Source organism: Triturus cristatus, chromosome 8 (genome assembly GCF_964204655.1).
Source record: "Triturus cristatus chromosome 8, aTriCri1.1, whole genome shotgun sequence".
In the NCBI taxonomy this organism is placed as follows: domain Eukaryota; kingdom Metazoa; phylum Chordata; class Amphibia; order Caudata; family Salamandridae; genus Triturus; species Triturus cristatus.
The window spans coordinates 745,743,385-746,896,817 of NC_140591.1; the positions used below are offsets into that span (position 1 = coordinate 745,743,385).

General features: G+C 44.3%; 2 protein-coding genes and 1 long non-coding RNA gene across 4 annotated transcripts; 1 reads left to right on the plus strand and 2 right to left on the minus strand.

The window, feature by feature from the left end:
- Nucleotides 1-25,943: 25,943 nt before the first annotated feature.
- On the minus strand, nucleotides 25,944-245,313 carry LOC146805013 (acetylserotonin O-methyltransferase-like). The gene is made up of 8 exons (XM_085622163.1): nucleotides 245,151-245,313; nucleotides 164,911-165,085; nucleotides 140,062-140,191; nucleotides 128,721-128,789; nucleotides 82,948-83,066; nucleotides 79,460-79,600; nucleotides 54,594-54,716; nucleotides 25,944-26,477 (listed from the first exon to the last, which is right to left on the minus strand). Exons 1-8 carry the CDS (start codon nucleotides 245,220-245,222, stop codon nucleotides 26,266-26,268), a joined length of 1,041 nt encoding a protein of 346 aa, XP_085478289.1. The 5' UTR covers nucleotides 245,223-245,313; the 3' UTR covers nucleotides 25,944-26,265.
- Nucleotides 108,031-112,478, minus strand: LOC146805014 (uncharacterized). The gene is made up of 2 exons (XR_014967775.1): nucleotides 112,007-112,478; nucleotides 108,031-109,391 (listed from the first exon to the last, which is right to left on the minus strand). It is a non-coding gene; the product is annotated as an uncharacterized LOC146805014 (long non-coding RNA).
- Nucleotides 245,314-423,591: 178,278 nt separating the features above from the next.
- Nucleotides 423,592-922,461, plus strand: LOC146805015 (acetylserotonin O-methyltransferase-like). 2 transcript variants are annotated; one of them, XM_085622164.1, is made up of 8 exons: nucleotides 423,592-423,737; nucleotides 512,098-512,272; nucleotides 612,640-612,769; nucleotides 687,528-687,596; nucleotides 764,504-764,622; nucleotides 799,303-799,443; nucleotides 828,390-828,512; nucleotides 922,156-922,461. In XM_085622164.1, exons 1-8 carry the CDS (start codon nucleotides 423,636-423,638, stop codon nucleotides 922,365-922,367), a joined length of 1,071 nt encoding a protein of 356 aa, XP_085478290.1. In that variant the 5' UTR covers nucleotides 423,592-423,635; the 3' UTR covers nucleotides 922,368-922,461. The 2 variants fall into 2 exon arrangements, with proteins under 2 accessions (XP_085478290.1, XP_085478291.1); XM_085622165.1 differs by lacking the exons at nucleotides 799,303-799,443; nucleotides 828,390-828,512; nucleotides 922,156-922,461 and adding exons at nucleotides 773,556-773,654; nucleotides 778,807-781,416.
- The last annotated feature ends 230,972 nt before the right edge of the window (nucleotides 922,462-1,153,433 follow it).

Genomic DNA, 1,153,433 nt, shown 5'->3' on the forward strand with positions numbered 1-1,153,433 from the left:
ATCTCTATCCCCGAGCCTCCTTGCCTAGTTGGCTTCAGCCTTTTCTAAATCATCGGGGCGGTGGCGAGTAGGATTTTATAGATTGACCCTATCTTATATCCACATTGCTGAAAGATTTCTAGTAGAGGGATCTGATATAAAATCACCAACTCAACCCAAAGTTGAGACAAAAATTCCTTCACCTGGACATACTTAAAGTAACCCCTGGCAGATATCTGGTAATCCTGCTGTAGATCTAAAAAAGAGCAAATTGTCAATCTCACTGATCCCAGATTGTTCCCAATGTCTGCCAATTACATCATAAAACATATCCGGGAAAAGGATAGATCTCCATAGGGTATATATCTATTATATCTGAGAATCTCCATAAGTCTGCCCACCTTATTCCAAACTTTCCAGGCTGCCATTAGGCATTTATAACGATTAGTTACTAGGCTCCACTTGTCAGAGGAGAATCCCATATGCATCTCTTTCTATAGCCAATTGTTACATGGAGGGGGGAGCAGAGAAACCTTCCTGCCTTTCGATATTAGCACTATCTGCTGTAAATATAACTCCCATCTGTTGAAGAAGAGCCAACAAATAGTAGAGTAACAAGTTAGGAACGGCCCACCCGCCCCTCTCATGAGGAAGAATACAATGTTTTAAAGACCGCCGCACTTTCTGGTACGGTCATATGAAATTAATATACGAAAAAGAGTCTAATTTCTTAAATGTACCAGCTTCTAGTTTCAGGGTACTGGAGCGGAAGAGATAGAGTACCTTTGGAAAAATAATCATTTTAAGTAGATTAGATCTACATATTATTGGGAAGCGTAGTTTGTCCACATATCTTAAATCGGTGCCTCTGCTGTTTGGAAGTGGATCCAAGTTGATTGACCATATGGAATCCACCTCACAGTTTTTCCTGACTCCTAAATATGTAGCTGTATTGGTATTGCGGATATCATAGAAATGAATATTTTTAGAACAAATAATCTGGGTCTTCTCCTTATTTAAAAGATATCCTGATTTCCTCCAAAATTCCCCTGCTACGTTTTCGAGCTCTATAATTGTCTTTTCCAGGTCAAATGTTACAATAGCTATGTCGTGTGCATATGCCAGTATATTTGTTTCATAGCCATTGATAATAACGGGTCTTATAAACTGGTTTCATAGAATCTGAATAATGAGTGGGTTGATCTATAAAGCAATTAAGATTGGAGAGCAGGGACAACCCTGCCTTGTCCCTCTAGCCACCTATATTTGACCAGATTCCATACCCATCATCTGTAGCCTGGCATACATGTTGTAATACATTGCCCTAACGGCTGTATTAAGTGGTGGACCAAAGCCATTCAGTGCTAAAATTCCCCAGAGAAAGAGACAGGACACTCAATCAAAGGCTTTTTCCACGTCAAGAAGGATAACAGCGACCCAGTCTCCAGTTACCTCTGCTATATCAAACAAAGATATCATTTATTGAATGTGATCGGTGGTTCCCCTGCCCAGAATAAACATGTGTTGCCATGGAGAGAACTGGTTAGCTATGACTCTTCCTAACCAAATGGCCAAGATTTTTAATAGAGTTTAGCATCATCATTAATTAAAGAAATTGGGCAATAAAATATTTGTACCCTGCCAAGATTGGGGTGGGATCCCAATATGCTGCACATCCAAATATAATTCCAAGATTAAGGATCTAATTGAGGAAGAAGCATTTTATATAATTCAAGAGGAAGGTTGTCTGAGCCGGCAGACATCCCTGAAGCCATCCGTTGTAGAGCCTCTATAACTTCGTCTAATGTAATATCAGACTCCAGCTCCCGATAGATTGCTGATTCCATTAGTCTGAATTGCTCACCCCTGTTTCAGTGCTCTTCCCCCAAATTAGCATAGGGAGCTCCGTCTTGGTACAATTCTCTATAATATTGCTCAAATATGCTTAGAGTATCTCTGGAATCCATAGCGTATTGGCCGTCATTCCTTTTTATTCTATTAATAATATTCCCTGTAGTTTTCTGTCTAGCATGGAGCACCAACAGCCTACCTACTGATTCCCCATATTCTTGGATCCCATTTTTGTATGCTTGGAACCCCTTCGCCATTCTTGCAGTAAAATAGCAATTAATCTCCTCTTTCGCTGTGGCCACCATTAGTTGCAATGCATTTTGCTCTTGCGCTGGATTATTGCCACCACATGTTCTTTCTCAAGATTTGCTAGCTTTTTGACCAACTCATTAACCTCGATCCTCTGTTGTTTCCACCTCCGTCCTGCAAAACTAATAACTTTCTCCCTAAACCCAGCCTTAAATGGGTCCCAAACGACACCCCGAGAAGCACTATGGCGAATTATATAAAAAAAGTCTATCACCCATCACCAAATATAAAGGGTTGTGGACTGAAAATAATTTAGGGAGCTGTTTAATCCCAATTTTACCCAAAATAGTGGTTGAAGCCAGGAAGTAATCTAGCTCAACATGATTCTTATGAGGGCAAGAAAAATAGTTTTACCAGGGTCAGAGGGTTTTGTTAAGGCCCATACATCACTCAAACTATATTGTCCTTCAAGGAGGTAAATGCCTAGTAGACTGGGGATTTTCTTCCGCTATATCTATTAGTTAAGGCACCCCCATTTCCAAATGTATATTAAAATCTTCACATATGATCGGGGGCTGGCATGGATGCAAGTTCAACCTCTAAGTCCTCAAATACTTTAGGATCATCTTGATTAAATCAATAAATAGTACATACTGTCAATCCATTAGATAAGGGGACCACTGCCTACCCCACTCATCTGCTAATGCACATCTCACTAGAACAATATTATCTTTGACATGTATTGATACCCCCTTATCATTGAAGTCTCTGTTGAACATAGGGCCAGAGAATAACCCTTTATCCCCATAATTATCCTCTTACCCCAAGGTATATCAGTGTTTTTTTGACATATTATGTCCAGGTTTAAGGATCTTAAAATCTCAGAGAGCCTTAGCCGCTTGGTGGTATCATTCAGGCAACCCACATTTACCGAGCATACGGTTACCTTGGCCATCATAGTACTCAAAGACCGAGTTCCAATGACTATCTATTGCTTCTATGTGAACTTCTCTTTTTTTCCTTGCTCCACTGTCCTCCCCCTTCCCCTCCCACTGCCCCAACCCAACCCACCCCACCCCATATACCCCCCACCCATTGAAACTCCATCCAGCCCCTCCCTACCACCGCTCCCACCCCCACATCAAACAAATATCTAGCCCCCAAACTAACAAAAACAGATTTTAACACCTACCCAAAGACAATGTGCATCTACTCCTATAACCCGACCCACCACACATGTCGTTGCGAGCATCGATAATAGAAGATTTGTATCTAAATCATATTAGCTCTGTGGTAGCTAAGCCTTATTACTAAACCCTTACCTCAGCCAGGAATTCTTTAGCTTTGATCTCGAAAGTAAAGAACAGAGTCCGGTCTCCCGAGATTACTTTAAGACTAGACAGGTTAATCACATACACCTGTGCCCCCTTCTCTTGAAACCATTTACTGAAGCCGCCAACGTCTCTCCACAGTTGTGAGAGAAATCCGGCCTCACCAAAAATTAGATGTCTCCCACAGTGCACTTGGTTTCGGGTCAGGCATTCTCAAATACAGATTACCACAAAAGATAGTTTCCAAAGTACACTAGGATTGCTCTGGGTTTCAGATCTGGCGTGACTGGTTGTTTTAATGTGAAGGGTACCCTGTGGGCCCTCTGTATCTCATGGGATGAGATTCAACCTTCTAGGGAGGGAAGACCTTTACTCCAAAGATCTACTAAGAATATACGCATGTCTGATCACTCTAGTTTCCGCTGAATGTCCACCAGTTGAGATTCATGGGCCTCTGCCTGGCCTCTAGTCTGCCTCCAGTTTGGGATTGGTGGCTATCTTGCCGGATCTCTTCCCGATGTGAAACTATACATTGTAGAATAGTGTTTAGGTTGGAGGATACTGTTTCCTGGGATGTATTTGCCAAACTCCCGATCAACTGTTCTATAGGGGAATGATCCCATTCAAGATCTTTTGCCCCAATCCTATTTGAGCGACCTGGAATTGCTCTACACTTTATGCATTGTTGCAGCTGAGATCACCCTGCTAGTATCCAGTAGACCAGTGTTTCCCAAACTGGGGTCCGAGGACCCCCAGGGATCCGTGGCACATTCCCAGGGGGTCCGCAGACAGCAGTTTTAAAAGCACTGCTAAGTTCCATGTAAAATTAGCAGTTTTCGAGCAACTATAAAAGTGTCAAGAAAATGCCAGTGATTAATGTACCTGCTGGAGAGAGATGAGAGTCTTGTCTAGTGGCAGCTTTGACTTATCTAATGTGACACAGAGGTTTAATATGCCTATTGCAAAGAGCGTGTACAATGCATTTAAAAAAACAGTATTTTATGTGCATAGGTCAGTGGGTTACTGATTTTGTCACAGAGATTCTTTTGTCACTGTGCAGTTCATAAGGGACAATCGTAATCTAGCACAGTGTCCTATAAACTGTCATCAAAGACCTACTTGCAAACTGCATGGTAAAAGTTAGCAACATATGTTTATTCCCAGTCTATCATTACCCTGATGCTGCTATGTTCCCACTTCCTGCACATGAACAATTTTGTAATGCCGTTTTGTTACTTCTCTGTGTGCTGCCTAATGCAGCACACATGGAAGTTACAAAACATCATTTTGTATTAAAGATTGTTTATGTGCATAAAGGGTCACCTCCCTGAACATAAACATTCAAAGCAAAAACGAGGAGAAATAAGGCATTCCTCCTCATTTCGCCAAGTTAAGACCAGGGGCCCGATTCACAGAACAAACTTAAGACTAAATCCTAAACTTAGTACCATTCTGGTATTCACAGAATGCACCTAGTACTTCTGCTATTCACAGAATGAACTTACTACTTTTGCTATTCACAGAATGAACTTAGTACTTTTGCTATTCACAGAATGGATTTACGACTACTAAACTTACGTCCGCACTCGGGCCGGAAATTCCGGCCCGGAGGCGGAGCTTCCGGCCCGGAGGCGGGGCTTCCGGGCCGGAGGTGGAGCTTCCGGGCCGGAGGCGGAGCTTCCGGCCCGGAGGTGGGGATTCCAGCCGATTTAGCTATGGCCGAAATCCCCACCTCCGGGCCGGAAGCTCCGCCTCCGGCCCGGAAGCTCCGCCTCCGGCCCGGAAGCTCCGCCTCCGGGCCGGAATTTCCGGCCCGAGTGCGGACGTAAGTTTAGGAGTCGTAAATCCATTCTGTGAATAGCAAAAGTACTAAGTTCATTCTGTGAATAGCAAAAGTAGTAAGTTCATTCTTTGAATAGCAGAAGTACTAGGTGCATTCTGTGAATACCAGAATGGTACTAAGTTTAGGATTTAGTCTTAAGTTTGTTCTGTGAATCGGGCCCCAGGTTTTTCATGGTCTTAATTTTGGTACGGTCTCCTATTTCAGCTGACCTTGTAAATGGAGGGCAGCGTCAAAATCAATGGGTGTTTGAGTGAAACGCCCACTGCTACTCCCACTGCCCACCATTTTCATGCTAAGCATTGTGTGAAAGGGGGCCTTATATATAAGGCAGCGTTAAGCCACAATAAGTGGCTTAACGCCGCCTTGTAAATAAGGCGAAGCCGCTACTGCCACAGGAACAGCGCAAAAAGTGACATTCCCATGGCGATAGGGACTTGAAAATATGCCCCGAAAATCCTTAGTAATTTGAGTATTTGTTTTTTGTGCACACGTGTGTTTATTTTTTTTTAACTACTGTTTTAATGTTTGAAATTTAAATCCTAAAATTGCTTGGGGGTCCCCGGCTTCCAGTGGTGACTCGATGGGGGTCCTCAGGAGTCAAAAGTTTGGGAACCACTGCAGTAGACTATCACTATCACTTGATTCAGCAATTGAACCTGATCCGTCAGCAGACCATGTCTCATCCGATACTGATGAAAACAGTAATTCGCCTCGGGGTCAAGATCATTACCCTGCTACATAGTCCCCAAAGTGCAAGTCAAAGTCTGTCAGTCCCCTCCCCCCTTAGAACTGCCCTGGGGGTTCAAGTGGGGACCCATCACCTCCTTAGCATATTTGTTTTCCACGATTTGTTCTTTATCCATTTGGTCCAGAATACCACTTGCCACAGCAGAAGCACCACCAGAAGCCACATTTTGCAATCCATTTAGGCTGCCAATGGGGCGGGAACATACTGGTGGCCATCCCTACCTGAGGTTCTCCAAGCAGGGAAGAGGGTATTTGTACACTGGCAGTAGGGGGTGCATCACCGCAGCCGTAGGCCTCTCAGTATCCAAATCCTGACAAGGCAGGCCATTCCCTGTTCCCCTTTGCCGCCATCTCGTCAGGAGCATCACGTCCTGGCTTAGCTCCTGTATTCCCACCAGTCTTGGAATGGCAAAGCAGTTCAAAGACGGTTGTGCCGGGCAGACACTACTTGGGCGCAGTCCCTTCCTTTGCATTCCTCTCACCAGAAAGGTCCGTCCAAGTCATCTGGTACCATACAGGGTAGTGCGATTCAGTCTCTGCTCCCGTGGGTACATCGGCAGTGGATTGACACTGCCCGCTCAATGAAGAAGCGGGCCATGGGTCTAGCAGCTGGTGCCTTCATCTGATTACTAGTGGGGGCCAACCACAACCTCTTCCTTGTGGAACGTCAACTTAGCCTTGGGCCATTTGACCTCCATTCTGGAAACCAACACCTTGCATTCCATTAACATTTTCTGCGTACAACTGATTTTGACACCCTTTCAGAGCCAGCTTCATCTGAACCAACATAAACTTCTCTTTAATTCTTTTTTGTTTCATCTCTTGTTCATAGCTACAGTATTTAGCATACCTCAGGATCTCATCTAAAGGTTTTATTTTCTACCAAATCACATTCTGTTGTATTTCCATACTGATCTCAGGGAGAAACCCAAGAATGAAGTCTGACACAAAACCTTCCATATGTCCCTTTTTTTAAATTGTCTTGTCCACTGTGTTCTTTGAACACTTGTAACAAATGTTCATAATGAGCACTCACTGACTCTTTAGCTTCCTAAGTCGTTCCGTTAATTTTCAACCAATCAATGACTATTGCTGACATCTTTTTCTTCCAAAAAGTAATCATCTTATCTTTCTTTGTTATCACTATAGGTGAGGGTGCACAGGTACATGCATTTCATGGGGGTTCTGTACATGCTCATTGTACAGCGATCTTACACTCAGGGTGTAGATTGCTTTCTACCACAGTGTTGAAACAGGTATTCAAATCTGTCCACAGAACCTTTGACATTTTCATTAAACTGACAAACTGTGTATACCATTGGGAAGGATTCTCTCAGTTTATTAATGTTGTTTTTGAATGTCGCAAGACCACCTCAGCTCCATGACACATGAACATACCCTCCACTTGTTATCTCTTTCATGGAGAATGTTAAAGCTTGATCCTCATCTGAAGGTGCTGGGGGTGGTCTACTGCTTACCTCTTTCATATCTGTCTGCTTCTTTTTTATTCCCTGTTTCTTTGCCCATTTGCTCTCTAATATCTCAAAATTGCTCCACTTTCAAATGTATTTAATCAGTTCGGCAACATACAACTTCATTCCTGATGTCTGCATAGTAACAATCACAGCATCATCTAACAGTGCCCTGAACGTTTTCTGGAAGAGAATACTCTTAGAGAGATATGCTTCCTATTTCTATTCTAATTCAGTGTCAGCCTCTCATATGTGAAGTAGCTGCATGCCTTTTAATTTCCTTAGTCAGATATATCAGCTAATTGTCCTGAATTGTGGTTCAAATGTGAAATAGCCCAACATCCCCTGATGCATTCTTCCAATTCTTTCATCAATTTTAGTACACATAAAGGTCTCACCATTCCTGACTCACAGATGGTCTCTCTGTGTCTCCTGTTCCCTTATTCTCAGGAGTTCCCTCAAACCATGCAAATAGGGAACCGCAATTTGCGATTCCTTAAAGCATATGCAAGAAGCCTTTCCTAAACGCAAACTGTGCATTTAGGAAACGCTAATTAGCATCAACTTCAAGTTGATGCTAATATGTGCATACTTTGAAAAATGCACAAAACTGCATTTTTCAAAGTGCCATGTGGCGCACACGTGCCCCAAGGGCGTGTGTGTTACTTACATGTGCACCTGTTTTTTGTTAGGGGCGCCTCAAGGGGGCCTTAGGCCTCCAGGCACCCTTGCCTTGGTATTACCTATTTTGTGATTACCAATTAGGTCATCACAATTTAGTCAATGCGGTGGTTAGCCAAAATATCGAGTTTTAAATTTCGACCTACAATAATATCGTGTTTTTAATATCGTAGGTACAGAATATCGAAGTCAAGAATATCGATGGACAGAATATCGATCCCAAGGTAAGTAATATCGAAGTAAATAATATCGAAGTAATTAATATCGATGTAAGTAATATCGTAAGTAAAAATTTCGATGTCAATAATATCGATATTTATTTAGTGTAATGTCATTTAATATGTATTTTATTTGTATGTGAAAGATTATTGTAATGTATTTTAATACATTTAAAAATAAATGTTTAGAGATTTATAATTATTTTACATTTAATTTAGCGTTTTAGTATCAGAGCGGGTTGTGGGTTTATAGGGGAATAGGGTGGGAAGTAATTTAATTATAATTAATGAATTAATATGTATTGTTTAATTGGTATTTATGATTAATTAATTGGTAATTAATTAATAATTGGTAATTAATTGATTAATTAATTGTTAATTAATTATTAATTGTACAATTATTTTATTAATTGGTTAATTATATACATTATAATTAGTTTATTATTAATATTTATTTATTGTTAATTAATTAATTGTTAATTAGTAATTAATTGGTGATTTAATTTTATTAAGTGATTAATTGATAATTAAATTAATTATGTGAATTTTAATGTGTAGTGGGTTGTGGGTTTATAGGGGAATAGGGTGGGAAGTAATGTAATTATAATTAATGAATTAATATGTATTGTTTCATTGGTATTTATGATTAATTAATTTGTAATCAATTAATAATTGGTAATTAATGTGATTAATAGATTAATTAATTTTTAATTAATTATTAATTGTAAAATTACTTTATTATTTTGTTAATTATATAAATTATAATTAGTTTATTAATAATATTTCTTTATTGTTATAGTTAATTATTAATTGTTAATTAGTAATTAATTGGTGATTTAATTTTATTAAGTGATTAATTCATAATTAAATTAATTATGTGAATTTTTATGTGTAGTGTGTTGTGTGTTAAAGGGGGAATAGTGTGGGATGTAATTAAAATTTATTTATTTAAATATTTATTTTACATAATTGGTATTTAATAATATTTTTTTTTTTTAAACATTGTTAACATGCAATTTTTTTATAAGAAATTATTAAATTGGTTATAATGTTAATAGAATCACTATGCTATCTAGTGCTTTCCCAACTGTTTTACTATCTGGAGTGGGAATAGTAATTTTTACCCCTACGCTATCCAGCGCTTTCCCTACTGTTGCACTCTCTGGAGTTGGAATAGTAATTTTTACCCCTACGCTATCCAGCGCTTTCCCTACTGTTGCACTCTTTGGAGTTGGAATAGTAATTTTTACCCCTACGCTATCCAACCTTTTCTCTACTGTTGCACTGTCTGGAGTGGGAATAGTAATTTTTACCCTTACGCTATCCAACACTTTCCCTACTATTGCACTCTCTGGAGTGGGAATAGTAATTTTTACCCCTACGCTATCCAACGTTTTCCCTACTGTTGCACTCTCTGGAGTTGGAATAGTAATTTTTACCCTTACGCTATCCAACACTTTCCCTACTATTGCATTCTCTGGAGTGGGAATAGTAAATTTGACCCTTACGCTATCCAACACTTTCCCTACTATTGCACTCTCTGGAGTTGGAATAGTAATTTTTACCCCTACGCTATCCAATGTTTTCCCTACTGTTGCACTCTTTGGAGTTGGAATAGTTATTTTTACCCCTACGCTATCCAACGTTTTCTATACTGTTGCACTCTCTGGAGTGGGAATAGTAAATGTTACCCTTACGCTATCCAACACTTTCCCTACTATTGCACTCTCTGGAGTGGGAATAGTAAATTTTACGCTTACGCTATCCAACACTTTCCCTACTATTGCACTCTCTGGAGTTGGAATAGTAATTTTTACCCCTATGCTATCCAACGTTTTCCCTACTGTTGCACTCTTTGGAGTTGGAATAGTTATTTGTACCCCTACGCTATCCAACGTTTTCCCTACTGTTGCACTGTCTGGAGTGGGAATAGTAATTTTTACCCTTACGCTATCCAACACTTTCCCTACTATTGCACTCTCTGGAGTGGGAATAGTAATTTTTACCATTACGCTATCCAACATTTTCCCTACTATTGCACTCTCTGGAGTTGGAATAGTAATTTTTACCCCTACGCTATCCAACACTTTCCCTACTGTTGCACTCTTTGGAGTTGGAATAGTAATTTTTACTCCTACGCTATCCAATGTTTTCCCTACTGTTGCACTCTCGGGAGTTGGAATAGATATTTTTACCCCTACGCTATCCAACATTTTCCTTACTGTTGTTTTTGTTGAAGTTGGACTAGTAGTTTTATTGTGTCTGATATTAAATATGTTTTGTAATATTTTAGCTATTGTAATATATAATTAATAATAAAAATTATTCAAATTAAAATTATTGATTATTATTTGCTATATGTAATTATTTAATATTTATTAATGTTATTGTTTTATGTGTATAGATGTATTGGTAATTTAAATAAATATTTAATAATTTATATGTTATAGAAATTATTATTAAAAGTAATTATTAAGTAAGTGTATATATTATATATTATATATATGTTTAATTAAAGTTTCATTTAATTATATATATTTATTATAAATTTTACATATTATACAATATATTTAATTATGTTTCTTTGATTTATAAGTATTATTTGGTTTATTTTACATATATTTTTAAACTAAAAAAAAACCGATATTTTTGAATTACGATATTTTTGACATCGATATTAAATTATCGATATTTTTGTACTTACCATGTTGTAGATAGGATGTCGATATTCTTGACCACGATATTTTTGTTGCGATATTTTTGTAGGTCGAATTTTTGTCTTTCGAAATTATGTCATACAATCGTCAATGCAAGACCATTCCCACACATGGGCCTGGAGGCCCATAGGAAAGAATGGAGTCCCAATTGCATATAGGGATTCCCTAAATGCAATTCTTAAGGAATCGCAATTAATGAATTGCTATTTGCATCCTTTTTTGATACATTGCATTTTGCGATTACCAATTAGTGATTTCTTAATAATGGCTATTTGGTAATCGCTAAAAAACTAACTTTGATGCATATGCCCCTAACTCTTTATGTTCATCTATGGACTTAAGGGACATGGGCAATACTAAACTTAGCCAACAATTTTAAATTTTAGCTACTTATATCCTGTGACATTAACTGTCAGTCCACTATCGCTTGCGGGAGCTGTGAATATTGTATCTCAGCCTTTGAGTGTAATCATATAAAAATCTCCGCCATTGATCGTACTGACCTTTCTTCATCGACAAGGAGAATTGAGGAGCAATCATTTACATCAAGGGCTATGAACAGGAAGTCTATTTGGGATTTACCAAGAATCAATAGGGAGAGTTGAGTGAGTTAAAGGTTTTTATTAACATTTAATTTGGATTTATTTATTACGTAAATTGATATTTAGTCATCATAATTACAGATTCAAATAATCCATTAGTTGCGATTTCAAAACAAGATAGAATACCACATTAGCAAGGATTACAAATAAAATACAGCATGTATGTTCCATAAAAGAAATCCCAAATCTAAATCAATAGTGGTTTAAGCATTTCAAATTAGTTATTCCAAAGAGGGTTCTAATGATAGAAACAAAAATGCACAGGCATGAAGCCTTAGCAATTCGGCACCATAAATTTGCAAAATCTTGAAGAAAGCTGGCTTTTTAGGTAGTGTACCAATGAGGGGGTACACCATGCAAAAAATACAGAAGCCCCTCATTGGTTTACAGGGCTTAATTTAATAATCCTAAGTGCTTTATTTGTGGTAGTGTGGTTGAGCAGCTTAGTCATATCAGAGGGGAGTGTTAAGAATTTGTTGTACACACTGAGTAAATAAATGAGACACACACCTAAAAAGCAATCTGAGACCAATTTTGAAAAATAGCATATATTTTTATATAATTTTTGACACCAAGATAATTGGAGTCACGTAAGTACTTCCAGGGATAGGATTTTTACAAAAAATAGAAAAATACTTCAAATTAAATTTTGTAGGTATGCGCCTCAAACGCAGAAATATTATGTTATGGGAGAAACATTCACTGCATAGGTTAACTTGCAAACTATTGACAGAGGTAATCTCTTGGACTTGAGGTGCTTAGGGGCCAAGGTCCATAGAACCATCAGCACTTTGGTTTTATTTGTCCTGATGTGTCTGGGTGCAGAGGTGCTGGTTGCAATAGTAAGCCTCGAGCGCTGCGAAACAAAGTCAATGGAGAGTACCTGCAACAAGAAAAGGCTGCAAGTAGGGACTTGGGAACCACTCTGGCAGAATCCAAATATAGCTGGAAAAAATGATAGAATCAGCAATCAAAATACTGATATTAAACCGATGTCCAATCTCAGTATGGCTCTGGGAAGCAAAATGGACTCGGAGGATGGTAGGAACACAGCTGATATGAGACGAGGAGGTCTAGGCAATTTAAAACTTGCTGAAGAGTTAGATGTTTTACGCCACGAGCATCGACAAACGCTTGGTCCAGGATTGCCAAATTACAAGCAAGACACAGGCGAAACCAGAGATAACTTGAAAGTAGAAAACACTAGCAAAAAAACAAACAAACAGCAACAAGGCAACAAATGGTGATGCAAATAGGGAACATTGACAACACAGTGGTCAATTTATCTGATATCACACTCAGTCAGGCAGAGACACAATTGCTATCTTTATGTTTAACTTATTTTCCAAAAAGCAGTTTCAATTATAGTCAAACCCAAATTGACATAATCAAATTCATTGAAAAACTTAAATTAATAGAATTGCATAAACAAAAACATTCAAGTAATGTATCTAATGGACCAACATCAACAAGAGAAATGTATATTGCTAACTTACAAGTATCTGACATTGAAACCTTCTGTGTCTTACCTGATTTACAAGCTGAAGATGATAATTACACTACAACAAAATCAAAACAACAAATTCTGAAAGAACAATAGATTGTTACCTCCAAGTCTATTAGAAGTCTGTTTAAACCGTCTTCCACCTTTATACCTATTATGCCACGAGATGCAATCAATATGTTAAATGATGTGGTTGATGAAGAAATAAAATCATTTAAATCTAAGACTGAATGAACAATGTGAAAATATAAATATCAATGGACACAATACTGTGATCTCATTTGGAAACAACAAAAGAACGACCAGTTGGTTTTCAACACGTCAGATAAAGGAGGAATCATCGTTCTATGGCCTAGATCTGAATATCATTAGGAAACGTACAGACATCTGGATGAACCCACTTGCTATAGAAGATCCAATATGCAAGAAGTGAGGAATGTAATAAATAATTTGAAACTTGACTTGAACAAATGGAGACATGAAGGTTTACTCTCTAAGGAAGAATTTAAATTTTTAAACAATTTCTCTGTTATACCAGTAATATATTTTATCCCAAAAATACATAAGGGGACATCTCCAATACGTGGCCAGGAATGGTTTATTTGAAAGGATTTCACAATATGTTAACTTCTTCCTCCAAGATTTTGTCATCAAATGACCATCGTAGATTAAAGATACCTGTGATTTCTTGAAGAAAATATATGAAATACCATGGTCAGAAGTATATGCCAATTACATTGGATATTACAACACTTTACACCAGTATTCATCATCAGGATGGACCGAAAGCCAGTGAATATTTTCTCAGAGTTAGACCCATACAACTTTATAACCACAATATAATGATTTTAGCTATGATCAATTGGTGTTTGAACAACAAGTTTTTTATGTTTGACAAGGAGGTGTTTCAACAACTTAGAGGGGTGGCTATGGGTGCCTGATTCTCCCCCAGTTACACATGTTTGCAGGTGGGCTGGTGGGAGGAGAAGGTACTTAATGTGGATTATCATGCGGATTGGGAGGAACATATAATATACGGGTTTCAATTCATCGATGATGTCTTTGTTGTTTGGATGTGAATGAAACAAAGTGCAGAACATTTTGTTGTTAAAATTAATGAGAACACCATGAATTTGGAATTCACCGCTAATATCAATGCAACCACTATTGATTTCCTAAAAGTACAAATGTATGCTAACAACAACAAATTAGAATCCAAACTACATCGTAAATCTACTGAAGAAAATTACATGCTCTATGAGTCTAGTTTCCACCCCGAGCATTTAATCAATAGCATCCCCTACCGGGAAATGTTACGATTATGCAGAATATGCAGTCTTGACATAGATTTTGTTCAATGCCAATTAGAGGCTAAACAACGATTCAAAGAGCGAGCTTATAAGGAGACAAACATTGATCGGGTGATTGAAAAAGTGAATGAGAAGTCTAGAGAATCTTTTTGATTTGGGAAAATGGTAGATACTGGGTATGAACATGATCTCCAAACTGTCACTGAGAAAAATGCAGTGAAAGGGAGACTGATTACTACCTATAGCAAACAAAAACAATGTATACAAACTATTATCAAGAAACAATGGCCAATAATTTTAACTGATTCTACCTTAGGTCCCATTTTAACTAAACAACCTAATATTAAGTTTTGTCGAGCTTATTTGAAGAAGGATGCACTTGTTAAAAGTGAAGTGATTACTACCACCACTTGGCTGTCAGCCTGAAAGGGATTTTACAAGAGCATTTCTTGTTGGGTGTCCCGATTTCGGGCTAATACAACTAAATGTAATATGCCATTTGGATCCAGACCAGTGGACATAAAAAGGTTGTACACCTGTAGAACATAGTATGCTGTTTATATGTTGGAATGCACATGTGGGTATAGGTATGTGGGAAGTACCAAGCTAGTGCATTTGAGAATACTCCAAAAATTGAGAGCCAGTGTTAATTTTGATCCTGCTTATCTGGTGGCTCGTCACTTCAGACTAGCACATAACAACAATTTAAACTGTTTGAAGTATTTTGTCAAAGAGGCAGTTCCAATTTTAAGAAGCGGTGGCAATCCAGAAAAGTTATTGTGACTTTTGGAGACTAGGTATATTTTAGAATTTGATTCCAAAACCCAGAATGGTCTCAATACCAGCGAAGATGTGCGCACTTTCTTATAATCACGATGGTCTTTAATGTTAGGTGTATAGATCTTTTACCCCAAAATATTATGAGAATAGCTAATGGATGTTAACCTTATTAAATAATTCATATATTAAAGTGAACAATTATTTACATTATATAAAGTATGTACAGAAATATCTGCTGTTTGATTTTATCTTGCACTTTATATTGAAGCACTATAAACACCAGGCACTTTAATCAATTGTTGACAGCGTGGACATTTAAGGAGCAATAAAATGGTGTGCATCTTTTTATACAAAACATGTTTGTTAGCTTGATTATTATATTCATATACTATCGGTATGAAGAAATTTGATTGTAGCTGCCAACAATTCCTGGTTTGAAGTGTTGGCAGAAATTCAGATCTTAGGCATGAAATCGGGAGGGTTCACGGATCCAGTGCATCCACAGTTGTATATCTGAGAAATCTTTAAATTTCTCAGGAACTACTGAACTGATTTACACAATTTAACAAAAGGACTGCACTCTGGAACAAGAGCTAACTTTCTGCCAAATTTGGTGTAATTCTGTTCAGGAGTTCTGGGTGTAGCAGCTGTGTCAACAGTTTCCTATGGAAATTAACATAGAGAGACAGTGTTTTGGGACAGAAGCTGATGTGACTGCCCGATCAGTTTTGAAAATGTTCTAACCTGCCTTTACAGAGCCCCAAGATTTTACAGACAACTTTAGTTCCCCAAAACCTCTGCCAACCGTAGTGGAGATCTGGCTGTCAAAGGATAGAGTTGAAACCGGAATCTAAGGTTTTTCACGTTTGGTTTGGGGACAGGCGCAGAGCCCAATCCCCAGGCCACCCCGAGGAGGACCTTATTGATGGTTGGTTTCCTACCACCAAGACTTCCATTTTGCATGCATTTATTTTCAGGCAGCTAGAGTCCATCCATTTGGCTAGGTCTACCAAATATTGGCTGCGGCACTGCTATTATCCTGCATCAAGGTGATGAACAGCTGGATTTGTCTTCCTAAGACACAATCCTAATGCCAAGGCACTCAATCACGTCTGCCGGTGGACTAATATACAGGTTAAACAGGGTCTGACTTAGCGCCGAACACTAAGGCACCCTCTGCTGCAAGGAAATGATTTCAGAAGCGCAGGGCTTCTGAATAACCTGAAAGGTGCGATTATGAAGAAAATCAGCAAACCCTTCAATGGCCCAACCCCGAGACCCTGCTTCCACAGCCGTTCTTGTAACAAACCATGAGACGCGGTGTCAAAGGCCACACTGAAGTCCAGCATGACTAGGGCAGCTATCTTGCCTTCATCTGCCTAAAGACGGAGAGACTCTGAGGCTAGTAGGAGAGTACCTTCACCCCTCGATAGAGTGATTGTACTGAGAGGATTTTTCAAATGTCAGAGGGCTCTCATTACTTTTATTTTTTTCTATATGTGCTCTATTATCTTGAGCATGAGAAAAAGTAAAGGCAATTTCTGTTACTGATATTAACGTCTGATTACTATGCTTGCATGCCATTTTTCTACAAAAAGACTAAGGGAATTTCACTTTTTTTGTGAACATTTCATGTTTAGTTTAACTTTCTTGCTTAGGCCTTTTTTCACATAGATCTTTAATCTGATAATGTAGAGCTCAATGAATCTCCCCTCCTTTCTAATCTCTCCTAAACCATATTCTATGTTTTGGAGTCTATGTAAGTTCTTCCTAGAAAAAGTTTATTGGTCACTGCATAGGAAATCATGTCTCCTGGAATGTCGGAATGATAGGAGGACTTTAGCGCCCAATCAGTAAAGGTACAAAATACTGGACCATTTCATTAGGCCAGATAGTTCTTTGGGCGATCCTCTTGAAATGTGTAAAAAAATCTGGATCTTTGCTAGATTATATTTTTGCAGAACTATTGAATGCTTATAATGACCTCTTTATTGTGCAGGGCCATCTGCAAGATTTCCCAGGGCAGAATCTTTACTTTGAGAGACCTGACTAATCTGTTGGTAGTGTGTTTGTAGACACCTTTGAACAGTTTCTCTTTGTTGTGCAATCTCACTGCACTGTTTTATTGCCCACTCCAGATTCTTCTGACCTTTATTAACCTTTTGAATTTGTAGATCCCTGGGTGGATGCCTTTCTAAAAGATCTGACTGTATTATAGTTTAAGGGGTTTATTCAATGTCACTCTATAATAGTACAACTTTAGATTCAAACCGTTGCTTCACTGTCAGTTTCTGTCTCCAATTTCTTCTTCTTTTTTTAGAGTCTGGAGCCCCCTTGCCTGATCCATTACTTTTTCAGTGGTTCTCTTGGAAAGAAAAGTCCATGTCTGTGTTGCGAAACAGAGAATTAAACTAAATTAAATACATTTATAAAAAATGTAATGTGACTTGGTTTTATTTGTCTCACTTTTGCTGTCTCTCCTTTGAATCTTCTTCATATTGCCATAGGTAAATTCCCATCTCTCTCTTCCTTCTTGATACCAGTATCACTTTAAAATCAAACTCATTCCTTCCTTGCTTCAACAAATCACATGCGGAAAGTATTAAAGAGCCATATAGACAAATACTAGTCCGGGCCGTATGATTCCCATTATATTTATTCTTTTTTTCATGATCTAGTCTAGTGCCAGGTTATACAGAATGATGCTTTAATTCTGATTTCCCTTTTCTTCTTCTTTTCTCCTTTATCCCAGTCGCCATTGAGAATCCTTATGCACAGGTTCAATCTCAGCAATTCATTTTAGTCTTTGAAATGTAATTTAGCATTTTTCCCCATTCCCTTCTTTGGTACCCACCTGGGTAAACTGAAACCATGCTTAAATGTGTCAGGTCTGTACGTTTCACTGACGAGGAGCTGAAGTCTACAAGTCTTCAGATTACTTCTCGTCATTTCAGTATCTTCCTATTTTGGCTTGTCTTTGGTCCCTCAAGGTTGGAACACTTAGGCTCTTCCCTTTAGTGTATGTTGTAAAATTGCCCTCTCTGCAGGGTCAGCACCAATTTTTTCACCTTCCTCCTCCACTTTTAGCTGAATTCATTTTTGTTGGATTTAGGTCTCTCTGCACTTTCCCACTACCAAAATTGCCACATGTAATTACTTATATGTCCCTAGTAAAGTGCACTACATGTGCTCAGGGCCTGTAAATTAAATATTACTAGTGGTACTGCAGCACTGCTTGTGCCACCCATTTAAGTACTCCTCCCACCTTATCTTAGGCCTGGCATTCCAGAGCTTGTTTGTGCAGTTTACACTACCATTTTGAGCTGCCCAAACAAACCTTTTTCCAGACCCAAAACTTCCATTTTTTTACACTTAAGTCACCTTACATGTAGGCCCTGGACAACCCAGTGGGCAGAGTACACTGTAATTATAAGGCAGGACATTAACTTTTATGTTTTACATGTCCTGGTTGTGAACAATTCTCAAATTTGTTTTTCACTGCTGCAAGGCCTATCTCTCCCATATGATAATATTGGGATTGCCTATTATGTTTTATAAGTGTAATTCCCAATTATGAAGAGATAGACTTTTCAAGCCTGGTGTCTCTGGAATCACAATTTAAAATCATAACTCATCGTGAAGGAGTATTTAAAATTAAAAGCTGGCATTTTCTTACTTTAGCCATTTGGTGACTGCTGTCTGTCTGTTTTCATTCTGAGATGAGTGATAGTTGGCTTTGTGCAATCCCTCTGGACACCCACACATAAAGAGAGCTTAGGTGTGAATTGATGGGCCTTCCTGGGAGATGGGAGGGAGGAGCTAGGTACAACCTTACACTTACACCTAAACAGGCAGTGTCCTGTCCACACACAAAGTGCTGCTGTCCCCCTGTAGTGGGTCTGGAGCCAGGGCAGGAAGGAAGGACCTCTGTGCACATCAATGGCCCTTCTTAGAAGTCTCCCCACTTCAAAGGAACAACTGGGTATAAGCACTGGACCTCTTAAACATAAACTTGAGTACACTTCTGGAACTGTTCTTACTCTGTCAAGATGAAGGACTGCTGTAGTGCTGGACTGTCACTCTGCAGGGTTGCTGCTTTGCTGTGCTAACCTGCTCCCAGCTGCCCTCTTGTCAGGAGGGGAAGAACTAGACCTGGAACCAATCTTGAACCGAGAACCCCAGAGTAACTCCAAGGGTAAGTTTGCTGGCCTCCTGCTTAGATCAGACTTATCTAAGGGACATAATAGGTTCTTCACAGCTTCTAAACTCCTGGACAACAAGTTCCTGAACCCCAAGAGGTGCCTCTCAGGTCCCAGGCCCTAGGAAGTAGTTTTTGGGCTCCTGAAATCAAGCTTTTGGGATCTTAGAGAGCAGGTCCATTTGCTCCGGAACCACGCTGCTTGTACAGAGGACCAGTGTGAGCCCTCACAAGTTTGTCTCTTCGCACAGCAAGAATTGCCACTCGTGACCGTGAGGCGGCAGCCCATCTATCCATGGTGTCTAGTGACTTTTCGACCCCGTGGACCACTGCCAGCGATGCTCTCCTTGCTCTTTGTGACCTGCTTCCCCATGAACGGGACTCTTGGCATAATTCTTGAGAAGGTAAAACTTCAGCTGGACTTACCTGGAATTGTATCCAATCTGCAGTCCATTGCTGTCAGCTTGAACATTTAGATTTGTGCTACTTTTGGTTTAAAAAAAATCATATCCCTACTTCTACTTATTGGATGTTTGTTGTTTTGGTCTTTTTTTATTTATAAAATTAAGCTCTATTTTTCTAACCTGGAATGGATTTTTTTGTGTTGTGTTTTCACTAATTTACTGTTTGAAGAGTTGCATAAATACTTTACACATTACCTCTAAAGTTAAGCCTGACTGTTCAGTGCCAAGCTACCAGCGAATGAGCACAAAATAATTTAGGGTTTGCCTGCCTCTTACACTGACTTGGATTGTGGTTGCTGCTTGACTAGTGTTTAAGGAATCCCTGTGCTGGGTGGCCTATTCTCAGGAAGTGTCCTTTTGTGGTTGTGGACTCTGTTCAGTTAGGTCCATGCTAGCTTTAGTTGTTGGCTTCCTCCTAAAAATCACCAGCCATTAATATCTGATGTATTTTTGCTTTCTCTTTCTCTTTCTTCTCTGCTCTCTCTCCCCCTTCTAGTCTGTCTTCCTTTTCTCTCACTTTTTGAAATCACCGTCTCTCTTCCTTTTCTAGGGTGTTGCCATACATGGAGGCAAAGTGCTGAAAGACTGACATTTTAGGAAAGTTCTTCCGGCTACACAGCCCTAGTAGCTTGTCTAAATGAAAACACTGATGATGAGACGCCCGGGAGGTGCTTTGAAGTTGTCCCATACCACCCTTTCTGATGTTCCTGTGAAGTGTCTGCCTTTAGTGCCTCTCCATTTGGAGTATCTTCAACTGATTCTGCTCACCTAAAACAAGATTTCTTCTAAATCCTCTACACAACCTAAAACTCGGGGTGTGCATATTGTTTACAATTTTACTTAAGGGTAGAAGTATGATTAATAGTAAGAGTGCCATAAAAGAGACTCAGGAAAAACCCTTATTGCGGTAGAATGATTCATTGAAACTTAACTACAATAAAATGAAATCTGAATTTGAATCTGGCCTACAGGAGAATGACACATTTAAGTTAAAAAAAATGATGAAGAAAGAAATTAAATCATTAAGCCGCTGGTCTGGCAGAGCAAATCTTGAATACCCTGAAATAATATAAAAAATCAAGAATCTGGTATCTCAAGTCTTGAGTATAGAATACATTTTCAACAGATATTCTCTACAGAACCTTATTTATTCAGGAAGTAATATCTGGCTAAATTTTAACATTTAATTTTTAAGGATAATAAGGAATCCTGAGTTAGCATTTTTTTGGCAGAAGTAATACAAGCTGATATCAAAGTCTGAGCTTATTTATATATTTGCGTTATTTGTAAAGCGTGTGGCTACCTATTAAAATAAAGGATTCCCAGTGCTAGCCTCCTCACTAAACCAACCAGCATCTCCAAGATCCAAGGGTAATTGGTAAAGAACTGTTAAAGAAGTGTTGGAAACATCCATGTTTTGAGCAATTTGGTGAAAGCTGTGAGTGATTTGCAGACTCTCAATGTTTGTGGCAACTTTGGTCCAAGATATGCAAATGCCCGACCAACTTGATAGGTTCTCTTGATTCTGGGAATCACTGCCAGCTCCTGATGGCTAGAACGGACGGAGCATTTAGGTGTATACCAAGTCACCAAAGGTCACAGATAGATGGACCCTGTGTGGAAAAGACACTTATGCATATAGCATACAGCTTTGAATCAAATCAGACATTCAATTGGCAGCCAGGGAGGAGTATGTAACACACTGGCTGAAGAGGTGAATCTGGGTGGGTAAAGGAGAAGCTGCGCTGCAGCATTTTGTACAGTCTGAATTCATTTAAGCAGAGATTTCACAGCACCCAAGTATAAGACATTACCGTAGTCCAGTCTGGAAACTACCAGAGCCTGGACTACAGTTCTTTGAGCAGGGACTGGGAGGCATGTCAGGATTTTCCTTCCAAAGCAAGTGACAGGTACTTTGTTGATTTGGTGGCTCATAGACAGCTTCTCATACCCACAGTAATTGGCCACAAATGAGGACCCCAGAGGTGGGGATGATTGCCCACCAGCAGACCTCTGTCTTGTCCCTATTCAGTTTTAATGAGTTCATATTCACCCAAGATGAAACTTGTGCAAGACAGGTGTCTTGGGATTCTGCCATGTGGTTATCCTGAGAAGACAGAGATATCACAATTTGGGTATCATCTCCATATGAAAACAATGTAGGCCCATGGACTTCTACAATCTCAACTAAAGATCTCTCATTGAGATTGAAGAGAAGGGGCTTAAGTTAGAACCCTACGGCACCCCTGAAACTCACTTTTGTGGTTTGGACTTGTTTTTGGGGTGAATGCACCTGAAATGTGTGATCATGTGGAAAATAGCTCAGCCAACCCAAGGCTGTGCCATGTACACCGATTTCTCCTAATCTAGAAAGCAGAATGATCAGTGCCGCAGCACCACTTATGTCTAGCTGACAGTGACAGGTATTCTGTATTAGAGGGTAGGGCTTATTCAGTAATGTAACCAGTACTGTAGCCTGATTGTGAAGGGTACAATAAGCTATTCAGTTCCATGTAGGATGAAGCTGCAGATTAGCATGTGCTCCAGCACCTTGGCCAAGGTAGGCAAAAGTAATATAAGCCTGTGATTCAAACCATTCAAGAGGGTCAATATTTGTTTCTTCAGCTGAGGTGTAACCAAATCAAGCTTCCATGCTGGAGGAGCAATGTCTTCCGTCAAGGAAGCATTCAGTAGTTGTGTGAATTGCTCCATGACTGGCAATGCAAGTCTGCCCAATATTGAGGGTGGACAGGGGTCAAATGGAGAGCCTGATCTAGTAGCTCCAAGCAAAGATCAAAATGATGTTGCATCTAAAAGGATGGAAAGTATTCAAGGTGAGATTGAGCTAGGAGGAACTTCAGAAGGACTAACCAAAGGAGTGCCTGCAAAGGCGGACATATCTGCTACTTTTTTTAGAAAAAAGTCCACAATTTCATTGCCATGAACTTGTGTGAGAGGGGTAGTAGGGATAGCACTGGCCTTTCCTGAAAGGTTATTGGCTACCTTAATCCCAGTTTTACTGCAGTTTTCGGCCTCAGTGATTTTGTCTGAGTAAAATTTGGCTCTAGCAGTGCTACATTTTTTGGGGGTAATCTTTTTAATCTTTTAAAGCCAATTTGTATCTTCATTTGCCCTCATGTCTGTTGGTTCCTCACCATACTCTTTCCAAAGCTTTGAGCAATGTTTTAATTTGGTGCAATATATAATTGTATCATGTGGTAGGGGTAATAATTAAATGGAGTTTTTTACTAGTAATTGGAACTAACACATTGAGTGAGGATCTGATCTAGAAATCTAAAGCATGAATGTCAGAATCTACTGAATAACTCAGTGTGGGACAAGTAAATATTTGAGGCTAGGATCATTAGGCTTAGAAAAGCCCCTACTAAAAGAGGTCTTCGGATTCTTTTTCGTTCTGGCCCCTGGTTGATTAGAAAGGGACTGCAAAATGATCAGACTATGGGGAAAGGTTGGTCAGTCTGTAAGCTACTAAGGTTGGCGACTCCTGGACCCATATGGGCTTCGAGGTGCCATCGGCGGGCCCGCTGCACGCAGCCGCACCATTGGCTGAATTTAATAGTGCCGTCATGGAACAGTTGACTCTCTACTGACGGCGGAACAATGGCCGCTGATGAAGTAAATTCCTTCCACAGTACAAATTGGAATTCAACTTCCCACCAAATTCAGCATTTCACAGTGACATAACAACAGATCAAACCAAGATTTTAAAAAATAAGGCTCAGAAGATTTAATAGTCATAAGAAGAGCATAGCTGACAATGTTTCAGATTTCTTAAGTGTAACATTTTCATATTTTCAGTGTAATTATGAGTGACATTCAACGGCTATGAGTGACACTTTCTTGTGAGCAAAATCAAGCAATGAAGACAAGGGAAACATACATATCAGAAATTACACTAATTGAAGCAAAAAGAGACTCTATGCCCCTTGGTTCGGCCCCACCTCCACGAAGGGGTGGGAGAAATGGCTGGGTCATAGGCCTTAGGGGAGGCCACCCCCAGGGAGCAGAATCAGACTCGACAGGGGTAGTAAGAGGAATATAGGGAGGCAGGGAAGTTACTGAGCAGTGGAGTGGGTCACTGGGTTCAGCCCAATCATAAATTTGACTTGAAGAATTTGGCCTTGGGGGTGGGGTTATTTAACCGCAGGATACTAGCTCTGGGCTCTCTTTCACCTGGCGATCCTACAGAGGAGAGGGGTGCTGCTGTAGCATTGTGTGAAATGAGGGGTGGGCATTGGGGTGGAGGGTTAAGGGAGTGATAAGGCCTCAGGATGGAAAGGATGCTAGGCAGGAATGGATTGCTTCAGCTGAAATGGTTCTAAGGTAAAATGGTCTAAGGTAAATTGGTTTGATGGGTGGGAAAGGGAGTATAGGAGTGCAGTAAGTAGGCGATAAGATGATCTGGAAGGGTCCGCAGGCGAGTGGCAGATGGCAAAATCTCAGTGAGGGTGCAGTCGAATAGGGGAACATTTGGCATAATGTGCATTGGTAGATGCGGGCAGGGAGTGCTCTGGGTAGTGGGCAGCTTTGATAAGAAACACAGTATGGATAAATGTAAAAATTATAGGGCTGGTGTTATTTATAAGCTGATGTTTTCCCTGAAACTTGAGTACCCAATCACTCCTCTTGCATAACTCATGGCCTGTGTTTTCTCTTCTTTGATACCATGGCATATGGAGTCCTGGAACATCTGGGAGCTAGTGGGGCACCTTGCTGAGCTGCCCTACACCAAAGTGAAAGGGCTGGAATGTACCATATTTAAGCAATCTGATGCATTCCTGTACTTTCTGCCTGTGCTCGCTCCGTTTTGGCAGCCTAGCACCAACATAGGCACCCTTGCACTATGGTGCAAAGGTGCCTCCTTTCCAGGCAGGATTATTTTGTGCAGGAAGGCGTGCCTTCCTGCACAAAAACAATCCAGAGAGGTGCCTTCCTCTTCCTATGTGTACTGCAGAATGCAGCACACATGGAAAGAGGAAAAAAGAGGAGAAATTAACATATTTCTCCTCATTACGACTCACCTCAGGAGGCATACGGATTTGATGCTTCCCTTCACTCAGAGTGCCTTTGCGTGGCTTCATAAATCATAATGAGAGCCCTGCATCACACATGTACCCCTTTAGGTGGTGCAAAAGAGACACATGGTTCTCATAAATAATTCCCCAGATTAATAGATCGTCAGTCTACTAGTTTGGCATTTTCTCTGTTACACCATTCTTCTAAATTAGTCCTAGAATATTTTCCATGAAAGTGTACATAACTATGAACCTTCCCATTATAGATGATTTTAAGTGGCAATTTTATTTGATTTCTCCCCGAATGCTTCATCAATTAAACCTTTGAAAACACTTTAGTAGCGGCAGCTACTCTGTTAAGGCGAAGGAGTGTTGACCCACTGCTCTGCGAGGAGGTTAAATGAAAAATAAAATGATAATAATGCAATGTTTTTAGAATTTTACTTTTCTCTTCCTGTTTAAGTGTGTGGCGAGGCTGGGCTGGCCAGAGCAGGGGTCAGTGGGAGAAGTGGTGAGCACACTCTAATTGCGCATGACAGTTTTGCCGGCCGTCTTGGATCGGCCAAACAGTCATGTGCACTTTGCATGCTCTCAACTGGTTGTATTACACAGCCTAAGAGGAGAACATGCACAGTCTCTTAGTCCCTCTCGGAGCGCCGAACCACGGTGCTCAGACCAATCACAACGCTGCTGTAAGGCAGCGTTGTGATTGGCTAGGGGAGTCTAGGAGCCCGTGTGGTTCCTGATTCTGGCTCCAGGAGTCGACAGAGGAGCCGAAGAGGACTGAGATGCAGCAGGCTGCATACAGGTAAGTGTTAAAAAAAAAACATTTACCCACCCCTCCCTGACCCTCACCACCACCATTACGTAGTGCCCACCACTGCACTTTAGACTTAAAATTGCAAAACAATACTAACTCAATACTACCAAACAGAACTATCTCAAATATATGAGACTGTCCATGTGCTTATGAAGTTGTTATTTTCCTATTTATTGATGTAGAAGGACACAAACAAACCATCACATTATAAGTATAAACCAAACAATATATTTTTTCAGTTTTATTCACTGCAAGCTTTTTTGTGAGAGGAATTCAAAGTTAATAACAATCTGAAACAACGTTTCAAAAATTAGAAGTCGGGTAGGCAAAATGGTAGAGTTAAACTATAAGAATTGGCATTAGTAAACCAGTAGAAAAGGTGTCAATATAATTTTACACTTAGGAGGACAGCATGCATGATTTGCCTTTGCAGCTCTGTGATTCTGACTACTATTAAAACAGTTCATTTTCTTGCTAGTATTGCGTCAAAGAACTTTCCAGTTGTCCTGAATTCTATATCCCTAAACCCAGCTCCAGTCAGAAGCTTCCTATATTCAGAAGGAGTCCTTTCTTTGCCCTCTGTGTGCATCAGCATGTTCAAGGAGCTTATTTGGGCTGCCAACGGACCACTTTTGTCTTCATTTAAAAGGGCTTCAACAAGGAGTATGCCACCACCTGGAGATAAACAATAAAGTATCACATTTCCTGTCAATTGGTTGTGTGGCATTGAATTTTAGAACTGAATTATTTATTCTATAGAATTACCTTATCCAAAATTAAGAAAAACATTTAAATAGAGGCAGTTCAAAAGACATAATTTATGAACATGATGACATCTTGTGAATTATTAAACAGCTTTTCATTTTTCGTGGTGTCTCCCTCACAGGATCCATTTTAGGGCATTTTTCACCTCACTCCGCATCAATTACTCTTTAACCCTCATTTCTTACTTTTTATCCCTATGTCTCACCCCTCATTTATCATCATTCCTCAGCCTTCATTCCTCATTTTGTCCTCTTTCTCATTCCTTATACCTCATCTTTCATTGATCATTCATCATTCCTCACTTCCCATCCCTTATCCCTCACTCCTCATCTCTCATTCCTCACTTCTCATCTGTATTTCTCAGCCATTATCCCTCATTCATGATTCCTCATCCATCATTACTCACTCATCATCTCTCACTCCTGGTCCCTACTTCTCATCCCTCATCCAAGATCCATCATGTCCCATCGTCCCTCATCCATCACTTCTCAGCCATCATTCCTTACTTTTCTTCCATACTTCGAATCCATTGCCCAATCACTCTTCATCACTCATTCATGACCGAATGTCCCTGCTTCTTATCAATCACCTCTCATTCTCATGTCTTACTTCTTTGTCCTATTTATCATCCCTTATCAATCAACTCAGTCCTCACTTCTCATTTCAGCTTTTCATCCATCACATATTACGCCTCATCCATCACAACCCATACCTTATTCATCTTCCCTCAACCATCACACTTCAAGCCTTATTCTTTACTTCTCATTTACTACCCTTCATACATCATTCTTAATCCTCATCCATCATTCGTCATCCTTCATGCAGGTGTTTCCACAGGAACCAGCCTGCTTCAAGGTTATTAAAGATAGCCGCTCACAGTTTTTTCAATCAGATTCCGAGGCATTGCAGGCTTTAAACTATTGGCAAGGAACATCTTTGCATTTTTAAGAGGGGTCAATGCCGGCTGTCTTATGCTGCTGGAGTCCTCCAGCAAATTTAATTTGCTCTATAGCAGAATGATCACTAAAATCTAAGCCTTATCTCATCCTTTCCTTTCCTTTTCTTCTCTCATTCCCATTTATATTTGGGTGAAGAGGGGACAAGGAGGGGGCTGCAACACTTACGGTCGTGTCGGCATGTGTCAGGTGGTAGGCGTAGTATGGGGGATGTCTTTCCACAGGGCTGGCGATTCAGTGACAGCAACGGGGTGGATGATTCCTTCTCCTAGAGATGGGGAAGCGTTGGTCTCAGGGGGTCTAGGTGCCTTGCTGAGGTGGGTTTTTCGATCAACTTAGGTTGGTCTTTGGGAGGGGGTTGGTTTGGGTGGGGATACAGGATTCAGAATGTTTGGTATTTGATTCATTAATATGTTGCAACAATTGAGAAAGGGAGGCGGTTCGGAGCCAGGATAAGGGAGGGGCTTGTAAAGTTCAGATTATTACAATGCCGAAGAGTAAATTTATGTGTTGGAATGTTGCTGGACTAAATCGACCAATTAATTTGGGAAGAACTAATGTCTTACAAACTGCATATATTAGGAATAACTGAAACTCATCTCTCATACAAGTGCTGTTGTCTCTTAGACGGCTAGGCTATGGGATCCTCATTTGTATGTCACAGACAACTTCAATACGTGGAGTGGCTATAATGAAATCTAGAAACTTAGAGCCTAATATAGTTAGAACGTATGTGGATTCTAGGGGGCGATGGGCCATAATTCGAGGTAGAAATCCAAGGGTAAAAAGTATACTATCTGTGTGGTTTATAGTCTGAATCTGGATGAGCCGTAAATGTTGTATTTATTGAGTTTGGAGCTGCTTGATGAGTCAGGTGATTTAATTATAATGGGTGATTTCAATTGTGTTATCTATTATGTTATAGACTCCACTAATTGTATGGCACATACAAAGACGTCTAAGAAGTGTGCCTCTATTTTAGTACTCATGTGGTATGCCCAGTTTAGTTGATGTGTGGAGAACACTTTTCCTCTTGATACCAGGGTATACCTACTACTCATCTCCGTAAAAGCAGTATTCACGTATCAACATGATCTTAATTAATGAGCAGATGCTTGTGGGTGCCAGTATTGAGGTATGCCCTAACGTTACATCAGACCATAACTGCAATGCCGACAATACAGGCTTTGCAGGCAAGTAGGGCAAGTTGGCGCCCATTTTCATTTCCCTGTCCTCTCTTTACTAATCTAGAGTATCAAACCTTTCTCAGAGGCTTACTTGGAAAACTCATATCAATTACTAAGGGCTCAGCCTCAGATGCAGTTGTCTGGGACATTATGCAATCTTACATCAGGTAAGTGACGCTCCAGTTTCTTCTAAAAAAAAAAATAGGCTTATGCAGCAGGAAGCTAGAATTGTAGAATGCACAGGTAATACTCATGGGAGACCCATACGAGCAGTTTATACTCCTTAGGCTGATTGAGAGCAGCATAACCTTGATTGTGGGCTAAGAGAGAAGGTGGCAGCTGGTTTCATAAGAATAAAACACTCCAATATATTAATATAGAAAACAAAGTGGACGTGTTCTTGCACTTCAGATCACCAATAAGTGGTCTAGAGGGGCTATTATTCGCATATTGGGTGATGATGGTGTGGTATACACGCGACCTCAGACTATTGCCGAGCAGTTTACATCTTTCTACCAAGGAGTCTATAGCAAGTCGGGTAGTCCTGATTACGCTAATATCTCAGATTATCTACAGGGATGTCACTTACTTCTGATTGACTCATAGCACAAACATGTATTACAGCAGGACATTGACTTAGGGGAAATATAATTGGCTATCTGCTCTGACACGGAAAGCTGCAGGAGAAGTTGCAGTCCATCTTGAATTGTTATAGAAAAGGGTATACCCCAAATCGCTGGGACCTGGGTGTAAGACAGTACAGTATGGAACAAAGTGGTCCCAGTACAATTACATCAATAAAAACAATATAGTTAAACAATAACAACTGAATCAAAAAGATTTAAATATTGTTCAAGTGTTATTTAATCACACTGAACATATGCTGCAGATTTTGGAATTAACAATGTACAAAAGCCATTCAAAACCATCATTGGTGTGCCCAGATGGGTGGAGAGGGGAAGGGGCAGTGAATTGTGTGAGGTTGTGAGGTAAGTGAGAGATATTACTAGCAGTTGTTACAATCAAATTGTTGAGCATGTTATTCAATGCCACACATTTTAAACATAGTTCATATCACAATACACTACAATAGAATATATGCAGCCATGTAAAACAGAAGTCACAGTGCGACATGCACTGTTGGCGTTACTGACATCAATGGTGTGTCGACGTTTCGACCCCTTGATTCGTGTAGGTATTCGTCAGAACCTTGCTAATGGGGTCTTCCTCAGGACGGAAGTGCAAGTGGAAGGGAGAGGGCACCTAAAAATGAAATGAAAAGTTCGAATTGTCAGGTCTGAAAATTAGTTGGGACCAGGACAAAGTAAAAAGGGAAATAATTTATAGCTACCGTGTCTGCTTGAGTGGGCAGTGTTCAAAGGCGCATAATGTCGTCTAAGATGGTGGGGCACAATGCCTCCAAGAAGTAAGAAGGAGAGAGTGGTAAACACCTGTAAGAATAAGGTGTCTGTCAGTAAGGCCTCTAAGAAATTAGGGGTCCAAGACAAACCATGAAGGGTAGTAGAGCCAACTTACTCAGCCAGTGGGGTGAATTCCCTGTAATTGGTAATCAATAGCAGTCCAAATCCTGCTAGAAAAACTGTGGTCAGGAGACCAATGGTCAAAGCATAATAGCTAAGTCAGAATTATTTCAGCTGGTGGAGTGAATCTACAGAAAAAAGAAGAACGAGGGAGAATAAAATCAGTGCTAAGGATCGGGTAATATTTAAAAAATAGCCATGTGCACAGTGGACTAATCAGGTTTATAGGAAATGTAAGTCTAGTCCTACTTGGCAATAGAAGTAAAGGAAAATTGGGTGAAACTCAACGTTCTAAACTACAGAGGCAAAACACACGCGCAGTGTAGCTCAAAATTAGCAAAGGCTGTGCTTGCAGCAGACTGAGCAGTTTAAATATAGAGGGTGCCTGGTTCTGCTTGGGGTGATGGGACCCTCGACGTTCCTTACTGAAAGGAAAAGTATGGCAAAGTGAATGTGCCCAGATGGAAGATCGCCGTGTGCCCAGTGAGGCTCTTGAGAATTCAAATAGCGTGCGCCTAGTCCTATATGCCAATGCAGGGGTAGGAAAAGGGGGAGGAAATCACCATTCCTTACTACGGTGACAATTGAAAAAGCATGCGCCTAGTCCTATATGACAATGCAGGTGTAGGAAAAGGGGGAGGAAATCACCGTTCCTTGCTACGGTGACAATGCATGCGCGCAGCGCGGCTTTCAGTGACAACACGCCCCACTCGTGGTGGTGTTGTCGGTGAACGACCTCTCAGCGTGGTGTGCGGGTTCTAAGGGGTGAAATTGACGAAGGAAGAGAGGCCATTTGGGCAACGGGCCTCATGAGTAAGAATAATGACTAATAAACGGTCGACACAGTTCGGAGCGGCGCTGCAGCGTTCGACTGTTTCAAGATGAAACGTGTCTACAGAAAGTTACGAGAGGAATACTACACTCACCCTCGTAGCTCAGCCTCATGACACTGGTAGGAAAGAACGCGCCGACGGTGCTGACAATGCATTTGAAGCTGAACGCGGGAGTTCACGTGACCCCGGTAGAGTGCAGCCGCTAATTACCGGTATGCACGTAGATAGCAGGGAGGGAAGACAGACTCGGTTATCCCAGAATGTTATATTTTACTGAAGACACATCAAAAGATATAAAAATGTCCCAAGGGGTGTAAATAAAGTCTGGATCATGGGCCAACTGTAGATAAATCAGCAAGTGTATTGGAATATCATGATATAATAAAAGCACACTCTCAACAAAGTTCCATCTTTGCAATGCATAACGAATTAGAAGACATGGTTATCACTGGTTACTGCTGGGTTAAAAACATCAATAGGGTGCACATGGTGGCCCATCGCTTAACCAACAATATTACATATCCTAGAGAGAATACTCAATGAGTTCCAAAATTAAAACCCAGCACAGAAGTCATACAGAGTCATGTTTGAAAAATAGAGTCCATTCACAGCAGGAGAACACATTAAAGAGATCTAATTCATTGATTAGAGTGTTGACGAATAAGCACACAGATTGTTGGATGGCAACATTAGGTACAGGCATGCCAGTTGGGCATTACTGCAATCAAGTTCATTCAGCCCGTTCACAATTGTGTCCAGACGTACCATCCATTTGGATTCTATAATATTTAAGATAGCGGAAATATTTCCGCCTCTCGGTCCCAACTTCTCTTTTTTTTAGTACCAGCCACTGCAATTCATCTGGATTTTGTCTCATCAACACACAGTGTTCCACTAGTGGTGCCCCCACAATGGAGCACCGAATCCTACTGTGATGTTGTAGTATTCTTGCCTTGATCTTCTATTGTGTCTGCCCTACATAGAGTAACCCACATGGGCAGATTATGCCATAGATAACGTTCATGGAATTACAGTTAGTGAAGGAATTGAGAGCAATTGTGTGTTTTTTGTAGACAAAGATCTTGGTAGGAATTGTGGTGTGGCACGCTTTACAATGTCCACATTTATAATCCCCTTTAACCGGTGGTATATTCCAGAATGATTGAATCGTTGGTACCGTAGCGTTTTCCAAAAAGGAATGGCCCACATGATCTTTAACACTCATTGCTTTTTTAAATGAGTGCATTGGTTGGTTGGGTTGAGCGATATCATCTGCCACTAGGCTCCAGTGTTTGTTGATTACTTTTTTTATTGCATTGCTTCTCGTGGAGAAAGTTGTGATGCAGATTATTCTCTGAGACAGTGTGTCATTCTTTTCTCTGGGTGTCAACAAAGCTTCCTGAGGGTTGAACCAGGCCCTTTTCTGTGCTCTCTTTACCAATCTTCTTGGATATCCTCTCGTCATCAAACGTATGCTGAGATCCTCAAACTCAGCCATGTAGTCTGCCCCCTTCGCGCAGTTCCTGCGGATCCTTAAAAACTGCGCCACTGGTAGGTTGTCCCTCAGCCCACGTGGGTGGTGGCTATTATATCTGAGGAGGGAATTCCGTTCAGCCGGTTTCCGATAAAGCGTGGTGTACAGTTTGTTATCTTCACAACAAATTTTGATGTCCAGGAAGGCTATCTCTATAGTATCCGATTGTATAGTGAATTTGATATCCTGGTCGCAGTGATTGAGCCAATCATGGAAAATACCCACATCGGTAGAATCTCCATTCCAAATAATCAGTATATTGTCAATATACAGTTTCCACAGATTCACCCGGTGGTAGAAGGGATTGTTGTTGAATACAAACTATCTCTCAAAGTGGTCCATATAGATGATAGCTAAATCTGGGGCGAAGGCTCCTCCCATGGCTACACCCTTTGACTGTACATTGTAGCATCCTTGAAAAAAGAAGACATTTTTCTTCATTGCTATGGTCAGTAAGGTGATGATGAATTCCGTGGGTACTGCCATCGGTGTAGGTCGTTTGTTCAAGGCGTCTCTCATTACTTCCAGTGCCGGTTCTTGCAGAATGCTTGTATATAGGGATACAATGTTGCACGTTACAAGTAGTTGGTCATTCGGATTGAATGCTTGTTGGTCTATCAGGGCGATAGTTTGCATGGTGTCTCTTAAGTATGCTTCGGTGTTCTTAAAAAATAATCAATGTATTTACATAGGGGTTCAAGTAATGATCCACATCCAGATACAATTGGGCGACCCGGTGGGTTCTGCATGTCCTTGTGGATTTTGGGTAAAGAATAGATGGTTGGTAGCCCTGGATGTTTCTGGTTAAGGTAATCAAACTCGAGTTTACTTAAAAACTCTTGTTCGTGAGCTTCGGACGTGGCCCTCAGGATTTCTTCAGCCAGCTCCTTTGTAGGGTCCGATCTCAGTTGGGAGTAGCTGACACCATCTTGAAGTTGTCTCATGATCTCCATTTTGTAGGTTGTCGTGTCCTGTCCTTGTTGTTCTTCAGGTTCATAAGAGCAGCTTTCTCCAACTTGCTGGTATTCGGAATGGTATGTTTGTGTGTGGAAAGTAATTTCATCACATCCATCAATACCATACTTTCATAAGCCAGGATCCTATTAGTCATTGCATTGGTGGGTGGAACGAAGGTGGATGGAACCCGTAGTCCTGTCACAGAATTGGATGGAGCTGCTGTAGAGTGTTTAAAAAAGTACCTGAGGCGAATCTTTCGGAAAAAACTATGTAGTTCTATCTTAATGTTGAAAGTATTCGGATAGGCCGTAGGTACAAAAGACAAGCCTTTGGAGAGTATTCTCTGTTCTTCTTCCTTCAAAACATAAGATGAGATATTCACCACTCGATTGTCATTAGCTTCTACCATCTGTACACCTTGCGTCGTGTTGATATTTCCCCGTGGCTCTCCGGTTGGAACCGAACCTGCTTGGAGGCAGCGCCCCGGCCCATCTCCCAGTTCGCGATTGTGGGCTGATGGCCTCTCGGAGGGCCCCTCTGCCAATTGCCTCATCCTCTCGGCAGTCTCCATTGGCCCTCGCCTAAAAAAGGAAAATAGCCTTGTGGTGGATACCAGGTGTCACGGTAACTTTGGTCAGAGCTGGGGCCTGGTTGTTTGTTGTTGCTTTCAGAGCTCACCGATGAGTCAGAGAAAGTAGTAAAGTTCCTTCTCCCCCTGTAGCCACCTCTACCTCTGCCTGTAAACCTTCCTTGGGTATCCTGTTTGTAATGGTCTTCGTCTTTTTGATTCATTTGTTATTGTTTAACTATATTGTTTTGATTGATGTAATTGTACTGGGACCACTTTGTTCTATACTGTCCTGCTTGAATTGACATCTTTTTACCAGAATTCCTTGACCTGTTTGTGTACACAGGCAGTGGAGGAGACGTGCCAGCGTCCTGGAGAGCAACTAACATTGTAGTATTTTTTCAAAAAGGATAAGCCACCCAAGGAAAGGGGCTCTTCCCGTCCCATATCACTTATAAATGCAGATGCTAAAGTTTTTTTTCTAAAATTCTGGTAATGCGCTTGGCTCCCCTTATGCATACTCGGATCTCAGGTCAACATCACAGATTCGTGCTAGGCAACCAGGAACCACACCAACACTGCAAAAGTGGTGTTTGATGTAACAGAAAAAATTAATGACAGGATCAGTGTGATCATGTGAGAGGCTGAGAAGGCCCTTGATTGAGTTGTTTGGGATTCACTATGGTCAACTATGGGAGCATTTGGGTTAGGGAGTCGGTTCATATCACTGGTCCAGATTCCATTCAAAAATCCTATTGCAGAGGTAGTATTTGGAGAAAATGTCTCCCCTTTATTCAAAATGTAAAGAGGTACATGCCAGGGGTGACCACTCTCCCCCCCTACTATTTGCTCTTTACTTTGAACCATATCTAAGGCATTTATTACAGAACAAGGGTATTCAGCCAGATACATTAAATGGTACTGAACTCAAAGTAACTACTTATGCAGAAAACATTGTGTTTTTTTCTAATAATCCGTATGCCACTCTCGCTCTTATATCAAAAGAGGCAGATCAATTCGGAGCTTTTTGCTGGATATAAGTAGAGCCTATTTAAACACAGATAATTCTTATTTTTCAATCAGATAGTCCGATGTACAGAGCAGCCACCACGGACACATACTTTGCTGAGCAGCTGAGTGGAGTAAATCATTTCACTAAACAACAAGCCTCTTTTACAGGTGGTAACTGCTAAACTACAATAATGGCACTGGCTCCCTCTTAGCATTGTGGGTCGGTGTAACATCATTACGATGAATGTATTGCCTACATTTCTCTATATGTTACATGCCATACCACTCCGTGTCCCAGCATCTTTTTTCAAGAGAACAGCCACCATCAAAATTAGTACTCTCGGGAGGCGTGGCCAAGTAGGCAGACAAGTAGGACGTGCCTGCTTGTCGCTCTGTCCTACCATCTAGGCCTCACTGACACAGCACTGTGTAGCAGACCTGGAAGGGTGTTGGGACTCCCCTCCCTCAGCGACACCCCAGAGCCAATACCAGTTGGAGTGTGCTGTGAGGGAGACAGGGAAATCCAGTGGTCGACCAGGTGGTGCAGCTGGCCCAGAGCGAAGTTGGGCCTCAGATCAGCAGCGCCTGAAGGTGGGCGACTTTGCAATCAACCGGCCCCCCTTGGCAGTGGTGGCTGCCCTGTTCAGCACCGATTGATCAGGGCATCTGGAGTGGTGCGGAAGACCCAGACACACCATACGGCCCGGAGTGGGGAGATGGACATCGGGCCTGCCCGGAGGCCACCTGAGTTGGAGTAGGTGGACTCGGACCTTCCCCTTCCAACGGGTGCTCCGGAGCTGCCAGCAGAGATGCAGCGGGGCAAAGAAGCATAGAGTCTCAACGGAGAGAGGCGCAGATCGGCCTCTAAGTCAAAGAGCAGGCGCCTTGTAGACCTGAGTGCCCTTCAGCCTGCAAGGAGATCGGGCGACCATATCTGCACTCCAGGGGAGTAGAGTGTCATTCCCTCCCCCTGACCACACACCAGGAAGCACACCTACAACAAGAGGCCCAGACCCTCAATGAGGATCTGCGGCTCCGTGAAGCCAAGTTTGGCTGCTTAGAGTGCGAAACCGGCCGCCGCACGGGTGGAGCATGGGGCTCTCCACTTGGGTACCCCCCTGGTCTAATTGGTCTTAAACAGAGCAAGCGCGAGGACAGCTCCCCCACGTTTCTTGGCTGGCAATCTTGCGGCCTGGCACGGTGTGACTGGTTTGGCCCAAGACAGTGTGAAGCACAGGGTCAGGAGAAGTACTCCAGTTGCTTCTCAGAGCAAGATGGTTGGTGCTGTTGGGGAGGGGAGGGGAGGGGAGGGGGGAGGCATTTGGCCCGATGTGAGAACTGCCTGGCCGCTTACAAAGACTAGAGTCCTGAGCCTAGGGTGTCAAGAATAGGCATAAAGGAATAAGAAGAACACCCCCCCCCTCCTTTACAGACTGAGATTCAAACAGCTGGTAGGGGCTTGGGGGCAGCGCCCCTGGAATCCGAGGTTGGGCCGCGCTCATGACCAACACAGCAAAATGGCCTGTGGAGACTGATCAGGTGGGGGTAGCCATGAGACCAGGGTCTAATCATGAACTGGTTGATCTAGAAGACAAAGCAGCTGCTATACAGACCCCAGCAGTGTTGATGCCTGCCCTGGCAGGGAGGATTGCGGGATTCGGACTGCTTACGGGTAGTTGAGTTTGGATACAGGAGTTCCCGGACTGAGGGATCTGGGGGGCCCAGGGACGGGGAGGGCCGGAGAGAACTACGCCTAAAACTGGTTGACCCTGAGAGAGCACCGCACAAAATACAGCTCCGCTTCAACTTAATAAGTGAAAGTCACTGCTTAAATTGGAAATGGACTCCAATAAAAATAAGAAGGAATGCTCCGTCATGGGTCCAGAAGTGGGGGAAATAGAGGCTCCGAGACTATTGCTAAAGCGAGAAAAGCGGTCATCGCCTCCCTGGAAGAAGACACTCCTAATGCAGATTGACATCTGCCTGATCATTTTGTAGGGGTGGGACCCGGGGTCTTGAGATCCTAAAGTATGAAACCTTCCATTCTTTTAAAGTGTTGGGGCCCGGGTGGGGCGGGGGGAATGGGTCCTGTTGACATCTCATGCCTACTCATTGGATCTTTCACCTAGGACTATTACACTGTTTCTCAGTTATGTCTGTTTCAGTTTATAATGTTATGGGGTTCCTTAGTCCTCCTCCTCCCTCAGATATACCTCCTAAAGCTCAAAGAGACTCCTCAGGAGTTAGGAAGCTGGCGCATAAACGCCTTTCAACTCCAGGAGACACACTTTCTGTCAAGGGACAGTAACAGATTAAGAGCCAGGGCATTACCCCAGCAATTTTTCTCGTCTCAATCCACCAAGACAGCCGGTGGTCATTCTAGTCTCTTCTAAGATTAATGGTAGAGTTGGACCCAAATGAGCCGAGATCAGGGGTAGGATGCTGACACACACATTCACACTGGGCCCACACTCCTTTACTGTTGGCACAGTATACACCCTGAATGAGGATCAAGAGGGATTTCTCCGTGAGGTGGTGCTGGATTCATCTAAATCCCTCGATAGATCGTTGGTTATAGGGGGAGACTTTAACCCAGCTTTTAATAATGATGTGGACAGATCAAGCCAATGACATGGGCAGACAGTGTCTCTCATCAAGGAGGGACGGCAGCTTCTGAATGAGGCAGTGCTGACTGACATATGGAGAGGACATCACCTGATGGACAGGGAGTACACTTTCTACTCACATCCCCACAAGATCTACGCCAGGATTGACTATCTTCTAAATACCAGCACAATCACCCAACAGGCACAACAGGTAGAGATACTCCCTTGCACAATTCGGACCACTTGGCAGTGTGTATGTCGTTGGCCTTCACTGGTCCTCGGCCCGCACGCCGCCTCTGTAGGCTCAAAGAGACAATGCTCCAAATCCCCACGGTAGCACAGCGGATTACAAAGGCTATAGTGGATTATTTATATGTGAATTACACACCTGATACCCCTATTGCAAAACTTTGGGATGCCCTGAAGGCGGTTGTCAGGGAAAAGTTTATCACTTTTGCCGCATTTGACAATAAAATTTGGCCGGAAAAAAGGGAACAGCTCTCCAGTGCAGTAAAAGAGTTAGAACGTATACACCAGAGGACAGGTGCTCCAAGGGTCTGGAGGCAGCTTAAGGCAGCGCAAACCCAATTGGTAGGCCTGGACATCGACAGGGTAGAATACGCCGCGCTACAGCTTAGACATTCCTTCTACATGGGGGATAGAGGTGGGAGACTCTTGGCTAATAGGCTAAGGGCACAGTGGCAGGCCTCTAACATACCTGCAGTTATTGACCACTCTGGGCAAGAGCAGACTTCTGACCTGGACATTGCAGAATCATTCCGGCAATACTATGCGACCCTATATGGGGCACAGCAACTCCCTGACGATGGCCCTGCCCAATACTTACATGGTGTGAAGACCGCCAAATTAACACCTTACCAAGCTGAGGACCTTGACTCACTGATTAAGCTACAGGAGGTAGTTTTGGCTATTTCTAAACAAAAACTGCTTAAGTCCTCAGGCCCGGATGTGTTTTCTTACAGTTTTTATCAAACCTTCTGCACTACATTAGCCCCGATATTGGTGAGGGTATACAACTCAATTAGGCTCTCCTCCCCCGTACCGTGTACGATTCTAAAGGCACTAGTTGCAGTCAAATCCAAACCGGGTAAGAATAAACGGCACTGTAAGTCCTACGGTCCTATCTCCCTCCCCAACGTGGCCCTAAAACTGTTCACGGGGATTCTAGCGCGGCGGCTCTCCCCTTGTCTCCTGGGTTGATACACCCAGACCAGTAGGGCTTTGTGCCAGGTCACCAGTGCTCCAATAATACTAAACGCCTCCTGCACATTATAGACAAAGCTGAGCGTTTTGATACAGTTCGCATGATCCTTTCCATTGACGCCGAGAAGGTGTTCGATAGAGTGCACTGGCCCTACCTCATTGCAACCATGCACCATTTTGGCCTGCCAGAGAGGTTTATAAGCTGGGTCCTAAGTAGTTACACCAACCCTACTGCCTCTGTCCATGTGAACGGCTTTACCTTGGACCCCTTTTCTATTCAACAAGGAAAAAGAGAGGGCTGCTCCTCTCACCACTCTTATTTGCCCTTTACACGGAGCCTATGGCCCAAAGTGTCAGGCTCTCCAAATACGTGTCCTCAGGGCTGTGTCGATGCTCTATGGGGGCCCACCTCTGAATCGACCCAAGTCTGGCGCATGTATAAATACACAGACTTTTGGGGCAAATGAGCAGGGGAAGGAAAGGATGGGGACAGCGGGGAGGGAGACCTGTGTGGAGAAACAAAGAAACAATATTGAAGACCAAACTGCTATGTCTCTTTCCTCCCTCCAACTCCCTTTTCCCCTCTACCTAACCCCTCTATTTCACCTTTCCTACCTGCAAAGAAAAAGAAGGATGGCTCTGAGCATATCCATATAGAAACCAAGGTGGCACTTAAGGAGGCAAGCCAGGCGTAATCCGGACCAGTAGCCAGGGATTACTACAACGCTTCTTCCTCTGGGATGCTTGAGTGTTGGTTCCTGAGTGAAGGCAGAAAATAGGGAAACAAAACTACCGCAAAATAAAGCGTCCCACGGTAGAGCACATATATGATAACCCTCGTTTGAGTATGCTGCCACACCTGGCGCTCTGCACCTGAAGGTGCTCTGAGTTCAAAGCCACAGTTTATAATAGTTGTGTGTTTATAATTCACACACTCATTCCATCCTAGCCGTACAAAGGTGAAGTTGAAGGAACCATAGCCCCCTCTTTCTGATTCAATACATAAATCTGGATGCGTTTTGTTTCCAAAGTTCATGAGTCACAGCACACACCCACGCTCACTGACTAAATGCGTGACTCTGAATGCGTGTTTGTTTTCCAAAGTACGAAAGGCACAGCACACGCCCACGCTCACTGACTAAATGCGTGACTCTAAATTTGTGTCTTTTCCCAAAGTACGAAAGACACAGCACACACACCCGCTCACTGTTTAAGGGCGTAAATCCGGATGTGTGTAAATCGCTGGCACTTTACCCTCCCTGCACAAGCCGGGCCTTTTTTCAACAGGGAGAATGTTACCCAAGCGCCTCTACGGGCGACAACTCTCCTCTGCATGAAACGGCTATGGAAGCGCATCTCAGCCAACAGAGGAGATAGCTTCACCTAGGACTTCCTTCACCGGAACAAAGCAGGAATATGGCGGTTCCAAGAGTCTACACTCCAGAACCCTCTTACCGCCTTCTTGGAGTAGCCGGAGTTCCGATCTGCACAGGAACAGACCACGGGGAGAAATAATCGGCAACACCGCCCGGGGCTCCAGCCGCTTTGTTTCCTGTTCCGGCTCCACCTCTGCGTTATGCACGCCACGCCCTGCTAAGCATGCTGGGGAATGTAGTTCCTGGCCGGAAATGCGCTGCTACAGCTAGCGTTACAACCGGCCAAGGAATCGTGACACAAAGGGTGCGGGATGACCCCTTGATATCTGGGGTAGTGTTTGGGGGTGAGGAACATAAGATCGCTCTCTAGGCGGATGATGTAGTGGCTACCTTAGAAAATCCATGGGGCTCTTTGCCTGCCCTTATGGCCGAGCTGGAATAATTTGCGCAAGTATCGGGATTCAAAGTCAACATTCACAAGTCACAAACTCTCAATCTGTCCCTCAACCCTGACACAATAGAGGTACTCAAACACATGCATCTATTTCAATGGGTGCTTTATCTGGCGTGATCAGCGGCCTAGATTACATAGAGAGCTATGTTATAGACCCCCAACCAAAGGGGAATCCCAAATTTGCAGGACTTTTATTGGGAAGTGCAGTTGAGACTCCTAGTAGAGTGGTCAAGGACAGAATCTGAGAAGCATTCGCTATTCATGGATGGAGCTTTAGCTAGACAGCCCTTATGGGGAGTCCCCTTTCTCACAAAGGTGGCAGGACTGTGCAACTTATACCGATCAAGGGTCACATCCTCCACGCTTTCAGCTTGGGACAGAGTGGCCAAATCTCATGGCCTTATGAAGTTTCCATCCCCAATCACATCTGTCATCCACAATTCTGCATTCACCCCAGGACTCGACACAAACGCATTTGCTCGATGGAGTAAAGAGGGCTGCCGGTCGATAGGGCATTTCTTTGATTCGGAGGGGCCCTTATAATTTACTGACTTCCATACACAACAGAATCTTACAGAGAAGGAATGATTCCACTACAACCAAATCCGGCATTGATTATGCAGACAAAGGTCTGGGAGGGGCACAGAGGACCCATACGCCATTCAAGAAATGGTTAGTGACGAAACACACAGACTCGCTCTTGACAACAGAACTCTATAGACTTCTCAGACGAAACCCTAGGACAGATAAATCCCCCTGACAGCTGAGATGGGAGGGGGAGCTGGGCAGGACGCTTTCGCAGAAAGAGTGGTCGGACATTTATTACAGAGCTCTCCACACAGCACGTAGTGTGGAAAGCATTGAGATCGCAACGAAATTAGCAACCTATTGGTATCTTACCCCACCAAGGCTTTGTAGAGCTGACCCGGACCCAAAACCCCCAATGTTGAAGAGTGGGTGGCTCGCTGAACACCCTAACCCATCTGTTGTGGGAATACCCTCCAATCTCGGGTTACTGGACGCAGGTACTAGATGACATCAATGCCCGCTTTGACACACAGCTAACCTGCTTCCCTGCCTATACTCTATTGGACCTCCCCAATTCTCTTACCTTTCCACTTATCCAAAATATTCTATCTCACTGGGGGATGACCACCTCGCCCACTTACCTACAATGGCTTCACAGGCTCTGGCATATTTTTGGCATGAAGAGGATCTCTTTCTCGCTCTCCAACCCAGGGGCCTCATTCCAGGATCTCTGGAAACCCTTTCTGTCATTGCTAACCTCGGAGTTTAAAGAACCTACCTACCCAAGGTGCCTGAGACTGTTGGGCCTAGCCGAACCACCACACACAACACCACAAGAAGAAGAGACACACCACTGGTCATAGACTATTATGGGTTAGAGGTCACCAGCCTGGGAGTGAGTCTGAGGGTACACAACATAAGGTTTCATTCTTGAGAGGGAGGAGGGGGGGTGTTTTTTTGTTTTATTTCTCTTCTTTTGTACTTAAGCCAGCCTAACTGATGGGGCTCATAGCAATACTCACAGAGTGTATTGTATTGTCATTTGTTTATGGTTATCTCGAAAAGTCAATAAAGAAATGTAAACATAAAATGATTACTCTCTGTAAACTCCTGTACGTAATGCAGAATTTAACTTTCCCGATCCCTGAGATTTTCTTTAATAGACTTGAAAGAGAGGTTGTGGGATGAGGCGGTTCACGATAGCCCTGAAAACCCTCTGTAGATCAGTCTATAATTGAGGGATAAATCCAGGAACCCTGGTTCTCCTGCCACCCGGAGATACTCCACCAAAGAGCTCTGAGCTCTCAACTCCAGATGCCACAACAACTGCTGCCTCTCATTCCCACGATCAACAGTAGAACCTTTTAGCTGCTACAACCGTCTCCCCACCTGCGACACATCTTTGCCATTCTCCATGGAGGCCCTCATTACAGAATCCACCCCATCCTTGGCGGAATCACTTCACTGCCTCCTGCTCAACACCAGATCCCTCTACAAACATGCTACCAAAATCTGGGACACCATCACCACCCTCACTTTGGATGTTGTCTTTCTCACAGAGACCTGGCTCAACCCGGCGGCCACAAACGGTTTTGCCAATGCAACGCTCAGCAGATAAATGATGATACACCAGGACCGCATCAACAAACACAGAGGCAGTATTGTCATCATCCACAGGGAAACCATCTGGTGCACCTCTACCAAAGACAACACCACACCAATCATGGAACACCTCAACTTCCAACTCCAAACAGATGGCAGAACATCCATCAGACGAACGCTTGCCTACAGACCCCCTGGCTCCCGACCCAGTTTCTGCAATGCCATCCCCGATTTCATTGCCCTGCTCGCCATTAACTCCAAACACTACATCTTCCTTGGTGACCTCAAATTCCACCTTGACGATCTCGAAGACACCAACACCACCAACCTCCTAGAGAGCCTGGGTAACTTTGACCTCACCCAATAGGTCACTTAACCCATACACAGCACGGAACACATGCTCAACTCAATCTTCATGGCTAGTGACAAAATCAAGTACAGCCCACCACCAAACTGACCTAGACCGACCATGGCTTGAACAAAGTTACAGAAACTGAATGGACGGATGCCCTCAACACCACCGGGCATGACCCTGTACCCTCTGTTGAGCAGGTGGTCAGAAACTTCTCTGCTAGGATCACCAATTGCACCAATAGAGTCACCCCATCAAACCCTCCAAGACCAGGGAATACACCAACCAATCCAACAGGAAGACACTAGAACTCAGGATCACGATGTGCAACAGCAAACATCTGGAGAGACGATGGTGCACTAGTAAAGACCCCACAGATCGAGCTACCTTCAAATCATCCCTCAACAACTACCATCAGCGCCTGAAAAACATGAGCAAATGTACCCTGGCAGGCTGCATAGAGCAAGGAACTCTTCAACATTGTCAGAGAGTACTCCTGCCTGTCAGCCACCAAGAACATTATCTCCCCAACCCATGAATTCTGCAACACCCTGGGGGACTACTTACACAACAAGATATCCACCATCTATAGAAACTTTGAACCCCAATCCACTGAACTCTACAGCCTCCTCGCACCAACCTATACCACTTGGGAACAGCTAACCAGACATAGCACCATGGCCATCATGAACTCTATCTACTTCAGATCTCCCACGGGCCCCTTCTCCACCACTTCTTCAACCTCTGAAGCACAGAAATCAGCAGCGAATTCACCACCATCATCAGCGCATCCATCACAATCACCACATTTCCCGATCAATGGCAACACACAGAGGTCAGACTCCTTCTCAAGAAACCCTCTGCCAACCTCAGTGATTGAAAGAAGTACAGTCCCATCTTTCTGTTCCCGTGTACTGCCAAGCTCCTTGAAAAAGCCATCAACTGACAGCTTACTGTAAACCTGGAGAGCAACAACCTGCTAGACACCTCCTAAACAGCTTCTGTACAAACTAAAGCATAGAGACAACCCTGATTGCTGCCACTGATAACATCAGAATGCTCCATGATGTGAATACATAGAGGCCTTGATCCACCTCAACCTCTCAGCAGCATTTAACACGATATCCCACCACACACTCATCAAGAGACTCCACCACATCGGGATTCAGGGAAAAGCCCTCAACTAGAGCCCATCCTTGCTTGGCATCCAAACCCACAAGCATCATCTGCGGCGTCACGCAAGATTCATCCCTCAGCCCTACCATGTTCCAACAACTACATGATGCCCCTTGCCGACATGATCAGAACTCATGGCGTCAACATCATTTCCTATGCAGACATCATCCAGCTCATCTGCTCACTCTCAGAAGACCGCCACCGCTAGAACCAATTTACACAACTACATGATGAGCGTTGCTGACTAGATGAAGACCAACTGCTTGAAGCACAAAACCGAGGTGCTGATTTTTGGAAACAACACCTTCCCATGGAACCACACCTTGTGGCTATCTGAACTCGGACCCACACCCACACTTACAGACCATGTCTGCAACCTCGGCATCATGCTAGACTGCAAACTCACCATGAAACACCAGCTCAACGCAGCCTACACCCGTGCATGCTGAGAAAGATTTTCTGATGGCTCCCTATCTACACCAATAAAACTGTCACTCCAGCCATAGTCACCTGCCGGCTTGAGACTCCAGACAATCAAGAACTCAGCCCCCACACTCATCCTCAACCTCCGCAAATGGACCCACATCACCTCCCACCTCAGAGGCCTCCACCAGCTTCCTATCAAGGACTGATGCCAAATCAAGATGCTGACAAACGCCTACAAAGCCCTCCATGACCAAGGACCAGCATCCATCAACCACCGCCTGCACTACCAGCAACCCACCCTGCACTTACACTTTGCATCCCTTGCACACACTCACATCCGCTGAAGCTACAGAGGATGGCTCTCCTTCTCCTAATTTGCTGCCAAAGCCTAGAACAGCCTCCACCTTCGAACAACATCCTCCCTTACGGAATTCAGAGAGGGACTCAAGACCTGGCTCTTTGACTGATAGCAGCAGAATCACAGCACTTGGATACCCTCATGGGTGATTAGCCACCCTCTACCAATCCCGACTGATTGATTGACCTACAGGTATAAAATTGGGCTTCCCAACTTCTGACCTAATTAGACTGGGTCAATGCCTCAAAAGTTGACCCGGCGGTTCGGTTGGACAGTTGGAATATGGTTGGGAACACTTGGGAATCCTTCCCATATAGGCAGGGGTAACAAACCGCCTAACCCAAGCACAGGTGGTCATAATGGCTTAGGACGGAGTGAGGACCCATTTAGGGGTAAGGGCAGGGTCACAATGAAAACAGCACAATGGTAAGGTTCTGTGTTGAAAGCGGTATGCAAGCAACAGGGATTTGCCCTCTTGTATATGAAGGGTATCTTTAGTGTAGGGAACATTGTAGAAGTCCGATGTAAGAGATACATACTGACTCTTTGTTTACTCTCTCAAAATAAGTCAAGGAGTCCTATGTTGTGTTTTTGTTCGTTGATGCACATTTTTTTATTACATACTTGTCACTGCACATTCTTTTCACTTAACTGTGAGCACGGGATCCTATTTGATACTACTTGATCAATATATTTCAAAGATTTTTCAATAGAAAATATGCAATGAATAAATTAATTTAAGTAAACAATACCAGTTGTGTGCCTACCTCAACATTTGCCTTGCTATGCTAACTAATTATCTGGTCAGAAAGTCTTTCAGACCAGACTCCTCATGCATGATTTATTATCTATAGTGAACCATTGTTTCTTGCAATACAATGAGATTTTTAGGGCCTACCATATGGGTGGCTTATAAATATTAAAAATGGAGGTTTAGGAATGAGAAAAGGTTTCTTTTGCCAGGTTGAAATTACATTTTAAAGCTGCACACAAAGGTGGCAGTGGCAGGCTTTAATGAGTGCTGCATGCCCACTAGTAACATTTAATTTACAGGCAGTTGGTACATGTAGTACCATCTACTAGGGGCTTACACGTAATTAAATGTGCCAATTATGTGTAGACCAATTTTAACATGTTTGACGGAGAGAGCACAAGCACTTTACCACGTGTTAGCATGGGAAATGTACATAGAGTTCTAATGCACAAAACAGGGCTGTTAACTCTTTTAAGTGGCTCCATGATATGTATGAGGGTTTGAACACGCAGCTCTATAAGAGCATGCAACGCATACATGCTCTACATGCTTAAGCTATTGCAAGGTGCGTCCTGCCTTACTCAGCACCTCTAGAGAGACACATATTGAGATGCCTGTTGGGGAAAGGGATGGTTTCTTTAATATACAAATTAATAATAATCTATATCCCTTACAATCCAAGAAACCTTAGACAGAGGTGGGAGCATGACGTGGGGGTGAGGGAAGACATGGATTGGGACGCTGCACTGATACACGCTCAAGAAGTAGCTATTAAGACTAGATTCTGTTTGATTCAAATCAAGGTGCTACACAGAGTTTATATGGACAGGGCCAAACTCCATAGAATGGGGGAAAATCTCACACCTGATTGCTTGTGATGCCAGGGTGCCATAGGGTTGTTCTTTTACACGATCTGGCAGTTCTCAGGGATTTAGGAATACAGGGAGATGATCTGTAGGGGGCTGGGGGACATACTGGAGAAAGAAATTCCACATGGTCCCTAGTTTGTTTTGCATGGAGACATCAATCTCCCTAGGTAAAGCTATTATTTTGCTCACTAGGACTGGTAGTTGCTAAGATGGATATTGCTTAGCAGTGGGGATCATCAGCTCTACTAACTAAAATCAATGGATCAACATAATGGAAATAAGTATGGGGGGCAGAAAAGAAGGTGGTATTCTCAGCTACAGGATATCCCAGGACGTTTGAGAGTGTTTGAGGCAGATGGAGGGAGGTCTTTGGCCTGGAAGTTAATCACTCACAATCACCCATGCAGCAAGAAACAAACACTAAATATCTGGACATATAGGGTCTGTTTCCAAGTGGGACCTGGAATGCCAGGCTTGGTGAGTAAAAGTTGCCAACATGCTTCCTGAAAATGATGTGGGGATCTGATTGGGCCCTGGGAGAACATTCTGTGGTTTGACTATTTACCAGCTCTTCACATCATTTAGTTCCCTGTATAATGGCATATAATCTGTATCGTTTTGACTGTGTTATGTTACATGGTCACCTTGTACATTTGTAAGTAAAATGACAATAAAAACAGTTGGTTACAATAAATAGAAGGCCACAGAGAAAGACAGAACACAAGAAGGTGGAAAAAGAAAGAAAAAAATTACAGCAACTGTATTAACCAGGAAAGATAAAAGAAAGCAGAAAACAAAATGTGAAAAAAGTCAAAAAAAAATTGTGAAGGAAGGGACAACAAGAGAGAAAGATAGAAAATAAAAGAAAGAAAGATGGAAAGAAACTGAGAAAGAAGAGAAAAGGGAGGAAGAAGATGAGCATGAAAGAAACAGAAGGAGAGAAAAGGAGGCCAAGTAGAGAAGTAAGGAAGAATAGAAAAGAGGGGAAAAAGAAATAAAGAAAGATTAGAAAAACACAAAGGGGGTAAAAAATACAACAAAATAAGCTGAACAAAGACAATACAGCTGGAAGGAGGACATTATAGAATGAGCAAGAAGAAGAAAGAGAAAAGAAAGTTGATAAAAGAAGAACAAGCATGAAAATGCAGGATAAAATCAAATGGTGAAAGAAGACAATCAAAGGAAGTATAAATAACATGATAAGCAGAAAGACAGAGGGATAGAAAGAAAGAAGAAAGTAGCAAAAGAAAGAACAATAGAGAAATAATTTGCAGAATGTGCTGCACGGTCTTCCACTATTTGCACTGTCAGCTTCCTAAGTCTAACAAAACTGGGCAAACAATGTTTAAAGTGCTGCATTAGCAGTTAGGCAGTTGTATATTCTCAAACCAGCTGACAGGCATTTTATCAGATGTAAGCTACTCAGACGCAGAATAGGAGATACTGGCAGCTCGCAATTGGTCTGTTGGAGACATCAGGCCTGAGCTATATCAGTCTGGTATTGTGTGTGTTTCAAATCAGTACTTTAAGCCTTATTTACCATGGATAACTTTGATATGCTTCTGATTTAAACCCATATTTGACACACATCCCTGTTAAGCTTTACTTTCACAGGCAAAGTATATTTATACTAGAAATGGGGGTCTCTAGTTGGCAAAGGTTTACATATTTGTCCAAGCAGGGACCCTTCTTCCTAGTCAGGATAAGGAGTATACACTCCTAAACAACCCCTGCACACCCACTTGGTAGCTTGGTACGAGCAGTCAGGCTTATTTCAGAGGCAGTGTGTAAAGCATTTGCACATAACCAACAGTAATATGGTGAAAAAACTACAAAAGGACACCACACCTGTTTAGAAAAATCTCCAATATTTTTATATATCCAAAGGAGACGAAAATGAGTTGGTAGCTCCATCCGGGGCTACCGCAATGCGTCGGTACGGGTCAGCTGAAGCATCAACAGACTTGTAGACAGGTCCTTTCTCGTTGTGGCCGACACAGCGGAGAGAGTCGGTCCGTGCAACAGTTGTGGTTTCGTTGCAAGATGGAAACAGTGCAGGGTGCGTGCCCTCACAACGTGGTGCAGGCAGCGGCTCTGTGACGGTCATTCAGACAGCTTCAGTGAGACTAAGGCTTAAGGTGTGGTGTGAGGCAGTGCTCGATACAGTGCTGGCAGGTTGCAGTGCGGGCGACAGAGCAGGTCGACGTTCAGTGACGTCCTGGCAGGGTGAAACAAGGTTTTGTGGAATACGGTGCCCACAGGACGTGGTGCAAGCAGCGGCTGGTGGCGGCAGTCATCGTCGACGGGGAGACCGTGGTTGTTGTGCGAGATGTGGTGGTACCCTCTGCGGTGCTTGCAGGGCATGGAGTCCGTGACAATCAGTTGCTTTTCCCTTCTCTGTGGCAACTGAAACAACGGTTCCAGAAGTGGTAACCACAGGTTGGTGAAGTCTTTGCAGTCCCTGAGACTTCAGAACAGGAGGTAGGCTCTAATTCAAGCCCTTAGAGATACTCAGCACAAGTAAAGAAAGTTCAGTGCAGTCTTTTCACTGTCTAGGGCAGAAGCAGCAACTGCAGGCCAGCCCAACAAAGCAACAACACAGCAAAGGGGCAGTACTCCTCCTGGCAGCGCTTCCAGCTCTTCATCCTAGCAGGGTCCTTGATTCCAGCAAGTTTTAAAGTTCTGGGGTCTAGGACCCAATATTTATACTCAAAATTCCTTTGTTATCTCAGGCAGAGAGTGTCTGTTCTTAGTCCAAACCAGTTTGTCCTCTCTTGCCCAGCTTCCCAGCAGGAGGTGGAGTAAGCATTGTCTACAGCAGACCTAGTCCATTCAGGTGCAACGAAATCTCCTCCCACTACTGTAATTGCAGCCCATGTCTATTCAGCTCAGCCCTGACTCATTCTGGAAAGCAGGACTCACCTTGACCCCGCCCCAGTGGCTGTCTGAAGAGAATACACATCCCCAGCCCCTGTCACTTCAAAGCAAGTCAGTCAATCCACAAGCCCAGCAGAGGCACACAGAATGGCTATGCAAGGAAATACCTACTTTCTAAAAGCAGTATTTTCAAACACAGAACACAAAAATCATCTTTAGTAAAAGATGCATTTTTACATTCCAGGCATACTAAACTCCATCCCCTCATCTTGTCCCAATGGGAAGTTATGCTCATAAGGTGTTATAAGTGAACTCCAATTCTATACTATGGGACAGATAGCCTTTCCATAGTGAAAAACCAAATGCACCGTAATTCACTACCAGGACATGTCCCTCCCACCAGTACATGTCCAACCTTTAACATACACAGCACCCTGCCAACAGGGGTACATTGGGTCTACCTTAGGGGTGACCTATATGTAAGAAAAGAGGAAGATTAGGGCCTGGCAAGTGGGTCGACATTGTAGTTACAAATTATATGCAGACTCTGCAGTGGCAGGTCTGAGATACCTTTACAGGGCAACTTCTGTGAGTGACACAATCAGTGATGCAGGCGCACTATTAGCATTTGATTTTTAGGCCCTAGCACTCTCAATGCACTTTACTAGGGACTTACCAGTAACTCAAATATGCCGATCATGGAAACACCAATCCATAACACAATTTACAACAGGAGCACTTGCACTTTAACACTGAACAACAGTGAGAAAGTGCACAGAGACACTAAACCAGCAAAAACAGAGTCAAAACCAGGAGGTCAGAAAGCAAAAAGACTGGGGACACACCAAAAAGATGCCAAGTCTAACCGCTTCTTATACCTATTTATGTATTGTGTTAAATTCAACCTTGTTTTCACCATCATGGTTCCCACATCAGAACTGATAAGACTGCTGAAGTCTCCTATGGAGAGTCAGCTGTAAGTCTTCTGCCTTTTATGATCCTATTCAAATGCTGTACAGCACAGTATAAGGTAAAAGACCAGCATTAAGTCAATGTGTGATAGGAGAGGTTGTTGGTATGTGGATTGTTAGTTTATTGTGATTTAATGTTCTTTAAAGAGGTGTGTTTTCCACTCTTTCCTAACCTGGGCCATCTGATGAATACAGGGACACTGTTTGAGATCCTGGGTGCATAAATAGCTTATTTTACAATTTTTAGTCTGCAGTCTGATGGTGTCCTGGTTTTGGGTGTGCCAAGAACGTCCAGAGATGGTGAGCGTATCTGTAAGATTCATGAGGTTTCTTATCTTGCTAGCTTTGTAAGTGGTGCAGCTAGTTTTGAAGATGGAACGGGGCAGCAAGGGCAGCCATTGGAGTTCAATCATGAAGTAAGTGATACAATCATATTTCTGCAGGCCCTGAATGTGACTTGTTGCAACGTGTAGGATGCCCTGAAGGGGTGTCATTTTACAATCTGGAAGGCCACGGAGCACAATGTTACTGCCAGCAGATGCAAGAGTACAATGCGCCAGCAGATGCAAGAGTACAAGGGCTTGAACAGTAGCTCCGAAGTCACTTTCCAGAATGGTAAAGCATGAGCTCACATGCAGATGCAAATAGAAATGCTTTAGCAAAACCGGTAGCATGGCCTTCTGATTTTTTTCCAGTCATACTACTCTTTTTTAACTGTATTTTATTTTCCAAGTACTCCCTTGTATTTCATTCTTATAGACCTTTCTTCACTCTCTGCTTCATCTTCTCCTTTAAAAAGCCTCTTAAAGTAAGCACATGGCTTTGGTTGAGCTCTTCGATACACCCCATCTTGCTCTTCTCTCCGTTTTTTGTGGCTTATTTGCACATATGTTGTCATCACAATATTTGTGCTGATTATATTAGGGATCCAACTACTGCTGGTCACTTTGGCGAAAGTATCTCCTCCTGTGATATCTCCAGACTTTTTTATGCCTAAGCCTCTTACTTGCCCTTTTTGAAGAGCCTCTATTTACCAAAATTTCTATTTGAATGGGACTGATTGCTGCTTCCTGACTTGTGCCTGTTTTCAAAAATATCTTGCATGCCCCTGCATGCTTGCCATTCCCTGCGCATTATAATCTACATTTTAATATAGAAGGGTAAGCTTGCAGATCTAAAACCTCTTTCTTTAATACTTCCACTTTATCATCAATTTTGCATCCAGAATTAGGATGCCTTGCCTCTACCGCATGGTCATCAATTACCTACAATATCTCTTTCACCCTTCCCTTCTTAGCTTACCTCCTCACCATTTAAGTATTTTATTCATGTTTTTTATCCAAAAATCGCACTCTCATCATTAAGTATGCTGTTCAGATCATGCTGTTCTTTGACAGTGTCTTTTATTCGGTTTCATATGTTTTCTCCCCTTCAACTATCCCTACTTCCCATATTCCTTTCTCCAGTTTCTGCTGGTCTTCACTTCTTAGTCTCCTTAAAAATCGAGGTTCTGCTCTATTGTCTTTCTTTACTTACATTTCAAACACTTAACTCCCCCATAGGCTGTGACAACAAATGTGGCCATATGTTGCTTTCCCTCATCACAAATCAAAAGTGTAGGGCCCCTCCCAAAACAAGCAGTCATTATGCCTTGCTCCTTAGTAATCACCTGGTACACAAAATGTATTTCACATTCAGGAGATGCGGTCCACGGAACTAGCAGGGATGTCCCCACTGAGCATTGGTGCATGTGAGACCTTTGAGCCCAGCAAACCCACCCATTCCCTCCCATGAGACCTGGATATTTTCCCATGGCACAATTATTGAAGTGGATAGTCTGCAGTTTTCAATCAACTCATCCTGTATAGTAGGGTTGGGTAACAATCTCCTAATCTTGCATGGAAAAAGTGCAAATGCATAACTCCTACTCAGTATATGTTAGGTATGTATTCAAAATAAGGACCGACCCAATATGCCAAACAGGACCTGGGTATTTATATATAATTCTAAAACATTGATCAAGTCAGACTTTTTTTCTGAAGCTGCATGTATGTTAACAGCGTCATATACCTATTCGAAGTCTTTAATAATTGTATTCAATATATTGAATGCAAATAAAAAAAAGTCTGCAAATAGGTACATGATGCCGATAATACCCACACAAATGGCCTTATAAAAAAGAGTCCCACTGAATCAATGTTTTAGAAAAACATTATAGGTTAGGAGCACAAGGGTCTTAGAGGTCCTGATGAAATCTGTGCATCTTGCAAAGCAGATGTAACATGTTGACCTAGAGTAGGCACACTGGCTCAGTAAAGTTCTTTTGTGTCATGTGATGTTTTTAACCATATTACAGGGCCCTCTATTTAAAGAGGGGATTAGAGTTCCTTGGAGATCTGTTGAACTTTTGTGTCTCAAGATCCCACTAACAACACAGAGACTATGTAAGTGTTCCCTCTCACTGCAAAGTTGAGAACACCTGGCGGTAAGTACCTTGCCAGGTGAGGACCCAATGATGAAGCAGGCCACATGATTAGCATGTGGTTCAATATTCAATAGGAACACATGTTATCTGCCGGGACAACACTAAGAAGCAGGGCATAGTGACTGCTTGTTTTGGGAGACACCCTCCACTTTTGGTTTGTGCATATCAGTTTGAGGAAACTGAGGGTCTTTCCCACATAACAGTTCCCCTCCCCCTCTCACTGGGTTTGGCTTTCTCTCTTCATGCATGCTTTCTTCTATCTCATTTCCATTGATTGTATTTTTTACTTTACTCTACAGTTCACTTTTCTTTAGACCAACCATTACTGTCTAAGAGCAGAATAGCTACGCTGTTATCATGTTAGTTCCCTTAAATCACTCATCATCATCAAAACTTTATTATCGATCACTAGGATCATAAAAGTTCATCACAATAATTTCTCATATGGCCAACACTTCACACATTTACCATTTGGTGCTTCATCAGCTTTATTCTCATGCTCACTTTGCCCTCCTTTCATGGTCTGTACTCTTTCAGCTTTTGATTTCAACCCAGTGCTCTGCTACTGCAACAATGTATCTCCTCTTCTTTCAGTCTTATTACTGCTTAGGGAAATAATCTTGGTTTGGTGGTGATCTTACTCAGTCTTGTAAATCTGATCAGTTTCACTAATTTCAACAACTGTGAAAGCGATGTCAACAACAACACAGTTGTGTCCCTGTGTATCCCCCTCAGTTCCGGTCTCATATGCTCTCAGACATGGCACATGATCTCTGCACACGCCAGTAAATTTACTTTTTTAGATCGATCAGAAAGTGCTAATTTTCCAGTCAGTGGTAATAGGCTGGAAAGGGATCAAATTCCTAATCTGACACACATGAGGAAGTAAGGATTTTACGGGAGGATCAGAGACTGAAAATACAGGAATGGGAGCAAACAATAAATTCCATGATAAATTATATTTGGGCAAATGAAATTGAAAAAGATCTTTGCTATTGATCTGTTTTGGTTCTATGATCAACTTTCGACGTTTTGCCTCAGGCGACACATGTGTAGTGTTGCTTCTCTTTCCAAGTCATGCAGCAAGAGCCACCACATCTTCTACACCCAGTAGACTCCTGCCATGTTGGTTCCCTGCCATCAGTTTAATAATATATTTGACTTCATAATGGACTATGGTTATATCACATTGTACTCAGTATTCCTTATCTATGACAATAATAACCTAAACTGGATTTGTTTTTTTAAAACATAATGCTGACTCAATATTCTTGTCTCTTTTAATACTTAGATTTTGCTTCTGTTCCCTTTGTGGCATTGAAAGTAATATTGTCAATAAATGTACTGAATTGCATTGCGGTTCAGGATAAAAAAAATGTACCTGATTTGCAGGAATTGTAAACTTTTGTTAATAGTCGCAGGCATTTGTTGTCTTTCCAACAATGAATGATTTGAGCCAAAATGTAGAAATCAGATTCTGGAATTGGATCTTCAAAGAAGTCTCCTAAAAGGAAAATTAGTCAGTAGCATATATGTTTGAGATGCCTGCTGTAAAAAGTCATTAAAAATTAAATTTCTTCATTCTTATACAGTTGTTTGACCTTCCAGGTGTGTCTTGTTTTCACTTTAAAATTAAAAAACTTAACTTGGAATATTCCAGCACAAAGTTCTTAGTCCCACTAAAATTGCTAATTAATAACAGTTGCCTCCTCCAGAGACAGCGGGTACAACAATACAGAAATCCAATGCTTAATATGTAAAATAGAAAGGCCAATAGGCCAGTTCGACCCTGATCAGGTGGTAATGCAACAGTGTCCGCCCTCCTCTTGAATCTTTTATTTTTTGTATTTTTTTTTTATATGTTTATTAGTTACAACAGGCATAGTGACAGACAATAGATGAGCGTCAAGTACCGAGTGCCAGTAATGAACAAACCCCCTCCTCCCCTCCCCAGGCAGAACGAATTACAAGTCATTGTACATCCTGAAAAATCCTGTGCACTGTTAGACAGACATGCATGGAGGTGCAAAGACGAAGGCAGTGGTTGAGTTATCGTAATAAAGCCGCTGTTACATAAAGATTAAGAGACATACATTTCCATAGGTTACATCAAACCTGGGTGGGACAACAGATATGCAGTGAGCGGGGCCCAGAAATCCTTGGGGCGTGAAGCCTCGGGTAACTCTTCTTCATAGATTCCCAACTGATCCCTACAGTAAAGCAGATCCTGGATCCACTTTTTTACCATTGGAGTGGTCTTAGCCCCCCCAACATTGAACGATAGCCCTTTCAGCAAACAAAGTGGATACTGCAACTATGCGTCTGTTGCAAGCCTTAAGGTGTTTAACATACCCAAGGAGACAAATCTCAGGAGTGCAATGCACTGGTTACAGCACAATATCAGTGAGCATCTTCACCACCTTGGACCAACAGGCAAACACACCCGCACACAACCATACCACATGCAGGAAGTCCTCATCAGCCGGCCAACATCGCAGACAGTTAGCGGACTCAGGCAGACCATACCTACAGAGTTGCAAAGGGGTATAATATAATTGGTGTAAGAATTTGAAGTGAATTATTCGGAGGTTGCAGTTCCCGGTGAGACGACTAGTAAGCTCGCAGTACACCTTCCAAAGGTCTGGAGTGAGGTTGTACCCCAATGCCACCTGCCATCTGAGACAGGAGGGGTGGTCACTCAGTTCTTGCTCTCCAAGGAAGCATTATAAAGTTTAGTAATTGAGCCCTTTCACCCCTTTCCCGCCAGCATCGACTGCAATGCCAATAGAGTCGTGGGTTCCAGTTGGCAGGGTATGCCCAGACGTGGGTCCTTTGCTCACTTTGCCACTGGATTCAAGATAGCCTGGCTGATGAGGGTTATGAACCCGAAACCGGTCCTAGGATGCTTGTTTCCGGTCTAGGGAAGACATGGCTTGGCAGTTCGGGCTGGACTGTTCCCATGAGGCACAAGGTCAGACTGATTTGCATATGGCCATGTCTAAACTGGGGTGGTGAAGTGAGCTAAAGAATGATGATGGATTAAACCCAGATCAGTTGACTGGGGTTCAGTGTTTGATTTGCTCAAACGCTCCGTTCATCATCCCCCCTTTGGTATCACCATACTGTCGAGCCATCTTTAACGGGAAACATGCGCAATAGTGCATACAATGCATGTCTGAAGTACCATAGTATTCCTGAACAGAGGATTCGCAACACAGCTGCAATGTCACCTGCCTTTCCCAAGCACAAACCCCTTACCCCCACCCACTTCAGCATCCCCAACTCGCCAAAGCCATCCCACTTCAAAAACCCCCACCCACAACATACCCAAAGGTGAGACGAGATTGTGATTTGTCAGTTCTCCCAATGTTGACTAAAGTGAGTTGTGCCCCCTTATTCCGTCAGGACCTGCCCGAGTGTGGCAAATTATACACCAAACAGGCCGGGGGTAGAGCAGGAGCCAGAGCAGCAGGGACCTCCAAGGATAACTTTCACCGCACCACGATGCCAAGGAGGGTGCACCAGGCAGGCATCAAATGATAGAGGCCCAGCAGGGTCAATGACACTCGTAGTGCCACCACAGAGTCACTCCCGGACACAAAATAAGCGCAGCACCACCACGGCAGCGCGTGGAATGTGGGGGGATTGGAAAGTCTTGCCACACGAAGGGAGCCATGTGGAATTTCAGGGGTAGCTTCTCAAGGCAACGGCAGGCATCCCGCGCATTGCAGCACCTCAAACACCCAATTAGCTGCCAAATATGAAGGCAGCCATCAGGCACAGTACCAGGAGGGGCCGGTTAGCAGGTCAGCATTCATGGGGCAGCTATTTGTGACACCGGCAGCTCAGGGAAGCACCCAGCACACCAGCGGGAATATAGGCCCAGCGAAAATATCGAGCGATCAGCAGCAGCAGGCAGCACCACAGCCCAGGCCCCCCTTGCACGCAGAGCAGCAGCCTTGATAGGGGTGCACTCCCACCAGCCCCAGAAACAGCAAGCAGATTGCTGCACCAGCCCAGGGCCCCCACCCACCTCCGCAGCCACAGGCCCCGCTGGTGCCACACCCCATTCACCACCGCCGGTACCAGAACCGATGCGGTTTGTTGACAGCCACTCAAGGACCAGCTCAGGTCACAAGGGGACCCAGGTAGGCGGCCGCTCTCTTCCATTCGCTGCTCCGCACTCCGCAGTCACTCAGTCAGCCCCGTGCGCCGACATCCGCCGACACCTCAGGCCCAGAGCACCGCCTTGGAGATGGCCCAAGCAGCTAGGGCACAGCAGGAGAGCCGGTGCACGCAGACAGGCCAACACAGGGGATCCGAGTCTCAGGAGCGCCCGGCTGCAGCCATTTTATGAGAGCTAATCGGCGGGGCAGGCAGGTCGAATTTAGTGCACTGCAGTGGACCAAAGCGCGATTTAACTCTCAAAGCGCTTGCAGGTGAGCTCCACAGCACCTCCCAGTCTAGTCAGGGGCAGGGATGCAGCGATTATTGGCAGATATTGGTCAGATGATGGCTCGGCCGGGCGGAGCAGCACTAAGGTGCAGCCATCTTGCCGTGCGCCCTCTAACGCCCCCTTGAATCTTTATTTTCAAGGAGATTTTTCAGTCTTCAGCCAAATCTATTAGTGTAATTGGTAAACTTGGATAAAATGCTTGCTGCAGATTCTTTTGTTTTTCTGGCCTTGTCAAACTATTGTAGCATAGAAAAAATAAATAAATTCATCTTTGGGCAAAGCTTCGCCCATTCCTTTGTGTAAATTACATTACAAGACTTATTCATGAGAGCCCTGCATCAGTTTTGTACCTGGTAAAGTGGTACATACGTGACACAGTTTGCAATGTGCAATTTTGGCTCATGTCCTGGTATTTAGAGGGAGTGGACTGAAAACAGTAAGAGGCACTTTTTGGGTGTTCTAAAGCTGTGCTAGTTAGCAGCTGTTATAAGTAAGCAAGTTAATTAATAGGTATGATGTCAGTTGTAGAAATTACATTTTATTTATTATCTTAATGTATCTTCTGTGATCCTATGTTGATGAGAGCTGTCATTCTGTGCCATTCCCTGGATGAAAAATGGTAGTCCTTCTTCTATTTTTCCAAAATGTCTCGGTTTTTGGTTCTCAAGATCTGGTCCCCCTAGACACAGGGCTCCTATAAAGATTTATGAAGTCATGTAAAGCCACCCTGCTTCGCTTTGAGTGGCCTTGTAAATCATGAGTAAGGCGATGTAACGCAAATTGCTGCTTCGCCATACTCTGCGCCAGGAGGCGTTCAGTGCTTAATCAGTACTTAATCATCAACACCGGCGCTTTTCATGAGCACCAGTTAAGGACACATTAATTTATAGTAGGTACGAGGAGATTAAGTAATTTGCCCAGACTCGCAGGATGTTGAGCCAACACCCAGACTTGAACATGGTACAGCTTCGAAGTCGGCAGCTGTGGCCATTATGCCACATCCTCTACCCGCTTTTATTGTTAGTAGTTGGTTCTGTTATAGACGGTGCCAACAGGAGAAATGGGCTGGTGCAAGTACCCCAGCACTATTGTTTTGGCAAATTAGCCACAAGATGCATTGCATGGGTGTTGTGGTGGTTTTTCCCACGCAACACCCATGGAATGTGATGCTGCCCCAGATTTATAAAATGATGTAAACCTGGGGATGCATCAAATCTGTACAGCTCCCGGGGTGAGGCATAAAAAAGGGGAAATATGTTAAAATCTCCTTTTTTTACCTCTTTCGATGTGTGCTGCATTCTGCAGTATACAAAGAAAGAGGAAAGCTCCTCGTAGGATTGTATATATTTAGGAAGGTGCCCCTTCCCGCATCAAAACAATTCTGTCTGAAATGGAGGGACACTTGCACCGTGATGCAAGGCTTCTATGCTGGCACTAGGCTGCCAAACCGCACCTGCGAAGGCAGAAAGGACAGAAATGCACCAATTGCCTTGCTGTGCTGCCCTACGCCACAATGCCACAAATGAGGCCCTACATGCCTCAAAATTGTACAAAACTATGCATTCTCACACCAAATGCTGGGAGGTTTTGCCACAGATCATGCCACCTTCCCTAAGAAACACCACCATTGTGGATGTGGAACTGCTGGTTTACCTTAACTCGTGGCATAACATTTATGTAACAAAATTGAAGTATGAAGATGGAATGCCTGTTCCCATAATCACATCTCAAGGCCGAATCCTTCTAATCTACAGCATAGTAAAACTGGCAAGGGTTTGCAGTAAGACATGTTTGTTTGGAACAGTGTTTCAACAAACATATAGAACACATTTTTGCAGGCGTTATAACCTTACAGTAAATTTAATCTTACAGCAATTAGATAAACAGTCTGTTCGCTAGGAAATGTATGACACAATTTGTTTGCAGTTTGGAGGATTTTCTTGGTGAGAATCCATTCGTTTTTTTATTACACACTGCATATTTAGGTGCAGAGGTCCTCTTGTGTTCTATCTATTATCTATCTTTAGCTTTTTGGAGAGATTCCTGTGCTGATTTGTTTACCCTATTCATCTTAACTGAATGTTATTGTACCAGAGAACTGATATAGATGAGAACTGAACTAATGGTAAAATTCTGGAGCAATGTTCCTACAACCATAATAAAACTGACATTCGTGTTCGAACTTTCTATATTGTTTAATGTTGCTTCGGCTAACCAAAATGTTGTTCTCTAGTCCTCTTCCAAATGCAACATTTGACATCTTAAATACTGTTCAACTCATTGATGCAATCTTTCAGTCTCCTTGACTGTCTTGTGCTCATAATACATGGAATGCCATAACTGATTATTGACACAGAGTACACTACACTCCTGATGCGACTCATGAATCCAACTCGTAGTCTGTTGTGTGAACTGAACTGAAGGCAGGTACGTAATCTTCCCATGATGCAATAATCCTGCCTTTTCTTTTCAGTCTCCCTGTTCTTTTATTCAAGGTTCCTTAACTATAGACTCTGGGACAGATTTACAACTTTTGGTGCATCTCTGCAAATCAGCAGGGATGCGCCAGAACAGATGCGTCACGCAATCACCCCCTTGCGCCACCACGGATGTGTCGCATTTACAATGCGGCGCACCATGGTGCAAGGAGGGGCAGATGCGTGACGCATCTTGTGGCGTACGGGCGGCGCATTGCTGGAGTCACAAGCACGACGCAACTCCTGCAATGCACAGGCGCTGCCCATACTTAACGTGGTGTGTCACTCCTTACGCCTTCTTCAAGCAGGCATGAGGATTTGACGCAGCAGCATCGTAAAACTGACTCAGTGAAATCTTGTAGATTTCACTGCGTCAGTTTTACGGGGCTTTCCTGCGAGGAAACGCCCACCCTGCGACAGAACGCCCACATGAAACCCGGCGCAGGTTTCATGTGGCACAGGGCTAGATGCATCACGTTGTAAATAAGTCGCAACGTGGCGCATGGTTTATGCCACCGCTGCGTCACAAAAGTGACGCAACGGTGGCGTTAAAGTGTCGCAAGGGGCTTGTAAATCTGTCCATCTGTTTTTATTGATACTTTTGTCAAAGTGACTTCACTTTTATTAAAATATAGAATGGTTGTTCGAAGTCTTAAATATCAAAATAATGGCAACTCAGTAATCAGTTTATTCTCATTTTCCGGGGAATTCTGCCAGGAAAGTATATGTTTTACTATCATTAAAAACTGATCTGTAAATATTTATAAACTCATAAATAGAGAAGAAGAAAATCCATTTAAGTTGCCTAGGCATAAATGCTCTAGCTTATTTAAAAAATAGTAAATTGTTGTGACTAATACGTATCCCAACTGATTCTTTGGCTACCAGCAAGTAAAGCCTCCACTCCTCAAAAGACCTCCTGATCCTAAAAGCTTTTTGAAATTGCTGGTATAAACCAGTTATAAAGTATATTTGAGACAAATAAGTCACTTGGTGGACCTGCCATGTATCTGAATTTCACAGAGGCAAAACTTCTCCTACAGCATGAAAAAGCATCTGTTTCAATAATAAATTGATACTATGCATTAGATTATTGAAAACTCGTGCCAGCGATATTCTGGTTTCAATATGCATGGTGCACACAGTGTGCTTCTATGTGAAGGAATATGTGGAGTTTCTGAGGTACATACTGAAGCACACTTAATCAACTTTTCAGAATTTAACTTCTAATCCTATAAATTAGATGAGATTTTAAGTAACCCTGGGCGTTATACTACGCTTTGCCCACGTAGCGCTGCCTGCTTCGCACTTTTCGAAGTAGGCGAAGCAGGCAGCGCTACGCACACGTCAGGGCGAAGCATAGCTGCCTGCCACCCGCCACCCGCCTCCCGCCCGCCCTCCTTTTAAAATAATATCATGCATGATAAAATAATTAAATGTAAAGACTTACCTGCAGCGCGGCGTCTCCGGTGCTCCCTCTTCCTCGTTTACAACTTCTTGTGACAAATGCGCGGACGCACGCGCATGCGCATTTGTCACAAGAAGTTGGAAACGAGAAAGAGGGAGCCCCGGAGACGCCGCACTGCAGGTAAGTCTTTACATTTAATTATTTCATCATGCATGATATTATTTTAAAAGGAGGGTGGGCGGGAGGCGGGATGCGCGTAGTGGGGCTACACGGAGCGCGCGTGTGAGCATAGATTTGGGCACACTACGTGCTGCTCCACGTAGCCCCACTAAGCCCACTACGCCCAGGCTTAATTTTAAGTAGAAGGATGTAACGTAGGCTGGCTTGCAGCATTGTGTGTTTTCCAAACTGTTCAAGCTTTGTGCAATGCAAAGCTTATCAAGTTCCTTTTTTCTTCTTTTAAAGAAACAGAAGCTGGCCTCAGCTTACAGCCCTCCCTTCCACACATCTTACCTGAGGTGGTGTATGTACAGCCTCCACACTCACAATCTGTTTGCTGGAGGAAGTTCTACCTGGTACATTCTGTATCAGGAAATCATCCCACCAGTAAGATCTGGAGGGATAAACTTCACCTCAAGTAAAGTTAGTTTGAGAAACTGGATTATTGGTTGACCTGGGTGTGAGCCCTGGTCAAGTAACATCCACAATCCCTTGCAGGGTAAATCAAAAAAAGTCACTAACTTTACTTGTGCCTAACCCTGGGTAGCGTGGCACAAGAAGCAGTCAGCCTTAACTTAGAAACAATGTTTAAAGTGTTTAAGCAGCATACAAAGAGTAGGGAAGAAAAAAGACAACACGCAAAAAATCCAAACCAATTTAGAAAAACAGAATACATTTTAATAAACCATTTGACACCAAACTGGAGTTGTGAATTAAATTTTTTTAAATAAAAGGTAGCACCTAAAAGTTCAAAGCACCAACCGCGTACATCTAGTTGTGCAAGACTGATTCAAAGTCAAGAAATAGGGCCGACCGCTATGGAGCACGGTTCGGATGCAAGAAGTGAATTGTGCCCGGTCAGCGCTTGCCTTTGGATTTGGAAGAAATGCTGAGAAAAAGTGCCTTAGATGATTAAGTTCAGCAGGGCAATGCTGAAGGAGGTGTCTGAGGAGGGTGCATAGTCATTGGATGGCCTTGGGTTGAAGCCACAGTAAAAACTTCTACGTGAGGACTTAGCCGCCAAAAAGTAAGTTGAAACTTTCCAGTGGGATGCGGTTGAGGGCTCTGACCAAAGACAATTCACAAGGTTGGATACCCCTTTGGCAAAGGGACACTGAAAAGGATTTGCTGCTGTGGAAAAGAACATTGCAGGAGAAGCCACAAAGTCAATCCGACCGGTGATGCACCTTCGGTGGATATGCAAGCAGCTTGGTGCCTGTCTCCCCCTGGTTCTCAAAGCACCTTTGGGCCAAAATTTGTCCAATTCCTCAGTTAAGGTTTTTGGCCATTTGGGCACCTTTTTTTTTTTTTTTTTTTAAATATTTTTAATACATTTTTCCATCAGTGCAGTGAAACCAACAACAGAGAAAAATAAAGGACTCAATCCTCAATGTATATATCAGGAGAAATCCGTACTTCCCGCGTTTCCTCCCTAATGCCCCAACCCTCCGCCCTCTCTACCCCCACCCCCCCTGCCAGTGTGCCCGCGTCAACCCCTCCTTCACTGCTGCTGGGAGGGACCCGGGGTCCAGGAAATCCGAGCCCAGGGCAATCAAACGAGCCTGTCCACTGTTCTCAAGAGACCGGAGACCCCCCCCCCGCCCCCCATCCAGATATTTGGGCACCTTTACCACCACAACTCGGGTCCAGGACTGGTTGGACATCTCTTGTAGGTTCAGACTGGGTTCAGGTGCGAGTTCAAGATGGTGGGAGCAAGGGGAAAGCTTATTCTGGTCAATCCTACAGCAGCTGGTGGCCAGAGGAGAACATGGCTGCCAGATAGCTTCAGGTTCCGGGTGTGATCACGGGCAGGTTGTGTGATCAGCTGAAACAGTGAGAAATATTTAGCAATACTTACGAATAGCATGTTGCAGAGGCCCTGAGCTCAACCAGAATTAGGAAAAGAGCAGTCAGGGGATGGAGGCGTGTCTCTCTGGACCCCACCAGCAAACACAGTGTGGGAAGCGGCATCAGCAGAAGCTGACACAGACCAGTGGATGAGAGCAGCCCAGGAAGTGAGGAAGGCACGTAGAATCATGGCAAGGATTGCGCTGCAGGGAAAGAGCAGCAGCACTCGCATGTTGATTGCCCATGTTGGTTTCCTACCTACCGGCGAGGCTGCAATGGAGGAAAGAGCTGGTATAGCCACCAATGCTCAGAAAGGCACAGGGGGGCCTGCGGAGGAGGAGCAGTGCAAAATACCCCACAACAAAGCCACAGAGGAAGATAGGCCAATTGATGGGGTGACAGAGGGCTGGTTCGTAAAAGGGAGTCAGAATAAAAGAGAGGAATATGCCCTGGGAAGCAAGGTGAGAGATTCACATAAAGACCTGCAGAGAGCACCCACAGGGAAATGAAAAAGTAACTCTGACTCCATAAATGTTAAGGTGAATAAAGTGGGAAAAAATTACAAGCAATAACTTTTCTCAACCAGTATTGTCAAAACTTGATAACCAAATCTCCTTACAGATGGGACTTAGGGTGGAGATTAAAAAGGGGATACCTTATAAACAGTGGCACCTGAAAATAACTCCCTCACTTAGGTCTTTTTTTAGGATTCAACCTAAAATATCAATGTCCAGCAACCAAGTGGCTGCACTTGGCATAGCTAATGCAAGGTCGGTTGAAGAGCCAGGGGCAGCAATGGAGAATACGCCATCTGCAGAGGGAGTAGAGGAATGGTCCTCAGTACAGGAAGCTCAGATGCTGGAGACATTGGCAGGTAGAAGTAACGGAAATATAATCACCTTGACTCAAACAGGTATCAGTGCTTGGCTGACCTGGGGAAAGATGGGGTAGAAACACTGACTTAGACCAAGGAGGAGGCTGGTGCTATTGCAATCCCATCATTAAGAGTTACTTCCAGCCGACCAGGCAGGGAGCAGTCAGATAATATACTGGATATTCTGGATACAGGGGGAGCTGCAATCCATTTTTCCTTAAATGCCATCTTATTCACTACTAACGCCTTGGAATGTATACTGCAGTCCCACTCAGAGGAGGCCAGAAATGTTTTCTCTACCTCACAAGAAAATCAAAGGGAGATACAGGGTGTATGTGAAGGTTTGGCAAAAACACTGGACTCTCTGACACTAATTACCCAGGCACTCAAGGAGTCAGTATCTGAGCTAAAATTCATCATGACCACAGATAGGGCAAAAAAATCAATGTTTTGAAAAAAAGAGGGAGAATGCCAAGACAAATTAGAATCATTGTAGAAGAAATTATATAAGAATCCTAAATATGCCAAAGGGGAGCAATGGAAATGACATCAAGGTCTTTATTGTGGCTCTGCTAAAGTCAGTTGGGCTAGTGGCGGAGACTGGGGAAGAGCTGTCCAAGGACACACAAAGAGTCCACCAAGATCCAATAAAAAAACACCCAAGTAAGGGTAAATTCCACAAAAATCTGGTAAACCTCTTCACATATTCAATCAAAGAACGCATTCTGAATAAAGCATTGAAATTGAACTCCCGAAAAGAAGCTGCTTCTCTTTTGAGATTAGGTCAGACATCTCAAACACCACCCTGAATAGGCAGTGGGAACTAGGGAAATAATAGAAAACTTCAGGAAGCTAGAAGCCACAGCCCGGCTGAAATTCCCAGCTACCAGTCAATAACAGAATACATAATTTCAGGGATCACGAGGAGGCAGATGTACTATTAAAGTAGGTGAGGATGGCCAAACCCCCTCGAGATCAAGGCGCCCAGACTCGTACATTCCCTATTCCTTTCTCTCTTCAATACTGATATAGAATTTGTGCTTGTATAATCAGGATGGAAAATATGGAGAGGAAAGGGTTGGGTAGGGCCCTGTTTGTCAGCCTTTAGCTTTCATATTTAGGGACAAACACAGAAGATGTGGGCTAGTGTCTCCTGTTTGTATCTGCAAAGTCTGCAAGTTGGATTCTGCGACTGTTTTTTCCAGGAGGGAATTACATTTTTTGTCTCCATGTTGCCAAAACTAAATTACATAAACTGATGCTTTATTACTATTGAAAAATGTGCTGCCAGATACTCATGGGGGCGTAAGTTGTTATAGAAGTTTATCACAGTCCAACCCCCCTCAGATAGAGGTGCCCAGACTCTAGCATTCCCTACTCCTTTCTCTCTTCAGTCCTGATATAGAATTTATGCTTGTATAATCAGGGTGGAAAAGATGGAGAGAAAGGGTTGAGTAGGGCCCTATTCTCTGCCTTTAGCTTTGATTTTTTGGGACAAATGCAGAAGATGTGGGCTAGTGTCTCCTGGTGGTATCCGCAAAGTCTGCAAGTTGGATTCTGCGACTGGTTTTTCCAGGAGGGAAATCAATCTTTTGTCTCCATGTTGCCGAAACTAAATTACAAAAACTGAATCTTTAATACTATTAAAAAATGTGCTGAAAGATACTCCTGGGGGCGGAAGTTGTTATAGAAGTTTATCACAGTCCAGGCATGTGGCCGTTGCTAGTACATTCTTCAGAAAAGATGAGAATCAAGTTCAGCCAATTAGTGCTCATTTAAATGGAGATGTTCCCATATTTGCTACCCAGGCTTCTTACATCCCTAAATTCTTAATTGCCTGCATTAAATGACTTCCCCAAGAGCCTTTCAAGTTGCTACATTGCCGCTCCTCAATTTACAGCCAGCATAGATTATTTATGGCTCCCCTTTCAGGAGCTCACAATCTAAAGATTAGTATGATAAACACACTTTTGCACTGACATGCTTGGTATCTGAATTCAGTGTTAAAACACTACAAATTGGGGAACAAGTTTTGGGCGATACACACAATCTATAAAAAAAACCTCATCTAGAAATGTTAGAAATGGCAACCTAACCACAGGATTTCAAATAACAAGGGGTGCCCTTTATCCTGGCTGCTATTTAATCTGTACATAGAACCCTTGACATTTTGGATCAGGGAAGAGAGGGAAATTACACACTTCACTTATGGAGCTTGAGAAAAGAAAATCTCCTGAGTATGGAGTGGTTGATGACCGATTTTGGTGAAATTTCAGGCTATGAGGCGCATCCATTAAAGACAGAGAAAATGGTTTGGAATATTAAAGAAGAAAACTGCCTAATAAAAAAGGAGCTGAAATATCTAATATAATGAGTTGGTCGCACTTGCCATAAACAATATTCAGAAGGCTAAATCTTATCAGAATGCCCGCTGTGCCAACATCTATTTTGCTTTTTAATGCCACCCCCTTACTCTTCAAGAAAGACCTGATAGAGAAACTTCATGGGAACATAAATTACTTTATGTGGGTCTCCAAGGGAATGAGAATTTCCTGGAAGAAACTGCACAGGAAACAAGATAACGATGGTATCGCTTTGCTGACTTACAGCACTATGCACAGGCTTTTCAGCTTAAAAATAGCAGGTATTTATTGACAAACTCAGAAAAACCCAGGGTCAGTCCCAGGTTCAATGCAATGCTGAAAGTGGTGAGGGATGGGGATTCCAAGTTTCTGCAGAAATGTGGAAATTCAAAGTTTAAAAAAAAGATGAGCTAAAGGTCTTACAGGTCATAGCCCTTCTCTGGTCACAGATAAGGTGAGCCATAAATCTCTTGTACTTCAGTAGATATGTTCCAGTATGGGACTCTCAGGGTACTCCTGAGTGTCTGGAAGACAAGTGACAGCCACACTCAGGGAGATGGTTATTCTGGAATGGGACCAGCTATTATGAAAGGGGAAACTACTCTTGGGAGGGTCTACAGGAAATGACAGCAGGGCTGACCTCTGAGAGTTAAAGGAAGGCTCCAGGTAGCAAAGCAGTCCTTCCAGGTACATCAGCAGTCCTGCAGAGTGCGCTGCAGGTCACAGCACTAGGCAGACCTCTGAGAGTCCTTCTGCAGGTCCAGTAGTGTAGTGAAGAGTGGGTCTAAAGATCCTATTTGTACATCATGGTGGCCTTCATCTGGAAGGTGTTCGAAGCTTCTAGAAAGGTTCTTATATGTGCCTGGAATTTACTGACACTTCTGCCCTGGCTCCAAGCTAGCTGCAGTGCCAACAAAGGATCATTAGGCCCTTTGTGTAAAGGAAGAGCATAGGCTATTCAGTTGCAAGTTGGGGTGTGCTCTGCTCCGCTTCCCATCGTGCCAGCAGATGGCCCTTTGAGACACACCCAATCCCCCTATTGTGTGACTGTCTGGGAGAAAGTCACAAAGTCTAACTGTCAGCTACACACAGTCAAGTGACCCAAGTCAAGCTGAAGGCAAAAAGGGCTAGAAGTAGGAAAATGCCAACTTTATAAAAGTGGCATTTTTAAAATTGGAATGTATAATCTGATTTTACCGTTGAGATATCTACCTGCTCCCAATTAGGAATTACAGCTTATTAAATGTAATAATGAACACCCAATGTTATCCTATGGGAGTGGTAGGCATCACAGTGGTGAAGTGGTGAAAAACGTATTTGGGAGCTTTTACTACAAGGACATGTAAAACTTAAAAGTACATGTCCAAACTTTTAATTAGACGGCACCCTGGTCGGTGGCCTACCTGGGGCCTACCATAGGGGTGACTTATATGTAATAAAAGGGGAGTTTAAGGCTTGGCAAGGCAGTTTAACAACCAAGTCGACACAGCAGTGTAACTCTGCACTCAGGCTGTAATAGCAGTACTGGGACATCTTTTAGGGTGCTAAATAATTGGGTGGCACAAAAAGTACTACAGGCCCACTGGTAGCATTTAATTTAAAGGCCCTGGGTAAGTGGTATACCACTTTTCAAGGGTCTTATAAGTAAATTACTTGGCTAATTGGGTGTATGCCAATCAAGCCATGTTTAGGGGAGTGAATACAAGCACTTTTGCATTGGATTGCAGTATTAAAGTGCATAGAGTCCTAATGTCAACACAAAAATCCAGACAAATTGGAGGTAAATAGGCAAACAAGTTGAGAGAAGACCACCCTAAGGCTGACTAATATAACACTTGTCCTCCCCAGCTGAAAGTGGGGGGAACTACCAAACCTCCCAGGAATTCTCATCACTATGGCAGAAGAACCTTGAGAGTCCATCAGCATTGGAGTTATCTGACCCAGGTATGTGTTCCACCTTAATGTCCATTCTCTGTTGAGAGATGGACCAACTTAACAACTTTGGAATATCACCCCAGATTTGCATTAGCCCCCTGAGGGGCCTGTGGTATGTCTGAACCTGGAAATGAGTCCCAAACAAGTGTGGTCTCAGTTTCTTGAGTGCCAAGACCACAGCAAAGGCTTCTCTTTCAATAACACTCCATCTCTGTTCCCTGGGAAATAACCTCCTAGAGATGAGAGCTTCAGGTTGCTCTTGGCCCTCATCATTGAGCTGTGATAAGACTGCCTCAATACCATGCTCTGAGGCATCTGTTTGAACTATAAATTATTTGGAAAAGCCAGTGGCCTTGAGCACAGGGGCTGTGTACAAGGTCTGTTTGAGGGATTTAAAGACGTACTGGCAAGCCTCTGTCCAGATCACCTTCCTTGGCTGCTTCTAAGAAGTCAGCTCAGTCAAGTGGGCAACAATGTGCCATACCACTTGACAACCTTCCTGTAATGTCCTGTGAGGCCACGAAAGGCCCTCACCTCAGTTTGAGTTTTTGGAGGCTCCCAGGCTAGAATAGTACTGATAGTGGCATGGAGGGGCTGTGCCTTACCCCCAACTACAAGGTGACCCAAGTACACCATAGACCTCTGCCTTATCTGGCACTTACTGGCCTTAATAGCCAGGCATGTATTTTGCAGGGCCTGAAGCACTTCCTATAGTTGAAAGAGGTGGTCCTTCCAGCTGCTACTGAAAACAGCTATGTCATTCAAGTAAGCAGCACTGAAGGCCTCCATTCCAGCCGGTACTTGGTACACCAGACTCTGGAACTGAAAGTGGCCCTCTGGTGTGGAAAAGGCTGACTTCTCCTTAATCCCTTCAGTTAGGTAAATCTGCCAGTACCCTGAAGTTAAGCCATGGTACTCAGGAACTTGCTAGCCCCTAATCTACTGATAAGCTTGTCAGCTCTGGGCGTGGAATGAGCATCAGTTTTATTAACTGATTTTTGCCCCCTGCAGTCCACACAGAACCAGTTTAGGCAGCACTTGGTGGGTCAGCTTTTGGTTAGGGGTGGGCAGCACGCGCAGAGTTTAAATCTGCGGAATTCCGTGGAGTTCTGACCACCCCAAACAATCTCTCAGCAAACCTGTCACCAGTACTAAGGCCTTTGACAACAGAGCTATCTCAAATGTTAGACGGCCTCACTGACAAAACTATTTAAGTCAATCAGACCCGCTGGTTTTGTCAATGTTTAATTCTGTTTCTAACCTCTCACCCCTTCTTACAGAAAGGAGGTTCTGTGCATTTTGCATTGTGTTTAAAAAGACAGTCCTATGCTGCAGTAAAACTCCCACCTCAGGAGTATCAGCGCCTACAATATATGCTAATGCCACCTCAGGACTGGATTATCATCACCTCCAAAGTATGTTAATCCCCGCTGTTCCACATCCCAGTGCAGTGATGTTCAAGTCTGGAAACAGCAAGTGCAGGAACTCACAGAGTAACTGCAATTGTAGGGAATTTTCAAGGATCTCTTTTAAAAATAGCCCACCCAGACTGTGAAGTGCCAGTGTTGCCCCTTGCGGCAGCGCATCCTTATTGCAGAGTCTTAGCAGTATCTGAGGGTCACCACAGGACCCCTGCTACAAGCATTCTAAGAGTCCAGTCTGAATCATGGTGGTGCTGGTAAGCTGTGTGTGCGCTTCTGTGGCATTTCCAATGGGATAATATAATTTTCCCTTTTACGGTACACGCACAATTCACACATATTACGCATGGTTATTACCTTGTGGGACCCAGTACAGATTGTGGAAGCTACAAAAATACATATGTCTGCACATTTACACTTTGCCTCACTAATCCACTTCTCCAATGGAAACTGCAAAGTATGAGCATTATAAAATGTTTCGCTACTGCACACTTTTCTTTGAGTTACATCGGGTATACTCTTCATTAGTTCAGTTGTAACTCTAATGTAACATCAGGAATAAAGAATTTCATTTACCTGTCTACTGTGCATCTTTTAAACACATCAGTTAACCTTTGTGGCAAGGATTGAATTCAAAACAGCAACAGGTAAGAGGGAAGTATTTACAAGGCACAAATTATAGGGTATGTTTAGATTAGTGCAATCAACACACTTCATTAACAAACCAATCACTCTCGCATAGGCAAGAACTAGGGTGGTTGAAAACTAACTGAAGAGGCCAGCAGAGTTTCACAAGGCACTGGAGGTAACAAGTTATATGGCTGGCTGCGAGTGCCATAGTGGAGGTTTACAGGGATAGCTTGTGCACTGAGAAGGTTACGCACAACCTGCCTATTTCTATACTTGGACTTTTTGCCTTACCTCTGCCATTGCCGCACTGAGGGTCACATTGCGGGTCACCGGGAGAGCCAGCGTGCACAGAAAACAGCACAACAGAAACAGTGTGAGTGACTTTGAAAATGGGAACCAATCCTGAGTAGTCTGTGCTCCTTCGCAGCCAATGGAAAATACCAGAGGCAGACTAAAACATCCTCACATCCAATGGCAGTACCAGAGGGGACTGAGGACATTTTGTCAGAGCTAATGGCAGTGCTGAACAGGAGGTGAAAACCATCTGAGCCAATAGAAGCAGAGATACAAAATTTCACAACCAATGGCTGAGCCAAAAAGAAATGACAACAGAGGTGGAGAATTTGAATGGGACTATAATGAACCATCCTGGGGGGGCGCCAGTAAACTCTGCTATGCTGCGGTTGGGAGAGTTTTTGGCAAACTCTGCACTCCAAGCAGAGTGCTGAGTGGCAAAACTCTGCTAGCAGAGTGGAGTTTACTGCCCACCCCTATATTTAGTACCAGCACCACTGGGCTGGACCAGGGGCTACTGGAGTGCTCTTTCACCCCTAACTCCAACATCTTTGAGACCTCCTCCTTGCTGCTGGCACTCACTTTTTGAGACAGACTGTACATTTGGTTATTGACAGGGGGCTGTCTCCTGTATCAATGTGATGGCGACACAAATGTGTAAGCCCATGTGTGAGGAAAAAAGAGAGGGAAACTGTCCCAATAAACAGTAACAGTCCTCCTGCTGTTCTGGGGTGAGGATAAGAGAGAGGTTGACACCCTTCACTGACCCATCTTTCTCTTTTGATAACCAGAGGTGAGGGAGAGGATCACTCTCCTTATCCTCACCATCTGTCACAGGCAGCAGAGTGACCTTAGACCTCACATAGATGGCTTGAGATGGTTATTATGGGGAATCTTTGAGGGGCGTCTGAGGGTCTTGAGGTCCACCAGGTAGCTGGCATCCCCTTCTTCTCAACTATCTCATCGGTCCAATGGTCCCAGAAGGTTCTGGACTCCACTGGTGGCCTAACCTTCAATTTCTATCCAGGCTGGATTTCCACAGGGATAGCTGTCTGGTCATACCACTGTTTCATAACTTCCTGGCTAGCGTAACCTCCAAGTTCTCAGAAGCCTTCTCCCGGAACTTGACTAGCTGATTTCTGAGGGCTAGCATGTAGCTTACCACTAGCTGCAGGTATTTCTATGGAGATTGCTCCCACCCCTCCTTAAGCAGACTTAGAGGTCTCCTACAGGGTGACCATAAAGAAGTTTAAAAGGGCTGAAGCCAACCCTCTTCTGTGGTATCTCCCTGTAGACAAAGAGCAAGCATAGTAAGAGGGCCTCCCTCATGGGCTTAGGTAGGCCCATAATCATGCCCTGTTAAATCCTTCAATAAGCCCATATGTTTGTGGATAGTAATGGGTGGAAAACGTGTGAGTAACTCCACACTCCTTTCACATTGACTTCATGTACACAAATATGAAGTTGGTCTCCCTGTTAGACACCACTTTTTTGGGGAAGCCCACTCTAGTGAAAGTCCCCATCAGGGCCCTTGTCACTGCATGTGCCGTGTCAGACTTTCTAGGTATGGCCTCTGGATATCTAGTGGCACCAAGAACAGGATATACTTGTTGCCTAAGACTGTCCTGGGATTCAGGAGCCCTACAATGTTGTCCTTTCAAACAAGACGCTCATCAAATGTAATAAGTAATTCTCAATGTTATCGTAAGGGAGGGGTAGACCTCACTATCAGGACATGTAAAACTTAAAAGTACATGTGCAACCTTTTAATTACTCAGCACCTAGCTCTGTGGGCTCTGTAGGGCCTACAATAGGGGAGACTTGTTTGTAATAAAAGGGAAGCTAATGGCTTGGCAAGGGGGTTTAAATGCCAAGTCGACATGACAGTGTAACACTGCATTAAGGCTGCAATTGCAGGCTAAGGGCATGTTTTACGGTGCTACTTAATAGGGTGGCACAATAAGTACTTTATTCCCACTGGTAGCATTTCATTTACAAGCCCTGGGTATATGATATACCACTCTTCAAGGGTCCTGTAAGAAATTTGAATACGCCAATTGAGTGTATGACAATCAAGCCATGTCTAGGGGAGCAAGCACAAGCAATTTAGCACTGTATAGCAATGGTAAAGTGCATAGAGTCCAAAGGCCAACAAAAAGGAAATCCAGCAGAAATTATATGTAAGTAGCAAAATTTGGAGGGAAGACCCCTCTAAGGATGACAAGTCTAATAAAGAGATATCCAAAGATCGATCAACTTCACTTACCCGACTTGAGTGAAGACCTTTGTGGAAGCTAAGGAAGACTTGCACCACTGGAGTGGCTACTAGTGGGTCTTTCAAAGACTACAACACTCCTCCGTTCACTAACTGCGCCAATGCCCAATACTTTATCTGGCTCCTCCCTCCTGGTATACCTTTCCAAGTGGGGGACTTATAGATGTCTGGTATCAGGTCTTCACAATCTGATCACCATTAAGATCTAGCCCCACATCACATAGACTTAAGGACTGGTGGACTAATTTCCTGCATCTTGACTTCCAGGACAATGGCTGGACTGATTTTATGGCCACTGACATAAAGGCCCTGAAGGAAGCGTCCCTTATAATTTGGACACTTCATAACACTTCATAGATGGACTTCTAAACAATTGCACAATTAGAGGCTCTTAACTGGGGTGAAGTGCTGGTGATGCAGCCAACTGAATTATGATACAGCACACATTCTATGGGAATGCTCAGGGTTGAAGTCTTTTTTTGGGCGAAGTCTGGGGGCACATGACATATGTCCTAGGACCTCAAGGACTGCGTACTGGCTGGATTGCCCTTTTACATGAAATGGCTGATATTCCGGACATTGCTCAAAACATGACGAGATAGTTTGCTACCACCTTGGCCACAGCCAAGCTTTGTATACTCTGGCTCAGGATATATCCACATAGGCATATATGCAAGCATGGGTCCAAGAGATGTTCAAAGTAACTTCATACAAGAGAGTCATGTATAGGCTCAAAGATCAGCTAGAGAATTCTGACTGTAGCTGGGGACACTTTCTATAAGCACAGCTACCAAATGGTGGTGCCAATATCAGTGCAGAGGCTTTCTCATCACACACTGGATAGGCACCATCACTATAGGTTTCCTACCGGGGTTCCCTGTCAGGCAAGATGGACATACACAGACAGTGAGCCCGTAGACTGGGGGTCAGCAGTCTTTTTATCCCCCTGTCGTCCTCTCCCTGCAGAGTGCTGGGACAGGGAGATGACCAACCCAATCACACCATACCTCAATCGACCCCATCACTAGAATACCCACCCTTAATGTGGGCACTCATTACGGGGCTGTACAACTGAAGATAGTCTTCTCAAGCTCATTGGCAGAAGGATTAAATATACTATACCATGCAAGATACACCTCAGCAGGTGCCATGGGGTAGATGTGCACTGAGTGATTTGGTTCTGCCAAGCACATGTTGAGCATGCCACTAGAGATGCCCGTTTGGACCTGATAGACTAATGGTGACTTTTTGACATAACATGCACCTTGTGTTGTATTTTGATGTTTTGCAGCTAAAATAATAAAGGAAAGTGAAAAAAAAAAAAATTCGGAGGAAAACCTTCAGATTGAAAAAAATGGAAATCATGTTAAAATTGCATCTCCAGCTTATTACAATTGGAAATGGTGTGCAAATGCAATTGCAGTCGCAAATCACTGGAAGGTTTCCAACTCCTCAAAGGAGGTGGCAACAATTTTATGAAAGTAAGGCTATTCCTATTAGACATCTTAACCTTTGGGAAACATTTGAGTTGACCTTGGAGGGCGCAGGTAGCACTCCAAATGAAGACTGTCTGCCCTCACAGCAAACATGATTCTTTTAAGCATCACCTGTTCCTTTAAATAACATACAAAAACAACAGTTGATGGACAGAATGCAGAACAATGTCATACATTCACCCTAGAACAGAGATCTGGGCCTAAATCCATCTTTTTTTTGCTCACTATGCCATTACAGTTTGAACCCAGCCATATGCAAATCAGTCTTGACCCTGTGCCTCATGGGAACAGTCCAGCCGGAACTGCCAAGCCAGGTCCTCCCTGGAATGGAAACAAGCATCCTAGGACCGGTTTCGGGGTTTCACCCCTCTTCAGCCAGGATAGCTTGATTCCAGTGGCATGGAGAGAACGGGACCCATGTCTGGGCATACCCGTCCCAATCGGGGTGACAAATGCAAAAACAACAGTTGATGAACAGAATGCAGAACAATGTCATACATTCACCCCAGTACAGAGATTTGGGCCTAAATCCATCATTTGTTTGCTCCCCATGCCATTCCAGTTTGAAGGGTATGCCCAGACATGGGTCCCTTGCTCACTTTGCCACTGGATTCAAGCTAGCCTGGCTGATGAGGGCTGTTAGCCCAAAACCTGTCCCAGGATGCTTGTTTCCGGTCCAGGGAAGAGATGGCTTGGCAGTTCGGGCTGGAGTATTCCCATGAGGCACAGGGTCAAGACTGATTTGCATATAACTGTGTCAGAACTGGGGTGGCAAAGTAAGCTAAAGAATGATGATGGATTCAACCCAGATCTGTGACTGGCGGTGAGTGTTTGAAAGGTTTTAGCACTCCGTCCATAATTTCCTTGTGTTTGCTTTGTTCGCCCTAAGTTGGCTGGGTATGCCCAGACATGGGTCCCTTGCTCACTTTGCCACTGGATTGAAGCTAGCCTGGCTGATGAGGGTTGTTAGCCCGAAAACGGTCCCAGGATGCTTGTTTCCGGTCCAGGGAAGAAATGGCTTGGCAGTTTGGGCTGGACTGTTCCCATGAGGCACAGGGTCAAGACTGATTTGCATATAGCTGTGTCTGAACTGGGGTGGCAAAGTGAGCTAAATAATGATGATGGATTCAACCCAGATCTGTGACTGGGGGTGAGTGTTTGAAAAGATTCAGCACTCCGTCCATCATTTCCTTGTGTTTCCTTTAAGGAACATAGGCTGCTTTAAAAAAACTAAGAAGTAGCCAATTTGGGAATTCAAACTCAATGATGGTGGGCAGCTGTTCTTTGCAGGCCACCACCCCTATGTTTGTAGCCAAACAAATAGGGTCTCAAATAATGACCTACCTAGTTAATATTCACTAGGGATCTCATTCTGCGACCTCTTGTGACAGGATATATTGTAATGCAACCCATCAATAAACAGGTCACATCAAAAAATTAGAAATGTTCTCAAAAAGTCAGTTTGCAGTTTGTGATCACTTTTGCAACCATCCATATAGCCCCATTTGCCTGGAGAGGAGCTCATCAGTGTTCTCCAGTGTCAGTATCCGGTGTGACTTTGAGCTGTTCCGTTTGTATGACTAAGGATATGACTAGGTTAGTGACGCTTTTTGCATTTCTTTGCAACAGACTTGCAAACAACAGCCATTATTTTGTAATCAGTACGAAATATCATACAGTAAGAATGACACCATTTCCTTTTGTGTTCACAGAGATTAGTATTATCTCTGGATTTCTTCAAGATTTTGTGCCTGATTGCTTTAAACTCTTGGAACTTGTGCATTTTTGAAAAGCATAGTTGAAGAGCTAGGGTACAAATGCCTTAATAAGTCTGCAACTGTTTCCTGGGCTGGAATGGGCTAAGTAAAAATGTGAGAATAGTGACCAGCTCACAAGCCTATGGGTCGGAACAAACATTCAAGAACATCCTGGCCCTAGAACAGCCACTCCCCAGAAGAAAAATGTCTTTTGTGTACAGCAAAAGAGGATTTACTTGAAATAAAGACTATTTGCATGTGAATGCTGAACTTCCACATAGTAGGGGCCTATTTATGAGAGCCTTGTGTCACGTTTGCACCATGCAAAGTGGTACATGCATGACACAAGGCTCTGAGACAGACTTTATGAAGTCACGCAAAGCCACATTGGAGTGGGCTCCTAAATCCTGAGTAAGGAGTAAGTCAATGCAACGCAAATTGCTGTGTCACCTTACTCTGTGCCAGGGAGGTGTTCCATGGTCCTTGTGGTGGGTGTTCACACACAACTTCCATGGGTTTTGACACATTCCCAGATTTACAAGGACTAGGAATGCATCAAAATCGTACACCTCCCCAGGGGAAGCTTAACAAGGAGAAATATCTTCATTTCTCTTCTTTTTTCCTTCTTTCTATGAGTGGTGCATTCTGCTGCACACATAGAAGGAGGACTGCACCTCTATGGATTGATTTTTGTGCAGAAAGGTTCCCCTTTCTGCTCAAAACCAATCCTGCCGACAATGCAGGTGCCGTGCGTTGGTGCTAGGGTGCCAAAACTGTGCCAGCATAGGGTGAAAGGACAAGAATATACCATACTGGATAAATATGGTGTATTCCTGCCCTTTCACATTGATGTGGGGCAGCGCAGCAAGGTTACTTGCTGCTCTGCCCTAAGCTAAATCCCAAAAAGGAGGTCCAGACCCTAATTTATTGGGATTTGGCATAGGGCAGCACAGCAAGTCACCGTGCTGCGCTGGTCTACGTCAAAGTGAAAAGGCCGAAATGCAGGATTGTTTTTGAGCGGAAAGGGGTACCTTCCTACACAAAAAAAAATGTCTCCTTGTTTTTTTCTCTTTCTATGTGTGCTGCAAGGATGAACACACCATAGAGGTGTGTTCATCCTTCTCTGTGTGCTGTAGAATGCAGCACACATAGAAAAAGAAAAAAAACAGGAGAAATTAGGATATTTCTCCTTGTTATGCCAGTCCTGGGAGGCTTAAGATTTTGATGCATTCCCAAGTTCACAAGTCCTTGTAAATCTGAAAATGCGTAAAAAAACATGGGAATTGCATGGAAACACCCATCTCAATGTCCATAGAGGGCCTCCCTTATGCAGAATAAAGTGATACAGCGATTTGCGCTGCGTTGTCTTCCTCAAGATTTATGAGGCCACTCCAAACCTCGTAATGTGGCTGCACGTGGCTTCATAAATCTGACTCAGAGCCTTGCGTCATGGATACACCACTTTGAGTGGTTCAAGCATGACTCAATGCTATCACAAATATGCCCCTAATTGTTTTGTAAATCCAGCATGCATGAGGATGACATCTTCAGGATTTTGGGTTATTTAGCCTTTACTTGATTAGGTCAGGCTCATTATATTTTGTTATAACTTTTGTCTGAACTCTTTTTTATTACACAAAATGTCTATATGATAAAATTACTCTTGCACAATGTAAGTTCTCCTTGTGGTTTTGCAGGTATTTATTTTCTGGCCATTATGTGGTTTCTCTCTGGCTTTCCACCATGGACTTCTACTGGATCTGGTTGCGTTTTGTTGTTATACTTTGTCAGTATTGCTAACATTCAGTCTCACTCAGTTTTTGAAAATTGCTTTGCCAAAGTGGTAGAAATGTTACAATAACTACAAAAAAATATTTATATCTTTAGAAGTATCAGTGTAGAGTCAATGCTTTCAGAACAGTTCTTGATCTGGTTCATTCTACCATATTAAGGGCCCGATTCCGATTAGGTTAGCAAGGCCTCCTAACGGCATTTCCTCCGTCCGAATCGGAGCGGGTACGTGACATTCCAACCACATTGGTAAGGTTTCTGACTGACTGAGTACGATGCAAGTTAGGTGTTAGGAATATCCCAATCTGAACCTAACGGCATTTAGAATGAATGAGCCATACGGAGCAAAATTGTATGTCTCACCAGGCCGTGTTTCCGAACGACCGATTATGATGCTGGACTCAGACAGTCTTTCCGAATCTTGCAGTTGGACTCGAATTGGCAATCGGAATCAGACTTTGAGGGCCCGTAGCAGGCCCCCCTGCACCCAGAGTTTTCCCAATTGGACCTGTGGGGGTACCCATGGGTCCCCCTTACCAGCCATGCACAGTGTGGCAGGCACCTGGGGGTACCTGCCACAGGGTGCCTGATTTTCTCCAGCCACCCCTTTCTGCAAGTGGAGACTATGCATTCGGTCAGAACATAGGCTCCCATTGAAGTCAATGAGAGTCCAACCAAATCGTATCTGGAAGGACCCGGATGCATTGGACTTGATCGGTCAAACTTTCCCGATCTGATTCGGTCGGAAACCATTCCCAAACGAATTCGGTTGGAAGGTTTTCCAAACCGCATTGGAATCGGGTTCTAAACCATCACCAATAACTTCAAGTGGGTTAGTTATAACTTTGAGATATTAAATCTTAGTTAGCTGAGAACAAAGTAATTTGTTGTAGTCTTTCAATTTCAGTGCGTTTGATTCAATGGTGAAATTGGATTCTGTTGTGAAAAATAAAACTAAGTTTCTTATGTTACCTACATTAGCATGCACAAGAAACCAACCTACCTTCCTGGAACTGGATCCGATGTTCTTTTGGGGATATGAAGTGCTTCTTTGCTCTTTGCACTATTTTAGGCAAGTCAAAAATTGTGACTGTAGAATTTGGATGAACCCCAATTAATTGCTTGGCTAGTGCTCCTGTGCAGCCTTATAAAGGAAAACATAACAAGGAAAAAAGTCAGCATATAACTTATATAGCCTATTAAGACTTTCCTAGTGACTAATGGAAAAAACCTGAAAAACATGCTTCATTTACCAAAACATGAGCAAAATACAGGTTTCCAGGGCCAAGGCAATAACTCCTAGAAATGGACACTCTTGCTATATGAGTACCAGCTGATTTACGGATTCTAATGTTTATCAGCCTCACTTTCTATACTTAAAGCTAGGAAGAAATTGCAAGTGAGAAATATAGCAACAACAGATGATGAATAGTTATGATCTCTTGTTGGCATAATATATTTCTACAGCACAAAGGGGATGTGTGATGGAACAATGCATGCCTCAACAATGCATGTCTGCACCATGTGGTCTTAGCCACGACTGCGTCTTTACTACGCATGCCTTTACCGCGCATGTCTTTACCATGCAGTTTTGTGGTAAATACATAATTGGTAAAGGGACATGTGTGGTAATGATCACACTCCTGGTCCTCTGTCCTGATCCCTAAAATTCAGCCCTGCTGCAGTCTATTGTACTCGGACCAGCCCTATAAACAACCTAGACCCCCTACCCTGATCCTTAAAACCCAACCCCCTAGCCCCAAAGAATAACTCTGACCCCAGCCCCCATACCTGAACCCTAAAACCAGTCCCTAACACCTACCCTCACCTGCCCCCTACCCCAGCCTAACTGCCTCTTTACTGTATCCTGCTCTGAGCCCTAAAACACAGCCCCCTAAAAACTACCATGACCCCAGCTCCTCTGCCTGAGCCCTAAAATCAGCCCTTCCCCCTAAAACCTGACCCAGCCCAACAGCCCTCTCAGCCTGAAAAACAGCCCTTTTCCTGTCCCTTCCCTGAGCCCTAAATTTCACCCCCCTAAAAACTATTCTGACCCCAGACCCCTACCTGAGACATAAAACCAGCCCCCAACCCCTTAAACCTACCCCACCTCCCCTTACCCCAGCCCAACTGCCCCCTTGGGCTGAAAACTGTACCTTTCCTGTCCCCTGCCCTGAGCCCTAAAATTCCTGATCCCCCAGCCCTGAAAATTACCCAATCGCCCAGCACTAAATATACTCCCAGCCCATACGAACTACCCTCTCCCTCCCAAAACCCCACATACCTCACCCTGTCCTCTCTTGAACCTTCCTTTCCCTGTTTCCGCCAGGCAGCCAGCAACTAGACCGTGCATTAGCCTTAACCATGCATTTGCGTGGTTAAAGAATATGTGTGGTTAAGGCAAGCATGGTAATGCTTGCAATGTCGGAACACGCATGGCTGAGGTCACAGTGTTCCGACTATTTCATGCAAAGGCTATGTCGCAGTGTACTAGAATTGCTTTGCACATTCTAATTCGCCATAAGGAGGGTGTTTGAAAGGGCTGCCACACCCTATTTGCGAATTAGAAGGTATAATCAAAAGAGGAAAATCCGGGAGTTGGTGTTCACCATTAGGTACATCGTAGATCTAGACTCGTATTTGACCACCCCCCTTGTCAAGACTTTGGTTCCCTTTTCAAACATAGAGATTTCTGTTGTCAAGAGCAGTCCTAGGTGTTGCTTTTATGAAGTCAGAAGGCCCAGACTGAAAGTGCAGAGGGCAGATGACAATAGATTGTGTTCACACATGTCAAGTCTCTCATCTGGGAGGGGTCACCCTATTTTCAATGATTTTCACCTGCCACAAAAGCTACATTTCCCCAAAGACGTCCATACTTTCACCTCTTTTCGAATCTGCCCCACCCCCTACATTTTTTGCCCATTCACTGTTTTGTGATCACCATCTTAAACATCTGGCATCACTATCGTCCAAGAGACAACACATTGACAGGTATGTGTGTTGGCACATTCGCTGGCAATCCTGAGTGAACAAGATGGCTGCCTCCTTAAGGCGGTCTTGCCAGATTATCAATAAATCGTTCTGCTCACAAAGATTTGAAGTTTATGAAATGAAGGCACAGAAGTTTGCTTATATGTACCTGAGTCAATTATTGATAATGCATTTTCTTGTAAACATGCCTTTTGCATTATGCTGCACAGGCACTTTATTGCCTGGTGCAGAAACAATGCTCCCAGTATATTTGCGTGAGCAATGAAGACACTTGCAATCTGGGCTAAAGTGTCTGGCAAAACATAAAGACAAGGGGCCCAATTCACAAAAGTAATCTGAGACAAAATCCTAACTTTATGACTTTCAGTATTCACAAAGGGCATTTAGAAGAAGTAAAGTTAGGATTTAGTCTCAGTGAAACTTAAGTTGTGGTCTTAAGTTAAACTTAAAACCAAAACTTAAACTTAAGATCAAAACTTTGTCTCAGTTAAACCTAAGTTTTGATCTTAAATTAAACTTAAGACCAAAACCTTTGTGAATACCGAAATTCGTAAAGTTAGGATTTTGTCTCAGATTACTTTTGTGAATCAGGCCCAAGGAGTGTGGAGAAATAAATAGGGGAACTGTGGTCAGAGAAGCTGGTAGTTAAGGTAAAGCAGAGGAGGAGGGCTTTCAATGCACAATGCTAGAGCTACTGAGGACAGAGGAGAACAGAATGAAGGGCTCTTGGGGGAGATGAGCTTAAGATGACATTAGCATAGGGGTGTTCAGACTGTTAGTCCAATTTCAAGAGGAAAATAAGCCCCAGCATGGGAGGGAAGTGAAGATGGGAAGGGGGAAAGGAAGAGTGTAAGGAGGAAAATGTAGGGTATCTTGGAATGGGAATTGAAAAACATCTGTCAGTTGAAAAGCAGAGGCAAAGACAAAACTGGAGAGTATAGTGAAGCATAGGTGAATGAGGGGATGTATGCTACAGGCACACTTAAAGCAGCAGGGCACACCTTGGTTGTAATTGAAAGGATCTAAAGCAAACCAAGCAGTGAATGCTGGTGGCTGCTCAAATACCTCTGGCTTATCAGGCACACATAGAAAAGGCAAGATAATTAGGAGAAATAAAAGTATTTCTCCCCATTACGCCATTCTAACGCCTGCAATTGCATGCCGTTAATTTTTGGCACTGCCAAAGATTTACACCTCCTCATAAATCTCGGGCAGCATCAAAACGCAATTGATGTTGAGTGGAACACCCACAACAAAACCCATTGAAGGCCCCTTTCACGCAGAAAGCTGCGTGAAAGGATATCATATTTACAAAACATGGCTTAACGACACTTTGTAAATATCGAGCAGGGCATTGCACAACCAGAACATCAAAAAAGGGACATTCTGGTGGCGCAATTCCCTTGTAGATATGCCCCCACATTTTTTATTTGCTTAATTGGATAGCATTTTGAGATGCAAACACATTAGCAGGTTCATCCTCTTGTGAATATTACTTACCGCCTAAGTCGCACACTTTGGAGAAAGGCGAAAGATCGAAGGCTGTTATTACTTCTCTGTCACTTGTTCTGCACATGGAATCCATGTACTGCATAAACTTTAATATGTCGTCCTCTCCCCTGATATGACAAAAATATGCAAATATGCATTTATAAGTGTACCTAAGGTCAAAGGTGTAATATATATTCATTAGTCGCAAGGATCACAATGTTTTTTTTAAAATCCAACCATGGTTTGCTTATGTAGCCCCCATCTAATAAAGGTGGGCAATGGTTCAAAGTGACATGGTTATTCGTCAAGCTTGTGCACAGTTCATGAGGTTCAGTCTCTCTCCAATCTTCTATGGTTTTACGAGATGGGGCTTTCACTTACATGATTTCACAAAATCGACTACCACTATCTTATAACTAGGCGTGGTCCTAGAATGACTAGCTTCAGCTCAAGCATCCTTGCACCATGTTGCAAGGGTGCCTGCGCTGCAGGGTGATTGTTTATGTGCAGAAAGGTACACCTTCCTGCACATAATCTTGAAATGTGATTTGCTCTTTCTATGGGTGCTGCAGAATGCAGCACACATGGAAAGTGGAAAAAGAACAATTGATGGACATAATGCTGAACAATGTCATACATTAACCCCAGTACAGAGATCTAGGCCTAAATCCATCATTTGTTTGCTCCCCATGCTATTCCAGTTTGAGCACAGCCATTTGCAAATCAGTCTTGACCTTGCGCCCAATGGGAACAGTCCATCCCGAACTGTCCGGCCAGTTCCTCCCTGGACTGGAAACAAGCATCCTAGGAGCGGTTAGGGAGTTTCACACATCATCAGCCAGGATAGCTTGACTCCAGTGGTATGGAGAGCACCTGGCTTGGCAGTTCAATCTGGATTGTTCCCATGAGGCACAGGGTCAAGACTGATTTCCATATGGCTGGGTCTAAACTGGGGTGGCATGGTGAGCAAAAGAACAAAGGATTTAACCCAGATCTATTGACTGGAGGAGAATGTTTGATTTGCTCTGCATTCCGTCCATCATCTGTGTGTATTTTGCACACATGGAAATAGCAAAAAACAGGGAGAAATTTCTCCTCGTATCGACAGTCTAAGACCAGGTTTTTCCTGGTCTTAGCTTTTGGTGCTGCTCAAGCCTTGTAAATATGGGGCAGCATCAAAAAGCAATGGGTGTTGCGACGGAATGCCCACCGCAACACCCATTGCACACCGCTTTCATGCTAAGTGCAGTGTGAAAAGGGCCCTTATTTACAAGGTGGCATTAACCTATGTTAAATGGCTTAACACCACTTTGTAAATAAGGAGAAGTACATCTCGCCACCAGGACATTGCTAAAAGTGATGTTCTGGTGGCAATATCCCCTAGCAAATATGCCCCATAAACATTTTGGAAAGTTCTGTTAATAGATCTTCCAGTTCTTAATAATATATGCTGTCATATTTAAAAAGCATTCAGAAATTTGATGTGAACTTTAACTAAAGCCAAGCTGTTCTCCCCAACAACACTCCAAAATTACCTGCAACAGGAGACAGCTAGTGTTTCCTTGATTCGTGAGCAGCAGTTGGTGTCTGGGATCTGTACAAGCTACAAAAAACCCAGGGAAGCTGCACATTTAGACTGGTTGGCATCTGCTTTCTCTCACCATTCAATAAATGATACAAAATTGAACTCAGCTAAAATGGTATTACACATGATGTTCTGTAAACAGCCATTACAAAGCGTCCCTTACCACACATTGCTGTTTCAATGCAGTTGTTGCCACGCATTTACCATTACCATGCATAGTCTTAACCCCGAAGGATTTTACAACGCATATGCCTTTACCATGCATGTCTTTACATCAAATTTCATTGTAAAGGCATGAATGGGAAAGGGATTTGCATTTTAAATATAAGTATTAGGTATGTAAAAAAATAATATATATATCTATATATTCACTGAAAAAACCATTGGTTTCAGGGGTGTCATAGTTAGCTGGACATTTCACTCGTACAAAACCATAGAAATTCCTCCGCTATAGTTAGTTCTACTAACTATAACTCATGCGCCCACAATCCACTGTTGATGATGTCACATATTACATCATTCATGACATGGTCAGTGACATCACTGATGGCATCACTGATGATGTCTCAAACGACATCACTGATGACATCACTGATGACATCATCCAGTGAATGTGGTTTATTTTGAAATTTAAATATGTATTATATATATAGCAATCTGCATTGAAGAATGAGTGGATATATAAATATAAATATCTGGATGGACGATTTAGTAGCAGTGTGATTGAGTGTTTACTTGACAAATTTACAGTGTCTCACTAAATATATTGGATAGTGACTAAACTGCGTGAATATCTGTATCACTTTGTCTGTTGGTCTGTTGTTGTGTAAACTGCTGCACTTGTTGGTTACTAGCTACATGAAAGTATATATTAGTTATTGATTAGTTAATTGAATATTTGTATGGGAGAGTGAATGTGTGTGTGGTTTGGTGGGGGGTGTGTGACTGCCCAAAGATGTGTGAATATTTGATTCAGTAGGTATATGAGGTTAAGACTACATGTTAGAACAGTTGTTTGGGTGAGTGAATATTTTTATGGGTGTGGTGATGAGCAAATATATACATAAGACTCAGTGATTGTATGAGTGACTATATGGATATTTGTATACTTGTAATAGTGATTTTATGACACACTAAGGTTGAGTTACTGAATAAAGTAGGTGGTGTTTGTATAAGTGTGTAGCTGAGTAAATGTAAATATGATCCATTGTTTGCATACGTGAGTAGGATGACTGCATACGTGAATAGGATGTGTGCTGGTGTGTAATGTCGCTATAGGTGTATAAGTATATTTGATAGTGTTCTATTGATCATTGACAGCATGTATGACTAAATCTATAGGTAAATGATTAGATGTGTGTGTAGATCTAGGACTCACTGAGTTGGTTTTTAGAAAATTGTACATGTGTGCAAATGGATTCAAATATGGCAATCTGTATTTTACGGTGAGCGATGAAAGGTTATATATTAGTGTATGATGAGGTGTATGTGATTGTCACGTGAATGATGTCATCAGTGATGTCATCAGTGATGTCTTTTTGGATGTCATCAGTGATGTCATCAGTGATGTCACTGACCATGTCATGAATGATGTAATATGTGACATCATCAGAAATGGATTGCGGGCGCGCGAGTTATAGTTAGTAGAACTAACAATAACGGAGGAGTTTCTATGGTTTTGTACGAGTGAAATGTCCAGCTAACTATAACTAGGGGTGGGCGGAATTTGCGTAATCGCGTTACGCAAATCTCCGCGAAACGGTAAAAAATCTCCGCGAACACGCAGAAATTCCGCGAACACGCGGAATTGTTTGTTCGCGATGCTTTTTTCCTGTTCACAATCGCTGTTTGTGTGCTCGGGGAGAAATATCTCGCGAACACGTGTTTTGAGAACGCGAACAAGCAAAAATTTCGCGAAGACGCGGAAAGCAGAATTTTGGGCAATTTCGCGTTCTCCGCGGTACGCGAAATTACCCAAATTCCGCAAATTCCGCGAGCGGAACGGAATTTACCGCCCAGGCCTAACTATAACACCCCTGAAACCTATGGTTTTTTCAGTGAATTTCTAAGGTTTTTTAAATGCTAATTCCTAACTATAACATACCTGAAACCTATGGTTTTTTCAGCGAATTTCAAAGGTTTTTTAAATGCTAATTCCTAACTATAATGCCTCTGAAACCTATGTTTTTTTCAGTGAATTTCAAAGGTTTTGTAAATGACAATTTTTAAATGTATTAATTGTTATATTTATTTTTTTGATGCTCATTTACTAAATTTTTTAAAAATATTTATTTTTAGATATTTTATTTTTTGAATTACATTATAATTACATTATTATACATTACATTACAAAACATACTTTCTCAGAATGAATTACTTTAGTTTAAATACTTTGCAAATAGGCAATAGACTTTTAAGTACAGTAGTTACAGTTGTTGCCATGGGCAACACAATTTCACATTGAGCTCAATGTGAATTTCTAGTTAAATGCAATTAGTTACTTTATGGATTACTTTTCTAACCACAGGACTGGATCCTAGATTCAATCCTGGGACGTCTCCTATAAACAGTTGATTAAAAGCGTTTTGGTTACAGTAGTGATTTTTAAGGAATATTATTGTATTTTAAAAGTTGACACTTCAAAACATTTTCACATAGAATCACCAATGTTATCCTATGGGAGGGAATTCACTTAGCAGGTAAGTAGGATTATCGTTACTTTTTCTTACTCAGTGGTAGATCCTGGATCCAGCACTTGTGTATCTCCTGTAAACAGTTGAAAGAATGTGTTTAAGTCATACAAGCGATTTTTCAGGAATATTTGTAGTTTGGGAAAATAGACACTTAGAAACTTTTCTGGTGAAAACCAGACAATGGATTCCTATGGAAGGAAATACAGCTTACTGGTAAGTACGGTTAGAATTACTTTTCAGGGTCAGTGCTGGGCTAAAAGATGCAGCCCTGGGTTCTCTCCTGATAACAGGTGAGTAAATCGGAATTAGTTGCTCAGATGATTTTAAGTGAATATTTTAAAGTTCCAAAACTCCACACTTAGAAGTATTTCCAACTGAAGCCAGGTAATGTTAGCCTATAGAAGGAAATTCAAGTTACTGGTAAGTACAGTTAGAATTACTTTTCAGGATCAGTACTTGGCTCAAAGATTCAGCACTAAGGTCTCTCCTGATAACAGGTGAGTAAATCGGAATTCGTAGTTCGGCTGATTTTACTTCGTTCCAGTATATATAGAGCCACTTTCCTACACCATCCCCTCCCTTCACCACTATGTAAACACACCCTGTGGTGCGTTTTAATTGGGGAAATAATTCCCCTTCAATCCTGAGGGTCCCTATAGTCCAACTAGCCCAATAGGTACATCCAGTAAACGCCACAGAGATGCGTAGCAGAGAGATGTAAAAAGGAGAACGGCCTGCACCACCTCTCTGCAATGCAGCGCATTGGCACTTCCTGGAAGCACATGGTGGGCTACTTGGCCCCCAAGGTCCCTCAGGATTGAAGGGGAATTTTTTCCCCAACTGAAAACGCGCCACAGGGCATGTTTGCACACATCACCTCAGGCCCAGTCCCCTCCCTTCACCACTGTGTAAACGCGCCCTGTGGCCATTCTAAGTTCAGAGATTAACTCCCCTTCAATCCTAAGGGTCCCTAGGGTCAAACTAGCCCACTAGGTACCTCCAATAAGCGCCACAGAGCTGCGTTGCTGAGAAGTGTAAAAAGGGGCGTGGCCTCTGAACACCTGTCTACAACACAGCTCCCTGGCGCATACTGGAGATACCTGTTGGGCTATTTGGCCCTCAGGGACCCTCAGTATTGAAAGAGAATTAATTCCCCAACTTAAAACGTGCCACGGGGCATGTTTGCACAGTGGTGAAGGAAGGGGGCGTGGCCTGAGCTAACATGTCTGCAAACATGTCCTGTGGCACGTTTTAAGTTAGAGAATTAATTCCTCCTCAATCCTGTGGGTGTCTGGGGGCCAACTAGCCCACCAGGTACCTCCAGTATGCGCCAGGGGGCTGTGTTACAAAAAAGTGTTCAGAGGCCATGCCCCTTTTTCCAACACTCTGCAACGCAGCTCCGTGGCGCTTACTGGAGGTACCTGGTGGGCTAGTTGGCCCCCAGGGACTCTCAGGATTGACAAGGAATTAATTCCCCAACTTAAACCACGCCACAGGGTGTGTTTGCACACATGTGAACTCAGGCCCCACCCCCTCCCTTCACCACTGTGCAAACGCGCCCCGTGGTGCAATTTAAGTTGGGGGATAAACTCCCCTTGAATACTGAGGGTCCCTGGGGTGCAACTAGCCCACCAGTTACCTCCAGTAACCGCCACAGAGCTGCGTTGTAGAGAAGTGTAAAAAGGGGCGTGGCCTCAGAACACCTCTCTGCAACGCAGCCCCCTGGCACTTCCTGGAGGTTCCTGGTGGGCTAGTTGGCCCCCAGGGACCCCCAGTATTCAAGGGGAATTCGTTACCCCTCTGCAAACACGCCTTTCTATTTATTTTTATTTTTGTAATGTTTTACTTTTGGGGATGGGGGCGCGTGGCCCCCCTCCCGGGCCACTTGTAGGCCCAGGGATCCATCCCCCGGGGCTGGCCCTCTCCTTTGGGTACCGTGGGGGGTCCCCAAACCCCCCACAGTCCCAGCCAGCTCCCCGCGTCCTGCGGGAGCCGGTATTGCTTTTCCACATGGGGAGCAGCTAACATGCCGCTCCCCATGTGGAAAAGCAATCTGCTTTGCTTCATTGAAGCGAGAGCAGGTTTCCCTGCTCTCACTTAAATGAAGCAAAGCAGTTTACAATGACAGGGTGGGAACCGTGAGGCTCAAGCCCTGTCATTGTAAACTACAGTGTCCCGGTGGTGGGCACCCCGGGACACTGCAGGAGCCGGCCCTGGGGGGTGGCGGGCCCCAGGACCATCAATGGCTCCAGGAGGGGGGCCACGCGGCCCCCCTCCCATATTTTACAAAGCCCCGGGTGTGGTGGTCCCCGGGGCTCGGTGGGGCCTTAGAGGCCCCCATCATGAAACTTTGAAGCCTTGGGGGTGGCGGTCCCCGGGGCTGCGGGGGGCCATCTGCCCCCCTGCACTGATTCATACTTTGCCCCGGGATTGGTGGTCCCTGGGCCAGTGTGAGGGGATTGGGCCCCCCACACTTTATTATTAACATGCCCCCGGGATTTGGCCCCCCGGGGGCTAATTAGCATTGAAGCGCTGGAGCCCGCGCTTCGTTTTTTTTTGATCGGCAGGATTTTAAAAAAAATAAAACATTTTTTGGGCCTTGGGGGACCTTGTGGGATCCCCTGAGCAGGCCTAAGGGGTCAGGGTGTTTCTACCCTGCCCCCTTTTCACGTTTTGCGCTTTTTTTATTAGGTTTCTTGTGCCTCGGTTCTACCAAGGCACAACATGGCTGCCAACACTTCCTGATTTGGAGTGTTGACAGCCAATTAGCATGCAGCTCGTGATCGGGAGGGTGTGTGCTGGGTGCGCATAGGGTGCGCGGATCCTCCGAGACCATAGATATATCTATGATTTAGATTTTCTCAGGAACTACTGAATGGATTTACACCATTTAAGCAAAAGGCACGACTCTGAACCAAGGTCTACCTTTCTGCCAAATTTGGTGTAATTCCGTTGAGCAGTTCGGGCTGCAGCTCCGATGAACGGTTAATATGGGAAATTGCATGGGGAAAACGTGTTTTGAGACCCCCTTTTTTCTTGGCCCCTGCTTGACGAATTACCAAGACTTTCAGGATAGGAGCGGACCGGAGTGCCCCACCAGTTTTGAAAATTTCGCGAACATTCGTCTACCAGCGCCAAAGTTATTCCAAATAGAATGTTGCGGATTTCCTATGGATAATAGGTCCTAACTATAACTACCTACTGGCGACTGCCAGTAGGTTATATATATATATATATTCACTGAAAAAACCATAGGTTTCAGGCACGTTATAGTTATGAATTAGCATTCAAAAAACCTTAGATATTCACTGAAAAAACATAGGTTTCAGGGGCGTTATAGTTAGTTGGACTTTTCACTCGTACAAAACCATTGAAATTCCCCCGTTATAGTTAGTTCAGCTAACTATAACTCGCGCGCCCGCAATGCACTGCTGATGACGTCACATATTACATCACTCATGACATGGTCAGTGACTTCACTGATGACATCTCAAATGACATCACTGATGACATCACTGATGACATCATCCAGTGAATGTGTGTTTTTCGGAAAATTACATATGTTTTATATATGTATATCTCAAGGTCGATGGAAGAATAAATGGGTATATAAGTGTCTAAATGGTTGATTTGTTTTTGAAAAATTGATTGTATAACTGACTGATTAAGTGTATCTTAGTGAATACATGGCTTAGTGAGTAATGTTTAAATATGTAAATATCTGTATCAGTCTCTCACTCTGTGTATAAGTGGCTGCATGGGTTGGTGAGTAGCTACATGAGTGTCTATATAGGTTATTAGTTGTTTTTTTGAGTATCAGTATGAGTGTCTGAGTGTCTGTATGTTTCGGTGGGGGTATTACGTAGTGCATAGGTGCATGAATGAGTGACTCACTGTTTGTATGTGTTGAAGACAGCATGTGTGCAGGACTGTATGGGTGGATGAGTGTGTGCATGGGTGTGTTAGTGAGTGAATGACTGTCTCAATAGTGTCTTTATGAGTAACCACATACGTTTTAAACTAGTATATGTGACTATTGGTGTACATAAGTGAGTATATGTGAGAGTGAGAGATTGGAAGAGTCCCTGTATGAATAAGTATGTGTTTCTATAAGTGATTGTTTAAAAGACTAAGTATGTGTAAGTTTCTTTAGAAGTAAGTGTGGTGGTGTGTGTATAACTGTATATGCAAGTAAATGGATGTTTGATTCTTTATTAGCATGAGTGACTATGTGTGTGAGTAACTCTATGGATGAGTGGCGCTGTGTAACAGGATGTATAGGTGTATGAGTACATATGATGAGTGAGTACATGTATGAGTGACTGTATAGGACTGTTGGTGAATGAGTGGATGTGTATGTGGATCTTAGAATTATTGAATAGGTTGTTGTAACTGGTATTGGTATGTCCATTGTTTTGAACATTTTAGTTTCTATTTTTGAATGTGTGTATCAAAGGTTATATTAGGTGGAGAGGAGGTCTGCCACTCTATCACAAGGATGATGTCATCAGTGATGTCATCAGTGATGTTATTTGAGATGTCATCAGTGATGTCATGAGTGATGTCACTGACCATGTCATGAGTGATGTAATATGTGACGTCATCAGCAGTGCATTGCGGGCACGCGAGTTATAGTTAGCTGAACTAACTATAACGGGGGAATTTCAATGGTTTTGTACGAGTGAAAAGTCCTGCTAACTATAACGCCCCTGAAACCTATGATTTTTTCAGTGAATTTCTATGGTTTTTTGAATGCTAATTCCGAACTATAACGTGCCTGAAACCTATGGTTTTTTCAGTGAATTTCAAAGGTTTTTTAAATGCTAATTTTTAACTATGCCTACAGAGCTAGGACATGTGAAGAAAGAAGAAAAAACGCACAGAAAGAAAAAAAAGAAATGCAGAAAGAAGCAACAGAAGTCCTCAAAGACAAAGAAAAGTGCAGGAAGAAGGATAACGTGCATAAAGAAAAAACAGAAGAGCAGAAATAAGCCTTGTTGCTAAATCATCCTGTGCCCTCAACTTTTTCAGACAGATACTGGTGGTAACTGAGTCTGACTAACCAGTCCTAGAGCCAGTGCTATGTTAAAAGACACTCAGAATACAGTGAAAACACCTACATACACTAGGGAACACTATGCGTTGGAGTCCCCCTGTGATTAGCATGACCTCCTCTGTAAGCCCCTAATATATAATAGGGCAGGGGATTAAAACTACCTCTTAAAACGCGCCACAGGGCGTGTTTGCACAAGTCACCTCAGGCCCCGTCCCCTCCCTTCCCCACTGTGTAAACACACCCTGTGGCTGTTTTAAGTTGGGAGATTAAGTCCCCTTGAATCCTGAGGGTTCCTAGGGTCCAACTAGACCACTAGGTACCTCCAGTAAGCGCCACAGAGCTGTGTTGCAGAGAGATGTAAAAAGGGGCACGGCCTAGACCACCTCTCTGCAACGCAGTGCAGTGGCGCTTACTGGAAGCACTTGGTGGGCTAGTTGGCCCCCAGGGTTCCTCAGGATTGAAAGGGAATTATTTCCCCAACTTAAAATGCGCCACAGGGCGTGTTTGCACACGTCACCTCATGCCCCGTCCCCTCCCTTCACCACTGTGTAAACGCACCCTGTGGCCGTTCTAAGTTGAGAGATTAAGTCCCCTTGAATCCTAAGGGTCCCTAGGGTCAAACTAGCCCACTAGGTACCCCCAGTAAGCACCACAGAGCTGCGTTGCATAGAGGTGTAAAAAGGAGCGTGGCCTCAGAACACCTGTCTGCAACGCAGCTCCCTGGCGCATACTGGAGATACCTGTTGGGCTAGTTGGCCCTCAGGGACCCTCAGTATTGAAGGGGAATTAATTCCCCAACTTATATCTGGCCAGGGGGTGTGTTTGCAGAGTGCTGCAAGGAGGGGGCGTGGCCTCCAACGCGATGCCTGTCTTTTATTTATTTTATTAAGAAGGAGGGCTGTGTGGCCCCCCTTCTTTTTCTAATTTATTGGCCCTGGGGACCCCATCCCCCAGGGCCTTCACCCTGATTTTTTTTGTTGAAAAAAATAAATTTGGAAGGGGGCTGCGTGGCCCCCCTCCCAAGGCCTTAATCGGCCCCGGGGACCCCAACCCCCGGGTCATGGTCTTTTCTTTTTTAATTCTTTAGTAGGGGGGCTGCGTTGCCCACCTCATCAGGCCACTTATGGCCCCGGGGACCCCATCCCCAGGGGCCGGCCTTTGTGTTTTATTATTTTAAAAAAATATATATTTATAGAAACACCTAGGACATGCTGGACAAACCGTATGTACCTATAACCATGACGATTTGCGTGATATTCGTTAAAAGGCGACTATGCATACAATGAATCCACGTGGAATGTATTTACACCGCTAGTGAAGCTCTGACGTGTCTGACGCCCTACCGTGCCTAATCCCGGCGCCCCCGCCGGTGGGTACTCTCCAAGTAGACACCCTTGTTGTTTATTTATACAAACATGGGCAGCTATTGACGGGCACATTTAATTCACACGCACACCAAGCCATTCAAAGGGGATTCGACAAAAATTCGACCAAACTATGCAAGAAACCCCCCCTCACGGTTAATAAAACACACATCCACCGCCGGATGTGTAATACTTTTTATTTTACTCTCTGGAAAGGAGACGAACCTCACTTGAGAGTCATAGCGTGCTCCTGGCTGAGCCCAATGCTGTGTTACACCCACCAGTGCCCGCCGAGTGCCACACACCTCTGTGTTGTATTCCACCAGCTAGTGCGTATGCTATGACACTCTCTAGCCCATGTGCACTGTAACACCACCCCGTGAATATGTCATGCCACACTTGCCTTCGCACGGGTTATATTGCCCCATCTAACGTGCCTTCCTCGATGCCTATGTTATAATGCACAGCGCTATGCCATACATATTACAATCTGGGATCCATATCTTTGTCACAGTGCATATGCAACGTTACACTCCCCAGCACATATTTTATATTACAACTTTAGAGACTAGTTAGGTTATGCAACACTGCCTGTCCCTGCCACCTCCACCCTGCCTGTCCACATGCCATGCCCCTATCTCCTTCCTCCTGTCCTCCATGGTCCATTTTACTGCCACACCCTTCTGCCCTCCCTGGTCTGTTGTGCTGCAACTGCTCCTCCTACCTGCCCCACGCGGTCTGTTGTGAGGCCCCTTCCCCTGAACTCTCTTGTCTGTGCCCAGGTCCTGACCCTCCCTTCTATCTTCCATGGTCCTTTGTGCATGCCCCTGCACCCTCCTTCTTGCCCATCATAGCCATTGTGCTGCCACTAACCCTCCCGCTTGCCATGCATGGTCTTCTGTGCTGCCATGGCCCCTCCCACCTTCCCTGTGTGGTCAGCTAGCTGCCAATGACCCCCTCCCACCTTCCCTCCACGGTCTCTGTGTATACCATCATAGTCTCACTGTTGCTCTCCATGGTGTGTCTTGTTTCTAGTGCCCATCCTGCCTGATCTCCATGGTCATCTTGCTGCTCCTGCCCTGCCCCCTTGCCCCCAGCCCTCAGTTTCCATGTGCAGACCCCTATTCCCTCCCTCCTGGCTTGTCTGTTCCATTGTAATGCCCCTGATCCGTCCCTCCCACCCTTTATGGTCTGTTAGCTGCAGTTTTCTCTCCTGTCTGTCCATTATGGTCAGCGAGCTACCATTGCCTCTTTCCCCTCTGTTCTCTGTTGTCCATGTGTATGGTCCTGTTCCCTCCCTATTGCTTTCTAGGGATTGTTGTGCTGCACTCCCGTCCCGCATGCCCTGTGTGGTGTATTGTGCTGCTGCAAACCCTGATGCCTGCCCTGTAGGGTCAGTTTGGTGCACCTCTCCATGTCCCTCCTGTCCTCTGTTATCCGAGTCCATGTCCCTACCCCAATTCCTCCTGCCTACCATGATCCAATGTACCATACTTGCGAACATTATGAACTTGGTAAGAGGGAGATTTTGAAAAAAAACTGGGGTATTGATTTTCCCCTTTGAGTTTCATTGAAAAAGAGGAGATTGTAGACAGGAGACAGATCAAATAAAGCACATTTGAGCTTAAAAACATTGGACGTTTCCTGGCTGAAAAGGGTCTGTTGGCATGTATGGTTGTACTACCACTGCCTCTTCCTTCTGCCCACAATGGTCTATTATATTGCCACAGCCTCTCTTGCCAGTCCTGTATTGTTGGTTTGTTGCCCCTGCCTCCTTTCCACTGCCCTCCATAGTCTGTTGTGCTGCCACTGTCCTTCCTGCCTGCCCAGTGTGGTCAAATTGTTGCCTCTGCACTCTCCTACCTGCCTACCATTTTCAGAGTCCATGCCCCTGGCCTCTGCCTCTCAACAGTATCCCAATGAACAACTAGATTGCTAACATTCTATATTTATTACAAAAGTGTGGAACGCCTGACGTCATCTTGATGTAATCAAAACTGTAATACCTAGATCATTTCCTTTAGAAATTACATATATGAGAGGGTCTTATTTGCATCAAAATTATGGTTAGTGCTCTAAAAAACTAAAATGAGGACATATTTTCTGAGTTTTCAAATAGCGACAAAGAACTTTTAAATTATTTGTAATCTTTATGTTTTTTTATCCAGTTGACCACTTGATTAAATGTTGCACTTAGGGGAGAGGATGTGGTGTTACTTCCAGAGCTGCAGACTTTGCAACTGGGGAACCAGGTTGGAGTTTCTGCTTCAGCTCAACATTCTGTGATTCTGGTCAAATCACTTAATCTCCCCATGTCTACAACTAAAATGAATTTGATCTTGTGTGATGTAACCAATGCTCATGTAAAGCACTCCAATACCTGAAAAGTCTGCACTATATAAAACTGCAAATACACAAAAAATAGGTGTTTTGCACACTTCTGTGATTGGGCTACATGTGGGCTGCATCTGGGTGATATTTGGGCTACATTTGGTCTCTTTTGTCTCTCTTGGCCATCTTGGGAGATTTATTTGTTATGAAGTTTCCTAATTTCTTCATTTACTGCAGTCTCCTCAGTAGGAAATACTTTCAGTTTTTTACTTTGGTTCCATCAAGAAGGCATTCAGATGTGTCACACATTTGCCATAAATTCTGAATGTTAGCACTCTAGTTGCTCATTAGATCCCTGTAGCAAAGCTACTGCTCACCAGGGAAGTCTGCTGCTGGTATTCAAAGTGCATGTTTCAGTCTGCATGTCAAAATATTTTTATGAAATAGAAGAGGATTTGAGAAGTCAAAATGTGCCCTAATTTTTCTTTCTGCAGCACTAATCATAATTTCTACGGCAAAATGAACCCCCTCATTTTGTTCCTTTGTAAATTAAATGTTTTAAGTGTTACCACTTTATTCAAATCAAGATGGCTTCAGGTGTGCCATACTTTTGTCATAAGTAAGACTATTAGCGCTCTAGTTGTTTGTTAGAAAACTCTGGGACATTCTGTCATTGGGCTATACTTGGGCTACATCTGGGTGATATTTGGGCTACATTTGGGCTCTTTTGTCTCTGGTGGCCATCTTGGGAGATTTATTTGTTATGAAGTTTCCTAATTTCCTCATTTACTGCAGTCTCCTCAGTAGGAAATACTTTCAGTTTTTTACTTTGGTTCCATCAAGAAGGCATTCAGATGTGTCACACATTTGCCATACATTCTGAATGTTAGCACTCTAGTTGCTCATTAGATCACTGTAGTAAAGCTACTGCTCACCAGGGAAGTCTGCTACTGGTATTCAAAGTGCATGTTTCAGTCTGCATGTCAGAATATTTTTATGAAATAGAAGTGGATTTGAGAAGTCAAAATGTGCCCTAATTTTTCTTTCTGCAGCACTAATCATACTTTCTATGGCAAAATGAACCCCCTCATTTTATTCCTTTGTAAATTAAATGTTTTAAGTGTTACCACTTTATTTCAATCAAGATGGCTTCAGGTGTGCAATACGTTTGTCAGAAGTAGGACTGTTAGCGCTCTAGTTGTTCTTTAGAACACTCTGGGAAGCTGCAGTAGAACACAAAGGAATCAACTGACAGTCTCTGCCCTTGTTGGATTTACATGTTTTACTGAGAATGTCAGACTTCATGCTCACATGACTGAGAAAGTTAATGTGAATTTACAGAAAATATGCTCTCAGTTTAGCTTATAGATCACCTTCCAAACCTCTGTGGGAAAAGCATGAGAAAATAGTTTTCTCTCAAACATGATTCATGATATCACAGCAGAAGGCTTTTTCACATGGCAAAATCACCTTAGAACACACCACAATTCCTAAAACGAGGATGGTAGCATCAACAAATGATTTATAATGTAACTAAAGTCTTAAAACCTTCTATTAACTGCAATGCTTTTTAATGAGGTGCTATTATGTATATTGGTCCCAAGATGGCTGCCAACACTTCTTGGATGAAGTACTGACAGCCAATCAGATCTCAGGTTGAGATGTGTGGTTAGGCTCCGCCCAGATATATCTATCTTTTTAACTCTAATTTCCTCAGGAGCTACAGAACGGATTTACATCATTTAAGCAAAAGGCATGAGTCTGAACTGAGGACTACCTCTTTGGCAAATTTGGTGTAATTCCGTTCAGCAGTTCGGGCTGTAGCTGCATCAACATGTCCTAGGGGAAAATGCATGAGGAAAATACGTTTTGGGACCCCCCTTTTTTCTCGGCCCCCGCTTGACGAATCACCGTGAAAGTTTTAGGATAGGAGCGGACAGGAGCTGGCCAAATTTTTCAAAAAATTTCGCGAAGATTCGTCATTCGGCGCCAACGTTATTCCAAATAGAATGTCGCGGATTTCCTATGGAAAATAGGTCCTAACTATAACTACCCACTGGCGGCTGCCAGTAGGTAATATATATATATATGCATATATATATATATTTATTGAAAAAACCATAGGTTTCACACACGTTATAGTTAGCTGGACATTTCACTCGTAGAAAACCATTGAAATTCCCCCGTTATAGTCAGTTCAGCTAACTATAACTCGCGCGCCCGCAATCCACTGCTGATGACGTCACATATTACATCACTCATGACATGGTCAGTGACATCACTGATGACATCACTGATGACATCTCAAATGACATCACTGATGACATCACTGATGACTATGTGTTTCTGAACAGTTTTAATATGTTTAATATATATAGGGAAAGGCCTGTTGAAGAATGAGTGGATGTACAAGTGTGTGAATGGATGATTTTCTAGGTGCGTAACTGAGTCTATATGTGAGTCATTAAATGTATCTTACTGCATACTAGTGACTAAACTCTGTGTATCTCTGTATGTGTCTGTGTGTTGGTGTATAAGTGGCTGCATGGTTTTGTGATTAGCTATATGAGTATCTATATGGGTTATTTATTGGTTGTCTAAGTATCTGTATGGGTGCCTGAGTGTATTAGTGGGTGAGGTGTGTGTGACCCTGTGCATAGATGTATGAGTGGGTGATTCTATGGGTGCATGCTTTTAAGAGTGGAACTGTGATGGACTGTATGGTTGAGTGAGTGTATGTAAGGGTGTGTTAGTGATTAAATGTATATCTCAGTTGTACATGTGACAGTAACTACATATATGGAACACAGTGAATATGTGTGTAAGAGTATATAACTATCTATATTTGAGAGTGTGTGATTGCGGGACTGGCTGTATGGATGAGTGTGTGCTTGTACTACAAATTGAGTAAGAGTGTCAAAATGTTTTATTATTTTTATGAGTAAGTGAACTTGAGTGTGTTTAACAGTATAGGTGAGTTAATTGGACTGTGTTTATTGATTTGCACAACTGACTAGGTGTGTCAGTACCTCAATGGATGATTGGTAGTGTGTGAGTGTCTATATATGTGTATAAATGCATATGATAGTCTTGTATGGAGTGACTGTAAGTATATGTGACTGTACAGGTGAGTGAGTGGAGGTGCATGTAGATCTAAGAGTCAATGAGTGGGTATGTAGTTATTAGTATTGGAGTTTCTATGGTTTTCAAATTGGCCGTCTGAAATTTTGAGTTGGTGTTTCTAAATTTATATTAGGGTGGGAGAAGATGTACTAATTTAACACATATATGATGTCATCAGTGATGTCATCAGTGATGTCATTTGAGATGTCATCAGTGATGTCATCAGTGATGTCACTGACCATGTCATGAGTGATGTAATATGTGACGTCATCAGCAGTGGATTGCGGGCGCGCGAGTTATAGCTAGCTGAACTAACTATAAAGGGGGAATTTCAATGGTTTTCTACGAGTGAAATGTCCAGCTAACTATAACGTGTGTGAAACCTATGCTTTTTTCAGTGAATTTGCAAGGTTTTTTTAATGCTAATTCCTAACTATAACGTGTGTGAAACCTATGGTTTTTTCAGCGAATTTCAAAGGTTTTTTAAATGCTAATTTATGAATGTATTATTATATTTTTTATATATTTATTTTACAATAAGTTACCTATGTATATAGTTATAGATTGGCTGTATCCTGTAATTTAGAATGGCTCAGCTTTTTTTTTTTTGAATTAGGATAAAGTTGAACAGCATAGTTAATATCTTCTATAAACTGATAAACACTTTAGTTTTGTCTTTTTTTTTTTTAAGGTTTTTCATCGTGCGCGCTCCGTGCGCGCACGGTGCTTGCACGCCAGCGTGCTCGCTCGGTGCGCGCACGGTGTACGCATGCGTACGTGCTCCGTGTGCGCATGCATATGTGCGCCGCGTACGCATGCGTACGTGCTCCACATGCGCATGCGTACGTCGTGCGTGCTACGTGCGCGAGTGCTCTGCGCGCTACATTCGCGCATGCGCGCATGGTCCGTACGCGCGTGGTTCGTACGCGCATTTGCGTGTGCTCTGTGCGTGCTTCGTGCGCGCTCCGGCAACGAAGTTCGTCCTCTGAACGCCATGATTTAAACAGCTGTAAAAGTGCCAAGTAGTAAAATTCCTTTTTGTCAGTAGTGTCGCAACTCAGCTTCTGATGATTAATCAAACTTCCTTTTGTTTGCTTCACCAAACATCCTTCCTCACCAGTGACTTTATATTTTCCATTGTTGATGTCTTCTGTGGCATTCCGATTAAAAATGTAGTTCTGCAGCACTTCATAGAGACACATGTTCTCAAGATGATGACTTCTTTGTGGGTAATATGTGTCCAACATGTTTGTTCTTAAAATGTCTGTACTTTCTGGTTCGTACTCAGCTAAATATTTAATTTCTCGAATAGATTTCAGTACCCGATTTCACATTCCTGCAAGGCCTAAATTTACCCAAATTATTCTTCTGGATTTGGAGTACAGACTTGCAGATGATAATCTATCTGAACATTCGTATGATCCAATTTCTCGATGCGATAACATCTTTAAACTGAAACTGTATAGCTTTTTACTGACAGTCTTCTCGTGAGAAATCTCTTCCCACATTTCTTTCAAATCAGTTTTCTCAGATTTTGTGATGTAAGATGTGACATACCGAGCAAAAGTGGCGCAAGGGGCTTGTGAATCTGCCCCATTGTGTGCTGAAGTTCTGACCTCTCTGGTCACACCAGTATTCCATGATCTGTTGCTGTGCTAGCAGGTAGAAGTCATGTTAGAAGTAGGAATCATTTGGAAAGGGTTGAAATTTGCAAGCAATAGAAATGTGTTTCCATTTAAAACAAAGGTGGAGAACATGGAAAGGGGGCAGGGTAGAGACTTCCTGATCCCCTAGTCTCTGTCAGGGAGTCCCTGAAGGATCACAAAGGGTGAAAAAAATGATTACGCGCACGGTAAAAAGAAAAAGTAAAATAGATTTAAAAAACAAGTTTTTGGTTTAGATTTTAGGTGGCTCTAAAAAAAGCCCTTTTGTTAATGTAGGGACAGAGGAACATAAAAACGAAAAAATGAAAAAAACTATGGTCGGGTGCATGAGTGCTGCTCTATCTTCCTCTCAATTAGATCAATACTGGTTTCACCAAGAGAAATAAGAGCATGACAGTCAGTGCACCGTGTATACACCCTCAGAAAAGCAGGGCGTATATCCAGAGGTACAGAAGTAGGTGAAGGCGCCACCGCAGATGAAGTGCTCGGCTGAGCTGCAAATGATGTGCTCGGCTGAGCTGCTGCGGATGTGCTCGGCTGAGCTGCTGGAGGGTTTTCTCTAGCAGCTCGAGTATAAGCCACAGGATGTACTCCTTCAACGTGCCTTAACATCGTGTGAATACTAAAAGAGTATTTCTTATTAGCATTTCCACGTGATAAGGTCCGCCCACAAAGAGTGCAGGTGACTTTGGGAGCATTCACCTTCTTCTGCCCCTCAGGAAAAGTGAAAAACTGCCATATGAAAGAGTCTTTCTGCTTCCTCTGCCTCTGTGGCACAAGAGTCTCCTGCTCACTCCTAGAAGATGGCTGCTGCTCTGCCATTGTGTCACAAAAACAGATCAGCTCCTTCTCCCAGGGAATCACAAGTAATAATGAGGGGAGTAGGTGTGGTGTTGGAAGAATCTGGAACTGAAACTACTTTGAACCAATGAAAAGTGTTGTTTCTTGATCACATGACTTGCCCTTTGTTCATAAAATCCTTTGCTGACACATTATATAGATGTACTCCAGTTTTTAAAACGTGATTTACTGCATAAGATAGTGCAGACAAGTCACTTTCAAATAAAAGATGGAACAAATAAGGAATACTTTGACGAAATCTTGGATCTTCTGCATATAATCTTGTAGTCCGATACTCAGAAGCAGGAATCTGTACTGGACGTTCATCATATCGTCCACCTTCTCCTGTAGGAAACAGCTGGGGAAAACAACGAGCTTCCAAGCTATCCTCCAATACACTCACAGGGGTTCCTTTTGCTTTTTTCAACTGAAACAGATCAATAGTGTTTCCCATAACTTCTTTAGAATGAAGAGGATGTATGCTGAAATGTTCATAAATTTCTTCTTCTTTTGACTTATCCACTTTTTCAATTTGCACAGTTGGTATTCCTGTGTCTTCTAGTAAAACTTCTTCATCTACATCCATATAAATTGATTCATACCATTTATTATTTCTTTTCAAATATAAATTTGCTCTTTGTACTTTTCGTACATCTACCAGCTCCTGCCAAATTTTCTTATTCTTTGTAGGTACACCATTAACCAGAATAACTAATGGTTCAGTTTCCAAACTATCTACATCTATTGTTTCAATATTTTTTTCAAATCCAATGGCAAATAGACAACTCTTCCTTTTAAACCTCTTTGTAAATCTGAAGGAGGTAATTTACCTGTTTTGGGCTCCATACGCACTATGGTCTGAAACGGATGGACACATTGAATGAGTATAGACTCATACGTATTTAAATCAGAAAGTTCTGCAGGAAAATCAACCAATTCTAAATTATTATGTACAGCTCTAGATGGCATTCTATTTTCTTCTAACTTGTTATCACAGTATTTACAAATACGCTGATCTTCACCCAAATCAAAACAATTTTCCAGAAATATATATGTTGCAAAATCCTTCCACTTATAATTATCTTCATTTTCACTTTTTTTATAGAGATCAACATTCCTTGTTTGAATTTTATGATTGGCTTCTCCGGCAACAAATACAAGTAATATTTGGTCTTTCATTAGAGATGATAGTAAATTTTGGCATTTCATCTTCAAAATTTTTACTAACAGTGAGTTCTACATTCTCTTCCACATTTTCCTCAATAACTGTGTCATTTTCTGCACTTTCTTGTTCTGGACCAAAGTAACAAAACTGAATATCATCAGTAACCTTCACTACATCTGATACAGATCCACGGAACAGAGCATTATTCAATTCATTTAACTTTAGTGCTGGACTTTTAGCAAAATACAATGTTCTCACAAACTTTCTCATTTCAGTATGATGTACTGCCAGCATCCTAAAATGGTGAAAAACACTTTGACAAACTTTCCTAGATAGACAAGCCAGAGAATTTTCTTGCAAACCAGTATTATTTCTAACTCTGCATGGATCTAGTCTTTGAAGCATCTTAATCTTCTGTTTAACACTTTTTTTACTATATTCTCTTAGAAACTCACGTAATTTATCAATAGATTCCTGTCGCACAGTACAAATACTACTACAATTCCAAGTGTACACTGGGGCTTTAGGACGTCTCCCCATAACCTCATCAGCTAACACTTCTTCCTTATTTATTGGAACCATTTTCTCCTTTTCCATTACACAACCATCTTTAACTTCATAAGCTCGACCATTGGTGTCAACTGCATGCAACAAACTATTACTTTGAAGAAAACTCTCTTCATTAAAAAATGGTTCAGTACTTGAACTATGCTTCCATTCTCCTAAGAACACTTTATAAAAGTTATTTTTTTTCACTACACTTTTCCTTTTGCTTTGTGACTTCATTGCTTTGACTAATTTATCTAATCTACGCATCCTGTTCAAAATTAAAATGAATAGTTTTCTTTTTATTTCCAAAGCCTTTGCAACAATTGTTTCAATATATTTCTTTTTCTTATAAAATTTGGTTTTCTTATATTTTTTCACATCCTTTAGCAAATTTAACATCACTCTTCTCTGAAACATTTTTCGACGAATGTTTTTAAAATCTATTTTTCGTCTTAAGTCACTCTTTCTTACTTCTGATTCTACATTAGCTTTTAGTATTTTCTGTCGACTCTGTTGTTGTTTTGTACTTGAAACACTATTTGCAGTGGATATATTTAAAAAAAATGTTCTTTGTTTGAAGATATTTTTTAAAAAATCCTTAGTCTGCTTACCAGAAGACTTTTTCTTTTTTCCAACATGAGGTTCTTCAACTAATTTTTTTTGTCCAGTTGTCTTCAAATATAGATGTTGTTGCTGTTCTTTTCTCTTTCTTGACTTTATAGGCATCTTTAATTTATTTCACTGTTGTTCAGCAATAACTGAAAGAAACTTAAAAAAAATATCTTTCTGTAATTTTAATACATTACGATTTTTTTTTTGAGCTTTTCAAATCCTATCATATGAGCTGTCCCTTTCCTACAACTGCAAGTCTTACAGAACAATACCAACACATATTAAATCTCTAACATCAATTCCTGTGTGCACACAGACTCATGGTGTGATTCTAGGCAGATAACGATATATGATTGGCAATTTCAAAGCACATTTACTACTGTGGTAGTGTAAGTGATAATTACTGTGACAGCCTGACACATTTTCCTTATAGTTTAGAGAGGCAGAAAAGAGCACATGTGCTAACAGCTACTTGAGACCATGAGCATGTGGAACCTGGGTGAGTGATTAGACTAGAGCAAAGGAAATGAGCCTTGGTGATGTTGAATGTGTTAGCGTTACACACTGCTATCTGAAATACCACACAGTGCTGAATAGTAAGCATGGGAGTGCAGGAGAAGCAGCTGCCTGTGTGCTAAGAGTGTGTTTCTGGAGACTGTGTATTGTCAGGTGCAAGAGAGATCTGCATGGACGCTTGCACAACTGCATGAAGACTGCAGAGATGTATGTAAGAGCACATGTGGTAAGGGTTAATTGGAGTTTTGAACATGTAAGAACTACCTCACCCATTGCAGGAGTGGAAGGAAAATCTAACCTGTTGTTTTCAAATGTGTTAGCATTTGCCTCACATTTGTGAGATAGTGATTTGTGCTGAATGATAACCATCACAGTTCAAGAAAACAAGCTGCCCCTTTCCTACGAGTGCAAGTCTTACAGAACAAGAGCAACACGAATTAAATCTCTGACAACAATTCCTGTGTGCAGACAGACTCATGGTGTGATTCTAGGCAGAAAACGATATTTGATTGGCAATTTCAAAGCACATTTACTACTGTGGTAGAGCAGGGATAATTACTGTAACAGCCTGACACATTTTCCTTATAGTTTAGAGAGGCAGAAAAGAGCACATGTGCTAACTGCTACTTGAGACCATGAGCATGTGGAACCTGGGTGAGTGATTAGACTAGAGCAAAGGAAATGAGCCTTGGTGACGTTGAATGTGTTAGCGTTACACACTGCTATCTGAAATACCACACAGTGCTGAATAGTAAGCATGGGAGTGCAGGAGAAGCAGCTGCCTGTGTGCTAAGAGTGTGTTTCTGGAGACTGTGTATTATCAGGTGCAAGAGAGATCTGCATGGACGCTTGCACAACTGCATGAAGACTGCAGAGATGTATGTAAGAGCACATGTGGTAAGGGTTAATTGGAGTTTTGAACATGTAGGAACTACCTCCCCCATTGCAGGAGTGGAAGGAAAATCTACCCTGTTGTTTTCAAATGTGTTAGCATTTGCCTCTCATTTGTGAGATAGTGATTTGTGCTGTATGCTAACCATCACAGTTCAAGAAAACAAGCTGCCCCTTTCCTGTGAGTGCAAGTCTTACAGAACAAGAGCAACACAAGTTAAATCTCTGACAACAATTCCTGTGTGCAGACAGACTCATGGTTTGATTCTAGGCAGAAAACAATATTTGATTGGCAATTTCAAAGCACATTTACTACTGTGGTACAGCAAGTGATAATTACTATAACAGCCTGACACATTTTCCTTATAGTTTAGAGAGGCAGAAAAGAGCACATGTCCTAACAGCTACTTGAGGCCATGAGCTTGTGGAACCTGGGTGAGTGATTAAACTAGAGCAAAGGAAATGAGCCTTGGTGACGTTAAATGTGTTAGTGTTACACACTGCTATCTGAAATACCACACAGTGCTGAATATTAAGCATGGGAGTGCTGGAGAAGCAGCTGCCTGTGTGCTAAGAGTGTGTTTCTGGAGACTGTGTATTGTCAGGTGCAAGAGAGATCTGCATGGACGCTTGCACAACTGCATGAAGACTGCAGAGATGTATGTAAGAGCACATGTGGTAAGGGTTAATTGGAGTTTTGAACATGTAGGAACTACCTCACCCATTGCAGGAGTGGAAGGAAAATCTACCCTGTTGTTTTCAAATGTGTTAGCATTTGCCTCTCATTTGTGAGATAGTGATTTGTGCTGAATGATAACCATCACAGTTCAAGAAAACAAACTGCCCCTTTCCTGCGAGTGCAAGTCTTACAGAACAAGAGCAACACAAATTAAATCTCTGACAACAATTCCTGTGTGCACACAGACTCATGGTGTGATTCTAGGCACAAACCAGTATTCCTGGGTGATACCAGTACACCTTAACTTATGGTGAAGACATACTCCATAATATCTTACAAGTTCAAGGCAGTTAAATATCTTCCAAAACATAAAATGTAAAACACAACTTTAAAAGAAGAAACAAATTTCTATTATTTATATCAAAATGCACCACATACATCCCCTCTCAAATTCATAACTCACCTTTAAAAGTAGTTAGTTGAGAAACAAATGTGCCACTCACACAGCAGATTATCAGAGCCAGAATCTCTGATCTGTACTCCTCTCACCAGAACCAGTAAATGGCAAACTTTCCCTCTCTCTTTCCACACATATACATGTTAACTTCAAATCACATTGCTTCCCAAAAAGTTTTAAATGGAAACACACATTTCTATTGGTTGCAAATTTCAACCCTTTACAAATGATTCCTACCCCCAACATGACTCCTCCCTGCTAGCATAGCAACAGATCATGGAACACTGGTGTGAGCAGAGAGGTCAGAAGTTCAGCACACAATGTTTCTAATCCAAAGAGAAATAGTGCTTGACTTTTCAAACCTAACAGCATATCCAAAGTAATGTTCTGTGGGAACACATTTTTCTGAACCAATACAAAACATGCTTTTAAAAATGTAAACATACAGCCTAGTTTTTAGTGTTGAATGGTCTGAAACAGCCAATGAGTTTTTTTTATAAAAAAAAAGTATGTAAGCCTCCATTTTACAACGATCTTTCTTTTCATATTGCCATTCTACTGAAAGACACCTTCTGAGTGCATCCAGGTCTCCTCCTCACTCCCTGAATTAGACTGCTGTTCTGCCATTTTCAAGTAAAATTGATAGCTGTGCAGCTCCTTGTCCCAGGAAATAAGAAGAAATAGTGAGAGGACTGGGTGTGGCGATTTTTTGAAAAAAAATAAAATGTTTTTTTCACCCTTCGGGATCCTTCAGGGACCCCCTGACAAAGGCTAGGGGGTCAGGAACTCTCTACCCTGCCCCCTTTTCACGTTCTCCACCTTTCTTTTTCACTGTCACACACAAAATGGCGTCCCACACTTCCTGATTTCGACCGATTCGAATGTTGACTGACATCTAACCACCAATCAGAATTACACTCGCGGACATTTAGTGCGCGCACCGTGCGCGCACGGTGCGCGCATATAGATATTTATGTACTTTTAACTGCAATTTTCTCAGGAACTACGGAACAGATCGACACCATATATGCAAAAGGCACATGCCTGACCTGAGGACTACCTCTTTGCCAAATTTCAAGTAATTCTGTTCAGCCGTTCGGGCTGTACCTTCGACTAAAGGTCCTATGGGAAAATGCATGGCGAAAACGCGTTTTGGGACCCCCCTTTTTTCTCAGCCCCCGCTTGATGAATCACCCCGAGACTTTCAGGATAGGAGCTGAGCGGTGCGCCCCATTAGTTTTGAAAATTTCACAAAGATAAGTCAACCGGCGCCAAAGTTCTTCAAAATAGAATTTTCAGATTTCCTGTGGGAACTCGGTCCTAACTATAACTATCTACTGGCGACCGCCAGTAGATAACATATATATATATATATATATATATATATATATATATATATATATATATATATATATATATATTTATTATCAAAAAGGCCGCTCCTTCCAACTGCTGGGGCCCCGTGGGAGGTGGCGCATACGGCGGCGTAGCACGCCGGTAATTAATCCTTAAGCAAAGTTTTCCAATAACATGCGTTCTCAGTAACACAAAATCCACCAGGTTTGCAAAGTCCAAGGGTGTTTATTCACTTACAACATGTTTTGGCTTGCAACGGAAGCCTTGATCACGTAAATGAATGTGTTAGAGAACAAAGTTAATAAAGCATCAGGCAAATGCTAAACACAAACAAGGGACTAGCATGAAATCATTATTCGTCAGAATGGCTGGCAGACATATTGTTATATATGCAAAATATACAATGCAAATAGTTCGTATGTGCATGTAAATCATATTGATTGCCACACTGATGTCACAAAGAAACATAAGACATAGTGTTTATGCAAGTCTTGTACACAAAATTGATGTGTTAAAAACAAAGCTACACTATTAACGCTGTAGGCAAATGCTAGGCATAGACGAAGGACTGAGGTCGAGTGCCTTACGTCAAACTATGTGGCAGACATATTGTAATGTGCGGTAAACGTATAAAAGCAAAATAGCTCATGTATGCATATATGGCGGACATATTGTAATGTGCGATAAACGCATAAAAGCAAAATAGCTCATGTATACATGCAGATTTTAAGTAATGAATCCCAGAATAGACCTGATGTCATGCTCACATCAAAAGTTCAATTCATTCTGTAATATTCCCTCATTGGAAATAGTGTCAACACAATAATATGGAAATAAACTAATATGCTCTTATAAAAACATGACGTCTGTGCTAGTGCCAAATGTCAAAATAATGACTCATGTCCCACCACACAAACGACCCATGCCAAAATAAATTGACTTACAGCCTAAATAGGCAGCGGCTATACACGTGTCAATTGGCACGTACAAAAATCCAATAATATTAATAATTAAATTATTGCATACTCTTGGAATAATGTTAAACCAAGAACAAACTGCGAGGACAAGGACATAAAGAGTTCAAGGTATTACATAAAGTACGTACAAGTGCATATATTCCCAATCACATGGAACTAATCCGATATCAACCATAATTGTTCGAAAGTTCACCAAGTCCATGCTAGACAAGATTACTGTAAAGAATTACTAAACAGAATTACTAGAAATAATTGCTAGAATTGCTAGAAAAATTATTATGCAATTGTTGTTATTCTATACAAATAATGTAAATTTGTGTATATATGAGAAAATATGCACAATCTGACTGCCAAATAGGGCCAAGTCACATGTGAGTGAACTGCTAAATTATTGTGCACATGACCAAACTCTTGGGGCATAGGTGTAAAAGTCATAATGGCAATTCACATAATAGAATGTTTGTAGAGAGTTGATGACGTCAGATAGTACTTGCCAGAGATGCCAATCAATGAAGAAGTGCTCAGTGATAGAATGGTGAAAAGGGTAGGTTGCCCATGAAAAGTGAGTGTTGTGGTTGGGCCCCTTCCTTTCCTCCTGTTAGAAAAAACATAGTAAAACAACATCAGTTGCTGTAGAATTAAAAAAAATACAACAGAATAAACTTCTTCTTGTGCTCTAAACTAAAAGGGAGAGGAGAGAGAAAAGAAGATATGGAGGAGACATGATCAATAAAAACACATTAGTATCAAGCAAAGGAAACCCACAAAAAAATGGCAAATGTCACTATTACTCCCTAAGATGTACTGCTAGTTCCTCATCTTGATTAAGACCCCCTGGGTCTTTGGACTGAAAATCGACAATGTACTTAGGCTCTCTCTGCCTAAGTTTTACCACCCTGTTTACCCCTCTGGGGTTCCTGATGTTTTGCTCTAAAATAATAAAAGTAGTGATGTATTGGAGAAATGTTAGTCCCTGAAGTGTCGGGCCACCGGGTATTTTACATCATTATGCGTGATGGCTCGACAATGCTCAAGAACACGTTTCTTGGCTAATAGGGTGGTGCTCCCTATGTACCAAAGTTTGCACGGGCATTCAATCACATAGATCACGTAGGTGGAGCTGCATGTGAGGAATTGTTTGATGTTTTTCTTAATGCCATTACAGTTGACCATATTGGCAAAAGTGCTGTTGTTGCATGCCTTGCAATGGCCGCAAGGAAAAAATCCTTTGAGCCCATGCTCATGACGGATAGATAGTAACATCATTTTGTACCAGCATGTCCCTGATACTTCTGCTTTTCCGATAGGTCGCTCGGTCTGTTTGAAATACATTCCCCAATTATGTTGTCACACTTGAGGATGTCCCAATTTTTGGATAATATCCTTAAGATGTTTTTAGATTCTGCATTATTCGTCATAATCAGGCAAGTGTTACAATCAGTATCATCTTCATCTTCAAAGTCAGAGATCTGGGGACATCATCGGCTCTGTCTTTGGCTTTACGGAGCATCCAATTTGGATAGCCCCTGATTTTAAATTGTGCTAACATTTCTTTACATTCTTGCTGGTATGCCGATTGCAATTTCTTTTGGCCCTCAGCAGTTCCCCATACGAAATACTCCATTTAAGGGTATCCGGATAGCTGCTGATGGCATGCAGGATGCTGTTGCCTGCAGTGGTTTCCTGAAAAGCGTAGTATGTAGTTGATTATCCTTGATGTCAAGTCTGACAACTAGATATTCAGCAAAGGTCTTGCTAATATGGCTTGTCAGCACAATATTGTTTTGGTTAGTATTCAGTTCAGCAATAAACTGAATCGTCTCCAATTTGCTTCCATTCCAGATGACGAATAAATCGTCAATGTAACACCACCATGTAGTGATATGTGTGAGATGCCCTGCATAGGCAGGGCTGGCAAAGATCTCTTGCTCCCAGCGTCCCAGGAAGAGGTTCGCAAAGCTGGGAGCAAAGCACGAACCCATCGCGGTACCAACCAACTGTCTATACAGGACACAATCAAATAAAAAGATGCTGTTTGCAAGACAGAATTCCATCATGCTCAGCAGCATCCTGTTGTGTTCCCTAAAACGTAATGGCCGAAATTTAAGGCAATGATCACAAGCTTCCAGGCCTTGACGATGGTCAATGATTGTGTATAAAGACTGGACATCCAGTGTTATGAGGAGACAATTCTCATCCCACTGTACCTCCTGAATTTTGGTAAGAAAATCCTTAGTGTCTTTAATATGACTGGGCAAACTACTAACACATTCACGGAGGTAATGGTCTACATATTTAGAAACATGTTCGGACACACTACCCCTAGAGGACACTATGGGCCGTCCAGGTGGATTGTTCTGATCTTTATGTAATTTGGGCAACAGGTAGAGGACAGGTAAGACAGGATGGTCATTTTTGAGGTACCTAAATTCCTCCCACTCTAAAATCCCCTTGTCCTTCCATGTGGTTAATTTCTCCCACATATCAGTAATGCTATCATTATAGGTGTCTGTAGTGATGGGCGTATAAAACTTCCGGTCATTAAGTTGCCTGTGTGCTTCTGCAACATATTTTTCCCTATACATGACAACAACATTGCCACCCTTGTCCGCTGGACGGATGGCAATGCTGTTGTCCTCCATCAGAGATTTAAGTGCCTGTCTCTGAAGGGACGAGAGATTGTTGTCAGTAGACCTGTAGTTCTTCTTCTTAAGCCTATATTTTCCAAACTCTTTACTGACACTGTCATGAAATGTGGCAATAGAGTCATGGGGGAGTGTGGGAAGAAAAATAGACTTTGGTTTAAAACCCGAGGCTGCACTGCTGTCAATACAAGATCTACATTGTGCAGCATCTGAGTACTGTTGGTAGAACCAATTTCTCCCACTTCTGCCTGGTAGTTGTCGATGGTATAAGAATTACCTGCACCCTCCTGTTCTAGTTGTAACATATTAATGAGGGTTTCTACATCACCAATGATAATATTATCCAAATTGTTAGATGTGAGTGATTTAATTTTCTTGGGTCCCCCAACCTTTTAAGTTCATGCCACTTTTTTAACTTCAATTTACGACTAAATTTAAATAAATCTATTCTAGACGCTGTATAGTCAAATGGCATTGAAGGACAAAAGGAGAGCCCCAAACATAATGTCATTTTTTCAGTCTCACTCATATCTCTCCTGGATAAATTAATGACAGTCTTATTTACCATATCAGAGTCCATTAATATCCTCTTCTGGGGCGCATCCTTCTGTTTCCCACACCGCCCCTTGCTCTGCCTCTTCTGCCATCTCTGTTGTAATCTTTTTCTTCAGTTTCTTCGTTTCCCCGTCCTCTGCCGCGTCCTCGGCCTCTCTGTCCCCGTGTCCCAGGTGCCGGAGTTTCTTTCATCATCCGTTGGCTCCGGCGCAGATGACTATATTCCTCTAAAAATTCCACTGGACGTGATGTATTTTCCCCAATGGCTGCCCCTTCTGTGGAGATGTCCAAGCCAGAGGTGCTCCACATATTCACATACTATTATGGGTAAAAGATACCCCAAAGTTTGGAACAGACACTTATGAGTCTGTGTTGTCTTTTATAGAGCAAAATGTAACTTGCATCATCCCAAATGAGAGTGTTGACAAAATGTTATAACAACAAGTTCCAGGATTTCAAAATCAGAGGTGTGGAAGATTTTGCTGTAGAAAATATAGATCAAAAGGAACATTTTTACAGAAGATGTTGTTTTGTATTTCTATGGCATGTGATCTCAGAAGGAAGAGTTAACAGCTTTTTGTTTGAAGTCGGAACCACTCTCACACGAAAATCATCAAAGAACACATTCAACCTGAGAAGAACAAAAGCTTCAAAATACAATAATGACTACAGTCCTGTCATTTTAAAGATGTGAAATACAAACATGGTTCTACAGTTCAATTGCTGTTGCTTGGTACATCACTTCTTATATAACAAAGTCAGAGATGAAGGAGATCTGGGAGGAGATTTCAGGAGAAAAGAATCTTACTATGAAATTGTATATTATTTCTCACAAAGATAGTTAGAGTAGTTGTATGTGTGAGTTTAGGGCTTGCTAAAACACGTATCAAAGTACTGAAGTATTTTCCTGAAATCCAAATTCTTGCGGAATTTAAGCCATACAATACAGATATTCTGAAGACTAATATGCTGGTTATGTACTACCCAAGAACGTGTACTCATCTAGAAAAAATGTGTCTGAATATAATACTGCAATATTATACATACATAAATAATGTCAGTGAAAACAAATAAGATGAAACGTTGCTGTTGATGGATGTGAAGGGTGTTTGATCAGACATAACAAAGGAAATGTAATCAACCATTAAAAACTAAGTTGCCAAACTCCAGACAAAATAGTGTTTTTCTTTTTAGCCCTGTTGCATTTGGTTAAGCCTTGGTAAACTGAAACTGGGCTATTTGGAGAATTTGACAGTTATGAAGACTCATTAAATGCTGTGAAAGTTTCTATTGAGTGCTTTGTGTTTTCAGTGTATCTTCAAATGTTGAGAGATGAGATTGAGCAAGAAGTAACAATTGCTGCTGAGATGGCAAGAGATAGTTCTCAGAGCTGTAAAAGTTCAGTGCCTGAAATTTACAACCAATCATTCAAAATGAATCTGCAATATTTAATTTTATTATCTGTCACCTATAGATATATTCTGGCAGTGAAGGACAGTAAATAACAACAATGAGCCCCACCCCATTGGCGAAAACTCCCATGGTGTGGGGGTCAGTACTTTTTTTCTCATGTTAGGGATGTCTTTGGGCCAGTGATCATCTATTCATTTGGTGGGTGAGGTAAATGGAGGGTAGTGGACATTAGGCCCTTGGCCATATTTGTCGCCTTGACTCTGTCCACCAAATCTTAAATCAGGTCCATAGTGTGTTAGAGGTGGTTCCTTCGGTTTCATATTTCCAACATCTGATATTGTTTTTTAGTGGGAAACCCCATTGCTCTTCTTAATGTATGAGTATTCATTGGCTGTCAATTTAAAGTCACATTTACTATTCCGACTCTCCTTGAAGTGTTCTAATGAGCTTATTTGTAAGTATACCTAAGCAAACGCTACTAAGGTGCTCAATAATTTGTGCCTAACTTTCTTTCAACTGACCTAAGTAAACAAGGTCAAGTGACCATATCGACAACAGACTCAATACTATAATAATTACTTGAGTTATGTTTTAATGGATTCTTCATTCCTAAATATACTTCAATAGTATGTGAAGTAAAACTGCATGCTGTACAAGTTCCACATTGATGATGCCCCATTACCCTTGCTAATGACCATAAGATTAGCTGGGCACTAATTTTTTTAAATGGAAAACACCCCCCCCCCCATTCCCCCTTAACTTAGAGCAAGGTATGGTGCAGATTTATGCAAAGGGTCTAAAGTTAAAAGGAAAATAAAAAGTCTCAAAATAAACGTATAACCATTTTCTTCATATGTTAATTGTGTTCAGATACAAGTTGACAAGATCATTGCCAGCAATTCTCAACTGATGGAATGTGGGAGTAGACAATTGAAAGTATGGTATATTTTTGAATTAGAGTTTTTTCAGGCTATGTTTTCGAAGTTTACTTTGATAAACACTTGCATTGTTCCCTAAATCAAGCAATCAGATGCTCCCTTAAATCTAATAAGATGCAGACGATGAATCAATCAATAATTTATTTATTTTATATAGCTTGGCAACTCACCTGTGAGGGTCTCGGGGCAATGGAGCTATCAGTTTCTGCTTGGAGGTTTGGTCATGCAAACATCCAGGTCTTTATATCTCTTCTGAATTGCTGGTGCGATGTGGCAGCAAACATCCAGGTCTTTATATCTCTTCTGAATTGCTGGTGCGATGTGGCAGTCCTGTGGTGCAGGGGAGGTGGTTCCAAACCTTGGCTGCCAGGTGCAATAGGGAGCGTTCTCCACTGTTGGCTCAGTGGATCCGTGGGGTGTCTGCAAGGGAGAGGGAGGCTGATCAAAGATGTCTTGTAGGTTAGTGGAAGTCGTGGCAATCGTTGATGTATGCTGGTTCTTCTTGAGATAAGTTGTGATGTGGGTCCTTCTGGAGAGGTCAAGTATAAGTCTTGCCACTGAGTTCTGTATTGTCTGGAGTCTTTTCAAGAGGCATGCAGTGATTGCTATGTAGAGTGTGCCTCCATAGTCTAGTCTGCTGGTGGCGAGGGCTTGCATGATGGTCCGTCTGGTGTTAGTTGGGAGCCACCTGAAGATCTTGCAGAACATCTGGAGGGTGTAGAAGCAGGCAGATGAGACTGCATTGACTTGTTTCTTCATGGTAGCTTGCTACTCAGGATGATGCTGAGGTTACGGGCGTGGTCTGTTGGGGTGGGGGTCCCAGCTCCTCATTCTTCTGATTGCAATACAGAACTAGTAATCTAAGCTATTAAATGCCCGTGCAGACGCACTTACATGTGACACACTTCTCGTAAAATTAAAATAAGAGTAACCGAACATAAAAGTATGATCAGAACAAAAACAATGAACCTCATGTCTAGCAGCTTATTGGTTAGATGCCCAACACTCCATCCCACAGCTATGTTTCACCATTTTAGAAAAAATAATCCCATTGGTTGGGAAGGACACACACACACAGCTAGCACGCGGGGAAGCCTTTTGGATTAAGTACTTAGACACTTTGATTCCCAAAGGTCTTAACGATAAATGTGAAATGATATGCTTTTTATAGGATCCTGGATCGATATGAGTATGTTATATATATGTTACACTGCACATGTGACTTTTATGAATTTTTACACGCAAATATTGTTGCAACTCATGTGAGTCACTTACGGGGTTGAGCACTTGGGACAGTTAGAATGAGAATAGAACAGTGATGAGTAAGCCGTAAGATGGTGTACGTACATTGTGTATACTGTTTCTTGGGACCGTTGAGAAGATAACAGTGCTGTTTTATGCATTTATTTAGATCAGGTAACCACAGAATTATTATCGAAGGGCCGCAGAGATATTGGTAGGTTGTGTGGTTTAGACAGCAGCTGGTGACACAGACGTATCGCACTGTTTATTGACAGTGGTTTTTTGTAAATGCAGATGCGAGCCTAGTGCTTACTTCACCTTCCAACAGAGATGAATTTCTGCTGGGTTTTGATATTGTGGGTGCTCAAGTAAGTGATACATTACAAGGCAGCAAGTGTGGTGACGTGAGCATTTATATAGGAGTACATAGCGGTTGTAGTTAAACCACGAATACACGCAGTGAGCCTGTTTTGATTCACTTTTTGCATCATGCTTTCGATCACGGCGGTATCATGGGACATCAGAGCACAGATAGCTTTCTCTCAGTTTCAATATGTTTCCCCTACACGTTCTCACTCCGACTTTGTCACTCATTTTTTAAATACACGAGTTGGTTCTGCATCTCATAGTATTCCTTGGGTTGACACGAACGTTTGCATGCAAAAATAATGTCTTTCTTCTTTTTTTGTAACTCAGAGTTTCCTTTTGCAACGTTGAGACTCTGTAATATAAATTCTGTAAATATATTTCTATGTTCCGGCCGGTGGCTCTTCATTACTTTATTCCATTAACAAAACTCATTCCCCTGAAGAAGGGTTCAAGGAACCTGAAATGCATTGGAGTTGCTAAAGGACACAGACATGTGGATACCGTTTAATGTGTACATAGAATTGATCTGTGACTGGGGGTGAGTGTCTGAAAAGTTTCAGCACTCTGTCCATCATCTCCTTGTGTTTGCTTTGCTCGCCCTAAGTTGGCAGGGTATGCCCAGACGTGGGTCCCTTGCTCACTTTGCCACTGGATTCAAGCTAGCCTGGCTGATGAGGGCTGTTAGCCCGAAACTGGTCCCAGGATGCTTGCTTCTGGTCCAGGGAAGACATGGCTTGGCAGTTCAGGCTGGACTGTTCCCATGAGGCATGGGGTCAAGACTGATTTGCATATAGCTGTGTCTGAACTGGGGTGGCGAAGTGAGCTAAAGAACGATGATGGATTCAACCCAGATCTGTGACTGGGGTGAGTGTCTGAAAAGTTTCAGCACTCTGTCCATCATCTCCTTGTGTTTTCATCATATTCAGATGATCACGGGATGCTGAGACTCTTGCTAGGCAGAATTACTACTGCACTTTGGTCGACACTGTGATACCTGTCACAGCAGAAGTCAAATGCATGTTTTAGGTGACACCTTGCGGCTCAACCATGAGAAGATAGGACCAGGCAACAATGATGCAAGAAAAAGAACGCTGAGGCAACATGCAGCTGTTATAATAGGTCTGGATCATACTATAATACCCCTTTTGATGTAAAGCAGCCATTTTGAGGTGTTATTGTCAGTGCACATTCTGCTAGACCTTCACTCCACTCTTTCAGATCAAGCAGAGATTTCTTTGAAGTTGTCTTTCCTCTTACTAACTCAGTCTGTGGTGAATAATGAGACTTCAAAGCAGGAAAACATGCATATCTTACATGGTGTTTGCATTTCAAAGAATTATACAGTGGAGTTACTTTGGTACCTCCTGGCCAACAGGACACAAAAACCTTTTTTTTACATCTTTCACAAATTAATATAGACTTGGTTAACCTGCACAAGATTTGGTGATTGAACTAATATTGCGACGTCGAACTTCAGGATGTTCAGTTCCTGCTTATAGTTTTAAGACCTTGTGGTTTTATTTTGCATCCCAAAATCATTTACTTACATACATGTGTTTTAATAGATTACACTTTTACGGAATAAACATACAGACCCTTTCATACAAAAAAATTAGAAGAACAATACGGAAGAGGAAACTCTGAACTACAGAAAACAATTTAAGTAGCAATGAAATTTTAAATATTTGAAGCTTAAAAAAGTATTGTTATTCTATTGTCTAGATTTACTGAGACGGAAGGAGAATAGTTCTGACCAGCTCCCTTATAAGTAGTCAAGCAAGGGCTGCTTCCTGTAAAGATCCCTTCTAGGAAGAGGCGTTTAGCTTTCTAAAGGAATGGACGATCTGCAGCTTCGTCTAAAGCAGGAAGGAGAATGACTGTTCTAGTGGGAATGCACAAGGAAATTATGGTGTGGTTAAATATGAAAAAAAGTAAATAAAGGTTAACTGGCCAATGTCTTTATAGTGGTTATTGCTACAAGTACACATCATAAGAGAATCAAATTGGACAGCTTCTCCGACCATTGAAAAACGGTGTAAAAGTTTAGAATGATGCCTGCTTTTCTCAGGACAGGCAGATTTTATGGCATTAAATAGTCAAATAGTGAGAATGAGCAGTGCAAAAAAGTACAATGTGTGATAAATAATTTAGTGCCTACTTTTAAGTTCAATGAGGTTAATAATTCAGATGGAGTTTCTGAATGCATGTTAAAAATCAGTGGGTACAAGTGAAAGATATGGCAGATTCTGGATTGCCAGGGGCTATTATTTAAGACAAGATGGGGGATGTTCTCAAGAACGTGTGATAACTACCGCAAAAGTAGCTTACACAACTCTTCACATCGCAGTCTATCGTGGGAAAATAACACCGTGTCAACGTGGTATTCTCAACACAGCGGCACCATGCGATAGACCCACCACAATGCATCAAATGAACGTGCTAAAATCAATGCGACACCGCAAAAATGCGAAACAGGAACGCGGAAAAAGCGTCGATGACGCAAATAGCGATACAAATATCAGCAAAAACCAGCCACAGGCCTGCGATCCCCACGCGACATGCGGGAAAAAGCACTACAAGAGTAGAAAAAAACACATACCAAAGCCAAACAACAGCGAAGCACATTAGAGTCAGCCGGAACAAGTGGAGAGGACAACCAAAACCCCACAAGCTCCCCGGAGGACCAGTCTGGGACCTCGGGGTCAGGGAAGGGCTAGAACAAGAAGAGTAGGAAGAAGCCTACAGGAAAACAGGATCCTGATAACGGAGGTGATAGAACACCATCAACTACTGTTCAGTCACCTCCACTTTGTCACTGGAAACCAAAAATGGAATATGGCAGACCATCGTGGACAAGATGAATGCAGTCGGAGTGCTGAAGAGGACAATGGAAGAGGTCAAGAGGTGCTGAAATGATGTCAAGCGCAAAACCACGCAGAAACTTGCAAACAACCGGAAGGCAGCAATGCAGACTGGAGGTGGGAGTCCTGCGCCACAGGAGGATCTGGTCAAGATGGAGGAAATGGTGTCTACAGTCATCAGTGGGGAGACAGTGGCAGGAGTCGGGGGCCCGGACACTGCTCAACATGACTGGACACAACCACAACAGGGTGAGTAACGACCAGGGACTAGGGGGACGGGGGGAGATGGGCACAATGGCACACATGCACAAGTAAGCATAGCACATCTGCTGACAAACCATGCCTCAGACCCCCAACTCCCACCAAGAGACCAATGCACCCAAGTATGCAACATCCCAGCACTGTATAAGCACAGCAGTCAGAGGCACACCACATGTAAGGGATAAGGGGCAGCCAAATCAGAGCTGCAGGGGCGACTCTCCCAAAATGCGGCACACACACATCACATGCAGAGCACATCAACATTGACAGCGATGTGGCACAATCCGCAACACATCCACAACAGAACAGAGGACACAACTGGTGCCGCTTGTGTGCAGAAACTGGTAAATCACATATGGCATCACAGGGAAATATGAGTTGACAATGTACAAGTACAAACACACATCTGTGATGTTGTCGAAATGTCCACTGTCCCGCATCATATAGGCAGCTCCCCACAAGCATTCACAATGTACACTGTCATTCAGTCCGAATGCAAACAAGTACAATGCATAGACATACATGTGAATACAATGTTAAACTGCATCACATTGCAGCGGGAAATTCCACACCTCCTGCAGAGCAGTCCCAACCTCTCTTCTCTGATGACAAAGAGGACCACCACACCTTCGACTCCGACACCCTCCAACAGCTCGTGGACAGCCTCCGCAGCCCACTTCCAATAGCAGGGCATCCCAGCTGCTACGAGGAGAACCCACCCCTGCACAGAACACACATCAGGCAGCACCCACCACCACGGCTGCCTCCGAGGACCCCCACAACGAACACATGGCCTTCCAACGCCATGTGTTGGAGTGCCAGGAGAAGCTGGCTGAACAGGTGCAGGTGGGGTTCAACCGCATGGCAGACAAACTGGATGCCATACGTGGGTGTCTAAGTCCCATCAGGGACCACTCACAGTCCCTAACAGATACCGACAGTCCACTCCATGCCCTCCAATGAACCATGGCTGACAAGAAAGACTGACTATTCAGAGTGGCTCCAGCGAGCTCGCCTGGGAGGTGGGACTCATCTGGAGGCTCATGGAGGACACGGAGCGGATGCATGCGGAAAGAGCGGCTGATACGGCTGCCCACCAGCGAGAGGTAGCTGGGTCCCTCAATGGCATAAATACCCTCCTCATGGCATTGCTGCCATAAGGCCAGGCACTGATACATGCTGCTGCTACCACTCCATCCACATCTCCGGACCCTGATGTGTCAGTGCCACACAGTGCGGCAGACATGCCACCTCCGGCCCCTGAGGTGTCACTGTCACACAGTGCTGGAGACAGAACACCATCACCCATATGTGAGGCACCTGAAACAGCAGAGGACGAAGATGCGGATGAATCTGCCATGGTGGTGAAAAGAAAGCGGTAGCATTCATCTCTGCCATATGGCCTGTTTCTGCTTGTTTCTGCCCTCAGCATCATCACCTTCACTGTCCCCCAATGCACTCTGCAACACTCACCTTGGACTTTGACATGGACTGCCATATTCTGTTTGGTCACCAATGACACAGCTATCAGACTGCGGACTGAACTCCTCCTCTTCTGATGTACTTGACCTTCCGTGAAGGACTCTGGCCGGCCCTCCATGGACTATTAATGTAGAGTGGGTTTGCACTGCTCCAGCTACAACACTCTATTGAATGTGCATTAAACATTCTTTGTCACACTGATGTGTCATGTCTATGATCTTGCAAGTGTGGAGGTATGGATGAATGTAGAATCAATGATTCCCCCTTACGTCCATGTTGCTCATGTTGTGGGACTTGGGTCACAGGGTGACACATTGCCGATTGTGTTCTGGGTGGCGCTGACACTAGAACGGAGACACACGCATTAGTCACTTCCTTGTCCAGCCCAGAATGGAAGCACGCCCAGAGCCCTGGGGTCATTGTTCACACCCTTACACTGGACTGGCATACGCCAGGCAAGCCCACTCCGCTTACGCTCACGGGGGGGACAACAATACATGTTCCAGGTCTTCCCTGTGGGGATCTGCTGCTCACAGGTCTAGTTGTCAGCATGCCACAGCCAGTCCCTCATGGGTGGTTCACACCCACACCACACCCATTCAGCACCGGCATCACAGGACATGTGACCCTGCCAATAAAAAGGGCCTGGCGCACGTGCTGGACGTCATTTCCACTCTCTAACTGGGTGTCCCCGTGTGGTTATCATTTATGCAGGAGAGCCTAAGGTGACATGATGGCATCCGCACCACGGGACTCAATCATAAAGGGTCCATGGCTTGCGGTGCACAGACTTGGTGGCACCGGATACACTTCGGTAGGCACAGGCACACCACCACGGGATGGTGTCTTTCGGTGCGCTGAGGTAGGGCACCTAAAGTGCTGAGCGGGTGTGCAGCCTGCGATGATGCGCCATCCAGGCGGTCCGGAATGGTGGCATTAGTGCGGACCCAGTTGGACTGCAGTGTAGGCCTGAGCCAGTGGGCAGTGCGGGCCTACCGTCACATGGCATCGCCTCGCAGTTCACAGAATTAGTGGCCCCTCTAGTGCTGAGTGGGTGTGCAGCCTGTGATGAGGCCGGGTGCACTGATATGTTCTCTGCCATAGCAAGACCCAGAATCAAGTGTGTGACCTGGTGGCCCACGGTGCGGGGCTGCATAATGTGGAGGGTGCCATGGTAACGGGCCATGGCTTGGGGCTCCCAGCAGCACGTGGTGGGCCCTCTTGGAGACACACCGGTGGTGGATGGTGAGCAGTGAGGCCTGGTTGCGCAGGGGCAGGCAATCACCGCTGGGCGGCGGAAGGGGCTGGGGTGCAGCAGCCAGTGCGCGCAGGGGCGGGCAAGCACGGATGGTGTTTGCTACTGTATGGACTCTGCCGTTCATGTCTCTGGCAACTGTTTCAGATGAGGGACCTGGGGGACTGCAGTGTGTACCAATACGTGGTTGGAGACTAACAGGTGGCTGCAGGTGAGCAGTGAGGCCCGGGTCTGCAGTGTCGGCACTCTCTCTCCCTCTCTCTCCCTTTCTTTCTCTCTCCCTCTCTTTCTCTCACCCTCTCTCTCCCTCTCTTTCTCTCTCCCTCCCTTTACTCTCCCGCTCTCTCCCTCTCTTTCTCTCTCTTTCTCTCTCTCTCTCTCCCCCTCTCTCTTTCTAACTCCCTTTCTCTCCCTCTCTTTCTCTCTCCCTCTCACTCTCCCTCTCTTTCCCTCCTCTCTTTCTCCCTCTCTCTCTCTCTCTCTCCCTCTCTCTTTCTCTCTCGCTCTCTCTCTTTCGCTCTCTCTCTCTGTACTTTGCTGGGCTCATGACGCACCTCCTTATCTGTATTTCTGTCTTGCAGGCTGTGTCTTACAGAATGCCCAGAGAAGACCCTCCGTGCCTCTTCAAGATTGTTGTTTTTTGGTTAATCTTTAATAAAGATTTTATTTGGATTATATGATATGTATGTATGGTTTCCCTTTTTCTGGCCGCACCTGTATGTTTGGTGTTGTGATTGTGCGACTTCAGGGTATTTGTTTGGATCATGGATTTTTGGTGTTGATGTGCATTCTCATTGTCCAAAGGGAGGGGGTGGGTGGTGGGGTCCTGGGGATGGTTGCTGTGGGTGTTTTTGCCCTATTGGTGCTCCGGGCTGAATGATGAGTAGCTCCATGGCATTTGTTGTTCTTCATGTTTGGCTCTGGGCTATGCTCCCTTGTCTGGTGCCGGTTGTTGTCTGACTTTACACCAGGTCGGAACAGGTGTTAGTTTCCTGCTGCTAACGTGCCTTTTTGCCTGTTTTGGGATCTTACTGACGATCTGGCTGGTCGTTGAGAATGTTGTGGATGGGTGTTGTCGCAGCTTTTTGCTCGGGAACACCTACTCTGCATCTCATTAACGATAGTTGCCGGGGTCATCCGTGGCGTTGCTTTTTGAGGTTGCCATTCCGGGAAAACTGGTGATATTGGCTGTTAGCACCAGCTTGGGAATGGGGCGATAACTTTATCGCGACAGTGGCTGCGCTAAAGTGCCAATAACTCGCCAATAACTCCTTGAGAATATGCCCGATGTGTTTTTGAAAAACTGGATAGTACTTTGTTGATGCCGTCTGATACTAATCCCGTGTAATCGATGTCTTGGAGTATTTTGAAGATTGTAAAATATTAATTTGAGAAGTGGCTAAGATGTCACAGTATAATGTGATGAAAAGCCGTGGTGAACTCACCCATTTTGATTGCTAATAATATTTGTAACTCTGAAAAACATTTTGGAAACTTACAAATATATGTTTGCACATATGTTGAGCTGAGTAAAAGAATAGTAGTATAAGGGAAAGTAACATAAACGTGAACTAAAAGATTGTCACCCTATTTTTTCATTGGTTAGAAATGTATAATTGAGTATTAAAATATGTCTACATTGCAGAAACAGTACTAAAATTACTAAATTCACCCGAGGGGTGTGTTTTCTCCATGGCGCTCCCTAAAAAACATCTGGGGCTTGTGTTTGTGGAGTTTTTGATCGGGAAATGTTGATCTTTATGAAAGTGAAAGATGATCATAATAAATATCCTAGTCTGATTCTCAGTTTTCTGCTCGGGAGAGGAATGAATGCAAAAGCGTAGATGTTTTAGAACCTCGCAGAACAAAATATATTATACATTAATTTTGAGCTTGTATCTGTTAAGTAGTTTTTCATAATTGATTAACTGGCACTAGTGTAAAGGTCTTCCTTTCAGAAGTGTATGATATATTAATGTTCAACCAGAAAGTCGGAATGTGACTCACACAGCGTTTTCTGATGCTGTATGGCGCATCCCAAGGTATGTATTAATACGTGCGTGTCAACTGTCAGTGCTTACCAGTGTCATAAGGAAAAAGCCCACTCAGATGGAGCAGGGCTGGACAGACCTCTTATTCCATACGGCATTTCCCTGGTGGGGCCGGAACCATTATAGGCCGTTTTTTGAAGAGCTACGATGGACCACATTTGGTGCCTCAGTCACTTCGAGGTTAAATGCAGGATCCACAACTAGGGCTTGAATGAGAAAGAGAGAGAGGGAAACAAAGAAAGAGAGAGACGGAAAAAGATAAAGATTAATTGAGGGGAAAAGACAGGAGAAAAGGGAAGAGACAGAGGGGCATATGTACAAGGACTGGTGAAAACTACCGCTAATGCTAGTTAGCGGCAGTTTTCTTACCGCTGTGTACCACTGAAAACGATCACCTTGTTAGCGACATATGTACAAGATGTCACTACATGGCGATAGCTTCAGGGATCAGCGGTGAAAACGGCCGCTAACATTAGCGTGATGGCCATAGGAATTCCGGCGTTACCAGGCAAAAACCAACAAAAGGGTCATTAGCGGCAAAAAAACGCATGTTAGTCAGCCTAACATGAGTGTTTTTGCCTATCAGTCGAACTCCAATAGAAAATAGGCACAAAAAAAAATGAAATGCAGACTAGAACAGCCAGGGCCAAGTGCAGCACAAATCAACAACCCTCTAAAGCCACCCAACATCCAGGATGACCAGGATGAGAGCCCGGATGCCTCGCTGGACCTGCGCTTGGAGCCTGGATGCGTCGCTGGACCTGCATCTGGAGCCTGGATGCCTCGCTGGACCTGCATCTGGAGCCTGGATGCCTCGCTGGACCTGCGTCTGGAGCCTGAATGCCTCACTGGGCCTGCATCTGGAGCCTGGATGCATCGCTGTACCTGTGCCTGGAGCCTGGATGCATCACTGGACCTGCCTCTGGAGCCTGGATTGGGATGCGGAGGAGCTGTGGAGTCGATGAGCAATTGCGGTAGACATCGAGGCGCGGCAATCGCCCTTACCTTGTGGTGAAGTCTGGTCGGTCACATGGAGACACTTTGCTGATCTGTTCACTGATCTTGAAGCCGTGAATGGTAGAGGTGCTCCTGTGCACCAACGTAGGGAGGTCTGCATCGCATACTGTGATCTACCACTACACTGGGGTGCACACAGAGGAATACCAATGGTGGGCGGCACCTCTCTGCATCACAGGCCAGATGAGGTTGCGCTGGCCGGACACTGTAGAGGGTGAGGCCCCTGAGCTGCATCAAACTTGTGTTGTGGTGCGCTTCAAGTTCACACCTAAGGGGGCCCTGCTGCATCAACTGCATCGGGAGGTTCACCAGCAGACTTGGTGGCAACTGCTGTACCCATGTTTGTGAAATCCCACCTGGCTGAGGCTCCTGCTGGGTGAGCCACATATTTGCAGAGAGATTAGCAGATTCCACCATGGTGTCAATGTCCAGGTAAGGAGAAGGTGGGACATGTAGCAGAGGAGGCCCGGGGGTCAAGTCGCCCAGGCCTAGCACCAGTAGATGACTCACCCCCAGTGTCGGCTCATCCACTATGGTGGAAGAGCGTCACTCCACTGCTTCCAAGCAGTGCAAGAAGAGGAACAATCATCTCATGATGATAACTTCCTGATGTTATCATGCCATTTTTCCTTTGCGGGTAGGAGGGTGGGTAGGGCTGCTCCACTCACGGAGCAGGGCAGTGGCATAGTGGTGTGCCCACTCAAGAGCGCAGTGACTGTTTGGTCGGCCCGCTGAGGCCGCACAAAGCAGTCATGTGCACTGTCCTGTTCCCAATGCAGGCTGCATTACAGCCTGCATGGAGAATCTGCCCACATCTCCAGCCCCTGGCTGAACGCCTCGTCCCGGCGCCAATGACCAATCCCAATGCCGCATTGCAGCGGTGTGATTGCCTTAGGGTAGGGAGCCTGGCTGCCTCCTTCCTGTTCCTGCAAGCAGACTCAGTAGAGCAGGAGCAACAAAGACACGGGATCCGGCCTTGTGGTAAGATTTCTCTCATTTAAATATTTACAGCACTCGCTAACACACACACCCCGGCGTCCACGCCCCATTCTGTGTTCTTTTCGGCGTTTCCCACCTCCCAGCTGTGCAGTGCCCCCGCAGCACTTCTCAATGGCGGCCATTGTGCGGCCATGCGCAGCAGGCGTACAACTGGTGTGCCAAAGATATATATGGAGTTACGATGCATACCATTATATCGCATTCTATTACAATGCATACTAATACTAGGCATATTGCAACAGTAGGAAAGGTGTTGGATTGCGGAGATGTAAACATTACTATTCCCATTTCAGTGAGTGCAACCCTAAAAATAATCCTTACACCCCAAAGCAAACCCTGAACCCTAAAATGTATCTTTGAGTCCCCAAACACACCCTAAAAATCATATTTGACCCAAATGCACACCCCAATTTTCATGATTGACCCAAATGCACACCCCATTTTCATGATTGATCCAAAAACACACCCCAAATTTCAAATGTTACCCCATAATGCACCCCACATTTCATCTCAGATACCCAAAACCAATACCCACCTTAAAAATAAAAAATACCCCATTACTGACCTCACAATGCGTTGTAATGGAATGCAATGTTAAGGCACCTGCGTTGTTGGATTTGCATTCTAAAGGCATTACAATGTAATGCCTGTGTTGTAATGGACGTCTCCCATGCCAAAAGCAAGCCATAGGCAAGCCCTTCTGCGTCCGTCTGCCCCTGGACCGTGCTCAGCACCAAGGAACCTTCCTGTCAGACACTCCACCCCTATGGCGCCAGCACCCACCTTGCCATCAACCCTGAAGGCCACATCGCCTGCCAAGACCAACATCTGCCCCGGACAGGACATCGTCTTCGCCATCACTGAAGGCTACTAAATCACCCGCAAGGACCACCCCAACCATCCAGGAGGAGGCATTGCCATCACCTACAGAAACACAGTCTGACTTAAAAACGCAATCTAATGATCCAACGGTGTCCATGGAACACCTCAGTTTCCAGATCCGGACCAACCTTAACCCTATTCTCTGCAACACCCTCATCTGCAGGCCCCCGAGCCATGGACACCCATTCTCTGATACAATTGTAGACCTCATTGCACACCAGGCTCTCTCATCCACTGATGACATCCTACTTGGTGAACTCAAGTTCCATCTGGACAACTCCAGTGACCAGAACACTACCCCCTCCTGGGGTAGCTCCCCAACATCAGACTCAAGCAGCTAGTCACCGCAGCGAGCCACATAGCAGGAAACACAGTTGAGCACGTCTCCTCCTCCATCGGACCTTCAACTACAGCCACACCACCGGACTCTCCGGGACCGACCATCATTGTATACATCATGTCTTCACCATGCCCACCATACACAACCCCCATCATCGCCCCACTTGCAGCTGGATCAAGGGCACCGAAGTACGTCTCGTCAACTCCCTCAGCACCAGCACTCCACCAACGTTTGCAGACAATGATACTGCAGCGCGCAACCACCACTGATTGATATCCAACTGTGCCGACACCTGGGCACCCCTCAAGAACGGCACTGCATCAGTACCTTACGCCTGCATGATGGCAGGTGTAAGGGTGACACAGTGCCACAGGGATAGGCTGGCCCCATGCATTGCTGGAGTTGAGTCATGGTTGTGACGCAACTGCAGCAATGGGTGACTTTAGCGCAGACAGATACGTCCGGATTCCAGACGTATCTGTCATTACTTGCGTCATGGAGCGCTGTCCAGTAAAGACAGCGCATCCATGGTGTGGCAAGAAGGAGGTAGTGAAAAGTGTTGCAGCGCTGTCTTCTCACAGTGCTGCAACACTTCTCATGAGTGAGGCCCAGGAATGCGCACTATCTTATTGATGGTGCACAGTCCTGCCCTGTAGTTTTGTCGCAGGGCAGCGCAGCAACATTGCTTGCAGCGCGGTCCAGCAACAAACACTGCCGAAATGAGGCCCCAAGGGTTATCTCCATTTTTAAGACCAGCTTTATTCTGTTCTTAAAAAACTGCCTCTGACTGCAGTAAGAGGCAGTTTTTTTTGGTCCTCCAAACTTAAGGAATCCCCTTGTAAATATAGCTAAAAAAAATGAAAATATAAATATAGTTAGCGGCTGTTTTTGCACAGGAACGCCTCCCTTGCATGCATTATCGCTAACAGAAGTGGCGATCTTTATAATGGACGTTTTCATCAGAAAACTGCCGCTAACAGAGGTTAGCAGCAGCTTGTACATAAGGCAATAAAAATCTAGCAGCAAAACCGTCGGAAAAGTGACGCTAATGCCGCGTTAACTCCTTGTACATATGCCCTAGAGATTAGATGATGCCTGGAGAGATGGAAAGAGAGAAAGGGGAGGAAGGAAGCAAGGCTGGGTTGAACGCCTTTGCCAGGGCTACTTTTCATTCACAGTTCTGGCCCTAAGAAGGAGTTTCCTAAACTACTGCTGTTTCCTTGGAGCATGGTCTAATCGCATTAAAGAGTATTCTCCAGTGCATTGGCAGTGGAAAAATTGGCCATTTATTTTGTTTGGTGCATTCACCTTTGGCTTGGGAGGCACTATTTGGGAGATAAGACATTACCTCTTGATGAATGTCAATCTCCATCACAAAAGCCTAATAGCACAGCCAAGGCACAAAAATTGTGCAGAAGAGGTAGAGAACAGTCATCAGTGTTGAAGCACACAAAACTATGGATAATTGAAAAAACACATACACCATATATAATTTACATCAAGAGGAAGTACATCTCTGCCTACATCATGTACCACTTGGTTTAGAATTGCAAATAAGCAAGAACACTGTGAGTGCAATACATTACATGCAAATACAAATCCAATTCACATTACCAATAAATCACTTCATATGGGTTTTTTGATGATATTCCACATGCTTTTTCATGCTGACTTGTTCCATCCCTGTGAAAAATAATGAGAGATTTACACAAGTGTTTGATACAGAATCTAGTTTCCTCACACACTCATTTCCACTTATAGGTAAGTAGACAAATATGTATTTCATGGATTCATAAAAATATTATTGATCAAATAATATTCAAGTTAAGCCTTGATACACCTATTTGGGTGATAAAGTTTTTAATGACATTCGCGCACCTTTGTGTGTGCTGCCACAAATGATTTATTAAAGAACACTCCATTATGAAGGACTAACACAGATGAGTGAGTAGGATCTTCAAATAAGAGTGTTATGAAAAGGAGTTAGAAGTTTGCATTAGAAGAAGCGATCTTCAAAGTCATACACAAGAAAATATTATATAGTAGATATTTTTTACAAAGGCCCGGTATTTTTGTGCATCTGTATGAAAGCCTATATGCATGTGTGTCTTTATTTTAGGATGCAAAAAAAGCTGTAAACCCGAAAAATATTATAATGAAATCAAACAAACACATGATTGGGCAATTGTTATTATTAAACACCATTATGTAATAATGCTGGGTTAAGAAATCCAAATACCATGCTATTCTGAATCAAGAATCCATAAAGCTGCAATTATAATGCCGTTGTGTCATTAAGGTTAATAGATCAAGGAACATTCACTGGCTGTAGTCTATCAAAACGACTTCTACGTGTCTCATCAGTAAAATCTAAAGGAAATACGAAAGGGACAAAGTAAGCATCCACAAAATTCTATGGCCTTGATGAACAGTCCGTCCACCCAATTGTAACTCAGGAATAATACATGAAAGGCAATGGGTGAAGAGGACCAAACAGAATTCCACTCCTTTGCTGTGTTCCTTTCTGTAATTTCTTTGAAATAATTGATGACGTGAGTCATTGTAAAGATAAAGCTCTCTGTTGGCAGGTCTAACCATTTATGTACAACGTAAAATATAACATGTAAACTCATTTATCAAGAATTTCATTATAATGCTGTTTCTTCAGCCCACGAAAGAAAAATGCCACAATTCGAATTTGCTTGTGACCCAGACACAGGGCCTCATTTATGAAAAGTGACGCATCGCTGCATAAAAGCAGCGATGCGTCACTTTTCATTGCGCCCTCCTTGCGACATGCTCGATGCGTCATATTTACCATATGACGCATCATGTCGCAAGGAGTTACAGATACGTCAGTAGGCGCAAAAATGACGCATTGCTGGAGTGTATCACAAAAGTTACGCAACTTCAGCAATGGGTCATTTCACATGGGCAAGTCCCATTTCAAATGTGCCTGCGTCAGTCTTATGCCTGCTGTGCGGCAGGCATAAGATATTGACGTATTTGCGTCCTAGAAGTGGGGCAGTGAAATCTCATAGATTTCACTGCAACACTTCTATGAGGCTTACTTGAGCCGGAATGCCCACCCCGGCATACATTATACCTGGCGCAGGTATAATGTGGCGCATGGGTTTAGAAAGTGACACATCTACCTCGATGCGTCACTTTGTAAATATGACGCAAAATTGCACATTTTTTTACGCCGCTGGTGCGTCACAAAAAGTGACACACCAGCAGCGCAAAAGTGACGCAAGGGCTCATAAATAAGCCCCACAGTCTGCAAATATAAATACACAGATACTGTCCAGCATCTTCTTATCCAAATGTCTTATTAGCGGAATTCAGAGCTGATCAAAACACGACCCGCTCTGCCAAAAATCTCCACCAACAGCTTGGTCCTGTAGGCAGTAATATTAAATACATTCTGATTGAATGTTTCCCACTTCCGGCTGATGACATAGTATCTTTTTTTAATGGCTTATTGTACAAGAGTGAATTAGCAATCAATATATTTTATTTCTCTTGTATATATGCACAAAAGTTTTGACAGTTGTCGGAGAGCTAACACAAAATACAATTATGCGTAAATCAAGTAGGCACAAATGTATTTAGCTTGTTAGTCTAAGTGTAATGCTAGTATGCTAGTATGACATCAGGTGCCCTGTATACCGGGGAGTATCTGATGCTAGGGGTGGACAGAATGTTTCATTCCACCCAGTGAATCGGTGGAATTTAGCGACTCCGCATTACTCAAGTGACATTGAGTTCTGGCCGCATTTCTGTTCATTTGCTCCAATACATTTATTGCAGTTCTACCATTTTTATACTAGAACTGTTATTACGAGGAGAAATCATTTTTAGAACCCCATAATTGTTTTTGATGTTGTTTATCTGAATATTGTTTGGTAATTTTATTGTGTTTGATTTTTGTCTTGATTGTTCTGCAATTGGTCATGTGTCTTCCTGTATCTCATTTGTATTTAGATTGAATATATGTAATGTCCGTTTATACATGCGGTGCTCACTAATTATGTATATACATAGATGTTAATTTAATATCAGAATAATATATGTTATGGAACTTTATTTTTTTTTAAAAGGAATAGAAAATATTTTTGTACTTAAAATGAATAAATTATATATCCAACTGGTCTGACTTATGATATTTGTAGACCATCAACGTATTGTTTTGTTATATGCATATTTCGAGAAGTATTCATGTTTGTTTACTATGTACTAATTCCGACAATCGCTAAGGAGTAGAATTTGATCTACGAGGCTCCAGGAATGCGAGTGAGATTTCACACCACTTGCGATTTAGTAACGAGGGCAGACAGAGGAGGTTGCAAGCAGTCGTGGTTAGAGGGCTGCTTCTCAAAGCATTTGCTACTGCTCGAGTGGATTTTCAACTCAAGTAGAAGCAAAATCATCTTGAAAGGCCGCTCGCTCTTGCGTTTGTGCATGGTATCGTTCACACTCATTTTCCAGCGCTGCACACTCTAGCGGCACTAAGTTGCAGCGTGAGCAGCGCAATGTGCATTTATTTCGCTCGTTTGTGAAACTCCGTGAAAACTTTGGGGCAGATTTGCAAGCACCTTGCGCCACTTTTGCTTCATTTTTAACATGGGAAAAGTGACATACGGGTGGCGCAAGGGGCTTGTAAATAAGCCCCTTTATATGTAACTCAGCAGAATTCCATGGAGTGAATCTCCACGGGTTCTGCCCACCGCTAATACTAACCTCACCACAATTTGCTTAGGGGCATATTAACAAGGAACAGGCAAAATTAACGCTAAGGGCGCTTAGTGTTAATTTTTTTAACTCCTGCTATCGCCTAGTCGATAAAAAATCCAGTGATAGCGGCATTTTGGGAGGTTATCGCTGGTAATACAGCGATAAAACTACAAGGATAGGGCTATCCTTGTTGATAGCTCATGGTGGATTTAGCCATGTAATCCACCTCCCATTGGATTACATGAGTAAGTCTGAAAATTAGCAGACGTAAAAAAGCTGCGTTAACCGTGGTTAGCACTGCTTTTTTGTCTCTAACAGGGTTAGCGTGAAGCTTGATAATAGAAGAAATGTCGCTTAGCGACATTTCTCGTATTATTTTGGTCTGGAATGCCCACTGTGCATCTTATTAGAGATGCAAAGGGAAGCGTAGTGAAAAAGGGTGTTAACATGCGATTTTGCATGTTAGCACCCTGTTGTTGATAGGGCGATATTTTTATCTCCGCTTCTTTGGCTTTTAAAGCCAAAAAAGCGGAGATAAAGCCCTTGTTAATATGCCCCAAAATGTTCCTCATACATTGCTTCAAGTGAGAATATGCATTGCAGAAACCAAACCCTTAGATAAGTAGTAGTTGCACAGTTTCTTATGACAACATAGGATTGAACCTTGAGACAGATACAAGAAATATAAACTATTCAGCATGTGGTTAGTCATTTGTGAATCCTTTTTGGAGCTGTTAAACATGAGAATTAGGCTGAATACACCAGAGAACTCCAAGCAGGCTATGCATAACAAGGGCACAATACGAAAACAGGATGGAGGTTAGCAAATACTAATTTTTCATGCAGTTTTCACAGTGTTCACTTACATATTTTGTTGTTAATATTTGAAGAACCAATGCAACTCCTCTAATAAACGCTGACATTTACGCAATGAAGTGGCCTGAGGACTTGTAGTATTATTTGTCTGGGGTTGCTGCTATTCAAATCTATTGGTTTATTCTAATGTTCTTATTAGAAGTGTCCAATAAATACTATATAACCAGAGTTAATGGAACCAGGAGAATCAGAAACTTCCAGGATGAAATGACTGTGTGGGACACTGAGGCACCCCTTACAAGTAAATAATTACCAGGAGTATCAGTCATTATGATTCCCACTGGTTGTTCATCAGTTAACACCCAGTATTAACACAGATACTCCACGTACTGTTAACAGTTGGAGTCTTGAGGTGATATGCACCCAACCCATGGTGTTCCCTTCAAGCTTGTAAATACGATGGCGCTGGTAAGCTTCGTCACCGGACCTATTGACATAAAAATGCACCCAAAATGAAACCCTTAGTGCTGTTGTAGGGCTAAACCATTAGGAAATTTGTCAAAGTGTTTCAATTTCTAGAAGTCAGCAAAATAGCCCTAAGGCAGTCAGATTGGGTAGAAAAGGATGTTTACAATAATCCAATACTTTGATCTTTATATCTATCTCAATTTGTTTAGCTGCAACATAGACTACCCTAGCTCTTTCATATTAGGTCAAAGAGTGTTGGCCTGATTAAAATAGAAGCTTATCAACAATATAAACTGTAATCATTAATACTATTATACTTCTTTCAGACACAATGACAGAAAGAACAAAATCCATAACATCCCAGAAGGAAAAGCAATTACTAAGGGCCTGATTACGAGTTTGGAGGTGCGGAAGTGGGGTTGCACGCCACAGCCCCGCTCCACCAACCTCACCACTGCACGGCCACTAGCTATTCGGGTGGAGCCACCTCTGTTCTACAGAGTCTTGCCCTGATGAACATGAATAATTCATAAACGTTTTAAAAAGCATTTTAATTTAATTTATTTTGAACATAGTTGATGTGTGAGTCTATTACAGACATTTTGCAGAGAAATGTTGTGCTTATGGTTCATGCAAAATTAATAATATATAGTTTCTTTTGGATCACAATAGGACCTCACATATGAGAAATGGGAGGGTGTCACGGAGATTATTTGCCATAATATTAGGGGGCTGCTACTAGGTCACAATATTGAAAACACACTTCACTATCCTTGAATATTAGATGCAAGACCTTTAGAATTTGGATGAGTGCACCTGTCCACTGTCAGTGACCTGGCCAAAGAGGGCATGAAAGAACTGAAATGTAATCATAAATTCAAAGCTGTTCCAAACAGGGGCCCCAAAAACACGCTTGGCCCAGGGCCCCCGAAATCCTTAAGATGTTCCTGACCCCACTCCAATCTAAACCAATTTGGGGAAGGTGTTGAGTACTAAATAGGTGACATATACTATTTCTACTACAATCTAAAAAAGATTATGCAAGATGTTGTACACTAAAAATGTGTATTCACAATAAACACTCCATATTGACATCTCCTTTTTGGTGTATAAATTAAAAGAAAATTACTTTAAAAAACACAAACCCTAACTAACCCTAACTAAAAACCTGTATATATTTATAAGTAAGTAAGTAGCATTTTTATAAAGTGTGCAATTGCATAAGCATCTTAGTGCTAAGAGTTCCTGACAAAAGACTGTAATCAATCTACTAATAATAAACAGAGAAAAGCCATGTATTTAACAATTTTCCAGAATAAGATATATTGGACTGCGATCTGAAAACAAATGGTACGGAGTTCCACAACCGACAAGCCAAGAAAGAAAACCTTCTCCCTCCCCATTTTGCTTTCTTGATTTTGGGAACACGGACTACTTAAAATGCGATTTGGCACAAACCAGGAAAAAGACTGCCGAAATTATGCAGGACCTCTTTATACAAGGCTTTAGGACCAATGCAGAGGGATTTAAATTTGATACGCTTGGTCACCTGGTAACCAATTAAGGTCACGAATGCCCTTAGAGATTGAAGAAAACTTAGGAATCCTAAGGATTGGGGGAACAGCCATATCGGAGGTGCCTGAAGTTTCAGCTGCAATTTTCTTTGCATGCCCAAATAAAGGGCATTGCAATTGTCTATTCTTGATAGAACTAATGCAACAATGGCCATCATCTGCAAATCTACTGGAATAAAAGAGAACATCTTCTTCAGAACCCTGACAAGGTGAAAACATGAAGATGTGATCTTCTTTATTTGATCTGAAAAGCAGAGCTATCCATGAACCTCACTCCAAGATTTCTAGCTTTCAGAACCAGAATAGGGAGGGTACACAATTAGGAGGCCACCAAGATGTGTTCCAGAAGGAAAGATAAGAACCAAAGAGGATTGCCTCCATCTTATCAGGTCAGTTTTGACTAGTTGTCTTTCATCCAAATGATAGTGTTAAGTACGCACTTCTTAAATTTGATAGCTCCCACATCAGCATCAGAAGAGATGGCCACTACAATGTGTCATCTGCATGTGACACAACAGCCAAGCAGTAAGGTCTAATAAGTTTTGCCAATGAAGCAACATAAATATTGAGGACTGTGGGTGATAGTGATGATCCCTGGGGCACCCCACAGGGCAGGGTTTATGAATCAGAAACAAAATCACCAAAAGTGACACTATGGGCCTGATTCACAAAAGTAATCTGAGACAAAATGCTAACTTTACTACTTTCGGTATTCACAAAAGGCATTTAGTAGTAGTAAAGTTAGGATTTACTCCTCCCCCAGTTAATAATTCAGATACACACCTATGTGATATCATCTACATGAGCTAAACTCTGTTGTGAATCTAAAGTGCACTTTCTATATTTCTGGATCGACCCATTTCCTATTCTCTACCCCAACTCCGGAGCCTTCCTATGTTAAAGTACAGTAAAAAGTAAAGACTTTTATTTAACTAAAAACAAATAAATGACAATATTTTAATTTTGAACATTATTGTAAATTAAATTCATATACTTTATTTAATTGTAGAACAAAATAAAAATGGCACACCACTAATTGACTGAATTTTCAATTAAATATTTAATTAAGTTTGATATATTCAATTAAATAAAAAAATGCTTTTGCTGAATTTTAAATTAAAAAATAAATTCACAACTTAATAAAAAAAAGTTCTTTTGCTATGCAATAATAAATATTAAAAGTGATGTGTAGTATTAATTAAAATTACTTTAATTATATTTCAATAAATAATAATCTTATATTAATGTTTTAATTTAATAAAAGGTGCTAATTTTTATTGCATAATTAAATACTAAATTTGTTTCATATTTATATATTTTTCATAATAAATTATAACTAATTAGTGTTCAAGAAATAAAGGGGTGTCCCAAACCATGTTTTTTCCATGCAGTTTCCCAGAGTAATTTGGACAGCAATACACAACAAAACAGCTGAACAGAATTCAACCAAATTTAGCAGAAAGCTAGATCTTTCCTCTGAAAGTGTGCTTATTGTGATTTGGTGAAAATTTGTTGAGTCATTTGTTGAGAAATTATGCTTCAAAATATTGTGATATCTGATGGGTTATTTCTGTGGGAGTAATGCACTCCTGCAAGTGTCACAAATTCAAAGAATTAAGCTTTTTGATTGGCCGGGAAGACTTTTTTTTGCATCAACCCCTTCAGTATTGTAGGACCAATATCAGTTCCATGGAACCCAGCAACCTAATTAACTGACTGCAACAACGATACAAATGTTGTGGATGCAATTTTAAGACTCAGAGACTTGGTTCCGTGTCCTGAGTTTTAAAGAAAATAAGATACAAAGGTGCATTGTAGAAATTATTTGACCCCCTGTCCTTGCGGGGGAGGTGCCGGGAGGGATCCCCAGCAGGGCTAAAATGACAGAAATTGTGTTGTGGTCTGATGGTGGGGTCTCGGGTGAGGACCCTTCTGGTCCCGCAGGAGTACCACAGGGCATTGCAGGACTGTGCAAGTGCTAGACAGTGAAGCTTGCACTGTCCTGTGATACTTTGGAGTTGCCACATGTGCGACAGTACCAGCCCATGAAAAAACAGGAACATTTCAAATGAATATTCAGTGGGGAGGGTGCGGGACCATGAGGTGTTTTTACACCAAATCACAAAGGTACCATTTGAAGGTAAAGTTTCTGCTTAATATGGTGTAATTCTGTTCAGCCATTTGTTCTGCATCAATGATCTGTGGAAAATACAAACAGAAACATTATTTTGGATCCTCCCCTTTATACTCAGTCAACTTCTGACGGAACCCCCTGACACTTTCAAACTTTTTGAATATTTGTCACACGGCGCTAACGTTACCATCAAACAAAAAAACACTCTTCCTATGAAAACTCTGAAGTACTTATAAAGAAACAGTGGTGACTGCTTCTGTACTATAGATACATATACATAAATGTACATATATTGCCTATGTGTAGTTACTTTGTGTTTGAGACGAAGGAGCATATTCATAAACTACATTTTCTAGTTCATGTAATAGTACTACAATAGTGGTTTACTTATAGTAGTACAGACCTACTATAAATGGTATTCACTAACCTACATGTAGAGGTTTCCCCCTCTCATCACTACTATCACCTCTTTGCAGAGGTCTCCACCCTGACTGCAGAGATCTCTGCACACATATGCCTACATTTCATTAGTAAATAAAGTAAATGTAGGAGGGACAGAAGAGTGGCTGAAAAATTTAGAAGGTCTACTACAAAGTGGAGGGGTATTAGAGGAATGAGGAGATTATGGAAAGGTTTAGGGAGGGACATGCACCCACTAAAAGTAAGCCCATTGCTATTCACAAACTGCACTTCTATTGTGACTACAGCCAAATAGACCCAAAATATTTTCATATGTGCTCCACCTCAGACCTGGAGTAAGTCCAGCACCATGCACAGGCAACCACTGATACTGCCACCGTATTCTATTGAAAATAATGGAGGGAGGTACTTAAAATAGAGCCCTAAGGAAATAATGTTAACATTATTTATTTTGATGTTTTAATAATAGAAATACATTTTATTTAATGATAAACCAAAATATATATAAATTTAAAAACAACATAATGCAATTCATTAAAAATAATGGTATATTTAGCTTTTGGTAAATTTTAATTCCTAACAAAAAAAATAGACATTTTACTGTAGATGGGTATTTTTAGATGAATCTTAAACAAATATTGTAATTGAATTTTATATAATGAAATTAAATTAATATGCCATTCAAAATTTTAATAATGTTCTAGCATTTTGGTTCTACATTTAAAATAAAAAATGCACAATAATATGTGACATAATAATATTTTTGTATTTTTTTTAAGTTTAATAAACTTGTCACCTTCAACCACTCTCAGCCTATGTATTAAAAGTTACTAGTAACAACTTTACATTTGTAAATTAGTCTCCACCACTTGAACTCAGGGGCGGAGACACACAAATCTACCCTTTATATCAAATATACCCTAAGAAATGGTGAATAGTCTAAAGTATCAAATATGCTACAAAAGTTAAGAGTAAATCGCCTACTGTTTATTTACTTACAAGTAAGTTTACATTTGTGAGTAGGCCTGAGTTTCAATTGAAAAGGTATTTTTTGATGTGCCTATAATTTTGACTTTATTGACATGTTTGTACAAAACTCTGTAAACTACTTAACCAGTCAGCTAGGTTTCTGCATGCCAGGCTTTATGAAGTTTTGTGTGTGGGAAAATGTTGGGGTGAAAAGATGTATAATTTCCCATTTAGCTGCCATAGGAAACTTGATGACAGGTTGAGCAAAAACTGCTGAATTGATTTTCACCAAACATGGCTGAAGCAGAACTTTAATTAGAAAGTGTGCTCTTTTGATTTGTTGTAAAATCCGCTCATTAGTTCTTGTGATATGTGCATTTAAAAAAGTGCCGGATGGGTTTTGCAAGCGTTAATACTTTTGCATGAACCTGCCCTTTAAACTTGTGAGTCGTGACTTGCACATCACGTCAATCATATCTACTTTTCACATAATTTGATTGTGTTGACTATGGCTTTTAACAAGGTGGGTTGGGCACCAAGCCTGGTCTCAGGTAGAGTATTGAGTGAATACTTTAAAAAACATGAAATTCACTGAAAAAAAATCACAATTATATATTAGGTTATTTTTGTGGCTATAACATGGAGTTCTGGCAAAACTCTGCCAAATGGCAGAATTTTTTCTCGTGCGTAGCTCGCCAACTTTAAGTTGGCAAGCACAAGTGAGAATTTTCATCCTCTAGTATGATATTCGGGTGTTTGAACGCTTCCTACTAAGATTTCTCTATGTGGGCGGTTGTGGCAGGTCCCAACCGTTCACATTGTGAAAGCTGTCACTCAAGTAGAAAATCTATTCGAGCGGCAGAAAGAAGCAGCACCATCTGCACGCTGCATGGTGCTGTTCACACTGATTTTATAGTGTGGAACAAGCCCCCAGAGCTAAAAGACAGCACGAGATGTGCAAAATGGCAAATTCCACCCATTCGCAGAACTCCATGGAATCTTGCATAGTTTTTATGTAACGCCACAGAATTCTGTAAAGTTAAACTACCCAAGTTCTGCCCACTCCTGATTTATGGTTTGTACAGTGATCCCTATCCCTCATCATATACAAGTAAACCAAATGGGCACTCTAAAGTTGGCCACAATGATCTATGTGTAATCAATTTCAATGGTGCTTGCGTGACATATAAAACAAATATTTCAAGTGCATCACTGTTTTATTGACTGTTTTGTAAGGTGACTGCCATATCTGTAAGTGTGTTTCTCTTCTTGAATGTTTTTTATTTTAAAGTATTTTTGCTTTCTGTCTAATGTTCACTTTTTGAAGTCATTAAATTCTGCACACCAACTGATTTCTGCTGTTGTTCCTAGTGTTTGTAGAGGAAACTTTGTCTGTTTCATTTGATAGCTGGGACCTCTATTTTTAGTTTGACCCTTTTACTCAAATAGATATAACAAGTGCTGGAAAGGCATCAGATCCAAGTTTACTTGTGGCAGAGTCCCTTGAGCTTGAACTTTCATTGTTGGATTCATCACACCATTCGCACAATGCAAAAGAGTTGTGAATTAGTTTTAGACTATTTATTTTCAGTCTAGTCTTTGTTCGAGGGGATTAGCCCATTTATAGAAATTAAAAAGCATTACATTGAAATCTTATGATTTGCTGTAAACGGCTCATCTTCAATTTAACTGATTTTGAATTAAAAGGAGAAATCCACAATGATCCTTTTCTAAGATGGGGGCATTTTGCACAGAATCTGATTACAACAAGGACAGAAGTAGTAAGCTATGAAAGAGGGTAACAATGGATACCAAAAAGCAAAATATTTTTCTTTACCTCACTGCATCTGCCAAAAAGTTCCAATAATTGTACTTCTTATCAGAGAAGTACGTCATCATGGGAATCAAAGACTTTGGGCTGGACTTTGTCAGGCAGGTATCAGAAAGTGCTGTGTTCTTGTAACATGCTAAAGAGATAAAAATTGAACAAATCAGTAAATGAATTTGACATGCATGGACCGCTACAATATAACAATACCAATATAACAGTATGACAAATACCAATAGGAAAAATAATATCAAAGTATGCTATCTAGTTGCAGTGGTAATTACAGAATAGAAGATTAATAGGTGCTACTGATATGAATGATCCTCACTGATAAGTGGACTAGTAGTTTTTGCAGGATTGAGCAAAATGTTGGCAGTGGCAAGAATGATTTGCATGTGATTAGTGACTTTTTGTAATGACCAAGAAAATCTAAAATAACTGAATGGAATACAGGAAGGAATACAGGAAGGATCAGTACATTAACACTTATTTTGAAAAAAAAAAAGCCATTGCTATAAACATAAATGTAGTTGGTTAGATTCAAACGTTACAATCATTGTCAGTTCACGATAGGATATTTCATATCTTAAATTTTTTTCATTCGATATACTTTGTTCACCCAGGATGATTAACAGTTTAATCAAATTTTTCCAAGGAAGTGTTTTCCCTTCTAAACTTCACGATTGAGGTCTCCAGAAATGCTTTTAGAAAAACACAGAACGGGCTACATATCATAGTGGTGGTGATACTGCAGGCACACACTTGCACTACATGGTTAGATCCTTTTTTAATTTGCATAATGATGTTGTATAAAAGAAATGTTTCATAGTAAAGCATGAAATATTTACAATAATTTTCAGTTCCCTGTGAAGTATGGATTTCTTTAACATAATGATATCCCACCCAACCACTCTGCAGAGCTTTACAAGTGTCAGAGCTACTAGGATTATGTGGCATGGAAGCCCAAATTATGTGTCAGGGTTGTTTAAATTATGCAGCGAAAATCATGGTGTTTGGACAAAACATCAAAGAGAAAATATTGTGTGGAAAAAATATTGTGTGAAGAATCTCCTGAACAAAATATTGTGACTGTAAGTTTATCTAGGAAAGCAAATTTCTACAATGATTAACTCCACATATATGTACTGTGACAATGTATATATACTCAAGGTACGTATATATGTGAAGTTAAGAATAGTAAATCTATACTTACCTATTTCCACTCATCTTCTCAATATTTTGGTCTCCAATATTTGTGACATGATATTTTGTCCGCACGTTATATTTCACTTTGATATTATATCAGACTATCAAATGCATGGGCCCTGCAGTGCATGCTCTTTCTTATTGGAATCTGCAACCCCAAAATGATCATGTAGCATAACACATTAATTTTTTAACGTTAAGATCGATAGATAGATAGATCATTAGATAGATAGATAGATAGATAGATAGATAGATAGATAGATAGATAGATAGATAGATAGATAGATAGATAGATAGATAGATAGATAGATAGATAGATAGATAGATAGATAGATAGATAGATAGATAGATAGATAGATAGATAGATAGATAGATAGATAGATAGATAGATAGATAGATAGATAGATAGATAGTATAAACATAGAACTTTACTCTAGGAAGCCCCTTGTTTGGTTTGGTGTAATCTGGTAAGTAGTTTGGAAGAAATTGACATTACAAAAATGTGATGTGTGGGCATCATGTGCTTAAACATTTTGAGATATCTGTACCTCTAGCTTGCAAACTATCATCAAACTCAATTTCGAACAGTTAACTGGTCCACGTTTTTAAAAAAAATCCTTATTGCATGGGTGATCTTTTTTATGATCCATGGACTCAAAACTGAGAGCACAGACCATATTGATTTGATTGGTTGGCTGCAAAAGACAGTTTTCTCTATCAGCCACCATTATATCAATTTAAAAAGCCACATACTGGGGCATGGTAAGCACATCATGATAATGAGGCCACTGTATGCGGACCCTCAAGGTACCCACGACCCCATGTCTGTAATTTAAAAATCTGGTTTTGATGTGAATTTAGTAAACCCTTACTAGAACAGGCCGTGCAATCAACCCGCAGGATCAGAAACACAGATTGTGGGCACGCTTAAGCCATGTGCAGCAGGAGTTGGCCGCAGAGCTTGGCTTTTAATTTTTGTTTTCAAACCATAACTACATTTTAGCTGTTTTAGTGAGTTATAAGGTTTTTAACTTCTAAGTGGACAAACCTCTATTTTGCATGGCCTTCAATTGAATTTCTGTGTCATGCAATGGCAGGCCTTCATTTTTTTCCAACTTGCAAAATGGATGACAGGAGAATAGTTTTTTAACTTTGGGTCAGCGGCAGTCCAAGGAACTAGATAAGTGCTTATTTCTCCAAAACAACAACATAACAAAGGCATTTCATTTTCTATATTCGTGTCATTTTTGTCCAATTCCATTTGGCTAAGCTTTTCGTATTACAGAGCAAAAATTACAAAAGGAGTTTTTTATCTCCTTTTTTTTTGCCCCCACATGATTGATCTTCATGAAACTTGCCATGCTGAGCCCAAAGTGAATTAATACACACTGCTATCTACCTCACCTATTACTTCACTCATGACATGATCTACAACATCACTGCAACACATGTAGTCCATTTTTTCCTACAATGGATATCATCCTTGAGAAATTCCTAGAATTCCACCAGCTGGCTCTAATGATCCAGCTGTGGTAATTTTTCAACAGGTGCTGGGAGAAATTTAAAGGCTATTAAGATTCAATCTCGAAAGGGCTCACCCAGCACTAAGCAGGCAGTTCAATGGACACTGCAGACTGCCTCCCAGTTTTAAAGTTTGAAATAGAGTATTGTGGCCTTCTACAACTCTTCCATATTCCATTTACTTTCCTAAAATAAGATAACAAAAATATGCTTTTGAGAGCATATACAGTGAAGGTTGCCCCTCTAACTCTTCATTGTAATGAGATATTAGAACTTTCTTGTTTTTTATCTTGCAGTCACTTAGAAGGTAAATGCCTCATATTCAAATCTAGAACTTCCATGAAGCTGCATGGTTGAGGAAATCAGGATAAAATAGTACCTTTACTGCATGGGATCATTAGCATCACCATGACAGTTGATGCTTTGGCTAATCTAGATAGTCCTAATATTTCCACATTCTCAACTTTGTGTTGGGAGACCTTTACTGTAGTCAGGCAACCAGAGTAATTCCTTTAAAATGGGCTTTAGATTAGGTGTTTTCATGTTACCTAACTCTGAGTTATTTTATTAAAGGGAGTGTGCCTTTCACCTTTTAACACTGGAGAATTAAAACTCTTAAGGTATGAGGTCAAATGTGTTATACTTCTAGAAGATGTCTTCGGTCAAGTGGTGCTAGGGCCTATTTTGAGCTTGGTGTATGTTTGTGGTGTAGTACCCGGTCCTCCAAACTCCCTGTTTGCATTCTCTATTCAGAGATGGTTAAACGGTCATGTTTCTGCTGGCGAAGCCACTACAGACTCTGCCAGTGGTAATATTTGACTGATGGCCCGACTAACGTTAGGCAATGGGTCAGAGTACCTCAGACCATTTGCTGTATTTAGGTTAGATGTTCAGACATACTTTCTAAGGAAAGCCTGGCTTTCCTGAACAAGAAAACTAGTAAATGACCACCACATACTCAGACAAAAGTCCTAGTATGCCTTGGACAATTATTGATTATTTTTCAAACAAACATCTGCTTTTGAGTTTATTTTTTAAAATCCTTTAATTAAATCAAAATTAAATTCTGCTCCCTGCCCCCAAAGTCACTTTCCGTCTGCCTGTTCATGGCGGGTGAACCGCCATGAAAGGGCAGACAGAAAGGGACATTGTAATCCCTATGGCACCGTCCTTATTGTAGGGATTACTGACCCTTCGATGCACCGACGGGCTCCTTGAGTTCGTCGAAAGCTATGCGGATGGTCCCTCCACCCGATGCCTCCACTAGGAGCATCGTAATACAGCGGGTGGACCACAGGGGCAGATGTCAGAGGGTCAGATGAGCTGTCTATGTCTGACCCACCAACATCGTAATGAACCCCTTTGTATTAAGGAAGGGAAAATTCCCTGGCAATATTTTCTCATCAAATACAGCAAAATCATAAACTGACCGGAGTGTTGATTTCCTGAACCTTCCATTATATATCGGGTATGGTACTGTAAAAAAAATGATTATTCAGCTGTGTATAAAGGGTTTTAAATACTTTATGGTGAGCTGTAGCTGAGCCCCCACACAGTATCTGCAGCTTTATTTACAAAGAATTAACTTTTGGCTGCACCGCTCTAATTCTGAAGCACAGGGATGCATCATATCTACAACAATATGACAGATCCCTTTGCGCTCCCCTGTGCTGCCGCACAATCAGCTGCCATGTGCCAACGCAGGCAACCTTGCACCATGGTGCAACTAGGCCTGCATCATAGGGTTGATTGTTTATGTGCAGGAAGGTGTCCTTTCCTGCACATGAACTATCTAAAATGGTGTTTAGAAACTTGTATGTGTGCTGCATTAGCACACATAGAAGTTGCAAATTTTTTATTTTTTTTAATGATTGTTTACGTGCAGGAAGGGACACCTTACTGCATATAAACAATCACAAGAAGTGTTTTCCCTGTACTATGTTCTAAAGAAAGAGGAAAAAACGTAGAGGAATTAATTTATTTCCCCTCGTTGTGCCTCCCTACTTCTACCCTGGGGAGGGATAGCATACAGACGCATTTCCAGGTTTGGGATTTCTCATAAATCTGACAATGTGTCAGGTTCCATGGGTGGTGCGTGGGAACACCCGCAGTAACACCCATGGAAGGTCTTTCTCACACAAAGGGGCCGATTCCAATCCGGGTCGGAAAGCACTCCGACCGAGCCGGAGTGTTTTCTGACCGAGCCGGAGTCCTGCAGTCCGACCGAGCGAGTACGATGTGGCCATATGCTGCCGGACTCGGTTCGGTCGGACTCCCATAGAAGTCAATGGGAACCGGTCGTACGACGCGTACATGGGCTCCCATTGACTGAATGGGTGAGTCGCGGACAAGGGCGCCCCCTACAGTGGGTACGCATTGGTGCCGCAATCCGCACCGTACATGCCTGTGTTGGGGAGACCAATGGGTCTCCCCGTGTGTCCGAGTCATAGGGCTGCGGGTGACAGGGGGTCCGACGCGGACCCCCAAAGGCAACCACCGGGACAATTTGCGAGCCGGACAATCCGGCTCGCACAGGCTGTCATCATACTGGCTCAGTCGTGAATCGTATTCATTGCACGCCACGGTTAGCTTACGACTGAGACGTACGGAGCGGTTCAGACCCGGAAACGAGTCGGTCGGTGAATTTCATGTAGCTCGCATCGTACTTGCTCGCTCGTACAGCTGTACGAGTCAGCCGGAAAACACGCGCACGGCTCATAGTTTTTCCGGCCGGATCGCGTTCGGTGCCCACCCGACCTGGATCGGAATCGGCCCAAAAGTTTTGTGTGTAAAAGGTCCGTATTTACAAGGCCAGGAAAAGCCATGCAGGGTGGCTTTTCGTGTCCTTGTAAATATGGGGCAGAAAATGTGCCACCAGTGCGTCACAAAAAGTGAAGCACCAGCGGCACAAGGGGCTTGTAAATAAGCTCTCAGGTTCCTAAAAAATAAGCATGTGATTGTGAGGAAACCCTAATTTAATCTAGATACCCTTGCACAAGCAGCAAGGCCTCTCTCAAACTAAGTGCATAGGAATCATGAACAGCATCTCCAGAACCTTATTAATGGTAACAAAATTGAATAGTCTAAAATGTCTCAAATAATTTGCTCAAAATTATTAATGTGTATTGGTTATAATTACACTAAAGCAACTAAAATAAGATGTAAAGGTCATTAGTTATGAAACTGCTGCCAACTGTTGCACAGAAAACATGATCCAAAAATACAATGAAAGTCAATAGGGTGTGGTTGACTAGGACATAGGCACCCTAAAAGGCTAATAACCAGTGGAGTAAGGTGAGAGACAGGCTGTCAGTTTGCCCCTATCAAGTTGTATGTAAGAGCAGGACTTGGACACCATTAAAGCCATGTGGAGGCATGGGCTTTTCATAGGTTTTTCTCTGCTTACTATAAAGCTCTCATTCCTTTTCACCCAAATGAGAGGAAAAACATACCCAGTCTTTTATATGCTCATGACATGGTTATTATGGATACAATGCAAATAGGTTTACAAAGGAAACTGAATGATTTCGGTGAATATGGTTGAAAAAAGAAATTAACAATAAATATGGATAAAACCAAAACTATGGATTTTGGTTGAATGAAGTAAAAGCACCAATGGTTCTTAAACCAAACAAAAGTAGAGGAAGCGTCCAACCATAAATATCTTGGAATGCTTTTTACTTCTAAATTGGAACTGGAAGATGTATGTAGATGCCATAAAATCTAGGGCTCTGCCAAGTATAGCAGGGTTACAGATTTTTAGCAGTTATTATGGAGGTCATTCCCTGATACTGGTGCTAGATGCATGCAAAGTAATTGTGCAAACAAAATATTTATTCGGCACGAAATTATTATTTATGAGTGGGTTTCAGAACTGGAACACATTGGAGGATATGTGATGCAATTTTACATCTTTCTAAATCTTCCATGATTTAAGTGATAATGATGGAAACAAGATTAGTCTCCTCTGTATTTTTATCAGTGAAGATGATGCTGGAATAGATTACTAATATCAGATGAGGAAAAAATTACTTTTTGCTATAAAAAATTACTTTTGTATGTTTAGAGGGCTCAGATAAAAATCATGGTTGTTCTGCTTTCTTTAGGCTCCGCCAGCTCAATTGTGCCTGTCACAATCTCTAGATCGGATCTAAAAATGAAAATAGAAATTATGTGATGGGATCAGGATCCACAATACCTACAATTAAAAAAAAGTATATTCCCCTATGATAGACACTTGTAGTAATGATACAACATTTTTGTACAGTCCTATGCTTCTGGACCAAGCTGTGCAACACAGAATTATAAAATATAGCAATGAGGTTAAACCCATCTTTGCCTGGCCTGTGCTATCTAATAGGATACAGAAACTAAGGGGATACTGTGAATGTGCGTTAAATATGAAATGCTATAAAGTACATGTTTACTGGATCGTCAATTTCATATAGCAAAAGAAGTGGTAATTTTGAACTGATTTAGAATAAATATGTTATAACCTCTCGACAGGAAGCAATGGCTTTGTATTTGCATTCCTTTCAAGTATTAAGTTCTGTTGGAAAATGTGTATAGATTGTAAAAGGGAAATCAATTCTTCCTAATTAGATTTTACAGAATGTAAAGCTGGAATAATGATTGATTGTGTATATTGCTTAGTTTTAGGATTGTATAGGCAGTATGTGTTCTGGATGAATTGTCACATGAGCAAGTGTTGGATTTATTGTATATTAAACCAATAATTGTAACACTCTTTTTGCTATGTCTACTATAGTTTAATGGACTATTGCCTCAATAAACTTAATTATTTGGCAAACATTGATTTTTTCCTAGAGAGTGATTACATCAGTTCTTATAGGATGCACTTCGCCAAAACTTGCACTTTCTCTAAGACAACCCAGCTAGAGTTCCTGCAAATGCTTCGCCTATCTTCTACAACAATGGATCCATTTCCTCTTGCCCAAAACTGACACACTCATAAAGCAAAATTGTAAATAATGCTTTGTTCTCCAATATTCCAATAGAGCAGAATTATGCCTGACCGTGAATTCCCCTTTTTTCCTTTTACAACCTCCAAAGCAACTACCTCCTCTTCACCCCTTTGGTACTCATTTCCTTTTACAGCTGACGTCTCTCGACAAATCCAGGTCTACATTGTCATTTCTCTCCTCAAAGCAAAAGGTTAATAAAGGAAATGTTGTCAGGCAGTTGAGACCTGACAGCAATGGGAATAATTGTGTCTATGGAACAATTCAATCAGTTTAAGTAGGTCACTGAAAAGCTGCAATTAACTATGAGCCACAGAGGAGTTCATTAAAGGGGATGGAACTAAGGCCATCAGCACAGGCCATTTTATTTAAAGACAATTGCATTTCAAATGTTACTGATTCAAGTTTGTAATCTGTACTTTTGCATTTTCTAGGGTTCAGCTACAGCCCTCCCAGCGAAAATAGCTTTTAGGGCCTAGTCACTGAAAGAACATGCTAATTTTAAATTCACACGTTCTACTTTTAAGTATTAGCCACCCTACCTTGTGGGCAACAAGGTGCACATGGGGTGACTTAATTGTATTTAAAAGCAAGATTTCCCACCTGTCGAAAAGTATTATTTATACATGTGTGACAGCATGTTTTTAGACTGCCTCAGTCAGGCAATACATGGTAGTCCTGAAGCCATGTTTTACAAGCCAACCCTCTGAATGGAACCATAGAATTTATACAGGTTGCTTTCAACTTCCAGGCCCTGGGTGTTTTTCCCACACCACACACTAGGGACCTATAAGCATGTTAAAAATGTCAGTCAGGGGTGCGCCAATCTAATCATGTTTGACAGGGAAGCATAGGCTCTTTACCCCTATTTAGTAGGAAAAAAGTACACAGATTTAAAAAACAAGCAAAAATAGGGTCCAGAAAAAGGATGAGAAAAATCTAGGGTGACCATGCAGAAAAGGCTGATTTCCTACAGTGACCAAGTAGTTATATTTTACATTAGTAATAAAATACAACAAGAATAGTCTTGCTACTGACTTTCTAAACAAAGTCATTAAATGTAGGTTCTAGCAAAACAAAACATTGTTGGAAGCTTGCAGCCTGGCTGCAAACACCCTGACAACATAGCAATTACAATCCAGTTACTTGTGCCAATGTAAGTGTGATTTGCACAGTGTTAAACTTGTCTTTTTAATTTAGAAACAGGATCAGCTTTACTTTTAACATCCAGGTGTTTCTGCATGACTTATTAGCACATCTAAAGGACTTGCCCCAGATGTGAACAAGAAAACTTCATCTTCTTGCTCACATTTGGAATTTGATATTTACAAGACTACCATGCCAGTGCACTTTAAAGGTGACTTACAAAAATGTCCTGTATACTAGTTAAATGGTAAAAAAGTTTCCATCTTTCAGTATCTGGCATAAGCATATAGTGCATGAGACCAGTGGCGGTTGCTGCCACTACAATAGGGCGAGGCAGCGCGGGAAGGGGACTGCTCCCCGTGCCACCTCGGTGCTCCTCTACTCCCCCCCACCCAATCCAGATGCTGCTCAAATGCAATTACCCAGCATGAGAGAAGCACCGGGTTTGGTCTGAGTGGCTGAAATGACACTCAGTTCGGGGCAGGGAGTTCCTGCCTCTTCTCCCACCCTGCTGTTCAAGACAGCTAGGGGCATATTATCAAGGTACGGCGTTAAAAGTATCAGGCTTGATATTATTCCCTTGTGAAGTCCCATAGAAGCCCATGTTCTGGTCTCAACATGGGCTTCTATTGGAATTCTCTGCGGTATATTATCAAGCCCATTATCGCCGCTTTAGCGGCAGTTTTCTGCCGATAAAGTGGCGATAATTTTAACGCCGAACCTTGATAATATGCCCCCTAGTTTTACAGAAATGTAAGTGTGCATGTCAGTTTGGTCATCCTAAGAAGGCCAGCCAAACCTACATGCACACTTACATTGCACCTACTACTCCTCCTCCCTGGGCCTGGCTGCTGCTGCTGCAGAGCATGGACCCCCCCCCCCCCCCCTCCCTCAACATGGCAAACTCGGCCGAGTGAGTGAAAAATAAAATGATGAAATTGTTTTATTATAGTTTTATTTTTCACTTGCTGCCTTTCAGCCATAACGGAGGAGCTGCCCCTGAATGAGACCATCCTTTCTAGTGTTCATAATCGACCAAAGTTTCCACAATCTGGAATTGTAGATAAGGCTGACTTAAACCCATCATGATAGATATGGTACCTTATACAACATATGAAAATAAGCAGTTTATTTTTCTTCCAAGCAGAGACAAATTCTCTGGCAATCTACTTCCTATTGGAAGAAGATTGCTGTTGAATTTGTCTCTGCTTGGAAAGACTAAGGGCCCAATTACGATGCGGGCAGGAAGGGCTCTGACCGTCAGTCGGAACCCTCCTGCCCGCATCGTAATCACAAATGCGGATTCCCTTCTGACCAAGCCATCTCGATGGGCTCGGTCAGAAGGTAATCCAAATTAGTCTTCCTAATGGCTTACGACGGGCTTGGAGAGCCCGCTTGCCATTCGGAAGGCCCGCTCTTTTCGGGCGAGGGATTAGGATGGCAGTTTTCCACTGCCTTTTTGTGCCGGCCTTTCCAGCGCAAAAAGGCAGTGGGAACCAGCTTGGGGGGCCCCCAGCTGGGCCCCTATGGGTGCAATCCTGCCAAATGGCGGCCTAAGGGGTACCTATGGTAGCCCCCCGTTGATCCCTGCACCCTGTGGCAGGCACCTTGAGGTGCCTGCCACGGAGGGCAGGGATGAACTGCACCCCTGCTCTTTGCTATGAGAGCATGCATTCCATTCGGATTGCATGCTCTCGTAGCAAAGTATAGAATTGCGACCTAACAGGGTTCAGTCGCATCCTAATTTCTGGGCTGAAACAGATGACTGGAGATCGATCGGTTCTAGTTTCAGAATGATGCCGGATGGACTCGGGTCCATCTGGGATCGTAATTGGCCCCTCTAACTGGTTGCATGTACTATATGCTGATGCTAGAGACTGACACATTGATATTGTATCCACTACAACTATTCTTTGATAGACTAAATTAAACAAGCTTATTGAATATTAATTATAAAGGACTGTTTTTGGGACTGGTCGAGTGGATTCTTATGCTGACTATTTTCACCACTGTATTGTAAATTGATGCATAGTGTCTTATGGGTCAGCTGAGATGTGTTTCTCATAAATATGTCCCTTTTTTATATTGTGTTGTGTAAAATGGGTGGATTTGTTTAAATACCTAACATTGGTTGCATTCTGAGTGTGCCTTGTCAATAATTAAATAGCCGAATATTCCATCAGTGGTCTAATGCAGTGCTGTGATAGGATACTCGCAACACTACTCATGGTAACTACCAAAACTTACTGATAAACTTTTCCTTCAGGGGTTACGTTGTGTTTACAATTGCATTTATGCCCAGGCACCTAGGGGAAGATTGAATTGCCCTATTGTTGTTTGAACCAGCATAATGATGGCAGAGTGCACGTGGTGCTCGTGAGGCATTTATGTGACACAGTATCTCTTTGAGGTGGTTGGGACTAGTGGTTGGGCAGCCTCAGAGGACTGTGTCAGGTTGAGGATTGCGAAGCAGGGAATTCATTGGTTGTGATAATGACCGGGACATTTCAGCATATATAAATAATGGGTTTTTACAGTCCTGCAAATTAACATTCACTGGAGTGATTAGGGATATTTTGCAGCGTGAACCTGATCCGTCTGAGGTAACTGAAGATCGCTTTAGATTTTTCTTTATTAATGTTGTTTGGGCAATTCACAGGACAAACACTTTAGATAGGTAGTTACAATAGTGGAGGGTTTCGTTGGATTTGAGGAAGAAATGGCGCTCAGGCGTGTGCGACGTGGGTGTTACTATAACTGGGTGAGTACGGTACTAACAGGTCAGGGGAAACAAACCCAAGGAAATAACCCCTGCAACTGAGTGGGTCGAGACCCACACCAACAACTAGAAAGGAACGTGTAAGGAATCGGCGTGTTCTCCAGTGTTCCCTCACACTGGAGAACACGCCGATTCCTTACATGGGATCTGTCTCACACAGACCCGTTTGAAGCCCAAACGTACCCGTCCGGCTTCGGCTCACCGCCCCTTTGTTTATTTTGGGAGGTTCTCACCCCCCTCCCGCCCCGTTTTCAGCTTTACCGGTGCCGTAACCTGGCTCTACACCCACTCGTTTCACAACGCTTTACAAACAGCCCTGAAGAGTCACAACTTTAACACGTTGTGACGAAACACGTGTCGGCTGAGTTGTTTTCATTCTGTATTGGTCTGAATTTACGTAGATAAAGAAATCTTTGCTTGTGATACACCTGATGTCGACCTCCATAATTTCGAAAACATGAAATACTTGATATCTGTTTGATCTTTATCGGGCACATCCAGCTTATTATCATAACACGTGTGCACAGGACCTCACTTTAGATAGGTGTAGTAAGAGGAAAACACTCCGGGATTATTGACTCGTCATTAATTGCATGAAAGGAAAATGCAAGTGTCGCACTTCAGGGAAGGAGTTTAACCTGTACAGATTCTTATTCTGCACTTGCAGCTTTCATTGACGCACCTAATAGGAAGAAATCCCATTGGACAAGAAATGCATTGAAGCAGCTAAAATGAGACGCAGGCCAACGGTGTTTGACCTCCAATATTACTGCACTCTGGGGCATATTATCAAGAAACGGCGTTAAAATTATTGCCGCTGTAGCGGTAGAAAACTGCCGCTAAAGCGGCGATAATGGGCTTGATAATATGCCGTAGAGAATTCCCCTAGAAGCCCATGTTCTGGTGTCAACATGGGCTTCTATGGGAATTCTCTGCGGCATATTATCAAGCCCCTTATCGCCGCTTTAGCGGCAGTTTTCTGCCGCTAAAGCGGCGATAAATTTAACGCCGTGTTTGATAATATGCCCCCAAGTCACTTAGCAAGTCTTCCCTTTTAGCTTTGTGCACATCTTACTTGCCCAATCAATGCCTATTTAAAAGGTATTCTTCAAGTATCTGCTGCAATGTAAATCTAGCCTTGCAAATGGAAGAAAAATGAAACATTTGAATTGTAGTTGTATTGCATGTAGAAAGCAACTGTGGGACATATCAGCAACAACCGGCAATAATTATCGCTCAGCGCTCTTAGCGTGAGGATAATTATCGTCGGGTAACATGGATTTTTATCGCTGAGATAGCGTGCTATTAGCAACGCTTATCTCCTCAGCGATAAAAATCCTCATGCTAATTGCCTAACGTGCGATAATCTCACGTAGTGTGGCGTTAGCTTGCTGATAGCGACTCACAAACTTAGCCATGATATCCACCTTCCATAGGATATCATGGCTAAGTCAGTCCTGAAGCAGGCTTAAGGAAAGTAGCGATAACAGGGGTTATCCTTACATTTCCTGACGCTATGCTTCATAGCATGGGGCTTGATGATGGGAGAAATGTCGCTTAGCGACATTTCTCCTGTCATGTTAGGTCAGGACGCCCACTTTGCATCTCATTAGAGATGCAAAGCTGGGCGTTAGGAATCCCCACGCTGAAGCAAGGTTTCACGCGTTGGCGTGGCCTTGCTAATTAGGCGATATAATTATCACCGCTTTTCAGCCGAAAACGGCCACAAAAGCGGCGATAATTTTTTAGCGCCAGCTTGTAAATATGCCCCAAAGTGCTGCTAAGCGAACATAAAAATAAGATTCAGAAAGGTAAACTAAGATTAAAGTCTAACTTTACGACTTTCGGTATTCACAAAGGGCAAAGGACTTTTGTCTCAGTTAAACTCACGTTTTGGTCTTAAATCTACCTGAGAGAAAATTCTAACTGTACTATGCGTAAATCCTCTGGGGCAGATTTACAAGCCCCCTGCGCCACCACTTTTGCGTCACTTTTCCCATGGTAAAAATTACGCAAAAGTGGCGCAATGGGCTTGTAAATCTGCCCCTCTGTGAATACTTAAAGTTGTAAAGCTAGACTTTCATCTCAGTTTATTTACATTTGTGAATCAGATCCATTTACATAAAATTATACAATTACATTTAAAATGACTAATGAACACAAATTGTAATATGCATCTAGTGTTGCAAGATCTGTCAACAGACACCAAGGGCTTTTTTTTGTTTGATGTTAGTATGACTACTGACTAGGACAGTGTAGGCTCTACCACCCCTGTAGAAAAACGTTTTCTGATTTGATAGATCTGTGCAGGCTTATGAGAGTTGTTTGATTGCTGAAAAGTGTCAGTGCCAGCAACTTCACTGAATTGTAAATCTGGCTGGCTACAATCTTATGGCAGCCAGCCATCCTTTTTTCTTTGTTATGCAGGAGCAAACCCCAAACACAAAACAAAAAAGCCCTGACACAAATGGAGTTTTCTCTATGTCTTTGGAGGTGTCCTTGTCTACCATGACTCACATGACAAACCTACGCAGATAAAATCTGTGTCAAAAAGCTTGCCATAAGTAGGGTAGTCCTTCTGATTGTACAATCCCAGTGTCACTGTGTTGGATGCCCCAGCAGTTATGAGATTTTTAAGCACCTGCCAAGCCAGGCTTCCGTGTTTACTTTTCCACTCAAGGGGAGATGTTGAAAGGGGTCGACTTGGGGGCCTACCCACCTGCAAAGCAAGAGAGGCATAGACACAGGCTTGTGCTGCTGCTTTCAAGATATGAACTCTACTGTTGCTTTGTGATTGGATAAGACATCCTTTTACGAAGCAGATAAGTTCATAAGGTCACGTGTTTTCGGTGCATGAGTGTCTCCGATCATAAAATCCCACCTGCATCACGTGCACACTGCCCAGCCGAAGCCAACGATTGTAGGCGTGTGCAGTACCTCAGGGCTGCTGTGTAGAAAGTAAACTTTGAGGTGAGTTTAGGATCCGTCGCACCCCCAGATTTGATGCTGAAGTGCTGCGGAAATGTTTATGTGTGCTCTGTTCTGTGTTTCTATGTGTGGATAGATAAGAAGTGACTGATTTGCCCACAGCAAAAAGGCAAATGTATTATATGTGTTAGAAATGGGATTTCTGGTTGTCAGTTGGTATGCACCCTGAACACACAGGAACCCTCACTCTAGTCAGAATGAGTAAAGTAGAATAGAATAGAAGGGTTTTTTGTATAGCTCATGGCTACCCAGAAGCATCCCAGAGCTGTGCGGTCACCAGAGTGGGCCTAACCCTCTATGGAAAGAGCCAGGTTTTAAGTTGTTTACGAAAAGCTAAGTGATTAGGTTGTCTGCGCAGTTGCAACGGCAGGTTGTTTCACAGCTTGGGTGCATTATACGTGAAGCAGCGGCCTCCACTTCTGGCCTTCCTGATCCTTGGAACCACTGCCAGGTGCATCTCATCTGAGTGAAGGCTTCTGTTAGCCTTGTAGGGGTGGATCAAAGACTTGAAAATGGGAGGTCCATTTCCACCTAGTGACTTGTGAACAATGCACTGGGCCTTAAAATTGATCCTTTCCTGCACCGGTTGCCAATGGAGCATGCGTAGTGCCGGTTTAGCAGAGCATCGTTTCTGGGTTCCCGTGAGCAGTCTTACTGCAGAGGTCTGCAATTTTGAGATGACATGGTTGGGAGCGCCCAGATAAAGGACATTACCATAATCTATTCTTGCTAAGATGAGCGCTTGGACCAAGGTTTTTTTTGCCTGGTCAGGTAGTAGCGCCAGGACATTGCGAGTAATTTTTATCAGGCCAAAGCAGAGCGCGGTGGTTTTCCTGGCTTGAACTTTAAATGAGAGATTTTGGTCCAGCCAAATACCCAGACTTTTTTATCTCTGTTTTAGGGATGGCTGCTGATCCCACACAAGCTGGCCACATAGTGTTGGCTTTGAAGTTTAGCTGGTTGCCAAGTATCATAAGCTCGGTTTTGCCACCATTGAGTTTTAAGTGGGATAGACTCATCCACTTGGTGACTTCCTCGAGGCAGTGATGGAGATCTGGGGGTGTATTGTTGGTCTGGGTCAAGGCCACCACTGCTGGGTGTCATCGGCGTACGTAACTATGTGGATCCCAAAGGGGGCAACAGTCTCTGCCAGTGGATGCATATAGACATTAAAAAGGGTTGGGCTTAGCGATGAGCCCTGTGGAGCACCACACTTGAGTTTACCTGTGCTCACCCTAGGTAAAGAGCAGAGAGCCTAAACTACAGAGGAAATGTTTAAAGAATTTGTGCAAACATATAGTAAGACAGTCAAAACACCACAAAAGGAGTCCATACCAGTTTAGAAAAAATAGCCAATATTTATCAGATTAAAACAAGACCAAAAGACTAAAATTCCACATACTCAAGCGAAGATATGAATTTTAACCCCTTCGCTGCCAGGCCTTTTCCCCCTCCTGTGCCTAGCCTTTTTTTGGCTATTTGGAGTAGTGCGAGATGAGGCCCCTGTAACTTTTTGACCACATAAGGTATCCACGCCAAATTTGCGTCCTTTTCTTCCAACATCATGGGAATTCTAAAGGTACTCAGGGTTTGTGGATTCCCCTGGAGGGGTCACAGAAATGAGCCAAAATACAGCAAAATTTTGTTTTTTTCGGAAAAATGGGAAAAACGGGCTGCAAATGAAAGCATCTGTGTTTTTCCTTGCAAATGTTATCAACAAAGGGTTTGTGGGGTTGGAATCACCATTTTCCCAGCTTTTAGGGGATACCAGACTTTTGTCAGAAACCCAACATTTTTTACACAGTTTTGGCATTTTTCTGGTACATAGCCTATTTTTGCTATTTTTTGTGCTTTCGACCTCCTTCCAGTTAATGGTAGAAATGGGTACAAAAGCAATAATGTATCCTGGACAGCTATACATTTTAGAGAAGTAGACAAAATTCTGAATTTACCAAGGGGTCATTTGTGTAGATCCATCAAGGTTTCTTTATATAAAATAACAGTTAAATATAGGATAAATTGAAAATCAGTTGAAATAAACAGCCTTTTGTGTCAACGTTTTCACCTTCTTCTAATTATGACAGCTCTTTAAAAGCAATATACCTTTCCATCCGCTGGACATTACTGGTTGTGGGGATATATAGGACTTGTAGGTTCACCAAGAACACGACGAACCCAGAGCCAAAAACTGAGCAGCAACTTGGAATGGTTTTTTATTATGTATCGGGTATATTGTAATTATTCTGTAAAAGTGTGTACATGGAAAAATCGGTATGAAAGACACCTATGTATTTCTGAAATGGGAACAAAATATAGAGTTTAGAAACAGTAGATATTTGCACATTTCTGAAATTGGGAATACTCATACTAGCATGGGAATTATCAGTCATTTTTTAGAATGACTTCTTTTTTACACAATGTCTTTCATTTGGAAGGCAGAATTGCATCTAAAGTCAATAGGTAATAACAGTTCCTTTACAAATCTGAATTACCCTAAGTCTCCCGATAAAAATGGTACCTCACTTGTGTGGGTAGGCATAGAGCCCACGACAGGAAATGTCTCAAAACCCAACGTGAACACACCACATTTTCACAATGAAAATGTACCCTTTTTTTGCGAAGTGTCTAGCTGTAGTTTTTGAACACTAGCTCTGCCGGCACCTAGTGAAATGTTGCAAACCTATACATTTTTGAAAACTAGACACCCAGGGGAATCCAGGATGGGGTGACTTGACTGCCTCCCACCAGGTTTTGTTACCCAAAATCCCTTGCAAACCTAAAAATTTGTCAAAAAAACACATTTTCCCCACATTTCTGTGGTGGAAAGTTCTGGAACCTGTGTGGATCTACAAATTTCCACCCACCCCACGTTCCCCAAAGTCTTACGAAAAAAATGGTACCTCACTTGTGGGGTTTGGCCTAGTGCCCGTGACAGGAAACGGTGCAAAACACAACGTGGCCACACCTCAATTTCAAAGTGAAAAATGACCCTTTTTTGGAAAAGTGCCTAGCTCTAGTTTTTGAACCCTAGCTCTGTGGGCACCTTGGGAAACCTAGCAAACATATACATTTTTGAAGACTAGACACCCAAGGGAATCCAGGATGGGGTGACTTGACTGCCTCCCACCAGGGTCTGTTACCCAGAATCCCTTGCAAACCTAAAAAATTGTCAAACAAACCTTATTTTCTTCACATTTCTGTGGTGGAAAGTTCCGGACTCTGCGAGGAGCCACAAATTTCCATCCACCCCGCGTTCCCCAAAGTCTTACGAGAAAAATGGTACCTCACTTGTGTGGGTCGGCCTAGTGCTTGTGACAGGAAATGGCACAAAACACAACGTGGTAACACCTCAATTTCGCAGCGAAAAATGGCCCTTTTTTGGCAAAGTGCCGAGCTGTAGTTTTTTAACCCTAGCTCTGGGGGCACCTTGGGAAACCTAGCAAACCTATACATTTTTTAAAACTAGACACCCAGGGGAATCCAGGATGGGGTGACTTGACTGCCTCCCACCAGGGTCTGTTACCCAGAATTCCTTGAAAACCAAAATAACTGTAAAAAAAAACATATTTTCTCCACATTTCTGTGGTGGAAAGTTCCGGAATCTGCGTGGAGCCACAAATTTCCATCCACCCCGCGTTCCCCAAAGTCTTACGAGAAAAATGGTACCTCATTTGTGTGGGTCGGGCCAGTGCCCACGACAGGAAACGGCGCAAAACACAACGTGGTCACACCTCAATATCGCAGTGAAAAATGACCCTTTTTTGGCAAAGTGCCTAGCTCTAGTTTTTGAACCCTAGCTCTGCGGGCAACTTGGGAAACCTAGCAAACCTATACATTTTTTAAACCTAGACACCCAGGGGAATCCAGGATGGGGTGACTTGACTGCCTCCCACCAGGGTCTGTTACCCAGAATCCCTTGCAAACCTAGCAAATTGTCAAAAAAAAAAAAAATTCCACATTTCTGTGGTGGAAAGTAACGGAATCTGCATGGATCCACACATTTCCACACACCCCGCGTCCTCGAAAGTCTTACGAGAAAAACGGTACCTCACTAGTGCGGGTCGGCCTAGTGCCCGCGACAGGAAACGGCGCAAAACGCAGCGTGGTCACACCTCAATAACGCAGTGAAAAATTACCCTTTTTTGGCAAAGTGCCTAGCTCTAGTTTTTGGACCCTAGCTCTGCGGGCACCTTGGGAAACCTAGCAAGCCTATAAATTTTTTTAAACTAGACACCCAGGGAAATCCAGGATGGGGTGACTTGACTGCCTCCCACCAGGGTCTGTTACCCAGAATCCCTAGCAAACCTAAAAAATTGTCCAAAAAACACATTTTCCCCACATTTCTGTGCTGGAAAGTTCCGGAATCTGCGTGGATCCACAAATTTCCACCCACCCCGTGTTCCCCAAAGTCTTACGAGAAAAACGGTGCCTCACTTGTGTGGGTCGGCCTAGTGCCCGCGGCAGGAAACGGCGCAAAACGCAACGTGGTCACACCTCAATTTCGCAATGAAAAATGACCCTTTTTTGGCAAAATGTCTAGCTGTAGATTTTGAACCCTAGCTCTGCGGGCACCTTGGTAAACCTAGCAAACCTATACATTTTTGGAAACTAGACACCCAGGGGAATCCAAGATGGGGTGACTTGACTGCCTCCCACCAGGGTCTGTTACCCAGAATCCCTGGCAAACCTAAAAAATTGTCCAAAAAAACACATTTTCCCCACATTTCTGTGGTGGAAAGTTCCGGAATCTGCGTGGATCCACAAATTTCCACCCACCCCGCGTTCCCCAAAGTCTTACGAGAAAAACTGTACCTCACTTGTGTGGGTCGGCCTAGTGCCCACGACAGGAAATGGTGAAAAACGCAACGTGGTCACACCTCAATTTCGCAGTGAAAAATGACCCTTTTTTGGCAAAGTGTTAGCTCTAGTTTTTTAACCCTAGCTCTGCGGGCACCTTGGGAAACCTAGCAAACCTATACATTTCTGAAAACTAGACACCCGTGTGCTTCCAGGGAGGTATGGCTTGCGTGGATCCCCCAACGTTTCCTTACCCAGAATCCCCTGCAAACCTCAATTGTAGCTGAAAAAAATCAAATTTTTCACACATTTTTGTGTGGGAAAGTTGTGGCATCACCGGGATCACTCAAATTTCCCACCACCCAGCGTTTCCCCGGGTCTCCCGGTAAAAATGGTGCCTCACTTGTGTGGGAGGTGGGAAATTTGAGTGAGCCCGGTGATGCCACAACTTTCCCACACAAAAATGTGTGAAAAAAGTGATTTTTTTCAGCTTAAATTGAGGTTTGCAGGGGATTCTGGGTAAGGAAACGTTGGGGTATCCATGCAAGCCATACCTCCCTGGAAGCCCCTGTGTGTCTAGTTTTCAGAAATGTATGGGTTTGGTAGGTTTCCCTTGATAGCCGCCGAGCGCAGGGCCAAAAACCCAGGTGACCCCCCTTGCAAAACCAGGTGGTTTTGAGATAGGCAATTTTTATGTCGCCTCACTACGTTTTGGGCCCTTGCCTGTCGCGGATACTTGGGCCTCCCACACAAGTGAGGCACCATTTTTACCAGGAGACCCGGGGAACACTGGGTGGTGGGAAATTTGAGTGAGCCCGGTGATGCCACAACTGTCCCACACAAAAATGTGTGAAAAAAGTGATTGTTTCAGCTAAAATTGCCCACAAACAACCCCAAACTTAAAAAAAGAAAACAAAACCCTGGCGCTAGTGGCCATTCCTTCTGCACGATCGAACGATCATGCCGCAGGAATGCATAACAGAGACATCGGGGGCAGAGGCGTAGCTAGAGCTTGTGGCGCCCGGGGCTATCTCTCAGATTGCCGCCCCTGGGGAGGGGGGTTGCTGGGGAAAAAGGATGGCGACCACTTGAAAGCGGTCCGAGAGACACTTAGTATTGCCGCTAATAGTTACCTCGATCATGCAAGTTACATGCACATACATGACACGGTCCAAGGCTACACAGTTAAATACACCGGTGACTGGCAGTACAAAAGAGAACACACAGACTGCATGATCTATCTGGGGACTCAGAAAAACTGCATGTGACATCCATCAGAGAACTGCGTGAATAATTACCTGGTAATCCCCTCCGCACAATGCAAACATGCACATACATGACACTGTTCAGGGATCCATCATCTACAGCTGACATTAAATGACCATTCATCATGGTCCCCCCATTAAAGCAGAGCTGGACTCGTCATGGGCACATCACGACTGCGCTCCACGACGAGTCCAGCTCGTCATGGGCACAGAACGGGTTAAACAAATAAAGCAAAATACATTTACTTGAAGTTGATAGCACCAATTGGGACTATCGCGGCATTTTGACTAACAAAATCCACAGTTCAGCCTGACCTCAATAGAGTCGAGGGCCGACTACAGTGTTGGGAAGGCCCTGCAAAACAAGACTTTAGAAGTTAAAGAGGCCTCGAGAACCTTGCAGTGAAGTGCGGTGGTGAGGCATCGCTGGGGTCGCGAGGCGTCGGTGTTGCACGCCGGTGCAGAAGACGGTGAGGCTTTGAAGTCACACGCGTTGCCGGTCGAACTCCTTGCAATCGATGTCAAGATGCTGGCATCGGCAGGGTTGGGGCTGCGGTCTCGTCGCGGTGGTGCATCATGCTTGTCAATATGTGGTGTCCATGGCTTCAGTGCAGGCAGTGGTGTGGCATTGATGCTAGAGAGCTGGCATCGGAGTCGATGGCACTATCATTGGCAGTGCAAGGCCACGGTGTTATCAAGGGTGGAGGGGCAAGGTGGTGACCACAGCTGCGGTGCTAGCAGTAAATTCAGTGACGCTGCTTAGGCATCGTTGTTGGTGAGGCTAATGTTGCGGTGAGGCCAAAGTCGTTGCAACAAGGCGGTGCCAATGGCCACTGTGTAGGCAGCTGCATCGAAGTCAGCGAGACACGTCGTCATCATTGAAACCAGGGCTGCGTTGTTGTTGGGGTCGGTGCTACGCTTTCCCAGCGAGCGGTTACCGTGGAATTGGGGCAGACAAGGGTGTTGGTTATGGCGTTAGGAATCCTTTTCTTGAAGTTACAGCCCAGCAAACACCTGCAACTGCCCTGAACTGAAATTGGCACCACTTGGCAGGTCAGAACTCCCAGCAGTGAAGTTCAGGTGCTGTATGTTAATGTGAAATCTTTGTGTCCCTGAGACTATTTAACAGGAGGCAAGCACTCACAAGCCCTTGGAGAAACTTGGAAAGCAGGAGCAAAACAGCAAAGTCCAGTTCTTTCAGTGCTCACAGACAGAAGAGGCAACTGCAGGCTAACCCAGCAAAGGGGTAGTACTCATTTTGAAAGCTCTTCTTCTTGGCAGAGTCCTCAGTCCAGAAGTGTTCTAAAAATGTGGGGTAACAGATCCAATACTTATACCCTTTTCAGCCTTTTGAAGTAGGCATACTTCAAAGGATACTCTTTGTAATGCACAAGTCCTGCCCTACCCTGTCCTGGCTCCAGACACATTACAGGGGAGTGGAGACTCAATTGTGGGAGGACAGGCACAGCCCTATTCAGGTGTCAGTGACAACTCCTCCAACCACTCTAGCTCAGGAAGTCCCATGAGCCTGGTGATGGGCTATCAGCATATGAAGGGCACACTTCAGCTCCCTTTGTGTGAAAAACTAAATTAGCCGAATTTCACTATCAGGACCCATAAGACACACCAGTACATGTCTTGCCTTTCATATACACTGCAACCTGCCCATTGGACTTCCTAGCGCCTACCTTAGGGCTTGCCTTACATACAATAAAAGGGAAAATTTGGGCCAGGCAAGTGGATGCACTTGCCAGATTGACATGGCAGTTCAAAACTGCCCCCCTTGACACTACACTGGCAGACCTGACACATGATTGTGAGGCTACTTATGTGGGCGGCACAATCAGTGCTGGAGGCCCACTACTAGGATTTGATGTACCGGCCCTGGCCACACACAGAGCACTTTATTATGGAGTAAGCAGTAAAAGCAAATATGTCAAGCATATGCACTTTAGCAGTGATTAGTAGTGGAAAAGTGCCCCAGAGTCCTAAATTCAACAAAAAGAGGGTTAGGAAAACAAGAGGCAACAGGCAAAAAGTCTGGGGATAAACCTTGAAAAAGGGCCAGGTTCAACAATATCTGTAATTTTAGTAAAATCAAGAGATCTTCAATAACACCAAACCTAATAAACACAGACAGTATACTCCATAATCTGCAAACAGTTTGGCAGTGTACATATGCATATTGGTGCACAGGATTAAAACAGGCTATTTACAGACTGAATACATACACAAATGGTTCTAATCAGTGTCATGCATGTTGATGAGGGTATCCAAATTATATGCATGGGGCTGATTCTGGAAAGGACATAAGTGCATGGGTGATTCTTCTAATGCTCTCAGTTCTGTACCTAAGCTAATTTTGACAGTACCTAAGCTAATTGTGAATGGGTGTCCAGCCTTGTTCCAGGGGTCAGTGCCATGCAAGGTTTTCGTGATTTCCACTTGATAGATAAAAGTGCATACAATGCAGCTAAATTGTAATCATCGTCATATTCGGTGGTTGTTTTTAAAACCTAGCATGGCTCTGGAGCTTGTGGAGCAGTAGTTAACATCCTGATGTGTTCCTTTGCTGGTCTGGTGGGCAAGTTACATGATTAGTGCTTCCTGCATGATGCCTGTGGCTCGGGAGAATTATTTCAAGCATAAACATTTAAAATAAAACATTGATGACTGCATCTCACCAAGGAGGCTGAGCTCCACTCCTGAGTTTTAGTTTAAAAAAATATTTCAGCCGTGTTTCACTTGTATTGATGCAATTGATCCATAACACAAATGATACATTGATTTGTAAAAGAAAAGCCGAGGACTTAGCCTTATGTCCTCGTTTATGTGGAGTGGACAAGTTACTCTATGTTTACATATAGCATGTTAGATGTTGTTTTTTTTCTTATATGTGTACTTTCATTAATGTATGAACAATGCCTTTTCTGCCACACTTGCTACTGCCTGACCTTCAATAAATGCAAATATCCCAAATACAATGGGTGTGCATAGACGTGGTTATGGGTGGCAGGGTGATAGGTGCATGTTGTGAGATGTCAAAGTGTGACTGGGAGGGCAGCCCTTTTTCATTGCTTGCACTGGAGCCAAAGGCTAATGGTTTCGCATAGTGAAGCTAAATGCAACTCTGCCAGTAGAAGCCCAGCAGTTACCTCACCTAGTAAAACTGCAGGGAAAAGGGAGGTTGGTGGACTGGGACATTGGCTATTCTATTGTGGTTGTCCTACATCTGCCAACCTTTACATGGACACATAAGTACTATGGGTCTGATTCACAATGGTAAACCGAGACAAAAGTCTAACTTTAACCACTTTCAGTATTCACAAAGGGCATTTATGAGTAGTAAAGTTAGACTTTTGTCTCAGTTTAACTTAAGTTTTCGTATTAAGTTTAACTGAGACTAGAATTTTGGTCTCAGTTAAACCTAAGATCAAACTTTAAGTTAAACTGAGACAAAAGTCTAACTTTACTACTCGTAAATGCACTTTGTGATATCGAAAGTCGTAAAGTTAGAATTTTGCCTCAGCTAACCTTTGTGAATTAGGCCCATTATTTATTGCCCAGGTTTATCATTTAAAAGACCAGTGCATTTTGGAAGAAAAAGTCTTTTTGCTTCATTAAACATAAAAGGACCAAAACAATTGATAATTACAATTTGTTGTTCTGATTACATGGGGCAATCTGCCCATCAAAAATGTGACATATATTAATCCTAAAGCGAGATCTGAAATCAATGAATGGCAGTGCTGCTCATCTATGGATATACCAAAGAGACCAATAACTGAATACATATGTAGCTCTATATTGTTACATTAAGGTTGTCACTGAAAAGAAGGCAACAAATGGATGGGGGAGCAAAAGAGAAATATATTTACTATAGACAGAATTGCCAATGAGAGGCGCATATATCAGAGTGACATAATGGAAACCAGGTGTGAAAACAACACACATTCTGTCACTTTTTTCCACCTTTATTTTTAGGTCTTTAGTACAGACATTGAAGACCAACATCATCTTGTAGATTATATATTTCCAAGCATACAGGAAAGAATTGAATAAATTATAACATCCTGTAAAATTATATATTTTCTGTATGTGATACTTCAATATTTCTAATTCAATTGGATCACAGTGCATGGTTTGCATAATGCGTGGCTCTTTACAAGATTACCTTCCATATTCCTCATCTCAGTTTCTAGTAGCTTTAATCCCACACATGCGCAGAGTAACCTTTCCATTCCATCGGTACTGGCATGCAGACGTTCAGCAATGGTGGCAGAGGACAGGGGGCTACCAGATTCCTGTAGCAGGTCAAAGATGCCCAGTTCACAGGCAGTGAACAGTACCTGAGGAAAAATAACAAATACATCTTCAAGTGACAGTCTCTCTAAAAGCTGTTGAATGGATTGCCTAGTAAGTAAAGACTTGTCAAGTCCTAAATGATTCTATTGCTTAATGACTGATGTAGAAAGTGAATTATTAGGTGATATGGATGGTAGTCTATTTAAGTGATAATGACACTCTTCCTTCCTAGGTCCAGTTAGGTCGCAATAATTTAAACCTGAGCTCAACCCTTAGTAGCTGTAGCACAGAACAGACAGGCATACCTTAGGCAAGACGTGTAAAGCTTTTATCTGTACAAAATTTAAAAGGTAAAAAACACAATAAAATTCCCACTCCAATTTATAAAAATGTAGAACATTTTAATTAACAAATGGAAGTAAAATGACAAAAATCTAATGTAGAAAATCAGTGATATAAATTTGAAAGGTTTTAGATGTTTCGAGGAACAAAAGCACACAGGCCCTGCCACCTGTGTCTGTTTGTGATAGACCGGCTGAAAATTATAAGTTAACCCTTAAACTGCTGAGGTTTTTTCACCCAAGTGCAGAGCCCGTTTTTAGTTATTTGGGGAAAGTTGCGCTTAGTCCTCCATAACTTTTTTCCACATAAGTTGTTGGATCTCCACCATATTTACGTCATGTTTATACATTTGTGGTTTCAATTCATTAACATGTGTGACACATTTAAATAAATGAATAAGTATGTAAAAAGTGTAATCACTAAGAGTGGATATACAAGTGTATTAAGATGATCAGTAGGATGATGTCATTGTGTTCACTGCATATTTACGTTCATTATTGATTGCTTGCTTCCATTGACTTATAATGCTGTACCATGCATCCATTTGTTTCTCGATTTATTGTAGCCTGACATTAGGACTTAGCTGAAATTGCTTGCCTTCACATTGCCAGCATGCTGATTTCTCTTCTTTGCATGTGCAAAATCATGCGTCTCATTAGTTAGTGAAAGGCTAATTGTATGTATTAGATGGCTGATAGTGAGGCCAGAGACGAGAAAGTTGGCAACAATTGGAAGGAACTGATGATGAGAGAAGGCCTTCTGTTGACGGTGTACCAGAAGGTATCAGCTTTCAACCTACTTATTTGGAGATGGGAATCTTAGGAAGTATATTAACTCCCCTCAAGCGAAATTAGCTGATTGCTTCTCAGTGGTTGAAATGAGTTATTGATGTTTCAGAAGCAGTTGACTGTATTTTTAATTAGTGTTTCATAGTTAGTTAGACAGACTCAAGCCTGACTTTGAGAGGGAACAGATTTCTCTTTCTGATGGGCTTCTCTGAGTGAATGCTTCATGCTAAAGACTCTATTTCCTAGAACAACTACTGAAGTTCGAACTTATGCTAACACCTTCTATGCTCCCCTTTAGAAATAGCCTTTAGATGATTTTTTATTAGGCTATGTTTGTATTAGAAGGTGAAAGTTTCTTTATAGAACACCTGATCACATCAATGTGTCTCCTCTGCATTGTAGCTGTTACTATTTTGTTGCTCATCTTATTATGCCTTAACGTACTAGCACACTTTGATCTCCAGACCGTATTGTTCTATTTTCTGAATTTATTTTTGCTTTTGATATATACTGGCTGAATTAATGTTCTAAAATAAATATTTATGGTTGAATTTATTGATTCTTGGTCTTCATTGTGAGGTCGTATTGGCTTCACAGGTTTTGAAATGTATTTCTGATATTAGCTCTCTTATAATATTTCAAGTCGATTATTAAAGATCAATACCACCAAAGGGCAAAATGTATTCGATGATTTCACTAAGAAATTGAGGTTCCGATACCCCCGCTCTGTCAGTATCCATGCCAAATAAACAGTCTTCTTTTCCAACATCCTCAGGATTCAAAAGGTACACAGGGTTTGTGGATTCCTCTGGAGGGGACCAAAAAAATAGTTAAAAGATAGCTAATTTTTTTTTTAAATAAGTAAAAGTTCTCCACAAATAGGTGACTTATTGTTGTCTCATAAGAGTTGAATCAATGAATGGTTTGATGTGCTAAAATTACCATCTTCTAGGTTTCAGGAACACACAGAGCTGTAACAAAAAACCTCACATTTTTTTACGATTTGCATTTTTCTAAGAGGTAGCCCATATTTCCCTATTTTTGTGTTTTCAACCTACTTCCAGTTTGGACTGGAAGATTTTGTGAAATATATGGGTTATCCCAGGCATCTACAGATTTCTGAAAATTAGGCAAAATTTTAAATTCATCAAGGGGTCATTTCTGTAGATCACTCAAGCGTTTTCCCCAAAAACTTAGGACCTGATTATGAGTCTGGTGTTACAAGAACTGCCAGACTGATGTTGGTGTGGCGGTCCAACCAACGCCAAACCGGTGGTCCGACTGCCCATTATAAGTTGTCCTGTTGGACCACCATTACAATGCTGCAGCCACCAGGGAACTGTTGTTCTCTGGCAGTGGCACGGCAATCAGGACCTGACGAATATGCTGGTTGTGCTGCTGTGGCTCCAGCAAGCATATTACGAGTTTAAGTACCTCCATTGGTGTCTTGGAGCTGTGGTGTCTTGAAACAAAGGTGGCCATACAGAGACTCATATTTCCCTTATCTATGTGGATGCATGCAAGGGGGCATGTACCCAAGTTCCTGCACAGCATGAACTTTTTAGTCCATGCCAAGCAGGAACTGTTTTTGGAGTTCTCATTGCGGTGCCCATTCTTAGATGCACCGCTGTGGGATCACCAAGTACAGCCCACCAGACACAAGGAAACTCTGTCTGGTGGGGAGCCCAACCACAAGTTTGGCAGTGCGGGAGCGGGCCGCCGCATGGTGGTCTGCTCCAGCACATTCAAACTCACAGGGCTATATTATCAAGGAACGGCGATAACATTATCGCCGCTTTAGCAGCAGGAAACTGCCGCTAAAGCGGTGATAATGAGCTTGATAATATGCCCTTGTGCATTCCCATAGAAGCCCAGGTCTGGTGTGAACCTGGGCTTCTATGGGAATTCTCAAGGGCATATTATCAACCCATTATCGTCGCTTTAGCAGCAGTTTCTTGCCGCAAAAGTGGCGATAATGTTATCACCGTTTCTTGATAATATGGCCCATATTCGGGCCCTAACAGGTTTCAGAGTATAAAAAATATTGAAAACAAGTATGAAGAAAGAACACTTTGTGACATTTTCATCTGAAACTTTTTGTCTCTATGGTTCATTTACAAATTCAATATACCAATAAGGAAAAATAAAAATAAATATGAAAAAATAGAGACAATGACTTGGAAAAGCAAGGTGACGTCCAGTTTGGAGTTCTTATTTAAGCCAGCCTGACTTTTCCTGCTTCTTTTGAATACAACCAGTAACAGTTTGATCAGTATGTGATTTGAATTTGTTGTTTGGTGTGGTTTTTAAAAATCATTAGGTATAGTTGCATAAGTCTATTCCTTGTCCATCTCATTGTCTCTATTTATTCATATTTTTTCTTATTTTTTCTTATTGGTATTGTTCTGTTCTTTGCCTTTTACTACTATTTAGTTATTCTCTCTCTCTTCATTTCCAAATGGGTCACTATTGTAGTCTATTATCATTGATGTATGTGAAAAGATGGATGATTAATGTAGTTTGCTATTATATGATTTTGGAAAAGCTAATGACAGAGGACTGCTCAGGTTCTATATTGCCTCAATTACGTACTTAGAATTTATTATATATTCTACTTAGAAATTACATTATATAAGTAATTCAACATTGAAATATGGAAAATATAAAATGTCCACTTCGTTTACCCACACAGGTTTCCTCGCGCACTCCCAGAAGGACAAACAGCTTCACCAATGATCGTTTTTTATAATTCCTTTACTTTCAGCATGCCAGATACAAAAAGACAAACTCTACGCGTTTCAGTCTCAGCAGAGACCTTGCTCACGAGTCTAGCGGTTGCTCAAAGGTAGTCAGGATTTTTAAACATACAAACAAATCAATAAGTGACATCACTTCCTGAGACAGTGCTGCTTGGCATTCTGGTCATTGTAGTGCCCAATACATTTTCTGACAAAACCCGACATTTTCCAATCCAAATAAAGTTCGTTTTCAACAAAAATAGGAATAAAAAACCCGTTCCGTAGGCCTATGCACCTTTCTGTACATTTCAGGTCATTAAAACCATGCAATGTTATGATAACTATGATAGACATTTATAATGATTATGGTGCATAGCTTAGTCTACGGTAATGTTGACAAGGTCTGGTCACCATTTGATTATTCACTTTCTACTAAACATAGTAGTAAACCACAGATTTCTATTAAAGTGAGTCATAATGTTACACCCTGGTGATCTTATATTAAGGATTGGAACTGTTGATTTTGAAACATAAATCAAGCCCTCTAGTGGGCAGTATTCTACAACTTGTGATATGAAGGCACTGTCTCTCATCGTGAAAACGGAACAAAAAAATGTGAGACATACATTAATGTAATAAACCTAAAAGTGTAAAAATGTAGGGGGCCAATGTCAGTGTCCTTGGTCAATTCTGACCCTTTCCTTGATAATTTTGGATGGCATAATTAAAGATGGTAATGAAGTTCCTCATCCTGATTTAAACCAAAAGGAGTCAGAGTCCTGAAATTCAAAATGTGTTTGGATTCTTTTTGCCGAAGGGTTTTCTCTCGGTCTCCTCCCCGTGGATGTATTCCTACGGATTCCACTGCATAGAATTTCAAGTCCTTCCATCTTCCTCCATGCTCCACGTTTATTAGCCATCACCATCTGGTTTGGCACATCTTACACATGGATCCAACAATGTCATCAATTGTAGGTGATCATCCCAACATTACCTACAGACGAACCAGAAACCTTAGGGATCAATTGATCCACAGCCACTTCAAACAACAGAACAAAAAAGAAACCTGGTTAAAACCTAAAGGATTCTATAAATGTACGAGCTGTAAGGTATGCCCCATTGCTCAGAATACCAAGGAGTTGGTGATGGCTAATAAACGCAAATGGAGAATTCAACAACTAATCAATTGCAAAAGCCAATTTGTCATATACATCATCGAATGTCCCTGCCCACTAAAGTACGTTGGAAGCACCAAGTGCGAACTGAAAAAACGTATCTTGGAACATGTTCGTGCCACCGTCAACACTGACAGGAGCAATGCTGTCGCAAAGCACATGGAGAAGGAGCATGGAGGAAGATGGAAGGACTTGAAATTCTATGCAGTGGAATCCGTAGGAATACATCCACGGGGAGGAGACCGAGAGAAAACCCTTCGGCAAAAAGAATCCAAACACATTTTGAATTTCAGGACTCTGACTCCTTTTGGTTTAAATCAGGATGAGGAACTTCATTACCATCTTTAATTATGCCATCCAAAATTATCAAGGAAAGGGTCAGAATTGACCAAGGACACTGACATTGGCCCCCTACATTTTTACACTTTTAGGTTTATTACATTAATGTATGTCTCACATTTTTTTGTTCCGTTTTCACGATGAGAGACAGTGCCTTCATATCACAAGTTGTAGAATACTGCCCACTAGAGGGCTTGATTTATGTTTCAAAATCAACAGTTCCAATCCTTAATATAAGATCACCAGGGTGTAACATTATGACTCACTTTAATAGAAATCTGTGGTTTACTACTATGTTTAGTAGAAAGTGAATAATCAAATGGTGACCAGACCTTGTCAACATTACCGTAGACTAAGCTATGCACCATAATCATTATAAATGTCTATCATAGTTATCATAACATTGCATGGTTTTAATGACCTGAAATGTACAGAAAGGTGCATAGGCCTACGGAACGGGTTTTTTATTCCTATTTTTGTTGAAAACGAACTTTATTTGGATTGGAAAATGTCGGGTTTTGTCAGAAAATGTATTGGGCACTACAATGACCAGAATGCCAAGCAGCACTGTCTCAGGAAGTGATGTCACTTATTGATTTGTTTGTATGTTTAAAAATCCTGACTACCTTTGAGCAACCGCTAGACTCGTGAGCAAGGTCTCTGCTGAGACTGAAACGCGTAGAGTTTGTCTTTTTGTATCTGGCATGCTGAAAGTAAAGGAATTATAAAAAACGATCATTGGTGAAGCTGTTTGTCCTTCTGGGAGTGCGCGAGGAAACCTGTGTGGGTAAACGAAGTGGATATTACAACGGCTTAACCCTGCCGTACCTCGTACGCACCACCGCAGAGCGCCCATGATTCCTGAAGTGGGTTGTGTTGGAAAAGATTGAATTTGGAATCGGGTGAACGCCGGCATCGAGCAACAACCATCAGAAGCGAAGCCAGGCTGAGCGGAGATAGAACGGGAGACGCGAACTCGGAGGGGAACGTGTATTCCTGTCTTCTTCAATCGGTAAGCGAGCTGCGCGCACATTGAATTGTGTGATACATTGTATCCAACTTGAATGAGAAGCCGGTTGGTCTCACATTTGCATATTGCCCATTGATAATATACGAGTAAAATACTCGGGGAACTGTTTTTCTCATCATTGCTAATTGGGTTAATATATGCAAAGAGACAGAGGGGACATAAAATGGAATTGGTCAAGATCGTACTAACATAAATCATCAGCATAAAGGAAAGTGCCAGTACAATATGGATAAAAGGGAGGCCAATAGAAATGCCCTGATAGATACATTTTTCGATCAAGAAAAGACAACGAATGTTGAAACTGGAGCAACAGGCAGCTCAAATAAAATTGACATCAAAAACAAACTACGTACATGGGAGAAGTTGTCAAAAAAGGAAATCAATAAATGGTGGGAAGTGGCGTCCCTAAAGAAATATCTGGAGGTGAAAAGAGTACCACGGGGACTGCGCATTGGATTAATGCCCAATCATGTAGACACAAGTAATGAACTACTCAAGGAATGGGGCGAATACATCCTTAACTCATCCCTGGGATTAATGGAAATTCTCGTGAGGCATATCCAAATTGCGCTGGATAAAACTACCAACCAGCTAAGGGAATTGGAAAAAGAATTAACAACAGTGGAACTGAATGCAGACTTGGCAAAATTTAAGGAAGAACTGAGTCACTACATCGAAAAACATGAAATAACTGTGAGAGCAAGAAAACAATCTAAGTTTCAAAGAGACAAAGAGGATTATTTAGAAGGACGCATCTTTACTTATGCTAGAAAGTATGATCGGTTCAAAGAACAAGATAGATGGGATACGGCCACAAACGCCAGCAGCCTTTCCTCATTAACCTCAACGGATGTGAGTGATGTAGAAGGGGAGCCAAGCACTACAAAACCTAAGTGTTCTTTTTTAGGAGAAATGAGGCTGGCTTTACAGCAAAAGAACTGGGAAAAGAACGTGGGAACACCATCAATCAACACCCGGGGAAGGGGCAGAGGACGTGGAGGTGCCCGCAGAAACGCACAAGAAGAGGAAAGCGGAAACACAAATTCAAGCACTACTCGAGTGGGAACAATGACGAGGAGCATGCGACAGAAATGGAACTAACAGACTCACAAGAAGTCGTCGCAAGTGAGAATCAAGAACTACAAGTAATCAACCTCTCCAAAAAGACATTGACCGAAATGGAAATAAAACTTCTCCAACGCGGTTTGAATTTCTGTCCCACCACCGGCATTGATATAGCTGAAACAAGAATTGATCTATATAAATACGTTCGCAAAATTAAACTAGCAAAATTGTTTGTTGAAAACCCTGGTCTGGATAAACATCGAAAGATCACCCAAATACCAGAAATGGAACTGCTGGCACAAGATGCAGAAAACTTTGTGACTCTGATGGAACTAGACAAAAATCCTGAACATGAGAAAGGTGACGTACGAACCTACTGTAACCAATTGGGAGCTGGCTGCAGCAGCAAAAAACCGAAGTCTAAATTCTATCCACAACTACCACAAGGCAACAAAATTGATTTATTTCATGAGTGTGTTATCAAAGACCTTTACAAAATTAACCACTCCAAGAAACTAGACAATCTCTCACATGAGGAACGCAATGCCTTAACTGATCTAAAAAATGATGATACAATTGAAATAAAGATGGCAGATAAAGGAGGTAACGTCATCATCCTACAGAAAGAAGCATATGTTAAAGAAGCATTTTCACAATTGGAAAACAAAGAATATTATGAGAAATTGAAAACCAACCCCACCAAAAGATGGAAGGAGGAATTAGATTTGAAATTGGATCTGTGGAGCAAACAAAATCTATTGAATGAGGAAGAAGTAAAATATCTGAAAATGGAACACCCCAAAATGGCTACAATATACTTTCTTCCAAAAATCCACAAACATCCGACGAAACCACCGGGAAGGCCTATAATTTCAGCAAAAGGAGCTCTACTCGAACCAATGGCCAATTTCCTGGATGTTTTCCTACTACCATATGTGAAGGGGTTATCTTCTTACCTACAAGACACAGGAGATTTGTTAAGACACCTACAAAACACCCCATGGCAAACGTCCTACAAATTAGTAACAATGGATGTAATATCATTGTACTCAAACATTCAGAATGATATTGGATTAAAGGCATGTAAACAATTCCTGGCTGAAAGAAACATACAATTCTCTGACCACAACGAGATGTTATTACAAATGATACAGCTATGCCTTGAACAAAATACATTCATGTTCGGCGAGGAGATCTACCGCCAAGTAAAAGGGACAGCTATGGGTTTTTCATTTAGCCCATCGTATGCCTGTTTGACCATGGGCGTATGGGAAAAAGCATGGGCATGGAGCCAAGAGAACGACACCTATGTGAATAAAACCATAGCTTGGTTTAGGTATATAGACGACCTATTGATCATCTGGGATGGAACAAATAGCGAGTTTGCAGAATATTTCGAAATCTTGAACAACTCCAACTTCAAATTGAAATTCACATACAATATCAGTGACGAAAAAGTGGTGTTTCTGGACACTGTAATTTACATTGTAGATAACACTGTACACACAACTCTACATCGCAAAGACACCGCAACAAATGCAGTACTGCATGCAGAATCCTTCCATCAAAAAAGTCTGATACAAAACATCCCTTATGGGGAATTTCTCAGGATCAAAAGGATATGCTCCAGGGAAGAAGAGTGGTTCAAACACCGTAATCAGGCAATAACACGCTTCAAAAGAAGAAATTACAGCTCCAAAACCATCCAGATGTCTTTACAACGAACGGCAACTATCAACAGAACAGATTTGCTAAAGGACAAAGAAGCTAAAACAAATGAAGAAAATCAAATACGATTCATAACTACCCACTCAACAGGAAACCAACAGGTGATGAAAATACTACGCAAAAATTGGCACATCTTACACATGGATCCAACAATGTCATCAATTGTAGGTGATCATCCCAACATTACCTACAGACGAACCAGAAACCTTAGGGATCAATTGATCCACAGCCACTTCAAACAACAGAACAAAAAAGAAACCTGGTTAAAACCTAAAGGATTCTATAAATGTACGAGCTGTAAGGTATGCCCCATTGCTCAGAATACCAAGGAGTTGGTGATGGCTAATAAACGCAAATGGAGAATTCAACAACTAATCAATTGCAAAAGCCAATTTGTCATATACATCATCGAATGTCCCTGCCCACTAAAGTACGTTGGAAGCACCAAGTGCGAACTGAAAAAACGTATCTTGGAACATGTTCGTGCCACCGTCAACACTGACAGGAGCAATGCTGTCGCAAAGCACATGGAGAAGGAGCATGGAGGAAGATGGAAGGACTTGAAATTCTATGCAGTGGAATCCGTAGGAATACATCCACGGGGAGGAGACCGAGAGAAAACCCTTCGGCAAAAAGAATCCAAACACATTTTGAATTTCAGGACTCTGACTCCTTTTGGTTTAAATCAGGATGAGGAACTTCATTACCATCTTTAATTATGCCATCCAAAATTATCAAGGAAAGGGTCAGAATTGACCAAGGACACTGACATTGGCCCCCTACATTTTTACACTTTTAGGTTTATTACATTAATGTATGTCTCACATTTTTTTGTTCCGTTTTCACGATGAGAGACAGTGCCTTCATATCACAAGTTGTAGAATACTGCCCACTAGAGGGCTTGATTTATGTTTCAAAATCAACAGTTCCAATCCTTAATATAAGATCACCAGGGTGTAACATTATGACTCACTTTAATAGAAATCTGTGGTTTACTACTATGTTTAGTAGAAAGTGAATAATCAAATGGTGACCAGACCTTGTCAACATTACCGTAGACTAAGCTATGCACCATAATCATTATAAATGTCTATCATAGTTATCATAACATTGCATGGTTTTAATGACCTGAAATGTACAGAAAGGTGCATAGGCCTACGGAACGGGTTTTTTATTCCTATTTTTGTTGAAAACGAACTTTATTTGGATTGGAAAATGTCGGGTTTTGTCAGAAAATGTATTGGGCACTACAATGACCAGAATGCCAAGCAGCACTGTCTCAGGAAGTGATGTCACTTATTGATTTGTTTGTATGTTTAAAAATCCTGACTACCTTTGAGCAACCGCTAGACTCGTGAGCAAGGTCTCTGCTGAGACTGAAACGCGTAGAGTTTGTCTTTTTGTATCTGGCATGCTGAAAGTAAAGGAATTATAAAAAACGATCATTGGTGAAGCTGTTTGTCCTTCTGGGAGTGCGCGAGGAAACCTGTGTGGGTAAACGAAGTGGATATTACAACGGCTTAACCCTGCCGTACCTCGTACGCACCACCGCAGAGCGCCCATGATTCCTGAAGTGGGTTGTGTTGGAAAAAAAAAAAAAAAAAAAAAAAAAAATATAAAATGTATACAAGTTTTGCTGTAATACACTGTTGCGCTCGATGATTTGAAAATACTTTTTCTTTGTCTCTATGTGGTTCGATCACAAAGTTGTATGTAATATTATGTTGTGTTTTAATGTAGTTGTGTCTCTCCACTTACTTATTATTTTCTTCTGTTTTAGGATATTGTACTAAATGTATTATATGTATGTTTTTATAACCACTAGATAGTATTATACACTTATTTTTAATATTTTTACAGCCCTGACGAAGTTTTTGCCTAAAAGAACGAAACGCGTTGGCTGCTTGGTGCTTTGTTTCGATTCAAATAAAAGGAAGAATAAAGAAATCTCAAATATTTCCAACTTTAGATGGACATTTAATCATTATTTTTGGGATATTTGGTTTGGTGGTGCAGCCCACATTTGAAGAAAATACCAATATATCTGCTACACTTTTATGGTTTCAAGGATGAATGGGGTTGTAGGTTTTCATAGAACCTGAGATTTCCAGAGCCAACAACTTATCTGCACCTTACAGTGTTTTTTCTTTGTGTAGAGTATACAGCAATTCATATGGTAAAACATAAACAGTAAAAAATGAGTAGGAAGGAAACCTATGTATTTCTGAAATGTACACCAATACTGAGTTTACGAGCAGAGGTTATTTGTAAAAATCCAAATTTGTGTGTAGCCATACTAGCGTGTGATTCAGAGGGGATTATTCAAAATATCTTCTTTCCTACAAATTGGCTTGCATATGGAAGGCCCAGATTCTGAGAAGTTCAATTGATAATAACAAGTGTTCCTAAATGTCTCCTGATAACAATGGTACCTCACTTGTGTGGGTAGGCCTATTGCCCATGAGCAGAAAAGGCCCAAATTGCAACATGGAGAGATCAAATTTTTCCACAGAAAACCCAGCCTTTTTTCAATGTGGACAGCTGTGGATTATGGGCCCTAGTTCAGCCATCAACTAGGGAAACCTAGCACATGTGTAAATTTTTTTAAACTAGACACCCGGAGGAATACAGAGTGGGTGACTTGTATGTCTCTCATCAGGTTTTCTTAACCAGAAACCCTTGCAAACCTCAAACTTTGACATAAAGCACAACTTTTCCTCACATTTCGGGGAGGAAATCTTCTGGATTCTGCAGAGAGTCCCAAATGTCCTACCACTCAGCAACCCCAAAGTCTCCCAATAAAATTGGTACCTCACTTGTGTGGGTAGGCCTAGTACCCGTCTCAAGAAAGGGCACAAAATACAACAAGGACACATCACATTTCCCCACTGAAAACTGACCAGATTTTTCAATGTGGATAGCCCTGGCTCAGCTAGAACTTATGGAAACCCAGAGAATTCCAGGGTTGTATGCCTTGAATAGATTCCACAAGGTATTCTTACCTACAATACCTTGCAAACATCAATCTTTGCCTAAAACCACACATTTTCCTTATATTTCTGTGATGGAAACTTCTGGAATCTGCATAAATCCCAAATTCCTACCACCCAAAAATACCACACTTTTACTCATAAAAATGCTACCCACCTGAGTTGTTTGGAATATTGCCTGCCTCAGAAATGGATCAAACCAAGGTCAATAGGAGTCCCCTGTGAGGACTGCTATTTATCCCGCTTTGATCTATTCTTAGTGTGGGCAAAGTCAGAGCCCACGAAGGCAATGCTGGGATGCTGCTCTGTATCAGTCCCTGTGAACTCATCTTTTCTTAGACTTAGAAACTTGTCTGGAAGTCAGGATCCTTTCAGTGGGGCAAACCAGCAAGTTTGACATCAGTGGCTGCAGCTCATCGGTGGTATGGTGTCCTGAAGAGGGTAATGGGGATGCCACATTTATGCCCAGTGCCAGCCTGTGGTTGGGGGAAATTCCTTGCCACTCCCTCACCAAGGGGGTAAACATACCCAGGGGTGCCCCTAACCACTTGTGCAGCACTTCCATTGTAAACTATCCTACAGTGCCCCTCTCCACCCAAAACCAATATGGCAGAACCTTTCTTCCCCTGTGCAGAGCTCTCTGGTCTTCCACAAAAGTATGGCTAGAATAATGGGCAAACTATCCCATGTGGTCACTCAAAAATGGTTCTGGGAGCAGCCACTCACCCACTGAGATAAGTGCCCTGTCAGCTATCAGGACAATAAAGGAACAGTCCTAGACATAAGAACTGATCAAGTCTAGTATATCAGAACTGGCTTAGAACCACCAAGGGATACTAGTAGCAAGTGGGTTTTCATAAATAATCATTGGAACTACAACCTCTTTTTTTTTCATTATCAGACTGGTCATATGAGTATGTGTCAATATTTGTCACTATGGCATAAGTAATGCCAGAGTTTTGTACTGTGTTGTATTATGTAGAAATGAGTCTCTATGATTATCTGAATGGGGTTTAAAGGATATGTTTAAGTGTAAAAGATTGCATGGAAGATCACAAAATAAATTGTGGATAAATACACGGGTCAAGAAAATTAATTTACTTCACTGATAATATGAAGTGGTCTTTGAATAATGGAAACAGGTTCTGCGCACACGTTATAGGATAAACACAGTGTAGTAAAACCATAGGGTATGGTTGAAAGGTACAATAGCAGTCAACATCAGAATAGTCTTTGTAGGATTTAATAGTGCGTTTCTTCAAGTGAATTGAAGGGACAAGAAAAACAACCAGCCGACACGTGTTTCGTCAACGGGAAACAACCCGTGACTCTTCAGGGCTGTATTATGAATGACCGTGGCAAACGAGGGATACGGGACGACGGAACAGTCCGCGTGTGACGAGTAGGGACGTCACAGCCACAATCGTGGTAAAAGGGTAAATACCGAAGCGGAGAGTAAAGCCAATCGTAGGATCAGAAAATGAGGAATCGTCTCAGTTCAAGGGTATTGGCGACGGCAAATGCGGGTGAAATCGTGAGTCTGGGCGGTAGACGGTAAGTTGGAAGTGCAGCTTGTAATGCTACCATGTATGATTCATGCAGCAGGTTCTGCAGCTGTCTTTCAAGCCCCGGAACAGGAAGGTTCTTCCTGTTCCGGGGCTTGAAAGACAGCTGCAGAACCTGCTGCATGAATCATACATGGTAGCATTACAAGCCACACTTCCAGCTTTTTGGAACTGAGACGCCCCGCATAGATCACAGATCCCACCGCGGTTAGACTTACCGTCTACCACCCAGACTCACGATTTCACCCGCATTTGCCGTCGCCAATACCCTTGAACTGAGACGATTCCTCATTTTCTGATCCTACGATTGGCTTTACTCTCCGCTTCGGTATTTACCCTTTTACCACGATTGTGGCTGTGACGTCCCTACTCGTCACACACGGACTGTTCCGTCGTCCCGTATCCCTCGTTTGCCACGGTCATTGGTATTACAGCCCTGAAGAGTCACGGGTTGTTTCCCGTTGACGAAACACGTGTCGGCTTGTTGTTTTTCTTGTCCCTTCAATTCACTTGAAGAAACGCACTATTAAATCCTACAAAGACTATTCTGATGTTGACTGCTATTGTACCTTTCAACCATACCCTATGGTTTCACTACACTGTGTTTATCCTATAACGTGTGCGCAGAACCTGTTTCCATTTTGTAGTGGGTGTATCCTACACTCCAACTCGCAGGGGTTCTTTTTCTTGCCAGGGTTTGTTTTCCCCTGATCACGCAGCACCGTACCTACTTTTCAATACTGGACCCTTAGTGTGTTTTGCTTGAGCGCCATTCTTCGTTCTCCAACTAAACCCCTCACAGAACCAAATGGTCTTTGAATAATGACAGCTAGGGTAATCTGTGTTCTATATGTTTAAAGGAGGCCCAACCCAGCAGTAATAAAAGGGCCCATCCCCCAAATACGTAACTTTCTAAATGTGGCATTTCCAAAATAGTAATTTAAAATGTGATTTGATCATTAGATTAGATTTAAAATTACTATTCATTTGAGTCCTTGAATCATGGTTCTAATTATTCGCAAACTGATGTTATGCATTATAAGGTGTAACCCAGTGCCTTTCTATTGAACAGTCAATCTAGCCACAGTGAGACATTGCTCTGGAGATCATTCACTATCAGGACATGCAGAACTTAAATACACAAGTCCTAATTTTCTAAATTTGTAGTATTAACAATGCAAATTCAGGATGCTGGGACAGGCCAGAAAGCATTCTTTGCATTATCATATTAGTCTTGTCACAAAACAAAAGGCGCTGCAGTCCTCTAGTGCCATTTTAGCTTAAAGGTCCTGGTCACATTGGGTGCAATATAATATGGATGCATCAATAATTTGAATGTGTTAAATAGGATTCATAACCGATCCAACAGGTTTTTAGGGGTCAGAGCACATGCATTGGGGCCTGGTTAGCAGGGTCCCAGTTTCCAGATTACAAAAACCAACAGCATCAATTAAAAAAAAAAATCAAGGTGGTCATGCAAAAAGAAGAATTTCTTACATGGAAGCAAATGAACGATTCCCTTGGTACTTCTTATTATTTAAAAAGAACAATCTAGATGGGTCATCTACAGAGATATAGTCAGTCTCAAGTCTGTATGCCTCGGTAAAGTCCATTGCCTGTAGGGAGATAGACCACCAGAACAGTTTTAGAGTTTTCCCCTCTCATCTGCATCAGTCATCTGAGAGGCCTGTGGTCATTCTGAACTTTGAATTGAGCCCCACACAAGTAAAGACTCAGATTCTTCTGTGACCACACCACAGCAAAGGGTTCCCTCTAAATGGCACTTCAATGCTGCTCCCTGGGGAGAAGTCACCTACTAATAAAGGCAATTGTGTGATCTAGGACCACATCATCCAGCTGTGACAATGCTGCCCCAATCCTGTGTTCTGAATCATCTGTTTGCACCACACACTTTCTGCTAAAGTAAGGTGCTTTGTGTACAGGGTGGTAATGGTCTTTTCACACTTTTCAGTCCAAATGAACTTCTTGAGCAGTTTTGTTTTGGTGAGTTCAATATTGGTGTCATACCCCTTCACAAATATCTTGTTTTACCTAGTCAGGCCAAGAAAGGCTCTGACCTAGATTTGTGTTTTCAGATGCTCCCCTTTATGATGATCTGCAACTTGGGTTGGAGAGCCTGCATGTGTCGTACACGACAAATGTGGCCTAGGTACACCACGGATCCCTGCTTTATCTGGCACTTAGGCACTTACTGGTCTTGACAGTCAGGCCTGCCTGCTGTAGGACCTGAAACACTTCTCAGAGGTGTATCAGGTTTGCCTGTAAGGTAGAGCTAAAGAGAGTTGTGTCATCAAGATATGCTTCACTAAAGGTTTCCAATCCAGACGGTAACATGTTAACCAGCTTCTAGAAGATGACAGGGGCATTTGTCAGACCAAATGCCATCAATTTAAACTGAAAGTAGCCCTCATGGGTGAAGAGGTTTAGCATGTCCTTGGCTTCCTCTTTAAGGGCAACCCACTGCTACCCAAAAGGGAGATCCAAAGTATTGAGGTAATTGCAGCACTAAGTTTGTCAATTATCTCTTCAGCTCTGGAAATGGGAGTGAGCCTTTTTTGGTGACAGCACAGAGTACCCAGTAGTTCACATAGAACCTGAGGTTGAGGCCACCACTTTCAAGTTGGCCTTAGGCACCAGCACCACAGGACTTGTCCAAGGACTACCAGAGAGTTCAATAACCCCCCAGGATCAACATGTTGGCAACCTCTTCCTTGCTGCTTGCTTTGACCTTATTTGACAGCCTGTAGGTCTTTTTTTGACAGGTCAACTAAGTCCATTGCCTATGTCATGGACACTCCACTGAGTCTGGCTGGTATCCTAGAAAACAGTGCGGCAAACTGTTCCAGGAACTGGCAACAATCATTTGTTCAGTCATCAGGAGAGAGGACTACTCCCTCCACTGACCCATCCTATGCATTTTTGGATAAGAAGTCTGATAGAGGTTCACTCGCCTGTCCTATAATCTCCATGAGCATTGTCATGTCAGTCCTGTCAGTGTGGTTTCAATGGGTTAACAAGGATTACCCTGTCGGGGTATTTGAGAGTCCCCAAGTCCAGACAGGTAGGTGACCTCTACCATCCTTTACAGCATTTTGCAGGGCCAGGTCCATTAGTCCCGGAGGACCATGGATGCCAAAGACTCCACCATCCACAATTTCTGACCTGGCTGGTACTCCTCCAAGAATGCTTTTTGGTCATACAAAGTCCATTAGTTCCTCTTCAGGTTCTTTGAGTATTTTGTTCCACCCTTCTCGGACTAGGCTTAAAGTACCTCTAGCAGGGTGCCTATACAAATACTCAAAGAGGCTGTGGTTTACTCTCTTTTGTGATACCTCCCTGCAGGGAAATAAAAGGCATGGAAGTAGAGCATTCTACTTCCTGCAGGGTTTGACAGTCAGCTTCATAAGCTTGCCTTTTAATGGTCTTTGTGAATCTCTCTACAGGAACGTTTGCTTGGGGATCATAAAGGGTGGTGAACTTGTAAGCCACCCCACAGTCATCCCATATAGCCTTCAAGTATGCACACCTCAGGTTTGTGTCCCTGTCAGATATTATCTCTCTGGAGAACCCCACCCTGAATAAGACACCAAGTGGTACCCTGGCCACTGAGGGTGCAATCATCGTCTTCAGGGATATTGTTTCAGGATACCTTGTGGCATGGTCCAACACAAACTATTTCCTAAAATAGTTGGAGGATCCAGTGGACCAACTATGGAACTCTGTCAAAAGGCATTCCAACCACAGGCAGTGGAATGTATGGGGCCTTGGGTTGTCCTCCTGGCTTCACAGGTGATGCAGAAGCGGCAGACCTCCTTCACCTTCTCAGGTCTCTGGAGCCAGTAAAAGTGGTTGACCAGCTTGCTCCAAATGTCTAGCCAATGGAATATTTTAGGCTAAGTTTAGAAGGAAGTCCCTATACTGTTAAGGGATGAGCAAGGTGTTGAGTCCCTAGCCTCACGGCCTCACCATACGGCGTGTGTCTCTGTAGCCACTTACACTCACTCAGGGAGACCTAGCATTTTATATGGTTCTTCCTCAGAACAAAAACTCTGGACCCTATTACAGATCCAATACCGGCAGCACAGCTGTGCTGCCGGTATTGGATCTGTAATAGGGTCCAGAGTTTTTGTTCTTTTGCGGCGCATTTGGACGGAGCGCTTACCAGGCAAGCACGCCTACATTGCAAAAATAATTGTCAAGTTTCAGAATAATGTTTAAGGAAAGGTGTGCTGCTCGCTTCTCATGTTTGTCTTCCTCAGAACAACCACAGGCTTTCTAAGTAATTTCCCAAGAGACACTCAACTGAGATGGCAGAGCTCAAAGCTATATTCTTCAGGCAGTAACCCCTACACTGAACGCTGGCTATTGCCATTGGATGGAACCTCACTTCACTGTCAGTATTGAACACTTCATGGAAGACAACTGGGATCATTTGCTCTGAGGATACAAGCTTATCCACCACAGTGGACTTTGGCTCCATTGATATTAGTCCATTGCCTGTACTTCCAGATGCTGAGAGGTAAGGTGGTCAGGACTTTAACATCCACCCAACCCACAGAAAATAAAGTGTCTTCAGTGTCATCCCTAATTTCCTCTGGGCAAACTTCCAGCCCAGTTCTTATACGTATAATTCCTTGGGAATGCCCTGGATGGAGGGGGGGGGGGGTCTTTTTTGAACATACAGCCTCTGCTTTTGTGTCCTGGCTGATGACAGTCCAGGCACCACCCTGCCTACCAAGGGTCTAAAGGTTCTCTTCCCTTTGTACACTCCTTAGTGCTTGGACAGGTTTTTGGGGCCCTTGAGATAACTCCGTCTTTTTATCCTTGTTGATCCCCTCTTTCTCCTGTTTTGAGGTCTGACCCCCTTTCTTAGGATCACACACCAGGAACATTTTGGATACACAAGTGCGCACCCACTCATCAGCTGTCTTACCCAGCTCTATGGGGTTAAACAACTTGGAATCCACAAGATGAGGATGTGACAACTCTGGAGAACAGTTACTCAATGTTGAGCTTGGCCCTTTCTGCAGGGTCATCTCCAAACTTTGCGCCTTCACCCTCCTGTTTTCTGAACCCGTTTTTGTTGGCTGGATGACTGTAACTTTACCACTAGTAAAGAGTGCTAAAGTGTTTTATGTTCTCTCCCCTAAATATGGTACAATTGGCTTATACTTAATTCTCATGTTTAATTCACTTGTGACCCCCTAGGAAAGTGGTATCACATGTACCCAGGGCCTGTAAATGAAATGCTACTAGTGGGCCTGTAGCACATTTTGTGGCACTCACTTAAGTACCCTTTTAAAACACGTCTCAGGCCTGCCATTGCAGCCTGTATGCAGTTTTAAACTTCCATTTATTTGTTATTACATATAAGTCAACCCAAAGCTAGTCCCTGAGCAGCATAGAGGAGAAGGTGCAGTAGATTAAAAAAGTTAGACAGGTACTTTTAGGTTTAACATGTCCTAATAATGAAAAATTCATGTATTACTATTGCAAGGCCTACCTCTCCCAAAGGATAATACTTGGTTTCCCTATTACAGTTAATAAGTGATACCTTTAAACTAGGAGCAGGTCTACAAGTGACAGGTTGAATTTGGTGTCTAAAGATTGCAATTAAAATCCCTTTTTAATGGTAAAGTCAGATTTTAAGTTGCAATTCTGAAAATGCCACTTTTAGCAACCATTTGGTGTCTGCAGCCTGTATCCTGGGTCACATAACTAAGTGTCGCTGGCAGTTGATCTTTGTGTATGGCTTCCAGAGAGTGAAACAAAGGGAAGCTCGGTGTTGGCAGATGGGCCACTCTGACTTAACAAGGGGGAAGAGCTATCGCATCTCACACTAGCAGATCACAAAGACTCAGCATGAGTAATCTCACAAAGGATTCATCACAAGTCTATTGTGACCCCAGACAATCTGGGGCCAGGCCAGGTAGGCAGGAAATCCGAAGCACCTTTGGAGGGTGGAAACCTCTAGAAATCTCTCCTACTTCAAAGTGGCAACCAGAGATAAATATTAGACCTCAGAAGCCAACTCTTCAGTGCACATCTGGACCGGTGGAAGACTCAGGTGGACTCATGTGCTGCTTGCCGCAAGAAGGACTGCCATGGTGCCCTGCTGTGCCTCCCAGCTACCCTGCTGAACTCCACCTCAGGAACAAGGACTGGACTTGCACCTTGAACCAAGGACCACCAGAGTGACTCCAAGGCTTACCTCGTGATCAGAAACCTCAGGGACACAACAGGCTACCTCTATATTGAGCCCAGCACCTGAACTCTGCCAGCTGTATCTAGACCTCTCAAGTGGTGCCTCCCTAGCCCTGGCCCCTTGGAAGAGAGCGTAAAGGTACTCTGCAGCCCAACTTAGGTCCCCAAAAAACTGACACATCAGAGCCATTACATGACGCATCGCCTCTCCAAACTCTGCATCAAGACCACTGTGTGAACCGTCCTGAAAGCAGGACTCGCCATCGCTGCCTGCAGCCTTCCAAGAACTGTTACTGCACGACACATCCTCAACGTAGTTCTTCTCATAGCATGCTCCTCTGCATAAGAATGATCAACAATGACTCAGGACCTCACTTCTCAAGCCCTGCAGCGTCTTTGGAAACAGCCAGTGCATGACACATGTCGACGCAGGACTTCGCTTTGCAACTCCCTCATTGGCAACGCAGGATTTCCCACCGAGCTTCTCATCTCCTAGGAATCGCTGCTGCACAACGCACCCTCAACATGGGACTACGCATCACTCTGCAACCAGGTTTTATGGTTCTGTTGTTCAGCATGCCCATCTAGGTCCCTTTACCTGGCTTGCACTCCCTCACAGTAGGCCTGAACTTGAAACTTTGTCCCAGTACAGTACAACCAGATATCCACAGTTGGTGCTTTGTCTTTTTTGTCACTATTTTCACTTACATCTTTAAAAATGCAGATCTCTGGTTCTACTAACTAGATTTTTGTCATTTTCATTTTAGATTATTCCTTTTTCTCTGTGTTGCAGGGATTCTGCTTATGCACAGAACTATGCACAGGAAACCAGGACCTCAGTGAATTGTGGTGTACCAAAAACTCACCTCAGAACCCAGAACCCCTTATGCGACCAGCATCAGTGTCCCATTCGTTATCCGAGTTTTATCTCGGCGGTCCCAATGTATAGACAACCCAGAACAAGCGACTTAGTGTATTCTCAGGAATGGTGGCAATCAGAAATACCTGTTCGGAATTACTCTCATATCAGTCCACAACAAGAGTAAACAGAGACACAGTAAAGTTTAAAGAGTTTATTTTATAAACCTCGTGTCCTAAGATGCAGTACTTTGGCTAACATAAGCAGACAAATAATTACGATCAAAACCATCAGCATAGTTACAATACCATAAAAAAATGAAAGGAGAAATCATAATAAAATGACAGTGGATGACAGCCACCTTCCTTTCGCTAGTAAACTAATATTAATATTATTATACTAATAGAGGGTCTCTAGGCTTCACTGGGGAACCCCATACCGTAAAGATCAGCTTAGTGGAATCACATCACAGGATCAGGTAGACTCTGCTCCTGGGAAAGCTCTTCTTCCGAATGTGTCTAAAGCATTGTAGCTGCGTGCGTGTTATGGCTAAATAGTGGGCCGATCAACCTGAACCCAACAACATGCACCGTCTAGCGACCCAGACTGTTTCTTTACACAATGTTCAGACCAAGGTCGCAAATCACTGTTAGGGATGTGAACAACAGACAGTTCTCATGTGAAGCAGAGGCGAGCACGCATTTCTTAATTAACAACATGTAACTACAGTGTCGTGTGCAAAAGCAGCAAAAGTGGCAAGATGGCTCTCTAACATCTAACGCGGTTGTGCTAACTTAGCATTGTACGTATATAAATAGCAGTCTTCACTGCACCCCCCCTTGATCGGACCACTAACCAGTAGGGGCGCAATTTCAAGAACGCAGAGTTCAAGTTCGATAGAACGGAACCAAGGGCACAAATTGTGAATCCATGGAAGGTAAGTGAAAAGTTCGAAGAAAAAAAGAGAGAGAAAAAAATCCATGTAAAGGGGAAAAAAATATCATCGATGGAGTGTCAACGAGAAGGGGAAAAGAAAACAAAAAGGCATCAGGAATTTCAGATGACTTCCAAGTTAATCCATCAAGGTATAAGCACAATAAGTTGCAACGGCTTCCAAGAGGAAATCATTGGAACGTTCTGCAAAATTATCTGCCATCCAATTCAGCAAGGGGAATGAACTCACATGTTCCTCGACAACCGGAGCCTCTAGTACCATCAGAGGACAACAGGCGTGTTCTTCAAGATAACTTCTTGACAAGAATTCAGCTGCAGCCGTTCCGATGTCCCAATTCCTTAGGACTCCATGTGCTGCTCCACAGACCATAATCCTGACACCAGAACAGTCCAACTCATGAGCCACTAAGGGGCTCCTTAGCCGATCATAATCCGGGGCGGGAGACACCGAGTTCGACAAGCACAAATCCAGAGCCCATTGGAACAGACACTCTAGGCAATGAAAGACAGGCTGTACGCAAGTAAAGTAGGGAAACCGGAAGGACAACCCATAGGCTATGCTCAAGGTTGCCAGTGGTAATGTTCCATAGTATTCAAGCATCCGGCTACGAAGATGGAGCAGCCGGGACACACTGTCGTGTGACGCAATTTGTGCATCCATAGCGTAGTACGCAGATCAACAAAAGTACCCCAGCTACGAGGGCGAGAATCAAAGGGAGACCTCCGAAGACGCTGGAAAAAATAGAATGAAAAAATGCCAGGATCACACCAAAAATAGTTTGAAAGGAGGTCACGAGGCCGGAGCCCAAAAAAATGTGCCAGGCCACTTGTTGATGAAGCGTTAAAGATAGTCCGAATTAGGGCCCCAAAATTAAGTGGGAGATCAGTATTCAAAAGCGCTTGCACCTCTGTGCGCGTGTTTGCTACGTGAAGGACAAATGTTTCCCGGGATGAAGTCAACGCGACTTAAGCTCGCGCTTATGTTCTTAATTGTGACATTTGCCAGCAGATAAAACCTTCAACTGCGGCGCGCCCACCACAGACTCAGTTGTATATATCTAATAAACCACTGGGGTGTGTTTATTTGGATCATTGCGGTCCGTTTACCTCTGATACTGCGTACAAGTACTTCTTGGTTGCAGTGGATTCGTGCACACGTTTTCTGTGGGTATGGCCACAAAGGAGTGCTGATGCCCTTACTGTCATCAGGGATTTGCGTGTCTTTGTTGGAAGTTTTGCATGTGGTACCTTTCATTCGGATCAGGGCCCTGCGTCCGCCTCTAAGGCGTACAAAGAAGCCATGAGAAATTTGGGGGTCCAACTCAAATTTTCGTCTCCCTACCGACCTGAGGGTAATAGTGTGGTGGAGTGGATGAACCGTGACTTAAAGCAATATTTGACAGCTAGGGTTTTAGGTACTGGCCGGAACTGGCTAGCCCACTTGTATGATGTACAACATGCACTTAATAATCTCCCTAGAAGGTCTCTGGGTGGGCGGACCCCATACATGATGCTCTTTGGCATACAAATGTTTGTCCCGGACCTTGATGGTCTAGACATGGCGGCGTCGGCCGCACCCTTTGACGTAGATGATCACTGTGCTGTATTGCAGAATCTACAAGAAGCCAGAGACAGTCTAGCGAAGGAACACGTGCCCTCCACATCTGATGCTGCGCTTCAGATTCCAGTAGTCGGCTGGCTACCTCGAGTTGGTGATCTGGTCCGTGAGAAGGTGGAGAACAAGAAGGAGTTCGGCCCCTCTTATCGTGCACCAGTTCCGGTGCTTGGAGTACAGGGTACACGTACAGTCATTTTGCCTCCACTTCCTGGTCGCAAGAATAAAAGGTACATCTCTATTGACAATGTCAAGCTACAGCGAGTGGCCGATTCTTCTTAGTATGACTCCAGCGGTTTCTTGCCCTGCGATGCTGAGAAATTCTGCTGTGGCCCCAGCTTCTACCACCTTGCCTGATGTTGCCGTCGAGATGCATACAGTTACTGGTCCTTTATTGCCACTGACAGCTGGTGGTCTACCTGAAGATATTGAGTATGCTTATCCTGCGGATGTCCCGTTGCCTGTTTTACACTCCACAGTCTGACGGGGTTGCTCACGACCTTGGGCACCCCGTCCTTTCCCATGGTCTCACCACCGGATTGTGAAGCCGATGTTTGCTGTGAAGAATGAGGAGAACGTTGTTCAGAAACCTGAAACCTATCAGGTGACTTAATACTAGATCGATCGCGTAGATCATATGTGCGTTCACTAGACCACTGCACGGGTGAGGCTGGATGAGACCCCTGTTTCTGTTGCTGCTTCCCCTGTTTCTTTGCCCGCCAATTTTGTTTAGGAAAATGTGGGCGTTCGTCTTTACTAGACAAGCTCACCTTAGTTTGCTGTACTATATCAGGAATTATCACAGTTGGTTTAACACCTAAGGCACTGCGGCCTGTGGTGCTATAGGCTTCTGCAATTATTCTAGCAAACTCCTTAGGCCTGTCGAGTTCGTCCACGCGGTCCAGCTTATTAGCCACTTGGAACTGCATGGCATCGCCTTTGACGTTGCCCATTACCATGGAAGCAACCACATCGAACACCCCGACAAGCCTCATTCCCAATTCAACAGCAGCCTCCGCTCCGTGATTCTCTTGAACACGTTTAATGACGGAGGGCAGTACAGACATAGACGGAATGCCGAAGCACTTTGAGTAGCTCGTGGCAAAGACCTTGCCCAGTTTGCACAATCGGCCATATCTGGAACCAAGTCTTTCAGCAAACTAATGGTGAGAATCCTGTGTTTCTCCACAGGAGTGGTATGCGGAAAAACCGCCTCCAGTTGGTCAAATTTCTCAGCAAAGCCAATAAGGTAAATCATCCTTATTTTGGGGGTGCTTGCCTATCACCGAATTAACCATAACAGGACTAATAACCACCGCGTGGTGGTCCGTTGGTTGTCCCGCAACAGCAGGTTCCCCCACCTGCACGTTGCGTGACACGTACTGCACTAAAGCCCTATGCACTGTAATCAGGGCTGTGTGTAGTACCCGCAACTCAGCCACCGCCACCGTGAGATAACGGGGATGAGGCGTAAAGCCGGCCAGCACCGGCCATGTGGCCCCTGCAATCGACAACGGGCCCATTCTAGCCGGTGCAACCGCATGGGGAAGGGCGCCATTAAACCAAATGGTATGCTGCCAGGCATAAATAGGAATTTCTTGTGTCCTATACGGCGTATAGACTGCAGGTAGCTGCGTGGGAGTAAAGGAATGAAACGTATCATCGTCTGCATCCACCGCCGGAAAAGTCACCCAAGAGTAAAACACCTCATACGGGTAAGACGCATCAGCGCTCACCACAAAAATAACAGCCATCCCATCATCCGGCACCCCATACGTCGTCAAATGACGGCGCAAAGGTGCACGACTATGTGCGGCAATGTCAACCGCCATAAGGACACACCAAAGAGTATCAACGATATCAACAGTAGCACTGGGGTTCAGAAAAAAACCTTTTTAATAATCAAGCTTGAAAGAACCTATTAGTCGAGACACAGGTAGGTTAAACCCGTCACTCCCGTTATCCGGAACCAAGAGTGAGGGTGTTGTGGACTAATATAAGCACTACTAAGGTGTTTCAAATCATTCGACCAAACGTAAGGTGCGGCATGTTGTAGGGATTCTGCTTATGCACAGAACTATGCACAGGAAACCAGGACCTCAGTGAAATGTGGTGTACCAAAAACTCACCTCAGAACCCAGAACCCCTTATCCGACCAGCATCAGTGTCCCATTCGTTATCCGAGTTTTATCTCGGCGGTCTCAATGTATAGACAACCCAGAACAAGCGACTTAGTGTATTCTCAGGAATGGTGGCAATCAGAAATACCTGTTCGGAATTACTCTCATATCAGTCCACAACAAGAGTAAACAGAGACACAGTAAAGTTTAAAGAGTTTATTTTATAAACCTTGTGTCCTAAGATGCAGTACTTTGGCTAACATAAGCAGACAAATGATTAAGAACCAAAACCATCAGCATAGTTACAATACGATAGAAAATGAAAGAAGAAATCATAATAAAATGACAGTGGATGACAGCCACCTTCCTTTCGCTAGTAAACTAATATTATTATTATTATACTAATAGAGGGTCTCTAGGCTTAACTGGGGAACCCCCTACCGTAAAGATCAGCTTAGTGGAATCACATCACAGGATCAGGTAGACTCTGCTCCTGGGAAAGCTCTTCTTCCGAATGTGTCTAAAGCATGCAGCCTGCAATATTAAAAGCACTCAACTTTCAGGTATTTGCAGCTGCATGCGTGTTATGGCTAAATAGTGGGCCGATCAACCTGAACCCAACAACATGCACCGTCTAGCGACCCAGATTGTTTCTTTACACAATGTTCACACCAAGGTCGCAGCTCACTGTTAGGGATGTGAACAACAGACAGTTCTCATGTGAAGCAGAGGCGAGCAAGCATTTCTTAATTAATCACATGTAACTACAGTGTTGTGTGCAAAAGCAGCAAAAGTGGCAAGATGGCTCTCTAACATCTAACGCGGTTGTGCTAACTTAGCATTGTGCGTATATAAATAGCAGTCTTCACTACATCTGTTTTCTAACCCTGTGTAGAAATTTTAAATTTCACTTGTATGTGTTTCACTTTATTACTGTTTGAAGTGCTGCATAAATTATTTACACCTTACCTCTAAGTTACGCCTGATTGTTTTTGTGCCAAGCTACTAGAGAGTTAAGCACAAGTTAATTTGGGGTTTGCCTGCCACTTCACCTGACAAGGATTGTAGCTGTTGCATGAGTAATGTTTCACCCCTTCAACAAGCAACCTACGTTCTTACATTGGTGTTCAGAGGTTAGGAATAGGGTTTGTGTTTCTGCAGTGCTATACAGTAATTTTCTGTTACACTAAAAATCCCAGGTAAGTAATCTGAGACCAATTTAAACCTTTCAAAATTCTCTCTAGGTATGGATTGGCTGTTGATTGTTTTTCTAAACTTAAGTTCCCTACTTATTCTCATACCATGGAACTAGAGAGGATCAGTGTGGATAACCTCCACAGGGCTGAACTGCAGAAACTCTGCAAGGAGAGTGGAATGCATGCAGATAAGAAGGCCACAAAGCTGGGCCTTCAGATATCCCTCCACACCTATGAGGAAGTCACTAGGATGTAACCCCAGCCTGAGGACTCTGAGGATGAGGATCCCAATGTAGAGGATCTTCATGAGGAGGACCTTGATGAATGGAAGAGTCTGTTTGGATCTAAACGGGTTCTGCTGTTGAATGGGGCCGGCGCCACATGTCATCAGAAAACACAGCTAATGGAAAGCATTGTCCCCGAAGTGTGGAGCAGTGCTATGAGAGGTCAACGAGTGTGCGTCCCACCTTAGTATGACCGTACCGCGTGACCTATGTGCCGCCTCCAGTGTACGGAAGCGGCATCCATCGCAGGTCCTCTTGAAGACCATTTTAGCACTAATTCCACATTTTGGAACTAAGGCATTTTAACCGTGTTGTTCCTGCCAGATGCATAGAGAAGATCCTGTGTTATTCAGTGCCCTTGTTACCTTTTCTGTGGGTAGTGGTGCTTGTCACTTCGCTGCCCTGCCGGTGCACACGACTGGGCTCCCCACTTCGTGTGCCAGCTGCAGGGCCTCTGTCCTTGAATCACTGGTTTCGGTTTCTGGAGTGGCAACATAAATATTTGCTCCCAAAGGACTAGCCTGAACACTTAGGTGAATATCCCCTGCGCCAGCATTCCGCGGAAATTCTTTCCTAGTTCTGCCACGTCGATGACGATGTCATAATAGCACGGCTCCGTTCGCGACACTGTATGATGTCATAGGAGCCATAAGAGGACCTTGTCTGTGTGCTGATGTCAGTTCCACCCATTTTTTCTGTGCCACTGAGGTAAACAGGTGGACCGACTCATTTTGACATGTATACATAGTATACTATATATATATATATATATATATATATATATTCAATGAAAAAACCAAAGGTTTCACACACGTTATAGTTAGCTGGACATTTTACTCGTAAAAAACCATTGAAATTCCCCCGTTATAGTTAGTTAAGCTAACTATAACTCGCGCACCCGCAATGCACTGCTGATGACGTCACATATTACATCACTCATGACATGGTCAGTGACATCACTCATGACATCACTGATGACATCTCAAATGACATCACTGATGACATCACTGATGACATCATCCCGTGAATGTGTGTTTTTCTGAAAATTAAATATGTTTTATATATGTATATCTCAAGGTTGATGGAAAAATAAATGGGTATATAAGTGTCTAAATGGATGATATGTTTTTGAAAAATTGATTGTGTAACTGAATGATTAGGTGTATCATAGTGAATACATGGCTTAGTGAGTAATGTTTAAATATGTATATATCTGTATCAGTCTCTCAGTTTGTGTATAAGTGGCTGCATGGGTTGGTGAGCAGCTACATGGGTGTCTATATAGGTTATTAGTTGTTTTTTTGAGTATGAGTCTGAGTATCTGTATGGTTCGGTGGGGGGTATTACGTAGTGCATAGGTGCATGAATGAGTGACTCACTGTTTGTATGTGTTGAAGATAGTATGTATGCAGGACTGCATGGGTGGATGAGTGTGTGTATGGGTGTGTTAGTGAGTGAATGACTGTCTCTACAGTGTCTTTATGAGTAACTACATATGTTTTAAACTAGTATATGTGACTATTGGTGTATATAAGTGAGTATATGTGAGAGTGAGAGATTGAAAGAGTTCCTGTGTGAATAAGTATGTGTTTCTATAAGTGATTGTTTAAAAGACTAAGTATGTGCAAGTTTCCGTAGAAGTAAGTGTGGTGGTGTGTGTATAACTGTATATGCAAGTAAATGGATGTTTGATTCTTTATTAGCATGAGTGACTATGTGTGTGAGTAACTCTATGGATGAGTAGCATTGTGTAACAGGATGTATAGGTGTATGAGTACATATGATGAGTGAGTACATGTATGAGTGACTGTATAGGACTGTTGGTGAATGAGTGGATGTGTATGTGGATCATAGAATTACTGAAGAGGTTGTTGTAACTGGTATTGGTATGTCCTTTGTTTTGAAAATTGTAGTCTCTATTTATAAATGTGTGTATCAAAGGTTATATTAGGGTGAGAGGAGGTCTGCCACTCTATCACAAGGATGATGTCATCAGTGATGTCATCAGTGATGTCATTTGAGATGTCATCAGTGATGTCATGAGTGATGTCACTGACCATGTCATGAGTGATGTAATATGTGACGTCATCAGCAGTGCATTGCGGGCGCGCGAGTTATAGTTAGCTTAACTAACTATAACGGGGGAATTTCAATGGTTTTTTACGAGTAAAATGTCCAGCTAACTATAACGTGTGTGAAACCTTTGGTTTTTTCATTGAATTTCTAAGGTTTTTTAAATGCTAATTCCTAACTAAAACGTGTGTGAAACCTATGGTTTTTTCATTGAATTAGCAAGGTTTTTTAAATGCTAATTTTTTTTTTTCTTCTATTTTTTTAAACATATTTTTAATTTAATGTTCTTACCTTTTATAAAGACTATGGTTAAATTATTAAAATTCTTTAATATGTTTTTTTAAATATATTTCATAAAATAAACATGTTATAATTTTTTGCAGTTCATTTTTTCTTTTTTTTTTAGTACGCGTACCGTAAGCTTACGGTAAGCGTACGGTTTACGCAACGCCCGTAATTTATCTACGCTGTTTTCGTATAGTTACGCAATTTGCGTAGCCGCGCGTACTCCGCGTGGGACGCGTACGCGCGTACGCTACACGCGCACGTTACGCGGAAGTGTCGGGTAGTGACTGTTATGCGCATGCGCGCAAGCGCGTGTCTTTTTTACGCGCATGCGCACTTTTGCCGTAAGCGTACCGTAAGCGTACCGTAAGCGTACGGTAGGTCATGTGATCATGAAACACAACTTTTGATTGGTTGAAACTACTTTCAGTTCTAGAACTCTCCTACACCACACCCATTCCTCTCATTTCTGCTTGTGATCCCTTAGGAGAAGGAGCTGGGTTGTCTTTGTGATACGATGGCAGACCAGCAGAGCTCTTCTGAGAGTGAGGCTAGCACTAGCAGCACTACCTTGAGGCAGAGAGCGAGGAAACAAAAGACTTCTTATGTATGGGATTATTTTACTTTTCCTGAAGGCCAGCAAAAGGTAAATGCACCCTTAGTAACTTGTAGGCTGTGTAAGCGTGTACTTTCAAGAGGTAATCCTGACAGGAAGTATTCCTTTGGGAATCATACCATGAAGAGACACCTCAAGGATGTACACAGAAGGACACATGCTCGACTTTTTGGAGGTAACTCTTCAGAAAGTCAACCAAGCACATCCACAGCAGCTCAGCCTGGACCATCATCTGCAGGGCTGACTCCTTCTTCTGCAGGTCAGGTGAGCCCTTCATCTGTGGGGGGAGCATCTCCTTTTGCTGGCCCTCTGGAAATTAACCCTCGGTTTGCGAGGGTTGAAGTACGGTGCGCCCATTGTCACGATCTAATTACTTATAGGGAGACCAGTGTTTCCCTAGTGAACAGTAAAATAGATCAGCACACTTGTCGTACCGTCTAATATTCCCAATCTTTCTTTCCTCTGTCCCTGCATGAACACAACGGCTCTTTTAAGAGCCAACCTTACCTTTCATCTATTTTTTATATATGTTTTTAAAAACTTTTTTTTTTTTTTTTACCGTACGCGTACGGTACGCGTAATTTTTTTTTTTTTTTTTTTAAAACAGTAAAAATCAATTATCACATTACAAGGTCCTTGAGAGACTACAATTATTATTATTGACTTACCATACCCACTCAAAAAATATATATTCATTTGTTTTAAAAAAAAATTGCTTTAAAAATGGTTCTAGTTTTCGAAAATTTTCTATATCAATCTGAAAAAAAAGAAAAAAGTATTAATATTTTTAAAACATTTTATAATACAGTACACATATTTACATATTTTTCAAAAAATATTTTTGCCTTATTTTTGCTGTTTTCAGAATATATTGCATTTCACTATAAATTGTGAAAGCAATTGCATTCATCATTTTACAGCGGGCAAAAAAAAATAACAATCTCAAAGATTGTATTAAAAAAGCCCAGAATCTCTTTTTACTTAAACTTAACATTATAGAAATGCATAATATTCTAAAAAAATATCATCTAATACCAATACTTATTTCTTTAAAATACCGTCTGATATGTTTGTTTCAGAAGTATAATCACAATATTATATCTCAAATAACTCCACAATACATCTGATTCCATTTCCTTTAGGCCAAATAGTAATTTTAAATTTTTTTTTGGATTAAATTTCCAACGGTAATCCAATAAAATTCTAAAGTTTAATTTGTCCAGATCTCACCGATTCTCTGTAACATTTTGGTTCACGAAAATTTTTTGAATAATTTATTAAGTCCACAATAGAATTGGTTACTTTTCCGCATGGCCAAATAGTAATTTTTAAAATCATTTTTGAAAAAATTTCCAATGGCACTCCAATAACATTCCAAAATTTAAATTGTGCAGATGTTACCGATTATCTCTAAATTATTGGTTTTTGAAAGTTTCATTAAAAATTTAAAAAGTCCACATTACAATTGGTTATCTTTCCATTAGGCCAAATGATAATTTAAAAAATCTTTTTTTTAGAAAATTCCAATGGTAATCCAGTAAAATGGTAAAATTATTTTGTCCAGATCTTGCCAAGTCTCTCTAAAATTTAGGTTTCAGGAAGATTAGATAGGAATTTGCTAAATCAAAAGGCAAACGTTGTTTGAAAATCAATTGGGAATCATTACACAGTGTCCAGCCTTTTTCACATTTAAGATAAACTGTGTAATGTCCAGAAGTAACAGTAGGTCCATCATGGAAAATTATTGCAACAGTTACAAAAGTTTTTCCTGAAATTGATAATTGCTGTCCTGTAAACTTCTTTATTAAAGTATCCAATTTTGAACCATCAGCTCTACATCGTTGCATCATTAAAATTACATACTGTCCGTATTCCTTTACAATTAATGTTGAAAACATGTCAGATTTACACTCACTGCATTTCATGCTATGATTAGCATCTTTAACTAATTTTGCAAAAGTGACTGTTTTACTCTCTGGCAATGTCAAATAAATAAACCTTTCATTATCAACATTAGAGCCACATATATTATAACAGTTTTCACAACTATGTTCCCATTTATAAGAGAGACCAAATAAAATATCAATTGCAACTTCTTCTACTTCCAGTACTTGAAGAAAATACATCAAAAATTCGTGTGCATCTTGCTGTTCATTTTGAGAAAACTGTTCGTCCTGAACATATATCTAAAAGTTTTCTAATTTCAGTAGCACTTTCTATTTGAGTTTTATCTTTACTCAGCTTTTGAAAAAGGAGACTCAGCTCAGAACAGAATCTTTTTCCCTGATTTACTATTATCTGCTCTTGCAAACTTTCCAGATAAAATGCAACATTCAGCACTACATTTGCGTAGCAGTTGACACCAGAGCTATTTTCAAAATGACATCCTACAACCTGTTCTTCATTTTCCTTTTTCTTTTTGCTTGCAATTACATCACTCCTCTTTTTTTTCCTCTTCTCTACATCTTCATTACAGATATTCTCATTTTTTCTTTTACGAGAAATTACACGTTTCTCCAACACAGGATACTGACCTAAATGAGGAGCATAGCTTCTTCTTAATCTATTATACTCCTTTACACAGTTTGTATCAGCACTAACTTTTGAATCATCAAAGTCTATCATGAATAAACCTGATAATGTTTTCACTCGTGACAAAGCAACATATGCCATACCTTCTTTGAACACAGTTGAACCAATGTTCACAAATGCACAATCTACAGTCAATCCTTGAGACTTGTGAATAGTTACAGCATATGCTAGAGAAAACGGAAACTGCTTCCTACGTACATATAAGTCTTTCACAAGCATGAAACGAACTGTACAACGACAAATATCTTTAACTTCTTCTATCTGATCAAATTTTATTTTTAAACATTCAATTCCATCTTTTTTCTGATAATTAATAAAACCCACAACTCTTCCCATAGCTCCATTAACTAAACCTTTTTCAACATCCAAATTTCTTCTTAAAAATACTCTACAGTTCATGCAAACATATAGATTTTTTTCTAATCCAGCTGTTTTGGAGATGTTCTTCTCTAGTGAGTCCAATTTATTTTTCAGTTTGCCTGTTACTGTGACAGTAATTCTTCCATCCTCAATTTTGTCCACTGCTTCCAATTTCCTTATCTCTTCCTTTTCCAATTTCAAAAACTCCTCATTAAATATTGAGCATTCACGTAGAGTTGGCATTAAGCAGATGACACTTTTGTTTTCTGCAATGTTCTTGTATATTTTCTCTGCAACTATTTCTTCCTTTGGAAATAAATTATGTAGCAGCCGACTCTGTAATGCTTTTTTGCCAACTTCTGTGAGTAGTCCAATTCTGATATCTTTCAGAATACTTCCATATTCTTCATCGCTTGCTTGCCTCATATTAGTAGTAAGTTCCTTGTACTCAAAGAAGGACCAAATATTTGTATTTCCGATGCTTCCCAATGACTTCTTCGTGTCTTCATGTGTGACAGTATTAAACACTGGTTGTCCTTTAACTGGAGTAAGTTGCAAAAGATCTCCAAAAACTATGACGTGTTTTCCACCAAATAACATGTCATAGTCTGTCTTCAAAATTTGCTGCATTCTTAAATGCACAAAGGCAAGCATTAAGTTTGATACCATGCTCACCTCATCAATAATGAGAACTTGCATCTTCTTCAATATTCTTGAAACTTCCAAGGATGCTTCTCCAGTTAGCTTGTTGTATTGTATTTTGTTCTCATGCTCCACTGGTAACATTAGCAAACGATGTAAAGTGATTCCTTTTATGTTATATGCTGCTAACCCAGTTGGAGCAGTAACCACACAAGACAAAGTAGAATCTGTTTTTTGCTGTAGGTAGCTTCTGATGACTTTTATAAGGAAACTTTTTCCAGTTCCAGCTTGTCCGCTTACATACATCCTGATTGGATGAAATGATGTGCATGAGCACTCTTTTTTTTCATGTAGAAATCCGTGATCAATTTTGTTTCTGATCTCTTCATAAATTTGTTGCTGCTCTTGATTCAGTTGTCTTTCCAAATTTTCTAAGTCTATAAATTCTTCTTGAGCTTGATTCATAGCCGTTTCCACTTCATTCATGGCTATTGATGCTTCATTTTCAACGATTGGTTGTCCTAGGGGATCTTGACTGAGTGTTCCTGAACTTTGGCTGTCCTGAGAACTGTCTCTAGCTATTTCTGCTGCAATTGTAGTTTCCTGTTCAATTTCTTCATTTAACATTTGCAGATAACTTGAGAATGTACTGCATTGTATGCTGTCTGTGCAAGCATTAAAAGAATCTTCATAGCTTTGAAATTCTCCCAGTAGTTCATCCTCTGTACGCCATGGTTTAAACAACTGTAAAAGAGCCAAGTAGTAAAATTCCTTCTTGTCAGTAGTGTCGCAACTCAGCTTCCTGTGATTTATCAAACTTCCTTTTGTTTGCTTCACCAAACATCCTTCCTCACCAACGACTTTATATTTTCCATTGTTGATGTCTTCTGCGGCTTTCCGTGAATAAATGTAGTTCTGCAGCACTTCATAGAGACACATGTTCTCCAGATGTTGACTTCTCTTGGGATAATATGTGTCCAACATGTTTGATTTCAAAATATCTGTACTTTCTGGGTCATTCTCGGCCAAATATTCAATTTCTCCTACAGATTTCAGTACCCGATTTCTCATTGCTGCAAGGCCTAAACTTGCCCAAATTATTCTTCTTGACTTCGAGTAGAGACTTGCAGAAGATAACCTATCTGAACATTCGTAGGATCCAATTTCTCGATGCGATAACATCTTCAAACTGAAACTGTACAGCTTCTTACTGACAGTCTTCTCGTGAGAAATCTCTTCCCACATTTCCTTCAATTCTGTTTTTTCTGATTTCGTAATGTAAGACGTTACATATCGAGCAACAGCAATGGAATTGTCAGCTACATACTGTATATCCATGTTAGCGTTCCACATGGATAAAATGACTGGGTTGTAGTCATTTATATTTTTTGATTCTTCTTTTCTTTTTAGGTTGTAGGTATTCTTAGGTGATTTTCTTGTGATAGTATGTCTCACAGCTGACATAAAACTGTTGACTCTTCCATTTGAAAGAACAGGTCTAGGAAATCCAAATCGACATTTAGTGTAGTATTTATCTTTGCTCTTGTATTTCCGTCGACAGTATTTTCCACACCGATGACTTTGGAAATGTAAAACTTGCTCCTTTAACTTTTTCTCTTCTGTGCTTTTTGGTATAGCACATGTTGCATATTCTTCAATGAAAAATAACACTGCTTCATCAGTATCTGTTCCAAACTTTGGGGCATCCTTGATCCACAACAGCATATGAATATGAGGAGCACCTCTTGCCTGGTACTCTTTTCTCCAAAAGAAATCTACTACTTCTCCAAGAGGTGGATTTTTTTTATTGCAGATGAAGGACATCATAGCCTCAAATCTATGATTGAAATATCTGCAAACATTAACCGGATCCAATGAGCACAGTTCTCCTGCTGTCTTGTATTCGATGTTTTTAATGTTTGAATTTGCCTCTAGTAGAAAATCCAGTAAATCATCCCAAGCGTACTCCGCACAGCTTAGGGTAACGAACCATGTTGGTGTTCCTAAATTGCGTAACATGCATTTTAGTTCACCATGGCGTCGGTACCAATATTCATTTGTCCCACGCTGACAAGCCATCAGATTGATCAGTTGTGTTTCCAAATGATCATCTCGGTGCTGCACTTTCTCCATAAAATCCTTAGCAGACACATTTTGTAAATGTACTCCACTTTTTAAAATGTGATTTACTGCATAAGACAGTGCAGACAAGTCGCTTTCAAATAAAAGATGGAACAAATAAGGAATACTTTGTCGAAATCTGGGATCTTCAGCATATAGTCTTGTAGTCCGATACTCAGAAGCTGGAATCTGTTCTGGACGTTCATCGTATCGTCCTCCTTTTCCTTTAGGAAACAGCTGGGTAAAACATCGAGCTTCCAAGCTCTCCTCCCATACACTCACGGGAGTTCCTTTTGCTTTCTTCATCTGAAAGAGATCAATATTATCTCCCATAACTTCTTTTGAATGAAGAGGATGTATGCTAAAATGTTCATACATTTCTTCTTCCTTTGACTTGTCCACTTTTTCAATTTGTCCAGTTGGTGTTTCTGTGTCTTCTTGTAAATCTTCTTCTTCTTCTTCTTCTATATAAATTGATTCATACCATTTGTTATTCCTTTTCAAATACAAATTTGCTCTTTGTACTTTCCGCACATCTACCAGCTCCTGCCAAATCTTCTTATTCTTTGTAGGTACACCATTAACCAGAATAACTAATGGTTCAGTTTCCAAAGTATCCGCATCAATAGTTTCCATATTTTTTTTCAAATCCAAGGGCAAATACACCACTCTTCCTTTTAAACCTCTCAGTAAATCTGAAGGAGGTAATTTACCAGTTTTGGGCTCCATACGTACTATGGTCTGGAACAGATGAACACATTGAATGAGTATAGACTCATATGTATTTAATTCAGAAAGTTCAGCAGGAATAGCATCCAATTCTAAATTATTATGTACAGCTCTGGTCGGCATTCTATTTTCCTCTAACTTGTTGTAACAGTATTTACAAATACGCTGATCTTCACCCAAATCAAAACAATTTTCTAGAAATATATATGTGGCAAAATCCTTCCACTTATAATTATCTTCATTTTCACTCTTTCTGTAGAGATCAACATTCCTAGTTTGTTTTCTATAATGAGTTCTGCGGCAACAAATACAAGTAAAATTTGGTCTTTCATTAGAGACTATTGCAAATTTTGTTATGTGATCATTAAATGTGTTACTTACAGAGGGTTCTACATTCTCTTCCACTTCTTCCTCATTTACTGTGTCCTTCTCTGCACTGTTTTGTTCAGGACCAAAGTAACAAAACTGAATTTCATCAACAACCTTCTCTACATCTGATACCATTCCTCGGAACAGAGCCCTATTCAATTCATTTAACTTTATTGCTGGACTTTTGGCAAAATACAACCGTCTCACAAACTTTCTCATTTCAGTATGATGAACAGCCAGCATCCTAAAATGATGGAAAACACTATTGCACACTTTTCTAGATAGACAAGCCAGAGAATGACCCTGCAAACCAGTATTCTCTCTCACTCTGCATGGATCCAGACTTTGAAGCACCTTAATCTTCTGTTTTATACTTTTTTTACTATATTCTCTTAGAAACTCTCGAAATTTGTCAATAGATTCCTGACGCACAGTGCAAATACTACTACAATTCCAAGTGTACACTGGGGCTTTAGGACGTCTCCCCATAGCCTCATCTGCCATCACTTGTACCTCATCTCTTGGAACCATTATCTCCTTCTCCATTATGCAACCATTTTTTACTTCGTAAGAACGACCTCTGGTGTCAACTGCATGCAGCAAACTATTACTTTGAAAATAGCTCTCTTCATTAAAAAAAGGTTCACTACTTGAACTATGCATCCACTTTCCTAAAAACACTTTACAAAAGTTTGTTCTGTTCACTACTCTTTTCCTTTTGCTATGTGATTTCAGTACATTAACCATTTTGTCTAATGTACGCATCCTATTCAAAATTAAAATGAATAGTTTCCTTTTTAATTCTAATGCCTTTGCTGCAATGGCTTCTATTTCTTTTTTTCTTTTATAAAACTTTGTCTTTTTCTTATATTTCTTCACATCCTTCATCAAATTGGACATAACTCTTCTCTGAAACATTTTTCTACGTATCTCTTTAAACGCAGTTTTTCTATTTATATAAATCTTTTCAGTTGCTGAAGGTATATTTGCATTAACTAAATTTGTCAATTTTTTCCTCTCCTTTTTTGTTCAAAACATCCTTTCGAGTACAGACATTTTGTACATTTTTCATTCTTTTGAATATATTTTTTAGAAATTGTTTTGTCTGCTTACCAGAAGATTTTTTCTTTTTCCTAACATGAGCATCTTCTACTAACTTTGGTCCTCTAGTTGTCTTCAAATAAAGGTTTTTTTTTGTGCGTTTTTTGAACTCTGGATTTTGTAGGCATCTTAAATTTTGTCCACTGCTCTTCAGCAATACCTGAAAAAAACTAAAAAAAAATTCCTTTTTTTTATTTAAATATATTACTACATTTCTTTTCACAATAGTCACAAAACGGAATTTCTTTGCCAATTTGAATGCACACTTACTGCTCTTTTTTTTTGGCAAGTTAAAATCACTTTTACAGACTGACACATTATGAAACCACTTTTCAGTTTTTTTTAAAAAGCTCATGACCAGACTGCTTTTTCAGACCACCACCATGTGTATCCTGGGTGACTGCCTACACTCCAGCAAGGGCAACCAGCCTTAGTGATGCTGCATGTATTTGCATTACAGACTGAAACCTGAAAACCCCACTCGCTTGTAAATACTGTGTATGATTCCACATGGCAAGCAGCTGGGTGTGTGCTAAGAGTCTGCTTCTTCCCCCAAAAAATCGCTCCCCCTTTTTCCTACTAATGCAACTGTGAAATCACCAGAGCAAAACGCAATAAATCTCTGCCTGTAATTCCTATTTGCACACAGAGTCATGTTTTCACATTAGTCCCAAAACGAAATTTCTTTGCCAATTTGATTGCACACTTACTGCTCTTTTTTTTTAGCAAGTGAAAATCACTTTTACAGACTGACACATTATGAAACCACTTTTCAGTTTTTTTAAAAAGCCCATGTCCAGACTGCTTTTTCAGACCACCACCATGTGTATCCTCGGTGACTACCTACACTCCAGCAAGGGCAACCAGCCTTAGTGATGCTGAATGTATTTGCATTACAGACTGAAACCTGAAAACCCCACTCGCTTCTAAATACTGTGCATGATTATACATGGAAAGGAGCCGGGTGTGTGCTAAGATTCTGCTTCTTCCCCCAAAAAATCGCTCCCCCTTTTTCCTACTAATGCAACTGTGAAATCACTAGAGCAAAACGCAATAAATCTCTGCCTGTAATTCCTATTTCCACACAGAGTCATGTTTTCACATTAGTCCCAAAACGAAATTTATTTGCCAATTTGAATGCACACTTACTGCTCTTTTTTTTTGGGCAAGTTAAAATCACTTTTACAGACTGACACATTATGAAACCACTTTTCAGTTTTTTTAAAAAGCCCATGACCAGACTGCTTTTTCAGACCACCACCATGTGTATCCTGGGTGACTGCCTACACTCCAGCAAGGGCAACCAGCCTTAGTGATGCTGAATGTATTCGCATTACAGACTGAAACCTGAAAACCCCACTCGCTTGTAAATACTGTGCATGATTATACATGGAAAGCAGCTGGGTGTGTGCTAAGAGTCTGCTTCTGCACCAAAAAATCGCTCCCCCTTTTTCCTACTAATGCAACTGTGAAATCACCAGAGCAAAACGCAATAAATCTCTGCCTGTAATTCCTATTTGCACACAGAGTCATGTTTTCACATTAGTCCCAAATCGAAATTTCTTTGCCAATTTGATTGCACACTTACTGCTCTTTTTTTTTGGCAAGTGAAAATCACTTTTACAGACTAACACATTATGAAACCACTTTTCAGTTTTTTTAAAAAGCCCATGACCAGACTGCTTTTTCAGACCACCACCATGTGTATCCTCAGTGACTGCCTACACTCCAGCAAGGGCAACCAGCTTTAGTGATGCTGAATGTATTTGCATTACAGACTGAAACCTGAAAACCCCACTCGCTTGTAAATACTGTGCATGATTCCACATGGCAAGCAGCTGGGTGTGTGCTAAGAGTCTGGTTCTTCCCCCAAAAAATCGCTCCCCCTTTTTCCTACTAATGCAACTGTGAAATCACCAGAGCAAAACGCAATAAATCTCTGCCTGTAATTCCTATTTGCACACAGAGTCATGTTTTCACATTAGTCCCAAAACGAAATTTCTTTGCCAATTTAAATGCACACTTACTGCTCTTTTTTTTTGGCAAGTGAAAATCACTTTTACAGACTGACACATTATGAAACCACTTTTCAGTTTTTTTAAAAAGCCCATGTCCAGACTGCTTTTTCAGACCACCACCATGTGTATCCTCAGTGACTGCCTACACTCCAGCAAGGGCAACCAGCCTTAGTGATGCTGAATGTATTTGCATTACAGACTGAAACCTGAAAACCCCACTCGCTTGTAAATACTGTGCATGATTATACATGGCAAGCAGCTGGGTGTGTGCTAAGAGTCTGCTTCTTCCCCAAAAAAATCGCTCCCCCTTTTTCCTACTAATGCAACTGTGAAATCACCAGAGCAAAACGCAATAAATCTCTGCCTGTAATTCCTATTTGCACACAGAGTCATGTTTTCACATTAGTCCCAAAACGAAATTTCTTTGCCAATTTAAATGCACACTTACTGCTCTTTTTTTTTGGCAAGTGAAAATCACTTTTACAGACTGACACATTATGAAACCACTTTTCAGTTTTTTTAAAAAGCTCATGACCAGACTGCTTTTTCAGACCACCACCATGTGTATCCTCAGTGACTGCCTACACTCCAGCAAGGGCAACCAGCCTTAGTGATGCTGAATGTATTTGCATTACAGACTGAAACCTGAAAACCCCACTCGCTTGTAAATACTGTGCATGATTCCACATGGCAAGCAGCTGGGTGTGTGCTAAGAGTCTGCTTCTTCCCCCAAAAAATCGCTCCCCCTTTTTCCTACTAATGCAACTGTGAAATCACCAGAGCAAAACGCAATAAATCTCTGCCTGTAATTCCTATTTGCACACAGAGTCATGTTTTCACATTAGTCCCACAACGAAATTTCTTTGCCAATTTAAATGCACACTTACTGCTCTTTTTTTTTGGCAAGTGAAAATCACTTTTACAGACTAACACATTATGAAACCACTTTTCAGTTTTTTTAAAAAGCCCATGACCAGACTGCTTTTTCAGACCACCACCATGTGTATCCTCAGTGACTGCCTACACTCCAGCAAGGGCAACCAGCCTTAGTGATGCTGAATGTATTTGCATTACAGACTGAAACCTGAAAACCCCACTCGCTTGTAAATACTGTGCATGATTATACATGGCAAGCAGCTGGGTGTGTGCTAAGAGTCTGCTTCTTCCCCCAAAAAATCGCTCCCCCTTTTTCCTACTAATGCAACTGTGAAATCACCAGAGCAAAACGCAATAAATCTCTGCCTGTAATTCCTATTTGCACACAGAGTCATGTTTTCACATTAGTCCCAAAACGAAATTTCTTTGCCAATTTAAATGCACACTTACTGCTCTTTTTTTTTGGCAAGTGAAAATCACTTTTACAGACTGACACATTATGAAACCACTTTTCAGTTTTTTTAAAAAGCTCATGACCAGACTGCTTTTTCAGACCACCACCATGTGTATCCTCAGTGACTGCCTACACTCCAGCAAGGGCAACCAGCCTTAGTGATGCTGAATGTATTTGCATTACAGACTGAAACCTGAAAACCCCACTCGCTTGTAAATACTGTGCATGATTCCACATGGCAAGCAGCTGGGTGTGTGCTAAGAGTCTGCTTCTTCCCCCAAAAAATCGCTCCCCCTTTTTCCTACTAATGCAACTGTGAAATCACCAGAGCAAAACGCAATAAATCTCTGCCTGTAATTCCTATTTGCACACAGAGTCATGTTTTCACATTAGTCCCAAAACGAAATTTCTTTGCCAATTTAAATGCACACTTACTGCTCTCTTTTTTTGGCAAGTGAAAATCACTTTTACAGACTAACACATTATGAAACCACTTTTCAGTTTTTTTAAAAAGCACATGACCAGACTGCTTTTTCAGACCACCACCATGTGTATCCTCAGTGACTGCCTACACTCCAGCAAGGGCAACCAGCCTTAGTGATGCTGAATGTATTTGCATTACAGACTGAAACCTGAAAACCCCACTCGCTTGTAAATACTGTGCATGATTCCACATGGCAAGCAGCTGGGTGTGTGCTAAGAGTCTGCTTCTTCCCCCAAAAAATCGCTCCCCCTTTTTCCTACTAATGCAACTGTGAAATCACCAGAGCAAAACGCAATAAATCTCTGCCTGTAATTCCTATTTCCACACAGAGTCATGTTTTCACATTAGTCCCAAAACGAAATTTCTTTGCCAATTTGAATGCACACTTACTGCTCTTTTTTTTTCGCAAGTTAAAATCACTTTTACAGACTAACACATTATGAAACCACTTTTCAGTTTTTTTAAAAAGCCCATGACCAGACTGCTTTTTCAGACCACCACCATGTGTATCCTCGGTGACTACCTACACTCCAGCAAGGGCAACCAGCCTTAGTGATGCTGAATGTATTTGCATTACTGACTGCAACCTCAAACCCTTAAAGTATTCCTTATTTTTACCAGTACACCTTAATTTATCATGAAAAAATAGTCCATATTATTTTACATGTTCCTCACATTTATATTTCTCCCAAAACAGAAAATAATAAACACAACTTCTACAAAAGGAATTCCAATTCTATTATTCATTTCTTAATTTACCATATACATCCCCTCTCAAACTCATAACTCACCTTTAAAATTAGTTAGTTGTGAAAGAAATGTGGCACTCAAACAGCAGATTATCAGAGCCAGGATCTCTGTTCTCTACACCTCTCTCCTCTCAGCAGAACCAGATAATGGCAAACTTTCCCTCTATTTTTCCAAACATATACATGTAAGTTTCAAATCTCAGTGCTTCCCCCTTTTTTTCAAATGTAATCACACATTTCTATTGGTTGAAAACCAACCCTTTTCCAAAAGTACCCTGCCCCCAACTTGACTTCTGCCTAGTACCCTTCCCCCAACTTGACTTCTGCCTGCTACCATAGCAACAGCTCATGGAACACTGCTGTGTGGAGTTAGGTCAGAAGTTCGCCACACAATGTTTCAATTCCACAGAGCAAGAGTGCTTGACTTTTCAAACCTAACAGCAAATCCATAGTACTGTTCTTTGGTAACACATTTTTTTGTACCAATACAAAACATGCTTCTATTAATTTACACATACAGCCTAGTTTTTATTCTAGAATGGTATGAAACAGCCAATCAGTTCTTTTTGTTTTGAAAAAAATATGTATGCCTCCATTTCCAAACTGTCTTTCTTTTCATATTGCCATTCTACTGAAAGACACCTCCTGAGTGCATCCAGTTCTCCTTTGAAGATGTTCACAGGGTGGATTGTAGGGCACAGCTATGTCTTCTGGAGTGAAAAGTTTGCAGAGAAAACAGGTATGGTGAGAGACCTTGCTTTGCCAAATGTAGACATTAAATGGATTGGTCAGAGAGGGTTAAAGTGGCACCAATTGATGCCATTGGTGAAATCCTTCATGCAAATCCAACACCCTGACCTCATAATAGTGCACTGTGGTGGCAATGACCTAGGCACTTTGACTGGGGTAGGTCTGGAAATGCTTATGAAGGACACCTTTGCACAACTGTTTTCACTTTTCCCTAAAACTGCCTTTGTGTTTTCCAACATATGCCAAAGGCAAAAATGGAACTGGTCCAATCATTTCTGTCCGCAAATTGACAAAGCAAGAAAGCACGTCAACAAATCTGTTTCTGCTTTCCTCCGTGACTATGGTATGGGTGCCATTTACCACAACAACTTGCGTTATGACATGCAAGACATTTATAGAGGAGATGGTGTGCACTTCAATGATGAAGGGAACAGAGTCTTCCTCTTGAACCTTAGACTCTGCATCGGTACTTACTTGTAGGTACCACTTAAAAAATGACTTCATAAACACAACGGCTCTTTTTAGAGCTCCCTAATATCTAAACTCTTAAATCTGCATTTCATTTCTTTTTTTATTTATTTTTTCTTCCGTACGCTTACCGTAAGCTTACCGTACGCGTACCCCGTGATTTTTTTTAAAATCAATAAATGTTTTCTTTGTACTTTACAGTCCTTCTTTGACCCCCTCACAAATGTAAGGGGGTCTGTAACTCTCCTCCTTGCCCCCTTTTCAAGATATCACTCTTTTTTTTCTGAGTGAAACACACGAAATGGCGGCCGCCGCTTCCTGGTTTCGGCCGATTCGAATGTTTACTAAGATCTAACAGCCAATCAGAATCGCGCTCGCGCACGCCACCGTACGCGTACTGTAAGCTTACGGTACGCGTACCGTAAGCTGGCTCAGATATATATATTGATTTAAAGGCTATTTTCTCAGAATCTACTGAACAGATTTACACCAAACCTACAAAAGGCACTTCCTTGACCTAGGGACTACCTCTCTGCCAAATTTCTAGTAATTCTGTTCAGCCGTTCGGGCTGTAGCCCTGTCTAAAGGTCCTATGGAAAAATGCATGGGAAAAACGCGTTTTAGGACCCCCCTTTTATCTCAGCCCCCGCTTGACGAATCCCCCCGAGACTTTCAGGGTAGGAGCGGAGTGTAGCGCCCCACCTATTTTGAAAAATTCGCGAGGATTCGTCAACCGGCGCCAAAGTTATTCAAAATAGAATGTTGCGGATTTCCTATGGAAAAGGGGTCCTAACTATAACTACCTACTGGCGACCGCCAGTAGGTAATATATATATATATATATATATATATATATATATATATATATATATATATATATATATATATATATATATATTCACTGAAAAAACCATAGGTTTCACACACGTTATAGTTAAGAATTATCATTTACAAAACCTTGCAAATTCACTTAAAAAACCATAGGTTTCACACATGTTATAGTTAACTGTACATTTCACTCGTAAAAAACCAATGAAATTCCACGTTATAGTTAGATCAGGTAACTATAACTTGCGCGCCCACAATAAACTGCTGATGACGTCACATAGTACATCACTCATGACATGGTCAGTGACATCACTCATGACATCAATGATGACATCTGAAATTACACATTGTGGATTGCGGTCGCGCAAGTTATAGTTACCTGATCTAACTATAACGTGGAATTTCATTGGTTTTTTACGAGTGAAATGTACAGCTAACTATAACATGTGTGAAACCTATGGTTTTTTAAGTGAATTTGCAAGGTTTTGTAAATGATAATTCGTAACTATAAAGTGTGTGAAACCTGTGGTTTTTTCAGTGAATTTGTACGGTTTTTTAAATGCTAAGTTATGTATTTATTTTTTATTTTTTTTCTGGTTTTTCACTATGCGCACACCCTGCGCGCACGGTGCGCTTCGCGCACCGTGCGCGCGCTGTGGGCGCTCGGTGCGCTTCGCACACCAAGCGCCCACGTTGCGCAGTCCATGCCGTGCGCACCTCGCCTTTTTTTACGCAGTAACATTTGTTTTTTTCTCCCTTGTGGGTCCTTTAATTTATTTAATAAATGTGATTGTTACTTCTTTATTTTTTTTAAAAAAAAATTTTTCCGTGCGCGTACGGTAAGCTTACCGTACGCGTACCCCGCGATTTTTTTTTTAAATTATTAAATTTATTTTTCGTACTTTTGGGTCCTTCTTGGACCCCCTGACAAACACTAGGGGGTCTGCAACTCTCTTCGTTGCCCCGTTTCACGTTCCCCACCTTTGTTTCTCAGTGCGAGAGACAGAAAATGGCGGCCGACACTTCCTGATTTCGACCGATTCGAACGTTTACAGTCATGTAACCACCAATCAGAATTGAGCTCGCGCACGGCACCGTACGCGTACGGTAAGCTTACGGTAAGCGCACGGAGCGCGCTTACAGATATATATATTGATTTAAATGCTATTTTCTCAGGACCTGCTGAACAGATTTACACCAGACCTACAAAAGGCACATCCTTGACCTGAGGACTACCTCTCTGCCAAATTTCAAGTAATTCTGTTCAGCCGTTCGGGCTGTAGCTGTGTCTAAAGGTCCTATTGAAAAATGCATGGGGAAAACGCGTTTTGGGACCCCCCTTTTTTCTCAGCCCCCGCTTGACGAATCCCCTCGAGACTTTTAGGGTAGGAGCGGAGCGTAGCGCCCCATTAGTTTTGAACATTTCGCGAGGATTCGTCAACCGGCGCCAAAGTTATTCCAAATAGAATGTTGCGGATTTCCTATGGAAACACGGTCCTAACTATAACTATCTACTGGCGACCGCCAGTAGATAATATATATATATATATATATATATATATATATATATATATATATATATATATATATATATTACAGTCGCCAGTAGGTAGTTATAGTTAGGACCTATTTTCCATAGGAAATCTGCAACATTCTATTTGGAATAACGTTGGCGTCGATTGATGAATCTTCGCAAAAGTTTCCAAACTTTTGGCCAGCTCCAGTCCGCTCCTATCCTGAAAATTTCACGGTGATTCGTCAAGCGGGGGCTGAGAAAAAAGGGGGGTCCCAAAACACGTTTTCCCCATGCATTTTCCCATAGGACCTGTTGACGCTGCTGAACGGAATTACGCCAAATTTGGCAAAGAGGTAGTCCTCAGTTCAGACTCGTGCCTTTTGCTTAAATGGTGGAAATCCGTTCAGTAGTTCCTGAGAAAATCAAAAGTAAAATCACATATATATCTGGGCGGAGCCTAACCGCACATCTCAGCGTGAGATCTGATTGGCTGTCAATACTTCATCCAAGCAGTGTTGGCAGCCATCTTGGGACCAATATACATGATAGCACCTCATTAAAAAGCATTGCAGTTAATAGAAGGTTTTAAGACTTTAGTTATATTATAAATCATTTGTTGATGGTACCATACTCATTTTAGGAATTGTGGTGTGTTCTAAGGTGATTTTACCATGTGAAAAAGCCTTCTGCTGTGATATCATGAATCATGTTTGAGAGAAAACTATTTTCTCATGCTTTTCTCACAGAGGTTTGGAAGGTGATCTATAAGCTAAACTGAGAGCATATTTTCTGTAAATTCACATTATCTTTCTCAGTCATGTGAGAAAGAAGTCTGACATTCTCAGTAAAACATGTACATCCAACAAAGGCAGAGACTGTCAGTTCATTCCTTTGTGTTCTACTGCAGCTTCCCAGAGTGTTCTAAAGAACAACTAGAGCGCTAACAGTCCTACTTATGACAAACGTATTGCACACCTGAAGCCATCTTGGTTGGAATAAAGTGGTAACTCTTAAAACATTTATTTTAAAAAGGAACAAAATGAGGGGGTTCTTTTTGCCATAGAAAGTATGATTAGTGCTGCAGAAAGAAAAATTAGGGCACATTTTGAGTGACTTCTCAAATCATCTTCTATTTCAATAATTAATTCTGATATGCAGACTGAAACATGCACTTTTAATATCAGCAGCAGATTTCCGTGGTGAGCAGTAGCTTTACTACAGTGATCTAATGAGCAACTAGAGTGCTAACCTTCAGAATGTATGGCAAATGTGTGACATATCTGAATACCTTCTTGATGGAATCAAAGTAAAAAACTGAAATAATTTCCTACTGAGGAGACTGCAGTAAATGAGGAAATTAGGAAACTTCATAACAAATAAATCTCCCAAGATGGCCACCAGAGACAAAAGAGCCCAAATGCAGCACAAATATCACCCAGATGTAGCCCACATGTAGCCCAATAACAGAAGTGTGCAAAAGACTTATTTTTTGTGTATTTGCAGATTTATACAGTGCAGACTTGTCAGGTATTGGAATGCTTTACATGAGCATTGGTTACATCACACAAGATCAAATTCATTTTGGTTGGAGATATGGGGAGATTAAGTGATTTGGCCAGAATCACAGAATGTTGAGCTGAAGCAGAAACTCCAACCTGGTTCCCCAGTTACAAAGTCTGCAGTTCTGGAAGTAACACCACCTCTCCCCTAGGTGCAACATTTAATCAAGTGGTCAACTGGATAAACAAACATAAAGATTACAAATAATTTAAAAGTTCTTTGTCGCTATCTGAAAACTCAGAAAATATGTCCTCATTTAATTTTTTTAGAGCACTAACCATAATTTTGATGCAAATAAGACCCTCTCATATATGTAATTTCTAAAGGAACTGCTCTAGGCATTGCAGTTTTGATTACATCAAGATGACGTCAGGCGTTCCACACTTTTGTAATAAATATAGAATGTTAGCAATCTAGTTGTTCATTGGGATACTGTTGATAGGCAGAGGCCAGGGGCACGGACTCTGAAAATTGAAGGCAGGTAGGAGAGTGCAGAGGCAACAATTTGACCACACTGGGCAGGCAGGAAGGGCAGTGGCAGCACAACAGACTATGGAGGGCAGTGGAAAGGGGGACAGGGGCAACACACCAACAATACAGGACTGGCAAGAGAGGCTGTGGCAATATAATAGACCATTGTGGGCAGAAGGAAGAGGCAGTGGTAGTACAACCATACATGCCAACAGACCCGTTTCAGCCAGGAAACGTCCAATGTTTTTAAGCTCAAATGGGCTTTATTTGATCTGTCTCCTGTCTACAATCTCCTCTTTTTCAATGTAACTCAAAGGGGAAATTCAATACCCAAGTTTATTTTCAAAATCTCCCTCTTACCAAGTTCAAAATGTCCGCAAGTATGGTACATTGGATCATAGTAGGCAGGAGTTATTGGGGTAGAGACATGGACTCGGATAACAGAGGACAGGAGGGACATGGAGAGGTGCACCAAACTGACCCTACAGGGCAGGCATCAGGGTTTGCAGCAGCACAATACACCACACAGGGCATGCGGGACGGGAGTGCAGCACAACAATCCATAGAAAGCAATAGGGAGGGGACAGGACCATGCACATGGACAACAGAGAACAGAGGGGAAAGAGGCAATGGTAGCTAGCTGACCATAATGGACAGACAGGAGAGAAAGCTGCAGCATAACAGACCATAAAGGGCAGGAGGGACGGATCAGGGACATTACAATAGAACAGACAAGCCAGGAGGGAGGGAATAGGGGTCTGCACATGGAAACAGAGGGCTGGGGGCAAGGGGGCAGGGTAGGAGCAGCAAGATGACCATGGAGGTCAGGCAGGATGGGCACTAGAAATAAGACACACCATGGAGAGCAACAATGAGACTATGATGGCATACAAACAGATCATGGAGGGAAGGTGGGAGGGGGTCAAGGGCAGCTAGCTGACCACACAGGGAAGGTGGGAGGGGCCATGGCAGCACAGAAGACCATGCATGGCAGGCGGGAGGGTTAGTGGCAGCACAATGGCTATGATGGGCTAGAAGGAGGGTGCAGGGGCATGCACAAAGAACCATGGTGGATAAAAGGGAGGGTCAGGACCTGGGCACAGACAAGAGAGTTCAGGGGAAGGGGCCTCACAACAGACCGTGCAAAGCAGGCAGGAGGAGCAGTTGCAGCACAACAGACCAGGGAGGGCAGAAGGGTGTGGCAGTAAAATGGACTATGGAGGACAGGAGGAAGGGGATAGGGGCTTGGCATGTGGACAGGCAGGGTGGAGGTGGCAGGGACAGGTTACAGTCATCTGACACTGCTAGGCAGGTGGGAGGGGTGTGGCAGCTCAACAAAATACTCAGAGTATATAGGAGTGGCAGGCCCATGGAACATGGTGGGCAAAAAGGATGGATCAGGGGCATGCACAAAGACATCGGAGGGCAGGGGGAAGGAGAATAGGGGCAGCAAGCTAAGCACAGAGGATAAGCAGGAGGTCAATGATGGGCCATAGAATTGGGCAATTGAGGGCAGGAGGAGTGGACTGGTACATCATGCTAAATGGAGGGCAGTGGCACCACATCAGACCATGCATGGCAGGAGGGAGGCGGCTAGTCCTTGGATTCAGACAACAGAGGATAGGGAGGAGGTGGATGGGGCAGCAAGCTAACTGTTCAGAGAAGGTGGGTATTAGGAACTTTTAAAATGTGTGTCTGTGCGAACTACTTAAAGTATGCAGCATAATCTCACTTTTATTCAGAAAGAAGAGGACGTTTGTGACTGTGACTCCGGGCTCACTTGGCAGAAACACCCCCTGATCCTCCACCCCCATCGCAAAAAGTAATGCCCGTGAAAAGGGTAGGTGCACGCAGTGTTATATAGAACATAGTCCTGAGAGCACGATTGAAAATGAAAACTAGATATAGTATATGGTATAAACTATGCACCAAACAGTGTGATATAAGATGAACCGGGCGTGAAATGTAATATGCAATACATTGTGTGCAATGACAGATTCATTGGAGGGCGCGAGATAACACAGGCGCTAGCGCATGCTATGCGATATGCGCCTTGGAGTGTAATATGCACAGGGCAGTGTTGTGTAACCTAACTAGCCTCTAAAGATGTAATATAAAATATGTGCTGGGGAGTGTAACGTTGCATATGCATTGAGACAAAGATATGGATCCCAGATTGTAATATGTATGGCACAGCGCTGAGCGTTATAACATAGGCATCGAGGAAGGCACGTTAGATGGGGCAATATAACCCGTGCGAAGGCAAGTGTGGCATGACATATTCATGGGGTGGTGTCACAGTGCACATGGGCTAGAGAGTGTCATAGCATATGCACTAGCTGGTGGAATACAACAAAGAGGTGTGTGGCACTCAGCGGGCACTGGTGGGTGTAAATCAGCATTGGGATCAGCCAGGAGCACGCTGTGACTCTCAAGTGAGGTTTGTCTCCTTTCCAGAGAGTAAAATAAAAAGTATTACACATCCGGCGGTGGATGTGTGTTTTATTAACCGTGAGGGGGGTTTCTTGCATAGTTTGGTCGAATTTTTGTCGAATCCCTTTGAATGGCTTGGTGTGCGTGTGTATTAAATGTGCTCGTCAATAGCTACCCATGTTTGTATAAATAAACGACAAGGGTGTCTACTTGGAGAGTACCCACCGGCGATGGTGCCGGGATTAGGCACGGTAGGGCGTCAGACACGTCAGAGCTTCACTAGCAGTGTAAATATATTCCACATGGATTCCTTGTATGCATAGTCGCCTTTTAATGAATATCACGCAAACCGTCATGGTGATAGGTACATACGGTTTGTCCAGCATGTCCTAGGTGTTTCTATGAATATATTTTTAAAAAAATATTAAAAAACAAAGGCCGGACCCGGGGGATGGGGTCCCCGGGGCCATAAGTGGCCTGAGGAGGGGGGCAACGCAGCCCCCTCCTTTAAATTATAATTTTTTTTTAAAAAGCCCATGACCCGGGGGTTGGGGTCCCCGGGGCCGATTAAGGCCTTGGGAGGGCCAATATTTAGAAAAAGAAGGGGGGGCCACACAGCCCTCCTTCTTAAAAAAATAAAATAAATAAAAGACCGGCATCGCGCCGGAGGCCATGCCCCCTCCTTGCAGCACTCTGCAAACTCGCCCCCTGGCCAGTTGTATGTTGGGGAATTAATTCTGCTTCAATACTGAGGGTCCCTGAGGGCCAACTAGCCCAACAGGTGTCCCCAGTATGCGCCAGGGAGCTGCGTTGCAGACAGGTGTTCTGATGCCACGCCCCTTTTAACACCTCTATGCAACGCAGCTCTGTGGCGCTTACTAGAGATACCTAGTGGGCTAGTTTGACCCTAGGGACCCTTAGGATCCAAGGGGACTTAATCTCTCAACTTAGAACAGCCAAAGGGCGCGTTTACACAGTGGTGAAGGGAGGGGACGGGGCCTGAGGTGAGGTGTGCAAACACGCCCTGTGGCGCGTTTTAAGTTGGGGAAATATTTCCCTTTCAATCCTGAGGGACCCTGGGGGCCAACTAGCCCACCAGGTGCTTCCAGTAAGCGCCACTGTGCTTCGTTGTTGAGAGATTGTCTAGGTCATGCCCCTTTTTACATCTCGCTGCAACGCAGCTCTGTGGCACTTACTGGAGGTACATAGTGGTCTAGTTGGACAATACGGACCCTCAGGTTTTAAGGGGACTTAATCTCCCAACTTAAAATGGCCACAGGGTGTGTTTACACAGTGGGGAAGGGAGGGGATGCGGCCTGAGTTGATTTGTGCAAACACGCCCTGTGGCGCGTTTTAAGAGGAACGCATAGTGTTACCTAGTGTATGAAGGTGTTTTCACTGTATTCTGGGTGTCTTAACATAGCACTGGCTCAAGGACTGGTTAGTCAGACTCAGTTACCACCGGTATCCGTCTGAAAAAGTTGAGGGTACAGGATGACTTTGCAACAAGGCTTCTTTCTGCTCTTCTGCTTCTTCTTTCTGCACGTTATCCTTCTTCCTGCACTTTTCTTCGTCTTTGAGGACTTCTGTTGCTTCTTTCTGCATTTCATTTTTTCTTTCTGTGCGTTTTTTCTTCTTTCTTCACATGTCCTATCTCTGTAGGTATAGTTAGAAATTAGCATTTAAAAAACCTTTGAAATTCTCTGAAAAAACATAGGTTTCAGGCATGTTATAGTTAGGAATTAGCATTTAAAAGACCTTAGAAATTCACTGAAAAAACCATAGGTTTCAGGGGCGTTATAGTTAGCTGGACTTTTCACTCGTACAAAACCATTGAAATTCCCCCGTTATAGTTAGTTCAGCTAACTATAAATCGCGCGCCCGCAATGCACTGCTGATGACGTCACATATTACATCACTCATGACATGGTCAGTGACATCACTCATGACATCACTGATGACATCTCAAATGACATCACTGATGACATCACTGATGACATCATCCTTGTGATAGAGTGGCAGACCTCCTCTCACCCTAATATAACCTTTGATACACACATTCAAAAATAGAAAATAAAATTTTAAAAACAATGGACATACCAATACCAGATACAACAACCTATTCAGTAATTCTAAGATCCACATACACATCCACTCATTGACCAACAGTCCTATATAGTCACTCATACATGTACTCACTCATCGTATGTACTCATACACCTATACATCCTGTTACACAATGCCACTCATCCATAGAGTTATTCACACACATAGTCAATCATGCTAATAAAGAATCAAACATCCATTTACTTGTATATACAGTTATACAAACACCACCACACTTACTTCTACATAAACTTACACATACTTAGTCTTTTAAACAATCACTTATAGAAACACATACTTATTCATACAGGAACTCTTCCAATCTCTTACTCTCACATATACTCACTTATATACACCAATAGTCACATATACTAGTTTAAAACATATGTAGTTGCTCATAAAGATATTATTGAGACAGTTATTCATTCACTAACACACCCATGCACACACTCATCCACCCATACAGTCCTGCACACATGCTGTCTTCAACACATACAAACAGTGAGTCACTCATTCATGCACTTATACACTACGTAATACCACCCACGACCCATACAGACACTCAGACACTCATACTGATACTCAAAAAAAACTAATAACCTATATAGACACTCATGTAGCTACTCACCAACCCATGCAGCCACTTATACACAAAGTGAGAGACTGATACAGATATTTACATATTTAAACATTATCACTAAGCCATGTATTCACTAAGATACACTTAATCAGTCAGTTATACAATCAATTTTTCAAAAACAAATCATCCATTTAGACACTTATATACCCATTTATTCTTCCATCAACCTTGAGATATACATATATAACACATATTTAATTTTCAGAAAAACACACATTCACTGGATGATGTCATCAGTGATGTCATTTGAGATGTCATCAGTGATGGCATCAGTGATGTCACTGACCATGTCATGAGTGATGTAATATGTGACGTCATCAGCAGTGCATTGTGGCGCGCGAGTTATAGTTAGCTGAACTAACTATAACAGGGGAATTGCAATAGTTTTGTACGAGTGAAAAGTCCAGCTAACTATAACACCCCTGAAACCTATGGTTTTTTCAGTGAAAATATATATATATATATATATATATATATATATATATATATATATATATATATATTATCTACTGGCGGTCGCTAGTAGATAGTTATAGTTAGGACCTATTTTCCATAGGAAATCAGCAACATTCTATTGGGAATATCTTTGGCGCCGATTGACGAATCTTCGCGAAATTCTCCAAACTTTTGGCCAGCTCCGCTCCGCTCCGCTCGGACCCTGAAAGTTTCATGGTGATTCATCAAGCGGGGGCCGAGAAAAAAGGGGGGTCCCAAAACGCGTTTTCTCCATGCAATTTCCCATAGGATCTGTTGTCGCAGCTACACTTATATACCCATTTATTCTTCCATCGACCTTGAGATATACATATATAAAACATATTTAATTTTCAGAAAAACACACATTCAAAGGATGATGTCATCAGTGATGTCATTTGAGATGTCATCAGTGATGTCATCAGTGATGTCACTGACCATGTCATGAGTCATGTAATATGTGACGTCATCAGCAGTGCATTGCGGGTGCGCGAGTTATAGTTAGCTGAACTAACTATAACGGGGGAATTTCAAAGGTTTTGTACGAGTGAAAAGTCCAGCTAACTATAACGCCCCTAAAACCTATGTTTTTTTCAGTGAATATATATATATAAATATGGTTTGTTTAAGGAAAATCGAAGGTGTAGAGCTGTTTGGAAATCGGAGTAAAAAGTTCTTGATACTTACATCCTGGTGTGCAAGCATTTCTTCTTTTGGTGAATATATATATATATATATATTATCCATTCGCCATTCACAACATTCCATTTTCAATACCTTTGGCGCCGGTTGATGAATCTTCGCGAAATTGTCAAAACTTTGAGGGGCGCTCCGGTCCGTTCCTATCTTGAAAGTTTCGGGGTGATTCGGCATGCAGGGGCTGATAAAAAAGGGGGGTCCCAAAATGTGTTTTCCCATGCAATTTTCTATAGGAAACTTTAGACACGGCTACAACCAGAACTGCTGAACGGAATAACATCAAATTTGGCAAAGAGGTAGTTCTTGGTTCAGAAAGAACCCTTTTTGTTAAATGGTGTAAATCCATTCAGTAATTGCTGAGAAAATCAAAAGTAAAAACACATATATATCTATGGTCGCGGAGGATCCGCGTACCCTCCTGATCACGAGCTGTATGCTAATTGGCTGTCAACACTCCAAACCAGGAAGTGTTGGCAGCCATCTTGTGCCTTGGTAGAACCAAGACACAAGAAATCAGTCATACAAGTGCAAAAAACGCAAAAATTGGGCAGGGTAGAATCACCCTGACCCTCTAGGCCTGCTTAGGGTCCCACAAGGACCCCAGGGCCAAAAGAAAATACTATTTAGCCCCCGGGGGGCCAAGTCCAGGGGCAATATTTTTATGTAATGGGGGGCCCAGAGGGGCCCCCCAGCCCCGGGGACCGCCACCCCCTGGGGCTCTACTTCATTTTGATTGGAGGGGGTGACCCCGGGGACCGCCTCCCCCGGGGCTCCTTAGTTTAATGTTGGGGAGTGCTCAAGCCCCCCACACGCCCCGGGGATTGCCACCTCCCCGGGGCATTGTAAATTGTGGGAGGGGGATGCGGGGCCCCCCTCCTGGAGCCTTGTCATGGCCCTGGGGCCCGCCACCCCCCAGGGCCGGCTCCTGCAGTGTTCCGGGGTGCCCACCCCAGGACACTGTAGTTTGCTGTGGCAGGGCGGGAGACTCGCGGCTCCAGCCCTGCCATAGCAAATTTGGTTTGGATTTTGAAAGAGAGAGCAGGGAAACCGGCTCTCTCTTTCAAAATGCAAACCAAATTGCATCTTAGCAGCTCCCCATGTGGAAAAGCAATGTCGGCCCCTGCAGGACGTGGGAGCCGGCGGGACCGTGGGGGGATTGGGGACCCCCACGGACCCCAACGTAGAGGGCCAGCCACGGGGGATGGGGTCCCTGGGGCTATTAGTGGCCCGGGAGGGGGACCACGTTGCCCCCCTCTTCAAATTTTAAAAATATAAAAATTAAAAAATAATAATAATAAAGGACGGCCCCAGGGGATGGGGTCCCCGGGGCCATAAATGGCCTAAGGAGGGGGGTAAGGCAGCCCCCCTTCTAAAACATAAACAAAAAAAGGGCCATGCCCCGGGGTATGGGGTCCCCGGGGCTTATTATGGCCTCGGGAGGGGGCCACGCGGCCCCCTTCCCGAATTTATTGTTTTTAAAAAAAATTAGGGGGCAGGCCCTGGGGGATGGGGTCCCAAAGGCCAATAAATTAGAAAAACAAGGGGGGCTACACAGCCCCCTTCTTAAAAAATAAATAAAATAAAAGACAGGCATCGCGCCGGAGGACACGCTCCCTCCTTGCATCACTCTGCAAGCACGCCCCCTGGTGCGCTTGCAGATGGGGAACGAATTCCCCTTGAATACTGAAAACCTCCAGTATGCTCCAGGGGGCTGAGTTGCAGAGAGTTGTTCTGAGGCCACCCCCTTTTTCCCACCTCTCTGTAACACAGCTCTGTGGCGCTTAATGGAGGTAGCTGGTGGGCTAGTTGCACCCCAGGGACCCTCAGTATTCAAGGGAAGTTAATCCCCAAACTTAAAACGCACCATGGGGTGTGTTTGCACAGTGGTATAGGGAGGGGGTGGGGCCTGAGGTGACATGTGTGCAAACACGCCCCGTGGCACGTTTTAACTACCAGTGTGGGGGGCTCGAACCCCCACATGCCCCGGGGATCGCCACCTCCCCGGGGCTCTAATTATTAAAATTGGGGGGTCTGTGACGGACTCCCAAGCCCCTGGGACAACCACCCCCGGGGCTTTGCAAATGATGGGAGGGAGGCTTCACGGCCCCCTCCTGGAGCCCTCGATGGCCTTGGGGACTGCCACCCCTAGGGCCGGCTCCTGCAGTGTCCCTGGGTGCCCACCCCCGGGACACTGCTGTTTGCTATGGCAGGGCGGGAGCCTTGCGGCTCCCACCCTGCCATAGCAAACTCTGCTTTGGTTTTTGGAAGAGAGAGCAGGAAACCTGCTCTCTCGTCCAAAAAACAAAGCCGATTGCTTTTCCACACGGGGAGCTGCATCTTAGCAGCTCCCCATGTGGAAAAGCAATGGCAGCTCCCGCAGGAGGCGGGGAGCCAGTGGGATGGTGGGGGGATTAGGGACCCCTCCACGGTCCCCAACGGAGATGGCCAGCCCCGGTGGATGGGGTCCCCGGGGCTAGAATTGGCCCAGGAGGGGGGCCTCGTGGCCCCCCTCCTCAAAATTGTGGAAAAAAATAACAAAAAAATATATAAAACAAAGGCAGGCCCCGGGGGATGGGGTCCCCGGGACCATAAATGGCCTAAGGAGGGGGGCAATGCAGCTCAACTCCTATTAATTTGAAAAAAAAATGGCCATACCCCGTGGGATGGGGTCCCTGGGGCCGATTATGGCCTTGGGAGGGGGGCCACGTGGCCCCCTTCCAATTTAAAATATATATATATATATATATATATATATATATATATATATATATATATAATAGTAGTCAGGCCCAGGAGGATGGGGTCCCCAGGGTCAATAAAATAGCAAAAGAAGGGGGGCTACACAGCCCCCATTCTTAAAAAAATTCATTTAAAAAAAAGACCGGCATCGTGCCAGAGGCCCCGCCCCCTCCCTGCAGCACTCTGCAAACGTGCCCCCTGGCGTGTTTGCAGATGGGGAACTAATTCCCCTTACTGGAGGTACCTGGTGGGCTAGTTGGCCCCCAGGGGACCTCAGGATTGAAGAGGAATTAATTCCCCAACTTAAAATGCGCCACAGGGCGTGTTTGCACACATGTCATCTCAGGCCCCGCCCCCTCCCTTCACCACTGTGCAAACGCACCCCGTGGCGCATTTTAAGTTGGGGGATTAACTTCCATTGAATCCTGAGGGTCCCTGGGGTGCAACTGGCCCACCAGGTACCTCCATTAAGTGCCACAGAGCTGCGTTGCAGAGAGGTGTAAAAAAGGGCGTGGCCTCTGAACACCTCTCTGCAACGCAGCTCCCTGGCACATACGGGCGGTACCTGGTGGGCTAGTTGGCCCCAGGGACCCTCACGATTGAAGAGAAATTAATTCCCCAACTTAAAACGCATCACATGGCGTGTTTGCACACATGTCACCTCAGGCCCCACCCCCTTCCTTCACCATTGTGCAAACACACCCCGTGGAGAGTTGTAAGTTGGGGAATTAATTCCCCTTCAATAATGAGGGTCCCAGAGGGCCAACTAGCCCACTAGGTACCTCCAGTATGCACCAGGGAGCTGTGTTGCAGAGAAGTGTTCAGAGGCCACGCCCCATTTGACACCTCTCTGCAACACAGCTCTGTGGCGCTTACTGGAGGTACCTAGTGGGCTAGTTGGACCCTAGGGACCCTCAGGATTCAAGGGGAGGTAATCTCCCAACTTAAAACAGCCACAGGGTGTGTTTACACAGTGGGGAAGGGAGGCGACGGGCTGAGGTGACGTGTGCAAACACGCCCTGTGGTGTGTTTTAAGGTGGGGAAATAATTCCCCTTCAGTCCTGAGGACCCCTGGGGGCATACATGTCATCTTAGGCGGCCCCCTCCCTTCACCAGTGTGCAAACGCAGCCCGTGGCGCATTTTAAGAGGTAGTTTTAATCCCCCTGCCATATTATGTACTAGGGTCTTATAGAGGCGGTAATGCTAATCACAGAGGTCCCCAACGCATAGTGTTCCCTAGTGTATGTAGGAGCTTTCACTGTATTCTAAGTATCTTTTAGCATAGCACTGGCTCTAGGCCTGGTTAGTCAGAGTCATTTACCACCAGTACCCGTCTGAAAAAGTTGTGGGCACAGGATGGTTTTGTAACAAGGCCTCTTTCTGCTCCTCTGTTGGTTCTTTCTGCACATGTCTTGCTTCTTCCTGCAATATTCTTCCTTTTTGTGGAATTCTGTTTCATCTTTCTGCATTTCTTTTGCTTCTTTCTGTGCGTTTTTTCTTCACATGTCCTACCTCTGTAGGCATAGTTAGAAACTAGCATTTGTAAAACCTTTGAAATTCACTGAAAAAACCAAAGGTTTCAGGCACGTTATAGTTAGAAATTAGCATTTAAAAAACCTTAGAAATTCACTGAAAAAACCAGGGTCGTTATAGATAGTTGGACATTTCACTCATACAAAACCATTGAAATTCCCCCGTTATAGTTAGTTCAGCTAACTATAACTCGCGCCCCCGCAATGCACTGCTGATGACATCACATATTGCATCACTCATGACATGGTCAGTGACATCACTCATGACATCACTGATGACATCTCAAATGACATCACTGATGACATCATCCTTGTGATAGAGTGGCTGACCTCCTCTCACCCTAATATAACCTTTGATACACACATTCAAAAATAGAAACTAACATGTTCAAAACAATGGACATACCAATACCAGTTATAACAACCAATTCTGTAATTCTAAGATCCACATACACATCCACTCATTCACCAACAGTCCTATATAGTCACTCATACATGTATTCACTCATCGTATGTACTCATACACCTATACATCCTGTTACAGAATGCCACTCATCCATAGAGTTACTCACACACATAGTCACTCATGCTAATAAAGAATCAAATATCCATTTACTTGCATATACAGTTATACAAACACCACCACACTTACTTCTACATAAACTTACACATACTTAGTCTTTTAAACAATCACTTATAGAAGCATATACTTATTCATACAGGAACTCTTCCAATCTCTCACTCTCACATATACTCACTTATATACACCAATAGTCACATATACTAGTTTAAAACATATATAGTTACACATAAAAATACTATTGAGACAGTCATTCATTCACTAACACACCCTTGCAGACACTCATCCATGCACCTATGCACTACGTAATACCCCCCACTGAACCATACAGACACTCAGACACTCATACTGATACTCAAAACACCAACTAATAACCTATATAGACACTCATGTAGCTACCCACCAATCCATACAGCCACTTATACACAAATTGAGAGACTGATACAGATATTTACATACTTAAACATTATTCACTAAGCCATGTATTCACTAAGATACACTTAATCAGTCAGTTATACAATCAATTTTTCAAAAACAAATCATCCATTTAGACACTTATATACCCATTTATTCTTCCATCAACCTTGAGATATACATATATAACACATATTTAATTTTCAGAAAAACACACATTCACTGGATGATGTCATCAGTGATGTCATTTGAGATGTCATCAGTGATGGCATCAGTGATGTCACTGACCATGTCATGAGTGATGTAATATGTGACGTCATCAGCAGTGCATTGTGGCGCGCGAGTTATAGTTAGCTGAACTAACTATAACAGGGGAATTGCAATAGTTTTGTACGAGTGAAAAGTCCAGCTAACTATAACACCCCTGAAACCTATGGTTTTTTCAGTGAAAATATATATATATATATATATATATATATATATATATATATATATATATATATATATTATCTACTGGCGGTCGCTAGTAGATAGTTATAGTTAGGACCTATTTTCCATAGGAAATCAGCAACATTCTATTGGGAATATCTTTGGCGCCGATTGACGAATCTTCGCGAAATTCTCCAAACTTTTGGCCAGCTCCGCTCCGCTCCGCTCGGACCCTGAAAGTTTCATGGTGATTCATCAAGCGGGGGCCGAGAAAAAAGGGGGGTCCCAAAACGCGTTTTCTCCATGCAATTTCCCATAGGATCTGTTGTCGCAGCTACAGCCCGAACCGCTGAACTGAATGACACCAAATTTGGCAAAGAGGTAGTCCTCAGTTCGGACTCATGCCTTTTGCATATTATGTGTGAATCTGTTCAGTAGTTCTTGAGAAAATTAGGGTAAAAAAGTTAGTGATATCTATGGCCGCGGAGGATCATACCTTCAATTTCCTAGTTAGTATTCATACTCTTCTAGCAAACACTCTGTCACTCACCCAGTGTGTTTCCTTATAGTACTGTAATCATTTAGTCAGTTAGCATGTAGAGTTTTAGTGAGGTAGGCTTTAGGGCATGAACTGCTTCAAAGTAGCATGCACTATGCATGTAGTGTTTTAACCATTGTCACACTTGTGGTTCAGGGACTTGGGGGCATATCAACAACAACCGGCGATAATTATCGCTAAGCGCACTTAGCGCTAGGATAATTATCGCCGGCTAGCGTTGATTTTTATCGCTGTGATAGCGTGCTATTAGCGACGCTTATCTCAATAGCGATAAAAAAACTCACGCTAAGTGGCTAATGTGAGATTATCGCTGTAAACCCAGCGATAATCTCACGTTAGCTTGTTGATAGGGACAGACAAACCTAGCCATGATATCCTCCTTCCATAGGATATCATGGTAAAGTCAGAAAAATACCAGACGTAAAAAAGCAGCGTTAACCGCGGTTAGCGCTGCTTTTTTTGTCTCTAACAGGGTTAGCGACATTTCTCCTATTATTTTACTCTGGAACGCCTCCTTTGCAAGGGGAAGCGAAGAGTAAAAGGGTGCTAACATGCAAATTTGCATGTTAGCACCCTGTTGTTGATAGGGTGCTATTTTTATCTCTGCTTTTTTGGCTTTTAAAGCCAAAAAAGCAGAGATAAAGCCCTTGTTGATATGCCCCATAGTTTCTTAGTCAGTATTTATATAAAATGTGTTTGTACAGTAATGGAATAGTATAATTTTGAAAGTTATTAATATACATTTATTTGCGATTCTTTTTTATAGATACAGAATAGGAGTGTTTCTCATCTGATTGCACTCTTCTCATGCAAGATTGTTCGGATGAAAGGTCCTTGGGTGTTTCATCATACTTGCCGTACGAGAATATTTTGTTATGATCCCCTCTTGAGAGAACTCTTTTGCAAATCTTGCACGTGATCAAGGTGGCATTGGTCTTTGTTTGCCACTGGGGAAAAAAACGTTGTGGGCGTGGAGCCTTCTGCAAAAAAATTTCCTTACATTCGGTAAATATTTTAAAGCGGCAACATTTACAGTTTTTGTAAGTTAAACGTATAAAATGTTGTTAGCTGTATGCATTTTATATATCTGTGATTTCTTTCTTGTGGTATTTTGTTGAGAATAGCATGTTGTTTTTTTTAACAATCTTTCTAATTTTCCAGGTCTGTCGTCGACATCCATGGTCCCCACAGGAGTGTTGTTGTTTTGTATTATTGTTGTCACATTTTGTTTATTAGTTTATCGTTTATATATTTGTTATTATAAAAAATAAAGTTCGAAAAAACAATTAATAACGTTTTTGGTTGTTCTCTTAACTGCTGTGTGACTCTTTCTTGTTCTTATTGCTGTTATTTGATGGAGTCCACCATGGTGTTAAATTTTGGGGCACTTATCACTGGAATACTGGTGATTTCTGCAGTTTGCACCAACTTCTGAATAGTGTGTTAGATTTATCTCAACTTTACTTCCGTTAAAGTGCTGATAATGAAATGGAGAGTAGCCGTTCTCGTGCAAAAAGACATGAGGTGCACCTTTCCGATTTATTCTAAATACTAAAATTCTGTATTGAATTGCACTGAGGTATTTGCTGCACTTACAGTGTACACACAAAATCTATTAAGAAATCTCATTGTATTTATATTGATTGGGAATAGTGCATCAGGTGCTGGATCTTGACGAGATACTCTGCTCAGTTCGTATATTGTTCTGCACAGGAAAATAATCACATCACAACTTTCACACTAATTGCAATGTGAAACAAATTCCATAAATAAGACACGTTAGCACCAGGGATTTTACATCTGCTTTCTGCTGGTGTTAAGCAGGACAACTACGTGCACCATGAAAGGGAACACAGCCAAGAGCCACACCAGAACACCGACAGGTGCTATAGAGTCAATGAGCATGATAGAGGGATACCCATGAGGGCCAGAAGACTCATATCAACAACTCCAGTACCGCCAATCTCCCCAAACCTACATCTTAGCAAGTGTGTCCCTGTGGTCATTGTCTAAGCATGATAGGCACAAGCCCTGCAACATCACAGTGTGCTGTCATCTCAGCGTTGGCAGTGAGCCTGGATGTGTAGCTACGCACGCATCCTCCTGCATGCACAACTGGCGTGTGCTGGTCTGGGGTTCACAGGTCAGTGCAGGGGTGTGGCTATCTGGCAAGGGGAACGGTGTGTCTCGGACAAGTCCGTGTACAGGAAGTGCGGTAAGTGTGTCTCTGTGTTCTGGTGTGGCCTGCTTCAAGAGCCGCAGCAGTCGATGTTGTAAAGTGGCATGCACCACCTCCAAACGTCACTATGATGGTGTAGTTGGAATGTAGCAGGACATACGCAAATAGGCATTACAAAGATGTGCCGTACGAGTGCACGAGATGCAACAGCGCACCGTACAAAAGTGTGGGGGCTCGTGGGAGGGAGGAGCAGCCGTTTGGCAACATACCTACTGTGAACTCGACCATGTGCCACATGCTGGGCATCTTATCCATGATGATCACGGTCGCAGACATCTCACAACACCAATGACTGGCCTTTGTACACATCCTGTATGAATGCAGCGTGGTTTTCACTTCTATGCTCGTTCAGTGGTATGATGTTGGCGGGTTGTGTGACTTGTGCTCCTTGCTGGTGTGTTTCTTTTTGGCGATTGTTAGTCTATATGTGTGTTGTACTTATTGTGCATGTGTGCCATTCTGCCCATCTCCCCCTCTCCCCCCACTCCCTGCTTCTTACTCTTCCTAGTGCTGTTGTGTCTATAATTTTGTTGCTCCACACATAAATACATGTAAAGAATAAATTGGAATAGTTCCTTGATTCTTTTAGGTTTTAAAACTTCTCTATTGGTTTCTTTTTAATTTTCCATATGAACCGTTTTTTTAATATTCAACAACACATAGAAGTCAGAAGTGCAACGTATTCTATCAACACACATTGTAGAACATTCTACAACACGTGCAGGTTAAAAGTTCATCAATTTTTTAAAACTTAACGATATATTTTTGCAACATTTTCTTGAACATTTAATGACACTTGCAGGTTAAAAGTTCACGATTGTTTTAAGTTCGAACAGTGCCTTCCAAATGCAAGTAGCAGGTGTGGTTGAGCTGAGCAAATTTTATCCCATGATATGTACTCCACGTTGAAACTGTTTTTATTAACCAATCACAAAGATGCTTTTCCACAAAACTAATGTGCACCCTACTTTTAAAAAAGAATGCTTTTCATGATATCTTTAGAGATAAGTTAGAGATAGGAATTAGCATTTTAAAAACCTTTGACATTCACTGGAAAAACCATAGGTTTCAGGCATGTTATAGTTAGGAATTGGCATTTAAAAAACCTTTGAAATTCACTGAAAAAACCAAACGTTTCAGGGGCATTATAGTTAGGAATTGGCATTTAAAAAACCTTAGAAATTCACTGAAAAAACCATAGGTTTCAGGGGCGTTATAGTTAGTTCAGCTAACTATAACTCGCGCCCCCGCAATGCACTGCTGATAACGTCACATATTACATCACTCATGACATGGTCAGTGACATCACTGATGACATCACTGATGACATCTCAAATGACATCACTGATGACATCACTGATGAAATCATCCATTGAGTATGTGTTTCTGAACAGTTTTAATATGTTTAATATATATAGGGAAAGGCCTGTTAAAGAATAAGTGGGTGTACAAGTGTGTGAATGAATGATTTTCTAGGTGCGTAACTGACTCTATAAGTGAGTCATTAAATGTATCTTACTGCAGACTAGTGACTAAACTGTGTGAATGTCTGTATGTGTCTGTATGTTGGTGTATAAGTGGCTGCATGGTTTTGTGAATAGCTATATGAGTGTCTATATGGGTTATTGATTGGTTGTCTGAGTCTCTGTATGGGTGCCTAAGTGTATGTGTGGGTGGGGTGTGTGTGACTCTGTGCATAGATGTGTGAGTGGGTGATTCTATGGGTGTATGGTTTTAAGAGTGCAACTGTGATGAACTGTATGGTTGGGTGAGTGTTTGTAAGGGTTTGTTAGTGATTGAATGTATATCTCAGTTGTACATGTGACAGGAACTACATATGTGAAACACAGTGTATATGTGTATAAGAGTATATAACTATCTATATGTGAGAGTGTGTGATTATGGGACTGGCTGTATGGATGAGTTTGTGCTTGTACTAGAAATTGAATAAGAGTGTCAACATTTTTTAGTATTTTTATGAGTAAGTGAACTTGAGTGTGTTTAACTGTATAGGTGAGTCAATTGGACTGTGTTTAATTATTTGCACAACTGACTAGGTGTGTCAGTACCTCAATGGATGATTGGTAGTGTGTGAGTGTCTATATATGTGTATAAATGCATATGATAGTCTTGTACGGAGTGACTGTAAGTATGAGTGACTGTACAGGTGAGTGAGTGGAGTTCCATGTAGATCTAAGAGTCAATGAGTGGGTATGTAGTTATTGGTATTGGAGTAGCTATGGTCTTCAAAATGGCCGTCTGAAATTTTGAGTTGGTGTATCAAAAGTTATATTAGGGTGTGAGAAGGTGTACTAATTTATCACATAGATGACATCATAAGTGATGTCATCAGTGATGTCATCAGTGATGTCATTTGAGATATCATCAGTGATGTCATCAGTGATGTCACTGACCATGTCATGAGTGATGTAATATGTGACGTCATCAGCAGTGCATTGCAGGGGCGCGAGTTATAGTTAGCTGAACTAACTATAACAGGGGAATTTCTAGGGTTTTGGACGAGGGAAATGTCCAGCTAACTATAACACCCCTGAAACCTATTATTTTTTAGTGAATTTCTAAGGTTTTTCCTAACTATAACGCCCCTGAAGCCTATGGTTTTTTCAGTGAATATATATATATTTATATATATATATATATGACTGCTCCAGTTAGCACCGAAACTGCAGTACCCCCTATGCAGTCTACTGTCTCGTTTTCCCGTGTGGCCTATTGTACATAGGCAGCACGATTCACTCCTTGAAAATCAGAATATTAGAACACAGGAGGGCGATATTGAAAGGAGATGCTTCATACCCGGTAGCGAGACATTATGAAGAAAAGCATCCTAATTGTAAGAATGTTTTACAGTTTTTTGGTCTAGACTTTGTCCCAGAAAATATTAGAGGCGGCGACCGCCTGAAGAAACTGCGGAGGTTAGAATCACGTTACATCATCGACCTTCAGTCTAAGTTTCCGTCAGGTCTTAACAGTAATGAAGAGTTGTCAGTACATTTGGGTAATTAATATTCTTGTCTGGATATTCAATGGAGGCTTTATGAACTCTGTCTTCTGATTGTAGCAACCTGCTGTTGTGAGCTTCTTCGATTATCCCATTGCTGTTTGTGTTGAGACTAGATGCATTGTATTGTATATGAAATTAATCAGTTTTGACAGCCAATGCCAGCCGATACACGGCATTATTAAGAGCAACGCCGATACACGGCTTGATCATGGAGAGAGGTGGTGTGGCTGACATCTTTTAGTGACATACTAATTAGGTGCAGTAATTACTCCCAGTGAATATTGTAGTGATAGGATCAATTCCTTGAATCTGGGACCGCCCTCGCATTTAAATGTGTATATATTGTATATATTGTATAATTTAGACTGTATGTATGTACATAGTTACATTACAAGATGGCGCCAGTAATCCCACTGACACTGCACGCTGTCCTCTGTCTATGTCTATTATGTTGTGACACGTGGAGATAGCTATGTATAAAATATGGCGTTTCCCGGTGTGCCGTTAACACCGAGGAAGGCAGACCGCCGAAACGCGTCTGTTCCGGAAATAAAGACCTGTTGCCACGCCACCCATGAGTGCTTGCATTCTTTATATTTGAAAGGATTTGGAGCGAAAATATATATATATAAATATATATATATATATATATATATAACTCTGGCGCCAGTTGATGAATCTTTGCAAAATTGTCAAAACTCGTGGGGCGCTCCCGTCCACTCCTATCTTGAAAGTTTCGGGGTGATTCGGCAAGCGGGGGCTGAGAAAAAAGGGGGGTCCCAAAACGTGTTTTCCCCGTGCAATTTTCCATAGGAAACTTTAGACACGGCTACAACCCGTACTGCTGAACGGAATAACACCAAATTTGACAAAGAGGTAGTTCTTTGTTCAGAAAGGACCCTTTTTATTAAATGGTGTAAATCCACTCAGTAATTGCTGAGAAAATCAAAAGTAAAAACACATATATATCTATGGCCGCGGAGGATCCGCGCACCCTCCTGATCACGAGTTGTATGCTAATTGGCTGTCAACACTCCAAACCAGGAAGTGTTTGCAGCCATCTTGTGCCTTGGTAGAATCAAGGCACAAGAAATCAGTCATACAAGTGCAAAAAATGCAAAAAGGGGGCAGGGTAGAAACACCCTGACCCCTTAGGCCTGCTTAGGGGGTCCCACAAGGACCCCCAGGGCGAAAAAAAAATACTATTTAGCCCCGGGGGGGCCAAGTCCCGGGAGCAATATTTTTATGTAATGGGGGCCCAGAGGGGCCCCTCAGCCCCGGGGACCGCCAACCCCTGGGGCTTTACCTCATTGTGATTGTGGGGACGGCAGCCCCGGGGACCGCCACCCCCCGGGGCTCCTTAGTTTAATGTTGGGGTGCTCAAGTCCCCCACACGCCCCGGGGATTGCTACCACCCGGGGCTTTGTAAATTGTGGGAAGGGGGATGCGGGCCCACCTCCAGGAGCCTTGTCATGGCCCTGGGGGCCGCCACCCCCCAGGGCCGGCTCCTGCAGTGTTCCGGGGTGCCCACCCTCGGTACACTGTAGTTTGCTATGGCAGGTCGGGAGCCTCGCCGCTCCCGCCCTGCAATAGCAAACTTGGTTTGGATTTTGAAAGAGAGAGCAGGGAAACCTGCTCTCTCTTTCAAAATGCAAACCAAATTTCTTTTCCACACGGGGAGTTGCATCTTAGCAGCTCCCCATGTGGATAAGCAATGCCGGCTCTCGCAGGAGGCGGGGAGCCAGCGGGACGGTGGGGGGATTCGGGACTCCTCCACGGTCCCCAACGGGGGATGGGGTCCCCGGGGCGAGAAGTGGCCCAGGAGGGGGGCCACGTGGCCCCTTCATCAAAAAGGTGGAAATAAATAATAAAAAAAAATAAAACAAAGGACGGCCCCAGGGGATGGGGTCCTCAGAGCCATAAATGGCCTAAGGAGGGGGGCAATGCAGCTCCCCTCCTATTAATTTGAAGAAAACAAATGGCCATTTCCCGTGGGATGGGGTCCCCGGGGCCGATTATGGCCTTCAGAGTAAGGGTGGGCGTAGTGGGCGTAGTGGGGCTACGTGAAGCAGCACGTAGTGTGCCCAAATCTACGCACACTACGCGCTTCGCGTAGCCCCACTACGTGCCACCCACCTCCCACCCGCCATTCTTTTAAATATTATAAGCAATGAAAAATAAAGTAAAAGTAAGTCGACTTACCCGTAAGCGCGGCGTCTCCGGGGCTCCCTCTTTCAGTTTCTAATTACTTCTGGCAAATGCGCATGCGCGGACGCCCGCGCATGCGCATTTCTCGCGAGAAATGCGCATGCGCGGGTGTCCGCGCATGCGCATTTGCCAGAAGAAATTAGAAACTGAAAGAGGGAGCCCCGGAGACGCCGCGCTTACGGGTAAGTCGACTTACTTTACTTTATTTTTCATTGCTCATATATTTAAAAGAAGGGCGGGCGGGAGGTGGGTGGCGGGTGGCAAGCAGCTACGCTTCGCCCTCGGCGTGTGCGTAGCGCTGCCCTGCTTCGCCTACTTCGGAAAGTGCGAAGCAGGCAGCGCTACGTACACTACGTGGGCGAAGCGTAGTGCTACGCCCGGGGTTACTTCAGAGGGGGGCCACATGGCCCCCTTCCAATTTAAAAAAAAAATATATATATATAATAGTAGTCATGCCCTACAGGATGGGGTCCCCAGGGACAATAAAATAGGAAAAGAAGGGGGGTTACACAGCCCCCTTCTTAAAAAATAAATAAAATAAAAGACCGGCATCACGCCGGAGGCCACACTCCCTCCTTGCAGCACTCTGCAAACGCGCCCCCTTGGCTCCTGGAGCGCTTGCAGATGGGGAACGAATTCCCCTTGAAAACTGGGGGTCCCTGGGGGCCAACTAGCCCACCAGGAACCTCCAGTATGCACCAGGGGGCTGAGTTGCAGAGAGGTGTTCTGAGGCCATGCCCCTTTTTACACCTCTCTGCAACGCAGCTCTGTGGCACTTAATGGAGGTACCTAGTGGGCTAGTTGGACCCAAGGGGCCCTCAGTATTCAAGGGAAGTTAATCCCCCAACTTAGAATGTGCCACGGGGCACATTTGCACAGTGGTGAAGGTAGGGGGGGCCTGAGGTGACGTGTGCAAACACACCCTGTGGTGTGTTTTAAGTTGGAGAAATAATTCCTCTTCAATCCTGAGGGCCCCTGGGGGCATACATGTCACCTCAGGCGGCCCCCTCCCTTCACCAGTGTGCAAACGCGCCCTGTGGCACGTTTTAAGAGGTAGTTTTAATCCCCCTGCCCTATTATGTATAGGGTAGGGGTGGGCGGAATTCGCGTAATCGCGTTACGCAAATCTCCGCGAAACGGTAAAAAATCTCCGCGAACACGCAGAAATTCCGCGAACACGCGGAATTGCTTGTTCGCGATACTTTTTTCCTGTTCGCGATCGCTGTTTGCGTGCTCGGGGTGAAATATCTCGCGAACACGCATATTGAGAATGCGAACAAGCAAAAAATTTCGCGAAGTCGCGGAACGCAGATTTTTGGGCAATTTTGCGTTCTCCGCGGAACGCGAAATTACCCTAATTCCGCAAATTCCGCGAACGGAACGGAATTTACCGCCCAGGCCTAGTATAGGGTCTTACAGAGGCGGTAATGCTAATCACAGGGGTACCCTATGCATAGTGTTACCTAGTGTATGCAGGAGTTTTCACTGTATTCTAAGTGTCTTGGTTAGTCAGTCACTTACCATCAGTACCCGTCTGAAAAAGTTGTGGGCACAGGATGATTTTGTAACAAGGCCTCTTTCTGCTCCTCTGTTGGTTCTTTCTGCACATGTCTTGCTTCTTCCTGCAATATCCTTTTAGTGGAATTCTGTTGCCTCTTTCTGCATTTCTTTTGCTTCTTTCCGTGCGTTTTTTCGTCACATGTTCTACCTCTGTAGGCATAGTTAGAAATTAGCATTTGTAAAACCTTTGAAATTCCCTGAAAAAACCAAAGGTTTCAGGCACGTTATAGTTAGAAATTAGCATTTAAAAAACCTTAAAAGTTCACTGAAAAAACCATATGAGTCAGGGTCGTTATAGATAGTTGGACATTTCACTCATACAAAACCATTGAAATTCCCCCGTTATAGTTAGTTCAGCTAACTATAACTCACGCCCCCGCAATGCACTGCTGATGACGTCACATATTACATCACTCATGACATGGTCAGTGACATCACTCATGACGTCACTGATGACATCTATATAACCTTTCCACTAGGCCTGGGCTAAAATTCCGTTCCGGTCACGGAAATTGCGATCATTTGACATTTTCGCGTTCCGCGGAAAGTGCGAAAATGTAAAAATTTCCGCATTCCGCTGCTTAGCGATAATTTGTTTCTTGCTCGCGCTGTAAAATAAAACATTCTCGCGTGCGCGGGATTGCCTTACCTGAATCCCCGCGTTCGCCGACAAATGTTCCCGATCCGGTCGCGTTCTCCATGAGATGTTGGATTGTTGGTAGCCATTTGCGCTGTCTCGCGGCAGTTCACGCCCGCAGTGACATCATTTGTCGCGCGATCACGTCTTTCTTCTCGCGATCATGCACTGCAAGACAACTGAAAACAAGATGGCCGCGCCCTCGAGCAACCACATGGGTAAGTTGGCGAGCTGTGCCCATGCAGAAAATACTGCGAACGGCGGGGAAAAAACATCCGCATCTTCGCGATATTTCAGCGTGTTTGCAGAGATTTTTAACATTTTCGCAATAATTTGCGAAAGTGAATTTCGCAAATTCCGCCCACCCCTACTTTCCACCTCCTCAGAAAATGTCGGGACACTTGGCGGCGGTGTGATTCAGGGTCCGAGGTTGTCCCTGTCTGTAAATCAAGTTCTACTGTACACAAAGTACTTCTGCACTCCTTCCGAAAAATAACAGCACAATCACGGAGCTTTGGAAGAGTTTATTCCATGAAATCCAAACCGCGAAATAACCAACGCGTTTTGGAGAAAACCGCCTTGGTCACGATTCAATCCACCCACCACTCACTCCAGATGTTCAGGCATAGACAATGAATAATATTTTTTCCTGCCATGACTACTGCTTTCAGAGACACCTTCATTTCTTTATTTTCACACTTTCATCCATTTTCATTTAACCTTACCATCTGCAATCCACTGCTGCAGCACAGGCTCCCTGTGTCCGCTGTGGGCAATCTCGATGCTGCTCGCATGCTTCAAAGCAGCATCGGGATTGGCCTGAGTGCTGGCAATTTGTGCTCGCAGGTAGACTGGGAGCCTGAGCTTCGTTGTCTCCAACCCAGCAATCAATTTGGATTACAGACAGCTCAGTGTGCATGTCGGTTTGGCCGCACCTCAGATGGCCGGCCAAACCGACATGCGCACCTAGTGCATTGGCCACCACTCCTCTCCTAAGTCCAGGCCAACTGCTATGGAGCACAGATCGCTACATGGGCCCAGTTAGGCCCACTGAACAAGAGTACCTTGGAACCTGGTTTGCGGAGCATTACAAGGTTCCCTGGCCAGAATGCATTGTGCTGCAGAAGAGATGTTTCAGTTCTGAGATGATGCAGAGCTGTGATGCAAGGTCCTGCGTCCTTGCTGAGAAATCTGTTGACAAAGGCTTGCAATGTAAAGTTCGGTGTTGAGGATGCTTATGCAGTTGAGGCAGTGCGTCCGTTCTGAGGAGCTGTGACTCTGCGGTGCAGGCACCTGCATCATCGCCAAGGCTGCCATCAACAAAACATGATCATCAGGAAAGCTTTGCACAGGCAGTGGATGCGGTGCAGCTGCTGGGTCAATGAGGAGTCCTTTGCATCCGAAGGACCCCCGTAGCAGAGGCAATGTATTGGTTCTGAAGGTGATGCATCAAACAATAGAGGTGATGCACCATTTCTTTGACGATCCACCATGCCATGTAGTAGAGACATTGGTTCATCTGGATCCACAAATGGGCTGGCAGAGCACCTTCCAGCCGACTTCCAAGGGTCCGCGACTGAGGTGGCACCACTTGTCAGGGTAGGACTCACCGATGGAAGATCTAGGTGCTTGGTTCAAAGTTTTTGGAGCCTTCTATTGCTGAGGATAGTAACTTTGGGGTCCTAGTTTCAACAGATGCAGGTCCAGTCCTTCTCACCCAGGCAAGAGGCAGCAGGTCAGAACTGCAGGACAGCAGTTCCTACAGAGCAGAAGTTAAGCAGAGTGGCATTTCTTTCAGCTGCACAGCAGTCCTTTTTCCTGGCAGAGTACCCACAGGTGCTAAGTTGTACTGAAGAGGTAGTGTCTCAGGTCCAATATCTATACCTGGGGGCCTCCCCCTGGAAGGTGGCAAAAGGTTTAATAGGTTTCCAGTTGAAATCCGCAGGCATCCTGCCTTCCCTCTCCTGGCTCCAATCTAACTACAGGAGGTGTGCAGACATTTGCACAGAACAGGCGAAAGCCTATTCAAGTGGAAGTAGGGCTTTGCCCAGCTCCATCCTCCCATCTTGCCAGTGATGGCCTATCCAGTCACTCCTAACCTCTCTACTGTGTGTGGCTGTCTAGGAGGAATACACGAAGCACAGCTGTCAGCTGTACCCAGTCATGTGACCCAGAGACAGGATACAAGCACTAATTGTCTAAGGCAGGAAAATTGAATTTTAAAATTCAACTTCAACATAAGAGGCCCTCGTCAGTTTTCATTTTTTCTGAAAAAATTGCAGCTTCCTTATGGAGATCAGGAATCTACTGAGAATGACCCCAATAACTTAGGGGACCTTGACAACTTTATTTTAAAGAAATTCAACATGCTGTTGATAACGACTATCCTCAGTGTAAATTCTCTCCAGTTACTCTATGTTTCCAAGCCTGGGTCACGCTTGATGTGACCACTAAATGTTAAGATGATGGCACTCCTACACAAACGGTGTAAGCATAAAGCCCCAGAAAACCTTTACATCTAAACACTTGCCATAAAAATCTCTTTGTATCTCATCAGAGCAAGATAACCAAATCACATCAACACTGTTGCCTTCTCCCCAATGTCTCTTATATACTATTAGTAATTCAATCCACCCACCACTCACTCCAGATGTTCAGACATAGAAAATGAATAATATTTTTTCCTGCCATGACTACTGCTTTCAGAGGCACCTTCATTTCTTTACTTTTGCAGTTTCATCAATCTTCTTTTAACCTTACCATCTGCAATCCACTGCTTCCTCATACTTACATTGTAATTCGCTTTTAGGTCTCATCAGCATTTTCAAATCAGTTAATCCATAATGTTGACCGTCGGCCAACTTTTATAACTCAAACTATAAAACGTTTATCTTTTCCATCAAAAGTTGTTCTCTGCTTAACTTTGATTTTAAATCAGTCCCTATCAACAAACATCTACCCACAATGCTTGCAATAATCAATGGCATTAACTCCACTTAAATTATTCCCACTGATGACCCATTCTCTCCGTCATCTAATATCCAGTAGCGGCTGGTCTGCTGTCAGAGGAAGTGCCGGATGGGAGTTGACGAAAGGGAGGGGGGACAGACAATGGACAGAATTTGTTTTTAAAAATAGGAGCAAATGAACTTACCTTCCACCTAATGCTCCTCAGCTCTGTGTCCTCACTGCAGCACAGGCTCCCAGTGTCCACTGTGAGCATTCTCATTCTCTTATGTTTAAAAGCAGCATTGGGATTGGCCTAAGTGCCGGCAATTTGTACTCCCAGGGAGACTGGGAGCCTGTGCTTCGTTGTCTCCAACCCAGCGATCCATTTGGATTAGAGACAGCTCAGTGCGCATGTTGGTTTGGCCGCACCTCAGATGGCCGGCCAAACCGACATGCGCACCTAGTGCATTGGCCACCACTCCTCTCATAAGTCCAGGCTAACTGCTATGAAGCACAGATCGCTACATGGACCCAGTTAGGCCCACTGAACAAGAGTACCTTGGAATCTGGTTTGCAGAGCATTGCAAGGGTCCATTTCCAGAATGCATTGTGCAGCAGAAGAGATGTTTCAGTTCTGAGGTGATGCAGAGCTGTGACGCAAGGTCCTGCATCCTTGCTGAGTAATCTGTTGACAAGGGCTTGCAATGTAAAGTTCGGTGTTGAGGATGCATGTGCAGTTGAGGCAATGTGCCAGTTCTGAGGAGCTGTGTCTTTGCGGTGCAGGAACCTGCATCGTCGCCAAGGCTGCCATCAACAAAACATGTGCATATCTGCATCAGGAAAGCTTCGCACAAGCAGTGGATGCGGTGCAGCTGCTGGGTAAATGAGGAGTCCTTTGCATCCGAAGGACCCTCATGGCAGAGGTGATGCATTGGTTCTGAAGGTAATGCATCAAACAATAAAGGTGATGCACCATTTCTTTGATGATCCACCATGCCATGTAGGAGAGACATTGGTTCATCTGGATCCACAAATTGGCTGGCAGAGCACCTTCAGGCCTACTTCCAAGGGTCCACGACTGAGGAGGGTCCAATTGTCAGGGTAGGACTCACCGATGGAAGATCCAGGTGCTGGGTTCAACGTTTTTGCAGCCTTCTATTCCTGAGGATAGTAACTTTGGGGTTCAACAGATGCAGGTTCAGTCCTTCTCACCCAGGCAAGAGGCAGCAGGACAGCAGTTCCTGCAGAGCAGAAGTTAAGCAGACTGTCATTTCTTTCAGCAGCACAGCAGTCGTTCTTCCTGGCAGAGTATCCACAGGTGCTAAGGTGTACTGAAGAGGTAGTGTCTCAGGTCCAATATCTATACCTGGTGGCCTCCCTCTGGAAGGTGGCAAAAGGTTTAATAGGTTCCCCGTTGAAATCCGCAGGCATCCTGCCTTCCCTGTCCTGGCTCCAATCTAACTACAGGGTGTATGCAGACCTTTGCACAGAGGCAGGAGAAAGCCTATTCCAGTGGAAGTAGGGCTTTGCCCAGCTCCATCCTCTCATCTTGCCAGTGATGGCCTATCCAGTCACTCCTAAGTTTTAATTGGCTAAGGCAGGAAAATTGAATTTTGAAATTCGACTTCAACATAAGAGGGGCTTTTTAATTATAATTCCAAAAGACATCAAACATAAACTGGTTACTTGCTCCCATCTGGAAATGACAGCCTAGTAAATGTAATTAGGTAATTCAAATATTATCTTACGGTAGAGGTATGCCTTGCAGTACTAAAAAAGGAATGTAAGATTTTTTTACTACAAGGGCATGTAAAACTTAAAAATTATATGTCTTCATTTTTAAATACACTGCACCCTGCCCTCAGGGCTGTCCGGGCCTACCTTAGGGGTGAGTTATATGTATTAAAAAGAAAGATTTGAGACTGCCAAAAGGTTTTATTTGCCAGGTGGAAATGGCAGTTTAAACTGCACACACAAGCTGAAATGACCGGCCTGAGATATGTTTAAAGGGCTACTTAAGTGGGGGAACCAACCAGTGCTTCAGGACAAATAGTAGCAATTCATTTACAAGCCCTGGGTACATGTTGTACCACTTATATAGGGACGTATAATTAAATTAAATATACCAACTGGGGATAAGCCAATGTTACCATGTTTTGGAAATGAGCACATGCAGTTCAGCAATGGTCAGCAGTGTAAAGGTGCATAGGGTCTTAATGCCAGAAAAAGTGAGATGCACAAAATAGATTGAGGAGGAAGGCAAAAGGTTTGGGGGAAGGTCACCCTAAGGGTGACAGGTCTAATATACCTATACACACTTTGCTCCTGAACTTCTGACCTTCCCTTTCTCCGCAATAAATCTAACTTCCAAAATGTTAAGTGACTTAAAAAGTTAATGAATAAATGTTAATTCCAGAAAAGGAGGGGGGAGTCATCTGATCTCGTACACCTCTACATAACCTACTTCAATCTTGAATGTTATTATGCCTTTACGAAGGCTGCTAGAGTACAGTTATGCCGTCAAATGAGCTGCCAGACTACTAGTATGTATTCACATCTTCTAGTGTATAACTGTGCCTTCAGAAGACTTCATTAGTGATGTGCCATTACTTGGGCTGCTAGATTACTATTGTGGCTCCACATGAGCTGCTGGAGCATAGTTTGGCCCTCAAATTGGCAACTTAAGTACATTGTACTTTTGCAGGGGCTGTGCATTGATGTGGGCTGTTGACATTGTGCTTAAGTTCATGTGGATCTGTCTTAGTACTACTGTGTCTTCGTGTAGAGGGCTAGAATTGCCTAGAGTACTGCTGCATCCTCACACAAGTTATTAGAGCATCATTTGATGGCAAATAATTTGTGTATTTTCATGCTATTTGCTGTTGATATATCATTGTACTAGGGAGAAACAGTTCCTACTTTGAAGTCACTGCCACAAGTTTACATTCTTTAACAGCATTCATTACTAAATTCCTGGTATTATCACTCCTGGCTTTCAATAGGTAAAATGTTCAAGGACACAGTCCAAAGATTGCTTCTTTTGGATGGGACTCAAGAGTTCAGATGTGTTTTCTTTATCTGTGTTAACCTCCTATAGCAGAGCTAGGCTAGGAGTGATGGAGCCATGATCATGCTGGTTTAAAATTGTATTGAAATGCATTTGCATTCATGTAGTCCTTCATAGCTCTGAAAGATCTCAGTAGCACTTTTTCAGGCAGTTATCATAATACTTTGTGGTGTTGTTCGATTAAACAGTTTGAGGTCCTGGTGTGACTTATCTGGGTGGAAGTGTTTTATTTTCATGTGTGAAGACTAAAGTAGTTCTTCTATTGCATTGGAGTATCTGCTCATGACTTGTAGTGAAGCAAAAGGAGTGACAACATTTTTATAAAGTGCTAGTCCTTGGATGCGAGAGGTGAGTGAATTCTATGTGACCTAAGAGGGAAATGGTTGCTTGTTTCATGTTGCTATGATTGTGTAGTCAACACATATTCTTGAGTGAAGTGAAAGGGAGAGATATCTACTCATGTAATTGAGGGGAAACAACGTTTACAACACTGTTTCCACGATGCATGGCTTCACAATGCAGTTGTTACAATGACTGCATTGTTACCACGCTTGCCATTACATCGCAAGTCATATCAACGACTTGCTGTAGGGGGCGTGTCTTCACCAGGGAATGTGTTGGATTTTAAATCCAACACCATCCCTGCTGTTGTAAAAACTGGATTAGGAATAGTAATTAATACTATTCCTAAACCCAGCATGCCCCCTACAACAAGTCGTTGATATGACTTGTGATGTAATGGCACACGTGGTAACAATGCGGTCATTGTAACTACTTCGTTGTAAAGGCATGCATTGTGAATGCATCCTTTGCAACATCATACATTCTTGATTGAGCCCACCACTATTGGGGAAGATTTCAGTGGATCCTACGACTGGTCAACCCATCACACCAAGAGCTACGGAACCAAACAAAAATTAAACATGCTCAATAACGGCAAAGCTGCTTGGAATCAATGAAATAATAATGCAAATAATAAGTGATGATTGGAAGCAGAGCCTCCGAAAGCCCAAACAGTCACACTAACTACCATCAACATGAGAAATAAAAGCCCACTGAAACATGTAAAAGCATTCAACACCCATTTAAATATGCCCAAAGCCAATCTGGACATTCCCAATAGAGGCACGTCTGTCTAGAATTAGTGAGTCAGCTATCACCAAGTGACTGGAAAATGGTAGATAAGTAATGGATACTTGTTTGAAGATGCAAATTTGGATTGCTGGACCTATTGCAGTGTTAAAAAGGAAAGTAGTAGTCCTTTGACTTGACAGGCATTTAATTTTGTTACTTTTAGGATGGAGATGTGCAGCCCAGCTGAGGAAAAAGCAGTCAGCCAGCTTCTATTTCTACTCTGTGCAGACAAGAAAGACTGTAGCACCTGGCTGAGTTAACATTCATACATGTGAGATGTATATGTGGGAAAGAACTGGAGAATGACTTCTCAGCTGCTCCAGCTTATGACCCTGTGTTCCTGGTGCATTGTTATCCACACTCTGCATTTCCTGCTTGACTGAAAAAGACTGTACCCTTTGGTTTGCATTCAGTAAATCATAGAAAATGTATTGATTTGGAGCTTCACAAAAATACTATACACATACTGCATCAGTAGAACAGGATTGGACAAGTACAAAACATGCTTTTTTCATCTACGAATCCCATTTCAGAATCGAAAAAAAATTCTTCCTCATTTTCCCACTTCTGCAGGTCCTCCTGGTCCTTGTTATGTGTGTTCTTTTGTTGTTTATGGTGCTCTTGGTACTCCTGGACTTCCTAGTCCTACTTTTGATGGTCCTCATGGTGATGCTGTCCTCCTGGAGGTATAGGGCTTGGCAATCATGGTCCATTCTTTTTTTCTCCTGGTCTTCCTGGTATCCCTTCTGTGCCTGGTCCTTCTCTCTGTGGTTATTTTCCTCCTCTCCATGGTTCTACATCTCAGCACTTCGCCTTTATTCTCCTTCTCACATTCCTACCTTCCAGCTGTATTCCTGCACCATAGTGCAAGGTTGCCTGAGTTGCAGGGGATGATTGTTTAAGTGCAGAAAGGCGTCCCTTCCTGCACATAAACAATCCATAATGGTGATTTGTTACTTCTATGTGTGCTGCAGAATGGAGCACACACAGAAGTAGCAAATTTACATTATTTAATGACTGTTTATGTGCAGTAAGGGACAACTTCCTGCACTTAAACAATCATTAATGGCTTTTTGCTCTTTCTATGTGTGCTGTTGAATGCAGCATATATAGATAAAGCAAAAACGAGGGGAAATAAAAGCAGTTCTCCTCGTGGGCCATTCTATCGCCTGCTCTTGCATGAAGTCAGATTTTGGAGCTGCCACAGATTTGCACCTCCTTGAACATCTAGGGCAGCATCAAAAAGCAATGGGTGGAGCTCCCACAGCAACACCCATTGCATGCCCCTTTCATGCTAAGTGTTGCGTGTAAAGGCGCTTTATTTAAAAGGCGGCATTAAGTCCCAAAAAGTGGCTTAACGCCACTTTGTAAATATGGGGAAGGGCATATTGCCACAAGAGCGTCGCTTAAAGTGACGTTCTCGTGGCGATATGCCCTTGTAAATATACCCCTGGAATCCAGCAGTAGTATTAAATATAAAGCGGTAACATGGACTTGCAACTGTGTACTTTTAGAGTATTGGTCTATAGAAACGATATGTTTGCCCTTACTATAATACCTTAAGCCCAGTGGTGTTCATCAAAAGGGTGGAGTTTGTGCTCACTTTTAAAAACGTATACAGGCACAAACAGTTCAGTTCACTTCACTTATATATTCTGGGGCATATTTACACGGGGATATCATCAATTTTAGTGATGTTCTGATGGCGATATGACCTTCTCCATATTTACAGATCGGCGTTAAGCCACTTTTTGTTGCTTAACGCTTAAGGCCATCAATGATTGTTTATGTGCAGTAAGGTGTCCCTTTCTGCTCATAAACAATTATTAAATAATGATGATTTGCTACTTCTGTGTGCTGCGATCTGCAGCACACATAGAATAACAAATCACCATTATGGATTGTTTATGTGCAGGAAGGAACACCTTCCTGCACATAAACAATCAATTCCTGCAACGCAAGACAGTGCAAGTGTGCCTGCATTGGCGCCAGGCAGCTGATTTTAGCTCCAGTGCTAGATTAAAAAACACAGGGGTGAGCGGTATTGTAGTAAATATGGCGTATCCCTGCGTTTTGGAAATGTCGGGTGCTTCCAAATTTGGCGCATCACTGTGCTTCTACATTTCTTTGTACACATACCTCAAGGTTTCTACTGTTTCCCTGCAAACATTAGCAAATTTGACCTTTCGACCCTGAGCCTGAAATCACTCTGTGGAAAACCTTCAATGTTGCAGTCTCTATTAGTTTGTTATAAAACAAGATTCTCATGACAAACATAGAAGATCAAAACCGAAACACAACCAAACATGTGACAGACTCAGGAGAAATCAAACAATCTCTTGGAAAAATAGGGAGCCTGAGAGAGGTGGGTTGGCCTATCGGAAAGGGGGCATATCCAGGGTGAGGAAATGGTGTTATCCAGAAATGGGAAGGGTGAATAAGCTTCCCTTGTTACTTTTACTTTATAATCTACAAATGTCTATCCTAAAAAGAATTTCCACTTTCGCTGTTTTGTCAATATTTCTCCTTTCTGCCAATATTGATTATAGATCATTTCTGAAGTAAATATCTATGTTAGATTTACTTCTGCGAAGTCTAGAGTTTCGTACCTTAGAGACAAGGAATCCATCTCTGTACTCAAGCAGCAGCCGGGGATACTGCAGGTCTTCGGAGGAGCTCATGGTGTTCCGCTGCACACTGGCGCGTGGCTGACCGTTTTATGCAGTGAGTGAACTTTGTATCACTCACGGGCGAGGACTTCGGGCGAAAGCTCATGTTACACCTTTAATGGCCGGTGACTGTGTCGCGACCTTTAGCTTTATTTGCATTAACAGAGTGAATGTGTTAAATGAATAATTGACATTCCTAAATTACCTAGAACTCCAACTATAATTGACTGCCTGATGCTCATTGAACTGTTCATGAAGATGTAAACTCTAATCCCAGGCATGCTCGGAATTTGTAACACGCGCATCACTCAACTCAGCCTACTGAGCTGTTCTGACAAGACGGTGCAGCTCGCACACTGCTCATTGTGTAATTTGCCCTTCAGCACAGAGTGCGATTAATAAGAACGTGAGCCACTGTGCGCTTTTATCATGGAATGGCCTCTACATGAGTAAGCAGGGGTGCGTGTGTCTAGATAGTTCATTTCAGGAGAAGAATCTAGCTCATAACAAACTGCATAACGTAAATATTGCAATTAGATGAGATAAAGTACAGCCATAACAAAAAGGTGAACGTTTTTCTTACATTTTGTGTTTCCAGGTGGTATCCATGGAAACATGCTGATTACTAAAACCTAAATTGAATAATATCCTAGTGCCACTTGAGTCATTAATTCATTTTCTTTTGTCCTTGATTCAGTGACCATTTAAATTTAATGATGTGGATTTGATAATTAGCGAGTCGTCCCGCCAGAATACCTCTGATTAAAGGAGTTATGACTATACAAGGAAGCAGGTGGAGGGGAAGAGCTTGCGGGCCTCCCCACCCTACAGCTCACATCTCAGGCCCTTCCCTGTTCCTTCCAAAATACCTCAGTGAGAGGGTCTTTTAAAATGAGACGACATACCCAGGGCCCTGCCCGCTGTGCTCTTATGAAGACAGGGTCGGTGTCCTGAGACTAAAAAAGGGAGCCTAACCCCCCTCCCCCTCAGGTAGGGAGGGTACATCAGCTCCCAGCAAATTCTTTCGTGTCCATAGACCGGAATCTCACAGTGTGGTCTCAATGGTGAACAGGGCACTGACCCAATCTAAAGGGCAACAACACAAAACAGAGAGGGCCTTTCTTAATGCACCAGCGCTTCACACGGGGTGAAAAAGGGGGTGGCCTTTGAGGTGTGTTCTTAACAGCAGAACTAAGAGCTGCTTATAGGAGACACGGCCTTTTATAAATGGGGGTGTTTCCTATACGTGCACTTGTGTCCTGATGTTTTACTGCCCTAGTGGTTCTCCTGGTCCAGGACTCTCTTTTACCCCTTGTTCCTTTCTGCCTGTCTTGGGCTGGTTCTCCTGGTCCATGGGGCCTTCCCCGTTTGTGTCTCCAGGTCATCAACCTCTTTTCTTGACCCTGCTTTGGGTCTGCGTGGTGGTCCTTTTTCTGGTGACTGTACTCTTCCTGTGAACCTGCTGTTCCTACTCCTTTTGGTATTATTTATTTTTCCTCCAAGCCTTCCTTGTCCTCCCTTAAGCCGTCCTGCACCTGTGGTTCCCTAACTCTTAGTGCTCCTCTTCGTCCTCATTGTCCTCATCCTTCCTGACCCTCGAGTCCTCCTGGTGGTCCTGGTATTAGTCTTCTTGGTGGTTCTAGTGTTTCTTTTTCTACTGATGTTCCTGGTCCCTTCCTATGCTGTGTTGAAGTCCCTCATCTCTTCTTTTTCTTTTTGTTTTTTCATTCTCCTATTTTCCTCCCCTAGGTTTTCTCCTACACATCATTCTTGTCATCCACCTAGCTCTAAGTTTCATCATCACATTGACAGGCTCGAAACCACCCTTCAAAGTTTACCATGGTAAGAGCCGTTATGAATGCACAGCAATGAAGGACCAGTTTAAGCCACATGGTTATCATTCAGCAAAAAAGGCAAATTATGCGGCACATTGTCTAGCAGTAATATTTTCATCGATTTGAATTAGAAACAACCTTGCTTGTGAAATTTTCAAATTGTGTAGCAGTTAAATAATCATAGCTAATTGTTAAAGTTGCTGGCATAGAATCACATCGATCCTTGAGCACTCATCATTATCTATTGATGTATCTATCAATTTAATAATGATATGGAATAAAAACCTAAGCACTCTAATTACAATCAGTGCCATTGTTAGCTGCACTTTGAAGAAAACGACTTTATTAATAGGGTCTCTTACAGCTGAATCACATACCACCTCTGAGTGGCTTCCACATGATAATTGCCTGTTAGCTGGTTTGAGAATATTCAACTGTCCACTTTCTAAGGCAGTACTTCGAAAGCACTGCATCCAGCTCTGTGAGGCCTGAGACATTGATAGTGCAGGACCATTCAGCCATACTCTTCTAAAAATGCTTCTTTGTCTCTCTTTCTGTCTTTCTTTGCTGCTTGTTTCTCTTTCCTTTTCCCAATTGTTTCATTATTCCTTTCGTTCTCCATTTCTTTTTTATTTTATCCATTCTTGCTGTTTTGGGGGAAGGTCACCCTAAGGGTGACAGGTCTAATATACCAATACACACTTTGCTCCTGAACTTCTGACCTTCCCTTTCTCCGCCATAAATCTAACTTCCAAAATGTTAAGTGACTTAAAAGGTGAATGAATAAATGTTAATTCCAGAAAAGGAGGGGGGAGTCATCTGATCTCGTACACCTCTACATAACCTACTTCAATCTTGAATGTTATTATGCCTTTACGAAGGCTGCTAGAGTACAGTTGTGCCGTCACATGAGCTGCCAGACTACTAGTATGTATTCACATCTTCTAGTGTATAACTGTGCCTTCAGAAGACTTCATTAGTGATGTGCCATTACTTGGGCTGCTAGATTACTATTGTGGCTCCACATGAGCTGCCGGAGCATTGTTTGGCCCTCAAATTGGCAACTTAAGTACATTGTACTTTTGCAGGGGCTGTGCATTGATGTGGGCTGTTGACATTGTGCTTAAGCTCACGTGGATCTGTCTTAGTACTACTGTGTCTTCGTGTAGAGGGCTAGAATTGCCAAGAGTACTGCTGCATCCTCACACAAGTTATTAGAGCATCATTGGATGGCAAATAATTTGTGTATTTTCATGATATTTGCTGTTGATATATCATTGTACTAGGACGAAACAGTTCCTACTTTGAAGTCACTGCCACAAGTTTACATTCTTTAACAGCATACATTGTTATATTCCTGGTATTAACACTTCTGGCTTTCAATAAGTAAAATGTTTCAGGACACAGTCCAAAGATTGCTTCTTTTGAATGGGACTCAAGAGTTCAGATGTGTTTTCTTTATCTGTGTTAACCTCCTATAGCAGAGCTAGGCTAGGGGTGAGGGAGCCATGATCATGCTGTTTTAAAATTGTATTGAAATGCATTTGCATTCATGTAGTTCTTCATAGCTCTGAAAGATCTCAGTAGCACTTTTTCAGGCAGTTATCATAATACTTTGTGGTGTTGTTTCGATGAAACAGTTTGAGATCCTGGTGTGACTTATTTGGGTGGAAGTGTTTTATTTTCATGTGTGAAGACTAAATTAGTTCTTCTATTGCATTGGGGTATCTGCTCATGATTTGTAGTGAAGCAAAAGGAGTGACAGAATTTTTATAAAGTGCTAGTCCTTGGATGCGAGAGGTGAGTGAATTCTATGTGACCTAAGAGGAAAGTGGTTGCTTGTATCATGTTGCTATGATTGTGTAGTCACACATATTCTTGAGTCAAGTGAAAGGGAGGGATATCTACTCATGTAATTGAGGGGAAACAACGTTTACAACACTGCTTCCACGATGCATGGCTTCACAATGCAGTCGTTACAATGACTGCGTTGTTACCACGCTTGCCATTACGTCGCAAGTCATATCAACGACTTGCTGTAGGGGGTGTGTCTTCACCAGGGAATGTGTTGGATTTTAAATCCAACACCGTCCCTGCTGTTGCAGAAACTGGAGAAGGAATAGTAATTAATACTATTCCTAAGTCCAGCACGCCCCCTACAGCAAGTCGTTGATATGACTTGCGATGTAATGGCACGCGTGGTAACAATGCGGTCATTGTAACAACTTAGTTGTAAAGGCATGCATTGTGAATGCATGCGTTGCAACATCATACATTCTTGATTGAGCCCACCACTATTGAGGATGATTTCAGTGGATCCTACGAAGGGTCAACCAAGCACACCAAGTGCTACGGAACCAAACAAAAATTAAGCATGCTCAATAACGGCAAAGCTGCTTGGAATCAATGAAACAATAATGCAAATAATAAGTGATGATTGGAGGCAGAGCCCCCTTAAGCCCAAACAGTCACACTAACTACCATGAACATGAGACATAAAAGCCCACTGAAACATGTCAATATAAACGTGACCAGTAAAGCGCCTACCTATAATACAAAGAAACACACCAAAGGACTGTAATATTGGAAGTGCAGGACCATTCAGCCATACTGTTCTGAAAATGCTTCTTTGTCTCTCTTTCTGTCTTTCGATCCTGCTTTTTTCTCTTTCCTTTTCCCAATTGTTCCATTATTCCCTTCGTTCTCCAGTTCTTTTTTATTTTATCCATTTTTGCTATTTTCCCTCTTTTTATTTTTCTCAATCTCTATTTCTTTCATACTTTTATTTTTCTTCTACATCAAACCTTCTTTCTCTACTTTCTTTACATCGTTTATTCATTCTGTTTCTTCCTATTTTTCTTCATCTGTCTCTGAGTCTGTTCTCTGTACTTTTTCGCTACTCTTTCCAGCCTCTAATTCTCTCCTTCTCATTATGATTTTGCTGTCCTTTTGCTTTCTTTTTACTATTTTCATTCTTACTCTCTCTCTCCTTTCCTCTTTTTCTTACATTTTTCTGTATCGATCTTCTTTCTTTAAGTTCTATGTTTTCTTAACTTTTTCAATTTTTCTTTTTCCACTTTCATTTTCTCTTTCTTCCTTTCTCCTCCTTTCTTTCATTCCTCTTTCTTTTTTAATAATTTCCCTTTCTCCTTTCTATTGCAACTTTTTCTTTCTTCGTTCGTTTGCAACCTTTTTATCCCCTTCCACCCTTACTTCCATTTATTACTTTTTATCTTTATTTTCTAGTTCTATCTGTCTATTTTCTTTCTTTAAATCTATCTCATCTATTTCTCTGCTTTTTACTTATTCTCTCTTTGTGTTTTTTTTCTCATCGTTTTATCAATGACCCTTTTTTTCACCTTTTCTTTTCTTTCTTGAACCCCTTTCTTCTTTTACTTACTCCACTTCCTTTGTCTTTTTTCTTCTTTTGATTTTTTCATCTTTTGTTCCTTCCTTTATGTGTTTCTTACTTACTTCCTTTAATTTATTTATGAATACATAGCTTCTTTATGCAATCATCTGGATGTCATGATTGCCTAAAAGTTATGTCAATTGGTAAAACTATAGAGATATGTTTATTTGTATACATCAATGAAGTATTAATGTGCCTCGCCAAATATAATCATACTAATAGGCCCAGTTAAGGGTGCAATATATGTGTTAAAAAGAGATTTTTTGATTTGTTTGTTTGTGATATCAACTAATGGACTGCAGGCAAATTAGCCCCATTGTGAAAGTCTTTTTGGTCCCAACTCAAAATGAGTGCTGCGTCATCCCGTATACTGCATAACAATGATGCCACCTGCTCTAGTGAGACATTCACAACTTGCCCTTCAGTGGTGATCTAAATAGAGCAAAGGGTCAGAGCAGCTCTTGCAGCATTAATTCTGTGTGCTGCCTAGAACAATACTGGAATACTCCAAGAGAGGTGTTTGAGTAACTTGCCATTGTACCTCTGTCTATCCCGAGATATGACAATAGTTCTGGATGGCTTTTAGTGATGAAAGGAGTTTTCTCACAATTGGAAAGGTTGGACGCGTCTGACATACCCCTATATTTCACTAAAAAACAGCTATGGTTGAAAAAACAAAAACAAAACTTCACTGAAATTAGCTAGTTTGGGTTCAGTAAAGTAACGATACCTGCTCCCTGTCATGCCATGCATATGACTCCACATATTACATAATTCATGACATAATAAATGACATTACTGATGTCATGACTGATGGCATCTTAAGTGCATCATTGATAACATCACTTTCAGCTATTAGCAGCATGGGTGAATGTAGTACCTGGCCTCCAGCCAGTTTCTTTGCCTCCGCCTCTGTGGCCATCTTACACATGCTGCAAATTGCCAAAGGCCATGCATAGCTTTGATGGGGTGCAGGGCCTGGCCATGAACCCCATCCAAAATCAGCACCTGACCTTCTTCCCAATTTGCATAGCAAATAGGAGTTGGTTGCAGGTACCTTACAGCTGACTAGGTCCTCTGCCCTACCCTCCATGAGCATCTGACCCCTGCTTTTCACAGCCTTGACCAACAGGGTGAAATAAGCCTTTGGCACGCTTCAAGGATCTTTGCTGGATCTAGGGTCTCTGATTCAGGTCGGCAGACCCCTAACAGGCTACCAATGTTCTTGAAGCTTGTCATAGTGCTGCAATATGGGGCATGGGCAGTTTGCAGGTATTGTGGAACCGACACTGGTATCGTAGTACTTGGGGAATGGTCTCACTGAGATTTGTGGAAGATCCGCAAAGCCCCCAAAAAAGCTTTCTTTTTAAGACTTAGCTACATGAGGGATCACTTTGGGATCCCTCACATATGAACCTGGCAGACAGTCTGTGTGCAACCTGCCTCCTTGTGTGCTCTTTTTTTTTTAGTTTAAGGATATGGAGACTGAGAGCCCACATTCTTTAACAGCTACTATAACATTTTTCCCTGATAGTTGCGGCCAGTCAGTTAGATCATTCTGGTACCACAAATTCTCCTTTGGTAACAAAATGGTGGACAAGGAAAAGCTCCTCTCACCTATGTCATTTGAGTATATTTGGAATTTTTGACCTTCAGCCGTCATCGCAGTTGGATCTTTGGAATCTTTGGCCCTGATTACAAGTTTTGTGGTCCGACCGCCGGAGGGCTACAACTGCGAGAAGACTGCAGCAGTGGTGGTCTTCCAACCACCGTAATACTAGTCAACCGTGGGGTCTGTGGAGTGGCTGAGGTGGTGGTGAATGTTTTTCCATATCTATCAAAGCATGTGTGTACATTTTGACTGCATATTTGTTGAATTGGCATATATGCAGTATACATATGGAAAAATATCACCTACTCATGGCTAGAGTCTGACGCCTTTTTTGGCAGTCCCAGAAATGGGTATATGGTATGATGAGCACTTACCTGTGTATCGTCACAAAGGGGGCCGTAATCCTCGGGGTGAAGATGCTCCAGTATAGGGGGGACCTGGAAAAAGGCATTAATGTCAAAATCTGATAGGAATAACCGGAAAGGGGTGAGTATGCACCCCAAATCCTTTGTTTCCGCTGACCTTAAGGCAGCGGTCCAACCGCTGCTGTTGGCTTGTCAGAAAGCCAGCTCATCGCACAGGCAACACTGTTGTGTAGTTCCTATATGACCTATACAGGATCTGCGCAATTGGATAACATAAACTTTGGGATTGGTGGCAGACTGATTCTGTGCACCCCCACTGGATAAGTTAGCCTGTTTTGTATCTGCCAGCTTTCAGTACCACTAGAATCTCCTCTTATCGGGGAGAGAATAGTTCTTGGCAACCTCAGAACATTGCAACCCTGGTCCCTCAGAATCGTGGAAACAATAGATTACCTTTTGCTCAGTCACTCGTGCTCACTTAGTTTGTCTCAGGGAGATGCACAGAATAAACAGGCTGATGTTTTCAATAAGAATTTATTGAACAGTTGTTATTATAGTGTAGAATAGATGAGCTGCATCAACCATTAGACAGTAGCAGAGATATATGATTAGAAGTACTACGAAAGTAAAGGGATGGTAAAGTTCTGCCATTTTGTAATACTCATGACAATTTGACAATTTTAATAATAAACTGCATGATTACTTAAAATCTTTACAGTATAAGATAAAATAAAAAGAAAAAAGAAGCTTTATGAACGTCCCGACTCACCCCCTCACAAGTCCCATCCACACATAAAAGTGAAAGTCACTTTGGGTTAAATATTAACATATTAGTCCTGATTGGCTGTCCAAAGCAGAGTTCTTTTAAAAGAAGTGATGTATAGGTTGTACCAGTATTTCCCAACTGATAAGGGGAGGCACATGAAAGTTCAGTAGAGTCAATTCATGTACCAAGGGCTGTTGACGAAAGATGGATTCTTCGTGGGTCTTTAAACCAGCCCAGGTTAGATAACTGGGGCGGAAGGCTTCCAGTTACTTTACAGACAATGCCGTTAAGTGGGAGTCGAGTGCCATTTTTACCTGGTGTATAAATTTCGCAACTCTGGCTATCAAACAGGTCGTGGAGACTGAGAGGCACCAGTCCGAAGCCTCTCTGCAAGTTCTATAGTCCGTATTCCGTAAAATCGGAAGCAGCAAGCGATGGCGATCATTGGCCAGCTTTGTGCAGCAGCACAGCAAGTGTAGCCAGGATTCTCTGCGGTAATTGCATAGACGACAGGCCAGGGTGCCATCCGTACGGGCCCATTTGGGGTTGAAGTCCATGATCCTGAGGGCCAAAAGTCGAAAATACAAAATTTTCTTTCTCGCGCAAGTGGATACTGGATCTTGCAGGTAAGGTTGGGGTTTACCTGGAATATATGATTTGTCCAGGGCCTGAGTTAGTGGATTTTGCCGAAGAGATGCAAGGTCAAGTCCAAAGGAGATGATCCGGACTTGGCGCTTAACTACTTGGGCCCAGGCTGAGAAAGGAATTTCGTGCAGGGGCAAACTCCTTCTTTCGATTTTCAATGCTGCAATAGCTTGTCCTACCTTTGAGTACCAGGGGGAGCCCACCTCATCAAAGATTGATTTTAGGGAGTGCTTTAGCGAATGTTCTGGTGCTTTCAATACTCTAATATAGAGTTTTAAAAGGTCCCCCAGTAATACCAGCTCCGGTCGATTAAGGCCTATTTCTAGCCTTAATCTAGTGTTCCTTGCGTATCTAGGGGCCTGTAGCACCATCTTATAGGCTTTCGCTTGGGCCGCGTTTACCACTTTGTCAAATGCACCAGGGTAGGCTATATGCCCATATGCAATGGCAGGGATCAGTTTTGCCCGGAGCACTGTCAACATTGGTTCTGCTGAGGGACTGTCCAAGCGGTGGCATAAGCGTCTTAACGACAGAATGGTTTTGTTAATTTTAGGTTTAAGCTCCTTCAGATGTTTGACTGCAGAGGCACTCTCAGAGACCCAGGTGCCCAGATAGTTGTAGGATGGGGCAGTGACGATACGGTGCTCCCCCAGAGACCATGAAGCTTCTTTTTTGAGGGGGTATTTGCCAAAAATGACGATTTTGGTCTTGCTCACGTTGATCCGTAAGTCATTTGACTCATTGTATAGGGCCAAACTGCTTAAGGCTCTTTGGAGCCCCACCCTAGTGTGGTCCATGATCACCGTGTCGTCTGCATACTGGAGTGTTCCCAAGACGAGCCTCCCCAGTTTTGGAGGTGCTAAGTTGGCATCTTTCAGAGCTGTCCCCATGTCCGCAGTATACAAGTTGAAAAGCATGGGGGCCAAGACGCACCCCTGCTTGAGGCCCGAGTTGGTTTCAATTCTTTCAGTTGTTATTGTGGGGCTTAGCTTCACCTTGACCCAGGTGCCCTCATAGAGCGCTTTTATAGCTTTTAGCAGAGCCTGTGGTAGCCCCCACGAGTCAAGTTTTGCCCAGAGCCGGCCCCTGTTCACTCGGTCAAAGGCTGTGGAGTAGTCTATGAAACAGCAGAACAGGGGCGGTTTGTTCCTCGTATTGGCCTTCTTCGCGAGGTAGGAAAGGGCTAAGATGTTGTCAAGAGTGGAGCTATGGGCCCTAAAGCCGGTCTGTGTGGGCGGAAGAATGCCGTTCTTGTCCACCCAATCCTCCAGATCCCTGAGAAGAAGGCGGGCGTATATCTTTGCTTCTATGTCGAGGAGAGCTATAAGCCTAAAATTGGCCGGGTTCGTGTGGTCCCCCTTTTTATGGATGGGGAATAGAATAGAACCTTTCCAAGAGGATGGCAACGTTGCCGTGGCAAAAGAATGGTTAAATAAAGGGGTGAGTCTGGATGCAAAAAAGGCTGAGGCGGTTTTCAGAACCTGGGCCGGAATCCCATTTGGGCCTGGAGCGCCATCAGTTCTTATGGCCTTGATGCACTTTAGTACCTCCATTTCTGTAAATGATCCGGTGCAGGTCGAGTTTACGCCTTCTGACGTAGCTCTTTCGGGTTCGATAATTTCCGCCGCCACCTTGGACCACGCACGGCTTCCTGCAGTGGCCTGATTTGACTCACAGGTATACAGCCCCTTGGCATACTGTTCCCACACTTTCCCTGCAACACTATTTTCCTTTTGCTCTCCTCTGGGGGTCAGACTGTTAATGAAACGCCAAAGCTTGCTATTGTCATTACCTTTGATTAAGGAGAACACAGTCAACCAATTCTGTTCAGTCTGCAGTTTTTTGTGGGCCCAGACTTTCTTTTTATAGTCTGTTCGCAGAGCAGCAATGGAGTATCTCCCTGACAAATGAGTGCCTTTCTTTTGTGCCCTGATTGCCTTATTTAGAGCACGCTTACACTGTGACAGGCCCCACGATGTTGCACGGCGAGGATCAGAGTGGAATTGGCGACTTCTTGGATGATGGTTATTGCCCAGACGTTCCAATAAGTCAGAGGTCAGAGTTTCCCAGAGGTGGATGATGTTCTTAGTTTGAACTGGGTTAGGTTCTTCCTCCCTTCTAGCTACATAGTCTAGCAGGCTATGACTGAGATTGGTTGACCATTTTATTCTTTTAAGCACATTGTGATGTTCCTCCCCCGTGGTAGTTCCAATAACTGCTTGTAATTCTGCTTGTACCCGCGCCAGATTGAATGTGGCGCGGAGGGGCCTATGATCGCTTTCCACTCTGTCGTCCACTGTGAAGTTGCAAAGATTGTGGGCAAGCCCTTCATTGATAAAGATGTAGTCTATAGTAGAGACATTTCTAAAGGTCGGAATGGTGGTCCATTCAGGTTGGGTCTTTTTTTGTATTCTATGGGTGGAGTGCAGCTTAAAATTTGCGAGAAATTCAGTCAGTGGGACTGACTTCTTGCTTGATGGAGTCTCCGAAATTAAACCCAAGCCTCTGTGATTGAAGTCGCCCGCGATTATTACGTCTTGGTCCTTCCAATTTATTAAAAGATCTTCCAAAATTGAAATAAGTGATTCCATGGCCTGGGAGGATTGATACTTAATTGGGTTGAAATAACAATTAATTAGTAGAAAGGGGCGAGATTTTCGACCCGATGACAACCCACTGATTAGTATGGCTTGAAGATCAGGAGTCCCCAACTTTAATTCAGTTGTGTTAATTTTGCACGCATGACTTACGTAGATAGAGAGGCCCCCTGACGGGCGTCCAAAGATTGTCCTTTTGGTCGCTGGTTTAAAATGTTCGTAAAAGCCACCGATGGCGGTCGTTGCCCTTGCCCAGGTTTCCTGAATACACAGTATGTCCCCCTGTGCGAGGTATTCAGGTGTCGTTATGTCCTTAAAGATGTTGCCCATCCCCGCAATATTCCATGAGATAATGGATAACTCGCGGACTAGGCCCCTAAGTGGATTTGAAAAATACTCATGAATACATACAAGTATATAGAACACATGATAAGAAGTGCATACTCCTACCATGCCTCCCTAAATAGAAGTTCCTAAATATACCTATCATCAATGTCGGGGTTATGCCAAGAGTCCATCTAGGATCTAGTCAACGCCATTACCTGAGAATGAGAGAATATGGGACCCCGTCCTGGTCTCTAGTTGGACACCCTGTGAGGGATGTTAGACCACTGCGAGCTGGAGCGTCTGCAAGCAGGAACCTCAGCGTCTCTGGTCAGTGTGTCAGCCGGGAAGTCTCGGTCTCCTCTGGCTTTCTAAGCAAGAAATGATGTATGATGCCGGGGGAAGGGCAGCTTTAATTCTGCTGGACCTCTCAGCGGCATTTGATACGGTCCCACATGCTCTTCTTTTGGCATGTCTTGCAGAGGTTGGTGTGTCAGGGGCCGCCTGGGGCTGGCTTAGGTCTTTTCTGGAGGAGCGGGCTGAGCAGATTTGGCTTCCTCCCTTCTCCTCTTCTCCTCATTTGGTCACCACTGGAGTCCCGCAGGGATCCTCCCTTAGCCCTCTCCTCTTCAACATTTATGTTACGCCACTGATATATCTGGCAGAGGATCTTGGGGCTAAGGTGATGGCCTATGCGGATGATACCCAGTTGCTGTTTACCTTGGATAAAACATCGGATTCTGTCCTAGCGGCGCAACATTGCTTAGTTTCCATCTTTAATTGGTTGGCGGATGCACAGCTTAAGTGCAATGAACAAACATCTGAGATCTTGCTCTTTGGCAAAATTCCCGCTGATTTTTTAGAGCAGTTGTGGCTGCAGGACTCCCCACTGCCCCTTTCCTCGGGCCAGCCTGCTAAGAACTTGGGAGTATGGTTCGATGAGAGTCTTTCTTTTTCAACACACATTAAGAAAACAGCTGGCTGTTGTTTTGGCCTTCTTAAGACGCTCAGGAACTTTTTTCCACTCCTTCCGCAGGCAGCAAGAGAAACTGTTACTTGTGCGTTGATTCCATCTCGATTGGACTACGCCAATGCTCTCTATGCCGGTGTCCCTGGCTACCTGCTTAAAAAACTACAGGTGGTCCAGAATATGGCAGCTAGACTGCTTTTGGGCATTCCGACAAGGAAGAGTGTTGCTCCCCAATTGCGCTCTCTCCATTGGCTGCCTGTGGTGGATAGGGTCAATCATGCCCTCTATTGTTATGGTCCCCTCTATCTTCAGAGGCGCTTTTCCTTTTACGTCCCCTCGCGGGCCCTTCGCTGTTCGTCCCTTCGTTTTGCCCAGGTCCCGCGTTTTAAGTTCCAGTGGTTGGGGGGCTGTTCCCTTGCTGTTAAGTCAAGCGTGGCTTGGAATGCCCTCCCATTTGATCTTCGTTCCACTCAAGACCCAGTGGTGTTTAAAAATAAGCTTAAAATGCATCTATTTTTTTGATGGTCTCTCCCTACACCCCTCGGGTATCGCGCCGGGACACTCACGAGTATCCGAGCGTGCTACAAATGGATATAACATAACATAACATATATACCCATAGGTCTCCCCAGGGGTTCTACCTTGCCGTGTTACTGTGTCGGCCTAAAGGATGACATCGGGCCTGAACTTTATACAGAGATATTATACAGGAGATGTTCGTCCTGCTGTGCTTCAAAGAAGCCTCATGCATAATGTATGAGGTTCAAACTAGGGAAAAACCTGTGTTCTGAATGCAGTGTCGTATCTAGGTAAAAGGTCAGTCCCTGTAGGGAAAAATATAGGTGAAAGATTGCAATGTTATCTGTGCTTATATAGGATATCCACATGGAATATAACAACACTCCCAACTCGTAATATGGACCACAGAGCTCGTGGCGGTCAGACCCTGGCTTCGGGTCTGGCGGTCCACAGAATGCCAAATTTATAATAAGACCCTTCATGAATTAATGGGCCACATATTTTTCAAATGTAAACTCTTTGTGCCAAACCTGTGCAGCTGTAGCAATGCTAATTTCTGTAAAACTATAGAATGGATTTACACCAAGGCAAAAAAGCCCAATCCTTGAATAAAATTCCACTTTTTGCCAAATTTGATGCAATTCCGTTCAGCCATGTAATAAAGGCAAAGAGTCTTAATGGAATTAAAATGGGATATGGTACTTTTGGAACCCTTTTCTTTTCTTGACCCTTGCTTGATGGATGTACACAGAATTTGCCACTACGAACTCAAAGGGCCAGTTTTACAAAGAGTTCATGCAAAGCAGAGCAGCAAGTAAAGGTGCTGCGTTGTGTGAACAAGAGGGAGCAGTACTGTGTGTCTACTAAGAAGTGAGACAGTTCCGCTCTCTTACTGTGCATGCACACGTTTGGCAGCCATGAGCTAATGCAGGTACCATGGAGCCACAGTGCAATTGTGTCTGTATGTTGGTCATCGTACTTTTTATGCTGTAAGGGATGCTTTTAGGTATTTTCATCTTTGTAGGTGGGATGCAGCTCACATTTAAAGAGATAAAATACCTGTCTGCAATTCTTTGAAGATAGGGATTTGCATCAAAAGCCATAAGTAGTTACATGGGAGCACCAATGCACAACCCATGAAATGTTTTCTTGGTGCAAAGTAATGCAAGGCATCAAACATGCACACGGTGATGGGAGGAATGATTGCAATACGTCCAACAGCTGGCAATGGCTCAGGGTAACATTCTAACCAGTTGCTCTTTTTCCCACCATGCCACCTCAGTTTGGAACCAGCCATGTGCAAACCAGTCCTGTCCCTACTCCAATAGGAACAGTCCAGCCCAAACCAAAAGGCCAGGTCCTCCCTGATTCGGAGCCCAAGCGATGCATTATTTTATTTAGGGTTTCAATCCAATGAACAGTACCAGTCAGCAAAATGTTTGGGGCACAGGATGACTTTGCAACAAGGCCTCTTTCTGCACCGCTGTTGCTTCTTTTTGCACTTTTCTTCATCTTTCTGGACTTCTGTTGCCTCTTTCTGCATTTCTCTTGCTTCTTTCTGCTCCTATCTTCCTCTTTCTGTACATGTCCTCCCTTTGTAGGCATAGTTAGAAATTAGCATTTAAATAACCTTTGAAATTCACTGAAAAAACCATAGGTTTCAGGGACTTTATAGTTAAAAATTAGCATTTCAAAAACCTTTGAAATTCACTGAAAAGAACATAGGTTTCAGGGAGGTTATAGTTAGAAATTAGCATTTACAAACCCTTAGAAATTCACTGAAATACACACAGGTTTCAGGGACGTTATAGTTAGAAATTATCATTTTAAAAACCTTTGAAATTCACTGAAAAAAACATAGGTTTCAGGGACATTATAGTTAGAAATCAGCATTTAAAAAAAACATACAAATCCACTGAAAAAAAACACAGGTTTCAGGGAAGTTATAGTTAGTCGTACAAAACTAAGCCTGGGCAAAACACTACGCTACGCTCGCATAGTTTGCGAAGTTCGCGCTACTTCGCACTACGCGAATTGCACGTAGCACAGTGAGAACACACGAAGCGTAGTGTTGCGTAGTGCTGCGGTCATTTTTTGCTTGCTAGCGGTCCTCAACGTCAAGTTGGCGACCGCGAGCAAGGAAAATGACATCCCGGCGAGACTTTTTCCTTGTTCGCGATCAGCAACATCAAGTTGGCGATCGCGAGCATGGAAAATAAACCTCCCGGCGAGATTCCCAACGCGAGGAGGTCAGGTTTCTCATTGCGAGTGGTCGCGTATGCTCGCGACCGCTCGCGATGAGAAACTACCAGTTCGCGCTGAGAAAGCTGCCGCTCGATTAAAAATCTACTCGAGCAGCAGAAAACTACAGCTCGCACTGTGCAAGATGCCATTTTCAATGATTGCACAGTGCCGGTTGCTTGTCCGCACTGTGCAATCATTGAAAACGACATTTTGCACAGTGCGAACAAGGTACTACGCAGTTCCCGAAGTGCTACGCGTAGCTCGCGTAGTGCGAACTGCACTTTGCGTAGCTTCGCGAAGTGCTACTTCGCGAACTACGCCCAGGGTAATACAAAACCAGAAAAATTCGGCCTTTATAGTTAGTTGAGCTAAGTATAACTCGCGCCCCTGCAATGCACTGCTGATGACATCACATATTACATCATTCATTACATGGTCAGTGACATCACTGCTGACATCACTGATGACATCTCAAATGACATTCAGTGAATTTTAAAGTTTTTTTGATTCCATTTCCTAACTATAATTTCCCTGTAACCTGTGTTTTTTCAGAGAATATATGTATGTGTGTGTGTGTGTGTGTGTAAGTGTGTGTGTGTGTGTGTTTTCCTGGCCCGGCCCCTCCCTTGGGGTGTGTCCTGGCCTCTGCCTTGTCCTGGGTGCACGGTTCCGTAGTGTTGCCTATTGCTGGCGGCGCATGCCCATGCAGGGCTTCTTGTTCTACTCCACCGTTGTGATCTTGGTGTTCCCTTGCGGCCTTCTACGCTGGGGGTTCTTTTGCCTGTCCTTGGCCTCCTGCTCCTTTCAGAGGCTCTGGCCTTCCTTGACTGTGTAGTCTGGGGGTGGATTGCTGTTGCTCCTCTGTTCCGGGCTTGTGGACCTTTGCTGTGTGGTCTGTGGTTGCAGACTCTCTCTCTCTCTCTCTCTTACAGCACTTTTCACTGCTTGTGCCTCCAGCCTGGCTATCGCCTTGGCTTGCGCGGTGGTTCCACAGAGGGGTGCCTTACGCTTTCCCTGCTGTGGCTTTACTGATGTGGCCTTCTGGTACTTTGGTGCTCACTGGTGCTATCGCCTGGCTTGCACAGTTGTTCCTCAGAGGTCGTCAGCTCTTTTCCTGCTTGGCTTTCCTGTTGTAGCCTCCTGGCGCCTCGGTGCCACCTGGTGCTGTTCCTCACCTTTTGTCTCTCTCCTTTTGTTTCTTTGGTTTTTTGGCACACTGTTCCCATGCTCTCCTCAGTTTTGTTGTGATGACTCCGCGTTGTGGCGCGGAAAACTTCCCTGAAGCAAACTGAAGTCAGCGCGCCGGGATGGGGCTTATGTGACCTCGCTGACGTCACGCCCAGGGAGGACGTCGGGGCGGAGTCGTGAGGTACCGCCCCCTGGCGCACAGAGATGCTGGGCAAGAAAGTTTTCCGGGTCCAGTCTCGCGCCTGGGGATAATTCTACGTTAAGGAATCTGTGGCTAGAATCGTCTCTACCAGATACATCCTTACCGAAGGTAAGTAACTTGTACTCCTACTCCAGTATTGGAACTTTCAAAGATTCTCATGCTTGAATCAGAGTAAATCGTTACAACAAACAAATGATGGACGGAATGCTGACAATGCAGACATTCTCCCCCAGTCAAGAGATCTGGGTTAAATCCATCGTTCTTTTGCCCACTACACCACCCCAGTTTAGACATGGCCATATGCAAATCAGTCTTGACCCTGTGCCTCATGGGAACAGTCCAGCCCGAACTGCCAAGCCATGTCTTCCCTGGACCGGAATCAAGCATCCTAGGACCGGTTTCTGGCTATCAGCCGTCATCAGCCAGGATAGCTTGACTCCAGTGGCGTAGTGAGCACGGGTCCCACGTCTGGGAATACCCATCCCACTTAGGGCGAAAAGCGTTACAACAAACAAATGATGGACGGAATGCTGACAATGCAGACATTCTCCCCCAGTCAAGAGATCTGGGTTAAATCCATAGTTCTTTTGCCCACTACACCACCCCAGTTTAGACATGGCCATATGCAAATCAGTCTTGACCCTGTGCCTCATGGGAACAGTCCAGCCCGAACTGCCAAGCCATGTCTTCCCTGGACCGGAATCAAGCATCCTAGGACCGGTTTCTGGCTATCAGCCGTCATCAGCCAGGATAGCTTGACTCCAGTGGCGTAGTGAGCACGGGTCCCACGTCTGGGAATACCCATCCCACTTAGGGCGAAAAGCGTTACAACAAACAAATGATGGACGGAATGCTGACAATGCAGACATTCTCCCCCAGTCAAGAGATCTGGGTTAAATCCATCGTTCTTTTGCCCACTACACCACCCCAGTTTAGACATGGCCATATGCAAATCAGTCTTGACCCTGTGCCTCATGAGAACAGTCCAGCCCGAACTGCCAAGCCATGTCTTCCCTGGACCGGAATCAAGCATCCTAGGACCGGTTTCTGGCTATCAGCCGTCATCAGCCAGGATAGCTTGACTCCAGTGGCGTAGTGAGCACGGGTCCCACGTCTGGGAATACCCATCCCACTTAGGGCGAAAAGCATTACAACAAACAAATGATGGACGGAATGCTGACAATGCAGACATTCTCCCCCAGTCAAGAGATCTGGGTTAAATCCATCGTTCTTTTGCCCACTACACCACCCCAGTTTAGACATGGCCATATGCAAATCAGTCTTGACCCTGTGCCTCATGGGAACAGTCCAGCCCGAACTGCCAAGCCATGTCTTCCCTGGACCGGAATCAAGCATCCTAGGACCGGTTTCTGGCTATCAGCCGTCATCAGCCAGGATAGCTTGACTCCAGTGGCGTAGTGAGCACGGGTCCCACGTCTGGGAATACCCATCCCACTTAGGGCGAAAAGCGTTACAACAAACAAATGATGGACGGAATGCTGACAATGCAGACATTCTCCCCCAGTCAAGAGATCTGGGTTAAATCCATCGTTCTTTTGCCCACTACACCACCCCAGTTTAGACATGGCCATATGCAAATCAGTCTTGACCCTGTGCCTCATGGGAACAGTCCAGCCCGAACTGCCAAGCCATGTCTTCCCTGGACCGGAATCAAGCATCCTAGGACCGGTTTCTGGCTATCAGCCGTCATCAGCCAGGATAGCTTGACTCCAGTGGCTTGGCAGTTTGGGCTGGACTGTTCCCATGAGGCACAGGGTCAAGACTGATTTGCACATGGCCATGTCTAAACTGGGGTGGTGTAGTGGGCAAAAGAACGATGGATTTAACCCAGATCTCTTGACTGGGCGAGAATGTCTGCATTGTCAGCATTCCGTCCATCATTTGTTTGTTGTAACGCTTTTCGCCCTAAGTGGTATGGGTATTCCCAGACGTGGGACCCGTGCTAACTACGCCACTGGAGTCAAGCTATCCTGGCTGATGACGGCTGATAGCCAGAAACCGGTCCTAGGATGCTTGATTCTGGTCCAGGGAAGACATGGCTTGGCAGTTCGGGCTGGACTGTTCCCATGAGGCACAGGGTCAAAACTGATTTGCACATGGCCATGTCTAAACTGGGGTGGTGTAGTGGGCAAAAGAACGATGGATTTAACCCAGATCTCTTGACTGGGGGAGAATGTCTGCATTGTCAGCATTCCGTCCATCATTTGTTTGTTGTAACGCTTTTCGCCCTAAGTGGGATGGGTATTCCCAGACGTGGGACCCGTGCTCACTACGCCACTGGAGTCAAGCTATCCTGGCTGATGATGGCTGATAGCCAGAAACCGGTCCTAGGATGCTTGATTCTGGTCCAGGGAAGACATGGCTTGGCAGTTCGGGCTGGACTGTTCCCATGAGGCACAGGGTCAAGACTGATTTGCACATGACCATGTCTAAACTGGGGTGGTGTAGTGGGCAAAAGAACGATGGATTTAACCCAGATCTCTTGACTGGGGGAGAATGTCTGCATTGTCAGCATTCCGTCCATCATTTTTTTGTTGTAACGCTTTTCGCCCTAAGTGGGATGGGTATTCCCAGACGTGGGACCCGTGCTCACTACGCCACTGGAGTCAAGCTATCCTGGCTGATGACGGCTGATAGCCAGAAACCGGTCCTAGGATGCTTGATTCTGGTCCAGGGAAGACATGGCTTGGCAGTTCGGGCTGGACTGTTCCCATGAGGCACAGGGTCAAGACTGATTTGCACATGGCCATGTCTAAACTGGGGTGGTGTAGTGGGCAAAAGAACGATGGATTTAACCCAGATCTCTTGACTGGGGGAGAATGTCTGCATTGTCAGCATTCCGTCCATCATTTGTTTGTTGTAACGCTTTTCGCCCTAAGTGGGATGGGTATTCCCAGACGTGGGACCCGTGCTCACTACGCCACTGGAGTCAAGCTATCCTGGCTGATGACGGCTGATAGCCAGAAACCGGTCCTAGGATGCTTGATTCTGGTCCAGGGAAGACATGGCTTGGCAGTTCGGGCTGGACTGTTCCCATGAGGCACAGGGTCAAGACTGATTTGCACATGGCCATGTCTAAACTGGGGTGGTGTAGTGGGCAAAAGAACGATGGATTTAACCCAGATCTCTTGACTGGGGGAGAATGTCTGCATTGTCAGCATTCCGTCCATCATTTGTTTGTTGTAACGCTTTTCGCCCTAAGTGGGATGGGTATTCCCAGACGTGGGACCCGTGCTCACTACACCACTGGAGTCAAGCTATCCTGGCTGATGACGGCTGATAGCCAGAAACCGGTCCTAGGATGCTTGATTCTGGTCCAGGAAAGACATGGCTTGGCAGTTCGGGCTGGACTGTTCCCATGAGGCACAGGGTCAAGACTGATTTGTACATGGCCATGTCTAAACTGGGGTGGTGTAGTGGGCAAAAGAACGATGGATTTAACCCAGATCTCTTGACTGGGGGAGAATGTCTGCATTGTCAGCATTCCGTCCATCATTTGTTTGTTGTAACGCTTTTCGCCCTAAGTGGGATGGGTATTCCCAGACGTGGGACCCGTGCTCACTACGCCACTGGAGTCAAGCTATCCTGGCTGATGACGGCTGATAGCCAGAAACCGGTCCTAGGAAGCTTGATTCTGGTCCAGGGAAGACATGGCTTGGCAGTTCGGGCTGGACTGTTCCCATGAGGCACAGGGTCAAGACTGATTTGCACATGGCCATGTCTAAACTGGGGTGGTGTAGTGGGCAAAAGAACGATGGATTTAACCCAGATCTCTTGACTGGGGGAGAATGTCTGCATTGTCAGCATTCCGTCCATCATTTGTTTGTTGTAACGCTTTTCGCCCTAAGTGGGATGGGTATTCCCAGACGTGGGACCCGTGCTCACTACGCCACTGGAGTCAAGCTATCCTGGCTGATGACGGCTGATAGCCAGAAACCGGTCCTAGGATGCTTGATTCTGGTCCAGGGAAGACATGGCCATGGAAGTACCATCAATAATGTCAAGTTACGCATTCTTGAACATCAACAAGCCATAGCAAACAAGGATGCTAATTATCCTGTGGCCAGGCATTTTGCAATCAAACATCAAAGCAACAGGGAGCTGTTGCAATATTTTGGGGTTGACCATGTCCCTATAAACGCAAGAGGTGGAGACAGGGTTCTAAAGCTGCGTAGATTAGAATCCCGTTATATCATTGACTTACAAACTAAGGCACCCAAAGGACTCAACAGCGGGGAGGAACTCACAGTACATTTAGGAAGCTGATCTAACCGAATGTTTTTCTAGTTCTTTTGTTCCATATATTGATGAAAGTTGGTATTGCCATGGCAGATTCAACATTTCAGGGGATAGCCATGTACTTAAACCCTCTCAATCATGAGTGTTATCGTTTTCACAGATTTTCAGCGGGGAAGCTTTCAATCATAACAGCAGCAAATGTACTATTTAGTCTTGTAAGATTGTCATATTTGATTTTACCGATACACGGTGTTATAATGTTTATGACCGATCCACTGATACCGATCCACTGATGCTGATGGTGAGCCTGGCAATGAACAGCCATGATAGGAGACAATGCACCATTTAGTATTAACTGATGTACATATTCTGATTACACCGATACACGGCGTTATGTTGTCTGAAACCAACTCACCCTGGGGGATATCGAATTTGAAAAGCTTAGAATTACGATAGCAGATTATTCACTATTGAGTATTTATATATCGTTATTTTCCTTTGAACATAATTTATGTTGGGACTGAGAGAGGGGCGTTCTACATGAGTTTCCATGTATCATTGTATATACGATGTACCATGCAAATATGGCCGCCACTTTCACAGATGAATTCCAGTAGTCCCTGACTACAGATGTCACTTCCGCAATCACATGCACGTTAATTTAAAAATGCTGCCACACCGCGATTTTTGTAAACACTGACGAAGGAATTTCCGAAACGCATCTGTTTTCTTGTGTGGCTTAATAAACATCTGTGAAGCGACCCCCCGAGTGCTGGACTTTTACTGCAAGTTGTGTGAGTCTTGGAGCATTGACATATATATATATATATATGTAAACGTAACGTGTGTGTATACGTGTGTGTATATACGTGTGTGTATATATATATATATATATTCACTTAAAAAACCATAGGTTTCACACATGTTATAGTTAGGTGGATATTTCACTCGTAAAAAAACAATGAAATTCCCCCGTTATAGTTAGTTGAGATAACTATAACTCGCGAGCCCGCAATCCTCTGCTCATGACGTTACATGTTACATCACTCATGACATGGTCAATGGCATCACTCATAACATCACTGATGACATCATCCTTGTGATAGAGTGGCGGTCGCGCGAGTTATAGTTATCTCAACTAACTATAACGGGGGAATTTCATTGTTTTTTTACGAGTGAAATATCCACCTAACTATAACATGTGTGAAACCTATGGTTTTTTAAGTGAATTTGCAAGGTTTTTTAAATGCTAATTCCTAACTATAATGTGTGTGAAACCTATGGTTTTTTCAGTGCATTTGTGTGGCTTTTTAAATGCTAAGTTATGTCTGTATTATTATTTTTTTTTATATATTTTTTTTGCAATAAACTACGTATTAAATTAAAAAAAAAAATGTATGTTTTTTTACCGTGCGCGCACCCCCGCGATTTAAAAAAAAAAATGTAAATGTTTTTTTCTGCCTTCGGGGTCCTTCAGGGACCCCCTGACCAAGGCTAGGGGGTCAGGAACTCTCTACCCTGCCCCCTTTTCACGTTCGCCACCTTCCTTTTCCACTCTCGCACTGAAAACAAACAAAATGGCGGCCGACACTTCCTGATTTCGACCGATTCGAACGTTGACTGACATGTAACAACCAATCAGAATTACGCTTGCGCACGTTAGGGTGCGCACACGGTGCGCGCACGGTGTGCGGCTATAGATATGTATCTGCATTTTACTGCAATTTTCTCTGGAACTACCGAACAGATCGACTCCATATATGCAAAAGGCACTTCCCTGACCTGAGGACTACCTCTTTGCCAAATTTCAAGTAATTCTGTTCAGCCGTTCGGACTGTACCTTCGACTAAAGGTCCTATGGGAAAATGCATGGGGAAAACGCGTTTTGGGGCCCCCCATTTTTCTCGGCCCCCGCTTGACGAATCCCCCCGAGACTTTCAGAGTAGGAGCTGAGCGGAGCGCCCCATTAGTTTTGAAAATTTTGCGAAGATTTGTCAACCGGTGCCAAAGTTATTCAAAATAGAATTTTGAGAATTCTTATGGAAACACGGTCCTAACTATAACTATCTACTGGCGACCGCCAGTAGATAATATATATATATGTGTGTGTGTATATATATATATAATGTACATACATACACACCAGCCTGGTATCCGCAGGGTAGATGATGCCGTCGTCCCACAACCGTGCACTTGAGTAGTATGGATTTCCCTCTTCTTCAAATCTTTTTGGGTCTTTAACTGTTGCTTCTTCAGCTTCAGAAAACTGTTTTCATTCTCGAAGTTTTTGGTCCTTGGTAATTGTGGCTAAAACAGTTGCAGCTTGTTAACCCCCATCACTGAGATACGTGTATTTGGCCACATGTCATTTGAGATGTCATCAGTGATGTCATGAGTGATGTCACTGACCATGTCATGAGTGATGTAATATGTGACGTCATCAGCAGTGCATTGCGGGCGCGCGAGTTATAGTTAGCTGAACTAACTATAACGGGGGAATTTCAATGGTTTTGTACAAGTGAAAAGTCCAGCTAACTATAACACCCCTGAAACCTATGGTTTTTTCAGTGAATTTCTGAGGTTTTTTAAATGCTAATTCCTAGCTATAACGTGCCTGAAACCTATGGTTTTTTCTGTGAATTTCAAAGGTTTTTTAAATGCTAATTTCTAACTATGCCTACAGAGATAGGACATGTGAAGAAAGAAGAAAAAATGCACAGAAAGAAACAAAAGAAGTGCAGAAAGAAGCAACAGAAGTCCTCAAATACGAAGATAAGTGCAGGAAGAAGGATAACGTGCAGAAAGAACAAAAAGAAGAGCAGAAAGAAGCCTTGTTGCAAAATCATCCTGCACCCTCAACTTTTTCAGACGGATACTGGTGGTAACTGAGTCTGACTAACCAGTCCTAGAGCCAGTGCTATGTTAAAAGACACTTAGAATACAGTGAAAACACCTACATACACTAGGGAACATTATGCGTTGGGGTCCCCCTATGATTAGCATGACCTCCTCTGTAAGCCCCTAGTGTATAATAGGGCATGGGGATTAAAACTACCTCTTAAAACAGGCCACAGGGCGTTTTTGCACACGTTAACTCAGGCCCCGTCCCCTCCCTTCACCACTGTGTAAACACGCCCTGTGTCCATTTTTAGTTGGGAGATTAAGTTCATTTGAATCCTGAGGGTCCCTAGGGTCCAACTAGCCCACTAGGTACCTCCAGTAAGTGCCACAGAGCTGCGTTGCAGAGAGGTGTAAAAAGTGGCACGGCCTGGACCACCTCTCTGCAATGCAGCTCAGTGGCGCTTACTGGAAGCACTTGGTGGGCTAGTTAGCCCCCAGGGGCCCTCAGTATTGAAGGGAAATTATATCCCCAATTTAAAACGTGCCATAGTGCGTGTTTGCACACGTCACCTCAGGCCCCGTCCCCTCCCTTCACCACTGTGTAAACGCGCCCTGTGGCTGTTCTAAGTTGAGAGATTAAGTCCCCCTGAATCCTAAGGGTCCCTAGGGTCAAACTAGACCACTAGGTACCTCCAGTAAGCGCCACAGAGCTGCGTTGCAGAGAGGTGTAAAAAGGGGCTTGGCCTCAGAACACCTGGCTGCAGCGCAGCTCCCTGGCGCATACTGGAGATGCCTGTTGGGGGCGCGTTTGCAGAGTGCTGCACGGAGGGGGCATGGCCTCCGGCACGATGCCAGTCTTTTATTTATTTTAGTTTTTTAAGAAGGGGGGCTGTTTGGTTCCCCTTCTTATTCTAATTTATTGGCCCTGATGACCCCATCCCCCAGGGCCAGTCTCCTAATTATATTTTTTTGACCCCAATCCCCAGGGCCGGCCGCTGTTTTTTATTATTTTTAAAAAATATATATTTATAGACACACCTAGGACATGCTGGACAAACCGTACGTACCTATCACCATGACGATTTGCGTGATATTCATTAAAAGGCGACTATGCATGCAATGAATCCATGTGGAATGTATTTACACCACTAGTGAAGCTCTGACATGTCTGATGCCCTACCGTGCCTAATCCTGGTAGACACCCTTGTCGTTTATTTATACAAACATTGGTAGCTATTGACGGGCACATTTAATACACATGCACACCAAGCCATTCAAAGGGGATTCGACAAAAATTCGACCAAAACTATGCAAGAAACCCCCCTCACGGTTAATAAAACACACATCCACTGCCGGATGTGTAATACTTTTTATTTTACTCTCTGGAAAGGGGACGAACATCACTTGAGAGTCACAGCGTGCTCCTGACAGAGCCCAATGCTGTGTTACACCCACCATTGCCTGCCGAGTGCCAAACACCTCTGTGTTCTATTCCACTAGCTAGTGCATATGCTATGACACTCTCTAGCCCATGTGCACTGTAACACCACCCCGTGAATATGTCATGCCACACTTGTCTTCGCACGGGTTATATTGCCCCATCTAACGTGCCTTTCTCGATGCCTATGTTATAACGCACAGTGCTATGCCATACATATTACAATCTGGGATCCATATCTTTGTCACAGTGCATATGCAACGTTACACTCCCCAGCACATATTTTATATTACAACTTTAGAGACTAGTTAGGTTACACAACACTGCCCTGTGCATATTACACTCCAAGGCGCATATCGCATAGCACGCGCTAGTGCCTGTGCTATCTCGCGCTCTCCAATGAATCTGTCATTGCGCACAATGTATTGCATATTATATTTCACGCCCGGTTCATCTTATATCACACTTTTTGGTGCATAGTTTATACCATACACTATATCTAGTTTTCATTTTCAATCGTGCTCTCAGGACTATGTTCTATATAACACTGTGTTCACCTACCCTTTTCACGGGCATTACATTTTGCGATAGGGGGTGGAGGGTCAGGGGGTGTTTCTGCCAAGTGAGCCCGGAGTCACAGTCACAAACGTCCTCTTCTTCCTGAATAAAAGTGAGATTATGCTGCATACTTGTTCATATTTTAAGTAGTTCGCACAGACACAATGTTTTAAAAACAATAAAGTTCCTAATACCCGCCTTCTCTGAACAGTTAGCTTGCTGCCCCATCCCCTTCCTCCCTATCCTCTGTTGTGTGAAGCCATGGACTAGCCTCCTCCCTCCTGCCATGCATGGTCTGATGTGCTGCCACTGCCCTCAATTTAGTATGATGTACCAGTCCACTCCTCCTGCCCTCCATTGCCCAATTCTATGCCCCATCATTGACCTCCTGCTTAAACTCTGTGCTTAGCTTGCTGCCCCTATTCTCCTTCCCCCTGCCCTCCGATGTCTTTGTGCATGCCCCTGCTCCATCCTTTTTGCCCACCATGTCCCATGGACCTGCCACTCCTATCTACTCTGAGTGTTCTGTTGAGCTGCCACTCCCCTCCCACCTGCCTAGCATTGTCAGATGACTGTAACCTGTCCCTGCCACCTCCACCCTGCCTGTCCACATGCCATGCCCCTATCCTCTTCCTCCTGTCCTACATGGTCCAGTGTACTGCCACACCCTTCTGCCCTCCCTGGTCTGTTGTGCTGCAACTGCTCCTCCTGCCTGCCCCGTGTGGTCTGTTGTGAGGTCCCTTCCCCTGAACTTTCTTGTCTGTGCACAGGTCCTGACCCTCCCTTCTATCCTCCATCGTCCTTTGTGCATGCCCCTCCACCCTCCTTCTTGCCCATCATAGCCATTGTGCTGCCACTAACCCTCCCACTTGCCATGCATGGTCTTCTGTGCTGCCATGGCCCCTCCCACCCTCCCTGTGTGGTCAGTTAGCTGCCCCTGACCCCTTCCCACCTTCCCTCCATGGTCTGTGTGTATGCCATCACAGTCTCACTGTTGCTCTTCATGGTGTGTCTTGCTTCTAGTGCCCATCCTGCCTGACCTCCATGGCTATCTTGCTGCTCCTGCCCTGCCCCCTTGCCCCCAGCCCTACTCCCTCCCTCCTGGCTTGTCTGTTCCATTGTAATGCCCCTGATCCGTCCCTCCTGCCCTTTATGGTCTGTTATGCTGCAGCTTTCTCTCCTGTCTGTCCATTATGGTCAGCTAGCTACCATTGCCTCTTGCCCCTCTGTTCTCTGTTGTCCATGTGCATGGTCCTGTCCCCTCCCTCTTGCTTTCTATGGATTGTTGTGCTGCACTCCCGTCCTGCATGCCCTGTGTGGTGTATTGTGCTGCTGCAAACCCTGATGCCTGCCCTGCAGGGTCAGTTTGGTGCACCTCTCCATGTCCCTCCTGTCCTCTGTTATCCAAGTCCATGTCCCTATCCCATTTCCTTCCATGATCCAATGTACCATACTTGCGAACATTTTGAACTTGGTAAGAGGGAGATTTTGAAAAAAAACTGGGGTATTGATTTTCCCCTTTGAGTTACATTGAAAAAGAGGATATTGTAGACAGGAGACAGATCAAATAAAGCCCATTTGAGCTTAAAAACATTGGACGTTTCCTGGCTGAATCGGGTCTGTTGGCATGTATGCTTGTACTACCATTGCCTCTTCCTTCTGCCCACAATGGTCTATTACATTGCCACAGCCTTGAAGGAGGGTAGATTTTGTATCACAGGGGGCCCCTGGCCCGTTCTGTCCACACCTGAAGTATGAGACCCTTGTCCTTGCCCTGCCAGCTGCATTTGTAGGCCGTATTAAATTGACCAGCGGGTCCTGTGTTGCTATATAATTATTCTGAGACATCCTTACCACTCAGCCAGCATAAAACCCCTGTGTAGGCCCTTCTGTTCAATATGTAGGCCTCTTTGTTAAATTGACCATAGCTCTGCAATTTTAGTGTATAGCAGTCTGAAGGCAGGTCTGCGAGGCCTTCTGATCCAAACTAGTAGCCCCCACCCTACCCGAGTGCTCCGTGCTCGGTATCAAAGTTCAACATCCCCCTGAAGCTGTCGACATACAGTAGGCTGCATCCTGGACTGGTACTTGCTTCCTGGGCAGGTTTCCCGCTTTTAAGGAAGTGGCAACCGCAGAGCGTCAAGTTAGGAGAACTGAGGAGATTTTATACATGAATATATTGAATTCCCGTACAATACCCATTATTTTCTGCTTGCTCTATGGAACCTACGATAAGCGATTGGCCTGAGAGACTGACCTTTTCACCCAGTCCATTGTCAGCATTAAGTGGGTAAATGACGAAATGTCTGGTAAAATCTGCAGACGAAGCTTTTGGGTAGCATACGTAGGTAGATGTAGCGTGCAAAGGAGCCCACAAAATGATATAAAAAGGGAGCACCCACAGATATCGACGGACTACCTCGCCGTCTGTATGTAGGTAAACAGGCAGTGCAGGTTTTCCCCAAGAGCTGGGAGCTCTTGTCTTCCTTTGCTTAAAATGTCTTGCTCTGCTTTGCTTGAAGTATCTTATTCTATTTTACCTATATGAAATGTCATGTTATGTTTAACCATTGTTCTCTTTACTTTTGCATTTAAAAGATTTTGTATTGTAATTGCAGGAATGCTTGCTCTAAGAGTAAACGTGAGTGTTCCTAGGTAACATTTTCCTTGGTGTAACTTGTTTCTCATGATGCATTTACAGATGTGTTTTCTCTCTCTCTCTGTCAGTACATTAATTGAGATACAGAGAATATTATGACAGCTGTATGATTATCTGGATTCTGTATTTTGTACTTTATGTCTCTATTCTGCGGTTTCTTTGAAGTTGCATCTTCTCATTAAACTGCCATTGTATTCTGCCTCCAATTCCATGTCTCATATGTCTGTTTTCTTCATTTTTGGAGCAAGCGTTCCTAGGCACCCCGGCTCAAATTAAGGTGCCCCTTTTGTCCCTGACTCACTCTCCTGCTCAGTTCTGTGGTGGCTCCCGGGGATCTGGGGACCGCCCCTAGCTTCCTTGACCCGTAATAGATCTTCCCTCCAACAGCCTCTCTTGCAAGTCCTGTATTGTTGGTTTGTTGCCCCTGCCCCCCTTTCCACTGCCCTCCATAGTCTGTTGTGCTTCCAAGGCCCTTCCTGCCTGCTCAGTGTGGTTAAATTGTTGCCTTTGCACCCTCCTACCTGCCTTCAATTTTCAGAGTCCGTGCCCCTGGCCTCTGCCTCTCAACAGTATCCTAATGAACAACTAGATTGCTAACATTCTATATTTATTACAAAAGTGTGGAACGCCTGACATCATCTTGATGTAATCAAAACTGTAATACCTAGAGCATTTCCTTTAGAAATTACATATGTGAGAGGGTCTTATTGGCATCAAAATCATGGTTAGTGCTCTAAAAGACTAAAATAAGGACATATTTTCTGAGTTTTCAAATAGCGACAAAGCACTTTTAAATTATTTGTTATCTTTATGTTTTTTTATCCAGTTGACCACTTGATTAAATGTTGCACTTAGGGGAGAGGATGTGGTGTTACTTCCAGAACTGCAGACTTTGCAACTGGGGAACCAGGTTGAAGTTTCTGCTTCAGCTCGACATTCTGTGATTCTGGTCAAATCACTTAGTCTCCCCATGTCTACAACCAAAATGAATTTGTTCTTGTGTGATGTAACCAATGCTCATGTAAAGCACTCCAATACCTGACAAGTCTGCACTATATAACACTGCAAAAACACAAAATAATAAGTGTTTTGCACACTTCTGTCATTGGGCTATATTTGGGCTACATCTGGGTGATTTTGGGCTACATTTGGGCTCTTTTGTCTCCGGTGGCCATCTTGGGAGATTTATTTGTTATGAAGTTTCCTAATTTCCTCATGTACTGCAGTCTCCTCAGTAGGAAATGCTTTCAGTTTTTTACTTTGATTCCATCATGAAGGTATTCAGATATGTCACACATTTGCCATAAATTCTGAATGTTAGCACTCTAGTTGCTCATTAGATCACTGTAGTAAAACTACTGCACCATGGAAGTCTGCTCCTGGTATTAAAAGTGCATGTTTCAGTCTGCATGTCAGAATTTTTTAATGAAATAGAAGAGGATTTGAGAAGTCACTCAAAATGTGCCCTCATTTTCTTTCTTCAGCATTAATCATAATTTCTATGGCAAAATGAACCTCCTCATTGTGTTCCTTTTTAAATTAAATGTTTTAAGTTTTACCAGTTTATTCCAATCAAGATGGCTTCAGGTGTGCCATACTTTTGTCATAATGAAGACAGTAAGCGCTCTAGTTGTTTTTAAGAACATTCTGGGACATTCTGTCATTGGGCTATACTTGGGCTACATCTGGGTGATATTTGGGCTACATTTGGGCTCTTTTGTCTCTGGTGGCCATCTTGGGAGACTTATTTGTTATGAAGTTTCCTAATTTCCTCATTTACTGCAGTCTCCTCAGTAGGAAATACTTTCAGTTTTTTACTTTGATTCCATCAAGAAGGCATTCAGATGTGTCACACATTTGCCATAAATTCAGAATGTTAGCACTCTTTTTGCTCATTAGATCACTGTAGTAAAGCTACTGCTCACCAGGGAAAACTGCTGCTGGTATTGAAAGTGCATGTTTCAGTCTGCATGTCAGAATTTTTTCATGAAATAGAAGAGGATTTGAGAAGTCACTCAAAATGTGCCCTAATTTTTCTTTCTGCAGCACTAATCATACTTTTTATGGAAAAATGAACCCCCTCATTTTGTTCCTTTTTAAATTAAATGTTTTAAGAGTTACCACTTTAATCCAAGCAAGATGGCTTCAGGTGTGCCATACGTTTATCATAAGTAGGACTGTTAGCGCTCTAGTAGTTCTTTGGAACACTCTGGGAAGCTGCAGTAGAACACAAAGGAATCAACTGACAGTCTCTGCCCTTGTTGGATGTACATGTTTTACTGAGAATGTCAGACTTCATTCTCACATGACTGAGAAAGATAATGTGAATTTACAGAAAATAAGCTCTCAGTTTAGCCTATAGATCACCTTCCAAACCTCTGTGGTAAAAGCATGAGAAAATATTTTTCTCTCAATCATGATATCCCAGCAGAAGGCTTTTTCACATGGTGAAATCACCTTAGAACATACCACAGTTCCTAAAATGAGTATGGTACCATCAACAAATGATTTATAATGTAACTAAAGTCTTAAAACCTTCTATTAACTGCAATGCTTTTTAATGAGGTGCTATCATGTATATTGGTCCCAAGATGGCTGCCAACACTTCTTGGATGAAGTGCTGACAGCCAATCAGATCTCAGGATGAGATGTGTGGTTAGGCTCCGCCCACATATATATATATGCTTTTAAATGCTATTTTCTCAGGAAATACTGAACAGATTTACACCAGACCTGCAAAAGGCACTTCCTTGACCTTATGGCTACCTCTCTGCCAAATTTCAAGTAATTCTGTTCAGCCGTTCGGGCTGTAGCTGTGTCTAAAGGTCCTATGGAAAAATGCATGGGAAAAACGCGTTTTGGGACCCCCCTTTTATCTCAGCCCCCGCTTGACGAATCCCCCCGAGACTTTCAGCGGGAAGTATGGGAAGGCTCACCTTCATTGAAACAGATGTCTTCGCACCGCTTGTCCCACTGCAGCATCTTTCATGACCTCAGAGTCCAAGCAGTAATGTGTGACGTTTTCTTGGTTTCTGCCCTACTTATGTCTGATAGGGACACCCCTGCAAACAGAGCCATAGATGTAGACACGCCACTAGTAGAATGACGGCAGCGGCTGGCCTGCCTGATGGCAGAGTAGGATTGCCCTAGAGATCCATCTAGAGATGCTGGTTTTCATCAGAGAGAAACCTTTCCTAGGTGCACTATAAGCTACGAACAATTGATTGGATTTGCAGAACGATTTGGTTCTATCCAGATAGAACTTTAGGCAGAGTTTTAAAGAATGCAAGGCACGCTCAGCTGTAGTCTGAGGATTTGGGAAAAAAGACATTAGCGCAATTGGTTCATTAAGATGAAAGTCTGGTGGAACTTCAAGAATAAACTGTTGTGTAGTTCTTATAAACCTATATAGGATCTGCTTGTATGGACAACCTACACAATTGAATTGGTGTTGGACTGATTCTAGACACCCCTACTGGGTATGCTAGCCTGTATACCAGCTAGCTCACAGTGCCACTAGAAACCCCTCTTACCAAGGAGAGAATAGTTCTTGGCAATTATCGAACATGACAACCCTGACCCCACAAGATCGTGTAAACAGTGTACTACTTTTCGCTCAGTCACTTGTGCTCACTTCGTCTCAAAGAGATACACAGAATAAACGGCGGGGACGTATTTCAATAAGCATTTATTGAGCCAGCGTCAGTCTAGTGTAAAATAGGTGTGCTGAAACAACCATTAGACCGTAACAGATATAAATGATAAGTACGAACAGAGTAAAAGGATGGTAGATTTTTACCATCGTGCTAAAACAATGAATACAGGCAAGTATATAAAATACATGAAAGTAAAAATGCGTACTCCTACGATGAGACCCTAACTAGATGTACCTAAGTGTATCTAGCATGTATGTAGGTGTAAAGCCAAGAATCCCTCTAGGATAAAGTCAACCCCATTACCTTAAGTGAGAGACTGTGGGACCCCGTCTTGGTGTCGAGATGGACACCCCGCAAGGGATAGCAGAACACTGCGAATTGGAGTGTCTGCGTGCAGGAACCTCAGCGTATCGCGTCAGTGTATTGGCATGGAAGTATTTTTCTCCTCTGACTACCTCAGCAAGATATGGTGTATATATATCCACAGTGGTACCCCCTGGGGATATACCTTGCTGTGTCATGTCGGACTAGGATGACGGAAGGAATGACCCTTATACCTAGTTATTATGCAGGAAATGGTAGGCCTGCTGTGTATCCAAGAATCCTCATGCATAATGAATGAGGTTTAAGCTTTTCGGAGAAAACCATATGTCATCTTTGGACATTACCGCAACTAAGTAAAAGGTCAGTACTAAGAACTGTTTTGCAGTGTAATGGTAGGGGAGAATATAGGTGAAAGATCTGAAAGAGACACGTTAGTGATAGATTCCTTACCTTAGAATATCCCCAGGCATCAGACTGGATCCGGAAAGTTTTCGTCAGCAGTACGCCTGCGCGTCGGTAGGCGTCGTCGTAGGGCTCCGCGTACGTCGCTGACATCATAGCCCCCGAGATGATGTCGTCAGAGCTACTTAGACGCGCCCACGCACGCCGACGTCAGTTCTTTCTTTTTCCGCGCAGCAGCGCAGATCCGAGAGAGAGCGGTACCCCTAGTTAAAAGTTTTAACTTGGTTTATGACAACTTCTTTTGCCGTGTGCTTGACTCCTGGTGCAATAGAGATGCCTGGGTTTAAGTCCTGTAGGGCATGCCGCCGAAACATGTTGGTGTCGGACCCTCGCGACGTGTGTCTCTTCTGCTTGGTGCACACCCATGACCCCAAGGCGTGCCCCGATTGCCGGGCCATGGGGCCAAAAGCTTTGTGGGAGCGTTCCCGAAGGTTGTTGGAGTTCCGGCAATTGGTTCCGCGCCGGTCAAGGTCCCGATCCCGTGGGAGGTCAAGGGACCGGTCGCGGAGCTATCAGCATCGCTCGTCGGAATCGGGGACAGGTAAGTCTCGGCGCCATAAAAAGTTGAAGAAGCATCGTCGCTCTTCTTCTACCCCTCACCGGTCGCGGGATGCGGTGGACGGAGCGGGCGGTAACTCCCCCGTGGCTACGCTGGTGCACCCGTCGTTGCCTGCGACCTACCCTCCCTTTCCGGGGCCGCATGCAACTTTGGATGAGGTGCAGGCCTTTATGTAGGCCTTGCGCCATTTGTTTGCCCTGCCGGGCCCCACGGATCAGTCGGAAGGGTTTGCCCCTGTGCCGCCGGCACCATACCCGGTGGCACCGCCGGCTCTGGATCCGGCTCCGGCGCCGGGCACGGCGCCAACCCGAGACCGGTATCTTACCGTCCCATTCCATTCCTTGGAGGGGAGATTATCCCGTTTCCCAGGGCACTTCCTCTTTACCATCCCCTTCAGCAACCGGTGGACGAAGGGGAATACTGGGAGGGGTCTGAGGACCCTCTTGCAGCTCAATGCGAGGATGAGCCTGAGTGGGAAGGCGATGTGGAGGGTCCAGTGGATCTGGATTTCTCTCCACACCCTGGCACTCTGTCTCCTTCTTTCGTGGCAATGGAGGAGGTTGGGACTTTTTCAGTGGTTTTACGTCGGGCTCCCTTCTGTACCTATCAGGACCAATCTCCTGACTGAGGTCCTGCAGCCGCAGTCGTCCTCTGCGGAGCCGTTACTGCCCTTCAATGAAGCGCTTACTGATATCCTGTTGGGCACCTGGATTAAACCTAACACAGGAGTCCCTGTAGACAAGGGTGTGGCGTGCCGCCATCGCCCGGCGCTGGGCGATCCCAGCTTTCTCACACAACACCCGACGCCTGAGAGTCTGGTTGTCCAGGCTTCTGCCTCACCGAGTGCGTTCCCTTCTGCTCCTCCGGACAAGGGATCTAGGAAACTGGAGCAATTTAGGAATACGATTTTCACATCTGCCAGCTCTGGGATGAGGGCGGTGAATACTGCGTGCCTGTTATGCCGCTATTCCTATTCTGTGTGGGACACTGTGGCACAGTTGCTGCCTCAATGCCCTGTGGAAGCATGGGCGGTTCTCTCCCAAGCCATTACCGAAGGGAGAGATTCTGTAAAATGTACTTTTCGTTGTGGGCTTGACACGGCCGATTCTCTCGGTAGGGCACTTTCCACAACTGTGGCGCTCCGTTGTTATGCCTTGCCCCGCACTACTGGCTTCTCTGGGGATGTCCAAAACACCCTGTTGGACATGCCCTTTGACGGTACGCGCCTCTTTGGTGATAAGGCGGAGAGTGTCCTGGAATGCTCGGGCAACTGCCCAGTCTCGCCAACACGCGTATTCCCTCGGGGTCCGTTTTTCGGTCCTGTCAAGGTCGGGGCGCCCAGGCGCATTCTTTTCAGACCCCCAAGTCTGTGCAGCCACAGTCTCAGCGCAGACGTGGGACCCGCCGTGGTGGATCCCGGGGACAGCGGACGGGTTAGTCCACCACCTCCCCTGCCGCCGCCTCTAAACCTTCCTAAATTGATGTTTCAGGCCCACCTGACACCAGTGGGTGGCAGGATTGGCCATCACCTTCCCCACTGGTTCTCCATAACCTCAGACAGGTGGGTTCTACAAATAGTCCGCAGGGGCTACTCCCTCCCCTTCGAATCTACCCCTCCAGCCATGCCACCTAAGTACCACCACATGTCGGGGGAACACTTGGCACTTCTCCATCAGGAAGTTACAGCCCTCTTGGCCAAGTTCGTGGTTGTTACTCCCACTACTTCTTGGTTCCAAAGAAGGACAAAGGTCTGCGCCCTATCTTAGACCTCCGGAACGTCAATCGCTTCTTCCAGAAGGAGAATTTCAAGATGCTCACGCTAGCTCAGGTCTTGTCTGCTCTAGACCCGCAAGACTGGCTGGTAGCGTTGGACTTGCAGGATGCTTACTTTCATGTTCCCATCCTCCCAGCCCACCGGCGTTACCTACGGTTCACGGTGGGCCACGAGCACTTTCAGTTCACCGTGCTCCCTTTCGACCTTACCAGCGCCCCTCGGGTGTTCACGAAAGTGATGGCGGTGGTCGCAGCTCATCTGCGCAGATCAGGGGTTTCAGTCTTCCCCCTATCTCAACGACTGGCTGTTGAAAGCGGGCTCGCCCCAGGCAGTCGTCTCCCACCTCCAGACTACGGCCGATCTACTGCATTTGCTGGGGTTTTCCATCAACGTGCCGAAGTCGCACCTGAATCCCTTTCAGAAGCTCCTCTTCATCGGTGCAGTTCTGGATACAGCGCAGTTTCGGGCTATGATTCCGATCTTTCTGCCCTGGTCTTGAGTTTCGGTCAGGAAGACACTGTGGCTGTTGGGCCTCCTGCATCCTGCATCCTGCTGATCGATCATGCCAGATGGCATATGCAGGCTCTGCAGTGGGACCTGAAGTTCCAGTGGACGCAGCATCTGGGGAACCTGTCCGACTACGTCCAGATCTCAGAGGGCACTGCACAGGACTTGCAGTGGTGGCTCACGAACCAGCGTTGGGTCAGCGGCAGATCCCTCAACCTTTTGGAGCTCAGGGTGATCCTACTTGCACTCAAAGCATTCCACCCCTCTGTCGAGGGGAGAGTAGCGCAAGTGTTTACAGACAACACCACCGCCATGTGGTACTGCAACAAACAGGGTGGGGTGGGGTCGTAGAACCCTATGTCAGGAGGCTCTACGTCTCTGGATGTGGCTGGAACTTCAAGGCATTTCCTTGGTGGTTCAACAACTGGCAGGTTCACTGAACGCCAAGGCGGACGAACTCAGCCGACGGTGCATGTTGGATCACAAATAGCATCTTCACTCTGAGGTGGTGCAAGGTCTCTTTCAGCAGTGGGGAGAATGTTGGTTAGATCTATTAGCCACCGAAGAGAACGCGCAATGTCAGCAGTTTTGCGCTTTGGAGTTTCCAAGGCGGCACTCGCTAGGCGACGCTTTTCGTCGCAAGTGGAGTTGCAGTCTGTTGTACGCCTTTCCGCCTATACCACTTCTGCCCAGAGTGCTGAAGATCAGGCGCAACCGGGTTCAAGTCATTCTTGTGGCACCCGACTGGGCTCGAAGAGTTTGGTATCCCGAGCTACTCAGTATGAGCATGGATCCCCCGATCCGACTGCCTCTTCGGGAGGATCACCTGTCGCAGCAACAGGGGACGGTCCTCCACCTGAACCTGTCCAGCCTCCACCTCCTCATGTGTAGATTGAGCGGCGACAGCTGATTCCATTTGACTTACCTCCCAAAGTCTGCAATGTGATTCTGGCAGCCAGGCGTCCCTCCACTAAAACGGTATACGCCTGTCGGTGGAAGAAATATGTGGCATGGTGCACAGCAAAATCTGTTGATCCTCTTGCTGCCCCTCTTTCTGAGGTCCTATTGTTCCTCCTTTCTTTGGCCCAGCAGGGCTCTGCTTTGGGCACTATCAAGGGCTACCTTTCTGCTCTTTCAGCCTTTCTTAGATTGCCTGATCAGCCCTCTCTTAAGTCCCCGGTTGTCAATAGATTTCTCAAAGGCATTACTCACCTTTTCCCTCCTATTCCTTTTGTGATGCCTCAATGGGATTTGAAACTGGTTCTCACATATCTGATGTGCGCTCAATTGGAGCCTCTTCATAACTGTCCTTTGCAGTTATTGACTTTGAAAACTGTCTTCCTGGTGACGATCACCTCTGCTCGGAGGGTGAGTGAGCTTCAGGCTCTTTCCTGCAAACCTCCTTTCCTGGCGATTCATCCGGACAAGGTTGTGCTTTAGTCTCTGCCTTTCATCTCAGGCAAACTGTAACTGCCCACTTTCTTTCCGCCTCCACACCCTTCAAGAGAAGAGGAGAGTCTCCACCGTCTGGATCCAAAATGTGCGCTCTTGTTCTATCTCAACCGCACACAACAGTTCCGGGTGGATGACCAGCTCTTTGTTGGCTACGTGGGCGCCAAGAAAGGCCGAGCTGTGGATAAACGGACTATCTCCATTGGGTTGTCCTCTGCATTAAAGCCTGTTACTCTCTGGCTACAAAGGAACCTCCGGTTGGGCTGCGCGCCCATTCTACCAGGGCCACGGCAGCTACCACAGCATTGGGATGTGGTGTCCCCCTGCAAGACATCTGTCAGGCGGCCACTTGGGCCTCGTTGCATACTTTCACTAAACACTATTGCCTTGACAGTCCGGAGAGACTGCTTCTTTGGCCGTTCAGTTCTCTGTGACTTTCTGTTGTAATCTGACTTAGCAGCCACCACCGGGGTTGGTATTGCTTGGGTATGTATTCTAAGGTAAGGAATCTATCACTAACGTGTCTCTTTCAGATGCACAAGTTACTTACTGGTGTAACGATATATCTGTAAGAGACATTAGTTAGTGATAGGTTCCTTACCGCCCGCCCATCCTCCCCATTCTGCGAACTGTTCTCTAAGGTTCAGGTTATCCCTTTCAGGGCCCTAATTCTATTGCACCAGTAGTCGGTCTCTGGCATGGCTCTGCACTTCTGGCGCGGAAAAGTTATGTACAGAACTGACGTCTGCTTAAGTAGCTCTGACGACGTCATCTCGGTGGCTACGACGCCAGCAACGTACGCGGAGCAATACGACGACGCCTACTGACGTGCAGGGGTACTGCTGACGAAAACTTTCCGGATCCAGTCTGACACCTAGGGATATTCTAAGGTAAGGAATCTATCACTAACTAATGTCTCTTACAGATGTATCGTTACACCAGTAAGTAACTTGTGCGTTAGGCGACTACCTGAGCCTATATTGAGGTACCTATATGGAACATAACAAAACTTATGGTAATTTTATGGACCAATCCTATCATGTTTAAACGGTAAGAATGGTTCTTGGATAGTGAAAGCTCAAGGAGTTCACCAATTATCCTTGCAGAAGTAAGGGACAGGAGGAGAGCGATCTTCCAGGAGAGGAACTTTGCATCAGCTCTATGGATAGGTTCAAAAGGTTGCTTTATTAGCTGTGCAAGCACCGTGTTGAGCTGCCATGTTGGAGGTGGAAGTCCCACAGGTGGAAAGGTCCTGAAGAGTCCTTTAATAAATTGCTTTACCAGTCTGCTAGACCATAAAGATGGGCTCTCAGATGATCTCTAGAACCGGGAGATAGCCGCTAAGTGCACTTTTATCGAAGCATTAGCTAAACCGGTCTGTGCCAGGTGGAGGAGATATGGCAAAATCTCCTCTGGAGATGACCAGAGAGGGTGCACCCTAGCTGATCTACACCAAATACAGAATTTTTTCCAATTTAATGGGTATGTTTTGTTGGTACCGTCCGCTGCATTCCTGTGGGATGTTCAGGTGTTGAAACTCCTGGGACTCAGGAGCCAAGTGGATAATCATAGAGAACCTGGGTCTGGATGTCGAACTTGTCCCTGGTTCATGTTTAAGAGAGACTGAATCGGCTTGAGGGGTATTGGAGGTTGCAGAGACAGAAGATGGAGTTCAGTGTACCAATGTTGGCGAGGCCACGCTGGCGCTATTAAGATGAATTTGCAGGGTTCCGCTTTTATCTTCTTTAGCACCCTTGGTAGGAGAGGAATGGGAGGAAAAGCGTAGGCAAATACGCCTGACCATGCTATTGAAAAGGAATTCCCCCAAGATCCCTGTTAGGGATGCCAGCTTGCGAAGCACTGGCATTTGGTGTTGTCACGAGTGGCAAACAGGTCTATAAATGGTTTTCCCCAGTGGGAGAAAATTCGATTGAGGGTGTTTTGATTCAACTCCCACTTGTGGAATGTCGTTTGCAATCTGCTTAGCGAGTCCGCTATGGTGTTCTGCTTCCCTGGTATGTACTCTGCTGTCAGAGAGACGTTGTGCCTAATTGCCCAGTTCCAAATCAATTGAGCCTCTTGAGACAGAGGAAGAGATTGTGTTCCTCCTAGATTGTTTAAGTAATCCATTTTTGTAGTATTGTCTGTCCTGACAAGCACTGAGGAATTCTTTATTCTGGGCAGGAAGGCTTGTAGGGCAAGGAACACCACTCTTAGTTCTAGAAGATTTATATGTAGGTTCCTTTGAGATGGCGGCCTTTTGCCGCGAGTACGAAATTTCTGTAGGAAGGTTCCCCAACCCTCCAGAGAAGCATCCATTGTTACCACCAGGGGAGAGATTTGCAGCAGGAATGGAAATCCTTGTGAAAGATGACTAGGCTGTGTCCACCAATTTAGTGAGATGTCCATTGGAGGAGTAACTTGAATGAAGTTGACGAATGTTCCGTTGACCTATGGCCATTGGATGTTCAGAGCATCCTGAAGAGGACGCTTGTGTAGACTGCATTGGGGGATGAGAAGAATACAGGAAGACATCATTACCAGGAGAGATTTGTAAAGGCATACAGAAAGAGACTTTCTTCTTTGTATGCGGCCCTCTAAAGTTAGAAGCTGTGTTGTCTTTCCAATGTGGGATAAGCCTTGTTTAAAGTAGTATGCAGGATGGCTCCCAGAAATGTTATCCGCCGGGTAGGCTGAAGGACTGATTTCTCTGCATTTAAAGGGAGACCCAGTTGACTGAAGAGGCGTAGACAGGCCTTGATAGACGCTTTTGCGGCGTTGTAGGTAGGAGCCTTGACTACCCAGTCGTCGAGGTAAGGAAACATTTGGTGATGATTTTGCCTGAGATACACCGCTACTGGCACTAGACATTTTGTAAAAATGCGAGGGTGCGACTTGAGCCCAAAAGGCAACACTTGGGACTTGTAATGCCTGCCGGCCACTGTGAATCTGAGAAACTTTTTGTGTTTCTTTTGAATGGGAATAATGAAATATGCATCCTGCAGGTTTAAGGACGCCATGTAGTAGTTTTCTTTGAGAAGCTGCAACACATCCTGGATGATGATCATACAGAACAACTGTATCTTGAGGAATTAGTTTCGATTTCTCAAATCTAGAATTGGTCTCCACTTCTTTGTCTTCTTGTGAACCAAGAAGAACTGGGAATAAAATCCTTTTCACCTTTGGTGAAACCTAACGCTCTCTATTGCTCCTTTTTGAATCATTGAGACTATCTCTAACTTCAGGAGGTGCAAATGTCTGTGAACAAGAGGCGGGGGTGAGGTGGCGGCTGAATGAAATCCAGAGACTGATCAAATTGTACCAGATCTAAGACCCAGCGATCTGTCGTAATCAGTTTCCAATTTTGTAGATAGTGGGAAATCTTGCCTCCTACTTTAGAGGGGGGGTGGAAGGGTAGCAGCCGGAAGTAGTGTGAGGTCATTGACAACGGTTAGTATCCCTCTTTAATCCTGTTTTCCCTCGAAAGGAAGACTTGTAGGCAGTTCCAGAAGGTTGGTCTGTTTTGTTGGCTGGAAGAGGTATAAACTAGATATCGGTACTGTTTGTAGCCTCCTCTGTAAGAAGACTGGCTCTTGCTCAGAGCACCACGACAGGGAATCTTTCTATATTGGAGAGTGCCAAGAGCTTTAGCAGTATCTGTATCTTTCTTTATGCCTTGCAAAACTTCATCGTTATGCTTCCCAAAAATCTCCTCTCTGCCATAGGGCATATCTAAAATCTTGTTTTGAACCTGTGGTCCTAATGTTGTGGCCTTCAGCCATCCTTGGCGTCTTAAGACATCCTTGGCGTCTTAAGACTGTAGCACCGGCCAGTTGGCAGAAGCCGGTTGAAGCAGTATTTTCTTCTTTGGCATCCAATGGAAAATTGTTGGTATAAGAAGCAATATCCGACCACATTTGTCTATTGTAACGACCTAATAAAGCCAGCGAATTAGAAGCTCTGACCGTTAATGCAGACATAGTTGAAAAACGTTTCCCAATGTTGTCCAGTCGTCTACCTTCCTTGTCTGGGGGTGCCAATAATGGTGCTGAAGGGTTCTTTGATCTGCGTTGCGCCCCTTGAGATATCACTGAATCAGGTCTTGGATGACATGTGAGACAAGCAGGGGCCTCGTCAGGAGCTTTATATTTTTTATCATGTCTCAGTAAGACTGGCGGAACTGTTGCTGGATTCCGCATTAATTTTACTCCTTGATCCCAGATATAGTCAACAATGGGCATTGATCTGACTGATTTCCTGAAAGGCTCCTTGAAGTCATAAAGGAAACAATCCTGTTGATTCACAGGCATTGGAAGCGCAAAACTCCTGGCGGCTCTCTCTAAGAGGTTATGGAAACCTCCTATGTCTTCTGGTGGTGAATCAGTTTGTGGTGGAGATGGAGACGCTGGTGATGTAATAATATAATCATCCCATTCGTCATGTTGTTGCTGTTGATCCTGTGTTTCACCTTCCTCCTGTTCTTCCTCTTCTTCATCAGAGATGATACTTGTTGTACAGGCACTTGTGATTAGGAAGAAGGTGGGGGTTGACGTTTTACCATGGGAAGTGGTGGAGGTGCTGGTGCAGGAGACGGCGTCGTTGGCGGAAATCTTTCTATAATCCGTTAGCATGGATTGTAGATCTGTAACAAGGGTGAAAGGAAGGCATACCATGTCTTGTTGTGGTTGCTGCTGACTGCGTTGGTCAGAATAGTAAAATTGTTGACCATAGTATTCCTGCTCATCAGAATCCTCTTGGTACTTTACATTGAGCTCTGACAGACTTTGTGCTGCTTCAAAGAGGCTGTCCTCGACAGAATTATCCTCATCGTCTAAGAGATGTGTTGGTAACAAGGGCTGGACTTTCCTTGGTGATGTCAAGGAGGTGTTGGCTTCTCCTGTTGAAATTTTGGTTGAAAAATAAATTTTTCTGTTTTTGATGGTGGGGTAGTCCACGAGATCATTGACGCATCGTCGCAAGAATATTTGCCTTCGATGATGAGCCGTCGACGGAGGTAAGCAGCGTCGACAATGACAGCGACATCTCCGCCAATACAGGCATGGATGAAAATCTCCATCAACCATACATCCCTCACCGACGAGGCAGTTGACGAAATGATGGGGGGAGATCGTTGACGAGAGGATGTTCCCCACTGACTTGCATTGTCCCATTGTGATTTAGTCCTGTGACTAACATGATCCCAAAATATGCAAACATATTATGCTGTAATTGTTGCTGTCATTGCGGTCTCCGTTTTTTTCCACGAGTCTTCCTAGTATGTGGGGGGAAGTATTAGGAAGTGACACCAGTGCACAGGTTGGTGCCTAATATACTGTAGTCGCACCATTACAAAGCGGAGACACCAGTAGAACCTCATGATGCCCACCAGACGGGGCTAGAGAGGTTACAGAGAGAACTCTTTCAGTCCAGTCCGAAACATTGAAGGATAATTCTTAAGCTGAGAATCTATGGAAAGAGTACGTGTCCATAAGAAATATTGCTACTAAGCACACCTTTTCTTCTGGTGAATTTCTCTGTCAGAAACTTTACTTCATTTGGGACTCTCATTTCGATTAATAAAACTTCAAGATGCCCCTTAATACTCCAAAACAAGCCTCAATAGGGGGTTAATCATCCAGTACAAACAAAGTGGTTAATATTGATGTAGGGACTGCTGCAGAGAGATAGAAAAAAAACGCATTCGACCAAAGTACTGTATCTGATATTTATGACTACATATACTTTTCTTTCTGATGTTCCTCCATTTATCCATATTACTTTTATGGTAGTCTTATTTCAACAAAACACTGCTTGCACATCATGTTTATTGTGGCTGATACTTGTGCTGGAAGAACTAAACATTCTAATACACACCACCCTTCAAGAATAAACCTTTACTGTTTACCTAGGTTTTGTGTTTCCACCATCCCTGAACTTGTCACAAGGATTTCCTAACTGCCTTTGTCACACCGTCCCTAGGGAAGTGGCCTGAGAACGAATCCTTTTTCCCCCTGCCCAAGAGTGCTAGCCAGGATGGAAATTAAGGTATAACCCTCAAAACTTGACACGAGCATCAAAAGCTGGATTTGGTCTTTCCATTTGCAACTTAAAATCCACTGCATCACCCTGTTCTGAATCACTATACTAATGGGTCAGTGCCTCAAAGCTTTCAAGAAGAGTCAATTCACTCCAATCAAAACTTTCTAAGCATAAAGTGCCCTGCCTTTATTTGGCTAGCATAATCAACCAGTGATCAGAAATTATCACCTTCCTCTACATGATAGGATGGATGCTTCAATACCAATCAGGTACTTTACATCCGTTTTGGATGCAAGTCTTTTCTCTTGCTTTGAGACCTGTGTGGCCACGCAATGGGTGTCTTTTCCTGGGTAGCCTATTTTTTCCTTGATTGATTCTGAACAATCTGTGATTCCTGCAGAGGTGTTTGACATTTTACTGTGGTTATTGTAAGCAGAACTTAGGTCTAATACCTGGGTCACACAAAGATAACTTACTACTGGAGTCTGGGTTAGCTACGTGTCCCTTTATCCCCGGCTGTGAGGATGTGGGGTTGGTAAATTAATAGACCAGGAGTCACACAAGTGTACATCTAACAGAAAGCTGGCTCATCCTGATAATTTTCAATCAGTCCCAATAACTGATTCCTTGACCTCTTCATTCATATGTGGTAGCTGTGTGTGGGCACTTTGTATGTAATTGTTATTAAAAAATGTTCAGTAAATGTTTTCTCATGGAAACTGCTAGCCGCAAATTCTTCACCTTTTGAATATTCGCCAGGTGTTAGACTGGATCTGGAAACTTTTCAGCGGTATATTTGTGTACCTGTGCGTGGTGCCATGCAGTTCCACACTAACGCAATTCCGTATCCCAAAATGACATGAAGAACTTATATAGGCATCACTCCGGTGCACTGTCGGTTCCTATCTTTCCGCGCCACCGGTAAAAACAGATTGTTTTTTTGTCAAGGCTTCTCCAGAAACCTGGCAGACTTTCTGGCCCAAAAAAGCCCCGCTTCTAGGCCCTCAGGGAGGCATAGTTTAGAACTTAGGGGTCAAATCTAATGTTTGCCTGTCTTTTAGGTCTGTGGTGGGCACTTGCTTTGGTGTACTGCGGTCCGTGAAAAGGTCCCTTCACTATTTGTCCTTTGCAGCAAAAAAGGAGGTAGTTTCGATATTAAATGATGCCATCAGTTCTATGATGGGGGCCATGTAGATGTTGAACAGCACTGGGTTTAATATAGTCAAGGTCAACGGGCTGCCCAGTCCACTACCAACCTCCTACCCCTATGATCCCCCTCACCCTTGCAGCTCTACCTGTAGTCACACATCAAGCAGCGGTGCCCGTCCGTATACCTACAGTGGTCTCCCCAGCCTGCCAATCAGCCCTCTTTAAGTCTCCAGTTATGTGGTTTTTATAAGGTTTAAATTTGTTTCCTCCCTCTCTTAGTAAGGCAACAATAGGACTTTAACTTTGTCCTTACATTTCTGATGTGCACTCCAATTGAGCCTCTTAACAGCTGTTACATGCAGCACCTCACCCTCAAGACAGTTTTCCTCGTCACCGTTTATCGGTGCGGCGTGTGAGTGAGTTTCAAGCTCTATTTTGACCCGCTGTAACCCACCTACTTCCAAGACAAGCTAGTTTTACAGACATGGGCATCCCTTTTGCATATAGTTATGACGCCATTCCATATCAGTCAAAGCATCACCTTACCAGTGTTCTACGCTCCACCTCACTCATCTAAGATGGAGGAGAAACTCCATCGCAGGGACCCTGAAAGAGCAGTGAGTTTTTACTTAATCATACCTAAGGTCAACGAGTGAACTATCAGCTCTTTGTGGGTTTCTCTAAAGCAATGAAAGGTAAGGGCGTGCAGAAGGAAGCCATGTCCTGCTGGTTCGGGCTCTGCATTAAGATCTGCTATGCACTGGCTAAAAAGCAGCCTCTGGATGGACTGTGCGCTCATTCTACCAAGGCTAAAGCAGCCGCCACTGCGTTTGCACCTGTAGACTTGTAGCCGTCCTAAACATTAGTGAATCACTATTGTCTGGATAGGTTTGCTGAGTTAGGCACTGCCTGCTTCTGCAGGACTTTATGGTTTAAGTCCATCCCCAGTCCACCTCCAAAGAGGTACTGCTTTTGTATCTATTCAAAAAGTGAGGAATTTGTGGCTATGGCCTCTACCAGAAAGAGCATTACCAAAGGTAAGTAACGTATTCTTCTGATAAGAGACTTCAAATAACTTACCTTTGGGAATGCTTTTTCTGATATAGTCTATAGCCGCCTATTCCTTTCCGATCCTCCTCATAGGATGGTTGACATCCATCTATTATTAATATTCCATGTCTAGGAATCTACACACTGGTTACACCAATTTGCTTTTGGGGCTCTGCGTCTGGAGGCTCAGACAGACCTGAAAGCAACTGACAGCGTGTAGGAGTGTTGCCTATATAGTCTCTGCACATCATTTCCTAAGTAGAACAGTCATTGTGGAGCATCACGGTGCCACCTACTGGCACGCAAAGGTACTGCTGAAAAGATTCCGAATCCAGTCTGATGCCTGGAGAATATTCAAAAGGTGAGTCCTCTACAGCTAGATAATCACTACTAGAAAGGGTGTTAAAAAAGGTAAGTAACTTGCCAGGGTGAAGCACTTTTGCATGCTGCACAAGATGGTCTGTTCTTAAGAAAGAATGTCTTTGTCTGACATTGATTTTCAGCAAGTACTTACTGCTTGCCAAGTTTCCCTCCCTGAATCCTGTTGTGCCTGGTGGGTACAAATAGGTTATGAGTCCATTGCTTTGTTGCAAGTCAGTTTCTCACTGCCTAAGGTTAAACTCCCATGTAGTTGTTGCTGTATTGCTAGCTTCCCATGCAGTGGCAACAGATAAAGAGCTCTGTGTGACCTGCATTCCACAAATCCACCACCACCAATCAAATTGCCCAGTCCCATGAATCTGAGCTTCAGAGACTTGGAAAATCTGACACTTGAAAGACAAAAAATCTGTGTTGGCTGTGGCTTTGTGCCTTGACTTCCAGAGGTTGATAAATACTTGCTCCCCTTGAGCTAATATTTTGTTGATCATTTGGTCACTAAGAATTTCTGAGGCAGCCCCGGAAAAGACATTGCACAAAAACTAGAACCTCAAGTTGGTTGCTCTCTGTAGACTAGGAATACATTTGGGAAGCCTCTGTAGCACCACATGTTTGTGATTAAAGGTGGCTGATGGATTACTTTCCTGGCAAAGAAGCTTTACAGCTCTTATGTGGAGGAGACAACCTGATCTCAAGACCTGCTTAAGGCACATCTTACTAGAGTCTTCATTGAAATGTTGCAAATAGCCAAGGTAGGCTAGGAAGGCAGGAGTAGAATGAACTAAAAAAGGAGCCATGAAGGTGCAACCTTGCTGTGTTATTAAAGTTGGACAGTCTCCACCATCCCTCACCCATTTTCCAGTCTCAGAAGGACTTAAAGGCAATCCAACTTGACATGCCTGTTGTAGAATCTGTTTCTGTTGGTCTGGAGAACAGCCTGTATTTCTCCTCAGGCAATCTTTAAATGAGCTTTGTTGAACCTAGTCTTGTTTTCTTTGGGAAACAGTTCAGGCACTGACTTCAGTTGGAGGCTCTGTCACTGGATAGTCATGGTCAGTAGATTCAAAGTTTGTATAGTTTTTAGGTACACTTGGTTAATCCATAGTGGGCACGTTACTGCTACTCCTGTCCCAGTGAAGAAAAACAAACCACTTTAGGGTTCTAAACTGATTGTTCAACTCCACTGACTTGGACTGAGTCCTGACTGGACACTAGTGACCATACCCAGTGAGGTCCTTGTTCCTTTGGATGATTGTCTTGTTCTAGCCAGCGGACTGAAAGTCGCCACTGTAGTATTTATGATCTTTGAGTACAAGGGGCTTGAGGTGCCTAATGAGTGTTCTCTGGTATATTGGGTTTGCAATGTGAATCTTTTCTGGATACATAAGCTGTGCATAATTCCTCCTTCTATTTATTAGGTCTGGAAAGTATGGCCTTTATAGGTCGAGTCTGCGCATGCGTTGCTCTGTGAGGCATGCTGTATTCAGGTATGAACTTGAAGCTCCGTCTATTTTTTGCCCATCTTTTCAATTGGCTCCCAGTACTGTCCTTTCTAAATGGTTGCTTTTGATTCCTAAATAGGCTTATTAGTGTGAGAAAGTGGCTCTGTATATACTGTTCCTTAATAGGTACAGTGTTTACAGAGTCCACAGTCCCCAAGGGTTTGACAAAGTCTAAAGTTAGATACAACCTTACTCTCTAAAGTGGTAGCTTGGTCGAGCAGTAAGGCAGTATCAGAGGACAGTGTAAAGCATTTGTTGTACACACTCAGTCAGCAAATGGTCTCACACACTCAATAACTGAACTCTAGGCCAATGGTTTATATATAAAAAATATATGCTTGTTTTATTTTAGAACCAACAATTGGAATTAAAATATACTTTCTCAGAATGAGATGCTTTATATAAATACTTTTGCAATATGCAATTGACTTTTGTAAACAGTTACAAGTGGTTGCAATAGGCAACACTATTTTTAACACAATAATGCATTGAGTTCAATGGAAGGTTCATGTTATTTGCCACAGATTACTTTTAGGATTACTTTTGGAATTCCAGGACTGGATCCTAGATTCAGTCCTGGGTCAGTACTTAGAATCAAGTGAAGAAAGTCGACTTAATTACTGTCATGATTTTTAAACAATATTTAGCTATTTTAAAAGTTGACACTTAGAAAATATTTCATAGAAAACAGTCAATGATTCCCTATGGCAGAAAATGCAAGTTACAGGTATAGTATGTTCTCGTTACTTTTGTAATCCAGTACTGGGTACCTAGACTCAGTACTGGGGGACCTTTATCCAAAACAGGTAAGTAATTACGTTTTCAGATATTATACGATTTTTAACCCCCTGTATGCCCATGACGAGCTGGACTCGTCATGGAGCACAGTCGCGCTGTGCCCATGACGAGTCCAGCTCTTCATGAGGCATTCCCTGGGGAATCCTTCTGGTGAGGGCACCAGAGGGATTCCCTTTTAGTGAAAATAGCCTCGGGAGCTGGGGAAGAGCTTTCCCAGCTCCTGAGGCCCCCCCCCCCCCTTTCACTGTAATGACGATCGGCGCGCACGTCGCGCCGACGTCATTACAGTGAATGTGAAATTGAAATGAGCCAAGAGGCTCATTTCAATTTCACTTTCTACGTGCTCAGGAGGCTATCTCAGCCCCCTGAGCACGTAGAAAGACGGGAGAGGTATCGTTGGAAAGGGGAGAATCTCCCCTTTCCAATGGATCCCAGGAGGGCGATCCCCAAGCAGGGATCCACCCACTAGACACCAGGGAGGGGGGAGCGGCCCCTTGGGCAAGGGCCTTTGCTCCCCCAACTGAATTTTGGCACCATTTAGTCTTTTTGCCCCCTGCTGGGGGGCATATGGGGGCATTAGCCCCCAATCTGCCCCCCCGGGGGGTAAAAAGCCCATTAGACTCCAGGGAATTGTTTATAAAACAAAAATAGGGGTGGGGGCTGCCCAAAATGGGCAGGCCCATGCCCCCACCCCCCCAATTACTACAGTCTTTCTGCCCACCCCAGGGCAGATGGGGCATTGGCCCCTAATCTGCCCCTTCGGGGGGGCAGATAGCCCACTAAACACCAGTGATTCGTTTTTAGGTTTTTTTTAGGGTGGGGGCTGCCCACAATGGACACGCCAATGCCCCCACCCACCCGCCACCATTACAGCCTTTATGCCCCCCCTGGGGGGCAGATGGGGCATCGGCCCCCAAACTGCCCCCCCGGGGGGCAAAAAGCCCACTAGACACAAGGGAATTGTGAAAATAAAATAAAATAGGGGTGGGGGCTGCCCAAAACGGGCAGGCCCATGCCCCCACCCCACCCCCCAATTATCACAGTCTTTCTGCCCCCCCCCAGGGGGCAGATGGGGCATTGGCCCCTAATCTGCCCCTTCGGGGGGGCAGAAAGCCCACTATACACCAGGGATTTGTTTTCAGTTTGTTTTAGGGTGGGGGCTGCCCGAAACGGGCACGCCAATGCCCCCACCCACCCACCACCATTACAGCCTTTCTGCCCCCCCGGGGGGCAGATGGGGCATTGGCCACTAGACACCAGGGAATTTTACAAAAAATAAAAATAGGGGTGGGGGTGCGAAACGGGCAGGCCCATAACCCCACCCCACCCCACCCCCCAATTATTAGTCTTTCTCTCCCCGGGGGGCAGATGGGGCATTGGCCCCTAATCTGCGCCTTCGGGGGGGGCAGAAAGCCCACTAAACACCAGGGATTTTTTTTGCGCAATTGTTTTTAGGGTGTGGGCTGCCCGAAATGGGCACGCCAATGCCCCCACCCTCCCCCCCACAAAAATAAGTCTTTCTGCCCCCCAGGAGGCACATGGGAGCTGTAGCCCCCAATCTGGCACCCCCTGGGGGCGCAGAATGCCCACTAGAATCCATGGATTTTTTTGTTTTATTAGTGTAGGGGTAGGGGCTCCCCAAAATGAGCATGACAATACCCCACCCCACCCCCAGAGAAATTCCAGTCTTTCTGCCCCCCCCCGGGAGGGCAGATGGTGGCAGTGGCCCCTGATCTGCCCCCTGGGGGGGCAGAAAGCCCACTAGGCGCCAGCGAGTATGCAGGCTTTTTTTATGCGTCGGGGCTGCCCAAAATGGTCATACCAATGCCCACACCCCCACAAAAAAATAGCCACAGTCTTTCTGCCGCTTTAGGGGCATATCAGGATCAGGATGAAACCCCCTTCCCCGATTCCCCCCCCCAGGGCGGCAGAAAGCCCACCGGGCTCCGAATTTTTTTAAGCAATGTGCATACCTGTGGATTTTGGGCCCTAGCTCAGTTGGCGCGTAGGCAAACCTAGCAAACCTGTACATTTTTTTAAACTAGACACCGAGGGGAATCCTGGATGGGGTGACTTCACTGGCTCTCAACAGGTTCTGTTACCCAGAATCCATTGCAAACCTAAAAATGTGTCCAAAATAACACATTCTCCTCACATTTCTGTGGTGGAAAATTCTGGAATCTGCGTGGGTCCACAAAATTCCACCCACCTTGCGTTCCCCAAAGTCTTCAGAGAAAAATGGTGCCTCACTCGTGTGGGAGGCCCAAGTGCCTGCGACAGGCAAGGGCCCAAAACGTATTGAGGCGACATGAAAATTACCTACCTCAAAACGACCTGGTTTTGCAAGGGGGTCACCTGGGTTTTTGGCCCGGTGCTCGGCGGCCACCTAGGGGAATCTACCAAACCCACACATTTCTGAAAACTAGACATGCGGGGGATTCCAGGGAGGTATGGCTTGCGTGGATCCCCCAACGTTTCCTTACCCAGAATGCCCTGCAAACCTCAAATGTAGCTGAAAAAAATCACCTTTTTCACACATTTTTGTGTGGGAAAGTTGTGGCATCACCGGGCTGACACAAATTTCCTACCACCCAGCGTTAACCCGGGTCTCCCGATAAAAACGGTGCCTCACTCGTGTGGGAGGCCCAAGTACCCGCGACAGGCAAGGGCCCAAAACGTAGTGAGGCGACATGAAAATTGCCTTCCTCAAAACGACCTGGTTTTGCAAAGGGGGTCACCTGGGTTTTTGGCCCGGTGCTCGGCGGCCACCTAGGGGAACCTACCAAGCCCACACACTTCTGAAAACTAGACACCCAGGGGATTCCAGGGAGGTATGGCTTGCGTGGATCCCCCAACGTTTCCTTACCCAGAATGCCCTGCAAACCTCAAATTTAGCTGAAAAAATCACCTTTTTCACACATTTTTGTGTGGGAAAGTTGTGGCATCACCGGGCTGACACAAATTTCCTACCACCCAGCGTTCCCCCGGGTCTCCCGATAAAAACAGTGCCTCACTCATGTGGGAGGCCCAAGTACCCGCCACGGGCAAGGGCCCAAAACGTAGTGAGGCGCACTACGTTTAGGACCCTTGCCTGTTCAGGTGCACTACGTTTTGGACCCTTGCCTGTCGCGGGTACTTGGGCCTCCCACACGAGTGAGGCACTGTTTTTATCGGGAGACCCGGGGGAATGCTGGGTGGTAGGAAATTTGTGTCAGCCCAGTGATGCCACAACTTTCCCACACAAAAATGTGTGAAAAATGTGATTTTTTCAGCTAAATTTGAGGTTTGCAGGGCATTCTGGGTAAGGAAACGTTGGGGGATCCATGCAAGCCATACCTCCCTGGAATCCCCCGGGTGTCTAGTTTTCAGAAATGTGTGGGTTAGGTAGGTTCCCCTAGGTGGCCGCCGAGCACCGAGCCAAAAACCCAGGTGACCCCCCTTGCAAAACCAGGTCGTTTTGAGGTAGGCAATTTTCATGTCGCCTCAATAAGTTTTGGGCCCTTGCCTGTCGCGGGTACTTGGGCCTCCCACACGAATGAGGCACTGTTTTTATCGGGAGACCCGGGGGAACGCTGTGTGGTAAGAAATTTGTGTCAGCCCGGTGATGCCACAACTTTCCCACACAAAAATGTGTGAAAAAGGTGATTTTTTTCAGCTAAATTTGAGGTTTGCAGGGCATTCTGGGTAATGAAACGTTGGGGGATCCACGCAAGCCATACCTCCCTGGAATCCCCCGGGTGTCTAGTTTTCAGAAATGTGTGGGTTTGGTAGGTTCCCCTAGGTGGCTGCCGAGCACCGGGCCAAAAACCCAGGTGACCCCCCTTGCAAAACCAGGTCGTTGTGTGGGTTTGGTAGGTTTCCCTAGGTGCCGGCAGAGCTAGGGTTAAAAAACTACAGCTAGGCACTTTGCCAAAAAAGGTTCATTTTTGACAGCGAAATTGAGATGTCCACGATGTGTTTTGCGCCGTTTCCTGTCACAGGCACTAGGCCGACCCACACAAGTGAGGTACCATTTTTATCGGAAGACTTTGGGGAATACGGGGTGGGTGGAAATTTGTGGATCCAAGCAGATTCCAGAACTCTCCACCACAGAAATGTGGGGAAAATGTGTTTTTTTCGGCAATTTTTTAGGTTTGCAAGGGATTCTGGGTAACAGAACCTGGTGGGAGGCAGTCAAGTTACCCCATCCTGGATTCCCCTGGGTGTCTAGTTTTAAAAAATGTATAGGTTTGCTAGGTTTCCCTAGGTGCCGGCAGAGCTATGGTTCAAAAACTACAGCTAGGCACTTTGCCAAAAAAGGGTCATTTTTCACAGCGAAATTGAGGTGTGTCCACGTTGCGTGTTGCGCCGTTTCCGGTCGCGGGCACTAGGCGACCCACACAAGTGAGGTTTCATTTTTCTTGGAAGACTTTGGGGAACGCGGGGTGGGTGGAAATTTGTGGATCCACGCAGATTCCAGAACTTTCCACGAGAGAAATGTGGGGAAAATGTGTTTATTTTGGCGACTGTTTAGGTTTGCAAGGGATTCTGGGTAACAGAACCTGGAGGGAGGCAGTCAAGTCACCCCATCCTGGATTCCCCTGGGTGTCTAGTTTTCAAAAATGTATAGGTTTGCTAGGTTTCCCTAGGTGCCGGCAGAGCTATGGTTCAAAAACTACAGCTAGGCACTTTGCCTAAAAAGAGTAATTTTTCGCAACAAAATTGAGGTGTGTTCACGTTACGTTTTGCGCCGTTTCCTGTCGCGGGCACTAAGCTGACCCATACAAGTGAGGTACCATTTTTCTCGGAAGACTTTGGGGAATGCGGGGTGGGTGGAAATTTGTGGATCCACGCAGATTCCAGAACTTTCCACCAGAGAAATGTGGGGGAAATGCATTTTTTGGGCAATTTTTTAGGTTTGCAAGGGATTCTGGGTAACAGAACCTGGTGGGAGCCAGTCAAGTCACCCCATCCTGGATTCCCCTGGGTGTCTAGTTTTCAAAAATGTATAGGTTTGCTAGGTTTCCCTAGGTGCCGTTTCAAAAACTACAGCTAGGCACTTTGCCAAAAAAGGGTCATTTTTCGCTACGAAATTGAGGTGTGTCCACCTTACGTTTTGCGCCGTTTCCTGTCGCGGGCACTAGGCTGACCCACACAAGTGAGGTACCATTTTTCTTGGAAGACTTTGGGGAACGTGGGGTGGGTGGAAATTTGTGGATCCACGCAGATTCCAGAACTTTCCACCAGATAAATGTGGGCAAAAAGTGTTTTTTGGGCAATTTTTTAGGTTTGCAAGGGATTCTGGGTAACAGAACCTGGTGGGAGGCAGTCAAGTCACCCCATCTTAGATTCCCCTGAGTGTCTAGTTTTCAAAAATGTATAGATTTGCTAGGTTTCCCTAGGTGCCGGCAGAGCTAGGGTTAAAAAACTACAGCTAGGCACTTTGCTAAAAAAGGCTAATTTTGCATTGTGAAAATGTGGTGTGTTCACGTTGGGTTTTGAGCCATTTCCTGTCGTGGGCACTATGCCTACTACAAGTGAGGTACCATTTTTATCGGGAGACTTAGGGTAATTCAGATTTGTAAAGGAACTGTTATTACCTATTGACTTTCGATGCATTTCTGCCTTCCAAATGAAAGACATTGTGTAAAAAAGAAGTCATTCTAAAAAATGACTGATAATTCTCATGCTAGTATGAGTATTCCCAATTTCGGAAATGTGCAAATATCTACTGTTTCTAAACTCTATGGGGCCGATTCACAGAACTAACTTAAGACAAAATCCTAATCTTACTACTTTTGGTATTCACAGAAGTTAGGATTTTGTCTTAAGTTTGTCTTAAGACAAACTTAAGACTGACTTAAGACGGACTTAAGACAAACTTAAGTCAAACTTAAGACAGACTTAAGACACACTTAAGACAAACTTAAGACAGACTTAAGACAGACTTAAGACAAACTTAAGACAAAATCCTAACTTAAGTTTGTCTTAAGTCTGTCTTAAGTCTGTCTTAAGTCTGTCTTAAGTTTGTCTTAAGTTTGTCTTAAGTCTGTCTTAAGTCTGTCTTAAGTTTGTCTTAAGACAAACTTAAGACAAAATCCTAACTTCTGTGAATACCAAAAGTAGTAAGTTTAGGATTTTGTCTTAAGTTAGTTCTGTGAATCGGGCCCAAAATTTTGTTCCCATTTCAGAAATACATGGGTGTCTTTCATACCTATTTTTCCATGTACACATTTTTACAGAATAATTACTATATACCCGGTACATAATAAAAAACCATTGCAAGTTGCTGCTCATTTTTTGGACCTGGGTTCGTCGGGTTCTTGGTGAACCTACAAGTCCTATATATCCCCACAACCAGTATTGTCCAGCGGATGTAACGGTATATTGCTTTCAAAGAGCTGTCTAATCAGAAGAAGTTGACACAAAAGTCTTTTTTATTCAACACATTTTCAATTTATCCTATATTTAACTGTTAGTTTCTATAAAAAAACCTTGATGGATCTACACAAATGACCCCTTGCTGAATTCAGAATTTTGTCTACTTCTCTAAAATGTATAGCTTTCCAGGATCCATTATTGCTTTTGTACCCATTTCTACCATTAACTTGAAGGAGGTCGAAAGCACAAAAAATAGCAAAAATAGGCTATGTCCCAGAAAAATGCCAAAACTGTGTAAACAATTTTGGGTTTCTGACAAAAGTCTGGTATCCCCTAAAAGCTGGGAAAATGGTGATTTCAGCCCCACAAACCCTTTTTTGATAACACTTGCAGGGAAAAACTCAGAAGCTTTCATTTGCAGCCCGTTTTTCCCATTTTCCCCCCAAAAAACTACATTTTGCTGTATTTTGGCTCATTTCTGTGACCCCTCCAGGGGAATCCACAAACCCTGAGTACCTTCAGAATCCCCATGATGGTGGAAGAAAAGGACGCAAATTTGGCGTGGATACCTTATGTGGTCAAAAAGTTACAGGGGCCTCAGCGCGCACTACCCCAAATAGCCAAAAAAGGGTGTGGCACAGGAGGGGAAAAGGCCTGGCAGCGAAGGGGTTAAAGAATATTTAAAGATTGCAGAAATTGACACTTAAAAGAAATTTCACTGAAAAACAGTCAATGATTTCCTATGGAAGAAAATTGGGTTACTGGTAAGTGCAGTTGTAAGTATTTTTCAGAGATAGTGCTGGGCACCAAGATCCAGCACTGGGAGCTCACCTAAGAGCAGGTGAGTGTTTTCGTTACTCGGCTGATTTTTGGTGAATTGTTTAAGATTTGAAAAGTCCACACTTAGAAGAAATTCCAGGAAAAAGCCAGTCAATGTTACCCTATGAAGAAAATAGAGTTATCGGTTTAAAGGTAAGTACTCAACTGGCAGAGTTGAGGTTCTGGGCATAGACTCAGGGGTCCCCCAGGGTCAGGTAGGTACAGTTGGTTCACCCTCAGCGACTCTAGGGCGGCCGGATGCTGAGGGAGTTAGGCCCAATGTTATCCTATGAGGGATAGGGGGGCCTTGGTTGGTGGCTGCTGACTGGCAAGCCACGCGGCTGTGGGAGCTGGGCTCCTGGTCACTTACTCAGGGCAAGTGGGGAAGTAGGTAGGTGTAGAGGTTTCACTGCCAGGGCCACTCGGGCGGCTGGGTGCAGGGTGCTTTTGAGCCTTCGGGCGCTCAATTGATTTCAATGGGAAATCTCCGGTTTGGAAAAAGACTGGAAGCTCGGGGACGAGGATTCTTCAGGTGCCACCACCACTTCGAGAGGTAAGTTGGGTAGTTGGAGGATAGGTAGGTACCCCGGGATTGGGCACAGGGGGCCGTGGGGCGCCGCGTGCAGGAGTGCCTTTTGGTGTCGGGAAATCTTACCCTCTGTTGATCGCGGTTGGGGGGCACCTTGTTCTGAGGCTGCAGGCTCCTTCAGGAGTGTCGAGGGAGGTCCTTGGGTGCCGGACTCGGGGTCACAGTCACCGTGGGGTCGTCCTCGTGGTCTTTGTCCACTCCGGCACTGGCCAGGCCTGGCTGGTGCAGAGTGTGCTGAGTTCGCGGTTCCGGGGCTGCTGCCAGGGATTAGAAGTAGGTTTTGAGTAGAGACTCTACTCATGGGAGTCCCAGGGGCTTAGAGCCAAAAGGTAGCCAGGTCCTCTGGGGTTTGTGAGGTTGCTGGCCACAAGAGATGCTGGGTTGGAGCAGGAGCAGGTTCCAGGGTCGACAGGCCGGTAGGGCTGGGGCCAAAGCAGTTGGTGTCTTCCTCTTTTTAGCAGCTGCAGGGCAGGTCTTCTTTCTTCTTGCTCTTCTTTGTAGTTTTGAATGTGGGATCTGGGGAAGGAAGGTTCAGGGTGCCCCTAAATACTAGATTCAGGGGCGGTACAGGTAGGTGAAGGGCTGGGGCCAATGGGTCCCTGTCCTGGGGTGGGTAAACCCCCTATCCTGCCTCTCTCCTGTGAGAGGGGGCAGGAGCCTAGTCCTGATTGGGCAGGGCTTCCCATCTTCAAGATGGCGAGAGCCCGGAGATGTGCTTCACCTCGCCTCCCCCACCTGAGGGGTTGGGTTGGCAGGCTGGCACATCCCCTGTCCTTATTTGGGGTTTCCGGCCAAGCTTCCCGCCAGAGTGGGGGGTTGCAGTGGCCTGGGGAAGCTCACAGAGGCGGCATGCCTTTGCAGCTTCCCCCTGCCCATCCTGGGGGAGGAGATTTAGCACCTCACCCAGGATGTGCATTGTTGCAGACCCAGGAGAGCAGGGGCTCTCCTACCCAGGGGTCCAGCAACATGTCTGCTGTGTGGCAGCCTAGGCAGCCTCATAACAGACGTGGATTGTAGGTTTAGGTTTCAGGGGGCCTCTCTAAGATGCCCTCTGTGGTGCTTTGTACATTAAATCACACACTGGCATCAGTGTGGATTTAATGTGCTGAGCAGTTTGATACCAAACTTCTCAGTCTTCAGTGCTGCCATTATGGTTCTGTGGAGTTTGTGTTTGACAAGCTCCCAGCACCATATACTCTTAGCTGGCAGCACTGCACTTACAGGACCCAGGAATGGACCTGGGTACTGTAGGGGCACAGGGCTCCTGCCTCTGTGCCCACACCACTGGCATAGGGCACCCAGCTAGAGGGGTGGCTGATGTATGCCAGGGCAGTGTAGGTTGTGGGCATGGCACACAGGGATGTGTGCCATGTCGACACTCTGTTTTGTCTTGTATCCAGACACTCAGCCTGCAAGAGCAGTGTGTGTGTGTTAGGGTACAGGACCTCTAAGGGTGGCACAATGAGTGCTGCAGCCCTTAGAGGCCTTCCCTGGTCACAAGGCCCTGGGTACCTAGGGTACCATTTACCAGGGACTGACATGTGGCCAGGGTTTGCCAATTTGGGTTTTCGCTGTTAGGCAGTTTTTAGGGAAGGAACACAGGCCCTGGGCACCTGATTGGCAGGAGCCCAGGGCACAACAAGGAAAAGTGCATCAGCTATTAGGCAAAAAGGGGGGGGTTACTGCAACAGAAACCCACTTTCTTACAATTAGTCCCTCCAATAAGGACTTTTACTTGTTACTCTGTGTGTTTTATTTAGGTCCGTGAGCACAATTGTTTTTTAAATGACTTTCTCCTATTGTAGCAGGCCATGCTTTCTTGCAGAGGACACCTTTTCAACTCTCTGCTCCTCATGGCCAGGGCGCAATACAAACAATGGCGGCCGCAGCTTTATTTTCACAGCAAAAAAAACAGTTGATGGACAGAATGCAGAACAATGTCATACATTCACCCCAGTACAGAGATCTGGGCCTAAATCCATCGTTTTTTTGCTCACCATGCCATTCCAGTTTGAATCCAGCCATATGCAAATCAGTCTTGACCCTGTGCCTCATGGGAAAAGTCCAGCCCGAACTGCCAAGCCAGGTCCTCCCTGATAGAAAGTGGCTCTGTATATACTGTTCCCTAATAGGTACAGGGTGTACAGAGTCCACAGTCCCCAAGGGTTTGGCAGAGGCTAAAGTTAGATATAACCTTACTCTCTAAAGTGGTAGCTTGGTCGAAGAGTAAGGCAGTATCAGAGGACAGTGTAAAGCATTAGTTGTACACACTCAGTCAGCAAATGGTCTCACACACTCAATAACTGAACTCTAGGCCAATGGTTTATATATAAAAAAATATATACTTGTTTTATTTTCTTTCTCAGAATGAGATGCTTTGTATAAATACTTCTGCAATATGCAATTGACTTTTGTAAACAGTTACAAGTGGTTGCAATAGGCAACACTATTTTAAACACAATAATGCATTGAGCTCAATGGAAGTTTCAAGTTATTTGCAACAGATTACTTTTAGGATTATTTTTGGAATTCCAGGACTGGATCCTAGATTCAGTTCTATGTCAGTACTTAGAATCAAGTGATGAAAGTCGACTTAATTACTGTGATGGTTTTTAAACAATATTTAGCTATTTTAAAAGTTGACACTTTGAAAATATTTCATAGAAAACAGTCAATGATTCCCTATGGAAGAAAATTCAAGTTACAGGTATAGTACGTTCGCGTTACTTTTGTAATCCAGTACTGGGTACCTAGACTCAGTACTGGGGCCTTTATCCAAAACAGGTAAGCAATTACGTTTTCAGAAGTTATACGATTTTTAAAGAATATTTAAAGTTTGCAGAAATTGACACTTAGAAGAAATTTCACAGAAAAACAGTCAATGATTTCCTATCGGAGAAAATTGGGTTACTGGTAAGTACAGTTGTAAGTATTTTTCAGAGTCAGTGCTGGGCACCAAGATCCAGCACTGGGAGCTCACCTAAGAGCAGGTGAGTATTTTCGTTTTCGTTATTCGGCTGATTTTTGGTGAATATTTTAAGATTTGAAAAGTCCACACTTAGAAGAAATTTCAGGAAAAAGCCAGTCAATGTTACCCTATGAAGAAAATAGAGTTATCGGTTTGAAGGTAAGTACTCAACTGGCAGAGTTGAGGTACTGGGCATAGACTCAGGGGTCCCCCAGGGTCAGGTAGGTACAGATGGTTCACCCTCAGCGACACTAGGGCGGCCGGGTGCAGAGAGAGTTAGGTCCAATGTTATCCTATGAGGGATAGGGGGGCCTTGGTTGGTGGCTGCTGACTAGCAAGCCACACGGCTGTGGGAGCTGGGCTCCTGGTCACTTACTCAGGGCAAGTGGGGAAGTAGGTAGGTGTAGAGGTTGCTCTGCCAGGGCCACTCGGGCGGCTGGGTGCAGGGTGCTTTTGAGCCTTCGGGCGCTCAATTGATTTCAATGGGAAATCTCCGGTTTAGAAAAAGACTGCAAGCTCGGGGACGAGGATTCTTCAGGTGCCACCACCACTTCGAGAGGTAAGTTGGGTAGTTGGAGGGTAGGTAGGTACCCCGGGATTGGTCACGGGGCCGCGGGGCGCTACGTGCAGGGGTGCCTTTTGGTGTCGGGAAATCTTACCCTCTGTTAATCGCGGTAGGGGGGGCACCTTGTTCTGAGGCTGCAGGCTTCTTCAGGAGTGTCGAGGGAGGTCCTTGGGTACCTGACTCGGGGTCACAGTCGCCGTGGGGTCGTCCTCGTGGTCTTTGTTGACTCCGGCACCGGCCAGGCTTGGCTGGTGCAGAGTGTGCTGGGTTCGCGGTTCCGGGCTACTGCCAGCGATTAGAAGTAGGTTTTGAGTAGAGCCTCTACTCATGGGAGTCCCAGGGGCTTAGAGCCAAAAGGTAGCCAGGTCCTCCGGGGTTTGTGAGGTTGCTGGCCACAAGAGATGCCGGGTTGGAGCAGGAGCAGGTTCCAGGGTCGACAGGCCGGTAGGGCCGGGGCCAAAGCAGTTGGTTTCTTCCTCTTTTTAGCAGCTGCAGGGCAGGTCTTCTTTCTTCTTGCTCTTCTTTGTATTTTGGAATCTGGAATCTGGGGAAGGAAGGTTCAGGGTGCCCCTAAATACTAGATTTAGGGGCGTTACAGGAAGGTGAAGGGCAGGGACCAATGGGTCCCTGTCCTGGGGTGGGTACACCCCCTATCCTGCCTCTCTCCTGTGGGAGGGGGGCAGTAGCCTAGTCCTGATTGGGTAGGGCTTCCCATCTTCAAGATGGCGAGAGCCCGGGGATGTGCTTCACCTCGCCTCCCCCACCTGAGGGGTGTGGTTGGCAGGCTGGCACATCCCCTGTCCTTATTTGGGGTTTCTGGCCAAGCTTCCCGCCAGAGTGGGGGGTTTGCAGTGGCCTGGGGAAGCTCACAGAGGCGGCATGCCTTTGAAGCTTCCCCTTGCCCATCCTGGGGGAGGAGATTTAGCACCTTACCCAGGATGTGCATTGTTGCAGGCCCAGGGGAGCAGGGACTCTCCTACCCAGGGGTCCAGCAACATGTCTGCTGTGTGGCAGCCTCGGCAGCCTCAGAGCAGACGTGGATTGTAGGTTAGTTTTTAGGGGGCATCTCTAAGATGCCCTCTGGGGCGCTTGGTACATTAAACCCCACACTGGCATCAGTGTGGGTTTAATGTGCTGAGAAGTTTGATATCAAACTTCTCAGTCTTCAGTGCTGTCTTTATGGTGCTGTGGGGTTTGTGTTTGACGAGCTCTCAGCACCATGTGCTCTTAAATGGCAGGAATGGACCTGGGTACTGTAGGGGCACAGGGCTCCTGCTCCTGTGCCCACACCATTGGCATAGGGCACCCAGCTAGAGGGGTGGCTGATGTATGCCATGGCAGTGTAGGTGATGGGCATGGCACACAGGGATGTGTGCCATGTTGACTCTTTGTTTTGTCTTGCACCCAGACACCCAGCCTGCAAGGGTAGTCGGTGTGTGTAAGGGTACAGGGCCTCTAAGGGTGGCACAATGAGTGCTGCAGCCCTTAGAGGCCTTCTCTGGTCACAAGACCTGGGTACCTAGGGTACCATTTACAAGGGGCTGACATGTGGCCAGGGTTTGCCAATTTGGGTTTTGTGTTTTTAGGGAAGGAACATAGGCCCTGGGCACCTGAATGGCAGAAGTCCAGGGTACACTTAAAGTACATTCAGCAATTCAGCAAAAAGTGGGGGCATACCATGCAAGAAAGATGGCACTTTCTCACACTCCCTGGACTGGAACCATGCATCCTAGGACCGGTTTCGGGGTTTCACCCCTCTTCAGCCAGGATAGCTTGATTCCAGTGGCATGGAGAGCACGGGACTCACGTCTGAGCATACCCGTCCCACTCGGGGTGACAAATGCAAAAACAACAGTTGATGGACGGAATGCAGAACAGTGTCATACATTCACCCCAGTACAGAGATCTGGGCCTAAATCCATCCAGATCTGTGACTGGGAGTGAATGTTTTGCCAATATGCAGCATTCCGTCCATCATCTTGTATGTTTTGCTGTTCGCCCTATGTGGGAAGGGTATGCCCAGACATTGGTCCCGTGCTCACTATGCCACTGGAGTCGAGCTATCCTGGCTGAAGAGGGGTGAAACCCCGAAACCGGTCCTAGAATGCTTGATTCCGGTCCAGGGAAGACATGGCTTGGCAATTCGGGCTGGACTGTTCCCATGAGGCACAGGATCAAGACTGATTTGCATATGGCCATGTCTGAACTGCGGTGGCGTGGTGAGCAAAATAACGATGGATTAAACCCAGATCTGTGACTGGGGGTGAATGTTTTGCCAATGTGCAGCATTCCGTCCATCATCTTGTGTGTTTTGTTATTTTCACATCAGGCGCCCGCTCGCCCAACTTGTTTTTTTTCTTGACATTTTTTTTCTTTACATTAAATCATCGCAGCCGCGCGTCGTCTTGTGCGCAGCTCGCCCAGTTCGTTTTTTTAACATTCAATCATGGCGGCTGCTTGTCTTGTTGCACACGGATCACCCAACTCGTTTTTTTTTTTTGTTACATCTGAGCCGGATTTCTTGATTGGTTGTCACATGAGCTGCCAAGCATGCAAGGGGCTGTTCGTCCGTCAGAGCAGCTGTTTGCCCGGGGCTGCACATCGAGAAAATACAGATGCCATCGAGACAAGTAAGCAGTCATTGTGAAAAATGCACGCATGTCTAAATGCTCGGGAAAGGCTGTGGGAATGACATCGAGTGAAAGAACTCTTGTCGTTTTCAAGCAACACAAGTAAATGGGGAGTGGATGGTGGGGGGTGGGTTACAAGGCAGAAACGGCGCCACCTAAAGAGGTTCTGCTGTCCGTTGCCAGCATTGCTGTCACTTTTTGTAACTTAAGGCAGCCTGTTGTATAAGCAACGTGTTCAAAAAGTGTCTCCTGTACTCGGGCAGTGTAGAGCCTTCACCCCCTCGCAGCCGCCGTTGTCTGTCTCCTGAAAGACTACAAGGCGGAAAGCGGCACCGCCTAAAGAGGTTCTGCCATCTGTTGCCAGCATTGCAGTCGCTTTTTGTAACTTAAGGCAGCCTGTTGTATAAGCAACGTGTTCAAAAAGTGTCTCCTGTACTTGGGCAGCGCAGAGCCTTCACCCCCCTCGCAGCTGCCGTTGTCTGTCTCCAGAAAGACACACTAGCCTTGTGTTTTCATCCATAAGCTAACGTTCACTTTGTCATTAAACACCTGTCCTTGGAACAAGTGGGATAAGTGCTGCATTTTTGTAATTTCTTTATAGTGGGTAGCTTTACCTCTTACCCTCTCCACTTTATCCTCCATCAACAGGTCCCAGTGTATACTCTTAAATACTTCTTCTCCCTGTGTCTCCCCATCATTTTTTGGTCGAGCCTAGCGCAGTGCACGTGCGCTGCCCTAGAAAATGACCTCTTGGAATCACTCCAGCTTTTCAGCAAACTCGTGCTTGTGGGGTTTTTTTTTTTTGCACACATTGTATTGGCCATTGCATGTGGCTTTAAAAAATGAAAGCATGCAATTTTCCAAAGGCGGGTGCATGTCCCACCTTTCCCAGTAAATGTTTCCTCCCTTGGACTCCACCTTGCGGGAGCGAGCAGCGGCACGCAGGGTGCCATCTGTTGTGGGTCATATTACAAAGGTGGCTTTTACTTTCACGGCCGCGCTTGTCTTCCTCACAGCACGTGTGCACAACTCGCGGGACGCTGCAGCTGCATTCCTCGCATCCCATGGCGAGGTTGTGTGTTTTCTTGTCCTGTGTGCGAGTGGTGCAGCTTGAGATCTGCCTCGTTGAGCGTATGGCACAGAGTTTTCCCAATGAGGTGCGGTGGACACCCCGCCCCACTCCCACACACACACTCCCCGGGCGATGCCTGTGTGCTGGGCAGCAGCAAGGTCCGGACTGACTACTGCTCTCGGGAACAGGCTATATGCCAGGCTCCGTCACGCATTCGGCAGCCCCCTTTCAGTAACCTTCAATTTGGGCAGTGTCCGGAGAGGAGGTGTGTTATCCCAGACAGCCGCAGCTCCCTCTCCACACTCTAGCCTCGTGCCAGGCCCAACTCTACCACCAGCTCTTCCTTTGACTATGCTTCCCCCTACCATTCCACTAAGGCTCCATTGCACCTGGGAGTCCCTCCAACCAGTTCCAAGGTCTGGCCAGTGGCCACCCTCCCAGCTCCAGGTCTGCCCCTCTGCATCATCACATTGCGTCCGGTGCCCCAACCTGTCCCAGCTCTGCCCTCTTGGGCACTTCTCTTAGCTAGTTCCGCCCATTCCCCTAGTCTTCCGGTTTTCCCGCACCCCAGCCAATCCAGCCCCTCCACACCCGGTGTCTGAAGGCAGATAGTGTCGGAGTGGGCGAGCTGCTGCCGAAATCTCATCTGTGATTAACTGCAGTATGGCCGGTGGTGACAGGGCCATTTAAGCTCCTCCAGGAGGCTGCAGCGGGTGGCAGGGCAAGCAAAGGCATCCTTGAAGATTGAAAACCCCAGACAAAGGCCCTGTTTTGCATTTCTAACCTGTGTGAATGAAAGGGGCAAGTGTGCGCTGCTTACTGTTATACAAGCAAGCCCTCCATCTCTTCTCCCCCCCCCCCCCCAGCTGTGCAGGGCTCACCCCCCACACTTCGATGTAGCTGCCCTTTCACACTGCCACAATCAAGAGGTTATTGATTGGTGGCGCCTGGTGAGCTCGCACACATCGGTGTGCCCAATGCAGGCCTTCAAGCGCAGGGCCAGTTAATCTCTGCTGCATCCACCCTTTGAACCTCCCCACCATCTGCGCCTTTTTAGCATGCCAGTTTGCATGGAAGAGAAGTACTGTGTGTTAATGCTGCTGCTGCGTAGAACCTTCTGTAACCTGCAGGCTGCAGGTCACGCATTACTTGTAGCCTGCTTTCCGTAACAATGCAGATGGCCAGTCGTGCATTGGTCCTCGTGGCATGCAGAAGGCGGCTTGCTTTCCCACGCTGGGATCTGCTGGGAAACCATTCGAGTCTTGGCATCCTCCTGCCAAGGCTTATTGTTTCTTATGTGGAAAGTATATGACATGGTGTTGATGTCATAGGCTTTTGCTTTTGGGTGTAGGTTTTATTTATATCTTTGTTTTTTTTTTAAGAGGTAGGTTGGTTGATGTCCATACTGTTTTTTCTAAGTTTTTCGTCTGCTTTATTCATCTTTAAGGCCCTGTAGGCACTGCTCCTCTTCTTCTACATGTTTCTGATCCTCTTTGCCTCCGTGGATCCACTTTTCCTTGACTTCTCCCAAGAGGCCACCTCAAGTGGTGAACGATGGATCGTCCAATGCAGCCAGTCCCGGTGCCCATTAAAGTCTCCGCATTTCCCAAGTTTTGCACTATCCTCCAGGATACCTGTTTTCTTTCTGCTGCAACGCTGTGCGATATTGACCTAGGTGCTACCTCTGCCTTATTCTTTCTCTTCTAGGAAATGTCATTCATTTCTTTAGTCTTTAGCAGGGCTGTGCAAAATTAAAACGTACCCACAAAGTTGGAAAACGTTCTTTTCTGAAACGTTGGCGAAGTAACGTTGGCAAAGTTTTCCACCCTGGCCTGATGAAGTTTAGTATATCCGGTCACCTATTTTATTTATATCATAATTCGCTGGAGCATAACATCCCTAAATAAATCCAAATCTCAGTTCCTTATTCCAGTCGAGGAATAATCTGCACTGACAAAATTGACACATATGCTTATTTCTGATAAGTTATTAGAGTTGAGTTATCACATCACAGTGCCTACTCCCCAAGCCAGAATCCACGGTGAAAGTCAGGTCAGTGAGCAGCAGTTTGAAAACAAACAACATTAGGTTCTATGACATCAAAGAAATGCACTGGTCTCACCAGAACCTGACCCGAGTTATGGAAATGTCGAAGTGCTTCACACAGGTGATCCATGTCAGTTTCTTTGGTCTTGCAAAGGGTGCTTGTTTTGTTAAAAGGAGCACTTCAACAGACAATATTGCATTTTGCTGTTGCACCACCAATTTTTATACTAATGTACACCAGTGTACTGTAACATAAGCAGAAGCACAATGTCAGGGTCTCCATTTACGAAGTGGATCAGAGGAACCAACACGTTTTTATTTATTACAATTTTTCAATATGCTAGACAGCAGCCACACTTTTCTACATCTTAACTTTAACACATTGGCATAGCCAATAGCTCTAGCTAAACACTTAAAAGGACCCAAAGGCCTATTGGCTATGCTTGTTGCCTTGTTGCCTGTTCCTTCTGGAATAATATGCTGTTCTCTGCCTGTTGCTTTGAAACCATAACACCACCTGTTATTTCACTTTCTATTGTTAGATCTCCTCTGTGTGTCTGTTTTTCAGTAGCAGTTCGGATCTCGGTGCCTGGAGATCGTGTTAATTAATTAGCATTCCCTCGGTTATTTAGCATATTAAGAGCAGTGCAACAAGTTGTTCAACATAGAAGAAAAGCAGTATTATGAATGTTGCTTATATATGTATGTATACACACACACACACAAATAAATGTGTATTGGCAATCGCTTGGGTACCGTCTGTGGAAGTACATGGCATAGTTCATTACTTTTAGGTCAGGTCAACATAATGTGTTAGGTTTTGGTTGCCTTATGTAAGCAAATGTTATAAATAAAAAATGTATATGTACATAGGAGGTGCTTTAGGTCCGCCCTCTTTATTTATTGGTGTGGTCAGCAGCCAGTCACACTTTTGCATCCGACCACCACAGCATTCAACATGGGGCGATGGGACTGCTCAATGTAGCCATTGGATCTCTCTTATCACACATGCACATCTAACAAGCATTTGCAGTGCAGTAGGTCTCACATTTGCGAGAGTGTGAGCTAGTGGCACTGTAAATAACAATGTGTTCGAGGCATATGAGCTGCAGATTACACACTTTTGCATAGATCGCCATCTGGTGTTGGGCCCGGATGTTTGCAGTTTGTTTTTCCTCTTGGAAAGTCTTTGGAAGTCACGAGGTCGGTGACTCCTCCTTTGGATCGTATTGCGCATGGGCTTCGGCTCCATCCTCAGATTGTTTTTTTCCGCCTTCGGGCTCGGATGTGATCTTCGCGCTCCGGTTCCGAACAGCTTCCAGTTCGATAATCGACGCGCAATCCTCACCCCAATAGCTGTATTGTTTCGATCACGATCTCTTCAATCAAAGCGCCTTCTCATCGACACAAACCTTCGGTTCCAGTCGTCGACGGTGGCCTTCGGGCCTACCCAGGCTCCGGTCCCAGCTCATGGAAAGAACTCCATTTAAAAAGTGCCCTCAATGTGGGTCCAAATTTCCCCACACCTATCTTCATGAGGTATGCAACCTTTGCCTCTTTCCGGAACACGAGGCTCGAGACTGTCCGGCCTGTAAGTCTTTCCGATCCAAAAAGACTATTCGGGACCGAAGAGCCAGAAGGAACATGGCACACTCCTCGACGTCCATTCCAGTCGACATCTTCGGAGAGGACATCGACGATCCGGAACATCATCGTACCGAAGAGGACCTCGTCAGCGTTTCAGAGGCCGACGAGTCAGATGTGGAGGACATCACCCCGGTGCAGAGGGTCGTGAGTACCAATCTACCCCCTCCCACACCCACGCCGACACCCAAAAAGGCTTCGGTCACGCCTTCACCTCCGGGCCTAGGCAAGACCAGAGACACTGCTTCACACACCCCACCTTCGGGCCCAGTGAAGAAGCCAAGTAAGCCTTCCGGCGGCTCGGGCTCAAGCCAGCCTGCCAGCGGTGCCGAGAAACACACTTCGGCACTGACAAAGAAGATGGCCTCCACCTCGACACCGAGCTCCGCACCAAAACCCTCGGGGTCGAAACCCAGCCCTTCGGCATCTTTGGTGCCGACCAAACCACACAAGGCCACCGGCACCGACGCTTCCAAGCCGAAGCACATCTCGGCGCCGACCAAGAGACTGGAGGGTCCCAAGCCGGGTTCTAAACATCAAACCGGCACGGAAAAACCTAAAAAATCATCGGCACGACGCCTTCGGCGCTGACGGACCAAATTACCTCACCAGAGTTATTTACACCGGATCCCTTGTAAAAAACTCTTACCAATGATCCAAAAACTGGACATTTGACGCTCTCTACTAAGAAGAGACATTTGGAGAAGCCTGCTCCGCCTCCACCTCCAAAGAGGAAGGACTCTGCTACCTCTCCATTCAGAATACCTTCCCCACCTCCTCCACCTCCTCCTCTTTCCCCACCTCCACCCCCTCCACCCCATCTCATCATTCTCCTACTCCGTCTCCAGACGATGATGATCATGGGGACCCATATTATGATACAGGGGATGTGCCACAAGACCCCACCCCTACAGGATCGATTACCATATACCAGATATCCCCAACGTCCCACAAGACGATATTTACCCTTCTAGACCATCTCCACCTGAAGATTCACTAGGGTTTAACCATCTTCTGCAACGAGTAGCACATTATCATGGGGTGGACATGCATAATGACCCTGTGGAGGAAGATTTCCTCCTAGACACATTCGATACTACACATAGGTCCACCTCCATACTGCCCAATGCTCAAAGGGGTGGTAAAGCATGCGCCAGAAGTTTTTAAAGACCCAGTTAGAGCTAGGGTCCTTAACCCACGTATCGAGAAGAAGTACAAATCTGCTCCCTCAGATCCCTCTTACATTAGAGGACTAGCGCCACTAGATTCCTTAGTGGTCTCTACGGCACGTAAAAGGGCAAACTCTCAAGCGTCAGGCGATGCACCACCACCTGATAAGGAATCAAAACTGCTAGATGCTTCAGGAAAACGCACAGCATCCCAGGCCGCCAGCATATGGCGTATAGCAAACACTCAGGCACTGCTGGCCAGATATGACAGGGCTCATTATGACGAATTAGAGAGCATAATGCAACATCTCCCTGAAAAATATAAAAGTAATGCCAACGAGTTGATTCAAGAGGGTAAAACAATCACAAACACCTCTATACGTTGTGCCCTAGACGCAGCAGACACAGCCTCCAGGGCCATTAACACCAGCGTCCTTCTCCGTCGTCATGCTTAGTTAAGGGTATCTGGGTTTAAACCAGAAGTACAAGCCTCCATCCTTAACCATCTCTTTGACCAGGAACATCTATTCAGGCCAAAGGTGGATGAGGCCTTAGAAAAGATGAAAAAGGACATGTATACCGCAAAATCCATGGGGGCCTTACAGTCTCACCCGCCCAGACGCTCCTTTCACCGCTCATCCTTTCAGAGTGCATCCAGAGGCTACTCCACAGTCCACATCGTACAAGTCCCCTACTCAGACCACCTTTACAAAAGGTTATCAAAGAGGCGGCTACAGGGGTAACAACAACAAGGGCAGAGGCAAAACAAACAACGCCCGTTCTGCCACACCTACTACCCAATGACTTCCCCCGCTCCCCCCAGACCATTCCACTCCAGTCAGGGGCAGACTCACAAATTTCCTTCATGTCTGGGAGACCATCACCTCAGACAAATGGGTGACCCAAATAATTTGGTCAGGATACTGCCTGGAATTAACATCTACACCCCCAAACATTCCACCCAGGCAACGCCCAATGTCACAAGAACATTCCACATTGCTAAAGCAGGAGTTAATCTCCCTCCTACAAAAACAGGTAATAGAACTCGTTCCTGCCAATCAACAAAATTTGGGGGTTTACTCTCTATATTTTCTAATACCAAAAAGGGACGAGACTCTACGACCTATTCTAGATCTCCTGCCCCTAAACACATACATACACTCAGACCATTTTCACATGGTAACGCTTCAGCAGGTACTTCCGCTCCTCTCCCAGAACGACTTTCTCACCACACTGGAGTTGAAAGACGCATACTTCCACATTCCAGTACACCATGCTCACAGACAGTACCTCAGATTTGTGGTGGACGGACAACACTACCAATTCAAAGTGCTCCCGTTCGGAGTCACAACAGCACCACAGGTATTCACCAAGTGCCTAGCAGTGGTGGCGGCACACCTCAGAAGACAGCACATTCACGTCTTCCCATACTTGGACAATTGGCTGATAAAAGCCGCTTCATACAACCAATGTGTACACCACACCGCTACCACAATCCAACAACTTCACCAACTAGGCTTCACGGTGAACCACCAAAAGTCCCAGCTAACACCATCCCACATAAAACAATACCTCGGTGCCACCATAGACACCTCAAAAGCAATAGCCTACCCCAATCAGGCCAGGATTGCAAGCATTTAGGCTTTGCGACAAAAATTCGTACTTCAACACTCCCTTCCAGCACGAGTGTTTATGCAACTGATAGGGATGATGGCTTCTTGCATTTTCATAGTGCCTCACGCTAGACTCCAGATGCGTCCACTCCAAGAGTGCTTAGCACACGCACCAATGGAACCAGGCCCAGGGGCAACTGACAGATCTGGTGTTGGTAGACGGTCGCACCCATCGCTCTCTGCAGTGGTGGAACACCACAAACCTTTCCAAAGGTCGACCATTCCTGGACCCGGTTCCCCAAATAATACTAACAACGGACGCATCACTCTCCGGCTGGGGAGCTCATCTATTACACCTCACAGTGCAGGGCACATGGACGCCGCAACAAAATTTACACCATATCAACCATCTGGAGTTACTAGCAATCTTTCTAGCCCTGAAGTCCTTTCAACCACGGATTTAAGTTAAAGCAGTCCTCATTCGCACAGACAACATGACGGACATGTATTATATTCAAAAACAAGGCGGCACACACTCTCCACAGCTCTCTCAATTAGCACAGAGCATATGGAGATGGGCAATTCCCCACAAAATCTTTCTCCCAGCTCAACATGTCCCAGGAGACCAAAACACCGTGGCAGATCTGCTCAGCAGACAGACACAACCTATCCACGAGTGGGAACTTCACCCACAGGTTCTTCATCCGTTCTTTCAAATGTGGGGGCATCCACAGATAGACCTCTTCGCCACCCACGAAAACACAAATTGCCCAAGCTTCGCCGCCAGATACCCACACCCATTGTCCAAAGGAAATGCGATGTGGATGAACTGGTCAGGCAAATTTGCGTACGCTTTTCCGCCTCTCCCACTCATTCCATTAGTGGTGCGAAAGCTACAACAGCACTCCCTCACACTGATCCTAGTAGCTCAAACATGGGCCAGACAACCGTGGTACACCACGCTGCTGGAACTCTCGGTAGTACCACACCAAAAGCTACACCTCTCACCATGCCTCCTAACCCAGAACCATGGAGAGATCAGGCACCCGGACCCAGCTCAGCTCAACCTTGCGATCTGGCTCCTGAAATCCTAGAATTCGGGTACCTAAACCTTCCCCCTGACTGTATGAACGTCATCAGAGAAGCTAGACACCCTACCACTAGAGCCTGCTACGCTGCCAAGTGGAAAAGATTTGTTGTTTATTGCCATAACAACACAATGAATCCTCTAGACGTGTCTATACAACACATCATATGCTACTTACTCCACATACAAAGGTGTAATCTAGCTTATACCTCCATTCGGCTACACCTCGCAGCAATTGCAGCATACTTACAAAACAGGCAGCACCTATCACTTTTCAGAGTACCTTCCATTAAAGCCTTCATGGAAGGCCTCAAAAGAATAATTCCCCCCAGAGTACCACCCTCACCTGTGTGGAACTTAAATATCGTTCTCACAAGGCTGATGTGGCCTCCCTTCGAACCTTTGCATAAATGCGAACTGCAATTCCTCACATGGAAAACAGCTTTCCTTGTAGCCATCACTTCCCTTAGAAGGGTCAGTGAGATACAAGCACTTACCATACAAGAATCTTTTCTTCAAATGCACCAGAACAAGGTTGTTCTCCGTACCAACCCAAAATTCCTACCTAAAGTTATTTCCCCTTTTCACCTAAACCAATCTGTAGAATTACCAGTATTTTTCTCGCAACCTCAGACCGTTGCAGAAAGGACTCTGCACACGCTAGATGTCAAACAAGCCTTACTTTACTATATCCAAAGAACACAACCTTTCAGAAAGACCAAACAACTGTTTGTCTCTTTCTCTCCGCCACACAAGGGCAACCCCATCTCAAAATCAGGGATAGCTAGTTGGATTGTAAAATGCATCCAGATTTGCTACCACAAAGCAAAACGAACGCTATCCGTTCCCCCTAAAGCCCATTCTACACGGAAGATAGGGGCTTCCATGGCTTTTCTAGGGAACATACCATTAGATGATATCTGCAAAGCAGCTACATGGTCAACACCGCACACTTTCACTAAACACTATTGTGTAGATGTGCAAACCAAGCAACAAGCTAGTGTGGGCCAGGCTGTACTAAAAACACTATTTCAAACCACTGCAACAGATACCGGTGGTCGCCGCTAAGGTTGGGAACTGCTATATAGTCTGTGCAAAAGTGTGTAATCTGCAGCTCATATGCCTCGAATGGAATATGCTACTTACCAGTATGCATCTGTTCTTGGCATGTAGAGCTGCAGATCTACACACGCCCACCCGCCTCCCCGGCTACCTGTACCTGTTCCAGTCTATCTTATTTAGATACAACACACATGGGTTTCTTCACTGTTGTTACTACGCTCCATCTTTCCCTGCTGGCGAAAAACAATCTGAGGATGGAGCCGAAGCCCATGCGCAATACGATCCAAAGGAGGAGTCACCGACCTCGTGACTTCCAAAGACTTTCCAAGAGGAAAAACAAACTGCAAACATCCGGGCCCAACACCAGATGGCGATCTATGCAAAAGTGTGTACATCTGCAGCTCTACATGCCAAGAACAGATGCCTACTGGTAAGTAGCATATTCCTTTTTATTTATGTTTTTTAAAAATATGTAAGCGGTGTGTAAACACTTACTTTTTACTTATAGTCCTTGCTTGCTAGCAAAGGACGTGTTTACGCACAGCTTGCAGGTTTTCAAAAAATAAAAGGCACTTTAAATAAAAGGCTTTGTCATTTACAATGCCAAAAGCTTAAACTCTCGCAAATGAGACACCAGTTGCATTGCAAATGCTTGTTTGACGTAGACCCCTAGGTTGATATGCCCCTCCCTATTAATGTTCAACTTTAATCCACTCCTCCCCCCACCTCACCTCCATGGTTTGAGAACATACAACCGGGGAGCTGGTAAAAATTGATAATTCGCCACTTGGTCCCCGAAGGGATGGAAAAAACCTTTAATGTTCTGTCCCATGTGCCATAAGTTAGGCACAAACTGTGCTATTTGCCATTCTGTGGTAGCAGAGGACCATCATACAGAAGGATGTAAAGCGTGTGGCAAATTCCTCCAGAGAACCATTATGGTAAGGGGAAGCAGAGGTTTGTGCATTACATCATGCACAGTCCCATACATACCTAGGACTCAACAGCAATGAAAAAACAGTCGAAGATAGGAGACCCAAGGAGATGAATGGTCGGACGTCAAGGAATTTAAGTACTAGGAGCCATGGGAGGAAGTGTTGCTGAAAAAAACTGCACACCCTTGAAACCACAAGACCACAGTTCGGCCAAATTCAAAGTTTCAGATTTGAATACCCGAAGCCCTCCTCAATGCCGAGTGCAACTCAGTTGAAGGAAAAAGGAGAACTAAGAAACCTCACCGATCTAGCACGGAAGAAAAAATACTGAGGGCAAATCTTCAAATGCTGACTACTCTGAAATGAGATTGGTATCAGAGGGGGTGAGGGGGGCGGAGCCTAGTTGTTAACTCTGAAAAAGAGGCTGAATCAGACCACGGATGCCAAACAGAAGGAACTTGATGTGGAAAGAAAGAAATGCAGAATTGAAGCTGAAATAGCTTAATTGCTGCAGAAAAAGAAAAGCTTGGACTAATGCCTCAAATCAATCTATTTGAATTTATAAAGCGCGGATAATCATCCGATAGGATATCCAGGCACTTGCAGGCCCCAGAGGTTTATTTGAACAGCCTGGTCTTGAGGGCTATTTGCAATTCCAGAAGTGAGGTGATGGTCTGTAGGTGCATGAGGAGGATGTTCCAGGTCTTTGATGCTATCTGGGAAAAGGAGCGTCCTCCACTTCTGCTTCGGTAGATGCACGGAGTATGGGCAAGTGAAAGAGAGGCGGAATGTAGTCATCTTGAAGGTTGGTGAAAATTCATGTGGTAGTTAATGTAGGTGCGTCCTTGGTTATGTAGAGCCTTGTGTGTGTGGGTCAGCAGCTTGAATTGGCATATCTTCTGTACGGGGAGCCATTGGAGTTTCCTGAGGTGTGATGTGGTGTGGGTTCGTCGGGGCAGGCAGAGGATGAGTCTGGCTGAAGTCTCTGTAGAAGATGTGCGGTGATTTCTACATAAAGGGCATTGCTGTAGTCCAGTTGGCTTGTGATGAGGTCTTGTGTCAAAGGTTTTATAATCCCAGTGAAGCGCACTAGGGAAACAACTGAGCCAGCAGGTCAGCCAGAGTTAGAGCCACCTCTAATTCCAGAGCCAATGGAATAAGAGCAGGGAGAGTTTTATGAGGAAGATGAACAATATGAACACACTTTATCAGAGAGACTCCACAGACAGGACATATCCCAGTATTTAGACACAGACTAGCCAAAGGAAAGTTTCAGATGTTACCAATCTAGGCCTTCTCCTCCAGGGAAACTATCACTCTATAATGCTGTTATCAAGAGGGCAGCTGATACTTATGAGGTACAGCTAGAAGAGCAGCAGGAAGAGACATGCTGCCTATTAGAGACTACTCCCTGCATAAAGTCACATTTCTTGCTCATGCTTCCCAGCATCAAAGTCCAGGGAAAGGAGGCCTTCAAGCAACCCACACTCTCCAAGTCACACCTAGGCTAGAGAATGATATAATCCCAAAAAACAAGACCCTTTGTACGTAAACACACCAGACAATTCCTTAACTATATCAATGGATCGAAAAAGGGCTATTGTTCCCTCCTCCACTCAACCGCTAGCTAATTGGGAGCGCAAGCAAACAGACTTGGTGGCCAGGAAGAAGAGGTCAGCTGCCACACAGTAGAAGCTAATAAACTCCTGTTTCCTACTAAATATGTACTTTGATTAGGAAAGGGGAGGAATAGAGGACTTGATACAACACCTCCCTGACAAATTTAAAAAAGAAAGTAAACAGAAAAAAACTTTGCCAACACATACCTAAAATATGCCCTGGATGTAGCAGACACATGAGCAGACAAATGCATAGGAACCACGCTCTTGTGATACTTAGCCAATGGTCTTGTGGTTTAAACAGGAGCTCCTGACCCCTTCCCTGGTTAGCGCTTGTTTGATTTAACTGTAAATGAGTCCTTAAAGCAGCGTAGGACCTACAGTTCAGGGGAAACTTTGAGTGGCATGACACCTGCCAGAAGACCTATGGGCAGGGGGATGTTACATAACACTCCACCGCAAACTCTAGCTTAGCAACTGGCAATACCAGGAGTGGCAGAGGCAGCACTTTTGAGTAAAAGCTTTCGGGTAAAATCCAGACCACCAGTGTCAGCAGTAGCCACTAAGTGACTATGGGCCAAAGCATCTCTAAAACAAACACCGTGGGGGCAAATTGAGGGGAGTTCTCCACACACACAAAAAGATCACTATAGAGAACTGGGCTTTTGTTGAAAGATCACTATAGAGAACTGGGCTTTTGTTGGTTACCCACCCCCCTTTCCCAATTTTTGCCCCCTTTTTAGTTACTAGATGTGGAATGTTGACGCTTGACAGTGTATTGAGGCCCACTAACCAGCCCTCCATGCCAGTACTCCCTCCCTAAAGCCAGATGTTGTCTAATAGTGCTACAACTGGCAAAGGACTTTATCTCCCCTGTTAGTCCCTAGTAAATGGTACTCGAGGTACCTAGAGCAGGGGTACTAAAGAGGGTCTCTAAGAGCTGCAGCATATCTTATACCACCCTAAGGGACCCACATACAAATGAGACACAGACTGCCATTGCAGGCTGCGTAACATGTTGCAAACCATGAGTGAAAGCATGACATGGGAGACTTTTGTGTGTCATGCCAAAGTCACTGCATCTAATATATGTAAGTCACCCCTACAGTAGGCCTTCGAGCTCAAAGGCAGGGTGCATTATAGTTTGTGAGGGCATAGCTGCATGAGCAGACAAGCCCCTGTGATGTCTATTTCTCCTTCTAGATATTACAAGTGGACAGGGAAGCTATTTTGAGTACATGTGTTGGACACTGGTGAAAATGAGTTTGCCAGTTACATGATGGCTTTACTGAATGTAGGGATGTTTGGTATCAAGCATTTCATATTAATAAACCCACATTGATGCCTGTGTTGGATTTATAAATGCATGCACACATAACACACCTTAGAGGTGCCCATCTGAAAACCTGCCAGCCACTGCTGTGCTGACTAATCGATTCACACCAACCTGCCACCAGATACAAGTTTCTGACCCCCCCCAAAGGTGAGGGCCTCCACTCTCAGGAGTTCAGAATCAGTCTGCTTCGGTGGAGGTTTTCACACCCCCTACCACAGGACGGCCTGCTGATTAGCAGTACAAGGCAAGGGAGCTTCAAAGACCCCTCATCCTTTGATATGCAAGTCTGGCTTCTCTCACTGGAGAGGAAGCTGACCCTCTTTGTCCAGAGCCCTTTGTCACCTGGACAGGTGAGAAAATTAGCTAGTCGGGTAGGCGTGCCCACCCCCAGGCTAGTATGATCCCTAAAGTGGGCTACCTTACGTGGGCATGACTTTTCAGAGTTGGCCATCATGATGATGGCAAATTTAGGGATTCTGGGACACTGTTATGCCCGCTTCCCACAGGATGCGGTTGTATAGGGGGGCATAGTGACCCCCAGGAGTCATTAGCCCATTGTCTACTACCCCTCACTCCCCGTAAAATCCCTAAATTGAGTATTTAGGGGACCCCCTGATACCAAATCTTCAGATTCCAACGGATCAAGAGAAGGAGTGGACAGAGAAGAGTCCTGTCACAAGAACAGAGGAGCGACGACTGACTTGGTGCCAAACCTGCCAGCCTGACTGCTGTCCCCAACAATCATGGAAGAAGCAGACTAGTCCTGTCGCTGTGCAGCCTCCAAGAAACCTAGAGGGCTGTCAGTGCTTCACCAATTGCCTGAAGAAAACCCCTTAGAATAAGGGAGTATTCCAGTGCAGCTGCAGGCAACAGACTCGCAAGGTGCAATCCACAGATTTGCTGCTCCGCGGCCAACCGACACAGCTGCTCACCAGGAAGAGGACCCTGTGCACCTGAAGTTCACATCTGTCTCCCCACCGAGTGGGAGGAAACCAAGACCGATATCAGAGTACCAGACCCCCTGCAGCAATCAAGGCTTTTTGTGCTCACTCTGGACACCAACGCTGAGAGTCTGACCTGCACATCGAGGGGCTTCAGTAACAGCGAGTCCCACTGAGTGGCCCAGCTGTCTTGTTTGCCCCTCTTCTGCAAAAGGACCAAGACGTGAAACTGTGACCGCCACCACCTGACGCCTCAAAGCTCCTATGTACCTGCGCTCCAGAGCACGAGTCCAACGGAGGTGACTGTGCTAACGTGTCCCCAGACCTACAAGAGCTAAGCCCATGCTTGAGTTTGCCCATACTGGGCTTCCAGTCACTGCCTGAAGCCTCTTTCTGCAGGCCCCCTCCTGCAGGCCCCCTCCAACCGCGAGAGACTCCTGCACTGGAATCCGACCCCAAAAGAAACACTGCACCTGAGCACCACAGTCTGAGAAGTGGACCAACGTTGTCCCTGTGTGTTGCCGAGTGTAGGAAGCTGGCTCTGTGTATGGTATACCACTAGTTGCAGGGGCCAAGCTTCGGGGGTTCTAGTAAGCACAGGGGGTAGCAAGGCAGCACCAAGCATAAGCCACCAACAGATGAGAGGCAGCCGGATGCAGGGCGCAAAGACGGCATCGGGCTTCCAATGCTTTTCAATGGAGACACTTGGATGGACAAATAGCCTGCAGGCGTTGAACCAGAGGCTGCTCGGAGGTCACCAGCGACAGCAGAGGTAAGTGGAGATGCTGCTTGTCGTAGGGACACGATTGGTTGAGTTCACCAAGGCCCAGGAGCGTCTGGTGCAGGGGTGTCCTTTGACTTAGGGTTTTTCTTACCGGGGCTGGTCACGGTAGGAATGAGCTTCTCAATTTAGACGGCAAGGATTGTGGTGTTCAGGAGGGGTCAGCCAACGCTGGACTTGTGGTCAGTATCACTGGGGAACTTGTTCTGGATCGGTGGGCCACATGGACACGGACCGGAGGCATCGTTGCTGAGTGTTCAGGACTCGTGGTTCTGAAGGGCACCAGAGTCGTTTGTGTAGATTTCTTGGGGACAGGTCAGCTGTCCTCTGGAGTTTTGGTCTTTATCAAAGATCAGGCAGTCTTCCTCGGGTTCTGGAGTTAGCTGGCTGCAGGACAGGCGTTGTCTTTTGCAAGGTCTTTGAGCTGGGAGCAGGCTGGTAGGACTGGGGCCAAGTCAGTAGGCATCTTCAGGCTCCTCTGCAAGGCGTCGTCTTTGTCCTTCTTAGAAAGGCAGGAACTAGTTTCTGGGTCTTGGGGAACCACCAAAATACTAAATTTGGGGCGGTTTTAACGGAGTGGCAGGCAGGGCCAATGGGCACCATACCTGGGGTGTCTACACCCTCAATTATGCCTCTCTCCTGTGGGAGGGGGCATAGTTCTAGCCCTGATTGGAGGAGTCCCCACATCTTCAAGATGGCGTGGACTGAAAGATGTGCTTCACCTCCCCTCCTACACCTTAGTAGTGGAGTTGGCAGAGGAGGGCACACCTCCTATTCTTCCTAGCCTTTCCTGACGGTTTTCTCCGCTCAAAGTGGGGGTCTAAACGGTGCATGATTACGGTGGAATCCAAGGATGGATTCTTGAAGAGATGAACCTGCAAGCAGAGGGGACAAAGACTATGCCACTATGAGGTCACCAGGAGGCATGAAATAGCTGTGCCCACCGATGTTGGATGATGGAGCATTAATGACGGCGACCTTGTCGCTGCAGCTGTGAGGACCAGGCGACACTAGGAAAGACCAGGAGCCGTGCACGAACTGTCCCACGTTGGAACTCAAGAACCAGGGGGTCAGTGTCCATCCTGAGCACCCACAAGCATTGCCAGCTGCAACAGGCATAGAAATCGAAGGAACAACATTGGAACCAGCAAGGTCCTAGGGACTCACCACATGCAGGAGTCCGAGCAGGCCCCAAGCAAGCAGATGAGCCCACTGAAGCAGGAGAAGATGACCTAGAGCAGCTCACCAAAGATGAATGCCCACGGTGCAGAGGACGCAGTGAGGACGCTGATCTTGGCAGGAAGAGATGCTGGAGGTTGGAGCTTCTTGTAGCCCGAACATCTCTGGAGTGTAGAGCCAATAAGCCTTGGCAACGGCAAGTTGATGTGGTGCACAGGAGTTCCGTCCCAGCGGTTCCGACAAAGGATACTGGCCTCAAAATTGCAGAGAGGACAGGTCAGGCCTCTGGAGTTGCACAACCACCACCTGTATTGCTGAGCCTTTAAAATTCCTTGGGATGTCAGGAGCAGCAGACAGGTCATCTTTGTTGCAGTGGCTGCAGATTCAGGGGAGGGGCTCCTTCACTCCAAGGGAGATTACTTTAGGTTTCCTTGATCCCCACAGGTCTGCTGAAGATCCTGTAAGAAGCACAGACACAGATGAAGACGACTTGCAGAACAGCGAGACTAAGTGTCCAGATGATCAAAGAGTGACATGGTTTCAGCTTGAGTCTTGTCCCACGACGAATCTGAGGACCCACCCCCAGGTAAGCCCTTTTATACCCTAAGAACGGGGTTAGGACGACTCAAGGGTCTCTCCCAGAAAAGGGGCTGGCCAGAGGGGAGGATTCTCTCATGTCCCTTGTCCAGTTTTGAGCAGGAGCCTAGGGCTCCCAGATCTGGTTCCAACTACAGTATGCACATTTGGTGCCCTTCAAATCAGTCTGGTGGTGCTGGCAAGGGCCCCCACCCCAGCCCAATACATTAATTCGTGTCTGGGAGGTGGTCACACCTCCCTGTGACAGGAAACCTATTGTTCTACCTTCCCCTGCTCAAGCTCAGCAGCAGGAGGGCAGAATCGTGCCTGGACTCAGCAGCAGCACTAGCTTGCTGCAGACCCTGGAAGGCTGTTGCCTGGAGTATAGTGCATGGACTTGTACCTCCAACACCGGCAACGGTGTTGGGGAATGATTCCAACATGTTTGATACCAAACATGCCCAGGATCGGCACGACCATTATACAGTTAGCAATTGCGTAGTGATGGATGGCTACTATGTGTATCAAAATGACTGACTGCACTTCCAAAGCCTGGAGGATCAACACCAGGGTTTGTATGCAGGGGCACCCTCAGACTTGTAACCCAGCACCCTGACTTCAGTATTGAAAGGCCTGCCATAGGGGTTACTTATAGGTTTTAAGTGCAGTGACCCCAAATATAAGAAAAACGTATCTGTTGTAAGTGGTGCTAGCACCGTCTTACAAAGGCTGTAATGGTAGGCCTCTAGTCAGTTTGAGTGGCCTCATGGGTTGCATAATGCATTTTGCAGACCACGGGAGACCCCTGGTGCACCTATGCCCTGGGTACCTCAGTTCCATTAACTAGGGACTTGTAGGGGTACACCAGTAGTCAATTGTGGAGGTACAAAAATACTTACCATGTCAAATTTAGAGAGGAAGCACCGAGACTGCGGTCCTGATTAGCAGAATCCGAGCCAGACTAGTCAAAAAAACATGATGACACCAGCACAAAGTGGGGATCACCATTAAAGCAGATCCTACTTTTCTACAGGATCTGACACAGTTCTGTCTAGAATGTGCTTTGTTTCTGGTCCCAGAGAGCAGAGGCTCTCGGCTCATGGGTCCAGAAACATGTCTGGTGGTGGCAGGCCTAAAGCCAGTCGGCTACACCAGGGTCGGTAGGTTTTCAAGGGACACCTCTGAGGTGCCCTTTGAGTACATGTTTAAATACATCCCACACTGGCATCAGTGTGGGTTTATTGAGAGGAGTATTCTGGTACCAAACATTCCTGGGTTCATAGAAACCTTCATGGTGCTGTGGAACTCAAGTTGTTGAGTTTTCAGCCCATGTACGAGCTATGGCTTCTCTGGCACTTAAAATATTCTAAGAATAGACTTAAATATTGCTGGGGCATATTTGTTCATACAGATATGCCTACACCTGTTATATAATGCACCCTGCCTTAGGGCTGTAAGGCCTGCTAGAGGGGTGACTACCTATACCTTAAACAGTGTTAGTTGGCATGGCACACAGGTGGTGTACTATGTCAACTTAGTTGTTTTGACTGCACCAGGGTATGCATGCTGTGGTGGCATTGTGCATGGCCTAGGTGAGGGGTCCCTAGGGGAGTCTCTTCAGTCCCCATGCCCTAGGTACCCAAGTACCTATCACTTAGTAGGGGCTTACAAGGGGCCTGAAGGGCCAATTGTGGCACAGTTTTTAGTGAAAAAACACTGGTACCTGGATCCTAGACTGAAGGGTCCCGGTAAGTTTCAGTTGTAAGAAAGTGGCTCTGTATATACTGCACCAAAATAAGATTCAGTGTGCACAGAGTCCACAGTGGTTTGGCAGAGGTTAAAGTTAGATATAACCTTACTCACTGAAGTGGTAGCTTGGTCGAGCAGTAAGGCAGTATCAGAGGACAGTGTAAAGCATTTGTTGGACACACTCAGTCAGCAAATGGTCTCACACACTCAAGAACTGAACTCAAGGCCTATTGTTTTGTATATAAAAATATAAAGTTGTCTTATTTTAGAACCACAAGTAGGTATCAAAATACTTTCTCAGAATGAGATGCTTTAGTTAAATACTTTCAATAAGCAATAGACTTAAATGCAATAGTTACAGTTGTTGCAATAGGCAACACAAGTTAAACACAATTATAACATTGAGCTCAATGGGAATTTTAAAGTAAACACAATATCAATTACTTTGCATAGGTTTTTCTTACTCAGGGTTGGATCCTGGATTCTCCTGTAAACAGTTGAAAGAAATCGTTTTTGTTACACAGGCGATTTTTAAGGAATATTTGTATGTTTCAAAACTCGACACTTAGAAGAAATTTCAAGTGAAAACCAGTCAATGTTACCCTATGGAGAAAATGCAAGTTATCGGCTTTCAGGTAAGTACTCGACTGGCAGAGTTAAGGTTCTGGGCATAGACTCAGGGGTCTCCCAGGGTCAGGTAGGTACAGTTGTTACACCCTCAGCGGCACAGGGGCAGCCAGGTGCAGAGAGAGTAGGCCCAATGTTAGCCTATGGCGGGCAGGGGGCCTTTGGTAGGTGGCTGCTAGCAGGCAGGACACACGGCTGTGGGAGCTGAGCTCCTGGTCACTTACAGAGGCAAGTGAGGAAGTAGAATGGGACAGATGCTGCACTTCCAGGGGCACTCGGTGGCTGGGTGCAGGGTGCTTTTGTGCCATCGGGCGATAAATGTATTTCAATGGGAAAGCTGCAAGACTAACAAAGGCTGCAAGCTCGGGACGGAGATTATTCAGGTGCAACCACCACTTCGAGAGGTAAGTTGGGAAGCTGTAGGTTAGGTAGGCACCCAGGAGCTGGGCACAGGGGGCCGCAGGGCGCCGGGTGCAGGGGTGTCTTTTGGCGTCGGGAAATCTTACCCTCTGCTGGTCGCGGTTGGGGGGGGGTCCCCAGAGTTGAGGCTGCAGGCATCGTCAGGAGCGTCAAGGAGGGTCCTTGGGTGCTGGATTCTTGGTCACAGTTGCCGGGGGGACGTCCTCGTGGTCTTTGTTCACTCAAGCAGAGGCCGGGCTCGGCGGGTGTAGAGTGTGCTGGATTTGCGGCTCCTGGCTTGGCACCAGGGGTTGTTGCTTGTTTGAGCAGAACCACTGCTTGTGGGAGTCCCAGTCTTTTAGAGGAGCCAGGCAGTCCGGTCCTCCGGGGTTTTTGAGGTTGCTGACCACTGGAGACGCCGGGGTTTAGCAGGAGCAGGTTCGAGGATCGACAGGCCTGTAGGGCTGGGGCCAAGTCAGTTGGTGTTGTTCTCTTGTTTGCAGCTGCACGGCAGATCTTCTTTCTTTTTGTTTCAGAATCGGGATCTTCTGAAGGAAGGTTCAGGGTGCCCCTAAATACTCAATTTAGGGGCATTACAGGTAGGTAAAGGTCAGGGACCAATGGATCCCTCCCCTGGGGTGGGTACACCCCCTATCCTGCCACTCTCCAGTGGGAGGGGGGCAGGAGCCTAGTCCTGTTTGGGTAGGGCTCCCCATCTTCAAGATGGCGACGGCCCAGAGTTGTGCTTCACCTCGCCTCCCCCACCTGAGGGGTGGGGTTGGCAGAGGCTGGCACACCCCCTTACCTCACTTGGGTTTTCCCGCCAATCTTCCCACCTGAGTTGGGGTCTGAACCGGTGGGGGCCAGTTGCTGAGTACAGCAAGTGGCCTGGAGAAGCTCACAATGGCGGCATGCCTTTGACGCTTCCCCTGCCCATCCTGGGGGAGGAGACCTAGCACCTCGCTCAGGATGTGCATTGTTGCAGACACACGAGAGCAGATGGCTCTCTACCCAGGGGTCCAGCAACATGTCTGCTGTGTGGTAGCCTCTCAGTCAGGACACGGGTTGTTGGTTAGTTTCAGGGGGCAACTCTAAGTTGCCCTCTGTTGTGCATTTTACATTAAATCCCACACTGGCATCAGTGTGGGTTTAATGTGCTTAGAAGTTTGGTACCAAACTTCTCAGTCTTCAGTGCAGCCATCATAGTACTGTGGAGTTTGTATTGTCGACCTCCCAGCACCATATACTCTTAATGGCAACACTGCACTTACAGGGCCCAGGAATGGACCTGGGCACTGTAGGGGTACAGGGCTTATGCACCTGTACCCTCACCACTGGCATAGGGCACCCAGCTAGAGGGGTGACTGAAGTATGCCAGGGCAGTGGTTTGTGTGGGCATAGCACACAGGGATGTGTGCCATGCCGACTCTGTTTTGTTCTGCACCAAGACACTCAGCCTGCAAGGACAGTGTGTGTGTGTCAGGACACAGGGCCACTAAGGGTGGCACAATAAGTGCTGCATCCCTTATGGACCTTCTCTGGTCACAGGGCCCTGGGTACCTAGGGTACCATTTACCAGGGGCTGATATGTGGCCATAGATGCCAATTGAGTTTAGGCTTCAATGCAGTTTTAGGGAAGGAACACAGGCCCAGGGCAAAGTTGAAGAGGTACTGTAACAGAACCCCATTTTCTCACACCGAGGATGTCAAGGGTTGAGCGCCACTGTGGATTCCCCTGGACTGGTGCCCCGGTCTCTGCTTGCAGCCTCTGACTGAACTGTCTGTCTATTAAAGTGAATGGGACACCCGACGCCGCAACACCTCTGCACCCAGATGCCCCAGAGCCTCCCGAAGTGACCTGTGGGTGTGGCCTTGGACTTTGCCCCATGCTCACCTTAACTTTTGAAGAACTGTCCTGTAAGTCGCCAACAAGTGCCTGAATGCAGTACATGTTTTTCCTTCATAGGATAACATTACTGTTTCAGAATTTGCTTTGTGTTCATTTTACAAAACTGTAAATATTCATAAATAGAAAATTACTTGCATGATTACAATGATCTTATCTAAATTCATAAAAAGTACATGTCATTTTTATAAATTGGTGTTGAATTTCTATATTGAGTGCCTTATTTACTGTGTGTAATAAATGATTAGCACTACCCTCTGATATGCTTAACTGCACACCCACACTAGCACAAAGGAGTATTTGGGGTGTCATTTGTTCCTCTGTGATTCCTTTGGGGATTGCCTAGACTCTTAGCACAGTATACCTGTTTCTGGTAAACCATATAAAGAGTAGGGGTGGGCGGAATTTGCGGAATTGCGTTACGCAAATCTCCGCGAAACGGTAAAAAATCTCCGCGAACACGCAGAAATTCCGCGAAGACGCGGAATTGCTTGTTCGCGATACTTTTTTCCTGTTCGCGATCGCTGTTTGCGTGCTCGGGGTGAAATATCTCGCGAACACGCATATTGAGAACGCGAACAAGCAAAAAATTTCGCGAAATCGCGGAACGCAGATTTTGGGCAATTTCGCATTCTCCGCGGAACGCGAAATTACCCAAATTCCGCAAATTCCGCGAACGGAACGGAATTTACCGCCCAGGCCTAATAAAGAGCCAGCTTCCTACAATCACGTCCAACAGTTGCGTCTAGATCATATTAAAAAGCATGCATATTGTATAGAACTATAAACTATACCTCCAATCCAAAAACAAAGGACAGGCTATGGAAGGGACAGGAATTAAAACAATTGCAATCCGAGAATAAAATAACTGTTGCAGAAACAAGCCATAGAGGAAAGTCAACAAGAGCACTCAACCAAGGAGTGTACTCCATGTACTTCCTAGTCCTGATACAGTACTTGATACTGAGGCCATATTAGACCTCAGCTCTTTTAACAGGTTTATCAAAACGCAGAATTTCAAGATGACATTACAAGAGAGCATATCAGTGTTGAAGGAGGAGGACTACAGGGCGACCATAGACCTCGGGGCACCTACTTATATCCTGATGAACAGCAAACATTGGAAATATCCTCTATCAGAGTGCTTTTTTTGGGGGGGATAAAGTCGGCACTGAGGGTCTTCACAGTGTGCCTCACACTGGTGGCAAGTCCCTGGAGAAGGCAGGTGATATTAGTGTCCTCCTACCTGGATGACCAAATGGTAAAGGCGAGATTAATGGTGAATTGCATAGGCAGTGCATAGACAGTAATACAAATATTACTGAGTTTCGCATTAAACATAGAGATATTGTCCCTACTACCTGAGAAAGAAAGCCTTCCAGGAGCAAACCTGAACTCAAACCAGGGAGGGCCTTCCCTTTGTGGAATGGAGTCTTAGCATTGGCAGAGCAAGCTTGCCTCTACCAGAAGTAAGTGTCTCTGACAGTGAGAATTGTGATGAAACTGAGTGTGAATGCATCATGAACTCCACTAATTTCTTTTTCCAGACTCCACATGAGACAAATCTAAGAATGGCTGAAAAACCAGTGGTCACACAGCGGGAGATTGTTAGGATTTTGTAGTTGTTGCAGGCAAAGTACAAGGAGAAATGCAACAGTGCAATGGATATACTGACACAGTAGGCAGGCTTTTCAAGCAAGTGTCCCTTTCCTTGACCAATACAACTGATACATCCTGCACAGGCTGAGGCGCAGACATGGGAAATTAAATGTCAGGGGTAAATAGAACTCACAAGAAGCTGTCAAACACATTACCTGATATAACTCAAAACTCTGTTCGGCCAGCCTTGCATTGCAGTTGGTGAACACCAAATGCCTATTGGGCCATTACTCCCACTCCCTGTGGGAAATGGTTGTGCAAGTGCTACCACAGGTCCCGGAGGAGACCTGAGCCATCCTCTCCAAAGCAGAAACAGATGAGAGAAATGCAGCAAAGTTCACCATTCATTGTGGGCTTGACCCAACGGACTTGCTGGGCAGAATGATGTAATCGGTGGCTGATCGATGCCACGCCTGGCTGATAACGTATGGCTTTTCTGAGGATGTTAAGGCTTCCTTCATGGACATGTTCTTTGATGGTACCCATCTCTTCGGAGACAAAGCAGACATGGCCCTGGAGCGCTTAAGGGCTCACGGGTCTCTGTTGCCACACGTCACCTGTCTGCTTTTTGCCCCTTTTGTGGCCACGGGAGGGGCTTCTCAGCCCTGTCTGCCATTCCCCAACAACAAGGCAGCCCAAGTTCTGCAACCTCTCTGCGCCTGTGGGTGTTGTTCGTTCCAACCGCATGTGTTGGTCCCCCCAACCTCACCCTCCAAACCAGTCCCGTCCTCCAAGATCATGGGCAGCCAGTGTAGGAAAGTGGGTTTCTGTTGCAGTAACCCCCCCCCCACACACACACACTTTTTACCAGACTACTGATGCACTTTCACTTGATGTACCCTGGGTCCCTACCAATCAGGTTCCAAAGGGCCTGTGTTCTTTCATCAACACTAACCCAGTTGGCATCTCTGGCCACAGATTAGCCCCTGGTAAATGGTACCACAGGTACCCAGGGCACTGTGACCAGGAAAGACCTCTAAGGGCTGCAGCACTCATTGTGCCACCCTAAGAGGCCCTCTTCATATATGTATGTGTGTATATATATATATATATATATATATATATTCACTGAAAAAACCATAGGTTTCAGGGGCGTTATAGTTAGCTGGACTTTTCACTCGTACAAAACCATTGAAATTCCCCCGTTATAGTTAGTTCATCTAACTATAACTCGCGCGCCCGCAATGCACTGCTGATGACGTCACATCTTACATCACTCATGACATGGTCAGTGACATCACTCATGACATCACTGATGACATCTCAAATGACATCACTGATGACATCATCTTTGTGATAGAGTGGCAGACCTCCTCTCCCCCTAATATAACCTTTGATACACACATTCAAAAATAGAAACTAACATTTTCAAAACAATGGACATACCAATATCAGTTACAACAACCTATTCAGTAATTCTAAAATTCACATACACATCCAATCATTCACCAACAGTCCTATACAGTCACTCATACATGTACTCACTCATCATATGTACTCATACACCTATACATCCTGTTACACAACGCCACTCATCCATAGAGTTACTCACACACATAGTCACTCATGCAAATAAAGAATCAAACATCCATTTACTTGCATATACAGTTATACACACACCACCAAATTACTTCTACAGAAACTTACACATACTTAGTCTTTTAAACAATCACTTATAGAAACACATACTTATTCATACCGGAACTCTTTCAATCTCTCACTCTCACATATACTCCCTAATATACACCAATAGTCACATATACTAGTTTAAAACATATGTAGTTACTCATAAAGACACTATTGAGGCAGTCATTCACTCACTAACACACCCATGCACACACTCATCCACCCATACAGTCCTGCACACATGCTGTCTTCAACACATACAAACAGTGAGTCACTCATTCATGCACTTATGCACTACGTAATACCCCCCACCGAACCATACAGACACTCAGACACTCATACTGATACTCAAAAAAACAACTAATAACCTATATAGACTACTCACCAACCCATGCAGCCACTTATACACAAAGTGAGAGACTGATACAGATATTTACATATTTAAACATTACTCACTAAGCCATGTATTGACTAAGATACACTTAATCAGTCAGTTATACAATCTATTTTTCAAAAACAAATCATCCATTTAGACACTTATATACCCATTTATTCTTCCATCGACCTTGAGATATACATATATAAAACATATATAATTTTCAGAAAAACACACATTCACTGGTTGATGTCATCAGTGATGTCATCAGTGATGTCATTTGAGATGTCATCAGTGATGTCATGAGTGATGTCACTGACCATGTCATGAGTGATGTAATATGTGACGTCATCAGCAGTGCATTGCGGGCGCGCAAGTTATAGTTAGATGAACTAACTATAAAGGGGGAATTTCAATGGTTTTGTACGAGTGAAAAGTCCAGCTAACTATAACGCCCCTGAAACCTATGGTTTTTTCAGTGAATTTCTAAGGTTTTTTAAATGCTAATTCCTAACTATAACGTGCCTGAAACCTATGGTATTTTCAGTGAATTTCAAAGGTTTTTTTAAATGCTAATTTCTAACTATGGCTACAGAGATAGGACATGTGAAGAAAGAAGAAAAAACGCACAGAAAGAAAAAAAAGAAATGCAGAAAGAAGCAACAGAAGTCCTCAAAGACGAAGAAAAGTGCAGGAAGAAGGATAACGTGCAGAAAGAACAAACAGAAGAACAGAAAGAAGCCTTGTCGCAAAATCATCCTGTACCCTCAATTTTTCAGACGGATACTGGTGTTAACTGAGTCTGACTAACCAGTCCTAGAGCCAGTGCTATGTTAAAAGACACTCAGAATACAGTGAAAACACCTACATACCCTAGGGAACACTATGCGTTGGGGTCCCCCTGTGATCAGCATGACCTCCTCTGTAAGCCCCTAGTATATAATAGGGCAGGTGATTAAACTACCTCTTAAAACGCGCCACAGGGTGTGTTTGCACACGTCACCTCAGGCCCCGTCCCCTCACTTCCCCACTGTGTAAACACGCCCTGTGGCCGTTTTAAGTTGGGAGATTAAGTCCCCTTGAATCCTGAGGGTCCCTAGGGTCCAACTAGACCACTAGGTACCTCCAGTAAGCGCCACAGAGCTGCGTTGCAGAGAGATGTAAAAAGGGGCACGGCCTAGACCACCTCTCTGTAACGCAGCGCAGTGGCGCTTACTGGAAGCACCTGGTGGGCTAGTTGGCCCCCAGGGTCCCTCAGGATTGAAGGGGAATTATTTCCCCAACTTAAAACGCGCCACAGGGCTTGTTTGCACACGTTAACTCAGGCCCCGTCCCTTCCCTTCACCACTGTGTAAACACGCCCTGTGGCCGTTTTTAGTTGGGAGATTAAGTTCATTTGAATCCTGAGTGTCACTAGGGTCCAACTAGCCCACTAGGTACCTCCAGTAAGCGCCACAGAGCTGCATTGCAGAGAGGCGTAAAAAGACGCACGGCCTGGACCACCTCTCTGCAACGCAGAGCAGTGGCGCTTACTGGAAGCATCTGGTGGGCTAGTTGGCCCCCAGGGTCCCTCAGGATTGAAAGGGAATTATTTCCCCAACTTAAAACGTGCCACAGGGCGTGTTTGCACATGTCACTTCAGGCCCCGTCCCCTCCCTTCACCACTGTGTAAACACGCCCTGTGGCCGTTCTAAGTTGAGAGATTAAGTCCCCTTGAATCCTAAGGGTCCCTAGGGTTAAACTAGCCCACTAGGTACCTCCAGTAAGCTCCACAGAGCTGCGTTGCATAGAGGTGTAAAAAGGGGCGTGGCCTCAGAACACCTGTATGCATCGCAGCTCCCTGGCGCATACTGGAGATACCTGTTGGGCTTGTTGGCCCTCAGGGACTCTCAGTATTGAAGGAGAATTAATTCCCCAACTTACAACTGGCCAGGGGGTGCGTTTGCAGAGTGCTGCTGGGAGGGGGCGTGGCCTCCGGCACGACGCCGGTCTTTTATTTATTTTATTTTTTTAAGAAGGAGGGCTGTGTGGCCCCCCTTCTTTTTCTAATTTACTGGCCCTGGGGACCCCATCCCCCAGGGCCTGCACCCTACTTTTTTTGATTAAAAAAAAAAATGTGGCCCTCCCAAGGCCTTAATCGGCCCCGGGGACCCCAACCCTCGGGTCATGGCCTTTTTTTATTTTTTATTCTTTTATTCTTTAGGAGGGGGCTGCGTTGCCCCCCTCCTGAGGCCACTTATGGCCCCGGGGACCCCATCCCCCCGGGCCGGCCTTTGTTTTTTATTATTTTAAAAAATATATATTTATAGAAACACTTAGGACATGCTGGACAAACCGTATGTACCTATCATCATGACGATTTGCGTGATAATCATTAAAAGGCAACTATCAATCAATCAATCAATCAAGGCATTTATATCGCGCGCTACTCACCCGGAAGGGTCTCAAGGCGCTTGGGGAGGGGGGGGTCTGCTACTGCTCGAACAGCCAGGTCTTGAGCTGTTTCCTGAAGGCGAGGTGGTCCTGGGTCAGCCGCAGGTGGACGGGCAGGGAGTTCCAGGTCTTGGCTGCCAGGTAGCAGAAGGATCTTCCTCCGGCGGTGGCTCTCTGGATGCGAGGCACGGCGGCGAGGGCGAGGTTCGCGGATCGTAGCTGGCGGGTGGGCGTGTAGAAGGTCAGGCGGTCGTTGAGGTACCTGGGGCCCAGGTCGTGGAGGGATTTGTGTGCGTGGGTGAGGAGTCTGAACGTGATCCTCTTGTTGACAGGGAGCCAGTGCAGGTCTGTGAGGTGGCTCGAGATGTGGCTGCGACGGGGGACGTCCAGGATGAGTCGGGCGGAGGCGTTCTGGATGCGCTGGAGTCTCTTCTGAAGCTTGGCTGTTGTTCCGGCGTAGAGGGTGTTTCCATAGTCCAATCTACTGGTGACGAGGGCCTGGGTGACCGTCTTCCTGGTCTCGGTCGGAATCCATTGGAAGATCTTGTGGAGCATGCGGAGTGTGTGGAAGCAGGATGAGGAGACGGCGTTTACTTGTCTGGTCATCGAGAGGGAGGAGTCCAGGATGACGCCCAGGTTGCGTGCATGGTCTGTTGGCTTGGGTGCGGTGCCTAGGGCTGGGGGCCACCAGGAGTTGTCCCACGCGGAGGGCGATGCTCCCAGGACGAGGACTTCTGTCTTGTCCGTGTTCAGCTTTAGGCGGCTGTCGTTCATCCATTCGGCGACGTCTTTCATCCCTTCGTGGAGGTTCGCTTTGGCGGTGTCGGGGTCTTTGGTGAGGGAGAGGATCAGCTGGGTGTCGTCGGCGTAGGAAATGATGTTCAGGTTGTGATTGCGAGCGATGGCAGCTAGCGGTTTCATGTAGATGTTGAAGAGAGTGGGGCTGAGCGATGATCCTTGCGGGACGCCGCAGATGACTTCGGTGGCTTCCGAGCGGAACGGCGGGAGTCGTACTCTCTGAGTTCTTCCGGAGAGGTATGAGGTGATCCAGTCCAGGGCCTTCCCTTGGATGCCGGTGTCCTTGAGGCGTTGGACTAGGGTGCGGTGGCAGACAGTGTCGAATGCAGCAGAGAGGTCTAGGAGGATGAGTGCCACAGTTTCACCGTTGTCGAGCAGGGCTCGGATGTCGTCAGTGGCTGCGATGAGGGCGGTCTCGGTGCTGTGGTTGGTTCTGAATCCGGACTGTGATGGGTCGAGGGATCCGTTCGTCTCTAGGAAGGTGGTCAGTTGCTTGTTGACGATCTTTTCGATGACTTTGGCCGGGAAGGGAAGGAGCAAGATCGGGCGGAAGTTCTTGAGGTCGGTCGGGTCCGCTGTAGGTTTCTTCAGTAGTGCGCTGAGCTCGGCGTGCTTCCAGCTTTCCGGGAAGGTGGCTGTGTTGAATGAGGTGTTGATGATGTCTCGGAGGTGGGGTGCGATGGTGGGGGCTGCTTTGTTGAAGACGTGGTGGGGGCATGGGTCGGTCGGAGATCCGGAGTGGATGGTGTTCATTGTGCTGGTCGTGTCCCCGTGGGTGACCTCGGTCCATGTATGGAGGATGGCGACTGGGTACGTAGGTTCGGTTGATGGGTTCGGTGGTTGGGCGCTGAAGCTGTTGTGGATGTCGGCGATCTTGCGGTGGAAGTACGAGGCGAGGGAGTCGCAGAGGTCCTGTGAGGGGGTGATGTCGTTGTTGCCGGTGCTGGGGTTGGAGAATTCCCTGACGATGTTGAAGAGCTCCTTGCTGTCATGGGTGTTCCTGTCTAGACGCTCCTTCAGGGATTTCTTCTTGGTGGTGCGGATGAGCTGGTGGTGTCTGCGGGTTGCAAGTTTGAGGGCGGTCATGTTGTCGGTGGTCTTGTCGAGGAGCCAGGCCTTCTCGAGGGTGCGGCAGGCCTTCTTGGAGTCCTTGAGTTCGTCGGTGAACCAGGGGGCCTTCTTGCTTCTGGGCCTGGTGAGAGGGTCCTTCAGTGGGGCGAGGGTGTCAGCACTTGTGGTCAGCCACTGTGTGAGGTTGCGGGCTGCTGTGTTAGGGTCCGTTGTCCTGACCGGTGGGTTCTGGCCGAGGGAGGTGGCGAGCTGTTCGGCGGTGATCTTGCTCCAGTTCCTGTGGGGGGCCTGCTTCGGGTGGTGGTGGACCGTTTTCTTTCTGAAGCTGAAGTGGACGCAGCTGTGGTCGGTCCAGTAGAGTCCGGTTGAGTGGCTGAAGGAGACGTGCTTGCTGGAGGTGAAGATAGGATCGAGCGTGTGGCCGGCGTAGTGGGTGGGGGTGTTGACCAGCTGCTTGAGTCCGAGGTTGGCGAGGTTGTCCAGCAGGGCGGTGGTGTTGCGGTCGTTGTTGTTCTCCAGGTGGAAGTTAAGGTCTCCGAGGAGGATGTAGTCGGTGGAGGGGAGGGCGTGTGGGCTGATGAAGTCCGTGATGTCGTCGCAGAACTATGCATAGAATGAATCCACATGGAATGTATTTACACCGCTAGTGAAGCTCTGACGTGTCTGACGCCCTACCGTGCCTAATCCCGGCACCCCCGCCGGTGGGTACTCTCCAAGTAGACACCCTTGTTGTTTATTTATACAAACATGGGTAGCTATTGACGGGCACATTTAATATACACGCACACCAAGCCATTCAAAGGGGATTTAACAAAAATTCGACCAAACTATGCAAGAAACCCCCCTCACGGTTAATAAATCACACATCCACCGCCGGATGTGTAATACTTTTTATTTTACTCTCTGGAAAGGAGACAAACCTCACTTGAGAGTCACAGCGTGCTCCTGGCTGAGCCCAATGCTGTGTTACACCCACCAGTGCCCGCCGAGTGCCTCACACCTCTGTGTTGTATTCCACCAGCTAGTGCGTATGCTATGACACTCTCTAGCCCATGTGCACTGTAACACCACCCCGTAAATATGTTGTGCCACACTTTCCTTCGCACGGGTTATATTGCCCCATCTAACGTGCCTTCCTCGATGCCTATGTTATAACGCACATCGCTATGCCATACATATTACAATCTGGGATCCATATCTTTGTCACAGTGCATATGCAACGTTACACTCCCCAGCACATATTTTATATTACAACTTTAGAGACTAGTTAGGTTACACAACACTGCCCTGTGCATATTACACTCCAAGGCGCATATCGCATAGCCCGAGCTAGTGCCTGTGCTATCTCGCGCTCTCCAATGAATCTGTCATTGCGCACAATGTATTGCATATTATATTTCACGCCCCGGTTCATCTTATATCACTCTTTTTGGTGCATAGTTTATACCATATACTATATCTAGTTTTCATTTTCAATCGTGCTCTCAGGACTATGTTCTATATAACACTGCGTCCACCTAGCCTTTTCACGGACATTACATTTTGCGATGGGGGATGGAGGGTCAGGGTGTGTTTCTGCCAAGTGAGCCCGGAGTCACAGTCACAAACGTCCACTTCTTCCTGAATAAAAGTGAGATGATGCTGCATACTTGTTCATATTTTAAGTAGTTCGCACAGACACACATTTTAAAAACAATAAAGTTCCTAATACCCACCTTCTCTGAACAGTTAGCTTGCTGAGCCATCCACCTCCTCCCTATCCTCTGTTGTCTGAATCCATGGACTATCCTCCTCCCTCCTGCCATGCATGGTCTGATGTGCTGCCACTGCCCTCCATTTAGCATGATGTACCAGTCCACTCCTCCTGCCCTCCATTGCCCAATTCTATGGCCCATTATTGACCTCCTGCTTAGCCTCTGTGCTTAGCTTGCTGCCCCTATTCTCCTTCCCCCTGCCCTCCGATGTCTTTGTGCATGCCCCTGCTCCATCCTTTTTGCCCACCATGTTCCATGGACCTGCCACTCCTATCTACTCTGAGTGTTCTGTTGAGCTGCCACTTCCCTCCCACCTGCCTAGCATTGTCAGATGACTGTAACCAGTCCCTGCCACCTCCACCCTGCCTGTCCACATGCCATGCCCCTATCCCCTTCCTCGTGTCCTCCATGGTCCATTTTACTGCCACACCCTTCTGCCCTCCCTGGTCTGTTGTGCTGCAACTGCTCCTCCTGCCTGCCCCGTGCGGTCTGTTGTGAGGCCCCTTTCCCTGAACTCTCTTGCCCAGGTCCTGACCTTCCCTTCTATCCTCCATGGTCCTTTGTGCATGCCCCTGCACCCTCCTTCTTGCCCATCATAGCCATTGTGCTGCCACTAACCCTCCTGCTTGCCACGCATGGTCTTCTGTGCTGCCATGGCCCCTCCCACCTTCCCTGTGTGGTCAGCTAGCTGCCCCTGACCCCCTCCCACCTTCCCTCCATGGTCTGTGTGTATGACATCATAGTCTCATTGTTGCTCTCCATGGTGTGTCTTGTTTCTAGTGCCCATCCTGCCTGACCTCCATGGTCATCTTGCTGCTCCTGCCCTGCCCCCTTGCCCCCAGCCCTCTGTTTCCATGTGCAGACCCCTTTTCCCTCCCTCCTGGCTTGCCTGTTCCATTGTAATGCCCCTGATCCGTCCCTCCTGCCCTTTATGGTCTGTTATGCTGCAGCTTTCTCTCCTGTCTGTCCATTATGGTCAGCTAGCTGCCATTGCCTCTTTCCCCTCTGTTCTCTGTTGTCCATGTGCATGGTCTTGTCCCCTCCCTATTGCTTTCCATGGATTGTTGTGCTGCACTCCCTGATGCCTGCCCTGTAGGGTCAGTTTGGTCCACCTCTCCATGTCCCTCCTGTCCTCGGTTATCCGAGTCCATGTCCCTACCCCAATTCCTCCTGCCTACCATGATCCAATGTACCATACTTGCAAACATTTTGAACTTGGTAAGAGGGAGATTTTGAAAAAAAACCTGGGGTATTGATTTTCCCCTTTGAGTTACATTAAAAAAGAGGAGATTGTAGACAGGAGACAGATCAAGTAAAGCCCATTTGAGCTTAAAAACATTGGACGTTTCCTGGCTGAAACGGGTCTGTTGGCAAGTATGGTTGTACTACCACTGCCTCTTCCTTCTGCCCACAATGGTCTATTATATTGCCACAGCCTCTCTTGCCAGTCCTGTATTGTTGGTTTGTTGCCCCTGCCCCCTTTCCACTGCCCTCCATAGTCTGTTGTACTGCCACTGCCCTTCCTGCCTGCCCAGTGTGGTCAAATTGTTGCCTCTGCACTCTCCTACCTGCCTTCAATTTTCAGAGTCCGTGCCCCTGGCCTCTCCCTCTCAACAGTATCCCAATGAACAACTAGATTGCTAACATTCTATATTTATTACAAAAGTGTGGAACGCCTGACGTCATCTTGATGTAATCAAAACTGTAATACCTAGAGTATTTACTTTAGAAATTAGATATATGAGAGGGTCTCATTTGCATAAAAATTATGGTTAGTGCTCTAAAAAACTAAAATGAGGACATATTTTCTGAGTTTTCAAATAGCGACAAAGAACTTTTAAATTATTTGTAATCTTTATGTTTTTTTATCCAGTTGATCACTTGATTAAATGTTGCACCTAGGGGAGAGGATGTGGTGTTACTTCCAGAGCTGCAGACTTTGCAACTGGGGAACCAGGTTGGAGTTTCTGCTTCAGCTCAACATTCTGTGATTCTGGTCAAATCACTTAATCTCCCCATGTCTACAACCAAAATGAATTTGATCTTGTGTGATGTAACCAATGCTCATGTAAAGCACTACAATACCTGACAAGTCTGCACTATATAAAACTGCAAATACACAAAAAATAAGTGTTTTGAACAATTTTGTCATTGGGCTACATGTGGGCTACATCTGGGTGATATTTGTGCTGCATTTGGGCTCTTTTGTCTCTGGTGGCCATCTTGGGAGATTTATTTGTTATGAAGTTTCCTAATTTCCTCATTTACTGCAGTCTCCTCAGTAGGAAATGCTTTCAGTTTTTTACTTTGATTCCATCAAGAAGGTATTCAGATATGTCACACATTTGCCATAAATTCTGAATGTTAGCACTCCAGTTGCTCATTAGATCACTGTAGTAAAGCTACTGCTCACCACGGAAGTCTGCTGCTAGTATTAAAAGTGTATGTTTCAGTCTGCATGTCAGAATATTTTTATGAAATAAAAGAGAATATGAGAAGTCAAAATGTGCCCTAATTTTTCTTTCTGCAGAACTATTCATAATTTCTATGGGAAAATGAACACCCTCATTTTGTTCCATTGTAAATTAAATGTTTTAAGTGTTACCACTTTATTCCAATCAAGATGGCTTCAGGTGTGCCATACGTTTGTCATAAGTAAGACTGTTAGCGCTCTAGTTGTTTGTTAGAACACTCTGGGACATTCTGTCATTGGGCTATACGTGGGCTACATCTGGGTGATATTTGGGCTACATTTGGGCTCTTTTGTCTCTGGTGGCCATCATGGGAGATTTATTTGTTATCAAGTTTACTAATTTTCCTCATTTACTGCAGTCTCCTCAGTAGTAAATACTTTCAGTTTTTTAGTTTGGTTCCATCAAGAAGACATTCAGATGTGTCACACATTTGCCATAAATTCTGAATGTTAGCACTCTAGTTGCTCATTAGATCACTGTAGTAAAGCTACTGCTCACCAGGGAAGTCTGCTGCTGGTATTCAAAGTGCATGTTTCAGTCTGCATGTCAGAATTTTTTTATGAAACAGAAGAGGATTTGAGAAGTCAAAATGTGCCCTAATTTTTCTTTCTGCAGCACTAATCATAATTGCTATGGCAAAATGAACCCCCTCAGTTTGTTCCTTTGTAAATTAAATGTTTTAAGTGTTACCACTTTATTCCAATCAAGATGGCTTCAGGTGTGCCATACTTTTGTCATAAGTAAGACTGTTAGCGCTCTAGTTGTTCGTTAGAACACTCTGGGACATTCTGTCATTGGGCTGTACTTGGGCTACATCTCGGTGATATTTGGGCTACATTTGGGCTCTTTTGTCTCTGGTGGCCATTTTGGAAGACTTATTTGTTATGATGTTTCCTAATTTCCTCATTTACTACAGTCTCCTCAGTAGGAAAACTTTCAGTTTTTTACTTGGATTCCATCAAGAAGGCATTCAGATGTGTCACACATTTGTCATAAATTCAGAATGTTAGCACTCTAGTTGCTTATTAGATCACTGTAGTAAAGCTACTGCTCACCAGGGAAGTCTGCTGCTGGTATTGAAAGTGCATGTTTCAGTCTGCATGTCAGAATTTTTTAATGAAATAGAAGAGAATTTGAGAAGTCACTCAAAATGTGCCATCATTTTTCTTTCTGCAGCACTAATCATACTTTCTATGGCAAAATGAACCCCCTCATTTTGTTCCTTTTTAAATTAAATGTTTTAAGAGTTACCACTTTATTCCAACCAAGATGGCTTCAGGTGTGCCATACTTTTGTCATAAGTAGGACTGTTAGCTCTCTAGTTGTTCTTTAGAACACTCTGGGAAGCTGCAGTAGAACACAAAGGAAACAACTGACAGTCTCTGCCCTTGTTGGATGTACATGTTTTACTGAGAATGTCAGACTTCATTCTCTCATGACTGAGAAAGATAATGTGAATTTACAGAAAATATGCTCTCAGTTTAGCTTATAGATCACCTTCCAAACCTCTGTGGGAAAAGCATGAGAAAATAGTTTTCTCTCAAACATGATTCAGGACATCACAGTAGAAGGATTTTTCACATGGTAAAATCACCTTAGAACACACCACAATTCCTAAAATGAGTATGGTACCATCAACAAATGATTTATAATGTAACTAAAGTCTTAAAACCTTCTATTAACTGCAAGGCTTTTTAATGAGGTGCTATCATGTATATTGGTCCCAAGATGGCTGCCAACACTTCTTGGATGAAGTGCTGACAGCCAATCAGATCTCACGATGACATGTGTGGTTAGGCTCCGCCCAGATATGTATATGATTTTACTTTTGATTTTCTCAGGAACTACTGAACGGATTTACACCATATATGCAAAAGGCACTTCCTTGACCTGAGGACTACCTCTCTGCCAAATTTCAAGTAATTCTGTTCAGCCGTTCGGGCTGTACCTTCGACTAAAGGTCCCTATGGAAAAATGCATGGGGAAAACGTGTTTTGAGACCCCCCTTTGTTCTCGGCCCCCGCTTGACGAATCACCCCGAGTCTTTCAGGGTAGGAGCTGAGCGGAGCGCCCCATTAGTTTTGAAAATTTCGCGAGGATTCGTCAACCGGCGCCAAAGTTATTCAAAATAGAATTTTGAGATTTCCTATGGAAACACTTTCCTAACTATAACTATCTACTGGCGACCGCCAGTAGATTATATATATATATATATCTATATTCACTGAAAAAACCATAGGTTTCACACATGTTATAGTTAGCGGAAATTTTACTGATAAAAAACCAATGAAATTCCCCCGTTATAGTTAGTGCAGGAAACTATAACTCACGCGACCGCAATCCTCTGCTGATGCTAATACTGTATTTAGACACTTATTTGCCCATGTCTTCTTCCATAAATTTTTAGCTATACATATATTACAAATATTTTTTTTTCATAAAGACACATATGTCATCAGCAGAAGATTGCGGTCGCGTGAGTTATAGTTTCCTGCACTAACTATAACGGGGGAATTTCATTGGTTTTTTATCAGTAAAATTTCCGCTAACTATAACATGTGTGAAACCTATGGTTTTTTCAGTGAATTTGCAAGGTTTTTTAAATGCTAATTCCTAACTATAACGTGTGTGAAACCTATGGTTTTTTCAGTGAATTTGTACGGTTTTTTAAATGCTAAGTTACTTTACGCCATTCGTGGCGTGCGCGCCCACTTAACGCAGTTCGTTCCGTGCGCGCATGGAGCGCTTCGCGCACCGTGCGCGCACAGTGAGCACGCGGTGCGCTTCGCGCACCGCGCGCCCACTTTACGCAGTTAGTGCCGTGCACGCACGGTGGGCACGCGGTGCGCTACGCGCACCGCGTGCCCACGTTACGCTAGATGGGCCATGTACGCACGATGCGCTTCGCGCACCGTGCGCACATGGAGGACATATTATGCGCTTCCTTGTGATAGGTAATCTGTTGAATTTTTTTTTTGATATGCTGTATCACTTATATGCCATGCACAAATGGTGGCCTTCGGCCACCATTTGCACACGGGGTGGAGAAAGTGTGGATTTCATTTTTAAAAAATGTTTTTTACCGTACGCATACGGTAAGCGTACGGTAAGCGTAATCGGCGAAATTTTCGAAAAATAAAAAATTTCCGTTTTTTGCCTTAAGGATCTTTCAAGACTCAACTAACATGCTTATGTGCATGGGCGCTGTCTAAACAGCCCCTTTATATGTTTTTGCCATTTGTTTATCTACTCCCCCCTCAGAGTGCGAGAGAGAAAATGGCGGCTGCCGCTTTCTGGTTTCGACCGATTCGAATGTTTACTAAGGTCTAAGAGCCAATCAGAATCGCGCTCGCGCACGCCACCGTACGCGTACGGTAAGCGTACCGTAAGCGCACCGTAAGCTGGCTCAGATATATATATTGATTTAAAGGCTATTTTCTCAGAATCTACTGAACAGATTTACACCAAACCTACAAAAGGCACTTCCTTGACCTGAGGACTACCTCTCTGCCAAATTTCTAGTAATTCTGTTTAGCCGTTCGGGCTGTGGCCCTGTCTAAAGGTCCTATGGAAAAATGCATGGGAAAAACGCGTTTTGGGACCCCCCTTTTATCTCAGCCCCCGCTTGACGAATCCCCCCGAGACTTTCAGGGAAGGAGCGGAGCGTAGCGCCCCACCTATTTTGAAGAATTCGCGAGGATTCGTCGACCAGCGCCAAAGTTATTCAAAATTGAATGTTGCGGATTTCCTATGGAAACGTGGTTCTAACTATAACTACCTACTGGCGACCGCCAGTAGGTAATATATATATATATATATATATATATATATATATATATATATATATATATATATATATACTTTTTTTTTGCAGGCTGCGTGTTTTGGTGCAGAACAAAGTGAAGAGTCGACATGGCACACACCTCTGTGTGCCATGCCTACAACCCACTGCCCTGCCATGGATCAGTCAGACCTCTAGCTGGGTGCACTATACCAGTGGTGAGGGTACAGGTGCATGAGCCCTGTACCCCTACAGTGTCTAAGTCCGTTCTTAGACATTGTAAGTGCAGTGCTGCCTTTAAGAGTATATGGTGCTGAGAGTTTGTCATTCCTAACTCCACAGCACCATAATGGCTACACTGAAAACTGAGAAGATTGGTATCAAACTTCTCAGCACATTAAACCCACACTGATGCCAGTGTGGGATTTAATAAAAAATGCACACAGATGGCATCTTAGAGATGCCCCCTGAAAACTAACCCACCACTAGTGTCTAGGCTGAGTGGCTGCTTTCAGCTGCCACCGCCAGACATGTTTCTGGACCCCTGGATTGAGAACCTGCTGCTCTCGGGTTGCCTGAAACAATGCACATCCTACGACGAGGTGCCAAGCCTCCTCTCCCAGGATGGGCAGGGTTCACGAAGAGGAAGCTTCAAAGGCTTACTGCCTTTGTGAGCTTCCCCAGGCCACTTGCTGCTTTCAGCAACTGGCCTCCACTGGTTCTGACCCCCACTTTGGGTGGGAGAAACAGCGAGAAAAACAAGCGAGGAAGAGATGTGTGCCCACCTCTGCCAACTCCACCCATCAGGTGGGGAGGCGAGGTGAAGCACAACTCACAGTCCCTGCCATCTTGCAGCTGGGGGACTCAACCAACCAGGGACAGGCACATGCCACCTCCCACTGGAGGTTGGCATAATAGGCGGTGTACCCACCACAGAGAAATGACCCATTGGTCCCAACCTTTTACCAACCTGTAACCTTGCACCCCTGAACCTTGCTTCCTCAAACAAGAAGAAACTACAAGAAGAAGGACCAAACAGCTGTGCAGCAGCTAACAAGAGGAAGGCGCCCACTGACTTGGCCCCAGCCCTACCGGCATGTCTCCACCTCAAACCTGCTCCTGCGAAATGCCAGTGTCCTGCAGCCAGCAACCTCGAAAACCCCGGAAGAGCTGCCTGCCTTCAAGCACAAAGACTTTGTCTCCCGTGAACACCGGATTTGTTCATCTGCAAACTCTGGCTCCGGCCAGACACCGCGAATCCGCCCCACTCTGCACCCGCTGTCCACGGCCTGAGCTTGAGTGGGCAAACACCACGAGGAGGTCCCTCCGGCGATCCTGACCCAAGATCCGGCAACCCCTTACCTGCCTCAAGCCTCCAGCTGATGCCTGCAGCCTAAATTCAGTAGGTCCCCCCCCCCAACTGCGGCCAGGAACTAGTAAGAAGATCCAACCCCAAAAGGCACCCCTGCACCCGATGCCCCACAGCCTTGGGTGCCCAAGCCGACTGTGTCTCACCAACCCCTAACTTCCCAACTTACATCTCGAAGTGGTGGTCGCACCCAGAAGACCTTCGTCCCCAATGCCTGCAGTGACTTTGCAAACCGGAGGTTTCCCATTGAAAACAACAGAGCGCCCGACGACAAAACAGCACCCTGCACCCGGCCGCCCTAGTGCCGCTGAGGGTGGACCTTTGGTGCTGCTTTGTTTTCCCATTTGCCCTGAGCTAAAGTCCAGGAGCTTTGCTCCCACAACCAAGTGGCCTGCTTGCCAGCAGCCACCAACCAGAGGCCCCCTGTCCCCCATTGGATAGCATTGGGCCCAAGTACTCTGCACCCAGCCGCCCTAGTGCTGCTGGGGGTGTAACTAGCAAACACCACTACAAGACGGGTTTCTGGACCTCTGGAGTGGGAGCCTTTGCTCCATGGGTTCAGAAATAAAGCCTTTCCTGGGTGGAGGTGTTCACACCTCCCTCAGGTCAGGAAGAGCCATCTGTGGCAGGGGAGCTTCAAAGGCCTTGCCACCTTTGTAACACGATTCCAAGCCTATCCTGCTGTCAGAAGCAGGTCCCCTTCCTGTTTCACCTCCTTTTCGGCAGGAGGACAGGCGGGAAAAATTAGAGCAGCCCAGAAGGCTTGCCCACCTCTGCAAGCCCCACTCCTCTGGTGGGGGAGGCAAGGTGAAGCCCACTCATCTGATAGACATCTAGCCGCAGATTCCTTAACTGTTGTATTCTTCTCAGGTTCAATTCTGAATCCGTGAATTTTTCAGTAGTACCTATGTACGCCGGAGCACGGCGTCGTATGGCTCCACGATGACGTAGACTCCGGTCATGATGTCAGTGGAGCCATACAAGTCCCCTCCGGCACATGGACATCACTTTCTTTTTTTCCGCGCTGTAACGAGGATCTGGAGAAGCGGTTCCTCTGGTCCATTTTTTTACATGCTTCGACACTGTGTCGGTGGAACAGTGCAACTTTGTCTAATGTCTACATGTTTCAAATCATGTGGGTCTTGTAGCCGGCAAATGTCGGTGATGAACCCGCATACAATTTGTATGTGGTGTTTAGGCGAGTACCTTGACACTTAGGATTGTGTCTCCTGCTAGAAATTAAAACCGAAGTCGTTAAAGGAGTTTGAAGTTGATGACAGCGCATGTGTCACGATCCTCGGAGGCTTCCCAACCTCCGTCTTCATTGTATCTGGAAAAGGATTTGTGGGGTCGATCGAGGAGCCGAAGCCGTTCTGGAGGACGTCGTTCTCCGGGGATGTGAAAAGTTAAGCGAGTGAAGTTGTGGCATTCTCGGACTTCATTGCATAGATACTTAGTCTCCCATGACCCCTCCTGTTCGACGGTTGAGGAGGTCGTAGGTGACTCCGCACTCGTCTCCCCATATTTCCGGGAGCCGGGTCGTCGTTTACTCAGATGAGGGAATATTATAATTCCTTGCACCTCATCTTTGGTACCCCATCTCCCTCTGGAGCTCCTTTTGGCCCCAAGGAGGTGAGTGAGGTGCTGTTGAAGGGTCTGCCCTCGGTGACGGGCCTTTGGAGTCAAAGGGTCTGCGTTGGTCGACGTTGGCTGGCGCCTCTTTGGCGCAGGTCCACAGTCCTTCTATATCTTGACCTACGATGCTGGACTTCGATCAGCCAACTCTGACACTGACAGCGGTATCGGTTGAAGTTGCTTCTCCTCCTCCATGTAGGCGTTGTACGACGTCTAATGCGGAGTCGACTATTCAGACTGAGGGGAATATGCATGTTTTGATTCCTTCTCAAGAAGAGGTCGTGGAAAGACAGGGATTGAGGCAAGGCCCTTTCAGCCCATTTCTGTCATTAATGTGCCTCAGATGGAGGAGAGCTGGTTGTCTGCTCTGGGAGAGGATAGTGGTCTGGATTGTTCACTAGCTTCAGGGTTGCTTTCTCCCCCTGGCCTTGCTACGTAGGCAAGTTCCTTCTTTGCAGACATAAGGAAAGTGGCTACAGTTTTAAACTTGTAACTTCCTATGATGCAAAGGTCCACAGATCCTTTGATTGAGTTCCTTTTTCTGATGGATACATCTGCCAGTGGATTCCTCACCTTGTGAATATCCCTTGCACCAGCATTCCACAGAATTTTTCCTAGCTCTCCACGCCGACGTGGACATCATAATACCACGGCTCCGCTCGCGACTCCGTATGACGTCACCGGAGCCATAAGAGAGCCACGTCGGCATGATGACGTCAGTTCCCTTTTTTCCGCACCGTTGACGCGTAACTGTTTTCTAGCACTCTCCTTGGTTGAAGAGTTACTTTGTAGTTATCTTGTGAGTTACTGTTTCTTAAGTACTCATGTCTTCATTGAGGAAGTCAGGAGTTAAGCCGTGTAGGGAATGTAGAGGTCACATGTCCATCACTGACCTCCATGAAGATTGCTTATGGTGTCTGTCGTCGGATCACGACGTGGAAGACTGTTCCTGTTGCAGGAAAATGAACCCAAAGGCACTTAAGTAACGGGAAGCAAAGCTGTTTATGGCCAAGGTGAAGAAGGAAGGTAGAGGTCGCAAGCGAGACAAGTCGAAGCCGGAGTCGTCGACTTCGCACTCGTCGAAGTCGAGAAGACATAAGAAAAAGAGGAAGCATGTGTCTCGGTGCCGATCGACGAAGAGTAGGGCTTCGAGGTCGCCTTCACCTCGACATCGCAGTAGGGACTTTGTTTCACCTTCTCCTCGTATCACTCCGGAGAAGTGTCCTTCGCCAAAGGTAACTCCGGCACAGTCTCCGGCACCGAGGGATTCACCAGCTTCTGACGCCGAGCCGGATCAGGATGCTGAACTCTCTCCTGTGCCTGAAAGTGAACCAGTGGATCCGGTAGAGGATCTGTCTGCTCCGACGCCGGTTATTCCCCGGCTGGATACAGGTTTGAATCCATACCCACAGTTCCCGACTCCAGGGGCAGATCCGTCGCATTTTTTAAATGCAATGTATGGAGTTTTTCAAAGAGCAGCCTTCCCAGCCGGTGCACCTTCAGGTCCCGTGGGTCCGCTGGCGTTCAGTTTGGGCATGCCACAACACTATGCTCAGGCACCATTTGTGCCCTTCTTGCCGATGGCGTCGTCATGGCAGTTCCCGGCACCGTCTGGAGAGCCTTCCTCCTGGCCTCGTCTGGATCGTGTGCCTTCGTCGGAGCCTCCCTCAACACTGACTCCAGCTGCGCCGCGTGTGACGCCGCCGACTCCAATAGCACAGCCAACTCCATGAACGGCGCCACCGACGCCGTGTCCACGGATTAATTCTCGAAGAGAGGCTCAGCGACTTATAGAAGAGGAGCAGTATCGTGCAGAGGAAGGGGAGGAAGGTGAATTAGACGACTCAATGGATGGGTTTGAAGGTATTCAGGAGGCAAGCGGATTAGACACCACTCCTGAGTGGGAACTTTCTTCTTCGAGGTCTTCTCCGCCTCAAAAACTGGCTCCTTACCTTTTAGACTTACAGTTGCCTTCTGCTGAATATAAACCTAACTTATTGACCAAGGTTCTTCATTCGCCTTCCTCAATTGTTGAGCCTCTGTTGCCTTTTAATGAGGTCATCCTGAATCCGATTATGGATGTTTGGCGCAAGCCACTCTCTTCGCCTGCTGTTTCGAGGGCTGTGGCTAGAAGATATAGAGTAGCTCCAGGAGATCCGAGCTTTCTTTCTTCTCATCCATCTCCAGAGAGTTTGGTAGTGCAAGCATCCTGATCCAAACAATCTTCGGGGGCTTTTCCACAAGCTCCAGCTGAGAGAGACTCAAAGAAAATTGAACAGTCAGCTAAAAAGGTTTTCTCATCAGCTAGTATGGCACTGAAATCAACTAATGCCACTTGTTTGTTGGGCCGCTACATTCACGCTTTAATGGACTCTGTAAAGCAATTGGCCCCCAAATTGCCTGATGAGGAGAAGGGTTGTTTCATGGATGTTCTTTCAGACGCTCAGGCTGCAGCTAGGCAGGTAATCCAGTCAGGCCTGGATACGGCTGACTTTGTTGCCAGAGTTATGGGTTCTTCCATAGCCACAAGAAGACAGGCTTGGCTCCGCTCTTCTGGATTTTCACCTGATGTTCAGGCAACACTTGTTGACTTACCCTTTGATGGGACAAAGTTTTTGGGAGAGAAAGCAGATTCTGCCGTACAGAGGTTCAAGGATAGCAAAGCTACTGCGAAATCATTAGGATTGCAGACACAGTCCAAGGGTTTTGGCTTCAGAAAGTATAGGGGTTTTGGGAGGTCTTCCTTACGCACCTTCCGTCAACCTCAACAGCAGCAAAATCCTCTCTATAAGTCCTATAGAGGAAGACAAAGGGGTCGACGTGGTTCTGGCCGCAATCTCTCCTCCTCCTCAGCCTCCTCTGCTCCCAATGATGCTACAGGGAAGCAGCCCTAGATCCCCCATCCTGGATCATGTGGGGCCTGTTGGGGGTCGGGTGTTCCACTTTCTGCAAGGTTGGAAATTGGTCACGACGGACCTTTTGGGTTTCAAACCTTGTGGAGAATGGGTACGCCCTTCCCTGTCGGGAATTTTCTCCCCCTTACCCTCCTTGTCAAGGTTTTTGCTCAGAGGACCATCTGCTTCTTCTGCAGAAGGAGGTTCTAGCATTGCTACAAAAAGGTGCGATAGAGGTGGTTCCAGAGCAGGAAAGGGGTCAGGGATGCTACTCCCGGTATTTCCTGATTCCCAAAAAGGACGGCAGATTGCGTCCGATTCTGGACCTCAGAGTCTTGAACTTTTACATGAAGCAGGAGAAATTCAAGATGCTAACCCTTGCTCAGGTTCTTCAGGCGTTACAGCAAGAAGTCTGGATGGTGTTGATCGACTTGCAGGATGCGTATTTCCACATCCCAATCCTGGAGTCGCACAGGAAGTATCTCCGTTTTACGGTTGGGTCGCAACACTACCAGTTTGCGGTCCTCCCATTTGGTCTTACTACTGCACCTCGCTGCTCATCTCAGGAGGTCGGGGATTCCGGTTTTCCCCTACCTGCACAACTGGCTTCTGAAAGCAGAGTCACCAGAGATGGTGCAACATCATCTGCAGGTAACATCTCATCTGTTATTCAACTTGGGTTTTTCATTCAATGTGCCTAAATCTCACCTGGTGCCCTCTCAGCGCAACCTGTTCATAGGGGCGGTACCAGACACTACTGTGTGTCGAGCATTTCCTCCTCCACAAAGAATTCTCGACATTCAGGAGATGATCCCTTTATTCCACAATGGAGCGGTTGCTCCAGTTCTAAAGGTCCTTTGCCTGCTCGGTCTGTCCGCATCTTGCATTCTGTTGGTCAACCATGCACGCTGGCACATGAGTGTGCTCCAGTGGTGTCTCCGCAAGCAGTGGTATCAGCACAACGGGGATCTCAGGGAGTCTGTCAGGATCTCCAGAGAAGCTGCAGCGGATCTGTCTTGGTGTGGCCTGGAGGGCAATCTGTCACAAGGAAAGCCCTTTCATCTTCCTCCAACGGTGGCCACAGTGATAACGGATGCCTCCATCCTAGGGTGGGGTGCTCATCTGGGGGATCTGGAGATCAAGGGTCTTTGGTCTCTGGAGGAAAGATTGTTTCATATCAATCTTCTACAATTGCGGGCGATACGTTTGGCGCTCAAGGCTTTTCTCCCTTCTCTTCGCAGTCAGTTGGTTCAAGTCCTGATGGACAAAACTACCGCGATGTGGTATGTCAACAAGCAGGGAGGAGTAGGGTCATACCGTCTCTGCAAAGAGGCTTTGCAGCTCTGGTCCTGGGCTCAGGACCATCAGATTTGCTTGATGGTGAATCCTCTGGCCGGGATGCTGAATGTACGTGCGGACAGTCTCAGTCGACAGTTTTCCGCCGACCACGAGTGGAGGCTTCATCCAGAGGTAGTTCAGCACATCTTACGTGCGTGGGGGACTCCTCGGGTGGACCTGTTTGCCACTCAAGAGAACGCGCATTGCCAGTCATTCTGCACTCTCCAGTTTCCGATGCAGGGGGCGTTGGGGGACGTGTTTCAGTTGAGTTGGGGCTCACCACTCCTTTATGCGTTTCCTCCCATACCCTTGATTCCTCGGGTTCTGAGGAAGATTCGCCAAGACTGGGCCCAAGTTATATTGATCGCCCCGGATTGGCCAAGAAGGGTGTGGTACACAGATCTACTTCACCTTTCGCCGCACCCTCCGCTCCGTCTCCCTCTCAGGGTAGACTTCCTCTCACAGTCGGAGGGGCAGGTTCTTCACCCCCACCTCCAGACCCTGCACCTTCATGCCTGGAGATTGAACGGGGCAACCTGAGTTCTTTATCTCTCCCACCGGACGTTGTGGTTGTTATATTATCATCCAGGCGACACTCCACTAAGTCAATTTATTCCTATAGATGGTCTAAGTTTGTAAAATGGTGTGGAGAGAGAGATCCATTGACCCTTTAAAGGCCCACTTGTCTAATGTGCTTCAGTTTGCTCTTTCCTTGGCTCATCAAGGTTGTGCTGTGGCCACGGTTAAGGGCTATTTATCAGCCTTATCGGCTTTTCTGTGTCTTCCAGATCAGCCGTCATTATTTAAATCTCCTATTGTATTGAGATTTATCAAAGGTCTTACTAATAGGTTTCCATCTACTCCCTTTGTAATGCCACAGTGGGACTTTAATCTTGTTTTAACTTTTTTGATGGGGTCCCCTTTTGAGCCCCTTCATAGCTGTCCTTTGAGCCTATTTTCTTTTAAAACAGTCTTTCTTGTAGCCATAACCTCAGCAAGGAGGGTGAGTGAGCTTCAAGCTCTTAGTTCAAAACCCCAGTTTTTAACCTTACATGCTGAAAGGATGGTTCTCGGGACCAGGGCTGCTTTCCTTCCTAAGGTAGTTACTCCTTTTGATCTGGGGCAGTCCATTACTCTCCCTGTGTTTTATCCTCCCCCTCATCCTTCCAAGGAGGAGGAGAGACTTCACCGCTTGGTCCCTAAAAGAGCAGTGAGCTTTTATTTGGACAGTACAAAAGATAAACGTTTGGAAGATCAGCTCTTCGTGGGCTATGTTGGACGGTCAAAAGGCAAAGCTGTGCACAAGCGCACTCTGTCCAGATGGATCATCCTAACCAAGATCTGCTACGCCCTGGCTGGTAAGGTTCCACCTGAGGGTATTAGAGCTTATTCTACTAGAGCTTAATCTTCTACCTACTTTGGCCAGGAGTGTTCCAGTTGCAAACATTTGTAAGGCCGCAACTTGTGCCTCCCTCCATACTTTCGCAAAGCATTATTGCTTAGACTCTGAGATGAGGAGGGAGGGCCATTTTGCGTGCTCTGTCTTGCAGGACTTTTTGGTAGAGGAATCCACTGGCAGATGTATCCATCAGAAGAACAAGTTACTTACCTTCGGTAACGCTTTTCCGGTGGATACAGTATCTGCCTGTGGATTCCTCACTGACCCACCCGCCTCCCCGTTGTCCACCTTTGTATACCTAAAAAGATTCCTTTTTTGACTGGTTGTTTATTCATTGTTATTTCTATCTAGTACATTTATAGGAAATGGTGATGTTTTTAACTTTCCTTTTTTGGCTTGTATTGTATATATTGGTTCAAATGTTGTGTACTATGTATACTTGAGTTTGTGTCAGTCCACCTGTTCGCCTCGGAGGCACGGAAAAAATGGGTGGAACTGAGGTCATCACGCCGACGTGGCTCTCTTATGGCTCCGGTGAAGTCATATGGAGTCGCGAGCGAAGCCGTGGTATTATGACGTCCACGTCGGCGTGGAGAGCTAGGAAAAATTCCGTGGAATGCTGGCACAGGGGATTTTCAGAATGTGAGGAATCCACAGGCAGATACTGTATCCACCAGAAAAAGCGTTACCGAAGGTAAGTAACTTGTTCTTCAGGGACAGGCAAGGGAAGACCCTGTTCTTCCGTTTGGGGAGGCCCTTTTCGATATTTTAGTAGGTACTTGGGCCTAGCCTTAGTCGGGGGACCTCAGTGGACAGAGATATTGCACGTAGACACCTTTCCACCAGTAGTTTGGTGACTCAGGTTGCGACTTCTTCACATGATGTATATTCTGTTCCTAAGACTCCAGTTGGTAAGGAGTCTAGGAGTCGTGATGCATGTGGGAAACACATCTTTGCTTCAACAAGCTCAGCCTTGAGATCCACAAATACGTCTTGTGAGCTGGGGCAATATTCCAGTGCTTTATAGGATTCACTACAGAATGTGTTACCATCTCTTCCGATTAATCTCAGCTCGGATGTCGGTGATTTGATTACATATTGTCAGCAGGCTGCTAGGCTTAGCAGAAGGTGAGGTATAGACACTACTGACTCTGTAGGTTGTTTTATGGTATCGTCAGTGGCATTAAGGCGTCAGGCTTGGATGGTAACTTGGGGTTTCTCGGAGGCTGTCCAATCTATATGCCATTTGATGGTGCCAATCTTTTTGGGAGTAAAGCTGATGGAGCGTTAAGTGGCTTCTGTGAAATACCGGTCTTCAGAGTCCTAGCTTTTCATTGTTTGTTACTGGTGTAACTTGTCTTTTTTCTTGAGATGCAGGCTATTTCTTTCTAAGCGAGTAAGGTTTGTTAGGGCATTTTACATGTCCATTTTTGGTTTGACCACTTGTCCTGTGAGAGCAGATGATTTATTCTCAGTACCATTTTTTCCCCTTTTTAGGTCTCGCCTAGCGACAAGCGCATGCGCTGTTCGCCTTGGCGAGATCTATTGTTGTCGGTTTGGTGGGCGAAGGGGGACAGGACATGTGCACGCGCACGGCTGGCAGCGTTAGCACAAGAGACAGCAGATGTGCACAGGCTCGGCTCCCTCAACGTGCACATGGCGTGCTTTCGCTTTCCCCCGGACACAGACATGGCCTCCGAGACTGAGCGGCCGTTTTGAGCCTACTCATCTGCTGTGTGTGTGTGTGTGTGTGTGCGTGCGTGGGTGCGTGTGTGTGTGTGTGTGTGTGTGTGTGTGTGGTGGGTGTATCAATGAAGTTATCTTTAAATAAATCCTTCAAGTAAATATTATTGAACTATATACCATTTGACATTTGCCATAATTTTGGCTCAAACATTAATAGACCCCAAAACGACTGTAAAGCCATATTTAAATTATATCCTATTATGATTGCTCCAATATGTTTTATTTGAAGATGGTCCGTTTTGACTAGCATGTTTTAAATTTGATAATTCACTTGCAGAAATATACAAAAAAACTGCCTGTTTTCAAATATCACCTAAATTAAAGACATCTTTCAAACAGATTCTGTGGATAGAAACCATTACATTCCACCCAGAACCAACTATAATCCTTATGTGGGGCCATACACCCCAAAACATGTACTTCTGGCTATGGGACTCCCAGTGGAGGTGATGCGTCGATTCCTTACTGCCAGAGAAGGTGATGAGCCTATCCCATACTGTAGCACAGTGGAGTTGATGCATTGATTCCTTTCTGCCAGGGGAGGTGATCCATTGATTCCTTACTGTGAAGGAGGAGATGTGTCAATCTTCGGACACGTGGCCTCAGTTCCTTACTGCAGGGCCATGTTAATGAAGAACTTGGCTCAAAGGGACAATGCGCTGAAAATCCGAATGCACTGGATCAATGAGGCAGTGGTGGAACAGGCGATGCGTTGATTTCCCAGCTGCGAAGCAGGTAATGCGTCGTTTTCTTCAGCCGCACAGCAGGGCCCACGTCGGAGTTGGAGCGTGCACCACGGATTTTTGTAAAATGGTGCTTGGGACATGGGACTGTGTCGATTCTGTGGCCACACACAGGAATGCATTGGTCGGGAAAAACAGGCGTTGGGAGTCGATGCATGGAATTTCTTGGTTCTATGCAGCAAAACCACCTCCAAAGGCACTGAACTGGAGTTGTCTTCACTTGGCAGGTTCAGAACTCCCAGCAGAGGAGGTCAGGGGTTGCATATGTAGTCTTCGATGGCCCTGAGACTTCTTAACAGGAGTCAAGCCACACAAGTTCTTGGAAAACCTTGACAAGCAGGATGTAGAAAGCAAAGTACAGTCCTTTCATTGCCCAAGATGGAAGCAGCAAGCATCAGGCCAAAACACAAAATCTACAACGCAAAGTGGTAGTCCGTCCTGAAAGGTTCACCAGCTCTTTTTCTAGGCATAATGTCCTCTTAGTCCAGAAGTGTTTTGAAGCTATTATGTCACAGCTCCAGTACCTATACATTTCTCCCTTTGAAGAAGGCAAGCTTCAAATTAAAGCCTTTGTAGTGCAGAAGGCCCTGCCCTTCCTTGACCTGGCTCCAGGCACACTACAAGTGATGGGGGCTAGGGGGTGGAGACAGCTTTGTATGAGGCCCTGTTCAAGTTTTCAGTGACAACTCTTCCCACCACTCTAGCTTGGGAAGACCGATGAGTCTGGCGATGGGCCATCAAGATATGCAGGGCACGCCTCAGCTCCTTTAGTGTGGCTGTCAGAAGTGAATGTACGAACAGCCCAACTGTCATACTCACTCGGACGTGGATGCCACAGGCAGGCAGAGGCACAGATTGGTAAAGCAAAAAAAATGTCCACTTTCTAAAAGTGGCATTTTCAAACAAGAAATTTAAATAACAACTTCTCTAAAAGATGTACTTATAAATTGTGAGCTCAGAGACCTCAAACTTCAAGCCTCTATCTCTTCCCAATAGGAAGTTAGAGGTTATACTGCAGCTCCAATGATAACTTATGGGTAAGATAGTCCTTGCAATAGTGAAAAATGAATGTAGCAGTCTTTCACTATTAGGACATGTAAAACACACCAGTACATGTCCTACCTTTTAAATACACTGCGCCCTGCCCATGGGGCCTCCTTGGGCCTATCTTAGGGGTGCCAGTAGTAAAATTGAAGGTTTGGGCCTCGCAAGTGGGTGCACTTGCTAGGTAAACATGGTAGTTTAAAACTACCCATACAGACACTGTAGTGGCAGGTCTGAGGCATGGTTGCTGGGCTACTGATGTGGGTGGCGCAATCAGAGTTGCAGCCCACTAGTAGCATTTTATTTACAGACGCTGGGCACCCACCAGGCACTTTACTAGGGACTTACCAGTAAAACAAATATGCCAATCATGAATAAACCAGTCACCAATACAATTTAGACAGAGAGCATATGCCCTTTAGCACTCATTAACAGTGGTAAAGTGCCCCGAGTCCTAAAACAAAAAAAAACACATCAGAAAAAATAGGAGGAAGAAGGCAAAAAGTTTGGGGATAATCCTGCGAAAAGGGCCCGGTCCAACAGGGATGATTAATAGATGGTAACAAAGTCAAGTCCTTCGAAGCTCTACAAGCATAATTTCACCTTGGAAAGTGTCAATTTTAGAGGTTCCTCCAATTAAGGGGCATATCATCAAGAGGGGGCGATAATTATCGCTAAGCGCACTTAGCACTGGGATGATTATCACCTGCTATCGCTGTATTTTATTGTTGAGATAGCGCGCTATCAGCGACGCTTATCTCAAAAGCGATAAAAATACCAGCGATAGCTACATAATGTGCGATCATCGCAGGAAAACCAGCGATAGTCGCACAAAAAACAGACGATACCTTGCTGATAGGGCAGGGTGGACTTAGCCATTATATCCACCTTCCATTGGATATAATGGCTAAGTCAACCTGAAAGCAGGCGTAAGGAAAGTAGCGATAACCAAGGTTAGCACTACTTTTCTTATCGCACTGCATGTTAGCGTGCAGCTTGATAATAGGAGAAATGTCGGTTAGCGACATTTCTCCAGTTATTTTGGGGAGGAACGCCCACTTTGCATCTCATTAGAGATGCAAAGCTGGGCGTTAAGGGAAAGGGCGTTGAGGCATGGAAACACGAGTTAGCGTGTCCATGCTGATAGGGAGATACAATTATCGCCGCTTTCTGTCCAAAAACGGCCGATAAAGTGGCGATAATTGTCTTGATGATATGCCCCTAAATCACTGCTTGAGTTCAAATCTCTGTTCTCTTATACAACCATTCTTAGATTCTTCCATCGCTACCTCTATGCCTGGAGTGAATTTAAGGGGGTCATCTCCAGACTTTACTCAACACATTGGGAAGAGATTCATTCGAAGCCAATGAGGTATACTCCTAAGACAAGGTTGCAAACTGTTTTGGGGTCAGAATATTCCAATGATGCATGGTCATCCCTCTTGCACTCCCATGGCCGAGGGATAAGAGAAACCACACTAAAATTTAGCTACAACAAGATTCTACATGAATGGCACTGGTCTCCCCAAAGGATTCACCATGCAAATGTATTGAAATCTGATAATTGCTGGAGGTGCGTACACTGAGGAGGACATATGGCACATTTATTATGGTCTTGCCATGCTGTTCATATTTTTTGGGATAAGGTAGCTGCGATCATGAATCAACAGACTCTATCCAATTACGCTTCTCTATGTAGAGTATCCTTTTACATTATGGTGACCATTTATCAGAAATGACCCGTCATCTGAAGCATTAGACTTTTTTGGCAGTGGCCAAAATGTAAGGTGATGGAAAAAATCAGCCAATCCGACACATGACGATTGGATCCAAGGTCTGTTTTCAGTTGCATCTTATGGGTGCATTATCTGTTGTCTGCAGGACCAGCAATCTATTTTTTTAACCTGTATGGTCATCCCGGCTTTTCCTGTCTTTCCACAATTTTCCTTTATTTGACCATATGAAAAGGCCTTGGTTAAAAGTCACAACCAGAACTTTAGACTTTAAATAATGAATATGCTCCAGGTGCTGAGGAGGTAAAGAAGATTTATATTAGATGCATATTAGAGACTTCTGATACTGTTGAGCAATTATGTCTCTCTTAAGTAGGTGGAGGTAGGTGAAATATGTTTAATGGTACAATTTTTCTTTGTTGCTTTTGTACTTTGTGTTTATACATTTCTGATAACCATGCTTTAAAAACCCAATACAAAATTGAAATACTAGGAGCACTTTCTGGACCTGAGGAAGATCCAGATTATGTTTTTAACCTAAGAGGAGCCCTGAAGGACTGCACCCACTCCATCTTGTACCCGGACAAAGAAGTGGACTCCATGGGTCAGTTGGTTGACCTCCTGTTTGGCTCCAGACAGATAACAAGCTGCAAGAGGCCTTTTCCTGGAAGTTCCCAGCTGATCAGTGGCAACTGGATCTGTACTGGACCCTGCTATTCACCTTTAAACGTGTCTCAGGTCTGCCATTGTAGAGCCATTGTGTGCAGTTGTAAAGTGCCATGTCGACCTGGCAAGTTAACCCTCTTGCCAGGCACAAACTTTCCTTTTTAATACATATGAGACACCAATAAGGTAGGCCCAGGACAGCCCTAAGGGCAGGGTGCAATTTATTTAAAAAATAGGACATGTCCTGGTAGTGAAAAACTCTTAAATGTGTTTTTCACTAAAGCAAGGTCTATCTTTCCTTTAGGTTATTATTGTGACTACCTAGTTGCACTTTAAAAGTGTAATTCCAATTGGGAAAAGATATACTTTTTGAGTTTGGTGTCTCTGGACTCACATTATAAAATCACAATTTAAGGTAAAATTGGATTTTAAGTTGCAAGTCTGAAATGCCACTTATAAAAAGTTGGCATTGTCTTAATTTAATCATTCTATATCTCCTGAATGAATGAATGAATGAATGACATTTTTTATTGTATCAATTAACAAAAATTGTTACAAAAAGTTTCCTATAAAATATCCACAAAACTTGCCTGCTACAGTAGCCATCATTAACGGCTACAAATTTGATGTACTACATCCGCTAAAACGAATCCTGGTAATGCAGATCATAGATAATAAAAGCACTAAAACCCATACATCAATTGTGAAAAGAAAAGAGATGAAAAGGTAAAATGTGGGTACGTACAACAATTTTTTTTGTTTTAAGCAAGGGAATTTCCCCTGTGTAGAAACTTTACGAATCAAGCAAAATCATATGCAATTTCCTGATAAAGAGGCATTCAAGGACCTATTTTGGAACAGAAATTTCAGTAAAATGCAGAATACATAAATCATTTCATAACATGCAAATCAGAGTCTAGGCATACTGTTGGACTTGGCCCTTCTGGCCGGTTCACCCCTGAACTTTTTGCTTTTTATTGGTGACTTGGTGTGGTGATTTGTTTGGTTCCTGCGCACTTTCCCTGTGTCCCAGGGTAAAGTGCGTGCGTGCTCTGAGTGCATGTGGTGAGATAGGCCTGCCCTCCCATAGGAATGCATGGGGAATGTATGTGTCCCTAGTAGTTCCTGATGCGTGGGGTGTGCAGGCCCGAGTTTGGTATGTGCGGACTCGTGGGAGTGAATGCTGCGCGATGATGTGTGCGGCGTGCATGTACCTAGTGTGGAAGTGCCACTTCTAGAAGTGGGCACTTCTGTGTGCAGTGCGTCTGGCGTGTGATTGGCTGGAGATGGCTGGTGAGCCTGGCTCCAGGAGTCTGGTTGGGTCTGCCCCAGTGGTGAGTGTGAGATTAGCATGCTGATGGCTGGGGAGGAGTGCACCTTGGACCTGAATAGGGCAGGGTTTTCCCCACACACTGCTGGCTCCGCCCCCTGTGGTGCGACTGACGACCCTAGCCCTGCCAATGAATAGAGTGAGGGGCTGAGCACATCAAGGGTGCTCCCCAACCAGCTGCGACTGGTTTTCCCCCTCACCTTGAACCCCGACAAAGGGATTTGGTGTATAAAAAGGGGCTGTGTCCCCTTACAAAATGTTCTTTCTCTGTCTTGAATCTACCAGGGGCGTGCTGCTGGTGGGGCCCAGGAGGGACCGCCATGGGGGCTACCTCCCTGCTGGAGGGCCCTGTGTGCTGGCCCCTGGGCCATACCTTGCCCCTTGGATGCCTTCAGGACCTTCTGGACCCTTGTGACTTTCCTTTTACCTTGCCAAGGCTTGATGCTGGCCTAGCGCCCTGGGAGCGCTTTATTTTTCTTGCAGCAAGGTGCTTTTCTGGTCCTGAACATAGCGCCTGGAGAGCGCTTTATTCCCCCAGAGAGAGGAGCTGGAGCTGTGCAGCGTTGCGCTGCTACGAGCGAGAGAGGGAATCCCCAGCGTAGGGATTCCCCCATGATGCGTGCCTTGCGGGTGCCCACCCCGCTTATCTGGTTGCCTGGGGTGCGCAGGTGCCCACCCTGCGTCTTCGTTTGATATTCAGGAGTGATGCGGGTGCCTACCCCGCTTATTTAGTTATTTAAAATTGCGGGTGCCCACCCCGCATTTTGCCCGCGAAAGAAATCACCGCCGCGGCCCGAGCCGCCTTCAAAATTGCCGCTGAGCCCGCGGCCCGCCTGGTTGTGGGCGGGGCCACGGGACGGAAGCGGAAGTGCCGCCATTCCCGGGAGAGGAGGCCCGGGTGAAGTTTGAGCGCAGCGCGAGGCTCCCATCTGCAAGGGAAGCCCCGCGCTGCATGAGGAGTGCTGCCGCTGAGAAGCAAAGTCCCGGTCCCAGAAGAGGGACCGGGCAGAGCCAGAGATCGCCGCACGCCGAGAGCCGGTAAGAGGCGGGCTCCAGTGTGTGCCCGTTTAAGTTGCTTTCCGAGCGGTCCCGCCGTTGCGGGCCGCTCCAATGAGAAGGGGGGCTCCCTGTGTGCCTGTTCGAGGCACCAGCGCCCGTGCGCTCCAGTGGGGGAGGTGAGATCCGTGCCTATCTTCAGAGCGGCCCCGTCTGGCAGCGGACCGCTCCAACGCTGGGGCATGATGATTGCAGGAGCCAGTGTGCTCCAGGGGGACATGTGTATCTTTTGAGCCGCCGAGGCTCCAACGTACGGGGGCATTATTTTCTCTGAGCCCACGAGGCTCCAACGTTATTCAGGGGCATTTCCTTGGTGTTCTCGTGCCCCGTGAGGCTCCAACGTTCTGGATATTGTTTTGAGGGGCTAATGAGAGCCCCCTGCCGCTATTTGCCTTCCCCAGCTGCGCAGCACTTAGTGCCAGCTGCAGCGTTTAGGCCCTGCTTTGTCCCCAGCTGCCCAGCAAGTAGTGGGCAGCTGCTACGTTTAGGTTCTGGCGCAACCTGGACTCTGATGTGATTTGGGTGCTAGGAAATGTACGGTGTAGTATGTTTTGCGCACCCTGTGTTCATGCTTTTGGTGCTAGGAAATGTACGGTGTAGTATGTTTTGCGCACCTTGTGTTCATGCTTATGGGGTTGGGAAATGTACTGTGTATAGTATATTTTGCGCTCCCTGTATTTCATACCTCTAGATAGGATTTCTGCCTAGGAGGTTGTTTTACCTTGTTTAGGTTGATGGTAGGGAGAATGTACTTCCCTGTGTTATGTACGCCCCTAGTGTAGGTATACTTAGGTGGCTAGGTCTAAGGCGTTAGACTTGCGAGAATTGCATAATGTGATTTATGCCCCTGTGATAGATGCAGGATAGGTTTTATACCTGATGCTAGTGTGATGACGCTGAGGTCATTATTGCGCCAGTGGATACTGGTTATGTTCTACATGTACACTTGGTAATTTGTGTTATGTTCTAAGAGTGCTAATTCCTGACAGTGGTCCATGTGGCCCTGTCCTCTGTACATATAATCCCTTGTAAATTCTGCCCGTGCCTGTTGGCACATTGTAGAGTGTGTGTTTTTATCTAATGTGTTGTGTATAATACAAAGGTTATTTTTATAGAATACCTTGTGTGGAGTTTCCTTTGTGGTGGGCCTTGGGTGTTGTTGCTGGGTGCGCGCGCAAACGCTTTACACATCGCCTCAGGGATAAGCCTGTCTGCTCGTGCCAAGCTACCAAGGGGGTGAGCAGGGGTTATCTTTGGCGTGTAACTTCCTTGCCCTGACTAGAGTGGTGGTTTCTGCCTGACTTTGGCGCAAGCCTTAGCCAACCAGAAATCCCATTTCTAACATTGGTGGCAGCGGTGGGATTTGGACTTGCGTTTGCGCTGTACCGCAGCAGCAACTGGCCGCACTACAAAACTCTGCATTTAGATAAATCACATGGTATAGGGATTATTGTTCTTAAGTGTCATTTCTGTGGAAATGTGTTTCTTGTGCACTGTGAGTTAGGTGTCCCTAGCTCGGGAGGGTAGATCATCCCCCTTAAGTGCATTGTGTTTTCTGGATTCACCAGAGGGTGGGATCCAGTGGTGGCAGCAGATGTGTGTCCAGTGCATGTATTCCCATTCCCAGTTCCCGGGGTAGTGGTACCTGTGTCACGTGGTGGTCAGGTTGAGAAATCAGGGGCGGTAGAAACTGTCTTACCAGTCTTGGGAGGGGTTTGGGGATGAATGTGTAATGCGCTGGATGAATGTGAATGTCCCATTCCCAGTTCCCAGAGTAATAGTACCTGTGTCACGTGGTGGTCAGGTTGAGAAATCAGGGGCGGTAGAAACTGTCTTACTAATCTGGGGGGTGTGTGTGTGGATGAATGGTGTGAGTTCTCTGAAATAAGGAGCTTGCTGGTTGATTGGGTGTGAGTTCTCTGGGATAGGGAGCTTGCATTGGGGAGTGATTCCAAAAGTAGTGGCTGAGGTGTCTTCCAGCCCAGCGTGGTGGAAGAGGTTCAGAGTAGCCCAGCTAGGTCTCGGTGTAGGGGCTCACGGCCTGTCTCTGCGGAGAAGGAGTGGGTGGGACTGCGTGTCTCCAGGTGCCCGAAACCCAGTGTCAGGGCCTGGATGGTTTCTTTAGGGAACATCAGGTCGGGGGCCTAGGCTGTACCAATAGGTCACTTGAGGAGGATCTCCCAGTGTCTAGAGGACGTGGAGCGTCTGTAATCAGAGCTCCAGTAGTCCTGGTGTCTGGCGGTACCGCTCCAGTTGGGAGGGTGCGGAAGTCCAGAGGGAGGGGTGAGAGGGGGAGGGATTCCCCAGTGGGAACCAGTAGGTCAGGGACCAGCCGGGAGGGCTGTGTCGCCACTGAGTGACCGTGGTGTCGCCACTTCTGTCCTGGGGGGTCTGCACGCACTGTCAGATGGACAGGAGGTCGTGAGATCAGCGCCAGGCAGACTGTCACACGACCCATTAGTTATGGGTCACCCTCGTTAAGTCCTGGTTCGCCAGGCATCTGACCAAAGGGTACGTCCCTCGGTTGGGGAGCCAGTAGTCGGTGTTTCCGGATCTGGACGTAAGGGCAGCTGTAGTCCTGAGGGCAGGTGGGGCTCATCTTAAGTGAAGAGACCCTGCTCTACAGTGGAAGGGGGTGCAGAGGGAGGGAGTCCTCGCCTCTGACCCCTTGGATCCCAGGTGGTAGACCAGTTGGTGGAGAGAGGTCCTAAACTGGTGGGAGAGTTGTGTTCTGGTGGGTGCTTCCCTGGGAGGGTGCGGAACCCCAGAAGTAGAGGTAGGGTGGGGCATTCTTGCCCGTGACCTCTGGTCAGCCTGAGGGTGCGGACCCTAGGTTGAAGGATCAGTGGTAGTTGGGAACTACACTGAGAGGGAGAGTGGAGAATGGCTTGTATGCCAGGGGTTACTACCCCCCACTCTGGGTTTGGCAAGGACCAGTGGTATCTGGGTGGCCTAGGGCCTGGTCCTGGCCGTGGACAACTAGGTAGTACCAGTGGGGTAGCCTAGTTGGGCCTGAGTTCTTTGCGGTTGTTTTTTTTTCAGATGGAACCATGTTGATTGAGAATGGCGTAGAACCGGAGAGTGTCCCTGCAGTGCGGGCCTGCGTCCGTGTTCTATCGCCCCAAGCAGGGAAGACCATCACGGTGGTGATTGGTCTGCCCTGCGTTTTGGCTGGAAGGGGGTTGTGTTGGACTTGGCCCTTCTGGCAGGTTCACCCCTGAACTTTTTGCTTTTTATTGGTGACTTGGTGTGGTGATTTGTTTGGTTCCTGCGCACTTTCCCTGTGTCCCAGGGTAAAGTGCGTGCGTGCTCTGAGTGCATGTGGTGAGATAGGCCTGCCCTCCCATAGGAATGCATGGGGAATGTATGTGTCCCTAGTAGTTCCTGATGCGTGGGGTGTGCAGGCCCGAGTTTGGTATGTGCGGACTCGTGGGAGTGAATGCTGCGCGATGATGTGTGCGGCGTGCATGTACCTAGTGTGGAAGTGCCACTTCTAGAAGTGGGCACTTCTGTGTGCAGTGCGTCTGGCGTGTGATTGGCTGGAGCTGGCTGGTGAGCCTGGCTCCAGGAGTCTGGTTGGGTCTGCCCCAGTGGTGAGTGTGAGATTAGCATGCTGATGGCTGGGGAGGAGTGCACCTTGGACCTGAATAGGGCAGGGTTTTCCCCACACACTGCTGGCTCCGCCCCCTGTGGTGCGACTGACGACCCTAGCCCTGCCAATGAATAGAGTGAGGGGCTGAGCACATCAAGGGTGCTCCCCAACCAGCTGCGACTGGTTTTCCCCCTCACCCTGAACCCCGACAAAGGGATTTGGTGTATAAAAAGGGGCTGTGTCCCCTTACAAAATGTTCTTGCTCTGTCTTGAATCTACCAGGGGCGTGCTGCTGGTGGGGCCCAGGAGGGACCGCCATGGGGGCTACCTCCCTGCTGGAGGGCCCTGTGTGCTGGCCCCTGGGCCCTACCTTGCCCCTTGGATGCCTTCAGGACCTTCTGGACCCTTGTGACTTTCCTTTTACCTTGCCAAGGCTTGATGCTGGCCTAGCGCCCTGGGAGCGCTTTATTTTTCTTGCAGCAAGGTGCTTTTCTGGTCCTGAACATAGCGCCTGGAGAGCGCTTTATTCCCCCAGAGAGAGGAGCTGGAGCTGTGCAGCGTTGCGCTGCTACGAGCGAGAGAGGGAATCCCCAGCGTAGGGATTCCCCCATGATGCGTGCCTTGCGGGTGCCCACCCCGCTTATCTGGTTGCCTGGGGTGCGCAGGTGCCCACCCTGCGTCTTCGTTTGATATTCAGGAGTGATGCGGGTGCCTACCCCGCTTATTTAGTTATTTAAAATTGCGGGTGCCCACCCCGCATTTTGCCCGCGAAAGAAATCACCGCCGCGGCCCGAGCCGCCTTCAAAATTGCCGCTGAGCCCGCGGCCCGCCTGGTTGTGGGCGGGGCCACGGGACGGAAGCGGAAGTGCCGCCATTACCGGGAGAGGAGGCCCGGGTGAAGTTTGAGCGCAGCGCGAGGCTCCCATCTGCAAGGGAAGCCCCGCGCTGCATGAGGAGTGCTGCCGCTGAGAAGCAAAGTCCCGGTCCCAGAAGAGGGACCGGGCAGAGCCAGAGATCGCCGCACGCCGAGAGCCGGTAAGAGGCGGGCTCCAGTGTGTGCCCGTTTAAGTTGCTTTCCGAGCGGTCCCGCCGTTGCGGGCCACTCCAATGAGAAGGGGGGCTCCCTGTGTGCCTGTTCGAGGCACCAGCGCCCGTGCGCTCCAGTGGGGGAGGTGAGATCCGTGCCTATCTTCAGAGCGGCCCCGTCTGGCAGCGGGCCGCTCCAACGCTGGGGCATGATGATTGCAGGAGCCAGTGTGCTCCAGGGGGACATGTGTATCTTTTGAGCCGCCGAGGCTCCAACGTACGGGGGCATTATTTTCTCTGAGCCCACGAGGCTCCAACGTTATTCAGGGGCATTTCCTTGGTGTTCTCGTGCCCCGTGAGGCTCCAACGTTCTGGATATTGTTTTGAGGGGCTAATGAGAGCCCCCTGCCGCTATTTGCCTTCCCCAGCTGCGCAGCACTTAATCAATCAATCAATCAATCAATCAATCAATCATGGAACTTATATCGCGCACTACTCACCCGTAAGGGTCTCAAGGCGCTTGGGGAAGGGGGTCTGCTACTGCTCGAACAGCCAGGTCTTGAGCTGTTTCCTGAAGGCCAGGTGGTCCTGGGTCATCCGCAGGTGGACGGGTAGGGAGTTCCAAGTCTTAGCTGCCAGGTAGGAGAATGACCTTCCTCCAGCGGTGGCTCTCTGGATGCGAGGGACGACGGCGAGGGCGAGGTTAGCGGAACGTAGCCGGCGGGTGGGCGTGTAGAAGGTGAGGCGGCTGTTGAGGTACCCTGGGCCTAGGTCGTGGAGGGACTTGTGTGCGTGGGTGAGGAGTCTGAACGTGATCCTCTTGTTGACCGGGAGCCAGTGCAGGTCTCTCAGGTGGCACGAGATGTGGCTGCGTCGGGGGACGTCCAGGATGAGTCGGGCGGAGGCGTTCTGAATTCGCTGAAGTCTTTTCTGAAGCTTGGCCGTAGTACCGGCGTAGAGGGTGTTTCCGTAGTCTAGTCTGCTGGTGACGAGAGCGTGGGTGACCGCTTAGTGCCAGCTGCAGCGTTTAGGCCCTGCTTTGTCCCCAGCTGCCCAGCAAGTAGTGGGCAGCTGCTACGTTTAGGTTCTGGCGCAACCTGGACTCTGATGTGATTTGGGTGCTAGGAAATGTACGGTGTAGTATGTTTTGCGCACCCTGTGTTCATGCTTTTGGTGCTAGGAAATGTACGGTGTAGTATGTTTTGCGCACCTTGTGTTCATGCTTATGGGGTTGGGAAATGTACTGTGTATAGTATATTTTTCGCTCCCTGTATTTCATACCTCTAGATAGGATTTCTGCCTAGGAGGTTGTTTTACCTTGTTTAGGTTGATGGTAGGGAGAATGTACTTCCCTGTGTTATGTACGCCCCTAGTGTAGGTATACTTAGGTGGCTAGGTCTAAGGCGTTAGACTTGCGAGAATTGCATAATGTGATTTATGCCCCTGTGATAGATGCAGGATAGGTTTTATACCTGATGCTAGTGTGATGACGCTGAGGTCATTATTGCGCCAGTGGATACTGGTTATGTTCTACATGTACACTTGGTAATTTGTGTTATGTTCTAAGAGTGCTAATTCCTGACAGTGGTCCATGTGGCCCTGTCCCCTGTACATATAATCCCTTGTAAATTCTGCCCGTGCCTGTTGGCACATTGTAGAGTGTGTGTTTTTATCTAATGTGTTGTGTATAATACAAAGGTTATTTTTATAGAATACCTTGTGTGGAGTTTCCTTTGTGGTGGGCCTTGGTTGTTGTTGCTGGGTGCGCGCGCAAACGCTTTACACATCGCCTCAGGGATAAGCCTGTCTGCTCGTGCCAAGCTACCAAGGGGGTGAGCAGGGGTTATCTTTGGCGTGTAACTTCCTTGCCCTGACTAGAGTGGTGGTTTCTGCCTGACTTTGGCGCAAGCCTTAGCCAACCAGAAATCCCATTTCTAACATTGGTGGCAGCGGTGGGATTTGGACTTGCGTTTGCGCTGTACCGCAGCAGCAACTGGCCGCACTACAAAACTCTGCATTTAGATAAATCACATGGTATAGGGATTATTGTTCTTAAGTGTCATTTCTGTGGAAATGTGTTTCTTGTGCACTGTGAGTTAGGTGTCCCTAGCTCGGGAGGGTAGATCATCCCCCTTAAGTGCATTGTGTTTTCTGGATTCACCAGAGGGTGGGATCCAGTGGTGGCAGCAGATGTGTGTCCAGTGCATGTATTCCCATTCCCAGTTCCCGGGGTAGTGGTACCTGTGTCACGTGGTGGTCAGGTTGAGAAATCAGGGGCGGTAGAAACTGTCTTACCAGTCTTGGGAGGGGTTTGGGGATGAATGTGTAATGCGCTGGATGAATGTGAATGTCCCATTCCCAGTTCCCAGAGTAATACTACCTGTGTCACGTGGTGGTCAGGTTGAGAAATCAGGGGCGGTAGAAACTGTCTTACTAGTCTGGGGGGTGTGTGTGTGGATGAATGGTGTGAGTTCTCTGAAATAAGGAGCTTGCTGGTTGATTGGGTGTGAGTTCTCTGGGATAGGGAGCTTGCATTGGGGAGTGATTCCAAAAGTAGTGGCTGAGGTGTCTTCCAGCCCAGCGTGGTGGAAGAGGTTCAGAGTAGCCCAGCTAGGTCTCGGTGTAGGGGCTCACGGCCTGTCTCTGCGGAGAAGGAGTGGGTGGGACTGCGTGTCTCCAGGTGCCCGAAACCCAGTGTCAGGGCCTGGATGGTTTCTTTAGGGAACATCAGGTCGGGGGCCTAGGCTGTACCAATAGGTCACTTGAGGAGGATCTCCCAGTGTCTAGAGGACGTGGAGCGTCTGTAATCAGAGCTCCAGTAGTCCTGGTGTCTGGCGGTACCGCTCCAGTTGGGAGGGTGCGGAAGTCCAGAGGGAGGGGTGAGAGGGGGAGGGATTCCCCAGTGGGAACCAGTAGGTCAGGGACCAGCCGGGAGGGCTGTGTCGCCACTGAGTGACCGTGGTGTCGCCACTTCTGTCCTGGGGGGTCTGCACGCACTGTCAGATGGACAGGAGGTCGTGAGATCAGCGCCAGGCAGACTGTCACACGACCCATTAGTTATGGGTCACCCTCGTTAAGTCCTGGTTCGCCAGGCATCTGACCAAAGGGTACGTCCCTCGGTTGGGGAGCCAGTAGTCGGTGTTTCCGGATCTGGACGTAAGGGCAGCTGTAGTCCTGAGGGCAGGTGGGGCTCATCTTAAGTGAAGAGACCCTGCTCTACAGTGGAAGGGGGTGCAGAGGGAGGGAGTCCTCGCCTCTGACCCCTTGGATCCCAGGTGGTAGACCAGTTGGTGGAGAGAGGTCCTAAACTGGTGGGAGAGTTGTGTTCTGGTGGGTGCTTCCCTGGGAGGGTGCGGAACCCCAGAAGTAGAGGTAGGGTGGGGCATTCTTGCCCGTGACCTCTGGTCAGCCTGAGGGTGCGGACCCTAGGTTGAAGGATCAGTGGTAGTTGGGAACTACACTGAGAGGGAGAGTGGAGAATGGCTTGTATGCCAGGGGTTACTACCCCCCACTCTGGGTTTGGCAAGGACCAGTGGTATCTGGGTGGCCTAGGGCCTGGTCCTGGCCGTGGACAACTAGGTAGTACCAGTGGGGTAGCCTAGTTGGGCCTGAGTTCTTTGCGGTTGTTTTTTTTTCAGATGGAACCATGTTGATTGAGAATGGCGTAGAACCGGAGAGTGTCCCTGCAGTGCGGGCCTGCGTCCGTGTTCTATCGCCCCAAGCAGGGAAGACCATCACGGTGGTGATTGGTCTGCCCTGCGTTTTGGCTGGAAGGGGGTTGTGTTGGACTTGGCCCTTCTGGCAGGTTCACCCCTGAACTTTTTGCTTTTTATTGGTGACTTGGTGTGGTGATTTGTTTGGTTCCTGCGCACTTTCCCTGTGTCCCAGGGTAAAGTGCGTGCGTGCTCTGAGTGCATGTGGTGAGATAGGCCTGCCCTCCCATAGGAATGCATGGGGAATGTATGTGTCCCTAGTAGTTCCTGATGCGTGGGGTGTGCAGGCCCGAGTTTGGTATGTGCGGACTCGTGGGAGTGAATGCTGCGCGATGATGTGTGCGGCGTGCATGTACCTAGTGTGGAAGTGCCACTTCTAGAAGTGGGCACTTCTGTGTGCAGTGCGTCTGGCGTGTGATTGGCTGGAGCTGGCTGGTGAGCCTGGCTCCAGGAGTCTGGTTGGGTCTGCCCCAGTGGTGAGTGTGAGATTAGCATGCTGATGGCTGGGGAGGAGTGCACCTTGGACCTGAATAGGGCAGGGTTTTCCCCACACACTGCTGGCTCCGCCCCCTGTGGTGCGACTGACGACCCTAGCCCTGCCAATGAATAGAGTGAGGGGCTGAGCACATCAAGGGTGCTCCCCAACCAGCTGCGACTGGTTTTCCCCCTCACCCTGAACCCCGACAAAGGGATTTGGTGTATAAAAAGGGGCTGTGTCCCCTTACAAAATGTTCTTGCTCTGTCTTGAATCTACCAGGGGCGTGCTGCTGGTGGGGCCCAGGAGGGACCGCCATGGGGGCTACCTCCCTGCTGGAGGGCCCTGTGTGCTGGCCCCTGGGCCCTACCTTGCCCCTTGGATGCCTTCAGGACCTTCTGGACCCTTGTGACTTTCCTTTTACCTTGCCAAGGCTTGATGCTGGCCTAGCGCCCTGGGAGCGCTTTATTTTTCTTGCAGCAAGGTGCTTTTCTGGTCCTGAACATAGCGCCTGGAGAGCGCTTTATTCCCCCAGAGAGAGGAGCTGGAGCTGTGCAGCGTTGCGCTGCTACGAGCGAGAGAGGGAATCCCCAGCGTAGGGATTCCCCCATGATGCGTGCCTTGCGGGTGCCCACCCCGCTTATCTGGTTGCCTGGGGTGCGCAGGTGCCCACCCTGCGTCTTCGTTTGATATTCAGGAGTGATGCGGGTGCCTACCCCGCTTATTTAGTTATTTAAAATTGCGGGTGCCCACCCCGCATTTTGCCCGCGAAAGAAATCACCGCCGCGGCCCGAGCCGCCTTCAAAATTGCCGCTGAGCCCGCGGCCCGCCTGGTTGTGGGCGGGGCCACGGGACGGAAGCGGAAGTGCCGCCATTACCGGGAGAGGAGGCCCGGGTGAAGTTTGAGCGCAGCGCGAGGCTCCCATCTGCAAGGGAAGCCCCGCGCTGCATGAGGAGTGCTGCCGCTGAGAAGCAAAGTCCCGGTCCCAGAAGAGGGACCGGGCAGAGCCAGAGATCGCCGCACGCCGAGAGCCGGTAAGAGGCGGGCTCCAGTGTGTGCCCGTTTAAGTTGCTTTCCGAGCGGTCCCGCCGTTGCGGGCCGCTCCAATGAGAAGGGGGGCTCCCTGTGTGCCTGTTCGAGGCACCAGCGCCCGTGCGCTCCAGTGGGGGAGGTGAGATCCGTGCCTATCTTCAGAGCGGCCCCGTCTGGCAGCGGGCCGCTCCAACGCTGGGGCATGATGATTGCAGGAGCCAGTGTGCTCCAGGGGGACATGTGTATCTTTTGAGCCGCCGAGGCTCCAACGTACGGGGGCATTATTTTCTCTGAGCCCACGAGGCTCCAACGTTATTCAGGGGCATTTCCTTGGTGTTCTCGTGCCCCGTGAGGCTCCAACGTTCTGGATATTGTTTTGAGGGGCTAATGAGAGCCCCCTGCCGCTATTTGCCTTCCCCAGCTGCGCAGCACTTAGTGCCAGCTGCAGCATTTAGGCCCTGCTTTGTCCCCAGCTGCCCAGCAAGTAGTGGGCAGCTGCTACGTTTAGGTTCTGGCGCAACCTGGACTCTGATGTGATTTGGGTGCTAGGAAATGTACGGTGTAGTATGTTTTGCGCACCCTGTGTTCATGCTTTTGGTGCTAGGAAATGTACGGTGTAGTATGTTTTGCGCACCTTGTGTTCATGCTTATGGGGTTGGGAAATGTACTGTGTATAGTATATTTTGCGCTCCCTGTATTTCATACCTCTAGATAGGATTTCTGCCTAGGAGGTTGTTTTACCTTGTTTAGGTTGATGGTAGGGAGAATGTACTTCCCTGTGTTATGTACGCCCCTAGTGTAGGTATACTTAGGTGGCTAGGTCTAAGGCGTTAGACTTGCGAGAATTGCATAATGTGATTTATGCCCCTGTGATAGATGCAGGATAGGTTTTATACCTGATGCTAGTGTGATGACGCTGAGGTCATTATTGCGCCAGTGGATACTGGTTATGTTCTACATGTACACTTGGTAATTTGTGTTATGTTCTAAGAGTGCTAATTCCTGACAGTGGTCCATGTGGCCCTGTCCCCTGTACATATAATCCCTTGTAAATTCTGCCCGTGCCTGTTGGCACATTGTAGAGTGTGTGTTTTTATCTAATGTGTTGTGTATAATACAAAGGTTATTTTTATAGAATACCTTGTGTGGAGTTTCCTTTGTGGTGGGCCTTGGGTGTTGTTGCTGGGTGCGCGCGCAAACGCTTTACACATCGCCTCAGGGATAAGCCTGTCTGCTCGTGCCAAGCTACCAAGGGGGTGAGCAGGGGTTATCTTTGGCGTGTAACTTCCTTGCCCTGACTAGAGTGGTGGTTTCTGCTTGACTTTGGCGCAAGCCTTAGCCAACCAGAAATCCCATTTCTAACACATACCCAAAGAGCAGGCTTGAAGTTTTAAAGTGCAATGTGTGTTACTTAAACGTTCTTTAACTTTGTGTGCAAATTTGGCGAACCTAACCAGTTCCATCTGTGTCTCCAGGCTGAACAAGAGTTTCATAGCATCATTGCAATTGTGCGTCCCATATTTTAAAAACAATGGCCTCAGTAAAGTGCGACGTGCATGTATCAAGCAATGGCATATGTAGACCAAATGAACCATAGATTCCTCATACTGATGACATAGTCTGCAGGTGGTGATCGCCTCTAGGGATTTCCAGCGCCTGTTAATATCTTTTGTCGGCAATGCCGTAAGCCTCACTGTTAACATTTGCTTTAAAATGATCTTGTTTAACGCAGCGTTCGAGATATGGTTGCCTTAACCAATCTTCATAGGAGCTTGCAAGTATCCCAATGTTACTTTTGGAACGATTCAATACTTTCATGTCTTCTTCGCTAGATAATGATCTAAGTTGTTTTTTTAATATAGATTTTAATGTGCCAGGCTGATAGATCAGATCCTGCAATTTGATCATGTCTAGCTGTAATGCAGTGCAGGCGATTTGCAGGCTTTTGCTCCATGAATTGTTGGCTTTCATAAAAATTATTTTCAGGGTTGACTTCATTGTGTTTGGTGGGGCCGCACAAACCCCTCAGTAGTACCGCACGAACGTTGCCCAGTGCTTGTAGCTTTGTTTATTCAACCCAAATTCCAATCGCACCAGGATATTTTGTGTAAGCGCAGGAATTTTGAATATTCGCTTAAAGGCTCGGCAGTTGATATGTTCAAAGCTGTTAACAAAAGCCACAGGAAATGCTAGCTGGCCGTATGTAATTGAGGGGAGCAGCTTGGCCCTTATAACCTTTCTAATTGATTTTGTTGTCGGGCTATTTAGTTTAGAATTAAGCTTGTACAAGGCGAACGTCACTGCCTTGGCCTTTGTTTCGACTGAAGCGAGGTGAGCTGTTGACTTCCCATTACTCATCAGCCACGCCCCCAGGTAGTTGTATTTGGTCACTGTAGTTATCTTCAAGTTGCCCAACCTCCAATATTGTCTGGGTTTGTTGGCATACTTTCCGAATATAATTACTTTTGTTTTTCCTGCATTTGCTTTTAGGTCATTCTTGATGTTGTAAAGGTTTTGTGCGTCCAATAATCTTTGCATGCCTACTTTTGTGTGGTCTAATAGCACCATATCATCTGCATACTGCATTAAAAATAATCTATTTGAGCCAATTTTCGGGGGTAAAAGATCTGCGTTAAAAATAGTTTTAGCGAGGTCTGCCATACATAAATTAAAAAGCAAAGGTGCCAATACACAGCCTTGTTTTAAACCACGGTCTGTTGGGATCTTTTTAGTAGCTGAATTCATCGAAGTTTTCACCCGTACCCAGGTTCCATTGTAAAGGCTAATTATTGCCTTCAAAAGAATCTCTGGTATCCCCTAACCTTGTAGTTTCCGCCACAGCAGACTCCGATTTACTCCGTCAAAGGCCGTGGAATAGTCCACAAAACATGCAAAGAGTGGCAGCATCTTTCTCTGTGTAGTCTGTTCTATCATATAAGCAAGGGCTAAAATATTATCCATAGTAGATGCTCCTGGCCTGAAGCCATTTTGGCAACTTGGTAGAATTTCATTTTCATCAGTCCAGGTCTGCAGGTCTTGTAGACGGAGACTAGCATATGCTTTCGCTTCAATGTCTAAAAGGGCTCTCAGCCTACAGTTTGAGGGGTCCCCGGTATTGCCCTTTTTATAGATAGGTTGTAATAAAAATCCTTTCCAAGTCTCTGGAATTGTTGAATTTGCCAGACAATGCTGGTAGAGCGACGTGAGTATGCTTCCCCAGAAATCGCGATCTTCTTTAAATAGTTGTCCTGGTAATCCGTTAGGGCCTGGTGCCCCGTCCTTTCTAATATTTTTTAAGATTGTTGTCACGCGATTCCCTGCGACCGAGGCTTCTTGAGGTACTTCCATATTTAATGGGTTCTTTACCACCACTGATCCAGGTTTGTCTTCTGTGGATACTAGTGAGGTTTCTGACAGAACAGTAGTGGTAAAGAGCTGTTGGTTGTGTGCTGATGTCAGATTTTGTGCGCAACAATATAATGTTGTTACGTAGGTTATCCATATTTCACTGGCAACCACATTACACCTGTCTTGGCCATGCCCAGAAAGCTTGTTAATATACGACCAAAATTCAGCCTGTTTATTTGGGCTTAGCAAGGAAAAAACAGGTAGCCACTCCAAATCTTGTTGTTTTCTTTTATAGTCCCACACGTTCTTCCTATGGACTTTCTTTGCTAGGAGTTGGTTTCGATATGTTTCGTATTTTACGTCTTGCTTATGGATACGTGTGGCTATTTTGAGCGACCTCTTACTTTGCTCCACTTTTTCGCATCGTGGTTGTAATTGGCGACAAGACCTTTCTACAGAGACTGGAGGGTGTTCTTTACTTTTTAGAAGTTGGTATATCATGGTCGTTAATTTAATCCAGTTCTCATTAATATTACCTGCGGTAAATTCTTCGGCAGTTCTGGGCCAATTGCTTTTCCACCTTCTTAGGGCTGCTGTATCTATTTTGGTCCACTTTAGTCTCCTTGGCAAAGCATACATTTTTTCCCCGTTGTTATTGCTCACGGACTTGATAATCGGAAGACGGGCCATGTGTAAGGTGATAGTTATGGCCAGTGGGAGATGATCACTGGTCGGGATAGAAAACCTTTGGAATTCCGTCACTTGCCCATACAGGTGACTACACGTGGAGATATAATCAATTATTGATTTAGATAGCCCCTGTGTATCTTTGTTGAAGGCTAATTTAAGACCGTAGCGCTATTGTCAAATTGAATCCTGGTAGGTTCTAACCTAAGAAACACAGGGGATACCAAATATTATAGGCAGTATAGCTAATTATATTTGGTATCCCCTAAGGGAACCAGATGAGAAATCTTGTGGAATAATGTTAATGTTAATGTTAATGGTAATGTCATTTATAGAGCGCAACAAATACCCGGAGGTGTCCTGGCGCTTCTTGATTCTCTAGGAATGGCAAGGTAAAAGATAACACGGAGGCGGCCTACTCTTTGGAGAAGAGCCAGGTCTTTAATTGTAAAAAATGTGAAAGGACGCTGTAGTCTGCTATCAAATAAAAGACAACTTCAAGTGGTCAATGGATAAAGGGTAACCCATGAAACGTAGGGGATACAAGATATCACAGCAATGCGTGAGCTATAATTTTTGGTATCCCCATAATAAACGATGTTGGAAAGCAAAAGGAAGGGTGCTGGTTGGAATAGAAATTGTGTGCTCACCCATTGAACATAAGACTATGTCAAATTGAATCCTGGTAAGTTCTAACCTTAGAAACACAGGGGATACCAAATATTATAGGTGGTAAAGGCCATTATATTTGGTATCCCCTAAGGAAACTGTTTGTAAAATCTTGTAGAATGATGTAAAAAATATGTGAAAAGCTACTGTAGTCTGCTAACAAATAAAAGACAACTTCAACTGGTGAATGTCTAAAGAGTAACCCATGAAACGTAGGTGATACAAGATATTACAGCAATGTGTGAGCCATAATATTTGGTATTCTCATAATAAACAATGTTGAAAAGCAAAAGGAAGGGTACTATTTCCCATAGAAATACTGTGCTTACCCATTCAACATAAGAACATGTCAAATTGAATCCCGGTGATTTCTAACCCAAGAAACACAAAGTATACCATATATTATAGGTGGTATAGGCCATTATATTTGGTATCCTCTAAGGGAACCAGTTGTAAAATCTTGTGAAATGATGTATACAATGTTTAAAGCTTCTGTATTCTGCTAACAAATAAAAGGCAACTTCAACTGGTGAATGTCTAAAGGGTAGGCCATGAAACGTAAGGGATACAAGATATTACAGCAATATGTGAGCCATATTATTTGGTATCCCCATAGTAAACGATGTTGGAAAGCAAAAGGATGGGTGCTATTTGGCATAGAAATATTGTGCTCACCCGTACAACATAAGACCATGTCAATTTGAATCATGGTAAGTTCTAACCCGAGAAAAACAGGGGATACCAAACATTATAGGCGGTAAAGGCCATTATATCTGGTATCCCCTAAGGAAACCGGTTGTAAAATCTAATGGAATGATATAAAAAAAATGTGAACAGCTACTGTGGTCTACTAACAAATAAAATGCAACTTCAACTGGTGAATGTCTAAATGGTAGCCCATGAAACGTAGGTGATACTAGATATTACAGCAATGCTTGAGCCATAATATTTGGTATCCTCATATTAAGCAATGTTGTGAAGCAAAAGGTAGGGTGCTAGTTGGCATATAAATACTGTGCTCACCCATTGAACATAAGGCGATTTCAAATTGAATCCTGGTAAGCTCTAACCCGAGAAACACAGGGGATACCAAATATTATAGGCAGTAAAGGCCATTATATTTGGTATCCCCTAAGGAAACCAGTTATAAAATCTTGTGGAATGATAGAAAAAATGTGAAAAGCTACTGTAGTCTGCTAACAAATAAAATGCAACTTCAAATTGTGAATGTCTAAATGGTTGCCCATGAAACGTAGGTGATACGAGATATTACTACCCCCTACCACCCACAAATATCACCATATTAAGCAATGTTGTAAAGCAATAGAAAGGGTTCTAGTTGGCATAGAAATACTGTGCTCACCCGTCGAACATAAGGCGATGTGAAATTGATTCCTGGTAAGTTCTCACCCAAGAAACACAGGGGATACCAAATATTATAGGCGGTATAGGCCATATTTTTGGTATCCCCTAAGGGAACCAGATGTCAAATATTGTGCACTGATGTAAAAAATGTGAAAGGACCCTGTAGTCTGCTAAAAGACAACTTCAAGTGGCTAAAGAGTAACCCATGAAACATAGGGGATATGAGATATTACGGCAATGCGTGATTTTTAATATTTGGTGCCCCCAAAATAAACGATATTGGAAAGCAAAAGGAAGGGTGCAACTTGGCATACAAATACTGTGGTCACCCATCGAACATAAAAACATGTCAAATTTAATCTTGGTAAGTTCTAACCCAAGAAATACATGGGGTACCAATATTAAAGGCGGTATAGGCCATTATATTTGGTATCCCCTAAGGGAATTGGATGAGAAATCTTGTGTAATGATGTATAAAAATGTGAAAAGCTACTGTAGTCTGCTAACAAATGAACGGCAACTCCAACTGGTGTATGTCTAAAGGGTAGCCCATGAAACATAGGGGCTACAAGATATTACAACAATATGTGAGCCATAATATTTTGTATTCCCATTGTAAACGATGTTGAAAAGCAAAAGGAAGGGTGCTATTTGCCATAGAAATACTGTGCTCACCCATCCAAAATAAGACCATGTTAAATTGAATCCTGGTAAGTTCTAACCCAAAAAACAAAGGGGATACCAAATTTTATAAGCGGTATAGCCCATTATGTGTGGTATCCCCTAAGGGGACCGGATGAGGAATCTTGTGGAATGATGTATAAAATGTGAGAAGATCCTGTAGTCTGCTATCAAATAAAATGCAACTTCAACTGTTAAATGTCTAAAAGGTAGCCCATAAAACGTGGAGGATACGATATCTTGCAGCAATCTGTGAGACATAATATTTGGTATTCCCATAATAAACGATGTTGGAAAGCAAAAATAAGGGTGCTATTTGGCATAGAAATACTGTGCTCACCCATCCAACATAAGAACATGTCAAATTGAATCCTGGTACATTGTAACCTAAGAAACACAGGGGTTACCAAATATTATAGGCGGTATAGGCAATTATATATGGTATGCCCGAAGGGAACCAGATGAGAAATCTTGTGGAATGATGTATGAAAATGTGAAAAGTTTCTGTAGTCTGTTAACAAATGAAAGGCAACTTCAACTGGTTAATGTCTAAAGAGTTGCCCATGAAACGTAGGGAAGTACGAGATATTAAAGCAATACGTGAGCCATAATATTTGGTATCCCCATAGTAAACAATTTTGGAAAGCAAAAAAAGGGTGCTATTTGGCATAGAAATACTGTGCTCACCCAACCAACATATGACCATATCAAATTGAATCCAGGTACATTCTAAACTGAGAAAGACAGGGGATACCAAATACTATAGTCGGTATAGGCCATTATATTTTGTATCCCCTAAGGGAACCGGATGTAAATTCTTGTGGAATGATTTAAAAAAGCGAAAAGATACTGTAGTCTTCTATCATCATCATATCTTTATTCGTCATTTGTAAAAACCATCAAAGTGTACAAAATATAAAACATAAATATATCTACAATAAAAATAGTATTAAACCATTGCAATTGTGAATACAAATGACATATCAAATCAATTTAAGAACATGAATACATGTACCATCAGTCTAATCATGCTTATGGAGAGGAGCAATGCAACCAACAAACATAAGAAAGATAAACCATATAAATCGGCTAGGGAAGAAAAAAAAAACAAGATTAAAACAGTTTCATAACTACACAAGAGATTTTTAGAATAATATCATAACTAACAAAGGAATTTTTTACGGTTGAACCAAAAGGATAACAGAAAACGACTAAGGGAAAAACACAATTGGTCCAGAAGTGTCCGCTTTAAAAATTCTAAACGCGATCTGATACTTCCATATTAAGGCAAATAGGTCTAATCCATCTCCTGCGTAGCTGCCTGTACTTGGAGCAGACGAACAATATGTGTTCTTCAGTTTCGTCAGCTTCGCAGCATGCAGGGCAGGTGTCAATTAATAAACCCCTCTCCCCTTTCCCTGGAAATTTCAGTGATAGGTTACCATACCTAAACCCGACATATAGGCTTTTAGCAAGTGAAGGCGAGATCAAGTCAAGGAATGGTTCAAAAGAGGAGCAGGATTCTATAATTAAATAATTTGCTGTTAGCCGTCCACTAGCTATATTATTAGTGTAGTGCTCCCCCACCACCTTCCAGTAAATAGCTTTAAGGAACAGAATGCCACGTCCGGTAGCCCGTTCTGAATTCTCCCATAGACCCATTAGGTTCAGTGACTTGCACCATTTAGCGATATGCTTGAACCCTTAAGTGGCAGGACCTCCCGTAAAGAGTTACGATATTCAGTTAATTGGGGAGTAGTCCATATGCGCAGCCAATAAACTAAGGGTTTCAGGGCAGCCAAGTCACCGATTCTTTTTAGCCCAAGGTCACAAAAAAGTGGGGTAAGTGGTGTTGTGATGGGTAGTGCAATCAGAGCCCTTGCAAAGTTGTTCTCGCAGGTTGTTAGCTGGGTTACATGGGTGAATCCCCAGATCTCTGCTCCATACAGAGCTCCGTTCTGGGCTTTTGCACGATATAATTCAAGGGCTGGGGAGAGGGGTTGGGTGTAAGATTGTTTAAAGAATCTTAATACTGATTTAGATCTTTGGCATAAGGTCAAGTAGCTCTTCCCCAATTGATAATCCCAGCTGAGATAGTCTGCTATCAAATAAACGGCAACTTCAACTGGTCAATAGCTAAAGAGTAAACCATAACACGTAGGGGATACGAGATATCACAGCAATGTATGAGTCATAATATTTGGTATCCCCTAATAAACGATCCTGGAAAGACCATGCCAAATTGAATCCTAGTAGATTCTAACATGAGAAACACAGAGGATACCAAATAATATAGGTGGTAGAGACCATTATATTTCGTATCCCCTAAGGAAACCGGATGTAAAATCTTGTGTAATAATTTTAAAAATGTGAAAAGATACTGTAGTCTGCTATCAAATATATGGCTACTTCAACTGGTCAATGGCTGAAGGGTAGCCCATGTAATGTAGGGGCTACTCAATATTACAGCAATGTGTGAGCCATAAAATGGATGTATGACGTAACAACGCGAGTCATTACAACGCGTGCAGTTACATCGCATTCTTTACAACGACCGCGATGTTACTACGCTATGCCATTACAACGCAAGTCTTTACATCGACTTGCGCTAGATGGCGTGCTAACATTAGAAAAGCGTAATTTACTATTCCAACTCCAGTCCACTTAACAGTAGGGAAGGTGTCGGGATAGTAAACTACACTATTTGTAATGTTAGCACGCCATCTAGCGCAAGTCGATGTAAAGACTTGCGTTGTAATGGCATCGCATGGTTACATCGCGTTCGTTGTAACGACCGCGATGTAACAGCATTGCGTTGTACTGAATGCGATGTAAACGATGTTTCCCCCATAATATTTGGTATCCCCGTAGTAAACGATATTGGAAAGCAAAAGAAAGGGTGCTATTTGGCCAAGAAATACTGGGCTCACCCATCCAACATCAGCCAATGTCTAATTAAAACATGGTAAGTTCTAACCCAAGAAACACAGGTGATACTAAATATTGTAGCCGGTATAGGCCAATACATTTGGTATCCCCTTAGGGATCCTGGTATAAAATATTGTGGAATGATGTATAAAATGTGAAAAGCTACTGTAGACTGCTATCAAATAAATTACAACCTCAACTGGGCAATGGCTGAATGGTAGCCCATGAAATGTAGGGGATACGAGATATTACAGCAATGTGTGAGACATAATATTTGGTATCCCCATAGTAAACAATGTTGAAAAGCAAAAGGTAGGGTACTATTTGGCACAGAAATACTGTGCTCAGCCATTCAACATAAGACCATATGAAATTGAATCCTGGTCAGTTTTAACTCGAGAAACACAGGGTAAACCAAATATTATTGGTGAAAGAAGCATTATATTTGGTATCCCCTAAAGGAACAGGACGTACAATCTTGTGGAATGATATTAAACATGTGAAATGATACCGTAGTCTGCTATCAAACAAAAGGCAACTTCAACCGGTCAATGGCTAAAAGATGACCCATGAAACATTGGGTATACGAGATAGTACAACAATGCATGGGCCATAATATTTTGTATTCCTATAGTAAAAGATGTTAGGAACCTCAAGGAAGGGTGCCAGCTGGCAAAAAAATACTGTGGTCACTGAGCCAACAGAAGACCATGTCCAATTGAATCCTGGTATGCTTTAATCTTAAAATCCTAGGTGATACTAAATATTATAGTCTGAATGGGCCATTATATTTGGTATCCCTAAAATTAACTTGATGTGAAAGCTTGTGAAATACATTAAAAAGTACTAAAAGATACTGTAATTTGGTGTCAGATAAAAAACAATTTAAACGTGTCAATTGTTAAAAGGTAAACCTTGAAAAGTAGGAGTTACCACATATTATAGCAAAGCATGAGCCCTAATATTTGGTATCCACATAAAAAGAGACTCTGGAATACACAAAGAAATACTGCGATGTGGCAGAAAAACACTCTGTTCACCAAGGATATGTCAAATTGTGTCCTGGTAAGCTTTAACTCTAATAACATATGGAATAGCAAATATATTTACCCGTATTGGCCATTATGTGTGGTATCCCCCAAAGGAACCAGATGTTAGAGCTTGTGAAATGCAATTAAAAGATCGTAAAGATGCTGTAATATGCTGTCAATTGTTTTTTAACTTGTCAATGTTCAAAAGGTAAACCTTGAAAAGAAGGGGATAGCAGATATCACGTAACTGCATGTTCCATAATATTTAGCATCCCCATTGAAAGAGAGAGTGGAAAACATAAGCAAGGGTGCAATGTGTCAGAAAAGCCCTGTGTTTTCCACACCAGTATAAGACCGTGTCAGATTGTACCCTGGTAAGTTTTAACCAAAGAAACATTGGATACCAAATATTTTAGCCCTTATGGGTCATATATATATTTGGTATCCCCTAATGGAACCAGAAGTGAAAGCTTGTGGAATGGCATTAAACGTTCTGAGAGATATTGTAATCTCCTATTGAATAAAATGCCATTTCAGCTGGTACATAGCTAAAAGGTAAGCCTTGAAATGTATGTGATACAAGATATAGCAATAAATGAGCCATAATATTTGGCGTCCTAGTAGAAGAAGATGTTGGAAAACACAAAGAAGGGTGTGACTTGGGGGAAAAATACTGTAGTAACCAGGCCAACATAAAACTGTTTCAAATGCTATCAAGGTAAGCGTTAACTCTTTAAACGTAGGTGATACAAAATATTAAAGCAGCATATAGGTATATGGTATCCTCCACAAGAACACTGGGGCAGATTTATCAGCGCCTTGCGCCTCTTTTACGCTGCCGTTGCGTCACTTTTGTGACGCAGCGGCGGCGCAAAACCAGCGCCAGCCTGCGGGGTATTTACAACGTGACGCATCTGGGAGATGCGTCACGTTGTAAAGCCCTGCGCCAGAAGTAGGCGTTACTGCGCAGGGGGGCGTTCTCGTAGGAACGCCTCCTAAAAGTGGCTGAGTGAAATCTACAAGATTTCACTCAGTCACTTTTGAGCCCATGCTGCGTCAAAACCCTGCGCCTGCTTGAAGCAGGCGTAAGGATTGACGCAGCATTGTAACGATAGGGCACCCCAGAGCCTTGCTGGAGCTGCGTCGCGCTTGCGACGCAACTCCAGCAATGCGCCGCCTTTACGGCACAGATGCGTCACGCATCTTCCCGTTTTTGCCCCATGGTGCGCCACAATGTAAATGCGGCGCATCCATGGTGGCGGAGCCGTGACGCACAATAACTGGCACATCCAGTGCCGTCACCTGAGCAACCCCCCTAGAAGGTGTGGGCATCCAACGCCATTAGTCTCATGGAGTAATTCAGACTCCATCGCGAGGTCAGCTTCAAAGGGGGCATAACTTACTCCTTCACTCACTCACTACTTATAAAGGAGATAGATACCAAATATTTTTTTTTTTGCCCCCCTCCTAATAGCGATCGGGATAATTTTACCCTCCGCTATATTTCTGTCTGTGCACCATTTTCACTTCACCTTCACCCCTGGTCCTGAAGAAACGCCAAGGATCACTTTGACCACCCAAGGCATGAAACATGTCGACCTCTTTTTAAAGTTATCTAGACACATTCCGACTCTATTGATAACGACCTGCCTACGGGCTTTTTAATCATACCAAGGGTACCTCTTTATTAAATCACCATATGTCCGGTACTCCTTAGGTATTTTTTAAACACACTTCACTCACACTAGCTTGCACCGACCATTCTGGGACTTCCCTCCCACACACCCGCATGCACCCATCGGCTGTTCTCTAAAAGATCTCCGCCAAAGAGACCCTTCGGGGGACCCGTAGGGCATTGCACCGCCGGCCCGACGAGGAGCACACGCCCGATGATGAAGCATGACATCCTTCGGGGTGTGTGAGGGCAACAAGAGACAATATTGTGTCTCCCCCGCCACCCAGAACACTTCATCCCTGACCTAATTTCCTTTACCCTTCCTTTTACTGACGTGAATCCTGGTCACCTCTTGACCTGATTCGCCCGGGAACAGTGCCTCTTTTTGTAAGTGCCTGGACAGGCTACCCACATCAACAAATACATGGTGGCCATGGGTCGTGATGATGGTGCGATAGGAGGGGGTTCACAGGAGGTACCACAGGATCAGACTAACCCCTCCTTGAAAGACATCATTAAGGTGATCAGGGACCTGAAGGGGACCCTGGAGCCGAAGCTAGACTCCGTCACTGAGGAAGTAAACCTCCTGCAAGTAGACCTTTGGAAAATCTCTGAAAAGGTGTCCACGCAGAGGCAGGAATTGGGGGACTTCAGTCCAAAACTAAACATCTCGAAGACCAGGTAGCCACGCTAACAAAGAACCAATCCGACATCTACGCCCGGCTTGATGACCAGGAAGGGAGGGCCCGGCGCAATAACATTTGCGTTGTGAGTGTGCCGGAGGGAATGGAGAGGACGTCCATGTACTTGTTCCTAGACGACCTGATTTTAAACCACCTGAAGCCCAAACGCCTATCCAACTTTTTTTTCGTAGAGCGTTTGCACAGGGCTCTTGGGGACAGGCCTCCTCCTGGAGCGCCCCCATGCATGATTATAGCCGCATTCTGAATTTCAGAGACAGGGATGCCAGCCTACAAGCGGCATGTCTGAATGGTGGCCTCCGGCATGAGAATACCACCATCCGCTTTTTCCCGGGCTTCATGCTCCATGTCCAGCACCAGAGGCGAACGTTTGATACCGTCAAAAGAGATCTCCATGAACAAAATGTGAAATATATGATGCTCTTCCCGGCTAAACTTAAAATCCTTGACGAGGAAAATGCATACTTTTTTGACTCACAGGCCGAGGCAAGTGACTGACTGGAGGGATGGCGTACTGTCAGTCACAAAGCAGGCGAAAATCGACCGATGGCTGAGAATGTCCATGACGCGGAGGAGCGGGAGGCTGAGCGGACATCCAGTGGTCAAGTGCCGCGGCATCGGACAGATAAGTGAACCGCGGAGCACCCCCCCTAGTCATTGGAACTGAACATTACACCAATATAGACCTTGAGGGGGGTATAATGGGACCTGGGAGTGGGGTTAGGGGGAAGGGGGCCCACTCAAAGATAGAAATGCGATGCTTAATAGACTCCCTTAATGGAGCCCCCCTTGTTTCCTGAATGCATAGGTAGGCTAATTATGTGTTTAAAAGAATTTGGTGGTTTCTGGATTAGGCTGTATGGGCTCGACAGCATTCATTAGCAGACATATTGTACTTCATGTTGGAAGCAGGCTCACGGCTCCTCACCAATGTTTCTTACTACACTGTTTGGGCGACAGGCACTATGCACGTTTGGGAGGTTAGGGGCTCACCCAGCAGGGTTGCAGGTAGGGGGGCATTGGGTACACTGTTTGACTTGTTTGGGGGGATAGGGTGCATGCTCAAGACCAGGATATCCAGCACTTGCAGGAGGTTAGCACACGGGAACCCGAGTGGTGATGGGACACTTCCTTAATATTAACCCCGCCCGATGCCATTGGAGACTTAGCTAGTATACGGGTGTGGACCTGGAACGTGAACGGTCTGGGGAACAAGAATAAATGTACCTTGGTTCTGCAGTATATTAAGAGGCGTTCCCCGGATGTTATATTGATCCAGGAATCGCACCTGCGAGGGAGTAAATGCAAGGCATTAGATCAGTTGAGTACAAAATGGTAGCCCACACCTGGTATTCGTCCGTGGCTCAGGGGGTGAGAATCCTGACTTGTAACACGCTACCCCTAGTTATCACAGGCACATGGACAAATGACACAGGTTGTTTTGTCATGGCAGTGGGGAAATGGGAGGGTCTCCTGATCGTGCTGTGTTCATGCTATATACCCCCGGGTCTCCACGCGAGGGTCTTCCCGAAGTTACGCTTGTTCCTGACAGACTTACCCCTGGGCACCCTCCTGATTGGTGGGGATACGAATGCAGTCATGAACCCGGGACCGGTCTGTCTCCTATGTGGGCTGACAAGGAGAGCGTGGCCTGGCGGACTTTGTTCTGTCCATTGGCATCATAGACCTGTGGCTGGCATACAACCTACTGCTGTGGCAGTATACCTACCATTCTGCACGACACAACTCCTTTTCTAGAATAGACCACTTTTTTACACGTAATGATAGGGTGGGAGACTTCTTCAACCCTAAACATATGGCGAGGGGCATCTCCGACCATTCCCTGGTATGTGTCACTATTAAAGGCTCGCTCCTAGACAGAGCTGCATTCCCGAGAATTGACCCTTGGTGCCTGCAAGACCCGACACTCAGGGACAAAATCAGAGAGGGCTTGGAGCTTTATTTTTAAGAAAACATGGGGTCAGTAGATTCGCACATTGGCATATGGGAGGCCTATAAGACAGTATTGAGGGGATAGGCAGAAGCATTGATTGGAGCCCAAAAAAAGAAGAATCCCTGCCAATTAGGATGCTTGAGCAGGAAATTAACTAGATGGAAGAGGATATTGCATTGCAACAAGTGCTGACCTGCGTCATAGGCTATCGCTGAGACAGCGGGACCTGCGGGCCCTGGCGGATAACGAGGCTAGGGCATATGCTCTGGCGACTCAACACCGATTGTACGATGTAGGAGATAAGGCAGTGAAACTCCTAGCGTGGCTAGAAAGACGAGACAGGCAGCGATCGTGGGTTACAGGGGTGCATGATACAACTGGGTCCAAGAAAACTACAAGTCACGACGCGCACTTCGATCGAGTTTATGCACCAGTATGCACTAGGTCAGAAAATGACTGTAAATAATTGCTGAGAAATGTTGCCCTGCCCACGTTGTCCGGGGAAGCGCGCAAAGCGCTTCAAGCCGAACTCACAGAGGAGGAGCTGGGTGGCACTCTGGGTTCCCTGAAATCGGGAAAAGCATCGGGCCGAAATGGGCTATCAGTCGAGATCAATAAAGGGCAGGCCTTGATAATAGTACCACCACTACGAAACATGTTGAAGGAGGCACAAGAAAAAGGGCAACTCCCTCTAGACCAACAGGCGGCCACGATAGTGGTGATATACAAAGCCGGGAAGCCACCAGACCAATGTAGCTCATACCATCCTATCTCCCTTAATAATGTGGAGGCCAAAGTTCTGGCCAAGGCCCTAGTGGACAGGCTGGTGTCAGTTATTGCGGAATTGGTCCATGTGGATCAATCGGGATTTATGCCCTGCAGAAGCACCCGGCACAATCTTCGGGGACTATATGGTATACTATACATGACGAGCGATCCTGCAGCAAAACAGACGGCATTGATGGCGCTGGACACCTCAATGGCGTTCGATAGTATCAAGTGGCCCTACTTGTTCATGGTGCTCCATTGGTTAGGTTTTGGTCCCAACTTTTATAGTTGGGTAAGGCTCTTGTACGAGACACCTACAGCTCGAGTGTGAGTTAATTGGGTGCGGTCAAGATCCTTTCAACTGTGGAGAGGCACTAGACAGGGTTGCCCCCTGTCCCCGCTAATGTTCGCCCGTGTACTGGAGCCGCTGACACACTGGATTAGGAAGGATCCGATGATCTGGAGTATAGTGGTGCTAGGCAGGTGGGAGGAGCGTATTTTGCTCTATGCCGACAATCTAGTCTTATACCTTGCAAGACCTTATCACTCAATGGCGCGAGTGCTCCACATCTTTGAGCTATTTGGCAACCACTCGGGCTAGAATATTAATTGGTCCAAGTCAGTGATTTTACCATTGTCTGGTCCCCCCCAGGGTTCCACTGAGGTGTCTGGCTCCAGTCGTGTTGGAGAGTTTCATATACTTAGGTATTCATGTTATGCGGGACCAGGAAGTGTTTTTGGAGAAGAACCTCGGGCCCCAGATGGGTCGACTTAGTTCTGATGTCAGTCATTAGCGTACCCATCCACTTTCACTCATGGGAAGGGCGGCCCTATTTACAATTATGTCATTGCTGCATCTTCTCTATGTTTTGCAAAACACCCCGTACCCTGTCCCTCTGATAGTCTTTAAACGGATAGCGCAGGAGGTCAGAACGTTGTTGTGGCAGAGTGGTTCTCCCAGAATTCCCTTTCACAAGCTACAGAAAGGAGTGTACGATGGTGGCCTGGCGGTCCATGACATCAGGCTATACTACTGTGCCTTGCAGCTCCAGGTCATAAATGGCTGGGTATACGCGGGCATTGAGGAGCCGGCCTATAGAGCAGATAGAGCAGTCATGCCAGGAGGGAACTGTGAGCCCCTTCTATACTCCCGAAAATCACAACCAGATTGGCCGGTACACACTAAAGTGGAGGTACAGTGCTGGAGAGATGCTAATAAACTCCTTGGCTGGAGGGGGAAACTGACCTGTTGAACTCTGCTGTGGATGGGTGATCCACTCCATGAAGTGGCTGCCCTAACGGGCTTCAGAGGGTGGAAATTGATAGGCATCGAATACTTAGGGGATGTGTGGAAGAGGGATTCTCCCATCACTTTTGAGGAACTTCAGCGGGAATATAACTTAAACCAGACCCATAGATACCATCACCTGAGACTAATGCATGCACTACCCACCCACATCCCAAGTGATGCTTCTGTTCCGGACTATTCCCCATTAGAGGATAGGCTGCTACTTGACCCCATTCCCGAGAAGGCGACCTCCACGATTTACCAAAAATTGATAAACAATGTACCAGACCCTCTGACAGCCCTCCGAGAGGCATGGGTTAAAGACCTGGGAAGTAAAGATGAGGAGGAGTGGCAGGAGGCAATTCAAAGCGCAAGAGAGATTTCGGTTCCCTCCAGATTTAGGCTGGTACAACTTAAGATATTACACCTTACCTATGATCCCCATACGCACCTATACACCTGGGGCAGGACCCCTACAGCATTGTGCGTTAGGGAATGTCAGCGGGAGGGAACCTTTCTACATATTTTTGGGGAGTGCCCGGAGATTGTCGGGTACTGTCAGAAGGTTACAGACATTATGTCCAGGTTGGTAGGAGTGACGGTTCCAATGGATGCAAAATGGTATCTATTAATGATTAAAGGAGACTTTGATTGGTCCAGATATGCGGAAATATGGTTGGCCCTTGCAACTGGGATCGCTAAGCAAAACATTGCCAGGAGTTGGGGGGTGTCTCTGACACTGGAAGAGTGGGGGCGAGACCTTGACTGGTGCCAGCGGACTGAAGAAACAGTGTATAAGAGTAGGTGGTGTGTTAAAAAATGGGAAAGAATATGGGCCCCCTGGCGAAGATACAGAGGGTTGTGAGTGGGAGATTGATATAAAACAGCCGAAAGGGGGCGGAGAGGCGGTTGGTAGAGAGGACCTGGGTCACAACATTTGCTACACAAATTTAACATGGTATGTAGGTCTGCCCGGGGAAACCTTTTCATGTTTTCTAGGTTTTGTTCACTCGTGAATGCTTCTACTAATGTACTGTACCAAACTCACTGTATACCACTGTATGTGATTCCTGTAAAGTATGGTCTTTTGAGCAAAAAGAGATACAAAAAAACACACTTGGTACGTAGGGCTATCATATATTGACAGTATGGGACATTATTTTTGGGTACACTGTTCCCTTAGCTAATATAGCCAAGTCGTGTTATCTGCCAATTTTAGAATTGTCAAATACACAATGCTATAGTGCAAGGCAAGTGTGTGCTATAACCAGTGGCAAATCAGACTTGCTCAAATTAACACAGCACCATAAACAATCCAAATAGACAATGCATCCAACACCAAAATCCAACAAAAAATCTAGACTAAGGATTTTTTCTAATTGATCTTTTTTTTATTTGAAAATGTTTCCCTCACATTCATATGCACTTCTCTTGGCTCTTTAAGAAGTCATCTAGTACACCAGTGCATGTAACAATCCAGAGGTGTACTTAGGTACCTGACTAGCTATTCTGTGTTTGACTGAGGTTTGTGCTGCAGGTGGCGGGAAGTACTGATTCTCTTGAATTGGTTGACTATTGCACTGTTGCTGCCCACACACCATATTTAGTGTCCTTTTCATTTAGCCATATCAGCACTTTGCATGCTACCATTTTTCAGCTGTACTATCAATCTTAAAAGAGAAACTTTTCCAGTCCCAGAATACAACATGGTGTAAATTAAGAAGGGAAAACTGCTATCTCACATGACATAAAGCTATTTGATAATCGTCTTACACTAGAAAAACAATATTGTTTGCTTATGTTTGCTATTTTGAAACAGGCAAGAACTGGTAGGTAAAAACACATTTGTGTAAAATGCTCAGTACTCACTGGTAACAATAATGCCTCTGTTTCCTTTAATAAGTATTGCATAAAATGAGGCACTTTTTAATGATTTATTCACATACTTGCTGTTTTAGGTTTATATGCAAAAAGACAATGTGGAGAATTGTATGCATTTACTTTGTTGGTCTTGCCTAGGCAGTAATGAACTGTGAATTTGAGATTTTTGTTTTCTAAGAGTGGGCTTAGAGCCCGCTCTTTACTTACCATTTTTTTGGCTTCATTGTCGCTTTCATTTGTTTGCTTTTTACTGGTAAGATGCCGTAAACTTACTTATTTTTTTACTGTTTGTCCCTCCAGTTGAGCATGGAATATTACTTGTATCCTTCCACTGCTAATGTTTTTTAAGCATTACTTTCTTTGCCTTTCAGCACTGTACCAGAGATGTTTATTGTTCAGCTGGCTCCCTCATGTACTTCTTCCCCTCAGGGTACCTCCTTCATCCATTTTGCATACCCACACACCCTCCTTCCATTATTGTCCATGATGTTGCTTGCCCTACCTATCCAACTTCCTTTTGTTCTAGCCTGTGTTTCTGCTTGCAACACCCACCGTCCTTCCTTCCGTTGTTGTCCATGTTGTTGCTTCCTCCACCCATCCTCCTTCCTTCTTTCAATTGTTGCCAGTGTTGTTGCTTGCTTGCCCCCACACTCCCTCCTTCCTTTGCTGTCCACCATGCTTTCATTGTTGCACTTGTTGCTTGCTTCCACCCACCCTCCCTACTTCCGTTGTTGCACCACTTATTGCTGCTTTCCCCCACCAACTTGTTGTAAATTAAGGCAGAATGTGATTAAGCATTTACTGAAAACACTAGTGTTTCCCTTTTATCGTGTTTTCCTCATTATGTTGGCCTAAGTCCGGACTCCATTTTGTATTGACATGCTGCCACGTGTTCACCACGAGGAGAGTCCGACCTCTGTGTTAGTTGCTCTTGTAATCTGCCTAGCAACAGTTATAAATAGCTCCCTCTTGTCCGTCTGGCGCATGCCCAGACTTGACCACATCTGTTATAATTAGCTTTGCTTGACCATGTGTTGTCGCGGGCCCAAGGAGTGTGTTAGCTCCGCCCATGTATTGATTTGGTATCGAGAATGACCCTAAATGGTAATGTTCTTCAACTCTGTGGTATCCACCCACTTATGAGCCCCTCTGTTGTGTATAAAAGGGGACAATGTACGCAAGTTCTTTGTGCTACTCCTTGCAATACTGAAGAGTGTTGTGTGGATTGTAGGACCACCCTTAAGGGTTAATAAACGTTGTTTTTGTACTTTGCAGTTTCCGTGCCAACTTCCTTATAGATTTCGTTACAGAAGAGCGAACCCTTGTCTCTTGCGGGCCTAGCTGGGGCTTGTATTCATCAATTGGCGCCCGTCACGTGGGGCTCATCGGCGACTCGGATGCCCGAAGGACTGGTCGCGACGAAGGTGAGGAGTTTGGCCGGGGACGTGATCACTGCCAGCGGCGTCTTAGCCTTGGCATCCCGAGGTTTTTCTTCCTTCCCTTCCGAGCTGACCATCTGGGTGGCGCCGGTCATCGACTGAGACCTCTTCTGTCGGTCCTGCCGTGAGAGCCGTTTGGGCGATTGTGGAGCTTGGCAGTTGGAACCTGGACTCTTGATTGGTAAGAACCGTTGTACGGTACTTGCTCCGAGTTTTGAAGCCTGGTCTGGCTATTTGAGTTTGATTGATGGTGACTAGTCATATTTTGAATTTGTCTTTGTGAAAATATATGCGTTGCAACACATATAGGCAGGTAATGTGGAGAAATTTCTCCGGAGCTGTGTAAACTTTGAACGGCGCAACGATTAAGTGCCATTTTTCTTGATAATACTGCATATTTTGCATTATTCCTAGCATGCCTGTTTTTAGCGCACTTCGTAAGTGGTGCTGCTGTCTTGGGAACCGGTTGAACCTCGAGGAATCTGCTCCAGCTCCCCCAGAGGGGACTCCTAATAGGGATATGTACGTGAAGCATGGTCTTTCTTCCATAATGTACAGCACGTTATGGAGGAAATATACTAAGAAGGATCCTGAGTTGCGATGGCCTTTGTATGGATCGTTTGATATACGTAAGATTGAGTATGTGGAACAGTGTATGTGTAAGCGACGTGCTCGTCAGGATATGTTTGAGTGTGTGCGATTATGGGTGAAGGAAGTGCGTGAGCGAGAGAAACGTGAGAAAGCGCTGTTTGATAAGGAGCAACGAAAGAATGATCATATGCGAGCGCAGGAAGCGAAGCGTCGGGAGGACAAAGAGCAAACGGACAGACAAGAGAAAGAGCGTAGGCTACAAGTTTCGGGTCAATATGTTGTTCGTCAGCCGCTTTATCCTGTCCTTAATAATCCTGATGACGATTTTTATTTACTAGATCGCTCTCCGCCCCCTTATGTTGGCGCATCTGCTCCACGGCCGCAAGATTCTGGCCCGGCTCCGGGTAAGGTCGACACACGGTCCATGTTATCGGCCGAGCATATGGCTGAGCTTCGGAAACTTTCCCTCCGTGCACTTAAGGGCAAGATGTCTATGGATGAGTTGTTCCATGCTTGGGGGTCGTGGCAAGATAGAGAGAGGGTGTATTTTCTGTCTCATTTTTCAGAAGAAGTAATTGCTGCTTTCCGAAAATATTCTAGTATCCTTGAGCCTGACGACGTGTCTTCGGATGCCGGAGCATTACGTAATGGTGTCTTTTCTCCCCCTAAGGCTTCTGAGGCGGCTCGGCGGCTGTTCGCTTTGCGGGACGAGGTGCTGGCCCTTAGAGAGAAAGTACGCCAACAAACGGAGGAGGAGAAGCAGTCGGATTCGTCTGCAGCAGGGGGCCACCCATCCGCCTCCCAGTCAGATAAGGATGACATAGTGCATGTTAAACCAATGCGAGAGGCGGCGCCTCTGTATGTTCCTCCTAAGGGAGCAGGGACTAGCTCGGATATTAACTCCGCCGATGCAAGGGGATATTTTGTATATAATTGGGTTTATACTCCATGGCATAGGGCCGATGTTATGGCATTAAAGAATGCGCTGCCTGACCCCCGCAAGAATCCAGCGGCCTTCTATGAAGAAGTCGAGGGGGCCTTGAATTCTTGCATTATGACCTTAGCGGATATAGACCTATTCTTTGGCCTTATCCTACCGCCGGATACGTGGCGCTCTGTTCGGAAGGTAGATGATGCGGTTGCCTTCAAGGCCCGGTGGTCTGACCTTGAGGATGAGGATAGGGAACGGAAGCCCGCACAGAAACCACCCCAGAATATTTTAGATCTCCCTGCGGCTATTGTGGCTAAGTTGAAGACGATTATCCCCCCTAAAAAGATTGACTGGAATATGTTAGCTGCATGTAAACAGAAAGTTGACGAGTCAGTCGCGGACTTCTTTACGCGTTTTGAGGAAACGTTCCATGATTTTAGTGGCCAGTCGCTTACTGACGACACGGGCCGCCACCTTTTTGCGGACAAATATGTGGCTAATCTGCTGCCGGCAGTTGCGGCCCGGTTAAAAGCGAGTGAGAGTTCTTGGTCCTCCGCGACTCCGACGGCCCTTCTGACCATTGCCCAGTATTATGAGCGTCAGGAGCACGAGGCGAAGGGCCAGGAGGAGAAGAAATCGAAAGATCTTAAAACTAAAGTGATGTTAGCACAAGTATATGGCCCGCCCCGCCGGGGTAATAATAATAGGGGCAGGGGCGGATCTTATGGTCCCCCTTCGGGCCGATCGGATTTGAATAGGAACCAGTGTGCGTATTGCAAGCAGTTGGGCCATTGGGCCAGGGATTGCCCAGCGTTGCGTGCTTCGCGTCAGGGGCACACTCCGGGTGGCCCGAGAGGTAGAGGGGGTTTCTCGAACTTTAGAGGGAATTCCAACGATAATGTCCGTTTCGATACCGCTGGACAGCACCGAGATAGCTCAAATGTTTTCGATCGTCAGCACCAGTATCATGTATCGGACATCGATCGGTCGGGATATCATGATTCTCAGCATGCATAGGAATGCGTAGGATGGGGGTCCGAATCAGTTGAGGTGCCGGTCGATCAGACGGGTCCTTATGTATCGGCTGAGGTTTTAGGTTCTACTGATCAGTTCCTAGTGGATACAGGAGCGACACGTAGTGCATTGTCTAGGTACTTGGTTCCGGGGGCTCCCCCATCCGGCTCAATAGTTACATCGGTAGGGTTTGACGGTACACTCTCCCGAAGCCCTCTTTCACAGCCCCTTGCATTTAAAGTTGATTGTTTTTCTGCGCCTTGTCCGTTTCTGCTTGCTCCGTACACACCGGATAACATTATGGGCCTTGATATGTTAAAGTACTTTAGGGCTACAATTCGTTGTTCCCCTGAGGGTGTGAGGGTGATTTTAAATGACAACTACCCCCGATCTGGGCGGATGTGTACAATCTCAGAGGATGCGTTGTTGGCTACCCTCCCCCAAGCTTTATGGGCGACTTCGGACACAGATGTCGGACAAATGGTGATTCCTCCGGTCCACATTAGTGTCCAGGAGGGGGCGGTACTACCACGCCTCCCACAGTATCGTATTTCCCAGGAGGGCGAGGAGGCTCTCATACAGATTGTGCAAGACCTGATCGCAGTGGGGGTAGTGGAAGAAGTTCCCTATAATATCTGTAACAGTCCGATTCTCCCAATTTTGAAAAAGGACACGGATGCAAAGGTCTATCGGTTTATAATTGATTTGAGGGAGGTAAACAAGATCGTGATACCTCAGTACCCGGTGGTTTCCGATATCACGACGTTGCTTACCTTGGTCCCGCCTACGGCGACCATGTTCTCAGTGATTGATTTGAAAAATGCCTTCTTTTCTATTCCCATTCACCCCGATAGCCGATTTCTTTTTGGGTTCACATTAAACAATAGATCTTATCGTTTTTGTAGAATTCCTCAAGGCTATACAGAAAGCCCTAGTATCTATAGTCAGGCTTTGAAGCGACAGTTGGATTCCTTTGTTTTACTCGAGGGGGTCGCCCTCATTCAATATGTCGATGACATCCTGTTGGCGGCTGACACCCTGGAGTTGTGCGAGAAAAGCACGATAGCCTTACTTTCCTTTTTAGCATCCCACAATCACAAGGTCTCTAGGAAGAAATTGCAATTCTGTAGACCAAAGGTGACTTATTTGGGTCACCTTTTGTCTAAGGAGGGGCGTGCACTCACACCAGATCGTATCCAAGTAATTTTGGACACACCAAGGCCATCCACGCAGAAGGATGTGCGTGCATTTTTGGGTCTTGTTTCTTTTTGTAGACAGTGGATATTGGGGTTTTCACACATAGCTAAGCCATTACTAGCTCTCTTGACAAAAGACACGCCCATCCCGATCCCCTGGTCAGATGAGTGTGACGCTGCTTTTCAGCAATTACGACAGGCCCTTTGTTCAGCACCAGTGTTAGGGACCCCTGATTATGCAAAACCCTTTTCGTTGTATGTGCATGAGAAAGATGGATGTGCATTATCAGTCTTAGTGCAGATGCACGGCGATAAGCAGCGCCCTTGTGCATACTTTTCGGCTGTACTTGATCCTGTCGCCCGAGCATTGCCGGGGTGTTTTCGCTCGGTTGCGGCGACAGCTGTGTCAATACGGCAGAGTGAAGGAATTGTATTGTCCCATAAACTGTTGGTGTTAGTTCCCCACGCTGTTGATGCCCTGCTTAATCAAACAAAGACGCAGCATTTGACCAGTGCCCGTTTAACGGGATATGAGTTGACGCTTTTAGCTCCTCACATTACGTTAAAAAGGTGCGTGACATTAAACCCGGCCACATTGTTGCCATACCCCGAGACCCAGCCTGAGGCACAGAAAGCGCATGATTGTATTCTTGTGACTGAGGAACAAACAAAGGGTCGTATTGATCTCCAGGATACGCCCTTTTCAGATGTAGATGGAGAGTTGTGGGTAGATGGATCATGCCTGAAGCTACCAGATGGTACGACTTCAGCAGCGTATGCAATTACCACATTACACACGATAGTGGAGACAGCACGCATACCACAGAAATCGGCTCAAGCAGCGGAACTGATAGCGTTAACACGAGCGTGTGAGCTCAGTACAGGATTGTGCGTGAATGTTTACACAGACAGCCGCTATGCCTTCGGAGTAGCGCACGATTTCGGCCTACTCTGGAAGGAGAGAGGGTTTCTAACGTCACATGGGGTACAGATAATGCATGGGGAGTTAGTCCACAATCTTTTAACTGCATTGACATACCCAAAGAAAATTGCCATTGTTAAGTGTAGTGCCCATAGGAAAGTAGTTGATAAGGTTGGAGAAGGGAATGCGTTAGCGGATCGAGTAGCACGGGAGACTGCGATGCAGCCCGGCACTACTGCCATGTATGTAGTGAAGTCACAGGTGGAGAGATGGCATGATGCGAAGGAGGAAGTGCGAGAAATACAAAAGACCGGTTCTGACAAAGAGCGGGAACAATGGGCTAGCGAAGGAGAACTGGATGACGAGGGTTGCTGGAGAAATAAGCAGATGGATAGATGGAAATTACCCACGGCTTTTGTACAACCTATGGTCCAGATGGCACATGGGCTAGCACATGTTGGAGCTTCCGCAATTGTGAAATTGCTTACCCAAGTCTGGGAGCATCCAGAGATTGCTAGCACGGCAAAGAGGGTGGTGCAGACCTGTATGATCTGTCTGAAGTATAACCCAGGGAAAGGCACGCGAACTCCAGCAGGAGGATTTGCGACACCCACTGCACCCTTTGAGGTTCTGCAGATGGATTACATTCAGCTTGAGCGCTGTAACAATTTGAAGTATGTTCTAGTAGTGGTTTGCGCCTTCAGTAAATGGGTTGAGGCGTACCCTGCGAAAGACAATACTGCAATGACTACAGCGAAGCTATTGCTGAAAGAGTTTTTCCCCCGATACGGCGTCTGTAGACTTCTGTGGAGTGATAATGGCCCTCACTTTGTAGCAGATGTTATAAAGTATGTCTTGAAGGGCCTAGGCATCACCCAGAAGTTCCACGCCGTGTTCCACCCTCAGTCTGCAGGACTAGTCGAGAAGTATAATGGTACACTGAAGCTTAAGATCGCCAAAATTCAAGCTTCAACGTCTTTGACTTGGCCAGACGCTTTGCCACTGGCGTTATTGTCAATTAGGTCGGTGCCACACTCTCGAACCGGTCTTACACCCTATGAGATTGTATTTGGACGCCCAATGAATATTTGGGGTCCACCAAGGCCTAAGGCTGTGTATGATGTACCTTGTGTGATGATGAGTGATTATCTGGCACAGTTAACGGATAACTTGTTTTCTATTCATCAACAGGTCCGAGAGGCGCTCCCTGATCGGTCTACCGGCGAAGGACATGGTCTCCGGCCTGGGGATCATGTCATGGTGAAGATCTTTGACAGAACGAACAGTTTGGAGCCGAGATGGGTCGGACCTGAGCAAGTCCTTCTTGCAACAAGGACGGCAGTGCGAGTCTCGAACAGGAAGAATTGGATTCATTCCCTGCACTGTCGAAAGGTACCGCCCGGATTGGTGGAGTCTGCCGTGCTGACCGATCAACGAGACATCCTAGCAGCAGAGACAGGCCGTGCTGCAGAGCCAAACGACACGGAGGAGCTCTTTCCGGACCATACGACTTCTGGAGGAAGGCGATATCATCTGCGACCAAGGAAGTGAGGTTTCCAGTACCGGGACATATTGTCAGAACGGCCCTTGGGTTAGTGAAACGGAGAGCCAATGAGGCAAGGGGGGGGGATCAGCCCTGCATTAGTGTAGCGACACCCGTCTTGGCCCGCTGGTGAAGAAATCAACCGCTGCCCAAGGGGAAGAGTTCTGACAGACTTTTTTTTTAGTTTCAGGAAGATATCAGGGTATTGTTTCCTTTGACATGGAGAAGAAGAAAATTTTTTGTGCGTTGGGGTTCATGCTAACAGTAGCTATCGTTGGTATAACCACATGGTTTGTGGAGGAGGCAACTCCTGCCCGAGAGACACTTGTGTTGACGACTCCAGTGCCTGCGGAGCACTACTTTTATACATTGCCATATCAAGAGTTGAAGCATCGACAATCCTATTTGAATAACACTTTCATTCAGATGCTGCATCACACCCACGTTGCTACAAATGCTACGAACTGTTGGATATGTGGGATGATGCCAGCCCATCAGAAGAAAGGAGGCACGCCATTCATACCACTTCCTTTCTCTCACAATGGCTCTTGTAGAGCATGGTACACTCTGTTGTTTGCCACTCGAAAACCGACAGTGGGACGATTGCTTTTCAGACTTAATAAAGAATGCCATCAGGACAAGAATGGATATCCACAAGCGAATGGGACAATTTGGGAATGGGAAGAGTACCGACCGGACAATGAATCCATCCCCTATATCTTCACGAACACCAGAGACACTGCGGGGAAGGATAAATTTGTAATCCAAGTAGCACAAGCCCAAGCGGACCTGTGTGTCCAGAGTGTGGGTGTTATCCCTGTCGGTGTCAGTGATTGTATAACTGTGTTAAACATTGATGGGTTAAATAACAGCACCTTCCTAGCATCCCATAATACCTATTTTGTATGTGGAAATAAAGGTTATTACCGTTTGCCGGCTGGGTGGTCTGGGGTATGCTACGTATCATTCCTATTACCTCCTGTATTCTTAGCACCTGCGTCATATCATAAGGATTTGAAATTGCTGAATAATGTGACTGTAAATAGATATAAACGTACTCTATCAATTGATGAGGTGGATCAAACAGATACCAGCTTGCAACAGTATATTGATTTTAATTTAGGACTGTTTTTCTTTGTTGGAGCCGCTCTGAATAGTAGGAAGATCCGAAGATTAACAAGAGTGGTAGAAGCTGTGACTAATCAGACTGCTGCTGCTCTTGGGAATCTCACGGAAGAATTACAGATTACCAGGATTGTTGCATTACAGAATCGTATGGTATTGGATGTAATGCTAGCTGATCGAGGAGGAGCCTGTAAAATTATTGGAAGTAGCTGCTGTGTGTTCATCCCTGATCATACGCCATCCGTTTATAATGCCATTAATAAACTGCACAAAATAGCAGCTGAAGTCCACACAGAAAACGGCACTTGGTCCTTTTCTGGATGGTTTTGGGCGTTGGTTACTGCCTGGGGTTGGAAGGTTCTAACTGGTCTCTGTATTATTGTAGCAATTCTGTTCCTTTTCTGTATGTGTATTCAATGTGGACCATTGTGCTGTTCCGTATGCATTTCATTCTGCATTCCAGATAAGAAAGCTATTGCCGATGTTGCCCGCCAGAAGGGTCTAGCTAAAGAGGTTAAGGGAATGATGATAATTGACATATACGATGATTATTCTTGGAAGCCAGATGTCTTCAGTAAATGCTGAAAGGGTCGTCTGTTGTAAATTAAGGCAGAATGTGATTAAGCATTTACTGAAAACACTAGTGTTTCCCTTTTATCGTGTTTTCCTCATTATGTTGGCCTAAGTCCGGACTCCATTTTGTATTGACATGCTGCCACGTGTTCACCACGAGGAGAGTCCGACCTCTGTGTTAGTTGCTCTTGTAATCTGCCTAGCAACAGTTATAAATAGCTCCCTCTTGTCCGTCTGGCGCATGCCCAGACTTGACCACATCTGTTATAATTAGCTTTGCTTGACCATGTGTTGTCGCGGGCCCAAGGAGTGTGTTAGCTCCGCCCATGTATTGATTTGGTATCGAGAATGACCCTAAATGGTAATGTTCTTCAACTCTGTGGTATCCACCCACTTATGAGCCCCTCTGTTGTGTATAAAAGGGGACAATGTACGCAAGTTCTTTGTGCTACTCCTTGCAATACTGAAGAGTGTTGTGTGGATTGTAGGACCACCCTTAAGGGTTAATAAACGTTGTTTTTGTACTTTGCAGTTTCCGTGCCAACTTCCTTATAGATTTCGTTACAGAAGAGCGAACCCTTGTCTCTTGCGGGCCTAGCTGGGGCTTGTATTCATCAAACTCTCCTTTCTTCCATTTTTTCCTGTGTAGTTGCTTTTAATGCTTACCCTCATTCAGTTGCTGTCTGTTTTGTTGCCTACCTCCACCTTTACTAACTTTATATGTTGCTTGTGTTGCTGCTTGCAACCCCACCCACCCGTACTACTCCCATTTTTCTTGTGTTGTTGCTTTCTCCACTCACCCTCCTCAGTTGTTGCCAGTATTGTTCCATACCTTATCCACCTGATCTCCTGTTGTTGTCCGTGTTGTTGCCAGTGTTTGCATGCACCCACCATGCTTTATCCATGTGCTTGCTGTGAGCAACTCCCTTCCAACATCCATTGTACATGTTGCCCCCTAACTCACCCACCCACCCATGTTGCCTCCATAGCAGCTTATTTGCTGCTTATATGTGACATCTCCACATCTCAAGAGTACTTATTGGTGACATTAAACAACCCCATATGAGATTTTGAACAATGAAGAGCGCTAAAACAATCTTGAAACAGCTGCTAAGTACCTCAAATGGACGTTTACTATCACAACCACCCTCCACTATAAAAAAGTGAGAAACTCCTGGACCAGCCACTCCTTACCAAGGCTGACCTGACCCTTGCAGGATTATGGAAAAATTATGGCATTACTGTCTCCGAAAAGTGTAGAATTGCCTGGTCATGATGTAACTTGGCTACATAAACACAAACACATCTTGTATCACAACTTAGCAACTGCATTTAAAACTCCTTTTCCCATTATTTCAGAGAACCACAATATGACATACAAGCATGATCAACCCAAACAGCACAGTGACAGACAGATCACTTTGTCTTTCTCTTAATAGTTGCCCTGCCTGCAACTTACCCACTTTCTCTGTTGGTCCTCAGCGGACTGACACTCATGCTATAGCTGTGTGTGGACTCATACTGGCTGCCTTTTGACATTCATTCAACTAGTGCAGAGATGCTACTCCCTAGTCTTTCGTCATGCTCTGCTGCTCAGTGCTGCTGGCGATGATTTGGAGGAAGAGTAGATAGAGACCTTGTGCTCTCTTTCATGAGCGTAAATGGGGACAAACTCCCTGCTTATTAAAAGTCTGCCACACTTGCAGTGCCAGTGACGTATTGAAAACAGATTTGTAAATTGTTCATTGTATAAATACGAAATATTTTATTTCTCCGTTTTCCTCTCCTGCCTTTTCTTATTGACTTTTTCTATCCGTCTCACTTTAATATTTTGTCCGTATTGATGTGATTTACCCTTTTAGCTTTTTTAATCTCTGCCATTGTTTTTTTCTCTGTCAATATCTCTCCTCGTGTTTTAGTTTACAATCTGATTCCATCTCTTGCAATTGTAATTGTAATTGCATCTATATTACATTTACTACCCCTGATGGGGAGTCAAAGCACTTTTTGGTGAGTAGCACGCTACTCCGGAACCCAAAAGGATTAGTGGTGATTTAGTATAGGGAAATATGAGCATTGTATTAGTATTAGTACCCGAAGGTATGAGTTAATTGAGCGAAGGGCATGTGAGTCTGTTAGTTGGCTTGAATAGAGTAAAGGAGGGATAGAGAAGGGAAGAAATTCATAAGTGTTAATTCGGAGATCATAGTAGTAAGTTGAGGTCTGGGATGAGTAAATGAGAGATGGAGGAGGGAAGAGCATGAACCAAGAGTAAAAAAATTAGGGTTGGAATGAGTCAAAGGAGAGATAACATCGGGGAGAACTTAGTAGGGTTGTTTGGGAGATCCTAGTAGTAAACTGATGTTTGGGGTGAGCCTGGAGGTGTAGAGGAGGAAGGAGTTGCAGGTCCTCCTGGCTGCCCGCAACCAAGCATAATGTCATCAGGGACAGGAATGTCATGGCCCCGGAGATGAATGAGACTTATAGGGCTATGTAGCTGCATATTTCTTCTTGCACTCAATGCATGTGTATCCAAAACAACCAACCATGTGTGGCGTAAGAGAAAGCTGTTTGTTGTGCATTGGACTCATTTCACACACTTACTACTGGTTTACAATACTACCAATATCCTACTCCTTGGATGAAAGGTGGACTAGCAAGAAAGGACTGCTTACAACATACTTTAATAACACCCAAAACGCTTAATAAGTCGAGGTGTCAACTTCTGAATATAAAACAAATGAACTGTAATCATGTTTCTTGATGTCTCAGCACAGGGTGGGAGTCCACTACAGAGACTATCATCTTACACCATGCTTTAAACATGTATGCCTATGTACTTTGTTAACATCACCTTCAAAATAACCTTTATAGTACAGGTTAACATCTATGCGTGTTACTATTAAAAAACGCTAGAAATTTAGGCTTAGTACTGACAACTAATATATTTTTTAAGTGGCCGAATACATGTTTTTGTAGTTTTTAACCATATGGGATAAGCCGAGTAGCCTGTTTCATAATACAAAATAAAAACAACATAACTGTGAAACTGTAAAATGAAGTGGGAGGTTGCGGATAAACAGTGTGTGATTTTTCCATAAATTATTAGATTTGGTTGGGTAGTTCCTTTGAGCACCATACAACTGGAAAATATTTGAGTCCAACACTACTGTTTAAATGCATTTAATGCATTTCTTCTTCAAACTGGAAAATGCAGGTGTTTGCGGTATCGCATACACTTACCAATTGCACTAGTCTGTTAATTAACTTAAATCAAATCACAAAAGAGGAACAGTAAATATGACCAATGAACAGAATATACAAAACATAAAACAATGCATTAGATGTTTCCTGAGTTGCATTCCAATCCTTATAAACACACAAAAAGGCACAAGGTCCCGCGACAGGATCATATTTATTTTTTTAAGAGTAAGAAGCTGATCTGTTTGAAAGTCTCAAGAGTAATATGCTGTTGTACTTTAGTTCTGCCAGCAATCAGGTCATGGCTAGACACAGCCTCTCATCCACCAGGGCATATTCACTATTGACCAAGAATCTGGCTGGTTGCAAATTTCATAATGGCACAGTTTCATAGATAGCATTCTGATAATCCAATTGTACCGATAGAAAGGATTCATGGAGGGGAATCAAAAGGGTTTGCTGGTCATTTTATCCAAACAGCAGTTAAGACAAGAAATCCAACCCTGATTAAGGTGATTGATTATTTGAAAAGGGTGTTAATCTTGCACCACAAAACACTACCTATTCAGTTTAGTACTTTAAAAGCACTACACAGGCGCACAGCTGAGCGGCCGGGTATTCCGTGCCTTTTTAGGTCGAGCCTGGGCAGCGCATGCACTGCTCTGCGAGCCATGCTGTATTGGAGTTTGTACTTGAAGCCCCGCCCACTCTCTGCCGATATTTGTCATTGGCTTGTGTCATTGTCCTTCATAAATGCTAGCTTCTGATTTGCTATGAGGCTTGTTAGTCCCTCCTTAGTACTGCCTTGTCTTCATTTGTAACCTCCCATGAGAACTGGCCCATTTACTTCGGCTGTTACACGGTGTGTCTTCTTTAGTCTGCAAGAACTATTTTCTTTAATGAGTTTCTCTTACTGCAAGAGGGTCTCTCATGCGCAGTTGTGACCACTGGCTTGTTTATTGAACTCTTAGCAAATGGGGAGCTCTTAAGGGGCATGGCAGACAGAAGCGGGCAACTCAAAAATTTGGAATGCATTAGGTCTCGCATTTGCGAGAGTTGAAGCTATTGGCATTGTAAATGACAATGCCCTTTATTTATGTTTAAAAACCAAAACATAAATAAAAAGCATTGTCATTTACAATGCCAATAGCTCAAACTCGCGTAAATGTGAGACCTATTGCATTGCAGATGCTTGTTAAAACAGGGACAAAGAGGCACTTTAATCATGATAAAAAACTTGTATTGTCATCTGTTGGCCTGCTGCAGAACCTTTTCATGAAGTACGTGCAGATGCATGCTGTTCTTACTAACCGGATGTGCATACAACCAAATGTGCCTGCTTCGGTATTAGCTAGGAATGCAGAGGGCAAAAATGCTTACTTCTACCCATCACAGGAACTTTGACTATATACACAACCAATAACTAAAAAGTATTAATGGCTTCTGCCAACTGATACAAGACTCAAACATGGAATATCCAGTCTATAAAGCCTCCTCCGGACTCCTATGCAAGACAGGATTCACGTCACTGTGCCATATACATTCCAGCAACCCTCACCACTTTCTACACAGGGGATGGGATGCATTATGGCAACAAGGTTGCAGAGGTACTAAATCGTGTCAGCAGTCAATTTACTGCCGTGCACAGTGCCCTTGCAAGCACAATGCTCTAGTGTCTCCATCCATAGCAAAATCAGACCTGTAGATCACTTCCCCAGCCTAATCATGATGGCTCCACCACACGTTATAATCATACTCTCCAAGCTCAAAAACATCTTACTATCTATAAATTCTAATCTTACAGGACTGCAAGATAATTTTAAAGTGGGCATGCTTCACATCAGTGCTGAATGGAAGTCAATGAATGCAAACTGGCCTACATTGCCAACCATCCATGTAAAAGACTAGAATGATGTGCAAAATACCAGCTCTGCCAAGTACCACTTATCAGGCATCAGACTAATGCATTTCAGTGTGATGATCCGCATCACCCCACTGAAATGCAAAGTCACACATTATAACACCTCCTCAGCTATGAAGGCGGAGCGCTACTATATGATAATGTACCGTTATACAAGCTTAAGTGGCAGCGCGCAGTGCACGCTGTTCCTGGCAGGCTTCTGGGCTCTGGCGCAGCTGTAAGAGCTGCACAGTGTTACAATATAACACTTAGGACACGCGTGCAGCATTAGGGTTCACTGACGTCAGGACGCCAAAGTCAGTGCCTGCTCACCCTACTACCAAGACGTTGTGTTGTTTAGCAGGAGCGGGCGGCATTTTGCAAAGCTTTTATGGGTTACTGCCTGCACTAATGGCTGCTGGGGCAATGGCGGCGTAGCTGGCCCCTCGCACCACGTGGCGGGTTCCCAGCGACGGACCCGACCCAACTGGCGGCTCATGTACCTGCAGGCACACTGACACACTGCTGCAGCTGGCACTATGGGAAAGAGCTCACAGCTGCAGAGTACGCACGCAGAATCACGAAACCGGAACCGACCCCAACGGCTGCACCTGAGACATGTGTGCATGTGTGCTCAGGTCCTGGCTGAGCCAGAATCAAGCAGCATAAGGAAGCGTTGCCACCCTTGAAAGAAGTAAGTGTGCCTGAGTTCAGTATAGTAGTTACTAATGGCGTAAAGGCCAGGCTCCATCCAGTGGGGCATCTAGAAAGTCATTTGCCCTCAGCAGCACTTCACCCATGGCTTAAGAACTGACAGTTCCTCCTCGAGCTGCAGAGCAATGCGAAACATAGTAAGCCCCTGGTGGACCTCTGCTCATGGATGAGCTGTGCGTGGGGCCTGCTGTTGTTGTCAACAACTTCCACCCTTCCTGGTTAAAGGTGCTCTGCAGAGGCAGAAACATGCCATAGAATGATTTGCATAGACTTCCAAGCAGACATTCCACTTTGCATCATGTTCAAAAAGAAGGATTTTATTTTAACAAGATCTGTTGCCCTTCAGGAGCACAGTTCCTATGTGAATATTTTCACCCTGTGTGCCAGGATCCATACTTTGCACAAATCTCGTTTTACACACAGTAAAAATAGCTCATGCTTCTAAGAAATAAGTAAAAAGAGGGACAACATCCACAAATGAAGAAATTTAACTCATAACTTGAAGTTCAATTGACATACAATGACACAGATTTGTGGTATCAGTAATATTAAAATGCGTTTTTGGGCAGTGCTCGAGGTGTCAACATCACTGCAGTTTGGCTGCATTATAACTAACAGCACACCACCCCACACAATCAACATCAGATAAAAATGAAGAACGGAGACCATATCCATTCATAGGCCTTGCAGATTTCACACTGATCCTTGCAGCAGGGACTTAAAACTACTTAGCCATATTACCTGGTGACTATTTCAGTTCAGTGCCCCTTTCCCCAAACACTGGAGGTCAAGTTAAAGGCAGCATTTTATTTTCCAAAAACCAGTAGTAGTAATAAACAACAATTTAAGAAAGCAACATAATTTTACAAAATGTAGGAATGATAAAGGTAAAAAACAATTAATTGCTTAATGTCAAACTAGCGGCTCCAACTGCTCGCACAAGTATATAATATAAGTGAAGTTCACCCAGTATGGTTTGTTTACGGGTGAGTGACAATTATATTTGCAACTATAATGATAAATGAGTCGGGTGAATGAATATTCTATAGAATAAATGAATCAGAAAGGAATGGAATTTGAGAAGAAGAACCAGGTCCACGTAGATGGGATTAGGCTCTGCCTTTAAATGATAAGCACTAACTCAGTACCTACAAGTGATCTAACAGCAATAAAGTGCACAGCATGTTGATTTGCAATAAAGATGAAATATCGATACAGACAAACAGTGTCACAAGACTGAAATACTGATCTGTCTTCCTAGTCAACGATTTTTGCCAAGTATCATTCATCAGGCATAACGCATTTCCATGTGATGGTCCCTCCTGTGTATTGCTTGATTCTCCTGGCGAGAAAGTGTCACTCATAGTCGTTCAAATGTCATTCATAATTACACTGAAATTATGAAAATGTCACTCATAGAAATCTGAAACCTTGGCAGCTATGAAATACTTGTTAAAAATTAGAATGTAAAGTCCATATAATAAGAGTTTATTTATGTAATTTTGCCATTAACTGCGCTTCCATACAGTGTTGCATCTCTTCGTTTTCTCCTCGAAAATGTATTCTATTCTTTCACTTCTTGCATGCTATAATGGTGCAAGGGCCCTAGGCCCTCATGTACGATACCATGATTGGACACAGACACAGTACTTGGTGGGTAGAACTGGGCCAGGGCACGTGTGCCTGGCCCCTTTTATTGGCAGGGTCACATGTCTAGTGATGCATGTGCTGGATGGGTGGGCGGTGGGGTGTAAGCCAGCCCTCGGGGAGTGGCTGGTGCATTAAAACAACTAGACCAGTGATCAGCAGATCACTACATCCCTCCCAAACTTTATTCAAACTGGAAATAGTAGAGTTCAACCTGTAGGAGAGAATATAACAAAATAAAACACGATAACAGAAACTTCCAATGAGTCTCTTTAGCTGCTTGCAAAATAAAGACGATGTCACAAGAGCAGCTGGGACCACCAGCTCTCTTTGGCACAGTTCATGGGTGCTCTGCGGGTCCGGTCTCCATTCGACTCTGTGCATGAAAGTTGTTCTCACAGTCTTTCTTGGCATCGCTCTTGGGGTGACGAAACAGGTAGAGTGATGGTGGATCAGATGGATGTTACTTTCCACCAGTCAGTCATGGTTGTTGTGGTTTCTCCACACAGGCAACATTGCTTCTCTCTACAAATGGTGGAGTAGTTGCAAGACATCCCTCTCACTAGGATGCCTCTCTCACAGGTGTTCCCCTCTCACGGGATATCCCGGAGACCCTCCTCAAAAGGCTTCCACTGGACTGGTGCCTTTCGCCGTGTCGCTCCAATGCACCCTCGGTTTGTGTGGAGGAATCGCTATGAGTCCCACCTTCCTGTCCTAAGCTCCACCTGAAGGGTAGTTGCCATTTTGCATGATATCTGTGTCCTCCCAGGACCTGCAGCAGAGCAGCTGTGGATCCATCTCTCATGGCGGGACCCGCTCTTACCGGCATCCCTGATGCCTTTGCCCCTGGGTCGCCATGGTCTGGTGTGGAGTGGTCGGATCTTTTTCTTCAGGATATCCGAGCAGTCTCACCAGCCAGTCTCCCGTGCGACCCCAAAGGTGGATTTCACCAATGGTCCAGCCAGCTCGCCTCTGTCGTCACCAGGTGTTCTGAATAAACTCGCAGATAGATGTTTTCTCCCAGTGCCACCAATGCTCACCAGGCCCTGTGCTCCATGTGCTCTGATGTACTTGCACTTGTCACTTTTGCCTTCTGGTGTGCGAGTTGGCAGATCACACACTCCTCTTGTCTTCTTTCTTCTTGTTGAGGTACTTTGGCCTTTCTTCGCGGTGGCTTCATGCCACTCCAAATTCCTCCTTCTTGTTCATTTCTTCACGACTCAGTCTAGTTCCATCTTCTTGCTCGTTCTCACTAACCTGGCCTCTCCGTGTGGCATGCACTCCACACATGTTTCCCTGATCTTGTCCTACCCCTAGGACAATGCATTTGTTTCCTCCGATGACCAGACATGACGTTGCAACCTTCTTCTAGTCAATACTCATGCTCATTCTTTTATTTCAAGTTTTCTTCTCTGACCTCTTCGTTGGTCACCGTCACTTTGACCTCTTCTTTGGTCATTATCACTCCTACTTCTTCTCAGGTCACTTCTCCACCGCCCTATTCTCAGGTTGCCGCTTTCTGACCTCTTCTCAGGTCTCCGGTTTTCTGACCTCTTCTCAGGTCTCCACTTTTCTGACCTCTTCTCCAGTCACTGGTCACAATTCTTCCCAGATGGTTCACTCGCTTTGGGCAGCTTGTGCTCATGGTCACTCCTCTTGCGGTGTCGTCTTTACCTCTCTGGATGCACGGTCACTCCTCTTGCTTAGTTTGCACTTTTCCTTCCAGGCAAAACACAGTTCATTCTGTGCTTCCCCACTGCACATGGTAGTTCAGCGTCATAGTGTCCCAGGGCTCTCCTCACTGCTGCAGTGTCCACCTGTGGCCACTAGGTGTCACTGCGTTTTCCTCCCCAGCCATAGCTGCTTTTTCTCTTGTGGTTCCTTTCCCCTGTCACTAGCTGAAGGGGTTTCCTTCCTTCCTTCTCCCAACGCATGACAAAGTCTTGGGGTGGGTCTCTGACACCTCAGTCAAATTCCTATTCACTTTTTTTCGCTTTGGTCTTTTTTTGTATGCACTTTCTCTCCTCAACTTTGTGTAGCTGCAACTGTCCTTCTCCTGCAGCAGTTGCCTTTGCTCTTTTCCCTATGGGGGCTTCATCTAAAACGGGGAACATGGCAGGTAGGGCTGCTCCTTCATCTCCTCCTGTTGCTCTGTTACCTTCACATTATCTTCCCTTGGCCTTCAGACTGGTGCAGCAGGCGCGCAAGCAGTCCTTCTGCGCACTTTAGTATTGTTTCTTTGCCCGGGCAGTCTTTACTGTCACCCTTTCCACCATTTGGAAGGTGTCGTACTGCTCATCGGCCACACGATGGCAGTGTTGCTTTGTTTCATCAAGTGGGCCCAGGCTTCTCCCCTTCTCTTCTTTAGATTTGCCGGGGCCAGGATTTCTCGGGACCTCGGCTGCCCCTGGTCCCCTTGCACACGCGGCGCCGGCACTCCAAACAAGGTAGACACTTTACTTATTTTTTTTTCCTTTTCTATGTGCATTGTTTGACATTTTATTTTTCTATACTTTTTCTTTTGGGTTCTGTGCACATTAGACCTGGGCGCCTCTCTGCTACAGACATTACGTGCCCGGCCACCCTCATACTCTGACCCTTGTCATTGAAGGCCGTCTGGGCTGAGAATGCCCCCGCTGTGCTCCGATAAGCCTCAACAGCTCTACACACGCTGCGGGCCTCGCTTCATGGCCGCTTCACTCTCGTGGACACTCCAGATGCTCTCCAGCAATTTCTCCTTTCCCCCGGCCGCGCAGGGATCTCACAGCATGTAGCCTGGTCTTTTCCTTCACACCTGCCGGCCTTGCGCTCGTACTGCCTGCGGGCTGGGCACTGATACCAAAGGCTGCCCCCAACACACACACACAGCAGGTGGCCCTCTCATCAGCCAGTCGCACCTCCTCCCCCTCCCCCGGTAAGTTTATTTCTTCAGTTCAGACGGTGAGGGAGGTGTAGCGTCGCGCTACGAAAGAAACCACGGACACAGCGAGGTACAATCACGGAGCTTTATTATCTTATCACCTACACTACCACTGTCCCTATCCTGACTGCCCCTTCTCCCCGAGGCTCCTCCTCTTCCTCTGACCCCTTTGCTCCGCCCTCCTTAACCACTAGACTGGTGGCTTTCCTACATCTCCCCTTTTCTTCATAAAATAACAGAGCAACAGTGCTCTAGTCCATCTCTTCGATGAGTCTCCGGGGTGGCCGAATCTCCCGACGTGGCCGCAATGACGGGGTCCCGGCGGACGCACTCGCCACTGGCTCACTTTGCTGACCGTTGTCCCCAGCAGTGAGAAGGTCATGTTCTTCACCTGCCGGTGGGAGAGTCATGTCTCTCCCTGATCCGTTTGTGTCCTGCGAACACTTCTTGAAATGGGAAACATTTCTTGTTATCCTGCGGTGCTCAGATTCTGCTGTTAACATGGTGCCCTTCTGGCGGGTAACCACAAGTGGCTCATCACGGAACCGGGAGTCAGTTTTCTTCCGCTGTTCTTGTTTGACGAGAACAAAATCCCCTTCATGCAAAGACGGAGACCTCGCTCTTCGTTTTGCATCAGCATACGATTTCATTTTGTCTTTATGGTGCTTGTCCGTCGCTACTATTTCCTGATGGAGGAGGCCCGGTGATACAGCTTGCAGAGCGCCTTCCCATGTTGGGATGCGGTTCCTCATTGGGCGCCCTAGCATGAGGGTGGCAGGGCATTGTCCCGTAGTCGAGTGTGGGGTTGTCCTGTATGCTCTGAGAACTTCCGTCAGAGCGACCTGTAGTTCCTTCTTCTCGGCGGATGCCTGCTGAAATGTCCTTTTAATCGTGGCCATGAACCTCTCAACAGTGCCATTTGCTTGGGGCCAGAGCGGCGTGACCTTCCGATGTTTGAAGTCCATGTGCTTTGCAAAAGCGCTGAATTCCTGTCCATTGAACGGGGGCCCATTGTCTGTTTTGACCTCTCTGGGGACACCCCATGTTGCAAATACATCGTCTAGTACTTTTAGAGTACAGGAGGCGCTGGTAGATGAAATCATTTGAGCTATGGGAAAGCGCGAGTATTCATCAATTATGACGATCACATATTGGCCGGACTGCAGTGGCCCATAGAAGTCCATGGCGATCTCTTGCCATACTCCGCTGGGTAAAGTGGTCATTTGCAGCGGTGCCGGTGGATTGCATTGGCTGGTTAGCTGACAGAGATGACAGTCTTTTAGCGTGGATTCTACCATCTGATCCAGGAAAGGGAACCAGACACGTTCCCTTAAGGCTCTCTTCGTGGACACCACCCCTCTATGTCCTTCATGAGCCAAGTCAATGACTCCCTGTCGCAGCTGCCTGGGGATGACAAGTCGGTGACTTCTTAGAATTATTCCTTCCGTGGTGACTGAGAGTTCCTCACATACATGCCGAAACGCCTGTACCTCCTTCCGGATGGTCGCATCAGCGTCTTCCTCTGGTGTCATGTGTCTCCATTTATTCATGCGGATCCGGTGTACCACTGATTGCAGAATGTCGTCCTGAGCAGTGGCCTCCCGAATGGCTTCCATGGGGATGGCCGGTGGCAGTGCTCGATCAGTCACGAAGTGAATGTATTCCTCGGCAATCGATGGACTCGATTCCACAGATAGTTGAGGGTGACGAGACATATAGTCAGCGGGGTTCTCCGCTTTCCCTGGTTTATGAATTATTGTGAACGTGTACTCCTGAAGCCGGAGACCCCATCTCTCAATTCTCGGCGGCATCTTGGACTTGGGGTTGCCGTATATGGTGAGAAGCGCCTGATGATCCGTAATCAGGGTGAAGTGCTTGCCATAAATGAATACGTGGAAATGTTCGCACGCCCACACTACCGCAAGACTCTCCTTCTCCGGCTGTGAGTACTTCTTCTCAGGATCCGACAGGCTGCGGCTGGCATATGCAACGATCCTTCTCTGATCAGCGTCATCATCATATTGGGCCAGAATGGCACCCAAGCCAACAGGGCTGGCATCAACAGTTATTTCTGTTTTCCGTCGTGGATTGAAACAGGACAGGCTGTCTGCCGACTCGACCGCCCGTTTTATCTCCTTGAACGCCCTCTCACACTCAGGTGTCCAGTCAAATGGCTGACCGAGCTTGGTCAGGACTCGAAGTGGGTGGCTGATGGTCGCGTAGTCCCGGATGTAGCGGGCACAGTAGCTGGCCATTCCTAGAAAGGAACGTAAATCATTGACATCCTGCGGGCTGTTGGTGTTATTCAATGTCGCAATCTTGTCCGGGTCAGGCTTCATGCCCTCATCAGAGAAGATATGACCGAAGAACTTCAGGGTGGCCTTGTGAAATTCACACTTCTCTTTGTTCAGCGTCAAATTTGCGCCCAGCAGGGCATGGCAAACGCGATCAAGAGCGATGTCATGCTCGGTCACGTCCGTTCCATAGACCAGGATGTCATCGCTGTAGTTCAGCGTGTTCGGAATGTGGTGGATGACTTGGCGGATAGCTTCCTGAAAAATCTCCGCAGCGGACGAGACACCAAAGCTCAGCCGTTTGTACCGGAACAGCCCTAGATGCGTGGCGAATGTGGTGATGTAGCGAGACTTGACATTCAGTTCCAACTGGTGATAACCTTTATTCAGGTCCAGCTTTGAAAACACCCTTGCGCCATTGAGAGCAGCGATCATATCGCTCAGGTGAGGTCCGGGGTGTCGTTCACGTTCAATTGCGGTATTTGGCAATCGCATGTCGACGCACAGCCTCACTTTGTTGGGGGTCCCTTTTTTCGGCACGATGACCACTGGGGATACCCATGGCGTCGGTCCCTCAGTGCGCTCGATGATGTCTGCTGCGAGCAGGTCCTGAAGTTCCTCTTCAACTGCCTGTTGTAGATGATAGGGAACCCGTCGCGGGTGCTGCGCAACAGGCTGGACTTGTTCATTGATGTGCAGCCGAACCTGACAACCTTTCAGCTTGCCCAGACCCTGAAAGAGTTCAGGAAACTTGGTGACATAGTCCTGTGTGTTGTTGACGTTGAAGAGAATCTCCACCAAACGAAGTCGTTCGGCCGTGGGGAGGCTGAGGAGGCAGTCGGCCTCAGGCCCTTCGATGACGTGTATGACCGCCGGTATGGTAATGGTGCCATGCGTGAGTGTCGTGTGAAATTTGCCCAGGCAAGGAAGTGGTTTGTCAGACATCCACGTGAACACGCGGACCGGTGCAAACGTCAGTGGAGGCTTCGGGACCATTTTGTCGTGCTCTGTAACTGGAATGTAGTTCAGTGACGCACCGCTATCCATGACAAATTTGGTGTTGTGATTCCCCACCTTGATGTCTAGTCGCGGATATTTCTTCAGCTGATCGGGATCTGCGATCATGTTCAGATACTCCACTGTGTATGCAGAGTCTCGGGAGGATGATGAGGAGCTCGAATCCCGGGACGGAGATCGTCGATCCCAACATGACCGGCGTGATTCCCGGCTGGAGTGAGATGAGCCGGGGGACCGCACAGCTTCTCCTTGAACGGCCCGTATGTGATGTTTTCGGGTGCCTGATCGGGACGACCTCGTCTGCTCGCTTCGCTTGTTTCGGTGATAGTCCCCACACATGGCCTCAAAGTGATTTGACCGCCCACATTTCCTGCACCGCTGACCCATGGCCGGGCAGGTGCCCACATGAGGATAGTCACGTCCACACCGGTAGCACCGCTTAATCCTTTCAGTCTTCTTGTCTCTTCGCCGGGCGTCCCGCCTTCCATACTCCGGACGCCGTTGGTGAGATGATCTGCTGGACCTCCAGTTGTTCTCGGGGGAGTATTTCCTTCTGTCACTCGGGCGTGCCTGAACACGATGCGCTTGCTCATGGCTGACAACGTGACCCGTTTCAATGGTGGCAGCATGTTCCTCCGCCTGATCGTAGATGCGAGTCATCTCTTCAATCTCTTCTAGATCATGAGGCTTCCGCAATAGCCGCCGCCGAAGTGTCTCTGAGTGGCACCCTGTGATAATTTGCGATTTGATGGCCGCCTCCGGCGAGAACCGTTCAAACTCGCAGTACTTCGACAGCCGTCGCAGTCTCATGATGAACGCACACATCGCCTCCTCCTTTCCTTGGCGTGCTTGATGGAATGCATGGCGCTCGTAATCGACATTTCTTTTGTGAAGGAATTTTTTGTTCAGTGCGTTCCGCACATCGTCATATGTCTCTGTCTCAGCTGCCGGGAGGTCCTTTATTATTCTGCTTATTTCTCGGCCTGCGAGATTGCGAAGGGCAATGAGCTTCTCTTCGTCTTCCGTCACCTTGGATCCCTCAATGTAATCCTCGAAATCCTCTAACCACTCCTGCCACTTGGGGCCCATGCTCCCTCCTGTGGTCACAGTCAGGTATTCCTGGGCTCGCAGGTGCGATCCTCCCACATTCCGTCGTGGTGACGTTGCCATTTCCTCGACGTCTTGCTCCTATCTCTTTTATTAATCTCCGTTCGTGCTGTGCTCTCGCCAATGCTTGCTTGTTTATTTCGTTATGTCTTTTCTCTTTTTTTTTTTGTTTTCGTCAGTGTTCGTTCATTTGCATTTGCCAGTGCTTACTTGATCCTGCCAATGCTTGTTTGCATTTACCAGTGCTTACTTGCTCTTGTCAATGCTTGTTCGCATGTACCAGGACTCGCTTGATCTTGTCAATGCTTGTTTGCATTTACCAATGCTTCTTGCTTGATCCTGCCAATGCTTGTCTGCATTTACCAGTGCTTACTTGCTCTTGTCAATGCTTGTTCGCATGTACCAGGGCTTGCTTGATCTTGTCAATGCTTGTTTGCATTTACCAATGCTTCTTACTTGGTCCTGCCAATGCTTGTTTGCCTTTCCTTCGCCAATGCTTGTTTATTTGGTCTTGCCAGTGCTCGCTTCTACTATGGCGTGCCTGACTTTAAAATGGCCGCTCCCACACGTCTTAGGGGTCTGTCTCGAGAGCCTGCCTGACTCCAAGATGGCCGCCGTCTCTGCACGCACGAGGTTGCCTCTCACTGCCCACACTCAGTCCTCTTCATTCAGGACTCACCAGCGGTCATCCTCGGCTGATGGCACACCTCCAGTCCTGCTCAGCATTCACTGCTGCCACTTAGGTGAGATCGGGGTGGGCTCCCGCCTCTTCTTGTCGTTTCCCGCGATCTTCGTTACACTGGCATGCCAAAGCTCACGCATCAAGCGTGAGATTTGCCGGTATCGAGCTCTCTCAGCTCACACGGTGACGCGCTCGACAGCGCTCGCAGATACTCTCCCAGGGACAGCGTCTCAGATGCTGGGGCACTCTTCCCACAGCTTGGGTGTACAACGGGTTTGGGGTAGGCTCCCAACTCTTGCGCTCACAGCGCTTGCCTGATTACACGCGTCCCGCGTGCAGCGCGCTCCAGCTCGATCGGCTCCACTCGCCTTCCCGCAGTCCTGTGGTCAGTGGGGTTGGGGATCCCATCCTCGTCGCCAGCTGTAGCGTCGCGCTACGAAAGAAACCACGGACACAGCGAGGTACAATCACGGAGCTTTATTATCTTATCACCTACACTACCACTGTCCCTATCCTGACTGCCCCTTCTCCCTGAGGCTCCTCCTCTTCCTCTGACCCCTTTGCTCCGCCCTCCTTAACCACTAGACTGGTGGCTTTCCTACAGGAGGGAGAGAGAACATGCGGCTACAACAGTCTCATTGTCTTTGCGGCCATGCACATTGGGCTCCCCTGGCCTCGCTTCATTACTCTTGCTGTACAGTGGCCCTCGTGCTCACGTCTGCTTTACAGCCACACGTGCTGCACTCCACCCCCCATGGTTGCTCACTCCGATGGGGCTCTTTCCACCTTCAGCTGCCATGCGTGTTTTAGGCAGTTACCTCGTCCCGCTCTTCTGGGCACTTTACTTTCGCTGCTCCAGTCGGCCACTGGCCAGATGCTGTCTCCTCTCTCCTCCACCCTACCACCGCAGCCTCACATTTCACATGCTGCGCAGGGGTGGGGAGGAGTTAGCACTACTCCTGGAGATAGCTTACTTCATTCTGGGCATTGAGGAGAGTTCATTATTCCTCGCGGGGATGGGGGAGAGGGCAGCTACTCCACTCTCTGTCCTCCTGCATTAGGCTCTCTGCGCTGCCCCAATGGTCCGCCTTCAGGGCTCACCTTAGGCCTGATCTCGGCTCCAGCCTCTCTCACCTCGTGGCAGTCTGCGGGTGTGGCTGGCATTTTGGCAGTCCGGCCTCGCTCGCTTTGTGGCTCTCCCCCCAGGGGCTCACTTCCATGCCAGATATCTTCAGCGGAAGGCACTTTGATGCGGGGTGGGCTCCTGCCACCTCACCTTCACCCCGGGGCTCTTCACACATCCCCCCCGGCCTTCCGATGCTTTTATCACCTGCTGCAGGGGTGGCCTTTGACACGGGCAACACACATTCCCCCTTCAACCACCTAACGAGGTGGTTGCACACGCGGGATTAGCTAGCTCGTCGCCAATGTAGCGGTGCAAAGGCCCTAGGCCCTTATGCACGCTAGAATGACTGGACACAGACACAGTACTTGGTGAGTAAAACTGGGGCAGGGCACATGCTCCTGGCCCCTTTTATTGGCAGGGTCACATGTCCAGTGACGCCTGTGATGGACGGGTGTGGGGTGGGGTGTAGGCCAGCCCTCGGGGAGTGGCTGATGCATTATAACAACTAGACCAGTGTTCAGCAGAACACTACACGTGCCTCGTAACATTCTTTCACTCCATGCATGCCTCGCAGAGGTATCCCATTCTTTCACTCCGTGCATGCCTCTTTCCATTCTTTCACTTCATGCATGCCTTGAAAATGTATTCCATTCTTTCACTCCATGCATGCCTCGAAAATGTATTCCATTCTTTCACTTTGTGCATGAGTATAATTTTTTATTTATTTCACGTTTCTTTCTTTGTTCTACTCGCAATTTGCTTCCTGCCTTTTTCTTGTGCAGTGTTGTGTCCTGGGCCCTAGGCCCACATGCCGGGATAATAACCACACAGACATGATAGTAGGTTACTGGAGCTTACCACGAGCACGTGCACCCAGGCCCTTTAATTAACAGGCTCACATCACTTGTGACACCTGTGATGGATGGGTGTCAGGAACATGTGTGTCCAGCCCTCGAGGGAGTGGCTGGAAAGACCAGTGCCTACTGAGACACTAGTTGTCCAGCAGGACACAACATTCCTTCCAAATTTTAATGAAGACAAAACAAACAATAGTCCAACCTGAGTGGTTCAGGACACGAACCCTGGCTTGGAGACGTCAGCTGCACTCTCGTACCATGCCAGTGGAAACATGTCATTTGGTCTAAAGTGGCTCCCCGTCACTGACGTTGAGGATTGTAAGTGGTGGGTACATTAAACAGGGTGCGTCAAGAGCATGGTTAGAGTCCAATGTGAAGATTCACAAAGGTGTTACTCGATCATCTGAAGTCTCTGCTAAACTACTTTGCTGTATCCTGTAACCCGTCGGTGGGGCAATATCAAGACCAACTCTCCCACCTGGGGAGGACCTTTGTTGGAATTGCCACAGGACTGCTTGTGAGCTGCGCAGGGACTGCATGTGAGCTGACTGAGAACAACTGCAAGGAGCCAGCACCGTCACTCGCACAACCCTCAGGGGTGGATGAGCCTTGGTCAAGACATGCTCTTGATACCGCAGTTGAGGTTTAAGCCACATTAGCAGGTAGTCTCTGGTTCTGCTTGTCAGCTAGTTTAGCAACGGTGTAGGACTCCAGTCCATTGGTACTCGAGATAGTAGTGTTTGACCATTTGACGAGGAGTGGCGGGATGGCATTGCCGGCCGTGTGGTGAATCTGGACAACAGTTGGTGATGACTTGCCGAGATGGTTGCAGGCTTACATTCTTGAGTCGATCACTGAGAGTGGGGGTGACCATGTGCATCCATTTCTTTTGGGGAGACATCTGCATCCTTCCACTTGGGCTTCTTGAGCTAGGAGAACATCAGTGACAGTGGCGTGGTGGACACGCTGAGGAGACGTGAGGCATGAGACTCTGTTTGTGCAGGCTTGCGGCTTACCATCGGTCTTCCGCTGGGCGGTCGCCAGGTCATTTTCTGGTTGTCACCCGTTTCACGTGCTGTTGGTGTGTCGGGATGCGCTCCTTTAGCAGCTCGGGTTCTCTTCAACATCTGGCCTGGCCACTCACGATTTCCCCTTCTGAACTGGTCGGTTGTCCGATTCTTAATGTAGACCCTCGGGTCACACTTCCACGTTTCTTGCTGGGTGCAGTGTCATGCACATGGCAATGATGATGTTGTTGCCATTGGACCTGGACGATAGGTGGTGATGATCTTCCAGGAGAGGAGGTTTCTGGGGGGACTTCGCAGCTACATGTCTCTGCCTTGCTGAGGCTGTTCCTTCACCTCTAGCATCTGCAGTCAAGAGCGGGGATGCCGTCCGACTTAGACTGCCGACACTTCGAGAAGGATGGTCGCACTGGAAAGCATTGGGGGGAGACGCAGTTAGCGCTTGCTGCGGCTAACGTTTGATTCTCCCATGGGGCTGGCTCCAGGGATGTTGGTCCGCCTTGGTGGCTGTCTGGTGTCTCTGGGTATGCTCTTGGCATGTGGTGCTACGAGTCCTCATGCTTCTCCTCTTGTTTTCCTTTGCGCACCTGTGTTTGTCCAGTTCTTCATGGTGACAGGATAGTCACTCTTCTTTTCGATTCTTCTTACAAGTGCAGTTGCATGCTCCTTCTTCCAATCAGGCCAACTGGGCCTATCAACTTTGACGGTCTCCGGACCATGCGGGTGAGACTTCCAGCTGCTCTCCTCTCTTCTTCTCCCTGGCTGCTGGGTGGCGTACAGCCACGTGACTTCTGTGTTCCTTCTTCAGGGATTTTTGTAGTGCAGGGTTGGCAGTTACCTTCTTCGATTGAGGGCATTGTGCTTGCTCCTCGAACCTGTGCCATCATGGCGTCTGCCTCTGCCTCCTTTCAGGTATGCTTGATTGGGTCAGTCACATGCTCCTTGCTTGCTGTGTGATGTGGCGTCCGGCCACGTGTCGCCTGTCGTTGGAGCACATGTTGTGGTGGCAGCTTGCCACTTGGAGTGTGTGGCTCTTGCCTGTATAGGGCCACTGGTGACTCCGTCTTGAGGCAGTGTGAGGGAGGAACTCTTACCTGTCTTCTCTTCTCTGTGGAGATGTCTCTATCTCCCAGGCGCTTGCCCTTGCTGTTAGGATTGGCGCTGCGGTCTCCTGCGCACCTTTGACCTTGTGCGCTCAGTCCTCTTCTTGGGCGCCTTCTTCTGGCACTTGGTGTGCCTGTGTTGTAGCTTGCGGTGGTGTCCGTTCACCACTAGGGGCGTGCATCGCAGTTCATTGGTTCTTGCTAGGTGGCACTGCATCCACCATTCTTCTTATGCCATGGCAACTGGCAGGGATGTTAGGCTTTGCGGGGCCGAAGGCACGGATGCCCGGGGCAGTGCTTTCTTTAGTGCTGCCTTGGGTTTCGCCGTCTGGCAAGAGCAGCTAGTCTATTTCCTGGGGTGCTTTGAACTTCTTGGGGTCTATGTAGGTGCACGGAAAAATTGGATCCGCAGCAAACTACTTCTCATATGCCTCCTCAGCTCCTGTAAATGCTGCAGGTGATTTCATCAAACCACTGCAGGTTTCCTCATGCTGCGGGCATGGTGCAAGCTGTGTTGTGGTGTGGTGTCGCGCACCACCATTAGGGACGCCATGGCAACTGTTCAGGTTCTGGGCTGGCTTACTAACTCTGGGGAATAATCCTGGTCTGAAGATGCAGGTGTGCGGCCATGTGCAGTGCTAGTGGGCACCAGTCTTCACAAGATGCTGTTTGGCTTTTTGCTTGATAGGTGCTGCTGCCTCTTTGACATTGAAGGCCATGGCAGTCTGCTTCAAACTATGAGGCCATTCCTCGCCTTTACTGGCCCATGAGGTATGTTCCAATTTGCAGTGGCGTCGACATCCCGCTGGGGAACGCAGCGTTCTGCTTATTCATTTCATTTCATTTCATTTATTAGTCTTTATTTCGACCAAATTGATCATAAAAGACACAAATATTTACAACATCACAAGATAAAATCCGTTATTCCTTAGGGACTTTTACAAAAATGTAATAACACATATATTAAAAACATATTAAAATCAGTCAGGATCCACTCCGAAGTAAACCCCGAGAAAAGTGCCAAAGGGAGCTTTTCTTCAAGTAGAAAAATACTAAGATGCCCCTGTGCAAATATACAAATATAAACCATTTATGAATATATATAATCACAGTTTTAACAATGCCAGGTGGAGGAAACTAAGCAGAAGACAGAACGCTAGGGTTTACTGTCGCAGTCTGCTTGTTTTTTTCCAGCTGTTGTCTTATTCTCCATGCCCATCCCAGGAATTTCGCTATGGCTATTACGATTACCTCTTGAGTACTAGACTTTAGTATTCTTAGGGCAGTCGTACTAGACCTGGTACCAAGCTTCTGACAGACTGGTTTTAGCCATGTCCTTCTAGGAGAGCAATATGCTGGGCACACAAAAAATATGTGGGGAAAAGTTTCATCCGGGTTTTTACAAAATAAACATTTACTGTCTAGGGTCGAGTACCATGATTTTGTAAAACCTTTGGTGGGTAATGATCCTACCCTAAATTGGAAATAGCATTTCCTATCCAGTGGCTTAGCTAGAATATCCCAGAATTCTTCATAATGTGGATCCAGCTTATGTTCCAGGAAGGCACTGGTCAATGATATAGCCCCAGAATGTCTCAGTATACCTGTTCTAATCATAGACCAGTACGCATCCTTATATTCATTTTTTGACGGAAATAAATTGCGGGCCGGATCATCCCATAGCTGTCTCATACCCATGTCCACCAGGGATCTTTTAACCTGCTGTAACCAGCTAATCTTATGGGAATTATCATTACCTTTTATGTCCAAAAGGGCTGTAGCATAATGGGCTAATTCCGGACTAGACCATAGCCTTCTCCAGTAAGCCAATGGTTTAAATCTTGCAACCTCTGTAAGCTAGTGGCACCCCAAATCAGAGTATAAGGGAATTGGAGGGGTACTCTGAGGGAGGCCTGTCAGACCCCTCAAAAAATTATTTTGGGCCTGGGCTAATACAGACAAGTTTTCAAACCCTCACAATTCTGCCCCATATAAGATAGATGCCATGGCTTTGGCCTGATAGATCTGAAGTGCGGGCCTATTGGCTTTGTTTGGGAAAGCCTATGTTCTTTCAAAATCACCCCTGCTATTTGTGAGGGGTTGAGTGCCATTGGTTTTATTTGGGGCTTCCAATCCATTTTTCGATTAATGGTTACTTCTAAGTACATGAATATGTCAGTTTGTTCGAGGGGCTCATTATTCATTAGAACTCTTGACTTTATAACTTTATGGTTATGGAGCACCATAAATTTGGTCTTGTCCACGTTCACCATTAGTTCATGTTTGGAACAAAACTCCTCAAAACGTACCAGGGCTTTTTGCAACCCGGCTTGGGTCTTAGATGAGATGAGGGTATCGTCCGCGAACATGAGAATTGGAACTTTGATACCTGCTACAGAGGGAGCATCAGTAGGGTGATCAAGGAAATACCTAACCACCCCAGATTCACTTGTCCTTGAGCCCTGGGGAGTCGCTCCCTGCACTGTTGCTGCTGTGTTTTAGGGATGATGAGGCCTCTTCTACTGTCTCTTAGTGCTGCTGCTCAGGGCGAGGTCACAGCACATTGCTGGGTCTCCTGCCAGTGCCGGTGTGCAGTGCAACAGAGGGACCACTAGATGGTACTGTTTCCTGAGGCTGTAGCGATCTTCCTCAAAGCCATGGGCCACGCAGAGCTGCAGTTGCAGGTGTGGGGGAAGAAGAGAGCAGCTTCCGATTCAGTGGGCATTCAGGTGAGTGGCTTCAGCTGGGGTAGGCAAAACTCCTTTTTCATTTTCTCCAGAGCCTCATCTGGCAGTCTCCTTCCCTCCATTGTAGGGGGACAGACAGCCACCTAGTGGCAAAGTAGTCACTTTTCACTGGTCGCGCCAGCCTCTTTGAGGTTGTGGGCTATGTGAGGGCTGGAAATACCAGCACAGGGTTTTGCCAGGGCAGGAGCGGCCTCTCCTCCTCCTGCAGACAAACTCGTGCTTCCAGGTAGCAGTGTAGATGGGGAATGCCTCTTCTCTTCCCCGTGGCAGCAGGCAGTTAGCTGCCCGGGGTGCGTGGTGCTCTCAGTGCCCATCAGGGAGGGAGATGGAGAACAGCAACACCCCACTAGGCCTGGGTGAGGCAGGCATGACACCAACTCTGGCGTGCAGGAGTTGCAACGGTGCGCTTCACTCAGTGTGGGCCCTTTATGGCGGTGACGGCACTTCAACCTCCCTTTTAGGCACTCACTTCATCCATGCTTGTTGGAGTGTTGGTGCATGATAGGCAGTGGCTGCAGGGGCCTTCCCGATGAACGCGCTGGGCGTACTTATCCTCGCCCTGTCCTGGATACTGTCACGCTGGCAGCAGGTGCTGGGGTGCCTCAGACTCTGGGCATAACTCTTCCCACGACAAAGCACGAAATGGCCGGCAGCACATGCATAGTGCTCGACCCACTTGTCGCCATTGTTGTGTCCTGGGCCCTAGGCCCACATGCCGGGATAATGACCACGCAGACACGATAGTAGGTTACTGGAGCTGGCCATGAGCACGTGCACCCCGGCCCTTTTATTAACAGGCTCACGTCACTCGTAATGCCTGTGATGGATGGCTGTCAGGTGAATGTGTGTCCAGCCCTCGAGGGAGTGGCTGGAAAGACCAGTGTCTGATGAGACACTAGAACGTGTCCAGCAGGACACAACAGTGCAGCATTGCCTCCAATATTAAAGAGACGTCGAGTAATTAATAGCCTGAGCTCCGTATGGTATCCAGTGAAATCGTGTATCCCTGCCCGAGCAGAGATCCACTGCTTCTGTCTGATCCTGCCCCGGCTGATTTTATTCTCTGAAGAGAGCCGGAGAGCAGTGGATACACGATCCCAGGGGGATACCAGATATTACACAACAGCTGTACCTGCCACTAAGCCACGAGAGGCGTAACATGAGCTTTTCGCTCGGAGTCCTCGCTCATGACTCATAAAAAAGTGTACTCACACATGAATCCGTCAGAGACGTAAAAGGTCAGACACGGGCAACATGAGCTCACATCGGTCAGACAGGGACAGCATGAGCTCTTCCGAAGATCTGCAGTATCCCAGGCTGCTCCTCCAATACAGAGATGGGTTTCTTGCTTCTAAGGTAGGCAACCCTAGACTTCGCAGAAGTAAATATAACTGCCATATTTACTTTAGAAATGATTTCTCCTAATCAATACTGTCAGAAAGTAGAAATACTGAGAAAAATAGCAAAAAAAGGGTAATAACATCTTTTGGGATCAGCAGCTGACTTTTATAAAGCAAATGACTAAAATGAACTGTTTAGTCATCCTAAAGTCTGGCGAATAACACAAGTTTCTACTATTTACCGGCTTTGTATGCGTCACGTGACCAGCAATTACAGCCTGTGCAAGTGTCTCCGCCTTGCATCTTCAGTGCTTCCTAGGCTTAGAAACAGTGCAGGGGAGGATGGGAAAACTCGAGAAGAGAAGGGACAGACTGCTATAAAGTGGACAGGCTGAAAAGAAGTAGAAATAGTAAAAGCGGGCTGAGGCGAAAGTGGACGTATTCTAGCCTGACTCACTCTCGAGGAAGCTTGGAGACTCGGAGGAAGAATGGGAAAACAGGGGGGGGGGGGAAAGCTTAGAACTGTGGGAAAGAGAAGACCCCTAGAGAAAAGTGAACAAGCTTGTGCTGGGCAGAGGATGTGGTCCGTGGCTAGACTGCCGACTTTGGTGCTGGAAACCAGGGTTCGAGCCTCGGGGTCGCGTCCACATCCTGTGGTTCTTGGCAAATCTCCCCGTGCCTGAATGTGTAATGTAAATATGGTGCTCATGTAAAGCGCTCCAATTCCCTCGGGTGGAGTTCGCGCTATATAAATATGCACAAAAAAAAACCTGGAGGACAAAGGCGTGCTTAAGTGAAAACGGGCAGGTTTGTGGTGGAGAGTGGCAAGACTGTGAAAACAGGCAGATCATTGGGGAAAGCAAGCAACGTGAGCCTAAAATCGGCAAGCGGGAAGAAGCAGGCAGTCTAATAGGAAACTGGGCAGAAACAGTCGTGCATGGGCAGAATGGACTAACACAGGCAGACTTGTGAGGCACATGAGAAGACTAAGCTGAGATGAAAGTAGGCAGACCTAAGGGGAAAACAGGCAGACTAGGGAAAGCAGACTAGGGAAAGCTGCCTGGCTCAAGGGAAAGTGGGCAGAATCAGTGGAGAATGGGCAAACTTGAGGAAAAGAGGCAAACTGGGATGGATTTAGGACAGACTAAGAAGAAAACCGACGAATTCGGGGGGAAACGGATAGACTGAAATTGCAGTTAGATCTAGCGAAAAGTGGACAGACTCGATGAAGACTGGGCAGTCTGTAGGAAAGTGAGCAAGCTCAGGGGAAGTAGACAGACAGCTGGAGAATGAGCACAGTGGATGGAAGAGTGCAGGCTGAAAACAAGAAGAGCAGACTCAGAGAGAAGAGTGGGATTACTGAGGGAAGCAGCCAGTCTGAGGAGGGTAAGTGGGCAAGTTCGGCCTTTGAGGCAAGCGAGCAGGTTGAGGGCAAACAGAGAACAATGAGGGTGGTGACCGGACATACTGACTGAAGTAGAAAACTGAGGGGAATGCCGACCAACACAGAGGAGAAAGGATAAAAACCTGAGGGGAAAACGGAGGCTTGGAGAAAGTAGGCAGGATAAGGGGATAGAGAGTGGAATTGGTGGAAGAATGGAGAGAAGGGGCAAATCAGTTAGATAGGCCACACTGTGGGAAAATGTGCAGGCTAATGGGGGAATGAATAGATTTTGAGGAGAATGAGCAAAGTGGTTTTAAAGCAGGCAGAGTGGTGGAAAGAGGGCAGGCTGAGGGAAAAGTAGGCAGGTTCTATGAGAATCAGTATCTTGTAAGCAAGCGTGGAGGTTGTTGGCACATTGAGCAGACTCAGTGTGGAGATTGAGCGCACTGAGCGAAGTGGGCAGGTGTGAGGGTGAGCAGACAGACCCAGAGAAGAGTGGACAATCCATGGGAACAAAGGGAGACTAAGGGAAAGCAGGCAGGCGAAGGGGAAAAAGGGCAGAATTGGTGTAATAATAGGCATGTGGAGAAAAGAACTGTTAACTGGCACACTGAGGAAAAGTGTACAGGAGGATGGGAAATGGGCAGCCTGTGAGAATTTAGCAAAGTTTTATTAAAGTAGGCAGACTAGGCAAAAGAGGGTAAGCTTAGGGGAAAGTAGCAGAACAAGTGGGAAAATGGCCAGACTTCGGGTAAGCGGGAACACTCAGGGGGTAAGTCAGACTGAGAAAGCAAGCAGTGTGAGAGGAAGCAGGCACACATTTGTAGAGAACAGGCAGACTGCTGGATAAGCTACAGGCTAAGTGGAAAGCAGCCAGACTCTTGTGGAGGATGGGTACATTGGGGAGTAAGCAGGCAGCGTTCCGGGGAGAATCGGCAGGCATGGGGTAAGAAGAAAGCCAGGAAGAAGAACTGGTGGACTTGGTGTTAGAGCCTTTATCACTGCACCTAGAAGGAATGACACAATTTGTGTGGCATATATTCCTGGGAAGCACTGTGGTGTAGGGTTTTTGATATAACTCCTAGAGTATCGGGCGGAAACATGGTGTGTTGGATGTCTCACAAATAGTATGCATAATATTAGCACAGCCCTGCCAAGCAGTGGCGGCTCCTCCGGTAAGGCGGAGTAGCGTCCCCACCCTGCTTTAAAGCAATGAAAGAAATGAAAAATAAAATGATAATACCTTGATGTTATTATCATTTTATTTTGTCCTGCTGCAGCAGCTTGGCCAGTGGCGCGGGGCTGCTTTTCCCACAGAACACGGCAGGCGGAGGAGTGATGGGCACACTGAAGTAGCATGACACTTTGGAAGGCCCGAGAGGGCCGGCTAAACAATCAGGCACACTTAACATGTTCTCCACCCAGGCTGCTGGGTAGAGAAAATGCCCAGGCCCCCAGACCCCATCTGAGCGCTGAACTACGGAGCACTGACCAATCACAATGCTGCATTACAGTGTTCTGATTGGCTTAGAAGAGCCAATCACAAAGCTGCATTGCAACATTGTGATTGGTCGGGGGAGCCTGGATGTGCTTTTTTTTCTGCGACTTTGGCCCAACATGAAGGAGAGACGATGTTGGAGAGACGTGGCAGGAGGTAAGTGTATTTATCTTTTTTTATCCATTTTAGACCCCCCTTATCCCCCACTCTCCCAGTAACCCCAGATCCGTGCAGGCTGCCAATGCTGCCAAGTACCACGCGTCAGGGATTAGACTAATACATTTTAATACTAGTGCCCGCATGACCATAATAAATTGCATTAGTCACACATATTATAGTGCCCAGGGACCATGCCAGGGCACACTATCCTATGAGGAGCTGCAGTGGAGCGAGCGCCCTAGCAGTGAGTGCACTGTGCTGGTGTGGTTTGATTATTTTTATTTATTTTTATTTAACACATCAGTTAGTGATCAGTGTTAGGTGTGTGCCATGCCATGGAGAAGGAATTTCAGTAATCATCCACAATGAATCAAGCTGAGCTAGTGCTCGGGGCTCTGTTAGCTCCCCACGTGGTCTTCTGAGTGTCAGCGCTGCATGTGTGCAGCCCAGCCAAGTACCACGCATCAGGGGTTAGACTAATGCATTTTAGCGTGGAGGCCCACATCACCACACTCAAATAAATTCATCACGCAATATCAGCACCTCCTGACACCACTAGACAATCAAGAGGAGCTGCATTGACACTTTATTTGGACGGTTTCCTCAATTACGCAACACAGGCCTTTTCTACCTAGACCATGCTAGATATTTCACAAAGATTTACAATGCTGACTGAATCTTCATACAGCGCCGTTCCTGCACAATTTAAACATCTTTGTAGCCACTGTCACTCTTCTGAGTATTTGTTTGTTTTAAGTTAGTTTTTTGCAGGGGGTGGGACTTCCTTTCTTGTCTGGCTCAGCAGCTGCACAATGTGCCTGCTCGAGCGGCTTGCCTGGGTCACCTGGGAACTAGTAGGAAGGAGCACGGATACCTGGGAACATCAATGTGCTTGAGTGGAGACTGCGCTGGGGACCTGTCTACTAACTGCTTTCGGGGGACTGAGAAACTGCTGGAGATGTAGAACCTCAGCACACAGACACCAAGAATAGTAACACAGTTAGCCAGAGACCTATTTTCACACTTGTAGTGAGTGGAGGGAGTAAGGTGCTGGGGGCCATCGTGGAAATCAAGGGGCATATCAACAAGGGCTGTATCTCTGCTTTTTTGGCTTTAAAAGCCGAAAAAGGAGAGATAAAACTAGCGCCCTATCAACAACAGGGTGCTAACATGCAAATTTGCATGTTAGCACCCTTTTACTCTACGCTTCCCCTTGCATCTCTAATGAGATGCAAAGGGGGCGTTCCAGAGTAAAATAATAGGAGAAATGTCGCTAAGCGACATTTCTCCTATTATCAAGAATGACGCTAACCCAGTTAGAGACAAAAAAAGCAGCGCTAACCGCGGTTAACACTGCTTTTTTACGTCTGTTTTTTTTCTGACTTAGCCATGATATCCTATGGAAGGAGGATATCATGGCTAAGTTTGTGAGTCCCTATCAACAAGCTAACGTGAGATTATCGCTGGGTTTCCAGCGATAATCTCACGTTAGCCTGTTAGCGTGAGAATTTTTATCGCTATTGAGATAAGCGTTGCTAATAGCATGCTATCTCAGCGATAAAAATTCACGCTAGCCGGCGATAATTATCCTAGCGCTAAGTGCGCTTAGAGATAATTATCGCCGGTTGTTGTTGATATGCCCCCAAGTGAGCTATTGCCCCGAGTCACATGGTGCCGAGCTGAGCTGCAGCCGGAGCCGGGGATCGAACCGGGAACCCTGTGCTCCGAAGTCAGCTGCCCTGTATGGAGTGTTTTCAAAGTTTACATTATGAAATCTTATTGGATAACGCACTCACTGCATTTGTGTGTGTAAAACAGTGCGAGAAACGGAACTGTATCCTGGTTGGCACTGGGGGATTTATCTGACTTGTGTATTTATAGTACTCTGAGCTCCCATCCTGTGACTGAAAGCACAGTGAATGTGGAAGTTATTATTTTAAAATTGCCTTACACACAGTATATGACAGGCTGGAGCAAAATGTGCAAACATATTTACTCTCTTATGTTGACATTACATTTGTGGAGTTTTTCCATAGTATCAATATTTTGTATAGCTTTTTATTGCTCAGAAGTGTATACTTTCCATGGTTGTCCTTTAATTTTTTGCAGAGTTTTATATAGCGCGAACTTGACCCGAATCCAATCAGGTATCGGAGCGCTTTACATAGCACCAGTTACGTTACATGAGGACACACAGTCATTTTCCTTTTTTTGTTAGGCACGGGTAGATTAAGTGATTTGCCCAGAATCACAGGATGTTTTAGCGTCGTTACCGAGACTCAAACCCAGTTCCCCCAGGTCCGAGGTCGAGCACCCTAACCGTTAGGCCAACTCCTCTCCTTGCTTTGTTTTACTCACGAAAAAGTGTCACTCAAAGTGTCACACATTTGGCAGTTAAATGTCACTAATAAATACACTGAAACCATAGAAATGTCACACATAAGCAGTCTGAAAACTTGGCAGCTATTTGTATAAGCAATTTAATTTGACATGCCAGTGTCTCCTCATGTGGATCTTGGGTGGTCACACCTTGCCTCTTCCCCCACTGTGACCACTCACATGATTAGACCAAGAGCACAGCTCAGGTGGCGGGCAGCATTTTTGTCTTTCATTGCCATGCTGGCCCACCAATGTTACATTAGTGGTGCCTTTTTTAACAGTCCATGCATGAATGTGGAGTATGTCGCTCACTGACAGGCAGAGTGCTCTTTCAAGTCCAGACTTGCACAGCCCCAGTGCCTCAGCCGTCCAACAAACCTGACAGACATCAGTGCTGCTGCCCATCCAGGCTAGATGAAAACAACATGACCTGACCTCTTACCTGTCTCCTCATGTGTTTGGCAGGCAGGCGCAGAGGTCACGGGTGGGGCACTAACACCACCAACTTGTGTCCTGTCTTTAAAAGGTGGCCATGCTGACCTCTGACTAGACAGACAGGAACCACATGGTGTACATAAGAATGGAGAGTCACAGACCCTCAACTCTGCTTAGGTCAATTGACTTAGAGCAGTATACCTCACCTGCTGTCGTCCACTTGTGTTGAAGGTTGGGGGGCACAGACAGACCCGCGGCTTTTGAAGACGCAGCTTAGCTGACCAACCAATGACTGTCAGCAGCAATGGATTGAAGTGAGCTCAGAGACTGTAGTCTGGTGATTAATCTGCAGCAGCACTAAAAACCCCTGAGAGGGTCAGAGCTATCAGCATGATGCAGTCATCCAGCCAGTACAGAGGCAATTAACAGACAACAGCCGTACTGTGGATGCATGTGGAGACTTCAAGTACGTTTTTTTTCTTAACTGTGAGCCTAGGCCCTCTGTCACTTATGTGTGTGTCTGTTTTGCAGTTAGCATTTGGATCAGACCTTGAGTGAGAGGGCACCAATTGAAAGCAATGTGGGAGTCAGTTTTTATTCCAATGAACATTTGTGTTTCAGGTGAGCAAGTTCTCTAACATTCAAGTCCATCTCGGCTTAACGAACTGCCTCACTTAAAGTGCCATCAACATTTCTTTTTTTCCAGTGTCATCCTGCGTGGGGGCAGCCTAACTGCAGCTTAACACCGTGATACCAAGGCCATTAAAGAAATTCAGCTTGGCACTTCCAAAGTGCTTAAATTATGATTTGAAGGCAGGATTTGGGTTTCCAAAATCAGTTTTTAATAGATATACATGCATATTAAGATGGTCAGATATATCTGTCTAAATGAGCAATTCACAAATAACTATTTATGCTGTACTAACTAGGAAAAATGGAGATAGAATAGTATGGTTCCAAACTTACACACTGCAATCTGCATGCAACACCTGGTCATCCCACGCAAACAAAGCAGCCAGAGAAATCCATACTTGGATCACCAACTGGGCAGACGAGCTCGCCTTGCTGAGCAATCCCAGCATGGATGTATGACGTTACAACGCATACTTTTACAACGCATGCACTTACAACGCAATTTTTACATCGCAACATCCACTACAACGCATTCCCTTACATCGCATGACACTACAACGCATTTTAAAAAACTACCTTTACAACGCATTCCATTACATCGCATACTACCTTTACGACGCATACCATTACAACGCATACTGTTACATTGCATTTAAGGTAAGTATTGGATAGTATAGGGGTAAAAATTACTATTCTAACTCCAGGGGGTGCAACAGTAGGGTAAGTGTTGGATAGTGTAGGGGTTAAAAATTACTATTCTAACTCCAATGGTATGCATTGTAATGGTATGCGTTGTAATGCCTGCGTTGTAGTGACATGCGATGTAGTGTCATGCGTTGTAATGGTATGCGTTGTAATGGTATGCGTTGTAGTGTCATGCGTTGTAAAGGATGTTCCGTTGTAATGCCTGCGTTGTAAGTGTAGTGCGATGTAATAGTTGCGTTGTAAAGGTTGTTTCCCCCCCAGCATACATCGCACCGGGAAAGCGCCTTGTTCACCACCGCTCTCCAAGAAACCAGGCGCACCTGCAGATGCCCGGAGAAGAACTGGAGAAACACAAAGAAAGCCAAAAACCACACCACCTACAAGGAAGTCATGACGGACTAAGACAACCAAATCAGAGCCACCAAGAGGAACTTCATCCACAAAAAAAATTCTCAGAAACTCCAGAAACTCCAAGGAGCTTTCTAGCGTCATTCAAGAATTCATTATTCCATCCCAAGACCTCTGCGACAAGCTTGGAACGTTCCTCCGTCTCAAAATCAAGAACCTCTACTACAACTTTGTCGACCACCTTCTAGGCCTCACAGACGGCCCCCCCATCCACCAGAGACACCAGCCGGCCCACCATCTCCAACTGGACACTGATCACGACTGAAGACATCGCCTCGACCATGAAAGGCATCCACTCTTGGGCCCCCACCGACCCCAGCCCCCCTCACATCTACCACAGAGCTGCGGCCGCCATCACTCCCGAACTACAGTGCACCATCAACACCACCTTCAAAAGAGGAATCTTCCCAGATGACTGGTAGCATGGAGAATTCAGACCCCTGCTCAAGAAGCTCACAGCCGACCCCACCAACCTCAAGAACTATCGCCCATCTCGCTCCTCCCCTTCGCAGCCAAAGTCGCAGAGAAAACAGTCAACAGGGATCTGACATGCTTCATTGAAGAAAACGCTGTCCTTGACTATCCCAATCAGGATTCCGAAGCAACAGCAGCACAGAGACCGCCCTACTCGCCGCCACAGATGACATCCACACCCTCCTGGAGCAAGGCCACTCCACAGCCATCATCCTACTCAACCTATCAGCGGCCTTCGACACCGTCTCCCACTGCACACTAGTCAGCAGACTACACGATGTAGGCATTCAAGGAACAGCCCTGGACTAGATCAGATCATTCCTCACTGGAAGAAGACTACCACCCTTCCTCTCCGACCACACGAAAATTACCTGCGGAGTCCCACAGGGGTCATCACTGAGCACGACACTCCTCAACATCCACATGGCCTCCCTCGCAACAATCGTCCAACAACACGGCCTCAACATCGTATCCTACACTGACAAAACCCAACTCATCCTCTCCCTCACCAAAGACCCCACCACCGCCAAACTCAGCTTCCAGGAAGGAAAGCAAGACGTCGCAGTCTGGATGACCAACAGCTGCTTGAAGCTCAATGCCAAGAAAACAGAATTCCTCATCCTCTGCACCACCCCTTCAGCAGGGGACAGCACATGGTGGCCGACCGCCCTCAGTAGCCCACCTACTCCCTCAGACCACGCCAAGAACCTCGGCATCTTACTGGACTCATCACTCACCATGAACCGCCAGGTCAATGCCGTCACCTCCAGCTGCTTCAACACCCTCCGCATCCTCAAGACCTTCAAGTGGATCTCCCCAGAGTCAAGGAAGACAGTCACCCATGCACTCATCACCGGCAGACTGGACTACGGAAACGCACTCTATGCCGGCATCAACAAGTCCCTACTCCACAAACTCCAGACAATACAGAACACCGCCGCTAGGCTTGTCCTTAGCCTCACCCGGCACAAACACAACACCCAGCACCTACAAAGACTCCCAGTGGTGAAAAAAATCACCTTCAAAATCCTCACCCACGCCTACAAGTGCCTACATAACAACGGACCCAAATACCTCATCGACAGAATCATTTTTCACGTACCCAAAAGAAACCTACGATCCTTCAACCTTGCACTGGCCGAAACCCTGCGCATCCACAGAGCCAGAGCAGGCAGAATATCCTTCTCCCACAATTCAGCCAAGACCTGGAAAGAGCTACCAGCAAATATCAGATGAGCCCTCTCCCTTAACACCTTCAGGAAGAGCCTCAAAACCTGGCTCTTCGACTAGACAGACCTATGGACCCCCCCAGCGCCTTGAGCTCCTTACAGGTAAGTAGCGCACTTACAATTCCCTGATTGATTGATTGATTGGTTGATGTTAGTTCGTAATTCACTGAGCTGTAATTCAATTACCCTAACTTGAGACCTGCGGCTAATAAAAGGATATTTAAAGTATAATCAGTAACTGACTAAGCTGTCTACATGGAATACAAATCTGTGACCTGTGTGTTACAAGTTGTGCTTTAAAGCAGGTATATTAATCCTCCATGTTATTTTATGATTAGACTGCACAGAGATTTCTCCAGCAAGTGCCTTGACCATCAGACCGTCAAGTTATTTAGTGTCAAATAGTCTTCCATCTCAAGTGGTTTGCAGCAGTTTCAAGGCCATTTTAGAACTTCCCATTGCCCAAAAGGAGGAACTTCTGATATTTATCTAATGACATGGACTTTTTAAATTTCTTTACATAAAGAGAGGTTTGGGGAAATATTTATTTAGTTATTTATTGGATTTATAAGGCGCGACAGCTACCCAAAAAGGGTTTCCCGGCGCCTGGACAGTACTGGATGAAACAGGAATACAGAAAATGATTGGTTAAATAACCAAGTTTTTAGTGAACGACGAAACTGGGTATACAAAGTTTCCTTGCGTATAGCAAGAGGAATGGAATTCCAAAGAGTGGGACCTAGAACCGAAAAAGATCTGCCACCCATTCTGGCAAGTTTGAACCTCGGCACAGAAAATTTTTCAAGCGAGGCAGAGCGGAGATGACGAGTAGGAACATAGGGGCAGACGAGGGTGTGCAAATAGTCAGGTGCTAAACCCCACTTGATTTTAAACATATAACTCAGTGCTTTAAATGCGATCCGCTTTTCAATTCTGAGCCAATGTAGATCTCGAAGGTGGCCTGAGATAGGAGAAAATCTGGGGATCCTGCAGAGGAGTCTTGTAGCAGAATTTTGCACCAGTTGCAATCTACGGGTCACAGCCTTGTTTGCACCCAGAAAAAGAACATTCCCGTAGTCCAGCTGTGATGTAATGAGGGCATGGACCACAGTTTTCTGGGTGACATTGGGCATCATCCAAAGGATCTTGCCCAACCATTTTAAAATGGTAAAGCAAGTAGCAGCAACCTTGACTGCTTGATGGTGCATCGACAAAGAGTCGTCAATAAGAAAACCCAGGTTGCGGACATGATCAACTGGCCACGGAAGAGCACCCATCTCGTCAGGCCAGTGAGACGGGCCCCAGAGGTCTTTCTTTTTACCAAGGATAAGGACCTCGGTTTTGTTACCGTTGAGCTTCAGATAATTTTGGCTCATCCAAATTGCGATTTGTCGAAGACCCAACTGGAGGCCGGAGGAGGAGCATGGGTCAGAGTTGGAAAGTGAGAAGATGATTTGAGAATCATCGGCGTATGTAAAAAGAGTCAGCCCAGCTTTGTCAGCAATGTCTGCTAGTGGCCTGACATAAAGATTAAAAAGCAGAGGACTTAAAATGGAGCATAGAGGGACTCCAAAAGGCAATGAAAAGACATTTGAGCTGTCAGAGGCAGAGAAAACCTGAAAGGTGCGGTCGGCTAAGAAAGAGACCAACCAATCCAGGGCTGAGCCGCAGATGCCAAAGGATCTCAAAGTGTTTATTAGTATGGGATGGGAGATAGTATCAAACGCTGCGCTCAGATCCAACAGTATGAGCGCGACTTTGTCTCCAGCATCCAGGTGAAGACGTTGTCTTTCCGTGACCCCTAATAGAGTGGTCTCGGTCGAGAAACCTGCTCTGAAACCGGATTGTGAGGGATGAAGTATTTTATTTGTTTCAATAAACATGGAGAGGTAGAAATGGATATGTCTTTCCAAAATCTTAGAAAAAATGGACAGGAGGGACATAGGTCGATAATTAGCAAGAACTTTAGGGTCTGCCGTGGGCTTTTTTAGCAACGGGACGACGATTGCGTGTTTCCAGGCAGACGGAACTTTGGACTCTTGCAGTGAGGAGTTCAGAGCTTTCAAGATAACCTGCATATGAGAAGGATCAAGTTGTTTTATAATGGAGATGGGTAGAGGATCATTAGGAGAGCCAGATTTTATTTTGTCAAGAATAGGACCAAGGGAGGCCAAATTTAAAAGGGGCCAGGAGGCTAACAAGGAAAGATTATTAAGATGTTCCATAGAGATACTAGCTAAATTAAGAGACCGCAACATACAGGCCCTGGTGGTCGATTGTTGTTGAGGAGAACAAAACAAGGAGGAATTGATTATTTCCAAATGGATTTTTTCTATTTTACATGAGAAAAAGAGAGCAAGATCCTCGCACTGGTTCTTATTTAATGGCAATGACTTAGCTATGGTTTCAGAACCAGCAAGATTTTTTACTTAGCCAAAAAGTGTCTTAGGGCAGTTAGTGGCAGCAGTGATAGTATTGAGAATACACGCGGCTCTCGCAGTTTTACATAGATTGTGATAGATTTTTTGGGATTTTTTGTAAACTACTTTCAAATCAGGAGCGTAATTTCTTCGCCATTTCCTTTCCAGTGCTTTGCATTTGGATTTCTCAACTTTAAGGGTATCGCTGTACCATGGAGCTGTGGAGCGATGGTGAATCAATTTTTTCTTGCCCAAAGGAAGGCACACATCAACAGCGTCGGAAAGCCAATTATGAATGTTTTTGGAAAATAAATCGACCTGAGAATCGAAAATGGGAACATTTACATTGAGAAGATTGTCCAAGGCAGTTACATCAATTTTTTTCCAGTCCCTTTTAGAAGACATGGACAAAGGAAGTACAGATGTAAGACTTGAAGGGACGGAAATTATAAACTTTAGTAAAAAATGATCCGACCAGATAATAGGTGTTGCTGGTTTGCATTTAATAGAGTAAAGACTAGAAAGATGGGATCTACAAGATGTCCAGCATTATGTGTGGGGCCAGAATTGCACAGATTAATATTCATAGCCGCAAGATCAACAATAAAATTGGTGCATGTAAGATTAGAACAGTCCTCCAAGTGTAAATTCAAATCACCAATTAATGAAAAATGAGTGGAACTCAAGCATAGAGGAGATAAAAGACCAGGCAAAGTAGTTGACCAGGAGGTGGAAGGGCCAGGAGGGCGGTTAACCAATAAGCCCAAAAAAGTACATTTGGGATTAAGGGTGATTTTAAAAAGCGCAGCTTCGCAGTTAGGAAGGTCTACTGGGTCCAGTTTACATTGAAAATGTTGTTTAAAAATAATAGCAATCCCCCGCCTTTACCGGTGGCTCTATCCATTCGGACAATGGCATAATTGGTTGGAAGGGCAATTGCAATATCAGGCCCAGAGCTTTCATTAAGCCAGGTCTCGGTGAGAAAGAAAGCGTCCAGTAGTTCATCGAGGAGAAGATCAAATATATCTCTTTTGTGCTGAGGAAGTGAGCGACAATTTAGACTGAGAAACCGAAACTTAGGAGGGGTGGAGTTATTTGAAATCGTAATAGAGCTACATACATTATCCAAAGTCAAACAAGACTGGGGCAGAACGAAAGGACAATTTACGCCCAAGCAGGAATAATTAGCTATATTGTTGTTAGACCTGGCACCTTGGCGTGAGTTTCCCTTCCACTTTTTGATGGTGTGCCTCGACTGTTTTGCTGGTGTTGTCCGCTCAGGGCACTGCGCCACGGCTAATCCGTGCCGCAGTGCAAGTGCTCCCTAAGTAAAGTGTACCTGTAATTGATGTTCCCGATTGGTTTATTGGATTCACTGTCAGTCCCCAGTAAAGTGCACCAGGGGTGCCAGGGCTTGTGAATGCCAATGCTGCTGATGGGCTTGCAGCGCTGGTTGCGCCACCCACGGAAGCGGCCTTGTAAAGTGTGTCTAGGGTCTGCCACCGCAGACCCTGTGCGCGGTCCGGGACCGTCGCGCTGACTGCGCAAGTGCCCCCACTTGCCAGTCCCTAAACCTTCCCTTACCTACATATTAGCCACCCCTCTGGTAGGCCCAAGGGCAGGGTGCATTGTAGGCATAAGGTAGGACATGCCCTGATGTGTGTGGCATGTCTTAGTAGTGAATTACAGCCATTTTCGTTCTTCACTATTGAAGGCTACCTGCTCTCCATAGGCCAGGATGGGCTGCCGGGATCACGCCGACGCTGTGACCCCAGTGGACTCAGAGAGCATGGTAGAAGTGTCAAGTTTAGTATGCCTGAACTCAGAATAATAAAATACTTCTTGTAGTCAAGTTTATTTTAATATCCTGGGTTTGTAAATACTACTTTTAGAAAGTTAGTATTTACTGACCTGACCATCTCAGTCCGCCTCTGCTGTGTGTATGTGTTCTGCCTGGCAACAGTGAGGAGCAGGGTTGGGGAATCCCCAGAGACAGGTTGGCTGCCAGGTGGTGGGTAGAGAGATTACACCTGGATGGGTGGGAGGAGTACACCTTGACTCTTGAATAGACCTGTGCTCTGCCACCACAAAGCCGGCGCCACCCCCTGTGGGGCGGCTGATGTCTCTGCCCTGCTGCTGAAAGGAAAGAGCAGAGTCACCATAACAGAGTGCTCCAGAACTGGACTGAGCCAGGCCTAGGCCCCCTGGCGCTAAAGAACAAAAGAATTGGTGTATAAAAGTAGGAGCCTGGCTCCTAAGAAATCAGAATCCTGTTTACCACAAAGGACCTCTGCCCGACTAGAAGGAGAAGAAGACGCCGGAGGAGCTGGCCTGCTGCTTGCCTTGCTGAGAGAGGAGAGGAAGAGACTTACTGAAAAGACTTTGCTACTTTGTGCTTGAACATTCTCCAAGGGCTTGATCTGAGCTTGCCCCCTGAACTGAACCCCAGGAACAGTGGGTTCTCTGTGCTTCTTGCTCGTCCTCCAATTCGAGCCGTGTGTGCATCCCGCTGGAAAAGAGACTGCGCCCCTCATCGCCCTCCTAGGGCCGTGACACTCAGAAGCTCGCCTGCCTCCAACCCGTGAGAGCCCCGCTCCGTCCCGAGCCGCTCTCTGTCCCCGGGCCAGGCCGCCTGCATCCCTGTCACCGCCTGCTACTGGAGCGCGCTGACCGCGCTATCACCCCTCCTGCCGGAAGCCGTCCGACGACTGTGATCTACGCCGGGTCACCCAGCTGCACTGACTGTGCCCTGTGGCCCCGCTTCGCTATCCTCGGACATCTCAGGCCGCGCCGCCCCCGCTGTGGAGACCCTCCTGCACCGCCGTGCTAAAGGGTCGCGGGCCGCGCCTGCCTACTTGCCCACACCTGCTGATTGAGGACCCAAGAACACTTCCCAAGCTGAGAGTCGCACCGACCTGTGCCGACTCTCCACATCACGAAAGAAGTTCCAGTATCGGGCTCGGGGCCCGCAACGCCTTATTTCCCCGTTCCCAGGAGTCGATCCCTGTGAGTACTGGAACTGCAAGTAAAGAGACTACAAAGTATCCATTTGAAACAACGAACCAAGAACATTTGCCTGCTGTATAACCTGGTGGCCTAGCGAAAACGTTATTGGTCTTGTGATAAGTCTGTTGAGATATATATACCGTATTTTTACATAAAGAAGCGTATTTTTATATATATCCAAGCCTGGTGTCCGTTTCTGGGGGGATTGATGTATTTACTGTGTGTATGATTGTAAGTGCTTAACCAACAACGCCTGAGGAATCGCCTTGGCTGCTCACGCCACGCACCTAGAGGGTGAGCAAGGGTCATTCGCGAGGGGTTATCCTGCGCCCTGACGTGGAGGAGAGGGTTCCTGCTTGACACAAGGGCAACCTTGCGCCAACCAGAGATCCCCGACTCTAACATTGTTGGCAGCGGTTGGGATTTCGGATTTGCACTTGTAATTTGCATACAGTGAATTATTAATCACCAGATAGTGAGAGCAGACCAAATAACGCAGCCACAGGTTTGGAGTTGTTGAACTTTGTTGAGACATCTGCCATTACTGCAACCATGCCTGGCTCGCACTCCGCTGGAAGAGCACTCTCTGTGATTTCTGGAATAGATGAGGTGGATTGGGAGAGACTGGAAGGCTACTCGATGGAGCAATTGAAAGGCTACAGTGTAAAATTCCGAGTCCCCCATGCTGGATTCAAGAGGAGAACCCAGTACGCCAAGGCGCTGAGAGCCTGGAAGGAGTCACGAGACCCACGGAATGCGGGGGACATCGTTCCACCCGACAACCTTGAGGAGCCCAGCAGAGTCCGGTCGCCAGAGGAGCTGGCAGACAGGGCAGCCGACAGGGCGCATGCAATGGAGATGGCAAAGTTGGCCGGACAAATGGAAATGGAAAAGCAGAAGTTGGCCCTGGAGGCACAACAACGCCAAATGGATCATGATATCAGATTGAAGGAGTTGGAGCTGAAGGCGAAAAGTTTGGATACCGCTCCTTCTGGTGGCAGCACTCCACCAGCGCAGGTAGAGTCCAAGGTGTACATCCCCAAAGATGTAGTAAAGGAGTATTTTAGAAAGGATGACATAGGGCAGTGGTTTAGAGCCTACGAGGTGGCCATGTCCTCACACCGGGTCCCTGAGAAAGACTGGGGAGCGGGGTTGTGGGGAAGGTTCCTTGCGGAAGGGCGGGACACACTGTTAGATTTGCCCTTGGAAGTCCAGACCTCATACCCCCATATGAAGGAAGCTTTAATGACCAGGTATGGGTTAACTCCTGAGCTATATAGACAGAGGTTCAGGGAGACCAAGAAGATCCCTGAGAGTACGTATGTGGAATATGTGACCTTTTTCTGCAGAGCGCTGGATGGTTGGGTGAAGGGTAGCAAAGTGGATGATTATCAAGGGCTGCTTGATTTAATTGCATGGGAGCACTTGTCCAGTCAATGTTTTCCTGAGCTACGCCAGCACCTGATAGATAGCAAGCTGTCCAACCCGAGGAAGCTTGCTGAGGAGGCGGACCGCTGGCTCAGCACCAGGGTCCACAAGGGTCAAGTGGGAGACTCCGCCAAAGGTGGGCAGGGTCCCCAGCAGAAGAGTGGGGGGGACAAGGGTAAACAGAAGGGGTTCCAAAAAGGCCCCCAAAGTAATTCCCACGGGAACCAGCAGAAGGGTTCTCAGCCTCCCCCACCCCCGCAGCAGAACGGGGCCCCGACAGGTAGACCTGTTCCAAAGGGGCCCTTCAATTGTTATAAGTGTGGCGATCCGGGTCACATTGCCTCTGATCCTAAGTGTCGCCTGTTTGGTAAGACCGCACCCACTGGTGCTCCACCCCGGCAAGTAGCTAGTGTTAACTTTGGGGAGGAAGTAGCAGTCCAGGAGGGTGGGGGTCCCGGGCAGATGACCCTAGTCTCGCTAGGAGACAGTGAGATGGTCCCTGTAACCTACCTGCCCTCTAACACTAAGAAATATGGGCAGGTGGTGACCATCAATGGAAAGAAGGTGGAGGCTCTTAGAGATACAGGAGCCAGCGTGACCTCGGTGAGGCAACACCTGGTGTCTCAAGAGCAGATTGTACCCAATGCCTACTGTAGGGTTGTCAATGCTGACAACGTAGAGAGTCGTTGTCCAATGGCTCAAGTTCCCTTTGAGTGGGGGGAGGTCTCTGGTACTCTACAAGTCGCTGTGAGAACTGACATGCCTGTAGATTGTCTGCTAGGGAACGACCTGGAGAGTTCCCCTTGGGAAAAGGTGGAGAAGACCACGCATCTGAGGATGGTGGGTCTACCCGACTGGGCGTGCGCGACCACCCGGTCCATGGCAGCCAGTAGGGGTGTTGAGAGGGCCCTGGAGCCTGAGGGAGAGGTCCAGGAACCGGCCTTAGGGAGAAGGCGCAGGAGGCGCGGGAAACCGGCCCCCGAAGTTCCCACGGCCCAGGAGGAAGTAGACCCTGAGGGGGATGCTCTGGAGCCTACCGGGGAACAGATTGCCGAACTGGGAGATCTGCCTGAGCTGACCCATTGGCAGCAAGAAGGAGGTCCCTCCAGGGAGGAATTCTGCAGGGAGCAGAAAGAATGCCCTTCTCTCATGGGTATGCGGCAACAGGCTGCAGACCAGGCCAATGGTGTTCAGGCCAAAACACACTACGTGTACTGGGAGAGTGACCTCCTGTATTCCGAGCCTAAGGCTGCTGAACCTGGGTCAGCCCGTGTGCTGGTGGTACCCCAGAAGTTCAGAACCTTCCTACTGGGGCTGGCTCATGATGTGCCGTTAGCAGGACATTTGGGGATGGACAAGACCTATGACAGGCTTGTCACCCACTTTTACTGGCCCCAAATGCATAAGAATTCAGATTCCTACTGCAGAACCTGTCAGACTTGCCAGGCAAGTGGTAAGAGCGGAGGGAAGCATAAGGCTCCTCTGCAACCTTTCCCTGTGGTCGGTACGCCATTCCAACGAGTGGGTATTGATATTGTGGGGCCTCTGGATCCCAAGACAGCCCTGGGCAACAGGTTCATCCTGGTCTTGGTGGACCATGCCACCCGGTACCCTGAAGCCATCCCTCTGAGGACAGTGACGGCCCCCGTGGTGGGACGGGCACTGATGGGAATTTTCTCCCGAGTGGGATTCCCTCTAGAGGTGGTGAGCGACAGGGGGACCAATTTCATATCCACATATATGAAATCCCTGTGGAAGGAGTGTGGGGTAACGTACAAGTTCACCACTCCTTACCATCCCCAAGGAAATGGGTTGGTTGAGAGATTCAACCGAACCCTCAAAGGCATGATCATGGGCCTGGACGGTCCAATGAGGCGTAAGTGGGACGTCCTCTTGCCATGCCTGCTCTTCGCTTACCGAGAGGTGCCACAGAAGTCTCTAGGATTCAGCCCCTTTGAGCTTCTGTATGGTCACCCGGTAAGAGGACCTCTGAGTTTGGTAAAGGAAGGCTGGGAGCAATCTCCCAGGAAACCTCCCCAGAATGTATATAGTTACATGCTGGCCTTCCGAAACCAGACTCGGCGTTTCAGGCAACTTGCTGAGGCAAATCTGGAAGCCAGCCAGGAGGAGATGAAGCGGTGGTACGACCGGAATGCCACTCTGGTAGAGCTTCAACCTGGACAAAAGGTGTGGGTCTTGGCCCCAGTGGAGCCGTGTGCACTTCAGGATAAGTGGACAGGTCCATTTGAGGTTGTGGAGCGCAAAAGTCCTATCACCTACTTGGTGGACATGCAGACTCCCAGGAACCCTTTGAGGGTCCTACATGTTAACCGCCTTAAGCCCCACTTAGAGAGGACCGAAGTGGGCATGCTGCTGGCCACTGATGATGGAATGGAAGAGGAGACCGAGCCTCTTCCTGACCTCTTAGTGGCCTCTGAGAAAGATGGGTCAGTGGATGGGGTTAACCTCTCACCCACCCTGACGCCCGAACAACAGGAAGACTGCCGCCACTTGCTGGGACAGTTTTCCGACCGATTCTCCCTGGTTCCTGGTGTCACAGATTGGTGCGTCCATGATGTGGACACAGGAGACAGCTTACCTGTGAAGCACAAGGCTTACAGGGTAACTGACAGGGTCAGAGCTTGCATTAAGGAGGAGGTCTCCAAAATGCTTGCGCTAGGGGTGGTTGAGTCCTCCAGCAGTCCTTGGTCCAGCCCCGTGGTCTTGGTCCCAAAGGCTGCTGCGCCGGGAGCCACACCTGAACTCCGGTTCTGTGTGGACTACAGAGGACTCAATTCAGTCACGAAGACTGACGCGCACCCCATCCCCAGAGCTGATGAGCTCATAGATCGGCTGGGGGCTGCCCGGTTCCTCAGTACGTTTGATTTAACGTCTGGGTACTGGCAGATCGCCTTGACCGATGGGGCCAAAGAGAGGTCAGCATTCTCTACACCAGATGGGCACTTCCAGTTCCGAGTCATGCCATTTGGGATGAAGAATGCCCCTGCCACCTTTCAGAGGTTGGTCAACCAGGTACTGGTTGGGCTGGATGCGTTCAGTGCCGCCTACCTGGATGACATCGCGGTGTTCAGCGCCACCTGGCCCGAACACCTGCGCCACCTCTGGGAAGTGTTGATGGCTCTGCGCCGAGCAGGCCTCACGATCAAGGCAAGCAAGTGCCAGATCGGGCAGGGTTCCGTGGTGTACTTGGGACACCAGGTGGGGAGTGGCAAGGTGGCACCCTTGCAACCCAAAATTGAGACCATCCTGGCTTGGGAACCCCCCAAGACGCAGACCGCAGTGAGGGCCTTCCTGGGGCTCACTGGGTACTACAGGAGGTTTGTCAAGGGCTATGGAACGATCGTTGCCCCCTTGACAGAGCTGACTTCGAAGAAGCAGCCCAGGAACGTGATTTGGACTGACACCTGTCAGAAAGCTTTCGACACCCTGAAGACTGCCATGTGCACGGCGCCCGTGCTCTTGGCCCCTGACTTCTCCAGGGAATTCCTAGTCCAGACAGACGCTTCAGAGCATGGTGTAGGGGCTGTTCTCTCACAGATGACTGAGGAGGGCTGGGACCAACCCGTAGCCTTCATCAGTAGGAGGTTACTTCCACGGGAAAGTAGGTGGAGTGCAATTGAGCGAGAAGCATTTGCTGTGGTCTGGGCGCTGAAGAAGCTAAGACCCTACTTGTTTGGGTCTCACTTCCGGGTTCAGACGGACCACAGGCCCCTCAGATGGTTGATGCAAATGAGGGGTGAAAACCCGAAGCTGTTGAGGTGGTCCATCTCCCTACAGGGTATGGACTTTACGGTGGAACACCGTCCTGGTACAGATCACGCCAACGCTGACGGTCTGTCCAGGTATTTCCGCCTTAGTGACGAGGAACCCCCTGGGCAAGGGTAGTTCTCCCCACATTTCAGCTGGAGGGGACACGTGTTAGACCTGGCACCTTGGCGTGAGTTTCCCTTCCACTTTTTGATGGTGTGCCTCGACTGTTTTGCTGGTGTTGTCCGCTCAGGGCACTGCGCCACGGCTAATCCGTGCCGCAGTGCAAGTGCTCCCTAAGTAAAGTGTACCTGTAATTGATGTTCCCGATTGGTTTATTGGATTCACTGTCAGTCCCCAGTAAAGTGCACCAGGGGTGCCAGGGCTTGTGAATGCCAATGCTGCTGATGGGCTTGCAGCGCTGGTTGCGCCACCCACGGAAGCGGCCTTGTAAAGTGTGTCTAGGGTCTGCCACCGCAGACCCTGTGCGCGGTCCGGGACCGTCGCGCTGACTGCGCAAGTGCCCCCACTTGCCAGTCCCTAAACCTTCCCTTACCTACATATTAGCCACCCCTCTGGTAGGCCCAAGGGCAGGGTGCATTGTAGGCATAAGGTAGGACATGCCCTGATGTGTGTGGCATGTCTTAGTAGTGAATTACAGCCATTTTCGTTCTTCACTATTGAAGGCTACCTGCTCTCCATAGGCCAGGATGGGCTGCCGGGATCACGCCGACGCTGTGACCCCAGTGGACTCAGAGAGCATGGTAGAAGTGTCAAGTTTAGTATGCCTGAACTCAGAATAATAAAATACTTCTTGTAGTCAAGTTTATTTTAATATCCTGGGTTTGTAAATACTACTTTTAGAAAGTTAGTATTTACTGACCTGACCATCTCAGTCCGCCTCTGCTGTGTGTATGTGTTCTGCCTGGCAACAGTGAGGAGCAGGGTTGGGGAATCCCCAGAGACAGGTTGGCTGCCAGGTGGTGGGTAGAGAGATTACACCTGGATGGGTGGGAGGAGTACACCTTGACTCTTGAATAGACCTGTGCTCTGCCACCACAAAGCCGGCGCCACCCCCTGTGGGGCGGCTGATGTCTCTGCCCTGCTGCTGAAAGGAAAGAGCAGAGTCACCATAACAGAGTGCTCCAGAACTGGACTGAGCCAGGCCTAGGCCCCCTGGCGCTAAAGAACAAAAGAATTGGTGTATAAAAGTAGGAGCCTGGCTCCTAAGAAATCAGAATCCTGTTTACCACAAAGGACCTCTGCCCGACTAGAAGGAGAAGAAGACGCCGGAGGAGCTGGCCTGCTTCTTGCCTTGCTGAGAGAGGAGAGGAAGAGACTTACTGAAAAGACTTTGCTACTTTGTGCTTGAACATTCTCCAAGGGCTTGATCTGAGCTTGCCCCCTGAACTGAACCCCAGGAACAGTGGGTTCTCTGTGCTTCTTGCTCGTCCTCCAATTCGAGCCGTGTGTGCATCCCGCTGGAAAAGAGACTGCGCCCCTCATCGCCCTCCTAGGGCCGTGACACTCAGAAGCTCGCCTGCCTCCAACCCGTGAGAGCCCCGCTCCGTCCCGAGCCGCTCTCTGTCCCCGGGCCAGGCCGCCTGCATCCCTGTCACCGCCTGCTACTGGAGCGCGCTGACCGCGCTATCACCCCTCCTGCCGGAAGCCGTCCGACGACTGTGATCTACGCCGGGTCACCCAGCTGCACTGACTGTGCCCTGTGGCCCCGCTTCGCTATCCTCGGACATCTCAGGCCGCGCCGCCCCCGCTGTGGAGACCCTCCTGCACCGCCGTGCTAAAGGGTCGCGGGCCGCGCCTGCCTACTTGCCCACACCTGCTGATTGAGGACCCAAGAACACTTCCCAAGCTGAGAGTCGCACCGACCTGTGCCGACTCTCCACATCACGAAAGAAGTTCCAGTATCGGGCTCGGGGCCCGCAACGCCTTATTTCCCCGTTCCCAGGAGTCGATCCCTGTGAGTACTGGAACTGCAAGTAAAGAGACTACAAAGTATCCATTTGAAACAACGAACCAAGAACATTTGCCTGCTGTATAACCTGGTGGCCTAGCGAAAACGTTATTGGTCTTGTGATAAGTCTGTTGAGATATATATACCGTATTTTTACATAAAGAAGCGTATTTTTATATATATCCAAGCCTGGTGTCCGTTTCTGGGGGGATTGATGTATTTACTGTGTGTATGATTGTAAGTGCTTAACCAACAACGCCTGAGGAATCGCCTTGGCTGCTCACGCCACGCACCTAGAGGGTGAGCAAGGGTCATTCGCGAGGGGTTATCCTGCGCCCTGACGTGGAGGAGAGGGTTCCTGCTTGACACAAGGGCAACCTTGCGCCAACCAGAGATCCCCGACTCTAACAATTGTCAACTGCCAATTGCGTGGAATCAGCTCTGCTGATCGGGCGTAAGGCCAGGAGTTGTGTTGTAGAGTATACTAGCCTTGATAAAGACAGCGGGTCAGGGGTCATGGCCCCTGGCCCCAGTCAGCTGTGGATGGGCGCAGACGGGCTTGCCTTTGGCGCGCCGCCGGCGCGCCCTCTGCGTGCCTCCGCTGCACGAAGCGTGATGCATGGAAGTTTAATCCCTCCGCTAGGTCAGGTGACCGAGCGCACGCAATTCCCCGCCTCCCCACCTCTAGCCCAAACAAAGTGTACCGCGATCTCCCTCTACAACAAACGGGAAAGCCGGTGGTGGAACGGGGAGTAAGCGGTGAGACAGAGGCGTCCAAGATCAAAGGTGAGTGTGAGGTATGCGTAATTAAGGCAACAGTGCAATGTTAAAACAAAAGCATCCAAATCAAAGTTTAAAAGCAGAAATAAAACAAGAGGACTAACTTCCAGCGTGCGTCCCAGCACCTATTTCATGCATGGATGATTGGGTAGACAATAATTTATTCGTAATGCAAGAGTCAAAAAAGGGACAAACCTCTTTCCTTTTAACATCGGAGAAAACTTCTAAAACTATATATACCCTGTTGATGCAGCATAACCTTACACATTCATTCACAGTAGTCAGACAAGATATTCCATATTTAAATATCAACAGTGGCGTCGCATTAATCCACAGACTTCTTCCTTTTCATTAATTGCTTTATTGACAGTTTTTTAAAAACATTGTGCTGCCTTTAGTCAATGCTTTTGGTCCTTTCGGACTTCTTCAGGGCTACAAAACACACATAAAACACATTCAATTTAAAACTTCATAGAAAAGTGGTCAAAGCCCATCAAAAATTCACCATGTGAAAAAAAGAAGAACAAACCCCTTTAAAATCCTACCATCCACTCAATTTTACATATTATGTTGTGGCTTCAAAGGACCACTCAGAACACCTGCATAGTAGAGGAGGGTGGAGCTCGCAGAGTTGCACTACATGGAATTCTGCGGAGTTCCATAAAAACGTAGTGGAATTGTGCAGGATTCTGCAATTGCCCACCCCTATTAAACACCCTAGTAAGTAATCTGCTGAGACATGGTGTAGAAACAGCAACAGCGAGTGACTTCAACAGAACAACACAAATACATTTTTGAGTCAGAAGAATCAAGCAACTTCAGAAACACGATCCTGCACACAAGGCCCTGCCTCTGCTAAATCTTGCATAGAAGCGCTCTATTGGCTTGTTCGTCTCGTTCCATTGCATCACACTGACTAGCTAAGTAAGAAAAAAAAAGTCCACGCTCACTACGGCAGTCTGGATGGGTCCCGTTGTCTTCCTCCCCCTGTCACAGCCTCTGAGTGCTAGATTGGCTCTGGGGGTGTGTAAATCATGGAATGAGGGTGAATTAGTAATTGCTTGACCCGGGCCTGAGACGCAGAGGTGACACTGCTAGAGGCACTCACTGTACCTCAATTGAGTAGCCACACAGCTGTACTACAATTCTCATGAGGTAGTGCCCCCACTGACACTTAGCCAAATCGAGACAGTGCTGCAAATTCATTCAAGGCTTTGAGTAAAAATGGGTCTTCTTATTGGCTGCCTGTCCGCATGCCAAATAAGTTGACGTGACCCTTTTCTTGGAACTGTAGAAGAAGTACCTTGTCCTTTTCTTGAAACATCCTGAGGATTCTAAAGGTACTCAGGGTTTGTGGATTCCCCTGGAGGGGACTGAGAAATTAGCCAAAATTAGCTACATTTGGGGTTGTTTGGGATAAAAGTGTGCAGAAGATAGCATCTGTTTTCCCCCCTGCAAAATGGTATCAATGAGGTGCTAAAATTCCCATCTTCCCACCTTTCATGAACAGGCAGACAACCAAAATTGTCCACACGGTTTTGCCATTTTACTAGGATATAACCTATTTTTCCTATTTTTTGTGCTTTCAACCTCCTTCAGGTTAGTGGTAGAAATGGGTATGAAACCAATAATGGATTTCAGAAAGCTAAACATTTCTGAAAAGAAGACAACATTCTAAATTCTGCAAAGGGTCATTTGTGGAGATCCTTCAAGGCTTCCTATACAACATCCTCGACTCCTCCCAATCCGGCTTCAGAAAAAACCACAGTACGGAAACTGCCCTCCTTGCTGCAACCAGACGACATGCGCACCCTACTGGACAAAGGAGAAACAGTAGCCCTCATCCTCCTCAACCTCTCAGCGGCGTTCAACACAGTCTCTCACCGCAATCTAATAGGTAGACTCCACGACGCAGGAATCCAGGACAAGGCCCTCAACTGGATCCGCTCCTTCTGCTCAGGCAGAACGCAGCAGGACAGACTCCCCCCTTTACTCTCGGAGCCTACACCTACCACCTGCAGAGTTCCCCAGGGCTCCTCCCTCAGCCGATGCTCTTTAACGTCTACATGGCTCCACTCACACCCATCGTCAGAACCTACGGACTCAACATTGTGTCATATGCAGAGGACACCCAACTTATCTTCTCCCTATCCAATGAACCCAACACCGCCAGACACAACTTTCGAGAAGTCATGGAAGCCGTCGCCAAATGGATGAACAACAGCTGCCTACAACTAAACACCAACAAAACAGAAGTACTCATCGTGGGCCCAAACTCCGCTGTCTGGAGCGACACCTGGTGGCACCCCGCCATCGGAAACCCGCCAACCCCCACGGACCATGCTTTCAACCTGGGAATCATCCTGGACTCCGAGCTCAAAATGGACCACCAGATCAACTCCATCTCGTCTTTCTGCTTCCACACCCTCCGCCTCCTTCATAAGACCTTCAAATTGATCCCCCTCGAACACAGAAAGACCGTCACTCACGCCCTGGTCACCAGCAGACTCGACTACGGCAACGCACTCTACGCCGGAATCAATGAAAACCTCACCCGCAAGCTACAGAACATCCAGAATGCCGCCTCAAGACTGGTCCTCAACCTGCCAAAACACTGCCACATCTCCCAGCACCTGCGCACACTCCACTGGCTCTCCATCGAGGCTAGAATCACCATCAAGATACTCACCCACACACACAAGGCCCTCCACGACACCAGACCAGCATACCTGAACGGCTGACTCAAATTCCACGCACCCCAATGGACCCTATGATCCGCCCAGATCTCCTTCGCCGTGGTCCCTCGAACCAGAAAGACCAGATCAGGAGGCCACTCTTCTCCTTTCTCGTGGCCAAAGACTGGAACGCCCTTCCGCTCCACATTAGACACACAACTTCGCTCCCCATCTTCGCAAGAAACCTCAAAACCTAGCTCTTCGAAAGACCCCCTCCTTGATGGACTGGAAACCCCCCTACCCCTAGCACCTTGAGAGCCTTATGGGTGAGTAGTCGCGCTTAACAAACACCTGATTGATTGATTTATTGATTAGAAAGTAACAGTAAAGCAACATGAAATTGAGTTGAAAAAAATATAACCATTTGTGATTACATTTTCACCTGTAACTTCTTCTAACTATGCTAGATTTTTGATAGCAATATACTGTTACATCCACGGGACCGTTATGGTTGCTTGGATATATTGGGCTTTTAGGTTCGCAAAGAACCCAAGGTACCCAGAGTCAATAACTGAGCTGCACCTTGCAATGGTTTTTCATGGTGTACAGGGTAAACAGCAATTCATTTGGTAAAAATAGGTATCAAGAAAACCTATGTATTTCTGAAATGGGAACAAGATATGGAGTTTAGAAGCAGTGGTTATTTGCACATCTCTGTGTATGTGGGTAGCTGTACTAGCACGTGAATTAGGGGCCATGTTTCAAAATGTCTGCTTATTTACACACTGTCTTACATTTGGAAGGGTACAAATGCATATAAAGACAAATGGTAATAACACTTATTTCACTAACCCTTGTTCCCCTAAATCTCCCAATAAAAACGGTACCTCACTTGTGTGGATAGGCCTAGTGCCCACGGCAGAAAACGGGTCAAAACGCAGCATGGACACATCACATTTTCCACTGAAAAGTTACCCTTTTTTTGCAATGTGCCTAGCTGTGGATTTTGAAAACTGAATACCCAGGGCAATCCAGGATGGGGTGACTTGTGTGGCTCTCATCAGGTTCTATTACCCAGAATCCCTTGCAAACCACAAAATATGTCAAACAAAACACGTTTTCCTCACATTTCTGTGATGGAAAGTTCTGCAATCTGTGGGGAGGCACAAACTTCCACCTACCCAGCAATCCCCCAAGTCTCCTGATAAAAATGGTACTTTACTTGTATGGGTAGGTCTAGTGCTCGCGACAGGAACAGGTCAAAATGCAACATGGACACATCGCATTTTTTCACAACAAACAGACCCTTTTTTTGCAAAGTAGCTAGCTGGTGATTTAGGGCCCTAGCTCAGCCAATACCTAGAGAAACCTAGCAAACCTGTACATTTTTGAAGACTAGACATGTAGGGGAATCCTGGATGGGGTGAATTGTGTGGCTCTCACCAGGTTCTGTTACCGAGAATCCCTTGCAAACCTCAAAATTTATAAATCAAAACACATTTTCCTCACATTTCTGTGATGGAAAGTTCTGAAATCTGGGGAGAGACACAAAGTTCCACCTGCCCAATAACCCCCCCAAGTCTCGGGATAAAAATAGTGCCTCACTTGTGTGGGTAGGCCTAGTGCCCGCGACAGGAAACGGGTCAAATTACAGAAAACTGATCCTTTTTTGCAATGTCCTTAGCTGTGGATTTAGGGCCCTAGCTCAGCCAGCATCTAGGGAAACCTAGAAAACATGTCACTTTTTCCAAACTAAGGGGCTCATTAGGATGGTGTAATGATCGCCACTGCCGAACCAGCGGTGGCGATCATTATGCTATTCCAATGTGAAATACTCCACCATATTATGATGGCGGTGAGTATCACGGCGGACGCAAAGTCCGTCCGCCACTTTTCCACAGGTCGGCAATCGTTGTGATTGCCGGCCGGGCAGAGCTGGGCCACTAATATGGTGGCGGTGCCCCATATTAGGATGTGCCTTTGTAGAGGCCTTTCCATGGTGGCGATGCAGCCATGGAAAGGCTGGCAGGGATTAACTTTGGGGGCCTGATGTGGGCCCCTGGGGAGAGTGGGGTGGGGGGTGCACTGGGGGTACTGGTATCCCCTGCAGTTCCCTGCACCACGTGGCAGGCACCGCGTGGTGCCTGCCACGTGGTGCAGGGAAATGCGGTGCATGCCCTTTTACAATTGCAGACGGTGCTGCAGTCAGCAGCACCGTCCGCAATGGTAAAAGGACAGGATGCACCCGCCAGTATCCTAATTGGGCCGGTGGGACCGCTGCACGTCTGGCGGTCAGTCCCATCGCCGTTATGATGGTGGGCTGGCTGATGTTCGCCCGCCATCATAATGAGCCCCTAGATACCCAGGGGAATCCAGGATGGGGTGACCTGTGTGGCTTTCACCAGGTTCTGTTACCTAAAATCCCTTGCAAACTTCAATATTTGTAAAACAAAACACATTTTCCTCACATTTCTGTGATAGGAAGCTCTGAAATCTCCTGGGGGAAGCCACAAACTTCACCTACCTACCTAGCAGTTCCCCAAGTCTCCAGATAAAATGGTACCTCACTTGTGTGGGTAGGCCTAGTGCCCGCGACAGGAAACGGGTCAAAACGCAACATAGACACCTCAAATTTTTTCACAGAAAACGGACTCTTTTTTTGCAATGTGCCTAGCTGTGGATTTAGGGTCCTAGCTCAGCCAGCATCTAGGAAAACCTAGAAAACCTGTACATTATTGAAGACTAAACATCCAGAGGAATCCATGATGGGTTGACTTATGTGGCTCTCACCAGGTTTTGTTACCCACTGTCCCGTGCAAACCTCAAACTTTGCCCAAAAAAATGCATTTTCCTCACATTTGTGTAATGGAAAGTTCTGGTATCTGTGGGGATTCACAAACTTCCACCCATCCACCATTTCCTCAAGTATCCCGATAAAAGTTGTACCTCACTTGTGTGGATAGGCTTAATGCATGCAACAGGAAACAGCCCAAAACTCAACGTGAACACATCAGATTTTTCCACAGAAAACAGACCCTTTTATTGCAATGTGTCTAGCTGTGGATTTTGGGCACCTAGGGAAACCTAGCAAACCTTTTGAAAACTACACACCCAGGGACATCCAGGATGGGATGACTAGTGTGGCTCTCATCAGGTTCTGTTACCCAGAAGCTCTTGCAAACCTCTAACTTTGTAAAAAGAAAAAAACTATTTTCCTCACATTTCCATGATGGAAAGTTCTGGAATCTGTGGGAGCCTCAAACTTCCACCCACCCAGAATTCCCCAAAGTCTCCTTATAAGAATGGTACCTCACTTGTGTGGGTAGGCATATTGCCCACGAAAAGATACGGCCCAAAACGCAATGTGGACACATTACATATTTCCACAGAAAGCTGAACCTTTTTTTTGCAATGTGCCTAGCTGTGGATTTTAGACCCTAACTCAGCCGGCACTTGGAAAAAACTAGCACCCCTGTACATTTTTCAAAAACTAGATACCCAGGGAAATCCAGGAAGGAGTGACTTGTGTAACTCTCACCAGGTTCTGTTACCCAGAATCCCTTGCAAACATTAAACTTTTGCCAAAATGGGGGAAGTGGAACACATTCCGGGGTAACATATGCACCCCTTCACCTGAAGACTCAGATCTCGATTTAAGTGACTGATACACGGACGGAATACTCGCCTTGGGTAGTACCTCTAAGAAAGGTGATGGAAGACCCTACGATGGTGTGGTGGGCACAAACATACTTATACTCTTATTTTTTTGCTATTGTGGTGTTGCTTTATCTGATATGTCAACAAATGCTTGTAATAGTAAATGATGGTGTCTAGCTGTGCTCGATGTCTACAACAATAATAAAAATGTTTAAAAAAAAAAAACTTTTGCCAAATGAACACATTTTCCTCACATTTCCGAGTTGGAAAGTTCTGGAATCTGTGGGGAGCCACAAACTTCCAGCTACTTAGGATTCCCCCAGTCTCTCTATGAAAATGATACCTCACTTGTGTGGGTAGGCCTAGTGGAAGCAGCAGGAAATGGCACAAAACCTACTGTGGAGACTTGAAAATTATCGATCACAAAAAAGACCTGGTCTTGCGAGGTAGTCACTTGTGTTTTTGATCCAAGGCTTGGCGGCCTTGTAGAGAAACCTACCAAACCCAGACATTTTTGAAAACTAGACACCCGGGAAGTCCAAGGATGTGTGTCTTGCGTGGATCCCCTAACATTTTCTTACCCAGAAACCACTGTAAACCTCAAATTTAGCTAAAATAAAATCACATTTTCTTCACATTTATGTGTGGTAAAGTTGTGGAATACCAGGCAGCACAAATTTACTACCACCCAGCATTTCCCTAAGTCTCCCGATAAAAATGATACCTCACTTGTGTGGGTAGGCCTAGTACCCACAGCAGGAAATGGCCCAAAACGTACTGTGGAGACTTGAAAATTATCGATCACAAAAAGACCTGGTCTGGCGAGGGAGTCACCTGTGTTTTTGATCCTAGGCTTGGCGGCCATGTAGGGAAACCTACCAAACCCAGACATTTCTGAAATCTAGGCACCTGGGGAGTCCAAGGATGAGTAGGTTGCATAGATAACAAGAAAGAACAGAGTGAACGCACTCCAAAATAATCACAGTAGTGCGTGAGTTAATCAGGCCGTAGGTGCAATTGGGTAAATCCCCCTGAGTAGGGATCTGAAAATGGATGAATGCACGTTCCTGTTTCAGGAGTGTGTCTCCCTTTTGCGCTCAAAAGTAAATGTTCAATTCTTTTCTCGCGTGTCTAAATAAACAAGTTAAACGTTGAATTTTCACAAGTATCTTCTTTTATTTAACTTCGCAAAGATATTCCAGTCATATATTTGCTTTTATAGATTCTGTATTTTGTTCGTAAAAAGTTGAATCCATAATAACCAATGCTCCTCCTTTGTCCGCTTGCCGTATGGTAATTTCTGACTTTGCTGCTATTTATCGAAGTGTTTGTTGTTCTTTTTGAGTTATGTTGTTGGTTTTTCTTCTGGTGTGGTAAGATATTGTTCTCATACCGCAGTAAGTTCTTCCTGACTTGCTCGTTTGGCTTTAACATTTTTAAAACCACTCGCGTTTCCATGTAATTATGCTTCTCAGGTTTCTAGTTAACTTTCACAGATATCAGCCATCAGGTTGCTATCAGTACGTGAGTACTTTGCTTTTACATACTCACTAACACACCGGGTAGTTCTTCAAATTTTTTCAACACTTTGTTGGTTACTTAAATTCACAATTCTAATCAATAAGCAGATGGCTCTACCAGTGAACCATTTTAAAATGTGCACATCACCATATTGGTTTCTTTTTCACGCACGGTGTTAACGTGGTAAACCTTCACTCTCACAATTAGATTTCTATTTATTTCTCACATTGCAAACGCCACCCGTGACCGCATTGGAGCACAGTCATTACAGTTCGTTTCAGCACGGTAGTCATGTCACCGTCACCATCTGTGCATTTTCCACACACCCCGCATTAAGTACGAGGCTGATTCCTTGTCTCCTTTTTTACAGTTTCCCCTGATGAAGGGCTCCACAGCCCAAAATGCATTGGGCTTCCGGGCAACTTGAATAAATTTGTAATTCAAGCATACATATGGAATCTATAAAAGCAAATATATGACTGGAATATCTTTGCGAAGTTAAATTAAAGAAGATACTTGTGAAAATTCAACGTTTAACTTGTTTATTTGGACACGCGATAAAAGAATTGAACATTTACTTTTGATTGCAAAAGGGAGACACACTCCTGAAACAGGAACGTGCATTCATCCATAGGTTGCATAGATCCCCAACATTTTCTTACCCAGAATCAATCGCAAACCTAAAATTTAGCTAAAGAAATCACATTTTCCTCACATTTTAGCTCACAGCCAACTATTCCTCAAGTACACACACATACTGGTTGGATTTGGCTCAAGGGTGAGTGAAGGTTTAGAGCATCACATTTTATTAACAAGATTTCAGAAAAAGGAAATGCACAGTTATTAATTAAAAAGTTAATAATCTGAACATATTATTCACAGCTCATGAGCTCTAAAGCCATGAAAGGGCACCAACCTCTCTACAGGCTATTCACACACCTTTCAGTTGTGACAAATACAAGACCATTCATGCTGCCAGCTGTGGGCCAAGCACATTAAAACACTCACATCAACAGGTAGCACCATTCAAGGGCCTATCACTTTCATATACCCACACGCCTGATACAGCAACCACACTGGCTGATGGAGTGTGTAGACTGGTGTTTGGCAACCAGTTTGTGTAGTGACCAGCAGCAAGTCTCTCCTCACACACCACCAGCCAAGCACCAGTCCACACACACCACCCACCAAGTGCCAGTCCATGCACACCACCAGCCAATTACCAGTCAATGCACAACGCCAACCAAGTGTCTGTCCATTCACACCATCAGCCAAGCGCCGGTCCACATACTCCACCAGCCGAGAGTCAGTCCATGCACACAGCTATTACATTTTTTATGCAAAAAAGAAAACACAACCAATTAGCAATAGATACAAATCTGTAAGTAAATTACAACAGTTCTAACTAAATACATCACACTAATTCTAACCATGAAATCTGTAAAGTAAATATAAAACGATACAGACCAGTCAGTTTACTTTTACGCTCATAGTTGCATGTGGCACTCAGCCCAGGATTAGAAAGACAATAGGGGCCGTACACAAGGCTCTCCATCTGCACACCTCTTTGGGCACAGACCCTACCTTCCTTAGCGGGAAAGTCTTTTTTGGCCGTGGGAGGAAGGTGATCAGGCGATTTTCAATCTAGCCACATCCTCCACCACTGCTTCTCTATGAACTCCTGCCTGTTCCACTAAAACAAGGCTGCCTATCAGAGACTGCAGAAACTGAACAAATGTCATCTTTGACTCTGAAGAGCAATCCTCAAATACAACAAAGACATGGTAGCTTGCTAAATGAAATAAATGAATAGCCACATTTTTATACCAAACGTACTCCTTACGAACAGCAGTGTAAGGTTCCAATCTCTGATCTACTCGATCTACACCACCCATGTGCTTATTGTGGTCTAAAATGTACACCGGTTTGCGCACTTCAACAACCTGACCCCAAACAGTCACCGGTGTAGTACTTTCATCATGGATGGTAGTCAGCATATAGACATCTCTTCTGTCTGAAAATCTCAGACCTAGAAGTTCTTCACTATGTAAGGCACTGCACTGTCCCTTCACAAGTTTGTTATAAACCAGCTCTTTTGGGTAATGTTTACGGTTAGAGCGGATCGTGCCACGAGCAACAGTGTCCAATTTGAACTATTCCCTGAATAATGGCACACCAGTGTAAAAGGTATCTACATATTAAATGGCGACCTTTGTTAAAAAGTCCTCCATCAAGTTCCCACACAATTTTCTCTGTAACTCTGAAGGTGGGTGGACAACGAGGGGGGTCAATACTGGAATCTCTACCAGTGTAGACCGTGAAATTATAGACATATCCAGTACTACTCTCAGGCAGCATGTACATCTTAATTCCTTAACATGCCCTTGTGCTAGGAATGCACTGCCTAAAAATCAATCGGACCAAAGACTCATCCACAGCTATTTCTTTTCCTGGCACATAGATCTCTGAAAATAGATCTACAAAGTGATCAAGGACAGGCCGAACCTTAAAAAGACAGTCACAACCAGGGTGATCTCATGGCAACGCTAAAGCATTATCAACAAAATGCAACATACGAAGAAGAAGCAAATACCGATTATGACTCTGGGTGCAGGAAATATAGCTGTTGCCATCAAGGGCTCAGTAAATCAATATGAAGACAGCGACAGCTTCCTAATCAGGCCCATCAAACAAGTTAAACCCAAGAACTTCTTTAGCTCATCCAGATTTATGGGAGTCCACTGGGTAGCTCTAGAGTGGGGCTTAAGTCTGGCCCTGTTGTCCCTCAAATACTGATCAGCATACAAATTGGTCTGCTCAACAATCTCAGCCAAAAATATATCATCCATAAATAACTGAAAGAAATTTATAGGCAAAAAAAGTTTCACAATTCACTCTACACCCTGCAACACCACTAAAAGCAAGCAACACTGGCTGCACCATGTTTGGGTCAACCCAGAGTCCAGCACTTCCAATGGGAAGCCATGCAGCCTGGGGCTGCACTCTATATGCCTCTTGCTGCACTATCGGCATATCAGTGTCCTTCTCTAAAACAGGCACTTCATCCGCACTGAGAGTAGCTTCACCCGCATTGAAAATAGCTTAATTATCACATGATTTCTCTTGGACAGAAAAGTTACTGCCAGAATCCTGGCCTTCCTCCTTTGCCTCAGATGTCTCATAATCATGGTCAGAAGAAGACTCGAAAAACATCCCAACAACCAGCTGCTGAGTGGTCATCCTGCAGCTACCCATAAGCCTTAGCTATACAAGTAACTTGACAAATAAGTCAATAGTAGTACCCAACACTGTGTAAAAAAGTAATTAACATATTGTGGATTTATTAAACAAAAAGAAAAACTACTGGCATATAGCAGCTGCAAGGTAAAGTCAGTCAATACAAAGCACACAAAGATCTATATACTGTAAAATAATACCACTCACTTGCCTGAGGCCACTAGACTCACCAGCACTTACTCAGCACAGACACAGCAATCACTGAAATCCCACTAGAAAAGAAAACAAAAGAAAACTGCACACAAGGCAACACAATACACATTGTGTACAAATACAAGTAAAATATCACACACATTCAAATAAAAGCTAAATAGGCTGCTAGTATTAGAACATTTTTAAAAAACACATTCCTGCAGGTCATTGCTACTCATTTGTAGTAAACAATGTAAAAAACATATCCTTACCAAACACTTACAACTACACAAACTGCAGCTCTACCAGTGCCGCAACTGCAAGCATAAGTTACACTAAAGTAAAACAAAAGGTTTGCACTAAAATGAAAAGTAGAAAACAAAGTTAGGATCACAAATATTGGCAAAACATGCAAACCATCAGCCAAACTACATTTAGCACACAAACTTTCCCTGGTGGCCTAGTGGCTTCTGCCCCCTTGGGGGTACATGAGCTTAAAAATACAAGGTCTATCTGCCCCCAAAAGGGAAGCAATCATTGCCCAAGGGGCCACTCCCCAAAAAGTTTGCATCATAAACAATAAAATCCCTGGTGTTCTAGCGGCTTCTGCCCCCCCTTGGGGACATATGGGCCTAGAAATATAAGAATGAGGTGCCCCCAAGGGGGGCAGAAATGGCCAAAATATTCACCACAAAAAGGGGAGTGACCCTTCCCCAAGGGGCCACATCACAAAACATTTTTAACTACATACCAAAACATCCCTGGGGGTCTAGTGGCTTCTACCCTCTTGGATCCAGATGGTCTACAAATATAAGGCTGATCTGCCCCCAAAGGGGCAGAAATGGCCACAACACACATCCCCAAAAGGGGAGTGACCCTTGCCCAATTAGCCACTCCCCAAAACATTTATAATTGCAGAGAGAAAAATCCCTTGTGGTCTAGTATCTTCTACCTCCCTTCGGATCAGACCGGCCTAAAAAATGTAAGGCCAATCTGCCCCCAAGGGGGTAGAAATGGCCAAAACATTCATCCCCAAAAGGGAGTGACCTTTGCCCGAGGGGCCACTCCCCACTACATTTATAATTGCATACAGAAAAATCCCTGGTGGTTTAGTGGCGTTTGCCCCCTTGGGAGCAGATAGGCCTAAAAATATAAGGCCGATCTACCCTCAAAGGGGCCAGAAATAGCCAAAATATTCACCCCCAAAAGGGGAGCAATCTTTGCCCAAGGGATCACCCCCCATAATTATTTAAAAAAAAATCTCTGGTTTCTAGTGGGATTTGACCCCCAACCCCGGGGTCTAGGTTGGCTGAAAAAACAACTGATCTAGACCCGGGGGGGGCTGAAACATGGAAAAAATGAAATTACCCCAATAGGAAGGAGCCTTGCCCAAAGGGTTGCTCCCAAAATGTATAAAAATTAATTCCCTTGCGCCTAGTGGGTTTCGTCCCGTGGAAAAATGATCGACCTAAAACAACGGCCAAATCCGCCCCCAGAGAGGGCTGAAGCACAGATGCATATGCCCACAGGAGAGCGACCCTTGCCTAAGGGATCGCTCCCTCAACAACACAAAAAACATCCCTGATTGTCCAGTGGATGGAATCCTGTTCCACAATCTTGGGCATCCCCATGATCGTGGAGCAGGAATCCATTCAAAACAGGCACAGGGGGAAAGAGAAATCTCTTTCCTTTCCCCCAGTGTCTGTTTATCCAACCCCGCCCGAGAGAAGGATGCAAAATTTCACGTCTTTTCTCTGGAAGCACTGGAAGCTCATGGCTTCCAGAGCATCCGCTGCAGCTTATGATGAGCTGTGAGCGTGCCAACATAATCCAATTGCCGAGGAAGGGGTTGGGTGTGGCAGCAGAAGAGCTTACGCTGCCATCACCAGTGGGGGCATGTAGTGGGGAGCACCAACACTTCTCCCGAAGGGATGGTGCTAGAACGTAAAGGTTACGTCCTCGGCACAGCAGCACAACTGCAGAGGACGTAACCATTACGTCCTTGGCACACAAGGGGTTAAATAATAATAAAAAAAATTAAAACACTTACCTTGAGCTCATCGATGTGGCAAGCACAAGGTAAGTGGCTTTATTATTTTTAATTTAATTTTACCTATCCCATCATCTGTCGACTTCTATCCCCCCACCACGCCTCCGCCCTGCTGCTCTTGTGCCACCCATGTTTGATTATATTACACAGGGTCACATTTATTTTTTATAGGCATTGGGCATATTAAGTGGTTTGCACAGAATCACAGGATGTTTAGCTGACACCAAGACTCGAACCAGGTTCCCCAGTCCCAAGGTCATCAGCTGTGGCAGTAAGAAGGCATCCTGGGTAGAGGGAGGGTGTCAGGCAGGAGCCACATGAAAGCTCAGCTGGTTATTGGCTCCAAGATCTAACAGGACCTCAAGCTGGGCCAGAGTCAGGCTTCAGACTCAAGTCTAGCTCGAGTTTTTCTGTGGCTCACCCACCTTTGCCATTGAGCCCAAAACTAGTACCCAGAGCACACCACCCAAGTTAAGTGACCTATGAACGCCACTTCTTTTCTGCTTTACATCCATACCAACACTTCGGAAAACTCCTTTAATTTCTCCCTGCATTCACCCTGCTTCTACCATTGTTACATCAAATATTAATGATTCACTTGCTTTCAAAGTAAGTTCTCAAACATAAATCTCACAATTGTCCATGGGCCCAGCAGCCACAAGAACACAAAAGTGTGCCACAGAATTTCCAATTTGGTGCTGCTAAATTTTCTTATCAAAGCTGCAATAACCTGGGGGACTGACTGACTGGGTCCGGGACTAGTCAGTTTGATATGCTCATACATGGAGTCACGCACAACGCATTGGCCGGCATTGTCCACAGGTAGAGGGGCTCTGGCCTGAGTGCTCCTGACTGGAGTGGGCAAGCCCTTCATGTATTTTGCAGGGGCACACCACTAAGAGAATGTAGGGGTACACCAAATGGGTTTATGGCCTCGTTGAACTGTCGTCGCTTACAGCCGCTAGCTTAATCCCACTAGAAAATGTAGATGTCCAAAAACAGACTAAGTCCGAACATAGAAATCTTCACCATGACTTTGCCAGCGGCTCCCTAACAACTATGCCTCCTCCTTCAACATTGTCTGAAGCGTTGCCCCACTAAACATCTACTTTCTCATAGACTTTTAAGCAAAATTTCTTCTAAATCCGAAGGTAAGTGCCGACCGGGCCTAATCCAATTTTCATATCCTACTTGCGCTCAGCCAAATTTTTCGACTTTGAGTCGGTCTCACATGACTAGATGTCCACAGTTGCCACTTTGATCTTCTAAATGCTAGTGTTTACGTTAAACCTAAAAAATGTGTAACTTCAGGGGTACTGATTAGAATTTTGTTATGTCAAATAATTGATTAAAATTTACTCTATTTTTCTAAACTGGTGTGGGCTTTTTCTTGTGGTTTGCTATCACCGTATTGCTGTTTGTGTGCTTCATAAACACTTTACTCATTGACTCTAAGTTAAGCCTGACTGCTTTTTTGCCAAGCTACCAGACGGTTAAGCATAGGTTAATTTTGTGACTTTTGTGGATCACCCTGATAGGGATTGTGGTGGGCGCTTGAACAAGGTTAAGCCCCCAGTCAACCAACAACCCAAATGCTCACAAGCCTCATCTCCTTCCTGAGACGTGTCCAGGCCCCTTCCTTTTGATTTGTCACTGAATCAAAGAGTACCCATTGAAGTGTACAGGAGGAGTCCATTTCACCCTTTCTCCAATGTGTCCCACCTTGCTCACAAGATTCAGCAATACACAAATGTGTCTTGGGTGAATCCTCTACCACCTCATGTCTTCTCCAAGCAGGCCTGGGCTTTCTATGTAATGTATGATTACCGGCACAATTGCACTCAGTGTATGTACACAGCACACACACTACCCAGCACTGTTACTTCCCTGACTGTGCAACCGAAGGCACACATATACTCAGCACACACATTCACTCTGTTCACGCTCCTCAGTACTGTAGTTTTTCTGTATTGTGCCACTTGAGGGCACACTTGCACCCTGCGCATACATTCACCATGCACACTCTATTCAACATACACCCTTCATGTACTGTAATCTCACAATTACACATACGTCCATGTTGGAAAATGCCCTCTCTGAAGGGTCACTGGGCCTACCCACATAAGTGAAGTGTCATTTTTATCTGGAGACTTGGGAGAATGCTGGGTGGTTGGAAGTGTGTGGTTCCCCGCAGATTCCAGAACTTTCCATCACAAAATTGTGAGGAAAAAGTGTTTTATTTGACAAATATTGAGGTCTGCAAGGGATTCTGTGTAACAGCACATGGTGAGAGCCACACAAGTCACCCCATCCTGGATTCCCCCTGGCATGTGTTTTTCAAAAACATACAGGTTTGCTCGGTTGTCAGCTGAGCTACAGCCTAAAATCCCCAGATAGGCACATTGCAAAAAAAGGTCAGTTTTCAGTAGAAAAATATGATGTGTCCACATTATGTTTTGGCCCATTTGCTGTTGTGGACACTAGACCTACTCACACAACTGAGGTACCATTTCTATTAGGATACTTCGGGCAACACATACTAGTAGAACAAGTGTTACCACCAATTGTCTTTCTATGCATTTCGGCCTTTGAAATGTAATACTGTGTGCAAAAAATAAGTCATTTAAAAAAAATGTCCTCTAATTCACATTCTAGTATAGGTACCCACTAAGTCAGAGATGTGCAAATAACCACTGTTTCTGAGTTCCATGTCTTGTTCACATTTTAGAGATGCATAGGTTTCTTTGGTACCCATTTTTCACTTTTTATATTTTACCAAATGAATTGCTGTATACCCTGTACACAATGAAAACCCATTGCAAGGTGCAGCTCAGTTATTTGGTCTGGGTACCTCAGTTTCTTAGTGAACCTACAAGTCCTATATATCCTGCATACAGAAGGGTCCAGGAAATGTAACGGTATATTGCTTTAAAAAATCTATCATAGTTAAAAGAAGTTACAGGGGCAAATGGAGACACAAATGGCAGTTTTTTCAACTCAATTTCAATATTTGTTTGTTTCAACTATTACTTTCTATAGGAAAGCCTTGAAGGATCTACACAAATGACTCATTGCTGAATTTAGAATTTTGTCTTCCTTTCAGAAATGTACAGCATTCTGGGATCCATTATTGGTTTCACACCTATTTCTACCACTAATTGGAAGAAGATTGAAAGCACATTGTCCCATTAAAATGCGTAGAACATTTTAGTTTTATGACAAATGTCTGCCTGGTCCTGAAGGCTGGTAATATGGTGGGTTAGCACCGTAAGGCCTTTGTTAGTACAATTTGCAGAAGAAAAAAAACTTTTTCCTACTTCACTTTTGTCCAGTTTTCCCCAAAACAACAAATTGTAGCTGTATTTTGGCTAATTTCTTGGTCCCCTCCAAGGGAATCCACAAACCCTGGGTACCTTTAGAATCCTCAGAGTGTTGGAAAAAAAGGATGCAAATTTGCCGTGGATACGTTATGTAAACCAAAAGGTATGGGGGGCCTAAGCAAAAACTACCCCAAGTAGCCAAAAAAAAGGCCTATCAGCAAAGGGGTTAAATGACTCAACTTGACTGTTGATCTGGAAGGCCTGCGTTACTGTATTGTGCTCTGCTGCCTGCTGCTCTCTGACTCTGCTAAAGAAGAGTATGACTCTGCCTTCACTGCAAGTGATTTTTTGAAGGGCTTATTGACTTGCCTCCTGTTGCTTAAGACTCAGGGATATCAAAGTCTCTTCCCCTGCGCTGGTGTCCGGCTCACTGGAAGTGGCCCACATACTTACAACACGGATTTTGATGCATCTCCTGTCTTCGTGTTCAAAACCAGTGCATCGACCCCGTTACAGGAGTAAAATTAGAGCTTTGCTATGGAACCAGCACTTTGCCTCCAGAGATTGACACATCGGACACCGTATTATCACAGCTTCGTGGGATCGACGTATCCCCTCGACTACGTAGCAGAATTCAAAGCATCACCCAATGCCTCTCGACTCCAGCACCCGTCTTCGGAATTGATGCATCGTCTTCACTGTGTGGAAAACAGCGACGCAACCATTGCACCTCGACATCGATGCATTTTACTGTTTGCGACCTGAAAAGGTACTTTGTTCATCGGGGCCTTCCTGGATCCTGTAGTCACCCGGAGCTTCATCACAGTCAGCGTGAACTTTGACTTTGCCCCGGTCCAGTGCGACCTAATGTTACCTTTTTAGCACTACTTGCCTCTAAGTGATTTACTGCATTTATTCTTTTAAAATTCTGCATCTCAACTTCTACACATTAGATTTGTGTTGTTTCGGTCTTGCTTTGTTTATAATATAATAATCTAGTTTTCTAAACCTGTGTGGAGTCTTTTTGTGGAATATGCATTGTATTACAGTGTGTGTGTTACTTTACACATTGCCTCTTTAGATAAGCCTGAATGCTCGGTGCCAAGCAGCCAGAGGGTGAGGACAGATTATCTTTTACTGTTTACTTAGCTTACCTTGACTAGAGTTTTGGGTCCTGCCTGGCCTCGGTGCATACCTTAGCCAACCACGAATCCCATTTATAACAACCCAGTACATGCACGCACTGCATAGCACTACATCCTCTATGTACTGTACTTCTCGCAGGTACACATACACCCAGTTCATGCACTAACCATGCACGCACTGTACAGCACAGCTCTACCCCTGTATTTTGCCCTTCCCAGGCACACATATTACCAATGCAGTCACCACTCCTGCACTACACAGCACCTCACATCTAACTGATATAGGCCAAGAGTGAGTTAAGCACCCAGCAGAGTAACGTTAAAAAGTGAGTGAGTCTGTAGGCCACACTCCACTGACACAGGTCAAAAAGGACCTTTTAACTCCACTGATCACTACACAGTATGCTGCCAACACCACACTCGTGCTGCTTAACTCCTTCTAAAGGCAATAACTTACCACTATGAGGGTAGCCCTTTGGGTGCACTTCCTGGTCCAACAAGTCCGAAATCCTTGAGACAGGCTGTCAGAATCATGATCCATGTTTACCTATGACAACAAAATTCAGCATTAGGGATCCAGACTACAGTAACATTGGGCCCCCCGGGAAGGGGTACATGTCCATTACCATCCTGAGGATTTTCTGGCTCAACATACCTTAATGGTCGATTGTTGTAATTTGAGGTTATCATGTAATATTCCATGCTACTACTACGCCCCATAAGTCCATGACAGAGCAGTTCCAAGTATTCGGTCAACAAATCAAGGTCATTCAGAGGCTAGAAGATTGACAACTTGGAGGTGTCAGATCTGTGGACATTTGCGAAATCCCACACATTCTAATACAACCCTAGTGTTATTAGTGTGTGCTGCTCTTCATAGGCACTGGATACACATCTGCTGTTTAAATATTTTTTTTTATTTTACTTTTGTTGGAAATTGGATTACTGGTTGAGCGGGTGAGACCCTATTCAGACAGCAGCCAAAATCTATGTCAGGGTGCAACACAAGCAAACCCCAAATTAACCTGAGCTTAATTCTTTGGTAGCTTGGCACAAAACAGTAAGAATTAACTCAGGTGCCATGTGTAAAGTATTAATGCAGCACTTCAAACAGCAATAAAGTGGAAATCAATTTAAAAATATAGAGTAATATGTAATACATTATTTTAAACTAAAACAATATTAATCCAATCAGTAGAACCGGAGATATGCAATTTAAAATGTTTAAGTAAAATCAGAATCTAAAAGCATAAAATTCCAGCTGTGGATATCTGGTCATGCCAGATCGGGTCAAAGTCAGAGATTCAGGCTGACCTAAATGGAGTGAGGACTGGATACAAGGACCAAGTTAGGCCAGCTAAATAAAGAACCTTAAACTTTGGTTTGCAGAGCGTTGCAAGATCCTGTGTCAAGGCTGTATCACACAGTAGTGGTTCTGTGGAGCTGCAGGGCTGCCATACTGAGTCCTGTGTCATTGTCAAGGTTGCCGTTAATGAGTGGCAGTTCTGAGGAGTCTGCGAGCTAGTATATGCATTCCAGCATCAGGGATACATCGCGCTGAGGTGGTTCTGATGCGTCTATGAGGAGATGCTTCACGCTGCATGAGTTCTGGTTCCCAGGAACACAGTTGGGCTGGTAGAGCACCTTCAGGCCCACTTCCAAGGGGACAGAACTGTGGGGGCACCACTTGGGGCAGTGCTTCTAAGTCTTCCACAGGTCCAGAGGTATAATGAAGAGTTAGGTCTAAGGGTCCTATATTACTTCACTTTGAATAGGGCAAAGGTTCTGGAGTTTTCCACTCCCAGAGGTATCTAGAATTTCCTGCCTCCCTGCCCTGGGCATAGCTTTTCTGGGGTCACAAAAACTAGTGTCAAATCCTTTGTTAGTGTGCTCAGGTACAGCCTTTGTGATGTGCAAGTGTGGTAGGTGACAGCCCCTCCATCAAGTCAGAGATGGCCCATCCTACCAACACCTATTGCCCGTTGTCTCACTGTCTGGGAGAAATACACAAAGGCCAACAGCCAGTTACACATAGTCATGTGACCCAGGATACAGGCTGAAGGTACCAAATTGTTAGGACAAACAAATTCATACTTTCTAAAAGTAGTCTTTTCAGAATTGTGACTTAAAATCCAACTTTACCATTGAAGAGGGTTTTTAATTATAATTGCTTGGACACCATACTAAATATTCCTACCGCTGGCAATAGAACGTTATCACATATTAAATGTAATAGTTAATGCACCATTATCCTATGGGAGAGGCAGGCCTTGTAATAGTAAAACACAAATTTAAGAGTTTTTTTCACTACCAGGATATCTAAAAGTACATGGTCGTTATTTAAATGCACTGCACTCTGCCCTATGGGCTGTTAAGGGCTTACCTTAGAGGTGACATATAAGTATTAAAAAGGAAGGTTTAGGCCTCGTGAAATGTTCATTTTGCCGGATTAAAATGAAAGTCTTAAACTACCTACACAGACTGTAATGGCAGGCCTGAGTCATGTTTAAAGGGCTACTTAAGTTGGTGGCATAATAAGTACTGCAGGATCAATAATCCACCTCACCGGGGATCCTGCAATAATGACTGCCTGTGAGAGATGAAAAGATCACCACGGGAATAACCACAAACCCTTCCTAGTGAGATAGTAGTCAGGGGTACCATGACAATACTGTGTTTTGAACTGTACAGAACCTGAGCCGAAAGCCATTTTAAATATTGTTTTTGTCTTGTGTATCACATGTATCATGTCATGTGATTTGTACGTTTGTCCCATTGTTTTTTTTTTATTTTATTTTTTTTAACAGAAACCTTTATTTGACTTCAAAGAGTTACAGACATGGGCCTACAACCCCTTGGGCCGGCCGCTAATTAGTATGAGACGTGTCATTTCACCATCATATGGATTTGTCAATCAAAGGATCTCGTCAGCCCATCAGCACTCCCAGTGAAGGCAGAAGCAGTAGTTGAATAACAATAGTAAATACGGTTTCAAGTTTCAATTTAAAACTGATAAACATTACACACAAACAAGGCAATAGGCATTGTGAATATCAGGACGCGCTCCCCGGGGTAGGAAATCAATGACCTGCGGCAGAGAAGGGAGGGGGGGCCCTGGGAACAGAGGAAAAATCAAACTGTGACCTACTCATAACCTAACAGATGAGGAATGTCCAGCTAGGGGGACAAAGGAACATCCAATACAATAGCCAGAGGAGGGGCACAGATGTCTCCGCGATAAGAATTCCACGGACCCCACACCCCAGTCCATTTCCTAGGCTTGCCTCTCGCTACATACACCGTCTTTTCTCTAAACATGCACCAATCCATATTCTCCTTCCACACCGAGACCGTGGGCGGCCTCTGGGAGCCCCATAACTGTGCGATGTTGCGTTTAGCCACCATATTTCCCAAAGTCGCCCACTGCGTCTGCGCCACATTATAATCGTTTGGCTCCCACACATTCAGCAGACATCTTCTAGCTTCTGGAAACAGAGCAACATGAGTGACCTCTTCCATTACAGCATGCACCCGACGCCAAATGCGAGCCACCTCAGGGCATTCCCATATGACATGAAGGAAAGTACCCAGCGAACCACAGCCACGCTTACACATCCCATCCACGGAGAAACCCATGCGCATCAGGCGGGGACCAGTGACATACACTCTATGGAGTATCTTTAGTTGTACGAACCGAAGGCGGGCCAGAATTGCCACCTCCCTCGGGGAGGCTATTGCCGAGACCCAGTCCTCATCATCTAATTCCAAACCGTCAGCCACCCAGAGCTCCCTCAAGTGGGTCAACAGGTCCGCCCGATCTTTGATAAGCTTTTTATAGATCAAGGAGATTGTGCTGTCAGGCACGTAGCCATCGAGCACCCTGTCCTCCAGTGGGGAATTTTCCGGGATAGCAGTAGCATCAGGGAAAACCGAGCACAACGCATGACGGACCTGAGCATACCGGAAGTACTCCCTATCGTTCAGCTTATATTCCGCTTTCAGCGTATCAAACGTTTTAAACTTCCCTTTCACCCAAAGATTGCTCACCTTACATATGCCAATCATATCCCATTTCTCAAATCCTTGAGTTTTCCACAAACAGCCCAGCCTTTCTGAAGCATACAATGGAGTCGCTCGAGTCAGGCGGTCCTTCCAACCCATCGCAGCATTAGCAGCATGCCACACACGTACCACTATCTTCGTTGGGCCTGTCAACTGCACACCAGGGGACTTCGAATAGAGTGCTCTATTATAGTCCCCCCCAGGCAATAGCATTTTATCCATCTCGAACGCCGGGTTCAGGGCCGGTCCGTACATCCCGTGGTTCACCGCCGGTAATTGGGACGCCCAGTAGTATCGCTTGATATCGGGGAGTGCAATACCCCCATCATACCAAGGGAGTGTCAATTTTGTGAGAACGATTCGCGATCGCCCGTCCCAAAACAACTGCCTCTGCAAGCTCTCCACCTCACGGAAATAGCGGGCCGGTATGACGTCGAGTGTATTTTGCAGTGCATACAGGAATCATGGTAGCGACATCATTTTAAACAACGCCGCACGTCCGAGCGGCGAAAGCGGAAGCCGTCGCCACCCCGAGACGTCGGCCCTCAGTCGTTGGAGTGGGGGGAGTAAGTTCCGCTCATAACGGGCCACAGGGTCTAATGTTATGAATACTCCCAGGTATTTAAACCCTGACTGCGAAATCTGGATAGGGCAGCCACGCGGAAGGAGAGGAGCATCCCCTGAGAGAACATAGATGCATGACTTGGTCCAGTTAATGACCAAGCCGGAGTTGCGACCAAATGAGTTCAGAACATCAACTAGTACCATTAAAGACTGCCGGGGAGATGTGAGGTACAGGAGAATGTCGTCCGCATAAAGAGAGATGCGGTCCTCAAATTCAGGCGTCCACCTAATGCCGCGCAATGAGGGCTCCCATCGTAACCAGGCAGCCAGAGGTTCCAAGGCAAGTGCGAAGAGGAGGGGCGACAACGGACAACCCTGCCGCGTGCCCCTTCCCAACGCGAAGGGTGTCGACACTCTGCCATTCACCACTACCTGAGCCAGCGGTGCCTCGTACAACAACTTTACCCAACCGATAAACCAGGGGCCAGAAACAAATTTCGCGAGCGCCGCCCAAAGATACGGCCATTCTAGAGTATCAAACGCCATTGTGGCATCCAAGGACGCCAAAACGGCCGGTTCACGTATGTACGCCGCTCTGGCAAGCACTCCATGAAGACGCCTCAGGTTCAGAGCCATATTACGGTGAGGTATGAAACCTGACTGGTCCAGATGGATCAAGTCGCCAACAACCCTAACCAGATGATTAGCTAAAACCTTAGCCAGAATTTTGGGCTCAGCATTTAACAGTGAGATGGGCCTGTAAGAAATACACCGATCCCGCGGCTTCCCCTCCTTGTGAATCACGACTATTGTAGCAAGACGCTGATCATAGGGGAGGGAGCCCACGTCACGTGCTTCAAGAAACATTTCACAGAGATGAGGCGCCATCTGGTCCGGACGCAATTTATACAGTTCGATGGGAAGGCCATTGGGACCCATGGCCTTGCCAGAAGCGACCGAGCGAATAGCCAAAGCAATCTCATCAGGCGACAACGTCGCATCCATCAGTACCCTATCCGCCTCTGACAAAGACGGCAACGCAATATCTCTCAGCAACAGATGAGAGTCATCCTCAAGGCAATCCGAGACTGGAGAATATACGTCGCGGAAGTAAGTCGCGAAACATTCAACAATTTCCACAGGGTCAGTCACACGCACGCCATCCGTTCTCTCAATAACCGGCACCACTCAACTCGCTCTCTCCTTCTTGTCCAACCATGCAATCAATTTTCCAGCCTTATCCCCCACATCGTATATGCGCCCTTGTTGCTCTCTACTCATCACTTTGGCAGCATCAGTAACCAACGCTCTATAGTCAAGCTGCTTGAGACTGAGAACATGCAACTTATCAATCGTGACATCCAGCTCCAGGTCCCCCTCCAACTTGGCTATTTCGTTTTCAAGGCGAACCACCTCTTCAGTCTTGCTTTTCTTGGAGTGGGAAATTAGAGAAAGAGCTTGCCCATGGATCACTGTTTTAAAAGCTTCCCATAACGAGACAGCAGAGGATACTGACCCCACATTTTCATTGAAATAGCGCTCAAGAGACTGGACCAGGTCCGCCCGGATTTTAGGATTACGCAGGTACCAAGGGTTAATCGGTGCTACCCTCCCCTCAGCCCCGGGGGTGACCTCAATGCGCAACAGTAATGGGGAGTGATCGGAAATACCCCGGGCCAGATGTCTTACTTCCCCAACCATCACTGCTTGGGCCGCTGGCATAAGGACATAATCAAGTCTCGATAAACTTCCATGAGCCCCTGAGTGGAAAGTGTATTGCGCCGCCCCGGGTGCATTAATCTCCAGCAGTCTATCAGTCCGAGGGTATCTATAAACCCACTCAGCCAGGCCTGTGCCCCAGGGAGATCCCTGGGAGGGTGACGATCCGCTCTACCGGATACGACAGAATTAAAATCGCCCCCCATCACCAGAACCCCCCCCCCCGGGAGTCCCAAGACCATTCGCCCCAAATCAGCGAAAGTTACGGTCTGCAATCCTGGTGGGACATAAACAGAAACGAGCAAGACGGTGTTGCCCTCCCATCAGCCTACAAGTGCAGCATACCGCCCTCTGTCATCGTGAATCAGATCGTCTACCTCCAACGGGAGAGAGGCTATAATCAAGATGCCCACCCCCGCGAGCCAGAAGTGAAACCAGAATGAACAACGAGACGATATCCCCGCCTATTCATAGCATGGAAAGAATTCCCAATTAGATGCGTTTCCTGCAGAAAGACAATATCTGGCGACAGCCGTTTCAAAAACTGCAGCACTACTCCACGTTTAATCCTATCCCCCAAGCCATTCACATTCCATGAGAGTACTCTCAGTCCCCTACCCCCCATCCCAACCCCGCGCACAACTCCCTCCCCCCAGAGAACACGACCCTGACCACCAGTCATATAGCGTTACATTGCCTTGTAGAACATTCAAACATTCCCCAACTCCCCCCCTCCCCACCAACATTTCCGTTACAACTACCCCTCCCTGCACCCCTGCGTGAGCCCATGTAGCCCCCCCAACTTGCAGTGTGCCTGTCGCCCTAGCATTAACTAATCTACAAAAAAGATACCCCAGAGGAGGAAAGAGCCTCACTGAGCACCCCACAACCCCCGGGCATTAAAGGATAAGGCACTGAATAGAAACATCGAACCAAAACATGGAGGTGTCATTGCAATGTTCAGTCACCGGGAACCAAAAGTCTATTCCTGTCCAGCCAAGCCCACTCCGTTCTCCTCGGTCGGTCCCTCTCGACTTCGTCGCTGGGGCAGGGTATCAAGCCAATCTCCAACCTCCTCCGGCCGATCGAAGAAATGTGTCCGATCCTCAAACTCAACATGCAACCTGGCCGGAAAGAGCATCGCATATTTCAGGTCCATGTCTCTCAGTCGCCGTTTAACACCCATGAACCACTGTCGCTGCTTTTGGACCGATTGTGTGAAGTCCGGGTAGAAACTTATATTAGTGTTCTCAAACTTCGTCGGCCCACTCACCCTCGAGGCCTGCAGGATAGCGTCCCTGTCCCTGAAATGAAAAATTCTGGCAATGATGGGCCGCGGGGGAGCGCCCGGTTTCGGCTTGCCACCCGGAACTCTATGGGCCCGCTCGACCGCAAAGAATTTACTCAATCCCTTGGGTGCGAGATGGTTGATCACTAGGCCTGGGCGAAAATTTCGTTCCATTCGCGGAAATTGCGATAATTTGACATTTTCGCGTTCCGCGGAGAGCGCGAAAATGTCAAAAATTCCGGTTTCCGCAGCTTGGCGATAATTTGTTTCTTGCTCGCGCTGTAAAATAATACATTCTCGCGCGCGTGCGATCGCCTTACCTGAATCCCTGCGTTCGCCGACAAGTTTTCTTGATCCGGTCGCGTTCTCCGTGAGATGTTGTATTGTTTTTAGCCATTTGCGCTGTCTCGCGACAGTTTGCGCCCGCAGTGACGTCATGCGTCGCGCGATCACGTCTTTCTTCTCGCGATCATGCACCGCGAGACAACTCAAATCAAGATGGCCGCGCCCGCAAGCAACCACATGGGTAAGTTGGCGACCCGCAACCATGCAGAAAATCTCGCGAACATGCCGGAAAAAAACTTCCGCATTTTCGCGATAATTTGCGAAAGTTAATTTCGCAAATTCCGCCCACCCCTATTGATCACGAGGTCTTCCACGAAGAGGTCAGCCGCAGGGATCTCCGATTTCTCCGGTACCCCTATTATGCGCACATTATTCCGCCGAGCCCTACTTTCAAAATCCTCCAGCCGACGGACAGACAAATCATTGGACGTCCGCAGATTACGGACCTCGGTTTGCAGATCAGACACGTCCGTTACCAGACTCGACGTTATCAGACCCAAGGATTTGACCTTTTCATTCGTTTGTGAAAGGTCCGCTCTGACTAGTTTAACGTCGATCAAAACCGTGTCCAATTTATGGGCCAAGGTGTCGAATTGCTGGCCGACCGCTGCTTTCATCTCATCGATGGCACCCATGACGTCCTGCAATGTTAACTCCGTAGACGATCCCGGGCCATCCTTGGATCTCTCCGGTGACTTATGCAGGCCACTAGGGGATCCTTGTGACTGGGTATAGCGGTCCATGTTATTAGCTTGGGTATGAGCTCCCCGCCTAGTCGTCTTGGATTTTTGTTTATCTCCATCCAATCTAGCCGCCATTGTCTGATGGTCGCCGAGGTTGTCGTCCACCAACACGATTAGCAATCCCCGGAGAGCCGATCTAGGGAGTCTCGGCGATCACGATAGGTAGTCCAGACTAGTGTCCAGGATCCAGGCAGGATACCCGATCTTCCCACTATGAATGCGTGCTGACAATCCAGGGCCCCTCAGTCAGTTTCAGCGAGGAGACCCGAAACAGAAAGTGAAAGTATGGGGTGCGCACCGGCCCGTGTCCTGCATGCCGTTGTTGTTCACTTTCTGCCCGGGCACCATGCCAACTCGAATCCGGGGCAAGGTCAGGAGTAGGCCGCCAACTTGAAGTCGATGCTATCCCGGTTCCTGAAGTCCGATTTGAATTTGGACAACAGGTATCACCTCCGCATAGGTTCGCCTGTAGAAGCCCGTCGATAGAATCAGGATATATTCAGGATAGACGTGGGAAGTTGTGGAGGCCCGCGGGAGCCCTGTGCCTACGCGGCCATCTTGGTTGCGCGCTAGGCTCCTCCCCATTTGTCCCATTGTTGTTCTTTTGAAAATGTTGTGATTCCTGTGTATATCAAATAATATGAAATTCATAAATGTATTGCATTTTCAAAAACATTCAAAAATTTTTTTCAAAGAACTAAAACCTCAAAATAAAAAATTCATATTTTTGACAATAGCAATTGGATTGTGTGATCTTGTTGTGAATGGGTGACTGAATGGTGATCAGTGTTAGTAATTTTCCTTGCATTTAATTTACAGGCCACTGTTACATGAAGTACCTCTCTACTAGCGACTTACAAGTAAATTAAGTGTGCATATTGGGTGCAAGCCAATTCTACCATGTTTAAAATAGAGAACATAAGCACGTTAACACTGGCTAGCAGTGATAAAGCCAGCAGAAACAAAATCAGCAAAAACAGGAGGCTGGAAAACAAAAAGTTGGGGGAAAACCATGCAAAAGATGTCAAGTCCAACAACTTTGTTATTTGTTCCCAACTTAACTCTCCTGGGGCTACTCAGCTTGTCACTGTTGCTTAATCTGCAGCAGTTAATTGACAATGTGGAAGCATAGGATACACACTCCCCTGTGCCAGTGCAGATGGAAGAACTGCTTAATAGCTTTTTTGTCTGACATTTTCAAGCAAAAAGGACAGGTTGGTGGAAAAGTGGGTAGGCTGATGGCATAGTGATGGGACTTGTAGGAGAAAGGACATCCTTGGAAAAAGTAAGCAGAGCGGGGATAAAGCCAGCAGCCTGAGAAGGAAATGGGGCAACTTAGAGCAGAACTTTGATGACTAAGAGAAAATAGGGTGAGAGTGGAGGATGGATAAACTGGTGGCATAGCTGTCTGACTTAGTAAGAATGGCAGCTAGAGGAAAGTGGATAGGGTGAGGGGCAAGCAATCAGACTTCAGGGAGAATAGGCAAACAAGTTAAGTGTGCAGACTGAGGGACATGTGAGCGAACGGGAATGCTGTCATAAAATCCACTGCTGAGAGGGATCTGGGAGTAACTAAACTATGGAGGTAGAAAGGTGGATTGAGAATTTCAGACAGCCAGTAGTGAGACTTGAGGGGTAGATGGCTATTCTTGAAGGGATTGTGTGAGGACTGACAGAAGGCTGAATCTGAGTCTACCTTCTTAGCTCTCAATGGGGTTCTGTGAGATCAGATGGCTCTATCCAGGTGCTGGTTGAAAAAGGACACTTTTATTTTATCTTCCTGGATGGTGTTTATATCATGTGATGGCCCATCAATTGGTGTACTTGGTACCCATGATGTTTAAAAAATTGGAGCAGAGGAGATGCTGCTCTGCTTTGCACCATGTGATAGTCTTCATATTTTTAGTTTCAAAAGAGCATGTGACAGGACCGACTTCGATAGGTGATATAGTACACAGTAGGTCAGCGCTGGGCCTGAGAAAATGTGGGTTTGTTGTCAAACTGGTGGCATGAGAAGGCCAGCAAGAGGTCCAGGGGTGATTATAGTGCTCAAAGGTCAGTGATGCATGTACCTGTTGACTCAGTGAGATTCTGATATTTTGTCAGACTGACAGGGAAGGAGGAGCCCAGCGAAAGGCTCCAGTCATGGCTAATAATTAATGTTGGCAAGAAGAATGGGGCTCATGGTTTTAATGCTGGACCAGGATCTAAGGTACTCTTGATGGATTGAATGACTGTAATGGAGGGTTAGCTGTTCTCATGGGGCCCTAAGATGACAAAGGTCATAGTCAGTGGAGAGCTGTCAGGATGCTCTGTCTCACTGCCATAAATGGAGTGTGACAGAGCCCTGACAATGTTAAAAATAGGAGTTCAGACTGGCCACTAGCCTTTATGTGAGGGTTTCTCTCAAAATAATAATCAGTGTAACAAAGTAATGACTTACTTGAATGCAGAAATGTCTAACCAATACAAACAATGTGAGAAATGCTGCCTTAGGGCCATCCCTGTACCTAAAGCTTCTACATGGATAGCTACTGTTTGGGGATAGGATGTGATAAAGGGGACAAAGAGGAAGAAGTGCTGGAGTATAGAAATATGAATAGGAGGAGTAAGGCCAGTAGGAGGAAGACCAGTCAGAGAAGGTATATAAGGAAGGTTGGGAGGAGGTTCAGGCTAGGAAGACTGAAGACTGTACCCAACACTAATTGGGGACTTCTGTGAAGTCTGATGCACTGTTTAGGGTTTGGTCAGCTGGCTATTGCCAGACTGCTCTGGGGAAGGGGAGTTCAGCCTTGTTGGGGGTTCTTCTTTAATTGTTTTGTTCTGTTCTACTGCAGGGGATGTGCTAGTCTGTTTTTGGGGGTTGGGAGGATGGGGGTAGCTAGGGCTGAGGTTTAACTCCTGCAAATGGTATCCACGCATTACACACTGAACTTTTTGATATGGAAAATTAGGGGGATGGGGTCAGAAGCTAAATGGCGTAATATACACAGATATTTATGGAGAAGGGGGTACAGATTGCCCTACTGTAAGAGACACATCTTATACAAAATGAAGTAGAGAAATTGCGTTAGACGCTGGAGAGGACACATCTTTGTGACCACCTATTCTGCATATGCCTGAGGAGTGTTAATCTGGATAAGAGCTGGAGTACCCTTTGAGCCCCTACACACCGTGGTAAACGGAGAGGGTAGATACATATTTAAGAAAGAGAGGTGCACAGACACGAGATCGCACCGGGCACCGTATACGCACCTAATCAAGAACAGGGGCCCTTCCTCCACGACCTCTTGGCACATATAGCCTGAGTAGCGGTGGTGGACATGATCCTGGGAGGTGATTTTAACTGCGTAGCTGACACCATTAGAATGCTCACACACCCCCCACTGCCAGGAGCCCAGGCTTACCGCACAGTAGCGGCTCTCAGGGACTGGATGGGGCACTGGGGTATGGAAGACGTTTGGAGGACACAACACCAGTCTGATAGAGACTACTCATATTACTCCTCCCTGCATCAGTTACATACAAGTATGGATGCCTTCCTATGCTCCTCTAGTCTAGGACACTTCATTACATGTATGGACTATCTGGGACGCACATTTTCTGGTCAAAGTCCATTACTGTTGTCCTTCCAACCTTTGGGAAAGCGCCCAATGATTCCACTGTGGTGACTCAACCCACTGATGCTAGAAGATTCTTGCTTCCTGTAAACCTGGGTACAGCCATTGACACATACTTTTCTTCCAACGCATATACAGCATCCACAGTGCTGGTGGACTGGGAGGCATGTAAGGTGGTTCCAAGGGGGTTCTATCTGGGACAGTCAATAGGGGCACAGCAAGAATTACACCAGGAATTGCGAGACCTGGAGGAAAAACGACACGGACTGGACAATGCACAAGGCTCAAACATTACAAACCAGAGACGATTGAAGTACACACAATCATTGTACCATCAGACCCTTGAGAGACTGAGGTGCCAGGATTACGGGGGATACCTCACTAGAGTGCAGGAGGAAGAAGGTAGACCTGGGCGCCTATTGACCTGGTTGATTAGACCAGAGACACATGGTTCACCAATTACCCATGTTCCTTTGGAAACAAACCACTCTGTCCACGATTCAGAGGTGATTAATGCCCTGTTTTGAGATTACTATGACTCCTTGTACTGTCACTATTGCCTCTTAAAATGCTGGACCGACAGGTGAAAGATACACGATGCGGACCGGTAAAAAATTCAGGAAATCCAGGCAGCCATTAAAGGCATGGCCACAGGCAAGACCCCAGGCCCAGATGGTCTCCCCGTGGAATATTACTCACTATATGTGCCGAAATTGGCTCCTTCTCTAGTGACCTTATGCAGAATCCTTACGTCTTGGGCTGCTTCTTGAGTCTACTAGGTAAGCACAGGTGATCCCATTCCTAAAGATGACCTCTGAGGGGCCCGCGTTAAAGATTTCCAGCCCCTCTTCATGCTCAATATGGATTTCAAAATACTTTGCAAAGTACTGGCACTCCGTTTACTACCACACATGTCTACACTAATCCACCCAGACCAGAATGGATTTATCCCTACCCGAATACTTCTTTTAACTTACTCCCATGACTGGCCCTCTTGCCCATAGACCTGGAGAAGGCATTCAACACCGTACGTTGGGATTTCCTGTTCGAAACCATACAACACATGGGTTCGAGAGATGACTATGGGAAAAGGGTGGAAGTATTATATGAACACCCTATGACCAGAGTCAAGACAGGCAAAACGGTTTCCTCGCCATATCATACACTTCATGGGACTCAACAGGGATGCCCTCTGTCACCCCTTTTGTTTTGTTTGGCAATCGAACCACTGGCAGCTCTGTTAAATCAGGGAAGCGAGAGGGTGGGCCTGACAGTTGGAGGACATGTTCATACCATCTCACTTCATGCAGATAATCTTCTGATTCATCTTAGCAATGCTGTGCAATGCTCTGCAGTGGAACTTGACCTCCTGAGTAGATTCAAGCATGTGTCTGGCTTAAAGGTTAACAAAATCAAGACTTACCTTCTTCCCTGTAGCCCCAAACCTCCCTTGCCCCATAGACCTTCCATGGGATCTTAATTGAGCCCTTTCCTCCTTCATATACTTAGGGATACACAACTTCCATTCACTGGCGGATTTGAGAGATGGGAATTTGGGAAAAGCACTAAGAGCCCTTAGATCATGTGTACCATTCTGGTGCTTCTGGAGTCTTCAATTATGGCACGAGTCTCCCTTGCAAAGATGGTCTTGTTGCCACATCTTCTGTATTTCTTTATTAATTTAGCGATTGTAGTGCCCAACGAGTGGTTCAAGCACATAGATGTCTTGCTGAGAGATCATATATGGGAAAGGGGACGTCAGAGGTTGTCCTTGGCAATGCCCTATGATAGATGGTGGTGTGGGAGTGCCGAACTTTGAACTTTACTTCCTGGCTTCTCAACTACAGTGTTTGGCGCAATGGTTGTAAGGCACAGACCCTGAGGGGACAGACCTGACAGACTCCTGTGACCGCACAACACTATTACTAGCCAGAATGCTTCACCCAGCAGTGGTAATTCCTCATCAATTTCTGCTCCATACCACTGCCCTGCCGTGTTGGAAACACTGCGTGGCCAAAAATGCGGGTACTCCCCTGTACTCCCTGGCCCTGCCCCTGATAGGATTACCGTATGGTAATCGCAAGACAATATTCACCTCGGACCAACTATCAGCTTGGACGGAGGTGGGATTGGAGACAGTGGGGCACTGCTACCAGCAATCCATCCTCACTAGGGGTGGGCGGAATTTGCGAAAGCGACTTTCGCAAATTATCGCGAAAATGTTAAAAATCTCCGCAAACAAGCGGAAATATCGCAAAGATGCGGAAGTTTTTTTCCCGCCCGTTCGCGATATTTTCTGCATGGTTGCGGGTCGCTAACTTACCCCTGCGGTTGCTCGCGGGTGCGGCCATCTTGTTTTCAGTTGCATGATCGCGAGAAGAAAGACGTGATCGCGCGACGCATGACGTCACTGCGGACGTGAACTGTCGCGAGACAGCGCAAATGGCTAAAACAATACAACATCTCATGGAGAACGCGACCGGATCGGGAAAACTTGTCGGCGAACGCGGGATTCAGGTAAGGCGATCGCGCACGCGTGTGAATGTATTATTTTACAGCGCGAGCAAGAACCAAATTATCGCAAAGCTGCGGAATGTGGAAATTTTGACATTTCCGCGCTCTCCGCGGAACGCGGAAATGCCAAATTATCGCAAATTCCGCGAACGGAACGGACATTTTGCCCAGGCCTAATCCTCACCTCACTGGAGGATCTGGTTGAGGGGTTTGAACTTCAGTAGGATAGTTCCTACAGTACAAGGCCTTGACCCAAATGTTTAAGGGGTTAAGGAATAACGGATGAGAGGAACCCACGACCCATCCGATGCTATGGGCCATGCTCCCCCTAGGCAGATCTAGAGACCAGGTGAAATGGTTGTACCTACATTTGCCGAAATGTTCTGTACCCCGTTACAAAAATTGCAAGACAAATGGGAGACAGTATTACATAAGGGGCTTTCGGATCTGGAGTGGGGCAGAATCTAGGCATACCGTAAACAGGTTTCCCACAACACAAGGATGAAATATATTCAATTCAACTACACTCAGGTGACATAGAGGACTCCTCACAGGCTCGGTGTCACCTACGGTGGTGAAATACGTAACTGCCAGAGGTGTAACCATAGCGACGCTGATTTCATTCACATGACCTGGGAATATGCCACAGTAAATAAGTTCTGGGTGGATGCCTTGAAGTTGGTAGGTGCAGCAATAGAGCATGCTCTCAAACCCACGATCAGAACTTGCCTGCTTGGACTGTTCCCCCAACCACCCAAGTGTAAAATAAGCACAACATTCCTGGATCTAGCACTAGGCCTGGCTATGAGGAGAATAGCATTGACGTGGAAGTCCACCTGTGGCCCCATAACTGGAGACTAGAAAAAAGACGTAACCCACTGGGCAGGAGCAGAGGGGGGGGTCTTAACCAGAGAGGGTGCACGGGTACTGAGGGGTCACCCAATGGCAGAACCCTGGAGAGAGGTCATTGCAAATTGGGAAAACCCTGAGAGGTATCATGAAGTGGTTGATGATGATAGAGATAGCTCTTGTTTGGATGGAGAACAAGACCAGTTAACCTGAATAAAAATGTATGTGGGTAACAACAGTAATACAATAGGTAATCAGGTGCACATTGACTCTATGAAAAGTACAAAGGCTGCCTTTTGTCTACACCACCCCCCTTGACCCACCTGAGCATTGGATAGACTGACCCAATAACAAACTGTGGTTTAGGTGAACATTGGATCTGGCCTGTGGCCCCCCCCAGGCCCCTTTCTTTCCTCCTGACAGACTCCTGTGTTGATACGCCACCCTTCACAGAATAATTTTTAATAAGTAGTTGTACTCTGAGTTATATAATCTGGGTCACTTCCCCTTGGTGCTCCTTTTCTCATACCGAATGGCATAGGAATATAAACTACAAGTTGCATACATAATAAACAAAGCCCCAGGCCACCACAGTCATATAAAATTGGTCATAGACTTTGTCATTTGTTACTGCAGTTCTATTGTGGGCCAACCGATGTAGTTGTAATGCGGCAGTCGGACCACTGGTGTAGCAGTCCCCGACTACCACCGCACCATCGAGAGGTTGGCAGTCCTATGGCCCGCCAAACTAGCAATTAGACCCTCAGTGGCTAACCATCCATAAGTACAGGTAGATCTTTAAAGACAAGTATAAGAGAAAACACAGGAGGAAATATAAGGGAGCAAAACAAGCAGAGAGTACTTGTAAAAGGAACAGAGTCCTTGGAAGAAGGATGAAGGTGGGCACAGCACACTCGCCCAGTCTGTGCAACAGAGAGGGTGAAACCTTATGACCTGGTTATGTGGTGGGCTATATGATGGTGACAAAAGCAAGGCCCCAGTCCGGGGCTCCCACACAGCAATAAACTGCAGCGACCTAATATGTCCAATCCACTTCAGGAGGGACTCGGCTTACAGACACCCAGTGTGGGTACCAGCTAAGAACAAGTCCCCAACACCTACCGGGGGGTAGAAGAAGGCCATCTTGGAACATAACATTGTGGTGTTATAAGCTTGAGAGAATGGGGTGAGGGAGAGCTGCTCATTTCCAGTAAGTGAGATAGGACCTTGAATGCCTATGCTGTTGCATAAACTAAGGTGCAGATTTAAAGCTTGAGAGACTGGGGGTGAGGGAGAGCTGCCCATTTCCGGTAAGTGAGATAGGACCTTGAATGCCTATGCTGTTGCATAAACTAAGGTGCATATTTATGAGGATGAGGAGCAGCACAGCAAGCCATCTTACTGCGCTATGCTGTGGCAAAGGGAAAGGGCAGGAATGTGCTGTATTTAAAAGAATACTGTGCATTCCTCTCCTTGTCTCTGTGCTGGTGCTTGGCTACCTAGCGCCAACACAGGCACCCTGGTACAAGGGTGCCTGTGTTGCATGCAGGATTTTTTTTATGCAGGAAGGGGCACCTTTCTGTAGAAAAACAATCCTGAGAGGTAAATTCTTCTATCTATTTGTGCTGCAGAACACAACACACATAGAAAGAGGAAGTAACCAGGAGAATTAAAGATATTTCTCCTCCTTATGCCTCCCCTCAGAAGGCATATCTTTTTTTGAGCATTCTCAGGTCCACCACTTTTGGTAAATCTGGGAATGCGTCAAAAACCATGGGAGTTTCATGTGAAAAACACTCATGCAACGCCCATGGGATGCATTCCAAGGGCAGAGTAATGCAACATAGCAATTTGTGCTGTGTTGAGCTACCCCAGATTTATAAGGTATGCAAAGTGACCTTGCATGGTTCATAAATCTAATTTTTGAGTTGTATTGCACTTGCACTATGCCGCGTGGTGCAAGTGCGATGCAACCTGGCTCATAAATATGGCCTTAAGACTCTGGCTTAGCTCTACAAGGTTTGCTTTCACATATTAGCACTTGTTACAGGTGAACTTAGTTCAATGCACCAGTGATTGAATGTGAAATAACAGGTTGTTGTAGCCCACCACAAATCCACCCAATGCATAGTTGATGTGGTGTCTGCGCTTCCTAGGTTACTAGCAATCTCTAAACAGTGATTCAGGGATACAGTGGTAATTTGAAAGCCCAATTTTGTTCATTTGAATAACACTCACTAGTACTGCACTAAGAAAATATACGTTATGGTTAAAAGTGTTTATTTCAACGGACTCATCCTGTTGCTTAGCACATTCAAAATACCCACACAGAAAATTATTAAAACAGCTCTAATGCATGCAGCGAACAACAAACACAATTTTATCAATTCTACCATAGTGAAATTGTCATCTAGCGACCTAACTCCCTAAAATCTACTTCTGAGTGCTATACTATGAGAGCATGGAGTAGTAACACTTGCATCTAGAGTTTCATAGGGAGAATCAATGCACTACATTGTTGTTTAAATCAAGAGGCTGTAATTCTCAGTAGCCAGGAAAGAGTGTTCCCTCAAAGGGAAAACATTCTAATCAGCAAAGATTCCTCATCTCTCGGAATTGGCTCAATATCAGCTTTCATGCAAAATGTAATGCTGTAGCTGTGTGGAGGCCTGGCAATCTCTGTCAGTATCTTCTGACATAATCTTGCTATATAATCTTGGGTGAAGGACTTCTTCTCCCAAATGGTCACTTGACGGGCCGTTTTATTGTGGCTTATCTGATATAGAGAATTTCAGAGATACCCTTAAGAGTGTCTGACATAACTTGCGTACATCAATATTCTAGTCTTAGATTATTTCTTAGAAACAAAAATGGTATGTTCAGACTAAATTGTTTATCTTACTATTATTATCAGACCTTTAATTAAAGGTAAAGATGTTGTATCAGGTGTCTTAACAATGTCACTATCTGAATGACTGGACAGTTTCACAGGTTCTTGGAAAGATAATGACAGACAGCATCTGTGTCAAAGGCAGACATGCCGATGATCAGGCATAGAGAAAATTGAGTCTCATCCAGCTCAAGATGAAGTCTGGCCCTAGGGACTTTACGTCAGTCCCACAATATAGAGTAAGGGTAGGAGGTGGGGGAGATGGTATGAAAGACACAGTCACAGATCCATATTCTTAGGGAGAGGTAAGGGTGGCAAGAGAGGAGGGATTCCTCAGTCGCCAAAGTCGGGCAAAATAGATGAAAGTACACAGACATACATACAAAGAGGGGTGAAGCCTAGGCCTGGCGCGTGACAAGGAAAAGTGGTCAGGAAAGGGACTACATCCCTTCAAGCAGGGCAAAAGACATAAGGGAGCTCCCAATGTACTGAGTTTCGGGGTTAGTATTTTCCTGAGGGTGCCAAGGAATGGGGTTCAAAAGTTTAGAAAGATCTCTGATGCCTTTGGGCCCTACTGATCAGTTTGATACAAAGCTGTTTTATACATTATCATGGACATGCACCCTAGGTGACTGCCAGGGCCTCAGGATACAAATTTTGGCTAGAGGCAGCACTGAGGCAAGTTCATGTGTCGCCATTGTGGTAGCATCTGCCACGTTGTGTAGCAATACTAATCATTTAACAATGGACACTGTCACACCTATCAATACAGCCTACCTGGGACTGGTACTGTAGAGGATCAGGGAAGTTGAAGAGAATGTTGGGTGTGTCACGGGCCGAGTTCTGATACCTCCAACAATTCAAGTGCTGCAATGTCCTAATCTTCAAGAGCTTGTGTGAGGTCCAATACCAGTCCTGTGGGGATTTAAAAAGGCTGAATTTCATCCTGGATTCTCTTACCTCCACCCTTCATCCATATGTTCCAGAATTTCTTCGCATTCATCAGGCTCATTCGTGCCCCCCCAATAAACACTGACATTCTATTTGTAAATGTAGGATGAGAGGTTTTGAGTCTAGGTGGTGTACCAAGAGGTTATAAAAAATCCAACATCAACCCTTTATGCAGGCCACAGTGCTTAAGATATTGTAGAATGGGCGAGTCTGGGACATGCCAAGGCTGGGTCCTAGGGAGCTGGTAAGACAATGGACTAGTTGTAGATATCACCACTGTTGAGGGAGAGATATGGTATTCCTCCTGCAGAGGCTTAAATGATTTCATCTTGCCTTACAATAGCAGCTGGCTCAAAGAATAAATTCCAGCATGTTCCCAAGTCTTCCAATGAAGGGGTCAACCCCTTATACAAATATTGTCATTATGCCACAACGGGGTCTTAGCATGAAGTTCAGCATGTACCTGTAGTAGTTTATGCATGTGAAGGCAGATGCGTATCATGGTTTGGAGGACATGACTAGGCAATAGAAATGTAGACGTCTTATGGCTAAATAGTATTTGAAGGCCACTCTTAGGGGTCGATTACGATGTTGTTTGGAAACTGTACAAACTAATCGGTCTTGGAATCGTTTCCGAACAAACCGGGTTGTGCGACTCTGACTGACCGATCACAACGCTTCCCAGCATCATTCGGTCGGACTCCCATTGACTTCAGTAGGAGCCTGTGTTCCGAAGGAGAATACAGGTTCCCATTTAAAAAAAGGGTGGTTGGGGAAAAACTTGCACCTTGTGGCGGGCACCCCATGGTGCCTGCCACATTGTGCATAGTTGGGACGAGGGGCCCTTGGGTATCCCCATGGGCCCCAATCGGACACCTCTAGGTGAAGGGGGGCTCACTATGAACTCGGGCTGTCCGAATGCCTTTCGGAACTGATTCGGACTGCCCAAAACAGAGTCCGGGCATCGTAATCGGTTGCTGGGAATTGTGTACGATTCGTTCAGAAACAAGGGTTGCAAATTGGATTCTGCAATATCGAATCCCATCCTAAGCCTTTCCAAACGACATCGTAACTGGCCCCTTAGTTTGCATGGGTTAGTGTTCTATGGCGACCCAGATTAGAGCGTCCTTTGCTCTAGGCAACATTTAGGCCAGTTGTGACAAATGGAGTGCAGTATAATAGTGCTCTATACAGGGACGACTGACCATCAACTTGGAAATGTATGCCTACGTGCGCCTTGATGTGACAGCAAGACAAGTAGTGGTAGCATTTACAAGATATATGTGCATCTGGGAGCGACCACCATCTTTGATGTCTTGAAGCCCCACTACACAGACATAAATTCAACAAGAACCCCTTCTAGAAGTCATAATAGAACTTATCAATAAGGGTTCCAAGTTGTAAAGGACCATTTTTTCCTATCCGTCTGTAATCGGTATACCCATGTATGCTAATTTGTCATTCCACCATTGGAAGCGAAAACCTTCAATAGCCACCTTCATCATTTCCCAGGACATAGGCATTGCCTCGCTCTTGTCCCAGTAAACTTCGTACCCTGATAATGCTGACAATTCCTCTATAATAAATAAAAGAGCCTGGAGTCTGGCATCTACGTCAGAAAGCGTGAGGAGTGTGTCATCTGCATACAAAGGTAGTCTGGAGATGCATGCCGGCATAAGGATGCCAGCAATGTCTGGGGACTATCAGATCGTGGCTGCCAAGGGTTCTAAAGCCAGGAAAAATAACAGCAGCAATAGCTTGCACATCTGCCTCATCTCTATTCATAGAGAACTGTTATTTTATGTATTTGCACTTGGTTTTTTTATTGTAAGCACAGTGCACAATGAAATGAGTTATGAATATCGATATGAAATGGAGATGAAATACATAAAACATTTATGGAGGCAATGCACCATGTTAGTATTTAGGAGTGATTTACAGGATTTTTTTTATATAAGATGTAATAAACCAACATAACATATGATTCAAATTTGAAAGACCATGCAGAACAATTATGGAAAACTGAGTATTTCTTATATGCTTATGAACTGGTTGGTGAGTTTGTTGTGAATCTGCTATTTAAATTCATAATATGTTTGTAAAGTTTTTGAACACTGGTAAAATTGCATTTAAAAATATAAAATCAAATTACTCAGAATGTATCCTTCAGCTGTAAGGCAGCATGTTTTCTAACTCTACTGTTTTCGGGTTGCGATCACAAAACTGTATATTTATATCTGACACTATTGGAAATGGCTTCTTAAACGGAACAAGTCCTGCAGGGGCTGAAACAAGTAGGTCAGCTTTTGCCTGATTAAAGAGATGCTTTGTGAACTGGACTTTGTGTATCTTTCTCTTTGAAATGGACAATGTGTTTCCCTAAAGGTGCTTCACATGTAAGATAGAAGATTGTGGTGGGCCTTCACCATCCATGAACAGGAGCCAGTGGCGTAACAGAAGTTGAGGGCCCCCTGCAAAGTACATGGAGCTCCCCCTGCCCCAGTCAGGAGCTCTCAGGCTATGGACCTGCCATACGTGGACAGTGCTGGCCAGTGTGCCGTGTATGACTGCATGCACGAGTGTATCAAACTAGCTGGTCCCAGACCCAGTCATTCAGACAGACCCAGTCACTCAGACCCCCCCAGTATATTGCTGTTTCGAATATATAATATAGCGGCAGCAAAATGGAACTTTTGATGCAAACATTTGTGTTTTTGTAGCTGCCTTGTGATGGACCGGGTAGTACAAAATTTTGTATACCCCCCATTTCTGCATGTTCATACTAATCAGAATAATCTATTAATTGTAATAATATTAATCTGTTTGAAGTAATACCTAATCAATCTTACTAATGAATGAATTACACGTGGGATTTGCATCTTGCATGGCTAAAATACTTTGTAAACTAATATACACACGCATATTAATGCTAGAAAAATAGAATATTGCATGATATATGTTGCTTTTGTGACGTAATTGTAAGTTGCACCAGATGACATCATTGGGGGAATATTAACGCTTTAAATGTTGCTACTATGCTAGATAATTACATACACTTAGGGGAATTAGTGAGGGTTAAACATCTTATTCGTTATTTCCATGTTTTAATTACTTTTTGTGTTTGTTTTGCTTAAGTTGACCGATTGGGCCTTTCGACAATATGGCTGACTGACTTACTCGGCGAGACAGCTACCATTCCACGAGGTTTCAGACCAAGTGCGCATGTCCAGGCTCCTGACCAAGTGGCCTCAAGATGACCTACAGAGCCCGTACCCAAGCAAGGTCGCGACTGGACTTTTGCCAAGAACTTTAACAATGGACAATTTTGACAAACCGGATGGATCATGTCTGACAGTGTGACATCATGGACTTTGAGAAACCGAAACGGACGATCTTAACCAACCAATCAAAAATGCCTAAAACTGACTTTTGTTACATTTTGACATTAATTTCATTATAAATGATGATAGAATAGTGAGTTGTAGAGTAGCTTGCGGATCTTTTCTTTTCCTGACGTTATGCTGATGAAGAGGACGGTGACACTGCTGGACAGCTGTTTTTCCTGAATCTTTGACAGACTGAATTGCTGCCCGATTTCTTGATGAACTAAAGACTTTCGAACTGATGGGCATTAACTGATACGTACACGCTTATGGTCCAGACCCAATCTTTGGGACTGTGGCGTGCTGAATGACGACTTGATTGACTTAGAGGACAACTAATAGCCAGATTAGGTAAATATGATGTTCTGTGGTATGATTAACGATTTATTAAAATTTGCAATTAATTAGATAAACAAAATTATTGATTAACAAACAAATGTGTTGGGCTATTTATTGAAAGAGAACAGATTAAGATTGAACGTAAATTAAAAGGATTGAGTCACCTTTATCCAATTCAACTAAATTGATCTATCGACTAAATGGAAGGAATATCTCGAAGTTCAGGGTTTCCTAAGGGTATTCAATGTATGTTTATGTAAATATGTTATTTTAGGTCAAAAGGTATTCCTTTCATGTCAGCGTTTGGAGCACTCATCTCTCCCGTAAGAGCAGATCAGAAATGTGTGAGTGTTGGTGTTATGGGCCCCACCAATGAAGGTATTGAGTGAATGTGTTAGTATGATATTTGGTCTGTGACAAAGGGAGGATTTGAAATTCCACGCTGCATCAGTTTTTCTGGTAGCAGAGTTATGGTTTTTATTGTTTTGGTTTGGTGATTAGTGACTGTAAATAGCTTATTGATTATCGGAAAGTATCGGTTTATGTATTAACACTCTATGTTGAGTCGTGTTAAGTTCTGTGTTGTTGGCACAGCTTCTGGGATGTAGGAAGTTGGAAGTTTGTAACGGTTCCGTAGCAGAGCAGAGGTAAGCGCTGCTCTCGGAAAAGACGGAATTGTTGTTGCCCTGTAGGTACACAGGGGAAACGTGTAACGAGTGAAGTTGCACGACGCATTGTTTGGGTTCGGTTCGGTAGCATCGTCGTGTGTTGCCACTAGAGACATATTCTGTATGAGAGAAGTGCGTATGATAGCGAAGGTTACCTGTGAAATTGTGGTCTTAGGTACCAGGAGGCCAGAAGGTACTCTGATAACGCTTATCACTGGAAAGGTAGCAGCTGTTCTCTAAGCTTGTTAGAAGGACAGAGTAGAGGGAAGTGCTACTTTGTTAACGAGTGTTATAATTCTGTAGTAGAGCAGACTGTTCGCTGCTCTCGGGAAAGACAGAATTCTGTGAGAATGTACTACATTTTTCCGTGTGAAAGTGCGGGAATGAAAAGGCATTCAGGTTAATTGTGAAACTCTGGTTTTATTTCTCACTAGCATTGGGTCTCCAACTAGGTGTCTTAATCCTGGAGAAACGGTTAGCTGATGCTTGTTAGAAGGGTAAGGTAGAGGGATGTGCTTCTTTATCAACGGAAGTAACGATTCCGTAGTAGGGCAGAGGTAAGCGCTGCTCTCGGAAAAGATGGAATTCTTGTGAGAAAGGTCTTTTGCTATTCCTTGGTTCAATGGTGGTGTTTTTGTGTTGTTACTAACAGATTTGTAAATTCGAAACAAAACTTACCGAGAGAATTTTGTAAAGGAGGGGTCAATTGAAGCAGGAGCTGCGGCAGCGGCTACCGACGTCAGAAAGACCGCGCTGGGATTGGCCAGTCAGTTAGAAACATAAACGCTCCTGATTGGTGCATTAGTGTGAGTCGCGCTACGATTGGTCAGAATAGCGGTACAGTTGTAAAGAGAGACTAGTCATACACGAAAAAACAGAAAAGATGTATTACGATCCACCAGAAAAGGAGAAAAAGTCCTGGTTTGGGAAAATTAAGAAGTGGTTTGAAAAGGACAAACCGATTGTGACTAGGGAAGGACAATTACTTCCTCCACCGAAACCCCCCGCATCCTTTATGGTTGCGAAATACGGTTGGTTAGACAATTGGGTAAAGTACACTAAAGACGACGGAGTCTTGGCTTTTCCAGAGCATGGTTCATTTAATTTAACAGTTTTGAGAAATTTGAGAGAGAAAATGATGAATCTAGAACCGAGACCTAGACCGACACAATTTGAAGCATTGACAGAATGGGAAGATGAGATGCATGACTGAGAGAGACAGAGGAGTGGCGGAAGATATAGGTACATGTTTGGTAGGTCATATGGACATGAGAATCATGATGACCGAATAAGAAGGTGGCGAAATGCGAGTATGACTGAAGGTCTGTTTACCGTTAAAACTGCAGAAGAAATTGGAGGCAGAAAATGCACAGAATAAAGGCATAATGTGGAATCGAGAGGGTATGGAGTGAATAAATCAGAGGATGATGTTCTTGATGACATATTTTATAAAAATCCACCTCCGTATCAACCAAAACCAGAAATATTAACACCAAGTGCCCCAATGAAAGAAACCTTACGAATCATTAAGTCAGAACCAGTGTCCCAAGTTTAGAGAAAAATAACTTCATTAGAGAAGTAGAGAGGAAGTCTGATAGTAAGGTCAATGGCGAAAATTCAGCAGAATTTGCGAAAACAACCTTAGAATTAACTGAGAAGATAAGAGAATTGACTAAAAATCTGGAAGCTGTAACAGTTCCAGTGACGATAGGCCCAGTGATGCCTAATTTTGATAAACAGAAAGATAGCGAACATTGTTTAACGGTTCCTTATAATAGCAATAAACAGGCTGAGCAGCCAAAACAGAGCCAAAATGAAAATCCATGGAGACAGACAATGAGTATGATCGAACCAAATGTTTCGAGTAACCCATTTATAGGCCAAAATTTAGCAGAAAGACATACAATGACAGTGGAGTCAATATTAGAAACACAAAAGGATTCAGAACGAGGTAATGTAGAGAAGCCAGTAGGTCCAGCTATAGAAGAATTAAGTGAATGGTTGAGAAGCTTCCAGAGAAAATACAAAGAATCCCAATCAATAGATGTGGCCAAATTACGAATGGTACTGGAAGAGTTAATAGTAGGAACTATCCCCACAGAGAAATAAAAAACTTATCAAGATGAGGAATTACTATTTTTGTTCAAAAGTGTAACATGGAGAGCGAAAAATCTGCATGAAAGACTCGAAGAAGTAGCAAATGAAATGGGTATAGAAATTGAAAAAGTAAAGCTTTGCAAAAACCATATCGAATAGATTTCACTGAAAAAGATATTGAAAACTAGAACACCACAGGACGGATAAGTCAGATTAAGGAAATAATTATCTTGTTGAGAAAATGGGGAGATGTGGATGAATAGAGAAGCAGGTGGTACCGAAAATGAGATGATGCCTCAGATAAAACGTTTGCAGCATTCCCTGTAACAGAAAAAGAAAAAGTAGTAACAGAATGCCCTATGAGAGAAATCCCAGGAGGAGGATATGTGCATGTCCCATGGACAAGACAGGATATTTTGTCCTTTACCAATGATTTCCCTCGACTACGCGAAAAGCCTGATGATTGGTATAGACAAGTGGACAGATTTGTGAAGTTGTCTAAAGTCATATGGATTGATCTGAATAGTCTATTTGATATAATAGTACCAGCAGATTTATGGACAGAATGTAAGGTCATGATAAATTGGCCAACTCAGGAATACCCTAGAGATCCAAAAACTGGAGCTCCTGATCCCGAGGTAATGAAGAAATATGAACAGGTTATTGCCTTTCTGAAAAACAAAGTACCTCCTAAAGAGACAGATTGGGTGAAAATTGACAGAACACATCAGGAAAGCAAAGAGTCAGTACATGCATATTATGAAAAGGCTGATCTTAGCCTTTAAACAGTTTATGAAAATCTGAGTGAAAAGGATTTAAGTCATTTTGTATACAGATTTGTATATGGTCTACGTCCAGAGATTAGTGAAATGATAAAACAACATACTGTAGATTGGCAAAATAAGAAAATAGATGAAGTATTGAGACATGCAAAATATTTCAGTGATGAGATTAAAGCAAAACAGCAAAAATTAAAAGAGAAGGCTATGTGGGCACAAATAAAGGTAGCCGAGAGACAGGAAGCTCAATTAGCGGAACAAGCGAATAATACAGGCCCGAGACAATATAGAAGAAGCTAAAAAGAAATTCCCATGTCATAATTGCGGTAGACTAGGGCATTGGAAATCCAAGTGTAAATTTCCCCCAAGTACTAACAATGAAAATGCATCATTGAATCCACAGGTGCAGAATGAGGTGAGTGGTCAACCGCAGCGACAGCAGCAGGATGCAGTCCAACAGAATCAGGTGCCAAAACCACCCTTACCACAGAGCAAAAACTCCCAGAAATATAGTCATGAAACGGGATTCTACAGCGAAGAACAGGTAAACAAGCTGCTACGCGCTAGCGCTGTTTCGCAGTATTGGCTACAACGCAATGAGAGTGATTCAGACGAGGGTTATTGACGGTGCCGAAGGGAGGAAGAAGAGTGCGTACTTGGCGCAACTCTAGAAGTAGACCAGACAGGCCCATTTGTAGATGGGAAGATAAATAATGAAAGTATTGCTTTCCTAGTCGATACTGATGTTACTCGATCAACTGTCAGATCAGCTGATGTTAAGAACCTTCCTCTCTCGGATGAAACGATCCAAGTAGTTGGTGTATCCAGTAGGCAGATTAAAACTTAACTTACAGAGCCAGTGAAAGTTAGCATAGGGAAATTTTCTGAAATGCACCGCTTTGTTGTGTGCGATACCAGTCCTGTGACTTTATTAAGTAGGGATTTACTGTGTAAGATGAACTACACTATATTTTGTACCCCGGATGGGATAGCATTTGAGACCCCGGATGAAGATGTGTTGTATAAAATGACAATGGCAAACAGGGAAAAAGAGGTTACTGAAGCCTATGCTGTATTCAACCCTGATGAATTACCTAAAGAATTGAAACAGTCTGTAAAAGCAGAAGTTTGGGATTTCACAGGAGAAGATGTGGGATTAATGAGAAATTTAGATCCAGTCAAAATAACAGTGAAAGAAGGAGTACGCTATCCAAATGTCCTTCAATATAAATTGACACCTGAAATAATTGAAGAAGTTACTCCTGTGATTGAGAAAATGATAAAACAAGGCATTCTGAGAGAAATAATGAGTAGTCCATGTAATTCACCAATAATGGGACTGAAAAAGCCTAATGGGAAGTTAAGGATTGTACAAGAGCTGAGAAAGATGAACAAAATTGTTGTGTCATGCTGTCCTATTGTACCAAACCCATCTGTGATTTTATATCAGATTCCCCATGACCCAGAATGGTATACAGTGATTGATCTATGCCATGCTTTCTTTTCCATCCCATTGCACCATGACAGCCAGCAAATATTTGCGTTTCGTTTTGGCTTGGTGCCGAATTCCACTGGGGTATACAGAAAACCCCTCAATATTTAATCAGCTATTGAAGAAGTCTTTGGAAAGCCTAGAAATGCACGACAATTCAGTGTTAATTCAGTACATCGATGACCTTCTTGTGGCATCGAAAACCTGTGAAGCTTGTGAGCTAGACACTATAGCCTTGCTGAATCATCTGGCAGATGGAGGACTTAAAGTGTCACCATCAAAATTACATTTTTGCAAGAAAGAAGTACAATATTTAAGCCACAACAGTGAAAAAGGACTTAGAAAGATAACGATAGACAGAATCAGGATCATAAAAGGAATGAGAGCACCCATGACCCAAAGAGAGGTGAGAATGTTTCTTGGAATGGTTGGATATTGTCTTCAATGGATCAGCAACTTTTCGTTGATTGCAAAACCTTTGGTACGACTGACAAGAAGTGATGTGAGAGATCCCATTGATCTGAACAAGGAAGCATTGGCAGCTTTTAAACAATTGAGAGATGGGTTGTGTGAAGCACCTGCATTAGGGATGCCTGATTATCAGTAAGAATTTGAGTTGTACTGCAGTGAGAAGAATGGATGTGCACTCTCTGTTCTAATACAGAAGCATGGAAAACTGACGAGACCAATTGCATATTTCTCATCAATGCTAGACCCAGTAGCTGTAGCCCTACCCGGGTGTTTGAAAGCAGTAGCTGCTACATGCCAGAGTTTGGAACAGAGTGAAGGAATTGTAATGGGATATCTTGTGAAAGTGTTTGTACCTCATGATGTGGCAATCCTTTTAACAAGGAGTCACACTCAGTATATGACACATAGTCGGCTGACTAAGTACGAGAAAGTCATATTAGGTGCAAGTCTTGTGAGATGTTTGAATGTGAATCCTTCAACATTGTTGCCTGATACTGAGAATGTAGAAGACAGAGATGACTTCGGAGTCATACACGACTTCGGTCAGATATGGCTGCACAGAGGATTTTTGACATCGAGTGGAACTCCCATTAAGAATGCTGAAGTGGTTGGAAAATTGCTTGAGGTGATACAGCTGCCTAGGCAATTGGCTGTTGTGAAGTGTGCGGCCCATAGTCAAAGTGGTGATTACATCGCCACTGGCAATAAATATGCTCATGACATGGCTCAATACTGTGCACGTAATCAGAATTCCATTAACCGGGCCAAGGAAAAAGAGGTGATTTCTTGCTCTTTGATGTTTACTAACATTGTGGGTACATGGGAAGAAGTAAGACTATTGCAGGAAGAAGCAGGAGATGAGTAAATGAAGCAGTGGGTAAAAGCAGGATGTGCACCCAGAGAGAAGGATCATGTGTGGGTCTATCGGGATGGAAGACCAGTTATGCCTGATGTCTGCCATGGCACGGATGTATCATGGTCAGGGACACATAGGGAGGGATGCCATGATCAGGTCATTTAAACAGGTAGATTGGTACAATGCAAAATTCAGACTTGTAGCAGAAAGTCTTTGTCAGAGATGCCTAATATGTCAGCAATACAATCCTGGAAGAAAGACAGTAGTGAGTCTAGGAACAATAGGTCGAGAAGGAGGGCCTTTTACCAGAATGCAAGTGGATTTCATTGAGATGCCTCCCTGTAACAGCTTGAGGTATGTTCTAGTTATGGTCTGTCTGTTTTCTAGATGGGTAGAGGCATTCCCAACAAGAAAAAATGATGGGATGACAGTGGCAAAATTACTTTTGAGGGAATTTATCCCTAGATTCGGGTTCCCTGTGACAATTGAATCAGACCGAGGAGGCCATTTCCATAATGAGATCATAAAATTGATTTGTGAAGCATTGAAGGTACGGCAAAAACTACATTGTGCCTACTGACCAGAAGCTTCTGGTGTGGTGGAACTGATGAATGGTACTATCAAAAACAGGATAGGGAAAATGTGTTTAGCCACAGGTATGAAATGGCCTGATGTCTTGCCTCTGGTACTGATGACTATTAGATCAATTCCAGACAGAACTACAGGGCTGAGCCCCCATGAAATGATCATGAGAGGGCGATGCGACATGTGTTCATACCAGTCAACAAGCTGATGACTATAACTGATGACATGGTGCTGGAATACTGTAAAAGCCTGGCTGACGCAGTTCATTCTGTGTTTCATCAGGTTGGAGCTGATGTCACCACCCTTGAAAGGAAGCAAGCCCATGATCTGAGCCCAGGGGACTGGGTGAGAATAAAAGTACACAGAAGAAGAAACTGTTTGGTTCCAAGGTGGGGAAAACCACGACAAGTCATCCTGACCACAACAACAGCTGTAAAGTGTGCTGCACTGAAAAACTGGATTCATGCAAGTCATACATTGAGAATTCCAAATCCAGTGGATAGCACAGAAAAGGAGTATTTTGATGAATCAGAATCCAGTACTGAATCGGATGACGGAGAGACAAAAACAAAAGAAAACCCTGAAAGGGGGGAAGCAGAACCAAGTCTAACATTTGTCCCCAGAAGTATTTCCTTGAGAAGAAGGTTACAGATTTCTGATACCAGCTCAGATTCAGAGACTGAACTAGGAGCTCAGTGTTCTAGGAAAAGACAAGGAAAGAACAAAGAAAAAGACAGTGAAGAGACAATAAAAGAAATTAATGAAAGAGAAGTTCCAGATCAAAGTTAGAGAGAAATTCCACCTGAAACAACACATTTAAATGGACAGGTGCCAGATACAGAGAGAGAGAGAAAGATTACTGCGGAACACCCCCAAGGAGGTGTAGGGAACTCCAACATCTAGTTAGAAGCAGGGACAAGTAGTCAGCAGGAAGATTGCGTGTCGGAGATTCGAGGAGGGAGAGATGTAGGGAAAACAAAAGAAGTTGTGGGAAAAAAAACTGTTGAGAGTAAAAAGCAAGTTGAAACAGAGTCAGCGGAAAGCGAAGATGAAGTACGTGAAGGTCGAGTTCTAAGAAAGAGATCTTGGAGAACTGAAAAGAATGATAAAGGAAGTAAATTGAAAAGAGCAGCAAAGGACGACGTTTGGCCAAATAAAATAAAAAGATTGAGATATCGACTGACACGAGTAAACTCACCAAGGGCTGAAGAGGTGAATGAAGTGACGAGTCAGGAGAAATCAAAAGACGAAGAAACCATTGTAATTAAAGAAAGCAAATGAGTACCTAACCAGAAGTATAAGTCACCAGAATGGACGTATGTGGCCCTGCCTGAAGTAAAAGAAGAGGCGGATAGCCAAGGAAATCCAGAGGTGGTTGTACAAGAAGTGGTTGAGGAGGACGAAGAATCGGAAATCCTGAGAGTTATCTTGTCCGATTTTGGAGAAGAAGCGGATGTTCAGGACATTCTGTATTCAGATCACGAAGGAAAAGTGAAAGATGATGAAATGCCAAACTGAGTGAGACAAGAAAGCTACTAATGGAAAGACAATAAAATACGGAAAAAGACAAAAACTGGTAGAACCAAGCAGGTGCTTAGAGCCTTGGGTTAGAAAACTAGTTGTGAAGTAGAAGAGGCTAAGTCAAAAGACACTGTCCATTTTAGCAAAAATGGCAAACACAGATAGTAGAAAAGGTAGATGTATATTCTTGAGAAGATGGTGTAAAATGTGTTGTTGTTGTACAAGATTACTAATGCTTCTGTGGAGCATACTTGCTCTCCTGATCTCATTTAAGGTTACTTTAGATACAATAGAAGGACATAGTGAAAACAAAACTAATATAGAAAAGATTTAAAAGGTAGTTCCGACTAGAATAGATAAAAAGTATTTACATAAAGACAGGTCTATAACAGATTTTTCTAATAATGTGTTTTCAAAATAGTTGTATGAATATGTAAAGACAATGGACGTAAGGGACTGCTACGTTTGTATGCAGTTACCTGCTTCTGTATCAGAGGGAGTGACTTTCCAGTAACTTATGGAATAACATGTAGTGTAATAGCTAGTTTATTTTATCAAACAGGGAAATTAGAGTATTATTTTTCAGATGTAGATAACATATTTTCACAAGTACCATCAATTAACAAGCTAAACAAGGTAAAACCTGCAAAGGTATTAGGTGGATTTTTCTTAGCGACTAAAGAATTAACATTAGAATATAGATTTAAAAACAATTTGACTTGCAGTTTAAAGAAAGAGGAAAATACATTTTTAGATATGGTTGAAGAAATGAGACTGAAAATGCAAAGAAAGGCATCTGAAGGAAATGTGGAAAAGACAGTCTGGGATGTAGAAATGGAAAAACACTTGAAAGGTGAAGCTAGTCCAACTATGACTTTAGATTGGCCTCAGAAAGTAAAATTGTGTATTAGAAGGAATCAAACTGCACATGATAATTATTTTGTAGGTAATAGTGAGTGCCATGAAACATACCGATTCATGGGAGGATGGGGATTTAAATGTGGAAAAGATCCAGTTTTTCCTGGGTTATACTTCATTTGCGGGAACAGGGCGTATTATCGTTTGCCAGGCCATTGGTATGTGGGCCTGGTTTTCCCGAAGATTTTTCATATGGATAAAGGAGAAGATGGTGTACATAGTTTAGGTAGTTAGCATGTAGTAAGAGAGAATCCTGGTCAGAAATTGTAGGTGACATCTTTGGAGCATTGATACCAGCAGTGGGAATATCTCTGAATGCAAACAAAATTAGAAGGCTTTCAACAGTAGTGGATCGCTTGTCAACAAGCACCGCTGGAGGATTTTTATTGGTAAACACTGAAATGGTTGCCATGCGTGTCATGGTAATGCAAAATCGACTTGCCCTTGATATATTATTGGCAAAGAGGGTGGAGTCTGTGGAATGCTGAAAGTTCAACATTGTGGTACTTACATTCCTGACGAAAGTAAAGATTTGAACATTTATATTAAAAATATTACAGAACTGCATGACAAAATTGCACCACTGGAGGTTGAAGGTGTTAAGGAAAGGATTGGAAAGAAAATATCAGCTATTAGAGATTTCTTAGTAAACTTAGGTAGTACCTTTTTAGGTAAAATATTATTTCCATTAACATGTGTGATTTTCATAGTATTGATAATAAGATTAGGGTGTATCTGTCGTAAAAAGATTAAAAATCAGAAAAAGTTAAAAAGAGAAAATTTAAGGAGAAAAGATAAGAAACAAAATAGAGAATTTGAAGAGATAGAATTAGAGGAAGTTAAGGAGAATATGTATAAGTCAGCAAAAAGAGAAGAGACAGGGGAAACTGAATTAAGAATAAAAGCAAGAAATCACTTTGAAACTCCATAAAAGAGATACAAAATTTTGATGGTGTGGTGATATAAATAATCACCAAAGGGGGGATTGATGGAGCGGGTAGTACAACATTTTGTATACCCCCCATTTCTGCATGTTCATACTAATCAGAATAATCTATTAATTGCAATAATATTAATCTGTTTGAAGTAATACCTAATCAATCTTACTAATGTATGAATTACACGTGGGATTTGCATCTTGCATGGTTAAAATACTTTGTAAACTAATATACTCACGCATATTAATACTAGAAAAATAGAATATTGCATGATATATGTTGCTTTTGTGACGTAATTGTAAGTTGCACCAGATGACATAATTAGGTGAATATAAACGCTTTAAATGTTGCTACTATGCTAGATAATTACATACACATAGGGGAATTAGTGAGGGTTAAACATTTTATTCGTTATTTCCATGTTTTAATTACTTTTTGTGTTTGTTTTGCTTAAGTTGACAGACTGGGCCTTTCGACAATATGGCTGACTGACTTACTCGACGAGACAGCTACCATTCCACGAGGTTTCAGACCAAGTGCGCATGTCCAGGCTCATGAACAAGTGGCCTCAAGATGACCTACACAGCCCGTACCCAAGCAAGGTCGCGACTGGACTTTTGCCAAGAACTTTAACAATGGAAATTTTTGACAAACCGGATGGATCATGTCTGACAGTGTGCCATCATGGACTTTGGGAAACCGAAACGGACGATCCTAACCAACCAATCAAAAATGCCTAAAACTGACTTTTGTTACATTTTGACATTAATTTCATTATAAAAGATGATAGAATAGTGAGTTGTAGAGTAGCTTGTGGTTGCAGATTTTTTCTTTTCCTGACGTTATGCTGACAAAGAAGACAGTGACACTGCTGGACAGCTGTTTTTCCTGAATCTTTGACAGACTGAATTGCTGCCCGATTTCTTGATGAACTAAAGACTTTCGAACTGATGGGCATTAACTGATATGTACACGCTTATGGTCCAGACCCAATCTTTGGGACTGTGGCGTGCTGCATGACGACTTGATTGACTCAGAGGACAACTAATAGGCAGATTAGGTAAATATGATGTTCTGTGGTTTGATTAATGATTTATTAAAATTTGCAATTAATTAGATAAACTAAATTATTGATTAACAAACAAATGTGTTGGGCTATTTTTTGAAAGAGAATAGATTAAGATTGAATGTAAATTAAAAGGATTGAGTCACCTTTATCCAATTCAACTAAATTGATCTATCAACTAAATGGAAGGAATATCTCGAAGTTCAGGGTTTACTAAGGGTATTCAATGTATGTTTATGTAAATATGTTCTTTTAGGTCAAAAGGTATTCCTTTCATGTCAGCATTTGGAACACTCATCTCTCCCATAAGAGCAGATCAGAAATGTGTGAGTGTTGGTGTTATGGGCCCCACCAATGAATGTATTGAGTGAATGTGTTAGTATGATATTCGGTCTGTGACAAAGGGAGGATTTGAAATTCCACGCTGCATCACTTGCACATGGAAAATTGTGCGCTTTATGTTGAAGAACTTTTATTGAAATCAAGTGAGCCATAAACATTTAATGTAACAATGGGATGAGTAGGGTGAATGTGGGAAGAAATTTAAGGAGTGCTCTGAGAATGTTGGTATGAATGTAATGGCAGAAAAGTAGTGGAGTTCAGAGGTCACTTCACTGGGGTGTTGTTCTCTGGGTACGGATTTTGGGTAAAGGTGGGTGGGCCACACAAAAGCTCAAGCTATGCTTGAGCTTGAAGCCTAACTCTGGCTCAACTTGAGGTCCTGTTGGAACCTTGAGCCCATAATGAGCTGAGTTTTCATATGGCTTCAGCCGGATGCTCTCCCTCTACCCAGGATGTGGCCTTTCGGCCACAGGGGAGCCAACTTCAAGTCTTGCGACCTCATTATAATGCCGGTCGAATGACCATCCCACTTGCATCGTGTCAAAAATGAGACCACCCTACAAGGAGTCAGCGGTCCCGCTTTCCAAATTAGGATGCGAATTGTGGTCATTTCCTATTGCGGCTTGTGCTGCAGGCTGCAGCACAAGCCACAATAGGAAAAATGTACTTTTTAAACATCCATGCACCGTGTGGTAGGCACTGCATGTTGTTTGGCCTCATAACAGAGGCCGTGGTGGGACAGGGGCCCTACCAGGGGCCCCCAAAGTCCTTTTACGACAGCCTTTCTATGACGGTCGGACCACCATAGAATGGCTGTCTCAAAGGGACATCGTAATCCCTACAGCGGTAACTGGGCAGGCACCGCCCCATTGTAGGGAATTACTTTCTGACCTACAGTCGGACTGGCTCCTTGAGTCTGTCAGAATCATTGGTTGGTCCCTCCGCACGCTGTGTCTGACCACCACGCAACATAATGCGGCAGTCGGACCATAGCGCTAGATGTCGGTTGGACCGCAATAGACAGGCCATCAGTTGCGGTTTGACCGACATCATAATGAGGGCCCTGGTGTTGCCTCAATATCCTGTGATTTTGGGCACATCACTTAAAATTCTCAATGCCTAAAAAAAATAAACATGGCCTTGTGTAATATAGCTGGTGCCCATGTAAAGAGCTCAAATATAGTTGGTCTGAGTTCGTGCTATATAAAAACTGCACAGAAATTCACAAAGAGGTAAAAACAAACACTTAACTTAACTAGAGACAAATTGGTACCATTTAGTGGCTGATTTTTAGGAAGTGAATCCAGAAATTCTGGATAACTTATGTCTTCCTCACTTAAATTGTGTGACCTTAGGCATATATCTTATTCCACCAAAAATTATTTTTCTTCATTATAGCGTATAAAATTACTTTCAAACATGTGAGTTCAGAATGCCAATTGTACAAAAACGCATTGTGTTTGATTTGATAGACTATTGTTGCTTAATAATAATTTGGGCCATGTACAAGCTTTTTAAATGACAACTGTGTTACCTCTTAGTTTATATATGGTTCAGGTTAAAAAACTAACACTTTTAATAACTACTTCTCAGTGTAGTACCATAATGTGAAGTATTAATATCTAAGCTTCCAAACATGAAAGAAATACACTTTTTTGAGTTTGAATGCAACTTTGTAATATTTTAATTGATGTCTGTTTTATAATCTACATAGCAAACATTTTCAAAGCTGGCTTTGGTGCAGCTGTGTCAGCGGAGAGCCGGCGCAACCGCACCAAAGTCATAATTAGGCCAATAAAGTGTTTCAGTCAGGAAGAAACAGCGTTGCCCCCTGCTCTGCCATACTCTGCAGACCTTTCCACATCAATAGTGACAAATTCCTCCTCGACCGGCATGGGAAAGTCTGCTGAACACCTGCTGCTGTCAGACCCAGACCCTCAAGTTTTGTCTTTGTTGCACCTGTGCAGTCCTATCTCAAGAAACTGGCTTCATGCCAAATGCTTTCCAGAGAAGCTAAGGGCTTGCTAGCACTTTGTCCACTGCGTGAGGAGTCGCACTGAGGACACATACGGGATTCTCCAGGAGCAACCTCCATGATCGCGGTGATGTTATTTTGATTTCCCACATACACTGCTTAGAGAGAAAAAGTAAACATTCTCCCCGTTCCTTTTTTTCCTTTACTGGTGTCTGATTTCTTTTTCTTGAAAATGTACAGAGCCAAAACACAAGCAGCCTTTTCAGGTAAAGGAAGCGAACATCAAAGGAGTCTGTCTCTTTTATTGCGGCAGACATATAATGGAAATAGTGTGAATCGTGGGTCTTTGGCAAAGAAGCTAAAGGCTGGAGGGTCTGACTATCAGTGTACTGTGCTGAAGGGGCCCCCTTAAGCTTGGGGCCTCCCGCAACACAGGGGACTGAATAGGTTAATGTCAATTGCTGTTTGGAGATATAATTAAATGTGTTATTGTGTTTGGTTGTTTAATAGATAATTTTTAAGAATATAGGGGCCGATTCACAGAACTAATCTGAGACAAAATCCTAAACGTACTACTTTTGGTATTCACAGAAGACATTTAGTAGTAGTAAAGTTAGTATTTTGTCTTAGGTTAGGATTTTTTCTTAAGTTAGGATTTTGTCTTAATTTAGGATTTTGTCTTAAGTTAGGATTTTGTCTTAATTTAGGATTTTGTCTTAAAACCAAAATTTAAGACAAAATCCTAATTTAAGACAAAATCCTAATTTAAGACAAAATCCTAATTTAAGACAAAATCCTAATTCAAGACAAAACACTAACTTAAGACAAAATACTAACTTTACTACTACTAAATGCGTTCTGTGAATACCAAAAGATGTAAATTTAGGATTTTGTCACAGATTAGTCCTGTGAATCAGCCCCATAGTATTTTTTTTTACTTTGAAATTGGTTAACTTGATTATTGTGCTAATTCTGTAATTGTTTTAATAATTTGGATATTCATTTATTAAATGATATTTACTTGTTTGTGTAATAATATATAGTTTTGTTATGTTTTAAAATAATGTGTATAGTCTGTCTCTGTTATGAATTTATTTTATGTTTTTATTTATTGGATTTTTTGTATATGATGTTCGGAACTAAATCTGAGCTTTCTAAAATTTAATATTTTCCCTGCTGTTGCATACCGCTGAATGGAAATAGCAGTTCTCATCCCTCCAAACTCAAATACTCTCCCAACTGTCGCTTACTTCAGGGTGGAAATAGCAAGTTTAATCCCTCCAAAGGCTGACCAGGGAGGTGTGACGAATGTGAGTAGGCAAACTGAGTGCGGAGGCACCGGACGCAAGCTGTGCCTCAGCCTATGCAGAGAGGGGAACTTAGCTGCGCCAAGCCGAGCCGGAGTCTGAGGCAGCGACAGGAGTGCCGGCAGCCAGGCAGCTTAACGAGAGCAGCAGGAGCTCAACGAGCTCAACGAGCCCAATGAGAGCAGTGGAGCGGGTGGAGAGACGGCGTGACACAGAGCGGCGGTAAGAGCTGCAGAGGCTGTTTGCCACTTGCCCGCCTGCACCACAGAACTTGGCTGCATAGCTAAACAGCTGCCGGGAGGTGTGTGCGGGCCATGGCGTGGCACAAGGCACAAAGCAAGGCAAGGCAGGGAGTAAGGTGAAAGGATTTGTGGAGCCTGCTTGCTTGCCATGCCATGTCAAACTTTAAAACATCGGGCAATTGGGCACCCTGTTATTCCTATATCCCCCCGATATACCACAAAGTTTGCTGGCAATATTTTGTGATGGTACAAACATGATTGAGACAGACTCACTTCCTGGTTCAGTGGACCGATCGAGCGAGTCTGGGAACCTGTCTCTCCAGAGTCTGTTGCACGAGTGGAGCGGAGTGGGGCAGCTGACGGAGTGCCCGCGAGGGTTGAACGCCAGGAGCGGGAGATGAAGATAAAGTGAAGCAGAGAGTGAGGCAGAGAGGAGCATCGTGGCGCAGCTGAGCGGCGGACGTGGGTGTGGCCATTACATGGGTGGAATGCCGGGAGCCTGAGTGAGTGGCCCATGGCTGAACAGCTGCATGGCTCAAGCATTGACCTACTGACCTACCGCCACACACTCCTGCCGGCTTGTCCCAAGCCGCTAAGTGCTGTGTTGGAGAGGCTAGGGGGCTGGTGGCTGAGCTGGTGGCCAAGCGATAGAGGGCGGTGGCTCGTGAAACGGCCAAGTTGCATTTTCAAAGTTGCCACAGCTGCTGCATTGTGCACTGAGTCCCTGCCCCTGTTTTGTTTGCTTTGGCAGGTGCTTGGGGGAACTTGTTGGCACAGCACATACAGCTCCTACAGCCTGCACAGTACTTCATACAGTACTCTAGACCAGCTAGTGGCCCCCCTCGAGGAGTTAGGGGGTCCGGAAGACTCAAAAGGCCAGACAAGTGGAACCAGTTCTGAACAGAGTGGAGCCTGGACTCACCCACGAATGCCAGCCCAGCTCAGAACCAGGAACCAGGAACTGGGAGCTGCTACAAAAGCTAGTCAAGCCTACGGTAAGACATGCCAGTGACTGTTATTTCTGGGGGGGTTCAAGTTGGGGGTTCACTGCAAGGACTTTCTGGCTTCTGGAAAATATCCCTGGAGGAAAGGGGAGCAAAGAAGCAGAGTGACGCACAGAGGGCAAAGGGCGGGTGGCACCATTTTGACAAGCAGTGAGGCATTAGTTGGTGGAGCCTGCCTGCCTGCTGACTCCTGCTGCTTTTGCTGTTGACTGCTATTCACGGCCTGCAGTCTTGAGCTTTGGCTGTTAGACACTGGGGACTTGTGTCACCAATTGGACTATCATCGCCTTATCCAGCCAAAAATAGATATGAAATTTTGCTACCTCAAAAACGCAGGAGACACTCTTCTCTCAGGCCCTACACTAACAATGGGCCTTTTGACACCCCTCCAGCCCCTGCACCAAATGGAGAGTGGAGAGAGAGAAGGAAACAAAGATCAAAGTAGTAGGGCAGTGGTTTCTGGTCCAGCCAGTCCAGCCAGTCTTGTTAGTTTAACAACAATCCTACAGTGTCAATCTATCTCCGCCTCCCGGACGCCTCAGACCTTGGGGAAAAAAACCCAATGAAGATGATACGGAGAGAAACCAGGAGTCGAACTCAAAAAATGGGACTAGGGAAAAACGGGCAGTCACTACAGAAGGAATAGGCATTTACAATCTTGATGTAATAGACATCTCAAATGCTCCATCACCTGGGCGAATACCACAAAACAAAGTCAAAGGAGGAAATTGTGTTATAACAGAGGCATTAACTATTTGTGAGCTAAACAGCCCCAAAGAAAACCCGCAGACAAGGAAAAGAACATACTTGACTGCAGAGGAAATAGAAAAAACAAAAACAACAGCGGGTGTACCCGAAATCCTAAATCTGGGCTCAGATCACAAAATATTGCTTGCAACACCATCAACACAATATAAATCTGTGATATCCCAACTCAGCGAAATGGAAGATAGTGAAGACCTGGACAATTTCTCATACCTCGATAAGGTGGAATGGGAGGGTCTCCTCGAAACCTACTCACAGAATAACAGCAGGAATAACATCCCAGGAGATATAAAAACAGAGGAGCAAATGGGACACACGGCCCAAAATGCAGGGGAATGGATGCAAGTAAAAGGAAACCTGTCGGGATGCATAAAGAGCGCATCCGGAGATCAACACGAATACACGCCCCAATCAGAAAATGGGAAAGCCTGGGCAAGCTTGCTAAAACAGTGCAACTTCTGGTAGAGGCCCTGCAATATCAATCTGACAAAATGGATACACAACTAATCCTAATTAATACTTTGGCAGTCTTTGTGGTTGCAATTGACAGCAAGCTAGGCACGTTGAGCACCTCTCTGCAAAGCATCCAGGACTATGTCCTAGCTAATAGTCGAACGTGTGGATGCAGTCCGATTGTCGATACATTAGCGACTCTCCAGAGTTGAGTGATTTATGTTCACAAATCAAAAAGTCTTCAAATAACGGCTGTACTGAGTTATCAGCAGAACAATCCTTAAATGGAAATTATAAAGTCATGACAACTCATCCAAATGAAATCACTAAGGAAGAGAACTTATCGACCATGTTTAAACTAACACAAAACAATGGAAAAAACATGAACAGCAAAAAAACATACACATAGAGCAAAGCGCGGGATATCCCAGGAGAGGATAAAGGGGAAAACAAAAGGAATGCAAAAAAAGACGCGCACAAAAACGGAAAAGTTCGGAATCAAAAACAAATTCATGATAAGAATGGATTTTTGCGCCTCTTCGGGGCAACATCAAACCAAAAAGAAATAAATCATCACAGTTCATCCACACCAGAAATAACAAATATAAAAAGTACAAAAATAAAGGTGGGATTAAGTCAAAAGTCCCCAATCAGGATCCAAGAAGTTAGAAAGATAGAGCAATCTGGGTAAGCAGTGAATATATAATCTACACAGCCAACTTCGGAAAGAAACAGCACTATAAATCGACTCAAAAATATTGAAGTAGAAATTCCGATGGGAATTTAATTGCAAGACTCAAACCAGGATGACGTGCCATCTGGAATTCCTCAAAATTTAATTACAAATGGTCAAGTCACTGAGGGAAGTAAGGCAAACATGGTGAGCTTGGAGAACCAGGAAATTAAATGTATGGAACCAGAGAACACAAGAATGAGCCATTCATCCAATAGAGTCATGGTTTATAGGGAAATGGAGAATTCTAGGACCAGTTATTTTCCCCATAAGGATATGATCGATACACAAACATCTTCCTTCACAAATATAGAACAATCACGGACAGCATCATGAGGCACTCCCAGAGCCTAACTGAATTAGTTGGGAATTAAATCAGAGAGAATCTGCTGGACGAGTGACGGAAGCTGAACAAAAGGCACGACTGAAAAGAGCAGAAGGGAACTGGCAGGAAATTGGAGCATGTCAGAATAATGCTGCCCTTCCACATACAAAGCAAAAAACTGACCCTAAAGGGATAAGCGGGAAGGAAACAAGTGCCCTATGGTTTATACCAGAATATACCTCTAAAGGTAGGTATGATATCATGAATCAAGGCAACATGCTACGTCTGCTATCCCACATTCCATCCTTAACTGAGATCAAGACAACTGACCTTGACTCGATAGAATTCATCAAATGCAAGGACGCCATGGCAGGAGATAAAACGAGAGCAACATGGAGTTCATCTACAATTGCACAAAAAATATTTATAGAAAGCGACATTTTCAAGAACTGGGGGATAACCATTACCTCATACATCAAGCCAGGATATCCCGACCTGTTAATGCCAAAGCACACAAGGGAAAACAAGATGACCTCAAACAGGCCTACTACATCGGTGCTGAAAGTAGTCATGGGGCAGCGTAAAATGAACGCGGAGCTCCTTCCAGCAGAACCTGAAACCTATTATGACTCCATTACACTGCAGAATTGGTATTCTGATATAAGATGGATCTCTAGAACAATAAATAACAATAAAAAAGATTGCCAACTCCTGGGTCTACTGCAAAGGTCCGGCACGAAAGGGTCCATACGGTTATGCTTTTGGAATGTGAATGGATTGGCAAATAAATTTACAGATCTGGACTTTGTCACCCATATCAGGGTGTTTGATATTGTGGTGCTACAAGAGACCTAGCTGGTCAATCTTCCTCATATGCAAGGATTCCTACGTTTCTACACAAGTGCACTAACTGGCAAAATACGGACACCTCCAGGGAGGTCTGGTCATATATGTTGCAAGTACAATCAATCTTATCGTCCGTGAATTTGGTCCGACTTCACCAGCAATTTTAGCGGTAAACTTATTCTCCCCAACATCAACACATGCAATGGACACCAACATCATAATAATAAATGTTTACATTCAACCAAAACGAAAAAGCAAACTAGTAAAAGAAATTTGTAAATTTGTAGAAACATGTATTAGAGAAGGGCCTACAACTTTATTCTTACAGGGGACCTAAACTTAAATGTAATGGGTTCCTTCTTAGACGAAGTGTCCTTACAAAATACATTTTGGAACACCGCAATGCAAGGGAAACTTCATCCATGCAAACAAACTAAGGCTGGACAGTTGACCCTGGAGGAACTAGAACATCTAAATCTAAGAGCACTAAATGGCAGATCAAGAGGAGACAATCCACATGTAACAACACACAGCTCAACAAGAACGAACACGATACTGGACTATACTTTTGTCTCCCTAGAATTGTTCCACCAAATTATGTCATTTCAGTTGAGCGACAAAGGAAATAGCGATCATCGGCCACAAGAAATGGAGCTCAGAACAATTGTTTCTATGTTTGAGCTGTGCGGGGCTCCTCAAGGATCAGATTTCACCATTGACCTTAAAAGAATCAAACTCGGGACTGCCACAGATTGCAGAATGCTGGAAACTGCAAAATAACACTTTGATTTGAGGGTAGGACAAGTCGAAGTCAGGAAATAGGAAATTTCACTAAAACTATGGCAGTTTATGCCACTTAGATCAAACGCCAAACCCAGCAGAGATTCGGCGGAGTGAAGACCATATCACAAACAACTAAGAAAGAAATCAAGCTTACTAAGAACTCCATCTATCGCTATTAAGACACTTCGGTGTAAGCCACATGATACAATACAATTAAATTTGCTACGAAAGAACAAGGCACTATTGAAAAAACAAAAAAGGGATGCAAACAGAGAAGCAGAGAACAACCTCTGGGCAAAACTACATGCCGACATCAAACAAAATAACAGAGCGAGTTTTTGGAGAACCATAAACCAATTTATTCATCTTAACCACAATGGGATCTCTTCGAATATTTCAGAGGAAGTATGGGTAAAATATCTTAGGTCTCATTTCCATCAAGACATAGAGTTTAGTGTAAAGGGGAAAGAAGGTCATACCATCAACATGGCGTGTACAAAAACAAACCAGATCACACTTGGGAAATCGGAAGAAGACTTCTTAACTGAGGATTCGCCAATGAGCCGAATTAAGATCATTAAAAGGCAAATAGGCAAGGGCAGGAGAGAAGGGGCACCCGGCCCAAATGGAATTCCAACGGTGCTCTACAAGCAAGAGTCAATTTTTTGGGCTGAAGCGCTAGAACCACTGTTCAGGGAAATAAGAATGACAAACACCTTGCCAGACTCTTGGAGAGGATCTATTATTTCACCAATTCACAAGTCAGGGGAAAGGTCAACTCCACAGAACTATCGGCTAGTGGCTCTAGTGGACGAGGCAATTGTTGTTGCTGGAACGCTACTAGAGGAGCTTCAGGCATGGGCGAAAGAGCAATCTGCAATCCCATTAAACCAGACTGGATTTGCGAAAGCAGTGGGGACAACTACAAACATAATAACAATGGCAATGCTTTTTGATAAGGCTGAAACTGCAAGGAGGCCCCTGCATCTATGTCTTATCTATTATAAACTGCATAGCTGGGGGCTCCCAAAGTCCCTTTTAAACTTGCTGATAAATCTGCATACCAACACTTGGGTTCAGATTAAGTTGGGCGATGGACCATTCCTGTTGAGACGCATATTAACAGACAAAGGGTTTTAAAAAGGATGTGTTTTAGCACCTACACTCTTTAACTTGTTTATAGCTGATCTTGTACCGATGTTAAATGCCTGTAACTCACACGCTCCAAAATTGGGAGACATCTTATTGCCATGTCTCCTATATGCAGATGATATAGTCCTGATTAGCCAAACAAAAGTATGCCTTCAACATCTTATAAACGCTACACAGGACTATTCCAAAGGAAATAGCCTAACAATAAATCTGGACAAAACAAGAACCATAAACTAAATGGCCCATCGATTCTGCCTATAGTGCAGGTGGTTCATGCACAGCTACTGCCAACAATTACTTATGGCAGTGAGGCGCAGAACGGAAGAGATGCCAAAATACTTGACTCCACAGTATCAACTACGTATAGGGTCATATTTGGGCTGCCTAAATATACTTCACCCCGCAAATCAGACTTGAGTTTGGCATACAGAAGCAATCTATCGCAAGACAGGGGGCATACATCATTACCTAGGATAAAGTACGGAAAGCCCCTCCTAGAACTTTAAATGAACAGCTATGGAAGGATGTAGAACGCCATACCACTTCACCTGCAGCTAGTTATCTTAAAAATGGCTTACTAAAATTGGGATTGAACCAACTCTGGGAAACACCTACAAATACCAGCATACTCAAGAAACTGGTTTGGAAAACAGTCAAATATATTTCATGGCTGGAGGATAAAGCCTCACTCTCAGAAAGGGCTCATGGATTGATGACTCTGAATAACTACCGTGAGCCAGTTGCTCAAAAGTACTTCAATTTGGGCTATGCCAAGTATATAAAAAAATTAGCTTCATGAAGTATAGACTTGGTCTGTTACACTGCATACAGCATCTCCCACCCTGGCTAAAGGAGAAGGCAGGCCCTATGTGCCACTTATGCGGTTCAGCACCGGAAGATCTGCTGCATCTACTATGTTCCTGCAAATAACTTTTACAAGACCAGAAACAACTACTGAAAGGCAAATTTAATCAGCGAGGGGTCCAAACCAGGAGGCAGGCAGTTCTGGCATTTTCTACACCTAGCGACCACAACTGAACTGTTCCTTCGTAAAGTTCTTGAGGATATGCGAAAAGAAAATGCCAGAAACATAGTTATTGAAAAAATTAAACCGCATACTCAACTCAGCCACATGGAAAAATGCAGAATCAGGAGGGGCTCGTTGTTAAGTACTAATGAACCCTATTTTGAGCTGTAAGCACCTCATTCACACGTCTTATTTTTTTTTTTATATATATATAAAGGAAAGTACGGACTTAAATCAGATACCTTGGATAATAAATGAGATGTGCAGTCGGACATAATATGGCAAAGAAATTGACACTGGATTTGTAAATTTATATAATTATAGCATAGTTTTTTTGTAAAGATTTTTAAATATAATGCTTTTAGAAGTATGGAGTTTTATACGTATACACAGTTTTGAAATGAAATATGTTTGTATTGCAATGGTTTCAACAAACTATGCAAATAAATAAACGTGAAACCCTCAAAAGGCCAGCACTTTCCATACTGTTTCTCAGGTTGGAGGGGCATAGTAAATCTGACCCTTCCAAAGTCCAACATTTTCTCTAGTATTGTTTGTGTTTGAGTGGGAATAGTAAATTTGATCCCTCCAAAGTCCAATACTTAGCTACTGTTGCTCAGCTTGGAGTGTGCATAGTAAATATGACCCCCTCCCACAGCCAACCCTTTGCCTACTTTTGCTTATGGTGCAGTAGGATTAGTACATCTAACCCATGCAAAGTCAAGCACTTTCCCTACTGTTACTCACATTGGAGTAGGAATAGTAAATTAACCCCTTCAAAGTCCCACTCTTTCCCTGCTGTTGCTTATGCAGGCGTGGAAATAGTAAATCTAACCCGTTCAAAGTCCTAATCTTGCCCTACTATTACTGACATTGGAGTAGAAATAGTAAATGGTATCCCTCCAAAGTAAAACACGCTCCCTGCTGTTGCTTACAATGGAGTTGGAATATTAAATCTACCCTCTCCCCCAAAGTACAACACTTTCCCTACTGTTAGTCAGGCTGGAGTGGAAGTAGTAGTGAATTTAACTCCTCCAAGGCTAATTTGTTTATCTGACTTTTTAAACTGTTTTTTCAAAACATATTTTGTTTTACCTTTAAAAGGTATTTGCATGTAAATTATTTATTATGATGTATTGTTAGTTTTTTGATCTCATCTCAATAATGTAAAATCAAGTGAGCAAAATTTGAATACGCTATTTTAAATATTTTTTAGGGTTTATCTATGAAAAAATGTATTTTGATAGCACAATGTAGAGCATTGATAGATTGAGTCTTTCTTAATCCTGAATCAAAGTGCTGGAGTGATTTTGATATTATTTTATTTACAGAGTAAATATTCGAGCTACTTGATGCTTTATTCAGGAAACGCTTTTCATCGACATTTCATCATAAATTAAGATATAAACAACCTCTTGTGAAAATAACCGTTTTTCCACATGCTCACCTATTACATGTTTCTGACGGAGAAGGAGGATGAGAAGCAAGATAAATAATTTATTACACTTTGTACTACATATTGTTATTACATCTATATTTCACAGTTTTCTTGGTGCAGGAGACTGTTGCGAAAGAGGCTTTGTGAGACAGAGGGGTGTGAAATAGTAGGAACATCACTGAGACATTAGGGAAATGGATTGAGTTTACCTACGGGGAACTTGCATGCTAAGAATAATGTAGTGGCAAGGTGTGGATGCACTCGGCATGCTCGGTTAGCATTCACCCACGGTTTCTCATGATAATTTCGTATTTTAGCGGTAATGCATTTTGTACATCAGATGAAACCCAGCGGGTTCATATTTTCAGTAGACTTTTGTAATTATTTGAGAGTGCTTCAAGGTAGGAAAATGAACTAATACCTTGTTTGTTAACTAATCAGAAATTACTTTAAAAGAAAATGTGATACTGGGCCTCTGTATTTACAACAGCCCAGTACAAATGATATGTAAGTCAAGCAACTCTATGAAGGGGAAGAAAAATAGGAACAGGTGGGCTGAAGTAATCTTACTGCAGTTGGATAGAGTCACAACAAATGACAAATGTCGATGTCCTGATCCATAGGAGAGTTGATATTTCACTCCAATAACAATTATTGTAGCAGACCAACAGAGTACTAAATCACGAAGGGAAGGCGTCATTATCCCTATCTATTTCAATGTGTTCCGTTGAATTATTATGCAACATGTCTTTTAGTAACAGGTGAATTTTTCATTGAATGTAAATGCACTAAACTGATTTAGAAAGCTTTCTCTAATTTAAAGATTGCATTTTATTGTTATTCTTCCTCAGGCAATGTTTGCTGCATGCGAACTTGGAGTATTTGACCTGCTGCAGGAGTCTGGTGCCCCCCTGCCTTCTGCCACCATTGCTGAGCGTCTGCATGCCAGTGCGGATGGGATGGAAAGATTATTGTGCGCATGCGTGGGGTTAAAGCTCCTGGAAATCGAGATGAATAATACCGAAGGTAATGCCATAATGTTACAGCCATTAGCAAAGCCAGACCGTGTAAACATATTCCATTAATCATATATAAATTGTAAAATCAGAAAATACATCTTTTTTATTTTTAGTCCAGTTAATCATGAAAAATATTTTAAATTCTCGCTGTGATATTTGCTAAGCATTTGGCTGTTAATGTCAATAAATAATGCAATTGAGAAAGAGATGAGCCCAAAGTGTATGGTTAAGTTGGACGTTTTGCTAAATCCTCTTTCTCTTTTGGAAACAGGGCAAAACGCCATAGTGATATTACAAACCTAGAGCAAACCTTAGTATGTTTTTTATAATATAGACTAATAATCAATAATCAATTAGTGCATCTGGAAGACAAGAGAGCACATTTGTGAAGGAAGACTTGACAAAGTCAAAAGGTTTGGCTTTTGTTTGATGTATTCTAAAAGAGGCATACAATGTTTGTGCACACATTATCATAGACCACAAATATATACACATATGCCGGCAGAGCAACCCAACTAGGAACACACTAATGTGGGAGCCGAACCCCAATAATTAACTGAACCCCAGTATTTTTTATGTAACGCAATTTCTACCTAAGGAATTTTGGCTCGGGATCTCTCATTGATCTAGCTGTAAGGGACTACAGTCTCCATCTCAGGCCCGGGACCAATATTTTTGCAGAATTAAAGTCAAAATAAAACTGAAATCTCTAAATGACCCAGTTGTATATCAGTATACGGAAAAGTGGATTTATTACAGAATTATTAATAAGAACGATACAAAGAATACATAAGTCTGCCAGGAAGGCTCAGTTAGAGAAAAATAGTGTCACAAAACTTTAAAAAATTCTTATTTAGGTAAACAAAACTGAAGTGAATATAATTGTCAAACTCATGAAGAGTAATGACAGCATTCTCTAAGAGGGAGAAAATCTCAAAATAATCGGACAGAGTCTCAGGAGGAAAATGGAGAGTCACCCAAGAACTCCCAAAGCCAGGGTTTTTGTAAGCACATTTTGCGCATAATAATTAAAAATACTGTAGATTCAACATGGCATTATAATCATTAGGTCACACTGGCAAATCAAAAAAACCCGCTCCGCAGTAATCTGGCGTCGAAGCACACCTGAGGTACACTCGGAACCTCGGGTGGGGCCCAATGATGAAGCATGCCACCAACTAGGTTGGTGGGTGAGGGCCTTCATAAAAACCTAATGGTTTTCCCCCACCCGCAGACATACAAACAATTTAAACAAGAGCTAGTTCTCATTGATTATTAACATATAAACTGGGGAAACGGACTAGCCTCTTTATTTCTCCTCTCTCTTCTGATTATAACAAATCAAAAACAACTACACAAATAATACATTTCTTAACAGTAACCTATTCCTTAACGTAATAGTAGTTTTCCATTTGCTTCATCAGCAACTGCACTCCGGACATGGACAACCTAAACTCGAACATTTCTCAAACACTAGCACATAGAACTGAGCTCTTCCTAGCCATGGAGTCAGAAAGGCTAGATTTTATGAAAGACATGTAGGCGAGTATTATTCTGATTTTTGGCTGTTTTTCTGCAGCTCCTCTCGGAGTTCTCTTCTGACACGGAGCCTCTCTGCAGTGTTCCCGCCTGGTGGCATGACTTCGCTCTTCTCTGCCCCTCTGTCAGCTCTTCCTGGGTAACTCCCCTTTCTGTGGTATTTTAACAGCAGCCAAGCAAGAACTACATTTCCCAGAAAAAAAAACAGAACTACTAACTGACATCATAAAAAGAACAGTGTAGTATTCTGCTCATGTTATTGTCCTGCCATTTTCACCTCCTGCTCAGCCAGTGTGAATGTGCTGTGTGCTGCATGGAATGTTGGAGTGATGATGCATATTGGAATTTTGGGTACCTGAGAGGTGAAGTGTGACAGTTGAGAATGGGCTGGACAGATGGAAGGCTGCTCCTGGTGGAGCTGCTTCTCATGAACTTATCTACATGTAACTATCTTCAATAACACTTCATGAACTACATCCTACCTGTGTAGACCTTCATTACTACATTATTTTGGCGACGAGAATGGGATACAAACCCACGCGTGCACATGTACAGTGAGAATGTGCTGTGTGCTGCATGGAATCTTGGAGTGATGATGCGTTTCTGAATGTTGGGTGCCTGAGAGGTGAAGTGTGACAGTTGAGAATGGACTGAGCAGCATGCAAGCTGCTCCTGTTGGGGCTGCTTCACAGGAACATATCTACATGTAAATGTCTTCAATAAAACTTCATGAATTACATCTTACCTGCGTGGACCTTCATTACTACATTATTTTGGTGACGAGTTGGTGGCTACCTACGTGCTACAACCGGATTTCAGGGACCTGGCAAACAAAAGAGAACCTAAAGATGGAGCAAACTACAGAGCCCACTGATGCTGTCAACAAAAAGTACAGGAGGAGGTATTTCCCAGGAAAGGAAAAATCCAAAGAAGATACAAGGAAGTTCTTCACCGAACAACAAAGATGTCTACCAGAATGAAATAAGTTCCTCACAGAAAACCAAAGAAGTCAACATGAAACCTAAGAAGATGAAGCACTACCCCTCTCAGCCCCACCAGTGTCATCACCATCTGACAGCCCTAGCCAAGGCTTGCTGTGCTCATCTGATTTACTTACTTCGGACTTTGAAATTTACAAGCATTGATTCTGTACCACAAGGAAATCCCATTGAGGCTACAGCCAGAAGAAAATGGGATGATGGTTCTCACATTTTGTGTAACAGTGAGTCCAAAGAAGTTTTTTGGAGACTACATGCTGGAGGTAAAATTGGAAAGCTTGGTATCACGTCATCCTTTACACACGTGTCTACTCCTCAGTCAACCTCGGCTTGTGCTTTTGTCTGGAAACATCACCTCGTAGTGCCATCAGCATAGTGTTTAAAGTATCGCTGATGTTTTGGTCTATTCAAATTATCCCTGTGTGGCATGTTCGTTGATGCTGCCTATGTTGTGTGATCTTGAGCACAGTCAACATTCATACCTAAGGAACTGTAATTTTGTAACTGCGGTGTTTAGTGAAGGCATATGGCTGCGGAGGAATCAATCTACACTTTTCAGGAATTCATGTCTCTCCATATCCATCGCATTTACTGAGGTACAGGTGGATGGAGGGGACTATCTTTCTGTGTTTTTCACACAATCTGGGGTGAGTTATTTAAGATTTTTGTGTTCTCATCTATTACTTTGTTCAGCCTGAACAGTGGCCGTTAACCGTTTATTTGGCTGTTTAAAAGTGCGTGTGCATTTTACCTCATGCTTGAAGCCGCGTGGGTCCCCTAGAGGATCTTCTGTGACGACACGCCCTACGCCACGGAATGGCTGAGTGACTATTATTGGCACTCAAACGTGCCGGAATCCACCCAGCACCATGCCTTGTACTTCCTGACATGTTTTTCTTCAACGAATCTTCTGCTCCAAAGCCACGGAGCTTAAACAATTTGTGCCGACTAATGGTACAATCAGCTCATGCTGGAATGCCTCAGTCAAAATGTAGATGTTTTCTGTCAGCCCAGAACGCTATCGGGCAAGCCAGAAGAATCTCGCGGGTGCCTAACAGGCTAGGACTCCCTCTTTATGAGACCTCGATGCTTTACGTAGAATGTCACCCAACCACCATGCGTGCTTCTCGTTATGGCTCGCGTGATGACGAAGCTTCTCTGTGGTATCTTTCTCTACTTGCTCTGGCCGTGTACAGATCTCTGTGGGTCTAGCCTTATGCGCGCCTTCCAAATGTCAACACTTTCATCAAGCAGTGGAAAAGACTCACGAGGAAATAGAAACGATAAGGGGATCTTGAGAAATTCACCGCCAACCTCAGTGAAAGTCTCTGTTTATGTGTCATACTCTGCTTATTATATCAAAAATGTTATGCAGAGCTCCAGAGCTGTCCTCTTATCCTCCATGGGTACACACCTTCTTCATGGGAATGGGTTTATTGTTCATTTCCCATATACATATATTACACTTTACTCTTCCCTTAAATTCGGGGAGGGAATGGGTTCTAGCCCCATTCTCTTAAAGCACATTTGTCTAAACAGGCTAATGACGGTTTCAACCCTCACACAGGGCATTGTTGTATGGGTCACAGTCCCATTTACACTAATTTTCCCACCCTCATTCTTAGGGTAGGATGTGGGTGTTAGTCCCATTTACTGTACCTCCTTACCCTTTTCTCCAGGGGTAGGTCATGGGTTTTAGTCCCATCTTCAAGTTCCAGTCGTGTATCATTTCCCGTACACAGGGCGTGTCTTATTGGGTTCAGTCCCATTCACATTAGCTTACATCCTTTTATTCGGGGTAGGTCATGGGTTTCAGTCCCATCTACATTAGGTCACCACCCTCTTGTCATAGGTAGGCCATGGGTTTTAGTCCCATCTTCTCGTACTCTGTTACCCTCACACTGGGTGTGTCGTATTGGGTTCTGTCCCATTTACATTAGCTTTCACCCTTATGCTGGGGGTAGGCTATGGGTTTCAGTCCCATTTTCACATACCATTCTTACTCTGTTACTCTCACACAGGGTGTGCCTTATTGCGTCATTCGCACTGCTACATTATATATCCCCGTTTGGGGTACAGTTTATGTTTAGTCTACACTAAGACATTGCTGTTAGTTATAACTTAAATTATGCTGATATTTTTATATTGTCAATGTGAAAATGGGGGTGGATGAGATATTTTCTTCTCATCTTCTTTGTTTTCTCCACTGTGATGTTTCATATTCTTTTCATCCTTGGTATCTGGACTATATTTGTTGTTAGGCTTCCTTGTCCCTTGCCTTTCCCTATTTTATTCTATTTCTTCCTTGTTTAGGAGGTGATCCATATCTCACTTCTCTGTGTGTCTGGGTGTAAAGCTGGTGTTCAGTTTGTGTCATGCTTTGTCTTTCTTCCTTGCATGCCTGTCTGGCCAGTGGGTGTGTTTGGAGTGTAGTCATCTATGTGTTTATGCCTTTCTGCTACCTGTTGTTTCCTCCATCTTATCACTGTTTTCTTCTCTTTTGTATTCATTGTTGGAGAGGATGGGTTATTTCTATTTGTGTATATTTACCCATTGCTTCCTCTTCATTTTCTTCCACCTATCTTGTCTCTGTTTCCTATTTGTTGATTTCTACTACATTTATTTTGTTGCATTAGTGTTCCTCTCATTAATTCCTTACTTGGGTTTGTATTGTTATATCCTATTTATGGTATAGGACTTATGCTTCTGATGTATAAGAAAGGGGGATATGTAGTATCCGGCTCATGTTATTGATCTGCCATTTTCACCTCCTGCTCAGCCAGTGTGAATGTGCTCTGTGCTGCATGGAATGTTTGAGTGATGCATATTGGAATGTTGGGTGCCTGAGAGGTGAAGCGTGACAGTTGAGAATGGTCTGAGCAGCTGTCAGGCTGGTCCTGGTAGGGCTGCTTCACCAGAACATATCTACATGTAACTATCTTCAATAAAATCTTAATGAACTACATCCTACCTGCGTGGACCTTCGATACTACAAACAGCCAATAGGATGTCAAGTAAACCAATAATTATCTTGACTGAGAGCAACAAATCCTCTTTTCTTGTAGTGAGTTAATCAAGAGGTGGCGACATAATCAAGATAACTAAATAAAAGTAAAGCAACATGGTGATCAAGTCTGTGAAGCAAAGCAAAATGAAGTGAGGTGCATCAGAGCGACCCAGGTAGAAAGAGCCATTGAAAGCTCTTGTATCCTGTATTCGAGAAAGTAGTCCAGTCGGATTAGGAAGAAGCAACTTTGGAGAAAGATGCTGGTACCGCAGACAAAAGAAACCAGGGATGGTTAGTAAAAAGGTGCCTCCGTGTCTTTAATAAAATCTAGCCTTTCTGACACCAAGGCTTGGAAAATCTCAATTTTATTACAAGACCAGAGGCTCATAATATGCATGTTCACAGCATTGCAGTTACAAAATTAAAAACGTGAAATTTGGTTTAGAGTAAAAAGTTCTAAAGGTATTTACATTGGAACAAACTGCAGATTTGAGAATTTCATGTAAACTAGCACCTGCCCAGTTAACCCAAGAAGCCATGGTTCCACTGGCTAAATGGGCCCCCCAAAAAATCAATGTTAATTCCAGCTAAGGACATGATCCATTTAACCCAATGAGCTAACGTGGGAGAATTACAGTGTTTTTTTAAAGAAATTAGGAATTTTTTTAGAAGAGGGAGATCTCAAATCTACAGTGCGAGTAACATAAGCCTTTAATCAGCTTCCAACAAACAACTTGGGTTGGGAAGGGAACAAAAGGATAATGAATCATATATACATTGGTTTTGGTACAGCTGTGAACCTGAAAAGAAATACCAAGAGGATAATAATGGAAAGAAGACACATCTAGCACTCTAACATCTGAAACACGTTTTAATGAAGTTAAACATCAAAGCATTGTTAACTGCACAAAGTTGCTTTAGAGAGAGATACATTGTCATGCCATTAAATTAACAATTTAAACACTAAATTGACATCCCACATTGTATTATATTTAGGATATTGGAGGTTTAACATATCTTACCCCCTTTAAAAGTCGACAAATCAAAGGATGTTCTCCAATGAGTCTACCATCCACTCTGCTGTGTTCCGCTGAAATGGCCAATCTATTATTGTCGGTGGTACAATCGGTTTTGCCTTGAGAAGCTAACGAGACTTGGAAATTTACTGCCAGTGTTACGTCTGCTGAAAAGGGATCTGAATCCCTGTCCCTACAGCAGCTACACCAGGCGAGCCAAGCTGACCTTTAAATTTATGAAGTGCCAGGGACCCAAGATTGTTGAATGTGTCTGATAGCATCTTCTAAAATTGCTGGGATCTTCAGGATGACTGAAATCCTCCAGATGACCAGAAAAAGGGAACCTTCTAGAATCATGTTGTGCTGATGACCCTGAGGGTTGAACAATACATTTGAAAAATCAGGAATCCAAATGGGGAAGTCTATAGTCATCTCCAACAGAGTTGGATACCATGGTTGTGCTTACCAAAATGGAGTTATTAGTACCAGAGAAGAGTGATGTATACGTGTCTGAGGTAGAGCCTTTGCAATCAAAAGAAAGGGGGGAAAGGCACAGAAAAGAGTCTACTGGCCAAGATTGACGAAAAGCATCTGCAGCCAACCCTTGAGGGTTTGGTCTCCAACTGAAAAAAGAGGGAAGTTAGGAGTTGAGACGAGAGGCAGAAAGAATCTGTTGAAATGTTACCAAAGATGGAAGTGAGGCGTTTGAAACTGAAAAGCGTAGCTGACAATCGTTTGAATCTTGAAGGTGTCTGGAATACCAATCTGCTACAACATTTAAATCTACTGGAAGATAGTCTGTTCTGACTGAGAGATTCCTCTGTAAACAATACCTCAAAGGTTTTTGGCAAGATCTGCCATGCCAGCATCTTGGGGGCCGATTCACAGAACAAACTTAAGACAAAATCCTAAACTTACTACTATTATTATTCACAGAAGTTAGGATTTTGTCTTAAGTTTGTTTAAGACAAACTTAAGACAGACTTAAGACAGACTTAAGACAGACTTAAGACAGACTTAAGACAAACTTAAGACAAACTTAAGACAGACTTAAGACAGACTTAAGACAGACTTAAGACAAACTTAAGACAAAATCCTAACTTAAGTCTGTCTTAAATTTGTCTTAAGTCTGTCTTAAGTCTGTCTTAAGTCTGTCTTAAGTCTGTCTTAAGTCTGTCTTAAGTTTGTCTTAAGTCTGTCTTAAGTCTGTCTTAAGTTTGTCTTAAGACAAACTTAAGACAAAATCCTAACTTCTATGAATACCAAAAGTAGTAAGTTTAGGATTTTGTCTTAAGTTCGTACTGTGAATCGGGCCCTTGGACTTGGTGCCCCCGAGATGGTTATATATATCTGACACCTGTCAAATTGTCCATTCTCAGCAGAATGGTGCAACCTACATTTTCCTTTGTAAAAAACTAGATGGCAAAGGAACCTGCAAGCATCTTGAAACTGTTCATATGCAAAATGTACTCCTTCTGCGGCCATGTACCTCCAGTCAAGAATTGACCACATCTTGTGCCCCAACATGTCCGACTTGCATTGGATTCTAAGACAAGATCTGGGGCGGCAGAGAAAATTGTTCTCCAGTTCCAGTCTAAAGGAGTGAGCCACCAAAGGAGTTCTTCTCTTTTCTCTGGATCTAACAAAGTTGGATCTGAATAGGCAAGTCCTTTTTGAAGATATACACACCAGGAAAATGTAGTGGTGGATAAAAGGGTTGCACCTCAAAATTACTAATGTACGGGCTCCAAAATAAATTTAGGTAGTAAGCACACAAGAAAGATTAGGAACAGTGCCACTCGGGGTAAAACACCCCACTACCTAAGATGTAGAAAACACAAGTAACACCTGTGACTTATGAAAAACTTACAAACAAGGAAACCCTGGCACTCACAGTATTTCAGTTTATATTAATGACAATATTTTGTCAGCCTAACTCAAAGAAAGCACAAAGAAAGATTCGCTTGACAAAGGAAACACGAAAAGTGTATTTAACTAAACATTCGTTAGTTTATTTCATAGATATCAAGGTACCAAATTTAGTACACAAACTAGCAAGGACTCAGACACTTCAGTATGGATAATACAAACAGAAAATCTCTACAATTATGGAAATTGTACTCCAGTCCTTGTTGCAAAGAACATGAAACAACAGCCAACGTGCATTTCATCACCACCGTGACTTTTTCAAGGCTGTGGAAACAATAGTAAAAACACGTATAAACATTTGTTTTATCTTAACCGTATATAATACATCCTATCCACATGGAACAGTGTATAAGCAGAATATAGCAAGAGAAGGTCTAAAACCATGAAAGAAGGGGCAAACAGAAATTATGTCTACTCCAACACACGGAATAGATTGTGACACAAAGTAAAGAAAGACCCAATTCCAACAATCACGTGGAGAAGAAAAGAACAAACATCTTTTGATGCATTCCAATCCATAAGGTGCATAAAACAAGCAGTATAAAATAAACGTGAAGAAAGATTTGACCATGAAACCACCAATGTGAGACAGTGCTTTCTTGTTTCCAAAAAGAAGGAGAGGTAAGATGAGACTAATGACCTTAAGGTTGTAACAATATTTTGAAGAAGTTGGACGGCTCAACAGACATGATAGAAAAAAGTCTGTAATAATAGCACACAAAGCTGAAAAATAAGAATTAACCATAGATCAGAAACACGGATCTGGATATTTAAAATAAATTAGTAATGTCAGGCTCTGCTAAATGCTCACTCTATTAATGGTATCTAGGCCATTTTCGGACTCCGTTGCAGTAGATAACACATATACTCGTATCTTGGGAAAATCGTATTCATGGACTGGCTGTTCTACTCTGAGTTAAAATTCTGAATTCTCAGGTGCATCAACCATAGACCCATAATTATAGACAAGAAAAAATAAATAACTGACAAATTTAAAATTTACATACAGGATTGATGTACGTCGTGACTTAGAAGTCCCAAAAGAATCTTTGTAGAAAGTATAGACGATGAATGGGCACTATGATAAATCCCTGTAAGCAAACCAGTGATTATTCAATAGTAATAGTCAGTATAATAAAGAAGTTGGACAAAAAATGTCCTAGATCTATAATGCTAAAGTATATATCAGACAAAGTAGCAGACTACTGGTTAAATTTCTCTGGTGGCCTTTCCACTATTGAGCATCAATTTGCTTAACATAGTTAGTTAGATGTTGATAGGCATGCAACATATACCAAGATATTCAAGCTGCTATGCTTTTGATAATGCTATTCCCTAAATTTAGATAAGCTGCCCATTGGACCAAAGTGTTGCAGCACATGTTAACCGCCTAGTATAAGCAGGCAGCACGACGTGTTACGTGTATTGCAAAGTATCCTTGTTTACTAGTTGGCACAAATCTACTTCTTACATTGAAAGATATCTGTTATGGAAAAACTAATATAAGAAACGTAATACACTCGGCGAGGCGGAAATAACCGCACTCTGGGTGCAGATAGTTGCCCATACAAATAACTGGAATTATATCTGGCAAGAGGGGCATGGTAATACATAGGGGGTAAGGGGCGAGAGACAAGAGCATCTGCTCTCTTGATACATGTTTGGCGCATGTGTTCAGGTCAACTATGCGTTGGACATTAGCGACAAAGTGCAGAAGCTTGTCTATTTTTCAACATCGTATATTTAAAATATGCCGCACCACGCATAACGTTGTTATGGTGTCTCTTTCGAGCATGATAGTACAAAGATGTTGATGGAAATAAATCCTGAATAAAAGCTATAGGCGTGGCACGTTTAATGACACAGAGCAGCCGCGCTGTTGACAAGTTAGTGGACCATAAAAAGTGAACAATATCCATGACTAAAGGGGCATATATAAATCTAAATGCTCCTAAACACTAACCTTGTTTCTTTGCCGGTCTCAGTTAGAGGCAGTCTCCTCCCGTCTGTGCCATAGTAGTAACCGATGTGCTGCGGTGCTGCATTTTAAACATAGCCTGAACCGGAAAAGACGCAAGACATCATGAAAAAGGGTAGACCAATGAAAAATGGACTTAACATTTGGCTCCATTCGGTGGCCATCTTGGAAAGGCGTCCAAAGAAAGAGGTAACCCCCAAACAGTCCCATGCATACTGATTGTGTGAACAAACGCTCAATAGCATTGCTAAACGTAAATGTAATTCAAATAAAAAAAATTGCAAAGTGTTGATATTTAAAGGAACAGAGAAAGAAACCTTCTTTTCTTTTAGCTTAATCATGTTACCCACTAAAAGGATACCACCTGAGTATTTTAGTGGCCATCTTAGAGGGGCACCCATAGTGAGGAGAAAAAGCAAACAGATTTACTCATACAGTGTAATAGAGTGAACAGGCAAGAAATAATATTACTAAACATCCATACAATTTAGATAGGGACGATTACAAAAACCCTAATATATCATTTATAACCCTAATAATAATGTGTTACATTTCATGGGCACCATATATGACTGGACAGTCATTACGACACGTAATCATCAAGGACAAATCAATAGAATGAAGGACATATAGAACATATAAATACAAATAATTTCACGCATATTCCAATTCCTTACACATATTCTAGTTGGAATTGGAATGTATGCTTTATAAAGACTCAATAATAGTCATTATTTGTGACAAAAACACTAATATGTACACTCATTTACAACCCTAGTAATAATGCATTACAATTCATTGACACCATATATGGCTGGACATTCATTATGACACAAATCTATCAAGTACAGATTGATAGGATGAAGGACACATGGAACATGTAAATACAAATAATGTCACACATATTCCAATTCCTTGCACATTTCTAATTGGGATTGGAATGCATACATTACACAGACACAATAATAGGCACAGTTTGTGACAATAATGTATGCTGAAACAATGATATCCCTCAGGAAGCGCTTGTCCAAACAGGATTGAGAGATGAACAAAGTAATGTGGGTGTGGAGCCCTCTTCCTTTGCACCACACTCAAGTTATTGGGGGTGATCTGTCATACATTGAGCTTATGTTTCTAGCAGATAAAAAGCTCTAAAAAGTCTGATTCTAGAAATGTATTCAGACAGAAGCAGGTGTAATTCTTTATCGGTATTAAACCCATCTCCCCAGCTCTCAATTTCAGAATCCACTATGTCTCTGTTCGTCATAGAGTCAATAATCTGTCTCCCCCTCTAGGCTGACACTGTACTTGTGCAATTCCAAGGAATCTTATTCCAGTCATGTTTACCATAGGGTGTCTGCTGTTAAAGTTTACAGCAAAAGTGTAATCGGGATTATTATTAGGAATCGTCCTTATGTGTTCTTAGATTCTTTCTCTTAGAGGGCGTAGTGTACTTTCTATTTAGATTAGTCCACAATGACACAGGATACAGCTAACTATAAACCTGGTGTTGCAGTTAATGAAATGCCGTATGCAATGTTTGGTCGGAGTGTTATACTGAAACTCTGTTCGTTTGTTGACGTACGGACAGACGTTACACTGAGCACATTTGTAGAAACCACATGGCCTGGTGGGTAACCAGGTAGTATTGTGTCTAATTGGGGACAGATAACCTGGGCACAAAATCTCCTGTAATGTGGTTCCCCTTCTGCGTGTCACCAGGGGTTTCTTGGGATGTGTTTCTCCAATGATTTATCTAATTGGAGTAAATACCAGTGTTTGTGTGGAATTTTATAGACCGAATGACTGTGAGTATTATACCCAGTGAAAAAAGCTAGTCTGTTTTCCCTACCTTCCCTGAAAGTCTTTTTCTTATTGCACAGTAAAGACTGTCTTGATGTATTAAGAATTTTCTTTTTAGTGATGTCAAGGATTTTTTGTGAGTAGCCCCTATAGATTAAACGTTCCTCCAATTTGTTCAGTTCTGTAAGAAAGACTGTATCTTCACTACAATTCCTTCTAATTCGTGTCATCTCTCCCAGTGGCATGGCATTCATTTGTGAGCTGGGGCGCGCTCTGGAGACATGTAGAACTGAATTGCAAGCTGTCAGTTTTCTGAAAAGTCTAGACATGATTCTGTTTTCTCTGACATATATTACTATGTCTAAGAAGTCAATCTCTACTTTATTCATTTTGTGAGTGAAACATAGATTGTAGGAATTATTATTGAGATGTTCTAACAACTTTGACAGACATCCCTAATTCCCTGACCAGATAAGGAAAATATCATCGATATACCGTCCCCAATAGATGATATGCTCGATGACTTTTGGAGGGGCAGCATTCCACAGATGTTTCTGTTCGAAATTGCCCATATAGAGGTTCGCGTAGGAGGGTTAAAACTTCAAACCCATTGCAATTCCCACTGCCTGTCTGTACCAATTCCCCTGATAGAGTAATTTAACCAGTAGTCTGTTACTTTGACTGGTATATATGTTAGCATGATAGATCTAGGACATTCTTTGTCCAAATTGTTCATTATACTGACTATTACTATTGAATAATCACTGGTTTGCCCATTCATCGTCTATACTTTCTGAGATGTTCGTTTTCTTCTCCACATGATGTTTAGAATTGGGTCTATCTTTACTTTGTGTAACAATCTATTCCGTGAGTTGGAGTAGACATAATTTCTGTTTTCACCTTCCTTCATGGTTTCAGACCTTCTCTTGCTATATTCTGCTTATGCACTGTAGCATGTGGATAGGATGTATTATATACGGTTAAGATATAACAAATGTTTATACGTGTTTTTACTATTGTTTCCACAGCCTTAAGAAAGTCACAGTGGTGACGAAAAGTGCTTTGGCTGTTGTTTCATGTTCTTTGCAACAAGGACTGGGCTACAATTTCCATCATTGTAGATATGTTCTGATTGTATTACCCATACTGAAGTGTCTAAGTACTTTCTACTTTGTGTACTAAATTTGGTACTTTGATATCTATGAAATAAATCAATTAATGTTTAGTTAAATACACTTTTCGTGTTTCCTGTGTCAAGAGAATCTTTCTTTGTGCTTTCTTTGAGTTAGGCTGACAGAATATTGTCATTAATATAAACTGAAACACTGTGAGTGCCAGGGTTTCCTTGTTTTTCCTTTTTTTTTAAGATGTCCGATTTGTAATCTTTGAAGGGCCCGATAATGAAGATGGCCTAGAAAGATCACTTGTACTGAATTTTGAGAAGGCAGGTATGGAAGATCTAGGATGAATGACAACAGAGGGCCAAACCCCCTTCAAGAACACCACCAAAATGGAAAAAGAAGCCATACAGCAATTATCGAACAACAAAGAGATCACGATTAAACCAGCCGACAAGGGTGGCGCAGTAGTAATCCAGACGTCAACGGCTTACGACAATTAATGCAGGAGACTTCTGGGAGACTGGAGGAACTATGCAATTTTACAGGAAGATCCCACAGAATCCTTACGGATCCAGATCACAGGGATGGTGGAAGAAGCTCTAGCGCACAACTGGGTGTCGAAAAAGGAGGCTGAGTTTCTGATCCAAAATTCACCCAGGACCCCATACTTCTACACCTTCCCCAAGATACACAAGGACCTGGCACAACCACCAGGCCGTCCGATAGTCTCCGGCATAGGCTCAATCCGTGAGCCTCTGTCAAAATTTGCGGATGCATTCTTACGCACAATGATCCAACAAACTAACACCCACTTGAAAGACACAAAAGCAGTACTACAGCTACTACAAGAACTAACCTTTGACCCAGAGAGGCAACTACTCCTGGGTCTTGACGTAGAGAGTTTGTACACCAGTCTGTCCCACGATGATACACTTAACATCATTGAGGAGATTCTGTTCTCTAACCCGTGGGAGTACCAAACACCTAGGAACCTAGTAGTGGAATGCATTGCTCTGGCCCTAACCAAAATCTTTTTCCTGTATGAAGACACTCTCTACTTACAGAAACACGGGACCAGCATGGGGTGCACATTTGCTCCCAGTTTGGCTGGTGTATATGTACATCATCTGGACAGTAGCAGGATTCTTCATCAGGACAACCCTTTCAGGCACAAAGTTAAGACCTGGAAACGATACATTGATGACGTGTTGATTGTCTGGGAAGGGGACATCCCTTCAACCGAGCAATTCATGATATGGCTCAACCAACAGAATTCTTTCCTCAAATTCACCAGCACCGTATCTCGCGACCAACTGGTATTTCTGGACCTGAACATATATCCGGAGGGTGGAGCATTGAAATCCACCCCACACTTCAAAGCTAGGACAAGAAACTGTCTGTTGTTGTACGACAGCTTTCACCCACGACATCTACGCAATAATCTCCGCTATGGGCTGTTTCTTCGCCTTCTGAGAAACTGTACCAACCTAACAGACTACAAGAACCAAACCTCAGACCTAAAAACCAAACTCTTTCAACTGAACTATCCCACCCCCATCGTAGACAAAGCAATGAAGAGGGCGCGCAATAATAACAGGGACGCTCTTTTGGAAGACAAGGATCCAAAAGACCCAGACGCTAGAACAATCTGCGTGACTACCTACAACACCCATTCCAACAGGATATCAAAAATTGTGAACAAACATTGGAGAATCCTTAACTGCGGTGCCCTCAATTTAGAGAAACCACTGTTCGCACACAGAAGAGGCAGAAACCTTAAGGACATGCTTGTCCACACACGACAACGAGCTGGCCAAGTCAAGACCACGAGCAATCCTACTCTACAACCTGTCCAAGGCCACCACCCATGTGGCAACTGCAGCACGTGCCACCTGATCAAAAAAAGCAGATGGATCAAGTTTAGAAATGGCAGTGAATGGGAGCAGAGGAAGTTTACCAACTGTAACAGTCGAAACGTCGTCTACATGATCACGTACCCCTGCTGTTTAGAATACATTGTCATGATGTCACGACCAGCAAAAATCCGCATCGGCGAACATAAGAGCAATATCAGATTTAAAAAAAGTACCACGAAAATGGCGACACATTACCTGTCAGAGACCCACACGGTAAATGACCTACAATGGACAATCATAGAGCAACAACCAACAGAAACAGGCCTCCTAGAAAAAGAACAACGTTGGGTGTTCCGCCTGGGCATTAATGTCGCTGAACTTAACGATAATATTCCTTGGAGCCAGTTTACTTGATTAAGATAATCTCTGGGCACCACCTTGACAGCTCACGGAGGGAATGATAACCCTTTCCGGTCTGCCATCCTTCTTTTCAAATGTACTTCCCGTACCCACGAGGAGGGACTAGTTTAACGCAGGCAAAGCTAACCTGCGTGTTGCATAAATAAATAAATTTGAGCATCCCCCTTCACATCCAACTTGTTCCAACAGGAGCTCTAGATTGGTGTATTTCTCTTAAAATCCATGTTTTTCTTAAAATCCCCGTTTTTTCTTAAATGGTTCTTTATTTAATTCTTTGGACTGTGTACAGAATTCCCTTGTGTGTTTTTCACGTTTACTTGCCTTTTTAATCTTTGGTGCCCGTATTGGCTGGCACACCTTTTTCCGCGTACCATTCGTTGTGCGTTTTACTATGGCAAACATAACGCACATGGCGTAACCTACCTGCCGTCTTTTGCCATGATTAGATCAGCGGAACCGCAGTCAATCAGTCAGTTAGCGGTCTGGTCTTACCGCTACGTACCATCTTCCTCTTCCGCTTTGATTTCACTGGAACCGCTTTAGGTCTCCTCTATTCAGGGCTGCATTTGGCAGACGTCCCGTCGCACACGTATACATTACGAGTGGTGGGAAATCTTTTGGCAATTAAGAAGAGCATAAATATCAAGCACTCCCGGCTTCTCACTAAACCACGGAGCCGCGGAGGGGACGGCCGCGTGAGGTAACATCCCCACATATGTAAGTACTGCACAGCCGCTTTTGCAAGACCACCACTGCTCATACCAAGTAAGTGCCTAGCACATCGCTAATGCAACCATTCTCCTTACAGAGTGCAATTAGCACTGGTTCCCCTGCGTTCTGAAGGCTCATGAGGCCTCGGACTTCTGGATAGCAAGTATGCAATCTGTCTCATGTGTTTGCAAACTTTCTACACCTTGTAGAATTACTGCAACAACCAATATGAATAGTCCTATATAGAGTCTGTGCTTTATGTTACATGTTGTGAATGTCTAGTCTTTGTCCCATTTTTTACAGGACACTGCACCAGCACTAATTTTCTCAGGGTTTTTATAGACACTGTATATATCCTCTTTACAGGTCACTATCTTCACGTCTGGAGTGATCAAACCCAGCTAATGTTCTTCTTATACTTTAGTGTTTCTTTTCATATTGACATTAAGGTATTACCTTGTCGCAATATAAATTGGCCATGATAGGCATATTTAGCAACACTGATACATTTATTCAACACATAGTATTCCCTATGTATTGATGGTATTATACCGTCTTATGTGAGTAGGGTAGGGATCTGTGTACCCGTCCTGAAGAAGAAGCAGCAGGCTTCAAAACATGTTGACACAAACACACGTAGGAGGTTTTGTACATTAATACATCAAACCTCCACCTCACCATTTTTAATAATACCAGCAGGGAGGTTTATTAAAAATCCATTTAGTCCTCACTTGCCAGGTATTTTTTAACACTCACTTACCATCCACTTCTGAACCTACCACTCACACCCTCACACACTACACATAGTGGTTACATCAAGTGCTCCCGTGTACCTGCTGGTTAGTAGCATGCCGCGCTCCGTAGAGGGGCGCGAAGACCCCTATGATGAAGCATGACACCAAGGGCCATTTTGGTGTGTGAGGGGTATTTAACCCCTTGCACGCTCATGACGGAGCCGCTCCGTCATGAGCCACGGTTGCCGTGTGCTCATTACGGAACGGTTCCGTCATGTCACGGCCGTTGGCGGCCGCTCCGCCTACGCGGTGCTGTTTCCCCGCCTGTGCGGGGGGACAACGCAAATGGGCGGAGTCATGACGGAACCGTTCCGTCATGAGCACAGCTCAACCGTGGCTCATGACGGAGCGGCTCCGTCATGAGCACAGCGCCACCGCGCTGCCCCCCCGCACCCCCCAGCGCTGCGGCGGAATTCCCGCCGCAGCGAAAGGGTTAAAGAACACAATGTGCTTCCCACCAATGTAGGAAACACATCCAACCCAAGACCATTTATCTTGTTTCACCTATTTCTTGTGGGTGGATTTCATTTGTTTATTAGTTATAGTTATGGGAGATCGAATCCACTCCCTGTGTCTGCCCGGACATACTCTCTCTCCACTCCCTCCTTTGGTATTTATGGCACATGTACAAGTGAACTGTGCTGCTGGTGCATCACTGTTCAATATGCTTTGGTGGAGCAGGTCTCCAACTCATATCAATGAGGCAATGTAAAGTCAGCCTACAAGGCCTCATAGATATGAATTATGGCAAGGCACAGCAAAGTGCAGCATCGATTCACCCAACGTTAAGGATATGTTCCATGGGCCTTGCTGTGGCTCTTCCCATGCAACATCAATGAAGATCTCACACATTTCCACATATCCAAAGATGTTTCCAAATAGTGTGCCTCCCAAGGAGAGATGAAATGTGGATACATAATTATATGTCTGTTTGTCATGTGCAAGTACTATGTGTCCTACATTCTGCAGGACACATAGAATGAGGAAATTGCATGGATTGTTTGCTTTTGGTGCAGCATTGTGGCCCTTAAAGCATTAAGTGATTTGAGCACACAACTATGATGCGCATGCACCATGGTGCAAGAGGGGTGGGTGTTGGAGCTAGTCACTACTATGTGATGGTGCGAATGGATTATGGATGTGCTGTATGTTAGGAATATTGCACATTGCCACTCTTCACTATGTATGCAGGTCAGATCAGTGTCCTGTGGCAAAAAACTGCTAAATGAGGCCCTGTGTGTGCATTCAATTGTTTGAAAGAGCCTCACTAATGCAACACTATGTCAAAAGCTGTGTTTAAACACCATGTGAAGTAAGGGATTCCCTTTCTTTAGTCCATGTGTCCACAGGTAAATCCCATGTTCATGAGGCATGTGATGTATACCAGACCTGTGAAGCTGAGAAATGAAGTCATATTTTTACCTTACAAGATCATATCTACCATGCTACAATCCATCACTCATCATATTCACACATCCTATCCTATGTACACACTGTTTTGCAGCCTACAAACAACCACTCTATCAGTCCTCCAAGGCCTCAGACTGTGCAGCAAGGTACAGCTTCATGCGCAAACTACATCTACCATCACAGACAAAAACACAGTCATCTTGGGAATAATGTGCCTGTCTTGGAGCAATGCTGCACATTGCCTGCCAGTGCAGGCACCAAACCCTGGACACAGAAGCGTGAGGAAATTATGTCTTACACTGTACCCAAGCAGTGTGGCAGTGTGGCAGTGTATTGTGGTTAGTCTACCAGTTGCACTGTACAGCGCAAGACTCTCACATAACTCAAGCCCCTCATGAAGTGTCAACATAGTGGACACAGTGCCATGTCATGTGTATGCTATCATGTCCAACATTGATAGCCACTCACTACCCTCTCCATGGCAGTCACATTAAACAACATTCACTCCAATACTCACTGCCAAACATGTGTGACTGAAGTACGCAACATCACCTGCTCAAGCTACAGGTTGTAAAATCAGACATGTATCAGTTCAGAAAAGGCAATAGAGGTCAATAACAGACACAATAGATGAGTGTGAGAGAGTTGCCTACACAATGGCTAATTGACTGTCCTTACTAGTGAAAAATCATCATCTTAATGTCATTGGCACTCACAAGTATGACAAATAGTAAGTGAATCACATAGGACAGCACACCTGTATCTGTAGTACAATGTCATACATTTCCAATTCCTACTTGCGTGTATGCCACACAATGTTATAGCACACCTTTTACTGTAGGCAAGGTGTATGAGTCATTCAGGACACATAACAGAATGTGCATGAAAGTGGGGCCATCCCCTGTCATGACTTTTAACTAATTGTGCACCTCCTGTCTTTGCAGCTGGCACTCCAGCGAAGGTAAAATCATGCCCAAGCAGGATCTAGTTCATAGTAGAGCGGACATTCCGCATACTGAAATCCCGCTTCAGGAGTCTGGATATGTCTGGGAGCGATTGCTCTACTCGCCACCAATGGTATGCAAAATTATACTTGTTTGCTGCATATTGCACAATATTTGTGTGTGGACAAATGTAACATGGGTTGATGCCAATGAGGAGCAGGAACTGCTGGATAATGAGGATGAGTAAGATCAGGAGCCACATCCAACTGTTCCATCAGTAGCAGCAACACCATATCATTCAAAAAAGTTCACTGAGTCATGAGGGACTTACATGATGTCCCAAACAGATGACTACATGAAACTGTGTAAATATATATGCAAATAAATACATGAGCACTACCAATGTGTATGCATTTAGATTTTATAGTCACAGTAAACATCAAAATATTAACATCACACCTGCTACTATTTTCCACACAGAAAATGTATGCAGCTATGCGTAACAAACAGCATTGAACAACATATGGTACAAACAAAATAGTGTGCTTGACAACTACTTGTAGTAAATAGTTCCCCATTGCCAACCACAATTAACATCCCGTGGTAAATTAGATAATGTGCTATGACTGTGTGTGTGTGTCTCCTACATCTAGCCATTTGTACGGCCTCATACTTGTGGATGGTAGCAGAGTCCATTTATAATATAATGACTGTGAAGTGATCCACGTAGTATATGTATGGAAACACAGTCCCAAAGCTAAAGGCTACATTTGTTACATTTAAAAACTGTATCCACATATCAAATCCATTAAGCGATCTCATATCACACATACAAATGCTACATACTATAATATGCCAGTGCAACAGTGTCTACCTATTGAGAATGTAGCTCCACTTGCTCCACTAGGCTAGAATGCCAATGGGAAAAGCAGTGATGTAGTCTCCCATGTTGGTGTGTTGCACTCAGATACAAATAGTGGCTTCACTCCTCTCACTGCAGTCTTAGTGCAAATGTGAAAAATAACACCCAGATTCAGAATATTTAACAATTAAGCAGCAGAAATAACATAAAGCAAGATCAATACAGTCAAGGTTCCATGCACTGATTCATCCCAAGATATTTTGTTCCAATGTGGCTAGGAAATTGCAGAGGAACTTCATGTCTGAATGCATAGCCATTGCCAAACTTCTAGTTGCCACACAACCTAGAAACATATTGTGATGGATCCCAATGGCAAACATATTTATGATCTTACTACACCTGACTAGTTGTGGCTAGACAAGCTGGCCTCGTGATCCACAAATCATAGGCTACGCTTGGTGGTAAAGACAATGTGCAATTGCAATGTGTATAGCCCACATATATGCTTCTAGATACAAGGCCATACAGCTGATGTATATGAACGACAAATAATATGGTGGGTTCTCTCAAAACTTCCCTGCACATAATCCATTCATGGAATAGTTCTACATGGCCAATGTGAGCAACAGCATGCAGGACAAATTTAAACAGATGAGCCACGGTAAAATCAATTGATACATCGGCGTTCTGGCTCTACTGGGGATGTCTGTCAAGTTTTGGACTGTGCCAGACCCATGTGAGTCTCATCACCTGTCTCAGTGTCAAGTGACGTGAATGTTGCATGTGAAAACTCACCTCTATGCACAAGCAACCCTGCCTTGACGCAGAGCACAGTTATGGTGTAATTTACACAGCCTTACTGTCAGCAATATGTAGGAGGTTACATCAAGGCATTCATGGTAATATAGCATAGCACCATCAGCATGAGTGACAATCATGTTGCTCACAAAGGATGACACTGTTACTTTCCTGCGGGTATGACCCTTGAGTATGAATGGCCTAAACTCAACCAATCATATGATGCCATCCTTACATCCCCTTCCAGGTTGCAGCCAATTACAGCACTCGCCGGCAAGGGAAAATGTAACACTCCCAAGTTTCCCCACAGCCTACTGCCTGCACTGTGGTACACGGTGCAGATTGGCAGTAGTCTGCGCTTTCGCAGATGTGAATACATTGACCCCATGGAAGCGCTAGGTTGTGGAATGCCTTGGGGAAGCTAAAGCCAATGTATTTGGGTGCCAATACTAATTTAGCACAGGGGGGACCTCTTGTAAGGTGTGGCCTTGTGCTACTAGTGGGATTGAGCCCTTTGCATAGTATGATCTCTGAAAAGCATGGACTCACTGTCAACACACAAGGTAAACACATGCAAAGACAGTAAGCAGCTCAACTCTACTATTCACACTCTACACAGCAATCGCTGTAAATGATTACATGCATTGCAGATCACAATACACCCAAAAGCACACATTTGCCCTATTGCGTAAAAAAACCCGCATGAGTCTAAAACATGAATTTTCCAACCACCGCGTCACCCAGAAATGACACTTCCTGGCTGATGTGTCAGAATGATCACATAGTGCCTTGTGAGGCCTTGTGTGAAATCGACGCATTGACTGGTAGCATAAAAAAAACCTATGCATCTGCTGAAAAAGTGACACATCCGCCCAGGAAGTGATGTCATGGATCATGCATGCTGCAATCCAGGAACTGTGAAGTTACTTTTTTTTTCACTTTAAGTCACAGTTTACCTATCTGTGCTTCTGAGTAGTTGTGTCTTGGCTGTGATGGAGAATGTTTTGGTGTGTCTAGAGCTGTTTCATTGTGTCTGCTGTCCCTGTTATGTCCCTCAAGTCCCTTTTGTGTTTTCTTGTTGTATATTGTCCTGTGTTCAGTCGGGTGTTTGGCTTTTGTTCGAATTAATATAATAGGGCTAGTTTGGGGTTTTTGGGGGGAGTTCTGTTTTGTTTGGGTGTTTGTTGTGTTTGGGTGGGATCATGCCTGGGAAGGGTAGTGCACGCCCCAAGAATGACCAGGAGTTTGGGAGCTTCCTGTGGCTGGTAAAATTCTACCTGCCAAACATGGTAGGTAGTGGGCGATGTGTACTCCTGGGCTATCCCAAGGTGGTGAGGAGGCAATGGTGTGAGAAGGTGTGGCCACAGATGGAATGGATCTTTGGCATCGACCGGACAGTCCATCAGTTGAAACATCGCTGGGCGGATGTGGAGGGCCATGATTCAGACCTCCTCAACTACAATGATATCCAAGTTGGAGGGTAAGTTAGTTAGTACACATGACTGGTGTGCTTTACCATGTGTCTTATTTTCCCATTGATAAATAGTCCTAACATTAAGTATGGCTCATATAACTTTTTGCTCAAAATAGCCATGCCCCCATGCAAATGAGGCAAATGTTGTGGCAGTAGCGCCGTCATGATCTGGGCACCAGTGCTATCTGTGACACTGAGCAGGCCACATGAGTGTTAGTGTCCCTTTAGGTGATACAATTGAGTCCCAGAGAAGCATAGAGCTGGTGCACATGCCCGTAATCCATCCAGACAACTCGTAAGATGACAAATCAGGTAGTGCAGATCAGCTCCAGAGATGCTTATTTCACCACAAGCATTTGTCAGGTACAGTTGTGATGGGCCATTACAGAACAGACATTACACATACAGTTGTCTGCAAAATTCTGTGAGAGTGCAATTCACAAGTAATGGTGCTACGCATATGAACTAGGATTTGCCCTGTGCTGGCCAGCAAGACTAAGAAAAAGCAGATTTGGGAAGAAGTCATTGATGAAGGGGCAGGTTGTTGAGTTATAGCAGGCCACCTTACCAACTAAGGTGCTTATTTCAAATCCCCTAGCGGTGCCAGTGCATCACTTTTCATGTGTAAAAAAGTTAGTCCACGGCCGCACAAGTGGCTTGCAAATTAACCCCTTGGAGTTCTTAGCATACACACACCCTTGTCCTGTGGTGCACATGTGTGTGCATTGTTGACATGATTGGTATTGTACTGGAAGGACAGCTCTTCGCACAAAGAAATGCAAAGGCAGATTTTAAACGTTTTGTATATGTGCATTGGAATGCAGCACGCATGCAATACTTTAATGACACATTGTGATGTGCTGATTATCCTCCTTGGCATACCACCCCTAGGTAGTCACACATTAACGAGACCTGTCTTGGCTTACACAGCTTGGCTAACCTGTGAATGTGTCAAAACACTTTACACTGGTCTTAAACAGCAATTCCAACATAAAAGGTATGGCTCCTTGATGTCCACTATGGCTAGGCTGTGCTCTGCACCGGCTTGCCTGACCCCCATACCTTTGAATGCATAGCAAGTCCCGCCTGCTGGCTTTGCATGGCCTCCTGGAGGCAATTTTGAGGCCAGAGCCACTGGAGCGGTCCTTACATATGAGAATCCCGTTGTACATGCCACCTGTGAAAGAGCAGCACAACATAAAAAGGACCGTTACCTCCACATACAGCGAGTGGTAAAGGCGCACAAGGCAATAGGGAAGCGTCATGTGGAGGAGAAGGCAGCAGGCAAATAGCATTTCTTCCCTCCGGGACCACCAAGCTTGGACAGGCCAAGCAAGCATCAACCCACACAATTGGCAGTCCCCACACCTCGACCCACAGAAAGGGCTAGCTCATTTGATATGGACATCAGGTAGGACCTTTCGAATCTAAAGTTTAGAGTGGTGGTCCTGGAGCACAAGATGGACTGTGCAATAATACTGCTCTAGGAAGTTAAGCAGGCAGTGACAAGATCGTAGCCCCAAATCAGCCACAGGGAGCCTTTCTGCCCTTCCCCATACCCTATTTTATGTTGTCCTTAATTGTTTTATAGCTTAGTTCAGGTTAGATAATGTAGGTCCAGTGTGGGAGTAGTAGGTTTAGGGGTTTGGAAGGGGTGGGTAAAATGTTTGTGGGTAGGGGTACTTTGTGTTTTTGGTGTAGGAGTCTGTGGTGTTATATATGTGTTATTAAAAAGAATACAAAATAAAATAACTACACATATGTTTTATTGTTTAGGATTCTATGTGTAGTTAGGTGATGTTTAGGTGTAGTTTCTGTTGTCCTAGTGTGAAGACATATATTAAGGGGGGTGGGGGGTTGACATTTATCATGTCGTGCTATATGTGTAGAGTAAGCTAGGTTGGGGAACAGCCATTACAACGCGGTTTTTACCATGCGTAGCCATTACATCGCATGCGTTACAACGCATGCGATGTTACAACGCTATGCCATTACAACGCAAGTCTTTACATCGACTTGTTCTAGATGGCGTGCTAACATTACAAATAGTGTAGTTTACTATCCCAACACCTTCCCTACTGTTAAGTGGACTGGAGTTGGAATAGTAAATTACACTTTTCTAATGTTAGCACGCCATCTAGCGTAAGTCGATGTAAAGACTTGCGTTGTAATGGCATAGCGTGGTAACATCGCAGGCGATGTAACTGCACGCGTGGTAATTATAGGATCCACTCCTTCATAGACACTGTGGTTTACTGGTGGTGGCTTTAAAATTGATTTTTTATTAGTCATTAACAATTGATTTCTGTCTGAGATAATTTCTTTTTAACAACCTTTGGACACAAGCCCCCTTGTCCTGATTTGTGCTATTAGAAATAACGATACAGTGTTAATGTCTTGACACCAGCAATTTTTGATGATTTGTATGTACATTAAATTTCATTGTCTGCTACATACAGGTTCATATCATGACTGGGAGTTAGCCTGTCTTCTCAGGTAATGTTATGTACATTCATTTGTCTTTCCTAGCAGTGTTCTGCAACATGTGTGACTGGGTGATTTACCTATGGACAGGGAGCTGTCAGGTTGTCCATGGGTTTACATATTCTATCTACAGCGATTGTGGAGCAGTGTATGTGGCAACCATTAAGGAAATAGATACACAGTGCGACAGATGTATTCACCTGCAATTTCTCTGTGTGGGTACGTCATGCATTGGAGATCTGTTGTGGTCAAAACATTCACCCAGAATTGAAGGTTTTTGGCTCACTACTGATGACTCCCCCGCACACACTCACATTTGAAACGTTAACTTGTCAGCAATGTTCCCAGTAAAGTAAACGCACCTCTGTCCCCCGAGCATGCAGTGCTGTGTGTGTGTCATGCATACACAGCACAACCCCAAGAGCATTTGCGTCACCACTTTTAAAAGGCGAGTGTCGTAAAAAACTGGCATTTCCTGGTTGCGGAGACCACCATGAGGAGAACATGAGGGAGCGGTAGGTAAGTTTATCTCTTACAGCAGCCTTTGGGATCAAGGAGGGCACCTGCACTTGCTTCATCTCTATTGTTTCTAGAGTGCGGCTGTGGGGCACATTGTGTGCTTTTGTTTGGGTATTCATGTTAATTGCAGCACCCGTCACAAGCGGCAATCAACATGAAAACAATCCCAACGCAGCCCACCTATATTAAGAAAAGAAATGCAGCAAGTCTACAAACACTGCGTGTACTTTCATAATCACCTGAAAGCACACACTGTGTTTGAAGACTTGCTTCATTTATCTTCTAACTAGCAGTGGTGGCTGGTGATGTTTGTGAGTGGTGGGGGTGGGTGGTCAGGGGAAAGATCTCAGACAGACAGAAAGACCGGCAAAATAACACAAATTTAAGCTGAAACTGCTGCCTCTCTTTTAGCACATGTGACTTAAAGGGCAAAGCTGCAAGACTTTGAAACGTGGGTCTCAACTTAACTCAACATCCGGTGATTGTGGGCAAATCACAAAATCTCCAAGTGCCTGAAACAAATCTGACATGAAATGTAAACTGGAGCTCATGTAAAGTGCTCTTATGGCCTTGGTCCAAGTTTGCGCTATATAAAATTACACAAAATAAAGAAAGAAAATAGAAACAGAATCTGACTGTCGCCGGGGTTGGGAAAAACTATTGATTGCTGAGGGAGCTGCTGTCCAGACTAAGGTGCATGCTTGTGCAATGTGCAGTTCTGTGACATTTGTGTTAACAACCAATGACAGATGGTCTGGGGTGTCATAATGAGAATAATGAGTCATCCTGAGTCTGGATGCTACATCATGCACCAATGTCTCCGAAACTGTGCCATGTGCACTCCCTCCATAAAACTTATAGTGTGGTACAGGTGAGGGAACAAGGGCTTCAGGTTTGTCTGGGAGCTTTCGGTAGGAACAGGGAGTGGGAGTCAATAGCCTTTGCTTCTCCCTGAAAGTGAAATCTATTTTGAAAATACATTACCTGTTGTATGCACTTCTCGTTGTCTTCTTTTCTCTCTCCTATTTGTTCTTCTACCTGTATTCAGAACACTTTACTAGTTTTACAGCTCACATGCTGAAAACTGTACGTATAGCCAAGAAATGTGACTGCAGGCAAAGTACAGTTTAAAAACTAGCAATTACAAACACTAAAATCTTCAAAGGCTGGTTTCTGGCTCATCTAGCCAGAGTAGTTTTATTCCCCTATCTGAATTTAGTCCCTAGGTACCGTGAGCATGAGGGTGTGGTGAGAGAGCTAAGGGGTGAGTTAGAGAGAGAGAGAGAGTGAGAGAGAGAGAGAGAGAGAGAGAGAGAGAGAGAGAGAGAGAGAGAGAGAGAGAGAGAGAGAGAGAGAGTGAGAAAGAGAAACTAAGATAGTAAGAAAGAGACCAGGGGAGTGGCAGACAAAGAGGGGGCAATATGGAGAGTACAAGAAGAAGAGCAGGAAAAAATGCCACTTAGCTCTTCTGCCCGCCGCGTCTCTCCTCCTGCTTCTCTGGCCTGTCCGGGAACCAGGAAGCACCCATGCTGCCCATAGCCAATTACAACACAGTGGGTGATTGGTCTTAGCAAATCGTCAAAATATGAGGGAGGTACCCTAGTGCTTAGAAAAGAGACGGGTATGTGTAACACAAAGCAAGAATTCCTTTTTTAATTAGTCAGAAAAGAAACCTAGCCTGACAATACAATAGTAGAGGCAAACCAAATATGCAGATTATGTGAAATAAATCACCTCCCCCAAATAAATTCAATCATAAGGAAAAAAGCCAAAAATGTTAACTTACAGGTTGCTGCATTATGAACCAATGACAATCAATACACACAAATTCAAATATAAAGTATCTAATCAAATATATCATGATATTACTCAAATTTTGTACAAAATACAAATGCATAGATTAGCAAAATCATAACAACATGATTTCATCAATACAAGATTTTTTTTATCCTTTTTGTACATATCATTAAAAACAGAATACTCGCAAAATGATTGAAAATTTCAAAAGAACAACTGTCGACACGGCGTTTCGGTAAAAATCAGATATTTCGTCACCTTCTTCAGGACTATAATTGCATATTTATCAAAATGACAATATTAAAAAAATAAGTGTATTGAATTAAAGAATATTTTACATTGCAGAACGCATCCATATTACAGCAACCTGATATAACCCTACAAAAACATTTGTAGTAGACTTTTTCAATCGCTAAAATTACACCACATAATCCATACCAGACTGGATTTTGCCAATTCAAGAATTCAGATAACTTATAGTTAAAAAACTGAAGACATAAGTTAGAGAACAATATAAACCTCACTCAATGTTTATATATGTACATAAAAGAAACATACCTATTGGTATATGAATGGAGACTCTGCAGATCGCAGTTTCGCACATACGATAACATAGCACTTGGACGAAAATATTTATGTATTGTTCTTCAAAGCTTTATAGACATAGAGCAAGATTCTAGAAAGAGAATATTTGTCCAATTAGCTACAATCTACTAAAATCAATGATTAAATAAAGATGAATTAATAATTAAATAAAGATTCGCTCTTACGCTGACCCTCAATGTCAGCATGCTTTTCCCTTTTTAGGTCGAGCTACAGCGTGCATTTGCTGTCTGCAAGACCTGCTGTAATCAATAATACAACTTTTTACCCACCTGCTACATACTATTGTCTCACTCCAGTGTTGCTCTTCTTTGCTGCCTCCTAACTCATTCAGTTTGCCGATACGTCACTTCCATTCAAGACTGAGGTGCACCGGTAAAGTACATTTCCCGTAAGCTTTCTTTCTTCTGCTGTTGTGTGAGAGAACTCTTTTTTATGTTTACTTTTTGCCACTGCTCGTCACTGCTTTCTTTTCTTCTGCGACCCAGCCTTGCCTGCCTCTAGCTGCTTGCAAGAGTCTTGCAGATTCTAGTTAACTTTTGGTTTATTGATAATTGCAGCCCCACCTAACGCTTTGCTGCTTGCTGCCCCCCTCCCTGTTGCTCATCCCTCCTGCCATGTTTATTTTGCACTAACTCAGACCTTTTCACATGACGTGTGCCATAAAGGCTTCAGTAATAACTACTTTGTTGAGATTGTTCCCGTCTGCTGCTCTTCTTTGATCATTGCTGCAGCTCTTGCTCCATTTATTTGTTGCCCCGTTCTGGCAGCCACGCTTAATCTTTCATAATTGCGGCTGCACCTCCCATTCTGTTGCTTCTTTGCAATTGATATCTAGCACAAACTACAAACTAGTCTTTCATTACTGCTGCATTGTTTTGTTTACTTTGTTTCCTTATTGTGTTCCAAGCTTCCTTTTGTAATTCATATTTTATCAGTTTGCTGTCCGTTTTCTTTCCTGAACATTGCATATCTTTTCTCTTTATTTATGTTTTTTGTCGAAAATTATGTTTTAGTTGGCATACTGTTTATAAAATGTTTGCCTACGTACACAATGTTTGCAAATAGAAAATATAAATACGAATGAAAATACATTCCGTTAAAGAACATAACCAACAAACACAAATATTTTCTTGAAATACCGGCCTTATTTTTGCATAAATTCTTGTGTTTCGAGCTCCGCTCCGTATTCGATATTCTAACTGCTTACTGTTTGTTTTCATTTATTACTGGCAAGATTTTTATTGTTTGTTTCCAACTCCTGTACCAAAATGTGCTTGCTAATTTATACTTCATCAGCCTTGAGTCCGTTTTCTTCCCTCACTGTTGCTTGTCGTTTCTTTCTAATTTATGTATTTTAGTGGAAAACGTTGCACGTATAGGCATACTGTTAAAAATAAGTGTTTGCCAAATGCGATGCAGCGCGTGCAACAAAATTTGTTTTATTTATTTATATGTTTACTTACCTCTAATCGGCTGTAATCCGTAGTTTACTACCCACCACCCTGCCCCTCCCCCACCCCACATCAGCGCCCACCTGCCCTCCCACCACGGGCCGCTACTGCTAGAATCTACAGATTATGCAGCAGAAAATGAATTACGTGGCAATTAAGGCAAAGCCATAATTCTGCAGATCAGGCCTCAAAATCAATTAAATTTACTGGTCCTGACTAAACTCCTATTATGCCTATTTCTTGTTCCTTCCTTGTTTGTAAGAGGGGCCAGCGAACACTTGTTGTGCCAGTACTGCTGTCAACCTTGGAGCAATATCCCAGGAGAGGAAAATTTAGGCAGATGAGACATCTTAATGTTGGTGTCAGAGAGATGGCAATGAGTGAGAGGGGGTAAAATGAGAGCCCATGTTTTTAAGAAAGGAACAGTCCTCTTCACAAGGCACTAACTATCATTAGTAAAGCAGGTGCAGTGGCACTGGGGTTCAGGGGTATCAGGGACCCACTCGATCACAATTAAAATTAGATTTCTCTAAAAAAGGGTATGTGGTTCATTTTCTTTGGTAACATTAGGTCCGTGGGCAATTTTGCTGCAAAAGTTGAGGGGAGCACCAGCATCAATTCAACATTCTGAAATTCAGGGAAAATCACTTAATCTCCCGGTGCCTAAATAAAACAAAAAAAGAATCTGACCTTGTGTAATGTAACTGGTGCTCATGTAAAGTGGTCCAATGCCCTTGGACTGAGTGTGCCCTGTATAAAACTAAGAAAGCAAGATGGCGGCTGCGTGAGTCGGCCGTAGGTAGTTCCCAGTGGTGGCGGCTTCAAAAGTGAATTACTGGTGATGCGGGGATAAGAATGCAAAGCCCTCGACAAGTTTTTGGCCCCCCCCGAACCAACCAGGATCTTACCTTGGATCACGGTACTGGTGGAGCAGGTGGAACGAATGATTGTCGGTTGCAGGTTTCTGGAGCACGCACTGACTGCTTTGCCTGAATGCTGCAATGCGGACAGTTTGTGGATCGAAATGGGGTAAAAAATGGGCATGAGAGGGAGAGGTGCCAACCAGCAAGTGGGTGCCCAGGTCTCCCCTCACACAAACATGATGGAGGATGAAGCGGCTCCAGCGACGGGGCAAGCCGGGCAAAAACCAAAGGTCCAGACGGAGAATCTCCTGGATGGGAAAGGGAGGGGTGTAGTTCCCCTGCCACAGCGGACCGGCGCTTCAGTCTAGGATATGCTCAGAGGTGCAGGGAATAGCGCTTCTGTATCATAAACGGAACTGCGAATCCAAACCCGGGACAAGGTAGCGGCCAGGGCTCTCCTCAGACCGGTAGGTATTTGCTGGTCTTAGAGGTACCGGGGGGCCCTGTGGAACTGGAGCTACATGCTAGGATAGTGACGAGAGGGTCAACAGAAGGGGAGCAAGGGTCTCAAGAGGCTTCCGTTTTGGGGCATTCTCAGCCCTCACAACAAACTGCAGGAAGAGGGCGGACACTCAGGGCAAATGTAGTGCTGCAGATTGAAGTGCACACTGAGACTGGGGCGGACGGAGGTTCTACCGGGGAGGAACAATCAGGCAGGCAGGAGTCAGCTCAAAGTTGCCAAGTCTAAGTCCCAGACCAATCTGATCTTATCATGAAGGAGAAGAATCCAGGAACTAAGAAAAAGGGCTCTAGTAAGGCGCAACCTGGCTCTGTAGTGGGACGTGTGAAGAATCCCTCTAAAATTAGTGCTCACACCCCGGGAGGTAACTCAAGATCCCTCAAGACCCTACATGCAAGGAGTAAACAGGAATTGGACTCAGAGACCAAAGAAGCTGATTTCTTTTCATTGCCAGATGTTACTTGGTCAGACGAGGGGTCTGGGATAGGGTCTAACTCCGAGCAGAGCGAGACGGATAGTGTACCCGACACCTTAGGCACAGAGTCAATCGCTACAGCCAGGAAGAATTCAAGAGCGGGAAGGATAGATAAACAAAAGCAGAGGGAATTGAAGTGGGACTACTCTATGGGAGGACAACTGCTTGGGAGCACCACTAAGATCATTGGTGATGACCAACCTTCATCACCCCCGTCACTTGAAACCATTTAGCAATGTGTAGTGGCGCATCGAGAGGAGGCCCTACAGTAAAGTAGGTGGTCACAGGCAGCCGCACGTAAACTGCAGGGAGCGCTTAGGAAAATAGCTAAAACCTGTGATACCATTAATGACCGGATATCGGATTTGGAGACCAGAACAGCCTCCTTGGAAATTGATATTGTAGGATCCAGGGGGCAGGTGGAAAGCCATGAAAATCAACTAGTAGACATCCAATGGAAACTTGAGGAGAGCGAAAATCGCCAGAGGTGAAATAATTTGCGTTTTCTCGGAATCCCCGAAGGGAAAGAGGGGTCCGACCCACTGATATTCATGGTACAACTTCTGCAAAAATCATTCCCTGAATTAGAGGGTTGGGACTGGTCTCACGAAATTCAAAGGGCACATCGAGTCCCGTTTACAATCCGCCAGCCAGTTAGCTCTAATGCCAAGCCCCAGGCGTTGTTGGTATACTTTGGTAACTTTTTACTGAGAGAAATGGTGTTTGGTAAAACCAGACCAGAAGCCCAACGTGGAGCAGAGGGATTTTCATTTTTTACAAGACCGGATTTCCGTCACTATACAGTCAAGCGTCGCTGGCGCTTGCACCAAATGATCAAACCTTTTCAGGAGAAAGGGGCTCAAGCCTTCCTCCTATATCCAGCACGGTTGAAAGTTATTTGGCCAAAGAGTGTCTAAACGCAGGAGGGGTCTGATCCTGAGACTTTCACTTTGACTCAATGAAGACTTGGTGCTGTAAAGTTTTTTGTTTTTTTTCTTTAACTAAATCTAGACTCGAATTAATAGACTGTCTGTACCCTTTTACCTTTTTGGAGGTCTATTAGGCTTCCAGGAATGAATTGGATGGCTCTTTTCTTCTCTCTCTGTTCTCTTTCTCTGTGTTTTGTTTGTCACTCCTAGCCACCTCCTTTTTTGTACCTTCTTACATTCTCATTTATTCTCTTATATTATCACTCTCTCTATATTTTGTTTTTTTCTTTCTTGTTTTTTTTTGGAAGCATCTATGTATGGGGTGAGAGGGGTGCACAGGGGTGCATGAAGGTCCGGATTTAATGGAGGGAAGAGGGGGAGGTGGAAAGCTGTCTCCTCATATGTATTCTGTTTTCCCTGCTTACTTCCAAGGGAAAGGAAGGAAGAGGGGTAGGAGGGGATGGGGAGAAGGAGAGGAGATAGGGGGAAGGGGAAGAGGGGAAAAGAGGAGAAAAATGCATAAAAGAAGGGGGAGGGTTGAACGGTTGCACACACAGGAAAGTGTGGAAATACAGTCACCAATAAGGAAAGTATATGCCACTGCAGGGAGAATCACCATTCATCCAACACAGACCGAGTCAGGTCTGTTGCTTCACAGCGTGGGGTGGAGGGATGGGAAACGTTGGGGGTGGGCTTGTTCAAGTGGGAGTGTAATTTAAGAAGCAAGACAGGACGGATTAGGAGGAAATGCTACAACAATCAAGTCGGGAATTCCAAGAACCTTCAGGATGGGTAGACTGTCTATTTGCTCTATAAATATTGGGGGCCTGAATGACAGGGGAAAGAGAGATAGGTCAAATCAGTTATTACAAACTACGGGGCGGATATAATTTGTCAACAGGAAATGCACATCCAATGGCAAAAGAGAGGGCTCAATGTGATTCAAGGGTACACGCAGGTGATCTGTTCGTCTCAGAACACCACGACTAGAAGGGTCTCAATTCACGTTTCTAATCGAATGTCACAAGTTGAGCGTACACTCTCAGATAAATGGGGTCGGTGGGCTATCGCGTCAATAGCAAGGGGACTAACAATCTGTACGATCTATGGGTCCAATCTTGATGACCCGGACGTACTGAAAGAACTTGAGCTAGAACTAGCGTCTTGGCCATCCCCCCTTGTCATCTGCGGAGATTTTAATATCCATCTAGATTCAGAGAAGCCATTCTTGAAAAATTACCATGGAAGGAAGCCACAAGTCTTCAAGGCACTAAAGGCTTTGGTGACAAGTCATGGGCTAGTCGATATGTGGTCTCTTCGAAAGCCGGGGAGGCAGGTTTCACATATTATTCCTGCCCCCATAAAAAATACGTAAAATTGGATTATTTTTTTAATCTCAGCTAGCTTTATAGAGGGTTCTAACATCAGGAAATTACCAAAAGTATTGTCGGACCATAATCCTTTTATGTTGGAAATACCAATACAGGGAGTTGATCGGTCAACCACCAAATGGACATTTGATAGAAAACTGCTGGTTACCGAAGGGTTTGCAGAACATATCAGGGGGTGGACCCGTCAGTACTTTGATATGAACAGGTATAGAACGTCCAGAGGAATGGTATGGGATGCTTTTAAGGCAGGGTTAGGGGAAGAGATTGTTAGTTTTGTAGGCTTCCATAGGAGGCAGCAGAGGGTAGAAATCCAGCAATTATTGGAAGAATTGTCTAAATGTGCGGAAGAGCATACAGCAGCAATTGCGCAAAAACAAGAGGAGCGAAGAAGACAATGAGGACTTGTAGCCTTAAAGATTAAAGCTAAAATTAATGGTTTCTTCAGCAATTCCGTGTCCAAAATATATCAAACTCATGCTCGAGATAACTATGAGTATGGCGAGGCCACAGGAAAACATCTGGCACTACGTCTTAGACAAAGGGCAGCAGCAAATAGTATCGTGAGACTCAAAGGGAAGAACGGGAGCATGGCTACGGAACCTCAAGAAGTTCTTGAAATCTTTGCAGATTTCTACAGGGAACTTTATCAATCAAGGCATAATATATCGTCCGTGACACAGCTGGAAACTGAGGTAAACTCCCCCCTGTCATGCAGGAATTAGAGGAAGATATGACAATAGGGGAAGTTAATGTTGTTCTTCAAGGGATGGCCTCAGGAAAGGAAGCAGTTCCGGACGGTATCCATGTGGAAATCTATAAGGTTTTACAGTCGGATCTTGCCCCCATCCTTTTGGATTTATTTATCGTGGTTCAGCTGAGGGGTATCGCGCCTCAGTCTTGGCAAGAGACTAACATCGTCCTCTTTTCAAAGAAAGGAAAAATGGCAGATGATCCATCTTCATATTGACCAATTACCCTGATAAATGCCGACAAAAAACTACATTCCAAAATTATTGCATGTAGACTGGCTAGAATTATTACACCTTTGGTAAGTCCGTGGCAGCACGGCTTTATACCAGGAAAAGGGACCACAGATCATATTTGCCGGGCAATATCATTATTTGATATAGCAGAGGCTTCAGGGGAGCAGATGTCCCTTATATTGCTCGATGCACTAAAAGCCTTTGATCAGGTTGAATGGTCATACCTTTGGAACAATCTTCGAAAAAAGGGATTTGGTCCACGCATATTAACAGGTATAAAATTTATGTACATTCAGTCTTCTGCAGGGATTCAATTGATGGGTAGGGAAACAGAAAAGATCCTGATAGCCCAGGGAACAAGACAGGGCTGTCCCTGTTCCCCTATCTCCTTCGCACTATATATTGACCCACTTATAAATACAATCATACAAGATCAAGTTATCAGACCAGACTTAGTCAGGGGGTTTAAAACCAATGCTGACGATATAGCTGTCATCACCCCTGACCCAACTGGTGCATTAGTAAGGATTGAGGAGCTGGCCTAGAATTTGGTAGGGATTCTGGGTATGGCTTAAATACAGATAAGATCAAGATAGTGTGTACTAAAAACCCGCTCTGTCAGGATCCATGCAAAACTGAGACCGCTACTTACCTTGGGATAACTATCTCTGCTGAGGTTGACTCAATCTGGGATATTATTGCAGCACCTCTAATAGAGAAGACAGATAATGACCTAAGGAGAATAGATAATTAACACCTTTCTATTATAGGAAGTAGTAATGTAATAAAAATGACGATGTTCCCCAAGGTTCTTTACTTACTCCGCTGTATCCCACTGGAACCAGCAAATACTTTTTTAAAGAATATTAATGGGATGTTTTTACAATTTATATGGAATTATAGAAAGATCAGGAGATTCATGACATACATGACATTACCACAAGATGGGGGGGGGGGGGGGGGGGAGTTGGCAGTCCCTAATCTCTTATACTATTATTGGGCCATAATGTTGCAGCAAATGGGCATATTGTTTAAGTACAAGATAGAGCCAACCCTGCAACGGCGGAGGAAACCCCACTATCAATTTTCGAACTGGCCATTGGTGGTGCAGCACCCGGGATCCTTCTGAGACAGCTGGAGGGGAGTTATTATAAAAACGGTTTAAGCCTCTTAGAGCAGCCTGGAACATTTGGCACAAAGTGTGAAAACATTTAGAAATCCAAAAGAGACACAGATATCTATCCCTGTGGCGCTCATCAAGCTTTCCTGTGCCATTATATGATGTAATGGGAAAAAGATGGGAACAAGCAGGAATTAATAGTATAGGTGACATGCTCGATAGGAATGAGGTTATCTCATTTACAGAACTCCAGGAGAGATACGGGGTGGAATCTAGTTCTCTCTTTCAATATATCCAAATAAGGGAGACAATCCGACCTTTAGTACCACAGGCTTTAAATAAGGGTAGAACACTGCTGTTAGAGCGCCTGGTTTTTAAGCAGTCATCCATTAAGGACTTATATTCCATCATGCTCATGGCCAATGTAGATGACATTCCGAGAACCGAAACCGTATGGGCAGACAAATTGGGGAACCCAGATGTAGACCTAAGCAGATCACTGTGATTGTCTAAAACTGTGTTTTTATCAGCTAACCTAAAAGCGCAACATTTTAAAACAGTTTTCAATGTTTATTTAACACCCGCAAAATTGTTTGCCTGGGAAAAGGGGGAAATGACCACTGCCCAAGGTGCACAAAAGACCCCGCAGACATTGTGCGTATGTTCTCTGAATGCACGAAACTCAATGAATTAAAACAGGTGGTCGAATCATTTTTCCTCAAAACTATTTCACCGCCAGTCCCATTATCTCCAACATTGATGCTACTAGGCTGCGATGAAACTTTACAGTTGGAATCAACTCATGTTTGTTTTTGTTTTATGGTAAATGCAATTCTGTGAATATTGATTGCAACAAAATGGAAGGATGAGGATCCCCCTTCTTATCAAGCTTGGTATGCCAAACTGTTTTATGTATTTAATTTTGAGATGGGTCTGTATAAATGTAAAGGCCAAAGGGCGAAGAAAAGGGGAATACAAGTGTGGCGTCCGCTCATTGAATAATAGATTAGCCGGATCTTTCTGTTTCCTGTTTTATATGTATGACTTGCTGCTATAACTATTACTTGTTGTAAGCCGACTGTATTTTATGCTTTCCTGAGATAAAAATTAAAAAAAAATAATGGTCCACAGAGTCTGGTTCAAGGTTGAAGGGATGATCAGACATAGTGGGCAATGGGAGAAATAGATAGAGGAGATAGACTGCTAATCAGTGCCACAGCTATCATTTTTATATAAGAAAACAATGGTTCCTGTGGATAAATAGAACTAATATTTGAAATACTTGTGCACATTCCCAATAAAAGGACCATCTACAGCTTCAGTACACAATGATACGGGCTGGGTAATGGTCTGTTCTTTTTTACTTGACCATTACCCAGCCCGTATCATTGTGTACTGAAGCTGTAAAAAATACTGATGGAAACCGTATACATAATAATTCACTTTGTATATTCACTTATTGGTTCCATTTCTTCACTTGGGGACACAATGCACAAACAGTACTACTTTTGACTGAAAGAAGTGTACCTATTGTTTGTTTATTTATTTATTCATAAAATATGTTATACCGAGCAAACTGTGTAGAAAGTTTTTCTTGCCCTCTGACATTAGATGGTCCTTTTATTGCGAATGTGCACAAGTATTTCAAATATTAGTTCAAATTATCCACAGGAACCATTGTTTTCTTATATATAAATATTACCCTGGTTCCGTCGTGAGTAGGGTTCCCCTGTTACTTCCTTAGACAGCTATCATTAGGGCAATAGGTGCACTGCAGAGGGGCTCAGGTGTGTGATGAGCTCACAACACCCAAATTAAGGTCAACACAGGTTTTTGTCAATTTTTGCTTGATGAATTTGCCCTATTGCATGTCTTTCATTTATTCTGGATTATGAACTACATGAAAACGTATCCCTTTAATGATCTCATAAACTCTGCCCCTGCGCCTACTCCTGCCTCTCCTTCTCCCCCAATCCTTAATAAAAAGTTTTTCGGTGGGGTCCTGACTTCAACACTTTTTGCTTTGGGAAAGCTCAGAGCAAAAACATTTGAAGACCTTGTAGCTCGGATATGAGTTTACCCTAAAGAAATGAAAAGACTACTCATTTGGCAAAATAGGAACAAGTTGATGTAATTTAACGCAGCAGCCGGGAGAGTCTCCACAGAATGCGTCTGAAGAAAGTCTCTCACTGTACAAGGTTTTGGATGGCAATTTTATATATCTTGTGAGGTACAATAAAACAGTTCTGCTTTCTTGAGAAACCATTTTAGACATAAATAACAATTTTGGTCATATAATAAGGGAACACAGAAGGTTCTCGACCTCGGGGAGAGCTAGTGTGGGCCAGTGTATATGTATCCAGATGTCCAGTGTGGGGAGCGTGTGATCACTACATGTGGTGTGCATGTCATGTCTTAAGTGGCTGAACGTTTCTATCTACATGTGGCATCTAGCTTTGTGGTGTTTTTGGGGAATGCTCGCCTCTGGCCACCCGCGTTTTATCGCGCCAATTTCTGCTGACCTGTTTGTGGTGCAACTGCCTGTCTGTGGGAACGCTCAGGGTTTTTTCTTGGTGAGTGTTTGTTTTTGGGCTAAGCAAGACCCCACCTATGACCTGTCACTCAATAACCGTGGGCTGGGGTTGCAGGGCCTGCCTGACCAAGTATCTCTGACGCAGGGTTGATGGGGAGGTCACTTTGGCCGATCATGCCATATACATTGACATTGTTTCAACTGGTATCACGTGCACGGAATATGACACACATTGACATTGCACTTATGGGTTTTGGCCTTGTTATGCAGACACAGGTTATGGCACACATTCACATGGGAGCTGATTCACAGAACTAATCTGAGAGAAAATCCAAAACTTACTACTTTTGGTATTCATGGAAGGCATTTAGTAGTGATAAAGGTAGGACTCCGAACTTTACTACTACTAAACTGAGACAAAATCCTAACTTTACGATTTTCGGTATTCACAAAAGGCATTTAGTAGTAGGAAATTTAGGATCCTAACTTCACTACTACTAAATGCCTTCTGTGAATACCAAAAGTAGTAAGTTTAGGAGTAGTAAAGTTAGGAGTCCTAACTTTACTACTACAAAATTCCTTCTGTGAATACCAAAAGTAGTAAGTTTTTATTGGTATTGCAGATGTCAAGCCTGCACACAGCATGGTATACAATATCATTGCTTTTATTGGTATTGCCGTTGACTGGACTGCATACATCATGTTATACATTGACATCATATTCACCCATAAGAACCTCTATTCTAGATGGCAGTGTAAGGTCAGACCTTAGATATACCATTTCCTAGATGAATGCAATAGCTCATTCTGAGGCTTGTGATTAAGCTTTTTATAAAGAGAAATGGTGATTACATTTGGAAAAGATTTACACCAATAAAGATATTACTAAAAGAGAAGCAACATGGGATTGTCTTCTAAACATCTGCTGTTTGAAGCTTGCATAAGACATGCACTTGGTGGTATTATTTTAGAATCAGACAATATAATTTACTTGCAATAGTGTGTGGACATTGACAGTGGTATGTTTGTCAGATTAGGCTCACTAGCATTGACAGCAATCGATATATGGTAGGTATTAGCATGGTGTAGAAATAATAATTTATATTAAGAAAAAGACATCTTAATTATGTTTATCTTCCTGAAACAGTTAAAGATGTTTTGCCACCGATCACTTTGTATAGACTGAATTTCTTTTCCTCCTCTCAAGTCCCCTCCTGTTTTCAAGAGAAATCTCTCTCTTGACCTGACCCTAGACCTTTATTGCATTGTTTAAATTATACTTCCATACATAAAATATCACAATAGAATTCATTAATAAACCTATTAGAAAAATATAAAACCATAGATCATTATTGGATGTTTGATAAAGACGAATTGGATTATTTTACCCATAAATTGCTTTAACCTTGAAATAAAGCATCATTATGAACCTGACATTAAAAATGTAAAACGGTGGTTCTTGTTTTGATCGTAGATAGACGGATACTGTTCATTATCCTTAAAGTGCTTTGTCTTTTCAAAAGTGCTTCTGCTTTATATGGACTGTCACATTGTTCCGACTTATTGTAAATTCCTGAAATACAAAAAATCTGTTTAGGAGTCCAAAGAGATTTGTCCTAATTCGTTTGAGTTCAGGTTTAAAAATGTTACCCCCCTGCAGACTAGGTGGATTGAGGAAATGCCTAACCAAGTGGTTACAGCTTCTCTGCAGGTTCGAATGTTCATTTTTATATACATTTTCTGCTAGGTGAGTTAATGCAGTAAAAAATGTTAACATGCCCACGCTGACCCTAAACCCTGTTTGGGTCCGACAGATGAGTTTACTGTCTTCTGACTATTTGTTAGGATGCTCAAGTAGACAGGCTACATAAAGCTTAGCGTCTCCATCTTTTAATGCAATGAGTCTATAATTTGTGTGCAGTAAAGGATTCCCACTTTTAAAAATTGGGTGAAAATATTAACCTTCCTGGACCCCGGGATCCTATTTGTGAGGAACAGCTCATTGAAGAATGGCCCAAAATAATGGGCCCAGTATGTTACTTCTCCCTTAAAGAGAGCATTTGGAATACCATTCGGTCCTGCTGCGCTCTCTGATTTTAATTTCTTAATGATTTTCGTTAATTGATCTATATCAATTGCCTCAGAAATGTTTTTGTGCAGATGGGCAGTATGCATATTGTTCTCTTCATGGACCACATGGGATGTCTGATTTACTGGTGTGGAGCCCACCCTCCTTTCAATTATTCCATCTTGACTGTCTGGTCTTTCTTTGGGATCTGGTTCTGTGTACATTACTCGGACATGGGCCTCCCACATGGCTAAATGAATCCCTGCATTTTGTTGTCTGGACTTCCCAAGGGTCAGAGCATTTTTCACCTGCCAGAATTATTTGCTGTTCTGTTGTTTACTTGTCAAGCGAAGTTTGTTCCAGATGATAGTGCTTGTATGCCCAGACATGTATAACGTGTATGCTCAGACGTGGGTCATGTGCTCTCCATGCCACTGGAGTCAAGCTAGCATGGCTGATGAGGGGAGAAACCCCCAAACCAGCCCCAGGATGCTTGTTTCCAGTCCAGGGAGGACCTGACTTGGCAGTTCAGGCTTGACTGTTACCATGAGGAACATGGTCAAGAATGATTTGCATATGGCTGGGTCTAAACTGGGGAGGCATGGTGAGGAAAAGAATGATGGATTTAACCAGATCTCTTGACTGGGGGTGAATGCTTTGATTTCTTTTGCATTCCGTCAATCGCTTGTGTGTCTTTTGCTTTCTCTCCCTAAATGCGCCAGGTATGCTCAGACGTGGGTCCTGGGCTCACTGTGCCACTGGGATTCAAGCTAGCCTGGCTGATGAGGGGTGAAACTCAGAAATAGATCCTATGATGCTTGTTTCCAGTCCAGGGAGTTCCTGGCTTGGCAGATCAGACTTGAATGTTCCCATGAGGAAAATGGTCAAGATTAATTTGCATATGGTTGGGTCCAAACTGGGATGGCATGGAGAGCAAAAGAAAAATGGATTTAACCTAGATCTCTGGACTGGGGTTGAATGTTTCGATTTGCTCTGCATTCCATCCATCCATCACTTGTGTGTCTTTTGCCGTCTTGCCCTAAGTGCACTGGGTATGCCCAGACATGGGTCCTGGGCTCACTGTGCCACTGGATTCAAGGTAACCTGGCTAAGGAGGGGTGAACCCTCGAAACCAGTCCTAGGATGCTTGTTTCCAGTCTATGAGGAACATGGTCAAGAATAAGTAGGATATGGCTGTTTCTAAACTGGGGTGGCATGGTGAGCAAAAGAATGATGGATTTAACCGGATCTCTTGACTGGGGCTCAATGCTTTGATTTCTTCTGCATTCCATTAATCACTTGTGTGTCTTTTGCTGTCTCTCCCTAAGTGCGCCAGATATGCTCAGACGTGGGTACCAGGCTCACTGTGTCACTGGATTCAAGCTAGCCTTGCTGATGCGGGGTAAAACCCCTAAACCGGTCCCAGGATGCTTGTTTCTGGTCCAGGGAGGACCTGGCTTGGCAGTTCAGGCTTGACTGTTCCCATGAGGAACATGGTCAAGACTGATTTGCATATGGCTGGTTCTAAACTGGGGAGGCATGGTGAGCAAAAGAATGATGGATTTAACCCACATCTCTGGGGTGAATATTTTGATTTGATCTGCATTCCATCCATCACTTGTGTGTCTTATGGTGGACAAGAGGGCATGTGCTACCAATGAATGAGAACATCTTGACACCTGGGTTTTGGGCTGTACAAAGCATTTCTGTATTCCAGCTTGACCTTTCTATGGCTTGTTTGATATGTGTTTGCCTTACATCTGCTTGCTATATTGCCCTCTTTAAGTTATACATACATCTGGCAAGGATGTAATCTGCAGTAGTAGGGGTTCTCCTCTGATACCTGAAACTAGTGATATTCACCGAAAAGGTCTTGCCTAAACTGTCAAATCCTGGAAACCATACTAGCTCTCTGAGGGATTTCTTGATGGCTAAAATGACTTGATGGCTTTATTGCACCAGGTCCACAATTTGTCAACTGAATTCTGTTGTAATAACTTTGTGACTTCCACGAAGTAGTGTGTTGTATACCAAAGGGGACAATTCACAATTTGTCGAAGACATTTTTAAATGCTGTAGGCACTTTTCGATTCACAGCTGTGATGGGAAAGCTGGTGTCCTTGGAGTGATAATGTTTGAGGTTGTTGACACCACACGTTACATTATGACTAGTGATATCTTGTTATGACTTTTCTAAATGTTTTACCTTGACCTCCGTGGATAAGTCACCTGCTCCATTACAAAGTTTAGATATTCCTCCACTATTGACATGCAGGAGAGAAGTGCAGTGCATTTTTGTGGTTTCCAGCTCTGGATCACTGTTCAGAAGCTTGTATCATCTCGCCCAGCTGGGGACTATCTGTCCCAGGATCCCTCCTGGCCCCACAACTGTACTGGATTAACTCTGTTAAAAGCCCGCAGCAGCTTGGCTGTGATGAGAGATGTGCACTGCATTTTTGTGGTTTCCAACTTCTGGGGCACTGTTTGGAAGCTTTCTTCACCTCGCCCGGATCTTGGACGCAGAGGGGGAGCCTTAATCGTTCCTATGCCAGGTACAGGGGTGAGCTGTCTCATAACTCTGCCAGCTGGGGACTATCTGTCCGAGAATTCCTCCTAGCCCCACACCAGTACTGTATTAATGCCATCAAAAGCTTGTAGCACCCCCGCTGTGACAAGAGATGTGCACTGCATTTTTATGGTTTCCAGCATCTGGGGCACTGTTTGGAAGCTTTCATCACCTTGCCCGGCTCTTGGGACACAGAGGGGGAGTCTTAATTGTGCATCTGCCAGGTACAGGGGAGAGATCTCGCTGACCTTCGCCCACTGTGAAATACCTGTCCCAGAATCCTTCCTGGCCCCTCAAGTACTGAATTAATGCCATTAAAGCCCACAGTATCCCTGCTGTGACAAGGTTGTGCACTGCATTTGTGTGGTTTTCAGCTTCTGGGGCACTGTTTGGAAGCTTTCATCTTCTCGCCCGGACACAGAGGGTGAGCCTTAATTGTGCATCAGCCAGGTACAGGGGAGAGCCGTTGCTAAACTGTGCAGCTGGGGACTACCTGTCCCTGAATCTCTCCTGACCCCACACCTGGACTGGACTGGACCGGAAGAGGTTGGGCCATCCCTTTTGTTTTTGCTGCTTCCATCGTTGTTGTTTGGATTTGGACTTGGGTACGCGCACAGTGACTTAGAGGTGAGGCTTACCCCACTAAAGCTTTTTTTTTAATTTAAGGGGGATGCTGGCTGGGGCAAGTGAGGTCAATCGGTAAGTGAAAATTGCTAGTTTCAACTCAAGGCACTCCACAGGGTCCGCCTTGTGCTACTATTGACAGCTTTTCAGTTCAAGCAGTCAATGTTATTACTAAGGAAATACAACTTGCCGAAAGAAGACCTTCTTTCAACGCTGATGACATGCTTCCTGCAATTATACATCTAAATGCCTCACCACCAACAGCATCCCTGCTGTTACATGGAGCAGTCATTCAAACTACACAACCTAGCCTTCCTCCTGCAGGTTCTAGGGGACACAGGGTTGGGGAGATTGTGGCATGTGAGGTAAGAAAGTCAAGCCAGGTGTAGCGATGACATACCTTCCCCTAATTTTGGCCCTGTGGCCAAACGCAGAAAGAGGGCCATTCAAAATAAGGCGAGATCATCTAAACCCCAACAACTACCACAACTGCAATCAAAGGACTGTTGTCTGATTACTTGATGGCAAACTCTGACCCATATATGATTGCCTTAAGACCATTGAGAGTGCTTTGAGCAACATTAGCAAATATGGGGAGGCAAGCCTTCTGACATTTCCAATGGAGGATTAGATAGAGAGAAAAGCTTTATTACGCCCGCCCCCCCCCATCTAGGCCAGTAATAACAAGGGTGAATTCCACTTGGCAAGTGTCTGTGGGGAGTGTTCTTGCTGCATCTGTTGCCTTTCGTGCAGCAGATTCTAGCGCCCACTCCAATACCAAGCAGATAGGGGTAAGTTGTGTGCCTGTGAGAAAGGCTGAGAATCAAATATGAGAAAAACCCCTTCCTGTTATCTATTTACCCCCTGCCGCCTGACCGTATGTGGCCGTTCTAGCCAATGTTCCCTGTTTAGTCCCTAGTAAAACAGAGTCCTTTTTTGAACTAAAGAATACATTAATCCACTGGATATATAGTAATCTGGGGAGTGGACGTAACCTGCATGAAGAAATTATCTTCGTGCGGAGAGTAGGCAGATTTGGATCGCTACTCAGACAAGTCCAAGGGAACTGTATTATTATTGCTATCAGTAGGCCAGTCATAGCGGGTGAGATCCTATACCAGGCAAATAATGATTTAAAAAAAAAAAAAAAATTCAAAGCACTACAGCTTGTCATTGGAAATGATTACATACACATAAACATGATGTTTGACTAACATAGGCAGTATAACTGATGTATTGAGAAATGTATTGTGAGTGTACATCTTATTGACGCTGGGCTGTATCACATAGGGGCTGGGGCCACTCTGAGTGTGAGTCTATCTCTATGTGGTAATACTACCTGCAAGAGTATATAATAGAAGAGGATCATTAGGAGGGAGTGACTCCTATTGGGAGAGAACAATCAACTGTGAGCTGTGGAACATACTGGTGGGGTCATGGAGTATAGGTAGTGTGGGTAGGTGCATTTCTCACATGCTTATGTTTATGGGGATGTAAGTATAAGTGAGGCTTGATCTGGATGGGTCTCAAGGTGGCTGTTTGTGGCGTCCGCTCATATAAGCTGAATGGAGTGCTCTGATGGGGTTCTGTTTTCATCTGTGGGAGTGAATGTACCATTCAGTATCTCAAGCGATTGCGGTGATATAGAGGGGGACTGGGTGTTTTCGGTGGTATGGCGGAAGCACTGGTGAAGTGCAGCCCATTCTGTGGAGTTGCGTAGTTTGGGCATTCCTATGACCTCTTCGTTTTGGAAGCGCATCCTGCTCGGATGCTCCCCATTTATTGACTGCTCCTATCCACGCTGCCAATGGAAGCTCTGTGGGTGCTCGATTGTGCATGGCGCTTCCATGTTTTGCCAACAGGCGGGTCAGAGATGAAAATTGTGTTTGAATTTTACAGTGTTTTCGACGTCAAAATATACCAAGCACGCAGGCCTCCCATGTAGTTATGTCAGTGAGCCCCGTCACCTCTCGCACTGTGTTATGGATTGCATCTCAGCAGAGTCGCAGCACAGTGTATTTCCAGAACATGTGGAGAAATACTGCACTAGTGGCTTGGCAGCAGGGACAGGAGAATTGTGAGTTTGGTTAGTTTGGATAGTAGCGCTGAAGTCATGGAGGAGTTAAGTACGCGCGATGCAGGAAGAAGAGTTTATGTTTTTAAGGTACACCTTCTTTGGGAACTTTGTTGTGCAGTGGTCTCTCAAGCTCCCCCTCCTACTTGTGGCATAGTGGGATGAGTGATATGGACATTAGTTCCTGTATGGCTGTGAATATCCATGTGATTATGTGCCGCCTGGTGCCCATTTGTAGTATGGTGTGGAGAACTGGGTGTGCTGCTGGCTCACTCTCGGACATGTTCCATATCCGGTGGCAATCCGATACTAGCTGCCGATGGAGAGGGGACTGGCCTTGGGGGAGTTCATTCTCCTCTATTAGACTGTCAAATGTAAGAAGCTGACCGTCTGCAAAGGGGGACTCCACTTCAAAGAATCAAGTGGTCTGTCCAAGTCTGTAGGGTTCGTGCTGTGTAATACTTGCTACCCACCCACAGGCTTGCAAGGGGCAGCAGGGGGTGTATAGCAGGGTTTCTTGAGATAGACGGTGGATCCGTAACATACAGGACCATGCTCCTGTCACCTGTATTGGGTAGGTCGAGATAGGTCAGGCTACCGCTAGGAGCAGACCTCAGATCACTGATAGCTGTAAGGGTCCCGTGTCTGTGCTGGTCTCTCCCAGATGGTGCCATCTAGCCTGATAGCCACTGGTGCTGAGCCGCCAAATAATATGCTTTGAATGATGGGGCTCCCAGTCCACCTTGGTCTATTGGAAATTGTAATTTAGTTAAGGCAACCCGTCAGCGCCCACTACCCCATATGAGGTTGAAGAGTAATGTGTCTAGCTCCTGAAAGAATGAGCGGGAGAATGACCCAAAGTTTTGCAAAATGGTAGAGAAGGACCATGTTTGCTAGGGCAATTTTTCCCAGGGGGCTAATGGGAGTGTCTTCCAGAAGCTTACTGAGGCGCAAATGCCCGCCAGCGCTTTGCGATAATTGCCATCATACAGATCTTGTGGGGTGTGGTAAAGCTGTATGCCCAGGTCACGGGAAGCTTGAGCTCTCCAGGGAAGGTCGACGCCCCCGATACACACCTCTCGTGGGGGGAGGTCAGGACTAAGTGGACATATAGAGGATTTTGTCCAGTTAACTCTCAGGCCGGCCACCATAGCGAAGTCTGTTAAAGTGGTCAATATGGGTTCGAGATCCATTGTAATGTCGCGCACGTAGAGTAGTATGTCGTCCACATATTGTTATACACTGTGGGTGACACCCACTATTGAGATACCCCATTCCTTACCCTACTCCTGGAGATGAACTGCCAGAGTTTCCATCCCCAGGGCGAAGAGCAAGAGGGAGAGCTGACAAACCTCTAGACATCGGGAAGGGGGGCGAGATATGGCGGCCCAGTCAGACTCTGCACTTAGAGTTTGTGTAGATTAGTCTTGTGTAGTGTTGGGCCCACCCCATGCGCTGAAGTACTGCAAAGAGATATGGCCAGGACAAGGTATCAAAGGCCGTCTCCAAATCCAGGATCAGGCAAGCAGCCTGGGGATAGCGACCCTGAACCTGATCCCGGAATGGAATAATCAGCAAATATTCTGGGAGGTGCATCTGCCTGGGACAAACCCACATTGGCCCTGATTTAACAGTGTTGGGAGGAGTAGAGCATAATGATCTGCCAGTACTTTACCGAAGATCTTATAATCCGCTGTTAAAAGTGAGATCGATCTGTAGGACTCCAGTTGTGCGGGTCATGGTCTGGTTTTAAAAATGACACAATCAGTGATTCGTAAAGTGATCCAGGAATTTCCTCACCCTCCAGTGCCACCCCATACATGCCCACTAGTCGCGGTACCAGGAGGGTGGCGAGGGTGCGATAGTATTCTAGTGGTAGGCCATCCAGACCTGGAGCCTCATTTCTGTCCAAGGCCTGAATCGCCTGTGTCACATCTGTGGATGTGATCACCGCATCGAGAGAGGTCCTATCAGGTAGGGCGATGGGGGGCAGAGAGAGAGAGGCAAGGAATTGGTCCACTATTGCTAGATCGGTCTGTCTTGGGGCTTTGTACGCTTTAGTATATTAGTCAAAAAAGGCCCAGTTGATGTCTGCTTTGGAGTGGACTGTCATCCCAGCAGGGGAGATTATTTCAGTTATGGGGCATGAATCAGTGTCTCGCCAGACGAGCCAGGCCAGCAGTGCTCCCACTCTGTTTCCCTCATGATGTACTCTAGCAGCGTGTGCCCTGCAATTATATCATTTCAGGTCTGCTAATACTTTTACTATCTGGGTCGGTGATGCGCCTTCAGCATAAGCTGCTTGAGTCAAGGCTGCTAATTTGCATTCCAACTCTAGTATTCATCGCTCTAGTGTAGTGCGGATCCCTGATATCTGCCGAATACATGCCCCTCTTATGAAAACTTTAAAGGCGTCCCATTCTAGCATTCTTGTGGATGCCATTTTTGGCAAAGAAGCTCTGAATGTTTTCACCAAGTGGGGACAGGGGGTGGAGGAGGCCACCATTTAAGGATAATAAGGAGTGCATCATGGTCGAAGAGCACCCGTCCCAAATAATCTGTATGCTGGATCAGGGGAATCATTAGAGGCAAGCACAAAAAGCGATCTAGTCGCACCCGGAGATTGTGTGGGATGGAATGAGTAGAGTTTGACTGTGGGATATCTGCTTCGCCAGGCGTCTACTAGTGACCAGTGGTGTACTCATGTATCATTTTGTTTGCATGGTGTCCAGAGCATTCGGGTGGGGTAGGTGGGAGCTATCCAAGGAGAGATTCAACACACAGTTGTAATCTCCCCACAATATCCATGGCGATGGAGTGAATTGGGCGAGAATACCCGATAGAGTGTCCCAGAATTTACCTTGCCAGGAGTTTGGTGCATAGATGCTGCCTATGAGGATTGACTGGCCATCCAGGAGTCCCTCCAGGAAGGCATACCGCTCTTCTGTGTCCACAACCCTTGCATGTTTCCCTGAATGTGACCCTGGTCGGAGCCAAATTAGTGCCCCACGTGCGTATGTTGAATATGTAGTTTCATAGAAAGTACAGCGCCACTGCTTGCACAATTTGTCTAGTTCCTCAGCTGTTGAGTGTGTTTCCTGTAATACGGCTATATGCACTTGCTGCCGTTTATTGTATGAGGCAACAGTGTAACGCTTACGAGCTGTGTCCATGCCACTTACATTTAGAGTGAGGAAGCTGGTATCAGTAGTGTGTGTCATGATGAGGCTTTGGTCGTGCGGAAGGGGGGTGGCTTAGGGAAAGACGCAGAAGAAGCCTCACGCGCTTCCCTACATTGGTGGATTTCTGAAAGTCTATGGTACCTGCCCATCATTGTGGCTGTGATCAGTGCGCGGGAACGGAGTCAAATAAGAGTGTTTAAACTGGGGTGGGAAATGCTCCCAATGCTGGGGACCTACTAAACATGGTGCTAACACACTAGTGTAATGTGGGGTGGACCGTTCTTGCACCCTAACTAGCAATGGGTGTGGCCTATGTGAGATCTGTGTGTTTGGTAGGGCGAAGATTCGGGCGAAATTCTACTACTAGTGAAGTGAGTTTATCTTGACTTTGACACAACGAAGGCAGTATAAGTGATGGGAATGGTGCCTCTTAAAGTCAAATTTCAAATGAGTGTGTCCATGGTTTGTGGAGTCACCAAAGGTGGAGTCACTAATTCAGCTTGAGAGGTGTTGAGCTACCGTCTTCTTCAAAAGTGAAAATGTGTGGGCCTCTCTCATCATCTGTGGCCACTGAGATTGGTCGGAGGTCCGCTGCCACCTGCATGGTCTTTCTGTGTTCCGTGATGATCTGCACTAGGTTGGGGGGATCTTGCTACAGAGCAGCGGGACAGAGATCTGGAGCGTGGCTTGATTTTCTTTCCACAACGATGCTGGTTCCTAGGTTCTTGCATTTGTTCACTAGATCTCAGGTCCGGGCATGGGAGCCCCTGGAGGTGTTGCTCTGTCCAGTCATATGCCTCAGGGGGTTCTGTAAAGAAGGAGGTTGTTCCATCATGTATTATCTTGAGGCATGCAGGGAATTGCAGTGAATATTGTATCCCACTTTGGTGGAGGCAGCGTTTTACCTCTAAGAAAGAGGATCATTGGCGTTGTAATACCACATAAGAGTAGACAGGGAAAAGTATGCTATGCTTGTCTTTGACTCGTATCGGCCCATATTGCCTGGCTGTTTCAAGCACTGCACCACTGTCACGGAAGAGAAGGAACTTCACCAGTAGCGGATGAGGGGGGACCCCGGGGGCAGGCGCGGGCCGGCACCAGGTGCACACATTCCACTGAGAAAAAGGCAGTTAGTTCTGAGTTTGGTTTGAAAGATCTAAGCCATGTCTCTACGTAGCTGATAGGATCTGTTCCCTCAATTTCTTCAGGTAGGCCGAGGACTTGAGTATTGCTCCTTTGTGAGCATCCTTCGAGGTCCTCCGTCCATTCCTCTAGCGTCACAACTCGATTTTGTAATTTTCGCAATGTTTCTTGTTGCGACTTCATCAGGGGTTGTAAGGTGGAGAGAGTTTTCTCCCCATCCACGACCTTGTCAGCTAATTTGCAGTGGTCATCGCGTAAGAGATTGAGCTCTGTGGCTCGGGCCCCAAATCTGTCTTCCATGGTGACCCTAGAATGTTCGATGGCCGCTAGTACCTTGTCCAGTTTTTCTAACATGGAGTAGGTGGGTGGCGCTTCCAATTCGTCTTGCTGGCTTTTAGTGATTAGAGGGTTGCAGTGTTTCGAGGTGGACCCTTGCGGTCCAGTGTTTGAGCACAAACTCCCCATGTTCCACTGGAACAAACGTGACACTCCGCCATAAAGTGCTGTACTTGCATGCTGGAACTCGCACTCCAAAGGGTAGTAGCTTGCTCACTTTGCCCTGGTGTCTGGTAGGACCAAGTCTGTTGGCTGGTGTCTATTCTGGGGTATGATTTCCTCCCAATATAACCCACAGCTGGTATTACTGGTATTTGCTTTCTCTATAATTCAGGGGAGATGTCCGTAGTTGATGTTGTCTATAATTTGTACATTTATCTGCAAGTCGTGCAGTGTCCGGTCTCCCCTTCTGCCTCGGGTGTGGTGCCAATACTGGACTGAGGGGGGGTGTACTTGCATGCCCTCGTCTGATGTCAGCGCTGCTGTGTGAGGGGATTTAAGTATGGGCCCTATGGTCATCCGGGGCTTAACCTCTTGCCACCACTGCACGGAGCTTCGCCGTTAAGCACTGCACCTCAGTTATGGTGCCAAGTGGTGGACTTGCCTACAAGATGTTTGTTGCTGTGTGTTTTACTGGGCCACAATGAATTGAGAGGGCCCAGCCAGTGCACCCGGGGGGTTCAGTGAGGGGCCCCGGTCAGGGGTTCAGGGGTGCACACTTGAATTCAGCTGGGAAAGAGAAAGATCCGCACTCCTGCTTCCCTTTGGTACAAGTTTCTGCTTCCCTGTTGAGGGAATGGTGCTGTCATGTCAGGAATGAGGGCAGTAGCCGCTAATGGGCGGACATGTAACCATCTCCCCCTCTGATGTTCTTTCTTTGTCGACATCGGTACATTAGAGGAGGCCTTCGCGGTTGTGTGTCACTCCCAACATCCGTGCTTCTGCCTTTCTGTCAGACGAGGTGTCCTAAGGCAAGTGGTGATGATCCAGCCCCATACACTGGCTCCCTGTGTGTGACCCTGTCCCAGGCACTCAATTTGGTGCTCCTCACCTGCCCTCCTTGAATGTGGTCGCCTGGGTTGGAGTTCTGCTGCGCCAGCCACTACTTCTCACTCTGCCACTGGGTTAATTCCTGGATATTGGGTGCTTCTGGTGTCTTGGAGTATTGGAGCTCCGCAGCTCCACCTCAGTCTCAGGCTGTGTTGCCTCTCCTGCCTTTTGTTGGGCAGTGTTGGAGGAGCCTCAGCAGTTTGCTTCTGCATGCCGGTTCTGTCACCATGAGCCAGCTTTTTATGCCAGCTTAATCTCTGTTCCCAGGTACCAGCGGGTGCTTTCTGCAGTGAGATAGGTGTGTGGCAGGCGGACCATTGTCTTCCGCCGCCTCTTCTTTACTGAGCATCTAACTTGCTGCCAGGTTGCGCCATGATGAGTGGGATAACCCACTGGGGTTGTCTCGTGGCTCATAGTAACAGTACCTCCAGAGCTCGGCACAGGCGGATCTTAGTTCCACTGAGGTTTTGTGCCACAATGGCTCAATTTGATGGCCCCACCAGTGCGGATGGAGGAGGATGGTCAGGCCAGTTCGCAGAACTGAAGGTGAACACGTCTGCTATCTTGGCAGGCTTGGGCATGCCTCACGAGGCAAATAATTATACTGTCCAGGCAAGGTGCATAACTGTTGTGCCACTGGGATAATTTTATAAACATTTAGCCCCTAAACCCAGGTCTTGCAATTATGCTTACTCTTTGAATTCCCACAGAACATGAAACAGGTATTGGAAGGGAATAGGTATCAGGGTTTGTTTGGACTAGAAGACAATGACTGACAACCAGCAGGGAAGTATACTATTGATATTGCACAAACTTAGGGCTAAGATGATGCAGGCAACTTGGTTTGACTTTAATGATAGGTACGATGTATACCTCTTCCCGGAAACCTGGTCCACTGAACCATTTATTCAGAGTGGGATGCATAGCGTATCAAAGTAAATTTGGAAGACCTATGGGAGCTTCATAATATGGGTGAAGATGTCACTAAAATGCCAGTTACGCTTATTACAAGTGTGATTACATTAAAAAACCTAAATATGTCTGCTAGTGCTAGGAAGGAGAATAAAAGAAAGAGTGGGACGACAGTAGATGGAAGGAGATATCAGAGGCTTGTTTGGCCAGAGACCGAACTCGTTGCTGTAAGCTGATTGCCAGTGGGGGAACCAGCACAGGGTTAGATCCGGCAAATCACGTCCCAGCTGCTGAATGGTTTTCACAGTTTTCAGCTTTGTATTTTGAGGAGGGTACTGATAACAAAGATGACGCTTTGTTACATAGTAGCCTCCAGAGTTTTAACATCTCACTGTTTACTAAGGAAAACGTTATTGATTCTCTAGCCTCTTTTGCGAGATGGAAGGCTCCTGGGCCATCTGGACTTCCTGTAGACATGCTAGTACATGAAAATGACAAGTTGGCCCCTATTCCAGAATCAGGGCGGGGAGCTGAAGTGATTCCGGTATATGAAAAAGGAAATAGGTCTCTACTGGCTAACTATAGGCCTATCAGACTTATAGATTGTATACAGAAGGTGTTCTGCCATATGATTTTGGTCAAAATCCAAGATGGATATCCAAAAGGGATATTATTAGCCCACTCCTAGTGGGTTTCAGGGTCAAAACATCTACTGTAGACCAGGTCTTCCGCTTTGTTTTCATCTACTGGGAGACTGTCTCAATTGGCAGCGGGCAACTTATTTGTTGCTTTTGTGTATCTTAAATCCGCATTTGACCTGGTGCCAAGGCGTAGGCTGTGACAGGTTCTGCAGGAGATGGGTATGCCCCATGACATTTTAGCTTTGTTGATTAGACTTCATGAGAACAACTTTGCCAGGGTCAGTTGGGGGTCACAAGGTCAAACATGATCCCAGTAACAAAAGGAGTAAGGCAAGGGTGCATTTCAGCCTCCCTCTTTTTTCCTTATACTTGAATGGGGTGATTGATCATCTCTTAGAGTGACCAGCAGATGTCCCAACCATAGCCAATATCAATGCCCCATATGGCTGTTCACAGATGACACTATTTTAATATCACAAACCCCAAGTGGGCTCCAAATGCTTTTGAACCAATTTGACCTTTTTATAAGGATTGTGAATTGGAAATTAATGGTGCTAAAACTAAATGTATGGTGTTTAGCACTGCAAAAAAGGTTAAGGGTAATTTGAGGCTGAGGGATACGTTTCTAGAGAGGGTCGACTCGTTTGATTATTTAGGAATAAAACTTTCATCTAATATGTCTTGGTCCAAGCATATTGAAAAGGCGTGTTTAAAGCATAGACAGTTCACTGGAGCTATTTTAAAAGAACACCCTATATCCTTAATTAAACCAGTGAAACCAGCCTTCCAGGTATAAGGCCAAGGCTATTTGTGTTGCGCTATACAGCACTGAATTGTGGGGGTTTGGAGAGGTCTCGGCACTGGAAGCGGACAGAAAATGGTTTCCTAAGGGCATTGGTTTCCCTTCCATCTAGTGTGCTTCTGTACCCCCTACCACTGGACATGGGTGTCAAAAAGGTTGCCCTTAAGATCCCCTTACGTTCCTTACTGTTTTGGCGAAGATTATGGCTAACCCCAGAATTGAGCCATTAACTTGCTGCCCTACTAGATGCAATCAACGCTGACAGATTCAATAAAATATCTTGGTTGTGTTCGATTAAGAAGCTGATGATCTCGTTTATCGAGGCAGTCTTTGGTACCACCCAGCCACGTGTTCTTTTTCATCTAAGGGGGTACTGAAACAACAGTATTGGGCAATGGTAACACACAGAGAAGAACAAAATGTGGTAGGCACCTCACTGATGGGTCAATTTCTGAATTTATAAAGTAGTACATGAGCTAGAGATGTACTGGGAACTAATTACGGTGCAATTCGATAGGAAACTAAATCATGAATTTAGATTTGGGACACTCCCTTTGAAGTTGTTTATGGTCAAGGGGTCAGATTCTGACACAGGTAACTGTCCCTATTGCCCTGACCCAGAGGAGACTGTGCCACATGTGTTGTTTGCATGTCCCGCTTCACCCAGATTTTCACACTGTGATTGGCACCTGTGTGTAGGCTTATGGGGACATTATGTCACCGCAATGCCTGGAGAATTCTAAGAACGGACTCTTCTGCACTGTATGTTAGAGCAATTACTAATTTTTTGGGACGGATGTGGGCTAAAAGAAGGCACGCTATTATGGGGCTGATTCCGATCCAGGTCGGAAGGGCACCGAACGCGATCCGGCTGGAAAACTACGAGCCATACGCGTGTTTTTCGGCTGACTCGTACAGCTGTACGAGCGAGCCAGTACGATGTGAGCTACATGAAATTCACCGACTGAGTCGTTTCCGGGTCCGATCCGCTCCATACGTCTTGGTCGGAAGCTAACCGTGGCGTGCAATGGATGTGATTCATGACCCAGCCAGTACCATGCAGTCGTCGGACAGCCTGTGCGAGCCAGAGTGTCCTGCTCGCAAAAGCTCCTGGAGTCGACACCCGCAGCGTATGACTCACACACAGGGGGAGACACATGGGTCTCCCCCACACAGGCATGTATGGCACAGATGGCACCGACGCGTACCCATTGTAGGGGGCGCACTTGTTCGAGACGTACCCATTCAGTCAATGGGAGCGCATGTACGCATCGTACAACTGGCTCCCATTGACTTCTATGGGAGTCCGACCGAACCGAGTCCGACAGCATCCGTGCGCATCATACTCACTCGGACGGACTGTAGGGGTCCAGCTCGGTCAGCAAACACTCCGGATCCGACTCGGTCGGAGTCCTTTCTGACCCGGATCGAAATCGGCCCCTAAATGATGATGTTTATTTGAGTGCAAATTTTGATTGTGAAGTGGGGTTTTATCCATTTAAAAAAAAATATGTTTGTTTTATACCAGTTTTTAGCATGTATTATATTGTGTATAAATATATAATGTAATGGTTTTAGATTGTAATGTACGATAAGTTATATCAGCACTGACTGGATCTGGAATGTTATTAATTATTATATTGATAGAAATCTTTCATGGCTTTGCCAAAATAAATTATGTTTGACTTGACATGCAGGTTGACGAGCTGAGAGTGTACAGCAGGATATATATTCAGCTTGGTTGTGAACAGTGATGTAGCCGTTTTATTGTTATTGGATGTCCTATCTCCCAATAAAAAGAGGCATCATGGTTTGGAGTTCCTAAAAATGACAAGCAAACAGTTGGTGATCTGTTATTATGCATTTAATTTATTTTATTTTGCGTGACTTTCACGTGGTCCTGTGGGCAGAACCTAAGGTCAGTGCTTGCCTTACCTGCGTCCGTGCTTCTTGAAATGTCAACTGATTCATGGCTTTGTTAGAAATGCCAGACCGCCCGGACCATTTGTTGTTGATCTGCGCCCCTTGTCAGCCGGACCATTTGTTGTTGATCTGCGCCCCTTGTCAGCCCTCACTTTTGATTTCCTGCCGAGGGGTGCCTGGCCCTCATGGGCCCCGTTTCCTCTTAATTCTCTTTTTCTATCTTTATTATTGTAATTTAATTTTAGAGCTTGACTGGTCTTGTTTTATTTTTATTTTGATGCTGTTTTCATTATTTGTATTAAGGTGCCGTCTTATCTGCCTCTTTGCTTCTTAAAATGGCAACTTCAGCATGCCAAGGACAAGCCAGTCTGTGACTGTCCTCATCCTCTGTGCCCCCTGCCCCCCGCTCGCCACTCTGCTTTGTGCCCCTGTGTTTTGCATTCTGAATCCTGATCGCCGCTCTGCTTTGTGCCCCTGTGCTTTGTATTCTGTATTCTGATCGCTGCCTGCTCTGTGCCCCTTTGCTTTTGTACACTTTTCACTCCTCCGTGCCCCGCGCCGGTCTCCCGTCCTCCGTCCCTACCGCTGCCTCCCCTGTGGCCCTGCCCCCTCCGTGCCCATTCGCCACACCCGTCCTTCGCCTCCCGCCTCCCAGCTGCTCCTCCCTCCCCACCTCCCCATATATGGCGGCCACTGTGCGGCTGCGCCGCTGGCGCGCCGAAGGCGTGGCTACGGCAAGCCCTTCTGCGCCCATCTGTGCCCGTCCGCACCCGTACGGCGCCCAGCGCCAGAACCCCTGGCCCCCGCACCTGCCAGGACGACCACCTCCGATACGATGCCAAGACCCTCATCGCTCTCAACCCAGGAAGAAATCACACCTGCTGCAAGGCCGCCCCGAGGCGCACCCACGGCCCCTTCACCTGCCGGAACTGCAGCTTCTCCTGCCTTGTAAGCGCCAATACACCCTCCACAACGGAAGCCAACCAGCTTAGATGCATCCTGATCAACACCCGCTCCGCACACAAACACGTCGTCGAACTCTGGGACCTACTCTCACCACATCACCGGATGTCGCCTTCCTGACCGAGACCTGGATGAACGAAACCTCCTCGCCAGACATCGCCATAGCCATCCCAGACGTGTACAAGATCACCCGCAGAGACCGCACCAACAGGGCCGGGGGAGGAATCGCCATTGTCCACAAAAACACCATCAAGATCTCAACTAACACCAACGACACCCTCAGCACCGCCGAACACATGCACTTCCAGATCCACACGAATCCAAAGACCACCTTAAGAGGCACCCTCGTCTACAAACTCCCAGGACCCCAGCCTTAATTCTGCCACTCCATTGCCCACCTCATCAGCATGCACGCACTGACCTCCACCGACTACATCCTCCTCGGAGACCTGAACTTTCACCTGGAGAACAACAACGACAGCAACTCCTCCACCCTGATTGCCAACCTCACCAACCTCGGACTGAAACAGCTCGTCACGACGCTGACCCACAACGCCGGCCACATGCTAGATGTCATCTTTTCCTCAAGCTCCCACGTCACCTTCAGCCACGCCTCCGAACTCACCTGGACAGACCACCACTGCATCCACTTCTCCTTCCGTAAACCGCCCACACACCACCGCACCCTACAGAACCCCCACCGCCGCTGGGGCAAAATCACTGAAGAACAACTACAAACAAACCTCGCACTCAACCCCCCGACAACCCCAACCAACCCAGATGAAGGGGCACTCGCCCTCGAACGCTGGATGAACGACTGCGCCAACACCGTCGCTCCACTGAAAAACCCCACCAACACAGACACCAGCAGAAGAGTCAGCTGCTCACCCCGGAACTCCTCAACTCCAAACGCACCTGCCTGAAACTGGAATACATATGGCACAACGACAAGACGCCAGACAGCCGCACTTCCCACAAAGACGCCATCCGCAACCACCACCACCTCATCAGGACCGCCAAAAGAACCTCCTTCACAGACCGCCTTGACAACAACGCACACAACAGCAAGGAGCTCTTCACCATCGTGAAGTAACTCTCCAACCCCAGCTCCAACGCCAACGACATCCCACCATCGTAAGCCCTGTGCGACTCCCTCGCCACCTTCTTTCACCGGAAAATCACCGACATCCATGACAGCTTCAGACCCCGGATGACCCCTGCCGACCACACCACACCGAACCCACCGCAACCCACCGCCCACGACACCCTGACGACCTGGGCCAACGTATGCATCAAGGACACAATCAAGACCATGGGAACAATCCACTCCGGATCCCCATCCGACCCTCTCCCGCACCACATCTTCAACAAAGCCAGCAAGTCCACCGCTCCCCATCTGCACAAAATCATCAACCTGTCCTTCGAGACCGCCACCTTCCCTGAGATCTGGAAGCATGCAGAGAATAACGCCCTACTGAAAAAACCCAAGGCGGACCCTAGCGACCTCAAGAACTTCAGGCCCATCTCCTTGCTTCCGTTCCCAGCTAAAGTCATCCAGAAGATAGTAAACACCCAGCTCATCCGGCACCTCGAAGACAACAACATCCTAGACCCATCCCAATCAGGATTACGCAGCAACCACAGCACCGAGACATCCCTCATCGCCGCCACAGACGACATCAGGATCCTGCTGGATAACGGCGAGACAGTCGCCCTCATCCTCCTGAACCTCTCCGCCGCTTTCGACACCGTCTGCCACCTCACACTACGCACACACCTTCACGGCGCAGGGATCCGTAACAAGGCCCTGGACAGGACCACCTCCTTCCTCTCCGGCAGAACGCAGAGAGTCCGCCTCCCCCCGTTCTGATCTGAGGCCTCCAAGATCATCTGTGGCGTCCCTCAACGATCCTGCCTCAGCCCGACACTGTTCAACGTCTACATGGCACCACTAGCACGCATCGCCCGACAGCACGACCTCAACATAATCTCATACACCAACGACACTCAGCTGATCCTCTCCCTCACCGCCAAATCCAACCATCATCAGGGAATGAAGGCTGTCGCCGACTGGATGGAGGACAGCCGCCTAAAACTGAACACAGACAAGACGGAAATCCTCATCCTTGGATCCAACCCCTCCATATGGAACGACTCCTGGTGGCCCACTTCACTGGGGTCCCCCCCGGGCCCCACCGACCACGCACACAACCTGGGAGTCATCCTCGACTTGAAACTCTCCATGACCAAACAAGTCAACGCAGTTTCCTCCACCTGTTTCAGCACCCTCCGCATGCTCCGCAAGATCTACAGATAGATCCTGACCAACACGAGGAAAACAGTCACCCAGGCCCTAGTCAGCAGCAGACTCGACTACGGAAACGCCCTCTACGCTGGAGCCCCGTCCAAGCTCATCAGCAGACTACAGAGAATCCAGAATGCCTCCGCAAGCCTGATCCTCGACGTCCCGCGACCACATCACCCCCCACCTGAGGAACCTGCACTGGCTCCCCGTCGACAAAAGAATCTCCTTCAAACTCCTAATCCACGCACACAAAGCACTCCACAAAACCATCCCAGCCTATCTCAACAGTCACCTCTCCTTCTACGTACCCAACAGGAACCCGGAGAACCACTTCCGGAGGCAGGTCCTTCTCCCATCCCGCCTCCAAGACCTGGAACACCCTCCCCCTCGGCCTGCGACAAACCAAAGACTTGCTATCTTTCAGGAGACAACTCAAGACCTGGCTCTTCGACCAGTAACAGCACATCCCCTCCTCCGAACCAGTACCATGAAACCCTACCGGGTACGTAGTGCGCTTTACAAATTATGTGATTGATTGATTGATTGCCTTACACTTGTCTGCCCCACACTCACTATTGACCTCAAGCATTCAAGTAATGATCTATACCTCCATATTCTGGGCAGATATTTTGCTATCACTACCATGTTACACTTCAATTTTATACCTCACTTAAATATACCAAACATAAGTCTCTTACGTCCCCACTAGCTCCCTTTGCTTCTATCTAATCAGTATAAGTCCCTTACCTAAGCAACGCCTCAGCCTTTAAGACTTCATTTATTGTGAGGGTTATTCTATTGTGCACCGCTAAAGTTTCAAGATACCGGGCAATGGCTTGCCATTGTTTTCCACACACAGTTGAAATGTACCATTGAACCCTCTTTCGCTCTGACCTGTGCAAAGAGTATGCTCCTCTCTTTACAAATTGCTAACACCTTCTCTCTCAGGTGCCCTGATTTACCATCCCCCTAGGCCCAAATGTCAATGTCAGTAGTATTTTACCAGTCTCATTGATACTCCACATTCAAAGGTATGCACATTTTTCCACATTAGGAGACCTACATTTCCAACTTGAAGACCTCACATCTAAAAGATCTGCTATTCTCAATAAGGCCCTAGCAGCCCTAGATCGCACCAATTTTACAGCCATGGAACTGGCTCACCCTATACCCCTACTGTGGCAGATCATCATACTGTACCCTTTTCTATTATACCATCCACCTTCCATGTCTCCTCGTCTCCCCATCACCACCAAAAACACTTGGCCTAAAGCCATAGGCCTTCCATAAGCATGAGACAGTGCCCCTTGGGTCACCATTGATGATCCTTCAGTCTCTGTAGAACTCTTCAATAGCTGCATTACCACCTCCTTAGAAGCTACTAGATTGCATAACCCTCCCCATTTGAGAGGACATAGACCTTCCATACCATAGTATAATGATAACATCTGTTCCCTGAGCAGCAATGTGAAACTCTAGAGGGAAAATGAAGAGCCACATAGAGGACTGTCAAGTTGACATACAAAGATGCAATCCTATCACTACGCCACCTGTTCTGCTTGGACATCTTACATCAGAGCAGTCAACTTTCCCAAAGAGATTTATTCAGTGGTTAATTTCTTTCTGGGCCCTAAGACGGTCACTCACTCAATTTCTAAATGTTTTAAACTCTGCAATGATCTTGCCACTTTCTTCCTCAAAAAGATTTCTACCATATACAAAAACTTTGTCATATCTTTGTTAGCCACTATCCCTCTGGACAATAATTCTATATCCTACTCTCATTCAGGCTTCTCTCTTTTTGAATGTATGCCCATTAATATAGAGGATGCCCACACTTTGGTTGCTTCTATTAAATCTGATTTGCCCCTTAATCCTAACCCTCCCTCCATCTACTTAGTTTTCCCTACATCTGTGCTGATCTGACAGAATGTCTCAATATTTCCATATAAACCTTAATTGTACCATCCAGCTGAAAGAAGGCCTCCATTGTCCAACTTTCTAAAAAAATCACCCCTTGGCCCTCAACAGATCTGCCAACTATACACTCATATAGTTGCTTTCTTTACCAGCCAAAGTTAAGGGAAAATCTGTTAACATTCAAATATCAAATTACTTGGAAACCAGCGCCCTACCTGACCTTTCCCAGTCAAGGAGGAGTCGACAGACAGCGAGGAGGTAAAATTACATTTTTTAAAGAAAACCACTTACCTTGCTCCCGTCCCATCGCCGATGCAGGGAGTGCAAGGCAAGCGTTGTTTTATTTTTTATTTTACCTCATCGTCGTCTGTTGACTCCCCTCCACCCCTCCCCCACTCCACAGCTCTTACCTGCACTGGCCGCTCCTGACTCTAGGTTGAGAGGAATAGTCGCCTGCTCGAGGCACAATCCTAATGACTGAGGCCACCAATCGGAGGATGAACAAGAAGCATTACTATACAATAATATTTCTGTTTTATCCAAATTCAGAGAGAATTGTCATTCATCTAGTTAGCCACTTGTAAACAACCCTTTTAAATTGGTTTTGTAGGTTGTTCAGGTTTCCTTTCTTTCTAATTATTATTTGGGTATTGTCCACTTACGCACAGAACTGAAAACAATCAGATTAGCTAAAGGAGCAGCATAGATATTACAAATATCGGGGCTAAGTCCAGATCCTTGTGGAACGCCGCAAATAAGATTTTTTGAAGTTGGAACTCTAGGAAGCCAGCAACACTGCCCTGTGTTCGATTCTGCAGAAAGGACTCAAAATACTTTAAAATGTTAGACTGAATGTCAATGGTACTGAACTTTATCAACAGGTTATCATGTGTGACTGTGTTAAACACAGCTGACCAATCAGGAAGGATGGGAGCTGCTGAATCCCCCTCCTGCAGAATCATGCAAATATCATTTGGGATCACTGTAAGCACAGCCTCAGTGCTAAGTGTGGGTCTAAAATCAGATTGATAATGATTAAGTATATTGTTACCTCGATAGAACATGATGAGACCGTATTTACAAACATTTCCAGAATCATGGTAAAATGGTAGGAGTGAGATAAGACAATAATTAACAGGAGTGTCAGGATCAAGAGCATCTTTCCTAAAGAGTGGGGTGACAAGTGCAGTTTTACAAAAAGTAGGAACCTCCTTGTAAGCTAATAATGTATTGCAAATCATGGTTGCCAGTGCTTTAAAATCCTTAGGAGGACAAATGTCAAGTGATGATCCAGACTTAATTGTTTAGCAAGAACAACTTCCTCTGTTAAAGGTATGGAATTGGACCAGGACTTAAGTAAGAGAGCTTCATTTTCATCAGTGTCTTCCATAGAAGTCACCGGTGTGCTGGATGATGAAAGTACTGATATGTCATAATAGAAACAGTCAGAAAGCTCTAAGAAAAACTTTTTGGGTAGGAATGGTTTTAGCTATATGAGATTTATCATTAATCAAGGAATTATAGACTTTAAAGAGTTGTTTGAAGAATATCAGGGCAGAGCAATTTTAGTTTGTTAACAATTGCATCTGGTTTCATATATACAAAATGTATATGTTTTAATATCAAGCTTATATTCTTTTTGCTTGGCTTCAACATAGGTACGCCTTCAAGATCTTTCTAATTTTCTTACATTTCCTTTTGGCCAGAATCACATTATGGGAATACCAAGGAGCTGAAGATAGTTTCCGATAGGTAGCACCTACTTTAGATGGCAAAACCTCATCTAATAAATTAGATAGCCAAGTGTTCAAATGTTTATGAACTTTCCCATTATCACAGTTTTCCAATTGGATAGCAAATATTGTGTTTTCCAATTGAGATTTCAATTGCTCATTGTTTAGTTTCAACTTGGCACAATATTGTGTTTTTCCTATCAGTACATTAGCAGCCCAGACCTTTCCGGCAAGCGTCTGAAACAATGTAACCTTGTGATCAGACCAAGGGATTTCCATAACTGGATGTATATCTATCTGATTAGGCTTGGCATAAAAATGGTCTAATATATTCCCGGTCAATGATGGGTAGGACACTTTACATGCCGATGAAGTTCAAAGGCTAAGCAGATGCTTGATAGGTCTAGAATATTATTATCAGTAATGATATCAAACTGTATGTTAGGTCCACCTATTTTAATATTTACATGTCTTGCCTTGTTGATCTCATTTATCTCTTCAGACTAGAAGTTATTTCATATGCAGATGATAAACAACTCATGGTATCCATCCTCAGCAATGAAAGAGATGTGCAAAGATCATTTAACAAATGCATAAAGGCAGCCACAACCTGGAAGTCTCCCAACTGCCTAAAAATCAAATGGAGGAAATACTGACCTTCTGCTTTTCAGTATCCTGCCTGATGGCTGGATGACCGTGGAGATGTTTCCTTTCCCACCTCTACAGCCAGAAATCTTAGTTTCTGGTTTGACAGTAACCTTTCATATGCCACTCGAGTCTCCAGAGTGTATGCCATATGCTTTGTTCTGCTTAGATCTCTCAGAACAATCTTGCCTTTACAGCCAGCCTTGTTCACAGAGGGTGGCTGTCCACGCCCTTATAACATCTTGCCTGGGCTAAGGCAGTGCCTTGTACTCATGGTTATAGTATAAGGATAAAACCTCAGAGGTAGCAGAAGACACCTTAAGAAAAAATGTCCCTTGACATTGTGGCTTTTTGGCCCATGAAAACATTCTATGCCAGTGTGGCCTGAACAAAGAATACTTTCTCTACTTATTGTGTTTAACTCATATATGCAGGATATTATGTGCAATAGTACCAGTGGCTCCACTTGCTGGCCATGCATTCTTACTTTTGGTTTCTTGCTCATGGGTTTACTGATATTATTGGTCAGATCATATGTGATGTCATTGAAGGGTTAATTTGTAATGTCATGTATGTAGACTAATGTTAAGCCTTATAGAGTGCATATATGGGGGTTGCGGTTGTGCAGCTTACCCTTATTGACAATTTCAGTGGCTTTCAAGCTTTGAATCTTAACAACAAATATCCTCTAAACAGATTGTGTTTCCGATTTATTCTGTTAACTATAACATTCTTTTACATATATTTTTCTGAGATTTCATTATGAGTTGCTGCGATATAATTTCTGGAGACGTGCACCTTTGCCCCAGTGCATGCTGGTTATAGCATTTCACACTGTACACTTACATGGCTTAGTTCAGGGCCTGCACCAAATATCCTGTCCCCAGAATTTTCTGGGTACTGTCATTGGTCTAGCCAGCAGGTACATGGTGAAGGTGTGTCCTTCAGAAATAACTCTATCCAGTAATCCAGCATCCCTTCTCCACACTGCCTTTGGGTGTGCCCAGCAGGCACTCATCACATATGTAGTTTAAACTGGAAACCTGTGTGCAACTAATCATGGTTCTCAGGAAGTGATTTTCCATTCTTGCTTATCTGTGATTCTGTGGGAATTCCAGTAGGAAATACTTCACCTCGGATCCCCACTATAACTTTCTTCCCCTTGGCCAACTGAACTCCACTTTTCAAGGAATAAAACAAGTAGGCTTTATTGGTTTTAGAAAGTTTCATGCAGATTTGTCTGCATGCTCTAGGTGCAGGGTGTGGCTTTCAGTCATGCCATGTTGTAGTCCAAATATTCCAGAGACCAGTTATTGTGACATTGTTCCATGTGCAGCCCTATTAGTAGGCAGGATATGTCCTTTGACCCATGCTGCCAGCGCCCACAGGGCATGATCTGTTTGTTTGCCCAGTAAGTTATGGTTGCAGGGAGTAGCCTTTGGCTATATGCAGGACTGTCTTTGTCTGCCCCGAGCATGAAAGTTATGGCCATTGGCTGTAATCAGTCAGCACTGCATGTAAGGAGTATATCCGCAGCTCCTCCATTAGGGTGGAGAAGCATCACCCCACTGCTAAGAGCACAGCAAAAAAAATGCTAGTAAAATTAATTTATTACTATTTTATTTTTCACTGCTCCCAGCCCGAGTGTCAGGGAGAGGTGGGACCATTGCTGCTGATTGGCATCAGTGGAAAAGTTTTGCCCACTCCAATTTAAAGTGTCCATGTCACTTTGGGTTGCTGCCTTATGCCAGCCCGACATGAGCACTTTAAACCTCGAGAAACCAAGCTATGCTACATATCTGTTTGGAGAGCAGGCACAGGCCCCCTGTGTCGAGCCAGACTGGTGCAACCAATCCTGGTGCTTCTCTCATGCTTATTAACATTATTAACGGCATGAGAGCAGCATGTTGGATTGGTTAGGGGAGTTGGCCCAGATACCACATGTTTGGACAGACTGGAAGAACCCAGAGGACTGAGGCCAGTGAATAAGTGCACATTATATTTTTTATTTTATGACCCACTGACAGGCACTGTAAGAAACTCGCGCTGCCTTCAGCCCCAACTCCAGAGCTCTCAGTCATGGTCTGTTATAAACTCTGGGCCTGATTCACAAAGGTAAACTTAGACCCAAATTCTATGTTTACGATGTTTAGGTATTCACAAAGGTAAGTTACGAGTAGCACCTTTACGTTTGCAGTCAGGGTGGAATCTCTGCCCGAGACTGTGCTCTTCGCGTGCGGAGATTACACTCTGGGTGCGGAGTGGATTCTCTGTACTCGGGCCGAGATCCCACCCCGACTGCAGACGTAAAGATACCACTCATAACTTCCCTTTGTGAATACCAAAAGTCATAAACTTAGACTTTTGGTCTAAGTTTACCTTTGTGAATGCCAAAAGTTGCAAACTTATACTTTTGGTCTAGGAGAGGAGGAGGAGCCACTGGAGTTGCGGGAGCCGGCAGCGGAGCTTGGTGCTTGGTGTTCCGATCCCCTAAGACTGCTCCGGCCATTTTTTGACCATTCTGGCCCCCAAATTAAAACTCCTTGCCACGACAGCCTGCTGCACACTCTGGTGCACAACTTCCAGCAGCCTGGGTCCAATTTGCAGCACTCTGCCGCGATAACCAGCTACGCACCCGGCTACAATTTCCTGCAGGGACGTCCTCCCGACGAGCGCGGGCTCCAGAGAATGCTGGAGAGCCGAGGCAGTGGACCAACTTCGTGCACGCCTGGACAGGAGCTTTGAGGGCCTTAAGCTTAAGGCGGGATATCACAGGCATACCCCATGCGGGTGAGTGGGGGTGAGTGCAGCCCTGTCAGACTGTGACTGCAGAGAGTGTGCCTCAGCCAAAGGTGAAGGCAGCCCGGGTAGCGCTGGGTGCGGCCTGCATCTTCATGTAGAGCCCCGCTCAACGGTTTTCCAACATCTCGAACATTTTAATAAATCGTATGATGTTTCACGCAGCCTCAAGGCTGTGAGCTGCGAGGAGTGAGGCGTGTTTCGGTGCCTCTCGCTCCATCATCAAATCGCATGTTCAGCACTGCCCCCTCAGTCCTAGGCTAAGTGTTGTAGTGCCGTAGTGTGCCATTGGACAAATCTAGATACTCCCACTTCAGCACTTACTGACATTTACTGTGACTATTACTGTGTCCATTGGTGGTTGACTGGAAAACAGCACTGGTAAACAGGCCATGCCTGGCTACAGCAACTTAGTCAGTCGGCTTAACCAGTTCAGAAGCTCTGAGGTCTTAAAACTCTGAAAGGCTTGGTGAGGTTGGATAGATGAATCACTGATTTACTCCATTGTGAGCAAGTGGAGTGGAGGTGGGAGCTACCCAGTCAGACAAGTACACCTGAGTGAGATGACTTCTAAAAAATTGCACTTGGGCGTGTGCTTTCCTCGTCACCAAGTTGATCCCATAAACTAAGGACCTGCCAACGTTGCAACGGTAACGGCTTCGCTCCTTTCTAGCTGCCAGCGCCGTGAGGAGCACGGTATCCTTCTCCCTCTCTGCACGATCTATACCGCACCGTGAGGGCTACGGCTGCAGCAGGGAAATACGTCTTCCAGCCTCCCCAGCGTCGCTATCGACGCCCACGGAGGTGCCATAAGCGAAAGGAATGCCTCCTGCCTCAAGGGGCGTGTGCGGGTGGCGTCGGGAGAAAAGCCGGGACAGGTGCAGGACCGTTTTAGGCCTGGCTAGACCTCCCCTCTAAGAAGTGAGGTGAGGTGAGTGTATAATTTAACCATGGGGAAACGTTCCGCCATCACATCTGCCCAGCGTTCCAGAAGTTCTTCCATCATTTCGTCTTCCTTTGAAAGCATGCTTGAAAATGCTTTCATGTTGGTCACATCCAAAATTGAAAATACTGAACGGAGATTATCCTTGGGCCAAACAGCATCGTCTCTACATATGCCTGGTGGTCCCAAGAATGATGACCTTACAACCCCTGTGCCGTTAACACCAAGTATAACAATTGTCAATCCCACCCATCATGAGAATCTATCTGTGGCCTCGGGGATTGATAAGAACATTAATGATTCTGTTGATTTTGCAGACTCCCAGCAGGTAACAGAAGTTGACCCTAGCACCACTAACCCGGCACAAAACCTAAAGACCGCCGGGGGGAAAAGGAAGAGAAGCCATATCAAAATGCCTATTAGTAAGAGGAAACAACCCCCTTGCAATAATAAAACCCAACCAACCCCTCAGAGCATGTGGTTACGAGGAAAAACCACAGCAAGTGGGGGGTTAGTCAGCACGAGTATACAACCAGATGATCTAACAAATAGTACTGTTGATTTGACCACAACTATAGCAGAATCTAACTCTATGTGTACACAAACTGAGCCAACATCTGTAAATGGCACGCTAGGAAGGTCAAATGAGAACCTAATTGACACTATAGTGGATTCCACTTTTAAGCAATTGAAAAGTCTAATGGATAAACAGTTTAATCATATTTTTAAACGTCTGGACAGATTGGAAAGCCTGGTGAAGAAAGAAGATACCAAAAGGAAAGGGACTATCATTATTGATCAAATTAGGGGTGAACGGCTATTGAAAGATATGGAGGCAATCAACAAAGGCATTGTAGGGGGAAGTGGCAAATGTATTATACCTGGTGTAGATATTATATGTGAAAAGTGCGATGGTAACAAGAAGAGCTTGCCTTGCAATTCCATGCTTAGCACTTCGGTTAGTACATTGCCCTTGTCAAAAGTACCTGTGGTAAATAAATCTCCTTGTCACACCTCACTTCCAATAGTAGCCCTTCCTACCCCACCTGCGACAGCACCCACAAAATCAACGCCATACCCAAATAATGAGCCTATTCTTGTTACTCGGTCTAAAAAACATTCCGATGCTGTACTCAATCTGCCGCCAGAAGCATGTCCTTATGTTTTAGTTTTAGCTGGAGTACCCCCCCTGTATGAAGACCAAAGTGAGTCTTGGGATCAACTCAAGAATAAGTGTATTGATTGGCTATCTAAGTATAAGGGGATGAGTATGGAGATTGCCAACGAAATGCTGATGGTGTGATGGGTGGGATGGGTAGGACCCTTGACTAAAAATATTATGGGCGAAAGTATAGTTGTGAATTTTAGGTACCCTTCTTTGGTGAAAGGTATATTAAAATGTAACATCAACCACTTTAGTACTCCAACGGCTATAATTTCACTTCCACTTGGCTTTTTCTACAGACCACCTCAAAGAACCCACCATTCAGCCATTTCGATATATCCTGTACATAACCGGTTCGCTGCCCTGTCTGACTTAGGGGGACAGGACTGACTACAGAGCGATCTTCGAATATTGTAGTACAGTCCCGGGATGCACTAATGGTTAACCAGGCCACGATTAAATCCAGCCCTATTGGGAATTTTCAAATGGCCCGCCCGGTAGAACTGTTGCCTTTTTGCCCTGTCACCAGTGAACCCATGTCTTCTGATCAACATCTAAAAATACTAAGCTGGAATATCGCTGGTCTAAAATCAAAAATGAATATAGTAGAGTGGACCAACATGGTTAGCAGTTTTGATGTTTTGATGTTTCAGGAGACATGGAGTACTAGTAGTTTGCTTCTTGAGGGTTTTGTTTGCTACAACAGTACTGCCCTTAGCCCTGAAGTTGGCCGACCTAGCGGGGGATTATCCACATGGATAAAGATCACTGCAGGAAGCAATACCAAACCCTTGGAAACAAATGATAGTCACTTTCAGGCCACACTCTATTCGAATGGGATCACGTTATGTTTTATACATTTTTATAATAATGATTTTAGATCACTGCCAAATAGGAATTTTATCACCTTATTCGATTTTATTGATAATATGTTAGAAGGAAAAAGGTTTGGCAAATTGGACGGAATTTGTTTGGGGGGTGATTTTAATGTGCATTCGCACAAAAGAATGGATACTATTACAGTTACACCTGTCCCGGTAATTCCGTGTAAAAGAGGGGAAGAATTGTATAATCATCTATCTTCTAGGGATTTAACCAACATTATGGAGAAAGTTGGTTGTATGTCTGATAAAGGCCCATTGCCTACCTTTAGAGGTCGTGGCTGTTCATCGACCATTGATTATGTTTTTATATCATCATCCCTTGAGAACTTTTTAGTTAAGGCTGAAGTTTTATGCACTAGCTATAGTGACCACAACCCAATTTTGACAACTATCAGATTTGTTAATAAATGTATTAAACGGAAAGAAATAAGGGCAAAGAATCTGGTTGCATCCACTGACAAACTTAAAGAAATCTGGAAGGGCATAGATAATAAGGCCCTATTCGCACGAATTATAAAATCCTACCCCTTACTTGTGGAAACGTGCTTGTCTAGCGGATGCCCTGATACAGAGATCATTCAGGCCTTTACTGGGTTATGTGTTGGCATCAAACAGGAAATTTCTAAACCTGTTAGGAAACAAAGTAAGAACCCTAGATGGTTTAACGGGATTTGTTCACGGGTAAACCGTTACCTTCGCAAGGCATTAGACAAAAAACCCAGGGACACGACTTTGGTTAAAGCCTTGAGAGGACGTTATAAGAAAGTAATCAAATTGCGTACTGAGGTGATATTGAAGGAGAGGTGGGACTCCCTTGTACGCACTGCTGCACTTAAAGATGTAACTGGGTTTTGGGGTGAGGTGAAAGCTATGAGGTCCATGGGATCCAATGTAACCCCTATTAATTGTAACATACCTAGTAAGACATGGAAGGAGCATTTTGTAAGAATATACACAGCCCCAGCAACAACTACTGACTTTCTTCGTCCAGCTAATAAGGTTGTTATATCTATAACCAAAGTTGAAGATGCCATAAATCAAAGTGTAGGGAATAAAGCCCCAGGCCCAGATGGGTTATCAATCGACCTTATTAAATCTGAACCCGATTTCTGGTCCCCTTTACTCTGCAATGTTTTTAATAATCTGTCCAACACTACAATTCCGAAAACCTGGTCAGCCAGTATCATCGTGCCCATCTTTAAGAAGGACGATAGATTTAATCCTAGTTGCTTCCGTCCTATATCTTTAATAGATAATACACTGAAGATTTTGGGCAGAGTGATTTTTAATAAAATCAGGAATTGGGCAGAGGATAACCACATTTTAAATTCTTGTCAGCTGGGATTTAGAAGCAATGCGGGAACCGTAGAACAGTGTCTGAATTTAAATCTTATATTAGGCAAATACACCATCGCCAAAAAAGTCCCTTTGTATTTGGGTTTTATGGACTTATCGTCAGCCTTTGATTTTGTCAATCGATCAAGATTATGGGAGATTCTTTTAAATTACGGCCTGGATAAGACACTTGTTTATTTTTTGGCACATTTGCATAGAGACCTAAAAGCTCGGGTAAGGATAAATAATGAAGGAGAGGTCTCTGGGGGTATTTTAATTGGTAGGGGGGTCAGACAAGGTTGTGTCTTGGCCCCCCTACTTTTTATCCTTTATATAAATGAATTAAATAAATCCCTGTCTAAATCTACATGCGATGTACCGAAAATTAACGCCAAACCATTCCCTGTACTTTTATATGCGGATGATGCGGTCCTGATGGGCCGCACACCTAAAGCATTCCGCATTTTAATCATGGGTTTTGTTTCTTTTATGGAAGATTTGGATTTGTGTACCAATTTTGAAAAATCATATATTATGTCTTGCGGGCCCAAAAAACATCGTATCGATCATATAGTATCAGGAGACAATCTTCTAAAAAGCACTGGCACTTTTCCATACCTGGGTTTAATTTTTTCAGATTCTGGATCATGGTCAGCACATGTAGCTCATGGTAGAAACAAACTAAGTAAGGCAGTTAATTCAATCCTTAGCCTACGACAGCCAAAGCGGGCTGAGGTTGTGATACCTTTACTACAGATCTATAAATCACAATGTCTACCAACCGCAACCTATGGTGCCGAGGTGTGGGGGTACACAAATTGCAGTGGTATTCAAACAGAAGAAAATAGATTCTGCAGAAAGGTTCTAGGGGCCCAAATCTCATCACCCACTTACATATGCCATGAAGAATTAAACTTGTATTATGTCGAGGATTTTATCAAATCTCGGCCAGCATTGTTCTGGCTAAAGATATGGCGAAACCCGGCAGCAATTCTAACTCAGGAAATAATCAATGATTGCCTTCAATGCGACAGGGGTAGCTCTATACCTTGGCTTAGTGCTGTTAAGAAAAGTCTAGTCAGTGTGAAACTGGAATATATCTTCTCCCATCCCCTAAATATAGACGGCATGAACACAAAAACTGTGAGAGAGGCACTGTATGATTCATTCCGAAGGGAAAGAGGACACACTGAGCTCTATAAACCATCAATAATTAGATATATTTCCATTTTGACACGCTCAGGCAATAAAAATGATATGCTACAGGAATACCTCAAAAAAATATCGGAAGATGGAACAAGAGCTTGCTCATTCGCCTCAGGGATGGGAGCATAAAATACTCACTCTGTTTCCCACTTGGCTTTAACAAAAATCTAGAGAACTTGCTCTGCCCATGCGGAAATGGTCAAAAACAAACAATTTTACACTTCCTGTTCTTCTGTAACTTTTATATCAGATACACTAAACAGTATTTGATTTCTTATTTCAAGTCACATGCTATTATTGATTATAAATTGGCATTTGATGAAACATTGCGGCTAGGAAGTGATGATTTGATTTTCAGAGTAAGTTTATTCTTGCAATCTGCGGTACGTTCGCGAAACACTATGGACACTCTATAGATATCATTTTATCTGAGGCCCTTTTATTTAATTTAATATTTACGGACCGCTAATTTGTACATTGATACAGCTAGGTTCGTCGTCTGTATAGTGTACATATTGAACTTGTTAGCACTTTACTGCTATTTTGCACAATTGTTTTGTGTTATTTAACGATGCTGATTTGATAAATCCTACTCGTTTTCCAATTTGGTGGTGATGATTTGCATCTAAAGACATTTTACATCTAATGCTTTTGGATTGCCAATTTGCACAAATGTAACAGTTGGTTTGACGTTCACATGTCGTACACATTGAACTTATCTGCACTTTATTGCCATCTTTGCACATTTGTTCATGCTATTAATAATGTTGTCATGATAACAAATTTATTTTTATCATGTGTTTTATGTTATTGTATATTTATATCTTATTGGTGGTGATGACTTGCACTTTTATGGATATTTTATATCCGAATAAGGACCATTTGACTTGACTTGACTTTTGGTCTAAACTTACCTTTGCAAACCAGGTCCACTGTTTATACCGATCCATGATTGAGAGTTTTTACATTGACAGGAAAGGCATTCTCACAGTGCCAGCCAGTGGTCCAAAATAATTGGTTTGACTCACCATTTATGCATATCACCAGCTGTCACTGAAAGTGTGGCCTCTGGTCATCAACAACAAAGTCTCTGAAAATCAAAGGAGTCTAAATGGCACAGCCTTTGCTCAGTACCAGCAAGCTGTTGATGGAGATGCTTCCTTCAGAAACACCCTACCCCTGGCTACCTTGTTACCACAGCCTGCAAGGCTTTGAAACAAGCTTGTATTTCGACTATTCGCAAACAGATATGAAAAAGAGTAATTTTTTCACCTTGGGATTACTCTTTGTGTTGAGTTGTCTCAAGAGAGCATTAGAAATTTAAAAATGTCTTTTGATGTTTTTGATCACTATGAGAATTTCAAAAAACAATATATCACAACTGTGGCTCCCAAACCCACAATTGTAGAAGTCTCCTAATTTGGAAGTTTTGACTGTGCTCCACTTTGTATTTTAATGTCTCACAGTCACTGCCATGACTGAGACTCAACGAAAAGGAAAGATGTGTATTTTTCTATTTAAAAATAAATAAATCAAATACTCTGGAGAGCAGGAAACCCCACAGAGAAATGTTGTTTTTGGTTTCAGTCTACATGTGATGATATACTCTGATTTTGATTAGTACAATTTTTACCACTCAGGAGATGTGAAGTCCTGCAGTGTTGACTTTGTGTTCTGCTATCCATGATATGTCATTTTTGGTCCAGTGTATGCCAGGTGGAAGTTTACAAATGTGTGGAATTGGTGGGATTGACACACACCTTCCAAGCCCAATGCAATGCCTTTGGAGAATTTCTTAACGACCAGTGAGCCATTTCACAAAACATATTTGACTGACTCTATTTCATGTCCTCGGTGGTAAACACCTACAATAGCGCCCCGGGTGGAATCAAATTAGTGGCGTTCCTGTTTTCCCTCCCCACTGCTCTCCTCTGTTTCCCTTTTTTATACTAACCTCTTTTAAATGATGTATGCAAGAGGAGTTACTATTACGCATGTTAATAGTGCTTCTTCCTGCAACACCTTATCTCTGTGAATGAAAGAAGTTTGGTCTGCTCCCGACACTGTTGTACCCACTATGTATACATGAGAAAAATAAATATGCACACAAGGAAGATCCTTCTGTCACCTTGCTGTCTAACAGTGAATGGGAGGGATGTTTAAGGGGAAATGTAGTTGGTGGGTGAGAGTTATGAAATGTCAGCCACTGACCTAATCCGGCACCTCCCTTCTGCTTGTGATGTTAGTGGGGTGTGCGTCTTTTGCATTCACTGGTCTGGTCCCCTCATCCCCTCACCTGAATCACCTATTTAGATGCTAAGTTAGAGGTGAGGCATCAAGAGGGTGGGGAGGGAAGGGTGTGTGTGGGTGAAGTAATAAAAGGCAGGATAAGCAAACAGAGAGCGATTAAGAGGACAGAACAATTGTGCAGGGCCTGCAAAGAAAGAACAGGTTCCAGAGGCCTGTAACAATAGATAAATTAAAGCAATTTTCATGGCAAACCCAGCGCTCCTCCCCGAAACCAGTCATCCTGGGCCCAGCGTACCCCCACCTAAAACCGGCCCTGGTGGTAAGATACAGGAGTGGCTGGTGCAAACACCTTTCACCATTGTATTATAAAGCAGGTTGTTGGAGGTGGGTATGTGTAACAAGAATATTTGTGCATATATGTAGTTTGAAATTGTGTTGCACTGGTGGTATGTTCTGTTGTTGTTTGTGCTGCTGAGGTTTTGTCATGCATTCTTCCAATATGACGTTGTTCTGTTGTACTCTATTTGCTGTTCTGCTTTCTGCTTATACTATTTTGTTGTGCTGTGCTCTGTTATGTTTTAATAGTGCTGCGTTTGGGTTTTGTTCTGTTGTTTACTTTAGACATTTCAAATTATACTGCTACACTTCCATCCAAAAGTACCAAATGCATTTAAAGTTTCTATGATAATCAATGATTTACCACTGTTTAAGATGATAAAATGGTGCTGCTCCAGCACATCCACAATGTAAAAAGATAGTCAGCCCAAACCTGTGGGGAGTGTAAAGGCCAGATCACAAAACATTTTTCACTGCCACTATTGCATGTCTTTGGTGGTAAGGTAAGCTATAGCTTGCTCTAAATAGCTTTCACCACTATAGTATGAAGCAAACACAGAGAGATGATGGACGGAGCGCTAGCATTTTTCACTCACCCCCAATCACTGATCTGGGTTGAATCCATGATCGTTCTTTAGCTCACTTCGCCACACCAGTTCAGACCCAGCCATATGCAAATCAGTCTTGACGCTATTCTTCATGGGAATGGTCCAGCCCAAAATGCCAAGCCAGGTCTTCCCTAGACCGGAAAAAAGACTCCTGGGACTGGTTTCGGGGCAACATGCCTCATCAGCCAGGCTAGCTTGAATCCAGTGGTAAAGTGAGCAAGGGACACACATCTGGGCATACCCTGCCAACTTAGGGCAAACAAAGCAAACACAAAAAGCCGATCGACGGAGCGCTGACATTTTTCAGATACTCACTCACAATCACAGATCTGGGTTGAATCCATAATTGATCTTCAGCTCAGTTCGCCACCCCAGTTCACGCCCAGCCATATGCAAATCAGTCTTGACCCTATTCCTCATGGGAATAGTCAAGCTCAAACTACCAAGCCAGGTCTTCCCTGGACCGGAAAATGGTCCCAGGACGCTTGTTTCCAGTCCAGCGAGGACATGGCATGGGAGTACTGGCTGGACTGTTTCCATGAGGGCCAGGGTCAACACTGAGTTTCATATGGCTGGGACCAAACTGGGGTGGCATGGTGAACAAAAGAACGATGGATTAAACCCAGATCCTTGTGACTAGGGTTGAATGTTTGCATTGTTCAGCAATCCGTCCATCATTTGTTCCTTTTGTCTTTGTCTCTGTAAGTGGGAAGGGTATGCCCAGACGTGGGTCCTTTGCTCACTGCACCACTGGATTCAAGCTAGCCTGGCTGTTGAGGGGGGATGCCCCACAACTGGTCCCAGGATGCTTGTTTCCAGTCCAGGGAGGACCTGGATTGGCAGTTCAGGCTGGACTGTACCCATGAGGGACAGGGTCAAGACTGAGTTGCATCTGCGCTTTTGTCACTTCTCTGCCTGAACTTTGACAAGCCGTGAGGGAAATGGCCAACTCGGGTGTTCTTCAGCTAATCTCCATGCAATTACCAGTTTACACTTCGCCGTGAGGGGAACGGCTGGAAAAAACTTCATTTCCCAGCAGCCCCGTGGTGTTTGCCTCTGACATCAACAGGCAGCGCCAGGGGCCCATAAAGCTGCTCACTGCTAACCGCAGCACGGGACTCGCTTTTGTCACTTCTCTGCATGAACTTTGACAAGCCGTGAGGGAAACGGCCAACTCGGGTTTTCTTCAGCTAATCTCCGTGCAATTACCAGCTTACACTTCGCCCTGAGGGGAACGGCCGGAAAAAAAATTCATTTCCCAGCAGCCCCATGGCGTTTGCCTCTGACATCAACAGGCAGCACCAGGGGCCCATAAAGCTGCTCACTGCTAACCGCAGCGCGGGACGCGCGCGGGCTGCGCCCGGGCGAAGCCCGGACCAAGGGCGGGCCCGTCCTTGCCCGTCAAAGGCCGGAGAAGGCTGGGCGTAAGTAAGTACGGACGTGTTAAGAGGCAGTGGTAAATCTTTGCTTGAGTCTGGCCGTCTGTGGCCCCTTGTTTGGAGCGGGCTGGTATATATTGTAACATCAATAATTCATGTCCCTTGAGACCATATGCTTTTTGTACACGTAGATTTTAGTAGAGTGTCTTGAGAGGGCCAAAAGGTGCGGGGGTCGGTTCACTGAGGGGGGCTGCTGATTTTAAGTTTTAACCTTAAAGCAATACTATTGCATACGATGAATACTAGGCTTAGTACGAACAGTAAATCACTGGCGGGAGGATCTGTCAGGGGCACCCTAGATCAATTTATTACAAGGGCGGCCTCACTGTTGGAACGTGAAATTGTGCACACTGAATGACGTTTATCAACTGAATTACAGAGGAAACGTTCTTCTTTGGGGGCTATTCAGTTAGCTACCACTCCATCTCACAATATTAAACGTACCACACACACAGAACAAATAAGTGACATAGATATCACCCCACTGCTTCAAGAACAGGTAGACTCCCAATCAGGTATGAAAGATTCTGTTACTATAGATAACAGTATAGGGTCAGAAATTGAACATCTCATTGAGGATCAGTCCTCAGTAAAAAAGCCCCCCATAAAGACAAATAGCATAAGTAAAATAAAAGATTCAATACCCAGCTTCCCAAAGCAAAAAAGGATTTGTGGCACTCGTAAGCAAAAAAAAGGTGGGGTTAAAAATTGCCAAGAGCTTTACGAGTACAACAGATCCTTGAGTACTTAAAATTGGCTCAGATAGCTTGGTGGCACACCCCTACCAAGATTTAATGAGGGACATAGAAAAATTAGTTAAATCATTGCTGCTACCTTTGGCGGAAAGGGTAAAAAGAACGTCAGAACAGCTAGAGTCTATACAAGAAATTGGTGCGGCTAATGCCAAAACATTGAGAGAAATATCTGTGAGAATGTGCACTTTGAACTCTCCTGGCCCGGTATCTGAGCCAGTGACGAATTTAGTTAATCCCGTAAATAGTGCAAAGACAACCCCCCCTCTCAAGGAGATTAGCTTGACCACACAGTATACGAATTTGGACTCAAGGAAACCGAGAGAGAGTGGGGCCCTAAACAAGCAGAGCCATGAGCGTAGCAAAATGGTTGGGAGAGCACACTCAGATAGAAATTTTAAGGGACCATCTCAGCATATAGATCTCCCACCAGAGGCTGAACCCTACGTCATCGTACTCACAAAGGTACCAGAGCTAGCATTGGAGAATCATGAAGGCCACCAGACTCTTAAGAATAAGGTGATGCACTGGCTCAGAGTGAATAGGCCATTACCCGCCAACTTAGACGGGGAGTTTCTCCATGTTAGAAGGCTAGGATGGGTGGGACGAAGACCAAAAAATGTAAAGGGGGATGTAATCATTGTTAACTTCAGGGATCACAGAGTGGTAAATCACATTAGAGACTGGTACTCAGGGGGCCACGAGGGAGGTATATCCACCCATGACCTAAGGTATTTCTACCCCAAGATTTTGGTAGGCAATGATGAGAGCTTAACACGTTTAAACACCCAGATAATGACAAGTCCTATGTTTAACATCCCAACCTCCAACCACTTCGGAACACTTTCTGGACTGGAGGGGGTTGATTTACTAATTACTCCCTCGATTAGTAATCTAACTGCCAAGGAGAAATTATCAATTGACGATATAGGATTAGTTTCTTGGAACGTAGCTGGCCTATCCTCAAAATTTGACAATCTTGAGTGGAGGGAATATATAGCAAGGTTTCACGTTATTTGTGTCCAGGAAACATGGGTGGTTGATCACAACCCCTTCCAGTTAGAAGGGTACGGGTGTTTTGTTGTTCCGGCACAAAAATCAATTTCGGGCAGAGCCAGAGGAGGATTAGTTACCTATGTGGACCTGAAATTGGAAGGTGTGTGGACCAATTTGAATTGGAATTCCTACTACTTCCAAGGCCTGAGACTCAAAATAAACAAAATGTGCATTATTCTAGTTAATTTTTATAATGCCATAGTCTCGAGCAAGGAAGGCTCCATACTATTTGACTTAAATAGTCATTTGACTGGTGTAATGGAGCAGTGTAATTCCACAGTGGCCCCTCGGATAATTTTGGTGGGTGATTTAAATTGTCACTTATGTCCAAATGTAAAATTTTGTAGGGGCGACTGGTCTGGGTGTACCATATCAAAAGGTTTGCACTTTGAACACACTAAGGAGGGGAGGGAGTTAGAAAAAGTCATGAAAGCTCACTCATTAAAACACACACTCGATTTGGTATCTGTAGAAGAAGGAACTGGTGCCCCAATAACCTTTAAAGGGAGGGGATGTAGCTCAATTATAGATTTCATATTAGTCTCAAATATACTCTGGCAGTGGATAAAAGAGATTACCATTGACTGGAGTATATTCAGTGATCATAATCCACTCACGCTTTGGATCAAAAACCAGTCCGCCTCTAAAGAAAGAAGAGGTTCACAGAAAGGTAGCTCTGTGAAAGTAACTGATCAGGGAAGGCGTTTAAGGTGGTCCCGTATTGATGGAGATGCTTTCTATGAAACCCTAATTATGGATGGGAGAAAAGAATTTGAAATCTGTAGTGATCCCCTAGTAGAGGGCTTGGCCGTGACTAACGCATTCGAGTCAATGGCCAACCACATAGATAGACTACTAAAATCCACCCGACCATGGAAACACAATAATGTGCCTAGATGGTTCAATAAAGACTGTTCACGAGCACAGAAGGATTTTAAAAAAAGCCTGAAATTGAGACCAAGAGACAAATCACGAATAGCCCAGTGCAGGATTGCTTATAAAAAAGCTATAAAATGTAGGAGATTTGCCTTACAATCACAAACGTGGGAAACTTTAAGGGAAGCTGCGGAAAAGAGGGATCTAGGTATCTTCTGGAAAACTATAAATAACCCATGTTTCCAGGATATCGCAGCGCCGGTAATTGGCACATCCATCCTCCCCGAGCAATGGTTCAATCATTTCAAAAGCTTATACAATTTTTCAGCCGTAAATTCCTCGGCTGAAGAGGAATTGTGCCCATGGAGGGCAGTGATTGAATTCACTATTGGGGAAGTTAAAGCAGGAATTTTGGGGCTTACACAAAATAAGGCACCTGGTCCAGATGGTATACCACCTGATCTTTTTTTATATAAGGTAGAATTCTGGGCCCCAATCCTGACACGTGTAATTAATGTGGCTATCGCAGTGGGCATGCCACGCTCCTGGTCTACAGCAATCATAGTGCCTATTTTTAAAAAAGGTAAAAAAGATGACCCGCAGTGCTATCATCCCATATCACTGATCGATGTGACAGCAAAAGTTTTAGGTAGAATGATTTTAAATCGTCTATTGGACTGGGCCGAGGAACACCACATAATCTCAGATTTTCAATATGGCTTCAGGACTGGCAGATCAACCACGGACCAATGCCTGAATCTTTATTTACTGGTGGCAAAATATACTATAGCCAGTGAACAATCAATATATCTGGGGTTTATGGATCTCTCGGCCGCATTCGATCGTGTAAACAGAGAAAAGTTATGGGCTCTTATGACTAGATTGGGAGTAGACCCAGAACTTATAAATATTTTGAGAGCACTCCATTGGAAAACTTTTGCCAAGGTACGGTTTAATCTGGCTGGGGACACAACAGGATCCTTTCGTTGTACAAGTGGAGTGAGACAGGGCTGTATATTGGCTCCATTCTTATTTTCCCTGTACATCAACGAACTGGAACAGACATTGTGTACATTGAATGCAGACACTCCAATGGTGGGTCATCGTCCCGTCCCAGTACTGTTGTACGCAGACGATGCGGTTCTTTTGGCACGAACGCCGAAAAGCCTGCAATGTCTAATAGACGGTTTTGTTGATTTTATGGATACTTTAGATTTGTCAGCTAATCTAACAAAGTCCTACGTCTTGCTAGCAGGAGCTAAACCGTGTAAAAAATGTACCTATCGAATAGGTTCACACATTTTAGAACAAGTGAAAACTTTTTCTTACCTGGGGCTTTTATTTGATGGGCTTTTAAATTTTTAACTTTTAACTGAAGAACGGAGTATAAAACTGATTCCGTCTTCAGGAGCAATTATGAGTTATGGAAGTAGGCTGGGTCGGTGGTCACCGGAGCAGGTTATGCATCTTTATGGCTCCATCTGCTGTGCCAAAGTAATGTATGGAGCAGAAGTATGAGGCTTTGCTGGGACACGACAAATACAGGTTGAGGAAAACACATTTTTTCGTAGATACTTAAAATTCCTCAGAGCTCGTCGGCATACATCACCCACGCCGAACTAGGGAGACCATACATTGAGGACCTGATCCAGACTAGACCTGTTATGGCCTGGATTAGGACCTGGTCCAATATTGATGCAAAACTAGGATGGCAAATTATTACAGGGACAGAGCAATGTGTATCCCGTGGCTCAGATATGTAAAAACATCTTTGGAAGGAATAGAATGCATAGACCTCTTCACAAATCCGACTACAGTAATACCCCAAGATAAGAACAGAATTAAGGATTTGCTCCTGAAAAAAGCTGAAGAGCATAGAGTCAACACTGAAGGTAGAAAGCCTTTAGCCTGTGCCTACAGTATGACCAAGACAGTAGTTAGTATGGAACCTTATCTTAGCTTAATATATAATTTCCTGTTCACTCGTTTTAGGCTCAACCTTATTCATTATCTTTTAGCGGACCCTTTGGGATAAACCACCATAGTTGAGCAGAAAGGTACTTGCGGCTGCGATAATAAATCTCCGCAGGATACCCTTCATTTTGTATTGTTATGCCCTTTTTATTCTTTTCCCAGGCGTCGTTACCTAGTAAGATTATTAAAAAATGGTAAATTCAGACAAGCGAAGGTTGCTCTGTTATATCTACAAAGGGCTGAAGATTCATTGACCTTGGCATGTATAACAAGTTTTTTAAAAGTTGCATTCAAAATAAGAAACACCAGGGGACAGCCAGGGTCAAATTAGGGCTGAAGCTACTGAATTGTACTGTTTTACCCTGCAAATGATTTTAATTGCATTTAGACAATATTGTCTTATATGTTGTTAAATGGCATTTATCTACCTGTATTTAGATATGGCACTAGCACTTTAGGAATTGTTGTTTATCTTTATGTATTAATACTTGAACACGTAGGATGGAATGTAGTAGTTTTTGCCTAACTGATAATGTCTTGTGGCTTTTTGCATTTTATGAATTGAGTTTCTTATGTCGGTGAAGACATTATAAATGTATTTTAAACTGTTAGTTTTCTTTTTATTAGGATGAACTAATAATGAAATGTAGTTGTATGCATATTTTTTGAAATTTGTGTTGCTTTTATGGTGACTTGAACTGCACCGAATAAAGCTGATTTGATTTGATTTGATTTGAGTTGCATCTGCCTGGTTACAAATTGGAGTGGCGTTGTGAGCAAAAGAACAATGGATTAAACCCAGATCCTTGTGACTGGGGGTAAATGTTTGCATTGTTCAGCATTCCGTCCATCATTTGGTCTTTTTTCACTGTAGTATGAAACAGGACTGTGGAGGCGGTAATGTGTGGCAAAACCTCTTTTGCATATGTTCCGTTGGTATTTTGTTTTATGGTGGTGATATGTTCTTTTGATTTCCTTATGCAGCTGTGCTTTTCTGTTGCATTATTCCAATGTGTTTTTTTCTTCTTTTGGACTGCAATTATTGTGTTGCCTTCTGTTTTAACCACTTTGTTGTGATGTATGTGCCCTGTTATATTATGAATGTGTTATGTTGACTTGAGTATGTTATTACATTATGTTCTATTGTTTACTTTAGACATACAAAAAATCCTGCCAAAAGCAGTACATGGTTGGAAAATTTCTGTAACAAGCAACCATTTACCATTGTCTAAAGTGATGAAATAGTGCTGCTCCAGCTCTTCAACTACGTAAGACACATGTAAGCCCAAAACTGCTGTCTACACTAAGAGCTCCTAGTACTCGCTTTATGTGATATGACACTGTATCTTAAGTTTGCACTTGCAATGCTCACTTTATGTGATAAGGTTGAGATTGGTTTATAAATTCCCTTGCTCCTGATAAGGTCATTAGTGGAGCCGATGAATAAAATGCTTGCTTAATTACATTTCTTTTTTGTGCCATGAATGGCTGAGGAGAATATATACTTAAATATGTGGACTTAAAGCCCACATGTTTATGCATTATGCAAAAGCTAGTCTCCTTCCATGATGATTTTTGCTTTTTTTCATTTATTTGAATTTATTTTTTTACAAATTTGATCTTTTACCCCTCAATAAAACCTTGTAAACCCAATCCATAGAACCACAGCTATCATTTTTAAAGATTTTAGTGAAAAAATGGCTAAAAGATCAAAGCGTCAAACACGGGTACCTGGTCGCGCCAGACCGGGGTGAAGTGCAAATTTAGACTGGGGCAAAGTAAAAAATTAAGGTGATGGAGCATGAGTCAAATACAAGGGGTGAATTGCGCCCAGTCTGTTTACCTTTGGCTTTTGGAGCAATTTCGAAGAAGAGATCTTGAGAAGGTAGAGTACAAGGGGAACATGGCAGAAGCCTGTGTCCAAAGAGTCTCTGGATTAAGTCTCGGTGAAGCCGTTAACGATGGCCTGAAAAAGTTGAGGACAGAAAAAGTTGGATTTGGAGGTAAAGGAGGTCATCATCATCGATGAGGGGGCTGGTAGCTGTCGAGCACAGTGAAGATTTTTACTTTCAGACTTAGACAGCTTTTTGGGATAAAGCTACAGGGTGTAGTAGAAGAGGGCTCCACGAGGCTGTAATTCATTCCAAAGAGGACATGCTGAACAGCATTACCTACTGCAGAGAAGAATGTTGTAGGAGCTACAGCAAAGTCAAGTCGACTGGCGATACACCTTGAGTGGATCAGCTGGCTAGTAAGTCCCAGTCTTCTGTTAGAAAAATGTACACCACAAAGTGCCTAAAGAACTAAGTCCTAGGTTTTTGGAGAAGTACCACCAATACTACCAGCAGAGGCCAGGTATTGAGTTTAAAGCTCCAGGAGCATGTTATGTCCCTGTAGCTCACACTGGAGGCCAGCCAAATAGTCCACGGGGTCACTTCTGATGGTTGTGTGTTCAAGGAGATAGACCAGTTTTCCTTCAAACAACACCGCAGGCCTACAACCAACATGCCTGTCCCGTGGTAGCAGCAGGGCAGTCCTCTGTGGCCCCAGCCAGTCTTTCTGAAGGTATGTACTGGTTCAGAAGTGTACTGAAGAGGTCTTCTATGGGTCCAAAATTGATACCTGGTGCCAGACTTTGAAGTGGGTAGCTTCTATATACTACCCCCATATGTGATTTTTGAAAGTTCTTCCCGTCCCTGTGAAGAAGCCTGGGGTGTCAAAAGACTAGATTAGTGTCAGGTCCTTATGTGTAGAGACAAGCCCTTTGAAGTGTAAGTGGGGCAGTGGACAGCTCTGCCCCCAGCCGTCCTGGCAGGATAACCCATCCTGCATGCACTCAGTCCCCATTGTCCCATTGTCTGGCAGGAATACATAACCCCCAACAGCAGAGCCATCCGCAGTCATGTGACCTAATACCCTGGTGCAGGCATCAAATGGTTATGGCAAGAAAATGCCAACTTTCTAAATGGGGCATCGTCAGAATTGTAACTTAAAATCTGACTTTACCATTAAAGAAGATTTTAAATTACAATTTATTTGAGACTTAACATAATATTTCTACCTGCTCCCAATCAAAAGTTAATACTTATTAAATATAATAAGGCAACCCAATATAAGTCTATGTGAGAGGTAGGTCTTACAGTAGTGAAAAATAAATGCAGATGTTTCTCACTACCAGGACATGTAGGGCCCGATTCACAGAACAAACTTAAGACAAAATCCTAAACTTAGTACCATTTTGGTATTCACAGAATGCACTTACTACTTCTGGTATTCACAGAATGAACTTACTACTTTTGCGATTCACAGAATAAACTTACTACTTTTGCTATTCACAGAATGGATTTACGACTCCTAACTTTACGTCCGCACTCGGGCCGGAAATTCCGGCCTGGAGGCGGAACTTCCGGCCTGGAGGCGGAGCGTCCGGCCCGGAGGCGGGGCTTCCGGGCCGGAGGCGGAGCTTCCGGCCCGGAGGTGGGGATTCCGGCCAGTGGTGGAGATCCGCCACATTAGCTAAAGGGACTTTATGATCATGATTCAATACTGAATTAAAATGAAGTTCACCAGTTACGGGGAGTAATTCAACCATAACTTCCCCAATCCTAATTCGGAATCTCATCCTCCTACGAATCATACTACTATCTCTAATTATAACTTTATTTACCTGTAACCTTATTCCCATGTCTAAATGTTGCTATGGTATTCTTTATTGGCACAGCGTTCATACACATTGGTGTTTCTTGACAGTAAAGAAATGCAACTGCTAATATAGCCTCTGGCAAAATAAAAAAAAATCTGAAACATTCATGCAGAGTTCAAAGAATATCATAAGTTAAAGGAATAAACTAATTTATTCACACCTTCTAAGAGCCTTAGAACAACCATTAGCTTACTTAACCTGGTTAGTGAAAAGAAACTATGTTTTCTGTAAATTCCTAAAATAACCAAAGAGACTTCAGTGCAGTGGAAGAGGGGCAGAGAATTGCAGACCTTAACTAAATCCACAAAGAATATCCAGTACTTAAAACTGATTGTTTGTTCTCAGATTTATGAAAAAGTACCAGTTACCAGGGGGAGTGTTCACATTTTTTTTATGTGGCAACAAAAGTTTAAGGTAAGGAAGCTAGGATTCTACGTGGATAGTGGTATAGTTGATCACCTTGGCTTTAAATATTATGCAGCTTTGCAGCACAAGCTAGTGTGGGGGTTCTTAAATGGGGGAGATGTGTTCAAACTTTGACTGTGCTAATGTTTCTAACATTTCTTTTGGCCTGTGGGCAACCCACCTCTCTGCATGGTCTAAAGCTGTGCTCAGTGGGAAGTTGGATGAATATGATGTTATATTCCATATAGGTACCCATATATAGGCTCGGGTAACATCCAACATTTAACCTATATTCATCCTTACATTACATACATAACGGGCTGCTAGGATTGATGCTTTGCCTAGTTACAGTACTGCGCACAAAACGTGGGTTTTTCCCTGAACACAAGCCTCATACATTATGCATGAGGATCCTTGGAAACTCAGCAGGGCTACCGTCTCCTACATTTTAACTATGTACACGGTTCATTCCCGATGTCATCCTAAGTGTGACAGTGGCACAGCAAGGTAGAACCCCTGGGGATACCTTTGGGTATATAAACATCACGTCTTGCTGAGATAGGGAGAGAAGATCAGGACTTCCATGCCGACACACTGACGCAAGACGCTGAAGCACCCTGCAAGCAGATATTCTAGCTTGTAGTGGTCTAACATCCCTTGAGGGGTATCCAACCTGAAACCAGGATGGTGTCCCACAATTTCTCACTTCAGGTAGTGAGGGTTGACGCTATCCTAGAGGGATTCTTAGCTTAACACCTACATACATGCGAGGTACACTTATGTACATCTAATTAGGGAAGCATTGTAGCAGTAAGCATTTTCCTACTGTAACGAAGGATTGACCTATCTAGCCCATGCTACTATGGTTTACCTCCTTCCTAATAACAGAATCCAAAGAATCAAGATGAAGCAATCACTTCCTCAACCCTCCATGGTCACCTTAGGGGTTCCACAGGGCTCAGCACTATCACCCATTCTTTTTAATCTACTCATGGAACCACTGGCAAATGCGCTGAACTCTACGAACATTCTATATCACCTGTATGCGGATGACACACAACTGTATATGAAAATCTCCTCCGCAGAAGACTTCATCTTCCTCAACACTATTCTACATAATACTCAAAATTGGGTCACTGACAACCACCTCATGCTTAACACCAAAAAAACTGAATTTCTCCTCATCTCCCCCAGTCACACACACAAGATATACCTGTGGCTAAAGCATCTAACTTCCTTTGACTGTGCTCCCCACATCATTGACTCTGCGAAATCCTTGGAAATCACCCTAGACAAAAACTTAAATATGCAGGCGTATATCAGTAATGCCACTAAGGGAGCTAATCATCGGATGAGCATCCTTAGGAAACTTGAACCCTTCCCCCCCACAGACCGACAAAGAAATGGCGGTACAAGCCCTAGTGCTGCCAAGATAGGACTATGAAAGCTCCACTCTATGCGGACTTCCCAAATATAAGCTGGCCTCACTGAGGGCATCTCTTAACGCTGCTGCCAGACTGGTCTCTGGTACAAAAAGAAATAACCACATTTCTCTGATCTTGAAAGATCTGAACTGGCTACCCTACGAGGCAAGAATACAACTAAAAATCGCCTGCATGACCCATAAAACCCTGCATAGCAATACCCCTAGTTATTTAGCACAAAAGCTAGAGAGGTCGGGAGGATACAGACAATCGCAAAGTGCAAGTTCACTACTACTGAAACCACAATCCTTTCACAAAAAGAGAACCGGTTGCAGAGCCTTCTCAGCTATCGCACCGAGGATTAGGAACTCCTTACCTCCAGATGTACGCAGAATCTCTTCCTTTTCCTCTTTCAGAAAATAAGTAAAAATACTTCTAATGAACAAATTCACATCCGAATACTTTAACTCATACATGACTATTACCCACATATGATGTCCTATAAACCACTGTCTATCTCTTTTGTATTGACTGTCGAATATTGAATGTATGTATATTACCCCAATCTTCTAATGTTTCAAAACAATGTAATGTAAAGCGCTCTGATACCCTCTTGGGTCATGTTCGCGCTATATAAAACTTTATAAATAAATAAAAAAATAAAATATATTTTTATTATCATGTATTTTATGTACTTATCTGTATTCATGGTAATAGCAAAATGGTAGAACTCTACCACCCTTTTACTTTCCTAGTGCTTCTAATCATCTATATCTGTTACTGTCTAATGATTGTTTCAGCACAACTATTTTACACTAGAATAACGACTGATCAATAAATACTTATTGAAAACGGCCCTACTATTTATTCTGTGTATCTCTCTGAGACTAAGTGAGCATGAGTGACTGAGGGTTAAGTAGTACACTGTTTCCACAGTCCTGAAGGATCAGAGTTGTCATGTTCGATAGTTGCAAAGAACTATTCTCTCCTTGGTAAGAGGAGTTTCTAGTGGCACTGTGAGCTAGCTGGTATACAGGCTAATATACCCGGTGGGGGGCTCAGAATAAGTAAGGCACCAATCCTACAGTGAATGCTGTCTAGAGGCGCAGATCCTGTATACGTTTTATAGGAACTACACGACAATGATAAAAGGAACGTAGAAAATCCCTGAAAAAACAGAGGTTAAAGAGATGTTATAGTTAAAAAATCCCTAGAAATTTCATTGACAAAACAAAGTTTAGAGTGACATTATAGTTAGGTGCTGAAATAATTCAAAAACTAGTGTTTAAAAAATGTAAAAAACTGTACTTCACCAGTTATAGTTCAATCAACTAACTATAGCTTGCACCCCTGCAATGCACTTCTTACGAACTCACGTTTTAAACCACTCATGACCTGTTAAATTACATTACTGTTGAACCGAAAAAGAAACATTTTTTCCTGCTCTGTCCATGATACCAAGATCCTAAATAAAATTATCTGTGCAGCTGAGAGGGAAACATCTTCCCATGAAAAAGTGACAAAACTGGTTATTGTTCTAAAATAACATAGTTGGATGACAAAAAAAGCTGGCAGATATGTGATATCCTATCATCAATCTAGACAAAGAATGTAATGTAAATGTAGTCTGACCAACTGTATTTTGTTTGTATCTGTGTAGTGTCAATATACTATTTCTGATGTTTGGCAGAAAACAAAGTTGTGTTTTGTTTAAAAGATGTTTTTATTATTTTGTAGAACTGAACAGTCACCAGTAACACCATATCAGTGCCATAAAAAAGCATTTTGCATAGAATACTATGATAGTCATCATATAGTATTAATACATTCACATACATTCATCCGAACATGCCCATTTCTCTGTTGTTCTTGCATCTCCATCTCGACAGTAGGTTAGACGCATATCTCCGCCTGATAAATGTTCCATTTACTCCATTTTTTATCCCATTTCTTAGGGCATACTCTACATTTAAACACCTCTTTTTCAGCAATCATGCATTTGTGTAGCTCCTTAGCCCATCCCCTTGCACATCAGCAATCCCCCGATGCATAGCAATTGCCCGTTTGACCAGTGTGTAGTCCAAGGTGACCCATTGTTCTACTCCAGTAAGTTCTGTGGCCTCCCAGATATTCAATAGCCCCAGTCTCGGTGTCAGCTGGCTATCCTTTCCAATGGCCATGTGCATATGACGTGTAGCTTCCTCCCAAAGAACCCTGCTGTGGGAGTATTCCCATAGGGTGTGGTATAGGGTAGCCACCTCTGAGCACTGTCTAAGGCAAATTGCATCCTCCCTGCGCCCTAGTTTCAAAAGTGTGGCTCTGGTCAAATACGATCTGTGCAGTACCTTCAGTTGTATGAGTCGAAACTTGAGTGGGATAGCTGATTCTCTCGAAGACATAAGTGCTGCTTGCCAATCCTCGTCCTCTAAAATAGCTAGGTCAGCTTGCCATTGTTTGCGTAGGCTCCTAAGTGGTTCCGGCAAATTGTTGCATAACTTACGATACGTTAATGAGATCGCCTTTTTCATCAGTGGTTCCGAGAGTAACCTATCTTCCTGGGGGGAGGATTTTTGTTTCTCCCCAGTCGCAGAGACGGCAGCAGTGAGATCATGTCAGATTTGCAAATAACGGAAGAGCTCCCCCTCGGCCAAAGCATAGGCTTTTACTAGTTTCATAAATGACACAGTTTTCCCTTTTTTCCAAAGGTGACCGATGGAGGAAATACTGAGAGTATCCCATCTGTCAAAGCCAGGTTGGTGGCATAGTATCCCAAGTTTTTGGGTCATCCACAGTGGGGTGACTTGAGTCAGAGTATTCAGCCAGCCAAGTTTCTTGTTGGCTTGCTTCCAAATAGCTATGGTTTGAGCCGTAGGGTCAAAGAAACGGCCTCTCTGGGCCTTAGAATAGAGAGCACCTAGGTAGCCCCATCTTAAAGTTATCCAGGATGTAAGCCAGGTGTAACGCGGTACGGTATATCCAGTGGGTCACCACCACTTGCTGTGAAGCCCAGTAATATAGGCGTGTATCCAGCAGAGCAATGCCTCCGTTGTACCAACTCCTAGTCAGCTTATGCAGTGCTATGTGGGGGGCCCTCCCATCCCACAACAGGGTCCTCACCTCACTCTCAAAGCTTCTAAAATAGGACTCTGGTGTTTTAATCAGGCAATTCTGTCAAATATATAGGAAGTGGGGAAGCGCCAACATTTTTAAAAGGGCCGTGCGGCCCACTAAAGAGAGAGGCAAAGTTCTCCAGTGTTTCACATCATTCCTAGGTCGAACTAGTGGGGGCTACAAGATTGTTCATGTAAAAAACAGTAGGATCCGAAGTGATATAGATTCCCAGATAGCGGAGTCCATTCTCTGCCACCTCCACTGTATACCAGAGAGGTAGTCTGAGAACCGGCCCGTGCAATGGGAAAAGCATTGCTTTAGACCAATTAATTGAGTATCCCGAATATCTCCCAAAGTTTGTGAAGATATTTAATATTGTGTGAAGTGATTTCACAGGGGCTGCTAAGTAAAGCAGGATATCATCCGAATAGAGGGATATCCTGTCTTCTTGTCCCTCGGCCCATTTCAACCCCCTTAACACTACACTCCCTCTAACCCAGGATGCAAGGAGCCCCAGTATCAGAGAAAAATCAATGGAGATAGGGGGAATCCCTGCCTAGTGCCCCTCCTCAGCCAAATCACCCGTGATGTGCGGTTATTGGCTTTAATTTGTCCTGTTAGATCTGTATATAGCAACCTGATCCATCCCAAGAAATTTGGTCCAAATCCCAAGCGTTGTATCACCTCGAAGAGGTACAGCCACTCTATTGAGTCAAACGCCATTTTAGCATCCAAAGATAAGATTATGGCATCTTCTTCAATGACGTTTTGGCGACTGATCACATTGTGGAACCTGCGGAGATTAAGGGCTGTACTGCGGCCCGGCATAAAGCCAGATTGATCCGCATGCACAAGTGAGGTAAGGAGCGGCGCCAGCCGGGTAGCCAGTAATTTCGTTTGAATCTTAACCTCAGCATTAATTAAGGCGATCGGCCGGTAGAAACCGCATTCGTTCCCAGGTTATCACGGTTTGCGAATGACTACTATAGAAGCAAGCCTCTGATCCTCCGGCAAGAACTCTTTTCATAGCTCTCGTTGTACATGTCTTTTAAATTGTGTTCGATGAGAGAGCTAGTAGATTTGAGGAGTTCAATAGGGATCCCGTTAGGATCCATCGATTTCCCGTATAGTATATTTCCTATCGCCTTTTGGACCTCTTCGTCAGTAAAATCGTCCTCTAGTGACTCACTTTCACTGGGGGATAGGACCGGTAGAAGCACCTCTGCCAAGAACTGTCGGGACTCTTCAGCAGTGGTAACAGCCGAGAGAGTGCAGATCTGTTCAAAATAATCTGCCAATGCCTCCGCTATCTCTTGCAGATCGATTATAGTCAGGGTACCATCAACGTTTAAATGGGGGACCCATCGCTCAGCCAGCCCCGTCCTCTCCAACCAGGCAAGCAGATTCCCCGCTCTATCCCCAAGTTCATAGGTCTATTTTGGATTGCCTGTAACTTGGCCCCAGCCCGTTCACCCGCCATTGTTCTATATTCCAACTGTTTGACTTGTAATTTATGACGAGCATCTTCAGTAGCGGATTGTGTGTATTCCACCTCGAGAGTCTGGAGATCAGCTTCCACTTGTTCCATCTGTGCCTGTTGTTTCTTAATGTACCCCATTTTAAGAGCTAGTACCTGTCCTTTCACCACCACTTTATATGCCTCCCATATCACCTGAGCAGACTCCGCAGAACCCACGTTTTCTTTGAAGTAATTTTTCGAATTTTCTTGTAAGCGTTCTTTAATATCTGGCACTTTTAGTAGCCATGGATTTATGGTTATGGTGGCTCTCTGGCGCTGCTTGTTAAATGAGAGTTCCGCCCATACCAGGGAATGATCCGAGATACCGCATGGAAGACAGCGTGGATCCCGGAAGCTCCCTACATTTGCTGAGTGGGTTAAAAGGTAGTCTTTGTGGGAAAGGCTACGATGTTAGTTAGAGTAGTGTGAAATCAGGATGATAGTGGCGCCATATATCCGTGAGGCCCATGGCGACCAGAAACTCCAACATATGCCCTCCGAGCCTTAATGTCCTTTTGAAATCTCCCCCCAGGATCAGCGTGCCAAGTGGTAGGTCAAGCATGATCTTGCCCAGGTCCACCAATGTTTCCTTACCTACAGCCGGGGAGATGGCATAAATTGAGACAATGTTATCTCCCCTCCCTTCTCGGCTAGCCTCCAAATTCGCGAACCTGCCATGTGGGTCTGTCTGTGTGTGGTGTGGGGTTAACGCAAGGGATTTCTCGATTAAAAAACCTGTACCTCTGGATTCTGATATGTATCCCACTTGGATCATGAGCTTGTACCCCCATCTGGTCAGAGCCTTACAGTGATTGCCCACCAAATGCGTTTTTTGTAAGATGACTAAATCGGGAGCCTGGTGTTTGAGATATTACATGACGATTCCCCTTTTTATTTTATTGCCCCAACACATCGATGTTCCAGACTTGGATCGTCAATGACCTATCCGCTACCTGTGTAACCATCTCATTTTTCAAAGGGATATGGCCAAGCGTCGACCCTCGATCGCCAAAGTTCCCACAAACAGCGTGAGCCTGCCCCCTTCCAGTACATCAAGAGGACGCCTTCACCCTGATTTTTGCTGGGTCGTAAAAGCCTCAGGTGGAGATGCGCGAGCTGTCTGGTAGGAGAAACAAACAGAACACCCCCTTCCCATAACTGATCCTGCCTCCCTGCCCCCCTGCCAGTGGATTTTGAACTACCCACACCCCAACGTGGCAGAGTGCCTGTCGCCCCCACCCCGATTAAGTCGGTGCATGGGAAGTACCCTCTGGCCCCCCTGCTTGTCCCTTGTTTGATCTACTTGTCTAGGGTTACAGACTCCGTAAACGCGAACCACCACCCTAACCCATCTGGGCCTCTTTGGCATCTAATTGGTAGTGCACCCTTCTGCTCCAAGTAATATGGCATTTTCTCAGTCTGGGTCCCATGGGGTGACCCCCTACATATCAGTAGTTACCCTCCAGCAAACCATAAGCCCCCATTCTCCTCACTTATCTCTACTTCAAGTCCAACACAGGCAATTAGTTCATGCTGTCAGTTCAGCTGCCGTCGGCCATGTCCATCCCTCTCCCAGGTGAATCATTGCTCGTCCTCAGGAGTTGTCGGGTCTGGTTCCTCTCGGTCCAGTTTGTCTGTCCTTGCTACATTTTCCCACTTGCCGCCAGCTGTCCAGCCAGTCCCACGTCTCCTCCGGGGAGGAAAAGAACCAGTTTTTCCCATCAGCTTCGATGCACAATTTGGCCGTAAAAAGCATGCGTACTTTATGTTCTTTTCTCTAATCGCCTCTTCACCGCGAGAAAACTCTGCCGTTGGTTCTGGACTTTCTTTATGAAATCCAGAAAGAAGGATATCTGACTGTTCTCCAGCGATAGTGGTGGGGTGGTCTGTGCTGTATGTAGTATCGCATCCCAGTCTCGAAAATTGAAGACATTAGCTCTTAATGGGTGGGGCGGAGCCCCTGGTCTGGGGCGTCCCCCAGGAACCCGGTGGGCCCTCTAAATTGAAAAGAAATTAGAAAGGCATTTTGGACTTAAATGTTTCACTATGAGTTCCTCAACAAAGAGGCCAGCGTCCAGCCCTTCCACTCACTCTGGCACCCCCTGGATGCGCATGTTGCATCGTGCTCTACCTTCGTATTCATCAAGTTGTGCCTCCATTTTGTCCTGTTTTTTGGTCAATTGCTGTACCTAATGCTTGAGTTGGGAGGTGTCCGTAGTAATTTGTTTGGTGGCTTCCTCCCCCTCCTAACTCTCGTCCCCATCTTCCGATGGTCGGCTCGCATGAGGGAAACCTCAGTGTTCACGGAGTCCAACTGCGACTCTAGGGAGGACAGTACCCCGTTGATGGCAGCCATGATGTCCTGCAGTGTTGGATAAGTCTGCGCAGGGTTTGGTTGTGTTTTCTCTGGGTCATTAACTTTGGAGGTCTCGGACTCCTCGCCAATTTTATTCTAGGCATATTTGTCCAGCTTAGTCTGTAATGAAGACTTGGGTCCTTTTCCCCCAGCGATCCTGCAGTGTCTTCGGTTCCAGCAAAGAAGGGATTAGAAGCGCAGGACCAAACTCGGCACTCCCCACCGCCTGCCTAGGGGCCACGCGCCACCAGCGCCCTGTCGGTTTTCCCAGGATAGATTTGCTGTCCCTTTTACGTTGGCTTGAGTCAAGGGAATTGCACAACAGTCTCACTTGACTTGACACTCCTGGAGCCAGGATTAACCTGCTGCCTGCAGTGTCTGGAAGTCCCTTTTCCCTTCCTTACCAGCCCCTGGGGGATCTAATTATTCCAGGTTAGAAGCACTGTGTCTGGGGCCCACCCCTATCACGATCTCATGCAGATCTCTTCCGTAGATTTCCAGTGGGTGGGAAGAGCTGCCACCACTCACAATGTCTAGGGCCCGCAGTATCCCTTGAGAAGTTCTTTTACACGACCATTGAGAAATCTGTCCCCTCTCTCCTTCTACATTAGAGTTCTATGAGGCCTCGCTGTTGGGCTCAATCTGCCAGGGCACAAGCCCAGCCTACGTGTAGCATGCCTTCTTGGTAGTGTCCCAATGCTCCAGACAGCCCACAGGTCTATCTTGGGCAGGACTCACCTTCACCAGTTCCCCCGCGCCCCTGGCAGGGCATGCACCAATTCCGCGGCCCGCTGATGGCTATCTCATGGGTTTGAGCTCTCCTACTCACCAGGTGCAGTCTTCGAACCTCCCGCAGCTCCCCTGCAGCTCCGCCTCTCGGCCCGATCGAAGAAGTCACACGGGACCATCATCCTGATCTCGCAGGCAGGAGTCTGACCGTGTGGGTGGAGGCCCGCCCCCGGTCCTGCGAGGCAGATTTGCATGCTAGTCAGTACTTCAATGCTTGCTGGCCTCCAAGTGTCTCTGATGTCGTCTGCGGGCCGATGAATCACTTCATGTTGTCTGGGCAGGCCAATCTCCAGCGCCGCCAGTCTATGGAATTACAAATGTCTCGTCGCCACCATCTTTTTTCCCCTCCCCGCTGCTGCGTCATAATCGCACATACCTCTTGCCGGCTGCTGCGGACGGGATTACCAGGTATGTGGGTGCCCCAGAGTTTAATGGCTGTGGTCCTACTATTTGCGGGATAAAAACTAATAATGTACCCAGGATATATGCCGGATTAGCTGGTGAGGGCTCCGGAGCCGTGCTAGTGAGCGGTCATTCCTTTCGGCTGCTAGCCATGCCCCCACTGGCACAAAACAAAGTTATTGAAATGCTTTAATCAATATCAATGAAAATTGATGTCTATGAACACCATTCCATTACATCACACTATGCCACTTTATAAGTATCAACCAAATAAACATCAGTCTTGGCACCCTAGATGTATTTCAGTCTTCTGGGACTGCCTCAGTAAGGTGAATGTTGAATTCTATTGGCACAGCAGCTCAGGTAGCACCTCAGCACACAACCCTCTTTTTATGCGTTCTCACTTAGAAACCAAAAAGGTGTTGGATGCAAATGTGTGAATCAGTCCTAACATATCACAATCCTTCTGTGTAGCATTCTATTCCACTATTTTTAGTTCATATTTGCCATTACAAAAGGTGCAAATGTTTTGTAAATCAGTGTTGTCCCTGCCATAATAGGAATATTCTACCCAAAACTACCAGGGGATTTATCACTAAGTTTATTTCGTATTAGTAGCACGTACTAATCTTCACTGTAATTACCAAAGCAGTGAACAGCCTACTGTGACATTCTGGGGCATATTCTCAAGGAGCCATCGCTGAGTTAACAGCACTTTATCGCAGCCAAACTCGCGATAAATTTACCGCCCCATTACAAGACGGTGCTAACAGCCCATATCACCAGTTATCTGGCGATAGCATCCTCAAAAAACCTCGCCACAGATGACCCCGGCAACTATCGCTAATGAGATGCAGAGTAGGCGTTCCTGGGCAGAAAGCCGGGACAACACCACTTCACAACATTCACAACGACCAGCCAGATCGGCGATGAGATCCCAAAACATGCAATAAGGCGCGTTAGCACCAGGAAATAATACCTGCTCTGACTTGGTGCAAAGTCGGACAACAACCGGCACCAGACAAGGGTGCACAGCCCATAGCCAAACATGAAGAACAAAAGATGCCCCCGGGCAACTGAACATTCAGCCCGGAGCCCCAATAGGGCAACAACACCCACCGCCACCACCCCAGGACCCCCTGCCCCGCCCGGACCAACACTGAGGCAGCACAGACAAAGACATCGACCTGCTGAAAATGCACCAACCTCACAGACCCAACACCAGGGAATGTCATTGCCCACCACAGGCTCAAAAGGACAACCATCCTACGCATCCTGACCACCATTGCCCACAGGCTGAAGGTAACAACACAGCGGACAACCAACATCCCTCCGCAGACAAAGTTGCTGCCTGTGCTGCACCTGTTGGCCTCTGGGACCTGCCAACCAACAACTGCCAGAGTCGGAGGAGTCTCACAACCAGCCCAATCCAAGCCCCCCACAACTGTCTTGGATGCCATCATCAGCTTGGTACCACACTACCCATCCTTCCCCCATACTGCGCAGGAACAGCTGGAGACCAAGCAAGGAGTCTACTCCATAGCTGACTTTCCTCACCTGTCAGGGGGCTATTGAATGCACACATGTCCTACCTGTGCCCCCTGGTGACACTGCACACAATATCCGCTACCGAAAGCACACGCATACCATCACTGTGCAGGCAATAGTGGACCACCTGGGAATCTCCACCAACGTCGACGCCAACCACCCATTATGAGTGCATGATTTCTACATCTTACGACAGTCCATCATCACCCGGTGCTTCCTCTATGGCACCTACTGAAATATGCTGCTCATTGGCGGGTACCAAATGAACACACCACACACCTCAACTCCACAATCATGCAACTCACAACACTGGGAATGCACGCGTCACAAACTCACATACAATAAGCCCAACAAAATGCCCACCCACCAGACACAACAGCACAACTTACTCTGGCAACCTGGGACCGCCATGCACATAAGTCATCAACTGCATGGCACCTCAGCCACACAATAGCAGATTGTGTAAAGAGGTGGGGACCAGGCATGTGCGAAGGAGGCAAGTGATCGATGAATGAGAATGCACACAATGCCAAGTGTGGCGTGGAAGCGATGTCCAGACTGCAGTATGCAGACCACACTCATATCCATGTCGACATACACCGCTGGTGTATGGAGTGCTGTGGACAGTGGACGCATCCATGTCACCCCAGCCAGTGGGGAAGATACCGGAAATGTAGCTTGTTACGTCCCCCCCTGTAAGCGTGAGCAGAGTGGGCTGGCCTGGCGTATGCCACGCCAGCGTAGGGTTGTGAATTAAAAGCACGTAGCTCTGGGCATGCTCCTCTTCCGAAATGCCCAACGTCTCTGCCAGAGCGGCGCCACTCACCCCGCCATGAGGCCGACGTCATTGCTGTGAGCGGTGTTGCCTGCATTCCTCTGCACCTGCTGCACCCCGGCCTGCTGGAGCCCATACCAGTCCTGCCAGGCCCTGCGCACCCAGGCCTCAATGCACACCTGCCGACACCGGCGTGTGTCGATGAGGGCCCACCACGTGCCAGTGCAAGCTCCAAGCCCGAGTGCTGCGACCCTGGCAGCCTTCTCAGACCATCACAGCCTCCCCGACAAAGGCCCGTAATACTCCCTTCTCGTCGACGTACTCCACCGGCATACACAGCGGACCAGTAGGTCACACATTTGGAACTGAGTCTTGATTACACCATGGCAGAGAACATTAATTATGGCTGCTTTTATCTCACTATACTCACTTCGATGTGGTGACACCAAGCCTGTGTATAGCATTCCAACCACACGTGTCTGGATGCCCACGCGGACTACTGCCCTCGGGCCACACGGCACTGGAGTAGGTCACACATTTCGAATTCAGTCTTTATTTATTTATGGCTGACTTAATATCATCATACAGGCCTCATCGCAGACTGCATCCCCTTTCTGCTCCAGTGCCACTAAGTCTGTGCCCCGAGATCCATGGACACTTTCTGGTTGAACTTTGGTGGCGACTGAGTCCATGGACTGGGGGTTGTCGTCACCATCATGTCGGTGATACTGACTGTGTGGCAAAAATGAGGCAGTAGAATTCCACTCCTCCATTTGCTTCTTCCGGACGGCTTCTACCCTCTGCATCATGCCCTGGGGGACACCTTCCACTGTCCCCCACAACACTCCGTCACATACACCACGGACATCGATGAAGACCCGCTCAGCTCGCGTGGCCCATCTGACTGCACCGAAAGTCAACGTCCATTGGCTGGGTGCCTGTGCCGGCCACGGTGCATCCGGGGCCACTAACTCTGTGCAGCACAAGTCAGGGACACTGGCTCCTGAGATATTGGATGGCCTCTGAGACGATGGCCTTGGGGTCATCGACGCCATGTGTATTTGGCCCTGCACTGTCCGCTGCCTCCAGACTCAACTGCGTTACACCATGGCTCACACATCACATCGAGTCCGGACCGGACGACGCATCACTGCAGGAGGCACACTCCACCACGGCCAGGTCCACCTCCAACCACCCACTGCAGGAGTCAAAACAGTCGTACTGGAAGACTGACGGAGTTGCTCACACCTGTGGTGGATACCATCATCTGGCTGATACCCTGCTCCCCAACCTCAGTGCACTGCAACTCACGGACATCACTGTTTGCATATTGGGTGACCTCTGTACTTGCTCTGGCTACCTCCATGATGCTCCGAAGTTGTCTCTGATATGATGGTGTTTTCTGTTTTCATTTTACTGGTGTTCACTGTTCAAACTGTTGCCAGCACCAACCACTCCTTGCGGGCTGGCTTACACTCACCCCACACCCATCCAGCACAGGTGTCACTGTACAGGTGGTCCTGTTAATAAAGGGGTCGGGCGCACGTGCCTGTGGCCAGTTCCACAAACTATCTGCATGTGTCTGTGTGGTCATGATGTATGCATGAGGGCTCCGGGCCCGACAACATTACATTGTGTGGTGTACAGTGGACGCCAACATGTCACCGCAGGCAGCGTGTTAGACCTTGGACATGTAGCTTTATCGTCACCCACTCAATATGTAAGGGGAGTGTACTGGGCCATCGTACGCAGGTCCAGCATGGGTGTGTGGATGATAATTGCAAGCCTCTGGGCATGGTTCATGACTGGAAATGTGCAAATGCATGTGTCTCTGTCGCAGTGTTGGTCTCCTTTGTGTGGTGTAGGTGGTCCCTGAGGAGAATTAGACACCCACGCATGTGATCTAGTTCATATTCCATGGGTTGAGAACCCACCTGTTCAGCCACCTCTGTTTGGCATCCTTTCCCGTGGCATTGGAATGCCATGTGTAGCTCGGTGAGGGGTTGGGAGCCAGCTGTGGTGGCAGGGGCTTCCTGCTGTGTGGTCTGTGCAGGGGCTGGGTTCTCCTCTATGTAGCTTGGCTGCCGTGGTCCTAGTGGTGGCTTGCCTGGGATGTCCATGAGCTGTTGTGGTGCGGCGGGGTCGAAGGTTTGGTGTTTCCTCCAGCATCACTGAAGAGTTGTCTGGTCTGCTCTGCTGGAGGTGTTGTTTGTCCATCTGCAATGTGAAGGGGAGATGTGTGTTGACATTGTGTTGACATGTATGTTGGAACATTGTTCTAGTTCACATGCAGACTGTATGACTGTGTCCATTGTGACTGTTTGTGAGGTGCTGGATATTTGTTGCTAGACAGTGGACATTTGGTCTACATGACGGATGTGTGGTTGCACACGTGCATTTCCATCTCACCTTTTCCTGCTATGTTAGATGTGATTGGCCTGTTTCTGCACATGAGCGGACCCAGTTGTGTCCTCTGTTCTGCAGTGTCGGTGTTGCATTTTGTTCCACATTGTCATGGGATGTGCTGTTATTGCTATGTGTGTGTTGCAGTGTGCCACCGGGTTCAGGGACATGATCCAAGGTCATTGTGGGTGTGCAGTGTGCTCTACTTTCTTCCCCCGTCACCCCAGTCCCTGGTCGTTACTCACCCTGTTGATGTTGTGTTTGGTCCTCTCGGGCTGTGTCCTGTCTCCCACCTCCTTGCAGCATCTCCACACTGATGACCGTGGCCTCCGTTTCCTCCAGCTCACCCTGTGGCGCAGGACTCCCACCTCCTGTTGCTGTTGCCGCCTTCCTGTTGGCAGCGGGTTTGTGCTTGGTTTGGCTTTTCAGTTCATGCCAGCACCTCTTGTCCTCCTCCATTGACCTCCTCGACACTCCGACTGCATTCACAGTGGTCTAATTGTGTGTCAGTTGATGGTAGTGTTCTGTCACCTCCGTGACGCTGATCTATTTTTCCTGCGGACTGCACCCCGTCTTCCTCTCACTCTTCTCCTTGTCCTTCCCCCGACCCGGTTGTTCCTTGCTGGTGGCTTGTGGGGTTCGCGTTGGCCTCTGCACTCGGTCTGGGTGCATCCATGGTGATACGCAGTTGCTTTTTATCTCCCTTTTATTTGCAAGGCTTTTATGGTGCATTTTCCCGCATGACGCGTGGGAATTGCAGGCCTGTGGCTGGTTTTTGTGTCGTGATTGGCCTCATCGCAACTTTTTGGGCGTTTGTGTTTTGCATTTTTGAGGCGTCGTGTTGACTTTATCGCAGACATTTGACACGTTATCGTGGGCTTATTGCATGGTGCCGCAGTGTTGAGAATACCATGTTGACAGGATGTTATTTTCCCGCGATAGACTGCGATGTGAGTAGTTGCGTTAAGCTACTTTTGCGGCAGTTATCACATGTTCTTGAGAATATCCCCCTCTATTTTGTATTGCTATTTGCCATTATGTATAAGTACGTGAGATGACATTTTCTTTCTCTGATTTGATTCCAATTTTTCTCAACAGCATTTTACAAGAACACACTCCTATCAGCTATCTACCTTACAAAGTCCAGTTCAAAGTCCTTGCATTCCATGATGATGTACTTTTCTCATACTGTATACAAGTATACTGAATATTTGGCAGATGCTGTGAGGTAAGCAAAGAGTGGCAGGCCATATTTTTTCCATTGTCTTCTGCTCTTGTTGCATCCGATTCCTCACAGTGTTAACAAATGCTTGTGATTTCACAAGAATGTTCCTTGCTTTCTGATTTCATTTAACTTTCTATAAAAAACAAGTATTTGCAATGCAATAGGTACCACATTTACGCAAGTTTAACCTACTCGCATTGTAAATGACAAAGCTTTTTATTTATGTTTAAAAAACCAAAACATAAATAAAAAGCATTGTAATTTTCAATGCTTATAGCTCAAACTCACGTACATGCGAGACCTATTGCTTTGCAAATTCCAATTAAACCTAACTCAGCTTTAGAGTAATTCACTTAGTTTCCGGAAACTCTACATATGTAGGGGAGTGTAAGTGGTAGCTGGACACTGAGAACCGTCTGGAGTCTGTGCATGACTATGTGAAGGCATTCTGTGCTGTGTGGGTTCCTAATGGCTGCACATCCGGGCATGGCTTGCTCTACCATATGAAGGCATGCTGTGCTGTGTGGGTCCTCTGGGGCAAGGATATCTTGCACGAGTGTGTGAAAATGGATGTTTGTTGGAATTGTTTCTGAGGTTCGGGTGAATCAAAGCTGAGTGTGCTAAACGTATTATTTTATAGGGCGGGAGAGGCAAGTGTTCACTTTACCGGTTATTTCTTGGGGCGGCACAATTGGAGTTTGTGTGAAAGTTTAAGGCAGGATGCTTTTTAAATCTTTTGGATAGACGAGAGAAAGCAGGTTGGAGGGGTGTGATAGCATAAAATCAGTTGAGTAATTTTTTTGCATGGCCTTTTATGTGCCATTGGATTTCTGAGGGGCTGTTGCATGAGGTGTGAGTCTGTGGGGGAGATGAATGCGAGTAAGTGGCCCTTGGGGCTGTTGAGGACATTCACTGGGGCCGTGAGGCTTGGATGGCTGTTTGCCTGTGTCTGGAGATGGCGGTAGAGTAGGTGAAGTTTGGTCTGGAGCCTTGTACATGGTATGCGAAGCCTAGGTCTCTTTGGACTGCATGCAGGCATAGATGGGTGGGGAGCACAAGGGGGTGATTGGGTGTGAAGGATAGGAGCACGTGTTCAAGCGGCACTCAGTGTGACAAGTGTCTGACATTCATTCGGATCCGCTTGTTGACTTGAGTTAAGAATGAGCACCAGCGGTTGGTGATTCATGATTACTTGCTCCACTCATAGCCATTTCCATGTGCCCTCGAGCTGCCTCGATATATGTTGCCATTAAGATGCACTTTAGGTCCCTCACATATCTGCACACCGCGTCTCCTTGTACCATGAAGGCCTGACTGATAGTGTGATGCGAAGGCGTCTCTGCGCATTCCTAAGTGACGAGGAGAGACTCCCATGCTGTGAATGGGCCACCGCATGTCTGCTGTTTGTCATCCCTGCTGACAAGTGTACCAAGCTGTAACTGTGAATATAGGCAGCGATCGTGGAAGGTGCCGAGCCATGGTCGCGCATCACTGCTGAGAACTCCTGCTTCCTCTGTGCCTGCCTAGCTTAATCGTGTTAAATGGCGTGAAGAGGGTGAAACTTGTACCCACTTTTTCAAGACACTTCCAGAGATATTTATGTGTTAAAATGAAAGCAGAACACATGTCCAGTAGTAAAATCTGGATATCAAGCATACTCCAGGTCACATCTGCCAGAGTACTATTCAAAGTGCACCACTTCACACACATGCATTTCCCTTTCAGACTATGAAGCCACTAGTCCACCAAATAAATGGTATTGGAAATAAATGACACAGGTTCAGTCAAGTACCAATAGTAATTGACTACTTGTACCCCCCCCCCCCCGACTCCCAATTGAGCAGTTTGGATGAAATCATTTCTGGGTGAAAATGTCTATTTTCTTGAACATTAGGTTTGCAGATTAACAGAGATTGAATATGGCTTTAATTTTTTTGTTCCTAAATTCTAAAAGTGGTAGAGGGTTAGTGTTGTTTAAGGTTCTGGGTTGTCTACAATAATCTGTCTTATCCTGGAAACCCAAGCAAACATTTGTTGCGCTGCTATCGTAATTTGTGACAGAAGAGCACAGAGAGCAGCAGCCCAGTGCCTAGAACCGGTAAACTCGCAGTGCGAATAAAATCCACTGTCCTTGGTGTTTACCTTTATTGGCGCCAGCATTTTGACTTTTGTCTGCTCGGTATTTTTCGTTTCCTCACTCAAGTCAGCACATTGGTATTAATGCACCATAACAAAGGCGGGAGGACATGGAACCCAAAAAACAGTTTAGAGGAGCGTGATTGCTTCCAACCGCAATCGAGACGCACCGAGGGCAACCGAGGGAATGCCAGCCTAAAAACTCCCATTTGCAATGCAATAGGACTCACATTTACGCAAGACCTATTGCATTGCATCATGGACAATGGGGGGAGCACAGACAACGAGAGTGCGGGCGGGGGAGAAGGGGGCGAGAGGGCACGTACAAAGTAGTGCTCACAGTCTAAATACTGTGTAACACTCAAAGTAAAGGGGCCAGTAGCCATGAGAGGGTACAAATGACAACATGACCAAAATAAGGAGGGACTAACAAGCCTCATAATCAATCAGATGGCAGCATTTACGAAAGACAATGACATGAGCCAATTAAAAACATGGATGGAGAGTGGGTGGAGCTTCGACGGCGCTTCCACTCTTTACTGGATTACTGCATGCCTCGCAAAACGTGCATCGTATACGCGCTGCTGTTTTAGGCTCAACCTAAAAAAAGACTAGAATGAATTGAAATAAGTTGAATTCACATCATTATGATGTTGTGGGAATGCTGATTTATGTATATGGCCAAGTCTGGGAATTTTTTAAATCACCCTACTGCCCTCAAACCTCAGATTTCAGCTATATCTTGGCACCAAGACAAGGACATCCCATGTATGCAACTGCACAGCATCAAGGAATAAGAGTTTAACTATCTCTATAAAGCATCAGACCTAAAACTCTCACCTTCTGTGACCCTGAGCCTTTTACCATAGCTTGACAAATTGTGTTTCTCTAACTTAAAAGCTAAAGCTAAGGTCAAGAGATCAACAATTGGTATAATGGTATAGTGGCATCGTAGGCTTCAGTCCGATCGCTGTATTAGGATGACAGTGGTCGGAGTGAAACTTGTGGGGGATTCCGACGTGGTACCGACAGGTTCAAGGAGCCTGTCAGAGCGTCAAAAGCCACCATAATCCCCTAATGACTGCAGAGCCCCTCTGCTTTTTATTCTTTATATTAATGAATTGAACATCTCTTTGATCGAACTATCTAGTGATGTACCTAAAATCAACGGCCAATTGTACCCTGCACTTTTATACGCAGACGACGCGGTCCTTATGGGCCGCACACCTAAAGTTTTACGTATTTTAATCTCTGGTTTTGTATCTTTTATGGGAGATCTGGGATTATGTACCAATTTTAATAAATCATTTATAATGTCCTGCGGACCCAAAAAACACTGTACAAAGAATATAAGGATCGGAACAGATCTCTTAAAAAGCACGAGCACTTTTCCCTACCTTGGGTTAGTCTTTTCTGACACAGGCTCATGGAAATCGCATGTAGCCAGAGGTAGAAATAAATTAGGTTTGGCAATTAACTCTATAATGAGCCTGGGACAACCAAAAAAGGCAGATGTAGTGACCCCACTACTGCAGATCTACAGAACCAACCAAAAAAGCCAGATGTAGTGACCCCACTACTGCAGATCTACAGAACCCAATGCCTGCCTACTGCGACCTATGGCTCTGAAGTATGGGGGTTCGCGGACTGCAGTGGGATACAATTAGAAGAAAATAGATTCTGTAGAAGGTTACTTGGGGCACAAATCTCATCACCTACCTTTTTGTGTCATAAAGAATTGAATCTACACTATGTAGAAGATTTTATCAAATCTCGCCCTGCCTTATTCTGGCTGAAGATATGGCGCAATCCTGCAGCCATTTTAACACAACGAATTATAATGGATTGCTTGAGTTGCGATAGGGGCAAATATATACCCTGGCTTAACGCCGTTCATAAAAGCTTGTCTAGTATACATCTAGAACATAGCTTTTCCTTCCCCCTTGCCGCCGAAAATATAATCCTAAAATCAGCAAGGGACGCACTATACGCTCTATATCGCACTGACAGAGCAAAGGCTGAGTTTAGTAAGCCTTCTATTATTAGATATATGTTCATCCCGAGAACAGTCGATACCAATTATTCAAAACCACAGGAATATTTAAGGAAAAATATTGGGAGATGGAATAGGTGTCTGCTTTTTCGCCTTAGGGACAACAGTGTAAAATATCTCCTATGTTTCCCTATCGGCTTTAATAAAAATCTGGAGGATACTGTCTGCCCATGTGGCAATGGCTGCAAACAAACCTTACTACATTTTTTGTTCTCCTGCAGATTCTACGTAAGGTACACTAAACATTACCTTATCCCCCACTTTAAAGCACATGAGACGACTAATTATATCTCTGCATATGAAGAAATACTACAATTGGGCAGTGAGGATATGATTTTTCGTGTTAGCTCCTTTTTATCAGCAGGCGTTAAATCTCGAGCTTCTATGTTTACCTGCTGATAAATGTTATTAACTATTAAAAGGTGCTGATTATGGCTAACCAAGATATGCTTATTCTGTTTAAAACAGGTTATTGTAAATTGTCCATCTGTACTATAACTATGTTTCCGTGCTTGCTATTTTGCACAGTAATGTTGAGATTATCTTTACAATTTATCTTAGATACATTATCGCCCATTTACTATTCAACAAGATCATCGTATACAGGGTTCTCAAATGTCCGCAATGACAAAATTCTTATTTATACAGTTGGATGTTTACAATTTGCCTATTTGCACAGCGCTCTAAAGTTCATATTTTGCGTCTTTGCACAGCTAGATTGATGGTCATTGTATGAATTACTGGTTAAACCCATTCCCCTTTTTAAAATTGTCTTTTTTCTTCTAGTTATGTATTTGCTCTATGATATTTATCTTATTATTCTCTATATGTTTTATTTTTTCCCGAGTGAAGATTGTACGCTATATGTTTATAATGATGTTGTACTTTTATGGATCTTCACTGAATCCGAATAAAGTGAACTGAACTGAACTGACTGCAGAGCCAGGCTTGGCTCCACCGTCAGGATTAAGATCGCACTTTCCAACAGTCTTTTCATGTCGGCCTTTCCGACATGGAAAGGCTGTCGGAAAGTGTCTTTGGGGGCCCTTAGCAGGGCCCTCTGGCCCTCCGCTATGAACATCCCTGCACCGTGTGGCAGGCACCGCGAGGTGCCTGCCACACAGTGCATGGATGTTTAAAAACATCAATTTCCCCACGGCAGCTTGTGCTGCGGGTCTTTTCCGCATGCTGCACAAGCTGCCATTGGAAAATAAATGTTTCCAACCTCCTATAGGGCGATCGTATTGAATTCCAGTGGTCAGAACCGCTGACCTATGGTTGGTCGGTTCCAGTCTGCTACAGTGTCGGTCTGACTTAAAGTGATTTGTTACAGATTTCCCCATTAGTAGATCAACACCTAATGAAGAGCCTACTGTGGTGTGGGATGCATTCAGTAACGTTTTTTTTTAAAGTGTAAAATAAGATCCTCAATTATTGATTAAGATTTTCTGCTAGAAAACAAGTGTAATATAAATGCTGCATGACAATCACACAGAATGTGTGACTGTGCAATATATCAGTGTGTGTTTGAATATGGGTAGTTCACCAGATTCTATCTACATATAGGACTGTGAATGCTGTGCGTCAGAGCATAATACTGAGGCGTTCACAATATTATAAAGTTAGGAACAGGGTAAAAAATAATAGAATTCAAAAACCTAACATAGGTGCACACTTACTGTGAAGTAGAATCAGAATTAGAACTCTTTCATTTCCAATAAATACATTCTTACAAAAATGTGACACACTTTTACCTTCCACAAATACATTTTTATTTCTAAAAGTCATTGTAAATAATTGTATTTCATACCAACCACCACACAATTATAACCAGCCCATCAAGATATTGCGTGATATCACAATCAGGTCCATGAAATTACAGAGCTTGGTGCCATCATTATATTGTGGAAAGTTCAAAAACAGGACCAGTCTAGCCTAGAAAACATGGGCTATCTAAATTGCAGCCACATAAAAATGTATTCTTAAATACCTCCATAGCCACATCATCCCAGCCTATATCAAATGTTGTACCCCTGATTAGCCCTGTCAAGGTATAGTCCACAGAAAATCTTAGTTATGGCCATTAGAATATATGAAACAAAGTGTGTTGTGCGAAGATAGTCTCACTGGAACTTCATTAAGCTGCAATTTGAAGGTCCTTATTGACCTATTTGATTCGTACTCTGGAGGTCCTCCTAATAAAATCTGCAGCATATCATCAATACACGCTGATAAAGTCAATAGTACAAAGTGCAAGGTGCAAAAACAGTGTTTTGAGAATGAATCGTCATTTCACCAGTTGTTTTTGAAAGCCCCCAGTTGCCCACTTTATTTTGTAAACCAAGCATTCCTCCCAATCAAATCAACAACAATCTGATAAAGCAGAAAACAAATCATGCCGCCTGATTGGGACAAATACTAGTCAGGAGCATCATTCGCCGGAACAATCCTGGCAGAAGATGATACAATTTTGCACAGGAATTGACCTACAGAAATGGCCACATCCTGATGACAAAACCCACACAAAAAATGTAACCCCATTACTCTCAACCTTAACCCATATTTTAAGAAAACTGGTTTCAGAAATATCTTTCCTCTAGGAAGAATACACAGTCCACCAATAAATGACTAAAGTATCCTTTACCTTCAGACCCAAGATTTCACTGTGCAAACTCCTATCTTGAATTCTATATGAGCATGGTAAAAAGTCTGGGCTCTCCTGGGGAACGAGAAAAGGCGCAACTGATCTTATTCTCCAAATACTGGGAATCCTCCTTCCATGTACTTTTCTCTGCACAGCAGCAAAGGGTGCTCTTAAGTTGACTATTTGTTCTCTCTTTACTGCTAACTTCATACATATCCGCCACACCTAATCACCCTATGTTTACCTTAACTGGATTACTCTTCTCAGGAGAAGTTAACAGAACCTTCGGAAAAATGAAAGCTGAATTTCTTTCACCGGGGATCTATTCTTGGTTGTAAAATAAAATCGTAGGGCACTCGCATCTGCTACAGCAAGACCACCAAATCATCTGCATACATAAGGTAGCTGACATGCCTTCCCCCAATTTTAGGTGAAAAACTATGAGTAGACCCCAAAACTTGGGGAAGTTCGGCTATGAACAGACTGATCATCAAAGGCGGTAATATGCATCCCCTGCATACGCCATTTTCCTCAACAAATTACCTACCCCATCAAGATTGACTGGGGCCCATTTAATATTGTGGAGTTTCACCAGGAGATCCAACAGGGCCTCATACATTTGCCACTGTCAGAGTTTGCCCCATAGTGTCCCTCTGTCCATCCTGTTGAATGCCACTCGAAAGTCAAGGAAGAGGCAACATTGACCTCTTACCAACACAATTGACCTCTGTGTGACACACCACAGGGTGAAACAGTGGTCCATTGTTGAATATATTGGCCTAAATCATCCTAGTTTCATACGAATCAACCCAGTATCAAAAACCCAAGCAGCTAGATGTTTTAATAAGGTTTTGGCGAATAATTTGGAGGTAATATCCAAATGTGAAATCAAGCGATAATAAGCAGGTTGGTCCATTTTACCTTTTTTATGAATAGGTTTTACTATGGTTCCCTTGTGTGATTCTGGAAGCATACCTGCCTGTGTAACCTAGTTGAAAACCCACTCATAATAAAGCCCAATTTCTTCGGATCCTTCATAAAAATAACAGAAGGAATGCCATCCAGGCCGCCGGACCTAAAAGATTTCATATTGCAGATAATTTCAGACAGCACCTCTGCAGTCTCACTATTAACAATGACCTCAACATCAGATTGTCAGTTAGCCATCAGGACCAAAGAATTTTCACAGTGTCAACAACTGTATAAAGAACAGATAACAGAAAACCAAACCTCCTCACTTATTTGCACCTCGAGGAAGGATGGAGAAGACAGAGTAACTGAGTTAACCAATCGCCCAAAATGTTTACTTCTAATACAGAATTTAATAATAAATTCCTATTAGCTTCATGAATTTACCTTTTTTTAAGATCACATATATTGCGATATGCTATTTTCACAGCCTTCAAATGCCTCTCAAACACTTTGATTAGTAGGATGAAGTTTAGAATGACAACACTTATTCAACATTTTTCTTTCAGCCCTATACTCATTGTTAAACCAATCATTCTACCCTTCTCTACAACCACCGACCAGTTGTGGGCTAATCCATGGGCATTTAAACTGCCTCATTGATCTACTATACCAACCAATCTCATTTCCATATTAATAGTGAAGAGTCTTTCATGATCATAGCCTGAATTCTTTGATGCTATAATACCTCTGGTCCCATAGTTTAAATTTGCACAGTACACAGAGGGGAGTTTAAGCTCCAAACTAAGGGGTCTATTAGGATGGCGGTCGGATGGCTGCCGCCAGGCTGGCGGTGGCAAGCGCCGGGCCGGCGGTGGTCATCCGCCTGCGATTGCAACCCAGAAAAAAGCCGGTCCCATTAGCATTGTGGTGACGACCACGGCGGTGAAATTTTCCACCCGCCACTTTTCTGCCGGTAGCAGTCCGCACGCTTGCCTGGCATGCGGAGCTGGACCGCTAAAATGGGGCCAGTGCAGGGCCAGGCTCCACCGGTATGATTATGATGCTGGCGGTAGCCAGTCTTTCCGCGGCGGTGGAACCGCCATGGAAAGGCATGCGGAGAATGTCTCCGAGGGCCCATTGCCAGCCCCCAAAGTGTTTGGGGGGGTGGGTGCACTGGGGGGTATCATAGCCCCCTACATGTCCCTGTGCCAGGTGGCAGGCACTGTGCAGTGCATGCCACACAGTGCAGGGATATGCTGGACATGCCATTATGGACATCGTGGCGGTGCTGCTGGCAGCAGCCACCGCCGCAATGTTAAAAGCCGCGATCGTACCGCCGCGGTCAAATTTTGATTGCAGAGCATACTAATTGGACCCGCGGTTATGCTGCGGTCCTAGCGGGCGGTGTTTTCCCGCTACCATGGCAGTCGGAGTGCTTTTCCGACCGCTATCCTAATAGACCCCCTCAATGCAAAATGATCACTAGGACCAAGATCATGTACTCTGAAATTTTGGACCCAATGAATTGGTAAATTGACACAAACAGATAATCAATTGGCATACAACTACTACCATGTTTAAAATTTCTAGCTGCGGGAATGTCAGCATTACATCATCCATTTACATTCATCAAATTCTGGTGCACTAAACAAAGTAGGACCTTCACATCCCCTTCGAGATTTGACATAAAGGTACAGTTAGGGATATTTAGGGGCAACCACAGCTCCTTCAAGGAATCATCACCTATTTTAAAAGCAGATTTGTCATTAAAACCACCCCCTGCAATAAAAGGAGCATCTGGGTAATCCAGTCACAGTTTTGCATGTCATTAGCTAGATTCTACAATTCCTGCTCAGACAGAGAGCTGCTTGGCAGGACATAAATATTTACACAAACCATTTACTTGAAAGACTGAACATCACTGAAAGGATCAATTAAACATGCACAAACCCAAACACAGAGAGTTAGCAACTTAGACAATTTCTTCACACAGCTAACAGAAACCAAAACCTATAATCGCCCTGCTGCTCTCTCTCTGTCCGCGGCTTTGGCATCCCGTGATACAGGGACAAACTCCTCCACCACTGGGCACTCTAACAAACTGGTTTCCTAAAGAAACAATATGGGCTAATTACTCAGAACCTCTCTATAGTTTTCTGCTTTACTAAAGGATTTAAACCTATGTATGGTCCATATCAGGATCCTACCCACAGTAAATTCCCTGAGTCCTACCAATCAATCTCATCTGCTCCCTGCTCGCACCGAGCCAAAGTCTGACAAGCTTGCATAGCTTTAAATAAGGGAGGTGCTGCACCCCCAGAACTATACCGCAGGGTCTCATTCTCTCTATGGATTACAGGTACTACAGGGATATCTACTCACTTCAGGATAATTGGACACATCACGAATACCCAGTGCATAGGCTCCGTTATTTTGAAACATTATGGTCACTATTCTCTGTTGTGCCCATCTCATTCCTACCAACTCCTATCCTCTCCTGTTCGTGGCCCTACACCCAAAGATCTGGGTAGGATTATCTGATAGCCTTTTAATCCACTATTTTCGGACGGAAATGGACCTTTCCTGAGATGATCGCCCTCCTCCAACTGGCTAGCAACCACACGGTCCTCCTCCACGCCGTCGCACATGCAAATCACATTTGTTACTAGAGCAGGAACAGATGCTCTGACTAAGCCCTTCATTTCCTCAAAAATTAACAATACACTAGTCATTTCTACACCTGCCACAGTCCTAAAGTCAACTTTACCCAGATCTCTTGAGGAAATATTATTCAAACTTTTTATGTTTGAGCAAATGTTTAATAGCATAGATTGATTCAAGGGACGATAGGCAGAGGACTGCATCTCTTCTTAAACTGGGGTTTAAAAAATAGCCACAGTTGTAGTCTAACACTGAGATCGTCCCTTAGCTTCACTATAGGGGGCTGTCAAGGAACCACTTTGGCTTCACTCTTGCCAGGTATACTTTTAGTGATCAAGGGTTTAGATAGAGATCTTTTAACATGGGTTGTTCCCTGAATTACCTCCTTTCATTCTGTTCCTTGGTTCTCCCTACCTCTAATAGCTATCCCCAGTCTTCCTGAGCCAGACTTACCATGCTCCCCCTGATAGCTGAATGCTTGCCTTTCTCTGAGTTTTCTGCCTTAGCCAAGCACCCAAGTGGTGGCCTTGAGGGGATAGTTCTACAGACCTTCAGTCGGTTGATGCCTTTAAAACCTCCCCTCCTGCTGTTTGCCCTGCTGTTTGCCCTCTTTTCTCTCCTCATCCTACATGACCAATTGATACCGAATTTTGACAGGATCCTTCTTTCTCCAAAGGTGCTTCTTCATTTCAGGACATGATAGGGATACATTGGGACAATAGATCTTCCCCTAGCTGCTTGAACAGTGGTTAGAAAGTTCTCCTGGGGGCTCAGATGGTCCCCAATCACGCCTGTCCACCTTCTATGGGTGACTCCACTGTCCTATTGTTTAATGTTCTACATATGCATTCCAGGAGCTGCATCTGCTTAACATTTTGGGTATTATTGAGAGATAAGGCCTTTAACATTCCCCGGAAGTTTACTTGCATGAGGGATAGTTGGTTCAACATTGTGAAATCTAGGGCAAACTCTGATACATTTCCTTGGAATTGGGCTTGTCTATGGGCTCACAGTTATCTCTGAGGCACTCCCTATTCGAACTAACGCCCCAGTACGCGTACTCTGGGAATGACAACCCCTCAATTTGGGAGTGGCAGGATGAATCACCTAAGAGTGGGCTAAGGCCTCCTGCTCTCACCATTATAGGAAAGGAAAATGATCTTGGGTGTCTTACCCCCAATGAGCCATCTTGCCACATTGGAAACCCCTTCTCTAGATTGTATATAATCATTTGCCAGGACTCTCCCTCAGCTGACTTGGAACTATCAAAGGACATATTAAAAGACTCGGTTACAGTTGTCCTAACATCAGTTAAATTATTTTGGACAAGTTTTGGTGCCCTTAAAATTGGGTCATTAACATTCCTACTGGAGTTTGCTTTATTAGTCTCAGGAGGAGCACATCCCCACTCTGCAAAACAACGCCATACCGTTTTACCACAACCTTAGCTGAAACATCCTCACTACCTGTCTCTCCTTTGCTAGGGCTAACATTCTGCTTGGGTGGCGGGAAATGGCAACACCCATTGCTGTTTCCATAGACACTCCCCACCCTGCCTCTTGATCTCAGAAAACGATCTGTCATGATCAAAGTTAAATGGTTGGATGCTTATCCTAGCCCTAAACTTTTGTTAGGATAAGATATCTAAGATTTCAAAAATGGATTTGCCTGCACATTCCTGGGTTATCCAGAATATACAGCCTTAGTATGTGACAAGCAATGAAAGTACAGTTACTTTGCATGATCAGGGTTGAGAGGAATAATTCAAGAATATCTAAAAGTCCAAATGGCCAAATGTCAAGGTGACCAAATATCCAAATGTGCAAATACCACCGAAAAGTTGTAAATACCCAAGACGAGCAGAGCTGGCCAACGGTTTTTCACGAATTTTCATGGGAATTGATGGGGCAAATTGAGGACAGCTGACACCAAGCAAGTTAGAAAGGAGAGCAGAGGAGTCCCACCTGGGCACAAGCTGCACCGCGCCCTAGACCGGCTGCTTCTGTGCACAGGGAAACCACGCTCTGCACACATCTAGTATGCTCCCCTTATCCACTCATTAGTACCTCAACACCATCATCATGCCTTACTCACGGGGAACAACCTTTACAACGCAACTTTTACAACGCACTACCTTTACAACGCATTTTTTACAACGAATAATCCATCACAACGCATGACATTACAACGCATGACACTACAACGCATTTTTAAAAACTACCTTTACAACGCATTCCATTACAACGCATACTACCATTACAACGCATACCATTACAACGCATAATATTACACTACACTATCCAACACTTACCCTACTATTGCACCCCCTGGAGTTAGAATAGTAATTTTTACCCCTATACTATCCAACACTTACCCTACTGATGCACCCCCTGGAGTTAGAATAGTAATTTTTACCCCTATACTATCCAACACTTACCCTACTGTTGCACCCCCTGGAGTTAGAATAGTAATTTTTACCCCTATACTATCCAACACTTACCCTACTGTTGCACCCCCTGGAGTTAGAATAGTAATTTTTACCCCTATACTATCCAACACTTACCCTACTGTTGCACCCCCTGGAGTTAGAATAGTAATTTTTACCCCTATACTATCCAACACTTACCCTACTGTTGCACCCCCTGGAGTTAGAATAGTAATTTTTACCCCTATACTATCCAACACTTAACCTACTGTTGCACCCCCTGGAGTTAGAATAGTAATTTTTACCCCTATACTATCCAACACTTACCCCACTGTTGCACCCCCTGGAGTTAGAATAGTAATTTTTACCCCTATACTATCCAACACTTACCCTACTGTTGCACCCCCTGGAGTTAGAAAAGTAACTTTTACCCCTATACTATCTAATACTTACCTTAAATGTAATTTAATATTATGCGTTGTAATGGTATGCGTTGTAAAGGTAGTATGCGTTGTAATGGAAATGCGTTGTAAAGGTATTTTTTAAAAATGCGTTGTAGTGTCATGCGTTGTAATGTCATGCGTTGTAATGGATTATGCGTTGTAAAAAATGAGTTGTAAGTGCATGCGTTGTAAAAGTGTGCGTTGTAACGTCATACATCCCTTACTCACAGGTGACTCCTCAGCTTAAATAACAGTTGACCTGAGGCCACTCCACTTTGCTCATGCCCTTATGCTGTTCTGTTAAATTCTGCCCCATTACTGGCCTCCACTACTTCAGCACAACTTCAGCCAAATTCAACATGAGAGTCACACGAGCAAAAAATCAGGATTGCTGCTGGCGAATGAATGCCAGGAGAATGAAAGGTGACAGAGCGGCAAAAATTGAAGTTGGGGGCTACTATCTATTTGCGGCTGTTTAGCTATTTAACTGCTATTTGACAGGGCATTGTGGAGGCCTTGGGGGAGGTTTCTAGAGCATAGCTGCCAAGTTTTCAGCTTGCTTATGAGTGACATTTCCAGAATTTTAGTGTAGCACTTTTAGAAGTGCTTTGTAATGAGGTTAATGTCGTAAATGAGCCCTTTCAGTCCAGTGTAAATAAAAAGGACTGCTGCAATGCTCCTGAAATGTTATGCTCTTACCTGAATACAAAATGTTCCCGCTAAAAACCCAGGACTGGCAGAAGGAGTCGGCAACCCTAGAAACTGGCCTGGCAGCCATGATACGGACTTACCACTTCTCCCTGCCAAGCACCTCAGATAGTTGTAGTTTCACATTTTAAGTCATTGTCAGAACAGCTAGGACGTACTGAAGTTATCACGTGAACTGCATCATATAAATCTTGCCAGAACATAAGGGCAAGCAGCAGAAGTGGGAAACTGCTGCAGTCAGCAGTAGAGTTTAAAAAAATTATAATGTATGGTAACGGTTGTTGAATGAGCAATCAAAATGCTTTGTAGAATATGCTGCCATGCTTCTGAAGCTGGTAAAAGCAGGGAGGAAGGCAGTACTAAGTCTAAGCAAACTGGTAACTTGATGCAAGTCCTGGTAGGACGTCGAATATGCTGGGCATTTGTGTATCTGACCTCGAGATTCAGGCACTCCTCTTTTTCAATCGGTCACTCTCAGCCGGCTGCCCCACCCACAAGGATACTGTCACAGGACTTAATAACATTTTGATTAGGAAAAAGAGCTGTGACTGGACTGTAGGAAAAATAGCTGTGACTGTTTGTCCACTGGGTTATTTTCTCCAAATAATGCTTACTATAGCTGCACAGTTCTACCTAAGAAACACTCAAATGTCACATCCACTGGTTGACGCTCAGTGACCCGGTTCATGTTGTGAAAAACATCACAGAGCTGTGAGAAGAGCTAAAACGTTTAGAAGTGGGAAGAGTCTTACCTCCCTGTAAAAGTAGACTGACACTCTCTTCTCACTGTATGAATCCCAACTATCACCTTTCCCGATCAGGACCCTGCTTTCCCGATCGGAGACCTGAACTTCCACCTCAGCAACCCCAGCGACCCCAACTCCACCACCCTTTGTGACAACCTTGCCAGCATCGGACTTAAACAACTCGTCAACAGACTGACACAGAGAGCAGGACACACCCTCGATCCCATCCTTGCACCAGGAAACAACGTCCATTTCAGCCACACAATGCAACTGCCATGGACCGACCACCACTGGGTAGACTTCGCCATCGACAAACCCAAGGCACCCAAACCAGCCGCACGCCCACCACGAAGGAACTGGAGCAAGGTTACAGACAAGCAACTTAACTCCACCCTCAACAAAGACAACCATATCTGTTCATTTGACGCAAACAACGCAGCCAGAGAAATCCACACCTGGATCACCAACTGTGCAGACGAGCTCGCCCTACTACGCAACCCCGACAGACAACACACCAGGAAAACCACCTGGTTCACCACCACCCTCCAAGAAAATAGGCGCATCTGCAGACGGCTGGAGAAGAACTGGGGAAACACCAAGACATCCGAAAACCACAGCACCCAGACGGACGCCATGACAGACTACCACAACCAAATCTGAGACACCAAGAGGAACTTCATCCACAACAAAATCCTCGCCAACTCCACCAACTCCAAAGAACTTTTCAGCGTCATTCAAGAATTCACCAACCCACGCAGCAAAGCCACAGACATCACCCCATCCAAAGACCTCTCTGACAAGCTTGGAACCTACTTCCACCTCAAGATCAAAAACCTCTACAACAACTTCGTCAACAATCCACCAGGTGACACAGATGGCCCTCCACCCCCCAGGGACACCAGCGAGCCCACCATCTCCAACTGGACACCAATCATGGTCGATGACACTGCCTCAACCATGAAAGTCATCCACTCTGGGGCCCCCACGACCCCTGCCTCCTCAATCTACCACAGAGCCACGGCCGCCATTGCACCCGAACTGCAATGCACCGTCAACACCACCTTCGAAACAGGCACCTTCCCAGACAACTGGAAGCGGTCAGAAGTCAGGCCCCTGCTCAAGAAGCCCATGGCTGATCCCACAGACCTCAAGAACTATCAGCCCATCTCGCTCCTCCCCTTTGCTGCCAAAGTAGCTGAGAAAACAGTGAACAGGGAACTAACACAATTCATCAAAGAGATCGCCGTCCTCGACCCGTCCCAATCAGGATTCAGAAGCAACCACAGCACAGAGACCACCCTACCCACCGCCACAGAGGACATCCGCACCCTCCTGGACCAAGGCCACTCCGCAGCCCCCATCCTACATGACCTATCAGTGGCCTTCGATACCGTCTCCCACTGCACACTTGCCACCAGACTACATGACGCAGGCATACAAGGAACAGCCCTGGACTGGATCCGATCATTCCTCACCGGAAAAAGCCAAAGGATCACACTGCCACCCTTCCTCTCCAACCCCACGATAATCACCTGCGGAGTCCCACGAAGGTCATCACTGAGCCCTACCCTCTTCATCATCTACATTGACAACAGGGCCTCAACGTCATATCCTACGCTGACGACACCCAACTCATCCTCTCTCTCACCAAAGGTCCCACCCCTGCCAAGCTCAACTTCCAGAAAGAAATGCAAGACGTCGCAGTCTGGATGACCAACAGCTGCCTAAAGCTCAACACCGAGAAGACAGAGGTCCTCGTCCGCGGTACCACCCCATCAGCATTTGACAGCACATGGTGGCTGACCACCCTCAGAAGCCCACCTACCCCATCAGACCACACCAAGAACCTCGGCATTGTACTCGACTCATCACTCACCATGAACTCCGGATCAACGCCGTCACCTCCAGCTGCTTCAACAACCTCCTCATCCTCCGCAAGACCTTCAAGTGGATCACGTCTGAGTCAAGGAAGACAGTCACTCACGAACTCATCACCAGCAGACTGAACTACGGAAACGCACTCTGCGCTGGAATCAACAAATTTCTACTCTGCAAACTCCAGACAATAAAGAACACCGCCGCCAGATTTGCCTTTGGAATCCCCCGGCACGAACACATCACCCAGTACCTACGAAGACTCCACTGGCTCCCCGTGGAGAAAAGAGTCACCTTCAAGATCCTCACTCATGCCTACAAATGCCTGCACAACAACACACCCAAGTACCTCAACTTCAGAATCAACTCCACGTACCCAAAAGAAACCTCTGATCCTCCAACCTCGCACTGGCCGAAAACCCAAGCATCCACAGAGCCAGAGCAGGCAGAAGATCCTTCTCCTACATTGCAGCCAAGACCTGGAACGAGCTACCAGCAGACATCAGATGAGCCCCCTCCCTGAACACCTTCAGGAAGACCCTCAAGTCCTGGCTCTTCAGCTCGACTGATCTACGGACCCCCACTCAGCGCCTTGCGACCTTCACTGGTGAGTACCGCACTTACAATTCCCTGATTGATTGATAGCATCTCCATAAGGCTCATGCAAACCACTCTGGAAGAATGCAGCCTTCTCCAGATCGCTGTGCGAAACACATGTGCCTTGCTTTTCCGCTGTTTACGACCTATCACTGTATATGGAAAAGGAGGGCTGATCTTCAAGTGTGGCGGTAAAGTCTCCATTAACAACCCCAAACAGTAGCTAACTGCACAACCTGCCAAGTACAACTGATATTAACACAGGATGTGCTTGTTTCTAATTGACTTCTCAATGCATCAGGCACAACATTCTGGCGCACAGTACTCATCCAGAAGAGAGCGTTTCTCCGTGACAATTCACTTCAGTGCAAACGCAGGAAAATTAGTACATTTGTGTTAGAATAACCCGTGATAAGTTGCACTTGACAGGGCTGCAAGCCCAAGCGCGACCAGGTGATTTTTAAAATTATTTCTACAGTCCCTCGTTGCACATTCAGTAGGTCGAGGAGCTATAATACGTGACTAATGCATTTTAGTGCATGATGCGGCCAACTGCACTAAAATGCGTTAGTCAATTCATTTTTATTCGATTTATATCAAAGTGTATTATAAAAGTATACATAAAAACAACGGTAGCTTAAAATTTCAAGATATGACAAAACACAAAGATGTTAAAATACAGTCACAATTTAACAAACACTGGGTAATAATTTTCTTCTAGTCAATACAGACCTAAGAAATCTTGCAAGTAACAAAAATGTATAGCGATTAGGGAGTAATTGCAGATATAAAAACACAGGCCTACATTGGTTACAATTTAGAGATTGTATTAACGGTACAATAAAAGATCTTCTCTGACCTATAATCTATGTTGAGCATTGAAAACATTAAAAATATTTGGTTGCATAGTATAAGTGGTCAAAACCATTTGATTGTGGTGGACAGTTGGTTTGATCACCGACAATCTCAGTTCCTCCAGGAGGCCTAGGCAAGCTGTTTTTAGTGTTTACCTCGTGGAGCTGTTTAAGGTCTCGGGTTGATTATAATATCGCGGATGACCAATATTTAACATGAAGTTCTAACTAAACTTTAGCCATGGAATTTTTAATGCAGACTCTGAATCGCAGCAGTCCCTTACTAAGGCTTGGTTAAATTCCGTGTGCTCTGAAGTCCAGATATTGTGCCAAAGAAGGATCTTTATCAGGTCTGTTAGGTAGGTGGCACCCAGTTCCGAATGATATACGAAGTTCGAGCAACTACTAGGGAGAGCCAAAAGGTTTTTAAGGAAGGCATTTTCAACCACCTGTAGTGATTCCATGTTTGCATACGCCCACAGCTCAGAGCCATGCATAGCATGGTTCTACATTTTGTGTTATAGATAGTCAGCATTTCTTTTGGGTGTTTACAACCCAGCTTCCTTGCAAAATTACACAGGACCTTAGATGATCTAGCAAATTGTAACCTTCTAGAGTTAATCACGCTTTTCCAATTCCCCTCACAGTTAAATAAAACACCCAAATATGAAAAGGAGGAAGTAAGTGGGAGGGTATCTTTTCCTATAAAGATATTCCGCATTTTAGTTTTATTACACCCTGTTTTCATTACAAATGTTTTGCTTATATTAATTCACAAGCCCAGGTTCTCCATGAAGTGCACAAAACTATCAAGTAGATTCTGACGAGCCAATGGAGTATGAGCTATGAGCACAGCCCCGTCCGCATAGAGCAAGATAGGAATTGCACAGTGTTTGATTTGTGGCAGGTCCTTAACCGAGCTAGCAAGAGTGTCACCCAGGTTTTTGGTGTACAAATTAAACAAAAAGGGGCGAGCACGCACCCTTTACGGACCCCTTTTTTGATACTAAATGAGCGTGTGCATTTGTCTCTTATACCGAAACAAACTCTGGCACTGCTATTTGAATAAAGGCATTTTAAAAAGTTACCAATGGTGTAATCTATACCCAATAGGGTCATGACAAACCAGAGCTTTTCATGAATTACACAATCATAAGCAGTCGACAGATCAACAAACACCATGAACAAATTACCCCTTTTAATATGAACGTATTTTTCTTGTAACAGATTCAAATTTATTGCTTGCTCCGTAGTCCCAATTCCCTTTCGGAATCCGTATTGTAGGTCCGAAATGATGTTGTTAGAGTCCGCCCAACTTTGCAGTCTGCCTAGAATTATTCGACCCTCAACATTAACCGGAGAATCCAGCAAGGAAATGGCAATTTAGAAGGTTGAATATTAAAATCCCCCCACATCAAAATTTTGGCTCCATTTCCCTTCATAATTAAAGATTCTAAATCAGTATCAAGTTCGCCGAAGATGACCAGTATCTCTGGGTCACAAGCATTATTATAGAAATTTACTAAAATCAACTGGGAAGAGCCTTAGTTATCAATAGAAATAATTTGATAAAAAAGTATTAGGGAACTTTACATTTACAATAGAGGAACTTAATTTGTTTATCACATAAATACAGATGCCATCGTTCCGTCTACCTTGCCTCGATGGGATAGCTGGAGAGTTAAATGTTTTTTACTGATTCAGATGGATTGGTTCCAAGACCCATGATGCAGCCACATGCACTAAAATGCGTTAGTCTAACCCCTGATGTGTGATACTTGGCAGTGCTGGTAGAGGGCTTATAGAGTGCTTTGCGGGGGGCTTGTGGAGGGCTTCATGCTTCAGGATTTCAGTCTCACCCAACAATCTTAGAGGCTGACTGTAATAAAACCCAATACAGACTGTTACTGCCCCCTCATAGAACCACCTTTCAGCAACACCAACTCACAACAGCTAGTTGACTTGCCTATGTTCCTCTGTACTGTTACATACCTCCTCACGACGACGGCAATGGGACCCAATGGTACCTAGAATTAGACCAATCTTCTGGCTGTCTGCCTGGCCTGGCCCTGACACTGTACTTTGCCACCGCTCACTGTCTCACTGACTACTAGCGGCACCACAGCCATGGCTGCTCTCCTGTCAGTGACTGCACTTTCCATGTGGGCAGAGGGGGGCTACAGAGGGTATTTTGGCTTATACTGGATGGAGGGTGACTCCCGGCTCACCAGCACTCTCCAGCACCTTATCAGCCCTGCGCTTCACCAAACCACACCTTCCCCCATATGGATCCCAGCCCCGGCATTTTCAGCCGTGCCCTCACTTGCTGGCTTAGCTTCAGTTTCCCGGTTTCAACTTTCTCCCCGCGTCATCTCCGCCTTTCGGATTCAGTGCCCTCACAGCGTCTCTCTGTGTCTCCTCTGTGCCATGTACTGGGAAGTAAATATTGAACCATGGAAGTAGTGCCACTCGATATCCTGACAAATTGCAAACAGCACTTAGCTACCAGTCACAGTGTCATCTTGGACTATTCAATGTAAGTCCTTTTATATTTATTCTTTATCCTCATGGCTTTTTACAAAACCGGCCTCATAGCTTTGATGAAAGCAAAAGCAAATTTAACTGGTGTAAATAGTCTTTAATTTCCCTTCAACCAAAACCTGAGGGCTGAACAATAAATGCAATCATTTTAAATTACAATCTGAATGCATGTCATCCATCAGAACCTTTTTCAGGTAGAACAATAAAGTTGACACTGTTTCCAATGGCAACATAGAGAAAACTATGAATTTCCATATTAGAACACAGGGAAGGGCTGGCAGAAATAGCTGCAAAACATGTTAGACATGTTACATTCTGTCTATAGGCTACACATGAATGCCGTGTTAGGAATGTTTTAGCTAATTTTACTTACGTTTAAGTGTAAACCTTTGTGTTAATACTGAGGTGCTCACTCAGACTCTGGAGGTCATCTTTGGCCTCCGGTCTCATAGTGCAGAGTTCTGAGCCAAATTAGGAGATTCCCCAACTGTTGAGTAGGGTTCCTACTGCCTTCATATTAACTGCTGGTACAACAATTGTTCTGAATCAAGAGCACGTTGCTGAGCTGGGGCCATGTTTGAGTGGCCCTGCTCATCAAAGTTCTTTTTCACAAACAACCTCGAAAGAAACAGTTTGTTTTTGAAAAACAAAAGATACAAAAATATAACAATAATTGCTCTGATGCACATAAGGTTTTCTCCCTGAGTGTCGGAGTCTTTATTTGATTTACTGCCCACAGATACAATTCATTACTCTACAATGGCATTCAGAGGATAATTATCAAAAACACACATTTATTGAAGGACATTTTATTTGACATGTAGAAAGTATTCAATGCCTGAATACTTAGCCCTAATCTCCATTACTCCGACTCCACATTCCTCAGCACATCATTTACTAATGCAGTAGTGATGCCCTATCACACAGCAATCAATCAATCAATCAATCAATCAATCAATCAATCAATCAATCAATCAGGGACTTGTAGAATGCACTACTCACCTGTGAGGGTCTCAAGGCACTGGGGGAAGAGGGATTTCCGGCAGCTCTGGTCATCCGAAGAGCCAGGTTTTAAGGATCTTCCTGAATGCTTGAAATTTAGGGCTTTGTCTGATGCTGAGGGGGAGTTTGCTCCAGATCTAGGCCGCAATGTAGGAAAAGGATCTGCCTCCCATTCTGGCTCTGTGGATGCCGGCGATTTCGGCCAAGGCTAGGTCACCCTTTCCCATGCAACCTTCTTCCCTTTCTATTGTAAAGCACTGCCCCATTCCAGCTTAAATCCAAGAAATCCACTGGTCCCAAGCACCCAAAAAACTTTCACCTACTAGACGGTAGAATGGTAGGCACCTAAGTAATGGGACGTGGAGTGTGGAATCAGAGTAATGAAGAATTCCAGTAAGTAATTCAGACATTACCTTTCTCATCTACATTCCTCGTCCCATTCCTTATTATTGCTGGAATACCAAAGCAATGCATTTCCAAAAACAATAACTTACATGACAAATATCATCCTACAAAAAAGCTGAATTGAAATCACATGAATATGTCATTAACATTTCCACCTATAGAACATCCTTAGAATAAAGACCCTTTGTACCAAAATGTAACTTAAATCCAAATTCTATCTGTAATGATTACCAAAGTTAGATTGTGTTGCCCAGTTAGCTGCTGCACGCATATCATTGATAAAAAGCATCTCCCCACTCTGGTCATGAGGCACCCATCTCTCGTGTCAGATATGCTTGAATAGGCACTTGAAGCTCCTGTGAGAATTTAAATAGAAAATTTAAATTACTTCTTTTATACAGTATTTTAAGGAAGAGAGGGTGTATTTTTTCCAAGATTATACATGGCCAAAATTCACAGAGAATCACACTTCCTGAAATCATCTGGCATAGCCAACTATAATGTAACAACTCTGACCACACAAAGCAGACAATCTTGATCTGAAACTAAGACAGGAGAAATTATTTCCTGTAATCTGAGGGATGAGTAATTAACCTTTTAAATAATCTGAGGACCCAACCTTTAAATAAAACTTTCCTAAAAAATCTTGACCTAAGGTGGGGGAATTGCATACCAATGCAGTTAATTCCCCTACTTGTCTGGCTGTGACAATAGCCACTAAAACACTGTCTTCGGAACTAAAACTTTAAGCAGAACCTCCTCCATAAGCTCAAAGTGAGCATTCTGGAAAGCCTCTAAAATCAAAGGGAGATTCCAGACTGGTAACAAATTTGTTACTTCAGGTCTTAGAACCTCAACACCTCTAAAAACGCCTAAGTTCCCAACCCTCAATCTCAGCAAGTGAACCACAATAGGAACGAAAAAATCTCTGATGGCTGTCCACTTTAGTATCAATATAGAAATCAACCAATCTTTGTTGAAGCCATCCTGTAGCAACTGTAAAATGACCTACTTAAGTCATAAATTAGAGATAGATTTAGATTTTCACACCATTTTGAAAATGATGTCCCATGATGACAATATGACTTGTGAGTAGGTCTCCTCCTAGAGGCTTATATAGAGTTAGTAACTGAAAGGAAAATACCCAACTTCCTAAGCTCTTCCATTTCAACTTCCAAGCCATCAACCTCACTGTTGAAAAGATGACAAAGATAACAAGGGTGGGAGAGTCATTGGTTATGGTTGCAGCGGAAGAAATCATACCTGATCCAACATCTTTTTCCCTAGGATTGGAAATCATTGTGTTCTGGGACAATGTGGGCACACTAGAATTTCCTTCCTTCATCCCTCTGAATATTTGCCGGTAGGCAAGAACTAGAGGAATGGAAGAAACTCATACAAGATGGACTTTGGCCATGGACATGTTAGTGCATCGGTACCATAGCTATATGATCCTAAAATCTCAAAACTAATTTAGGACGTAAAGTACTGTTATGATCTGCAAATTCCTCAATTTCTGAGACACGAAACTTTAAACAATCTTCTGAAACACCTGAACTGATATTCTTGAATCATGAGAGGAGAGAAATATCTTGCTCACAGTGTCTGCTGCCATATTGCTCTTCCCTTGTATATGCATTGCGCTAAGGTACGAAACATTCTGTTCTGCCCAATTCACAATGTTTTGAACCAACTGGTTGAGAAATGATGAGCATGTGTCTAACTGCTTGTTCGGGTAAGACATGGCTACTGAAATGTATGTCTTTATCTGAAACCTGACTTTACCTCCCAAAGACCTGAGTAGCCCTCCAGACTGAATCATAACAAGCAGATTTATGTAGAACAGCAACAAATGCTCCCTTAGGATGTGCCTGCCAGCCACCACAGTAACACAGTATCAACATTTCATATACAAAAACGAATTGCAAGGGGCAAAATGAAAATGTATTACTAATACATTTGTTGTCCAAGTATAAACTGTCAACATGTGTTCCAGAACAAAAATCGCTTAATTGGGACCTATTTAACAGTTTCAGTTGTCCAGTAGATCACTAGAAAACAAAATAAAGAAAAGTATCACCAATCAAAACATATACAATATTCAATACATTGATGGATAGTCGTAAAAGGTAGAAGAGACAAAGGCAGTTCTCACTTACACAAGAAAATATAAATATCATTCCTAAGTACCCATCTAAAAGTTAAACAGTGCAATATATACAGTCATACCACAGGAAAGCTGATCAATTAATCTAGACTGCTAAAAAGACCAAGCACAAAGTTGAAAAGCAAAATGAATTCTCTCCTATCTGGGATACATATAAAAATATACCTAACAACAAATCCAGACATCTTAATTTTTCTTCTAGAATGTTCTTTCCATTAATTCAAATATTACAGTATGAGTCACAGTTAAATATACATTAACAAACAGCACATTAGTATAAACGTAATACTCAAATATACTTCCTCTAAAGACTCGTATAGGTATAAACTTATCATGGTTAAGAACCGTAGAACATCCAATAGAACATTGGTAGTCTATCAAATATAACTCAAACACATCACTACGTGTGATAGAATGATTAGCTCAGTTTGTATTTTCAATGACTTTCTTATTTGTAGGGAAATACTCAAGTTTCAAGTTAAAGGTAGTTTAGTAACAACAAAAAACAGAACACCATGAAAACAGTAACCAAAATGTGTCTAAGTGATGAATGAAAGAAATTTGCCTAACTACTAATGCTACACCATTTCCCCATGAGACCGCTCCTCACCTAGCATAACGAGAAGAGTATCAGCATAGTGCTTTGCCTCGATCAGTGTATCAGCAAAGGAATACCTTACAAAATTGCCACTTTATATAGTCTAACACTGCTAAACTGGAGGTCAGCACATGCATATCACCATGCTACCAATCTTTGGTAGAGAAGTGGGACTCTATGTACCCACACAGCTTCAAATCATGCAAAAAAGAAGGTATATAGCTGTATAAATGTAAGAAATGTAAGAATGACATCATTTAAGCACAAACACCTTAAATCAGTGGACCTTCATGACACATAATAAATAAGGAGTTCAAATATAGCATCAGTTAATAATTCTTATTAAACAAAAAGTTACATTAAAACAAAGCAAGGGTCAGTCTTGAATCTACATCATCATTCATCACATTAGACTTATTTAACCATTACTCAAGTCTTTGAGTTACTGCGTAAGTATAATTCTTTGAGGTGAGTAAGAAGGTTCCCAAAGATCAATGTAGGTACATCCATGCAATCAAATCAGCTTCAGAAAACGTATTGGTGGACCAGTAAAAACAGGTAAAAGAAACCATACTAATTAATCACATCCCACCAAAGATATATAGGTAGATAATAAACCAATCAAAATATAACAGTATAGATCTCAAGAAATTCTATTCACAGGAAGAATAACTACAGATAGTATTGATCCTTTAGCTCTGCAACTATAATGAACAGAATACATTATTGCTGTTTGCTACATTGGCTAAATATGCAACAAGCTAATATAACATGTGCCTATCAATCATAGAAATTCAATTTTTCAAATTTCTAAATCATTTGTATTGAGATTTTAATAAGACAAGAATTACAGATATGGTACAGACGGAAAGTTGCTTTGTGGAGTTTAAAAATGAGTACAATACATCAGCATTTACTTTGACGTAGTAGCATCATGAGATCGAAGTGCCATAATACAGCACATAATACAATGGTATTCATACAAGGTACCTTATGGCTTATGTATTGGAGGAGAGAGAGAAGTGCTATGAGGGTATGGTACATTAAAGACTAGTTGGAAGACCCCATTGCATTATCGATGTGTTGAGAGGAAGAGAGATGGAGAAGTGAGAGGACATCTAGGAGGAAGGCAGCAAGGAAGCAAGGAGGAGATAACTGAAGTAATGGGGGTTATGGGATGGCTGAAGGGATGGATGAGGGGTATGAGAGGGGGTATGTGAGGTAGAAGGTAAGGGAGGGAATGGCATCTAAGTTGGAGACATGTTGGTGAAGAATGCATCCAATTTAGACCATATTTTTGTTTTTCCTTTGATGGGGGTTTCAGGTAAGTGTTTAGAGAGTTATCTGCTCCCCTATTTCATTAAACCCATTTCCACCAGGTGTAGGGCAAAAGATTGAAGATGTCTTTCCATTCAGATAGAATGGCTTTAAGGCCAGTAGAAGCACAAATATCCCCAAAAATGTGATCTTCTTTGCCCAGCCTAGAGTTTGTTATCAGAGGTGAGGATGCCAAGAGCAATGGAGGTCACATTAGGGGTTCAGTTAGTTTGTAGAATTTGCTAGATGTGTATACTGAGTTCCGACCAGAATTTCTTAAAGAAGGCACACCTGTGTATAATGTGTTATAGGTCACCTGACTTTCTCGCAGGTCTAGCATGTGTCAGAGTCATAAGCCTAGTTTGCAAGGTTTAGCGGTGTTCCAGTGGGACATATAAGCAGGGCAGGATCTACATTGTGTGAGGGAGGGTATAATCTTGTTGGAAGTGAATTTAGCCCATGTGGAAGGCCAATTTAGTGTTTTATTATGTGTATTGTTTGTATTGTATATAAGTTACTACTATTTGTTTTTTATTCTTTAGTTAGAGAGGAAGTTGTGGGAGTGAGGATAGAGCACATTTTGGAAGCTATGTGCCCCACTTTAGCTAAGGTCCTCATTGTGTTGGGGAGACAGGAGGTCCAGGTGGTTTATGTCTGGAAACTATGGCTTTAGTTTTTAGAAAGTGGTAAAAGTCTATGCCTTCAAGTTCAAGTTTGCATTTGAGGTGAGAAAAGGGCATTGGTTTGGAGGGAGATCCCAGGTCTCCTACAAGCAGGATGCCTTTTTGTGCATATTTCTCTGCCTTCTGATTTTAATGTAATCATTATGCCACAGTGAAGCAAGGAGGAAGAAGCGCTTTTTATTGGGGAGTCTGTTATCAATTTTACAAAGGACTTGTGCTGCATTGGAGAGAATGATTGAAGAATGTTACGTTCTTATTTTCTTAGTAGAAATGAGTGAAATATGGGAGAGTGGTCTAGCAAGACAATTTTCAATGTCAAGCCAGGATGGAGGATTGGGATTAGGTGGGGAAACTCAGAAAAACCCTTGTTTTGCCAAGAATGCATTTTGGTATCTTCTTTTGCCTGGGAGATTTAAACCTCCAAGTTTCTTTTGGAGCCTTGGTTTCTTTAGAGCAATTCTTGTTTTTTTGGATTTCCATAGAGACTCTGCAAGTATTATACCTACTCTGGCAAATAAATTGCTTGGATTTAAATTGTAGACATGCTAATCAAAAGTTAATAAGGGGGGGGGTGAGCTTCATTTTGTTTGTTTCTTTGCATCCCCACCAAGTGATGAATCTGGAGGACGATTTATCTAAAGTGTCTTTAATTTTGTTTAAGGTAGTTGTTTCATTATAATCAATGGATTCTGTGTGGTTTTGGCTCAACCAGATTCCCAGATATTTTATTTTGCCCGAGGCCCATTCAGACCATAATCTCCAATGATTGAACTATTGCACTAAACGTTTAGAGGTAGGACCTCAGTTTTATCTCTGTTGAGGGAGTAGCCTCACACTTGGGCATATTCATTGATGATTGACATGATTTTAGGTAAAGCTGAGTTAGCTTGGATTGTCTGCATAAGCTGTCATTTTTAGTGGCCTGCAGAAAATGGGATACCAGGAATAGTAGGGGTCTCTCTAATGTTTATATGAAGAGGTCCCATGGTTAATAGAAATGGTAGAGGGGAAAGGGGACAGCTTGTCTGGTGCCTTGATGTAGGTTGATGGTGATTGATAATGTTCCGTTAATGTTTATTCTAGATTTAAGTTCTTTGTAAAGGGAAAGAATCATATTAGGGAAGTTTGGGCCCAGATTGAATGTGATGAGAGTGGGGAGTAGGAAAGACCACAAGACCTTGTCAAAGGCCTTTTCGGCATCTAATGAGATTGCGCAGGTGGGTGAGGTGGTGATCTTTCTCGATACCATGACTGAAGAGTCTAAAATTGTCTGCTCTGAATCTGCATTTGATAAATCTGGATTGCTATGGATGGATAATTATTTTGAGGATGAGTTCCAACCTGAGTGCGAGTATTTTCATGTAGATTGTGCAATCAATGTTTATTAAAGAGATTAAGCAGTTAATTTTGGGGTTTGAAGGGACTTTACCTTCTTTAGGTATAACAATTATGATGGCTTCTGCCGCGGTGCCAGTGACCGTACCAGTGCAGGAGAAATAGGAAACAAGATCCTCTAAGAGGGTGATAAAGGAAGGTCCCCATGTTTGGTACAAGGAAGCAGGGAAGCCATCTGGGCCTGGTACATTCCTAGCTTTGATTTGTTTAATCAGGTCTGCAATTTCACATCGTGCGATGGGTTTATTGAGTAAGGATTTGGTTTTGTTGTCAATTTTGATGATTGGGATCTTGTTGAGGTATTCTAGGCAAGACTTGTAGGGAGTACAATTACTTTTAGGGTAAATGTTATGATAGAAGCTTTCAAAAGTGGTGAGAATATCCTTCTATTTAGTGGAGGGTGTGCCGTGTTTATTGGTAATGCAGGTTATCTTGGGTCTATGGTAAGTTTGTTTTAGGTAAGAGGCTAGTAAACTTCCAGCTTTAATCTGACCACAAAGATTGATAACTTTCATGTCTTTGGACAATTGTGTATGCTTTGTTGCTTAGTATTTTATTGTATTCATATTTTAATTTTGTTAAGTGATTAGATGTGTTTTTTCTGTTTTGCCAGGGGCTCTGCTGACCAGGCCCAGGGCCAGTGCTCTGTTTGAAAGTTATATGGTGATTAGGTGTAATTACAATTGGTACTGGCTACCTACCTGTAAGTCTTAAGTATATGGTAGGTCTGTAGGTTTAGAGGCCCAGTAGATTTAATGAACTTAAGTGGGCACTCCTGTGGTACCTGCTGTAATTTTAAAGGCAGGCTCCTTTTAAAATAAAACAATGTCCAAATTTGACTTTGAAATTAACAGTACTTCCAGAGTATGGAACTCCTGATAGGCATTACTTTAAATACCTACAAGTAAAGGTTTTTTTGGGCAAACGGAGGCAGGCAATTTCAAGTGCCAAAATATTATTGTTCGAAACTATGGGGAGGCCCAATTGTAAAATTAAACACTTATATGGTATGATGATGGAGGAAGTTTCGGATGATATTGAAAAAACAGAAACAAAATGGGTCAGTAGATTAGAGAATGAGGATTTGGACATTGAAATGTCACTGCTGCCGGCAAAGAAAACGCTCTTATCAGCCAACCTAAAGGCGCAACACTATAAAACGATTTATAACTTATATTTCACCGCTTTCAAATTATTTAATTGGGGGAAAAGGAAGGATGACAAATGCCCTAGGTTTGGGATAAGACCAGCAGAGGAGATACATATGTTCTATGGTTGTCCAAAGCTTGATTAACTAAAAATAGAACTGGTAATGTTTTGGGAGAAGATCTTGGGCAAAACTGTGGCCCTAACCCCCTCGCTTATGATGGTGGGATATGATAACAGTGTAGGGTTGGATCAAGCCCAGACTAGTATTATATTTATCTCAGTCACTATAATCAGGCTACTTATTGCAACTAGATGGCAGGATCCAGTGCCCCCAAGTTTCCACAAATATCTGGCCCGTTTAAAGCTACATATAAACTTGAACAGGCTTTATATGATTGCAAGGGGCATTATGCCAAAAGGTGGGGTATGAAATTATGGGCTCCAATAACAAACTGGTTATCTAGGGTAGGGTAATGTATATGGATTAACTTTGTATCAATGTTTTGATTTATTATTTTTCCCTTTTTTTGTTTCTTCTTTTTTTTTCAATGAACTGTATATATATTCTTGAAACTGTCATTTTTCCTTGAACTTATATTTGTAACAAGTATTTACTCATATGATGTGATAATAACTGATATTGTATGTGAATAAATAAGTCATGGATGTGATTATATGTATAATACCTCTCTGAACTAATTAAAAAAAAAAAAGAAATTAACAGTACTTCCAAAGTCTTGAACGACCTTATATTTACATATAAGTGATCCATATGGTCTGTCCTAGGTTCCCTAATTGTAGGGTGCATTGTGATAATAAGCAGGGACACTATAAAAGATGTTTTATATGCTCCGGTGGTGGATATACTGCCAATTTAATTTCCCCCCTTTGTAGTACCTTAGCTTCATAGGCTAACATGAGAAGGATTTCTTAAGCTTCAATAAAGTCTAACATTTGACAGAAGTGAGCTAAAATAATATTTCAAAGTTTTAAAATAATAGTTACAATAAATCCAACACTTGCCAATGTTAGATATTATTACAACAATTGCAGAAAAACTTTTATAGAGCTTGGCATGACTGAGTGAAGGGAAGGGCAGTAGGGGAAGGAACTACAAGGAAGGAGATCTGTAAAGAAAAGATAAAGACAATTAAGGTTTCCACTCTCACTGCTATTACTTATATATATATATATATTTTTTGCTATGGAAAATACCTATCACATGGGGTGCTGCCATATGGAACCAATTACTTTCCTTCTGCACCACATTTAGTTTCATGTAGCCTTCCTTGCTGATATGTATAAACATGCTGCAATACAAACTAATCACAAGTAAATTAAAAAAAACCTCATTCAAAACCTTTGTGGTACTAGTGTATGGCGGACTATGTGTTATATATAAATTCATACCTACCGTGCATACAATGTAAATCCCATTGATGTTTGTCAATGATGAATATTCTCATCAACGAACCAAATTATGTCACTAAACATTAGATGCAGAAAATCCTTTCTTTTCTGACCAAAATCAGCAAAAAGCACAAATAATTTAATTAAATGATAGTTACTCACAACAGAAAATGTTCATCCCAAAGTGTTAATTTTAAATGTCACAACTTAAAAAACCCTTACAAAAATAGTGGAACCAGTCTTGGATTTTGGGAGTTTTGGAAAAACGCAGGGAGTAAAAAATAATACTCTGTGATTCAGCGGCACAACAATCTTAAAGTAAAAAAACAAATATTAACGTATCTGTATAAAGTCAGTAGCCCAGCACACATTGCCAAAACAGGATATGAATTACAGCTAAACAGCTGTTCCTAGCACCAGGCTTGTAGAGTGCAAAAGGCCATGAGACTTCCACAAGAAGAAATTAATTTAAATAAATCAAGTGCTCCTTGCACTTCAGAAAATGAAAACACACCAGCTGGTGTGTATCAAAGAACAGCCAGAGATATCCTTCCCTGGTACTTTAACAGGAAACTTGAGAAGGACACAAACGGCAGATCTCCTTTAGCCAACAAAATCCACAGTTCCTTTTATTGGAAAAATCGAAATGCTGCCAAGTTCGGCAGCCATAAATCCTCACTTCCTCAGCTCACTTGAGAACAAAACTGACTTTACAGGTGAATGGAATTTCACACGCCAGCATCAGCCTATGTGCAACTACCCTATTTATAGTCACTCCTCCTCATGACTGATTGAGCTGTTCGCAATGGATGCATGGGAGTTGCAGTGAAATATGCCTATGGAGTAAATAACATTGTATTACCTTTGTCTTTTATTGTGAGATTCTTGAGCCTGAATATGAAACTTGAAGGCGCCTATGCCTACCTTTTCCTGACACTGAAGGACTATACCTGCTGCACAGTCTGTGCTACAAAAAATAGGACTTTGCCTTACTTTTAGAGATTAAGAAGTGGACTCCCTGAAAGCAACATGTACAAAAAACTTCAAGAAGTCACCTGCACCAACTCCACGAGAAACAACTCACCTGGGCTTTAAAGGATGTGGCCAGGTGTATTGTGGGAATTGTAGTCCGAACTCTCCAAGAAATAACTCACAGCTACTGGAACCTTGACTGGTGTTGTGGACACTTCAAGACCCCTTCAAGGCATTCTGGAAGAAGATCCAGAAGTTTGGAAAATATTTGAAGAATTTTTAGTAAAAAGCTCCATAAGGTTACTGACCTGTCATTGAGAATCCGTTGAGAGTCACACCGGCAACGTTGAACCATGACTCGGCCTGAGATTCTGGTTTGTCCCGCTGAAAGCTCCAGAGCTCTTCCCGTCGACGACAAGAACCAAGACCTCCAGGATTTCACTGTGACTTCGCGCCCAAGCAAGCTGCTGTCGTCTGCCAAGTTGACTCGCTCGACATCGAGAGGGAAAAAACCAAAAAAGTGACTAAGTGCAAGGGGAACATTTTTACCAACCCCAACAACCCAATGTATCCGACCCAGGCTCTATAACGATCGACTTGTAACTTGGAGTTGGTCTTGGTCAATCACAACCAGATGTCCCCGGTTTGCGCTTTATGCTTTTAAGCACTAGAAAACCCATTTTACATTTAATCTCTTAAAATTCATTTCTCCTACTCCCTACATTGGATTTTTGTTGTTTTGGTGTCATATTATTCATAAAAATATGTCCTACTTTATAAGTTGGTGTTTGCATTCTTATTATGTGTTGTGTCTTACTTATTTACTGTTATTTGTGTTTTTAAATGTTTTGCACACCTACCATCTATGTTAGGCCTACCTGCTCATTAGCCAAGCTACCAAGGGTTGAGCAAGGATTCATTTATTGAGACTTGACTGGACCTCAATTGTGATTGAAGTGTTATTACTCGCTATAGGTACCTACCTGCACCTACTAATATACTATCTTCCACTAATTAGTTTGATCATGTGACCACATCATTTGAGGGTTAGGACCTGAGTTTCTTTTGAGTACTATGAAGTGAATGATTCTCTTTTTAATTTTGTCTGTAAATGAGGGGTCCTCTGAGAGGAGGTCATTCATTCTCCATGATTTAGGTTTAAGTATGGTGTGTGAAGTATTGTCTCAGAAGGCCATGTAAGCATGATGTGACACTAGAATTGGTTAGATAGTGGTATTGGAAGTGACTGGAATATGAGTTTCATTAACTAGTATACAGTCTATGCAAGAAAAGGAGTTGTGAGGGTGAAAGAATAGCAAGAAGCCTTTCTCTGCAGGGTTGAATAGTCTCCAAACATCCTGAAATTTGTGATCATTAGATAAATGTAAAATTTGTTTGAGAGACTTGTTTGGTCTGAATAACATCATGGTAATCATGGCATTTCTTGTCTTAAAAACACATGTAACTCTTCGGGGGCGCTAGAGGGCGCACAGCGTAATGGCCGCACTGTAGTGCAGCTCCGCTGGCCACTGACATTATCCTTCACGTATCCTGCTCCCTGGGAGACATCCACGCTAATTGTCACACTGAGGCACTTGCTTGATACCTGCTTGATAGCCTGGGGAGATTTGTTTGAAGCTGAGATCCCTGTTTGGTGCGTGGGACGCTGAGCCGAGGAGCGGGCCTCGCGGCATCATGGCTGCCGCCTGAGACCCGGTGGTGGAGGCTGGGATATCGGGTGCGCCGGAGGCTGCTAGTATGCCCGCACCTACCGCCACACTGCCCCAGCAGCTGGGATCACCAACAACGATGGGGCTCTGCTGGTTCCCCCCTCCCGAGGGTCTTTTCTGCTGGGTACTACCGATCGACAGCCCCAGGGCGGAAGGGGCACCGAAGCGTCCAAGTTGTAATTGCGCCTGCCAGCAACCCATGAAAGCAGCGTAGCCTACTCACCTACCTGCCCCAATCAGCGCTGCAGCCTGCGTGGGTCCACGAGAGTGGGCCACCGACCTTCGCTGTGATGATCAGCCAACTGGGAGCCGGGATTGAGGCGTGGCCCACAGAGGTGCTGTGGATCCGTGGCCTATGTCTGCCGGCTGGGTCCTGGAGCTGGTGCTGCAACTGTGACTGCGGGCTGTCCCTCTGCCTGCAGAGATCATATTGTACGGGCGGCTGGGTCAGAAGGGTGCAGGCGCGGTGTGCGCAAGCAGTCAGAGCCGGGCTCGACCGCGGTGAGTACCCGGGGAGTATTTTCTTGGGGAAAGCTGTGGCAGGCCCCCACCTTACCTGTCGCTGAAGAGCCTGGCGGATTGCTTCTGCCACACGCCGGGGATTGCGCCCCATCCTGGCGGCCTGTGGTGTGCTCCCTCCCTGAGATGCTACTAAAGTTTGGCCTCTCTGATCGCTCCTTTGACTGCACAGCGCTTTTACGCATCAAAGCGGCCAGGTGATATGATAGTGAAATGTTGTTCCCTAATACTTGCCTGTATTGTTGCGGGACTCCACTAAAGTCACATCTAGATTGGGGCTACCTTTGTTTTCTTGCTCACTGGCGGATTGTACACAGCCTTCCCAGGTCCAGCTCCTCACTGCCATATCCTCATGTGGAATAGTTCATCACAAATCTCTGAGCCTTTTGGCCTGGCCCAGTCAATCGCGCAAGGTTGTTGGTAGTGGAGGTGCTCGTGTAACACGACTGAAACACTTAAAAATTGACAGTGTTACTTACCTGACATAATGGGCAAGCCGGACAAAAAACAATCGTCCCTCAATTTTGAGCTGTTCAAGTCAGGGAAATCGTCGCACTCTGCAGTTTCTGACTCAGAACTGGATTCCACGGCCGAGTCGCCCACTGCTCTGGAAAAAACCCTGTCTGCCATTCATGCTGCGCCTACTCATTCTCGACCTGTCGGCAGCCTTCGACACAGTAGATCACCATCTTCTCATCAAGGCCCTACAAGAAAGGGTAGGTGCCGATGAGATGGTCCTCCGCTGGTTCACCTCCTTCCTCCATAACCGGTTGCAAAGGATAAAAATCAAAAACTTTACCTCTGACCTTCACCCCATCAGCAGGGGTGTGCCCCAAGGTTCAGTGCTCTCACCACAACTGTTCAGCATATACATGGAACCGCTCACCGCCATACTTAAAAATGCTAATATCCCCTTCCACCTATATACCGATGACACCCAGATCCATCTGGAAACTTCCTCCCCAGACGACATCCTCAAACTAAACAACACCCTAAAAGAAATTCAACACTGGCTGTCCCTAAATCACCTTAAACTTAGCCAAGACAAAACGGAGATCCTCCTCATCTCCAACAAAGAAGAGAACCCACAAATTGCAGAATGGCTTAAAGCTTCAGATGCCCTTAACGGCAATCTCACCCAGGCTAACTCCGTAAAATCACTAGGAATCAACCTGGACCCCAAACTGGACATGTCCAAACACATCAAAAACTCTGCAAAGGCCGCCTTCCTCAACCTGAAGCTTCTCTACAAAATTAAACCATTCATCCCTACGAAAGACCTCAAACAAGCCACCCAAGCACTGGTGCTATCCAGACTTGACTATTCTAATGCTACCTTAACCGGCACCCACTTAGCTCCCCTCAAAACAACGCTCCATGCAGCAGCCAGAATGGTCACAGGAATCAGGAAATACGACCACATTGCGCCTGCTGTAAGAGAACTAAAATGGCTCCCAGTTGATCAGAATGCGTACTTCAGAATGGCTTGCCTCACGCACAAAGCTCTACACACAGGGAAACTGGACTATCTGGTCAGACAAGGAACCTCAGGCGCTCCAACTCCCTCCTTCTCATCCCCATGAAAGCACACAAACAAAAAAACGCTGCTATGTCATTCGCGGGAAATGCGCCCATAATCTGGAACTCCACCCCAGCAGACATCAGAACTATCCCATCCATCACAAAATTCAAAATGCACCTCCTCAACTGCTCCAACCCGAATGGATAACCGCCACCCTCACGCCTAACCCTATCTCCATTGCTCTTTAATTCTGCACCAACTGATCCACCTCAGCCAAAATCGAGGTTACCTCAGGACTCTTGAACTACCTCAATAAAGCATTCAACAAGGCTACCTCAGGTCTCCATTACTACCTCAATAATCCTCAGCACCGTTGCACTGCCAAACTTTATGTTTATTACTGCTCTACTAAGTAACTTTTATGAAACACTGTTGTAAAGTGCTCCGAAACCCCCGGGTCAGGTCAGCGCTATATAAAACTCCTAAAATAAAATAATAAAAAAATAAGCTAGTCTACAGTCCATAGATAGTAAGATCCTGCGCACCTGGCCGGATGCAGCCATTCTGTGTGGGGGATTTAAAAACACATTTAGATCCTGCAAAAGATATATCAAACCCACAGGGGGGCGCACACGGTGAAAGTAGCCCAGTGCATAAGGGAGATAATGTTTTTGATTTGGGGTTGGTAGATGCATGGCGCATACGCAATGAGGACGCTAGAACTGGCCCGCACGCTACACCAGCACATAATAGTTGGTTCCGTTTGGACTATTGGCTCTTAGGTGAAGAAGCCAACAGCTGGGTCGCGGACGTTGGCCCACTATCCCGCACATTATCAGACCACAACCGCATAAAACTGGTTCACAAAATGCCCACCAACACTCACTGTCCATTCACCTGGTGCTTTCGTGCTGAGGCTCTGCTGGATCCTCTTTATAATGATGCAATAAGGAAGGCAATAGTGCACTATTTTGAACTGAATGTGGGCACGGTCGATAGCACTCCCACTTTATGGGAGGCTTTTAAGGTTACTGTAAGGGGGTGTGCATTAGCACGACAGCCGCATCTTGCGGGACATCAGGGGGCAACTCTCAAAAATAGAAACCACACTGACTGCCTTAAAATGGGAATATGCGGACAATCTGAGCACTGCCAAGCTAGCACACATACACGAACAAATCATGGAATACAACACGATGGCGGAATCCGAAACCCACTACCTGTCATGTCGACATGTGGCCATGGCATATGGCGAGGGAGGCAGACCATGTCGGCAATTGGCCAATAGACTCAAATTTCGAAATGAACATCATCACATCACTAAAATAGTAGATGCACAAGGCAGGGAGCACTTCACACCTCAAGAGATTGTAAACCAATTCCGCACTAACAACTCGGAGATGTACAGGTCGCGGGGGAGTATGACTGATGATGCACTTGAAGATTATCTGGCTGATGTAGCGTGTGCTAGGTTGGCTGATGGTCATCGTGAGTATCTCAGCCAGCCCATTGATGAGTCAGATATCAAAGCAGCGATAAGATCCCTACCGAACAAAAAAGCACCAGGTCCAGATGGCCTCACGGCTGAATTTTACAAAGAATATGCAGACCTCTTGGTGCCCTACCCCCTAGAGGTGTATGTGGAGGCAAATGAGTCTGGCGAGTTGCCACCATCCCTGCGGCAGGCTCTGATCATTACGTTACTTAAAAAAGACAAAGACCCATCGTAATGTGAGTCCTACCGCCCTCTGTCACTAATAAATCTGGACGCTAAAATCTTAGCAAAAATACTAGCTTCTAAACTTCAACCATTATTGCCCTCTCTAGTGCTGCACGACCAATCCGGCTTCATACCGGAATGCTCTACCTCTTACAATCTGAGAACCCATCTTTGCCGTGTTGCACATATTGAATCCAAATCTCCCTGCTGCGGCAGTAATGCTAGATGCGGCTAAAGCAGTGGTTCCCAAACTGGGGTCCGCGGACCCCCAGGGGTCCGTGACACGTTCCTAGGGGGTCCCCAGGCATCAGTTTTAAAAGCACTGCAAAATTCCTTGAATAATCAGCAGTTTTTAGGTAACAATAAAAGTGTCAAGATAACTCCGGTGATTAATGTACCTGCTGTAGCGAGATGGAGGTTTTGTCCAGTGGCAGCTTTGACTCATCTTAGGAAGCGCTGGTGGTTAATATGCCTGCTAAAAGAATGTCTACCATGCATTTTTTAAAAATATTATATTTTATTTTGTGCATAGCTCAGTGGGTTCCTGCTTTTACCACAGAGATTCTTTTGTTATTATGCAGTTCACAAGTTTCAATCGTAGTCTAGCACAGTGAGCTATGAACTGTCATCAAAGAGCTGCATGCAAACTGCACAGGACAAGTTAGTAAGTTATGCTTTTTCCCAGTCTTTCATTATCCCGATGCTGCTAAAAAGGTTTGTTTTGGGTAGAAATAAATCCTTATTATTGAAGGCAATGCTAATCCCTGTGTTATATTCTGAATCCTGGGTTTCTGCTTCTCCAGACCAAGCACTCTTAAAAAATACCTACCAGTATGGATGACATGTGAATCCTACACCTTGTAGTCCCCTTTGCCTTATGTAACATTTTCTATTCACTGATGTACACACATATGATTCATTGTCTCTCTTTGTGTGTGATGTAAAGAGCTATTACACCCTACAGTGGTATGAGAGGTGCTATAAAATAAATTAAATACATGTGACAGTGGGGCTATGGCGAGATGAGAGGCACTGTTGGAGGGTAGTAGTGAAGGAATCATTGAAGACTGTAAATCATTGAAGATTGACAAAAGATTGTTGTATCCTGGTGCATAGTAAGGTCATTGTTTACTATGCTTTAAAAGCTAATGCAATTTAATATATAATGACAAATGTGTTGTAAAATGCACCATTTTCCCCCAATATTTCTTAGGGAGAGCTCCAAAGCCCTCTTTGTAGTGGTTAGGCTCACTCGCTGCACTTGTGCACTGTACGGGGACTGGTCTGACAACATTTGCCAGAGCAGCTTTAGGTTTCCAGTCCAGCCTTGGCAGTAGCAGGAGCCTCAGGCGGTGAAATAAAACCAAGCAATGAAAAGTTAGTCGCAAGATACAGCACCAACCTTCCCATTAGGATTTTTCAATTTTTGCAAATATTTTTAATATAAAAATACTAAAATCTTTAGTAATTCAAGTCAGCCTTTGTTTAATGTGCACACGTGTATGTTTTTTTTTCTTCGAATTACAGTTTTAATGTTTGAGATTTAAATCATACAAATTGGTTGGGGGTCCTCGGATTCCAGTAGTGACTCAATGGGGGTCCTCAGGAGTGAAAAGTTTGGGAACCCATTTGATTCTATTGAATGGCAATATATGTTCTATATTCTGAGGCGGCTGGGATTCCCTAGTATGTTTTTGGGATGGGTGCAGCTTCTGTACTCTGACCCTTCAGCATGGGTACGTGTGGGGGGTTTCACATCAGAACTGTTCTCCATCAAGAGAGGAACTCGACAGGGCTGTCCTCTGTTGCCGCTTTTATTCGCCCTCACACTGGAACCTCTGGCCTGTGTAATTAGGCAGCTGCACAGAGAAACAGCACTAAATTTTCATCTTCGCCCTGTTAGAATCTCCCTGTATGCTGATGATATGGTGCTCTTTATGCGCGAACCACACAAATATTTATCTCCCATTCTGTGGGAATACATCCGTTTTGGGCAGTTCTCTGGTCTCATGATTAATTGGGAAAAGTCGGTGGTGGTCCCTCTGACAGCGGTTACCACTCCCCCGCAGATGGAGTACCCGCTGATATGGACAACAGACCCGGTGAAATATCTAAGGGTGTGGTTGCATTGGGATCCGGAAATCTTCATACAGGACAACTATGGTGTGGCCTGTGTGGCCCTTGAACTCCAGGTGGACAGATGGCTGTTGCTACCGTTGTCCCTTGCTGACTGCATAGCCATTATTATAATAATTATTTTACTGACATTTTTATACCTGTTTTGCAACATCCCGATATGACTCCCCCAAAGTTGTTTTCACACAGTACGAACTCACCTACTTAGACTCACATGGGGCGGCAAACAAGCTAGAGTGGGCTGGAACACACTCTGGATATGTCCAAAGAAGAATCTGCGCACCAGACATCTACTTGTACTATCTCTATGCGCAGGCGCAATATGCTTATCACTGGTTCCATCCGCATGCTTTTACGCCTCATGTTGCGGTGGAGGAGGGGGACGCGCACCCTGTTCCGCTAACTGGCATGCTCACTCATACATGCAGACTCACTCCCAAGACAGAAATAAACCCTGTAGCTGCTACCATCGCTGCTTGGCAGGCGATAGGTAAACTAGCGGACATACTCCCAATATATGCCCGGCACTGCCAATTGCTTACCACACATCTCTCTCTGTTACGCAGGAGCAGGGTCCGTTGCATTCCCTAAAAGCAGCAGGGATTGATCATATGCAAGATCTCTTCCCGGATGGGCGATTTATTACATATGAGGAACTCCAATACATTACTAATCAAACACCCCTGTTCCAATTCACTATATATTGGCTGAGACTGGCGCTTAAAACACATTACACATCGTTCCCAGCAGAACCACCATCTCTGCAATCCTTTCAAGTCCTCCTGGTAGCCCCTAGAAGGCAAACACTGATCACTAGACTATACAGGGCTGTACGGGATGAGATGGTGCGAGGTGAAGATCTTAGTTTAGCTCGGTGGAACACTCGACTAGATCCCCCCTTGACACCAAAAGATTGGGAGTATATCTGCGACTTAACTGGCAGACTGACCTCAAATGGGAATCTCAGAATCATTTCAAATGTATTCACCAAATCTACCATACACCTCTTAAGTTACATAAAATTGGTCTCCGGTACAACAATAACTGTAAACAATGTAGTCGGCCGGATACAGATTTTTGGCACCTAACGTGGCAATGTGATCTTCTCATAAAATACTGGGAAGAGGTGATGATGTATCTAAGAATCATGTCTCATCTAAACTTGCAATGTACACCTGCAATCTGCTTGCTAGGCTTTGTGCCGCAGGTAAAGGGTACGGTGGGGAAGTTTTTTAAGAATTGTTCTGTTATTAGCAAAACGGCGAATTGCATTAACCTGGGAAAGTGTTTTAGCCCCACGAACTGAGCATTGGATAAAAGATATGATATTTTGCAAAGAAAATCTTGAACTTTATGCAAAGGAACTCCCATCCTCGTCCAAGCCTAAAGACATCTGGGAACCATTGAGGCACTATCTGGTAACGAAAGCCCGAAGCGGACCCACATCTGATGGTTAAACGGTATCGTTAAGTGACACACACTCCTTGTTCTGTAATCTTGGTGTAGTATGTGGTGATCAATTTATCCACCTAAGAACTGTGAACTGTACAGTCAACTTTGGTTTGTTGTTCTTTGATTGTTTTATGCTCAATACTCTGACCAGCATGGGGGAAATATGTTTTGTTGCTTCTCGAAACTCAATAAACAGATTTAAAAAAAAAAAATACACATGTAACTCTTCATGCGTATTTCTCCATTTCATTACCATCTGTAGCATATTGATGCAAGAGATCTCTACTTTGTGGCGCTTCAGGATACTATCTCCCTCCCTTCTATGAGGTCATACTTGTGCCATCCCTATAAATATTAAATCTGATAAGTTTTCTAAGGCATGCTCTTTCCAAAAATGTGCTGTGATGGAATATTTAGCATTGTTATTTTGTATAGCCCCTAAGTGCTCATGCCACCTCAGTTTCAATTTCCTGGTTGTAGATCCAATGTACAATTGCTTCTTAACACAAACAATAACGTAATTACCAAAAGAAATGTCGCAATTTAAAACATTGTGTATATCACACACTTTTTTGTTAACATCATTCTCAAATGTTAGAGCTTTACTAGATGAAAATTCACAGCAGATGCAGTGACCACCATTATGAAAACCTTTATCTTGGACTAAACTTTGTCCACATGTTTGAAACTCAATGTGTCCCTCGCACTTAACAGCTTTTTTAATGTCTGCCCTCTTTTGTAAACAATACACAGTTTATCATTTACATATTTGCTTAAAAGGAACTCCAGACTACATGTAATTCCCTCCAGTTAGAGGAGTGCCTTTTGGTTGCTAGGTGTACTTATACACTGTCTACCAGTTTGTACTGCGGAGGGAGAGTGATCTAATCCAGTGGTGTTGATTTCACATAGGTCCAGGAGCTTCAGATGGAAGTTAGACTTTAAGCATAAGGAGTAGCTATGTAAGGGAGTTTCATACAAATTCTTTGTTTGGACTTGGATCTTAAGTGAACATCCTGAAATTATACCCTAGGCTTCCTTCTCTTAGAGATGTGCTGATCTACTCAATGGCACAAGAGTGCATAGAGATCGGCTGCAGGCGAGTCTGACTATTGTTGCTCCCTGAATGGCTGATAAATATTAGCACCCCAGGCCTATCAACATTTTTACCCAGATTTACTAAGCACTTGTATTGCCCTTGCATCGCCCTTGCATCATGCAATGTGGCAATTCAAGGGCTTCAATGAGATTTAGTAAATCATCCAAAGTCACCTTGCGTGGTTCTGGGTGGCTTAGTAAATTCAAAGTAACACAAGACAGCACAAGTCATTCCCTTGCATTGCTCTACATTGAGAATATGCCCCATGAGTGGGGCATTGGTGTTCCCACACATCCACTCATGGATTTTGGGCCATTCCCAGATTTACAAATACTTGTAAACCTGGTAATTCTTCAGAATGGTATGCCTTCCCAACAGAGGCGTAACAAGAAGAAATATCTTTATTTCTCCTCATGATTTCCTCTTTCTAAGTGTGCTGCAGAGGAATATGTCTCTAAGGGTTATTTGTGTACAGGAAGGTGTCTCTTCCTGAACAAAAACGATCCTGCCTGTAATGCAGGTACCATTGCACCATGGCGCAAGGGTGCCTACGTTCCCGCTAGCCTGCACTTAGTGCACCAGTGCAGGGAGGGAACAGAAATATGCCATATATCTGCCTGTCACGCTTTGCAGCACAGCAAATTGTCTTGCTGCATGTCAGCCCACTTTTGAGAAAGATTTGCAACAGCTCAGGCTGGTATTTTGTTAGAGCCCTAAATTGATACAGATGCTAGCTTTCAGTTTTTCGCTTTTCTCAGTATGAGATAACTTGTGCTTTATTACACTTTAGCCTAGCTCCGGCAAACTCATCACAAGAGGTGGGTGGGAGACTCTTCTGCCAAACCAAACAATGTTTTCAACCTGCATATGAAGTACCTCAGCCTTTGTCTAAGACTGCCATGATGTTATCCAGAGGTGCATGTCCTGTCTTTATTTCTAGGCAAGACTAATGGTTGATAAGATGTTTAAAATTTTTATTTTGGATTCCAATCTGCATGTTTAAAATGTTTATATAGCACCCACCAGTGGGGGATGTCAGAGTTCTCTACCTTAAATAGCTTCAATATTAGCAGAATATGTGCACAAGTTTCAGCAGATGGTTTTATAAGTTTGGATATGTACCAATGGAAGAACATATGGCAAAGCTATGTGCATCAACCCTGTGCATAATTAGCATGGTTTGTTTTCACAGAATTTGACAAGAATCACTGAAAGGCAATGCAAAATTATGAGTACGTTTGCAAAGTTTATTGCTGGTACTTTGAGTCAAATGGAGGCAAGGACATACCAAAGTTATAAAAGTTATTATGAAAAAATCATTGGGCTTCTTGACGGACATGAGAGCACCATTTTGAGGGAGTAGCACTAATGTTGTGACTCCTAGCTGCTGCTGCCCTTACCCTTTAGTGACTCTGTTGTTTTTACTGTATCCCATTTTTTCCTAATTTCTTCTATCCTTTCAGTTCTTCTCCCGGTCCTCTTTCATCTTTATTTACAACATTTTTAGTGGTTTATTTTCATTTTTATTTTTACATTGGTGTTGGTGACATTGCAGGGGGCCGGCCGGTGTGTGTTGTCCAGCCTTGGAAGCATTACTCAGAGGAGAATGTGGGTGTACTAATTTTCCACATGTAGGAACACATACTCCTCTTGAGGTGACAGTATTGGCAGGAATGGCAAGGGCTAGTCCTTACAGGAAGGCAAAGTCCGCAGGAAGGATGTGCGGGGCTGCAGGGTTAATTAATATCTTGCCGTGAACAAGCGTTGCTGGAGAAACCTCTGAAGTGAGGTGAGAATGCTGACAGGTAACATTAATAGCACTTTTTTCATTTTTATCAGTAGATAATGTATTTTCAAAATTGTAGCTGCAGTTATGCACTGCTATTCTGTCCCAACAAAAAAAAAAGTTATTCTTAATGGATGTGACATAAGTAAGGCAAGCAATAGCTTTTCTTGACTTCAAAGACCCAAATAGAAGGCTAGAATACTTCATTACTGATGATAGGCCAGTCTTCTGGGTCTCCGTTACAAAAGGCTTGAGGTAGTAGGGTTAATAAAGTTGGTACTGTTGAGACACCAAATGCCATTTCTGAAGTCACCTGTGGGTCTGCATGTCCCATAGCTGGCAAGAGAGAATGTTAATTCCCTTTAGTGTGACTCCATCAGGGAGCTGGTTCTCTGCTGTCTATTTGAGAGCAGACAGCAAACAGCAGGATGATAGGACTAGAGAGTAGATGCCAGGTCATGCTGGCTATTGAGATTTAGAAATATTATTCAGCACAGAAACAATTACTGAACCAGCAGATTTTTGTGATGTTTTTCACCATGTGCTTGCTGTGGTCAAATACTAAATTTCTAATTGTTTTGATTCATCCTTTTGTAAGGTGGTCACAATCCATTGCTTATGGTGGAGACCACCTCAGTTGCTGCTGATCTTGACCCTTCAGAGGGAAACAGCAGTAGTAAATCAGGCTTAGTCATTTTTCCTTTTAAAATTACTTTAGAATCAGATTTGTTTTTGCAGCATGGCTTTCCAATTGAAGTTGTCAATGAATGCTTTAGCTAAACACAGCTGCAATCTGCCTGTGGGAGAATGAATGCCCATGCTGCCAAAATGCTTTCCCATTCATCTTCTACTTGGGGATATTTCAGGAACAGGGACTGCAATCACCAAGCATTATGTCAGTCATCATATGCTAAGTTTGCCAAATATGATCCCCCAGTGCTCGCCTCATGAGGGACCAAATGGCAGCCCAAGTGAAATCTGTAAAGTGAATTACCTACGGCTAGATATTTGAATGTGGGACTTTCTGCTGCAAGGCGTGCAACCCTACTACATCGGATCCATATTATTGGGAGTCCCTATTTTGCATGCACGTATATATATGGAAACGTTTGAAGAAATCATAAGTACAAGCAAATTTAGGGACAAAGTAAGGTTTAGGTTAATGATTTTAGAAAAAAGCCTAAGATAGAAGCAAGGCTATGCATTAGCATATATGCACATTTACACTCATATATATTTGTACACTGAGCTAACTTGTGCCCTCCCACTTTCTGCTTGTGACCTCACAGATCACATCACTTATGACATGTTCAGTGGCACCTGCATACATAATGTTGTCACCTCACTCGCCACACTACATTAACTATGACTCGCCACTGTACCATGCACTGTGTTCTGGCAAATGAGTGTTGTCACAAATGTTATGATTTCTTATGGTATAAGTGATGTAATATGCAAAGGAATAACTAGTGCATGGAGAAGGGGCTAAATATAGTGAATACCATCAATACCATTTATGCTCTCAAATGTCCCTGCGGCAAGATTTACGTAGGACAGACAGAAAGAAAAATCAAAATACGCATAAATGAACACAAAAGCAACATCAGAACAAACAACTTGAAATCTACAGTGGCTCACCACTTTCATGAAGCTGGACACAACATCAGTCAACTCAAGTTCAACATTCTGGAAGTAGTTATTAAATCCGAAGGTAGAGACAATCACAAAACACTGCTGCAACGAGAAAACTACTGGATACGCACATTAAATTCAATGAAACCAGATGGGATGAATGATCGGATGGAATTTACGTGCTATCTCTAAATTGATTGCCTACGTTATAATTATTTTTTCAAACCTCATTGTACTTTTGTCATTATTGTTACCACTTACTCGTCATACCATGATATAGTCTTTTTTCACTTTCTATGGTTACAGAAACCAGTCCTATTTTGATTTTCACACACACCGGGACATTTAATTACACACGCCCACCCACACGCCGTTACACTCTACGGAGCAACAAGCACGCTGCCAGACCGCACGCGCCCAGAAATTCTTAAACGCCTTCCACGTTAACCTACAAGTAAGTGTTGATACAATAAGGGACTGCGGTTCATTAATTTAAATAAGCTCACGTTGGTCATATACCAAAATAACACTCGAGCACAGTAACGGTAGCAAACCAGTTCCTTCACTGCATGCGTCACTCACTAGCCCTGGAAGCGTAAACATCTATTGCTCACGATATCGCACTAGTTTCCTTTCACCCATTAAGACACGCAGGGCACAATTTCTTTCACCCCCGTTACCACATCCAATAAGCACGAAATAGAGGACGTATGTAAGCGGCATAACACCCGATTTCCTCACTATTTGGATACACCATTCACCCACATGTCCTATATACCGATACAGCTATATACTAAAACGGCACACATATCTCGTTTTTTTCAGACAAAACCCCTGATGAAGGCTGAAACATAGCCGAAATGCATTGGGATTTGTAATATCGTGGCACTTGTTTAAAACTGCATCCTCGATTTCCTAAAAAAGAAATAAATGAATACAAACGTCGTGATGAAATAAACGAACGTTTATCCAATTGAAAGTCTAAGCAACTTTATTAAAACTTCAAAGATACACTCTACACCAGTGCCCTGGGGACTCACCCTACTCAGGGTCAGCTACCTTAGATTCATTTCGCATGCACTTCTACTCAGAGAAGCGACACCCAGGAGCACGGAACAATTTGCGCACAATTTAACAACCCCAACACACACCCAGCTGTGCACGCACTTTATATATTGGAGTCACCTCACTCGCCACACTACATTAACTATGACTCGCCACTGTACCATGCACTGTGTTCTGGCAAATGAGTGTTGTCACAAATGTTATGATTTCTTATGGTATAAGTGATGTAATATGCAAAGGAATAACTAGTGCATGGAGAAGGGGCTAAATATAGTGAATTTCAATTGTTTTTATTTTGTACTAAAAATGTATTCATAAGTGTAGGTTTGAGTGTTATTAAGTGGAAAGTTGTTAAGTGGAGTGTTGTACAGTACAGTGGAGGAGAGTGTTGTAAAGTCTAGTGTCGTAGGGTGAATTATTGGAGAGTGGAATTGAGTGGAGTGAAGTTACAATGGAGTGCTGCAGCATACAGTCAAGTAACGTGTTATACAGTGGAGTGGCATGAGGTGTCATATAGTGGAGTGGAGTATCGTAGAGTGGAGCATGCCAGTGTACTGTGAAATGGTGTGTCATACAGTTAACCTGAGCGTTGTACAGTGGAGTCTCGTCGAGTGGATTGTCGTTGAGTAGAGTGTTTTAGAGTGGCAAAGAGTGGAGTAGAGTATTGTAGAGTGTAGTGGCCTAGAGTGGAATTCAGTGTACTCGAGTGTTGTACAGGTGAGTGTTGTTGAATGGAATGTTGTGCAGCAGAGTGGCGGAGAGTCTTGTAAAGTGTAGTGTCACACATTGTAGTGTCGTAGAGAGGCGTGTTGTGCAGTTGATTTTCATACAGTGTCATATATTGGAGTGGAGTAGAGTGTAGTAGAGTGGTATAGAGTGGAGGGGCATATAGTGAAATAGAGTCTTCTAGAGCCACATGGCTTATAGTAAAGGTGAGTGTTGTACAGTACAGTATCATACAGTGGAGCGGAGTACACGAGAATAGAGTGGTGTAGAGTAGAGAGGGATACAGTGGAGTACAGTCTGCTAGAGTAGAGTGGATTAAAGTGAAGTGCCATGTTATAAAGAACAGTGGAGTGTCATAGAGTGCAGTGAACTCTCATAGAGTAGAGTGTCGTACAGTGTAGTAAGTAAAGTTCCTTCTTTGTGCTTGTTAATACAGTTGCCAAATGCTTTTCAGGACTTTCTCTAGGTCACTTCTCCTTTCTCTCCTCCCTGGTTAGTAAAGGGTCATCTAGCACATGGGTGGTGATCTTCTTTTGTTCTTTAATACTAAAGATCATTTTATAACCAGTACTCACTAGAGGATTGCCTGCCTCTGACTCAGTGCTTAGTTGCTCTCAGTCCCCCGCATTCATTAACGTCCATAATTTCTTTCTGTTTTATTTTGGAGTTCAACAATTCAAAAAGAGCACCTATCTCGATCAAATATACTTGGTTGGACACTGCTTTTTCAGATTTCTTTCTTCTCAGACCATGCTTTTGGTTGTCACCAACTGATGACTACACTGAAAAAGAAAGGGCTTTAAACAGTGATAGGCACTCCAGACGTTGCAATTGAGTTGTTGGCAACCACCCACCATTATTAGGAATAAAACTGAAGATTTCACAATGTTGTTACAACAATATTAATGCTCTGTATATATCCTAAAATTGTGGATGTTTGGAATGGCATATAAATAAGTCAAATATTCATATTTTGCATTACATGGGTGTCAATGTTCTATAAAATTCTGATTGGATAGACCAGTTAAGCTGTTTGAAACAGGCGATCATCTAAAATCACTTTAATCAAGGCTGGCATTGAGCCTAATGTGTCGAAATTGAGTCAGAACCCTGGTGACCCTAAAACTGCTACATATTTTCTCTTTCCTTTGCCCAGGGGCTTCTTGTCTTCCATCGTTACTCTTCCTATTCTGGAAAAAGACACCAAGTCACCCATATATGCATTGATGGTATCTTATGGGCATGGGTCTGCGTTACTTCTCTGTACGAAGGAGAAAAACAGAGTGGGAGAAACACTTGATAATTAAATCACAACAATTAAGAATTTATCAGCATAGAAAATATAATAGCATTCATTAGTCAATTAGGTCTTCAGACTAGACAACTCCTCTTTGATAAAAACTTGTCCTCTTTATTTTCATTTTCATCTTGACAGGTTCAAATAAAACATGGACACAGCCAACGCATTTCGTCCCAAAGATACTAGCACTTCTTCAGGGCACATATTTTGAGTACAGAAAAATGCAGCATGTGTTTCTTTTTGGAAACGCAACCATATCGGGATGCTACTATTTGAAAATATGATAGGTTGCTTTACTACAATGTACTTTTGGATGATCATATTACTCATTCAGCATTTTCAAGGGTACAAATATGTACTCTCCAGACTTCTCTCTTCTGTTCTTTAAAGTTCACTTTACTCTGCTGGCTGGTGCTTCCAAGAACTGAAAATATGTCCTTAAAACCAATTAAACTAAACAGCACTGTGTGTCCCCTAGATCTTTGATGTAGGCTGAGGGGCACGGCATGGCAGCCAACAGCAAATGCAAAACACTGCTGTGCTGCACCTACTCCTTTCTATTCTTCCTACTTCTACTCTTCATGTTCACTTGACCTGACTGGCAGGAACTCCCTAGAGGTCAGAGAGGATGCACACAATTGTCTAAAAATATTGTAATGTAATAATAAATCTGTGTTGATCATTACTTGTTAAAGAGTGGCATTTATGATATTCTTTATTTCCAGATTGACCATAGAAAAATGTTTATTTGGTGTGTTGGCTGGACATAGCTCAACTAGGAAGTGGCGTTCTGCACTGTGTGTGCCTATAAAAAATAATGGCTGCTGCATCATATTTTCAAGTGCACACATTTGTGAATGCAGTATACTGCAGCTGATGTAGATAGTGACATACATCTCCTAATTTCCTCCTGAGGAAATCTTTGTTACTATTCTATTGGGCCTTTCATAAATCAGCATGATTTTAGACAACTTGTAGTGGCATATTTTACATTAGTGAAAGTGAAGTGGATTATGGAATTCTTAGAGGGATATCACTTAAATGTTTGTTGGTTTTCCATCTATAGTCCTAAAAAAAAACGAAATCTGTTATTGATCAATAATGCTAATTGAAAGATATGTTATAAAGTAAAATCTTTTTTCTTTAGTAGTTAGCACATTGTCCTTTACCTCTTTCTTGAGTTAATACTGACTTATAAATAACTTATTCTCTGTTACATGCCTGTCTACATGATACTTGTGCTATTCAGAGCTCAGGTCCAGAAGGCCACAGAGATTGGCAGGGTTACTGTCACTTCACAACACGTCAAGTTTTTTGCCTGCCACAAACTCTCTGATCCACTAAATCTAAGGATTTGGAATCAATAGAAACTTGTTTTTAATGTACTAATCTCAATTAGCAACTCAGAAAATATTTTTAAATAGCTGATAAATGGGTTTGGAAAAGGTTTTTGAATCACTATTTGAACACTGATTTCTCAATGGTTTGCAAATATATTTCAGGTCACAAAACATGGACCAATCACTTATTTTAAAGTTGGGGTGGAAACTTATTTGGAAAGGAGGAAGATGTCCCCATTGAAACCGTTTCCATTTAAGTATCATGTTGGCAGCTTTAGGGAGAGTAAGAAGTGGTCCAGCAGACCACTGCCTTCTCCCACTAGAGCATTTCAGAACAGAAAACATGTTTTTTGAGTAGTTCCAGTTCAACTGTTTTAGAAACAAAGGTGGTTTTTGTTTTAGAAAACAATCATAAGGATGGTGGTCAGCAGTCTTTCTTAGACCACCATCCTGGCATTGTAGACAATCACAAGAGGCATAAATTGGATCTTACCTATTGCACATTAATTAGCAAGTCATTTTTTGTGGCCCTGTGATTTGTTACTTTTTGTTTACTGACCTTTTAATACATAGGTTGGTTCACAAAATCAGACTCCATTCAGACAAAATTGATGCCCAATTTGCGGCTACCTTTTGTGAAAGTAATATTTGTACTGAAGGCCAACAATCAGACACTGCTGCTCTAGGTCAACCAAGGCACATCTTAAAAGTCATTCATTAGAAGATTTACATTTGTTTTTCAAATGACAAAAAGTACAGTGTGTTAGTGACTTGTCTAAGCACTGAGCCACATATCCAAATTTCCCTGCGATGGACCTTTTTAGATGCCTGAGAAATAAAGAGGAGTTAGCATCATCTAAAAGTTCAATTGACATTGTTGTCTACTTGGGCACACAGTGAGGATCTAAAAGTAGATACATTGGATTAAATGTAGACCTATTACAATTTCAAAGCCAAACTGATGTATACATGTCTCAGGAATATATATCGTAAAAATACAGAATCACTACTGGCAAATTCAAGCTGTCTTACAAAGTTTAGTCTCATAAGTATAAGACATAAACATACAAGGAATTCAGTAATAGCAATGCAGAAAATAAGGAACAAAGTCTGATTATACATAAATTATCTAAACTAAACCTGAACTAAGCAGTATTAATTGGGAAACCCTAATTAGATCCAGTAAAGCAGGAAAGTGTCAGCATTGTAGAGGCTTCTATAGAAGTCTCCAAAATCAGAGTATTGAATAGCATAAAGCCTCACAACTGATATATAGCAAAGAGGTCTGTACCAAAGTGAGTCTAAAAGGAATCTGACTTATGTAAAAGTGTGACTACCAATTAAACTTGCACAGAACATGTGAGAATCCCTCATCATGTATCCCAGTACTTGTCCAGCTTCCCTCAATAAAACTATGCAACCTTATTTAATACTCCCACATCATAGTCGGAACATCAGGACGTCCTTGGATTCCTTCAGTCTCGAGATATAACATGAATAGGGGTCCTCCCTTTACACATTAGTGCCTCTCATCTTTGCCAAGAATTCTCCTCCCAAGCCTCACTATCTCTCAAACAGAATGTGCATTTCACTAACTATGAGATAATATGAACGCACCTGCAAAGAAGAAGAAAAAGAAAAAATTGCAACCCAAGCCAACTTTCACGTTGAATGATAAACATTAGAGTCCAATGCTTAAGGCCTTTGGTCAAGCTAACAAAACACTTAAAATCACATTGAAATGCATGATTATAGATACATGTACAGTTATAAAACAAATGCACGATACTATTCAAAAGAATACACTCAGCCTTTCATCCATCTGAGGTCGGTAAAATGAGTACCATTGAGTTGGGTAACACTAAACATCTGTTATTAAGCGCCAGGACACCTACGGGTAATCGTGCGCTTTACAAATACACCTGTTATGTTATGTTATATGAGAGCTAATAAAATTACTCAAACTACATAAATGCAAATATATCTGAAAACTGCAATTGGTACCACTATAAGAAAAACATTAGTATGCACACTCATATAAACTTCTGGATTATACAGCAAGTGCACCTTCAGTATCTTTGTCAAGTGCACCACTTTACATTAATTATATTAAAGCACACTACTTCAGCACTTACACCTTATTTGTGTCTGGAATTCGTTTTCCATACAGGAACATTGAGATGTTCCACATGATACATCTTTGGAAAAACTACACCTCAGGTAGCAAGTACCATACCAGCCGCTGGGCAATGTGAAATAAGCACGCCCTCCACAAATATAGAAGACTTCATAAATAACAGGATCATCACCCATCAAAAATAAATTCCAATTTCCTCTAACTTCAAATATTTGGCTGCACTCACTCTTTCCCACAAAATGATTGGCAAACAAAAATCTCCCCACAAATATACATAATTTCCCTTTATGTTTCCAATGTAGTGTCAAATCTGCTTGATTTTCTGCCACTAGATGTTATATTTCTTCCTTAGTCCACTTATGCTCATTCTTAATGTTCCTGTCTGTTTTTGACCTAGACTCCATTCCTCTCCACCTGTCTTGAACTAAATGTAGAAATTTCTTCTCAACCTCTGTTAGAGGGGAAGTCAAATTGTGTCTATGAGCATTGGTAGTGTCTACTGTCATGATGGGTTTAAAGAACCTTTTATTAATTCCAGGAAACTAAGTATTGGGGTCAATGCGATGACTTACGTGCTCAAGTATGGGGACTTCTGAAAAAACGAAATCTTGATTGGAAAAATAATATTTAAAACATTCCCTTCCATGCATAAGCTTCATTCAAATAGTACATGTAACACCGTAAGTCAAAGGGATATGAAGGAAGTGATACAGTCTGTAGCTAATGCAGGCAATTGCATACACATGTAACAATCCCTAACACCCATAGTGTCAATATACTCAGAACGTAGATTAAAAGAAGCATATGCAGAATATTCGCTCTGGATGTATCTACATGAGATTCTGTCTCATCTAATGAATACAAGCCATTACTTCTAGGGTCTGAGGATTTGGTGGTAGACTTAGCCCCTTCATCCCTATCTGATTTAGGTGTAGATGGATATGGATATAATCCTACAAGCAAAATGATCAGTACTACAACTATGAGGGTTCCTACTATTATGTACCTAGATCTACTAGTATTAGGATTGGCTTCAATTACTAACCTAAAACCTGGACTGTTGGGTGGAATTTAGCAGCAGCAGAGTCTTCTCTGTCAATTTCCACCTGTGCAAATGACAATATCAAAGTTAAAAAATATGCAATAAGAATATTTGCAAAGTCTTCGCAAGTCTTCCTTAGCCCTACTCCATGTTCTTCTAGAGGGAAACCTTAGGCTCCTTCAGCTGACTTGGGCCTCAGTGTTCTTGTTTCTTCTCCTACCAATCTATATACATTTCTCTAATAAATGCATAGTTCAAAGTCACTGATAGTCTAATCTGGAATAAAAGGTTTCAGTCTCTTTGATGGAAGAGCAAGTTCAAATCGCATTTCAAACAAAATGTTCAGTTCAAGGAGGTTCTTTTGGACTGCTACTATCATACTAAAATTCCCAGGCCTCTCTCTCTGTTATTTGTGGCAAAGTAAGTCCATTAAGAGGATGACTATCTCCAACGGGGTACTCTAGCTCGTTTTGATCTTATGAGAGCAATCCCTTCACCTCCTCTCTCACTCAAAACAGAATCCTCAGTGTTCTCCAGAATAGTCTAGAACGCACTTTATCCTTTGGGATTCAGTCTCTCTTTCTCCTGCCTTCTCATCCAAAGTTCTCCTGCTGCCACTTGTGCTTCTATAGCACTAGGTCCTTTGTCAGGGTCTGACTCAGTCATCTCCACAGGACGAGACTCTCCTGCATCTGCTCCAGCTTTCGACTCCTCATGACCCCCCTGAGTCCAAACAAATGCTGCTTCATGCTCTTGCTGATCCCCCACAGCTTGACTAATCTGCTCCCATGAGATCTCACAACCTCCACTGGCACTTCTAGGAGAGGTGCAGTTACATCATCAAGGGGACACATCATTTGGCAAGTGTGTGCACCATATACCCAATTGTGGAGATCTCCATGCTCCACAGCAGTTGTTGTGACCAAAATCAACTGGAAAGGACCACACCATTGGGGCTTCAGACAACTCTGTTATGCATGTTTCTTCACTGAATCTCAGTCACCAAGAGTAAGGTGATACAGGGCTGTGGCAGTTTCAACTTGAAACACTGACACTGAATGCACCACGTCAGCCAGTCCTTTGCAGTAATCAAGTATCATGTCATCAGTAATGTCCACAAGCTCATTTGCAGGTATAGCTGGCAGTCTCATAGCTCTGCCCATGATGATCTCATGGTAGGACAATCCTGTCCTCCGATCAGGTATGATGCAAAGTCTCATCTTCAGGCCACTTCAACGACATAGAAGCACACACTTTTGAATGCCTGGAGTTCATTGGCACATTGATCTGTTCCACTAGAAGCCTCGGGTCTATAGCTACAATGCAGTCTCTGTTCAACTTGTAAAGCTGCACACAACATTCTCAAGATTTCATTTTGGAAATGTGCCACCCGTCTGATTCCAGAGAAGTCAGAAAGCCAAACCTATGTATTAATTCCCACAAAAGCATCTTTGCTACTGTGAGACTGTCATTCCTTCTGGTCGGGTATGCCTCAACTCAGTGTGAAAAGATACACAAAACAACCAAGACTTATCCCAAACCATTGCAAATGGGCATTGCAATGAAATCTAACTGCATCCATTTGAAGGAACCACCAGATCTTCCTATGTGGCTCAGTGTTACTGCCGTTGTTTTCTCTTCATTGTTCTGTTGATACTAAAAATATCTGTGACACAATGCTTCAGCCAGCAATCTAAACCTAGGATTAAACCAGGTCTGTCTAAACAACTTGACCATGGCATCTCTACCTACATGAGTAAGACTGTGATAATGCCTGGCCAATGGTGGCAATAGACTGTTAGGTAACACAGGTATTCATTCAATCTCCTGAAACCCAAATATCAACCTCATCACTCTTGACACAATCTGCCTTAATCCAACTTTGCTGTTCTACCTCTGATACTTCCTCCTGAAGCCTCTTGACTTTATCCCATGTATGAGCAGTTGTTAACAAAAAGTTATAGATGATCTCAGCTGTTCCTTCATTAGTGTACTCCCCATTAAAGGTGCAAGCATTATGAGCACAATACTGTTTAACCTTGTCAGCATATCTGTTGCCAACGGTCAATTAATCATACCCATTGCAATGAGCAGCACATTTTATGACCGCAACTTGAGGAGGCAGTTGCAAGCCTCAAAAAGCTTTGTCACTTGTTTCTCCGTTCTGGCTGGGAGATCCCAAAGAGGTCATAACCTCCCACTGGGACCATAACTGTCTGCAACTGTGAACAACACCAAAGCCGTACTGATTAGCAGAGAAAATGGGCACCCGCTGCTTGTCTAAGACACAGCATGCTCTTATTAGAAAGACAATTCAGCCAGTTGTGCAGAAAATACTCCTTGGAGCATGAAGCTTCAATTACTCCTGAAACTGGAAAGACAGCATAGGTAACTCATAAATTTTCTCCACGGTCTTGCAAACACTTGTCATCCACGAAGAATGCAAAATCAGATTCAAGCAACAGCTGATCTTCTATTTCTGGTCTTGCTTGGTGCACTGTTGAGTAACATCGAGACAGTCATGCTCCACTTCACCAATGTCACTCTCAGGAAGAGGCAACAAGGAAGTTTAAAAATTGCCCTGTTTTAACGTGGCATTCTCAGCAGCAAGTATGATTTTCTTTTACCGGGTAAAGCAGCTGTTTGTTAAGTGTTGAGTGCCAGTATGCATCAACAATATCTCAATGGAATGGCACACATAAACAGTAAGAGGATGACCCATAACAATGCCTTCACACCTCTCAGTGCTGACACCAGCAGCAGCCTTGGAATTGAGACACCTGGGCTACACTACAGCTATTGGATCAAGACTAGCAGAGAAAAAGGCGACACATCTAAGGGCATCTCCATACCTTTGTTAAGCACTGAGAAAGCACAGCCCTCCTTTTCACTGCAGAATAGCAAAAACGCTTTGTTGTAATCAGGCATTCCCAGTGCCAGGGAGCAGCAGAAATGTTCTTTCAACACTAGGAAGGCAACCAAACAATCGCTATCCCAGGGTACTGGATCTAACACATCCTAGCATGTAAGCCTCTATAAAGGATTGGCCACTCGGAAAATGCTGGGTATGCACTGGCGACAGTAGCCCCCCATTCCCGAGAACAGCCTGATTTCTTTATGCATTATTGGAGGCTTCATTTGCAGAATCCCCAAGCTACTTTCCTGTGACACCTTCCTGACTCCTTTGTCAATGTGATGTCCAAGATTCAAGACTTCGCTCAAACAGTATTGCAACTTATTGGGGACACCTTATATCCATTCTCAGCCAAGTGGTTCAAAAGAGCAACAGTATTAGTCTTGAAAACTTCTTTAGTGTTTGACACAACCAACAGGTTGTCAATATACTGCACCAGGACAGAGTTACAGGGTTTTAATATTCTGGTTGAAAATGGATGGACCCTCAATATACGCTTGTATGAATTGGCACCGTGCCAAAAGACGACCAAATGCAAGGAGGAACTGATTGCCCTCATGCAACAGTATGAAGAAAAAGTCCTGACAAAGATCAATGACAGTAACCACTCAGCCTCACATGGAATTGGAATAATAATCACAGCAGGATTCAGTACCACGGGACAACAAGAAACCTCAATATTGTTTATCTCTCTGAGGTCCTAACTATGCAATACTTACCGTTGGTCTTCTGGAAGCCCATAATGGCTTAATTACATGGCCACCACTTAATATCCTTCAAAATACCTTGTTTAATAATTGCCTCGATTACCTGAGTAATTCCAGCAATTTTTTAAGGGGTCAGAATATATAGCAAGGTTCTTGGGTACACAACATTAGGCTTTACCTGTATAGGGAAAGACTCAACTCCTTTGATGAGTCCAATGCCCTTCCCTGAAAAATCCCACATTTCTAACCTCCCTGCATCTCTGAGGTCCAGGGATAACTCTTCACTTGTCATCATAGGGAACAGCTCAACTGCTGGGGTTTGATTAGCCAATTGGAAAGCAACATCTTCATCAAGAGTTTGAAACTAAACATCCTTTAGGGTGATATAAATGGTGGAATTTGCCTTGCACAACTGATCTTGTCCCAGTAGACTCACAGGACTTGAATCACTTAGCACAAATTGATAATTCTCCTCAAAATTCCCTATTTTTACAGGTACATCCTCGGTTATGGGGTTTGTCATTTGTTTATTTGCAGCTCCTACAACTTGGCTTCTGTTTCCCGGGAGAAGTAGGTTAGAAATCTACACAGTTATAACAGTAGAGCTGGTAGCACAAGTGTCAACCAGAAATGACCTTACCATCTATAATGTACCACTCTAGTCTACTTCTAAGACTGCGCCAAACACACAATCTTCCTCCCCCCTCAGGCACCGTCAGGCGGAATGATCGGAGCCATAATTGTCAGCCATGTCAAATAGGGGATACTGCTGTAAAGAATTGTTATTCTGGAAAGCATTCTGATTAATATTTGGTTTGAAGTGGATCTAGGACCATTAGCAACTTGTTGTGGCATCAGGGATTGTGGAACTTGCATTGCTGGGGCTTGAGACCTTGGTCTTTGCACATTTTATGACTGCACAGGGTTATTATTCTGAAGCTGAGTAAACCCTGAAGTTTTACCCCAATTAGCAGGATTAAGATGACATTCTTGTTCCCAAATCCCCAATTTCTTGCAATAGTGACAGGGGTTGGACTTCTTCAAACTAGTTACATCTATTCCAGTACTCTGGTCAGTTGGGCTACCACGACCGCTAACTAGTGTCTGGAATCCACCTCCACCTTCTTTCATAGGAGCTTCCTGCTGATACACTCCTTGCATAGGAGGAACAATTCCTACGAAAGGCTGAATCTGACCACCTCTGTGAGCAGCCTTCATTTGTGCCACTATCAATTTCTCTTCAATTTCTTCTGCCTCATTTCCATTTTGTCATTACAGTACTTTGCATTTCTTCAAATCTCATCAATCAACGTATTCCGTCACAAACCTGGACACAAAGTGTCCCATGTTCTTGGGCTCGAATTTCTGCAGTCCACTGTTCTGCTAAAATGCCAGCAGCAATCTCTCATAATATGCATGAATCGACTCTTTGAGTTCTTGGGTCATGTTGTCAATCTTGACTCAGTCAATATTTTGAGGCTGTGAGAAGTTCGCCTGGTATATGCTGTCCACTAGTTATAGTGGACACCCTGACCCAGTCCAAACAACCCCTTATTGGTTATAGGTTAAAGACTTGAAGGAATGTAAAGCAGTTTGTTTTACCAGTCTATAATCTCTTGAGTGTCTCAATGAAAGACAAACACACCAGATACATATATAAAATATATGTATTTATTTCTAAACACACCCTCCTAGTCTCTTTATGAGACTAGAGGTCAAAACACATAAGTTACACTTCAAATATCACAGTAATAAGCACAAATACACGTCAGGCCCAAGGGGCGAACCAAACCATATACTAAAATAGTGGTATAAGAACCACGACTTCACTAGACACAAGGCCTAGAGCCTGTAGAATCGCTGGGACCCCAAGGAACCACCCAAGGTAGCGACACAGGGGCGCCCCGGGGGCCGTGTGCAGTGTGTGAACACAACCGCGAGCTCCTGTTAGCTTCTACGGGGAAAGTCGCGGTTAGATTTAGATTTTTAAAGATTAGGGACACTTAGAAACGAGTCAGGACCAAACCCTTTGGGACTTAGGAAGTTCTAGGGCCAACACCCACGGGAGCACCGGATTACTCGAGTTACCTCACCCAGGGAAGCCGGGTGCATAGGTGTCAAATGGTGTCGGGTCGCGTCGTCGATTTCAATGGGAGCTGGCAAAGAAGTGCTCCTGCCGGGACGATGCGAAGTGTCCGAAGAAATCCAAGCCTCGATCAAAGTCAAGAAGAACCTGAAAGCAGAGGAAACAGAGTCTGGGTCACTTGCCTGTGACCAGGAAGGCGATAGGTGGATACCCACCGATGTGGGGGGATTTCAGGTGAAGAAGGTGAAGCTTGACTTTTCAGCCACGAGGACCAGGAGGTGTCGAGGATGACCAGGAGCTGGATTCAAGCTGTCCCATGAAAGTTGTAAAGTGCTGCAGCATTGGTGCCCAGATTGGACACAACAAGCCTTGGCAACACCAGTACCAGGGGGGTACGCCAGGGCTGTGTGCTGGCTCCCACCCTGTATTCTCTATACATTAACGGGGTGGTGGACTTCCTTAGAGAGGTCCCTGCTGATGCGCCAGTCCTGGCTGGCGAAAAGATCCACACCCTCCTGTTCGCCGACGACACTCTCCTGATTTCAAAATCCCCGGCTGGCCTACAAAGAAACCTAGATAGATTTGCCTCCTTCTGCAAATCCTATGGGCTCATTATTAATACCGAAAAAACTAAACTAATGGTTATAAACCCTCCGAGACGTTTTAGCTATACTTTTACTCTGGATGGCACTCCCCTGGATATTGTAGATTCCTTTGATTATCTAGGGATACGCATTGCAAAAGGGATGAAGTGGAGTTCACATCTGACTAAGATGCTTCTGTGCCACAAGAGGGTTTCCGGTGCCATTATAAGAGAACAATATCTCTCTACTAGTCGACCTGTGGCACCGGCTCTTGTGGTATATGAGGCCCAGGCACTGTCTAGCTCTATGTATGGGGCTGAAATCTGGGGCCATGAAAACATTCAGGAATTGGTGGTCTCGGAGAACAAATTTATGAGGAACCTCATCTCTGTCCCAACATCATCCCCCCTAAAACCTTTGCTGTATGACCTCGGGAGACACTCTATTCAGGACATTGCACGTCTACGACCCTTATTATTCTGGGCAAGACTGCGGCGGACCCCTGAACTTGCTAAATATGCAGCAGGTTTAAATGATCTCATATCAGCAGACACTGGGCGGAGGTTAAAATGGATCACTCACATAAAGCAAACACTGAAATCCATTGGCTATGAAGACTCCTGGGTATCCCAGGTACCCCCTCCGAAACAGGATCTTAAGGAAGCCTATTGGAGTTGGGTAAATACAAGAGATCTGAACAATCCCAAATCGGGGAAGCTGAGTGAGGCTTTCTTCGAACATAAGCCCTTTTGTAAATTGGAGGCATACCTTGACTTCATCCAGTCTCCACTGGACAGATCCCTGTACGTACGTTTCAGATTAGGGTCCCTCCCCCTTAATTGTGTGACTGCTGGCTGGAAGGGATCCTTACCTTCATCTGCTGGTTGTCCGAGCTGCACAGCACCTAATGAGTCCATTCCTCACTTTTTATTTGCTTGCTACCATTATCGAAGGCCAAGAGCCAAATGGTTGCGTCCGATTTGTAGAATGTTCGGATGCCGTGACTATCGTACTGTGCTACGCATTTTGCAGACTGATACTTCGTCCCTTACTATTGTCTGCGGCATTGCCAAGTATTTGGGCTGTGCTTGGCTATTGCGTAAGAAAAAAATTTAATCGCAACCGCATTGATCCACTTTTGTGATCGATCATTATCTGCACTTTAACGAACCCTAAGTCACTAAGCACTTTGTCTTTGCTTCTCATATGCTGTTCTTAACCTTTTGTATAACTTTTTTAGATGTATTCACGATCATTGTTGTTGCTTTTATTGTCTATCTTGATCCTTTTTATCATTGTATGTTGTGCTTTTATGATATTTCATATCGAATAAAGCTTTACCTACCTACCTTGGCAACACCAACCCACGCAGAAAGGAGAAAGATGCTTCAGTGCAGACCAGCAAGGTCTGAGGGACTCACCACTTGGTAGGGAGTCAGGGCACGTCTGGAGCAACCAAAGAAGCCCAAAGAAAATCAAAGTTACCCCATCAGGGACCCACCCGTCGATGGACCAGTGATGGCAAAGGGACCTCAAGACGAAACACAAAATGGTGGCCCACGGGTCACTCGGAGTGACTAGGCCAACAATCTTCAGTGGATTCTGTGCTCGAGGTGGGGGCTACAAGTGAGCCCAAGCAGGAGATGTCGAGAAGTCAATGCACTTGCAAAAGTGCACGTGATCAGGAGTTCCCGTTCCACGCTACTCACGAGGGCTGTGGGTCCCAGCTTTGCTGGGGACTCAGGTTGGCGTCTGAGATGTCTAGAAATCCTCTTCCTGGGCTGCAAATACTTCGGAGTCCAACGGGAGCTTCGGAGATGCAGACTGGCAAAATGCTTCATTGGTGCCTGCCAAGCAGGGGAGTCACTCCTTGACCCAAGGGAAATTTATTCAGTCCTCTAGTCGTTAGTAGAGCATCGAAGTTCCAGGATTCAGCTTCAGAGTTTCGTCCAGGGATATCTAAAGTTCTGGTTACAGAGGTTCCTTACTTATACCTAAAGGAAGGGGTTGGTCTAGCTCTAGGGACCCACCTATGGGAGGGTTTGGAAAGAGGGGTGGCTACACCCACTTTCTTTGTCCAGTTTCATGCCAGAGCAGGGACTGGAAGCCCCTGAACCGGTTTGAGCCGGACTATGCAGAGGGACACCAAATGTGCCCCCAGTGCAGGACTTCAAAGCACTCAGAGAGTCCTCCCACCCAGCCCCAATACACATAAGCCTGTCTGTGAGGTGATTACACATCCCTGTGACAGTAAACCTATTGTCCAGGCCTCCCCTGCCAGAGTTTTGGTCAGCAGCAGGAGGCCAGACCCATGTCTGTGGCTGCAGCATCCATTTTGTGATGCCAGGGCTCTATTAGATGTCTACCGGGTATACCAGTTCTGCCATGTCTCTCCCTCTAGAAGAGTGGGATCATATCCTCACATCAAGAACTGATGTGGGGGTATGATTCCAAGGTGTTTGACACCAAACACAACATGTTTCCGTGCAGTCAGTCCAAAGATAGCATTAAACGTTTAAGATGTAATGCACTTAAAAGTATATGGTCAGGCTGCACCACTGACAACCCCGGAGAAGAGGTTCCGAAGGCTGCAGAGGGGCTCAGCTCGTGCCTGGGCACCCTCTCACATATAACCAAGCACCCTGCCTTCAGGATTGATAAGGCCTGCCATAGGGGTGACTTATAGGCTATTATGTGCAGTGATAGCTGAGGTGTAGTGAACCTATACCTCAGTAAGGGGTGCATGCACCACCTTACCCAGGCTGCAGTAGCAGACCTGTGGTGTCATTTTGCATGGCTTTCCAGGGGTGGCACAATACGTGCTTCAGCCCCTGGTAAGCCTCTGGGGTACCTATGCCCTGGGTACATAGTATACCATATACTAGGGACTCACAAGGGTACCCCAGAATCCAATCTGGAGTGTACCTAAAGTACATGCAATCAATTTAGAGAGGAATCAGCTAGACTGGGGCCCTGAATAGTATGGTCCCATCCAGACTAAAGTCGAAAAACCGTGAAACACCAGCAAAAAGTGGGGGTAAACATGTGAAGCAGATCCTACTCTCCTACACAACCCCTCCAAACGCAGGGACATTAAACAAACCTTGACCAGTTGAGTTTTCATGCTCTAAGTGGAAATATCTGGAGAGTCCACCTGCATTGGCATGGTTACTCCCAGGTCTATGCTCCACTGTATATTCCATCTCCTGTAGGGAAATGGACCACCTGAGAAGTTTGGGGTTTTCACCGTTCATCTGTTTTAGCCTTAAGAGGGGCTTATGGTCTGTCTGAACAATGAAGTGAGTACCAAACAAGTAGGCCCTCAACTTCTTCAGAGCCCAAACCACAGCAAAGGCCTCCCTCTCAATGGCTGACCAACGTTTATCTCTGGGGGTCATACTTCTGCTTGTGAAAGCTACTGGTTGATCCTGACCTTCATCATTCAACTGTGATAGTACAGCCCCTACCCCCAACTCAGATGCATCCGTCTGGACAATGAACCTTTTGGAGTAGTCAGGACTTTGCAGAATGAGAGCAGTGCACATGGCCTGCTTCAGGTCATCAAATGCCTTTTGATAGCTAACTCACTACTTAACCTTTTGGGGCATTTTCTTAGAGGTTAAGTCACTCAGGGGAGTCACTATTGATCCATACCCCTTGACAAATCTCCTATAGTACCCAGTCAGGCCTAAGAAGGCTCTCCCCTGAGTCTGGGTGGTTGGAGCAACCCAGTCCATTATGGTCTGGATTTTGCTCTGCAATGGTTGAACCTGCCCTCCACCTACAAGGTGGCCCAGGTACACAACCTGACTCTGCCCTATCTGGCACTTAGTAGCCTTGATAGTTAGGCCTGCTTTTTGCAGGGCCTCGAAAACATTCCTCAGGTGGATCAGGTGATCCTCCCAGGTGTAGCTAAAGACAGCAATAACATCTAGATATGCAGCACTACAGTCTACCAGGCCTGTAAGGACTTGATTCACCAACCTTTGGAAAGTGGCAGGTGCATTCTTCAAACCAAAAGGGCATTACCTCAAATTTATAGTGCCCACTAGGGGTAGAAAATGCTGCCTTTGGCTTTGCATCATCAGCTAGTCTGATCTTCCAGTAGCCATCTTACAGGTCAAATGTGCTTAGAAACTTGGCTGAGGCCAAAGTCTCTATCAGCTCATCTGCCCTGGGGATGGGATGGGCATCAGTCCTAGTGACTGCATTGAGACCCCTGTAATCCACACAAAACCTCATCTCTCTCTTGACATCTTTGGTGTGACGTTTAGGTACCAGGATTACTGGACTAGCCCAAGGTCTATCTGAGGGTTCAATAACGCCCAAATCCAACATCTTTTGGACTTATGTCCTTACACAGTCCCTGCCATGGTCAGGTTGCCTGTAGATCTTAATCTTCACAGGCAGACTGTCCCTAGTGTCCACTTCATGAGTGCACCAGGTACTCTGACTTGGAGTCAGAGAAAACATATGTCTGTACTGACTGAGAAGCTTTCTGCAGTCAATTTGCTGCTGAACGGTGAGACTGCCTGCCAAGGTACACCATCAACTGACCCATCATCAGGGTTCTGAGAAAGCAGGTCAGGGAGTGGGTCACTCTCTTCCTCCTGTCCTTCATCAGTAGCCATGAGCAAGCCCATGTCTGCCCTGTCAACATATGGTTTAAGTCTGTTGACATGAAGTACCCTGTAGGGACTCCTAGGGGTTCCAAGGTCTACCAAGTAGGTGACCTCCCCTTTTTGTTCAACAATTGTATGGGGGCCACTCCATTTGTCCTGGAGGGCTGCTGGGAACCACAGGCTCCAAAACACACACTTTCTGTCCTGGCTGGTAAACGGTCAGTACAGCCTTTTGGTCATGCCAGGCTTTTTGTAATTCCTGGCTAGCCCCAAGGTTTTTAGTAGCCTTTTTCATTTACTCAGCCATCCTGGAGTGGAGACCAATTACATTGTCCACTATGTCCTGTTTAAGGAGTTTGAGAGGTAACTCCCATCCCTCCTTCACCAGACACAAAGAACCCCTAACAGGATGGCCAAGCAAAAGTTCAAAAGGGCTGTAACCAATCCCCTTTTGTGGCACCTCCCTGCAGGCAAACAAAAGGCAGGGCAAAAGGATGTCCCATCTGCCCCTAAGCTTTTCTGGGAGACCCTTGATCATGCTCTTTAAGGTTTTTCTGAATCTTTCAACTAAACCATTGCATTGTGGGTGATAGGGTGTGGTGAATTTTTAATTCACCCCACACTCCTTCCACATAGCAGTTAAGTAACTTGTCATAAAGTTTGCATCTCTGTCAGATACCACCTCCTTAGGGAAGCCTACTCTTGAGAATACACCCAAGAGGGCTCTTGCCACCACAGGTGCTGTGGTGGTCCTAAGTGGGATTGCCTCTGCGTACCTAGTGGCATGGTCCACCACCACCAGGATACATCTGTGCCCAGATGCAGTTTGAGGATCCATGGGACAAACAATGTCAATCCCAACCCTTTCAAAGGGAACCCCCACCACAGGTAGTGTTATCAGGGGGGCCTTTTTTTGGTTCCGCCTGCCTTTGCCACTAGCTTGGCAGGTCATACAGAGGCGACAAAACTCCTTAGTGTCTTCAGGCATGTGGGGCCAGTGAAAGTGAGGGACAATTCTGCCCCAAGTCTTGTTCTGGCCCAGGTGTCCTGCTAGGGGAATATCATGGGCTAGTGTCAATAGGAAGCCCCTAAACTTCAGAGATATGACCAACCTCCAGGATGCACCAGGCTTGGGATCTTTAATCTCTGAGTAAAGGAGTCCATCATCCCAATATACGTTATGGGTGCCACTAGCATTCCCAGCAGCCTCATCATCAGCTTGCTTTCTGAGGGGTTCAAGAGAGGGGCAGGTTTTCTGCGACTGGCTCAGATCTGACCTGGAAGGGCCCCCTGTCCCCAATAACTCAACCTGGCCAGGTTCAAGCTCCTCTGGGACAGTTCCTTCCTCAGGCTCAAGATCATCTCCCTGAGGAGACTGATCTGCATTCTGAGTTAGGTGGGAAGGCACTGCCTTAACCCTACTGCTCCTCCTCTTGGGAGGCACCTGGTCCATTCTTCCAGAATCCAGGACCTGTTCAGTTTTAGACATGTTGGCCTGTGACCTAGTCACAGCAAAGACATGACCAGGGATCCCTTACATTTCTGCATGTGTCCTGAGCTCCACTTCATCCCAAACTGAAGTTTCTAGATCATTGCCAAGAAAGCACTGCACTGGTAGGTCTGCACTTACCACAACATTCTTAAGGCCAGTTACCCCTCCCCAGGAGAAGTTAACAACTGCCAGAGAATGGTCTGTTCTGACATTGCTATCATTGGTCACTTGGTACATTTCACCATGTATAATCTGCCCTGGATCCACAAGATCTTTTGTCACCATTGTGACACTTGCTCCTGTGTCCCTGAATTCTAAAGTCTCTTTTCAATTTATTAAAGGCTGTTGACTGTATTTGACCAAGTTACTGGGACTCACAAAGGAGGACATATTAATGCCTCCATCACAGACTAGAACAGCCTGAGTTGGAACTCTGACTAGGCCAGAATCTATCTCAGAACCCAGGGTCAACCCTACTACACCCTTATTCTGAACATTACCACCACCAATATTAGCTGTACTAGGGGGAACAGTTGCCTTAGAGGCAATGGTGGCTGGAGTAGATTCTTTGGACTTGGTGCAGTCACTGGTCCAGTGAGTTTTCTGCTTACAGATTTTGCACCATGGTTTCTTTTGGCCTTTTCCCTTGTTAGACTGTGAATCCCCACCTGAAGAAGCTTTTTGGGGGGCTTGTGAAGACTTCTGGTCTTTACCCTTCTACCACTCTTGTCAGAGTTTTTAGGATCTTGCTTCTTGGGTTCACCACCTTGGTCCTGTACCTTCTTCCTCACCCTGGTTCTGACCCACGAGTCTGCCTTCTTTCCCAATTCTTGGGGAGAGGTCAGATCTGCATCCACCAGGTACTGGTGCAACAACTGATTTTGACAGTTATTAGGGATCTGCTCCCTCATAATCAAATTGTACAATCCTTGGAAGTCATGTACTTTGCTGCCAAGTAACCAACCCTCCAGAGCCTTAGTAGCACAATCTATAAAGTCTACCCAGTCTTGATTATGTGCCTTTTGGGTATCCCTGAACTTTAACCTGTATTGCTCAGTGGTTAGGCCAAACCCTTCAATCAAGGCCCACTTCAGACTTCTATAATCATCTGCCTCCTCCCCTCTAACAGTGAGGAGCTTATCTTTACCTTTGTCTGCAAAGGAGAGCCATAATATCGCTGCCAACTGCTCCTGGGGGACCCTTTGAACTTTACAGGCCCTTTCCAGTCCAGTTATCCATTTGTGGATGTCATCCCCACTCTGGTAGGGAGGGACTTTCATATTCAGGTTTCTATGGTCTTGAGACCTCTCCCTATCTCTAGGGATGTTGCTGCCACCATGGGACTCTAGTCCCAACTTTTGTCTAGCTCTGTAGAGCTCTAGGGCCTCCTTATCTAGGGCTACCTGCTTTCTTCTGATCTCAAGCTGAGCTTCCTCATACTTAAGCAGTCTCCCCCTCCTCTCCTGAGAGGTTTCCCTCCTATGAGAGGAAATAGATGTCCCTATAGATGAACCAGAATGGTTAGACTCCACTGAGGGAGATCTAGACCTTCTAGGCCCACTACCAACTCTTCCTGGAGGGGCAAAGAGGGGGCCATTGTGGCCCTCCCCCTCATCTTCCAGGGGAGCTGGATTTTCCAGGTCAAGATCATTGTCAACTTCCTGGTCAGCATTAGAGGTCAGGTCAGAGGGAATTTCACCCCTAGGCCCTTCCTCATGTGCTGTCCCACCCACTCTGCCTGCCCCTTCAAACCCTGTAGGTCTTCTGAGATCATCCAGCCTGAGTATCTCTATGAGATGCTGGGTGGTTGGACTTTTTACTGTCCTCAGTTTCCTAGCTGTGCATAATGCTCTCAGTTCCATGAATGGGAGGTTATCATACATGGTAACTAGAAGCCCATTGGCTCCTGGCAGGGATCCACTGGTTCCTGGCCTTGAAGACATAACTAGTGAGGTGTGGTATATTCAACTACCTACTCTAGTGTGGCCTACTAAACTCTCTTGAGTTGTAGAAAGGGAGTGCTAAGCCCTTAACACACAACTCTATGTTCAGTAGAACTTACTGTATTCTAAAGTTTGTATTATATGTACCTAGGGTACCTTTAGTGGTTTTCAGTTAGTCACTCAATTGAGATTATCTGGTAAAACAATAGCAAGCTGGAATCCCACACGCTGCATACCAATGTGAGAAGTTGGCCTAGTATATGCTGTTCACTAGTTATAGTGGGCACCCTGTACCAGTCCAAACAACCCCTTATTGGTTATAGGTTAAAGACTAGAGGTGGGCGGAATTTGCGTAGGCGCGCTACCCAAAGCTCCCGAAATGGTAAAAAATCTCAGTGAGCACACAGAAATTCCACGAACACGTGGAATTGCTTGTTCGCTATGCTTTTTTCCTGTTCGCGAATGCTGTTTGCATGCTCGGGGGGAAATATATCGGGAGCACGCATTATGAGAACGTGAACAAGCAAAAAATTCTGCGAAGCCGCGGAACGCAGAATAATGGGCAATTCCGCGTTCTCCGCAGAATGCAAAATTACCCGAATTCCGCAAATTTCGCAAGCGGAACGGAGTTCACCGCCCAGGCCTATTAAAGACAACCTTTATTGAAAGCTATCCTAGTGGTAGCTATGGAGAGCAGACTTCAGTCTAAGTCTTGAAGGAATGTAAAGAAGCTTGTTTTACCAGTCTATAATCTCTTGAGTGCCTAAATGAAAGACAACCACACCAGGTATATATATAAAATATATGTATTTATTTCTAAACACACCGTCCTAGTCTCTTTATGAGACTAGAGGTCAAAACACATAAGTTCCACTTCAAATATCACAGTAATAAGCTCAAATACAAGTCAGACCCTAGGGGCGAGCCAAACCATATACTAAAATAGTGGTATAAGAACCACGACTTAACTAGACACAAGGCCTAGAGACTGTAGAATCTCTGGGACCCCAAGGAACCACCCAAGGTAGTGACACAGGGGACCCCCGGGGGCCGTGTGCAGTGTGTGAACACAGCCGCGAGCTCCCGTTAGCTTCTATGGTGAAAGTCGCAGTTAGATTTTTAAAGATTAACGACACTTAGAAACGAATCAGGACCAAACCCTTTGGGACTTAGGAAGTTCTAGTGCCAACACCCATGGGAGCACCGGAGTACTCGAGTTACCTCACCTAGGGAAGCCGGGTGCATAGGTGTCAAATGGTGTCGGGTCGCGTCGTCGATTTTAATGGGAGCTGGCAAAGAAGTGCTGCTGCCGGGAAGATGTGAAGTGTCCGAAGAGATCCAAGCCTGGATCAAAGCCGAGAAGAACCTGAAAGCAGAGGGGACAGAGTCTGGGTCACTTGCCAGTGACCAGGAAGGCGATAGGCGGATGCCCACCGATGTCGGGTGATTTCAAGTGAGGAAGGTGATGCTTGACTCTTCAGCCACGAGGACCAGGAGGTGTCGAAGACAACCAGGAAATGGATTTGAGCTGTCCCACGAAGAATGTCGAGTACTGCAGCGTCAGTGCTCGGATTGGACACAACAAGCCTTGGCAACAGCAACCCACGCAGAAAGAAGAAAGATGCTATGGTGCAGACCAGCAAGGTCTGAGGGACTCACCACTCAGTAGAGAGACGGGGCACATCTGGAGCAACCAGAGAAGCCCAATGACAATCACAGTTACCCCCTCAGGGACCCACCAGTCAACGGACCAGGGATCGCGAAGGGACCTCGAGACAAAACACAAAATATTGGCCCACGGGTCACTCGGAGTGACTAGGCTGACAATCTTCAGTGGATTCTGTGCTCGAGGTGGTGGCTGCAAGTGAGCCCAAGCACGACTTCAGAAAATGTCGTGAAGTCAATGCACTTGCAAAAGTGCACGTGACCAGGAGTTCCGGTTCCACGCTACTCACGAGGGCTACGGGTCTCAGCTTTTCTGGTGACTCGGGTTGGCCTCTGAGATGTCTGGAAATCCTCTTCCTGGGCTGCAAATACTTTGGAGTCCGGTGGGAGCTTCGGAGATGTAGAACGGCAAAATACTTTGTTGGTGCCTACCAAGCAGGTGAGTCACTCTTTGACCCCAAGGGAGATTTCTTCAGTCCTCTAGTCGTTAGTAGAATGTCGAAGTTCCAGGATGCAGCTTCAGAGTTTCGTCCAGGGATAGCTAAAGTTCTGGTTACAGAGGTTCCTTACTTATACCTAAGGAAAGGGTTGAACTAGCTCTAGGGACCGACCTATGGCAGGGTTTGGAAAGAAGGGTGGCTACACCCACTTCCTTTATCCAGTTTCACGCCAGAACAGGGGCTGGAAGCCCAAGAACCGGTTTGAGCTGGACCATGCACAGGGACACCAAATGTGCCCCCAGTGCAGGACTTCAAAGCACTCGAAGAGTGCTCCCACCCAGCCCCAATACACATAGGCCTGTCTGAGAGGTGGTTACACCTCCCTGTGGCAGAAAATCCTATAGTCCAGGCCTCCCCTGCCAGAGTTTCGGTCAGCAGCAGGAGGCCAGACCCGTGTCTTTGGCTGCAGCATCCATTTTGTGATGCCAGGGGTCTATTAGATTTCTACCGGGTATACCAGTACTGCTATGTCTCTCCCTCTAGAAGGGTGGGATCATATCCTCACATCAAGAACTGATGTGGGGGTATGATTCCAAGGTGTTTGACACCAAACACAACATATTTCCGTGCAGTCAGTCCAAAGTTAGCATTAACCGTTTAAGATATAATGCACTTAAGAGTATATGGTCAGACTGCACCACTGACAACCCCGTAGAAGAGATTCTGAAGGCTGCAGAGGCGCTCAGCTCATGCCTGGGCACCCTTTCACATATAACCAAGCACCCTGCCTTCAGGATTGATAAGGCCTGTCATAGGGGTGACTGATAGATTACTATGTGCAGTGATAGCTGAGGTATAGTGAACCTATACCTCACTAAGGGGTGCATGCATCACCTTACCCAGGCTGCAGTAGCAGACCTCTGGTTTCATTTTGCATGGCTTTCCAGGGGTGGCACAATACATGCTTCAGCCCCTGGTAGGCCTCTGGGGTACCTATGCCCTGGGTACATAGTATACCATATGCTAGGGACTCACAAGGGTACCCCAGAATCCAATCTGGAGTGTACCTAAAGTACATGCAATCACTTTAGAGAGGAAGCAGCTAGGCTGCGGCCCTGAATAGCAGGGTCCCAGCCAGACTAAAGTCGAAAAACAGTAAAACACCAGCAAAAAATGGGGGTAAACATGTTAAGCAGATCCTACTCCCCTACAGGGGCCATACCTTAGATTTCAACCATATCGTCACCTGGTTATACTTTCTCATTCATGTTGGTGACAGACCATTAGTCAATGGATCTCTTGCCAGTTCTCTCTCCTTGATATTCTCAAGCTATTTTGGATGTTGTCCACAAATCACTCTGAACTACACTATTGAAAAATGTATTCAGATCAGTCCAAAAAACCTTCAGAATTTATAAAAATACACTCAATATGTTTGTGCCGTTTTACAGGCTTCTCTCTCAATCATGAGAAATCATTTTTAAAGGACGCAAGATCACTCATACTCCAAGGCATATGGACATAACTTTTGCTGGGTACTTCCCATTAGGGGAAACTGAAAGTACCTAGTGCCTTTACTATGGAAGAAGGCGGTCCTCCCATAGATTCCTTTGGGCCTTTTCTTTTTGACCATTTACCTTCCCACTTATCTAGCACACTCCAAATTTGAATGTTGTGAATCAATTCCCAAATTTGCAGTTTCATCCCTGCTATTCTCATACACTCTAGGTCCTTATCACTAAAACAGAGTCAGTCATATTTCTGAGCTGATTCAGATGGTTTATCACAGGCTTGACTCGTTCATCGGGTAACATCCTTACTCATCAACAAAAGTTACTTTTCTTGGTAAGTATCTTGTTGGGCCAATTCAAACTTCCATTTATTATTTCATCTAATCCTTGTTTCAATTTGGCTACATCCACCAAGCTTAACCTCAATGATAACTGAATAATTCCTTAACTCAATTCTGTGCTTTCACTTTCATTCAATGTGGTGTTGAAAACCTTCAACCATTTGTTTATTTCCTGAACGCAGAGACTAGGCTGCACCCCAGGAACTCAAGGTACTGCCTTCTGTTTGGGAGTGCTACTATGTGCATTCAGGGGAGGGTCCCAGGTTAGGGTACCCATATCTGGCAATCCCAGGAATTACCTTAGAGGTTCAAATCCTGTCTATTTGATTGTTGGATCTGCACTCACACCACAAGGGGAATTCACATTAATTGGAATTACGGAAACAAATGTTCCCGTGTTCGAACTCGTTGGATCATTCTCTGGGGCCTTTCACAGCCAAATAGTGTGTTACGTTTCCTGCAAAACTAGATTTGTATATAGGAACCAAAGGGCCAATGGTAACCGAGACAGAGAGAGTATCTGGGGCATTAACTGCTGTTGAGGTACCAGCGGCACAAATCCCTGGATTCCCTTCCTTTGGTATTTGATTCATATTCACAGTGGAGGCACCCATTTCATTAGGGCTCACATTTACCGGCGCAGTATCCACTCCCGAATTTCCTTTCGCATTAGCGCCTCCACCTACCACTAATTGGGTCTCATTAGATGGAGGTGGGTGTTCTGACAACAACGCATTTAAAAGACTATTGATATAGTCACTGTCACTTTTCTATTTCCTGTTTTCCTTCCTTTTGTCAAATTCTTCACCTGTTGATGAGGGGTCTAATTTTACTCCCCCTATCATCTCAGTTCTCCACTTTTTCTGGTCTGCATCCCAGCTTGCATCAGCGCAAAATGCACTGCCTTTCTAGCTCTTCCCTGATACCTTTCCTTCTTTCTGGCATGATCTAAATGCTCCTAAGCATTGAGCGCTTCAATCTGTGTAGGTTTAGGCTGTGGTTTCATCACATATAATATCCTCCTCAAATTTTCTAGGATTCTCACATTGAACATACCATAGCATGGCCATGCCAGTGCACCTTCTTTCTCTGTGATCTTGTGCCATTGTTTAAGTCAAATACTTGAGTGAAACCCTACATTTATTGATATATAATTACATGGAGTATCTTTGGGTGGTGCCTTTTCTCCCTCTCTAACAGGTATTATCACATCTCCCCTCAACAAATCTCGTAAAACTTTACAACATTTAGTTTTCCAACAAACGTCATTAATCACAAATAGAATTTTGTTTCAGAGCAGAAAATAATGGTTTAATCACACTTCTCATTCAGAGTCAATACCCAATACCAGTTCAACACTCTATGATGTAGACAACCAATAACATTTTGGCTTTATACCAACCAGCCAGTCTCAGTGCAGGAAACAGTGACATCAATCTCGCTCCTTAATGCAGTGCACCCTATTTCTCATTAATGCACTCTCTTCAGCACCATGCATACAAAACAAATACAAAGCAATTGCAACAAATAACTTTGTCTGCTCACTAAAGAAATCAACATTATTCAATCATACAAGAAATGGTTCGTAATAACACTTTCCAAACTACTCTGACACACTGGAATGAGACCTTGACCAAATGGTAAAGCGTCCCTTGCCACAAAGAGCTCACCACACCAACCACACCTCTCTTTCACGCACAAAAATAAATGACCTTAACTCAATTGTACTGTTAACGACGTCTCACTACAAGCATCAAAAACAATTGGGAGACATTTACCATACAGTGCCTTCTACACTTTTTAATATCGTCCCGGGATCTTAGGCCACCTCGGTTCTCCACATAAAGTGCCACATTTACATGACATTCAAAACATCTCCACAAAACATCATGCAATTTCCACAAAAGCTGCAACTAATCATAAGCCATTAAAATGTGCAACACTATTAATACTCACACCTCCGCTGTTACAGGTCTTTCTCAAACTGCTGGAACTCTGCCTTTCCTTAAGACAGAAACATGGGCTCTAGGGCTGGGATTGGATCTGAACTATTCTAACTAAATGTATTCTATCCTCGTTGTGCTACCATTTTCCAAAGCACTGAGCTGAATATCCAAATTTCCTTTTTAGATGCTGAAAAATAAAGAGAAGTTCACATCATCTTAAATTTCGATTTACAGTGTAGCCCATTTGACCACATAGTGAGGACCCAAAAGTTGATAAATGGGATTGAAAGTAGGGTTGTTACAAATTCAAAGCCAAACTGATGTATACAAGTCTCCAGAATATAGTGTAAAAATACAGAACCACCACTGGCATTCCAAATCGTCTAACAAAGTTTAGTCTCAAAAGTATAAAATATACAAGGAATTCGGTAAAAGCAATGCAGAAAATAAGAAACAAGATCTGGTGATCAGTATATGATTTTCGGTCCTCTTGCCTATACATGAATACATTTGATTTACCAAAACTAAACCAGAACAAAGTAGTATTTAAATTAGGAATCCCTAATTAGATCCAGTAAAGCAGGAAGGTGTCAGTATTTTAGGGACTTCTGTAGAAGTTTCCCAAACCTGGAGTATTGCATAGCATAATGCCACACAACAGGAATGTAGCAAAGAGGTTTGTACCCCTCCGAGTCCAAATGGAATCTGACTAAAGCGAAAGTGGGACCACCAATAAAACTTCCACAGAACATTTGAGAATCCCACATCATGTGTCCCAGTACTTTTCTACATTCTCATAGTAACACTTGGCAACCATATTCAACACTCCCATCTCATGGTCTGAAAATAGGGATGTCTTTGGATTCCCCCTGTCTCTAGATATGAAATGAATAGAGGTATTCCCTTTGTTCGTTAGCGCATCTCGTCTTTGCCAATAGCTCTCCTCCCAAGCCTCACTATCTCTCATACACAATGTGCCTTTCACTAACTATAAGATCATATGAACACACCGACAAAGAAGAAGAAAACATTGCAACCCAAGCAAGCTTTCACACTGAAGATTCAACATTTGAGGTCAAGTTAACGTGACAAAACACTTCAATACATGTTCACATGCATCATTATGGATACATATACAGTATTAAAATGAATGCAGGATACTATTCAAATGAATACATGAGTATGTGAGAGCTAGCAAAATTACTCAATTGCAGATATATATGAAACTGCAATTTGGTACCACTATAAAGAAAACATTAGTATACATGCTTAGCTAAATATCTGGATTGTACTGCAAATGCACCTTCATTAGTTTGGTCAAGTACACCACTTACATTAAAGACATTAAAGCACATAAATATATGGTACTATATGAACGTATATATGGCATAGTCAAAACATGGAAGGATGGTGCCATAATTACGCTGTTCCAAACTAGTCAAGTGCTTGGTGAATTAATCCAAGGAAAATCAAATACAATGACCAGTAACTATGCAACATTTTTCATCCTAATTTTTTGCCTAATTTAATAAGACTACATATGAACATGTGAGGAAATTGAGGTCTGGATGAAAATAACTGTGTAAACCTTTGGTTATATTTGTCTCACAGGGAGGGGACAACTCAGGATGAAAGAGCATTTGGGATATCAAGAGAAAACCCATTTGAAGCGATTTACAGGTAATGCTAATTGCATTTTACTTGTAATGGAATGAAAAGGAATAGCACTAAAAGTGTTCTCAAAGATTTGCAATGTAACTTGTGCATAATTGTGTTTCTCTTGATCTCCTTTATAACATGTGCGTGTGTGTTCTATTTTAATTTTCATATTACTGTGTGGTTTAACTCAGTGCTTGTCTGTTACAATATCATCGTATTGGCTTTGCAATGATCGTTGTATTCACACAGCTATTAGAAAATCTAAATTGAACTTGGTGTTCAAATGCTTGTTTTCCAATTGTAAATTTGCACTGTGTAGTCACACAAAGAGCATTTGCACTTGTACTGGTGTGTACTGACATATATTTTTCGAGAGACGTATAGTGTAAATTTATATAGAGCAAACTTACTTTCGGTCATGGAATGAGGGTTCCAGTGCGGTTATGCCTTCAAAAGTTAGTGAATACCTGCAAACTCAGGGTCCGATTCAAAAAGGTAAAGTTAGACCAAAAGTCTAACTTTAGACCTGCAGTCTAAGTTTAGACCTGAAGCTTTAATTTAAACCTAAATTTGAACGGCCTGATTACAAGTTTGGAGGACCATAGGATCACCAAACTCATGGTGGAGGTGCGACGGTGGACGGGGACTGCTGCACCAGCGGTCCGACCACTGTGTTATGAGTACAGCGGTTTGATCTCCAGAGAACTGCAGTAACTGCCAGGGATCTGCGATTGTTGGTGGTGATGTGGTGGTCTGAGGCCCCAATATGCTGCTGCTGCACCACCAAGCATAAAATGAGCTTCCTCACAGCCCTCTTTTTGATGGCGGTGAGGACACTGAGGGGCCCTAATGGGCACCCTGGTGCCTGGGTGCCTGTCTTTCTGCAGCCCAGTTCTTGCACAGCATGAACTTTACAGTCAATGTAGTGCTGGAACACACTGTGGCTGCCCCACGGCGCTGCCTTTCCAAGGCTCTACTATGAGCCTTTGAAAGGCAGTGCCGAGGGCCAGCCGCCGCAGGACCGCCTGCTTGAATTACAACTTGTAATCTGGCGGGCTGGCGTCCGCAGAGTTTGGCGGTGAGAGAGTTGGGCAGTGGTCAAACTCATAAACAGGCCCTAAGTTTAGACTAAAAGTCAACTTAGACCAATAGTCAAAGTTTACTACTTTTCAGTATTCACAATGGTAAGTTACTACTAGTAACTTCACTACTAGTCATTTTATTAGTAGTAAGTTTACTACTAGTCATTTCACTTGTAGTAAACTTACTAATAGTAACTTACCTTTGCGAATACAAAAAAGTACTGAAGTTAGACTTTTGATCTAAGTTAAACTTTAAGTCTAAAGTTAGACTTCGGGTGTAAAGTTCGACTTCAGGTAAAAAGTTAAACTTTAGATCTAAACTTAGACTTCTGGTCTAAAGTTAGACTTTCGGTCTTACTTTACCTTTGTGAACTGGGCCCTCAGTTTCATAGTATTCACATTTGCAAGGCAAAGTCAGACCCTAGAAAGTATTGGTGATTTAATCCTAGGACAGTAGGAGTAAATATCTATGCCAGATTAGAATGGGAAGAAGCAACAGATTTGATAAGGTGGCACAGGAAGGAGTTTTTCCACAGGTTGAAAAAAAAGTAGAAACGTAACCAAGCACAAATGCTAAAATGTAAACGTACACCATGTATATTTAAATGAGTGACAATCTGCAATAGTCACATCATTCCAGGAGTATGAATGGAATTTTTCAGCAACTTAAAACAGAATGCTAAATACATTTTAAATGTGGGACTAAAACTACCGAAGTAAATTTACAAATCAGGCTCAAAGCTTTGTTAGAAGATGCAGAAAAAACATTGATTAAGTTATAGCATGAAAGGCTATTTATAACTCATCCTAACTAAGAGGCATATTATCAAGACAGGCAATACGATTATCGCCGCTTTAGCGGCAGAAAACTGCCGTTAAAACAGCTTTAATGGGCTTGATAACATGCTCTATGGAATTCCAATTGAAGCCCATGTTAGATGTGAAGGACATCTAACATGAGCTTCAATTGGAATTCCATAGAGCATATTATCGAGCCCACTAAAGCGGCGATAATTGTATCACCTGTCTTGATAATATGCCCCTAAGTAACTTTCTACCACCCACAATCGTGTGTCGCCAGCCAAAGAGATAGGAATTTAACAGGATGAAGTGCAACTATCATAATGATAATGACTTCTAGAATGCTATTAGAACATGCTGGTTGTAGCAAGCAGTTGTTTAGGAAACGTCTCCTGAAGGTTTAGCTTAGACCCTTCTTTGCCAGGGGTTCTCCTCTCCACCGCCTTCTCCCCACCTCCCAGGGGCTGACCCCTTTTTTGATGTTTGGGCATTGCTCACTGAAACCTTCGTAACTTTTTACAAAATATTTGCCTTTTTTCCTTGGAGTTTTAAAGGTACACAGAGTTTGTGGATTGAACTGTTGGAGGGAACTGAAAAAATAATTAAAACATGGCAAAACTTTGTTTGTGAGAAATGTCAAAAAGGACTGTGCAGGAAAGTATGTTTTTGGGGTAAAATTGACATAAAAAAAAGGTTTCCTGTGCTAATATCACCATCCTCTCTGCTTTTAGGAGCCGCAAAACTTGTAAATGAAATGCGTTTATCACCACAGTTTTTTTTCCAAATTTTTCTAAGTAGTAGTCCCTTGTTTCTCTTTTTTGTGGTTTCAACCTACTTGCAGTTTGTGGTGGAAACAGGTGTGAAAACCAATTAATGAACCTGGAAGGCAGTACATTTATGAATACTGAGTTCAGGGAGGGGTCATTTGCGTAGAATACATACTGTTGTCTCTAAGAAAGCACACATTGAAATTAACAAAAAATTAAAAAGTTGGAAAAAATATTAATAATTGTTAACAGCATTTTCTTTCTCTTCTTGTATTTTTTGTCACCATCAGAAGCAAGTTAGTTCTATTGAGTACTGTACTTGACACTCTCTATCTCAAGTTGCTGAAAATCTGACTAAAAGCCAATTAGTATTGGTCAAAATCAGAGCAGTATGGTGTAATAATTGGAAATACTCGAATTTCTTGTGCTGTTAAGCCATCTGATATACCATAGCCACAAATTGTCCACATGAATTTTGTTACTGATGAAACAGTTGATGTTTGTTTTTTGGGTATAGGCTATCTCCACTAGCCATTTGTTGACTGATAGTGGGTGTGATTGGAGCCAGTTTAGACATATTTCCCTTTTGGTCAAATAAATCATGCAGAAAAGAAGACTTCTGTGTGACAGTTAAATACGAAGGTTCAACTGAATGTCTGTTCTAAAAACAATTAAATTGGGGCTTATTTTTCTTATTTCATATTCCACTGTCAGGTTTTTGGATACAATATTACTCATGTGCATTCAAAACTAGGGGTGGGCGTAATTTGCGTAAACGCGTTACGCAAATCTCCGCGAAACGGTAAAAAATCTCCGCGAACATGCAGAAATTCTGCGAACACGCGTAATTGCTTGTTCGCGATGCTTTTTTATTGTTCACAGTTGCTGTTTGCGTGCTCGGGGAGAAATATCTTGCGAACACGCATTTTGAGAACGCGAACAAGAAAAAATTTTGCGAAGTCGTGGAAAGCAGAATTTTGGGCAATTTCGAGTTCTCCGCGGAACGCGAAATTACCGAAATTCCGCAAATTCCGCGAGCGGAACGGAATTTACGGCCCAGGCCTACTCAAAACCACTTAAGCGATTGGCAGGTTGCAAATGTGTTCTTCATCAGTATCGACCCTTCAACATTTTCTGTGGTGGGGTTTTCGATTTTTCACAAATTTTGCTACTTTCTGTGGGGTCCATTTGAACCGGTAAAGGGTATAGAAGTGTTTTCCTTTATGGTAGAAGGTTTAACTGTGAATTGAAAAAGCCTCATAGATACTTGCCATGTATTTTGTAGCTCTGGCGCAGGTAAGTATCCTTCCCAGATCTGCTAGGTCATCTTCATCTTCTTATCCTCTGCCTTCAGTAGCTCCCAACACCAAGCTGAGACTTCTTTCTGTAAAGACTGAGGGGCATATATACGAGATCAGTGGCACAGGGAAGGCCTCCAAGTCTCCTTGCTGTGCTGCCCTGATTCACTGGGAACGGGCAGGAATGCATGAAATCTATCCAATAGAGTGCATTCCTGTCCTTTTGCCCTCCCGCTGGCACCGTTTTGGGAGCCTAGTGCCAACACAGGAACTCTTGCACCATGGTGCAAGGGTGTCTCCAGAGCATGCAGGATTATTTTCACACCAAAACAATCATGAGAGGCTTTTTCCTCTTTCTATGTGGCTACAGAATGCAGCACATGCAGAAAGATAAAAACATTTGTAGAATTGAAGTTATTTCTCCTCATTACGCCTCACCTGGGGGAGACATATGATTTTGGCACATTCCCATTTACAAGTCCATGCAAATTTGGAACTGTGTCCAAAAGCATGAGAGTTGCGTGGGAACACCCACCACAACGCCCATTGATAGCCTCCCTTAAGCAGAGTAAGGCAACGCAGTGATTGACACCGCGTTGCCTTAATCCACATTGATAAAGCCATTCAAAGCTAAGCAAAGTGGCTTTGCATAGCTTAATAAATCTGATTTAGAGTCTTCTGTCACCCATGTGCCACTTTGCACGGTGCAAACGTGTCCAAAGCCCCTCATAAATACGTCCCTGGATGTCTGAACCTGCTCCTCATAATCCCAACTTTTTTCAAAATTCTAATTTCTCGATGTGCATCATGATGTTAGTGACAGCCAAGTAAACCTGGATACAATTCCAATTTATCTTCTATTAGATTGTCATACAGTATCAAGTCCTGCCCTTTAAGGAGTCGTCAGCAATATCTTATGCCTGCATCTTTGAGAGGGAGGCATCGAGTATCTAACATGAAGCCCGATGTACCTGGGGAGTTCCCTATTTGCAAGGGTCAAGTTATTCAAAAGAGAAGAGTTAAATATCTTCATTTTCTGAAACAGGGTATAGAGGCAATTTACGATTGAAATGTACTACTGCCAAAAAAGAGCAGTAGCAAGTCCAGCACCTCACATGGCCTACTTTTGGTACTATACCACCCTCCAATTGAAAATAGTGCAGTCAAAGGCTTAAAGTAGAAACCCATTGGAAATAAAGTTACATACAATGTATTTATTGCTTAAGACAGTTAATTAAACCATACATAAATGAATACTTATTGGTTCAAATTCAATTAACACATTTTCCTGAAAATGCAAATTAAAATACCACATGAGATGAATCTACTAGATGAAAACTGTCTATAAAGAGAAAAGTATTTAAAATACGAGATAAGGTGTCCCAAAGTTTTAAAAAGTGTTATCAGAAGGACATGTCTCTCTTGTAATAGGGTTGGGCACAGACAAACTATATAAATAACTGATTCCTTGTAGGTGTTACAGAGTCTGCATGATTCTGACATGGTGGTCTGTAGGCTTTTTCGAATGCATTCAAGTATTGGCTTTCCACCCATCCGAAAGTACAAAACAAACCTACAAAATGTACAACTCAGAACTGAGTGGGGGTGAACTTCGTATATTCATTTAGGATCATCCAGGAATGTGTACATCTTGACAACAACTGTTTATCCTTCACCCATGACTTTAGCCTGATGTTTTTGATTATGAATCTTTTAAACATATAGAAGGACAATTGGATAGACCACAAATTCTTTTAAGACCATACAGCAGACATTTTCCATAGAATCGAAATTTTCAACCATAATAGTTTTTTTGTTTTTTTTATCCTCATTTGCCACCAACCTCACTTCAGTTCACACTCAAGATGTCTATACCCACACTCAGCGAGCTGAGAGGCGTAGGTGATTGGAAGTGGGGACCCCGCCTACGGGTAACAGGACTTGCTTAGGTGCTAATGAAGAACCAGCTGAGATAACTCTTCCGCCAAGCTCCATGAGCGAGATGACACTCGTCGTAAAGCTACCAGTGAAAAACTGGGAGTAACCGACTTAGTCCGAAGAGTGTAAAGGTAGCATAATCATAGGACTCAGGAAAAAAAAAACTCAATCAATCAACTCTGAGCCCCATCTGAGTCTCAGCAGGTTCCAAAATGCTTTCTTCTTCTTACTGCCTGATCTAATAAGATCTAGCTTAGAGACCGCCAAGACTGAAATTTGCCAATCTAGAAAGGAGGGGGAGTGGATTCTGTCCATCTTTTACAGATTTGCCTCCTAGCTAGAAGGATAGCATAAAAAAGCAGTGATCTGGCAAAGCCCATAACACTATCTGTCAAGCCAAAAATGATCAAGGGTAAGTCAATGTTGATGTGACGCCCCTGGGTACTTGCCATAAAACTTCCAATGCTATCCCAAAAGGAAGCAGGAGCAGGACATGTGGATATCGGAAGCTGAAGCCAGCCCACATTTCTTGCAGCAGACCGGTGGGCCTTTAGTGATTTTAGAAAGTTTTTGAGGAGAGAAATAGGCCCTATGGACGGTAAACAGGTGGTTCCTTTTTAGCCATGCTGGTTTCACTACCTCAAATAAGAACTTGCATGAGTTCTGAAATAATATATTGCAGTCTTGTGCCGTAGGGAGCCTCCCCACAATTCCTCAGCGAGTTTGAATTCTCCGCCCACCACTTCAGATATGGTTTGATACCAAAAAAACAACTTCCTTCCTCCCAGGGGACTTAGTCACAAGCTGAAGTTCCAGGAAGTTGCCACATGTTATACAACTCTTACGATTAGTTTGTAAGTGTGAATGGGCCCAGCTTTAGAGCTGAAGATATTTAAATCTGGAGAGGCCTGCTCCAACTTTGTCTCTAAGTTGTTCCCATGAAACGAGGATGCCGTCAGGGATCGGGTCCCCCCAGACCGCTAATCCAACTTCCCTCAAGGGTATTGCCAGCATATCCCTCAAACACTCTGGAGCACCGGGAGATTCCCAGAGAGGAGCCAGGCTAGAGAAATAACCAAGCTCAGCCGAACCCCTCAATTTTGCCCATGTTTTGGTTAAGCCCTGAAGAACCTTCAACCTGATCTTTTTTAAAACTTTGAATCGCCAAATTTGAACAAGAATCTCTCCTCCGGTAGATTAGTGCCTCTAAGCATAGCTAGAAACACCCCCCCCGCACCAGTATTGACAGGCATTTTCAAGAGCATACGCGAGTGTGAAAGTTGGAAGGCCCAAGCATAAAGCTGGAGATCTGGTAAAGCAAGGCCTCCCTTCTCTCTCCTCCGCCTCAGCTTTTTCCATGCAATCCTAGGTCATTTATATGCCCAGACAAATGAGTTAATATCACTCTGCAGCTTGTCGATGGTGGATTTTTCAAAGTGAAGGGGGTTACAGTTGAAGAGAAAAGTAATTTTAGGGAGTATTGACATCTTAACCAAATTAACTCTGCCTATAATGGATAAAGGGAGTAGGGCCCAATATTTCATTAGTCTCTGGCACTCCTTAGCCACCATAGCGAGGTTAATCTCGGCGATCTTAGTGATGTCTTGGAAGACATTGATCCCCAAGTATCTCATTTTGGGACTGGTCTGGTGCTGATGCTGGGTACCTCCTAAATTCTATGCCATGATTTCTGTTTTCGAGGCATTGATTTCATAGCCTGAAACCAGACCAAACTCCTGAGCTAGGCTGAGGACAGCAGGAAATGCTGTGTGCAAGTTAGTTGAGAGAACTAAAATATTGTCAGCACACAAGGCTACCTTCCTCGCCCACTCCCCGTGCTTAAAAGGCTGGATGTTAGGATCGTCCCTAAGCCGTTGAGCAAATGGCTCAATGTATAGGTCAAAAAGGAGAGGGGAGAGTGGGCAGCCCTGTCTGGTCCCCCTAGATATCTGAAAGGGATCAGTAGTATTTCCGTTAATAAGAAGTGTGGCCGTTGGGTTCTGGTAGATCAGCTGAACTGTATGACAGAATTTTACCCCCAGATTAAATGTCCTCAAGACCTCCGACAGGTAAATTCAATTTACCCTGTCGAAGGCCTTGGTAGCATCTAGAGTCATGGCTACTAATGGGAGAGAATATGCAGAAGCCAAATCGATCGCACCGATGAAGTCATACGTAAGGTCTGAAAGCTGTTGACCTCTGATGAAGCCCTTCTGATCCAGGTGAAGAATATCTCCCGCCACAAGTCCCAATCTTGCTGCTAGTATTGAAGTAAAGATTTTATAATCGGCATTCAGGAGTGACATGGTCCTATCTGACTCACAACTTGATGGAGCTTTACCTGGTTTCAAGATCAGGACTATAGTGGCGTAATTCCATGAAGCAGGAAGCTTTAAGCCGCCCAGTAACATCTGATTGAAAAGCAACGTCAGGGTGGGGACTATCTTATCACTCATTAGTCTGTAAATCTCGGCTGGGAGCCCATCCGGGCCCGCAGCTTTACCGTTCTTACAGTGAGTAATGGCTTCACTAACCACGGCGTAAGAAAAAGCCTGATCTAAGTGTTGTTGCTGATCAGGCTTCAGGGAGTGAAGAGGAATGCCTCTGAGCCAGCTCTGTAGACTAGAGCTGTCTACCCTTTTGTCTTCACAATGGATGTCTTGGAAGAAAGTCTGGAAAGCATCACAAATTTCCTCATCTGAAGAATGAATATCATTCCCATTAATGATTTCCTTGATGTAGTTCCTCTCCCGGTCTGATTTGGTCTTCCAAGCGTTGAGCTTACCTGCCCTTTCCCCATACTCAAAGTGGGCAATTTTACTTGCCTCCCATCTTCGAGTAAGCCTGATGTTCAAGACATTCTCTAACTGACCCTTCAAGTGGTTGAATTTAGCCTGACATTCTTGCTGGGTTTCAGGGGGAGCTTGGCAGATTAGATCGGCATCCGCGTCCTTCAGCTTAGCTGCGATATCTGAGATCTCTTCTTTGTATCTTTTATTTCTATAGCTGGACCTACTGGTAATTAGGCTTCACAAGAAAGCTTTTAAATAATCCCATTCGATTGTTATTAAAGCTGATCCTGAGTTTACCTTCAAAAACCATTTGATTTCTTGTGATAAGAAGGAGATCTCCTCTTTCTCCAAAAGTAAGGCACAGTCAAAAGACCATGTCCTAGTGAGGCTAGGTGCTGGGCACTCCAAACCCAGAAAAACCCCTGAATGGTCTGAAAGATGGGATGCCAATTACGAGATTATTTTGACTTTACTTCTTAATTAATAATTTATCAGCATATAATCTATTCTAGACTGGTGCCGGTATCTATAGTTTCGATACGAGACACCTGGCTGCTGGCCCGATCTTTCCCTCCAGATATCCGAAAAGGCGAATTGCTTCATTGCTCCAATTAAAAAATCCAGAGATTTAGAAGGAACCAGAGCTCTGTTGTTTGGAGTCTTATCCAGTAAAGGATTCAAAATGATGTTAAAGTCTCCAGCCAGGACTATTGGTTCCGGAAAGTCAAGCAAATGGGAGAAGATAGTCTCGAGACTGGAGGGATCATCTTGGTTGAGGCCGTAGTAGGCAACCAAGGTAAACAAAGTTCCCATTATTATAACTTTAACGATGACCCATCTGCCACCTGGGTCGACTAGCTGTAACAGGATCTGAGCCCTAGTAACAGGCAAGACCCATCCTGTTACAGACCGATTTCATTGATTGATTCATCGGTGAAAATATTGGTCAGGGTCATTTTATCAAAACTGAATGATTGGTTAATTGAGAAAGGGGTACTATCAAACGTTCAGTACGGTTTTAGACCTAAAAGGAGTACAATTGATCAAGGCCTTAATTTGCATTTACTGGTTGAAAAATATACGAGGGCCAAGGAGGGGTCCATGTACCTGGGGTTCATGGACCTCTCGTCAGCCTTTGACCTTGTAAATCACTCAAAGCTTTGGAAAATCCTGCTTGACATAGGATTGGACAGGGCCCTTGTTTGTCTTTTAGCTGACCTCCATTCCGATCTAATAGCTGCGGTTAGAGTTACTTCGGAGGGGCGTTGCACAAGTCACTTTAAGTCAGAAAGGGGGGTTAGGCAGGGGTGCATTTTGGCACCCCTCCTTTTTACTGTTTACATAAATGCACTGGAGCCTTCCCTAAAAGCAGCAACCCTCGACGTTCCACGTATAGGAGAACTTGGAATCCCAGTTCTCCTATACGCAGACGACGCTGTTTTGCTTTCACGTACTGGTGTCGGTCTTCAACGCCTATTGGATGCTTTTGAGGACTTTATGGGTTCCTTGGACCTAAAGATTAATGTCAAAAAGTCTCAAATCATGATAATGGTTAAGGGCAAAAATAATAAGTCCTTAAAAACATTCACGTGTGGGAAACAAGAGCTTTGCAGAGTAGCCACCTTTCCTTATTTAGGGATAACTTTTGACGAGAGAGGAACTTGGGGTCCCCAGATAAAACATAGAAATATTGCTCTCGCTAGATCCTCTTCTGCCTTCCAGAGTTTTATAAAAAAACTGGGAGCGAGGCCAATAGTTACTCTGCTTAAAATTTATAAAGCTAAATGTTTGGCCGTTGCTACATATGGTAGTGCTATTTGGGGCAATTGTTCCACAGAAAGTATACAGATTACTGAGAATACATTTTTAAGATCTGTTCTTTCCGTACCCCAGTCGACTTCTACATATATTGTTCATTCTGAACTTGGCATAGGATATATCTCAGACTTAATTAAAGTGGCCCCTGTCCTGGCCTGGCTCAGGATCTGGCTGAATCAAGAAATTCCCCTTAACCACACTATTTTAAAAGACTGTTTGCAGCTAGACAGGGTAAGCAAAATACCGTGGCTAGCTTATATTAAAAACTGTCTTTTTAAGTTAGGGAGACCAGATCTTTTTCTATCCCCGGCCTCAATAACTGCGAAAGACATTGTTCTGATTAAAGGCATGATGGGAGTATTGCTAAGCCTAGACAGGGAACAAGTAGAACTTGAGAAACCAACGGTGAGGACTGGCATTATTTTGTGTACTCATGTCGGCCCTGAACCATACTTAACTATTGTAAACCTGCCTTATCATCGTTTCCTTTTAATTTGTTTTCGGTTGAATTTGATCCATTTATCTCTTGGTCAATTTCCGACTTGGTGTACCCCCGAAAACGCATCGCCGTTTAAGTGTGACAACTTTTCGATCCAGAACACACTGCACTTTTTTTATGTTCTGTGATCACTTCACGGCTTTAAGAAGGAAATATTTGATTCTGATCCTTAAAGAGGCTGGGTTTATACAGGTCAAGCCAGCACTCTTGTTTCTCCAGCTACTACAGACCCCCAGGATTATATTCCATGTCGCTAATTTTCTTGTGGGGGCTGTTAGGGTCAAGAAAAGGATGTTGTCCAATAATCTTACGAATTTGGTCCTATAAATGGATGAATTTTATATTGCCCATCGGTAATGGTTACTCCATGAATTTAATCTATACTGATTTTTTATGCAAGTGATGTGAATAGTTTGTTTTATTTTAACTGACCTCTTTTTAACATATTTTAACGATTGAGCTTTATAGAAAGTATATATTTTTGTATTATTTATGTGTAAATAGTAAAAGTATGTAAATATATCATGATTTTATTTTGTATTAATTGCATTTGATGATTGTGTGTAAATATATTGTTCCTCTGTCATTTTATGATATTGATCTATCGAAATAAAGTATTATGACTGACTGACTATTCTAGACTGGTGCCGGTATCTATAGTTTTGATACGAGACACCTGGCCGCTGGCCCGATCTTTCCCTCCAGATATCCGAAAAGGCGAATTGCTTCATTGCTCCAATTAAAAAATCCAGAGATTTAGAAGGAACCAGAGCTCTGTTGTTTGGAGTCTTATCCAGTAAGGGATTCAAAATGATGTTAAAGTCTCCAGCCAGGACTATTGGTTCCGGAAAGTCAAGCAAATGGGAGAAGATAGTCTCGAGACTGGAGGGATCATCTTGGTTGAGGCCGTAGTAGCCAACCAAGGTAAACAAAGTTCCCATTATTATAACTTTAACGATGACCCATCTGCCACCTGGGTCGACCAGCTGTAACAGGATCTGAGCCCTAGCTGATTTCTTAAATAGAATTAGGACCCCTCTAATGTTTGCTGACTGACTAGTACAAACATAAGAACCAACAAATCTTTTATTTTTAAGGAGAGAGGAGGTCTCTTCTTCAAGTAGATGTGTTTTCTGAAGGACAATGACCTGCACGGGGAAATTCCGGAGATATTGTATGATCTTATCTCTTCTCGATCTAGTGCGCAGGCCATTGATGTTCCAGGAACTCATGGTGGATCAAACTTACGCCCTGTCATTAAAAACTGGAATTGAAGACACCAGCACCAGCACCCAGACCAACACAATTCCAAAACCCTAACTCTTAAAGATGAGATTGGTAAGATCAGGAAAGGGAGAATGAAGACATTTTGGATTTTTTAACCCACTGACCCCAAGCCCTGTGCCCCTCCCATCCCACCCCCACCCTTGGAGAACCCTTAACCCAATTATCTGGACGAATGGAGTCCAGACAGTTGCAACCCGAAGGTGCCCGCCCGCCCTGCCTCCTCCCATAGAGTGAGAAAAGTGCAAAAAGAACAAAGAAATAAAACTGAGGAAAAACCTATCCGACCCTGAAAAATAATCGAGGACCAATTGGAAACAGGAAGGAAGGAGACGTACTATCCTGCACTTGTTTACCCCCTTTTTTTTTTTTTTTTTTTTTGTTAATTTTTAACTTATTATTCATTTTTATCTTTCCTTAAGATCCCTAATTTATGTTGTCATGCACTACATGTTAGCCGCTTCTGGCGTATGATCACCTAACATTCTAACTTTATCCGCCACTAAACATGAGTATAGAGCTCCAACCAGTCCATAATCCAGACCCCAATCCAGGTCGAGAACCCTCTCTTATGGAGGCCCTTTACTGATGCTACTAAGCAACTCATCCATATCCTGAGCTGGTGAACGATGAGCAACAAGAAGAAACTACCAAAGGCAAAGAGGAGATCCCTGTCTAGACCTCCCCCTTCCCCATAATAGTAAGCAGCTCGTCCGCCTCCTGTATCGACCCCACATTATGCATTTTATTTTTATACATAACCTCGAGGGTAGCTAGAAATTTGAGTTGAGCCACAGCTCAGAGCCTCTTAAAGTCTTTCAATTTCCTACCCAACTCCCATTGCCTGTCGAGAGTTGCTCGGGTCAAGTCTGATCAAATTTGGAATGAAAAATCTTTTGCTTTCAGTACCTTATACTTGAGAGACAGATTAAGTATTTTATCCTTCAGGGAGTAAGTATGGAAATGTACAAGAATCTTCCTTGGCTTGGATCTGTTCGGGTTCCTCCTAAAGGGGTCTCTATGAATCCTCTGAATGTCACCCCTCAACTCATCCTCAGATTGTTCCAGTTCAAGAGATTCCTTTAGGAGTGTGATCACGAAGGACTTGAGGTCATCCCCCTCACTCCCCTCAGGAACATTCAAGATACGTAGGTTACTCCTTCGCAAATTGTTCTCCAGTATTTCTAGCCTGTCCTGAAGGGCCGCCTCCTCCCTTTGAAGGGTGACTAATGTTATATCCTACTTAATTGATTAATATTGTAGTCCAGCACTGCTGCCACTAGCTGCTCAGCCAGAGCGTGAGATGGTCATAGAATGTTGGTGTGCCTGTGGTTCCTCTCTGCATTGGAGCAGAGATCCACTTGGATCGGGACTTGCATAGGAGTTTACAGGCGCAGCATGGGCAGCGTGTTGTAGTTGCCGCATAATTGTGTGAGAGCATGGAGTGTGTACACTGCTCTGCCGGTGACGCACAACGCTTCGTTACTTTTGGCATCGTCGGTGCCAAGTGGGTACACAGTTCTTTTATCGATTTGCGGCAAGATACAGAGGGACTTATCATTTGTGCACTTTTATGCGCTTTCTGTGGTGAGACTTTATCTTCTGTTTCTGGCAGCGCTTTACAGTTAGTTTAACTGCTTACTTGAAATTCAAACTGGGCGCGAGTCACGGACAGCGCGCGCAAACTTACCTGATGTTTCCTCGTGGGATTCTGCATGACGCGCTCATCTTCGTGGGATCCTCTGTGACGGTCAAGCTGCACACTGGACGCTTTTAGAGCATCTATGTGCCGGGAGCCTCCCGGCGCAACGTAAAAAACGTGCCGCCATCTTAGGGTTGGTGGTGGCACATAGTCATTTAACGTTCTGTGCTGCTCTCGGGTTTTCTAGCCAACCACAGTGTTCCTGCTGAATTCGATAAAGTTTTTGTTTGTTTGTGAATGTCAACGTGAGGGCCGGGGACAACGCGGTGTCATATGACTGTGTTTTCATTTGGTTTTGTCGTTAATTGAGAATCTCCGTTCAGTGGACGTCGGAGGTATGGTACATGGGTAATTTTTCCCCACAGTAGTGTGCAAGCCTGCTACATGTCGCAACCGCGATCCCTGTTATGAGTTGTTTTTTTGTATTCCGGCTACAAGTAATTTTTCTTCCTTCTGTGTACATCATGCCGGATAGTTTCAGTTTTTGGGTGGGACTGAGTTACATGTCTGCATTCTCCCACTGTTGACATCTAACACTTATTGGATATGGTGTTGTTCCCAGCAAGATTGTGTTATGTTTTGCTCTCATTATTTTTCGAGGTGAAGTATTGTAGGATAGACCACAGGGTAGCGGGATCAGATCTGAGATGGCCCACCGGTGTGGGGCACATTCACCAGTGTTCTACAGTTAATGCAATTGCATTAGTTTATGCGTTTTAAAGTTTTAAATGTTGTGATGCCACAGGTTTTAGTTTTGCTTGGGATGGTTCTTCCTTGATGTCCTGTGGAGTGTCATCACATTGTGTCTATACACGAGGGAAGATTGTGGGTAATAGCCCTGTGTCCATATGGGGTACGTAACCTCCACAAGGGGGTCAAGAGCTCTTTACGGATTTATGTTTGGTTACTCCTACATGGGGGTACGTAACCTCTACAAGGGGGTTGGGTCATGGGTTAGTTCCCATACACACACAGTACCTAGGTTAACCCTCACACTGGGTTGGGTTATGGTTTTGTCCATAAATACTTGCGCGCAGTACTATTGTACATTTTTTTATGGTTAACCCTCACACTGGGTTGAGTTATTGTTGCACACAGGGTTGAGTTAGTGTTGCACACAGGGTTGAGTTTTAGTTGCGCGCAGTACTTATGTATGTCCTTTCATGGGAGTTTCTATGGGTGACGACCCATATACATGTTTGGTTCTCTTTCTTTTGGGATTGTTGTAGTAGAGTATGCTATCTTTAGTGCTACTCTAGGTTATTACTTTGGGCATTGGTTGAGTGGGGTCTTTTACCCTTTGTGTTGTAGTGCATTATGTCACAGTGTTTAATGCAAAATGCTTCAAATGTATAATGTTATTTTTGCTTCATAATGTTTTTATTTCTTTAAGGAAGGGATGGGTGATATTGCTGTTTATATGTATGTATCTTATCCGTCCTTTCTTGCTTTAATGGTTCTTGCTCCTGTGATGTTTGATTTAAGTTTGCATCCGTGGGACTTGTACTATTATTCATTTTTCTTCTTGATGCTCCTGCGATGTTTGATTTATGTTTGCATCCGTGGGACTTGTACTATTATTTATTTTTCTTGTTGATAGTTCTTCCTACATGTTTTATCATTTGCAAGTTTCGTTTTCGTTGAAGAAAAAGGGATAATGTTATATCCTACTTAATTGATTAATATTGTAGTCCAGCACTGCTGCCACTAGCTGCTCAGCCAGAGCGTGAGATGGTCATAGAATGTTGGTGTGCCTGTGATGCATGGAATGCCTGGGTGTCTGAGTGGATGAGTGTTGGCAGTTGAAGATGGGCTGAGCAGCTAGGGAGGCTGCTCCTGGTGGGGCTGGTACCACACTAGGCTGGCTGGAGTAGAGACAGATGTAACCTGAACTGGAGACTGAATAAAGATGGCTTAAGAATACCTCCTGGCTCCAGGTGTCTTTCTACAGAGATCACAACAACTATGTCCGCTTTCACTGCTCCAAGATGGTCTGTTAGCTCTCCCACAGTGCACTCTAAAGTGTCAGTTCTAACACTTAAGAGATCGACATTCCTCTCCAAGGACTCACAGAAGCTCCTAATCTCTCCTTGATTAGCAGCCTCCAGGGAAGCCACCGAGGGTCCCACTACCACGTGGGCCATCGCACCTACATCAGAAACTGCCCCTAAGCCTCCTACCGCCTCCTGGGATACTCCCTGGGATACAACTTGGAGCCCCTGCCCTTCCACGTCCTTTCCTTTATCCATCTGTGTTATAGCAGGGCTCTCAATACTTAAGGTTGGAGTATCTCCTGATGAAGGGGGGACCACCCAATACTTCCATATCTCCAGAATCCAATCTAGGGTCGACCGGCCCAACTGACCTTCTTCTAACAGCCTCACCCTGCTTCACAAGATTCAACACTTCTGCTAGGACTTTAAAATAGGATCTTAATGAGGGTGTGATCCTGAGCTTAATGTCTGAAGGGGTGCTCTTGACCTTACCAATTTTTGCACTCCTCCCCTTCACTTCACCACAAAGAAAAGTAGAACCGTTATTTCCTGGGGCAAAACTAGAGGTACTTGTAGCACTTGTAGCCCTCCTAGTTCCCTGACTCTTCTCAGTGACTCCCTGACTTGATCCCAAATTGTCCTCCAAGAGTTGTTTAGGGCTTTCCCCAACCAATTTCGCTTTTGCTAGAACCTGGGACCCCCCTCCACTTTTTTTACCTTTCCTGGGAGCCTTAGTAATGGTTGGAGCAATGGCTGAAGCAGCAGCGCTTCTTACCTGGGACTGGGAGTCAGCCCGGACCCCCTGGCCCCCTTGTACCTGGTCCTGCCACTCCAATGCCCCCGGGGGCCACGCACTGTCGAGGGTTTCCTCTTTTTCGATCTCACGACTTCCAGTGGCACCCACGAGCATGGAGGGAACGTGACCAGTGCTGCTTCTGCCGCGAGTTACCCGGAGGAGACCGCGAGCCGCTGCTCTGTGGACCCTCCTGAGCTCCAGTGCTGCCGCCTCCCACCGCGACAGGCGGGGAGAAACTGGGCCGCTGCGACTCCAAAACATATTCGCAGCAGAAAGAAAGAAATTCCAGAAGAAGCAGAAAAAGGGCTCAGGTACGGGCAAAATGACAAACCGCATCTAGCAGGTGAGGAAAACGTTCTCAATGACGGCGGGAAGGTATAGGGGCGAGGCGGGTGCTCCGGGTGCAAGCGGCAGCTCAGCTAGCTGCCGCCATATTCTCCCATAAAAGCCTTCAACCATAATTGTTGTTCTAAAGTATTCTCCTTGTCCGCTCCTGGTTTAAAACAGGTTTCCACAAATCATCCTTGACTTTCCATAAAAGATCAAATTCCATCCGTATCTGGGCTGAGGAACTGTACTTTGGAAGCTGGAACACTCATCTATAAATGTTGGTAACCAGTTGATCCAAGAGTATGGTTTCTCTTCTCAACATTATTTCTGACCCATATGAGATGGTTGGTAATAATTTGGCACATATTATTTTTATCATTGGGTCTAGTGTGGGCCTCCAGAGGTTTTTGAGCATTTAAAGTGCATAAGACAGGGTGTTGGCCTTTGTTTTTATCAGTGGTTTTAGTGGCAAAAACATTCAACGACTGCCAAAGACAACCCCAAATATATATATTGTGTTACTCTGTCTACTAATGTGCCATTTGTATTCCAAGTTTCAGGTTTTTTCCTTCCTGATAACATGATTTTAGTGTTATCTATGTTTATTATTAGGTTAATGGATTCCGTATAGTCTTGGAGTTTGTTTAAAAGTCTTCACCATCTGATCCTGTTACATGAGATCAATAGAGCATCATCAGTGTAAAATAAACATTGGATCGATTTTCCTCTTTGCTTTGGAGCATGTCCCTTTATATTCGCCAGATCAGTGTACAAATCAGCAAGGTAGACATTAAACAGTGTTGGCAGTAGGACACAACCCTGCTTCAGACCCACTGAAGTGTGGAGTTTTCCATTTTTATCTGCAGCCAAGTGTTTTTATGAGCAGTATAATATTGTTCAATTGCTTACAGAATTCTCCATTTTGCTCATTTTTGTCATGCACCACCTCTAGGGACAGAATTGGAGATGGCTTTCAATTCCAAAAATCAGAGTTGGAGCATAGATTTTGTTGAAATTGATGTATCGATAAGAATGGATAATGTCACGAGGTTAGCTACAGTTACGGTCCCTTCCCTGAAACTGGATTGGTGCGGGGGATGATCTGCTGTCAATTTACCTAGTTTTCAAATCCTTCAAGAGGAACCCTGGAAATTACTTATCCTCATTATATAAAAGTGAGATAAGTTGATAATTTGCTGGACTTTTGGCCTTGCCCCTTTGTAGACAAGATCAATGATTACTCTCTGCCAGGAGTCTGTTGATTTACTACACAGCGGTTGAATAGAGGGGTTAATGCATCTTCCCAGAATTCTGGATTAGATTTGAACAAGTGATGCAGAAACACATTTGGTCCTTGGGCACCATTGTTGTGTGTCTTCCTAATGCCCTCAAGTGTTCCATTAAAAAAGAGATCTTCTTGAGTAAACGCTCTCAGAAGGACAAGGTTCTTTTCTTGTGATCTGACTTCACTTTTTGAGCTTTATCATTCCCATGTGTTTATTAATGAGGTAAGTCACCCATCCTGCTTCGAGATGTTCACATTGTTTGATGCATGATTTCCTTTTTCATGATTATTCACAATGCCCCAGAATGTTTTTTGGGTTCCTGACATTACTGACATAGAGCAGTCTAACCCAGAAGTTTTCATTTTCTTTGTGGCTGGCTTCCCAAGCCTGCTTTTTATATTCATTTCTTAAGATTTTAATTGTGGCGCACAGGGTGTCATCCCATGGGATACGCTTCCAGAGTCAAAGGCACCTATTAAGTTCCTTTTTTATTTATTCTAATTCTTATGTAAACCAACTGGGTTAATGTTTCTTAACAGTCAGGGTATGTACCCACTTTGATTTAAAGTTAGAGTCATTTTCAAAACTTTTTATTGCTGTCTTCCATATGTTTATCGGGCAGTCCAAACTTTTAGGCACCATATCCGGACGTATTTTGCTGGTTTCCAAAATGCCATCAGCTATCTGACCATTCTAATTCAGTCTTTTTAGATTGTGGCTATATGTTATTTCTTCGGAAAGCCTACCTTTGAATGGGAGCTTCATGTACTGTCTAGCTTTAAGAGCTGTAGAAATGGTCGCTGGTCAATCTTTAACACCTTTAACCATTGTTAGAAATGGGGGGTCTCTAGTTGGCAGTGGTATATACCCTGTCTAAGTAGGGACTCTTTTCTTCTAGACGGTAGGTACACATCTAGGTAACCACTGCTTTCCCCCTTGTTAGCTTGGTACGAGCAGCAAAGGTTAACTCAGAGGCAATGTGTAAAGTATTTGTAATAGAACACACACAGTAACACAGTGAAAACCTACAAATGGACACCACACCAGTTTAGAAACATAAAGCATCTTTATCTAAACCAAACAAGAACCAAACATCAAAAATCCAAATTACATAACTCAATATTTTGCTTGTTTAAGGTTTCAAGCAGTTCTGTCCATATAACTCTATGGATGCAGGGATTTTATACAAAGTACTTAGGATGCATCAAAATCTACAAGGCAAACCAGCCACAGAGGAGGAAAACATCCAAAAACATAGCAATGCGTTGGTTCCTTAGTCCGCGGGGAGGCGATGCGTCAATTCTGCTGCACACAGGTGAATTGTTGTGTCGAATCCAGACTGTAGGGAGAAGCGATACGTCAAAATCCAAGATGATACTAGTCTGCGGGTGATGCATCGGAAAGATTTGGCGCACAGGTGTGATGCATGGAAGTTAGGATGCACTGGAGGTCGATGCGGCAGCGACAAACAGTCGCTGCATGGATTCGGTCAGCCGTGGTCCCATGATGCATCAATTCTTTCAGTCGCAAAGAAGGGCCTGTGTCGGAGTCAGAGCGGGGTCTCAGACTTTGGAGACACGGTGCACTGAACTCGGCCTGTTGACAGGTGCTGCATTGATTTCTACAGCTGCTCGGTAGCAGTGTGTGGAAATTACTACCACACGGTGGTGCTGCATCAGAAAAACAGGCAATGCATTGATTTTGATGGTTTCATGCAGGTCTTTGCAGCAGGAACAAAGACCCAGAACTGGATTTGACAGCACAAGGCAGGTCAGAACTCCCAGCAGAGGAGTTCAGGGATGCTGCAGATTAAGTCTTTGATAGCCCTGAGACTTCCAACAGGAGCTAGGCACAAACAAACCCTTGGAGAAGCTTCACAAGCAGGAGACATAGTCCTTTTCCTCTCCAAAGCAGAGCAGCAACTGCAGGCCAACCCAGCAAAGCAATAAACAGCAAAGGGGCAGTACTCCTCCTCACATCTTCCTCACAAGTGTCATTTTCAAACACACAATTCAAAAAACACATTTACTAAACAATGTGTTATTAAGTTCTAAGATGAGAGAGCCCAAACTCCAAATCTTTAGCTGTTCCAAAATGAAAGTCTGTGCTATAGTGAAAAAAGAAATTGGCAGAGTTTCACTAGCAGGATGTGTAAAACATACCAGTGCATATCCTACCTTTCACATACACTGCACCCTGCCCATGGGGGTACCTTGGGCCTACCTCAGGGGTGCCTTACAATTAGTAGAAGGGAAGATTTGGGCCTGGCAAATAGGTGCACTTTCCAATATCGACATGGCTGTGAAAAACTGCACTTACAGACACTCCAAAGGCAGGCCTGAGACAAGTTTACAGGGCTACTCGTGTGGGTGGCACAACAAGTGCTGCAGGACCACTAGTAGCATTTGAGTTACAGGCCCTTTGCACACATAGTGAACTTTACTGGGGACTTTCCAGTAAATCAAATATGTCAATCATGAAAAACCAATCAGAATTACAATATACACAGGGAGCACTTGCACTTTAGCACTTATCAGCAGTGGTAAAGTGTCCAGAGTACCTAAACTAGCAAAAAAGAATTTCAGCATGAAAGTAAAAAAACCAGGAGGTAGAGTCAAAAACACAAGGGAAACAATGCCAAGGATGCCAGGTTTAACATGCGTCTAAATGATAGAAAACTAAGTAATGTATAATCTATAGTTGACACCGAAGTTGCATACAAGCTGGTGGCTGATCTTCTTTGATCTTTCTGTTTAAAGCACATAGTTTCACTTGGTTTCATATGCATAAGGTTTTTTGCCTTGGAGATCTCTTTTTTTAAGATGTTTGTGTTGTTCAGGGATATTCCACTCATCATCCTGTAACATTATCAGCTCATCTTTTTAGGGGGCTTTAAATACGTTCATATTGAAAAGGAGCAACATTAAGGCTCGGGAATTACTTTGGACTAAAGTAAGAAAAAAATCCATTCAACTTGACTGATGAGACATCTTGCAAAGATCTCATCTCAGGTACTCAAGGCAGCCCAATCAGGAATTTTGGTGGCTTCTGGTCAATTGCTCCTATTTGGACAAAAAATTAAGTTAATGAAAGAAAAATCTGTAGACCCGTGTCCAACAACTTTATTCTGAAACAACAATTACAAAGGAACCAACGTATTTTGGAACTCGAAATGATCACTTGGTTTAATCCCTAAAGTTTGAGTTTACTGAAGTCTGTGCCCTCAAGGCACATGGAAATGGTTTGGCTGTTTGTCCCCCTGAAAACAGTCTCAAGTAAGGATAAAGGATTTGATGTGGTATTAGAACACCCAAAGGTAAAGAATATGTAGATAGAAAATATAAACAATAACAAAAATGAAAGTAAAAAGGATAAATGTAGGTGGACGTTACTGGCCTTCTCAATGCAATGGCAAACTAATTAAAATATCATTCAGGTAAACTAAAGGTCCAAGTAGACCTTTTAAACACCTTAGCAGCGTTTGTTTCAGTTGGTCCTGGCACCCACAATGATCCATGAACCTAAAACAGCAGGTCATCAGGGCATGCCACCAAGGTTTTGCCAGTGCAAACCTAGATGCTGCCTATTGTTGGATACCTGGGCAGGCCTAGGGGATGAGCTTAAAGCAATGACTAGTGCAGAATCTGATACTGAAGTGACACTGCAGACTGTTATCCACCACTAACCCAATCCCTACAAGAAATTTACATCATTTACTGCTAGCCTCTGATTAGGCATATCAATGACTGTATTCTTGGCTGCTAATTAGTAATATAAATGCCTCATAGTGCCCAAGTTTTTGGATTGTCTATGTGAAATATTCATGTTTTCAGTGCACTTACATCTGACATTATATCCATACATGCATATTCATGAAACTTTATCACATGTAGAACAAAGAGGCTATGTCCATGTAATAAGATAAAGATCATATAAATATCAGATATGGACCCTTTTCTACAGTCTAATGGTAGCAAATCGCTTACAACATCTATCATGGTGCTGATGGATTTAGGAAATGTTGCTAACTAACTTCACTGTTCAAATGTAAATTTACTGGAAATATTTGTGGTGCTTGAATGCAAAAAATGCAAAGGTTCTGACCCAGGGTTTGGCAGACTCTAAACTTTCCAAAGGCAGAGCCCCAATTGGCTCTGTCGACAGACAGCTTACTCTGAAGTCATGAGATTCGTTGAATCCTGACAAGGATAATGATCTGATAGAGACTTATAGTTGCAGATTCCTTACCTTTGAATTTCCCAGGCGTCAAGCTGGATCTGGCAAATTTTACTGTGCAATATGCCTTGCTCACCCCATCGGATGGCTCCTTTTGGCTCTGGTTGATGTTGTCGGTGTCAGTAGCATCGGTTATAACATCGCAGTCACCTATATAGGTGCCAACCAGGCACGCGGACGTCAGTTTTTTTCTTTCTACGCCAGTTAAGCACCAATCCTGGAAGAGCTACCCCTCTGTCATTTTTTGAAAGGCCTTTTTTTCAACTTTTAGCATCTTTGAAAACACATCCAATGTGTGTGCGAGGATATCTTCGAGGAAGACAGGGTTTAAGCCGGGTGATGCTTGTCACCGCTTGATGTTGGTTACCTACCTCCACCTTGTCTGTCTCTGCTGTCTCGAGTGCGACCACGTTATGAAGTCGAGCTCAGACTATCCGACTACAGCTACGAAGGCCTGTGGGAGCAGGCTTTGAAGCTCCTTGCGGCCTGGCAGTCGACACCATCCAGCGAGACTCCGCAGAAGTCCCACCTGGATCGAAGAAAAGGAGTTTGCGAGACTGCTCCCAGAGCCCAAAGTCCTTTTTGTCCCACTTGAGTTCTTTGGAACACTCGGTGAGAGTCACAAGAAGTCCAAGCAGAGTTCATATTTGCCCAGACTGTCGATCAATGAGGTAAGGAGCACCAAAGATCTAGGCACGGTTCTACGGAGTCGGAGCCAGGGTCAACTTCGCACCTCCCTCCTTTTCCAGAAGCCGGAGTGACCACTGCTCAATTTAAAGAATTTTATGAGGTCATGTGCCACGTCATTGATCGGGCCGACCCTTCTGGTGAGCCCTCAGGCCCAAGTGGTAGAAAGGGGCCCCATATGGTTCGACGCCGTTGGCTCTGGCCACGTTGCCAGTGGGGCCTCAGGGTTCTGATCTCAAATTGAGGCCAATGACGGTTGTACCATCGTGACCTCCTCTGGCGTCGGACCCAAAGTCTATGCCTTCGGTGCCACTGGCGGTGCCAGCCCCATCCTTATCATCTATGACATGGAGTCGTAGCGGCGTATATGAAGTATCAACATAGCCAAGGTGAAAAGCCTTGTGAATCATTTGCATGCCTGTGTTGTCTGGTAAACATGAAAATGGTGTTACAGTGGTACAAGCAGCCAGATATTGATAACGTTTTTTATCTTTTCTTTTACACAGAGCCTTAAACCAACAAGCTAGAATAGAATTTCTGGATTAACCTAATTAGCTGAGAATTTGAGAAGCAATGAATGTGTTTTCAAAATTCAACCACTGATATTGTTAGAGAAATCTCATCGCACTCAGTAGTCTAGAAAGGGCGCCATGCAAGTAAGTAATTTTGATCCTCCCCACCCTGATTTAGTAGTAAAAACAGCCACTATTAGGGCAGAAGGAGACCTTCAGACCCATGAGACCGATGTCATTACTTCAGCTTCAGTATTGTTAGAGCGCACTCCTTCGCTGGGGCTTTCAACTAGCTGATAGCCACATATATTAACAGTCAACTTTGGTGGTTTATTCAAAGATACATTACACCCAATGTTAATAAAACTGTCTTCTCTGAGATGGTCAGGCTGATTGATGTTGGTTCTAATCATTTCCTTCTTTGTCGGACAAATTATGTGTATACTTTACATACCTTAAATAGGTCAGAAAGGCTACATGTGCATAACCCATATTCACATGTTGATATGAGGTTTACCAGGGAAAACTGAATGCATTGTTTCTTAACATCAGAATACCCAGCTTGCTCATGTCTCATCATTCCGGTCCCAAACGTATAAAATTATATTGCATTTAGAAGCACAGTGATCCTGCATTCCAATATGGCTATTACAAATGCCATCCCTTGAGGAGAGTGAAAGTGATTAGGAAAATATTTAGCAACACTGAGAATTTATTAACCACAAAAGTAGAAACCTTGCAAGTAACTTTTCAAGGTTTTTGCATATCTTTGGCATGGGGCATAGGTCTCAAAGGGGATATTTATTAAATAGCGGAGGATATCATGGAATTGTGTATAAAAGAGAACTATTTATGAAAGGTGTATTGAGAAATGAGTTGGCAGAAAGAGAGCTCTGATTGGAGCATGGAATTTACTAGGTCAGTGGTTCTTAACCTGTGGTCCACGAACCCCTGAGGGTCTGTGACACCTACTCACGGGGACTGTAATTGCTTAGAAAATTAAATAATATTAACAGAGTGTATATGTGTGTATATAAATATAAAACGAATAATCAGAAATTAATTTTTTTTTAAACATTCTATAAATGTGAAGGGATTTTAAATTGGAGTTTACAAATTTAGTTGGTGCCCTCAGATTGATTTGTGGGAGCAGGGCAAATGCTTCAAACAGAATATAGTATGGATGATGAGTGGGCTCAGTTGAATTTAGAAAAGCCCCAGCTTTCCCAATAAAATGAAAATGTTGATTTTTAATTAAAAAAGAAAACATAATTTCTGTATTTGTTTGTTGATTGCTTCTTTCTGTATTTCACTGTATTGGTGTGTGGTTAAAATTGTCAACATTTAGTAAGTCAAGGTCCCTGGCTTCGAGTACTGACCTAATGGGGATCCCCGGATTCCAATAATGAATCAGTGGGGGTGCTGAATTCTGTTAGTGGTTAACTGGGGGTGTCCCTGGATTCCAATAATTCTTCAGTTGGATCCACAGAAGAAAAAAGGGTAAGAACTACAGGACTAGGTAATCAGGGTGTATGTGAAGTGTCAACAAATCCGAGGTGAAAAGCCTTGTAAATCGTTGGCATTGCTGTGTTTACTGGATAAACAGGAAATTGGTGTTACAGTGGTACAAGCAGTCTGACATTGATAACGTTTTTAAAACATTTTTTTAAACAGAACCTTATGCCAACAACTAGAGAAGAATTTTTGGATGAACCTAATTAGCCGAAAATTTGAGAAGCTGAGATCAATCGAGTTTTCAGAATTCAACAGCGAACGAAAAGGTAGAAGGCCTCATTTAGAGGTGGGTTGCGCAGGAACCTCCTAGAGCATCAGGGACATTGCATTTTTTTTATTCAAAAGAAAAGATGGTTTTGGAGGGTTGTTTCTAAAGAGAAAAAAATGTTACCCAGGCAGCCATAACATGCACAGTTTCCCTCGGAGTGCTTCTTCCACCTCAGGGGTGCTTAAAAATTAGGTCAGTGGAGAGCTCCTTGGTCTTGGCGATAGCACGTGCCTGTGGGCTGGAAATGTACCCTTTTCTCAGCGTACAAAGCGATTTGAGTTGATTTGTGTCAGGGCTTTACTGGGGCCTTACATGATTGGCCAGTGCAAAAACCCATAGGTTTAGATGCAACACCCAGTCTAACATGATTGCCAGACTGGCCTGTGCATCAAAAAGTAATGCCTCTTAGAGACAGGTGTTAAGAATGGGAAATGTTTTCATTTCTCATAAATTCTGGCATCGCACGTCTGCTGGAAAGCACAGCACGCAATCTATGAAATATTTTTGAGTTTGTCTAGGCATTAGAGTTTTATACAATATTGCCTTCCATCACACAGTCTACCAGTGAGGAACCTGTAGGAAAGTAGGATCTGCTTTTATGGTTACCTCCAAGTTTTTGCCTGGTGCTAAGCTGTTATTGACTAGTCTGACTGGGATCCAGCTAATCAGGACCCCAGTATCTCTGCTTTCGCCCCTAAATTGTTATGTTCAGTACTCAGGTACATCCCATATTAGATACTGAGGTACCCTTATCACTCCCTAGTATATGGTACTAAGGTACGCAGGGCATAGGTACCCCAGAGGGCCCCCATGGACTGAAGCATGTATTATGCCACCCCTGGGAGACCATTCAAACTGTAACTACAGGCCTACTATTGCATCCTGTGTAAGCTGGTGCCAGCTGCACTTACGAAAGATATAGGTGTCCTATATCTAGGGCCACTGCACTTAAAACCTATAAGTCACCCCTATAGCAGGCCTCTACAATCCTGAGGGCAGGGTGCTTGGTTCTAAGTGTGAGGATGCCCCTTCATGAGCAGGACACCCCTTCAGCCTACGGAGTCCATTCTCCTGGGTTGTAAGTGAGGCAACCATATACCATATAGAGGGGCAACGTGTAATTATGCGACGACCATCTTGAAATCGGCTGCAACTAATCCTATCATGTTTGGTATCAAACATGTTGGAATCATACCTCCCACACCATAAACGGTGTGGGAGGTATGATTCCAAGCACTGGAAGAGCCCTCCGTTAGGCTCTCAGTGCTCCTGGTACCAGTCTTCTAGACCCAGACAACACAACATGGCGCTGACGACCAGAGACACAATCCTGGCCTCCTGCTGCTGAGCCAAGCTCGAGCAGAGAAAGGCAGAACAGTAGGTATCCTGTCATAGGGAGGGGGATTTAGTGTATTGGGGCTGGGTGGGTGCATTTGCCAGCGCCACTCAGTCTGCATGAGGGGCACGTTTGGTGCCTCCTTGCATAGTCCAGTTCAAACAACCTCTGGAATCTGTTGGCTCTCGCCCTGGTGCAAAACTGGACAAAGGACATGCGAGTATCCTCCCTCCTGTCCAAACCCTCCCATGGGAGGGTCCCCGGAATCGTCCCAACTCTTTCTTTAGGGTACTTAAGGGGTGTAGGTCCCTAGATTCGTATTGGGACATGATTCAATTCAGACACCACTTCAGCTTCTACCATCGGGGCACTCTGGACTTCGCTAGACTTTGTTTGGGCTCGACGTCTTCTCCCTTCCAGTCTGCTGCATCACCTGTGCCTGTGCACCATACAGGAACCTTCCAATGCCTGTCGGTATCCAAGACACCTGAAGTAATCTCCCTTGGAGTGAAGGCATCACTTCCCTGCATCTGCAGGCACCGCAGCTAAGCTTACCAGTCTGCTGATCCTGTGCTCCCATGGACTCCAAAATGCTCAGCAACACAGGTGGTAGTTTTCTACACCTCTTGAGGCTTGCCCTGCCCTCTCACCAAGTTTGAGGCCAGTATCCCTCGTAGGAGTCATAGGAACCAAACCCCTGTGCAATGGGTTGACTTGCTGTTGCAAATGCTTGTTGGCTACCTTCCACCAAGATCTTTGGGCTCCAAGTACCCCCAACCTCAAGCATCTCCAGTGAGCAGAATCTTTGTCCACACCACATCGTCTGCACTGTGGTCTGCATCTTTTGGTGAGCTGCTCGAGGTCCTCTGGCAACTCAAGTGGCTCCGGCCTGTGGGTCCTCTTGAGGGTCACCTTTGTTTCTTTTGGGCTTCCCTGATTGCTTGGGGCCTGCCCTGACTCCCCTGCTTGTGGTGAGTGCCCTGGACCTTGCTGGTCCCGACATTGCATCTTCTTCGACATCCACATTGTTTGCAGATGTCAAGGCTTGTTGGTGTTTAAGACGGACACCGGCCCCTCAGCTCTTGACATCTGGTGACGGCCAGCTCGTGCATGGCTCCTAGTCTTCCACAGTGTCACCTGGTCCTCACATCTGCAGAGTCAAGGTCACTGTCAACTCTCTGGCAACAAGAACAACACTAAAGGGTCTAAGGGGATTTATTAGATCCCCCAAATCAAGAATTGCCAAAACCTTAATGATAATCTATGGTCTATACAAGCAACTGTTAATCTTTACAAGTTTTAAGCACAAAAAAGTTCAGGTACCAAAATTGCAATCTCTAAAGAAAAAAGAAAAAGGAAAAAAAGAGATAAAGATAGGAACCTAAATAGGATTCTTGGTTTCCCATCATTTCACCAATGTGACCACTGTCATCATTTGGGTATAACCAAACACCTCATACAATCTCCTCCTTTTGTAATCATTGGTGGAGTATTTAAATGAGTTATATCCTCTCATTAGATTCTTTGCAGAGAGAAAGAAGAAAAGACCTTAAGACTTGGTCAAAGAAATCATAATAATAAGCCTTTGAAAATGACTTTCAAACGTAAATAATGCAGTGCATGCCATAATGTGAGTAAAATAGGATCAGCAAAAGAAATGAAAGTCTGAATCTATTTTCTCAATTGCTATCCTATATAAAAATCTATATGATATGAAAAAGCAGTTCAACCAGTCACTGATAGTGTAGGGTCGACATGTTTCGGCCTACGGGATACTTCTCCCAGGCTTTCTTCAGGACCTTGTTGTGATACATTCTTCGCTACTGCAATGATACAGTTGAGTGTATATACAAAATATATTCAATACATACAGATGGGATAAAGTTGTCTTTCTCTGATCCCCAGAATTTACAAGATGTAGTGAACATCTAAAAGAAAATGAGAATGCAAAATATAATAGAAGTCACATCCATGTCTCAAAATGCAATGCTTGCTATTACTTTTTTAATTTTGGAGCGGCTTGTTTGAAAAAAAATATATTATGCTCACCCGTAAAAACGAGGAATAGACCTCACCTCACCCGGCTCCAGCTCTTGTCAATGAGGCCCGCTCTGTAATGCGTCCATAAAGGTACACATAAAAAACATGAAATTCAATGTAAAATGTTCTATCTTGGTGCTCAAAATCTTCTTTTTACTTGAAAGTAAGAAATATCTTATCAAGTATATCCATATTGGATAATATGTTACAACATTCACCTCTCAGAAAGCTAAGGACAGGTGGCTTGATGCTCGCTAATGACCTCCTGTCCACTTTACTAGTTTTAGATAGCATGAAAAATAATCATAATAGAACTCGTAGCTAGAAGTCATCCGTTACGAGTGCATCAACATTACCAAATGTGAGGAAGTATAGAAATACGAGGAAGTATAGAAATATGTGTTTACGTTATCTCCCTGTATAGAACTACGTGTTCACGTTAACTCCCTGTTTAAAAAGAATACAAAATCACCCATGTCGCAAAAAGGATAGTAATTAGTTATAACTACCAACTAATCTTATCTCAGTGTTACATGCCTTAACCAAAAAGTAATAGTGTTTCTTAAGCCTTAAACTAATACTCATATGAAATTTGATAAGGACTACACTCGTGAAAAAAGCTTTTTAAGAAAAGAGCTCGATTTTCATCTTACTTGTCCGTCGTTGCCTCCTGTTGTGACATCGCTGGGATGGAGGTAACGAGGACGGTGAATGGGCAGTTTTTATCAGTTGAAAAAGCCCTCAGGTGAAACGTGTTTACGCTAAATAGTCGCAGGAGAAAGACGTCATGAAGAACTACAAGCTGACGTCACTCTTGTTGGGAAATGTAGTTCTATTCTTCGTATTTGTATTCACTCACTATATTATGCTGTTTTCAATTGTCGATAAAGACTGCATCTTATATTCCATTCCAATCTCTGTTTTGTTTACACAAGAGGTGATATCTCTGTTAAGTGATCTCGCGCAAGGGTGTTACAAAAGTATGAGTAAGTTCAAAACCGCATGATATAGCAGTCTCAAAACTTCAACAATAATAATGATTGTGATGGTAATCAATCTTTGTGTTCTTCTTGTTTATAAAAATCTATACCTCTCTTACAAATTGCGTTGTTGCCCAGACTTTTGAGTAATACTTCCTAGAGGACTAATCCTATTTAGAAAGTAGTGTATACCTACAATGGAGAGTCAGGGTATAGTCATCGTAAAGATAAAATAGCATGAAAGGACTGCATTAGTGATGTAGTTTATCACTGATGTTCTCAAGTGAAACCAGGATCGCTCTGTGTGCATATTCTGTTATGTGATCTCGCACATGGGTACTAAAAAAGTAAGTACAAAACCGCATGGTATGGCAGTCTCAGAACTTCAGCAATACTAATAAGGGTAATCAATCTTCGTGTTTTTATTGTTTGTAACAATCTATACCTCTCATATAGTTTACGTTTTTACCAAGACTCCTGTCTCATGCTTCATAGAAAAAGAGTGGTAGGAAAAACAAAGCATTGTATTGGCAATTCTTGTTTGGAGAAATTGTGTAGTATTTACATACATTTGAGAGCCAGGATATAGTTCATATGGACAGTCATTGTTAAATGAAATGCAGCGACTGCACTAATTATTTTGTTTATCACTGCTGCTCTCGAGTTGAACAAGGATAGTTCAGTGAACATTCCTTATCACATTGTTATAGTAAAACATCATCGTCTATAAAGAGAGACCCATGGTATTGCGTCGTTCAATCCTTGGCTATCGCTGGATAGTTTATATATCCACGTCTGTTCCCGTATGAACAAAAAATGAGATATGTCACTGATGTGGGCCGTATTGAAAGGTTTCTCCAATACAGTCCATAGAAAATCATCTGCACTGTGAGCTTGATCTACAAAGTGTCTTGTCAACTTTGTCATAGTTTTTTTGCACCTGAAAGTGCTTTTGTGCTTCAACATCCGTAGTTTTACTTTTCTGGTCGTCATCCCAACGTAACGTAAGTTACAGGGACATGTGAAAAGTTATATTAGATTGTCACTGTTACAATTGGTAAAGTTCTTCTGAATCCAAGGTCGATTTGTACCAATATTCACAGATTTGGACTTTTGGGTCTGTGTACATATGGCACAAGAGCCACATGGATGGTGGCCTTGTACTGCCGGTAAGTCCCACACTGTACCTACTGCTCTAGGTTTATTACCAGGAGGTCGTGTGTGGACGAGTTTGTCTCGCAGATTGCTGCCTCTTTTTAGTGAAAACAGAGGCAGTGGTATTTTGTCTGCACAGCAATTCAGAATTCGCCAATGTTTCCTGACTGTTTTTTGTATGCTGTTGGTAAGGGAACTGAAAGTGCTTGCAAAAGTCAGGCGTTCTAACGGTGGTTTCACTACAGAGAGTTCTAACAGAGCCTCTCGATTGTTATTGAGAGCTCTTTTATGAGCCCGTCTAACCAATGTTTTGGGATACTGTTTGTCTTTAAATTGCTCAGCAAGCTTTGCTGAGTGTTCCTCGAATCTGTCTAAAGTGGAAGAGTTTCTCCGAAGCCGGAGAAATTGACCATATGGCAAATTATCTCGAAGAGATTTCGGATGGTGACTATCAAAACGTAGAAGTGAATTGCGGGCCATAGGTTTACGATATAGTTCACTTTGTAGACCTGTTGGTGTACTGAAAATGGACAAGTCTAAAAAAACTATTCTTTCTTTGTCTGCTTCTACCGTGAATTTCAGGAAATTGTTCCGTGTATTGAGCCAGTTTTTGAACGATGTAATAGATTCTAAATCACCTCGCCAGATGACTAAAACGTCATTGATGTATCGTTTCCATAGACGGATAGATTCATAGAATGGATTGTCTATAGTAAGGACATGTTGTTGCTCGAAAACATGGACGTATAGATTCGCCAAACTTGGCGCAAAAATACTGCCCATACTGGTACCGGACACTTGTAAATAGATGGTATCTTCATATTTAAAAAAGTTGTCTTTCATAGCTAATTGAGCTAATGACATAATAAAGTGAACCGGAGTGATGGAGTCCAAACTGGTATCAGTCAGAATGGAGGCTATGGTGTCCAACGTCTCATCCTGTGGGATTGACGTGTAAAGTGATTCAACGTCTAATGATACCAGAAAGTCTCGTTCTGGATCAAATTCTATATCTGGTATTAGACGTAATACGTCTTTCGTGTCTTGCAAAAAGGTTGGCATCGTTTTTACAATAGGGCGTAAAAAGAAATCCACGAATGTGGATAAAGGCTCAAGGATAGAGCCAATCCCTGATATTATTGGTCTGCCTACAGGTGGACGTTGCGGTTTGTGTACTTTTGGCAGACAGTAAAAATAAGGCATTACTGGATGGTTGGTTTGTAAAAAGGAAGCTTCCTGTGAAGTAATCCATCCTTCATTTAAGCCTTCTTCTACTAGTTCAAGTATTGTCTTTTTGATCCGTTCAGTTGGATCATCTTTTAGAGGACGATAGAACTTCCGATCTGACAATTGTCTCAGGCATTCTGTTCTGTATGTCTCAACATCTTGGATTACAATTGAGCCGCCTTTATCGGCAGGTTTAATTATGATGGTGGAATCTTCCATCAATGAGCGTAACGTCATCTGTTCTTTTTTAGGTAAATTATGAAAAGAACCTCTTGTTCATTTATATAGAGTGGACATTTCTTCTTGAACAGTTTTTTCAAATGCTAACACTTTAGGAGGAAGCATGTTAGTAGGAGGGGTAAAAGTGGAGGGTCTCTTCAGGCCTGTATTCGTTAATACTCCCTCTAATGATATGGTAGTGAGTTCTTTTTCACGGAAAAAATAGTAAAGGCGTATTTTTTGAAAAAATTGTGCCAATTCGCAATTCACCTTGAAGGAATCTCCTGGGTTAGTTTCTACGAAACCTAATCCTCTATTCAAAACCAAGATTTTGTTGTCTTTCAATTCTTTTTTGCTGAAATTAACTACTAGACTAGGTCTGTGCTGGTCTCCGGCTGTGCGTTCTTTTTGGTCTGACTGCGGGTGCCTATCTGTGAAGTTAATGGTTGGCTCCAATGTACTTTAGGTTGGGTGTTTCTGCGTCTTCCTCTTGGTCTTCTTGGACCGAATCCTAAAAAAGACTGATTTGGAAAGTTTTGATGCATTTGAGGCATCGGAGGTTGAAAATGGGTGGGAGGGAAACCCCAAGGGATTGGTGGCCACCACTGTTGAAATTGTGGAGGGGGTGGACCACCTCGCCAAATAGACCTATTGTATCTACCAGGCCCTCTGTAGTCTTGTCTAGTTTGGATAGAGGAGTCATCATCACAGGAGTTGTCATCTGAGCTGGAACCTGAATATGAGGAGCCGTATCGTCGACCTTTCATATTAAATACAGGGGGAGAATAATCATCGCTAGTGTATGGATAGACAGTCTCATGTTTGAAACGCGCTAGATCTTTTTTGAATTTTTCAACTTTTCTAATCAGAATGTTATCTTTGAGTTCCTTATTCGATTTATTGGTTTGTTCTTGGTTCTTTTTAAATGAACTAGCTGTTATAGTGGTTTTAATCTGTGATTCTAATACTTGAATTTCAATCAAAATTGCGTCTGCCACCCGCTTTGCTGTGTTTATAATTAGAATTAACCAATCACGCATGCAGCGCCATGCTATTAGAGACCAGGATATATGAACTATATCCTGGCTCTCAAATGTATGTAAATACTACACAATTTCTCCAAACAAGAATTGCCATTTACGATGACTGTCTGCATCAACTATACCCTGGCTCTCCATTGTAGGTATACACTACTTTCTAAATAGGATTAGTCCTCTAGGAAGTATTACTCAAAAGTCTGGGCAACAACGCAATTTGTAAGAGAGGTATAGATTTTTATAAACAAGAAGAACACAAAGATTGATTACCATCACAATCATTATTATTGTTGAAGTTTCGAGACTGCTATATCATGCGGTTTTGAACTCACTCATACTTTTGTAACACCCTTGCGCGAGATCACTTAACAGAGATATCGCCTCTTGTGTAAACAAAACAGAGATTGGAATGGAATATAAGATGCAGTCTTTATCGACAATTGAAAACAGCACAATATAGTGAGTGAATACAAATACGAAGAATAGAACTACATTTCCCTACAAGAGTGACGTCAGCTTGTAGTTCTTCATGACGTCTTTCTCCTGCGACTATTTAGCATAAACACGTTTCACCTGAGGGCTTTTTCAACTGATAAAAACTGCCCATTCACCGTCCTCATTACCTCCATCCCAGCGATGTCACAACAGGAGGCAACGACGGACAGGTAAGATGAAAATCGAGCTCTTTTCTTAAAAAGCTTTTTTCACGAGTGTAGTCCTTATCAAATTTCATATGATTATTAGTTTAAGGCTTAAGAAACACTATTACTTTTTGGTTAAGGCATGTAACACTGAGATAAGATTAGTTGGTAGTTATAACTAACTACTATCCTTTTTGCGACATGGGTAATTTTGTATTCTTTTTAAACAGGGAGATAACGTGAACACGTAGTTCTATACAGGGAGATAACGTAAACACATATTTCTATACTTCCTCGTATTTCTATACTTCCTCACATTTGGTAACGTTGATGCACTCGTAACGGATGATTTCTAGCTACGAGTTCTATTATGATTATTTTTCATGCTATCTAAAACTAGTAAAGTGAACAGGAGGTCATTAGCGAGCATCAAGCCATCTGTCCTTAGCTTTCTGAGAGGTGACTGGTGTAACATATTATCCGATATGGATATACTTGATAAGATATTTCTTACTTTCAAGTAAAAAGGTGATTTTGAACACCAAGATAGAACATTTTACATTGAATTTCATGTTTTTTATGTGTACCTTTATGGACGCATTACAGAGCGGGGCCTCATTGACAAGAGCTGGATCCGGGTGAGGTCTATTCCTCGTTTTTACGGATGAGCATAATATATTTTTTTCAAACAAACCGCTCCAAAATTAAAAAACTAATAGCAAGCATTGCATTTTGAGACACGGATATGACTTCTATTATATTTTGCATTCTCATTTTCTTTTAGATATTCACCACATCTTGTAAATTCTGGGGATCAGAGAAAGACAACTTTATCCCATCTGTATGTATTGAATATATTTTGTATATACACTCACCTGTATTATTGCAGTAGCGAAGAATGGATCACAACATGGTCCTGAAGAAAGCCTGGGAGAAGTATCCCGTAGGCTGAAACATGTCGACCCTACACTATCAGTGACTGGTTGAATTGCTTTTTCATATCAAATAGATTTTTATATAGGATAGCAATTGAGAAAATAGATACATACTTTCATTTCTTTTGCTGATCCTATTTTACTCACATTATGGCATGCACTGCATTATTTGCGTTTGAAAGTCATTTTCAAAGGCTTATTATTATGATTTCTTTGACCAAGTCTTAAGGTCTTTTCTTTTTTCTCTCTGCAAAGAATCTAATGAGAGGATATATTTGATTACAAAAGGAGGAGATTTGATGAGGTGTTTGGTAAAACCCAAATGATGACAGTGGTCACGTTGGTGAAATGATGGGAAACCAAGAATCCTATTTAGGTTCCTATCTTTATCTCTTTTTTTCCTTTTTCTTTTTTCTTTAGAGATTGCAATTTTGGTACCTCTACTTTTTTGTGCTTAAAACTTGTAAAGATTAACAGTTGCTTGTATAGACCACGGATTATCATTAAGGTTTTGGCAACTCTCTGGCAACTCCTGACATCGGTGGGCATTCTTCTTCCAGGTCTCCGGGTCACACCTGAGTGACATAGACTCTGTCCCCTCTGCTTGCAACTACTCTTCAACTTGACTCCACCTTCGGATTCCACCGGACACTTTCTCCTTCTCCAGCAGCTGCACTTTCTTGAAGTCCTCCATTGGGTTTGACTGCGGTTTCCGACACCACTTCACACATATGCACCTGCCTTTCCTGGTGTAGGAAACGTGGGTACTAGGGTATCCACTGGTGGGGTAGCTCTCCATCCTTCTGTCTTCCATGGAGTTTCTTCATTGTCCACTGGAAAGGGTCCTTAATCTCTAAAATTGCAACCGCGACTTAAACATTGATTTGTACGGAGAACGCGGTCGTTTTCCCATACTGCACACACTCTCCGTATGGTTCCTAGTACTCACTTTGGATGGTTCCTTGGGTCCTCCACACTTCTACGTCCTCTGGGCATTCTCCTAAACATGAGTTGTGGTTCTTATACCACTTTCTTAGTATATGGTTTAGTCTCCCCCTTCGGTCCTCTGTGTATTCTGTGCTATTTACTTGATTTCCATGCAAAGTATTGTGTGCGTTGTGCATATCTCCAGGCAGGAGATATCTGTATTTGCTAGTGAGTATTATATAATAAATACTTATTTTTATAAATACATTGTGTGGTTCTTTTTTTCATTTAATCTATACTTATAAGATTGCATTCTGGTAAAACAAGCTGCTTTACATTCCTTCTGGACTAAGCCTGAAGGCTGCTCTCCACAGCTACCATTTAGAGAGCTTTTTAAGGTTGTCTAAGACATCCTAAATCACCACAGGGGTTGTCTGGACTGGTGCAGGGTGTTCACTTGCATATGTGTACATCATATACCAGGCCAGCCTCTCATAGGACCCATATCTTCTTCATTAATCTTTATTTCGACTTCATAAGTCATAAAAGATGAACAATACAGATAAGACAAGAAAAACTGCACAATGAAATACATCATTAAGAGAAAGATAAGGTGGAATTACAGTGTCTGCAAAATATTGACCAGGAATCAGAACATCAATTAGTGCAAAAGAATTAATGTTATCAAAAAAGTTCTTCTGATATTCCATACAGCAGCTAAGTACTTGCTGACAGCAAATACAGTTAAAGGGGATAAGTCCGATTTCAACAATCGGAAGGCCTCCAGATGATGCCTGAAGCCCCAGTTTCTGCAGATGGGAATAATCCACTTTTTCCTGGATTTCGTATAAGGACAAAAAAACTACATATGAGTTTCAGTCTCCAACACATCATTGCAAGCAGGACAATTTTTAGGAGATGAAGGGTGCCATCTGCTAGTAAGAGCTCTTATTGGCAAAGCATTGTGTCTCCATTGAAGGAATAGTTTCCTAAGACCAATAGGGTTAATATCGTCCAGGACTATCTCCAACTTGTAGTAGTCCTTCATAGTTAAAAAAGTAGTAGACATCAACCCAAGTGTATCATTAGTTATAGAAGCATTCAGATTGTGTTCGTAATATCTTGTAACCAGAGCTTTACGGGATATCCTACTACAAGCTTCTTGGAGGTTTATCCACAGGGCCGATAGACCCAGGCGAGATAATTCATTCTTTATATACACTAGCCATGCAATTTTTCGGACAGATGGATGTTGATAAAGATCTATAAATATAGCCCGGTAGCATGTAAGTTCGGGGGTTACCCAAAGTCGCCTCCAGAAAGTCAGAGGCTTCACACCTGATTCCTCCTTTAGTGATCTTAGTCCCATATCAAGCCTAAGGGGGAGAAGTGGTGAGCTCAGTGGTAATGCGGCTAGGTTCCGGAGGAACTTGTTTTCCGTAATAGTAATTTCAGGGGCACAATTATTGCCCCATAATGCTGCACCATACATTACTGCACCACGGGCCTGAGTTTTGTAGATTTCACGTGGGGAGCCAATAGGGTGTATCATGGATTTATTCCACAGGTTTACTAAGCCCCCAACTTTTTGAGTTAATTTTAGATTAGATTTTATCTGGTGGTGAGACCATGTCAAGTTTTCATTCAGAGTCAGTCCCAAATATTCAAAGGTGTGTACTCTCTCCAGACTAATACCATGGATAACTGGATTGGGGCGAGTTAACCGAGGGGGGTTAAAGATCATAAATTTTGTTTTAGCTGTGTTGATCTCCAGCCCCCGATCGGCACAAAAAGAAACAAAGCCATCCAGGACTCGTTGGATACCCATGGGAGTCTTGGAGAGTAGCAGGGTATCATCTGCAAACATAATTGCTGAGATTCCTATACCTGCAAGTTTGGGAGCGTCTCTGTTAGAGACATGGTTCAGGTGTGAAATGAGTCCATTTACATAGAGGCAAAACAGGGTCTGTGCCAAAACGCACCCCTGCCTTACCCCCCTTCCAACGGAAAAGCTAGATGATAAACCACCATCACTCCCACATCTAACCTTATGTCGTACTTTAATATTCGGGACCGCGTAGGGGACAGGGCCCTACCCCTGTCTATGTTGGTATTAGCGAACCGCAAATGGTAAATGCGGCATGTACGAGTGCTTTATATATCGTTCTAGCTATGGATGCACTGTGTACACGTTATTCTGCTCAACTACGCGGGTTCCATTTTGGAAGCAGTGGCCATCTTGTCATTGCCCTCACATAGGCTATAATGGAGTAAATACGGGCCTCACAGTACATGGGCTTTCCCTCTGACTTCTCTGTGACCTGGGCAGCTGGCTCTGCTGCCCCGGGTCAAACCGGTCTCACGAGCTCCCCTTCCTCCGTCCACCTGTGATTAGCATCAGGGTTTGACCCGTCATAAAACCCTTTCATTCTACACGAACCTCCGGCTAATCTCTTCCACACCTGCTTGTTCTTGCTTTATGACTTGTTTCCCAAAACAGGAGATGCTCATGTTTATTGGGGGGTCTATTTACTTCAAACATGGGATCTGAACCTTACTGTGTAAATCATTGTGGGCTGGCCGAACTGGAATGTGGGATGGTCATCATGACTCTGCTTTTTCGTTTGTAATGTATGCCTTTATATGACCATATCGTAAACCAAGGAATGTGTGCCTGAAGCATGATATTTTGTACTTAAGGAGAAGTCCGTTGCTATGATTTTCAGCAGTCTCCTGAGAACATACACGCTGTTGTACTTCTAGGATACCTGTCGTTGGTCTGCAGCCAATAAACGATTCTTTGACTTCACCCAGAAGACTCTGTGTTTCTGTAGGTCCGGAACAGGGTGAAACCCAGAAGTCATAGGGTGTGTGCCCCTGCACCGCTGGGTCTAAAATACCCAGTACTTCAGTTTGGCGCCCAACTCGGGCCGATTTCAGCGGTACCAGTCCAAGCCAGAGGTTCGTGAGGAGCTTCGTGTGGAAATTCCGGAGGAAGGCCGCCACTTCATCGACCCCTGCATGTCGACGTGGTCCGAAAGTCTTTTCTGCGAGGTTCTCCGCGTCCCGACGGCTACGAAGGACTGCTGCCCTGATTAATCGACCTGTTTTGGACCCTTGACGAGTTTGAGAGAGCGAAACAATCGAGAGAGTCTTCTGGTGACGCCATCGATCAGCAATATTCAGTTAAGTATAAGTGGAGCGTCTCCCATTAGTTTTGGTATCCTTCGGGATCATTTTGAATTAGTCATTTGGAGTTTGCAAACGCCAAAACCAGAGGACTCGTGTATTCACGAGAATATCGTAATCGATAATCCTTTGACGTTTGGATCTAGACTAGTGAGCGAAGATGCCTGGTTCTGGACTATTTGGTAGATTATTCTGTTTGGGTTGTGGAAAAGATTTCCAGCTAGAGGAATCATGTCCGGTTCCTCCGGTTGGAACTCCAACTTATGAGCTCTATGTAAAACATGGCGTAGGCCCCATTGCATATAACGAAGTGTGGATCCACTACACCAGGAAAGATGGTGTTTTAAAATGGCCCCAAAATGGTAGTTTTGATACCGATATTTTAGATAATCTGGAAATTAAATTGTTTAAGAAGAAAGCCCGGCCGGCGATGTTTGACTCTTTCCGCTTATGGCGAAAGGAAGCCAAACAGAAGGAAATTAAGTTAGCGAAAAAGAATAAAAGAGAGAGAGGTATGTCAGTAATGCAAGCAGCTGTACAATTTAAAGACAATGAAGAGGAGCAAATGAATGAGCAATTGCACAGGCAGCGTAAGTTAGGGATTGACAAATGTTACCCAGCTTTGCCACATTCTAAGCAGGATGAGTCAGAAGAAAAGGAGAAAGATCCTTTGATGTCACATTTGTTGAGTTCGCCACCCCCGTATGCTCAAACTGCCACGGCGCCTCCCCAGCTTGTAAATATGCCACCTCCAGTGCATATACTGCAAGCCTTGCCGCAACCGCCAGTTGCTTTGCAGCCAGTTCCTATTCCTGTAGCGCAGCCCTCTCAAGCGCCGCCAGTTGTGCTTCCAACTGCCCCCGCACTTCCTGCGACTTTGCCTAATCCAGTAACTGCCTCCCCTAACACTCTTCCTTCCATCACCCCAGTACCTGTCTCTACATCCTCTTTTCTTCCCTCTGTTTTTCCCCCTGTTCTCGCCTCAGCTTCTCCTTCAGCGCGACAGCGCTTAGCTAATGTGGTTACTACATTAATGTCTCCTCTCTTTGGGTCATCTGGTGCAACTCCTGGTTTACAGCGTAAGCAGCTGCGCAGCCAATTGCCTAACCCCGATGAGAAAAAGGTAATAGATCACATGGCGCGTAGATGGATCATTTTTCCTTCACTTTATGATGTGGAATCAGTTGTCAACACTTTCCATCAATGGGATGCCCCTAAACAGAGATATGTGTTCGAGAAAATGTGCGAAATTCTCTGTGAAGAATTGGAGGATAGTGGTAAAAATCCGAGTCCGCAGGAATTGTGTAGAGTGAGGTTCGATTTTGGAACTGGTATAATTGTGGACCGCGAAGTAGATAAAGCAGTTGCGGTTGTATTGTCACTTAGGAATGACGATTGCCAACAGTCATTGTTTGAACAAGAGGTCCTTGTGGGGAAAAAGGCAAAAGCGCGACAATACCCCATGAGAGAAGTTCCCCCGGTATGGAAGGAAGCGGTTGCAGCTGTCGGTGGTAACCCCGCTGTGGCAGCGCATTTCCAGCGTGTTTGGGTGCATGTTCCATGGAAGCGCTCTGAAGTGTTAGCGCTTAAGCAGTCCTTACCTGATCCCCGTAAGAACCCAGCAGGTTATTATAAAGAGTTGTCACAGACGGCAGGGTCATGTATTATGAATCTGGCCGATATAGACATGTTGTTTGGCAATGTTGTTCCACAGCCTCTATGGGGATCAATTCGTAATGTAGATCACAGTGCAGAACTAGGGGATACATGGGCCAACATTGTTGCTGCTGATGCTAGACAAACGGGTGGTGCGAAACCAGAACCTTTAGTAGCTGAACTCCCTGGTAGAATCATCACGTATATGAAGACAATAATGCCTGCGATGCGCGTAAATTGGGACAAGTTATCTGCATGCAAGCAGAAGAAAGATGAGACAGTGTCAGACTTCTTTACTAGGTTTGAAGAAACGTTTATTGACCACAGTGGGCAAGATATGAGTACTGAGGGTGGCCAACGGCTGTTTGTGGATAAGTTTGTGCAGAATTTACTTCCTGACCTGTGTAAAAAGTTAAAAGATTCAGAAAGTTCTTGGGCTGTTTCTTCTTCAGCGCAAATACTGGCTACTGCACAGTATTATGAAAATAGAGATAAAGACGAGAAAGATAGAACGGAGAAGAAAACGAAGGAACTGAAGACAAAGGTCCTTTTACAGCAGGCCTATCCGCCACGTGGAGGTCAGAATAATTATAGGCAACCCCAAGGTGTCTATCACCAACCCCAACAGTTTCAGAACAATCAGCAAATGAATGGGTATTACCAACCACGTGTCCCTGTAGGTCCCAACCAATGTTCATACTGCAAAGAGGAAGGTCATTTTAAATATAGTTGCCCTAAATTAATGCAGCGGAACGGTAATATGTATGGCGCAAGAGGTAGAGGTGGTCAGCAAGCTCCTAGAGGTAGAGGGCGTGGAAGTGTTCCCCAGAACGCGCGTCCTCTGCCGCCTCAAAGTACCATCAATAGCTTTGATCAGCAAGCTAACGCGATTAGCAATACGGCCCAGTATTATAATAATGATTATTATGCAGAGGACGGTGATGCAGAGAATAATGATTACTAGGACAGCCATAGACAGAGAGAGGGAGTTGTTTCTGTGCCAGTGGATCAGAGTGGACCGTATGTTGAGGTGACTACAGCCAATGTAACGGAGCCTTTTCTGCTAGACACTGGTGCTGCAAAGAGTTCAATCATGCATTCAAAACTCCCTGGCGCACCTTTGTCTGGCGATATAAATGTTTCAGTAGGTTTTTCTGGCGCCCCAGTTAGGAACCCGATTTCTAGTCCCATGTCACTTTCTGTTGGACCTTGTGAGCTGAAAGCACCCCTGATCCTGACGACAGGTTGTGGTGAGAATTTACTGGGATTAGATTTGTTGAAAAGATTGCACGCTACACTGTATTGTTCTCCTTCAGGAGTACAACTTACATTAGGTAGGAAAGTGATTTCCCCAATGTACCTGTCTAAAAACACGATGCCACCTGAATTGTCATCCCTTCCGGATGCCCTTTGGGCTACTGGTCCCAATGATGTGGGCCTCTTGGAGATACCGCCATATGTGGTGACTTTAAAGGCTAATGTCAGACTGCCACGTATTCCCCAGTACAAGATCTCTAATGAAGGGCAGAAAGCATTGTTAGACATTGTCAGCGACTTGATTCATAAGGGTGTGATAGAAGAGACAAGAGGCAACGTTTGCAATAGTCCGATCTTACCTGTCTTAAAACGAACGGATCCTTCACAGCCACCTGTTTACAGGTTTGTGATTGATCTTAGAGAGGTTAATAAGATTGTTGTGCCACAGTTTCCGGTTGTCCCTGATATAACTGCCTTGTTAACGATGATTCCAGCCTCTGCTGCATGGTTTTCAGTGATCGATTTAAAGAATGCATTCTTTAGTATCCCAATTGCAGAAGAGAGCAGACATATTTTTGGTTTTAGTTTGGGAGGCCGAAGCTTCCGCTTCAAACGCGCTCCCCAGGGCTACTGTGAGAGTCCATCCATATACAGTCAGGCTCTGAAAGCGCAGCTTGATGCACTTGTTTTACCTAGTGGCGCTATCCTGATTCAGTACGTGGACGATTTACTGATCGCCGCGGATACTGAGAAGATCTGTAAAGAAGCCACATTGTCACTGTTGCGCCATTTATCCGCATTCCATCACAAAGTGTCTCTCTCTAAGCTGCAATATTGTCGACAAGAGGTGACCTACCTAGGTCATCTCTTATCGAAGGAGGGAAGGAAATTGACCCCAGAAAGAATTCAAGCCATTGCACAGTTGAGTGTGCCAAAAACACAGAGAGAAGTGCGTGCTTTCTTGGGCATCACTTCATACTGTAGGCATTGGATCCCTAGTTTTTCTTTATTGGCAAAACCTTTGTTAGCCTTAACATGCAAAGACACGCCGAATCCTATCCCATGGTCTGAAGAGTGCCAGAAGAGTTTTGTGGAATTGCGTAATGCATTATGTTCAGCACCTGTGTTGGGTACTCCCGACTACAGTAAGCCTTTTACATTGTATGTTCACGAGAAAGATGGATGTGCGTTGTCAGTGTTAACACAGCCTTTTGGCGACAGACCGCGCCCATGCGCGTATTTTTCATCCACCTTGGACCCTGTAGCGAGGGCATTGCCAAGCTGTCTGAGAGCGACAGCTGCTGCAGCGATGTCTATCCGACAATCGGCTGGTTTGGTAATGGACAACACATTGATTGTCATGGTTCCACACGCTGTAGACACATTATTAAATAGAACTAAGACACAACACTTGACTAGTGCACGATTATCGGGCTACAAACTTACACTGTTAGCTAATCACATACACATAAAGAGATGCAATACGCTGAATCCAGCCACATTGTTGCCTATTCCAGCAGACTCAGATGAGATTGAGCAACATGACTGTCTGTTCAGAACAGAAGAAGAGACGAAAGGGAGAGTAGATCTCAAAGATACTCCCCTGACTGAGTGTGATGGCACTTTATGGGTAGATGGGTCATGTTTCAAACTCCCTAATGGTGACACGACTGCTGCATATGCTATCACGACTCTACACACGGTTGTGGAAACTGCACGAGTGCCACATAATTCGGCCCAAGCAGCAGAATTAATCGCCCTCACGAGAGCATGTGTGTTGTCTGAAGGAATGAGAGTGAACATATACACAGATAGCCAGTACGCCTTTGGCGTGGCTCATAATTTTGGGCGTTTGTGGAAAGAGCGTGGGTTCCTGACGTCGCATGGAGCTAAAATTCAGAATGGCAAGTTGGTGAATGATCTCCTTGAGTCACTGACCCTACCGTTGCAAGTTGCGATCATGAAATGCAGTGCGCACAGGAAAGTCACAGATGATGTTGGACGTGGGAATGCGTTTGCTGATGAGACCGCGAGAGAAACGGCACAGAATGTGAAGACTAGAATGTATGTTGCAGGTCCCGCAAGATGGGTTAATGATGTTGGAATGTGTGAGAACACAATAGAGAGTGTGAAGTCGCTTCAAGCTGAAGCCACAGAGGAAGAGTTAAGCAAGTGGAGAGAAAGTATGGGTAAGTTGGATGAGAATGGTTGTTGGATTGATCTGACAGAACATAGGCGATGGTTGTTGCCTGATGCATATGTGCTTCCAGTGGTTACTATGGCACATGGAATGGCACATATCAGTACGAAAGGTATATGCAAGTTGTTGGCTCCAGTATGGCAGAATGCTGGGATTCCCAAGTGTGCAGAGAATGTGGTCAAGAATTGCATAGTATGCTTGAAGTACAACCCTGGTAGGGGAACCCCAACTCCGGCTGGTCACTTTGCGCCCCCATCATGTCCATTTGAAGTTTTGCAGCTGGACTTTATTCACATGGAAAGATGCAACAACCTGAAATATGTACTGGTGGTTGTTTGTGCTTTCTCAAAATGGATTGAGGCTTATCCTCTGAAAGATAACACTGCCCTATCCACAGCCAAAGCCCTTGTGAAAGAGTTTTTCCCTAGGTTTGGGATGCCAAGAATGGTGTGGTGTGATAACGGAAGTGAGTTTGTGGGTAAAGTGATGAAGAATGTATGTGAAGGGCTAGGGATAAAGCAGAAGTTCCACGCTGCAAATCACCCCCAATCAGCTGGATTAGTAGAACGCTACAATGGAGCCTTAAAGCTCAAGCTGGCTAAAATCCAGGCGAGCACCGGCCTTAAATGGCCTGACGCTCTACCTCTAGCACTCCTGTCCACCAGAATGACCATACACTCACGAGTGGGACTTAGTCCCTATGAGGTCGTCTTTGGCCGCCCGGCTAATGTATGGGGCGTGCCAAGACCGGCGAAATTTAGTGAAATAGAGCATCCAGTACTGCTCGATTACCTGTATGATTTGACGGTTAAACTGCGTGTTTTGCACCAACAGATACATGATACTCTTCCCCAAGCCTCTGAACCTCCTGGACACCCTATCAACCCTGGTACGTGGGTGCTAGTGCGGAATTTCCAGCGCAAGAGCAACGACGAGCCTCGCTGGATCGGCCCTCATCTTGTTCTTCTTTCAACAAGATCAGCAGTGCGAGTGAAAGGGAAGAAGCACTGGATTCATGGTACCCACTGCAAAGTAGTCCCCTTGCCTCTGCCATATGACCAGTGGGTCAAGGAGGGTATCGCCGACTCAGAGACAAACATTGTACCTCGCTTTGTACCATTCAGTGACGCACGCTTAAGAGACACAGTTTCAGACCAAGAGAGTGACAATATTCTGCAGGAAGCTGTGCCACCATCGAGTCGATTGGACACCACTGAGCCTGAACTTTTGTTTCAAGACCAAACAGCACCTGGCCGTCTCCGCTATAATTTGAGACCTAGGCCCATGGACAAATAAAGATTTCCTCATTATTTCCCTTTTGACATTTTTGCTCTCCCATCTGAAGGACTTTCTTGATTTTTGTTTTTTGAACCACCATCCGGGTTCTGCCGCAGGGTCGCGGTGCCAAGACTTTGGGGTACAGGCCGAAGACGCTAGGTCGACGGTTCTGGTTAGTCTAGGGCGTTTCCCTGGACTGACAGGCGTACTCCTTAGCAGAAGAAACTCATCCGCCGCGAGCGGCCCGAGTAGAGGATGGAGTTTTTTAAGATGGAGAGACCGATTGAGGAAATGACCTTTAACGCAAGGATGTGTAGAATTGTAAAAAGTAAATGTTTTGTCTTTTTGTGCTTTTTTACACTGTGTAGTATCATAATGTTTATTGTAGGATTTGTGTTTTTCTCTGCTCAAAAGCCCATTGCACCCACTCAACAGCCTATATCTCCTTCTACTGCCTCCTCTCACTCTTTTCACCCTTTGCCTGAGCACGAACAGACCAGACGATCAGAGTTCGTAAATAACTCGTTTATCCAACTCTTGCACCAGCACCAACTGGTAATGAATACGACCAATTGCTGGGTGTGTGGGTTAATGCCCCATACCATTAACAAGGGTATTCCCTACCTGGTGCTACCGTACAGTTACAATGGATCGTCATGGGCATTCCAAACCATGTTTCTCTATGCTCTAGATACATACTCCCCTCGCCAACCGCGTTCCATCAGACCCATCACCAATAATAAGGCTTTGATGAAAGGAATTGCCGATATGAGTAGGGATATTAATGCATACTCCTCTATTCCCAAAGAAGAGTTGAGACCTTATGCAGGATGGAACGCGACGGGGTATAGTATTAGTCTGGGTGAAAGACAGCGAAAAATCTCATCTCCAATCTGGGTCGTACCCCACATGGGTCGGTTCTGCTTACAGGGTAATGGTCAGAATCCTAGAGCTCAACTGGGAAGAAGTGACTGTACCGAAACGTACACCTTCCCGTCACAGTTTTCCCCTGCGTTTTTGGCTGCCAAGGGCACATATTTCATCTGTCATGACCGAGCATATACATGGCTGCCCCCTGATTTCTCGGGCACATGTTATATTGCGAACTTGCTACCGCCGACATTTACTGCTGCCTCTGACTATCACAAGACCAGAGTTGTGAGAGGTGTGATTAGTAAGGAGGACACTGCCGGTCAGGAAGCAGGAGACTTCTTCTTGGGTTTCCTGCCGTTTTGGGGACCTATGGTCAATAGTAGGAACCTGAGACAGCTGACTCGTGTGGTTGAATCCACTGTCAATGTAACGGCTGGTGCCCTTAGTAATCTGACAGCTGAGCTCCAAGCGGATCGCCTTATGACTCAGCAGAACCGCATGGTTCTAGACGTTATTCTTGCAGACCGCGGTGGGGTATGCAAGGTCATCCAATCCAGTTGCTGCATTTTCATACCAGATAATGCTCCAACAGTGTATCAAGCCATCTCCAAACTCCATAAAATATCTGAAGCCATACACGTGGATAAGGGAGATTGGTCACTGATGGGATGGTTCTGGGAATTGATATCTGCCTGGGGTTGGAAAGTTCTGATGGTCATTGGAATGATCTTAGCCATTCTTTTTCTGTTCTCTCTGTGCATACAGTGTGCTCCTGCGATATGTGGTCTCTGTGCTACCTTATGTGTAAGGAAACCTGTATCGAGGGACGAGCTAAGTAACAGGATGATGCTACAGCAACATCTCCATGACTTCGTGAACATTGACCTAGACTCGGATTAAGATGAGTATAGTGATTGCCTATGTAAGGGCAAAAGGAGGGTCTGTCGTACTTTATTATTCGGGACCGCGTAGGGGACAGGGCCCTACCCCTGTCTATGTTGGTATTAGCGAACCGCAAATGGTAAATGCGGCATGTACGAGTGCTTTATATATCGTTCTAGCTATGGATGCACTGTGTACACGTTATTCTGCTCAACTACGCGGGTTCCATTTTGGAAGCAGTGGCCATCTTGTCATTGCCCTCACATAGGCTATAATGGAGTAAATACGGGCCTCACAGTACATGGGCTTTCCCTCTGACTTCTCTGTGACCTGGGCAGCTGGCTCTGCTGCCCCGGGTCAAACCGGTCTCACGAGCTCCCCTTCCTCCGTCCACCTGTGATTAGCATCAGGGTTTGACCCGTCATAAAACCCTTTCATTCTACACGAACCTCCGGCTAATCTCTTCCACACCTGCTTGTTCTTGCTTTATGACTTGTTTCCCAAAACAGGAGATGCTCATGTTTATTGGGGGGTCTATTTACTTCAAACATGGGATCTGAACCTTACTGTGTAAATCATTGTGGGCTGGCCGAACTGGAATGTGGGATGGTCATCATGACTCTGCTTTTTCGTTTGTAATGTATGCCTTTATATGACCATATCGTAAACCAAGGAATGTGTGCCTGAAGCATGATATTTTGTACTTAAGGAGAAGTCCGTTGCTATGATTTTCAGCAGTCTCCTGAGAACATACACGCTGTTGTACTTCTAGGATACCTGTCGTTGGTCTGCAGCCAATAAACGATTCTTTGACTTCACCCAGAAGACTCTGTGTTTCTGTAGGTCCGGAACAGGGTGAAACCCAGAAGTCATAGGGTGTGTGCCCCTGCACCGCTGGGTCTAAAATACCCAGTACTTCACTTAGCAAAGTTGTTGGTATGAAGGCGCACTATAATCTGCAAGAGGGGTTCTGGGATACCTAATTCTCGCAAGACATACCACAGTTTGGTGCGGGGGACTAAATTGAATGCCGCACGCAGATCAACAAAGACTGTGTAAAGAGAACCACCCTCGAGCTTGGCTGTCTTCCAGAAGAGCATACTCAATCTAAAAATCTGGTCAATTGTTGAGACGCCCTTTCTAAAGCCCGCCTGATAGTGACTCAGAATCTCAGACTCCATCATCCAGTCCAGGAGATGGTCAAGTATTAACCTAGAGAAGAGTTTCTGTGCAACATCTATCAGACTAATGGGCCTGTAATTTACGGGGAGCAAAGGCGACCCCTTCTTGAAAATAGGGACAACTTCCGCGCCCAGCCATGAGTCAGGCACAGGCATGCCCCCGACAATTGCATTGAATATCATTGTGAGATAGGGTGCCCAGACTCCGGATTCATGTTTGTACAAGTCGCCGGGAACCCCATCTAACCCGGGTGCTTTGCCTGCGGGGAGGGCGGATATAGCGCAATGAACCTCGCTTAAGGCAAAATGGATCTGCTCAAAACCTGTGGAAATACCCAACACTGGGTTAAGTGTGGGAGGGTCAGAGCAAAGATATTCCTCTCGATAGAGAGTACTAAAGTGTTCTTCCCAAATTTCGGGGGCAATATTTGGTTTTACTGCTGCTTCAGGTTCAACTCCTCCAGTAGACACAATTAGCCAAAATCTACGAGAGTCTCTAACCTGGAGGGCAGATGTTAACCTGACCCAGTTTTCAGTAGCCCACTCAAGCTTTGCATGATGTATTACGTTGCGATAGGTTCGTCTCTTGTGTTGAATGTCATCCCTGCTAGCTTTCTTTTTTAGTGCGTTCAACAAATCACGCTTAGCCAGAATGCATGCTCTATTATACCATTGATGGCGTCTGGTAATCCTATTCCTACAGGAGACGTTAGGGTTAAATATGTCGGCTAGGCTGGTAAATAATTCTTTGTTAACTACAGCCAATTTTACATGGCAATCAGGGGAGGGATACTTGTCCATAAAAGTATGGACATCTTCCAATGCTGTGCCTACCCTAGCGTAAACTCGGGATAACTCCCCTTGGTTAGCGGCCATTTTAGCCCATTTAACCCTGCGTTTATAGTTGGCCAAGAAAGCCCTGTTTGGTACCACAGATTTATGTGATGATAAAGAGTCACCCGGACATAGGCCTAATAAAGAAACGTCCAATATCAAGGGATTGTGATCACTTTCCCCCCTTGGTAGCACCACAAAATCACATACTCTATTCCACTCCTTGCACTGAACAAAAATATAATCAAGTCTAGCCTCTCTGCCAGGCTTATTGTACGTAGGCCTTGAGGGGATGTCGGAGATTGTTCGGCCATTGCAGGCCCTGATCGAATGGGCCAGCGTTAATGAGGTAATTTGGACTGCCAAAGGAGACCAGGACTTGACCGTTGGACCAACTACCTGAGGAATATGCCATATTTCATCCTCATCCTGATTTACTTGGTCGAACAATCCATTGAGGGGTTCAAAGTGAGAGTTGAAATCCCCAGCTATGACAAACATTGAGCCCTCAGGAATCTTAGTTAAAACATTTGATAAAACATCAACAACCCCGGATTCCATACATGGATTCACCGGTCTAGAGTACACATTGATTACCGCGAGCTTTGTACCTGTCCGCCAATCCAATAGCAAACAGAGAACATCCTCGGACCCAGTTTTTAAAATCGTGGGGATGCAACCCAGATGGGTAGCTACCCAGATGGTTAGACCTCCCGAAGGATGGCCTCTGCCTCCCCACGTGGCCGGAATAGAAAAAGAAGCAAACCCCATACGGTGATATTCTTGCCTTGCCCAAGTTTCTTGAAAACAGCATATGTGATGGAGATCTATAAAAGATCCCCAAATAGGGCAAGTCAGCTTATTGGCAAGTCCTGCAATATTCCACGAGAGAATTTTTCGAAGGAATGCCGGGTCGGCCGTAGGATCAGATTTTTTGTGCATAAGGGGTTCGGTTGGATTCATCAGTTCAGTTGGAAATATGTCAGGTAGGGGTAGACAGGGAAACTGGTCCTTGGGAAAATGATCAGACTCAGTGACTGTAAATGCGGAATCTGGCAAGGGGTCAGAGTTTATGTGCATGAGAGATTAGCTTGGGATCATCGAATCGGTTGAAAATAAATCAAATGGAGCTAGACACGGAAACTGATCTTTGGGCAAGTGGTCAGCCTCAGTATGTGGATTAAAAATACCGTCATCTTGTCTCAGTCAATCGAACTCATCAAGACAGGCATACCTATTATTACAGAAATGGTCACCTCTAGGTGGCACATCAGAACGGGTGTGCCAGTGCCTTCCTCTAGATGAACTAGTTCCAACCCTGATCCAGTTTTCAGCGTTCTCGGGTTGGGTAAAATTATTTGTTGGAGGATAGAATAAGGACAGGGGTAAGGGTTTAATAGAGGTGGCTCGGTTATCACCTAGCCAGTTGCAAATATATGATGCAGTCTGAGGGTTGTTAAAGTTGACCAAAACACAATCACCCCTTATTTCCTTAATGGTATTTCCTACCCACTGAACCCTCCTAACCATTATAAACCTCATAGCTAATGTTTGGGGGAAGGGGCCTGTGTGTGTTTAACCAACTAGTCACTTTGTTCTCGAGAGAAGCATAACTTTCTGAGACCGGATTGGCAAGCTCAGGAACACCAGTTAAGATTGTTAGATAGGGCGATGCTTCAGGGGGAAGGTTTATTACAACTTTCCATTTAGTACTAACCATTTCCCTAGATATGCAATCGCCTGAGTCCCTAAGAGATCCCCTGACTTCTTTATGGGTTGATTTGGGTACTCAAATGGGACAGTTTGATGAAGTGGCTGGTTGGGTAGGCAAGAGGGTAGGAATAGTAGAAGGCGAAGAGTTATGTAAAGTTGGTAGTGCTCTAGATGGAATAGATTCTGTTCTAACAGAAAGGTTAGACATGGCTATAGGTTTAGAAGAAGGGGGGAGCATTGAGTTTATTAATTGACCACTACTCCCCGAAGAATTAGCTATTGTAAGTATAGACCTTTCTATTTCTTTTAGCCTTGCATCAATAGTGTCAAGCCTATCCAATAAAGGAGTGAGAAACTCCTTAAAAGCATTATTTAAAGTACTTATGTACTGGACATTCCCCCCTTCAAACCCGTCTCCCAGATTTGGCATGGGCAGCAAGGACGGAGTTTGTGGGGAATTTATCAATGGGGGTGTATTTGAAATCACCCTAGTAACTGGAGCAGGACTGCTAGCCATTGTGGTTAGGGTGTTTAGAGCATTAGTATGGGAATTATCCAATCTTGCTTTCTTCCCACATTTAGAGTTCCCCTCTCGTTTCCTTTTAGGAAATGCACCCTGAAGGATCAGTTGGGCGCGGGTCGACTCAGCCTTACTCTTAATCTTTGGGATAGGTAGTGTCTGGTGCGTAGTAGGGGGTAAACACTCCGGAATGGGTTGGAGGGTATCACTGCGTAAGATAGAACTAGACCTAAGGTTTAGAAGGACCGTATCAATCGTTTGGTCAATGCTCTCCAAGAGGGCTGTATGAGAGTCATCCAAATTTGAGGGAGACCTAACAGATGCCAGCAATCCCAACGAAGACCTTCTAGTGCTCGTTATGCCATCAGACAAACGCCTTTCTAGCATATTCAATTCATTTTCAACAACAGAATTTGCCCTAATGATAAAACTGTCCAAAGTACCAGCTACCATAGGATTGGATCTTGTGGATTTACCTCGGGTGTCCATGTTAAGGGTCGACTGTCGTCAGGTCGAAAAGGAAATAGGAGGACCAAGAAAAGAGGCACGGTCCGGTCTTGACCGTGCTTGAACGGGCTTAAACGGGCCCGCCCTTTGCCCGGACTCAGCCCCGCACGTGTCCCGCTGACGCGAGGATGAGTATGACTTAAAATAGGGAGGAGGAGGAGTCGGGAAGAGGAACCAGGTGCAGAAGCTAAACTGTTCGCAAGGCGCCCTGGTCCTCGCAGTCACGGTAGTTAAAAGCAAAGTCTAAAAGTCAGCGTTGTCCTCCTGTAGCGTGGTTCGTTTCCTCCGTTGCAGCCCAGATGGATTTTGCACAACCTCGAAGCCTACGAGTGGCTCCCGCGAAGCGGGGGCCGCGAGGCTCTAAATGCTTGGCGGAGGAGGAGTCGGGAAGAGGAACCAGGTGCAGCAGCTAAACTGTTCGCAAGGTGCCCTGGTCCTCGCAGTCCCGGGAGTTAAAAGCAAAGTCTAAAAGTCAGCGTTGTCCTCCTGTAGCGTGGTTCGTTTCCTCCGTTGCAGCCCAGATGGATTTTGCACAACCTCGAAGTCTACGAGCGCCACCCGCGAAGCGGGGGCCGCGAGGCTCTAAATGCTTGGCGGAGGAGGAGTCGGGAAGAGGAACCAGGTGCGGCAGCTAAACTGTTCGCAAGGCGCCCTGGTCCTCGCAGTCCCGGGAGTTAAAAGCAAAGTCTAAAAGTCAGCGTTGTCCTCCTGTAGCGTGGTTCGTTTTCCTCCGTTGCAGCCCAGATGGATTTTGCACATATTTACGAGACTTCCACGAAGTAGTTTGCAGAGTGTTTCTATTTTCTCAAGGTCTGCCAAGAGTAGTCTTAATACATCAAAAGAAATTCCCCAGGACGTCGGAGTACTGAGTTCTCAAAGGGAAGGTAGAAGTCCAATATATAAAAAAAAAAAAAAAAAAAAAAAAATATCCACGTTGTACTCACACATCAAAGTTCGACATTGACCCATATCACACTGTGGCAGGGAAAATAAGTTTAACAACTGCTGTAAATAGTGGTTTTATAGCTCGTTTTCTGAGGCTTTGAACTGCTGACGTCCATTAAGGGGTGTGAAAACACCCCAGGATATCGGCACCAGCCACAGCAAACTTTTTTGGGGTGGAGTAGGGGGCTTGGTGACGGGGTGGGATCAAAAAGGTCTTTGAAGGTACTTTTTGGAAAGAGGCACCGCCCCCTTCAATGGCCCGCCCCCTCCTCACACGTAAGATCATTCTTTAAGTGGCAGATATGGAATTTTTTCTGGGTAGGTATGTATCCAGTATAAAACCTGCGCTAGACACTCGCGCATATATATGTCTGTAATAAGGGCACCTGCACAAGGTGTGATTTCGGCAGCAGGCCAGTCTTAGTAGATTAGTCTCTGAGTTGTTTTTCCTCCTACAGGCTGTGACTGAAGCTGCACTTCCACATTTAATCAGAGATGCAAATATAATACTGTTCCTTCAACCCAACAAGGATAATAGTGAATATGGACCACTTTCAGTGATAAATGCTCCTAAAAAGATTTCAAACACGACTCGTGTAAATCATTTGACTCCTGCAAGGTCAGGGCTGAAGGGAGATGACCAGGAAGGTTTGCAGATTTCAAAGGACACATCTCTAAATTTACAAAGTTGCTTTTATAGTTTTGGACTTTCTGAAAACATATTATGAGCAATATGTGGTTCTAAGTCATGATGACAAAGATGATTCGGTTCTATTTACTGGGAATCTTGTTTGCGGGGATGAAAATTAATAATTCGTACCCAAGCTATTGACCAGAGCAGAGGGGCACATAACATGTCGGTCCCATATTGCATTTACTTTGTGAATAAGTGCGTATAGTATTAAACATGCCTCTGAATCATCGGGTAATATTACATTTAGATATTCAAATGTCATTATAGTACATATATATATAATTTATAAAGCAAATTATATGATATGCCTTTTCCATGTGTGTTTTTCTTTTATTGTTATATCGCTCATGTTAGAGCGATCTCCTTGCTTGCGGGCATCATTCTTATTTAGAGTGTTATATTTTAACTTGCAGTTCTGTGCTGCCTCCGGTATTCATTGTTTCAGATCTCTGGCTGGCACAGGAGGAAACGCTGGGCCATATCAGCAACGGGCAGCGATAATTATCGCTGGCCGTGCTTAGTGATAATTTTCTTACCGCTGGCTATCTCTGCTTTTTATCGCCCTGGTAGCTCGTTATCATCAACGCGCTGCTCCAGGGCGATAAAAATTCCAGCGATAGCGATGTTATCGCCGTTTTGCAGGGAACATCGCTGGTTTTCCAGGGCGATAACCTTGCTCATACGACCCTGTGGTCTTATCAGCATAATCCACCCCCAATGTTAGGGGTGGCTTAGTCAGGATTTTAGCAGACGTTAGTTTTTGGCGAAAACAGCAGTGTTCTCCAGAAAATAACGTCTGCTAAAATGCAAGGGCATCCTTGCTGATAGCGCAAAGACGCGTTATTGCTCTCCTGACATGTAGTGTATGTCAGGAACGCCCACTTTCCATCTCATTAGAGATACAAAGGTAGGCGTAGTGTAAAAGGGTGCTAACATGCGAATACACATGTTAGCACCCTCTTTCTGATAGGGCGTTGGTTTTATCTCCGCTTTTCTGGCTTTTAAAGCCAGAAAAGCGGAGATAAAGCCCTTGATGATATGCCCCGCTGTTCGCTTCTTATCTGTGATACTTAATTACAGGAAGTAAGCTTGTTTCACATACCTCTTCGTTTGTGAGGCGTTCTTCACAGGATTTGGCGACGTTTTCAATTTCAGGACCCCACACCAGGTTTGTGGAGCGATGCCTGCTTTGAGGCTCTTATACTGCTACTTATGGCGTCATTGCTGGAGGTGGTTTGAACTTGCCTGTTTGAACTTGGCGATGAGTGTCTATGCGCACCTTCTCAATTCAATTCAATATCTTTATTCGATCCTGTCAAAAATAGCCAATAAAAGTACATTAAAAAATATGATACATCTATAACCTCTCAGAAACGTGAAAACATTTTACATTTAAAAACAACGGTTAAAATATGCATACGTTAATAGCTTTTGGACTCCACATTTCATCAAATGACCAAGGGGCATATCAGCAACAACCGGCGATAATTATCGCTAAGCGCACTTAGCGCAAGGATAATTATCGACGGCTAGTGTGGATTTTTATCGCTGAGATAGCGTGCTATTTGCAACGCTTATCTCAAAAGCGATAAAAATCCTAGCGCTAACTGCCTAACATGAGATTATCACTGGAAACCCAGCGATAATCTCACGAAATGTGGCGTTAGCTTGTTGATAGGGACTCACAAACTTAGCCATGATATTCAACTTCCATAGGATATCATGGCTAAGTCAGTCCTGAAGCAGTCGTAAGGAAAGTTGCGATAACTGGGGTTATCGCTACTTTTCCTGCTGCTATGCTTCATAGCGTGGGGCTTGACGTTAGGAGAAATGTCGTTTAGCGACATTTCTCCTATCATGTTAGGTCAGGAACACCCACTTTGCATCTCATTAGAGATGCAAAGTTGGGCGTTAAGATTTTGTGCGCTAAAGCAAGGTTTCACGCGTTAGCGTGACCTTGCTAATTAGGCGATAAAATTATCGCCGCTTTTCGGCCAAAAACGGCTGCAAAAGCAGCGATAATTTTCTATCGCCGCCTTGTAAATATGCCCCCAAATTTATAAAAGAACAAAAAAAGTGCAATTTTCAAACATATTCTAAAACCTCAGAGCACTCCTATCGTAGTTGGCTGAGGTTAAAGGGGAGTATGGGTAAAAGAAGGAGAACAAGAACCTGAAATAGGGTCTGCTATGTACTACTTCTAGCACAGAAGTTAAACGAGGAAACCTCAGCCTAGCTCCACCTATCAAAGGAGGACGTCATATGAGTCATGGCTCACTTAGGCATCAGCGAGTAAGCATGGAGAGAAAAAAGCTAACCCAGAAAGTCGATTTCCTCCCAAGGTGAAGAGAAATATATTGGCATCTGCCTAATGACCCATGACCTGAATGTAGTTCAAAAAATTAGTCTATCAAGGTTTTTCTAGCCTGGATGGCTGCTTTCAGAAAAGCAAAGACACAGTAGGAAATTTCAGGGGAAACTTAAAAATTGTAAGTGAAGCAAAGCTACTCTACACTATCGAAATCCTAACTTGCGTAGCAAAGGTGTCAATTTACAAAAAAAAACATTAAATGCAAAAGTGATTGTGCAGATTGATTATCACAGGGCCAAGTAGCTACTATGTTTCCCTCAAGATCTGAAAATTATTAAAAAGACAAGGACCAGTAAAATGACCCTTGCCTAAAATGAAAAGGAGTGATCAATCCCATCTTGTAAGATCTAGGGATAGGTGGAATGGGGGTTCACCTGTGAATAGAAATCTACAGTAAGTTGATACTGAGAGTTTTGCTAGCTCGTTTTTCATTCTCGTGTCTGTGCAGAGCTCCTTGAAGGATGTTTTCACCTCTGTCTTGAGGGAATTGGGAATGCTGCTAGGTTCACTGAACCAAGAGCATAAACTCAGGATTCCTAGTGTGTCCCATATATAACTTATCCATGGAATATATGCCTTACCCATCGTTAGACAATCAAGTATAATGTCTGCATAACTTTGCTGCAGGGTTCATCTAGACGCTAACCCATAATAAGAGTGATGCCACATATACCTTGTCCATTACAAAACCCTGCTTTACCTCAAAATGAGCAATAAGATTAGAGGTCATTGCTGCGCTGTTTCTTTGACCCGACGCAATAATTACTGCACCCTCCTCAAACATACGGCTTCATACACATGCGGTGGATCACAACTTGTAGGTTGCAACGTGCCTCTGTATGCGCACTCGTGTACGCTCATTTGTCACAGAGACAGTCCTTAGTTACGACTCTTCTGGAAAGCACGTCATCAAGCTATAGGCCTTCATTTTTATCTGGCCATTTTAGATAAAGAACCAATTCTGGGCTGATTTAATTCGCTACTGAAATTTGTGTCATTTATTACAATTTTAATTCAATATAAAATGATCAGATGTACTGTTGAATTCTTTCAAGTTCCTTTTCAACAAAAATCTCACAATGTGTGCATATGGTTTGGCACTTAATGATTCTACAGCACTTTATGATTTTATTTTTTCTTTGTACATTGAAACACTTACCTACTGTATAGAGTACTAAAACGTATTACAGTGCGCAGAGAGTCCAGTGGATCCCTTATTGGTACAGAGAGGTTAAAGTAGATAATACTGATGCTCTTTTGTGGTAGTTTGGGTGAGCAGTTAGGCTTCTTAGAGGGCAGTGCTAACCATTTGTTGTACTCGCAGAGGCAATAAATGAGATATACACCCAAGAGTAAATCAGAGATCAACTTATACAAATAGTTTTGATTTTTATGTATTTTTTAAGACTAAGAACTTCGATCTACAGTAAGTGCTTTAGGAGTTATGATTTTTAAGAGTTCGGAAAATATATCCCTTTTGTGCACAACTATGCATCATTGAAGTCAAAGGAGAAAAGCTGAGAAATACATATAAAATCAGTCAATGCTTTCGCACGGTTCACCTTTTCATTTTAGGTCATCAGCAGGACCAGGTCTGAAGTTCCAGCACCAGAAGACCAGGACCAACCCAGAGTCCACCTGGAGCAGGGTGCTAAAGGTGTTGGTAGCTTGTGCGCTACAATGAAGGGGCCCACCTGGAAATAAACTACACAAGAGGATTTAGAGGTGGGTTCCACTGGAGGGAGGAGGTCACAAGGGTTGCAAGACCATAGGAGCACAGCTGGTTCTTCATTACCGGAGGTGGTGGGGCTGGGTGCAGTGCAGACATGTTTGCCGGGCGTCGTGCCTTGAGAACTCCCCACAGCCATGAGCCAACAACTTGGAGAGTTGATTTCGGGACACAGCTGGGCAACTCAAGATGTGGGTCTCAGGAGTCTTGATGTCTCATAATAGGTGCTTGCTTCTGAAATTGTTGAAGTCTGTCACTGAGTCTTCGTCTTGCTGTTTGCTGTAGGTGGTTCAGCCCAGCCTTTTCGTAGCTCACTGTTCAGTTAATCATCTTGGGCTTTTTCTTGAAGGTCAATTCTCTGAGGGGCGCCACAATGGATCCATATCCCTGCACACATCTCCTGTGGTACCCCGTCAAGTCAAGGAAAGCCCTGACTTAGGTCTGGGGAATTGCAGTTTACCAATCCAGAATGGTCAGGATTTTGGGTTGTTGAGGTTGAACTTGGTCTCCATTCACCTGATGGCCAAAGTAAATAATCCTGTCATGCCCTATCTGGCACTTGCTTGTCTTGATAGTGAGGTCTGCACTCTGCAGAGCCTTCAGGGTTTTTTGGAGGTGGATCAGCTGATCCTTTCAGGTGGAGATAAAGACAGCAATATCATCCAGATAAGCTGCACTAAAGGATTCCAATCCAGCAAGGACTTTATTAACCAACTTCTAAAGGTGGCAAGGGCATTCTTTAATCCAAAGTGCATCACAGTGAACTAGAAGTGCCCATCTGGGTTAAAAATGCTGATTTCTCGTTTGGTCTAGGGGTCAGACCTATCTGCTAGTATCCTGATGTGAAATCAAAAGTACTCCGATATTTGGCTGCACTCAACCTGTCAATCAGTTTGGCAACTCCTATAGGCCCCTATAGTCCACCCAAAAACTAATTTCTCACTTTCTACCCTGGGAATGAGGCATGGGGACTAAGACAACTGGCCTGGCCCAATGGCTCTCTGAAGGGTTAAATGACACCCAATTCCAGCATCTTGCTTCCTTCTGCCTAGATCCTTTCTTTGACATGATCAGACTGCCTGTATATTCTGGTTTTGACAGGTAGGCTGCCACTAGTATCCACATCATATGTACACCAGTTAGTCTGACCAGGGGCCAAAGAATAGAGCTCAGCAAACTGATTTGGGATTTGCCTGCAATCAGTCTGCTGTTGGTCAGTGATGGTGTCTAAGAAGACCACTTCTTCAATTGAGTCATCTTTAGCATCGTGAAAGATGAGGTCAGAGAGAGGTTTACTCTCTGCTTCCTGATCCTCATAAGTGAACATGAGCATGGTCATGTCCACCCTGTCATTATAAGGTTTCAGGCGATTTACATGTATGACCCTCTTGGGTTCCTACACGTGCTAAGGGCCACCTGATAGGTGGCCACCCCTTTCTTTCTAGGATGGGTAGGTCCCAGTCCATTTGCCTTGGAGGACACTAGGTGCCACATATTCCAAAACCCATGCATTTTGCTGTGATTGGAACTCTACCATGGCAGCCTTTTGGTCATACCATAGCTTCTGGAGCTCTTGGCTGACCTCAAGATTTGTGTTGGCTTTTTTCATGTACTCAGCCATCCTGGAATGAAGGCCAAACACATATCCACAATATCCTGCTTAGGTTCTCCGAGAGGTCTCTCCCTTCCTTCCTTTCCAAGACAAAGTGGTCCCCTTACAGTGTGTCCAAACAAAAATTCAAAGGGGGAAACCCCTAATCCTTTTGTGGTACCTTTCTGTAAGCAAAAAGCAGCCATGGTAGTAAGACATTCCATCTCCTTCCAAGTTTTTCAGGGAGTCCACCAGTTATACCTTTTGGGTCATTGTTAAACCTTTCAATACGCCCATTTGTCTGCCGATGGTATGGTGTAGTGAACTTATAGGTCACCCCACACTCAGTCCACATATGTTTCAAGTATGCAGACATACATTTTATACCTCTGTGTGATACTTCCTTCTTAGGATACCAAACCATAGTAAAAATACCAAGGAGGACTTTGGCCACTGCAGGGGAATTGCCTCAGGATACCTAGTGGTGTGATCCTCTACCACTAGTATAAATTGGTTTCCTAGTGCTGTTTGAGGGTCAAAGAGACCAACGATGTCAAGTCCAACCCTCTTAAAGGGTACCGCGACCAAGTGGAAATGGAATTAAGGGGGACTTTATGTGGCTGCCTGTCTGCCACTGGCTTGACAGGTGGCACAGTAGTTGCAAAACTCCATCCCCTTCTGGGACATTCCTGGCCAGTAGAAGTGGTTGACTAACCTTTCCCAAGCTTTGGCCTGGCCAGGATACCAAGCTAGGAGAATGTCAGGGGCCAATGTTAGGAGAAACACTCTAAACTGCTGAGGTACTACCACTCTCCTAATGGCTCCAGGTTTGGGGTCTCTGGCCTCAGTGTATAGGAGTCCCTCCTTCCCAATAGGTCCTGTAAGAACAACTTACACTTCCATTTTCCTGATCAGCAGCTTGCTGGCTCAGGCTTTCAGAAGTGGAACATATTCTCTGCCTCTGGCCCAGATATCCCCAAGAGGGTCTCCCTGGGTCCCAAAGCTCTGCAGTGTAAGGCCAAGGCACCTGGGACTCAGTTCCCTCTGGGGCTGACAAGTCTTCTCTCTAAGAAGCAGGGACTTGGTCTGGTTTCTGTGTAGAAGCTGGCTTGTCAGACTTCTTACCCTTTCTCTTGGAAGGTTGATCCATATTTTGTCAGGCTCCAACACTTCTTTTTCACCCTGGGTTCTACACTGTGCTCTGGTTTTCACACACACCCATTTAGGTATTTCCCAGCATTGCTGCATGTGTTTTCTTTTCTACCTCAGCCTATGCTGAGTGTTCCAAGTCATTGCCAAGCATACACTGTACAGTGATAGCAGATAACACCACTTCCCTTTTGAAGCCACTAACCCCTTCCCAATCTAAGGTCACCAAGGCCATTGGATGCACCTTAACCTGATTGTCAACGTTTAGTACTGTATAGACCTCTTCAAGCAGATATTGATCTGAGGACACCAGTTGCTCAGTAACCATGGTGATACTAGCACTAATGTCTCTCAGGGCTTCTACTCTAATCCCATTGTTATTTTGCTCTTGTCTGTATCTCTCCAGGTTACTGGGCCAGACAGCCAGGGTAGCTACATCCACCCCTCCCTCTGAGACTAGAGTTGCCTCAGGGAGCACTTTGACATGGTCAGGTCTCACCTATGATCCCAGCTGGAGACTCACTACTGCACTTACTGCAGGTGTGCTAGAGATATTCTTTTTGTTTTTATAATTTGGGTATTCAGTTCGGGCCCAGTTGTCTTGCAATCAAAGCACTAAGCTTTCTTGGAATCTCAGTTCTCACCCTGGTACCTACCTTGGACTGGTTTTTGGGGGCCTGAAGAAGACTTATTTTTGTTCTCATCTTTTTGGTCACTGTCTTTCCTTTGGGGGGTCTTTTTGGCCTCTTTCATTTGGTCATCCTCATCAATGGTAGTCTTAGTTACCCTTGTTTTGATCCAGTGATCTGCCTTCCTTGCCAACTCTGAAGGAGAAAGTGGACCTAGGTCTACCAGATGCTGATGTAACGTATCATTGTAACATTTATTTAAAAGAAGCTCTTTCACATATAAATAGTAGAACCTTTCATAGTTGTGCACATTGTTACCTGTTAGCCAACCACCTAATATTTTCACTGAAAAGTCAACAAATTCCACCCAGGACTGACTTTGGGTTTTTCGAGTCTCCCTGAATTGTATGATGTATTTTTAAATGGTGAGTACAAAACCCTCACTCAGGGTAGCCTTCATGAGGTAATAGACTCAGCATCTTTCTCATTCATTGTCATGAGTCTATCCCTGCATTTACCGGAGAATAGTTCCCACAAGGGTGGAGCCCAATATCTTCCGGCGACTCTTCTAGCTAGGAAAGTTCTATCAAAAGCAGTGAACCATTTGGTGATGTCATCACTCTCTGAGTATTTGGAGGCAATCCCTTTAAGGAGTTTTGAGTCAAAGGAGCCTTCTCTCTCCCTACTTATAAAATTGCTGCCACCAAAGATAGGTCATAGGCTCATCTCTTGTCTTTGTCTTTCTTTGTCAAGGTGTTGAGCTTCTAAGTTCAATCTCCTGGTCAAACATCCCACCATGATATCCCCTCTTGAGGGGTCCTCATCTTGCTCTGAGTGGATGCACTCAGCCATGTCCTCAGTGTGATTTTCATTAGTCTCATTTTCTTCAGATAGAGCTACTAGCTATGGGTTATCTCTTTCAAAGCAAAAACCAAAGGAAATGATGGACGGAGTGTTGAACATTGCAAGCACTCACTCCCAGTCAACTGATCTGGGTTTAATCCATCACCGTTCTTTAGCCCACTCTGCCACCCCAGTTCAGACATGGCCATATGCAAATCAGTCTGACCCTGTGCCTCATGGGAACAGTCCAGCCCGAACTGCCAAGCCATGTCTTCACTGGACCGGAAACAAGCTTCCTAGGACCGGTTTCTGGCATTTCAGCCGTCTTCAGCCAGGCTTGCTTGAATCCAGTGGCAAAGTGAGCAAGGGACTCACGTCTGAGCATACCCTGCCAACTTATGGCGAACAAAGCAAAAACCAAAGGAAATGATGGACGGAGTGTTGAACATTGCAAGCACTCACTCCCAGTCAACTGATCTGGGTTTAATCCATCACCGTTCTTTAGCCCACTCTGCCACCCCAGTTCAGACATGGCCATATGCAAATCAGTCTGACCCTGTGCCTCATGGGAACAGTCCAGCCCAAACTGCCAAGCCATGTCTTCCCTGGACCGGAAACAAGCTTCCTAGGACCGGTTTCTGGCATTTCAGCCGTCTTCAGCCAGGCTTGCTTGAATCCAGTGGCAAAGTGAGCAAGGGACTCACGTCTGAGCATACCCTGCCAACTTATGGCGAACAAAGCAAAAACCAAAGGAAATGATGGACGGAGTGTTGAACATTGCAAGCACTCACTCCCAGTCAACTGATCTGGGTTTAATCCATCACCGTTCTTTAGCCCACTCTGCCACCCCAGTTCAGACATGGCCATATGCAAATCAGTCTGACCCTGTGCCTCATGGGAACAGTCCAGCCCGAACTGCCAAGCCATGTCTTCCCTGGACCGGAAACAAGCTTCCTAGGACCGGTTTCTGGCATTTCAGCCGTCTTCAGCCAGGCTTGCTTGAATCCAGTGGCAAAGTGAGCAAGGGACTCACGTCTGAGCATACCCTGCCAACTTATGGCGAACAAAGCAAAAACCAAAGGAAATGATGGACGGAGTGTTGAACATTGCAAGCACTCACTCCCAGTCAACTGATCTGGGTTTAATCCATCACCGTTCTTTAGCCCACTCTGCCACCCCAGTTCAGACATGGCCATATGCAAATCAGTCTGACCCTGTGCCTCATGGGAACAGTCCAGCCCGAACTGCCAAGCCATGTCTTCCCTGGACCGGAAACAAGCTTCCTAGGACCGGTTTCTGGCATTTCAGCCGTCTTCAGCCAGGCTTGCTTGAATCCAGTGGCAAAGTGAGCAAGGGACTCACGTCTGAGCATACCCTGCCAACTTATGGCGAACAAAGCAAAAACCAAAGGAAATGATGGACGGAGTGTTGAACATTGCAAGCACTCACTCCCAGTCAACTGATCTGGGTTTAATCCATCACCGTTCTTTAGCCCACTCTGCCACCCCAGTTCAGACATGGCCATATGCAAATCAGTCTGACCCTGTGCCTCATGGGAACAGTCCAGCCCGAACTGCCAAGCCATGTCTTCCCTGGACCGGAAACAAGCTTCCTAGGACCGGTTTCTGGCATTTCAGCCGTCTTCAGCCAGGCTTGCTTGAATCCAGTGGCAAAGTGAGCAAGGGACTCACGTCTGAGCATACCCTGCCAACTTATGGCGAACAAAGCAAAAACCAAAGGAAATGATGGCCATCATTTCCTTTGGTTTTTGCTTTGTTCGCCATAAGTTGGCAGGGTATGCTCAGACGTGAGTCCCTTGCTCACTTTGCCACTGGATTCAAGCAAGCCTGGCTGAAGACGGCTGAAATGCCAGAAACCGGTCCTAGGAAGCTTGTTTCCGGTCCAGGGAAGACATGGCTTGGCAGTTCGGGCTGGACTGTTCCCATGAGGCACAGGGTCAGACTGATTTGCATATGGCCATGTCTGAACTGGGGTGGCAGAGTGGGCTAAAGAACGGTGATGGATTAAACCCAGATCAGTTGACTGGGAGTGAGTGCTTGCAATGTTCAACACTCCGTCCATCATTTCCTTTGGTTTTTGCTTTGTTCGCCATAAGTTGGCAGGGTATGCTCAGACGTGAGTCCCTTGCTCACTTTGCCACTGGATTCAAGCAAGCCTGGCTGAAGACGGCTGAAATGCCAGAAACCGGTCCTAGGAAGCTTGTTTCCGGTCCAGGGAAGACATGGCTTGGCAGTTCGGGCTGGACTGTTCCCATGAGGCACAGGGTCAGACTGATTTGCATATGGCCATGTCTGAACTGGGGTGGCAGAGTGGGCTAAAGAACGGTGATGGATTAAACCCAGATCAGTTGACTGGGAGTGAGTGCTTGCAATGTTCAACACTCCGTCCATCATTTCCTTTGGTTTTTGCTTTGTTCGCCATAAGTTGGCAGGGTATGCTCAGACGTGAGTCCCTTGCTCACTTTGCCACTGGATTCAAGCAAGCCTGGCTGAAGACGGCTGAAATGCCAGAAACCGGTCCTAGGAAGCTTGTTTCCGGTCCAGGGAAGACATGGCTTGGCAGTTCGGGCTGGACTGTTCCCATGAGGCACAGGGTCAGACTGATTTGCATATGGCCATGTCTGAACTGGGGTGGCAGAGTGGGCTAAAGAACGGTGATGGATTAAACCCAGATCAGTTGACTGGGAGTGAGTGCTTGCAATGTTCAACACTCCGTCCATCATTTCCTTTGGTTTTTGCTTTGTTCGCCATAAGTTGGCAGGGTATGCTCAGACGTGAGTCCCTTGCTCACTTTGCCACTGGATTCAAGCAAGCCTGGCTGAAGACGGCTGAAATGCCAGAAACCGGTCCTAGGAAGCTTGTTTCCGGTCCAGGGAAGACATAGCTTGGCAGTTCGGGCTGGACTGTTCCCATGAGGCACAGGGTCAGACTGATTTGCATATGGCCATGTCTGAACTGGGGTGGCAGAGTGGGCTAAAGAACGGTGATGGATTAAACCCAGATCAGTTGACTGGGAGTGAGTGCTTGCAATGTTCAACACTCCGTCCATCATTTCCTTTGGTTTTTGCTTTGTTCGCCATAAGTTGGCAGGGTATGCTCAGACGTGAGTCCCTTGCTCACTTTGCCACTGGATTCAAGCAAGCCTGGCTGAAGACGGCTGAAATGCCAGAAACCGGTCCTAGGAAGCTTGTTTCCGGTCCAGGGAAGACATGGCTTGGCAGTTCGGGCTGGACTGTTCCCATGAGGCACAGGGTCAGACTGATTTGCATATGGCCATGTCTGAACTGGGGTGGCAGAGTGGGCTAAAGAACGGTGATGGATTAAACCCAGATCAGTTGACTGGGGGTGAGTGCTTGCAATGTTCAACACTCCGTCCATCATTTCCTTTGGTTTTTGCCTTATCTCTTTCAAACTCATATCAGCTTTCTAAGCTTTCAGCATGTTTGCCAGTGTTGGTACCAAAACCCTTACAGAGGGCCCTCAGCTTGGCATAGGACAGGTCCGTACAAGGGATCAGGTTGTGCTCCTGAGCCTGGTTATCGGTATCACTTATTATTTTACTAAAGGTGGGAACTTTTTATGTAGTTAAAAAAAACTTAACACCGGGTGCTTTGTCCTAACTATAGTAACAGGCATTTGTGTTCCTAACCACTTAGTTTCAGGGACTTAGCCAATGCCCTAGCAGTTAATTTTAGAAATGTGAAACGTGTCTAAAGACTATTTCTAGATCTATTCATGTGGTCACTTATTGACAAAGGGGTTCCAGCAAATGCAAAGTCTTCTATCCCACCACTGCAGCACCACTGTAGGAAGCTTTATCTCTATATAGTGTACTAAAATGAAGTAAATTGTCCAGAAAGTCCAGTGGGTCCCTTACTGGTACACAGAGATTAAAGTAGATAATCAGAATGCTTTTTTGTGGTAGTTTTGGCAAGCATTTAGGCTTATGAGAGCGTAGTGCTAAGCATTTGTCATACTAACATAGACAATAAAGAAACACACTCAAGAATAAATACAAGACTAATTTATAACAATAAGATCTCTTTTTATGTATTTTGTAAGACTGTGAACTTTGATCTACAGTAAGTACTTTAAGAATTAAAATGTTAATAGTTCAGAAAATATATCACTCTTGTTCACAATTGTTAGAAATGGGATTTCTGGTTGGCTAAGGCTTGCGCCAAAGTCAGGCAGAAACCACCACTCTAGTCAGGGCAAGGAAGTTACACGCCAAAGATAACCCCTGCTCACCCCCTTGGTAGCTTGGCACGAGCAGTCAGGCTTATCTCTGAGGCGATGTGTAAAGCGTTTGCGCGCGCACCCAGCAACAACACCCAAGGCCCACCACAAAGGAAACTCCACACAAGGTATTCTATAAAAATAGCCTTTGTATTATACACAACACATTAGATAAAAACACACACTCTACAATGTGCCAACAGGCACGGGCAGAATTTACAAGGGATTATATATACAGGGGACAGGGCCACCTGGACCGCTGTCCGGAATTAGCACTCTTAGAACATAGGAATAATACTGTAGTATAAAATAACATATGTAGCACACAACCAGTAACTACTGGTATCAGGTAAGTACCACCTACGCAACCCTAACCACCTTAGGAAAATATTGCGCAGGGAATCAGGACCTCACTAGCACCAACTGTACTAGGGAGAACACAACCACCTAAGTATCACAATACCTGTAGGGGTCTAAGCACATAAACACATGATGCATAACATTCAGAGGTGTAAAGCAAAGCACATGACGCATAAACACATTCAGAGGTGCAGAAAAGGTACAATGGCGCCAAAACTCACATTAGCCACTATCTGTGGCAGTCCCTGGGCCAACTGGCCTTGTCGGGGCAAGGACGCCCTATGTCCCAGCAAAGTCAGGGGCAAGCGGCGCAGGCTGCGCCAGCCAGGAGCACAAAGCACAACCTACACGTGGCAGTTGCCCACTAAGTGCTGGGCAACTGGAGTAGTGCTGGGACACCACTGTGCCTTCTCAGAACATATCGCCAGCGTGGAGCCCCTCTGGGCTCTTACAGAAAGGAGGGGGGCAGACGATGGAGCCTCGTGGCTCTAGTAGAAAGAATTGTGCCCCCAGATAACGTAGGAGCGGCCCGCTGCCTTCCGGGGCCGCTCTGAGCATAAACGAAATGCCCCCGTCGTTGGAGCTTCGTGGGCTCTCAAAGAATGCCCTCGCAACGTTGGAGCCCTCACGGCTCTTTGACAAATGTAGGGGCCACGTGGGAGCCTCGCAGGCTCTATGAGCAATGTGTGACCGTTGGAGCGCACCAGCGCTCAAAGAAAATAATGCCGGCCTCCTTGGAGCGCAGGCGCTCGATCCCCATGCAGCCCCAACTCACCGGGACTCTGGAGGACTCCTTCAAACCTCCTCCGGTCGTCTCGTCGTCTCCACGGAGCTGGGAAGCGGAGCCTACGGGCTCCGTGCATGCAGGCCGCACGTCCCAGTGCGGGGTGGGCTCCCGCCTGGGTGGAGGACGCCGTGCTTCTCCGGAGGGCCCCGGGGCGCAGGGTAGGCTCCTGCCTGCTCCGGGGCTTAGAATTCAGCCGAGAGTCTCCGGTGGGAGGCGGGGTAGGCTCCCGCCCTCCTACTTCCGGCTCTGGTTGTCCCGACAGCCCGCCCCCGGCCTGCCTGACTTCCTGGCCGTCCCAGCCCGGGCTGCAGCGGTGATTTATCCTTGGCTTTCTCCGAAGCGCGGGGTGGGCTCCCGCCTTCGGATTTACGCATAGATCGGCGGAAATAAGCGGGGTGGCACCCGCGAGTTCAACACAATGCGGGGTGGGCACCCGCCAATTAAATAATTAAATCAGCGGGGTGGGCACCCGCAAGCGCGGCAAAATAGCAGGGAATCCCTACGTCGGGGTTCCCTCTCTAATAATTACAGCTCCGCGCTGCTGGCCACCAATAAAGCGCTCCTAGCACTATAAATGAAAGAAAAGCGCTTCCAGGCGCTTAGGGGTGAAATAACCACCAAATCCAGCAAAAGTCCTTAGTAAGGTGGGCAGGGGGCAAGGCTGGGCCAGGGGCCAGCTCACTGGGCCCTCCAGGCAGGAAGGCAGTCCAAAGTGGCGGTTCCTCCTGGCCTCCAGCAGCAGCAGCAGCCCCCCTCAGGATCCTGGAAGAGAACAGTTTCTGTGGGGACACAGCCCCATTTTCATACAGTCAAACCCTTTGTTCTGGGTTCAGGGTGAGGGGGAAAACCAGTCGCAGCTGGTTGGGGAGCACCCTTGATTTGCTCAGCCCCTCACTCTATTCACTGGCAGGGCTAGGGTCGTCAGTCGCACCACAGGGGGCGGGGCCAGCATTGTGTGTGGAAAACCCTGTCCTATTCAGGACCCAGGTGTACTCCTCCCACCCATCTAGCTGCTGATCTCCCCATCCACCACTGGGTGACTCATCCTGACTCTGGGGAATCCCTAGCCCGTCACATGACATGACCAGCCAATCACGCGACGGACACACTGCACACAGAAGTGCCCACCTCTAGAAGTGGCACTTCCACACTAGGTACATGCACGCCGCACACATCATCGCGCAGCATTCACTCCCACGAGTCCGCACATACCAAACTCGGGCCTGCACACCCCACGCATCAGGAACTACTAGGGACACATACATTCCCCATGCATTCCTATTGGAGGGCAGGCCTATCTCACCACATGCACTCAGAGTACGCACACACTTTACCCTGGGACACAGGGAAAGTGCGCAGAGACCAAACAATTACCACACCAAGTCATCAGTAAAAAGCAAAAAAGTTCAGGGGTGAACCTGCCAGAAGGGCCAATGCACTATTGAAGTCAATGGAGAAAAGCAGAAAAATGCATATAATATCAGGCAATGCTTTCATGAAGCTTACCTTCTCGTTTTAGGTCGACAGCAGGACCACGTCCAAAGTTCTACTAGCAGAAGATTGGGAGTGTCCTGAATGCTTTCATGAAGCTTACCTTCTCGTTTTAGGTCGACAGCAGGACCACGTCCAAAGTTCTACTAGCAGAAGATTGGGAGTGTCCTGTATTCAGCCGATAGCAGGGTGCTGAAGGGCTAGTGCATTACGATGAAAGGGGACACCTGGAAAGACACTGTACAGGAGGACCTAGTGGTAAGTTGAGTGGGTCCCACTGGAGAGAGGAGGTCACCAGGGTTGCAAGACCATGGGTGCACAGCTGATTCATCGTTACCGGGGCCCGGTGGGGCTAGGTACAGAGCATCATGTGCCAAGAAGTTCCTACGGTCACGAGCAGGCAACTTGGAGAGGTGATTTAGGGACAGCCGGGCCATTCAGGATGTGGTTCTATGGAGTCTCAATGTCCCTTGATGGGAGCTTGCTTCTGGAATTGTTAGAGTTTGATACAGATTCTTCATCTCGCTGTTTGCTGTAGGGGGTCTGGTACCCCGGGTATTGGTACGGTGCATCTCAAGTAGATCCTGATGTCTCCAAACTTGGTGGGGAGACAGATCAGATCCTTCAGTGCTGGTGTACCTCTATTGGTGTGGGTGCTGCTTCAAAGTCATCAGAGAGCAGCACGTTGACAAACCAGAATCAGTGGGATTGGTGCCTGTGGTGTATAAGGGAGTGAAACCTTCCCTCCAAGAAAAATTCTTGGTGACTTTTTAAAGGCTAGAGGAGCTCTGGAGTTCTTGGAGTCTTCACAGGTTCAGGACAACACAGCACACACCAATTATTGAGTCCTAGAGACAGCAGGAAGGGTTTGACACTAATTTCTTCTGTAGCAGGGCTTCAATACTCGAGCAGTGAGTCTTCTTTGTCCACTTTATTCTTCTTGTCCATTGAATCTAGGTTCAAGGTCTAGCAATGCCACCTACATACTGAATTTAGGGGTGTTACAGTGGGAGACAGGCAGTAGCCAATAGACTACCTATCTTTAGGATGCCTAGCACCTCTAAGTGACAACTTCCTGTGCGAAAGGTCACTACCCTAGCCCTGATAGGTTGTTTCTCCACCATCTCAAGATGGTGGATTTTCAGTAAAGGGCTTCACATAGCCTATCACACCTGAGGGGTGGTGCTGAGTGAATGTAGGCACTCCTCCTCATCTAACTCATTTTTCAGCCTGTGGTCCCCTCAAATGTGAAGCAGGACAGGTGGGCTGGCATCCCCCACTAGGTAGGGAAGCCTGGGCTTAACTTCTAAGGTAGAAATGCCTTTGAAGCTTCCAGTTCTGGAAGGCTATTCCAGCCTTGAGGAGTAGTGGAGCGCCTCTGTCAAGAGCAGGCTTTGCTTCTGGCCTCTGAGAGTGCAGGCTCTCACCTCATGAGGTCAAAAACATGTCTGGTTGTAGAAGACTGTGTATGACTTGTCAGAGACCATACCAGTGCTTGGTAGGTTTTCAGGGCACCCTCTAAAGGGTCTCCTGTGTGTATGTATTAATCAATCTGACTCGGGCATCAGTGAGAATGTATTAAAACATCTTAGGGTACAATGAAGCCATCATGGAACTAGGAAACTCGTAATGCCAGGTATACAGCCCATGTACTCTTTATGGCTTCCCTTCGCACTTCCAATATCCAAAAATGGGTCAAATATTGCAGAGATATATCTGCTCATGCAGTTATGTCCACAAATGAGATTTAGTGCATCCTGCCTTAGGGCTGGAAGGCCTACAGTAGGGTTGACTTACCTACATCTCATGCAGTGTGTGAGGGCATGGCACACAGGGCTGTGTGCCTTGTTGAGTCTTCGGTTTTCTCTGCAACAAGATGTGCAGCTTGCAATGGCAGTTTGCATGTTCGTGGTGAGGGGTCTCTAGGTTGGCATAATACATGAAACATCCCTTGAGGACTCTCTTCAGTACCCATGCCCTAGGTACCATGGATTCTATTTACTAGGGTCTTACAAGAGAGGCTGAAGTTGTGGCAATCATGGTACAGTTTTGGGAAAGAGATCTGGCACTGAGAACCTGGTTAGCAGCGACCCAGTACACTTACAGTTCAAAATCACATCAGGCATCAAGCAACGAGTGGGGGCTAACAACGTCAAAAGAGGCACATTCCTACATCACCATTCCTTCAATATCCATGAAAATCAGCTATCAAATGGAATGCTTGTTTGAGATATTTTGAAAATATTTGATTGATGTTGGAGCTGATGAATTTGAACCAAAGCGCAAAGTTGTGATTTTATTTAGTCATCTAGGCCATGAAGGCCCACAAATGTTTGACAACTTGCCTAAAGCAGTTGCCCCAGCCGGTCAATCCAGGTACTGGAATGAATACTCAGAAGCTATTAATAGGCTAAAGCTGAAATTCGCAGAGGAACCTAGCGTGCTATTAGAAATATTTAATATCTTTAAAAAAAGCAATCATCTAATGACAGTGTTGAAGAGTTTATTTCTGCTTTGCGAGCTTTGGCAGCAACCTGAAACTTCTGAGCACATTTTGACACATATATAAGGGATCAATTTGTGTACATTTGTTTCTCTAAGACAATACAGATAAGACTCCTCAGCTGCTGAGATCCTTAGGCGAAGGGTATTGATTTTGCAAAAAGTATTGATTGGTTAATTATTTCAAGTTGCATGATGTCTCAGGAGAACAATCACTCTGCACCAACATTTGTAAATTCAGAAGGGGGTTCGGAACCTGTTCCTGCCATTCATGTAAAGGATTAAATCTCTATCATCTGTGTCACGCAATACTAACCCTTTCTGTTTTAGTCGTGGATCCAAGTCACATCTCAGTGGCTATGAACAGTGCCCGGTTGCTGGAAAATGCTGCACGAAGTGCAGAAAACTGGGTCATTTTCACAGTGTATGCAGGATGGGTAAGAATCCAGTTAACGTTCACTGTATTGAGGTGACTGATGTCAACAGTACACTATCTTTGTCTAATTGTTTTTTAATCTCGAGGTTGACACTGTGGAGCATGATAAAGTCTCTGTGTGTCAGGTAACGTTGGGTTTAATTGTCACACTGGACATGATGTGTGACTCAGGAACACCCATAACCATTATATCTGATACTTTGTTCAATTTGCATTGGGGTTCAAAGTTGGTGTTAAAGTCACCAGTTGTACATCTCAAAGCAAATGTTGACCAATATATTGACATGGTGGGATTCTTTGTAGACCATGTTGCTTGCCTTGGGAGGAAAACCTTAACTAAAATGTATGTGTTGATCAAGGATAGGCACATTGTTAGTTGGCAGGACCTTGCCAGATTAGGGCTCATGTTGGTTCCAGGTGCTGACTTACTTGTTAGAATAGCTAATATACCCATTTCTCTGGTCAATGTTGCAGGGCAGAACCCTGCTAAATATATCCTCACAAGTTTTCCATAGGTCGCCAATGACATAATTGGGATTATCAAAGATTACTTTCCCACTATCAAATTAAAGAAACATGCCATACTGATCACTGACCTTCGTAGTCACAATATGACTATTGTGGTTAATTGTCACCCACTTCCCAAAGTACAGGACCAATTAGCTAACATAGATAACTTAAACTTTTTCTCATTATTAGACCTCAAGTCAGTGTACCATCAGATTCCTGTAAATGAGAACTCCCAAGTTCTACCACATTTTTTTCACCCAGCTTGGTGCGTAAAAATTTTGCAGGCTCCTTTTTGATCTAATGTCTACTGCTAGCATTTTCAGTATCTGATGGACACCATCCTGGAAGAGGTATAGGAGTGCAGGCATCCCAGATGATATTTTATTTTTTGCCAATTCCTTGACTGTCCACAACCAAATTCTTGGAACTGTTTTTAAGAAATGTAAATCACTCTTTGCACCGACAAATGTAAGCTCCTGGCCCAAAATACTGATTACTTAGGACATTCCAAGAGTCCCAGAGGGATATCTCCAAATGTTCCCCTATCAAAGCCATTGAGGATGTCCAACCACCTCAGGACAAGAATACACTTCACTCTTTCCTTGGGCTAAGTGAATACTACTCATGTTTTGTGTAGGGCAATGCTTTCATTGTTCAACCATTGAGAAACCTGCTGAAAAGGGAAGTGAAATACATATGGTGAGATTCAGTGCATGAGGTGTTGAAAAGGTTAAGAAACCCATCATCTCTGCACCAGCTTTGTCTCCATTTGTTGATGGCAGAAAGTGTGTCAATGCAGTTAATACCAGTCAAACTGGTCTGGGAGCTGTGTTTTCGCAAATTGCACAGGACAAAGAACGTACCTTCACTTTTGCCACTCTCTCACTCAGTACTGCTGAAATACATTGTAGTAGTATTGAGCGGGAGTCAGCCTGCTTTTGGACGGTTGAAAGATTTAAGACATATATTTGTACACTGATCATTAACCGCTGCTACATTTACTTAATGGGTATGGTTCTGGAAAGGCATCAGCATGTTTGGTCAGGTTGCTTTCCAAATTGTAGGCATATCATTTTTGTGTAAAGTACATACCTGATGGAAAAAACATGAAATTTGACTGCCTATTCAAATTGCCTGTTGCGGATCAGTGTATAGACAATGATCAAGAGAATCAGTTTGTGTTTGCCCTTGTTGACAACATTTTTTGGAGGTACAGGCACAAAACCGCGCGAGGAGTAGTTAGAGGCTTCCAAACAAGATCTCATTTTGCAATCCATTGTTAAGTACATGAAAGATGGATGGCCTAAAGAGAGACATGTAGAGGCTTTGTTAAAACCCTACATTCAAGTTCTGAGGACCTTACCATTGTGGAAGGTGAGTTTATATGGGTTGATGTTTGTGTGACAACATTGTCTCTCAGAAACGTTCTGATTAAGGAAGCTCATAAAGATCATTTAGGTGTCAGTAGCAGCAGCAAAACTCTCAAACAATATTACTGGTGGCCTGCTATGGAATCTCAGGTTGACAAATTCATAAATGACCGTACCACTTGCTTGGTGTCCAACACTAATTGGAAATTGCATGAATCCCCTATGCATATATTACAGTTACTAGAGGAAGCTTGGCAAAACGTTGCTCTTGATCTTGCCAGACCGTTTGATCTATAACCAAATACTAAAAGCTGTATAATGGTGTTGGTGAATTATTATTCTAAATGGGTATATTTTGACTTTACTTCAGTTCCTAACTCTTATTCCATCATCAAATTTTTAAGGAACATTTTAGGAATAGAAGGAGCACCCAAGGATATTTGTCACAGACAATGATACTCATTTTACTTTGGCTCCCATGAAGGATATCATTAATGACTTTCACATTACACATCTCAAAGTGTCCCTCTACTTGCCTTCCTCAAATGGCCTAGTTCAGTGCATAAATACATTTCTAAAGGAGGGCGTACAAACAGCTTTAACCATGGGTTATGAAGTGCAATCATGCCTGAAGGAAAATGTCTGGCCCTACTTGGTCCCTTCACATAATACCACAGAGTTTTGCCCATTTTTGCTGTTGTGCAAAGGATCTCCTAGATCCTCAGTCTGTCCTGATTCGGTAGGAAAGGTATTGTAGAAGCAAACAGTAATGTGGAGGAATAAATAGACAAATTGATCACTCTCCCTGCGTAATAATTCTGCACACTTATTTCATTTGACTCTGATACCGACTCCAAAACTAGTGGTCAAAAAATATATTTATCTTTTAAATAACAAAACACACAAATCATGTACACAGGTGAATACATACATATACAATTCCTTCCTACCCATTCTTGTGTTGTACGGATGGAACAAAATAAACAGACAGTACAATTCAAATAACAATCTGAAGGGGGACCCCTTTGCGGATATCGATGTAACGAACAGCTATCATTCTGTGTCTTCGATAGAGAAACTTATAGAGATATTCTTTGGAGACTTCTCCTTTTTGCTCGATGCCATAATATTCAAGTAGCAATACACTGGAGGCATAATCTATACTTATTAAGAACTCGTACACACTGGAGCTTTTGAATAACAAGACTAGACTCTTGAGTTACCATTGATTAGTTACCCTTATTTGGGTTTTTTCGAATATTCCTGATACCTGTAGTAAGCCCTGACGAAGTTCCCAAGGCACAAGGGAACGAAATGCGTTGGCTGTGTGCCTATCTTTTAATCAAGACTACAAATAAAAGAAGAAAACTATTTCTACCACAAGTGTTGGCCTTGTATGACTCGTGATGGAGTGCACCTTCCTTTCTTTTTTTGTGGACGATCTGCCAGAAACCGTCAACTTTTGGTCCTGATTTATTTGCCGTAAGTTTGTTGACAATGAAACATGTCAATAGTTTTTTGTAGCTATGGTTATAAATTTCCACTTTTCTTACATGTGCAGTGAATGACTACTGAATGTGAACTTGTAGATACATCGCGTGACACATTTTTATTACATTCTATTCAGCTTTCTAAGTGGACACATCTTCCCTGGGTCTCATATAACCTTAATCAATAGTCCTTTTCTAACATTCATTTATTAGAGAAAATAGGGCTAGTCAATGGCAGACCCTTTGCACTTTTTATGCAACTCTCTGCTTTGTACAACATGTAAGAGGCCTCTTGACCCGGCAATACCACTTGTAGCTTTTGACCTCCTACTGTGACTGAGCACCTATGACGTGTTGCTCTGAGTATCTGGAATCCGCTGTGCCCCTCCTGTGATGTGTTTCCTCTCTACACTAATAGGGTCTTCTGATCCTTTTCTAAAACAAGCTTCGTTGCTTGGAACCAATGTTGCAGTGTGACAAAAAGATGGTGTGCCACCTCACAACAAAGGAGGTTTTCCCTTTCTTGGTAGCTAGCCAGCAGTTAATTGGGTCTCTTTTGCTGTTTTACGCATTTGGGTGGAGAGTTGGCCCTCTCTTGATTTCCCTCTGATCTACGCTTTGGGGCACTCAATTTGCAGCTTCCCATTGTCTTCTTGTAGTCTACAGATATCCCATCGATTAAAGGCTGCTCTAGTTTCATAAATGTTTTAAAAATTTGTAAGGAAAAACAGTATGGCTTTGGTTCAAGTCCACTGCAACTTTAAAACCCAACCATCTACCTCTTGTTCTGCATTTCTTTCATTATGACATCATACAATACCCGGAGCTGAAAGATCCAATAGAGTACACTGAATAGGCTCACTGAACATGGGAAAGATATAAAACAGTGTTTCTTAACCTTTTCACTTCTGTGGATCCACACTTAATCCTTACTGGAGCCTGGGGACTTCAATTCAGTTATTACTGAAAGCTGGGAATTTTCAATTATTTGAACTGCAAAAAAAAAATACACAAAAATAAAGATACAAACATTATCACATAATTGCACACAGATGGAATGTTTGATTTAATTCACAAACAAGTATAAAAAAAACTAAACGTTTCATGGAAAAGATGGAGCTTTTCTAAATCCAACTGAGGACACTAATTACTTATACTAAATTATGTTTGATGCACTTGCACTGCTCCGATGAGTCAATCTGAGGATACTGAATTAATATTTTGCCACCAATCTCAAATTCCTTCATGTGAAAAGAATGTTCTAAAATTTGCAATGTTAGATTCTGCTTATATTTATATACACATTTTCTGTTAATATTATTATATTTTCTAAGCAATCACTGACCCTCTGAGTAGGCTTTGCGGATCCCAAGGGGGCCCTGGACCATAGGTTAAGAACCACTGATCTAAAACTTGCTTTTCTGAATCATTGTACCGCTTGCTGATATGCAAGTTAGAGACAATAATGATTGTGCTTTTCAGATTATTACAAACCTGTCATATTTTCATTGTGATTTGTGAGCATGTAATATTTTTTACATTAAATAATTGTTTGAAATCCATATTTTTGTCATTTTCAGGTCGGATGATGAATTGCTAAAGTTTATGCATTGCATGAATTCCTTTTGGGTTCTATGTGGGAGAGAGGTGATAACAGCATTCGATCTTTCGTCTTTCTCCAAAGTCTGTTATTTAGGCGGTAAGTAACATGTGATGAGTAAACTAGGAATATATTTATGTAGATTTGCTGCAGATCATCTACAGATAGGTAGATGTTTTGCAGGTAGCTCGGATTTCCAGTTAAATAATTCTTAAAATCTGATGCATAGATCAAACAAAATTTGTAATTGCAAATGCAGAACACTACCAACATGCTGGCCCCATGAAATACATGCTGATGCTCCTTCCATCTTTGAGCAGCCCTTGTTTTATTTGATGTGCAGGTCATAATGTAAACAGGCTTTTGATGTGTTATTATTTTATTATAAAAATTGGATTTATATAGCATTTACTGTTAAGTGCATGAGCGTGACATGCTGCCCATGTTATGCTTGTGTTCCTTCTTCCATTTCATACTACGCTCTTGTAATGGAATAGACACGAGCGTAACACGCCTCTGTAATACTCATGCCTAATTCAGATAATGTCCTTCTTATTGTGAACGGGCTGTTCTTAACTCACATAAGGCCAGTATACACTTGAGGGGAGCAGAGGACTTATATACGGTGTGCAAGTGGTTAGCATAATCAGTTGGTTATTCTGACTTACCATCTGCATGTCATCTGATAAATAAAGTTTATGTACATGATGGAACGTCTTCTTCGTTTTTTGGAGTTTTCCTTTCCCAAAGTGTCTTCCAACTTTTCCTACACTGGCGACGAGTGGGCACGAATTTACGCTAAGAAATGATTGCTGGCTGTAATGCTATTGAAACCTTAACAGCAGCTGTGATTGGTTCTGGTGATTCGTGGTGTCTATTGGGCACTAGATTTGTTTGAAATGGATATTGGGTTCCATATTTCACAACCATTGGAGAAAAATCTAAGAACTGGACTCTATCTTAAATAGAGCCTTCTCCTTTCATTCTCTCAGCACTGCATGAACCACCGATGGACTGGGAGCCGCGTTTTTAGCATATGTTGCGGTTCTTAAGGGGGAGTGTGAACCAAACAGGAAATTAGCACTTTCAAAGCATTGTCTAGAAGGGATTGGTTTGAAAGAGTTTAAGAATTTGCCGGCATTGGTCAATCCTAGTAACATTAATGTTCACTAATATGCACCTAAACAGTTATGTTTACGGTCCAGTAGAAAAACTAACCTGGTGATGGAGAGATTCATTTTTTATTCTAGGAAACAACATTCTGAGGAGTCCATAGAGAATTATGTGTCTGTACTGAGATCTCTAGAGGTTACTTGCAATTTTGAACATATTGCATATGAACAAGTACTAAGGGATCAAATTTTGATGAGAACTAACTAATAAGAACATTCAGGAAAGACTATGGACTACTATTGACATTGTGCTAAATGCTGCTATTGAGATTGCTAAGGCTATTGAGAATTCTGAAAAGTTTGTGCAGGAAATAAGGGGCAATGACGTAAATGATGTGCATATAGTGTCAATAGATGGGGATAGGTTAAAGAAAGTCCAGAAACAAGGAAGTGAGACAATGTAAAAGAGTGAGATGAAGACTAAGTGGCAAAGACCTGAAGGGAGAAGAGGCTTAGCCTTGTGATACAGGGGGCATTTCGGGAACTCTAAGTTACATCCTGCAGTAGACACAATTTGCTCCAGGTACAAGAAGAAGGGCCATTTTAGTAGAGTGTGTAGGTCAGCTCCCAGGAGAGTGAATTTGGTATAGCACTATGATGATAATGAGAGTACATATGACAGTTGTGAACAGGAAGTCAACACTGTATGAAACATTACTGGAGGAAAAAGCATAACTAAATTTCCTTCATGTGAAATCACAATTGATGGGGTTACGTTACATGTACTAGTGGATTCATAGTGCTTGGTATACCATTATTCACATGCCATGGTTAAGGAGAAATGGCCAAACAAAATTTTGTTACACCCAGATGTGGCACTTGGTGGGTATACTGGTCATAAAATTGACTTAATTGGTTACTTTTGGGCTAATTTAGAGTTTTATGGATGTTACACTTATAGGAAGGATTATTTGGCTAGGAGGTAACAATCTTTGTTGGGTTGGCCATACAACGAGGAAATGATTACTAGATTAGATCCAAGGGCTGATCCTCCTGTGTAAACTGTTAGGAATACTTTGTCCCTCAGTATTAATAGTGGAGGAGTAACTGAAGGATTTGTTCATGAGTTAAAAGCACAATTTGCTGAAGTATTCAGTGGCAAGTTAGGTGAATACCATGGATTTTAGCACTGTATTAGATTATGCGACAATACTATTTCCATAGGACTTAGAGTGAGAAATGTACCATTGTCTTACAGGAGTAAACCTAAGGACATGTTGCATGATATGTGTGAGAAGAACATTATTGAGCCTTTGGAGTACTCACCATGGGTGTCTCCAATTGTGATTTCAGTGAAATCCTCAGGCAAACTGAGGCTCTGTGTGGATTTGCTCAGCCTTAACAGTGCAACTTGGATGGATGCCCATCCTCTTCCTAATTTGCATGAGATGGTTACCACCCTAGCAGGGGCATGTGTTTTCATGTCTTGATCTAGGTGGTGCATACCACCAAGTTTGCCTTGATGATGAATTAAAACACTTTACAACTTTTATCACTCATAATGGGTTGCTCAGATTTAGGCAAATGCCCTTTGTGTTGGCAAGTGCGGCATATGTTTTTCAGAGGCTAAGGAAGGAGACTCTTGAAGGCTTGGAGGGTGCCATCGCCTTTCAGGATGGCATACTGGTGTTTGGAAATAATGCAGAAGAGCATGATGATAACTTAATATTTGGGTTAACAACTCTTTCTTCTAAGTGTCGTTAATTTCAGACAAGTGTAAATTCAAAAAATGTGAAGTGGAGTCTCTGGGGCATAGTCCTAGGGGTACAGGCATCAGACCCAAATGCAATCATGTTGAAAACATCACTAATGTTCCTGTTCCTACTCTCAAAGAGCAGTTAGTAGCATTCCTTGATTTAACTGAAGTTTATGTGAAGCTGTTTCCTAAGTATGCATCAAAGGTGGATCCTTTTAGGTGTTTGTTAAAAAAAAATGCAAGCTTTGAAAGGAGTGGCTTATACGTAAAGAGCTTTGTGTGATGCTGGGAAGAATTATTCTGTAATAGGGAGGTAGTTTTTGACTTGCATGTAGGAGGCAGATCACTTCAGGACCTTTTGTGGGAGAAAAAATGTGTTATTAAACCAGATCACAAGCCACTGGTGCACATGATGGCACCTGGTAGTGGGCATACTATGTGAGCAATTTGGCTAGATTGGCCTCTAGATTGCAAAGATTTCCATATCAATTAGGGTGTATGCCTGGAAAGATTAATGTGCATGCTCCTTGGATGTCTAGGTTACTGGGACCTGGAGACGATCGCAGTGAGACAGATATTGAAGAAAGCGAGGCAGCCTTTACATTGCAAGAGAATAATTTAGTAGGTTTAGAACACCCTATTGTTCAAGAAACTAGATGGAAAAGAGGAGATGAAGACTGATGGTGATCTGAACAAGGTAATACAGTTTATTTTGCAATTGGAACAAATTGAACATCATAGATAACCTCGTCTTCAATTGAGACAATCATCAGGCAAGGATCTTGGGACAGAGCACCTGGGCAAACACATGCCTCAGGCAATTTACAAAATCAATATTGTATATTGGGCAGAGGAACGGACTATGGTCTCCCACAGACTTAGACCATCCCTGATTCCTGGAGAGGTTTGATGGTCAATCCAATCCTAAAGGGTCGGCAACTGGTCCAAACCTAGCAACTAACATCTAATAGCCCTACTTGACAACAGGCAAAGTACTTTGCCTCACTGCTTCTTAAGGAACTCCACACTTGGCCCTTGGATCAAAGTATAACACCATTAAACCAAACTGGGTACTCTTAAGAAACTGGACCTCATCAACATCATGGTGTTGTCCCTAATCATTGACCAAATGCAATCCAAATGACAGCTGCTATATTTATGTTTAATTAGCTGTGTACCAAAAAATCTTCTCAGGTCAAAATGATCAAACTGGAGAATACCACAACATTTACTGTGAGCAATGAAACCGCTATACACAGACACCTGGTTAAGAATTAAGATTGTCCACAACACCCAGCTCTTTTTCTGGCCAACCTGACCACTAAGTAAAATCAAAATTGACCTCCAATGCTTACTTGACAAATTAAATCAAATACTCCACCATTAATGGGATGTTTATAAATCAGTCAAAATCCAAAGTCATGTTAATCAGAAACCAAGTCAAGGGTCACCTCAGACATACCCTGAACACTGTGGCATAATACAAATACTTAGGTTTTTTCAAGGAAATAGGTTTCTTTCAGTTTGAAAAATTACAAAGCATGATTTGTTCCCTGTATAGCATCTTGAAAGGACCAACCCTTGTCTCCCATTTAAAGAATATTGCTGCCAAGCTTTCACCAACCTTGACCTATGGCAGTGAGGCACTGCGTAACTGCGATGTCTCACTGCTGGATACTACAATCTCAAAAGTGTACAGGAGCACCTTTAATCTGCCTAGAAATGCCTCACCAGCACAAATACGTTTGAACAATCATTTGCCAGGCAGGGTGCCTATATCAAAAGCTGCTACAGGCTGAAAACTAGATCTACCTACTCCATTAGCACAATAATGCGGTCTGTTTTAGCTAACTATTCCTCAAAGGCCGCCAGGTTATATCTGGACTCAGCCTTGCAAACCTTTGGACTGGATTCCCTTTGGGATTTAAACATATCATACACCACCCTAAATTGTTTTATCAATTCTTCAATGAAGAAGCCCTCCATATCTGCAGGCAACTTAACACTTTCCAAAAGATCTCACACTTGGATGTTGTTTCAGAACTACAAGATCCTAAAATCTAAGCCTGATTTTGAGTCAGAGTACTCTGCATTCTTAAATCTGAAGATCATGCTCTTTCACCCTGGCGACTTCAAATCGCTCCTGCATAGACTCCCATGACAAAGGATGGGCAAATGAATCATGCGGGGCTTATAAAGAGGACATAATCCTCCTGGTCTGCATATGCCCAGCTTTCATACAGGACAGAATGGAACTCCTAAGGATGGTATTTAACCAACAAGGAATTTGCTCATGCCGTCAAGCAATACTTGCATACTTCAATCTAACTGACCCCATTTGAAACTGTTGTTTTAATTTTTATTAAGGGTTGAACACAAAATAACTTATTTCAACTGTACTCTTTTAAAAGTTTGCTTTTCTCTTGAATTATTTTCTTACTTGTACCTAATGGTTTTAATCAGTTGTGCATAATAGATTAAACTGAAATTAAAACAGAAACCATCAGCAAACATCACTCACCATCGACAGCAAACTTCTTCCAACATCTCTCCTGAGGATTGGTGGTAGCTTAGTAGGCATGTTACATGTCCTTCCAAACAGTCCTCAACCTTCAGGTAGTTCAATCAACATACCCTATGTACTCTTCCCATGCATTAGAATCTCTGTTCCTCTCTCAGGCATCTGAGGGTTGGGACTCTCCTTATAAGGAGGAGCTCTTCCCTTCATCAATCTGATGGCAACCATCTTAATGGTGGAAAAACTGCTAGCCATGTCGGACAGCCACCAGCAGGGGTTTGTCTACCTCAATTCTGCTTTTCACTAAGGAGACCAATTTACAATTGTATATCTGTGACATGGGGAAACTCTGTGTGAAATTATGATTCATCTTAAAGGACTACCTCAGTTGGTTACAAGCAGAACTGTCCTTCAGATAATGTGAATTGTTACCAAGACATGGCAAAGATGCACCGTGAGTAAGTGAATGTAAGGCAACAAGACGTAACAATGAAGATGACAGGGGCATTAACAAATTAGTGTCCTTCTGAATCTTCAGAACTAAGGCATGCACAGGATTTAACTGAGGTACCACAACCTGCTTGTGAATCCCTCTGCAATACCCACAAACATGTCACCTTCCCCTCATCATCACAACCACAACACTACTTTAGGTACCACCTTCAGCACCACCTCAAGTATTACTTCAGATATCATCGCCATCCCAAATAACAGCACAAGCAATCCCACAAGCACCAATGCAACTTGAACCACTACACGTATTGCATAGCTGAAGACAACATCACCAACCCAGGTCTTTAAAGCCATTCACTGATTCGCTTCCCTACTCTCTTAACATCTCACTCACTCAAACACATATTTAAAATTATTTTGCATTCACCATTTGCAAATCTACATTTGTAAAGCACTAAGAGCAACTTTAAAAACAAAACATTATGAAACTCAACAAGTCATCCTCTTTTTCATATGTTTGTGACTACAATAGATTTTTATAATGTTATGCATGAAGTATGATTTCATTCCTATACAATTCACAATCATGTCTGAAGATAGAATATGATTTATTCAGAAGTCACTTTTTCCATGAAGATCAACAATATATCAAATATAATTCTTCTCTATTTATAAAACAATGAACACAAATATGTTGTATAATAGATCATATAAATAATGTCTTTGGGATGGGGTAAAATAAAAAAATAGTGTCTTCATTCAGAGGGGAAGATTAAGTTGTAGGGGTGTGGGCAAATTATAAAAGGAGTCGGCAACATCAGGGGCCAAGTATTTTTACAAAATAGCATAGTAATGGAAACAATATAGAAAGCATTGTTCAATCAAAGAAGCCCAAAAATATGGGGTAAAATTCCTAATGTAAATGTTCAAATTAAAATGTTTGAATCACATTTCTCGGGGAGCATTGAATCCTGCCACATACAACATATCATAAATGTGTCAGAGGAGGATTTTAATGTTGAGGTGGTAAAAGTGAACTGGACGATGGTCAAGAACTTTTGCCCCCAAAGCAGGAGCTGTGATCTGATACCCCTTCTGGGTTGTGGGACTGTCTTTATAATTTGGATTATTAAATTGTATTTGACTATTCAAAGACCAGAACGCACACCCTGCAACTTGAAAAATGTCGAAAGGCCTCCCAGTGTTTGAGGCACTCCTTATAGTTGCACATGAGGATTACCCTGCACTGCACTGTGAGCCGGTGTCTCTCCAAATCTTGCACTTGCTGCAATGCTCAACTGTGTGTCAGGACCTCCATAGAGCTGAAAGTAATTCTGTATCACCCCCGAAAAATAATGTTCAAATCTTAAGCAGTAAAGATAGCGTCCCTCTCATCTTGTCCCTCTACCTTTTTTGGGGTTTTGAATTACTAAGGTGCATCATGATGAAGGGGGATAATGGTATGGCGAGAAGATTGCTGGCAATGGAAAGAAGACATTTGACTTATCCTGTGTGTAATTTAATTTCCTGTTTGTGGTTGTAGACAGAGATCTCTGTGCAGAGAACTCTTTCAGTGTCATATGAAGACATGTGTCTTCAACCTGCATGCAGAGGACTCCAACAACCTAGGGGGAGAAGGTTTAATGTTAAAGGGAGGTGTTTAACAAGATTTGAAACCACGATTAACCTTTTTGTGTAAAGTAAGAGTATGATTTCAGTTTTGTTTAAATATAAAACTGTGATAGAATCAGTATAAAATTAGTGTAAAAGTAATGTGCAAATATATTAATAAATACAGCATACCATGTTTGATTGTGATATTATGGTAGTGCAACAGTATCTTCTCTGGATAGTAGATGTGAATGATGTGATGATTTTGGGTGGCTGTAGTTTGGTAAGTCCTTCTAAAAAACCTCTGCCTCACTATGCGGAGTTCCGCTTTCAGGCAGAGTTTGCCAGCACACCCGTTCGCGTTGAGTCAAGAACGCGGAGTGTGTCTACGTGCTCCAAAATCGTGCATGAAAGGCACTACACAGTTCTGAAGTGTGTTCTCGTATTCTAAATTGCGCGCTCTGTTATGGTGCTGGGCCTAAATTTTAATCTGTCCTTAATCTTTTTAATCCTCCTCCTTTATTACTTTTCTACCCCTAATTTTAATTTTTTATAATAGTGTGTGTCTTCATTTTTGTTTATTTTATGTTTTTATTAACATTCTTTCGTGTTTTTGTGACTTTTGACTTTTTTCCCCTTCTTTCCTTCTTTCTCTCTTCATTACTTTTCCTTCCTTTTCCTTCTTATTGTTTCCCCACCCAGTGCCATGGCAGAGGGGTGACTTCCTTGCGGGCGGCACTGCCGCCCGCAAGGTGTGCAGGTGTGCCCAGGTGTGCAGCCCGAGTGATCTTTGGAGAGGAGAAGGTGGCAGCACTAGTTGTTTTTGTGCAGTGCCTCCTCCCCTCTAGGCTGGCAGCAGGCGGTAGGCCAGATAGTGGCTACACCCTACAGGAGCATTGGCGGTGCTAGGGAACGGTGCACCACCCAGCAGCTGAAGCACCGTTGGGTAGACATTCTGGACCGTGAACAGGACCTGCTCGACCTGCTAGGTGTCGAGATTCCGGGGCTTGGAGAGTTTTAACTAAATCCGAACAGCATGCTACTAACACTCAGAGGTAAGTTATTTTAGTTCACTCAGGTATATTATTGTGTGATCCAGTTTCTAGTTTCTACTAGGCAGCCGCTACCTAATCACACTCATCAGGCGCTCACTTTGGCTGATTAATTATGAAGCCATTGCAAACTGTTCTCCTGTCACTATAGTGAATCACTGAGTAGAGCATTCTCTCTGTGACTTTGTTTATATAGCTCGTACAGTTTCATGTTATTTAATTGAATCCACAGTGATGACATGAAGCATGCATTTATGCATTGCAAAAAAGGGAGACTGAGTTGGCTCATCAAGAAGGTTGAGAAATGGGAATATATAGAATCAAAGTTCATTCACTGCAATACATTAGTTCCAAATGTAGTTTTTTTAAGGAGATTTGGAATATGGATTGAACGACAGTCTCAAGTCGAAACTAGTGGCAGTATAGGTGATCTGTTCTAGCGACTGCATTTGTTTTTCATAAAACATTTTGTGGAGATTATAAACAGAATCACTAATCTATTTTATTTTTTTCTTAATTTCTTTCATCAGCACTCAAGGGCAAGAAGAGGAACGATTTTGAGGAACCGGGACAAGCTAGTCAGTCGGTGCCAACCATCAGCACCGCTGACGAGCGCTCTGCTGACCCCAGTAAGTCCTTTTATGATTGTTGTGGACTTCTGAGGGTAGAATCTTGTGGTATTGGAATCTTGGTGTTGTCTATCATGAAGATGCAGATAGCAGGTCCAAGTAAGCTGGTATTTTAAATAAAAATCACCATGTATTTTTGTTGAGAAGGCTTTCCTTTATCTACTTATGCGTAGCTTTAACACAGTCAGTTCCCAGGAGAGTGGCCATGCTCATCATGATGGCCCCCCCAAATGTTGAGTGCTGCAGACTTGTTCATTTATAGTTACAGTATACCAACAGTTTCCCATAACAGTGCAGCAAGGCTGGCAAACAATTATGAGGTTCCAATCCCATTACATTTTGCCAACCAACACCATATGTCTTTCATTGACCATTATTCCACACCTGGCTTGTCTAACTTTGTGAACCATGCAATCAAATGGCCAGAGTGATATTTGGAAGATATTGATGTGCTAACTGAGCCTCATAACATAACATGTGCATTTGTAAAGCACACGTTCACCCCTGACGGGGTATCTTGGCACTGAATAACAAATGTTTATTGTTACCCAACTCAATGGTACTCATTTTATCGACCTCAGATGGATGAAAGGCTGAGTGGATCCACTGGGATTTGAACCTGTGACCATGAGGTCAAACACAAGCCCCTGCAGTCAATGCATTAGTCCACTGAGCCACCAGACCCAGACTGCATAGCAGCTGTATTTCGGGTTGCTTATCAGGGATCTAAATTATTCTTAATGTTTAATTCTAGTCACACAGAACATCGTGATTCTGGCTCTAGTGCAGCTGCAGGAGGAGACAGGTCAGTTGGAGGGGAAGAAGTTGTAGCAGGGACGGAAAATGATAAGTTATATAATTTCTTGCAATTGCTATGCTCACTAGCTTTTGCCGTGGCATCGCTTATCGTCATAAAAAATGACAGTGAAGTGTACCCCTTCCCAGCTTTACCAGCCAAAGCTGTGGTTGAGTTATTGTTATGGGCTCTTCTATCTGGAATGCAGAAAAATTTCACATAATGGCTTGAGGGAGACATGAAAGAATGGAAGATAATTTAAAAGAAAGGAAACAGTATATAAGTGTAAGGGTGGGTAGATAAAAAGGTACACGGTGGATGGGAAAAAGGAAGGTTTGAAGTAAGGGTTGCTATTGATTGGGTGGATAATGTATTGAAAGGTTTGGTGAAAGACTGGATGGGAGAAAGTAAAGCTATCATGGTGGTTATGGGTGAATCCGAATAAAAGGATGAATTGATATTTGGATTGCATGAATAAACAAGGCAGCTCTTCTTCTCATGAGGAGCATGCTTCTGCTCACCCACTCTGCTTTTTTGGTTTATGTAGGGTTATCATTATCATTCAAAGCTATGGTTCTAAGTGGGGGTTATTTATTTTTATTCTTTTGTTCTACTTCCTTGACTCGCTGTATTTGTTAAGTGAGACAGATCTATCATACCTATCCTTCATCATCCTCCCTCCCCACCATGGCATTTTTACTAACTATTACCGAAATGTAGTATGGGTCAATCAATTTGTGACATCAGTGTTGGCTGTGTAATGTGTATCTGCTTCAGTTAATGTGGCATTTACTATCTTTTCAATGCATTGCAAATCGAACACACAAAGCGTCTTGTCCCTTTGCCCACTCAGTCCCCTCTGAGTATTTCATTCCTTTATTTTTCCATAAGTTCTTCCATCCCAGCCTACCAAATTGGAAAATCCATTCTTGGCATGTGCCACATTTAATGCAATGCCCATGTGAAGTGATTCCAGAAAATATTTCATGGTTTGCCATAACAGATATAATTTACACTTGTTCAGATCTTTCCCTTTCGAATTGACTGTGACTGAAAAAGCCAAAGATGATGATCGATGATCAGTGTAGGGGCCCCTCTTTTGTATATAAAAGAAGCTCTACCCTACCTGTCTAATCCATCTACCCAACCCCGTGCAGTAGAGAAAATCAAGTTTCCTGTCAATGGTTACTACGCAGAAAAATAATTTGTTGGAAATACGTGGTGGCGGGGAGGCCACAGAGTAAAGAGGGAGTATGATTCAATGTCAAGTTTGGCATCTGAGATACACAGTGACGAATGTGGCAAATACAATGTATATAGTCCATTCTTTTACCTGTACTGCAGTCTATTAGATTAATTTTCCTCAACATCTACTTACGGCATACAGTTTACTATATTAATATCTGCATTTCCTATATTTGGGCTGCGTTAGCGAAATTCGGGTTTGGCCCTGAATTCATTGGGTGGGTAAAATTACTATACGCTGACCCATTGGCGCAGGTTGTGGTGAATGGTAGGGTGTCGGCTCCCTTCGCACTGGGGAGAGGTACGCGACAGGGCTGTCCGTTGTCGCCCCTCCTCTTCGCACTTTCTTTAGAGCCTCTCGCTGCCTGGTTGCATTGGGAGCCGTCGTTGCGGGGCATTAGATGGACGCCGGAATTTGAGGACCGTGTCTCCCTTTATGCGGATGACATCCTTCTGTATCTCACCTCTCCTCGACAGTCGCTAATTGTATTGGTGGACGTATTGAATTCCTTCGGTCGTAATTCTGGCCTGGTTATCAACTGGGCCAAGTCATGTGTTTACGTCCTCTCGGGTGAGGCCCCCCTCCTGCCGCGGGGGTGCCCTATTCCGATTGCTACATTGGGGTTCAAATATTTGGGAATCTTCATATCACTGGACCCCGCGGTCCGCTATGAGCGAAACCTTCTCCCTCCACTCCAGCGATTGAAGGCCGACGTCGCGAGGTGGCGACGGCTTCCGCTCTCGCCGCTCGGACGGGCGGCATTGTTTAAAATGATGTCGCTGCCTCGCTTCTTGTACGCTTTACAAAATACGCTAGATGTCGTGCCGGCCCGTTATTTCCGTGAGGTGGAGGGTCTTCAGCGCCAACTGTTTTGGGACCGGCGACCGAGGATCGCTCTCGCCAAGTTGACACTCCCTTGGTATGATGGGGGTGTTGCCCTCCCCGATATTAAAAGATACTATTGGGCGTCTCAATTGGCGGCGGTGAACCACGGGATATACGGTCCTGCTTTGAATCCGGCCTTCGAGATGGATAAGTTATTACTTCCGGGCGGGGATTACAATAGGGCACTGTATTCGGCGACTCCAGATGCACGGTTGACAGGACCAACGCAAGTTGCGGTACGCGTGTGGCATGCGGCGAATGCTGCGATGGGGTGGAGGGATCGCTTGACTCGAACGACGCCATTGTATGCCTCCCAGCGCTTGGGTTGTCTGTGGAAAACGAAAGGCTTTGAGAAATGGGATATGATTGGTATAAGTAAGGTGGGTGACCTCTGGGCGAAAGGGTCCTTTAAAACGTTTGAAATGCTCAAAACTGAATACAAATTAAATGATAGGGAGTACTTCCGATATGCACAGGTCTACCATGCGCTGTGTTCGGTTTTTCCGGATGTTGCTGCTATCCCAGAATATTCCCCGTTGGAAGATAGAGTGTTAGATGGCTATGTGCCCGACAGCACTATTTCTCTGATCTATAAAAAACGTATTAATGATCGTACGGACTTGCTGACCCATCTGCGGGAGGCGTGGACGGCCGACGGATTGGAACTGGACGATGAGGATTGGGTATCGGCGGTGGCCTCCCCAAAAGAGGTGGCGATCCCGGCCCGCCTTAGATTTGTGCAGCTGAAGATACTCCATAGAGTGTATGTCACAGGGCCTGGTTTGATATGTATGGGTTATTCGAGGGATGGAATGTGTAAGCGTGGCTGTGGCTTGTTGGGTACCTTTCTTCATATCCTATGGGAATGTTCGGAGGTCGTGCGATTTTGGAACGGGGTACATACTGTAATGGAGGAGGTCACGCATGTCGCTTTGTTACCAGAGGCCAGGAGGTGTTTGCTGAATGTCTGGGAACCAAATGACTATAATGCGGCGCAGATGCAGTGGGTGACTTTGGGGTACATGGTGGATAAGCGCAATATTGCATAGTTGTGGGGTTCCCCGAGGCCGCCTACGATTTCGGTATGGAAGGAGAATATGGATTGGTGTATGTTCAGGGAGAAGTGTATGTGGCGAGAGGCAAGCCTGGGAGATGGACTAAGGTGTGGGGTCCATGGAATTCCTATAATGGGAATATCTGCGCTCTGCCTCTGCCGCGAGAGGTCGACGTCGCTTTGTCCCCCTAGCCGCACATTCTACGTAATTGTGTATGCTTTGTCCTCTTCTCCGCCGCCCCCCACTACCACCTCCTGTCAAGAGTTATTCCAGATAATGTGGATCTTCCCTCGTCCTGGGGAGTGCACGCTGCTATTTCGGACTCTCATTGCCTTGTTTGTGTGTTATTGTTGTTTTTTTTTTTTTTTTTTCTAATAGAAAATATGAAACCGTCCTTTTTGATCGCCCTTGGACTATGGCCGCGGCCTGTTATATGTGCTTACGAACTTTCGGGAGCTTTTGCTTCTGGCTCATTTGAATGTATGGCGTTGCCTTGCTGGCTCCCGAGCTTTTTAGCGGCCGGCCCTTGTGGTTTTAGGCCCTTGTTTGTATCTTTTTAATGTGTAATAAAGGTTTCTTATAAAAAAAAACAAATATCTGCATTTCCTAGATGAAGTGTGTGTATTAGGTGTGTGCCTGACGTAGTATCTTATTTATTATTCAACTGCCTCTTTGGAGACAGGGTAGAAAGAGAAATGCATTTGGCGAAGAGCAGGGCCATTGGAACTAAAAATAGATCATTGTCAACTACATCTGCAGTCATTATTTTACCACCACACACAACTTGTACTCTATTTAGTGCATAATGCCGTACTAATCAATGAGAAGTCATTTAATTTTCCACTCAAAGTGTCTGACTCTGTTTATAGTTACTGGAAAAGCCTTTAGAAGAAAAAAAAAATCACATCACCGTTTTTTAAAAACCTTTGATGTTATTCTCTACCTATTAATTCTTTGCTGCCACACAGTCAGTGTTTTTCTATGTTTGGCCACATGTGTGGGTAAAACATAAAGTTGGCCTTGTGACTAGCTTACCATAACCACATCAAATACATTGCAATGGCCGTAGGGGACCAGCAATGTACTGATACTGTGCCACCCAGTAATTTAAAACAATTGTTTGCACAGAGCATTAATTAGAATTTGTCTTTTTTGTTTTTCCCGATATAGCTGCTCCTGCTGCTCCAGCCAGACCACCCAACAGGCAGGAGAGAGTGGCCCAATTGAGTCAGCAGAGGCCAAAGCATTTCAAGCTGCAATACCGGTTGCTGGTGGTCCTGGAAGAGGAAGAGGAGGAGAAAAGGAATGCACAACAGCCGGGCCCCAGTGCAGCCGGTCCCCCTCAGCCTCCAGCCTCCCAGCTATCCCATTGCCAGCACCACCACCTGCCAACTACACCACCCCAAACACAATGGCAACTGGCCATTGCTGGGCCTCATCCTTCAGCGTCTGGACACCATAGAGACCGGCTCAACACTATGGAGCAGAGGCTGGACTAGCTCAGGACCGACGTCCATAATGCCCTCTTCTAGCACTTTTTAATTTTTTTGTTTTGGTGGGAGGGATTTGTTGTTTGTTCTGGCTGGGTGTAGAGTCAGGAAGGGAGTAGGGACTGGAGAGCTTTTTTCCCGTGCATTTTGAGTTTTGGTGCTTGGGTCAGTTTTGTTTGGGAGAGGGGTGGGTGTTTTGTTTGGGTGGAGAGGGTTGGTTGCTCTGTAAACAAATAAAGAGGGAAACATTTTTTTTATCTAAATTGAAGCCTGAAGTAGTTCATTTTACTTTTACTTTGCACTGCTGCCTTCAAGTAGTTTTACTCAGCCTGTTTATGTGCTTGTAACTTGAGTGAGAGCGTAGCCCTTAGTTACAGAGTTTAGGCTTATACTTTTCTAACTATCTTGACCATTATGTTGAATGCTGCTGTGATGACCTATATTGTGTAGAACTATCTAGAAAAAAACAGTAGCAATTCATGTATTTCATATTCATTTAAATTACATCCATACTAGTTATCTTACCTGAATATACATGCAACAATAACAGGGGAGGCATCACAACTTCACAAGCATGGTCCCACTTGCAGTTCCATCCAGGTAAGCTCCAACTGTGGGATTTATCTGAATGTTTGATTGATTATCCATCATAGGCAACTAGATGGAAGTAGACTGACTGAGTAAGTGGGTTACATATTTATCAAAGATTTACCAACAAATTGACTCTACCTGAGTACTATATGATAACAGAATGAGAATGCAGGATTGTGCTGAAATAAAAAAAATAGCAATACTAGTCAGTTTCAATGTTAAATCCTCAAGTCATAAAAAATAGACTCAAAGTCTGGAGTGGACATGCTAAGGTTAGGCAGCACAAGGCCTGAATGATGATGCTGACATGTTCTTCATTCTATATCTTAAAAAATATGGATAATATTTAATGTGTGGGTTGGTAATGGGCTGATGTGGGCTACTGCTTAGAAGATTCTAAAGTAAGTTGGTGTTGATTTCACTACATCCGTCCCACCAAGTGTGTGATCCATTAATGGTGAAATTTAAACTACACATCAATAAATCCCACAGCTCAGGGCAAGAGAGTTAGGGGTTCGATAAATGGATAGGTAATAGGATTTGGAGAAATGTTTGACAAAGACAAACACTACAACACAATGCCAACATTTACCTGGGCAATAAGCAGCCGCACATAATTCGCCATCAATCTGTTTTTAGATGGAAATAAAGGAATGAGTGCAGATACATGCAGAGAGCAGATACAATCATTGCAAACAGTCCTTCTGTCCTGAGACCTAATTTATTATATATCTAAATGTTCTGTCTTCTAAGTTAAAGAGTGAACCCACTCACCCAATTCTCCTAGTTAATATGATTATTTAAAGAAAAATAATAGTGTTGCAAAATTGCGTGGTGCATCTGCATGCTCCACGGGAATGTCTACTCTTTGGGGCCTCTCTGCACTGATCTGGTAGGTAAGCAGGAGTGTTGTTGAGCTCAGCTAGCTTTCGTCTTTCGTTCATATAGGAGACTAGAAGAACGCCTGTGGATTGTAAAAGAGAAACTGTATTTTAGAGTCAAGGAGAAGGACAAATGGAAGGTATGCCTCTTGAGGAGTGTATCAAGAAGACTTAGAGGCGGTGCAAAAAAAAAAAGCGCTCATTGTATCACTTTTGTCACAAGTCCAACAGACACACACATACTGTTAGAATTGAAATGTATAGCTGCCATATTACTCGTATTTCGTCTGGTATTACGGTAGCATTTATTTAGCTATCTTATATTACATCCTTGCTTGATGCATATTAAATTAACAACGGCAGATGTTATATAAGTTAGGTTTACATCTGTGCTACCATTTTCTCGATGTAGACGCCATTTTGTAATATAATCGAAACTGTCACTGTATCATTTATGAGAAATGGTCCTTGGGGAGTTTTGTTTCTTAAGATGTTGAATCTTGCTCATTAACGTATGCCTTTCTCTCTGCGTAGAGGCCTTCTCCCACCTGCCTAGTAGGGAGCATAAGCCAGACGACCTTGGGCAGTAGATAGCTTGTGCCAGGCTGCGGAATTGAAACTTATGTTCTGTACCTCCATTGTATCACAACATCTACCAGTGTTTTTCCATGACAGGCCTGTCTTTGTGGGTTCCGCAACATACATAATGTAACTATATGCTTGTAAGAGTCAGTCCCTCGTCAGCCATCATAGGAGGCTAGTCACACTGGACTCCACTGCAGTATACTTTGTGAATAAACCAGTTAGATTTCATTCTCTACTGTGTCATCGACTCTTCATTTCTTGGAAGGCTAGAGGAGGTCAAGAGTGACCCAAGTGACCCTAGTTGGGTCACTCTCTTCAATACTCACAGAGCAGCATTTCACAAACATACCTCTCTCTATTCCACACAGCTCAGTATAAGCCTCAGACTCTTGGTCTACCATTGAAATTAATTCGATACTCAACACCTTCTTGCTTCTAGCTATTGATAAGGTAGTCCCGCAGTGCCCGCCCTGAGTTCTTCCATGATACTCCTCCAGTCCTGACACCGAGTAACGCCGTCCCAGACCAGTCATCATCATCATGAATCACGATGACCCGAGCAAGATGGATGCTAAATGCATTGCTGTTGAAGAACAAGTAGAGAAACAGAATTGCAGTATTTTGCTTAAGTTTTTGTTTTTTAACCAAAGTGACTGTTCTGGTCTCTGAAGAACCAGAAAAAAAGGAGAACACCCTTCAATTGATTCTGGTGAAGTGTGAAAGGGATGATCCTCATCTACAGGGAAAGAATGAGTGCCCATCACTCAAGCCCCAAACAATACAAATCAATAATCATCTCAAGAAATTTCCGATATTACACTTAAACACACTTCCTCCCTCAGTGTCTGCCACCACATGAATCATCAGTCAACTTAAATCATCACTCACGCAATCAGTCACTCACTGTTGCAATAGTTACCTCATCCAATCCATGCATGCGTAGTTCAGATAGGTATTCAGTCAGGCAACACATTAGAATTTGGTATTGGAAGGCAGTCTTGTAGGTAATAAATTTTTTTATGGGACAGACCTTCTAGTGCTAAGTAATGCAAAAAGTATTAGGCAATAGGCATGCGAGGGGGGCAGGCATTGTCCCCAATGTGATGAAGAAATTGTGGAGGCTTCTTCAATGCACAATGGTCCAATTGCAATCCGACAATATATATGTGACTAATCAAAATGCGGGGCAGCATAAACCTGACACCAAAATAACAATGTCCCTCTAGCTAATTGTTTTGTGTTTTTCACAAAGAAAGAACTAAGTTCAATGAGAAAAAAATAGAAAGTTCTGTAGGGGCACTGGAATACTTAGGGCCTCATTACGATGTTGGCCGGATTTTCCTAACCTGTGTGGGAACCCATGTTTCCGACAATCAGGAAACATTTCCAACCGACCAATAATGATGGAAAGAGAACCGTTCGGTCTTTCTGACTCAGTTCCGACCAGCATTTGGAGACTCCGAGTCATTCGGAGCCAGATCATACAGGTCTATCGGCCGAGTTTCTGAACTACTTATTATGATGTCAGATTCGGACAGCCTTTCCGAATCAGTCTGTCTGACATAAAAAGGCTGTCAGAAACTGACTTTGGGGGCCTGTAGCAGGACTGCCTTTACCTGGAGGCCTCCAGTTGGGGCCCATGGTGGTACCCATGGGGCCCCTCTCTACAACCATGCACAGTGTGGCAGGCACCATGGGGTGCCCGTCACAGGGTGCAAGGTTTTCCTCAACTACCCCATTTTTCAATAGGAGCCTGTGTAGTTGGTCGGAACACAGGCTCCCATTGAAGTCAATGATTTCCGACCGATATCGTTATGAGGCCCTTAGTCCGGTAAGTAGAGTTCATCCTCAAACTCAGGTGGTTCAGCCAGAAGCTGGCCAGATAACACACTTGATTCAATTTCAGACCAATCATCCTCCTTCTCCTGTGCTGCTGATTCAGCAACTGTGTAATTGTGTGGTACAAAATGTTGGTTCATTTTGATCATAGTCAATCTCTCCATATTTTGAGGTGAGAGACTGGCCCTTCTCACTGTGATGACCATACCAACTGCTCTGAACACACGTTCAGCAGACACATTGGTGACAGGACGAGCCAGTCACTTTATTGCCAGCCTGCTGAGCTCTGGCCATTGACGCATCTTCTCATACCAACACATCAATGGATTTTGATCCACATAGATCTCTTTTGGATCATCCAGATACTCCTGGAACATCCTGTGGATGGTCATTGGTACTGCCACTTGCTCAAACTGTTTTGCCATCACCTCTGCACTAGACTTGAGCCCTGCCAATTGAAACCAATACAATGAAGAGGTTGGGTCTGGTCCTTCTATTGCTGTTGTTGCCGGTGTTCTGGTTGATGGTGTTATTGGCTGCTGTTAGACACGATTGCCCTCTCTGTAATTTGAAAGGCGGCACCTCAGAATTGCTGGTTGGGACTTGAAGTTCCAGCTGTTCTTCTTCCAAGTCTCCACCTTGCTCTCCAATCCACCTCTTGTATTTTTAAACATCTCCTTCAGAAGAAAGGAATGAAAGTGGGCAGAATTTTTTGTACCTTGGAGCAAGTAGCCTGGCACATATATACTCTTTGGGCTTGATGATATCATGTTGCAGCCTCATATTTGAAGCCAACCGCAGGACTTAGGTCTCAACCAAGGCATGCGCTTCTGTGTTTTAATTCACACCTGTCAGCGCAAACCTTTCAGACGCCTTCTTTCCCTGGGCTTTGTTGGAGAGGATAGCTTGGCCCATCGTACTGTCCTCCTTGCTAACTTTCCATGTTAAAACCTAAAAAGAGAGTAGCATCTGCGTCAGGCATTTGATTAGGACCCAATCGTCCGCATCCATGGTCATATCTTTCTCAACTGCATCCCCTCCTCTTTGAATGACATAGTCATTGATCTGTTTGTAGTACTCAAACAGACGTTGCAGCTTGTAAAAGGTGGAGTTCCAACGTGTTGGCACCTCCTGTATCAGGGCTTTAACTGGTGCTCTATCATTACGCTGAATAATCTACAGCTGCTTCCGGGCTTCTAAAGAATGGCTCAAATAAGTGCAGATTCTTGTGCAGGTGGTCAGTATGTTGCTCGTTGTGTATTTCCTCTTCAGTAAGTCTTGCATCATCAGGTTGATGCAATGGGCCAAATACAGGACCCTGAAATAGCCTCTGTTTGACATGGCCTTGACTATGTTACTGCCATTGTCCGTGACAACTAATCCAATTCAAAGTCCTCTGGGTCGCAGCCATTCATACACCTTGCTGTTAAATTCCTCCAAGATATTTAAAGCTGTATGTGATTTCTCCATCATGAACATGGCCACTGCTTCATGCCACAGAATGCTCTTAAAACTTTCTTCAGGGCCAAGACCTGAAAATAAATTGTGCTTTATCCCTGCAAAAGGGATCCAGTGTGAAGTGATGCATATGTAATCCGTCGCCTGACAACTGGTCCACATGTCTGCTGTTCGGTGGATGGTGTAAACAACACTTTGCTGCAAAGCTTGTCCAACCAACTTCAGCACATTGTGATGCAGCGCTGGATCAGCCACTACGGCAAAATAGGTCCTCCTTGGTACCTTCCATTTTAGGCAGATGGCTGCCACAAATTCTAAGAATCCCACTCCTTCCACATTAAAAAACAGAGAGGAGGTCCAGTGCTAACATTTTTGCCACCTTACCATTGTATAAACATGCAGTTGGGTGGGCTTTGCTCGTAGACCCTCCTGCTTAAACATGCCCGTAATAATAGCCTAGATTTTCTTCTTTTCTTGGGGCACTAACACAGGCACCTTTTGAGAAGTAGATGCTAGTGGTAGACTCAATTGGCGTGGTGGTGGTAGGGCAGTCACTTTATGGTGTGGTGTCTCCATCATCTCACTATGAGTCTTCTTGTGCCATTGTGAAGTTTAGGAGGTAAGTGAATCTGCTGGCAAACTGCTGGGAAAAGAGCTTCTTTGCATGAGGATGTCACCCTCTTCTTCCTCATCATCACCTTCTATCATGATTGGACTTGTAGCTGATGTTTCCACCACCATGACCACTTGATTGTATGGCGTTTTTAATATGGGTTGTCTGGCCTACAGTACCATAATATGTACCAGGCTTATCTCAACAAACATTTGTGTTGCAAATGGTGCACACTTCAATATGCTCCCCCTCTTTGCTAACTATAAATAAGTCCCAAATTGGGGAAGGGGACTTATTTTACCATGCCACTGCCAATGCCTGAAGATAGTTGGAGGTAGGTGGGCATGTCGTTGATTGCCTCTCTCAAGGCAGGCGTTGGTGCAGGTTTCACCATGGGCTTTGCAAATATGGGAGCTGGTGGCTGTGCTACCTGTGCCACATCCCTTAAAGCTGGTTAAACAGCAATGTCAGATTCCTATGTGTCACCTTCAACCATGACTACCTCTTCATCATCATCATCCTCTTTATCCCCTTCCATGAGTCTAAGTCTTTCTGGAACTTTTCTTTTCTCTCTCCAGTTGTCTCCTGGACTCTGCCGGGGTCAACTCCATGTTCCTAACATCATCATCAGAAGTGGTGCTTGGAGAATATGGTAGAGTGGTACCTTTCCTTTACCTTGCTGGAGATCTGGGAGACAATGATTCTAAAAGAGGAGGTTCTTCCTCAGAAGGAAGATCAATCTCCTGTTCTGCTCCAACATCAGGAAAATGAACTATTGCTGGCTGTGGCTACTGTCCACCTTACTCTGTTTACTGAAAAGATTTTGTACTACTTTGCGAAAGGGGCAAATCCAATTCAACATCACTACTCGTTGGCATGGACATGATTGAACTGGTTGCCACACTGACAGACATGGTCCTGAGCTTAGATTGGGGGGGTGGTGCTGCTGATGCAGGAGTGCTGCTCTCAGCTTGCTCATCAGAGGCCAGTTTAGCAGGCACAACTTTCCTGAAAAACGTTGCGGCCAGCACACCAGTGGTGGAAATCTTCTTCTTTTGCTCCCCACAAGCACCTTTCTTGGCAACACTCTTCTTTGGGGCCATCTTGAAGCTGTCAGTTGGCACTGGCACTTAGCTTCACAACAAGCTGTAGAGATGACCGTGTTGTGTAGTCAGTCACGTGTCACGTCGTGCACAGGCCTTCCTTCTGGCAGTACTGTGGGCGATGTCTCTTCTCTTGTGCACCTAAAAGCAAACAAGCATGAAAAACATCAGTGAAATGTGGCATTGTTGCAGTTCAAGTAGTAGTACAAACAAACAATATAATTTAGTGTGGTGAATTAGCAATAATACAGTCTAACTATCCATTTGTAAAACCACACCAACACACTTTCATTGTGTGTAGTACACTCAGGAAGGATCAGCAAAAGCAAAAACAACATACAGATGTAACTTTTTGCTTTATGTTAATCACATTGGTATATGGCACTCTGGGAGGTGCAGGTGACAATGGAATAATCCTAAGACAATGAATGCTGCTGCGCAGTGAACCTATTTCAGACATGGGGTTGATGGCAGATGTTAGGAAAATGGAAAAAAATGTTTAGATCTAAATAAAAAAAAAAAAAAATTGAAATTGAAAAAATTAAAAGAAAAACTTTTAATGATTTTTTTCCCAAAAGTAAAAAAAAAAATCAAATTAAAAACATTTAAATAAAAAAAACAAAAGTAGTAAATTTAAAAATCCAAATAAATCAATTAAAAAAAAAAATTCAATTACAAAAATAAAACTGCAATTTTTTAAAATTGAAACAACTCAAATTCAATACATCAAAATGAAAAAGTTAAAGATAAGTGAACATTTCTGCAAGCATATGAATTTAATAAATTGCTACCGTTGTCAACCATCCATGGAAACCTATGGAAAAGCGCCACACTGGCTGCACACACAAAATTGCTGCCAGCCAGTGCAACATGGTCATCAACAACAACGAACACTGAGCAAGGAGGAATGGTCACAATTTCAAAGAAGACATGCAGCCCTATGGCAAAAGCACACTGGCTGGTTACACAAAATGGCCGCCAGCCAAATGGTCAGACCAACAACAGCCAGCAAGAAGGCATAGCCACAAACAAAGAAGACATGCAGGCTTATGGGGAGAGCACACTGGCTGGTAACACAAAAACGCCACCAGCCAAATGGTCAGATCAACAACAACCAGCAAGAAGGCAAAGCCACAAACAAAGACATGCAGGCCTATGACAAAAGCACACTGGGTGGCTACACAAAATGGCCACCAGACACATGGTCACAACTATGACCAGAAAAAAGGCAGGGCCACAAACAAAGAAGACATGCAGGCCTATGGGTAAAGCACAATGGCCTGCTACACAAAATGGCGGCCAGTCACATGGTCAGAACAACAACAACAGCAAGGAGGCATGGCCGCAAACAAAGAAGACATTCAGGCCCATGGAGAATGCACACTGGCTGACAACACAAAATGACCGCCAGCTACATGGTCACAACAACAGTAACCAGCAACGAGGCATGGTCACAAACAAAGAAGACATGCAGGCCTATGGGGAAATCGCACTGGCTGGCTACACAAAATGGCCACCAGCCATATCGTCACAACAACAAGCAGGAGGCTTGTAAAACAACGAACACATGCAGGCCTAGGGTGGACACAGACCATACAAAATGGGCCCCGGCCTCATGGCATAATAAACAACAAAGGCAAATGGTGGCCTATGGCAAACACACATACAAACACATACTTGCCAGACAAAAGAGGCAGGTTAACACAGACAACACAGCATTAATTCAGCAATGCCAAAAATGAAAATTAACCAGGCTAAAAATGTTTACAACAACACATTACCTCCAAAACCCTTACCCCGCCCATACACTGTTGCAGGGGGAAAAAAGTGAAATATCACAAAAAATGTTTGTGTTTTAGTCCAATTCCATCCATACCCTGAATGATGTTTCAATTCAACAGACACCACAGAAACAGTTGCTTTATGAACCCATGAATAGTAGGGGGCCTACTAGCTGGAAGGCCTATTGGCAGACTAGGCTACAAAGTTAATTAAATCAACATTGCAAATGTATTAAAAACAGGGAGAAAATGTAGTAAAGTGTGCAATATGTTTCTTTCACAAAAGAAGAAAAATTAAATGCAAAAAAACTACTAGACACTAGAAAATTACAGGCCACCCACCACAATAAATTTAAAAAATCGAATAAAAGAGCAAATAAATCCAGGTGCATGCCCTCAATCAACCAAACTACATCCTTATACATCAGTTTTTCAACTTACTTGAGATATGTTAAAAAAAGTCCCTAAATCCAATGATGTCTGCAAAAGACAAGGAGAGTGATCCTTCCAGCTCAAAATCCCAATGAAAATTGAGCAGGAGAGGGACAAAGCATTGAGAGGAGTCTGCTGGACAGGAACATGGAGTTGGAGTCTCTAGGGCACTTCCTTCTGGTTTGATTTTTTTTTTAAATGGCTCCAACGGCCAGTTTAAGAAGAAAATTCACTCCAAATGCTTCTCAGCTGCAATCTCAAGCAGAAAAGCTGCTTGACCTCTCCATTTGCGATCAGCACTAAGGATGCTAGATTGGAGCCATCGTGGCTGGAAGCAATGCGAGTGAGCGGGAAGTCCAGCGGGAGCTCGCTAGGGGTGTGAGAAGTCTCACATGCCCTCACAAGCGGCACAAGAGTCTTGGCTCTCATGGTTGAGAACCAAAAGAAAACTTGAACATGCGAACAGGTAAAAACGTCCACCTCACGCCTGAATGGTGGAATTCATGAATCTGTGTTCTTCTGTGGAGCTTGGAGTGCCTGAATTCCACCTACTGCGTGAGTGGAGGGGAGTTTACCACCCAGGCTTTGTAATAATCCACCATCTTTGAAAAGACATTTTGCAACCACAATAAATCAGCAAGTAAACTAGGAAATAAAGTGCACACCTTGATCTTTGTGCTGTGCAAAACCCTGGAAATCTGGATGGGTATGTAGTTCAGTGGTGATGTAAGCTCTGTCAAAGGCAAAGTTATGCAAAATGCAACTGGTTACTACTATCATGCACTAAACCTCTGGACAGTGCAGAAAGACCCTCCCCAAATTCTCAAGATATCTGAAGCATGACTCAAAGATACTAAAAGTGTGCTCAACAATAGCTTGTGTATGAGTCTGTGCCCTACTATACTTCTTTTGAGACTATATGGTTAGATGTCGGAAGGGTATGAAGGCATGGGGAGAGACTACATACCGAGAATCACCTACAATAATGATGTGATACATTTAAAAATTTTGTGTACATGTACTACATCATCTACACATGCATACTTCATTCTTGCTGCAACCAGGGCCAGGACCACAGCCCCCAAGCACCAAAGTGGCATCAGCCGCCAACGCGAAGCGCCAGGAGGCGTTTTTAGACCTTGCAGGGAACCCGCAGCACAGGAGCTCGAACTACATTTTTGCGGCAACCGGGGCCAGGACCAAAGCCCCCTAGCACCGCTGTGGCATCAACCGCCAACATGATGTGCCATGAGGCATTTTTAGGGTCTTGCAGGGCTCCCACGGTGCAGGATGCGCGCGGGCACGTTTGGGCCGCACCCGGGCATATCCCAGGCCAAGGCCAGCCTCATGTGCGCCTCTCTGAGACTGGATGAGGCCGGGCTAGGTCAGGTCTCTTAGTCATGCAAGCTCGACACCAAGGCAAAGGTACTGTCATACTTCTTGTCTCCTGTTGCGATTTATTTTCTTCACTGTTTAGTGTAAGCTTTCGATATCCAAGTGAAGTGTGCCCCCTCTGTGACCTCTGTTTGGGTTTGGAAGGGCTTTGTACTGCATCATTGGTCACAGGCCTGGTTTGCCCGCCCGTTTCCTTGCTTAGTGTGGATAAACCCTAATTAATCTAATTAAACATGGGCAAAAGAAAAACAACAGCTGGAGGGACTGGGGGCAACAACGCCTTGAGTATTGATTTGTTTCTCACCAGGGCCGCCAGCGTAATGTCAAAGGAGATAGCCCCGACTGAAAGGAGGCTGTATCTGGAGATAGGAAAATCTGCATCTGCTAAACTGATAACGGATAGCCCGGGAGGGAAAGAGACTAGCCCCGGGCTGGTGTCATCCCCCCAGGCAAATTTATCAGCAGGAAGAACCTTTGCTGGGACGGTCTTGACACTGGTAGAGGATGGCCTACCTAGCCCCCCTACCAAGGAGAAGAAAACAGGTGGCAAAAGAGCCCACGATCTCTCAGACCAAAAAGCCTTCAACGCTAGTCACTTTTGAACCAGAACATTTTATTGACTTACTTTTACCAAGACTGGAGGCCATATTTGTTAGACTTCTAGCACCGATACTGAAAAAACTGGAGGGTCTAGATGCAAGGCTGGATGCTACTCTCTCGGCAATAGCCTTTCACCCTATTGCTAATGAGCCTAAAGCCTCAAGCTGGCAGCCAGTCAGCACCTTTGGCGATAGTACTGGTGGGGGGTCCCACCAATCACACAAGGGAGTAAGGAGACCACAATAGGCTTGATACATAAGGTCACTCACTGGTGTAACTCCATTATTGTGAATGGCCATCGATTATCCTCGGGCATCATCATGGCCAGAAGAGTGGGCTGGGTGGGATTTAGGCTGGGGAAAAACATCGAGGTGGACTGTGTGATAGTTAACTTGAGACATCCTGCCAAACTCAATGCGTTGTTAGACTGTGACCTCAGGGGTAGCCCGGAAACATTGATGAGGATCGCTCCCCCTTCAGTGTTTTTACCCCCTGCCAATCCTTCTACCTTGAATAGTTCCTGGCTTCAGGTAACTAGGACACACAAGTCAACGCACATTAACAACTCCAGATCAGTTTTACCTTTAACCAATAGATTTGAACTCATGCGAGGCCTACAGGGGCTTGATGGTATAGATTGATAACCATTATTTGAGGTAGAGCCGCAGGATAAAATACGCCTGGACCTGGCTGTTATTTTTATTCCTTCATTCGGGAAACTTGATTCTGCTCCTCCATCTACTCCAGTCACTTATTCAACACTTACTAGTGCCTCTTCATCTAGACCTGACACCTCTGGAGTTCATAATGCTCCTACAATGTCAGAGTCTGCTCCCCCTCTAAGCACAGCACCCTCTGGGGTGGGCCCCGACTGCCTGAGGATACTCTTGTGGAATATCACAGGTCTAGGGACAAAAAGAGAAGATGTCCATTGGTGGGGGACTCTTGTGGGAGGTCATCTGATTGCCCTACAACAAACTTGGAATACCGGCGAGAGTTTTTACTTGAGTGGGTTTACTTCTATGTCAAACATGTAAATCCCATGACATCAGGATGTGCCGCGGGGATCTTTTATTGTTTTCCCTTGATCTAGGATGCAAGACCAGACGATTAGAGTGTCAGTCTCCCCACATGTTGGTGGTAGAGTTGTCTTTTAGGAATCACTACTCATTATTACAGTTAACTTCTACAATTTTTTTACCAGTTCATCCGCAATAGAACATCTAGCGGCTATGGAGGGTTTCCTCGATACCTATAGAATGAGTAAACACTCTTATTTTGAGATCATAATCTTAGGCTGATTTTAACACCCACATATGCAATTCCAACTGTATCTCTAATAAGGCTCACTGGGAACTCCTCCAATCAACTACAAATTTTGAACATACAGAATCAGGCACATTATTAGAAGGGTTTCTTTCAGTAAACAATCTGTATTGTCCAGAGCAAACTGGGGAGAATACTCATTCAACACTTTCACCGGGAGGGGATGCAATAGTATTATTGATTTTATAATGATCTCTGCTTCCTTAGCTACCGCAGTCTACAAATTAAGCTTCCTTTGGAGCATTTACAGTGACCATAATCTCCTTTTGCTCGAACTACTGTACTTAGGTGCCTTTATTGAAGTAGGGAGTAGGGGTATTTCAAATTCAGATATTAGCACCAAGGACCAATCATGTAGACTGAAGTGGGGGAAGGTAGTTCCGGAAAGGTTTTTAGATAATCTGTATGTGATGTTTGCAGCAGAGGTATCAGCATGCAAAGACACCAATGCACAGGATAGGGCAGTTTTAGAGGCCTTTGAAATAATAACTTATAGCATTGCCATTATCCTAACTGTCCCATCTAAGGGGGAGGGACCTAAGGCGAAGAGGTGGTTTGCCGGCATCTGCACTTCTGCGCATAAGAAGATAATGTTTGCTCTTAAACAAACCCCGAGGGACGAGAGTGATATCAGGGCCTGTAGGAGGGTCTAAAAGCAGGCAGTCCAGGAGAAGAAGAAATCCATCAGGGACAAGCCTGCATACTCTCAGACAGCAGTAAGGTTTGGGCGGTGGTTAATAGCCCGTTTATTTCTGACACTGTAAACGCTAGCACAGATTGTATCATAGCCCCTGGACGGTGGATTGATTTTTTGGGAGTATGTATAGGGGCGATGAACTAAAAGGATCGGAGTCTCAAAGGGAGCATAGCTTAGGTCTAGTACCACTCTGTTTTAACGTAGCTGAGGTATATAGAGCCAGCCTTGCTACATCTATGGGAAAGGCGCCGGGCCCGGATGGAGTGCCAGCTGACTTGTAATAGCCAGACCCTCAAGTCTGGGCAACAATACTGGCACTGGTTTTTATTGCTGTTAGAATTTGTGGCTTTCCTCCTTCGTGGGCGAAGGCCATTATTATTCCTTTTTTTTAAAAGGGCTCAGGGGTGATCCTTCCTGTTACAGACCCATCTTGCTCTTGGACTCAGCAGCCAAAATCATGGGGAAGGTGATTTTAAATCGTTTGTCATCGTGGCTAGAAGATTTTAATGTCATCATTGACTTAGAGTATGGTTTTAGGCAAGGCAGCGGGGCACTCGACCAATGTATTAATTTGAATTTGGTGGTCGGGAAGTATACCATTGCAAAGAGAGGTACCCTGCACATGGGATTTATGGACTTAACATCAGCTTTTGACCATGTTAATCGATCCAAACTGTGGCAGATTTTGGGGGAGATGAGTATGGACCTGTGTCTTCTGTCTTTTTTACATTCCGTCCACAATAATACAACAGCGGCGGTAAGGTATAAGGAAGATGGTAGCATTACAGACTCCTGGGAGGTGAAGCGAGGGGTCCGCCAGGGGTGCATCTTGGCCCCTCTGTCGTTTACACTTCATATGAATAAATTAGGGGATCTCTTCTCAGGCAGTACTAAAGACATCCCAAGAGCTGGGGCAAAATTGATCCCTGCACTTTTGTATGCAGATGATTCAGTACTGTTTGCAAAATCTTTTAAATGTTTTATTGAGTTCATGGTGCCCTAGCCACCAATTTTTCAAAGTCTCATACCACCCCCACCCACCTCGCCGGACACACACTCGACGCCATCTTCTCGTCCAGCAAAGACATCTCCTTCAGCCACGCCACTGGACTCCACTGGACGGACCACAGCTGCATCCACTTCACCTTCAAAAGAACCACGGTCCACCACCACCAGCAACAGGCCGCACGAAGAAGCTGGAACAAGATCACAACCGAACAACTCACCACATCCCTGAGCCAGCTCCCTCCCGCCAGCTCACCGAACCCCAGCCAAGCCGCCGACAACCTCACGAAATGGATCTCCACCTGCGCGGACGAGCTCGCCCCTCTGAGGACCCCACCCAGCAGACCCGGAAGCAAGAAGGCCCCTTGGTTCACCGACGAACTCAAGAGCTCCAAGAAGAACTGCCGAGCCCTCGAGAAAGCATGGAGAAGAGACCCAACGCCGGACAACATGACTACCCTCAAGCTCGCCACCCGAAGGCACCATCAACTGATCCACGCCACCAAGAAAACAGCATTCAAGGACCGGTTGGACAACAACGCACACAACAGCAAGGAACTCTTCAACATCGTCAGAGAGCTCTCCAACCCCAACGCCGGAACCAACGACATCACCCCATCGCAAGACCTCTGCAACTCCCTCGCCTCCTACTTCCACAACAAGATCGCTGACATACACAACAGCTTCAGAACACAACCAACGCTCCCCACGACCAAACCAACGCCCCCCACCACCGCCCTCAACGCCTGGACACCGATCAACCTCGAAGACACCATCAGCACGATGAACTCCATCCACTCCGGTTCCCCAACCGACCCCTGCCCTCACCACATCTTCAACAAGGCCGACGCTGTCATCGCACCCCACCTGCGGGACATCATCAACACCTCCCTCAACACCGCCACCTTCCCTGAGAGCTGGAAGCACGCCGAACTCAGCGCTCTACTAAAGAAACCAACGGCGGACCCCACCGAACTCAAGAACTACCGCCCCATCTCGCTCCTCCCGTTTCCAGCCAAAGTCATCGAGAAGACCATCAACAAGCAACTGGCAGCCTTCCTCGAGACGACTGGTTCCCTCGACCCTTCCCAGTCAGGCTTCCGGGCCAACCACAGCACCGAGACCGCCCTCATCGCTGCCACAGACGACATCCGAACCCTGTTGGACAACGGAGAAACAGCGGCCCTCATCCTCCTGGACCTCTCCGCGGCATTCGACACTGTCTGCCACCGCACCCTAGTGCAGCGCCTCAGCAACGTCGGGATCAAGGAGAAGGCACTGGAATGGATCATCTCCTTCCTCACCGGAAGGACACAGAGAGTCCGCCTGCCCCCGTTCAGATCAGAAGCCACGGAAGTCACCTGCGGCGTCCCTCAGGGCTCCTCGCTCAGCCCCACCCTCTTCAATGTCTACATGAGCCCCCTTGCGGCCATCGCACGCCAACACAACCTGAACATCATCTCCTACGCCGATGACACCCAGCTGATCCTCTCCCTGACCAACGACCCCGCCACCGCCAGAGCCAACCTACACGAAGGGATGAAAAACGTGGCCGAGTGGATGACGACCAGCCGCCTGAAACTGAACACAGACAAGACGGAAGTCCTCATCCTGGGCTCCTCACCCTCCGCCTGGGACGACTCCTGGTGGCCCCCTGCCCTGGGCAACGCACCCAAACCGACAGAACACGCACGCAACCTGGGCTTCATCCTGGACTCCTCCCTCTCCATGACCAGACAAGTCAACGCCGTCTCCTCGTCCTGTTTCAACATCCTGCGCATGCTACGTAAGATCTTCCGGTGGATCCCCACCGAGACCAGGAAAACAGTCACCCAGGCCCTCGTCACCAGTCGACTGGACTACGGCAACGCCCTCTACGCCGGTACCACCGCCAAGCTCCAGAAGAGACTCCAGCGGATCCAGAACGCCTCGGCGAGACTCATCCTCGACGTCCCCAGACGAACTCACATCTCCAGACACCTGAGAGACCTGCACTGGCTCCCGATCAACAAAAGAATCACCTTCCGGCTCCTCACCCACGCACACAAAGCCCTACACAACCAAGGCCCGACCTACCTCAACAGCCGCCTCAACTTCTACGCTCCCAAACGCCACCTCCGCTCGACCAGTCTCGCCCTCGCAGCCGTCCCCCGCATCCACAGAGCGACAACAGGAGGTAGATCCTTCTCCCACCTGGCCGCCAAGACTTGGAACGCCCTCCCCACCGAACTACGCCTGACCCAAGACCACCTCTCCTTCAGGAAGAAGCTCAAGACCTGGCTGTTCGAGCAGTAGCGGACCCCCCCCCCCCCAGCGCCTTGAGACCCTCCGGGTGAGTAGTGCGCTTTATAAATGCCTTTGATTGATTGATTGATTGATTAAAATGGCTGTTAAGTGCAAGTTATATTGTAAGGGGGCAGAGCTGTCGAACGTGTCCACTGCCCTTATTTGGGGGTATTGTTTGCCGACCATGGGACCTGGGCCATGCAAAGGAAGCAAAAAAACATAAACATGCTGGCCAGTTGGGGCTTGGTGGGATTTTTCTAACAGGTTGGGGTCGAAACCAATACCTGCTCTACTTAAGGTGTACAAAGAAAAATGTATCCCATGGCCACATTTGGGTGTGATGTATGGGGTTATAAGGATGTGAGGAACATCCAGGGGGTTGAAAATAAATGTATGCGTGACCTTCTTGCTGTCCCCTCAAGTACCCCTCCCTTTACCCTGCACAAAGAGCTTGGCGTTGGGTACATCTCTGACCACATTGCCGTCACGCCATTGACACGTTGGTTGAGGATCTGGTTAAGCACAACCAGTACATTGAACCAGTTGGTTATAAAGGACTGTATTGCTCATGAGGGGACTTTACGTATTCCGTGGCTAAAATATATTAGGGAAGAAATGAAGTGGTTGGGCTGTCCTGATATGTATACTAAACCAAGATTTATAGGACCAGCAGCCATCAGGGATTTCAACCTGAAGTTTCAGGCCAGGCACCAGGCGATTAGGGAGGGCACAGAAGTAGCCAAGTTGTCAATGAGAAGGCACGTTATTATAAGTCTGTCCCCATAGCTACAGCCCTACCTGTCACTGGTCTCTAAAGTGCAACATCGCTTCGTTTTAACTAGATTTCGGCTGAACCAGGTACCCTGGATATTTGCCTTCCCTAAGGAATATTCATTGGCAGGTGCCCTAAAGCTGCGTCCCTGGGACAAATTTTCAGAGCAGGATACCTTGCATTTGATCTATTTTGTGAATTTTATGCCCCCCCGTGCAAGAAATGTATACTCCGGTTACCTAGAGAGACCAACGTTGTGCAAGTAAGACCTGCATTACTATTTTTACAGATGCTATCCTCTCCCATGGTGTGCTTTGGGGTTGCAAGCAATCTGCTAGGGACCACAAGAATTGGGAAGAAGATGCCCCTGCAGTAGTCACGCTAGATTTATGTAAACATGGTCACCGTATCATATGCACTTCTGAGCAGTTTCTTTTTTCAAATGTTTAATAATGCGGCCGATTTTTAAGAAATTATATTTATGGCATTTAATTTGTTGTATTTTTAGGAGCATTTTGGTACTCGTTGTTTGATCCTCTGTAATGAGTTTTAATTCTAACTGTTAAGTGATTTACCTTAGGAGACACAACACTTGTCTGATGGGCTATGTGCAATTTCGTCATCTTAAATGTATTGATTGCTTATAAGTTTTTTCAAATTGGTTTTAACTGTCTGCTTTTATGGCTTTTATTAGCCAAATAAAGTATTTTTGACTGACTGACTGTTACAATAATGTGCTTTGAGTTTAGTAATGAGTCAATATGTTTGAGATGTCATCCCAGAGATGCTCATGCAACCCCAGTGTGAGATCGTATAACTTAGCTATGAGGCATGTGTCACTGACATCATTAGCTAAACACTGATGTGAAAGAGATGACTGAAGAAATATATTACTATAGTATGTGCTTTCATGAAATGTAGCATACACATCAGTGAACCTTCCTCTGGAATCACAGGTAGCTTTCATGTTGAAGGAGGACCAGCTGTGTCGATGGCATAATAGGTTCTTTCTGTGGGGAGATAGGTGCATAAGTGCCGAGTAGGTATAATCAATGCATCTAGCAAGCAAAAGGAAGTGAGTAAAAGTATAGAAATCCCCTGCCACCCTTTGCTTTATCTCTAGTGACTGTGGGATGGCATTACACTGATACAATCTGCTAGTGATGCAACTCAGCTTGTCTGTGAGGTATCTATATTTTCAAACATAACCCTCTGGAAAGGTCCATTGACCATGAAATGGAATCCAGTTAGTATTTTAAAATGGGTAGGGATAGCATGGAAGGTTCCTGATCCCAGAATACAATCACATCATGCACCACTTCAGAGCAGAAGTAAAATCTGTCAATGACTGCTTCCCTGGGAGATGTTGCTCCTTTGCCTGTAAATCCTATTGCACACCTTAAAACAATTGTGTTACAAAAGAATGGGCAAAGCTGCAAAGACATTCACTGACAAAGTGAACACAAAAGTAGTTGGGTGCTTTAGTTAATTTCTTCATTTTCTTAATTTCTGCATGTGATTGGTTGGTGTTATGATAAATATCAACTTTAGCTGGGTGGTAGAGTCCCGAGTCATCACTAGCAGGTGCATTCTACATATTGGGAGCCTTTTTGTAATACATTTTTAAAGGAATTTTTAATTTAACAATATGGGTACATTTTGATAAATTACATTATACATTCAGAAAAAGTTAGTAAAGTCACAAGAAATCCTTGAATCTTACAAATTTCCTGTTAGTGTTATTTGGTTCCTCTTTGATTTCTGTGTTGCAGAGCCATTGGATAGCATGTGAGGTGCTTGACTTACATGTAGGCTTGAATAAAGTATATTTGAGTCTGTTTTGTCTCTATTAGACCTATAGTGGAATTAGATGTGTATTTTGTGAATTGCAATTGTCTTACTCTTTTGTGATCGGGTTATTGTAATAATTTCAATAAAGTACACCTATTTTGTAGCAATTTGTCTCCATTTACAGCCACTCCTGTTGTCCTATCCTTACTACAAACATGTATGTCTATGTGGGTGGAGATCAACACCTATGTGGTGGAGATATCCATATCAAAACAATAAGAGAGGCTGAGGCACAGATTTGCGGCCAGAGTGAAATGCATTTTAATAGTGAGCAAATTGTACTACTGGAGCAATACTGCAGACACTCCAAAATGCAGTTTGTGTATCGGGCCCATAGCCCTAATGTTCCTTAGGGAGTAATAGGACAATTACTCTCAATACCAAACTTCAAAAATATAATTACTAGAACTAAAAGAAACATAAGTTAAGCCAGGAGGTGCCCAAGAGTATTTTAGGACATAGATATTCCTGATCACCTAAAGATAACTCACACAAAGGAGAACTTCATTCTTTATGGTAATGAGAATAATGAAAACCAAATTATTCATTTCTGCACAACTACTAACCCTAACACTAGCTGATTGATGAACATCACTTTTAAAGCATGTCTGCCACCCTACCCAGATATGCACAATTCCCAGGGAGTGCTAAACATCTAACATGTGACTAATGACTACACAGAATAAGACTAAGAACTACTATGCACACATAATAATCATGTGCTTTGAAGAGGCAATGGTTGAAACACTCCTTAAAATATATCCTTACACATCAAAGCAAAACTGTTGTTACCATTTCAATCAAACATCAGGGATGACAGCTTTCCTTGTCACTGAGTATCGTCCTGCACATCATAATTCACTTAATTTAGGTTTCTTTCCATCAATCAATAGAGAATTCTTTATAGACTTAAGAAAGTCAAACGCTAACTTTTGTCTTGGATTTTGTTTTCCTCTATAAGGTGGGCCCGGAGCACTAGCCAAGCAATGTCTTTTGGAAAATCCAAATTCTACAGCAATCATCTATGATTTACCTAAAGTTGTACAAACTGCAAAGAAGCATTTCATATCTCCAGATGAACATCGAGTTCAGTTCCTTGCAGGTAAGTTTATTTTTCATCTGTGGGGAAGTAGATACAATTTAATTGTAGCATTTTCTCAAAATCAAAAGCGCCTAGATAGCAACAAGCAAATGAACAGTACAAGACTCCAGCCAATAGATAGAATTATGTTCTGAGTGCACATGTAATCAACATTATGTGATTTACCTATGATTCAATAGCTCAATGTTCGAAGAAGCCCTTCTTGATATTATGATGAGATATAAACTTGGTAATTTGGCCAGGGTCTGAACTATTCCAACAAGAGAAAGACAAAACATTCCACAGCTCCGATCAAGCCAAAGGAGATTAATGGTTTAGTGCACAGTACTCCATCCATCAGGGTGGAGGAGTATGTTACCTCTGTCACCCTGACTGACAACTACCATCTGCCAAATTTAGAGATGACTGCCCTCCCAGTGGTCATTTCTGCTGACACAGCAGTTCCTTTTAAAGTACAAAAAGATTGGTAGGTGCTCATTGTCAGTGCTGACCGCTTCTCACCAAACATTTCCTACATTTTTGTTTTTCAGAAACAAACTCCAGAATCAGTAGTAAGTTTCTGGAAAGAAACAAATAATACCCATACTCTGGGGTCCTGATTCACAAAGGCCCTCCGCACTCATGGCGGAGGCCTCGCAGTTGTGGGGGTGTCGCCGCAACTGGGGCAGAAATCTCATCAATGAGAATTTTCATTGCAGAGATTCCGCCTCGAGTGCGGAGATTTCCCCACAACTGCGGTGCCTCTTCCACGAGTGCGAAGGACTTTTGTGAATAAGGTCCTTGCAGTTTTCTTCCAGGGAATGGGGGTGATTATTGTTATTTTTCTGACTCTCGCTGCCAAGTGTTTTCTGGTAGTGACAGACAGAAAAAAAGACATTGCACTGATCACCCAAAATAGAGCAGGTGATGTAGTAACTTTCCTAAGACGGCCCCTACTCGGTTGTGGAATTGGAGGATTCTTCAGTTGATACAGCCAATGGGGGCTCTATTGATGGAAAACTTATAGGCCAACATGTCTCTAAATGTGGCAGGCAGACCTAAGGTTTGAGGGTAAGAGCTGTCTGTTGTATTTGCAAAAGACACCCCATATGCTAAACTTTAACCCCTTCGCTGCTAGGCCTTTTCTCGTCTGTGCTAAGCTTTTTTTTTTAGCTATTTGTGGTAGTTTGCGCTTAGGCCCCTGTAACTTTTTGTTCACACAAGGTATCCAAGCCAAATTTGCGTCCTTTTCTTCCAACATCATAAGGATTGTAAAGGTACCACAGGTTTGTGGATTTCCCTGGAGAGGACTCAGAAATTCACCAAAATACAGCTGCATTTTCTTTTTTGTGGGAAAATGGGAATAAAGTGCCGCAGAAGAAAGCGTCTGTTTTTCCCCTGAACTAGAATCCTTTGCAAACCTAAAACTTTGTCAACAAAAAAAAAATCTTTTCCCTCACATTTCTATGATAAAATGAACTGGAATCTGTGGGGACCTACAAACTTCCACCCACCCAGCATTGCACCACTTCTCCCAATACAAATGATGCCTCTCTTGTGTGAGTAGGCCTTAAATAAAAAACGGAGGGAAACTAAAGCGTGTCCATAACGTGAGGTTTTTATTGTACGTATTTACAGTGACTCTGCTTTGGGCAGCCACACAAATGAGTATTATTTTTATCAGGATATAGACGGGAATGCTGGGGGGTAGGACATTTTTGCTGGCGTGTTGATTCAACTTTCCCACAAAGACATTTGAGGAAAAGTGACTTTTTAGCTAAATCTGAGGTTTGCTGAGGATTCTGGGTAGAGAAAAAAACACTGGAGGATCCATGCAAGCCACACCACATGCCATGTGACAGTCCACACACACCGCCAGCCAAGTGCCAGTCCATGCACACTGCCAGCCAAGTGCCATCCAAATATACCACCAGCCAAACACCATCCAAAGCACACAGCTAGGCAAGAGCTAGTCTACTCACATCACCACCAAGTGCTAGTCCACATACACCGCCAGCCAAGTGCAAGACCACACACACCACCAGCAAAATGCCAGTAAACACACAGCCAGCCAAACATACAGACTGTCAGCCAAACTCCAGTTCTCACACACACACACGGAAACTTTCCCTGGTATCTAGTGATTTTCAGCCTCCTTGGAGGCAACTCAGTACTTTAGAGTGATTAGTCTTTACACATATTTTCTCTCCTAGGTGTAAAGAAATAACATATATGAAAAAACAGGCATTTTATTTACTTCTGGCCTAAAGTCAATATTAGAGAAAATAATGGAGAGAAAACAATGGGACTTTAACCAAGAACTATTTCAAAAATACGTAGCAATGTTATATAATATGTAAAAAATCTCAATAACTGTATTTAGAAAATAAGAAATATTTTAAGAAAAGTATAATATGAATAGTGCTATAAGAAAAATAGATCATATAATATAGTACTATTTATAACATACTTAAAAAAAGCATATAAAACCTGTTATAAACAAATGTATAAGAATTGCATATGGTTACATTTTTTTTTGCATATTTGCATACATTTTGAAAAATACCAATATGTGAAACACTGTTAAATAAATATATAACATGTTTTACCTTTCGTGAAAAATATGAACAATAAAAAAATACAATACTTATTAATGTTATGTTGTATAAGATATATGTGTTTCAAAAAACCTACACAATAAACAAAATATAATAAAATAAAAAACTATGTAAAAATAATAAAATGCAAGCTTTACTGTCCTTTTAAGAAATGTCAATTCTAACGATGTGTGTGAAAAATGCAATACTTTTGCATTTAATAGGCACACTTTAATATATCATATTAGAATGAACACGTTATACGCTTAAGTGGTCACATATACCACCCCCATTTTTATTGACCCCATTTTGGGGATTATGTTGCACAATAAAGGGATCACAATTACTCTTCCACTTTAATCTAAGTGATTTAGGGGAAGATGTTGGAAACTAAAGGGGTCCAATCCACTATCCCCACTCCAGCTTAAGCCATTTAAAGAAAGGTGTTGAGCACTAAAGTGTTAACATTTACTATTCCCACTCCAATCTAAGCCATTTAAGGGAAAACTTTGAACACTAACGGGTGTATATTTCCTATTCCCACACCAATCTAAACTATTAAGGGGAAGGTTTTAGATGCTGAAGTGGTCTCATTACTATTTCCACCCCAATCTAAGCTAATTTTTTGGAGGTGTTTAACAATATTTCACAATATATATTTAACACTAAATAAAAAGAAAAAATATTATCTTAGTAATATTATTTCTAAAAAAATAATCTTAAATCTACAGAATATGACACACATTAATATTGAAGTATGTAACACTACAAAGATGATAATAATGTTTTCAATGTAACTAATATATAATCATTCTCCACCACACATATTAACAAATAAATAGGAGATTATAAATACAATAAATAACTAAATATTATACAAAAATATAACCAAGATAACTGTAAAAATAAAATTAAACAAAACAGTCACGTAAACAAAAATCATATATAATTTAAAAGAAATACCCTAACCATAGAACTATACATTAAAATATATATATATCAATTGATTTTGTTTTTCTTCAACACTCTGGAGGCCAGATTTACAAACCTTTTTGCTGGGTTTGTGTCACAAAATTGATGCCAACATGTGCAAAACATTTTTAGTTTGATTTACTTGCATGAAAGTTTCCTAAAAGTAATACTAAGTGCTGCTTTGCCTTACTGTGCATCAGAGGGGATTTACATTGATGTTACATGGGTATTCCTGTGCTACCAGCCATGCTTTTTGACACAAAGCCCTATTTACCAACAATAATAAACAGGGAATTACACCTAAAAATAATGTCACTTTGAAGCAGGTGTTAGAAGTATACCTAGGGGTTGGGTCCTGTATGCTTGGCTACCTTCAGGAGATTTTATGTAATTTAAATGTTTCATCTGTTGGTTAAGGTATTTGTTTATATCTCATTATTATTGCTATTATGGTGGTTTGACATATGACATTTCTACTAATGCAAAACTCCATATATGCAATTGATAAGTGAAATTAAATGGGGTTATTATATTGATTATTGTACTGTATCCTTTGATACTTTTTCTATAAAAAACAAAAAACAAAGGTCTTTTGTCTTTGTCTACTTTTATTTCTCATTTATTTTCTGGCTATACATGTGTGCTACACTGTGCAGCACACATATAAAGTAGTAAATGATTTACAATTTGTCTATGCATAGTATCTTGTACGTCCAGTACAAAACCTGTGCTAGACACACACAGACACCCTTGCACTATGGTGCAAAGGTGTGTGCATGGTGCCTAATTGTATGCCAGTGCTAGGGCGAGGGGAGGAGAGTGTCATATCTTTGTAGATATGGCACTCTCCTCCTCTCTCCATGTCATGCTGCACAGCACAGTAACTTTGGGTACTGTGCTACGCTGTGTGATAGGTTTGTAAATATGGCCCTTAGCAGCAAAATCAATCAAGTAAAGATATAAATTATCATTAATGATCATTATTTATGATCAAATATAACAACTTTGTAATTAAAATGCAATACATAATGAGAAAGCTATAATTGATTAATTAATATAATATACACAGTGTAGTTTTCTATACCTAATATATACATTTCTAAATAATACTTTATTTAATAATTAAAAATGTTAACAAAATAAAAAGCAAATATTAAATAAAAAATACTAATAATAATATAAATGCCTGCATGATGGAATAATTAAATAAAATATAACAATAAACCATAAATACAAATATAAACCAAAATATATTACAATTTTCACATGATAAATCAATTTTTTGAAAATAAAATATTCAATACATTTGAACATTAAAAATACTGTCAACATAAATTTAAAAAAATACTTTAACATATTTTTCATAAATTCTTCATCAAATTAATCAAACATATTAAGACCATATTAAAAAATATATATGTAGTAGTAGTAGTATAAGCTTTATTCGATATAAAAAATATCATAAAAGCATACATTTCCAAATATACACATTATTTACATAAATAAAAACAATTTAAAAAGTCATTAAATCATCGTCTGGCACAGCTTATATAGTACATTATCCACAACAAGTTAAAATTCATATTTCGATTGTTGTTTTTAAAAGAGCCTTAAAAAAGAAACTAAGTCTAGAATGTATAAACTAGAACCCTGTAAAAGGAAGGGACCCCAGCATCAGGCCTTAGCTAAGGGGGTGTTGGTCGCCATCGGTGTCTGCACTAGTTAGGCAAATGGGCTTCCTAGCCAGTAACTTGCTTCTAATTAGCCAGGCTGCTCCCAAAAATGTGGCCACCCCACATATCAGGGTAAGGGAAGAGGTATCAGTGCAAAGGATGCGGAGAGCGTTGCGGTGGCACATTGGGCCCAATAGTTTGCAGACCGGTTTAAGCCACCTCTTTCTAGGGAGCCTATACGCCGGGCAAGCAAACAAGAGGTGTGCCGTTGACTCATTGTGATAGGCACAACCCGGGCAGGGTAAAGGTGTCATAGTTGGCCCTTTCCAACGTGTAACAAAGCTGTTAGTCGGCAGCATCCCGAATCTCAGCTTCATATATAATACCCTATGACTAGGGATCTGGATGAAATCCAAATAGGGTTCCAATGTGCAACTGTGTTTATGTTGAAAGAAACCCTCCGCCAGTTTCCCCAGTCTAGGGTTGTGAATGGCCTGTGACTGAACCCATTCCCAATACAATTTTTTTATAACCTGTTTTGTAGGTGGGGTCTGGGAGCGCCAGGCCTCGTTTAGACCGATGGCGGTTAGGAGTTTTTGGAGGTCTGTTAGCCATTTTATCTTGCTCCCCGAGTCCGCTGCAACTAGTTCATCAAAAGCTGCAGCATAATGGGAGAGTTCGGCAGTCCTTTTTATACGGGCCCAAAACAAAAGGGGACGCAGCCGTACTATGTCTTGGAATGAGTGTCTCCCTAAGTCAAAAAATAGGGGCTTCAGGGGCGTTGAGGAAGGTAAGGAAAGCATGTCTCTAATGAACTTGTTTTCCGCCACAACAAGATCGCTCACGTTCTGAAAGCCCCAGAGCTCAGACCCATACATGGCTGAAGAGAGCGCCTTGCCGGCGTAGACCGCAAGAACTGGGTCCACAGGCCTGCACCCAGCAAGGCGCTGCTCTCTCAAGATAGCGCCGGATGACCTCTTGTGATTTAAGAGCATCTTGGCGAGGTGGGGGCCCCAATTCATGTCTTTAGCAAGAGAAGTTCCCAAATAGTCAAAACCCTCCACATTGTCCAACGGGACAGCATCTAAGGTGAAATGATTTCTGAAGCGTTTGGACAGATTAATGCACATGGTCTTAGTTTTGGAAGTATTAACTGTCAGGCCATGTGAATCACAAAAAGTGGCAAAGTTGTTCAGGAGTTTTTGTACCCCCCCCCCCCCACGGGGATTTTGAGATCAGGAGAGTATCGTCTGCGAACAGGAGAGTCGGGATCTTCTCCCCGGCCAGTGTTGGAGCATCGGCCGGGTCCTGGCGTAAAAAAACACCCACCCCGTTGATGTAGAGAGAGAACAGGGTGGGTGCCAGAACGCATCCCTGTCGGACTCCCCTCTTCACAGCGATTCTCTCAGTCAGTTGCCCCTGGGATCCCCATCTGACCTTGGCATAGTTGCCTTGGTGTAGGCGCTGGATCATGTCTACGACCAAAGGGGGAGCGCCAAGTCGTTGTAAGGTAAGCCAAAGTTTCTTCCGGGGCACTAGATCAAAAGCGGTCTTCAGATCTATGAAAGCGAGATACAAACTGCCCCTGCCCAGAAGTACTATCTTCCAATAGATCATAAGGAATCTGAAAACCTGGTCGATTTTTCCCATTTTAGACCTAAAGCCTGCTTGGAAGTGGGAGAGAATGTTGTTGTCTTCCATCCAAATGCCCAACCTAGCTAGTAAGACCCTGCCAACCACTTTCTGGATCACATCGATTAAACTAATCGGTCGGTAGTTGGCAGGGTCTTCCCTATTCCCCTTTTTAAAGATGGGGACCACCTCGGCACCCTTTCAGGAGTCAGGCACTGGTGATCCTCTAGCTATCAAATTCATGGTCAGAAGGATAAGGACTGCCCAAGGCTCAGCAAAATGTAAAAGCAAATCGCCAGGGAGACCATCTGGACCTGCTGCCTTGCCAGGGGCTATACTTTTAATTGCTTGCGTCACCTCATGTAAGGCAAAGGGATCCCGGTGGTGACCGGGAGCTCTAGTGGGGGATGAATAAGCCAATTCGGGAGTAAAGGGCGAATTAACATCCTCTGTGTATAGTTTGGAAAAATGGAGCGACCATTGGGTGGCAGTTATATGATTGGACAATGGGGAATTGGTGCTATTGGCCCTCTTGTTAATTAAATCCCAAAAGCCTTTCGAGTCTTTCTCGGTTGATGCATGTTTTAGTTTCGCCCAATGGGCCTCATCCCAGCTTTTCTTAGCCTCCCTCTGGGCCTTAGTATACTCCTTCCTTGCTCTAATAACTGCGGAGGAGTCTTTTTTTCTTAACTTCAAGGATAAGTGCCGCCCTTTTTTCCTTACATTTAGTAGTGTACCAGGGATTCCCAGCCTTTACCTGTGGGCCTCCAGTGCTAACCTCGCCTCTAGTTGTAAAAAAGGCACTCAAGTTACAAATAAAATCGTGATAGATTTTGTAAAAATTAGATAGAGGCAAAGCGGAATTGGCATAGTTTGTGAAATTACTAATCTCATCTTCTAAGGTACCCTTAATACTTGCCAATTTATGTTCCTTGATGGCAACTTTCTGCCATTTGAGGTGTCTACGACAATTGGTAGGGGCGACTTCTCTTGTGGACAGGATCGGTCGGGTAATTGCATCAACACCAGATGCTTGCCAAAGATTATTTAAACTTAAGCATAAGGGATTGTGGTCACTATCTGTTGAGGGTTTAACTTCCATATCTAATAGGTCGCACCATAGCCTGACATCTAAAAGGATATAATCAATCCTAGATGGAGAACAGATCCTATTAAAAGTAGGTGCCCCATGGAGATCTGAAATAGATCTTCCATTTACAGCTCTGAGGTTGAACTCTTGTACGAGGGCATTTATTTGAATAGCCCTCTGCGACCACTTTCTAATGGGAGGTAGGTTGAGGGTGGGGATGTTCCATTTGGCATCTACTTCAGCTGTACCCAAAAAGTCCTCCTCACCGAGCGGTTCAAAAGTACAATTAAAATCACCCCCTATAAAGATATACGAAGATGGGGAGATACCAGAGAGCATATTTTCCAATGTTGATATGGTTACAGATCCCAGGGCACCCTTGGATCCTCTAGCGTAGATGTTAAACAGATCCAATATGGGTTTGTTATGTGCTCCACCTATTGTTAAATGCAAGATGTCGTAAGAAATGCAGTTGTGAGAAGAGATAGACCAATTCAGTGAAGTGCTGACCCATATGTGGAGGCCTCCAGAGGGACGTCCCTTTCTTGATCTAACAGCCGGGCAGAAATAGGTGGTGTAGCCTGACTTGTGTAGGGGTTTCAGGCTCCAAGTTTCCTGGAATAGGCAGATTTCGTATTTTTCAACCTGGGCATTCCATTCAGGGATGGCTAGCTTCTTCTCCAGGCCCGCTATATTCCAAGAAATAATGTGCAGTATGGAAGTATTTGGAGCAGCCAAAATTCCAGGGACGTTTGTAGAAGCGTGAGGTGTCAGGTTGGGAGGAATATCCCCAATCTCGTGGTGGTCTTGGGAAAAGGGAGTGTTTAAGGTACTAAGGCCAATACTAGATGGTGTTAGCAGTCAGTCCACCCTATTCAGGCCAGATCCCCCCCCGGTTTCCCCCGATGTCATAAGGGGTTTAACTCCTAGTGGGGGCCATAGCGGAGTTCGCCTAATTTGGATGGATGAAAAGTCAGGAGATGAGGAACGAAATTCAAGGGCTACTAGGTTCTCAGCCAGATTTGCATCCACGAGTTCCAGCTCTAAACAATCAAACGGGGAGTTGGGGGTCGATAATCTCTTTGCCCTTCTGATATCCTCCCTAATGATAGATCTGCAGCCCCGGACCTGGCGCAACCAATGTATAGCCTTATTACAAAGTGATACGCTCCCTTCAAATCCCTGATTGGGGGAAAGTTTGGGGACTTTGACCAAGAATACTGTATTCCTATGGTTTGGGGCCAAGTGATGTGCACCGGATATCTTGATGGCATTTACCGGGGCATCCTGCTTAGCGGGGAGATAGGTTTGAGGAACCCTTGGAATGCCCCCCTGCAGATTTCAATAGGACGAGTAGATCTAGTTGCACTTGTTTTTTCCACATAGCTAGTCTTGGGGGTAGGACAAGGGGGCAAGGGGGAAGGAGTGCTTAAGAGGTGGAGCGGGCCGCAAGGTCCTCTAGAAGGAGCCAATTGCGAGGCAACGGTCCGCAAACTAGCAGTATGTGCAGCTACGGAAGCAATAGTTAGAGAGGGTCGAGAGATATCAAGAGGCAAGGGAGAGCTTAACTTAGCATTAAGCGTCTCAATGGTCTTGCTAAGTACGATCTCTATGCCCTGAAGTGAATCAACTTTCTCCATGAGGCTCTCGAGGAGTGCTTTACAAGTACAAGGAGACGACAGAGGGGCCACTTGGTCGGCATGATCACATCTGCTAAGAAGAGGGCAAACTACAGTCTCAACTATCTCTGGTGCAAGTTCTAACACTGAGAAGCGTTTGGAGCAGGGGATAGATTGTAGAGAATCATTCAAAACTTTCATGGGTTCATGGTCCCCTTTGGCTGTAGGCTTAGGTCGAGGAGCGGGGGAATCCAAAGCTGAAGTAAATCTAGTATCCTCTATTAGTGAACTGTGGGAAATTGGGTTGGGGTGTGTGGCAGTTTTATTAGATTTTTTTTTCTTTTTTAAAAACATAGAAGGTATGCCCTTTTGGGGAATTTTATCCAACCCCTCCACATTGCCCACGACAGGCCCAACAAGATTCCCACCCAGGATGTCCTCACAATCCGTAACTATGTTCTCAATTCTGTCCATAACACAGTTGCTAGCAGCATGCTTTATAAACTTCGATTTTTTTCCCCCTTTTATTTCCTGTGGGGCCCCCGCCCTCCATTGCCTTTCTCTTGCCCATTCTCTAGCAGTAGCAATTATAACTATAATCTCTGCGGACACTGATACAGCGCCGTGACCATTAAGCTATACCAAGAGAGAGCGGAGCGTCCAAGCGGAATAACAGTTACATGACACAACCCTCAGAGTAATCCAGTCTCGTGAATTGTCAGGGGTGCAAACACACAGTACCTTGTGGCTCGTGGCCTCAGATGTTAAAGGGGGAGCCCTGCCCTGTCTCCAACGGGCAAGGACTGGCCCGCCCTTGGCCCGGGCTTTGCCCGGGCGCTGCCCGTGTGCGTCCCGCGCTGCGGGAAGCGCCCCGGCCAGAGAAGGGCTCAGCTGCTCCACGTGATGCGCGACGGCGTCATGCGCGCTATGGCTTCTGGGGATTGTAGTTTTGGACCTCACTCAGCCGTTCCCCTCACGGCGTTGCTGAGAAAAGTGACAGGTAAGAAAGGAATCAGAGAGAGTTCAGCAAGTCGGCCGTTTCCCTCACGGCGATTGTAAGATTCTTGGCGCGCGTCCCGCGCTGCGGGAGGCGCCCCGGCCAGATAAGGGCTCAGCTGCTCCACGTGATGCGCGATGGTGTCAGGCGCGCTATAGCTTCTGGGGATTGTAGTTTTGGACCTCACTCAGCCGTTCCCCTCACGGCGTTGCTGAGGAAAGTGACAGGTAAGAAAAGAATCAGAGAGAGTTCAGCAAGTCGGCCGTTTCCCTCACGGCGATTCTAAGATTCTTGGCGTGCGTCCCGCGCTGCGGGAGGCGCCCCGGCCAGATAAGGGCTCAGCTGCTCCACGTGATGCGCGACGGCGTCAGGCGCGCTATGGCTTCTGGGGATTGTAGTTTTGGACCTCACTCAGCCGTTCCCCTCAGCCGTTGCTGAGGAAAGTGACAGGTAAGAAAGGAATCAGAGAGAGTTCAGCAAGTCGGCCGTTTCCCTCACGGCGATTCTAAGATTCTTGGCGCGCGTCCCCAATTACAAAACAAAAAATGTTCTTTTCATAAAAGTATTTAAACAATGATTTCTTCCTTAAATATAAAATTAAAGTGTGTAAGCCATTATGTGGACAATCAATATCCTTACCAGGCAACTCTTGTATGAAATCCATTGCTAACCTCAGTTACCAACCAGAATGCCTATGACTCTCTCAGTGAATGAGCTTCAATCTCATGGAAAATTGCAGGACTAGATAAACACCTAAACCTAACCTGAGAAAAACTGAATGTAGTGTACATGCAAGAAACATAGAAGTTCTTTAAACTCCTATGGCCCTATTACAATGCAGTCGCAAAAGGCTCCGACTGTCAGAGTCTTTTGCGACCGCACCGTAATATGTCGCTCGGATTCCTTTATGACCGCCTCCAAACGGTCATTCCAACTGGCTTCTGACAGGCTCAGAGTGCCTGTCTGCCAGTCGGAATGTGGCCAGTAATCCCAAGGGTGGCTCTTCCCTCCCTAGGTATTTAGGCATAACGATGTTGGGTTTGGGCAGCCTTTCCATGTCAGCCTTTCTGACACAGAAAGGCTGTTGTAACTATTGTAACTCGACTTTGGTAGCCTGCAGCAGGGCCCCCTTGGGTACACAGCCTCCGGTTGGAGGCCGATAGGTGCCCCCTGTTGATCCCTGCACCCCGTAGCAGGCACCTTGAGGTACCCGCCACGGGGTGCAGGGGTGAACTGCACCTCCAATTTTACAAGGGAGCATGCATTCCAGCTGGTTAATAGTCAGAATACATGCTCCCATTGTAAAGTATGGGAATGCGACTGAACAGTGTGCGGTCGCATCCTAATTAGTCAGTCGGGACCTCAACTGGGTGTCAGTCGATCCCATGACTGAGACGATGTAATAGGGTGCTTGGTGTCTAACTTTTCACCCATAAATTGTTGCCAAGAAAGGCTGGTATTGGGTATGTAGTTTAAAACACCCAAATTCATTTTTCACTACTGTGAGGACTGCCCTTCCCATAGGAAAACATTGGGGATTCCATACTACATTTAATAAACTGTAATTCCTATTTGAGATGAAGTATATATGTCATGTTTGGTACCAATGAAATTGTAACGGTAAACCCTCTTTAATGGAAAAGTCGGATTTTTCATTACAATTTTGAAAATGCCACCTTTAGAAAGCAGTCTACCTTGTGTCACATGACCGGATGTAACTGACAGTTATACATTATGGATTCCTCCCAGACAGTCACACAATAGAGGGATTAGGTGGGCCTGAATGGGCCATCTTATGACAAGATAGGGGCCGTAGCTGAGGACAGCTCCACTTACACCTGGATTGCTGATGCTCTGCCTCTACATAAAGGGCCTAACAACCATGCATTGTTACTGCAGCCTGGTTGGAGCCAGGGCAGGGGAGTCAGGGAATTCCAAGCCCTCAAAGCCACCTTTCAAGATGCTTTCCCACTTTCCACAAGAAGGTTTCCTTGTTATACAAACAGGACCTTCAGACACACTGTTCAGTTCACTACTAGACCTATGGAAGGGCTCTCAGAGGACTGCCTGCTGCTGTGACCTGCTGTGCACTCTGCCAGACTGCTGCTGTATCTGGAAGGACTGTCCTGCTGCAAGGATCCTGCCTTGAACCCTAAGAGGTAAGTCCTGCTGTTGAGCCCTGCACCTACACCTGCACTCATGACTACCAGAAATGACTCCAAGGGCTGGTTTGTTGGCCTCCTGTTCAGAGTCACAGGGATATAACAGACTCCCACCATCTTGAACCCTCACTTGGACCCAGCCTGATTGAGTCCTGCACGCCCAAGCTGTGTTCCGCCAGTCCTGTATCCTTAGTCGTGGTGCTAACGGTGCCCAAATGGGCCATTTCTGAAACTGAGGACTTAGAAAAGATTGGCCCAAAAAGTGCTCTGAGAACTAGCAAGAGACCGGAACAATCTGATTGCCTATCCGCCCAAGGTGCATCGCAGGTTGGATTAACTTTGCAGGTTCTCCTGCTATATTCTTCTCTGCAGCAGCACATGTGTTCTAGTTGTTCTTCGTCCAAGGGCTGTCCAACATTGTGGAACTGTCTTCAACTACAGCCTTCTGCCTTTTGTCAACTGGACTTTTTAAATTTCCATTTTGGCGACTAAATGGGAACATAGAAATATTCACCCCGCCTTCGACCCAAAGGCATCCGACAACAATGCTCCCTCCTCACACATTTCCTGCAGCCTTGCTGTACTGAACTTTACCTTGTCAGACATTTTTCTTCAGAAATGTTTCCGAGTCCAAAGGTAAGTGCTGACTGGCCCCAATCCACTTCCTGTATCTGAACCGTGCCCCATCCCGCTTAGTCTCAACTTTCAACTTTGACCCGGTCTAGTGTGACTAGATGCCCGTGACAGGATGTCTGCAGCTGGCCCTTTGATCCTTTAGGCTCTAATTTAAAAAACGTTTAATATTTATAACTCTGGTTTAATGATTAGAGTTTTGTCATTTTTGTGTCAAATAATTTATGAAAATTCACTCTATTTTCTAAAATAGTTTTGGGATTTTTCTTGTGTTGTGTTTTCACTAAATTATTGTTTCTGTGCTGCATAAATATTTTACACATTGTCTCTAAGTTAAGCCTGGCTGCTTCCTGTCCCATGGTTAAGCACAAGTTAATTTAGTGACTTATTTGTGGTTCATCCTTCAAGGGATTATGGATGTTTTTTTAGAGAGGGCTCAAACCTTAGCCAACCAGACCTGATTTCTCACAAATATTTACTTTCCCCCAGATTTGTTAAAGGTCAAACACAAATATGTTGCATTACTTATGAAGCTTGACTTACTATTATGGAAATATGGCCAATTACTGATCATTATAACTAGGGAATTCAATCAAAATCTCTTACCATCCGCCATAGAAGTTCCGAAGACCCCAACTTAATCTAAAACATCCCATGTCCACTTGTAAATTGATTGACTTAATTGAACAGAAAAGCGTTTAATCTTTTATCTGATCTAGCATTTTGTGGGCTCAGCTGGGCAGACTACTATCGATTATACCTTCCTTTGCTATACTCATTTTCATATGTGTAAAGGTTTTGAAATAAACAAGAGGGTTGAAGGTGATCATGATCCTCAGAAAATGATATATGATCTAAAATTTGACCAGTTTAAATTGCAGACATGAACATGAAAAAGCTCATGTGGATGAGAAACTAATGTGAGTTCCCCTCTCTGTCACAGAGTTTCAAGAGTAAGCTCTTCGGGAGTGATTACCTCATGGAAAGGAGCAGTTGTGCATCCTATTCATATTTTCTCCTCTAAATTACTTGTAACGGTCGCTCCTGCATTGGTTGGCACTATTACTGACTTATGTAATAAATCTTTATCCGAAGTCGTCTTCCCTTCTAACTGGAAAACCGCCTGCATGAAGCCTATTCTAAAGAAACCCACGGCCGATCCCAGCCTCCTCTCCAACTACTGCCCGATTTCTTTACTCCCTTATCTTGGGAAGGTATTAGAATCCCTTGCTAATCAGCAACTTGTCGGTTATTTGGAGAGTCATGAGTTATTAGACCCCTCACAATCAGGGTTTAGAGTGGCTCATAGCACGGAGACGGCATTGGTCGAGGTTACCGACAATATCAGGTGGGCTCTGGATAGACAACAACCTGTAGTCCTTGTACTTCTTGATCTGTCAGCCGCTTTTGACACCATCTCCCATAGCATTTTAATTCGTCGGCTTGGGGAGATTGGTGTCAGCGGCTCGGCTTTGAACTGGTTTAGAAGCTACCTCTCAGACCGTAGCACTACCGTTCAGTTGGGACTTAGTACTTCTTCCACTAGACCTGTCACTTTGGGTGTTCCGCAGGGTTCCATTTTGAGCCCCACTCTTTTCCACCTTTATGTGGCTTCTTTAGCTCCAGTGATTAGAGCATACGGATTCGAGGTCTTATCGTATGCCGATGACACCCAGATCATAGTCACGCTGGGCCCGGATCCAAAGGAAACCATGACGCGCTTCCAAAACTGCATGTCCCATGTCAACAGGTGGATGAAGGATAACCATCTCCAACTGAACGGTGCAAAATCCGAGATTATGCTTTTTGGGAAAGCTTCAGAATACTGGTCCTCAGAATGGTGGCCCCATGACCTTGGTGCCTGTCCTGCTCCTAAGGAGGTAGTTCGCAACCTGGGTTTCTACATGGACAATCAATTGTCCATGCGGGCCCAGGTTAATCATGTGGTCAGTTCCTGTTTCAGAATCATGCGTACACTGCGGAGAGCTTTTAAATGGCTCCTCCTGGAGGCAAGAAAACCGCTGCTTCAGGGTTTGATTACCAACCAAATGGATTATGGAAATGCACTTTTGCTATCCATAAATGAATCCTTTTTAAACAAGCTCCAGGTGTTACAAAATATTGCGGCCAAGATGATTCTGAATCTCCCTCAACGAACCTCCTCTGCTCCGTGTCTTAGAGCCTTGCACTGGCTCCCAGTAAAAAAGTGCATCCTTTGTAAGGTATTATGCCTTACCCATAAATATCTTTATGTAAACAAACCACAGTACTGGGCTAAAAAACTCTGCTGGTACAAGCCTCAGAGGGCACTGCGGTCAAGTGCTAAGTCCTTGCTCACCCCTTTTAGAGTTTATACCACCAGGCAGGGTGGTAGATCTTTTTCACACTTAGCCCCGTTTTTCTGGAACAAGTTGCCGCACGATTTGTGGTCCATCCCCGTCCTTAGGTGTTTTCGTAGCAAACTCAAAACCTGGTTGTTTCATCAGTAATCCCACCCTACCTTTGTCTCTTTGCTTCCAGCCGCTGCAAGTGCCATGAGACTCTTCGGAGTAATATGTTTGCGCTATAGAAGTGTTGTTGACTTGACTTGACTTGAGGAAGGGCTCAAAACAAGATCCATGAAATTATCAACTATTTGCCCAACTAGATTTTGAGGGGAAGGCTTTCACAAACTTTTTACTAAACACTCTTGCAAAGTTGGCTACAGATCAGGGCTTAATACCTTCAACTCAAATAGGTTTTCAGTGCAAACAAAAGAGCTAGAAAATTACACGCCCTTTATCCTTGCTTCGTTGACTATTCCACAGCCTTTGACAAGGTTGATCGCCATCGACTGTGGAATAAGCTTAGAAAATGGGAAATTGATCTGACACTTATGTACTTCCTAATTGAGTTCCACTCTGGTACATGGCTATAAGCAAGAATTACAAATAATACTTTCTATGCAAATTGTAGACCAAGAGTTGTTTTAAAAAAGGCTGCATCCTTGCTCCACTTTTATTTTCTATGTATATAGCTGACATGCCTAAATTACTTAATCAAGAACAAGCAGTTCCTCCAACATTGGGAATGCATGGAATCAGAAATCTGACATATGCTGACAATTTGGTATTACTTTTGCAAACATCAACAGACTTGCAGCATCTTTTGTGTCAACTTAATGAATTCAATCTTGCCAATGGAATAACAGCAAATTATACAAAAACAAAAATCATGGTGTTCGAAAAGCAATCAAAAAAATATCTTGGGAGCTTGGCAGCGCTAAAATTGTCAACCAACATGATTGTCTTGCCGTCTCAATTGATACAAGGTTATCCTGGTCTAATCTCCATTCAGTTCAAAAGCTCAAACCTACCATTACCACCAAATCAGCAATGAGATAGGCCAAACCATTTGACGGTAGAAGCATAGACTCGTCTCTAAAAGCTTTAAGAATAAAGCTTATTCGGTTTCTAATTGATGCTTTGCCAGTCCCAAATTATAAGAATATCATTGATCTTAATAAAATCTACATGCAGACCATCCAGCAACTTTTACATCTTCGATCAGCTACCCCTCACTTTGTCATCACATTGGAGTTGAATTTAAAATATTAATTAACACTCCATACAAGCTACTGTGAATTACCTATGTGATCATGCAGGCACAGATTCCACCACCTTGAAATCTATAATTTACCTGGAACACACAAAATGTTCAATTTATGATTTGGAGGAGGTGGTACCTCTAACCTGCTAGCGGGAAACTAGGCTGAACCACAATTAACGGAAGTGACCGGGACGCGGAGCTGGAGCTGCTAAAGGCTTGCAAGGGAGCTGAGCCCCCCCCCACGGTGGCGGGTGTGATCGATGCTGGAGTGCCGGGGGCGCTCGGAAAAGAATACCCAGCTTATCCTAAACACGAGCGGTGAGTGCAGGAGCCCCGTTGGCTCGTGTGAGCTGCTTGGAGCTGTGAGCCACGACAGTGCCGGGGGTGCCGGACTCAGACTGGGGATTTGATCTCGCATGACGGCATAGGCGAAGGTGAGCTTCGGGCCCCCCACCCCATAAGCGCCGAGATTTGAAGCCTGTGTGCATGCAAAGTGTCTGCAGCAAGCACTGTGAGGGCTGTGGCTGAGGCAGAAAGAGCGTGCAAAGAGCCCTGCTGCTTGGGGGCCTCACCCGGGGGGTGGAGCGGGGAGCGGGGAGCTGAGACCGCAATAAAGTTGCTGGGCAGGCGTGTGGCCTGCCGAGACCCATGAGACTGGGTCTTTGGCCTGGTTGGCAGTGGCGATACTCCACTGCGGCATAAATTGGATCTATGAGTGGAGGAACTACTGTCTGACCTGAGTGCTACGAAATTATTCCTGATGGATTCGGACTTCCTAGCTGAGTTAGAATGGACTGTGAACTGGTGCTGTGCGGGCTGAGGGACTGTCCATGGGGGCCACGTAGGTGCGGTGATGAAAGCGGTGAACGCTGTGAAGGCGGTGGAAACGTAGGACACAAGTAGCCCAGGCCCCAATAAAGCGGGGTTGGCTGCAAGAGGAGTGGGGTGCGCCAGAGGGGTCAGAGAGGTGCACTTCCGCAATCTGGTGGCTGTTGGAGAGTGACACATGGAGTTGGTACTGTTTGGACTTAAGAGTTCAGCTTAACTTACCAGAATTTGCCCTGCTTTTTGCCACCACCGCCGCCAGAGTCACTTGGGGGTCACTGTTGGTTTGCTGGTCTCGTGAGAGGAGGCCGGCCCAGCCTACAGACTATATTCCCCAGCAGCCTTAGCGGCGCACACGCCGCACACGCTACAAACAGCGCCAGGCGGCGCTCAAAAGGGACACAGAGCTCCCGGGCCAAGGGCGGGCCTGTCCATGCCCGTCAGAGGCTGAAGGAGGCTGGGCTTGGCCACATTATTAAAAAAAATTCATTTTTATATCGACGTGGTTTAGATCAGTGTCGATGTTTGAAGGTACTGTTACATTATCATTGTTGGTACTGACTCCGTATCAGGTTGAAATCCGGAAATGGGCAAGTGGTCAAGGGTACATTGGACGCCTTTTTACTGAGGACCGAATTGGCACTCATTCATGAAATTTAACTTTCTGAGCACAGATTGTCGTTGGAGCCACAAAACCCTCATAATCAAACTGCTCTTATCGTCCCTGCTTCACAAACGGGTTTGGAAGTTACCTCATCACAAATTAGTGTCTTACATTCCCCAGGCCTTGAAATAATTAACGCCTCGGATATAACTGAAAAATCCGATACGTCAGCAAGGCCAAATGTTGTCACATGGGGGTCAAAACGCTAAGATTAACCATGGGAGTAATTTCACTCCACCGTCAAAGAAAAGGAAGGGGCAGGCACCAAATAAACAAAATAAACAAAGTTATCTTCTGCCTAAACCTTTGGGCAGTAGGAGTAAACCTGCTGACAAAGAGCATAATCAGGGGACTACACAAGAACTAGCTCCAGATGACGGGGTATCATTGGTAGCATTACCTAGTCAGGAGAGGGAAGCTTTTATGAAAAAACTGGAACTTGTGATTTCAGCTCATCTGCACCCAATATTGCAAAAGCTAACTGAAATTGAGGCTAGGTTAGTGCATTTAGAAAAACCAGCACCTAGTGCTTCCTTAACCCCTGCAGATTATGGGCAAAACAGGGCTGAGGGTGCTGCTGCGAAAGGGATTGAGCAGTGCCCTGAACCCTTTGTAAGACCAGCAATTGGGGATGGATTGCTTGTCCCAAGGGTAGCATGCCCTCCTTCAAATGGCACTGAGACTCCACTCCAGACAGAAAGTTTGCCTCACAGGAACACCCAGACTGCATATGCCCCAAGAAGTGCCCAAGCTAGTAATGCAAGTAATACCTATGGTGAGAGACCCCGAAACACAGGCATTATAGAAGGCCAGCCCTTTGATCAAAGACCCCCTAGTGGTCTACACTCTAACCTGCACTTGCCTCCAGAAGCAGCCCCATATATTTTAGTGTTGGTTAATGTCCCTTCATTGCTGCCCGGTGATATGGAGCACTGGTCAACACTGCAGAACAAATCTTTGCACTTTTTGATTGCAAGGATAGGTATTAATAATAAATAGTTGTTTTCTGAATTTAAGATGGTATGCAGGACTGGGTGGGTGGGGAAATCTAACAAGACATTCTCCAGAGATCGTACTGCATTAACATTTAGATCCATAGGCTTGGTTCGAACAATATTAGAGAGGATAGACGACTACTTTGCAAATTCGATGGGAATTTTGATTCTACCCTTGTTTTTTTTTTCCAGCCAAATAGACCCCAATGGCACACAGTGGAAGATAACAGATGTGCATGAGCGAACCCGCACCCCCAGCCTCCCCCCTGGTTCCACCCAAATCGTTTTGAGGCTCTAAGCAGTCTTGCAGACATAGATTGACTAACATCAAATTTGAGAAAATTGGGGAATAATGTTCGTTTGAACAATGCCCCAGAGATTGCCCCTAACGAAGTAGTGAGTACAGCTGCGTCCGCTTTTATATTAGATCATGAGAACAGCCAATACCCACTTCTGCACCTGTATAATGATAGCACAGGAACTGTAGGGTTGGACTCAGATATTTTGCCCGCAGAGCAAGTAATTAGTAACACTGCTGGGGACGTTTTAATGGTTAGGAATCGTAATACCTGCCCACTCAGGCTAATCTCATGGAATATTGTGGGCATTTCCTCAAAACTATCAGATGAGGCTTGGGTACAATATGTGATGACGTTCGTTATTATTATCTGTGCCCAGGAAACCTGGAGCAGGGATGATGTCACTATGGACGGATATTGTTCATTTAATGTCCAGGCAACCCCATCACCTGAAGGGTGGGCAAAGGGAGGCTTAGTGACTTTCATTTCCGTCCAATATGAGTCACTAAAGATAGAGAATATACCAGACTCTCCTTGGTACCAGCTTATCCAGATCTCTAACCTGATTGATGCCACACTATTATTGATTAATTGGTACTACAATATTTTTGACCCACAAACCTGTGGGGTTATTAACACCCTTAAAGAGGAAATTGATAAAGTTGCAGTGAGATTTTTCCCATTGTGGATAGTCTGGGTGGGTGATTTTAACTGTACAATATATTAGCAAAGTATGCACAAAATATGTGGCATTGTAGACACCACAGATCAACCTATGTCTCACTTTAAGCATACCCCACAGGGCGAAGCACTAAATACTGTAATTGTAGTAAATGATTTATGCATGATTGATACTTTGGTTAGTATTCCTTCAGCCCAGCTTCCAACCTATCAGGGCAGTGGTAGAGTCAGTACAATTGATTTTATTTTGTTATCAAATAAGCATGCATGTTTAGTAGATAGTTTTGCGGTTGACCCAAACCCTGCTAGCAACCATAATCCCCTTACTGCTTCCATGTATGCCATAGTGCAGAAGGGTAGTGGTGATGAAATTACAAAATAATCGTAACCAGGGGGTTAAGCTAAAGTGGAGCACAATAAACCCTCAAAATTTTAGGAGGCCATTGTTAAAGCAAATCTAAGTAAAATCATGACATGCTTAGCTTTTGACTCCCATCCAGATGATATAATACAATGTTTTGAATCAATTTGTGAAGATGTGGCAAAAACTTGACTAAATCAGTGAGGAGTCGGAATTCATCGGAAATAAGTTGGTTTAATGCGGAATGTTCCAAGGTGCAAAAAGACCTGAAGAAAGCTTTGCATGCAGTCCCCTGTGACAGGGTTTTGATCAGGGCTGTTAGACAGACCTATAAAAGCCTGATTAGGCGTAGGAAGGACGATCTGGGAAGACTTGGCTAGGAATATTTCGAAAGGGCTAGTGCTCTCAAGGATTCCAAGAGTTTTTGGGGAGTCATAAATCGTCCCCTTTTTTTAATGATACAAGGAGTATGGACTCGACTACAACGGGGGAAGCTTGGGAGTCTCATTTTCTGAGTATATTTAACCCAAAGGGCGTCTCTTATCACAAGAGCAAAGAGATGAGATAATCATCAACTTACAAACGGCATACCAACTTAGGGGCATATTAACAAGCGCTTGCGATAATATTATCGCCGCTTTAGCGTCCGTTTTCGGACGAAAAGCGGCAATAATATTATCGCTCTATCTACAAGGACACGCTAGCACGTATTTCCTTGCATAAGAGCCCGGTTTCATGCTGCCTCGCCTCACATCCCTAATGAGATGCAAGGTGGGTGTGCCTTGTGAAACTTCATTGTGGAATATCGCTAACGGTGCTTCGCAATATTTACAATAAAGCCCCGATTATGCTGGTGGATTATGCTGATACGACCACATGGTCGTATCAGCAAGATTTTCGCTGTTCCATGAGTTCAACTTGTGTTTTCAGGCGATGTTGTTGCCATTCCCCCCTATCGCTGGAAATGTATCGCCCGGGAGAAATGCGTTGTAAATAACGCTCTAACCGGGTGATAAATTTCAGCGATAGACGGCAATAAATACAAAAGCACTAAGCGCGCTTTGCGGTATTTATCGCCGTCTATTGTTGATATGCCCCCAAGTTCATCCCTGTCCCTAAGTGAGGTTGAGGACGCCCTAGTAAAGGGCATTTCCTCGTAAGCCCCCGGACCAGATGGGGTGTCCCTGGATTTATTTAAAAGCAATCCTCAACTTTGGGGCCCCCTGATGCTTAATGTTTTTGAAGCAGTAATAGTGGATTGTATTCCATTATCATGGAGAAATGCAGTGGTAGTCCCGATTTTTAAAAAAGGTGACAGGAATGACCCCACATGCTATAGGCCGATCTCTCTAATTGATGCCACGAGCAAGGTTATGGGGAGGGTAATCCTTGCACGTCTGGAGTCATGGGGCAATGCCAAAGGACTCATATTGAGTATCCATTATGGCTTCAGGAGGGGGATGGGAGCAAATGAACAGTGCCTCAACTTGTCCATGATTATGGGCAAGTACATGAGGGTCGATACACCTGGCGTTCATGGACTTGTCCAGTGTTTTCAATACAGTGAGCCGGGAGAAGTTGTGGACACTGATGAAAAATATGGGTTTTGAAGAACCCCTCATTACTCTGTTGCACAGGCTACATGCATCTACCACTGTGGCTTTTTGTTTTGGTCCTGGAGGAGAGAAGACTAGGCCCTTTGCTTCCACTGAGGGGGTACGCCAGGGCTGCATTCTGGCCCCGTTTTTATTCCTAACATATATAAATGGTTTGGAATCATTCCTGTTAGATCAGCAATTGGACTTTCAAAGTATAGAAGGCAAACGAGTTCCATTGCTGTCCTATGCAGACAATACAGTTCTGATGACCCTAACGGCCAATAGCCTTAAAAAATGTCTTAATGCGTTTACTGAATTTATGATGGCATTGGACCTAAAGGTAAATTTTAGCAAATCATTCATTGTGGTATGCGGTCCCAATCAAATAAAAACAAGAACATGTATAGTAAAGGAAAAAACTATTCATAAAGTGCCAAATTTTTCCTACCTGGGAAATATTTTTAATAATAACTTAAATTAGAACCATCCAATTGTGGCTAGAATTCAAGATACCAGCTGAATAAAAGAGGGGCTGTTTTGATTTGCTTGCAAGCTTGGACATAAGCCGGTAGCAGAAATGATAACTTTACATAAATCAAAATGTCTGTCAGTAGCTACTTTTGGGGCAGGAGTATGGGACTTCCATAAAAGTTCCCAGATACAGATTTTAGAGAACACATTTTTAAAAAGATTACTGATGATTCCTAGCAGTTCTTCAACACTTTTTTGTCACTCTGAAGCTGGTCTGGATTATGTAAAAGATAGGATAACTATTGCCCCATTGATTTAATGGGAGAAAATCTGGACTTCAGAGGACTTATTATTCTCAAGGAGTATCCTTAGAGATGTACGAATCTTGATAACACAATGTCACTCCCCTGGCTTAGTTATATCAAAGATACTTTTTATAAAATAGGCTTGGAAAATTATTATGACAGTCCCGATGGTATCCAATCAAACATCAAACAGGTTATAAAAAATGCATATTGCACTGAATAATGTATGTCTAACCAGGATTATGGAATAACAGATAGTGTTTTTCTCTAAGTCAACAGCAATTTTATTTGTCTTTTACCTTGCATTTTCAATCACTTTTCCTTATGACTAGATTTCGCCTTTGCACATTGCACTTTCTTGTGGCTTTCCCTAAACAGGCAGGTTGGTATGAGAGACTAACCCCCTGTAATAATTTAGCCCATCAAAGCACAATGCACTTTATGCTGTTTTGCACACTTTATAAAGACCCAAGGGCATGTTTCATCAAGCCCATTTTAAAGGAAATCCGTCCCTGTTCATGCCAGGAAGGTTTTGATCACTTGTGGTCACTGTCCACTGCTGCCATCTGCAGCGTTGTGCTTAACTTTATTAGAATTGCATTTCTAATCAGGAAACGCGATGAATCTTAAAATGAATTCAAGTTTTTAATGATTTTAGGGGTTTTAATATTTAGTATAACTGTGTTGTACAACTGTAGGAGGTTTTTAATTTCTTAGAATCTGCGCTGTGGTTATCTGACTTACGAAAAGACAATATGTGTACTGTTGATTTTTAATCTCCGCACAAAAACCTTTTTTAAGTATATTCTTTTTGTCTTATTATTTAATGTATGTATGCAAACTTTTATGACTCAATTGAATCAAATAAAGTTATTTGAACTGAACTGATTTGGAATTAAACATCTCATCATTAAACAAGGTAATTAAAGCATATAATTTATCAGACTTTAAGACTCTGGCAATATTAAGTTGAGCAGCATAGAAGAACATTTTAAGGAAAACACAATGAGTATTTTACGGAAGATCCTATCCAGTGGTCAAAGGGAGAAAGACCTAGCCTCACTAACAAATATAAATATGTGGATTTAGCATATGACATGTATTTATTGTCTGCATGGTGCAATAAAAAGGAAATACTTAAGACTCTGATTGTTATATATACCTGTCCATCAATTTGAGGGGTCTTGGAGTCCACTTCTACAAGGGAAGAGTAATGCTGACTCTGTGGCTACCCTGAGTCATTTATTATGCATCTGTCTGAAACTCTTACCTCGAAGGAGATATTATTATCGGAGCCTTTTTAATGACGTCAGCATACGATCAATACTGTTTTACTATTACAAATCATGATTGTATTATTAAATTAACTAAATTGTTGTACTTAACTTAGAAACAATGTTAAGAAACTGTACTTATTATATGTCAATTAAAGTTTCCCTTTTTATAATTCTGTTTTTAGAAGTTTATTCTGATGACTGCAAAATGCCTATTTTTATTGTAATCCATGTGATTCATACAAAATGTATGTACTACTACTACAGCAAATGTGACAAGAATGTAATGCTAACATATTTAAAAAATCTCCCTACTACTTTCCCCTACAAACCCAGCATCTCACACTTATAACATGATGGAAGTTATAAAAATAAAAAACAGCTCTCATTAATAATTAATACAAATATTTATGATATTCATATAGTACATTAAATAAATTTGAAATGAAAAAATTACACAAACATTTAAATACAACAAATATTACAATGTTACTAACAGCAATATTTAAAGGACTATTCTGTCCACGATATATTGAACATCACAATATTCTTGACACAATATTTTTGACTCACAATATTTCTATTCAATGTTTTGTCCAAACACCCTTTGTAATCTGCTCCCAAGGCACTCAGAAATCCAATTTAGGTGATTACATGCTAATAAAATGGGCGCAATCAGTTTTTCAATGATAGTGAGTAAGCATTTGGACACATTCACTGAATATAACCCACGGAAGCTCATAACTTCTGAGTATACGGAAATCTCCTGGGTCTGCTACTAGGCCTTACCTATATAAAAATATGTACTACTTCTGTAAACAAAATCCCATTAAAAGGCTAGTTAAGGAATGGAAAACCTTGTATATTCTTTTTGTGTTTTAAGTTTTTGTCTTGCAATTATTTAGTGTACAAGCAGCCACTTGGACTAGACTGTAGTTGATTCCTTTTTACAAATGTCCCTTACAATCTACGGCATGGAGTGAGACCTGACAAGTTGACAGTTCAACATGGAAAATCAATTGAAGGACTCTCAAGGTGTTTGATCTTATGAAATGGGGACAATTGAACAACTTTAGTCTTCCCTAACATTTTTTATAAACATTTGATCCACCAATGTATTGTTAGGCATTAAAAAATACTAATGTATGAAAGGAGATTGTGACTCATGTTCAAACTCTGGGAAATGGCTGATAGACATGTGTTATTCCACAGGTTGTTTCACACTGCTAGAAGTAGTACTTCATGATGTTAGAGGCAACATTTTGTGGATAAGGGTTTTATCTCCAATGTGACAAATAAAGCACATATGTGTACAGATAGCTAAGCAAACATTTACAATGGTTGGTGAATTCTATAGACATTCATCAGGTTGCCAAATTTTGGTCAATTAAGAGCCAGGCGATGTGTGTAGATAAATGCTTCGCAGTGCATTGTCCTGAACCACTACAGGATGCAGAACTACAAGCAAAGTGCCATCCCCCCATACTGAACATAAACCTGCTGCCACCTAAAGAGTTTCTGTTTCACTGTAGTAAGAAGGGGAGACACCAGATGAATAATTATGAAGGAGTTTGATACAAAGTGATGTGTAATGGTAATTCTGCTGTTTGCATGCCACATGAAATATGCAAAAAATCATGAGTATCATTTTATTTTTCACATTTTGCAGGGTTTTTTTCAGCAGGTACAGTATTAATATGCTTTTAAAAAAGCTAGACCAACTGTGTGAGCAAAATCTTTTTATGTCAATGAGCTAAAGATTGGAAAAATATTTGCAATGTTCTAGGAAACCTTTTAATATTTAAAAAAAAACTTACCTAGTTGATTTTTTCATTCACTTTCTCTGTTGCTTCTAAATCATTTATAGGGCCTGATTCACAAAAGTAAACTTTTGTGAAAGTTTATGTTATTTTTTTGCATTCACAAACTATAGGTTTATAGTAAGTTTGCAACTGTGGAGACTCTGCAGTTGGGGTGGGCGATTCTGTGCATTAAAAGATAGGCCTGTCCTATCATTTTGTGGTGAGTTCTCCACCCTGACTGCAGAGTCTCTATAGTTGAAAACTTTCTATTAACTAGCAGTTTATGAATACAAAAAATACATGTGAACTTACACAAAAGTGTATTCACCTTTGTGATTCTGGCCCGTAGAGCCCAGCTTCACATCAATTATCCTTCTATCTCTACTCCAAACTCTACTAAATATTAGGCCTGGGCTAAAATTCCATTCCACTCGCGGAAATTGCGATAATTTGACATTTTCGCGTTCCGCGGAGAGCGCGCAAATGCCCAAATTTCCGCAATCCGCATTTTACCGGAAATTTTTTGCTTGCTCGCATTGTAAAATAATACATTCTCGCGTGCACGCGATCGCCTTACCTGAATCCCCGCGTTCGCCGACAAGTTTTCCCGGTCCGGTCGCGTTCTCCACGAGATGTTGGATTTTTGGTAGCCATTTGCGCTGTCTCGCGACCGCAGTAACGTCATTCGTGGTGCGATCACGTCTTTCTTTTCGCGATCATGCACCGCGAGCCAAGTGAAAACAAGATGGCCGTGCCCGCGAGCAACCGCATAGGTAAGTTGGCGAGCTGCCAACACGCAGAAAATACCGCGAACGGGCGGGAAAAAAACTTCCGTATCTTCGCGATATTTCCGCGTGTTTGCAGAGATTTTTAACATTTTCGCGATAATTTGAAAAGTGAATTTCGCAAATTCCGCCCACCCCTACTAAATATGCCTGAAATCAAGATCACATACCTAACTCAACTAATGCACAAGATAATTTAAAAAAAGTTTACTAACTACTAATCCTGGGTTCCGGAGTAGCGTACTACTTGCTGAAAAAGCACTTCAATGCCACAATTACAATGAACATATGTACTACGCATTTTTGATTTTTGTAGGTAGCTCTTGGTCTTAGTCTGACTGCAGATTTGCATTTGTCTTTCCAGTGGCATAGCTAGGCACTTTGCCGCCCTTCGGCGGTCCGTGCCTTTTCCGCCTGTGATGCCGTGCTGAAGAGCAGGGGGGTAGGCCTCCACCCCCAAGACTCATGCTGCCCAAGGGGGACCGCACCCCCACTGCCCCTGCTACGCCACTACTTATTTCTCAAGACTGGAAACACTTCCAACATACTCATATAGGCTGCAGTAGTGTAGGATACTCCGCCTTCATGGGTAGAATGTTCTATTAACTTCATAGCCTGCCATGGAGAGCTATACTGCCCATTAAAGCCCTGCTCAACTATGGCCAATTACAACAGAGAAATACTTTAATGTACGTATAGCTTGTTAAATTTATATGAGTATTCTGCCCATAAAACCGAAAATCCCCCCCAAAAAAGCAGGCTCCTGGGAGAAACAGGGGTTTAAAACTCCCCAGTGGCTCAGAAACTTCTGGGCCTTGCATATCTCTTGCTGTGTATGTCTGACAGTTACAGCCACATGCAAACCCACGCAATCAATGGACATATAGCAATAGAAGGAGCTGAGAAAGGGTTGAAGTAAGGCCCAAGTTCTCCCTCAACTCTGACAAACTGCTTTTCTTCAATTGGCAGAGCTGAGGCAGAGACAGGAGCTGAGGAAATCCCCTGGGTCCTTCCACAGCTTCATCGCTACTGCGACGCACCAGAAAATGGAGAAGGGATGTCTTGATGTATTCCTTCATCTACAGCCTCTGCCCTGCTCTCTTCTGCTGCAATGTACATGTCTTGGCATGGCAGGAGAGAGTGTGATTCTGATTTTAATTTAGGGTATTGTAATGATGATAACAAACATTCATATGCCACTGCTGCTCCACTGTCTTTAATGCACCTGTCAACATGCCATTTAAAAAAACATAAAAAGGTTAGAAGTTAAATTCAGATTAGATCATTTCCCAGAATTATGACTGATATATGAGTTTGACTAATGGAAATGCAGACGTTGGCAAGCACATGATTCAGTAAGGCAAAAATGACTATGTATTAAAAATAAATATGCACAAAAGGCGCTATTCAGCAAGATGGCAAGAAATGAAGTAAAGCCACACAGTAAGTATGCTATTTCTTAAATATACTTTGTGGGAGCAGAGGCCAGGAGTAGAAGAGGTGATTTTATCAATTTTAAGGATGGATTGAGGGAGGTGGTGAGATGACAGCCTTCAAGCTCAATTGAATGATCTTCAAGACTCATTTTAAATCCATGATGCTGATTACAGCTCTGAGCTGTTTTAGAAAAGTATTCCTAAGGTCAAGCAACCAATGTGAAGTGCAGTGGGGCACAAGGTAGGGTGTGAGTTCTCTTGACAAGGTAAATATTGCAGCATTTACTATGGAAGATTGATTTCTCTCCTATGAGCACACACTAGAACATTTGTGTTGTATTTAAGTGATACCCATAGTCCTAGTTGATTTTTGGAGTTTTTACAGCGATAACAAGGCTTAATAGAAATATCAACCCTATTTACATTAATTGGGAACATAGAATTTGTAATGTTAATTCCAGCAGGTATATTTACAGAAATGTGAACTGATACCTTATCTTCCTTCTAGGTGACTTTTTTAAAGATCCAGTTCCAGAAGCTGACTTGTACATTATAGCCCAGATCTTTCATTGTTTTAACAGTGAGAAAGGCCGGCAACTGTTATCAAAAGTTTACAATTCCTGCAAGCCAGGTACCATGAATTTCTCTTCAATTCAAACCAATTCAAATGTAATGTATATCAATGAAAAAATAACAAAATGAATGAAAGCAAAACCTAAGTGATATCACCATAACTTTTAGGAGATTGCATTATTGAGTCAGTATGATATTTTTAAAACAAATTCAGTATTTATTGTCACAGATAACTAATACGGTACTGACTACAATGTGGTTTAAGTCTAATGAAGTGTTGAAAAACCATAGCTATTGTATAATTGAATCTTATTCAGTACCATGGGGCTAGCAATTTTCAAAGGTTTTACCTGACACTTTCATTTATTGTATGACATTTGTAATCCCTTAAACTGTCCACATCACTTCAAGTTGGCTATTTTGCTTCCAACCCTTCCTATAACTCCACTTTGAAATTAAAGGAGTTAAACAAAATATTGTGTAATATTTAAAGTTACTTAATTAAATGAGATACTCTTTTTGTTCTTAAGCCACTCCCCTAACGGAAGCATTTTTGGGATGTTTTTGTGTCTATTTAGTGAAAACTCAATAACTCTTTTGATGAAAAATCAATGAGATGTAGGAAATATAAAGTTATGCAATAGGTTGGAAATTATTTCATGTAATGTGAATGGGCTAAATAATAGATTAAAGACCCAGGGAATGCTAGCCTGGTTCAGATCATTACACTCAGATATAATAATGTTACAGGAGGTGGATTTTCATTAAAATGCAAATTAAAAGGGATATTTATAATTTGATAAGCTACTATGGTGCTATTGAAGATTCTCCGGCAGCCCTACTGGAAATACATTCACTTTTGCAAAATGCAACAGGTTATATTATAATGGGTGGCGATTTTATTTTAATTCAAAATTTAGCAATGGATACATCACGCATGCATAAGTTACAAAACAAACCGAAATCTATAAGGGCTTCGCAGATTTTAATCCAAGATTTCAACCTTAATGATCTCTGGCGGACACTGAAGGAAGCCTCACAAGAATACACGTGCAATTTGAAACACTATTGTACCACATACCGCATAGATTATAGATTATTTTCTGACATCATATATTTTAGGCTGCAAGGGGGCAAGCATTGTTAATAACGTATTTTCAAATCATTTGTTGATTAGTTTATCTATTCCATTAGTCCCATCTGGGTCTCTAAGCCCCAGATGGAGCTTCAATAAGGCACTATTATTAGAAGATTGTTGGGTTAAATGGATGAAACAGAATCTCGAGGAATGTTTAAAGCTCAATATAGATTCAGCAACAGACTTTGCGGTTTGGGAAGCACTGAAAGCATTTTTTAGGGTACTAGCAATTGCATTTTCTGACGCTACTAGAAAAAAGGAGAGATCGCAACAGGATAGTTTGAGCAAAGCGGTAGATAAGGCCATTGTGGCATATATTACCTTTTGATCCGAAAGACCGATGACATTATTCAAAGATGCCAAGCAGAACCTGCAGGAGTTCTTTGTTTGGAAGGAAACATTAAATCGTGCTTCATATGTACAGCAAAGACACGAAGAAAGTGAATTTGTGGGTAGTTTTCTGGATTGGTCTGCGAAAGCTATAAATCATTTTTATTTTATTAAAAGAATAAAGGATCCTATGCAGAAAATTAAAACTCTCTCCTCAGAAGTAGCCCAGATCTTTTATCAGCACTATCTTTAAAATCTGTACTGGAGGGATAGGGAGTCCACCGGAGATAATAGAACGATGGCTGGCATCCATAGAAGTCCCAACTCTTTCAGAAGCCCAGGGGGATTCAATCGATGCGGCTATTACGTTATTAGAGGTGCAACAAACTATTAAATCTCTTCCCAATAGCATGGCTTGCGGAAAAGATGGTTTTTTTTCAACAATTAGCACCTTTTTTGTTTTGTTTATTTATTCAGATTTTGCAAGGATGTAGTATCCCCAGTTCATTTTCAGAATCCATTGTTGTCAGTTTAAAAAGAATGGAAACCAGGAACATGATCCAAACTTGTATCGCCCCATCAGTCTCCTCAACACTGATTATAAACTATTTGCTAAATTATGGCCAAAAGGGTCACAGCTGTAGCACAAACTATTGTCATCATGATCAAAATGTCTTCCTCCCGGGGAGATTGCTAACTTCAAACACTATTTTTTTAATACATGCTATAGAATATTTTTTAATTGAGAAAATTAAAGCCCCTGCAATTATGTTAGATGCTGAGAAAGCATTTGATTTGATGGAGTGGGGGATTCTTTTTGAAATACTTTGTAAATTTACTTTCCCAGTTAGTTTTTTGTCAATGTTATGAATATTATATTTTGGTACTAAGGCATCTATGATGATGAATAATATTCCAGCCGGAGACATTAGCATCAGTTTCAATACTCACCAGGGATGTCCGATGTCACCCATATTGTCACCCATATTGTTTGCACTATTTATCAAACAATTGGCGTGTGCTATCCTTTCAGATCTATTCATTGAAACACCTATGAGGGAGGCGCCTAAACTTAAGCTATATGAGGATGATATGGTTTTATATTTAAAGGCAGATAAGGATAATGTTTGACGTGCCTTTAATAAGATTTCCGACGTTACAGCCATAGGGGACTATAAAACTAAATCAAGTAAAATCTGAAGCTCCAAGTTTTAATAGTTTCCCAAAGCTATTACCACTTGCAAAAAATATATCACTTATAAAAATGAATTTAATACTGATTCTGTTTGCTTTCTCAAATGTCCCAATTAAGCTAACGAAGGCTTTTTTTGTAACCCTAAAAGGCTAGTTTCAGTCTTTTATCTGGAAGTCAAAGCAACCTAGGACCAAGTTGTTATACTTTTATTAGCTCAGGAGGAGGGAGGACTAGCCCATCCCTATTTAGGAACTTACTATCAGGCCATACTTATATGTCGGCTGACCTTAGCTTAAAAAAATGTAGCTGCTATAGATCAGTACTATCTACATATTATGTTAAAATGAGCAAAAATAGACCTGGCTTCTTTTTTTATAATCCCAAGACTACCCAAACGTACACGCTATAAGACGCCTCAAATAGTTGTAGATCGTACCAATTATATTTGGTAAACATATGAGATCCCATATTACCATCCCGGGATGAAGCTTGAGGCATGTGCTGGCTTAGGTTTGAGCTTGGGGCGCTCCATATTAATACGTTGGGCAAATATTAGATTTCACAAATTTTTCTCCATAATAATGGCCTTGTTACCTGGCAAAACTCGCGAGCACAGATCATTGAGTCCAACACTTTTTTTAGTGATGCTCAAATCGAACATATTTCTTCATGTAATTTGGTTGAGCCGAACGCTACGACATAGAAAATAGGGCAAGCTTTTTTCATAACATGGAATACTGGAATTTGTACTTGGTACAGACTTCTACATCAACGTTCAAAACTCAAAGTAATATTGAAGCACATTAATAGCGTAAGCAGTATTGCAGGTTGTAGCATTACACATCCATATTGGGATTGTTATAATTGTTTTAGTAAAAAATCTATTCGAGCTGCCAATTTGAAGCGTATGAGCTTTTATTGTAAGTGGATGCTCTACTACACCTTGCAAAAATTAATATTTATCTGCCCTAAATTGAATGAGTTTTGGACAGGGATTTTTGCTAAAATAGGAAATTGGGTAGGAAGAGCGATTTTACCAGTCCCAATGGGAGCTCTTTTCGGCATCTCGTCAACTGATTATAATTTATCCATGGAATTGAAGCAGCTTTGTTTTATAGCGTCTTTGATAGGTAAATCATTAGTTTTGGAAAATCGGAAGTCGATTACAATACCCACCATCAATCATTGGCGCAATAAGATGGACAAAGTGTATCATCATGAGCTGCTCTATGTAAAGAGAGTAGGGGCTATCAGGCATTTTAACAAAATCTGGTCAATTTGGCAGAGGGCAAAAGCCTTAGAGTAAGAATTCAAGTCTTGCCTTATATAGTATTTTAACAATCTAAAAGCTTATCTTATATTGCAGGGCCAATTGGGTATATTGGGACATCTTATGAATGCTATTTTATGATTATTAGGCAGTCGGTAATATTTTAGTATTAAGTATAGTAGTATCTTATTAATTATTTAGAAGTAACCTTAACATGAATTATTAGCGGCGTGATGTTCGAGAGAAGTTTATTAAATACGATGTTTTAAGATTAAATTATATGAATTGGAAATATAAATCATGTATTTTTTAGAGGAATTTGATGATGCTGTTATTTTTTTTCCAATAAATAAAGAATCTTTTTTGATGAAAAATGGCTAAAGCAAATTGCATACCCCAAATGAGACCTTGAAATTCTTGTTGAAGAGGTGCAAACATTTACCCTTTTTTTCATTTCACCTGTTTATGAATGTTGCCAAAGTATAAAACAAAAACCTATTTTTTGTAAAAATTATTAAAGAGGCCTTTTAACTTTGAACTGCATCAGCAAGCATTTACTATTTGAATACAGAAGGAGGGAATATGATTTTTTTCACAAACCATATGGAAATATGAGGTTATTTCCAAAATATTTGCAGTCCATGGGCCTGTACTGTGTTGGCAGTAGAGTGGATCAAAAAGGGCTTTAAACAACTATGACATCCACGAAGATTGATATGTAGTGGTGGCAATATTTGAGAGAGGACAGCCAACATATTTCTTAAAATTTTATTGAGTTCCATAATATTCTTGTTATCATAGAATAGATTTTGTTTGAAAAATATTATTTGAGAGCAATTATGAGGTGAAGGTGCAGCCCCAATTAATGTCTTCTGCGCCTACCCATTTGTGGGATTTGTTCCTTTCTTGACAAGATTAAAATCCTGAGGATACCACTAATGCGGGAGAGGTGTGGCACAGCAGCCAGGGCTACTGATTCCAGAGCACAGTGTCCAAAATTCGAATCCCGGCACCAGTGGCACCCTGTGACTCTGGGCAATAGCTCGCTTAATCCCCCCAATGACCCCCAATGGCTTGAGCCCCTTAGGGGTGATTAGTTCGCGCTTTACAAAAAATACTGGGTTATAATGCCTCCTAATGGGCTTCCTCAGTCGATCAGTAGAACAGGGTGTGCCACGAGGGGACTGAATAGAAATTAATTCCCCCTTGTTCTAGGTTGTCAACACCCTCTAGTACGATATGAAACCCCACCCTCCCACAGGCAGGACAGTAGACATGTGTCTTTATATGAGCAATTGTCCGCCTTGTGTTTTCCGTGCAAATGCAGGACTGGTTTAATTTCAGTCTGGCATACATAATTTATCGATGTTTGTCTTGTGATCATTGGTTTGTTGTATATATTTTTGTCACAAATAATGTCTGGTATTATGTATGTGTTGAATATATTGTCTCACAAAAGAAATGGTTCTAAATCACGCATACTAAGGTGTTGCAATTGTGTGATTTACTAATGTGGTGTTTCCTTTTAAAAGACATGTCCAATTGATTTATGAATGTCTTTTTGACTTATCAAAACTAAGCAGAATAAATGCTCAAAAACCTCAGAATTAGTGGTCTCAGGTTTATTGCGAATATTTAAAATAAGCCTCCCTTGACACCTTTCTGTGATTTCAATATTTGGGTGGTCCAGTCTGGGGAGTACAGGACCCAAGCCTTCCTTTTTTTCACTAGAGACACAATTGATACACAGAAGGTGCAGCAAGGTAACCTTTACTCGTGAATGAGGAGAGCAATGACGGGGATGTCCTCTTCTCCCCCCATATGTGCTGGTCAGGCAGACCAACCCCTAGAGAGATAATAACCACAGAATAGGATGAGGTCTTCGCACAGTCTTTTTGACATCTACCCACCTGCTGGACCGAAAGGAATGGCCACCAGTATGATCGTCCCTGACCAGGGTAGGGATACTTTGAACCCAAGGACATGGCCATTGTAGATTACTGCATTCAGCATGGAGGGTGGATCCGAAATGGAACCACCCCTAAATGCAGGAATGCCTGAAACAATTGGAGCTCAATGTCGGGGAGAAACCGAAAGAGCCGCCCGAGTCAGAATTTGTCCGCTACTGCAGAAGGGTGCAGTAGGTACCATCTACCTGCCATGGGCGCACATGGAAAAAGAAGGGCTCAGGAACAAACTGCCTACATTAATGGAGAGGGAAGGAAAATTGATGTCATGCTTCGAAACAAAAACGACAAGTCTAAACTTATCTATAAGTAACATCAAAAGTCTGCTCAGCAGCCTCATCAGGGAGAGGACCAACACAGTGTTCTCCAGAGTCCACATCCCCAGTGTCACAGTTATCAACACTGAGCATGACTGGGTTGCTTTTAACTAATTCAGACACCAGCTCTGGAGGGCCCTGAGGGAGATTTTCCCAGACCGCCCAGATGTAGGAGGAGTAATGGCAGAGAGCATGAAGCCTGGGGATACCACGACTGAATTCCTAGACAGAATGAGAGAACGATCAGGAAGGACACAGGACAGCTCTGGACTGACACAGGTCACCAGGTTGCATTCTTCTACAACATCCTCAAGAAGGAACTGCTCACTGAGATGAGATCCAGATAAGGTTAGATAGTGTAGTAGGGGTAGACACCAAACCTTGGTGGGAGCTACAGGCCCACATACTACACTCTTACCAGAAGAGACAGGAGAAGGACATGGAAAAGCAGGAGCAGGCTCAGAGAGACAACCCCAAACTGGTCCGACATAAGTTGAAAAAGACCACCCTTGAAAGGGGGCACGTTAGCCGCTAAAGTCCAGATGGCACCCATCTCAAGAGGACCTCCACCTATGGACCGCAGAGGGTAACCGTAAAGTCCTAGTGGGCGAGGTCAGGGAGGCTGTGTCCAAACTAACCTCATAGAGTGTCACTACTTTTACGGATTGACCCACGTGGCTCACCAATGTTGTCTACAAAAGTACCATGATCAAAAAGGTATAAGCCCATAACAGCCCTCACAGAATACCCATCCACAAAATCAAGACCCGAGCAACATCGTTGCAGCTTCCAATCAGCTCCAGGGATATCAGTCAACCATTGCCCCACCACAGTAAGAACCAGGCAGCTAGCCTTGTGCATTGCAACAATCACCGCAGCAGGCAGGGAGTCTAGCCCAACAAAACCGGGGGCACAGCCACGGCAGGAGGAGTACCTGTCTGGGGAGACACTGCCTTTGCACAGTTGCAAACGATGAAAACACAGTAATAAGATTGCAGCCAACAGGATGTATCCCCCTCACACCACTGTGCAGACACATTTTCTTATCTACAATCCACAACATTGGTCTAGGCCACAAAATGCTGTGTCGAGGGTAGGGTTGGCTGATCATGCCCCCAGGGGGAGGACAGAATGACAAGGGAGCAGGGCAGGCCCCCAGCTGGTGCATAAAAGCAAGCACCTGGGACCACTCACCCAGTCCAACTTTGGGCAGGCTATGTACATCTCAACCACCTCATGGTTTACTACCAAGGGACGGCCCTACTTTAGTTCCAAAACAAAGCAAACACTCCGGCGTCAGGATCTGGGTTCCTCAACAGGCATAGGGCAATGATGTCCTCAAAATTAACCCATATCACATGACCTTAGTCCAGAGGAAAATCCATTGAGGTAATTAGTGTTACCCACATAGGAGTGAGCACAAACAAATCCACCATGAGACCCTCTTATCTTGTAGAAAAGATCAGCAGACAAACACAATTCCAGCCATTTCCCTCCAGGGTATTACGGGGGTCGACACACAACTTTCTGACCACGTCCCATATCCTTTGTTAAAATTATCAACGCCCCGAAACACAGGTAAACATGCATTGGAACCCACACAAAACAGCCCAAAAATCAGCCCAAGATTCTCAACCCTTCCAGAAGATGGGCGTAACAACTCAACCTAATTAGAGAAAAACATCTTTCCACACCACATGTAGAGACCCAAGGAAAGTGCACATGTCAACAGAAACATTGGCTTAAATTTCAAACATCCACTTCCCCTCACAAGTGCATTCAGCACATGCAGGTCAAAAGGACACCCATGCACCAATCAAAAGTCACACCTTTTTACAGAGCAGCCTACAGGGAAAGAGTACTGTTTCCAGAGTAGGAAGGAGAGGGGGAATACAAAATACAAAGAGCTTTAAAACCATTTGAAATTCATCATTCCACTAAAAATACAAACACTTTCTTACCAGCACCGCACTAGGAAAATTTACACAGTCAAACCATTGAGTACATTGGTAAAATGTAAAACAGGAATTTTCCAAAAAACAGCCTGACAATGCCTTTTTTCCAAGTTAACCTACAATGCGCAGCTCTTATCCTACAGGTCTGCGACCGAGCTGAAAGTGCACCATCATTGGCACTATCAGCCATCTCTTCAATTAAAGTTTTCAAAAGGACTTTTCACAAGTACAATCACTGAAGTAACATCGACTGCAAGTTAACTTTTGCAAAACTTTTTAAGAGACGTTTTTTGTACCACACCAAGGCAAGACACCGGTGGGCACTTAGACGATTGACATCTCCCCCGAAGACGATCATACAGTCTACAAATGTTTTCTAAGTTATGTATTTTTGGATTTGTTGTGCACCCTTTATTAACCAAGGTGTTCTCAAGCCCCTCCAGAGCTAGACGTATGCCTAATTTCATAAACTCTACTTCTACATTCTTGAAACGCTTGTGCAGGGACATCTCTCTCACATACACCTATACTGATCTGAACACTAGCACTACACAGTGCACTATAGGGGAGGACATTGTTTGGCCCTGGGACTACGTGGAAAAGAGCTTTCTGAAAACCACCGCACCAGTGCACAAATGCATCTGCTCCCTCCTCTTTCTGCGGTCCCAGTGTGGCCCTTAACATCTTTTTGGCCATCTTCTCTTATGACAAGTAAACCACAGATATGGAATTCCACTGCAGGGACTCTCACCTCAATCACACTGGGGGAAATGAGTCCCATGGGAGGGGGTCCAATGCTAGCATAGCACTTCTCAAATATCTTTCTCTAACTCCCCATGAAGGCTATGATGAAAGTCATAATAGTGTTCCTTGCACTTTTTGGGACATGGCCCAAAAAGTGCAAGACAGGACCACACTCATGTCCTCACCCTTAATGTGACAGATAAATTGCAAAAATTGTAAAAACACTTATATAGTGAAAATCTGATTTCATATTAGACTTACCACTTAAAATGGATGAATATGAATGTAGTATAATTTATTGAACTAAGTGTGTGCTATAATTTAACTACATTTTCCTTTTAGGTATTGTTCTTTACAGGTATTCAGTTTTACTCTGAAACCATAACTGCATTTTAACTCTGTTTTTTTGGTGAATTTCTGGTTTGTTTTGAGCATTCCAAAGGCAACCATAACTTCTCTTTAGTTTTAAATGAATCTTTGTTTTTTATGATCATATACTACATTCAAAAGATCTGTTTACCCAACATTCCATAGATGTTGGCTGCAGAGCCTGGCCGGAGGCTAGGTACTGTACTCAGCCCTCCTCAGGTGACCAAACCCTGGTACACATGGCCAGGTTCAGCAGGAGTTTGTTGGATTCAGGGTCTATCTGAACACCACGGTCTGCACGCAACCCACTGCAGGCAGTCTATACATGCTGCGCACAGTCGAAGATCATGCGCAGCGGGCATTACCTGCAGGTCCCATGCCCCTTTGTTATGGGCGGTCAGCCTCCTCAGAAAACATGCTTCTCTCTTTTTCTAAATGTACTTTTTTCGATGAGTGACTATCATTTAGGATCTGTAGTACCAAGACTAAATTAAGATTGAAACACCACAAGTGGTCCTGGGGTTAGAATAGACTTACCTGGCCAAGCCCTTCACCCAGCCCCCATGGATTGTCAACCACATAACCACATGTCGTGCATGTCTGGAAATTGGTTGAAGATCATGGGCTCAAGCCAGGCCCTGTACTAAACCCCTAGGGTGACCTGCACTCAACCTCATTGTGGAGAGTCGATCCTTCACTTGCACATGGCATTTGGACATGTGCATCAGGGGGTTTGCTGGCAGGCCTGGCCTCCGGTCATGCTCTGTATCCAACCCCATGGGCAGCCAGCCCTCACTGCACAGACGTTGGCCGTGCACCACAGAGCTATGGCTACGGGGCCTGGCCCCTGCCAGTATCTATGCTTAACCCCATCGGCAACCCCCAATGGACAGCCAACTCCCCACTATGTACTTCCTTTGAACATGCATTCTAGGGGTTGGGCACAGAGCCAGGCTGTAGGTGGCCTGCTGGTAACCTGCACTCATCACACTATGAGCGGTCAACCCTCGCCCCTATTGCAGATAGCCTTCGGGTTGGGCCCGTGGTACGACAGAGGAGATCCTATCCAGGTACTGCAAATCCAGCAAGTGGAACCACGTCCCTGTGACAAAAAATATATATTTTTTACTTTTACCTCAAGGAGGGCCCCTTTATGCCCACCCAGCTATCTTATATGATTGTTTGCCCTCAGAAAGGGAAAACATTTCTCTAATGTTGCAGACAGCCAGTCTGGTTGCTTCAGTACCGTAGATCCTTCTCTGTATCCGCGGTACTGGCCAATCAGAAATTAGTATTTTGATTTTTGGAACTGCAGAGGTGTCATGGAACTAGATATCTCTAATGTGTTACCCCTCAATACCCACTTGTGGAGATTTTTGAAATGCTCAACAATTAAATGAAAACTACTGAACAGATTCATAACGTAGCAAAGTTCGACTGTTTGCCAAATTTGGTTTAATTCAATTCAACTTTTTTTTTCTATATTAGAAAGCAAACTTTCCTATCGAATGGACCCCACATTTTGACAAATCAGCACAAAATATTCCATGAAGGAGGCAAAGTAGATGAACTTTGTTTTTGTCATTTTTGGGAAATTTCTATAAACAGTGCCAAAGTTATTAGGAAAATAAAAATTGACTTTCCTATGAAAAGTCTGGCTCACATTTAACTACCTTGGTACTATCACTGCCAGTGCTATAAATTCACCAGTTATAGTTAACTCAAGTAACTATAACTTGTGCTCTAAAGTAACCAAAACTCTTGCCCTCGCCATGCACAGTTTTATCATCAATGATGTAATTTCAGATGTTGCAGTAATGTTACCAATAATGTCATAGTTGATGTAAATTTTGAGGTAATTAAAAGTACATGGTGAGGGTGTGAGTTTTAGTTCTTTTTTTGGCATGAATTTTGTTTGTTTAAAATGGTATGTTTTAAGTGGCATTTTCACTTTACTGTAACATCCCTTAAACCGTTGTTTTTTCAATGTAAAGTAAGAAATTATTACAATTCTTAAATATAACATCACTTTACCCTTGTTGTTTGTCAGTAAAGTTTTATTTTTTTTAAACGTAAAGTAATATTTTATTACCATAGGTAACTATAGCAACATCCTGCCTGTGCCTAATCCCCATGAGCAACCAACACCCTATCGCTTATGCCTTTGGGCCATGTGCAAGATGGATTTGGGCAGGCCCTGGGCCCAACTACATGGAGACAACCATTCCCCTACCTTGCATGCCTTTGACCGTACAGAATGTGGGTTAAATGGAAAGCAAACCACCCATAAGTGGCCAAAGCATAAAAGATGCTCCCCCTTTTCTTATTTTGTAATAGTTTTTCAATCCAGCAGGACTCTCATGGGGGGTCATACTGCAGGAGTCTTGCAGATTTGGACCATGGCTAAAGAATGTTTTTCAAATTTGGTTCAGAGATAGGGTGGTCCCCCACTAAGGCTCAGGTGGTCTACCCTGTCCCTTTATACTTTTTTTTAATGTTCAGGACAAGGATACCAAATCCCCACATCCTTTATTAACAACCAAGTGAGGGAGACAGCCAACTGGAAAAAACCCTCAGCCAATCAGATTGTTCTATTATTTGAAGTTGCATGTCCACAGAACTCTCAAGAGAGTCCAGAAAACCCAGCCATCTAGTTATACATCCATTTTGAACCTTCATTTCTCAAAAACTACTGAACAGATTTACACCAAATCCCCCAAATCACACTTTCTGGGTAAAGATCTAGCTTTCTGCCAATTTTGGTGTTATTTCGTTAAGCTGTTTTGGCTGTAGCGCTGTTAAATAAAACCCTAAAGAAATTGCCTGGAGAAATTGCTTTGTGGGCCCACCCTTTTTTTTCGGCTCCCACTTGACGGATCACCCCAAAACTCCCACGAAAGGAGCTGAGGTGGATGAGCTTATTTGGAACGTCTTGTGAATACTTGTCAAATGGTGCCAAACTTATCAGCAACCCAAAAATGCTCTTCTAATGGTAACAAGGTTGTAACTATAACTGCACAGTGGTTAATCACCACTGTGTATTATGTATGTAGATATATATATCACGCACTCAGATATTTGTATGTGGCCAAAAAATTCAGATATCACACACACAGATATTTGTATGTGGCTAAATAATTCGGTAGTGTCTTACACAGGTACCACTGGTCTAAAGTGAATTTTCTTGGTGCTGAGACAAAATGTCAGATAAAAAAAGCTCTATGAGTGCTGTGTTCATGTAGGACCCAGTAGCAAATAATTCTCTCTATTACTCCCCCATTACTCTTGCAACAAATGCCTGCAGTGTAAACTATTTCTGGCATTGCTAAGGAACTACTTGAAGGAATTGAAAGTCACAGATTACGCTGCAGTGAGTTCAACACTGCTTCATTTTCTAGTGAAGAGGTGCAACCAAATTCTATGACACTGCTGAATACCCATTTGAAGGATGATATCACTGTGATGGTCAAGACAACACTCTTTTCAACACTCAGATAAACACTGATCATGAAAATGTCTTCTTTAGGCAGAAATATAAAGAAATCACTAACCCTTAAGGTCACTTGTTGTTGACCTGCTGTGCCTTGTGAGCAGATCAAAGGAAGTGGTGAGGCCTCAAATTATACAAGCCAGTCACTTCTCCATACTCAGACAGCTCATATTCATGGAGGAACACATGCCTCTCTAAGGTGATGTTGAGCTCAGTGGCTTTCTGGAGACCTTAAACAATTCATTTAGAAGATGCCTTTGGAGTGAAAAAGTAAAGGCAGTACCCCTGAAGGGTGTGAACGTTTTGGGTGTGACCAGTTGTGCAGACCAACATGATTGGAAAAAGTAACATACTAAAGATTAGATTCAACTTGGCTATTGCATCAGGGAGGAACCCCAAGAGGAAGATACGTTTGCAAGAAGGGTAGGCGCTACAGAAGTGAAAAACTAAATCAGATTTGAAAGCTATGCTGCTTAGTGGACCTGTGCACACGCAAAGCAACTAGTACGGATATGAGAACCACAGGGCTTGATGCATGTCTATTCAAAGACACTGACGGAAGAAATCCAAAATGAGCAAGCTAGAATCATGATGCTGATGTACAACAACACCTTAATGAGAAAAGCACACATAAAGTGCTAAGTCAAGATACAGCAGATCCATGCTCAACATTGTGGCCATTGATATGTTCACACGGTTCAGTGACTTAATAGCGAGAGACAAAATATCGACTACACAAAATATCGACGCCAAAATATAGAAGGACAGAATATCGACTCCCTATCTACAAACAGGTAAGTACTAAAATATCGATTCCAAAATATAGAATGTTACAATATAGTTAGCTAAAATATCGAATTTTTTAAATGTGTTAAAAATAATATAAAAGTAATTAAATATTAAAAGCAATTAAATAAAACATACATAATATATTATAAATAAGCTTAAAATGTAAACATAATAAAAGAAATGTAAAAAAAGTAGAGATTTTGGGGCCGATTCCGATCCTGGAAAAACGCTTTACAAATCGTGGTATGGAGAGTTTTCCCCATACAACTCGTACTTGTAAGGATTCCCCTACAACCTAGGAAGTACGATCCATACAAATAGACGCTCTCCATACAAATTGTAAAAAGGCTGTCCAAACCGTCAAGTACGATTCGTACCGGGTTGTCAGCATACGATTTGTATGGAAAATGGCCTGTATACGGGGACCGACTCGTACCGGGCAACGAAGCGAACCCCTTTATGCCTCGTACCCTGGTATGACTCGTTCTGGGGGTACGACTCGTACCGGGGTACGGGTCGTATAGGGGTATGAGGCATACAGGGGTCCCCCCACATGCGAGGCGTGTGTATGGTGCATACCCCAACATCGCGCATGTACGCACCGTACATACGCAAGTTTGGGGTACGGTGTGTACACAAGCGATGGTGGGGTACGGTGCTTGTACGGTGCGTACATGTAGGGTCCGTCTCGTACTGTTTTCGGGGCATACAATGTTTTTCTGGCACTTTTTGGCTCCTGTAAAAAAAGAGCCGTACGGAATGCTGTTTGTACGAATCGTACTTGACGGGTTGTAAACTGCTGCCGGGAATACATGTGAATGTCGCGTACAGGGCAATCCGAATCGGAATCGCTTGTAAAAACAAGTTGTATGGTCTTTTTTACAATTTGTATGGAGAGCGTCTATTTGTACGGATCGTACTTCCTAGGTTGTAGGGGAATCCTTACAAGTACGAGTTATATGGGGAAAACGCTCCATATCACTATTTGTAAAGCGTTTTTCCAGGATCGGAATCGGCCCCTGTATGCCCTGTATACGGGGAGTCGTTCCCCGTATACAGGCCATTTTCCATACAAATCGTATGCTGACAACCCGGTACGAATCGTACTTGACGGTTTGGACAGCCTTTTTACACTTTGTATGGTCTTTTTTACAAGTCCGTGTCGTACAGCTTTTCCCGATCCAATTTGTAAGGATCGGGCCGATTTGTATGTATTTTTCCCGTACAAACCGTACTACACGGGTTGTAAGGGACTTGTACGATTTGTATGGAAAAAAATACGGATCCGATTGGTATGGAAAATAAAAATCCAGGATCAGAATCGGCCCCTTTGTTGGATAGCGAGAGCGTAAAAATTACTATTCCCACTCCAGTGAGTGCAACAGTAGGGAAAGCGTTGGCTAGCGTAGAGATAAAAATTACTATTCCCACTCCAGTGAGTGCAACAGTAGGGAAAACGTTGGATAGCGTAGGGGTAAAAATTACTATTCCCACTCCAAAGAGTGCAACAGTAGGGAAAGCGTTGGATAGCGGGAGGATAAAATGTACTATTCCTACTCCAGAGAGTGCAACAGTAGGGAAAGCGTTGGATAGCAAGAAGGGAAAAATTACTATTCCCACTCCAGTGAGTGCAACAGTAGGGAAAAAGTTGGATAGCGGGAGGCTAAAAAATACTATTCCCACTCCTGAGAGTGCAAAAGTAGGGAAAGTAATGATTTATTTTTAAAATAAGATTACATTAATTATCAATATCAATACAAAGTTAATTAAACATAATTACCAATTAATAACAATTAATTACCATTGAAAAAAATAAATTAGCAATTAATAATGATTAATTACCAATTAATACAAATTAATTACCAATTAATAATTAATTATCAATTATCAATACACATAAATAAAAATATAAATTTTTACTTTATTACAATTAATTTACTTCCCACCCAATTCCCCTATAAACCCACAACCCACTCCCAATAATAAAATATACAATTAATAATAATCAATGAATCAATTAATAAAAATAATTTTGCAATTAATAAACATTAGTTAGCAATTCATACAAATTATTTACCCATTAATACAAATTAATTACCAATTAATAATTAATTACCAATTAATTATCAATACACATAAATATATATATAATTATTTACTTTATTACAATTAAATTACTTCCCACCCAATTCCCCTACAAACCCACAACCCGCTCCTAATAATAAAAAATACAATTAATAATAATCAATTAATCAATTAATATAAATTAATTACCAATTAATAAAAATTATTTCCCAATTAATAATTAATTATCAATCAATTAATTATCAGAACAAAACATACAAATATAATTAATATTTAATTAACCATAATTAAATTACTTCCCATACTATTCCCCTATAAACCCACAACCCGCTACGGAATTAAATTACGCAAACATTAAATTACATAACATTCATTAGTTTAAATAAATTAAACATACATTACAAAACTAATACATAATTTTTACACATATACTACCATACATAACACTAAAAAAAACTCGATATTATAGATATCTATATTTTTTAATTCAATATTATAGTAATCTATATTTTAACATTCGATATTATGGAATTCTATATTTTTAAATTCTATATTATGGAAATCGATATTTCGTACCCCAATATCGATATTCTGACCTATCTATATTTTGATATTTCGATATTCTGTCCACTCTATATTTTAACTTCGATATTCTGGAATCGATATTTAGTGTATTCACCATGTTCACACACCTTGGCCAGGACTAAACCTTCTATTAAAAGAAGCTGATATAAATGAGGTGTCTGTCTGCTTCTCATGGCGTATTCCTATGTGATTCATGTGCAGTGAGGTAGAGGTGCATATCACCAAGTCTGGCACTGGGAATCTCCTATACAATTCTATGATGGAGTCACTATGGGTTTGCCTGAAGAACAATAAAGTAAAAATACACTTGGATGCCTGCTTCTTATCACCTAACAAAACTGATGTATTCTGTTTCATGTCTAAGAGCAGGAAGAGAGCTAAACTTTGAAAAGGACCAGAACACTGAGGTGGCGATTCCGATCCTGGAAAAATGTTCCCCGTACGACTCGTATCCGGTCTTTTTACCGTACGAATCGTACAAGTAGCGTACAAACTGCCAAGTACGATTCGTATGGGAAAAAGTCCATACGAATCGCATTGGGAAAATTTCCCCACACGTCCTCGGGTCAGAAAAAGTGTCCGACACATCCCCGGACGATTTTACGTACAAATGTGAAAAGTGAAGTCCGACCGCGCAAGTACGATCCGTCCCGAGCGTCCGATGTTACAACCGTATGGAAAATGCACCGTACGGACCGAACTCCCATAGCAACCATGGAGACATGTGCCTGCATACGCGCTGAACCCCCCCCAGCCCCCGTGAGTACGCGCCAAACCCCCCCAGCCCCCGTGAGTACGCGCCGAACCCCCCAACCCCCGTGAGTACGTGCTGAACCCCCACCCGTGTATGTACACCAGTGTACGTGCGGACCGTACCCCCACCCGTGTATGTACACCAGTGTACGTACGCACCGTACCCCCACCCATGTATGTACGGCGCGAACCTACGCGCTGGGGGTTCGCACCGTACATACACGGGTGGGGGTACGGTCCGTACGTACACTGGTGTACATACACGGGTGGGGGTACGGTGCGTACGTACACTGGTGTACATATACGGGTGGGGGTACGGTGCGTACGTACTCTGGTGTACATACACGGGTGGGGGTTCGGCGCGTACTCACGGGGGCTGGGGGGGTTTGGCGCGTACTCACGGGGGCTGGGGGGGTTCGGCGCGTACTCACGGGGGCTGGGGGGGATTCAGCACGCACTCACGGGGGCTGGGGGGGGTTCGGCACGTACTCACGGGGGCTGGGGGGGTACGGCACGTACCGGCCCCCCTAATCTGGTCGTTTCGCAGCGTACTTCGCTTTCCTGGCACTTTTTGGGTGCTGTAAAAATATTGCCGTCCGGACTGCTGTGGGTGCGAATCGTACTTCCTGGTTCGTCACGTCGGCGCTTTCTCGGATCACATTTGTATGGATATTTTCGTCGGTCGGTGTTTTTTACGGTTCGTACAGAAATGGTGTTTCCGTGCGAATCGTATTTGCATGTTTGTAATGTTTTTTTCCCGGGTACGAGTCGGACGGAGAAAACACTCCGACCGACGGTTCGTACCCGGTTTTTCCAGGATCGGAATCGGCACCTGAATGTCCTTAGTCAACATCTCTTTTGACCGCAGTGACCTAGTCCACTTCTGTGATGCATTTGCAACTGTGCCACATTTATTTGATTATTTCTTTCTTTATTGTTTGAAATCCTTTTATTGTACATTTTTCAGTTACGTTTTACATCTCATAACTCTGACTGCAAGTCATGAATATGCCAAGCAAGTTTTCGTGTGACAGTAAGGTGAGTCAATAAAAGTATCAGATCAAGCTTGCACATGGACATGTGTGTCTGTGAGTAACTGTGATTTCGATTCTAATGTGCCTAAGCAATGGTGATGAATATTATTGACGCTATATATTAATATACAAAGCGAGGAAACTTTTTGTTACAACAGTTGTTAGAAGTAGGCTACAACTGCTTTGTAAACCAGAATTAACAACACAACACCAAAGCGGTATAGCAGTAGTTGGGAGGCCGAGGGTGTGAAATATAGTACCCGTTTTGTGGTTTGCCTACCAGTTGTTGCTGAGAGGTAGCGTATCAAGCCCAGCAGACATACCTCTCAGGTGTGTAACGCAGAGTGATTAGTGCAGCACGCTTGTGATTCTCAATTCCTAGCCAGTACTGGGAGAGTGATGGGCATGCCCAGAACATATGAAGGAAGTAAGCCAGAGGTGTATCACAGCAGGGGCAGACAACATCTCTGCATTTGAAAGTATTGGTTGATTTTGTGGTGGCAAGATAATCTCTGTGTAGTATCCAATATTGCATGAGCCTGAAGCGAACATTGCGGGACACCAGAGCAGGGTGTGCTAGGATATTCTGCCATTCTTTATCCATGAAGGAGCAGCCCAATTCAGTGTCCAAGTGCTGTCACAGTGTGGTAAGTGGTGCTGCAGCATGCAAGGAACTGGCTAACACCCACGTCAGGTATCGACCCTTCACCATTATATACAGGTTTTGGACTGTTAGGAGCATGTCTAGTTCCTGCTGTATGTCAGCTCATTGTGTTCCGGCAACTAAGTCTTCACTCTGCTCATGGAGTTTGTGTAGTTTTCCTCACTCCGCTTTATGCAGAGCTCTTGGAGTGCTAATAAACCCTGCATAGTGCAGCGTAGCAGAGTTTTTTTCCCTGCTTGTGCGCGTCAGTTGTGTTGGCGAGTGAGAAAAATCCATCTCCTGGCAAGATTTTTCCTGATTCACGCTCGTCAACGTCAAGTTGGAGAGCGCGAGCGAGGGGAATCATTCTCCTGGAGAGATTTCTCAACGTGGGCAGTCAGATATCTCAATGCGGGTGGCTGCATACGGGTTGAAAAAACATCCGTTTGCGTTGAGAAAGCTGCCACTCAAGTAGAAAATCCACTCGAGCAGCAGAAAGGAAGCAGCACCCGCTTTCGCTGTGCATGGTGCCATTCGCAATAATTTCACAGCGCAGATAGACACCCGCCGCTGAAAATTACAGTGGACGTCATTTTTCTAACGCACTCCGCCACTTGGGGAGCTTTGCGTCACGCAGCGGAGATTTTTTTGCACTCCGCCCAGGTTTACCAACAACCAAATGAGGGTGGGGTACAGTAAAAACTGCCTTGGGGGAGGCCAGCTTCAAGAATTAGTTCCTCTGTGGAGAAGAATGCACTATCACGGTACAGGTCTCCCAAGCTATAAAGCCCTGCATCATGCCAGTGACCCAATTCCATTGGAGAAGTCACTACATCGCAGTGCAGTATGCCAAGCAGTGGAAGCATCAGGGCATAAAGCAATACGGATGTGTGAAAAAAAGACTTCTTCTGAAGCATTGATATGTGACCCACACTAGGAGGGATTGAGGCGGTGATGCTCTAGAGTGGGGGTGAAACAAGTGCAGTGTGCGGGGCAGGTCAAAGGAGGGAGAGTAAGTCACTGTGTCCACTAGTTGGCAACCCACCATCCATCGGGCAACCCATTGTAGTTGGGAGGCCAAGTAGTAGTGCTTGTAGTTTGGCACACCTAAACCACAGTAATCAGTTGGGAGATAGAGTTTAGCAAGGGCCACCATGCGCCCTGTAGCATGACATATAAAGTCACCTGTTAGTCACTCAAGGGAGTGGAAGAAGAGTTTGGCAACATATAGGGGTTGGTTGCTGAAGTAGTACAGAAGGTGTAGCAGCATTACCATCTTTGTGAGAGCTATTTGACCCACCACTGAAAGAGACAGGGTCTGCCAAAATGACCTCTGTGCTTGTAAGGAGGACACCCCTCTGACGAGATTTCTGTCCAAGAGATCAGTTGCAGCATGATAAATTCATATATCCAGGTAAAAGAATGCTGTGGGCTTCCATGCCATAAGGGTACCATCGATGTGAAGGGCAGTCCGGCATCATAGCAGTGAACGGGAATAGGCAGGATTTAGCAGAGTTAACCCTGAGGCCGGATACTTCTGCGAACCTATTAAGTGCTTGTGCTAATGTTGCCGGTACATCATGGATATCTTTGAGATATAGAAGCATGTCATCTGCCTTGGGCGATATGGAGTGAAGGCCATCACTGAGTGGTATACCCCAGAACTGGGCCTGCTCCTGGAGGATCTGGGCCAACGACCCCATCGCTAGAGAGAAGAGCTGTGGGGACAACGGGCATCCCTGGAGGGTGCCTCTGTAGATCTGTATTGGGTCAGATGCAGCCAAATTTTACCTTGGCAGAGGGAATAGTGTAAAGGAGATTGATGAAACAGATAAAGCGTGTCCCCAGGCCATTATAAGACAGCACCTCGAATAGGTAGGACCACTCCAGGGAGTCAAACACCTTTTCTAGAACTAGCAGCAGGCAGCCCATGTGGTGAACATATTCCAGTACTTGGAAGAACCGGCACAAGTTCAGAGAGGTGTTTTTAGCCGCCACAAACCCATTTTGGTCCTTATGAACCAGTTGCAAAACTACGGGGATCAGCATGCCAGCAAATATTTTTGCAAGTATTTTATAGTCTGCGTTTAGGAGCACCAGTGGTCTGTAGAATTCCTGTGCCTCTGGGTCCCTTCCTGGCTTGAGTGGTGATATGAGCAGTGCTTCACCTAATTTGTGTGGTAGGCAGGCAGTGGCCATGGCTTTGTCGTATAATGTTTTCAGCCGAGGGGGTAAGTAGTGTGGCATACGTCTAGAGAATTTGAGCACTAGTCCATCTGGGCATGGGGTCTTGCCAGTGGCAAGTGCCTAAATGGTTTCCTGAAACTCATAAAGAGTGTAGTGGAGAGCTATTGACGCCTCTGCTTCCAGGAGCTTCTGGGCGAGCAGGTTGTTGACTTACCTTTCTGGAGACTAGATGCCCTTCCTTCCGCTCAGAGGCGGAGTTTTTCTTAACCCCTTTGGCTGTTAGCAGGATAAGCGCCAAAGCTGAAATAATGTAATACTGTATTAAAGAGAGACCTGAAAAGACTTTGAACAGAGACAGAGCTATTGAGGAAGACTGAAAGTGAGGTCCAGTCCACGTTTTGTCGTTTGCTGCAACCGCGGCTGGGAGGTGCAGAGCAGAGTAAGGAGCCGTGCGGAGAGGTGAGCGGAGCCGGAGGCGGAGGTGAGTGGGTTGTGCAAACCAGCTGACGGGCTCGCACGCCTCACCTGAGGACCTCTCTCGCTGGCTCCGGCCTCAGTGCCCAGCAGGGAAAGACGAAGTGCGAACGCAGCTGGAGCCGCGGGGGTGCCACGAAAAGCTGTACGGTGGCAGGCAGGAGCCGCGGGAGGCGGCGGGGAGCGCTGTACTGTGGAGAACTTGCCTAGAAAAGCCTGCCCATCGCTGCAGGAGCTGCCTGTCTTTTCTTCGTGGCTGGCACCCAGTGCCCCGGCGCCCCAGCACTTCCAGGTGCATCACTAGGGAGCCGTTCTTCATGCTTCACATGCTGCGGTGAGTGGTGGAGCTGCAGGATTGCAGGACTGCTGCTGTGGCATCCTCCTGCGTGCGGCCTCCTTTGCTTCAGGGTGTTTCAGGGTGATTGTTGTTGACTCCTTCCAAATTTTGGTGACCCTCGCTGACCCTTGTGGCTCCTTCCCTCATAAAAGGGGGCCCAGGGCCGTCTTAAGACAAAGAAAGCTGTTGGTTTTTTTTTCTGACTGCTAGTCCAAGGGAGCCTCACCACTATTGCCCATACCTGTGTCTGCCTGTGTTTGCCAGCAGAGACCTTACCTTACCTTACCTTTCGAGGTACCCTTGGACGTTTGAGCCGTTAGAGATCGTAGGAGACTGGGCTGGGCCATCCTAATGACATTTTATTGACATCTCATATAGTGTAACCTGTTTAAACTCTCCCTGGGTTGCCTTGCCTGAGTATCTGATTGTTTTTTTGTTGTTTTCTTTTGTCATTGTCATATTATAGCCCGGGGAAATGAGTAAAGGCAAGCGTAAGGGTGGAGGAGGGCTCGGGCAGAGGGTACATTGGACGCCTTTCTGACACGGGCCGAGTCAGTATTAATTCATGAGATTCAGCTGACAGAAAGGAGACTTTCCTTAGAGCTTCAGAGACTCACCATCGGTACTGCACCTACTGTATCATCCCCTATACCTGAACAAAATGTAGTATTTGATTGCTCCCCCCAACAGAGCCATACCTCCCCTGTGCATCAGCAAAATAGGTCTTCGCAGGTCGTTAGTCTAGACAGTTCTTCACCCACACTCTCGGTATCCACTACCAAAGTCTTAACTCGTCAGCAAAGGGGCGTATTGGCTTCTGGTAAAGCACCTGTTTAAAAAAAAAGGAAAGCGCGTGGCCCGCCAAAAACAACGCATCAGTCATCCAAAATGGTGAAACGGAAGCCTGTAACTCTTGGTTGTGAGGGAGGCTCAAAGGAAGCACTGATTTCTAATACCGTGGGTACTGGAAATATTAGCAATGCATGTAGTAACCACGAGGTGGACCTCGTAAGTAGACATGGGGAGAAGCTTACTGCCCTTTTGGATCCGTTACTGCTGAAATTGTCAGAAATAGACAAGCGATTGTCTGTAATTGAGCAGTACATACTTAGTACTTCACAAACTTCTAGTGGGCCAGGGCAAGTAGGTATGGTTGAAGTCAGACAGGAGAGTAATACTGACATTATACTACCTACTAGTGTAGCTACGTTAACTTCCCATGTTGAGGAAAGGGCTCTCATGGGAAACTCTATGGCAATTCCCCCACCAAATTTTAATGTTAATTTAATCAATAAAGAAGGCCTAGTAGGTCCCTGGGCCCATCAACAATCTCAGGGGGGGGTTGTGAGTCCTAGTATGTCCCTGCACCTTCCACCCAAAGCAACTCCATACACAATTGTATTAGCAAATGTACCAATGCTTTCCTCATGTGCCTATGAACATTGGTCGTCGCTAAAGAATAAGGCCCTACATCTGTTGAACAAAAGAACAGGGATCGGGAATGCTTTATTTAGTGAATTTAAAATGGTACGAAGAATTCCTTGGGTTGGGAAATCCGCGAAGGCCCTTATGGGAGACGGTGTGGTCTTAAGTTTTAGGTCCCCGCGCCTGGTCCATACATTTCTTGACAGGGCAGGGACAGTGTACTTAATCAAGGACAACATTAATATGCTTCCCCTGGGTTTTTTTTACCAGTCCTGTGACGATCTTGTAAGAGGTAGGGGAGTATTGAGGGATTTAGATTCTGAACCGGGCCCATATAACTACGCGGTTCCCATATGTAATAGGTTTGAAGTCTTTTCCTCTTTGGAGGAAATAGATTGACTTGGACATACACCAAGTATCATTAGTCCAGACACATACCTATTTAAGGAGCGGTGTGTGGTTGATCGTATAACGAATATTTATAATAATGGAGCACCCATATTAACAGCATCATCGGGCAACAGGAGTGATAGAATTATGATTGACAATATGGTGGGCGAAGAAGGGGACTGTAGATCTACACAAATAAGTATCCCGTTAGGTGAAGGGGTTCCAGGAAATGTCTCTGTAGATTACACCCGCCCCCCTTGTACAAAGTAAATAAGCCCTGCTCCACGCCAGACCTAAAATTAGTCTCCTGGAATGTAGCAGGGTTATGCTCTAAGATATCCTCAGCGGACTGGTCTATTTTTATTGAAGGCCATGATATAATGACCTTCCAGGAAACCTGGGCTATGGACCATGTTTATCGTCAGGGATTCTTACATTTTTCAAAACTAGCACAAGGGGGGCAGAGGGGAAGACCCATGGGGGGCCTCACAACATGGGTGAGGCAATCTGACCTCTATAGGGTGGAGGAATTGTATATTGACAGTAGGGACATTTTAATAATTAAACTACAGATGGCAGAAGTCCCTGATTTATTGCTTATTAATGTTTATGCTAGGGGTATGTCAGGTGGGAAAGCCTCTCCCACTGTAGCTCTCCTAGATATGTTTTTACATGATTACAGAGGTGTAAGCAACATGATAATTGCAGGAGATTTTAATTGTTCTTTCGAGCCCCTTGATGACAATGATGTCAACCTCAGTTTTGAGGAGGATGTCCAGTGGGGTATACCCCATTTGGATCTTCCTCCCATTAAAAAATGGACAGGGGCAGCATTGCAGTGGAAAGTGTTCTGTTTGGAACAGGGGGTTAGAGCTGTTAATGGGAGGTCCGTCTCTGATAGGCAGGGCTCGCAAACCTTTAACCATGGGTTGCGAAGTAGTCGCATTGATTTTATTTTCCTTAACAAGGAACTTTGGCCCTTCCTAGTAGATATGGTAGTTTGGGAGCGGACCGAGAGCGACCATAACCCCCTAGTTCTTTCCATGCAGCTCAAAGGCATTACTATTCCTGTTAGGCAGGTGCCTGGAACTGCATATGTAGAAGCATATTTAACTAATGATACAATGAGAGTTAAATGGACTAATGTTATTAAAAAAGAAGAGCATTTACAGCAGATGAGTGAGTTAGTAGTGAGTGCAACAGCTACTCTTCAAAATTGTGCAACTCAAGAGGAGGTGAACTTAAAGGTTTCTCAGGTCCACAGTGATTTGTTTAATAAGCTTAAAGCCTTTTTTACTACTACGGCCCAAAAACTCATTCGGGCCCGAAGGCTGCCGCTTGGTATGGTCAATCATGTAGAAAAGCCTATAGTATTCTAGCTAGGGCAATAAGATCTAAGAACCGGGGGGATATAAGAAAGGCAAGGGTGGGGTACAAGTTGACCCAACAGAAAGCTAAAAAGGAATGGGACGAGCAATACTGGGCAGAGCTGCTCAAGGCTTGTACAGGGAGAAGCATGGTCACTTTTTGGCATCTCGTGAAATGGGGTAGGGGTGAATCGAGCCGTGTGCCAGTGAACCATGTAGCTCCTGAGCAGTGGGTTTCTCATTATAAGGCCCAGTTTGCAACTACGAACCCCACACAGGAAAACTTTGAATTGCCATGTGTTAAACCTATTCTGTATTTTACAAAGAAAGAGCTGGAAACATCATTAAAATCAGTCTCTAGAGGCAGGGCACCTGGGTTGAATTGCATCCCGGCGGATCTGTTCCTCCATGATATAATTAATTGCACATCCTACATTCAGCTCCTTGTGAATGCTATTGCCAGTGGAGCATCTATGCCCGATACATGGTCAGGAGCAGTAATTCTCCCAATTTTTAAGAAAGGAGACCGCTCCAATCCAGGTAATTATAGGCCTATAAGTCTCATTGACTGAATACAGAAAGTTTCAGCTAGGATGGTACTAAGCCGAATCCAGGCCTGGATGGACAAATTTGATATTTTGCCACCACTTCAGGCAGGCTTCCGTTCCTGTACTAGTACTATTGACCAGGTTTTTAGGTTTATCTTAGTTTATTGGCATGTGGTAATTTTAGGCGGGGGCACTATTTATGCTGCTTTTGTCGACCTTAAGTCGGCCTTTGACCTCGTCCCTCGCGCCAATATGTGGAGAACCTTTTTGGAACTAGGTATGCCACTTGAAATATTGGCTTTTTTGGTTACCCTACATGATGCTAATTATGCGCAGGTACGTTGGGATATGCAGGGGAGTGTCACAAAAAGGTTTCCTACAGAAAAGGGGGTTCGCCAGGGGTGCGTTCTGGCACCAACTCTCTTTTCATTGTATATCAACAAGGTAGTCCAGTATTTCCAGAACTATCCCACTGATGCTCCAACCTTAGCAGGTTTGAAGATCCCGTTGCTTATGTTCGCAGACGATACCTTGATACTCTCCAAGACACAGTATGGTTTACAGTCTGCCCTGGAGAGATTTGAGGAGTTCTGTCAGGATCACGATCTTGTAGTGAATGTAGAGAAAACGAAATTTATGGTCCTACATAAACACAAGGTTATTAATGGTAGAGTTGAAATGAAGGAAGGTATCCTGGAACAGACTCAGAACTTTACTTACTTGGGGGTAACTATTGGTAGTAAACTTAGTTGGAAGCCTCAGATTAGATTATTGACTCTTAGGCATGCTCAACTGTCAGGTGCCCTGCTGGAGGAGCAGCGTCTCTCTTACACTAAACCTGTTGCGCCAGTCTTTAAAATATATAATACTAAAATTAGTGCTTCGGTCTTGTATGGGGCTGAATTGTGGGGCTTCGACAATCTAGCCCCCTTAGTATCAGACCAAAATATGTTTTTTAGGGCATTGACTGGCCTTCCCCAGTCAACTCGCTTATTGCCCCTATTTTTAGATCTTGGCTGTTATTCTATTGAAGATATGGCACAATTTAGACCGTTGGCGTACTGGAGAAGGCTCTGGGTTACCCCAGAGCTATCTAGGTATGCACAAGCACTCTTGGAAGTTAGGGAGGCTGGCAGCACGCATAAAATGTTATGGCTGAGACGGGTAAAAATAACTCTCTGTGAGATGGGGATGATAGATTGTGGGTAGATCCCGTCGAAAACCCCTTTCCAGCAAAAAATGAATATAAGGCAGCATATTGGAATATGATTAAAACGAAGCGTTTTTCAGCCTTAGCAAGACCATCATTATCCAGGGATTACTTTGAACATAAGCATGAGGTGGAGTATGAAATTTATTGGGACCTAATCACTTCTACTAGAGACAGGAAACTTTACCACCAATTTAGGGTGGGATCACTTCCCACTAATTTATTTGTTAGTAAATGGCACATCCTGAACCACAGCAAATGTTCATTTTGTCCAACGCAGAATGAATCGTTAGCACACATTTAATTTGCCTGTCCAGCTTATAAAACTCCTAGGCACAGATGGTTAAAACCTATCTGTTTAAACCTGGGAACTAGCATAAGCAGCGAAGCACTAAGGATCCTAAAAACTGCTACTAATGAATCCATTGTGATTGCCGTTGCCAAGTTCTTAAGCTGGATGTGGGTTATACGTGCAAAGGAGAGGAGGCAATGATAATTGTCTCCTTGTATGCTGTTGGGGGCGAATAATATTATGTATAGTGCACCTTTGATTATAATGTAATTATGATGATTATATATACCATGGTGGGAGCCTTTTTTTATTATTTAGAGATTTTTAGTAATTTTAATTATTTATTATATATTTATCTATCTTTTCATTGTGGATCTGCTATCCTCTTGTATATCATCTTTTTTAATGTATAAACTTGCTCCGATTGATGTTTATAAAATTTACCATTATGTTTTTATGTCAAATAACTTGCTTACATTGATAGTTTTGGATTTTTTATGGATTTGTCTTTCATGATTTTCAATCGAAATAAAGACTTAATGACTGACTGACTCATAAAGAGTAATATCTCAGTTAACCTAATTCTTTTGTTAAGGAAATGCCCAAGGCAGGGTCACATTTTTGAATAACGACTCAATCTCTTCCTCCATCACAACTGATGCCAACGTGTATGACAAGTATAGTGCTGTGTGAATATAGTGTGTATATCCCTTTGGTTGTCTATGCGGACGCCATGGCCTACACAGATGGATGGGATGGGCAGCTGCGACTGCTCCTGGTGGATCAATCATGCAAGCAGCACTCCTGCTTTGTCAGCCTCGGAGTATGTCTTCGCTATGGGAGCTGCATAATTGAGGCATCACAGTCGGTCTAGTAATGCGGGATGCTCACTCCACACCTGCCGTAGGTGCTCCCTGTCCTCAGCAGAGTACTGTGCTTGTCTCTGCAATCAGAGAAAAGTCTATTCTACATGCAAGATCCCACAGTCAAGCCAGCAGTGAATGTTCAGGGCATTACGCAGGCAGTGTCCTCTGATCGCCAACTTGAAGGCATCCCACTCAATCAGCCAGGAGGTGGCGGTGTCTGCGTTAACTTTGAAATATTCTAATTTGCAGCCAGTAAGGAAAGGCCTAAATGGTAGATCTTCCAGCACTGCCACTGGCAGGTGCCATTTTGAGACGGAAGGAAGGGCACAATACCTGTATAAACTAAGGTGTTTATGCAGGTTTATGATCTGAATGCGCCCTGCCAAGGTAGTCAGTGTTGGGAAAGTGGGGGAATAGATCTGGCATGTTAATTTGGTGGTCTATTTGGACATGTAGGTCATGGACATGGAAGTAATATAAATAAACTCTGTGGAGTGTATTGCACAGGTGCCAAATGTTGATCAGGTTCCAGTGCTGTAGCCAGCTTGTTAATGCCTGAGCATTTGAGGTGGCAGTGATATAGGGTAGGAGTGGCAAGTAGTGGCCCAAGTCCACGCTGAGAACACTGTTAAAGTTGCCACCCAGTAGCGAGGGGAGTCTGCTCCAATGCAACAGCACCCAAGTCAGGGCATCCAAGAACGCTGTCTGCCCTGAAGTTGGGAGTGTATATTGCTCCTAGAAGCATTTAATGGCCCTCAAGCCTGCCCTCCACAAATTAATAACAACCCTGTGGGTCTATAACAGTATTATATGTCATGAAGGGAACCCCAGCCTTAATCCTCACCAAAACCCCACGGGCACAAGTAGGAGTAGTTGATAGAATATACTTGACACATCCACTGCTTCCTCCACCACATGTCCTCTAACTGTGTGAAGTGGGATTCCTGTAGGAGTGCTATATGCGTCATATGGTGGTGCAAAAATTAGTACACGTACATCTGCAGGAGGGGGAGTGCTTCCCGTAGACATTCCACGTTAATAGGTTTGTGTCAGTCTTCTTGGCGGCCATTGAGCAGGTGGACTCCAGCTCATGCCAGCTCCACCTAGAAATGGGTAGTTCAGGCAGGTGCCGACAGCAACATAAAACCAGTGAAAGACAGAAAAAAGGCATATAATAACACTGGGAGCAATGATACAACGGGATCCTGACCAAACATGAACATTGTTCTCCAGTGTAGGGTAGCCAGCCAAACGGTGGGTGACAGGTTGGCTGGTGTGTGATTGCATTGATCCGTTGATACCTAGTGGTTAAATGGGCCCCAGTACCCCTGGCAATCCCTGTGTTAGTGCCTAGGATATGACATATTAGTTGCGTAAGGTAATGTGAGGTTAAGAATGGCCCTGGCAGCATGGCTAAGGGGAAGGAGCATGTAGTGGAGTCCCATCCAGAAATGGAAGCAGCGGCAGGGGAGCTCCCGGCACGTAGCGGCACCTGGACGGCCGGCCTCAACAGCAGCATCCCACTGCCTACGTGTTCATATCAGCAATGGAAGCATGGCAAAGTCTCCCTGTGTTTGTATTGGAAAGTGGCTGCACGCCTGCTGTACTGCAGTGTTCCCCACCCCATGCCATAGGTACTGTGTAGTGTGTGTGCTCTCTTGTGCGTGCATGAAAAGTACAGTGTGTCATAAGAGCAGCTACTACCACCAAGTGGAGCAGCCCTGAAACCACCACAAAGAAAAGATAAATGATTAACTTCAGCAGCAAGGTCTGGCAAAAGGTCCACTCATGTAGAAAACATTGTTAGTGTTATTCAAAGGGTATCATTTGCAGATTACGTGTTACACTTGGCGGTGTGTTAGAGCCTGGAGGGAGAAGAATGGATGAAAGAAAGCCCTCATCGCTGGTGGACTTGGAGCCTTTGCCATGGGTGTCTGAGGGCCTGGTGGTGTCTCGAAATATCACAGCCGGTTGCAGCGCCCGTCTCCTCTACTGTATAACCTGCTCTTGATCAGGGGAACAGGGCATCTGGGAGGCATTCCACAATAGTTGGTCCCTGCATCTTCCTAAGCCCTAGCGAGAGGGTTACGAGGATATGAATTGTGCCTATGGCAAGAAGGTCATTGTGCCCCTGATGGAGCAAGGACTCATTGAAAAGAGACTTGCTTGGATGCAATACGCTCGTTTCACTTATTAACAAGTTATTAATGTTGTTTCGTGACAACTAATGCGCACCACATGAATACGCGGGTTAGTGAAGCTTGCTTATGTGTTTAATAATGTGGATAATATGAATGACGGACTAATACCGCTTTAAACGGGGGAAATCTTTACTGCGCCTGCGTAACAACATCTACGTAGGATGACGTCTTATTGCTTGGAGGGAATTTCTTGCGCATGAGCAGATGCATTAAAAATGGAGGCTTTAAGACTCACATGCATGGCACCTGCTTAGTTGAAACAAAAACGAGCTATTTTACTAATGCTAATGTGGGGAAAATCTTAATAAATAGAATGGGATAGAGTAGAGGTGGGTGGTATACAGTGCGACCACTTTACTTGAGAAACTAATATTTGTCTTTTGACTTTTATCACTAGTGCGCATTTGGGCATCTTATGTATAACTGAATAGGCTAAGTGATGCAGACTCTGCGCATTTCTATTGAATGAAGTCGTGAAGGTCGATTACAGAACACTTGTACGACAGCCAAATTCGAGTGTCATACCCTGGGAACGGATGGTGAAAGTTCAACGAAGAAGAAGTCTTGCTTAAATGTTAAAATAATGTTTCAAGTAAAAAGTAAAGGCTTGTGAGAGCTAAAAATTATGAATAAAAATTAAGGGGATGGGTTTGTGAACAATAGCTGAATAGATATTGATGACATGTAAGCATGGTGTGATGGAGCTTTCCCCCTTGCCTGACCAATCATATTTTGTATTTTCCTGATATTGAAATTTTAATGGGTGGGACATAGAAAACGAAAGGTATAATTAAGACAGTTTTAGTTAGTTAGTTAGTAAGAAGGAAGGAGCATTATTGCAGAGCAGAAGCTGATCGAGATGCTGTGTGTGGTACAGACGATGCTGTGAGCGGAATGCTGGGGAAGATGCTGTTGGGGATGTGAGATGCTGATGAAGAATTGAAGAAGTGTAGGGAGCTGATTGCGGTATCTGAAGCAGAACTTTCTATCCTAATTTAATTTGGTTAGTCTGTATCCTGAAACTATCTCAGGGGACCCTCACCAGCCCTTTGGCCATGGGTTGGTCTTTCACACCATCCTTGGTAAATATTATTTCTCGTTATTTGTGAATGATCTTTTCACTCTGTCCTCTACCTTTCTAGCATTGATCATTGTATGAGTCCGAATTATATGCTTGGTATTTATTAATTGAGTTTTTGTCTCCCATGATTGATAGTGACTGCATTGTGTATTTGAGATGGTTCACATGCTCTGAAATTTAGATAAAGCTTTGAAATCCTAAAGGAGTCTGTGGTTATTTCATTATAATTAAAGTATAAGTAAGTTAGTTTTAAATATTCTCAACATCAACTAGTTCAAATATTGGTCCATTGACCAGAGGAAAGAACTTTTTGATCCATGAAGGGGTAGTTAAAAAGTGAATTGAGGTATTTAGACTAATCCTAAACATTTTGATAAACTTATAAACTTGACACGAGCGGTTTACTCAATTGTGTGTTTATGGGCCCAGGTGAGTATATGGTTGTAGAGCATCTGTTGTTGTTGAACCGCTGGATCAGTTTTCTGGTAGCAGAGCTATGGGTATTATTGACTAGTTTGGTGAAGAATATTGATTAATGATTTATGTTTAACAAAAAGACTTAGCGTCTTGTTTTATGTTGTCCAGAATTCCTGGGAAAAAGAATAGCGGGTGGTGACAGAAGCTATACTGCAGTGAGGTTACTCGTCTGTTGGAATAACACTGAGAAGCTAGGTAGGGCTGGCAGTGTTAAACTAGGGACTTTATCATGTAAAAGTAGAGTGCGAGTGATAGCAGAGGGTTTGCTGGTGAAATTTTGGTCTGATTTCTCAGTAGGGGTAACACTGAAGGAGTAGCAGGTTCTCCCGAGCTTGAGTGAAGAGTAACAGGGGTTTAATCGCAGTGAAAAGGAGTAATTCTGAAACTCAAGAATACGTTGAAATCTATCCTTTGTTTAGTGGAACAGACAGAGTAGCAAATGTTTTTATGTTGTTATTAATTAAGAATTTAATGAAAAGTATTAAGAAATATGTTTTTCATATTACCTTGTGAAGGGAGGTTCAGTCGCTGAAGTTATACTGACGACACAGAGAGCCGCGCTGAAATTGGTTGAAACAGCGGGCATGAGACAGAAGCAGATTGTAAAGGAGGGGTCAGTAGTACAGAGTAGATACTGACGTATCAAAAGGCCGTGCTGACATTGGTTGGAGCACGAGCATGAGCCTGAGTCTGATTGGTTAATAGATAGAAGCCGCACTAGGATTGGTCGAAAGGGAATTGTATGCTGAGTCGTAATTTGGACTGCGGGTGTGAATCGTGCTGACATAAGACACGACATAGGTAGTTGAGCTAGAAGATATACAGAAGACTCATTCTTATATCACTTATCTGAAAGGTTTGGAAGACAAAAGAAAATGACATTAATGAAGAGAATTAAAAATTTCTTTAAGAAAGACTAGCCTGTGTTGACTAGAGAGGGAATTCCTATTGTGCCACCTAAAATGCCTGCTTCATTTATGATGATGGAGAAAGGATATCACACATGTGTATGGTTGGAGAATTAGGTAGAGTATACGAAAGGTGATGGTGTTTTGGCTTTTCCGGATCATGGTACTTTTAACCTAAAGATACTTCAGAATTTAAGAGATAGAATGAACATGTAGGAACCAAGTCCTAGAATGACCCAGTATGAAGCTTTGGAAGAATGAGAGATTGAGGAATTTGATTGTGAAAAGTACAGAAGTGGTTGGAGATTTAGAGGATTTTTGCCTAGACATCCATATGAGTCAAGTATAGACCAAATGAAGCGTTGGAGAAGAGCTGTAGTAACAGAAGGTATATATCCAGTGTTGATGGCTGAAGAACAGTCAGGGAGCAAGTGTAAGGAGAAAAGAAAACACATGAATGTTACAGGATGTGGTGAATCAGATGGTGAATTGTTAGAGGAAATATTAACTAAAAATCCTCCACCGTACCAAGAAGGACCCAGTAGAGTCACCCCTAGTGCACCGGTAATGGGAACACTCTTAGTTCCTCAAATCTTACATGACATATCAGTTAATAGGGTGCTTCATGATAAAGAAAGAGAAGCATTGAATACAAATAGGGAAGAAATAATACAGAAAATAAATCAGTTGAATTCAAATGCTGAAGCTTTGACAGTACCAGTGACTATAGGTTCTGTTATTCCATTATATGGAGATAAAATGAGTTGCCCAAAACCTCAAGCTGTAACCATTCCTTTGAGTTACCCCAGAAAAGAGGTAAAGATATCTGATGATCAAGATAGTGAGTGTGATTCAGTCATTTAATTAATGGACCTTCCTATAAGGGAGCCTGTAATTTAAACTCCGAAAAGAGTCACACCTGGAAATTTGCAAGAAAAAAGGTCCATGGTACATTTAGGAACTAGAAGCTCGAGAGCGGTCACTCCAGAAGATTTGGAAAGATGGGCACAGGGAATAGAAAAACTAAGCTCAATATGAAAGATTTTAGATATTTACAGATTGAAAGTAGAGATGGAAGAGATGATAGCTGGAATGTGGGAATAGAAATATTGAACCTTTACAATGAGAAGGAGTTGTTATTTATATGTAGGAGTATAACCAAAAATGTAAAGTTGCTTCATGAGAAATTGACAGAGATTGCTTCAGAGATTGGAGTGGATATTGGAAGATTAAAATTATTGCAGAAACCATGCAAATTGGATTTTACTGATAAGGATTTAGAGAATATGAATGTGTCTGGTAGAAAACTACAGATAAAAGAGTTGACAACCATTTTACAGAAATGGGGAGACATTGATAAGTGGAGGACTAGATGGACAAGAAAAAAGGAGGAAACACAAGCAAAGGAAACATCATCTGCATTCTTACTAAAAGAATCAGAAAAAGCAGAGAGATTGTGTCCCGTGAGAGAGGTTCCTGGTGGTGGATATGTTCATGTTCCATGGAGCAGACAGGATATTTTGTCATTTACAAATGATTTCCCTAGGTTAAGAGAGAAGCCCGTTGAGTGATATAAACAGGTGGAATGATTTGTGAAAGTTTCCAAGGTTCTGTTGAAGGATCTAGATGGTCTGTTTGATATTGTGGTACCTTCTAACTTATGGACAGAATGTAAGATCACAGTTGATTGGCCTAGTGAGGAATATGCTAGAGACTCGAAGACAGGTTTACCATCAGAGGAGGTGATGAAGAATATCACCAAGTAATTACTTTTCTGAAAGGTAAAATCCCTCCTAAGGAAACCGATTTGGTAAAGATAGACAGAACAACTCAGGAGCCAAATAAGTCTCGACATCAATACTATGAGTGGTTACTACACATGTTTAAGCAGTATATTGGCTTTGAGAACATTGGAGATAAGGATATGGGACATTTTGTGTATCAGTTTGTATATGGTCTGAAACCAGAGATTAGTCAGATGATTCAGCAGCACATGTTGTGCTAGCAGAGCAAGTTGATTAATGAGATTTTGAAATATGCAAAGTATTGCGGGGATGAAATTGAGGCAAGGCGTAGAAAACTAAAAGAGAAAATGATGTGGGTACAAGTGAAATTAACAGAACAGCAGGAAAATAAATTAAATACCCAGACTGATAGTCAGGTGAAAGAGCAGAATCCGAATGATCAAGTGGCGAATGGTGGTAAATTAAGAGGAAGAATGAATAGAGGAAGCGAAGAAGACGTTTCCTTGCCATGCGTGCGGAAAGCTAGGACATTGGAAGAATGAGTGTAACAATATTCAGAATAATAATGGGCCAAACCAAAATTTAAATCTACAGACGCAGAATGAAGTGATTATGAATCAGCCCCCGCAGGTAGTTATTCCACAGTATCATGTGCCAGTAGCTCCTATGCCAAACTTTGTGAACACTCAAAAATGCAGTGCAAACACCTGATTTCACAGAGAAAGTGGGAAGAAAAATTCTGTGGTAACACAATATTTTTTACAGAATGATAATGATGAAACTGACTAGCCACAATGACGGTGCCTGAGGGGGGAGGAAGAGGAGTGCATGCTTGGCGCACCCTTTCCGGTAGATCTGTCAGGTCCATTTATTGAAGTGAAAGTGGAAGGTAGTGAAATCTCTTTTCTATTGGATACTGGTGCTACCCGGTCTACTGTGAGAACAGCAGACATCCCAAACCTATCCGTCTCGGGAGAATCAATCCAAGTTGAAGGAGTGTCAGATCAGCAGATTAGAACTCCAATCACAAAACCAACGGAGGTACATATTGGAAATTTTAAAGACTTGCATCGATTTGTAGTTTGCGATTCCAGTCCAGTAAATTTGTTAGGAAGGGACCTATTGTGCAAGATGAATTGCACAATTTATTGTACACTGGATGGTGTTGCTTTCCAAACTCCTGATGAAGACGTTGTATACAAGATGATGTTAGCTAAGCAAGGTACTGAGGTAGATGAGATGTTTTCATTGATAACCGAAAGTGAATTGCCAGAAGAGTTGAAAACAACAGTGAACCCAGAAGTGTGGGATTTTAAAGGAAAGGATATTAGGCTGATGTCAAATGTAGATCCAGTGAAAGTAACAGTGAAAGAAGGTGCAGTTTATCCAAACACAAGACAGTACAAAATGAGTCCAGTATGTGAAAGCAGGAATTGCTCCAGAAATTGATCGAATGATTACACAAGGCATTTTAAAAGAAATAATGAGTAGTCCTTGTAATTCGCCAATAATGAGACTTAAAAAGCCTAGCAGAAAATACTGAATAGTTTAAGATTTGAGGAATATTAATAAAATTGTAGTGCCTTGTTGTCCGGTAGTGCCAAATCCAGCTGTGATTCTTTATCAGACACCTTGGAATGCAGAATGGTTTACAGTAGTTGATTTATACCAAGCATTCTTTTCTATTCCTTTGCACCCAGACATCCAATATTTATTTGCATTTAAGTTCTCGGGGCCCGATTCACAGAACTAACTTAAGACAAAATCCTAAACTTACTACCATTTTGGTATTCACAGAAGGCACTTACTCATTTTGGTATTCACAGAAGGCACTTACTCATTTCGGTATTCACAGAAGTTAGGAGTCCTAACTTTAGGACTCCTAAATCCCTTCTGTGTATACCGAAAGTCTTAAAATTAGGATTTTTCTCAGTTTAGTAGTAGTATAGTTAGGACTCCTAACTTTAGGACTCCTAAATGCCTTCTGTGAATACCGAAAGTCTTAAAATTAGGATTTTTCTCAATTTAGTAGTCCTAAATCTAAACTTAGGACTACTAAATTGAGAAAAATCCTAATATTAAGATTTCGGTATTCACAGAAGGCATTTAGGAGTCCTAAAGTTAGGAGTCCTAACTATACTACTACTAAACTGAGAAAAATCCTAATTTTAAGGCTTTCGGTATTCACAGAAGGCATTTAGGAGTCCTAAAGTTAGGAGTCCTAAACTTAGGACTACTAAATTGAGAAAAATCCTAATTTTAAGACTTTCGGTATTCACAGAAGGCATTTAGGAGTCCTAAAGTTAGGACTCCTAACTTCTGTGAATACCGAAATGAGTAAGTGCCTTCTGTGAATACAAAAATGAGTAAGTGCCTTCTGTGAATACCAAAATGGTAGTAAGTTTAGGATTTTGTCTTAAGTTAGTTCTGTGAATCGGGCCCTTAGATCGTGTCTTGGTATGGTGCCGCGTTCCTCAAGGGTATACGGAAAGTCCCTCAATTTTCAATCAAATCCTGAAAAAGGGTCTAGAAACATTGGTCATTCCCAGAAACTCAGTTTTGGTTCAGTACATTGATGACCCATTTGTGGCATCAAAGACACGCGAAGATTGTGTCACTGACACAATTGCATTACTGAACCATTTGGCTGAAGGAAGACACAAAGTGTCTCCAGAAAAATTACAGTTTGTCAACAAGAAGTGAAGTATCTAGGGCATAAAATAGAAAGAGGAGTTAGAAAAGTGACCCCAGAAAGAATAAAGATAATCAAGCAAATGCAATTACCCCAGACACAAAAGGTGATGACAATGCTTCTCGGAGTAGTTGGGTACTGTAGGCAGTGGATCAACGGTTTCTCCCTGCTAGCAAAGCCATTGATTCAGTTGACTTGGAAAAGAGCGAATGATCCGATTGTTTGGAATGATGAGTGCGTGGAAGCCTTTCTAAAATTGCGACATTGTTTGTTTGAGACCCCTGCCTTAGGCATGCCTGATTATTGAAAGGAATTTGCATTGTTCTGTTGTGAGAGAGAAAGTTGTGCACTTTCAGTTTTTATCCAAAGACATGGATTAAGCCGACATCCAGTGTTATATATCTCTGCTACTCTGGATCCTGTAGCTTCAGCTTTACCCAGCTGCTGAAAAGCAGTAGCTGCTACTTGTATGAGTCGGGAGCAAAGTGAGTCGATTGTGATGGGACACCCAGTTAAAGTTTATGTTCCACATTCAGTTGAGAATCTTTTAACAAGAACTTGATCACAGCACCTTACCCCTAGTCGGATGACTAAGTATGAAAGAGTGATTCTGAGAGCAGAAAATGTGACAGTAATAAGATGTACAATAATGATTCCTGCCACATCATTGTCAGATCCATGTTGTGAAGAGGTGAAAGATGAAGTGGATTATGATTGCTTGGATGTGACTGAACTGTGTACTAAGCCTCGACATAAAGGAAACACCCTTAATGGAATCTGATCATGTACTGTTTGTGGATGGGTCATGCATGAGAACAGAAGGAGGAGGACTTAGTGCAGCCTATGCTGTATGTAAGATATCAGGAGTCATTTAAGCATCCTGTTTACCGGGAATCAAGTCTGCACAAGTAGATGAATTGGTGGCCTTAACAAAGGCATGCAAAATTGGGAAAAATTGGAGAGTAACCATATTCACGGATAGTCAACATGGTTTTGGGGTGGTGCACGACTTTGGCCAACTCTGGATGCAGAGGGGATTTCTGACTTCTTCAGGATCTCCTATGAGAAATGGCAAAAATTTAAAAGAGTTATTGGAAGCAATACAATTGCCAAAAGAATTAGCAGTAGTTAAGTGTGCTGCTCACCAGTCAGGAAATGACAATGTGACGGCCGGTAACAGATATGCAGACCAAATTGCTCAATATTGTGCAAGAAATAATATGGCACTTAACAGAACGATTGAAACAAATGAAATCAGCTGCCAACTTATGTTTTTCTCATCTCTAGAAACATTGGATGAGGTTAGACAGTTGCAAGATGAAGTTGAGACAAAGGAAAAGTAAATCTGGATAAAGTCAGGTTGTGAAAGAAGGACAGAGGATAATGTATGGGTATACACCGATGGCAGGCCAGTCATGCCAGACTGTCTACTCTCTCAAATGGCAAGAGTATACCATGGAACAATACATATTGGCAGGGATTCCATGATTAGATTATTCAGACAGAGTTGGTACAATCCGAAGTCTAGGGTAGTCATAGAAAGTCTTTGCCAAGATGCTTAATTTGTCAACAGTTAAATTCAGGCAGAAAAACAGTGGTCAGTTGGGGAAAACTTGGAAATGCAGAAGGACCATTCACAAGATTTCAATTAGACTTCATTGAGTTTCCTCCGTGCAATGGATTGAAATATGTACTTGTCATAGTGTGCCTGTTCTCGAGATGGGTAGAGGCATACCCCACAAGAAGAAATGACAGTCTCGCAGTTGCTAAATTGCTGTTGAGGGAGTTGATACCTCATTTCGGTTTTCCAGTCACTTTGGAATCAGACAGAGGACCTCATTTTAATGATGAAATAATTTGATTAATCTGTGAAGCTTTCAAAATTGAACAAAAACTGCACTGTGCAAACCGCCCAGAGGTGTCTGGAGTGGGTGAGCAACTCAATGGCACAATCAAGTCAAGGTTAGGAAAAATGTCTGCATCCACATCACTGAAATAGCCAGATGCATTGCCTCTTGTGTTAATGGGACTCCGAAGCATTCCTGATAGAAAAACAGGATTGAGTCCACATGAGATACTCATGGGAAGGGCAATGAATCAAGCATTTATTCCTGGACATAAATTGATGAATTTAACTGATGATCTGGCTTTGGACTATTGCAAAGGATTGGCAGACTTAGTGCGTTCTGTCTCTCACCAGGTTGGAGAAGACGCAGTTGCCAGGCAGCCAACGCAAGTGCATGATTTGAAACCTGGAGACTGGGTGGTAGTGAAGAAACACGCCAGAAAATCATGCCTAGCACCCAGGTGGGATAAACCACTTCAAGTTATACTGGTCACAGCAGTGAAGTGTGCAGGTTTACCCAATTGGATGCATGCTAGCCATACCAAAAGAGTTCCAAACCCCACTGAAGAACAGCAGCAGCTGATTGAACCAGTTGTAATGGCTGGAGGTTGTGAAGTCCGAGAATCTAGATTGTTAGATTCTGAAGTAATAGACAAGGAACAACCGAGCACAAGTCAGGGGAATGGATACCAGTGATTGACATACCTAAAGTTGTTATTCAAGCAAGAAGAAGAACAAGATTAGAGAGACAGGAAAGTAGTGAGGATCAGATAGACCTAGAAGAACACGCTCAGGCAGAAGTGAATAAAGTTACTCGAAACCCTGAGCAGGATCAGATAGGGAAAGAAGAACACACTCAGGTAGAAGTAAACAAAGACATTCAGAAACCTGAGCAGGGACAGACAGAAGAATTAGAACAAGTTCAGGAACCAGAAGAACAAGTTATAGTAAGACCTGAACAGGACCAGTTAGGAGAAGAAGAACAAGTTCAGACAGAAGAAGAAGATCATTTTGAAATAAGACCTGAACAGGACCAGATCGAGGAAGAAGAACAGGTTCAGGCGGATGAAATAACAATAATAAGACCTGAACAGGAACAGGAAGACAGTGATTCAGAACAAGAAATAATTGTGCCTAAACCCACTGAAAATAAACGAACTTTAGAAAAAGACGGAGAGGGTGAAAGTGCAGTTCAAGTTAAAAGGGTCAGAAAAGGTGACAACTGGCCTAATTGTGCCTAAACCCACTGAAAATAAATTAACTTTATAAAAAGACGGAGAGGGTGAAAGTGCAGTTCAAGTTAAAAGGGTCAGAAAAGGAGACAACTGGCCAGGTGGAGTGAAAAGATTGAGATAGAAAGACCAGAGCAAGTGAATGAGATTACTAGTAAAACTCCGTCTAAACAGACAATTGTGAGAAACACATGAAGAACACCAAGACTGAGAATTTTGAACAACAAATAAAAGGCCCCTGAGTGGACCAATGTAATATTAGAAGATTTTGAGAATTTAGATTTGAGTTGAGAATCAGAAGAAGTAGATGCTGCACAGATTGATTGAGGGAAAGAGAGGCCTCCTTGAAAACAAGTGTTTGCATTTTACAAGTGAAGTAAGAAAAAGAAGAAATATCTTCTTAGATCAAAATGGCAGAAAATGAAGTCACTGAGCAACAAAACGAAGTTTAAAGCAAAGATGTTGTAGAGCTTGCATATGTAGTATTCAATTAGTAATTTCAGTATGGTTACTTCTAACAGTAGTGGTACCTTTACTAATGGTGACAGGTCACAAGAATGAAACAGTTACTAATCAAAAATCGGATACAGCAAAAGGAGATAGAGTAGAATTAGAAGCAGCAGATGAGACAGATTTTCATCACACTGTCCTTAAATGCATTAACAATTTTTTTTTTCCAGTATGTAGATACAATGGAGATTAGTGATTGTTATGTTTGTATGAAATTACCAGCGTCAGTGTCAGGGGGAGTTACATATCATCATTTACCTTTAACATATGGTATATCATGGAGTGTTCTAGCAAGTTTGTTTTGTAAAACAGGAAAAGTTCAGTATTATTATTCAAACTTAGTTGTAGTATTTCCAGAACTTCCTTTTCGAAAGAATATGAATCCAGTATCTAGTAGCAAAGATGCACAGTTCATGTGTGAATTCTTCTTAACAATGAAATCAATAGATATAGTAAAAGCACACAAGAATAATTTAACAGGTATATTACGTAGAAAAGAGAAAGTGTTTTTTTTTTGTAAACTTTTTACTATTTATCAACAAATTGAGATTGGTACAAAGCAATGGTGAAGCAATAGCCGGGTCCATATTATTTGGCGCTATATTCATTAAAATAAAATGACAGTGAGCACAAGTTTTGTCAACTCGCTGAGTCAGGGTGTTGTCCCACCATCCAAGCGACGAATCATTAAGCATGGGATCTATATACATCAGTAAGATACAAAACAAATGAGGTCACGTGAATATACCAACGTTAGGGATGCAGGGGTGGGGGCTCAGCCTCGTCAGTCAGAAGAGATAATATAAAGTATCTTTCATGCTGCAGTTCTATGGAAGGAGAGATGCAGATATCCCCTCTATTTTTGTTCCATGTCCCCATTTGTGGTCCCATTTCCTGGGGCACCCTCTACTTTTGAACACCACCTTCTTGGCAATCATTGCCCTATCCATGTCTTTGGCCCAGTCGTGCAGGTTTGGGACCGCACCCCCTCCCCATTTTTGTGCGATATTTCGTTTCGCAATGGCCCAACCCATCGATGCCCACTTTTGCTCCGCCTGAGAGAGGTCAGTAGCATCCCATATATTGAGAAGACAGAGCTGGGGAGAAGGCTTTAAGGATTTGCCGCATGTCCTTTCCATTTGTTTCGTGACTTTATCCCAGTAATGCTTCATTTTTGGGCAGGCCCATAGGATATGAAACAAGGTCCCCATCTGATTTCAATGTCGTAAGCAAAGGGGGTCAGAACGTCTACCCAGTCTAAAGAGAAGTTTAGAGTCAAAGTAGACCCGGTGGAGGATTTTCAGTTGGAAGAGGTGTAGTCTCATGGGGATGCCCACCTCCTTAGGGGATGTCAGTGTGTCACGGCAGTCTTCATCGTCGAAGCTCCCCAGGTCTGACTCCCAGCTCTCACGCAGTCGTTGCATAGGGTCAGGAAGATTATTTACCAACTTCTTATAAGTGAGGGATATTGCTTTTTAGGGCATCGGGTCAAGAATCAACCTGTCCTCCAGGGGGGAGGACGCAGGTATGGGGAGCTCCTTGGGCATGGCTCCAGAGATGGCATGGCTTATCTGTAGGTATCTGAAGGTTTCAGTGTGTGGCAATTGGTATTTAGCCTGGAGTTCGGTGAATGTGACTAGTTTCCCCTTCATCTACGAGTCCCCAACTGTGGATATGCCTATTGGGTCCCATCTATTAAAGCCAGGACATTTACTGAGCTGACCCAACATGTCGGGCTCCCACAGTGGCGTAGCTTTGGTCAATCAGTTTTGCCAGCCCCATTTCTTTGTGACTCCATGCCAGACCTCCACAGCGAGGGCAGTAGGGCCTGTCAATTTAAGCTTACGGGGATTGGTGTAGAGTGCCCTATTGTAGCCTCCCCGCCCCAGGAGCCAGCGATCTGTACTGAAATTTGGATCATCATGCTCCCCAAACACCCATCTATTTATTGCGGTCAGGTGTGAAGCCTGGTAGTAAAGTCACAAGTCTGGTAGTGCAATGCCACCGTCATACCATCCCATAGTGAGTTTATTCATGGCTATAGGCGGCGTACGATTTTCCCATAGTAGTCCCCAACAGCGCTGTCAATTCTGGAGAAATAGGAATCAGAGATAGCATTAGAGGTGTTCTGCAGTGCATACAGGAAGCGCGGGAGTGCGAGCATCTTAAAGAGTGACGCGTGCCCCAGGAGGGTAAGTGGGAGAGACTGACAGTGTAGGACATCCAATTGCAAACGTGTAAGGGGCCCCAGTAGGTTATGTTCATAGAATAAGTTAGTATCCGGGGTCACGAAGATCCCCAGGTATCTAAATCCCTGAGATGCCACCGGTATGTTATAGACCCAAGGGCTGGCGGGGGGGTCACCCCATAGCACATACATCTGGGATTTAGACCAGTTTATCGTGTATCCGGAGTAGGCAGCAAATATGTCAAATATGTGAAGTACGCACCGTAGGGATCGTGAAGGCGAAGCCAGATAGAGAAGAATGTCATCCGCGTAAAGCGAAATGCGGTCTTCGTAATATTCTGTCCATTTTAGTCCCCGTATTTCGGGATCTCACCTGATCCAGACTGCCAGTGGTTCCAATACAAGGGCGAAAAGCAGCGGAGACAACGGGCATCCCTGTCTACTGCCCCGCCAAGAGGGGAAAGGTAGCAGAAAGGTGGTTATTGACAGTGACATGCGCAGTGGATTGCGTGTAAAGCAACCTGATACATTTTATGAATTTAGTGCCGAAGCCCATGCGAGCCAGCCCAGTACCACAAATAGGAACTCCCATTCAATAGTGTCAAACGCCATGGTGGCGTCTAACGACAGCAGAATCGCCTCTTCCCTAATAGTCCCGAGCCTACCAAGGGCCCCATTCAACCATCGCAGGTTCCAGGCGGTATTCCTCCCTGGCATGAATCAGTTCGGTGATGTGGGGTAAGAGCCTGTTGGCCAATAGTTTGGCCAAGATCTTCGCCTCCAAAGAGAGGAGGGAAATAGGACGATAGGATTTACAATCGTCCGCTGGCTTATTTGGTTTGTGTATGACCACAATGGAGGCAGTTCTGATTTTGGCCGGGAGGAGACCAGATTGCTTTGCCTGAGCGGACATAAAATATTGCCTTCTGAACCTCTGTCTCAGTGATTTCCACTTCCAGGGAGTCGCTGCCCTGTGGGGAGAGGCTCACCACATTGATAGTAGCCAGTAGTTCAGCCGACAGCAGGGCCTGAGAGGTCTCTGATGTACTTTACATCACTTCGAAGTAGACTACAAACATATCAGCTATTTGCTGGGGGTCAGTGAGGAGTGTGCCTTCAGGGCTAGATATTGCGTGGACCCATCTCAAGGCCTGCTCCCTCTTTTCCAGCCATGCCAAAGGTTTACCCGTGTATTCACCTTGCTCGTACATCCTGTGCCGAGTAGCTAGAGTTTGCCTCGTGGCGGCTTCTGAATGAAGCTGTCAGTAGTCTTGACGTATTATGTTCAAGGTATATTGTGCTTCAGGATCAGGGGCACACGCAATGGCCTCCTCCCTGACTAGAATATCCCTTTCCAGCTAAACCACTCTCCCGGAACGCTCAGTCCTGTGTCCCACCATTAATGATAATGCACGGCCCTTGATAACAGCGCCAAATGCCCCCCAAAGTATCTCCGCAGAGGTGACAGACCCCACATTTTCTGCAAAGTAATAATCGGTGTCCTTAAGTAGCGCCTCACTAATGTGAGGTATCTTTAATGCCCATGGGTTAACCGACAGGATCTTGCGGTGTTCGGCCTGATTCAAGCCGAAAGTCGTGAGAATAGGCGAGTGATCAGAAATTCCGCGTGCCAAGCATCGGGATTTAGTAAAAGCATGAACGTCTTGTGCATGTGTGAACATGTAGTCTATGCGAGACTGACTGTTGTGAGCCCCCGATTGTAACGTGAAGTGGGTGTCGACCGGGTTAAGCCATCTCCAGACGTCCACAATGCCTAAGGCATTAGCAAACTCATTAAGCTGGGAGCCCCGTGGCGGATCACCGCATGGTGGGAGGCTATCCCTAGAGCCCTCCATAGTTAAATTAAAGTCACCACCCAGTATCAGTACTCCTTAGGGTAAGTCAAATAGGAGAGCTCCTATATCCCACAGTGTAGAGTGCTGTAACCCAGGGGGGGCATAAACGGAGACAATGTTGCAGACCTGCCCTTCACAAGTGCCCGTGACAGCTGAGTATCTACCCTGCACATCAGTCCAGGTGTTGTGAATCATCTAAGGGCAGCCTCTGCGAAGGAGGATCCGCACCCCCCTCGAGCCTGAGGGAAATCCAGAGTGAGCGACCATTCGGTACCCCCACCTATTCAGGACCCCACAGGAATTCCCAACCAAGTGTGTCTCCTGAAGCAGCACTACATCTAAAAACAGGCGTTTCAGATATTGCAGCACTATACTCCTCTTGATTTTGTCACCCAGACCGTTAACTTTCCGGTCAGGAGATTGAGACCTGTACGTGAAGCCTTCTTGATATTCTATTGAGATAGGAAATCGTCATGGGGGAACAACAACTAACAGACCTCCAGAGCACCCCTCCACCCCACAGCTAGATCCTAACGGTGAATAAAAACATCTCGATTGGAGTTTGTATTCATGTGGGACAGTGGGGACCAATTGCTTCGCAAGAGAACCAAGAGTGACAATGCACCGATGCAAAAACAAAAGTGACAAAAACAGCAAAACCCTGACCACCCCCAATGCAAACCCCACGACCACCTCCCTGCCTCCCTGCACGACGGGCATAAAACTACCCACCTCCCCAACTTGCAAAGTGCCTGTCGCCCTCCCACATCAACTTCGGGTACGTTAACAACCCCACTCCCTAGGGCAACGATCCATAACCTAAGTGAAAGTCCCGGCCAATAAACCCCAAGGTTTGAACATATTTATATCAAATGGCGGGTTTCACAGTGAGGAGCTTATCTAATATATCTCACTAAACAAGGGCGATACAGGAGTATAAAGAAAGAGTCCAGTTCCTTAGGACCATGAGTTTAAATGCAGAACCCAGTGTACAGCACCTTCTCCCAACCCACAACGTGGAAGTCAGGGTCCAATCAGTTGGTCCCTCTTACTTGCCCATGGTTCGGCCTCACCCTGTCGGGCTCTGCGTCCCTGAGCCGGTGCGAGGAGGGGACCGCCGTCACTGTCACCATTCACCAGACGTGCTGGCCTCAGCAATGGATTTTTGAGAGCGCTTGTCCACTGTACACCAACCATCGAGTCAGTCTGAGGCGCCCTCAGGTCTCGTGAAGAACCAGAGCTTGCCATCCGATTCTACCCAGAGTTTTGCTGGGAACAACATGGCGTACTTCATTTCCTGGTCTCGGAGAGTACGCTTCACTTCCAGGAAGCTACAACATTGTTTATGGACTCTCAAGGTGAAATCCGGAAAAAAGGACACTTTACTATTGCCAATTGTCAGCGGGGGGCTGCCCGTGCAGTTTGGAGTATAACATCTCGGTCCCAGAAGTTAAATACTCCAGCAAGAAGTGGTCGGGGGGGGACCCGGCTTCAGCCTACCCCCAGGCACACGATGAGGTCGTTCAATTGAGAAACACTTGGACAGACCCCGTGGCTGAAGTTGTTTTAGTACCAGCTCTTCAACGAAAAGGTCGGCTGCCTACCCCTCCACTCGTTCTGGAACCCCAAGAATCCGTACATTATTACACCTCATTCGGCCTTCATAGTCATCCAGCTGCAGGGCAAGTGTCTCCTGGGAGGTTTGAAGTTCGGTCACCTGTTTCTTGAGGAATTCCGAGTCACTCACCAGTGGCGTTTTCGACAGCACTGACTCGGTCCGCCATTTTCCGCTTATCTGCTCTGATCAAGGCGACCTCTTTAGCGACTGTATCTATCCGGGTCTCGAGGAAAGTCCACACAGTGGTTATCAACGCTAAAATGTCTTTGTGGGTTCTGGTCTCTCACCGTGGGTCATGGCGGTGCTATGGCCTTCCTCTTGGCTCATCTGCCACCCGTACTTATCAAGCTTCGCCTGTATGGTGTTGTGCCCACCGCGGCCCGTCGCCATGATGTCGTCGGCAGAGGGAGGTCAATGGGGGGCTGGGACGTGCCAGCTACTCACCGCCATCTGCAGTGGGGTTCCCCACATGGCCTGTTGGCTTTGGTTGGCGGCACCCAAACCCTCGATCTGACAGACAATTAGGCGGCACCTCTCAGCAGCGCAGTAGTCCCAGGCTGTGCTCAACAGCTTCGAGAACAAAGGCCCGGTTAGTCATCAGCAAGTATGCCCCAGTTCCAACCATCCACTGCCGGATGTCAACACTGCCCCACTTTAAATCCAGTCCCAGAACAGACAATCAGCCAGCAGCCCCGGACCCGCACCGCCTCCAGGGCGCTAGAGCGGCAGGCTCGTGAGGGGATCGTCCGTCTCCCCTCTCCGCTCGGGAATATGGCATCCGTGTGTCAGGTTACTGGACCTCCGCACCCTTAGGCAGAGGAGGCAAGCCGGTGATTGTGCCGGGTATTTTAACCCCACAGGTCGTCCAGCACACAGTAGGGGCAGAGATGCAGGACGCTACATGCACCCTTTGCTCCTAGGAGGGAGCTCCGTATGCCGCCCCCCCCGCACCAGGCTCTCCGACCAATAATCTCAGGCCGCAGTAGTGGCCTAACACTCTGGCTCCAGACGGGGCAGGATGGATGTCATAGGGGCAACTGACGCCGATGGGTCTGCAGTGGTGACCCCCTCTGCCCAGAGGGATCAGTACGGGTAAGGCCAACGGCGGCTCCGTGGAGAACAGGGTCCAGCGGTGCAGGAATCGCCCCCACACTCACTTGGGCGCAAGGCTCCAACGGGGGCAGCGGCGACCGCCCCTCCGGTCGATCAAGCTCCTTTAGGGCGATTCCCTCGAATATATCCTGTGCAGCCTGCGTCGCCGAGGGAACAAGCACCAAGCGGCCGCCTCTGTAGCAACAAACCACCGCACAGGCCTCAGCCGCGGCACCGATTAGGGCTCCTCCCCGGGATCTGTAACTCCTCGCCAGCCCAGCCACGGAGTAAAGGATGAACGGGGGGCCGTAGTTCCTCGTGGGCACCTCTGATCCGGCGCTAACTTCATTCAAGCACCGAGCAGCAGTCACAGACTTTGATGGGCACCCTTTAGAGAAAATCCATTCGGGGCAGACTATTTAATGTGGATTTATCGGGAATGGCGCAGCGGAGCTCGGCTATCATGCGGCCATTCCCTGCAGCAGTTGGCCACGCTTCGAGAAAGTATTTTTGAATTTAGTTGTAGAAAGAAGACGGGATTTTACAAAGAAAGCTGCTGAACAGAAATCCCATGTACCTCCATGGGATAGGAAGGAAGGGAATTATACAAATGACAAGGCTCATGCTGCGATGTACCTGGACTTTGTGAAGAAAGGGAAAACCTGCCTCCATAGATTAAAGACAGATTATAATACTGTATTTATTGGTTCCAGTGAATGTGAACATAACTTCCTAATTTTGGGAGGTTGGGGACTAAATGGGGGAATTGAGCCAGTATTTCCTGGGGTTTACTACATGTGTGGGTATAATGCTTACTATAAGTTGCCTGCACGCTGGTACGGAAGTTGCTACTTTGGGATAGTATTTCCAAAAATGTATCATGTAAAAAGAATCACAGGAAACAATGAAAACACTAATGGACTAACACGGAGAAAGAGAGCTAGTTTCTCAGAAATAGTAGGAGATATATTTGGTGCACTAATACCTTCAGTGGGAGTCATTCTGAATTCACATAGAATCTGTAAATTGTCGACAGTAGTTTATCGTCTTTCGACTAACCCTGGGCGTAGTTCGCGAAGTAGCACTTCGCGAAGCTACGCAAAGTGCACTTCGCACTACGTGAGCTACGCGTAGCACTTCGCGAACTGCGTAGTACCCTGTTCGCACTGTGCAAGATGTCGTTTTCAATTATTGCACAGTGCAGACAAGCAACCGGCACTGTGCAATCATTGAAAACGGCATCTTGCACAGTGCGAGCTGTAGTTTTCTGCTGCTCGAGTAGATTTTTACTCGAGCAGCAGCTTTCTCAACGCGGACTGGTAGTTTCTCATCGCGAGCGGTCACGAGCATACGCGACCACTCGCAATGAGAAACATGACCTCCTCGCATTGAGAATCTCGCCAGGAAGTTTATTTTCCACGCTCGCGATCGCCAACTTGATGTTGCTAATCGCGAACGAGGAAAAAGTCTCGCCGGGATGTCATTTTGCTTGCTCGCGGTCGCCAACTTGACGTTGAGGACCGCGAGCAAGCAAAAAATTATCGCTGCAGTACGCAACATTACGCTACGCGTGTTTGCACTGTGCTACGTGCAATTCGCGTAGTGTGAAATAGCACAAACTTCGCAAACTACGAGAGCGTAGCGTAGTGCTTTGCCCAGACTTACTTTCGACTGATAACACTGGGGGTTTCTTGATGATAAATACAGAAATGGTTGCAATTAGGCCCATAGTTTTACAAAATCTACTTGCGCTTGATATTTTATTAGGAAAAGAGGGTTGAGTCTGTAGAATGCTGAAAGTTCAACATTGGTGCACTTACATTCCTGATTAAAGTAAGGAAATCTGAGGTTATATTAAGAATATTACAAGATTACATGAATATTTGATACCACTGGAGGTTGACAGTGTATGGGAGAGACTAACAAAAAGTATTTCTTCAATAGGGACTTGTTTTTCTGATCTAGGGAAAATTATTTTAGGTCAAATAATATTCACAGTAGTTATGATAATGACACTAGTCTTGATAGTAATTATCACATGTAAATGTTGCGGAAACAAAGGTAAAGGAAGAATGCATGCAAAATTAAAAGGGAAAGGAAAGAAACGTAAGAGGGAATATGAGGAAAAATAGATGGAGGAAATGAAAGAGAGAATATACAAAAAGATGAAAGATTTAGGATCAAAGATGAAAATAAGAAAGAAAAAGAGCAAAATGAGAATGAGAAATGCTAAAGTTGGCATCTGGTTAGGGATCGGTAATTTTGTGATGGCTTAAAATGCCATCAGAGAGGGGATTGATGGAGCAAAGACTCATTGAAAAGAGACTTGCTCGGATGCAATCCGCTTGTTTAACTTATTAACAAGTTATTAATGCCGTTTTGTCGAAACTAATGCACACCACATGAATACGTGGGTTAGTGAAGCTTGCTTTTGTATTTACTAACGTGGATAATATGAATGACTGACTAATACCGCTTTAAACTGGGAAATCCTTACTGCGCATGCGTCAACTACATCTATGTATGATAACATCTTAATGCTTGGAGGGAACTTCTTGCACATGAGCAGAAGCAATAAAAATGGAGGCTTGAAGACTCACATGCATGGCACCTGCTTAGCTGAAACAAAAACAAGCTATTTTACTAATGCTAATGCGGGGAAAAGTGTTAATAAATAGAATGGGATAGAGTAGAGGTGGGTGGTATACAGTGCGACCAATTATTTGAGAAACTAATATTTGTCTTTTGACTTTTATCACTAGTGCGCATTTCGGCCTCTCATGTATAACTGAATGGGCTGAGTGATGAAGACTCTGCGCCTGTCTATTGAATGAAGTCGTGAAGGTTGATTAAAGAACACTTGTACGGAAGCCAAATTTGAGTGTCATACCCTGGGAACGGATGGTGAAAAGTTCAACGAAGAAGTCTTGCGTAAATGTTAAAATAATGTTTCAAGTAGAAAGTAAAGGCGTGTGAGAACTAAAAATTATGAATTCAAATTAAGGGGATGGGTTTGCGAACAATAGTTGAATAGATATTGATGACACGTAAGCATGGTGTGATGGAGCTTCCTCCCTTGCCTGACCAATCATATTTTGTATTTTCCCGATATTGAAACTTTAATGGGAGGGACATGGAAAACGAAAGGTATAATTAAGACAGTTTTAGTTAGTTAGGGGCATATCATCAACGAGGCGATAAAAAATTATCGCCGCTTTTGCGTCCGTCTCGGACGAAAAGCGGCGATAATTTTATCGCCTAATCAGCAAGGTCACACTATTGCGTGAAACCTTGCAGTAGCGCCTGTATTCTGAATGCCCAGCTTTGCATCTCTAATGAGATGCAAAGTGGGCGTTCCTGCCCTGGCATAACTGGAGAAATGTCGCTTAGCGACATTTCTCCAATTATCAATGGGCACGCTAACCTGCAGAGTGACAAGCAAAGTAGCGATAACCTCTGTTATCGCTACTTTCCTTACGCCTGCTTGAAGACTGACTTAGCCATGATATCCTATGTAAGGTGGATATCATGGCTAAGTATGCCTTGCCCTATCATCAAGCTATTGCCAAACTTCGTGAGATTATCGCTGGATTTCCAGCGGTAATCTCACACTTGGCAGTTAGCGCTTGGAATTTTATTGCTTTTGAGATAAGCGATGCTAATAGCACGCTATCTCAGTGATAAAATTCCACGTTACCCGGCTATAATTATCCTAGCGCTAAGTGCGCTTAGCTATAATTATCGGCGGTCTTTGATGATATCCCCTTAGTTAGTAAGAAGGAAGGAGCATTATTGCAGAGCAGAAGCAGATCGAGATGCTGTGTGTGGTACAGACGATGCTGTGAGCTGAATGCTGGGAAAGATGCTGAGATGCTGATGAAGAATCGAAGAAGTTTAGGGAGCTGATTGCAGAATCCGAAGCAGAACTTTCTATCCTAATTTAATTTGGTTAGATGAAGACTTGCGGGAGAATCTTGAGGAGGAAGAGAGTGTCAGAGAGGGGTGTGCTGCAATCGTTGGTATTCTACAGAGGTAACTATCCTGTCCTGATTCCTGTCTTGAAGTCTTTGTTTCCTGAAACTATCTCAGGGGACCCTCACCAGCCCTTTGGCCAGGGGTTGGTCTTTCACACCATCCTTGGTAAATATTATTTCTCGTTATTTGTGAATGATCTTTTTTCTCTGTCCTCTCCCTTTCTAGCATTGATCGTTGTATGAGCCCGAAGTATATGCTTGGTGTTAATTAATTTAGTTTTTCTCTCCCATGATTGATAGTGACTGCATTGTATATTTGAGATGGTTCACATGCTCTGAAATTTAGATAAAGCTTTGAAATCCTAAAGGAGTCTGTGGTTATTTCATTATAATTAAAGAATAAGTAAGTTAGTTTTAAATATTCTCACCATCAACTAGTTCAACTAATGGTCTATTAACCAGAGGAAAGAACATTTTGATCCGTAAAGAGTTAGTAAAAAAGTGAATTGAGTTATTTAGACTAATCCTAAGCATTTTGAAAAATGTATAAACTTGACACCAGCGGTTTACTCAATTGTGTGTTTATGTGCCAAGGTGAGTATATGGTAGTAGAGTATCTGTTGTTTTTGAACCACTGGATCCCCCCCACACCCCTTGATCCAGTCCCACATCTCTTTAGGGCCTGTAAAGAAGTGTGAAATACCATATGCCTGGACCTTGAGGAATGTCAGAAACAGGAGTGAGTACTTGATGTTGGAGACCTGTAGTCTGTATTGAACTGCACATACAGTGTGCTGTAGGCATTGAACTGTCAGGGTAGATCATCACTCTCACATTGACTGCTACTATGCTGTCCAGCTTCCAGGTTTCACACAGGATAAGGTTACAGTCTTTATAATGCATAAGATGGGCCCCAAGTGGTCTGAGAAGTGTACCAGAGGGGGCCACAGGGCCGACACCCAGTGGGCCCGCTCAATCAAGAAACAGAACGTGAGGGCAGAACCAGGGAAAAAGCTGCAGAACCATGACTCAAAATAGGCATTTGTGTCCTGACCCTCTGTTCTCTTGGGGAGGCCCATCACGTGAACATTAGTTCTGGGTGAGCAGCCTTCGGCATCCTCTGGCTTCTCCTCTATTTTGGGGACCTGGTCTTGCAGTATGATTAGTTGGGACTATGTCTCCTGGTTCTGCGACTGGAGTATTACCAATAATTGCTCCGAAATGTGAAACTTGTCTGTGAGCTTGCAGCGGTCAGCCCCCAGCAGAGTGAGGTCTGTTGCGTCTATTGTATCCTGAAGGGAAACATGGGACCTCTCAAAAACTGCTAAAACTATGTCCAGCTTTCCCTCCATGGAGGTGGGCTCTGTAAGACGCTCTGCAAGGTCCCAGGCCTGCGGAACAGGTGCCGGCAATGCCAAGGGGTGTGACGCCCAGATCAAAGATGCCACATGATCGTTGCATGGCCTCTAACGCCCTCAAGTAGGAAAGGAAGGCCATCCCCAGGAATGGGCCAGCTTGCAAGCGCTAGTTGGCACAAATGTATCTCACAGCATGAGCAGCCCAGCAGATTTAGGAGTCTGTAGGGTGGCAGCCCAACACTGTAGATGGTGCACCAGCGGTCATGGGGCAGTTCACTTCCTCCAGGAATGTAGATTCAGCTGGCCTGTTCACGGCACCTGATTGTGGCTTCATGGTTGGGCCCAGGCAAATGCAGTTCTCTCTCCAAAATATGGCTCTGCTTGTGGCCAGTCAGACACATGTCCTCCTTTGTGGGGCAAATTGTTTGGTGTTCCAGGTCGTGTGTGAGGCTGGGGGTCACCTCGCATTCCCTGCACCCAGAGTACCACCAGGCTAGCGAGACCCCCTTTTATCAGGTTCAAGTGCGTACCCCCCACTTTTGCGTATGGCTTGTGGAACGTGCAGCAATATGCCTCAAGCCCCAGCTCCCCACACTTTGAGTCAGTACATTCAGATTAGTTATCCAGTCCAGCCAGGACCTAGGGGCGCAACCACATCTCCAGCCTCCTGCCACCTATTTGAGGTTTGTGGGGGCCCTCCGTCACTCTATGATGCCCTGAGCCTAGCATCCAGTCCGCTCACCCTTGGCCCCTGCAATGTTCAGATGTGTCTTCGAGCCTGCCTGGAACCCCACAGCCCTAAAAACAAGCTGCACTATTGCCCTGTGGCTGTCTTCCACAGCAGGGGAAAAGTTGTACATGTGGTGTCCGGGGTCCCGGGCCCATGCAGCTAGGCTCCCCACTGCTACCTGAGACATCACACTGCCAGTCCTTTGAGGTGCCTCCACCGGAACTCACTGGACCTTCGTTCAGTGTAGGGGGGTCGTCGTGCCCATCAAAAAAAAGGCCAGCGTTACCCCAGGTCCAGGCGATTGCATGCCATGAGGCAGACTGAGTCGAGGTGTAGGTTAGGCCCCCAATCGTGGCTATACAGCTTCCTGCCTTCCTCAACCAGCCCTGCAGGTCCCAGCATCACCTTCAGACAGGTAGAGGGGCCGATGGTAGCTGGGAGCGAGGGATGATGGGATTGTTGCGCGGACCTCCACTAGAGAAAGTCTTGGCTGTCATAGCAACTCCCCCCTTTATTTGATTATTTATTATCATATTCTTCAATCACACATTGCTTGTATGCAATTTATTAATTAATTTAATTGGTTACACTTTTGTAATACATGATACCTCTATATTTTCCATTCATTCTTCCGTTCTCCATAAGTAAATGTAAATCATCAAGTAACTATATATTTGCTCCTACGTGTATTTCATCCCTTCCAAGCACTTATTCAGGAGCTTTTTATATTTGTGTGGAAAAAACTGTAATATAACATTAAACCTATCTCCTATGCCCCTCAACATATGTGTCTTCATGTCTCCTCTTTTTACCTCTCCACCACTCTTCTAATGCCACCATAACCATGCCTAGCAACCTTACATATAATTTCTCTATGTGAGAGTGGATGAGGGTTGGAGGAGGGGGCATGTGTAGAGAAGTGGACAAGCCCTAGGCCCATCACAGCTATGGATGGGATGGGGCCAAGAAGAGAAGCAGGTTTTTTTGACAGGGAAGAACCTTAGAACCCTCTGTCAGCAGCCACTAAAGCACAAGCAAATGATTATGAAGTGGTCCTATATGTCTGTCTGCTATGGGTGGCTGCTGCAGAAGCCATAATGGATTGTGTATGTTCACTGCAGAACCTTCACACATTAGCTGAATACCCACTCTGGACAGGGGTTTCCAGCATACCCCATGCTAACTGTTTTATATTGGTCCTGTACAGGGTGATTGTGTGAAGGGCCCTGATATTGTATACACTTTATATTCTTTTCTCACACTTCTAAAATTCTTTCTAATTCTAGTCTACACTGATCACTGCTACTCACAGGTAACCTCTTCTTGTTCATCACTCCCCCATTTTTCACAGCCTCTGGGCCTTTCCACTCAACATATTCCCTCCTCTCATTGTGTTCCAAACTTTAGTCTTTCTATTATGTCTAAGCTAAAGTTCATTCTATGAGCCTTTCTAAGAGGCCGCTGGTAAAATAACCACAATCTTGTCATTATTTTTCCTAGAAAATGAGGATAAGAGTGATTCGTGCAGTACAATTTAAATATATAATTTTTTTAGTGGAAGATGGCTAGCTAGCTGCCTTAACGAAACATATCTTAGAAATGGCACCTACATTAAGAACAGGGATTTTCAAGATTGCCGCTGCCCTGCTCAGATTTAACTGCACAAACAGATAAGGCAGAAAATGGGCTCTTGAATGAAGGCCGTAGCATTATGGTATGTTATGTTACAACTAATTGTAGAGAGCACATATCACCCGGGAGGTATACAGGTGCGAGATAAGGAGCTGACTGTGCTGGCTAAGTCTGTGGTTACATGAAGAACCAAGACTTCAGTTTTTTGTGAAGCTCAAGGATCTAGGAGGTGGCCCTGATATACAGGGATGTAATTACAGGCTTTGGGTGAGAAGTGCAAGAAACTTGACCTATGGCACTCCAGATGCAGGTGATGAGCACAAGCAGGGGGCAGGTCAGGTGGAGGTTCTGGTCGACTGTGAAAAGAGCTTGAAGGATGCGGGTAGGGAGCCAATGGAGATCTTTGTGTTTCAAGGGGTTGTGTGTATGGCCTGGGAGGCTGAGTGTGAGCCAGGCTTCTCTGTTTTCTATGACCTGAAGTCTTGAGGTCAGTTGGGCAGTGGTGATTAGAGGGTACATTGGAGTAGTCTAGTTTGCTGGTGAAAATGGCCTAGGTGACTGTTCTGCATGTTGGTTGGGAGCCATTTGAAGATTTTTTTAAGGGTCTTCATGTTGTAGAAACAGGAAGAGGCAACTGCATTAACTTGGTTCATCATTGAGGTGTTGGCTGCCCACTATTAGGTTTAGATTTTTGGCTTGGTTGACCGGGTTGAGTGCAATTTCAAGGTCTTCTGGTGACCAGGTCTGGGTCTATAGATATGTGTTCTTGCAGAAGAGTACCACTTCTGCTTTGCCTGTGTTAAGTTTTGGACAGTTGGTCTTCATCCAGCTGGCTGTGTCTGGCATACAGTGGGTGAAGTTGGTCAGGATGTTGAATGTTCAGTCAGAAAGAAAAAGGATGAGCAGGGTGTCATTGGCCTGAGAGATGATATTGATTTCAAAGGATCGGTTAATGTTCGCAAGTGGCGCAATATTAGTGTTGAACTGCATGGGAGTGCAAAATCATCCTTGAAGTAATCAATAGATGAGGTTGGTGGCAGCCGAAATGTAGGGAACCAATCTTTTTTTTATTTTATTTTTTTAATTTTTGTCCTCATTTCTCGAAAGATGCTCTAGATTCAAGAAGGTAGAGCCGGTCAGACCAGTGAGAAGGCCAAAAGTACACCCAGTCTCTTCACACTGAAGGGTGGGTAAATTTTACCCCGGGGGTTGTTATCGGAAAGGCCTATCTAGGTTGACCATGGCTCCTGTTCTTTTACAGGCCTATATATCAAGCCTTAGCTTGCTTCCCATCGTATCGGCCTGGAGAGCAGGTTCGTAATCATTGGACTGATAGGTGCATAAATTATATTTCTTATAGTCCATAAATCCTAAAAAAAAAAAAGTAGTAAAATAATAAAAACCAAAAAGAAAGAAAGAAATAAAACAGAAATAAGACTGTGTATTATATTAGTCACAAAAGTAATATAAGTACATTTGTGCACATTAATTCAGTGCAAAAAACTAGAAACATATATTGAAAACCAAATGTCCCATGAATCCCAAAATGTTGTTTTTTTAACCCTTTTATTTGCTCAGTCGAGATTGGAAATATGTTGTACTTAACAAATCCATTCAGTTATGGTCGGGGGGCGGATAGAATCCAATTTACACATATCTCCCTTCGCACTAGAAGTATCAAAACAAAAAAGAGTACCTTCTGGTTTCTTGAGAGAGTTAAATTTTCCGTCCCACTAGTAATTACCCTGAAAATAACTGAGGTTCCAGATAGCCCAAACTCTCTACCCATTATTTCAGAAATGGTCTTACCCACGTGGTTCCAGAAGAGCTGAATTGAAGGACACTGCCAGAACATATGGATCCCGTTTACGTTGAAGTACTCAACAGAGGAGGTTGGTGGCAGTCGAAATGTAGGGAACCAATCTTACAGATTATGTACATTCGGTGAGGAAGGAACGGATCCTGTGGAAAGTGGCCTATTATATGCTAGCTTTGTGACAATGTCAAATGAGAATCCATTAGGAGACTATAAGGAAGATAGCAGACAAATGGAGTGGAATGAGAGCTGGGATGTCTTTTTTGTCCATGATCAGTGGAGTGTCATCTGTGGTAACAATGAGGGCAGTATCTGTGCTGTGATTGGGCCTGAATCTGTATTGGTTGGGGTCGAGGAGGTGATTGTTGTTAAGATGCTGGGCCAATTTCTTCCTGATGAACAGGTTAGCCATTAGAGACCTGTGGCCAGCTCTTACAGAAGGGTTATCTCAGCAGAGGAAAGGAGCACAACGAAAGGTATCAGTGAATGAGTGCTATCTCTTACAGACTTAGTGGGATAATGTGTGGATGGCTATTTGACAAGGTCTGTAAAGGTAGAGCCATCACGTTTCCCAATTTGTTAGTGAGTAGCTCTACTTGCAAAGAAGAAAAACTTGAATTTGGTAAGCTATCCACATAAGGAGCTCTGGAAGTGAGCGGATTGTGACAATCTATCTTTGAGAACTAGTTGATGGTATATTGAAAGCGGTTTAAGGTTCATATGAGTACCAGTGAAAAGATTTAATGGCCAGCAGTATGGTTTGAGAAATAATATTTGAATAGGTTTAAGGGCCAGTTGAATGTAGATAAAATAGATGGTCAGAAGAGTCAAAGCATTTTTTCAAGAAGTGAAAGAGGTATTAAAGCTCTGGTAAATTTCTCAGAGAGCTGATGTAAAGGATTTGAGCACTAGAATAGAGGATCTGAACAGTGACAGAAGGTGGAACTGAGGGACTCATAGGTCATAATGGTGAATATGAGGTCTAGCAGTAGGGTTTCAAAGGGCAATAAGTGTTGAAATAGTGGTTACGAGTAGATCTCATAGCCAGCTAAGAGGTGGTGAGTTCTAGCTGAGCAGTCTAAAGGTCTCTGATGGCATCTTGATGGATTTAGATGCTGGTGTACGGGCTATGTTAGCTATTGAGTGTGGGGGATTGGGTGAGCTCTGGATTCCTGAAGGATAGTAATGAGGCTGTTGAAGGCTGGAAGAAGGGGTTTATGGACCTCTTTTACAGATCAGAAGGTGTATTCCTAAGAAACAGAAGAAAGACCGTAATTGACTTGGCACTGAACACCGAGCACTTTACTGTGGAGAGGCGGGGCACTACATATCCCGGCAGGCTGCTGCAGGCGGGTGACGCTCACACATGCCAGGAGGCGTCCTTCAAGGCCCTGCTCCTCCTGCAGCACGGACGGGCCCATCTGCGCCCGTCAGCGGCAGGAAGAGGCAGGGCTGTACCCCCCTCTTGGTGCTGCGCCCTCAGAAGTTTTCATCCAGCTATCCTGTGCCTTACCAAGGAGTGAATCAATGGTACTGTAAATTTGGTCATACTATGGGGTTGATTAGGATGGGGGGCGGATCGCCACCGCCAGCCCGACGGTGGCGATCCACCCACCATCGCAACCTGATTTACCCCCCGCGATATTATAATGGCGGGAGGTATCGTGGCGGACACAAAGTGCGTCCGCCGCTTTTCTGCCAGTCGACAATTGTTACAATTGTCGGCCGGGTGGACTTGGGCCACAATATGGTAGCGGTGCCTAGCGGGCACCGCCATCCATATTAGTATGTGTGATTTCTAAGGCCTTTCCATGGTGTGATGCCGCCATGGAATGGCTAGCGGTGAATTGCTTTGGGGGCCTGTTGGGGGCCCGGGGTGGGGTGGGGGGTGGGGGGTGGGGGGTTGAGGGGCTGTACTTGAGGGGTACCTATGGCACCCCCCTACATTGCCATGCAGAAGGTGGCAGCCACCGCCCAGCATCCTAATAACCCCCTAGGTGTTTCTGCGCACATCAAGGCTCTCTTGACCTTTTGTTTTGTTACGATCTGAATTGGTCTTGATTAGAGGTGCAAAAATTCTGAAATGGTGGAAAGGAAACACCCGAGCTATGCAGTAGCAGAGCCATCCCCCAAGTTAAGGCAGTCTATTATGAACTATATAACAAGGGCAATGGGGGCTATAGAGAAGAAAATTCTAAGTGTGGAGGAAACTCTAACGAGCTGGCTTGAGAATGTCCCTGAACCAGCAACTCCTTGTTTATTCACCCCAAATTTAGCTCAAGCGCCTGAATTGCAGACTTTGGCCATAAACCCGACTGCACGGACATCGCCCTAGAAACTGAGGCTTTACAAGAAATCAGGGCATGTTGATATGATTGCTAATCGGGGCTGTGGCTATCAATGACAAAGATAACTGTCTGTTTTATCTCTTGTGTTTTTTATTTTATAATTTGTTTTTTTAATAGTTTTTTATGTGACTAATTGTGTTTATTATGAAATATTATGCCTGTGATTAGTTCTGAATATAAATGCTTTTATTGAATCTTTCCATGTCTTTTTAAAAATTATAATAAATTGTCCTAGGAAATAGTAAACACCATTGATCTCTAGTGAGTTTTTGTGCCAATATATTGTAGCCACCTGGTTGGCGGTGATCTTTTTTGAATGGCAGTGGTGTGTACACAGCAGGGTTGGTATGATTGAGGTGTGTATAAAAGTATCTTTAAAGAAATCCCAGATGACGCTCTCTTTTTAAGTTAATATTCGTAAAACCTTTGTTATGAAAGTAGGCCGTAGCTCTACCAAAATGCGCAACATGTTTGTAGGGAAAGATGTCATTCTACTAACTTACACTTCTTCGTATCTGAGAATTCTATTTGACTGCGAGGGGAGTTTGAAAAGTGCCATAAATTAAAACAAACTGCAGTTTATTAGATCTATTGCGGCCTTGTTTAATTTTGCAAAGAAAATAGGCTGTAAACAGCCAAAAGAAATGCTAATGATCTACAGTGCAAAATGTAGAACAATTGTTATGTACGGCTCTGAGCGATAGAGTTATGTAATCTGGAACCACTACAGGTGATTGAAAATGCTTTTTTAAAAACCTTCTGGCACTTCCTTCCAGCTGTTCAAATTTTGTGTGCCATTCTGAACTGGGTGCCACTTATTCAACTGATTTGATAAGAATACAGCCAGTCCTTCTTTGGCACAAGATCGGGACTTCAGAGCACATGGAATTTAATTGTGCATTAGTAAAGGACTGCAGTGATTCTGAGCTTTCACTAAATGTTCCATGGCTAAAGATTATTAAGAGCTTTATGGTAGATATCAGCCACCCGTAATATTATGAACAACCAGAGTCTCTGAAAAACATCACAAGGAAAGCACTTAAATCAGAGTCTCTAAATCACCTTGAGGAACTGAGACTATCAGTGGAATTAGTCAAACCTTCAGTTTATCACAATCAAATGGTTTTAACTACATGCTCAATTCAACTATACCTTTTGAATGTTTTAAATGCACAAGATAGATTTGTTGTAACGTTTTTTTAATTAGATATATTTCACCGCTTGACGACTTTTCCAAGTGCTAACAATAGGTCAAGGGAATTAATGTTGTGTCCCTATGACAACATGTCCAATCAATCTACGATTCACATCCTGTTCTTCTGTAAATTATATACAGATCTGAGGAGATCCTTTGTTGTTCCTCTTCTAAAATCTCTATATTTTAAGTAATGTAGGCTGGCGTTTTTATATTTGCAATTACTTACTAATTTTTTTACTTGTGTGGTATTAGCAAGGTTGCTCAGGGCTGTATTAACTAGAAGAAAATCATGTCTTGCTGTATGTTAAATTGTGACTTCTTTTTAAACTTAAAATAAATTGTTTACGGATTGTATTATATACTGTTTTTATATGTGCTCTTTTATGATACACTTTGTTGATTGAATAAACATGAATTGTTTTATTCAGAAACAGAAGACAAATATACAGGGATTCTTGAAGTAAAGCTAATGAACATATGAAGGTCTGAAGAAAGGGTGTGAGGGCTCCTAGACCATGTCCTGTGTGTCTGGGAGATGATCGAAGAGTGTCTAAGGGTTTTAAATTGTAGCTTGAGGGCAGGCATATGGTAAGGGTCATCTAGTTGAGTTTGACATCAGGCTTAGGAGCATGTAGTGGGGCTCCAAGAGTCAGAAGAGTCAGAAGAATGGCTTTGATGGACAAAAGTGGAACTTAGATGGTCAAACCGATGTCTGAAGTTTGGCTAAGTGATAACTGAGAACAATTGAGTATCAGCAGTGGGGCTCTGTGAGTCAAGAGAAGTCTGGAGGTTTAAGAGAACTAGGGACAAGCTGGTATGTATGCACTGGTTTTCAATTCATGGTTTAAAAAAAAATAATGTACACTTTGTTTAGTTTTTTAACTCATGTGTGTGGTTGCAGGTTTTGATATTTTAATTACTTTTCTGTTCCCTGAGTTTGTTCATCAGCTTATTTTAATGAAATTGTATTTCTCAGTAGGTGCTGCAAGGTTCATAGTTTCCACAATGGCAGTCGCTGAGCTCTAGCTGAGATCTTCTTTTGCCCACCTGTTAAAATGCCCATACTTTTCCCTGCCACAGAGGTATTGCCTTTTCCTCTTAGTACGATTGGTCAATGAATAGGCGCTTCATTTGTGGTTTGCTACCATGGATGCATGCTGGCAGTTTGCTGAAGGTGGTCCAAAGGCAAGCTCATCAGTACCCATATGCGCAATAGCCTCCCCAAGTTTCATGGCCCTTAGATCTCAATCCTTATGCATGTACTAACTACCCTGTACTCCACTCAGGAGCGGCTGCGGTGTGGATGTAGTGGAGGGTGGGGGCTGGTGGGGGACGATGGACAAGTGGGATGTGGGTAGAGGGAGGGGAAAAGGATATTAAACATCTAGAAATAAAAATGATTCACTTTTCACCTGCCACCCGATGCTATTCTCCATGTCCTCTCCTCGCTGCTGCAGAGGCTGTTAGAAAGCAGCATCAGGATTGGCCTGAGTGCTGGGACTTTGCGGTCCCAGGCAAACTTGGAGCCTCTTCCTGCTCTCTCTCCAACCCAGCAATGCAGCTAGGTTGGATGCAGATTAGTGCGCATGTCGGTTTGGCTAGCCTGAGACAGCCGGCAAACTCACATGTGCACTGATAGCAGTGCTGCCCGCCACTCTCTCTTCTGACTGCCCAACGATGGCCCCACCCCAGGACACAGCAGGGAGAAGTTGAAACGTGGACCAATAATAAACTTGTTTTATTATTGTTATATTTTTCAACTTTTGAAGGTGGCATGGGGATCGACACTCCTCCACCATAATGGAGGAGCCACCACTGACTCCACTTCATTAATAGAGCCATAATGGAAGCACCCAGTACATCAATACATTTTGTATCCCATCAAAATGATGCAGCAAGAATGTGACTAAAAGCATTATTTCCATTGCACCTGATCGCAAGGTGTCTCAGGCAGACACCATTCAGACTGGCATTGGAATATTATTTCATGCATTGCCCTGAATATTCAGTTTGATGCCCACTATAAGATTAAGATTAAAGATTTTACAATGCTTCCTAAACTAGATATTTTTAGCCGTCCGGCCTTATTTTAAAATAATCCTTTCGACAGGCACTCAAAACCTGGAGTTGTAGTTGCAATTATATAGCACAGTTCTCTTCAAGAGCAACCTTACAATGTTGCAGAGCCGTGGTTGTTCAATGTGATTATTATTGACCCTACTTCTACTGAGCTTGGGGTGTTGATTTATTGACCACAGATCGGTAACTCATTTTCGGGAAGGTTTTTTAGATTTCTTCGCTCGTCAAGTTATGTGTGCCTTCATCTTTATGGAGAGCCACTGGAATTATGCGGGGGAGGTTGACTAAATTATGCATCAAGAATGGCAATTTATGAGGCGTGATGCGTCACATTTTGAGAAAATATTACTTCATTATTTGCTATTTTTAAACTGGTTAACACTGTCAAGGCAAAGATTTCACCTTATTAGTACCCATTTAACACCAAAATACAGCAATTGAAAGATGACCAGTAACCCTTAGTGAAGGGCTTTTAACTGTGCGGGGACACTTGTTGCCACGTTTTTTGTAACTTTTGATCCTTTTGAGCTAGAAACACTTTTTATTTTTTGTTAAACTCTTCAGATTATACAGTAGATGATCGATTATGTGATAAATGCAGGATAACCATAATTATTTTCCAGTGGCCCTGTTATTTGGCGCTTGCCGAATTTAAAAGCTGGGTTGATTGCCTAGTACATTTCAAAGGCTGGGCTGTTCGCCCATAATGTTTCAACGCCTGTAAAATTCTTGCACTGCTTATCAGCTCTAGCCCTTCAAGGGTTGTGGGTTACAACCTTGCTCTTATTTTTAAACCCGCTCCTGAACCTCATATCTCCCACCTTTAAGTTACTGTGGACTAATCACCAAGCGATCCCCTTCAAATCCAACTGCTACCAGCAAACAGAAGTCTAATACTAGTGCCACTCTAAGTCAATGCTTTTACTAAAGCTTCTCCTGCGGCCCCCTCCATCGCTTGGGATTAATGATGCAAATACCAGTATTCATTAGTATTGTGTTTGACTCAATGAAGTACTGGTCTCCCTAGTACCACTGAAGGCTAAAACTCAGAAAACAGCCGCACATTCCTTTTCTTGGTTTACAGAGGCCCCTGGTGACTTAAAATGCACGTGTAAAAGATAAGAATGCATCTTCAAAAACATGTTATATTTGTCTGAGAATACTACTATTTATCTAGAATTGACTCTGGAAATAACTCTACTAGTAAATTCATCAAAGTATTAACAGAACTCTTTGATTTGGATATCAGAAAGAAACAATATTGCTCCCAGAAGTTTTCTTCCTCTTGTATACTCTTACACCATCACTAACCACACTCCTCAAACTGAGCTCTTCTTTCGCTTTTGCTTGGTATCTATTTCTTCCAAAGTTGTAAGTGCTAAAACTCACTTACTTACCAATCTTTGCAATATTTCGGTATCCAGAGCATCTGGACCACACTCTTGGATACAAGCCTTGGTAAGATCTCTTCTATAAAAAGCTTTGACCAACCGTGAAATACCAAGCAGTGAGAGGTGTGCTTCTTGGCTCCCCCCCCCCCAAACCATTGAAAACAGGGTTTAATTTGTAAAAAGAAAAAAGTCATGTTTTTTGTCAGGGGGCCACTGCAGCTTGCACGCACATTGCCCCTGCCTAGCAGCCAACGATTGTGACAGCACAACTACTAACCATCACACTCCTATCAGTGTGAGAATTTTGCCAAATTCAAGCCCCCAAAGTTATAAAGATGGCTTGGGCGGCAGGTAACAGTAATGTATAAAGAATTAATAATTGACGATTGTTGTGGTCATCTCTAAATGAGCTAGCCAGCGACAATCTGTGGCAGATTGTCACAAGAGCCTATGCTGACAATTAAGTGCTGGTGCGAAGCACTAGAAACCACGGGCTCAGATTAAGCATATGTAAATGTAAATGTAAATGTGCAGGAATTTATATAGCGCAAATCACCAAGCGGTCTCTAAGCGCTTGCTTAGGGAACCCGTCCTGGTATTCCCCTGTGAGATAACCCGGCAGGGCATCCGCAAGGTGAAAGCCAGGCATCCCGCCGCGAGGGGCCCATGTGGAGATTAAGCAAGCTATTGCCCAGAGTCGCAGAGTGTGAACCCATGAATCGAGTATGCACTGGAGTGAGAATTATCGAGTCCATGGACATTTATGGACTCAAGACCCAGCCGAGCCAGGAATTGAACCCTGGTCCCGGGCTGACCTCTGCTTCCAGGTCTGCCTCCTCTAACCAGTGAGCCACACTTCTCCAGCATAGGTTTAAAGACAAGCAAATTGACAACTACGTTCATTTTTAGGGAAACACAGCTGCGCTGATTCAGCCCAGTCAGATGTTTACTTGTCACATGGCAGGAAAAACCAGAGCGCATAAATTCTATGTCTCATTATAGTTAATAGAGGCAATCTGCAATGATCCTTTTAGACATCTCTGATGGCCCGATAGATTAAGGACTATCAGAGAAATGGCTATAAAGTCACCCACTAAATCAGGAAGTGAGGATATATAGTCAATCCTTACTGAGTGTTGCCGCCAGGCAAATCCTGGTGGTGAGGCACAGTAAAATTCAAAGTATTCTCCCTATGCAATGGGAAATGACTCCCATGGGGAGGGGGCCTTCCTTTTTCAATTTCCCAAAAGAAAATTCGGTTTCAGGATTTTCTTTTTGAAAAAAAGAAAGAAAACTGTTTGGTACAGGGCTGCGTCATTCTGGTGCAACCCTGCACCAAACAGCAACATGCTTTGGCAGGATCTGCCATGACAGCAGTTCCCGTGAACAGCATTAGGAATAGCCGTCTGCTTGGTGGTCATTTATAAATTTGGTGGGTGGTCCCTATATTATGGGGACAGGGTAATTAACTCAGTCCCCCTGAGGAACGATGGGCCCTCCCCAAATTACATATTAGGTTCTAGATCTAGTAAACTATATGAAGATAAATTAGAAATGCTGCTACTTAGACAAGCATAAATGGTCTTTAGAGCTAGTTCCTGTACCTGCACTAGTGACAGCAGCAAGGAATTTAGGATTAATTTTTGACAGTATATGGGGCATATTATCAAGCATGGTGTTAAAATTATCGTCACTTTAGCGGCAGAAAACTGGCTTGATAATATGCCCGTGAGAATTCCAATAGAAGCCCATGTTGACACCAGAACATGGACTTCTATTGGAATTCTCAAGGGCATATTATCAAGCCCATTATCGCCGCTTTAGCTGTAGTTTTCTGCCGCTAAAGCGGCGATAATTTTAACGCCGTTTCTTGATAATATGCCCCTATTATCTTTCAACAACCTCATCTTTGCAGTGTCCTCATCTTGTTCCTAATATCTTAGAATGCTTTTCAAAATCAGCCTTTTCTTAACTATGGACTGTCAGAAATCTGCATTTCAAGCTACAGCTATGACCCAGCTTGATCGAGAGAATTAATTATATTTGCGGTTGTCTGCATTTTTCAATCACCATTTGCAGACTAATCAAACATGGCATCCCATCTTGTTCTTGATTTTACTCCTGCGGCTTATTTCCCGGGACACTTCAGGAGCCTTGATTGCCTCCCAGTGACCAAATATTCAATTTCGAAAACAATATGCCTCAATCAGCCCTGACCCATAAATTTACAAAAAAATGTACTCATGATGTAATCATGAGATAACAATGATCCACCTTGGCTAATCACCTGAACATTACTTCCACTAGCAAAAACTTGAACTCCCTTCCACTCTCTGTAAAAACCATCAATGATAATGTTCAGTTTAAGAAAAACTTTAAACTTTCCTTTTCATTGCCTAAGTGTGTATTGTATTTTAATACTGGCTTTGACAACTAAAAGCTGCACTTTACAAGTGTTATTTATTCATTTATTCAAGGGCGGCTCCTTTGTTAAGGCGGAGGAGCTTCACCCCACTAACTAAATTGCCCCCAGATATGGAAAAATAAAATGGTAATAAATTTAATTTATTAACATTTTATTTTTCCAAACTCCGTCCTGAGCCGAGCGTCAGGACGGGGGGCGGGGCTTTCTATTCTCTGCTGCTGCCAGACAGGCAGGAGCAGGAAACAGTGATAGACATGGCAGTGAAGTTTAAACTGCACAGATCTTTTTGGTTGACTGTCTTGTGACGAACAAAAAGACATGCGCAGTTGAAACCTCTCTAACTCTGCTGTCTTAGACAGCAGATTTAGAGACAGCAAAGGGCTCCAGTGCCCTCGGGAGCAGCGATAGAGGCCGCTCCCTCCAATCCTGGTGCAGCTTTCATGCTGCATGAAAGCTGCACGAGGATTGGTAACTGCAGCTACCTGGTCCTGCACTGGATCCTGCCTATCTGCTGGCCCTGAGCAAGGAGGACGTCCCGCCAGGATCAAAGGTAAGTCTATTTTCTATTTATTTATTAATAACTTTTATTGTTTTTTCTCCAACCCTACTACCCTCCTTACATGCCAGCTGCCACTGCTGATGAGCTCTTGGTCTAGCTGAGGGCCACTAAAGCTAACTGGGTGGCTCTGATTGTTAAATGAAGGGTTTAAAGGCTAGCTTCTGGTCCTAACAGTTAGCAAGGAGGTCTTTAAGTGTAAACAGAGTTCTCTGAGCGCCCTTTAAAACAAAGCATGTGATCATGGTCTGATTACTGACTTTATGAGTAGAGTTCTCAGTGCCAAAATAAGGTTTGTTGGAGGGTTCCAAAGTGTCAGTAAGGGGTGGTGAGGGCTTGTAAAGGGTGCATGAGGGAAATGTGGGCCAGCAGAGTCAGCCTCAGAGCTTTTTGAGTGGGTCTAACGTCCATTGAATGGCCTTCAGGAGACACAGGATGGGGTGCAAGGGTAAGCTAAAGAGATTTATGTGTCACTTGAGGTTTTGTGAGGTCCTTTTGGGGGACTCCAAAGTGTTCTTTTGGCTGGTTGAGGTCATCTTAGGGTTTGTTGAGTGCCAGCTGAACTGCTCAAGGGCTCAAACGAGGACAGTGAGTTTTAATTGTGAGTCTCCAAGAATAAGTAGTAAGGCTAGAATTACTGGCAGAGGGTTTCTAGGGATGGCCAGAGGGAGTCTGAGGTCATGCATGGTGTCTTGGTTCCTGCAGTGGAGATTTTGTGGTCTGACACATTGACTCTGAGGCAGCGGCAGCATGTCAATTCGGGCATTGGGACTCCAGCACTTTACGTGTGCACCCAAAAGTAAACAATTTCTTTGTTTGATGAAGATCAAAAATGTTGTTTTCAAAACATTATAATTAGTGCCTGTCTTGACACTCACTTTGAGAGAAATCAGAAAGGCGGGCATTTTGAGGATGCTCAATTGCAAATGCATATGTACGGTGGTCTCGCGAGGACACCAAACTGTAGATCTTTATCTTGAACAGTCCAATGGTGTGAAGAAACTGGAGTTGAAAGCCATTATTGCTAGAGCACTGATTTAGTGCAGCCCTGGGTCCTTCATTGTGAAGCCCAGTCTGGGGCGGAGCGGCATACCTATCTTTGTAGGCAGCTCCCACCCTGTCTCTGTCTACACAGGCTAGACACATGCAAGCGCCCTTGACGTGCCTCTTTAAAACTTTACTGATCATCTTGGCCTGACTCCCATTGTGCTGTCTACAATTCTGGTGCAGCAAATGCATTGGCACAGAATGGGCACAAAGGTTTAAAAAATTAAGCTACCTGCCAGTCTATTCTGCAGTGGGGTGCATTATTTACTTACTTTCATGCTATGGTCAAAATTAAATGAGTGTTGTGAATCACTTGCGATAAAACCTGAATTCCATCAACCCCAAGTGACTGTTAAATGGCATGGGTTGGCAAGGAAGATGTCTGCCTTCTTCCTCCTTGTTCTTATTCAGCACAAACCACCGGTGCATTTTCAAAAAGGATCGCGTGTTCATTTTTTTAAATGGAAAAGACAAATGGGGAAGAGAACAGGCATTTCCACCAGCAATTTGATAATTCTGTCCCTGGGGTTGTCTTTCTTATTACTTATGTTTACTTTCCCGACCATTTTCTACGTCAATGGGCATCTGAAACCTTGGGCGCTGCCTAACAACATATTTTACTATTCATTTTTGTAAACTACAAATATGGCCTATTATTTCAAAATACTGCCCATTGTGAGGTAACTAGCAAAGTTAAAAAGAGGTAGATCAAAGGTGTGAAAGCTGTAGATAAAATTGGTACTGAAGAAGAGTTGAAGTAGGATTGGCTGATTACTTATTGCAAAGTAGTACAGTTGGATTACTTGAGGAGATGTCTGGTCTCCTCCCTGTCTTTCTCCCCCCTTTTCAGTGCCATATCTCCCTTTGGATTTACTGTATCTCTGCTACTTTTCCCTTGTCATTCTATTGCATTTCTTCCATTCTTCACCCATCTCTTATTGCTCTGTCACTTTGATTGCTCCTCACAGAATCTTCCACTTTTGTGTTTCACTCTTTTTACTCTCTTACCTTTTTCTTCGCGTTCGCCAACCCCCCCCATATTTTAAAACTCTTCTTTTCTGACACATTCTGCCTTCTTTCATAACCGTCTTGATCCCTTCCTATATATCAATATGTCACAATGTCATCTTGACTATATGTCACTACCTATTTTCAGGCTCCACTGTTCTACGTGTGTTTCCTTTCTGTGTCACCCTATACAGGTCTTCTTTGTATTTTAATCTCTTTTCATTCTCTTGACCCTCATCACTTTCGCCGCCCCCCATATCTCCTAAGAAAATCTCATTATATGATGGTTTTTCTGTCTTTTTCAACATCACACTCTGACCTCTCTTTGCTGTGTCTACCTCATATTACATTGGGCACTCTGTTTGCCATGTCTCACAGCCCAATGACCACTCCACTGGGGAGGATCAGGCTCACTTGTGAAAACTAGACATTGGTCCATGTATCTGAGAGTTTTTGTGGGAGTATGCACTGTTTGGGCATTTTAAGAGAAAAGGTTTTCCCTCATCCCTCCAGATTAGTGGGTAGTGGGTGAGGTGCAAACTCGGTACACTAATGTTTATCCTCCAGTTTCAGATATCAACTTGTACCTGACCACTTTCAAAGTTCATGAGCTACCAGTGCCCTGAGGGACTCCTGAGAAGTTCATATGGAGCTGCAGAGGAGTCTTCGGACAGCATGGGGCTAGAGATAAATAGAGTCGTTTTAGGGCTAACTGATGGGCTCGTATTCTCTAAGGGGCAGCTGGCGATTTTAAAATCAGGAACATCTATGGCCCAATGGTTTTCAGGAAGGGAAAGGAGGAGTTGTCTGCGAGTCACAGAACATGAGAACTCTGAGGACAGAGAACAGTAGAAGACATCTGAAGGGTGATAGAGTGGACCCCGGTCCAGAAGAGGGCCTCTAAGTGGTAGCAGAAAACGCCTGATAGGCTCTAATGACTGGGAGTGGGACACTGATGATCAGAAGAGTTGTATATTAAGCTGTCTACTCAACTATAGGGGCCAGCATGGGCTGTAAATGCTGGCACCATTAGAGTGTGACCAAAGGCTGGCAGTTGGTTGGGTTCGAGCACTGGTGGCCCGTTAGATGGCAGCAGAGCCTGACATTGAGCTTCAAAGTTTGACACAGTAGGAACCGAGGGCCGGTTGATGGATTTGATTGCAATGAACCTGAGGGATGATTGATGGGTTTTAAAGGCTGTACAACATGTGGCTTTTGGCTGAGATTTGAATGGGCTGTATCACTAAGAATGTCGATGTAGCTGGGTTTTCAGAACTGTCTACGTTTTCAGAACAACATTGTTTGAAATTGGGTTTTTGTTTGACTGGCTTGTGAGCCTTGGTGAAGTGAAAGCCACTGTATCTTGCAGTATGAACCACAAAAAGTCACTAACTTAATCTGCACTTAAACCTGGGTAGCTTGGTACAAAAAGCAGTCCGGTTTAACTTAGAGGCAATGTGTAAAGTATTTATGCTGCACACAAACAGCAATAGGGTGAAAATACAACAGAAGTAAAATCTAAGACCAATATAGAAAACTAGAGTACATATTAATAAATAGTTTGATACCAAAATGACAAACATCTAATCAGTAGAACCCGCAGTTGTGAACTTTTAAAGTTTTTCGTAAAAACTTACGCCCAAAGGTTCAATGTGCCAACTGTGTATATCTAGTTGTGCGACACTAGGTCAAAGTAAAAAAATATGGCTGACCTCAATGAAGCGTGGTTTGAATACAAGAAGTGGATTGGACCTGGTCAGCGCTTGCCTCAGAACTTAGAAGAATTTCTGAGAAAAATGTTCTGCAAAGGTAAAGTTCAGCAGGACAAGGCTGCAGGAGGTGTGTGAGGAGAGAGCTTTGCTGTTGTATGACTTTGGGTCGAAGCCGCAGTGCAGATTTCTATGTTCGGACTTAGTCATCGAAAGGAAGTTGAAAAATCTTCATTGGGATGATGCAGAGGGATCTGGCCTAGGCCAGTTCCACAAGGTTAGATACCCCTTTGGCGAAGGACTGCTGAAAAGGATTTGCTGCTGTGGAGAAGAACCTAGTGGGAGAAGCTTCAAAGTCAATGGGGCAGATTTACAAGCACAGTGCACCACTTTTGCACCGCCGTTGCGTCACTTGTGTGACGCAGCGGCGGCGCAAAGCTAGCGCCATGCTGCAACAGATTTACAATGTGACGCATCTAGGGATATGCGTCACGTTGTAAAGCCCTGCGCCTCATTAAACCCACGTCTGGTTTAATGTATGCAGGGTGGGAGTTACGTCGGAAAAAGCCTCGGAAAAGTGACGCAGTGAAATCTACAAGATTTCACGCAGTCACTTTTCCGACGCTAGTGCGTCAAATCCTTACGCCTGCGTCACGCGCCATGTTAAGGATAAGGCAGGTTGGAACAGTGCTGGAGTTGCGTTGCGCTTGCGACACAACTTCAGCACTGCGCTAACCTTACGCCGGCAGATGCGTCACACATCTGCTTGTCCTTGCGCCACGATGCACCACATTGTAAATGCGGTGCATCTGCGGTGGCGCAAGGGCAAACTTGCGTGACTCATCTTCCCTGGCGCATCCCTGCTGATTTGCAGGGATGCGCCAGGGAACGTAAATCTGCCCCAATATGACCATCAATGCACCTTGGGTGGACAGGTGAGCATTTTGCTCCAGGTCTCCTGGATCTCAAAGAACTTTTGGACCAAAATTTGTCTAAGTTCTAATTTTTGGTTTTTGGCACTTTGATCTTTTAGCCGCTAGTTTTTACTATAGCTTTGGAGATTCATAACTCCGGTTCTACTGATTGGACTTTTGTCGTTTTGATGTCAAATAATTAATTAAAATTTACTCTATTTTTTAAATTGGTTTTACATTTTTCTTGTGTTGTGTTTTCACTTCATTACTGTTAGTGTGTTGCATAAATACTTTATACTTTGCCTCTAAGTTAAGGCAGACTGATTTTGTACCAACCTATCCAAGGATATGCACAGGTTAAATTAGTGACTTTTTGTGGTTCATCCTACAAGAGACTGTAGTTATCGCTTGACCAGGGCTCACACCCCAGTCAAACAACAACCCATTTTCTAACATTGGTAGCAGCTGTGGGTTCAGGATTAGTGTTTGTACAGTACCATACACTGATTTGTGTTACACAAAAATCCCACACAATAACTTCTGGTTGAGTCCACACTATATAAAAATGCAAAAAAAAAAAGAGAAGACACCACATAGTGACAGGCTATTTGACTGATTCTGATACTTAAAAGGTTATAAAACGTCTATGGAAAAGTCTTTTTGATCAAGGGAGGTCGAGCAGTTTTCGATGACATTGAGAAAGCTGGAAAAGGCACAACCTACTTGTCAACCACATATTAAATTGCATCAGTTCTATGCTATTGAGGCAGAAGACATGTAAATACTAGTGTAGGATAGTAGAAATTCACCTAGTTTGCCAGCACCAGATAAATACTAAATAAACCTTGTCATCTTGGGCACTTCCACCGTAACCAACAGAATGCGCATTAGCGTGTGCATCACGCTAATTCAATACATGATTTTCAAAGTATCCCCATGGGTCAATAAGCCCATAGATCACTGAGTTCTCTATCTGAAGCACATCAATTATCATGACATTTAAAAAAATTACCAGTAAGTTTACTCAAAAATGTATCCTCCCAATCAAATACAATTATTTGTAAATTGCGCTCCTTTTGCACATTCTTTCGCAACATTACTAATAGTTTTTCATTAAATGATCACACATTGCTTCTGAAAATTCTATCAACCATTTAGGTGTGATTGTTATATTTTATGTATTTGATTTAGACTCCATTTAGTTCATCATCAAATTCTTTATTTCAGTCAATTAAGAACATAAAAGGGCATCATTAATGTAGCAGTTTATACACATAAATAATCACAGACAAATTTCCATCAAGTGACACTTTACAAATTTTTTAAAATATTTAAAAAAAAATGATACATCTCAAAATCAAGAAAAATAATTTCATAGGAGATAGTGCAGAGGTGCAATAAAAATTATTTAGACAACTCACAGAAGATAAAACGTTGCATTACAGCGGTTTATAAGGATATATGGCTAATGATTCTCAACAATAATACAGCAATGATGCCCAACTAGGTTCTAGAGGCTACGAAGAACTAAAACATAATCAGATCAGACAGCACCCCCCTGAGCCAAGGCCAGAGAGGTTGCTGTGAGCTAATTCAATATAATATCCCAGTGCTAGTGGCTTCTGCTACTTCGGCCTGCAACTCCACTGTTATGAGCGACCAGGCCCAACTTAAAAATCTTACAAGTGCAAATACGATAGGCTCAGAGGTGTCAGATTTTAATATATGTAAAGCACCCAGGTACTGCTTTGCTACTAGGTTGTGGCAAAGAGGCAAAATTCACCTGTATCTCAGATTATTACACTTGTGGCAGAACAGTACAAAATGCACCTTGGTTTCCAGCGTAATGCGACAAAATGGACAATCATATTTCTGTTCCCCTCCCTTGCACCATCTCAAAGGGAATCCCCTGAGTGGCATCATGCCAACCTGGAAGCAAATATGCAGTGATTTTGTAGCGGGAGGGGGAAAGTAATTATATCAAGGAACAACTCAATTTTTGGGGAACATTTGTGGCTTAAAAATATATCTGTGGGGCCATCAGGCAAACTTCACCCAACACATTTTGTAAAACATGCTTCCAATAAATATTTTGACCCAGTTGGCTGGGTTTGACCTCAGCGTACTGGTGTCTTCCCAAGCACCCCAATCTTTAAGTCACTGCAAAGAATTTTTGCAGTTTTAATCTCTCGAGTGATTCAATGCTTAACTAGTAGCAGCAACTTCGACTGAGCAGCTTTAAAGGGGGCCAGTTCCTAGGTTATTCAAATTCTACCCTAATAAGTCAGGATTTTTAAGCGGGCAATTTGGTCAACCCTTTTAAGGCTCCAAATCTCATCTTAGAGTTGTAAGTGGGGGTGCTGTTGTAGACACTCAAAGCTGATCTCATAAATGTTTTTCTGTTGGTATTTGATTATAAGTTGTGTTCCGGAGCCCCAAATTTCTGCCCCATACAAAGCACCTCTCAAAGTCATTTATCTCTATACCTTTATGGCAGGCAACACAGCCATGATAGTCAATGCTTTGTATCTCCTAACGATAGCTGCTGCTCTGTATGTTCATATAAAATTGGCGTTTTCCAGTTGAAGGTCCTAGAAGAGCTTGTCAATAAGCTTAACACCCAGGTAGTCAAAGCTCCGGACCTGGCCAATGCTGGAGCCCTCCACAGTCATCTTGTTTCTAAAAGTACAGTGAGGGTTTATGGCCAGAAACTTGGACTTGCCTGCATTGGTCTCGAGCCCAAGGTCCCTACTGAACCCCACAAAGTAGTTTATCAATTCCTGCAGAACCATGGGAGTGCCTGAAAGCAGCAGGGTGTCATCTGCAAATAGCAGAACAGGGATGTGTTCACCAGGGGGTGCGTCGTGCTGACATCTTCCCAGGGTTTCCACAGCGTGGGGGCCAGGATGCAGCCCTGTCTCACCCCATGATCAACAGCAATACTAGGGGAGAGGTTGCCCTGTGTGATCCACCTAACCTGTCCATATCTATTTGTGTGAATGTTAATGGGTAGATTAAGTACGTTGAATGGAATTCCAATTGTATCCAATACAAGCCAGAGAGTGTGCTTTGGTAATAGATTGAATGCTGCCCTCATGTCCATAAAAGCCACATACAGGTGGTCTTTGTTGATGGTAATGTACTTTCAGCAGATAGTCATAAAGCAATAAACCTTTGTTCTTGCGAAACCCATCTGCAAGTGTGACAGGACATGATTTTCTTCCATTCACACCTGCAAACACAATAGGACCAGCCTACAGAAAGTTTTCTGGGTGTTATTGATGAGGCTTATTGTCGTCTAGTTTGCAGGAGAGTCTTTTAGTCCACTTTTATGGATTGGGACAATAATGGCTCCCCACTATGACTCTGGGATTTCTTCCCCATGCAGAACAGCATTTCTTAACTTGTTCAGTTAGGGTACCCAGATTTCAGGCTCAGAATGGAATAAGTCCACTCAGATAGTGTTTGGACCAGGAGCTTTCTCCCTTCTCACATGGGAAAGGTCGACCCTAGTTTCCTCAATTGAGAACTCCATAAACGGGTGCTAGAAGCAAAGGGAACAGATGTCATTGTTGCTGTTTTGTCACACATGTCTACCCCCTGGGAATAGTTATCTGCAACATCTGATGCTCCTAATGTACAACCTTTCAGTTAAAAGTGTAGGTGTAACTTCATTTGACATATGACTTCTAATACAACTAAATGTGAGATTAAGAAAATGTTTTGTAAGTTTAGATCCACCTCACTCCTATTTATACATGCCAATTGATACCTCGTTTCTATATTTATTTTTTTCAATATCAATAGACAGTTAATAGAGAACTACTTTTACTGAGTTAATACAATTTGATTTATGGTGTTACTTGAACACTCTAGTAAAAAAGTTAAAATAAAATGTTATTACATTCTGTAATGGCCTTGCCTTAAAAGTGTGTTTTGCATTTTTGTCCTTCTCTACATTTAATATGTACATCATCTCTTCTATATTCAACCTATCGCATTGTGGTGTCTTTCTGGGTTTAGTGAGTTTAAATATACATCTTAAGTAGTTTTTAAGAATTTACTTTTGAATTATGGTGAATTATGTTTGTTTTGTCTCTTCTTTTTGCACTCCAAAAATCACTATTGGGAGGAAGAAGCAATGATTCCTTCTTCTTCCATGCTTAGTAGTTAATAATCAAAAATCAATGAATCACGTGTCTTCGAAATGCCAGGGTCTATAAGTGTTGTTCAAAGGCCCTTATACACTCTAACTCGTGGGGAGAAGTATATCTTGGTTCTCCACCGGGAGAAGTTAGGTGATCGGTTTTATCATTGGGTCCTTTCCCGTCTGAGTTTATCATTCTCCAGGCAGTCAACCTTCCTCCACCTGGAAGGAGATCATCTGGTTCTTATGACGGTCGTGATTTCGTGTGTATTCGCAAAAAAAGGTGAAATAAAAAATTCCCCCCTTTCCTGTAGACTTTTTTCATTAGTCAGGAAGGGGTAACATTAAAAAACTATGTGAGGTGCTTTGGTGGATTTGTGAATAGTCCACTACACCTAAATAATAATTGTGTCGGTGGTCGACATGTTTGTCCATAGGTGTCTCTAAAGATTGGTGGACTATCTTCAGGACAGTGGTAGTAGCGATATAAATTTGGGTCGCTTTAACCCGTTTACTGCGGTGGCAATTCCCCCGTGGTGCGGGGCGTTTCATTGAGCGGGCGGGGCCGCGTTGGCCAACAGACGTGCGCAGCACTACCAGGGTAGTGCTCCCGAAGGCCGTTGGCTGACGGGTGCAACGAACGGGTTAACAATAGGTGGGTTAAAGTCACTTACCTATCTTCACCATTGAGTAATTTTTTGAAAAGCTTATAGGTTGTGATTCTACTTTATTCAGAGTGTTATTTAAGCTCCTGCGGATGTTGCGAGAGCTCTTGGCAGTGCTATTAGCATCTCGTTTTTGTGGCTGCCTACCGTGACCCAGAAGTTGACATCTTCTATTTGCCACCCATTCCGATGTGGAGTCTGTGTTGGTTCACTGTATTTAAATATATACCCGCATCAGTTTTTATGCATTAATTATGAGTAGGCCCTCAAGAAGGGATACATTGTAAATTACATCGAAGTCACAAATGTGTTGTCACACAAAGTTTGAAACATATGAAGTCATCAACCTTTTACCCTGGAGAATATTATAATTCTTTCTCAACTTCCCTTTCTAAAAATTATTTGGATGTCAACAATTTCATTTTTCTTTCTAAAAATTAAATATTTTCAGGTCTTCTGAATACCCAACATACCCACTTCCCCTCATTTTGTTTAGATTTACTAAATAAACTTCTTTTTTTACCAAATGGCTTGATAAAACAGAAACTTTACAGTTTTGCTTGTGGTCTGCCGCTACAAAAATAGATCCATCATTTAACTGGCTGTTGGCTAAATTGCAGCACCTTATACTACTTGGCTACTAACTGTGGCCCTAGATGATAAGCTTCCCTATTTAACACACTGCTGGTTAAATAAAACAGAATCTCAGCCATATAGACAGCCACAGGTGAAAAGTGATGAGTGTTTGATATGAGGGAAACTGCTGACTAAATAGCACAGAAATTCTACCTTTTAGCCAGTGGCTTAGAAATTAATTAAATGTTTTTGTGATTTGACTGGCCAGCAGCTAAATTTCAACTATTTTAGATACAAGTGAAATTAGTTAATTCACCTGCTTTCTATTTGGTATAGAACCCCCATTACCACATGCCCTGTTTTTGACCACATTATACATAATCTCTGTTATTTAGCCAGCTGTCTGATAGTAAAGCATCTTTGCCACATAAACAGATGAAGGCCAAAAGTACATAATCTGCTGCTTTGCCAGCAACCTGAGAAGCAATAAAGTTAGTTTGCTATATGTAAATTGACCAACACAGTGGTATAGAATTACTGCAACCTTGCTAAATCTCTCCTATTTAATTAGTGTTCAAATAAATAGAAGAGAAAATTGAATATCTACCTGGTGTCTGTGTGGACACCATTGTTTTTTAGATCGGGCTTCACAGCGCAACTGTCTGCATGACATGTTGTTATCAATTCCTTCTATATAGTCAACCAAGGGGCTTGTTCCTAATGTGAAAAAGAAAGAAGGAATGAAAAATGTTTGGTATTGATGGCTCTGAGGGGGACCTTCCTTATTTGGACGTGTTGCTCTAACACACCCATATGGGTGTCATGCTTCATCCCAGGACTTTGCTCCTCGTGAAGCTGGCGCTGCAATGCCCTACCGGGGGGGGCTTTGCGAGAGGGCTCTTTGGCGGAGAGTTTTTGAATCAGTTGTGATGGTGTATGCAGATGTTGGGAGCTAAATGTCTAGTGAAAGAAGTGATCTAAAATTACCTTTGGGAAGTCACATAAAATTTTAGTCAAGGTTCCTTTGGTAAGGTTAAAAACTTAGTTAGGCTAGTAAGCGCATATTTATATGTTTTCTATTTTCCTTTGCTAATTTTGTTTGCTTTTTTAGATCCACTTCTATCATATTCATTTTCTTGCTATATAATTGTTTATTGAACCAGATAATTAGATATTTATTGTTTGAAGCAAACGATTCACCTGTTGCGTTTGTCATTCCATTGTTCTGATTTTCAAGCAAATTAGTCAAAGTTTGTTGACCCTCTTTCCAACCTGAAAGGAAATTTACTTTTGACCTTGTTGGCTCTATACTTCTTATCTTTTCCATGGTGGGTAGGGGGCAGGGAGCCATTTCTGAAAAGCCAGTGTCTATGTTTGTGGGTATGCACGATTGCTAATGCTAATTCTCACATCTTTCAAGATATATAGTGCAAATTGATCAGTTTCTCTTTAGATCAGAATATACTCCACACAGTTCTGTGGACCAGTCAAATCACTGTCATAAGCAAAAAGCTCAGGCTCAAGTCCTGCCAAGCATCAAATTATCTGTAGGCTTGGGTGAAATTTTTATTAAGCCAGAGTAACAAGAGATATTTTAGTACTTACTTGCTACTCTCGTGTCACAAAATTACTAACCCTGGGCGTAGTTCGCGAAGTAGCACTACGCGAAGCTACGCAAAGTGCACTTCGCACTATGCGAGCTACGCGTAGTACCCTGTTCGCATTGTGCAAGATGCCGTTTTCAATGATTGCACAGTGCGGACAAGCATCCGGCACAGTGCAATCATTGAAAACGGCATCTTGCACAGTGCAAGCTGTAGTTTTTTACCGCTCGAGTAGATTTTTACTTGAGCGGCAGCTTTCTCAACGCAGACTGGTAGTTTCTCATCGCGAGCGGTCGCGAGCATACGCCTTGATGTTGCTGATCGCGAACAAGGAAAAAGTCTCGCCGGGATGTCATTTTGTTTGCTCGCGAGCAAGCAAAAATTAACCGCTACACTACGCAACGCTATGCTACGCATGTTTGCACTGTGCAACGTGCAATTCGCGTAGTGCGAAGTAGTGCAAACTTCGCAAACTACGCGAGCGTAGCGTAGTGCTTTGCCCAGGCTTACAAATTACCAAAAATTAGGCTCATATGCCCGTTTGTGTAATGATAAGTAATTTGGGGCAAGAATGCCTATTCAAGAACTGCTACTGCATTTAGTGCTATCCTTTGGCTAATTTTGGATGCAGGGTGCATTTTGGGCTATGAAAATAGTTCTAAATGCAGGGTTGTAATGCTGTGTAATCCAGTGTAATTATGTGAAAGTACACTACAGCAATTTATGCAAATTTGCAAAACTACACCCACCACTAATTATCTTCCAATATCCAAGCTGTGATGGCTTCGGAAGGCCATGGAAAAAACTGTAACTAATCATGTAAACACCAATCTCAAAAGAGCACCTACTAGTCACCCACCCATCAGGTTTCGGAGCAGGTTTTATCATTAAAACTGCTTATTTAAAATTGCTGGATGTATTTCACATATTAAAAAAATGTGACTCATGGCCTCGAATCATGTTAAACCTATTGGTAACCTTCTATGCAGTCAGCTATGGAAGAATACTTCAGACTTTTGAATACCACATAGGCTACCAAGGTGAAGTCCTAAGATGGTTCACATCCTTCCTGGATAACAAATCTAAATGCGTGAAGACTGAAGACCACACTTCTAGCATCACCAAAATTTACAGAAGAACATAATTCTTGTGTAAACTTTATTCACTCTTTGCATAAACTGCTAAACCTAATCCTAAATCCAAGGCATAACCCTACACCAGTGCACATATTACACCCACCTTTATTTAAAATCTCAACAATCAAAGAAAGGTTCACTCTAAGATGCTGTTTATCTCAGTTATAAACCTAGATGATAGAGAGAGAATGTTCTCCAGCTAAACACACAGAAAGCAGAATTCCTTTTTCTCCATTTCAAGTGTGCATTCGACCTTATACTTCTGGAATACTGGATTGTTTCTCACCAACTCCGACTCTCTCTACCAAATCTCTAGGCTTCACCTAGACTTGTCACTGACATTGATTCCTCAACAAATATGGCTAAATCTGCTGATTTCCACCTGGACACATTGAAGGAAATACATCACCTCATCTCCACTGATTATTGCTAAACAGAGGTCCATTTGCTTGTTGTCTCCTGTCTAGAGTTCATAAATTACATTTTAGCAGCAGCCCCCAAACTTCATTTACTCCACTCTGAGTCTGACCTATTTTACACAGATGACTTGGTGCTCATAAGCCAGACTCCAGTGGGTTTACAGCACCTGCTTGCCATTACATCTCGGTACTCGGAGGAGAACAAACTCAGCATCAATAGAGAAAAAAACAAAATTCTTAGCGTGAATCTGCACAAATAAAAGTCAGAACCTCATTGGCATTTGGCGTCATGCAAACTGAAAGCTGTACAAAACTACAAGTACCTGGGAGATATTATTGATGACAAAGAGAATTATATAGGTCAACGGGAGGCCATAAAAAAGGGGAATAATGACCGCTGTAGCACTAAGAAACCTCAAGAATAACACCTCTAGACCAAATCTTCTCCCCTCAAGCAGAGTGATCCAGGACAAACTCATACCATCAATCAGCTACGGAAGTGAAGCTATGAGAGGGAGAGATGCCGAAACTCTGGATCGTAGAATGATTTTTGGCATACCAGGATATACATCTCCCGCACAATTAAGGCTGGAGTTCGGGATACAAAGGCAAGAGCTCCCCGCAAAGGGGCATTCATCAAAAGTTGGTTTAAAATTAAAAGGGCTCCGCCTGATTCACTAAACACTCACCTGTGGAAAGAATTGAATACTAAGGAGGCATGTCCAGCCCGCTGTTATTTGGACAACTCACTTAACCAACTGGGACTGCAGGAACTTTGGAAGCTACCAGGCACCTTTGTTAGCTTCAAAAAAATAGTAAATAACGTAGTTAAAAATGAATCACTCATACATGACAAAGCTGCCCTGCCAGAGCGTGCTCATGGCTGGTTCACCCTGCAGTCCTATAGCAGGATGTCACCGCAAGCCTATCTTCATACCAGCTTTTCCAGAGCAATAACAGAGAAGTTCCTGAAACTCCGCCGAGGCATACTACCATCTGCATATCATTTGCCGCCCTGGCTACACCCCCCGAAGCCAGCAATCTGCCGACTCTGCAAGGAGGGGGAGGAGGACATAGTACATCTGCTAACTATATGTAATGCTTTAATACGGGAATGACGGATCTTGCTAAGACCCCTCTTTAACAAGATACACATTCAGACTTGCAGACAAGCAGTGTTAGCATGTGTTTCTGGCGAGAATGTCCAACTAAGCTGTCACCTGGTAAAATACATATCTGCCGCTGAAACAAGCCTAAAAGACAGGCCAACCAGTTTGCAGACTGCATTACAGCTGAACGGACCATGGTACTTTGATCCAATCCTCACAAGACGCTGTCTGTGCTGCTGCCTTAAATGGGAACTTTAGTAATGTCAAAGATTGGCACTCCATGCACTTTATAAGGACTTGCTCTAGGCAGACTGACCTATTTAATGACCTTTTATGCTGACCAATCTCTCTTTTCCAAATACTCAATGTCTTATAACGCATGCATTGTTTAAATCTATAGCAAGACTGTATATAGTTCTGCACTCAGTATCCATTGATCTCTAATGAATGCATTGTTATACTGTACAGTAAGATCTCTGCAAAACACCCTTTTTGCACTTAGCACTTTACTGTGTTGCAAGTTAGGCTGAATATCTATGTTTTTCATTAGAATCTTGCAGATGTAGCACCTGGACACATTATAATACACCATCTCCCCTTCACATCGCAAGGGCTCCGTCAGCACCTCCTGCAGAGCTGTCCAAGCCACTCTTCATGGATGACGAGAAGGACAATGCCAGCATCGACGCCCAAACCATCCAAGACATCATTGACCTCATCCGCCACTCTTCTCCAGGCTCAGGTCAGCCCAGCTACATCGATGAGACCCCACCCACCACCCAAACCACCCAGCAGGAGGCACCCACTGCCCCGCCACCCTCCCAAGACCTCCAGGAACCCACATGGACTTCCAACACCGTGTGCTGGAGTGCCAGATGGAGACGGCTGAGCAAGTGCGGGTGGGCTTCGGCATCATGGCTGCCAAACTGGTCGCCATCCTTGGGTTTCCATGTCCGCCCCATGGTCTCCAAAGAGCCCTGACTGACATTGCTGGAGTCATGATGCAGAGAGAAGAACAGCTGTCTGCTCAGAGTGGCTCCAGTGATGCCAGCCGTGAACTGGCACACATACAGAGGCTCATGGAGGGCATGGTGCGGATGGAGGTGGAAAGGATGGCAGCCACCGCTGCACATCATCGAAATGTAGCTGGGATCTATCATGCCCTGCAGACCTCCGCCATGGCATTACTGCCACAAGGCGTGGCACGGATGAATGCTGCTGCCCCCACACCATCCACATCCCCGCCCCCTGGTGTGTCAGTGCCTCACAGTGCGGCAGACGGATCCACTCTGGCCCCTCACCAGGTAGAGCAACTATCTCCAGACCCCATCCCAGACAGTATCTCTTCTGTTTCCATCGCTTAATGGAAACCGAGCAAGAGATGGATCGGTGGCACGGTTTTCCTTTGAGAAGCCTGCCGGATCCCAGATCAGAAATGCGGGAAACCCGAGATAAAACAAAGCGTCCCGCAGGCGCTCGGTCTCATTGCACCCGGTGCCTACTTGGGAGGCCTCACTGCAGCTGACACACGCTGCTGCCTAAGAAATTGATTTATCCAGACAAGAACAACAAGTAAGTCCCGAGCCCCGGTTTCTCAGCTCCCCACCTTTTCCACTCAGTACCCATCCCTAAAGCTTAACTCTCCGTATGCCTCATTTCACAGTACCCTACAGTGCACCGTCACTGCAATCAGCACCACGCTGTCAAACAGAACGCTACGGCTGTAGCGAACTTAAAGAAGAGCTTACCGGCCATCTAACATCCTGAAGTGCCGTACTGACCTCACTTTGAGGTAAATATAATTTCTTCCACCACGACATGTTGTAACCAGCTATCTCTATTTCCTTACTATAATGCAGTAACTGACATACATTCTCTTGTCCTTTCACGGCCGGGTCCTCACGTGAGTTTTTACCTTCACCTTTCACTTCACTGTCACAAAGGCAGCACTCTCTTCATCCAGGTAATTCCCTATAGATGCCTTCTCATTAGTTTTTCCTGCATCTGTGCCGGTATATGGGCCTTATGCTTTCCCTATTTTGTTTTAGATGTCCCTACATCGTTAGTCCTGAGGAGACCCCCATTGATAGAAGGGTCGAAACGCCGTCGACAAGTAAAAAAGCGTTACAACAAACAATGGATGGACAGAATACTGACAATGCAGACATTCTACCCCAGTCAAGAGATCTGGGTTAAATCCATCGTTCTTTTGCCCACTACACCACCCCAGTTTAGACATGGCCATATGCAAATCAGTCTTGACCCTGTGCCTCACGGGAACAGTCCAGCCCGAACTGCCAAGCCATGTCTTCCCTGGACCGGAATCAAGCATCCTAGGACCGGTTTCTGGCTATCAGCCGTCATCAGCCAAGATAGCTTGACTCCAGTGGCGTAGTGAGCACGGGTCCCACGTCTGGGAATACCGATCCCACTTAGGGCGAAAAGCGTTACAACAAACAATTGATGGACAGAATACTGACAATGCAGACATTCTACCCCAGTCAAGAGATCTGGGTTAAATCCATCGTTCCTTTGCCCACTACACCACCCCAGTTTAGACATGGCCATATGCAAATCAGTCTTGACCCTGTGCCTCATGGGAACAGTCCAGCCCGAACTGCCAAGCCATGTCTTCCCTGGACGGGAATCAAGCATCCTAGGACCGGTTTCTGGCTATCAGCCGTCATCAGCCAAGATAGCTTGACTCCAGTGGCGTAGTGAGCACGGGTCCCACGTCTGGGAATACCCATCCCACTTAGGGCGAAAAGCGTTACAACAAACAATTGATGGACAGAATACTGACAATGCAGACATTCTACCCCAGTCAAGAGATCTGGGTTAAATCCATCGTTCTTTTGCCGACTACACCACCCCAGTTTAGACATGGCCATATGCAAATCAGTCTTGACCCTGTGCCTCATGGGAACAGTCCAGCCCGAACTGCCAAGCCATGTCTTCCCTGGACCGGAATCAAGCATCCTAGGACCGGTTTCTGGCTATCAGCCGTCATCAGCCAAGATAGCTTGACTCCAGTGGCGTAGTGAGCACGGGTCCCACGTCTGGGAATACCCATCCCACTTAGGGCGAAAAGCGTTACAACAAACAATTGATGGACAGAATACTGACAATGCAGACATTCTACCCCAGTCAAGAGATCTGGGTTAAATCCATCGTTCTTTTGCCCACTACACCACCCCAGTTTAGACATGGCCATATGCAAATCAGTCTTGACCCTGTGCCTCATGGGAACAGTCCAGCCCGAACTGCCAAGCCATGTCTTCCCTGGACCGGAATCAAGCATCCTAGGACCGGTTTCTGGCTATCAGCCGTCATCAGCCAAGATAGCTTGACTCCAGTGGCGTAGTGAGCACGGGTCCCACGTCTGGGAATACCCATCCCACTTAGGGCGAAAAGCGTTACAACAAACAATTGATGGACAGAATACTGACAATGCAGACATTCTACCCCAGTCAAGAGATCTGGGTTAAATCCATCATTCTTTTGCCCACTACACCACCCCAGTTTAGACATGGCCATATGCAAATCAGTCTTGACCCTGTGCCTCATGGGAACAGTCCAGCCCGAACTGCCAAGCCATGTCTTCCCTGGACCGGAATCAAGCATCCTAGGACCGGTTTCTGGCTATCAGCCGTCATCAGCCAAGATAGCTTGACTCCAGTGGCGTAGTGAGCTGAAACTGAAATGGCATGGTGAGCAAAAAAACGATGGATTTAGGCCCAGATCTCTGTACTGGGGTGAATGTATGACATTGTTCTGCATTCTGTCCATTAATTGTTGTTTTTGCGTTTGTCACCCTGAGTGGGACGGGTATGCTCAGACGTGAGTCCCGTGCTCTCCATGCCACTGGAATCAAGCTATCCTGGCTGAAGAGGGGTGAAACCCCGAAACCGGTCCTAGGATGCTTGTTTCCAGTCCAGGGAGGACCTGGCTTGGCAGTTCGGGCTGGACTGTTCCCATGAGGCACAGGGTCAAGACTGATTTGCATATGGCTGGGTTCAAACTGGAATGGCATGGTGAGCAAAAAAACGATGGATTTAGGCCCTGATCTCTGTACTGGGGTGAATGTATGACATTGTTCTGCATTCTGTCCATTAATTGTTGTTTTTGCATTTGTCACCCTGAGTGGGACGGGTATGCTCAGACGTGAGTCCCGTGCTCTCCATGCCACTGGAATCAAGCTATCCTGGCTGAAGAGGGGTGAAACCCCGAAACCGGTCCTAGGATGCTTGTTTCTAGTCCAGGGAGGACCTGGCTTGGCAGTTCGGGCTGGACTGTTCCCATGAGGCACAGGGTCAAGACTGATTTGCATATGGCTGGGTTCAAACTGGAAAGGCATGGTGAGCAAAAAAACGATGGATTTAGGCCCAGATCTCTGTACTGGGGTGAATGTATGACATTGTTCTGCATTCTGTCCATTAATTGTTGTTTTTGCATTTGTCACCCTGAGTGGGACGGGTATGCTCAGACGTGAGTCCCGTGCTCTCCATGCCACTGGAATCAAGCTATCCTGGCTGAAGAGGGGTGAAACCCCGAAACCGGTCCTAGGATGCTTGTTTCCAGTCCAGGGAGGACCTGGCTTGGCAGTTCGGGCTGGACTGTTCCCATGAGCACAGGGTCAAGACTGATTTGCATATGGCTGGGTTCAAACTGGAATGGCATGGTGAGCAAAAAAACGATGGATTTAGGCCCAGATCTCTGTACTGGGGTGAATGTATGACATTGTTCTGCATTCTGTCCATTAATTGTTGTTTTTGCATTTGTCACCCTGAGTGGGACGGGTATGCTCAGACGTGAGTCCCGTGCTCTCCATGCCACTGGAATCAAGCTATCCAGGCTGAAGAGGGGTGAAACCCCGAAACCGGTCCTAGGATGCTTGTTTCCAGTCCAGGGAGGACCTGGCTTGGCAGTTCGGGCTGGACTGTTCCCATGAGGCACAGGGTCAAGACTTATTTGCATATGGCTGGGTTCAAACTGGAATGGCATGGTGAGCAAAAAAACGATGGATTTAGGCCCAGATCTCTGTACTGGGGTGAATGTATGACATTGTTCTGCATTCTGTCCATTAATTGTTGTTTTTGCATTTGTCACCCTGAGTGGGACGGGTATGCTCAGACGTGAGTCCCGTGCTCTCCATGCCACTGGAATCAAGCTATCCTGGCTGAAGAGGGGTGAAACCCCGAAACCGGTCCTAGGATGCTTGTTTCCAGTCCAGGGAGGACCTGGCTTGGCAGTTCGGGCTGGACTGTTCCCATGAGCACAGGGTCAAGACTGATTTGCATATGGCTGGGTTCAAACTGGAATGGCATGGTGAGCAAAAAAACGATGGATTTAGGCCCAGATCTCTGTACTGGGGTGAATGTATGACATTGTTCTGCATTCTGTCCATTAATTGTTGTTTTTGCATTTGTCACCCTGAGTGGGACGGGTATGCTCAGACGTGAGTCCCGTGCTCTCCATGCCACTGGAATCAAGCTATCCTGGCTGAAGAGGGGTGAAACCCCGAAACCGGTCCTAGGATGCTTGTTTCCAGTCCAGGGAGGACCTGGCTTGGCAGTTCGGGCTGGACTGTTCCCATGAGGCACAGGGTCAAGACTGATTTGCATATGGCTGGGATCAAACTGGAATGGCATGGTGAGCAAAAAAACGATGGATTTAGGCCCAGATCTCTGTACTGGGGTGAATGTATGACATTGTTCTGCATTCTGTCCATTAATTGTTGTTTTGACAAGTAAAAAAGAACAGACCGTTACCCAGCCCGTATCATTGTGTACTGAAGCTGTAAAAAATACTTAGGCTTTCCTGTTTTCAGTATCTATTTTTGGTAAATTCTGGGGGTGTTTTTTCAGTGTTTTCCAGTGATTACAATACTTCAAAAAACAGTGCTTGTCAGTGGTTACTCATTTTCGCGCCATAAAAAACAACTGAAACAGTGTTTTACCGGTGTTTATGGAACGCTTTGTTTTTAATATTGCTTTTTCCATTTTTCTTCAGAAATTGTATACTGCTCTACATTTCAGAAGCTTAATACAGTCATGAAATACATTCCATTGTCCTTTGATTCTGCAGCTCAGGTTTAACAAGCATTTGCAATGCAAATGGTCTCACATTTAAGCGAGTTTAAAAAGGCATTGTTAATTGCAATGTCAATAGCTCAAACTCGCGTAAATGCGAGACCTATTGCATTGCAAATGCTTATTTTTAGAAGCAGGCACATCTTGTTACTGCATGTTTTTTTGTAGCTGTGTTTCTTCGCCCCATAATATTTTTGGTTTATGTGGACTTTTGTTGCAAGGATATGGTATAGAGATTCCAACTTTGAAAATGGAAAAACATGTACTTCAGGTCTGTTGATTTCAAATGCAGTTTGTGCCACTTCGTTTGTGTGTGTGTTTATTTTGTAATTAATTGTTTCATATCTTCCAGCACGTTAATTATACCAGTATGTTTTTTTTATTCTTAAAATGCAGTCCGTGTGACTATTGTGGGGCAAAGTTCCAGCTCAATAAATACAAAAGTCCAATGAATCAATAATTGCCATAACATTTTTTTTACATTTTTGGTTGATTCTTACAACGGATCTATTCAATTTAGAATTTTTATTGACTTCATGGTAACTTATATTCAGCTGTTGATTTTTATTCTCTAACATCATCCTGAAGTGACACAAATAATCATATTCTTACTGCAATACCTTCAACTAAATTTGACTGTATATAAAATTAATAATCAACATTGGAGCGCTTACCATCTAAGTTTTATTCCTAAACAAGCGGACCTCTGTGACAAAAGCAGTACCCACTGAGCATTGCAAATAAAATACTGCTCTGTGATCCGCCTAGTACATAGTCTTTGCAGCAGACATAGTAACCCTCCGCGCTACCTTAGATGACTGCACACTGCCACCAGACAAAACTCCAATCTCTCTCCAGCAGGTATGTTAATTACCAGAGTTATCTTGGCACTTTTATTGTTGCCTGAAAACTGTTGAATACAAGGACCTCTGCAGTGCTGTTAAAACAGCTGCACTGCTACAAAACGGGCCCCCCAACCCTTCTAGCCAACCTGGAAACGTCTGATGCCCAGTACAGCCAGGAAACCGGCCCCCAACCCTTCTAGCCCCCCTGGAAATGTCTGATGCACAGTACAGCCAAGAAACAGGCCCCCAACCCTTCTAGCCTCCCTGGAAATGTCTGATGCACAGTATGATACAGCCAAGAAACCGGCCCTCAACCCTTCTAGCCCACATGGAACATCCTGATGCTCAGTACAGCCAGGAAACCGACCCCCAACCCTTCTAGCCCGCTCTTGATACAGAGGCAGCGAGCATTATGATTTAAGTATAATTTAAAAATATGCTCAATCTCTTACGCTAGCCTAGCTCAATTCATGCAAACCGGAATGACCAGTAACTGACAATGACTGATTTATTGATGCTTTTAAACAAAAGTGCACTCTGCAGGTGCGCACCTCCTTAGTGCGCTGTCCTGTCTCATTACTTTCAATTAATGGCCTGACTCGGCGCACGCTCGTCTCGGGTTACAAATAACACTATTTTTTAATCATGTTTATTTCAAGTTGGAGCAGCTTTCAATAAAAATAATGTTGCAATCAAATCTGTTTTTGGTAACGAACACCAGATGTGGAGAGGAAATACACCAGAGCACGAGTGAGTGACATCATTATCTATCGAAACATTGTCATGTAATACCGAGGGGAGGGAGTCACTGTTACTTGGCCTCTTTAATGTGGGCTTTATTCGCAGATGTCAGGAGCCCTTTGGTGCGTGAGGGGGTGTGAGCAGTAGGGGTCAGTGAGATTACCCTCCCCATGTGCCTGACAACACTCCCTGGCAGGAGTTTGTTAATTTTACTAGCAGGCTTTTTCATTCTTAAAATGCAGTGCGTGTAACTGCATTGTGGGACACAGTTTCGATTCAATGGATACGAAACATCGAACAGTGTGTGGCTTTACAGACAGAGCTGATACATTTGCAAATAGAGAAACACATTTGACACTCAGCGTCACCCTAAAAGTTTGTGATCTTCCGCAATTCGCAGTCTTAAAACCCATTCAGTGTGACAACTCCAACAACATTACAGCGCTTGATAAAATCTCTTCTCACTAAAGAACCAGCCAGCCACTGCTTACTTTCCGCATTTGGCCTTTGATGTGCAAACAGCAGGCGCGCAACATCCAATGGACTCAAAAAGCTTCAGCCCCGGACCCCTCAACCCGCCCCCCCCGTGTCGTGTGTGGCAGCCCGGAATGAGACAGCTTCCTGGGCACCCGAGCACTTCACAGGTCTTTAAAAGACCATTTGCATGCTAATGAGGCCTCGCTGTTGTTTCACCCCTTCTAAGAGCCCCTGCAGCTCCACTCTGCCTATTGCTTAAAGATTCTGCCCCCCCCCCCCTGGAAATTTGGCTCTAGTTGTGCCTCTGGCAAGCAGCATGCTTCAAGCTTAAACCATATGTGCCATGTACTAGCCTCGGTTCAATTGTTTTAAAAACTTGAGGCTAGCCACTAGGTCTATTACTTCGAAGCTTGCCTACAATGCGACTTTAAATTTGAAACATATTTAATTGCCGCGTTTCTTTCTCACCGCCAATGTTTTCCTATTAATCGTGTATTACATGCCTTTTTAAAGCAAGATTTACCCTAAAACAGCAGTTTTTCCCTCGTTAAGTAAATGGTCTTTTTAAAGACCTGTGAAGTACTCGGGTGGGCCGCAGTAAGACAGCCGGCAGTCCACAACAGCTCCTCTCCCCTGGCCCCCACGTGAGCCAAGCAGGGGGCCTGGTGTTGCTCTGGCCCTTGGGCCATTCACACCTCCCCATGTGCAAAAGCAGTGTTTTCCACTGACGCCTTCGCGCAAGGCCACCACAGGCAGGCCGATGGTTCGTAATGCTTTGGCTCCATCAAGTGGCCAAAATGCGCAACAACTACAACTATGAAAATCAGTGACACTCGGTTTAAACCAGATCAGCAGATTTTCATCCGGTAGGGTACTGTCGGTCACATTCGGTTTAAACCGAATTCTGGACAGCCTAAAAATACTGTATAAGAATGGTTGTTTTTCACAACTGATGGAAACCGTGTACATAATAATTCACTTTGTATATTCACTTATTGGTTCCCTTTCTTCACTTGGGAACACAATGCACAAACAGTACTACTTTTGACTGAAAGAAGTGTTCCTATTGTTTATTTATTTATTTATTTTTTCATAAAATATGTTATACCGAGCAAACTGTGTAGAAAGTTTTTCTTGCCCTCTGACATTAGATGGTCCTTTTATTGCGAATGTGCACAAGTATTTCAAATATTAGTTCTATTTATCCACAGGAACCATTGTTTTCTTATATATATATATATATATATATATATATATATATATATATATATATATATATATATATATATATACCTGATGTGTCAGTGGCACACAGTGCGGCAGCCGGATCCACTCATGCCCCTGATGTGTCAGTGGCACACAGTGCGGCAGCCCGATCCACTGAGGCCCCTGATGTGTCAGTGGCACACAGTGCAGCAGCAGGTTCTGCAACACCCACAGGTGAGGCAGGGCACACACCCGTGTACGAGAAAGTGGATGGGGCTGTGGTCAGAAGGGCCAGGCACTAGCATTCATTACCGCCGCCTGGCCTGTTTCTGCTTGGTCCCGCACATGGCCTCATGACCTTCCACTGACCAACGATACACTCTGATGTACTCACCTTGGATAGCGATATGGACTGCCACTTCCGGATTGATGACCAATGACACAGCTACCAGGCTGCGGACTGTACCCTTCCCTTCAGCAGGAATTGTCATCCCTGGATGGACTCTGGCTGGCCCTCCACGGGCCCATATCGTGTAGTGTGCTGGGCATTGCCCTGAACTGCTCCAGCTGCATAACTGCACTGGATGTTTAATAAACATCCATTGACGCACTGCTGTGTCATGTCTTTCATCAGCCATGTATGCATGTGTGGATGAATTTAGGGACAGTGATTTTCCTTGCGTCAATGATGCTCATCCTGTGGGATGCCAGTCAGAGGCTGCTACATTGCGTTTTGTGTACCGGGTGCCGTGGACACTACAACAGGGACACACGCATCACTCACTTACTTGTCCGGACATGGACTGAACCACGCCCAGAGCCCACGTGTCATTGTGGCAAGCCCTGTGCTGGTCCGGCATACAGGCTCAGAGGGGGGCCCTCTTTGATCCCTGTAGCAGGCGAACTCGCTGGTGGTGTGCAGGTCACTGGTCTAGTCTGCATGTCACAGCCACTCTCTGAGGGCAGGTTTGCACGCATACCACACCCATCCGGCACAGGCACCACAGGCCATGTGACTCCGCCAACATAAGGGGCCGACGACATCTCATTCTCCTCTGCCCATGGTGACTGGATGACGGACGCCACGGTTCCCAATCATGAAGGGCACAAGAATTGTGTTGCGCACAGCGTTAGTGGCAACCCAGGCCTGCGTACGGCACAGGCCTACCACCACGTGGTGCTGCCTTGGGTGCACTGAGTCAGTGGCACCTTAACCTGCTGAGTGGGTGGGCACCCTGCGATGATGCCCCGTCCCGACAGTCGGGGCAACTCAGGTTTCGTGTGCCCTGCTGGACCGCAGTGTAGGCCAGAGCCAGCGGGCGGCGCGGGCCTACTGGCACGTGGCCTCACTTCTGGGTCACAGACTTAGTGGCACCCATTGGGCTGATCGGGTGTGCAAAAGACACACAATTGATGTACTTAATGCTGAACAAATCAAAACTGAGCGGGTGTGCAGCCTGCGATGTTGCCGGGTGCACAGGTATGTCCTCTGCCATGGAGTATTCAAGATCCAGCAACAAACGTGAGACCTGGTGGCCTACGGAGCGTGGCTGCATGGTGTGGAGGGTGCCATGTCCGCGGGCCCCGGGCTTGTGGCTTGCAGCAACACGTAGTGGGACATTCTGTCTATACGCCGGTGGCGGAAGGTGAGCAGTGAGGCCTGCGTGTGCATGGGAGGGCATGCTCCATGGGTGGCGCATGCCTTTGTGATGCCTCTGCCTGGGTGTGCATGGGCGGGCAGGCGCTGTTGTCTTGTGCGTGTACTGTGCCAGTCATGTATCTGGATGTGTGTCCTGGTGTACTGCTATTCATACTGGCACGTGGTTAGAGACACACTGGTGGCAGCAGGTGAGCAGTGTGGCCTGGGTGCGCAGGGGCGGCTCTTTCTCTTCTTCTCTCTCTCTCTCTCTCTCTCTCTCTCTCTCTCTCTCTCTCTCTCTCCCCCTCTCTCTCTCTCTCTCTCTTCCTCTCTTCTTCTCTCTCTCTCTCTCTTCTCTCTCTCTCTCTCTCTCTTCTCTCTCTCTCTCTCTCTCTCTTGCTCTCTCTCTGTCTCCCTCTCTTCTTCACTCTCTCTCCCTCTCTCTCCCTCTATTCTTCTCTCTCTCTCTCTCTCTTTCTCTCTCTCTATCTGTCCTTTGATGTGCGCAGGACACACCTTCTCATCATGTTTTTTGTCTTGCAGGCTGTGACCTACGGACTGTCCCGTGAGGAGCTGCCATGTGTCTTCATTTAATTGCGTTGTTCATTTTAATAAAGTTTTATTTGTTTCTTCGAACGTGAATGTGTGATGCTCATTTCTGTGATGACACATGCATTTCAACTGTTGTGATTGTGCGACATCAGGCAGAATATTTTTTACATGTTTTTGTGTAGCTGATGTGTCATGTCTTTGTTGGGGGGTGCCAGGCAGGGGTGGTCCAGGGGGTGGTGTCGGTGGATGTTGTGGTGTCCGGGCTTCATGATGTGTGGCTCCATGTCATCTGTTGAACTTCTGATGTGGCCCTGGGCTGGTCTACCTTTTGTGGTGCTGGCTGCTGTCCGACTTAACACCAGGTCAAAGCAGGTGTAGATTTTCTGGTGCTAACGCGCCTTATCGCCGGTTTTGTGTTCTTATTGCCGATCTGGCTGGTCGTTGAGAATGTTGAGGTGTGGTGTGGTCGCGGCTTTTGTCATGGGAACGCCTGCTCTGCATCTCAATAGCCATAGTTGCGGGGATCCTCTGTGGCGATGTTTTTTGCGGCTCCTATCACGGGCAAACTGGTGCTGTGGGCGGTTGGCACCAGCTTGTGAATGGGGAGGTAAATTTATCACGCCTTTGGCTGCAATAAAGTGCTGTTGATTCGGCGATAGCTCCTTGCGAATACAGTCCTCAATCTTTCAGAAATAACTCAAGGCTCACTTTTTTCAACAATTCCTAGACTAAAACCTCTAAAACTAAAATTTGATATATGAAACTTGTAATGCAAGAAATACAATGACTAATTCAAAATCCTCCATGTAACATGGGTACCTTTACTACAATTATTTACATCCACGGGTAATTACAACAGATCAATAAATATGTAAAGCCTTCTTCAAAGTAATCATGTTACCAACTAGACTTACGATAGGGATCCACTGTCAAAAGTCCTAAAGTTGTTAAATCATTCAAGAAATGTTACAGCAGCTTATTTTTCCCAATAGTTAAACCTTACACCGAAATATCAGAAATGATTCACAGTTCATGCATATCTGAGCTATGCAAAATATTGTTTACGAGAAAATCCACCTAACGCTGTCCTTGTTCTTGCCAGGTGGTGGGGTGCTCCTGGTGGAAGGCTGTCTAAACGAAGACAAAAGTGGACCTTTGACAGCCCAGTTCACGAGCCTGCTTATGTTGTTAATGACCGAAGGCAAAGAGAAAACTCCATCCGAATACATCGAACTCCTGATAGCAGCTGGGTTTAGGGACATTGAATTCAACATAACTGGGAAGTTATGTGATGCAATATTGGCTAGAAAGTAACATGCTGTGTACTTACTTTGTATCACACTATGTGCAATCGGAGATCAGGCATGCTGTCTTATATGCAAGAATGTAGGTGTGTGTTTTCAGTTTATCTGGTGATTTTTTCTGGATAATGCTTATAGATTGAATGCTTCCCCATACTGCCTGCTGTTAGTTTGTGAAATTGAGTTTTACGTTAATGTTAAAAAACAATGCTTCAATGAGCAACCAAACATGAAAACTTAACTGGAACACAAGTTGGTCGCACACTGCTCGTCACATCAGCAAGTTGCCCCAAAGGACTGTGGTGAATGTAGTGGCGACGGCGGGTACGCCTATGCCACGATGTGTAAAAAGAAAACAGTATGTGTTGCATTTAGCCATCCCTGGACACGTGTTTCGAGGTAGTTGCCTCTCGTCAGCAGGGAGCAGGACAATGTAAAGGGGTGCCGAGTGGACTGCCAAAATGTAATTAAAACAGGTCAAATACCTCTCATGGCGCGCAGGTGCAGAACCAGGGCTCGTCAGCCCGATAGCTCACGGGAGCCGTAATAATTTGAACACAAGTTGGTCGCACACTGCTCGTCACATCAGCAAGTTGCCCCAAAGGACTGTGGTGAATGTAGTGGCGACGGCGGGTACGCCTATGCCACGATGTGTAAAAAGAAAACAGTATGTGTTGCATTTAGCCATCCCTGGACACGTGTTTCGAGGTAGTTGCCTCTCGTCAGCAGGGAGCAGGACAATGTAAAGGGGTGCCGAGTGGACTGCCAAAATGTAATTAAAACAGGTCAAATACCTCTCATGGCGCGCAGGTGCAGAACCAGGGCTCGTCAGCCCGATAGCTCACGGGAGCCGTAATAATTTGAACACAAGTTGGTCGCACACTGCTCGTCACATCAGCAAGTTGCCCCAAAGGACTGTGGTGAATGTAGTGGCGACGGCGGGTACGCCTATGCCACGATGTGTAAAAAGAAAACAGTATGTGTTGCATTTAGCCATCCCTGGACACGTGTTTCGAGGTAGTTGCCTCTCGTCAGCAGGGAGCAGGACAATGTAAAGGGGTGCCGAGTGGACTGCCAAAATGTAATTAAAACAGGTCAAATACCTCTCATGGCGCGCAGGTGCAGAACCAGGGCTCGTCAGCCCGATAGCTCACGGGAGCCGTAATAATTTGAACACAAGTTGGTCGCACACTGCTCGTCACATCAGCAAGTTGCCCCAAAGGACTGTGGTGAATGTAGTGGCGACGGCGGGTACGCCTATGCCACGATGTGTAAAAAGAAAACAGTATGTGTTGCATTTAGCCATCCCTGGACACGTGTTTCGAGGTAGTTGCCTCTCGTCAGCAGGGAGCAGGACAATGTAAAGGGGTGCCGAGTGGACTGCCAAAATGTAATTAAAACAGGTCAAATACCTCTCATGGCGCGCAGGTGCAGAACCAGGGCTCGTCAGCCCGATAGCTCACGGGAGCCGTAATAATTTGAACACAAGTTGGTCGCACACTGCTCGTCACATCAGCAAGTTGCCCCAAAGGACTGTGGTGAATGTAGTGGCGACGGCGGGTACGCCTATGCCACGATGTGTAAAAAGAAAACAGTATGTGTTGCATTTAGCCATCCCTGGACACGTGTTTCGAGGTAGTTGCCTCTCGTCAGCAGGGAGCAGGACAATGTAAAGGGGTGCCGAGTGGACTGCCAAAATGTAATTAAAACAGGTCAAATACCTCTCATGGCGCGCAGGTGCAGAACCAGGGCTCGTCAGCCCGATAGCTCACGGGAGCCGTAATAATTTGAACACAAGTTGGTCGCACACTGCTCGTCACATCAGCAAGTTGCCCCAAAGGACTGTGGTGAATGTAGTGGCGACGGCGGGTACGCCTATGCCACGATGTGTAAAAAGAAAACAGTATGTGTTGCATTTAGCCATCCCTGGACACGTGTTTCGAGGTAGTTGCCTCTCGTCAGCAGGGAGCAGGACAATGTAAAGGGGTGCCGAGTGGACTGCCAAAATGTAATTAAAACAGGTCAAATACCTCTCATGGCGCGCAGGTGCAGAACCAGGGCTCGTCAGCCCGATAGCTCACGGGAGCCGTAATAATTTGAACACAAGTTGGTCGCACACTGCTCGTCACATCAGAAAGTTGCCCCAAAGGACTGTGGTGAATGTAGTGGCGACGGCGGGTACGCCTATGCCACGATGTGTAAAAAGAAAACAGTATGTGTTGCATTTAGCCATCCCTGGACACGTGTTTCGAGGTAGTTGCCTCTCGTCAGCAGGGAGCAGGACAATGTAAAGGGGTGCCGAGTGGACTGCCAAAATGTAATTAAAACAGGTCAAATACCTCTCATGGCGCGCAGGTGCAGAACCAGGGCTCGTCAGCCCGATAGCTCACGGGAGCCGTAATAATTTGAACACAAGTTGGTCGCACACTGCTCGTCACATCAGCAAGTTGCCCCAAAGGACTGTGGTGAATGTAGTGGCGACGGCGGGTACGCCTATGCCACGATGTGTAAAAAGAAAACAGTATGTGTTGCATTTAGCCATCCCTGGACACGTGTTTCGAGGTAGTTGCCTCTCGTCAGCAGGGAGCAGGACAATGTAAAGGGGTGCCGAGTGGACTGCCAAAATGTAATTAAAACAGGTCAAATACCTCTCATGGCGCGCAGGTGCAGAACCAGGGCTCGTCAGCCCGATAGCTCACGGGAGCCGTAATAATTTGAACACAAGTTGGTCGCACACTGCTCGTCACATCAGCAAGTTGCCCCAAAGGACTGTGGTGAATGTAGTGGCGACGGCGGGTACGCCTATGCCACGATGTGTAAAAAGAAAACAGTATGTGTTGCATTTAGCCATCCCTGGACACGTGTTTCGAGGTAGTTGCCTCTCGTCAGCAGGGAGCAGGACAATGTAAAGGGGTGCCGAGTGGACTGCCAAAATGTAATTAAAACAGGTCAAATACCTCTCATGGCGCGCAGGTGCAGAACCAGGGCTCGTCAGCCCGATAGCTCACGGGAGCCGTAATAATTTGAACACAAGTTGGTCGCACACTGCTCGTCACATCAGCAAGTTGCCCCAAAGGACTGTGGTGAATGTAGTGGCGACGGCGGGTACGCCTATGCCACGATGTGTAAAAAGAAAACAGTATGTGTTGCATTTAGCCATCCCTGGACACGTGTTTCGAGGTAGTTGCCTCTCGTCAGCAGGGAGCAGGACAATGTAAAGGGGTGCCGAGTGGACTGCCAAAATGTAATTAAAACAGGTCAAATACCTCTCATGGCGCGCAGGTGCAGAACCAGGGCTCGTCAGCCCGATAGCTCACGGGAGCCGTAATAATTTGAACACAAGTTGGTCGCACACTGCTCGTCACATCAGCAAGTTGCCCCAAAGGACTGTGGTGAATGTAGTGGCGACGGCGGGTACGCCTATGCCACGATGTGTAAAAAGAAAACAGTATGTGTTGCATTTAGCCATCCCTGGACACGTGTTTCGAGGTAGTTGCCTCTCGTCAGCAGGGAGCAGGACAATGTAAAGGGGTGCCGAGTGGACTGCCAAAATGTAATTAAAACAGGTCAAATACCTCTCATGGCGCGCAGGTGCAGAACCAGGGCTCGTCAGCCCGATAGCTCACGGGAGCCGTAATAATTTGAACACAAGTTGGTCGCACACTGCTCGTCACATCAGCAAGTTGCCCCAAAGGACTGTGGTGAATGTAGTGGCGACGGCGGGTACGCCTATGCCACGATGTGTAAAAAGAAAACAGTATGTGTTGCATTTAGCCATCCCTGGACACGTGTTTTGAGGTAGTTGCCTCTCGTCAGCAGGGAGCAGGACAATGTAAAGGGGTGCCGAGTGGACTGCCAAAATGTAATTAAAACAGGTCAAATACCTCTCATGGCGCGCAGGTGCAGAACCAGGGCTCGTCAGCCCGATAGCTCACGGGAGCCGTAATAATTTGAACACAAGTTGGTCGCACACTGCTCGTCACATCAGCAAGTTGCCCCAAAGGACTGTGGTGAATGTAGTGGCGACGGCGGGTACGCCTATGCCACGATGTGTAAAAAGAAAACAGTATGTGTTGCATTTAGCCATCCCTGGACACGTGTTTCGAGGTAGTTGCCTCTCGTCAGCAGGGAGCAGGACAATGTAAAGGGGTGCCGAGTGGACTGCCAAAATGTAATTAAAACAGGTCAAATACCTCTCATGGCGCGCAGGTGCAGAACCAGGGCTCGTCAGCCCGATAGCTCACGGGAGCCGTAATAATTTGAACACAAGTTGGTCGCACACTGCTCGTCACATCAGCAAGTTGCCCCAAAGGACTGTGGTGAATGTAGTGGCGACGGCGGGTACGCCTATGCCACGATGTGTAAAAAGAAAACAGTATGTGTTGCATTTAGCCATCCCTGGACACGTGTTTCGAGGTAGTTGCCTCTCGTCAGCAGGGAGCAGGACAATGTAAAGGGGTGCCGAGTGGACTGCCAAAATGTAATTAAAACAGGTCAAATGACGAGCAGTGTGCGACCAACCTTTGCACAATTTATTACGGCTCCCTTGAGCCAACGGGCTGACGAGCCTTGGATCTGCACCTGCGCGCCATGAGAGGTACTTGACCTGTTTTAATTACAGTTTGGCAGTCCACGCGGCACCCCTTACACTGACCTGCTCCCTGCTGACGAGAGGCAACTACCTCGAAACACGTGTCCAGGGATGGCTAACGCAACACATACAGTTCTTTATACATCGTGGCATAGGCGTACTCGCCGTCGCCACTACATTTACCACAGTTCCTTGGGGCAACTTGCTGGTGTGACGAGCAGTGTGCGACCAACCTTTGCACAATTTATTACGGCTCCCTTGAGCCAACGGGCTGACGAGCCTTGGATCTGCACCTGCGCGCCATGAGAGGTACTTGACCTGTTTTAATTACAGTTTGGCAGTCCACGCGGCACCCCTTACACTGACCTGCTCCCTGCTGACGAGAGGCAACTACCTCGAAACACGTGTCCAGGGATGGCTAACGCAACACATACAGTTCTTTATACATCGTGGCATAGGCGTACTCGCCGTCGCCACTACATTTACCACAGTTCCTTGGGGCAACTTGCTGGTGTGACGAGCAGTGTGCGACCAACCTTTGCACAATGAAAACTTAACTGGTAGGCTGTTTCCCATTCTGCATTGCTGCAAAAATAATCACATCCCCCCTTGTTTGCCTCCAATTCCAGCTGGTATTAGTTTTTGATGCACAAAGCCTAGTCTTGCTGTCATAGATTGGGATTTGAATAAAATAAAAACATGCGTTTGCAATTATCTGCCTCCTTTAATGCCTCCATGATGGAAAGCGTATCTTTTTCTGAGGAAAACACACCTATACAGAACAAAACATACTTTGTTCTGGAAAGTAAAACGCTTCTTCCACTTTCCGTCGTTTTTCTTCATGATAGTGCAGCACAAAACCTTAGTAAATCTGGGCCTGTACCTGGTAATATGGGACTTGACATCAGGTAGGGCTGAGTTAGGATGATTTTAAAAATGAATATCTATTTGGATTGTATAATAAAATTGCATTGAACTATAAGTAGTATGGTACAATAATATTACAGTTGCGACAGAACTAATCAATGAAAGCATTTAGCGTAATTATGCATCTAATCATGAGACTGACTTTATGAATTATAGCCCAACATGAGTGGAACTGTCAATCACTCAATCAATCAAGTATTTGTAGAGCGCACTACTCACCTGTGCGGATCTCAAGGCGCTAAGGAGTGGGGGGGAAGGCAGCTACTGGTCGAACAGCCAGGTCTTGAGACGTCTCCTGAAGGTCAGCAGGTCCTGGGTTTGACACAGGTGGGCAGGGAGGGTGTCCCATGTCTTTGCGGCAAGGTGGGAGAATGATCTGCTGCCAGTGGTCATTCGGAGGATGCGTGGGATGGTGGCGAGGGTGAGGTCGGCAGAGCAAAGCTGGCGGTTCAGGGTGTAGGAGGACAGTTGATTGTTGAGGTATGCAGTTCCGGCGTTGTGGAGTGCCTTGTGAGCTTGGGTGAGGAGTTTGAAGGTGATCTTCTTGTTGACCGGGAGCCAGTGCAGATCTCTTAGGTGGTTGGTGATGTGGCTGTGGCGAGGGAGTCCGAGGATGAGGCGTGCGGAGGCATTCTGTATGTGTTGGAGTCTCTTCTGGAGTGTAGTCATGGTTCCTGCGTAGAGGGTGTTGCCGTAGTCCAGCTTGCTGCTGACGAGTGCTTGGGTGACCGTTCTCCTGGTTTCAGTGAGGATCCATCTGTAGATCTGGCGGAGCATTCGGAGGGTGTTGAAGCAGGAGGAGGAAACAGTGCTGATCTGCTGGATCATAGAGAGCGTTGAGTCCAGAATGAACCCCAGATTGTGTGCGTGGTTTGTGGGTGGGGGGGACGCTCCCAGCACGGTCGTCCACCAGGAGTCATCCCATGTGGAGGGGGTGGCGCCGAGGATGAGGACCTCCATTTTGTCTGAGTTCAGTTTCAGTCGGCTGGTCTTCATCCAATCTGCGACGGCCATCATTCCCTCGTGGAGGTTGGATTTGGCGATGTCTGGGTCTTTGGTGAGGGAGAGGATCAGCTGTGTGTCATCGGCGTACAAGACGATGTGGAGGTGGTGTGCTTGGATGATGTTGGTGAGCGATGCCATGTAGATGTTGAACACGGTCGGGCTGAGGGATGATCCTTGGGGTACGTCTCAGGTGATCGTGGTGGCTTCAGATCGGAATGGGGGAGGTGGACTCTCTGGGTTCTGCTGGTGATGAAGGAAGTGATCCAGTCCAGGGATTTGCCTCAGATCCCTGTGTCGTGGAGTCGTGTGCGCAGGGTGTGGTGGCAGACGGTGTTGAAGGCAGGCAAGAGGTCCAGGAGGATGAGGGCCGCGGTTTCGCCCTTATCCAGTATGGTCCAAATGTCGTTAGTGGCGGCGATGAGGGCGGTCTCGGTGCTGTGGTTGCTTCGGAAGCCGGATTGGGGGGAGTCCAGGATGTTGTTCTCCTCCAGGAAGTGGGTCAGTTGTCTGTTGGCGGTCTTCTCAATGACTTTTGCCGGGAACGGGAGCAGGCAGATGGGTCGGAAGTTCTTGAGGTTCTTTGGGTCTGCCTTAGGTTTCTTGAGGAGGGTGTTGACCTCGGCGTGTTTCCAGCTTTCTGGGAAGGTGGCGGTCTCGAAGGAGCTGTTGATGATCTTTCGAAGCTGGGGTGCGATGATGGAGCTGGCCTTGTTGAAGATGTGGTGGGGGCAGGGGTCGGAAGGTGAGCCGGAGTGGATGGTGTTCATGATTTTGATGGTGTCTTCGTTGTTGACGTTGAGCAGGAGGTGGGTATGTTTGGTGGGTGTTGGGTCAGGGGTGTGAGCATCTGTCGTCAGCGCCTGAGTGTCGAAGCTGTTGTGGATGTCTGCGATCTTGCAGTGGAAGAAGATAGCAAGGCAGTCGCAGAGTTCTTGTGACGGTGGTACGTCATCGGAGCTGGAGCTGGGGGTGGCGAGTTCTTTCGCGATGTTGAAGAGCTCTTTGCTGTTGTGTGCGTTGTTGTCGATGCGTTCCTTGAAGGAGGTTCTTTTGGCGGATCGGATGAGTTGGTAGTGTTTGCTTCTGGCGTTTATGAGGGCTGCATGGTTGTCTGGTGTCTGGTCATTGTGCCATTGCTTTTCGAGTCTTCTCAGGTGTGCTTGGAGTTCTGGAAATCGGCGTTGAACCAGATGGCTCTCCTGTCGGTGCGCCTGTGGGAAGGTTTCTTGATCGGGGCGTGGGCATTGGCGCAGTCATTGATCCATTGTCTGAAGTTGTGGGCTGCTGCATTGGTCTCGGAGGGCTCGGGTGGAAGGTCACGGGTGAGCGTGGTGGTGAGCTGGTCTTCGGTGACTCTTTTCCAGTTGCGGTGTGGGATACGTTGCGGTTGGTTCCGCGTGGTGTATTTCTCGAAGGAGAAGTGGATGCAGTGGTGGTCGGTCCAGTGGAGTTCGGCGGTGTGGCTGAAGGTGATGTGGTCGCTGGCGGAGAAGATGGGGTCGAGTGTGTGTTCAGCGGAGTGGGTGGGTGCCGTAATGAGTTGTTTGAGTCCGAGGTTGGCAAGGTTGTCGATCAGTGTTGTGGAGTTGCTGTCGTTGGTGTTCTCAAGGTGGAAATTCAGGTCTCCGAGGAGGATGTAGTCTGTGGAGGCGATGGCGTGCGTGCTGATGAGGTCGGCGATGGATTTGCTGAACTGAGGTCGGGGTCCCGGAGGTCTGTATACGAGGGTTCCTCTGAGGGTGGTGTTGTTATTGACGTGGATCTGGAAGTGTACGTGTTCGGCCATGCTGAGGGCATCTTCGGTGCTGGTTGAGATTCTGATGGTGTTCCTGTGGATGATGGCGATTCCTCCTCCTGGTTTGTTGTTGCTCCGGTCCCTGCGTGTGACCTTGTAGCCGTCCGGGATGGCTATGGCTATGTCTGGTGCAGAGGAGGTGTTCATCCAGGAAGGCAACATCTGGGGCGGAGGAGTCAAGCAGGTCAAAGAGTTCGACGGCTTGCATGTGGACTGAGCGGGTGTTGAGCAATATGCAGCTGAGATGGTTGTGGCCTTCAGTGTTGGGATAGGCAGGTGTGTGCTGGCTTGTGTAGCTGCAGCTTCGGTAGGTGAAGGGTCTGTGGGTGAGCCTCGGCGTGGCCTTGAAGCAGGTTTGAATTTCGGCCGGCATTGAGAGCATGGAGGGTGTTTCAGTCGGAGCGGAGTCGGGTCTTCTGGTGGTCTCAGGAGCCAGGGGGTCTGGCGCGGGGTGCGGTGCAGGTGCGGACGGGCGCAGACGGGCTTGCCTTCGGCGCACCTCTGGTGCGCGAGTGGTGCGACCACACAGCGGTCGGCATTAGCACGGGAGGGGGGAGGGACGAGCAGCTGGGAGGCGGGAGTGGGATGGGAGGGGTCAAATGATAGCGGCCGGAAAACAGAGGGAAAACAAAAATACAGAGCGAGGGGGCACAGATGGAAAAATAAACAAATAAGCAGTAGCAGGCACAAATACTATCCAAATATAAGAGAACAAGATGTAAAAGCAGCACCAGGCAAAAAATATAGTGAGCAGACACATGGTAGAAAAAGGAGCAGGGAAGACTCAAACCTTGCACTGGAGGGCTGGCTGGACACAAGGTGGCGCAGAGCACCGCTGAGCTGCCGGGGAGAGTGAGATCCTGGGACCGAGGTCTGAGGACTCACACGTGCTCCCCCGCAGCGGTCGGCTTTTGTAGGGGACGGGGGAGGGACGAGCAGCTGGGAGAGGGGAGCGGGGCAGGAGGGGTCAGATGATAGCGACGGGAAAATGGAGGGAAAACAAAAATACAGAGCGAGGGGGCACAGATGGAAAAAAAAACAAATAAGCAGTAGCAGGTGCAAATACTATCCAAATATAAGAGAACAAGACGTAAAAGCAGTACCAGGCAAAAAATATAGTGGGCAGACACAAGGTAGAAAAAGGAGCAGGGAATGCTCGAACCCTGCACTGGAGGACTGGCTGGACACAAGGCGGCATAGAGCACCGCTGAGCTGCCGGGGAAAGTGAGATCCTGGGACCGAGGTCGGCATTGCACTTTTTCTTGTCCTCTCCTCAAGAATTCCATCTCCAGGATGTCTGCCCAGTCATACAACTTTTTAACAACATGCCATTACTCCATTATTAAAAAACAATGTCAGATAACGGAAAATAAGATGTGTCTTTCAATCACAATGCACAGCTTTCTACTAATTACCTTTCACATATCTTCATGGGGGGGTTGGGGATATGCATGCTTACCACAGTGTATACAGCTGATGCAACAATTAGAAGACAAGACCAAGCCCACCCATGACAGTTTGTAGGATAAGTCATACGATATTCGGATTACTCTATACTGATTTTTTTTTTGTCAAAGATAGCAATCTAAGAGCCAGATGTACAACCGATTTTTGCAGTCGCAAGCGGTAACTCAGCCCGTTTGCAACCGCAAAAATGGGTCTTGGCATGCACAAACGCTATTTTACGAGTTGGTGACTCGCAAAATAGTGTTTGCGACTCTCGCAATTAGGAAGGGGCATCATTTCCTAATAGCAAGTCACTGATGTACCGTAAAAATAAACTATAGGAATATACCTACCAATAGTCCCAGTACAATTACCAAATAATCAGTCAGTTGGCAGTGAAGAAGGTTCAATCGTTTATTAAACAAAATACTCTATCGTGGAACCTCTCCGAACCTCACCCATCAGGTGCGCCGAGAAGACTGTTGGCTCGTATTCAAACATGAGGTTATATACTTTTCGGTTCAACACATGCAATCACTTCAAAAGGAAAATTACCAGTTGACCCTCGAGCTCCAGGGAAGGACATATATGGCACACATCAGATCAGTACAAAGGCTTGACTATCTATTACTGAGGAGGTCAGGAGGGGTGACTCCCTTTCGTCTTGTTGCCTGGGAGTGTAGACACGGCGCCTCCCGGAATGCGCTTATCGCCCCCAAAGCCAGATGCGACCTTGAGTCTTAGAACAGTCGAGTAAAACAGCCTACCTTCAGCTGCTACCAGTAACTCAGATGAACTGGGGCCTGACAACTGCACGTGATCAACACGTGCTCATGGCCCGTGCTCGAGCATATGTTCAGAAAATGGCGTCTGTATGGTTCTCGGCCTACTCTTTTAGCAATCGATATACAGGGAGGAAATAAACGAATCTCCTCCAAGCAAAAGCATATAGATCAAACAGGGAGTATACGTATAGATGCATCATGCTAACATAATATAGGTCCGATACTCCTTATATACTGGAAATCTACTTTTTTATCCCTCAGTCACAATGGAATGTACCATTATTTTGTGACCTTATTTGTGGCTACAAAACACTTGCAGTTTACCACCTACTTCAAGTAGGTGGTTAGCCACTAGCAAACAGGAAAGGTTCCCCAAGGGACCCCTTCTCCTTTGTGAATTGATGCGAAAATGTTTTATAGGAGCAGGCAGTGTTCCCAGGGACCACTGCCTGCCCTTCAAAAATGAAACAGGGAAAAGGAAAATGGGTTGCATTTAAAAAATAAACTACTTTATTTAAAAAAGAAGTCAGAGTCATGGTGGTTTGCTGACCCCAGCAGGCCACCATACCTGAGAGTGCTAGCCATTCCAGGTGGGGTCGCAAATTGAACCTGCCTCATGAGTATTAATGAGGCATGCAATTTGTGACCCCAGTAGGAATCGCAAACACTGTCTGAGACACTGTTGTAAATTCCAATTTGTGGGTCACAAATTACGAGTCGCAAAATGATGCAATTTGCGACTTGCAAATTAGTAGGGTCATACATCTGGCCCTAAGTATATGTGTGTATATTAAGCAAACATAAATAGTGACACCTGTGCAGGTGGTACTAATTCCAAGGTCCTACAACTAAATACTCACCAGTGCTTGGTTGTGTGCCTGGTTATCTACTATAAGAACTGACGTCAAATTAGTAATGAAGGTTTTGCCTACACCTTAGTTTACAACTGTGTTTTTTAGTCATGAACATTTATGGGGCTGAACCCATGGGCACCCAGCTCACTTGAAAATTTCAGTCATGATCTGTGGTCCACAAGATAGTGGCCCTAAAGTTTGATACCCCAGGGATTCTAGTGTGGGTGCTAGTCTTTTCTCAGCACCACTAGTTCTCCTGTTTTGAACTTTGGCTTTTGTGACCAGCTTGAAAAGTAACTGTCCTCGGTATGCTCTTTCTAGTGACCCTTGTTCCCTAACCCCCAGTGGCTGCCGCCCTCATTAACTGTAATAACATAAGCAATGTTTTAAGGGGTATCGTTTGTAAGGGGGTTAGTTAATGATCAAAGTAAATTGCTGTGGAGGGGGCATAGGGAAACACAAAGAAGTGGAGTGAGACGATAATGTACAGTTGCTTTCCACATATATCTAAGGGATTAAATTGGTTAAAAAAAAAATCCATATACAAATTGCACCGTTACATTAAATGTCATGTAACCTATGATAACGTGCAAAAGTGCTTGAGAAAAGGTGAACAGCGAAAGTGAGACGTGAGGTGGTATATACAGCGGTGAAGGGGTGCAAACAGGATTATATACAATAGAAATAGACAGGGATGCCTGTACAGTTATAACATTTATGTACAAATTATGATTTTCTGGGCAATCACAGTGAAAGCGCCATAAGTTACACTTTGGGGGTAGACAGCGTTTAGGCCTTTGTGAAATATTAGGCCATCATCAGGACCAGGTTACAAAGTTCCATACAGTGCTATACAAGGGAGTAAAAATAACATTCAGTAATGGACCTTAAAAGTAGAAATAGAGGATATAGAAAGTAAATATACAGATAAGCGATGTGAAGGCAAGGAAATGGGCCATGGGGCAAGAAAGGAGCCCTCCGTGGGCAGAAGAATAATCGAGGGCCCCAAAAGGATAACTTCCGACAGGTAGTATCCTGAGGCATGGATGTTGCAAAGTGTAGTCGAGCCGAAGTGTTAGGGAGAAATATAAGTTAACCGAAAAAGAAATTATGGAGGACTGAGCGTGTGTAGTTAAGGCGCGCATTAGGCAAGGGTTAATTCCGGACAGGGTCGGGAGGAAGTGAGACCCATGTGGGACCGGGAACACTTACTGGCAAGTTGTCACGGAACAAATCCAGATGGACGGCGTGTTCCAAGGCGTGGAGCGTCGCGCTATCAAGAGTAAACTAGGGAGGAAGGAAAGAGCTGGTATGATGAAAGTAAAGTGGATAAACGGGGCAGAGTAGATGTGTTGAGGAGGCAGGCACTTACTTGTTTCTATCGGTGTCAGGCTGCCAGGAAAGAAATCCTACAAGCGGTCCACTTGATGTGTTCAAGGGCCGCATGGTGTTTGGGGAGAGGCAGCGTTTTTCTCTAAAAGAGAAACGGGAGGAATGCTGGGGCGGGGATCCGGGTAAGGTAGAGATACCAGCGTGATGGCCAGAGAGGGACTTTCATGTGCTTCCTGAATCCCAAGCAAAAATGGAATGAGTCGAAAAGGGGGGACGGAGCAGCCGGGTTCCATCTGCTCAAGCTCTGGGCGCACGCTTGGACTTCACATGGCAGGTCATAGACAAACCGACCTTGCATCAAAGAGGTGGTAACCGGCAACATTTTCTGAACCGTTGCGAGTGCAGGTGAATAGCCCACTGTCAGGCAGTCGAACATGACCTCAACACGTTGAACGAATGGAATAACACCATTACCTTTTAAGGTACTGCCTGATGTCCTTCCTTTTAACCTCTGTTCATCCGAGCTCTCCATTCACCCCCCATTTAACACCTCTAAGTATACGTCCCCATCAGCGAGCCCCCATCATTCTTGTCCCGATCACTTGAAAATTTTTGTGCAACATATATTGATACTGCCTTAAGATATTTAAACATCTTTCCAAATACAGCATGCAATTCTGATGTATTGTATCTAACAATTGATTATTTTATCTCCTGGTCCGCATTTTTATTGGCAAACCTTTTTCCCTGAATTGCCTGCAATTCTCACATGAAAGTGATGATATACCTTGCGAAACATGTATCAACCACAATTCCTTAAATATTATTCTTGTAATTTTTCTTCATGCCCGCTATTTTCTTTATCCTGACCAATCCTACAGTGATTGCCTAACGGTATTGCTCAAATTTGTTATCCATATAATTCTTCTGTAAAACCACATCTCTTTTTGGGTCTTTCTCCCATTCCTACTAATCTCTCACACTTACATCACCACGTGACATGCTGCTTCTGCTTCACCACTAACACGCTGATCCTTTACACCTGTCTACTCACTCAACAACAGACTCACGCCAGCTGAGCAGCGCGCACCCAGAGCTTGAGCAGAGTGAACCCGGCCGCTTCTTCCCCCCTTTTCTACTCATTCTATGTTTGCCTGGGATTCGGTCACAACACGCAAGTCCCTCTCTGGACACCACGCTGGTTTCTCTAACTTAACCCGACCCCAGGCTTCAGCATTTCTCCTGTTTCTCTTTTTGAGGAAAACACTGCCTCTTCCCAAACACCATGCGGCCCTTGAACACTTCAAGTGGACCGCGTGTAGGATTTCTTTCCTGGCAGGCTGACACCGATAGAAACAAGTAAATTCCTGCCTCCTCAACGCAGAGATGGATTTCCTTTCTAGATTTAATTATGAAATGGGGACAGTGAGAAGCTGTTGGGTGCAAGGAAGTGAAACCAGATATTCAGTTAAATAAGCAGGAGCTAAGCAATATGATCATTAGTGTATAAATCCACAGCCAGGTGAACTTCATCATTCTGGTCCAGCAATAGCAGGTACAATGTAATGGAGGGTTGTCCTGTATGCATTACATTCCATGGTTCCATTTTATTTTTTATTACTTTTTTATTTTCCTATTAATAAAACACAGGAGGAGAAAAAGCACATAACAGATAAAGACAACAGATATAATTTAATGAAAGATCACTACACGCTTGCCGAAATCAACAGCATACCTGCCATAATTCGTAATGACCGGTTAAATGATTCAAGCGCATAACAATCATCAAAGTGCAGATCAGAGATTTTACTCATTAAACATCATTAAGAAACACGAAATCATTTAACATATTCTAGATACCCAAAATATACAGTAAAGTTAAAGAGTTGTACCTCTCAAATATGCTATTAAGTAAATAAAGTGCATATCAACTCAGTCCTGTATAAACATTCCACATTAGTCACTCTGACCAAAGCTCAAAGTTACATAAAATGGTTACAAATTAGTTTGATTTTTGGATATTTCATAACATTAGTATGGATAGCATCAGGTCATATGCTGGAGATTACCATAAACATAGCACGCTATTATCAAAATAGAAGAATCCCTTAGAGATGCCAGATACGGCTGGTGTACAAAATATGCAAATAGTCATTTGATCCACACACTGAGAGACTCTAGTTAACAGAGTTAAAGTGCCAATTGTGCATCTCTGTCCCTAAATAGACCATTGCTGTATTGCTGGTTACCCTAGAGACAAGCATAATCTCAACCATGAGTAAACCAACCTTTATAAAATCTCCAAGAAGACCAGTCAAGACAAAATTCACCAAGACAATTCATCATTACAGCAAATAATCCAATTGTTGAGTATTAACCCAGTCTAAAAGGGTTGCCCAGATCCTCTTACCCTTCTGCTCTGCTTTCCTACCTTTATCCTAATGTAACGCGTTTTCACTATTGAAAATGACAACAAACGCCCTAGCCATTGATGAAATGTGGGTGGTTGAGGATCCAACCATGCTGAAGCAATACAAATACGAACCATGGCAATGGTAACAAACACAAGGTGCTGGTCAACTCTAATCATACTTTCATACATACACCCAGAAGCATCAAGTGGGGAATCAAAGTAAAATCAGATTTTAAAAATATTACCAATGAATTTGGAGAATTTGAACACACATACATCTAAGGATGGGCATGTGCTGAACATGTGAACCAGGTCTGCTTCATTACTTTGATATCGGGGCAACAAATACCTACAGAGCCCCCCCATTTAGTGACTTTAGCTGGAGTGTGGTATAGTTCAAAGATCATTTTATAGTTCTGTGCTTGCAGTCCCACTGAGCATAGCAGGGTTCAACTATGCTCTAAAAACTCATAAAAACTAAGATCAGAAGAATCAAGTCTTTTCTGCCATTTATTGTTGTGCTTCTGAAGATCAACCTGCAGAGTAGAGGCTACATTTTTGAATATTCAACTGATTGTACATTCTTCCTCCCACAGTCACAGTCCCATCAAAGGAGCTTTGGAACACCCATGTGAACCTCCACATTTCCCAAACATGAAATTGCAGACCTTTAAATATTTAAGAAAATCCTTCTGATTGACATTGAAAACAGCCTGTAATTCCTCAAACAAAGCCATGTTTGTTCCCTGCAAAAAAAGCTCCTTAATCTCGATAGCCCTCGCCCTTCCCAACTTAGCATACGGGAATCTTGAAATATTCATGGAAGTTAAAGATTCCTCTGTAAAGGGGTGTAGAAATTAAAATCATTGAAGCCCATTTGTTTCCGCCAGGTTGCCCATATCTTATATGCTGCCCTAAGGATCTTAAATCAAACCTTTTAAAGTAGCTAGGTTCAGTAAATCTTAAGAAAAAGCTTCTAGCATCTTCCCCAATTACCAGCTCTTATATGGGGGTGGGGATATACTCTTCAAAACTATAGCATTCCAAGTTACTTCCTAGGAGCAAGTGTATCTATTGTTGTGCAATGTTCTATTTGTATAATTTAACCCGTTCCATGTGTCGGACGGCCCTCGGCTGTCCGACACCACGGGGGCGTGTGTGTCGGACTTGCACACGTGTGGAATTCGCCCACACTGTGGGGGAATTCCACACACGTTGAAAGGGTTAAAGCTTGGGACGGCCCATCCCCCTCTCTCCCTAGGAAGAGTGAAGTGCTATTTTAATTTTAGTGTATGACCACATAAATTGAGACGCCATTTCATCCATCATTTTAAACCAATAATTCTTAAACTCGAGAGGGAGAGCCCTGAAAAGATACAAGACCTTTGGCAGGAATAGAATTTTAATAACATTAGAGTGGCCAATAATTGACAAATGTAAATTATTTAGCCTTCCCAGGTCACATTTAGCCTTCCAAATAACCAGAACAAGAATGGACTCTACTATCTGGTCCCGTCCACGTCTGTACCAATGTTAACACCCTAATATACTGCTGGATCAACAAGACATGCACCAAGTGTTTGTGTCTGCTTATACACAACCAACTGGGTTTTGTTTTGATTTAAGGAATAGATGGAGAATTTGCCACATAGTACATCCCCCTATATCGCCCACATTGCCTCATCGGGTTGGCAGTTACGACTGCAATATGATTGGCATAGGTGAGTATTTTTGTCTCCCAGCTGTAAAATCGCAGTTGTTTTATTGCTATATTGGCTTGAAGTTAACTGATGAATGTGTCAATATTTAGAGCAGTAGAGAGTAGCAGGGACACCCCTGTCTATTATCTCTCTCAATTTGGATTAGATCTGATTGTCCTCCCATCATATGAAGTCGGGCTATGGGTTTGCGATATACTGCCTGGATAATCTTGATACCAAACCAACCTATCACCTTCCACAAATAATCCCAGGAAAACCTGTTGACTATTTTTTCGACATCCAACAGGGCTAATGCCATGGGCTCCATTAAAATGGTGGTTGCATCAAAGAGTGCAATTACTCTGTGGATATGATCAGTGGTACCCCTCCTGGGGATAAAACCATGCTCCTTGGTGAATACCATTTTATTGATAATCTGGCTTAATTGTGTTGCAAGCATTATTTAATATAATTTAGTGTTGCTGTTGTTAGAACTGGCACCATTGGCGTGGGTCCCCCCTTCACTTTTTGCCTTGTCCTCCGTATTTTTGCTATATGTTTGACTCCGTTTTGCTGATCTACGTGCTTTGGACACTTTTCCACTGCTGTTCAGTGCCAAAGTGCAAGTGCTCCCTTTGTAAACTATTGTTATGGATTGGTGTTTCCACCATTGGCTATTTGATTTACTAGTCAGTCCCTAGTACAGTGATCCGTGTGTGCCCAGGGCCTGTAAATCAAATTCTGCTAGTGGGCTTGCAGCACTGATTGTGCCACCCACATAAGCGGCCTGTAAATGTAACTCTTGGCCTGCCATTGCAGAGCCTGTGTGCAGTCTGGTACTGCCATAGGGACATGGCAAATACACTCATTTGCCAGGCTCTACCCTTCCCTTTTCTAACATGTCAGTCACCCCTAAGGTAGGCCCAAGGTACCCTTGGGAGCAGGGTGCAGTGTATGTGAAAGGTAGGATATGCCCTGGTGTGTGTGGCACGTCCTGATAGCGAATTACTGCCAATTTCTCTTTTCACTATTGCAAGGCTACCTGTTTCCATAGGATAGAATGGGGAGGTTGTTTATAACATCTTATAAGCATAACGTCCCCTTGGAAAAAGGAGGAAAATAAAGTTAAGTATGCCTGAACTCAGAATGTTAAAATGCAACTTTTAGTGCAGGTGTTTGAAAATACCACTTTTAGAAAGTAGGTATTTTCTTGCTTAGCCATCCAGTGTGCCTCTGCCAGGTTTGTGTATTGCATGTCTGACTTTTGGATGAGAGGGGCTGGGGAGGAGCAGTGGCTCCAGAGAGCCTGATGAGTCAGGGCTGGGCTGAATAGACCTGGGCTGCATTTAGAGTAGGGGGAGGAGATGTCCTTTCACCTGAATGGGCCTGGTCTGCCAAGGACAATGCTGTCTTCTCCTCCTGTCAGGAAGCTGTACCAGAGAGGACAGAACCGGTTTTGACCAAGCACAGGGCTTCCCTGCCACCAGAGAACAAAGGATTTTGTAGAATAAATATGGGGGCCCTGACCCCAGAACTTTAGATCATTTCTGGGAATCAAGAGGAACCTTTGCCAAGGCGAAGAGCCGGAGAAGCTGAGGAACACTGCACCTGTGCTGTTTGCTGTCTAGGGTTGGCCTGCAGTGGCTACTTGCTGCCAAGGAAAGGAAAAAAGGACTTTGATTTTTGCTGTGTCACCTGCTTGAAGAAGATCTCCAAGGGCTTGAAACTGAGCTTGCCTCTTGTTCTGAGGTCTCAGGGACACAAACACTTAATCACCAGTTCCCCTGAACTGCCTTGCTGGGAGTTCTGACCTTCAAAGTGGTGCCTGCTGTTGTTTTGGACCTCTAGAGACTGTTTTCCGCTGTGAGCTGGATTATCAACGCAAGACCGAGAAGCGGGGCGCATTCGTACCTGTTCCCGACGCATCGCCTAAGAAACTGTTGCAGTGCCTGCTGCGGCTCGAGAAATCGCTGCATGCCTCATCAAGTGCAATGATCTCTGAAGTCTGAGCGGTACAAAAGGGGGTGGTGATGGACGGAGCATCAGAACCAATCAAACACTCACACCCAGTCAACAGATCCGGGTTTGATCCATCACCGTTCTTTAGCCCACTCTGCCACCCCAGTTCAGACATGGCCATATACAAATCAGTCTGACCCTGTGCCTTATGGGAACAGTCCAGCCCGAACTGCCAAGCCATGTCTTCCCTGGACCGGAAACAAGCTTCCTAGGACCGGTTTCTGGCATTTCAGCCGTCTTCAGCCAGGCTTGCTTGAATCCAGTGGCAAAGTGAGCAAGGGACTCACGTCTGAGCATACCCTGCCAACTTATGGCGAACAAAGCGGTACAAAAGGGGGTGGTGATGGACGGAGCATCAGAACCAATCAAACACTCACACCCAGTCAACAGATCCGGGTTTGATCCATCACCGTTCTTTAGCCCACTCTGCCACCCCAGTTCAGACATGGCCATATACAAATCAGTCTGACCCTGTGCCTTGTGGGAACAGTCCAGCCCGAACTGCCAAGCCATGTCTTCCCTGGACCGGAAACAAGCTTCCTAGGACCGGTTTCTGGCATTTCAGCCGTCTTCAGCCAGGCTTGCTTGAATCCAGTGGCAAAGTGAGCAAGGGACTCACGTCTGAGCATACCCTGCCAACTTATGGCGAACAAAGCGGTACAAAAGGGGGTGGTGATGGACGGAGCATCAGAACCAATCAAACACTCACACCCAGTCAACAGATCCGGGTTTGATCCATCACCGTTCTTTAGCCCACTCTGCCACCCCAGTTCAGACATGGCCATATACAAATCAGTCTGACCCTGTGCCTTATGGGAACAGTCCAGCCCGAACTGCCAAGCCATGTCTTCCCTGGACCGGAAACAAGCTTCCTAGGACCGGTTTCTGGCATTTCAGCCGTCTTCAGCCAGGCTTGCTTGAATCCAGTGGCAAAGTGAGCAAGGGACTCACGTCTGAGCATACCCTGCCAACTTATGGCGAACAAAGCGGTACAAAAGGGGGTGGTGATGGACGGAGCATCAGAACCAATCAAACACTCACACCCAGTCAACAGATCCGGGTTTGATCCATCACCGTTCTTTAGCCCACTCTGCCACCCCAGTTCAGACATGGCCATATACAAATCAGTCTGACCCTGTGCCTTATGGGAACAGTCCAGCCCGAACTGCCAAGCCATGTCTTCCCTGGACCGGAAACAAGCTTCCTAGGACCGGTTTCTGGCATTTCAGCCGTCTTCAGCCAGGCTTGCTTGAATCCAGTGGCAAAGTGAGCAAGGGACTCACGTCTGAGCATACCCTGCCAACTTATGGCGAACAAAGCGGTACAAAAGGGGGTGGTGATGGACGGAGCATCAGAACCAATCAAACACTCACACCCAGTCAACAGATCCGGGTTTGATCCATCACCGTTCTTTAGCCCACTCTGCCACCCCAGTTCAGACATGGCCATATACAAATCAGTCTGACCCTGTGCCTTATGGGAACAGTCCAGCCCGAACTGCCAAGCCATGTCTTCCCTGGACCGGAAACAAGCTTCCTAGGACCGGTTTCTGGCATTTCAGCCGTCTTCAGCCAGGCTTGCTTGAATCCAGTGGCAAAGTGAGCAAGGGACTCACGTCTGAGCATACCCTGCCAACTTATGGCGAACAAAGCGGTACAAAAGGGGGTGGTGATGGACGGAGCATCAGAACCAATCAAACACTCACACCCAGTCAACAGATCCGGGTTTGATCCATCACCGTTCTTTAGCCCACTCTGCCACCCCAGTTCAGACATGGCCATATACAAATCAGTCTGACCCTGTGCCTTATGGGAACAATCCAGCCCGAACTGCCAAGCCATGTCTTCCCTGGACCGGAAACAAGCTTCCTAGGACCGGTTTCTGGCATTTCAGCCGTCTTCAGCCAGGCTTGCTTGAATCCAGTGGCAAAGTGAGCAAGGGACTCACGTCTGAGCATACCCTGCCAACTTATGGCGAACAAAGCGGTACAAAAGGGGGTGGTGATGGACGGAGCATCAGAACCAATCAAACACTCACACCCAGTCAACAGATCCGGGTTTGATCCATCACCGTTCTTTAGCCCACTCTGCCACCCCAGTTCAGACATGGCCATATACAAATCAGTCTGACCCTGTGCCTTATGGGAACAGTCCAGCCCGAACTGCCAAGCCATGTCTTCCCTGGACCGGAAACAAGCTTCCTAGGACCGGTTTCTGGCATTTCAGCCGTCTTCAGCCAGGCTTGCTTGAATCCAGTGGCAAAGTGAGCAAGGGACTCACGTCTGAGCATACCCTGCCAACTTATGGCGAACAAAGCGGTACAAAAGGGGGTGGTGATGGACGGAGCATCAGAACCAATCAAACACTCACACCCAGTCAACAGATCCGGGTTTGATCCATCACCGTTCTTTAGCCCACTCTGCCCCCCCAGTTCAGACATGGCCATATACAAATCAGTCTGACCCTGTGCCTTATGGGAACAGTCCAGCCCGAACTGCCAAGCCATGTCTTCCCTGGACCGGAAACAAGCTTCCTAGGACCGGTTTCTGGCATTTCAGCCGTCTTCAGCCAGGCTTGCTTGAATCCAGTGGCAAAGTGAGCAAGGGACTCACGTCTGAGCATACCCTGCCAACTTATGGCGAACAAAGCGGTACAAAAGGGGGTGGTGATGGACGGAGCATCAGAACCAATCAAACACTCACACCCAGTCAACAGATCCGGGTTTGATCCATCACCGTTCTTTAGCCCACTCTGCCACCCCAGTTCAGACATGGCCATATACAAATCAGTCTGACCCTGTGCCTTATGGGAACAGTCCAGCCCGAACTGCCAAGCCATGTCTTCCCTGGACCGGAAACAAGCTTCCTAGGACCGGTTTCTGGCATTTCAGCCGTCTTCAGCCAGGCTTGCTTGAATCCAGTGGCAAAGTGAGCAAGGGACTCACGTCTGAGCATACCCTGCCAACTTATGGCGAACAAAGCGGTACAAAAGGGGGTGGTGATGGACGGAGCATCAGAACCAATCAAACACTCACACCCAGTCAACAGATCCGGGTTTGATCCATCACCGTTCTTTAGCCCACTCTGCCACCCCAGTTCAGACATGGCCATATACAAATCAGTCTGACCCTGTGCCTTATGGGAACAGTCCAGCCCGAACTGCCAAGCCATGTCTTCCCTGGACCGGAAACAAGCTTCCTAGGACCGGTTTCTGGCATTTCAGCCGTCTTCAGCCAGGCTTGCTTGAATCCAGTGGCAAAGTGAGCAAGGGACTCACGTCTGAGCATACCCTGCCAACTTATGGCGAACAAAGCGGTACAAAAGGGGGTGGTGATGGACGGAGCATCAGAACCAATCAAACACTCACACCCAGTCAACAGATCCGGGTTTGATCCATCACCGTTCTTTAGCCCACTCTGCCACCCCAGTTCAGACATGGCCATATACAAATCAGTCTGACCCTGTGCCTTATGGGAACAGTCCAGCCCGAACTGCCAAGCCATGTCTTCCCTGGACCGGAAACAAGCTTCCTAGGACCGGTTTCTGGCATTTCAGCCGTCTTCAGCCAGGCTTGCTTGAATCCAGTGGCAAAGTGAGCAAGGGACTCACGTCTGAGCATACCCTGCCAACTTATGGCGAACAAAGCGGTACAAAAGGGGGTGGTGATGGACGGAGCATCAGAACCAATCAAACACTCACACCCAGTCAACAGATCCGGGTTTGATCCATCACCGTTCTTTAGCCCACTCTGCCACCCCAGTTCAGACATGGCCATATACAAATCAGTCTGACCCTGTGCCTTATGGGAACAGTCCAGCCCGAACTGCCAAGCCATGTCTTCCCTGGACCGGAAACAAGCTTCCTAGGACCGGTTTCTGGCATTTCAGCCGTCTTCAGCCAGGCTTGCTTGAATCCAGTGGCAAAGTGAGCAAGGGACTCACGTCTGAGCATACCCTGCCAACTTATGGCGAACAAAGCGGTACAAAAGGGGGTGGTGATGGACGGAGCATCAGAACCAATCAAACACTCACACCCAGTCAACAGATCCGGGTTTGATCCATCACCGTTCTTTAGCCCACTCTGCCACCCCAGTTCAGACATGGCCATATACAAATCAGTCTGACCCTGTGCCTTATGGGAACAGTCCAGCCCGAACTGCCAAGCCATGTCTTCCCTGGACCGGAAACAAGCTTCCTAGGACCGGTTTCTGGCATTTCAGCCGTCTTCAGCCAGGCTTGCTTGAATCCAGTGGCAAAGTGAGCAAGGGACTCACGTCTGAGCATACCCTGCCAACTTATGGCGAACAAAGCGGTACAAAAGGGGGTGGTGATGGACGGAGCATCAGAACCAATCAAACACTCACACCCAGTCAACAGATCCGGGTTTGATCCATCACCGTTCTTTAGCCCACTCTGCCACCCCAGTTCAGACATGGCCATATACAAATCAGTCTGACCCTGTGCCTTATGAAGTCTGAGATCATTGCAATAAATCTGACGCAAGCCCTGCTGTGCGGCTGCAAGAATCCACGCATCATCCAGGATCGTCGCATCGTATAGAGGCGCAAAGTCTGTCGCATCAATGGGGGACGCAGTGGGAAACCAACACATCACCTCCCCACACTGTAAGAAACCGACGCATCACCTCCTCTCCGGTAAGGAACTGACGCATCACCTTTCCTGCGCAGCAGTAAGAAAGCAGTACATCACCTCCTCCCGAGCAAGGAACCGACATATCACCTTCCCTGAGTGTAAGGAACTGGCGCAGCATCTTCCATGCAGCCAGTTTTGTTTATTTGCGTGACACATCCAAGGTAGTTTGTGTAAAAAGTGTTGCATCTGAAATTTGCTTAGAACTGAACTATTTCTACCATCTGAAAGTCCTATTTTTATTACTGTATTGTGGGTTTTTGTTGTTGGTGTTGTTTTGGTTTAGATAAAGATTACTTATTTTTCTAAACTGGTGTGGTGTCCATTTGTATAGTTTTCACTGTATTACTGTATGTGTTATCAAATGCTTTACACACTGCCTCTGTGATAAGCCTGTCTGCTCATGCCAAGCTCCAAGGGGGTGAGCAGGGGTTGTTTTAGAAGTTTACCCCCTTACCGTGACTAGAACCAGGGGTCCATATTTGGCCAAAGGTACCTACCTCTGCCAACTAGAGACTCCCAGTTCTAACAACAAGTAATGTATGTACCTCAACATCATGTCATGATGCTCATAATCTTTCAGCCATACTAAGTGATTGCAATGTAAAATGTTTGGCATAACAAATGCAACATCCAAAAGTCTGACACCAAGCTTGTGGAGTGCACTTAACTGACAATCTAACCTCTGTTCAACAGGAGATCCCCAAGCAACAGCTGATGAAAACACCGCCAATCAGCAGAGCCAGTACCCCCCCGAACGTAAACTCTCTAATGCTGATTTTCTACATTTCTCAGATGAGGTGCAACAACCTGGCCCCTCAGGACTGCCAGGGCGCACTCCGTCTCAGGGCCTAATTGTTCCCACCATCACCACCACAATCAACACACCAGCGAGAACCGCAGCGCTGAACCCTGCTACAATGACCTATGCTACAGCTACCTCAACCATCACCACTGCTGCTTGCAACACTGTCCCAGCCTCAGTGGTTAGCAACACCACCACACAAGCCGAGGATGCCAGAGAGAGTGAGCGGGTGCATCGACATCTAACACCACAGGTCCATGTCAGCAGGGCAGGTGGGAGGGCAACTGGGTTACAATCACATAAGGACACTGAGAGAGAAGCCCTGGCCTCCATTGCAAAAGTCCTTGGAGTATGCCAACAGAACCAGGTACAGATGGGCCAGGTTGTTGAAGACCTGCGTGAGCTCTGCCTGCTGCAGAGGTCCATAGACACACGAATGGGCCAACTTGTAGATCTCATGGGCCAGTTTATGGGTGTTCAGAGGGACATACATGCTGCTCAAATGACGGCTCAACCCCCTCCAGTGGGAAGCCTGCTGAAACACACATCACCTCAGCTGTGGCCACAGAGATGGCTGAGTTGCAAGACAATGACTCCTCAGACACTTTTGAGCCTCCAGCAGAGGCCCCCCTGCCAAACACAAGAGGGGACGTCCAAGAAACACCATGGGAGGATCACGTGGCGAAGCACCAACCAAAGCCAATTCGCTGAGCCAGCCATGATGGCACTTGTGTTGCCCAGGATATTGACTTTGTTGATTTTCCAATCCCACTTGACATGTTGATGGCAGGAGTTTGTTGGAATGTGTGATTCCATTAATGTGGGGACTACTTTATTGGTCTCCTTTACCATCACTGACAACTCATACACTCACTATGCACATATTTCCCTACATCCACTTTAATTCTAACCCAATCTAATTGAAAATAAACACTATTTACACACCTATGCCTTTGTGTCAGTTCATGTTTATCACAATATGTACAATGTCAACTCTGATTCCAATGTACCACAAGCTCTGATTGTGACTAGGCATTGATGGGGTGAAGGAACCTAGAAAGACAGAAGAGGATGACACCACCCACCTACCATTTCCCCTCGCCATATTACAATGGCGGGGGGTACCCCGGCAGACGGAGAGACCATCCGCCGGTTTTCCACTGGTTGGACAGGCGACTGGGCGGAAAAGGGCTCCAATATGGTGGTGGTGTCTGCAAGACACCCCCATCCTTATTAGGATGAATGCGGAGAAGTGCCTTCAACGCCACCATAGAAAGGCATGCTGTTTCTGCCTTAGGGGGCCTGTTGCAGGCCCCCAGGGTGTTCGGGGGTGGGGGTGCACTCGGGGGTACCTATGGTACCCCCCTACATTTGATTGCACAAGGTGGCAGGTACCGCACAGTGCCTGTCTCGTGCATTCAAATGCACAACATGCATTTTTCACATTGCGGCGGGTGCTGATTGCACCACCGCCCACCGACATGTAAAAAATGTGTGATGCGCCCCCCAGTGTGGCGGGCGCATCTTAATGCCAATGGCAGGCGATCCCATTTCCCGGTAAAGTCCGCCCGCCATCATAATAAGCTGCTTAGTTGTGATACCATTACTGCAAAAACACACAACCAGTCAACACCATACAAGACTCATCACACATAACAATGACCAACACCATCAACTTAGACATGAGATAAGTGGAAAACAATACACTATTCCACACACATCAGCCATTATCAGTGAGCCAACAACTGCCAATAGCCAAAGACCTCATCTATGCTTTGCCACTAACAGCAAAGCCAACAGACAATGTCACTGTTGTACAATGTTACTTACACTCATGGGAAGTAGTTGTCGATGAGCTGTTGACACAGGTCAATACCGTCCTCTTCGCCACTATCATCGTCACTGGGTATCTGTGGATTTGCAGCGAGGGCATCTGCTGCTCATCATTGTGCAGGATCAGGGGGATCTCTTTGCGCAAGGCCAGGTTGTGGAGCATGCAGCATGCAACTATGATCTGACACACCTTTTGGGAAGAGTAGAGTAGTGCACCACCGCTCTTGTTCAGACACCGAAATCTAGCCTTCAGAAGCCCAAAGCATGCTACACTACATGACGTGTCCTCCCATGTGCATCATTGTAGCGGACTTAACCCGGGGTCCTTGGATTCCTCAGTGGGCTCAGCAAGCAAGGCCGGTTGAGATACGCAGAGCCACCTAGGTGGGAGATACACAGTTCAAGTTTGTAATACAAACAGTTGATGAGAACAGCATATCACACATACAGCACACTACTTGACTCAGCGTATTCAACGACAAGCCACACACGCTCCGGATGCAGATTTTCCATCAATTGTGGGATGATGCTGTTACGCAGTATGTAGGAGTCATGTGCAGAACCCGGAAATTTGACACATACATGGGTGATAATCATATACGCTTGGCATCCCAATTGCAGGTTAATGGAATGGTAATGCTTCCTGTTATGGTAAATGTGCTCACTTGCCTGTGGAGGAACTAGGTCAACGTGTGTACAGTCAATAGCTCCAACAACATTAGGTATGTGTCCAAGGTCATAACATTCCCCCTTCACATCTGCCAATTCATGTCTCCTTGGAAAGTGGATGTAGCGGTCCTTGTAGGTCAACAATGTGGACAGGACATCACGCAGCACATGCTGAACATAGCTTGAGACATCCCACCGGCGATGGCCACTGTGTACTGAAACGAAGCAGTGGCAAAGAAATGCAGTGCGGTCAGCACCTTTACTGTTGGCGTCAAAGCTGTAGGAAAGGTTCTGTGAGGCCTCAAATGGGGCTCCAATTGAGCACATAGCTCTTGAAGGGTAAGGCGATTCAGACGGAATTTCCTTATGATGTCTTCATCCTTCATGTGCCCCAGCACTGGGAAAGGCCGATGCACATTTGGTCATCTCCTACGTATTCTAAAAGAGGACACACGTAAATGTAATTCACAGATGAGATGTGGCAAACATCTTACATAATGACTAACACAGCACCAACATTGACAGGACTGCAACATCAGCTTAATGCACATGTCACATGCACAGACACCTTGATCTCATGTAGTCATTCATGTGATCAGTATCTACATACTAACTGGAGGAAAATAGGATCTGCTTCACATGGTTATCCCCACTTTTTGCTGGTGTTCCACTGTTTTTCGACTTTAGTCTGGCTGGGACCCTGCTATTCAGGGCCCCAGCCCAGCTGCTTCCTCTCTAAATTGATTGCATGCACTTTAGGTACACCACAGATTGGATCCTGAGGTACCCTTGTGAGTCCCTAGTGTATGGTATACTATGAACACCGGGCATAGGTACCCCAGAGGCCTACCAGGGGCTGAAGCATGTATTATGCCACCCCTGGAAAGCCATCCAAATTGACACCACAGGTCTGCTACTGCAGCCTGGGTAAGGTGGTGCATGCACCCCTTACTGAGGTATAGGTTCACTATACCTCACCTATCACTGCACATACAAACCTATCAGTCACCCCTATGGCAGGCCTTATCAATCCTGAAGGCAGGGTGCTTGGTTATATGTGAGAGGGTGCCCAGGCATGAGCTGAGCCCCTCTGCAGCCTTCGGAATCTCTTCTCCAGGGTTGTCAGTGGTGCAGCCTGACCATATACTCCTAAGTGCATTATAACCAAACGGTTAATGCTAACTTTGGACTGGCTGCACGGAAACATGTCGTGTTTGGTGTCAAACACCTTGGAATCATACCCCACATGAGTTCTTGATGTGAGGATATGATCCCACCCTTCTAGAGGGAGAGACATGGCAGTACTGGTATACCCGGTAGAAACCTAACAGAGCCCTGGCATCACAAAATGGATGCAGCCACAGACATGGGTATGACCTCCTGCTGCTGACCAAAACTCCGGCAGGAGAGGCCCGCATAATAGGTTTCCTGTCACAGGGAGGTATAACCACCTCCCAGACAGGATGATGTTTATTGGGGCTGGGTGGGAGCACTCTCAGAGTGCTTTGAAGTCCTGCACTAGGGGCACATTTGGTGTCCCTGTGCAAAGTCCAGCTCAAACCGGTTCAGGGGCTTCCAGCCCCTGCTCTTGCATGAAACTGGATAAAGGAAATGGGTGCAGCCACCCCTCTTTCCAAACCCTCCCATAGGTGGGTCCCTATAGCAAGTCCAACCCCTTCCTTAGGTATAAGTAAGGAACCCCTGGCAACGGGACTTTAGATATCCCTGGATGAAACTCTGAAGCTGAATCCCGGAACTTCAACGCTCTACTCAAGACTAGAGGACTGAAGAAATCTCCCTTGGGGTCAAGGAGTGACTCCCCTGCTTGGCAGGCACCAGTGAAGCATTTTGCCAGCCTGCATCTCCAAAGCTCCCACCGGACACCGAAGTATTTGCAGCCCAGGAAGAGGATTTCCAGACATCTCAGAGGCCGACCTGAGTCCCCAGCAAAGCTGAGACCCGCAGCCCTCGTGAGTAACATGGAACCAAAACTCCTGGTCACCGTGCACTTTTGCAAGTGCATTGACTTCTCGACGTCTCTTGAAGTCGGGCTTCGGGTAACTTATAGCCCCCACCTCGAGCAGAGATTCCGCTGAAGATTGTTGGCCTAGTTACCCCGAGTGACCCGTGGGCCACCATTTTGTGTTTCCTCTCGAGGTCCCTATGCGATCCTTTTGTGTCGACTGGTGGGTCCCTGTGAAGGTAACTTTGATTTTCCTTGGGCTTCCCTGGTTGCTCCAGACGTGCCCTGACTCCCTAGCAAGTGGTGAGTCCCTCAGACCTTGCTGGTCTGCACCGAAGCATCTTGCTCCTTTCTGCATGGGTTGCTGTTGCCAAGGCTTGTTGTGTGCAATCTGGGCAGCAACACTGCAGCACTCGACATCCTTCGTGGGATAGCTCGAATCCACCTCCTGGTCATCCTCGACACCTCCTGGTCCTCGTGGCCGAAGAGTCAAGCTTCACCTTCTTCACCTGAAACACCCGACATCGGTGGGCATTCATCTATCGTGATCCTGGTCACTGGCAAGTGACCCAGACTCTGTCCCCTCTGCTTTCAGCCATTATGAAAATGGGGGACCCAATAGCGGTCGTGGACCTCGGTTACTTGTGAAATGAAAAATAGTGGTCCTAGACCTATTTTAGGTGGGTGATGTAAATCACAACCTTCATTCACTAATTCACAGTTTCTCTGATCCTATATCCTGTTGGATCCTAGTAATTAATACAATTAATATATTAAAGTGCAACAACCAAAAATTTCTTTGCAGAACAAGGGTTATTTTATTTCATCATAGCTCTCGTAACAGTAGATTCCTTATTTCAACTGATAGAGTGAGGGGAAAGGTTGCTCCAAAGGAACGTGCGGGAAGAGAGAGTGCTCTAGTGTAGGAAGAGTGAAACAGAAATTATGATGGGGAGGATTGATTACAATTATTCACTGGTTAGACTGATTAAGAGTTCCTTAGTCTTTGACTCCAGGCCACATTCTAAACATTTCAAATCCAAATCCATTCAACTTTGAAAATACACAGATCAATACTTGTGTGGCATGTTATAGTTGGGGCTTTGTGGACCAGGTTGGGTATAAATGGGCGTCGACTTTTCGACCCGACTTGGGGCTCAAGTGGTACTTGTGGGCCTTGGCCTGCGGGTCTTCCTCAGGACTTGTAAGGGGCAACCTAAGTGCAGATGATTTGTCTGTGTCACACACCTGCTGGGTGAGAGGGAGGGGGTCAAGGTTGTGCACATGGTAACTAGAAGGTGTTCATACTTAGCCATTCAAATTCAGGCTTACCCGTTAGAAATGCTTAGATGGGGAAACCTCCCATCTGATTTGGGCAGGGCACATCCTCATCTATAATTAGAGGAGCTTGGGTGAGTTTACAATGTATTCACATAGCCATGTTCATTAAATTGCACTTATCCACATAGCCATGTTCATTTAGAATGCACTTACCCATGAGTGAAGGGTGCAGTGCCGGCTTTCAATTCCAGGGCAAGGATTCAGGAGGTGAAATCCATTAAATTAAAAACATGGTTAGCGGAATGTCTATACCACGGAGGAACAGACAGTGTAGAATTCACAACACGAAGAATGTTGGTAAAGATGTGCTTTATTATAGTATGCGCCAACACAAACTCCGGAGGCGGAGTAGAAGTAACATCTGACGGGTTAACTGATCAGCTGTCAACTGTCAACTGTCAACTGACAGATGGCAGCTGATGACATCACAGCTGATACAGCGTATCAGCTGGGACAACATAAAGCAAAACTACGGTGTCCGAGCAGGGACACAATATGGAAACACAACACATCCTTCCCCCTAGGGAAACAGGGGAGGAAGAGGAAAGGATAAAATGGGGACAATGTTCACTCACAAATATAATCTCTTAACTTAGCAGGTGGACCAAGCAGTCTACCAGCCCTGCTAGTCGCTACCGGTATATCATTGTCCAAAACCGGTGGCACTGGCAACCTGCGTCTGATCCTGTCATCCTTAGCCTGGGGACTGAGTCTTTCAACATGTCCAGATGGAGCACCCTCGCCCTGGTTGGCACCGGAAGTAGGATCCATAGGCATATCGCACTCAGAGTCACAGTCATGAGACCGCTTGTGCAGGGCTTTGTCCATAGGTTCCTGCCTAGAACCGCTGGCAGGTCCTTTAGAAGCGTAGGTATCTGAATCATCCCAAGGTTGTTTAAAAGCTGACAGATTGGAAAAGTGCCACACCTTTCTATCGCTAAGAAGAGCAGAATTGCAATACACCTCACGGACTCGCAAAGGAGGGGTGTATTTCTCTTGACCTTTTGCGATATGACCACTCTTTTTCACTTTGACATAGTCACCCTTCTTAAGGACCACAGATTGCTTCCATGCGTTTTGTCATAGTATTCTTTTATTTTAGCTTGTGACTTCAAAAGCTTATCATGAACCTGTTTGGATGACCAGTCAACTTTCCTGTCAGCTTTGATCCAACCCACATTGTCCTTTGACAATGGTGTCCTCCCACGCATAAGTTCAAATGGGCTGTGTCCCGTTGTCTCACATGGGGTGATTCTATAAGCCCACACAGTCTTTAGTGTTTCACATCTCCACTGCAGTTTGTTGCTATTGGCAATCTGTATTATGCCTTTAATTACCCTGTTGAATATCTCAACAGCCCCATTTCCTGCTGGGTGGTAGACAGATGTTGTCTTGTGGTTAATATTGTTTATCAAAATATAATTTTTGAAAATGTCTGATGTAAATTGAGTACCATTGTCACTTACAATTTGTTTTGGTAGACCTTCACTACAGAAAACGCTATCCATAAACTTTACAATGTTCAATGCCTCCGGGTTTTTGGTGAATGTTACTTCTGGCCATTTTGAAAATGATCTATTATGACAACAACAAATTGTAACAACAGACAGACAAGGGGGGGATGTTGGAGGGGTGGGAAAGGAGACAGGGAGCCGCGAAGCGGTCCTTGAATTTCTTCTACCTTGCTTAATCTTGTATCCAGCTTCCGTGATCTGCCCACGATACTGGAGGTTGGCAGGCCCACCGTGAGGACGCCATTTGAAAACGTCCCGCTAGCGTGAGTCGTCATGCTGGTTCCGCGGGTGATTGACATGGAGGAAAGACTCCCGTCATGGGTTCCGTCATATGTACATGTGGTCAGGAGTGAATCGGTATTGGGAATTAGATGAGGGGCGTGTATTTACATATTCTGGAGGTGACAGTACAAAAATGAACATGAATTACATGCAGGCGAACGACGGCAATACCACTAAGTGTATTAGCACATATTCAAATCCGTGCATGTTTTAATTATTGTGACTGAATAAAGCATTGCCCATTCAACCTATTATTATAAGAACCCCGACAGCGCAAGTAATTTACAGAATTTGGCTGACGCGGTGTGATTACATCAATGAACCTACTGATGCGATACCCAACAGTACTATTACAAGCACCCCAACAGCGCAAATAATTACAGAATAAGGCTGACGCGGTGTGATTAAATAAATGAACCAACTGATGCGATTCACAACAGAAAAACAGTGGGCATCAATTACATTTCAACACAGTGTATACTAGCGAAAGGCTGGGTGAGTAAGTACATACTTATAGTCTTAAGAATGAGTGTTGACAATACGGCGACAAAAGTGAAGATTTTTTCAGCAAATTTACATTATATTACAAACAGCTCGACAGCACATGGATTTACATGGATGGTCTGATGGATTACATTGATAGACCAAACAAGTGAACAATTATACAGTGGGAATAAAATCCAATGCTCAAAAACCAAATACGTGAGTATATATACAGTGCGGAGAAATACTTAGACTGAAGTTACTAGGGTGATCAGTAAAAGCTTATATCTCAGCCATTGTTTAGAACAGATACTTGTTTGCTGATCTCCTCGTATTCGTTGTGACCTCGTATTATGGTGTCGAACAGATGTATGAATCTACACTCTTGTGTGCTGAGGACATGACTGAAATCGCCGCCCCTGGGGTTAGGTTTTACTTTTTCTATCACCCACCACTTGAGGCTCTCTGGTGTGTGTCTGAACATGGTGAAGTGATCTACGAGTGGTGCACCCTGCGTCTGACATCGTATGCAGCTGCAGTGTTGTAAAATGCGGCATTTAACTTTCTGGGTGATCTGGCCTATGTACAAGAACTTGCAGGGGCAACTGATTGCATAGAGCACTCCCGTTGTGTTGCAATTGCTGTGGTCCTGCAGTACATGCATGTGATCGTTATGCGTAAATTGTATAGTTTCTTGTACCATAGGGCAAGCTTTGCAGTGGCCACATTTCAGATGGCCTTTCACCGACGGCATCCCCCATAATGTAATTTGGAGAGGTGTACTTACTGGCGGTAACAGGGATTTCACGATGTGGTCCCTTATGTTTTTGCCTTTCTTAAAAGGGTGCAAAGGTTGTGGCATATTGCCCAATTCATCAGAGATCAAGTGCCAGTGCTGGTTGATGATCTTTTTCATGGCATTGCTTTTGGTTGAGAAAGTCGTAGCACACACTATCCGTTCCTCATTCTCATTATTCCTCTGTCTAGGTGTGAGGAGGAATTCTCTGTGGTCGTGCCAGGCACGTTTACATGTTTTTTTGAGGAGTCTGATGGGGTATCCCCTCTCAATAAGACGTGATATTAGGCCTGTGGGTTCATCAAAGTAGTCCTCTTTTCTAGAGCAATTGTGCCGCAACCTCAGGAATTGCCCAAAGGGGAGGTTATCCCTGAGGTTGCGCGGATGGTGACTTTGGTAACGCAAAAGTGTATTATGTTCACTGCTCTTTCTATAAAGGCTGGTATATAATGTGTCTGAATCCACATTTACAGTGATGTCTAGGAAATGAATTGTCGCTTTGTTGGAATCCAGGGTAAACTGGATGTCTTTTGAGCATGTGTTGAGCCAAATGTGGAAGGACTTCAGTTGTTCCTCGTTTCCTTTCCAGATGATGAGTACTTCGTCTATGTAGTAATGCCACAATTCTACACATTCAATGAATGGGTTATGATAATTCAGAACATATCTTTGTTCAAAAGCGTCCATATAGATAATAGCTAGATTCGGGGCGAAGCTTGCCCCCATTGCCAAGCCCTTTGTCTGCAGATAGTGTTGGCCCTGGAAGTAAAAGTAATTCCTAGTCATGACAATCGTTAGAAGTTCAATAATGAATCCTGTGGGTACTTTGTGCAGTGCAGGTCGTTTGTTCAGAGCTGATTCAATGCACAGGAGAGCCGGGGCCTGGGGAATGTTAGTGTACAGTGCAGTGATATATATTGTAGCCAGTAAGTTGGTTGTAGAATTGTGTGGGCGTTCGTCCACCAATTGTATTGTCTGCATAGTGTCTCTAAGGTAAGTAGCAGTCTTTTCTGCTATGGGTCTCAGGAACACATCGATGTACTTACTTAGTGGTTCCAGTAACGAACCACACCCCGAAATTATAGGTCTCCCTGGAGGGTTTTGCATTGGTTTATGTATTTTCGGGAGGGTATAGATGGTCGGCATCCTAAGGTGTTTGTTATTAAGGTAGTCCAACTCATGTTTACTCAGGTACCCAAGCTCAAAACATTTGCGGGTAGTTCTTTCTATAATGTTGCTTATTTCTACGGTAGGGTCTTTTCTCAGATTCTCATAGTTGCCTTCAACGTGCAGCTGTGAGAGAATCTCCTTTTTGTAGTCTTCAATGTTTTGTACAACTATCGCGCCCCCTTTGTCAGCGGGTTTGATAACTATACTGGTGTTGCTCTTCAAAGTTCCTAGGGCTAGGCGTTCAGTTTTGGTGATGTTATACTTTACATATTGTCTGTTAGAAAGAATCTTGTTCACATCCCGCATCACTACCTGTTCATACGCCAAGATCTTATATGGCATAAGGTGTGTAGGTGGGTTGAATTTGGATGGTGGTCTAAGTCAGCTACCCGAGAAGGTAGGTTGGTAGGGGATCTTTTGAAAGTAGTGTTTCAGTCTTATCTTGCGGAAGAACCGGTGGAGTTCAACCTTCAAATTAAATACGTTAGGCATTGATGTGGGGACAAAGGAAAGACCTTTTTCTAAGATTTTTTGCTCATCAGGTTTCAAAGTGTAATCTGATAGGTTTACCACTGGGTTTGTAGGTGTATGTACTACCATATGTAGTGTTGCCTCCGTGTCTGTATGTTCTCGTGTGTCTCCTGTTGGAAGTGAGTCTGTCTCTTGGCTTTGTGCCTGCCTCTGTTCCAGGTGAGTTCTCTCTGTCACCTGGGCCTCCCCCAGGGGCAGCCCCTCCCTCATTGCTCCCAGGAAGGACCTTCCACTAAAATGGTTGCTGGTCTGGTTAAGTGTATTCGTTGTTTGGTGTGGTGGTGCTCGGGCCTGGGCATTCTGTGTCACTACCTGAGCTACTTCCTAAGGATGATCCTGAGAAGGTAGTGTATCTTCTAAACCCTCTTCTGCCTCTACTAGAGTAGGTACCCTGTTGTTCCCTTACGTAGTACCCTTCTTGTAGGTAGGGGTACGTAGCCTTTTTATCGTAGAATTTTATATATTTTTGGCCACCTTATCTATTTTGGTTGTCTGTGTGTAGAGGTCAAAGTCTTGGATGGTTCTCTCAAGTCTCTCTGCTTTCAGGTTCTCCACATCTTTGATCCAGGCTTGGATCTCTTCGGACACTTCGCATCTTCTCAGCAGCAGCACTTTGCCTGCTGCCATTGAAAACGACGACGCGTCTCAACACCATTCCACCATTCGACACCAATGCACCTGGCTTCCCTGGGTGAGGTAACACGAGTACTCCGGACCTCCAGTGGGTGATGACCCTAGAACTTCCTAAGTCCCAAAGGGTTTGATCTTGACTCATTTCTAATTGTCTCTAATCTTTAAAAATCTAACCGCAACTTTCCCCATAGAAGCTAATGGGAGCTTGCGGCTGTGTTCTCACACTGCACACAACCCCGTGGGTCCCCTGTGTCACTACCATGGGTGGTTCCTTGGGGTCCCAGAGATTCTACAAGCTCTAGGCCTTGTGTCTTGTTAAGTCGTGGTTCTTATACCACTATTTTGGTATATGGTTTGGCTCGCCCCTAGGGCCTGACGTGTATTTGTGCTATTTTACTGTAATATTTGAAGTGTAACTTATGTGTTTAGACCTCTAGCCTCATAAAGAGACTAGTAGGGTGTGTTTAGAAATAAATACATATATTTTATATATATACCTGGTGTGGTTGTCTTTCATCTAGCCATTCAAGTGATTATAGACTGGTAAAACAAGCTGATTTACGTTCCTTCAAGACTTAGCCTGAAGGCTGCTCTCCATAGCTACCACTAGGATAGCTTTCAATAAAAGTTGTGTTTAACCTATCATCAACAAGGGGTTGTTTGGACTGGTGCAAGGTGCCCACTATAACTAGTAGACAGCATATACCAGGCAAACTTCTCACATGTGATATGTCACAACCCATGAAGGCATTGCATTAAATTCCCATTCTCATGCAATTGTGCATTGTCTATGTGACTACATTGTTACATGGGTTGGTGCACTTCATTAACAAATAAGATGTGTCCTTGTGATGTATGCTGCAGTGTGAAAGTCAGAGACTTCAACTGGCAGTGAACAGCAGTAAGCATCATGTTAGTGTGCATTTAGATATGTGTGCTGTGCACATCAAATAAATTGTTACATCTACACAGCTGACACCAATGGACAACTGTAGTTGTGCTTCAATGCCCAACATGGTGGATTTCAGGAGGTGATCTCCCTTGCAAACGGATATATTTGACTTTGTTTTTGAGGTGTTCCGTGAAATATACTTCAAACGTGACTGAGACAACATGTTTATCTATTTTACCTACAGGCACGTAGGTGTGCCTACAGACAATTGTATGTGTGGTTACAGGAAGGCACACGCCCAGCTATTTGGCTGTGCCAATGCAACATGAAGCATGACTATCAACTAAGCATGTTTCCATGCATCAGCTGATGATTGCATAAATGTGGCATATGCTGAAAGTACATGGAGTAGTTCAACATGAGAGCTTCTTTCGAAGGATTAGAGTTTGTATTGCATATGATGTTTGTGAGAATGGCACTATACTGAACCTATGTCTCTGTCTCTTGAAGCATCTACTGAGGGCAGGAAAGGACAGGGGCCCAACAACGTTGGGGAAGCTACTGGCACGACTGCTACACAGGAGTTCAGATGCACTGAGGGGACCAGTGCCTCGGTGGGGGCCGGAGTGCCCTGGAGGATTCCCTCCCGGAAATACCAACCCCCACATCTTCACTGTCCGGTGGTGACTCCTCGATGTTGGGTACCGGAAGTTCAAGATCTGCATCTTCTGCCGCCATACCTCGTCCAATGTCCACCCTCCCAGATGCTCCCCCAAGTGCTATTCATGCCCGCAGCCCTAAGAAGGGTATAGTCTCCTTCCCCCCAGGCACTGTTGCCCCTGTCTACTCTGCTGCCCTCAGTGTGGATGCTATAGACATTTTGCTGCAGCTGTGTGTGGGTCAGACTGCTCTCCTGAATGCCCTCCACGATCATGGCAACAAGTTGTCACAGGTTGTTGCCTTCATGGAGGGCATTCTTTCGGACGTGGGTGGCCTACACCGAACTGTCCAGTCTTTGTCCTCCACAGTGACGGCAGCCTTTCAGCAGTCCCAAGCTCCCAGTCCTGCTCCTGTCCCTTACGCAACCACCCTGCCAGTGCCCCAACCTGAATAGAGTACACACACACCAGGGCCCTCAGGCACCCAGTCATCCATATGCAGCACACAACAGCAGACTCTAAGCATACCAGACACCATACACCATCACCGCAACACAAAAAGAGCACATGACCGCAAGACAAAAAGCCCATCAGATGACACTAGGGACATAAGGTAAAAAAGCATGCATTCACATTACATTCCTCTGAATCATCACCATCCAAGGGAACTCCCATCCCCACATCTGATCCCAAAGTCACACAAACACTTGCCCTGTCTGCAGTGAACCTGGTGCCTGTCACAACTAAGCCCAAACACATTCCGAACGCAGTTTCACCCAAAACTTCAACTCCCACCCTCAGCCCTGTGAAGCATGGACAAGAGAGAAAAGTGGGAAGTGTCCCTCCACAACAGGGGATGCTGGGGAAAAGGCAACCCCACCCCCAGCGTACCACCAGGTCCAGTAAATACCCACGGGGAGAGCCACCAGCACCTGCTACACCTTTGGGGAAGAGTGAGGCTGTTGGGCCCACCTCACTTTTCACTCCTGCCAAGACACTTGTGGGATATCGGATCCCAAAACAATTGAGACCCAGCCCTCAGCATTCATCACCAGCCACTGAGCCTCCACACATCATGTCTCTACCTCCCCATTCCACCACTCCACCCGGTCCAAGCAGCCCTCATGCTCCCACATCCATGGATCCCTCTACCTCAACCAGGTCTCTCCCTCCCAGATTCAGTCCTCCAACTGGCCCCGACAATCAGCCCCCTCCCAGTTCAACTTCAACCCAAAGTTGAAGCCAAGTCCCCCTTCCCTCACCATTTCTCCTTGAGCGGTGCTTGGACTGCTTATTAGAAGCCCCTAACCTGTGGTGATTCCCATGGCAGTGGACTGTGGTACCTATTTGATGTGCAAGTTTTCATGCACACGTGTGCAGACTTTAAATTTGGCCTGGCCAAAGGCCTTGATGTTTTGCACTTTTGATGCCTATACAGAGTGTATGTAAAAAAGACTGTTATTCATGTTGTGAGCTTTGTCACTGCCCTTGCTAATGATGCAGTGCAATGTATGTGTATATGATCATGTGACACATGCTCTGTATGCCACATTCACAGTGGCATATACTTTATTTTCTTATACAGAGATTGCCAGAGGTTGCAGTCACTTTTGTGCTTCTTGACTCAGAGTCTTGAGGGTGCAATGATGGTTGTCTGTGATTATCTACTCTTATGCTAATCATTCAATTGTCAGGTTTCCTAATTTGTGCACATGTCATATTTGGATGCTGTACCACAACAGAAGAGAATTCTATTCAAATGTTAACTTGCAGGGTGGACAGGGTCCGTCAAATCTGTGGGCTCTATCTTGATGTGTACACAGCAGTGTAGATGTGTAGTCATCTTGTGTAGGCCTGGCTTCATAGTCACAAGGGTACATCTGAATGTATGCACTTGAGTAGTCATACAGTGTGATTGGCCTGTCAATGGCTGAAGTGTTGATGTATATGTGCCCCTGAACATGACACCTACACACATATATGATCCAGGTAATGAGTGCCTGTTTGTTTATATTATCAGACACCTGCTTTCGATTGTGGGCACATATAGGTGTTGTTGGTTGAGCAATGTACAGTGTACGGTATGACCCTGCAGTCCTGGGGTACACCTACTTGTTGTCGCTATCATTTGTGCGTATGCAGAGTTTGTCAGTACAGTACCTGTATTGGGGTTTGATGATCAGCCATGGGTCTTGCTTAAGTTTGTGCTCACTGTGTTTACTTTCTTAGGCAAACTGACATTATAAGTGACTTTTCACATACATTGATGTCATTTTATACATTTGTTTACAACTATGTAGTATTAAGAGTTATACCAGCCCCAAGAGGGGCTTTTGATGCCTACACATTGTGAGTTACTCCTCTATGTGTTTTTGCTCTGTACACTCCTCATCTGTCCAATACTAATGTACACACCACTGCAGTCTAATATCTTCCACCCAATGCCTTGCCAGTGTGTGACCCTACCCACCACTTCATAGTGTGACACTATACTATGGGAGGATGGTCTGTGTCTAGCACCAATGTTCCACTCAGGACTGTTTCACAATTTGTATGTGCTATTTGCTTGTACTTGATTGCAGTCATGGTTGCTCATGTACAGTGCAGATGTTTTTTCAGCACAGTCCTCTAGTCGTGTTCCATGCATCTGTGTTTTCCAGAGTTGTGCAGTATTAGATAGCTAAAGTGTATGTCTGTTTGCTGGTGTAATGCTACCCCTCCTGGATGTGATGTGATATGTGCCCTGTGATGATTTGTGATGTTGAAGTTCATGGGGGAGCACTCAGATATGTGTGATCCTGGTTTTGGTGGTGTTCACACACTGCTTACGGTGCATGCATTGCTGTCAGTGTATATTGCATTGTCCTTGCCTGGTGTGAGACCGCCCTGATGTCCAGCTGAGTTTGCTATGTAATGATTTTGTATGTGCATATGTTGTGTATTTGTTGTTGAGGTATTCAGTCTTTGGCCTGTGTTGGCGCTTTCTACTGACAGGTCCATGTGTGAGTAATTTCATTTTTGCATGACATTGTGTGTGAGGAGTTTTTGTTTTGAAATACATTCAGATGTGTGTTAAATTTGTAGTGTGCATCTCTTGTGTGAATGTCACATGCAGCAATGTGGGGTCTTGTTCATTAGGTTGTTTTGAGTGCACAATTGTGCTATGGCCTCCTATATTGTACAGTCACTTGTCAGGATTGTGCGTGTGCATGCTTGTGCTACACATTGACACCATGCTCACTTTGTAACTGATGGAGTGTCCATGCCTGTGTTTGCAGATTTGTCTTATTGCACACAGTTAGTGTTCATGATTGGCATTTAGTCATGTATTTTTGATTGGTTTGGATGATGGTGTCTGTGCAGTTGGCCACAGTAGAAATGTTATCTATTCCGGTGCTGTCTAGGATCACATTGCCTATCCACTGTTTGTCTGCACATGGCTGAGCTTGTTGTACTTATTTTGATGTTTTTTGTGATACATGTGTTTGGCAATAGGTTTTTGATCAGCATTGGTTCAGACATCCCTGAGTGGGATTCTGACATTTGTAGACACACACCAGGGTGTGGCATTGGTTATCAGGAAAGTCACAGGAACTTCTTTTCACCTCTATCTGTGCTTCTCACAGGTGTTTAGTAGTGAAGGTATTAGATGGGTAAATGAGGGGGTATGTGTGAAGGTCATACTTGGGTTTGACAGTCAGGGAGTGTCACAATGAGCCATGAGTGTTGTACTGGTGGCATACCCATGTCAAGATACTTGACACAGATGAGGGGCTGGTCACTGTATGACTTATGACAGTTCCTATCATCTTGGGCCAATGCAATGCTTGCTTTGCTGTATCACAGGGATATTGCACAGATGTTACTTTAGTTCAATTTCAATCACTGTGCCACCCATGTATGATTTGATGGCCTAGTTGTAGTGCGATATGTGGTACCTCTTGCATGTCATATACAAATGGTATTTGAAATTTCTCCATGTTTTTCTTGCACTGTGCACTCCAGTTTAGGCTAGTTTAGTTATTATGATACATTGCTGCTGACTTATGGTATGTGTATGAGGCTAAGTTTAAGTGTGTGAGCTGTCTGAAGGGTTTAACATGCAGTGTGAACAGTTCGAAGGTTGTTAATCTGCACAGTGACACTACATTTCTTCAATTATTCACTTTGATTCACATGAGTGGAAGGCAGGTGTGAGGAGAAGGGTTGTCATGAGTCTCAGGTCAGAGTTTCCTGCTGTCAAGATGGACTCTTCCTGACACTTTGGCATTCATTCACTAGTTTGTAGTTGGTGCTCCCTTTGTTGAGATGGAGTAATGGTGTGTAGGTGTTCTGTGAGTTGGCATTGTAGTCAGTATTGTTGATGTACTCGACATACTTACATGGTGTCATTTATTGCAGCTGTATACTTGTGGGTTAAATGCACAGTGGTGCTTACTTTGAGTTTGCTGTTTGAGCCAGGTATTTCTTACTGTGTTGCATGGTATGGGCTGTCATTGTCTGATATGGTCTGCCATTGTATGTGATGGGCCTATCAATGTCTGTTTGGGGGCTGTAGTGATCTGTGATTGTGTGGCAGTGGTGTCTAAAATGATGTGTCATCTACCTGGCTCACTGACTCATTTCAACACCTTGTTGGACTACTGTGAAATACACATACACACCCTCCTTGGTCTGTCATCGTCTGTTCCACATTGTATTTGAACTGACCCTTATTTGTGTGCAATGATGACTATTGTCATTTTGGAGGAAATCTTGCCTCACCCCACACTCATGTTACTGTACAATTGGTGATGATCCTAATAAGATGTCACTATAGACAGTGTCCTTGCACATGACTTCTTGCTGCAAATATGTTGTGCTGAGTGGTACGTCTTTTATGATACATGTGGTGTGGATGTTGTGATGTTGGTGTTGCTTCTCTGGGACAATGTCCTGAACTCCTACTACATTGTGGGCAGGTTTTCCCACGGCTTCACTGCTGCAGTGACATGACCGGCATGACTGGGCTAGTTGCAATAATTTCCATGGGGATGGGTGATCCCGATGCAGAGGTGACAATTTGCGATGTGCAATACATGTGTACTTAGACTGGGGTATATGTTTCTGTCCAGGGTGTTTGATTTAGACAGGACACATATTTCAGCGCGACAGTCGTGTGTGGTTGTTGTACAGGGGTTGTATGTGGAGATGTGTTATTGACTTACCTGCGGTGTTGACCGCAACGGCATCTTATCTGCTTGTAGTGGATCAGGTACAACAGCAGAAGGGCTTGTAGAGCAGGATCCATGGCGGCAAGGAACGTGTGGAGGTGTCTCAGACTTAAGTTTCTATCTCCACAGTTGTGCTTCCGCCATCTTCCAGGGGCTGGTTTCTCCACTGCGTTCTGATGGGCTGGTTGAGGCATCGTGATTTGTCCGGCGGTCGGAATGTCATTTTGCACAGCAGTCTTTCTCTATTGGCTCTCTCCGGCACCGTTGCAGAACAAAAAATCTGGTAGATCCAGGAAATTCCACGACGGATGGGAAATTGGCTACCTTTGTCCATTGTAATATGGCAGTCGTGAGGACTTCCCCAGGAGTAACTAAGTGGACACTTTCTGCCACTGCTAGCACTGCGAAGGTGCCTACGACCGCCATCGTAATCAGCCCCCTTGTGTCTTTCATTGACCATTATTCCACCGCTAAACCAGTCAAATGCCCAGAGTGATATTTTTGTTAGAAGATACTGCAGTGCTAACTGAACTGGAGTGATGTATTGCAGTTGTATTTGGGGTGCCGTATATGGCATCTAAAACATATATAATGCTTTATTCTAGCCACACAGAACACCAGTGATGCCACCTCTGGTGCCGCTGCAGGAAGAGAGCCAGTTGGAGGGGGAGAAGTAGTAGCAGGGACATGCACTGGTAAGTCACATCATTTTTTGCAATAATTATCATACTCACTAGCTAGTACTAGGGTGTTGTCAACACGTGACCGTGAACCCCCCAACTTTACCACCTGCGGCGGTGGTTGAGTTATTATTATGCCCTCTTCTATTTGTAACTCACAAAAGTTCACATAATGAGCATTGATGGCTTGAGGGAAAGGTGAAAGAATGGAAGGTTAAAAGAAAGGAAAATGGTATATGAGTGAAAGGGTGGGAGGGTGAAAGGGTGCTTGGATGGGTAAGGCAAAGATGGGTAAAGGATGTTTAGAAGAAAGGTAGATATTGAATGAAAACCTTTGATGAAAGACTGGGTGAGAGAAAGTAAAGCTTCTTCATGGTGGCTGTGGGTGAATTAGAATGAAAGGATGAATGAATATGTGGATTGTTTGGATGTGTAATCAAGGCAGCTCTTCTCATTGAGGAGCATACTGCTCACCTACATTGTTTTCTTTTTTTTATACAGGGTTATATGTTTTGTGTTTTGTTCTATCCCCTTGACTCACTGTGTTTGTTGAGTAAGCCAAATGTATCCCACTCATCATTCATCACCCCCTCCCCACCCATGGCATTTTGCCTCTTTTGACCAAAGTGCAATATGGTTCAATTTGTGAACACAGTTCAGTGTTGTCTGTGCAATGTGGGTCTGCTCCAGTTAATGAGGCATTTACAATGATTTCAATACATTACAAACCGAACACACAAGGTGTGTTGCTTCCCTTCATCTGCTCAGTCACCTCTTCTTTATTTATTTATTTATTTATTTTTGAGATTTATACAGCGCGTACAATTGCCCGTAGGCGTCTCGGCGCTAGAAACTTTGAAGGTATTCCCGAGGTTAAGCCGGTAACTATTCTTGATCAAACAGCCAGGTCTTTATCTTTCTACGGAAATGCATCAGGGATGGGCTGTCTTTGATGGATGCTGGCAGGGAGTTCCATAACCTGGGAGCTGCCACAAGGAAGCGTCTATCGCCCCAGTTAACTGTTTTTGTTCGTGGTATTTGAAGGATTTTAAGGTTGTTAGATCGGAGCGATCATATGGAGGACTGGTATCTGAGATGGGATTTCAGGAAATGTGGACCACAGTTGTGCAATGCTTTATAGAGTATGCACAGCGCTTTAAACTTGATCCTGTTTCGAATCTTGAGCCACTGCAAGTCCCTTATAGTCTCAGAGATTGGTGAGAACTTAGGGATTCCAGACAGGAGGCGGGCTGCAGCCTTCTGGATGGTCTGCATTTTGTTGGTCACTCTTGCTTGGGCGTTGATGAATAAGCCATTACAATAGTCAAGAGATGACAGCACGAGGGCGCTTACCAGCGTCTTACCTGCTGAGGTTGGTAAAAACAGCATGATTTTCTTGATCAACCTAAGTTTGTGATGGGCTGTTGCTGCTATTTTATGAGTGGGCCATAAAATTTAATTTATTGTCAAAAATCACCCCCAGATTTCTGACAGTGATGGCTGGTGTAGGTGGTGTTCCGTGCGTGGGGGGCCACCAGGTGTTTGACCATCCTGGGGAGAGATGTCCAAATATGACGACCTCCGTTTTTTCGGCATTTAACTTTAGACAGTTAGAGGCCATCCACTCACCGATCGCCCGCATGCCCTCTTGAAAGTTTTCAGCTACCTTGTCTCCATTCCCGTTAATGGCCAACACAAGCTGGGTGTCATCCGCGTACGAAGTAAGGCTCATCCCATAGGCCTTGATGACAGAGGCCAGGTCCGACACGTAGATATTGAATAGTGTCGGACTAAGGGATGAGCCTTGGGGAACCCCACACGGTAGTGACAGCTTGTGCGATTGGAAGGGCCCCAGTGTGACCACCTGTGATCTACCGGCCAAGAAGGAGGAGAGCAGATTTCTAGCCATGTGGCGGATGCCCAGGTTTTCGGCACGGTCGACCAGGATCTTGTGGTCGACAGTGTCGAAGGCTGCCGACAGATCGAGCAGTACGAGTATTGCTGTACCTCCCTGGTCCCGGATCACTCTTATGTCCTCTCTAGCTTTTATTAAGGCAATTTCGGTTCCGTGGAAATTGCGGAAACCAAATTGGGTGTTGTCCAGTAGTTGATGTTTTTCTATGAACTCTGAGAGTTGTGAGTTCATAGCCTTTTCCACTACCTTTGCTAAAAAGGGGAGACTGGCTATGGGGCGGTAGTTTTTTGGTTGGTCCTTGTCCAAATTAACTTTCTTAAGTAGGGGTTTGACCAAGGTATTTTTAAGGGAGTCTGGGTATATCCCAGTTCTGAACATTGTGTTGCAGATTGATACAATGTCAGGGGAGAGATAGTCCATGATCGGACAAATGACTTTTAGAGGACAAGGATCTAATGCTGAGCCTGATTTGATTGTGGCCGTTGTTTCCTTGATTTGTGTTTCTCCAAGGTCTAAGAACTGAGAAAGTTCGATATTGTTGGTCCCGTTGTTAGATATGGGGGGGCTGATTACTGTTTTTGTGGAGAATGCTTGATATATATCATTTACCTTTGTGAAAAAGAATCAGCCAGAGAATCACAAAAGACTTGGGATTGTGGAGGATTCAGGTCCGGTGCGTTTCCCGCTAAGACCTTAGTTATCTCAAAAAGTTTTTTACTTGAGTTTTTAGAGGAATTGATTTGTTCAGTGAAATAGGATTTTTTTGTCTCGACAATAAGAGCTTTGTATTGTCCGAGTGCTTCCTTATAGCTGGTCTTGCTTTCAGCGCTGTAGGATCTGCGCCAATGTCTCTCCCTGTTTCTACAGAATTGCCTCTTAATACGGAGCTCCTCTGTAAACCATGGGGCTGATGGCGTTGCTCTGTTTCTAGAGAGTTTTTTAGTTGGGGCTAAGGAGTGGGTGGCAGTACCTATCCACTCCTGAAATTGTCGTGTGGCCAAGTTTGGATCAAATGTTGAGTCAGGACGAGTTTTTTCAAGTAGGGTCGTTAGCTCAGCGTGATCGATGTCCTTCCAAACTTTGATGGTTTGTGGTTTCGGTACAGAGTGGGGTCTGAGTCTATTTAATGTGACTGATATTTTTATAAAAATGGCGAAGTGGTCGGTCCATGGCATTGGTAAGGTATCTATTATATTAACGCCTTGCATATTAGTAAAAATGCCGTCTAACGTGTGACCGGCTATATGGGTGGGGGTGGTTACCAGTTGCCGAAGACTCATGGTGTGCATGTCTGATATCAAGGACTGGGCATCTTTGTCAAATGCATTCTCAAGATGGAAGTTCAAGTCGCCCAATAATGTAAATGAGTCTTCCAGCGCTGGAGCTTCTAGTATTGCACCCAGATTTGCTAGAAAGTTGGTGCGAGAGCCTGGTGGTCGATATAGTAGGATGCCTTTAAAATGAAACGATGGGGTGAGTTTAAGATCGAAAAGAAGGGCTTCGCAGGAGGTGGAGTGAATATGAGATATTCTGACCGTTATGTGGTCGCGGGCGATGATGGCTAGTCCTCCTCCGCGCTGCCCCACTCTATCTAGGCGATAGGCGTTATAGGCTGGGGGGTCGCAACTGCCATGTCAGGATCGGATGCTCCATCCGTCCATGTCTCCGTGAGAAAGAGACAATCAAGGTTGTTGTTGATAATAAGATCGTGTCATTCTTGCCGGTGCTTGACAAGAGATCGTGCATTGATTAGTGCAGCGGTGATGTCGGAAGACATAGATGCAGTGACAGCATGCGTTTTGATTTTTTCATTCATTATCTGTAGCTTCACGTTACAGTGGGGACATGTAAATTTTGTGGTATCTGACCATAGGTGTGGATTATATTCAGCGCAGTCCGTGTTAGGCGTGCGCAGTGCCATCAATGTAGATTTGGGGTAGATGTGGGGAGCCTGTCGCGGGAATTGATCAGAGGTTCTGGCCCCGGCCCGGTCTCGGCACGGATGAGCACAGACGAGCTTGCCTTATGCGCGCCTTTGGCGCGCATTTGTCGCGCCCACTGCGCTCGTCCGCTGCGCTTCCGGAACATGCACATATTTGTAGGGAGGGAGCAATGCGAGAGACGTGGCATCAAGGTGGGCGTGTCCCAGTCAGGGAGAGGGGAATGAAGTTGGCAGGAAAACGGCGATTTTGCCCTTACCAGTGCTCGTTTTTCAGAAGGAAAGGGTACCTGCACACTGCAGTGATGTGACAGGGAAGGTGAGTGATTTTAAAAGCAAAGTGAAATTTTACACTTTTAAAACAAAGTTATGTTCAGTTTTCCTTGCTACTCCCGGCTGTGCCTCAGGAGGGTTCAAAAGTTATCTATAGCGCTAGTAGTCAGCGCGTCTTTTATAACTTTGAAGAGGGGGGCGTGGCCTCAAGGTGGGCGTGTCCCAGTCAGGGAGAGGGGAATGAAGTTGGCGGGAAAACGGCGATTTTGCCCTTACCAGTGCTCGTTTTTCAGCAGGAAAGGGTGCCTGCACACTGCAGTGATGTGACAGGGAAGGTGAGTGATTTTAAAAGCAAAGTGAAATTTTACACTTTTAAAACAAAGTTATGCTCAGTTTTCCTTGCTACTCCCGGCTGTGCCTCAGGAGGGTTCAAAAGTTATCTACTTTTTATGCTACTTTTTCATAAGTTCTCCCATCCCTGCCTACCAAATTGGAAAATCCATTCTTGGCATGTGCAGCATCTGATATTATAACCATGTGAAGAGATTCCTGAATATATTTCATGGTTTCTCATAACAGATTTATTTGACACCTGTTCAGATTTTTTCCTTTCTGCTTCCATTTACAGTACAGTGACTGAATAAGCCAAAGATGATGAATCGATAATCAGTGCAGTGACCTCTCTTTTCTATATCAAAAAAGCTCTATCCTACCCGCCCAAGCCCTCTACCCTACCCTGCAGTACAGTAAGTCAAGTTTCCCTTCCTTGCTTACTGCCCAGTGAATGGATTTGTTGGAAATATTATATGGTGGTGGGTGAGGCCACTGAGTAAAGTGGGAGCAAGTGCATGATTTGATGTAAAGTTTTGCATTGGGATACACTATGAAGAATGTGCCAAATACAATCTATATAGCCCGTTCCTTTACTTGTAGTGCAGTACATCATTTTCCCCAATGTCTACTTATGGCAGACAGGATAATGTCCACATTTCTACATTAAGTTGTGACATAGTATTCTATTTACTATTCATCTGTCTCTTTAGAAAGACAAATGTATTTGGAGAAGAGCAGGGCCATTAGAATTAAAGATTGATAATTGTCAACTACAGCTGTGTTGGATAGCAATGAGGAAGGCTCCATTATTTTAGCACAATACACAAATTGTATGCCATAGTGTATAATGCTGTACTCATTAATGAGAGGTAATTCATTTTCCCACTCAAAGTGTCTGTTGATAGCTACTTGAAAGACTTTAGAAGAAAATAAATCAAATCACAGTTTTTTAATCAGGTGTTATTCTGCCTTAATATTTTTCTGCCACACAGTCAGTGCTTTTTATGCAAGTCATGTGTGGGTAAAACAAAATTGACCTTGTGACCCTCCTCATTATAATCACATCAAACTCCAATGGCCCTAAGGGACAAAGCAATGTACTGCTACTGTGCCACCCAGTAATTTAACCCTTCCCATGCGTGGGACGGCCAGGAGCCGTCTGACGTCACGGTGGGCATGTGCATGGGACGGCTCCCGGACGTCCTAGCAGCCACCCATGGGGGAAGTGCTGGCGCTCCTCGTGGGTCACCCTTGAAACTGCCCCCACAGAGGAAGCCAGGGGAAGACCTTCCCCAGCCCCTCGCCCCCTTCCTCCACGTCATCTAATGACGTCAGAGCACAAGGTGCGCTGTCGTCATTTGAGGATACTGGATGCACTGGAAGCCATTTGCTCTCTGTGCATCCAGGGAAAAGGAGGCGAGTTTCTCCTCGGGGAGGCTGGGGGGTACGTTTTAAAAGGCATCGGAGGAAAGGAAGGCTTTTCCTTTCCTCCAATGTCTTTTAGAAAAGCATTCCTGCTGAACGATCGCGCCTGGGGCCCGATTGCGCAGCAGGAATGCCCGTTTTTCTTTTTATGGTCATTTTGTTTTGGGGAGCGTCCCCTTGGGCTAGGGTCGCTCCCCTTTGGGGATAATTTATTTTGACTTTTTCTGCCCCCTTGGAGGCAGATCGGCCTTGTGAGTTTAGGCCAATCTGCCCCCAAGGAGGGCAGAAGCCATTAGACACCAGGGATTTGTGGCATCTTAAGATGTTTCTCCTGCTGCCAGGTGCTTAAGAATGTTTTCTTCTATATGTACTGTGATGATGTAAGCACCAGCAAGGCAGTTGTAACCTGGCTTTCATCCCTGCAGGAGCTTCTTGTGGATGGGATCTATTTCTTGCAATAAACTTAAATATCCTTTCAAGTAATCCTAAGTAACCTCATCTTTACAGGATTGTTTTAGTGTTGTTGGGCAGCAGCCCCTTAGGCAACGGATGCTCCCTTTGGGGGAGCAATATGTTTTTGGGGAGTGGCCCCTTCAGCAAGGTTTGCTCCCTTTTGGGAAGCATTTATTTGGGCCGTTTCTGATCTCCTGGATGGGCAGATCAACACAAATAAGCAATTAATTTTATTGTATGCCCACTAAGCCACCAGGGTTTGTTTTAGTGTTTTTGGGAGCAGCCCCTTGGACAAGGGTCGCTCCTCTTTATGGGGTGAATATTGTGGCTGTTTTACCCCCTTTGGGGTCAGAACGGCCATATGTTTTCAGGCCTATCTGTCCCCTGGGGGCAGAAGCCACTAGACACAGGGGCTTTTTAAATGTTGCTGTTGGGGAGTGACCCCTTGGGCAAGGGTTGCTCCCCCTTTATGATGGTGAATTTTTTGGCTGTTTCTGCTCCTGGCGACGGCAGATCGGCCTTATGCTTTTAGGCCCACCTACTACTTTTGCTTGGCTGGTGGATAGTGCGTGGACAAGTTCATTATTTGCATATGTGATTATAATGTGTTTTTTCTCCTTTTTATTCTAGTGCAAAGCTTTTTATTCTTGTTTGCGGTTTCAGCAGTGGTTGATCTGCAGTTTTGCGTAGTTGCATTTTTTTGGTAAAAAAAAATATATTCGTTGTGTTTACTCCAATTGAGAATTAATGTCATGCATGAATGATTTTTTTGTAAGTGGTGTCATAATAGCAGCATATTTAGTTAGTGTTTTGTGCATGAAATTCTTTGCGATGTGTTTTGTGTTGTCTTATGTGTAATTTGTTTTTTTTTCCTTTTTTTGTGGGATACTGTTGGTCCTTACTGTGTCTGTGCAGTGTAGGTGGTGGTGAGACTAGCTGCTTCTGGCAAGTGAGTGGTATAGTGTTAGAGTATATAGGTCTTTGTGATAAAGCTACATTTAGTTTATTTCTTTTTTTACAAAGGGTTTGTTGTAGTTGACTTGTTTGACAAGTTACCTTTATTAGTAAGCAATATGGCTAGCCGTAGAATTACTGCTCAGCAGGTGATTGGTATGCTTCTTGAATCTTCCTCTGAGCAGGATTATGACACTGGCAGTGCGTCTGAGGGAGAGGAGGGAGGGGAAGATTCAGGCAGTGAGTTTTCTCTCCACATGCTCCACATGAAATCATCGGATGATGAAGCTACTCTCAGTGCGGATGAAGTGCCTGTTTTAGAGGAGGACACTGATGTGCCGATGGTGCAAGAGGCATCTAGATTGCAGCCTGGGGCTTTAAGGCTTCCCATTGGAAGTACTGGACTGTGGGTTGATCCAAACATGGTGCAGCCGGTGTTGCATGCCTTTAGTGGTGATGCAGGGTGTAGAGTGGATTGTGACATTTTTTTGCCTATACAGTTTTTTCAGTTGTTCATGGATGATGTATTTTTGGGTGAGATTGTTGAGCAGACTAATGTGTGTGCTGAACAGTTTTTGAGGGACAACAGTGCCAGACTTAGGCTCCACTCTAGAGCTACCCGGTGGACTCCCACAAATATGGATGAGATGAAGAAGTTTTTGGGTTTGACTTTTTTGATGGGGTTGATAAGGAAGCCGTCCCTGGCTTCATATTGGTCTACCAGTCCCTTGATGGCAAAGGCCATATTATTTATGAGTGGTAATCAGTATTTACTTTTGCTTTGGATGCTGCATTTTGTTGATAATGCTTTGGCGTTGCCACAAGATAACCCTGACTGTGGCCGTCTTTTTAAGATTCGGCCTGTCCTTGATCACTTTGTAGATCAATTTTCAGAGATCTATACTCCAGGCAAAGAAATATCTGTTGATGAGTCTTTGGTCCTGTTCAAGGGGCGTTTGGTTTTTAGGCAGTACATTCCTAGCAAGAGGGCACGTTATGGAATCAAGATGTATATGTTGTCTGAGAATAGGACAGGATATGTCTATAATTTCCGGGTGTACACTGGTAGTGATTCCACTATTGACCCCCCTGGTTGTCCGTCCACTTTTGGAGTTTCAGAGAAAATTGTGTGGGATCTTGCTAGAGAACTGTTTAACAGAGGCCGCCATTTGTACCTTGATAACTTCTACACTGCTGTGCAATTGTTTAAGGAGTTGTTAAAAGTGGACACTTTTGCTTGTGGCACAATCCGCTCTAACCGTAAAGGTTACCCAAAAGAGCTTGTTTGCAAGACGCTTCAGAGGGGACAGTGCAGTGCCTTGCGTAGTGAGGAATTGCTAGCTGTGAAATTTGTGGACAGGAGGGATGTGTACATGCTGACTACCATTCATGATGAGAGTACTTCACCTGTGACTGTTTGGGGTCAGGTTGCTGAAGTGCGCAAACCTGTGTGCATTGTAGACTACAATAAGCACATGTGTGGTGTTGATAGAGTAGATCAGAGGTTGGAACCTTGCACTGCTGTTCGTAAGGCTCACATTTGGTATAAGAAGTTGGCCATCCATCTCTTCAATTTAGCAAATTCCAATGCTTTTGTTGTGTTCTCCTGCGTCAAAGATGACTTTTGTTCAGTTTCAGGAGTCTGTGATAGGCAACCTTGTTGTTGTGGAACAGGCAAGTGTTCCTAGATTTGGAGTGGTGGAGGATGTGGCTAGATTGAAAGATCGCCACTTTCCTAATTTAATTCCACCCACGCCCAAAAAAAGCAATCCCTGTAAGAGATGTAGAGTCTGCTTGCGAAGAGGTATGCGGAATGAGAGTCGTATGCACTGTGCCGATTGTCCTTCTATTCCTGGACTGTGTGTGCCCACATGTTTCAGATTGTATCACACTCAAAAGAGTTTTTGGGAGCAACTATGAGTCTAATAGTGTACTGCCTGGTCTGTTTGGTTTTTTATAGTTGTTCAGTTTCATGTTTGGCAAACAAATGATGTCTTTAGTTACTGCTGTTGTTTTTGTAGGTATAGTTTTGTATCTAGTTGCAATTGGTTTGTGTTTTCTTTCTTGTTAAAATATTTTTATGACAGTGTGCGTGGACTGGCACTTGGCTGGCGGTGTGCGTGGACTGGTGCTTGACTGGTGGTGAGTGGACTGGCGCTTGGCTGGCGGTGTGCGTGGATTGGTGCTTGGCTGCTCTTAGTGTGCATGGACTGGCGTTTGGCTGGCGGTGTGCGTGAACTGGCGCTTGGCTGTGTGCGTGGATTGGTGCTTGGCTGGCAGTGTGTGTGGACTGGCACTTGACTGGTGGTGTGCGTGGACTGGCGCTTGGCTGGTGGTGTGCGTGGATTGGCGCTTAGCTGGCAGTGTGTGTGGATTGGTGCTGGGCTGGTGGTGTGCATGGACTGGCGCTTGGATGGTGGTGATTGGACTGTTACTTGGCTGGCGGTGTGCATGAATTGGTGCTTGGCTGGCGGTGTGCGTGAATTGGCGTTTGCATGGATTGGTGCTTGGCTGGCAGTGTGCGTGGACTGGCATTTGACTGGCGGTGTGCGTGGACTGGTGCTTGGCTGGCGGTGTGCATGGATTTGTGCTTGGATGGTGGTGTGCGTGGATTGGCGCTTGGCTGGTGGTGTGCGTGGACTGGTGCTTGGCTGGCAGTGAGTGGACTGGCGCTTGGCTGGTGGTGTGCGTGGATTGGCGCTTGGCTGGTGGTGTGCGTGGATTGCTCTTGTGTGGATTGGTGCTTGGCTGGCGGTGTGCGTGAATTGGCGTTTGCATGGATTGGTGCTTGGCTGGCAGTGTGCGTGGACTGGCGTTTGACTGGCGGTGTGCGTGGACTGGTGCTTGGCTGGCGGTGTGCATGGATTGGTGCTTGGATGGTGGTGTGCGTGGATTGGCGCTTGGCTGGTGGTGTGCGTGGACTGGTGCTTGGCTGGCAGTGAGTGGACTGGCACTTGGCTGGTGGTGTGCGTGGACTGGTGATTGGCTGGTGGTGAGTGGCAAGGGTGGGCGGAAATTGCGTAATCGCGTAACGCAAATCTTCGCAAAACGCTAAAAATTATCGCGAACGCGCTGAAATATCACAAAGACGTGGAAGTTTTTGTCCCGCCCGTTCGTGTTGTTTTTTGCGTGATCGTGTTGGAAATGTGTCCCCAACTTGCCCATGCAGTCGCTAATGGGCGCAGCCATTTTGTTTTCACATGTCCCGCCCGCTCGCGATGCTATTTCCTGTTCCGGGTCGCGCAATGCATGCTCGCGCTTGTTCGCGTTAGGTATTTCCTGTTCGGGAAAGCGTATTGCATGTTCGCGATGCTTTTTGTGTGCTCGGGGGGATAATATCTTGCGAACTTGCCCATGCAGTCGCAATGGGTGCGGCCATCTTGTTTTTCACTCTATGCTATGGTTCTGAGGCCTGCTTTTCAATCCTCCCTATATCTTTTCAATCTTTTTTATTTATTATCTCTCTCTCTATTTTCCTCACTCTATATTTTTTGTTTTTGTCTACTTTTTTGTGTTTTTTAACTATTTTTTAACTCTTTTCCTATTACCTGCTTTTTTCATTTCTTTTACTTACTTTTTTTAATTTTTACCTTTTCTTTTCCGCCCCCGCCTACCCCAGAACCATTGCAAAGGGCCACAGGGGGCATCACAGCCTGAGCCATGACCGACTTCCTTGCGGAAGGCGGCGCCCACAAGGGGTGCAGGCACGGGCCTTATTTGGGGAGGTGGAGTTGGCTGCACTGTTTTTTTTTGTGCAGCGCCACCTCCCCTTAACCCTGGCAGCAGGCGGCAGGCCTGGGTCCGGGTACGGGCTCCGGGAGCGTCAGCAGAAGTGGGGGAAGATGCGCCGGGCAGTGTTTCGCTGCTCGGGTGTCCGGCGCAGCCAGAACCAGCTGACGCACTGGTGGTCCGATATCCTGGCCCGGGAGCAGGACCTGCTGGATCTGCTAGGAGTGGAGGTCCCGGGTCTTGGTGAGTAGCTATTTAATTTTTTCTACTTTGTGTATGTTCTTCTGCTCTGTGTTATATATTGCGAATATATTTTTTTTCGACCAGCTAGACTGCTGCTGCTTACATACATTACAGATAATTTATGTTTAAAAGTCTTCTGTGATTGTTATGACACTGGTGCTCTGCGCTACTAATCTTGTTATTTGCAACTTTGCGTTTGCGCTCGTTTTGCGTGATTATGTAAGAGTTTATTTTAGAAAACTTAAGTTAGGTAATGCTAGAGTGACTCTAGTCCTTCCTTTGTCCTGTCACTAAGAGATAGGGGTGGATTGATACTTAGGTTTAGTTGCTTATTATAAGTTTGTAATTTTTTAGTGGTCTGCGAAGCCCCCTCTATTACATCACGTGTTGCTGAGTGCTGCTACTGCTTACCCCAGTCCTTAGTAGAACCTTTTGTAGTTTGTTCAGTGAGTGCTAATAGGCTTAGCACTAGCAGAACATCTGCATCAACAAACCAACAATTTTGTGTATGCAAAAATACAGGCATATGTCCTCCATTTATGCATTTTTGAGGACTAAAAGAAGTGGAAATGCTTACTTAATGTACAATTGGCACGCCTGGAATAGGTGGGCTCGGTCAGGTGGTACGTACTACTTAGGCTTAGTTAGTATTCTGTAATCACAATGGAACACTGGATTAGTGTAGATACATAATAACTAGTCGATCCACGAATCCCCAGATACTACTTGTCGACCAGATTAGATAGGTCAATTTTTTTGCAATTGTTGTTTACACAAAGGTTTTTTGGACAGTCTTATAAAAATATTTTATTTGTTTCACACCAATCATCAATGTTTGTCTCTTCCTTTCTTATATCTTTCACGATCAGCACCCAGGGGCAAGAAGACGGGGGCAGAGTTGGCGGGAGCAGTTCCAGTCCAGGAGGACCAGAACGAGGGCTCTTCTGCTGGCCCCAGTAAGTCTTCCTGTTTTTAAACTTAATTCTTATTCACTAACTTTTACTGCACCGTATTTTTTTTCCCGAACTATTGTTTCCGTTTCCTAATGCTATTTTTTACCAACAATTACCCTTCGATCTAGACTATCTGTTTCTGGATTCTTGTTATCCCTACCTCTAACTGCCTCTGCTATGACTCTCTGTACTACTACTATTAGTCTGTCTGTAGCTAAGCATGCCTAGTTGGCCACTCTTTATTTATAGCTAGCCATTGATGAGTCCAGTCCTTTGGGTTGTTCTCTTGTACTCCTTCTATTCTTCTTAATCTTTGATGCTTTATTAATCTTGATGTTTTTCGACAATTCCCACCAACAAAATGCCCAACCAGATTTTACTATTTTGATAGGATAGGACATACTACTACTGTTGTAGGAATTTTCCACATACAGAACATTGCAGTTGCACAAGAAAATTTGATGTTGGTGATGGGAGGTTGGACCTTCCTTACACTCACACCTCAGTCAGAACAGAACCCACCACAATCCCCTGCCCGACTAGTTATAATAGTGTTTTATTACTATTAGCTCTCCGAACTCCCCCAATACCCAATGAGTAGACAACCCAGAACATAACACTCCCGACCTCTCAGTCGTAGAAGCAATGCACAAGCACAGTTTGCACACCCTTCCTTTCGCTCGCTCACTCGTGTAAGTCCATCCGCACCAAATACCACCGAGTCTATGTAAGTTCAAAAATTATTTTATTTGCAACTGACAAGCTATGTACGTTGTTCTATAATCAACAGCAAAATGCATAAGATTAAAACTATAAACATTGTTGCACTTACTTACACTTACAACAAGTACAAGTCCATAGAACAAAGAAAAAAAAAAGCGAAATCAGGATTAATAAATAAGTGAACAGTTGTAGGAATAGGAATATAGTTTATATAAAATTATAAATGAAGATCTGAGAGAATTATGTGGACCCCTCACCTTAGAAGAGGCTAGTACTGGTTACATCATAAGCTCTGCAAAGCTCTGGTTCTTAGAATGGAATCTTCCGTCTGTCAGGAGAAAAATGGTGCGCGTTAGTATATTGGAAGCATTTCTCAGTCGTGGCAAAAAGTGTAGCATTTTGGATAAGCAATATGGACTAACACCAGAACTCCATAACAAAGTGGCTTGTTTTGATTGACCTTGTACGCAGTGCTTAGACAGTAGCAGTATGAGCTCAAAGGCGTCACTCTTTATACAGCAAGCTGCGAGGTAATGACGCATGTGCTAAAATAAAAGACACAAAGGTAAAATGGTAGAATGGCTCGGGCTAAATAAGCAAAGACTAGAATGACTCTAGGGACCATATAACTACTAGTGTCTACTCTACTACTACCTGATTTGTACTAGTGATGTATGTTGTATATGTATGTATTACCATTAATTCATTTTTCAATCTTGCTAGTGAAAAATAGGGGGAGGTGGATATGACACCTAAAAAATGTGTAATGTTTTTTCAAGGCACACTACCAACCACCAGTGCCGGGGCCAGCGGCGACGCAGCTGCTGACGGAGGAGAGGAGAAGGTGACAGTTGCAGTAGGAGCTGCAGGGGGTGAGCCAGCAGCAGTGGCGGGCGGTGGTAAGTTAGATACCTAATCCTTACTTATTGACATTACACTCACTGCAAGGGTGTACTGTATAATACTGTACTGTTGACTTACTAAGTAAGAGGTTGTTGTGAACGGTTGAAGACACCCTTTACTTAGCATTAGTAAAAGCATTCGTGACGGGAGTGTTGTTGAGTAACCAATGGCCTCTTCTATCTGATGATTTCAACTCAGCCGTGAAAGTTTTATGGAGAAGACTAAAAGTCAGATTAGATGACCTTGATGGATGGGTTGAACGAGAAGGGAAAGAAGAGTGGAAGGAAGAAGGACGGGCGAGATTTAAGATTTATGACTGGCAGAGAAGGATTTTTGGGATGCATGCAGCATGCATACTGGTGGCTGATAGGAATCAGATACATGGTTGGTTGAATGCCTGAAACTCCCACAAATGTTAAAGTCCAAGAAAGTGGGAGGATAGTACATACATACCACAAATGTTATGTGCTTGCTAGTGCTACCGTGACACTATGTGTAGAAATATTTGTCTTACTGCTTTGCTAAGAGTATATTTTACAATAGTCTTGTTTTTCCTTCTTCATATATAGCTACTCCTTCCAAGGGGAAACCTGACCGGAAGGAGTTGGCAGCCAAGGCCCAGCGTCGGAAACTGGAGGCAATACAGACCGAATATCGTCGGCTGGTGGTCCTGGAAGAGGAGGAGGCGGCAGCAGCTGCCGCCTCCTCCAATTGCCTGGGCCCCAGCCACCGCCCTCCAGTGGTACGGCAACACCGTCCGGCAGCCGCCCGCCGCCGCCCCTCCATCAGTGCTGCCCCCCCCTGTGGATGCAACTGCCGCGCATTGAAGCGCCGTGTTGCCCGCCTGGAGGAGCAAGTTTGTGTCCTCCTGAAAAAAGCCCGCCGAACTTAGACCCCGTTCTTATTGCCCCTTTTTAAATTATTCTTGGGGTGGGAACCGGGCGTTGGGTTTCCTCTTTTGGACAATTTTACATTTTCTTTACAGGCATTGGTTGGGGTTAGGGAGAGGGGTGGGTCAGGTGTGGGATTTTCTTTTTACATAGTTTATTTATGTTAGGGTATTAAATAATACATTTCTACTTAAGTTTACATACGATGTTGTTAATGTTTTCTGGGTGGGCTTACTGTTTTACATCACACTGTATCCTTCTTTCCTTGGTGGTGCAGGGCCGCACACAGCCAGTGTTTTATTTTAATAATTGTATGACTTTGTAAGACAGAAACAGATAGATGCGGCACCCCTCACTGGGTGACTTGTCCTACTACTAGTACTGTCAGTCTCTTCTACTCTAGGCACTCTGCAACTGGACTCAAAGGGGTGTGTGAAATTGAATTAATGAAAACATGTCCATTATTAATTATGCCTTCCCCAAACTTCTCTTACCTTTGCTTGATGTTGAACTTACGCACAGCGATGGCTGCATGGTGATGATGGTTTTCTTTCCTAACATGCCATGGTTGTGGTGGTGGTAGTAGTAGACACTGGCAGCGGCATTTGCCAAAAAAGAAAATTAGACAGTCAGTAGCCTGAGAGAGACTCTTTGAGGAGTAGTAGAATGAAGTGCAGTACAGAACAGAACTTACTGCCAAACAATAATATGCCCAAATACAACAAAACATAATGGTGGTGGAGATAGCCTAGTAGTACATAGCAACTCTAGTTGTGTCGAGTCACTTGACTAGGCCTACAGCACACTGACACAAGCGTAACTGTTAGTGCTGTGTAGGAGGATGACAACGAATGAAATCCATGAATCCAATCAATGCCGTGAATGAATACTGATGTACTAGCCGGTTCCTTTGGTAAAAAAATTACCTCACAAATATACTGCTCATGGGTGGGCAAGCAGAAGAAGATCTCTGCCCTGCCTTGAAATTGAAGTACTGTTGGAAAAAAAGGAAATAAGGCATGCATGATGATTGATGATAAGGAGAGACCCGGATGACATACAGTTTGTCTTCAGTTTTACCGGGCTTACTTTTACAGACAGCAAAGAAAATTTTAAAATATCTGTAGGGATGAATTATAGACAGAGAACAAACCTAATAATAATAGTAATAACAACAATAACACACTGTTGTAATGATTGTAGACAAAAAAATGAATCAAATTATTTAAAAGATGAAAATTGATACTGTTACTGTGTTATCCGGGTCAAATGGTGAGTTGAATCTCGGCATTCCTCTAAGTCCTTCCATGGATGCTCCGTCCATCAATCTTGGGTGACGCCACTGCCTGCCTGGAAGATGTAGATTCATTGGTAAGGTAAGTGTGCATTGTTGTTTTCCCAAGTATAGCACAGGGTAAGGCCCGGCCTGTAATTGTAGATGCAAAAAAAAAAAAAGGATATTGAGATTGAAACCAAGGTGAAAGAAATGGACAAGTTAATGTTGTGTTGCAACAAGAACACTTTCCGAGGCGGCATGGATGCATCATCTCTACTCTAGTCTGTTTACAGCATTAACCTACAATACCAACAGGACAGAGCAGGCCCACAGTGACGGCACCCTTTGCACATCCTCCATTTAGCGTACATTTTTTGAAAGAGTTGGACAAAGCAACATAGCATTTTACAATTTACCGCAGTCATACCACCGCTACACTTGACTCCACCGCTACACAGACATTTAGGTCTGCTGTGGTTGTTGTTTACTTGTTTACCTTAAATGCCACTCATGAAACGGCTTGACTTATTCCATCAATCATCTCCGATCCGTGTACTGAGTGACTGTGAAGATACTATGTCACTGTGGTCATCATGATGGTGTTGTTCAACTCAGTCTGGGTGTACGGAGAGAGTCCCCTTCCTATATTCAAAATGCAATGTATCGGCCTGCAGTAGAAGTACAAATTTGGTATTAAAAAAACAAAAAGGGAAAAGCGACTTGAGTTACTTTTAGTATGTACATTATTACATAATGTACACAATGAAGTAACTTCATGCACAACAAACAACAACAAAATCACTCATTCAGCGTCCAATGCATGGCATCATTCAGTACCTGTTCCTTCTCATCTTCAGTTAATGGGCAGTCTCTCTCGGATCACAAAGGAGGATAGCTATAGTAGTCATCATCAATCATGTTCCACTTATTTTGGAGGGACTTGGAAATATTTTTTCTTCTATTTTGCATCATCCAATCATCATCTGACTTCTTGAGGGCAATGGATTTGGGAGATTCAGGAGGATGGAGGAGCAGGATTTTGAGGAGTGTACTGTGATATGCAGCCAGCCGAAACTTGTATATGGCCATAAAATAATTAGAAGACGGTGGTGATGGATTTGTTGTGATTCAAAGTTTCTAACCAGAAAGACAGATACACCAATACTAGTAAATAAGTGAGGAAGACAGTAAGAACTGGAAATGCAAGCCTAATTGTCAGGGAAGTATAGCTCGTCCTCAAACTCTGGGGGTTCAACCAGAAGTAGGTAATCATCATCTAACACACCAGTTCCATCACTTGAGCCGCTGTCCTCATCTTCCTCCCTTGATTCATGTATTGTGTAATTCGGTGGCATAAAGTGCTGATTCATTTTGATCATTGTTAACCTCTCCACGTTTTTGGGTGAGAGACTGGTCCTTCTCACTGTTATAATGGAACCAGCAGCACTGAAAACACGTTCCGAAGAGACACTTGCGACAGGGTAAGCCAGATAGTTTGACGCCAGCCTGCTGAGCACTTGTCATTGGGCCCTTTTCCCATACCAATACTTCAATGGGTTTTGATCAATGTACACCTCTGTTGGGTCGTCCAGATAGGCATGAACCATCCGCTCAATGTTCAGGGGTGCAATACCTTTTTCGGGCTCTTTTCTTGTTGCATCAGCCCTGGACTTACCAATGCCTTGCTGTAAATACCAATCCTGTAATGATTTTACTGGGCCTGAAGATAGAGCTCTTGCTGTTGTAGATAGTGTTAGTGAGTGTTCTGAGCCAAACGCACTGCGCTCAGGCTCCCAAGTTGAACTTGACGCCGGATGCCCTGCTGCAGTACTTGTTGTGGGTTTATCTAGCGGGCTTTTAATTAGCAGCAGTTCATTTTCCACCTTACTCGCTGACTCAGCTATCCACGTTTTGTACCGGGCAACATCCATTTCTGAAAAAGGAATTAATGTCTTCAGTGCCCATTTTGTCAGTGGATCCAGAATTGTGGCACAAAAGTAATGTTTTTGTGACAAAATCTTATTTTGCACCCTTATATTGTCAGCTAAGCGACGAGCTAAGCTCTCCACCAACTCATAGGCTTCTTTTTTTCCCTCTGCATCTTTGTATGCTTCTGACACCTCCTTCAGCTGATGCTCTAGCATTTGCAACAATGGGATAGCTTGGCCCATAGTACAGTCCTCCTTGCTGAATTCACTTGTGAAGACCTCGAAAGGAAGAAGCATCTCAGTCAGGCATTTAACTAGGCACCATTGGTCCATCTGCTTTGACTGGCATTCTATAGTCACGTTGAATGATCCTCAGCTGCTTCCGAGCTTTAAAAGAATGGCTGAAATGAGTGCATATTCTTCTGCAGATGGTCAATAAGTTGCTGACTATGGCTTCTTTTTTCAGAAAGTCTTGAACAATAATGTTAATGCAGTGCGCCAAACACGGAACCCTGAAATAGGAATCAAACTCCATGGCCTTAAGTACATTACTGCCATTATCCGTGGAAACAAAACCAATCTTAAGCCCTCTTGGGTGCAGCCATTCAAAAACCTTGCTCTGAAACTCTTCCAATATGTTTACAGCAGTATGAGATTTCTCCATGGTGAACATGGATACAGTTGCATGTTTCTGAGTAGCTTTAAAAATCTCAGCTGCATCAACAGCACCTTCAGATAGCTTATCTCTAACCCCCACAAATGAGACCCAGTGTGCAGTGATGCACATGTAATCAGTGGCTTGGCAACTGGTCCACATGTCTGTTGTTAGGTGGATATTGTGAACAGCACTCTGCTGCAAAGCTTGTCCAACCAATTCAAGCACATCATGATGTAGTGCTGGAACAGCAACTCTTGCAAAATAGGACCGTCTGGGAACCTTCCATTTAGGGCAGATGGTTGACACAAATTCAAGGAAACCCACCCCTTCCACAAATGAAAAAGGGAGAAGGTCCAGCGCTAACATTTTAGCCAGCTTCGCATTGTACAACCGTGACGTTGGGTGGTTGCGTTGGTACTGCCCCTCCAACCTAAGCATGCTGTCAATGGTAGTCTGGATTATTTTCCTTTGTGGTGCAGTTTTCTTCAACCCAGTTAGGCTCAACGACGCACTTTGTTTCATAATCATTGCAGTACTACTTGGTGGCCTTGGTTTCTCAGCCTGACTCAGACTCTTACTGCGGTGCCACTGAGATGTTGCTGAGGAGGATGTGGCCGGTACTACTAAACTACTGGGGACAGGGCTAGAATTGTCTCCCTCTTGTTCACCTTCCACCACGATAATATCGTCCCCTGATTCTTCATGCCCAACAACAATGGGTTGAGTTTTACTTTGTTCTAAGCGAAGTAGGTGAGCCTCCCACACGATAGTGTGATGCATTTTGAGATGACTTGTTTGGCCTCCGGTACCATAGTTTGTACCAAGCTTACCCCGCCGAACAGCATGGTGACAAATTGAGCATATAGCAATGTTCTCCTCCTTACTGCTAACCGAAAAAAAGTCCCAAACTGGGGAGGAGAACTTTCTGGTGCTGCTGGATGTGCCACTTTCAATACCAGATGAAATGGAGGGTGTGCTTGGAATGTGACTCTGAGCCGCTACACTGCGACTTCTACCACTACCTACTGAGGTTCGGGTTGAGCTGGATGTAGGTCCCTGCCTTTCCTTTGCAAATGAAAATATGGAAGATGGAGGTCGTGGTGGTGTTACCTGTGTTGGTGGAATCCGTGCTACATCCCTTGCAGCCATTTTGCATAGGGTAATAATGTTGGTCTCCATATCCTTTGCGCCGGGAGTGATGTCCGTGATGATTGGCTCGTCATCATCATCATCTCCCTCTTGTACATCTACCTCCATAACTCCAAGGCTTTCTGGAACCTTCCTTTTCACTAGCCTTGTCTTGTGGCGTGCATCATATCCCAAGAGATCATTCAATCTCAAGGGGAATTGCTGTATTACACTGGCTCTCTGTCCATTTGCGCATAGACTTCAAAGCCATTTGCTTGGTACACAAAGCGGTCTTTGGAGGTGGTGCCAGGGACGTGCAGAAGCTGTTCATTCCTTATACCACAGGCCGGGTGCTGAGATCCAGCACTCAGAGTCTCATTAAAATCAATCGGATCAGGAAAGCCAGATGGGGTGGTAGAGCGTTTTCGGTTCGGGCTGCAGGACTTTGGAATAAGCTCCCCCATGTTTTAAAATCAACACATAACCATTTAGCTTTCAGGAAAATGCTAAAGACACAGCTTTTTCAAGAGGTTACTATTTGAGGAATATGTCTCCCTTTGTGTGGTATCAGCGCCAAGACGCTTCGGCATTTGCTGCGCTATATAAATACATATCCAATCCTATCCTATCACTCTCAGACTGAGCTGGTGGTTTCCAAGTGGCATCAAGATCATCAGAAGTGGGGCTTGAAGAAGAAGATGATGGAATAACCCTCCTTTTCCTTGTTGGGGATCTGGAAGACAATGGATCTTCTGAAACAGTGGCTTTCCCCTATTTGTCTGCAGGAAGCTCGATTTCCTGAAATGCCCCTACTTCAGGAGGAACAACTACTATTGTGGGCTGTTGTTGTGGCGGTTCTTGCAGCTGCCGCGGTTCTTGCGGCTGCTGCGGTCCTTGCAGCTGCTGCGGTTCTTGCGGCTGCTGCGGTTCTTGCGGCTGCTGCAGTTCTTGCGGCTGCGCCTGCTGCTGCAGACTTATCTGCTGAGTTGCCGCATGTGTTGATTGTGTACTACTTTGCGATACTGACATTTCAACATCGCTGCTCGTTAGTAGACTGGCTACCTCTGCGACACTCATGGGCTTAGGCCTAGGTTAGTGGGGTTGGCCCGCTAGTCTGGATGTGCTGCTCCCAGCTTGGTTCCCGCCAGACAACGATGCTGCAGGCATGTGTTTTTTGGGTTATCAATATCTGGTATCTTAAACCTTATCCCGTTGTAAATACTTTTCACATTTCTTATTTTTAACAGAGAGATTGTCATAGATGTAAAATATTCTGAAGAAAACTATACGAATCATTTCTAAATTTGAAAATATTTTAGAGACTTGTGTGCATGTGTATTTGCATTAATCAATGGAAAAAACCTACTTTTGTCAATTGTGATGTACGTCTTAAGTCAGTTATGTATCGATGGCGGTATTTTCTCCACACTGAACTACATAAAACACCAATTTAAGATGCCAACCAAGGGTTCGGCCTTTCAGATTTAGTCCTTCTTCTTTGTTGATTCACTTTCATCACGTTAGTTCTTTGAATGTGGGTCTAAGACGGTGTGTTCGATCTCGTGTTTGTGTGGGCTTTCGGATCGGATCCGCTTTTCAGGTGCATGGGTAGCTGTACCTGTCCTTGTTTCGCATGCTTTTCTACTAATTATTTTACCGACAGCTCCACTGGGCTGCTTTACGCAGCATGGAAATTCAGGGAGAATTGAGCTACTGGGACGGATGGAAGCGAAAGTTTCTAGTGCCATGCAACAACAGCTGCGAGGGGCTGATAGTGGGTCTGGAGCAGCTCAAAGCAGAGGTGTCCCACGTGCTGAGCGAGTTGATGCTAAAAGAGAAAACTGGTGCTGGAGACCAATGCTTTGAAGGTGAGAGAGCGTGCCTGTTGTCTCAGGAATCAGTTAAAGTTAAGAGGGTGATTCCATTAAAATAAATTGTATTGTATTTGGATTATATAAATGAAGGCTAACCCGTATTAGTAGCTTGCTACGGATTTGCACGGATGGAACCAGGGCTTTTAGTGGGCCGGGTCCTGCCGATGCACAGGTGCCGAGGTGGGTCCCTATCGAGCTCTCTATTTTTACTGGAGGAAAAAATCTTAACTCTGCAATAGCACCATTCCTCACTGCTTGTGATGTAACTTAAAAGAGACTCTTTTTTCTGTTTTATGCGCAAACATGAGCACCACTGCGCCACACGTTAACTGTGACCACTGCCCAATGTTGGCAACAAACGGCAGAACCACTTCTCCTTTAACCATGGCGAGTCCGCTCTGCTTCTTTGACCATGGTTGGGGCTTCAATCAACAATCAAGTGTTTGCAATATGTAAGAAATCACCTTTTTTTTTGCAGCTAGATGCCTTCGGAGGATCCCTCCCATGAGTCAAGGACCAATCCATATCAAAAAGTGGACAGGGGATGGAGTTGCATCACTGAGATATTATTTGTTAAAACATTTATTTAGGTGAAGCGATCCCACTGCGGTGTACAGCACGTTGTTTATATTAACTTTTTGAAGTTGGAAATGGAGAAGTAAGGCAGGAGCAAGTATATTGAGGATGTCTCCCTAGCCCTTGGCTCTCCCCATTCCTGGCATTCCGGGGTTTCTAAGTGACGTACCAAGACCGGAAGTGAAGACATCTTGTAACAGTACACCTTCCCTTTTGTTTAGGATTGTATTGCAGACCGGCCTTGCTCTGGGCATGGAGCTTCGCAAGCAGTTTGCTCTATGGACAGGGTTGACCTGGGAGACACTCTAGTTTAAACTATATGTATGTGTATATGTGCCTACATTGCTAAGCATGTATCCATGTGTATGCATGTTTGCATACAAATTAGAACAAAAATAGATATACGTGTGAAAATAGAGCTATTTTTGGGGGAGTTTTATATAGCGTGAACTCGACCCGGAGGTATTAGAGCGCTTTACATGAGCACCAGTTGTGTTACAGACAAACGCATTCATTTTGGTAGGCACGGGGAGATCAAATGATTTGCCCAGAATCATAGGATTTTGAGCGTTCCTGTCGAAACTCGAACCTCGTTCCTCAGCTTCAAGGTCCACAGCTCTAGCCATTAGGCCACATCTCTTACTAACATGGACCATCTTGGTGAGTTACCATTTTTGTGATACTGGGGATGAGCAACTATTTATGTTTGGGGGTGTGGGGGGCATTTTTCACATTTATTTAAAGTCAGCACACAGGTGCTGGCCAAACTGATTTCCAGGCACTTTTAACAATAAAGCCGCACGCCCCGCAGGTTCCTAACATGCCAAACTGATTTCCAGGCACTTTTAACAAGAAAGCCGCACACCCAGCATGTTCCTAAAATTTTTGCTCCTGAATAAGTAGTGATGGTACTCCAGGGTTCAAGCTTTTTGTGGTAGTTGTACTTGCCTTTATTGAAATGTCACCTCCTTGCTTCAGGGGAGGTCAGTAAAATTGATGACTTAGGTCCCTGGTGGAGTCAAGCATTCTAATTTTGTTATACACACAATTCAAAACCACCCAGCATATTTACACTACACATAATAACACTCAGCACAACTTCATTCAACTTTACATAATAACATTCTACTCACTTCCACATAAATACACCCCACATAAAACCAACCTATACCTCATAGCAACAATCAACAAATACACTCCACACCATGCCACATAATTACAATCAGGATAATTTAACTCAACTCCACACAGTTCTACGTCACACAAACGCAACACGTTTCCATTACACACCACATAATCCAACAAGAAACCACATAATGCAAAAGAACACAATTAAATAACACACATATACATACAATCCACACAACATAGCTCCACATCACAAACTTAAACAGCACGCCACAAAATTAAACTCACTACATGATACTCCACAACACAAAATACCATACCACATAATTACTCTCCATAACACACAATCCCACTCCACATAATTCCTATGCACTAAATACCGCATAATTTCAAATCACATATTTCCACTGCACAACATACCACATCCTTCCACTACACACCACATACATTCACTCCAAAACACATAAGTAAAAAACATTTACAATGCCAATAGCACTACACTCTACTCTAATTTACAAACCTTCTCTCAACACCCCTCTACAACAAAAACCTTTAGCCATACTACATAGCAACAACACAAAACTACTACAAACAAAAAAAAGACAATGTCACAACAAGCACAGCTATCAACTGTCCAAACGTTATACATTAGTTGGAAACAGAAATGCTTATAACAATTTTTTATTACAACTTTTCAGAATGATAGACAACAGCCACATTACTCTACAATATAACTAACCCTGGGCGTAGTTCGCGAAGTAGCACTACGCGAAGCTACGCAAAGTGCACTTCGCACTACGCGAGCTACGCTTAGCACTTCGTGAACTGCGTAGTACCCTGTTCACACTGTGCAAGATGTCGTTTTCAATTATTGCACAGTGCGGACAAGCAACCGGCACTGTGCAATCCTTGAAAACGGCATCTTGCACAGTGCAAGCTGTAGTTTTCTGCTGCTCGAGTAGATTTTTACTCGAGCAGCAGCTTTCTCAACGCGGACTGGTAGTTTCTCATCGCGACCACTCGCAATGAGAAACATGATCTCCTCGCGTTGAGAATCTCGCGGGGAGGTTTTTTTTCCACGCTTGCGATCGCCAACGTGATGTTGCTGATCGTGAACGAGGAAAAAGTCTCGCCGGGATGTCATTTTGCTTGCTCGCAGTCGCCAACTTGACGTTGAGGACCGCGAGCAAGCAAAAATGACTGCTGCACTACGCAACACTACGCTACGCGTGTTTGCACTGTGCTACGTGCAATTCGAGTAGTGCAAAGTATCGCAAACTTCGCAAACTACGCGAGCGTAGCGTAGTGCTTTGCCCAGGCTTAAACATAACGTTAACACATTGGCATAGCCACTAGCTATAGCTAAACACTTAAAAGGTCCCAAAGGTGAGACCTATTGGCTATGCCAATGCTTGTTGTGAATGTTGTAATGTGTTGGTTTTGTGCATTGTGGTGTGAATTGTCTTGTGTGTATCACGAATGAACGGTGTGTGAATGGCTTGTAAAGCAGTTGGGGCCTTGACGTGGCTTTACAGCTCACGAGCTGCGAGTCACTGGTTCAGTTTTTTGTCCTTTCAATTATTGAAAGTGCATTTCATTTTTGGGAAATCTTTTGTTAACATTTTATATACTGAACCATCACTCGCCCTCGTGCCAAACCCAACCAGTATGTGTGTGTGCTGGAGGAATAGATGGCTGTGCTGTAATCATCGCATTTTGTCTCTCTGCAAAGATGTACATTTCATCTCAGAAAAACCTATAATATTGTCGTAAACTAAACACCCATGGGAGTACATGGTGATGTCTATCTTGTGGATCCCAACAAGTTATCTTGGCAAAAATGTCCTGCAAACCTCAAAATGTGACTGTCACATTTCATTTTCCTTGTATTATTGTGCCAAAATTCATGCTGCAGAAAGAAACAACAAATTTCCGACCCCCCAGCTTTTCTCCAAGTATCCCAAAAGAAATGGTACCTCACTTGTGTGGGTGGCCAAGTACCCGCGGCAGGGAAGGGCCCAATGCCGAATTGGCTAAAAACGTATATTTAAAACTAAAGTAGCGCTTAGAATTCTCAGTGCAATACCCTTGATCGCTATATTTTGTCCAATGCAGAATTGGCTAAAACAAATATTTTAAAAAAATGCAGCGCTTAAAATTCTCAGTGCTATACCCTTAATCCCTATGCTTTGGGCTTTTCCCAGTCACAGGCCCTTGCCCCACCCAAACAAGTGAGGTATCATTTTACTCTGGAGACTCAGGGGAACACTGTGGGGTAGGACATTTGTACCGGCACGGTGATTCCACACAAAACTATGTGGAAAATTTGTTTTTTTCAGCTAAATTTAGGGTTTGCAGGACATTCTGGGTAGGAAAACACTGGGGGATTCACGCAGGCCATACCTCATTTGACTCCCCCGGGTATCTAGTTTTCAGAAATGTTTGGGTTTGTTAGTTTTCCAAGTTGGCCGCCAAGCCCGGGGCAAAACCCCAGGTGCCCCCCTCCAAAACCAGGTAGTTTTGTTATAGGTAATTTTGAAGTATCCACAGTATAATTTGGGCCATTTCCTGTTGCAGACACTATGCCTACCCACACAAGTGAGGTGCCATTTTTATCAGGAGAACTGGGGAAACGCTGGGTGGGAGGACATTTGTGGATCCACGCAGATTCCAGAACTTTCTCACACAGAAAATTGAGAATAAAGTAATTTTTTTCAGCTGAATTTGAGGTTTGCAGGGGATTCTAGGTAGGAGAATTGTGGGGGACCCACGCAAACCATACCTCGCTGGACTCCCCTGGGTGTTTAGTTTTCAGAAATGTTTGGGTTTGGTAGGTTTCCATAGATGGCCACCGAGCCGGGGCCAAAACTCATGGGACCTTCCTTGCAAAACCAGGTTGGTTTGTGATAGGTAATTTTGATGTCGCCTCACTAGGTTTTGGGCCCTTGCCTGTCGCGGGTCCTTGACCTACCCACGCAAGTGAGGTACCATTCTTATCGGGAGACCTGGTGGAATGCTAGGTGGGAGGAAAATTGTGGATCCACGCAGATTCCAGAACATTCCCACAAAGAAATTTGAGAAAAAAGTGATTTTTTCAGCTAAATTTGAGGTTTGCAGGGGATTTTGGGTAAAAGAAAGTTGGGGGACCCACGCAAGCCATACCTCTATGGACTCCCCCAGGTTTCTAGTTTTCAGAAATGTGTGGGTTTGGTAGGTTTCCCTGGATGGCCGCCGAGCCCGGGGCCAAAAACTCATGGGACTCCCCTTGCAAAACCAGGTTGTTTTGTGATAGGTAATTTTGATGTCGCCTCACTAGGTTTTCGGCCCTTGCCTGTTGCGGGTCCTTGACCCACCCATGTGAGTGAGGTAACATTTTTATTGGGAGACCTGGTGAATGCTGGGAGGGAGGACATTTGTGGATCTACGCAGATTCCAGAACTTCCCCACACAAAAATTTGAGAAAAAAGTGATTTTTTTCAGCTAAATTTGAGGTTTGCAGGGGATTCTGGGTAGGAGAATGTTGGTGGACCAACGCAAGCCATACCTCGCTGGACTCACCCAGGTGTCTAGTTTTCAGATATGTGTGGGTATGGGAGGTGTCCCTAGATGGCTGCTCAGCCCTGGGCCAAAAACTCATGGGACCCCCCTTGCTAATCCAGGTTGTTTTGTGATGTCGCCTCAATAGGTTTTGGGCCCTTGCCTGTCGCGAGTACTTGACCAACCCACACAAGTGAGGTACCATTTTTTTTGTACGATGCAGGGTGGGTGGAATTTTGTGGATCCACGCAGATTCCAGAATTTTACACCACAGAAATATGAGGAAAATGTGTTTTTTGGGGCAAATGTTTAGGTTTGCAAGGGATTCTGGGTAACAGAACCTCGTGAGAGCAAGTCAAGTCACCCCATTCTGGATTCCCCTGGGTGTCTAGTTTTCAAAAATGTATAGATTTGCTAAGGTTCCATAGGTGCCGGCAGAGCTGGGGCTCAAAATCTACAGCTTGGCACTTTTCAAAAAAAGGGTCAGTTTTCACTATGAAAAGGTCGTGTGTCCACGTTGCGTTTTGGGCCGTTTCCTGTCACGGGCACTAGGCCAACCCACACAAGTGAAGTATCATTTTTCTCGTACGACTTTGGGAAACGCGGGGTTGGTGGAATTTCGTGGATCCACGCAGATTCCAGAACTTTTAACCACAGAAATGTAAGGAAAATGTGTTTTGGGGACTTTTTTGAGGTTTGCAAGGGATTCTGGGTAACAGAACCTGGTGAGAGCCAGTCAAGTGACCCCATCCTGGATTCCCCTAGGTGTCTAGTTTTCAGAAATGTATAGGTTTGCTAGGGTTCCATAGGTGCCGGCAGAGCTAGGGTTCAAAATCTACAGCTTGGCACTTTGCAAAAAAAGGTTCAGTTTTCACTGTGAAAATGTGGTTTGTCCACGTTGCGTATTGGGCCGTTTCCTCTCACGGGCACTAGGCCTACCCACACAAGTGAGGTATCATTTTTCTCTGAAGACTTTGGAGAAAGCGGCATGCATGGAATTTTGTGCATCCACACAGATTCCAGAACTTTCCGCCACAGAAATGTAGAGAAAATGTGTTTTTTTGACAAAGTTTAAGGTTTGCAAGGGATTCTGGGTCACAGAACCTGGTGAGAGCCAGTCAAGTCACCCCATCCTGGATTTCCTTCGGTGTCTAGTTTTCAAAAATGCATAGGTTTTCTAGTTTTCCCTAGGTGCCAGCAGATCTAGGGCTCAAAATCTACAGCTTGGCACTTTGCAAAAAAAGGGTCCGTTTTCACTGTGAAAATGTGGTGTGTCCACATTTGCGTTTTGGGCCGTTTCCTGTTGCGGGCACTAGGCCTTTCCACACAAGTGAGGTACCATTTTTCTCTGAAGACTTTGGGAAATGCGGGGTGGGTGGAATTTTGTGCATCCACGCAGATTCCAGAACATTCCACCACAGAAATGTGAGGAAAATGTGTTTTTGGGGCAAATTTTGAGGTTTGCAAGGGATTCTGGGTAACAGAACCTGGTGAAAGCCAGTCAAGTGACCCCATACTGGATTCCCCTGGGTGTCTAGTCTTTAAAAATATATAGGTTTTCTAGGTTTCGCTAGGTGCCGGCAGAGCTAGCGTTCAAAATCTACAGCTTGGCACTTTGCAAAAAAAGGGGTCCGTTTTCACTCTGAAAATGTGTTGTGTCCACGTTGCGTTTTTGGCCTTTTCCTGTTGCGGGCACTAGGCCTACCCACACAAGTGAGGTACCATTTTTCTTGGGAGACTTTGGGTAACACAGAATTGTAAAGCAACTGTTATTACCTATTGACTTTCAATGCATTTCTGCCTTCCAAATGAAAGACAATGTGTGAAAAAGTCATTTTGAAAAATAACCTATAATTCTCATGCTAGTATGGGTACTCACAATTTTGTAAATGTGCAAATATCTACTGTTTCTAAACTCTTTATTTTGTTCTAATTTCAGAAATACATATGTGTCTTTCATGCCGATTTTTCCATGTATATATTTTCCCAAATGAATTGCTATATACCCATTACATAATAAAAAAACCATTGCAAGATGCTGCTCAGTTATTGGCTCTGAGTTTGTTGGGTTCTTGGTGAACCTACAAGTCCTATATATGCCCACAACCAGAAAGGTCCAGCGGATGTAACAGTATATTGCTTTCAAACAGCTGTCACAATTAGAAGAAGTTACAGGGGAAAACGTTGGATCAAATGGCTGTTTCTTACAACTAATTTGCAATTTTTCCTATATTTAACTGTTAGTTTCTATAAAAAAAAACCTTTAAGGATCTCTACAAATGACCCCTTGCTGAATTTAGAATTTTGTCTACTTTTCTAAAATGTATAGCTTTTGAGGATCCATTATTGCTTTCATACCCATTTCTACCACTAACTGGTAGAAGGTTGAAAGCACAAAAAATAGCAAAAATAGGCTACATCCCAAAAAAATGCCAAAACTGTGTAAACAATGTTGGTTTTCTGACAAAAGTCTGTCAGTCCCTAAAATCTGGGAACATTGTGATTTCATTCCCACAAACCCTTTGTTGAGACCATTTGCAGGGGAAAAACCAGATGCTTTCATTTGCAGCACTTTTTTGCCATTTTTCCGCAATAACCCAAAATGTAGCTGTATTTTGGCTAATTTCTGGGTCCCCTCTAGGGGAATCCACAAATGCTGAGTACCTTTAGAATCCCCATGATGTTGGATGAAAAGTATGCAAATTTGGCATGGATACCTTATGTGGTCAAATAGTTACAGGGGCCTAAGCGCAAACTACCCCAAATGGCCAAAAAAGGCTTGGCACAGGGGGTGAAAAGGCCTAGCAGCTAAGGGGTTAAAACAATTGTTTGCGCACACAATTATATACAATTTGTTGTTATTCTTTTTGTTTTTCCCTATGTACCTGCTGGTCCACCTATAATAGGACCCAACAGGCAGAAGATAGTGGTCAATCTGCGGCAGCAGAGGCTGGAGCTTATCCAGCAATAATACTGGCAGCTGGTGGTCCTGGAAGAGAAGGAGGAGGAAATAAATGCCTTTCAGCTGGGCCTCAGTGCAGCTAGTGGCCCTCAGCCTCTAGTTAGGCTCCTGGACATTCCATCACCGGTGCCAGATGAGATCATCAATTGCTGCCACCTCCTCCCCCACTGATAACAGGCTATTGCTGTGCAGCATCCTGCAGAGGCTTGACACCATTGAGAGACGGCTCACCACCAGGAGCAGAGCCTGCACCGACACCCTCAATGGGCTCTTCTAACCTTTTTTATTTTTTTTGTTTTGATGGGAGGGACACGTTTGTTGGGACTGGGTGGAGAAGTTGGAAAGGGAGTTGGGACCAGTTTCAACTTTCTTTGCACAGTTTGAATTTTGGGACAATGGTGCTTGGGTCAGTTTTGTTTGGGGAGAGGGGCGGGCATATTGCGTTGGTGGGTTTAATTGTAAAAAAATGAAGGGGTAACTATTTCATCAAAATGTATGCCTGAAGGTGTTTGTTTTACTTTTACTTTGCACTGCTGCCTTCAGCTTTTACACAGCCTGTTTATGTGTTTGTTAGAGAGAGTGTAGCACTTAGTTTCAGAGTTATACCTCCCTAACTATCTTGACAATTGGAAGAGATGCTGCCATAACCTTTATTGTCTTCAACAACCTAGATAACTAGTTCACTTCACTCCATAGTTGTCTTACCTGATTATAGATGAATTAATAATAACAGGGAAGGCATCACAACTTCACAAGTGAGGTCCCTCTTCCAGTTCCACCCAGCTGCATAGGATTAAACTGTATGATTGATTATCCATCACAGGCAACTAAATGGAAATAAGAAGACTGAGTTAGTAGGTTATATCAAAGCTTTACAAAGAATTGAAAGCAGAGTAATACATGATGACACTTGATTGTGATAAAAAAAAATACAAACTATAGTAGTAACATAGTAGTACATTTGGCTGAAGGAAGCAAGTAATAAATTACGAAATCCTCAAGGCTTCGGTTAGGTGTTTACGGTTACACAATACAAGGCCTGAATGATGAATGATGCTGATAACTGCTGTTAACTGGTGTTCTTCATACTATATCAAAAATATGAATCACTTTTATTGTGGGAGTGGGTAAATGGAGACAGTGTAGGCTTTTGCTTAGAAGATTCTGTGGTAAGTTGGTGTTGCTTTCACCACATCCGCCCCACTAAACGTGCGATCCATTGATGGTGTAAATTAAGCCACACCTCAATAAATCACATAGTCTAGGGGATAGGGTTAGGGGTTTGATGAATGGATGGGAAAGGGGATTTGGAGAAAGGTTGACAAAGACAATCACTACACAAAGACAACATTCATCTGGGCAATGAGCAGCACATCATTCGTCATCAATCTGTTGTGGAAGGAAACAAATAAATGAGAATGACAGAGCACAGGTAAATGCATCCCAAACAGTCCTTCTGTCCCTGAGACCCAAACTATCAGATATCTATATGTTCTGTCTTTTAGGTTGAGAGTGAACCCAACCTCCCAGTTCTCCAAATATGATTTTTTAAATAAAAATGATACTGTATTGCAAAATTAGGTGGTACATCTACTCTGGAATGTCCATCACTCTTGGGTGCCTGTCTGGACTGGTCAGTTAGGTGAGCAGGACGGTTGAGCTCATCTTTCGCTTTTCGTTTGTGCTGGAGACTAGAAGGCTTGTGGATTGGGAAACATAAACTGTATTTCAGAGTCAAGGAGAGGACAGAAGGAAGGTAAGCTTCATGAGGAGTGTATCAAAAAGATTCGGATGCAGAGCAAAAAAAACAAGAGGGTGACTCAGAGTTTCCCTTTTGCCACAAGTATAACACACACAAGTACACACCCACTCACAAACACACGCACACCAGCAGCATTTCACAAATAAATGTACCTCTTTCTGTTCCACATAGCTGAGTACTAGGTCTAAGACTCTTGGTTTACCTTCGAACTGAAGGCAATAACTTCTTGCTTCTAGTTGTTGATGAGATAATCCCACAGCTTCCACCCTGAATTCATATATCCTCCTTCTGACTCAGAGTAACTCCATCCCCGACCATTCCTCATGACCAGAGCAAGATAGACGTGTAATGCACTGCTGTTAAAGAGCAAGTAGAGAAACAGAATTGCAGTATTTTGCATAGGTTTTTGTTTGTTAAGCTAAAGCGACTGCTCTGGTCTCTGATAAACCAGAAAAAAGGAGAAGACCCTGCGATTAAATCTGACTAATTGTGAAAGGGCCAATCACCTCCAGGGAAAAAAAGATCACCCATCACTCAGGCCCTAAACTTTGGAAATCAATCATCTTAAGAAAGGTCCAATATTACAGTTCAACACACCCTCCCTCACTATCAGCCACTACATCAATCATCAATCATCACCCACAATCACTCAATAATCAGATCACTCAATGGTGCAATGGTTACCTGTTTCAATCCAATCATGGTGGTGGGTACACTATCTCCCCTTTGATACAAGCAACAGATTCGAATTTGGCAGTCTTTCAAATCAAACGATTGTCTGGGGCAGCCATCCTCGATGGTGAAAAAAACAGAAGATCATAGTGGTGGACCATAAAGGTTAATTAATTTTTGTTAAGTTAGTTTGTAAAGGACAATCAACCCCAGGGAAAAAAACTGATCTCCCATCACTCAGGCCCCAATTGCAAAACCATCTTCTCAAGAAAGTTCCTGCATTACAATTCAACACACACCCTCCCTCACTGTCAGCCACCACATGATAAATCATCAATCATCATCACTCACACACCTGTGCAATAGTTGTAGTTACCGCTTCCAATTCAAGGATGGGTAGTTTAGGTATTAGGTATTCATCTTTGATGCAACCAACACTTTGGGATTTGGTATTGGCAAGCACTCTTGTAAACCAATGGTCTTCTGAGGCAGACCTGCTGGAGCTATGTGATGGAAAAAGGCATCGGCAATAGGCATGCAAAAGGGTGTGCGTTGTTTCCAATGTCATGAATGAATTGTAGAGGCCTCTTCAATGCAAACTGGTCCAACTGCAATCCTGCAATATATGTGACTAAAAAAGGTGGGGCACCATAAATGTTTGTTGCAAAGGCAAATGTTGTATGAGAAATAATGAAACATTCTATAGGGGCACTGTCATTCTTAGTCTGGGAAGTAGAGTTCATCCTCAAACTCAGATGGGTCAACCAGAATTGATCAGCTAACACACTTGATTCAATTTCTGAGAAGTCATCCTCCTCCTCCTATGCGGTTTCAGTAACAGTGTAATTGTGTGGTATAAAATGTTGGTTCATTTTAATCATAGTCAACCCTCTCCATATTTTGAGGCAAGAGACTGGTCCTTCTCACTATAAGAACAGCACCAGCTGCACTGAACACATGATCAGCAGACACACTGACTACAGGACAAGCCAGGTACTTTATTGCCAGACTGCTGAGCTCTGGCCAATGGCACATCTTCCCATACCAGCATTTCAATGGTTTTATCCACATCGATCTCTTTTAGATCATCGAGATACTCCTGGAACATATTGTGGATGGCAATTGGTGCTGCTACTTGCTCAGCCTGTTTTGCTATTGCCTCCGCACTGGACTTAACCTCTGCCATTTGAAACCAATACAATGCAGAGGTTGGATCCGATCCTTCTGTTGCTGTTGTTGACCGTGTTCTTGTTGATGCTGTTGCTGGCTGCTGTGAGATAAGACTGCCCTCTCTGGAAGTTGAAGATGGCACCTTATAACTGCGGGGTGTGCCCCGAAGTTCCAGGTGTTCTTCTTCCAAGTCTCCGGATTGCACTACAATCCACCACTTGTATTTTGAAATCCTTCTTCAAAAAAAGGGAATAAAAGTGGGCAGAACATTTTTTGTAACGTGGATCAATTAGTGTGGCACAGATGTACTTTTTCTACTCAATGATGTCATGCTGCAGCCTTAAATTAGAAGCCAAGTGAAGGACTAAGTTCTCAACCAAGGCATGCACTTCTGTGTTTTCATTCACACCAGAACGGGTAAATATTCAGACTCCTTCTCTACCTGGTCCTGTAGGAGATGCAATAATGGGCTAGTTTGGCCCATTGTACTGTCCTCCTTTGCTAACTTCTCACGTGAAAACCTCAAAAGGGAGTAGCATCTGTGTCAGGCATTTGAGTAGGGCCCATTTGTCCTTAGAATGACACAGTCATTGATCTGTTTGTATTGTTCAAACAGACATTGCAACATGTAATAGGCTGAGTTCCAAAGTGTTGGCACCTCCTGCATCAGGGCTTTAATTGGTGCTCCATTATTTTTCTGAATAATTCACAACTGAATGGCTTTAAAAGAATGGCTGAAATGAGTGCAGATTCTTCTGCAGGTGGTTAGTATGTTGCTGACTACATCTTTTTTTTTTAGGAAGTCTCGCACCACCAGGTTGATGAAATGGACGAAACACAAGACCCTGAAATAGCCTCTGTCTGACATGGCGTTGACTATGTTACTGCCATTGTCCGTGGCAACAAATCCAATTTTGAGACCTCTGGGTTGCGGCCATTCATACAGTCCTTCAAGATGTTTACAGATGCATCTGATTTCTCCATGGCAAACATGGCCACTGTTGCTTGCTACCAAATGCTCTTAAATCTTTCTTCAGAGCCAAAACCTGCAGATATCTTTTGTTTTACCCACTCAAACGTGATCCAGTGTGCAGTGATGCACATGTATAATTAGTTGCCTGTCAACTGGTCCACATGTCTGTCATCAGGTGGATGGTGTGAACAACACTTTGCTGCAAAAGTTTCCCAACCAACTGCACATCGTGATGCAGTGCTAGAACAATAACAGTGACAAATACGTCCGACTTGGTACCTTCCATTTCAGGAAGATAGGTGCCACAAATTCTAAGAATTCCAATCCTTCCACAAAAGAAAAAGGAAGGAGGTCTACTGCAAGTCTTTTTGCCAGCTTCCCATTGTACAAATGTGCGGTTGGGTGGCTCTGCTTGTAGGGCCCCTCCAGTCTAAACATGCCCGTAATAGTAGCCTCAACTTTCTTCTTTTCTGGGGCCACTGAGATAGGCATCTTTTGAGTAGTAGATGGTGGTGGTAGACTCAATGTGCGCCATGGTGGGACAGTCACTGTATGCTGTGGTGTCTCCATCTCACTCAGGGCCTAATTACAAGTCTGGCAGTCTGAGGCCCACCAGGCCTGCGAGGGCATGGCAGTGGCAGTCCACCCACCACCGCACTGATGGTCCGACTGCACCATGATGAGTAGGGGAGTTGGACTGCCATTGCACCACCGCAACTGCCTGGAAACCGTTGTTCCCTGATGGTGGCGGGGAGTCTTGAGGCAGCAATATGCGCGGCAGGACCACAGTGGTCCTGTCAAGCATATTACAAGTTTCCTCCTCACCATGGTTTTCATGGCGGTTCCTCCTCCATGAAAACCATGGTGGAGAGGAAACAAAGGGGGCCTCTGGGCACTGGAGTGCATGTTGGGGGGGCAAAACATGTGGCCCCCTGTGTGCATGCACCATAGTTCCTGCATGACATGGACTTTGCAGTCCAGACCGTGCAGGTAATATTTTTCGTGTTCCCATTGCGTTGCCCATTTTCCGAGGCACCGCAGTGGGAATGCCAAAAACAGCCTGCCAGACACGAGGAAACTCATAATCTAGAGGGCAGCCTGACCACGGGTTTCATGGTGCAGGAGCAGGCCGCTGACATGCCAGTCTGCACCTGCACTGCTGAACTCATAATCGGGCCCCCAGAATATTATACCATTGTGAAGTAGCTGAGGTGAGTGATTCTGCTGCTGCACTGCTGGGGACAGGACTGCTTTGTGAGAAGATGCCACCATCTTCTTCCTCATCATCATCTTCTACCTTGATTGGACTTGTAACTGATGTTCCCCAGCTCTCCTCATCACCACAACCATGTTCATCAATTTTTTTAAAGTGCTCATCCGACTTGATTGTGTTGTATTTTTCATATGGGTAGTTTGTCCTCCAGCACCATAATGTGAACCAGACTTACCTTGACAAGCATTAATGTTGCAAATGCTGCACACTGCAATGTGTTCTCCCTCTGCGATCCGTAACGAAAAATCCCAAACTGCGTAGGAGTACTTTTTTACTGTGCCACTGACAATGCTTGAAGTAGAACTGGAGGTTGTTGGGCATATCATTGATTGCCTCTCTGCCTCTCCTGAGGTAGGGGTTGTTGCAGGTCTCAGCTGGGGCTTTGTAAATATGAGAGCTAGTGGCAGTGCGGCTTGTGCCACATCCCTTGGAACAGGTTGAAAAACAATGTCAGACTCCTCAGTGTCACCCTTCACATTGACTGTTTCATCATCCTCATCCTCCTCATCATCCCCTTCTATAAGTGTAAATCTTTCAGGAATTTTCCCTTGCCTCTCCTGTTGTCTCCTGGACTCTGCCGGGGTACACTCCATGTCCAAATCATCATCATCAGAAGTGGTGCTTGGAGAAGATGGCGGAGTATTACCCTTCCTTTTCCTTGCTGGTGACCAGGGAGACAATGATTCTAAAAGAGGAGATTCTTTCTTGGAAGGAAGCTCAGACTCCTTTTCTGTTCCGACAATAGGAAAATATACTTTTGCTGGCAGCAGCTACTGTCCAGTTAGCTTTTTTTCTGAAACAATTGTGTTACTACTTTGAGAAAGTGACAAATCCAATTCAACATCACTACTCATTGAGGCGACATGATTGCAGTGGCTGCCTCACTGATAGAAATGGCGTGATTCTGTTGATGCAAGAGTGCTGCTCTTGGCTTGCTCCCCGGAGGTCGGTACAGCAGGCACACAATGTGGTGGTCCAAAAAAAGGTTTGGGGTGACAACCCACTGGAGGGAAGCTGCTTCTTCTCACTAAACACTTTCTTGGAAGCATCTTTCTTTGAGGCCATCTTCTTAAAGCTCTCAGTTGGCAGTAGCACCAAGTTGCACAAGCAGAAGTGATTGTAGGACTGACTTGTGACTGTACGGGCCTTCTGTTTGGCAGTACTGCGGGTGATGTCTCTTCTCTTGTGCACCTTAAAACAAACAAGCAAACAAACATTTTATGTGAAACGTGAAATGTATGCAGTTTGATTTAGTACAGAGAAAGGCAATATTAGTTTGGTTGTTTTGCTAACTTAAGTAACTACTTTAAAGTCAAAACACAACACCATACCATACCATAATTCCCCTTCATAATATAACACACAATATACAGAATGACAGAGGTATTTCCGTGATATTCAATATATTCTAAAGGAGACATCAGTGCTGTTCAGGGAACTAAATGGGTAAGCGGAATAGTAATCTTTTGAAAAATAGAGGTTAGTGTATGCCTATGGCAGGCAATGTGGTACAGGGTAAATGGAATAATAATCATCATCATTACATAAATGAATGGCACTAATGCCTACTCTAAAGTGCATGAGGAGGAAATTGAGTTATAGATATATATATACCTAAAAAACTGAATGCTAATATATGGCTGTGCACCTATGGCGGAGGGATGGATGGATGGAAGATAGATTGACTAAGGCAAATTTGGAAAAAAAAAATTGACAATAGAAAAATTTGAATGCAAAAATTAAAATGTGATCATTTTTTACAAAAATGAAAAATAAAAAAGAATTTCTTTTTTTAAACCTGTAAATGTAAAAAATGAACATAAAACATTTAAAATAAAAATAACATTAAACAATTGAAATAAAAAAATAACAAAAAGTTAAATTATCCTCAAGAATATTATTAAACTTATTATCTCATCCTTCCATGCAAGTCTATGGCAAAAGCTCCCTGGCTTTATGCACAAAATGAATGCCAGCAATGGCCACATGGTCAACAACAACACTGAGCCAGTAGGCATAGGAATTGAGAGCAAAGATGACATGCAGTCCTCTGGTAAAGCACACTTGCTACACAAAGTGGTTGTCAGGCACATGGTCACAACAGCAACAACAACCAGCAAGGAGGCATGGCCACAGCAAAGAACACATGCAGGCCTATGGCAAAAGCACACAGGCTGGCCACACAAAAGGGCCACCAAACATATGGTCAAGCAGCAAGGGCCACCAGCCACATGGTAACAACAACCTGCAAGGAGGCATGGCCACCATAAGAACACATGCAGGCCTATGGCAAAAACACTCAGGCTGGCTACACAAAATGGCCACACCAGCCCCATGGTCAAGCAGCAAGCAAGGAGGTATAGTGTCGTGAGCCACTCACCTGAACTCAAGGATGTCCGGATGGGGAGATGTTATTCTCCAGATCCCCCTGAGACCTGACGTGGTAGCAATTAATTGAAACACTGCTACCTCACAAGTGACCAAGGGGAAAAGGGGGTTGCTAGAAAGAGAGAGAAATACTCGCTTCCAGTGATGTCACGTCTGGACTCTGGGCTCAGGACAGGATATAGCACTGTCTGATGTGCTGGGCTCTGGAGTTCAAACTGAAAATAACACCGGACCTTCTGGACAGCATTAGACAATTCACATGAAGCAGAATGAGTGTCTGCAATTAGAGAATATCTTATTAACATACTTTGATGTCAAGAATTATTCATGAACAATCAGTATGTGTAACAGCATTAAATACACTAAAACCTATAGTTGACTCTTATATCGAGATTTCTCTCTTTGGACTGCTTTCTGTTCCTAAGAATAAAATAAATTATCACTTTTAGATAACTGTTATCCTGCTTATAACAGCTTCTTACTGGGCACAAACAACTAAAATATTATAAACATACTAACATTGCTTCACAGATTCCTCCAGTGAAGATCATACTAGAACAGTTCTTGTCAGTACGAGTCTCTAGTCTTTTTTAAGAGAAATGCATCTTTCTCTGCTGAATAACTCAAATAGGGCGATCAGGGCAGCCAAGAACAAGATTGCAGGCATCAACTGGGGCAGTCTCCTTAAACCAAAGATGAAGAAAGAGGATAGAAAGGAAGTGAGGCTTATCACCACATTCAATTGTGAATCATCTGCTGTTTGCAAAATTGTTAAAAAACATTGCCTTTTGGTTGGAGCTTATCTGGTTAATGGCATGTTGGTCAACCCCAGCCCATATATTACCTACCAGAAATGCAACTCCCTTAAGTACATGCTGGTGCACAGTTATTCTAACCAAGGGCTGGACACCACATGGTTTTGCCTAAGGGAACTTTCAGGGTTTTTCAAATGCAGCAGGTGCAAAGCGTGTGCCCATAGTACTAACGTGAAAACATATCTACGGCCCACAGGCACGAAGGTCAAGATAAAGAGATTTGTGAATTGCAACTGTGAATATATGGTGTATGTCCTAGTATGCGTGTGTGGCATATGTTATGTAGAGCTTGTTCAATCTTTCCAGTTAATAAAAGGATTCTGGAGCAGTTACGTGCTATCAAGATATTGACTTGAGTTACACTGTGGCTAGGCATTGTACACAGGCGCATGGGTCCAGTATTGACGAAATATAAAAAATCTAATGTTTTGCCATTGGCAGGATTCCAGTGAATCTGAGAGGGGGCTCTGAGAAAGTTGGAATCAGAGTACATAAATCATCTTAACAGCAAACATCCGGGTGGCCTCAACCAGGACGAGGAACTCCATGTGCATATTGTCTATCCCCCCCATCTGCTTCAAAACTCCATGTGGCCACTGTCATTGCTGCAAGTCCATCCATCAGACCTTTGTAGCAAGTAATAGCGATGAACTCTAAGAGCAAGCTAATGCCTAGGGAAAGGAAACACGTAGAGAAGTGTTTGGAGTTGGTCCATTTTTAATATTTTTCTTTTTGTTTTCACTTACTCTCATGGTTTTCCATTTTTTTCTTCTTTTTTTCTAGAATGGTACCCTGAAGGGGTGATTCCTTTGGTATGTGCTGTGGCTGATAGTGTCCTCAGGCATGATGATATTTGCAATGGTGTTATGTCACTAGATGTTTAATCTCAAATACTGGGGATTTTATGTTTATGAAGCAGAATGTTACATACAATTATATTATATTTCATGATGAAAGCAGTAGGTACTGGATGGACACACATGGTGAAATGCTTGTATAGATATTATAAAGTTGCCATATAACCCGTGAGCACATGAATGAAAAACTATATAAGCACTGGTTAGCATATTACAGTATTGATGTGAACCTCAAATGCACTATTATTGTGTTTCTTCCCTACACTGCAGGTATATTGTATGTGTAACCCAATATGAAAACACACTTGTGTTTGAATGTTTTGTATTAAACCGTTTCATAAGACTATTCACCCAGTCCTTCTTTTGTTTACTTCTATGTAACTATGTAAGTTCCCACGAGTCTTTTTTATTATATTTACTCATGTAGGTGGTTTGTGTTTATAGTAAATAGAGCACTTTCACTACTGTCATTCTAGCTTTGACAAAAATCGGGCAGGTCGAAAAGCATAATATATATATATATATATATATATATATATATATATATATATATATATATATATATATATATATATATTGATTTCCAAAGTCCTTCAAAATGCAAATAATGCCACAGCAGGAACAGACCACTCCGTGACTGCAAAATAAAGTGCTTTTATTCTTCAAAACAGCAGCATGACGCGTTTCGACCGGGGAACCCGGTCTTGATCACATGACATGTACAAAGATCATAGAGTTTAAATAGCATGTAGTGAACCACCAAAACTGCTAACCATAGAATGGAAATAGAAAAAATACTATTCGCGATAAACCGCTACAGGTCTGAAATGTTTAACAAGGAAATTCTTATCCAGGCATTCTAAAATTAAAAAAACATGCTATAGAGTTGTTTTAAAATAGTAAACCCCTATAAACAGTGTCGGCGGATAATATAATACATTATAAAATATATAAAATATATATCAAAATATCACGCTACAATACACACTGAAAAAAATGGGGGAATAAAGATATACTGGGCAAGTGCCCATAAAATATCAGTAGAGAAGGGATTACAAAGCAAACAGATCAGACCAGTATAACTAATTCAGTTTAGCAGCTCAACATATAATTAATACATACGCATAAAAAATATTAATTTAATAAACGAATATTAAATCATAATTGATTATAGGCAAAAACCTGTAGGCAAAAATAGTGCAAGGAAAACAAACTAAAAAAGTAGATGTCAAAAAATGACAACAGTAACACGGAAAAGACAATGTGCAGACAAAAGATAGAAAATAGTTAAAGGTTTGTCCATAAAGCAGATTCCAGAACTGAAATAAATAGAGTCAAGAATATATAAATTAATTCATGACAAATAGCACAAGTTAAATCATGTCATGAAAAATCTATAATTAACAATTCAAATGGAAAGAGCAACAATCTGGATAAAAACCTACACATATAAGCAATGCTGCATTCAAACGGGTAAAAGGAATAATGGGATACCATGATTCCAGATCCATTAATCACCAGCTAAAGCCCAATCCCAAACACCCCATCAGTATCGAGAATAAAACCGGTAAAATCAAGAGATAAAACCAGCTAAAAACGACAAAGAAAAGAGCATAAAAAGATCAGGATAAAAACACAGCTCAATGAAAAAAAGGATCTAAAATCCGATATAAAATATAGTATAAAAGGAAACACAGTAGCAATAACAATAAAACGTCTCAGAATCATCATCATTTTTAAAGGGCTCTGAAAGTTAGAGATATTAAATAAGGGAAGACCAATTTATTGCATGTTATAAGAAATTATGGAGGTCTTCCCCAGTATTTAATCCATTAGGAATCTTGGTATCCAGAAGTAAAATATAATGGCTTTCCAACTGTCTGAGTCTTTTCTCTCTATCTCCACCTTTCTTGGAAGATAGGACTGCATCAATAACAAAATAACTAAGATCTTTCAAGTTATTCTGGTGAACTAATTTAAAATGACGCGCCACTGTATTGCTTGAATCAGAATTGACAATAGATCTGAGGTGTTGCAGGATACGATTAAAAACTTGAAGTTTGGTGCTCCCTATATAGCGAAGATGGCAAGTGCATTGGAGCACATAAAATGCATAATCTGTTTTGCAAGTAAAAAAAACATCGATCTTATTAACATCTTGACTAAAAGCATCGCTATATTCACAGGTATTAACACCAAATTACACGCCCTGCACGAGCTAAACTTAAAAAAACCTTTCCGGTTGGAAAGCCAATTAGTGGATTTGATAGATTCAGGACTAGCTTTAACTAAAACATCTCGCATAGAGGGAGCCCTTCTAAAGGTTATACATGATTAGAGGAGCAAGAGTAATGTCGGTTATCAAGATAGACCAATTAGACTTAAGAATATTTCTGATTCTTTTCTCATGACAACTATAGGTGGTAATAAGTCTTATAGTCATGTCTTCATTACTAAAAGGTCTAGTGTCACCTCGATTCATAACATTGGTATTGGGAATCTGAGAAGATTCATTCATAGTAATTCTCAATTTGTTCATAGCATTATGAAGAACTACTCTTTTGTAACCACGAGCCAAAAATCTCTGAAAAGATTCATCAAGACATTTTTTACGATCAAATTCATTGCTACAGATTCTGTGAATTCTTAAAAATTCCCCATATGGGATACTTCTGATAAGATGTTGAGGGTGGGAGCTCGAAGCATGAAGAATTGAATTACCTGCCGTGCTTTTTCCATGTAGTCTGGTTTGGATTTCATTATTGACAACGTAGATTTCAACATCTAAGAATTCTACTCTCTCTTTGCTAATAGTAGCAGTGAATTCTAAGTTGAGGTCATTAATATTGATGTCAGCCACAAAACGGTCGGCAGTTTCTCTAGATCCGTGCCAAATAATAAACACGTCATCTATGAAACGCCACATGTGAACAATGCCATTTTCTTGAGCCACGTTGGCGTGGCCAAGGACATGCTCCTCCCACCAGCCCACATGTAAACATGCGTAACTGGGGGAGAAGCTTGCCCCCATAGCCACGCCCCGCAACTGCTGAAAAACCTTGTTATTAAAGAGGAAATAGTTATTACAAAGGCATATCTCAATCATTTTTACTAACATCTTACTATGCTCATAATGATTGATATTCCTATCCGACAGATAATATTGAATAGCACGCAGTCCATCCTGGTGGTTGATGGAAGTGTAGAGGGAGCAGATGTCCATAACAATGAAATAATAGTTCGAATTCCAATGGACATTATTCAGTTTAGATAAAAAATGGCCAGTATCTTTGATGTAGGTAGGGAGGGACTCCATATAACTATGTAGGAAAAAATCCACATATTTAGAAATGGGTTCAAGTAACCCATTCTGTGCAGAAATATTAGGACGCCCTGGTATAGGAGACACACCTTTATGGATTTTTGGTAAGAGATAAAGGGTAGATATATATATATATATATATCACAGAAAAAACCATAGGTTTCAGGCACGTTATAGTTAGGAAGTAGCATTTAAAAAACCTCAGAAATTCACGGAAAAAAACATAGGTTTCAGGGGCGTTATAGTTAGCTGGACTTTTCACTTGTACAAAACCATTGAAATTCCCCCGTTATAGTTAGTTCAGATAACTATAACTTGCGCGCCCGCAATGCACTGCTGATGACGTCACATATTACATCACTCATGACATGGTCAGTGACACCAGAGAGTTGAAAAACAATTATTGAGTGTGTGTGGCAGCGCAGGACCCACTAAGGGAAATAATATTTAAAAAGGCATTCTCGATGACACTGGAGTTTGTACTACACATCCCAGCATGCACAGGATATTTTACTCACCTGTGAGGCCCACCGAAGGGTAATTGGAACACACAAAAGCATGCTGGGACAAATGCCTTTGAATCCTGCAAAGCCTCATATTGTGCCTGTGATCAAGAAGTCTTCACTTCGAAACGCGTAAGGCTTGAAAAAATGCTCTGAATTAAAGAATGCTGTTTAAAGCTAATACTACGTCTGTTTTAGAGTGCTCCTTAAACCGAGGAGGTACTGTTTGACATATATATATATATATACATATTATCTACTGGCGGTCGCCAGTAAATAGTTATAGTTAGGACCATGTTTCCATAGGAAATCCGCAACATTCTATTTGGAATAACTTTGGCGCCGGTTGACGAATCCTCGCGAAATTTTCAAAATAGGTGGGGCGCTCCGCTCCGCTCCTACCCTGTAAGTCTCGGGGGGATTTATCAAGCGGGGGCTGAGAAATAAGGGGGGTCCCAAAACGCGTTTTCCCCATGCAATTTTCCATAGGGACCTTTAGTCCAAGGTACAGCCCGAACGGCTGAACAGAATTACTTGAAATTTGGCAGAGAGGTAGTCCTCAGCTCAGGGATGTGCCTTTTGCATATATGGAGTCAATCTGTTCAGTAGTTCCTGAGAAAATCCAAAGTAAAATCATATATATATGTGGGCGGAGCCTAACCACACATCTCATCCTGAGATCTGATTGGCTGTCAGCACTTCATCCAAGAAGTGTTGGCAGCCATCTTGGGACCAATATACATGATAGCACCTCATTAAAAAGCATTGCAGTTAATAGAAGGTTTTAAGACTTTAGTTACATTATAAATCATTTGTTGATGGTACCATACTCATTTTAGGAATTGTGGTATGTTCTAAGGTGATTTCACCATGTGAAAAAGCCTTCTGCTGGGATATCATGATTGAGAGAAAAATATTTTCTCATGCTTTTCCCACAGAGGTTTGGAAGGTGATCTATAAGCTAAACTGAGAGCTTATTTTCTGTAAATTCACATTATCTTTCTCAGTCATGTGAGAATGAAGTCTGACATTCTCAGTAAAACATGTACATCCAACAAGGGCAGTGACTGTCAGTTGATTCCTTTGTGTTCTACTGCAGCTTCCCAGAGTGTTCCAAAGAACAACTAGAGCGCTAACAGTCCTACTTATGATAAACGTATGGCACACCTGAAGCCATCTTGCTTGGATTAAAGTGGTAACTCTTAAAACATTTAATTTAAAAAGGAACAAAATGAGGGGGTTCATTTTTCCATAAAAAGTATGATTAGTGATGCAGAAAGAAAAATTAGGGCACATTTTGAGTGACTTCTCAAATCCTCTTCTATTTCATTAAAACATTCTGACATGCAGACTGAAACATGCACTTTCAATACCAGCAGCAGTTTTCCCTGGTGAGCAGTAGCTTTACTACAGTGATCTAATGAGCAAAAAGAGTGCTAACATTCTGAATTTATGGCAAATGTGTGACACATCTGAATGCCTTCTTGATGGAATCAAAGTAAAAAAACTGAAAGTATTTCCAACTGAGGAGACTGCAGTAAATGAGGAAATTAGGAAACTTCCTAACAAATAAGTCTCCCAAGATGGCCACCAGAGACAAAAGAGCCCAAATGTAGCCCAAATATCACCCAGATGTAGCCCAAGTATAGCCCAATGACAAAATGTCCCAGAGTGTTCTTAAAAACAACTAGAGCGCTTACTGTCTTTATTATGACAAAAGTATGGCACACCTGAAGCCATCTTGATTGGAATAAACTGGTAACACTTAAAACATTTAATTTAAAAAGGAACACAATGAGGGGGTTCATTTTGCCATAGAAATTATGATTAATGCTGAAGAAAGAAAATGAGGGCACATTTTGAGTGACTTCTCAAATCCTCTTCTATTTCATTAAAAAATTCTGACATGCAGACTGAAACATGCACTTTTAATACCAGGAGCAGACTTCCATGGTGAACAGTAGTTTTACTACAGTGGTCTAATGAGCAACTAGAGTGCTAACATTCAGAATTGATGGCAAATGTGTGACATATCTGAATACCTTCATGATGGAATCAAAGTAAAAAACTGAAAGCATTTCCTACTGAGGAGACTGCAGGACATGAGGAAATTAGGAAACTTCATAACAAATAAATCTCCCAAGATGGCCACCGGAGACAAAAGAGCCCAAATGTAGCCCAAAATCACCCAGATGTAGCCCAAATATAGCCCAATGACAGAAGTGTGCAAAACACTTATTATTTTGTGTTTTTGCAGTGTTATATAGTGCAGACTTGTCAGGTATTGGAGTGCTTTACATGAGCATTGGTCACATCACATAAGAACAAATTCATTTTGTTTGTAGACATGGGGAGACTAAGTGATTTGACCAGAATCACAGAATGTCGAGCTGAAGCAGAAACTCCAACCTGATTCCCCAGTTGCAAAGTCTGCAGTTCTGGAAGTAACACCACATCCTCTCACCTAAGTGCAACATTTAATCAAGTGGTCAACTGGATAAAAAAACATAAAGATAACAAATAATTTAAAAGTGCTTTGTCGCTATTTGAAAACTCAGAAAATATGTCCTTATTTTTGTCTTTTAGAGCACTAACCATAATTTTGATGCCAATAAGCCCCTCTCATATATGTAATTTCTAAAGGAAATACTCTAGGTATTACAGTTTTGATTACATCAAGATGACGTCAGGCGTTCCACACTTTTGTAATTAATATAGAATGTTAGCAATCTAGTTGTTCATTAGGATACTGTTGAGAGGCAGAGGCCAGGGGCACGGACTCTGAAAATTGAAGGCAGGTAGGAGGGTGCAAAGGCAACAATTTAACCACACTGAGCAGGCAGGAAGGGCCGTGGCAGCACAACAGACTATGGAGGGCAGTGGAAAGGGGGGCAGGGGCAACAAATCAACAATACAGGACTTGCAAGAGAGGCTGTGGCAATGTAATAGACCATTGTGGGCAGAAGGAAGAGGCAATGGTAGTACAACCATACATGCCAACAGACCCGATTCAGCCAGGAAACGTCCAATGTTTTTAAGCTCAAATGGGCTTTATTTGATCTGTCTCCTATCTACAATCTCCTCTTTTTCAATGTAACTCAAAGGGGAAAATCAATACCCCAGTTTTTTTTTCAAAATCTCCCTCTTACCAAGTTCAAAATGTTCGCAAGTATGGTACATTGGATCATGGAAGGAAATGGGGTAGGGACATGGACTTGGATAACAGAGGACAGGAGGGACATGGAGAGGTGCACCAAACTGACCCTGCAGGGCAGGCATCAGGGTTTGCAGCAGCACAATACACCACACAGGGCATGCGGGATGGGAGTGCAGCACAACAATCCATAGAAAGCAAGAGGGAGGGGACAGGACCATGCACATGGACAACAGAGAACAGAGGGGCAAGAGGCAATGGTAGCTAGCTGACCATAATGGACAGACAGGAGAGAAAGCTGCAGCATAACTGACCATAAAGGGCAGGAGGGACGGATCAGGGGCATTACAATGGAACAGACAAGCCAGGAGGGAGGGAGTGGGGGTCTGCACATGTAAACAGAGGGCTGGGGGCAAGGGAGCAGGGCAGGTGCAGTAAGATAGCCATGGAGGTCAGGCAGGATGGGCACTAGAAGCAAGACACACCATGAAGAGCAACAGTGAGACTGTGATGGCATACACACAGACCATGGAGGGAAGGTGGGAGGGGGTCAGGGGCAGCTAACTGACCACACAGGGAAGGTGGGAGGGGCCATGGCAGCACAGAAGACCATGCATGGCAAGTGGGAGGGTTAGTGGCAGCACAATGGCTATGATGGGCAAGAAGGAGGGTGCAGGGGCATGCACAAAGGATGATGGAGGATAGAAGGTCCTGTGCACAGACAAGAAAGTTCGGGGGAAGGGGCCTCACAACAGACCGCACGGGGCAGGCAGGAGGAGCAGTTGCAGCACAACAGACCAGGGAGGGCAGAAGGGTGTGGCAGTACAATGGACCATGTAGGACAGGAGGAAGAGGATAGGGGCATGGCATGTGGACAGGCAGGGTGGAGGTGGCAGGGACAGGTTACAGTCATCTGACAATGCTAGGCAGGTGGGAGGGGAGTGGCAGCTCAACAGAACACTCAGAGTAGATAGGAGTGGCAGGTCCATGGAACATGGTGGGCAAAAAGTATGGAGCAGGGACATGCACAAAGACATCGGAGGGCACGGGGAAGGAGAATAGGGGCAGCAAGCTAAGCACAGAGTTTAAGCAGGAGGTCAATGATGGGGCATAGAATTGGGCAATGGAGGGCAGGAGGAGTGGACTGGTACATCATACTAAATTGAGGGCAGTGGCAGCACATCAGACCATGCATGGCAGGAGGGAGGAGGCTAGTCCATGGATTCACACAACAGAGGATAGGGAGGAGGGGGATGGGGCAGCAAGCTAACTGTTCAGAGAAGGCGGGTATTAGGAACTTTATTGTTTTTAAAACGTGTGTCTGTGCGAACTACTTAAAATATGAACAAGTATGCAGCATAATCTCACTTTTATTCAGGAAGAAGAGGACGTTTGTGACTGTGACTCCGGGCTCACTTGGCAGAAACACCCCCTGACCCTCCACCCCCTATCGCACTGTAGTCCTGAGAGCACGATTGAAAATGAAAACTAGATATAGTGTATGGTATAAACTATGCACCAAAAAGTGTGATATAAGATGAACCGGGCATGAAATATAATATGCAATACATTGTGCGCAATGACAGATTCATTGGAGAGCGCGAGATAGCACAGGCACTAGCGCGTGCTATGCGATATGCGCCTTGGAGTGTAATATGCACAGGGCAGTGTTGTGTAACCTAACTAGTCTCTAAAGTTGTAATATAAAATATGTGCTGGGGAGTGTAACGTTGCATATGCACTGTGACAAAGATATGGATCCCAGATTGTAAGATGTATGGCATAGCACTGTGCGTTATAACATAGGCATCGAGGAAGGCACGTTAGATGGGGCAATATAACCCGTGCGAAGACAAGTGTGGCATGACATATTCACGGGGTGGTGTTACAGTGCACATGGGCTAGAGAGTGTCATAGCATATGCACTAGCTAGTGGAATACAACACAGAGGTGTGTGGCACTCAGCAGGCAATGGTGGGTGTAACACAGCATTGGGCTCTGCCAGGAGTGCACTGTGACTCTCAAGTGATGTTCGTCCCCTTTCCAGAGAGTAAAATAAAAAGTATTACACATCCGGCAGTGGATGTGTGTTTTATTAACCGTGAGGGGGGTTTCTTGCATAGTTTTGGTCAAATTTTTGTCGAATCCCCTTTGAATGGCTTGGTGTGCATGTGTATTAAATGTGCCCGTCAATAGCTACCCATGTTTGTATCAATAAACAACAAGGGTGTCTACCGGGATTAGGCACGGTAGGGCATCAGACATGTCAGAGCTTCACTAGTGGTGTAAATACATTCCACGTGGATTCATTGTATGCATAGTCGCCTTTTAATGAATATCACGCAAATCGTCATGGTGATAGGTACGTATGGTTTGTCCAGCATGTCCTAGGTGTGTCTATAAATATATATTTTTAAAAAATAATAAAAAACAGTGGCCGTCCCTGGGGATTGGGGTCAAAAAAAATATAATTAGGAGACAGGCCCTGGGGGATGGGGTCATCAGGGCCAATAAATTAGAATAAGAAGGGGAACCACACAGCCCCCCTTCTTAAAAAATTAAAATAAATAAAAGACTGGCATCGCGCCGGAGGCCACGCCCCCTCCTTGCAGCACTCTGCAAACTTGCCCCCTGGTGAGTTGTAAGATGGGGAATTAATTCCTCTTCAATACTGAGGGTCCCTGAGGGCCAACTAGCCCAACAGGCATCTCCAGTATGCGCCAGGGAGCTGCGCTGCAGACACCTCTCTGCAACACAGCTCTGTGGCGCTTACTGGAGGTACCTAGTGGTCTAGTTTGACCCTAGGGACCCTTAGGATTCAAGGGGACTTAATCTCTCAACTTAGAACAGCCACAGGGCGCGTTTACACAGCGGTGAAGGGAGGGGACAGGGCCTGAGGTGACATGTGCAAACACGCACTATGGCACGTTTTAAATTGGGGATATAATTTCCCTTCAATACTGAGGGCCCCTGGGGGCTAACTAGCCCACCAAGTGCTTCCAGTAAGCGCCACTGAGTTGCATTGCAGAGAGAGGGTCCAGGCCGTGCCACTTTTTACACCTCTCAGCAACGCAGCTCTGTGGCACTTACTGGAGGTACCTAGTGGGCAAGTTGGGCCCTAGGGACCCTCAGGATTCAAATGAACTTAATCTCCCAACTAAAAACGGACACAGGGCGTGTTTACACAGTGGTGAAGGGAGGGGACGGGGCCTGAGTTAACGTGTGCAAAAACGCCCTGTGGCCTGTTTTAAGAGGTAGTTTTAATCTCCCTGCCCTAATATATACTAGGGGCTTACAGAGGAGGTCATGCTAATCACAGGGGGACCCCAACGCATAATGTTCCCTAGTGTATGTAGGTGTTTTCACTGTATTCTAAGTGTCTTTTAACATAGCACTGGCTCTAGGACTGGTTAGTCAGACTCAGTTACCACCAGTATCCGTCTGAAAAAGTTGAGGGTACAGGATGATTTTGCAACAAGGCTTCTTTCTGCTCTTCTTTTTGTTCTTTCTGCAAGTTATCCTTCTTCCTGCACTTTTCGTCGTCTTTGAGGACTTCTGTTGCTTCTTTCTGCACTTCTTTTTTTTCTTTCTGTGCATGAGTGGATGTGTATGTGGATCTTAGAATGACTGAAGAGGTTGTTGTAACTGGTATTGGTATGTCCATTGTTTTGAAAATGTTAGTCTCTATTTTTGAATGTGTGTATCAAAGGTTCTATTAGGGTGAGAGGTGGTCTGCCACTCTATCACAAGGATGATGTCATCAGTGATGTCATCAGTGATGTCATTTGAGATGTCATCAGTGATGTCATGAGTGATGTCACTGACCATGTCATGAGTGATGTAATATATGACGTCATCAGCAGTGGATTGCGAGCGCGCGAGTTATAGTTAGTTGAACTAACTATAACGGTGGAATTTCATTGGTTTTGTATGAGTAAAATTTCCAGCTAACTATAACGTGTGTGAAACTATGGTTTTTTCAGTGAATTTGCAAGGTTTTTTAAATGCTGATTCCTAACTATAATGTGTGTGAAACCTATGGATTTTTCAGTGAATTTCAAAGGTTTTCTAAATGCTAATTTATGAATGTTTTATTTTATTTTTTATATATTTCTTTTACAAAAAGTTACATATGTATATAGTTATAGATTACCTGTATCCTTTAATTTGGAATGGTTCAACTTTAAAAAAATAAAATTTGGATAAAGTTGAGCAGCATAGTTAATATCTTCTATTAACTTATAAACACTTTAATTCTTTCTTTTTTATTTTTTTAAAGTATTTTTGCCGTGCGCGCTCGGTGCGCGCACGTGATTGCTACGTAATCGTACGCACTCGGTGCTGTGTGCATAAGTACGTTCTCCACGTACGCATGCGTACGTCGTGCGTACTCCGCGCGGTACGTTAGCGCATGCGCGCGTGCTTCGTACGCGCTCGGTGCGCACACTACGTACGCATGCGTACGTTCTTTTTGTGCGCATGCGTATGTTCTCCACGTACGCATGCGTACGTCGTGCGTGCTCCGCGCGCTACGTTCGCGGAATTTGCGCATACGCGCGTGCTTTTTACGCGCTCGGAGCACGCACTACGTACGCATCCGTACGTTCTTCGTGTGCGCATGCGTACGTCGTGCGTGCTCCGCGCATTACATTCGCGCATGTGTGTGTACTACAGCACACTACGTTCGCGCATGCGCGGTTCGTTCGCGCATGCACACGTGCTACGCGCACTAAGTTCGCGCATGCGCGTGTGCCACGTTCGCGTACGCGCGCGTGCTCCGCGCATGCGCTTGTGGTCCGCGCATGCGCCGTGCGCGCATGGTGCGCGCACGGCAAGTCATGTGATGAACAATGAACACTTTTCATTGGTTCATAGTACTTTCACTTTCAGATTCTTCCAATAACACACCCAGGCAAGTTATGTGATTAAGAAAGAACACTTTTCATTAGTTCAAAGTACTTTCACTTCCAGATTCTTCCAACACCACACCCAGGCAAGTCATGTGATTAGGAAACAACACTTTTTATTGGTTCATAGTACTTTCAGTTCCAGATTCTTCTAATACCACACCCACTCTCCTCATTATTACTTCTGATTCCCTGGGAGAAGGAGCTGATCTGTTTTTGGGATACAATGGCAGAGCAGCAGCCATCTTCTAGTAGTGATCAGGAGACTCTTGTGCCACAGAGGCAGAGGAAGCAGAAATAGTCTTTCATATGGCAGTTTTTGCACTTTTCCTGAGGGGCAGAAGAAGGTAAATGCTCCCAAAGTCACCTGCATTATTTGTCAACGGACCTTATCACGTGGAAATGCTAATAAGAAATACTCTTTTAGTATTAGTGTGCATTTTGCTCGAGCTGCTAGTGAAAACTCTCCAGCAGCTCAGCCGAGCACATCCGCAGCAGCTTAGCCGAGCACATCATTGGCAGCTCAGCCGAGCACTTCTTCTGCGGTGGCGCCTTCACCTACTTCTGCACCTCTTGATATACGCCCTGCTTTTCGGAGGGTGTATACACGGTGCATTGACTGTCATGCTCTTATTTCTCCTTGTGAAACCAGTATTGATCTCATTGAGAGAAAGATAGAGCAGCACTCATTTTTTACTTTTTCTGTTCCTCTGTCCCTACATTAACACAAGGGCTCTTTTTAGAGCCACCTAAAATCTAAACACAAAAACTTGTTTTTAAAATCTATCTTTCGTTTTTTTTTTTACCGTGCGCGCACGTTTTTTATTTTAATTAAAATTAATCTTTTTTTCACCCTTTGTGATCCTTCAGGGACTCCCTGACAAAGACTAGGGGGTCAGGAAGTCTCTACCCTGCCCCCTTTTCATGTTCTCCACCTTTGTTTTAAATTAAAACACATTTTTAAATGTTTTTTTTTAATTGCAAGTAAAATGGATTACATTTCCTAATTTATTTTTCAAGATCTGAAAAAAAGAAAAAAAGTATTAATATTCAACAATACATTTTCTTAAACAGTACATGTTTTTTCATATTTAACAAAGCAATTTTTTGCCCTTTTTTTGCTATTTTCAGAGTGTATTGAATTTCACTGAAAATAGTGATATCAATTGGTTTCATCAATTTAACAGCGGGCAAAAAAAAAACAATCTGAAAGTTAAAAAAAGTACTGAAACTCTTCTGACTAAAACAGACCTTGATAGAAATGTCACAAATATATTAAAAATACCTTCTAACAACAATAACTATTTGCAATAAATAACGTCTGAAAATCTTGCTGCTTAAGCACGTACACCAAAATAATATCTGTCAAAGAAGTCCACAATTGTTACCTTTACCTTTCCATGAGGCCAAATGGTAATTTTAAAATCCTTTTGAAGTGAAATATCCAATGTTAATCCTATAAAATTGAAATAATGGTCACATTTCAGATAAACTGTGTAATGACCAGAAGTTATAGAAGGTCCATCATGAAAAATTATTGCAACTGCAACAAAAGTTTTACCTGATATTGATAATTGATTTCCTACAAACTTCTTTAGTAAAGTTTGCAATTTAGTTCCATCTGCTCTACAACGTTGTATCATTAAAATTATATACTGTTCATATTTCTTAAAAAATAACGTTGATAACATGTCTGATTTACATTGAGAACATTCCATATTGTGATTAGCATCTTTAACGAATTTACTAAAAGTCACTGATTTACTCTCTGGTAATGTTAAATATATAAACCTTTCAGAATCAACATTAATGCTGCATGTGTTCATACAGTTTTCACAACAATGTTCCCATTTATATGAGACACCAAATATGTTTTCTATTTCTACCCCTTCATCTTTCAGTACCATAAGCATATACATTAAGAATTCCTGTGCATCTTGCTGGACATTTTGAGTAAACTGTGTACATCCTGAACATACATCTAAAAGATTTCTAACATCAGAACACTTTCTATTTTAGTTTTATCATTACTCAGCTTCTCATAAAGGAGACTCAGCAGAGAACATAATCTTTTTTCATGATTTACTATTATCTGCTCTTGCAAAATTTCAAGATAAAATACAACATTCAGCACTACATTTGCGTAGCAGTTGACACCAGAGCTATTTTCAAAATGACAACCAACAACCTCTTCAACACTGTCCTTTTTCTTTTTGCTTGGAATCACATCACTCTCCTTTTGTTTTCTCTTCTGTACATCCTCATTACAGATATTCTCAATTCTCCTTTTCCGACAAACAACACAGGATACTGATCTAAATGAGGAGCATAGCTTCTTCTTAATCTATTATACTCCTTTACACAGTTTGCATCAGCACTAACTTTTGAGTCATCAAAGTCTATCATGAATAAACCAGATATTTTTTTAACGCGTGACAAAGCAACATATGCTATACCTTCTTTAAACACACTAGATCCAATATTTACAAAAGCACTACAATCCTTGAGATTTGTGAATAGTTACAGCATATGCTAGAGAAAACGGAAACTGCTTTCTACGTACATATAAGTCTTTCACAAGCAAGAAACGAACTGAACAACGACAAATGTCTTTAACCTCTTCAATCTGATCTTTTTTCTGGTACTTTACAAAACCCACAACTTTACCCATAGCTACGTTCACTAAACCTTTTTCTACATCCAAATTACGTCTTAAAATTACTCGACAGTTCATACATACATAAAGATTCTTTTCCAAACCAGCTGTTTTTGATATGTTTTTCTCTAGAGAATCCAATTTACTTGTCAATTTGCTTGTCAATATAATAGTTATTCCTTCATGCTGTATTTTATCCACAGCTTCCAGTTTTATAATCTCTTCATTTTCCAATTTCAAAAGTTCTTGATTGAATATAGAGCATTCATGTAGTGTTGGCATTAAGCAGATTACGGTATTTTTTTCAGCAATTTTCTTGTATATTTTCTCTGGAACTATTTGTTCTGTTGGAAACACATTACATAGCAATCAACTCTGTAAAGCTTTTGTGCCATGTTCTGTGAGTAGTCCAATTCTGATATTTTTGAGAATACTTGCATAATCCTCATCATTGGCTTGTCTCATATTGGTAATGAGTTCTTTATACTCAAAGTATGTCCAAATATTCACATTACCTATACTTCCTAACGACTTTTTCGTGTCTTCATGTGTAAGTGTATGGAATACTGGTTGTCCTTTAACTGGAGTGAGCTGCAGAAGATCCCCAAAAACTATGACATGTTTTCTTCCGAATAACACGTCATAGTCTGTCTTTAGAATTTGCTGCATTCTTAAATGCACAAAGGCAAGCATTAAGTTTGATACCATGCTTACCTCATCAATAATGAGTACTTTCATTTTCTTCAATACTCTTGAAACTTCAAAACATGCTTCTCCTGTTAGCTTGTGGTATTGTATTTTGTTCTCATGCTCTACTGGTAACATTAGCAAACGATGTAAGATAACTCCTTTTATGTTATACGCTGCTAACCCAGTTGGAGCAGTAACAACACAAGACAAAGTTGAATCCATTTTGTTCTGTAGGTAGCTTCTAATTACTTTAATTAAGAAACTTTTTCCAGTTCCTGCTTGTCCACTCACATACATTCTGATTGGTTTAAAAGATGTGCATGAGCACTCTTTATTTTCATGTAGTAATCCGTGATTAATTTTTTTTCTGACTTCCTCATAAATTTGTTGTTGTTCATCATTCAGTTGTTGTTCCATATTTGGTAAGTTTATTAAATCTTCCTGAGCTTGATTCATAGCTGTTTCCACTTCAGTCATGGCTATTGCAGCTTCATTTTCTACGATTGGTTGTCCTAGAGGATCTAGACTGAATGTCCCAGAACTTTGACTGTCTTGAGAACTGTCTCTAGCTACTTCAGCTGCAATTGTTGCTTCTTGTTCAATTTCTTCATTTAACATTTGAACATAAGTTGTGAAAGTACTGCATTCTATGCTATCTTTTCAAGCATTAAAGGAATCTTCATAGCTCTGAAAATCTCCAAGTAGTTCGTCCTCTGAACGCCATGGTTTAAAGAGCTGTAAAAGTGCCAAGTAGTAAAATTCCTTTTTGTCAGTAGTGTCGCAACTCAGCTTCCGATGATTAATCAAACTTCCTTTTGTGTGTTTTACCAAACATCCTTCCCCACCAGTGACTTTATATTTTCCATTGTTGATGTCTTCTGTGGCATTCCGTTTATAAATGTAGTTCAGCAGCACTTCATAGAGACACATGTTCTCAAGATGATGACTTCTTTGTGGGTAATATGTGTCCAACATGTTTGTTCTTAAAATGTCTGTACTTTCTGGTTTGTACTCTGCTAAGTATTCAATTTCTCGAATAGATTTCAGTGCCCGATTTCTCATTCCTGCAAGGCCTAAACTTACACAAATTATTCTTCTGGATTTGGAGTACAGACTTGCAGATGATAACGTATCTGAGCATTCGTAGGATCCAATTTCTCGATGCGATAACATCTTTAAACTGAAACTGTATAGCTTTTTACTGACAGTCTTCTCATGAGAAATCTCTTCCCACATTTCTTTCAATTCCGTTTTCTCAGATTTAGTGATGTAAGATGTGACATACCGAGCAACAGCAATAGAATTGTCAGCAACATACTGTATATCCATGTTAGCATTCCACATGGATAAAATGACTTGGTTGTAGTCATTTATATATTTTGACTCTTCTTTTCTTCTTAGGTTGTAGGTATTCTTAGGCGATTTTCTTGTAATAGTATGTCGCACAGCTGACATAAAACTGTTTACTCTTCCTTTTGAAAGAACAGGTCGTGGAAATCCAAATCGACATTTTGTGTAGAATTTATCTTTACTTTTGTACTTTCGTCGACAGTATTTTCCACACCGATGACTTTGGAAACGTAAAACTTGCTCTTTTAAGTTTTTTTCTTCTGTGCATTTAGGTATAGCACATGTTGCATATTCTTCAATGAAAGATAAACTGCTTCATCAGCATCTGTTCCAAATTTGGGTGCATCCTTCATCCACAACGACATATGAATATGTATAGCACCTCTAGCTTGGTACTCTTTTCTCCAAAAGAAATCCACAACTTCTCCAAGAGGTGGATTTTTTTTATTACAGATGAAGGACATCATAGTTTCAAATCTATGATTGAAATATCTGCAAAAGTTTACTGGATCCAATGAGCACAATTCTCCTGCTGTCTTATATTGGATGTTTACAATATTTGAATTTGCCTCTTGAAGAAAATCCAGTAAATCATCCCAAGCGTACTCTGCACAGCTTAGGGTAAGGAACCATGTAGGAGTTCCTAAATTCCGTAACATACATTTCAATTCTCCATGGCGTCGGTACCAATATTCATTAGTCCCACGCTGACAAGCCATCAAATTAATCAATTGAGATTCCAAATGATCATCTCGCTGTTGCACTTTGTTCATAAAATCCTTTGCAGACACATTATGTAGATGTACTCCAGTTTTAAAAATGTGATTTACTGCATAAGATAGTGCAGACAAGTCACTTTCAAATAAAAGATGGAACAAATAAGGAATACTTTGTCGAAATCTCGGATCTTCTGCATATAGTCTTGTAGTTCGATACTCAGAAGCAGGAATCTGTACTGGACGTTCATCATATCGTCCACCTTTTCCTGTAGGAAACAGCTGGGGAAAACAACAAGCTTCCAAGCACTCCTCCCATACACTCACGGGAGTTCCTTGTTCTTTTTTCATCTGAAACAGATCAATAGTGTTTCCCATAACTTCTTTAGAATGAAGAGGATGTTTGCTGAAATGTTCATAAATTTCTTCTTCTTTTGACTGATCCACTTTTTCAATTTGCCCAGTTGGTATTCCTGTGTCTGCTAGTAATTCTTCTTCATCTTCATCCATATAAATTGTTTCATACCATTTATTATTTCTTTTCAAATATAAATTTGCTCTTTGTACTTTTCGTACATCTACCAGCTCCTGCCAAATTTTCTTATTCTTTGTTGGTACACCATTAACCAGAATAACTAATGGTTCAGTTTCCAATCTATCTGCATCAATTGTTTCCATATTTTTTTTCAAATCCAATGGCAAATAGACAACTCTTCCTTTTAAACCTCTTTGTAAATCCGAAGGAGGTAATTTACCTGTTTTGGGCTCCATACGCACTATGGTCTGAAATGGATGGACACAGTGAATGAGTATAGACTCATAGATATTTAAATCAGAAAGTTCTGCAGGAATATCAACCAATTCTAAAATATTATGTACAGCTCTAGCTGGCATTCTATTTTTTTCTAACTTGTTATAACAGTATTTACAAATACGCTGATCTTCACCCAAATCAAAACAATTTTCCAGAAATATATATGTTGCAAAATCCTTCCACTTATAATTATCTTCATTTTCACTTTTTTTATAGAGATCAACATTCCTTGTTTGAATTTTGTAATGGCTTCTCCGGCAACAAATACAAGTAATATTTGGTCTTTCATTAGAGATGATAGTAAATTTTGTCATTTCATCTTCAAAATTTTTACTAACAGTGAGTTCTACATTCTCTTCCACATTTTCCTCCATAACTGTGTCATTTCCTGCACTTTCTTGCTCTGGACCAAAGTAACAAAACTGAATATCATCAGTAACCTTCACTACATCTGATACAGATCCACGGAACAGAGCATTATTCAACTCATTTAACTTTAGTGCTGGACTTTTCGCAAAATACAATGTTCTCACAAACTTTCTCATTTCAGTATGATGAACAGCCAGCATCCTAAAATGGTGAAAAACACTTTGGCAAACTTTCCTAGATAGACAAGCAAGAGAATGTCCTTGCAAACCAGTATTCTCTCTCACTCTGCATGGGTCTAGTCTTTGAAGCACCTTAATCTTCTGTTTAACACTCTTTTTACTATATTCTCTTAGAAAGTCACGTAATTTATCAATAGATTCCTGTCGCACAGTGCAAATACTACTACAATTCCAAGTGTACACTGGGGCTTTAGGACGTCTCCCCATAACCTCATCAGCTAACACTTCTTCCTCATTTCTTGGAACCATTTTCTCCTTTTCCATTATACAACCAACTTTAACTTCATAAGCTTGACCATTGGTGTCAACTGCATGCAACAAACTATTACTTTGAAGATAACTCTCTTCATTAAAAATGGTTCAGTGCTTGAACTATGCTTCCATTCTCCTAAGAACACTTTACAAAAGTTATTTTTTTTCACTACTCTTTTCCTTTTGCTTTGTGACTTCATTGCTTTAACTAATTTTTCTAATCGACGCACCCTGTTCAAAATTAAAATGAATAGTTTTCTTTTTATTTCCAAAGCCTTTGCAACAATTGTTTCAATATATTTCTTTTTTTTATAAAATGTGGTTTTCTTCTTATATTTTTCACATCCTTTAGCAAATTTAACATCACTCTTCTCTGAAACATTTTTCGACGAATGTTTTTAAAATCGATTTTTCGTGTTAAATCCCTCTTTCTTACTTCTGATTCGACTTTAGCTTTTAGTATTTTCTGTTGACTCTGTTGTTCTTTTGTACTTGAAACACTATTTGCGGTGGATATATTTTAAAATTTAAATTTTTTTTCTTTGTTTGAAGATATTTTTTCAAAAATCCTTAGTCTGCTTACCAGAAGGCTTTTTCTTTTTTCCAACATGAGGTTCTTCAACTATTTTTTTTTGTCCAGTTTTCTTCAAATGTAGATGTTGTTGCTGTTCTTTTCTCTTTCTTGACTTTATAGGCATCTTTAATTAATTTTACTGTTGTTCAGCAATACCTGAAAGAAACTAAAAAAAAATACCTTTATGTAATTTTAATACATTACGATTTTTTATTTGAGCTTTTCAAATACTATCATATGAGCTGTCCCTTTCCTACAACTGCAAGTCTGACAGAACAATACCAACACGTATTAAATCTCTATCATCAATTCCGTTATGCACACAGACTCATGGTGTGATTCTAGGCACACAACAATTTTTGTTTGGCAATTTCAAAGCACATTTACTACTGTGGTAGAGTAAGTGATAACTACTATGGCAGCCTGACACATTTTCCTTATATTTTATAGAGGCAGAAAAGAGCACATGTCCTAACAGGTACTTGAGACCATCAGCATGTGTTTCAGGGTGAGTGATTAGAGTAGAGCAAAGGAAATGAGCCTTGGTGACGTTGAACGTGTTAGCGTTACACACTGCTATCTGAAATACCACACAGAGCTGAGTAGTAAGCATGGGAGTGCAGGAGAAGCATCTGTCTCTGTGCTAAAAGTGTGCTTCTGGAGACCGATTATTGTCTGGTGCAAGACAGATCTGCATGGACGCTTGCACAACTGCATGAAGACTGCACAGATGTATGTAAGAGTACATGTGTGGTAAAGGTTAATGGGAATTGTCAACATGTAAAAACTACCTCACCCATTGCGGGAGTGGAAGTAAAATCTACCATGTTGATTTCAAATGTGTTAGCATTTGCTTCTCATTTGTGAGATAGTGATTTCTGCTCAATGCTATCCATCACAATTGAAGAAAACAAGCTGGCCCTTTCCTGCAAGTGCAAATCTTACAAAACAACAGCAACACAAATTAAATCTCTGAGAACAATTCCTGTGTGCACACAGACTCATGGTGTGATTCTAGGCACACAACAATTTTTGTTTGGCAATTTCAAAGCACATTTACTACTGTGGTAGAGTAAGTGATAATTACTATGGCAGCCTGACACATTTTCCTTATATTTTAGAGAGGCAGAAAAGAGCACATGTCCTAACAGGTACTTGAGACCATCAGCATGTGTTTCAGGGTGAGTGATTAGAGTAGAGCAAAGGAAATGAGCCTTGGTGACGTTGAACGTGTTAGCGTTACACACTGCTATCTGAAATACCACACAGAGCTGAGTAGTAAGCATGGGAGTGCAGGAGAAGCATCTGTCTCTGTGCTAAAAGTGTGCTTCTGGAGACCGATTATTGTCTGGTGCAAGACAGATCTGCAAGGACGCTTGCACAACTGCATGAAGACTGCACAGATGTATGTAAGAGTACATGTGTGGTAAAGGTTAATGGGAATTGTCAACATGTAAAAACTACCTCACCCATTGCGGGAGTGGAAGTAAAATCTACCATGTTGATTTCAAATGTGTTAGCATTTGCCTCTCATTTGTGAGATAGTGATTTCTGCTCAATGCTATCCATCACAATTGAAGAAAACAAGCTGGCCCTTTCCTGCAAGTGCAAATCTTACAAAACAACAGCAACACAAATTAAATCTCTGAGAACAATTCCTGTGTGCACACAGACTCATGGTGTGATTCTAGGCACACAACAATTTTTGTTTGGCAATTTCAAAGCACATTTACTACTGTGGTAGAGTAAGTGATAATTACTATGGCAGCCTGACACATTTTCCTTATATTTTAGAGAGGCAGAAAAGAGCACATGTCCTAACAGGTACTTGAGACCATCAGCATGTGTTACAGGGTGAGTGATTAGAGTAGAGCAAAGGAAATGAGCCTTGTTGACGTTGAACGTGTTAGCGTTACACACTGCTATCTGAAATACCACACAGAGCTGAGTAGTAAGCATGGGAGTGCAGAAGAAGCATCTGTCTTTGTGCTAAAAGTGTGCTTCTGGAGACCGATTATTGTCTGGTGCAAGACAGATCTGCATGGACGCTTGCACAACTGCATGAAGACTGCACAGATGTATGTAAGAGTACATGTGTGGTAAAGGTTAATTGGAATTTTGAACATGTAAAAACTACCTCACCCATTGTGGGAGTGGAAGTAAAATCTACCATGTTGATTTCAAATGTGTTAGCATTTGCCTCTCATTTGTGAGATAGTGATTTCTGCTCAATGCTATCCATCACAATTGAAGAAAACAAGCTGGCCCTTTTCTGCAAGTGCAAATCTTACAAAACAACAGCAACACAAATTAAATCTCTGAGAACAATTCCTGTGTGCACACAGACTCATGGTGTGATTCTAGGCACACAACAATTTTTGTTTGGCAATTTCAAAGCACATTTACTACTGTGGTAGAGTAAGTGATAATTACTATGGCAGCCTGACACATTTTCCTTATATTTTAGAGAGGCAGAAAAGAGCACATGTCCTAACAGGTACTTGAGACCATCAGCATGTGTTACAGGGTGAATGATTAGAGTAGAGCAAAGGAAATGAGCCATGGTGACGTTGAATGTATTAGCATTACACACTGCTGTCTAAAATACCACACAGAGCTGAGTAGTAAGCATGGGAGTGCAGGAGAAGCACCTGTCTGTGTGCTAAGAGCGTGCTTCTGGAGACCGATTATTGTCTGGTGCAAGACAGGTCTGCATGGACGTTTGCACAACTGCATGAAGACTGCACAGATGTATGTAAGAGTACATGTGTGGTAAAGGTTAATGGGAATTGTCAACATGTAAAAACTACCTCACCCATTGCGGGAGTGGAAGTAAAATCTACCATGTTGATTTCAAATGTGTTAGCATTTGCCTCTCATTTGTGAGATAGTGATTTCTGCTCAATACTATCCATCACAGTTGAAGAAAACAAGCTGGCCCTTTCCTGCGAGTGCAAATCTTACAGAAAAACAGCAACACAAAGTAAATCTCTGAGAACAATTCCTGTGTGCAGACAGACTCAAGGTGTGATTCTAGGCACAAAACAGTATTCCTGGGTGATACCAGTACACCTTAACTTATGGTGAAGACATACTCCATAATATCTGACATGTTCAAGGCAGTTAAATATCTTCCTTAATATAAAATGTAAAACACAACTTTAAAAGTGGAAGGTAAATGTACCATGCTAATTTCAAATGTGTTAGCATTTGCCTCTCATTTGTGACAAAGTGATTTCTGCTGAATGCTAACCATCACAGTTCAAGAAAACAAGCTGCCCCTTTCCTGCGAGTGCAAGGCTAACAGAGCAAGAGCAACACGGATTAAATCTCTGTGAAGAATTCCTGTGTGCACACAGACTCATGGTGTGATTCTAGGCACAAAACAGTATTCCTGGGTGATACCAGTACACCTTAACTTATGGTGAAGACATACTCCATAATATCTGACATGTTCAAGGCAGTTAAATATCTTCCTTAACATAAAATGTAAAACACAACTTTAAAAGTGGAAGGAAAATGTACCATGTTAATTTCAAATGTGTTAGCATTTGTCTCTCATTTGTGAGAAAGCGATTTCTGCTGAGGTCTAAGGGAGAAAGTCGTTAGACTAGAAAAATTAAAGAAAAATGAACTCTCACGGTGGTGGGATGCTGCCACCCTGAAACAGTATATAAAACTAAAAAGGATCCCAAGGGGTCTGAGATCACAAATCCTTCCTACTTATGAGGATTTGGAAGTAGATTTATTGAATGAATGGGAAAAGGAACTATGTAACAACTCAAACAAATTAATGAACATATTAATAGAAAACTGTGAGAGGAAAGTCACACAGCTACAGAGAGACATAGACACGTTAGAGTCAGAGATTAAGGAGCTTAATATACCAGAAGTCACCTTTAAGAATTATGCTATTCTGAATGATATTATTGAACGCCACGTAGCGGAGATCAAGATACGTAAGGCACGCAAGTTAAGAAGAGATGAGCGTGACTATTGCGAGGGGTGTATTTTCACCTTCGCCAAGAAGTATGATCATCTTATACCCAAGAATATACACCAGACCCAAACTGAGAGTGGCTCACTGAGCCACTAAGTACTAATCCAATTTGGGTCCTCACAGATCACATAAACACGCAACTCAGACGTTGGCATGGGCTGGGCCTAATTGATGATGACGAACTGACCTTTCTGAGAGTGGACAGACCGAGGTTCCCATGCTTATACACTTTACCTAAAGTCCATAAGACTTGTCCTTTTCCCCCTGGCAGACCCATTATATCGGGCAACAGAAAAAATCTCGGAATACGTTGACACATTTCTGAAACCCATGGTAGTCAACCTTCCTTCCTATATCAGGGACACAAAATACATTCTGAGTACCTTAGCTGATTTCACTTGGGAAGATGGGATGATCATGGTAACCTTGGATGGCACAGCGCTGTATACCAGCATTAAGAGGGAGGCAGGGATGATGGCGGTAAGAAGAATGTTGTACAATAGATCAGCAACCACTTGGGAGCATACCGAGATGCTCATGGAAATGGTGACACTGCTACTATACAATAATGTGTTCCTATTTCAAGGTGACTGGTACAGACAAAAGCAGGGTGTTGCAATGGGCTCCAGATTTTCTCCTTCGTATGCTAATCTCTATATGGGATGGTTCGAAGCGACGATGATCTGGGGCCCATTGGGCACCAGTTGGAATGATTGAATATTATACTGGGGAAGGTACATTGATGATTGCTTTATGATTTGGACCGGGTCCCAAACACAACTCACTGAATTCATAAAACATCTTAATTACAATGATCAGAATATCCACTTCACTTCGGAACAGAGCAAGAATAAAATTTCCTTTCTAGATGTGGAATTTTATGTGGAGGACGGATGCTTACAGAGCAGACTATTCAGGAAAGCAACAGCATGTAACTCTGTACTCCACGCATCCAGCTCACATCCACAACATCAAATTCGGTCGATCCCATATGGAGAACTAGTTAGGGTGAGACGGAATTGTAGCACCAACACTGACTTTGAAACACACAAGAAGAGTACCCTTAAGAGATTTAAGAATCGTGGGTACAATCAGGAGGTCTTGAAAAGGGCTGAGCGGAGGATTGACACAATTACTAGGGTAGACACTCTGAAAGAAAAAACAGTGGCGACCAAACAGGACAATAAGATCAGACTGGTGACAAGCTACAACGACTGGTCTGGGATCTTGAGACGAAGTCTCACTAAACATTGGCACTTACTGAAGGCTGATAGATCACTCAGCCATTACATCAATGACAGACCAGACATAACTTTTAGACGGGGCATCTCACTTAAGAACATTTTAAGTCCGAGCTATCCCACACCCAGGAACACAGACAACTGGTTGACCACATATTCATGTGGTTTTTCTGGTTATGGAGGATGCACAGCTTGCAAATGGGCACACGCTAGAATTACAGAATTTCAGGGCCCGGGTGGCAAGACTTACAAAATCAGGACCAACATCACATGTCTCACCATATTCGTGATTTATGCTATAGAGTGCAAATGTGGGAAAAAATACATTGGCAGTACCATCAGGCCACTACGAGACAGGATCGGAGAACACATGAGAGCAGTTAAGAATGGGGATATGAGATACCCCATAGCTGCTCATATGTCTATCTGCTCTAAACAAACAACTATGAAACGTTTTGAATTCTATGGGATTGACTACATACCCAGACACCCCCGGGGTGGTCATAGGGAACTGACACTGAGACGCAAGGAGGCATTATGGATTTTAAAAATGAGGAGTACTGAATGTGGTTTGAACATCGACCATGAGCTCCATTACTTCTTGGGCAGATAGACAGAACTGACTACCACTGTTAAGCAGCTGAGACTATAAACAAAACACATGATTACACTAACAGAATGGCGAACTGTGTATGTTTAGTTTAAATTATTAAATAACAAATGTGGCGCGTAAGGTTATCTTTCTATTTACTTCACTCTTAAATATTTTACTTCATACTATATACTTATACACAATGACGTATTGTGTACGCTTAGCTGAGTAATTCAATGTTAACTGTGTCACGCAATGTTACATTTACACTTACTTCACCATGACTCTAAATGTTTATGTTCTTTTTGTGTGTGTATTTCCAGACGCAGGAATATATTAATACCCTTTGTTCTTCTTCTACTTGTTTAAATATTTTGGACATAGTCAAACATTTCTATGTCCTACTGCTGAATTTGCGTATTAATCAAACGAGTTATCAACCTAACTTGTGGAGAGACCTAAGGACACTTACTTTTAAGAAAATTATCGACCAGCACTAATATAGCCGACTCACGCACACGTCACGTCCATAATCGGACTAGAATATAAGTCGCGACCGCCTTTGACTTCATAACAGGCCAATTGAGGCATCTACAGATCTCAATTGGTGAATATCTAATTGAGGACCACTGGAACGACAATATTCGACACCTCACTCGATTTTGGTATATATAAACCACAGATTTATTTTGGTCAATATTGAATTATGTTACATATTACATACGAAAGGGACTTAATATAAAGAGAGAATTAATAGTAGTGAAGCGACTAAGCATTCATAAGCCCCAGATCCCAATACGAAAGATGGGAGGCAGTAGAATAACATAGAGTCTGTTCTCTATGTCATTTGCAATGACGCACATGATGATGAGCGAACCCGGGTATATTCATGTTCTGACCCTCGTCACGTGGAACAAACACTCGGAGTACGGGTTGCCACACTCGGCGGACCCAACGTTTGCATTTAGCGGACTGTTGTGAGGACGAGGGCGCTTGAATTGTAGAAACACGCCAGGTAAGGGTAAAGCTATGTTTAATACAGGATGGTGGAATGAGAGAACAGTACTCAAGCGGTTCGGTGGTTTGTTGTATTCACTCTTCTAAAGTGATACTAGGACCATTTGGTTATGGAGTGAGGAGCCTGTATTTTGCATCGTTTCACGGCTTGAATGAGATACCGGGTCAATCTGAAATGGTGACAAGAATCTCACCATATATATTGAACATAGAAACTTAGAGATCATAAGTTGTAAACTTAGCCAACGAAGATTTTACATACTTTGTAGTTTTGCTTGTGGTGGAACTATTGGAACAGTTAGTCTTTTGTATTGGGTACAGGGGGAAGGGGCAAAGACCCCATTTTCAGCTACGAAATTGAGTGTCGTCTTGAGCATTACGGTTTACACTACAGATTTTCTGGACCTTGACACGTTTATTTCTTATCTTCATAGAGAAGTGTCAAACACGAACACCTCTCTGACAGATCTGTGGAATCCCTCGTTCCCACCTTTGGACATAGACCCCCTTGTGGGCCGGAATTATAACCACATTTAAAGTAGGTCCTGGCCAAATTTTACCTTAAGACTTGCTTATCAAACTTACGGTTCGAGTTTTTTTCCGATACTAGTCTATTCTTATTTATTTTCCTGATTTAAACAGAATTTTCCAAGAATACAAAGAGAGGTAAATATTCCACCTCGGCACTTTGGTGTAATTTATTCAGTCACGTTTGGTTAACGATGGCATGACGTTTACTTCCCACGACGGCAATAATGTTATCATTAATTTACATAATTAGTAGTTTCACTAAACAATCACGTCGTATCACAATCGGGCCTTTTCTCTCTCCATTTGTTTGGTTTGCTTCCAAGACTTTTTGTCATCATTCCCCTTTGGGTTCCTAATTTTCTCTTGGAAATTCAATTTTCCAGCACGCAATTATTCACTTTGTTTGTGCTTGCAATTCTAAACTTAATGTTGATTACTGTGGATTTCAATTACTCTATTGACCTTCACGGTATGAGTTGGCATTTATCTGTTTGTTTACACAGCCTTGAGGAAGTCGTGGGAGTACACTCCCGATGCAACGAAACACGTGTTGGCTGTGAATGGCTGTAACCTCGATACCTCACCAGAACCCGTCTTAATAAAGAAGACAAGAAGAAGACTGTATTCTGTCGTATGATTTGTCTTTTATGTACTCATATTTTCATGTATGAATTTGACAACGAGAAATATATCGTTTACGTGTGCTGAGGCTTCAGTAACAAGTAACGTTAAGCTTTGGCTTACATCTGTAGAGTGTGTGGTTTCTCTACACCTTTCAGCACCGTCATATTAGAGATTTGGTAAACTTGTGCACTTTCTCTGAAGCGCCATACACCTATGACACATACCACAGACCTGCCAAATAAGTTCAAATGTGTTAGCATTTGCCTCTCATTTGTGAGAAAGTGATTTCTGCCGAATGCTAACAATCACAGTTCAAGAAAACAAGCTGCCCCTTTCCTACGAGTGCAAGGCTAACAGAGCAAGAGCAACACAAATTAAATCTCTGATAAGAATTCCTGTGTGCACACAGACTCATGGTGTGATTCTAGGCACAAACCAGTATTCCTGGGTGATACCAATACACCTTAACTTATGGTGAAGACATACTCCATAATATCTGACATGTTCAAGGCAGTTAATACACAATTTTAAAAGTGGAAGGAAAATGTACCATGCTAATTTCAAATGTGTTAGCATTTGCCTCTCATTTGTGAGAAAGTGATTTCTGCTGAATGCTAACCATCACAGTTCTTGAAAACAAGCTGCCCCTTTCCTGCGAGTGCAAGGCTAACAGAGCAAGAGCAACACAAATTAAATCTCTGAGAAGAATTCTTGTGTGCACACAGACTCATGGTGTGATTCTAGGCACAAAACAGTATTCCTGGGTGATACCAGTACACCTTAACTTATGGTGAAGACATACTCCATAATATCTTTCAAGTTCAAGGCACTTAAATATCTTCCTTTACATAAAATGTAAAACACAACTTTAAAAGTGGAAGGAAAATGTACCATGCTAATTTCAAATGTGTTAGCATTTGCCTCTCATTTGTGAGAAAGTGATTTCTGCTGAATGCTAACCATCACAGTTCTTGAAAACAAGCTGCCCCTTTCCTGCGAGTGCAAGGCTAACAGAGCAAGAGCAACACAAATTAAATCTCTGAGAAGAATTCCTGTGTGCACACAGACTCATGGTGTGATTCTAGGCACAAAACAGTATTCCTGGGTGATACAAATACACCTTAACTTATGGTGAAGACATACTCCATAATATCTGACATGTTCAAGGCAGTTAAATATCTTCCTTAACATAAAATGTAAAACACAACTTTAAAAGAAGAATCACATTTCTAATATTTTTATCCAAATACACCACATACATCCCCTCTTAAATTCATAACTCACCTTTTAAAAGTAGTTAGTTGAGAAAGAAATGTGCCACTCACACAGCAGATTATCAGAGCCAGAATCTCTGAACTGTACACCTCTCAGCAGAACCAGTAAATGGCAATGTTTCCCTCTCTTTTTTCACACATATACACGTTAACTTAAAATCACAGTGTTTCCCACATTTTTTTCAAATGCAATCACACATTTCTATTGGTTGAAAATTTCAACCCTTTCCAAATGATCCCTTCCCCCAACATGACTTCTGCCTGCTACCAAAGCAACAGGTCATGGAACACTGGTGTGAGCAGAGAGGTCAGAAGTTCAGCACACAATGTTTCAAATCCAAATAGCAAGAGTGCTTGACTTTTCAAACCTAACAGCAAATCCAAACTAATGTTCTGTGGGAACACATTTTTAAGAACCAATACAAAACATGCTTTTAATAATTTAAACATACAGCCTAGTTTTTACTGATTTCATTTTATTTTAAAAAAGTATGTAAACCTCCATTTTACAACTATCTTTCTTTTCTTATTGCCATTCTACTGAAAGACACCTTCTGAGTGCATCCAGATCTCCTTGGAAGATGTTCACAGGTTCGATTATAGGTCACAGCTATGTCTTCTGGAGTGAAAAGTTTGCAGAAAAAAGAGGTATTGTGAAAGATCTTGCTTTGCCAAATGTAGACGTTAAATGGATTGGTCAGAGAGGGTTAAAGTGGCACCAATGAATGCCTTTGGTGAAAACCTTTCTACATCTCCCACAGCCTAACCTTATTATTGTGCACTGTGGTGGAAATGACCTAGGCACTTTAAATGGCGTAGGTCTGGAAATGCTTATTAAGGACACCTTTGTGCAATTGATGTCACTTTTTCCACAAACTGCCTTTGTATATTCTAATATATGCCAAAGATTGACAAAGCAAGAAAGCGCGTCAATAAGTCTGTTTCTGCTTTCCTCAGAGACTATGGTATGGGTTCTATATACCACAACAACTTGCTTTACAACATGCAAGGCATTTATAGAGGAGACGGTGTATATTTCAATGATGAAGGGAACAGAGTCTTCCTCTTGAACTTTAGACTCTGCATCGGTACTTACTTGTAGGTACAAAAAAACACTCAATAAACACAACGGCTCTTTTTAGAGCCAACCAACATCCAAACACTTAGGTGCCGATCACGATCCTGTAAAAACCGGGTACGAACCGTCGGACGGAGCACATTCCCCGTCCGACACGTACCCGGTCGTCAAAATATACAAACATGGAATTACGATCCGCACGGAAACACCTTTCCCGTACGAATTGTACAAAACCCCGAGCGAACAAAATAAACGTACAAATGCGATCCGGGAAAGCGCCGACGTGACTTCGGGACGCACGCAGCATGCCATTCACGAACCAGGAATTACGATTCGCACCGACAATATTTTCCGGCTGCCAAAAACTGCCGGGAAAGCAGGACGACGCGAACAAGGAGGACCTGTACGCGACGGACAGACATGGACCCGAACCTACGTGTCATCCCGGCCCTCATAGCAGTCGACCTCCTCTACAGGTTACGACGCAGACGCAGCAGAAGGTCAGAACAAAACCCATGGGCAAAGGGGGGGGGGGGCAGGGGCAGGACAAATAACCCCCACCCAAGTCACACAGCACACATGCCCTGGACATACCTGACCCTCAGGCCCTGATCACTACGAGGGGGTGGGGGCGTGTCCAGCCAAGCCAGCGACTGCCACAACGGAAGTTCTTCACGACGCAAACCGGCAACACAACCATACAGGTACGTCCTGTACCCACGCCTTAAGAGCGTGGGTACGAGTCGTACCACGCCCACACCTACGTCACCCCAACAATTGCGGGACGGCACGTATCCACATGGCAAAGGCCTGGGGACGGCCCGCACAAGCATTCCACAGCGTGGGTACAGCAATGTACGGACCGTACCCCCACCCGCGTATGCATGGAGCGTACCCCCCACCCCAACAGTGTAAGTATGACACGTACCCCCACCCGCGTACGTACGGAGCGTACCCCCCACCCCAACAGTGTAAGTACGACACGTACCCCCACCCGCGTACGTACGGAGCGTACCCCCCACCCCAACAGTGTAAGTACGACACGTACCCCCACCCACGTACGTATGGAGCGTACCCCCCACCCCAACAGTGTAAGTACGACACGTACCCTCACCCGCGTATGCATGGAGCGAACCCCCACCCCAACAGTGTAAGTACGACACATACCCTCACCCGTGTATGCATGGAGCGAACCCACACCCGTGTATGTTCGAAGCGTACATATTGTGAATTAGGAGGGGTGTGTGCAGAGTCCTCCCAGCAGTGCCCAGAGACAGGAGGGGTGTGTGTAGAGTACCCCCAGCAGTGCCCAGAGACAGGAGGGGTGTGTGCAGAGTCCTCCCAGCAGTGCCCAGAGACAGGAGGGGTGTGTGCAGAGTCCCCCCAGCAGTGCCCAGAGACAGGAGGGGTGGGTGCAGAGTCCTCCCAGCAGTGCCCAGATACAGGAGGGGTGTGTGCAGAGTCCCCCCAGCAGTGCCCAGACATATGAGGGGTGGGTGCCTATCACTCCCAGCAGTGCCCAGACACAGTAGGGGTGGGTGCAGAGTCCTCCCAGCAGTGCCCAGAGACAGGAGGGGTGTGTGCAGAGTCCCCCCAGCAGTGCCCAGAGACAGGAGGGGTGTGTGCAGAGTCCTCCCAGCAGTGCCCAGAGACAGGAGGGGTGTGTGCAGAGTCCTCCCAGCAGTGCCCAGAGACAGGAGGGGTGTGTGCAGAGTCCTCCCAGCAGTGCCCAGAGACAGGAGGGGTGTGTGCAGAGTCCCCCCAGCAGTGCCCAGACATATGAGGGGTGGGTGCCTATCACTCCCAGCAGTGCCCAGGCACAGGAGGGGTGGGTGCAGAGTCCTCCCAGCAGTGCCCAGAGACAGGAGGGGTGTGTGCAGAGTCCTCCCAGCAGTGCCCAGAGACAGGAGGGGTGTGTGCAGAGTCCTCCCAGCAGTGCCCAGACACAGGAGGGGTGGGTGCAGAGTCCTCCCAGCAGTGCCCAGAGACAGGAGGGGTGTGTGCAGAGTCCTCCCAGCAGTGCCCAGAGACAGGAGGGGTGTGTGGAGAGTCCTCCCAGCAGTGCCCAGACACAGGAGGGGTGTGTGCAGAGTCCCCCCAGCAGTGCCCAGACATATGAGGGGTGGGTGCCTATCACTCCCAGCAGTGCCCAGAGACAGGAGGGGTGTGTGCAGAGTCCCCCCAGCAGTACCCAGACATATGAGGGGTGAGTGCCTATCACTGCCAGCAGTGCCCAGAGACAGGAGGGATGTGTGCAGAGTCCCCCCAGCAGTGCCCAGACATATGAGGGGTGGGTGCCTATCACTCCCAGCAGTGCCCAGACACAGGAGGGGTGGGTGCAGAGTCCTCCCAGCAGTGCCCAGAGACAGGAGGGGTGTGTGCAGAGTCCTCCCAGCAGTGCCCAGAGACAGGAGGGGTGTGTGCAGAGTCCTCCCAGCAGTGCCCAGACACAGGAGGGGTGGGTGCAGAGTCCTCCCAGCAGTGCCCAGAGACAGGAGGGGTGTGTGCAGAGTCTTCCCAGCAGTGCCCAGAGACAGGAGGGGTGTGTGCAGAGTCCTCCCAGCAGTGCCCAGACACAGGAGGGGTGTGTGCAGAGTCCCCCCAGCAGTGCCCAGACATATGAGGGGTGAGTGCCTATCACTCCCAGCAGTGCCCAGAGACAGGAGGGGTGTGTGCAGAGTCCCCCCAGCAGTGCCCAGACATATGAGGGGTGGGTGCCTATCACTCCCAGCAGTGCCCAGACACAGGAGGGGTGGGTGCAGAGTCCTCCCAGCAGTGCCCAGAGACAGGAGGGGTGGGTGCCTAACACTCCCAGCAGTGCCCATGCAACACAAAGGGTGGAGTAGCCACAGATACCATGCCCACAAATGTCAGTCAGGTGCACAAAGACCCTGCAGTACATGTACCACATATGTGCGAGGCTGGGAGTATACGCATGCATAGCACTGAAAAGAAAACATGTCCACATGAAGTCATGTCAATAGTCCACACACACAAGTACTATGACTACCAAGGATGCCACGAATGATGCAGGTGGAGACATCGCTCAGCATGCATGTGCAAAGTTGAAGGAGTCCGTCACACACCCAGCTAATGTACACACAGCTCAGCGCTAAATATTGGGAACACCCTGCAGGGAAGATGTCCGGGTACACAGAGGAAGGAATACACCTTGGGACAATTTCACCATGATGTAACTGCTTACATGAACAGAGAAACCTAGCTAACACCGTGTGATGGCACACAGATACCAGGGTCCCCCCTATGACCAGCACACTACTACATTTCCCACACACCCAACACATGATTACCACCCAAAATCAGGTCGCAGCCCCACCAACAGCAACATCAGAAAAGCAGTAGTGTTCAAAGGAAACAAAAATGGCTTTAATCAGCATGATCTTAAATAGTGTGTTAGTAGAAAGTTTAATATTTACAAAGCCCATAGGGCAGTCCATGAGTCCCAGCTGGATGGGGGACAGAGTGGGATGCGTGTCCCCTAGCTTGCCTGCACAGTTACATGCCATCGTCTTCCACAGGGGTGAGGGCATCATGTGGGGGGGAAGGAACAGGCACCGCAGGGACAGGAGGGCGAAGGGTAGGCGACGTGGGTGCAGGGATGGAGGACTCCACCACAGGGGGTGGGGCAGGGCCAAAGGTGGATTCTAGGAGCGCGCTGCACACCTTGGCAAGGTCCTCCAGGGACTCCCCTTCACCCGAAGGAACCACAGGCCCCAAGGAGGGGGGGGTCAGAGGGATGGGTCGCAGCGCCACTGGGGGAGGGTGTGGACAGGGGCGGGGACTCAAGCACCCTGACCGTGGACTTCCTTGACCGAATGCGGGGTGGTGTCACTGTGGGGCTCAGGGACAGAGCGGCCATGAAGGAGTCTTTGGGGGAGATGTGGCCAGGAGAGCTGAGGGGAGGGGATTTGGAGGGAGTGGATTGGGTGGAATGCGGACTCCCACTCTGGCTGCGTGTCACACGTTTGCCCCCCGACCCAGTGGGTGTGCCTACTACACCCTGTGTGTGCGTGTCAGGAGGTGTGCGGCGGACCTTCCTTGCTGGTGTGGTGCCTGTGTCTGTTGTGGTGGGTGCATGCTGACGTCTGGGTGTATGTGGGACAGGCATGGGAGTGGGAAGTGTGGAAGGGGCAGGGGTAGGGGGTGGGACGTAGAGCTGCAGGAGACCCACTGCTGCAGTCAGTGTCGAGTCTATGGACCTCAGCAAGTTGCGTTGGTCAGCCTGCGATGAATGAATGCCCTCCAAGTATGCCTCCATGTTGTTGAGGACCTGGCTGTGGGCATGGAGGACATTAAGGATCGCAGTCTGACCAACCTGCAACTGCCGCTGGATGTCCACAGACTCGGCATTGGCGGCAGCAGTGGAGACAGGGGCAGGGGGTGCGGTGCCTGGCAGGAAGGAGACATGCGGTGACTGGGCACGCTGGGAAGGGACACGAGCACGTGGGAGGCAGCTGATGCCAATGGAGGGGGCGGTGCGAGATGTAGGGCTGCTGTCAGATGGTAGTGCAGCCGCCGCCCACTCGGAGAGATCATCCTCGGACCCGTCAGCTTCATACTCTGTTGTGCCAGTCGACAGGTCCCCGGCTTCACTCTCCTCTGCCTCAGTCCCACTCGATGTGCCAGCCACGATGTCACCGCTGGCACTGGTGCTCGGTCCCTCTGCGCCGTCTGTGTCCATGTCTCGCTCCGTGTCCCCGACGATGCTGTGGGCAGGGTGAAGAGACAGAAATTAATCATACACCTGTATAAATATGTCACATGAGTCCAATCTACTTAGGTTACAGTGCATAGCCTGAAACAAAAGAAGAGTTACAACTACAAAACAAGGTACATATGTAGGCCCTGCAAGACACAGTTGTTTGACCCACCATGCCACGGAAAAACTATGGAGAGCATGACACAATAGCAAATGAGATGACATGGAATTTTGACTGAGGAGCAAGGCCCTGGGGACAATCCAGCACTGCATCTGCACCATACAGAGTGGCAGGAAATAGGGATGAGCAGGGACCATAGCCAGGAACTAGAGACACATGCAGCATAGGTAATACTGATAACATGCCCACCCTGACTGCCACACTGCACCTTGAGTGTATGTCCAGACAAACATCACACACTGGCCAGTCCTAGCAAGGAGATTTCAGGTCTTGACATGTAGGCCATGCCCGCACCACCCACCCCCTACATGAGACAATTATTTGGAGACACAGGAAGCACGTACATCTCTTAGTCTGGGTGAAATACACATGGGATGCAAAAATTCAATATTGCACACAAAATAGCCAAGGTGCGCCTGCCAAATAATCATGTACAAATGGGCATCATCAGATGATTGTAACAAGACACACAGGCAATGGCCACCGTGAGTATGTACTTGGAAAATCAGGTCAGGCTGGACAGTGGACACTTGTACTACATTTCACGTCAATATACATGGTGCCAGGGGACAATGGCACAGAGCACAACCTATGCTGTAGACACAGAGATTTTCGACATTTTCGGATTACACACATGATACCTAGGTAAAGATGCCCCTGGGGACAGTAGTGGCCACACAACTCCATGCTCCTGAATGGGAATGACTGCAACACACGCTAACATCCCTGCACTATGCGTACCGCACACTCATGCACATCATGTCACAGGCCACCACATAGGACATGCGTGCTGGAAGGCCTCGCACTTGAGAGATTAACTCCCATGTCTGGACTCAGCATTAGTGCCAACTGACATGGAACCCACAAGTCCAGAACTGGACAGGGCACAGGCAAGGTCCCAAAACCTGTTACACACCACCCCCACACATGATGCTGCAGGCATAGTACACTTGGAGAAGGTGCCAGGCTACATAACCTTGTGACGGAGTGACTACACACAGACCAGGGAACACATTGGAAGGAGGGGAAGGGAGGCAGGAGAACACTGCAATACTGTGGGTAACAGGATCTGCACAGCACCATAAAACCCTGGCAGTGTATCCATGGAACAGTGCACGTACAAATGCTGGTGAAACACAACAAACACACATGTACCTACCCCCTTCCTGCTGCTGCATCTCCTGTAGGCGCCTGTCCAAGTCTGGAAAGACCACCACCAGCACACGCTTGTGGATGTGGGAGAGACGGCGGCGCCCGCGGTTCTTATGGCTCTCAGGTGAGTCCCCCAGCAGGACCCGTGCGATCCTCCGCGTCCAGCACCGGATATCCTGCCAGCGTTTCCTCACCTGGGACAGGCGCCGCTTCCGACCATCCGCACTCCTCACGGCACTGACGGCGGTCAGCCATATGTGCTCCTTGGCAGAGGCGTCTACCTGTGAGGATGAACAAGTGACACTACATCAATACACCTGGCACATGTCACAGAGACACATATTAGAACACATTTGCTGTTTACAACAAGGCATAGTATGCATCCAACGCATTGCACCTTTGTCATAGGGACATGATCCTCTGGGGAAGGCCAAAAGCAGTACGTGCCATTGAAAGGACACAGGTGGAATGAGGGCAACTACACAATCAATGATCCAGGCTCACACTGTGCATCACACCCACCCCTCCTGTCTCTGGGCACTGCTGGGAGTGATAGGCACCCACCCCTCATATGTCTGGGCACTGCTGGGGGGACTCTGCACACACCCCTCCTGTCTCTGGGCACTGCTGGGGGGACTCTGCACACACCCCTCCTGTCTCTGGGCACTGCTGGGAGTGATAGGCACCCACCCCTCCTGTCCCTGGGCACTGCTGGGAGTGATAGGCACCCACCCCTCCTGTCTCTGGGCACTGCTGGGGGGGACTCTGCACACACCCCTCCTGTCTCTGGGCACTGCTGGGGGGACTCTGCACACACCCCTCCTGTCTCTGGGCACTGCTGGGAGTGATAGGCACCCACCCCTCCTGTCTCTGGGCACTGCTCTGGGGACTCTGCACACACCCCTCCTGTCTCTGGGTACTGCTGGGAGTGATAGGCACCCACCCCTCCTGTCCCTGGGCACTGCTGGGAGTGATAGGCACCCACCCCTCCTGTCTCTGGGCACTGCTGGGGGGACTCTGCACACACCCCTCCTGTCTCTGGGCACTGCTGGGAGACATCAGGCATTCCCCCCCTGGGACCCTCCCTACAGTACATAGCATGTGTGTCACACCTGGACACAATGGCAGAAGTCACAGTCACAAAAAAGGGACACAGTCTGTGCCAGTGGACACTGCACTCACCTGATAACCTGGTAGCCCATACAGCATGGGGTACTCTGGGAGGATCACATCCACCAAAGCCATGTTCTCCTCCAGGGTGAATGGCTGTGACCTCTCCACAGCCCTTGACATGGTTCCAGGGAATCAGTAGCAGCAGCTGGGTCGTGGAATACAGAGATGTGCAGGCAAGTGCTCCCTCATGGGACCTGGCTGCCTTATATCTGCCTTGCTGGCCCATTTCATGCACAGGAGTGCAGAGTGATTGGTCACTCACATTTGCATCCTATGTTTCCTCCAATCCCTTCAAACCTAGCAGTCAGTGGGTTCTTATTCTGTTTTTTTCTTCAGCATGATGTCAACCCCACAAACACATTGCAACAAAGTAGATTAATTCCAACTGACTTCTGCTGTGCACCTTCCAGAACAAAATCAAAGTTTAAACTTGGTCTCCATGACAACCAGCATGCATGTAGGCCTTAATACTTGTCCCTCATGTGTCCCCTATGTATTTTGAGCTTCACACACAGGTACGGTGCGTTCCGGGGCCCTAGGGCACCCCAAATGCATAGCAACGGCCCGTACACGCGTGCGTACGTTCACTATCACTATGGGTGTCCTCGCGTATGCGTACTCGTAGTGGTACGGCCCGTACACACGCCTGTACGCTCCCCATCACTATGGGTGTCCTCGCGTATGCGTACTCGTAGTGGTACGGCCCGTACACACGCCTGTACGCTCCCTATCACTATGGGTGTCCTTGCGTATGCATACTCGTAGTGGTATGACCCGTACACACGCCTGTACGCTCACTATCACTACGTGTACGCATACGCGAGGACACCCATAGTGATAGGGAACGTACAGGCGTGTGTACGGGCCGTACCACTACGAGTACGCATACGCGAGGACACCCATAGTGATAGGGAGCGTACAGGCGTGTGTACGGGCCGTACCACTACGAGTACGCATACGCGAGGACACCCATAGTGATAGGGAGCGTACAGGCGTCTGTACGGGCCGTACCACTACGAGTACGCATACGCTAGGACACCCATAGTGATAGGGAGCGTACAGGCGTTTGTACGGGCCGTACCACTACGAGTACGCATACGCGAGGACACCCATAGTGAAAGTGAACGTAGGCACGCGTGTACGGGCCGTACCACTGTGAGTGTTCTTGCGTATGCGTACTCGTAGTGGTACGGACTGTACAAATGCCTGTACGCTCACCATCACGATGGGTACACATACGGCAGCACTCCCATAGTGATACGGGAAGGTACACAGGCCCTCTTAGCAGAAGTACGGTGTTTTTCACACATCACAGTGGTGACAGGCAGCACACAGGAAGGAATAGGGCTGACATACTTGTCCATGGATGGACATCAAGGCATTGTCTGGGCAGTACTACATGTGTGGGGCACAGGTGTGAAAGGCTGTGATGTGGCACAATACTCCTGAGTGGAGAAGGCACCAGATGTATGATGAGATGTGTACATATGTAATGTGTGACGGTGCAATGTGTGCCAGGCATGCCCTTGACTCCTTTGACATGTGTGCATGTCATACTGCACACTTGGCATGAGCGTCACTGGCATGGCACGGGCAACAACACACGCAAGTGTCCCCTGAGGCCCGGTACAGGGGTTACCACACCTGACATGTCACTACCCACGGTGCACGATGTGACTATGTCATGTATGTGTGGGGGGTTCACATTAGGTAGATGTTTGAGCTCTCTCAAAAGCTGCAGCCGTTGCAGCAACCAACATGTGTCTGTGTGTAGATGGCCATGGCACACTGTTCCGCACACCATGCCACATGTGGTATCGGATGTGAGGTGCGTATGTATGCATGGGACACGGAGTAGCGTAACAAGGACATGTCTGCATCCTCTCTATGAATGTGTGGTGAGTCATGACATGTGCACCTTCATGGCAAGGTGTGTGGGCTGTCCTAGTGTAATGTCATGTGACCTGTGGTTCTAGTGTTCCGCTACCAGTCTCTGCAATCAACATCCTACTTCTGCTGATGTGTGGGTGTATGTCACTCCTGTCTTGCGTCTGGCTGTTCACTTGCACTGGGACACAGCTAATCCCATGCCATGGCATGTGGAGGTTCTCAATCTGCGTGTGTAGCTGGGTCTTGGTAGGAGTGTCACCTGCCAGCCATACGAGTCCAGGGCATGTGGCACATACCTGACTCCGTATGTCGCATATGTGTATAGACAGATTAACATGTGCTCAGGACAAATAATTTGTTGTTGTGGTGCACTCACTCTTCCTTGTCACTTCCAAATTACTGCAGAGCGCCGCCTCTTCCCCGACCAATTCCGGACTTGGCTGCCATGTGGGAGAATGATTGTATCCGGTGCTACCGCTTCCCCCAACGGTTGATTCTGGATTTGACGGTGAGACTGGCACCACACCTGCAACCGCTGCACAGGTATCCTACGGCACTGACACCCAAGCTGAAGGTAATGGCAGCCCTACATTTTCTAGCCACGGGTACCTTTCAAAATACCATAGCTCATGTTGGTGGCATGTCCCAGAGCATGTTCTGCCGTGTGCTGCATGATTTCTTAGAGGCCATGTTGATTCACCTGGATGACTTCATACATTTTCCTACCCCTGAAATGTTGACTGGGGTCAAGCGTGGATTCTATGCCCTGGGAGGGATGCCCCATGTCATTGGGTCCATAGATGGGACACATGTTGCTTTGGTACCACCACACGCACAGGAGGTAGCGTACCGGAATCGCAAGCACTACCACTCCATCAATGCCCTTGTGGTGTGTCTGTCCAACATGGTGATTTCACATGTCTGTGCTCGTTTCCCAGGATCAGCACACGATGCCTACATCATGAGGCGTAGCAGGATGCCTGAAATGATGACGCAGCTGCGCAACGAACGAGCATGTGTTGTTGGTGGGTACAGTCTGTCTGTCCTGTATTTTGCGTAGACTTCCAGCACGACCGCTTCTCCTGTTCTAACGATGTCCATGTGCTTCCCATGTAGGGGACGCTGGCTATCCCAACATGCCATGGCTGATCACACCTCTCCGCAACCCCATCACGCCAGCCCAGCTCCGCTACAACACCTCCCATGGCCGGACAAGGCGAATGATAGAGAGGACGTTTGGCCTGCTGAAGAGCCGATTCAGGTGCCTACACAAGACCGGTGGCGCACTCCCACATGCCCCGGCGAAGGTCTGCAAAATCTTCATGGTCTGCTGCATGCTGCACAACATGGCAGTTGAGAAAGCTGTGCCACTCATCCTGGATCAAGATGACGAGGACCATCCACCCGTGGAGGACGAAGGGCTTGGCAATGGGGCTAGTGATGTGGAGGATGTGGAGCCGCAAGAGGACATCCGGACTCGGCTCATACGCGACTTCTTTGCTTAGTGGTGAGTACCAGTGTCTGAGTGTGCACGCATTGGTCCCCGTGTGGCATGTGTTGTGATGTGTGTCTCCACCTGCATGTATAGCACGTGAGTCAGAGGTGTGTGTGGGTGTGTCACTGGAGTGATGGTGCCAGTGATGGTTGTATTTCCCCAGTCATAATTGTGACCTAGCATGTTGTCATCCATACATGTGTCGAGTAAATGCACATGCAAGTGGCTGTGCTTTTTGTGGCTGACTTCTTGTGTGTCTCTCTTCCCCAGGTACTTGCGCATGCCGTCTGCTGCTTGCATTGTTGTGGCACTGCTATTCCTCATGGACACGTCATCGTGTGCTGACTCAGCGTTACAGGCACGGACACGTTTGGAAGTCTCCTTAGGGTAAGGGATGCATCAGGGGTGTATTGGGTGTGGCAGTTGTTCACGATGTATGCACACTGCCCCTGTCGATGTTTGGTTCCTCTGCAGCCATGTTGCATCACCATGGTACACATGACATGCAGCTGGATACACCTGAATAGATGGTCAGACTTGTTGACAGTCATCAGTGATGGGATAGTGGATTGTGATGATGGCATCAATGTGTGTAACACTGCCCTCGGACACATACGGTTTGCATTGGCTTGACATGCTGTGGGACTTCCACATCAGCGGATCAATGGTGTATGGCAGGCTCTCCGTGAGCAGCTGTGGGTGTTTAGCTGTTAGCCGACACTTGTGTGCCAGTTCCATGGCTATCACGCATTTGTGCTGCAGAAGGGGGGTGCCAGTGTTGGACCCACATGTTACTCCACATGAAGTGTTCATGTGTACTTCAATTTGCCTCTGCAATCCCGAAAACATGACTAATAAAGGTGTCCCTATGCCTCCAAGGTGCCTCTTCTCAGTCAATGCTGGTGTGTTGCCACGGTGCATCCAGCATGTCTGGCATGGTTTTCACTGATAGTGGCTATGTGTCTATGTGTCTAGTAGCAAGATGCAAGCTGTGTGTGTGGGATGAGACTGTGTATTGTGCATGATGTCCATGACTGTGTGGGTATTGTGACATGTGCCATCGCCATGCATCCAACATTGGCCAGGCCCCCATTATGTGCATCCACCGGACTAAAGCTTGCAGGACATGGTTCTGCCACCTGTCTACACATACCTGGGTGCCCCCCAGGACACTGGACATGATCCCTGACCTCTGCGCATGACTGTTGCTGTACTCAATATGTCTGTCAGCACGGTTGTGCGGCCACCCCCTCAGCTGGTTGGGCCCATCACGGGTGTGTATGGTGCTCCATGTCTGTCTTGCCTAATACACTGTGACCCGTGTGTCCTGTGCCAGACTCAGGCCCCAGGGTGTGGATGGTTGAAGTCAAAAGAGAACTCAGGCATGTTTAGACTTTACAAGACACATGTAAGGTAATAATGCAACCAGCAGGCATCTTCTCTTCATGCTGTGACTTTTTTATTTTAGGGGCATGAGGGGCTTTTCGGGTGTTTGGAATCCAAAGTTCAGTAGGGGAGTTGGTGTCCTTGCCATTTGAAATCCTCAGAGTCCATGCCACAGTCTTTGTCAACATTGGTCAGACAGTGACCAGCAAGGCCATGTGGCAGAGAATGTCTTTTGATGCTGTGTTGCTGTTGCTCCAGTGGGCCAGGTGCCAGGCCAGGTGTCCTGGGAGATGGTGCTGTAGCGCCGACCCTCACGGTCTTTTCCGTGGACGACCTGCCCTCCTGCGGGGACCCTCAGAAGCAGGCCATGACGATGTCTGGGATGCTCCATCGGATGTTTCCTCCTCCTCCTTCTGATCCCTCCCTGTGGGTGGTGATGTTCTACGCCTGATGGCACAGGGAGGGTTGCCCATGTTGTCGGCCATCCGACGGAGTGTATCGTGAATTCCCGTGTACGCTGTCACGAGCTCAGCCTGTCCGTCCTCCATCCTCCGTTGGTGTTGCAGTAGACAGGCATGTAGCTCCGCATGTTGCTGGGCCTGCTGGGTCTTGATCCCCTCGAGGACGGACACAACCTGGGCCAGGCCCGTGGTGTCCTGCCGGTATGTGTCCAGGATGTTTCGGACATGGGAATATACCGGATCCCCAGCCAACTGCTCACGCTGGCGCCTCCGCCGTCCTCCACTCCCACCACCCCTGCCCATTTGCACCTGGCCTGCCCTTGTGGGCACATCGGGTCTCCGGGACCCCTGAGGGGTGGCATTGGCGTTGTCGCCTGCCTCCTCCTGGGTGCCCGGGACACCGTGTCCCTCCTGGCCAGCCTGGCTGCTTTGTGGTGGTGGGGCAGGGATCCTGGGTGTCTCCTGGGATGTGGCAGGAGTGGGGGTGGTGGTTGGCCCTGTTGTACCTGACGCAGGTGCTGCAGGTGGTTGGACACCAGAGGGGCCAGGTTGGTCGGGGTCGTCCACAGAGTGGTGAGAGTCGTCGCTGCCGGTGGGATCGGCCTCCCGCAGAGCCGGGTCATGTGAGTCTTCCCCCCCAGTGTTGGGGGTGAACCACGAGGTTGACCTGTGTGTGAGAGAGACAATGTTAATTTTGGTCCATGCAACATCCATGTTTCATCAGTTTCAAAGTTGGAACATTTCCTCTGGGAATTTGGATCTGTCTAGCATTCCACTCACAGTGTACTTGTGCATGGGTGTGTCCCTTGGGCACTGCTTTGGCGCCTTTAACTATGTATGGCACAGTCTTACTTGCTGCGTCAAGTGTGACTGCAGTCAGCAGTGGAGTGGGCAGGTGTGGCGAGCCGTGCATTGGCGCCTTCCGTGTTGCACTGTACGTGGGCACATGAAGTAGTTACAAACACTTCAATGATGCAGGTAGCTGTCGTTGTGCTCGTGCACAGGTTGTGACATGGCCCTGTGTTTTGCCATGGAGGAGAGGGGGGGTGCTGGCACTGGCCACCCTTGTCTACATGCATGCAGTCCACCTGCTGACGAGCAGACATTCCCACAGACCACATGGCTGATTTGCTCTCCCCGTGTCTCCCTCCCTCTCTGTCCCCCTCTCCCTCCCTCCGTGTTTCAGCCTCCTCCCTCTGTCCGTGTCCCTGTGTCTCCCTCCCTCTCTGTCCCCCTCTCCCTCCCTCCGTGTGTCAGCCTCCTCCCTCTGTCCGTGTCCCTGTGTCTCCCTCCCCCTCTGTCCCCCTCTCCTTCCCTCCGTGTGTCAGCCTCCTCCCTCTGTCCGTGTCCCTGTGTCTCCTTCCCTCTCTGTCCCCCTCTCCCTCCCTCTGTGTGTCAGCCTCCTCCCTCTGTCCGTCTCCCTGTGTCTCCCTCCCTCTCTGTACCCCTCTCCCTCCCTCTCTGTCCCCCTCTCCCTCCCTCCGTGTGTCACCCTCTGTCACCTCAGCCCAGCTTCCTGAGCACACACTGTTAGCAGATCTTTGAATGGCCCTTGGCTTGTTGATGTGAGTTTGTTTCTGATCTCCAGGCACCCATTGGGTGTAGTGTGTGTCTCTGCGCTGCTGCTGTGGTGGTGTGTGCTGCCACTCTTTCACAATGTTGGCTGTTCATTAGCTGCTGTCATGTGCAAAACAGTGCCTTCACCCCATGTGTTAATGCAAGGCGTCCGCCATTTGCTGGCGAGTCTTTCCTGTGTGGGGACACACTGTTTGTCTGGCTGTGACCTAGGCCATATGGGCAGAGGGCATTGTTGTCTGCTTCTGAGTTGCACTATGTGATTTTTTGGGCCCACCCTCCCGCCATCCGGGTTACCGTGTCATGTGTTGGTGTCTTCTGTGGCCTGTGACTTGACATTGTCCAGCTGGGTGCATGGGGCATGGTGGCGCCAGTGGCATGTGCGTGTTCATGGAGTGTGGTTGAGTCATGCGATAGCTTGGGGTGGTTGCGTGCCTGTTTGTGAGTTTGGTTGTGGATGACGTTCCCCCCATGTGAGGTGCGTTGTTTGTGTACTCACCCGGGTCTCGGAGTCCTCCTAATCCTGCGACTGCCTCCACTGGCAGTATGGCCATCACCCTCTCCTCCCAGGGATGGTAGTGTACGGGTCTGCGGGACGGCCCTCCTCCAGTGACGTTGGCCTGGTTGTGTTCATCCGTCATCTTGGCTCGGACCCTCCTCCGCAGATCGTACCAACTGGCTTGGCATTCCTGCTTGTTCCTTCTGGTGTCCGCAACAGCATTCACAGCATCGACGATGGTCTGCCAAATGGCTGTTTTTTCTGCAATGCTGGTCTGTCTGACCAATGTTCCAAAGAGCTGTGGCTCGACTCTGAGGATTTCATCGACAAGGACCTCCAACTCTCGGTTACTGAACTTTGGATTCTTGTTAGTGGGCATGGTGAGGGGTGTGGGTGTGGATGGTGGGGGGCGGTGTGGATGGTTGTGGGTGTGTGGGTGTGGTTGTACAGGTGTGTGTGTGAATGTGATGAGGGGGTGTTTGTGAAGGTGGTTGTGTGAAGGTGTGCAAGTGTAAGGTGTGGTGAAGCTTCTAGTTTGGTGCTGTAGGATGTCTGTGGGGTCTGGCAGCAGTGAGTCTGTTGCAAAGGCTCATGGTTTGTGTGTGTGGGCCCTTTTTATTGGTCCATTGGTGGGTGTGGCTGTGTTTGAAGTTTGGGTGGGTGTGTTATAAGGAGTGGTGGTGTTTTAGGCCTCTGTTTGTTTTTGGCAGTTGCAGGTCAGTGAATGTGTTGTTTTGGTAGTTGTTGGACATGTGTTGTGGCTTTGTGCCTTTCGAATGGTGTATTCTTGTGTCGTTTTGGTTTGTCCTGGTTGTGTACGTGCGTTTTTGGCGTGTATACGGTGTGTACATGGCCCATTTTTTGTACAGTGCTCCGCTCCTTCCCTGAAAGTCTCGGGGGGATTCGTCAAGCGGGGGCTGAGAAAAAAGGGGGGTCCCAAAACGCGTTTTCCCCATGCAATTTTCCATAGGGACCTTTAGTCCAAGGTACAGCCCGAACGGCTGAACAGAATTACTTGAAATTTGGCAAAGAGGTAGTCCTCAGGTCAGGCATGTGCCTTTTGCATATATGGTGTCAATCTGTTCAGTAGTTCCTGAGAAAATCAAAAGTAAAATCACATACATATCTGGGCGGAGCCTAACCACACATCTCATCGTGAGATCTGATTGGCTGTCAGTACTTCATCCAAGAAGTGTTGGCAGCCATCTTGGGACCAATATACATGATAGCACCTCATTAAAAAGCATTGCAGTTAATAGAAGGTTTTAAGACTTTAATTACATTATAAATCATTTGTTGATGGTACCATACTCATTTTTGGAATTGCGGTGTGTTCTAATGTGATTTTACCATGTGAAGAAGCCTTCTGCTGTTATATCACAAACCATGTTTGAGAGAAAACTATTTTCTCATACTTTTCCCACAGAGGTTTGGAAGGTGATCTATAAGCTAAACTGAGAGCATATTTTCTGTAAATTCACATTATCTTTCTCAGTCATGTCAGAATGAAGTCTGACATTCTCAGTAAAACATGTACATCCAACAAGGGCAGAGACTGTCAGTTGATTCCTTTGTGTTCTACTGCAGCTTCCCAGAGTGCTATAAAGAACAACTAGAGCGCTAACAGTCTTACTTATGACAAAAGTATGGCACACCTGAAGCCATCTTGAATGGAATAAAGTGGTAACACTTAAAACATTTAATTTACAAAGGAACAAAATGAGGGGGTTCATTTTGCCATATAAATTATGATTAGTGCTGCAGAAAGAAAAACTAGGGCACAGTTTGACTTCTGAAATCCTCTTTTATTTCATAAAAACATTCTGACATGCAGACTGAAACATGCACTTTGAATACCAGCAGCAGACTTGCCTGGTGAGCAGTAGCTTTACTACAGTGATCTAATGAGCAACTAGAGTGCTAACATTCAGAATTCATGGAAAATGTGTGACACATCTGAATGCCTTCTTGATGGAATCAAAGTAAAAAACTGAAAGTATTTCCTACTGAGGAGACTGCAGTAAATGAGGAAATTAGGAAACTTCATAACAAATAAATCTCCCAAGATGGCCACCAGAGACAAAAGAGCCCAAATGTAGCCCAAATATCACCCAGATGTAGCTCAAGTATAGCCCAATGACAGAATGTCCCAGAGTGTTCTTAAGAACAACGAGAGCGCTAACAGTCTTACTTATGACAAAAGTATGGCACACCTGAAGCCATCTTGATTGGAATAAAGTGGTAACACTTAAAACATTTAATATACAAAGGAACAAAATGAGGGGGTTCATTTTGCCATATAAATTATGATTAGTGCTGCAGCAAGAAAAACTAGGGCACATTTTGACTTCTGAAATCCTCTTTTATTTCATAAAAACATTCTGACATGCAGACTGAAACATGCACTTTTAATACCAGCAGCAGACTTTTGTGGTGAGCAGTAGCTTTACTACAGTGATCTAATGAGCAACTAGAGTGCTAACATTCAGAATTTATGGCAAATGTGTGACATATCTGAATAACTTCTTGATGGAATCAAAGTAAAAAACTGAAAGCATTTCCTACTGAGGAGACTGCAGTAAATGAGGAAATTAGGAAACTTCATAACAAATAAATCTCCTAAAATGGCCACCAGAGACAAAAGAGCCCAAATGTAGCCCAAATATCACCCAGATGTAGCCCAAATGTAGCCCAATGACAGAAGTGTGCAAAACACTTATTTTTTGTGTATTTGCAGTTTTATATAGTGCAGACTTGTCAGGTATTGGAGTGCTTTACATGAACATTGGTTACATCACACAAGATCAAATTCATTTTGGTTGTAGACATGGGGAGATTAAGTGATTTGACCAGAATCACAGAATGTTGAGCTGAAGCAGAAACTCCAACCTGGTTCCCCAGTTGCAAAGTCTGCAGCTCTGGAAGTAACACCACACCCTCTCCCCTTGGATGCAACATTTAATCAAGTGGTCAACTGGATAAAAAAACTAAGATTACAAATAATTTAAAAGTTCTTTGTCGCTATTTGAAAACTCTGAAAATATGTCCTCATTTTAGTTTTTTAGAGCACTAACCATAATTGTGATGCAAATAAGACCCTCTCATATATGTAATTTCTAAAGGAAATGCTCTAGGCATTACAGTTTTGATTACATCAAGATGATGTCAAGCATTCCACACTTTTGTAATAAATATAGAATGTTAGCAATCTAGTTGTTCATTGGAATACTGTTGAGAGGCAGAGGCCAGGGGCACGGACTCTGAAAATTGAAGGCAGGTAGGAGAGTGCAGAGGCAACAATTTGACCACACTAGGCAGGCAGGAAGGGCAGTGGCAGCACAACAGACTATGGAGGGCAGTGGAAAGGGGGGCAGGGGCAACAAACCAACAATACAGGACTGGCAAGAGAGGCTGTGGCAATATAATAGACCATTGTGGGCAGAAGGAAGAGGCAGTGGTCATACAACCATACATGCCAACAGACCCGTTTCAGCCAGGAAACGTCCAATGTTTTTAAGCTCAAATGGGCTTTACTTGATCTTTTTCCTGTCTACAATCTTCTCTTTTTCAATGTAACTCAAAGGGGAAAATCAATGCCCCAGTTTTATTTCAAAATCTCCCTCTTACCAAGTTCAAAATGTTCGCAAGTATGGTACATTGGATCATGGTAGGCAGGAGGAATTGGGGTAGGGACATGGACTCGGATAACAGAGGACAGGAGGGACATTGAGAGGTGCACCAAACTGACCCTACAGGGCAGGCATCAGGGTTTGCAGCAGCACAATACACCACACAGGGCATGCGGGATGGGAGTGCAGCACAATAATCCATAGAAAGCAATAGGGAGGGGACAGGACCATGCACATGGACAACAGACAACAGAGGGGAAAGAGGCAATGGTAGCTAGCTGACCATAATGGACAGACAGGAGAGAAAGCTGCAGCATAACAGACCATAAAGGGCAGGAGGGACGGATCAGGGGCATTACAATGGAACCGACAAGCCAGGAGGGAGGGAATAGGGGTCTGCACATGAAAACAGAGGGCTGGGGGCAAGGGGGCAGGGCAGGAGCAGCAAGATGACCATGGAGGTCAGGCAGGATGGGCACTAGAAACAAGACACACCATGGAGAGCAACAGTGAGACTATGATGGCATACACACAGACCATGGAGGGAAGGTGGGAGGGGGTCAGGAGCAGCTAGCTGACCACATAGGGAAGGTGGGAGGGGCCATGGCAGCACAGAAGACCATGCATGGCAAGCGGGAGGGTTAGTGGCAGCACAATGGCTATGATGGGCAAGAAGGAGGGTGCAGGGGCATGCACAAAGGACCATGGAGGATAGAAGGGAGGGTCAGGACCTGGGCACAGACAAGAGAGTTCAGGGGAAGGGGCCTCACAACAGACCGCGCGGGGCAGGCAGGAGGAGCAGTTGCAGCACAACGGACCAGGGAGGGCAGAAGGGTGTGGCAGTAAAATGGACCATGGAGGACAGGAAGAAGGGGATAGGGGCATGGCATGTGGACAGGCAGGGTGGAGGTGGCAGGGACAGGTTACAGTCATCTGACAATGCTAGGCATGTGGTAGGGGAGTGGCAGCTCAACAGAACACTCAGAGTAGATAGGAGTGGCAGGTCCATGGAACATGGTGGTCAAAAAGGATGGAGCAGGGGCATGCACAAAGACATCAGAGGGCAGGGGGAATGAGAATAGGGGCAGCAAGCAAAGCACAGAGGCTAAGCAGGAGGTCAATGATGGGCCATAGAATTGGGCAATGGAGGGCAGGATGAGTGGACTGGTACATCATGCTAAGTGCAGGGCAGTGGCAGCACATCAGACCATGCATGGCAGGAGGGAGGAGGCTAATCCATGGATTCAGACAACAGAGGATAGGGAGGAGGTGGATGGGGCAGCAAGCTAACTGTTCATAGAAGATGGGTATTAGGAACTTTATTGTTTTTTAAAATGTGTGTCTGTGCGAACTACTTAAAAGATGAACAAGTATGCAGCATAATCTCACTTTTATTCAGGAAGAAGAGGACGTTTGGGACTGTGACTCCGGGCTCACTTGGCAGAAACATCCCCTGACCCTCCACCCCCATCGCAAAATGTAATGCCCGTGAAAAGGGTAGGTGGACGCAGTGTTATATAGAACATAGTCCTGAGAGCACGATTGAAAATGAAAACTAGATATAGTATATGGTATAAACTATGCACCAAAAAGTGTGATATAAGATGAACCAGGGCGTGAAATATAATATGCAATACATTGTGCGCAATGACAGATTCATTGGAGAGCGCGAGATAGCACAGGCACTAGCGCTTGCTATGTGATATGCGCCTTGGAGTGTAATATGCACAGGGCAGTGTTGTGTAACCTAAGTAGTCTCTAAAGTTATAATATAAAATATGTGCTGGGTAGTGTAACATTGCATATGCACTGTGACAAAGATATGGATCCCAGATTGTAAAATGTATGGCATAGCGCTGTGCTTTATAACATAGGCATCGAGGAAGGTACGTTAGATGGGGCAATATAACCCGTGCGAAGGCAAGTGTGGCATGACATATTCACGGGGTGGTGTTACAGTGCACATGGGCTAGAGAGTGTCATAGCATACGCACTAGCTGGTGGAATACAACACAGAGGTGTGTGGCACTCGGCGAGCACTGGTGGGTGTAACACAGCATTGGGCTCAGCCAGGAGCACGCTGTGACTCTCAAGTGAGGTTTGTCTCCTTTCCAGAGAGTAAAATAAAAAGTATTACACATCCGGCGGTGGATGTGTGTTTTATTAACCGTGAGGATGTTTCTTGCATAGTTTGGTCGAATTTTTGTCGAATCCCCTTTGAATGGTGTGCATGTGTATTAAATGTGCCCGTCAATAGCTACCCATGTTTGTATAAATAAACAACAAGGGTGTCTACTTGGAGAGTACCCACCAGCGGGGATGCCGGGATTAGGCACGGTAGGGTGTCAGACATGTCAGAGCTTCACTAGCGGTGTGAATACATTCTACGTGGATTCATTTATGCATAGTCGCCTTTTAATGAATATCACGCAAATCGTCATGGTGATAGGTACATACGGTTTGTCCAGCATGTCCTAGGCGTTTCTATAAATATATTTAAAGAAATAAAAATAAAAAACAAAGGCCGGCCCCGGGGGATGGGGTCCCCGGGGCCATAAGTGGCCTGAGGAGGGGGGCAACACAGCCCCCCTCCTAAAGAATAATTTTTTTTTTAAAAAGTCCATGAGCTGGGGGTTGGGGTCCCCGGGGCCGATTAAGGCCTTGGGAGGGCCAAATTAATTTTTTCAACAAAAAAAATTAGGGTGCAGGCCCTGGGGGATGGGGTCCCCAGGGCTAATAAATTAGAAAAAGAAAGGGGGCCACACAGCCCTCCTTCTTAAAAATAAATAAATAAAAGACCGGCATCGCGCCGCAGGCCACGCCCCCTCCTTGCAGCACTCTGCAAACGCGCCCCCTGGCCAGTTGTAAGTTGAGGAGTTAATTCCCCTTCAATACTGAGGGTCCCTGAGGGCCAACTAGCCCAACAGGTATCTCCAGTATGCGCCAGGGAGCTGCATTGCAGACAGGTGTTCTGAGGCCACGCCCCTTTTTACATCTCCATGCAACGCAGCTCTGTGGCGCTTACTGGAGGTACCTAGTGGGCTAGTTTGACCCTAGGGACCCTTAGGATTCAAGGGGACTTAATCTCTCAACTCAGAACGCCCACAGGCCCTGTGGCGCGTTTTTAAGTTAGGGAAATAATTCCCTTTCAATCCTGAGGGACCCTGGGGTCCAACTAGCCCACCAGGTGCTTCCAGTAAGCACCACTGCTCTGCGTTGCAGAGAGGTGGTGCAGACCGTGCCACTTTTTACACCTCTCTGCAACGCAACTCTGTGGCGCTTACTGGAGGTACCTAGTGGTCTAGTTGGACCCTAGTGACCCTCAGGATTCAAGGGGACTTAATCTTCCAACTTAAAACGGCTACAGGGCGTGTTAACACAGTGGGGAAGGGAGGGGACGGGGCATGAGGTGACGTGTTAAAACACGTCCTGTGGTGCCTTTTAAGAGGTAGTTTTAATCCCTGCCCTATTATATACTAGGGGCTTACAGAGGAGGTCATGCTAATCACAGGGGGACTCCAACACATAGTGTGCCCTAGTGTATGTAGGTGTTTTCACTGTATTCTGAGTGTCTTTTAACATAGCACTGGCTCTAGGACTGGTTAGTCAGACTCAGTTACCACCAGTATCCGTCTGAAAAAGTTGAGGGTACAGGATGATTTTGCAACAAGGCTTGTTTCTGGTCTTCTGTTTGTTCTTTCTGCACGTTATACTTCTTCCTGCACTTTTCTTCGTCTTTGAGGACTTCTGTTGCTTCTTTCTGCATTTCTTTTTTTTCTTTCTGTGCGTTTTTCTATCTTTCTTCACATGTCCTATCTCTGTAGGCATAGCTAGAAATTAGCAGTTAAAAAACCTTTGAAATTCACTGAAAAAACATAGGTTTCAGGCACGTTATAGCTAGGAATTAGCAATTAAAAAACCTTAGAAATTCACTGAAAAAAACATAGGTTTCAGGGGCGTTATAGTTAGCTGGACTTTTCACTCGTACAAAACCATAGAAATTCCCCCGTTATAGTTAGTTCAGCTAACTATAACTCGCGCGCCCGCAATGCACTGCTGATAACGTCACATATTACATCACTCATGACATGGTCAGTGACATCACTCATGACATCACTGCTGACATCACTGATGACATCATCCTTGTGATAGAGTGGCAGACCTCCTCTCCCCCTAATATAACCTTTGATACACACATTCAAAAATGGAAATACAAATTTTTAAAACAATGGACATACCAATACCAGTTACAACAACCTATTCAATAATTGTAAGATCCACATCCACTCATTCACCAACAGTCCTATACAGTCACTCATACATGTACTCACTCATCATATGTACTCATACACCTATACATCCTGTTACACAACGCCACTCATCCATAAAGTTACTCACACACATAGTCACTCATGCTAATAAAGAATCAAACATCCGTTTACCTGCATATACAGTTATACACACACCACCACACTTACTTCTACAGAAACTTACACATACTTAGTCTTTTTAACAATCACTTATAGAAACACATACTTATTCATACAGGAACTCTTTCAATCTCTCACTCTCACATATACTCACTTATATACACCAATAGTCACATATACTAGTTTAAAACATATGTAGTTACTCATAGAGACACTATTGAGACAGTCATTCACTCACTAACACACCCATGCACACACTCATCCACCCATACAGTCCTGCACACATGCTGTCTTCAACACATACAAACAGTGAGTCACTCATTCATGCACCTATGCACTACGTAATACCCCCCACCGAACCATACAGACATCAGACACTTATACTGATACTCAAAAAACCAACTAATAACCTATATAGACACTCATGTAGCTACTCACCAACCCATGCAGCCACTTATACACAAAGTGAGAGACTGATACAGATATTTACATATTTAAACATTACTCACTAAGCCATGTATTCACTAAGATACACTTAATCAGTCAGTTATACAATCAATTTTTCAAAAACAAATCATCCATTTAGACACTTATATACCCATTTATTCTTCCATCGACCTTGAGATATACATATATAAAACATATGTAATTTTCTGAAAAACACACATTCACTGGATGATGTCATCAGTGATGTCATCAGTGATGTCATTTGAGATGTCATCAGTGATGTCATGAGTGATGTCACTAACCATGTCATGAGTGATGTAATATGTGACGTCATCAGCAGTGCATTGCGGGCGCGCGAGTCATAGTTAGCTGAACTAACTATAACAGGGGAATTTCTATGGTTTTGTACGAGTGAAAAGTTCCGCTAACTATAACGCCCCTGAAACCTATGGTTTTTTCAGTGAATATATATATATATATATATATATATATATATATATACACTTAAAAAACCATAGGCTTCAGGCACGTTATAGTTAGGAATTAGCATTTAAAAAACCTTAGAATTTCACTGAAAAAAACATAGGTTTCAGGACTGTTAAAGTTAGCTGGACATTTCACTCGTACAAAACCAGTGAAATTCCTCCGTTATAGTTAGTTCTGCTAACCACAAATCGCGCGCCCGCAATGCACTGCTGATGATGTCACATATTACATCATTCATGACATGGTCAGTGACCTCATTGATGACATCACTGATAACATCTCAAATGACATCACTGATGACATCATCCAGTGAATGTTGTTTTGTAATATTTTTAAATATGTATTATATATATAGCAATCTGCATTGAACAATGAGTGGATGTATAAGTGTCTGCATGGAGGATTTAGTAGCTGTGTGATTGACTGTTTAAGTGAGTAATTAAAAGTGTCTTACTAAATACATTGGTTAGTGACTAAACTGTGTGAATGTTTGCATCACTCTGTCTGTTGTTGTGTAAGGTTCTGCATCAGTTGGTCACTAGCTACACAAAAGTCTATATTAGTTATTAATTAGTTGGCTGAGTATTTTTATAGGAGGCTGAATGTATGTGTGGTTGGGTGGGGGGTGTGTGACTGTGCAAAGATGTGTGAGAAGTTGATTCACTAGGTGTATGAGGTTAAGAGTGCATGTGGAAACATTTGTTTGGGTGAGTGTAAGTGTTTATGGGTGTGTTGATGAGCAAATATATCTCTCAGTGATATATCTCCAACGAAGTAGAAAAATAAAAAGCAGTGTATGTGGCAGTTGTTGTATATAAATAATAGGTTTCAGGCACGTTATAGCTAGGAATTAGCAATTAAAAAACCTTAGAAATTCACTGAAAAAAACATAGGTTTCAGGGGCGTTATAGTTAGCTGGACTTTTCACTCGTACAAAACCATAGAAATTCCCCCGTTATAGTTAGTACAGCTAACTATAACTCGCGCGCCCGCAATGCACTGCTGATAACGTCACATATTACATCACTCATGACATGGTCAGTGACATCACTCATGACATCACTGATGACATCACTGATGACATCATCCTTGTGATAGAGTGGCAGACCTCCTCTCCCCCTAATATAACCTTTGATACACACATTCAAAAATGGAAATACAAATTTTTAAAACAATGGACATACCAATACCAGTTACAACAACCTATTCAATAATTGTAAGATCCACATCCACTCATTCACCAACAGTCCTATACAGTCACTCATACATGTACTCACTCATCATATGTACTCATACACCTATACATCCTGTTACACAACGCCACTCATCCATAAAGTTACTCACACACATAGTCACTCATGCTAATAAAGAATCAAACATCCGTTTACCTGCATATACAGTTATACACACACCACCACACTTACTTCTACAGAAACTTACACATACTTAGTCTTTTTAACAATCACTTATAGAAACACATACTTATTCATAAAGGAACTCTTTCAATCTCTCACTCTCACATATACTCACTTATATACACCAATAGTCACATATACTAGTTTAAAACATATGTAGTTACTCATAGAGACACTATTGAGACAGTCATGCACTCACTAACACACCCATGCACACACTCATCCACCCATACAGTCCTGCACACATGCTGTCTTCAACACATACAAACAGTGAGTCACTCATTCATGCACCTATGCACTACGTAATACCCCCCACCGAACCATACAGACATCAGACACTTATACTGATACTCAAAAAACCAACTAATAACCTATATAGACACTCATGTAGCTACTCACCAACCCATGCAGCCACTTATACACAAAGTGAGAGACTGATACAGATATTTACATATTTAAACATTACTCACTAAGCCATGTATTCACTAAGATACACTTAATCAGTCAGTTATACAATCAAGTTTTCAAAAACAAATCATCCATTTAGACACTTATATACCTATTTATTCTTCCATCGACCTTGAGATATACATATATAAAACATATGTAATTTTCTGAAAAACACACATTCACTGGATGATGTCATCAGTGATGTCATCAGTGATGTCATTTGAGATGTCATCAGTGATGTCATGAGTGATGTCACTAACCATGTCATGAGTGATGTAATATGTGACGTCATCAGCAGTGCATTGCGGGCGCGCGAGTCATAGTTAGCTGAACTAACTATAACAGGGGAATTTCTATGGTTTTGTACGAGTGAAAAGTCCAGCTAACTATAACGCCCCTGAAACCTATGGTTTTTTCAGTGAATATATATATATATATATATATATATATATATATATATATATATATACACTTAAAAAACCATAGGCTTCAGGCACGTTATAGTTAGGAATTAGCATTTAAAAAACCTTAGAATTTCACTGAAAAAAACATAGGTTTCAGGACTGTTAAAGTTAGCTGGACATTTCACTCGTACAAAACCAGTGAAATTCCTCCGTTATAGTTAGTTCTGCTAACCACAAATCGCGCGCCCGCAATGCACTGCTGATGATGTCACATATTACATCATTCATGACATGGTCAGTGACCTCATTGATGACATCACTGATAACATCTCAAATGACATCACTGATGACATCATCCAGTGAATGTTGTTTTGTAATATTTTTAAATATGTATTATATATATAGCAATCTGCATTGAACAATGAGTGGATGTATAAGTGTCTGCATGGAGGATTTAGTAGCTGTGTGTGATTGACTGTTTAAGTGAGTAATTAAAAGTGTCTTACTAAATACATTGGTTAGTGACTAAACTGTGTGAATGTTTGCATCACTCTGTCTGTTGTTGTGTAAGGTTCTGCATCAGTTGGTCACTAGCTACACAAAAGTCTATATTAGTTATTAATTAGTTGGCTGAGTATTTTTATAGGAGGCTGAATGTATGTGTGGTTGGGTGGGGGGTGTGTGACTGTGCAAAGATGTGTGAGAAGTTGATTCACTAGGTGTATGAGGTTAAGAGTGCATGTGGAAACATTTGTTTGGGTGAGTGTAAGTGTTTATGGGTGTGTTGATGAGCAAATATATCTCTCAGTGATATATCTCCAACGAAGTAGAAAAATAAAAAGCAGTGTATGTGACAGTTGTTGTATATAAATAACTATACATAAGAGTCAGTGATTGTGTGAGTGACTCTATGGATGCGTGTATACTTGTAATGGTGATTTTATAAGTCACTAAGTATGAGTCACTATTTGTATGAATAAATGAGGTGTTGTTTGTATAAGTTTGTAGTTGAGTAAATGTAAGTGTGATCGATTGTTTGCATAAGTGAGTAGGATGACTGCATAACTGACTCGGATGTCTACTGGTGTGTCAATCTCAATATAGGTGTATAAGTGCATTTGATAGTGTTCTATTGATCAGTGACAACGGGCCCGATTCACAGAACTAACTTAAGACAAAATCCTAAATGTACTACTTTTGGTATTCACAGAAGTTAGGATTTTGTCTTAAGTTTGTCTTAAGACAAACTTAAGACAGACTTAAGACAGACTTAAGACAAACTTAAGACAGACGTAAGACTAGACTTAAGACAGACTTAAGACAGACTTAAGTTAGGATTTAGGATGAGGTGTCAGAGTTAATTGGATCCCTTCAACTCTCCACCCTGGGCCTGGACTGCCACTGATGCAAGCATTCAGCTGGGCTTAAATTCCTGCATCCTGGTGGCCAGGCTTTCAACTGGTGTCTAAACTCCTGCAGCCTGGTGCTAAAGCATTCAGCTGGGCTTTAAACTCTTGCAGCCTGCCGGCCAGGCATTCAGCTGGGCTTTAAACGCGTGCAGCCTGGCGCTCAGGCATTCAGCTGGGCTTTAAACTCCCGCATACTGCCGGCCTGGCATTCATCTGGGCTTTAAACTCCTGCTAACTGGCTCTCAGGCGTTCAGCTGGGCTTTAAACTCCTGCAGCCTTGCGGTCAGGTATTCAACTGGGTTTTAAACTCTTGCAGCCTAGCGCTCATGCATTCAGCTGTGCTTCAAACTCGTGCAGCCTGGCGCTCCCGCTCAGTGCCTGCTCAGAAAACAGAGGGACACCCTTTAATGATGACAATTTTATAGCTGAACTGATGCTGGTGATTTTTAGGGTTTCTCTTGACTGTCAGAGAAACTCTAAAAAGCACCAGCATAAGTTCAGCTAAGAGGGGCGTAGCTTCCAATGGTGCAGCAGGTGCAGTGGTACCAGGGCCTACTGAACCCATAATAATGCTGCATTTCAGATTTCAAACAGTTGCCATGTGGCCCGTTTTGCTCCCTGCTGCACCATGGCCTAAGACAGCTGCAACGCTACCCGCGCGCCCCAGGATAACCATGGGGCATATTATCAAGCCAGGCGATAAAATTATCGCCGCTTTAGCGGCAGAAAACTGCCGCTTAAAAAGGCGATAATGGGCTTGATAATATGCTCTATGGAATTCCAATTGAAGCTCATGTTAGATGTGAAGGACGATAATTTTATCGCCTGGCTTGATAATCTGCCCCTATAAAACTTAAGTCCACGTTGATTTTCTTCTCAGTGAAGAACGGCGTTTGAAGGGACATTTAGCGGGACAGACACTATATAAACTGAATTCAACAGAACAAAAAATGTATGGTAAAAGAAGCATTTACAAGCCTCATAATTCCTGAGCTGTGTTTGCTAGCGTCGTCCATAACACATGTTAAAAATAGTAGGTAATAGCAGTGCCAAGCCTTCGGCCTTAGAGTAATGAAACGCTCACTTGGCCCGGCTAAGATTAGAATTAGTGACCGACAGGTGCGCCCTCCTGTCAGCAGCAGATGCTTAATTCACTGAGGCTTGGAGCACACCCCGCTGGAAGTACAGTCAGTATAGGGTAGTTCCATATGCTGCCTGTTTAATGACTGCGCAGGCCGGGGAGAGCCACGCGCATCCCCGTTTTCTGTATTTTACTGTTTTAAAAAATGCAGAGGACGGTTTCACCTTTTCGCGTACAACGGTCTGTGATGGACATGTTTATTGGCCCCGGCACTACAGCAACTGATTATTCCGCGAGTACAAAAAGGGGACGAATTTTCCTGGGAGTACAAAAAGGAACTAATATTGCTGGGGTATGAGGTAACAGGCACCTCGTGCGAGCTGAGGTGCAGAATCCATTAAGCAGACTCCAAACAGGTGGGCAGACATACTTTATCGGCAGTTATATATACACCACAAACTCGACCGAAGGTATTGAATTGCTTTACGTGAGCATCAGTTAATTACACAATTTTACCTTCACGTTTGGTTTCTTTTCTAGGAGTCCTTAGAAGACCGATTTGCCCAGAATCACAGGCTGCTGATCGGACGCCGAGACTCGTTCCAAAGTTGGCAGCTCTGGTTGTGAGGCCACATCATGCCCTATCAGTAGCATAGCAAGGAGGCCAGGGGCCCCAATGCAAGTGCGGAAAAGGACACCCTTTGTCATTTGCTAGGGTAGTAAGATACAGCAATTATCATGTTTCAATAGGCCCTGTGAAAGGCTGTCTCCGCCGGTGCCACTGCACCTGCTGCACCAGTGGTAGTTGCTTCAGATCTTAGGGGCATATTATCAAGCCAGGCGATAAAATTATCGCTGCTTGAGCGGCAGAAAACTGCCGCTCAAGCGGCGATAATGGGCTTGATAATATGCTCTATGGAATTCCAATTGAAGCCCGTGTTAGATGTCATGTGATGTCATCAGTGATGTCATTTGAGATGTCATCAGTGATGTCATCAGTGATGTCACTGACCATGTCATGAGTGATGGAATATGTGACGTCATCAGCAGTGCATTGCGGGGCGCGAGTTATAGTCAGCTGAACTAACTATAACAGGGGAATTTCAATGGTTTTGTACGAGGGAAATGTCCAGCTAATTATAACACCCCTGAAACCTATGGTTTTTTCAGTGAATTTCTAAGGTTTTTTAAATGCCAATTCCTAACTATAACGCCCCTGAAACCTTTGGTTTTTTCAGTGAATTTCAAAGGTTTTTTAAATGCCAATTCCTAACTATAACGTGCATGAAACCTATGGTTTTTTTCAGTGAATTTCGAAGGTTTTTTAAATGCTAATTCCTATCTATAACTTATGTCTGAAGATATCATGAAAAGCATTCTTTTTTAAAAGTAGGGTGCAAATTAGTTTTGTGGAAAAGCATCTTTGTGATTGGTTAAGAAAAAGCAGTTTCAACGTGGAGTACATATCATAGGATAAAATTTGCTCAGCTCAACCACACCTGCTACTTGCATTTGGAAGGCACTGTTCGAACTTAAAACAATCGTCAAATTTTAACCTGCACGTGTCATTAAATATTCAAGAAAATGTTACAAGAAAATATCGTAAAGTTTAAAAAAATTGATGAACTTTTAAAAGAATCAAGGAACTATTATAATTTATTCTTTACATGTATTTATGTGTGCAGCAACAAAATTATAGACACAACAGCACCAGGAAGAGGAAGAAGCAGGGAGTGGGGGGATGAGGGGAGATGGGCAGAATGGCACACATGCACAATTAAGTACAGCACAAGTATAGACAAACAATGGCCAAAATGAAACACACCAACAAGGAGCACAAGTCACACAACCCGCCAACATCACACCACTGAACGAGCATAGAAGTGAAAACCACGCTGCATTCATACAGGATGTGTACAAAGGCCAGTCGTTGGTGTTGTGGGATGTCTGCGACCGTGGTCATCATGGATGAGATGCCCAGCATGTGGCACATGGTCGAGTTCACTGTGTATTATGTTGCCAAACAGCTGCTCCATCCTCCCACGAGCCCCCACACTTTTGTACGGTGAGCTGTTGTATCTCGTGCACTCGTACGGCACACCATTGCAATGCCTATTTGCGCATGTCCTGCTACATTCCAACAACCACATCACAGTGCCGTTTGGAGGTGGTACATGCCACTTTACAACATCGACTGCTGCGGCTCTTGTAACAGGCCACACCAGAACACAGAGACACACTTACCGCACTTCCTGTACACGGACATGTCCGTGACACTCCGTTCCCCTTGCCGGATAGGCACACCCCTCCACTGACCTGTGAACCCCAGACCAGCACAGGCCAGTTGTGCATGCAGGAGGATGCGTACGTAGCTACACATCCAGGCTCACTGCCAACGCTGAGGTGACAGCACACTGTGATGTTGCAGGGCTCGTGCCTATCATGCTAAGACAATGACCACAGGGACACACTTACTAAGATGTGGGTTTGGGGGGCATTGGCAGTCCTGCAGTTGTTGAGATGAGTCTTCTGGCCCTAATGGGTATCCTTGTATCATGCTCATTGAATCTATGGCACCTGTGGGTGTTCTGGTGTGGCTCTTGGCTGTGTTCCTTTTCATGGTGCAGGTAGTTGTCCTGCTTAACACCAGCAGAAAGCAGGTGTAAAATCCCTGGTGCTAATGTGTCTTATCGCCAGAATTTGTTTCGCATTGCAATTGGTGTGAAAGTTGTGATGTGATTTTTTTCGTGTGCACAACAATATACGAACTGAGCAGTGTATCTCGTCAAGATCCAGCACCTGATGCACTATTCCCAATCAATATAAATACAATGAGATTTCTTAATAGATTTTGTGTGTACACTGTAAGTGCAGCCAATACCTCAGTGCAATACAATACAGGATTTTAGTATTTAGAATAAATCGCAAAGGTGCACCTCGTGTCTTTTTGCACGGGAACGGCTACTCTCCATTTCATTATCAGCACTTTAACGGAAGTAAAGTTGAGATAAATCTAACACACTATTCAGAAGTTGGTGCAAACTGTAGATATCACCAGTATTCCAGCGATAAGTGCCCCAAAATTTAACACCATGGTGGACTCCATCAAATAACAGTAATAAGAACAAGAAAGAGTCACACAGCAGTTAAGAGAACAACCAAAAACATAATTAATTTTTTTTTCAAACTTTATTTTTTATAATAATAAATATATAAACGATAAACTATTTTCAAACTTTATTTTTTTATTAACATAAATATAAACAATAAACTAATAAACAAAATGTAACAACAATAATAAAAACAACAAGGCGGAACACTCCTGTAGGAACCACGGATGTCGACGACAGACCTGGAAAATCAGAAAGATTGTTAAAAAAAAAGCAACATGGTATTCTCAACAAAATACCACAAGAAAAAAAATAACAGATATATAAAATGTATACAGCTAACAAAATTTTATAAGTTTAACTTACAAAAACTGTAAATGTTGCCGCTTTAAAATATTTACCGAATCTGAGGACATTTTTTTGCAGAAAACACCACGCCCACAACGTTTTTCTTCAGTGGTGAAGAAATGTTTAACTTTTTCCAAGGGGCAAACAAAGACCAATGCCACCTTCTTCATTCGCAAGATTTGCCAAAGAGTTCTGTTACGAGGGGATCCTAACAAAAAATACTCGTGCGGCACAGCAAGTATGATGAAACACCTAAGGACCCTTCATCCAAACAATCTTGCACGAGAAGAGTGCAAACAGATGAGAAACACTCCTGTTCTGTATCTGTAAAAAAGAATCACAAATAAATGTATATTAATAACTTTCAAATTTATACTATTCCATTACTGTACAAACACATTTTATATAAAAACTGACTAAGAAACTATAGTCCTGAACCACAAGTGTGACGATCGTTAAAACACTACATGCATAGTGCATGCTACTTTGAAGCAGTTCATGCCCTAAAGCCTACCTCACTAAAAGACTACATGCTCACTGACTAAATGATTACAGTACTATAAGGAGACACACTGGGTGAGTGACAGGGTGTTTGCTAGAAGAGTATGAATACTAACTAGGGAATTGAAGGTGTGAAACACAACTGTGTAGGTGATTAGAGGACTGCATCCATACTGCATAGGCATTTAAAGCAGTCCATGTGCTAAGGGCTGGCTCACTGCATGACTACTTGGGTACTGACTGAATGATTAGAGTACAGCAAGGAGAGTGCTTAGGTGAATTTATAAGTGCTAGGCTTTTCGCACAGGGAATGGATTAGTACTTGGTACTGAATGGGTCAATAGAGGAGTGCAAAAGCAGTCACAAGTGCTGGACTGTATGGATACTGACTAGGAAATGTAAAGTGTGAAAGACAAGTGTCTAGGTGCTTAGAAGACTGCATGCATAGTGCATAGGGGTTTGAAACATTCCATGTGCTAAGGCCTGGCTCAGTGTATGAATACTTAGGCAGTGACTGAATGATTAGAGTACTGCAAAGATAGTATCTTGGTGAATTTATAAGTGTTTGGGTTTTAGCACAGTGAATGGATTAGTACATGGTGCTGAATGGGTCACTAGAGGACTGCAAAGGGAGTGACAGGGTATTTCCTGGAAGTGTATGGATACTGACTAGGGGATTGAAGGTGAGAAAGACAATTGTGTATGTGGTTAGAGGACTGCATGCATAGTGGATAAGGGTTTGAAGCAGTCCATATACTAAGGCCTGGGTCACTGGATGAGTACTTGGGTACTGACTGAATGATTAGAGTACTGCAAGGAGAGTGCCTGGGTGAATTTATTAGGGTTTGGCACAGTGAATGGATTAGTACATGATGCTGAATGGGTCACTAGAGGAGTGCAAATGGAGTGACGACGGGCCCAATTCACAGAACTAACTTAAGACAAAATCCTCAACTTACTACCATTTTGGTATTCACAGAAGGCACTTACTCATTTTGGTATTCACAGAAGGCACTTACTCATTTCGGTATTCACAGAAGTTAGGAGTCCTAACTTTAGGACTCCTAAATGCCTTCTGTGAATACCAAAAGTCTTAAAATTAGGATTTTTCTCAGTTTAGTAGTAGTATAGTTAGGACTCCTAACTTTAGGACTCCTAAATGCCTTCTGTGAATACCGAAAGTCTTAAAATTAGGATTTTTCTCAATTTAGTAGTCCTAAGTTTAGGACTCCTAACTTTAGGACTCCTAAATGCCTTCTGTGAATACCGAAAGTCTTAAAATTAGGATTTTTCTCAGTTTAGTAGTAGTATAGTTAGGACTCCTAGCTTTAGGACTCCTAAATGCCTTCTGTGAATACCGAAAGTCTTAAAATTAGGATTTTTCTCAATTTAGTAGTCCTAAATTTAGGACTCCTAAATGCCTTCTGTGAATACCGAAAGCCTTAAAATTAGGATTTTTCTCAGTTTAGTAGTTGTAAAGTTAGGAGTCCTAACCTTAGGACTCCTAAACTGAGAAAAATCCAAATTTTAAGGCTTTCGGTATTCACAGAAGGCATTTAGGAGTCCTAAAGTTAGGAGTCCTAAATTTAGGACTACTAAATTGAGAAAAATCCTAATTTTAAGACTTTCGGTATTCACAGAAGGCATTTAGGAGTCCTAAAGCTAGGACTCCTAACTTCTGTGAATACCGAAATGAGTAAGTGCCTTCTGTGAAAACCAAAATGAGTAAGTGCCTTCTGTGAATACCAAAATGGTAGTAAGTTTAGGATTTTGTCTTAAGTTAGTTCTGTGAATCGGGCCCAGGGTGTTTGCTGGAAGTGAACGGATACTGACTGGGGAATTGAAGGAGTGAAAGACAAGTGTGTAGGTGCTTAGAGGACTGCATGCATAGTGGATAGGGGTTTGAAGAAGTCCATGTGCTAAGACCTGGCTCAGTGCATGAATACTTAGGCAGTGACTGAATCATAAGAGTACTGGAAAGAGAGTGTCTTGGTGAATTTATAAGTGTTTGGGTTTTGGCACAGTGAATGGATTAGTACATACTGTTGAATGGGCCTCTAGAGGACTGCAAAGGAAGTGACAGGATGTTTCCTGGAAGTGTATGGATACAGACTAGGGAATTGAAGGTGTAAAAGACAAGTCTATAGTATGTTAGAACACTACATGCATACTGCATAGACATTTGAAGCAGTCTATTTGGTACTTAGAAACTGACTAAATAATCAGACTACTTCTAGGACAGTGCTTAGGTAAAACTTTTAAATTTTCAGTTCTGCCACAGTGAACAGAATAGTACATGGTACTGCACCTTAGCGTCAAACCCTGACTCATTTTATCAATGCATAATCAAAGACTAGCTTCTAATGCTACTAAAACTTGACAACATGAGAGGTGTTAAATTAGTTATCTGTCAGCAAATACACAATGTTACCAAATGCTTCTCTCACATTGGTTCCCAAATGCACACAGACTCACAGTGTGATTCTAGACAACAACCACTATACCTAGGAGTTTACCAAAAATCTTTCACTACTGTGGAAGTGGTAAGCGAACTGCACACAATCTTCATATTTCAGGACTGCACTTTTGTGTCAAAGCCTGACTCATATAATCAAAGCATAAGCAAAGACTGGCTTCTAATGCTACTAAAACTTCACAACATGACCGGTTTTAAAACAGGTATATGTCAGCAAATACACGATGTTACCAAATGCTTCTCTCACAATCCTTACCCAAATGCACACAGACGCACAGTGTGATTTTAGACAAGCAACACTATCCTAGGAGTTTACCAAAACTCATTCACTACTCTGAAAGAGTTAATCGTACTGCACACAATCTACATATTTAAGTACACCACATCAGTGTCAAAGCTTGACTCATTTAATCAACGCATAAGCAAAGACTGGATTCTAATCCTACTAAAACTTCACAACATGACAGGTTTTAAAACAGTTATCTATCAGCAAATACATGATGTTACCAAATGCTTCTCTCACAGTGATCCCAAATACACACTAACTCACAGTGTGATTCTAGACAAGCACCACTATCCCTATGAGTTTACCAAAACTCATTCACTACAGTGCAAGTGGTAAGGGAACTGCACACAATCTACATATTTCACAACTGCAATTTGCTTTCAATGCCTGACTCATATAATGAAAGCATAAGCCATAACTGTCTTCTAATGCTACTAAAACTTGACAACATGACATGTTTTACAACACTTATCTGTCAGCAAATACACAATGTTACCAAACACTTCTCTCACAGTGGTTCCCAAATGCACACAGACTCACAGTGTGATTCTAGACAAACAACACTATCCCTAGGAGTTTACCAAAACTCATTCACTACAGTGGAAGTGGTACAGGAACTGCACACAATCTACATATTTCACGACTACACTTTAATGTCAATGCCTGACTAATTTAATCAACGCATAAGCAAAGACTGGCTTCTAATCCTACTAAAACTTGACAACATGACAGGTTTTAAAACAGTTATCTGTCAGTAAATACACGATGTTACCAAATGCTTCTCTCACAATCCTTACCCAAATGCACACAGACTCACAGTGTGATTTTAGACTATCAACACTATCCTAGGACTTTACCAAAACTCATTCACTGCAGTGCAAGTGGTAAGGGAACTGCACACAATCTACATATTTCACAACTGCAATTTACTGTCAATGCCTGACTCATTTAACCCCTTCAGCGCTGGGCGAATTCCGCCGCGGTGCTGAAGGGTTCGAGCGCGGGCGGGCTCATGACGGAACGGTTCCGTCATGAGCACAGCTCAACCGTGGCTCATGACGGAACCGTTCCGTCATGAGCATGGAAGGGGTTAATGAAAGCATAAGCTATAACTGTCTTCTAATGCTACTAAAACTTGACAACCTGACTGGTTTTAAAACAGTTATCTGTCAGCAAATACACAATGTTACCAAATGCTTCTCTCACAGTGGTTCCCAAATGCACACAGACTCACTGTGTGATTCTAGACAAACAACACTATCCCTTGCACTATATCAAAACACATTTCTTCATCTAGAAGTAGTACTACATTTTAGTATAGAAACATAACATAAGTCATTTCACAAATTCATAAACAATGACTGGTTTCTAATTCTACCAAAATATAAAAACTGCACAGTTATCTGTCTACAAACACATGAAAAACACAAATGCCAATCACAGAATGGTTTCTACATGCACACACATTGTAGAGAAAAAAAGTACTCCCTACACTTTAGCAGGAAAAATACATTAGTCTGATTACAATCAAAGTAGTCTACATACATCCCCTCACAATTAAATAACTCATCTTTCAAGTTCTTTTGTAGATTAAGGAGTATATCAATCACTCACCATATTTTCTTTTACAGAATCTCTGCACTGTGCACCTCTCCGCAAAAACAAAGAATGAAAAAGTTTCCCATTCATTTTCCACACATATACATGTAAACATCAAATCACAATCCTTCGCACATAAACTCAAAAGCAAACACACATTTCTATTGGTTAAACATTTCAACCCTTTCCAACTGAAATACATTTCAACCCTTCCCCCAATCTGCCTTCTGCCTGTTACCATAGAAACAGGTCATGGAACACTGCACTGAGATCACAGGTCACAAGTTCAGTGCACAATGTTCCTACACAAGACAGGAAGTGTGCTTGACTTTTCAACATATCAGCTTACCATATATAATGTTCCTTACAATCTGTTTTTGTTAACCAATAACATTCATACCTTTAAAAAACAAAAATATACACCCTACCTTTCAGTGTAGAAAGTTGTTATACAACCAATGATTTCTTGTCGTTTTATCAAAAAACGTTGCCGTGGATCCGCGCACCCAGCGTGAGAGAATCGGTGCATCCAACACGATAGGATGCGCGCACCGTGTGCGCATTTCGCCGCTTTTTTTTTTTAAAAGGGGGGCCACAGGGGGTCCTTCTGCGACCCCCTAAGCAGATCTAGAGGGTCAGAGTATTTCCACGCTGCCCCCTTTATATCTTTTACACACTTATTCCCCTTCCATCTTCAGCCTCGCTTCTACCGAGGCAGAAAATGGCCGCCAACAGTTCCTGGTTTCGAATGTAGAGAGACGCTCGACAGCCAATTAGCATTCAGCGCGCAATCGGGAGGGTGCGCGCTCCGTTCGGGGAGGGGTGTGCTTACGGTGCGGGTACGGTCCGCGGATCCTCCGTGGCCATAGTTATCACTAACTTTTTTACCCTAATTTTCTCTGGAACTACTGAACAGATTCACACCAAATATGCAAAAGGCACGAGTCCGAACTGAGGACTACCTCTTTGCCAAATTTGGTGTCATTCCGTTCAGCGGTTCGGGCTGTAGCTGCGACAACAGATCCTATGGGAAATTGCATGGGTAAAACGCGTTTTGGGACCCCCCTTTTTTCTCGGCCCCCGCTTCACAGATCACTGCAAAACTTTTAGGGTAGGAGCGGAGCGGAGCTGGCCAAAGGTTTGGAGAATTTCGCGAAGATTCATCAATCCGCGCCAAAGATATTCCCAATAGAATGTTGCGGATTGCCTATGGAAAATAGGTCCTAACTATAACTATCTACTGGCGACGGCCAGTAGATAATATATATATATATATATATATATATATATATATTAAACCAATCCTGAATTCAGTGCGCATACAAATCCAGGCGCTGACTCCGTGGGATGATAAATCAAAGAAATACTTTATTTCACAAGGATGCCAAGACGCGTTTCGACGGGAAAACCGTCTTCTTCACTACATCTGGTCCCTCTACAGTTTTAGTTTATATCTCCAAAACGAGGCACATTCCACCATGGTTGCCACAGCAATGATTCAGAGTACCGGAGGCGAGTTAAACACCATCCTGGCCGGCGCGCTGCAGTCGATGCACCTGTGCATGTTTTATTCCCAATGGCCCTTGAGCTTTTGAGGACGCACTCGGCGGCAATCCAGCCCTCTGGCTTTCAGTGATTTCACTCTCCGTTACTCCCGGGTAAGTAGCATTGTGCCGAGTGCATCCTCAAAAGCTCAAGGGCCATTGGGAAAAAATGTTTACCGTGGTGCCCTTCACCATGTCAGGACTGTACCACCTTCGGTTATCAGGAAAGAAGGGGCTGGGATTGAAACTGATTCAAACCCGTTCAGCGCAGCAAACCTGATATAAGAGTATAAGAGACTCTCTTGCACTCCCTGGAGCCTACTAAGGCGAGAATTACTTTTAATAGTGCGTGTGAAAGTGAACCTACTAAGGAAAAGACTGTTGGCTCTGATCAGAATACAAATCCCAGCATGCAATGAAATTGTGCACGGACTAAGTGTATCCCACTGTGAGCGGGGAACCAATGGGAAGCATGCAAATCAATTAAATAAAAGAGCAAATCACGATCCCATGCTGAGCAGCCTATGATTAAAGGGCGCAAAGCCCTGAAATGCGTCAGACAGACAATGTTACTTACCCAGGAGTAACGGAGAGTGAAATCACTGAAAGCCTGAGGGCTGGATTGCCGCGGAGTGCGTCCTCAAAAGCTCAAGGGCCATTGGGAAAAAATGTTTAACGTGGTGCCCTTCGCCACGTCAGGACTGCACCACCTTCGATTATCAAGAAAGAAGGGGCTGGGGATTGAAACTGATTCGAACCCGTTCAGCGCACTAAACCTGATATAAGAGACTCTCCTGCACTCCCTGGAGCCTACTAAGGCGAGAATTGCTTTTAATAGTGCGTGTGAAAGTGAACCTACTAAGGAAAAGACTGTTGGCTCTGATCAGAATAAAAATACCAGCATGCAGTGAAATTGTGCACGGACTAAGTGTAGCCCACTGCGGGCGGGGAACCAATGGGAAGCATGCAAATCAATTAAATAAAAGAGCAAATCACGATCCCATGCTGAGCAGCCTATGGTTAAAGGGCGCAAAGCCCTGAAATGCATCAGACAGACAATGCTACTTACCCGGGAGTAACGGAGAGTGAAATCACTGAAAGCCTGAGGGCTGGATTGCCACTGAGTGCGTCCTCAAAAGCTCAAGGGCCATTGGGGAAAAATGCTTAACGTGGTGCCCTTCGCCACGTCAGGACTGCACCACCTTCGATTATCAAGAAAGAAGGGGCTGGGGATTGAAACTGATTCGAACCCGTTCAGCACACTAAACCTGATATAAGAGACTCTCCTGCACTCCCTGGAGCCTACTAAGGCGAGAATTGCTTTTAATAGTGCGTGTGAAAGTGAACCTACTAAGGAAAAGACCGTTGGCTCTGATCAGAATAAAAATACCAGCATGCAATGAAATTGTGCACGGACTAAGTGTAGCCCACTGCGGGCGGGGAACCAATGGGAAGCATGCAAATCAATTAAATAAAAGAGCAAATCACGATCCCATGCTGAGCAGCCTATGATTAAAGGGCGTAAGGCCCTGAGACACGTCAGGCAGGCAATGCTACTTTCCTGGGAGTAACAGAGAGTGAAATCACTGAAAGCCAGAGGGCTGGATTGTATCCTCAAAAGCTCCAGGGCCATTGGGAATTTTATATATATATATATATATATATATATATATATATATATATATATATATATATATATACATAACAGCTCCAAAAAGCAGGCCCAGCACTCACGGGACTCAAGTTGATTTATTTACGAGCAAATGCATTTCGGCTTTTGCCTTCCTATACATATGTATAAATCACTGAAAAAACCATAGGTTTCAGGCACGTTATAGCTAGGAATTAGCATTTAAAAAACCTTAGAAATTCACTGAAAAAACCATAGGTTTCAGGGGCGATATAGTTAGCTGGACTTTTCACTCGTACAAAACCATAGAAATTCCCCCGTTATAGTTAGTTCAGCTAACTATAACTCGCGCGCCCGCAATGCACTGCTGATGACGTCACATATTACATCACTCATGACATGGTCAGTGACATCACTTATGACATCACTGATGACATCTCAAATGACATCACTGATGACATCATCCAGTGAATGTGTGTTTTTCTGAAAATTATATATGTTTTATATATGTATATCTCAAGGTCGATGGAAGAATAAATGGGTATATAAATGTCTAAATGGATGATTTGTTTTTGAAAAATTGATTGTATTACTGACGGATTAAGTGTATCTTAGTAAGTAATGTTTAAATATGTAAATATCTGTATCAGTCTCTCACTTTGTGTATAAGTGGCTGCATGGGTTGGTGAGTAGCTACATGAGTGTCTATATAGGTTATTAGTTGATTTTTTGAGTATCAGTATGAGTGTCTGATGTCTGTATGGTTCGGTGGGGGTATTACGTAGTGCATAGGTGCATGAATGAGTGACTCACTGTTTGTATGTGTTGAAGACAGCATGTGTGCAGGACTGTATGGATGGATGGGTGTGTGCATGGGTGTGTTAGTGAGTGAATGACTGTCTCAATACTGTCTCTATGAGTAACTACATATGTTTTAAACTAGTACATGTGAATAGTGGTGTATATAAGTGAGTATATGTGAGAGTGAGAGATTGAAAGAGTTCCTGTATGAATAAGTATGTGTTTCAATAAGTGATTGTTTAAAAGACTAAGTATGTGTAAGTTTCTGTAGAAGTAAGTGTGGTGGTGTGTGTATAACTGAATATGCAGGTAAACGGATGTTTGATTCTTTATTAGCATGAGTGACTACGTGTGTGAGTAACTTTATAGATGAGTGGCGTTGTGTAACAGAATGTATAGGTGTATGAATACATATGATGAGTGAGTGCATGTATGAGTGACTGTATAGGACTGTTGGTGAATGAGTGGATGTGTATGTGGATCTTACAATTACTGAATAGGTTGTTGTAACTGGTATTGGTATGTCCATTGTTTTGAAAAATTTTATTTCTAGTTTTGAATGTGTGTATGAAAGGTTATATTAGGGGGAGAGGAGGTCTGCCACTCTATCACAAGGATGATGTCATGAGTGATGTCATGAGTGATGTCACTGACCATGTCATGAGTGATGTAACATGTGACGTCATCAGCAGTGCATTACGGGCGCGCGAGTTATAGTTAGCTGAACTAACTATAACGGGGGAATTTCTATGGTTTTGTACGAGTGAAAAGTCCCGCTAACTATATCGCCCCTGAAACCTATGGTTTTTTCAGTGAATTTCTAACATTTTTTAAATGCTAATTCCTAGCTATAACGTGCTTGAAACCTATGGTTTTTTCAGTGAATTTCAAAGGTTTTTTAAACGCTAATTTCTAACTATGCCTACAGAGATAGGACATGTGAAGAAAGAAGGAAAAACGCACAGAAAGAAAAAAAAGAAATGCAAAAAGAAGCAACAGAAGTCCTCAAAGATGAAGAAAAGTGCAGGAAGAAATATAACGTGCAGAAAGAACAAACAGAAGAGCAGAAAGAAGCCTTGTTGCAAAATCATCCTGTACCCTCAACTTTTTCAGACGGATACTGGTGGTAACTGAGTCTGCCTAAGCAGTCCTAGAGCCAGTGCTATGTTGAAAGACACTCAGAATACAGTGAAAACACCTACATACACTAGGGCACACTATGCGTTGGGGTCCCCCTCTGATTAGCATGACCTCCTCTGTAAGCCCCTAGTATATATTAGGGCAGGGGATTAAAACTACCTCTTAAAATGCACCACAGGGCGTGTTTGAACACGTCACCTCATGCCCTATCCCCTCCCTTCCCCACTGTGTAAACACACCCTGTAGCCATTTTAAGTTGGGAGATTAAGTCCCCTTGAATCCTGACGGTCCCTAGGGTCCAACTAGACCACTAGGTACCTCCAGTAAGTGCCACAGAGCTGCGTTGAGGAGAGGTGTAAAAAGTGGCACGGCCTGCACCACCTCTCTGCAATGCAGAGCAGTGATGCTTACTGGAAGCACCTGGTGGGCTAGTTGGACCCCAGGGTCCCTCAGGATTGAAAGAAAATTATTTCCCCAACTTAAAAATGCGCCACAGGGTGTGTTTGCACACGTCACCTCAGGCCCCGTCCCCTCCCTTCACCACTGTGTTAACGTGCCCTGTGGCCGTTCTGAGTTGAGAGATTAAGTCCCCTTGAATCCTAAGGGTCCCTAGGGTCAAACTAGCCCACTAGGTACCTCCAGTAAGCGCCACAGAGCTGCGTTGCATGGAGGTGTAAAAAGTGGCGTGGCCTCAGAACACCTGTCTGCAACGCACTCCCTGGCGCATACTGGAGATACCTGTTGGGCTAGTTAGCCCTCAGGGACCCTCAATATTGAAGGGGAATTAATTCCTCAACTTCAACTGGCCAGGGGGTGCGTTTGCAGAGTGCTGCAAGGAGGGGGCATGGCCTCTGGCGCGATGCCGGTCTTTTATTTATTTATTTTTAAGAAGGAGGGCTGTGTGGCCCCCTTTCTTTTTCTAATTTATTAGCTCTGGGGACCCCATCCCCCAGGGCCTGCACCCTAATTTTTTATGTTGAAAAAAATTAATTTGGCCCTCCCAAGGCCTTAATCGGCCACGGGGACCCCAACCCCCGGGTCATGGCCTTTTTAAATTTTTTTTTATTCTTTAGGAGGGGGGCTGTGTTGCTGGACAAACCGTATGTACCTATCACCATGACGATTTGCGTGATATTCATTAAAAGGCGACTATGCAAATAATGAATCCACGTAGAATGTATTCACACCGCTAGTGAAGCTCTGACATGTCTTACACCCTACCGTGCCTAATCCCGGCGCCCCCGCTGGTGGGTACTCTCCAAGTAGACACCCTTGTCGTTTATTTATACAAACATGGGTAGCTATTGACGAGCACATTTAATACACATGCACACCAAGCCATTCAAAGGGGATTCGACAAAAATACGACCAAACTATGCAAGAAACCCCCTCACGGTTAATAAAACACACATCCACCGCCGGATGTGTAATACTTTTTATTTTACTCTCTGGAAAGGAGACAAACCTCACTTGAGAGTCACAGCGTGCTCCTGGCTGAGCCCAATGCTGTGTTACACCCACCATTGCCTGCCGAGTGCCACACACCTCTGTGTTGTATTCCACCATCTAGTGCTTATGCTATGACACTCTCTAGCCCATGTGCACTGTAACACCACCCCGTGAATATGTCATGCCACACTTGCCTTCGCACGGGTTATATTGCCCCATCTAACGTGCCTTCCTCGATGCCTATGTTATAAAGCACAGCGCTGTGCCATACTTATTACAATCTGGGATCCATATCTTTGTCACAGTGCATATGCAATGTTACACTACCCAGCACATATTTTATATTATAACTTTAGAGACTACTTAGGTTACACAACACTGCCCTGTGCATATTACACTCCAAGGCGCATATCACATAGCAAGCGCTAGTGCCTGTGCTATCTCGCGCTCTCCAATGAATCTGTCATTGCGCACAATGTATTGCATATTATATTTCACGCCCTGGTTCATCTTATATCACACTTTTTGGTGCATAGTTTATACCATATACTATATCTAGTTTTCATTTTCAATCGTGCTCTCAGGACTATGTTCTATATAACACTGCGTCCACCTACCCTTTTCACGGGCATTACATTTTGCGATGGGGGGTGGAAGGTCAGGGGATGTTTCTGCCAAGTGAGCCCGGAGTCACAGTCCCAAACGTCCTCTTCTTCCTGAATAAAAGTGAGATTATGCTGCATACTTGTTCATATTTTCAGTAGTTTACACAGACACACATTTTAAAAACAATAAAGATCCTAAAACCCACCTTCTATGAACAGTTAGCTTGCTGCCCCATCAACCTCCTCCCTATCCTCTGTTGTCTTAATCCATGGACTAGCCTCCTCCCTCCTGCCATGTATGGTCTGATGTGCTGCCACTGCCCTCCATTTAGCATGATGTACCAGTCCACTCCTCCTGCCCTCCATTGCCCAATTCTATGGGCAATCATTGACCTCCTGCTTAGCCTCTGTGCTTAGCTTGCTGCCCCTATTCTCCTTCCCCCTGCCCTCCGATGTCTTTGTGCATGCCCCTGCTCCATCCTTTTTGACCACCATGTTCCATGGACCTGCCACTCCTATCTACTCTGAGTGTTCTGTTGAGCTCCCACTCCCCTCCCACCTGCCTAGCATTGTCAGATGACTGTAACCTGTCCCTGCCACCTCCACCCTGCCTGTCCACATGCCATGCCCCTATCCCCTTCCTCCTGTCCTTCATGGTCCATTTTACTGCCACACCCTTCTGCCCTCCCTGGTCTGTTGTGCTGCAACTGCTCCTCCTGCCTGCCCCGCGCGGTCTGTTGTGAGGCCCCTTCCCCTGAACTCTCTTGTCTGTGCCCAGGTCCTGACCCTCCCTTCTATCCTCCCTGGTCCTTTGTGCATGCCCCTGCACCCTCCTTCTTGCCCATCATAGCCATTGTGCTGCCACTAACCCGCCTGCTTGCCATGCATGGTCTTCTGTGCTGCCATGGCCCCTCCCACCTTCCCTGTGTGGTCAGCTAGCTGCTCCTGACCCCCTCCCACCTTCCCTCCATGGTATGTGTGTATGCCATCAGTCTCACTGTTGCTCTCCATGGTGTGTCTTGTTTCTAGTGCCCATCCTGCCTGACCTCCATGGTCATCTTGCTGCTCCTGCCCTGCCCCCTTGCCCCCAGCCCTCTGTTTCCATGTGCAGACCCCTATTCCCTCCTTCCTGGCTTATCGGTTCCATTGTAATGCCCCTGATCCGTCCCTCCTGCCCTTTATGGTCTGTTATGCTGCAGCTTTCTCTCCTGTCTGTCCATTATGGTCAGCTAGCTACCATTGCCTCTTTCCCCTCTGTTGTCTGTTGTCCATGTGCATGGTCCTGTCCCCTCCCTATTGCTTTCTATGGATTGTTGTGCTGCACTCCCGTCCCGCATGCCCTGTGTGGTGTATTGTGCTGCTGCAAACCCTGATGCCTGCCCTGTAGGGTCAGTTTGGTGCACCTCTCAATGTCCCTCCTGTCCTCTGTTATCCGAGTCCATGTCCCTACCCCAATTCCTCCTGCCTACCATGATCCAATGTACCATACTTGCGAACATTTTGAACTTGGTAAGAGGGAGATTTTGAAATAAAACTGGGGTATTGATTTTCCCCTTTGAGTTACATTGAAAAAGAGAAGATTGTAGACAGGAGAGAGATCAAATAAAGCCCATTTGAGCTTAAAAACATTGGACGTTTCCTGGCTGAAACGGGTCTGTTGGCATGTATGGTTGTGTGACCACTGCCTCTTCCTTCTGCCCACAATGGTCTATTACATCACCACAGCCTCTCTTGCCAGTCCTGTAGTGTTGGTTTGTAGCCCCTGCCCCCCTTTCCACTGCCCTCCATAGTCTGTTGTGCTGCCACTGCCCTTCCTGCCTGCCTAGTGTGGTCAAATTGTTGCCTCTGCACTCTCCTACCTGCCTTCAATTTTCAGAGTCAGTGCCCCTGGCCTCTGCCTCTCAACAGTATCCCAATGAACAACTAGATTGCTAACATTCTATATTTATTACAAAAGTGTGGAACGCCTGACGTCATCTTGATGTAATCAAAACTGTAATGCCTAGAGCATTTCCTTTAGAAATTACATATATGAGATGGTCTTATTTGCATCAAAAATATGGTTAGTGCTCTAAAAAACTAAAATGAGGACATATTTTCTGAGTTTTCAAATAGCGACAAAGAACTTTTAAATTATTTGAAATCTTACTTTTTTTATCCAGTTGACCACTTGATTAAATGTTGCATCCAAGGGGAGAGGGTGTGGTGTTACTTCCAGAGCTGCAGACTTTGCAACTGGGGAACCAGGTTGGAGTTTCTGCTTCAGCAAAACATTCTGTGATTCTGGTCAAATCACTTAATCTCCCCATGTCTACAACCAAAATGAATTTGATCTTGTGTGATGTAACCAATGCTCATGTAAAGCACTCCAATACCTGACAAGTCTGCACTATATAAAACTGCGAATACACAAAAAATAAGTGTTTTGCACACTTCTGTCATTGGGCTACATTTGGGCTACATTTGGGTGATATTTGGGCTACATTTGGGCTACATTTGGGCTCTTTTGTCTCTGGTGGCCATTTTAGGAGATTTATTTGTTATGAAGTTTCCTAATTTCCTCATTTACTGCAGTCTCCTAAGTAGGAAATGCTTTCAGTTTTTTACTTTGATTCCATCAAGAAGGTATTAAGATATGTCACACATTTGCCATAAATTCTGAATGTTAGCACTCTAGTTGCTCATTAGATCACTGTAGTAAAGCTACTGCTCACCACAGAAGTCTGCTGCTAGTATTAGAAGTGCATGTTTCAGTCTGCATATCAGAATTTTTTAATGAAATAGAAGAGGATTTGAGAAGTCACTCAAAATATGCCCTAATTTTTCTTTCTTCAGCACTAATCATAATTTCTATGGCAAAATGAACCCCCTCATTGTGTTCCTTTTTAAATTAAATGTTTTAAGTGTTACCAGTTTATTCAAATCAAGATGGCTTCAGGTATGCCATACTTTTGTCATAAGTAAGACAGTAAGCGCTCTAGTTGATCTTAAGAACACTATGGGACGTTCTGTCATTGGACTACATTTGGGCTACATCTGGGTGATATTTTGGCTACATTTGGGCTACATTTGGGCTCTTTTGTCTCTGGTGGCCATCTTGGGAGATTTATTTGTTATGAAGTTTCCTAATTTCCTCATTTACTGCAGTCTCCTCAGTAGGAAATACTTTCAGTTTTTTACTTTGATTCCATCAAGAAGGCATTCAGATGTGTCACACATTTTCCATAAATTCTGAATGTTAGCACTCTAGTTGCTCATTAGATCACTGTAGTAAAGCTACTGCTCACCAGGCAAATCTGCTGCTAGTATTGAAAGTGCATGTTTCAGTCTGCATGTCAGAATTTTTTTATGAAATAAAAGAGGATTTCAGAAGTCAAGTTCAAGTTCAAAAGCTTTATTCGGTATGTAAAATACAACCATATAAGCAGAACAACATTTAAAAATACATATAAGACAAAATGTTTTGTACACAAAGACAGAACAGAAGACCATATTTACACATTATTAAAGTGCATAGTTCTTTCCTTAAACTTAACAATCTTCCATCAGAGAATCCACATTATAGTTGAAATAAAATGTAGATTCCATGAAATAATTCATTAAAAATTTTGCTTCAAGTTACAGTTTCATATCAAAATCTGGACAATGTCTCTATATACAAAGTACGTGACTTGATAAGATTAATCGGTGCAGACTATTGACTTCCTGATGTTCATGCATTTCAGCACATAGGATGCCACAAAAAAACAGGTATCAGGACTTTCTAGAGTTATTAGGAACTTCATTGCTGATTTGGTGGAACGTATATTATTTTTTAAAAGGATAGGTTTTAAGTAAAATTTCCTAAAATGGCAATAAAATTTACAAAACAATAAAAAGTGACAGCAGCTTTGTTTTGACATGTTATCACAGGGACACAGCATATTAGATTTGATCTTAATATCTGGGAAGGAGACTAGATGGTGTACAATTCCAAGCCTTAAACGGGTTAAGACAAATCTGTGTGAGTTATAAGTCACGGTGGCAAGATATGTCTGAAAACCTGACCTTAAATTCAAGTCAAAGTAAGAAGCAACTGTTGTTAGATTTTTAGACTGATTTTCTCTAGCCAATTTCTTGAATGCTAGGAACTTAGACTTAATGTCTTTCTTTGGTATCAGTGCAGCAGCTTCGGGATTCAGACGGATGTTACATTCAAACAAAAGATTAAACCAGTGATAAATATAACTCAACCAGGGAATACGGGATAGATTATCAAGTTTCAAGCAATCCTTAATGATTGCTTGTGTGAATACAGTCTCAGGTTTGGACCAGATAGAGCGCCAGAGAAGTAATGGGCGTAATGCGGCTAAATCCGCAATGAAGTCAATACCAGCCTCCATATGAGTTAGGATGTTGGGGGCCGAGGACGGGGCGCATAACAGTTTCTTCAAAAACTTATTTTCATCAATTTGTAAACCATTAACAGAATGATGCCCCCAGACTCCTGCCCCATACAAAGCAGATGAAATACACCTAGCTTTGTAAATTGCTAGCATGTCTTTCACACTCCTTTGTCCCAGCTTGGCTGCAAATCTGAAAATACTATTTGTGTTTCTATTCATCTTTAGCCTTACGTTCTCGTCTTCATTTGTCCATTTCCCGTTGCCTGCGAATGTTATCCCTAGATAGCAAAAACTATTAACCGGTTGAATCTTTACTTTATCAATAAAGAAGGAGGAATTGGATTTCGCCCTCTTTCCACAGGTCATAACAAAAGTCTTACCTTTGTTAATGATCAATTTCCTCTCTTTGGTAAATAGCACAAATCTATCTATGAGGCGTTGCAAACCATTCTGTGTGCGTGAGATGAGAACTGCGTCATCTGCGTATAATAAAATAGGGGTAACGCTACCATTGATCAAGGGGGCGTCTGAGGATAATTTACTTAAAATCGAATCGATTTCATTTATAAATAAAGAGAATAAAAACGGGGCCAAAACGCACCCTTGACGAATCCCTCTTGCAACATTAAAAAAAGGTGTACATTCTCCCATAGGACCAAAGCGTACTTTGCATGAAAGGCCAGAATATAACCGAGCCAGAAAGAAAACACACTCTTTGGGAGCTCTGAGATCTAACAATGTGTCCCAAAGGATGTTGTGGTCTACAAGATCAAAGGCGCTACTTAGGTCTGCGAAACAAAGGAAGAGATTCCCCTCCTTTGCAACAGTATATTTGTGTATTAAAAGATCTAAATTAATACACTGTTCCTGCGTCCCCAGACCTTTCCTAAATCCGTATTGCGCCTTTGAAATTATCGTGTTATCTTCGGCCCATGTCTCAAGTCTCTTTAAGATTATTCTACTCAATATTTTTATCGAAGCGTCTAATAGAGAAATGGGACGATAATTACTTGCCTCGGACCTTGATCCCTTCTTAAAAAGGGGAATAATTATTGACTGGCCCCAAGAAGTTGGCATCTGACCCTCCGATATTGCATTAAAAAACCTGGTCAGGATCGGTGCCCACAGATCTAATTCGGCTTTATACAAATCCAGCGGGACTCCATCCGGGCCAGGTGCCTTTCCGCCCTTGCTATTGCGTAGGCCTTCATAAACCTCATCAAGACCGATATCTAGAGGCAATCTAGGCCAAGTATACTCATTGTCCATATGGGAATCTAAAATTAGCCTATCCGGATTAAAAATATTTAAAAAATGTTGCATCCATGATTGACAGTCGACATGAGAGGTAATTTCAGGCACTGAGTCATCTTTTAAGAAGGGACTGTTTATAGTCTGCCAGTATAACTTGCTATCATTTGTTTCAGCCGCACAGCTGAGTTTATACCAAGCCTCCTCTTGGAGAGCTTTTTTCCTTTTAGTAAGCGATGTTTTATATGCAAAACGACAAGATTTAATTGCTGTATAATCGCGTGGTTTAATGCTCATCGCCTGCTTTAGGGCATGAAGAGCATGTGTACAACTTTTATCGAACCAACCAGTGTTAATTACTCTTTTCCCCTTATGCGGCTTTGTGAGTAAATTATCAATTGTTGCACTAATAGTACGTAGGTGGTTCAATATAACTTGCGGATGTACCTCATCGCTAATGCAATAGGTTATCTCCAAGGTACACTTTCTTAAAACCTCCTCCATCAACTCATGTGGAACGACCTTGGACCATTTAATCCTGAACCCATTGGGTCTTACAGCCTCGATAAAATTGATCCTATTGTTCGCAGCCAGGTTTTTGGGACCCCAACAGTGCAGTGATACAGAGATGCTGTTATGATCACTTACAATTTGCTCATTGACACACAAGTTGGAGTATGCACAATCGTTGGACAATAAAATGTGGTCAATATATGAGTTAGCTCCTCTTCCAGTAAATGTTGGACAGTTAACATTGTTATTATTCTTCGTGCAGCTTAACATATCCAAATCAAATTTTGCTAACATCATATTAAGGATAGCGCCATACGTACAATGTGGGAAGTGTAGGCCATCATTTCCCTCCATGTTACCACTTTCCCTTGTGAATCCACATGAATTGCTCGAGGCATGAGGACAGGGACTTATATTAAAGTCACCCAACCAAAGAACTATAGATTGGTGGCCTATAGCAGCCTGAGTCCTCTCAATTTCTTTTTCAAGCTCAATCAGGATATTACCTCTATCGGCAGTAAAAACATTATTATAAAAATTTATCAACAACAAATCTTTCCCTTTGTCAAACTCTAGACATAACACCTGGGAATGGGCATCCACTGAAACACAACTTTTGACTTTGCAGGTTTTTAGTTTAGTGGATATTAAAAGCAAGAGACCACCTTTGGCTCTTCCTGCAATTGAACTTACTGCATTCAAGCTGTATGCTAAGTATCCCTCAATAAAGATAGGTTCCTCACACCACGTCTCCTGAAGACAGATTATATCGTACCCAATATTAATAAAATCCTTCCACCAAGGGGAGTCTAACTTCCTCTTCAGACCGGCAATATTCCACGTAACAACGCGGTAACCAGTATCAAGATCACACTTAGCCCTTGTGTGATCATTTGCTGGGTCTACCAGGGGAAGGTCAAAATTTAAAGAAGGATCTGCAATGGTACGACTATTCTGTGTCTTAATAATTCCTATATTCTCCAGAGCAACTTCTGCCTTATTAGGTTCAGGCAAAGGTGAGGGGGGAATAGTCACTACAGTATCAGAGCAAATACCACTAACTGATTTCTCCTTCGTGTTTATAGAAATATTGGACAGTCAGTCGTTTTCCTCCAATGAGGACAGGGCAGAGTAACGGTTAAAAAGGGGAATGGTGTAGTCCCTATGCCTACCGAATACCTCATTAAACTGTATATTCCCTCTATTATGATGCTGCGGGGCTCTTGGTGGCAAAAAGGGGAAATAACTATCCCCACCCCTGATTAAACCGGGTTCATACTGCCCACTCTGTTGGGACCTTAACGATTGTGGGCCATCTAAATAGTTATAAAAATATCCTAAAGGTCTAGCAGAAACCAAGTTAACTTGGTTGGGTAGGGTGGCAGCTCTTAAGAGGACAGTTGCCACGTGTTGTGGGTATTTAAAGTTAACAAGGATACAATCCCCTGAAGTAGTTTTCCTGCCTTCTCCTATCCAGCTGACTCGGCGGGTAGATAAGATGTCTTGTGAAAAAGCCAGCGGGAATCCACAATTTTTGTTAAGCCAGGCAAGTGATTTATTTTTTAAAGAATCATGAGATTCCTGGCTAGAGTTAGGCATACTAGAGTCTGCCTCCGGGACATTAATCAATACAACTGTATAAGGGGCGCACTGTGGTGGAAGGTTAACAATATGATTTCTCTTATGTTTAATATGATCAACATCTCCCCTGACTACATGCTTTTGATTATTACTTGAGCATGTATGTACAGATGTTACTTCTCCTGCTGAGGTGGCTATTATGGATGGAGCCAAAACTGGTATTACAGTGGATGATGCATCTATGGATCGACTCAACTGAATACTGTCCCCCAATCCCTGTGGAGCTCCCGTATTGTGTGTACCAAGCAAATGCAAAGTAGGTTCCATGACACCCTCTGTGGGCTTATAGTGGGTGTGGGCTAAACCGGCAGAGGCGGGGGTAAACGCAGGGGGAGAGTGTCGTTTTTCATAAGAGGTCAGGAGGCCCTTTAAATTGTCTACTTCTGCCGAGATTATATCTAATTTTGCCATCAAAGGACTAATTATAGACTCTAATTTGGTCTCAAAAATTGAGACCAACTGTCCTATGGTGGCTGCATGCAGAGAGACCCCCTCTGTATTAACCTTAGTCCCTGATATTTCTTTGGACAACTCCGGTAAAGCCCCCCTTCCTTGTTGAAGGGAGCCCTGTTTCTTTGGCTTGTGGGTCGCCACTCTCTTTGCTGGTGCTTTCCTACATGCCCGTGTTTTCCTCTGCATCGGGGAGGGGGTTAAAATGGTTTTAAAACCAGATGCTGTAGTCGATGTGATAGAGGAGTTCAATTGGGAAGTGAGTTCATCAATGCTTCCAACTATATCTGAAACAGAAAGTGCAACAGCAATCCCATCAGCATTGTCTGTAGTAACCGTACTACTTTCGACAGGTACTTCAGTATTAGGAGCTAAGGTATCCGATGGGGAAGTTTCTAAATTAGATCTGCCCAATGAAAGTCTCCGATCATTATTAATCTTATTTACAACTTTTACCAGATAGTTGTCCATTGTCCTCTTATCCCCAGCATCAAGATGGTTGGATAACTTGCTTTTCGACATGAGTATGGACATATACAGTAACTTTAGGACAAGATTTTTTGGACTGTTCACTTACAAGGTAAACGATGATCTTAGATCCGTGACCCTGCCCTGCCTTCTCCTGCCTCTGACGGCCTCAGACGGCCCGCCCTTTGCCCGGGCTTAGCCCGGCGCCGCCCGCGCGCGTCCCGCGACGCGGAGGGAGGACCAGATATTTAAGCGCCTCCGGGCGCGTTCTTCGGCGTCACGCGCCGCTGGGGCACCTGGGAGCGGTAGTTCCCCGCTCCGTGGCAGCGCGATGGGGTGGCGGCAAAAGGGAGCCCCGGGAAACAGCAGTGGAAACAGCAGTGGTGCTTCAGGTGCTTCAGGCACGTTGGAGGAAACACGGGCAGCGCCTCGCAGTTCCCTCTTCGCTTTTCCTTCGTCCCCGCTCCACCGAGGGAGGACCAGATATTTAAGCGCCTCCGGGCGCGTTCTTCGGCGTCACGCGCCGCTGGGGCACCTGGGAGCGGTAGTTCCCCGCTCCGTGGCAGCGCGATGGGGTGGCGGCAAAAGGGAGCCCCGGGAAACAGCAGTGGAAACAGCAGTGGTGCTTCAGGTGCTTCAGGCACGTTGGAGGAAACACGGGCAGCGCCTCGCAGTTCCCTCTTCGCTTTTCCTTCGTCCCCAGAAGTCAAAATGTGTTTTTCTTTCTGCAGCACTAATCATAATTTATATGGCAAAATGAACCCCCTCATTTTGTTCCTTTGTAAATTAAATGTTAAGTGTTACCACTTTATTCCAATCAAGATGGCTTCAGGTGTGCCATACTTTTGTCATAAGTAAGACTGTTAGTGCTCTAGTTGTTCTTTAGAACACTCTGGGAAGCTACAGTAGAACACAAAGGAATCAACTGACAGTCTCTGCCCTTGTTGGATGTACATGTTTTACTGAGAATGTGAGACTTCATTCTCACATGACTGAGAAAGATAATGTGAATTTACAGCGAATATGCTCTCAGTTTAGCTTATAGATCACCTTCCAAACCTCTGTGGGAAAAGCATGAGAAAATAGTTTTCTCTAAAACATGGTTCATGATATCACAGCAGAAGGCTTTTTCACATGGTAAAATCACCTTAGAACACACCACAATTCCTTAAATGAGTATGGTACCATCAACAAATGATTTATAATGTAACTAAAGTCTTAAAACCTTCTATCAACTGCAATGCTTTTTAATGAGGTGCTATCATGTATATTTTTCCCAAGATGGCTGCCAACACTTCTTGGATGAAGTGCTGACAGCCAATCAGATCTCAGGATGAGATGTGTGGTTAGGCTCCGCCCAGATATATATATGATTTTACTTTTGATTTTCTCAGGAACTACTGAACAGATTGACTCCAGATATGCAAAAGGCACATCCCTGAGCTGAGGACTACCTCTTTGCCAAATTTCAAGTAATTCTGTTCAGCCGTTCGGGCTGTACCTTGGACTAAAGGTCCCTATAGAAAATTGCATGGGGAAAACGCGTTTTGGGACCCCCCTTTTTTCTCAGCCCCCGCTTGATGAATCCCCCCGAGACTTTCAGGGTAGGAGCGGAGCGGAGCGCCCCACCTATTTTGAAAATTTCCGGAGGATTCGTCAACCGGCACCAAAGTTATTCCAAATAGAATGTTGCGGATTTCCTATGGAAACACGGTCCTAACTATAACTATCTACTGGTGACCGCCAGTAGATAATATTTATATATATATATATATATATATATATATATATATATATATATATATATATATATATATATATATGAATTCAGCTTTTCCCATAGGGAAGTTTTTTCCTCATGCACTCCCGTGTGACGGAGTCAAAAACCACACCGGGTTTTAGATCAAATTACAGTTTCTTTATTTCAGCATCCAGCAAAACCTAACGCGTTTCGGTCTCTACGGAGACCTTGCTCACAGGTAGTGTGTTTGACAAAATTTGTGCTTTTAAATAAAGGGGAAGGGGGAGAAACCAATTGGGTTACATCACTTCCTGTAAGTTGTACAGGCATTCTGGGACATGTAGTTTGTTGATTCAACAAATGGCGCAAAACGTTGATTTTTATCTTTTTCACAGAAAGCATACTTCCAAAATTAAAGTTTCTTATAGTTTTTGCATTTAACTCATGCATTTGTTGTCATACTAGATAACATAAAGAGTTAAATTGACAGACCCACGAAATTGTATCAAGGCCCTCCAGTGGGCAAAACCTGTTTCGCACTAAATTTTTTTCGTCAATTTAGATGCTGGTGCAAGAGTTCACCAATTTTTTAAAATTATAATCATACATTTCAATTGATGTGTTATTTGAACAACTTAGATAAGTATAATAAAGCCCTCTAGTGGGCGAACCATTCCACACCATAATTCGTGATTCAACGTTTCACTGTGCAAAATAAATGATTGTTCAAACATGTCCAGAATGAAGAAAAATGTGTGAGAAAAAATGTGTGAATTTGTAAAGAGTGAGCAACAGTCATTATCTGATAAGTATGTAAGTACATCTTTACAGGTGGCAGTGTAGTTCTTCATCTTGATTATGCCCAAACGGGCTCAAGGTCCGGAAATTCATAATATGTTTGGACTCTTTTTGTCTCATCACCAGTTCACGATCTCCGCCTCTTCTATTTGGTCCAACACTTTCGATTCCATGGAAATTTAAGGATTTCCAATCACCTTTATGTTCCTTCTCCATGTGTCTAGCCATGGCATTACTGCGATCAGAGTTGATTGTCGCACGAACATGCTCCAAAATCCGTAGTTTGAGTTCTTTTTTGGTGCTTCCAATATATTTCTTTAAGCATGGGCACTCAAGGGCATACACAACAAACTGAGTTTTGCAATTAATTAATTGTTCGATTTTCCATGTTTTTTTGTTTGCCATCTGTAACTCCTTAGTTGTCTTCGCAATGCAACAAACTTTGCATCCTGAACATTTGTAGAATCCTTTCGGTCTACGCCATGCTTCGGGTTTTTTTGGTTCTTGAAAATGACTATGAATCAATTTGTCCTTCAGGTTTTTTGCCCTTCGATAGGTCACATTTGGGTGATCTCCTACAATTTGAGACACTGTAGGGTCCATGTGGAGAATGTGCCAGTTTTTTTTAAGAATCCTTATGATTGCTTGGTTGGCCGTTGAGTGAGTGGTGATGAAGCGTATTTTATCTGATTCGTCCTATGTTGATTGATGTTTGTCCATCAATAAATCAGTTCTATTAATCATTGTAGAGCGATTAGAGGCAATTTGAATCCAAGCTGGGTTATATTTTCGTTTTAAAAACCTATTTTTGGATAGGTCTTTTTGTTGTTGCCAGTCGTTCTCGTTTGAACAAATTCTTTTGATTCGGAGAAATTCTCCATACGGGATGTTTTGTAGAAGGCTAGGTTGATGAAAACTCTGAGCATGTAGGACCGCATTTGTCGCGGTGCTTTTACGGTGTAATGTAGTATGCAATACATTGTCTTTAACGAAAATCTCCGTATCCAGAAACACAACTCTAGAGTCACTGATTGTATAGGTAAAGTTTAAACCAAAATTGGAGTTGTTCAAAATTTCGAAGTACCTTTCAAATTCCTCATTTGTTCCTTCCCAAATTAGCAATAAATCGTCTATATACCTTAGCCATGCTATGGTTTTTTGGACCGCTTGATCGTTTTCCGATCTCCATGCCCATGTCTTTTCCCATTGCCCCATTGTCAGGCAGGCATACGACGGGCTGAAAGAAAAGCCCATTGCGGTGCCTTTTGCTTGCCGGTAGATTTCATTTCCAAATAAGAAGATATTTTGCTCCAGGCACATCGAAATCATCTCCAACAGCATGTTATTATGATCAGTCAGTTGTATGCTTCTGTTCTTAAGGAAAGATTTAACTGCTTCAATGCCAATTTTATTTTCAATATTGGAGTATAAGGATATTACATCCATTGTGATCAATTTGTACGTTGGTTGCCATGGAGTGTCCTGTAATCTTCTTAGCATGTCACCCGTGTCTTTTATGTAAGATGTTAAGCCCTTTACATAGGGTAATAGAAACACATCAATGTAGTTGGCAATAGGTTCTAATAATGCCCCTTTGGCGGAGATTATTGGTCTTCCTGGCGGTCTAGTGGCGTGTTTATGGATCTTAGGCAAAAAGTAGATTGTTGCCATTTTGGGGTGTTTTGTTTGAAGATATTTGTATTCATCAATGTCCAATAGTTTTTGTGAGAACCACAAATCCAATTTTGTATCCAAATCTTCTTTTAGTTTAGGTAAAGGGTTGGTTTTTAGTTTTTCATAATATTCCTTATTTTCTAGTTGTGAATGAGCTTCCCGCATATATGCCTCCTTGTCTAGAACAACAACATTGCCACCCTTGTCAGCAATTTTAATTTCGATGGTATCATCTTTTTGCAGTGAGTTGAGAGCCTGGCGTTCTTGTCTGGATAAGTTATCTTTAGTGAATGGTATGTTTAGTTGGTAAAGATCTTTTACAACACATTCCTGAAAGAAATCAATTTTGTTCCCAGGAGGGAGTTGTGGGTAAAATCTGGACTTTGGTTTTATGTTGGAAATCCCAGCTCCTAACTGTACACAATATGTTTGTACTTGTCCACCTCCTTCTTGGGGCGTTTGGCTTAGTTCCATCAAATTTGCAAAGTGTTCCGCGTCCTCTATGGGAGTTTGGAGGGTCGGTTGAATGGTTTTTTTTCTGTAATTAGCCATGTCCGGTTTGTCAATAAATAGTTTGGCAAGTTTAATCTTTCTTATAAACTTGTAAAGGTCTATTCTAGTTTCAGCTAGATTTATGCCACTGGTGGGGCAGAAATTCATGCCCCGTTTGAGAACCTGTAGTTCCAATTCACTTAGTTGTTTCGAAGATAAATTGATGACTTGTAATTCTTGATCATTAGATGTGTCATGTTGATTTGTATCGGTGTTTGCCATGTTTTGATTTCTTTCTGGAGTTTCATCATCTGGGCTTATGCATTCCATTTTTTCCTCATGTTGCGTGTCATGGTACCTACGCGGTCTGGGCCAGAAGCTTGTGCCGTATTTTCGCTTGCCTCTCCTTGTTTGTTTTGGGGTGTGTTTCCCCGTCCTCTTCCCCTCCCTCTTCCTCTTGGATTTGTATACCTGGGGGGACCCATTGTTTTTTCCCAAGTCTTTTGGTTGAAAGCCAGTTTCAGATCGCCTAAAAAAGAATTCCTTGCTCTGGCTTCTCTTTGCTCTTATTCCCCCCCACTAAGGCTTGGTTCTGTTGAAACCATGGAGGATACTGAGGACATGCTTCCAAATTCATTATTTCTGAACCTTTCGTATTTTTTGGCATACGTGAAAATGCGTCCGTCCTCATAATCTTCTTTATCTCTTTGGAACTTTGTTTGTTTCCGGATTCTGACACTTTCCTCATGTTTTTCAATGAATTTTTCCAGGTCCTCTTTGAATTTTTTCATTTCGGGATTTAAGTCAATTGTGGCTAGTTCTTTATCCATTTCTTTTAACTGTTGAGTAATTTTTTCCAAGGCTATTTCAACATGTTTCACAAGAATCTCCATTAGTCCTAGTGAGGATTTCAAAATAAATTCACCCCACTCCGTTAATAATTCATTACTTGTGTCCTGGTGGCTGGGCATGAGATTGATGCGTAATCCTCGCAGTATGCGTTTCACATCCAAGTATTTTTTGAGGGCTGCAACCTCCCACCACTTGTTAATTTCTTTTTTTGACAATTTTTCCCATGCGCGTAATATATTTCTTACATCAGATTTACGTGCGCCGGCTCCATTGCTGATTGTAGCTAGGTCATCCTCAAAGCAAGTTTGTATCAGAGTGGTTCGTGATGCCTCTCTTTTCTCCATGGTTTGCTGGTGTAACACAATTCAAGCTGATTTAAACAGTAATTTATAAGTTTGCACACGGCTCCTTCAGTCACTATGAAACTAAAGCAAGTTTCATTTGCACTGTGGTTTTGTAAGGATCTGGTTCCCCGAGTATTTTCTCACTCGTGTTGTTTAGAAACAGTGAATTTGACTGAATCGGAGACCAACCGACAATTCTGTATCAATACAATGTAGCGTTGAAAGGCAATACAGGCGGAACACGCCCAGGTCGCTTACCGGCTGCAGGGTACTTCGAAAAGACTCGCTCCCCTCCGGAACCGCCGTCTCCCGTTTCCAGCCTGCGCCAGCAGGTTTCCTCTCGTGTTTCCTCGCCACACTTGTCTGTCCGTTATTCAGTGTCGGCGTTCACCCGAGCCTTCTTGTAAACACAATTCAGTCTGGCCCAAGTTCGGAGGCTCCCGGGTGCTCTGAGGCGGTGCACGCGAGGCGCAGCAGGACCCGCTGCGAATACAAGAATTCAGCTTTTCCCATAGGGAAGTTTTTTCCTCATGCACTCCCGTGTGACGGAGTCAAAAACCACACCGGGTTTTAGATCAAATTACAGTTTCTTTATTTCAGCATCCAGCAAAACCTAACGCGTTTCGGTCTCTACGGAGACCTTGCTCACAGGTAGTGTGTTTGACAAAATTTGTGCTTTTAAATAAAGGGGAAGGGGGAGAAACCAATTGGGTTACATCACTTCCTGTAAGTTGTACAGGCATTCTGGGACATGTAGTTTGTTGATTCAACAAATGGCGCAAAACGTTGATTTTTATCTTTTTCACAGAAAGCATACTTCCAAAGCTTTATTATACTTATCTAAGTTGTTCAAATAACACATCAATTGAAATGTATGATTATAATTTTAAAAAATTGGTGAACTCTTGCACCAGCATCTAAATTGACGAAATTTTTTTAGTGCGAAACAGGTTTTGCCCACTGGAGGGCCTTGATACAATTTCGTGGGTCTGTCAATTTAACTCTTTATGTTATCTAGTATGACAACAAATGCATGAGTTAAATGCAAAAACTATAAGAAACTTTAATTTTGGAAGTATGCTTTCTGTGAAAAAGATAAAAATCAACGTTTTGCGCCATTTGTTGAATCAACAAACTACATGTCCCAGAATGCCCGTACAACTTACAGGAAGTGATGTAACCCAATTGGTTTCTCCCCCTTCCCCTTTATTTAAAAGCACAAATTTGTCAAACACACTACCTGTGAGCAAGGTCTCCGTAGAGACCGAAACGCGTTAGGTTTTGCTGGATGCTGAAATAAAGAAACTGTAATTTGATCTAAAACCCGGTGTGGTTTTTGACTCCGTCACACGGGAGTGCATGAGGAAAAAACTTCCCTATGGGAAAAGCTGAATTCTTGTATTCGCAGCGGGTCCTGCTGCGCCTCGCGTGCACCGCCTCAGAGCACCCGGGAGCCTCCGAACTTGGGCCAGACTGAATTGTGTTTACAAGAAGGCTCGGGTGAACGCCGACACTGAATAACGGACAGACAAGTGTGGCGAGGAAACACGAGAGGAAACCTGCTGGCGCAGGCTGGAAACGGGAGACGGCGGTTCCGGAGGGGAGCGAGTCTTTTCGAAGTACCCTGCAGCCGGTAAGCGACCTGGGCGTGTTCCGCCTGTATTGCCTTTCAACGCTACATTGTATTGATACAGAATTGTCGGTTGGTCTCCGATTCAGTCAAATTCACTGTTTCTAAACAACACGAGTGAGAAAATACTCGGGGAACCAGATCCTTACAAAACCACAGTGCAAATGAAACTTGCTTTAGTTTTATAGTGACTGAAGGAGCCGTGTGCAAACTTATAAATTACTGTTTAAATCAGCTTGAATTTTGTTACACCAGCAAACCATGGAGAAAAGAGAGGCATCACGAACCCCTCTGATACAAACTTGCTTTGAGGATGACCTAGCTACAATCAGCAATGGAGCCGGCGCACGTAAATCTGATGTAAGAAATATATTACGCGCATGGGAAAAATTGTCAAAAAAAGAAATTAACAAGTGGTGGGAGGTTGCAGCCCTCAAAAAATACTTGGATGTGAAACGCATACTGCGAGGATTACGCATCAATCTCATGCCCAGCCACCAGGACACAAGTAATGAATTATTAACGGAGTGGGGTGAAATTATTTTGAAATCCTCACTAGGACTAATGGAGATTCTTGTGAAACATGTTGAAATAGCCTTGGAAAAAATTACTCAACAGTTAAAAGAAATGGAAAAAGAACTAGCCACAATTGACTTAAATCCCGAAATGAAAAAATTCAAAGAGGACCTGGAAAAATTCATTGAAAAACATGAGGAAAGTGTCAGAATCCGGAAACAAACAAAGTTCCAAAGAGATAAAGAAGATTATGAGGACGGACGCATTTTCACGTATGCCAAAAAATACGAAAGGTTCAGAAATAATGAATTTGGAAGCATGTCCTCAGTATCCTCCATGGTTTCAACAGAACCAAGCCTTAGTGGGGGGGAAGAAGAGCAAAGAGAAGCCAGAGCAAGGAATTCTTTTTTAGGCGATCTGAAACTGGCTTTCAACCAAAAGACTTGGGAAAAAACAATGGGTCCCCCCAGGTATACAAATCCAAGAGGAAGAGGGAGGGGAAGAGGACGGGGAAACACACCCCAAAACAAACAAGGAGAGGCAAGCGAAAATACGGCACAAGCTTCTGGCCCAGACCGCGTAGGTACCAAGACACGCAACATGAGGAAAAAATGGAATGCATAAGCCCAGATGATGAAACTCCAGAAAGAAATCAAAACATGGCAAACACCGATACAAATCAACATGACACATCTAATGATCAAGAATTACAAGTCATCAATTTATCTTCGAAACAACTAAGTGAATTGGAACTACAGGTTCTCAAACGGGGCATGAATTTCTGCCCCACCAGTGGCATAAATCTAGCTGAAACTAGAATAGACCTTTACAAGTTTATAAGAAAGATTAAACTTGCCAAACTATTTATTGACAAACTGGACATGGCTAATTACAGAAAAAAAACCATTCAACCGACCCTCCAAACTCCCATAGAGGACGCGGAACACTTTGTAAATTTGATGGAACTAAGCCAAACGCCCCAAGAAGGAGGTGGACAAGTACAAACATATTGTGTACAGTTAGGAGCTGGGATTTCCAACATAAAACCAAAGTCCAGATTTTACCCACAACTCCCTCCTGGGAACAAAATTGATTTCTTTCAGGAATGTGTTGTAAAAGATCTTTACCAACTAAACATACCATTCACTAAAGATAACTTATCCAGACAAGAACGCCAGGCTCTCAACTCACTGCAAAAAGATGATACCATCGAAATTAAAATTGCTGACAAGGGTGGCAATGTTGTTGTTCTAGACAAGGAGGCATATATGCGGGAAGCTCATTCACAACTAGAAAATAAGGAATATTATGAAAAACTAAAAACCAACCCTTTACCTAAACTAAAAGAAGATTTGGATACAAAATTGGATTTGTGGTTCTCACAAAAACTATTGGACATTGATGAATACAAATATCTTCAAACAAAACACCCCAAAATGGCAACAATCTACTTTTTGCCTAAGATCCATAAACACGCCACTAGACCGCCAGGAAGACCAATAATCTCCGCCAAAGGGGCATTATTAGAACCTATTGCCAACTACATTGATGTGTTTCTATTACCCTATGTAAAGGGCTTAACATCTTACATAAAAGACACGGGTGACATGCTAAGAAGATTACAGGACACTCCATGGCAACCAACGTACAAATTGATCACAATGGATGTAATATCCTTATACTCCAATATTGAAAATAAAATTGGCATTGAAGCAGTTAAATCTTTCCTTAAGAACAGAAGCATACAACTGACTGATCATAATAACATGCTGTTGGAGATGATTTCGATGTGCCTGGAGCAAAATATCTTCTTATTTGGAAATGAAATCTACCGGCAAGCAAAAGGCACCGCAATGGGCTTTTCTTTCAGCCCGTCGTATGCCTGCCTGACAATGGGGCAATGGGAAAAGACATGGGCATGGAGATCGGAAAACGATCAAGCGGTCCAAAAAACCATAGCATGGCTAAGGTATATAGACGATTTATTGCTAATTTGGGAAGGAACAAATGAGGAATTTGAAAGGTACTTCGAAATTTTGAACAACTCCAATTTTGGTTTAAACTTTACCTATACAATCAGTGACTCTAGAGTTGTGTTTCTGGATATGGAGATTTTCGTTAAAGACAATGTATTGCATACTACATTACACCGTAAAAGCACCGCGACAAATGCGGTCCTACATGCTCAGAGTTTTCATCAACCTAGCCTTCTACAAAACATCCCGTATGGAGAATTTCTCCGAATCAAAAGAATTTGTTCAAACGAGAACGACTGGCAACAACAAAAAGACCTATCCAAAAATAGGTTTTTAAAACGAAAATATAACCCAGCTTGGATTCAAATTGCCTCTAATCGCTCTACAATGATTAATAGAACTGATTTATTGATGGACAAACATCAATCAACAAAGGACGAATCAGATAAAATACGCTTCATCACCACTCACTCAACGGCCAACCAAGCAATCATAAGGATTCTTAAAAAAAACTGGCACATTCTCCACATGGACCCTACAGTGTCTCAAATTGTAGGAGATCACCCAAATGTGACCTATCGAAGGGCAAAAAACCTGAAGGACAAATTGATTCATAGTCATTTTCAAGAACCAAAAAAACCCGAAGCATGGCGTAGACCGAAAGGATTCTACAAATGTTCAGGATGCAAAGTTTGTTGCATTGCGAAGACAACTAAGGAGTTACAGATGGCAAACAAAAAAAATGGAAAATCGAACAATTAATTAATTGCAAAACTCAGTTTGTTGTGTATGCCCTTGAGTACCCATGCTTAAAGAAATATATTGGAAGCACCAAAAAAGAACTCAAACTACGGATTTTGGAGCATGTTCGTGCGACAATCAACTCTGATCGCAGTAATGCCATGGCTAGACACATGGAGAAGGAACATAAAGGTGATTGGAAATCCTTAAATTTCTATGGAATCGAAAGTGTTGGACCAAATAGAAAAGGCGGAGATCGTGAACTGGTGATGAGACAAAAAGAGTCCAAACATATTATGAATTTCCGGACCTTGAGCCCGTTCGGGCATAATCAAGATGAAGAACTACACTGCCACCTGTAAAGATGTACTTACATACTTATCAGATAATGACTGTTGCTCACTCTTTACAAATTCACACATTTTTTCTCACACATTTTTCTTCATTCTGGACATGTTTGAACAATCATTTATTTTGCACAGTGAAACGTTGAATCACGAATTATGGTGTGGAATGGTTCGCCCACTAGAGGGCTTTATTATACTTATCTAGTTATACTTATGTAGTTTGTTGATTCAACAAATGGCGCAAAACGTTGATTTTTATCTTTTTCACAGAAAGCATACTTCCAAAGCTTTATTATACTTATCTAAGTTGTTCAAATAACACATCAATTGAAATGTATGATTATAATTTTAAAAAATTGGTGAACTCTTGCACCAGCATCTAAATTGACGAAAAAATTTTAGTGCGAAACAGGTTTTGCCCACTGGAGGGCCTTGATACAATTTCGTGGGTCTGTCAATTTAACTCTTTATGTTATCTAGTATGACAACAAATGCATGAGTTAAATGCAAAAACTATAAGAAACTTTAATTTTGGAAGTATGCTTTCTGTGAAAAAGATAAAAATCAACGTTTTGCGCCATTTGTTGAATCAACAAACTACATGTCCCAGAATGCCTGTACAACTTACAGGAAGTGATGTAACCCAATTGGTTTCTCCCCCTTCCCCTTTATTTAAAAGCACAAATTTGTCAAACACACTACCTGTGAGCAAGGTCTCCGTAGAGACCGAAACGCGTTAGGTTTTGCTGGATGCTGAAATAAAGAAACTGTAATTTGATCTAAAACCCGGTGTGGTTTTTGACTCCGTCACACGGGAGTGCATGAGGAAAAAACTTCCCTATGGGAAAAGCTGAATTCTTGTATTCGCAGCGGGTCCTGCTGCGCCTCGCGTGCACCGCCTCAGAGCACCCGGGAGCCTCCGAACTTGGGCCAGACTGAATTGTGTTTACAAGAAGGCTCGGGTGAACGCCGACACTGAATAACGGACAGACAAGTGTGGCGAGGAAACACGAGAGGAAACCTGCTGGCGCAGGCTGGAAACAGGAGACGGCGGTTCCGGAGGGGAGCGAGTCTTTTCGAAGTACCCTGCAGCCGGTAAGCGACCTGGGCGTGTTCCGCCTGTATTGCCTTTCAACGCTACATTGTATTGATACAGAATTGTCGGTTGGTCTCCGATTCAGTCAAATTCACTGTTTCTAAACAACACGAGTGAGAAAATACTCGGGGAACCAGATCCTTACAAAACCACAGTGCAAATGAAACTTGCTTTAGTTTCATAGTGACTGAAGGAGCCGTGTGCAAACTTATAAATTACTGTTTAAATCAGCTTGAATTTTGTTACACCAGCAAACCATGGAGAAAAGAGAGGCATCACGAACCACTCTGATACAAACTTGCTTTGAGGATGACCTAGCTACAATCAGCAATGGAGCCGGCGCACGTAAATCTGATGTAAGAAATATATTACGCGCATGGGAAAAATTGTCAAAAAAAGAAATTAACAAGTGGTGGGAGGTTGCAGCCCTCAAAAAATACTTGGATGTGAAACGCATACTGCGAGGATTACGCATCAATCTCATGCCCAGCCACCAGGACACAAGTAATGAATTATTAACGGAGTGGGGTGAAATTATTTTGAAATCCTCACTAGGACTAATGGAGATTCTTGTGAAACATGTTGAAATAGCCTTGGAAAAAATTACTCAACAGTTAAAAGAAATGGAAAAAGAACTAGCCACAATTGACTTAAATCCCGAAATGAAAAAATTCAAAGAGGACCTGGAAAAATTCATTGAAAAACATGAGGAAAGTGTCAGAATCCGGAAACAAACAAAGTTCCAAAGAGATAAAGAAGATTATGAGGACGGACGCATTTTCACGTATGCCAAAAAATACGAAAGGTTCAGAAATAATGAATTTGGAAGCATGTCCTCAGTATCCTCCATGGTTTCAACAGAACCAAGCCTTAGTGGGGGGGAATAAGAGCAAAGAGAAGCCAGAGCAAGGAATTCTTTTTTAGGCGATCTGAAACTGGCTTTCAACCAAAAGACTTGGGAAAAAACAATGGGTCCCCCCAGGTATACAAATCCAAGAGGAAGAGGGAGGGGAAGAGGACGGGGAAACACACCCCAAAACAAACAAGGAGAGGCAAGCGAAAATACGGCACAAGCTTCTGGCCCAGACCGCGTAGGTACCATGACACGCAACATGAGGAAAAAATGGAATGCATAAGCCCAGATGATGAAACTCCAGAAAGAAATCAAAACATGGCAAACACCGATACAAATCAACATGACACATCTAATGATCAAGAATTACAAGTCATCAATTTATCTTCGAAACAACTAAGTGAATTGGAACTACAGGTTCTCAAACGGGGCATGAATTTCTGCCCCACCAGTGGCATAAATCTAGCTGAAACTAGAATAGACCTTTACAAGTTTATAAGAAAGATTAAACTTGCCAAACTATTTATTGACAAACCGGACATGGCTAATTACAGAAAAAAAAACATTCAACCGACCCTCCAAACTCCCATAGAGGACGCGGAACACTTTGTAAATTTGATGGAACTAAGCCAAACGCCCCAAGAAGGAGGTGGACAAGTACAAACATATTGTGTACAGTTAGGAGCTGGGATTTCCAACATAAAACCAAAGTCCAGATTTTACCCACAACTCCCTCCTGGGAACAAAATTGATTTCTTTCAGGAATGTGTTGTAAAAGATCTTTACCAACTAAACATACCATTCACTAAAGATAACTTATCCAGACAAGAACGCCAGGCTCTCAACTCACTGCAAAAAGATGATACCATCGAAATTAAAATTGCTGACAAGGGTGGCAATGTTGTTGTTCTAGACAAGGAGGCATATATGCGGGAAGCTCATTCACAACTAGAAAATAAGGAATATTATGAAAAACTAAAAACCAACCCTTTACCTAAACTAAAAGAAGATTTGGATACAAAATTGGATTTGTGGTTCTCACAAAAACTATTGGACATTGATGAATACAAATATCTTCAAACAAAACACCCCAAAATGGCAACAATCTACTTTTTGCCTAAGATCCATAAACACGCCACTAGACCGCCAGGAAGACCAATAATCTCCGTCAAAGGGGCATTATTAGAACCTATTGCCAACTACATTGATGTGTTTCTATTACCCTATGTAAAGGGCTTAACATCTTACATAAAAGACACGGGTGACATGCTAAGAAGATTACAGGACACTCCATGGCAACCAACGTACAAATTGATCACAATGGATGTAATATCCTTATACTCCAATATTGAAAATAAAATTGGCATTGAAGCAGTTAAATCTTTCCTTAAGAACAGAAGCATACAACTGACTGATCATAATAACATGCTGTTGGAGATGATTTCGATGTGCCTGGAGCAAAATATCTTCTTATTTGGAAATGAAATCTACCGGCAAGCAAAAGGCACCGCAATGGGCTTTTCTTTCAGCCCGTCGTATGCCTGCCTGACAATGGGGCAATGGGAAAAGACATGGGCATGGAGATCGGAAAACGATCAAGCGGTCCAAAAAACCATAGCATGGCTAAGGTATATAGACGATTTATTGCTAATTTGGGAAGGAACAAATGAGGAATTTGAAAGGTACTTCGAAATTTTGAACAACTCCAATTTTGGTTTAAACTTTACCTATACAATCAGTGACTCTAGAGTTGTGTTTCTGGATACGGAGATTTTCGTTAAAGACAATGTATTGCATACTACATTACACCGTAAAAGCACCGCGACAAATGCGGTCCTACATGCTCAGAGTTTTCATCAACCTAGCCTTCTACAAAACATCCCGTATGGAGAATTTCTCCGAATCAAAAGAATTTGTTCAAACGAGAACGACTGGCAACAACAAAAAGACCTATCCAAAAATAGGTTTTTAAAACGAAAATATAACCCAGCTTGGATTCAAATTGCCTCTAATCGCTCTACAATGATTAATAGAACTGATTTATTGATGGACAAACATCAATCAACAAAGGACGAATCAGATAAAATACGCTTCATCACCACTCACTCAACGGCCAACCAAGCAATCATAAGGATTCTTAAAAAAAACTGGCACATTCTCCACATGGACCCTACAGTGTCTCAAATTGTAGGAGATCACCCAAATGTGACCTATCGAAGGGCAAAAAACCTGAAGGACAAATTGATTCATAGTCATTTTCAAGAACCAAAAAAACCCGAAGCATGGCGTAGACCGAAAGGATTCTACAAATGTTCAGGATGCAAAGTTTGTTGCATTGCGAAGACAACTAAGGAGTTACAGATGGCAAACAAAAAAACATGGAAAATCGAACAATTAATTAATTGCAAAACTCAGTTTGTTGTGTATGCCCTTGAGTACCCATGCTTAAAGAAATATATTGGAAGCACCAAAAAAGAACTCAAACTACGGATTTTGGAGCATGTTCGTGCGACAATCAACTCTGATCGCAGTAATGCCATGGCTAGACACATGGAGAAGGAACATAAAGGTGATTGGAAATCCTTAAATTTCTATGGAATCGAAAGTGTTGGACCAAATAGAAAAGGCGGAGATCGTGAACTGGTGATGAGACAAAAAGAGTCCAAACATATTATGAATTTCCGGACCTTGAGCCCATTTGGGCATAATCAAGATGAAGAACTACACTGCCACCTGTAAAGATGTACTTACATACTTATCAGATAATGACTGTTGCTCACTCTTTACAAATTCACACATTTTTTCTCACACATTTTTCTTCATTCTGGACATGTTTGAACAATCATTTATTTTGCACAGTGAAACGTTGAATCACGAATTATGGTGTGGAATGGTTCGCCCACTAGAGGGCTTTATTATACTTATCTAAGTTGTTCAAATAACACATCAATTGAAATGTATGATTATAATTTTTAAAAATTGGTGAACTCTTGCACCAGCATCTAAATTGACGAAAAAAATTTAGTGCGAAACAGGTTTTGCCCACTGGAGGGCCTTGATACAATTTCGTGGGTCTGTCAATTTAACTCTTTATGTTATCTAGTATGACAACAAATGCATGAGGTAAATGCAAAAACTATAAGAAACTTTAATTTTGGAAGTATGCTTTCTGTGAAAAAGATAAAAATCAACATTTTGCGCCATTTGTTGAATCAACAAACTACATGTCCCAGAATGCCTGTACAACTTACAGGAAGTGATGTAACCCAATTGGTTTCTCCCCCTTCCCCTTTATTTAAAAGCACAAATTTTGTCAAACACACTACCTGTGAGCAAGGTCTCCGTAGAGACCGAAACGCGTTAGGTTTTGCTGGATGCTGAAATAAAGAAACTGTAATTTGATCTAAAACCCGGTGTGGTTTTTGACTCCGTCACACGGGAGTGCATGAGGAAAAAACTTCCCTATGGTAAAAGCTGAATTCTTGTATTCGCAGCGGGTCCTGCTGCGCCTCGCGTGCACCGCCTCAGAGCACCCGGGAGCCTCCGAACTTGGGCCAGACTGAATTGTGGATATATATATATATATATATATATATATATATATATTTTCTACTGGCGGTCGCCAGTAGATAGTTCTAGTTAGGACCGTGTTTCCATAGGAAATCCGCAACATTCTATTTGGAATAACTTTGGCGCCGGTTGACGAATCCTCGCGAAATTTTCAAAATAGGTGGGGCGCTCCGCTCCGCTCCTACCCTGAAAGTCTCGGGGGGATTCGTCAAGCGGGGGCTGAGAAAAAAGGGGGGTCCCAAAACGCGTTTTCCCCATGCAATTTTCCATAGGGACCTTTAGTCCAAGGTACAGCCCGAATGGCTGAACAGAATTACTTGAAATTTGGCAAAGAGGTAGTCCACAGGTCAGGCATGTGCCTTTTGCATATATGGTGTCAATCTGTTCAGTAGTTCCTGAGAAAATAAAAAGTAAAATCACATACATATCTGGGTGGAGCCTAACCCCACATCTCATCGTGAGATCTGATTGGCTGTAAGTACTTCATCCAAGAAGTGTTGGCAGCCATCTTGGGACCATTATACATGATAGCACCTCATTAAAAAGCATTGCAGTTAATAGAAGGTTTTAAGACTTTAGTTACATTATAAATCATTTGTTGATGGTACCATACTCATTTTAGGAATTGTGGTGTGTTCTAAGGTGATTTTACCATGTGAAAAAGCCTTCTGCTGTGATATCACGAACCATGTTTGAGAGAAAACTATTTTCTCATACTTTTCCCACAGAGGTTTGGAAGGTGATCTATAAGCTAAACTGAGAGCATATTTTCTGTAAATTCACATTCTCTTTCTCAGTCATGTAAGAATGAAGTCTGACATTCTCAGTAAAACATGTACATCCAACAAGGGCAGAGACTGTCAGTTGATTCCTTTGTGTTCTACTGCAGCTTCCCAGAGTGCTCTAAAGAACAACTAGAGCGCTAACAGTCTTACTTATGACAAAAGTATGGCACACCTGAAGCCATCTTGATTGGAATAAAGTGGTAACACTTAAAACATTTAATTTACAAAGGAACAAAATGAGGGGGTTCATTTTGCGATATAAATTATGATTAGTGCTGCAGAAAGAAAAACTAGGGCACATTTTGACTTCTGAAATCCTCTTTTATTTCATAAAAACATTCTGACATGCAGACTGAAACATGCACTTTTAATACCAGCAGCAGGCTTTTGTGGTGAGCAGTAGCTTTACTACAGTGATCTAATGAGCAACTAGAGTGCTAACATTCAGAATTTATGGCAAATGTGTGACATATCTGAATACCTTCTTGATGGAATCAAAGTAAAAAACTGAAAGCATTTCCTACTGAGGAGACTGCAGTAAATGAGGAAATTAGGAAACTTCATAACAAATAAATCTCCTAAAATGGCCACCAGAGACAAAAGAGCCCAAATGTAGCCCAGATATCACCCAGATGTAGCCTAAATGTAGCCCAAACACAGAAATGTGCAAAACACTTTTTTTGTGTATTTGCAGTTTTATATAGTGCAGACTTGTCAGGTATTGGAGTGCTTTACATGAACATTGGTTACATCACACAAGATCAAATTCGTTTTGGTTGTAGACATGGGGAGATTAAGTGATTTGACCAGAATCACAGAATGTTGAGCTGAAGCAGAAACTCCAACCTGGTTCCCCAGTTGCAAAGTTTGCTGCTCTGGAAGTAACACCACACCCTCTCCCATTGGATGCAACATTTAATCAAGTGGTCAACTGGATAAAAAAAACTAAGATTACCAAATAATTTAAAAGTTCTTTGTCGCTATTTGAAAACTCAGAAAATACGTCCTCATTTTAGTTTTTTAGAGCACTAACCATAATTTTGATGCAAATAAGACCCTCTCATATATGTAAATTCTAAAGGAAATGCTCTAGGCATTACAGTTTTGATTACATCAAGATGACGTCAGGCATTCCACACTTTTGTAATAAATATAGAATGTTAGCAATCTAGTTGTTCATTGGGATACTGTTGAGAGGCAGAGGCCAGGGGCACGGACTCTGAAAATTGAAGGCAGGTAGGAGCGCGCAGAGGCAACAATTTGACCACACTAGGCAGGCAGGAAGGGCAGTGGCAGCACAACAGACTATGCAGGGCAGTGGAAAGGGGGGCAGGGGGGCAGGGGCAACAAACCAACAATACAGGACTGGCAAGAGAGAGGCTGTGGCAATATAATAGACCATTGTGGGCAGAAGGAAGAGGCAGTGGTCATACAACCATACATGCCAACAGACCCGTTTCAGCCAGGAAACGTCCAATATTTTTAAGCTCAAATGGGCTTTACTTGATCTCTCTCCTGTCTACAATCTTCTCTTTTTCAATGTAACTGAGAGGGGAAAATCAATACCCCAGTTTTATTTCAAAATCTCCCTCTTACCAAGTTCAAAATGTTCGCAAGTATGGTACATTGGATCATGGTAGGCAGGAGGAATTGGGGTAGGGACATGGACTCGGATAACAGAGGACAGGAGGGACATGGAGAGGTGCAGCAAACTGACCCTACAGGGCAGGCATCAGGGTTTGCAGCAGCACAATACACCACACAGGGCATGCGGGACGGGAGTGCAGCACAACAATCCATAGAAAGCAATAGGGAGGGGACAGGACCATGCACATGGACAACAGACAACAGAGGGGAAAGAGGCAATGGTAGCTAGCTGACCATAATGGACAGACAGGAGAGAAAGCTGCAGCATAACAGACCATAAAGGGCAGGAGGGATGGATCAGGGGCATTACAATGGAACCGACAAGCCAGGAGGGAGGGAATAGGGGTCTGCACATGGAAACAGAGGGCTGGGGGCAAGGGGGCAGGGCAGGAGCAGCAAGATGACCATGGAGGTCAGGCAGGATGGGCACTTGAAACAAGACACACCATGGAGAGCAACAGTGAGACTATGATGGCATACACACAGACCATGGAGGGAAGTTGGGAGGGGGTCAGGAGCAGCTAGCTGACCACACAGGAAAGGTGGGAGAGGCCATGGCAGCACAGAAGACCATGCATGGCAAGCGGGAGGGTTAGTGGCAGCACAATGGCTATGATGGGCAAGAAGGAGGGTGCAGGGGCATGCACAAAGGACCATGGAGGATAGAAGGGAGGGTCAGGACCTGGGCACAAACAAGAGAGTTCAGGGGAAGGGGCCTCACAACAGACCGCGCGGGGCAGGCAGGAGGAGCAGTTGCAGCACAACAGACCAGGGAGGGCAGAAGGGTGTGGCAGTAAAATGGACCATGGAGGACAGGAGGAAGGGGATAGGGGCATGGCATGTGGACAGGCAGGGTGGAGGTGGCAGGGACAGGTTACAGTCATCCGACAATGCTAGGCAGGTGGTAGGGGAGTTGCAGCTCAACAGAACACTCAGAGTAGATAGGAGTGGCAGGTCCATGGTGGTCAAAAAGGATGGAGCAGGGGCATGCACAAAGACATCGGAGGGCAGAGGGAAGGAGAATAGGGGCAGCAAGCAAATCACAGAGGTCAATGATGGACCATAGAATTGGGCAATGGAGGGCAGGATGAGTGGACTGGTACATCATGCTAAATGCAGGACAGTGGCAGCACATCAGACCATGCATGGCAGGAGGGAGGAGGCTAGTCCATGGATTCAGACAACAGAGGATAGGGAGGAGGTGGATGGGGCAGCAAGCTAACTGTTCATAGAAGGTGGGTATTAGGAACTTTATTGTTTTTAAAATGTGTGTCTGTGCGAACTACTTAAAATATGAACAAGTATGCAGCATAATCTCATTTTTATTCAGGAAGAAGAGGACGTTTGGGACTGTGACTCCGGGCTCACTTGGCAGAAACATCCCCTGACCCTCCACTCCCCATCGCAAAATGTAATGCCCATGAAAAGGGTAGGTGGACGCAGTGTTATATAGAACATAGTCCTGAGAGCACGATTGAAAATGAAAACTAGAAATAGTATATGGTATAAACTATGCACCAAAAAGTGTAATATAAGATGAACCGGGGCGTGAAATATAATGTGCAATACATTGTGCGCAATGACAGATTCATTGGAGAGCGCGAGATAGCACAGGCACTAGCGCTTGCTATGTGATATGCGCCTTGGAGTGTAATATGCACAGGGCAGTGATGTGTAACCGAAGTAGTCTCTAAAGTTGTAATATAAAATATATGCTGGGTAGTGTAACATTGCATATGCACTGTGACAAAGATATGGATCCCAGATTGTAATATGTATGGCATAGCGCTGTGCTTTATAACATAGGCATCAAGGAAGGTACGTTAGATGGGGCAATATAGCCCGTGCAAAGGCAAGTGTGGCATGACATATTCACGGGGTGGTGTTACAGTGCACATGGGCTAGAGAGTGTCATAGCATACGCATTAGCTGGTGGAATACAACACAGAGGTGTGTGGCACTCGGCGGGCACTGGTGGGTGTAACACAGCATTGGGCTCAGCCAGGAGCACGCTGTGACTCTCAAGTGAGGTTTGTCTCCTTTCCAGAGAGTAAAATAAAAAGTATTACACATCCGGCGGTGGATGTGTGTTTTATTAACCGTGAGGGGGTTTCTTGCATAGTTTGGTCGAATTTTTGTCGAATCCCCTTTGAATGGCTTGGTGTGCATGTGTATTAAATGTGCCCATCAATAGCTACCCATGTTTGTATAAATAAACGACAAGGGTGTCTACTTGGAGAGTACCCACCAGCGGGGGCGCCGGGATTAGGCACGGTAGGGTGTCAGACATGTCAGAGCTTCACTAGCGGTGTCAATACATTCTACGTGGATTCATTGTATGCATAGTCGCCTTTTAATGAATATCACGCAAATCGTCATGGTGATAGGTACATACGGTTTGTCCAGCATGTCCTAGGTGTTTCTATAAATATATATATATTTTTTTTAAATAAAAAACAAAGGCCGGCCCCGGGGGATGGGGTCCCCGGGGCCATAAGTGGCCTGAGGAGGGGGGCAACACAGCCCCCCTCCTAAAGAATAAAAAAAATAAAAAAAGGTCATGATCTGGGGGTTGGGGTCCCCGGGGCCGATCAAGGCCTTGGGAGGGCCAAATTAATTTTTTTCAACAAAAAAAATTAGGGTGCACGCCCTGGGGGATGGGGTCCCCAGGGCTAATAAATTAGAAAAAGAAAGGGGGCCACACAGCCCTCCTTCTTAAAAATAAATAAATAAAACACCGGCATCGCGCCGGAGGCCACGCCCCCTCCTTGCAGCACTCTGCAAACGCGCCCCCTGGCCAGTTGTAAGTTGAGGAATTAATTCCCCTTCAATTCTGAGGGTCCCTGAGGGCCAACTAGCCCAACAGGTATCTCCAGTATGCGCCAGGGAGCTGCGTTGCAGACAGGTGTTCTGAGGCCACGCCCCTTTTTACACCTCCATGCAACGCAGCTCTGTGGCGCTTACTGGAGGTACCTAGTGGGCTAGTTTGACCCTAGGGACCCTTAGGATTCAAGGGGACTTAATCTCTCAACTCAGAACGCCCACAGGCCCTGTGGAGCGTTTTTAAGTTGGGGAAATAATTCCCATTCAATCCTGAGGGACCCTGGGGTCCAACTAGCCCACCAGGTGCTTCCAGTAAGCACCACTGCTCTGCGTTGCTGAGAGGTGGTGCAGGCCGTGCCACTTTTTACACCTCTCTGCAACGCAGCTCTGTGGCGCTTACTGGAGGTACCTAGTGGTCTAGTTGGACCCTAGGGACCCTCAGGATTCAAGGGGACTTAATCACCCAACTTAAAACGGCTATAGGGCGTGTTTACACAGTGGGGAAGGGAGGGGACGGGGCATGAGGTGACGTGTTCAAACACGCCCTGTGGTGCGTTTTAAGAGGTAGTTTTAATCCCCTGCCCTAATATATACTAGGGGCTTACAAAGGCGGTCATGCTAATCACAGGGGGACCCCAACACATAATGTGCCCTAGTGTATGTAGGTGTTTTCACTGTATTCTGAGTGTCTTTTAACATAGCACTGGCTCTAGGACTGGTTAGTCAGACTCAGTTACCACCAGTATCCGTCTGAAAAAGTTGAGGGTACAGGATGATTTTGCAACAAGGCTTGTTTCTGCTCTTCTGTTTGTTCTTTCTGCACGTTAGACTTCTTCCTGCACTTTTCTTCGTCTTTGAGGATTTCTGTTGCTTCTTTCTGCACTTCTTTTTTTTCTTTCTGTGCGTTTTTCCTTCTTTCTTCACATGTCCTATCTCTGTAGGCATAGCTAGAAATTAGCATTTAAAAAACCTTTGAAATTCACTGAAAAAACATAGGTTTCAGGCACGTTATAGCTAGGAATTAGCATTTAAAAAACCTTAGAAATTCACTGAAAAAACCATAGGTTTCAGGGGCGTTATAGTTAGCTGGACTTTTCACTCGTACAAAACCATAGAAATTCCCCCGTTATAGTTAGTTCAGCTAACTATAACTCGCCCGCCCGCAATGCACTGCGGATTACGTCACATATTACATCACTCATGACATGGTCAGTGACATCACTCATGACATCACTCATGACATCACTGATGACATCATCCTTGTGATAGAGTGGCAGACCTCCTCTCCCCCTAATATAACCTTTGATACACATTCAAAAATAGAAATTGAAATGTTCAAAACAAAGGACATACCAATACCAGTTACAACAACCTATTCAGTAATTGTAAGATCCACATCCACATCCACTCATTCACCAACAGTCCTATACAGTCACTCATACATGTACTCACTCATCATATGTACTCATACACCTATACATCCTGTTACACAACGCCACTCTTCCATAAAGTTACTCACACACATAGTCACTAATGCTAATAAAGAATCAAACATCCGTTTACCTGCATATACAGTTATACACACACCACCACACTTACTTCTTCTGTAGGACAGGAGGAAGAGGATAGGGGCATGGCATGTGGACAGGCAGGGTGGAGGTGGCAGGGACAGGTTACGTCATCTGACAATGCTAGGCAGGTGGGAGGGGAGTGGCAGCTCAACAGAACACTCAGAGTAGATAGGAGTGGCAGGTCCATGGAACATGGTGGGCAAAAAGGATGGAGCAGGGGCATGCACAAAGACATCGGAGGGCAGGGGGAAGGAGAATAGGGGCAGCAAGCTAAGCATAGAGTTTAAGCAGGAGGTCAATGATGGGGCATAGAATTGGGCATCGGAGGGCAGGAGGAGGGGACTGGTACATCATACTAAATTGAGGGCAGTGGCAGCACATCAGACCATGCATGGCAGGAGGGAGGAGGCTAGTCCATGGATTCACACAACAGAGGATAGGGAGGAGGGGGATGGGGCAGCAAGCTAACTGTTCAGAGAAGGCGGATATTAGGAACTTTATTGTTTTTAAAACGTGTGTCTGTGCGAACTACTTAAAATATGAACAAGTATGCAGCATAATCTCACTTTTATTCAGGAAGAAGAGGACATGTGTGACTGTGACTCTGGGCTCACTTGGCAGAAAAAAACCCTGACCCTCCACCCCCTATCACAAAATGCAATGCCCGTGAAAAGGGTAGGTGAACACAGTGTTATATAGAACATAGTCCTGAGAGCACAATTGAAAATGAAAACTAGTTATAGTGTATGGTATAAACTATGCACCAAAAAGTGTGATATAAGATGAACCGGGCGTGAAATATAATATGCAATACATTGTGCGCAATGACAGATTCATTGGAGAGCGTGAGATAGCACAGGCACTAGCGCGTGCTATGTGATGTGCGCCTTGTAGTGTAATATACACAGGGCAGTGTTGTGTAACCTAACTAGTCTCTAAAGTTGTAATATAAAATATGTGCTGGGGAGTGTAACGTTGCATATGCACTGTGACAAAGATATGGATCCCAGATTGTAATATGTATGGCATAGCACTGTGCGTTATAACATAGGCATCGAGGAAGGCACGTTAGATGGGGCAATATAACCCTTGCAAAGACAAGTGTGGCATGACATATTCACGGGGTGGTGTTACAGTGCACATGGGCTAGAGAGTGTCATAGCATATGCACTAGCTGGTGGAATACAACACAGAGGTGTGTGGCACTCGGCAGGCAATGGTGGGTGTAACACAGCATTGGGCTCTGCCAGGAGCGCGCTGTGACTCTCAAGTGATGTTCGTCCCCTTTCCAGAGAGTAAAATAAAAAGTATTACACATCCGGCAGATATTACATCACTGATGACATATGTGTCTTTCTGAAAAAAAAATATTTGTAATATATGTATAGCTAAAAATTAATGGAAGAAGACATGGATAAATAAGTGTCTAAATACAGTGATGTAATATCTGACGTCATCAGCAGAGGATTGCGGTCGCGTAAGTTATAGTTGCCTGCACTAACTATAACGGGGGAATTTCAATGGTTTTTCACGAGTGAAATGTCCAGCTAACTATAACATGTGTGAAACCTATGGTTTTTTAAGTGAATATATATATATATATATATATATATATATATATATATATATATGTATATTCACTGAAAAACCACAGGTTTCAGGGACGTTATAGTTAGTTAGACATTTCACTCATACAAAACCAGAGAAATGTGACCGTTATAGTTAGCTGAGGTAACTATAACTCGCGTCCTTGAAATGCACTCTTGATAACATCACATATTACATCACTCAAGGCATGGTCAGTGACATCACTGATGACATCACTCATGGCATCTCAAATGACATCCTGATGACATCATCCAGTGACTGTGTGTTTCTGAAAAGTTTAAATATGTTTTACATATATACGCCAAGGTGTATTGAAGAATGAGTGGGTGCATGGGTGTCTGAATGGATGATTTAGTAGGTGCTTGACTGACTGTATAAGTGAGTGACTAAACACATCTTATTAAATGCATGAGTTAGTGATTAAGCTGTGTGAATTTCTGTATCAGTCTGTCAGTTGGTGCGTAGGTGGCTGCATGGGTTGGTGAGTAGCTCCACAAGTGTCTATAGAGTTTATTGATTGGTTGTCTGAGTAACTGTATGGGTGCCAGAGTGTTGATGTGGATGGGTGGGGGTGTGTTACTCCATGCATGGATGTATGAGGGGGTTATTGACTGGGTTCAAGAGTGCATCTGTGAGGGGCTGTATGGGTGGGTGAGTGTGTGTACGGGTGTGTTGGTGAGTGAATGATGTCTCAGTGGTACATGTGTGAGTAACTACATATTTGAAAGGCAGTATATGTGAGTGTTGGAGTATATAAATGACTACATGTGAGAGTGAGTGATTGTGAGAGTGGCTGTATAGATGCTTGTGTCAGTAATTGTTCAAGAGAGTAAACATGTGTTAGTATCTGAATGAATAAGTGAGGTGGTGTGTGTATAATAGTTTAAGTGAGTAAATGGGAGTGTGATTGATTCTTTGCATGAATGACTAGGTGTGTGAGTAACTCTATGGGTGATTGGAGGTGTGTGAGAGTTTGTATGGGTGTATGAGTGCATATGATAGTGGCTGTATTGATGAGTGAGTGCATGTATGAGTGACTGTATGGGTGAGTGAGTAGATGTGTGTATATACCGAGGAATCAGTGTGTGGGTATGTACTAACTGGTTTTGGTGTGTCTGTATTTTAGAGTGGGTGTACAAAGGTTATATTAGGATGTGAGGAGGTGCATCAGATGCTCACGTGGATGATGTCATCAGTGATGTCATCAGTGATGTCACTGACCATGTCATCAGTGATGTAATATGTGACATCATCAGCAGTGCATTGCGTAGGCAAGAGTTATAGTTAGCTCAACTACCTATAACACCCAAATTTCTCAGGTTTCGTATGAGTGAAATGTCTATCTAACTATATCGTCCCTGTCACCTGTGTTTTTTTCAGTGAATTTCAAAGGTTTTTTAAATGCTAATTTCTAGGTATAACATCTCTGAACCCTATATTTTTTTCAGTGAATTTGTAAGGTTTTTTAAATGCTAATTTCTAACTTTAATGTCCCTGAAACCTATTTTTTCAGTGAATTTCAAAGGTTTTTTAAATGCTAATTCCTAACTATAATTTCCACAAAAAACATTGCTTTTTTAGTGACAATGGAAGGTTTTGTAACTTGGATTTTTAATTTCAGAGTAGAACAGCAATGGCACTATATGTTCAACAATTTCTTAAAAATTACAGTGTGTATAATTTACAATAGGGACTAAAAAAACTTGTTCCAAATTTTTAAGCTTTTATAAAGGTAATGTGATGTTTTATCCTTTTCAAAATATGCATTTGCATATTTTTTCTTTTTAAAGCGAGATTCACATACCGATCGTGTATCGGTCACGGTGGGTGCATAGATCCAAAAATCTCGCCGCCATATTGCTTAAGTCGTGCAAGATATGCCCACGGTATGCAATGGGTGCGCGGTTCTCATTTTTCATGCTTTAAACATTTAAATACATGGAATATACACCATAATATTATGAAATAAATCTTTTATGCTTTATTGAAAGAGTTATAAAAGTGATATATACATAAATAATATGGATAATATACTTCTCACAATGAAGTTATGGGAGTCGCGACCGTCCCGCGTAACTTCACATACGTATTTCCAGGGTTGCGTCAGGTACGCAAATCCAGCTCAATTGTTTAGTTTCAAAAGTATATATATATATATAACTTTATTTTATATATTATACCAAGAGATTAATATACACATTTGTAAATATCATATATTTGTAACTGGAATAAAGATATATTATTGTTAAATATATTTTTCGAAAATCGTGTCTGGATTGTGTTTGCTGCGAAAAAAACACCATTGTTAATTTATCTGTTTTTTTGTTTTTGCAATGAGTGTTTAATTGCAAAATGTTTGGGAACGTTTTCTAAGTTCATTCTGTTGATTTTTACATTTCCCAAACAAATACATAAAAGAGTTAAAATAACACAAATAGAAAAAAATAAGAAAAAAATGGTTCTTTTTAGAACTGCCTAACTTCTAAGTGTTGTATGAATTGCAGCAAGAGTAATATATGGAGGAGTGCATGGGTAGTGTGTGAGTGGTTGCATGAGTGCAGGGGTTGTGCCTGGGTGATTGGAGGAGTGCATGGGTAGTGCTTGGGTGATTGCATGTGTACAGGAGTAGTGCCTGGGTGATTGGAGCAGTGTTTGCATGAGTGCAGGGGTAGTGCCTGGGTGATTGGAGGAGTGGATGGTTAGTGCCTGGGTGATTAGAGGAGCGCATGGGTAGTGCCTGGGTGACTGCATGAGTGCAGGGGTAGTGCCTATGTGATTGGAGGAGTGCATGGACAGGGCCTGACTGTTTGGAAGAGTGCATGCATAGTGCCTGGGTGAATGGAGGAGTGCATGGGTAATGCCTGGGTGATAAGAGGAGTGCATGGGTAGTACCTGGGTGACTGCATGAGTGCAGGGTTAGTGTGTGGATGATTTAAGGACTGCATGGGTAGTGCTTGGGTGATTGCATGAGTGCAGGGGTAGTTCCTGGGTGATTGGAGGAGTGCATGGGTAGTGCCAGGGTGATTACATGAGTGCAGTGGTACAGCCTGAATGCATGGATGAGTGCATGGGTAGTGTCAGGGTGATTGAAGGAGTTCAAGGGTAGTGCCTGGGTGATTGCATGAGTGCAGGAGTAGCGCCTGGGCGATTAGAGCAGTGCATAGGTAGTGCCTTGGTGATTGCATAAGTGCAGGGGTAGTGCTTGGGTGATTGGAGGAGTGCATGGGTAGTGCCAGGGTGATGTTATGAGTGCATGGGTACCCCTTGGGTGATTGGAGCAGTGCATGGGTAGTGCCTGGGTGATTTCATGAGTGCAAAAGTAGTGCCTGGGCGATTGGAGAAGTGCATAGATAGTGCCTGGCTGATTGCATGAGTGCAGGGTTAGTACCTGGGTGATTGGAGGAGTGCATGGGTTGTGCCTGGGTGATTACATGAGTGCATGGGTAGTACCTGGGTGATTGGAGGAGTGCATTGGTAGTGCCTGGGTGATTGCATGAGTGCATGGGTAGTGCCTGGGTTATGGAAGGGGTGCATGGGTAGTGCCTGAGTGATTGCATGAATGTAGGAGTAGTGCCTGGCTGATTGAAGGAGTGCATACATAGTGCCTCAGTGCATGAATCAGTGCATGGGTAGTGACTAGGTGATTGAAAGAGTGCATGGGTAGTGCCTGTGTTGTTGCATGAGTGCAGGGGTAGTGCCTGGGTTATTGAAGGAGTGCATGGGTAGTACCTAAGTGATTGCATGAGTGCAGGGGTAGTGCCTGGGTGATTGAAAGGGTGCATACATAGTGCATCAGTGCATGAATGAGTGCATGGGTAGTGCCTGGGTGATTGGAGTAGTGCAAGGGTAGTGGCTGGGTTATTGCATGCGTGCATGGTTACTGCCTGGATGATTCTAGCAGTATACTGGTAGTGCCTAGGTAAATTGAATAAGTGCAGGAGTAGTGCCTGAGCGCATGGATGAGTGCATGAGTAGTGCCTGGGTGATTGCTTGAGTGCATAGGCAGTGCCTGGGTGATTGGAGGAGTGCGTGTGTACTGCCTGAGCGATTACATGAATGCAGGTGCAGTGACTGAGTGTATGGATGAGTGCATGGGTAGTGCCTGAGTGATTGCATGAGTGCATGGGTAGTGCCTGGGAGATTGAAGGAGTGCATGGGTAGTGTCTGGGTGATAGGAGGAGTGCATGGCTAGTGCCTGTGTTATTGCATTAGCGTTGGGGTAGTGCCTGGGTGATTGGAGGAGTGCATAGGTAGTACCAGGGTGATTGCATAAGTGCAGGGATACTGCCTGAATGTATAGATCAGTGCATGGGTAGTGCCAGGTTGATTGCAGGAGTACAGGAGTGCAGGGGTAGTGCCAGGGTTATTGAAGTAGTGCATGGGTAGTGCGTGAGTGATTGTATGAGTGCAGGGGTATGCCTGGGTGATTGAGGGAGTACATAAATAGTGCCTCAGTACTTGGATGAGTGCATGGGTGAGTGCATGGTATTTGTTCCTACATTTTTTTACTAATGAAGATGCAACACTCACTGGAACTATTTTAGAGAAGTTTTGTTGTAAACAGAATGAAAAATCTTTTCAACCTTCACCATTACCTTCTGTAAAAAAGTAGAAGAAAAACTGTTATCGAATATAATATTATACTTTTAAGAACACAACATAATTTTAGAATTACATAAAGTTTTCAGTTTCCCTTTTTTGCTGTTGTCAGATTCTACTGAGTTTCACCATGCACAGTAATTTTAACATCATACAACAGCGGGGAAAAAAAACAATCAACGAGATTTAAAAAAAAAACAAATCAGCGTTCAGCATTATTTAGAATATGTGTAGCTATGTGTTTACCTATCTACAATTTCTTAATTGCATTCTTCAAGTACATAAAGTCTTTTATTTCTCTCAATTGAATTTTGTAAAATGTACACTCTGATTTACATCTTTTATAATATAGACAACAAATATATAATCTACTTGTTTCTAAACACAATTTTCCAAATACAATATGAATTAGCACAAATAATAATCCATATACTAATTGTTCACATCTCCCCAATAGGCCGAATGATGTATTCAAAACTTTGGCATGAAAAATATCAGATATTAATTTGGTCATTCGTAGGGCAATATAGATTTGAATTCCAGTCAGTCATAAAGCTTTATTCGATGCATTGCAAAAATGACCATAAAAGCACATGTAAACAACATACCATCACCATATAGCATAATTACAAGGTACAATGATACAACTAAGCCTTCCGGATAATTAAAATATCATACTTTTCCTCACTTGAATACATTTAAGAAGGTAGGTAGCAGTAAAAAAACAAATATCTACTTCATACATATTAAAAAGCAGTTTCATTGAATCGTGCACGGTATGTACACCATATTTTACAAAAATTGGTTTTAAAAAGTGTATTCATAAATGATGGTACAGTTTACATATCAAAAGTAGATGTAAAGTGCTTTGTGCTGAGATGCCATCACAGGGGCAGGGACCAACAGGATGTAATTTAGAGGAGGGGAAGGCAACCAGATTATGTACAATACCCAGCCTTAATCTGGTCAATACAAACCGGTGAGATGCTCTAGTAACATTACTGAGATAGATTTGATAGCCATCTCCATCCACAAATTTATTATAAAATATACAAGTAACTAGTTGATCAGCGCTCACCTTCCGTCTCTCCCCCCAGTAGGTCATAAATATATTCTTCATCTCAGGTTTAGACAAAACTGAAGCAGCATAGCAATCCACAGTAATATCTATACCATAGATATCTCGGAAACTGGAGACAACATATTTTAGCCATGGGATATTGAGATAGTTATCAAGAAAGAGACAATCAGTTACAACTGCTCTATTTAAGGAGGACTCTTCCTTCAACCATACAGATCGCCACAGCATGAGTGGCCTTAAGGAGATCAAATCGGACAAATGGTGAATCCCTAGCTCTCTATGGATTAATTCATTAGGGGCTGATTTAGGCAAGCATAGAAGCCTTTTGAGGAAAAGATTGTCCTCCACTATACAAAGTACTGTTCGATGTATATCCCCAAACCCCTGCTCTATAAAGGGCAGTGGACACGCTACGTGCTTGATAAATTTGTAGCATGTCCCGTATACGTCTTTCCCCTAATTTAGCCGCAAATTTAAAAACTCCATGGGCACTTTTTGCCATTTTTGTCCGCACATTGGTGGTTTCATGGGACTATCTACTGTCCTTTGCAAATGTGATTCCCAAATAGCAGAATGTATCTACTTGTTGGACCTTGTGCCCGTCTAAAAAATAGGATTGAGGTCTCCTAGACCCTGCCCCACAAGTCATGATAAAAGTTTTAGTTTTATTGATGAGTAGTTTCCAATTCTCAATGAAAATAGAGAAACTATCCATCAAACGTTGAAGCCCTAATGGGGTCCTAGACAGTAACACAGCATCATCTGCATATAACAGTACTGGTACGTCAAGGCCATTGATCTTAGGAGCATCAGCACTCACCCCCTATAAAGCAACATCTACCTCATTAATAAAAAGTGTAAAAAGAAGTGGGGCAAGAACACATCCTTGTCTGATCCCACGACGAAGCCTAAACTCTCCCCATTAGTACCATATCGTATACTAGTTTGAAGATTGGTATATAGTTGGGCAAGAAAAAAGACAATTCCTTCTGGCGCGCCCAATTCTAACAATTTGGCCCAAAGAATCGAATGATCAACCATATCGAAGGCACTGCTTAAGTCTGCAAAGCAGAGATAAAGGGAACCCGTTTTAGCTTGCGTGTACTTCCCTATGAGGAGATTTAAATTTAGACACTGGTCCACGATTCCACACCCCTTCCTAAAACCATACTGGGTACTAGCCAAAATCCCATTATCTTCTGCCCATTGTTCCAGCCTTACCAAAAGAACACTACTTAAAATTTTGACAGAGGAATCCAGTAGGGAGATAGGGCGGTAGTTCTTAACATCCCCTCTATCACCTTTTTTGTAAATTGGGATACTAATAGATTCCTCCCAGGTTGGTGGCACCCCATCGCATACAGCAGCATTAAATACATTAGCTAGCAGAGGTCCCCACATCTCAGGCACAGCTTTATAAACATCAATAGGGACCCCATCCGGTCCCTGTGCCTTGCCCCCTTTGCTAGCATTAATACTCAATATAACTTCTGTGGTGGTAACATCCAACGGGATAGAGGACCAAGGTCAACTACTATCATCTGGTGGTAAATTGGTGTTAAAAATGGTGGAAAAATGAGTTACCCATGTAGCCTTGTTGACATTAGAGGTAAGTTCTGGGATCATATCATCTTTAAGAAAAGGGCAGTTAACTGTTGCCCAAAATAGAGCACAGTTAGATGTCTCGCCTGCCTGTGTCAATGTGTCGCAGGCCTCTTGCTGTAACTCCTTCTTGCGCCGTTTAACCTCTATCTTGTAATTCTGCCTGAGTTGGTTAAAAACGTTCATATCTCTTGGCCTGACGGCCAAGCCCTGCTTAAGCTCTAATAGCTTTGCGGTACAGGCATGATCGAACCAACCTTTTCTGGGAGCTAATTTCCCAGGGACAGTTTTGGTAAATTTATTTTCGATGACTTTATTAATAGATATAAAATCCTTCACGATGTCATCAGCCTCACGATCGCTCTCAAAGATGGCAAGAATTTCTTCTCGACAGTCCTTAACTATGGATTTAATAACTCCTTCAGCTTTTTCTCCTTTCCATCTAATTCTTGCACCATTGGGTCTGTAGGCTTCGATATTCGTCACAGAACGATCAGAGGGGAGAACTGTATCCTTCCACAAAGTGATAACAGTGATGATACAATTATGGTCACTTAACATATAATCTATGACCTTAGGTGGCTTGCACAGTGAAGTAATATTAGATGACACACAAATGTGATCAATCACTGTGTTTGTGTTCCTTCCCATAAAAGTGGGGATTGGATCACCCTGTTCACTCTCAGCATTTTCTAAAATTTCCATATCAAGGGATGCAAATAGTTTATTCAGGGAATCCCCGCATAGATTATGCGGGAAGTGCAAATCATCTTCCTCAAAATGATTCTTAACCCCACAAACCCCCAAGGTCGAAAAAATACAAGTGGGTATATTAAAATCCCCTACCCAAATAAAATTAAAATCAATATTGTCCCCTGTGATAAAATCATCTAGCGCAACCCCTAATTCATTCATGGCTTTATGCCTCGTGCTATCGAAGACGTTATTATGAAAATGTATTAAAATAATGTTAGAGCCCTGATCGTCCGATAACCACAAGATCTGGGAATGGACACCAACAATCAGGTATCTTTTAACTTCAATTGGGATGTTAACGGAAACCAAAACCAGGAGCCCTCCCTTCGGTCTACCGGATGACGATGCCAGAGCTGGTAGATTAATTGAGACATGGCCGGAATTGCTAACACTTTCCTTGCACCAGGTTTCTTGGAAGCATAAAATGTCATGAGAGCTAATAAACTCAGCCCAACCTGGATTATCGCCTTTAGCAGCTAAACCATCGATGTTCCAACTGACAATGGAACATGGCGAGTACTCCTGACCTTTATTAAACCTTAGATTCTTGGAACCCAACTCTACCCTCCCCGGTTCCTCTCCCGCTATACTGATGGTGCCCCCGACCCTCTCAGTAGTTACCACAACGGGACCCCGTCCTTTCTCTATATTCCCCTCAGAATCGCTGAGACTACAGTTGGCGATTCAGGACATACACACTGAACTACTCCGCAAGGGTTGGTACTACTACTGCATGAGGGGGAAAAAGTACCCAAAGGTACTCCCCCATACGCCTCTTGTCAATCAACAGCCTCCAGTCCGCTTAACCTGTTTTGAATAGGAATTTGACTCAAAACAGGAGGGTGCACTTGCCAACCCCTATTGGTCATTCCCTTCCCTCTTCGCTGTACTTGGGTCCACTCTTCTGCAAAAGTTGAAAAATGATTGGGGGGATAAAAATAGGACAATGGGAGAGATTGTATGGTAGCTCCTGGACTACGATATTTCCAATTACAAATATGCTCCACATTCCTAGGGTCCCTAAAATTAACAAGGACACAATCACCCCTAATATCCTTAGCCAAGTGTCCCACCCAGGACACCCTCCGTACCATAAGTATTTCTCTAGAAATGTGCGGGGGTAGTGGTCTGAATTTATTTAGCCAGTCAGCAACTTTATTCTTTAAGGCCGTAAATGATTCTTGACCTGACTTACTCAATTCAGGGACCCCTGTTAAAACAACCAAATATGGGCTCGTTTCCGGGGGCAGGTCGATGATAGTTTCATGCAAAAAATCAAAAAGAGAGTGGACCACTTGTCCTGTATAGCCAGGGTCTTTCTTCTGTTAGTTCCTTCATAAAAGAACCCTCAAAACTATACACAGGTACAAAAGGCGGCATGAACTGGGTTACCGCTTATGTGTATTAGTGCAGCATCATCATTGGGTCTTTTTTGGATGTACGCTGCCCTCCGCCCGGAGGAAGACCTTCTGGTTCAACAGTAGTATCCATACATGAAAAACAATGGAGGGGGATGTGAGAGGGTTCGTATCTGATGAGCTAAAATCTCTTGGTCTTTGTTTCCATAGTAACTTTATTCTTGAAAGCTTGATCAGAGAATTAAAAGAAAGAAGTGCGGGGTGAGACGGAGTTACTGGTCTGCCGTACTTTTCATGATGTAGGGGTCTTTCAGCCTTCTGTAAAAGTCTAAAGGCTTTCATCAGGACCGATAATTGTAGGAAGGCGCATTGTCGCTCCTAAAGCGAAAAAACTTTTCACTTGTTCTGAGTAAAGGGGTCAGATCAATAGTATCTGTACCTTAGACAAAATTATTAGCATTCATTCGGAGATGCCCGGGGACAGGTTGAGAAATCCATTGCGATTCTCTCTCGTTCGTTGTCTGCATCTGCCTCTTTCCGCGGTGCATCCAACCAGGTTTCGATGATAGTTTCACCCATAGGGGCCTGAACTATTGAAGCCCCGGCTCCCTCTTTGGGCTGAGCCGGTTTACACTCCCTTGGGTTCTTAGTTGCTGGTATCTTAGGTGAAGGACAGCTAGGGCCGGTAAAACTATAGTAGGAACTGAAGAGGGTAAAGGTTCTGGATCTGTAACAACATTCCCTCCCCCGAAGACCATTTGATAATGATGGTACGATATCCCTAAGCATAGTTTCCTTTTTTAAGAAATCTACAATTTCCAGTGATACAAGCTCAATCTTATTAAGCTGCTGTTCAATCTTTGTTAATCTATCTTCAACTGGGCGGAGGAGGAGTCTAAATAGGTCACCCATTTTAACCAAAATGGGGTCCTCCATCATCGCCCTTACCCCCACACTTTTGCCCTCACACTGGGATACCGCTCCCATACATGTTAAATGTTCTATCGGTGCAGCTAAGGTATCCGGGGGGTTAGTAACAACCTGCTCCCTAACATTGGCTGCAGCTTCAGTATTATACAATTTTTTGGACGACTTCCCTTTCTTCCCACCATTAGCATAAACCTGCCCTTGTTTACGCTTTGGAATCGCCCCTTGGCGTCTCTCCCGTAATTGTCTGGTATTAGAAGTCTTAGCAGGACTAACCACTGTAGGTAGCATGTGGGATGATGGACTGCTCCCCCGGGGTAGTATAATCCAGATCTCGGGCAGCCGATGAAATACGCATGGTTTCAGAGATGACAGGGGCACCATTACTGCTAGTTTGTCCCTGGGGTTCAGGTGTCCGTGCATTGGCAATATACCCCATGGATGACCTTCTGGCAATGGCTAAATCTTGTGAGACCCGCCGCTCCATCAGCGTGATCCCCTGATCTATTTCAGAGTTAGCTCTAATAATAAGCTTGTCCAAAGTCCCAGTTAAGTTTCCATTAACCGCTTTACTTCTGCTCTCCCTCAGGGCCATGATAATGTAGGTAGATAGTCCTCATAGAGAAAGTACTTACAGATTAGGTTCCGAGGAAGCAGATGAAAGAGGGTTGGCCCGGTCTGGTCCGTTCTGGTCTCTCCATGCTCTAACGGACCCGCCCTTGGTCCGTGTGCGTTCCGTGAAGCAGGAGGCACAGAAAAAATAAACGTAACTGGGCGGGCGGGAAGAGGCACAGCTGAGAATGAGAGTGATTGCGGGCTGCTGGTCCTCGCAGTTCTCGCCGACAATAATGCCCCAAAGAAACTCCAAAGAAACTCCGAGTCCAGCCAACAAACTACTCAATCCTTTATAATGATCTCTATTAGGTTTTTATCCTGGAATGTCAATGGCCTGCGAGTAAAAAGTCGTAGACATAAACTCTTACAGTATCTGAAAGATTCTTCTGCGCAGGCCATCATCATCCAGGAAACCCATCTATTAAAGCTAGAGGTCTCTGAGATATTAAAAAAACAAAGCTGGGTAGGTACGTTCCGATGCACGGACCAATCCGCTAACATAAGAGGGATTTTAATCATTTTCCAAAAATCGGTTAGGGTCCAAATTTTGGATTACAAGGAAGACCGTACTGGGAGATGGCTAGTTTCCAGTATTGTTTTGGAAGGCATCCCGTTAACATTGGTAGGATACTATGGACCGAATCAAGACGACCCTTCCTACTTGAATTTAATCCAGAGCCATCTCATGCTCTTACAGGATCCAGTCATATGGGTTGGTGATTTTAATATTGTGCTTAACCCTTTGCTAGACAAATCCTCTAGGTCAAGAGCACTCGTCCCATCTAAATCTAGGTTGGCTCTGTTGGATATAATGGAAAACCTCGGTTTAGCAGATGTATGGAGGGAAAGGTCAGGTAAAAAGCTGGGGGTCCCTTTCCATAATCTTAAATATAAACATAAATCAAGAATTGATTATGCCCTTTTCAGTTATACCTTAAAAGACTCGTTAAAAGGGCTGAAATACCTTCCTTCACATATGTCAGACCATATGGCCATTATTTTTGATCTTCAAGGGGCCACCCACAAGAAAGAATCCTCCTGGTCTTTCGACCGCACTATATTATTAGAAGAAGAAGAGATACATTTTCTGTCAGTAGAGGTAAAGTTTTTTTTAGAAATAAATTTGGGCTCGGCAGACATTAATGTAGTGTGGGATGCCACGAAGGCTTTTATTAGGGGCTGTATAACTAATAGAGCTACCTATAGAAGGAAAGTTTATCGGCAGAAAATACAAAATATTGAGATGGAGTTGGCTAGATTAGAGCAACAGCTGGGCTCCAATATGGCTTCCCTGGGAGTGGCAGAGAAAGAGGCTAATCTGAGGTATCAGCTTGAAAATATAATACAAGAAAGGCTAACTAAAAGATGGAAAGTGAGCAAAATTTCTAATTTTGAATTTGGGGAATCGGCAGGAAAGGTTCTGGCATGGAAGGTTCAGACAGAACAGGCCAGAAAGTATATCAAAGAGATCAAATGAGATGGAGAGACCACGATGAGGACTTTGGATCGGGAAATAGGAATTGCTTTCTATGAATTTTTTCAAGAAATATACAAGGAAGACGTTAGGGACGACCCGGAAGCCAGGGAGAGCTGGTTAAATAACATCGATCTACCATGTCTGCAAACATCACAAAGGGCTTACTTAGAGAAGGAGATCTCAGAAGAGGAGGTGAGAAATGCGATCGGCCATTTAAAGAAGGGGAAAGCGGCGGGTCCGGATGGCCTACCGGGAGAATTATATCGAGCGATAAGCCCCGTTATTATCCCAATATTGTCGAGTCTTTTTAATGCCATTCTCTCAAGAGGGGAGAATTCCCCTGAATCATGGAATGAGGCCACTTGTTCTCATCCCATGGAAGATGGTGGATGGAAGGGTACAAGACTGGGAGGTCCTGAGGGACAAGGTGGGTATGGCTTTCTCCAGGTTTAAGTATATACAGTTGGATAGTTGGGTACGGGCAGAAAATAGGAAAGGTCCTCAAGTAGGGAGTTATAGCCAGTTCGAACAACAACTGGTAGAAAAGCAAGGAGAGGTTAAAGAAGTCGCAATTTGGTACTGGGGTATGGTAGAGGAGGCGGATGGAGATTGTGTCTTGGCAGACAAGTTATGGGGGAATGAGCTCACCCTCCAGTGTGAGGATTTATGGATAAGATCTTTTTCCTTTCTCTATAAAATAGTGAAACCTGCCTGGCTAAGACGTAATCACTTGTTTACCCTCCACCGGGCCTATCTTTCACCCCTAAGGCTCTCCAAGTTTCTCCCAGGGAAGAAATTAATAAGTGTAATCTGGTGGCAGCCTCAGATATACACATGTTTATGGAATGCCCGGCTGTAAGACTGTTCTGGGAGGAAGTAAAAGCTACTTTGGACTCAATTTTAAGTACATCATTGAGAATTCCTCTTCCGCTAATAATTTTTGGTCTGGAGGAAAACATAACTGGACAGGCAAAGTCCTTTCTTTTTTTTTTTTTTTTTAAAAACCTTTATTCGTTTAAGTCAGGGACACAGCTATTCAGCCGACAACCCGGAGGTACGGCAGCTTTAGAGACACAACACAAGCGAGCGTCCACTTTTTACCGAGAGGAGAATCAAAAGGTTCTGTTTTAAATAAACTCAAACCCAAACCTAAACACAAGCAAGGCGATAAGTACTTAAAGCACAAAAAGGGTTCCTATCGGGGGGAGCGAGCCCCATTTCGTCCATCAGACACTGGTCTATAGTAAGGGAAGGAGGGGAAGGCAGAGGCTCAAGAAGGCAAACACATACCAGCAAAGAATACAAAGCTGGGAAGAATGCTAAGGGGAGAGCTGCTCCTCAGGCGGGTCCGGGGGCAGGCATATGCCCCCTCTGTACTGGTTCCATCGCCCCCATACGGTGTGCCATTTCCGGGGGCGCCCTCGAGCACAATACACTGGCTTCTCCCTAAACATGCTCCAATCCATGTTTTCCATCCATGCTGTCAATGTAGGAGGCCTAGTAGAGCCCCACAGGCGAGCGATGTCGCGCTTAGCTACCATGTTCCCTAGGGTCACCCACTGAGTCTGTGCCGCGTCGTGGTCAGTAGGACCCCAAACATTCAGGAGACAACACCGCGCCTCCGGCTGCATGGCGATGCCCGTCACCTCCCCCATCACATCGTGGATTCGCTTCCAGAACTCCATGATCGCACCGCATTCCCGGATAATATGTAGGAAGGTGCCCACCATACCACAGCCTCTCTTACATAAGCCCTCCTCAGAGAAACCCATATGGACCAGCCTAGGCCCTGTCACGTAAACTCTATGGAGTATTTTAAGCTGCACCAGCCGCAGGCGCGCTGGGATCGCGACCTCTTTGGGAGAAGAAACTGCATACTGCCAATCCTCATCATCTAATTCGAGGCCATCCCTAGTCCATTGATCGCGCAACCCTAGAAGAAGATCTGCCCGAACATTAATTCGTTTCTTATAAATGAGAGAGATCGTACTCTCTGGCATATGGCCATCTAGGATCCGGTCCTCTAACGGAGAGGACTCAGGCACCGTCTCCCCCTCTACAAGGACTGACCGCAAGGCGTGACACACTTGAGCGTATCGGAAGAACTCCGTGCTCCCTAGCTCATACTCCTTCTGCAGCTCCTCGAATGACTTCACCCTACCCTTAACCAAAAGGTCTCCAACCCTGGATATACCGATCAGGTCCCATTTCTCAAACCCTTTTGTATGCCAAAGCTTTCCCAGAATATCGGAGTCAAACAACGGGGTGGCAAGGGTAAGCTTACCCTTCCAGCCCAGTGAATCTGTCGCCACCTTCCACACGTGCACGGCCACCCTGGTGGGCCCCGTAAGGGTTAAGTCCAACGACTTCGAGTACAACGCTCTGTGGTAATTACTCCCGCGCAGCAACCACCGGTCCATGGCGTAGCCGGGGCTCAGCGCCGGACCATAGACACCATGGTTAATCGCGCTCAACTGAGTGGCCCAATAATAACGTCGAATGTCTGGAAGCGCGATACCCCCGTCATACCACGGAAGCGTCAACTTAGCAATCGCTATGCGCGGTCGCCCTTCCCACAATAGCGCGCGCTGGAGGCTTTCAACCTCTCGGAAATAACTGGCCGGGACCAATTCAAGGGTATTCTGCAAGGCATAGAGGAAACGGTGAAGAGACATCATTTTAAACAGGGCGGCGCGGCCAAGGAGGAAAAGCGGCAACCGCCGCCAGCCCGCCACGTCCCGCCGCAAACGTGCCAAGGGAAGGAGCAAGTTTTTCTCGTATCGTAAAGTGGGGTCAGTGGAAATATATATCCCTAAATACAGAAAGCCCTGCTGGGCGATCTGGATCGAGCAGTTTCGCGGGACAGGCGGGACATCACCACACAGGACATACAAGTATGACTTTCCCCAATTAATAACAAGACCAGAGTTCCTACCGAAAGAAGTCAAGACGTCACAAACCACTATGAGAGATTTCTTAGGCGAGGTGAGGTATAACAGAATATCGTCGGCGTAAAGCGAAATACGGTCCTCGTGGTCAGGCGACCAACGGATCCCACGTATATCCAGGTGCCATCGTATCCACGCCGCCAGCGGTTCAAGAGCAAGGGCAAACAACAACGGCGACAGGGGACAACCCTGCCGGGTGCCCCTCCCGAGCTCGAACGGTGTCGACGCCCGCCCGTTCACCACGACGCTAGCAAGGGGCCCCTCATAAAGCAACCTCACCCAGCCTACAAAGCCAGGCCCGAAGCCGAACTTGGCTAGCACAGCCCACAGGTATGCCCACTCCACCGTATCGAAAGCCATCGTGGCATCGAGGGCCGCCACAATGGCCGGCTCTCGCATCGTGCCCGTCCTAGCGATCACTCCATGAAGGCGTCTAAGATTCAGTGCAGTGTTACGGTGCAGGATAAAGCCCGACTGGTCCGGGTGGATCAAATCTCCAAGCACCTGGACCAGGCGGTTAGCAAGGATCTTGGCAAGGATTTTCGGCTCGGCGTTGAGAAGTGATATCGGCCGATAGGAACCACACTTATCCCGGGGCTTACCGTCTTTGTGTATTACCACAATCGTCGCCAGTCGTTGATCGAGCGGAAGAAACCCATTCACCCGCGCCTCCACGAACATGGCGCGCAGGTGAGGAGCCAACTTATCTGGACGGAGCTTATACAACTCAATCGGCAACCCATTTGGGCCCGAGGCCTTACGCGAGCGCAACGCACGGATAGCACCCGCCACTTCGTCAACAGTTATATCTCCATCGAGGTCATCCCTATCTATGGCAGAAAGGCAGGGCAGAGCAATATCACGCAGAAGGTCGCACGAGTCCTCAGTCGGCCTGTCCGAGACCGTGGTGTATACCGTACGAAAATAGTCCGAGAAACACTGGACTATACCATCGGGGTGAATGACAACCTCTCCCCCATCCATCGACAACTCCGGCACCACTCGATTAACACGCTCTTTTTTATCCAACCACGCCAACAGTTTCCCGGCCTTATCACCGACATCGTACAATCGACCCTGCTGCTCCCTATTGAGGGTCTTGGCAGCGTTCGTCACCAGATCCCTGTATTCCAATTGCTTCAAGCTCAAATTATGCAGTGTGGCCGCTGCAACCTCCTCCTCCAAGGCCACGTCCAAAGCCGCAATCTCGTCCTCAACTTGTGTCACCTCGGCGTCTCTCCACCGCTTGGCGGCCACTACCAAGGAAAGGGCCTCCCCTCTCAGTACGGTCTTAAACGCTTCCCACAAGGACACCGCAGATTCAACTGAACCCTGATTATCCTGAAAGTAGTGATCAATTGCCTTCAGCAACGCACTGCGCAGCTTGGGGTCACGAAAGTACCAGGGGTTAATGGGAGCCACCCTGCCCCCTACTACCCGGCCAATATCCAGACGGGCCCACACCGGCGAGTGATCGGATATACCCCGTGCCATGTGCCTAGCCTCAGATACCAATGAGGCGTGCGCAGCCAGAGTGAGCAAGTAATCAATCCGAGAGAGACTACCGTGGGCTCCGGAGTGAAAGGTATATTGTCTCTGAGTGGGGTGCCGTAGCCTCCAACAGTCTACCAGGCCAAAAGTATCTAGAAAGTCGGGAAGCCACTTCTGAGCCCCCCCCGGTGTCCCTGGGCGGGTACCTATCGAGCAATCCAGATCCAACCGCATTGAAGTCTCCTCCCACCACCAGCATCCCTTCAGGGAGTTCCAACAAGGCCCTGCCCAGATCAGCAAACGTGGAGGCCTGCAGGGCAGGGGGGACATAAACAGAAACCAATACCAATGTTCTGCCCTCCCACCTCCCCGCCACAGCCACCAAGCGCCCCCTATCATCAGCAATGGTGGAGTCAACCTCTAATGGTAGGGAAGCTCTAACAAGTATGCCCGCACCCATGGAGCCCGAGGAGAACCCCGAGTGAGCAATGAATTTATAACCCTTTCTATTAAGTGCATAACACATATTCCCTATAAGGTGGGTCTCCTGCAAAAGGACCACATCTGCCGAGGTCCGTTTCAAGAATTGTAGGACTATCCCCCGTTTAATACGATCCCCTAAACCATTAACATTCCAGCTAATTATGTTTAAGCCCCTACCCCCCATCCCCAAACACAAAGAGACCTCCACCCCCCCCCGGAGAACCACAATCGGACAATACTGACAACAATTACTACGCCTTGCAAGAAAAAAAAACCCCAACAACAACCCTAACATCCCAAATCCCCCCCCTCCCTGCACCCCTGCGTCAGCTTGCAAAGCCCCCCCAACTTGCAGTGTGCCTGTCGCCCTATCAAAAACAAATCTACAAAAAGTACCCCAAGGGAGGAAAGAGCTCCTATCTTCCCCCCGCCGCCCTCCCATTACTGCAGTAGAGTGCTAGTCACTGTCCGGGGCTGAGTCAAAACAGACCGACACCGGAGGTATCACTCCTGTCCATCCCGGTCGCCTTCCGCTCCAACCACGCGGTCCCCGCCGGGCTGTCGCCGAGGGAGCGCATCCAACCAGTCCCCCGCCATGTCCGGCGATTCAAAGAAGAAAGTCCGATCCTCATACACCACACGTAGCCTGGCGGGGAAAAGCATGGCATATTTCAGGTCCATCTCCCTAAGCCGCCTCTTCACCCCCAGGAAACTCTGCCTTTGCTTCTGCACCATCTAGGTGAAGTCAGGATAAAAGCTCACAGAGGCATTCTGAAAAGGCACCGGGCCTGTCACCCTCGATGCTTGCAGGATAGCGTCTCGGTCTCGAAAATTAAAGATCCGGGTGACAATCGGTCGCGGGGGGGCTCCCTTCTTAGGCCTTCCGCCAGGCACGCGGTGAGCCCGCTCAACCGCAAAGAACTTGCCGAGGCCCTTAGGCGCAAGATGGTTCACCACCAAGTCCTCGACGAGTAAATCCACGGAGAGCTCCTCCGAAGTTTCCGGGACCCCAATAAGGCGCACATTGTTGCGCCGGGCCCGACCTTCAAAATCCTCGAGCCAGCGGGCGTGAGGTTCTGGACTTTTAAGAGTCCAGAGGTGTCAGGGAAACAACACCCGAAGACCCCTGAGTTCCTCCTGTCCCGGTGCACAAATAAACAGAGACACGGGCTTCTCGATGGCGGCGTCAAAGACCAAGGTTTATTTACTGCAGGGACACAGAAATCATAGGAACCACACAGAGGCAGAATCTACGAGACTGTTCAAATTGCATTAAGTGGGTTACTCTTTAAATACATGCAAAATATCTTTGGGCTACATTACACAAATATTTCTCATGCCTAACCCGGTATCCCAAACAAACAGTAAATTTGACATCAAACAATAATTAGTCGTAGGTTTTCGGTATTCGATCAGGTCCTCTCGACAGTTTTCCATTCTTTGCCCGATCCTCCCCATCATAAAAATCGTAACCTCCCCATTGTAAAAGCCCAGAAGGTAAGGAGCAGAGCCAGGTGCAAAGGATTGAAATGTAGGATAAGAGGTGTTTATGGATCATAAACGGGCATGGCTACCGTCTTCGGCCTTTCAGTCAGGACAACGGACACGAGAACCAGTATAGCAGGACTGGCCTTAGGCAAGGGAGGCAGCTTGATTCTGCCTAGTCATGCAGCGTCAACCTTTCTCGGGGCTCAAGCTTACGTGTCCTTAACAAGGTGACTCTGCCGAGGTCATCGTCCGTTCATTGACTATGTGAGGGCAAGAAACAAAATGGATGCCGTAACTAAAATGGATGCCATGACTTTAGTGACAGAATGCCCTATTTTCCAGTGAATTCATGCTAGTTGCGCAGCGAAAACACTGTCATGTATATAATGGATCATTTGCGGTTCATTGGTACCAAAATCGTGTCAGTACTACGATACCGAATTCACGGGTTCGGATCGCTACAGAACCTCAGACCGTCCTTTTGCCCTTACATAGGCAATAACTCACTCTATGTCAGAGTCCATCTCTATGTTCATCAGGTCACTGATATGTTGTTGGAGCATTACTCTATCCCGTGGCGTATCTCTAAAAACAGGTGGTCTTCTTACGCATGTAGAAATGCAGAGATTACATAAGGCAGGACCACACTGAACAATGAGACAGCACGAAAATAAAAATACTAATGCAACACCAGTGACTATCAGAACCTTCCATCCCCACGCAGACAACAGGCTCCAGAACCATCCCATTAATGACCAGTCACCTTCCTCTACATGAATAGAGTCAGAAATCTTATGTAACTTAGAGGTGGCCTTGTACACCGTTGGCGCATTATCTGGAATAAAAACGCAGCAACTTGATTGGATCATCTTACATACTCCACCTCGATCTGCAAGTAACACGTCAAGGACCATACGGTTCTGTAACGTCATGAGGCGATCCGCTTGAAGCTCTGCTGTTAGGTTACTAAGAGCACCCGCCGTTTCAGTGATAGTGGATTCAACTACCCGTGTTAGTTGACGTAAGTTTCTACTGTTGGCCATAGGCCCCCAGAATGGGAGGAAACCGTTGAAAAAGTCTCCAGCTTCTTGGCCAGCAGTATCTTCTTTACTGAAAACACCTCTCACAACTCTAGTTTTGTGATAGTCTGGTGCAGCAGTATATGTCGGAGGTAACAGTTGAGCGCTGTAACATGAGCCTGAGAAGTCAGCAGGCAGCCATGTGTATGCTCTGTCTTGACAAACAAAATAGGTACCCTTAGCGGCTAAGAATGCCGGGGAAGACTGTGACGGAAAAACATATGTTTCGATACAGTCAATCTTCCCTAGTCGAGCTTTCGGATTCCTCCCATTTCCTTGCAAACAGACTTGACCTTGGTGGGGTACGACCCAGATCGGAGTTGAGCTCTTACGTTTGTTCTCACCCAGAGTAATGCCATATTCCGTAACATTCCAACCCATGTAAACTCGCAATTCATCCTTGGGAATGAACGAAGTATTATTGACATCTCTCACCATGTCAGTGATTCCTTTTACCAAGGCTCTGTTAGCAGAGTTATACCGGGTGGAACGCGGAGGTCGTGGAGGATAGGTCTCTAGGGCATAAGCGAACATGGTCTGAAATGCCCAGAATGATCCATTATAACTAAAAGGCAGAACCAAATAGGGGATGCCCTTGTCCATGGTATGTGGTATCAAACCACACACCCAGCAGTTTGTTGTATTAACCACTAGTTGATGTTGGTGCAAGAGTTGAATGAAAGTGTTATTTATAAACTCAGAACGTCGGGCTTGTTCGTGGGCAGGAAAAGGATGGAAAGAATGAAGAGAAACAACAGTCCGAGAAACAGGAGCATGGGGAGATACTGTAGATGCAACAGGTGTAAAGATCAACTGAATACCAAAAATAATTCCGCCTGCCAAAGTTATTAAAACAATTAGAAGTGTCAGAGTACATTGCATTAGAAAACATTTGCTATACAATATGTCATATAGCTTTGTCTTGTGCACATTTATGACATTAACCCGTCGTAATTCAGGAAGCTCCATCTTCTACAACCGTTCGCAACGGATGGTTTGTACCTGTTAAAAACTTGCCTCTGTTTATCCTGGGAGTTCCCAAGACAAACAGAAGAAACCGACCTAGTGTCTGATTCCCTGCAAATTAAAACAAGGCACACGTTACGACCCTACGGTAACCCAGATGGCAAGGTGAGAGAAATAATAAAAAAACAAAAAGAAAAAAAATTTGAGCAAAACTTCCTGACTGAATGGAATGCAGTAAGATCAAAACAGTTTTCAAACAGAATGGTAATTATGTAATGTCATTAGTTCATAACATGAGAACGTAGATTATATCTGCACTTTCCGGGTCTTGTCTGGTCTTGAAATAGCTGGTCTACAGGTGCGGAAATGTTCGACTCCACAGGTGACAAATGTTCACTTTGTACAGTACTTGGTTCGGGATTCAAAGGAGTAGTTGCTGCTGGGGTGTCAAAGTTCTGTGTTTCCGTTCGTGGGTGGTTCGTTATGTACTCTGCATCACTGAAAGGGATGTGCCTAGGAACAGGTTCTGTCTCAGATATACCAATTCCCTGTCTAACCCAGTTATCATAGGGGAGTGGAAGAGGGACACGCTTCGTATGGCTGGCGTGCACCCAGTTTTTCCTTCCAGCTAGGCGGACTGCAGTTCTTGTTGTGAGGAGGACTTGGAACGGACCAACGAATCTTGGCTGGAGGTTTCGGGTACGTTCAAAGTTCCGAACCACCACTTGGTCGCCTGGTTTCAACGTGTGGCCTGGACTCTCCAGCAGTTTAGGCAAGGATTCGAATACCTGTTGATGAATAAGGCTCAATTTAGCAGTCAGATCATGAAGGTAATCAATAAACATTGGGTATTCAATCTGTTTGAATTCCTTTGGCCTAGGGACTCCCCAAACATTAGCAGGGCGGCCGAACACAATCTCATATGGGCTAAGCCCTACTCGAGAGTGTACAGTCGCTCTGGTGGACAGTAAAGCTAAAGGCAGTGCGTCTGGCCAAGAGAGACCAGTGGAAGCTTGAATTTTTGCAAGTTTCAGCTTCAGGGTGCCATTGTACCCTTCAACCAAACCCGCTGATTGTGGGTGATTCGCACTATGGTATTTTTGGGAAATACCCAGACCCGCACACACACTCTTCATAACTTTCCCTACGAACTCACTTCCATTGTCCGACCAAACAATCCGTGGCATACCATACCTGGGGAAGTACTCTTTGAGGAGGATTTTGGCAGTGGACATAGCAGTGTTGTCCTTTAACGGATATGCCTCAATCCATCTCGAGAAGGCACAGACTACCACTAGGACATATTTGAGATTGTTACATCTATTCATATGGATATAATCCAACTGAATCACTTCAAAGGGACAAGAAGGGGGAGCAAAATGGCCAGTTGGGGTTGGGGTTCCCTTGCCAGGATTATGCATCAGGCATACCATACAATTTTTCACCACTCTTTCTGCACACTTAGTAATTCCATCGTTCTTCCATACTGGAGCTAACATTTTACAGATCCCTTTCGAACTGATGTGCGCCGGTCCATGCGCCATCGTGACTACTGCAAGTACATACGCATCAGGTAACATCGAACGCTGCTGCTCAGACAAATCGACCCAACATCCACTTGAATCCATTTTACCCGTTTTCTCCTTCCATTCATTCTTCTCATTTTCAGTTGCTTCATTCTGGATTGTTTTCACACTTTCAATCGTATTCTCACACATTGCTGATTCAGCAATCCATCTTGCAGACGTTGCAACATACATTCGGCTCGTCATGTTCTTGGCCGTCTCTTTGGCGACCTCATCAGCAAACGCATTTCCACGGCCAACATCATCCGTAATCTTCCGATGTGCACTGCACTTCACAATTGCAACTTCATTCAGTAGAGTCAGGGATTCCAATAGATCGCTGACTAGCTGTCCATGTTGGATCTTAGTCCCATGGGACGTGAGAAAACCTCTTTCTCTCCAGAGACGCCCAAAATTGTGTGCAACGCCGAAGGCGTATTGGCTATCAGTAAACACATTCACTCTCTTTCCCTCAGCTAAAACACACGCTCTTGTTAATGCAATTAATTCTGCAGCCTGGGCAGAATTTTGACTTACTCTTGCAGTCTCAACAATCGTACTCAAGGTCGTAACTGCATACGCGGCCGTCACATCACCATTCTGTAATTTGAAACAAGACCCATCGACATATAAAGTGCCGTCTGGATCTAGTAACGGAGTGTCTTTTAAATCAATCCTACCTTTTGTTTCTTCCTCAGTTCTGAAACAACAATCATGGGGCTCTGAATCACTCGACTCTTGAGTAGTCGGCAACAGTGTTGCTGGATTCAATATGTTGCATCACTTGATCTGAATATGACTTGCCAAAAGCGTCAGCTCATAGCCTGATAGTCTAGCACTGGTGAGGTGCTGAGTTTTCGTTCGATTCATGAGTGTATCCACAGCATGTGGAACCATGACTACTAACATGTTGTTCATGACTAGTCCAGCAGACTGTCGAATAGACACTGCAGCTGCTGCTGTAGCTCTCAAACAACTCGGCAACGCTCTGGCTACCGGATCTAATGTGGATGAGAAATATGCACAAGGCCGCTGTTTGTCACCAAATTGTTGCGTTAATACACTCAATGCACAACCTTCTCTTTCGTGGACATATAGAGTAAACGGCTTACTGTAGTCAGGAGTACCCAACACAGGAGCTGAACACAGCGCATCACGTAAGTCAGAGAAGCTCTGTTGACATTCATCAGACCATGGCAAAGGGCTCGGAACACCTTTTCCAGTCAGGGCTACCAATGGTTTCGCCATGAGAGAAAAATGTGGGATCCATTGCCTACAGTATGACGTAATACCCAAAAACGCACGCACTTCTCTTTGTGTGCTTGGTGCAGTCATCTGTGAAATTGCTTTGATTCTCTCTGGGGTCAACCTTCTTCCCTCCTTTGACAAAAGATGACCTAAGTAGGTCACTTCTTGGCAACAATATTGCAGTTTAGAAGGTGACACCTTGTGATGTAAGTCTGACAAATGACGTAATAAAGAAATTGTAGCTGCTTTGCAAGTTTCCTTGTCATCAGCAGCCAGTAAAAGATCGTCTACGTATTGGATCAGAGCAACACCATGAGGAAGTACAAGGGCATCTAATTGACTCTTCAATGCTTGGCTGTAAATTGAAGGGCTCTCACAATAACCTTGTGGAGCGCGTTTGAACCTGAAGCTGCGACCTCCTAAGGAGAACCCAAAAATGTCTCTACTTTCCTCGGCTATGGGAATGCTGAAAAAGGCATTTTTCAAGTTGATCACTGTAAACCATGAAGCTGAGGCAGGAATCAACGTCAGTAATGCAGTGATATCTGGGACTACAGGAAACTGTGGAATCACTATTTTGTTAACTTCTCTGAGGTCAATCACAAATCTGTAAATTGGAGGTTTGGAAGGGTCAGTACGTTTCAAAATCGGCAGAACAGGACTATTGCAGACGTTCGCTCTAGTTTCCTCAATCACATTTTTCTGTATTAGGTCTTTCACAATCAATAAGAGTGCTCGTTCCCCTTCATTCGAAATCCGATACTGTGGGATTCGTGGGAATTTAACATTAGCTTTCAGACTTACCACATAAGGGGGAATTTCCAAGAGGCCTACATCGTTAGGACCAGTCGCCCAAAGAGTATCAGGGAGAGAACGCAGCTCCGGTGGGAGCTTATCCATCGACATATACATTGGAGAGATGACTCTTTTGCCTAATGTGAGCTGTACTCCTGAAGGGGAACAGTACAGTGTCGCGTGCAGGCGTTTCAACAGATCTAAACCAAGCAGATTCTCATTACAACCGGTTGTTAAGATAAGGGGTGCTTCTAGTTCGCATGGCCCAACAGATATTGACAAAGGACTAGAAACAGGATTGTGAACAGGGGCGCCTGAGAAACCTACTGAAGTGTTCGTTAAGCCAGACAAAGGTGCGCCAGGGAGTTTCGCATGCATAATTGAACTTTTTGCCGCACCAGTATCCAACAGAAACGGTTCGACCACGCCTGAGGTAACTACTGCGACATAAGGTCCACTCTGATCAACTGGAACTGATACTACTCCCTCTCTTTGCCTGCGGCTGTCCTAGTGCTCGCTTCTTTGAATCTCCTCATTATGATCATAGTAATCTTCAACGTGGTACTGTGGAGATCTACCTGTTTGCACAGATTGTGCATCTCGCTGATCGAAATAATTCGATTGGCGATCGGCCTGTGGTGTCATCGTCCCACGTCCTCTACCTCTAGGAGCTTGCATAAACCCTACATTACCTCTCTGGGCTGGGACACCACTAGTTTGTGGGTGCAGTACTGGACACTCATTCTTATAATGACCCTCCTTTTTACAATAAGCACACTGATTCCATGCTAACTGTTGTCGCGGAAAACTATAATTAAATCCTTGGGCCGTCCCTTGCTGGAATTGTGGTTGTGGCTGAAACTGGGGTCGCTGCCGTAAATCTGACTGATTCGAACGAGGCGGATACGCCTGTTGCAGAAGAACTTTAGTCTTTAAATCTTTTGTTTTCTTTTCTGACTTTTCCTTCTCTTCCTTCTCTCTGTTCTCGTAATACTGAGCAGTTGCAAGTATCTGTGCTGTTGTCGACACTGCCCATGCACTTTCAGAATCCTTTAACTTGTTACTAAGCTCAGGTAGTAAATTAAATACGAACTTGTCGACAAACAATCTCTGGCCTCCCTCAGTACTCATATCTTGCCCACTGTGATCTACGAAGGTCTCTTCAAATCTAGTAAAGAAGTCAGAGACGCTTTCGTCCTTCTTTTGCTTGCATGCCGATAATTTATCCCAATTGACTCGTAACGCTGGCATCAGCGTTTTCATTAGAGTAATTATTCTGCCAGGTAAAGCAGCAATCAGAGGTTCAGGTTTAGCACCGCCAATTTGTTGCGCATCTGCCGCTATAATAGCTGCCCAATCACCTCCTAAGGCGACTGGGTGGTTCTCTTGCCGAATTTTAGCCCATATAGGCTGTGGCACCACATTACCAAATAGCATTTCAATGTCTGCTAAATTCATGACACATGCTTGAACTGTCTGCGTTAACTCTTTGTAATAACCAGCAGGATTTTTACGTGGGTCTGGTAATGCTTGTTTTACGGCTAATACTTCGGCCCGTTTCCAAGGGATGTGTATCCACACTCTCTGGAAATGTGCCGGAGCAGCTGCAATACCCAAGTTCCCATCAGCTGCAACTGCATCACGCCATATCGGTGGAACTTCCCTCATCGGATATTGACCTCGTTTCTTCCTAGTAGTACTCGGTGAACCATCAGGGTCTCTTGTCGCTCGAAGAGGGGACTCATCCCTATAAGCTAAAATCAGTTCTATCGCTCCCCTTACTTCTGGACCTATCACCATTCCTGCGGCAAATTTCTGTTGAATATTTATCAGGTCAGAGGGGACGGAGTCTAAATCATCATCTTCCCATTCTTCACGCACAAGAGAACACATCACGTCAAAAACATAACGTTGGGTTGGTTCATTCCATTGCATAAAGGTATCTAACACTCTTCGTGCATCATACTTCGCAGCTTTCGACATCCACCTAAGAGCTGTCGAATCTAACGTGTCTCGTTCCTGGGGACCAGGAAACTGGCTACGTCTCTGTATAGAGTCAGAAACGGGGGTCCCAATTAAAGACCTGTAGAGAGGAGTTAAGATATTAGTTACAGAGTCGGTTATTTTCCGACGAACGGAAAGCGGAGTCAGAATGTTCACAGGGTTCGGGGACAGAACAGCTGAAGCAGATGAAATAGTAAGGGTAGGAGTAGCAGGTAAAGCAGTTTGCGAAACGACAGGCAAAGGCGGAACGGGCGGCGCCCCAGGAAGAGGGGGTGCCGAAGGAACATTGACCACGGGAATGGTAGGAGCTGGAATCAAAGGAAGTGGAGCAACTATTCCAGGCTGACCAGCAGCTGGCTGTACAACAGGTGGTAACTGTGGTGCTGTAATACCCTGTGCATACGGTGGAGGTGAATTCAACAGGTAAGACAACAGAGGATCCTTTTCATGATCCTCCATCGGCTTAGTTGGACAAGATGGCAATACAGGGTAACATTTATCAATTGCCAAATTATATTTTCTATTCTCCATCTCCATTGCTTTCTCAGTCTCGTTGACATGCAGCTGCCTAGCAGACTCCATTAAAGTCAACCCTTTCTCTTTCTGTTCTTTCTTCGTTTTCCTAATTTCTCTCTGTTTGGCTTCTTTGCGCCATACGCGAAAAGAATCAAACATTGCCGGCCGGGCTTTTTTCTTGAACAACTTCATTTCTAGATTGTCTAGTATTTCCGTTTCGAAACTACCATGCGGTGGCCAACTAAGGACACCATCTTTTTTGGTATAACGGACCCATACTTCATTATACGTAATAGGACCAACACCATGTTTACAATAGAGCTCATATGTAGGAGTTCCAATCGGAGGAACCAAACACGAATCCTCCAACCGGGAATCCCCGTTGCAACGTAACCAGGACAAAAAACAGTTACTACTGGTAGTCATGACAACAAAGACAAATTCTAACCAAAACACGCAGAGAACTTAGGCCTACCAAAATGAACCAATACCAAAACAAAGATTATCTAAACAAGAGCAACCAATGATAATCTACGAATTAAACCAAAGCAACAAGGGACAACCAAACTGAGCGTAGCCCACTTAATACTTAACTGAAATGTGGAAGACGTCACCAAGGAGAACCCGTCTACGTCTCGCCGTACTAAGGTCTGCACCTCGGGTCCAAGACAGGGCGACAGTCAAGGCAGCGGTCCTCTGTAGCCGTCTGGGAACGGGAACCCTCGTGGAAGAGATCGTCGGGCCACTTTTACGACATGCAGGGATCGATGAAGCGGGGTACCTCCCTCCGGAATCTTCACACGAAACTTCTCGAACTTTTTCAGGCTTTGGACCGGTACCGGATGACGTCGCCCCACGATGGGCGCCAATTTGAGGTTCTGGACTTTTAAGAGTCCAGAGGTGTCAGGGAAACAACACCCGAAGACCCCTGAGTTCCTCCTGTCCCGGTGCACAAATAAACAGAGACACGGGCTTCTCGATGGCGGCGTCAAAGACCAATGTTTATTTACTGCAGGGACACAGAAATCATAGGAACCACACAGAGGCAGAATCTACGAGACTGTTCAAATTGCATTAAGTGGGTTACTCTTTAAATACATGCAAAATGTCTTTGGGCTACATTACACGAATATTTCTCATGCCTAACCCGGTATCCCAAACAAACAGTAAATTTGACATCAAACAATAATTAGTCGTAGGTTTTCGGTATTCGCTCAGGTCCTCTCGACAGTTTTCCATTCTTTGCCCGATCCTCCCCATCATAAAAATCGTAACCTCCCCATTGTAAAAGCCCAGAAGGTAAGGAGCAGAGCCAGGTGCAAAGGATTGAAATGTAGGATAAGAGGTGTTTATGGATCATAAACGGGCATGGCTACCGTCTTCGGCCTTTCAGTCAGGACAACGGACACGAGAACCAGTATAGCAGGACTGGCCTTAGGCAAGGGAGGCAGCTTGATTCTGCCTAGTCATGCAGCGTCAACCTTTCTCGGGGCTCAAGCTTACGTGTCCTTAACAAGGTGACTCTGCCGAGGTCATCGTCCGTTCATTGACTATGTGAGGGCAAGAAACAAAATGGATGCCGTAACTAAAATGGATGCCATGACTTTAGTGACAGAATGCCCTATTTTCCAGTGAATTCATGCTAGTTGCGCAGCGAAAACACTGTCATGTATATAATGGATCATTTGCGGTTCATTGGTACCAAAATCGTGTCAGTACTACGATACCGAATTCACGGGTTCGGATCGCTACAGAACCTCAGGCGGAGAGGTCATTCGCGGTCCGTAACTTGCGAACCTCAACCTGGAGCTCCGAGACATCATCCGCGAGGCCCGTGGCCTTGAGATCCAGGGACTTGACCCGCTCATTGGTTTTGCCCAGGTCCGCGCGAATCAAGTTGACATCAACCAAAATCATGTCCACCTTGTGCGCCAGGGTCTCGAACTGTCGCCCAATCGATGATTGCATCCCCTCAATCGCCCCCTTGATATCCTGCAATGACAACTCCGAGGCTGGGGATGGATCGGCCTTCTGTGCTTCCAGCGACTGTCCCGATCCACCAGGCGACCCCTTCTGCTGGGCATAGTGATCCATATTGTTGGATTGGGTATAGCCTCCCCGCCTGGCAGCCTTAGACTTCGGCTTGTCCACCTCCGATTTGGCCGACATCTCGAACAGCAGGGCGGTCAGTTACAAAAAGACGTCCCTCGCTCAGCCAGAGGAAACAGGGTCAACCAGAACTGCCACAGCCAGCCAGAGTCGGGTGCAGGTCCTCCAGACATCAGGGGATCGACATGAAGCACTCCCGGGCCAGAGCAAGCAAAGGGCGAGAAAGCGAAAGTGAAAGTGCAGCGGCACCCGTCCGCCAGTTCACACCTCCCAAGGCCGCTGTTGTTTAACTAGCGGCCGGGCATCCTGCCAACGCGAGCCCCTGGCATCCTCCGGAGGTAGGCCGCAATCTTCCGCCATGCACTACTTCGGTTCCCGGTGGGCGATCTTAGCCCGGACAACGTCAATCGCCCCAGCTGTGACTCATCTGCAGGATTCCGTGCATGAAAAACAGGATTTAGGACAGGATAATTGCAGGAGGGCGCGAGGGTCGCGGGAGCTCGAAGCTCACGCGGCCATCTTGGTCAAGCGCTAGGCTCCTCTCCTCAGTCCTTTCTTTTTTACTCTATCATCCTAGCAAGACGATAAATATGTAAATTTTGGGTGGAAGCCAAAGCCCCAACTCACGCAGCTTGGCTGATATCAATGTATCAAACTGCTAAGACTGACTCGGCTAGAACATGCTCCCAAAAAAATCTGTCCTTCTCGGACTTGTTAATAAACTGGAGAAAGGAGACCGGGGGTTTTTTTTTGTTTTTTTTTTTCCCCCCGGGTCCGATGATTATGTCAACTAAGCTCCAGAAGATCCTGGGATGTGGCCTCCCCCGTACGTTTTTTTCCTGGGTCGGTCAACACTGACTGGTGCTTCTCCGCTTATTACCTAAGGAGGTAGTCTCCCGCCTAATATATATATTCTGCCCGGAAATTGACATGGAGGATAGATCGACAATTTACTCCGTGGCAGATGTCTGGCGTTTGGCTTCTCTTTGGTGATTGGAGGTAATGGCAAATGAGGACAAAAAAACAAAACAAAAAAAAAACACAAGATAATTGTGATTCAGTAGTTTTGTGTGGATAACTGGTCAATATTTTAATTAAGAATATTTTCCCTGTCCCAGCTTTACCACTGATGTACATTAGAATAGGTTTAAATGATGTGCATTGACATTCTTTTTTTCATGCAGCAAACCATGTTGAGTCTGTCCTGTCACTTGCTGATATATTTCTTTATGTTCAATATTTAGTCCTTCTTCCATCTTTCCCAGCTGGATAATATCCTGTTGTGTGTGTTTCATTGCTGTTTCTACTTCATTCATGGCTATTGCTGCTTCATTTTCAATAATTGGTTGTCCTAGTGGATCTTGACTTAGTGGAACAGAACTTTGACTGTCTTGAGAACTGTCTCTAGCTATTTCAGTTTCAATATTAGTTCCTTGTTCAATCTCATCATTTAACACTTGTAGATAAATTGGGAAAATAGTGCATTGATTGCTCTTTACATGCAGTAAAGGAAACTTCATAGCAGTCGAAATCTCCAAGTAATTCCGTTTTACTATGCCAAGGCTTGAAAAGTTGCCGAAGTGCTAAATAGAAAAATTCCCTTTTATCTGGAGTTTCGCAACTGAGTTTTCTGTGGTTAATAAGATTTCCTTTGGCCTGTTTCACCAAACATCCGTCACATCCAATTACTGCATTTTTTTCTTCATTTATATTTTCTGCAACATTTTGTTTAACCCTGCAATGTTGCAGTACTTCATAGAGACACAGGTTTTCCAGATGTGGACTCCTTTTGGAATTGTACTTATCCAACATATTAGTTTCAACAAAATCTGTACTTCTGGTTCATTCAATGCTAGGTATTCGATTTCTTGTAGAGATTTCAATACTCTATTTCGTGTGCCAGCAAGACCAAGACTTACCCAAATGATTCCTCTTGACTTTGAATATAAACTGGCAGAGCTTACCCAATCCAAACATTCATAGGATCCTATCTCTCAGTGGGAAAGCATTTTCAAGCTAAAGCTGCATATTTTTTACTAAGACTCTTCTCTTGTGAAATTTCTTCTCACGTTTCTTTAAACTCTTTCTTTTCAGATTTGGTTCTGTATGACGTAACATAGCGAGCAACATACTGGATATCCATGTTTAGATTGCACATTGTCAAAATCACTGGACTGTAGTCATTAATATACTTTGAATCTTCAGTTCTTTTTAAGTTGTATGTATTCTTTGGAGATTTTCAAGTTATAGTATGCCTTACTGCTGACATAAAACTATTGAGTCTTCCTTTTGAAATTATGGCAATCCAAAACGACATTTTGTACGAAATATTTCCTTTGACTTGTATATTTGTCAACAATATTTTCCACATCGATGACTTTGTTTTATCCTCCTTTTTTTGGAATGGCACAGATAACATACTCTTCGATGAGAGACAAAACACTTTCATCAGTATCAGTTCCAAATTTTGGTGCATTCTTGATCCATAGTAGCATGTGTATATGTGGGGAACCTCTGACTTGATACTCAATTCTTCAAAAGAAATCAGTAACTTCTCCAAGAGGTGAATATTTTTATTATAGATAAAAGCCATCATAGCTTTAAACCTATGATTAAAATATCTGCATACCTTTACAGGATCCAATGAACACAGCTATCCAGCTGTTTTCAATTCAAAGTTTTTTACATTTGAAATTCATTGTCATAGAAATTCAAGTAAATCGTCCCATGCATATTCAGCACAGCTAAGTGTTACAAACCACGTAGGGGTACCTAAGTTTCTTAACATACATTTAAGTTCCCCGTGAATAACGATACCAATACTCATTAGTACCACATTGACACGCCATCAAATTAATTAACTGAGATTCTAAATGATCGTCTCTTTGTTGAACTTTGTCCATAAATTCCCTTGCAGAAAAATGTGTAAGATGAACTCCTGTTTTTAATATGTGGTTCACTGCATATGAAAGTCCAGACAAGTCACTTTCAAAAAGAAGCTGATATATATATGGAATGCACTGTTGAAATCTTGGATTTTCTGAGTGCAAATTTGTCGAGTGGTATTCTGAAGCTGATATCTGTACTGCTTGTTCATCATATCATCCACCTTCTCCAGTGGGGAACAGCTGTGGAAAACAACGAGCTTCTAAACTTTTTTCCCATACACTCAAGGGAGTTCCCTTTGCTTTCTTCATTTCAAATAATTCAATAGTGTTTCTAATAACTTCTTTTGAATGTAGAGGATGTATCCTCTAATGTTCGTAAATTTCTTCACTCATGGACTTGTCCACTTTTTCTATTTGGCCAGTTAAAATTTCTGTTTCATCTTCTAAACATATTTCCTGTTCTTTCACATTTACAGTTATATAATAAATATTGTTCTGTATAAGATATATTGTAGACTTTTAAAGTTTGGTGACATCTACTAACTCTTGCCATATTTTCCAACTCTTTGTTGGTACACCATTAACTAGAATAACTACAGGCTCACTTTCCTCTCTTTCTATACCAACAGTTTCAAATCTTTTTTTTAAATCTAAAGGTATGTACACAACTCTTCCTTTCAGACCCCTTCGTACATCTGTTGAAGGTAGCTTGCCTGTTTTAGGCTCGACACAAACTATAGCCTGAAACGGGTGCACCGATTGAATAAGAATGGATCAATATGTATTTAAATCTTCCAGTTCTGGAGGAATAGCTACCAACTCTATGTTGCTATGTACTGCTCTAGCTGGCATTTTGTTTTTTTCCAATTTGTTGTTACAATATTTACAAATATGTTGATCAGTACCCAACTCAAAATGATCTTCCACCAGCAAATAAGCACCACATTGCTCTCACTTATTATTGTTTTCATATTCACTTTTTAAATACACATCAACATTTCTAGTTTGACTTCTATAGTGAGTACGTCGACGACAAATACAAACATAGTTTGTTTTCTCACATGAAGCTATCTTAAACTTTGTAATTTCTTTTGTAAACTTGTCAGTACTAATATCTTCCATCTGTTCTACAACACCTTCACTTTTTAAGCTGTCACTTTCTCCACACTCCTCTTGTGAACCAAAGAAACGAAACTGTATATTATCACAAACATTTTTTTACATCCAATACTGAACCATGCAAAAGAGCTGTGTTAATTTCACTTAAAGATAATGCAGGACTTTTTTGTGATACAATCTCCTTACTAACTTCCGCATTTCATGAGTGATGTACTGCTAACATTCTTAAATGATAAAAAGTACTTCGACACACTTTTCTAGAAAGACAAGCCAGAGAATGACCCTGCAACTTAGTATATTTTCTCACATTACAGGGATCTAGTCCTTGCAACATCTTAATCTTCTGTTTAACCCTTTTTTTTACATCATCTCGTAAGAAAAATTGTAATGTGTCAATAGATTCCTGTTGAATACTACAAATATTACTACAATCCCACTTATACACTGGAGCTTGTGTACCTCTCCCTTGAGCTTCTTCAGTTACTACTTCTTCCACATTTCTAGGAACCATCTTTTCTTTTTCAATTGGACAACCATCTTTTCTTTCATAACAACGACTACTGGTATCAACTGCATGAACTAATATATTTTGTTAAAAATGGCTTTCTTCATTAAAAAAAGGGCTCCGTACTAGAAGTGTGCTTCCATTCACCAGAAAATGTTTTGCACAAGTTACTTCTATTAACTAGTGTTTTTCTTTTGCTTTTCTCCTTCATAAAGTGCATTGTTTTATTCAATGTTTTCATTCTCTTCAATACCAATATAAATAATTTTTGTTTCAATTCAAAAGCTTTTTCTACTACACTTTCAATCTGTTGCTTTTTCTTGTAAGCTGCTGATCTCTTTTTATATGTTTTACAATCTTTCAATACATTTTGTAGCACTCTACTTCTATACATTCTCTGCCTAATGTCTTTATATTCTTTCAGCCTCCTTTCAACATGGATTATTTTCCCATAACATGATTTTCCAATAATATGTCCTTTTTTTTTCCTTCCGACTGCTTGTAGAACTTTCCTTTCTCTTTTCCACATTTTGAAAATTCTTTACATTCTTTAAAAGTGTTTTAACAAGCTCTTTAGTTCTCTTAACAGAAGCCTTTTTCTTCAATGTCATATTTGGAACTTTTCTCTCTCCTTTAAATAGTACTGTTTTCTTGTTGTCTTTTCGTTTGATCTTGTCTTGCCATACTCAATCTTTCTTACTAAAAATGGTGAATATCTGAAAAAAGATAAAAGTTAAATAGTTTCTGAAAATAAATTTGTATTATTAAAATAATTATATGCAAATATTCTTATCTATAAATAAACAAATACTCTAAATTGCAAAGCTATGTCAGACACTGCACAATTCCTTCATTTACAAGACATCACAACCTCTGCAACAGAATGACAGAGCAGAGCAAAAGGATTTCTCTACTACTACCCAAACCAATCAGGTTCAATGTATAATATATCAGACAATAGTTACATAAGTAGACACATATGTCATTCACAACACCATAAAGTCACTTAAACTTCATAGACTGATGTTCCCAATTCAAAATAACACCAAAAGTGTTCAGCTTACCCAAATATAAAACAACAACCCTTCACATGTCCCTGTTGTAAGTCTCACCATATTCCTGAAAGCATCCATACACATGTCTGTACCTTTTCCTAATGACACCATACATAAAACAACTTTACAAATAGTTATAAACCTGTGTTTTTCCACAGACTCATACAAAGTACCCTAATCACTAAACCATCAGCCAAAATGTCTTCAATCTCACTTTTGTGCTGCAGCTTCACCATTCTGCGACTACTCAAGGTGTTAGCCGTACCCTAATATAAAGCAGAAAACCTTCACACAAGTCTGTTGTAAATCTCACCATATTCTAGAAGGTATGTATGCATGTGTCTGTACCTTATACTATTACTATCATATATGAAAGAAACATAAAAATAGAGGTACACCTGTGTTTTATACATCTAGTATCTTAAGATGCATAGCACATATGAGAATACATGTGCAAGTACAGACATACATCAGTCGCAAGACCATGCAGACCTTAAACTTAAAACTTGACAGACTGCACTTTACATTTGAAAGAGACACCTACATTTATGTGGTGTACTTCAAGTGTACATTTCCCCAGACTTATAGAAAGTAGCCTAATCTCTAATCCCTCTGCCAGCATGTCTTAAACCTCACTTTTGTGTTGCAGCTTCACCATTCTACAAGTACTCAGAATGTTGCGCCTAGCCAAATATAAAGCAGCAACCTATCACATGTCTCTGCCATAAGTCACACCATATTCCTAAAAGCATGCATGCATGTGTCTGTACCTAATGCTAGGGCCACCATATATAAAAGAAGCAAACAAATTGATGTATACTTGTGTTTTACAAATGTAGCATCTTCAGATGTATAACACATCAGAATACATGAGTGAATAGAAATATATCTACTTAGACACTTACATTTATGTGGCATACCTCAAGTGTACCTTTCCACAGACTCAAACAAAGCAGCCTAATAACTAATCCATCTCTTAACATCTCTTAAACCTCACTTTTGTACTGCAGCTTCACCATTCTGCAACTACTTAGGGTGATGGGCTAGCCAAATATAAAGAAGCAACCCATCACATGTCTCAGCTGTAAGTCTCACCATCTTCCTGAAAGCATGCATGCATATGTTTGTATGCCACATAAATGTAGGTGTTTATGTAGATATGTCGCTACTTACTCATGTATTCTGGTATGTGTTATCCATCTGAAGATGCTACATGTGTAAAACACAAGTATACATCTATTTGTATGCTTCTTTTATATATGGTGGCACTAGCAAAAGGTACAGACACATGCATGCATGGTTTCAGGAAGATGGTGAGACTTACAGCAGAGACATGTTAAGGGTTGCTGCTTTGTTTTTGCCTATTCTCAATACCTTATTACAAGAAAACAATGGTTCTGTCGGGTTTAAGTAAAACAATCGCTTTGTTATGCAAATAAATCAAGAAATGACCACACAAACTCAGAATACAAATCACGTTAACGCTAGATTTGGAGGGTGTGATGTCGTTTTTTATATAAATTTCAGCATTTATATGAAACCACCCATATTACTTGTAGCGCAAGGTTACCAATGAAGTAAACTTTAACGTGAAGCAGTGAATCAGTGACAAGGTGACAAAAGTGACAATTTTGTGCAAGATATGTACAGTGATCAAATACACAGAAAACATTCTATGTACATCATATACAAGAGGAGGGCCAGTATCAAGGAAAAACACAATGGCGCTGTTTCATGAGTGAATCAAAATACATTCGGAAAACAGGTCTTGAACTGGTCCTAGCAGTTATCGTCGACGTTTCAACCCAAATTATGCGAAATTAAATCGTCATGCAGGGTCTTCATCAGGACATTAAGAAAGGCAATGGCAACCTAGCCGGTGGTATAGGATGGCCTGGCAATCCGTTGTATGCGTTTCAAAAGACAGAGCGCCTCATCAAATGTGGTCTCTATACGGGCAAACCGCGTCCGCTAAGTGGGATACGTCCGAGATTCAAACAGAGTTTTGAATTTGAAGGCAAGCGATCATGACTCACGCTGCAGCACCTCCTCTCTCAGTCGGAGTGGGACGTATCCCACTTAGCGGACGCGGTTCGCCCGTATAGAGACCACATTTGATGAGGCGCTCTGTCTTTAAGCAGAGCCCCGGGGAGATGGCAGTCACCGGGGCTACAGGGTGCCCGCGAGCCCCCCAGCATTTCAATAAGTATCACCCTGGGGAGGTGGCCATCACTGGGGCTGAGGGGGACTCCGCATGACCCCCGCATAAACATACAGAACTGCACCCGGGACCTGGCCCACCCGGGGGCTCATTAAAACGAAGTGCGGAACACCGTGCTTCGTTTTTAAAAATTTTCTCGATGGGATTTGTGCACCCTATGCGACTTCGACTGAAAAAATAAAATAAAGAATGCTATTTTTAGTCCTGGAGGTCCCTGTGCGACCAGGCCTAGGGGGTCAGGGTTTTTCTACCCCGCCCCCATTTCTTTTTCTTTAACCATTTTCTTCCTTTTTTTCTTGTGACTCGGTTTTACCGGGTCACAAGATGGCTGTCATCACTTCTTGGTTTGGAGTGTTGACAGCCAATCAAAATGAAGCGCGTGATGGAGAAGGTTTGCAAATCCACTGCGGTAACCAGATATTGTTATTTTTTTATTTTTGCATTTCTCAGGAACTACTAAATGGATTTACACCATAAAAAATGCTTTCTGAACCAAGACCTTTTCTTTTTGCCAAATTTGGCGTAATTTGGTAGAGTGGTTCGGGCTGTAGCTTTGTCTAAAGTTTACTATGGAAATTAACATGGAGAAAATGCGTTTTGGAACCCCCTTTTATCTCAGTCCCCGCTCAATAAATCACCCTGAAACTTTCAAGACAGGAGCTGACCTGAGCGAACCATTCGTTTTGAAAATTACACGAAGATTACTCAAACAGCGGCAAAGATATTGGCAGAAGAAAAAAACACTTTTCCTATGGAAAGTAGTTCCTAACTTTAACTACCTACTGGCGACTGCCAGTAGGTAATAAATATGTATATACATGTGATCAAGACCGCGATCACAGAGTTCGCTGCTTTTTTTTTGCATATATATATATATATGTGTATATATATATATATATATATATATATATATATATATATACACACAGCTCCGGGAACTCCGTTACTTCTGCCTTTTGGAGGGGAGCGGCGCCTCGCTCAGTGTGAGAAAGGCAAGTGTGCCGAAACGCGTCAAGCTGATTAAATAAACTTAAGCTGAATGGTGAAGCTCACCCAAGTGTCGGAGTCTGATTTCTGCGGTGAAATTGGAGGTGGTTTGAATATATATATATATATATACATACATATATTCACTGAAAAAACCATAGGTTTCAAGGGCGTTAAAGTTAGCTGGACATTTGACTCGAACAAAACCCATGAAATTCCCCTGTTATAGTTAGTTCAGCTAACTATAACTTGCACCCCCGCAATGCACTGCTGATGACGTCACATATTACATCACTCATGACATGGTCCGTGACATCACTCATGACATCTCAAATGACATCACTGATGACATCATCCAGTGACTGTGTGTTTCTGTAAAGTTTAAATATGTTTAATATGTATAGGGAAAGGCGTATTGAAGAATGAGTGAGTGTATAAGTGTCTGATTGGATGATTTAGTAGGTGTGTGACTGACTCTATAAGTGAGTGATTAAACGTATCTTACTGAATGCATGGTTTAGTGACTAAACTGTGTGAATGTCTGTATCCGTTTATCTGTTGGTGTCTAAGCGGCTGAATGGTATTATGAATAGCTACATGAGTGTCTGTAAGGGTTATTGATTGGTTGTCTGAGTATCTGTATGGGTGCCTTAGTGTTTGTGTGGGTGGAGTGTGTGTGACTCTGTGCATAGATGTGTGAGTGGGTGTTTCACTGAGTGCATGGTTTCAAGAGTGCATCTTGGTGGGCTGGGTGGGTGAGTGTGTGTATGGGTGTGTTAGTGAGTGAATGTATATCTCAGTGGTACATGTGTGAGTAACTACATATGTGAAAGGTAGTATATATGTGTGTTTGAGTATATAAATGGCATTAAGAGAGAGTGTGTGATTGTGAGAGTGGCTGTATAGATGAGTGTGTGCTTGTATCAGTGATTGTATAAGAGCATAAGAATGTGCTAGTATTTGTATGAGTAAGTGAGCTGCTGTGTGTATAACTGTATAGGTGAGGAAATGGGAGTGCGATTGATTCTTTGCATGACTGACTAGGTGTGTGAGTAACTCCATGGATGAGTGGCGGTGTGTGAGTGTCTATATAGCTGTCTGAGTCCATATGATAGTCCTGTACTGAGTGACCATAAGTTAGAGTGACTGTACGGGTGAGTGAGTGGATGTGTGTGTAAACCTAAGAATCAGTGAGTGGGTATGTAGTTATTGGTGTTGGAGTGTCTATGGTTTTGAGAATGGCAGTCTGTAATTAAGAGTGGGTGTATCAAAGGTTATATTAGGGTGTGAAAAGATGCATGAAATTATCACATGGATGATGTCATCAGTGATGTCATTTGAGATATCGTCAGTGATGTCACTGACCATGTCATGAGTGATGTAATATGTGACGTCATCAGCAGTGCATTGAGGGGGCGAAAGTTATAGTTAGCTGAACTAACTATAACGGGGGAATTTCTTGGGTTTCAGTGAATTTCTAAGGTTTTTTAAATGCTAATTTCTAACTATAACGTGCCTGAAACCTATGGTTTATTCAGTGAATTCCAAAGGTTTTTTAAATGCTAATTTTTAAGCATAATAGTAGTCATACCTGTTTTTTGTACTGAATTTGCAGATTTTTTTAACTGTTTATTTGTAAATGTATTATTTATTAAACTATATTATATAGTTTTCTGAAAATTGTAAAAAAAAATATTTGTTAAAAAAAATGAAAACTGAAATAAACTATAACAATTTTGTTTTATTTTTTTATTTTAATATATTGATATTATTTCCTTTTTTTTTTTTCCTGGTGTTTTGCACCCAAAGCGTACCTAACACGGCGGGTGCGTGTAAAAAAAGCTGCCATTTTGGAAAAGTCGTGAAGGATTCGCGTACGGTGTGCGACGGGTGCGTGTTTTCCAGTTATGTGATATACGTATAATATTACATGGTGTGCGCGATTGGTATGTGACTGATGCGCAACTCCTGCTTCCGCGTTTTCGCGATGCATGCACATTACTGTACGCTATGTTTGCGCGGTGGCGGGTCCCGTGTGACATCATATATGGGGTGTGCTTGGTACGCGGATCCCGCAAATGTTTTTTTAAATTAAAATGATATGTATGTGTCTTTAATGTACATATTAGGGCAAGAGATCATCTAAGGTATTCATAAAAATGATATATTTCAACTTGTAGTAAACTAATATTATTTTTAAATATATTTTCGCGGAGTCGCGTCGGGTGCGTTCTTCGTGAACGCAGGGTGCGCGACTCCCATGTGACCTTAAAAAAAGGATTTGATTGGTTCATACCATTTTCCACTGTATCTATTGAAGGACCCCACCCATTTTAATCATTGTTCTTGGAGCATCTTCAGAAAATACATCTTTTCTCCAACGTCAACCTGTTTGGGTTTTTTGGGTGCTTTTTTAGAACTATGTTGAAAAATGGCATCTGGAGAACAGCAGCTCGTGCAACTATCTTCAGAAGAAGAACTGTTGGAGGAAGATCCACCCCAAAAAAGACCAGAATCTGTGGTCTGGAAGTTCTTCACTTTTCCTGAAGGAGAAAAAAAAGTTAATGCAACTAAAGTGACATGCATGATTTGCAGGAGGGTCCTCTCAAGAGGAACTAACAAAAAGTATTCATGCAGCACTGCCAGCATGTACAAACATTTGCATACCATACATCCTCGGAATCTTGCTTGGAAGGAAATGAGGCAAGCTGTGGAAAATCCAGCACCAGCAGTTGCTAGCGCCTCAGGAGCATCACAACCTACACCTCCTATGGACATAAGGGCAGAATTTGCATTTTTGGAGCAGTACTGTGTGAAGTGCAAAAAAATTATCTGCTATGGCGAGCAGTCGGTGGATGCGGTTTGTGCTGCCCAACGCAAACACCAGTGTTAATTTTTTTGGGTTTTTTTGTTTTTGGAATGATAACTAATTCCAAAAGTTACCTGTTTACTTTGTTTCTTTTTTTGTTCAGTTTTTGAAAAAACACCAAAACAAATACAAAATTGTTCAAAAAATAAAAAAAGAAAATACAAAAGAAAAAAGAAAAAAAAAGTTGTTGTCA

Coding starts and splice junctions, on each gene's coding strand:
- LOC146805013 (XM_085622163.1), bottom strand. CDS start 245,222: ATGAGCTCCTCCGAAGACCTGCAGTATCCCCGGCTGCTGCTTGAGTAC. Junction 83,067..128,720: donor CCATATGAAGTGATTTATTG/GTAATGTGAATT, acceptor TTGTCATATCAG/GGGAGAGGACGACATATTAA. Junction 26,478..54,593: donor TTACAATTCCTGCAAATCAG/GTACATTTTTTT, acceptor GTTTATCTCCAG/GTGGTGGCATACTCCTTGTT.
- LOC146805015 (XM_085622164.1), top strand. CDS start 423,636: ATGAGCTCACATCGGTCAGACAGGGACAGCATGAGCTCTTCCGAAGAT. Junction 612,770..687,527: donor TATTTGGCAGATGCTGTGAG/GTAAGCAAAGAG, acceptor TTTGTCTCACAG/GGAGGGGACAACTCAGGATG. Junction 764,623..799,302: donor CAAAGTCTGTTATTTAGGCG/GTAAGTAACATG, acceptor TTCCTCTATAAG/GTGGGCCCGGAGCACTAGCC.